Source organism: Chrysemys picta, chromosome 2, assembly GCF_011386835.1.
Source record: "Chrysemys picta bellii isolate R12L10 chromosome 2, ASM1138683v2, whole genome shotgun sequence".
Lineage (NCBI taxonomy): Eukaryota > Metazoa > Chordata > Testudines > Emydidae > Chrysemys > Chrysemys picta.
Genome location: NC_088792.1, coordinates 45,505,858 through 46,659,290, shown reverse-complemented (window position 1 = coordinate 46,659,290; position 1,153,433 = coordinate 45,505,858). Strand labels below are relative to the sequence as shown.

At 41.9% G+C, this 1,153,433-nt stretch overlaps 11 protein-coding genes across 37 annotated transcripts; 2 read left to right on the top strand and 9 right to left on the bottom strand.

Annotated features, from left to right (window-relative positions):
• The first annotated feature begins 55,924 nt into the window (after positions 1-55,924).
• On the top strand, positions 55,925-58,464 carry LOC135981292 (uncharacterized). The gene is made up of 2 exons (XM_065583052.1): positions 55,925-56,900; positions 57,895-58,464. The coding sequence occupies exons 1-2, from the start codon at positions 56,324-56,326 to the stop codon at positions 58,368-58,370; spliced, it is 1,053 nt and encodes a 350-aa protein (XP_065439124.1). The 5' UTR covers positions 55,925-56,323; the 3' UTR covers positions 58,371-58,464.
• An 18,092-nt stretch (positions 58,465-76,556) lies between these two features.
• LOC135981291 (general transcription factor II-I repeat domain-containing protein 2A-like) lies at positions 76,557-78,864 on the bottom strand. Its single transcript, XM_065583051.1, has one exon. It carries the CDS (start codon positions 78,625-78,627, stop codon positions 76,819-76,821), a length of 1,809 nt encoding a protein of 602 aa, XP_065439123.1. The 5' UTR covers positions 78,628-78,864; the 3' UTR covers positions 76,557-76,818.
• Positions 78,865-308,959: 230,095 nt separating this feature from the next.
• On the bottom strand, positions 308,960-317,892 carry FZD1 (frizzled class receptor 1). The gene has a single exon (XM_005282449.4). The coding sequence runs from the start codon at positions 314,204-314,206 to the stop codon at positions 312,326-312,328; it is 1,881 nt and encodes a 626-aa protein (XP_005282506.2). The 5' UTR covers positions 314,207-317,892; the 3' UTR covers positions 308,960-312,325.
• Positions 317,893-351,731: 33,839 nt separating this feature from the next.
• Positions 351,732-836,310, bottom strand: CDK14 (cyclin dependent kinase 14). Of its 5 annotated transcripts, none has more exons than XM_008169566.4 (15): positions 835,854-836,309; positions 823,122-823,153; positions 708,307-708,552; positions 687,838-687,932; positions 664,345-664,424; positions 624,154-624,248; positions 598,469-598,531; positions 582,924-583,047; positions 555,518-555,638; positions 540,209-540,302; positions 501,009-501,072; positions 471,312-471,360; positions 442,194-442,333; positions 436,560-436,708; positions 351,732-356,132 (listed from the first exon to the last, which is right to left on the bottom strand). In XM_008169566.4, exons 1-14 carry the CDS (start codon positions 835,933-835,935, stop codon positions 436,593-436,595), a joined length of 1,401 nt encoding a protein of 466 aa, XP_008167788.2. In that variant the 5' UTR covers positions 835,936-836,309; the 3' UTR covers positions 351,732-356,132; positions 436,560-436,592. The 5 variants fall into 5 exon arrangements, with proteins under 5 accessions (XP_008167788.2, XP_065439121.1, XP_065439120.1 ...); XM_065583049.1 differs by lacking the exon at positions 835,854-836,309 and adding an exon at positions 827,216-827,308; XM_065583048.1 differs by lacking the exon at positions 598,469-598,531 and having other exon boundaries at positions 835,854-836,310.
• A 21,320-nt stretch (positions 836,311-857,630) lies between these two features.
• LOC101940139 (pituitary tumor-transforming gene 1 protein-interacting protein-like) lies at positions 857,631-908,263 on the bottom strand. Its single transcript, XM_005282414.4, has 7 exons — positions 908,056-908,263; positions 903,282-903,334; positions 894,611-894,719; positions 888,539-888,647; positions 882,085-882,153; positions 867,606-867,652; positions 857,631-858,791 (listed from the first exon to the last, which is right to left on the bottom strand). Exons 1-7 carry the CDS (start codon positions 908,147-908,149, stop codon positions 858,742-858,744), a joined length of 531 nt encoding a protein of 176 aa, XP_005282471.2. The 5' UTR covers positions 908,150-908,263; the 3' UTR covers positions 857,631-858,741.
• A 14,829-nt stretch (positions 908,264-923,092) lies between these two features.
• Positions 923,093-934,713, bottom strand: CLDN12 (claudin 12). 2 transcript variants are annotated; one of them, XM_005282413.3, is made up of 3 exons: positions 934,556-934,713; positions 932,147-932,214; positions 923,093-926,863 (listed from the first exon to the last, which is right to left on the bottom strand). In XM_005282413.3, the coding sequence occupies exon 3, from the start codon at positions 926,839-926,841 to the stop codon at positions 926,104-926,106; it is 738 nt and encodes a 245-aa protein (XP_005282470.1). In that variant the 5' UTR covers positions 926,842-926,863; positions 932,147-932,214; positions 934,556-934,713; the 3' UTR covers positions 923,093-926,103. The 2 variants fall into 2 exon arrangements, with proteins under 2 accessions (XP_005282470.1, XP_042717132.1); XM_042861198.2 differs by lacking the exon at positions 934,556-934,713 and adding an exon at positions 933,029-933,080.
• Positions 934,714-937,165: 2,452 nt separating this feature from the next.
• On the bottom strand, positions 937,166-959,099 carry GTPBP10 (GTP binding protein 10). Of its 2 annotated transcripts, none has more exons than XM_005282412.5 (10): positions 958,941-959,099; positions 958,199-958,392; positions 958,012-958,103; positions 956,734-956,878; positions 949,550-949,623; positions 948,322-948,374; positions 944,471-944,578; positions 943,915-943,992; positions 941,944-942,067; positions 937,166-939,172 (listed from the first exon to the last, which is right to left on the bottom strand). In XM_005282412.5, the coding sequence occupies exons 1-10, from the start codon at positions 958,971-958,973 to the stop codon at positions 938,970-938,972; spliced, it is 1,104 nt and encodes a 367-aa protein (XP_005282469.2). In that variant the 5' UTR covers positions 958,974-959,099; the 3' UTR covers positions 937,166-938,969. The 2 variants fall into 2 exon arrangements, with proteins under 2 accessions (XP_005282469.2, XP_042717162.2); XM_042861228.2 differs by having other exon boundaries at positions 958,199-958,376; positions 958,941-959,079.
• Positions 959,100-975,543: 16,444 nt separating this feature from the next.
• Positions 975,544-976,970, top strand: FAM237B (family with sequence similarity 237 member B). The gene is made up of 2 exons (XM_065582442.1): positions 975,544-975,827; positions 976,814-976,970. The coding sequence occupies exons 1-2, from the start codon at positions 975,544-975,546 to the stop codon at positions 976,968-976,970; spliced, it is 441 nt and encodes a 146-aa protein (XP_065438514.1).
• An 11,885-nt stretch (positions 976,971-988,855) lies between these two features.
• Positions 988,856-1,029,089, bottom strand: CFAP69 (cilia and flagella associated protein 69). Of its 9 annotated transcripts, none has more exons than XM_005282409.4 (23): positions 1,028,799-1,029,089; positions 1,027,300-1,027,353; positions 1,024,874-1,024,939; positions 1,023,867-1,023,976; positions 1,021,806-1,021,882; positions 1,020,367-1,020,465; positions 1,018,279-1,018,428; positions 1,017,983-1,018,160; positions 1,017,164-1,017,287; positions 1,016,213-1,016,261; positions 1,015,979-1,016,100; positions 1,014,573-1,014,789; positions 1,010,549-1,010,713; positions 1,008,208-1,008,326; positions 1,007,638-1,007,756; positions 1,005,869-1,005,950; positions 1,005,071-1,005,263; positions 1,004,202-1,004,339; positions 1,002,155-1,002,231; positions 1,001,528-1,001,725; positions 996,425-996,511; positions 993,160-993,264; positions 988,856-989,234 (listed from the first exon to the last, which is right to left on the bottom strand). In XM_005282409.4, exons 1-23 carry the CDS (start codon positions 1,028,916-1,028,918, stop codon positions 989,058-989,060), a joined length of 2,826 nt encoding a protein of 941 aa, XP_005282466.2. In that variant the 5' UTR covers positions 1,028,919-1,029,089; the 3' UTR covers positions 988,856-989,057. The 9 variants fall into 9 exon arrangements, with proteins under 9 accessions (XP_005282466.2, XP_065439117.1, XP_008167737.2 ...); XM_065583045.1 differs by having other exon boundaries at positions 1,023,867-1,023,927; positions 1,028,146-1,029,086; XM_008169515.4 differs by having other exon boundaries at positions 1,028,146-1,029,002.
• A 7,769-nt stretch (positions 1,029,090-1,036,858) lies between these two features.
• On the bottom strand, positions 1,036,859-1,069,763 carry STEAP2 (STEAP2 metalloreductase). Of its 6 annotated transcripts, XM_024106424.3 has the most exons (7): positions 1,069,221-1,069,642; positions 1,063,803-1,063,868; positions 1,061,662-1,062,020; positions 1,061,498-1,061,574; positions 1,056,402-1,056,929; positions 1,053,861-1,054,025; positions 1,036,859-1,044,840 (listed from the first exon to the last, which is right to left on the bottom strand). In XM_024106424.3, the coding sequence occupies exons 3-7, from the start codon at positions 1,061,987-1,061,989 to the stop codon at positions 1,044,556-1,044,558; spliced, it is 1,383 nt and encodes a 460-aa protein (XP_023962192.2). In that variant the 5' UTR covers positions 1,061,990-1,062,020; positions 1,063,803-1,063,868; positions 1,069,221-1,069,642; the 3' UTR covers positions 1,036,859-1,044,555. The 6 variants fall into 6 exon arrangements, with proteins under 6 accessions (XP_023962192.2, XP_065439112.1, XP_008167709.2 ...); XM_065583040.1 differs by lacking the exon at positions 1,069,221-1,069,642 and adding an exon at positions 1,069,649-1,069,731 and having other exon boundaries at positions 1,061,498-1,062,020; XM_008169487.4 differs by having other exon boundaries at positions 1,061,498-1,062,020.
• Positions 1,069,764-1,086,824: 17,061 nt separating this feature from the next.
• STEAP1 (STEAP family member 1) lies at positions 1,086,825-1,102,240 on the bottom strand. Of its 8 annotated transcripts, none has more exons than XM_005282405.4 (5): positions 1,101,049-1,102,240; positions 1,097,762-1,097,848; positions 1,093,743-1,094,255; positions 1,091,748-1,091,912; positions 1,086,825-1,089,060 (listed from the first exon to the last, which is right to left on the bottom strand). In XM_005282405.4, exons 2-5 carry the CDS (start codon positions 1,097,834-1,097,836, stop codon positions 1,088,803-1,088,805), a joined length of 1,011 nt encoding a protein of 336 aa, XP_005282462.2. In that variant the 5' UTR covers positions 1,097,837-1,097,848; positions 1,101,049-1,102,240; the 3' UTR covers positions 1,086,825-1,088,802. The 8 variants fall into 8 exon arrangements, with proteins under 8 accessions (XP_005282462.2, XP_042717231.2, XP_005282463.3 ...); XM_042861297.2 differs by lacking the exon at positions 1,101,049-1,102,240 and adding an exon at positions 1,100,186-1,100,527 and having other exon boundaries at positions 1,097,762-1,097,859; XM_005282406.4 differs by lacking the exon at positions 1,101,049-1,102,240 and adding an exon at positions 1,100,175-1,100,522.
• Between the last annotated feature and the right edge of the window lie 51,193 nt (positions 1,102,241-1,153,433).

The window sequence follows — 1,153,433 nt, the reverse complement described above, 5'->3', positions numbered from 1 at the left end:
CTAATAACCCACACACCAAGTTCATCATAGGCTGTGCAGCAAGCTTCCCTGCAGTATACTTAACCCTAATAAAGAGGACTGTGTCAAAGAATAGATCCCTTTATTTGCCCATTCATAATTTGTCTTTGCCATGGCTGCTGACCAAGGACTCAATTAGTGCCAGTTACAGCGGTGCTTTATGTGATGTGGACATCTGCCCACTAGGAACTGCACTGAGACCATCAAACAGGGTGAGAACTTCCAATCATTAGTGATGTGTGCTAGATTTGATCTGAATCAGTACCCTGGATGTGAAAGGTCTATGAATAAAAATATGCTCTACTCCAACAGCTCTGAAACGTATTGATTCATGTGCTGCCGCCTTAAAAAATTGTTGTGAAGTGAACTGGGAACATCAAGCTCACATACCACGAGTGGTACACATAATACAGTATAGGAATTAGAACAGGAATTAATTCAGGGAAGTCCTATGGCCTGTGTTATTATCTAGTCTGAATTTCTGAATCACAATGGTCCCTTCTGACTTTATAATCTCCTAAACCAGTTACACTTACAGCAATTAATTCCCAGCAGCCACAGACCTACAAGCCCTATAAAGCTAGGGCCTCGCAAAATGTTTTGCTGAGCGCACAGGGTTACTTCCCAGTGGAAAAAGCAGCTTTATTTCCAAAACACTGATTTTCATTAATACAGACTCTTCAGATGATCAGAACTTTCTGTGATGGAATGGAAATGGTGAAGACAAAAATTTCTAGTATTGTTTTGAGTAGAAACATGTTGGAGAATTATAGATGAAAATGAAATGAGTTGAGCAGTTTTATCCTGGTCACATAACTACCACTGCATTTGCATTCCATGAAAAATGCAGCTTAGTTTAAGTTCATGAGCAAACAAGTGTCCATGTGACATAATGGCTAGTGTACAGGCGAGTCTCATCTTATGCGGGGGTTCCGTTCCATGGTTAGCGCGTAAAGCGAAAACCGCGTATAGTCAAAATTACATTGAGTTGAATGGTGGGCAGAATCGCCCGCACTACAAATACAGTATTAAAATTGTTATTTTTCTCTTTTGTTTGTTTTTGTTTTTGCCAACTGCGTAAAGCTGAAATCGCACATGTTAAATGAGCGTAAGATGCGACAAACCTGTATACACAGAGAGCCAAGTTCTGCTGAAAGCAGTCATGGAAACCCATTGAATGTAATGGAGAGCAGAATCTAGCCCATAGGCTGATGTGTAAACCTGTGTTTAAAGGTTTGATTTATTAATGATGTCCCTCAGAGAATGCTGTCAAAGGCACCATTCTAGTGCAGTCATTTTATACTGCAGAAGTGTGAAGCACTAATTCCTCAGCCAGCAAAGTTTTGTAAGCTAGCGTCAAACAGACTGTTCACGAGTTGATTCCTCAGTACGGATGTGAAATGTGAGTAAAGTTCTGTAAGCTGGTCTTAAAACTCTGTTTATATCTGAAGCCTCCGGTCAGGAGAGCCCCCGGCATGGGAGGATGGGAGGTTGTAGGTGAGGACGTGGGAGCACTGTAACAGAACTGTATAACGAGAGCTTGCACAATGCCTGTCTTCAGCATGACTGATTCTAGCCAGTGCTATTAGACCTTCATAAGGAACAAATTGACCCACACTTTTTTAAGGTGACTACCTACTGCTGCACGATAATTTATTTCCCTAGTCTGTTATTTTAGACATCATGTTAGCTGGTTGACATTGCAATACCACTAGCAATAAGTAGCAAAGGGTATATCATACAATGCATAAGCTTGATGATCTTCTTTGGTATGCGAGATTGCAAATTGCAACCCCTGTGTCAGCAAGAGTTTTTGCATCTAAATGGGGATTCATCCTGGGATGAATAACTTTAAATAGCTGATGAGACTTCATAGAAGCCATGTAAGAGGAGGCTTCCAGTGATTATGTTGAATCAGCCCACCCCCTGAGAGCCCTAGCCATGCTTTCCTACACCACCAGCATTGCCCACCTGGGGGGCTCCACTGGCTAGCTCTGGGTATGCAGGCACATCAGTTTGTGATCTTTCTGCCACTGATGTATCCCAGGACTGAATCAAACTTCCTATCTATATTCTAGAGGATATTACAAGTAGCCAGCCAAGCCCTTTCAATTTCTAATCATAAATGATACAGAAGGTCAAGAACAGATGAGAAGCCATGTTGAAGCAATACTGAACTGATTTTTCCCCATTGATTTTTTTGAAGGGAGTTTGCTTGGTTAGTAATATTCTGGGACATATAGACAGAAAACAGTTAACAGAAATGCCTGTAAACATATTTATTTGGCATTTTGCTTCACTGAACACAGAAGTCATCTGTCCAATCTTTAATTTTTTTTTCTAAGGAAGTATCACAAAAAGACCCGGTAAGACAAAGAAAAAAAAAAAAAACAATCTGCAAATGCTTCCTTGAAACATGGTCTTTCCTCTGGTTACAAAGTGACATCGATACACAGCTGCAGATTTGTTGACCTACGGATGAGATTGAAACTATAATATGAAAAATGAAATTCCCTGAAGATAGATTTTTTTCCTCTCAGATGCAGCTAGTGGGAACAATATAATGACTGGTAGGATCTGCAGACCTCTGTATAATGTTAGAGAATGTCATGTTGAGAAAGGGCATATGTTCTCTACATCAACACTCCTTAATCTTCTCAGATTTTCACAAAGAAATCATATTAATCAAATCTGCTTTCAGCTATATGAAAAGTGTAGTCTGAATGGTTCATAGCTTACAAGGAAATTGAATATAGAAGAAAACCTTACATAGAAAGAAGCCTAGAAGTTTAAATAACCTAGTGTTTTCAGTATCTCAGTTTGTGGTCTTCAATAGCTATGTCAATTATGCATCAGAGAGCTCTCAAACTACTCCATACTGTGGCTATGGAGTGGTCCATGAAGGCAACACAGGAGAATAGGAATTGCCACATCAAGTCAGACCAGTGAGCCATCTGCCACTGCCTTATAAAACAAAACAAAAAAAAAACAAAGCAAACCTAAACACCCACCACCAGACAGACCAACATAGGGTTAGATTTTCTCTGGCCCTGAAACTGGTACAGTGCCTTCCCACCCTACTTGGGTAGCCCATGTAGGGGCCAGGCACAATTACAAGCCCTGTGTTCTGGGTGTACAGGGATAGGGAAGTTTGTTGCCCCAAAGGGGGAGGAGATAGGTTGGCAGAAGGCAACCTGGCTTCAGTCCCTACACACCACCTAGTGGAGGGTGACTGGCATACAATACAGAGCAGGAGGTACTCCATAAAAGGGTGTAGTGGATATGCTCTCCCTGCATTCCAGGGAGCTCTGGGAGACATTGTACCTTCCTGAGACAATAGCTCACTGGGGTGGTGCTGTTCAGCTCTGTCCCTTATTATGGGCTGTGCCTTAAAGGCACTGTAACCTACAGAGACCTGTTTTATTATAAGTAACCCTCAGTAAAACATGCAACACTTATAAGCTGTTTCCATATTACTATTAGTGTTTAATATTTGTTCAATATTGATATTGTGTATGGGACTTTATGGAACATAGAAAGACATGGTCCTAGAATTTGATTTCTTAAGGCCCCAGTCTTCCTCCTGTAATCCTTCTGGCAACATGCTGGCAGTGACAAGAGCTTAGTCCTTATTTTATTGGATTCTCTTCAATTTTGGCTCAAGTCCCTACCCAGTAATCTGGGACCCTATAACCCTTCTGGGTGCCTTTTCTAGGCAAATCTGTACCTACTCAAGCACAGGTTTAAACAAATGAACTTCGGTGGTAGAGGGAAATAAGGGAAAGAACAGCTTGAACTAAGACATATTTACAATTTTACACTTTCCATCATCATTTACCTCATGCTGCATAAGTCACAGTCCCAAGCAAAGTGAACCCTGATTGGCTGATGCAATTTGTTTTGCCTCCCACTCTCAGTTTGTGGGCCCCCCCGACTTCCTCACTCACAGTTTGTGCTTTCAGGAATCCAGGAAAATCAGGATTCCCGTTTTGTAGGAAGCTTTGGAGCTCTTCCACCAGCCCTGCTATAGTGATTTCAGACACTAGGAGCGGGAGGCCTCACCAAAGTCACTACACTCACACAAATGATTGCTATGATTTCCTCTGCTCTAACTTTGCTGTTCGCCTGCTGGAAGCTGTGGCCTGTGGATGAATCCAACTGCCACTTTGCTCTCCTCTGCTCTCGCTCTGCTTTGCTCTGTCTGCTGGGTGCTAGGCTCAACTGCTGCTGCCTGCTGTCTTTTTCTGGTACTCAGGTGACCAGAACTGCTGTTGGGCTTTCATCTCAGTTTGCCACTGGCTAGGCAACTGGAATCTCTAGTGGCCACTGCCTACATAAAGCAATCACAGCTCTATGATGGGGCATACAAACCCCACACTGGGCAACAAGGGCTTAAGGAGCTACTCTGGGCTCAGCCAGCCCTTTCCTCCCTGCCCCTCCACACCTGAAAGAGATGCATAGACTGTGGGAGGAGTTAAAAGGGAGCAGAACAGCTTACTTGGTGGTGGACCAGATGCACAGCTCCCAAGTAAAGGCAGGATCTCTCCCCACAACAACTACCCGAAGGTCCCTCTCTGAGGGAAGGGAGGACATGCTTCACATACACCCCGAGGCATTTTCTCCTCTCTCTCATCTGAATTCAGTTTGTGTTAATTCCCCTTGTGTTGTTTACAGACTACCCTGACAGGCAAGAGACTTTGGACTGACCTGGCCAGAAGGCCCAGTCACAGGAAGAGCCAGCGGCTGCCCCGAGAGAGAGAGAGCTGCCATGCCAAGCATGGCCATGCAGAGGTGCCCAGTGATGAGCTGACCCCCTTCACACCTCCTTGCCACAGACTGCAAACTTTGGACAATAGCAGGGTAGTAGGAAGTGGCTCAGGGAGGGCAGCCTTAAGGTACTCCTGGGTGTCAGACCTTTGATAGCTCTTATGGGGGCCCTGGGCCAGAACCTGGTGAAGTGGGAGGGTCTGGCCTCTCCTACCAAATGCCCCCCTGCATCTTGAAAGGCCTAAGCCCTGACCACTACACAATGCTCCCCACGAGGGCAATCCATCACAGGTTCTTAGCTCAGCTCTTTCAGATACAAGGGAATCTGGGATCTTAGAAACTCATCAGAATCCCTGCCACCCAGAGAAATATTCCTGGTAACAAACAACAAATAAGAAGTCTCCCTCCCCTTGCCCTCTAGCTCCGTCCAGGGCCTCTTACCCCATCTAGGAAAACATCAGTTTTAATCAGGGTGTTGCCATACCCAATCATTGTCCAGGCAGGTTCTCAACAGGGTACTCTCAAAAATAGGGGTCCCAAGTACAAAACTTAGTTAAATTATACCCCAATGTCCCCACTTACTTGCAGTTAATATGCAAATAAGGTACTGTCTTGCTCAGTTGATTCCCCTTACTCTCCAGCAGATGCCATCAGAGAGCACACTCAATTACCTCCCTTGTTTAATAAGCTCAGGCGACAGGGTTTAAACTCCCATTGAAGGAAATCAGAGGTGCTGGAACTAAGGATGCTGGGGGTGAGGCAGCACTCGCAGGCGTGAAGTGGTTTCCATCATATACAGGGTTTATAGTTTTGGCCAATGGCTTTCAGCACCACCACTACAAAAATTGTTTCAACGCCACTGACGGAAATAGGATTTTTGCCACTGTGACAAAGTTCCTCCTCTATCTTGGTGGGTCCTATGCTTATTGGCGGATTTTCTTGCCTCAGAGATTCACCATGTGGGTTGGGGAACAGCCCAGAGACCTTCCCCTCTGGGAGAACCCACAGTCAATTGGGAGGTTTGGGGGGAACCCAGGCCCGCCCTCTACTTCGGGTTCCAGCCCAGGGCCCTGTGGACTGCAGCTGTCTATAGTGCCTCCTGTAACAGCTGCATGACAGCTACAACTCCCTGGGCTACTTCCCCATGGCCTCCTCCAAACACCTTCCTTATTCTCACCACAGGACCTTCCTCCTGGTATCTGATAATGCGTGTGCTCCTCAATCCTCCAGCAGCACACCCTCTCACTCTCAGCTCCTTGCACCGCTTGCTCCCAGCTCCTCACACTCACACCACAAACTGAAGTGAGCTCCTTTTTAAAACCCAGGTGCCCTGATTAGCCTGCCTTAATTGATTCTAGCAGCTTCTTCTTAATTGGCTCCAGGTGTCCTAATTAGCCTGCCTGCCTTAACTGGTTCTAGCAGGTTCCTGATTACTCTAGTGCAGCCCCTGCTTTGAGGGAACAGAAAACTACTCATCCAGTGACCAGTATATTTGCCCTCTACCAGACTCCTGTACCCCACTGGTCTGGGTCTGTCACATATCCCTCCCCCCTGCTCAACGCCAAGGGGTTAGGCAGCTTGGGACGCCAGACAGTGCACACGTGACAAGCCATCGGCGTTGTCATGATGGCTCCCTGCTCTGTGTTGCACACGGAACTGGAAAGGTTGGAGGGATAAGAACCATCTGGTCACCCTTGTGTTCTTCTCCTTGTTCCGCTGCATCCATTGAAGAGGGGCATGGTCGGTCACGAGGACAAATCTGTGCCCGAGGAGGTAGTAGCGCAATGTTTCCATGGCCCATTTTACAGCGAGGCATTCTCTCTCTCCACCACTGCATATTTTTGTTCCCTTGGAAGGAGTTTCCGACTGAGGTATAGAATTGGGTGTTCCTCCTCCCCGACCATCTGTGATAGAACGGCCCCCAACCCTACTTCCAATGCATCCGTCTGCAGGATAAACTCCTTGGTGAAATCAGGGGCTATCAGTACGGGGTTATTGCAGAGGGCAGTCTGTAGGTCTGTGAATGCTTCCTCTGCTGCGTCAGACCATCTCACCAGATCAGGTCCACGGGCTTTCACTAGGTCTGTCGGGGGCTTGCCCTTGTGGCAAAGTGGAGGATAAATCGTCAGTAATACCCCACCACACCTAGGAACGCCCGGACTTGTTTCTTGCGACTTGGGGTCAATTTTGGATGGCCTCTAACTTGTTCACTTGGGGTTTTACCAGACCTTTTCCCACAATGTAGCCAAGATATTTGGCCTCTGTAAACCCTACAGCGCACTTGGCAGGGTTTGCTGTAAGGCCAGCTCGCCTGAAGGTATCGAGGACTGCCTCCACCTTCTCCAGGTGGGTTTCCCAGTCTGGGGTATGAATGACCACATCGTCCAAGTAGGCAGCAGCATAACTGTGTTGCGGGTGTAATAGCTTGTCCATGCGGCGCTAGAAGGTAGCTGGGGTCCCATGTAGTCCAAAAGGGAGGACAGTATATTGAAAAAGACCCTCTGGTGTAGAGAACACAGTCTTTTCCTTTGCGTCTTCTGCAAGGGGAATCTGCCAGTACCCCTTTGTCAAGTCTAGGGTAGTCAAGTAGCGGGCATTACCCAGACGGTCCACTAGCTCATCTATGCGAGGTATGGGGTACGCGTCGAACTGGGATACTTCGTTTAGTCGCCGGAAGTCATTGCAAAATCTTGTGGTGCCATCAGGTTTGGGCACCAGCACGATTGGGCTGGACCACTGACTGTGGGATTCTTCGATGATCCCCAACTCCAGCATTTTTTTTACTTCTGCTTTTATTTCCTCCCTTTTTGCTGCTGGCACCCGATAGGGCCTCATTGTTACTCTGGCCCCAGGGTTCTGGTGATATGTCTCGGTTGTTCGACCTGGTTTTGTCGAGAACACATCTTGGTTCCGGAAGATCATCTCAGACACCTCATTCTTCTGGTCTGGTGTTAAATTGGGAGACACTCTCACCTGTTTGGAAGGCTTGTTTTCCTGGGTTAGGTCTTTTTTGACCCTTGTGCATGCCTCTTGTGCATGCCAGGGTTTCAGAAGGTTAACGTGATAAATCTGTTCTTGTTTTCTGCGTCCTGGCTGCCACACCTTGCAGGTTAGTTCCCCCACGGGTTCAACCACCTCATAGGGCCCCTGCCATTGGGCCAGAAGCTTGCTTTCTGCTGTAAGTACCAACACCATAACCCGATCCCCTGGTTGGAAGTGTCGCACTTTTGCCTGGCGATTGTAATGGGTTCGCTGGGCCTCCTGTGCCTTCTCCAAATGTTCACGTACAATAGGGGTAACCCGGGCTATCCGGTCTCGCATCTGCATTACATGCTCTATTATATTTCTCCCCTCATTGGGTTCCTCTTCCCAGATCTCTTTGGCAATATCTAGTATGCCATGGGGGTGACGCCCGTATAATAACTCGAAGGGGGAAAACCCAGTTGAGGCCTGAGGTACCTCCCGGATAGCGAACATAAGGTAGGGTAGTAAGGTGTCCCAATCCTTCCCATCCCGACTTACCACCTTCCTTATCATAGCCTTGAGGGTTCGGTTAAAGCTTTCTACCAATCCATCAGTCTGTGGATGGTAGACCGAAGTTCTCAGGGTATGTATATGGAGCAGCGTACAGAGGTCCTTCATTAGCTTCGACATAAATGGGGTTCCTTGGTCGGTTAATATCTCCTTTGGTAGCCCCATTCAGGCAAAGATCCCCACCATCTCTTTGGCTATAGTTTTAGAGGCCGTGTTCCGCAGGGGGACGGCTTCTGGGTAGCGAGTAGCATAGTCCAAAACAACAAGTATATATTGGTGGCCCTAAGCCGTCTTCTCCAGGGGTCCCACTAGGTCCATGGCTATTCGCTCGAAGGGGACCTCTATGATGGGAAGGGGTACTAAAGGTGCCCTCAAGTGGGGACGGGGACTGTGCAGCTGACACTCCGGGCAGGAGGCACAGTACCTCTGCACTTCTTCATGTACTCCGGGCCAGAAGAACCATCGTAGGACTCGTGCCAGGGTCTTCTCTATCCCCAAATGCCCCCCCAAAAGATGACTATGAGCAAGATTTAATACAGGGTTCTGGTGTTTTTGAGGTACTAGGATCTGCTGTACCTTCAGCCCCTGTACTGGTGCAACCCGGTATGAGAGATCCTTCTTCATTATGAAGTAGGGTCCTGGTCCCTGGGTTTTTCCTTCCATGGGGACCCCATCTATTTCAGTCACCTCCTTCCTAATGTTGTCATACCTTGGGTCTTCTGCCTGTTCCCGTCCAAAATTTCCTCTCCCGGGGATAATCTGTCCAAGATCTAGGGGCCCAGTCTCTGTTGCCTCTACTGGTTCAGAAGCATTAGGGTGGGGGTCAAACTCAGGAGCTTCTCCCTCCTGTGTGGCTTCCTTTTCAGCTGCGCGGTCCGCCTACCTACCTACAAGAGCGACCCTCTGGCTTTGGGTCAGTATTCGGGTTCCCAAGGCCTTAGCTGCCCTTCTTTCCCTTTTTGTCTTTCTACCCTGTCTGGGAGTGGAGAACAAATATGGGGATATTTCAGAGAAGATTGGGGGTTGACAGTCTGCTGTGGATGCCTCATCAATTTTAGGGTCCCCATCTTTCTCCAGTCCCCCTACAGGGATTCCAAACCCTGGGAAGTCCCTCCCTATGAGCACCGAGTATGGGAGTTTAGGGACTACACCTGCTGCTACCTCAGTAGTGTTCCCTTGGATCTCAATTTTTACTGGGATGGTGGGGTATTAACTAACTATCCCATGGACGCATGTTATCCCCGTACATTTAGCCTGTAGCAGCTGACTATGCTTCAGGAGCTTCCCTGAGATAAGCGTGATAGCACTCCCCGAATCAACCAGTGCTGTGGTCCCTATCCCATTTAGTTTCACTGGTCTGGTATACATATGTGGGGTTAGTGAGACCCCCACAAGGTGGATTAGGGAGCATGGATCTGCCCAGTTCCCCAGGTTACACTGCATAGGCTCCTCAGCATTGGGACACTGTGCAGCTATGTGTCCCCACTCCCTGCAGGCACAACGCCCTAGGCGTTCCCCAGTCTCTTGGTTTGGGCAGTCTAACATCACGATCCTCTTCTCCCTCAGTGCTCCGACTCTTTATGGCCCCTGATGGGCCTTCAACCTCTCTCTTTTTCCACCTGGGCACTCCTGGTGGCCCAGTCACCCGAACTTTAGGGCTTGGTGCTGCTAGTTTAACCCGGGGTGCCTCTTTTTTAACTGGTTGGGTCAGCTCCCTCACTATCCTTCGCCTCTCTACCAGGGCGACAACCTCATCATAGGTGGAGGGTTTGTTCTGGCTTACCCAGGCACGAAGGTCTAGTGGTAGTCCCCTCATGTATCGGTCGATGGCCAGAACCGCTAGTATCTCTTCCGGACTCCGGGACTCTGTTTGCAACCACTTTTGTGCGAGATGGATGAGGTCATACAATGGGGACCGCGGGATTTTGTCTTCCTGGTACCTCCAACCGTGATACTGCTGGGCCTGCACTGCTGTCGTTACCCCAGATCTGGCCAGGATCTCTGCTTTCAGCTGGGGGTAGTCTGCCATTCTTGGCTTTGCAAATCACACAGAAGTAAGCAATTCACTTTTGGGATATAGAGTGACTCTGACAGAAATAGCTTTTTCTTCCTAACAGCCTCACATTGAAAAAAGTGACAGTTTTCCATTAGAGTAATAAGACAGTTAAGAGACAAACTTGCTGTTTAGGCTGCCTTTTTGAGCTTGTTCAATATTAACATGTTTATTTAACAATTCCAGTAAATAGCTGTGATTTTTTGTTGTTGATGTATGAAGTTAAAGAAGTTTGGTTGTATAAAGAGCCAGGCTTGTTAGTGAGCTAAAAGAGGTGGCTAGAAGTGGAGAAGAGTGATCGTATCAGAACAAATCAGGAATAGGCTTTTTATCTTCAGCCCTGTCAGGTGGTGGGTAGGGGAATCCAGCTAGGTTCCAATCCAAGGCCCACAGGTAGGCAGCTGAGTCCTGCACCATGGAGTGCGATGTAACTGTCTCCCTGGATCATTTCCTACCAGGCTCCCTGCACAAGGCATAAAAAACAAACTAGAAAACAAAATAATTCTGAGAAGAAGCCTTCAACCCTGTATACGTCCAGAGTCTTTTGCCTAGGAAAGTCAATGGTGGCTGAGCCGCTCACAGTGTTCCCTTTGCAGCACTTCAGCGTGTAAGTAAATCTGATCAACTCCACTAGTTACCTGCAAGAGGGCTACTCTTTCCCCCTTTTAACTCCTCCTGCACATGTATTGCAGGTGTGTTGGGGTGGAGGTGTCTGGGCACCCCATCACTCAGAGTTATTGAAGAAATTTAGCACAAAGTCAATGAATTTGGTGCCAACAAGTTCTGAGGATTTTAATGTTTGCTTCCCAATTTGCTCTTGCCCATATATGTGATCTGCAATCAGAGCTGATTCTCTTTGATGTGTCACTGGTCACATTACAGTTTGCTGGCATTAGAAGATGAAGACTTACCTCATCCAGTCCCCAAATCCTTCATAAGAAGGGTGGGTAAGAGTGGAGTTTGTTGTTCAGAAGACATAGGGCTGTCCAAGGACAGCAGGTGGGACTAACTTAAGTCAGGAGGAGAAGAAGGCAGGGTGACTTGACATGAGTTTCCCCCTCCACCACAGACTAGTGCCAATAACAATAGGGAGGTTCCCAAGACCCTTCTGCTCAGAGACTTCCCCCCTCAATCTTGAAGGTTGAGCAGTGGAGGAGAGGGAGGAACTCCAGGGCCTGGACTCCTTCCCACTAAGATGCTCCTTCTGCAGGGTTGGGGGCAGCCTCTTCCCAAAGGTTGCTCCTGTTACTGGAAGAGAGTGTCTGCCCTTTACAGATAAGATGGAGGACACAAGTGAAAGTATCTCAGTTTTTGTACTAAATATGTGACTTTTACAACAGGCTCCTGTTTGATGATGATGTGGCTTTTCCAGCAGCTGAAGTTTGAGAATCACTGAACTAAACCTTTTCAGGTCTCCCTTTTCTAATCCTTTGCCTGCCTAATCTCCTGTCCTCCATACACCCAAGCCAAGAAGATCCTTTTTTCTCTCTCCCTACCTCTCTCCTCTAACACCCTGGCTCCCTCTTTCTTGTCTCAAACAGACCTCTGGATTTCAAGTTGGTTTTCTTGCCTCTCCTTCTGTCCTCTGATCAGGCAAACCACTCTACTTTGGCTGATACCATATTTGGGTGTTTTACACTGTTTGGCTCAACCAGAACAAGAACCAGAGTCTTTCTGGCTCCCAACCCTTTCATATAACTACTAAACCACATGGTATCCTTAGTACATGTTTTCCCTGCATTCTGTATCCTATAAAAATGGCAGTATGATAAACTACCCTCAACTCTTTAAATATGCTGTGTTTTGAATGACTGGTCATTCTTCCTCTTTGTCACAGGCTGCCAGATCTGTAAATGGGGAAGTAAAAGGACTGTAAGCCAGTCAGATTATTGAATATTGAAAAGATGAGCTAATGCAGTATTCTTCTGTCTTTCATAGAATGGTTGAGCGATTAAAAATATAATTTATCTAAGAAAGATTGCACTGGAAACTGAAAATCACAGACAAAAATCAGGCAGTCCAGAGGAGGTACTTGTACCAGGTCAGATAAACATGGGGACTAGAACTTGTTGAGAAATGATTTTTTTTTCTGGTGGAAAATTGAAAACCAAAAGTTTTTGGGCCAAATGCCAAAATTGCTGACTGAAATATTTCAGCTGAGAAATGATAAATGTTGATTAGGAAATGCTGGTAAGGTACTTCATAAATGTTTGATAGCATCATGTCCCCGCCTCTATGGGCTGGGCTCCCTGGTTGGACTATATGTCCCATAATGCATCACACCACTGTGTATCATGGGAGATGTGATCTCCTGGGGAACCAGACCCATGAAGGAGAATAGGGGCACAAGACACCTGAATTACAACTTCCATAAGGTATCTTGGTGGCATTTCCAAACCAAAGTTTTTCAGTTTTTGTCTGAAATTTTTTTGTTTCTTTTTTAAAATGAAAAGTCAAATTTTCCCATGGGAAGCAGATACTTTTTATGGAAACACTTCATTTAGCTGAAAACCCAATTATCCAGAGAAAATCCAGCTCAGATGGAAACTTTTCAATGAGCCCTAATTGGGACCAGTCTTTTACAATTTTAATAATGTATTTTGTGATTTAAAAAAAAAATCTCTCATAGTTGTCCAGGGACTCTGAAGAAAACATATAAAAGGGAGTATGAGGAATGGGTAAGAAACACTTCATGATGCCATCTGTCCATTGCTAGCTGTCTGCTGTAGCAATAAAACTGGAGAATATAATTAAATTGCTCGAAGCATCTTAAATCAGACATTAAATTAGCACCAGCACTGGCACTTTTAGCATCAGCTGATGGTTCTGATTCTGGTTCTTATTGCCTTCTCTTACTTCATTTATTGTTAGTAACTATTATTATTTTTGCTAATAAGTGTTTAGCGAGTCATGGGATTTCCTGTCTAAAGAAAAGTTTAACAGAATTAAGAATGACACCGATGGGTGCGGAATATATTGAAATTTGGTACCCATTTATCAAGTATGTGCAAGACACAAGAAATCTCTCTTTTTATAGCTTAATTTATGAACTACTTAGCATAATCATGCCTTCCTCTGTTTTCCACATTAGAGAAGCACTAGCAATGGGACTAAAGAGATCTGGGATCTATTCCTACCTCTGCCACAGACTGTGTGACCTTAGACAAGTCACTTATGTCAATCTTTTCAGAAGTCTATGATGTCCAAGTGTCCTGTTAGTCATGCAAACAACAGTGCAATTAATTTTTGGGCACTCAGGTGATTTTAAGAACAGGAGTTTAGATATGCTCAATTCCTCTGAACAGGCTAGGTACTGAGTGCTTCAACAGTGCAGGTCCCAGGTGTGGTTAAAGGCTTGCCAGTTAGTATATTCAAAAGAGTTCAGAGGTCTTCACACACCCAGCCAGATGCTCCCAACTTTGTCATGTCAGAGGCACTGGTGAAGCCATTCATTCACCAGCTACTCTTTGGCTGCTCTACACACCTTACACCAACATACCCACTGCAAACGGATTAAAAAATTCCAGACACACTGGAGAAAGGGAGAGGGGGAGAGAGAGAGATTCTCAGACAGGCATTGTGCAAGTGAACAATAACTATGGGGCTTGGGGACTAGGGCAGAGCCAGAGTTGGTGGGAGAGGGGGCAGAAAAAGAAAGCTAAAGGGGACAGGCAGGTTCATCAAGGGATAAGCAATTCATGGTGAAACACTGTCACATCCAATAGTTACAGCTCAACTCCCAGCCATGCTATGATGGTACTGGTATGTTTTGAGGTAACTGATGAAAAGGAGGACGACCAGGCTGACTCTGGCTCAGAGGCAGAGGAGACACCATTATTTTATAAATAGAATGTATGTGTAGTATCTTACTGATGAGCAGACCGGTGTCAAGGTGAATTCTTCATTATAAATAGCAATGAGGTAACAAAACTTTCAGCTACTTGGTGTAGCCGTAGCCTGCAACTGCCTTGTCCGGGGCTGCTTTGTTTCTGCCCAGGAGGGAGTATGGCACTGGAAAGTAAAGAGGGCATAGAGTGTACAGAAGTGTGGCATCTCCACACTTCTGGAGGACTTACTTTATAGCATGCTATGAACCATGAAAAGCCTTCTGTGACTTCACATAAGTGCATATCATCCAGAGGTACAGCCTCACCACAGAGCCATCATACCCTTGGTAAGCTGAAGTGGAATCTTGATAGGGTGACCAACAGGACCTATGTCCTTTTAGTGCCAGTCTGGTCACCACACCACTAGGAATATTAGCAATCTTAAGAGACACAAAGGGAATTGGTCAGTCAGCTGCCTCCCACACCTCGAGCATCTCTTCAACACCACCAAGAGGAGAGCAATAGCATACACCAACTTCCCCATGGACAGAAAAAAAAAGGAATTCTAAATCATACAGAACTTCTATGAAATAAATGACTGTCCCTCAGTAAAAGGCAAATGTAATGGGGTTATGAATGGTATGATAAAATGGCACTCTACCTCCCCTAAGTTATCTCAGTGGGATACCTCTCACAGCTTCCTGCATTACCCAGAGGAACAGGCTGGATGGTGTTCCCTGCCTGTGGGAAGGAGTGGGACACCAGTAATTGCAGGGCACTTCCTTTCCCCCCTGATCTGCTTAGGATGGCGATGCCAGCAGGGCCTTGCCTACTGGGTCCCCAGAACACTCTGGAATTGGATTTAAGGCTGCAACCCAATTACATTCTCTCTTGAGGAACATCACAGCTGCTTGTGAGACCCTGAGACTGAGTCTGAACACTGGGGGCTATGGTGAGGGAGCTTCCAAATTGCCTCATCCTCCCAACATGGTACCTCCTCCCCAGATGCTCCTCTTACCTGCTCAGATTAGTTATCTTCTCAAAGAAGGAGATCAGGTTGGTTTGGCATGATTTACCTTTTGTATCTCCCCCCAGAGGATAGAAGTTACACTCTGTCAGGCATGGCAGATCTCAAATGTAAGCTCACAGGACTGCCAAGCAAGATCCTTACCTTCTGTATCACCATGCTGCAGGGTCAAGTGGAGGAACTGCCACTAATGCCCCACCATTAGAGACTTCACCTGGTAACTCATTAGGGTCAGGTGACTAGCAAAGACTTCTGGTTGGGTATAAAGCTTTCTGTTCCTGTCCTCCTTCTCTGAGCAGCTAGTTCAGTGGTCCTCAACCTGTGGCCCATGTGACATCCTCAGGGCCATACAGGTAGTATTGGATGTGGCCCACAATGGTAAATAGGTTGAGAACCACTGAGCTAGTTGCTCAGCCTAGTGCTGTCTAAACCCCTGAGACTCAGTCTCTGCCTTTTTGCTTGGTTCCTACTCCTTTTTCCTGGATCCTGCTACTTCACCTGGATCCTGTTACCATGCCTTGGCCCTGCTCCTGGTACCACCTCCTGCTCCTTGTTTGTTGTTCCTGGTTCCTCGCCATGACCCCTGACTGCTGACTCCATGCTTGACCCTTGGCATGACTTCTGACTGTGGCTTCATCCTTGACATGGCTCTGGCTCTGGACCTGACCCTTGGTGTGGCTTCTGGCTCTGACTTTGGTTCTGACCACCAGGTTAAACTGCCCTGTTATGGGTCCTGACAGTCTCTCAAAATGTGGCTTCTCACCCAAACTGTAAAAACTGAAATATAGTCCCAGTCCAAGTATAATAGTACCTTCAGGTCTCCAAGAATGGTCAATAGTGCAGACATTTGGCACCTTCAAAATGCCTGCACCAGATTAACAGTACATTCCAATATGTCCTTGAAAAAGTTAACAGGCTATTCCAGGTAAGTTTCATGCTCCATGACATTGTGGAATACCATTGCTGGAGAGAGCTGACGTAACAGATGTAATTAACCATGCAAATGAAGAGGCAGATGAGGAGGTTCTACAGGAAAAAGAAACAAGAAGGATTTGACAGCAGGGGGGAGCAAGGACAGCAGCCACAAGGACCAGACTCCAGGACTGTCAGGTTGAATGGCTTCCTGCTGAGTACTTGAGGCTCAGAGCACAAGAAGGGTGCTCTGATATTTAGGAACATGTGGTCACAGTAATGGGTGGGTACTATAGATTTTTTTTATATTTAGCTTCTAAAACTCCCTGTGGCTGAGCACACGACTAAGCAGAGCAGGGGACATATTCTCAAAAATCCAGCATCATCTTCAGTTTTGATAGTGTACCAGATTTCCAGCATACCCTAAACTGAGCCCTTAAATCCCTGCTTCACGCCCAGATTGCCACTTGGAAATTCTACATAGTAGTTTCTCAGTGCCTCAGTTCCCCATCTGTAAAATGGGAGTAAGAGTATTTCCCACCTCTCAGGTGTGCTGTGAGGGTACGTGGGGCACTCAGATGATATGATGTGTGTGCTACAGAAAAGCAAATAAATAAGATACATAAATTTGGGACTAAATTACTTCCCAACTACTTAAAAACATTGGGATCATGTGTTCTACATAGGCTCTGTAGGCCTATTCTTTCAAAGATGTATGGAATGTCTTGAACAACCAAAGTAGTGTACAGATTTTACTTTTTCTCATATTCTCCATTTGCTTCCCTAAAAGCAATTTATTGAAAAAGAGACTTGCAGCTGAGATTTCAAATATGTCATCGTCAAAAAGCTCTCTGTACTTCCCAGCGACTGAACTGGTTTCAATACAAACAAAATCAAGCCACAATTTAAAATGTATTATATCATACAAGTGGTCCATAACGGAATGCTGACGACCTGATTTACTAATCTGTAATGTGAAGGAGGCTGTGTCAGGCTTAGGGGGCATGAAAAAAAGGCATGGAGACAAGGGATGGCAAATAAGATGAAGGATTCAGGGAGGCAGAAGCCATTAGCAGAGTGTATAGTTCATGAGCAGGGGTGACTGATGGAATACGGGCAGTACTGTGCAGAACCCAGAAAGTCAGAATGAAGAGCTTAAACTTGATGCAAAATAAAACAGGAAGTCAGAGATGGGATTTGAGGGGGAGGGGAGGGCAGCTGAAATATACTAATGGTAGGGAGGATTTTAGATGCAATATGTATGATGTACAGGCTGATTTAGGAGCTGCTTAGTAATTTATGGATGACAGAAAACTTCCCCTCTTCATGCGGTCAGTCAGCTAACCCTAATGTCCTGATATCCTGTGCAAATTATTGGGATTGCTTGTTGGTGAATACTGAATAATTGCCCTTATCATTGAAGAGAGTAATCACATAAAAATTAAGCCTATGCAAATGTAACCTTGCTTATTAGGCTTTTAGTGTTTTGCTGGGAATGTATTGCTTAACTGTTAGAAAAACTGCACAGTATGTACTGTATTATCAGTATTTTAAAAGTTGAGTTTGACATGAATTCCAGCATAAAAAGTAATCCTATATAAAGCACTCTCCAGGAGCTAATCTATTGCCAGTTCATGTTTATATAAATAGAGCGACCATAATGAATTAATAAAAATACAAGGCAATTCTTGATGAACTATCTAGCTAATGAAACACATACTGCTGATACTTTCTTTAAACTACTACTTCTAGCACATAAAACATACTGCCTTTGCATACTGGCTCAAATGTTCAAGTGGCCTCTAATTTTGGGTGCCCAACTTTAGTTACAAGGGGCCTGATTTTCAGAGGCCTTGAACACCTGCAGTCAGTGGGAGCTACAGGTACTCAACAACTCAGAAAACCAGTCTCCATCTGGATCAAGTTAGGGTCCAAACCATTGAGCTACCCCAAATTAGATGGGGAACCAGTGGATTCCTGATTTGGCAATCTCATTTTGTTTTCATGGCATGTTCCATTAGCTCCCTATGGGTAGTTCAGAGGGGCCACATGGCATTCCCATGCCTACCAGGGAATGCCCGAGGTGTAGGTAGCCTCATTGGCAAATGTAGAGCCAGCTTTCCCAATGCTATGACTTCCTCTCACCAGCAAGAGGCCCCAGTGCAGGGAGTTGATGGGGGAAGGGAGGAGTGTGACTGGGGAGTTCCTATGCTCTGGCTATTTGCCAGCTGTTACAGGGCCCATAGGGGTCAGGGTAGGTGCAGTGCAAACTAGGGCAGCTCTAAGGGACACCCTAATCTGCTCTGTATGCCCCAATCAGAGGATGTAAATGCTGTATCCCCTTGGTCCCTGTTCTGGGCCCTGCACTAGTGTAGGGATGAATCAGGTTCTAAGGGAGGTTGTCTGTGTTAACAGCAATTCTATTACATACTTGAGAAGCTCCCTCTTGGCATTTTATAATGAATGGCCCAGTGCTTTTCCTGGGATTTTTCATTAAAATCCCACAGGATGGCTGTAAAAGGGTGTGGTCCCTGTATAGGGTGACCAGACTTCCCGATAAAATTGGGACTGTCCCGATTTCGAGCAGTTTGTCCCGCGTCCCGACCGAAGTACGGTCGGGACGCCATTTGTCCTGATATTTTGTTTCAGGCCTTTTTTTTTTTTTTTTTACACTCACCCATCTGGGTCTTTGGTGGCGGAGGGTCCTTCAGTCGCTGACGGTCTTCAGTGACATTTCGGCAACTGGTACTTCTGTCTTTTGTTTTTACCCGCCGCCGAAATGCCGCCGAAGACCGTCAGAGACTGAAGGACCCTCCACCAAATTGCCGCTGAAGGCGCACCCCCTGCGGCGGTCCCGATATTTTCAAGTTACCATCTGGTCACCCTATCCCTGTAAGATACTTGTTTACCACTTGATGTTGGCATTAATGCCCTCTACATTTCACTACTGACAATGTCTTCCTTAGGAATGAACCAGGAGTTAAGTATTTGTAGAATGGGATAGGAGACTGAATCAGAAGCACAGGAAAAAAATTGCAGAATAATATGAAAGACATTAAATGAGGTAGCGGTTAGGGATTAGGGTTTCCTCCTGTCCTGGTTTTCCAGGGTCATCGCTTTTTAAGGCAGCTGTCCCAGGAAATCTGTAAATCTTCCTGGCACATTAAAAGTCCTTTTTTTTGTCAGTCATGCTGCTGCTGGCTCCCCCAACCCCTAGTAGCAGTGGTGAAGCAGTGATGCTTCCACAGAGGCAACTCTGGCTGTGGAGTATCCAGGAGCCTTAGGGACAGGGCATCTCAGGAGCAACGAACAGGACAGAAAGCTTGGGGCCAGCAGTGCCCAATCTCCACTGCACACTGACTCTAGGGGTCATTGCCAGGTGAGAGCAGGGTGGATCCAGCTGGCGCTACATCCTAGTTGGCAAGGTTGGTGACTGGGACAGTCCCAGAAGACGGTGCCTGTGGATATTGGTGCCCTTGCCTGAGGTGGGATGGGAAGACAGTGCCCTAGGTGTGGGGGCAGGTGGTACCCAGGGGTGTATGTGGTAAGGTGTGGGGGGCAGGCAGATTTTTTTGTACCTCAAGAGGGCAGATGTCCTGTTTTTTTGTACCTCAGAGGTGGCAACCCTACTAGAGATGGCTATGGGCCATGAGCCAGAGGATGTAGGAGAAAAACAATTGGAGCAGTGGATCCAGCAAATAGCCTAAAAAAACTACTGATGGGCTGTAAGTGTGAAGCATGAAGCAAGCCAGCCTGAGGCTCATGGCCAGCTCAAGTTTACTTCAGAACAGAAAGCAGCCCCATCCTTACAGGCCAGCACCCTGCGGATTATCTGCAGGCAGCACCTGAGTAAGATGAGGCTCAGCATGGGAAAAAATTGGCCAGCGGTGACTTGGGGACAATCACTTCCAGGGTCTCCTCATTATCACCTGAGGGAAGGATTGGGTGCAACAGACAGGGGCTGTTACTACCACCTGCACTCAATGTATGCTGCAGTGAGACCTGCACTTGCCTTCCATCCACTTCTCCACTCTCCCTCCCACTAGTGCATTCCCTTTTCCAAGCAACTTCCCTCCTTTTACCCTAAGTTAGCATCCCTTCCCTTCCTTCTCCCTTCTGCTGCTGGCACCTCCCTTCTTCTCTATTACTCTCCCCAGGCACTTACCTTTCCACTCTCTTCCCAGGTAGCTCACATCCTTTCTTTTTGCTGATACCCTTTCTTATTACTGTGTAATTCCCATTCCTTTCCCTCATTCCCCTCCTTCGGTAAACAGGAGGTGAGGATTATAAGCACAAAGGACAACTGGATAATAGCAAGCCCCTCACCCCCCTTTTCCTAACTATGGTTGTGCACATCTCTCAATGCCACCCAATATGTCATTTAGACACACTAATATCCTTGTAAAATCAAAACCAATTGTTTTCAAGCTGAGTAAATTGCATGCTTCACAAAGGACTACGTTGCAGTCAAGTTTCAAGCTTTGGCTCCTTTTGCTGAAGCTTTCTTAAAAATAGATATTTGGTTTTGTACAAGGGAAAAGTGTATATTTTTTCACTCATGTAACCCCCAAATGAATAAAGGGATTTGGCTCAAACTTTAAATAAATACTAGTATGGGAAGGGACTAACCATGGAGAAAGTCAACTCAAACGGTGATTAAATATAAGTCTGTGAAACAGGGTGTTTATAAACAGGATTGTTTTGATTTCTTAACCATGGCATGGCACAGGGACAACTGGAAAAAAAGTGGTTCTTTACTTAACATTATTAAAGTTCAGTTGCCAAACACTTACCTAATCCTCCAGGAAAAAATTGCCAGGACATAATAGGTCCTTGGATTTTAAAGGGCAAGCTTCAAAAGGAAATACATGATATCAAGAAACTAAACCTAGAGGACCAAACTCAACTCTGGTGTAACACCACTGACTTCAGTGGGCTTTCTCTAAGAATAAGTTTGGCCTAGAAAGTTTTCCAAGGACCAGCTATCCATTTAATTTCTTTCACAAGTGCCATGGTGGTTTCATCAGAACTTGCTGTAAAAAGCAGTGGTGTTATAAAAACATTTAAATTCCTAATTAATAATGAAAGGGCACCATTACAATGGATTTACTTTTATGCCCCAAATTACAAAACAACTGCTTAGGCTATTAATTACAAGTCAAAAAAGAAAGGCAAATTTTCAGTCTTGAAAGTTTTGAACTAGACCAAGTACGATATGGCTTAATTGTTGAGTGCTATGAAATATACATGCCAAGAGGAAAAGGGAACTCAGCAAAACCAATTGAGAATACATGCATTACACAATGGTGTTCCAGAGACTTATTTTTGCAAAAGCTATTCTTAGTGTTCCACAATGATAGGTATCTGCCAGTTCAAATGATAAAGGTTAAATTTTTTATTTATGGTTTCATTCCAGAAGAGTGGGGATTTGGAGCTCAATAATGTCCTTGTTTTTATTTAAGACTAGCCCTAGAACAGAAATGAATGTCACAATAGTTTGTGCATTTTATCTGATGAAGGGGAGTCGTTATAACGAAATAGGTAACAGGCAATACAGGTTTGTGAAAGAAAATACAGATTTTTGAACATGCAAGTGGATGGAACCACTAAAAAATGTTGGGCACAGATTCGGAGGAGGCTATTGGAAAGTTTGAACAAAAATATTCTTGAATCAGTGTGACAAGAAAGTATAGACAGGGTGTGTACGTACACAGACACTTTTCTTCAAACTTCAAAAATGATCTTGGTTCCGTATAAACAAGCTGTTCACCAGACGGGTCACATTTTAAATTAAAAGTTTCAATGCGGTGACAAAATTGTTGCAAACCGTGGCTTAATTTAATATATATATATATATATATCGGCAGTGGTGCCAGCAGCAGAGCTACACATTGTAAGGGAGATTGCAATCATATCTGTTACAGCATCTCACATTCCTGCTACTCCTGGCTGTCAAAACTTTCTTTTAGGTCCATGGGTAGTTGGATGTAATTTAGAGCAGCTTTCAGGGTGGAATCAGACCAGTTTTTGGCTGGTCCCAGACTCCAGGGTGACAAAAGTGGCAGACAGCCGCCTTTGTCACAAGCCTCCTAACCTGTACTGAGTCAATTCAGCCCCAACTCAGAATCTGGGCCAATATCTTTATTTTTAGAATATAAACAACTACAGTCTTTCCATAGAATCTACTGACTCTAAACCTCTAAGTCTAAAGCCATATCAAGTAACAGTTATCAAATGAAAATTCCTTTATAGCAATTGTGCACTTGCTGCATACAATACATTCTGATTGTGGAGCACTTCTACCAGTATCCTTTTTTCCCTTTGAGCAAAACATAAGATTCAATATGTGCCTTTTCAGGCATTTAAATGCTGTTGAAAGCAGCAGGCTGTTTATTCTATAGGATGGTTAAAATATGGTAATGGTAATTATAAACCCCACCTTAAATTATGAATCATATGATGTGGTAAGACAAAGATGATGAATTTATTTTATAGGAAGTAAAACATAAAATGCTGGTCTGGGGAAGTTGATCGGACTTTCCCCTTCTTTCTCCTTTACCTCATGCATTTAGTTTGAGATTTGAAGGTAAGTTTGAGTTCTGTTCCCAGAGAAGAGTTTTCTGCCTCACAGTCACAGCACATAGTTCTGTACAGGATACAGGATGGCGATTGCTTTCTCACCCTTCCCAACATTAGTATCTTCAGATCAGGAAAGGAAATCTTACAGATGCAGCACGGGAAAGCTCTTAGCTGCTTAATCATGAGAACTGAAGTTCACTATTAAAGAATTTCTGATCGGGAGGCCTGTAACACTGGTCACTCAAAATGTGAAAAACATTTCAGCAGTAAAACAGGTAATTTGCTTGAAGACAATGTCTAAGTATTTGGCAATGAAAACATTAAAGTTTGGATTTTTGCCCTAAAAAGGAATTGATGGTACTTTGTTCTGTTTACTCAGTTCGTTCTCCTTGTCACACCTCTCACTTTTCCCTTATTTATTTTTGGATGACTCTCGTGGTTTGGATATCATTCCAATTTTTATTACTATATTTATTAAATAACTTGCATTTGTTAGAAAATTAATTACTATTATTTTTCTACATTCTATGGTGTTTTCTGTTGTACTAATTTTGTTCTGCCTCTTACATGGGCTGTTTTCACTCCTGTGAACATTGACAAATTTGTGAGTACCCTAATAAATTGACTACATCATAATCCCAGTTTCTGCCATGACTGCAAGTCAGTGGGAATTACAAAATCAGATTGGCTTCAGGATTAGTGTTAGTGCAAAACACTAAACAGGAAACAGGAATACATCAACCATCTTCCTCAACAATCCTGCCTGACTTCTTATTCTATTCAAAATATAGGACATAATCTCCATTCGAGGGCCAAAGTCTACTTGCATTAGAGCAATTCCACCAAAGGCAATTCAGTTAAACTGGTGTAACAGATAACATGATTAGACTCAATGGGCCAAATTCTCATTTACAGTTCTTTACACTGCCAGAGTGGTGTAAAGTGGCATTAGTGTAAATGAGAATAATGTCCAAAGTATTCAAGACCTTTTATGAGCTTGGTCCCGGATGTCGATGCAAACTTCTGTTACACTGTTCTCCAACCTTCTCTGAACTCTCCAAATGCAGAGTTTGTCCATCGCCTCTGTTAGGCACACATGCAAAGAAATGAAAAAAATATCATTGCTCCATTGCTTTTTTGTATTGTACGTGTGTGAGACTAATATGAACTACCTTCAATAACTGCTGACAAATCTGAAAAGTATACATCAATTGATTGATCTGAGCCTTGACCATTTAGTCCAGAGGTGGGCAAACTATGGCCCGCGGGCCACATCCAGCCCATGGGAACATCCTGCCTGGCCCTTGAGCTTCTGGCCAAGGGGGCTAGCCCCAGGCCCCTCCCCTACTGTCCCCCCTCCCCCGCAGCCATACCGCCATGCGGGCAGCACTCTGGACAGCGGGGTTGCGCGCTCCTGCGGAGCAGCACGGCAGCATGTCTGGCTGCAGCCGGGCGGCGCAGCTGCCAGACCTGCTGCTCTGAGTGGCATGGTAAGGGGGCCGGGGGATTGGATAAGGGTGGGGGATCCCGGGAGGTAGTCAGGGGACAGGGAGCAGGGGGCGGTTGGATGGGGCAGAGGTTCGGGGGGGGAGAGTGGAGTCAGGGGACAGGGAATGGGGGGGGGGGGGTTGGATAAGCGTGGGAGTCCTGGGGGGCCAGTTAGGGGGTGGGGGTGTGGATAGGGGTCAGGAGACAGGAAAAAGGGGGGGTAGATAGGCGTGGAGTCCCGGCGGGCCTGTCAAGGGGCGAGGGTGTGGATAGGGGTCAGGGCAGTCAGGGGACGGGGGGGTTGGATATGGGGTGGGGTTCCAGGGGCGGTTAGGGGCGGGGGTTCCCAGGAGGGGGCGGTCAGGGAGCAGGGGGGGGTTGGATGGGTCGGCAGTTTTGAGGGGGGCAGTCAGGGGGCGGGAAATGGGAGGAGTCAGATAGGGAGTGGGGGCCAGGCTGTTTGGGGAGGCACAGCCTTCCTTACCCAGCCCTCCATACAGTTTTGCAAGCCCGATGTGGCCCTCGGGCCAAAAAGTCTCCCCATCCCGGATTTAGTCCCAAGATTTTTTTCCCAAGTGGGCATACAAAAGCAATCAATTCTGTATCTCCTCCGGGCTGGCTTATAGATTATTCTTCTCTGCATTAGAAAAGAGTTATGGGAGATATGTTTAACCATAAATGAGAGTAGATAATGTGGTTTTCTGGTCCACATACTTCTGTGGGACAAAACCAAACACATTTTAGACTGAAAGACATCCCCAGTATTTTATTTACTGATTAAATTAGTACTTCATGAACTTGCTAGATCAGGAAGGATTCTACTTCCTTGGTGTAAATTAGACATTATTTAATTATAGAATGGAGACAAAGAAGAATGGTGTTTATAACTCCTAATCTACTTAAGTTATTATCTAAGACAGTCATGAGAGAATACTCAACATATTGAATTGATTCTTGAATGCTTTATTAGTTCTTCATATCTTAACTGTACATAATAAGACACAATTCTGTCATAGCTCCATGAGTGGAATTCCTATTAATGTCAATGATAGGGTTCAATGTAAACTGCTTGCAAAACAGTTACTAGGACAAATTTTGCCTTCAACTTCATCCTCTGAAACTTCATTGGTTTCGGAGGAGTTGCTTGAGTTGAGGTGTTAGTGAAAGCTGAATTTAATTTAGTCTTTTGGAATTTATTCAGGTAAGTTTCTTGGAGAGCCAGAGGTTTCTCATTTATTTTTATTTTTTTGAGTGAATTTTCTAAGTGATAAAAAATAGTGCAATTAGGGCCCAATCCAGACCCATAGAGTCTTTTGTTTCCTTTGAAAAACCATTTCTTTTTGGCTAAACACATTTTTTTACCGTCTCTACTGAATGCAGCTGTGCTGTGGGCAGACAATATACAAATGCAGATCTATATGTGCAGAGCATCAGACAAAGGATTATGTATATATTTTGAGGGCTTAAGTGGGACTTCAGTGGTACTTAGGCCTTGTACTGGACCTCAGCAGAAGAGGTAATTTGCCTTAAATGCAGGTTAATCATCCCTGTCATTTGAGTCCAAGGCCTTTGCTAAGCACCAACTGCCAATCATGCCAAATTGTTTGGTGGTATCAGATGTTACCCAGTCAGAACCTAAATTCAAGCCAAACATTTTTTTTACTTGAGATCAAACATAGATTAGAGCTCAGCTCTGCTAAAATGAAAAACTAATTTATTAACCTTTTGTACCACCCACTCACACAATTAAGACCACTTAATTTTCATACACAGGGTCTAATTGTTTAGACTGTTCAGGTACCTCTTCACTGCACTTAACTCAGGCTTTTATCTGGTGTCGTCTCAACCCCCATTCCATCCACACTTATAACCTTTCACCTTGAGTTTAGTGGTGCTTTCAATCTGGGCTAGCTGGCCTGGCTGGGGGTGTAGCTTAGAGTTCAGGTGCCGCTTTACCTTGGGCTAGTAACCTGTGTACTTTCCAGTGAGGATACAGGCTAAATCCTCAAATGCTGATAGTCCTCCAATGCCTTCCAACAATTCCCTCCATGTACTCAGAAGGACAGACGAGTTGTCACAATTCATTGGGAAAGTACCATTGCAGTAGCTCAGCATATTTCAGCATAGAGAACCAGAAGTCCTAGCAACACACACACAGGTGAATTCATCACTAGTGAGGACTCAGTAACTCAGGTATGACTTTCCAGGATGGCTGCTCACACGTGGTCTGGACTAACCCAGGTGCAAATCACCCAAGTTAATTTTGAAGTGAAAACATATCTTTAATATTAACACATCTCTTACAAAAGTGCTAGTGTAGACCTAGCCTAAGTAATCATATTACACTGTGAGCTATTGTTATAATGATGCCCACAGGTCAGTGTAATGTGATTACTTAGGCTAGGTCTACACTAGCACTTTTGTCGGTATTACATATGTCGCTCCAGGGTGTGAAATAAACATCATCCTGAGCGACATAAGTTATACCGAAAGAAGTGCTGGTGTGGACAGTGCTATGTCGGCGGGAGACGCTGCTCCTGCCAGCTCTGCTCCACCAGACATTCCTCCTACACAGAGGGAATTCTGCCCTAGGAGTCTGTGGTTGGTTTAAGAGCTCTTTGCGTTTCTCTGGAGCTGAGAATCCAGGCCTAAATCTTTGTTCATTAATCCGTGGTACAGATTCACTGAGAAGAGCCAATAAATATACTCTACTGTAATTAGCCAACATCATTTACACAGATGTGGGCCAGTTATGTTCAGGGTGGACACAACTCCTTCTCAAGTCAAGCGCCTGCTCAAGTCAATGCCAGTTGCACCCAAATATGTGAGGATAGCCTGAGTTTCACATTGTCATAGCTAATTCTATGCTATCTTCAACTTCAGTATAGTTTACAGCTTGTCTACACTTGAAAGTTAATTTGGATTAAAGTATCATGTGAATTTAAAGTGCAGTAGCTACTCCAGAATAACACCATGTGTAATCAAGCCCTTAAACCAGCCTGTGGGCTGCTGTAATTTGTGACACTCAATATGACACCCAAAGGGACATCCACCAGCAGGTGATAGCTGAAGCATCATGCCAGGCCCCCTTTATGCCACTTCCCTAGTGCAGAACCTTGGGCAACCAACTAGCAATCTTTTATCAAGCTGAAAATGTACCATTCATTTCTACTCTTTAATTTCTCTCTCTTAGCCAGATTCTTATGCATGACAATACTTTACCTCTCACCCCAGGCCTATTTAGTTTCCCTAATGGACTCTTGGGATGGACTTTGTCAAAGGCTTTTGGAAATTCCATATAATTATATCAGACATTTTTCTTTAATCCGTTCTTATGTTGACATGCTCAACGAATTCTCCTAAATTAGAGTGGGAAACTGGTATCATGAACTGAATGTGAGTTGCAACAGAGGGTCCTGTGGCACCTTTAAGACTAACAGAAGTATTGGGAGAGTTAGCAGTATCACAGAACAACACCTTTCAGAGTGTTTACTTCATGCAGTATTTTGTATTTCATTAATCACGAATAAAATAATCTTTTGTACCTTTTCCAGTTTGGTATCCTGTGGAAGGAAGAATAATGGCAATATTGGGTTGGCATTTTCCTTGAAATGAGTCAGATATGAAGGACTTATTGGGATGAAAAAGTGTGAAATGTACATTTAAAAAAAATCAAAGGTCAACAGCAATTTTATTCCCCCCAGTAAAAATCTTCATCTAACCAATGACATCTATATTAATTTTCTTTCTTCTATTCCATTCTTTCCCTCCTATTTTTGGGGGTGGTGGTGGGGAGGGTGGGACAGAGCCCAGGGCTCTTGAACGCGGAAAAGATAATAGGTTACAATCAATGCTCACAGACCAGACAGCTAATCTGAACTTAACCAAAAAGTCAATATTTAGCTGTTCCTTATCAGTGGAGAAATGTCAAGCACAGAGGTAGACATGGACAAATTTCCAACTGATTTCTCTTTTTTATGCTTTGGTGTTCAAAGCTATATGGAAGAGTTTCAACATCAGATAAGACAAAACTGCCTTTGGAAAAAAACATAACAAATGACAAACTTGCTACTGCATAGACTAGAGTTTATTTAATGAAAACACACATCAAAAATTCATTCTAATCTCCTCTCACACATTCCAGTGGTCACCTTCCAGTCTGCGTGATGCTAGCAGTTGATAGTAAATGCTGCAGGCAGGCTTTAAGAGATAGCAACAGGAAATGTTTTCTTGCTGAGTGAAGTCGTAATTTGTTGCCACCAAAAACAATTGACATAAATCATTTGGATTCTAGAATTGCTAAGGGCTTTAATGCATGAGTGAGGTGCTGACTTGGAATGGTTGTGCAAGGTGGGTTCCCAGAGTAAACTTGGCTTTTGGGATTAAACCCAAGTCTTTGGGCTGGTCCACACTAACCCCCAGTTCGAACTAAGATACACAACTTCAGCTACGTGAATAACGTAGTTAAAGTCGAAGTACCTTAGTTCGAACTACAAGGTACTTACCGCGGGTCCACATGCGGCAGGCAGGCTCCCCCGTTGACTCCGTGTACTCCTCTCGCAGAGCAGGAGTACCGGCGTCGACGGCGAGCACTTCCGGGATCGATTTATCGCGTCTAGACAAGACACAATAAATCGATCCCAGAAGATCGATTGCTTACCGCCGAACCCGGAGGTAAGTATAGACGTACCCTTTAAAACTATGGAAACATCTCAATTATCAAACCCATCACGAATGCTCCTTCTGCAAAGATTGCAGTTCATTCAGCTTTTTTCTGCTGGGTAGATTTTTCCATTAAAGATCAGTTAATGGCATTACACAAGGGATGAATGTAACCCAGTGGTTGGCAAATAGAACTCCTAAGTTTGTTCCCAACTCTGTCATTTACTTCTTTTTGGATCTTATGTCCTGATTTTCAGAGGAAATGCCCCATAGCTCCCCAGCACAGTCACTGGGCCTTGTACTGGGGTGAAAGTAATATTAATCTCTTACCACTATGGGGGCCAGCTCCAGGCCCTCAGAAGGGGTGGCGCCTCAGGCAGAAGGGATGGGGCCGCGGGGGGTCAGCCTCCCCCAGCAAGCCCATCCGCGCTGCCTGGTCCGCGCTACCTAGGGCTCTGGCGGTGATTTAAAAGGGCCCGGGGCTCCTGCTGGTAGCGGTGGCCCCGGGCCCTTTTAAATTGCCAACCCTGGGGCAGCTGCCCCTTTTGCCCCCCCGCCCCCCCGTCAGAGGCCTTGCTAATAGGGTCCCTACCAGCAGGGCTGCCGACGGGGGGGCGGGGGGGGGGAGGCAAAAGGGCCGCGGCAGCGCTTTAACGGCTGTGTATGGGCCGGTGTCGGCTTCTTACTGGTACGCTGTACCGGCCCGTACCAGCTCACTTTCACCCCTGCCTTGTACTGAAGGGGTTTTGTTCAGGCCATGGAACGAAAAATACAAATGTTTAGAGGAAGCCTCCCCAGAGGCTGTGGATACTTCAGCCCCAGGGCTGGAGTAGTTTCTATTCCTGTTGCACTCTCCACTTTGTGGGTGAGATGTGGGGAGAAATGGAAGGTTGTGCTGAAACCTATCATTTTGGGATGCTACAATTTTTTTCTGCTAAAAAGCCTTGATCAGCCAAAGTAGGTTAATGGTGGTAAAAAGATTATCTTGTGCTATGGAAATGTCAGATCCAATTGTTGATCAAAACAAACAAAAAGGAATCCTATGAATTGTGTTTGTTTAAGCTGAAATATGATGGATCGTAATGGATCACAAGCTAAATATGAGTCAACACTGTAACACTGTTACCAAATAAAAAGCAAACATTATTCTGGGAGATATTAGCAGGAGTGTTTTAAGCAAGACATGAGAAGTAATTCTTCTGCTCTACTGCACACTGATTAGGCCTCAACTGGAGTATTGTGTCCAATTCTGGGTGCCACATTTCAAGAAAGATGTGGACAAATTGGAGAAAGTCCAAAGAAGAGCAACACAAATAATTAAAGGTCTAGAAAACATGACCTTTGGAGGAAGATTGAAAAAAATGGGTTTGTTTAGTCTGGAGAAGAGAAGACTGAGAGGGGGCATGATAACAATTTTCAATTCAGTAAAAGTTCAGCAAGGAGGAGGGAGAAAAATTATTCTCCTTTACCTCTGAGGAGATGATAAAAAACAATGGACTTAAATTGCAGCAAGGGTGGTTTAGGTTGGACATTAGGAAAAACTTCCTGACAGGGTGGTTAAGCACTAGAATAAATTGCCTAGGGAGGTTGTGGAATCTCTGTCATTGAAGATTTTGAAGAGCAGGTTAGACAAACACCTCTCAGGGATGGTCTAGATAATACTTGGTCCTGCCAAGAGTGCAGGGGACTGGAATAAATTACCTCTTGATGTCCCTTCCAGTCCTATGATTCTATGAAAATGACTTCCAAGGGCTCTTATGAGCTTACACGTTGGCATTCCGATGGACAAGAAATTCCTTTAAATGAAAAGAAAGCACTATATGTAGGGCCTCAGTGATGGTCTTGACAGGGCAAGGTGATGAGTCAGCGATAGTTGATTATGCTCCTTCTGGACATTTTGGAGAAAAGCATAGTGGCATCATTTTAGGGTCCTCAGATGTTTATGCAACTGTTTCTTTCTGAGCAATTTACTGAATTTAAGCACAGAAAGAGGACTTTTCCTAGAATAAATAGTAATTTAACTTTTGAATTTCAGGCATTTTAATTTGTTCTGCTTTTTACCCTGTGCCTACAACAAGGAATTTCTATGATGTGCTTACTATGGTAAAAGTCAGAGTCCATTGAGATGAAACCTATGAACCCTATTTAAAATGTTTAATGTCCTAATTGTAGGAGGAGGGCTCTAGTAACACCATGGAACCTGGTCTCCCCTGATCTCCACGGGATGTATGTAATCATGGTTTCAGCATCTCTGCCCACATGTTCCTATGTCCTCAAAATCCAGTTTGTGCTTGGGACCACGGAACCCCTGTGGGGCTGTGCTTCACAGAATGCAGACTCCTGTTCCTCCTTGTCCTGCCCTGCAGGACTACACCAGTTCCACTGTTGTAAAGGCCCTCTCTGCCTCTGGGAGAGGAAGCGACATGATTTGCCCCTCAATGGGAATTCTGTGAAATAAATATAACCCGTCTGCCAGGTGGAGCCGTCAGCAACCAGGGCTCGGCTCAGTATCTAGGGATTCCTTTTCAACAGCACAACACAGAACTGTGTCGAGCCCCCCAACAGTAACCTGGGAAAATTACACACCACCAGGGCCGGCACCAGCTTTTCTGCCGCCCCAAGCGGCGAAGTGGGGGGAAAAAAAGAAAAAAAAAAAGATAAAGCTGCGATCGGCGGCAGTTCAGCGGCAGTTCTACCGCGCCGCTTCATTCTTCGGCGGCAATTCAATGGCAGGTCCTTTGCTCCGAGAGGGACTGAGGGACTTGCCGCCGAAGACCCTGACGTGCCGCTCCTTTCCATTGGCCGCCCCAAGCACCTGTTTCGTTTGCTGGTGCCTTGAGCCAGCCCTGCACACCACCCCTGGACACCTCTGAGAGGCAATACTTCCCCACTCACAATCACAGAGTCTGAGTGTAGTAAAGAAACTTTTAGTTAAAGGAGAGAAGTCACCAGTCATTAATTAGGGAAAATGCCACAAGTAGAATTCATAATCATAAAACTGTGATCAGGACATCCACCCCAGAGTGCGTAGGGCAGAGCCTTCCGCCTCATGTTCTTGAGTTTTACAACCAACAGTTCCTTTTCTGTGCCCATCTCTGACCATATCCCACTCACAGTGGTTTTCCTTGGTGACCCAGAATTCAGAGGTGCATCTATGTGAATTCACCTCCTACCTTGCTTGCTCTGCCATCTGAGCACTTGCTCTGGCAGGCTGACTACTCCCCCTGGCCGCTCCCACCAGCTGACCTCTGGCTGCTCCCACCGGCTGCTCATGCCGGCCCACTGCTGGCCGCTCCTGCTGGCCGCTCCTGCTGGCCAGCTGTCAGTTACCTTTTGCTGCCACCTGCCTCTCTGCTGTGACCTCTGCAGGTCAGTCTCTTACTGATTGTCAGCTCTTAGTGATTTTCAGCTTTTAGCAGGGTGGGCAGAAATGCTGTCCCACCACAAGTAGCCCTACAAAGTCGTGGGACCTCCTTGTCAGCCTACTCTGAGCACTGGCCAAAGTAGCTATCTATAAGACCAGGAAGAGGAGGTTGGCTGAGGGGGTTTCCTGTGACTGTGGGGCCTATTTCCGATCCTTCCTTCGCTCATGTATCCAGGCAGAATTCTTCTGGGCGGAGTCCGCTGGCTCCCTTGACACCTTCGAGGAGCAGTGGGTGCTGTCCGGGGTTTTCTGCTCAGTGCCCCCTTCGGGTCCCCTTTGTTTGATCCTTTGACCTTCACACCTGTCCCTGTTACATTTTTGGTTGTCCCCCGTAATTATTTGAGTTCCTGGATCTTGTGGATCCTCCCCACAGGCTGGGGGAGGGTCCTTTAGCAGGGGGCGGACTTGCACCCACCCACTTCCTGGGACCCAATATGACAAGTGATTTCAGCTCTCATTTAAGCACTTAAAATGACAAAGGCTCCTAATAGAGCCTTTTTAGCTATGTCTTTGAACAGTGGGGAGGAACAAGTTAAACGGGACCAGGGACCCTTAGGGAGAGTCCACATCTCCTGGCTGGGGTCTGGCATTCCACCACCTGGCTTAACAAGGTCCTTTCAGATGAAGGTGACCCCCTCATTTGGGACAGCTTAGGCATAGTTCTGCTCCCCTTTATTCAAACAATAAAGGCAGCGACACTGATAAAAGCATTTCACTACCCCTGCATTCAGTACTAAAGTGATTTGTAACCCAACACCAACCAAAGTTGATCACTTTGAGCAACACTGCTCTATGTGCTGGATATCTTGGCAGAGTAGGTGTGTTCATGTAAATACAGTTTGCTCCTGAAGTCTCTCCCCCTCCCAGCTAGCTGTCAGGGTAGAACTCATTCAGACCCTGCTTACATAAACAAACAAACAAACAAACGAGAAAACCCCACAACAAAAAGGCCTTTCTTTTCACCAGCATTTTGACTTCCTAATTTTTTGAAATACTTGACTAGTTAACCCACTTCTCTTGTTACTGGTGAAAACCAGATTAGCATTGTGAGTGCTTTAACAAAGAAACATCTTGGAAGCTCAGACTTATTACTTACCTCTATTCCTTTACCATCTCTCAAAACCTATTTGACCAAGAACTTTCTATCCACACACATAGTGCACACAACAGATCAAAAAAATGGGACTGTGTTCACATGTTGAACATACGCATAAATAACAGAAGAATAAACTAACAATGGCATTCTCTAACAGAATGGTACACAATTTTAGAATATGCAATAGTAAATGAATTATTAATAAATAATTAATAATCTTTTCATCCGAACCATCTCAAAGTGCTTGACATACACAAATTGTCAACACTCCCCTGTAAATGAATATGCTTTTTTTGTGTTCTGCACCTTTAAATTTCTACCAATTGCATGAGGTACTTGCTGCAGAGAAGATATGCCTGGGCATTTTTATAGGGGCTTTGCTTTTGTTATATTCTTGTTTGGCTATTTGCTTATTATAACATAAATGCCCTTCTGACTGACAGTATATAGCTGATCTTTGCATATGGGAAAATATTATAGTCATCTAAATCACATGGTATGGTTTCTGTCTCCTCATTGGATAACTTAGCTCTTATAAATAGGAACTCATTAGAGCTCTGTCACCGACTCTTGGTGTGGTCTCTGCTGCTTCTCCTTAGTTTGTCATTGATCAGGGAAGTTCTTGGACCTTCACCTCTAGTTTAGTCTGATGGTCTGTTTTAGTCTTTTGGCTGTGTTCAGCCTGGTCCAGGGGTGTCATCCCTTTGCTATCCCAGGCCTTTCGGCCTCCCTTTCCTTCTCTGTACTCTCCCCTTTATAGCAGGCCTTGTTTCCTCTATTGGCTGCAGCTGTGGATGCCTGCCTCCGTGACTGGCAGCTCTGGCAGCTGCGTGGGGGTGTGGTCAAGCTGCTTGCTTGTAGACTGTAAAGGCTCTCCTCCCCTTTCTGTCTATGTGCAGTATGGGTTAGTAGACTCTGATTCAGTCAAGGGAATGGAGGAGAGATTTTGGGTAGAGAGGTTCTGGAAATATGCAGGCCCAGGGAATTTTAAACCTCTATATATATATATATATGGCCCCCACATTTAAAAATATGTGGATTTCTTCCTGACCCAAAGACAGAAGCTAAGTTTATTGGCAGCTCAACAGATTTGACACAATTTTTTCTCTTTTTACATTAACACAAAGCCATTACTGTGGTTCCTTGCTGTCTCCCTGCATTAAGATAAAGGTTGGCGTTTCCCCCACTTCTCCATTTTTCCCTGATGCCAGCAGTGGGGTTCCTCCCCTTCACCTAGCAAGGGTTAGTGTGGCTGCTAGATCATGTTTTAGCCCTATGTTGACTGTAGAGGTAGTTCCACAGAGCAGTTATCCCTGGCCACTGATTCTACCGTTATTTCTCTGCCTACATATCTGGTTACATTGAATTTACTTTGCTACATGTTCAAAAGGTCCAAGAAAGAGGCCAGTCATTATTATTATTATTATTTGTATTAATAAGGGCCTTGTTGTGCTAGGTGCTGTATAAACACAGAACAAAAAGACAGTCCCTGCCCCAAAGAGCTCACAGTCTAAGTATAAGATAAGAGATAACTGATGAATACAGACAGATAGGCAGGAGAGTACAAGGAAACAATGGGACTGTATTGGTCAGCATGATAGGCAGTGGTCTCACCACACCAGCAGCCCAACTGTGGTCAAGTTTTTTGTAGATATCAATGCAAAGAAGAGTTTTAAGGAGGGATTTGAAGCGGGGTAATGCATTAGTTTTGCAGAGGTTCACAGGGTGCAACTCTCAAGCATGAGGGCCAGCCTAGGAGGAAAGCACAAAGGTGCTTGTGGCATCATGGGGTAGGAGTTGACCTTTCGATACTAAATGAGAGATGATAGGTAAGGGCCTTGAAAGTGAAGACAAACAGCTTATGTTTGATGCCATAGAGAAGGGGGAGCCAGTGGAGGGATGCTAAGATAGGTGTGAAATGGTCAAACCAAAATTTTTGCAGCAGCAATCTGAATGGAAATGAGTAGGTGAGACTGCATTGGTCAAAGTCAGAGAAAAGTATGTTGCAGTAATTGGCACATGAGATGATGAGATCCTGGACAAGAGTAGATGAGCAGGAAAGGCCATATTTTGGAGATAGAATCTCAAAGATGTGAGGACCTTGAGAGAGGTCTGAGTCAAAGAGAACACCCAGATTATGGGCCCGAATGACAGGCAGGATGGTGGTGTTGTCCACAGTGTTTGAGAAAGAAGGTGGGGGTAGTCACACTGAACTTGAGCTGATGGCTCCTTGATCTTGAGATCTCAGGGGGAGTTTAATTTGGACAGAAGGATACAGGGTCTGGAGTAGGGAAGTAGATCTGTCAGTCATTGGCATAGAGATGGTAGTTGAATTTGTGTTTGCAGATGAGATTATGTGTAGATGGAATCTGCTGCTTGATCATCTTCCCTCAACGCCGTTTATACTCTCTGCACCTCATTAACATTCATTGTCTTCTATTATTCTCTTGTGTCCTTATAGCCCAAAGCGACATGCACATTTTAAAAGGTGTATATTTCACCCAGTGCTCTGGGTGCCTGTCCCATACTTTAAACATGAACATTAAAAAAGGACTGCCTATATATATATACCCATCTCAACCTAGCCCCCAACAGCTTTAGAGAAGATGAAACAGATGAGCTTTGCAATGTGCTCAGAAGATTAACAGATCTGGGCTGTGGTGGTCAAAGGGGAGGAGTGAGTTCCAAAGCCTGGGTCCCGCCACATTTGTATGAAGGGAGCTCCAGCTCAAGTGCCTCTGATGGATCTCAATTATGGCAATATGTCGGGGCAGAGCAGGAATCTCTCAGGTAGCTAGGTCCCAAACTATATAGGGCTTTATAGGTTCAAACCAACACATTGAGTTCTACCCAGAAGGTAATTGGAAGCACTGGTTTAATGGGCTCCCAATGTGCAGCTCCACTTAATAAGTGATAAAATTATATTTGCACCCATCAAAGCTCCTCAGAAATAATGTGTGTGAGCAAAATCCTGCTGCATGAATGTGAACAGAAAAGCGAGCAGAAAAATACAGTATCACCAATCACAAGTGTTCAAATATCATGAGTCAGGAACAAACACCTCATGAAATTGCCTTAAAAATCATGAGATTTTTTAAATTCTACATTCTGAGTTCTTTTTACTTGTCTTCTAGTTTCTGAGCCTCACATTTGCTTCAAGCTTTTCTCCGCATCCACAAGGGCTAGAAACTTATGTTTGTTTGTTTTTAAATGAAAGCTCAGATTCTTATTCAATTTCTTGAGTTCAGCAACTGCGGATTTAAGAAACACACAAAAAACCATGAGAGTTTGCAATACTGGGCATGCATGACCATGGAGCGGAAAAAATTTGCAATTCACAAACATTATTTTTCCCGCACTAGCCCAATTCTATTTTTAACTGAAGTTTTGTATGTGCTGTAGGTGTCCCCTTGTTAAATATTTGTTTTAAAAAATGACTACATGTAGGATTCAAACTAAAGGTGAAGTTTTCCATTTGAACAGATTTTTCTTATGTGATATGTGCTCTTAACTGTGTGTCTGGATAATAGTAATTGGCATTAAATAGTTAACTAGTTCACAAAACAAACACAAGAAAACTGATGTTTCTAGCAGTTCCCTCATAGAAAAAGCTGGGGAACAGTGAACTTTTTCCCCAGATTCTGGACCCAGTCAAACTGTGGATTTATAAGTTTGACTCAAACTAGAAAATTATTCGGTTTGCATTCCACTTAAAAGACCTGGAAAAGAGGCCAGAGAGGGAAAATCCAGTACAATACAGGGTAAAATATGGAACTGAGAGTGGGTAGAGTGAAAAGCAAACACAGGGATGGACAATTGAGTTGTAAAGGGGATAAAAGAAAAGTTCTAATTAAAAATATCCATTAATTTATTTTTATGTCTAATATATAATGTCATCAACTTGGTTCAGCCTCACACTTGGGGCCAAGGGGAGGATATAATCAATAAATATTAAAATATTCCCTATAGTTAGGATTTTTTAAAGTGAATCACCCTTAAAAAATCCCCAAACCAAAACAATAGGTTGCACAGGTCACCCATGTCCAGACAAAACATCTCTGCTGCAACTGATGGCTCAGATAAAAGATGAATAATTGCTGGCTCCCCGTAATCAGCACTTCCTGACTGTAATTACAAGTGACATTAACATTCTGCTTGGCCTGAAGGAATCATTTGTTAAATTTAACAGTGAATGAACACACTGTTCACCTTGTTATTTGGGGCAAACTTCCACATGAGGTTGGCAGCCATACTGTGTACTGTGTGCGTATATTGAAGAAAGAGATAAACTAGCTTCAGGAACCACCAATTTTCCCTGGCTTCCTGTTCTGGTGAAGCTCATGCATACAGTGAAGGAGATGTACTGCAGAAAGCGTGAAGGTCATTTGCTACACAAACACCTGAATCCATTGCTGAGCCAGGGTATCTGGTCTTGGACTATTGCTGTTGTTTCCATCAGAATGGACTGGTCCTATGAAGAGGGCAAGATGTCCGTTTGTCTATGGGAAAAAGTGAGGATCCTCAGGACCCCATTTTGTCTGGCCTCAGTAAAACTAGGTCAGACATAGCAAGATCAGACCAGGCTTTCTGACAGCAGTGAACTGAAAAGCCTGCCTGCTGCGTTCGTAGAGTTGTGGTTACTTCTTCCAAGGGCACCATTGAGTGGAGTTCAAATGTATGGAATATTGTAAAGGACATTCATTGGCCAGAAGCTTTGACTGTTAGCTGAAAAGCTGGTCGTCTGAGGCAACTCCAGGATTTTGGCAAACTGCTTTTAGGGCCTAGATGTAATGGTGGTAGAAATATGTATGTGCAATGGACACACTTCAAAAGTTGTTTTGGTCCTTTGACTAGCTGTTTCTGTCCCGCTTTTAATTCTATTAAATGTTGTTTCTGCAACCTGAAGTATGAATAAAAGAAATGAAAGCAATTTTCCTGATATTCCACAAGTGTTTCATAGAGTCACAGATTTTAAGGCCAAAAGGCATCATAAGATCATCTAGTCCAATGTCAAGTATGATACAGCATGTAGAATTTTAGTCACTTACTCCAGTATTGAGACCAGTAACTTCTGTTTGACTAAAGTGTATCTTCCAGAAAGGCACCCAGACTTCCAGAGATGGAGAATCCATCACTTTCCTTGGTAGTTTGTTCCAGTGGCTAATCACCCACACTGTTAAAAATGCGTGCCTTATTTCTAATTTTAATTTGTCTGGCTTTAACCTCCAGCCATTAATTCCTTTTATGCTTTTCTCTGCTGGTTAAAGAGCCCTTTATTACTCAAATAGCATTAATTTTTTCAGGATAGATGTAAATATAGTAACATAACCATACAGGTTTAAACAAAATGGTTAACATAGATTCTATGTCACATCCTCTGCTCATTTGAAAAAATAAATGAAAGGCCCTTTGTGAATGTGTCATAAACATATAATTATGACTTGAGATTGCACAAATTTTGGGTTAGAATGTGGTAAATTGAGGAACGGAAGCCTAAACCCTACATGTTCTTGCTATAATCCTTTTTGTTTTAACCTTAACATAAAAGTAATTCATACCATATAGATGCATATATATATAAATATATATATATATATATAGTCTCCATTGTTTGTTTTGCATCATTCAACTGTCTGAATTAATATGCTCCAGGCCAGGTTATACATATATCATTTCTGTGTAAGAGAAAATTCTCTGTTTGGGATAAAATAAAATAACCTCTACTTATCACTAAAAAGAATAATTGTCTGGAACATCTGCTTTTTGGCCCACACTTATGCGCTGCAAATGAATTATTGTGCTACAGTTACAATAAGCAGAAATGTTTCTGGGTGACAAAACAAACAATGCAACCTATAGATAGTGTGAAATTCCATGTCAGCTCATCATGCTTATCATTAGTCATTGCAGACGATAAGGGATGATCCATCATTGATATGTATTTATGCTGGTATAACTGAAAATGGTCTTAAAATGCATTTCTTGAAAGTGTTTCATATTGCATGACACTAACTCCCAGATTGCTTTATGCATGTTTTGTATTATTTGTTGAATCAGAGCCAGTTATGAAATATAGGAAAAGGCATGATAAATTTGATTTTGACAGATGATGTCTTTTCCCCTGTTCAGACACCATCAATCAGGAAACCCAGGGAGTTTTCATCATTGCCACAATGGACTCAATGAATTAATGCACACAATTCGTAGAAACTGTGCTGTTCTTTCTGAAAACTGTCTTGCTTCTTCTATTTTGCACATTTTCAAGGGCTTTTATGAATATTTACACCTGGCAAATGACCTTTTTTCCTCATTTAGTATTATCTGAGAACACATTCTTTCTTCACTGATATGTATGGACGTAATTCAACGTAAATCTTCAATGCTGTTTTTTTAATGATCTGATGCCAAATGCATGGCTAAGTCTAAGGAGGAAATAAAAGATATTTGGCATTAGACTTCTTGTTACAAAAATCCTACAGTTTGATATTTGGTAGAAAAGCTGGTTGAGTAGTGGGAAAACTTATTTGTGAACATCGCATGGATTCTAAACAGCATTTTGCTTCAATTGTGTTTACAACTCATTTTAATTAACTGTGAATGTTTGTTGAAGTGAAGTTTTATTTATATTGATAGTGGAAAAATATGTTTGAGAAACATCATTATGGAATCTGTAGTTGAAATTCATCTAGTAACAAAACACAATTTGTTTTGGGATGAAACAAAGCTAATTTTGGCAAAAGTGGAAGTAATTTATAAATTAGATTAGGTCACCCAAAAATGCAAAAATTATTTGTTCAACAACTGCGACAAGTGAACACATTCATAAGAGTAATGAACAATCTGTGAGCAGGGGCCGGGTTGGAAAGGCTAAAGTGTCCAAATAAATTGTTGAGAATTGTTTGCTTAGCTTTATTTGGGCGACTTTGTTGTTTCGAACAGAGATCAACGTGAACTAAAACATCAGAATGCAAACAGCTATAACCACTAAGCCTAACTTGTGATGAATCCTTTTCTCCACACTGGACCAAACCAAAACCATGGATCTAAATATCCCAGATGTTAGGGGAACTTCAAGTCTGGATCAGAATTTTGTGGTTTGGGCCTGTCTCCATTAGCAAATACATGTTATTTACACTTGTTATGCCTTTCAATACACAAGAATAACCATATAATTACATCAATAGAAAGACAAAACAAGAAAGAACAAAAGTAAGGTATCCATGAGAAAGTGCAGGTTGTATGTCTCCTTTGAAGCATGTTGCATGTGAATAATATCTGCAGCATGGAGGTGGATTTCTCTTCATTTTAAAGTGCAGTACACAGTAAATTGGTTATAATGGAATTTTATGACTCAAATACAAGTTTGTCCCTCTACAAAAATAGCTGTGTGTGAGGTCTTTCACAAATAGCATGGAGGTAATTAAAATAATGAGGTTCTAATGTCAAAAATAAGGACATTAACCCCCCCAGCTTCTACCTGGACACTTTTTAAGCAGACCATCTCAGAGTCATAGGAGGCATTTTTACTCCTAAACAAAGAAGGAAGCATGAAGACAAGAAAAAATCAGTACGATGAAATGGCAATGCCCAAGAGGTTACTCAAGTCAAACAGCTATCCTTCAGAAAACGAAAATCTAGTCCAACGGAGTCCAATGGAAAAGAACGCAAATTATGGCACATAAAATGTCAACTGGCACATGGCAGATAAAATGTCAAATCCACACCTCTGACAGATGTATCTGTACCAACCTAACCCCCAGTGTAGAAAGTGCTAGGTCAATGGAAGAATTCTTCTGTTGATCTACCTACTACCCCTTGGGCAGGTGGATTGTCTGCACCAATGGGAAACCCATCCCATCGGTGTAGGTCATGTCTACACTGAAGCTGTGTCGCTGTAGCGTTTTAAGTGTAGACAAGCACGAAGTCCTCATGGAGCGATCATTAAAAACCTCTGCTCAGTATGCGATGGTGGTCAAATAACTCCAAATTGTTAGGTTAGGTAAACAATTGAAAAGAAAATAACAGCAAAAACATCCTTAATTCCATTACATACATTAATGGTACCTCCTCATGTGTTCAGTTCAGGCCACCCTGTCTCAAAAAAGTCATAGCAGAAATAGAAGCGGGTCAGAAGCAGGTGATGAAAATTATTAGCAGCATGGCAATATCTCCATATAAATACAGAGTGAAAAAAATTAGGTCTATTTAGAGAAGAAGCAGTTGTACTGTGTAAGGATCTGTAAGACTAGAATTCAGATCCATAGAGTCTAGGGCAGCAGATGTTCCTACGTTACCGGTTAGGAGGCCATGAAAAGCCATCTCTAAGGAATCCTGAAGAGGCCAGAGTGAGATCACTCTGGGGTTCTCTGATTGGCTCATGCTTACTAATTAACCCAGGAGGCTGCCCTAGAAAGTTGTCTGGGCAACGGTACAGACTTTTGGCTTGTAGTTGCTGCAGACCTGGCCTCTGACTCCTACTTGCTGACCACTGCCTCATAGCTACCCCTTCACTCTGTGGCACCAGCCCAGTAGTAACTGCTGGACCTAACTGCCTATGCCCCAGTCCCTTACAGTCTGGACTGCTTAGCCAGGAAACAGCTAGAAGCACACAAAAATGAATAATATAAAGAAGGCACTCAAAACCTAAGAATAATGGGGCATGCAATAACATTGAAAGCTGGCAAATTTAAAACATATAAAAGGAAGTATTTCTGTACCATCTAACATGACATTTGTGGAACTGTCTGTCACTAGCTATAATTGAAGATAAGAAAGTAGAAGAATTTTAAAAGCAAAATAGGAGGGATAGCTCAGTGGTTTGAGCATTGCTCTCCTAAACTCAGGGTTGTGAGTTCAATCCTTGAGGGGGCCATTTAGGGATCTGGGGCAAAAATCTGTCTGGGGATTGGTCCTGCTTTGAGCACAGGGTTGGACTAGATGACCTCCTGAGGTTCCTTCCAACTCTGATATTCTATGATTTATATGCATAATGTGAATATTCACAATTATGTTACATTTGATTAAAAACCAATTAGGTTTATAAATGCTTATGCTTTATGGCAAAGCCAGCTATTAGCTGATGGGGTTTAGGAAGTAACTTTCTCTATGTACAGATTATTCATCATTGTCCATTACAGCTGGGATTGTGAAAGGAATGTAAGGGAATTAGGCATGCAGCTCCCAATGAGAGATGTTCTACTTTGAAAATCTCCCCCACAAAGATTTTTGCACTTTGCATTTGGTACTGGTAACTGTCAGAGACAGGATACTGGGTGAGGTGCACCATTGGTCTGATCTGTCATGATAATCCTATTCCTATTATGTATTTAGAAAAAACAGGATTTGGCAACTTTAGACCTGGGGTGCATGTGTGTGTTGATCCCTTGAGGTAACATCTGAGAGGGGATTCAATGTGTTAATGCCAGGAAGGTTTGGGGCTATACATTTTCCTTTCAAGATTGGGGTCATGCTGACAGACCAATGGGTAAGGAAGGTGGCAAATGCATAAAGGGAAAGAGAGCCAACACACTGGGGTCCCCAAACATGCAGGGGCCCTGTGCAGATGCAGTTTGGCACAAACCTAAGACCAGTCCTGTATTAAAAGTAAATCTGAGAGTTCTTTCCTTGAGCCATAAAATCGGCATGGTGTGTATTTCATTATTCTAACTGGTATGGGCCAGGAATATCCCAGCAAGGAGAAACAAAGCCTATTGATGCTGAACTCATACAAGCCTCAAATAAAAAAATGGATCTAACATTTGGAAAACTTGCAGACATCTGAAACCACAAGCAACAATTCTCAGATTCCATTGAGTCTGACATACTGGACAAAGTCCTTGAAAATATAGTGTAGGGATTAGGGGACAATCCTACATTGGCAGCAGGATGGACAAGATGACCTAAAAGGTTTTCTCCATCTCTAATTTCTATGATCCTATGATCCTATTAATCCCCAACTGCAAGTAAATTCATAGGTAATGCTGAAACACCATCCTCAACTTGCCCTGTGTCTTGGCAACGCTGCATACTCATCCTGTTCGGAGACCTCTGCAGTACAGAGGCACTACAGGCTGAGTTAAGTGCATTCCGTCATCTTTAACTCTTGTTTCAATCTAGACTCCCATGTTATATGGACACTTTTTTATGGTTTCATTCCCTACAGACCTTTGTATCAGATTAGTATTAAAAAAAAATTAAAAAGGAAATAAACCTGTCACACATGTCGATCAGTTTAAAAAGAGTTTATCAGAGCCAACCCATTGTTTATGTTATTTTACAATTTGAAATATACTTATTATCTACAACAAGATCCATCTATTAAGTAACATAAACTTTTAGAATAACAATCTCTTGGTTAATTAATGGGAATTTATCAGGGAATGTTTAAAATACATGTTATTTCTACTCAGTGGGAATCATTTTGGTCTAATAAATGGGCACTGGGGTATTTTGTAGAAAAGTGGGGATTTGATTTGATATGACGCAATTTTGGAGGCACTGTTATGTGGACATGTTTTTTATCAACCACAGGGACATTATTTTAGACTACACACACATATAGGTAGATGTTAAAACAGAAAGACTCATCGAATAAGGTACAAAACCCTTTAACTCTGCAACTCTATAGAGTACAGATATCACACTAATGATGAGATTTGGGCCCAAACCACTGGCAATACTTCCAAGACTCTAGATGTGTAATGTATCCATTTTTAGTGGAAATAGATCTTGGATAATCCTCTTCCTATATTGTACTGGTAGTTCAGTGCTGTGTAATACGTCTGAAAACACAGTCCTTGACCAAAATTACACAAAGTCCCATATCTATCTTTAATTTTCAAGGCCAAATGTTCCGTTTCAGCCATTGTCCAGATCTGTGGACATCATTTCTTCTTCATGCAAAAGAAAAGTTTCTTCCATTTCGTTAAAATCACAAATCCAGATGGTACTAGAGGTAAAGCATTAGTCAGATCCAGACAGAAAGAGATACCAACCCAAGATCTGCTTCTGTATTTTCAAGAATGTATTCTTTACCAAGTTTACTGCATATAACGTCCTGAATTTTAGACCAAAAATTACTGATAATTAGGCAGGAACAAATAATATGTTCAAAGTTTCTGATCTGGCCACATCCTCTATGACCTGTATGGTGGCTGCCACAAAAATGTCGAGTATTTGGTAAGAAATGCCACACAGTTACTATAATTATTTCCTACTGTAAATATAGGGGAAAGCTGTGGTATCTCAGATACCATTCAATAGGGACTGTTGGTAGATGATACTTTTAAATGGGAAACTGTGTATGTAGTATATAATTGTGATTTTGTTAAATGTATCTTGTGCAGCATATCTTCTGTACAACTGACCTCTTAATCTTTGACACAATATTTTTTGATAGAAATCCATGGTAAGAGTTCTTACCTGCTCCATATCTGAATGCATGGAATAAGAAATGCTGGTGTGAATGTGTGTGTTACTTTGATAATACATTTTTGTATATTACCATCGATGTGCATTGCATTCATGCAAAAAAATTTAAAAATCTCACACTGACTAATTTCTTTTCTTTTTTTGCACTCCAGTGTGACCAGATGGATTAGGAAACAATTCCTAATGAAAAATTCTATATACATAGCACCTTATCATACCAAGACATCTTAGCACTGTATCATGCCAAGAAGTACACCTCTACCCCGATATAAAGTGACGCGATATAACACGAATTCTTATATAACGCGGTAAAGCAGTACTCCGGGGGAGTGGGGGGGGGGGCTGCGCACTCTAGCGGATCAAAGCAAGTTCGACATAATGCGGTTTGACCTATAATATGGTAAAAAAATTTGGCTCCCGAGGACAGTGTTATATCGAGGTAGGGGTGTACAATTAATAGTTCAGTAACACAGGACAGATGCTCCCATCCACTGTGCAGCATGGAGGGGAACAAAGAGTAATTCAGGTGTGGTACGAACACCTAGAAAGATAGAATACTTGCTAAATTTGCTATTCAAACAAATTTATCCTCATAATCTCTTATTATCTTCCCCAATTTAAGGATGTGGAAGCTGAGAGCTTGCTTGTTTGCTTTTTTTAAGCTACACTGACAAGGTTGCCTCACTCAGTGTAGCTAGACCTGAGAAAAAAACAACCTCCTCCTCAACCTACCAAACCCACCTCCTGTGTAGACAGACCCTAAGGTGGAGAAGTGAAGTGACTTGCTGCGAATTGCACAGAAGGGAGTGGTAGGGACATGTTTGGGATTCAGGACTTCCTGCCACAGGCACTCCTCTTGACCACATAGTTTCAAGGAGTAAAAAGCTTGCAGTAGTGGAACTGGAGCTGTTCATATTTGTCCCCTCTCCCTGAGCCCAGAGAAACTTTCCCATGTGATGTGCATTTGGGACTCTGCAGGTTTTTAAGGGGAAAATGTGTCTGGAACACTGTTAGATGGGAGCCACTCTGCATAGTCTCCCCTACTAGCAGCTGGTGGATGAGCATGCCTCTCCAAAGCGTCAGAGGAGGAGAGAATTTGCTGCTCAGATTCAGAGCATTGCTAGTGCGTGGGTGTGCCCTATCTGTGGACGGGACTGTCACTTGTGCATCGGACTCAGCAGCCATCAAAGACTCATTGGTGCATACACCGTGCTTTGTAAAGAGTGACGGTGCCATTGACCCATTGATCCCAAAGCTTTGCAGTAGTAAGCAGTCATGATGGGAAGCCAGTGGTACTATGGGTCCTAAATGAGTCCTGCTACTTTAAGAGATGGAGAATGTGGGGAGCAGTGAGGTAAAGCTCACTCCCCTGTAGACATCTGAGATCAATAAGAATGGAACCAAATTTTCGCAGAGATTCTTTGGCTCCAGGTAGATCAGATCGTGCACCTTGTCACGTCGACACTTCTCTATGGTGCCAGTTCATATTTGCAGAGTTTAAGAGACATTTTTTTCCTTCTGTTGTTTTTTCTGTAGGGCTATGAGAGCTGGAAGGATTTTGTTCATAAATTGCCTCATGAGCTAACGACTGAAAGCAAAGGGGAAGACAAAGCAAGGCTTCACTCTGTTTTGGTGTAATAAAAAGTAAAAGTGGCAGTACCATGGTGGCCTCTAGGCTGAGTTCCAGAGAGAATGTGCTGACTGAAATCATGGCTGCTGGCTGTGCTATGATTAACTGCTGTGAGAATTGATGGCTCCTGGGCTGAGTCCTTCAATGGTGAGTTTTAGCCAAAGTGAATTTTCACAGTAACTATTCAGCTGCTGAATAATGTGAAGGAAATTTTGTCAGGCCGTTAATGATAGCCATGCTAGTAGGTGCCACAACGTCACCATTAAGTTTGTTGTAGGAGTGGTTATTTTGCTGTTTGCATTTAGAGTCTTTGCACGTAAATCTGCGTTGGCTCTCACTTGGTCACAAGCATCTTAATAAGATGCAGATGGTGCTGCACAAGCAGTCACAGGGATATACAATTCTCTTCAGACATGCAAGAAGAGCTCCCATTTCTGGCACAACATCATAAACCAGAAACCCCAGATCTTTTTTCTGACATTGATTTTAATTCACATCTAAATCGTAATTACACAGGAAATCTAAATTAATAAGTATGTAGCAGACAAAGGTACTTTTTCTTGTTCAAAAATATTTCACAATTCCATTGGTGGTCAGATAAAACTGAAATACCCATAAATGGCACCGGGCTGCATCAATCTGACTCTATACAACCACATATAATCTTACAATTCTATGGCACCCTTCAGATAAAAACTCCAGGGTGCCCTGCAATTGCTAGAAGGTAAAATTGGCACAGAAACACACCACATTCCTAAAAGGATCTTATGTAAAACAATATTAAACAGAACAAATAGCAAGTAAATCTGGATTATAGTGGTCCCACCAGTCAGTGCCCTAACCCTCATTTCAACTGGCAATGAAGTCCAAAGCTGGAAAGTCACAAAGGCCTGTGATACCAGGTAATTTTATATATTTCTGTGAGGGGAAAGGCAGAAGTTCTTTATAAGTCTCAATGTATGACCAGGAATACAGCTAAACCTGTATTCAGGATCATCTAAATCTCTGTTTGCCGATTGTTAGGCTACCCAAAATATGTGCCTATCTCTTTAGATTGGAAATTCATACAGAAAAGGAAATGTTGTTTATCTAAAACTTTGATTATCCAAAAGTTTAGGTTGTCCCTCAGCCATTCAGATAATCAGAATTTACCACTGAAGTGTGACTATATACAAATGACACCTTCTTATTCAATAGAGATGATCTCTGGGCATCTGTGGTATATCTGCTTGTTTGACTGACAAAAATGAGTTTTCAGTGTTGAAAGTAGCAGAGTCAACAAAGCTACAGAACAGGAACTGGATTCTAACTTGAACATAACTAATAGAATTGTCAGTCATGTTCTGATTGTAGAATCTTTAGTATCCAATCAAAATCTATCTCTGTCAGGGTTTTTCTCTAATACCTTTCACCATATCTCTAAGTGCTTACTGCTGGTGTAGAGTCAAGCTAAAAATTGTGTCCAGATTCACCAAAATTGTAGGCCCCTCTACTCTCTCTTACCAGCTCATCTTCCTAATGGATACTTTCTTTCTCTCCCTCCCCACAAAATGGATTCTTGTCTTCCTCTCACTCTTGCTTCCTTCATCTTTCAGACAAGTGAGACAGCTGAGCTCAGCCGACCAGGTGGCTGGCTGGCTGGCTGGCACCATTCACCTGCTGCTCTGACTCATCGCTGCATCTGGACTGCCTCTGATCACAAATCTTGTACCCCAAGAAGGCTTTTCTTAACTACTCCGGCTAGTTATGATGCAAGAGGCAGAACTGCAGCTTGCTTTTCTGATGCAAGGGAGAGTTTGCAGCACTGGCAACTATAAAAGTAATCTTTTGCCTAGTAAACTGAATAGATTTCATTCAGAAGCCACTGAAAGAATAAACATAGAATCTGCATGAAATGGCATTGTTTCAGAGTCACTAATAACTTCACTCAAACCATTAAATAAAGGCAAAGCGGTGCAATGATTTGAAATCAGTTCCATGCTATTATTATATTATGTTGTCATGCTAGCAGCACTGTAAATTAAAGTCCTTTATTTTCAAGAACTTATGGCTATCATCCATACATAAAATACTCACTGGGATGATAAAACACTATCCCAAAGATGATATTTTTCCCATCTCAAATTCTAACTAAATTTGAGTTAGCTATTTTTGAGATATCTGAGCATTAACAACTGCGGGTCCAATAGTCCCTATGCAAGGTTATTCCAGCACTGAAGATGTGTCACCCAACAAGTTTTCATTTAGTTTCCTCCTTTTTCTTTCCCTGGGTGGGATTCAGAGTTTATCGGTGGAAGTGGCAGTGAGATCAGCTCCTGAAACCCCAGGATTCTCCTAAAAACATGCAGCTCCTCGAGTCCTCAGCGCCTCCACACTGCCATTAGCCTCCCCCTGCCAATGTCCCTGGCTCCAGGCAGCATGGCTGGTAGAACTATACTGCCAAGAACTTTGCCACATGCTACTTCCCCTGCAACTCAAGTCCATTCCTGCTCTGTGTGTGTTTGGGGGTTGGAGGGGAGCAGGGCCGGCTCCAGGCACCAGCGGAGGAAGCACGTGCCTGGGGCGGCAGGTGCTAAGGGGCGGCATTCTGTCCATTCTTGAGGCGGCACAGTATGAGCATTTTTTTTCTCCTTTGGATGGAAACCCAATTCTACCCTTCTGTACTGTTGTGCGGTGCTTGATTTTGCTGGTGACAGAATTTTAGATTATTACTACCAATGAAGAATGTTGCTATGTTTAGTCCTATTTAATTTAGTCTGCTTGCCTAAGGTATTGATAGATCGCCAAGCACTGTAATATCTCGGTGCTGAAATACAATAAAAGAGAGGGCAGAATGTGTAATTAAAGCGGGTCCACTCTTGCCTTCCTAGGCTTGTCCTTCTAAAAAAATTACTTTAGAATTATTTGGGTGCCACCATTTGAGTTCAAGGAACGTCTGAGTTACTTGTTAGCTATAGAAGGACTCAGGGACTCATGTTCTTTCTAAACTGCAGCCAGCCAATAGAAGCCAATGTGCGTGTGTGCACAGGGCCGGCCCACAACATTTTGGCACCTGAGGTGGGGAGCTCAAATGACGCCCCCTCGCTTGGGCCAAAACTTTGAAAGGTCTCAATTCTGCCTTCTTCCTGTTCTACTCCTCTCATGGTACAATGCCTTGTTCAAAAATTTTAAGTTACACTTAACTTTCAAACGCCTGAACAGCAAATGTAACGTTTCTTGTCTGCAGAGTAAACGCTGGCATTTTTATCTGTTCGGATAATCAAAGTAGTGCTTTCCATGCCTTCTTGGTTGCAAAGATTTGAACTGCTTCCTGAATATCTGACACTTAAGAGGAAGGCAACCCCAATCTATCCTCATCCACATCCACATCACCTGGCTAATTATGGGAGGGAATACCTTCCTCATCCATGCTCTGAGCAGCTGATGCAATGTAACAAGATTTGACAATCCATATCTTGGTCTAGGTACAATCATTTTTACTGCTTATGAAGTTATCCTACCCCATTTCAATTATAATATTTGACTGAATGACATATTGCACTAAGGATTCCACTAGCCTCTAGACAAACTAACTTCCTGCTGGACAAAGTACATTCCTGTCTGGGCCATCAGCAGGGTTCAAACCCTGGATCTAAAGGGCTAAGAGAGTAAGCCTCTATAGCTTGAGAAAAACTCCAATAGCTGGAAACTGTAGTGGGCTCCTAATCTTCCTCTACCACCCAGTAGCAGAAGACTAAAAGATTCACAATCCCTTAGTGCGGGTTACGAAAGCAAGTATCAGTCCCGATAAACTGAGTTCCAAAACCTCAATGCTTTTAGTTAAAATAAAAGCAGTCCTTAACCATTTTATCCCTATTGGAATTCAGGTCAGCTAGTCCCAAGAGTTCAATGGGACATACCAGCTAACTATTCTAATTACATAATTTCATTGCAGACTGCTTTTCTTATTGTTACACTTCATAATCTGTTCACTACTAGCAATAATCTGATAAATGCTACAGTAACACTCGATGAAAGGGAATTGCATGAATAACTGATCTAACAGTCTCAGGCACACCAGGGCATATTGGATCCTTCTTCAACAGACCAATATACACATGAAAACCAATAGCAAGAAAAAACAGTCAAGAAGGATGAAACTATCTTAAGAAGTGGAATATTTTCTCATTGGTACAGGTGTGTAACTTCTGTTCTTCCCACCCAGGAGTAACACATATGCCTGAAGAGCAGAATAAACACCCTAAAAATTACATTGAGCAAATCCCTATTACTTAAATTTGTGGAAACTTCTTCACTGGAGGTTTTCAAAAGGAGAAGGGATAGCCATCTGTCTAGGATGGTTTAGACCAGTGGTGGGCAACCTGCTGCCCACAGGCCGCATGTGGCCCATCAGGGTAATCCACTGGTGGGCTACAAGACAGTTTGTTTACATTGACTATCCGCAGGCATGGCCACCCACAGCTCCCAGTGGCCGCGGTTTGCCGTTCCCGCATACAACCACATTTGCTCCAATCCCTCAGACAGAGACAAACACCTACAGGATCTCTATCAAGTGTTCTTAAAGCTACAATATCCACCTGAAGTCACCTAATACAGGACAGGACCAACAAAGAAAGTATCAGAACGCCACTAGCCATCAGCTACAGCCCCCAACTAAAACCTCTCCAGCGCATCATCAAGGATCTACAACCTATCTTGAAAGATGATCCCGCACTCTCACAGACCTTGGGAAACAAGCCAGTCCTCTCTTACAGACAGCCCCCCCAACCTGAAGCAAATACTAACCAGCAACTACACACCACACAACAGAAACACTAATCCAGGAACCAATCCTTGCAACAAACCCCATTGCCAACTTTGTCCGCATATCTATTCAAGGGACACCATTATAGGACCTAACCACATCAGCCACATCATCAGGGGCTCGTTTATCTGCACATCTACCAATGTGATATATGCCATCATGTGCCAGCAATGCCCCTCTGCCATGTACATTGGCCAAACCGGACAGTCTCTAAGCAAAAGAATAAATGGACACAAATCAGACATCAAGAATTGTAACGTTCAAAAACCAGTAGGAGAGCACTTCAATCTCACTGGACACTCAATAACAGACTTAAAAGTAGCCATTCTTCAACAAAAAAACTTCAAAAACAGACTTCAATGAGAAACTGCAGAACTGGAATTAATTTGCAAACTTGACACCAGCAAATTAGACCTGAATAAAGACTGGGAGTGGCTGGGTCGCTACAAAAAGTAATTTTCCCTCTGTTGATACTCACACCTTCTTGTCAACTGTTGGGAATGGGCCACATCCACCCTGATTGAATTGGCCTCATTAGCACTGACCCCAGGGCCGGCCCACAAGATTTTGGCACTTGAGGCGGGGAGCTCAAATGACGCCTCCATACCTACTTGCTTGGGCCAACATTTTGAAAGGTCTCAATTCTGCCTTCTTCCTGTTCTATTTCTCTCATGGTACTGCTCTGCTACCTACCCCAATAAAGGAGATGTAACAACTTAAAATGCCTTGTTCAAAAATTTTAAGTAACACTTAACTTTCAAACACCTGAACAGCAAATGTAACTTTTCTTGTCTGCATAGTAAACACTGGCATTTTTATCTGTTTAAATAATCAAAGTGGTGCTTTCCATGCCTTCTTGGTTGCAAAGATTTGAACTGCTTCCTGCTGAAGGTCCACAGTCTGGGCCAGCTCATGCTCTATTCAGATGGTTGCAAGGCCGACCAACCTCTCCTGTGTCATTGTGGAGCGTAGATGTGTTTTTATTAACTTCAGCTTGGAGAAGCTGCGTTCTCCACTGGCAACTGTTACAGGAAGTGTTAGAAGTATGTGCAGAGCAACAAAAGCATTTGGAAAGAGGGTGGTCATCTTATTTGTGCCCATATATTCCAGAACAGCCTTTGGAGTTGATCCTCCTGAAATGTAGCTTGAAAGGGCTTTCAGTTCATCACCTAAATCACTCACATCAATATCGTGCATGTCATCATGTGTCAACCCTGTCTCTAGTGCCCTGCATTGCTGGTGTAGGTCTTCTTCAGGTATAGTGAGGAGTTTTGGAATATCATACAACTTCCCAAATACACTGCTGTGTTCCTTGAGCTGCATGAAACATTCTTCAACTGACTGTATTGCACAAACTAGCACCTGGTTAAAGAATTCAACTTTGAATTGTTGTTTGGGGTCTCTTATGGTATTATCCCGTGCCTCATAATCAAAATGTCTTCTTCTTCGGTGACTCTTGTATTCTTGAACGGGTGGGAAAATAGCTTCAGTGTGAAGTTCCTCTGCCAACTTCTGTGCACTCTTCAGAACATTTTGAAATCCCTCATCTGACTGGTAAGACTGTAGGTATGACTTTGCTTTGTCCAGTTGTTCCATTGCTCCAGATATATCAAGGTCAACACCTTGAAGTCATAGACTTTAAGGTCAGAAGGGACCATTATGATCATCTAGTCTGACCTCCTGCACAACGCAGGCCACAGAATCTCACCCACTCCTGTAACAACCCTCTAACCTATGTCTGAGTTATTGAAGTCCTCAAATTGTGGTTTAAAGACCTCAGGGTGCAGAGAATCCCCCAGCCAGTGACCCATGCCCCACGCTGCAGAGGAAGGTGAAAAGTCTCTTGCTTACAACATTTATTTCAAACAGTATGTCCTGCCACAACACTAAGCCACACAGAAATTTGAAGTTATATATGTTTCTGGTGATTCCATTTCCCTCTGCCACTGTTCTCCCACAAACAGTTCCTGTCATAGCATTATCCTCCATAATGGCAACTATGGCATCATCTATCTTCCGAATTTGATGTTTGATAGGCTTTATCATCTCCACTTGACTTTCCCATCGTGTGGCACTCAGTGGTTTCAGTGTCAGAGAGGATGTTCCCAGGTATTGCTTCAAAATTTGCCATTGATGAGTTGATGCAGAGAAAAATACATAGATGCTTTGAATTACATTAAAAAATTCAGCAGCCTCACTAGAAACTGATACTGCATCACTGACCACCAAGTTCAATGAATGAGAACTGCATGGGACAAAAAAAGCTTGAGGGTTTAACTCTCGGATCCGTGTCTGCACTCCTCTGTTCTTTCCTCTCATGTTGGCACCATTATTGTAGCCCTGACCTCTCATGTCAGCTATCGCAATTTCCGTATCTTCCAGCTTTTTAAGAAGCACATTTGTCATACCAGCTCCTGTAGTATCATCAATGTCAATAAATTCTAGAAAATGCTCTCTGACAGTCACCATTGGAGGGACATTTTCACTAGGTTCTGTTTTTGTTACAAAACGCACCATTAAAGTCATTTGTTCCATATGGCTGATGTCAGGTGTGCAGTTCAGAATAACAGAGTAATATCTTGCTGACTTCAGATCTGCCACAATCTTCTGTTTGACTTTTGTTGCCAGTAACTGTATGATCTCATTTTGAATTGTTTTTCCAAGGTAGTGGTGTGTGTACATTTCTTGGGTGGTGGCTTTTCTTAGATGCTCCTGGAGTACAGCATCAAACTCAGCCATCAGCTCCACAATTTTAAGGAAGTTTCCATTGTTTGGCACATACAGCTGATCTGAAGTGCCCACGCAGTGCTAGGGTTTGGGTAGCAAGCACTCTAACAATGGTAATGAGCCTTTTCAGAACATTTTGCCAGTAAAGAAACTCTGATGCAATCTTCTCTTGATGCTGATCATCTATGGTGGCCTTTAACCTTAGTCTCATCTCAAGCTCTTCCCACCTATGGAATGCTCTCTGGTGATTTTCTGCCTTCTCATGGCATGCCAGATTTCTAGCCAGATTTTTCCAGTCCTTTGTTCCTGTAGAACCCAATGTGGCTGGAACATTAGACTGGAAGAGTTTGCAACAAAAATAGTATGCAGCATTTTGAGTACATAAGCTATGGCTCCTCCATTGGGAATTTCACACCAGTAATGTGTTGGATGGAAACTTCTATTTTCATTGTCTTTGGGGAACATGAAGTTTTTCACTTGCTGTGGCCCATGCAGTACAAGGAAGTCCCTCAGGCTACTGCTCAAGTGGGCCCACAGTCCTGGATCATCTAGACTTAAGGAACTAAACTCAGCAGCAGCTGTTTCTTGCACCTCCACCACACTCTTCTCTGATCTACATTTTTCTTCAGGAATGTGCATGGTTACATGCATTTGAGATGGAGATATGGATGCTGCAATAGCTGCCAGGTCACCTGCACTCTGACTAACTGGAAGATCAGGCATCTCCTCACCACTCACATCTTCACTGGGGCCGGAAGGCTCACCGTGAACATTTGTGTCTATGTATCTCAGGAGAACTCCTTCCTGCTTAGATAGAAAAGCTTCCTTTGCTTTCTTTCTTTTTCTGAATGCTGCCCCAGAGGGGCGTTTTCTTCTTTCACTCATGACTGCTGTTCTGTGCCAGCTATAGTGGCTCTCAACACTCAATTGAAGGGGACAAATAAGCAGGCTGGTAGCAGGGCCTGAGTGAGGGAAGATATCAACATCTTAAGGGCCTAACTGGCTGCTACTACTTCAGTTGACTGCCTGTTCTCCTCAAATGGGTTCAGGAAAGCAGCAGGAAACAGGAAGCTCCCTGAGAAGCTGGTGTTAATCAGTCAAGGCTCCTGGGGGTGCCAGGGAGGTACATAAGAGGCTCTTCTTCCTCTCTCTCCCTGCAGCTCCTGCTGCTTTCTGTTATTCCCTCTCACCTTTTCTCCTGCCTGCCTGTTATGTCTCTTGTGCCTTCTTTCCTCCAGCACAGCACTCCACCATCTCTGTGCATCTAGAGCAGAGAGAATACATATGCACCAGCAGCAGACACAGTTTTCTACACTCTGGGTCCTAGTGGCACCCCCCACAGTCTGGCACCTGAGGCGGCCACCTCAGTTCGCCTCATGGTAAGGACAGCCCTGTGTGTGCATGCATTTTTGCACGGCTTGATGCAGCTCGCACTGAAGTCAAAGTAAATGGCAGTAGTTCTTTTGACTTCAGTGGAAGTTTTATCAAGCATAGTGGCCAATCATGACCTCACTAATTTCATTGGCAAAAATGCCCATTGGCAGCAACAAAATTGGGGTTGGACCTAAAATGATCGATAATAATAACTGTTAATAACTTTGGTTAATTGTCTTGAAAGTAGGCCATTTTGCAGGCCAAATCAACAAGACCTAAGCCAAAGTTATATAGGGATCTAAAATAAGGCTTTATAAAGGAAACTGTGTTTAACCTTAACTATGGAGCAGCCAAAGTGTGTCCAGGGAACAATCCTGAATATGCAGGAGATGGTCCCATATGACCCAGTTTATTGTGTCTCTAATTTGTAATAATCTATTCACCATTTAATAAAGCCATCAAGCAACAAACTTTTGCTAGTTTCACTTTATGTGTTAGGTCAAATTTATCATGCAGCTCTAATGCTGACCTCCTACTGTGTTTTGCACAGCAGTCTGGATGTTAATCTTGGCTTAGGCCTGGTCTACACTAGGCGTTTATGTCGAAGTTAGCGCCGTTAAATCGAATTAACCCTGCACCCGTCCACACTGCGATGCTATTTAGTTCGACATAGAGGTCTCTTTAATTCGACTTCTGTACTCCTCCCCGACGAGGGGAGTAGCGCTAAATTCGACATGGCCATGTCGAATTAGGCTAGGTGTGGATGGAAATCGACGCTAATAGCTCCGGGAGCTATCCCACAGTGCACCACTCTGTTGACGCTCTGGACAGCAGTGCGAGCTCGGATGCTCTGACCAGCCACACAGGAAAAGCCCCGGGAAAATTTGAATTTGAATTCCTTTTCCTGTCTGGCCAGTTTGAATCTCATTTCCTGTCTGGACATCGTGGCGAGCACAGCAGCACTGGCAACGATGCAGAGCTCTCCAGCAGTGATGGCCATGCAGTCTGTGAATAGAAAGAGAGCCCCAGCATGGACTGATCGTGAAGTCTTGGATCTCATCGCTGTGTGGGGCGATGAGTCCGTGCTTTCCGAGCTGCGATCCAAAAGAAGGAATGCAAAGATCTACGAGAAGATCTCTAAAGACATGGCAGAGAGAGGATACAGCCGGGATGCAACGCAGTGCCGCGTGAAAATCAAGGAGCTGAGACAAGGCTACCAGAAGACCAAAGAGGCAAACGGACGCTCCGGATCCCATCCCCAGACATCCCGTTTCTACGAGGCACTGCATTCCATCCTCGGTGCTGCCGCCACCACTACCCCACCAGTGACCGTGGACTCTGAGGATGGGATACTGTCCACGGCCGGTTCCTCAGACATGTTAGGGGACGGGGAAGATGAGGAAGGAGATGAGGAGGGCGAGGCAGTTGGCAGCTCTCACAACGCTGATTTCCCCGACAGCCAGGATCTCTTCATCACCCTTACAGAGATCCCCTACGAAGCGTCCCCAGCCATTACCCCGGACACAGAATCTGGTGAAGGATCAGCCAGTAAGTGTTGTAAACATCTAAACATTTATTTTTAACAAAACAGGAATATTAACAATTAAAAGAATGGGTTGTTCATGATTAGTGTGCCCTAGGCGCTTAACGGTTTAGTAAGGGGCAGTGCAAGTTTTGAAAAGAAATCTAGCAATGTCCGGTTTTCAGTGATTGTCCTGCACAAGCCGCTCTACTGTGTATTCCCTGCTACTGCAGCTACAGTAAAATGCGGTCTATATGTGCGGGGATAGAGCAGTAATCCTCCTGGGACATCTCGATGAAGCTCTCCTGGAGGTAACTTGAAAGCCGTTGCATGAGGTTCTTGGGGAGAGCGGCCTTATTGGGTCCTCCGAAGTACGACACGTTGCCGCGCCACGAGATTATCAGGTACTCGGGGATCATTGCTCTGCACAGCAGGGCGGCATACGGCCCTGGTCTTTGGAGGCTTTCCCGGAGCATTCTCTCTTTGTCGCTCTCGGAGATCCTCATCAGGGTGATGTCGGCCATGGTGACCTGCTTTTAATTAGGTAGGGGAATGTTAGTGTTGGGACTGCTTTCCCGTTCCTTTACAGAACTGTAACCGCTGGTTTGCAGCCACGCGGTGGAGGCGGGAGAGGGGCAGCCGAAAGGGATCGTTCCCGGGGACAGCCGCGAGGGGGTGGGACAGGGGCAGAGTTCCCGCTTGCCGGATTGCTGGCAGCAGGGACTGACATTGATTTAAATGTGAAATGAGGCCAGTGGTAATATAAAAGTTTTAAACTGCCACAAGTGTACGGCTTACCATGTCTGCCTGCAACAGAAATTCCGTTGTGCTGCCTCGCTTCTCAAATGTGCTGTTCAAGACCCCAGGCACAGAATGCGAAGGCCGAGAATTCGACCTTGTGCTGAGTGCGCATGTGAAAGGTGCTGTGCATGGTCTTGTTCACAGAGAAAGACTATGTTCTTTGTTCACAACTACATTTATCTTTCAGAGGAATTCACTCCCTTTTTCCCATTTCCACAGCCCCGTCTGCGACTGTCTCACAACCTAGCCTGGAATCACACTCCCAGAGGCTAGCGCGGATTAGGCGTAGGAAGAAGAGGACATGGGAGGACATGTTCTCTGAGCTTATGGCCTCTTCCCAAGCCCAGGCAGCACAGCAGACCCAGTGGCGGGAGAACTTGACCCGAATGCACCAAGCCAACATGGATCGGGAGGAGAGGTGGCGGCAGGAAGACCAGCAGGCGACTCTAACGCTGCTTGGACTACTGAGGGAGCAAACGGACACACTCCGGCGCCTTGTGGATGTTCTGCAGGAACGGAGGCAGGAGGACAGAGCCCCGCTGCAGTCCATCTCTAACCGCCCTCCCCCGCCACCAAGTCCCATACCCACCTCACCCAAAGTGCAAAGAAGGAGAGGCGGCAGAGTCCCTGCTAACTCTCACTCCACCCCTGCAGAGAGCTCTAGTAGCAGAAGGCTCTCATTTCCCAAAATTTGAAAAGTTCTTTCCTTCCCGCCTGACACAAGCCCACGTCCAAGTTTCACCTCCCAATGCCATGTGTAGTTGATAATAAAAAATTCGTTTCTGTTAACTACTGTTTCAATCATGTTCTTTTGGAGGAGGAGGGGAAAGGGGGTTGGAAATTGGACAGGACAGTCTCCTTTGGCAGGGTACATAGTCGGGGGCAGGCACAGCAGCAGGGCACATACACAGTGCAGTGATGCAGTGACTAGTTGCCCCGGTTAGTCTGGGAGGTTGTTTTGATGTAATGTTGGGGGGGGTGGGTTGCTCTGTGACTTTGTGGCGGGGGAGGGCAGTTACAGATCTTAAGCGCCGGTCCTTAGACAGGATCACAGAGCCACACAGCATGGGATCTGTAACCGTCCTCCCCCTGCCACAAAGTCAAATAGACCTCCCATACACACAGTCCCGATCAGGAGGGGTGACAGGCTCCGTTGAAACAAGCATCCCACCGCAGCGGAGCCTGTCAATCCTTGAGTTTAGAAGCTGCATTCGCATCACAACACTAGACCCGCCCCGCACCACAGTCTGCGTCCCAGTTTTAAAAAATTCCCGCTAAAACAGTATTAAAGAAAACGGTGTGCTTTAACAAAGTAGAACTATTTTTATTTCGACACGTGTGTTGGAGGGGGGGTGAAGGGGGTATGTAACTGGATAGGATAGTCAACATTACCTGGGTAAAGAAACGGGGGCAGGTTTAGCTTCTCAGTACACAAACTATAAAATCACAGGTTACCCTGCTCACTCAGGAACTTTGCTTTCAAAGCCTCCCGGATGCACAGCGCTTCCCGCTGGTCTCTTCTAATCGCCCGGCTGTCTGGCTGTGAGTAATCACCAGCCAGGCTATTTTCCTCAACCTCCCACCCCGCCATAAAGGTCTCCCCCTTGCTCTCACAGAGATTGTGGAGCACACAGCAAGCTGCTATAACAATGGGGATATTGGTTTCGCTGAGATCACAGCGAGTCAGTAAGCTTCTCCATCTCCCCTTGAGACGGCCAAAAGCACACTCCACCACCATTCTGCACTTGCTCAGCCGGTAGTTGAAGAGTTCTTTTTCAGTGTCCAGGGCGCCAGTATAGGGCTTCATGAGCCAGGGCATTAGCGGGTAGGCTGGGTCCCCGAGGATGACTATAGGCATCTCCACATCCCCAACAGTTATTTTGTGGTCCGGGAAGTAAATACCTTGTTGCAGCCGTCTAAACAGACCAGAGTTCCTGAAAACACGAGCGTCATGAACCTTGCCCGGCCATCCCACGTAGATGTTGGTAAAACGTCCCCTGTGGTCCACCAGTGCTTGCAGCACCATGGAAAAGTATCCCTTTCGGTTAATGTACTGGGTGGCCTGGTGGTCCGGTGCCAGGATAGGGATGTGAGTTCCATCTATGGCCCCACCGCAGTTTGGGAATCCCATCGCTGCGAAGCCATCTATGATCGCCTCCACGTTTCCCAGGGTCACTACCTTTGGCAGCAGTACATCAACGATTGCCTTCGCTACTTGCATCACAACAACCCCCACGGTAGATTTGCCCACCCCAAACTGGTTCGCGACTGACCGGTAGCTGTCTGGCGTTGCAAGCTTCCACAGGGCTATGGCCACTCGCTTCTGTACACTCAGTGCAGCTCGCAACCGGGTGTCACTGCGCTTCAGGGCAGGGGACAGCAACTCACAAAGTTCCAGGAAAGTTCCCTTCCGCATGCGAAAGTTTCGCAGCCACTGGGATTCATCCCAGACCTGCAGCACTATGCGGTCCCACCACTCAGTGCTTGTCTCCCGTGCCCAGAATCGCCGTTCCACGGCATCAACATGACCCATTGCCACTGTGATGTCCTCGGCGCTGGGTCGCCTGCTTTCTGACAGGTCTGTGCTACTCTCAGACTTCAGGACATCACCGCGGTGCCGTAGCCTCCTTGCCTGACTTTTCTGCATCTGCCTCAGGGAAACCTTTATGATAAGCTGCGAGACGTTGAGAGCGGCCACAACTGCAGCGATGGTCGCAGCGGGCTCCATGCTCGGAGTACAGTGGCGTCCGCGCTGTCAATGACTGGAAAAGCGCGCGAACTGTTTTCCCGCCGGCGCTTTCAGGGAGGGAGGGCGGGAGTGATGGACGGATGACGACAGTTTCCCAAAAGCACCCTCGACTCATTTTGTTACCCAGAAGGCATTGCCGGCTACACCCAGAATTCCAATGGGCAGAGGGGACTGCGGGAACTGTGGGATAGCTGACCACAGTGCACCGCTTCGAATGTCGACGCTATCACCGTTAGTGTGGACGCACAAAGTCGAATTACTGTCCTTAGTGTGGACACACACGTTCGACTTTGCAATATCGATTACAAAAATTCGATGCAAGTAAAATCGAACTACTCTCGTAGTGTAGACAAGGCCTAAGAGTTGTGGCATGATGCAGGAGGATGGCACACTGAGGCTTTGGGTTACGAATGCCCTGGCACAGGTCAGTCAGCCAACACACAGGTTGGAACACACAGACATTCCAGACTGCAATTTGTTAGCTGGTATTTTATTTATATTGTCAGTCAATGCTGATAATAAAAACTTTGCCAAAATGTCATTCCAGTTTCCATAAAATTATTTCATTTTGAAGCTATGCTTCATTAAAGGCTATTTTGCTATTAGCATTAAGATTCTCTGCATCTGTAAATTGACTCTGGCTTCAGGTTGGTCACAGACAATTTAATAAAATTCAGATGGTGTACAAGCTATCAGAGGGATATAAAATTCTTCAGACATGCAATAACAGCTCCTGTTCCTGGCACACTATAATATCAGCAAACTCCAGTTCCGCTTTCTGTTTACTGTAGATGGTTTTGATTCACAGCTAAATTGAAATTACACAGGATATCAAAATATTCCAACTTAAAGGTATGTGACAGAGAGTCTCTTTCACTCTTCCAAGAGCGTTTTATAAATCAGTGGAATGAAGGAGTTTTGCAGCTGGTAGAGCACATTAAAAATTCCAGAGAAAGAAAAATATATGGTAGGAAAAGAAGCCAACATAAAAAAAAAAGAGAGAGAGAGAGAGAGAGAGAGAGAGAGAGAGAGAGAGAGAGAGAGACTAATTCCCATTGACAACTCTTATTCAGAAAATAAGTATATTTAGCATAAGGAACCATAATTGAACATACTCTGATTACCTATTGTTTAACATGTTCTGAAAATGGAGAAGTAAACAACAGTGGATAGAACTCCTTGCATTCTTAACCATTTTGTCAATAACTCTATTGAAACTTTTACTGGAATTTCCACATACAATTGCAGTTTCTGATCCCTAAAGTTAGGAATTAGTCCTGTAGATTTCCATGTTGGTGTATGTGTTTTGTGTGAGCAGTTATGCATACACACACATATACATATGCACATAGGTCTGTGTATGTATTTGAAACATGCAAAGTGTAAATAAAAAATTAGGTTCTTGGGAATATACTCATTGTACTCTATTTTGCTGTCTGCAGAGGATATGATTCTTTTGGCTTGAAAATCTGGCATGGTGACAATAAATTCGTAGACTGGACATCAGCCAACTTTTCCATCTATTATATTTTGTTTAGTTTGCTCAGTGTTATTGGCAATGGCTCCAATATATCACCATCCCTTCATTCTCAAGGGTTTTTGAAAACTTAAAATATATGAATATATGTGAAATTTAGATAGCTGTCAGAATGATAAAAACTCCAACAACTAAACAAAACAAATAAATGCTGGCAGAAAGTAGATGTTCTCTCAACTATGTTTTTTCGGATCATCATGACTGCAAAAGAATTATTTGCCAATGAATATATGGATGGTGTAAAAGGATTTTACAAAGACAGGCTACCCTCTAACTAAGCTCACTGTCTCTGCAGTTGGTAAATGCTCCATGTCCTAATTTCTGAGCTGTTCTCAAACTCACTAATTAATTCTACAACTCATATTCAGTAATTACCATTATCATATTTTTTAAACAGCAGAAGGGTTTAAATTCCACTGAAACCTGGCTTTTTCCTCTCTCTCTCCAAACAGTGAAAAGCTGTTGAATAAGCACAATCTATTTCTTATCTTTCAGGAACTCAGGCTGGTTCACAATATAAGCAGCTAAGCTGAAAGATTTAATTCATCCTGTTCATTAAAATTCAAATAATTATAAAGCCACAGATGTTAACTTTTCTGTTATTACAATACAGCTGGCAAATAGAGACCATTGCACCAGTTGGGAGAGTTAAAACCTCATCTTTGGTGGTCAGATAATTTTATTTAACAGTTTAGCAGACATTTTAATCAATACTTCTGAGAAATCTCCTTTATGAAATTATTATAATGAGTAATTGATTTATAAATTCTTTTTGTGAGTCTCAAGATATTTAACAGGATTATATACTACTTACAGATAGGGATCAATTCAAATGTTTGTGGGTGTGATTCTTACATTCTTTTAAAGTGCTAGGCATAATTCAGCATGGACACGAATACATACTTAAGACATGAATCTGCGATGCTTCTGGTGAGTAGCACTTACTTATGTAAGTAGTCCCAATGGCTTCAATGGGAGTGCTTGAATGAGCAATACTCCCGATGGAGCAGGGATGCAGAACTGGGCCTATAACATCTGCTGAGACGTTTTCAGTTTCTTCTCTTACTTTTCACTCTATTTTAAACCCCATTGAAATTTCTTTTCTCGCCACTTACACTTTGATACATTGCTCAAGATTCAGAGTTTTTCAGGAATAAGCACCGAGAAGGTCAAGTGTATAATTACATGGCTTGTAGCTGTCTACCTCAAAAATGAAATGTTTTCACAAAGGAATTTGCTTAATAGCACCTGCCATGGTTGTCAGTCAGAAACATTCTGACCAGGCACTAATTTCTAGTCACAAAATGAATGTCTGTCCTATGGGAGACTCCCATTAACTTCAATGGGCTTCAAAAAGCCCTATCTGCATTTCAACATACAGGGAATGCAGTCTTGGCTGATTTTTTTAATTAACAAAACACTTTTGCTTTAGGTGTATGCCAGAAAACGGACCCAAGTGCTTAGAAGATTTTACAAGCAAGTGTGAAACAGTAAGACAAAGGAAGGGCTTGTGTTTGTAACACTGTCAGTCTTGTCCCTTTTACAAGCAATACGTTCACACTGCAATTAGCGTTGAAAAAAGAAATCTAATTGACCACTACATGTCACCATTGCTCCACACAGACACATCCCATTTTAAAACCATGTGTTGTCTGGTACAATATTTTGGGTGGTGGTAGAGAATGAATCTTTAAAAAAGGCCTTTTGGACAAAAGAGCTTAGGTGGTTTGGCAACCTTAAATGTTTCTTCCCCTTTGATCAGAAATACTAGTAATGCTGCTAGAATGAAATAGTATTGTCTGATTCCAGCACCAGGAACCCTGAGAGAAACTCTGCTTTGTTAATTAACTGTTGAAGGGACCTATTCTTAATGCATGGGTGTGACCCCAATTAAAGTGCACAAGAGCATTAGGAAAGAATATGCTGGCAATAAAATCAGAAATTTCTAGTGTCACCTTTGTGCCACCCCTAAATGAATAATTCTCCTCCAGCCCTTTATATTAAATGATTAGGAAGGGTTAAATAAGCATGATTGCCATGAAAATTTATTAGGCATTAATGTTTTCTACTTACTTTTCTTCTGCTGTATTGAATGCCCTTGTGATAGAAAAGAAAGAACAAACATCAAAAGTACCTTTTAACTTCACAATTCTTTCTAAATTTCTTTAAACTTATAGGCTATACTGCCGGCTTTCAAACTTCAAAGCATACAGAGTGATCAGGGTCAGACTGAAAAATTATTTCTTACACTTTAATAAAATATGCATGTGAATTGTATGACCTGTCAGAGAAATTATTTGTGTTAATGTAACATTGTAACATTAATTACACACTTTAAATTTTTTTCTTTCTTGCTTCTTTACTAGTAAGTACCATACAAGTGCTAAAACTTGCTTTGGAACATATGGTACATTTCACTAAAGTTTAAATTGTTTCCTGATTGAATTGTTGTTGGATGAAAACAACACCCCCTTTTTTGTGGAATTTGGAACGGGGGAAGGTAACTGAGTGCTGTTGCCTTCAACTCAGAGGATTAATGACGGATCTCTTTCCAACTCCCAAAATTTTGTAAGTCTTGTGTGTGTGGAAACGTGTATTGATTATTCCACATATGCCTACTGCAAATGAATCATGAAACATCTGGTTCTAGCTATTGTTGGAGACAGGATACTGGATCAGATGGATTATTCATCTGATCCAGTATGGCAATTCCTATGTTCCTATATATATCTATATCTACACACATAGTACACATACTAACACAGAGAAATATATTGAAATTTACAGCAGTGACCTGAGGCCAGATATTATTCATATAAAGATCTAATCCTTTTTAGAAATGTTCTAAGTTATTTGCTCCAACAATGTCATGTGGCAATGAATTCCACAGTTCAAATATAAACTATCTAAAAAGGAAGTCTGGCTTTTGTTTAGTTGAGAGTGAGCACATACTTGCTGCATGATCTTGTTGAATCATTTCACCTCCCTGTGTTTCAGTCTCCCCATTGACAAAATAGAGACCTCATTCATTAATGCATGTAAAGTGCTTTGAGATTGTCTGATGGAAGGTGCTATAGAAGTGCAAAGTATTATTTTAATAAGTATTTGCTTTTATCCGTTTTCATTATTTGCCTTTTAAAATTCCCTCAACTGCTTTTTTGTTCTTGTACTATGGCCCAAGGTAAATTATGGGGAAGGGTAAATAAGAGAGCCCATCTTGCCTTGTCTATACCATTCATTATGTTATATACATCATATTTCCTCTTATTTTTCCTATCTAAGTAATCCTAGTCTTTTTAATCTTCTAAAGTGTCTGCCTGCCTAGTATTTCAAAGTTATTGAGTGATAGTCCTACTGGGGTTATATTTTTATTTAAAATGCTTTATATTTTTGTGTCAATGTCAAATGGATCAGTTACACTTAGTTCTCTTTACATTCCTAAAATTGTCATCATTTATAAAATAAATTCAGCGAATAGCGTCAGATTAATAGGACTGCAAAGTTCTCTAGCAACTAAATAGGTATAGCATGGGCAGTACTACCTTTCCTATACTGCCTCTGGGCATCAACCCTGACCCGCGCATATCACATTCAGTGGCAAGAAGCTCTCCCCACTCCAAACTCACTCAGAATCTTGGCCTCTCTGCTGAGACTGCCTTCAGTAATACCACTTTAGTGCTAATTGGTGTTTGAGTCAAGACCATTTGTCTACTAGAAAATGTACTTGGACCACAGACTTATTTCACAAAACCCCAACAAGCATATAGTAGTGACTTTCACTCAGCTCTGATCTGGACTGGATTTCAGTCAGTACCCTAAATATGAAATAATCCAGAGTGTATTGCTAAATTTTTGAGCCATCCAAACCTTTCTAATGTAATGTTTGAGATGTGGACCCAATCATTTAGGCACTAGACTGAGACCACCATGTATCTGTCACCTACTGCCTTAGAAGCTGGAGCTCGTCATATTCAAAATTCTGGTTTGGAGATGAATTTCAAAAACTCTGTGGGGTCCAAGTAATCTGTGCAGAATGCTGACATCTGAACTTCAGCTTGTACAAAATGGATTCAGATTGTTACAGCAATCCAGAGGGAGCAATAATTAGGGCTGGCCTAAACAGTTCACATAAAATATCATTCAACATGCACTGTCACCCAAAACACAAATGAATCAAACCTGAAGCATTTTTCAGGTTTAAATATTTTAGTTTTATGTTTTCTTATACTTCAACATTTCTTGCAGTTCTCTGGGACTAGAAGCAGAATTACCAAATTTCCACAGGTGTTTATGTGGTATTAGTACCCTGACGGAAGTCAGGAAACATTGGAAGTCCTTGGAGAGCCTTTTGTTATGAGATTTCCCACCTAATTTCTAGAAAGTTTTGAGAAAGTTCTATGAGCTTTGGGTAAATGTCCAGGTTTTAGGATGCTTGTCTGAAAAGAACTGAACTGCCAAATCTTTTCAGGTTCAATAATTGCAATAACAACTCCCAGATAAAATAACTCCATTCATTGCCAATTGTACTTTTGTGACATTTCAGCACCTTCACTTACCATATACTTTTCACAGGTCTGGATTTGACTGCTTGGTATTATATGCTATTAGACAGCACTGAGGACCACCACTAACAGGAAATACCTTGTCTTAAATGACAGTTTAAAACTATCTTCATGTGGTTTCTGGTTCAAGGGATGTAGTATGTCCTGGAGCACTAAGCACAGGGTAGGAAGACTGGCAGTCCTGTGTTCTAATCCTAGCTCTGCCACTGACATTCTGCATGGCCTTGGGTAACTCACTTTAGTTTCCTGCCTCAGTTTCCCCATCATTAACCTAGGAAATGATAATGCTTGTGAGGTTTAGTCAATATTTGTACACTGTTTTGAATGTGCAAAGGGATATACAAATGTTAAATATAAAGTCTCATTCTCTTCTCTTCCTGGCAGAGAGTCCTTAGGGATGGAAAGTCTGCCAGACTTGGAAGAGGGTTGTGGCATTAGGTACCTACAACCTTAGTTCCACCAGGGCATATCTAGGTGGTGAGGACAATTCAAAAAGTAGTTATTGCTGACTGGTGAGAGGAGTAACCAGGACACATGCTGATTCAGCATATTCCATTGGTGGCCTTCACTAGCAGAGCTCTTGTAAAGCCTCCAATGTGAACTATAGCTGCCTTTAACTGGCAGAACCTGTGGGCCTGGTGGTAATGAAAACATCACCCACCCTCCCTGGGAGTGAGTTCCCTTGAAGTGCAAGGTGTCAGGCTGGTGCCAAGAGATGCAGCTTGCACCGCCTGAACCATTATGGTGAATTTAACCCATACTGTCTACTAGACAATTGCTATTTTGATGTTACCTTGGTTTCAGTGTAACAACCAAAAATGTTCTTCTCCTTTTTCGCTTTTCACTCTCAGAATCTCTTAGAAACATAGACTTCACATACTAACGACTGCCAAGCCAAATGAATAGTAAAAAACCCCATATTTTATTTACTTAATTTCACTTTTCAAAACCCCTTTATTTAAAAAAAAATGTTTTGTCAGCAGCAGAATTTGTGACTGATGATCAAAGATTAATAATATTAATAAACTGATAAAATTACATTATTTTTTCTTGCTATAGAAAAGTAGATTATTAGGTCCCAAATTCTCAAAGGAATTTAGGCTCCCAACTTTCAGTAGAAGTTAGGGGAGCCTAAATACCTTTGCGAGTCTGGGTCTTAGTAATTAGGTAATAGCTGTGTTAATTTTCACATCTGGCAAATACTGTCCCACAGTGGATAGGGGCTGATCTGGTAGTCCAGAGACCTGGGTTCTACTTCTTATCAGTGGCAGAACTAATAGATGGGGGTGAAGGGATTGCCACCCCCGGCAGCCTTTTGGTGTCTGTGTGGCACTTTTTTATGCATACTATCCAGTTGACAAAAGGAGGTGTCCAACATGAACAGTCCCCCCTTCACTCACCCAGCAGTGGTCACTCCTGTTCCATGGGGTTGGGCCCACCTCCCAACTCCAGGCATTATGACCTGGTGCAAAGGGTCACGTGGTGCTGCATAATGTTGCAATACCACTAACTCAAATTTGACCCAGTTGCCCCTCCGTCATGATGGAGAACTGGCTGGGCCAACTGAATGTGCCAGGTCGCAGTGGGGAGCCAGGCATTTGGCTGATCCATGGAGTAGCATTAGCAGGTGGAATACTTGAGAACTACATCAACCAGTCCTAGCTGTGGGATTGGGGATCCAGTTGTGACAATAGATGTGTATGGTGTAATAATAATGATAACTGACTGTGATGAAGCAGAGAAACTGCCTGCCAGCTTGGTAGGGGTTAAAGAGAGCCTTTGGGCCCAGCTAGTCTCACTCCGTTATGTTTGAATCCAATGCCAGACTAGTGGGGGGTGGGCGGGAGAGAAAAGGAGAGCGCCTGGGGGCTGACTATTGAGGAAGTAGGAGCTAACTGCTTCTCTTCCTGAGAGGAAGGGTGAGTAGCCTGCCAGCCAAGGCTTCTACCAGGGACTAAGTGCTGTCTCCATGGCAAGGAAGCCTGGGGAGTCGACGGGGAGTGTGTTCAGGGATCGATTTATCCGTGTCTACACGAGACGCGATAAATCGATCCCCGATAGATCAGCGGGTAGTGAAGACCTGCCCCTAGGAGCTGGATAACTGAAGCCCAGAGACATCGTGGGGCTTGGCCTCACCAAAGTTGTGACTGCCCCTCTGAAGGAGCCTGGGACCATGGCAGGGTGCTGCCCAAGGTCCATGAGGGGGCACTACGGAGGCAAGCCACCCCAGTGATTTGGACTTTCGGGGCCATGCCCCAAACTGAAAGGACAGTGATAGGAAGTAGCCCAGGGAGTGCATTTAGACTCCCTGCTGGGAGGGTCCCCTGTTCAGGGATTGGCTCGCACAGAGCCCTGGACTGGCACCTGGTGGAGAGGGAGGGGCTGGGTCCCCCTCACCTAAGAGACTGAGGCACCTCCACCTATGTACATTTCATTAGTAGTGCTGAATGTTTACAATGGACATGTAACAAAGCTGAAATACCAGAGATGAGAACAAATGTCTGTATAAGAAAAAAAATTGGTCAGATAAAGAACACTCAATGTAAAAGAACATTTAAAGCTGGCAGTTCAACCTTGTTGAGAAGAGGTGTCAGCACTGGGTAATTTTCCTAATGGAGAAAAGAAGGTAGGGCTGTGTGTGTGGCGGGGATGGGGGGAAATGATAAAGACCTGAATATATAAAGAAGCAAATCCCAGTCCGAACCCTATTGAAGCTGAGGTTTTTGCTAACCCCAAGCCTTACCATTCACAAATTCATAAAAGGTTACCAGTTTAAGATATATATGGGTCATATTCTCAGCTGGTGTGAAGTGGAATAGCTCCAGTGACTTCATTTTCACACCAATTTATTCGAGCTGAGGATCTGGCCAAAACTCACAATGGTAACTTGTTAGTGGAATCTTGAAAATGAAAATATACTCTGATGCAGGGCTCTTTGCAGTTAGCAAGATCCATGATTTAAGCTTTTGATTAAACAGAAAAAGATGGATAAAAGTGCTTCTTTGTCCACAGCAGCAAAGTGCACCGGCCCCGCTAATTGCATGCAAGCTGGACAGAGTGATATATATTCACTAGACATTTCTTTTTCTGTGTAAGAGTCTGAGCACTTAAACAAGGAACACATTTTTCTTGTCAAATTCTGAAAATTCAACACCTCCATGTTACTCCCACAAACCCAAGTATTTATGTTTCCCATTAAAAAAATAAGCTGTTCAGGGTCTCATACATTTTAGACAATCCCCTTCCCTTAGTTACCATTGCCCAGCACATGCAACTCAACCTCTTTCTTGGCCCACTGGGTTTTACTGGCTTTCAGGCACGCAAGCATCTAAACTTCATATATTGGAGAAGTGAAATCTTATTTCCAATCAGTTCTTGCATATAACCCATTTGTTTTTGTTTTTTTATTAGGTTGAAGTGTTCTCACAATGACCTGCCTTGCATAATAAGCCAGATTCTGCAAGATGCTGAGTGGCCTAAATTCCCAGTGAAATAAATCTATGGAAAATAGGAACTCTCAGCACTTTGCAGGAGGTATTCAGCATTGGGCATTATGTGACCATGAAGAGGTAATGAAGATACAACCTTAATTAACAGGATAGGTGTCAATTTTAAGACTATTATTGCGTTGCAAGCATTGTAATCTCTAATACAGTTGAAACAGAGCAAAACAATGTAGGACTTTTTCTTCCTTCTCTCTGATAGATACATCTATATTCTCCTTTGGGATCTTTTAAATCCCAAGGGATAAATGATTAACATTTTTATTCAATGAAATTATGAGTAGCCAGTAAGGCTGTCGGATTTCATTAGGGACAACTGAGAAATATTGTATTAACATATAAAATAACTTAATTGTTTCCACATTCAATGGGAAAAAAAGTATTGTAACCAAAATAGAAACTAGTCACAATCTCCAATACTACATGTATGGGTTAAAAATAGAAAGGAAAATGATATGTTTTAACTTCAAGATAAATATTCCTACTTTATGAATGCTATTAAAGTGTATCCCCATCTGGAAAAACTGAACCAGATCTAAAAAACTGCCTTTTTTGCACTCCCTAAATCTTTTTGTTAAATTGACCCATATGTCATCATTTTTTACCTCCATGCAGTAATTAACCACTCTGCAAGTCACCACAAGTAAGCCAGAAATGAATCACACAGAGAGAAAAAATACTGTAGCATCAATAGGGTTTAATCCAAGGTAAGCAAACCTATGCTGCTACCCTCTTGTGCTTGTCAAGCACAAATGTCATGAAATTTTCAGCAGCTTCCCATGTCCTGCATAACAATTTTGGTTGCAGAAGCTGCAAAGGCTGAATCAAAAGGAGAGACTAAAATGAATAGAACTGCCCTTGAACTCACCTTAAATAGTTTACATTTGTTATCCATGCAAAGCAAAGCATACTTGCTGGCTTGCATGTGAAACTTTTTCCAGTGCCTTGCTTAAAACGATGAGAAAATATGCAAATAAGATTAAGCATCTTGCAATGCATTTGATCATATCTTCTAACATCTTAGGGGTGGAAGAAATATGAGGAATGGTGTCATCCAGTTTTCCCTCTGTTTTTTGTTAACCAGCAGAATGTCTACTTACAGAGAAACAAGGTGAGTGAGGTAATATCTTTTATTGGACCAACTTCTGTGGGTGAGAGAGACAAGTTGGTGCAATAAAAGATATTACCTCACCAAGCTTGTCTCTCTAATATTGCAGAACCGACATGGCTACAACTATACTTCATACAGAGCTCCTTTCACTTATGCTGGTGCAAACTGGCTATAAATCTATTCAAGTCAACAGAATTATTCTAATATAGGGCCAATGTAGGTGAGAAAGTCAGTCTGATACAATTTAAGCTGGTGAATATAGTTGTGTCTTGAACATGTGTTCTAATCTTTGTCCCTCAGGCACAGTGCTCAGAGAGCTGGAGGGGCACACATCTTATCAATGTACAGCTACAAATCTTTCAGTAAATCTATAGTAACCTAATAGCATGTGCTTTGTTTAAAGGAATACACTGCAATATTTTCACCCCAGATGTGACCTATACCACCATTTAAGTCACTGCTGGATTTGCCTTCGTGAGTTTCATGTAATTTTACCTCATTACAATAACGGAAGAATAAGCTACTCATTACTAAACATTCATTTATAAACAGCTGATCTAAAAGAGGTTTGTATATGTTTGTTTGTACATATCTCTAAATCTGGGAATAAATATATTATTGTAATTGGATCTGTTATCATCTTTTAGAAATCACAAGAAAATATATTAATATGAATAAACCTCTCAACCCACTGGAATCTACATGTGCAACCCAATTTGGGAAGAGGACACAAGATGTGGGAGACACAAAAACACAGTGCAGCTTTAAACAACCTAGAAATAATTTATTTAGAAAAAAATGTCTCTAGCTGAATTTGAGTGGGTGATTATGAGGTAACAATTTAGTATGACGAAAGCGAGATATTACCAGGTTGGTTTGGGATGGAATTATTTTGGAGCGGGATTCTGATCTTAATTACACTGGTAGAAATCAAGAGTAACTCTATTGACCTGAATGAAATGAATCCCAAAATAATTATACAACAGTAACTAAAGTCAGATTTTGACCCTGGCACTCTAATCTGAGGTGTGTGTCTGAATATGAATTTTAATCAGATCAACCCCATGTGAATGCTATATGCTGGTATGTATATCGTTAAGGTTCAAAAAGTATGCCTATACCTTGTGAGTATGGAAACTAATTAGGAAACTCTTGTGTATGCATAAGCATAAATCCTGTAGGGGGGAAAATAAAAATTAAAGTTATCACAAAAGATTTTCTAAATAGAAAGAATATATCTCCACTCACTCTCTATAGGAGCTGAGTGAAGAGTCAGTGCTGTATTCCAAGATCTGTTGTACAGTTCTACATAAGACCTTATTGCAGCCTTGGGCAATTAGTACAATAACCTGTTGTCCCAGAAACTGAACACTATACAGTAGTTGTCAGCATTCTTTGGAAGAAAGAAAAATATAAATCTTAGCCACTATGTGTGGGGCAAGTGATGTTAGCCATTGTCTGGATTATGGAGAGCTAAATTTGTCAATTTTGAAAAGAAAGGGACATAAGAAAGGAAAGGAGCTCAGGACTAGCTGAAAGCACATATGAGAGTCTCCCTCATTTTGTTTTCTTTTTCCTTCTCCCTTTCTTCTCCCTCATATCTTCCTCCCCCTTTCTTATCCTTGCCCCTTTATTACCTCTTTATTACTTATTTTCTTCTCCCTCCTTTTACTCTCCTTTCCCTTCTTTCCTCTTTCTAAATTTCCTTTCCTCCTTCTAGGTTTCCATTATATTTCCTTTTCTATATTCCCCTCTTTCTTAAAAAGAAAAGGCTACTGTTGAATCTAAGTATTCCTGTCACCTGTCTTGCTGCTATTGCTGGTCTTTTAGCCAGTTTTCATACTGAACTGGCACTTGCAGGAGGGAGTGCTGTCTGCTAGGTACTGACAGGAAGTTCTGCTTCAGTGCACCTATCCATTCAGTATAGCAGGATTAGGGGCAAAGGAGCAAAGGGGAAATACAGCAGCAGGAACACCTATAGAAAAAAAAAAGAGTCAGTCTCCTGAATTGATCTAGAGACAATGGATGAGACCCTGTGCAGCATCTCTAAGAGGTGCAGTACAGAACTCACAGTTCAGCGGTACAGGGAGCTATGGCAGCTATAAGCCACCGGTGTGCCCTCCCAATTCTGGATTGTTCTGTGGCCCTCAGCTCTGTCTGTCTGGCCCCTGCTCTCAGGCTGCCCTGCTGGCTGCTGCATTGCATACTGTGGCTTCACCCCCTGACAGGCCCTTCTTATTCTCCAGCCTCACTGTGGTCCATCCTTATGCCAGGATGTGAAAAGGGGTCTTGGAAGTCGGCTTTATGGCTGTCATCAGAGTTCCTACAGCAGGGGAATCCTTCCCAAGCCAGATCTGGGGCTTTCAGAGCTCTTTTATGCTGATCCAGCCCTTCTATCTGATGTTAAGGGGCTGGAGCAGGGGTGAGAATCTCACCAAATGAAATTGTCATAGTCATGAGGTGAGTTGCACTTTAGACCTTCTTGAGTGTGCCCCTCAGGTGACAGGCCTGGCTTCCTTCACCTCTCTCAAGGGTGGAAGCACTCCAGTTAACCGCTCTGGGGCTGGATCTCTGGGTTTTAGCCCCCCAACCCTGCTTCCCAACACAACAGGCCCAACTGGGTTTTGTACTTGTAACTGCCCTATTATTCTGGGAGCCTGTGACAATGGGTGATTAAAGGGGCTAAAAAAAAAAGATTCTTCAGAACAAAGCATTATTTATTTCTTCACCCAAAAGTACATAGCATGCCAAGTGAAGGGGTAAAATAAGAAAAGGCTGTACACATAATCTTATATTAATCTTTCCTTGCAAGCTTCTATAAGTTCCCTTCCGGCCAGCTAACCTCTCTCTCTGGCCAGGAGAAGCTGACGGCTGCAGCTTTTCCCTCTCTCTGTGTGCCTCTGACAACCCTCTCACTCTTCTTCCTGCCTAGTCTTCCCTCTGATCCTGAATTTAGGCCTGGGGAAAAGTAAATCTTGCTAGCTTGGTTGAAGCCAAGCCCGACAGTCTTCTTTGACTTATCTTGCCTGACTGCAAGGAGTTAATATCAAACAGATTAACTGAGGGGCATATGATATTTATAAAAATACACATAACTCCTTCATTCTCCACAGAAACCAATAGCCTCTCTCTTGCCTCAGCAGGGTGGAATGGCCTCTATAGAACTTTATTTTTCAGCATCACTGGTATGTCTCTGCTGTAAGAATGGCTTTATGTAACTAGTTGCCACTACTGCTTTTCTAGCCTTGCTGCCCCAATGCCTTCAGCCCTCTTTCAGTTCTGAAAGTCAATGAAAAGCCAGCAGAAAAACAAAGGAAAGTTTTTTTGTCTTATAGCTTAAAATAATTGTTTCACTTAGACCTCGGCAACAACCTCAACCATCAATTTTTTTTTATTATTTCTTTCAATCAAAATTTTTGCCCACAAGTTCTCTAGGAAATGGTTCTATTTGTGACTCGCCCAGCGACACTGCATGACCTTCTGTTATGGTGAATACTCTTTGTACTGAGCATCTAGTGATGCATACTGAATCACGCTGAGGAGGTCATGTAAACAGTATTACTTATGGTGATAACAGCACCCAAACTTTCTCATAAACTTCCCACATCTTTTATAATGGGAGTAGCTTAGAAATATCTTACCAATAATTTGCAGTGTTTTGCAGCTAACATGCTGTATAAGCCAAAACTAAAGATATATATATGTGTATGTGTGTTTGTGTGTGTGTGTGTGGGGGGGGGGGGAAGAATCACTCAAATGAAGCATGGGGTGGTTCCAACTCCCTTCACCCACCATGGATTTTAATTTTTCCAATCTTAAAATTTCCCTTAATCTTCCAATAAATGATTTCATTCAGATAAATTAGTGGCATAGCTAGGGCAGGTTAGAGTAGGCAACCCTCCCCATCCTCCAGGATCTGCCATACATCCATAAGCTATGGGATAAAGAAAAAAAAGTCTATTAGTACAATTTTAAAAAAAGTTTTATCACAAATCCACAATGCAGTGAGAAGCTATGTTTTGTGTCTTACATAATCATAACATAGCTATTATCCACTTGATCATCTTGTAGCCAATTCAGTGTTGCTGGGATTGTCAACAACATCAGCCAAGAAACAGGAGAAAGACTCTTGGACTCCCAGACGCCCATAGATAGAAAGAGAAAGCAATAGGATAGTTAGAAGCACCGTACTGAGAGCTTAATATAAACGTATTCAAAGAATAGCAGCAGCTGAGAAAATGGAAAACCAATTGGTTGTATGTGTGTCATCTCTTGGCCCTGGTGCACTAGCTTTGTTTTCTTTGACTCAAGCATATGAGCTGGGCATATACCAAAATTTTTTTTTCTGTGAATATTTGCTTATGTAAAAATAGAATCAATCTGATCTGTATTCATGCTTCTTTTTGTGTTCACTTTTCACAGATATTCTAGCCAATAGCTTTACTGTGCAGAAACGTGCATGGAAACTGTGAATTGTTATTATTTAACATTTTCATTGTGGCAGACAGCTGGCCCTATAAAAGCGCTGTGAGGTAGGCATTGGGGGGCAGTCTCTCTCTAGCAGTGGAGAGCAAAGGGCCTAACTGCCTGGGAGCAGGGTACCAAAGGTAGAGCAGTGCTGGGGAAAGGCAAGAGGAACTGGGGAACTCCAGTCTGGCAACTCCCCAGGTTGCAGGGCTTGTGCAAGGCCTAAAGAAGGTACTGGGGCTGCAGAGGTGCAGTCTGGGTTTAGGCAGAGGCAGCTGGTCCAAACCCCCTTGCCGATGATGAGTGGCCAGGCTAGATTGCAGTTTGCCTCAGTGAGTGGGGGCTAGATGATGACTGGCAGTAGTCACTGAGGCAAAGTGGGTGAGAGGGTTGGGGGTTCCCCTGGGAGGGGAGACCCAGTGTGTGGTGGGGTACTGCTGGGGCAGACCCCTGAGGTAAAGGGCACTGGGGTCTGGGAGGGACATGGGGGCCAGCGGCAGGTGCTGGAATCAAGCTAATTCCCAGGACAACCAGCAGAAGGTGCTGTGCTGGTGAGTCTTGCTTCACTACAGGGTCTATTGTGCTGTACACTGTATACACACATAATAAATGACAGTGCCTGTCCTTAAGAGCTTACTTGCTAAAAAATAACATGTGATGGGTGGATGAGACAAACAAGCAAGCTGGTGTGGGGTGGGCTACGGTGAGGGAGATGGGGTAACAGCCATAATAGGATGTGCACAATTCTTAGTTGGTCTGTAGTAGTGATCACAGCTCTCTACATGCCTACTCTGACACCCTGGCACACCCTTATTCACCACTGCCAAATAATTAGGATATGTTTTGCACAAAGTATGCCTTGTGAGGTATCATTCTAAAAGTCTTGATCTCCTAGACCAGGGGTGTCAAACTCAATTGCACAGGGGGCCAAAACTCAAAACTCGCGGGCCGAACAGTATAACCATTTATTTAACAGACTAAATATTTATGTTTTTTAACCATTAATATGAACCAAAATACAGGATATCATTCCAAAATAAATACATTTCAACTTAAAATATTTTGCTCTTCATAAAAAAATATCCTGTCAATACAATACATTCAAAATCTGTACATGCTGGAATATTAAAAAATCTGAAAATATAAATAAAAAATTGAATTTAAAGCAAAAGTATAATCATAACAAATCATAACATTCCATTTTCTTGTCCTATTTAGTCAGAGCCTGATACTTGGAGTCTTTTCTTTGCAACAAGTTCGTTTATGTTTGGGGTTAGGTTCTGTGTTGTGAAGATTCTCAGGATCGATTGCAGGTGTTCATCAGTGAGGCGACTCCTGTGTGACGTTTTGTTAATTTTCATCACAGAGAACAGCTGCTCGCACAGATATGTGCTGCCAAACATGGACAGGATTCGAGCCGCATGTTGGCGGAGCTGCGGCATCGCTTCAGGAATGAAGCGAGTGAACTGTGCTGGCCCCGCAGTGTCGTACTTTGCCTTCAGTGTCCCGTTACATTGCAGTTCTATCAGCTCCATCTGCATTTCTACAGGTGCGGTTTCCACATCGACTGCAAATGGGTTGCGAAGCAGCTCGAAGTTACTTTTCTGTGCCTCAAAGTCACTGAAGCGCCGTGCGAACTCAGTGCGCAGCGCGCTGAGTTTTTCAGCAAAGGTGGCATTTGGGAAAACTGTGGCACTTTCTTGGTTCCGTATTACTTGGCAACAGGGAAAGTGAGACAAGTTGCATTGGTGCATTTGTGTCTCCCATAAGCGCAGCTTCACTTGAAATGCCTTCACTGCATCATGCATATCGGTTATTATGTGCTCCCGTCCCTGGAGTTGAAGGTTTAAAGCGCTAAGATGCGACGTTATGTCAGCCAGGAACGCCAACTCACATTTCCACTTTTCATCCCGCAGAACTGTGCAGTCTTTCCCCTTACTGTCCATGAACTGGCAGATTTCCTCTCGCAGCTCAAAGTGTCTTTTGAGAACTTTTCCCCGACTTAGCCACCGGACCTCCGTATGATATGGCATATCGCCAAACTCACTATCTATTTCCCGCAGAAAAGACTGGAATTGGCGGTGATTTAAACCGTGGGCTCTGATAAAGTTGACGGTTTGTGTTACAGTGTTCATCACATGATCCATTTTTAGGACTTTAGCACTCAGCGATTCCTGGTGTATGATGCAGTGATACACTGTCAACTCACCGGCACAGTTCTCCTCCCGCATCTTTGAGCGCATCCTTCCCACCAGTCCATTTTTTTCACCACACATAGCAGGTGCGCCATCTGTTGTAAGTCCAACGAGTTTTTCCCACGGCAGTTTCATGTCGGTTACACTTTGAAATACATTTCCAAAGATGTCTTCTCCTTTCGTTGTCCCGTGCATCGATTTAATGTCCAGTATTTCCTCTGTTACGCACAAATTGGAATCCACACCACGGATAAATATCGCCAGCTGTGCAGTATCAGTCGCGTCAGTAGTTTCATCCACGGCAAGGGAGTATGCAACAAAATCTTTTGCTCTTTCAATCAACTGTGTTTTCAAATCAGTCGCCATCTCACAAACCCGATTAGCAACAGTGTTTCTGCTGAGGCTTACATTTGCAAACGCTCGCGTTTTATCTGGACAAAGGACGTCGCACACTTTCATCATACAATTCTTTACGAATTCCCCCTCGGTAAACGGCCGTCCTGATTTGGCGATCTCTTCGGCCACAATGAAACTTGCTTTCACAGCAGCTTCACTTTGTGATTTTGCTTTGGTGAAAAACGTCTGCTGGGATGTCAAATTCTTCTTCAACTCCTCTACCTTTTGTAGCTTCTGTCCTGCGCTCAGGTTTTTGAATTTGTTCTCATGTTTCGTCTCGTAGTGCCGTCTTAGGTTATACTCCTTCATTACAGCGATATTACTCCCGCAAAGGAGACACACTGGTTTACCTGCAATTTCAGTAAACATATACTCATTCTCCCACCGGCTTTGAAAGCCTCGGTTTTCAGAATCAATTTTTCTCTTGGCCATTGTTGGGGTCTAGCTTTGATTTGATATTAGCGTTGTATACATCAACAGACCGCGAACTTGAACCGCGGCTTGCCGTTGGCGGCAATTGCACTGCATCATGGGATTTGTAGTGTGTGTTATTGGGGCGTCATATCACAGGGCCATTAAAAACAGATATATAAAACGATTTCGCGGGCCGGATATAATTGTATGGCGGGCCGGATGTGGCCCGCGGGCCTTGAGTTTGACACATGTGTCCTAGACATTAATATCTCATTGGATTGTGTGTAGTATCATCGTATGTGGAATTATGAAGTGTGGCTATGTATGTGTTACTGAAACATGTGAGGTTAAAAATACCCACAAGCAGCCTTTCAGCTACAACAGTAAAAAGGCCAAACAATGTTAATGGCTTATTGATGCACACAAGCACAAGGATTGCCCTAGGAACTGTGTACAATAAAACTTCTCAGACCAGGACAGGACGGTACTGCTCTGGGGTCCTAGGCTGGGAGGCTGGTGGTCTGCATGTACCTACAGCTGGGTGTGTCCCTACCTGTGTGAACGCTGGTGAAAGTGCAAGCTTGGAAGGCTTTGCAGCTTGTGTCAGCAGCACAGTGTGAGAGGGAGCCCAGGCTGGTGGGTCAAAGGGCTCAGTGGTATCCCAGTTCCAGGTAGCACCCCGGGGGGAACCCATCCCAGATCACCACATTGTACTTTACTCCATGTGTATTGGAAGAGATGAGTTCTGAGGAGGGACTTCAGGGAAGGCAAGGACTTGATTTTACAGATTTTGACTGAGAACTTTCTTCACTTTTAACAGGTGCTATGGGTATCATAAGGAAATATTAGAGAATATTTCTATAGTATACATTGTTAAAGCTGGCAAGTGTGAATATATGCTCCCGCAGTGTGAATGGAGAGACTAAAAATATCATGTTTCAGAGTTGCAGCCATGTTAGTCTGTATTCATAAAAAGAACAGGAGTACTTTTCTTTTTAAAAATGGCACCTTTTCTTTTTAAAAATGCCATGTGATCTATTGCCCAATCAAAACCAACCACACAGCTCCAACATTTGATACTTGGAATGAATTGCTTGTAAACAATCTGAAAACTAAGAATTATTTGCAGAAATTATTTGGTGAATAATTTTGAATAATGAATATAATTAAGAAAACGGATGATAGAGAACTTCTGCCTTGAAAGAGAGGCTAACTTCATTAGAGGACTCCTTAGGAAATGTTTGCTCAGGTCTAACTTCTAATATATTGGGATGTATCAAAAATCACTTAAATAAACTACATGTTTGCAATCCAGTAAGAACTGATAGTTGTCATGTACGCATTACTCAGCATGCTACTGTTAAGTAGTTAAAGTATTGGCTATGGATCTGTGCTCTGTGGACAAGTTTTTTATCCTGATACATTTCTGTGGGTCAGCCATTTAAGATCATGGATAACACCTAACTTTCCCCATAACATACATAGTCAGAGTGGACAGCCCATCATGTATTTTGAGTGATTTTTCTTTTCGCCACTCAGAGAGAATATATCTTCCCTTTTGAAATTTTTAATTACGTTCCTGGTACATTCAGCATTTGAAGTGGTGGTTTGCAAGTATTCCCTGTAAATGGATGGGCTAGAAGGAAAACATAATGTTGTGGATTTTTACTCCTTTATTACAGAGAAACAAAAGCCAGTGAAAGAGATTAGAGAAAGAGAGTGTCCAGCTTTTTGAACATGAGTCCCAGAGACAGTATTCTGGGTCTCAGAACAGTTCTTGAGCAGGATTGTAAAACTCTAAAGTAACACATTATTTCCTAGATGTTTCCCATATCTAGATCTATGATAGCTGCTTTAATTTCTGATTAAGACACTGTGGTCTCCAAAGCATCCTACTCTGCCAATTGCAAAGCAGGCATATCACACTATGACAGAAATGCATTAGCAGCATTTGAGTGAACTTTACACTATGACATATTAAGCCTTTTATAAAATAAAGCTCAGACACCATATTAATATTAACAAGGTGAGTTAGAATTATTCTTAATGGCAGGGATTAACCTGGTCATGGTTTGCAGCTCTCGTCACAGTACTAACAGTGTCCAGGCTTATCATTCTGTTCACTGTACTGTATCTTTACTCAGTGCAACGAATAAATGATTTGGTCTCATTCACAGCAGTAAAATCATATTTCAGCATTTCAACTTTCAGGATAGTATGAATTTCTTCTGAAAACCATGGATCTGAGCCTTGAGATACTGTAGATAATCAATTCTATTAATTTCTTATTGAAGCAGTACAAGAAATTTTATGACCATTTAAGTATTTCTACATTCATGAACCAGTTTAGGAAAACAGTGAGACCATTGATAGACATTTTTTCCCCTTAATTTGGAATTACATTACACATTATGATCTCAGTTGATAAAGATGTCCCAAATTTACACCACTGTAACTGAAAACAGAATCTGGCCCAAAATCTTTCGAGATGGTGACTTGTTTTGGTAACCAAAATTTCATATAAAAGGGCTAGATGCATAGAGAACATAAAGCTAATCATATGACCACTCTACATAGTACATCCATTCAAGGAGCCCTCATGTCTGCTTGTGATGGGATGTACCAGCCCCTTTGAGACGCCGTGCTGGAGGTCTTGCGCTCCTACCACAGGCAGCCTCAGAAAAGGAGCAGCGAAGATGGGTCCTCCAGGCCAGCCTAGAAAGGCTGCAAAGAAGCAACCAATCAGAGCGCAGAAGGCTCAGTTAAAAGGAACTGCAGGACTTAAGAAAGGAAGTTGCTGGCAGGGGTCAGAAGGACTAGAAGGTTGTGAAACTCCACAGGTAAAGAGGCCTAGGAAAGATCCTGGTCAAACAGGGAAGAGACAGAGAACCCAAGAATCTGATGGAACTGAGTGGAAAGCAGCCCAGGGAAAGCAGCAGTAACCATTAAAGGAAAGCAGTATATGGCTGCTGTCTATATGGTCTTTGGGTTGGGACCTGGAATAGTTGGTGGACCCAGATCTCTTTTCCTCCCTCCCCCCTCCCCACTGGAAAAGTGGCCTAAGCCCCAAGGAGAGACTAAGACTCTATTAAAAGCCTAAGAAGGGGCTGGGAATTTCAAAGGCCCAGGGAGTGACCTGCTGGACAGCTGGGACTCCAGGGAACCGCTAAAGGCAAAGAGTCTCCAGGGAGAGAGCCCTGGGGGCACTGCTGGGGGCAGGCATGGACTTAAAGCTAGCCTAGAAGGCGCTGAGAACTGAGCCCAGACACAGGGCTACGGATATTAATAAGGGCACAGGGACGGGTCCTATTGGACCTTTCATCCATTCACTTATTAACTGAATGATTTAGCCAGAGGGCTAAGCCACTGAAGACCCACCTGACACAGTCAATGGGCTACTGGGAGCAGAGAAAGGAAAGAGTGCAGGATCACACTCAGCCAACAGGATGCACTTGTGAGAGGTGAGTGCGCACTATCACACTGCTTCAAACTGTTAACAACATATTGCCATAGAACAGGAGTCACCAAACTTATTGACCTTCTGATCTGCATACAACAATCTTCAGAAGTTTGAGAACCAGGGCACACCTGCCGGGGCTCAGAGCTTCAGCCCAGTGGAAGGCACCTGTTGGGGCTCAAGGCTTCAGCCCCGCTCCTGCTGAAGCCCCTGCAGGCCCACCTCGTGGGACTGAAGCCCTGAGACCCGCCCCCCTCCCTGATGAACAGAAGCCCCTACCCCACAATCCTACTGCAAGGCAGAGGTCCCAAGTTCCCCCCCAGGATGGGAGTGGGAGTAGGGGGCTGCACAATCTACACTTTTTATCTGTAAAAGAGCTGCATGCGGCTCACGAGCCACAGTTTGGCCACCCCTGCCATAGAAAAGGGTTGTAGAAAAAACACTAAGCCATTTTAGAGCACAAACAAGCTCACCTTGGAACTTCCCAGTAAAGTGAGCATATTCTTCCTAGTTTAAAGTGTTTTTATATCATAATTTTAGGTTTTTATACAGAAAATCCTTCATGTCTTACTTAATGTCTAATTCCTGCTTCCACTGGAGTAAATGGTAAATTTTCATGGGAGTTGTGGATGCTCAGGACCTCTTTTAAAAATAAATAAATAAAAATCAAGCCATAGATTGTTTAAAATAGCAAACTGAATAACTAGAGAGGAAAACCTGTCAAAGAGAGAGATGGATCATAATGACCGATGCACTCTATGTAGCAAGCTAGGACAACTAACAGACGTAAGAAGGGTTCAAGGATGGCTCAATGGATTCACATCAAAGCCAGACAGAATCCGCATTCTGGGAGGAGTACTGCCATTGTCTGAAGTCTCCCCGAAGTGAACTTTTAAACACATTATTTCTTAACAACTGGGGAAACCACTCAGGAGAGCTGTGTTTGAAGCAAACTTGAGCTGATGTATTTCAATGCATCCAGTAAGAGCCTGTAAATATAAGTAGGAGATCAATACATCTTTCTGTAAAAGTGTGGTGAGAGAGTATATTCACCACATGGGTAAGTAGCCAACAGAGTGCTGCAATTCCAGGAGATTCTTTGAGACTTCCTACAATAGACACAAGTCTATCTATTGCTGTGTCTGCTTGTTCTTTATGCTTGGAAAGTAAGTACTTGCATGTTTTCTATAACTTAAGTTTGTCTATTTACATATTTTTATACTTTTCATATGTATCTTTCTACCTGTCATTTATTAATAACTTGTACTTCCATGGCAATTTTTCAAAAGGGAAGAAACCCAGGTCTGCACACTGGATGAGTCTCCAATTATGTGCCTAATTTGCATGTGTAATTTCCACAATTGTGAATGTAGATCATGTATTTGTGGATGCAGATGGTTAACTAGACATTTATCTAGTTATTCTTATTCTAAATACCTCAGATGTGCACACATTTATGGGAATTTCACATATAAATTAGCCATACCATTGGACACACATTTTTACAAGGGCCTTGGGCTATTGCTCTTTCAAGAATGAGGATCAGTTAGTATTCTTACTCTAGAGATCTCATGTGATTGGATTCTGCACATCCAAATTAAATGTTTGGCCATAGTCAGTCATCTGGTGAGAGGCTGGTGTAAATCAGGAGTAACTCCATTAAAGTCAATGCTGGTATACAACTGGTGTCAGGAGAATCAGGCCCATCATGTTCCATTTAATGAGCGTTGGCGGCGGCGGCAATCCCTCAAGGTTGAGAATGATCTTTCACCGGTTTTATTTTTTGTGTGTTTTTTGGTGACAGAGTCCAATTCTTGAGCTGCAGGCTTGTTGGCAGATGTTGCAGGTGGGGTTGGAAGACAGGGTTGGGCCGTGATTGCTGCGTGACCATTGTCTTTCCTTTCTTTTCCGGTGTTTTTCTGCAACTAGGGCAAGGCGATTTTTCTCAAAAGTGGACCTTCTCTCTATGACAAGTCTTCGCCAGTTATCCCTATCCTGGGCTGCTGCCTCCCAGTGTGCGGTGTTGATGCCACATCTCTTGCTGTTTATTTTGAGGGTGTCTTTAAAGCGTTTCTTTTGGCTTCCCCGTTTCCTTTCTCCTTTCTTGAGTTGGGCATACAGCAGTTGTTTTGGTAACCATACATAAGAGACGCATACACAGTGCCTGCTCCACTTCAGCTGGTGCTGGATAATCAGGGCCTCAACACTGAAAAAGTTGGCCTCTGTGAGGCCATTAGTGCGAATGATCCTCCCACTTTATGTTGAGGATCTTCCAAAGAAAGTGCTGGTGCTGGCATTCAGGATTTTCAGGTGTTTTCTATAGGTCACCCAAGTGCCTCAGCTGTAGAGGAGTTGGGATTACCATCGCTTTATAAACTAAGTTTAGTATGTGTTCTGATGTTGTGATTGTTGAACATCTGGTGAGACAGTCTGCCAAAGGCAAGGCTCGCACAGCGAATTCTGTGCTGAATCTCAATGTTTGTCTGCCCTCTGAGAGATGGCTGCCAAGATAGGCAAAGTGTTCTACATTTTCCAGTTCTTCTTTGGCGAGATAGATCTTCCTTTCTGGGTCTGATGATTTTCTGGGGACTGGCTGATGGAGAAATTTTGTTTTTTTTGATGATCAGAGTTAGCCCTAGGCTTTTGTAAGCTTCAGAGAAGCAATCAAGGGCTGTTTGAAGATCCTCCTTTGAGTGTACAACTACAGCACAATCATTTGCATACTGGAGTTTGGTTATTGTTGCCGATATTACTTTAGTTCTGGCATGGAGACGAGAAAGGTTGAAGAGGTTGCCGTCAGTCCGATATTGGATGCCAATGCCTTGTGGGAGACAGTCTTCGGTTAGTGTTTTCATAGCTGCTAAGAAAATGGAGAAAAGGGTGGGTGCCAGTACACAATCTTGTTTTACACCAGTTTGGATGACAAAGGGCTCAGAGGTAGAGCCACTGCACAGGATGGAGGCAGTCATCTGGTCACAGAGGAGTCTTACAATGGTGATTAAATTTGTCACGGTAACCATGAGGCTCTGTGGAAAATCATGTCAAAATTTGGCTGACAGAGTCAAAGGCTTTGGTCAGATCGATAAAGGCCATATACTGCTCCTGGTGTTCTTGATGTTTTTCCTGAATCTGCTTGGCTGAAAAAATCATATTGGTGATGCCTCATAATGATCTGAAGCTGCACTGAGACACTGGAAGTACGTCTTCTGAAAGAGGGAGCAGGCTGTTCAGTAAGAGTCCAACAATCTTCCCAGTGATGGAGAGGAGGGCATTGCCTCGATAGTTGCCACAGTCGGCCCGGTCTCCCTTTTTGAAAATGGTGACGATGTTAGTGTTATGTAAATCAGCAGGGATTTCTTCAGTGCGGCAGATTTTGAGGAGCAGCAAGTGAAGCTTGTTAGCGTTCACCCCCACACACACACACTCTTTTAGTACTTCAGCTGGTATGCCATCAGGACCTGGTGCTTTATTGTTCATTTTTTTAAATTGCTTTGCAGACTTCCTCAGGTGGTTAGCAAGAGTTTCCCAGATTAGGTGCTGAGGGATGGAGTCGATGGTGTTGTCAGTCACAGTCGACTCTCAATTTAGAAGCTTTTGGTAGTGTTCCTTCCACTCTTTGATGGATTTGTTATCTTTAAGAAGGGTTCTACCATCTTTGGATCTCAGAGGTGTGAGGCCACATGAGCTTGGTCCGTACAGGGTCTTTGTCTTGAAATAAAAAGCTCTACATATCATGTCTGTCAGTGAATGTTTGGATTTCTGTTGCTTTGTACTCCCACCATTTGTTTTTAATTTCTCGGCTCCTTCTTTGAACTTCAGCTTTGAGCTGATGGAAAAAGCTGTTCTTCTGACTGGATAGTGGTTGGTTTTGCCAGTCACAGAAACTTTTCTCTTTTGTTCCAAAAGAGCTGTAATCTCAATGTTGTTGTCAAACCAGTCCTGATGGCGGCAGGTCGCAAGGCCAATGGATTCATCGCAAACCTCATGGATGGTCTGCTTTAGGGCTTCTCAGTCTTCTTCGAAACTTTTGTTATCATTTCCAGGTGTGCATATGGACAGTTTTTCACTAAGGAGTGTTTGGAAGTTCTCTTGATGCATTGAGGATTGAAGTCTTTGGCTGTTGTATTGCAGTCTGTGTGATTTGGATTTCTTTCTATGTTTCGGTGCAAACCTGATGGACATTGCTGGACTGAATACTGCCTGGTGAGGTCAGTCCAGCAATCGTCAGCTCCTCTCATGACATGCATGATTTCGACATCTCTGACATCCTAGACCATGTCATGGTAAGAACACAGGATTCTGTGTTCTTACCATGACATAGTCTAGGAGGTGCCATTGTTTCGAGGGGGGGGGTGTTGCCAAGTTGTTTTGTGCTTGATGCTTTGTCTGAAGATTGTGCTTGTGATTACAAGGTCATGCTCTGCACATTTGCTGAGTAGAAGGATGCCATTGGAACTTGTCTTGTCCACTCCTTCCTTACCATTGGTGCTACTCCATACGTTAGAATCTCCGCCAACTCTTGCGTTAAAGTCCCCTAAGAGGATTATCTTATCTATTTTTGGAATGGATTACAATTTTATTAAGGTAGAAGGATTCTTTCTGTTCTTCAGCATCAAGAGTTGGTGCCTATGCACTGATGATAGTGGCAAATGACTTATTGACCAGTTGGATGCGGAGGGTCATCAGGCACTTGTTGATGCTGATGGGGAGCTCAGTCAGGTGGTTGATTAGAAGGCGTTTGATTGCAAAGCCAACACCATGTATTTGCCTGTTGCTTGCTGATTTTTCCTTTCCAGAAGAAAGTGCAACTGCAGTCCTCTTCCCTCAGGTGGCCTTCATCTACACATCTTGTCTTGCTGAGGGCAGTGATGTTGATGTTGTACCTTGAGAGTTCTCAGGCAACAATTGCTGTTCTGCATTTGTGTCTTTCACTTTTTGATTTGTCTATAGGGTACAGACATTCCAAGTCGTAAGACACATTTTTGTTTTTTCGACTGCATTGGGAGTGATCCCTCTGGACACGGTTATCCAGTCAGGTATGGTGGGATAGCCTATGCTTGGGGGGAACCTTTTCTAGCTCCTTTCCCATATCGGGTGAGCAGAGGGGATCCTAAAAAGGCCTGCTCACTCATGACCACTGCTGCCAAAAACGCCCCCCTATCCCAGTCCAGGGGCACATGACAAGCATCTTGCAGTCACCACCTGTGTATGGGTCTGTGACTAGGGACTCCTGGTGATCACTTCACCTATCCCTATCCCCAGTCACCCATCCTTATTTAGCAAAGCATGTAGCACATGTTTAACATTACATGTGTGCTTAAGTCCTATTGACTTTAATAGTTAAGCATATGGGATGGACTTTAGCATGTACTTAAGTGCTGTGCCTTAGAGGTCTGCTTCTGCTTCTACTGAAATTAATGGCAAAGTTCCCATTGATTTTAATAGGGCAGAATCAAACCCCTAATGTAGTGTAAATATAGTTGTACATGAGAAATTATGAACATGTGAATATGCTATTTATGCATAAATACATCTATTCTGCAAAAGTTCTTCTCCAAACACTTGGACAGAAAGCTGATTTAATGAATGAATGTGGGGAAAAGTGGTTTGTACTGTGAGTCAGCAAATATGTTCACAAATAACATTTCCATTCTTTGCCCATCTCTAGAGAACACTTGATTATTCCAATGGAGAGATGATATAAATGAATATAGGTAGCCTGGGAGTTGGTGAAGGGAGAGAACTAATCATAAAACAGATATGCATGTGGCAAAAATATAGATGAGTATTAATAAATGATCCTTTAAAATACATTTCATTTGCTTGTTTTAAATGAGAGCATATTATTTTCTGTGTTGCAAGAGAAAGTGACCAGAAAAATAGAAGGAATAGTAAAGAAAAGGGAAAAATAGATGCTCTCTGAGGGCAAACATGCATTCCCATAAATCCTCCTCACAAGCAAACTGAACTAGTTTAGTGGAACTTCATCAAATGTCACATACTTTTCTATTTACATTGGAATGCTAATATCTTTGTGCATTGTAAAACCTTGCACTTTCTTGAAAATGTCATTCAGAAAAAAAAATCCTTATTCCCCTGTTTGGTAGAATCTCTTTGACGTTGCCTCTCCTCTCCTGTCATGCTTCTGTCTGTGCGGGGATAAATGCACTGCAACTGGAAAAGTGAGATAAATAGCGTAAGGAGAAATCATTATAAACCTCAGTGCTTGAACAGTGCATTCTCAGAAACGCACAAGTCATAAAACCTGACCAGGTCTGAAAAATAAAAATCCCTCAAATAATAATATAGGATCCTCATGGACCATTTTTAATGCCTCTTCCACAAGCATAGAGCATTAAAAGATTGAGAACTCTTTTCACTTGGTTTCATACAGGCTGAAAAACCATATGACATACTCCCCATGCATTTATAACAATATAACACAGAATAATGGAATTTTCCTTGTTGGGACTGGCACAGACCAGAACTTGTCTCTGCAAAATGAAATACAAATAAAAGAAGTAGGGAGAAACCATATTATAATCAAAGCCTAAATATCCTTCCCTCCCCTTCTTTGACAGATAACAAGTAGGTCTGGTGAAAAGGAAACTTCGTCATGTCTTTAATTGCTGCCCTAAAACGGTGAACTCTAAGGAACTTACAGTCTACTTTATCCTAAAGGCCAATGTCTCCTCTTTTCTCTGAACAGGACAAGCACACTGTCAAAGCTCCCTAAAGCCAATGGCTCGTCAAGCTGATGCAGTTAAAGCATCTCAGTTTCATAGAGCCAGCATCACATCGGGCTGCCTTTGAGTGCTCTAATGGATGAGGTACCTATTTTGCAGCTGGGTGAACTGCAGCTGGCCTTTCAGTATGAGATTGAGCAAGACTTGAACCCTCACCCTTGAGGATTATTGTTGTGTGCCTTAACCATTCAGCTAACAAACAATTAGCAACACTTTGGCCACCTAGGACTTGATAGTTGTTGTGCTGCAGTACCTTTGGCCCCTTGGATTTGAGATGTACTGGAACATACTGAAACAGAGTTCCTCCTAATGATTGTTACAGAGCAAGTTACAGTATGTTCTTTTGCATTGTTCTTCCTGCTTGTTAATAAAGTGAATTCAAGACTGGCTCTCTGTGTGCACCTTGTTACTGCAGTTATCTCCTCAAGAAAACCATTCCATGTAGTGTTCAATATGCTCATCCTGTTTCACACATGTCAGAATGCTATACCACTGACTTTACAGGACTGGTTTTCATATATGAGAAACACTGTTTAAGTTGAGAACCATATTCATCAGGTTACAAAGAGGATATGGTATTCCATGTTAAAAATGGGGACCTCTGTAATGGAAAAAACTCGTTTAGCTCACTTAGTGTTCCATTTGCCAATTTAGTTTTGAATATCCCTAACAGGCCACAACAATCTACCATTAATCATAGAAATGTGAGGCTGGAATGGACCTCAAGAGGTCACCTAATCCAGCCCCCTGTGCTGAGGCAGGACCAAGTATACCTAGACCATCTCCGACAGTTGTTTATCTAACCTCTTCTTAAGAACCTCCAATGACAGTGATTCCACAACCTCCCTTGGAAGCCTATTCCAGAGCGTAACTATCCTTACAGTTATAAAGTTTTTCCTAATATTTAACCTCAGTCTTCCTTGCTGCAGATTAAGCTTCTTGTCCTATCTTCCGAGGACATGAAGATCACCTTCCTCATTATACAGCCCTTAATGTATTTGAAGATTAGTATCAGGTCCCCCTCAATCTTATTTTCTCAGGACTAAACCTGCCTAGCATTTATTTATTTTATTTATTTTAAACCTTTTCTCATAAGTCAGGTTTTCTAAACCTTTTATCATTTTTGTTGGTTTCCTCTGGACGCTCTCCAGTTTGTCCACATCTTTCCTAAAGTGTGGTGCTCAAAACTGGAGACAGTATTCTGGCTGAGGCCTCACCCCTGTGCCAAGTAGAGCGGGACAATTACCTACTGTCTCTTACATATGACACACCTGTTAATACACCTCAGAATTGTATTAGCTTTTTTTGCTACTGCATCACATTCTTCACTTGTATTCAAATCTGTGATCTACTACAACCTCCAAATCCTCTTCAGCAGTACTGCTGCCTAGCCAGTTATTGCCCATTTTGTAGCTGTGCATTTGAGTTTTCCTGCTTAAATGTAGTACTTTGTACTGGTCTTTATTGAACTTCATCTTGTTGATTTCACACCAATTTTCTGTTTGTCAAGATAGTTTTGAATTCTAATCCTGTCCTCTAAAGTGCTTGCAAACCAGCCCCCAACCTCAGCTTGGTGTCATCTGCAAATTTTATAAGCATATACACTCCATTATTCAAGTCATTAATGAAAACATTGAATAGTACCACACTTAGGACAGAAGGGGGTCCGCTGTGGGACCCTATACTCTCCCTTTTTAACAGTCAACCATTAATAACTCCTCATTGATAACACTGAGTATGGTCTTTCAACTAATTTTTCACCCATTTTACAGTAATTTCATCAGACAATATTCCTGTAGTTTGCCTATGAGAATGTCATGTTAGGACCGTGTCAAAAGCCTTACTGAAATCAAGATATTTCATGTCTACAGCTTCCACCCCATCCACTGTCAAAGAAGGAAATCAGGTTGGTTTGACATGATTGTTCTTGACAAATCTTAGAACCCTATTATCCTCAAGATGCTTACAAATTCATTGTTTAATATAATCTGTTCCAGAATCTTTCCAGGGAATAAAGTTAGGCTGACTTATCTACAATTCCCCAGGTCCTCTTTGTTCCCCTTTTTAAAGATAGGTACTATGTTTGCCATTCTCTAGCCCCCTGGGACCTCACCAATCCTCCATGAGTTCTGAATAACTGCTAACAGTTCTGAGATTGCGCCAGTAGTTCCTTAAGTTCCCTAAGGTGAATTTCATCAGACCCTGCCAACTTGAATACATCTAACTTATCTAAATATTCTTTAATGTGTTCTTTCCCTATACTGCTAGTGTTTCTTCCCCTGGTTGTAACTCTTAATTGTGTTACATTAATGTCTGGGGATGTAGCTCAGTGGGGGAGTGCATGCTTTGCATGTATGAGGCACTGGCTTCAAGCCCCAGGTTCTTCTTTTGACAGAACAAGGAGTAATGGTCTCAAGTTGCAGTGGGGAAGGTCTAAGTTGGATATTAGGAAACACTATTTCACTAGGAGGGTGGTGAAGCATTGGAATAGGTTACCTAGGGAGGTGGTGGAATCTCTCTTCCTTAGAGGTTTTTAAGGTTAGGCTTGACAAAGCCCTGGCTGGGATGATTTAGTTGATGTTGGTCCTGCTTTGAGCAGGGGGTTGGAATAGATGACCTCCTGAGGTCCCTTCTATCCCTGATATTCTATGATCTGTTCACAATTTACCTTTTTAATTAAGACAGAAGCAGCCTTCTTGATGTCCTCCATTTTTAGCTCTCCTACCCTGTTAAGTAGGGGGATCTACATATTCCTTCATCTTTCTGTTGCTCCTAATGTTATTTATGAAATCTCTTCTTATTGTCTTTTATACCTCTTGCTAGGTGTAACCCATTTTGTGCCTTAGCCTTTCTGATTTTTGTCTCTACATACTTGTGCTATTCTTTTGTATTCATCCTTCAGTTTGTCCATGTTTCCACTCTTTATTGGATTCCTTTTTGGTTTTCTGGTCATTAAAGAACTTTTGATTGATCCATATGGACCTCTCACTATTTTTCCTATCTTTCCTTTGCATTGGGATAGTTTGATGTTGCACTTTAATACTGTCTCTTTGAAAAACTGCTAGGTCTCTCCAGAACACTCTCAGATTTTCTTCCCATGGGATCTTACCTACCAGTTCTCTGAGTTTGTTAAAGTCTGCTTTTTTTTTAAAGTCCGTGGTCCTTGTTCTGCTGCTCTCACTCCTTCCTCTTCTTAGAATCATGAACTCATCATTTCATGATCATTTTCACCTAAATTGCCTTCAATTTTCAGATTTGTGACCAATGCCTCCCTGTTAGTTCGAATCAAGTCTAAAATGGCTCCTCCGCCCGTCCCCTGTTTTTTTCTCACCATCTTCTGAAACAAAAAGTGTATTCTCAATCAATTCCAAAAACATATTGGGTATCTTGTGTTTTGCTGAATTATTTTTCCAACAAATGTGTCTCCCTGTCAATCAATGTACAGACTAGATTCTATGGTCTGGCTGAAATCCACTTGTATAGGACTTGAGGGGCATGGGGTGGAAAGTAACTTGCACTCAGCTGCAGGACACCCTAGTAATGTTCCAATCATGCACTCTTTTTTCCATCTCCACCCCCAGCCATGCCCTCTCTGTTGTGGCTAGCTCTGCATTACCTGGAGTTTCTTCTATACAGAAGAATTCCCATCTGGCTGGTTAAGCCAGTTTTCTGCCTCCTGCAGCAAGCAGAAGAGGGGCTAAGATCTGGACATATGTGTTTCTTCTATTAATTTTCAGCTCATAATTCTTATCTTCAATTGTTCTAAATATTTCTTCTTCCTCATTGCAGTTAACCCCATCTTTATGACAAATATATGTATGATTTGCTGTTCATGACCTTTTTTATTACTTTCCAACCTTCTCCTTCCCACTGAGTGTATGTTATTACTATTTAATGGTATTGTGGTAGGATCCTAAGGCCCTGTCAGGATTAGGGCCCCATTGTGCTAAGCCCTGTGTAAATACATAAGAAAACATGGTCCCTGCACTGGAGAGATTAGATAATCTTCTTATCTACCTGTGTTTTTACTTTAATGTCTCCTTATTCATTAGTTAGGAAACTTTCAAAGTTGAATAATTTATTATTTTCCCCTCATGTTTCTAATCAGTTTCCTTTGCATTATTTCCTCTTTCCTCATTCATATTTGTAACTCATGTACTAGTCCCTGTGAATTTATTAATATGGTACTTACTCCATCACCAGATCTATAATAAAACATTATAATAAGAGGCTATATACTGATCCCTGTGGCATGCCACTTGTCATAACCCCAACAGTAATATTGCTATTGATCATTATTAACCTTTCTTTGTGGTCCTTCAGCCAGTTTTCAGTCCACATGAGTGTTCCTACCCAAACCAATTTCTTTTCATTTTGTAAATAAGATTGAGAGACACTTTATCTAATTCAAATGTATATCAGCTACCACTTTTTTTATCTATTCACTTTATTCTATTTAAATAAAAAAAGCAGTGAAGTCGCATTCCAGTGGAGGTCACTAGTACATGTGAACCCACATACATTGTTCAGTGCACCATACTTTCTTGATCTTTCTTGGTTCTCATCAGTTTCCCAAACACCAGTAGGTGGTTAACAGTTTTGCTCTATAGTGCTGGAAGCCCAGTTCTCTCCCACCACTCACTCAGCTATCTATGCTGATTATACACTATTGGACTTTCTCAAGTTTCCTTAGAGACACCCAAAGACTTTTTCAAATCAATAATTCCCAAGTATGTTCCCTTTCTAAATACTTGAAGGATAGAGTGTAGCATTGTTTATTTAAGGGCTGTCAAATGTTCCTCTTAAACTGGAGGTGAAGAGGATGGTGTATTGATTTGCTGATTGTTCACTAATCTGTCAGCAAATCTCTTTCAGACAGAGCAGGGGAATTATTCTTCCTCTGTTTACAGGAAATGTAAAATTGTGTTCAGGTCTAAATCGCATTAACCAGTATTTGATATGTTTCTCTTTAAGTAATGTGATAAAGAATATTAGGGTACTTCACATTTAGCTCTGATTGTGACTCAAATCTGAGACATACGAAGGTCACTCAATAAATTTCCCTTCCCCCCCCCAAAAAAACCCACCCACCATGCTTATTCACCCAGCTGAAAAATTGCTTTGTTCCTGTACATTGTAGCCTTTGTAGACCTCAGCAAGCTGGACTAAATTGTTTTTAAAACTTCTGAAAAATAGAATTTTGTAAATGTTATGGACTGTGATGGGGTGGATTAAACCCCACACTGCATAAACAACTCTGGGCCTGGGAAGCCGCACCCCAGCAGGCCTGCTGGGCATGCTCCAGTTGGAGGAGAGGCTTAAAAGCAAGTCTCTTCAGCACAGCAGGGTGGCAAGCAGAGAGAGACTGACCTGCACTCACTGCTATTCAGGGGTTATGCCAGGAGACTACCCCCAGGAAGAGGACTGCTGCTCAAAGCTGGGACTCCCCGGCCTGCAGAGGACCCTGGGCTGTGTTGCAAGGGAAAACCACAAGTCATGATGTGCCCCGACGAGGGATAGTGAGGTAGGAAGAGACCCTGGGGAGAGTGTTAGTGGGACCTCAGGCAGTGGACCCCTTCTTTACAGCACCCAATAGGGCCCCTGGATCAGAACCTAGTGGAGTGAGAGAGCCTGGGTTCCCGTATCCCCTACTGGTAGGTGGGGCTGCCACCGTGGACTCTTACTCCTAGACAGGGCTGCTGCCACAAACTCTAACTGCTAGGTGGGGACCTGCCCTCACTCACAATTGGTGGAGAATGTGGGCATGACAGCCCGGTTCTTCTGATGGACATAAGGAAGGCCAGCAGAGAGATAAACACAAAAAGGCAACGTGGATGTGGAGAAGCTGCTGAAGTGGGTAGTGGCACGCCAGCAACAGGCAACCCAGATGCAGCAGCAAAGGAGTCAATTAATGGCAGCCCAACACCAGCAGCAAAGCAACCCAACAGCAAAAGCAATTCATTAGAGAGCTGGCCACACAGCACCTGGTCCAGCAGATGGTGGCACTCTTGTAATCCCTAGAAACTTCCACTAAACTGGGGCCAGAGTGCTCTGTGAAGTTGCCGATGCCAGGGATTCCAGTCAAGCTGAGAAATATGGACCCGAAGAACGAATATGAAACTGTCTTGGTGACATTTGAACATGTGGCTACTGTGACAACATGGATAGTGGATCATTGGGTTATGCTCCTGACACCAAACCTGACTGGGCCGGGCCAGGCAGTCTATAGGGCACTAGATTCCATGGATATCCAACAGTACCATAAAGTCAAGGCTGCCATTTTAGACTATTTTGATATCTCCCTAGAGGCATACTGTGAGCACTTTGGGAGGAAAATACCCACTGGGGCCTGCCCCGGGTAGTGGCCCAGTGCCTCAGAGTACTGCTGGAGGTGGCTAATCCCAGATGGGCAAACTGGGGTGCAGGCGGCAGAGGATATTGTGCTTAAGCAGTTAAGTCAGGTTCTCCTGGTTGGGAGATGGGAGTCGATGCAGAGACATTGGCCAGGCACATTTTCAGAGGTGGTAGGCCTCATGGAAAAAGGACCTGGCAGCTGAAGAGGCATTTCAGAGGCTACGCCATCACTGAGCATGGTGGAGCACCAGGACATAAGAGACCACCGGCTGAGTTGAGGCCTGAGTCCTTTCTCCAGCAGAGAACTGGAGACTGAGCTAGAATGCCCCAGGACACACAGAGGCCTAGGGAGCCAGGCAGCACTGAAACTAGTGCTTCTACAGTCACGACATCCCCAATCAAGGGGGAAGATGGTGGGCATTTGCTTTGAGTATCAGCAGCGTGGCCATTTTCAACATTTCCAGAGAAAGTTTAATGGACTGGTGGTGGTGGATAAAGTTGGAATGGAAATCTGAGGGAGTTTAAGTTGTCTGTCCAGATGATGAAAATATCATCAATGTATATCACTGGTTTCCATTAAACCTTCTGTGGAACACTCCCACACTAGCATCAACTTCCTGGACACCACAACAATGGAACCTTACAGACAACTATATACAAGAAATCCACGGATCACCACACTTAACCTTCATAAATCCAGTAACAAGCCAAAACACACCAAGAAATCTGTTATCTATAGTCAGGCACTCAGGCACCACAGAATATGCTCCGTGGAGACATTCCAGGATATACATCTTAAGACACTCAAAACCACCTTCACCTCAGAGAGACACTCCACCAGAGAAGTAGATTGCATCATGGAACAGGCCACCCAAATACCCTGGGAGAACCTGCTTCAATACAGAAATAAACTCCCCTCTGAGTGCAGAAGCCTATTTGTCATGTACCACCCCACACTGGAACCCATGCAGGGTATCATCAAACAACTACAACCCATTCTCATTAGTGACCCCATCCCAAAAGAAATCTTTCCTGAATCCCTTCTTCAGGCCTTCAAACAACCCCCCAACCTCTCCAAACTCATCAGCAGAAGCAAGCTCCTACAGACCAGGACACACCAAGTCAGAGCGGCACCAGACCCTGCCAGAACAGATGCAAAACCTGCAGACATATCTCCACAGCTACAATGATCAACAACACCCCCTAGCTCCTCAATACACACCTTTCAAGATCCACGGGTACTACATGTGCTTGTCACAAGATGTGGCGTACCTCATCCAGTGCACTAACTTCCCCAACAAACAATTATGTGGGTGAAACCAGACAATCATTACGCTCTCGGATGAATTCACACAGGAAAATGATGGAAAAAAACAAAAACACCACAGCACTTGTGGGTGAACACTTTTTTTCTATAAAGTGATCACTCTATATCTGACTTATCAGTCCTCATCCTCAAAGGAAACCTGCACAACACTTCCAAAAGATGAGCCTGGGAGCTTAAATTCATAGCTTTGCTAGATACTAAAAATCATGGACTGAATAGAGACAGTGGATTTATGGCTTATTACAACAATCTATAACCCACTAACAACCTTCCCCCCACCAACCCCACTTCCTCCTATGCTTCCTTTCCTCCCTATGACTGGAAGGGTGGTATCAGGCCACTTCACCTTGAATGGTCCCTTGAAATATGTTAAGTACTTATGCTAAACAATCTGTTCCACTTTATATTTAGCTGTGACATTCTGAGTGAGGTTCCCAGACCTAAAGAAGAGCTCTGTGTAAGCTCAAAAGCTTGTCTCTCCTCAACAGAAGTTAGTCCAAGAAAAGTTATTACCTCACCCGCCTTGTCTCTCTAAGCATTCCTGTAGCATGCAATGCAGTGGTAAATGTTACTTGATGTCTACATGATGTGCTTTAAACTGAGATAAAGCCTTAGTCTTTATAATTGACATTGTTCTTCCTGTCTTGTGTAAGACAATCTGGTGGTACAGCCCTTTTAATGCAGCATGTTTTGTTGCTGTAAGCTTTAAGAACTTTCTGGTCCTTGCTTTGCTTTTTCCTGCAAGCAAATGGCAGCCTGCTCTTGTCCAGACACCTATTATTCATCACAATAAACTCATTCCTTGTCTGACCAGAAGCTCTAATCATTTTGGCCTTGGGAGCACACAGTGTATCTGATTCCTTAGCTATCCTTAGCTTAGAATGAAAATCTCAAGGACTTTTTCTTTTACTAATAATTAAATATATTCTGTGTCTTGAAGATAAACACTCTGATCTGACAGTGAGTTAAGGAGGTTTTATCAGCATTTTGTGCACCTGTGGGGTTACACCTAAAGCTTGTCTTCATTAAAACTAACCATGCTTACGTGAACAATATGAAATGGTGGTAAGTGTGAACAAGAAAGACACTACTCAGCTGCAGATTTAAGCTCATCTTAGAAGGGATGAACTCATTCTATCTGACATTTCCAGCTGTGCAAAAAGCAGTACTGAGTGAGCTGTAGTTAACTTTGCTAATACATAGAGATTAGAACAGAGCCTGTGCTACATATAAATGATGCCTCCATTTATGAAGTACTTGAATGCTAAACAGCGGTAAGAAAGAAACTACAGTGGTGACACAAGCTATTTTCCCCAGCAATCATGAAATGAGATTGATTTCCCTGCACATCCCAGGCATTAATTCTTTTGGTTGCCAGTGGCTTCTACCTTCCTGAGACAGCATTACATGGTGTGAAAAACTCCACAATTTATCAAACTGTTAGGAAAGATAACAGCATAGGTCACCACATTAACATTTCCCTCCCTAAATCCCGAACCAGTGAACACTAAAATTCCAGTGATGTGTTTTAGTTTAACCAAGAATTATTCAGAGTGTACTCTTAATACACAGCAAAGATGACTGAGTAATAAAGATTACTTAGAGAAGTTAGATGTCTTCAAGTCGCCAGGGCCTGATGAAATACAACCCAGAATACTCAAGGAGATATCTGAGCCATTAGCGATTATCTTTGAAAACTCATGGAAGACAGGAGAAATTCCAAAGGACTGGAAGAGGGCAAATATAGTGCCAATCTATAAAAAGGGGAATAAGGACAATCCAGGGAATTACAAACCAGTCAGTTTAACTTCAGTACCCAGAAAGATAATGGAACAAATAATCAAGCAATCAGTTTGCCAACACCTAGAAGATAAGGTGATAAGTAACAGTCAGCATGGATTTGTTAAAAACAAATTGTGTCAAACCAACCTAAAAGCTTTCTTTAACAGGGTAACAAGCCTAGTGGATGGGGGGGGGGAAGCGGTAGATGTGGTATATTTTGACTTTAGTAAGGCTTTTCATACTGCCTTGCATGACCTTCTCATAAACAAACTAGGGAAATGCAACCTAGATGGAGCTGCTATAAGATGGGTGCGTAACTAACTGGAAACCATTCTTAGAGAGTAGTTATCATTGGTTCACGGTCAAGCTGGAAGGACATGTTGAGTAGGGTCTCACAGGGATCAGTTCTGGGTCTGGTTTTGTTCAATATCTTCATCAATGATTTAGATAAGGCATAGAGAGTACACATATAAAGTTTGTGGACAATACCAAGGCGGGAGTAATTGCAAATGCTTTGGAGAATAGAATTAAAATTCAAAATGATCTGGAAAAATTGGAGAAATGGTCTAAAGAAAATAGGATGAAATTCAATAAGGACAAATGCAAGTCCTCCACTTAGGAAGGAACAATCAATTGCACACACTCAGTGGTTTGAACATTGGCCTGCTAAACCCAGGGTTGTGAGGTCAATCCTTGAGGAGACCATTTGGGGATTTAGTTGGGGATTGGCCCTGCTTTGAGTAGAGGGTTGGACTAGATGACCTCCTGAGGTCCCTTTCAACCCTATGATTCTATGATACTTCTAAATGGGAAATGACTGCCTAGGAAGGAGTACTGTGGAAAGGAAGCTGGGGGTTATAGTGGACCACAAGCTAAATGAGAGTCAACAGTGTAACACTGTTGCAGAAAAACCCGAACGTCATTCTGGGATGCATTAGCAGGAGTGTTGTAAGCAAGACACGATAAGTAATTCTTCCGCTCTACTCTATCCTGATAAGGCCTCAGTTGGAGTATTATGTCCAGTTCTGGGCACCACGTTTCAGGACGCATGTGGACAAATTGGAGAAAGTCTAGAGGAGAGCAACAAAAATTATTAAAGGTCTAGAAAACGTGACCTATGAGGAAAGATTTAAAAAATTGGGTTTGTTTAATCTGGAGAAGAGAAGGCTGAGGGAGAACATAACTGTTTTCAAGTACATAAAAGGTTGTTTCAAGGAGGAAGGAGAAAAATTGTTCTGTTAACCTCTGAGACTAGAACAAGAAGCAATGGGCTTAAATTGCAGGAAGGGCAGTTTAGGTTGGACATTAGGAAAAACTTCCTAACTGACAGGGTGGTTAAGCACTGGAATAAATTTGCCTAGGGAGGTTGTAGAATCTCCATCATTTGGAGGTTTTTAAAAGCAGATTAGTTAAACAGCTGTCAGGGATAGTCTAGATAATATTTAGTCTTGCTTTGAGTGCAGGGGACTGGACTAGAAGACCTCCTGAGGTCCCTTCCATTCCTACACTTCTATCCCTTAATTAGTTTGCAGCAACTTCTAATCAGACTCTAGAGACTCTTACTGCTTTATGAATGTCAGGGGAGATGGGTCTCAAGCCCTAGTTCACAGGGCTCTTTGGATCCAGTATGTTCAACCCACTTGTGATGGGGCACTTGCCCCACACTGAGCTATAAGGGTTAATAGAGACCTAGGGAGGCTGCATGGGAGGCAGCCACTCCAGGACCGGGCAGGCCCATATAAGAAGGGCTGCAAAGCAGAGCAGCTTCAGTCACTCCCTGGAGCTTGAGGCGGGAGGAGGATGGCTGCCTTGCAGGCTGAAGGCAGCATGCACCCTGCACAGAGCATTACTGCAAGCAGAGACCCGGGGAGCTGAAAGCAGCTCCTGGTGGGCTGCAGGGATCTGCAGGCTGAGGCCCTGAAGCAAGGGCAAAGAGGGTGCTGGAGCTGCAGGGAAGTGACCCAGGGAGATCTACTGAGGAGTTGGAGGGGACGCTGCTAGTAGCGGCCATTTACAGGCTCTCTGGGTTGGGATCCAGAGTAGTGGGCAGGCCCAGGTACCCTCCCCACCTTTGCCACTGAGGAAGTGGCCAGACATTGGGCTGCAGTTGCCACTGGGGGAAGTGGCTTGACAGCCGACTGCAGGTTCCCCGGAAGACAGGGAGCACGGAGTGCGGCACAGCCAGAGGGCTGTGTCACTGAAGAGGACACCATGGTCCTTGGACTGATATGGGTGCTGGAGCAGAAGTGATGGTGACAAGAGGCCACCATAAGAGGGCGCACTGGCTAGCAGAGCTGATACCTGGGACATCCAGCAGGGGGTGCTGCAGTGGTGAGTCGCACCCCATCACAACACTACCTAGTGACGTGTTGTTAATCACCAGAACTCAAAGCTCAACTCTGACAGAGGCTTCCAGTCTTGGGATCTGACTGGTGGAATTCCAGAGGTCCCGACTGGTTCCCTGTGTAGGGATTGGGGTAGGGGCAGTCATGCCTAATGGTTAGAGTCAGGCGTCTGGAACTGGAGCTGGGATCAGAGCCGGAGATGGACTCAGGAGTCTAGCCAGGACTTGAAGCTGGAATCAGTGTCGGGGTAGGGTGTAGGAGCAGGGACCTGAAGCAAGGCAGAAAAGCAGGAACCGGGAGCAGATAGAGGAGGACAAGAACTGGCTGGGAGGCAAAGTTCAAGAGTCAGGCAAGTAGGCAAGTTCGGTAGTACCAGCCATCCAGAGATTCAATTAGTTACTTTGCAACTTCCTGTGCCTCTTTCTAGTTTAAATAGTGTGTCCCAGCCACTTGGTGGGGCTGGATGTCTCCCCCAGTCAGGAGCTTCGTAGATAGGGTCCTTTGTGAACTAGAGCTTCACTGGCCCCCTTCTTCACTGGTTCAGGTGAACTGCTGGGTGGTGGCCAAGGTCTGAGCAGTACCTGTGGGCCTAGATTCTAGGCCCACAATTCCTCACACCTTGCTTCTAAGTAAATTAAGCAGAGGAACAGGAAATCATCCATGCAACTGGGTTTCCCCTGCTTAACTCTATGTCCCTTGTGCTACCTGCTCCTATTGCCTGACTCTGATCTCCTCATAACCTGACTTTGCCTACCTCCTGACATTGCACTCTCAGTCTGATCTTCTGGGATCCTGACCTGCTTCAGCTTCCTATTCTGACCACTAAGCGTGAGTCCTGTTCTGACCACTAGGCATGACTGCTCTCATCCTGGTCATGACAATGAATTATTGAATGCATCGAGAATCACTGAAACACTATTCTTCTCCTGTAAACCAGAAAACAATAGTTACATTATTTTCAGGTACAGTTTGCCCAACAAATGACTGTAGTTCATATATGTGTATTTGTTTGTGCTTAGCTACCATTGTAACAATCCTGATGTTTCACAAAAGGCTTACAACAAAATAGAAATGCAATCTACTTCAGTTGTGGTGACAGACGTTACAAACAAATGTCAAAAAGAAATGCCAGTGTCTCACTTGAAAACTTTCAAACTAAAGACTTGAATAGTAGACATGAAGCCTGCCATTTCACATAGATTTTCCTTTTTCTACAGAGCTAGCATGCTGTTCAAGACTAGTTAATTCACCCAACTGTGACTATACCGTACCAACATGGATAGCTAACCTTTGTGCTCAGAAAGTACACTTTGTGAAAACATTTTCCTGTCCTCAATTTCAATCACACAACTTTTTTCCCTCTAGCCAGAGATGTGGGAGACCTTTGGAGCTTATGCCAATGCTGTGCTGTGGAAGCAGCAGGGGAATGTTACAAATATGGCCAGGCCTTTTCTCTTCATCCTTAGTAGCTGAACGCTTTGTGTCCATTACAAGCAGTGCTTCCACTAACCTCTGTGACCTTGTCTGGACCCAGACACAGATCTTTCAGTTTTTGGTGGAAACCAACAACTTGCTAGCACACCACCAAATCGGCTCCTACTACTGAGTCATTATTTTCAGACAAGAGTTAGATAGTAGATTTACTATTGGCTTCCATAGTATCTCCTGTCTTTGCTATTCATTTACTTTAAACAAATAGGAGAAATAATATCTGAATGCAAATCCATGTCCTAGGACTTATTCTAACATTCTTATCCTCTGAGCCACTTCAAACTTAATTTAAAAAAAAATCCTTTTTACTTCTTTGCTCCCCAAATGTTGCAATCCTCTGTCCCATCCCAAAATTACACCTAGTCAAGGTGGATAATGGGGAAGATACACTCTTGGGAGCTTTTCTATATCTAAAAACATCACCTATTATTTCACAGCCCTGCTAGAGTAGAAATAGGAGATTTATATGATTGGTAAAGGAGGTTTTCTAGCTTCCCAAAGAGACTCAGCACTTGGTGTTAATCCTGGAAGGGCTATTCCCAGTAAAATTATTAAAAGTTTTCTAAGAAAACCTTTGAAAGTTCTGTTTTTCTTTTCTGTCACACACATAGCATATACATATGGTGGTTTTGGATAAATAGGACTGGAGGAAAATTTCCCATCAAAACTGTTTTTCAATGGAAAATTGGAATTTTGAAAATTATTTATTTTCATGAAAGTCTTTTGAGAAAAATTTATTTTTCCATCAAAAAATGAATGTTCAAACCCCAAAAAGTTGTCAGTTTTCTGCTGAAAACCCAAATATTTTGATTTGGATATGCCTGTCTGATGCTTCGTGAGAGTTTTAGTTCAGTTGTCTCATGTCCCCATTTTTCTCTATTGTCTGGGCTCTCTAGCCAGACTTCATATCTCTTGATATACTATTAGATTCTTATGACATATCATAGCCACTCACCAAGAGGAGAGTATGGGGTGCATCCTGGGAGATGTAGTCTGATGAGAGGGGTCACCCGATAGAAAAGAATAGGAGCATGAAGTTCCCAAAATACAATTATCATGAGACACTGTAGCAGCATTCTGGAATCAATATATTTCAGTTTTCATCTGCAATATTTCAGGAATCAATTTTTCACCAAAAAATCAAAACTTTTAGCAGAAAATAACCCGGTTTTCTGACCAGCTCTAATACAAAGGTTTAATCAACACTCTTCTAAGTTGACCTGCATAACTCATTCTTGGCTACACACTTGTGAGTAATGTGGCAAATTCAAGTTGATAAAATCTTTATGCCACATCACACATCTATCTGCATATACCTGCAAATTTGTATACATCACCATTATATCCTCTGAATAATAAATACTGTATTCCTAAATGAATGGATTTTGCATGTTTCCCTGAGTAATTGATTGAAAACTTCCTATAATGGCACCTAATGTTTGGGGTAGAAAATGTCCACGATTCCAGGAATCTGGATGCTTTAAAGCAATTTCTGGATAAAAGTCTTTAAAAAGAACATCCCAAGCAGTTGGTTAGTCCAGGGAATTGGAAAAGGGATAGGGCTTTTATATCCAGATCAGCAGATAGGAATGGCTTTTATTATCAATCTGAAGGCTGCTTGGTGGTCTTAGTTGACCTAATCGACCCAGATCCACAGCACTGAAGCTACCATCCTACTGGACCTGCTTATTGGTAATCTTATTAGAGAAGCCAAGGAGTGAATAGGCTGGAGATAGAATCAGAACTCTCACCAGGTCAATGCTGAGACAAATAGGTTTGCGTAGCAGGAAGAAGCACCTTCACGATCTCTGATGTACTGTGCTGGTTCTGTGGATAGAGCACTTCACTCTGCACAGCTGTCTATCTAGCACTTTCCATCAGGACAAAAGTATGTATTTAATTTTACATTTCAAAGTATGTGGTGTGACCCACTGGTTTCAATTTTGGCTCCTAACACAATTCCCTAGTAAGTGGTTGCAGAATTTACATATCCTCTTGGATCAGAAATGCTAGTAATCACACTGAGGATCTGTACATCTTGACATACAAGAATGAGACAAAATTCCTCCCATTATCTACAAATAAGGAATTTTATCACAAAACATTATTGAAACACATCCATTATGCTGGCACAGGTCCAAAATATAGGCAACGGTAAAGACTGTATATCTAAGAAGTATTTCCCCTGTCTTAGTGAAAAGGAAACAGCTCAACTGTCAGAAAAGGATATTTATTTTAGGATAGATTTATACAAAATAACCATATGAATTATGTTCCATTAGGTTCCAGTCCTGTCCCCCTGAACTCATTAGCAGTTTTGCCATTGATAATGCCCTAAGAACTTCCTGTGGTTGGGAATGAATACATGTTCTACTAATTCTAAAATAAGATTAATTAAAAAGAGTGACATTTTACTAATCACATTTATTGTCTATGAGACTGCATCCTGTATTAGAAGATCATGGGAACATGCAGATTTAGGCTCAGGTTCAGCCACTGTTTTTCACATGGAGTGGTATCTTACTGCACAGGTAGCCTCATTGTTTCCATGGGACTACTTACAGAATAAATTACTACTCAGCAAGAGTAAGGGTGGTGGAGTCTGACCCTCAGTGACTTATTTTAGACACTCCGCTGCTCTGTAATGATGACAATTGGTTGGGTTATTGAACCCAATTGTGCAAACTTAACTTTTTTGGAGTGTGTCTGAGCAGTGGGTTGTACTCAACTCTGGAGTGCCCCCTTGTTGATCTGTTGCAGTGCTGCCATTCTTTTTGGGTACCAGTACCACCTGTAGGCTCTCAGCCTGCCTCTGTGGGTCTTCTATGTCTTGGTCCTCAGCCATGCCATACAGTCCAAAGCCCCTTTCAGAGTATAACAAACTCAAAAGATAAAAACAGTTCCTTGCCTTTGAGGGCCAGTTATAAACAAACAGCTTTCTGGGTTAAATTCCCTCTCCAGGATTGAAACAGAGGTTTCCTTCTCAGCCTGAAGAGAGGGATCAGGGTGTCAGTCTTGTCTGGGGGAAAATATCTCTTCCACGTCAGGAGAAAAAGTCTGCATTCCCATATTGGCATCCCGGCCGGTATCATATCATGAAATCATGGGGCTGTAATGCCAGTTACTGTCACGTAATGCAGGGTTTGATATTTTTCATTGCCTTCATCCACTTTAAAGGAGGTGTCATCTGTGATCAGCTCACCCTAAGTTCTTAGCGGGTAATCTTGCAGAACCACTACTGCCACTGTATGTCTAGGCTCTCTTCTTACTGGAGTTTCGTGCTTAAACAGTACTGGTTGTTCTACTGCTTGGAAGTTTTGTGAAAGTACACCCCCTAAGCCAACTTTAGATGCATCTATGTGTGAGATAAATGGAAATGAAAAGTCTGAGCATCGAAGCACAGGTTGCTGTCCCAAGGTGTCCTTTATTCTTTAAAATGCATTTTAATATTCCAGAATCCACTGCACCATTTTTGGTGCTGATGTCTTCATGAGGTCCATTAATGGACCTCTTGTGAAATGGAGGATGAAGCAACGGTAATAACTCGCTAGCCCTAGAAAGGCCCACACTTGCTTTTTGGTCTTTGGAATTAGGGTTCTCCTCAGGGCCTCTGTTTTACCCTGAAGACGATGCATTTTCCCATTTCCCATGAGATATTTGGTCTCCCATGTACCAAATTTGCATTTCTCAGAATTTGCCATGAACGCAACTTCTCCCAGTGACTGCAGTACCAATGTTGCATGGACAAGATGTCATTGCCAATCTGGGCTGAAGTTCACCACATTATAAAGACAGGCTGCTGCAAACTGTTGATGGTGACAAAGTGTGTGGTCCATGAGGCGTTGAAAGGTGGCTGGGGCTCCATGCAAACCAGAGGGCATGGTTGTAAACAACCCTAGCAGCGTGGTAAATGCTGTCTTTTCTCTTGGATAAGAGAGTAAGGGGTATTTGCCAATACCCTTTTGTCAAATCTAGCATTGTAATGTAGTTAGCTTTCCCAAGTCGGTCTGGGAATTTATTGACTTGGGACATGGGGTAGGTGCTGAGCTGTGAAACTGCATTCAGCCTTCGAAAATCCACACAAAATTGGGTTGTACCATCTGGCTTAGACACCAGCATGACTGGACTGCAGCAAGGATTTTTGGATTACTTAATGACCCGAGTTCTAATATTGCCCAAACCGCTTAATCCACAGCCCCTTGCAACTTCTCTAGAATCCAGTAGGTTGATCCAGCAGTGAGAAAAACATAGTGCTGAAATACTCCAGTAAGTTCCTGGCCTGCCATTGCAGACATGGGGAAAAGTTCACCTCTATAGGTACATCCGCAGGGCCTGTGGGAGACTGTAATTCAGGCCTCAAGTAATCAGGTAGATCTTGAAGGTCTATGAATAGGCCTTCCTGAGCTCTCCACAGCTTCAGTAGGTTCACAGGATATTTTTTTCCCCTTTTTCTTGTTGGGGCAATGGATTTCATAGTCCACTTCCCCAATCCTTTGTAGGACCTCATAAGAGTTCTGGCCCAAAGCTTTCTCTCAGTGCTGAGCAGTAATAATAGGACCTGGTCCCCTGGGTGGAAAATTCTTTCAGAAGCCCCTTTATTATAGTATAGGGTCTGAGTTTGTTGAGCCCATTCCAGATTCTCTTGAGCAAACCATGACATGCGGTCTAGGCGTTCACACATCTGCATAATGTATTGTAGCATGTTTTGGGAGAAGAAAAGATGTTCTTCGCATGTTTCTTTCAGTAAACTGAGAATACCCTGTCTCTGCCAGCCATATAATAAAGGGAGGAAATCTTCAAAGGGAGAAAATCCCATTGAAACTTGCTGCACTTCTTGTATAGCAAACAGGTATGGCAGTAGTTGGTCCCTGTTTCAGGGGTCTCACTGGTTTCCAAAATGGCTGCTCTTTTCTTCATAGATAACTGTTTCCTGGGATGGGATGCAGCAGAGCACTGAGGCCTCCAGTAGGGGGCCATAAAGGCCTGGTACATCCCATCACAGTCTGTCAAGACAAAAATGTAGCCATAAGTACCCCACCTTTGCACAATCGCTCCATATTTTTTATTGTGTAGCAAATGCAGCTGTCCAACAGTCCATGCACAAGAATGATGCCTCCCTCCACAGTACAGGAGCTGAAGGCTCTCTCTCGTTTCGCTTCCGTAGCTCTCAGGAAATATAATTTAGCCCTGGGATGTGTTCAGTGTAAAAGAGGGTAATGTGCAAATAGAATACTTGGATGACATTCAAAATCTGCTGGAAACCTTGTTAGAAATAAAAATCGGAGCCCCCTTCTAAGCACAGTGGGTCTGCAGGATCCTTGGTTGCTAAATCGTTGAAAAGCTGAAGAAATGAGAGACCCTTTGGAGGATAAACCTGTTTATTAATAAGGATTAAAATATATAAACTGATTCACTCAATTGGGCATATCTACCAGCTCTGCATGTGTTCAGTTCATGTCTGTTAACTATTTTTAGCTGTAGAAGATATATGTACTGTATACAGACAGTGAGAATTTAATAGGTTTTTGTTTTAAAAACTTCATCTTCAGCTCCCACCCAACAGATCTTTTCCCCCTTGACCCTTTCCCCAGGTTTCTTCTCCTTTCCCCTCTTATAGGGAGATGGCTAAGTCTTTTTTCTGGTCCCCTGGAGTCTTTTCCCACAGAACTTTTTATCTCTGCTCCCACTTAGCTCTCTCCACAGACTTCTTTTCTACTTCACCTAAGCCACCTTCCTCCTGCCACAGTATTATTCTCCACCTTCCCACATCTTCTGTCTCCACAAGTTTTTCCTCCCCATTTTCCTCCCCTCCCTCAGCTATCCTTTCCTCCTTTCCCCCCAAAAGATGCTCTCTTCCCTCCCCTTTCCAGGATTGAGACGAGCTTGGGCAGTAAACCTGCTCACTGCCAGGCCATCAAAGGCCTGAAGAGCTGCTTCCTGTTGAGACCAAGGTGACTCAAGACTGATAGGCTGATCTGTATGTCTAGATTTTATAACACTCATCTCCATGATATCTGAGGGTCTGTTCTTCCCCATCAGCACTGGCATGGCTGCAGCAGCAGCAGCAGCAAATCTGATTTAGTGCCTCTCAGATGATCACAAATAAGAGCCAGAGGGTGCAGGGCACAGAGGGATGCCTGAAAGCACTAAAGGGTGAGCAAATGTCCCTGAAGTTTTACTGAAACCCAACTCATTTTCAGTAAAACCAGCTGGGACACTGTCCCAGTGTAAAGGAAAAGTTCTAATCCAAGTAAATGAGGAGGATGTCTGGGCACTCTTCCTATCCCTGCTTAGAATATATTTAGGAAAAAGATACAGAGCCATTATCTGCCTGGCATTTATGTGGGTGTGCACTCGAGGATTAGAATAAGGAGCCTGCCCCTCTAATGGGAGTCTTGTGTAAGGGACAGTGTGGGGTGATGTCAATGCTACAGTGCCTCTTCTGGCCAGGCAGAGCATTGCACCAGAGTTCACTCCATCTGGTCGGGTGGTCAGTCCCTCTTGCCCAAGTCTTGCTGAGGTGTGTGGGTTTTCTCCGTAATTCCTGGCAGGGTCAGCTGGTCCTGGTGCCCAGGGGAGTCTGGAAACACCCTCAATTCTAAAGACTCTTCAGGAGGTTGGTAGTGTTACCCACACACTCTAGGGCACCCCACCTTTACCCTTCTGTGGTCTCTAGGTGTAACCTGGTTAATTTAGACATCCCTACCCTTTCCCCGTTCCTTGGGCTCCAGGTGAAAGGCACCTACCTGTACCTAGTTCCTAGGGCTCAGGGTATAATCTTCTGTGGGTTTGTGGGGCCTTTTAGCAGTGAAAGAGCCTTACACAGTAATATTCTTAACCTCTATTTATTAACAATTAGCAAACCAGAATACACATGCTAAGCATACAATGCTCACCACTCCCAATAAGGGAGGCAAACTTTTCCTGGTGACCAGTCAGGATCAGATCGTGCAGGCTCCTCCAGCTTTTGTACAATGTGGTTGTCAGGGTGTTGAAGTCTAGAAGCTCTGATCTTGGGGCTGTGTCCTGGGGTTAGGTTCCAAAGAATTTCCTTTTGGACCCTGGTTTAGATAGTTAAACTTGAATCCTGATTAGCTATACCTTAACCCAGCCCAAACTTGGGACGCCGCTTGTGTAGGGAAAGCCTTGCGGGCCTGGCTGGTTTGTTTACCTGCCGCGTCCACAGGTCTGGCCGATCGCGACTCCCACTGGCCGCAGTTTGCTGCTCCAGGCCAATGGGAGCTGCTGGAAGCGGCGCAGGCCGAGGGATGTACTGGCCGCTGTTTCCCGCAGCTCCCATTGGCCTGGAGCAGCGAACTGTGGCCACTGAGAGCTGCGATTGGCCAAACCTGCGGACAAACCGCCAGGGGCCCACCAGGGGCTTTCCCTACACAAGCGATATCCCAAGTTTGGGAAACACTGCCTTAACCAGTCATTTTAAACTAAAGTGCTAGAAGACAGTATTTTTCACCAATGTTAGCCGATTATGAAACAATTCTTTAACCCTACCAACTTAATTGATTTAAAACTTGCAAAATTAGTTTTGCAACAGACAGAAACAATCAAAGAACCAGTGTGATGGGGCACGCATGCTCCGCACTGGGACTGTGGGGGTTAACCTCTCACTGTGGGCTGAGGAAGCCACACTCCCACAGCACTACCAGACATGCTCAGAGTACAACACCAGTATAAGAGGGAGCAACCTGCCCCAGTCTGGGGGACTGCTGTAGGGGAAGGAGGTGTGCTGCTGGCCCCCTGCTGAAGGGCTGCAGGCACTTCACGACTGGAGGCCAGCCAGCTGACAGCAACCCTCAACCCCCAGGCACTGGATGCATCTGAGGGCGAATTAACTGAGGAAACTAGGAAACCACGAGATTCAGAGAAGCAGGTAGGAAGTAACCCAGGGAGTCTTTGCGGGGAGTTGGTTGAACGATCGGAGGCTAGCTCAGCGTGTTTCAGCTGGATCCCTGCCGAGCTGGTGGCAGGCAACCCCGCCACCGACAGGGCCCTGGGTTGGGACCCGGTGGAGAGGGAAGGCCCGGGTCCCCCTATCCTGGCCGTCGCTGCCTCCTCTGAGGTGGCGGCCCATCCTGACAGTGACTGACTCTGGCCACTAGGCCACGCAGCCCCGAGCCTGGGGGCAGCTATTGACTCTGACCACTTGACCGCGCAGCCCTGCCTGGGGGTGCGCAGGCATGATTGTGGGTCTGACCCTTGACAACCAGACAGAAAACATATAGAAAAACAATAGAGAAGTAGGGACTGTAAAGGCAAAACGATAAAGTAGTATACATTTCACAATCACAACTGTTGATAAGTGGTTCCTTGCCAGACAGAATGCTATCAAACAATGTTTTCTGTAAACATCTTAAGATCTGTTTCTCTATCTGGTGATGGTGGATACTATTACCCAGACCCAGATGGTGGGTACTATTACTCAGACCTTACAATAGGGGTACCCAAGCCTGCCCACTCCCCTGGGTTCCAGCTCAGGGTCCATCAGCCAGGCAAGCAGAATCAGGACTCAATAACTCCGTCTGGGCCCTGAGCTCCTTCCTATTTCCCCTGGCTGATGTAGCTTTTCAGCCTGTTGGGCTGGTTGTCCCTTCTCAGGGTGCTGTCTCTGAGTAGCTTCTCAGCAGTTTGCTAGCCAAAGTTCCCTTCTTCAGCCTGCTTGTTCCTCTGACAGCCACCCAGCTTCTCGGCTTCCCAGCTCTCTTATTGTCCCAGCTGCTGTGAGGCTGCCAGTCAGCACTGGTCATCAGTACCTGCATTAACCCTCTTGGTTGTTGGGCCAGCATGGGGTGTATACAGCCCATGACAGACAGGTAGAATTTCAGTCCCTGTGCCCAGGGGAGTATAAAGGCACTCCCTCCTTAGTCCCCAGGGAAACACAATCATAGAATATCAGGGTTGGAAGGGACCTCAGGAGGTCATCTAGTCTAGCCCCCCTGCTCAAAGCAGGACCAATTCCCAACTAAATCATCCCAGCCAGGGCTTTGTCAAGCCTGACCTTAAAAACCTCTAAGGAAGGAGATTCCACCACCTCCCTAGGTAACCCATTCCAGTGCTTCACCACCCTCCTAGTGAAAAAGTTTTTTCTAATATCCAACCTAAACCTCCTCCACTGCAACTTGAGACCATTGCTCCTTGTTCTGTCATCAGGTATCACTGAGAAGTCTAGATCCATCCTCTTTGGAACCCCCTTTCGGGTAGTTGAAAGCAGCTATCAAATTCCCCCTCATTCTTCTCTTCTGGAGCCTAAACAATCCCAGTTCCCTCAGCCTCTCCTCATAAGGCGTGTGTTCCAGCCCCCTAATAATTTTTGTTGCCCTCCGCTGGACTCTTTCCAATTTTTCCACATCCTTGCTGTAGTGTGGGGCCCAAAACTGGACACAGTACTCCAGATGAGGCCTCACCAATGTCGAATAGACCAAAGGGGAAGGGAAGGCCAAGAAGGAGTCTGGGCTGTGGCTTCACACCCATCTGCCCAGGCACTGACTACTACAGCTGGCTGGGTATACAAAGAGGAATAAGCAGCACCCACAAAGGAGTGTTGTGGCAGCTTGCAGCCTCTGCACAGCCTGGCATGCCTGGTGAAGCATGGCTCCACACAATACCTTACAATGGGTAATTTGCACAGTCAACCTAATAGTAACTGAAAATATTAAAAAAGTTAGAGGCCTGCTTTTGCTCTCACTTTGGTTTTGCACTGGTGTAATGCTACTGGACGCTATTCACAGTGGCCCCTGCACTCACCTTAGGGGCAGGTGATCAGGGTATTCACCTTGGGCACCAACTTCTAGGGTGGAGTGGGTGGGAATGGGTCAGGGGGACACACTGCTGCTTGGAAAGCACTGAAAACATTTGTAACCCTGGGTGGCCCTGCACCATGAGTAGTCTTTTATGCAAGATTACATGAAAGCAAAGTGAGTATAAACTGTATTATTCCAATATGATAATGTTTTACACCCATTTTGCTTTGGTGTAAATTAGTGTACAAGGCAATGGTGAATGGGGCTTGTTAACTTCAATGAAGTTACTCCTAATTTACACCAGAATCAGCCCCTATATATTTTTTAACAGTGATCAGAAAGCAACAGCCCATTTCACTCTGGAGGTGGATCTAAGACCCTGATTCAGGAAAGAATTTAAGCACATGCTTTACTTTCAGCATTGACTTCAATGAGACTTAAGCACATGTTTAAAGTTAATCATATGCTCAAGTGCTTTCCTCAGTAGGGATGATTTTCTGAATGAAGGTCTAAGAGAAAATAATTGACTATAATGAACCTGCAAATAGGCCAAAGAGAAGAGGATTGTTAATGCTTTCAGGCTCAAAGATGACTAATGTTTAAATATCACTCTGCTACAATAAGATATGAAAGCCTCTTACAGAAGTGTTAAATCAAATCAGGTCAATTTAATGTCATTATAGTTAATGAAAGTATCTTTGGGCTCTATTATTTGCTCAAGACAGGAAGTGGACCAGTCACGTTATTCTGGAAACGATATACATTCCTCCTCATGGACTTTAAGGTCAGAAAGGGCCATCATGATCATCTAGTCTGACCTCCTGAACATTGCAGGCTACAGAATCTCACCCGCCCATGCCTGCAATAGACCATAACCTCTGGCTGAGTTACTGAATTCCTCAAATCATGATTTAAAGACTTCAAGTTACAGAGACCTCCCTTTTTACACTAGTTTAAACCTGCAAGTGACCCATGTCCCATGCTGCAGAGGAAGGCAAAAACCCCCCAGGGTCTCTGCCAATCTGACCCAAGGGAATATGCTGTCCCTATACAGTGATCAATTAGACCCTCAGCATGTGGGCAAGACTCACCAGCCAGACACCTGTGAAAGAATTCTCTGCAGCAACTCAGAGTCCCCACCCCCTCTGGTGTCCCATCACCGGCCATTGGAGATATTTATTGTTAGCAGTCACAGGTCGGCTCTATGCCATTGTAAGCAGTCTCATCATACCATCCTCTTCATAAGCTTATCAAGCTCAGTCTTGAAGCCAATTATGTTTTTTGCCTCACTGCTCCCCTTGGAAGGCTGTTCCAGAACAGTTCTCCTGCTAGGGATAGTCTATTTTCTGCTGAACTCTATAATGTAGGTCTCCAATCAACAATGAACCTCTAAGTGTTGCAGTGTTTGGGAAAAATCTCAAAATTGCCCAGAGGATGGCCAAGAACTGTAACATAACAGAATTAGAACTGAATAATGAGGGTCTCTGAACCAGAACCATAGAAGTACCTGTGAGAAAAGTTCTTGCACAACTTCTGTTTTGTTGGCAATACTGTCAATAAACTGGGATGAAAACCCGCAGAACTAAACATCAGAACCTAACCAAGTTTTTCCAACTGGTGCTAAAATCAGGGTTTTTAGCAAAAAAGGCCACCCAACAATTTTTAATATTGCTCCTCCTCGCCCAACAACCCCATTGCTGCTGATGGGAAAAAAATAATTTGCTGATTGTTTTGCAGCCCCAGAGGGCAATTCCAAAATGCTGATTTAATTAGAGCATTTAATTAGAGCATTTAATCTTAAACACAGGTGCTGCAAAGATCAGTTGTCAAAACAAGAAGAACATCAGGGAATCCTGTCTCCAAACCTCCAACAGTATTTAATATAATTACTTTATGATGCCTTAGCAATGATACTTTAATATGGTGCACCCAAGTTCTATGTGAAGGTGGGTGGGAGGCAGTAGATGTCAGCTTTTATGTTCGTGAAAATATACAGTAAAATCATTTTTAGAAATGGGCCAAAGCCAGAACCTTTTACCCTGAATCCCCTTGTAGTTCAGTAATATGGAGCCAGGATATTGGCTCAATAAAAACAGCCATAGGTTTGGTTTTGAACCCCCAAAATGTAATTGATGAGATATTGCAGAAATAAAACCACTATTGCTTACTTACCCCATAAAGAGATGGGACTATACTGAAATCTTTTATGCAACACCCAGACCTCCTGACCTTTGGTGCACCAAATAAAATGGAAAGTAGATTTGAATTACCCCTGATTTTACAGAATGAAAATTAATTCAATGAGGTTTCACAAAAAATAATTCCTGGCCTTTTGGGACATCTATATTTCCCATTGGTTCGATTTAAAGATTTTCTGGTTACCTTGGCTTAACTTACTGCAATAGATAATGTCAAGACATGTATAATAAAAAGGTTAACTCAGATATATTAATAGCTAGACTGACACATTAAAACAAACAAAACAAAACAAACAACTTTACTTTGACCACAGTCATGGAATAGGACTTCAGAAGTTCTTATGCCATGATCATTTCAACATCTCTTACTAGCCTTCTATAATATACCCAAAGTGATTTGGCAGAAAGAAAGGTCATTTATTTATTTAGGAGGCATCATGTCTGTAGTCAAGGACCAAAGATGGCTAGAATATCCTACTAGGCCATCAGGAGTGTTCCAGTGATTGGGTATCATGTGCTTTTGAGAGCTCTGAAACCAACTGGGCCTGTAAAATTGGTACCCTATCACAAAAAAGGGAGAGGTGAACTTTGACCTCCATTTGAAAGATGGCTATAACCTGAGAATGATTAGGGAATAATCCTTCACCTCCCCAACCATAAATCTCCAATTCCAGACCCAAAACAACATCCAATATGTGACCATGTTTATTCAGTGAGCCAGAAGCCACCTGGGACAGCTCCATATTTGGCAGGGTAGCCATGAGATCTTGGGCTAATGCTGTCATCTACATTGTGCTAAAATCACCCTAGGCAAGAAGCTTTGGTGAATCCCACATCAGGTTGGCTAAGATCTCAGGCTTGGTCTACACTTAAAAGTGTTGCTAGTTAAAGCTATGGTGGTTAGGAGTGTAAAAAATCACACCCCTTACAGACAGTTATGCCAGCTAAAGCAGATGAAGTAATACTGTCAACAATTATTTTGCTGTTATAGCTTATTCGATTCAGGGAACTGACTTAAGCTATAGTGGTAAAACAGCTCTTTTGCAGGTATAATCTACATCTCCACTAGAGAAACCTCGACCACTTTTAATTATAGACAAGGCCTCAATTAAAAATTCAAAGAGCAAATCAGAGATCTCATGGGCCAGCCTGTGCACTACACTAGGACTCATACAAGATGGACATGCTCAAATGAATTTGCTTTTGGAGTGGGAGACCTCCCACAGTTCAGGCCAGATACAACCAATACAGATATACCACTTCCCTGAGCATCCCTTTTGCTCTTGCTGAAACAAGTACCTGCCACAAAACTATTGGGCTAACAACAATTTTCTAGACAGATCTTGGTCATATAGCCAAAGATCAGCTGATCCACTGAGGTTTCTCTGTTCCTTGCTTGTGCAACACTGACAGGTAATAAAGGGATGTTTTAGGCTGGATCTACACTAGCACTTTTGTTGGTATAACTTATGTCACCCTGGGGTGTAAAAAAACCACCCCTCTTAGCGACATAAGTTACATTGATTGAAGCGCCGGTGTGGACAGCGCTGTGTCGGCGGGAGACACTCTCCTGCCAACATAGCTACTGCTACTCGTTGGAAGTGGTTTAATTATGTCGATGGGAGAGCTCTCTCCCATTGGCATAGAGTGGGTACATGAGTGACCTTACAGCAGCACAGCTGTATCGGTATAGCTGTGCCGCTGTAAGTTTGATAGTGTAGATATAGACATGATGATCTTATGAAAGAACAGATACAGTGAAATCTGTCTTAAGTGGCCACTCAAGGGGCCAACACAAAGATTGTTGAACAGTGATGATCATCTAATAGAGGTGGAGCATAACTGTAACAAGAACACAGGGCGAGCCTTGGGTGGAAATGTCCTAAGACAGGATTTTGTCCAAGGCAGATGGTCTCTTGCATAGATTTCACAATATAGTAATACAAATGAATGGAGCTTGAGAAGGAATATTATTGAAATGCAGACCTGCTGTTTTATGGAGACTTCAAGCCTGTTAGATATGCTTTTGACTTTCTTTTCTCTGAAGGACAAATATAACACAATCCTCCTTAAACACAAGTGCAAATCAGCGTGGCAATTAGCTAGGAAGGTAATAACGAATGCTATTTAGAACATGTAGTGTCTTTCCTGTCTATCTAATATTCTCTGAAGGGTGGGCTAAAGAGAAAGAGATTGCTCAAGGGATGATGTCAAATTAAAAATCACACTTCTTAATGCAAATATTTCAGTTCTTTGAGGCCAGAACTGTCTTTTTATTATGTGTGAGTTAGGTACCTGGCACAATCTCCCTTCCCCCCCTCCCCCCGCACCATCGGGGGTTCTAGGTGCTTCCCTTTCTAAAATTATAAATGTACTGCTGCTACAAGTGATAGCCAAGGTCACTATAATGGCAAGAAATTAGATAAAAGTATTTTTCTGTATTTTGTGAATTGGGCAGCAATGCCGTGGGAACATGACCAAGCATTTCAACAGAAGATAGCAGCAAAATTACATCCACTGGATGAGCAAAAACCAAGGACTCATAAATGAAACTTTGACTGTATAGAATATGGATAATGTTGTAACTGATTTTTAAAAGTAAGGTATTATGTCAATATGCTTTAATAATAATATCATGTGTAGTATGTGTGGGAGATAGCTGCTATATAAAATAAAAGCAGCCTTCAGTGATATGGAGCAAGAAAACTTGCCTTCTTACCACCACAGATAAGTTAAAAGTTTAGCACAAGAGAAGTGACACCGGTTGGTGCATGGAAAGAAAATTAACAAGAGTCCAATACCATGAAGTGAAATGTGAAACTAGATAAAAATAATCCCAATTTGTATGTAATGACTCCATGCCATTGTAGGTTGTGGAAATAGGGTAAATGGAGTCAAGCACTCTCCATTAGAAGAGCCAAATTATTTTAACGTAATAAATGAGGCAAATTCCCCAAGAACAGTGCATATTATCACCCAATAAATAGGATTAATTTAGATTTTAATATATTACAGCATGTACAATCTTTGCTTATGGTGTAGATTAGTTTGTTTTGCCCCAACGAGATTAACTCAGATGAATCAGGTTTTATTATTATTCATCCATCCTCTGAGAATTATTTAATCTTCTCAGTGTTTTCATCATGAAGTGAATGGTTTTACTTTTTTATTTATTTTATTTCTCTATTCTTGCCAAAAAAGCACACAACTCTCTCAAATGGACAATATTTTCCCTGCTTTAGGAAATTTGGATTTAGTGATCAATCCATCAAAACGATTCAGATTCTTTAGGACACTTTACAAGCTTCAGCATTCCACATCTCTCAAAGTTAGGTAATAAATTGACTTTTTCTCTCTTCCCCCAGACTGTCAAAAAGAGTTTAGATCAGCCTGCCCTTTTCCCCTTTGGCAGAGACTACTGAACCCCTTTCAGAGGCATTTCACTCCTTGGCTTTGATTTCACTTCATTGATTTTATTAATTCAGTGGGTCTTGCTTTAATCAACAATAATAACTAGCTCTCAATAAACCACTTACATCTATAGAGTTCCAAGTGCTTTACAAATGAGATAAGTACAATGTAGTCCCATTTTACAAATGTGGGAACTGTTTCGCAGAGGTAAAGTGACCAGAGCCACCCGGCAGGCCAGAGTCCGAACCAGAAATAGAACCCAGGTCTAGATGTAAAATGTAACAAATAAGTGTAGCCCAAAGTAAAATGGGAGTTGTTAAAGCAGCATTGCCTCAGGAGGAGCCCCAGAGGCACAGTGCGTTCCAGGGCTCCCTGGTGTACTAGTGGGGGTAATGTGTGATACCTCATTTCATGGGCAGAGTAGGGGTTTGTGGGGCCCTGGGCCCTCCCCCCCCCCCCCGCCCCGACACTCCTGCCGGGAGCTGGGTTGGAGCACGGCGGCTTCTCCCGCACAGCCAGCGCTCCTGCTGGGAAGCAGGGTCAGGGCATGGAGCACCCATTTTTCCGGTGAGGGCCTCCCAATTGGCTGGGGCCCCTGGGCACAGACCCTGTTGATCAAGTGGCTAATCCACCACTGAGTGTAGCAATCTCCCATTCCTTCCTTTCTCCCCGTGCAACTGACCAGCAGATCAGAGCTGGCCAGTGCCTAATGATATGGAGAGCCGAATCATAGACGATTAGAGTTGGAAGAGACCTCAGGAGGTCATCTAGTCCAACCCCCTGCTCAAAGCAAGACCAACCCCAACTAAATCATCCCAGCCAGGGCTTTGTCAAGCTGGGCCTTAAAAACCTCTATTGGTGGAGGTCTCTGCCTATACACACCCCTCCATTCCCAGTCACTCCCAGAGAGAAGCATCTGGGGCTGTGACTCTAGGGAGACTTTAAATGGGGATAATCTAGTCCTTTGTGAATACAACTGACTTCAGTGTTCAGTGTATGCACTGTGGTTGTAGCTGTGTTGGTCTCAGGATATTAGAGAGATCAGGTGAGGGAGGTAATATCTTTTATTGGACCAACTTCTACTGGTGAGAGAGACAAGTTTTGGGCTTACACAGAGTTCTTATTGAGGTCTTGGAAATGTATTCTGAGTGTATTTCTACACAGCAATATAAGCTGGGGCTCATGTGTGGGCTCAAGCCTAACCCCCCCCGGCATCCACACACCAATTGTGTTAACCTGGGCCTCAAACCTAGGGTACCAGGACCCTGCAGGGCTGGAGGGTCTGAGCCCATGTTAAGCTGTGACTTAGGGTCACAGCTTAACATAGTGCTAGGGTCCAAGCACTATTGCTTTCCTATGTACATGTGGCCTCAGCTTGATTTGGGTCCTGGAAGTCCTCTGGATGTATCCCAGAGTTCCCTGGGGCAACTTCCTTAGTCTTCTCTACGTGGACAATCAGTGGTGCAGTCTATTGCACTCTATTGCAAATGGAAACCACACATTCCTTTGCAAACCCTCAGGTCTGTGTTAACACATTGTCTGCTGAACACTGGTCTGCAAGCACACTCTGAGAGAGCCTGCAGGGTTTTCAGTGGAGACCGGTCAGATGAAGTGTTTTGCAAAGAGAGCCGCTTCCTCATCAGCCAGTTTTTGGTGCATGCAGCCCAGGGGCCCCTGCACTTGCAGCCCCAGGAGGTCAGTGGGGCCTGGGAGCCAGGGCCAGAGAGCGGAGCGGAAACCAAGCAGCTGCTCTGCAGGGAGAGGGAGTGGCAGAGTTCCTGGCTCAGCATGGCTTGGGGAGGAAGACTTCCAACATCCTGGATTTTCCCCCTCCCTGCAGGGCAGTTGCTTGGTCCCTGCTCCACTCTTTGCCCCCCTGGCACCGCCCTCCCTGGGGCTGCATGTGCAGGGGCACCTGCGCAGCCTGCACTCTCAGCGTGGTGAGTGGGAGCCAGCCTCAAAACCTCCCTGCAGCCTCCTGCTGTGGTGGCTCCAGCTCCTCCTCGCTGCTGCACAGAGATTTCCCGGAGCAGGGAGAAAAGCTGACAGGTGGGAGGCGGCTCCCGGCTGCTAGGATATTGAGGGTCATCCCTCTTCCAGCTGTGCTGAACCAGGAGCTCTGCTGCTTTCCCTCCCTGCAGGGTGGCACTCGGTCCCCACTATGCTCTCTGGCTCTTGCTCCCCCAAGTCCCCCGTGTCCTCCCTGGGACTGCATATGTAGAGGTGCCCTGGCTGCGTGCACTGTGAGGGTGATGAGTGGGAGCCAGCCCCAAAGCTTCCCCACAGCCTCCCAGGGATCTCTTATCCTTGGATCCCGGGGTGCGGCAGGGGCAGGGATAAGAATCCCCAGGGGTGTGTGGAAGCACACTGCACCCCAGCCCCTGGGGATGCACTTCACTGCTCCACAGCCGGCAGCACCTAGGCTGGGGTGTGTGTGTGTTTTTCCTCTGAAACCTACATTTTATGTCAAATTTCAAAACAAACAGACAAAAATAAACTAACAACCAAACAAAAACACCTTCATTAAACATCCCATTTTAAAAATTAAGAATTGCTAAGTTTCATTTGAATAGTTTGAAAGCCCTGGAAACTGATGTCCTAATTATCCTCCGAACAGGTGTACCTGGGCATTTACCTGCCAATGTGACTGTGCCTCGCAGTGGAGAGCCCATTTCTCAGATTAGATGGTAGTTCAGTATAAGCCTTCTCAAACTGCAGTCATTCTAATGAGACAGCCATGAAAGGAGCTAATTATGCAGTTTATGTACTCAGGTGCTCCCACCATTACCACCAGCACAACTAGGAAACAGGGTGGGCAGTAGAGTTTTCCCACAGTGCAGCACATTTGTAGAGAGCCAACAATGGCGGGGGGGAGGGGGAGGATTACTTGGCTCTCTGGGATAGGGTTACTTTGACTCAGGTCTGTGCACTGTAGTGCAGGTGCCAGAGCCCGAGGTTTGAGCACCAGTCAGAAAATCCTTAACCTACGGTTAAAATGCTGTGTAGATGCTCAAGTCCAGGGTTCCCTGACATAGGTCAGCTGACTCAAGTCCCGCTAATCCTAGGCTTGCATGGCTGTGTAGACATACCCAGCTAAATACAAGGTGAAACATTGTTTAGCAGAAGTAGTTAACACATTTCAGGGGATCATTCAAGATAAAGTGGCCTGTCAACACTTCTCCAGTCACAGGGATAGAAAAGAAAAGCTGGGGGGGAGGGGTTAGTGGGTTACAGATTGTTATAATAAGCCATAAATCCAGTGTCTCTATTCAGTCTATGATTTTTAGGGTATGTCTACACTAAGATATTAGGTCGATTTAATAGAAGTCAATTTTTTAGAAATCGATTTGATAAAGTCAATTGTGTGTGTCCCCACTAAGTGCATTAAGTCGACGGTGTGCGTCCACAGTACTGAGGCCAGCATCGACTTTCGGAGCGTTGCACTGTGGTAGCTATCCCACAGTTCCCACAGTCTTCGCTGCCCATTGGAATTCTGGGTTGAGCTCCCAATGCCTGATGGGGCAAAAACATTGTCGTGGGTGGTTCTGGGTACATGTCGTCAGGCCCCCCCCCACCTCCGTGAAAGCAACATCAAAAAATCGTTTCTCGCCTTTTTAACTGGGTTATCCGTGCAGACGACATACCACGGCAAGCATGGAGCCCGCTCAGCTCACTGTCACTGTATGTCTCCTGGGTGCTGCTGGTGGACGCGGTACTGCAGTGCTACACAGTCTGCAGTGCCTTGCGGATGGCAGACAGTGCAATACGACTGCTAGCCATCGTCGTCGTCCTGTGGGTGCTCCTGGCCAACCTCGGTTAGGTTGGTCGGGGGCACCTGGACAAAAATGGGAGTGACTCCAGGTCATTCTCTTCTTTAAGGTTCGTCTAATGGAGATTCAGTCCTGCCTGGAATATCATGCCAGCTGGAGGCTTCTGCTTCAGGCTGCTCTCCCAGTCGGCAGTACCACGCGGTCACACCTACCCCTGGCTCCCATGGCTCATGAAGCCTGGACAGTAGTAAGGAGCAGTTCAACTATAGGCTGAGCAAGTGCATAATGGTGGTAGAATGTGCCTTTGGACGTTTAAAAGCTCGCTGGCGCAGTTTACTGACTCGGTTAGACCTCAGCGAAACCAATATTCCCATCGTTATTACTGCTTGCTGTGTGCTCCACAATATCTGTGAGAGTAAGGGGGAGACGTTTATGGCGGTGTAGCAGGTAGAGGCAAATTGCCTAGTCGCTGATTACGCGCAGCCAGACACCAGGGCGGTTAGAAGAGCACATCAGGGCACGCTGTGTATCAGAGAAGCTTTGAAAACCTGTTTATGACTGACCAGGTTACGGTGTGAAAGTTCTGTTTGTTTCTCCTTAATGAAATCCCGCCCCCTTGGTTCACTCTACTTCCCTGTAAGCCAACCGCCCTCCCCTTCCCCCTTTGATCTCTGCTTGCACAGGCAATAAAGTCATTGTTGTTTCAAATTCATGGATTCTTTATTAATTCGTCACACAAATGAGGGGATAACTGCCAAGGTAGCCCGGGAGGAGTGGGGGAGGAGGGAAGCACAGGGGTGGGGTAGTTGTAGGGACACCCCCTAGAATGGCATGCAGCTCATCATAGAAGCGGCATGTTTGGGGCTCTGACCTGGAGTGGCCATTTGCCTCTCTGGTTCTTTGGTAGGCTTCACGTGGCACTGCTGCGGGTCCCTGTTATAACCTCTGTCCTTCATGCCCTTGGAGATTTTTTCAAATATTCTGGCATTTCGTCTTTTGGAACGGAGTTCGGATAGCACACGAGGCTTCATCTCCCCATACAGTGATCAGATCCAGTACCTCCCGTTCTGTCCATGCTGAAGCTCTTTTGCGATTCTGGGACTCAATGGTCACCTGTGCTGATGAGCTCTGCATGGTCACCTGTGCTGATCAGCTCGCTATGCTGGCCAAACAGGAAATGAAATTCAAAAGTTTGTGGGGCTTTTCCTGTCTATCTGGCCAGTGCATCTGAGTTGAGAGTGCTGTCCAGAGTAGTCACAATGGAGCACTCTGGGATAGCTCCCGGAGGCCAATACCGTCAAATTGTGTCCACGGTACCCCAAAATTGACCCAGCAGGGTCGATTTCAGCGCTAATCCCCTCGTCAGGGAGGAGTACAGAAATCGATTTTAGGAGCCCTTTAAGTCGACAAAAATGGCTTTGTCGTGTGGATGGGTGCAGGGTTAAATCGATCTGACACTGCTAAATTTGACCTAAACTCGTAGTGTAGACCAGGGCTTAGTGTCTAGCAAAGTTATGAATTTAAACTCCCAGGCTTTTGAAGGTGTTGTGCAGGTTTCCTTTGAGGATGAGGATGGAAGGGTCAGATATAGAGTGATTGCTTTGTGAAAAACGGTCATACACAAGTGATGTGGTGTTTTTGTCTTTATCATTTTTCTGTGTGAGTTCGTTCGAGAGCATAGTGATTGTCTGGTTTCACCCATATAATTGCTATTGGGGCATTTAGTGCACTGGAGGAGGCACATCACATGTTGTGCTAGGCATGTGTAGGACCCATGGATCTTGAAAGGAGTGGTGTTGATCTCCGCTGTATGATGATATGTCTATAGGTTTTGCATCTGTTGTTCTGGCAGGGTCTGGTGCTGTTCTGAGTTGGTGTCCTGGTCTGTGGGGAGCTTGCTTCTGCTGATGAGCTTGGAGAGGTTGAGGGGTTGTCTGAAAGCCAGAAAAGCAGGTTCAGGAAAGATTTCTTTCATGATTGGGTCCCCATCGAGCATGGGTTCTAATTGTTTGATGATACCCATATGGATTCCAGTGTGGGATGGTAGGTGACAACTAGAGGTGTGTGGTCAGAGGGGTTTTATTACTGTATTAAAGCAGGTTTTCTTGGGGTATTTGGATGGCCTGTTCCATGATGCAACCTACTTCTCTGGTGAAGTGTCCTTGTTTGGTGAAGGCAGTTTTAAGTGTGTTAAGATTTATACCTTGGAACATATTCTGTGGTATCTGAGTGCCTGGCTGTATATAACAAATTTCTTGGTGTGTTTGGGGTAGTTACTGGATCTATGATGGTGGATGTGGTGATCCGTGGATGTCTTGTTTCACACAACTATATACAATTTTTGTATTTATTTATAAATTCATATTGGCATCTATACAACCGCCCCTCCCCCCCCCGTGTTTGAACAAAACATTCAAGCCTCCCACTGCCTGCCAATGAACTACCTGCCCCAAACAAAAGATCCCTTTCCTATTTTGAATCAAGCCCACAAACTTTCAATACTAAATAAGGTCCTGATAGTGCAAGCAGCTCTATGTGAATAGAGGCTAAGCTATACAAGTTGTGATATGAAGACAGTCCCAGACCCAAAGAGTTTATAATCCAATAGACAAAAAAGATGGGCATGCTGGGAAGCCCAGAGGGAGAAATAATTTAGGCCCCGATTCAGCAAATCACTTACATGTACATTATGTTTGGGATTTCACTCATAAGGCAATTTTTAACTTCCATTTCTTTGTTAACAATTTCACACAGTATATCAGTCTCTGTCCCTGCTGTGCTGATCTACAACTGTCTTCTCTTGCTCTTTATAAATCTCTTTCCGTCTCTGCTTTCAAAATGTTATCTTAACTAGGATTAATAAAGATATACTGGGGACTGTCTTATCTCTTATAGGAATTATGTTTATAATAAAAAAGCTTTAATCTTGGAAGAGAGATGAAGGTGAAAAGTGAACTAGAAAGAAAAATTAAAATGTAGGAGAATGGAGGAAGGAGGTTAGGACAGGCCAGTGGTGGACACAGGTGGGCTTGAACCAAAACCTTAGATCCTAACACCTCTGAACTTTGGGAACATTCAAATTCAGATCAAAACTTTTTTGTCTGGTCCCACCTCTCTTTTGTGAATTAGGGATGGATAAGCTGGTTCTGATAAAAAGAACCATCCTGATGCCTTTTTGAAATTCAAAAGAGTTCAGTTTTAGCTTTTAAATTAACGTCTGAGCAGCCTTCTCACATCTTGTGTTCAGACAAGAGAGGATGAGGAAATATCAAAATACAACATGAAAGACATGCCTGCCCAACCTGAATGAGGATGTACTGAAAATCTCATGGGGGAAATTGATCATCTGAGATTTCCAGAGCAAAGAGGTCTGAATATGCTTCAGATAAATAGGTGAAGCTTTAGGCAATTATCTGAATTAAATCACAGCACCAAGGTTCACCCACCCCATTGTTTAGCTGGAATATTTATTCTAATGGTGTATGTGGGTTCTTGTACTTTGTAACCTAAGATCCATGGTGGCCTCCCCAACCCATGCTCAAGAAACTATCATTTGATGTTTGCGATCACATAAGCTACTGCCTTGACTCTGATCTCGCCTTTCTGGGAAAGGTTAATGAAAGCATGGGAGTGGCCACCTCCTGTGTCATCTGACTTTCTCTTTCATATGTGACTTTTCTGCATCCCCCTCCAGCAAGGCTTCAGCACAACTGAAAGACAGTGCTTATAGAGGAACTCCTTATGTGCATGGAGAGAGGCTAGATATCCATGCCAAATCAGTTTGGGCTACTGGTAGCCTTTGATATTGTTCATCATCAGGACCTGATAATTTGTCCATGAAACCTGGCAAGAGTGGATGGGTTACTGTAAACTGGGCTTGTTCCATCCTCTCACAAGGCCTTGTGAAGGGCGGCTATATATTCTTTCCTAAGGGTTCTTACCTGTGAAATCTGTCAGGGTCCCATATTGCTGTTTCTTGTTAAACGTACTGATAACGTGTAAACTCACAGGGAGACACTATGAAACAACATGGACTCCAGTTCAGTTCAGTACCCTCAATATTCTGATGACTCTCCCTTGTACTTCTTCCTCATCAAACATGGATAGTACACTTTCCCTGGTGTCCCAATATCATAGTGAAGTAGGATCTGGATGAAAACCACCTGCCTCAAACTGCTTCTGAGTAAAATTGAGTTAATGGTGCTTGGCAAGGGGGAGCACTGTGGTGGGAGGCAAAAATTCATTCTCATTAAAGCACAGCTGCCCTGATGATCGAAGTGGTTTTACTTTCTCAGAGTCCTACTGGGTTCATCTCAGCTCCTGGACTCTGACCTACCAGTGGTGTCCCCAGAAATGCCTCTCTACATCTTTGGCTGGCCAAGAGTCAGGTCCCCTGTCTGTAATGATCTATACCATTATCACCTAAAAGCTGTACTATTGCAATGTGCTATATATATAGGGCTGGCTCTGAAGGCCACCTGGAAACTAAAGCTGTTTCAATTTGCAGCAGCTCCTCTTTGAGGTAAGGCAGACCAGTGAGAGCATCACACAGCAGTTAGCATGGTTGCCAATAAAACTCAAATTCTTGGTCTTTAAAGCCCCACATGACATTGGACCCAGCCATCTCAGTGACCACCTGTCAGTGCAATGGGAATATTTCAGCTGACCGGCCGTTGGCCAAAGCCCATGTATGGTAGGACACTCAAACTTGCTCCTTATGGAGGATGAGATGAGCTTTATCATTGCTACCTTTATGGCTCAAGGCAAGACTCATCTCTCTGGGCATGCTTTCCTCAAGAGAGGAACACAATGAAAGGGTATAATATCATTAGGAGTTGCAAAATGAAATCTCTGCACAGAACATTGAAAATGTAGAGGTGTAAATCTTTGGAATTTTTTTGTCCTCTATTGGCATCTTTTTTAAAAAAAGCCTCATTGTATGTCGTTAGCTTTGTCTGGAATTATGACTAGAGATACTGAGATGCTGTTAAAGTGACACTGTCAGGTGGAGTCATACATTTAAAAAGAAATTCTTTGCAATACACTTTGCACAGGTTTAAATAACTACACAGGGTGCAAGGCAGTTAGATTATTAGGCCCATTGTTTTAACCTAGGTAGTCTATTTCTCTCTCTTTCTCTGTCTTGTTATATAGCCTCCATCACTATTGAATCTGACCACCCCCAAAGTATTTACAAACCAACAATCCCTTTCTTTCTTCTCTACTTTCTGGAGAAATAATAGTTATTGGTTGGCAGATGTGTGTGAACAGAGGCGTTGTGTGACCATGTAAAGAATTTATTGTGGGAAAGTAAGATGAAGATATGAGTTTTTAATTTAGTTCTGAAATCACTGAGTTCTGTGGTCATTCTTAGCTATTCTCGGAGTGAGTTCCATAGTCTAGATCCTGCTGCTGTGAAAATTCTGTCTCCTGTACTCATGAGCATTCCCTACTGGTCAATTGCTCCAGTAGAGCAATTGGGAGGTTGCAGTTGAGAATGAAAAGGTCTAATCTTGTGGTGGTCTTTGAATCAGAATGGAGACCTTGATTTGAACTTAGTGTTCATTGAGGACCTAATGCAGAATGCAGAGCACCTGGATGATGAGCTTGTGGTGACCTGTGTTGCTGTGCAAACAGAATGCTGCATTCTGTGATAGTTGAAGATTTTCAGGGTGTATCACTTCATTCTTTGATATAATAAATTGAAATAATCAAGAGCAGAGGTCATGAGTGCAGGGGTCACCCTTGCCAGATTTGAGCCCCATAAGATGGAGTGCAGTTTCCTAGCCAGCACCCAATGGAAGTGGGTGATTTTTTTTCCACCATATGTGTGCTATGCCTGTGTATGTGTGTAGATATTTGTGTTTGCCAGTCTGTCTGTGTGTAAGAGATGGAGAAGAAAGAAAGAAATCCCCCACAAATTTAAATAAAAAAAAATACTGTTCCTTTATGAAGAAAATAGGTTAGTCTTGCTTTGGTTGCATTGCTTGCATAGTTGCTAGTCTAATCTTTGTCATAACATTTTTTTAAAAATGTGTGGCAAACTGGAACATAGGTAGAAATATTATATTTTGGTTACAGAGAAAAAAACTGGCATAGCTTTAAAGGCACACATTTCATAACACCACATGTGCAAAGCATTAAAATAATTGTGCTGCACACATCAGTAACAGACAGAGTGAACAATGAATATTAAAAACACATTCCTGAAGCTGGCCTAGTGGCTTGGCAGCAATGTTTTGTATAGGAGACCTGTGCTGGAGTCCAAATGAAGGGGCTTTTGCTTCCAGAGCTGTCAGGGTTTGGCAGTAGTTGATGTGAAGCTCTTTGGTGAAGGGTGAGAAGGGGTGGGGATGAAATTGGAAGGGCATTCCAGCTGTTGCTGTTCCATTTGCCTGACTGGCTGAACCACAGATTGGTTTTAGAAGGTATTCACTGAGGAAATTTGGCTTCATCCATTAGTGGCTGCAGTTGAAAGCTGTAGCAGTGCCAGGGTAAGGAGGAGGAGGGATGGGTATAGAAGAAAAGCAATGCAGAGAACAAATGGTAATTCTGGGAACACCCAGCCTGTGTCTATGGCGAGAATACTAAAATGCTCTGTCAAGTCAGATGTCCTGAAATATGTGCTTCTGGGCAAGATGGGGGGAAAATAAGCACTCGCATGTGCGTACAGACAGGATCTTGTGGCTCCCACAAAATGATGATACATATACTTTCAATAACAGCCTATGCAACATATTAAAGAGTTAGTTGGGGGTTGAGCAGTGGGATATCCATTTAACCAAGACATTCTGTGCCAAGCATTAAACCATCTCACAATGAACAATTTCTATTTTCATGAAGATTCCAGCCCAGGATGATTCTGATATATTTTCTTCAAGCAAAATAACATGATCTCAGAAGCTACCTGAAAAAGGAGTTGTTTTCATTTTACAGAAGCAGGAAACTTGTCATGAAAGGCCCAGCAGTCAAATGCCTTCCACGAGAGAGTGCGTGCTACACAGGAAATAAAAGCATCCAGCCACACCCTAAAAATGGGATAGAAGTCAAAGTGCTCCAACTCTAAATCCAGGGGCTTCTGCCATATGACTACAGCTGTGAAAGCAATGCCCAAGATTTTATTAGGAACCATAGCCTGATGAATATTGTAATAATGGTAATAATTTAACAAGGAAATTCTCTTTCCATTTGGCCCTCCCCTCATGATATTTGATGGCTTCTTTTATTCAGCTGTTTTAGTCATTGGGACCATTTTCTTCAGTTCTCCCTCAATTTGAACCTTAGTTGCGCTTTGTTAAAATATCATTGTAAACATAAACAAGAACTTGATTTAAAAACTGTTTTCTTTTTGATCCTTAGATCCTCATTAGCACCCAGTTACAGATTGGTAGGGCACGTCTTCACTAGCAACGTTAAAGCGCTCTCCCAGTGCTATAAAAAACCCACCTCCATGAGGGCAATAGCTCCCAGCGCTGGGAGCATGGCTCCCAGTGCTGGTGCACTATCTACACTGACACTTTACAGCGCTGAAACTTGCACTGGTCAGGGGTGTGTTTTTTCACACCCCTGAGCAAGCAAGTTGTAGCGCTGTAAATTGCCAGTGTAGACAAGACCACAGACAAAGAATCTTGCTCTTCCATGATACTGACTATTAAAATGACTATAGACATATAGAAATAAAGTCAGGTCTCTTGGTAACTATGAGTCTGGGGGTAGTGAAGGGGAGAGAACTCCTCTGAATTTTAAGCCATCTAAGGCCTTGTCTGCACTACAAAGTTCTGTCGAGAAAAGTTATGTTGAGGACCAAAAAGCACTGTAATGACCTCTCTATTGCATGGTCACGCTACACTGCCTCTGTCGGCAGAGCACGTCCACACTTGGTGCTTTAGTGTTGACAGTGGGAGCAGTGCACTGTGGGAAGCTATCACACAGTGCTACCGTAACCCAAACACCTTCTGGGTGTGGTGTTCGTCCCATCTAGTGGCACTGAGACCACTTAAAGAGAGAGCGAAAGCAATTAATGAGTCTGCTCTACAGCCTTAGCTAACAGCTAGTTGGCTTTTAGCTCATGTGGTAGAGGTCCTAGGTTCTATCCTGCTTGCCGACGACTGGGGTCTGTCGGCGTTTCAAGTGGGGGCTCGTCCAGAATTTCAACTGGGAAGTCTCTGAAGCTCGGGGTGTGCTCCTCAGCTAGGGGAAGTATGTAACCCACACACTGTCTGGGTGTGGTGTTCTGTCCCATCTAGTGGCACCGAGACAACTTAAAGAGAGAGAGAAAGCAATTAATGAGTCTGCTCTACAGCCTTAGCTAACAACCAGTTGGCTTTTAGCTCATGCAGAGGCTCATGCACTAAGCTCCAGAGGTCCCCAGTTCGATCCTGCCCACTGACGACCGGGGTCTGTAGGCGTTACACTACTCACCACCTTCTGCCGCTAGGAGTTGTGGGTTGTCAGAATGGATCACAATGCATCATGGGTGTGGGATCAATGTCCCATGCTCCATTGTTTTCCATCCCAGCATTCTATGCTCTTCTGACTGCAGTAGGCAGCATTTTTCATTTACTATGCGCCCACCTCCTCTGTGTGAAAAGATGGATCCCGCACTGTTCTCTACTGCTTTGTTAACTGTTATGATCACATCATGGATTGCAGTGTAGTTAATCATGAGGTACTTATCTGAACAGGAATCAGAGTTGCCTGACCTGCTGTGTGCCATGAATAGAAGCAAAACCAGATTACTTTTGGCATTCATGGAGCAGTTGCACACAGTGGACTGTCACTTTTGGGCTCAGGGAAAAAAAGCACTGAGTGGTGGGATCGCATCGTTATGCAGCTCTGGAATGACAAGCAGTGGCTGCAGAACTTTCAGATGCAGAAAACCACCTTCCTGGAACTGTGTGTGGCACTCGTGCCCCAGCACTCTGGTGCACTGTGTTCTGATCATAGCTCTTTTCATGCAGGCCATGAGAAATCTGCCCATAGGTATTGAAATTCCTATGGCTGGAACGCAGCTGGAACTAGACAGCCTCTTGTCCCCATATACTGAGCAGATCCAACAGTTCTGCATTTCTCCAAGCGGGCGAGCATTTGCTACATGAAGCCGCCATGGTTAGCAGGGAAGTTGTGATGTGAGTTCTTTATGCCAAGCAAACAGGAAGTGGAATTTCAAAAATTCCCAGGCCTTTAAAAGTGGGCGGGGCAGACGGTTGTTTACCTGGCTGTAGAGCAGTGGAACTGCTGACCTGAGCAGTCCGGATGAGCATTGTGGGACACCTCCTGGAGGCCATTTACAGCCACAAAACCAAGTGCTGTGTCTACACTGACACTTTGTCACTAAAACTTTGCTGCAAAAAGCCCTGTGTTTCTCGTCAAGGTGGTCTTATCTTGTTGCCAAACAGGACAGTTTTGGCAACAAAAATTGCATTGCAGTGTGTACACCTCCACTATTTTGTTGAAAAAAGCTGCCTTTTGCCAACAAAACTGTGTAGTGTAGATGAAGCCTAAGGAAAAGAAATCAATATTTCTGTACTTGTGATGTTGGTAAAATATGAAATTGGTTCTTTAAAATCATTGTCACAAAATGGCTTCAGTAATCGACTAGAACTATGTGTGAATATTTGCAAACCAGCAAGTGTTAGTTTAGATTCAACTTTAACAATGATTAGATCCTTATTACTGTCAACCCCAAGCATTCAAAATCATTAAATCAACCTCCCCCTTCCCAAATTATGATTGGCTTAAAAATTAAGAGGTTTTTTAATGTTAAAGATTATTTTTATTTGCCTTCTGGTTTTAGGCTATACACAGGTAACATTTTCAAGCTTTTCTCTGCATCATGAGAGTGTGAAGGGGTCAGCTCACTGCCTGGTGCCTCCTCATGGCCAGGTGTGGCGTGGCAGCTCTTTCTTTCTCCTGGGGTCTGCAGCCATCAGCTCCTCTACCTCTGCAGTGGCATGCCTCCTCTGGTGCCTTAGCCCTCTAGCCCAGTCACTTCCAAGTCTCTCCCCTCCCAGGGTAGGCCATAATCACAAACAAGGGGAACACAAACAAACTGAGTTTAGTGTGAGAGAGGGGGAAACGTGTCCCTCTCAGGGTGTAAGAGAATTAGGCCCTCTCTTCCCTCAGGGAGGCACTTTCAGGCAGTTGTTGTTGGGAAAGATCCTGCCTTCCTTTAGCCCCTTCCTCAGGAGCTGCAAGTAAAGGGTCTATCCTCTTCCCTCTGAGCTATTCTGCTTCACTTTTAACTCCTCCTTCAGCTTGTGGATGCCTTGCATGTGTGGCAGGGCCGGGCGACCTGAGCCCAGAGCAGCTCCCTAACCCCTTATTTTCCAGTGAGGGTTTTGTATACCCCATCACCGGGGCTATACATTTACTTTTTTTAAATCGAAAGCTGAAATTCTTCAGTAATTGCATATAATAGCTATGTCAGCCCAGACATAATATATTAAGAATGAATAATTGCAATAAATGATACATTAAAATGAACAGTCATATCTCTGGAGACACATATAACAGTGGTTCAACTGTATCAAATACTGTTCCTTTAAGGAAGGAAAGGAAAAACAGGCATTTGGCCTTTGACATCAATGCATACAATATGGTTATGTCAGACTAATGTGCTAGTGTTCATGGATCAGCAAATGCCAGAATGTCAACAGGTCTGTCTCCATTTTCATTAATATTATTACCAAAAAAAAAAAAAAAAGTTGCAACATTGAAGACATTTTCAATTTGAAAAAAAAAATGGTTTAAAATGTGTAGTAACAGAGCTATGTGAAGAATAGGCTTTAAAACAGAATTCCAAGGAAGTTTGTATCTCTTTCAGCATAGCAGAGTTCTTTGGAAGGTCAGAAAATGAAATCTAGATATTTTCAATTGCTGCATAACCTTGAAACCACATTTAAGATATGAGAGATGCATGCTAACGCTGGCTAATCTCTCTGATTACAATTCTGCACAGCAAGTTGTTTTAGTCTTAAGATATGAACATTTCCCTTCAACTGTAAAATGTAAAGTTATTAAACACTGTTGGGAATAGGTGAATAATACAGTAAATGAATAATTTACATATCGACTTAAAAATCTTCCAGTTCGTGACATCGTATCAAAATACTGTATCTATCATATACATCTTCACTGTTGCACTTAAGAGATGTAGGGTCTGATTCAGATCTCACTTACAGTGGTTTTACCTGGTGGCATAATATCATTGACTTCAATGGAGTTACTCAATTTATACCAGTGTGAGATCAGAATCAAGCTCAGGGAATAGCTGAGATAAAGGGTAACGTTAGCATTTGGGATTTCAATTATTTGGCTTTGTGGAGCTTTTTAGTTTCAGGACTTCTCACATTTTGCAGATTACCTTCTGTCAAAAGAAACGGGGCCTAGTTACTGAATTTCTAACTATAAATAAATAACCTACCATCTGAAAATTCAATTTGTCCATGAGTTGCAGGAAAGAATCCTATCATTAGTCAGTCAGATGGAAAACATGCAAACCACAGCATACAGTACCCAAGAAAAAAAGAACCTAATGCACTCATACAATGGTTGCTTACAGTTCAATTCATGTGCCCTCAGTATAGTATCAACATGACTATTATTTATGACTGTGGAATGTCTGGAAAACAAAACAATGAGATATACCAAAAGTCTGACACTGATGGGAAAAAGAAAACAGGATCAATAATGATTTTAGACTGTGATGTTAACCTTGTTGAGATGCTAATAAAGTAAGGAATGCTTTGAGCTGCAAAAGCATCTAAAAGAAAATACGCACACAACCACGGTATGCACGGTATTGTTTCACCCAATGAAATAAATAGAGGGATACAACACAGGGCACAATTTAACAAGGACACCACCTTGGCAGACTAAAGGAAAAGCCATCCTCCAAGAGCATTTAGGTGTGGCTATCAAGCATGCATATGTTGTAAAACTGCAGCTAGGAAATTAAACGGATTGGGTGAAGTCCCTAGCAAAGAAGTTGTAATTGTAAGAAGAATAAATGCTTTTGGAGAAGTAAAATTCCCCCTTGTAAATTGCAGTAATTTACTATTGTAAAAGAAATTGCAATTGATTTTTGCTGTTACCCTCCCTTGCTTTCCTCTCACAGACGATTCTCTTTATAAAGTGGAATTATTGCTTTGTTTCATGCCTTCACAATGTAACGTTCACCTGTCAGTGAACCTCGGCATAAGAGAGAAGAGACAGCGATGACACAGTTATGGAAAAGGCAACTCAATTTTAAACAGCCACAACCTAGGAATTATTATTATTTAATATTTATGTCACAGAGGTGCTCAAAGGCCTTGTGCTATGTGTTGTAAAAACACAGATGAAGAAATGGGCCCTGCCTCTAAGTGCTTACAATCTAAGAATCAAAGAAGTTTAAAATAGGCAGAGAGCCTAAAATAAGGATCACATGTTTCAAAAAAAAAAAAAAGAAAAAAAAAGGAAAGGCTCTCTGAGCTGTTAGGAGGCTTCACTATTAATCTCACCTCTGGCCGCACATGCCCAGAGAAGAATTTTAAAAAGAAGATGGAGGAGGGTTCTTAAAGGTGTTACTCGTACAAGGACTTAGTTTCTTTATGAGACATCTTTAAGAAACCAAGGCCGATCTGGAAAGAATCAGGCCATAGAAGACAGTGTTAGAATTCTTTATTGCAATCATAGTTCCAAGTCAACTGGCAAATCAGTGGATGATAAATCCTGATTGGGCAAAACATGGAGTGCTTCTGGGATGGAAATACAATTTTTTAGACAATCATCTGATAGGAACGTGCCACGCCATAAACACAGACAAAGCCAGAATGATTATTAAATAATGTACAGACAGAGAGAGGCTTTCCACAGCTGTCTGAAATAAAATTTACTGAGGGGGGAAAAACAATAAACCAACCCAAACACACACTGCAATGTGAGTGCTAAAATGAAAGGTTAAAAGGGAAGTAAGAGTGGTTTTCAAAGGAATAATTTATTGTATTAATTTTTTAAATAATTAAGTTTGTAGGGGCAGTTCAAGGAACAAACATTAAATATTATTGCATGGAGTGTTTAATAATAAACTTCTTGGTTGTGCATTGGGACAGGACTGGTTGGAGGAGAGGGTTTCAGGCTCTGATTAGTTAATCAGATAAGTTCTACCCTTGGATATGCACAAACCTCTTGTGGCAGTCACTGGCTGCTGCTTAAGTATCTGAGGAATTGGCCCTATTTATCCAACGATCCTTAAGAAAAAAGAAATGTAGGCACTAGCCAAACACTAAGCAGCCATGGGTATATATCAGATTATTGACAGCTCTAAGGTGCCACAGGCTGTAATTCACTAGTGGGGTTCTGGTGACTGTGTGTGCTTATCTGGGTGGCAGGACTTGGAGAGTGAATTCAGCCTTGTATTCACTCCACAGCCATCTGGTGTTATTTAAAAGATATACTTTTCAACCTTGACCTTTTCAGCTTTCTAGTTTTTAAACATGTACAGTTCAAACGTTACCTTTTAAAACCTTGAGCTGTTTCCTTTTAGAGACATTCATGAAAGATTATTATTAGCATCACTTTTATTGATGTTAATGAAGGGGCAAGTCTCTACTGTGGTTGGTAGACACATTTAAAAACCAAACCCAATAATTATATTTTAAGCCCACGTTTTCATAAGAGCCCAGGAATTTGCAGTGCCTTGATTTTGAGAAGTCCAACATGAGACACTTACTCAAGGGCCTGATTTTCAGAAAGGCTGAGCACTCACAACTCCCCCTGAAAACCCAGAATCTAAGGCACTCCAAATTAGAGGGCACTTCTGAAAATTTGGGCCATAATGTAGAAAACAAAGATGATACATTCAAGTAACATATTTTGGACCAAAAACGTAAATTAAGGGGTCTTTCCCTAACTCCCTTGCAGCTGTAAGCAGAAACCAACACAATTATAGTCCTTGTCATGCCAGCACCCAAGGACCAGAGAATTGTAGCACTAACAGTAATAATAGAAACCCTAGAGCAGGTGGGGAAGGGTAGTGCAACGGGGGAACCATTTACCTGACCAATCAGCACTGGGCCAGTTCAGGAACATATGTTTGACCCTGTTAAAGGGTGTAACAGTTTCTGCTGTGGAGTGTCCGGAGGTAACCACAGTATTTTGGGCTGAGGGTGTAAAATCTTCAACCCCACCAAATATATCTGACTTTTGCTATAGAGATGGCTTTCTAAAAATTTGGGGTGGATTCTCTGGGATATACCCCAAACTCACTTTATGTAAAGTGTCTGAGTGTTAGAAGCTGAGAGTGGACAACAGGGGATGGATCACTTGATAACTGCCATGTTCTATTCATTCCCTCTGAGGCATCTGGCACTGCTCACTGTTGGAAGAAGGATACTGGGCTAGATGGACCATTGGTCTAACCCAGTATGGCCATTCTTATGAGATCCTTCTAACTAACTACTGTTCTTTATCGGTACCCTGCAACAATGTCCAGTCCCAGGCTCCTTTGTTTTTCTCTTACCCAGCATGCAATTCCTCATAGGAAGACCAAGCAGCTACATCAAGAGTGTACAGAACGTGTGACATCTCTGCTTTTCCAGGAGGATTCATTGTGTAGGACAGGTGCTGGAGGAGGCTGAGCTGGGACTCAGGAAGTCTCAGGTTGGATCCAGATGAAAGGGAGGAAGCAGTGTCTGTTGTAGCAATTCTGCCTATTAGTCTCACCTGGGCCAGTCTGAAGCTAACAGGGATTATCTCTGCTCTATCTTTTAGTATATTTTTAATAGCTTTTCCATTAGATGCCTGGAAGATGCTATACTGAGCAATAAGGTAATCAAGAAGGTGTCTGTAACAAGGTGCTGGCCAGGAGGTTCTGAGCCAAGCCCCTGTTAGCCCAGCTCCAATTAAGAAGTATTAATTGGGGCTGGCTGGGTATGCTATGCCTAATTGGTGGAACAGAAGCACCTGTGGGCCTTATTAGCCCGGGGGCTATATAAAGCTGGCAGGAAGAAAGTGAAGCAGAGCAGAGCAGAGCAAAGCAAGGAAAGGGAGGAGTCACAGGCTGTGCATCCCTGCTGGCCGAGGAAGCTAGCTGTCCTCCAGGTTGCTAGTTTACAACGGTCTGTAAATAGAAGGTGGTGGGAGCTGACACTGTTAATAAAAAAGCACTGGTGATTACAGTTAAAGAAGGTCTCTGGCTGATTTGTGTGAGGGCGAGTGAAGGGCCTACTTCCATCCTTTGTGGAGCTGGCAATGGCTTCAGTACTTGGTCAATTTGAAAGAGACGCTGTCTACAAAGAGCTCTATTTCTGACCCCTATTTGAAATCTGATCTGGGACTCCTGTTTGCCAAGTTACCATATGCCCAGGTGAAAGTTTCTCTTTTAATTGTCTACTACTTGGACTTGCAGAGCTCTGAATAGAGAAGTTATTAACTTGCAGCACATGACTTATTTAAGAAATTTATCCCCTTGCTTTTTTTCCATACACAGCAGGGTTCCTTGAATTCATTCATCATTCAAATATATTCTATGAATAAATAGCTACAAACTCTGCATTGTCATATTTTGCCCTGGGCAGGCGATACATCTCTCTAAGGGCTTGTCTGACCATTCTGAACTTGATGACATTTATGTGGAGAAGTCACAGTGCTTGCTCCAGTGTGAGTGAGCGCCTCCCTCCAGTTTGAAAGGCTGCACTTTGTGGTGACCCAGATTATATTTGGTTCCTGATGTGGGCTGATTCAAAGAATGTTATGCTACTCCAGAATTACAGGGTCTCCATTAGGACAAATAGTCTCACATTAAGGGTGTTGTTCTCCACTCCTGTAGGAATTTTTGAAGAGGCCTGGGCTAGCACTGGGACTAAGGAACAAAGTTGTGGCTATTCCAGGGATACTGATGTACCTGCTGGTGAGTCTACACTGCCTAACCATCCAAGACTTCCACTCCTTTAGAGCTGTCTGCCTGCATCACAGGTGATCTCCTGCCAAGCCACTGGGCCAGACTGAGTAGTAACTCTGAGCCTCAGGCAGGCTGGTAGGTAGGCAAAACAGAGGTATCATATTGTAAACAGGAGGGATTGATCTGATCAAGGAGGGTACCACCAGTTGCTGGTGCTTTTCAAAGGACCTCACCATGCCTGCAAACAGGTCAAAAGGAGCCAGCAACAGAGGCCTTTAGTGAGCATGCGGAACACTGACAAACTCTCTTCTTCCTGTCCTCGAAGTCAGCTTGATCTGTGAGCAAATACAAATTAAGGCTAAAATGGCTCCACAAAAAAGAATGTAAATAAGGCTGTGTGGAAAGATCTGGCAAGGCACATTGGAAGGTGAGGTGCCTCCATCTGACTGCTTGCACAAGAAGCAGGAAACAGATTGACAGGTGAAAGATGTTAGGATGAGAGTCAACATAGATGAGATCTGGAAAATCCTTGATCCCCATTGTCTGCTACCTTCGGCTGTGGAAGCAAAGAAGAGGGACTATGCCTTAGTCTGCACAGGTGGAAACCAGCCTACAGAAATATACCAAAGTCACACTATCTTGTTTACCACTGTACTTTGTCCTCTACTCTGATTTTGTCCTCAAACATTATACAAAACAAAGAAGTTTAAATAGTTGTGGAAAATTGCATCGTTAGAAGATGGGTGAAGTTCGGGAATGGCATCTCAAGAGGAGTAGTGGGGAAAACAACTTAATTAGTGTTAAGAGACAGAGGGACAAATTTATGAGTGTGATTGTATGACTGGGTTGCTTGTGATGATAGAGGGCAGGGCAAGGCAGCTATGGGGGTCCCGTCTGGTTCATTTTCAGTTGGTCTCCTGCAGTCGTCAGGAAGGGATTCCCTTCCACTGCAATATATTCTGTTTTTCCCCTTCTTCCTCTGAAGCATCAGAGTCGGCCACGGCTGAAGATGGGACATTGGGTGGGGTGGTCCAGGGGTCTGAGATGGCACCGAGCATTCTCTCTCTTGGGTGCTTGACATGCTCAGGGTCCAGCTGATTACCATATTTGGGCTTGGGAAGGAGCTTTCCTCCAGGTCAGATTGGCAGTGACCTTGGGGGATTTCTTCCCTCTGCTGAGTGGGAAGTAGGTCAATTGCCAAGATCATCTGGGAATGTCTCACTTAATCCTTTCCCTGCCATTGCGGGGGCCTCGGGCACTGGTGCATCTCAGTCCCCCCTAATCTCTGCCTATGGCACATAACACTTTAGTTTCCCGAGGTCTGTAATATTTTGGTCTAATTTTGATTGCTGAGTGGTGTTGGTGGCCTGTGGTGTACAGGTCAGCCTACATGATCTGGTGATCCCTTCTGGCCTTAAATGCTATGACTCTGTATTAAATGATAAAATCAACAGCAGTCAATAGCTGTATGTTTGAACACAAACTGACATAAACTGTGAGTTCTTTACCTTATGCTGTTGTGAAGGGAAATAAAGACACAAGATCATGAATTGAATTTGGAAAAAACTGCACATACTATACAGAGGACCTATGGAAATTTTCCCTTTTATCAGTATTAGTTCTATAATAAATAAATTGCTTCTCTGCCTAGCTAATGTAACCATAATCAAACCCAGTTTTTCTGCTAGTGAAACCAAAAGCTGTGTATGACAGAGGGGAAGCAAATCAAAGCTCAAATTCAACTTGGTGCATCACTTGGTATCATCCAAATCATACCATGATGATCGCTGGTGCTCACTGCAGGCCTGATCCTCAGAAGCACTGAGTACTAACAACTTATATTGGCTATCACCAAGGTAGTTGCAGTTTCTCAGCACCTCTCAGGATCAGATCCCATGGCATCAGGAAGACCTGGAAAGCCAGGAAGGGCTGTGTAAATGCCAACAACAGAACGATGGCCTTATCTGAAGTACCGTGTCCAATCTTAAAGGGAAACTCCAGTGTAATATGAACAATTCACTAAATCAACCAGAAAGATGATCAAAATCAGAAATAAAAAAAAATCCTTCAGTGGCATCTTGATCATGGACATTAATAAATTATTCTCCAGTACTGGAACTACTCCTCCCAACTACATTCCATCCTTATGGCTTTCAGATGGCAAGAGTGCAACACAGAATAGCAAAACATAACAAAGGCAAAACATGCCTTAGTACATGGGACTATTTCTCACTAGCTTTTTGTCTGGGAGTAAAATTTCAGATTCAAGGGCCTGCTGAGGGCTGTGTTAGAGATGATGACAATAATTAACCTGCCATTTTAAATATCATGTCACTCTGTGTGACCTGCCTGTTGAGATGTCAGTTGATTGGGCTGTCAGTCATCTCTGCATGGCATCTGATCCCATGATGTCATGCACTGAAATGATTCCATGGTTTATTGTGGTATTTTCACATTAAACTTTGTAATAATAATTTTTAAAATAACCCTTATTTTCTTGTCCTGGCTTTGTTCATTTCTCTGTCCTCATTCTTGCATAACCCTTGTTTTCTTGATTCCCTTCCATATTTCAAGCTTTCTCTTCTTCCTTCCCCCCAGCTCAATTTCCCATTTAATTTACTGACTCAGTCTTTACTTCTTTCATTTCTCTCTCTCTACCCCAGACCCCAGTCTTGCTCCCTTCAGCCAGTCTGTTTGTCTTCCTGTTATCATGCTCAAGTAGAATGAAGAGTGAAGGGCAAAAAACACATTTCTTCTGTCTCTTCCATTGCCCCGCTATCCTGTCAGAGGACTGGTGGCTTAGATTTCCAGTACTGGTTGAGAGCCAATTTGCAAATAAAAGATCTGCAACTGGCCATAAACCTTCACCAAAACCACCATAACAACTCATGGAAATATTGAGGCAAAAGTCAGTAGTAATAATAATGTAAGTTTTGTATTGACTTTAATGATTTCACCCCCAGGGTCTAACTCTTTGTTACAGTCAGACCACTTTGCACAACACTGGGCCAAACAGCCAGCTTAACCAGATACCTGGGAATTCTCCCTGCGGGGTCATGAGTTAGCGCCTGGCTTCTCACCTAGAAGACCACAAACAGGCTCATGGGGTCACGATCACCCTGCTATTTTCATATTGCTCAATGGGACGCAGGTCCCAGCTACATCCTGGCTAGATGTGTGGAGGGTTTCAGAGGAAGTCCTAGTATGGGAAAGGTGGTGAACCACTGAGTTACAGCAGTGCTCAGATGGCTCTGACTTAGGCCAGGGGCTGAAATGGTGCCAATCTGGCTAGCCCAAGAAACATGGAGTGCAGAAGTGACAAAATAGCCATATTTTCCCTTCTCCACCTTGGATCCAAGCACAACTTGGTCAGACCACAGGATTGGGGCCAAGGCATATCTTTGTCAGGAAACAGGTACAAGTGGGTTAAATAGCAACCTAGGGGCAAAAGGGGTGTGATTGTGAAAATATGTTTCTCCCACTGACTGAATCTGCTCTTCATATTTCACATGGAAAATGAGGGCTCCATCCTGGTGGAGGATATTTCTATATGGATTCTGCTCTTAGTGACCAGGAGTGGAGACATAAAAAGAACTATACAATGTCTCTGGTTACAGAGATAAGTAAAAGAGTCATTGGCATTAACTCTGTAGTAATAGCAGCAATAAGTGCTGGGCATGATTTAAATCTCTTGATAGTGATACTGGGATGCCAGAATATTTATCAACCCATTAGGAGAGGCTGTGCCGAGCTGATAAGATGACTACAACTGATGAAGTCCACCTGAAGACTCTGATGATGCTGGGACAGATTTGCAGCCATCAACTGCGGATAGCAGGGAGTGCTGCCCTTCTGAGCAGCATGTACTGTTCATCAGCAAAATTATACAATCTACTGCCTGGGGCAAGCTTATGGAATCTTTAATAAACAGAGTTGGTGAAGATCCTGATATATAAGCTCCTCACTGATTGGGAGCCATACACAGAGTGGTCAGCCAAGCAACAATTTCACTGAGTTGGAGGCAGAGGGGAAGGAGGTGGGGGTAGGTAGGAGTAGGAATCAGTTTCAAGAGTTATAATCCATGGGCTTCTTTTTAGGCTCTCGCCATATCAAACTGTGCCAGGCTTGTGATGGCTCTGTGCTTGGAAGATGAAATCACCCAATTTATATCACTTAGAGCCTCTTACTGTCATCAAATCAAAAGCAGGTTCAGTCATTTTGATTGGAACTAGAGCAGGAACAGTTTTTTTTGCTATAATCAGATGTAAGCGGCATGAATAAGGAAGGATTTTTCTCTCCCTTTCTTATTTATAGTTTGCACCTGTATTGTACCCTGGGTAAGATTGGGTCCTAGTGTTTTATTTTAAGTTGAGATGACTAAGTGCCTTTCTCTATTCAACCCTTTAATAGTTGGGAAAAGATTTTATAATCTGCTCTGTCCAGATTGCTTATCAGCTTTACAGTTAAAAAACGGAAGTAAACTTGGCACACTCTAATAATTTGTTTTGCTTCCTCAAATTCATTCTGGGGAAAAGATGATTAAATCCCAATGTAACACAGAAACTATCATGGACTAGGGCCAGAATCAGGTAGTGCCCAAAGGGTGTGTGTGTGTGTGTGTGTGTGTGTAGCTAGCTAGCTAAATGGATAAAAGTTACATAGAACTGAATAGGAGTAAATGAGCCAGCTAGATGCTTTAGACAGGAAACAGCAACAACATATTGAAGGCATATGGTGGTTTCATCATGTTATGAATGTAGATGTCATCAGACCAACCAGCCTCCAATGTCTTCCCAAGTGACTCAATGCTAGCTTAGGTGGCTTGGCCATCTGCTCTGTATGCCAGAGTCCATACCAGCTTGCCAGCTTTATTCATTCGATCCAACGAAAGCTGGATGGAGAAGACCTTGTGGATGCTCTCAAAGACACCGAAAGGATGTTGTTGCTTCTGACTTTGCCCTCCTTAGCCTTAATATTGAACAGGCCAAAACCCTAACAACAGACTGAGTTCTCTGGAAACAGGTGATCTGAAGTGTGCACTCTGCTCCACAAGCAGGAGGATAAATGAATGAGCAGGAATAGAAATGTTTTCCTTAAATACATAAATAAAAACATTTTAAAGTATAAATTTACCCTCCTGGAATATTTTCAACCCACATTTCCTCACTGACCTACTCCATGAGATCCAGTAAATGGAAAAGAGTAGAAACTAACAGAAACAAAAGAGAAACGAGAGAATCAGCCTGTTCTTATTGCTCAACTTGAAAGAAGTTCAAAAAAGTGCACAAACAGAATGAATAGATAAAAGTAAATTGGATTGTAAGCCTCTTCTTGATTTAATCATCTAAAATATTAACATAGATAACTATGTTTTTAAATATGATTTTTAACTTGACAGTGTCCTTTTAACACTTATAAAATACATAATTCCATTTCTTTGCTTATTTTTATAAACCAAATTCCCAATGCTTCAAACTTCCTTTAAACTGTGTGACCGAACAAAAGAACATAACTTGGCAGCTGATGACTCTTTCTATATAGGAGGCACTAAGGAAGGCACCACTCTCTGGACTTAACGTTTATCTAACATGGGCGCTTGCTGTGCATACAGTGAAGAATATTAACTCTCAATGTATTTGGTCTTTGTTTTAGTTACCACAAATGTCAAAGCAAAAAAATATTGTTTCTAAATAAATTCCTCTTCATCTTCCTTCCCCAAATGCAAAGTGTTAGGAATTGACAGCGACGTGAGATGTTTCCATTGGAGCTCATATACATATCTACTGCAGCTGGAGATAAAATATTAAATAGCACGTACTCCCTAAAACATTAACACTGAATCCACAGATAATGCATTTTGCTGTAGGCTGTTTTTCAACTGTTGTTTTCACTTCCCACTCACAGAGTACGCTTTTCTGTAATTAAGTATCTCTGTTTAGGATTATAGCACAAATACAGTGGCCCAAAAGGTTTGGAATATACTTAGCTGTGCCAGCTATACAGGCCCTTGAGGCAACAAACTCTCTGTCGCAAGCAGAAAAAAAGACAACCACATAGCTGTCTAGACTCACTGGCTGCTTCAATGAGAAAATCGTAATTCTGCAAGATCTCTAAACAGAGATACTCACTTACTGCAAGTTACTTGTTAACTGAAAAAATAACTAACAACAAGTTCTACGTTTTCAAAAATGACTGGGGTGGATGCTCCGCACTTCGCAAAAATCAGGCCCCTTTATTATCTATGAGCAAGTCTACACTACAGTGCTACACCGGTGCAGCTGTAGTGCATCTGGTGAAGACATGCTATGTTGGCGGGAGAGTGTCTCCTGCCAACCTAGTGCCGGTGTGGACAGTGTGAAACTTGCATTTCTCGGGGAGGGGGGGACTTTTTCACACCCCTGAGCAACGTAAGTTAACCAGGAGTGTAGACCTGCCCTAAAAGGGGACTTATATAGCCCCATTACCGTAGTATCTGAGCACCTAATACTCTCTAATGCATTTATCCTCAGAACACTCCTGGGAGGTAAGCAGGTACTATTATCCTGTTAGGCAGATGGGGGAACTGAGGCTGAGTGATTTGCACAAGGGCATACAGGAAGTCTGTCGGTAGCAGGGACTGGAACAGGGATGTCCCAAATCCCAGGCTGGTGCCCTAACCATTGGGACATCCTTCTGCCCTTTAAGGCATCTCAAGTTGGGTACCTAAAAATCGAGGCCTTCCAAATGACTAATCCCTTATGAAACGTAAGCCATAAAAAACAATGAAAAGTAGCCTTAAATAAAGGGTCGGCTTGTGACTGGTCTTTGGATGGGTGTGCAGGTGACAGCTTGCCAGGAGCCTCCTCTCACCCACTTCCACAGCTCGTGCAAGGCCAAGGACAAACCTACTTCCTATGTGTACTCCCACAGGTGCCCCATCACCCAAACGAGCTCACAGAGAGGGCTGACACACCAGCACAAGCAAATTGAATCATTCAAAGGCTGGTGCAGCCTGAACAGTCCTGAGCAATGAGGGATGAAATTCACTCCTTTGCAGAGATCTGCACGTGGCTGAAGCACTTAAGCCCTCTTTTAAAGCCAAAGTGGCACATAGATTGTGGGGCTTAATTGGCTCTGTTGTAGGGGCCAATTTTACCTTTAGTGAGTATTATTCGTCTAGTGTCGATTATCAGATACTTTCTATTCAACAGACACAAATTATTGATTTCAATGGGAGGTAGGCCCCTAACATGCTTAGGTGCTTTTGTAAATCCCTCAAGCTACTTTTCTTACCTGCAGGCACCTAAATACTTTTGGAAATCTGGCTCTCTATGTCTAATTTTACCCCTCTGCAAAATGGGGATAAACAAACTCCCTACAGCGGGGTCTGAAGCTAAATTAAAGTGTGTAAAGCAACAGAGAGTCCTGTGGCACCTTTAAGACTAACAGATGTGTTGGAGCATAAGCTTTGTGGGTGAATTTCGTCAGATGCATACCCACTTCGTCAGACAAAGTGGGTATTCACCCACGAAAGCTTATGCTCCAACACATCTGTTAGTCTTAAAGGTGCCACAGGACTCTCTGTTGCTTTTTACAGATCCAGACTAACACAGCTACCCCTCTGATACTTAAAGTGTGTAAAGAGCTTTGGGGACCCTAGATAGAAGGTATTATTGGCAGTTTATTCAGGAACATCTTAGTAAGTTGTAAAATAAAGCCTTTTGTTGCACTGTGAGACAGCGTTTGCCATACTAGGCTGTACAAAAGTACTCAGGATGTACTCTATACATTAATGGGCTTAGTCGTCAAAGATATTCCCATGATGCAGTGGAAGACAAGGTCCTATAAATGTTTTGGGGCTACTGTAGTGAATGAATCATAGAAAAGATCAACATATACAGAAACTACACTGCTATGGGACAGAATGGCTGTTGTATCCTGGGGAACATAAATGATAGGAACCTCTAAGGGAATCATCTTTGACCTGTACCTGGATATCTTTGAGGAAAGATGTAGGAAACAGTGATGAGTGCTGCAGATGAAGGGCCATATTTTCAAGATGTCAACACCTATTTATGCACCAAAAACAAGTGGCCAGATTTTTAAAAAGAGTACAAAATATGCCACCTTGAGAGCTGATAGATGCTGAGATTTGTGGAGAATTGGGCTCTTGTTTTGATGCCTAAATGGGAAATGACTTTTACGCTAATCTGGCCTCAATTGTGGGGGCTGAAAGTGTGCTCTTTCAATAAGTTGACCCATTGGCAAAGTTGGCCTTTGGGCCTGGTGCCTACGCACTGCCTTCCTAAACCAGTAGAACAGTAAGCACTGGGGGGACATATCTTACCTTTCAATAGCTGAGAATCTATTACATTATGCTATATGAAGCCAATGCCCTTTGTGTTAATGTCCTGCTTATATAAGCAGCCTGCTGTTATGCTGTGAATTTACCTTTCACTGCTGTGAAGACAGAAATAAATGTTACACAATCAAAGAAAACAAAATAAGGGGATCTGCAGAAAAGGTGATTAAACATTATTGAAACATTCTACCTTCTCAGTGTCAAAGGCTGAAAATTCTCTCAAGTGTTAGAGCTTTTTAACAATTTGAAATCACATTATAATCCCCTTGTTCAGAATCCTTATAATTTATACAGTTTAATGCCTAGAATCAAGTTACAGTGCTCCAGTCATTTTTTCAATTCTGTCAGACACAGTCTAGGATAATCAGAATATTTTAAATGCTAAAATGTGTTAAACACATTAAAACATTGCAATAGTTTTTATGTATTTTAGCTTGTCACTCAGTATTTTAATCTGACAGATCAATATGTAAAGTAATAACAACTCTAACAATGACTCAGAAAACAGAAATCAAACCCTGACTTTGATTAATTGTGCTTTTCTCTCTGCCTGACTATGCCAGTTAATCAACTTTAGGGGATACAGCAAAATTATATATCACTGTAAATGTAGAAGATTTTCAAAAGCACAAATTACAATCAGTTATGCATCTAATAGCCATTTGTGCCTTTGAAAAATTTCCCCAAATTTGGCAGGAACATACCTACCAAAAGAGCATCTAGTATTCATATACCTCCTGGAATATAGGCTCCTTTTATGATATTATTATTATTTATTATTTATTTATTAGTAGCATTATTAATTATTTTTATTGCAGTAGTGCCTAGGAGCCCCAGCTATAGACCAGGGCCCCCATTATGCTAGGTGCTGTACAAACACAGAACAAAAAGTTGGTCCCCTTACGAGGAGTCAGATAAGAAAAGAAAATGGAGGTATTCTTCTAAGTTCCACCCACAACGCAAGCTCTGCTGCACTTAAGACACAAAAATGAGATGCTGTGCTCAATAGTCTGTGTGTATTTTCATAATCTTTCTTGGATGCTTTGATCCGGAAGTGAAATGTTTCACAAAGTTTAAATTTAAATTGTCATCACTGAGTTTCAGAATCAACACTCCATTGAAATGAATCATAGTCTTTCCAATCCATGGTCAACTACCACTGTCCCTAATGTTTTACAGAAAAGCTGGTTGTGGCAGTGTGTTTGGAAGGTTAACAAAGCTAAGCTCCATTGGACCATGAAGAAAACCTTCAAAGATGATGCCCTACCAGTATCTATCTCTCTCTTTTATATCAAGGGACCTCCAGCATGCGTGCCTACACCAACCACAAGGAAAAAGGTGGTTACTCAGTCAGCCTGGTTCCAAATCATTAAGGGGATTTAAAGTCAAAGCCAAGAGCTTATCTGTGAAAACGATATTATTATATGCATTTTACAGATTCATAAACAAATTCAGAGATGGGCAATGAAAATGATTAGATGCATAGAATGACCCCTGTATGAAGAGAGATTGAAAAGATTGCAATTGATTGGTTTAAAGAGTCAATAACTGGTATATTGGGTGTTTCTATTCATAATACAAGGACATGGGCACAGTTAATAAAATATAAAGGTACCAAATTTAAAAGAGATTAAAGGAAATACTTTTTTGCACATATATAATTAACCTATGGAACTTGCTTCCAGAAGATATCGCTTAGGCCAAGAGCTAAGGTACATTCAGAAAATGGACTAGGGCCTACATTTTCAAAAGTCACTAGTGATTTTAGTGGCTTCAGTTTTGCGTACCCAACTTGAGACACCTTAAAGGGGCTTGATCTTTTCAAAAGTGCTGAGAAACTGCTCTTTGAAAATCAGGTGCCTTTAAATTGTCTCAAATTGGGCACCTGAAATCACTAGTCACTTGAGAAGATTTAGGCCTACACATGTATATGTATAGTGAGAAAGCCCACAGTTACATTAGGAAGACTAAAATATTTCCCCCCAAGAAATATAAATACATATATCATAATAAATATAACCCATCATATTTCAGTGCATTAAGACAGCCACAAATTAACAGAGGTTAGGAATAAATTTCCTCAATAGGCAAATATAAATTGTAGTGAATACTTATGGGAAATTTTTCACTGTATTTGCTTTGTGCTACCATGGTTTCTAGAGGTAACAATGACTGGCTGAATAGTTACCATGAAAATGCTTTAATGATACCACAATATCAGATAATGTTTTGAGCTATATTCTCTGCCATGGATTCTTCTTCATGTTGCTTCATCTTCCCAGGAACTTACATCACATAGCATTCTGCCTGCAAAATGTCTTGTGATATTATATTGCCCTAAAATTGCTGCATGATGTTTGACTGTGGACATTTAATTGTCCCATGTTATACATGTGCAGCCCAGAGCCTCCGTGCATATGTAATATTGGGTATGAAAGGTCCATGACCAAACCTCCCTGAATAAACGTCAACACATTTTTGCATTACAAAATATCCCACGATGACATCTCACTGGAAGCAGATGTTCACAGTGAAAAGCATGCAGCAAGATGATGTGGATCCATTACTAAAATCCCCTTTAAAAGTCACCATCTTTTAGGCCAAATTCTGCTCAAATATATTCAAGCGACCCCAAAGTCCTTTGCTAGGATTTTAAAAAAAAATTGTCAAGTGTCTGTATTTTCATGGCTTACAAGTGACTTATACATTCATTGATTTCCATTGGTTTGCAAGGGAATAGCTGAGAAAAGAATTTGGTGTACAGTGATGAAGCTTAAATGAATGGAACATATGCAAAGAATTATTGAATTATTCTTTTTTTCCTGCAGAAATAAAGATAATGTCAGTGCTCACTGATCCTTCCCATTAATATTTTATCAGCACAGTCTGAAGATCTATATCTTGTTAAGCAATATAAGCATTGTTTATTGAATCATTCCATCCTGTGTTAAGCACTGTCTTGTTGGTGCATGACAGCTGCCTAATCTGCTTATATAGTTAGGCTCCACCAGGTGAGTTAGACATGACAGTTCCTATTGGGCGGATTAGAAAGTCTAACATTAGGTCACTCTTTAAATTGAAACTCCCTGCTAATACAGACAAGAACAGGGCAACAAGAAGCACTGTAATCCCATGCCCCAGGCTGATGAAGGCTGAACTAGTACCTCAGCTGCTCATTTAACCCCTTCAGGCCTTTAGACTTTAGCAACAAAAGGGCTATTTGCTGTGTCCTGCTGATACAAACAACACTCAGCAAAAGGCTATTGTCTATTCTGTCTGTCTGATGACAAAAAATAAATGAGCAGTTTTGTTCCCCTGCTGCAGATCTCACAGGCATGTGAGAGGTTGACAAAAAGTCACTAATATTAACTTTGGTAATGAAAGGGAATGTTGCAATTAGAATAGTTTTCCCTGGGTGTTGGGGATGGGGAGATGGGAGCACTGTGGAAGGGTGCAGTGTGCATTTCCTGCTTCCCCTTGATGTCTCAGCTTGGCTGATCAACGCAAGGGAATGTGGGTCTACAGCTACAAATTACACTCACTAGTAGCTGCCTTCGTGGGTCACAATGTGATGTCTAAGGCTACGTCCTCACTACGGGGGTGGGGTCGATTTAAGATACGCAAATTCAGCTACGTGAATACATTCGACATATCGGAGCCGACTTACCCCGCTGTGAGGACAGCGGCAAATCGACCTCTGCGGCTTCCCCGTTGACGGTGCTTACTCCTACCTCCGCTGGTGGAGTACATGCGTCGATTCGGGGATCGAATGTCACGTCCCGACAAGACGCGATAATTTGATCCCCGAGAGATTGATTTCTACCCGCCGATTCAGGCGGGTAGTGTAGACGTAGCCTAAGAAAAAGCCAGTTATCTTACCTCTAGTTCCCTTTACTGTCCCTACCTCATTTGGGAAGTATAGCACCACTGTCCGTGCTAGTCTGAAGTATTGCTCATGGTCAGAGAGTACAGATTTATAGTTGGGACTAGATCATGAACACTCTCTCAACCATTTGCTAGTCACAATCCAGACCATACTATATCAAATCCTCATTATTTTCCATCGAAATCTGGCCTTGCTAACTACCTGACAATCACCAAGAAAGATTTGAAACATTTCTGCATTAGTTTCCCCACTCACTCTCCTTTCCCTTCCACCCATTCACTTTGCTTTTAATTTTGGATCTTTGGAACATTTGCCTCCTTTTTTCCTTGGAGTCTTTAGTGTTTAATTTTCTATTACTCATTTAAAGTTAGATAGGTGCTTCATTGTGCATAACTTTAATAATATATGCATCACACAGTGGTATAAACATGTTACAATAGGTTGGGCTCAAGAAATAAAAAAGTGGATTTTGTTTGTTTTTGCATTTGAATGAATACATGGCATTTCTATTTCCAACTTCTATAATTCTGAATTTAATGAATAGCCCTTGTGTTAATTCCTGAATTTCTATAGTCATATAAAACCAGCACAAACAATATGTAGATAACTTAACAGGAAAATTCAATATAAATGAAGTGCAGATTTTCCATAAATAAAGAAATTTGGTATTCAGAAGAGCAATTAGGAATTCCCGTCATAGTTTTTCAAGCAAGACATATTTAACAGTTATTACATGAATTAGATTTTAGACATAATGAAAACAAATCTTCCTAAGGTACTGGAAAAATGTCACATTTTGTTTCTAATCTAGCACTCTTTTCTTTTTGTCGCATGTGTTTATAAAGTCTTTACCCTTTTAAAGGGATTACATAATGGTTATGTAATACTTCACACTGTCATAGACCTTTTTTTTGTGAGGTTCTAAAAGCACTTTACAACCATTGGTGAATTAAGCCTGACAGCACCTCTGTGTGGCAGAGAGGTATTATTAGCCCAATTTTACAGCTGGATAACCTGAAACATAAACAGAAAGGTAAAGTGATTTGCCTAGGCCACACAGCAAGTCAGCAGCAGAGCCAGTAATAGAACCCAGGACTTTTAAGAGCCAGGCCCTGCGATGAATACTAGGCAACATTCCTGTCATTGCTACATTAACTTCACTATTCAGTAGTATTAAGTTATTCTCTCTTTACTTGCTAGCATGATAAATGAATTCCAATGAAACCTTTCTATGTTCTATCATGATTCCCTTTTTGAGTACCTCATGTATTGGTGGAAATCCATAGGTTTTTAACCTTAGCTCTTGTGAGGATCACTTCTTCTATTCAGGCTCTTGGCTCTAAAGTGGGTGTGAGGAGGCAAATTAAGTCACAGAATTCTATAACATGGCCTGCAGCTGGTATAATCATTAATATAGAGGGGTGGCTAGAGCATTCTACATGTTTCAACCTGCAATACTCCGACTGCAACAAAGCCACACATCCATATTGAAGATAAGGGTAGTCCCATTACATGCATATTTAGCCATGGCTTTTGGATTGACAAGTTGCCAATATGGGTCTCAGTTGGGTGCCCTTCCTCTATATCAATACACCATAAACAGTTCTATTTTCAGTTCAGTTCTCTCTGATTTTAATAACTGCTGTATCACTTCCCCTATTTCAGAATCAATCCTCTCAGGTCAGTACACAGTCTGATTTGCAGACTCACATTGAGGACACTTCAGATGCATTGATGCTTGTCATCCTGGGAGCTCAGGGCCCTATGTGGAAATCTTATTCAACAGGTGTGGTTTTACTTAACTCCAAATTATCACTCCTTCCCCCCTTGGGGGCTGATTGTTTGAGGAGGATCTGTACAACAGGCACTGTTTTATGGATGGCAATTGTTAATGTGTAAAACAAAGCCACTTCTTTACACTTGAGTAACAGACAGTATCACATGCTTGTTTTTAAGGATTATAAAAGGAATGGTTTAGGTTAAAAATAAATCAAATAGAAACTATTGTAACACTTAAAAGACTATGACAGAGAGCCAGATATTATGCAATCTGTTTGACGCAGCTTCATGAGTTGTGGAATTAAATCTCTGTAACCACAGGCAAAAAACACTGCAAGAAACTGGTTTCTCATGCTGCTTTTGCAATTGCCGATATGATTTAGAAATAACTGAAATCAATGAAACTTTGGAGGACAGACTAAATTTGTTCAGTTTTAAGTCCTTCCTCCCACACACAAGTTTAGGAATCCCTGCTCATTCAATTGCACTCATATGCTTTTCATACTGAAGGACCAAGGAACACTAGTGCCAAAGTGATTTAACCATCTAAATGAATGCATTCCTTTCCTTAGGATTCACTAAACCCTAAAACCACTCTCTGTAGATTATGTTGCTCAAGACAAGAATCCTGTCATGCCAAAAAGATAGAAGGAATAGGCTCCCCAAACCAGCACTTTTGCATTCTTTTTTACCTTTAAAGAAACTTTTCAAAATAAAAGTGCAAAATACATTATTTCTAGGGTAGACATTACATTGACAATATGTCCCTTACGGTTTTGAATAGTAATATAATTTCTGAGACAAGGATGAGAGTGTGGGTTAGTAATTGAACCCAGAAGTGGAAACCAGAAATCCTAGATTGTAGTCCAAGTGTTGCCTTTAGCTCATTCTGTGAACTTGGGAAAGTCTTTTAGGGCAAAATTTTCAAAGGTGAGTATTTAAAGTTCAATGTCTACCTTTTGGCACCCATGTTTGAAAAACTGGGCCTTTAATATCTTTGTGCTGCATTTTCTTCATCTGTAAAATGGGAATAATAAATTCATACATCACAGGAATAATGGGAAGTTTACTTGATAAATATATTACATTTTATGATCCTTACAAGAAAGGCGCTATAGAATTGCGTAGTATTATCACTTGTAATTCTTCTAGTCACCGAGGAATAATTAGCACAGAACTTCATATTAACAACTGATTGCACAATTTTGCACAGCTATGTGGTGTGAGAGCTGTGTGACTCCCAGAAGAACCCTGGATAGGAACTGTGACTCGGAGTCACAATTCCTTACTGCTCCCGCCTTGTTTCCAGGAGAAGAAACTTACTGTAGCCCTATGATGGGTGCAGATTACTTCCCTTGCTCATGCTGGGTCAGCTCTGCTGGCAGCCTGGCATGTTGCGTGGAGGCAGAGGCAGCTACTCCTGGCCCTGCATTTGCCCACCTGCTTGCAGGGATGAGTACTGAACTGCACATGAGGGGAATACTAATATGGCCCTGCGGAGAGGTTGGAGGAAGTTTTACTCTTCTTTACTCCCCTGATCTGCCACTTCGGGCTGGATCAAAAATCAGCCACATAGGAAGACACTATCTATGCCTGGAAAAACTTACAATCTAATTATTACTACTATGTATCGTCTGTATTCTGGTAGCACCCACAGAATGCTAGGCTCTATCCACACAAACAGGAAGACAAGTTCCTAGATTGAAGAGCTAACAATCCAAGGCTTTGTCTTTCCGGATTCAAATGTGTTTTTTTACAGTGAGATAACTAATGCATGATAGTTCTTGCCCTGTGAAATCCTGTGCCGAGATAAGGCAATCCCAGTTTTTAGGTGAGGCAGCTAAGCTTGCTCAGCACTACCCCGCCCCCCCCCACCCACCCAATGTTGGCCTTGCTTAATTTGCCTTGTGGTAAAACTACAGAGCCTTGTATTCATTATGTTTTTACAGTGAGATCGCTATTGCATATTAATGATCCTGCAGTTAAAAACACACCTGTTCTGACACAGCCTTAGTGCCTACTGGTCTAATACTTGTTTGCCTTGCTGTCCTAGCGGTTCTTACCACTCTAGCAGGTCCCCGAATAGCAGCAGTATCAGTATTTTGGGAGGCTGACTGGAAGTGAGGTACTGAAGAGGAGGGACGTGTCTGAGAGAACTGCTAAAAGTAAACAAAAATCAGCAGGCTAGTTCATTTCTTTTTCTTTGGGGCTTTAAATAGTTACTGGTTTTGCTATCCAGCCTAGTCAGATTGAACTCTATCTTGGTAGCCTGCAAAAAGCCCTCAAATGTCATTGGATATTTATTACAGTGCCATTTAGGTGGTAGTGCCCCTTCTTCCTCATCATACTTTGGAATTGGGTTTCATTTTGGAGACGTTAAAATAAATATGGCTCTGTGATTTTTGGGCCGTGGGAGCAGAAACTCAGGGCCCCTATGGAAAATGAATTCCTTGTTATGTAATTAAAAACTGTTTTGCCATATGTGAGCCCTAGTGACACAGCAGCCATGACACGTGAGTATTGTAGGGCTCGGTCCAGCATTCCCTCTGCACCCAAAACTCTCACTGGGTGCTTTGGACACACAGAAAGTCAGGATCAGTCCCATAGTGCTCAGGCAGGGGAGTAATGGGCTGTGAATAACGCCCATACTTCCCTTGTGCTTGCTCCCCATATCATGAGTAGCAGTGTGGGGATGGGAAAGTAGTTACTCCCCCTCCAGTTGAGGTAGCCAGAGAATGGATGGTAAGAGGTGGAGTCTTGGCCAGCGCAGCTGAGCCAGGCCAGAGCGGGAAGTAATATGTACCAAGAAAATGACTGGCATAGCTTGCCTCCCCTCTCTGAGTCAGGTCCCTGCTCAGCTCCTATGGCAGTAACAATGCAACTACATACTGTCCCTTATTCCGCAGTGAAATATGGGTCTGTACCACAGCTTTAGGAAATCTGGCCCATAAAGCTAGGCTTGTCCGTTTAAAGGAGAATTACCAAACTATTTTATTTTCATACAGTTCTGTTGGGTTTGATTGCCAAAAAAGATGCATGATAATCATCTGCATGTTAATCATCGATCTTTGGGCTCGATCCTGTTCCCAGCAAACCTCCCAGTGATGTCAGCAGGAGTAGGACTGGGAGCTTCATTTGTAAACCTGCTTGAATGACATTTTACAATATAAATTATTGACAATATATTAAATATTGCAAATCCTAAACCCCAGTAGCTTCCATCTCAACACACTGCAATAATGTAACCATCAATATGCATATAATCCAACATGTCAATACTGTTATTTATTACTAATTATTATTATTATTACATTTACCATCATATTTTCTGGAGCAAAGCTGCTTCCTTTTTGTCATATTTAAATTAGATTAATTTCTATGTAATTAAAGAATTCTATGTCCAGTCTGATTTATCTCTAATTCATAAAATACAAATACTGTAATTACAATATCCTGGTAGTCTGTTTTGCATATAGAATATGGAACTAGTATGGTAGGAAAACTAGGCATAAGGATATTGTGGCAATGAAGTAAAATTATACCTTCCATATTCTTCAGTGATGCAGGGGCAGTTCCAAACTAGCAAAGATCATTGCTTCTGCTAGTCCACAAGGGTCTAGACAATTAGGAAGAGGGAAAGAGGCATCTTGAGATGCATGAGGTATTCTGTAACCATGTCATTTATTTCTATTTAAAGAAGCAAAAGTCTACACTAGCACCAAAAGCGGAAGCTGCAAAGAAAGAACAAAGAAGCTTATTCAATTGATAAAAAGTGTTCTCTTGTAGAGCTAAGATAGCTATATATATTTGTAAGGATATCAGGCAAGGGTCAAGAGGTAATTAAGAGACCTGAGAAGGATGGTCCTGTGGTTAAGGTACTGGACTGAGAACCAAGAGTTGGGTTTAGTTATCAGCTCTGCCAGGATTCCCTGTTTGACCTTATCTAAGTCTCTTAGTGCCAGATTTTTAAAGAAATTCAAGCAGCTAAAGATTCAGGTAGGCACTACTGGGATTTTCAAAAGCACCTGGGTACCTAACCTATGTGTATCCTTACGCAGCTAAACAGCCTTAATCTCTGTGCCTCAGTTCGACATATGTAAAGTTAGGGATAATACTACTCTCTTTCTCTCACCCATTGCCTGTCTTCTCTGTTTAAATTGAAAACACTGTGGGGCAGGGACGGTCTCACACTATGTGCATGTGCAATGTACCTCGCATAATGGGGCACCAATCTTATTGGGGGCTACAGGCATGGCTATGCTGCTATTAATAATGTTTCCTGATTGTAGTGGGGCAGTTGCCCACTTTGGCAGAGGAGGGGTTAAGGCAGGCTCAGGGCCGGCTCCAGGGTTTTGGCCGCCCCAAGCAGCCAAAAAAAAAAAAAGCCACGATCGCGATCTGCGGTGGCAATTCGGCGGGAGATCCTTTGCTCCCAGCGGGAGTGAGGGACCGTCTGCCGAATTGCCGCCGAATAACCTGGACGTGCCGCCCCACTCCGGAGCGGCTGCCCCAAGCACCTGCTTGCCAGGCTGGTGCCTGGAGCCGGCCCTGGGCAGGCTGGAGGGAACCTGTGCAAAACCCAGCCAATCAGAGAAGGGCAGAAAGGCAGCCAATCAGGGCCAGGCTGGACCCTCTATAAAGGCTGTGAAGCAGCAGTGACAGCAGTCTCTTCCTGACAAGAAAGGGAGGAGGACTGGCTCCCAAGGATAGCACCTTAGATAGAGCAGTGCTGGGCAGGCTCAGGGGAGCAGAGGGAAAGCTCCAGCCTGATACCTGCCAGGTTGAGGCCCCTGAAAGAAAGGGTGGACAAGGTGCAAGGGCCAAAGGGGAAGTGGCCCAGGGAGTGTGAGCAGTAGAGGGGAGAAAAGGAGGGCAGGACATGTTTGCTGCCAGAGGGTCCCTGGGTTGGGACCCAGAGTAGTGGGTGGGTCTGGGTCTCCCCCCTCCCCCTTTACACTGCACATGGCTGTGGAGGAGCATGGCCTGATACAGACTGTGGCTTGCCCCTGAGGCAAGGAGCTAGACTTTGGGGCTGCAGTTGGCCACGAGGGCAGGTGCAGACTGAGGACTGCAGATACCCCCTCCCCCCCCATCCCCCCCCCCGGAAGGGGAGAGAATGGAGTGGGGCACAGCCGGAGGGCTGTGTCCAGAAGAGGACGCCACAAGCCAGGGAGCAACAGGGTCTCAGACAGCACAGCTGAGCAGGCAATGGGCGGGACACCACCCGCAGAGGGCGCTCCATGACTAGGACAGATCTAATTCCTGGAGCAACCAGCAGGAGGTGCCGTGGTGGTGAGTTAGTGACCTGTTACACTGATTATACAATTTATAGAGACTAAGGCCAAACTGCTGCCTTCATTCTGTAGCAAGTGTGGCCTCCAGCTCCCTACTTTAAAGTAACGGACTGTGCCCAGATGTGAGTAGCAATATTTTTGCTATATCTGTCCTTCATTTTGCAGATGGATGCTCCTAGACTTCCATGTTGTTTTCCCTAATTTCTCAGACTGGCCAGTAATTTGTTCTTAGTTAGGGTTTTATTTATTTATTTATTTTATTTTTGAGGCATGGACACTCTCATTCCCAGAAGCATGGAGTGAGAAATATCCCTTGTTCACACACAGCTGACTCCAAATATTTCTGCACTTCTAAGTGAATTCTTTTATTCATCTGAGTGTTTAACTATGTCAATGTGCCCTCGTTATCACATTTAATTGAGCAATTCTCCAAGGTAATATGCCTGTGCACACATCATATAGACAAATTTGTAGCTGCATCTTTGGCTTGCAGTAGTTATGGCAACCCTCTAATACATTGAGTTATTTAGAGAACAAATAGTGAGAGAGAGAGAGCATACATGAGAGAGCATATAAACACTTACAATAATATATCAAGACAATACATTGAGTTATACATTTTATCCTCACAGGATAATGGTAGGAAGAAGCTCAAGAGAGAGGCACGATTCATGGCTTACCCTTTCACAGACACGAGGACTTTTTTGTGAAATATCTCGACTTCAAGGTACTTTAGCTGAGAACTGCAGAGTGACACTCACTGTACTCCCTTTGTACATCATCTCAAGCTGTGATCCTACATGCTCTCATCTGCTAAGCAGGGTCAGGCAAGCACTTGGGGTGGAGAACTCCAGAGATGATGTAGGTGCTGATGGAAAGAGTGTTGGTGGCTGTCTCGCCTCTGAGTACCCAGTGAACCAACGGCCGTCTTAGAAGGCACTGTGCTGTCTTTTAAATGAAACATATAAGAACCAACTTGTAGTCATTAAGGGTCTAATCCAAAGCCCATTGCAGACAATGGAAAAATTCCTATTGACTTCAGTGGGTTTGATTCAGGCTCCAAAACAATCTTGATTTTTTTATAAGAGAAAGAGATGCTAAACCTGATGTCCAGGCCAAATTCTAATGTACATAATTACATTTTGCCTGCCCACAGTCCTCCTGTATTTTCAGTGAATGTGTATTCTGTATTAGAGCTGGGCAAAGAATGTGTTTTTTCTGTATGCATTCTAAATCAAATCTGATTTTACAGAGCCTGCAGCCTTCAAAATTGACTTTCTATGAACATTTGTGTAAGCCAGGTTTTGTTTGCACAAATGTTTGGGAGAATCTCATTTCTCCATGTAATCTATCTAATCTGTGGTGGTATATTTCCATGACTCCTATCACCTGGTATCTAGATGCTGAATATTTATTTATTTGGATGCTGTCTCCTATGAAGCTCTGGGCACTCTTGACATACATTTAAAAGCAAAATAGGAGATAACAGGTAAAAATCAGAGCAGAGCATTCCAGGATACTGCTACTATGTGATGTTCCAAAACCTGACTGGGATCCAAAACTGCACCTGATTGATTGAGGGTGCATACCTGCCATTTATTAAAGGGGAGCATCAACATGTCTTCTGGTTGCTTCCCCCAACATAACAGCATCACATCAGTCTTAACCAGGTTGAAGTTCAGGCCAGTTAGTTCTATTCCATGCCCCACTCTCTCTCAGACACTGGGCTAAGCATTCAAAGGTACTGGCTGTATCTGGTGAAATGGAGATCTAAAGCTGGGTGTGATCAGCATATTGAAAGCATGGCAGCTCATGCCTCCTCACTAACTCTCCTGGCAGCCTGTATGTGACCATACCCTTTTTAAAATGTAAATGTATGAAGTTGCATGAATACACGTTCATGCAAGAGCACTGGTCTGCTCCAGAAATGCTTACAGAGAGGTGGTGTGACAAACTTTGATGAAACTGCATATTCCAACCTAATTGAAATGCTTTTGCAAAATCAGGTCAGTTTTGCTGGAATTTCATTTTGCAAAGAACTGGAAAAAAGATCCAACAATGTCAAAGCAGGATGTTTTGACAGTTTCGGAATGAAATGATTCAATTTTTCATGTTGGAAAGACCTTTTGTTTTGAAAGTTTTTGTATTATGTTTTAATAATATGATATATTAATATAATACAAAATAAAATGTCAAAATAAAAATGAAACATTGCAGGTGACCCAAAATAATTTTTAAAAAAGTTTCCTTCATGAAGAATTTTGAAAGTTTGGTTTCAGAGTAGCAGCCGTGTTAGTCTGTATCCGCAAAAAGAAGAACAGGAGTACTTGTGGCACCTTAGAGACTAACAAATTTATTAGAGCATAAGCTTTGGTTTTCTTTCTGTTTCAGAATGAAGCCAGATTTCAAAATCTTGAAATCCTTTGCAAAATGGAATTCCCTCTCTCTGCATAGCTCTATTCACACCACCATTTTAGATTGAATTTGAGGCAATTAGTCAAATAATATGGATAAGGATATGTGACTATCTTACTTTGCAAATAGAACTATGCATGTAGATGCAAACACATTGATTGTTTGTGTGTGAAGGTGATAAAAGAAAATATTTAATGTAAAGGGTGCTGTAAACATACAATGACTCTTGCTTCTTGTGTCTGCCCTTCTCCCTCAGTCAGGCAGGAACCCAGTTATTTTAAACCCTGGGTTCCATTTATGTAGCAGAATATAATGTGCTTGTGGAAAAGAGGAAGGAAAATGTGTAGCATTTCTTAGAATTCCCTTTGCTTGCTTATCTCTTGCTAAACCTGAAGGGCTCCCTCTTTCTCCCTAGATATTAAAAGCTAAGAAACATTCAGTTTTTCCTACTATATGTAAAGGGTACAACCATCTATTTCTTCTTTGTGCAGAGGCCAAAAGATCTATTACAATAGGTACTGCAGCCTGCTTGCAACCTGGGGGCAGAACCAGACCTGTCACTCACTGGCAGCAGGGGAATGACCTACCTTTTGAAGTTCCCTCCATTTTTTTTTCTGCCCTCGCAGCAGCAGGCAGACATATCCAGACCTCCCTGCTGCAAAGCTTTTCTCAGAATTCCAAACTTTACTTCAAATTTGTAGAGTAATATTTTGGCTCAATTATTTGTTTGTCTAATTCCCAGCTGTATCCCAGGGCTTCATTTGCTCTTGAGAGAGTGTTGCCTCAATGTAAAGTAGTATGTAATCAAGTAATTAAAGACTGTATCATAATGCATACACAAAAGTGGGGAGAATGAAAGGTGCACAGGCAATCTAAATTCTGGCATTTTCTAACAACCGAGTACTTCACTTCACAACCTTAATAATGCTCGTTTAACATAGTGTGTGTGTGTGCGTGCACAATTTCCTAGATATTTAACAAAGCAAACTGAAAGAACAGAAATTGCATCATACTGACATCCACATGGGTCAGCAGAAGCTTTGGAACTAGAGTCAGTTAGAAATATTCAGATGGAACATTTTTTTTTCTTTTAGTGAGAATTTGCTGATTTGTCAAGATTGAAATGTTTGGAGTTGGTTAAATTTTGATGAAGATGGAAACCAGGCAGATCTCATGTCTGGTCTCCTGCCAGCTCACCCACACAGCCCTCAACAATGTGCCAGGCAAGCTGCTGTGGAGTCCCTTGCCAGTCTTCCTGGTGGTTTGATGGAGAGTCAAAAGCCTGGTAGCCAAAGGCTGGGGCACCTAGGCTTATGGATTCTTGTCAGCCCAAGCTCTCACAACGTCCACCTGGTGAGCTGCCCTGAAGCTGGGGCTCCACTCACTTTCATGGAGAATTTCAAAATGTTTGGTTTTCTTTCCGAATCAGAACAAAATCAAATTTCAAAATATCAAAATCCTCCACAAAATGGAATGACTTTTGTCTGCTCAGCACTAGTAGGAAACTTTAGATCACATAGACCTCTGCCACTTAAGCTAATGAGGTGACTGATTGCAACAGCAGGTTGTCATCCTCTTTGTGGACTACCACTAGAGAGGAATGGGACACTTTCCCTGTGGGTTTCACAGATATTTGCTGACGGCAGAGGAATGGTGAGACTCAGGAATCTTGGGTTCCATTTCTGGCTCTGGAGTGGAGTGTGCTTTACTGGGCACAGACTCTTCTACCCATTCCCCACAACCTTGACCTCTTCTGCTCAAAACTGTCCGAGTCCTGTCTCTTTCCTACCCCTGGTTCCTTGTCCCAGTCTTATTCTTCTCACCTAGCTAATCCTAGTCTCCATTCCTCAGTCTTTCCATCTCAGTTCCAGCCTTCTTGTCAAGCAGCTCCTAGTCTCCTGCTCAGGATTGCCTATCCCGCTGTCCTACACACTTCAAGTCCCAGTCTCCTTGCCCAGCCATTCTCGGTTTCCCTCACACTCCCCAGTTTATTGTCCACAGCCTCCTTGCTTAGTCAATCCCAATTCATCCCCTTCTGGCTCCTCATCCAGTCTGTCTCTCTCCCCCACCCTGAGCTCCAGTTTCCCCCACTTCTCCCACCTTTGTTCCTCATCCCCACTGGCTCCCAGACCCAATCTTCCTCCCTTGATTCTTCTCTCCCCCCCCCCCCCCCACAACTTGGCTCCCAAAGCTAGTTTCTGCCCTGGCTCCCAGTCCCACTTTCCTTGCCCAGTCAGTCTGAGTCTCCTCCACCAAATCACAGTCCCAGTTTCCTTCTCATTCCCCTACCAGTCTTCAATCCCAGTCTCCCTGCCCAGGCTCCTTGTCCCAATCTACTTCCCCATTCCCCTCAGGTCTGGCTCATGTTACCTCTACAGTCAAATTGCTTGTCCATGTTGCCTGTGCCAAGCAGGGTGTCATTGAGAACACATAAGAGACAGTCTCCCTGCTCTCCGTTCAGGTGCCTAACCCTGGTCTGCAACAGCTCCGCCACAACTGCAGGGAAAGCTCTGTTCAACCCTGGGCTAGACTTGGTGCGAACAGAATCTGTGGAAAATTTAGCTGCAAAGTTTCAGCAAATCCCTACTGAGCATGTGCAAACTACAATTTTTCAAAGGCTTATAAATTAGACAAATCTGAGTGGATATTATTGGAGAGACAAAGGGTAGCTCTAACCTAAAGAATACTCCCCACCAGATTAAGTCCCTGGTCCAAAGCCTTGTGGGCTGTAGAGCTCCTCAAAGAAAAGGTCACTACAATTTTTTAACATGGGCAAAACAATGAATTTTCCCCTAGCCTTGTTTCAGAAATGGCTGACCTGTTTTGACAGAAGTTTTACAAAAGTATTCAGCCTGAGGCAGACACCATGTGTGTATGGTGAAATTGATATTTATCGACATTTACCAATAAAAATCTAATTCTTCCAAACTTAACTATAATGTTCTCATCATGTTCAGTAAAAGGAAGTTTTGTATAGATCCCAACATTAAATGCTTCCATCAAGCATCAACTTTATTCCAATCCCACAAGGTCACAGAGCACAACCTTGGGATCTCATTCTGTTCCTTGCAGATTGAAGCCCTGCAGGAGCTACCATTATCCATTGGAGTAGGCCTCTTTAGGGCTACTCTCTCCAATCACATGAGTTTCTTATTTGAAGTTGGAAGCTTTCTCTAAGGAGACATAGTATTGTACTTTTTAATTCAGACATTTAGTCCTCACAACAGTCACTCCCCTTAGTAAAATCAAGAAATAGTCCTCCTCTGGTTGAGCATTAAAGTCCAGTCCTTAGCAGCACTGATCATCTGAATGTAGAGCAGTCATGTCTCCTGTATTGAGATTTGTTAGATGGCCACAAGATCATCAATATGTAAATTCACCAAGTTCTGGACATTGGTCATTCAGGATATTGGGAGGCAAGGTGGGTGAAGTAATATCTTTTATTGGACCCACTTGTGTTGGTTTTTCAGCTTGAATGCTCGCCTCTCTCACCAGTAGAAGTTGGTCCAATAAAATACATTACCTCATCCCGTTTGTCTCCAAATATCCTGGGACCAACATGGCTACAACAACACTGCATTCAGGATATTGGCTAAAACTGAGTGACCAATCGTAATTCCCTTCTTTTTGGCAGAAGTCTTCTCCGCACCTTAGTGCCTGGGGAAAATGGAGACGTTATTTATTTATAATCTGTCTCATTTTGGGTGTCCATATTTAAATGATGATCCTGCTTCCCACCATGGAGGCACATGGATATGAAACTCCCATTGTAGCAGATTTGTTGTCCTTAGTATGAAGAAGAATAGGAACATTTATCTATGCTTACCTGAAAATTGCCTTTCTATGAGTAATAAGATCCATAGATGTGGCCCACGCTAGAGAAAAATGGTACTCTGCAGTAGGGCAAATTACTGTTCTTTTTCCTCAAAGGTCTTTTAACTCAGTTTGTAATTTAGGAAAATAGAATTGAATTATCCTGGCTGTAGACATTATCTCAACTGGAGGGAACTTCCAGAGGCAGGTCATTCTCTTGCTGCCAGTGACTCATAGACTTTAAGGTCAAAAGGGACCACTGTGATTATCGAGTCTGACCTCCTGAGTCACAGAACCTCACCCACCCACTCCTGTAATAGACCCATAACCTCTGGCTGAGTTACTGAAGTCCTCAAATCATGATTTAAGACTTCAAGTTGTAGAGAATTTACCTTCACACTAGTTTAAACCTGCAAGTGACCTGTGCCCATGCTGCAGAGGAAGGCAAAAAATATCCCAGGGGGTCTGACAATCTGAGCTGGGAGAAAGTCATGACTGGGAAGAACGTATCAGTTTGACTCTAAGCATGTCAGGGAGAGCCACCTATAAGAACCTGCAGGACTGGAACCTGGGGTCATGGGGGCGGGGGGGAGGGGGGTTGGGGTTCTGTACTGCTGATGTTGCCACATCACCACTGGAGGCTTAGGCTAGACTCCTATTGGAGGACCCTGGGATGCTGGCCTTGGCAGGACGGGCTGCCCAGCAGGACCTGAGTGGCAGTCTCTTGCTGCCCACTGATTGGCTGGTACCAGTATTAAACCAAGAAGCCATGATGGGAAACTGTCTGAGCAACAATACAGACTGCCTCCCTGTCTCTGCTTTAGACTCTGCTTGTGATAGAGCCTAAGTTCCAGCTTCTGGCCCTGGTTTGTCCTTGGCTTTGCTCTTCGATTGATGTCTGTAACCTGGCACCTGACCCTGCCTGACATCTGACTCTCTATTTGCACTCTGACCTCATGGTACCTGACTTGGTCTGGCTCCTGACTCCCACTCTGACTACTAGGTTTGACTGCCCTCATGCTGGTTACATTGCTCTACAGCCAAAATGCTTCTGAAATAAATGTAGTCAAACTTTACTAATTCTGGATCACTGAGAACGAAAATGATGCTTAAAATTGTTGATTGGCTCTAGTTTTCAAGATATGCTATTGGGTCAGTATATATGACCCTTGACTTGGGAATGGTGGAGGATAAGTGAGTTATAAAGGGAAGGGATCTCAATTTAAACCAGAAATGACTAAAATACATCTTTGACTGGATCTATGAATAAATCTATGACGGGGTTTGGACAGTACTTGCTTTTTAGGCAAAACAATGAATGATGCAATCTGAAGGTGGTATTGCATCATACACAATATGAATTGCATCATGTTATTCCTAGAAGTCATGGATGATGCAATCATAATGAAGCTTACATCACTCTGCTGAACAAATTGCCCTATATGAGCTCTAGAAATCATACAGTGTCGTGCTCTCTTATTTGTCGTGTTTGATTTTGCAAAGGGACACATTTCTGTTTAGCCAAAATGAGCAGAGATGCCTCGTACTTGTGTGAACAGTACAGATAACTTCTGCTATGTTTGTGGTGAAGTGACTTTTGCATCACAAAAGCGCAGTATAACCACTATGGTTAAGAAAGCCTATCACCTTTATTTTGGCTGCAAAATTGGAGATCAGGACAAGAGGTGGGCCCCACACATATGCTGCAACACTTGTGCAACAAATCTTCGCCAGTGGTTGAACAGGAAAAGAAAATCTATGCCTTTTGCAGTGCCAATGATTTGGAGAGAGCCAAGAGATCATACCAGCAATTGTTACTTCTGCATGGTGCCTCCAGTTGGGAAAGGTGTGTCAAAGAAGAAAAAGTGGACTGTGCATTATCCAAACATTCCATCAGCTATACGCCCAGTACCCCACGGAGAAGGACTGCCAGTTCCTGATGCACCAGAATCATTCTCACTTGAGTCAGACGAGGAAGAGGATGAAACTTCTGGTCCCGAACCATCAATGTCACAGGACCCACATTTTTTCCCATCCTCCTCCTCTGAACCACACCTCATAACACAAGCTGAACTGAATGACCTTGTCAGGGATTTGGAACTACCCAAGAGTAAGGCAGAGCTGTTGGGCTCTAGACTACAGCAGTGGAATCTCCTGGCAGGTGATGTTAGGGTTTCCATGTTCTGTGACTGTCAAAAGGATCTTGTCCCATTCTTCTTCATGGAAGGTGATCTTGTAGCCTGCAACAACATCGATGGTGTGATGGCAGCCCTCAACATCATTCACGATCCAGGTGAGTGGAGACTGTTCATTGATTCATCAAAGACGAGTCTTAAAGCTGTTTTACTGCATAATGGCAATGTTTTGCCATCAATTCCAGTTGGTCATGCAGTCCTTTTGAAGGAAACCTATGACAACATGAAACAATTTTTGAGGTGCATAAACTATGACCAACATCAGTGGCAGCTTTGTGGCGATTTGAAGGTTATTGCTCTCTTGCTTGGTCTGCAGACTGGATACACAAAGTACTGCTGTTTTCTCTGCAAATGGGATAGTCGTGCAAGAGATTCCCACTACATCAAGAAAGATTGGTCACTCCGACAGTCATTGGAGCCTGGGAGGAAAAGTGTTCAGCATCCACCACTTGTTGAATCAAGGAAGATTTTGTTCCCACCCTTACACATCAAGCTGGGTCTGATGAAGAACTTTGTCAAGGCCATTGACAAAACACAAGCAGCTTTCAGGTACCTCCGTGGAAAATTTCCAAGGTTAAATGAAGCTAAGATAAAGGAAGGTGTCTTTGTTGGTCCTCAGATTCGTGAACTTCTTCGAGATGATGCATTTGATCATGCACTGCGTGGCAAGGAAAAGACGGCATGGAAAGCCTTCCAGTTAGTGGCAATAAATTTTCTCAGAAACAACAAGGCAGACAACTACAGGTTGTTGGTGGAAAACCTCCGCAAAGCATACAAAAGCCTTGGTTGCAACATGTCACTAAAGATACATTTTTTTGCACTCTCATCTAGATTTTTTTTCCACCGAACTGTGGAGCAGTAAGCGATGAGCACGGCGAGGGATTTCACCAGGACATTGTAACAATGGAGAAACGCTATCAGGGCAAATGGAGCCCATCAATGCTTGCAGACTATTGCTGGACAGTGATAAGAGATGCTCCATTTAATGAATACAAGAGACAAGCCAAGAAGCGCCGAGTAGACACTGAATAGGACTAAACTATGTACATAATAGTTTTTTACCTTTTGTTTCATAATAAATTTTATTTATATGACCCTTTTGCTAATTTTTAAAGTGTTACATAAACAGGACAAGTGAAATATTATCATGTAAAGCAACCATAAACACATGAAAAGACCTAGGTTTACAATTTATGATTAAAACTCTCTCTACACAATATACATAGACATAAAATGTAAAAACTTAAATATCTTAAACAGTAGCCAATCAGTTGTTTTAATTGTCATATTTGAATTCAGCACATCAAAATACATAATAAATAGCACATTTTATCTCTGAAGCAGATGACTTCTCAAAAACTGTAGACCAGTGTTATGACACCACCAGCCAGACACCTGGGAAAGAATTCTCTGTAGTAACTCAGAGCCCACCCCATCTAGTGTCCAATCTCTGGCCATAGGGGATATTTGCTACTAGGAACTGCAGATGGGCCACAGGCCATTGTAGACAGTCTCATCACACCACCCTCTCTATAAATTTATCAAGCACAGTCTTGAAGCCAGTTAAGTTTTTTGTCCCCACTGCTCCCCTTGGAAGGCTGTTCCAGAATGTCCCTCCTCTGAGGGTTAGAAATCTTCCTCTAATTTCAAGCTTAAGCTCATTGATCCATTTGTTCTTGTGTCCACATTGGTACTTAACTTAAATAACTCCTCTCCCTCCCTGGTATTTATCCCTTTGATGTATTTATAGAGAGCAATTGTATCTCCCCTCAGCCTTCTTTGGTTAGGCTAAACAAGCCAAGTGCTTGAGTCTCCTCTCGTAAGGTAAGTTTTCCTTTCCTCTGTCCATCCTAGTAGCCCTTCTCTACACCTGTTCTAGTTTGAATTCATCTTTCTTAAACATTGGAGACCAAAACTGCACACAGTATTCCAGATGAGGTCTCACCAGTGCCTTGTATAACGATACTAACACTTCACTATCTCTACTGGAAATACCTCGCATGATGCATCCTAGGATTGCATTAGCCGTATCACATTGACAGCTCAGGCATCCTGTGATCAACCAATACACCCAGGTCTTTCTCCTCCTCTGTCACTTCTAGTTGATAGGTCTGGTTTTGCCCCCCAGCTGCAAGCAAGCTGAAGTACCCATTGGAATGGACCTGTGGATCTTATTACTTGAAGAAAGGCAATTTTCAGGTAAGCACAATACATTTTGCTAATCAGGGAATAGAAACAATCCTATGTGACTGATGTGATAGATTTCAAAACTTGAACTTCTAGTACTCCTAGTGAACAGTTTGTGAACATTCCATGGGCTCAAATGTGCTTGTAGAAAATGTTGAATGACAGTGAAAAAATAACAAATTTAAGGAGTTGTCATGTGTTTCTAGACAACTTGTATGCAGAAAAAAGGGTAAATTATTGAATTGTTCACTACAAATAATTTGCCTCACTCTACTCTGCACTAATTTGTTCTAAGCTGTTCAGTATTGCTGTTGTGCCATTTTCTGTTATCTATTTCCCAACTTTAAGCTTCACAATTTTATAACATTTGCTGTGGAGCTCAAGCTACAATTATATTCGAAGCAGGTCCGATATGCCATGCTCATTCTGCGGGTTGATCATGTCTGTTAGGGATAAAAAGCATTTTCTCCTACATAGAGATGGACCCAAAGCACAAGATTCAGAATGAGAAATGGATTTCAAATAAGCCCAGTGTTCAGGTATGCTTGGATTGGGGATTTCATTTCAACTTATAAAGAGAAGGACTATTTACAAAAATGAAATGTAGCTCTGGGTTTGTATTTCAAATACCCAAAACATTTAGGGGCACTTGGATGCAGAGTTTTGGTTTGGAACCATTTCTTCTTTTCTGAGTGACTATAAGCAAAACTGTATTTAATTAATCTGTTTTGTATGCTGCACAAAACTTAAGTGGTGATGAATGGATTAATACCCAGAAATAAAACACATCCCAGTACCCAGGGCATTAACCCACTTGATCCTCTAATGCAATCAGAGTTTAAAATGAAAGCACAACGAAAATCACTGACTTGTCATGTCTGCTCTACAGGACACACTGAACAGCACCAGTTCCTCAAAGGGGAAAATATTTTCCATCCTTCCAGAGGTTCAGCTTGAAATATTGATGAAATGTTGACTACAAATCCTGTTACCTCTAAAATCTGTCACCTGGAACAGATCTTTTAATGGCTGAGTATTTTTACTTTCTATCTAGTAGGCTAGTTTTCCAGGCATATCTATCCACATCAAAGAGACCAAAACAGCAGCATATATTACCAATTAAAGGGTTCACAGAGAGCCTTGATTGCATTATAATTCTCTTGAAATCAGTTTCTATGGTAGCTGTAGTTCAAGTGAATAAACTTCAGACATTCAGACGGTGCAAATCAATATAGCTCCATCTCAAGTCACTGGAGGTAGGTTAGTTTATACCACCTCAGGACCTGGCCCCATGTGCTTTTTAAAAAAACATTAGATATTACACCTCTACCTCGATATAACTCTGTCTTCAGGAGCCAAAAAATCTTACTGTGTTATAGGTGAAACCGCATTATATTGAACTTGCTTTGATCCACTGGAGTGCGCAGTCCTGCCCCCCTGGAGCACTGCTTTACCGCCTTATATCCGAATTTGTGTTTTATCGGGTCGCGTTATATTGAGGTAGTGTGATTTTTATATTGAGTAATCGTAATTAGTTTTCATTTGCTTTATGTGATGTGCGCTAAATAACCAGTGGTTTTAGGGTCAGGTTGGGAAGATAATGAATGGCAATAGGCTCCATGCAAAGTCCCATTATCTGATCAGTAGATATATGATAATATCTCTGTGCTTGCCATTGCCTGGGGATAGTGGCTTTGGAGAGGCAAGCTTATCACCAGGGCATTGCCCCTGAATCTCTGTAAGGACCTCCCCACATTTATGTCTACTTCTGGCTAATAGTCTTAGTGTTCCAGCTAGTAGGTGTCTATTTTTTATTTTCAAAGTTTAGTGCAGCTCATGTGGAGGTAGTTCCTTCGATACCAGGTGCTCCAAGAGAGCCAACTTTAGTCACAAGGGCTTGAGACCTAACAATATTTATCAGCAGAAGTCAAAAACTAACACTCCAGAAATGTTTGTTAAAAATGTTCCTGTATTGCTTCACTTAATCAGAAAACAAATACAAGATTGAAAGCAAATAAAGTCAAACTTACATCGATTTTAGGGCCAGAATGGACCATTAGGATGATCTCATCTGATTTCCTGCATAGCACAGGAATAGAATAACCACAGAATTTCACTATCAAGCTCATAGCTTCTGTTTGAGCTACAGTAAGTATTGTAGAAAGACATTCAATCTTGATTTAAAGACTTCAAGTGACAATCCATGGCAAGTTGTTCCACTGGTTAATTACACTCACGGTTAAAAACACACCTTATTTCCAGTCTTGTTTCTGCCTTTTTTTCTTCTGAGATAGAGATTAGAAAAGAGAACAGTTCATCTGAGGATCTCACCAGGCTTGTTCTATATTGTTCACTAGTATTTTATCCTATAACCCTTCTTGTGTTCTCACCAGCTCAGAACTGAACTACAGCATTAGACGAGTCCCCCACATAGAGACAAAAACTCTTATCTTCCCACTTTAATCTGTAATAAATGAAGGATAATGTCTTTCTACAGAACGACAAGCATAAGCAGAACCACCGTACTGGGAAAAAAAGAATTTCAAACAGAGCTGGCAGCATATTCTGTTCTATTTAGGTTCTTCTACAGCACCCATCATACAAGCACCTTTCAGAGCGGAAACACACAATATGGCTTATAGTGACACAGTAAAGTTAAGTTTCCTCTCCATTTTCCACAACAGTAAGTAACCTTTTTAATCCATAGGTAAATGCTAACAGGTTAGGAGCTGCTTTGTGGGAAAGCAGGGACAAAAGTTACTTTTGCATTTGAACCTGAGAGTGGCGAGGTTTGCGGTCACAGTTCCTTCAGTAAAGAATTCCAGTGTTTCATGTCAGCTGCTGAGCAAGTTCTGTCTCCTGCATACATGAGCATCTCCCCTGAGGAAGATGGTTCCATTGTTCCAGAGGAGCACAGTATTGAGAGCAGTTGAGGTTCTGAGGGTGAAGCGGGCCTCTAGATATCTTGGGCCCAATCCCATTGAAAACAAGGACTGAGACCTTCAGCATGATTTAGTATTCATTAGGGAGCCAGTGGGGCAAGCAGGGGTGATATGCTCTCAGCTCATCTCCTCAGCAATGCAGGTAACTATCACATTCTGCCCCAGTCACAGCTATTTCAGGCATGGTGGTACTTTCAGCCAAGGTATATTGTATTGTGGTCTGGAGGCAACAGAAAGTGGTTTTGACTGAGACCAACCTGTCATCTGAGAGAATGTGGCCCCATCCCCTACCTAGACACAGATGGTAGAAAACATTTTTTGTGGTCAATGCTATGAAAGAGTTCATTGTCAGTGAGGAATCTAGACGGGGCCCTAGACTGTGGGTATCATGGTTCATGTGGGGCAAATATCAGGAAGGACTTTTGCAGCTAAAATAATGGAAAAAGTCAGACTAAACTGTGTTCTTTAGTGGATCTTTGGCCACTTCATTCTCCTGTTAGCACATCTCACTACTCCTTTGAGTGTTGGCGTGGATAGCTAATAAAGATAGCCATGTTCTATTATACCCCAAGTATTATCTGGGACCCTATTCAGCTACCCTGCCCATATTTAGTCATTCACACCAGTACAAAGTGAGCACCAGTACAAAGGTGCAAAACCCTATCAAAGCAGAATGAAAGCATTTTATGCCTACCTTGCACCAGTGTAAATGACTCCAAAAGGTGTAGAGCAAAAATGAATCAGATATTTGGTTGGCACTGGAGCCCAGACATCACAACAAAGCATCTAGAAACTCCAGGACTTCGGGAAATTGACTCCAACCCCATTCTCCATCACTGGGAGTCTAAATCAAGACTGGATATCTTCCTGAAAGGTATACTTTAGTTCAACTATAAGTTGCTAGGCTGGATATAGCAGGCTCTGGAGAAATTGTCAGGGGATCAGCCTAAATCATTATAGTGATCCCTGGCTTTAAAAACTGACTCTAAATCTCAGTATTGCTCACTTGCAGGATTCAAAAAAGAACTAGATACATTCATGGAGGATAGATCCATCAATGGATATTAGCCAGGATGGAAAGAGATGGTGTCCCTAGCCTCTGTTTGCCAAAAGCTGGGAATGAGTGACTGAGAATGGATCACTTGATGATTACCTGCTCGGTTCATTCCCTCTGGGGCACCCGGCATTGACCATTGTTGGAAAACAGGATACTGGGCTAGATGGATCTTTGGTCTGACCCAGGATGGCCATTGTTATGTTCTTATGCATTCAGCAGGGGTTAGCTGCTTAATGCAGTGTAATTATGCAAAGTTAGTTGTTTGACCAAAGGCCTGTTCAGTCAAGCATTTCTCTCATCTGTCATTGGGGCTGCCAGTAATAATAACTAGCCTGACTTAATTGTATATTTTAACAACTGCTTTATATTACCAATAGGTTTGCTCCATTCATACCATAAGATACCTTTCTGCTAAATGTGTGTCCACAACTTTAAATCATTAAGCTATTGCAAAATGTCTGCCCTATAAGAGAGGGAATGATGCAGTAAAAGGTTTTGGGGGGGCAGAAACTGTCCTTTTCTAACATGTGTGTATAGCACATCATACAATGGGACTTTGATCATTGACTGGCATATCTAGATGCCACAGTAATAGAAATAATACATTTAACAATAACAGTAATAATATGAAAAGTCTTTAATATGCTGTTTTAAATATGCAAAATGCAGAGAGACTGCTGCTGGTACTTAGCTACAACTATATGTGTGGAGGTCATATTTCATGTGATGAACTGTGAAACTCGCTGACGAACTGCAGAACCACATGGTGAATGAATATATACCCTGCATGTGGATGAGCTATCTATGCGATTATGTGCAGAGCTGTATGATAAACAGAGGACTGAAAGGAAAAAAGCCTGTAGCTTTCTTTACACAAGAAAAAGGAAATAAAACAACATTTCTCTTAAATACTGAAAATAATCAAACCATGCTAGTCCCATTCCCTTGGGCATAACATGCTCCCACCTCTGTGACAGAAGAACAGCCAAATGGATAACCACATCCAATTTAATATTTATTGATAAGCTCCATTATCTTATAGGAGTTCAGATCCAATCCCTCCTTAAGAAGCTAAAACTCTCACAATGAAGATCATTCCAAAATACCCCAAACTGGGATAAATGGCCAAGAGTTTGGGGCTGTACAAACGTTTGGGTTACAGATATTCTGAGCTGCAAGCAGCAGTTTCTTGCTATTTTACTGTGTTGGAGAGAAATTTATTCAGACAGTCTTTTTACAAAGTCCCCTTCCAATATCCTCCCAATAAATAAATATTTGAGCACAGAATACTGTTGAAGTCTTAGCAACAATCTTTGGATTTGTTGTAAATACACTTCACAATGCATGCATTTTAGCAAGTTTAAACAGCAGTTTCTCATGTATTTGCAAATGTAGAGAATGGAGGGATGCCTTCAAAAATCAGGACTGTCCTGGAAGTTTTTGGAGGTGTCTGTCATAGTTCAGGTAAACTTCACTTGTATTCTACTGCGGGTGCCCTTCTTGAGCCACAGTTTTTAGTCTTGTGGCTAGCGTGAGCCCAGAGTGTGTGCCCTTGGTGGACCATGGTGGGGGTAATACAGGTGCAGTTGCCCTAAACTGTGACAGGCTGGTCCTAGATGTATGCCCAGAAGACTGTCCAAAGACAAATAGGATTGTGAGTCCCGTGCATGTTAGCCATAGACACTGAACCTCCCCATGAAAGCTTTCTGCAGACCCTTTTATTCCTCCCCTGCAATAGTGCCAAGGTGGGGTTGTTGAATAGCACACCTGCTCCAGAGTTGCTGCTTTTCAGGCTAACAGCTACCAATAGCTGACACAGTAGGAAAGCCATCATAGTGAACTTTACGTTGCCCTGCAAACCTCCTGATCCTTCATCCTGTTCTTCATACCCCATGACTGCCACACCTGCTACTTGATTCCCCTCTATCTTACACCAATTTTACATCAGAGTGATTCTGTTGAGGTCAATGGAGTTATACTGGCATAAAACTGGAGTAACACAGGGAGAATCAGGCCCTTAGACTTGAGAACCATTTTAAAAATTTAAATGGAGCTATACTCCTTTCACACTGCATTACAAATGTGTGAACTCACTTAAATAAGTCGTTTTAATGGTTGGCTAATGCAGCAAAAAATAGCATAGCTGGACACTTGCCATAAGTGGCTAAGATTTTATGCTTACCCATATTTCTGAAATAGCTTCCCCAAATAATCCCAGAAAAGTCATTCCTCATAATGGTCTTCCTTGATTTAAAGACTATAGGCTCACAGTAGAAGGGGTTGTTCCAGATCTGAATCTTTATAGAATTCAATAGGATTTTTATAGGACATTTTTATAAGGGTGAAGGTGAAGCAGTTACTGTGTTAATGATCCTTGCTGAGTTTGATGATGAAAAGAACTGACTGGCAAGCTGATGCAAAAGACTGGGACATCTTGAAAGTCTTCCTTAGCCCCTTCCAAAGTAGCAGCTTGAGTCTCTTCTTTAGGAATTTAATAGCACTGGGGTGTTTCCTCTTCTTTTATCAGCCCTTTTTACTATTGCTATGAATGCTGGATCAGTGGTGTACCATTGCTTCCACTTATCCGGAGATGGGGCCCGCACTGCAAAATGTAGATCCAGAATTCAAACCCTACAAAGTCCTGCAAGGAGTCAGTCTGGGTTTTTGGTCCAGCCCATTGTGGACAGGGGCTACGGTGTTTACTGTTTTGAGGTGATTTGCCTTGTAATTTTTATTTTGATCCAGGCTTAGAGTCCAATCCCCTTCTCCTACTCAAAGTCTATGCGAACTAGATTCTGGATTTTGGTTCAGGTACATTTTTGTATTCATCCAATGAAACCTTCAACCCAAGCTCCTGCCCACTGTTGTTTGTTTGCCCCTTTTCAAAGGCAAATATGCCTCCTTGCTGACACATGCCCCCTTGGAATTGTGACTCATGAGCAACCAGGAAGAAAAAATAGGGGAGATGGGTGGAGCCATCAGGCTGTTTAGGAAACTCTCTACAGGAGTTGCACAAAATAACAAGTCCAAACAGGCAACAGGAGAACTAGTTTTTCCCCGAAGACCATGATTGTTGTAATTACGGTCCTATAAATCAATATGATGAAAGAAAAAAATCACATTTCCAGATGCCCATAGTAAATCTCTTTACTGTAAATTAGAGCTGGAGTTAAGTATGCGGAAATCTCCTATAATTTGGGCCACAGCTGCAAGAAAAGGCTCTAAACTGTGGCTTTGTTTTCATCACAGTATTTTGTTAGGTCCCTTCTTTTTGCTCTATTGAAAGAAAGTTAGGACACAGCAACATTCTCTTTACCATAGCCCTGTTATTCAGTTGGGAGAAATAAGGAAAAAAGTACACTAAATGAGTTGAATGATTACCTTTAATTACCACTTGCTCTCTATGCTATGTCAGATAGAAAGATTTCTATATTAAAATGAATGCTCTTGAAAAATACATCAAGCACATTTCTGTGACTTGTCCTGCCAGTGGATTCCAATATTAATCCTACCACAGCAGCACTGCTGAGAACTGAGGTCTGTCCAGAATTTCAATAGCAGTCACCCTCTGGATCTTTTGTGAAATAGCCTGGGTGTCTCATCTGTTGTCATTTGTTTAATAATCATCATCATCATAGTAGAAGTGCATTTATCTTTTCAGAGTTTTCCCCAGTAAATTCTTTTATGATCTTTGTCTTTATTCATTCAGATTTTAGAGGTGGGTAACTATTGATAAACATATACGATTTTCACAAATGCTATTTAAAAAAATTCACAGATTTTCTCCGTCATTCACCCAGGGCCACAACCAATTCTTTGCTTTGGCAGTAAATTCTAATAATTCACCATTACAGTTCTCATTAGTGCTGTCCTTTTTATTTGAAAGTTAGCATGCAAATGGTTCAAATGTGTTCATAAGATCCAAACAGATGAGAGATCCTACTGGAGAAAATCCAGGACACTTTTTCCACAGTGCTTTATAGTTGTAGTCAGTTTTTTTAGTGCTCTTGAAAATCTGCGACTATTAGCTTGTTCCAGGCATACAGCTGTGCTAAAGTCTCCATACATCCCTGCAAATGTACCCAGTCCTGCCACGCAACACCCTGCTGTTCCAGTCCTGAGCATTTCCTTTAGCACTAATTGTGCTGAACTGTTCCAAATGGAATGGAAGTATGGCATTGCCCATTATGGCCTAGAATCTGCTTCTCATTGTTGTGGTAACATTTCCAGCTGACAGAAATCCACAAGAACCTGAGCCCCAATCGTCTGGCTCAGCAGTATGTGTGAAATAATGTAGCTAAACCAATTTGCCCACCAGTGTTTTTCTTTTAAAAAAAAATATAATACTTCACTGATTAATTGGTTTCAAACTGATTTTTCTGCTCATTTTAAATTGTTACTGTAGGGAGCCAGGGTGGCTTCCCTCCGACCCTGAGGGTAAAGTGCCTTTCCCTCAGCCTGAGTGGGCGGGGCCAGCCCAAGCTTGCTCCACCCCCCGGAAGGGGAGGGGTGGAACAGGAAGTATAAAGGGCGGGGCCCTTAGCTCAGTTAGGGCAGCACCAGGGAGGGAGGCAGACGCAGACCGCGGGCTGCTCCCTTCAGAGCCTGCTGCCACACCAGGGGAGGCCCTGGACCTGTGGAAACCTCACCTGGAGGACGGACTGGGGCTGCCAGGACTGCCTGCTGCCGAGTACCCAGAGGAACTGGAGGAGCCGGAGGGGGAGCGGGAGCTGCCAGCAGCCGAGTACCCAGAGGAGCTGGAGGAGCCTGAGCCTGAGGGGGAGCCGGAGCTGCCAGCAGCGGACTACCCCGACGCACTCACGGGACCAGAGGGATTCGGGCGAGCAATCGGGTAGGAAGTAGCCCAGGGACAGAGCTGCACAGTGGTGAGTCTATGTAGCGGGACGACCCCGCTGACCCAGTGGTGGGACCCTCGTTCTGCCACTGTCAGGGCCCTGGGCTGGAGCGCAGTGGTGTAGGGTGGGCCTGCGCTCCCCTACCCGGCAGAGCCACGCCGGGACCTTTGCCGGCGCTCCCCTGCCTGAGGGGCGCGCCACTGACCTTTGCCGGCGCCCCCCTGCCTGAGGGGCGCGCCACTGACCTTTGCCGGCGCTCCCCTGCCTGAGGGGCGCGCCACTGACCTTTGCCGGCGCTCCCCTGCCTGAGGGGCGCGCCACTGACCTTAGCCGGCGCTCCCCTGCCTGAGGGGCGCGCCACTGACCTTTGCCGGCGCTCCCCTGCCTGAGGGGCGCGCCACTGACCTTTGCCGGCGCTCCCCTGCCTGAGGGGCGCGCCACTGACCTTTGCCGGCGCTCCCCTGCCTGAGGGGCGCGCCACTGACCTTTGCCGGCGCTCCCCTGCCTGAGGGGCGCGCCACTGACCTTTGCCGGCGCTCCCCTGCCTGAGGGGCGCGCCACTGACCTTTGCCGGCGCTCCCCTGCCTGAGGGGCGCGCCACTGACCTTTGCCGGCGCTCCCCTGCCTGAGGGGCGCGCCACTGACCTTTGCCGGCGCTCCCCTGCCTGAGGGGCGCGCCACTGACCTTAGCCGGCGCTCCCCTGCCTGAGGGGCGCGCCACTGACCTTAGCCGGCGCTCCCCTGCCTGAGGGGCGCGCCACTGACCTTAGCCGGCGCTCCCCTGCCTGAGGGGCGCGCCACTGACCTTAGCCGGCGCTCCCCTGCCTGAGGGGCGCGCCACTGACCTTTGCCGGCGCTCCCCTGCCTGAGGGGCGCGCTACTGACCTTTGCCGGTGCTCCCCTGCCTGAGGGGCGCGCTACAGACTCTGGCTGGCGGCCGCCCCGCCGCTAATTCCCCGCTGACGGAGGCGTGACCCAGGCCGGCCAGTGACCTCGTAGCTCCCCACCGCCCCCTAGCGGGTAGGCGGGCCGACACCGATCACAAGTGGTGGAGAATGCGGGTAGCGCCCCCTATCCCTGCCGGAAGGGATTAGAGCAAGGAGGCAGCGACAGCCCCTAAACAGAAGATGGAGATGGAAAGGCTTATCAAGGTGCTGGCCGAGACTCAGCAGCAGCAGCAGCAACAACTCATACAGCAGCTGGGTACTCACCAGCAGCAGTTGCTTCAAACCTTGGGGGCCCAGCACCGCGAACAACAGACTCAATGTTTCCAGCAACTTGCCACCCTGTGGCCGAGCCCCGGTGGAGCCCAGCCGGGCGGGGTGACCACCCCCAACCCTCCTGCTCCACCAATCCGTCTGGCCAAGATGGGGCCTGAGGATGACCCAGAGGCTTATCTCGTGACCTTTGAGCGGGTTGCTGCAGTAGCTGGTTGGGCGCCGGACCAATGGGCAACCCTGCTTGCCCCCTATCTAACGGGGCCGGCCCAGAAGGCTTACCGGGGGCTACCAGACGATGAAGCCCGTGTTTACGCCAGAGTAAAAGCGGCTATCCTGGATGCCTTCGACATCACCCCGGAGACTTTTCGACGACGGTTTCGGGGAAAGCTGTACCCCCCGGGGGCCCGGCCCCGAGCCGTGGCACAGGAATTAAAGGATGCAGCGTGCCGATGGCTACAACCCGAGCATCGAACTGTGGCTGAGGTGACAGAACAGATCATCCTCGAGCAGTTCGTGCACATCCTTCCGACTCCTGGGAGGGCGTGGGTGTTGCGGCACCGACCTCAAACTCTAAGTGCAGCAGTCACACTTATGGAGAACTTTCTAGAGGCCGAGGCCCCAATAGGACCGACAGCCCGACCCCCAAGCTCTGGACCCGGCGCTCAGAAGCCGGAAAGGGGGTCCACCCCCAAAGTCAATGTGCCCGCTCGAGCCCGACGACCAAACGGCGGCGGCACTACTTTTCCCCGACGGCCCGAGGCCCCACAACCCGCACCGTCTGGACGTTTGGCCCGTCCATCGGGCCCCGGCCAACCCCGCGGCCACCCGGGTGACCCGGCACGGCCGGGGCGCACAGAGGTAGGACCTTGCTTTCGGTGTGGTGAGTACGGCCACCTGCAACGAGACTGTACGGCGATGGAATGCGATTTTGGCCAGGTGTACACCGGGGAGAGCCGGGCCCGCACACCATCCGCGGCCAAATTGACAGCCCCCATGAGCATCGCCGGGACACCTGTGGTGGGTCTAATTGATTCGGGCTGTGGGCAGACTCTTGTCCGCCAGTCCCTCCTCCCGGACACCGAGCAGATCATCGGGGAGGTACGGATACAGTGCATACATGGGGACGTGAAACCGTACCCCACCGTGCAGATCCCTCTCACGGTAGACGGGGCGACTCAGGTAATGAATGTGGCGGTGGCCCCGTCCCTTGCCTACCCAATCATCCTGGGCCGGGACTGGCCAGAATTCGTCGAGCTGCTCCGGTCCCGATCTCCGGAAGAGGCATTCGAGGGAGCCTCCTCTGCGACGGACCCAGGCCCCAGGCGGAGCCCCGACCCCGACGGTGACCCATCCCTTTCACCCAGGCAAGACGGCCAGGAGACAGGGGGCCCCCCGGTGGACATTCGGGACTTTAGCCGAGACCAAAGGGAGGACCCTACGCTCCGGTTTGCCTATGAACAGCTGGCACGGGTAGAGGGGAAGGTCGTGGAGGCCCAGCGGGCTACCCAATGGCCTAGATTTGAGCTTGACCAAGATCGTCTCTACCGTGTGGAGCGGGACCCTCAAACTCAAGAGGTCCGGACCCAACTCGTGGTTCCCCGCATTCATCGACGGGCGGTCCTAAAGCTAGCCCATGACATCCCAGCCGCAGGCCATTTAGGACCGGAGAAAACCGCAGCTAGGGTCCTGGCCAAGTTCTTCTGGCCCGGCATCCACCGCGAAGTGAAGGATTACTGTGGGTCATGCCCGGACTGCCAACGCGCCGCCCCGGCCGGGATCCGGAAGGCCCCCCTAGTTCCATTACCAACCGTGGGCGTTCCATTTGAACGAGTAGCGATGGACCTGGTCGGACCCTTCCCGAAAAGTCAGGCGGGCTACCAATACATCCTTGTCTTGATGGACTATGCCACCCGCTTCCCTGAGGCTGTCCCCTTAAGGAGTATCACTGCCCGCACTATTGCGGCAGAGCTCGTGAAGATCTTTGCCAGGGTAGGCCTCCCTCGGGAGTTACTTACTGACCAAGGGACCAACTTCACATCTAAGTTGTTCCGTCAGGTATGTGCCCTGCTGGGGATTAAGAAGCTGCAGGCCTCAGTTTACCATCCCCAGACGGATGGGTTAGTCGAACGTTTTAATCGAACCCTGAAAGGAATGTTGCGACGCTTCCCCACCCAGGACCTCCGTCAGTGGGATCAACTACTTCCCCCTTTACTACTGGCGATTCGGGAAGTTCCACAGGCCTCCACGAAGTTCTCTCCATTTGAGCTCCTCTATGGGCGACGGCCCCGCGGAGTGATGGATCTCCTGAGAGAAACTTGGGAACATACACCATCCTCAACGCAGGGCCTTTTACAATACGTCTTGCAGCTGCAGGAACGGTTGGCCCGGGCGGGTGAACTCGCGAGGGAAAACTTAAACACGGCCCAAAGGGGCCAGGAGCAGCAATATAATCGGGGCACCCAGGTCCGATTATTTGCCCCCGGGGACCGAGTTCTCCTCCTGCTCCCCTCGGAGGAATCAAAGCTTTTTGCCCGCTGGCAGGGCCCGTATGAAGTCCTTCGCCAAGTGGGGCCTGTCAATTATGAAATCCGGCAGCCTGATCACCGGAAGGGAAAGCAGATCTATCACGTGAATCTTTTAAAACCCTGGCGGGAACGGGAAGGACTACTAATTGCCCCATACCCACCTGAACCAGACCTTGGACCACAACCCCCCGAAGAGTCTGATAATGGGGAACCCCAGCTAGCCGAGACGCTCACGGCTGAGCAGCGGGAACAGGCCCTCTGCCTAGTGAAGGCATTCCCCAGGACCTTCACCACGAAGCCTGGACAGACTACGCTTGCCTACCATGCAATCCAGACCGACCCCGGGGTGGTGGTCCGAGAGACGACCCGGCCATTGCCTAGGCGAATGCGAGAGGCTGTGGAGGAGGAAGTCCAGGCCATGTTGGGATTGGGTGTTATCGAGCATTCCCAGAGCGAATGGCGGAGCCCTGTCGTCCTGGTTCCGAAGCCAGATGGGAGCCGGCGGTTTTGTATTGACTTTCGAAGAGTCAATGCCATTTCAAAGTTTGATGCGTATCCAATGCCCCGCGTCGATGAGCTCCTTGACCGGCTTGGAGAAGCCTGCTACATCACCACCTTAGATCTCACCAAGGGGTACTGGCAGATCCCCTTGGAACCCCAATCCAAGGAGAAGACTGCGTTCGCCACCCCGTCAGGTTTGTACCAGTTTACTCGGATGCCTTTCGGCCTCCATGGGGCCCCAGCAACCTTCCAGCGCTTGATGGATCGGGTTTTGCAACCTCACACCAAGTACGCCGCCGCCTACCTGGATGATGTGGTCATCTATGGCAGCAACTGGGAGGAACATCTCAACCAAGTGGCGGCTGTCCTCCGGGACCTCCGCGCCGCCGGCCTCACAGCCAATCCTAAGAAATGCCAAATCGGGCGCGAAGAAACCACTTATCTGGGGTACACCCTGGGGCGGGGACAGGTACGCCCCCTCATCGGGAAGGTTCAAGCCCTCCAGGAATGTCAGGCGCCAACCACGAAGAGGCAGGTGCGTCAATTCTTGGGCCTAGCCGGCTATTACCGGCGGTTCGTACCCCACTTTGCAACCATTACGGCCCCTCTGACAGAACTCCTGACCAAAGATAGCCCCCGTAGAGTGTGCTGGTCTGACGACTGCGAGAGGGCCTTTCAAACTGTCAAAGACCGCCTGTCTAGCGAGCCCGTTCTCTTCAGCCCGGACTTCGATCGGGACTTCATTGTCCAGACCGATGCCTCCGGCGTGGGGCTTGGGGCGGTCCTCTCACAGGAGGTGGACGGGGAGGAGCATCCTATTGTTTACATCAGTCGGAAACTGTTCCCCCGGGAGCGGAACTACTCCGTCCTGGAGAAAGAGGCCCTAGCTGTTAAGTGGGCGGTTGATGCTCTCTGCTACTACCTCCTCGGGGCCCCCTTTATACTGGTTACGGATCATGCACCCCTGAAGTGGCTCAACAAGATGAAGGACGCGAATGCCCGCCTGCAGCGGTGGTATCTTACACTACAAACCTACGCCTTCACGATCCACCATCGGGCGGGACGGGACAACGCCAACGCGGACTTCTTCTCCCGTCTGGGGGAGGCTGAGGACGCCAGCTCCGAGGTTCGGGAGCTGGATTTGAGGGGTGGGGTATGTAGGGAGCCAGGGTGGCTTCCCTCCGACCCTGAGGGTAAAGTGCCTTTCCCTCAGCCTGAGTGGGCGGGGCCAGCCCAAGCTTGCTCCACCCCCCGGAAGGGGAGGGGTGGAACAGGAAGTATAAAGGGCGGGGCCCTTAGCTCAGTTAGGGCAGCACCAGGGAGGGAGGCAGACGCAGACCGCGGGCTGCTCCCTTCAGAGCCTGCTGCCACACCAGGGGAGGCCCTGGACCTGTGGAAACCTCACCTGGAGGACGGACTGGGGCTGCCAGGACTGCCTGCTGCCGAGTACCCAGAGGAACTGGAGGAGCCGGAGGGGGAGCGGGAGCTGCCAGCAGCCGAGTACCCAGAGGAGCTGGAGGAGCCTGAGCCTGAGGGGGAGCCGGAGCTGCCAGCAGCGGACTACCCCGACGCACTCACGGGACCAGAGGGATTCGGGCGAGCAATCGGGTAGGAAGTAGCCCAGGGACAGAGCTGCACAGTGGTGAGTCTATGTAGCGGGACGACCCCGCTGACCCAGTGGTGGGACCCTCGTTCTGCCACTGTCAGGGCCCTGGGCTGGAGCGCAGTGGTGTAGGGTGGGCCTGCGCTCCCCTACCCGGCAGAGCCACGCCGGGACCTTTGCCGGCGCTCCCCTGCCTGAGGGGCGCGCCACTGACCTTTGCCGGCGCCCCCCTGCCTGAGGGGCGCGCCACTGACCTTTGCCGGCGCTCCCCTGCCTGAGGGGCGCGCCACTGACCTTTGCCGGCGCTCCCCTGCCTGAGGGGCGCGCCACTGACCTTAGCCGGCGCTCCCCTGCCTGAGGGGCGCGCCACTGACCTTTGCCGGCGCTCCCCTGCCTGAGGGGCGCGCCACTGACCTTTGCCGGCGCTCCCCTGCCTGAGGGGCGCGCCACTGACCTTTGCCGGCGCTCCCCTGCCTGAGGGGCGCGCCACTGACCTTTGCCGGCGCTCCCCTGCCTGAGGGGCGCGCCACTGACCTTTGCCGGCGCTCCCCTGCCTGAGGGGCGCGCCACTGACCTTTGCCGGCGCTCCCCTGCCTGAGGGGCGCGCCACTGACCTTTGCCGGCGCTCCCCTGCCTGAGGGGCGCGCCACTGACCTTTGCCGGCGCTCCCCTGCCTGAGGGGCGCGCCACTGACCTTTGCCGGCGCTCCCCTGCCTGAGGGGCGCGCCACTGACCTTTGCCGGCGCTCCCCTGCCTGAGGGGCGCGCCACTGACCTTTGCCGGCGCTCCCCTGCCTGAGGGGCGCGCCACTGACCTTTGCCGGCGCTCCCCTGCCTGAGGGGCGCGCCACTGACCTTAGCCGGCGCTCCCCTGCCTGAGGGGCGCGCCACTGACCTTTGCCGGCGCTCCCCTGCCTGAGGGGCGCGCTACTGACCTTTGCCGGCGCTCCCCTGCCTGAGGGGCGCGCTACAGACTCTGGCTGGCGGCCGCCCCGCCGCTAATTCCCCGCTGACGGAGGCGTGACCCAGGCCGGCCAGTGACCTCGTAGCTCCCCACCGCCCCCTAGCGGGTAGGTGGGCCGACACCGATCACAGTTACCCTGGACTGGCAGCTTGTGAACTGCACCAAGCAGACACTATTGAAGAAAATTTGGTGTTAAAATATAATTATAGAGCTGACTTAAATCCACAAATGGCAAACAAATTCACAGATAAAGCTGGAGCAGTCCTTTATCGGTGGCTCTTCAGGCCAGTGTGGGATCTTACCTTCATTCTTTAACCCAGCCCTGGGTCTCTTGATTAAACAAACAGCAGTATCCCCAGATGCACTGCATGACACAATCTGAAGCATCCGCTGGGGGAGTGCATCCTGCAATCTGCAGCCACAAAGGGGAATCCTAAGCGGAGGCCAGACCCCTCAGAGGCACTCTTTGAAGCTGTACACAGCTCTAGGAGGTTTCTGGGAGCCTATCTGCTGTCCTGAAGAAGGGGGATAGAGTCTGCAGTCCTGAGGGGGGTCTATGCTAGGTGACTTCCATGCACCATTCCGCAATGGAACTCGGAGGGTTGGGGGAGCGGGTAATGAGCTTTTCACTTCCATGGCCTGTAGCTGTGGAACATTGTGCAAGTTTCTGTCCCTTTCCTTGTTGTGAGTTCTGTTGAATAGAGTCCCTTGTACCTTCTAATTCTTTAGGATTCATGTTGTTGGATTTTTATTTATTTATTTATTTTGCAAAAAGGGAGGAAGAATCATCTGAAATTATTTAAAATATGATTTTTGTTTTGCTTGTCTTTCACCAAAAAAATTACATGAAGAATGCACAACACATTGTTTATTTGGAGAAGCAATCTGGTGAGGTTTTGTATCCTAAACTGGAACTGTACTCACAGCCATAGGTTTCAAGGGCACAGTGTATAGAACCATAATTAATTCTGTTACCTTTCATTATTTAGCATTCACACCAGATCAGGAACATGAAAACTTTCGGAGTCAGCCTATGGAAAGCTAAATAATCTGGCCAAAATTTTCAAACTTTGGATACTTAATGAGAGGCATCTAAATCCAGCTATATGGAAAAGTCTATTATCGTGAAGAAACTGGATGCAGTCTAAGCCCTGATATCTAATAGGATTCTGTACAAGATGCACTGAAGCCCCACAGAACTTAATAGTGAATTATAATTTTTGTTTTCTTTTCAACCATCCTATGATTCTATATCAGGCATATAATTCTTTGTTCAGTTCTGTAGGCTAGCTCTACAAACCTATCGAAAGTTTAGCATTTTCCATTAAATTCTATAGGACTTGTCCATAAGGGCATATTTAGGCACCTGGATAAATGGTGTGAGTTTCCAGAAGTAATGAGTGAACACAGCTCCTACTGATGTTAATGAAAAGGGCCCAATCCTGTTCTGATTGAAAGTTTTTCATTGATTTCTATGAGAGTTGGATTGGGGTCCCCATTAGTCCATTAAATTGGATGCCTAAATATGGAGTATGTGCCTACGTTTAGCTGTCCCTGTTTGAAAATGCAGGATCTAAAGAGATTTTAAAAAACAATAAAAAGTGTTAGCTGTTAATGATGTCAAGATTGCTGGGACCTGTATTATACAGAGATGTATATAATCTGCATTAGTATCTGGTTATATCTTGCAGTCTGCATTAGGGATCTGATCCTGCAGCTAGCCTTCAATGGGGATTATTCACATGAGTAAATGCTGAAGGGTAAGGTCCTATATATTAATAGTATTATGACCTTTATTATATACTATAGCTGTATTTGTCTAATAGGTGAACATCAGTTATAGCCTGTATTGTCTTAGTACATGTGTCATAGACTGCACTATGTCTGTTAGACTGTTCTACTCTGTCTTTAGAGCTGATATAATTATTCACTCAGAACAATTTGATAGATGAATCTGGGTATGATTCATGAATAATTTTGTTCCAGTATTTGACTGGCTTGGTCACATAATATTCAGCAAATAGATGGTTAAATAATATTGAACAAATAATGTATTGGATGATTTTTACTTCTACCCATTGTCAGATTTTTGCATTTCTGTCTGTCATCAGATTAGCAAATAATTTATCAGTTTTTCTTTATTCAATCAGCTCTAGCTTTCTTACATTTATTACAGAAAAAAGAGGACAAAACATTAAAAATAGTAGAAAAGGTAATGCCACTGTTTCTTCCTGTGTTTATATGATGTATTATTTATTGTAGTGAAAGGAATTTGTTGTCTTTTCTAACCCAATGGTTCTATGATTCTAAAGAAAAACTATCCCTACAATGGTTAAGTCCCTAGGTGTGCCGTGCTAGAATGAATATGCTCAGTCTTGAAGCACTGGACCTCATGCAATAATGGCCAAGCCAATTTTCTACTTCATCAGATAAGAGCAAAAAAGCAAACTGAAGAGCTTCATATGGAATTTATAATGCGTTTTAATATATATTTTTACATATTTTACAGGCTATAGGAGATTAAAGTGGATTTAAGTTGTGCCACTAAAATAATTCAACTGTAAAGTTCAGAACAGAGGTGTATGTAAGAGCCATGAAACGATTTTGTGTTTTATAGCATCATTTACAAGAAACATTATATTTACAGCTTTTCCTTTGAATACACATGAAAATGATATTCAACAGAAGCAGGTAAAACAAAACCTTTAGTCTTTTTGGCTCTCCTGGTTCCAAGAGAGTTGGAAAAAAATTATGACTTAGCCTTAACAAAGCCTCAAAGGAGACATGGAATCCTAGCTAATGATATCCTGTAATCTGATCCCAAGCGGACTCTTGACAGCTGTTCTCAGAGCCCTAATGAACCATGCACATTTACAGATCACTGATTAGCAGAACCTGATACTGGTGGGCACAGACAAGTCCTAACACTATTGGAAATAGCTTTGGCGGTATTAAATAACAGATCTGTTATCATGCGATTACCTGTCTGTAAAATTCCCATTTTTCTTCATTATGCTGCTCCTTAATTCTCAGGGACAAAAAAAGGAAGATTTGTCATCCTTGATACTACACTTGCTGCTTTAACTCTTTAAGTTTCTTTGTCAGCCAAATCGATTCTCCTGTATCAAGCTCTGAGTGGTGTGTCTGTGCTGTGAACAGCTATCTCCTAGACTGAATGCTAAGGGAAGTTCTGGTCGTTGCCATGTTACTGTATACAGTAGCAAGAGGCATAGCAAAACATGGCATACTTGCACCCAGATGTCATTGCTTATTGACTTACTTATGGCTGCATTTTTCTGGCTATCTGGTGATAGTAAATTGCAAGGGTTCCCACAGAGGAAAAATGTGAATTTTGTTAAGAAGTGGAGTCCAGGAAAATAAGAGTAGTAGGCAGGCAGGCAGTGTCAGTTTCAATCGGTCCATGTATTTTATTAAGAACAGGAGTAGCACAGCTTTCCCCTGTAAGCACCTCCTAAGCTTTCTTCTGGGTCAACATCCATCTCTCTGAACCTCTTTTTAACAGTTAACATCACAAGAAAGAATGTAATACTTCATATTAGTTTTATTTCTAGAACTCATGCTGCTGAATTCAAATAAATCTGTTATATTTGTATTTGTCAAACTGAATTCCTATAATTCCTGAACTAGTGTCCCAGCAGGTTCAGCTGCTCAAATGACTTGTATCTGTACCTAAACCTGCTGGGGGAAGAAGAGTGGGGTGGATTGTTGGGGGGCAAGAAGGACAGGAACCAGAAGAAAGGCAAGGTGGGAGCTAGGAGGGAGGGCAGGGGTGAGGCAGGAGTCCAGGAGCAGGGGAGGAGCAGAGCAGGGTTCAGGAATAGGGTGGATGCAGATTGCAGGAGGCAGGCAAGAGCAGGGTCAGATGTGATAGTGGTGGCAGCAGCAGGGAGTCGGCACAGTTGCTCAAATGGCCAACCCAGCTCACTTCCTGGCTCGGGTAGTAGGAGTGAACCAGGTGGCTTCTGGCCTTAGTACCCCATAAGACTTCCAGGATTGGCGAAATGCTGCTTCACCCATCTCTCTTGGTGGTGACTAGAGACTGTCAGAGATCCAGAGTGCCCACAGCCTAGGATCCTAACAGACTGTCCCATTGTGGACCCCATTCATCTGATCAGATGGACTGAAGTGAGGTGTCATTTTCAGAAGAGATTTTCCTTTTGTTGCTGAAATGTCTGACCCTTACAGAGTTTTGGAAAAATTGTCCACCACGTTGGGGACTTTTTGACCTAGTTCTATACCAAAAAGGAAGTTCAGCTTTTCCATTTGAGCGACTTTGCCATCAATTTGAGCTCTCATTTCAGGAACTTTTCTTCCTTCACAGCCTCTGAAGTTGCACACAGTGCAAGCTAGTTCTCAGAAACAGAAGCTAATGATTCTGCACAAAGAGTCAAACTTGTTGGACAGAACATAAGAACGGCCATACTGGGTCAGACCAAAGATCCATCCAGCCCAGCATCCTGTCTGCCAACAGCGGCCAATGCCAGGTGCCCCAGAGGGAGTGAACCTAACCGGTAATGATCAAGTGATCTCTCTCCTGCCATTCATCTCCACCCTCTGACAAACAGAGGCTAGGGACACCATTCCTTAGCCATCCTGGCTAATAGACATTAATGGACTTAACCTCCATGAATTTATCTAGTCTCTTTTAAACCCTGTAATAGTCCTAGCCTTCACAACTTCCTCAGGCAAGGAGTTCCACAGGTTGACTGTGCGCTGTGTGAAGAACATCATCCTTTTATTTGTTTTAAACCTGCTGTCCATTCATTTCATTTGGTGCCCCCTAGTTCTTATATTATGGGAACAAGTAAATAACTTTTTCTTATTCACTTTCTCCACACCACTCATGATTTTATATCCCTGTATCAGATCCCCCCTTAGTCTCCTCTTTTCCAAGCTGAAAAGTCCTACCCTCTTTAATCTCTTCTCATATGGGACCGTGCCAAACCCCTAATCATTTTAGTTTCCCTTCTCTGAACCTTTTCTAATGCCAGTATATCTTTTTTGAGATGAGGAGATCACATCTGTACGCAGTATTCAAGATGTGGTCATACCATGGATTTATATAAGAGCAATAAGATATTCTCCGTCTTATTCTCTAGCCCTTTTTAAATGATTCCTAACATCCTGTTTGCTTTTTTGACTGCCTCTGCACACTGTGTGGATGACTCCAAATCTCTTTCCTGATTAGTTGTAGCTAAATTAGCCCCCATCATATTGTATGTATAGTTGGTGTTTTTTCCAATGTGCATTACTTTACATTTATCCACATTAAATTTCATTTGCCATTTTGTTGCCCAATCACTTAGTTTTGTGAGATCCTTTTGAAGTTCTTCACATTCTGCTTTGGTCTTAACTATCTTGAGCAGTTTAGTATCATCTGCAAACTTTGCCACCTCACTGTTTACCCCTTTCTCCAGATCATTTCTGAATAAGTTGAATAGAGTTGAACAGGGGACATGGATGCCTGCTGACTTCATATTTTATGTCCTGAAATATAGCATCTCGATTGGGAGACTTGTTAATTAATTTTGTGATTTAATTAACAGCTTCAAGAGTATCTCTTATGATACTTAAGATTTTTACTAACCCAGAGCATGGGTCCTCTTCTTGCAGTCTGGTTGCTACATCTGCTATCATGTTTGCCATATTAGTGGCACCATCATAGCAATGTCTGTGACAGTTATTGATCCCAAGATTTAGATGCAATTATTACTGATACAATTACCTCTGATGTAAATGGAACAATCCAATGAACTTTTCATGAACATTCATGTCCTCATCCCGATATAAAACCATTTTCTCTTTGTTGGAGAAGTCTGGTTTCATCGACCATAATTATATACCACTTTCCAGCAATTGTCTCAAAAATATCCCTCAAAACCATAAGGGCCATGATTTCCATTATCTGATTTTGAATGATGGGACTTGTGAATTTTTCTTGAATCCTTGTTTAGCCACTTTGAAATATCATGAAGTGGGGACACACACCACCCCCAGGGAATCCCTTCCATGTGCCCCCCCTTCTTGACTCCTCCACTCTCTCCTTTAGCCAGGGCCATGGTCATGTGATTGCAAAGAGGTGAGGGTGCTGCCAGATCATTTAAAGCTGGGGCACTGCCAGGATATTTGGGAACAGTCCATGACATAGCTTGGAGGTCTGTTAAGTAAAATAAAATGCTAAGGTGGGTCATGATTTAAAAAAAGAGTGAGAAAACATGCTCTAGCTGAAACAGGAATTAATTCCTGGAAATCCTATGGCCTGTTTTAGACAGGAGGTCAGACTAGAGGATCTCAGTGGTCCTTTCTGGCTGTACAGTCTATGAATCTAAAAAGCACAGCCAAAGAATCATGGGTTCCATGCTGTTGGGCCTCTGCTTTCCTTTTGTGAAAAGAACACATGGAGCTCATGCAGGAGAGGTGGGGTGGGGGAGGAAAGAAGAGAAGAGCCAATCAGGAGGTTATCTGACTCTACTCCAGAGGAGTGGCTGCTGGCTGGTCCTATCCCAGGTATTCCTAGAGAGATGGGCTCAGAGGTCCATGTGCACAGAGAATGAGAGAAGGAGGGAATCAGCTAGCCTGGCTTAGAAAGAACAGGAGAAGCACAGCCAAATGAGCTTCATCCATGCACATAGAATTCCTCTTCACAAGAAGAGGAGATAGCTCAGCTCAGCTCAGCTCAGCTCAGCTCAGCTCAGCTCAGCTCAGCAAGCAGGTATTTCCCAGACAGGGAAGAAAGGTCTTGCTGCAGGAGAGACCTTCAACCCAGCCCCAGCTATCAAGAGCTAGCTGATACCCTGAGAGAAAGAGGTGGGTTTCAAATGGCCAAGACCATCAGAGGACTGTACTCCTCCTGGACTGAACGGAGCAAACTGATTTATCAAAGGACTGTCCCTGCTACAGTTATTAGATAGTGTAAAGACAATATTCAACAACTATTATTTTACCTCAAACCCCCTAAAACACACACAAGGTTTCTGTGCCCCTGAGAGGAGGAGCTTTATTCACTCTACCACGTGATGCACCCACCTAAGTGTTGGGATCTAGCCCTAGCCAGTACCTTTTTTGTAGAAAAACATGCACTGAGCAGTATCTGTGCTTCTCCTAGCAGTACCAGATGTTGTAGTGCTCTTGGTAGAGAAGAGATAGTACTCAACAATAATGAATACAAAGAGGATTCGTATCAAAGCTACTTGATGCAGACAAGACAAGACAAGGCTCTCCCTGGACCTCTCTTTGGCTCTCTTGGTCCCTCACTGAGGACGTGGTCCTTTGCTTACTGAAGTCAATAACAAAGTTCCCAGTTGACTCAAATGGTTCTGGATCAGGCACTAAATAAACAAAGCCTGTGCTACTTAATGTCATCTCACAACGTTTCCCAAGTTCTGGCTTGATCTAACGGTCATGAAACATAGTCACAAGGCAGGGGAGGATTTAGTACCAAGCAAATAATACAAAATTCCCATGGATTATAAAACCAACAAGCAGATTAAACATTATTTTTAAAATAACAATGGCAGAGAACATTGAGGATGGATGAATGTCATTTGGGATAGAAGTCTCAATCTTTGGTATATATAAAATTGCTCCAATGGTTCCAGTTATTTACACACTTACTGGACATGTCTTTCTGAAACACTGTAACCTGATTGTTAGACGTCAGTGCCTCCAGTGAAAGTCAATTGAAACTAAAGAGACAGTTTATAATGGCCATAAAAATGATTTAGCTTCTGGTTTTGGAAGAAGAGAACTCTGTTGGAAACCTTCAGAATTGGCTTTATTTTGACTCAAACGTTTATTGATGTTGTAGCAACCATATGATTTCAAATGCAGAAATAAAAGAGCTGCAAAGTATCAAGTTAGTAAGAAAGTGACATGTTCAGGGTATCCAATCAATAACACATTCTTTCTCACCAGGTCTAAAACAGTCTGCAATCCCTTAGGACAAAATTCTACTCTTGCTTTAAGCAGGCCCATGGAGAGGGAGCAGCATGGAGCCAGCTTTTCTGATGATTCCTGAGCTCTCCTGCTGGTGCAGGGGTTGGGAAGCCATGCTTTTATCATTCCAAAGGGGAGAAGAATGCACTCATACACACGCTGTGTCTGCTGCTGGCTTCAGTATGTGCACAGGAGAGCCAGAGGCCTGGTTGTGTCCCCAGACAAACAAATCCTGTCCCCTTTGAGCCATGGAACACCAGAGGTCATAGTAGCTAAGATTTCTTCTTAGTACACAAAGCAGAAGCAGAAGAAGCATTCCTGCTCTGGTATAGTGTGGGTGCGCTGACGGGCTGGCTGCAGCCTTCTCCCTCCCTGATACACCTGTCCAATATTGGGCAGAATTTAACCTTTGAAAACAAATAGCTCACTTTAGTTTATTGTATATGATGGGTCACATCCAAGACAATATCTTTAGGTTGTTAGGAGCCTGACCTAAACAAAATGTCTAATCTTGATGACACACTGTCAATTGGAAATCCAGTCAGTTCTTTTTAAAGAGTGCATTCAAGTAGTTTCAAGTGTTGACCTATAACTCCTGACTTGATCTTAGAGTGCAAGATTAAATTATATATCATACTAGGTCATATTAATATGCTTTAAGATAGTTAAATAGAAGCTTTTAAAGCTGTAATACAAGATGTGTGAGTAGGGAAATGTAAGAAATGGTAGAATAACTAAGGTAGGCTTAGCAATAAGCTGAGGTCTATTAGGCCTGTTAGTAGTTTTGATAGTCTAAAGCAAAGAAAGGAACATGACTGCTTAATCACAGGATAGCAATAGATTTAGCAATATTTTACAATATGGAGTATGTAATGAACAACTTTAACTGATTAAAAATGGATGGGGGGTGGGATTTTTTAGTATATCTGACCATGGGATTAACTGTATTAACATATTGGAAACACTGGAAAATGTATTGATGCAAATAGTTTGTCAACAATCTGAAACCCAGTTATGGTTCCCCAGATAGCCATATATGGATATGGAATCAGGACTTAATCAGATATGGTCACTGATATATTAACATGTAAACAGAATGGTATAAAAACTAATGTGTGTATATTTATCAATGGGGCATCAGTATGAATCTGAAAGCTCCCCATGTAATAATCATCTCCAGCTTGTGTACTGTTAGTGTTAAACAAATTCTACATCTGGGGTCTCTCTTCTGAAAAACTCCCTTGGATATTTAGCCAGCTATAGTGCAATACATCACTATAATAAGCAGAGAGAGATCCAACCGAAACCTCAAATCTTTACACCTGCAAATTTTTGAGAAATACAAAACTTTGAAGTTAACCCCTAAATCTGTAGATCTCAATTCTGCTTTGTGTCTTATGTAGTCACTTACTGCCTGTAAAATGAGAGTAAACCACTATCATTATGATGTGGTAGCTTTTTACAACCATTTATATTCACCTTCCACTGGCTTAAGTGACTATCCTAGATACAAAGTGAAGGAGAATCAGCTAAACCAAAATTGTGAGCCCTCCCAAAAGACACTGAACTTTGGAGGAGCATAGAACCAGAGTCAGAACTAAATCTACATCCCAGTTTTCTGTTTCAGGGCCCAAATGCTATCCTGGGTAATACTAATATTTAGCTCTCCACTAAGACGTGTATTCATATCTGAAGATAATTTGCATCCCAACATGACATATGCACTACTGATGAACATAGTTTTCCATGATAATAAAACCAAAAATCTCCAATAAAAGAGCATAAAAATCCACATTTTCAGTGATTAAAATGAAATCCTGAATTTTAGTTTCCCTAGCCGCAATATATATAGGTATCAGTTGGACACACTGTTTTATTGATATATTTACAATTTTTAAGCAAGTTTGAAGCCTACCAGTGCCATCAATCATTATAATAAAGTACAATTAATAGAACTGCAATTTATATTTCTTACATATTCCAAATACTTCTATGTATACTCTATTTTAAGATTTTTTTTTAAATGCACAAAAAATAAAGCAAATATTGCTTGTATATTAACATTACTCACTTTCTGAATTAGTCCTGGTTTTAGCATGTTTTCAAAATTTTAATTACTCATGACATGAAATTTGAGATGCATGAAAACATGAACACTGATTTGCCATTGAGTAACCTCTATACGCTGGAAGCAGTTTATTGGAGTATGCTCAGCTATGTCAATTTAAAATTCATTCAAAAATCAACCACAAAATCAACCCCAGGGAGGTTGCATGCATTGAATAAGTGACACTGGTACGTTCAGTAACATTTAGTTAATATAGGAACTCCTTGCTTAACGTTGTAGTTTTATGTTCCTGAAAAATGCGACTTTAAGTGAAATGATGTTAAGCGAATCAGGGCAGACAGAGGCACGCACCCTGTGTGTGTTTAAAAAAAAAAAGCACATTTCCCCTTTAAGTAATTGACCCCAGGCTTAAGTACACTGCCTTGTTAATTAAATCAGCTTGCTGAGACCTGAGACAGAAGCTACTGCCTAGAACAGAGGTTGGCAACCTTTCAGAAGTGGTGTGCCGAGTCTTCATTTATTCACTCCAATTTAAGGTTTTGTGTGCCAGTAATACATTTTAACGTTTTGAGAAAGTCTCTTTCTATAAGTCTATAAAATATAACTAAACTATTGTTGTATGTAAAGTAAATAAGGTTTTTAAAATGTTTAAGAAGTTTCATTTAAAATTACATTAAAATGCAGAGTCCCCCAGACCAGTGGCCAGGACCCGGGTAGTGTGAGTGCCACTGAAAATCAACTCGCGTGCCGCCTTCGGCACGTGTGCCATAGGTTGCCTACCCCTGGCCTAGAAGCTCCCTCCCTCCATCGTGTGTCCCCCCTGCCCTATGGAAGATGGGGTAAGCGGGGTGCAGGAGCAAGGGGGAGGAGGAGACCCTGACAGCCCCCCTTTTCCCCCCTCCCCCCATACAGCAAGCAGGAGTCTCTGGGAGCAGCTCCAAGGCAGAGGGCAGGAGCAGCACATGGCAATGGGGGGAGGGACACCTGCTGCACAGGGAATTTAGGGGAGTAGGGAGCTGATAGGGGGAGCTGATAGGGGAGCTGCTGGTCCACCCTGGTTCCAACCACCCACCAGCTAGCTGCAACGGGCTGCTCTTCCTGCAAGCAGTGGACAAAACAGGCGGCTGCCAAAGATGTTAGAAGGGAGCATTTCACAACTTTAAACGAGCATGTTCCCTAATTGATCAGCAACTTAACATTGGATGACTTTAAGTAAAGAGTTGCTGTATATGTTTTTAGTTTTTCACAAAATGTAAAAACGAAAGATTCCCTGTAAAAATGCAAATTCTGCGTTTTTCTGTGTCAAACAGATTTCTAGGATCCCTGCTAATGAGTACATTTAAACAATGGATAAACCATGATGCATGTGTAACCAATACTTTTTCTGCAAAGAGTATGTTAGCACCTTTATTAGATACAATCTATAAAGGGAGATAAGACAGGTGTAGCCACCCATTACCAGTGGGTAAATGGCAGCATAGCCTTTTCCAAAGCATTTAACACACTGTGCAGTGCGTTTCCAGAACACATCTGGACTGGACCTGGGAATATGTAACAGTGTTGCCTAGTGTGCTGTAGATTACACATAACCTACTCTTTGACCACTGATCAACATGCAGTATCTGTGGTGATGTAAATACCATATCTTGCCATAAATACACCTCTACTCTGATATAATGCGACCCAATATAACACAAATTTGGATATAACACGGTAAAGCAGTGCTCCGGGGGGGGGGAGGAGAGGCTGCGCACTCCGGCGGATCAAAGCAAGTTCGATATAACTTGGTTTCACCAATAACGCGGTAAGATTTTTTTGGCTCCCGAGGACAGCGTTATATCGGGGTAGAGGTGTACTGAATGTTCTTCAATAGTCTTCTTCTGTGAACAGTTTCTTTAAGATTTGGATTAAGAATCTTTAGGAAAGATTATGCAAGAAGGAATATGGAGGTAGAGATTAGCAGCAGCCATCAATTATATTAATGGCAATATCAGTTCTCATCCATGCTTTTATTTCAAGTGTGTGCATAGAGGTTGTTCATTTACTGTGTACCTACCTTTCATGTAGATTCTCACTTGGTTCAGACCGGATATTTGGGCAGCAAAGACTTGTTTTCCTGTTTTCTTTCTCAAAACAACAGCTAAACTCAGAAAATCATCCAGGTCTAGGTTATGCCTGCACCTTCTTGCTCCTGCTTTTTAACTTCCTGAATTATTTTCCATTAGAGATGGTATCTTCCTACTAAGGCCCTGTTCATAGCACCACGGATGGGTATGTTTGTGTGTTAGGTCCCCCCCTCTGAGCCTGATCCACAGAGAATGTGAGTCAGTTAGAACCCCAGTCAGAGAGCTTTAGCTCAAGCTGTAAGAAGCTCATGCTTTGAGCATGGGAGTGTGACAGACTGACAATATCCTGTAACATCCTGAACAAACCTTATGGAATTAAGTTAAAGTTTATCAAATTAGGGTTAATACCATTGTTGGTGCGTTGTATTACCTCCTCTAGGAGCAGGGGGATGCTAATATACTTCCTCTGTTATCAGCCCTTTGAAGCCATTCCCCTGGAGAGCTATCCATATACTAGTTCAAACTGGATTATCCAGGGACCAGCAGATAAAGAAAGATTATTTGGATAAATAACCTGGTTTTAAACTGGCACAAGGCCTTCTTCATGAGCCAGCAAACAGCATCTCTGCTTCATGGAGGGTCCCAATTCTTAAGGTAGGGTAGAAGGACTGGTTGCTTGTGCTGAGGTGACCTGTAACCACAATTCTTAATCCAAACCCCCCTTAGATGTGGGTTGGAAGGACTGTGCCTGCCAGAATCCATGTGAGGGTTGGGTTTAATTCTGGTAAGCTTATTATCATGCATGTATGTTCTTATATTAATTTTTAATATGTTTTCTCTGTAATGCTTTTACCTTAACAATAAAGTAGGTTTCCATGATGTCCTGTGCGGCACCTTATAACTGTAACAATTACACTTGTTAACCACCTCTGAAGGGAAAGCAACCAGTTGTCCTTGGGCAAACTGTCTATGATGGGGATAACACAGTGTAGGCAGGGAACAGTGTAGCCTGTGGGGGGAAAAAATCCAGTATGAAGGGATAGAGATGCAGGTCTCCTCCCAGAAAGGCAATGTCCGGGGATCTGGAAGCCTGACAGTAGGTGTCCTTGCTGGATGCCTAAGGGGAAATACAGCTGCATTTGCCCTGAACAGTGACAGGGAGGCCCTCAGCTCAATCCACAGCCAAGATGGCAACCATCACATATCCATGAGTAAGTTTTGTGGCATTTAACCTCTAACACTCATCTCTAGGCATCCGTCCTTCCTTCATTCACTGGTACTTTACATGCCAAATAGTGCAAATGGCGCTACATATATTTTCTGGGTACACAAGGCAGGGGAGGAGGAAGGAGTTGCTGTCTCCTTTGGTTCCTCTCCTCATGGCACCTGTATTTGGTGAGGGAGTGACATTCCCTCACAATAATTTGACTGAAATGCTCTGGACATTTCAGAGTGACTTGAGAATGTGGGAACGCTATTCTTGTTGACTTATTTATTTTGCTTCTTGGTAGGCTTTGTGTCTTGTTAGTGCCCTGACACTGACTACTACTCATCCAGCAGACATTCTTTCAGAATCTTTTCTTTCCTGAATCTATTCTTTTCTCTTTTTTTTTTCTTCCTTTGTGTAAAGGGTATGTACTGGCTTTGTGGAATCCCTGTAGCAAGTTGTGAATGATGTATGAACTGAAAAATCTTTGCCTGGTACACAGTAGGAATACAGAAAGTGCTGTGCAGTCACTGCTGTGCTATGCTTTTTCTATATATACAGAATTCATCTCGTATTCATTTTCACAAACCCTTCAAGTCCAGAAATCTTCAGGATGCAATGGCTTGTGTGTAAGTGTACCATTGGCCTGTACTGGAATATATATCAAAGTGATTTCTGTGCATAATTGTTCCATGTACTGGTGAGGGTAGGAGAGCTGTTTCTTTTAGCTCTAGCTAATATGTCAGCCTTTTTAAAGCTTTAGGTACTGAATTTAAATTCCATGCAGCAGGTATATATTTGAATAATCTCTAAGGTGTCTGTTTGTTACAAGCTGTTTTTCAAACAGGGACTTGAACCCTAGACACTGAGTTACTTGTTCTGAACTTGAGGACAAGCTCTTTTTAAACTGGGGTGAATACTTCATATTTGCTGTTTACCACCTTTATCCCTTGTGATGGACTCAGTCCTTTCTTTTCCACTTGGCATAGCCCTTTGATTTTGTATCCAGTGCAGCTTGTGTATGGCAGGAACACATGCTGTCTAGGTATGGAAGGAGCACAGGATGTGAAATAGAAATCCAAGAGCAGACTGGAGAGGAGAATTTTAATAACTACAAGATTCATGTTCCTTCTGAGATACCTATTGTTAACTTGCAGGGGCTTTAGACTTTTGATTTCCCATGCACTGTATCTGAAAGGGACTCCCCTGTGCTCAAATATTTCTTCAAGACAAGTGCCACGAAAGGAATTCTCATTTGATATCCCCCAATTATACTGAGAGGTACTCCTAAAGTGGAATGGAAGACTCCCTTCCTTCCTGTATGTTTCTATAGCACACTGTTAATTGATTGGACTTGCTATTGTTTGATACCATCTCTGAAGAGATTGCATACTGTAAGCCCAGAACTGTACATTTCTTCTGATGGTGGATGAGTAATGTTCTTGTTACACTTCCTTTTCTGTTCTTTTGTACTCAGCTCTTGAACCCTGGCATAGAGAATGTGATGATCCGTATATCTCTCTACTCATGTTTAGGCAAATTAAGTTGATTCCAGAGACTGTAAATGTATTGTAAACATGGCTCCATTTATTGCAACCTCAGTTTGATTAAGCTGGACTGAGGCTATATTTCTGGACATGCTTTAGCATAATTTTTGTTTAAACTGTGGAGCCCTGGCACTGCCCTGCCCCAACATTTCTTTGAGTCAGTGTGATAGGGTCCCCGGGGTCCAACCTGGAACTGTGGGACCACTGAGCCCTCCAAACTCACCAGCTTGGGCAGTCCCTCACACTGTGATGCAACTGTCAAGCTACAGGCCTCTGGTAGGTACTGCACTTACACAGCCATCCACAGGCAGGGACACACCCAATTGAGTTACATGAATGATCTCCCAGCAACTCATGAACCATCAATTGGAAGGCTTCAGCCAATTCCCCCCAGCTTCCCAGCCTTGCACGTCAGAACTGTACCATCTTCCACTGGTCAGAAGCCTGACCAGTGTAAGCTCATTGCTTAATTTGCCACTCCCTCAGTGTGGAATGGACACACATTAGCCTTTGTAGTCTGAGCTGAGATTCCCCAGGCACTTCAACCAAAGACACACTGTTTTAGGAAAAGTATAAAGCAGATTTATTAACTGCAGAAAGATAGATTAAGTGATTATAAGTAGCAGGTATGGAGATAAGAGTTGGTTACTTGAGAAACAAAAATAAATTTGCAGTCTAAATTCTAACTTAAACAGACTAAGCAGGATTTGACTCAAGCAGTATCTCACCCTAACAGATGGTACAGTTCCTCAGTACACAGACTGGACCCACTTCCAGCCTGGGACCAATCTTCCCCAGTTCAGAGTCTTTATCTTCCAGTCGTTCTTCCAGGTGTTGAGATGGGGGGCGGGGAGAGGCCAAGTGATGATGTCACTGCCCCTCTTTTATACTTTCTTCCAGTTTCTAGGAAGATCCTTGCTATGATGTTGGGATTAGGCAGTCCCCATTGGTCAAGCAGTCTCCATTGCATATGTGCCTTCTCTAAGGAGCATCTGGGATAGTGGATTCTTTTTTGATGGGCCATCAATGCTCATCTGGCCAGTGATGGGTGCTCCTTTCAGTAAGGACAAAAATCTGGCTGTGGGCATCTCCCAAACTCACAACATATTTCAATAGCACAGATAGCAATACTTCATAACTTCACATACAATGATAGTACATACAATCCAACTGGATATTAATGTTCAAGACTTTTAAAATGATATTTCACAAGTATACTTTGTACATGTCATAATTATATGACTGTGGTGGAGTTTCAGGATGCTACTTTGAGGTACAGAGTGTCACAGTCAGTTCTCCTGCTGTGACAGTTTAACATACAAAGAATGTCTCTGCATTTACTTGAGTCCAGAAGAAAATGGGCAAAGAGATCTCCTATCTTCTGTTTCATGAAGGTATATGGACACGAATCCCCTGGGATGTGCCAGGAATTGGATTATTGATTCTAGTTACACCAATACCACGGTGTTGGAGGCAGATCCCAAAATGAGTGACAATAAGGCAAAATAGCCTCTGAAACATGAGGCACAAGGAGGGACAACATTTGCTAGACATTGTCCCCTCCATCACTCCCAAAATGTTCCCATTCTCTCCAGTGTTTCCCTCAACTGCTGCCAAAAATTTCTTCTTCCTTTCTCGGTGTGTCTCAGTCACCCCCAAAACCTTGTGTTTGACACATCTGGGTCTTTCTATTGCTACCCAAATGCCTTCTTCCCCTTTCATCTTCTTCGCCTGAAATTCACAGATTTTCCTCTCCATTGATCCCATAGATCCCAGGAAGTGGGACACTTCCCAGCAGCCCCAGTGGTCACTTTGCAGCTCACAGTTTCTTTTTCAGGACTCTTCTGTGACAATCAGACACCACCGGGGGAGAAAAGGGGTCCAAACCTCAAAGAATAAGCAATTGAAGTAGCTGATTGTATACAATGTTGTTGTACTATAAAAGTGTATCGAGTGAGATATGTAAAAACTGGTGAGATGCTGGTCGTGAATCTCATTGTGTGATGCATGTACAGATTATGTATAAAGAGTTATGTATGTGTGCTGGTAATAGATCCTTAAAATATGTTGTCGAGGCTGTGCATGAAAGTACATTTACATATAAGGTAAACAAAGAAATCACGTTAACAAACAACAGAGGAAATAACTTAATGAGCTCCCTAGGGATCAGAGTCTCCACCCCAGGAAGCCTTCCTGGCTCTTGTGGCAGAGATAATGGACTTTGGGTTATATAAGGGGAGCAAAAACCCATTTGAGTTAACCCATCACTAGGAGGCATAGGGTACAGCATCTTCTGAGACTGTGAAAGTTTGATCTCCTAGCCTGGATGGCTAGAGGTGCTGGTAATTTATGTGAGTATGAAAACTGCTTAGGTAAAGATTGTGACTTGCTAAAATTTAGTTTTAGTCAGTGGAAAGTGTATTTTGTTTTGTTTTGTTCATAACCAAACCTGTCTATATTCCCCTGGCTTAGTATCACTTAAATTTCTGTTCTTTATTAATAAAGAACAGAATAATATATTCTTGCTTTATTACAAAACCATCTCAGTGCTGTGTATTAAAGTGAAGTGTGAGCCCAGGTCTACACTACAAACTTATGTTGGTATGATTACATTGCACAGGAGGGTGGAAAATCCACACCTCTTAGTGATGTAGTTATACGAACCTCCTGGAGCAGACAGAGCTATATCAGTGGTGGGAGCTTCTCCCATCAACACAGCTATTACCTCTCAGGAAGGTGGAGTGTCTATGCTGATGGGGAATCTCTCCTGTTGATGTAGTGTAAGGCGGTCGTGGCTCTCTCCCCATCTGTCAGCACAGGAGTCCACTCCCCCTCACTACAACACTTCCAGAGTGCTTCAGTTCAGGGGAAAATCAGCTCACAGCGTCCCAGGCCTGCAGGCAGGTGAGCAGCGATAAGTCTATAGGCCCAGAGCCCTCAATCAGGGCAGGGCGACACACAGTTAATGGCTCTGGCCAGTGGCCTGGGAGAATTGCAATGAGTCTATCTGCCCCGGGGCCTCAATCAAGGCAGGGCTGTAATCCAGTAGGGGCTCTGACCTACAGTCAGTTAGGTAGAGCAGTAGAGAGTCTATTCGCCTGGGCCCTCAATCAGGGCAGGGCAGCAATCTGTTCATGTACAGGGCTCTGGCCTGCTGTCAGGCAGAGCAACCGTGCAGTCTAGGGGAGATTAGCTCTCTGGTGGATGAATCAACAAACCATCGGGTGCCCTAGTTCAGGCGGGGGCCAAATCAATGCAGGCTTCCTGACCACAAAGTGGGGAGGCTGCCACCCCTGGCAGAGGCATGGTAGGGGGATGCAGGCCCTTCTGCTCCACTGCATCCCAGCCCAGGGCCCTAACAGTGGTGGAGTGGTCTGCCACTGGGTCAGCGGGGATATCTGACTGCAACACGCTGGCCGGCTTGCAATCATTCACACAGCAAAACCCTATTCAGATTCCCTGGACTCCTTCCTACAGTCTCAGTCCATGGGGTCTGGGGTTGTCGTCGGTCTCGCTCGGGTACACAGCAAGCGGCATCTCGGGGTCCCTGGTGCCCGGCAGCTCTGGCAGTCCTTCTGCGTCTCTGGCATTGTAGCTGCCTCTGTCAGGTCTGGGCTCCAGCAGTGGGAGAGAGACATTCTGCTCCTCTGACACCTCTTCCCCAACTGAGCTAGAGGGCGGCCTTTTATAGTTCCTGTTCCTGCCCTGCCTCTCTGCTTCTGGCGGGATGGCCATGGGTATCCCCATTCTGCCCACCAGAGGGCGGTCGCAGCTCTCTCCCTGTCCATCAGGGCAGGAGCCTTGTACATGTAGACAAGCCTTGAGTCTTCAGCTAACCTAACAGGCTGATGTGTACGCTGTCTCTTTGGAGGCAGCAAACTTAATAGTTTCTGTGAGCATCACAGTGAGAGGGACTGGACACTACAGGGAGAAGTCTCTGGGGAACTCAGACACTGGAATTCACTGATTATTACCTGAAAGGCAAGGTTTAGACTGTCACTCTCTCCAGGCTTTTGCTGGCAAGGCAGACAGGCTGGTGTGTCAGAGAGTTGACACACAGCTTAGCAGCAGCAATACTCTCACTTGCTGGGGCAGAGTGGTAACACAATAGCTTACCATTTTGGGTGTCCTGAACAGAATGTCACACCTTCTCTTAGGCGATGGCCGTAGCATGGTGTTGGACTGGCTCCTCCTTGGGAAGACAGGGGGTATAAAGAGATGGAAAAAATGAGTCAGCAGTTGCAGACATGTGGTCCAGACATCATGGTGGTGGTGGGTGGCAGATGATAACAACAGAATGAGCTAAGAATGGAAGAAAAGCAAAGACAGATATAAGGAGGCTTATAGAGCTGATGCAGCAGGATGTTCCCATGCAGCTGCATGGGCTCTACTAATGGCGGCATGTGTATAAGTGGCTAGTAGGCAAAGGAGCCAAATAGAGGGCAGCTTATGAGTGTGGCAGGAGAGTGGTTTATGTTCCCAAACACCTTAAGAAATCTGTGATGATCTGCTTTCAAAGTGCTCATGCCTTCACCCCCATATAAAATTTGATCAGCCTCACAGAAGGAGGCTATGTGGGCATTGAGAGAAGTCATGAGAAGAACACCTGGGCCTGCCCCTCAGTGATGTCATTAATACATCCCTTAGGAAGCACAGTGAAGCAAAAGACTTGCAAAGTGATCATTTGGGAGATTTGATTTGAATAACCATCAATAGAGCCCAATAATCTTGCTAGCTGCTTCATGTTCTCAAAGTTTTCCTTCCTGGGCAAGGTCATTGGGCAGCCCAGCTTCATTAACATCTAACTTCTGCCAGTATCCGGTGCCCCTAACAGAGATGTTAAAGCTATCTATGGCACAGAGACAGTTCTGTTCTCACTGGTGTATCATCACAGCAATTTATCTCCTCATAGCCATGATCTTATCTGTTGCATAAGCACAGCCTGCCATGTGAGCTGTGTCATCTCTGTCCTACTTTCATACATTAACTCATAGTCCCTTTCTAGTCATCAGATGTCCACTGACCAATGATTACTAGCTAATATTCCAGTTACCAGTGATCATTAGCTGCTTTAAGCCATGAGAGAGATAGATGGTCATTTCCTTTGGTTCTGCCACAGAATTTTATGTGCCGCAGTTTTCCTTCTGTAAAACAAAAATAATAATATTTAGCTACTTTACAGGGATGTTATGACATTCATTAACATGTGCAAAGTGCTATGTGATCTTTGGATGAGAGGTACTATATAAATTCAAGATATTATAAAGCCGATAAAGAGCTGGGCTGCTTTTGTAATGAGGTGTTTTTGTTAAAACGCTTTGCACTACTCAGTCTAAGGCAGGAGTTCCCATACTGTGGTCTGCAGAGAGATAATGGTCTGCAGAGACCCTTTTGGTCAGATCATATTGCTTAACTTTGTTTCCAAATGCTGAATCATTTAAAAAGAGAGTCACAAATAGCTTAACATAAACAATAGCTGTAGTTACACAGAAAAGTTATGCTCAATCACAAATGGGAGAGTGGTGCCAAGGAGACCATTTCTCTATTAAGATGTAGTTCACACCGTGAAAAAAAAGTTTGAGAATCCCTGGTTTAAGGGAAAGGCCCATATCAGATTTACTGTGCTTCATCATGTTATTAATTTTTTTTTTCTATGTCACATGCTTCCCCCCACCCCAGCCCCCTTCCCTCATAACCCCTTTCCTCCCCAAAAAATCATCAGCTGAAGAGTAACTGATCCAATGAGGGAAACGAAAACAGCCTACACTGAAATGATGTGCTAAAGCAGACATGGATATAGATACAAGGCCATTTAGATATTTCGGCATTGGAAACTTACAAGCATACTATCAATGAGGGTGTCACTACCAATCCTAATCATGTTCACTTTATTGTCTGAAACAACTCCATTAAACACGTTTTAGACCTGTCTCCTGACTGTAGGAAAACAAAACATTTTGCTGCAGAGAGGAAATGATCAAACAGAATTCTTAATAAAGTCATATTAGCACAATAAATCAGCTTCAACAATAAAAAAGAATATAAAAGTAGAGCACTTTGAGGCCACATTTAGGTCTACTTTATAGTATTTCTGATACAGCTGCAGTCAAGCCTTTCTGGGTGAATTAGGCTTATGAGAACATTCTTGACAGTGGATCATACAGCATAGTCGGAGCTTTCTTCTTTCTAAGAATACCATTACCACAGCAAAACAGCGTACTTTTACACCCTGCAATAGGGTGCACTTGGCTACAGTGCTTGGTGTTGTAAATACTCCCTAGCATCAGCCTTCAATGATTACTTTAAGATATTTACTTTAGCACATGGCATATAAAACATTAAAAGCGTTTTGAAAATCCCTCAGTTTTTCAACTTCTGAAGGATTATTAACTTCAAAGTCTGAAGAAATGTCGGCCTTCTATGTGTGGAAATGCCAGCAGCCTTTGCATATCCCCACCACAGTACCAAGCAACCCCCAGCAGAGAGGAACGATTACTGCCTCGGTGGCATGAGGATGGCTTTTGATCTCCTAACATATTGGAAATTACTTAAAGGTAAGCCATCTGCTAGCTGAGGAACAAAAATAGATTACATCACACCCTGCCAGAAAGATTGTGTTAAATCCTGTGTATCAAGGCTTTTAATAATTCTATATTAACTCAGCTAATAGGATTAGGTACACATTTTCCTTAGGCTTATTTCACCAACTATTAACAAAAAACTTTTTTCTGTGATGATCTGTAAAATTCCAGAGTGTTCCACTGAGAATAAAAAGAGTTCTTTCAAGAATGAAGAATTTCTTCAGATCACAATTGCTCTCCAAAGGCACTTACAGTAGGAGTGCACTTTCAGGGTGGTGCATGGGGAGTGACAAGCACTAAACTCCTTTATTGTTAATATATTAGTATTAACCATTAACAGTGGATTGCTCGACTACAATGATGTTACTGTTATTACACAGTAAAATATGTAAAACTATACAGTAAAATTATACAGTAAAACATGTCTAAATGGAACGTTCCAGGAACTGACAAAAATTGGCTTTTTCATGGAGGTGGTCTACTAATAAAAGTAGGGCAGAACCGTATATGTATGCCTGGGGTATGCTTTGGTTGCTGTCTCTTAAGACTGGCTATTGCTTAATAATGATGAACTTGTATCCATGCTTCATTGTTTGTTACCACAATAGCAGCTGTAGTCATGCACACGTTCCTGACAAGCTGGTCATATAATAATGGTAAATAGTTTATTTGTTACTCGCCCCGCCCATCAATTGCTGAGTAAATTATGAATGAACAAATTCCCCACACTATTCCCGCCCAGCTTTAAGGATGACTGAAAACATTTGTTAAATAAATTATTCATTATTTGTTTCTGTCAATCAACAAATAATTTATTTGTGAATAATTTTTTTACACAGCTCAACCAGGCCTGTGCTTCATAACTAAAATGTCCTCCTTATGGTCTGGCTGATAAATATTCATTCCATTAATTATGGTTCAGAGTTTAGCAAACATAGCTATGGTGAATAATATCTTCCTCCTTGAGCAGTTCTATTGATTTCAATGAGACTATTGCAGAGTAAAGTACTACTCAGCATGAATGAGAGTGATATAATCTGCCCTGTATTAGCAACACGTCAGAGTATGTATTTTCTGAATGATGCAAAATGAAAATTCAAGATAACCATGGTTCCAGTCCAGAAAAAGTCTTAGGCATGAGCTTAATTTTAAGCACATGAGTAGTTTCACTGACTTGGAATCTATGGGATTATTTATGTGCTTAAAGTAAAGCACGTGCCTAAGTGCTTTGTTGGATCAGGGTGCAAGGAACCATCACCAGTGTATGAACAGGAGTTGGAGTTTGCTGGGCTGCAATTCAACGGCGGCCCCAATTAGATGACAGCAAAACATTTATATTTGGCACAAAAGAAATCATTTCCCTTTCTGGCTTCAAATACACCATTGTGCAGATGTTGGGAAATGCCACAGAGAAGAGAAGTGTTAAGCATGGGACTATATTACAACCAGAATTCATCCAGAATCATATTTCTAAATGTTGAAAGGCTAGTATTGCAGGGAGGTCAACTTATCAGTACTGGGCAGGGAGGAAGAAAGGCTTTATGTTTAATAAAAGGAGGGTAGGCTGATAGGAATGTGATGGGCTCCACTAACACAGCCCAAGCTGGTTGGAAACATGTCAAGCTACATCTCTAATGAACAAAGCACACTAGACCTGCTTTTCAGGGGAAAGGTTTAATGTGAAAACCCCAAATACTGCACAAATAATAGCTATATTCAGCTTATGGCTGAATATTGTTTCTATTTATATGCAGAACAGGTAACGCTTAGACAGTTGCAGAACAAGCGTTACCACAACTCTGCTAATGTGCCTGTACCCTGACCTGGAGGGATCTTGCCCTGGGATGAAAGGATAGTTTCTTCTCCATGCCCATTCAGTCCTTGGGTTCTCTCTTGTGAAACAGTCTCTTTTCTGTTTGCAAATTGCCCCCACTGACAAAGTTCATTGAATAAATTGTTCACTCTAAACAGTTCCTGTAGCTTTAATTGGTCACCTTCTGACTTGGATTTAAACCAGCAAACTAGAGGTGAAAGGATGCTAATTTCTAATTTGAGCCAAATGGCTTCATCAGCCTTCATTACTCATTATGTTACATGAGGGAAAGCACCTTTTCCATTGGAGGGAAAAAACCTCTGTGAATGTCCTAAAGCATGTCTACACATTTACTTAAGTCTGCATGAACTTTAGAAATGCATAAAGGGTCCAACTCTCATTGAAGCCTGTGGGAGTTGGATTGAGTGTTTGTATAGCACACTTATTTAGATATGGATTTAGGACCTATCTCTGCAACTCTTACACACTTATCTGAACGCTTATTGAAATCAGTGGCATGACTCATATGAATAAGTGATCACTAACATGAACAGGTGTTGCATGATCAGGGTAGATCAATAAGATTCAATATTTCAATAAAACATAACTGATGAAGACTGTTATAAATGGTGATATCAGTGTGCCATTATAACGTGAAATGATATTTATATAAGCACTGGAAGTGTATGTGACCTTCTGACTAGAACAAGCCCAAAGCCATACCACTTACTGAGCTACTGATTCAACAGATGCTATTTTACGCTTGAACGAATGGACCAGAATTGCAACTAAGACATCAGTACCTCCAGGACTGACATAAGGAATTCTCCGGAACACATGCCAGCTTAACTGGTGAAAATCTAAATGCTTGCTAATATTCAGGAAGGTCTTCATTCAGATTTAAATGTCTCAATTTTTCTACATTCAGAAGTTGGTTGCAAGAAATATAGATGCCTTTTTATAATAAATTAGCTTTTCTTTTAGAGTTGTTTGTTGAAGTGGCCCTTCAAATGATTCTTATTTTTGTCGCAGTTGACAAGCTTGAACTAGACAATGGCAGGCATTTAGCGCCACATAAACTGCAGAATGGAAAATATTCCCATAAGATTTTTGTGAGAGAAAAGGTTGGCATGCTTTATTTATTTGTCCTAATCCTTCACCAAGGGAGGAATTAATACTTCTTTTTTAACATGAATGTTATTAATTGTATGTATTTACGACTCTCTCTAGTGACAAAAAGCTTATAAAAACTGTAGCTAAGAACATTTAGTAGTTGTCTATTATTCTTTAAGTAATGCAAATTACTTGATTTTTCACATTTTAATTTGCTGCTCTTGACAAATCAACATAGCTAGGGTCAAATTCTGCAGTCTGGCAGATTGAGCCCTTCCTCATTCAAAACGTCCATTGATTTCAATGGACATTATGACTGAGTAAGGACTGCAAGATTTGGCCCCTAGTCAATAAATGTTGCTACATATTATTTAAATCAATGGCATGGTTTGGTTTCCTTCAGCAACAGGTACCACCTATAAACAGTCATCCAGTTTAAACTCTCTACTGGCCTGATCCACCAAGGTTCTGAGCATCACCTGTGATGTGTTGATGAGGGAGTGGAGGGTGTTTCAAACCTCACAAGAAATATTGAACACCTCGTAGCGTCAAGCCCTAGATGAATATCTGGAGGGAGGTACAGGTCTTTGCAAAATTATTAGAACTCTAGAAAACGTGATTCTTTTTGCATGAACTGAAAAGTAACATTCTCAGTGGCATTTGTCAATATTTTGGTTATGGAGAATGCATCCATGTTAAACTTCACTAGGCTGATTGATTTAGATACACAGATAGAAACCTAAATCACAGTAATCTCTCAACCACTTGCCCTGGATATGTTCCTTTATTAACTCTCATGTTCATCTTTTGTGAGATTTTAGCTTGGGATACCCTAAATCTCTAAGCTTCTAAGAAATGGGCAGTGGCATTAATTTTTTAACTTTCTTTTGAAACTAAATGTATGTAGATATTTAAATCATATTGGTACAAGCCACCACATCTAAGCAATTAGCAAACTGGCTACTACAGACTTTACCCCTCTAGAATATTACACCATACTTCCAGATTTTAATGACCAGCTGCATCTTTGCATCACTCTGAGTTCGGGATATGGCATAGCTTGTAGATGGATGTGTTAGTGTTTACCACTATATACATTCTGTTGCTTCGATGTGCTTTTCTTTCCTGCCTGAGACAAAACAGCATGCAAACTGTTGAAGCTCCCATGACTTTTGACCCCACCAAGCTTTGTTAGAGCATCTTATCTTTACACAATACCCACAAGCATGTATAGGACACTAGAATCAGTGTACCAGAAATTCACTGCAGTCTTGAGTCACAGTGCCATAGGCTAAAAAGATGTGACATATATTTCCATATCAAAACAGTAAAAACCTTTCTTTCCCCTCTTCACCAATGCATAACATCCCAAAAGGCAAGAATGGCCTTCAGCTAACACAGATCAATTTTCTTTCAGCTTCAATCACCATTTAATTACTGTTGACTTCTTTAACCTTTTTCACTTCCTTTATAGATTAGGTTCCTTTATACTCTATTGCCATTTACTTTTTCTGTGACATAATCAAACTTGAAATGATATGATAAAATTTCACATTTTTCTTCTTCCTTCCTGCTCTTTATGTTCAATTTACTTCAAAAAACAAATTATTTCTTGAAGGAGAATAGTATTTTTTAATGAATTGACTTTTAAGTTTATCATCCTACAGTATCTGCACATCATTTGCTTTAACCAAGTAATTGCTCAGATGACTGGATGGTTTGCTGGATAAAAGGATTTGCTTTTCACCTCTTGGCTCTTTGGTTGAAAAAACAACATACCAATATGCTTTGGATGCAATGAATTTTGTTGACTCAGCTCAGTCTTCAGCAACCAGTACATGTTTCAATGCCTCTGCTGAACCTGCCCCCAGATAAAATTCAGCACAATTAACATTTGTCATCAGGAGAAAGCTTTGCTCAGTGCACGTGGAAAATGAATCATCTCTGTGTATGACTGTAAAGAAATCAGGAAACTGTTCAGAGTACCCCCTCAATCAAACAGGGTATTAATTTGTCATTTATTTCTTATACTGGATCCAGCATAGAGAAATCACAAGCAACCCATTGAGAGCAGCAATTAGCTGTTTGTGCCCCTAGGACCAAATTTTGCTTGTTCAATGTAAGCATGTATTTTTTCATATTTGTCCGTGTATGTCACAGTTCACCCAGAGTGACTGAGTTACAAGTATCTCGAAACAGCAGTTTCTAAAGGAAAAATGAGAATACTGCAAAATGTTCGAAATGGTAGAATAACATTTGGCAGTTGCTTGGGTTCAATGTATTCTTTAGTCACCACACATCATTATAAAAACAGCTTTGTTTCAAGGGATCACAACATTATAGTCCAGCCAAACCATTTCTTTATTTTACCCTATGTCCCTTGTGTACATAGTACATATTTACTCCTCTCTCTGTATATATCAAACTTGAACGAATCAGGTCACTCTTGAGGGGTAAACAGGATACCGAAAAGTGAAAACTCTTATTTATTTTTTGCCATACAATACTTATCTGCTTTTATGGGTAGTAATTAAATAATTAAATCTCATCTTATGTTAATTATATATTACAGCACAGCAGTAGGTAGAAATTAATTCACTGGAGAAATATATTTCATTTTTGGCTCAGTTACATTGAAGTAGCCAAAATGGAGAAAACATTCTTAAATGAATCATGTGGAAGGGAGAGCTCAGAGTATAAAAACAAATGAAAAAATAATACATTTCAACTGCTTTACTATGATGTGGAGAACCACATCGATTAAAGATGAAAAAGCCGCTGTAGATCATCTAATCCTTTCTTCCTGACAATGCAGAATTGTTCCTGGTGCTATATTTTCTTGTACTTTTTCCAGTCTAGCTTTAAAATTCTCAGGTGATGTGGCTTCTACTTCTACTTAATTTATATGCTCCTAGTGGCTGGGACATGGTCTTCTTTAGTTATTTGTAAAACACCATGCACAGCAATGGCATTCTATAGTTAGGCCATAATTTTCAAATATATATGCCTCAATTCAGGCACCTAGACAAAATGTAGATGCCTAAATATGGTTTTAGATGCCTAACTTTAAACACCCAGGTTTGAAAGTTCTGATCATAATATATAAAAATAGCTCCATCTAATAGGTTTCAGAGTAGCAGCCGTGTTAGTCTGTATCCGCAAAAAGAACAGGAGTACTTGTGGCACCTTAGTTAGTCTCTAAGGTGCCACAAGTACTCCTGTTCTTTCTCCATCTAATAGTAACTACTGCAGATTTATAGTCTATCAATACTTTTTTTTTTAAAAAGTCTTCAGTTGTAACTGAAACAGTACGGATATTTCCGATTGAACTTACAATATCATATTGAACTTGGATATAATTGCGGGGAGTCACTCGTTCCATTTATTTTATTCAGCCTTAATTGAGTCGTATTATGTCACATTCATAACATCCAGTGGGCTTGTCTGCAATGGTAAACAGAGAAATAAATCAAACCAACTGCCAGTTTCCAATCCAACCTGTATTTGTATGAAACTTAAAACCATATGGAAAGGGCATCTATTGTCTGGATATTTAAGAAACACTTTTAAATATTACTGCATTAGCTTAATACAGGAAAATATACAGTGCAGTACTATTTAGACTCAACACCGTTTGTCCTCAGTGTGTGTGGATTTAGTTTTAGACGACTGATAGTCTCTAACATGCCTACTAGGAATAAATATATAATGTTTATCAAATATAAAAACCTAAGTATTTCAGATTTTTTTTGTATCTAAATTGACAGACCACTTTGATAGCTCAGGGGGAATGCTTTGACATTCAAAAGAGTTATATTACAATTTCCAACAATGCATGCTATAAAATATTTTAAGGTCTTCCACAGTGAAGATTTTAACAGTAAATAAGTAAAATACAATTAATCGAAGCTACAAGCAATGAAACAAAATTCCCAGCATCAGCTAATGCAAATGAATGGATCTTTTTTGTGTTAATATAGCTCGTAAAGCTAGCAAAAGTTCAAAAAACATGACCGATTTCAAGAAGGATTAGTACAAAGTCTAAATGTGCCTACTTAATCTCTGCATGATGCATTCAATTCTCTGCTATTAGATCAGGCACTTAGTTGAGTGTAATTGGATGTTAAATGTAATTTATATCATAGCTACTAATATTTACAGCGTAAGTGATGTGAAGGGATTTTGTTTGACATCTGCAATATACATTGCTTATTTTAAACTGTCACTGTAACTGAGCAAGGTCCGACCATTCAAATCCATTTACAAATTAACCTTCTCTAGCCCTGGCACGTGAACAATAAATATGGCTATGATAGCTGAATAGTATATGGGGGACATTTTCAAAGGCACTCAGGGGAGCTGGGTGCCTAACTCCCAGTGATTTTCCACGGGAGGTGGGGGCCTAACTGCCCTTTGTGTCTTTGAATATCTCCCCCATAGTCATAGCACTATTAAAAAGCATCTGTACATTCTTCGGTGCTGTCATTTTTAAAGCAGGTGTATTCTAAAGGAATTCCAATTAACTACAGGAACTACCATTGCAAAATGACAGTGGCAATGCATAGGCAAGATTAATTTAACTGGAGTCTTTGTGACTTCCCTATACCTAGGGTCAGATTATCCCTGTCTCTTGCATGGCTGCACAGGGAGGGGGCAAGCTGCCTTTCTCACGTTCATGCCCTGCACAAGGGTCAGAGACAAGTGCAAGGGCATGAGGGCACACATCACTTCAAAGTGGGCGAAAAGTGACATGTCCTCTCCTCTGGCTTCTGCATGCCAGGTGCACTGGGGAACAGATTGCAGCATTCCGTCCCAAAAGGATAGTGTGGCCCGTGTGTTCCCTTAAGCAACAGAGAAGTCTGGAAGGGATTGTTAATTGGAGGCTTACAGTGTTTTACTGAATCAGGGCCACTCTGCACAATCTAGACCTTAGAATGTTCATAGAATATGGAACCATATGAACCATATGAAATACCATGTATGCCAATAGGATTGTCATGCTTTTAATGGTATCTGAAGATACAGAATGTTTTGAAAGATGGTAGGTGAATTGATAATGCTGTGTTCTGAACCCAGTCCTACAAACTTCGGAGTGCCTCACGTGAGGGGCTGAGAGCCCTCAGTGCCCATTCATTTTGGTGGGCTCTTCTTGATCATCTGCTGCTGCTGGCTCTGTGGCATTGAAGAGAAGGATGAGATCATTCCACACCGTCAGCAATCCAAGCAAGGAATGACTGTGAGGAAGTCCACTCTTCTTGTGGCAAGAATCTCGGCATTAGTGTCAGCCGCCTGGAAACTCAGCTATTGTGCTTCTGATGCCAGCCTATGAAATGGCATATTTTGGAAGGAGCGGAAGCAAAATGTTTCATCTGCCCTCTAAAGCTATTCATCCCATGTTGTATTTCCATTTCACAAAGTGTAGTTTTTCACTTACAAATGTGATGCATGTGTGTTTACTACTCTGTGCTTCAGTGATTGTGGTGTTAAAACACCATTGATCAAAGGGGATCAATTGGACTCAAAGGGAGACATTGACCATCTTCTTCCACAGCTTATTCAATTGGAATTGATTTGTCTTGCTTAGAAAGGCAAAAAAAAGATGCTTCATTGGTTGGTCATGATCACACACCACTTTCTGGAGTAATGCATTTTGTTGCAAATCAATGAGTTCTAGGTGAGGTCAATGCCTCCTCGTGGCAAGTGACCTCCACCTCTCCATTTCGTACAGCTTCAGAATGATATAGAGATAATCATGTTGCCAAACCCTCAAGTCCTTACTCAGGATAAATTCATTTGACCATATGGTGAAATCTTTATATTACTTATAATGTTTGCATTATATTATCTGGATATTTCAGGAGAAAAGTGACATATTACTTTATAAAATATATAAGGTCATTTTAAAATGTTTGGTTTTGATTGAGAATATGCTACTGTACAGTCAATGTATAGTGGTCAATACTGAAACGTCACTGGGTCCAGTTCATTCCAGATAGTTCAACCAAGATTGGAGCCCATGATGGTGGTAAGGACATGGAGGAAATGAAGAGGGGCAACAGGAAACAGGAGAGGGAACAGGCTGGCTTGAAGATGTATTCATTTACCAATTAGGGCTCATAGGTAGCTCTGGCCAGCATTTAAAGTTGCCACCCCCTGTTGATGTTTAAAGTATCCATTTGCAATTTGCTTTAATTTTTTTATCCTCTCCCCAATTTTATACCTACAGTTTGTTACTTGACTGAATGTTACTTCTTCCAGGTCACCAGTACAATGGTTTAAATTAAAAAGGAAGCATTTATCATATTATTATTATTATTATTATTATTACATTGACAACAGCTCAATTCTAGGAATAGGAAAATATCACAAATGATTATAAGAAGGTCAAAATTGCAATTACTGTAGAAAATAGTGGTCATTGTTAAAAGACAACATTTGACAATGAATACCATAGTTACTTCTAGGTTTCTACATTGTTTCCTACTCTAAGTATAAGGGGAAATTCTGGCAATACAGCTATCACTGTGAGGTAATTGAGGTAACTGTAATTGTTGACAGGTGATTACTTTTTAATGGTGATCACTGTATACAACAAATTAAATTGCAACTAATGTCTTTTCTTGTGGCCCAGAGCTTGTCATCCCTGTCTGTGCAGAGGTGTTTCCATTAATTAATACTATATTTTTCTGTCTCAAGACATTTCTTTAGCTACTCAAGTGGCTCACCCTCTTAGACCATACTTGTTGATTATTCAGTTCAGTCTTCCATGAGTGATTGTACAATATAAAATATTTTTTGAAATCTAGTTAAATTATGTCCACATCACCCTGTCTGGTAATACCAGATGTGACTGAATGTGTTCGGCGTGAGCTTCTTTTTGCTGATTCACACTCTGTCATTAAGCTGTCTCTTTTTAAGCATTCTATAGCTTTGTCTCTGATCCAGTGTTTTCCACTATAATGAAACAACACTTACAAAACTGTAGCTCCTTACTTTTCTATGTCTTATCTAGATTCCCACTAACATGAATATGTATCCATCCTCAGGTAGTTCCTCAGTTTTACAGAAAAGAGAATTAAAGCTAAGGAAAGATCTTAGACCTCTATTAAATGTTTGCAGTTTGTTCTATTTGGACCATAAATGTTCTTTCAAAGTTATTTTCCACAGATTTATACTCAATCCACAAAATATGATTCATTTTGTTCACTTACTTTTTGAATTCTACACTTATTGTTTCTGTTGACGGGGTTATAAAATATGTAAAGTGATGATAGTATGTACAAGTATTTCCATTGAGTGGTGCACTTCAGGTAACTTGACAATACACAACACCTCGTAAACCTCTTTTGATGCTCTGAAGTAATTGAGTTGGAAAATATCACATTATTCATGAACAAAGAAGTAGTAGATCTCTGCTCAAAGAAAGAAGTGGGCGGGGAGGCTGCTAAAGGGTAAACAGGAGCAAAGAAACACAAAAAGACACCTGTTTTCATTAATTCAAGGGATAGCGTCACACAGTCCTATTACACAGAAGAATAAAAACTGTAATGAATCTGCCTCAAACTAAATTTGCTATGGAAAAAAAGAGGCAATAATGACATTCAAGTTGATTTGGCACAAGTTTGATGCTCTCACAAATGAGCACTGAATCTTCACTGAGCATGAAAGCAAAAATACATGACTGGAAATGGTTCCATCCCCCAAGTTTTATATGAATCTATTTTAATAACATCTAAAGACCAAATACATCGAAATGCAGCGACCGTACATTATTTATGGCTCCGTTACCAAGATTAAGAACACAGGTTCTTTGTCCGGTGACCATGTGCAAACTTCAAAGATCTGCAGTGACTCCTGACACACACCTCATTTTGAGAGGCAATGTGATCTAGTGGACAGAGTACTTGGTTGAAGGCAATATCCATTTTACTGATGGATAAACCATTGAGGGGCTGGGGGCACATTTTCAGTTGGTTTTCAAAAACATGCCTGCAAAATGTACAAATGCTGCTGTCTGCCTGCTTAATAAACATGAATGGGTCCACATAATTTGTCTTTAACTTGTGCAAATACATATTTTGTATGAAAACAGATACTCCCCACTGGACACTATTTCTGTAATGGGTCAACCCTAAACTCCAGATCTGTACTCTGCCAAATATTGGTGGTGTTCAAAATCTGGATTCAAATTTTGCATCTCAGATCCATCTCTAGCTAAAAGTGGTGCAGTTTTCTGAGAAGGTCACTCCCAGTAGAGATTGTGGTTGTGTTGGATCAAGCGGAAGATCTATTTTATAATGCAGCATTTCTTTGTTCTTTCCTTTGGCACCATTCATACTCTCTTCCCAGACTAATGTCTCATGGTGACTAAAAGAATTACTTCTTTTTATAAGATTTAATCACTAGTGTTTTAACCAAACACAAGCAGTTGCTAAAACCAAATCAAAAGGATGTGCCAAGTTTCAGTCAACATGGAGAATTTCCGTACACAGAACTGGTATGAATCAAGTTTAGTACTTTAATTAAGACTTGGAGTTGAGGCAGGGGGAGGGGAGGAGGATTTTTATTCTCTTTTCCCCTTTCATATAATGTAGCTTTGCCATTTGTTATTCTGGTTTTGTCACTGTGGTTCTTAAGTAATCCTTAGCTATCAGTTGAGGGTGCCAGGTAAATATGTACAGTGTAATATAATGTAATATAGCTTCACAAAGCCCTAAATGAGTTTAGTTAATGGGTATTCTGTTTCACAGATAATTGCTATTATCAGTGAGATTTGGTCACTTGGAGTTCTTGAACTACTTACAGTAAGAGAAAGGGATTTAAATAATAAAATCAGGGTTTCTATTCATTCAGTGTAAAGAACTCTAAGTCTGAACAGAAAAACAGCTGTACAGCCATTTTCAACACTCGAAGTCTGGCACAAGGAAACTCTGTTCTGCACCCAAATGTTTCTTTCATCATTTCTGTCATTAATTAAAATAAATAAAGCAACAGAAATATTAAAATTGTCCTGCAGTTTTGATCACAAGCAGGGCGTTTCCTCACATAAGTATTAGCTCAGATATTTCTGAAATTGAGGAACAGGAGAAAAACAGGAAAATGAGAGGGATCTTTAGGGTTCTCAGTTTCCCCAATTAAGGGCAAAACAAGTGATTAGACTCTAGGCGATGAAGCTTTGATGGCTTTAATATCTGGCATATCTAGTTTGGGAAGCCAGCAACAGAATAAAAGGAACTTTGGAAAATTCTCTATACAGAGAAATAACACAGCAAGGGAATGGGTACAAACAAAAGGGATGTGTGGATCTGAGGGGGAATTAGATAGGAAGTGGGCATGCTATATCATATTGAGTAAAGGCTACATCTTGCCCTTTCTCCATTTGGGAACATAGTACTGGGGCTTTGCAACACCTGCTCACTAGAGTGCTGGTGGGAGCAGAGGAAACAATGAACTAGTGCAGGTCACATGATAGGCAGTGGACTCAGCACACAAGCTGCCTAACCATTGTCAAGTTTTTTGCATGCATCACAGCAACGGAATGTTTTAAGGAGGATACTGGCTTTGCTTATATATATGGGGAGCTCATCTCATGCCTTAGGCGTGGCAGCCCCTGCTGAGCCTGGACACATCCTTCTTCTGCTTGGTCCAAGGAAGCTGTTCCCTATCCCTCTCATGACCTGCTTATCAAGTTCCAGGTGTTGGAACTAATTACCATATCACAGTGAGTTATATCTACATTTCCACAAGGAGTGTTGAACCAGCTGTACCTTCTGGAGGAAATGCCAGAGTCTTTTCCTATTCAATGATTATGGTTTCATATTATTTCTAGGAGGCTCCCTCGCCTTCCTGTCTCTAAATCTAGCCTTTAAAAGGCTTCTTTAATCCCCACTACTTTAGACACTTTTCACAAGTCAAGGTAATTGACTTTTGGTTTGTATGTCTGTTGTTCTTGGTTATTGATGTTAGATCAACATCCTCATGCTGGATGGATTTGCCTCTCTTTTAATTCCCCTTTATCAATTTTCCCTAGGTATGAAATATAAATTATTGTCAGATCCTGGATCCTCTGTCACGGAAATGATTGGAACAATGGCTCATGCTACTCTTTTGGTCATGAGGAGGGTAGAGTGGCATGAAAACAAAACTGTTAACAGTGCCATCCAGACACGCCTGAATTTCAGAGCTCAGCTTTTTAGTCTTTTGTCCATCACACAAAAATCCTTTGGTTGTCTTCCTTTGATTTGGCTTGAAGACCAGTTGAAAGCTAGTGAATGAACTAGTGACTGTTGTTGACTCTCTTCCCATGATATTCCTAAAGCTATCTTGAGACACATTTACTCTTTCATTCAATGCCATATGATAATAGGGATCATGTCTGGAACACAAAGCTGAAAAGGTGTCGCTTTTATTTTTTGTCAAATCACAAATGCCATCATCCCAACGGGCCTAATCCTGTAGCATTTACACAAATCCACGTCCCAACTGTCGTGAAGTAAAGCTACCTATAACTACCTTAGACATGATTTATATTTGCACAGGGACTGCAGGATCAGGCCCAATCTCAGGTGAAGGATGTTTGCATTCATTATTCGTTCCCTTAGCTCTTGTATTATTCCCATATTTTCTCTACTTTAATGCCCCCCCTTGATTATTAATGTCTGATGGATGCTGGCTGCAGAGTTCAGAACATGACAACACCTGAGAAACCCTATTGCAGTATATGTTGTTTATAGGATTTCAGGTACCTCTGCATTTCCCACAATTTCTGAGATTTTATAATTAAGAAAAGAAAGTCTACCCGCACAGATTCAGATGGTGAAAGAAGCTCCAGAGTTCTGTGTTTGACCTATTTATGCCAGAATACATTGTTAAGCACTAAAAACCTACATGTAGGGAGGGGGGTGTCAGAGATTTCATGTATTAATGCACAGAGTCATGGGCTGGACCTGAATAATTCATTAATTGTTTTTGTGCGCCGGTCTGCACTGCTGTCTCGTTCGCTCTCTTTTGTTTTATTTATTATTTATTGTAAACTATGTGTATTTGAGTCATTTAAACTCAGGTTAAGACTGCACAGACAGACAGGTGAGTAATCCCCACAGTGTTTTCAGCTGCTCTTCATATCTCTTGGCTCTTTTTTTAATTCTTTTTTGAATAGACTTCAAAATTGTGTTAAAACAGTAACTTTCTACTAGAACTGTGAAGTAAAGTCAAGCTTCACTTCAGAAAATACGGCTTTCTGATTTGGGGATTATTGCTTAATTATTTGTTACAAACAATTTATTCATCAGGCTTAAATTGTGTAAAATTCTGCCTCTCCAAATGGGCATGGCTTTTCTCCCTCCCCATGTCCCCAGCCCTCTCTGGAGCAGCAAGATCAGATAAATGTTGCCAGCTACCAACACCAATGTTTGCTCTGTCGGCTTCTACTAGCACACAAGCTTCAGTTTTCACTGTACGAAGGAGCCACCTGTGCAATCATTTGTGTTGAATGGGACTAAGACTGAGTATGTATAGTAGAGATGAATGAAGTGCAGACTGTTACCCCTGATTTTACGTCTCCTCACCATCAGAACTACATCTCTGTTGCCAGAAGACCATTTTGTTGTCCTTCAGAATATCTTCTGTATGCCCCTGAAGGCCTCAAAAATTCCTCCAATTTGCTCCCTCCACACTCTTTCTTTTAAAATCACACATTGAAGGATCAGGATGTGGAGTACAAATGGAATGTCAGTTGAAACCAGAGGAGTTGTTAGAGAGTGATGCAAAAAGCTCCTTTCCCCTTGCTATGCCTGAACAATGTTCCTAGAGCCTGCAATCCTGGGACTCTCACATATGCAGTAGCAACAACAATTGTGCTGCCCTGACCTAGCTTTACAATATTCTGGAATTTTAATTTGTCTCTTCAATAGCAAAACTAAATGTCACAAATAGAGAAAGCAGAAGAGAAATAACATACCTGAACTGAAATGAACTAACATTAAATGGGGCTTTACAAGACAAAACACTCTGTGTCTCTCACTGCAGGATTAATGCCATGAGCATGCACTAAGTATTCCACTGGAAGTCCCAGTCACTATTACATAGTTCTTCAGTCTCAGTAATTATGTTCTTAATAATCAATTGACATTTATATAACACAAAATAATTGTCTACATTAATCTAAGTTAAATGACTGCTCCAGGCATGTAATTTACCATCTCTGGATAGATAGTGCAAGCCATTCTGAGGACAGACAAACAAAGAAACAAACAAAAAAGCCCAAAATAATTTTAAAAATGACTAAGAACCAGTTTATTATCGATTGCTATAGAGTACATTGATTTCCTGTGTTCCCTTATCTGAAGACAGTTCTCAACAATTAAATCATTGTCCTCTTTTGTTGAATTTCCTATAATAATATGAATATATCTTACTATCACAGCTGGCTCTTTTACAATATTATTTAGATATCAAAGAAATCATTCAGATACTATTATGGCAAGAACAATACCTAGGTAGGTAGAAGTCACAGGTTCACGATGGAGAAACAAGTGTTACAAGATACGGTTGGCTCAAAGGTTCAGTTTAGTTCAGATAAGAATCTGTAAGTGTGGGCACTTGTCCAAACCTTATCTGACCCTCATGACAGGGCAATCTGCTCACAAACTTTGTGAGCTCAGTCTTTTCTCAGGAGCTTACCAGCATTTTGTTAAAGACTATTCTGGCAGTATCACAAGAGTTAACAGCCTCTCCTGTGCTCTTTCAGTATTTCTGCTTCCAACGAAAAGCAGGAAACACAGAGGGGAACAAAAACAAAAGAAAACAAAAATTAACATAACCATTTTAACCTAGTAAAATGTCTTTGGCTCCATTATAGTTTTAGAAGAAGGTTCCAGGGATTACTTATCTGAACCAGTTCACCCGTTCTCAGTAATGGTGCAGAAAATCACATTTACAGGTGGGCCAGTAATGTGATACTCCCCTACTCTCCTAATTCCCTTTGTCTCTTCCACCCCCTTTCATACATTTCTGAGCTTTGGTTCCTTTAGGGAATAGGAAGTGGGTAGTATACCTTTAAATAGTTTGTGGCCCTCACAATCGTCTGTGTTTTATGTATTGTGTATATGTAGTGATGTCTTGTGTGTTGTATGGAGTTAGAACATGGTTATTTGAACCCCATGTGCCCACATGGTTCCTTCAATTTATGGTTGTTGTTTAAAGAGCAAAAGCTACAACTATTCCATATACAGGTGACTGCCTAGGAATGGTAGAGGGAGAATATGTGTAACTGAAAGGCATACATGCCATCTGGAGGTATACATATTGGACCCCATCCTGGGCCACATTCTGTCTGCTACGTACAAGTCCACCGGCACAAAGCAACCCAAAGTCTAGTAGATACAGGCCTCAAAATGTCTCACCTGTGAAGGGGAATCCCTCAGGAGGCATAGAGCTGCTAGAGTAGCTCTTACATCATCCCTTTCTCTGCTGCTGATGGAGGCGATGTGGCCAAAGGAAGGGGCATTGGCAGGGCTTTCCTGGACCCCAGTGATCTCCAGCTCCCAAACCAGCACCTTAGACCTGTGCTGGTAGACCAACCTGGGCAGAGCAGATCCCAGAGTTGAGCAGTGCAAAGGGCAACTTTGCACTCTCACTCCTCAGCAGTTCCAAGTGCTCATTGGCTGAAGCTGGTAACCTGGTCCTGGAATGATATGACCTGTGACAGCAAGGGGCCTTGTGGTACATTGGGAATTTCCCCTGCCGGGCAATGCGAGTAATTTCACTTTCTTATGTACTGGGTTGAGCAGAAAGAGGTCTCTCCCTTTTACTATAAAGACCATTGGCTGATGGGACATGGAGAGAGGCCTGTGTCTGATATACATAGATTAGAATTATATGCCACCTATTCCTCTCTGGCCTCACAAGCCTTAGGACTCAAGATGGGGGAGTTCCAGGTAGAAAACTTAAAACAAAGGATGTAAGAAATAAGCTCTGGGAAATTCAGAACTCCGTGACCCCACCTTCCTATTGTCTTTTGTTTTATTCATAATTTACATTCCATTGTATCTTTTCAGACTTTATTCTTTTTCTGTTTGTTTATTTGTTATACACTGATCATCCCGATGTAAGCGTTGAATGGAATAATATAGGTAGGCCGTGATGCTCTATGATTGGAACATAACCATTTATATCATTGATATTGCCACTGATAGACAATTGCAACAAATCTTACACAAAGTATATCATGTATCAATGGAAAAGTTACAATACATCAAGTATGATTATCCAGTTTGTATGCACGTATCATCATTGTATCTAAAGTTATTAATATTGACTATATACCAGTATTTCAAACATGTTTGCTCCTGGGGTAATGCCCAAAAGAAAATTTACATCCGGTCTGGCCAGCACAGTGTGAATGAACTATTCAAGTTGATGGCCTACTAAAGAATACTTAGCTCTCACAATGGGTTATAGAAGAAGCTTGTCCCTGCCAAAATATGGGTAATGGCTGCTCCTATGAGTCATCAAAGTGTGCAAGGGCATGTGACAAGCTCATGTGACCCTGGCCTCCATCTTGTGCCTATAATATTCCACAAACTAAGACTGAGAGCAGTCCCTCCACATGGGAAAAGGTATAAAAGACCCTGACAGCATCTACATTTTGCCTCTTTCCTGCTGTGGACTATGGATTTACACTAAAAGGAGCATCCCAATCAATGGACTGAGGACCTTCCAATCTTTTGGAAGTTATCAGAGACTGTACAATCCAACAGTCTGTAATATCACTGCTACAGACCTGCTCCAAGAACTTTGCCATGATTATATGTATATGATTTCTTTATGACCATTTTAATTCTCTCCTGTTTCTTTTCTTTTATAAATAAACCTTTAGATATTAGATACTAAAGGATTAGCACAGCATGACTATTGGGTGAGATCTAAGTTATATATTGACTTGACTATGTGGCTGATCTCTTGAAACTAGAATGGCACTTTGATAAAATTGGTTTTCAGTAACCACTCATCATAAAGTCTCGTGTCTGGGTGGGGAAACAAGGGCTGGGATGCCTAAGGAGACTGCAGCTTGGGCTTCTGGTTAGCCAGTGTGGTGAGACAGAAGTTTACTTTTGTTTCTGGATTGGTATATCTAATAATAGAATAACCACCAGTTTGGGGTGCATCTGCCCTGTTTCTCAGCAGTTCATCATGAATTTGGCATCTTCAGCTGTGACCCACTGAGGCATGGTGACACAGATTCAGCCAGGATTTTGATTCCCCTATAACAGAAGTATCACTACCTCTTTCCTGTCCTAACACATGAAGTTCCATCCCCAAGACAATGAGAGGACCAGAGTCATGCTAAAGTAATACAAAATTTGTAATTGTTCATGAGATTTGACATGACACAACATTGTTAATGAATAGGGCCATATCCTCAGGTGGGGAATTTGGCATATCTCCATTGGACTGAATGGAGTTATTCTCATTTACACCATGTGAGAATCTGGCCTATAGTATTTCAGAAGCATCACTGTGTCATATGGGGAATGTCACAAGATCTCTTACAAGAGGTGCTGTGAAATCTTGCAATAACCGTTTTCATCCATGGAATGTTACATAGCTCATTAGATCTGGCACTGTAATAGCACAATCACTGTGTCTTCTCTATAAACTTACAATAGTGGAGCCACATTGTCTGCTGGTGAAAATGGATAAAAGTCTATTGAATCCAATGGAGCTGGTCCGCTGCCATTATACATATGTTCTGAAGGAGAGGGGGGAACTCTTAACATTTTCTCCCCCTCCAGCTGAACTAATGTGATTGAGTAAGATGAGGCAAATGCAGTGTGAGATACAAACCACTCTGTGCTGGACTGGAGGCTTCCTTTCATACATGGCATTACATGAATCAAAAATGGTGATGGAATATTAAGTTTGTAACATGGCATGTTACAACACTGTGTAGCTGACATACCAGTTAATGAAGTTTCCATTAACTTAAAAGCACAAAAGCATTTGCTGAAGTTGAGAGTAGCTTGCTGGCTGAATCCAGCAGCAGGGATGTCTACAGCAGATCATCTGTATCAGCAGTCAGTTCGTATTAGTCTAGACAGTTTTAAGATCATGAGAACAATTGGACCAGACAAAAGAGACATAACCAATTTGTTTAACTGTCCTGTCCAAATGTATCACATTTATGCTGAAATGTGAACCATAAAGAAACTTTGGAATAGACCTCTCAGTGGAAAATGAAATCTTTTACTGTTATCCACTGTTACTAATCAGTAAAATCCTGCTAACTGCTATATGTGGCCTTGTTGCTAAGCAATAATAGGCCCTGCTTTTGCTTTTGGGTGATTATAATTATTAATTTGAATAAGACAAAGGAAAGTGTTTTGTTCATCTTAAAGGAATGAGATAACCAATCAACCCACAAGGAATAGCTAAAGTATATGTAGATACTTGCAAGATGTATGTAAATACATAGTGACACGCTATACAATTCCATCTAAATATCTAATTTTTCTTTGGTTTAAATAAGGGTTTAGAATGCAGGAATACCTTGTATTGGATGACTGAGATTATTAAGCTAAATGGGTGTTTGCCTTGCTGACATATAAAATACATGGAGTATTACAATCTTTTAGCTGATTTTTTCTCCTAAGGAAGATTTTTTAAATTACATACTTCATCCACACTATAGCTTGGCACTCATCTTCTACTCCACACCCTGCCCCACCCCCATGCCTCATAACAGAATCCTTAGAATCTACCTGCTAAAACCTGTGGTCTAAAGAGCATGCTCAGAAGAGGTCCAGGCCTTTCTTTGAAGGGCAGGGGGGCTTTCTATGGCAGCAGGGTCTAAATCACAATGTGCTAAATTCTATGATGTGCCTCAAAGCCGACATGAGTGCGGCTCCATGGGTGTAATTAAGAACAGAATTTGGCCCAATGGCTGAAGAAGAGAGAGGATAAGATAGTTCAGGTGTATACTATTCTTGCTCAAACCAAAAAGAATATCCACCAGGCCAAAATAATTATTTTATCAAGAAGAAAAGAAAAAAATGTTTGTCAGTCAAGACTATAAACAAGGCTGACTGTAGGTGGGAGGTTGGTTTGGGGGAATTGCTCCAGAAATTTTCTAATTTTTAATCATAAAATACCTGTGGGGTTGGATGGTTCAGGGGATATGTGCTCTCTCTCTCTCTCTCATACATTTTATTATATTCAGAGATGGCAGTGATCCTTTGGTTAAGGTTGCCAAACACTATCCATTATATACCCTATTTTCAGTTACTTACAACTTTGCCAAATTTTAGCATTTGAGCAGAGAATTTCTGTGCTGGGTGTCTGCCTCAGGCGTATTCTTTTTTAAAATTTGTTTGTTTATTTTTATTTCAACAAAAAATAGTTCAACTGTTCCTGAGAATGAAGTAAGGGGAAATACATTGTTTTGCCTATGTCAAAAATTTCTTGTAACTTCCATTCAGAAGCTCTAGAAATGCCATGCTGTGGAGTAGAGGCTTGAACTTTGGCAAGCGGGTCAACCTGATGTCACAGAGGTGCCTTTTGATATTCCCATGAATATCCACTCCAATTTAGTCGAATTATAAACCTCTGAAAAATCACCATTTGAACATGCTCAGTAGAAGTGTGTTTACAAAGTGGCAGTGAAATTCTCCACACTTTGTTTGCAGTGGGCATGCTCCATCGCCCCCACAGAGCTCACTATGCGTACTCCAGCCCGGAAACAGGACTTGTCCTCCATTGTTCCTTCAAACTACCAGGGCTGACAGCAGGGAGACTGACTCTTCAGTGTTTTCAATGCTCCCCACTCTGGTGCCCAAGCAGCCGAGAGGAGGAGGGAGCAGTTGGACTTGAATACAGAGCTATGACGAGCAGAGTGGGGAAAGGGACAGGATGGGTGATCTAGATTGGGATGGGAGTAGGAGAAAGGTAAACTGAAACAGGTTCGAAGAGGCAGGATTAGAGAAGGAAAGGCAGGACCATAAGGAGATGGGAGAAGAAGGAGAAGGGGACAGCCATGGGGAAAATAGTTGAAGAGGGGGACAGAGTAGTATGATGAGTGGAACTGGAGAAAGAGGATCAGGTTTCAGGAAGGACCTGACTTGGTGTGGCAGCAGGAAACTCAGGAATGTAATCTGTGATCAGACTGCCAGCTCTCAAACATTAGAGCCTCAGCATGCAGCAGTATATTTAATAAAGAATTATTTCCTATAACTGGTGTTTAGCGGTGGGACTGCAGGAAGAGAGAGGATGGTCTCATGATTAGGGATGTTAAATATCACCCTGGAAGAATGGATTCTGTCCTGGCCTCTGACACAGCGCTCCTGTGTGATGCTGGGCAAGTCACTTATGCCAGACTTTTCAGAGATGGCTATTAAATGTGTGTTTTTATTTTTGGGTGCTAAACTTGAGTAACCTGGGCACAGATCCTCAAGTTTGGTGCCTAAGGAGGGAGTTAGGCACCTAAATATCTTACAGCAGTGGTCCCCAGTGCGGTGCCCACGGGCGCCATGCTGCCCGCCGGGGCATTTATGTGCCCCCGCCTAGTGCCAAGGTGTGAAAAGTAGTGCCGTGGCCCACGCCTGATGGGGACAGATGTTCTCTGTCCCTGGCAGGCGCGGGGCTGTGGCTTCTCTCCGGCTTCTCTCTGCATTGCCCAGTGCAAACTGGTCTCATTTTCGTTCGCCGGAACAACCTACCAGGTTTAGTAGTATCATGGTAGTGCAGATGTAGGCTGTCTCATGCGCGTGCTGTTGGTTTCAACCTCTTGTCACTCATGTATCGCCGCTTTTTTTTTCTGCTTGCGCCTGTAATGGAATGTCAGTGACCCGTGTTTCCGTATATTATGTGAGTATTCTTCCAATGCACTGATACTGTTGTTTTCTCATGCTTTGTGATTTATTATTTTTTTAACATTTTGCCCCAAAATGAGTGGTTCAAATAAAAGACAATGTACGTATTATTTCAACGCAGAGTGGGAAGAATCCTATTGTTTTATCGAAAATAAAGGGAAATGTGTTTGCTTATTATGTGGTGGTACTGTTGCAGTGCCGAAAAAACATAATGTTGAACGCCATTTCCAAACTAATCACAGCTCTTTTGACATTAGCCATTCACTTAAATCTGAGTTGAGAAAGAAGAAAACTAATCAACTCAAATCAAACCTATCTGCCCAGCAATCTGTTTTCACTAAACAAGTGGTAAAGTCTAAAAGTTTTGCTTCCTTTAAAATTGCTCATCTGCTCGTAAAGAAGAAAAAACCCTTTCAAGATGGTGAATTGTTGAAGGAAGCATTTTTGACTGGTGCTGATTGCCTGTTTCATGGATTATCTAACAAGAGTGAGATTTTGTCGGCAATACAAGGCTCACAGTTATCAGACAACACAGTTACGAGGAGGATACATGCAATTTCAAGTGACATGCAAACTCAGCTAAAGGATGACTTGGAAATATGTGACTGGTTTTCACTGCAGTTCGATGAGTTGACAGATATATTGGATACAGCACAATTGGCAGTTATGGTGAGGATGGTATTTAGTGACTTCACCGTAAAAGAAGAGTTACTAAAAGTATTGCCTATAAAAGGGCGAACAAAGGGTGAGGACATCTATAATTTATTTAAATCATACACAACATCAATTAGTATGCCACTACAGAAGCTGTCTGCGATCACCACTGATGGGGCACCAGCAATGATGGGCAGCGCCAATAGATTCATGGCACTCTGGAAGAAGAATGAATCCTTTCCAAACTTTATGTCTTATCATTGCATCATCCACCAAGAAGCTTTGTGCGTCAAAGTTCTTTCTTTTCAACACGTCATGAATGTTGTTATTAAAATAATTAACTCTATTTGAGCGAAACCTTTGCAACACCGACTTTTTAAGGCCCTGTTGGAAGATGTTGATGATAAACAATCTGATCTTATCTTGCACACAGAAGTACGATGGCTGAGCAAAGGTAAAGTTCTTGCACGTTTTTTAAGACTAATTGAAGAGATCAAAGAATTTCTGAAGTCCACAAATCAGAACTTCGAGCAACTAGAAGACTCCAGCTGGTTAATGGACTTGGCTTTCCTTGCCGACATCACTGACAAATTGAACATTTTAAATCTTGAGCTCCAGGGAAAAGACAAACATGTGGCTCAAATGATAGGTTCTGTAAAATCATTCAAAGTAAAACTGATCTTGTGGATGTCACATATGAAGACGAAGTCTCTCGTACATTTCCCAAGTATGAAGAAAATGGTATGTGACAGTGATTTTAACCCATCACCATTTGTTATCCACATTCAAACACTTCTGGAACAATTTGAAAAGAGATTTCAACAGTTCACCATCATTGAGCCTGTAGCTGCCTTTCTTGTGAATCCTTTTACTTGCCAAATAGAGGTAACAGAAATGGCTACATCAATTGTGAGTTTCATTCAAGTAAGAACAGAAGAAGTGGAACTGGAGATTTTGGACCTTCAAAATGATATTGTTCTAAAATCCTGCACAACGGATGAAAACTTTTGGAATCTGGTTGACCGAAAAAAGTTTCCTGCCTTAAAAAATGTAGCATACAAAATAAAATCTTATTTCGGTTCCACTTATCTATGCGAAGTTCTGTTTTCAACAATGAGCATCATAAAATCAAAATACAGATCTTAGTTTACAGATGCCCATCTTGATGATTGCTTATGAACGGGAATATCATCCTACTCTCCCAACTACGAAAAATTGGCTGAAGAAATGCAGTGCCAAAAATCACACTGACTTTATTAGAAAAACCATGTGAATTAATTATACCTATTTTCTATTAAGTGCTGATGAGCGCGTATGATTAACTTGTGTGTAACTTTTTTTCATATTTGTTTGTTTGTTTATTGAAATCCAGATACAGGTAACAATACAAAGAATATTTTTTAATTAACCATGACTGGCTTTCTATGTTAAAGTAAGAATAATAAATATATTTGGACCAGCAGTTCAAAAATGTTTTACTTTTTAAAAATAAATAAGATGAAAATTGTTTATGATATTTATTTTGTAAAAACTCCTTAATTTTTCTTACAGGTAGATAAAAAAGAGCAAATTCACATGGTAAGGTGAAAGAGTAAAAAGGGGCTGAATTAAGATTGCAGCTTAATACTGGTACTTTTGAGTCCTTGACTTTGCAACCTTAATGCTCTTTTAATGTAGTTGTTTTTCAATATAACTATATATATATATATAAAATACATACACATATACTATTGTGACAGGCATTTTAGAGAGGTATGTGAAAGGGCCATAATAGGATACAGAACCTTATACCCTTTTGTTCATCACTCTTTCACATTCAGCTCAGGGACAATGACTGAAAGCCAATACTACCTGAAGGCTGTTCAGCAGAGTATATGAAATAAATTGGTGGTCTCCATCCAGTTCTAGCAGACATTACAAAAGACACTGTCAAGACTGATACTAACTGGCACCCTTGCTGGCAGTTCCAGCAGAGGTCCAAAGACTAATTGGGCATGGAGACTGCACTAATCTCAAACCTACAATGGTCCCTCTGATCAGGGCTGAGGGTAGGGTAGGGACATTAGTAGGGTAGAGAGGAGAACAGAGTCTGCCCATGTTATACCTTTTGTTTGAAGAAATGGAAGGGTAGCTCTGGAAGATGAAGTCTTCTGGCACCTTTCACAAGTTCAATTAAATAAAAAAAAAGATAACAAAGAGCCTTTGGGAATCAGAAATAAATTACTACGACAGCATGGCGGCTGGGAAGGAGTGTGCATTAGACCTTTTCCTTTTAAGCGTCAACAGAGTTTGGACCTACATAGAAGAAGAAAATACCTTTCTAGGTTAATCAACAATATTGCTGAAATTCAGGTAGTTCTCCCCTGGAGTTCAATCTTTTTGCAGCTTCCTTGTATTATTAACATGGAACACAACCCCAACCCAGGCAGGAGCATCCATTCCTATAACAACCTGGTTAATGCTTTCCACAGGGTCACTTCCTGAAGCTGGAAACGTGTCTGTGAGCTACAATCTACTATTAAGGCAGATTGTGAAATCTCCCAAACTTAAGAATGTGCCATGACATTTTTGTAGAAAACGTTCCCACCTTTCGTTCCTGAATCTGGGGTAGGTGGCCCACAAACCACACACTGTAATTTCTTGCTCTTTTTATATCGTGTTGATGTAAAACAAATACAATGAATACCCAGTAAATACATGAAGTTCACAATCAATTAAAGAAAAAGGACAAGGATGACCATGGGTATCTCGGTTATTTTCTTTGCTAAGGCTATCCCTGGAGTTATAATAGCTTTCATTTAAGTATTACATTTTTATAATTTTATCACCTCTCTAGAGATTAAGTAAACAAATAATAAAATCAGAAAGCTGTCAATAATTTTTTCTATCATTTTAACTTCAAGGTGAATTATTCCATTTTTAATTGGAATTTTAAAAAAAAGCAATTAATATGCTTTTCTGGAAAAGCATATTAATTCCTATAGTTTTAATTCATCTGCAGCTGATATTCTCTTTAATCATAAATAGTGTACAGAATCAAAGAAAAAATACTGATTTATATTTTATTGGTCATGTTTTATCTTTCTTGCTCATTTAAAGCTATTTTCTGCACTTGTAACAGCTCTTAATTTGAATATCTTAACACATATATTCCTACACCTATGCCACATATACAATTTAAGTATAATTACGCATGCACAAATATGCATATATGTATAGTTATATACACAGAAATCTTAAAGAATTTTTAAAACATACATCAAAAGGAATCACTACGGTTATCCAGCAGCTGTGACCAGAACCGTCTCTTTAACTTGCTGCATTTAATGAGACATTATGTTAGTGTCTTTCTCTGTCAAAAAAAAAAAAATCTACATTAAGATCAGTAAGGGAATTATGTAAATAAAATAGCCAGCCCTGATGAAACAGCAATTATATCTGCAGCTGTGTACTTCTGTTCATGATAGATGATTAACAAGAAAATTGTTTGCATATTTGTTTTATGGCGCATTTGGCAATTTAACTATTTAACTACAGAGGTTTATCCAAAAGTCATTAAAATGTTTAGACTGGTGGAGATCACAGTTGGTGCTTGTAACAGGGTGGCTCACCCCTTAAGGGCTGGAGCTAGCCAGCCAGCCCTGATTATAGACTGAGTCATCATTCATGGAGAAGATCATGGTGAGTTCCCTATAAAGAGCAGCTGAAGGGTTCAAGAGGGGGTGTCAGGTGTTAGGAGGGAGATGGGGGGGTGGAGGGATAATTCAGTGGCTTGAGCATTGGCCTGCTAAACCCAGGGTTGTGAGTTCAATCCTTGAGGGGGCCATTTAGGGAACTGGGGTAAAAATTTGTCTGGGGATTGGTCCTGCTTTGAGCAGTGGGTTGGACTAGATGATCTCCTGAGGTCCCTTCCGACCCTGATATTCTATGAAAGATTTCTGTAGGGAAGATCCAGAAACCAAAGGAGCTGCAGTGAAGCAGGAAGCTCCTACTAGGGTCCCTGACTGAAGATGGGTTTGGGCCCAGAAGCTAGAACCAGAGAGCTAAGCTCTAGCCTGGTAAGGCCTGGGAGTCCTAGGCCTAGCTCCTACTACAGATTAATTGGGAGAAGCGTTTGGGGGACTAAAAGCCAGAGGGTTGAAAAAGGCTGAGCTTCAGCCCAATAAAGCCTGAGGGACTTTGAACTGGGACCTAGTTCTGGGAAGAGGGGCTGGGGACTCTCTATGTCAGGGGTCTCAAACTCAATTTACCTTAGGGCCAGGGCCAGTCCTCAAATCCTCCCAGTGGGCCAATAATGTCACCAAAGATGGTGTTCAGAAAAGAAAATGTTTATATTGTATTTTTTATTTCAAATTTCTTAGAAATAATAAAACTGTCATACAACTTTATACAATTCTTCGCCTGCCAGAGAGTTTTTAGTGTTTGCCAGGCACCTGGCAATGCTTCAGTTCTGTCAGTTTGCTGATGTTTGGCCTCAGTGACTGAGCAATTGAAACCTTGAGGATTGCAGCAAGTTGTGCATCAGATAGTTGTGTTTGGTATTTTGACTTGTTTATATTCATTGTGGAAAAAAGTGCCGCTGCCTCCATGGCTAACTCTGCCGGGCAACTAATGATGGTATCTCTGTCCCTCTCCCCCAGCCAATGGGAGCTGCAGGGGGCAGCACCTGCAGCAGACATTGCCAGCAGCATGTCTGCCTGTGTCTCTCCTCCGCGGGGCGCAGTGGGGAGGTTCTCGGGCTGCAGATGGCCCACAGGCTGGGACTTTGAGACCCCTGCTCTATGTAAAGGGAGAGAGTGACTGAACTGGGGTTGAGGCTTGGCGGGCCAGTATGTAAGGACCTGTGGGGTGCTGAAACGGGGAGGAATTGGTGGTTGGGTACTGCAGAGTGACCTCTGGCTGTGAGGGGTTACTTAGAAGGTTGCCCAGTTACTGTGCTTTTTCAGCAATCTTATAAAACACATCTGGCTTTAGAACTACATCAGTACTAAACCTCTCTTATATAGCCAAGTGCTGCATTTGGTTGTTCTGAGGATGATTTTTACAATGTATTTGACTGAAGTGAGCATGGGAGCCCATTTTAGAGCTTATATTTTTTTCTGGTTTTGATTTAGATGCAAGAAGAAACTAAAGGAGGCATCACTTTTGCTATTAAATTTGTGTGCTTCATTATTTGCATGAGGCAAAGCTGATTGAACCTTTACACCCACCTGTAAGAGGCAGCACATAACTGCCTGGCTGCAGAAGGAGTTCCAGGAAAAAATGGCAACTCAAGCATGTGTAGCTCCAGCTAAATCAATGAGACTATGCCCATGTTTAAAGTTAATTAATGAGTTATGTGCTTTACTGGCGCAGGGTCAGAGGGCTCAGCACCTTGGGTGATCAACCCTGTTACTTCACCACTTTCAGGGTGCAGTTTACTCTGCTATTGTTCTACCTACTCCTTTCCTTCCTGCTTCCTCCCGCCCACTTTCTTGCAGGGAATACATTGTAACTGAGTTTAAAAATTATACTACAGTGAGTTACAATCTACACCCTGCTTTTATGTTGTCTAATTGGTTAAATAGACTTTGCAGGGGAGTTGTACCTTCCTTTGAAGTGTGACATACCAAAATTCTTGCCAAAATTAACCCAATAGGTTAGGTTGGCCACTGGTCTGACATAATCAGAGGACATATGCACAAGCAGAGGACTTTGAGAGGCCCCATGCTATAGTTTTTATCTTTCTAAAATATAATTATTCCATGTTAAACTGTTCTTTCCTGAAAAGAGGTTGTATAAAAAAAATTCTCTTAGTGACTCCAGATCAGAGCTGCTGAGTCTGAGTAAAAAAAAATGTTTTTACTCAGATAGCCTTGCAAATTCACCCTAGGATCTGAAAGTCAAGAAGAGTTCTCTCCTGCTCCTGCATCACCATCAATAACAGACTCTTCAACCACCTGGGGCATAAGTACACAGTGGGGTATCGTACTCTAAGGGGTATGATTTCTAAAGGACACTCACAGGTTGCTCACTAATTGGTCCACGTAGATCCTGCTTGTGCACACTATAGGTTCTCTAGCGTGCTTTAATAGAGTACTGATTCAAACAGAATTACATTGAAGCACACTAGCAGGGTCTACACTGACCAATTAATGCACAGCAAATTAGTGTACTTTTAGAAATCAAGCGCCCCTCCTCCCCCCATAGACAAGCCCTTAGTTAACAATTCTTTTGTGATGAGATCCAGAATAGAATCCAGTTCACCCTCCTATAGCTATGTTGGCTAATAAAGCTAACAGGAATAGAAACTAGTAAAAGCTTAATTTTGTCACTGAAGTAAACAGGTATGCTTCAGAACATGCAGAGGGAGCAGATCTGTTGAGAACGAAGGTGCCATTTTTTGCATAGTTCCTTTTCTGACTGCACCTACACTTCTAATTCAGTCAACCAAACAACGATCGTCAATCAAATTCTAGTTCAAAATAATCTCTTCCCAGAAACTTTCTGTGAAGATCTAATTGCTTAAACAAAATTGCTTAACTAGGTCCAGTTCCAACCAACAAGATTGGTGAAATGTTGTTGCCCTTTTTGACCTGAGCAGCTAGCCAAAAATCTGGGGTCTAGTAGATTGTTCCAGTTAGGAGGAGAAATTGATGGCAGTCAGATATTCTCTTCGATTCAGTTTTGTTTATTTACAAAGAATGTGCAAAGTCCTGTGTCTCTGAATGCAGAAAGAATCAAATAGCAGGAAATAGCTTCTTTTGCTTGTAGCACCAAGAACACTTTTTTTCTGCCAGTACCCCTAACTGAAAATGACTGCTTCTTGGAGCATCTAGTCCCGGAATGCAGAAGAGGAGAGGCAATTCTTGACTTAGTCCTAAGTGGAGCCCAGGATGTGGTCCAAGAGGTACATATAGCTGAACCACTTGTAATAGCAACCATAATATAATAAAATTTAACATCTTTGGTGGAGGGAAATACCAAAGAAGTCCACTGCAGCAGCATTTCCTTTCAGAAAGGGGAACTACACACAAATGAGGAAGCTGGTTAAATGGAAATGAAAAGGAACGGTCACAAGTGAAATGCCTGCAAGCTGCATAGAAACTGTTTAAAAACACCATAATAGAGATTCAAATTGAATGTATACCTTTTTTTAATTTGGAGGTAAGAGGACGAAAAAAATGCCCATCATGGCTAAACAACAGAGTAAAAGAGGCCGTTAGAGGCAAAAAGGCATCCTTTCAAAATTGGAAGTCAAATCCTACTGAGGAAAATAGCATAAACTCTGGCAAATCAGGTGTAAAAATATAATTAGGCAGGCCGAAAAAGAATTTGAAGAGCAACTAGAAAAGACTCAAAAACGAACAGCAAAAATATTTGTAGTACATCAAAAGCAGGAAACCTGCAAAAGGATCAGTAGGGCCACTGGATGCTTGAGGTGCTAAAGGAGCACTCAGGGGAGACAAGGCCATTGCGGAGAAGCTAAATGAATTCTTTGCATTGGTCTTCACTGCAGAGGATTAAGGGAGATTCCCACACCTGAGCCATTCTTTTTAGGTGACAGATCTGAGGAACTGTTCCAGATTGAGGTCTCAATAGGAAATATAAATCCATGATATGTCCGTACCTTGAATAGTGCATGGAGTTCTGGCTGCCACATCTCAGAAAAGATATATTGGAAAAGGTACAGAAAAGGGCAACAAAAATGATTAGGGGTATGGAACAGCTTCCATATGAGAAGAGATTAATAAGACTGGGACTTTTCAGCTTGGAGAAGAGACAACTAAGGGGGATATGATAGAAGTCATATATCAGATATAAAATCATGATTGGTGCAGAGACAGTAAATAAGGAAGTGTTATTTACTTCTCATAACACAAGAACTAGGGGTCACCAAATGAAATTAATAGACAGCAGGTTTAACCAACAAAAGGAAGTATTTCTTCACCCACAGTCAACCCGTGGCACTCTTTGCCAGAGGATGTTCTGAAGGCCAAGACTATAACAGGGTTCAAAAAAGACCTAGATAAGTTCATGGAGGATAGGTCCATCAGTGGTTATTAGCCAGGATGGGCAGGGATGCTGTCCCTATCCTCTGTTTACCAAAAGCTGGGAATGGGCGACAGGCAGGGACGGCTCCAGGCACTAGCCCACCAAGCTTGTGCTTGGGGCGGCACCTGGAGGGGGGGCGGCGCGGTGCGGTGCTCCGGCTCCGGCCGCCGGGGAAAGCGGGGCCACGGCCAGGCTCGCTGCCCTCCCCACGGCGCTCTCGCCGCCGGGGAGAGCGGAGCCCCGGCCGGGCACTCCGCCCTCCTCCCAGGGCTCCGGCTGCCCTCCCCTGCCGCGCTGGGGGGGGGGGAGCGGCGGCCGGAGGCTTTTTTGCCTGGGGCGGCAAAAAAGCCAGAGCCAGCCCTGGCGACAGGGGATGGATCACTTAGTAATTACCTGTTCTGTTCATTCCCTCTGAAGCACCAGGCATTGATCACTGTGGGAAGACAGGATAGTGGGCTAGCAGGACCTTTGGTCTGACCCAGTATGGCCATTCTTATGTTTCGTCTTCTTCTTAAGTGTTTAAAAAATGTAAAAGCTGTTTGCATGGAGGCAATGCAGGTCCTCCCAAACTGAAGTTCCATATGCTGTAAACTGCTTTTTTTCTAGTTATTATATTGATTACCAAAGAGAATGTTCAGACTGGACACATATCACAATGTAGTTAAAATGCCCTTATGTAGGCTCTGAAAAATAGATGTTGCAAGTAAGAATGTACAATGTCCTGTGTCCCTCTGAATTCAGGAGGAATTAAATAGGAAGAAACAGCTTATTTTCCTCACAGCACCAGGAACTCTCTCTTCAGCCGGCACCCCTGGCCCAAAATCCTCTCCAGGCTTCTTCCAGGGTCAGCCACCATACTTTCAGCTGCCCCATCCAGGCTGTCTCTCTTCCTTTCTTCTTCTGTCTTCCCTCACTGCCCCCCATCCCCATCAACCCTCCAATACTTAGCAAAAAGCCCCTCCAGCCACACAATCCAGAAACTCCTGAGTGAGCTCTGTTAGGCCTTGTTTTTTAGAGATGTTCCTTATGTGTTTCTTACAACTATCTTACATGAAGGGTGCATTCACACATCACTTTGAATGAGGTTTTAATTCAGCTTTCACCCAGCTCATAATGATATTAAATACACGCTCTAGCCATTCTCGGTAGGAAAACACACTCTCCAGGGCCAATAGCCCCTTCCTTCTGTCCTTCACGCACCAATACTCCACTCTAGTCTGTCACTCTTTCGTTGTGTATATAATCAATTTAGCTTGTAAACTACTTGGGGCAAGGCCTGTGTGCACCTGTATGGCACTATATAAATAATAAACTAGACCAACTCTCATCAAGTGTTGTAAAACAGATGACCAATCTGTCAAGACCATAGCTTGCTTCTGAGATAGATAATCCCAGAAGTTTATCCCAATTAGGTTTATAGGACAAAATTATTGCTGTGGGGAGAGAGAAAGATGCACCTAGCACACGCAGTGATGCTGTCTTTTTTTATTCTCGCCACTAAAAAAGCCCAAACTCTATTTGAGTCTCCTGTGGGGCCTATCTGACTCTAATCAGGTGAGCTGAGTTATTTGTCTTTATTGCTGTGGCCACCTAGGGATTAGAAAGCACTGTGGGATACTCTCCGACTTCTGAAATATCAACAAAGGGCAAGGCAGGATGTCACTTCTTTATATCACTTATTTTTGTCTGATTCTGTGGGGAAGGTACTGCTAATATCCTTGGGGAGGGTGCAGAAGGAAAGTTTGTTTAAAGAAGTAATTACCTGGTTAGTAGATCAAAATGTGATTTACCTTGAACATTAAATTAGCCTGTTCCGAATATTTTGCAACCAATTTGTAATACTGTGTGGAGTTTTTTCATAGCTTGTAAGGCCAGAAGGGACTACTGTTACAGTGAGTAGTGCGCTTGTCCTATCTAATCCATCTAAATGAGCTTTGAAAAATTCCACTTGCTTCTTTCTCTTAGTGAGGAGGAAACTGTGACAATGAATATAAACACTGCCAACAGCTTCTGCAGAACCTAAGCTTTCAATTTTTTTTTTAAAAAAGCAGTTTTTAGCCTTTTTATGGCTGCAAACAAAACTTTAAAATGAATCAAGAATAAGTGTGGTGCTGCCAGAAGTGAGCAGGAAAATCCTTCCCAGGCTGTGAAACTTTATGCAAGTTCAAAATGTTTTCCTGTCTTGAATCAGGCCAGAAAGTCAATTTCATATTTGCAAGCTGAAAAACAGATTTTTTGGAGTGGGTGGGAGGAGACGAGGTATTGGGTCATTTTGGGTTAATCTAAAAACTTTTTTGTTTTGACAGTTTTGAAATGTTTTGATTTGACTTCAATTTTTAACTTTTTTTTCAGCCCAATTAGCTAAAATGTCAACAAGAAAAGTCACTTGAAACAGGAATTTTTATTTTGAAACCATGTTTCTACAATTTTGAAACTCTTATGACATTGTGTTGGAAAATTTGTCTAAGCTGACCCGGTTTCACAAACTGTCTGTTTCAACAAATCAGCATTTTTCAACAACAAAAATTGTCAAAATCCCTGACCAGCTCTAGTTGATAGCTGCTAGTCAGTGAAAGCTATTTCTTCTGTTATGCAGCTGGGCCTGTAGCATCATTCGCACTTGTGTCAAGCAGGTCTGTGTCATTTGTTCCAACATTCTTCTCCATTTCCCTTGCCGTGATCCTGATTCTCATCCGTGACCGCCTTCCTGATGGAATGGGGACGAGTATCTTATGGATGGTCAACTTAATCTCTGATGTTTCCAAATAAAATCTAAGATCACAAGAATTGGCATCAATGATCAATGTGCAGATGACTGCGTCATTCTCGTGAACACAGAGGCCGACCTGCAAAGTACCCTAAACCTTTTTGCAGATGTCTGTCACAGCCTGGGTCTCTCTCTCTCTCTCTCTCTCTCTCTCTCTCAACATCGGGCAAACCAAGGTACTCTACCAGCCCACACCTGCACAGACTACTCTTCATACTCCACAAATCGCCATCAGCAGAGAACCCCTGGAAAATGTGGACCATTTTCCATACCTTGGTAGCCACCTCTCCCAAACAGCCAGCATTGATACAGAAATTGAATACAGGATCTGCTGTGCCAGGCACATCCTTTGGAAGACTACTCAAACGAGTCTTCCATGATAGGGATCTGCAAACAGGCACCAAGATATTGGTTTACAAGGCAGTTGTCATCCCCACCCTTCTCTATGGGTGTGAGACCTGGGTAACCTATGGACGACATCTCAAGCATCTGGGGTGGCTCCAACAGCGCTGCTTTGGGAGGATTCTCAGGATCAGGTGGGAAGACCGACGCACCAACAAGAGCGTTCTCTCTGCAGCCAACATCAGCAGAAGCATAGGTCATGAAACACCTACTCTGCTGGGCTGGCCACTGTGTATGTGTGCCTGACACTCAGCTCCCAAAGCAGGTACTCTTCTCTCAGCTATGTCAGGGAAGACTTAAGGGCTCGCAGAGGCAGTGGAAGCACTTCAAAGATATACTGAAAGTACATCTTAAAAAGGGAGGCATCAACCCAACAAACTGGGAGGACTCGGCACAGAACAGAACACAATGGTGCCACACCATACACCAAGCCACAGCTCACTTTGAGGAGAACAGACGTGCTCATAAGTCAGAGAAGTGACAAAGGAGGAAAAAAGGGCACAACAGTCCAGCCAATAACTGTCTCTTCCAAGATTACACCTGTCACTTCTGTGGGAAAATCTGCAGGGCATGAATTGGGCTCCTCAGCCACTTAAAAATCAACCAATGAACCCCTTTGGCAGACATCATCCTCACATCGTGGGATAGATGAAAATGTAGAGGGAGCTCCCTCTATTCTGCCTCTAAATGACCAGCTATCCTGAAACTATGGTTAGGGCAAGTAAGATCAGTAGCCTCTCTGGGCTCCCATTCTCCTGGGTAAGGGCTACTTCCTGTTCACTCCCCCAAGCTGGCAAAATCAGATCCTCCTTCTTGCCTTCCTCTGTCACTTTGTAGCCTCTTCCCATGGTCAGTGCCAGGGCCGTCCTTACCCATACGCAAAGTATGCAGCTGCGTAGGGCACCAGGAAATTTGGGGCACCAAATTTCCTAGTGCCCTGTGCAGCTGCGTGCTGTTCCAGCCTCTGCTCTGCCTCTTCCCCATGGCCTCCGCCACTGCTCTGCCCCATCCCCACCCCCACTCTGCCCTGCCCCACCTCTTCCCACCCCTGCTCCATCCCAGCCCCGCCCCCACTTCCCTGAGGACTGCAGCAGGGCCAGGCCTGCACTCAACGGTGAGTGCTGGGGGGTGGTTCCCCTCCTGTCCTCCAAGCCAGCCCCGCCCACCCCTGTGGAGGCTTTGCCCCCCCCCCACACACACACACTCCCCACAGGGGTGCTGCGTAGGGCCCCAGAATAGCTAGAGACAGCCCTGGTCAGCGCTAACCTCTTCTCCCCATCCTGCCCAGTCCTAAGAGTGGCCCAAAAATATAATATTCTCCCAGGAAAAGGCAAAGATCACAGATGCTCCGGAAGGGGGTGGCTCTAAACTAGGGGGAGGAAAGAGAAAAATACTTGGCCTCTCCATGTAGATGGTGAAGTGGTACTCCAATGAGCAGCCAGGAGAGGTGAGGGATCTGCCATCAGGGAAGACTTGAACCCCAAATCAAAATGAAGCGCTGAGACAGCTCCTAGCTTGGGGAAGCTTGACTGGGAGAAAGGGATATGAGGAAGCTGTTGCAGATTTGAAGAGCAGCTGCTTGGGAGCATTGGATGTGGTGAGGTGGAGGGGGGAAATTTTGCATTTGTGAGGGGGAAAGCATAGTGAGTGATTGGGGGTGTTGTCCTGGTATGTGTGGAAAAATAGGTGTGAAGTGTGCGATTCTGAGGGGGAGAGAAGCTAAAAGAGGAGTTCCCAAACTTTTTTGGGGCACAATCCCATTTTAATTAAGTCTTTCCTGTTGGGATCCCAATGGCACGGAGAATGCCATTTTGGACAGCAAAATTGCATCCTCCGCACAGTGTAACCTCACACATGCTGTACATTTGAGGTCTCACTGTGTGGAGTCAAATGGTAGGGATTGCCGCAGTGCCATCTGCTGATGGCAAGACCCCATCTAGGGTTCTGACCTACAGTTTGGGAACCACTGATCTACGGGCTTGTCTAATCATAGAGATGCCCCTGATTAACTCCATTTGTGGACACTCTCAATAAGGAAAACTCCATGTGTAGACGAGCCCTAACATGAAATGTGTGTGAACGCAAGTTGTTTTGAATGGGAAGTATGTTGGTGTGGGAGTCTGAGGGGTTGGAGGTTTCAGATAATGAAGCATTTACAGACCAGTCATGAGTTCCCCAAATTTGTTCATATATTTAAAACTTTTAATCAAATTGTTTAAATGAGCCATTGCATATGGGTTATCTGTGAACTGAACTGATCATCTAATACAAAACTGGTCACCTAAGTCACGTGAATTGTTTCTGGTCATTTATTGCAAGACGTACATCTTATAAACAGACATGCCTGAACAAATCATTGAGGCTTTGCAATTCTCATTGTATACGGCTGTGGGGAGTTGGGGGAATGTCTCATGTCACATTGACACTTAGTATGTACATTATCTTATTTGAGAAGGTTGTAGTCAGATCTTGGTACTCAGGCAATTAAACGAGACAGAGACTCTGACCACAGGCTTTTGTGGGAGATGTTGTTTTTGTATCTCCTCATCTTATATACAACATACCACAGAATCATATACATGGCTCTATGAAGAGGTATTTTCATAGAGTAGCTATCCCCAAGTGGTGCTCCCTCCCACTTCATTGTCTGGCCACATTGCAGACACCTTGCTCCATGTTGTGGGGCTGGGACAAGTTGAAAGTTCTCTAAGACCTTTCTCCTAGCAGATCTTCCCCTCTTCCTCCTGAAGCCAATGACTTATCATTCAGATTTATTAGTCTCAATGTTTCACAAAAAAATTGGTCTAGATAAAATATTTTTTTCATTGAAAAATCCACAACCCTAAAACTTCCAGTTTTTCACAACTGACCATTTTAGTTTAAGAAAACCCAAAATAATAAATTATACACAATAAACATAAGGAGTACATTGATTTATTTACTGTACAGTAGTGCCTTGGAACCACTAACCAAGGATCCAATTGTGCTACATACTGGACAGCAGAAATGTGTTATAGATGACGAGATAACCAAACAAGAGTTTAGCAGGAAAATAGAAGTCTCAGCTTGCCGTGACAGGATTTTGTAACTTATATTACAGATGTGAATGTATTGGGTGCACCTTGAAATAGATGTTAATTTTCCAAAAGAAGACTAGAAGCATACAGAAATTATTACAGTATTCCAAAGATACTGTGCCATGAAATACAATACTTTTGGTGCTAGGGTTTTGGAAATTCAGTCTAGACTTTCTTGTGAAATTACTGTCCTTGAGAGGACGTATAAGATAGTCCTCATTATAGAAGTAATTGAATACAGTAAGTACAGTACCATAAAATTTTGAAAGGATGTGGATCAACTTATTGTTTGACAAAGCTAAAGCAAGAATGGTAATCAGTCCCTTGGCAATAGAAATTTTAAATTTAAAATAAGCTTCAACAAAGCCTTTGAACCTTCAAACCCTTTATCCTTAAGAAATTAATGGGTCCCTGAATAAGTCTTACTTCTTTTTCTCTTTCTGATTTATATATATATATATACACACACACACACACACACACACACACACACACACACACACACACACACATACTCCAATTATATTAATCGACAATGAAGCAAAATAATGCTACAGCCAGCCCCATGGAAAAATCTCTACATGCCTCTTTCCCCCAGCATCCACCTTTTCAGCATGTGATTTTAAAAATGCTCTGGATATTAGAGACAAACTGTATTTTTTGTTTTTAAAAAATTTGGTTTATACTAGTTTTGGTTTGCACCCAACCGCCAAGTCACTCCTCTCTGTAACAATTTCCATTGATTACAGTATCACCTACTAATTAAAGTAGCACCACGTGAAAGGGTTCCTTCAGCTGAACTTAGCACTGAAGAGTACTTCAGATGTTTTGCCCCTTTAAAGGCAATGGGAACTTTATGGAACGTTTTCTTTTCCTTCTTAGGAACAATTACCATTGTGGTCCCCAAGCTACCATGCCAGCCTCTGCCTTTGGGCAAAAATGAACATATTTTTCAACTATCACTACATCAAAACCTCCTAGAAGTGACCTTCTGTGTAACAGGTATAGATTGTGGCTGCCTTTATTGTGTCTACTCTTAAATCCCTTCATAGTTTCAGTCTCTCTTGGCTTTTCCCCAACATAAAAAGAGACTTTGTGTGAACTGTTGACACTGTTTTCCCCTCTAGGTTCCTTTGCTCTCTTTTATAAACTGAAAGTCTAAAAATAGATGTCTCCTAGCTTCAGTCTTCTGTCTGGATTCTTCTTGCATTGTTTTGTAACTAGCTCGTTTTCACCAATGCGGCAGCATTTTTCATTCGTGTGATGTTTAGCTGATCTTTCCTTTAACGCTACCAGGTAGCATCACTGTATAGAAGCTGAATGTCTATTAACGTTCCTATTATAAACTCCCAGCACTTATACAACTCAGTGGTAAGAATTTGGTTAGGGCTGAAACTTGTCAAGTCTCAGCCTAAAAGTAGATTTTTGTTTAATCTCATGTAAATAAAATTGACCTACTGTGGCAGTTATTTAAATAAAACAAGCACCCAACACATAAATAGTGAGCTTTTACAGATGCTGGGCTGAGTTCTCTGCGTTGGTGGAAAGTTCATTATGAAGAAGCTGTAGTGGCTCAGAGTTTCCTCCTCCTCCTGTTTGGCAAGGAGTAAGGACTGCAGTTAATAGCAGATGATGCTGATTAGGGAGATGAGCACAGCCAGAAGTGTAGGAAATGAGCTGATTCCACACATCCCTTCAGCTTCTTCTGAGCTATATAAGAGTGTCCACCAACATGACAGCCGTCTCTCCAGGTTCTTGTAAGAGTAACCATCTCTATGTGTGGGTGACCAGTGGAGCTCCTGGAAGAGTTTAAAGCTGGCCTTACTTGCAATTGCAGCTTTCTCTCAGATGAATCGCTCTTGATGTGCAGCAGGTCAGGCTGGTGTTGGTATGCACGACATGCCACTCTCTGAGTCAGCAAAAGTGAATTTCCCCATTTGAGTCTGTACCCTCAAAATGTGTCTAAAACCAGCGGATGGAATGGAGTATCATTCTAATGACCGAACAGAGCTTTGACACTGAACTTGTAACACCAGCTTCAGCCCTGGCATAAGTGGGTCTGAGTGCTTTGAAGTCAACGGGTGATAGTTTCCTCATGTACACTAGATCTCAGTGTGGCCCAAGAAGCATGTACTGAGCATCTGCGATAGTTGAACATTTTTGAATTAACATTATGAAATAATTACATTAATAAATTCTGCTTTGCAAATACTTTGCCTAATTTCACTTTGCAAATATGTTTCTGTGTTTACAAACTGTACATGTGTCTTACAAATAAGATGAGCAGGTTGAGTGAGAGAAATACATTCAGTGATGAAAGGTTTCAGAGTAGCAGCCGTGTTAGTCTGTATCCGCAAAAAGAAGAACAGGAGGACTTGTGGCACCTTAGAGACTAACAAATTTGCTCTAATAAATTTGTTAGTCTCTAAGGTGCCACAAGTCCTCCTGTTCTTCTTTATTCAGTGATGAATATATCTTGATATGTAAATATATTAAATGATGATGAACAAGACACTTAGAAAACATGACTTAACTAATTTAAACTTTTTAAAACAACAACTAGCCTGATTTTTTTAAATAAAGTCTCTGATATTTGCTTCCAAAGAAATTGCAGGAACAAGTTTGTGGGTGCAGATAACTGAGTGTGTGTTTACAACACATAGATATTAATGACCTGTAAATCCCAGCACTCTGAAAGCTATAAAGTGCTGCTATTTGTGCCCATAAACTTTTGCAGATGCAACACTGGAATACCAGCTGAGGCCTTCTTAAAAATCACAGCCAAAATGTATAAGACCTACCAGCAGAGGCTGGCAAATTCACAATGCTTCTGAAGTGTAGTCAGAAGGCACACCATATTGCCTGTTGTTCTGCTGGATTTCCATAATGTTTTATATATTTAACTGGGAAATTCCTTGCATTCTTTTCCCCCCATCACTTCCAGTACTTTAATGTAGTTCCCTGTCCGCTATTGTCTGACTAAAAGAAAATCATATAAGCAGAGTGGGTTGTGATCTGATGCTGAACATAAACGCTTTCCTTAGCTAAGAGATAACCACAATCAAATGCCTAGATTATAAGCAATTCAAGATATTTAAGTGTCAGTTCAGATAATATACAACATTCAATAATATGGTGTATTAAGAAATGAAATGTTTAGCCCCTCTACAGTGTTAAGGCCTGGTTCTGACCAGTGTAACTTCAGTGGAGAAATTTACACTTGTGTAAAATCAGTAGAGGCAGATTAAGATTTATTGAGGCCCTGGGCACAAAGAATTTTAGCCCCCCCATCCCACTCACCACAGAGCCCCACCCCTGCTCCTCCTCTCCCCTCGAGGCCCAGCAGCCAGACCAGTAGTAAGAGCCATGCCACCCAGGGAGCCCAGGGGCAGGGACATGGGCCAGGGGCTGCTCTTGGGGCCGCTGACCAAGGTAGGTGGTGGGTTCAGGGCTCCCCACAGTGACCTGGGCCCCCTGGATGGCTCTTACCATGGCCCAGCTCCAGCTTCTGGCCTGGCCGGGGCCCAGGGCCCCAGGAGGAAGAGGACAGGCAAAGGGCAGGGCAATGGTTCCAGTGCTGGTGGCCCTCTCACCTTCTACCCAGGCTTTGGCGCTCCTGTGGGGGCCACCAAATTGGCCAGGGCCCCTGGCCATGGGCGTCTTGACCCCTTGCAATAATCTGCCACTGAAAATCAGGAGTGAGATCAGAATCAGGCCCTCTGTAAAAAGGTATATTTTCATAGCATGAGCTGATGGGAACAATAATTAGTAACAGGCCAAAATCCCAGTTCAGAACACTCCCCCATGTTTGCAAAATTTAGATTGGGTCTTCACTTCATGAACTAAATTCTCAGTCCAGCTGAGCGGTGCTCAATAAAAAATCTGAGAGAAGGAAAAAAGGTAGTTTTAAGCCACATTCCCAATTATTCTATTCCTGTAAATAAAGGTGGAGGTTGCAACTGTCGGGGGTGGGTCTTTTATTAGCAGAAACAAAACTTCACTTTCTTTTGAAGGGACATAATCTTGTTCTGCATTAGGACACCAGCTGCTGCCGAACCAACCAAACAGAAATCAAAACAAAATAAATTGCTGCTTTGCTACCAAACAAGGTAATTTTAAAGCATATGGCTTTTTTGTTTTATTCCAAGCACATCTAGCTTGCTTGAAGTGGGAGAATAGAGTCCATTCATTCTCTTCACTGAGAAATGTGAATGATATTTGAAAGGGTTTCTATTTAGTTCTGGAGGGGCACAATTTATATGGTATTCCATGCCATTCCAGGTGTAAAGTTAAGAGGACTTAAATGGAAATCATTTCAGATAGTCTTTTTCAGCTCTGATTTATAACGTTTTTCACAGAAATAATGTCTGGGTTCATAATTACAGGGGCAAGTTCCAGGCATCTGGAAAGTGAGTGTGAAGAGACTGAGCGAGTCATTCAAGCACTCAAGTGATAATGTATTTCTATACTAAGCTAACTAATTTCCCAGTTCCTCTCTTAGTATATGGAAAAGGGAATTTTGTGTCCTTTAATTACTGATTTGGTCATGAAAAAATCCCCCCTGCTTCATACAAAACACCAAAACAGGCAGAGACAATTTCTGTTAGTGTTGCTTTTTTTCCAAAGCATCTACTCCTCACTAATGTAACTACCCTACATTAGTGTCTCCTTGTCCTGGATATGAATAAATCATTAGCCTTATTTTATTAATGAGGCCTAGCTAACAATATTTCCGAACTGGCTCTGCGCTCATATCTTGCAGCGCTATATGTGCAAATGTCATCCCGTCGTTCCTAAATCAGGAAAGGTTGGACGCTTCAGTGATGTGACTTGTGCAGTATCCGGAGTGTCATATTGTCACCACATGAGACGTGTTATATGCAAGCCAGGGAGAAAGGGGTTAGTTGGTGCTAAAATTTGGCTTATCATTTTTAAACTGAAAGTTTTTTCCTATATTTTCATTAATTATTCTTTACACTTACAGTATGTAGCATCTCTTATCCTAAAGTACTTCACAAATATTACAGCAAATAACTTTCACAGCATTCCTGGTATTAGATACTCTTCTACCCATTTTACACAGGACAGATTTTGGGAGGCAGTGTGATCTAGTTGATAGGGCACTGGACTGGTACTTGGGTGACCTGGATGCTAATCCTAGCTCTGCCACTAATCTTTGTTCTCTGGAGCAAGTCACTTAACCTCCCTGTGCCTCTGTTTCTCCTCTACTCTTTGTCTGCCTACTTAAGCCCTGTGAGGTAGAGACAGTTTCAGATTTTACCATGCCCATCACACGGTGGTTCTGATCAGTTTTCTCTGTGACTTCTAGATCAAATGTGTTCTACACACACAACCCTTTTTACTTGTGTGGGGCAGTTCCAACTACCAGCCCCATAAAGTCAACCTGGATTTCTACAGTCAAGATGGGCTCTTTTCCATCTCAGTATCATCACCATTAATAAAGTCTCTGCAGGCTAGATTAGGCTCTCAGTTAAACCATGCAATTCCATATTTTGCCTTCAGTGATGTGTACGTAACCTCTTTGCTTGCGCAACCACATTGCTTTCAGTAGGTTTGTAGAGATGTCACTGATTAGAACTTTGTTTATCAGCAGAATTGTTTACTAAAAGGCATACAATCCACCTTATCTTTTAGCGGTGTTGGCTCTTCAGTGCTAATGGGTAAAAAGCAATAAAATGTTGGGTTTTTGTCACTAAATCAGCAAATCTGGCATTAAATATACACCGGAAGCCCATCAGCTGAGAAGGAGCTGCAACTTGTATGTAGTCACTTTTCACAATAGAACTGCATTCTAATGTTTTTATCTATTCTTAAATAATTGAGATTTTCATGGATCTCATGAGTCTGCAGGAACAAAGAATGAAAGAAATAAAAATGGAGAGTGTGAAGTTGGAGGTGGCAGAAGAGATGGAAGAGCAAATAGGAAGGGAGACGAGAGAAACATAGGAGAGTTAGATAGGGACAAGAAGCGATCAGAACAAACAGCCAGTCAGCAAAAATAAAGTCTAGGGATTTAAGTTGGATAGTTCTGATGACAGATTGGTAGCAAAGGATGTGGAGTATGTGGTAAGGCTGTGCTCCTGCCCTTGGTTCTTACTTTTGAGGGTTCTTCCTTTGAACTCAGTGCTAACCATATCCTGGGCTATTAAACTTTGTCCTTTAACCTCAGAGTTTATTTGCTGCAAATATCTGCACCACTTTATTCAGGAGAAAGTTGTTACCTTACAAACTGGGAGCATCATCTAGTCATCATGATGCTGATGAGATTGCCAAACTCACTCTATCAAGTCAGGAGATTCACCCACTAACTTTGAATTGCCTACCTTTAATTCACAACACTTTGCATATTTTTTGGTTTAGTTTTTTTGTTGTTTATTTTGTTTTGGCTTACGTTATTAAAACAGCTGTACCTGGGAATTTTTTTCTTTTTTACTGTGTTTTGGAAAATTGCGATCCATGGTGTTTACTGCAGCTATGGTGACTTACTCCAGCCGAGGATCTGGCATTAAATATCCCAATAACATATGCCCTATGCCAATAACCACAAATGTTTCCTATCATCAGTGCATGTCCCTTTGCGTTGCTTTATCTGTGCATTTGGATACTACCATGAAAAGACAGAGAAATAAGCATGATATTGCTCTTCTCCATTCTATGCTAGGAAAGAATCCAGGGAGTGTGCATTCCTCAGTAGTCTGTCTTTGTTTTTGTAATAAAAGTATTTTTTCTACCATATCAGCAAGTGAAGACAAGTATTATCTGGTGCCAATGAACTATTGCACTTGTTTAGAATACTTTGAAGTGCTATTGTTTTTAATATTTAAAGCTATAGGGTTGCTATGTAGCTGGGGGGAGGGGGACTTTTTTGTGTCTAAATATTTAATGGTTTGTAGGAGTCCAGCTAGAGAAAGAATTTCTTCAGTATGTTAACATTTCAGAGGCCCACCCTGGTTTGATAGTTTTTGTTAGCCCTGGAACTGTATTGCTGGAATTTGTTAAGCATGACATCGTTCATTCTGAGACCATCCAGGACTAGGGAGTAACCTTTCTCTTTTCTCTTTTGCATAGTCCAATTGTAAGTTTTCCCTAAATGTTCTGAGTAGGAAAAAAACTTTATTCGATGTGAGAGCTCTAGTCTAGTATTTTGTAATTAACTAAAAATATTTGTCATTCCATATATGAAGATTTCTATGCTCCTAAAGCATAATAAAGGCTCAGATTTATTGTGCACATCAGTTATTTTGTGTCATTCCCATGATACGTGGCAGCTGAAATGCCAATTTAACGGATCTGAGTTAATGGTGCAAAGCAGCAGGAGTATATAGGTGAGTCTGGCCCCCCCGTATAAATTGTATTTTGTTTTTCCATTAGCATATATTTCTTTGGGGGTCAGTTGGCTGCACCGTATCTCTACTCTGTAGGACATGACTGTGTATGTAACTGCGGTGACAAGGTTAAGCTGCTGCAATCAGTGTCATGTCTTCAGGATATGATCAACCTGCCAGAGTTGGTCCTGATGATACAATAGCTTTGTAACTGGGCATCCTGCAGGACAATTTTGTAATGTGGTGTTTCTTTGGAACCAGTAACTGATCCATGAGAGGATCTTTCCTCTTTCCCATGACTGCTTAGCTCATAGCATACTCTGCCACCCACAACCTATATCAGTGTGCTGCCTGCAATGGGTGTGAGCAGCTTTACAACCAATCAGCTGCTGCCTAATTACTTCAAATAAGTAGGTTTGGAACTTCAGACCATATCTTCAGCTAAGCCTCTAAACTGCATGTGTGCAAATCTGTATTTGTTTGCTCAAACCTGAGGCTTAGCTCTGCAACTTGTGATAAAAAAAATTTGCTCTGCAGATGTGAGTTTATATGTGCCAAAGGATATGCATGAGACAAGGTAGGTGAGGTAATATATTTTTTTGGACCAATGTCTATTGGTGAGCAAGACAAACTTTTGAGCTTACATAGAGCTCGTCTACAGGCTTCCACTGTGTAAATTTGGAAGCTTATCTCATTGGGGGGAGGGGTAGCTCAGTGGTTTGAGCATTGGCCTACTAAACCCAGGGTTGTGAGTTCAATCCTTGAGGGGGCACTTAGGGATCTGAGGCAAAATCAGTACCTGGTCCTGCTAGTGAAGGCAGGGGGCTGGACTCAATGACCTTTCAAGGTCCCTTCCAGTTCTAGGAGATGGGAGATCTCCATTAATTATTTTATTATTATTATTATACATTGCCTACCTGGTCTTTCTAATATCCTGGGACTGACATGGCTACAGCAATACTGCATACAAAGGGTATATGTAGCCCACACACCTCCTGGGTGTGGTGTTCTGTCCCATGTAGTGGCACCAAGACCACTTAGAGAGAGAGATTAATGAGTCTTCTCTACAGCCTTAGCTAAGAGCAATAGGTCTTTTAGCTCATGCAGAAGAGGCTCATGCACTAAGCTCCAGAGGTCCCAGGTTTGATTCCGCCCGCTGACGACAGGGGTCTGTCAGTGTTACATATGTGTGGAATTTTAGAGGACGCACAAAAATAAGAGCTTATATAGAAGTCTAATGGCATTTGTCATATAATAGACATGGTCCACACTTTTAGTATTTAGTTTCATTTCTCAGACCAAATGGCAGACTGCCTAGTGTGTGATTATTTGACTAAGGTGTTAAAATGCTATGGTGTAGCAAAACACACAAGCAAAAGCCCAAAATAAGCAAGAAAGACCAAGGATCTCAATGGTATGACTGCAGCTAGCAGATGTGTGCTGCTGATTAGCATACTTTGCTATCCTTTCATGTGCATATGTGCCCAAATTATGGCTTGTGCTTACATTTCTTATTGCACAAACCTCAAAACATGTTGTCATTTGTTTCTTGGGATTCACTGATAAGTGTGAAGCCCACACATTTCCCCCTGTGCCCACTTTAATCTCTTTTGAAGGCTCTTGAACTACTATCCAGAAGAAAACAGGATGGGATCGTTATTACTCTTTCAAGGGACAAGTTAGGCCAAACTTTAGGTTTTATAAAACAAGCTATTACCAAACTTTACATCAGTAGATAGATTTCCGTGAATTTTGCAGGTTTAATGAAGATAGTCTATTTTTAAAGGAGAAAGCGTTCCCTGATATTGTTTGCAGCTCAAACATAGTATCATCCTAGTAATGTGTGAGAAGCAGACAGGGAACTAGATTAGAAATTAGAGCTGGTCAAAATTTTTCAGCTGAACGTTTTCCCAACAAAACTAAAACAAAATTTTAAATACAAGAATATCACAGGAAAATATCAATTTCAACAAGTTTCCAATTTTTATATAGGAAAATTTGAAGTGACGCATGTTTTCAAAGCAACACTGACATTTGGAAGTATTGGAAATGGCAACCATTGTCAAAGTTGAAAATGTTGGTGTTGTGAAACTAGAGATTTTGTCTGAAAATTTAGACACTTTTTCAGAACTTTTCATTCCACAAATTTTTCTATATTTTGACTTTTTGTCTTTTTCAGGATAAAAACAAATTTTGAAATAGCAGAATTTCATGTGCAACAGAAATTAATCTATAAACAAATTGGACTAGTTTGCTTTTCAGTGAGACAAGCCTGACTGATACTCCCTCTATGGCGCAGTCCAAATGGTCATGGAGAGGACATGAAATGCTGTGGGAAGGTCCCTCCCTCCCCAGTGAACAGCAGTTTTATAACATTTACAACACCTAATGGCCCCACCCCCCACAGGAGGGAGATACTTTTTTTATTCGCCTTTCCTTTACCAGAAATGGCAAGGTGGGGACTGAGGGGTGAGGGCAGGAATGGCAGACCATAATTTTAGTGCACTCTCCTTCTAATGATGCACTCCAAAGTCAGGATATCTGCACAAGGAACATTAGACAGAGACATATTAGTTGGGATTGATTTTTTTAACCAAAAACCAAGAAACCCAAAACAAGACCAACTCTTCATCGCAGCAAAATAAAACACATTGCTAATTGTGAAGCATGGATCAGTTTTAGATTACCTCTTTCCCCCAGGATTATGGAGTAAAACAAAATCAGTAACTGCCTATCTATGCAAAGATGGACTAACCAAATAGCATTTGTATGACCAGCAAGAGTGATAATACAGAACTTGCTTTTTTTCTCCATTGCTAATGGAGAAAATGGAAACTTACCTCTTCCCAATCTACTTGTAATTAACCAACGGTGCTGTTCATTGCATTGTGGAATTGGAATATGTGTCATGCAATGTTTACTGGGGTTTTGACCTAAGCTTTAGCACTGTGTGATTTTATTGCATGTTTGCATCTCTGCAAAACAACTGTAAAAGGTAATGAAAATACCAGATAAAGAAACCATGTGGCACAGATCCCCAAGCAAATGCCTAGGGATCCATTTTAGATTTTGTTTTTCTTTCATTTACCTTTGAAATCAGGAAGGGGATGCTGATCCATCCTGGAGACGGGCTAAAGCTGATCCCTCACCATAACACCTACCAATAACAGTAAGCATAAAAACATACTTCTCTATCTGAAGAAAGCAGGCTTCAGGGCTGAGCTGTGTAGGCAGAGCGATCTTGGGTTTGGGACAGAGAGAACTAGTTGCATGAGTAGCCCTGAACTGGAAACCCTAGAAGGAATCAAGCCTGAGGAGAAGGTGACATCAAAAGGAGTTCCACACAGGAATCCTCCAGGGTAGCCGTTCAGGCAAGATACTAGCATGTTAACTATAAAACTGTAGAATTGTGCTAAATGAAAATGGGCTATTTCTGACTTTCCCCCAGGATTTCCACTGATTGAAACTTTAGGAGGTGAATATTTCCATGGTATGCAAACTGTTCTCAGTTTATCTCTTTTGGGGCCTTCTCACACTTAGTCCTATACAGTTAGTCAAACACTTGCAAATAGTCTTACAATAATCAGCTGCATGATGCCAGAAACTGATTTCCCAGACCTCATTTATATGAAAGCTATCTCAACCTGGGTACTGCAGCCGTGGCCCAAAACAAAGTAATTTTATATTCATGAATACATGCATTCATCTATTGTACATGTCTGTCTGAGGGCTAGGTACCAGTAATTTGGTAAGTGACATGAACAGATGCTCCCTCCAGAAGTTCAGCCTGTCTCTATAGTATATTAGCTTCAGTAATATAAAGTACACTGACTCTCTCTCCTGAGTAATATTATTTATGCATGACATGGAATAAAGCCTACCAGGAGCAATACAAGGAAGAAAAGTGCAGTGAGCTACTGTCTATATGATATGACCTTGTTAACATTTCAACACACAGTGTAATCTTTTTGTGCTTTCAAGCAAGATAAATTAAAGCATGCTGCTGTGAGACCTGTCAGATCTGACAGATAGAAATGCATTTTAAAAACCCTGTTCCGTGACAAACACTTTACCATTAAGCAAAACATATTATGGACCTGAGCAATGAAGATGAGCAATCCTACGGTAGCAATAAAAAAAAACAACACCCCTCCATGTATTCCTCTGAATATGTACAAATATCTTGCAGCTGCCATCTTCAGAGTTCCCCTAGAATAATCTGAATGCAAAACATGCATTGTCACAAAGGATTCAAACTTAATCTAGGAATCATGAATATTACTATGACAGCCTGTGAGTTGCTTGGGAGTAAGAGGTATCAGTACCCACACAGAAAATGCACAAATAGAGCTGTTATAGCTGGTCTTGGAAAAGGTTATAGCTAAAGCTTCGTGTATATTTAATGCAGAACGTCTCTTAGGGATAAACCTAAAAAGAATGAATGTGAATAGAGTGCATATTTTCAAACACTATCACCATATAAACTTGCAGTATTTAGGACTTTGAGGTTTTGAAGACTTTTCTTCATAGGCTACAGTATAGTATATGTGAGTAAATGGGGAATTATTATGGGATGTCAAATGTATGTTTTCTGATAGACAATCCTGATAGCTTAATCCACAGTATACAGACACCGCAGTGCTGAGCACAGTACACATACTTTGAAAGATAAATAAATCAGCTTTTGTTTCAACAAACAGCAAGACTGCTGCACACACTACGGATAATCTTGCAAAGATTGAAGTCAATGGCAAAACTTTCACTGACTTCTATGCTAGCGAGAGCAAGATCAATACGTAACTTGTGGGGAAGACAATGCTATTCTTTGGAACAGGAAAGAGGACTGCATTGTGGTTTTACCAGGTACGCTCTACCAAGATATACTAATTTAATAGGAAATAAACCAAGTATTTGTGTAACATTCAAACCATCTAAGAGATTCTCCTGGCCATGACCAGCTATTGAATTCAATGCAGAACTTCATCAGCGACGATGACTTCTGTCTGGGTTTAGGATGAGCATAGTTTGATAAATCATTGTTCTAAAGTTGTTTATAATCTTGCCTCTAGTTTAGTGGCAGCCCTTTGCCACAAACTCATCATGCTGTTGTTCTTTCCATGCATCACATGGTAAAGCTACTGTGTGGTGCATATTTCTTTCCTTTAATGCCTTATCTAGATTTCCCATGTGTTCTGCATCGTAAAGAATGATTTGTTCAGTCATTGCATCATCCAAATTGTTCCTGAAATGATCATGTAGAAAATATTTGGGGGCCTTAACTAGTGTCCTATTATGAATAGCTATATCAGGGATCGGCAACCTTTGGCACGCATAGGGTGACCAGACGTCTCGATTTTTTCGGGACTGTCCCGATATTTCCTTGTTTGTCCCGCGTCCCGACCGACATGCGGTCGGGACACTGGACAAACAAGGAAATGCCCCGAGCCTAGAGCCCGGAAGTGCTCGCACCGCCCCCCACCCCGACTCTGCCCCCTCCTCCCCCGATTGGCTCCCTCCCCGAATCCCCGCCTCTTCCCCGGGCTCACCATTCCCCCTCCCTCCGCAAGCGCTGGAGGGAGGCCCGGGAGACTCAGAGGAAGCGCAGGGCCGGGGTGAGTAACAGTCCGGCCTGGCCGTAGGGCGAGGAGGGGGGCGGCCCGCGGGGCCAGGCGGCGGCTGCTCTCCCCCCCCGGGCAGCGGGACTCGGGAGCAGCCGCTGCTGCAGCTCCCACTGCCGCGGGGGAGGAAGCGGCCATGGCGCTCGGCGGCTGCGGCGCCCCCAAACCCCCCGAGCCGGGGCCTGCTGCGGGGACCCAGCAGCGCGTACGCTGGGCCCAGCCCCTGGCTAGGCACGTCTGGGCTGCTGCCCAGCTGGTGCTATCCCGCGGCGGCCCCGGGGCGGAGGCATCGGCAGCCCAGCCCCGTTCGTTCCCCTGCGGGACGGGGGGGCTGGGGCCTGCTGCCCCCACTCCGGGGCCGCCGCGGGATAGCACCAGCTGGGCAGCAGCCCAGACGCGCCTGGCCAGGGGCTGGGCCCAGCGTACGCGCTGCTGGGTCCCTGCAGCAGGCCCCGGCTCGGGGGGTTTGGAGGCGCCGCAGCCGCGGAGCGCCATGGCCGCTTCCTGCCCCTGCGGCAGTGGGAGCTGCAGCAGCGGCTGCTCCCGAGTCCCGCTGCCCGGGGGGGACAACAACAGCCGCCGCCTGGCCCCGCGGGCCGCCCCCCTCCTCTCCAAACCACCCAACTGAGTCCTGCCTGCTCGGGGCCAGGCCGGACTGTTACTCACCCCGGCCCCGCGCTTCCCCTGAGTCTCCTGGGCCTCCCTCCAGCACTTGCGGAGGAAGTTGTTTTTTTTTTTTTGGCCCCGCCCCGCCCCCCGCCACGCCCCCCCCCCCCCGCGTCACCCTCCCCCCCCCGCGTCCCGATATTTGTCTTGGGTGATCTGGTCACCCTAGGCACGCAGCTTGCCAGGGAAAGCACCCTGGCGGGGCGGGCCGGTTTGTTTACCTGCCGTGTCCTGCGGGAAGCGGCAGCCAGCACATCCCTCAGCCTGCGCCGCTTCCCACAGCTCCCATTGGCCTGGAGCAGCGAACTGCGGCCAGTGGGAGCCGCGATCGGCCAAACCTGCGGACGTGGCAGGTAAACAAACCAACCCGGCTTGCCAGGGTACTTATCCTGGCGAGCCGCGTGCCAAAGGTTGCCGATCCCTGAGCTATATTAAGGTTGGTTTTTCTTATTTATTTTGTCAGCTGGGAACTGTTCTAAGGAATTGAAGTGACTTTTTGCCTTTTGAAGTCAGCTATCAGACTCCCGAAGTTTTAAAAAAAAAATCTTATCAAACAAAGAGGTTTTGTGTGGGTATAACTCACCAAAAATAAATGGAAGGAAAACTACAAAAAAGTCTGTTCTCATAAAAGATTTGTTTCATAGTAAGCATCCTATGCAACTCTTCCAAGTCATTCTGAAATGGAGAAAGAGGGATGTGGAAAGAAGAACAAGAAAGACAGAGAAGAAAGGCACATGGTGTGCTACAGGCAATGCTTCTGCTACAAAACATCCAGTATGTTGCCCTTGTGTATATTGTGTTTCCTCTACATCATCAGAAATGGGCCTATGCAACAAAATTCAAATCTGGATATGAACTTTCTCAAATTTTGTGGGGTGCTTGGACCAAGATTTTGGTTTAGTTCCTTCACAGAGATTGGGGGGAGGCTGCAAAATTCAGAGCCAGAGCTGAACTTTCCCAGAGTTCCTTGGTGTTTGGATCTGGAGTTTTGGCTCTGATTACTATAGAGAGTGGGTCAGCTACAAATTTGAATCCACAGCTGAACTTTTGAAGAAATTGGGGATGTTCTGTTCCTAGATTTGTTTCTCTCTACTTTCTAGTTATGTAAAATCCTGACCCCATTGAAGTCAGTGAGAGTTTTCTAGAGGTGAAAGTAAGCCAGTCCGGTCCAGTATGGCGTACCAGCAAGAGCTGGACTGGACCAGCTTCTCCGATGGTGATTTAAAGGGCCCAGGGCTCCAGCCACTGTGGGGAGCCCCGGGCCCTCTAAATCACTGCCGGAGCTCTGGCAGCCAGGCTCTGGCGGCGCTTTAAAGGGCTATGGGCTCCCCGCAGCAGCCGGAGCCCCAGGCCCTTTAAATCACCGCCAGAGCCCTGCCACCGCTACCGCAGTGGCAGCAGGGTTCTGGAGGCAATTTAAAGGGCCCAGGGCTCCCCACAGTGGTAGGAGCACCAGGCCCTTTAAATCCCCACTCAAGCCCTGCCACCCTGGGATAGTGGCGGCAGGGCTCTCGCAGTGATTTAAAGGGCCCGGAGTTCTGCGGCAGCTTTAATTCGCCCCTGGTAGCTCCAGGTGATTTAAAGGCCCTGGGGCTCCCAGCCACAGCCAGAGCCCCAGGGCTTATAAATCTTGAAAGGCCCGCCTTTTCCAGTTGAGGCCATGTCGCTTCCTGATGAGGCCACGCCCCCGCTCAGGACTCCGGCGTACCAGTAAGTCCTTTAAGTTACTTTCACCCCTGGATTTTTCCCATTGACTGTGTTAGGGCCACGATTTCACCCATTGTGCTTAATCTAATAGTATGTGTTCTAGCACAGAGGGAAATATCTGACTAGTGCTTTTGGGCCACCATAGCTACATATTTAATAATAATTCTATGAATAAAGTAGGATGCTATGAGAGGCTCATTGCTACCTTTTCCCAAACCTCTGAAAAACTTATAAATGAAAGACTAATTTAGCTCATTTATCAAACTCATCCAAAGGTCATTACTCAAGTCACCAAATCTATTAATGATTAATTCTTTTTTTTAAAGTGCTGTCCAGTGATATATTCATGAGATTACAGAAAACGAAACAAGTACCCCGATTCTCCAAACCCTCCAATGGCTCCTCTATTTCCTTGTCTTCTTCCCAGAGTTCTTCTGCCTCCACTCCCACACTCCTTCTGCAGGTCTCCCCTTTGTCTCCATTATCCACCTCCTCTGCCACTTAAGGGCTCCCCTGCCATTCCTTTACCAGCTTAATCAGCCCCAATCATAGAAAACTTCTGCCTTCCCAGCCATGCTTCTGACATTGAATGGTACAAAATTGCAGGGTGTTTGGATTTGATTTTGGAGTTCTTCCATTTATAGAGATGCCCAAATGATGAATTGTTGCTCTAGATCCAAAATCTGAATTTTCCATATACTTAGTAGAGCCAGTCAGGACTCTTTTGACAAAATGCTTATCCAATGGAAAATCCATCGATGTTCCTTGATTCAACTCCAAAGTACCCAACACCCGGTGGTTAGGGCACTCACCTGGGGGAGAGCGAGGGTCAAGTCCCTGCTCTTCCTGAACAAGAACTTACACCCACACATCCCAGTGACTGTCTCACCCATCAGGCAACACAGTCAGTTAATGTGTACATCTCCATTGCAAAAACTAACCACCACTAACCCTGTGGCAGCAAGTCTCCGAGTCAACTGAGTCTGCTTGTGGGGCTCATGCTATGTTGCTAAAATAAAAGTTCCGGCACAGGGTGGAGCCCGGGCTCTGAGACGCACCCCCCTGGCTGGGTATCAGAGCCCAGGCTCCAGCCAAGCAGGAATGTCTATGTTTTGAGACAACTCTCTAACACCACATTCTACAGGCCATTACCCTCTGACCCCACTGAGAATTACCAAAAGAAACTACACCATCTGCTCAAGAACCTCCCTGAAGAAGCACAGAAACAAATCTACATTGGCACAACTCTAGAGCCCCAACCAGAGGTAATCTATCTGCTACCCCAAATCCACAAAGCTTGGAATCCTGGACGCCCCATCATCTCAGGCACCCTGAGAGCAGGATTATCTGGCTATGAAGACTCTCTCCTCAGGCCCTACGCTACCAGCACTCCCAGCTATCTTTGAGACACCACTGACTTCCTGAGGAAACTACAATCCATTGGTGATCTTCCAGAAAACACCATCCTAGCCACTATGGATGTAGAAGCTCTCTACACGAACATTCCACACAAAGATGGACTACAAGCCATCAGGTATAGCATCCCCGATACTATCACAGCAAACCTGGTAGCTGAATTTTGTGACTTTGTCCTCACCCACAACTATTTCAGATTTGGGGACAATTTATACCTTCAGCTCTGCAGGACTGCTACCCACATGGCCCCACAGACTCCAACATGAAGCTGCAGAACTGGAATTAATTTGCAAACTGGACACCATCAAATTAGGCCCGAATAAAGACTGGGAATGGATGGGTCATTACAAAACCTAATTTCCCCCATACTCATTTCCCGCTACTGTTACTCACACCTTCTTGCCAACTGTTTGAAATGGGCCACTCTCATTACCACTACAAAAGTTATTTTTCCTCCCTTGGTATCCTGCTGTTAATTGAATTGTCTCGTTAGACTGACCTCCCATTTGGTAAAGCAAGTCCCATCTTTTCATGTGCTTTTTATACCTGCTACTTTATTTTCCATTCCATGCATCTGATGAAGTGGGTTCTAGCCCACAAAAGCTTATGCCCAAATAAATGTATTAGTCTCTAAGGTGCCACAAGGACTCCTCATTGTGTTTGCGCTTCTATGGTTAGCCTCATAGCAGGAGCCTGAGTCAGCTGACCCACTGAGACTCTCTGCAGTGGGTTGTTGTTTTTTTTAATATAGACATACCTGATCTCTCCTGTTGGGGCTGTTCCACTTTCTATAAATAATTAAATATCATTGGGCCAGAGAGAGAACCAGAGAGACTGGCTTTATATGCACCAAATCAGGCAGATCAAGATCTTGAACCTGTGCCTCCCACAGGCGAATGCTTTAACCACTCAGACTATTGGCTAGTCTGAGGTCTTTCTCTCTGTTTTGTTTTTTCCTCCATGAAAAATGTTGAAAGGTCTCATTTTCATTCCAATGTAGACCAAAAACAAGGTTGAAACCTTAATTTTTTTTCACAAAACAGAATCCTTGTTTTGGAACCACCCCTACTAGAAGCATTGTTTTTAGTGGAGTTACCATGTCATTTAAATTTGGCAAAGCCCTGCATGCTATTTCACAGCAATTCAGGAAGTAGCCTGTGTTAGCACAGCATGTCCTCTGCTTTTACTTGTTTTACTTAAATAAATAACTGTGTCACAATGTCTTTCCTTGCTTATGGAATCAAATATTGATTCAAACCATCACCGCAGAGAAATATTAATATTCTCCCAGGCACTTCTGGAGTTTGGCTCTCAAAATATTGAAGGCAGTTTTTAAGCTGCATATTGAGTCAATCATCAGAGTTCTCCTTTCAGACGTGCCCAGAGATGTTGGTGCCAAGTCTCACCATTAAACCAAAAGACATGAGTTTCGGTCTTTAATTTTGATTCTCTTATGAGTTTGCATTTTTTCCAAATCTAACTTAATTTTTTTGACATCTGTCTTCTTAAGAGATCAAAGTGTTCACATGCCATACAAATGTAGGTTTCCACACCCATTCCTATTGCCAACATGCTATATTTGAAGCTTTAAAAGACACATAACATGTGAAATCAGTTTTTCCCAGAGCCCCATAGAGTAACACAAGTCACATTTCTACAGATTAATAATTCCCTTTACTGTAGGTCTCATGAATTCTTCCCCTTCCCCCCCCCCCCCTTATTAAAGTCTACACTGTGATTTCATTGGTCTGGTCAGGTTTGCACAACATTGTACAGTTCTACTGCTTAGAGACTTTTCTTTGGAAAGCAAGAAGAAAACAAAAGGAAATTAGTAACAGGCAAGTTTTTACTTAAAAAAACAAACAAAACCACCTTTGCCAAAACTGGCATTTTTTTCAAACACTTCTGGATTTGCTGAGAAGAGTCTCATATCCTAATTCAACACTCTTCAAAGGGAGCCTACAAAAGAGAACCAAAACCAATAAAATACACCATCATAGATGAGTGAGCACTGTAGAAGGGAATACTTTTTTCCAAAATATTTGGTAACTTGCTGATGAAGTATTGGCTGTGGCTAGACACTATATAAACATACAGTTCTGCTTTAGAAACACAGCAGTTAGGTGATCAACTAGGAGAGAGAATCATCCTGTAATGTTTTCCTACACCCAAACCTCAGTTTAATCTAGACTGCTGTGCAACATAAATTGAAAAATAAATACGATGCATTCATTTACCCTTGGCAATGCAATAATCAAAATGCTTTACTACCAAAAGGCCACCACACCTGTACAAAGCAGCTAACTGGGAAACCACAAAATAATCATCTTGAGCAATGTCCAATCAAAAAAGAAGCAGGAAGACGATCAAAACTCAGAGAGAGACACATGCACAAAGTTATAATTAATTTGAAAAGACCTCACCAGCATTTTCCTCCATAAACAAAAAGCATCAGATGAGTTAATTAAACATTTCCGTGCACAGGACTTTAAAGCACAGAAAGTTAGTGAAAACATCCTCAGCAGACATTAGATGTCTTAAAGGGTATATCTACACAGCACTTTGGAGCCCACAAGAGCTAGCCTCCAGTCTGGGTCAACAGAACAGGGTTTGCACTAGCTCTTAAAATATAGCTGTATAGACAGCACTTTGGAGGTGACATTTCGGCTGGAGCTGGCTCGCCTAGGGAGGGGAGAGCCAAGGAAGGGCTTCACAGATAAAATGTACCTTAAAATCTCACCACTCTTCTGATCCCTTTAAATCTGTCTGTTCTCCAAAATGATGGCCGAAATATTAAATACAATTATTTACTCTGCTAGGCAATGCTAGAAGTGCCGTTGGGTTTCTTTGTGAGCTTGAACAGGGTATGCACATCTGATGGTGTCCCTTCTCTCTGCCTGTTTGCTCCATCCAGGTGAGGTATTGAAGGGCACAACAAGCTACTGCTCGAGCTCTGGAGACTAGAGCATGAGCAGAGCTGGTGGGACAGTGCAACATCCTTACAAAGGAAATGCTCAAGATCACTGAAGGGAAAATATACTCAATGTAGTTCTTCTACAGATCCTTCCCATTTATAACTCTCAGTTGGATTCACTGATTATTCCTATTTCTACATTCCCAAAACGTACTACAGCTGCATTTCTTTGATGGGTTGGGTCCTGGGATGGGAAGAAATAGATCTTGGCTAAACCACGTGTGCACTTCTGAGATGGAGGCCACCCACAGCCATCTTCGTATAATCACTTTTACGTTAAGGAAGGATACACGTGGGGTCTGGGCGTGATACTCAAAATAAATGAAAGAACAAAAGTCTTGAGTCATTCTCATCCTTCTTCAACGCCCAGCAGAATGGAAGCAAAACTCCAAAATCTTTCAGCTAGGAAGTATGCTCTGAAACCATCCCCTAACTGCTCAACAGACTGTTTTACATGGGGTTTCTGATCTTGTACAAAAATTCTGCCCATCTTTGTCCATCTCTCAGTATCCCACAGAGCCATGTATTTGTCTTCACAAGATAACAGGCCACCTTGTGTCACTCCACTGACTTTAATAAATTAGGGCAGGCCAAAATGTACATAATAGGAAACACTATTTATTATGTGGACAAAGGCCTTGAAATGTGGCAGTGTGGCAGCAATAGAAGTTCGTCAGCACTAAATATTTAAAGCACATTCAGTCAGATCTTGGGGAAACAACTTGCATATTTCTCAGCCAATGAACCTAAAATTGACTTTCAGGACTGCAAAGCATTTCTGTGTGTCAAGAGTTCTGAATAGAAAAGAACTTGATAGGGGGTGGGGCTTATATGAGGAAAGGGGCTTGTGGCAGTGTTTGTTCTGAGCTAACTTTTTGGTTTGGGGCTTGTTAACTTTTACCTGCTGGATCTCTTGTTTGTTGTAATTTTATGTCTAAAGGGCGTAGGGTTTTAAGATAGGTACTATTTTGTTTTAAAACAACAAGGAGTCTGGTGGCACCTTAAAGACTAACAGATTTATTTGGGCATAAGCTTTCGTGCATCTGAAGAAGTGAGGTTTTTACCCACGAAAGCTTATGCCCAAATAAATCTGTTAGTCTTTAAGGTGCCACCAGACTCCTTGTTGTTTTTGTAGATACAGACTAACCCGGCTACCCCCTGATATTTTGTTTAACACTTTTATAAATAAAAATAATAGATATCTGACCTACAATAAGACAAAATTATTAAATATTAAACTATCCCCATTCAAATGTGGATTTCCATTCTCAAAACTACCAGGTTGCTGCCAAACCCATGGCAGGACTGTGGTGCAGCCAGGCTCAACAACGAACCGTGCTAATAGCGTCATGGGCATTTCATTTAAAAGTCTGGACTGCTATTCAATCAAAATGAATTTTGTCATCCTGGTCAAGACTGGATTCAGTCTGTGTTGGCAGCCATGAAAGGACACTCCACTATAAATTTTTATAACAACGACTCATTCCGCTGCTATAATCGTAGATAGGTAGAGTACTCTGCCGTTTCTTACCTGTTTCTCTCCTTTCAACGGTAACTATTCCTTCACTACTCAGAAAACTCAGTGATTATCAGGACGGTGTTCTTGCCACCTGCTCTAGGGGGTAGCTGTTTATATTCAAGGTTTTTCACTTCCTTTCAGTTTTTCCCTCTAACGGTGACCCCTTTTCTCAAGTTTAAAAATGCATCTCATCTTTCCCTTCCAGCTACAAGACAGAAAAGCAGCGACTATAACAGATCTGTCTGATATGGCCCTTCTTGCCTGATTTGTCTGATGAAAAATGGATAAGCAAGTAGAAAATATTATTATCCCAATGCAATTCTTATACAAAGCATAACAACCTACTAACCCTAGCAGAAGCAGCAACTAACTCAGCTATGATATTTTCATTTTCAAGGGATTTACCTTCTGTCATCGTTTCCTAGGCTGGTTCTGATGTTTATTAAATTGAATGGCATCAAAAAGCCTTGGTGTAATTCTAGACTGAATGAATAGTGAATTTCTTCAGAACAAAATAAGGGAATAATAATAATAATTGGGAACAATATGCATATAAATTAACCTGCAGAGCTCAGCTACATAGTATCAAGCAAGATTCATTCTATGTCAGTCAGAACAACAAAAGCAACTAGATCCATATATTTGGCTCTTAAGGACACAAAGTAAGTATAGATTTAATAATAAAACCAAAATGAAAAACTGTTGGGAAATAAAAATTAAATAACCATCAGTGCCAGGTTGGAGTCATTTAAGGGTCTGATCCAAGGCCTGTTAAAGTTACTGGAAGTAAGGAAGAAGGAAATAAAGTTTATGTGGATACCATAATGAAGTAAAAGTAATTGTAAAACAATTTTTCTATTTCTTTCACTTTTTTCTACTTAATCCCCACCTCTATTTTTCCCTCTGCCCCATACACAGGATTGGTGAGGTTGGAGGTTTGGTTCAGATTGCAGTATGGAAATGCTTATCCAAACCTTACTAGAAATATCAAAATCTCACCAGGATGAAAAAAACTGGGTGTCTAATACAATAACTAGTACCTTTTACTTCTAGCCAGGCCAACGACCAGCATGCTTTTCTTTTTTTTTTAATAGTATCCCAGCACTGGCCAAAAAGCTGGAAGTGCAGAGGTGTGTGAAAGTTCAAAATATTTTTAAAGGTATCCAAAGTTGTTTGGGGCTTTTTTGCTTTGTTTGTTTGTTTTATGATTTTTGTTTTAAAACCTTTTGGGTTCACTTCTGGTTTGGGAGGAATAGACAACTCAGCTACGAAGACTCTTGAGTGTGCGTGCGAGGGGATGGGATGGGGTGTACATATGCACAAGAAAAAATTTATGAAAAATTTATGAAAATTGAAAATCTATTTAAATAGTGTTAACAGCATGGCTGACAGCTCGCAATCTTAGTGTTACAATGTTACAGATTAAGTGCAATTGCTTACCTTTGTCTGTTTGCTCTTAGTTCTGAGTACTGTGAAATAGATCTGTATTATGTGTTCTGTGCTGGGAGGTGTTTATGGCTAGATTATTTGAACTAAACAACGAACAGACTGAAATACGTGACTAGACCACAGGTATTTGGAACCAATAAGTCAGTGGTGCTGGAACAATTTTTATAGTAGGGATGCTGGAGGCAGAAACTATGCATTTGGATTGTTACTACTAGTTCAAGCCAGGGCATGCATCAGCCCCCCTAGTTCCAGCACCAGTGCAGTAATTGTAAACTCAGTGTATGTGCTGAACTAAAATACACCTCTACCCCGATATAACGCTGTCCTCAGGAGCCAAAAAATCTTACTGTGTTATAGGTGAAACCGCATTTTATTGAACTTGCTTTGATCCACCGGAGTGCGCAGCTTTACTGCGTTATATCAGAATTCATGTTACATCGGGTCGCGTTATATTGGGGTAGAAGTGTAGCTCTCTAAATGGCCGTAAAAACTAGAATCCTTCCTCTGTCATTAACAGTTACTTAGGAAACTATCCAAATTAAGTATTGTTTTATGTATTTTGTAAGATTTGACCAAGAAAAGGTTTTTGGATAGGTTGCAGTCACCTTACTAATGACCCAGCAGGCTACAGCAATCAAAACTGACTAAATGGGGCTAATGCGTGTTAAAAATAAGTTTCTGATCTTTTAAAAAAAATTATACAACATTTTATTGAGCACAACCAAACAGCGAGGTCATGTTTTTATCTAACTTCTCTGTGTGTTTAATGTGAACATAACAATAACATGCTTTGAAAATGCTTTGACTTCTCGAGGTCCCTTCCATACCTACATTTCTGCAATTCCTATATATTGCACATGAGGATTCTTACTTTGAGGGTAACTTACACATGGGGCAATAAAAATAAAGATTATAACTTACATTTTTAGACCATTGTAAACAATTTGAGAATAGTTTTCTCAGTGTGTGGATAGGAATGAGGTATTAACCATCGTGAATAACTCTCTGGTGAATTGTAAGGGTTGTAGAACAGCCTATGTTGCAGTTTTCTCATCCAAAGATCATGAGATGCACTTTTCTAACCATTAAATCCTCAGGCATATAGTATACGTGTGGATAGGAATAATTTTATCATTAGGCATTCCTTATACCTCTTGTAAATACAAAAGTGTCTCACAAGCATCTTTGGAGTCTCAGAACTGGCTCAGGAGTTACAAGAGAGGCTCTCCTGTGAGAGTGTTGCCACCTTTATACATAAAAGGAGATCATAAAAAATAGATGATAAAACTGATCACAGGAAACCGTTTGCATTTACAAACTGAGAGAAACTAGTCTAAAAATTAGGTAATAAACATAGAAGCCCTGATCCGGTTGGCTGCCTATCCCTTGATCAGGCCCACAACACACAAATATGGGGCATACGCAATCCAGTGCTCAAAGGGGCCTTCTCTCCACTTATATCACCCTTTTGAAAATTCCTTAGATTATTGTTTCCTACGCAGTTTAGCCAGGTAGGTGTAGCTCCCAATTTTGGTTTCTAATTGTGGTGTATTGAGTATTGTGCTGGAATAGAAAACCATCACTTTAAGAGCATGCGTGGGTGGGTGGCTTCCATGTCATGTTTGCAGACTAGTGGGCTACAATCCTAGTCAGCCAAGAAAGACCCAGCCCCAGCTTCTACCTAAGTCAGAGAGGCACAACTCACCCCAACAAGGGAGCAGCCTGCTGTCTGTTTATTGGTTCTGGAGTCTAAGGGTATGTCTTCACTACCCGCTGGATCAGCAGGCAGCGATCACTCCAGTGGGGGTCGATTTATCGCATCTAGTCTAGACGCGATAAATCGATCCCTGAGTCCTCTTCCGTCGACTCCTGTACTCCAGCTCAGCGAGAGGCGCAAGAAGAGTCGACGGGGGAGCGGCAACAGTCGACTCACCGCAGTGAAGACACCATGGTAAGTCGATCCAAGTATGTTGACTTCAGCTACGTTATTCACGTAGCTGAAGTTGCGTAACTTAGATCGATCCCCTCTCCCCGCCCCCGTCAGTGTAGACCAGGTCTAAGAATAAAAGTAGTGGTCTGTTGCAACTTACCAGCAAGAGTAGTCTGTTTTTATCTAACATCTCTGGGTGTATGCTGTGAACATGACAATAACATGCTTTGAAAATTCTACTGTTAATACCTCTCTGTCACAATGCTTTTGTTCCCATGTAACTTCACTGACTTCACTGGAGTTACTCCCAATTTAAACCAATCTGTAAATCAGGCCCATAGACTAAGGGATATTAGCAATTGATGAACAGAGATTTACGTAATAGATTATAAAGTACAGGTAGTCATAACTGTAAGGTTTTTTAAGGATAATTATACTGGACTCTTTAAGTGCTTTGAAATTACTGATGAAAAGCGCTAGAAGGGCTATGGGTTTTTAAAAAGATTTTATGTTGTTGGAAATGTTTCTTTTTTAACAGAAAAAATCAATTTTTTTAAATTGGAAAAGGATATTTTGTTTGGAAAAGATATTTCAAATTTTTGGGTTTTTTTCTGTCTCTCTCTTCTTCCCTTCTATTTCCACATTTTCCCATCTCAATAGTAAACAATGAGAGAAAGTATGTGTGTGGTGGGGAACACTCTCACCTTTTGACTTTTTTCCACAGTAGAAAAGTAAAAATAAGTTTAAAAAATGAGACAGTGTGTCATTTTTTCTCATTTTAAAACTTTTTTCATACTTTCCAAAGGAAAAAAATCTTTAGAAGTGCAAGAAAATGTCTTCTCTCTCTGTCCCTTCAAAAACAAACAAACAAACAAACAAACAAACAAACAAACAAACAAACAAACAAACAAACACTTTTCTCCAGTTATTTCCAGTGGGAAAAGTAAGTAAATGAGTGTTTTTTCTCACTTTCTAACGTGTATCTTTATTACCAAAAGTATCTTTTTAAGATATGGGTGCCAATAAGTTTTAACACTGAAAATGTGTATTCAGTGAAGGCAAAATAGATAGGTCTTCCCAGAAAATAGACAAAGGTGAATGATGTACACTGGAAAACGTACCCTGGAGAATAATCCTGAAATGGCAGGTCTCTTCCATGCTCAACTTCAGTGTTAAGAAAAAGAGCCAAGTGGATTTAACAGGCGTAGTTCTTTTCCACTAAAATCTAAATCTTTGGGATTAAATAACTGTGCAACACTGACAGCGTAGATTTGCTGACCCATTGGTACCTGTTGTTCCTCCAGCAAAGCAGGTTGAAAAACTCAGTACTGGCTTCTTGTCTGATACTCAAAAATTGCTATGCATTTGTTTGTGTCAGTATGTTTTAAATATCTTATTAAAAGATTTACCCTGCAATTATCATATAATCCAATGTGATCATAACATGACATTTGACAGGATACAGCTGAAAATTCCAGCTGCCTTTCTGGATTAGTAGCACAACTAGGCTGATTTTACAACTGTAAGTAGGAAGATGGTAGGGTCAGTGAAAAGGAGTCTGCACGGTTTATGCAGACAGATGAAGCTGCTGCCAAATCATTGTCTTTGCCATTCACCTTGTTGGTAGTTTCAGCAAACTGAATGGGTTGAATTATCCTTCTTTCCATAGAACAGTCTCTTCAGATCAGGTCAGTGGTGAGGTAGTGAATAAGGAAATGCAGGGAGTTTAGAGAAAGGGTTTAGCGTGTTCTGGAATTTCAAGTATATGTAACACTCACTGCGGGACACCAACTTCAGGAAAACCAAATCAAAGTGCCATAGTAGATCCATCTTCAGGGAGAGCTCACAAGCCAGTTTCCCTCCCCCAAGGAATTTCTCTTTAGGAACTCAGACAGGGATATAAAGAGGACTGCTCCAGGCTATACTGTGGTCCTTGAAACAACAGAAGAAGATGGCTTCTTTGGGACAGGGAAGACTTATGACACACACAGTTACCAAGGTAGCAAAATAGGATGTCAGAGCAGACAAAAATCCACTTTCACCCCCTGTCCCTTACTCCTGAGGCTTCTAGTCATTAAATTAGCCTCCATCCCTTAATAAATAAGGGCAGAGAACAGTACAGAGAGCAGGTACCACCTAACAACCACCTTTGAGGATCTGAGCATAAGTAATTAGAAAGACTAGCAAGAATTAGTTACATTTCTATTTCCACCATAGAACATAAATAAGAATATCTCTACCCTGCTATAATGCGACCCGATATAACACGGGTTTGCGTATAGCGCAGTAGCAGCGAGGCTCCGGCGGCGCTTAAAAGGGTCCGGGGCTCCGGCTGCTGCGGGGAGCCCCAGGCCCTTTAAATCACTGCTGGAGCCCTGCTGCTGCTACCTCGGGGCAGCAGCCGCGGGGCTCGGGCAGCGCTTTAAAGAGTCCAGGGCTCCGGCTGCTGTGGGGAGCCCCGGGCCCTTTAAATCACCACTGGAGCCCTGCCACCCTTGCCCTGGGGCTGCGGCAGCGGGGTTCTGCCGGCGATTTAAAGGGCCCGAGCTCCCTGCAGCGGCCGGAACCCAGAGCACTTTAAATCACCACCGGAGCCCTGCCGCTGCTACCCCGATATAACGGGGTTTCAGCTATAACGCAGTAGGGATTTTTGGCTCCCCACGACCACATTATATCGGGGTAGAGGTGTAATATAAGACGCATACAGCTAATTTTGTTTATTTCATTTCCTTTAGGAAGACTTCTTCAAAAAAGATGGAAGAAAGACAATTCAAGAGACAGTCTTAGGGTACATCACAATCAAAGCTGTTTTAGAAATAGAAAAATGCATCACAGAAATTTTGGCTAATATAATTTCTGTTCCATTGTTTTACAAAATAATTTGATTTTTCATTTTCTAAATTCTCCATCAAATTTTAAAACAATATTTTTAATATTTATTATTTAAGATATTTTAGAATTTTGAATTGAAAAATATTGCACCATGTTGGCTGAGTTGACAAAGCAAAACCAGAAATATGACCTGCCTCCCAAAAAAACTGAAACAAAAAAAATCATAATCAGAAATACATTTTTACAAAACAACCCAAAAGGGCTTTATAAATTATTTTTAAATTGACATTTTTTTGAAAAACAAAATGATTAGTTAAGATGTTTTTTCACAAACACTTTCATTCTCAAAAAAGGACAAACTTTGACCAGCTATTGTCACAATGAATAGCTCTGCTCAAAGTGCAAAAAAAAGGACCAGAGTCGTCGTCATCCTTCCTTGGGCAACACTTTAACTGAAAGCAAAGGGTTTTTCTCCAGTGGGAGAAAAATAAAACCAGTCATGCAGGCAGGAATACTGAAGAACTAGCAAGTGACATAATTAGGAAATATTAAATTTCAGCCATTAAAAATATACTTTTAACAGAAAAGCCTCCCAGAAACAGGAAAGTAACAGTCCTGCAAATAAGTTCACACATAATTAGGCATGGAACTTGGTCTGGAATGCAGACTGCAGGGAATCTGGCACATTGAGGTGAAAGTTCACAGTTTTGAACAGCAAAATAAACCAAACCACTGAAAGTTTTCTGTTTTCATTCTCTTTCAACTTGTCACTCAACATTTGTAAACATTTTTCGCCCTTTCTGCGTAACAGTCTGCACAGCTGCTTTATCTCTAGGAGGGACTGTTTGTGTTCCATACAGTGACATCATCAGCTTTGTTGTTAAAGGGAGAAAGAGAGAAATTATTTCCATTACAGTAACTCCTAGAGGCCTCAGTCAAGACTGGGGACCCCTGGTGCTTGTCACTGGTGTGAGAGACTTTCCTTGCCTCCCTGTAGGACTCAACTGGACAAGGCAGACAAATGGTGGGAGGGGAAACAGAGAGAGGGGAAGTGACTTGACCAAGGTCACATGACAGGTCAGTGACAGAGCCAGAGCCGGATACTCATCCCTGCTCTGGCCCCATAATGCCAGGTTAAAGGGCTAGAGAGGTAAAAACGGCTCTAGAAATTCTGTATCTAGCAGAGGGAGGAATCCCCTGATGCAGGAAAGAGGGAAGATGAATGCAGAGTATGTCCTTTATCACTAAGGAAGACTCAGCAATGTGAGGGGATGGGATTTCAGTGAACCTCCACCATACCACAAAGTTTACCGATGAAGTGCTACTAAAATAGTCTGTGCTAGCTTTACAATTGTAATGTAGCTACTTGGTGCAGTGTGTGTGTGTGTGTGTGTGTGTGTGTGTGTGTGTGTGTAAGTTACCTCATGTAAACTAAAGCAATTCATATCTTTGGACCACAGACACAATTAATAAATAAATAATGTTTATATAGAGAAGTCCGGGACTGTAACCCTTCGTCTAGTCCCTGACATTTGAGCCTAAGGAAGAACTTTTAGCTGGTAATAGTAGTAGTAATAGATCCCATAACCTCTCTGTGGGATAGGCACTAGAGAGCAACCTCAGAAATGCATATATGCAAAAATCAGTACAGTACAATTGTAGAGTCATAGGGTGACAAGGTACCCAAAGGGTCATCTAGTCTAACCCCGTCAGTATTTCTTGTGTCTAAACCATCCAAGACAGAGAGCTATCCAGCCTCCTTTTGAAAACCACCAGTGACGGAGCTTCCACGACCTCCTTAGGCACAATCTCCATTATGTCTCTCAACAGGCAGAGTAGTTCAAATTAATCCCGAAAGTAAGAGTCGCACCAGGAATAAACTGAGCTGCTATTTTGATTATCAAATTTCATGTTTTCTTGGCTTCCTTGTAGCATAATGGTAGCAGCAAGGCAGCGAGACTTCATGCAGCACTGACAAAGAGAGGTTCTGTGACACTATATTCAACGATTTCACAGAAACCACATGACTTTTTAGAAGGCTTATTCTGCATTTGTGTAGAGCCATTGACCCTGGTCCCTCTGCTAAAGTGGAGTGTGCTTTTATGTCAACAGAACAGGAAACCATATTAATGAAATAAACAAAAATCCCACAAAAGACTCTGACTCACCCTGTTTTGGTGGCAACTTTAAAAAAGTTTCTATTGCAGCTGCTGTTTTGATTCTCCATTTCTCCCTCCCATTCACACTATATTCTTGAATATGCGTATAGTCTTGCCTGTTCTTCCTACTTACAATCAAGCCGTTTAGTAGTATGTCTTAAATGGGGCCGGCTCCAGCTTTTTTGCTGCCCCAAGCAGCAGCGAAGCAAAAAAAAAAAAGAAAAAAAGAAAAATCCGATTGAGCGGCCGCCAAAGTGCCACTGAAGAGGAAGCGAAGGAGTGAAGGACCCGCCGCCAAATTGCCGCCGCAGACCCGGATGTGCCGCCCCAACAACGGACGGACTGCTGCCCCTTTCTATTGGCCACCCCAGGCACCTGCTTCCTTCACTGATGCCTGGAGCCGGCCCCGGTCTTAAAAGATGGGCATCGTGTCAGGTACACAAACAGCCTTCTTGTCCCACATTCTTGAGCTCCACTTTGAGAGTGTAACCCCAAAATGATTTAACTGAAGTAAGCGGGAGTGGGAAATTGTTCACCAGAATGCCCAATATAATTGTAATTGGACTTCTTTGCACTTTGCTTCAGGAGACAGCAGTGAAAAGATTCAGATCTGACATCACTGATGGATTGGGTAACTGACTTCAGTGGCTCCAAGCAGCACTGTGGCACAAAGTAAACAATTTAGCCGATGACTGACATATAGCAGCAGGCGCTTCAAATGTAAGAATTATAACTTACATTGACATTAGTTGGAAAACCCTAGCCTAAGGTTCTCTATGAGAAGTTTGTTCCCTAAGCTAAACAATTAAATATAGTTGCTAATAAATTATATTGTGAAATTCTATATGCAGGTTTGTTTCACAGACAGGCAGGTGAGGGTATGCTGAGCTGAGTGTGATGGGAGCAGTGAATTAAACAGACCTAATGACCTCCTCCCAAATATTTGTCCAAATTTAGTTAGCTACAAAAAACACACTCCAGAAGTTATAAAATGCACACATAAGTGCAGTACAATCCAGCTTCAACTAGCCGAGGTGTCCACATCAGAATGTTGCATGTGAAATAACCTCCTTTCCTTAATGCACTTCTAGAAGGCACGCCAATATTACTGTGATAAGAATAAAACTAGAAGAAACTGATTAGAATATTCAGATGAAGAGAGATTAATATTGCCACCCAATTACACTTTAGAAACTATCTGCATCAGTTAGTTGGGCCAAAACTGGAATTTCAACTCTGAACCCCTTTGAATTCTGGGGACTGTTTGAAATTGAAACACCATATCTAAACCTGTCCCTTTGGTTTTTGTCCCAGGAAGAAGCCTATTTTTATTGTTTTGGTTAGGATGTGGTGAAGTTCTCATGAGACCATTTTGTGAGATTTTGACCCAAGTTGGTGGCAATTTCATGAGAACAACTGATCTGATGATGTCATCTGATGCTTTTGTGAGATTTCTGCTCTTTCAGCAACTTGCAGGATTTCAGCACCATCAAATCTGTATCTGAACACTAGCACGGATTCAGATTTGATTCAGCCTAGTCCAAATCCAAACACCAACTCCTGGCCTAGACCCCATTTAAATGTCTGGGTGAATTAGACTCAGGGGATCTGGGGTTGGATTCTGTACTGCAGCTCTTTAATCCTTCCAAAGGGCATTAAGCTAAAACAAACTGTCACTTTACTTCTGAATGACAGTGTCCATGCAGGCGTATAAAGCACTTTAACTCATGGGCATTAAATTCATACTTTCAGTTAATTCAACTTCACTTTCCTGAGCTTCCCCATGAAGCCTGGCCCTTAGAGCTCACATTCTGGGCAGAGACGGGGAGCTAAGGTGGCTTTATACCACTTACTTCCCTCCTAATTTTGTGCTGCTCCAGGGATTGGAGATTCCCGGGCATAATTTAAACACTATTCTGGGCCTGACTAATGTATGGCAACCTCCCTGGGTTGCCCTATGAGCTCCAGTACTGCCCGGAATCGCTGCAGCTCTGCATGCTACAACCCCAGGAAATTAAAAATTTGTTTAAGTTATGGTGCTCTTCACATCCCCTTTAATTATTCCCAAGACCTTTTCCTTTCTTCCAGTCCTCTCTGCCTCCTGCACCAATGCCTCACAGACCAACAAGCTGAAGTTTAGAGCTAAGCCCAGCTCCTGACTGAATGATGCTTTTCTCTAACCACTGCTATTAAATCACAAGTGCAACACATTCACCAAGTGCCTTGTAAAATAAAGGGCTGTGAACTTCTTGCAATGTAATGGTTGATTTATCATGGAAACAACAGAAGGAATGACATTTCTATCAGGGAGTCTGATTCAACCTTTTCTACTGATGAAGATTTTGATGGATTATGTGAGCTCGAGTCAAGCAAATGCACATGCCATTACATTAATACAGTAAAATGTTCTTTGGCAGCTTATCTCTAAGTACCTCTGCAAGACTATCAGGGTGTTAGCAGTATTGTCTACAAAATTCATACCACAGGGCAATGGAGACATATAAATCCTTAGGAGAAATAAGGTCTATTCTGAATGGAACACATCACTGTCCAGGGAGATGGCTGTCCTTTGGTTAACCAAGTGTTTCTGTTGAGTAGAAGTCAGATAATCAGCATTACACTGAAAACTAGAAAAATGTATTTTCTTTCCAGAGAATTATGCATTGCTAAGCTCCTTTCTGCAGCTAAAGTATAAAATGGGTGTAAATCTGACTGAGAAGGGTCAAGTTACACCCAAAAAGAGTAGAGATCAAAACGGGAATGATGCAGTCAGAAAGACACAGCCAGCAGGGAGTGTGAGCAGTCACATCTTCGTTTCACTAGTAATTGCCTTGCAGTTACCTTGTGCTTCCTGTCTATTTGTTGTATTCTCCTGTTGTCTCTTGTGGTATACTTATTCTGTAAATTCACAAGGGCAGGAACCATCTTTTTTTGTACTGTGTTTGGGCACAGCCTAGCATAATGGGGCCTCAATCTTAGTTGGGGGCTATAGATCCTACCTTAATGTAATGATCACCTCCGTTCTGTACATTGTGTGATTGACAGGTGTGAATGCAAGCAGAGACTTGTTGCTCTCTGTTGTAGCAAGGGGCATGCCCACAAAATAACATAGGCATTATCTACTGCTGAGAGGAGAGGAAAAGGCACAGTGTGTCCATCCCTCTAAGAGGGTGATCTGCCCTTTTGGCAACCAGGTGGCCTAGGACCAGGTGGCAACGGCTCAATCTATAAGGGGCTGAGAGAGCTCACCTGGAGGAGAGCCAGAGGAGCAAGGCTAGCTTTTGTGTGTGGTGCTGGAGCAGACACTGTATGGCTACACTGCAGTTAGACACCCGCGGCTGGCCCGTGCCAGCTGACTCAGGCGCGTGGGGCTCAGGCTAAGGGGCTGTTTAATTGCAGTGTACATGTTAAGGATTGGGCTGCAGCCTGAGCTCTCAGACCTCCCCCTCACGGGGTCATAGAACTTGGGCTCCAGTCTGAGCCTAACATCTAGGCTACAATTAAACAGCCTTGTGAACCTGTGTCAGCTGTCAGGGGCCAGCCACGAGTGTCTAATTGCAGTATAGACATACCCAGACAGACGCAGCATGAAAGGTTTCTGGCCTCCTGCAGCTCCTGTTGGCTGAGCAGTGTTACTGTAAGTACTGATAAAAAGGACTCCATAAGTGCCAAGTATACCATTACAGAAGTACTTATAAGTACACGTACAAGTATCCAGTGGAAATAGTACTTATGTATTTATAAGTAAAAGCACAAGTACTAGTACTTTCAACTCCCATATTCCCTGCAATTGTCAGGGCAATACATGCATAACTACCTAAATAATACAAACCTGCAGTGGAAGAGAAAGAAAAATAACAACAATGAAATTTTATTCATATACACAAATAAGCATTGAATAACAATAAAAAACAATTGCTTATAAATGTAAATAGATTTATAAGTTTCCTTTCTCACATATATACACTCACACACATGAAAGTATGTACAGACAACATATCATAACATGAAAGGGGCATTTTTCTTCAACAGCATAATCTCAAACATTTCATCCTCAAGATGGTTCCTTTGTGTGAGAATCTCTACTGAATAGTATTTCCATGCGAGAAGAGCTTGGCAGTGTGCTGTTACATTTGATGAATAACCTAACAACTGCTGGATATCTTTGCAGTTGATTCAGTTCATGCGATGGATCATGGATGAGTTGCATCCCAACAAGTTTTAAGTTGCCATCATCTGCAGATGCCTTCTGGTTATCAAAGCCATAGAAATTAGTGGCAGCTTTGGATGGTGTAGCTTGATCTATATGCTTCGGTAGGTTGTCACAACAAACCACATCTTGTTTAAAAAAAAAAGTTCCTCTCCAAATTTTCTCTGATCCTGATTCTGCTGCCAGTGCAACTTAAAAAAATGGGTGTGATGCAGAAGTGGCGACGAATGACTTTGGACTTCTGTTACTCACAGATGCATCAAAGGTCAAAATATGCATGAACTGTTTTCTAAGTCCCTCCTTCAAATTTTCTACCAATCAATAAAACACAGAAAAGCCCTGGCAGCCAGAACTCAGGACTTGGAACTCTGCAGCCAGGACAGTGGGTTCTGGGAGCAAACCATAATCTGGGACACAGGGCCGGCTCTAGGATTTTTGCCGCCCAAAGCAAAAACAATTTTGGCCGCCCCTCCCCTTATTTAATTACCCCACCCCTGGCCCCGCCTCAACTCCGCCCAGCCCTGCCTCCTCCCCCCAGGCTCTCAAGCCTAGGAGGGAGGGAGGGAAGGGGAGAAGCGGCGCCGCGCCGCGGCCACTCGGAGTCTCCCCCCCCTCCCAGGTTTGAGAGCCTGGGAGGGAGGGGGAGACCCCGAGCCGCCGTGGCGCGCGAATCAGCTGTTTCGCACACCGTGGCAGCAGCAGCGGAGGTGAGCTACGGCGGCTGGGGCACATTTTTAGGGGCGGCATTCTGGCGCCGGCCATGCCGCTCCTAAAAATGTGCTGCCCCAAGCACCAGCTTGTTTTGCTGGTGCCTAGAGCCGGCCCTGCTGGGACAGTTGGGAGGGATGTGATTGTTTCAAAAAAATATTTTGAAAAAGTACTTGCAGATTTTTAAAAAGTGACTTGTTTAAAACTTACTTAAGCACAAGTACTGAGTACAGAATATTTAAAGTACTTACGTACAAGTCTGTACTTTAAAATACTTAAGTACATGGCTGTGGCTAAGGGAATAGCTTTGTTGTGAGGTTTGGCTTTTTGTTTTTAATTAAGAAACTGTACCCTGAGGAAAGGGTCTGATTCAGACTCTGGGTTCAGTCCTTCCTGATCTAGGGAGACAGGCCCAACAGCCTGTAATCCTACTTACATGTCAGTTCATGGGCCTATGTGGTTTATCCAGGAATTCAAATACAACCACATGAGCTGCAGGCTACTGGAGTTGTATATGCTGTGGGAGATAACTGCATCAACTGCTCCCCACAGATATAAAGCAAGTGAGGCCCTGATGAAGGACAAAAGATTGGCTGTTGTTGAACAGGCAGCAAACAAGGTCTCAGTGAAGCACAAGGAGAAAGCAGAGCCCAAAGGAGGCCATCTAGGAAAGGCAATATAAAAAAGAAGCCCACCTGCATGGTAGGGGGTACGTAGCTATGTATGGAACTGTAAAGAGATGCCATCATTCTGTTTTCTGTTACTGAACCTTTCAATGTTGGTGAGTCGCTTTTCCTGCTGCTGTGGCAGCTGTGGCCTTGTGTTTCAGTTTAGATGCAGAATGTTGAAGTGAGTCTGGTTGTTAAGTTTCTCTTTGTCAGGTCAGAAACTTATTTTTCTCTCCCTCTTTTGCTATTTTCCTTAACCTGAAACAAATCATCTAGCCTGAGAGAACAGGTTTACATTTTATGTAACACATTGTGGCAAATATAATTAACAAATAAAACCCCCAGAAATCACTGATACATGATAGTGTACATCACTTAGTACACCTATTTTTGACTTGTTTGACGCCGCTTTAGCTTAAAGGATTGTTACATGTTTCATCCACAAGATAGGTGTACACAGTGATGAGCTCCCAAAATCCTAAGAACCAGTTCCCTACCGGGTCCTCAGCGGCACTTTGACGGCGGGGGCGGTCTTCACTCGCTCCGGGTTTTGGCGGCATTTTGGCGGCAGGTACTTCACCTGGAGCGAGTGAAGGACCCCCTGCCGCCGAAGTGCCGCCGAAGACCCGGTAGGGAACCACACGGTGAGTACAAGCCCCACGTGCCTGTCTCCCCTCCCCATCCAACCCCAACCCACGTCCTGCCCCTGACTGCCCCCCTCAGAACCCGCAACCCATCAACCCCCCCGCTCCTTGTCCCCTGACCACTCCCTCCCGAGACCCCCCACCCTAACTGCCCCCCAGGACCCCACCCCCCTACCCAACTCGCCCCGCTCCCTGTCCCCTGACTGCCCCGACCCCATCCACCACCACCCCGACAAACCCCCGGAACTCCCACACCTACCCAACTCCCCCCCCGTTCCCTGTCCCCTGACCGCCCCCCCCCACAGCCTCTGCCCCCTCCAACCGCTCCCTGCCCCTTATCCAACCCCTCCCCCAGCCCCGGCCCGGCCCCCTTACCATGCTGCTGTGTAAGGATGCAGCGTGGCCGCTGGAGCTCCCAGCCCCACCCCCTTACCATGCCACTCAAAGCTGCAGGAGCTGCAGAGCTGCCCAGAGCGCTGGTACTGGCAGCGCGGCGCGCTGGGGCTCTGCGAGGGGGGGGAACGGTGGAGGGGCCGGGGGAGCCTCCCCAGCTGGGAGCTCAGGCGGGCCGGGCAGGACGGTCCCGCAGGCCAGCTGTGGCCCGCTGACTGGAATTTGCTCACCCTCCCGCCCCTTTAGGAACCGGTTCTACACCAGCTTCTAAATTTAACAACCGAATCTTGTGAACCAGTGCGAACCGGCTCCAGCTCACCACTGAGTGTACACCTCTTTTGCATAAACCATGCCCACTTTCAGCTGGGCACAAACCCCTATTGACTTTATATCTAATTACCCTCCTCAGAAGCCGTGTCTCTCAATTTATATGCATTTTGCACAATTGCATAGTTAACAGTAGATGGAGTCAAGGTGTAAGTGGCCTTCCCATCTTTTGGATGCCCTCTTACCCCACCAATGAATTAAGCCCAGGAAGAGGTATCTTGAAATTATACCCATTGTAGTATGAATTTATTCAAAAGATAAAACTCACTAATCTCTTTCAAGAGAACTGAATTAATTTTTTTAATGGGCCTATATTTAACCACATTGATGTAGTACATGATGACAATAAAGAACAAATAGACAGGAACAAATTCTATCCTCAGTTAAACTTGTAATGTTGCATGGGTGTTCAGTGTAACAGGGCAGATTTTTGGCCCATCCTTACATGGGATATTAATAGTTAGGCTGAAATATGTGCATGTGGAATGTGTTTATTTACAGGGTCAGATTTAGGGGCAGGTGACCCAGGCGACTGTCTAGGGTGTTGGGCTTGGGGGGCACCGGGCTTAGGATGCTGTTTTTGTGGTTAGCAACAAAAGGGAAAATAGAATGTTTGAAATAAAATGTTTCCGGTATTCTGTATTGGATTCATTTTTCACTAACCTCTTAGAATGTTCTGGACCTTTGTAGAATCTCATGGAACCTTCCAGACTTTGAGAACTACATTTTGCTTGAACCTCCTAGAATGTTGTCAGTCATGGCCTTGTGGATATATAAGGGGTGGGTTGTTGCCATTCAGTCAGTGAGATATAAGAATGAAGTGAAGTGAAGTGAGAGCTCAGGTGTGATATTGTGAACCTTACTTTATTGTGTAATTGTGAAAGCGTACTTGTGTTTTAAGACTTGAAGAGTGTAAGTAGCAATTAATAAAGGATATATTTAATGAGACGCTAGAGATATCTAGTAAACCCATATCAATGTAAAAATATAAAAGAAATACCGTTACTTCTGTTGCCGTACTTAACACATGCTGTTTGATGACTTTCTAAGACTGCAGAACATAGACTTTTGCTCTCCCTAATACCATTTTCCCCCATAGAAAATAAAAGATGCCCCCGAAAAAGCCTTCAGGAGCTCAGTATAGGAAGCAAAAAGCTCATTGCAATCTAGTTTGCAGCAAGGAGCAAATTTGGTGGGAAAATATCTGAAACAGAACAACATAGACTGGGCTTTAGGCAGTAGCAATCATCCCAGTGCAGAAGAAATTGAGGAGCGAAGCATAAATGATGGAAGTCCTATTACTAAGGAATTAGCAAATTTACCTGAAGATAAGAAATAGAAATGTGAGGAAAATGATTGAGAATTGTCCAGTTTTCCTGGCGGCATAAAGGAGAGTGATGATAAAGAAGAATGTGGCTCAAAAGAAAAGGAGAGTAATGACAAAGAAAAATCTGGTTTACATGAAAAGGAGAGAAACAATAAAGAAGAATCAGCCTTGCATGATGACAGAAACAGCAATGAGTAAAATTGCACACCACAAATCGATACATCAGATCCTGCTTTATGGCAGGCGAGTCTAAACTCTGCCAATATTGATTGCACAATTTTGAATGGGCTGGGCAAAATCAAGGATATGACATTTCCAGTAAATAAATAGAAGCAACGCTTCTCAAAATCACACTGTGAAAGGGTGCTCGAGAATGATGAGAAACTGAATCAGCATTGGCTAGTGTACTTGAAATCAACTGACAAAATGTTCTGTTTTTGTTGCAAAATATTTGACAAGAGTGCCAAATCATTGCCTGCGCTTTCTGGGTACAATCACTGGCATAACTTAGCTGGTGCTTTGAAGCAACATGAAAATTCACCTGGCTGTTTCACAGTCTACTCCAAATGAATGGAGGTTGAGTCCAGGCTCAAGCTGCATAAATGCACAGATGCAGAAAACCAGCGCATTCTTAATGTAGAAACCCAACATTGGAGGAACGTGCTTGAGCATCTGATCTCAATTACCCTCTCCCTTGCAAAGAATAATTTGGCTTTCTGGGGCTTCTTGGATAAGTTGTTCACTGAACTTAACAGTAATTTCCTCGGTTTGGTGGCACTCCTTGGGAAATATGATGATGTCAGACAAGAGCACCTATGTTGAGTAGTTCATAAAGAAGCTATGGACCATTACTGCAGCAAAACAATTCAAAATGAATTGATTGACCTTATGGTAAGGAAGGTGCTTGATAACATAATGATGCAGCTTAGCAAAGCGAAGTACTATGCCATAATAATGGACTGTACTCCCGACATTAGTCACAGTAAAAAGATGTCATTTACAGTAAGATTTGTTAACGATGAGGATGGCTGTATCCAAGGAACACTTTATCTGTTTCTAGTCCGTGGATGATGCTACTGGAAAAGACCTAACAGAACTGTTTTGAATGAGAGTAAAATGAAGCTTCAGGACTGCCACAGCCAAGGCTATGACAAAGGCGTGAACATGAAGGGAAGAAATGGTGGCATCCAAGCAAGGATCCTTGTGCTGAATCCAAGAGCTTTCTTCGTGCCTTGTAGCTGCCATTCCCTCAGCCTGGTTGTGTCAGATGCAGCATCATCTTCTTTAGATTCAATATCTCTCTTCAGAGCACTGCAAAGGATATATGTCCTCATTTCAGCATTAACTATTAGGAGGAAGATCTTCACAGACAACATTACAAATCTGACCATGAAGTCACTGAGTGACAATCACTGGGAGTGCACATTGACAGCATAAGGCCAGTGAGGTAACAAGTGACTGAGGTTTATGATGCTCTGATTAAACTGGTGCAGTCGAGTAAAGCTGAGGCTAGAATCCGACACGAGGTGCAAAGCCTGGCAAACCAAATCACTGACTTCAAATTTCTGGTCTCATTTGAGGTCTGGCATAATATCCGGTTCCAAGTAAACGTTATAAGCAAGGCCTTACAAACTCAGTCGCTAGACATTGCGACCACTACTACTTTGATGGGAAGCTGCCTTGATTTCGTTGTGGCCTACAGAGACAACGGATTTGAAGATGCCATCACGGCTGCCAAAGAAATGGCAGAAAATTTAGTAGTCGAGCCTGTCTTCAAGGACACTCGTATTCATTGGAAGATGTTTGGTTACAAGGGCAGAGATGAGGTGATGGGAAGCTCGGAAGAAAAATTCAAGAGAGAGCTTTTTTGCTCACTCATTGACACTGCTCAAATGTCCATCGAAGAAAGATTTGGACAAATGAAGCACCCTGAAAAGACCTGGCCTTCTCTAATAAAAACAAAAAACAGCACATCATACATCAATGCCAAAACAAACAAACAAAAAATTTCCACATGCAGTTACCCCCCAAAAGAAGAGGGAGAGAAGGAAAAAAAAAACATATATGACAGATGCTAGTCATGTTATTTACTGAGCTATTGAAAGGCATTCAACTGTCACACTGGTGCATGAAGCATGAGAACTTAAAAAGAATAAAATAGAATATCTATTAGTAAATGGCATGAGGACTAAAAGAAAATGCAGTGTCTTTCACCCCTAAGTGACCAGCTCAAATCCAGCTCAAGTTAGCAGTGACTGAAAGTCATTGTCATCTTAAGGCTTGATGACCAATACAAAATTAGCTGCTGGGCCATGAGCCATTGCTTCAGAATCACTATCCAAGCTCCTTACCAAGTGAATACAATACTGTCTATAATAATGACAGCATAGTATAGTTTCTGTTTCTTTCAGGAGCCGTTTATACTTTGGTTACCTCAGTGTTGATTGCAATTTGATAAACATACTGTGTGGTCCAGATTGGTAAACATACTGTGTGGTCCAGATTCTCCATTACCTTGCACCTTGTGTAGTCCTTTATACCTGTGCTGTGAGAGTGCCAAACAGTTGTACAATGCTACCATTTTGGTTCTGCAGCATTTTACACCCACTTTTCACTGGCATAAGTGATGACACAAGGTGGTGAAGAATCAAAGCCTACCTGTAAAGTCAGTTCCTCGAACCATTTGTATTGTGAGTATTTCTAGTGAATTGCACTTTCCTTAATAAGCGAAAAAGAGTCCTGTGGCACCTTATAGACTAACAGACGTATAGGAGCATAAACCTTCGTGGGTGAATCCCCGAAGTGGGGATTTACCCACAAAAGCTTATGCTCCAACACGTCTGGTAGTCTATAAGACTCTTTGTCACCTTTTACAGATCCAGACTAACACGGCTACCCGTCTGATACTTTCCTTAATGAGCTTCGGAGTAATGTTACATCATTATTAAAAAGGACCTGAATAGTTATGGAATTAAGGGTAAGATATTAAAAACAAATTCTGCTTATACATTTCAGAGGGCTAGTCACACAGTCCTCAGAACATTCTCATTTGGAAACTGGCATTTCACAAGGTGATTTTTCTGAATATCTAAAAAAATATGTGAAATTGTTTCCCACAGTGCCTTGAAAAAGCCATAATACATTTTCAGTTACAAAAGGCTTTGCAGAGATTTCCTGAGAAGACTGGATAAAGATGGGTAGTTCAATGTTTTATGAGATTTTTTTAAAGGCTTTAAGCATGCAAGCTCTCACTGGCTAGTGAAATATTTGCAACTCTAAAGTGCAGGAAAGGTTACTGAGCTTCTCAAAAAGTAAATAAACTTAGATTTTTCTCTATCAATGTCAGACATGCCACGGATGGGCAATAGAGAGGTGGCTCCAGAGCTTTTATAATTTCTCAGAAAGTGAAAGATGAACAGTTGAAATAATATTTACACTTTTGACAAGGAACTTGACAACCCATGTATGGTCCAGAAAAAGGCAGAGGCATTTGTTTAAGATTAGTGCACATTGCCAATCAAGCAGTGGTTTGGGGACAGGAAGGTGGATGGCTCAACTAAAAACTCATTTTTAATTGTAACCTGAGCCAGGATTTGAACTTGGGTGGCAAGAGATAAAAGGACAGTTTATTGATTCATTACACAGCTAGCCTCCCACAACCAGCCATCACTATAGTCTAGTACTTACTTTGTAACAAAAGAGGTGCCAGTACTCAAGCAATTTTTTTACATTCATAACTGATGCAGCGAGCCCAGAGATGCCATGACTAATAACTGCCAAGCCTAGAGGTGCCAGGGCTCAGCTCTGGGAAGTGCTGGCACAAATTAAGCCCTGCTATATTCTATTCTAATTTAGCTGCACTGAGACAGTGGTATTGTGTTGCTCATAAACAGTGATAGACTCAATGACATTTTTAAAAAAAGTCTCCCCAGGCCTTACCTCAACTCTACTGTGAAACCAAGTGTTGGTACCTCTGGAAAACAGTGTTATGTCTTTGAATCCCATGCACAACTTGTTTACTGCCCCATCCTAAGTGAATAATAACAGCTGGGAGACTCCTGGATCATTGTGTTAGGACCAAATTCAGCCCCAGTGTAAGTGGGTGCAACTGCTGTTGAAGTCAGTAGGAGTTCTACCCACTGAATTTACCTTCAGAATGGGCTCTCCTTGCCTGACAGCTTTTGAAGGCAGAGACAAAAACAGCTTAAAAGAATTGATCAAAGACAGAAAACCCTTGAAAAGATGAGGGGAGAGGTCCTCTGGGCAGGGTGCTAAATATTGTTTTTTTAGAGATATTTTAATGTAATTTGGACTCAGGCTGCTGATCCCAATCTTCCAACTACAACGACAGGGAGAAGATATTGAGCGCATTATCATGAGCTTCATTGTGCTATCAGTTTTCTTGGCTGGACATTTTCTTTTTGTTCTGTTAAGACTCCCTTGGTCTTCCTCTCTGCATGTGCAACAAACTGCTGTGACAACAAAGAGGGAGGATGGTCAGATACAGAACTGTGACTCGGCTCTGGGTTCTGTGCACAGTTTTCTCACAGACTTTTGGTGTGACTAGAAGCAAGGCCCTTCTCCTGTCTGTGCCTCCTTTTCCATGCCTGTGAAAGAGGGGTAATTTCCTTACTTCTCGGAGGTGTACTGAGGCATAATTCATTAATGTTTGTAACATACCAGAGAAGTACAAATGATTATTACATTTAATTAAATGGCACCTTTGATACCAAAGCTCTGAATCAAAAAGACATAGAAAATGCTTAAGTGTAAAGCTTGCTGTGTCCAGTTCTGGGCACCACATTGCAGGAAAGATGTGAACAAATTGGAGAAAGACCAGAGGAGAGCAACAAAAATGACTAAAGGTCTAGAAAATATGATCTCTGAGGAAAGACTGAAAAAAATGGTTTTTTTTTAGTCTGGAGAAGAGAAGACTGAGGGGGAACATGGTAATAGTTTTCAAGTACATAAAAGGTTGTTATAAGGAGAAGGGTGAAAAATTGTTCTTCTTAACCTCTGAGGATAGGACAAGAAGCAATGAGCTTAAATTGCAGCAAGGGAGGTTTAGGCTGGACATTTAGGTTTGACTAGCACCAAGCAGCCACAGCAGGAACCAGGGCGTGGCCAGTTGTTTTCTGAGATTGCAAATATTTGGCCGAATAAAAGATGCAAACTCGCTTTGTCAGTATTCATGACCCCTTCTATCCTCTTCTTCTGAACATTCATGCAAGAGGAATTTTGTTTGCAAGAACAGTTGTTGAATGAGAAAAGTGTTCTGCCTATTCATGCAAACATGTATTCCCCAGTGGCTCTTCAAAAAGCTTTTTGGGGGTTTGGGAGTCATCCACTCAGAGAAAACACCATGGGCCAGATATTCAAAAGAGCTCAGCTCTCATGTAGATTCCTAAATAAGGGGCAGATTTTCAGAAGAGCTCAGTATCCATAGTACACCCAATATGTGCAGTTCTTTTCAAAATTCAGCCACATGTTTCGGTGCCTAAAACATGGAAACTGAGCTCTTGAAAAATCTGGTCCTGATTTTGGACAGTGAGCTATTTTGAAAATCCAGTACCATGCATCTGAGAACAGAGGCCAATCACAAAGTGCAAAGAATGAATTCTGAACAGTGACTAGTCAGAGAAGTAGTCACTGGGAATACTTCATGAGTGATGTCTAGGCCATAAGCCAGTAAAATAATGTAAAAAAAAAAAAAAAAGCAAGATAGCTCTAGATCAGAGACAGGGGCTAAATTCATCACATTAATTATTCAAATCAAATAGTTTATCCTGTCATAGTTCTGATGAAGTCTCAGTCTCATTGCTTTCTGGATTGGGATAACGTCTAGTAATTTGGTAAGAGGAGAAACAGAACACTCAACATAGTAAACTTAGGTAATATTATTTTAGGCAGGGCTGGTAGCACTGCCTATTAATAAAGTTGTCCAGTACTTCCCATTGTAAGAGCCTCTTTTCAGTTTCTTCTGCTTGTAATGTCAATGGCTTTAGAATCATAGAATATCAGGGTTGGAAGGTCATCTAGTCCAACCCTCTGCTCAAACAGGACCAATCCCCAGACAGATTTTTACCCTGTTGCCTAAATGGCCCCCTCAAGGATTGAACTCACAACCTTGGGTTTAGTAGGCCAATGCTCAAAACTAAGCTATCTCTTGCATAATGACAGGTTTCAGAGTAGCAGCCATGTTAGTCTGTATCCGCAAAAAGAACAGGAGTACGGTTTACACAACTTTGCAAATTTTAATCATCTGGACTGAAGTGTTCCATGTCCATTTGCCCTTGTTACCTTAATTCATCTTCCTTGTGAATTTGTGTTATGATACAGGCTTTAGTTACAGGAGCATATACTATTTTCCCCCAGTGCCCTGCCTTACTCAGTGCATAGGATGGACCTATCTGGGGCTGAGTCAGGGTTGTGTAATAAAGGAGACCTTTCTGTGGACTCCCCTGTAGGTTGCATAGGCAGCTTTAATTCTGGCATTTTGAGTACTTGACTTTGCAACATTCATAATGTTCTTTTAGTGTAATTGTAATAATATGTATATCTTTATTATATAAATATATGCAGTAATATAATATTTTTCATTTTTGTAATATCTTTCATCAGAGGCTTGTAAATAGCTTTAGAAACATTAAGCAATTAAACAGCTAATTAAGCATTGCCACTGTTATTTTACAGATGGGGAATCTGCAGCATAGAGAGGGTAAGTGATGTGTCAAAGGTCACATAGGAAGTCTGTATTACAACTAAGAACAGAATTCAGATCACCCAACTCCCATGCCTATGTATTAACTAGAAGTTCCATCCTTTCCGACAAAACCAGAACACATATCTCCTTTCTGAGAGGAATTCCTTTAAAATATTTATCTAACACTGCCTGGTATTCTGTCCTCCCAAAGGAAGTTCATAGCATGGCATATTTTAACTCTGCTTCTATATATGGCCAGGAGGAAAAAAATCCTACTTTTCACACATTGAAAGCCAAAGGGAAACAAGCATTCGGTCTCCAAACACAACTGCCCTCAAGTACTTGCAAGCTCAAAATTAAGACTCTGATACTGTGATGACTCTGGGTTTGATTTATAGATTTCCATCCTCTCTCTGACAGTGATCCGAAATATATGTTTTATGCTACATAATTTTAAGCAATGTATATTTGACATTCACATTGCCTAATGGGAGTTTCCATGTCATAAGATTTCATCATTATAACAACATTTTGAAATATGTTAAATAGCTTATTCCTAAATGTATCTACATCAGTGATTAATTATAGACTTAAATCAGGAATATTATAATAAAGTGTTTCATTAACTATCATCTCTAAATGTGTATAATGTAGCTACAAGGGTAAATTCAGGAACAGCCTATGACATTTCACAAGATATTTATTATCCCGTCCAAAGGGTTCCACAGGTAATAACCATGAATAATGTTAGTTTTTAAATGGTGTTTTAATGAAGTCAATGTTTGCAATAGGTAGGATTCGTGCAGCTCAAGGGTAAATTTATGTACAAACACAGGGCCAGAGCCTGAGAGCTTTTGCATGGTCATCTAAGCGCCAAATGGAATCGATGGGCCCAATTTTGACCTCACATCAATTTTACACTGGAGCAACCACAATGCCTTTAAATGCTCCTGCTTGACATCAGTATGACAGAGATCAGAAACCATTTCTGAGATTTTAATGGGAATTGGGTGTCCAAATCCTCTAGGCAACTTTGTGTTTTCCTCCATACTGTGGTATAGAAAGCAGCAAAATACCCTTTGCACATTTTGATGTGACATCCACAGCAGCTATGGTCAGGGAGGAGGAGAGCAGGTATGTCACCCACAATCAAGGGAATGGCCAGTGGGTCCACATGGTCAAAATCCCACATAGGGGAGTAGTGGGGCATCTCTGCAGCTCACCATCACACTTAGGGTGACCAGATCACCAAAGACAAATATCGGGACGCGGGGGGGGGGGGGTGTGACGTGGGGGGGGGCGTGGCGGGGGGCGGGGCCAAAAAAAAAAAAAAAAACCCTTCCTCCGCAAGCGCTGGAGGGAGGCCCGGGAGACTCAGGGGAAGCGCGGGGCCGGGGTAGTGAGAGTCCGGCCTGGTCCCTTGCAGGCAGGACTCAGTTGGGTGGTAGGGCGAGGAGGGGGGCGGCCCGCGGGGCCAGGCGGTGGCTGTTCTCACCCCCGGCCAGCGAGACTCGGGAGCAGCCGCTGCTGCAGCTCCCACTGCCGCGGGGGGAGGAAGCGGCCATGGCGCTTGGTGGCTGCGGCTCTGGCGCCCCCGAACCCCCCGGGCCTGCTGCAGGGACCCAGCAGCGCGCACGCTGCGCCCAGCCCCTGGCCAGTCGCGTCTGGGCTGCTGCCCAGCTGGTGCTATCCCGCGGCGGCCCCGGAGTGGGGGCAGCAGGCCCCAGCCCCCCCTGTCCCGCAGGGGAACGAACGGGGCTGGGCTGCCGATGCCTCCGCCCCGGGGCCGCCGTGGGATAGCACCAGCTGGGCAGTAGCCCAGACGCGACTGGCCAGGGGCTGGGCCCAGCGTACACGCTGCTGGGTCCCTGCAGCAGGCCCCGGCTCGGGGGGTTCGGAGGCGCCGCAGCCGCGGAGCGCCATGGCCGCTTCCTCCCCCGCGGCAGTGGGAGCTGCAGCAGCGGCTGCTCCCGAGTCCCGCTGCCCGGGGGGGAGAACAGCCACCGCCTGGCCCCGCGGGCCGCCCCCCTCCTCGCCCTACGGCCAGGCCGGACTGTTACTCACCCCGGCCCCGCGCTTCCTCTGAGTCTCCCGGGCCTCCCTCCAGCGCTTGTGGAGGGAGGAGGAATGGTGAGCCCGGGGAAGAGGCGGGGATTCGGGGAGGGAGCCAATCGGGGGAGGAGGGGGCGGAGTCGGGGCGGGGGGGGGGGCGCGAGCACTTCCGGGCTCTAGGCTCCGGGGCATTTCCTTGTTTGTCCGGTTGTCCCGACCGCACGTCGGTCGGGACGCGGGACAAACAAGGAAATATCGGGACGGTCCCGATAAAATCGGGACGTCTGGTCACCCTAATCACACTCCCAGTAGTGGGGTGGCTATATGGGCACCCGGTGCCTGAAACATAATTGGGGCTGAGGATCCCTTCCCTCATCCCTGTTGTTTTGGAGCACATTTCCACAGAAGCAGGCTTTTGTTTTCTTTTTTCAGAGGACAGTCCCCCAGATTTTAAGAATATCTTGATGTGCTGGGGTGGAGCCCTCCCTCCCCCCACCCCCACCCCACCAGCACTTAAAGGTTAAGAGGAGCTCAATAAGTTCAATAAGTGAATCCAATTATACCTGGAGGGACCAGGCCCAATCTGGGATGAGACCCAGCTGGAGAGGAATGGGTGGCTACTATAAGGGAGGGCTTCAGGAGACAGTGGTGACCCAGGGGGAAATTGGGCCTTGGGGGAGAGGAAGCATTGGAAAAAGGTCTGGAAAGCTGGGCTGTAAGGGAAGGGAACATCCCTGGGCAGTGGGCCCTGAAATGAAGGCAGGCCTGGGTAAGGGCTTTGAAAAAGGGAGTTAAGCACTGATGGAGGGCCATGGTTAGGCAATCTGGGCTCTGTAGGAAGGCCCAGACTAAAGGGGAAAGGAACCACAGATGGTCCTACATGAAGGTGTTCATAGTCTGGGACTGTCCCTGAAGGGAGAGTACAAGCTGGGGAGAAGGAGACTTCTAAAACAGGCCTGGGAGAAGAGACACTCCAGGGAAACCGCCCTTAGGATCTGTGGCTTGGGAGACAGTGGCCCTCCAGGATGAAAACCCTGGGCAGCAGTGCTCTGTAACAGAGGGAGAAAGAACTCTGAGCTGCCTGGGAGAGGGGCCAAGAGCATGCAGAGGATTGATTCTGGGGAGGATGAAAGAGTCTTTGTTCCTTTGAGTCTGGGCATTGTTACCCCAAAAGACTTAAATGTGAGCCCAGGAGTGCCTGCTGGCAGGGGGTGAACAGAGAAAGGAGCTGCTACTCCATGCCTTGCCACAAGGAGGCACTCTAGTGGTGAGTCCATCCTTCGCACTTGGGTTTTGAAGACAAAACATGCTAGTTTAAACTTGCTATGTCGCTTTTGAATACTCCTTGCCTTGTGCTCATGCATGTAGTCCAAAATGCATATGAATTTTCTGAAGGAAAAAAACTTATTAGGTATACTCATGTAAGTAGAACTGTGCAAATAACTGATTTCAGTTCATGAGCCAGCCAAGAAATAAACTTAAAAAACAAATTCATTTCAGGTTGACATGAAATAAACAAACAAAAATTTAAATTTTGGTCAACCAAAAAAGTCAAAAAGATTTCATTTTGGGTTGAAGGAAACATTTTATTTGTCCATAAACAACAAGTTTCATTTAGTTTGAGGTTTTTTTTTAACCTTTTGAAATAAAATAGACGTAAAATTCAAAACAAAGTCATTTCAAATTAAAAAATCTAAACATTTCATTTAAAAATGTCAAAATAAATAGTTTGAATTTTTTTGACCAAAACAATTCAGTGAATTCACAAAATGTTTTGGTCAACCTGAATCTGTATTTTTCAGCAGAAAAAAGATTTATCCAAAAAACTTTGCTCATCTCTCAATGTAAACCCTAACAGCTAGAAGCTCCAGAGGGGAAAAGAAGTTTCTGCTCCCTCTATTGGTGAAAAGGGAAACATGCTGCCATACAAAATGTCATTTGCTTTGGCTATCTATTCACAAATTCCTCTAGCGAAACTTGGTAGGTCATCATAACTATACGTGAACTTGGATTTTGCAGGGTAGTGGGCTCCCAGAGAAGCTCAAGCAATAATGCACATTGAGGACTTTGCTGTGAGCGATGATGTAGAGCCAAAATTTTGCTGCAATAGACAGTGCAGAGGACTTCACAGTGAGAGATGATAGAGAGATGAGGCTAAGGTCAGCGGTAGAACTGAGTGAACTCTGGTGAGACCCTTCCTGCTCAGCATCTTCATAAAGCTGAATCACTAAACTGGGGTAGGTGGTGGTGCCTCCAGGCAGGAACACACAAGCAGTTCCCTGGGCACTGGAGACAGACGTGCAAAAAGATATTTGGGCTACTGCTACTTGTTGATCCCAACCATGAGTGGGTTTTGGGGATGTGGTCAAGAGACTGTTATGTGTGGGACATTCTTATCGGTAGGTGGGAAGGGAATTAGATGGATTACTGTCAAAGTTACTGGGGGGTGGGAGGGAAGGTTACTCTATTTGCATATATATTCTGTTGATGGGTTTTCCCAAGTTTATGACTGTTTGCTTCCCCTAACAAATATTTCCTTGGTTGTACACACTCTTGGAGTGCTTGTGACTGGGGAAGTTCTGCCTGTTAAGGGCACCAAGGGAGGGTGCATTTAGTTTTCCTACGTATCTGCATGGGGGCTCAAGTCAGTTTAGTTATTTGTCAAGAGGGACTCTACGTATATTGAACCTGACCCATTTATTGGCCATTAAACACCTGGCAGAAGGGTTACACGGTGAACGAGAAAGTGGTGTGGCACAGCAATCTCAATGCAATGATATCAAAAGCAAAGATGAGCAGTCAGAAGAAAACTGGGCCTGTAGAGTGGAGTAAGTTTACTAAGCTGCTTCCACTTTAATTTTAAACTTGTTAGGGTCAGTGGCATATAGTTCCATTTCAATAAGTTCTGTTTTTTATTGTCAGATTCCCAGTTTTAAACAAAAATCTGTCATCCTATCATAGCGATTGCTGGATGGAGCCAGGTGAAACTTTGTAGTAGGCCTCTCCATCCCTCATCATGCTATTTCTCTCCCCTTCCACATATTCCATGTCTTCGCCTTCCACCCACACAGCCACGATACCCATTATCTCTCTGCCCCTGCTAACGTACGTCTGTACCCACTCGCTCACAGAGGCTTATGCAGAGGCACCCACATAGACGCTTCAGAGTTTTTTCTTGCTATTCCCCCCTTTACAAGGAAAAGGCTAGAGGGAGGGTTTCAGCTGAAAGAATGTGCAGGAGCTTTTCACAGAAAAGCAGCAGTGGCTCTGTCCCAAAAGGAGGCTGTCAGACCTTCTCTGCCAGAAGAGGAGTAGGATTATTAGCTTCAGTGGGACTACTCCTGTCAGTAAGTGCTCACAAACATGAGACAGGGCTCCACTGCCAAGCTCTGACTGAAATTTTTCTTTAGTTTAAGAAAATATTTTCGTCTATAAGCAATCTGTAGGACAAGGGAATTTAACACTAATGTTCCCACCTCATACAGCCCGGTTGTTGTCAAATTTGTTTATGTAAAAATGTACAGTACTGCTAAGTATTATCTTTATTATTCCATTTGGCATCTAATGAACAGTACACATGATATCCTGAATTGATTTGCACAGGCTCTAAAACAGAGATCACTCATCCCAATTTGAAATTCAGACACTGCATGTTAGCCAAACTGATGATTGTAATTATTTGCCTGGCATTTCACAGAGCTGGTTATTAGTAGTGAGCAGATCACATTATACAGCAAAGGTTTTCAGATTTGTCTAGCAATAATGGCTAACATGACAACAATGCAATAATCGATGAAGGCCCAAGCTTAATCCTGAGCTCAAATTTATATCTTGGAGATGAATCATTCAATACCAATTTGGATATTAATTTTCACACAGATGCCAATCCGGTGAAGAACTTCCATATGAGAAGTTGGAGAATTGGAGTGTATAGAACCCAAATAGCAAAAGCTGCTTCCACAGTTTCATTATTCAAAGATATATTTAATTTTGGTGCTCAAAATTCAAAATGTGGCCCTAGAAATAGGAATAGCTCAAGCTCGCCTTATAATGTGAAAGACAAGACTGTAACTATCAATAAATAGGAACAAATACTGACCAACTTAAGCAAACCACACAAATTTTCAAATGTAAATGAAAACCAGTTTCCTCCTACACTACATTTAGTAAAATGAGGTGTCTAGAAATATCAAAGATATGTTGACATTCATCCTTTCTCAGTTTATAGCCATGGATGTTTTATGAGGTTGCTCTATGTTAAATGCATTTGTTTCTATTCTGTGTATTTATTTCCTGATAAATACACCCTATGGAATGATACCACCTCCCCTTCAAACAGCCTTTTCCCACACTCCACTCACTAATATTAAATATTCACCACTTACAATACTTGTTCATAATTTTTACCTCAAGAATAAGAAAGCACTCTAGATAGGTGTGTGGGGGGTGGGAAAGATGTTGCTGGGGGCTGACACACAGACTGCTTTTACAAGATGAACCCTACAGACTGCAGACGAAATCAACATGTTCAATCATCAAACATCTTTGAAAAATGAAAGAAAAATTGTGTTAAAATGGCTTCTGCAAAGCAGCTCTGAGTGTTTTGTTTTGTTTCACTGTTCTCCAACAGCTGCCTTGCTGGAACAGAAATTGTCCAACTCAGCTCTTCTTTTCCTTGATGCCTTTCTCCCACCCCAGGATAGGAGCTGTCATTAGCTTTCACCTCAATGCTGTCTCCAAGAAGAGTCAAGCCTGGAAAAAATACTTTCCCTCAAGTAAAAAACTTATATTTGGCTTGAAAAAAATGCCCTTTCTGTAATAAATACACAGTTGTTGAACATGTTTCTGTCCGTATCCACAGCTGGCCGCAGCTTTGAGTGCTCCACCATGACTGAAAATGCTGTGGCTTCTGCCAGTTGTGCAAGGGACCGAGCACCCTCATCTTCCATTGAGTGTAAGTTCAGGAGTTATTTGAAGTCAATGGCAGTTTAGGGTTCTTAGCACGCCACAATTAAGTATTTTGCTCAAGAGCAGCCCCGGCCCGTGTCCCCACCCCCTGGGGCACACCATTGCCAGTGGAACCCAGGGGCAGGGGCTCTGGTCCAGCCTCCTGCCCCTTCCCCAGGACCTGCAGACACACTATGTTGAGAGAGGAGGCCCTGCCCTGGACTGAGATCTGGCAGGGAGCCCCGGGAGGGTCACAGGCAGCAAGGAGTCAGGCAGGGAGGGCTCTTCTGGCACAGCAAGATTAAGGATGAAGCAGGTTTTGAAGGAAGAACATGGTGGTGGGGGAGGAACGGTGGTTCTTTCACTATAATGCACCAGTCATTGCCCCTGTCTAGCTGGACTGCAAGAGTGGTGGGACTACTACTGCAGACTCAGACTAGGAATGTGGAAGGACGATTCCTTCTATTGTCGTCACTTATGAGGCTCCCTCCTTTCTACTTAAGTTTGGCTTGAAGAACGGGATTTACCTTTAAAAGCAAAATTATGGGATAGATTCTTATCTTACATAGAATCATAGAACTGGAAGGGACCTCAAGAGGTCATCTAGTCCAATCCCCGGCACTCAAGAGTTTTTTCCTACACATATACTGGTGTAGATGAGGAGTAACTCTAGTGAAGTCAGTGGCATGAAGCCAGTATGAGCTCAGATTCAGGCCCATTATGCTTATAGTTTAATGAAAGCTGGTAAAATGTATGGGGTGAAATCCTGGACCTATTGGTATCAATAAGAAAAATTCCCAGTAATTTCAATGGGGCAAGAAGTTCACCTATAGACCTCTGTGGCATAATTTTTAGAAATAAACAAGGCAATATGTTTTTATGTAGTATAAAAAGCTTCGGATATGTTTAAATAAATAAAAAGCAAAATGGTGCACTATTAAGTGGCACAGTAATTTTGGAAAACAGAATAAGTAATATTGATCATGAAATTATATATATGTATTTATAATTGCCCTCTCCCTACATTAACGCAGCACTTTACAAAAACTACTATTATTACTTGTATAATAGTTTTCTTATGTGCAACCTATTATGCAAATAGGTTAGATGTATTTTTACTGTTCCTAAATTGTGGCTATTTCTCTGTCAAGACCAAGTAATTGGGATCCATCTTGCCAACCAGTTAGTTCATCAACAGCTGCAGGTCCTTCTGAATGATCAGCAAATTGTTTCTGACCAGTCCCCTACTTATTTGGAGACAAAGCTTGATCACGCTCTGTCCTTGACAATACATTGAGGAGATAAGTGCTAAAATCCAGTTGAGAGTCGCCCTCCTCTGCTGGCTTGCTGGCAACTCATGGGGCACTAGTGAGAAAATCTTATGGACATTTATCAATGCCCAAATTATTGCAGCTGTTGAATACTATGTGGCAGCATGGGACTCCAGCAATCACTGTGCAACTTGGATTCAACTATCAACTCTGCTCTTAGTATCGTTACTGGTGCAACCTGGACAACTCCAGTTCTAACCTTACAGTCCTTGCTGGCATTGCTCCCGCAGCAATTGGGTATGAAGGCAAGGGCCTGAGTGCATTACTGTATGCAGCCAACTATCAAAGCAGCTTACTTCTCAAAGCCACATCAAAAAACACTGGCTAAAGTCAAGATTCCTCTCTTCTGGCAGAGTTGAACCTCTCAGACCTTACATCAGACACAACTTTTCTAAGGAACAATGGCAACGGGTAGTACGGGTCTATATTTTGGATTGATTGTACATTTTCTGGCAGATAGACAACTCATATCTGTATCCCCTAGTCTCACCAGATTAGCTCCCGCATGCCCCATAGGACTACCATACGAATCCTGTTACATCAGGATAAGTTATGGTCATGGGCAGTTTAACTTACATCATTACCACTGGGGCTTCTTGAGCTCCCCGTCCTGCCCCTGTGATGCTCAAGAACAAAGAACCTGACATCTGCCCTCTTTATCATCTAGATGATGGATGGATGTGTTTGATGTCTCTGGAAAATGTTGCTGTGATGGAGGGTATGTCTACACTACGGGATTAATCCGAATTTATATAATTCGAATTTTGGAAACAGATTGTATAAAGTCGAATATATGTGTCCACACTAAGCACATTAATTCGGTGGTGTGCATCCATGTACCGGGGCTAGCGTTGATTTCTGGAGCACTGCACTGTGGGTAGCTATCCCATAGCTATCCCATAGTTCCCGCAGTCTCCTCCACCCATTGGAATTCTGGGTTGAGATCTCAATGCCTGATGGGGCCAAAAACATTATCGTGGGTGGTTCTGGGTATATCCTCCCCCCTCTCCAGGGAAGCAATGGCAGACAACCATTTCACGCCTTTTTCCTGGGTGAACAGTGCAGACGCCATACCACGGCAAGCCTGGAGCCCGCTCAGCTCAAGACAGCAGTCATGAACATTGTAAACACCTCACGCGTTATCGTGCAGTTTATGCTGAACCAGAACCTGCAAAACCAGGCGGCGAGGAGTAGGCTACGGCAGCGCAGCGGCGAGAGTGATGAGGATATGGACATGGAATTCTATCAAACTGCGGGACCCGGTGCTTTGGAGATCATGCTGTTAATGGGGCAGGTTATAGCCATGGAATGCCGATTCTGGGCCTGGGAAACAAGCACAGACTGGTGGGACCGCATAATGTTGCAGGTGTGGGATGATTCCCAGTGGCTGCGAAACTTTCGCATGCATAAGGGCACTTTCTTGGAACTTTGTGACTTGCTTTCCCCTGCCCTGAAGCGCCAGAATACCAAGATGAGAGCAGCCCTCACAGTTGAGAAGCGAGTGGCGATAGCCCTGTGGAAGCTTGCAACGCCAGACAGCTACCGGTCAGTCGGGAATCAATTTGGAGTGGGCAAATCTACTGTGGGGGCTGCTGTGATGCAAGTAGCCAAAGCAATCACTGAGGTGCTGCTACAAAAGGTAGTGACTCTGGGAAGGTCATAGTGGATGGCTTTGCTGCAATGGGATTCCCTAACTGTGGTAGGGCGATAGATGGAACCCATATCCCTATCTTGGCACCGGAGCACCAGGGTACCCAGTACATAAACCGCAAGGAGTACTTTTCAATGGTGCTGCAAGCACTTGTGGTTCACAAGGGACGTTTCACCAACATCAACGTGGGCTGGCCGGGAAGGGTTCATGATGCTCGCGTCTTCAGGAACACTAATCTGTTTAAACGGCTGCAGCAAGGGACTTACTTCCCAGACCAGAAAAGAACCGTTGGGGATGTTGAAATGCCAATAGTTATTCTTGGGGACCCAGCCTACCCCTTAATGCCATGGCTCATGAAGCCATACACAGGCAGCCTGGACAGGAGTCAGGAGCTGTTCAACTACAGGCTGAGCAAGTTCAGAATGGTGGTAGAATGTGCATTTGGCTGTTTAAAAGGTCGCTGGCGGTCGTTACTGACTTGCTCAGACCTCAGCCAAACCAATATCCCCATTGTTATTTCTGCTTGCTGTGTGCTCCACAATCTCTGTGAAAGTAAGGGGGAGACCTTTATGGCGGGATGGGAGGCTGAGGCAAATCGCCTGGCTGCTGATTACGTGCAGCCAGACACCAGGGCGATTAGAAGAGCACACTAGGAAGCGCTGTGCATCAGAGAAGCTTTAAAAACCAGTTTCATGACTGGCCAGGCTACAGTGTGAAATTTCTGTTTGTTTCTCCTTCATGAAAACCCGCCCCCTTTATTGACTCATTCCCTGTAAGGAACCCACCCTCCCCCTTCCCCCAGCTTGCTTTCAAAGGAAATAAAGTCACTATCATTTAAAACTATTCTTTATTAATTGATTATAAACATAGGGAGAGAACCGACAAGGTAATCTGGGTGAGGTTTGGGAGGAGGATAGGAGGGAAGTAAAAGGCCACTGAAAAAATTCAATATAATGACAGCCTTTTGGTTGGGCTGTCCACTGGGGTGGAGTGGGAGGGTGCATGGAGCCTCCCCCCCACCCCCGCGTTCTTACATGTCTGGGTGAGGAGGATATGGAACATGGTGAGGGGGGAGGGAGGTTATACAGCGGCTGCAGCAGCAGTCTGTTATCGTGCTGCCGTTCCTGAAGCTCCACCAGATGCCGGAGCATGTCCGTTTGATCACGCAGCAGCCCCAGCGTTGCAGCCTGCCACCTCTCATCTTGAGCATCCCTCATGACCTCACGTTCACTGGCATCTTTCGTAATTTAGATACCGTGTCCTTCCACTCATTCAAATGAGCTCTTTCATTGCGGGTGCATTCCATTATTTCCGTGAACATCTCGTCTCGCGTCCTCTTTCTCCGCCGCCTTATCTGAGATAGCCTTCGGGACGGAGGAGGGAGGCTAGAAAAATTTGCAGCTGCTGGAGGGAGGGTTGAAAAAAAGGAGAGAAATTTTTAAAATGATACATTTTACAGAACAATGCTTATACTCTTTCATGGTGAACACCACTATTCACATTACATAGCACATGTGATTTCAGTACAAGGTTGCATTTTCCATCTTAATATTGAGTGCCTATGACTTTGGTGTTAGAGATCACAGACGCAGGTCCGGGCAACAGAATTCAGCTTGCATGCGGCCATGGTAAGCCATTGTCTTTCGGCTTCTGCGCCCTCCTTTCCCACATACCAAGCAAAGTCCGTTGACTGCTGCGGTTTTCCTGTTAACCTTCAGCAGCAGAAAACAAACTAACCCCCCCATCCAATTCTCTGGGATGATCGCTTTATCCCTCCCTCCACCGCGTGGCTGGTAACAGGGAAGATTCCTGCTAGCCAAATGCGAAAAGCTCAGGGCCAATTCCCCTCCTCCCGCCCCGCGCTTGGCTAACTGCAGGGAAGGATTTTTTTTTCAGCCACAGGCAAACAGCCCAGTAGGAACGGCCACCTCTGTCTCCTTAATTAAATTCCCGTATTTCAACCAGGTTACCATGAGCGATATCACTCTCCTGAGGATTACACAGAGAGATAAAGAACGGATGTTGCTTGAATACCAGCAAACACTGGGACCATATGCTGCCAGGCTTTGTCAGGCAATGATACCAGATTACTTGCTGCAAGCATGGCGTGGTCAAGTGTCCTACCATGGAGGACGGAATAAGGCTGCACTGCCCAGAAACCTTGTGGCAAGGCTTTTGGAGTACCTCCAGGAGAGCTTCATGGAGATGTCCCTGGAGGATTTCTGCTCCATCCCCAGACACGTTAACAGACTTTTCCAGTAGCTGTACTGGCCGCGAATGCATCCCAAGTCCTCAGGGCAAAGTAATCATTAAAAAACGCTTGCTTTTAAAACAAGTTTTGTATTTTAAAAGGTAAACTCACCTGAGGTCCCTTCCATGGGGTCATGGTCTTGGCTACTGGCTTGGGAGGGTACTTCAGTCAGGCTGAGAAAAAGAATCCACGGTCAGAGGTGGGATAGTGGTGGCGGCCCCCCCTAGAACTGCATGCAGCTCGGCGTAGAAGCGGCATGTCCGCAGCTCTGACCTGGAGCGACCGTTTGCTTCCTTTGTATTTTGATAGGCTTGTCTGAGCTCCTTGACTTTCAAGCGGCGCTGATCTGAGTCCCTATTGTGGCCTCTCTCCATCATGCCCTTGGAAATTTTTTCAAAATTTTTGGCATTTCGTCTTTTCGAACGAAGTTCTGCTAGCACTGAATCCTCTCCCCATATAGCGATCAGATCCAGTACCTCCCATACGGTCCATGCTGGTGCTCTTTTTCGATTATCGGCCTGCATGGTTACCTGTGCTGATGAGCTGAGCTATCTGTGGTCACCTGTGCTCTCCACGCTGGGCAAACAGGAAATGAAATTCAAATGTTCGCGGGGCTTTTCCTGTCTACCTGGCCAATGCATCCGAGTTCAGATTGCTGTCCAGAGCGGTCACAATGGTGCATTGTGGAACAGCTCCCGGAGGCCAATACCATCGAATTGCGGCCACACTAACCCTAATTCAAAATGACAATATCGATTTTGGCGCTACTCTGCTCGTCGGGGTGGAGTACAGAAATCGATTTTAAGAGCCCTTTATTTCGAAATAAATGGCTTCGTTGTGTGGACGGGTGCAGGGTTAATTCGATTTAACACGGCTAAATCCGAATTAAAGTCATAGTGTAGACCAGGCCGTCGTGTCTACATCACTTACCGATATCTAATTCATTGTTTGTGCCATGAGAAGCCATACACTAGAAGACGATTACATCAAACACAGACCTGATATATTTTGATAATGACAAAACTACACATCTGAAATCTGGATTCTGTGCCTCCTGGGAAACCTACATTCTAGGAGGGAGACAATTCAGGTAAATGTGGCTCAGAGGCTTTTCGGTTTTCTCACATCTGATCCATTTGCCTCAAATCAAAAGAGCAAAACATTGCAGAGAATTACAATCTTCATTGCAGACTGGCCACCCTAAAACTGACCTTATTTTGTTTTACTACAGTTTCTTAGCTCTATAGATTTCTAAATAAATATAAAGTCACTAGCAATCAAACAGGCAAGGAAGAAATGACAAGTGTTTTGACAGTGCTCATAACGCTTTGAGATATTTTTAGCATAGTTCTAAGTCGTATTAGCTTAACCTGTAATAGAATATAAATGAGCCCATATGGCAGAGATGTAATTATGTTCCATGTGAGAAATCCCTGTGGTAGATTTGGAGAAGAGGGGGAAAAAAACCCTCACCACATGTGCCTTCTGGAGGGCACGATTTACACATGATTACCTACTCATTTGCATTGAGAAGAATATGAAGTAACACAATGCTAACAACACTGTAATGAAAAGGGCAAGCAAAAGACTTGACATCCCTGGGGGTGCTGATCCCTATGACTGACATCCAGTTAGGAATAGAGAATTTTTCCCCTGAGGGAGTACATTTTATGAAGCGATCTTTGATTATGTGGGCACAGTAATCACGAGTCTTAATTATTATTACTGCAAGAGAATGGGCTACAAATCTCTAGGGACCATCTCTGTCACAGATACTTGGCTGTTGAATGCTGAAAATGAATGTTTTCCCAAGGATCATTTTCATTCCAACCTGATATTTAGTTGAAATTTCTTTGACTACTAGTCATGAAACATTAAATATAGATTAGAGGCAGAGAGATGTTGAAAGTTAAAATTCACCGGAGGTGCACACCCGTGTACTTGAGAGACAACCCCAAATGTTGTCCAGATGTTGTAGCAACAAGGCTGACGGTTCCCAAGCTGCAGCACAGCCACAACAGAAGAGAAAGTGGATGTTTAGCATTCCACAGGCCTTCTGTTTAGTTTACTTGCAGTGTATTCATTTAGCAGAAAGTCCTAACAGCCTGTTAGTGGTAGATGTTACAAAGTCTTCACTACCCTGAAAGAATGAAGAAATTCTTTTATAGCAGTAAAGGGAGTATAATTCAAAGCACATAATTGATTTTCCACATTTTCAAACTGTGATAAGACTAAGCTTTAGCAGCAGAAACATATGTGTGCAGTTTTGCCAATATTTCTCAATGAATTTAAAAAATTGCAGCCTCTAACTTACTGGTTAGATTGTTAACTTGTTTTGGGCATTTCAGTGGCTATTAAGACACTTGCAATAATAAAGTGATCTGGGAAATAGACTCAAGGATGAGGTGAAGAATCATTTTATGTAGCAGGATATGCCAATAAATTTTAATGGCCATTCAAAATAATTATCTACAAGAAGAAGCATGTTAGAAGAACACCATTTCTTTCTCCTTAATGAATTGGCACTGTATTTACGTGTTAGACACACGTACCTCTTCACTGCTTTCTATACCATGTGAAGAAACCAAGAGAGGAACATTGATTGTATGAAATGGTTTGTTACAAAGATAAGCAAAGGCTAAGCAAAGTATCTACAGAGTAACACTGTTTTTGACCATCATGTTGGTGCATCCACAAAACTATTGTATCAGTGCATTCTGGGACTCCTGGTATACTTAGTCCATAATGTCCATCACTTCTTCTAGGAGCAGGATCTTTTGGATAATTCACAAATATAAGGCAACACATTGCAGGGTGGAATTAGGAGAGTCAGATGAACCAGTGCAGCTGCAATTCATAGATAAATTTTTAAGATCGAAGGAACCACTGTGATTATTGAGTCTGACATTCTATATAAAATAAAGCTTAGTAGTTCACCCAGTAATTCCTGCATCAAACCCAATAACTAACAGCATAACTTTCGGAAAGCCAACCAGTCTTGATTTCAAGACTCCAAGTGATGGACAGTTGGAGAGTCCACCAAATCCTTGATATGTTCTTTCAATGGTTTACTGTTAAAAATGTGTGCTTATACCCAGCTTCCAGAAATGCCTCTGGCTTCCTGTTGACATTGGGAAGAAACCATTACTGGTTGCACCGGTTCAGCTAGATCTGAGTTAAAGATCTGCACTCCCATTGTAGCAACCAAACTTACAACCAATACTTATAAAAAGACCAGGAGCATCTGTGGCACTGTACTAATGTACAAGCTCAAAGTGTTACAAGCAGTGAGTTTGGCAATACTTCTTACTTACTATAGATGTGACCTTATAAAGCCTTAGTTTTGCTGTATGTCACACGAGTTTGACAATTTTGGCCAGCTATTGGATTGGAAAGTATATTTGGACTAGTAACAGAAGTAAAAACAATCCAGTCTGGTAGCACATTGTGTTGCCACTTTGAGGATCCACATTTATAAGCAACTGTGATTCTCATTTCATGAGTTGGAGGCATTTAAAGAAATGATTCAGTAGACTGGAGCCAAGACCAAATATTCTAGCTGGAATTAGAGCCTAGATGCTCATGGAAAAAGGAGAGTAAATTGTGAACACTCTTTCCCTCTGCCCCCTTTCCTACTCCATGAAGACACAGGAAACAAAAAAAAAACCCTCTGAATTGGACTAGCATTCATGACTGATGGAGTATTAAGTCTCAAGGTGAGCAGATCATCAGGTGGGGGTCAGAAAGACAATACCCAGCATGTGCTTCATTGGCAAGGTGTTTCATGAGTACATTAAATATTTAATATAGGGCAGGCACTATCAAACACAGGAGAACAAACTAGAGCAGACACTCATAGGAACTGTTACATTAGAACCTATGTTCTGATGCTAATTTTTTTTCTATGTAGTTTGCCACACTGCAGCATCAAACAGGGGTGCTGGAACAATATGTATAGTAGGGGTGCTGAGAGCCATTGAATCAAACTGTAAACCCTATATATGATGGAGACCACTTCAAGCCAGCACCCCTAGTTCCAGCCCCTATGTTGGCCACTGACAAATCATTTCTCCTCCAGTGAGAAGGGGAGTCCCACATTCAGTCAGAGACATCAAAAGAGATGCAGTACAAGCAGATTAAGAAGGCAGTTGTTATACCAAAGGGGTGAGTAGGTAGCCTCAGGACCAAGCTCACTAGTATGGCAAGACATGCACCTAAGAGAAATAAAATTTTGTCAAACTTACTTTTTTGTAACTAGAAAGTTTTAATTAAGACTAGTTCTAGAATTACATCAGAAGCCTGTTAGAGTAGGAGGGAGGCACCAGCACCTAATCATCAAGTGGAGATTTGCTACAGTAGGCCTTTGTCAGCTTCCATTGAAATCATTGGCAAAACTGTCTTCAATTTCAATGCAATTGTGACCATACCACTGGTGTATTGCAAACAGGGATGCAGTGTTTCAGTTTAGAAACTCTTAGCATTCTGGTTGGGCCCTAAGGAAACTTAGCATGCTTTTTTTTTTTTTTGGTGTTGGCTTTGCAAGTGAGCCAAAGGCCCAAGACTGCCATGAGGAGCAGGACATCTCTGTCAGTCATGATAGCAAGCTGGTTGATTATTCATTAATCATATGTTAGGTAAAACACAACATTGGGTGCCAAGTGGACTTCAAAAGCATCCCTCTGTTAAAGTTCTGTTACCTGCCATTCATAGAATACTTATAACTACAGGTATATTTCCAATTTTAGTTCATTTCAATAGCTAGCCACTTTTATCAGAGGCAAGGATTAGGGTTGTGGTAGGGCCTCTGTGTTTGGATAGGGAAAGTAAAAGAGAAGTAGAAAGGGAGATGAGGTTCCTTGGGGATAGTGGTGAGGGAAGGGAAAAGAGTTCAGGACTGCAAACAAGTCAGCTCACATTCAGTCCCTCAGCAGAGCAGTGAGGACACAAATGTTCCCAGTATTGCTAGGATTAATGTAGTTTGCAGTAGGAGACGGGTAATGGGGTACAGAGCCTCATTCAAATTTGCCCCAGAATGGTAGCGACTCAAATCTGTCACCAATCCAATTACTATTTGGTGGAATGTGACAGGAGGTGATAGTCTCATACCCATGCCTAATGGACAGCTGCCCATATCACAAAAACCACCATCATAATTGGCTGCAGTTGGAGCAGTCTCATCAAAGAGACCAAGGAGACTGAGTGACGCAGTTTAAATTTCATGCCTATCTTTCATTTGTAGAAGTGGTACATTTCTGTACATCTAGAACGTTTCGTCAACAATAAATTCATTTGTTTAAAAGAACAACCTTAAGTGAAATGGGTCATTGGCAAACCCAGCTCCCTTGGAGAATTAATACCAGCTGTAGGGTCATATCAATGGAACTTAATGGCAAGTGAATAATCCTTTTTAAAAATAAGATTCAACGACTTAAACAGAAGTGAATCCTTTCTGTTGTTTAATTTACCAACCTGGGGATATAGCCTGCAATATGAATAGTGAAAATGGCAGCACAAGAAGTGAAAAAATAATTGATGGCTTGCCCCCTCTTACACGTTGCTTTCCTTCCAGTAGCCAATCAAGGCAAAAACAAAAGGGAGATCAGTATTATGTCTATAAAATGCTGAATAACTCCTAATAATGACCACACTTGTTGGCATAATTGTTCATATTGATTTGTAACTTGTGTTGCCAACTCTCATGATTTTGTTATGAATCTAATTATTGTTTTCCTTAAAGCCCCAGTTCCTGGAATTAAGTGGATATGTGCTGATTTCAGCCTTCATTCTTAAAGAAAAAGTAAGTTTCTAGCCCTTGTGACTGTGAAGAAGCTTCAAAATGTGACACCCCCTCCCCCAGTACACCCTAAAGGCTCAGAAAGCAGAAGGCAAATGAAAAGAAGACCAAATCTATCGTTCTACATAATCTCATGATTTTCAAGCCAAAAGCATGATTTTTGGTGAGCCTGACTCAGGATTTTTGAACATTTGGGGCTGGCAACAGTCACACCTAGAAAGCTCCCGTGAGTCCTGTCTAAGTCAATGGGAATTGGGGGCACTCAGCAACACACAGAATCTGGCCCTTAAGCATCCCAACAACTTTTCTTAGTTTCTGCACCTTGGCTGCTTCAGAACATCACATAAACACAGCCAGCATGCCACACCATTACTCAAATGGAAGAGTGATGGTTTTAATTAATTTTCAGCCATTTTTTGTTTTGCTGTATTTTTAATTATGCTTAATAAAAAAAGACTTGTGTATGTTTCCAGTCATGCTGTGGCTGATCCAGTTTCCCTTGAAGTCAGCAGCAAAACTCTTTCTGAGATTAATGAGACTGGGCTCTTCACACTGTATTTACACTAAAGGAGGATAGGTTCCAGCACAACATTTGGGCAACACCTGCAGGCTGAATCAATTCCTATGAATATTTTAAATGCATGTCACCATGAGGAATTGATCCCACAAGTCATGTTGCCTTTATTACCTCTTGCAGGCTGCCCACACCCAGTTTCCAAACTGGTTTCAGGGAAGCAATATGTCTTGTTACTGACTGGAAAGCAAGGCTATTTGCAGAACTGGGAGGGGGTTCTCAGCTTTGAAGGTGTATAAAATATAGCATTTTTTTAAAACAAAGAACTGGAAAAAACACACAATGACTGAAGGTATCAGAGGGGTAGCCGTGTTAGTCTGAATCTGTAAAAAGCAACAGAGGATCCTGTGGCACCTTTAAAACTAACAGAAGTATTGGGAGCATAAGCTTTTGTGACTTGCATCTGAAGAAGTGAGGTTCTTACCCACGAAAGCTTATGCTCCCAATACTTCTGTTAGTCTTAAAGGTGCCACAGGACCCTCTGTTGCCAATGACAGAAGGGCCCCTCTACACGTTCTGGTCATCAGTATGTTATACAGGAACAAAAGTAGCCTCATTTTAAATATGTTGTACAGCTTTGCTTTAGAAAACTCTAACCCTGAAATAACTAAGTTGTTATTACTGCTTGGAATGAACGTTTAACATGTATTACCACAAACAGAATTTCAGAGGAACTAATCTGAACTACATTTTTTGGTGGGTAGTGGGAGGAGAGAGGTACTGAAGATTCCCAGATTCTTAGATAAATTATCTTCCACTGGAAGACAACCATGTACTCTGAATACATTGGACCTGAGTAACATTAGAGGTGCTTTTAGGGCTTAATGAAATGATCTGCCACTGGGATTTGTTTTCCCAAGAGAAGTTTGTAAGTTACCTTTGACCCTACCCATATTTTTTAAACTTCAAAATTCATTTTTGAAGCATTTAAAAAAGTCCTAGGTTGAAATCCTGACCCTATTGAAGTCAATGGGAGCTTTACTATTAACTTCAATAGGGCCTGGATTTCACCCTGATGCCCACTCCTGTGGAAAAATCAACTGAAAACTCAGCCAAGCTCATCACAGAGTTTCCTTCCCATTTTCTCTTGAGGGGAGTGGATTTCTAATCTCAGGGTGGTTGTAACACAGCAAGATCTGGCTTTTCCCTCGTACTCCTCACATTCCCCTCTCCTACCAGCTAACAGAGCTTTCTAGCTGATCATTGGCCTGTCCCCTTCCATGGGGGACCAGGAGGCATGAAGTGGGTGTTAGTTCTGTGTAAGCCAGTATTAGCTACCGAGATTTCTCCTCTGCTGTGCTCAGAAACAAAAATACCTCAAACAGGAGCTGCTCCTCTGGCTCCACCTTTTTCTGGACATGGGAGCCCCAACACCACAGTTCCTCTGGACAAGCACACCACTGAGCCCCTCTTCCCAATTCTGGTGGCATGTGCTCCTTTTACCAATGCCAGGGGAGCAGATCAGCTAGGCCTATGTTTGGAAGAAGGAAGGGTAAAGACCAGGAGTTTTAAACAGGATCTTATCATCTCCTATTTGCAACTCCACATATGTAGAGGCCTGAACCTGCAAGATTGTGAGGACCCTTCCCTTGAGGGGTAAGCACCCTTCCCTTCCACAGATTTCAACAGGTTTGTACAGCACCATGCACTTTGGTGGAGGGAAATAAGTAATAACTTGTAACAAAACAACAATGCTCATTCATATGAACAAACCAACATAAAAAGTGAGTGGGGTGTTGTTACCGCTCAGTTATATTAGCCTCACTAATATATTAGTCTCACTAAGATGGTATTGTGACTAACATACAAGGCGTGCAATTTAAAATGTAAACAGTTATAAAGTACAACATCCTAACTGTATGTGCTATTTTAAAAGCAAGAAATATGCAATAACAAAATATAAAGAACCACCAGGCTTAGGGATTTCGGCTACTTGAGTTCATCTTGTGACTTTGTCCTCAGCAGACCCTTCAATAAAATTATATCCTTTTCTAAAATCTGCATTGTATAAGTGTGGTTTATTTTAATAAAACTGTACTAAATCTGGAAAAAACCCACAGACTGTTCTCAGTCACACCAAGAGATACTGACAACATCATGGTAGCATGAGCAAAGCTCACATGATTTGTGATACTATCAAAATAAGGAGATATACAGCCTTATTTGCCATTGCAGTTCATCATTATTAATGTAACTATTTACTGCAGACAGTTAATTTTACTGCTTAGGGCCATCAGATTTGTTAAATTGCCATAAAAGTTATTTTAGGTCTTCCACCATGAAATATCTTTCTTGCAAGCTGGCAATGGAAGTTTTTCTACATTAATTCTCTTTATATGCAAAGACACGTTTTAAATTATATTATAATGATTATGACAAAGATACACAAAGGAAAATCACAATAGCAATTACACTATTATGTTGTTCACTTCCTCTTATTGCAACCAAACCTTAAAGTATTTTGGAAAAAAACATCTGATTAGAGGATGGTAACTAAATGCACATATTATGGGTTTTCTGAGTGCAAGCCTCAGTGATGACTGAATCGTCATAAAATTGCATTGCTTTCCGGTATGTGATGTTGGTGGGTGCTCATAAAGAGCTGTCTGACCAGAGTACAAGACTGCAGTTTATTTACTGATACAGCTGATTTAAATGAAAACAGGGGCAAGCCCTGGTCTGTGGGAGAAAGCTTGCTGTGGTTGCACTGGAAAATTAATTTAAACATATGTTGAGGTCTGAAACAGGGAAATGTTCATGGATTACAAAACAGTAATGTTTTTCTTTTGTAGAATTAAAAATATTGGCTACAGTGAAACGCTCAAAATGTTGCTTTTTCTTTTTCTTTGCGAATTATTACCTTATTATATTGTTTAAGGCCTGTTTTTTTTACTAGTTTATTGAGATCTTTACTTGTAAGTAACACACAAATCTTGCTTACTAATAACCATACAAGTATTTGGCCACTTAACTTATAACTTGATAGCTTTTAAAGAAGATTTAACATTACCTGACAAACTGACACAGCTTTAAGTAAATGTACAGTATAAATTTCAGTTTATAGTTGCATGAAATTAAGTGTTGATTTTTTTTCTTTGTTTACTTACAGGACACTCTTGTCAATATTATCCTGCTTGATATGATAGTTATTGGGCTAACCCAAAACATCAAGGACCCAGTCTCTTGAACTGCTAACCGCCCTAAACTCCCACTGACTTCATAAATTGTTAGCGCCATTTTAATAAGATGTCTTTGAATAACAATGCCTCCACTTATTAAGTCACCAGGATTTTTTTCCTTTATCTCTTTATTCATTTTAAAAACAATGTTAACATGCTAAAACTGCTGAACTTTAGAAAACATGTTTCTCTCGTCACTCTTCTGCACTGTAAACATTTTTAGGGCATCAAAGGATTCAATCTTTGAGACAGAAAGAACTCTGTCCTTCCCTCTCTTGTGTGGATTATTGCATATCTTGCAAACTCAGCTAGTGACCTGTATGTCTGACAGATTTAAGATTAGAGGTGTTGCATGCCAGTACCAACATAGCAGAAGACAGAAGAAGTCACAGGATCTAATGTACATAAGTGCTTGCAGGATAGAGGCTTTAAGACCGTGATCTCCTAGTAGCAGAGCCCATATCTTTCTTTGTTTGAAGAGTGCTCACCACAGAAGGGCCTTCCTTGATCTGGACTGAAGTTGCTGGGACTCATTATGGTACAAATAATAAATAGTACAAATCTAACTGGATCTTTAAAAACAGGATATTCATAGTTGAGGCTGAATTATGTTGTTACATGTCCCTGTTTAGGTACTGCAGAGATCTTAGCACGCTAGGTGATGTTAGCCACCAAGAATACTGCAATTATATGTCTGGGCACTAGAGGGTGAACGGAGGATGAAATAACAGCCTTACCTCAGTTTCCAAGTCAAAAGGCCACACTATAAACAAAGTTTGGGAGGATTCTCTTCACCATTTACATGGAAAGAATCTGTAATTGCACTTGTACATGATAGCAGATATTGAGCTAGAAATATACAGAAGTTCACTCCCCATGTTAAGTTAGAATTTAGGTCTATTAGAATGCAGCATTTCAGTTTTTTAAAATTAGCCTTTTAAAATAGTCTCATAAATTGGCAGTTTTGTGGATAATTTATGTGAACAAGTTAAAAGCCCTGAAAAAATAGGATTTGTTACGGAAACTACAATGCAAGTGTGCTACTTTACAAATAGTGCTACTGTTATAGAAGGATGAATTCTAGTTTAGCATCCCCAGTTCTCCAGGCTATCATGATATTGCCCTCTATAGAGAATAGCTAGAGAAACATGTTTATTTATATATGCCTGCTCATTTTAGATCAGTGGCATTCTAAATGAAAGAGCATAGCGTTTCATTAAAGAATGCCTTTTACGAATATTCTTTAGTCTCTCAGTCAAACTTTGCCGTATCAAGGCTTTTGTTATATTATCTTCTTTATAAGACACAAAGTAGAATTTTGCAACATTGTTTCTTTTTATACTACAATACAGTCTGCTCATAAATATGGTATACCAATTATACATAGCATTGTCAGAAATCCTATGTCTAGCTAAATTCACTTGAGCTATGAAACACTGGATATGTTTGGAGTTTTTTTACTATGGTGAAGCATAAACTATTTTAATATGTCCAAAAGAAGGCACCTTCGTATTTGTTTAGTCTACTTAGACTTGACTTTTTGTAAAAGTCCTAAAAACCACGATAGGTGCATTTGAAATATGTAGACAAATAAAAGTATGCCAAAGAAAAATGCAAGAAGAAAGTTGTGCACTATGATAACACCCACTAATGACTATGTAATCTATTGAAAATTATTGAATTTTGCAAATTAGCATGCAAATGAATAAACAACAAAAACAAGAATGATGCATGAATAAGATGGAGCTTGCTCCAACAATTTAATTTTATGATATACTGTAATCTATTCTGCAAAAATAATGAAGACTGAGCAATGTGAAACACCTATATTTAAATCTTGGAAGTACAAATTATAATGTGTGCAGACCACAAATGTGTAGACTAGCAAAATGTTACTTTGTATAGAAACTACATTTCCATTATTAAATACAAAAATTGTTATAACCCTAACATATTTTCTGCAATGCATAAATGAATAAACAAATATTCAGTTTCAAGGTAACTGATCAAAATGTCTCTAATGTTGTAATTATTCACCTGACCATAAAGGACCTGCAGGTCAAATGAAGTTGAATGGTTTGTGCTTTAGACCATTAGAGCTGAATGCTGAGTAGTACAATTTTAACTGCTAGAACAGAGAATTTTTTTAAAAAGACAATACTTAAGAAAATGGATAGTACATTTATGATCAAATTAAAAGCCCTATGGTTAAATTCTGCTCTCATGTCTATAAGGGCAGATTTTTGCTTCTAATCTTTAAGTCTTGCTTCCTTCATACTGCATGTTAATTTTTGCCTGATTTTTTTTATCAACAATTTATATCCCCTACAATTCTGTATAATGAAACACAGTGCTACCTTATAACAGTGGAAAGCATCAGAAACAAAAATCTCCATTATCCAAGTATGCCTACCAAAACCAAACCTCTAAAAAGGCACTTTGGACGATAACAAAAATGTTTTGGAAAAAAGCTTAGAATGTATGTAATTCTTCAAAAACCCTAATGGAAATATTTTCATGTACATATTTTACAGCTCTGGTTTAACTGAACAGTCAAGATTCCAAGAAAACAAAAAGGGCTGCATACTAAAATATTCCAAGGAAGACAATTGTTTATATTTTAGAAACAGCTTGAATGTGATTCTGGCAGTGAGAAACTGGCAAATTTTTAAATAGCAAATATAGAAGGGTTTTTCCAACTTAATCTCTCCTTTGCAAAAAAAAAAAAAAAAAAAAAAAAAAAAAATCTGCAAGCTTCTTTCTTCTCCTGCCATATAGCAGATCTCTTCTTGGATTTCACACCATCAACCATATCCTATCAAGGATCTTGAACAGTATACATTAGTTCCTTTGAAGGATTAATCTGGACTGGCCTAAAAACAAGCTATATAATGCATTCCTACACTGAATTCTAGCTTGTGAACGCAGTTAAAAAACAAACAAAAAACCACCCACACCTTGTAATATATGAAAATAATGAATACGTATATATTGAATTACTGCGAGGCATATGTAAAAGGACAAACTCATTTTGTACAAAACCTCAATTTATTTAAGAGAAATTAAAAATATGGTATTTAATATATATAAATTTCTATTCCTCTATAAATATAGATGATCTTGTGATAATGAAAGAAATAAATGAATACCAAATTCAAATACCATTGCATTTCAGGGTATGGTAGCCAGAGATAACATTTATGAACCTAAATACAGACGCTTGTTATATAAAAACTTTAAAAAAATACAATCAGGAGAGAGAAGCATTCTGCTGTTTTTCATACAGAGGACTAAATATTAAAATGCATCGGTGAAGAGTTACATTTGATGTGTCTTGTTTAACCCTCTTTAAAAAACACAGGAGCATACATTTTTTAAAGATAGACATATTGCACCCATGCTTCACAGTATGCAATGTAATTATGGTACTAGAAAGGACATCAGAGTTTCCTTAAGGTCTCATATCCCATCAGATTAAGTATTTTGTTTCTTGGTTGTTGTTGTTTTTAATAGTGGAATAAATCATCCCTCCCTCACAATGTGTACATAATGGAGCATTTTAATACAGGAGCATTTTAATATTTTAAATATTTCCAAACTGAAAAGTCAATTTATAGATTTAATAAAAAAGCTGAATACTGTGTGACATTCCAATTAATCTCTTTTTACTGAGCTCATATTTTCTGACCCTGTTTATATTGAGCAGTCTATTAATCTAAGTAAATATCAAGTACCTCAACACAACCTTCCAGGTAGTTCTCCCTCAACAGTTTCATTGACAGAAGAAACAATGTTATACCACACACAAGCTGACCCATCAAGGAAGCAGATAGCCAAGAAACTGAGCACACAACAATTAACATAACTATCCTCAGTCTTCCTTCCATCCATACACTGTGAAACTTTTGGGACAGCAACAGCCAATAACCCCATTTCTGATGAAAGATTAGCCAGATCAATCCCCTCTTGGGTTTGCATTAAAAAAAGAATTAAGTTTATTATACAGGTTAAAAATAAAGGTTGCTATCTATGCCCTCTTATCTCTCTTAAGCCATCAGACATACTACAGGTGCAGCTGGTATTAGACCTCCACTCCTGACCACTGACAAAACAAACACATGGTACAATTAAATTAATTTAAAAAAGCAGAAGGCAGCCAGTCCCCCCACCTAATGCTAAGTGTTGACAGAAAGGTTTAGTCTGCTGCTCTGCCCCTGATCAGGCACCTCTGAGCGGGGCTAAGGAGATTGTTCCCTCAAAGGTTAGGTAGCTGGGATAAGATCTCCCTGGGTATATATGGCAAGGACTAGACATGTCTGGTATTGGGCAGCAGGGGTCAGACCATCTTCCCCTCCCCCATCCATGGCAGAGGTCACAGAAGTGAGGTAAAGCTGCTTGCTCCTCCATCCCCTCAGGATGCAGGTAGCAAGACTCCCCCCGTTATGCATCAGGTATACGGGGCAGGGATCAAGTCAGGTGTTTGTGCCCCTCCCTATTCCCACCCATCTTTTAGGCTTGCTGGGATCAGGACCTGTGTCAGGAGGAACCTTAGGGCATTACAGCAGCCTCAATCCAGGCCATGCTGTTCATGCAACTGAACTCCAAGCAAAACCATTACAAAACCTGTGCTGGGATGAAAGGAGTGGTTTGTTTTGGTTGCTTTTATTTTTCCATCCTGTACTAAAATGAAAAATAAAATCCAATGCCAGTTAAAAACAGTGGGGGAAATCTGCAAATGAGTTAAAATGTCCTAAAAATAAAAAAGGTGAGAGATCTTTGTAATTTACAAATACAAATATACTTACAAAATCTTACAGAGGCTATTTACAACCCTCTCCCCCAACCACACAAAGTTCACTCCCCACAGGAGGCAAAGACTGTCCCATCTCAGGAGTTTCCCCACCTGCCTAATTTCTCTCACTTCCCTGCAGGCTGGGGAAATGGCTAGAAGTCTGGAAAGTTTTCCAAGAGTGGATTTGCGGCAGCCTCTCCCCCCATTCCTGATTGGGATTGTGGGCATACAGTGGAGTTTGGTCCCTCACCCGCCTCTCTGGTTGGGATGGTGGGTGTCCCTCGGCCTGGCTGGGTTGGGTTTCACACTGTGGTTTCCCCTTGCTTGCTGTTGGTAAGCCTGGTATAGAACTTCCTCCAGGAATTGAGTGTTTTCCCCGACCAGATCCAGAAGCCTGAGGTGATGCCCACGATTAAGGTCATGAGATATTTGATCATGAAGACAGTGAAGTCAGGGCTCATGGGTGGATGGTGGTGGCTGCTGTGGTTATTGGGACAGGGGATGGCATAGCTCTTACAGCTCTGGGCAACCCAGCTCCTTTCCCACTGTTCCCTAAAGGCTTGCTCATAAAAATAGCAGGCGATGACTATGGTGGCAGGCACCGTGTAGAGGACACTGAAGACCCCTATCCTCACCATCAGCTTCTCCAGCTTCTCTGTCTTGGTGCCATCGTGCTTCATGATGGTCCTGATCCTGAAGAGGGAGACGAAGCCGGCCAACAGGAAGGAGGTGCCGATGAACAGGTACACGAACAAGGGGGCCAGCACGAAGCCCCGCAGGGCGTCCACGTTGTTGATGCCCACGAAGCAGACGCCACTGAGCACGTCGCCATCTACCTGCCCCAGGGCCAGGATGGTGATGGTCTTGATGGCGGGCACGGCCCAGGCGGCCAGGTGGAAGTACTGCGAGTTAGCCTCGATGGCCTCGTGGCCCCACTTCATGCCGGCGGCCAGGAACCACGTGAGGGAGAGGATGACCCACCAGATGGAGCTGGCCATGCCGAAGAAGTAGAGCATCATGAAGAGGATGGTGCAGCCCTCCCGCTTGGTGCCCTGCGCCACCGTGCGGGCGCCGTCCTCGGCGAAGCGCTCATTGCAGACCACCCGCTCCTCCAGCAGGAAGCCGGCGACGTAGGCCACGGCCACGGCGGTGTAGCAGCCCGACAGGAAGATGATGGGCCGCTCCGGGTAGCTGAAGCGCTTCATGTCCACCAGGTAGGTGAGCACGGTGAAGAGGGTGGAGGCGCAGCACAGCACCGACCAGATGCCGATCCAGGTGCGGGAGAAGCGCAGCTCCTCGGGCCCGAAGTACATGAGCCCGTAGAGGCGACCGGGCTCGCAGGGGGCGCCGCAGTCCTTCTCCCCGAGGAAGCGGTAGTTCAGGTAGGAGGGCACCTTGAGCGCCCGCGGGCAGGCGAAGCGGCCGCCCCGCTCGCCGCCCGCCGGCCCCGCGCCGCGCTGCTGGGGGTTGCTGGTCCAGAGCTCGGGCAGCAGCGAGGGCGTGGGGGTGCCGCGCTCGGAGGTGTTCTGCCCCACGCACAGCTCGCCGGCGCCGTGCACGGGGAACTTCTCGCAGCGCAGCGTGTCGGGCCACTGGAAGCCGAACTTGTTCATGAGCGCCTCGCAGCCCAGGCGCGCCCGCTCGCACAGGGAGCGGCAGGGCGGCAGCGCCTGCTCCAGCACCGTGCACACGGGCGCGTACATGGAGCACAGGAAGAACTTGAGCTCGGCCGAGCACTGCACCTTGACGAGCGGGTAGAACTGGTGCACCTCCAGCCCGGCGTCCTCCTGGTTGGTGTGGCCCAGCAGGTTGGGCATGATGGTCTGGTTGTAGGCGATGTCCGTGCACAGCGGGATGGAGATGGGCTGGCAGTAGCCGTGGTCCGGGATGGAGATGCCCCGCTCGCCGTTGTACTGCTGGGGCTGGCCCCGGGCAGGCAGCACCGGAGCCTCCGCCCACAGCAGCAGCAGGAGCCGGAGACACCAGCTGGGGCGGCTGCTGCTGCTCCTCTTCCTGCCGCCCGCCGCCGTCTCCCCGCCGCGAACTTCCCGGCCGTGCCCGGACGCCCCCGGGGGTGCCCGCTGCTCAGCCATACTTCGCCGGCCCCTGCCTCGGCGCCGCTGCCGCCCCAGCCGGGCTCCCGCCGCCGCCTCTGCTGCGCCCGCATCAAACTTGAGACTCATGAAGGGGGGCAGGGCGGCGGGAGGGGGACACCCCGAAACTGCCCCGCTCCCGGCCCTGCCAGCGCTCCTCACTGCCCCGCAGAGCCGAGTGGCGAGAGGCAGCGCGCGGCTCCCCGCTGCAGCTCCAGCCTCCGCCGCCGCCGCCGCCTGACCATTTGTGTCAATCCCTCAAGTGCGCTCCCCCTCGCCTCTCTCCCTCGGACCGGTTTCCAGGCGCCCCGCAGTCTGCCGTTCGCCAGAAGGGAGGAGCCTTGAAACCGACGCCTGAGTTGCCTGCGGAAGGGACCGTCTCTCAACATCTCACTCAGCTTCCAGGCGCAGAAGGAGGTTAGGTCGCCCAAGCGCCGCTTTTCAGCCTGTCCAAGGCACAAAGGGAGCAGAGGCGGGGGGGGCGGGGGGGGTCGCTGTGAAGGAGGCCGGGCTTGATGGGTTTTGCTTTAAAAGAAAAAAGAGGAAGGCTTGGGAGGAGAATAGCCCCATATGCTGTGAGAGGATAATGAATAGAATAGGGCAGACAATTGCTTTTCATTTTTATGGTTAAAAATTCTGCAGTTCACACTAATGAAAGAGGGTGAGTCAAGGCTAGGATCAGAACAGATGTTTCTAAGTTTAAGTTTAGTGTTTGCAATTTAGGAAACACGTTTGTTCCATAGTTTACAATAAAAACTTAAAGATTGTAAGCTGATGCAAGAGATTCTTTGGAGTCTGATAAATATACTAGTGCTAAGTTGATATTGTCTTAACACACTTTGCAAACTTTAAATTGACACACTATGCCAGTGAAGTACATAAGTAAAACTCTAAATGTCTATTTGTAAACCAAACAAGCAAATAACCTCTTCCTAGCACACACACACCAAACAACCCCCCAAACCCTAAACCAGCCATTTTGTGAGGGACCCTCAAAAATATAAAGGCTCAACTTCATCTCTGGTGTGAGTTCATAGATATCAGAGATTAATTTGACCACTGTCTTCAGAAAGTAAAGAGGAAAACATCAACCTACAACACAGAAACTTTGAATTATGCTTTAAAACTATGCATTTGCTGTCTTAACAGATCTGTCAAAGAGGAAGGCTGGACCTACCAGGTTTTGTTATAATGGGCATTTGTGTTCTCCCTCCGCTCTGCTTGCCTGTTCTCTCCTTGTGAAGATTTGTGCAAATTGTGATACCCTGCTTCTTCAAAGGAATGGAAAAACAGACAAAAAACCAACACCAAAAAAGCAGGATGGAAAGACAGTTTGTGCAAGCAGAGCTAAGACTGGTTCCCTCCTGAAAAGTTAGGATTTTAGGAATGTTGCAGACATTTTTTAGAAAGAATTGATAATTCCCCATAATCAATACAGTACAAAACACTGAATTGCTTAATATATGTTACATTTTGGGTCCATCAGTCTTGACAGTGTCCCTTTAAGGAAAGGCAGCTCTGTTACTTTCAGCTCCATTCAAAACGCAGCAGGGATTTTGGGGAGTGGGAATCAATATTTGCCTCAGGGCACAATCATAGGGGTGGGGGAGAAAGGGATTGGGGGGATGACAATATAATTGTCAGGCTTCCAAAAGGCAATTGCAAACAATGGAGAGTAAAGTAAATTAAAAACCATGACTAGTAACTGAGCATCTTTGTAAGACTTGTATCGCCTTAATTTGTTTAGTGTAACAGGTTTTTTTTGGCACAAAAATGAGGAACAAACCTTTGAAATTAGGGTCCCTGATAGTTACATTCAGTATATACTAATGGTGTTCTGAAAGTTGCAAAATAAAAATAAGTATCAAAGGGTATTTATCATGTCAATGTTGAGTTACTTGTACATTCTAGGATAAATAAACGATAATAACCTAAAATATAAAAGTAATAATTACAACAGTTTTTTCTTGCCTAGTAGATGGTTATTTTAGGTCAGTGTAAGATTAAAGCCACCTTACTTACAAATACCTTGGGGTAGGTTTTTTTAAAATATACACTACTTCTGTAGATTGTGTGTTTTGTTGAGTGAATGTATAATTACCAAGGATAGCCATTTCCTCCTATATGTCTAAGTTACATGTGCTCAGAGCCAGAGGAAGTCAAGTTGGCTATTTCAAAATGCATACTCAATTTGTTAAAAGAAAAAATGGTAAAAGCTAGATGGGAAATGTACTTTACTCACTGGAATTCAATAATAGTAATAATAAACTAGACTCCGATAATCTCAAAATGTTTTACAAACATAGAGTATCTGGATCCTAAGAACACCTCTGCACTGTGGAAATTCAAATTCCCATGTTTGACTGACTGTCCCAAAGTCAGACAAGATATAAGATGCATTTCTTACCATCACTACTGTGTGCCCAAAGTCACACAGTGAATCAGTGGCGGAGTCAGGAACAGAAGCCAGGTCGCCCTGACTCCCAGTCCAGTGCTCTGACATGTTGGACTGCCATTTTTCTTTCCCTAAACTTTTGAGGCCTTGCAGTATATCATGCCATCTTCAATTTGTACACCGAGGCACTGTATATCACACTTTTATTACACGGTGTCAGAAGAAAAAGAATCTTTGGCAAAAATGGAGCAAATGAAGCCATCCTTTGGTGTGGAAGAAAATGTGGTAGACAACTGGAGGAAGTGATTGTATTGCTTTCAAAATTTTCTAGAAGCAAGTGACATTACATAGAAATAGGAAAGGATGAAACCCACCACTCTGCTGCATGTGGCAGGCCTATGGGCATTGGAGGGCTATAATACATTCCTGTGGCACATGAAAGGGATTTGGAAACTACTATGGGGGGGGGGGAAAGGTCTCAAAGCCCGGGCTCTAGCCTGAGTGTTTTTAGCCCTGCAGCCCAAGCCTGAGTCAGCTGACCCACGCCCTGAGACTTGGCACCATGGGTTTTATTGGAGTGTAGACATACCTTCACTGTCTATCTTGTAGTAACAATACACCCTGAGATGTTCTATTTTGGACCAGAATAAACATGTCCATTGAAGATATGAAATCTACATCAAATAGCAACATATGGACTATAAACCTCAGTTGGCTCACCATGGGATTCTAAGTGAGCTAATTGATTAACTGATTCTGGGCCACAATCTAACTGATTGTGGGCCACAGTTCACGAGTGCCTTATTTTGGTAATTCTCCTTGATATATTCATTTTAGCACATCATGTCAAGCCCTTACTATTTATAGTCACATGTGTTAGAATAAGATAGGTACAAATAGAAAAAATGTGAAAAAATAAAATGTAACTGATTTTATGATTCCACAGCTATCATTGTAGGATCATCAGAACACACCTCAGTGTTTTATTAGGCTACCATTTCAGAGACTTAGAGGTAGAAAAACAAAACCCTTAATCTACATATAACAAACTTCTTGAGCCCAAGACAGTTAACCCTGAGGTAGGTACCAAAAGATTTATGTGCCTGAAAACTGGAAAAGAAAATATACTCTTACAAGAATCTCAGACAGATATGTCCATTGCAAAAGAGAGATTTCAAACAGAAAGTGTCTAGCCACCTGCCAAGGTAATAGCCACCTGCACCAAGGACATATGTCATGACAACGTCTGAGGGTCATTTCTATAGGAGGGAAAAAAGACATCTAAAAAAAACCTAAGTTGGACCCTGTTTCTTGGGAGATCCAGAACGCTACTGTCAGTGCTCCTGTACTGACAGAAATAGCACAAGTCCACACAGTCACTGGCAATGAAAAACACCAGGAATAGGGAACATGAGGCCCATGTGATTGCCCGCCCAGCAGCCAAACAGGCCACTGCATAAAGAGTTGTTCTGAGAACATGAAGCCATGTGACCAGAAAACCATTTAGGTTCAGAGGCAGTAGTTATCAAAGATACAGAACAATCCTCTTTTCTGTCAGGGGGTTCGGGTTATCTAGCCCTGAAATCTATCCCCAGATATCTCTATTTATATATTTTGTTATTAGTTTGTGGTTGTCAGTTTTGGTGGAAATTATGTTTTATCTACACTTAATTTGGGGCGAAAAACCTACCATGTGATCGCTTTTGTAATCTTGCGCCATATCATGTAACTTGGACCAGGAATAAATATCAGTCTCTTAGGAGCTCTCCTGGAAGTTAGATCCTTTTTACAGTTCATTCTTAAAGTAGGCACAAGAAGAACTGTTAAGCACATTCAAAGCGCACTATAGAAAGTCTCTTAATCACAATACCCACAACAATTTTTGTAGTTAATAATGTTTATAGAGCAGTTTAAACTAAACTCAATATATATTGAGTATGCAGGCTTATTATTTGATTTTGTGTTCTTCTGGAAGAAATGTAGATGATCCCTTGTAAATTAAAGCCCTATGTTGCCTGTGCTTCCCGATCTGTTCTGTGATTGGATGAGAGAGAAGCTGGGACTGTAATCATTCTAGTGCTGGAACAAGTTTTTTGGAGAACAAGAAAAACTCACTACTCTTAAAAGGGCAATTATAGCTCATGATTCATTTTGTTTTAGGGAAAACATGCGCATTTCTCTCTCTCTCCTTTTTATTTTCCCATCTTAAATTAATTCTTCTAAAATTATATACAATGCATCAAAGTTATATACGGTGCCTCAAAACAACCCAGTTTCTTATGTTTTTTCCCCCCACGTTTGCTGGATTTAGGGCCTGATCTGCAATCCTTACACTCAAGAGTAGATCTATTGATTTCATTGACACTAAGTAAGCGAGTAAAGCTTTGTAAGGTTGTGACACAAACCAAGACATTCACAGTTACGGCTGCTCTTGATCTCACACTGGTTTTGGGACTGGTGTAAATCCATTGATTTCAGTGGAATTACTCCTGATTTACATCAGATCAGAATCATGTCTGAACTGTTGCTCAGAACATACATGGCAGGGGATGAGAGGTTGTGTGTCTTGTTCTTTTTATGCATGCATTTCCCAATAACATTAGTGAGCGTTGTGTATGTAGATTGATGGGAGAGCGTGAGACCAGGTCAGATTCACTGCTGTCCTGGAGGGGACACGTCAGGGGCCTGTTAATAGCCTTGGTCCCTACAAAGGAGAATCTCAGTTTTCACTTAGAAATCTTTGCTCCTTTTCCTTGCAAAGATAGCCTTGAAAATAATAAACCAGTATACATGGATGTAAACTGACCAGGGTAACTGAAAGGAATGAGCTATTAGGTTCCACTTCTAACGAGTCCTTCACCCGCTGAACACACAGTTTCTATAAGATGGGTCACTTAAGTTTGGGGTATAGTTCAAAGAACCTCCTTATTAACCCTTTCCAAAATCTTCAGGTTGGCTCCGATAATAGTGGTGTGGTAAAAGTGGGCAAGACGAGAATGAGAACAAAAATTTGTTTCATAGGCTTTTCCTAAAATTGGAAGGCAGACTCTACTTGTTAAAATGTTCAGCTCTCTCTGAAGCTGGCTACTGACCCAGCTGCTGCACACTAAGACAGCTGCCATGGCATGGTGTTCCCTCCATTCCCATGGCAGCTGTTTCCAACGGAACTCTCCTTCCTGTGTCCCCATCAGAATCTCTAGGAGTACATGGGGGATGCACCACATGGTTCCTACACACACAGCAAACTGCTCCAGGGGTATGTGAGGAGGAGAAAGGGAAGCACTTTAAAGAACTCACCACCTGTGTATCAGCATTCTGCACGAGGGTGTCTGCCTTCAGATCATTAAGATATTCCATAGCCTGTGTTCATCTGCTTATGGATATCCCAGTAGCCACAAACGTGAAAAATTCCCTTTTCCATCTGTGAATGGTAAAGATACTGTATCATCCTCTGCTGAATTCAGATGTAGCCATGGTGATCTACTCATTCATTACCTGCAGACTTGATTATTGGGGAAAAACAACTGAGGAGAGTTGGCAGTTTTTCAAAGGGACACTATTAAGGGCCCAAAAGCAAGCTATTCCGCTGGTTAGGAAAGATAGAAAATGTGACAAAAGACCACCTTGGCTTAACCACGAGATCTTGCTGATCTAAAAAATAAAAAGGAGTCATGTAAAAAATGGAAACTAGGACAGATTACAAAAGATGAATATAGGCAAACAACACAGGAATGCAGGGGCAAGATTAGAAAGGCAAAGGCACAAAAAGAGCTCAAACTAGCTACAGAAATAAAGGGAAACAAGAAGACTTTTTATCAATACATTAGAAGCAAGAGGAAGACCAAAGACAGGGTAGGCCCACTGCTTAGTGAAGAGGGAGAAACAGTAACAGGAAACTTGGAAATGGCAGAGATGCTTAATGACTTCTTTGTTTCAGTCTTCACCGAGAAGTCTGAAGGAATGCCTAACCTAGTGAATGCTAATGGGAAGGGGGTAGGTTTAGCAGATAAAATAAAAAAAGAACAAGTTAAAAATCACTTAGAAAAGTTAGATGCCTGCAAGTCACCAAGGCCTGATGAAATGCATCCTAGAATACTCGAGGAGCTAATAGAGGAGGTATCTGAGCCTCTAGCTATTATCTTTGGAAAATCATGGGAGACGGGAGAGATTCCAGAAGACTGGAAAAGGGCAAATATAGTGCCCATCTATAAAAAGGGAAATAAAAACAACCCAGAAAACTCCAGACCAGTTAGTTTAACTTCTGTGCCAGAGAAGATAATGGAGCAAGTAATTAAGGAAATCATCTGCAAACACTTGGAAGTTGGTAAGGTGATAGGGAACAGCCAGCATGGATTTGTAAAGAACAAATCATGTCAAACCAATCTGATAGCTTTCTTTGATAGGATAACGAGTCTTGTGGATAAGGGAGAAGCTGTGGATGTGGTATACCTAGACTTTAGTAAGGCATTTGATACGGTCTCGCATGATATTCTTATCGATAAACTAGGCAAATACAATTTAGATGGGGCTACTATAAGGTGGGTGCATGACTGTCTGGATAACCGTACTCAGAGAGTTGTTATTAATGGTTCCCAATCCTGCTGGAAAGGCATAACGAGTGGGGTTCCGCAGGGGTCTGTTTTGGGATCGGCTCTGTTCAATATCTTCATTAATGACTTAGATATAGGCATAGAAAGTACGCGTATTAAGTTTGCGGATGATACCAAACTGGGAGGGATTGCAACTGCTTTGGAGGACAGGGTCATAATTCAAAATGATCTGGACAAATTGGAAAAATGGTCTGAGTTAAACAGGATGAAGTTTAACAAAGACAAATGCAAAGTGCTCCACTTAGGAAGAAAAAATCAGTTTCACACATACAGAATGGGAAGAGACTGTCTAGGAAGGAGTACGGCAGAAAGGGATCTAGGGGTTATAGTGGACCACAAGCTAAATATGAGTCAACAGTGTGATGCTGTTGCAAAAAAAGCAAACATGATTCTGGGATTTATTAACAGGTGTGTTGTGAGCAAGACACGAGAAGTCATTCTTCCGCTCTACTCTGCTTTGGTTAGGCCTCAGCTGGAGTATTGTGTCCAGTTCTGGGCACCGCATTTCAAGAAAGATGTGGAGAAATTGGAAAGGGTCCAGAGAAGAGCAATAAGAATGATTAAAGGTCTTGAGAACATGACCTATGAAGGAAGGCTGAAAGAATTGGGTTTGTTTAGTTTGGAAAAGAGAAGACTGAGAGGGGACATGATAGCAGTTTTCAGGTATCTAAAAGGGTGTCATAAGGAGGAGGGAGAAAACTTGTTCACTTTATCCTCTAAGGATAGAACAAGAAGCAATGGGCTTAAACTGCAGCAAGGGAGGTCTAGGTTGGACATTAGGAAAAAGTTCCTAACTGTCAGGGTGGTTAAACACTGGAATAAATTGCCTCGGGAGGTTGTGGAATCTCCATCTCTGGAGATATTTAAGAGTAGGTTAGATAAATGTCTATCAGGGATGGTCTAGACAGTATTTGGTCCTGCCATGCGGGCAGGGGACTGGACTCGATGACCTCTCGAGATCCCTTCCAGTCCTAGAATCTATGAATCTATGAATTGTAAGTCTCTGTACTTGGGTATGAAATTACAGATGTTAACCAAACTGCAGTTTGGTTCACAGCATGGAAGACTATCGGCTCAGCAATGCAGGTCACTGAGATGCCTTTATCCCAGTGATCTGCTCTCTTCACTGGCTTCCTGTTGAATGTTGGATCCAATTCAAGATTCTGCTTCTCACCTTCAAAGCCTTACATGGGATTGACCCAAGTGACCCGAGGGACTGCCTCACCCCGAGCAGTTGTGACTTTCTGTGACAGCTGTATTCTATAGGGCAGTGTCAACCTCAAGATGACTGTGCAGGAGGCAACTCTTGTTCAGAAGATGGAGCTATTGCAGCAGCTGGCCCCCAAATCTGCAACTCCCAAGAAGATATATGGGTGACCATGAACCTCAGCACTTTTAGAGCAAAATATCAAGCCCATTTATTTGACCTACAGTTGTCATCCCACAATAATGTAAAGTCCCATCCCTGCTGACTAGAAGAAAGAGAGAGAGAGAGAGAGAGAAATATATCTCTTTATTCATTCTTTAATTTTGGGGGGCTCTCTGGTGATGGGCACTATATATGAATCTAGATGACAGATAGAAAGATAGAGTGAAAAATATACTGCATGTAGTACAAACTAATGTGGAAGGTTTTTGGATGAAGCCTCTTGTTAAAATTTTGGAAGCACATTTGCTCTCAGGTTGTATAGAATATTGCATATTGTTAACTGCTCTGAGACTCTTGCACTATTTAGACAGTAGGACAGACAAGTTAAAGATGGCATCTTCTTTTAAAGGCCTTATGGTTAATAAATAAAGTGGAAAAGGAGGCTTTCTACAAAGCCATTAATCTCTTGTACAAGGATATATTTATGTACTTTTCACAATGCAGCTTATTTAAATACATTTTGCCTTTTTAAAATGTAGATTGTGACAAGCCATTAAGGTATATTGTGTTTTTTAAATCTTTAAACATTAATAAAAATATTACCTCAGAGGCAGTAAAGGCTTCTTAAGAAGCATTATATTCTATCATGTAACTGCAGGATAGAATTTATTTGAGCACCATCTAGGATCTCCATTGTGCTCTTTTGCCCTTTTATCCTACAGTGAGGATACCTACAGTACAGTATATATATATATATCTTTCTGTGCATTCATTTGCCTGGAGGTGTGATTCAGAGTTAAAAGGTACCATGTTTTCCTTCTGGCAAGGGAGAGTAGCCGCAGATCACCCTGAACTCTATTAGTGCTGCCTCCAAGTTGGCTGAAAGGGTTAGCTGAATTGCTTCATAGGATTGTCAGGTATCCAGTTTTCAACTGAACACCCAGTCGAAAAGGGACCCTCCCCAACCCGGTGAAAATGAGTGAGTGAGTGAGGGTGGGGGAGAGCAAGCGATGGAGGGAGTGGGGATGGAGTGAGTGGGGCAAGGCCTCAGAGAAGGGGTGGGGCAAGGGTGTTTGGTTTTGTTGAGTTAGAAAGTTGGCAACTCTATAAATGGGGACTTTTATCCTCTTCCTGCAGAAGGTAAGCCTGCTGCCTCCGGATTGCATAATATAGAAATTGCACAATTGCATTCAATCCATAATGGAAATTCCTTGGCTTGTCATGAATCCATAAATCTCAAGCCTCATTCTGATGTTATCCCAGTGTCATTTCATTCCTTAAAAATTCCCATGGTTCTTGGTTCCCATGCAAACCTCTAGCACCTACACACTGAAAGAACCATATCAGAGCAAGCCTAATGTTGAGACAATGATGCACTTGGAATGCTAAAGATGGGATGTATGTCTGAACCCTAATCGTTTTTGCCATTGCCACTTGGCTACTTCCACTGTATCTTTTTCTATTGAAATGTACCCCTCTAGGTTTAAGGGACTTAGGCCTTGTCTGCCTGAGAAAAGTGTGCCAATATTAAACTAGATATATTTAGACATTTATTTAGTTAGATTATTGCAATCCTTCTTCCCTTGTGTCGACACTCAGATTTCACTTTCAGAGTGCCTTTTATAGATTAGGTTTTGTTGATTCCTTGCTGATTTAAGTTTAATCAATAAAAAGCACTCACGCTGATAAGTGATCACACTAAAGGCATGGCAGTACAGGTCTCCTACAGGTAAGGCCTTATTTACTGAAGATTTGCAGCACAACATTTTGGTCAAGAAGAAAACTAGTAACTTTAATAAGTAAATAATACTTTGCACTTGTATAATGTGTCTTCCATGAGAGCTCTTGAAGCACTCTATGACCATTAATAAAGTTACAGTTGCCTCATAGCAGTGTAATTATACCCCCATTTAGCACAAATAGAGAAATTAAGTAAGTTACTTCAACTATGTTTGTACTAAAGATAAGAATTTCTACCATTAAAATGTTCATATAAATAGTGGTTTTTAGACTAGGATTAGGGGACAGTGTGAATGTATGGATACAGCACTATCCATACACTTTTGGAAAAGCTGTTATAGCCTGAACAATAGTCCCACTTGTTCTAAATTATACAGATTTGGTAGCAAATGGAAGTTTTCATCACAACATGAAAACATACACATTAGCACAACTGGCAGTTTTGGACAGGACAAGCGGTTCTGTATTCCACTAATCATCATTCCTGGGCATCTAAATGCTTATTAATCCTTTTCTGTCTAATTCAGTATCCTTTTTTTTTTTAAACAAAGCCAGTTCTAACAAGTGGAGATTGACCTTTAAGTTCAGTTTTAGGGGTAGCGAGTAATGTTATGCTATGACTGCTTGTACCATAGTGTCTTAAAATCCTGAATTATCAGTCTTTTCTCTGTGTACTGTTTATATGCATTCCTAATTCTCTTGCCACAAAAATATTTCAGTGCTACTGTAAATTGTTATAAATTGCAGTCCAGATAAAATATTTTTTGGAAAAAAAGGCCTACATTCCTGAACACTTAATTTTTATATGTAAAATTATATTACCCGGAAGTCAGTTACTACAAAGCTTCACTAAAAACACGAGTAAAGGAGTTAACCTGGTGTTTCTAGCACTTTAAACAAAACACAAATTTGTCAAACTGTACAAATACATTAAAGAATTAATAAAAGGAAGTTTCAGACAGAAATATTAATCACAGTTCAAAATTATTCATAGATATGACACCCATTACCATAGTACCTGAGCACTTCAGAGTCTTTAATGGACTTACCTCGGAAAACCCCTGTGAGGTAGGACATTGCTTTTATCCCATTTTACAGGTGTGGAATGGAGACAGAGAGAAAGACTGTGGGTATGTCTACACTGCATATTGGATCAAACAGGAGGGAGTCTCCCAGCCCAGGGCGACAGACTCAGGCTAGTGAGGCTCATGCTAGTGCTCTAAAATTAGCTGTATAGACAAGAAGGGGAGTGCACGTGACCTGCAACTTCCATGTGCTGTCTATACAGCTATTTTTAGAGTACTAGCACCAGCCCCACCAGCTCAAGTGAGTTGACCTGGGTTGAGAGGCTCACTCTGCTTGGTCCAAAATGCTGTGTAGACATGCCCATAGTCTTTCTCTGTGCCTTCGTTCCACATCATTGTATATAGAAGTTTAAATGTATATCAAACTTGGTAACACAATTTACCAGTTAATTATTTAATGAAAACCTCAAATAATTTTGAAGAAAAGTTTATACAAAACCAAAACATTTTCATTGGAGTTTCTTGTGGGAACAAAAAACATTTCCCAACCAGCTCTACATGATGTACATGACAGGGCAAGCCAACTGCAGTTGTAGCTCCCATTTATTCTTCCACAAAATTATTCCTCTCTTTCACCTCCACCCTTTTTTTCTTGGCATTAGAGTATACTGATTTGCCCGTTGGCTGGGGTAGGAACATGTCATTGACAGAGTTTTTGACAGATGCTTGTCATACCATGCAGAATATCTCCAACAAATAAAAAATGAATCTCAAGAAAGGAAATACACCACAAGAGTCAGAGACCATTGATGATGAGCCTCACTGATTGTCAGAAAAAGTCTAGCAAAAATTACCTCTAATGATACAATTGTTTTGGACATGGAGTTTGCTAAGCTGATGGTTCAAATAGAAACTAAATTAGAAAAAAAATGAATACTATACAAGAGAAGAAGGACAAGAAACTGTCTCAGAGATGGAAGGATAAATTCTCTATCATAAACATTGAACCAACAGAAACAAATAGTCAATTGGCAGAAATGACAGAACAAATAAAACTACCGTCTAACAAAATGGAAGACCTCAAGAACTGATGCAGAAGGACAAAATTGAAAAGTGCTTGAACCCTAGAAAATGAAAGACATATCAAGATCCTAAAGGATGGAGATAATACACTGTATGTTTCAAGATTAGATTTGAGATTGTAAGCTCTTTGGGGCAGGGACAGTCATTTACTATGAGGCTGAACAGTTCCTAGCACAATCGGGCCCAAGCTGGCTGGATTCCAGGAGCTACCACAGTATAAATGTTAATTAATAATAATAATTAAATAAGATTACTCCAGTGGTGTCCAGCAAAAGTGGGCAGAACTCACAGAGGTCAAGAAGATACTTCATTCAAATAATATTAATCCTCCCATATCCACAAACTCTAAAAATATTCTACATTGACCAGACACCCACTTTATATTCCCAGGAGAAGGTAAAGACATCTTCAATAACAATTCTCGACTGACAGACTCTACAAAGACAATACAGCTACCATATGGGAACTAGTGTGAGGATCTGTGGGTCCTTGGGAAGGCTTCACATCCCGGCCATCACCCAGCAGTTTGATAGTAACTTGTAGGCTGAGTTGCTAATGGCATCCTCGCCCTACCAGAAGTACCATTCATGGGGGCCTGATAGGAGAAGTGCCTGGCCTCAACAATTGGCCTGGCTGCACCATTTAGGCCAGAAGGAGGCACAGGAAGTTGTCTGTGAAACTGGGTGAATTGCTGGCTGACTGCTACATTGGACCCCACCTTTTCGCCCAGCTCCTGAGCCCTGCTTTCCTGACCTGTTCCTGATCCCTGCCCCTGGCTCTTAGCTCGACTCCTGACTCCGACCACTGCTCTGACCACAAAGTCTGGTTGCCCAAGCCCCAGTCATGACAACTAGTCATGTATATACTCTGGATGTTTTTACAGACTTTCTACCAAGTAGATGGGTGTACGCTACGGGGTTCCATTTTGTAACCCATAAGACTATTCCATCCTACTGGTATAGTAGCTTATCACATACATTACAAATACCATATAATTTACAATATATTTTCACCCTCTTTTTAAATCATATGATTTAAGTGAAGTGTTAAGTGCTCTATTATCTGCACTGGCTGCTGATTACAGTGGAATTTAAAATGTTGGCTTTGACCTTTCCAGTCCTAAATGGGCTGGCCTGGGACCTACCTACCTAAGGGACAACGTCGCTTCCTGTGCCATACTGCCATAGCTGAGATTGGCAAAGGAAAATGGACTTACCTTCTGCCCAGCTTGGTCCACTATAGTCCAACCCTGTTGACTCTTAAAGCATGTTGCAGAGCCCATCTATTTTCCCTGGCTTTGGAAGGAACAGGAGGAGGTGTGATGATAGGGCTGGGGAATTTTTCAGCCTTTATTCCTTGACAGCTATTGTTGATAAAGGGATATAGGTGGCATTGATAGAGCAGTAATTATGGAGGAAGCTATTATGTTTGTATTTTTTAAAAATTGTCTGGAGTGCCTAGAGCCGTAGATAGGCGTTCTTATCTTTTCCCTGCATGAATCTAAATAAATAAATGAATATGGAATCATAGACTTCACAATATATAAGATTTTACTATCGTGTCCCCTTTATATCAGTTTTGAATCTAATCCCATCTACAGATGTATAGTATTGTAGAGTTAATGGTTTTGAAATTGAACAAGCACAGCCAGAAGGCTGTCAACTGGCTGTCCATTCTGAGGGCATTCAAATGCATAAGTTACTCCACATCAAAACTGAGTTGTGACTAGTTCAAAATTGCTTCAAAATCAGCCTGGCACAGACAGCAGTTTAAGACGTACTTAAGAATTTTGCTCATATAATTACTGATTCAGGAGTCTAACTTTAGGCACTCAGGTTTGAAAATGTTGGCCTGTGTGCCAAAGTCACCTCAACTTTCTGTGCCTTAATTTAGCCACGTATAAAAGAAGGTTAACAATACTTGCCCATCTCACAGGGATGTTGTGATACTTAATTCATAAAGGATTGTAAAGTATTTTGAGAGTGTTGATTGAGTAGGTCACTGTATGTCAGTTGTTATATATATATATATAACTTCCTGCTTAAATTTGATTGTTATCTTTGAAGTGTTATGAAGTGGCTATGTTTCTTCAGTCAAAAAAGATTGCTGGCTACAGAAATTTAATACAACTAAATCAGTTCAGCAGGTTTCTAAAATATTCATGAGGAGTAAAAAAAGGGTGGGTTTTTTTTTAAATTACACTGTGAAGAAGTAAATATATCCTCTATGTGTATATATTATGTACACAGCATATATATGGATGGAGTGAGGAAGAGAAAGAATGAACTATGCCGCTAACTGCAAATATATTAAGTACTTTCCAAGACCTAACTTCACAGTATTTTCTATATGTAAACTAGTACACTGGAATAATTGAAATATCTAACAGAAATTAAGCAAGTGTGTGTGTGTATTCACCTCTGAGAAAAGTATTAATACAGCAATACAATTAGTGAGATGGTTTAAGAAAATATCTTGCCCTAAAAATGTAAAAGCTTTGTGTTCAAAGGATTTAGAAAATAAACTCTCTTTCTGGAGAGCCCTTCCCCTTGGGATTTGGCATAAAAAAGTAAAGAGAATTTCTAAGAAATATCAGGTTGTCTTTGCTGGCCTATTTTTTCTTTGTTCTGAATGGAAACAACTTGAGCTCAAAAGGTAAATTCCATTGACTGTAGATTTTAATAAGTGTGAGTTTAGAAGAGAAAGCTAAGGGTGTACAAAATGTGACTGTATTTTACAGCCCCTTTTTTCGTCTTTTTTCTTTTGATAAGCACTTAACAGAAGTCTATTCAGTGAAAGCTGCCAATTCTTATATTTACTATATCCACAGATTAGGAATGTCAGAGAAAATATGTGTGGCAAATTAGGGTGACCTCTGTGGCCTGAATTTTAAATGAGAGGGCAAAAATATAAGGGATTTATCTACTATTTCATTGCACTCACTTGTGATTTCTTTCCATGGTACCTTTATAAAACTGTCCTAAAGCCATTATTATAACTGAATACTTTGCATAATGGAAAACAGTCACCTCAGATCTTCTTTTGCATGACAAACCCTTCATTAGAAAAATAATGGGATGGAAATGGAATTGGTATTTACTATGGCTGGCATACAGGGTTATTCTGGAGAGGAAAAAATCTGGTTTTAAAAGCATCAAAGGCAAAAGAATTGAAGCCGTACTCAGTACACTAGGGAATTGATACAGGCAGAAGAAGTCCGCTCTATTTACTGTAAACTGTTTATAGTCCATTTTTAAGCTAAAAAACAAGGGGAAAGTGATACAAATATCTCTTCTATGGTGAGACGTTCCTTAATCTCATAAGAAAAGGTCCTTATATTATTCAAAAGAACCACCCATCGTGAGAAACCAAAGTATTATTCTGTACCAGTAATGGACCACCCTACCGTTCTTATTGAACTGTAACACTCATATAGACTAATGTGAAACCATATTCTGCAATATTTCAGAACTGTATAAATACTGAAAATATTCAGCACTGGTGATTTACAGTTCTTGGGTCAGTCTGTCCAGGGTTATGGATCTCTCTCACAGAACTGAGAATAAATATATTGAGCTAGATCCTCATCTGGTGTAAATTAGCATAGCCAATTTACATCAGCTAAGGACCTATCTACAATGCCTTAGGATCTGGCCAATTATGCAGGTAAACGGTATATCACTTGCAGAATACAGCCATGTTCCTGTAAACACTGACACATGCAGGTAGTCCCTTTTGAGTCTATGCATCTGTAAATATTTTCAAGATCATGGTTGGTGTGTGTTTTTGTGTCCTTTTGATATGTTGTGTTATTCACTGTTTATATCTCAAAAGATTACTGTGCAACAATAAATTAATTTTTCTGTTACATGAATATTTCCAGATCATCTGAAGATTTGAAACATACAAAGCGTCTGATTCTGCAAGCCTTCTGTGCCTGGGTCTGACATTAAAGTCAGATAATGGGAATGTCACGCACAGGTAGCTTGCAAGAGAGGACCTTGATATAATTGTCTAAAATATATGTAGCTCAGATTTATCATTTCTCATAGCAGGATGGTATTATACCCATCATATGTTCATAGAGTCATACAGGTGATAATTAGAAAGATGCTCAATGGTTAATTCTGCAGTGGTGTTGAAATAAAAGGTGCTTGTCCAGTCTTAGTGGGACTAAGTGAATCCGTTTGCTGTATTGAGCCAGTTCATCTCAGTCTGGTAAAAAAGTTTGTGGGGCTTCCCTTTACTTCTCTCACAGCTGTCCTCTCACTGTTCTTGATAGCATTACAGTTTAGTGGGACATTCTTGGCCTCATCCTGACATGTTGAGCACCCACAGCTGCCATTAAAGTCAGTGTAGATGGTAGTGCTCAGTCTCTCTTAGGATCTGCTAATCGATATTAGGTGTAAATATTTGTGACTAGTGCTACATATATCAATCTGGAGATAATTTTGTGATTTCACTTTTTTCAAAGATCTTGAAAAATAAAGCACTGTTGATCTCTACCAAGATCATTGTGTGCAATATCATCTCACATTTTTATTATTTCAGCAGTATAGCTCAAACTCACTGCAGTTTAGCATCATCAATTTTTTCCTTTTAGTAATAGATAAAATCATTTTAGCTTGTTCAGTCACAAATTCCAGGCTAAATGATTAATAGGGTACCAAACAGGTAACAGATACGGTGATTTTTGTTCCTTCTCACCCTCCTCCCCCGCAAAAAGGGCATCTTTACAATTTTTTTTAAATGACATAAATGTGGCTGCTATAATTATAAAATACACAAACAAATGCTGTTGAAAGCCAATGATTAAACTTTTTAATGAAGGGGCTGGGGGGCGGATTTAATTTCTGTGAGTAGTATTTCAAATCACTCCACCTGGTTTGAAGTGAGTTGTAAGCCTTTTGATAAATGGACTGAAAAGTTGTCTTGATTCTGTGTATTGTATCTCCTGTGAGTATCAGAGTCCCTCTGCTGAAAACTGTAGTGTAACTTCCTTAGAGGAATACTGCTCAGTGAATCAGCAAGAGCCCTCCCCCTTCCTCTTCCACAGCATAAGTATGCCAGACAGGATTTTTGTTTGTCTCTCCGTCTCTGTCTCTCTCATGGTAGAAGCACACCACTATCACAAAATGCTGCTCAGCATCATGTCTTGAAGATAGCAATAGGTCCTGCACTAACTGCGCACACTTAGTGAGTGTATTCCTCTCCCTATGGTGCATTCCATTAACAGATTGCTGTGTCAGAGTTACGCTTAATCTACTAAAACAATGGTTACAGCTGTAAAAGGCAAAAAGCTTCTAAAACAAAAAAAGAGGTTCTAACAAGAGAAATGTAGTCTAGTCAGATAACACTGAGCAGCAGTAAATATAAGGCAGCAGGATTTGCTTTGTTTTGTTTTAAGATAGCAAACTCAGTCATGGCACCCTTTGTAAATGCAACAGACATTTTTCCATTCCGCCTGCTTTAAGTAAGCTGATACTGGATGCTTTTAGCTGGTTCCAATTTTGGTGTCTACTCTATCTGACCCAGTGAAAACAAATAAACAAAAAAATCCCATAAGGAAGGGCAGAAAGTTCTGAGAGCTGTTACATGGTTATTGTTACTAAGGAAACCACTTCCTTAGTATTCATGTGTTCAGCAGATCTGTCTGCCTGTGTCTGAGTCTCAGGCAACATCATGAAGTGAGTAGCACCAGGAAAAATAAAGACCCAACCCAGCACAGTCTACAGACTATAGTACAAGTGTAAAAACCCACTAGAAAAAAACCTCATTTCAGTAAATCAACTCTAAATTGCAACATGCCTTTTTCTTAGTATAGTTATTGTACCAGGGCTGAGCACACTTGTGATGTGAGAGATGAGGAGCTCTCTTTCTTTCCGTCTCATACTCTCTGCCTGTATCACAGCCATAGCATAAGTGTTGGCGGGGGGGTGGGGTGGGAAGAGAATTAACATTTTTCAGTACTGATGGGTCAGAACTCTGGGCTCAGGCTCCAGAAATGCAGGTGAGAGGTACCACAAATAGCAGCGCCCCCCCTTTACCCTCCCAACACCCTCACTAACGTAAAAAAGCGGTTACCTTATCAGCAATGATCTCACTACTGATGCATTTGTTTTCCCTCTACTGCATCTTCCTGAAAAACTCAAATGAAAGAAAGAACAAGCAAGCAAACAGGATTGCACACCCTTTAGCTGAGTTCTTTTGGCCCCAGGCTGTCAATGTTAGTGCTAGCCCAATATGTGAAGATCGTGCTATTGATGCTTCTGTTTTACTGCTCTCCCCATTGGCCTCCAATCACAAAATAAGTCTTTCGGTACATAAAAATTCCTGTGGATGTAGTTAGCAAATTAACCACTCTGAAAATTGTTGTTAAAAGTAAAGTGCTCCCATCAATTTCTCTCTCTCCTCAGAGTTAAACCTGTGTACTGTACCTAAATACAAACTACAAGGTTCACGCCTGCAGTAAAAATGGGAAAAATTGCAATGTGCAGGCATTGTGCATAGAATGATCCGGAGGTTTTGTTCACTTTCTGTTGGTGAAAGATATTTCTCACCTGACATTTCAGAAAGGGACAGAGGTCGGTGAGAGGCAAAGGATGAGGCTAAGGGAAAGAGTTACAGAGAATAGATACAGAAAGAATGTCAGTGTCTGGTTCTCTAACGAAAGGGAGAAAAAAGAAGAAGAGGAGACAGACAGGGACATAGGGAATAAGTTGTTTTTCCAAAAAGTAGTATAATGAGCTTGCAATAAAGTGGAGATGATCAGCAACTAGCTAAGCCTCGCTGAAATGGGACACTCAAACCTAGTGCAACTTGAAACTTGATACATTAAAGATTAGGAAATGGAGTGAACACAGAAACTGGATGGAGAAGCCCTCCACAGACGCAGAGCCTCCCAAACAAAATTTTAATTTCTCTCCTTTTTCTAACTATTGAAAAATAATATCTTTACATCCTAAATTATAAACTTTTAGTAGTGTGAATTCACGTGGGACTTCACAAACATAGGGCTTGATTCTACTCTTATTTACAATAGTTTTACACCAGTGTAACTTCATTAATTGCAAGAAGTTATTTCTGCTTTACACTGGAGCAAATGAGAAGAGAATCAAGCCCCTGGAGTTCAGAGATATTCCCTGCCCTAAAGAGCTAACATAGACAAGAAAAATCAAGACAAGACACAGGATCACAGGTCAAGTACCAGTAAGGTAGGGTGTTAAACAATACATTCTTCCAACAGCACATTGGATTCTATAGTAGACAATCTGATCTGCTGATTGATTAAGTCAGAAAGAGAATCAGAGAATGCTTATCATAGACTGTGCAAAGTAGAACTTTCTAGCACAAATCACCAGGGAAGAACTTTGTGTGTTAATTAACATGCACTAATGCATGAAATAAAGGAGAGAAATTGCTGCATTACAAACTGAAAAATGCAATGAACCAAGAGAGTTCACAAAGGGTGGATGGAAGGCACCAGAAGCGAAGAAGCCAATACACTAAAGAAAGAAACTGCTTATTGCTGCCCTGAATTTAGGATGATCTAATAAATGTGAATAAAGTTTATTGCATTTCTTTCAAGTGACAGCATAGCACCACAACACAAGTAAGCACTTCCACTTTTCAGGCTTCTGGCTGTAAGGGACAGAGATGAGATCATTTTGGAGGTGAAGCAATGTAAGAATTTGTACTAAGGATAAGGAAGAGGGTTCCCTGGACCAGTGATGAGCCCTGCATAGTCAGTAAAACAGTGGGACCAGATTCCACCAACTGAAAACAGGGCAATCCCTGTTTGAGCTTTGTACATGGCAAAGCTACACCTCGTTAGGAAGCTGCTACCTATCTTTCACAGAATCTGTGGCTATGGCTGAATAGCTAACAAAATTAACAGCAAAAAGAGCAATTAGGACAAAAGGCAGCCTTGGGAGCAAGAGACAGACAGCTCCACTATTTGTAGGATGAGGTGTGCTAGTGGCAGAGAGCTGGAGCTGCAGGAAACACCTCCTGTGGTTCTCTGAAGCTGCAGTTGTCTGAAGAGACCAGGAGCCAAGTCACCAGCTTCTGCTGTGCTTTGAGATGTGCAGTCAGAAGCAAGTTAGAAAGGGAGACAGACCACACCAGCTGAGTTTGCACTTCCAGCAGGAGCTGTAACAAGAATCCCAGTCTGCAGGAGATCAGCTGGTCTGCTCTGAGGAATAGGCCATGGCACAACCCTAATTTGTATGCAAAAATTCTACTGCAAGAGGCAACAACTCAGTGGGACTAGTGGGTTTTATGGTGTGAGTGTTTGGGTCAGGTTTCAGTAAATTATGATCAGGAATGGGCCCAAGCCAAACCCCCGTACCTGAACAACACTACTTTTTGAAGAAGGCTGAGAATCCAGATCTGACCTTTGTTGCTCAGGTCCATCTCTATTTACAATATTCTGAACAGGAGGAAACAGTGCAGAAATAGCTAAGGAATCAAATAATAGATATTGAGGGCCACCCATTGCGATCTGATCACTGGATGGTTTGCATGTGAATAGGGTTACCATATTTTAATTTTAAAAACGGAGGACACTCCACGGGGCCCCTTCCCCGCCTCAACTCTGCCCCTTCCCCGCCCCTTCCCCAAAGTCCCCGCCCCAACTCTGCCCCCTGCCCTGAACGCTCCGCCCCCTGCTCCTCCCCCTCCCCTGCTTCCCGTGAATCAAATGTTCGCGGGAAGTCTGAAACAGGGAGGCAGCAGGTAAGCTGGGGTGGGGCGGGGCGCGGCGCAGCACAGCACGGCCCAGTCCGGCCGAGCGGCTCCACTCCGGCGGCCGGCCGGCCCAGGCGTCTCCCGCCCGGCCCGGCTCGGCTCAGGCCCTCGGGCGCCGGCCCCCGGCCGAGCACCACCAGTCCCGGCCCTGGCCCCTGGCCCCCGGCTCCCAGCTGAGCACCGCTGGCCCTGGCCGAGCACCCCCGGCCCCGCACCGCCGGCCCCCGGCCGAGCACCACAGGGCCCTCCCTCCCTATTTTCCCGGACATGTCCGACTTTTTGGGATTTCCTCCCGGACGGGGATTTGAGACCCAAAAAGCCGGACATGTCCGGGAAAATCTGGACGTATGGTAACCCTACACGTGAACCATGAGGGAAGTTGATGCTAATGAAAGCTCTCTCAGCCAAAAATCTTCCAGGAACACGTTTATACTTCACAGTGAAAACTAAAGCAAATCCACTGCTGCTTTTAGAAATGCAGGCAAAAGACACATTCTTAACTTTTCCGCAGATTACAGAGTACATGAAATGTTTGACCGAGAAGACTATATGCTGGTAACATTGTTTGATAAATGTTTTGAAAGGGGAAGATTAAAGCCAGGCTTTCATGGGGTTTAGACATTTATCACGGAAAATACTTTGCTGCTAAATGCAAGGAGACTATGAAGTCAGCCCCCCACCTCCCCCCCACCCAGGAGAGAGCATCATTCAGAATCAGAGCAATATCCTAGTAATGCACAGAGAGGATGAGGAAACAGCTGAACTGTTCAAACAAATGTCATTAGCCCTTCTTTGAGAAAGAAAATAACATTGTGAACATCTGTAACGAGCTGGGAGAGGCACATCGCTAGCATGGATGTGCAAATTTACAAAACCAAGGGCCATATTAATAACTTGTTAGGCACCTCATGGATGCACCACATACATTGCACATAGATTTCTAAATCAGAATGACTGCACATAACCGGATTGACTTGCTTTTGTAATTTGAAACCATGATGATGAGTGTTGTATGGAAACATAAGTAAAATGATAGACCTTCCTTGTAGGAAGAAACAAAATTGCTTCAGATCACCAGCAACAGAAAGCCTGTCATTGATTGTTCAAAAATTATCATGTTACTAACAGAGAAATGCCATCGAGCTGAGTGCAAGGCCTTGCTTTGCTCAGCCAATGATTGTCTTTATGACACCATTCTCAAAGATAAGAAGCCTGGTAAGGCTGATGTTGATAGCAGAAAGTAACTGTGGAGCATCTAGAAAAATGCTTCAAATTCTTTGCATAATTTATTGAAACATAAATTATGTGGAGAATATAAAAAGTATATGAAAATATGTGTGCATATGCGTCTCATTCCCCATAGTGTGACCCATGTAATCAAAGGAGAACCACTATGGGATTTGTCTTGTGGCAAACAGGAACACAACTCTTTTTCTTTTTGAATGAACCACCTATGACTCTACCAGCACCATTATCAAGAGTAAAAGAAACAGACTAATTTTAAGGGAAAAAGAAATAGACAGCAATTGCTCCTTAGTAAAATGAGTGTCCATGTAGAACTTCCTTTGTTTTCTAGGTTATGAGTGCAGCACCATACTGTCATATAATATTGTAATAAATAGGACCTAATTTAATTTCATTTTATTTAAAGTGAATCTCTCTGTATTTGACATGCTTCCTAAACTTCTTGTTTGGACCAGAACATTATATTTATCCACTTCAGTTTAATGTGCTAACAATCACACTTACATTAGTTAGTTTACAGAGAAATGTTCACCGCTACTTAAAATGATACTGGAGCCTCCATGTCATCAAACTTCAAGTCTCAGAGTGACCATAATCATTTTGCAAATACAATGAGGAGTCCTTGTGGCACCTTAGGCCTAGTCTTCACTTACCGGCTGGTCCGGAGGCACGCAATCGATGTTCTGTGATCGATTTATCGCGTCTGGTTAAGACGCGATAAATCGATCCCGGATCGATCCCGGAAGTGCCCACAATCGGCGCCGGTACTCCAGCTCTCCGAGAGGAGTACGCAGCGTCGACGGGGGGAGACTTCCGGCCGCGTCTGGACCCCGGTAAGTCCGGACTAAGGTACTTCGAATTCAGCTACATTATTAACGTAGCTGAATTTGCGTACCTTAGTCCGGACTTCGGACTAAGTGGGGACCAGCCCTTAGAGACTAACAAATTTATTTGGGCATAAGCTTTTGTGGGCTATGCATGGAGTGGAAAATACAGTAGCAGGTATAAATACATGAAATACATAAATACATGAAAAAGATGGGAGTTGCCTTACCAAGTGTGAGGTCAGTCTAATGAGACAATTCAATTAACAGCAGGATACCAAGGGAGGAAAAATAACTTTTGTAGTGGTAATGAGAGTCGCCCATTTCAAACAGTTGACAAGAAGGTATGAGTAACAATAGAGGGAAATTAGTATGGGGGAAATCAGGTTTAGGTTTTGTAATGACCCAACCACTCCCAGTCTTTATTCAGGACTAATTTGATGGTGTCCAGTTTGCAATTTAATTCCAGTTCTGCAGTTTCATGTTGGAGTCTGTTTTTGAAGTTTTTTTGTTGAAAAATTGCCACTTTTAGGTCTCATATTGAGTGACCAGGGAGATTGAAGTGTTCTCCTACTGGTTTTTGAATGTTATAATTCCTGATGTCAGATTTGTGTCCATTTATTCTTTTGCGTAGAGACCATCTGGTTTGGCCAATGTACATGGCAGAGGGGCATTGCTGGCTCATGATGGCATATATCACATTGGTAGATGTGCAGGTGAACGAGCCCCTGATGGTGTGGCTGATGTGGTTAGGTCCTATGATGGTGTCCCTTGAATAGCTATGTGGACAGAGTTGGCACCATGATTTGTTGCAGGGTTTGGTTCCTGGGTTGGTGTTTTAGTTGTGTGGTGTGTAGTTCCTGGTGAGTATTTGCTTCAGGTTGGGGGGCTGTCTATAAGCGAGGACTGGCCTGTCTCCCAAGGTCTGTGAGAGTGAGGGATCGTCCTTCAGGATAGGTTGTAGATCCTTGATGATGCGCTGTAGAGGTTTTAGTTGGGAGCTGTAGGTGACGGCTAGTGGCGTTCTGTTACTTTCTTTGTTGGGCCTGTCTTGTAGTAGGTGACTTCTGGGTACCCTTCTGGTTCTGTCAATCTGTTTCTTCACTTCACCAGGTGGGTATTGTAGTTTTAAGAATGCTTTATAGAGATCCTGTAGGTGTTTGTCTCTGTCTGAGGAATGGGAGCAAATGCAGTCGTATCTTAGAGCTTGGCTGTAGACAATGGATCGTGTGATGTGGTCTGGATGAAAGCTGGAGGCATGTAGGTAAGTATAGTGGTCAGTAGGTTTCCAGTATAGGGTGGTGTTTATGTGACCATTGCTTATTAGCACCGTAGTATCTAGGAAGTGGACTTCTTGTGTGGACTGGTCCAGGCTGAGGTTGATTGTGGGGTGGAAATTGTTGAAATCCTGGTGGAATTCCTCAAGGGCCTCCTTCCTGTGGGTCCATATGATGAAGATGTCATCAGTGTAGCGTAAGTAGAGTAGGGGCGTTAGGGGCCGAGAGCTGAGGAAGCATTGTTCTAAGTCAGCCATAAAAATGTTGGCATACTGTGGGGCCATGCGGGTACTCATAGCAGTCCCGCTGACTTGAAGGTATAAATTGTCCCCAAATCTGAAATAGTTGTGGGTGAGGACAAAGTCACAAAGTTCAGCCACCAGATTTGCCGTGATAGTATCAGGGACTCTATTCCTGACGGCATGTAGTCCATCTTTGCGTGGAATGTTCGTGTAGAGAGCTTCTACATCCATAGTGGCTAGGATGGTATTTTCTGGAAGATCACCGATGGATTGTAGTTTCCTCAGGAAGTCAGTGGTGTCTCGAAGATATCTGGGAGTGCTGGTAGCGTAGGGCCTGAGGAGAGAGTCTACATAGCCAGATAATCCTGCTCTCAGGGTGCCAATGCCTGAGATGATGGGGCATCCAGGCAGGGCTGGCTCTGGCTTTTTTGCCGCCCCAGGCAAAAAAGCCTCCCGCTGCCCCCCGCATCCCCCCCAGTGCGGCAGGGGAGGGCACCGAGCCCGGCCGCAGGCCGCTCTCCCCAACCGGCCAGAGCGCCGGGAAGAGGGCAGCGAGCCCACCGCGGCTCCACTCTCCCCAGCGGCCAGAGTGCCGGGGGGAGGGCAGCGAGCTGGCCGGGGTTCCGCTCTCCCCAGCGGCCAGAGCGCCGGGAGGAGGGCGGAGAGCCCGCTGCGGCTCCGCTCTCCCCCGTGGCCAGAGCGCCGGGGGGAGGGCGGAGTGGCGGCCAGAGCGCTGGGTGGAGGGTGGAGAGCCCGCCGCGGCTCCACTCTCCCCGGCGGCCAGAGCGCCGGGAGGAGGGCGGTGAGCCCGCCGCGGCTCTGCTCTCCCCGGCGGCCAGAGTGCCAGGGGGAGGCCGGAGAGCCCAGCCGGGGCTCCGCTTTCCCTGGCGGCCGGAGCCAGAGCACCGCGCTGCCCCCCTCCAGGTGCCGCCCCAAGCACAAGGTTGGTGGGCTGGTGCCTGGAGCCGGCCCTGCATCCAGGATTCCCAGGTTTATGGATTTTGGGTAGCAGATAGAATACCCCTGGTCTGGGCTCTAGGGGTGTGTCAGTGTAGATTTGTTCCCATGCTTCTTTAGGGAGTTTCTTGTCTCTACTTTTCAGAACTACAAACGGGATCTTTATACTAATGGAAAGTTAAGATTCCCATTGTTTCACTAGGATACTATTTCTAGCTTTAAAAGGTTGTGAGAAACAAGTTTTTTTAGGTTATCATTTAGAATTTATTTTTTCTTTTTCTGAGAATTATTTCACAGTTGGACTCACAGTACCTTAAGACACCTGAGGGTTTTACAAGTGAATAGATATGAGAAATGATACCAATAACATTTGAAAATACTTTCAAAAAATATTTCTAAAATAGTTTTTCTGTAGACTGTGTCAAAACATCACCACTTGTGAATAATGTGGGCAACCCAAACTCATGTCTATAAAACCTCTATACCACACCACCCAAAAATGTATATTCTCTATAAAGAAATAAAGCTCAAATACAAGTGGGACCATTAAATAGACTAATAGTTTTGAAGGCCTAAAGGGACATTATGATCATCTAGTATGACCTCTTGCATAGATCAGGGCATAGATGTTCACCGAGCGATTCCTGCATCAAACCTATAGCTTCTATGAAATCCTGGCCCCACTGAAGTCAATGGGATTATTTCAATTTATTTCAGAAGAGCCAGGATTTCATCCCCATTCTTCTTTTAAAGACTTCAACTGATAGTGAACTTACTACATCCTTAGGTAAGTTGCTCCATTGGTTAATTATCTTCATTTTACCTTCTTTCTAGTCTGTATGTGTCTGCTTCAGCTTCAAACATTGGAACGCTTTACGGCTTTTTTCTGTTAGATTAACGATCATCTATGGTCAGATATCTCTTCCCTTTGTAGTTACTTGTAGACCATGATCAAGTCATCAAAATAACTATGAGAAAAATAAAGCAGGTAGAGATGGAGGAGAAAATACTAAATAGCACCTCTCTTTCTCTCTTTGTAGTAAATGTCCAAGTTAAGATAACCCCACCTAACACTGTTTTTCTAACTCAAGCTCCAAGGACCCTTAAAGGACAATATTGGAATCTTTTCTTCCTTGTTTGGAAGAAATTAAGAAAAAGATCAGGATCTGGGGCAACTGTGCCTTTACATTTTTTTATTCTGTCTCAAATTGTCACATACCAGTATAACTCCAAGTCACTTTAACAGGAATTGCATGGAAATATTTGAGGGCAGTTGATGGCCTTTGGGTTTTGCTATAATTTACATATCTGGAAGTGTTAGAATATATGGGCATAATACCTGAATAGCAGGGTTATATTCAAGTACTTTTTAGTGTCTATTGAATTCATGGAAGCCATTGTCTCATATTTTACTGGATGATAGTTGAGTCTATTACTTTACCAACACTGCAAAGAGAATTATTATCTGTATGTTTTATTCTGCTAGGCAATCATTAACATTGTCATTTAAACGCATTGGGCCCAATTCTGTCTTCACATATACATGCACAATTCCCACTGAGTGCAATGGAATTTCCACAGATGTATCTGGGGGCAGATTTGGACCCCAATACAGTAAAAAAGCTGGTTTTATCTGATTGATTTAAATATAACATTTCCTCTTATATTTACAATGCAGTATATTTAGTTGAAAGCTTGGAGTCATGACTAAGAAGGGAAACTGTGGGAGATGACTGGTAAACATATGTGCCATTCTATGAAAAATCCAAATTAATCCCAGTGAAAATTTTTAAAAGGCATGAGAATTTTTCATTTTGTTCAAAAAAATTTCTGGAAATGTTATTTTTCAATAATAAAAATCAAAACAATGAAATAAAAATGTACAATTTTGAATTTAATTTTATTCTTTTTTGAAAATCAGACATGTTGTTGTTATATTTTCTTTTATATGTTCCTCCTTCCTGATCCCACTTTTCTCTCTCTTCCTCCCTCACGCTGGATAAAGGAAATAAAAAAAGTAAAAGATGGAGAGAAAGTGGGGAAAAACATGAAAGAAATGCCCCCTCCTACTCTCTTTCACTTTTTCTAATCTTAGGTGGTTTTCAAAATTTCTTTGCAGTACAGATCTCTTGTGCATTACTTGAATTTTAGATTCTTTCTAGTCACCTTTTGCACGCATCTTGTGAAACAACATTGTTGCAGTCTTTCCAAAGTGACACTGAACATTGAACCATTGGGGTCTGAGCTGGCAGAGAGTCTGCTAAAACTTCTGAGCCTGGCAGAGATTCTACTAAATGTGTGTTTGCTCAAAACATGTCATCTAAAGCAACATTAAGCAAGCCCAATGAACATACATGTGCCCATTCTCTGTCACTGGCACATTCTAATGAAGTATTCTTGGAGTCAACATATTTTGGTGGGAAGTTAGCTCAGTAGCTAGATTTACAGAGGCAATAGCTAATTGAGCTCAGGATCTGAAGGGCATTTCAGGTTTCTGTTAAGAAAGTCACTTTATATGTGGTACAGGCACATCAGACAGACTGGATAAGAAAATATGGAGGTTTTATTTAACAAAGGTTGTATTTTGATTTATACATAAGAACTGAGACACAGTTAATATAACTAGCTGAGATAACTTATGGCATGTGGCAAAACCAGATTTAACTCCAGTAAACTTTATTTTTTTTAAGAGTAAGGAAGAGTATTTCCACTTTCCCTACATAGCATGATTCTCCTTCCAACACTCCTCTGCACTGGGGCTTGTTTTAGTTACAAATCTACCTCCATCCCACACAAACCTAATATGCTTTCATTTTTACTGTAGCTTACCACAGAAATGTTGGCATATGAAACTGAGGCTCCAAATAGTGTTACTAATGCTGGAGAAATGAATCCCACATTGCTTAAAGCCCACTGTGTTATCTCTCTGCTGTTCTTCATACTGGGAGACCATTTAATGTGGTCCCTCATATCCGGGGCCTTGGACGACGTGGTCCAAACACATTCCGGGAGCCCTGCAGGCCCATCTGGTAAGAAGACTTCACTTTCCATTTAATCATTCTGTTTTTCCCCCCATTTTTTTCCCATCCTTACAACTGAAAGTATGTGTGTGTGTGTGGAGAGCGCACAGAGGGAAGAAGAGAGGAATTTAGAAGTCAGGACCGGAAGTAAGCAGCCATGGAGCACTATAACAATATTATTCAGGGGCAGTAGCCTGTTAGTTGGTTTCTGAAGCAAGGAAAATAGCCAACAGGTAAGGCTGCCAGACAAGAGAGGAGAATTCTTACCACCTCCGATCCCCCACCACACAGGCACTCAGCCATCCAATACCCTCACTTCCCTTTCCCTAGTATCTCATCTCAGAGGTCTCAGCAGGGATCGTGGGGCAGACAGCAGGCATCACCAAACCAGCCAGCTGGGTCTGAGGGGCAGCCAGAGCTTGCCTCTGTTCAAAAACCAGTGCTTCCTCACTGAATCTATTTGAGCTAGAGGAAAAGTGAAGTGCGTGGGCATAACTGACCATATGTGGGACTGTTCCCAACCTGGGGCTCCCCACCACCCAGGTTACATGCTCTATGAAAACCACAGCAGTGCCTCTGCCTTGGGCATTTTAAACACTGACATTAATCTTGTATCTGGCAATATCTTTCTCTGGGCAGATTTCTGAAAGGGAGAAAGTTGTGTGTGTGTGTACATACACACGTGAGAGCAATAGACAGAGTTTGCAACCCCTCGACTCACCACATTCTCTTTCCCACAACAAAAGTGCAACTCTGGTGCAACTATTCTCTACATTGTTTCTTCTTGTTAGAACATACTATCTCCTCAGGAACAAGACAGGAAAAACAACAAGAATTCAGAATACTTACCAGCTAGAAGTGAGCAAGTCAGCTACCTCCAAAATGGATATTTTAGGACTACGGGCATTGGCTGTCCAATTTAAAGGGACAAACCAGAAAGGCATGCTGGGAAAAGTACCTATAAAATGCCAGCCCTCTTATGTGGAGGGTCAACAGAAAGGGGCTGTTTTTATGTACTACTACATCACTACCCAGATAAAAAAAATCTTTTTTTATTATGTTATATGAGTTTACTTGGTCTGCATTCCAACTGAGGTTCAGTTAGGATGACCATATGTCCCATTTTGGCCAAGACAGACCAGGAGAATGATTCAAGGGGACTCGGGACCTGGAGTGCACCTACTGTTAACCTGCAAATCAAAGACAGGGCTGTCATCACCCAGTGCTTGAAAAGCTGCTGGTGATAGGACACTAGCACCCAGCTACCACAGGCAAGACTCTATCTCACTAGAGGCAGACAGTAACAAGGTGACGCACAGTCCTGGGTACCCCGAGAACCATCACAATGTCACACGGAGGATGCATGATTCCACATGATCCTGAGAGTCTAGTGTTTCAATGGGGTACCAGTATGCCTTTTAGGCTTCAATAGTATGTTATTTTACTGGAATTTCTTCTATGGCCCTGAATGCTTTTATATATTGCATCGTTTATATGAATTACTGTATCGATCCTTTGAAAATTGATTTAAAAATATATACGTGCTTGGTCTTAGCCTAGCAACACAGCCATGCAGCCTGGCCCCAACAATTATTGGTGGTCTCTCTGGGAAGGAGGGAAAAAAGAAGACAACTTTAGAATCACATTCTACTAACTCAGTAACTACCATTGGCGGGGAATGACTGTGAGGCTGATCTCAGCTATTATTGTGCTTGGCTCGCTCTCAGCATGACTCACTGCAGACAATATATAACACCTCTCACAAGAGGAATGAACAGTAAATACTTGGCCCTGGATTTTTTTTTAATCTTGTCAGGTTTTCCCTGTTTTGTATCCTTTATCCTAGCCCTTGTGCTATATAAGCTTCTCAAAGTTAATGTCCATAACACCACCACCCACTGGTAGCAGCAGGCTGTTCTGCCACTGTAGGGTTCTCACTGCAAAGATTTACAATGACAACCATTATTCAGAAACGGTATGTGTTAACCTAGTGGCACAAGGTTGCTCAAACACCTTCCCTCTGGTTTTTCTTTTCTCTGGGGAGGCAACAGCTATTACAGATAGGGCATCTTTTCCTTTGCTGTAGCAGCAGGCTAGTTTGGGAAGAAAATATTATGGCCACAATGGAACTGAGCCAAAGGTGTTTGAAAATGCAAACACTGAACGGAACATATTGTACAATTAACAGCTTAGTCTGAATATGGGCAGTGGTTATTTTAACCTACATTTTTAACTAATATAATAAGTCTTGGTTTCCATTTGTATTTGCTATTATGGTACGTTATAACTGCCAAGTGAGTAGTAAGCCATGAACACCAACTAATGAATAACCTGGTAATACCAGGTGCCAAGGGATATTATGGTATTTTACAACGGCAAAGTGAGTAGTAAATCATGAACAACAACTAATGAATAACATGGCGAAGCAAGGGATTAAAATGGTAACGTCTTCCCAAACTTGCCCTGGGCCAATGACTATAGTGGAAACATGTCAACCTTGGGGTCAGTGTGTGTAGCGCCATGGGTGGTTTTTGTGCAGCTCCTTCGGGTAGAGCTGACTGGAAGATGACAATTTCCTGTTGTGCCAACTTTTGAAATTTGTTTTCATTCTGCATTAGAACAAAACCAAGACCTTTACACCATTTTCACAAGAATGGAATTGTGTCAAAATGTCAATTTTTGGCTCAAAACCTGAGCATTGGTGGTTAGGACACTGGCCTGAGATGTAGGGAGACCCACTCTTCCTGATTCAGAGCTAAGTTTTTCCTGCCAGCTCATTCTGGAATCAGGCAGAGCAGGGACCTTCAATATCCATATCCCACATCCCAGGTCACTGCTCTAACCATGAGGCTATAGAGTATGAGCATGCATCGCTCTCAAACACACAAACACACACATGTTTGTGAGGCTGAGTGGGGTTGCTTTGCCAGTCTCTCTTTTGGGGACATGAGGGGTTTTTTGTGTGTGTGTTTGTTTAGTTTTGTAGCTGTTGTGGGTTTAAGGTCAGGATTTCTTTCAGCCCAGAGGGACAGAGGCTTCAGTTTGTTATGGCTACTCAGGGTCTAATCTGTGGCCATGGGTTGAAGATTTTGCCTCCAAACTCTGCCTCTGTGGAGGAACGTGTGCTAGCTGTGGGGAAGGTGAAAATTCGAAATGTGAGGTGAAAATGCCTCCCGCGTGAGCAAGGCTGTTTTTGTGTTTGTTGCCATGTGATGAGCAAGTGGCTCTGGGGACAGGGCGGTTATTTTTGGGAAGGCTGAGGTGCCACAAAGGATGATTTCCCCTTCTTGAGGCAATGGGGTGAGGTGGGTAAAGTTAGTATTAAATGTTTTTTGTCAGCAATACATGCAGCAGACAATCATGGGCCTTTGCTAGAGTATGGAGGAGTTAGGATTGGGGACTGTGGAACTTGAAAAAGTCTTTCATGACACTGGTGGATTTCATGATGCTGGATTGTATGAGAGCTTGCAATATAAAAGCCAGCTCTTGTGGGACCTGTTGGATAGCAAAGTTCAGAATGCACTGGCTAGGGCCTGATTTTAGGGCTGTTCTCAAATGGATGCACCTACTCAGTTTTAATTCAGCCTGGGAAAGACATGCGCAGAGTGGAAGATGACTGGCCACTTCAAGATGTCATCGGTCCAAGAACATTCAGGTCCTGTGGGGATTAGGAACTTTGCTATGATTTTTTTTTCTCAGACCTGTATGCCTCAAAGCATGTGTGGCCATCTGAGATTTAGTGGCTCCTTGAGGATCTTGGTAGGAACTCAGTGCTGAGTGTGGACAGACTTGAACAAGACCTGACACTCTCAAAATTGACTTCTGCCCTAAATAGCTGTGCTTCATGGGTTGCCTGTTGAGTTTTACAAAGCCCTTTGGACCCTTCTGGGACCTGAATTGCTCCAGGTTTTTCAGGAGCGTATCAAAGAGAAGATATTGCCACTCAGTTCTCGTCAAGTGGTTCTTCTTGCCTAAGAAGGGAGACCTTGGAGAGGTGACAAATTGGAGATTTGTGGCCCTGCTTTGCTCAGACTAAAAACTTTTTTGAAAGGCTTTCTCAAATAGATGAAAACTGTGAATATTAATATATGGAGATATACCTATCTCATAGAACTGGAAGGGACCCCAAAAGGTCATTGAGTCCACCCCCCTACCTTCACTAGCAGGATCAAGTACTGATTTTTGCCCCAGATCCCTAAATGGCCCCCTCAAGGACTGAACTCACAACCCTGGGTTTAGCAGGCCAATGCTCAAACCACTGAGCTATCCCTCCCCCCAAGCTCTCATTAGACCTAGTGCATTCCTAACAGGTTCATTTTTTATAACATTTTCCTATCATGGGATGTAATTTCAACCTTAAAATGTTTGAATTGCATTTTGGGTTGATTTCCCTTGATCTAGACAAGGCTTTCGATCACGTAGATCAGGGGTCGGCAACCTACGGCACGCGTGCCAAAGGTGGAACGGGAGCCAATTTTTACTGGCATGCTGCTGCCAGCCGGGGTCCCGGCCGCCGACCCCGCTCAGCCCCCTGCCTGCCTGGGTGAATGAAATCCTAGGCTGGCCATGGGCTGAGCGGGGCCGACGGCCAGGACCCTGGCTGGCAGGAGCTGGCAGCTGGAACTCCAGACCGTCAGCTGGTTGAGCCGCGTAGCCCGCCGCCGGTCTGTGGTTCCTGCCGCCACCCCCGCTCAGCCCACTGCCGGTATAGGGCTCTGGCCGCCTGCCCCTTGCCAACTGGGGTCCTGGACCCACTCAGCCTGCTGTTGGCCTGAATGAAAGGAACCCTGGACCAGCAGCAGGCTGAGCGGGGCCGGCAGACAGAACCCCAGACCGGCAGCGGGTTGAGTGGCTCAGCGTGCTACTGGTCTGGGGTTCTGTCTGCCGCCTGCGCTGCTGGTCTGGGGTCCCGGCTGCCGGCCCCGCTCATCCCGCTGCCAGTCTGGGGTTCTGTCGGGGGCCCCTGTAAATGTAAAATTTATTACTGGCACGCGAAACCTTAAATTACTGAAAACTTGGTACGCCACTTCTCAAAGGTTGCCGACCCCTGGTGTAGATCATGTCTTTATTTTTTGTGTCCTTTGTGATGAAGGTGAATGGTGTTTTGAGAAGCTCCTTTTCAGCCTTTAGGGTTATCAGACAGGGTTGTTCCCTTTTTGGGTTATTATATACTTTTTCTATCAAACCTCAGTTATGCACATTGTGAAAGCGCCTTTCTGGCCTTTCCCTCTTCCAGCTTGTACTCTGGTGAAAGTTGTCAGATATGCTTATGATATGACTGTGTTTATTACTCATGATTGTGATGTTCAAATTTTGACTGCACATCAGCACTCTTTTGAGAAGGCTTCCTCAGATTGCAGAAACTGGAGGAAGAATGACACCCTCCTGCTATGGGCTTGGGTGATTTCCTTCCCCCTCCCACTTTGCCAAGAGGCTATTGTGGCGCTGAACTGACTTTAAGATACTGGGCATTATGCTGGAACCAGATGGTTTTTTGGGTTGGAGTTATGGAAAAATTGGAGGGGAGGTTGCAAAGGTGTAAGGGATGTTTGCCTCGACACTCATTCCAAGGGCAGATGTTAGTCATTAAAAGTGCAATTGCCTCTGTGTTGTGGCATAAGTGCATAGTTTTGGATCCCTCTCCGAAGTTTTCTAGAAAACCTTTAGAACGTTCTTTTGGCCGTCATTGGCTAAGGCAGTGTGTTCTGTACTTGGCTGTTGTGAAAGCAGGGGGGGTCATGGTCTCATTGATTTTTTGATCAGAGTTGCTACTTTTCAGTTACAGTTTCCGCAGCAGCTGTTTGTGGATGATCCTGTTCCTTGGAAGCAACTAGCTGTTGCTTTTCTTCAGCCGGTAGGGGATTTGGGTTTTGATTAGGAACTTTTTTTTTTTTTGGCTGAACCCCATATTTATAGCCCTGCTGTGAGGATTCCTAGTCTTATTTCAAAGAGTCTTGTTTCTTCCCTTATTGCAGCAGGTGCAAGAAAACTGATTCTTTTAATTGATGTTTGTTAATTTTACCCGGGTCGCGGGAGATATCTTGGTTGCCAAGGTAGGTTTCATTCTGTTGCTGGGTTTCTTGGTTTTTAGCAGCGGTGGAATCAGCTCAGCCTAGGGGCAGCATTGCCAGACTTGACAGTTGTCTCCTCGAGTGAGCCATTCCCAATTATCCTCATGTTTCTATTTTCTTGCCTGTTGCGGATTGGGATGTTGACAAGCCTGGCAACTTGTTTACCTTCAATGGCTTATCTGAATTTACTTTTCATAGCTTAGGCCACAGGGATGCTTGTGGTACAGCTTCGTCATTTTCAAACACTTGGTGATTAACCTGCTATGATGTCAAGACGACAGCATTTGGTGACGGACTCCAGCCATCCAGCCTGGAGAACTGTATACAAGCTCCAATTGTAAAGCGGATGGATGATCTCCAATGGGAAGTCTCCCTAGGGCTAGTGCCACGAATGTGTTTGTGCATCATTTTACTCTTAAAGTGTCTGTGTTATGTCCTTTTTTTGTGACATGGAGACTTTTTTCATATGTTTCTTACGTGTTCCAGGTTACTACCATAATTTGTTTTAATTCAGGCAATTTTTTGGTTATCGTCCCTTGATTTTTCTCCTACTGTATTTATTTTTACTTTTAAGTATAGGTTCACAAATAGAGCCTTGCAAACTTTATTTTGGGTCAAGCAAAGATGGCCATTTAAAAAAGTTGGTGGTGTAAGCTATTTGGTACTAGGGTTGCCTATATTCTTCAGTTCTTTTAGATTTGTAATTTGTTTTATGCCTTCATCTGGAGTTTAGGTATTATAGTCTTATAAGTGCTTTGGCTCAATATATTCAGTGGTGGCTATTGGAAATGCACTTTATTCTGTCTGGGATGGGCAATTATTTTTGAAGTTGTAATTTATTTTCTTGTTTTTACTGTGTTTCTGTACTGATTTTATTAAAAGGGTTTTAAAAAGTTTCTCTCCCTCCCCCTCTCCCCCTTCCCCTAATCGAAACAGCATATTTTGGCAAATATTTATTTTGTCAAAAATGTTCCGACCATCTCTACTTCTGGGCACTGATGTCTGTGAAAGTATGTTACATCTATTTAGCATTCTTTGGCTTGAAGTGGGGCCTAGCAAGATGATGGCTGCAGAAAACTGGAAGAAAGACCCCTCTGGAGAATTATTATTATTTTAAGGAACGTCTTGATACAGTGTCAAGGCTCATCTGTACAAGGCATAAATGTTTGCAGATTGCATGCTAAAGTGCTCAGAAAACAAATGAACCAATACCCAAACCAGCAGTTACAACCATTAAGTTAAATCTTGCATAGAATCCTCTCAAAGCTTGGATGAATTGGTGATAAAATCAAGTATGAGCTTGGAGTTCAATTGTTGTAAAATTGGAATAATGTAGTGGTAAATCAGGCCAAGTGTCTTAATAAAGCTAGGAAAAATTCAGTGTTTTTTGTGAATAATTTTGCACAAGAACTGTCACTTCCATTTCATGAGAGCTTGCAACACATCAGAGTTTGATGTCTCAGTTTGATGCAATAGTAATTTTCATACCACATGCAAAACTATATCTTGGGTATATTTTTAATATAAATACCATCTCTAAAAATGGGCCCATTTTTGCTCAGAATTTTTTTGCTAGGAAACAGCCTATTGCCACTTAAAAATAGTCACTGTTTTTTTAAAGGAAAGCATACTGTGAAGAAGTCTATTATGTCCATAACAAAATGATAAAAAACCCCAAACATCCCTCCAACCAAGCAATTAACATCATATTAAGTCTAGATAGATAGAATTTCAACTGTATTTATTGTTGTATTTTTGTTTGCCCTATATTGATAGTATCACCTGTTTTTTTTTAAATAACCTCTTCTGTGCACTATTATCCTGATACAGAATTCAGCAGAGTATTCTGAAACATGAAATTAAAAGTAGAATAATTATATATTTAAAATTTACTTCACTAAAGCCACAATTCAGCAAAGCATTTAAGCACATGCTTCATTTTAAAATGAAGCATGTGCTTACATCCCACTGATTTCAAAGGCTTGTCTAAGCATGTGTTTAAGTGGTTTGCTGAATAGGGACGTGCTTCATTATGTGCTTAAAACTAAGTATGTGCTTACATGCTTGGCTGAATCAGGGTCTAAAAACTCTTCAATTTATCATCTACAGAGTGCTTTTTGCTGTAGTTGCCATTCTTTAAAATATAATTATTTTCAATTTATCAGAGGAGTAGCCGTGTTAGTCTGAATCTGTAAAAAGCAACAGAGGATCCTGTGGCACCTTTAAGACTAACAGAAGTATTGAGATACTTGCATCTGAAGAAGTGAGGTTCTTACCCACAAAAGCTTATGCTCCCAATACTTCTGTTAGTCTTAAAGGTGCCACAGGACCCTCTGTTGCTATTTTCAATTTGTATAGCTCGTAAAGAAAATTTCTATAGATGGCCTCTGACTCCGGTTGAGATCCATCATATTTTTGCTAGTAGAGAGGGGCTCTATTGGAGGGGTTTGCAGAGAAAGGGGAACATATTTGCACATGTGGTGATTATTAAAAAGATTCTTCTTACTTCAAAATGCCAGCTTCCCAGGGATCCCCTGACCTGCTTACATAATGCTCCAGTAAAAGATCTACATTTTAAACAGAATGACAAATTAATATCTTTTTTATGGTTAGCGGCTAGACTCAGGATTGCACATTATTGGAAATGTGGGACCCCTCCTCCTCTGGAATTATAGTATAGTAAAATATGCACTGTCCTTGTAATGGAAAAGACTCCCAGCAAGTATGTACACAAGAGAAGCACCAAAACCAGGATAAGAATTTAGAAATTTGGCCATCCTTTCTAGCATATTCCTCAGGGCTCCCCAGCCAGAATCTTTAGTCATGTTCTTTAAATATTTACTTGATCCTGAATAAGTAATGTACAGTGAAGTATGTGAATGATTTATTGTAATGTTGCCTTAACAAAAAGTTTTTAAAAAATGTTTACAAGCACTATGCTTTTCATTTATCCGCAAGGAAATTTGTACTGCATGGTAGTTCTACACAGCAAACACCAAGGAGAATAGAGAGATTCTGCTATACTTTATTCAATATCATGTTACAAGAAAACAGTTACAGCTGACAAACCATTACATCTTTCAGAATACAGACAAATTACAAATTGTAACAAATGTCACATTTATTTTACTGTACTGCTTACTATGCTGCTGCTCAGAAGTATGTGTATGTATTTTATACATATATATAAATTTTTATATATATATAAAATTACATTAACATTGTTTTCATGTACCAACCCCCTGTTAAAAAGAATGCCTCTTAATGCATCATACAAAAAGCCCAACTGAAGTTGGTGAGTAGGGATTTTGTATGCAGCACTGTCAAAAGCATTTTTTGGGTGGGATTTTTTGTGCATCCTTTTATTGTTGCTTATGTGAAAAAAAATGCAAGGCAGTAACATACAGTTATGTTGGTAGGGGAGATTATTGTTATAGGTGGCAAAACAACATATTTCTATTTATATGGGATGTCAATAGTTTGCCCCCAAGTATGTACAGCCTAAACATCATTTTATATAAACAAAGGTTACAAAACCAATAATATTCACAGATGAGTATTTTGTATAGAAGCATAACAGAGAATTGACAACATGTTTAGTCATGTGTGCACTTACAAAGAACACACTGAGGTGTATTTCTCCCACCAGTCAGTGGGCAATTGATTATTGTAACATCCTTTAGCATTAGTGGGAGTTCCCGGTGTAAAGTTCTCCCTCACACCAAAGGCAAGAATAGCCCCCAATGGCTGCAGCATTGCAGATAGAGTTTTCATGTGCTGCATGAACAGATTTGCTATCCTAAACAATGTTTTTCTGAAAAAAACCCCACCACCCAATCCAGGAAACTATGCAGTGATGTAATGATGATACTATCATAGTGCTAAGGGGTCCTGACTAATGCTGTGCAACTCCCTGCTGGGTCTGGTTCATGTGGGACAGATGAACTGAACCCAGCAGGACTGAAGATCAAAGCCAGCTGGAGATGGTAACGTATATGGTTACATTCTATGGACCTGAACTTCCAAGAAATCCTCCCTTCCCTCAGATCATCCCCATCACCACCTCTCCTTTCCCCTCCACCTACTGTTAATGTCTTTATGGAGCTAGGACATGCCTTTGCACTTTTATTGGCCCACTGTCACTCCCCTGGATTTTCAGGGATGCCAGACAGCTGCCCCCCTTCCCTCAGGCAAAACCAGCACCTCCTCTCAACATCAGGAAGCATCAAAGGACCAGCAAGGTGGTAGAAGGGAAATTATCCCACTGTTGCTGCCAGCCATGGTATTATTGACTAGGGGCAGGTAGTGTCCCATAGCTTCACAAACTATTGTGCTCTAGGGAGTAATGGCCATTCCTACCAATACTCAGCAGCTAACCCAGGGCTCTGGAGTGTGAAGTGCTACCTAACAGAATGCAGCGGCTGACAGCAGGAGGAGGATTCTTTCCTAGCTCCTGCTCCTCTCTTCCAGAGCCAATTTGCCTCCTCTTGCTTCTCTGAAGACCCTTTTAGATTTGGGGGTCAGCAGTGGGCCTGTGCGGTGCCTCCTGGAATGTATTTAGAGGGAAAATGGCCAGCCAGCACTTCTTAGGGGAGCAGTGGAGGAAACACCCAGTTTCAGGATGCTGCAGCAGGAGGACTGTTTGGCCTTCCAAAGAGAGATCCAATGTTTAGTTGGGGTTCCTAGTTGATGGGTATTGCAGGGTGACAACTCGCTAAGTAGGGGCTGCTGGAAGGAGAGGGAGGGGGAGCAGGGCTGTACAATCACAACCATCCAGGGCTAGGGAGCTTGTTGGCACCTGGCCGGATGTTTGCAGTTGCACTAGAACTCAGAGCCCTACCTGCTGTTGAGTGGGTTTGGGGATCTGTGTGAACCTTTTCAAAGTCTTACTCCAACCCCATCAGCTGTCTGAATAAAAGTTATCCATCCACCAAGACAGAAACGCTCACATTTCAGAACTTCCGCAAGAGAATAATAAATCTGCTAATGAGCACAGGCCACAATGTTCAAACTTGGGTGTTTGAAGTTAGGTGTGTAAATAAGTGACCTGATTGTCAGGAATGCTGAGTTCCCAAAACTCTACTGGGAGTTCAGAGGTGCTCAGCCCCTTTGAAAATTGAGTCACTTTCTATTGAGGCACCTAAATCTAAATTCACATACCCAACTTCAGGCACTCAAATTTGAACATTTTGGCCATAACATTAACGATTTCAATGGTTGTTTAAAAGGGGGAGAGAAGAGAGGGATATACACTTGATTTAAGCAAATGCTATGCTTGATTTACCATGGATAAGTAAGGTGCTAGACTAGTATCCCTCCGAAGGGAACAGTTTGGGGAATTACTCTCTATATCAAGCCACCAGATGTTTCATGGAGCAACATAATTGCTCACCCTCCCTATTTAAGCTGCCAAAGTAAAAGATATATGTCTAAGAAACTGCCCTTATTTTCCTAATTGAAAGCTTTGTTACATTTTCAAAAATTCTACAGATTTTTGAAGTAAAGCCTTTCTTAAAAAATAGCTAATTTTAAACATCAGATTGCATATGATTTAAGTAGCAAAGATAATGTACAAAAGATTTTTCTCTAAAAAATAAAATGAAACGTAACTCAAAGCAAATGACATAAGGCAATTTTAGTTTGTGATGAGTTTGAAAAGTTCAGTGGGCTTGCTGCTTATTTTTTCCACCTCCTGTCCTTGTAAGTACCAGAATGAATTTGTAGTAAGTTTTAAAATAGGATTGTGATTTAAGTAGCTTTCATGTAGTTTTTACAAGTTTCTAAACAACAGAGATGTCACAGGGGACATATGGTTTTAATGACTGTGCAACTATTGGGTATATTTTCACATCATAACTGTGTTTGAATGTACAGAACAATATTTACTGTAGTTCATAAGAGGAAACCTCTACTGGGAGCTTTTGAACAATCCAGGATTTGCCTTGTTGGGTGTTCTTTCCTAGTTCCCAACAAAAACACTGCTAGAGTTTAATAAAGGGGCGGTAACCCAACTCTTTTCCCCCTTCCCTCCAAACAAAACATTACATGCTAAAACAGTGTGTTTTTTTGGCAGTTGATGCATCCAGGAAGCAAAGGAACTTTACGTTTTGAATAAAATAGCCTAACAAGTCCTTCTGTTCAAGCACCATTATAACTCAACAGCAGATTTGCCCCATTCCCAGTCTCTCTGAATTAAAAGTTTCGTACATTAGGGCGATCATATTCCACAAGTTCCCCTCAAGCCCTGCCTCCCCAGTCCAGGGGAGCAGAGGTCTCCTTTTTAAAAATGACATGACTGCACTGTTTGCCAAGTTTGCATTTGAGAGATTCAGTCAAAAAAGAACTTAAATACACAGTAGCTGGTGGCGTCCTCCAATCAGATTAAAATGTCTAAGGAAAATAAGTGAAAGTGCTTTGGTGTGGAACAGCAAACATTTTAGATCAGGGTGACTTTTCATTTTGCTTTCTAAGAAGCAAAACAACAAAGGTAGTTTTAGTGGCTCATTCAGCAAATACTGTTTCTGCACCCTAGTGTCTGTCCTAAAGTAAACTCAATTCTGTTTCATGCTCTTTCTGTTTTCTTTTTCAAAAAATATTCCAGAAGTTAAATAGGGTGTGGAAAAAGTAAGTAAAGGTGGAGCCAAGACTTATAAAACATATTTAAAAATCTATATTAGCAAAGGGTAAGGAATTCATGACTGTATCTGTTAGTATAGTATGTCCTGTCATTTTTTCTTCACTGCAGGCCTACTTTGTAAAGTGGCATGCTACGCAGCCTATGCAGAATAACCAAATTCTGAGTTCTAAATAAACATGCAATTATTTCCAGGTTTTTAAAAAAAATGGATGTGAACATTCTGAAGAGGTAAAAATCCACTTTAGGAATAATGGCAAGATACTGTACTTGTCAGTCAATCTGAGGACTTGGGCTTGCTCTAGCTAGAAATAGCCTCCCTACTGGTTGAAAAATATGCCCAACTCTCAAAGAAAACACACATTTTTATGCCACTATTGACTTTTATGTACAGACATTACTGAACAAGTGTGAACACCAAATGTGTTGTCTTAACGTATTTAAGACCTTGCTGGTGTAAGCATAAAAATCTTTACAAAGACACTGTGCTGCAGTGGAAAATCAAACAAAATCAAACACAAAAGGCTGAAAAGAGTACATCCCATGTACCAGTAAGCAAAAGGTAAATCTTCACATAGTTCTCTGAAATCACAAGGTATCCAAATGCGTGCAAGGTTTTAAGTAAATTGCAGGGAAAAACTGGGTCTTGCCAGCTTCAGTTTTCTTTTGAATGAAATCCACCAGAGAGAGAAAAAGGAGACAGGGCCACGGTTCCTTCAAATCATTGGTCCCCTCATTAGGTTCTGTTTCCCTCCTGAAGAGTGGTGAGCGTAATCCTGTATGGAAAAAAGAGAAATTATAAGCAGTCTTATGACCTGCATCATTTTATGATTTCTGAACCTAAAAAATATGTTTGCCCAAAGCCAGCCCTCATTACTTTATTGCTCCCACTCTGACCAAAATACCACAAACCCAAAACATACTTAGATGAGGTGTCTCAACAAAGCAGCAAACCTAAAGCAGTGGTCCCCAAACTTTTTCTGTCGCACCCCACCTTACCCATAATGGAATCGGCCACGCCTCCAAGGGAGCCGCTGTCAGGAGCTGGGGCTGGGGCTTGGAGCGGGGCCATGGCCTAACTGAAATTCTGGGAGGCGGTCAGGAGTGGAGCCTCAGCTGGGGCTGGAACCCTCGATTGAGAGTGGAGCTGCGGCTGGGGGCGGGGCCAGAGATGGAGCACAGCTGGGAGCAGAATGGTGCTGGGTGGCGCTCTCTCCCCGCCCCCCATAAGGACTGGCCCAGGCCCCACTGCACATGCCTCTCCGAATGTTCCTCCACGTCCCCCAAGGGGGGCACGCCCCACAGTTTGGGGACCACTGCCCTGAAGCCAGCATTTTCCAATTGGGTGCCTAAACTGAGGAGCCTAAGTCCTTACTAGGGGATCTACATAAAAGTGGCCTACTCTTCAGAGGGGCCATGAGCACCAACGCATTCAACTGGAGTGTATACACAGGTATACGTCGTACCAGACAGCTGCCTCTGCAGGAGATGCTCACACCCTAGGCATGTAAAGAGGAACCTGCTGCTTATTAGTATAGCATTTGGAGCTTATAAGCTATGTCTGCTCCCTTTCCTTGCTGCTCATCCTGTACTGCACCTAGGGCCGGCTCCAGGCACCAGCGAAGGAAGCAGGTGCTTGGGGCGGCCGATGGAAAGGGGCGGCACATCTGGGTCTTCGGCGGCAATTCAGCAGCAGGTCCCTCAGTCCCTCTCTTCCTCTTTGAGCTGCCACCGAAGTGCCGCCGGTTGGCTTTATCTTTTTTGTTTTGTTTTGTTTTTGTTGCTTCGCCACTTGGGGTGGCAAAAAAGCTGGAGCCGGCCCTGACTGCACCCAGCAGTTGCACTAATGACCTTTCTCTTCTCCTAACAGAGGGCTGGACAGCTGAGGCTGATCTACCTAATAAACAGATACCCTCAGACTTTGCCCAAAAAAGGAGTTTGCTTATACATAGGTATATATAGCAAATAGCTCTGTAAACTCCACCTGGTAATGATAAACACCCAGGAACACAAAACACTCATTTTTATTCTGGTGCTTTTCTAGCATATGTATGTTGTAATCATTTCCCTAGTTTTATCTTTAAATCATGCCAATGATTTCCATTTCATCAAACTCACTCCCAGTTACTGATTCTGAGAAGATGGCTATGATCATTCTGCTATTTATTTGGGGCCAGCCAAACAGATTGAGGACCCGTAGGGCATGATCCTGAAGTACTTAAATAAAAATCTCATTGACTGTAATAGGAGCTATAACTGAGTAAGGGTTGTAAGGATCAGATCCACTGGAAGGATTTAAGTTTTGTCACTAGCACTTTTAACCTTTAAATGTCTCCAAATAGATTTCTGTACAAGCTCTTTGCTGATGAAGATCGGGAATTCTGCAATTACCTAAAGACAGGTTCGAAATACAGATATTGTTTTTAAAACAACAGGTTTTTTCCAAAAGATGAGATTTGAACTATGGGCACTTGTTACACTTTTAAGTGCAATTGCAAGGATAGATTCACATATACAAGAAAACAGCACTTAAAAAGGCAGTTACGTAAAAATATTTGTCAGACTTAGAGCTCTGTTGGTATTAGCACCTCCTAAAACTACACAAATCAAATGGCAGGCGCCACTGACTCCAGTCTATAAGGACCTCGTTTCAACACCAGGAAAGAAACAATGAAACAATCACCTGAAAAACTAATGCAAACTGCAGCTTCCAGCGTAAGACTTTAATTGCTTTTTTTCATCAGAAGTAGCTTAAACAATTTCCACCTTTTGCAATTTCTCTCTCTCCGCCCATGCCAGGCTCATTACCACAGTCCCTGAGTGCTCCTCTCCCTCTCCATTAGAACTACACAGCACCTGAACTAGATCAACAAGAACACATTATGAGTGGTGTGTGGCAGTTAGTGTCTTATGGCCTCTTGGAGTTTGTTCAACCATTTCTTGAGTCCTATGTGGGTTGTTTTCCAATTGCCTTTGTGATTCATGTTGGATGCCTACCAACACTTCACTCCTGGCATCCACATGAAAATCCCACTCTTCCGTTGGCTGCTGGTTATGGTTGATGCCTCAGTATCTCTGGTTTCAAAGACCATATTGAAGATGACCTCTCTAGTTGACACTTATGTAAGTTTAGCCCCCCCCCCCCCAAAAAGTGCAATATTTTGGGGGTTAAAGTTTCACTAGTGCTCAATGGTGACATTTTGATAATATCCCCCAAATTCCAAGTTTTCCTAAACTAACACTGCTTAGTGGAAACCCCCACCATCCTCTAAGGAAGCAACTGAAAAACAGGAAGATTTATAGATCCTGGAGCCCGTTCAATGTTCAGTGGGGATAGATGGGTCTCTTGCAGCTTGGGTTTATATTCTGCACCCCTAACTTTGGTCTGGTTGCCTTGCTGATCCCTGTGCTGCTTAAAAAAATGTCATTGCAGGCAGAGAACAGCTGGCCAGACTATAAGGGTAAGCACATAATGCTGGAGTCCTAGGACTTGGTAAAACAAGCAAAGCAAACATCATCCAATACGAGTGGCAAAATGATTGGGACATAAGACAAGACCCTGTCCAGATGTTGCTTTTCAAATTAACCAGATCTGGGATAACAAAACTTGAGTCTCTGGCATTTGTAACAGAAGGACAGAGAAAGAAGTTTCCATTAAGGGCACAAACTGCTCTTTGCCACAGTGAACAAACAAAAAACTTTCCCAGGGACACAAATTTTCCAGTTGCAAAATGCCAAAATTCTCCAAGCTTTGGCTCTCCACGTAAAACTGATCAGACACAGACAACTCTCCAATGAAGGGCCAAGATCTGTGAGGTGCTACATGCCTCCTGTGTCATGCCAAGCACTCTCCAGTCACAAACAGATGTTCAGCACTTTACAGAATCAGGCCAGCAGTTGTGGAGAACACAAGAACCAGGGGTCACCCAATGGAATTAATAGGCAGCAGGTTTAAAACAAACATAAGGAAGTATTTCTTCACACAATGCACAGTCATCCCGTGTAACTTGTTGCCAGCGGATGTTGTGAAGGCCAAAAGTATAACTGCGTTCAAAAAAGAATTAGATAAGTTCATGGAGGATAGGTCAAGGATGCAGCCCCATGCTCTGGGTGTCCCAAAGCCTCTGACTGCCAGAAGCTGGGATTGGGAGATAGGGAATTGGTCTCTTGCTAATTGCCCTGTTCTGTTCATTCCCTCTGAAGCATCTGGCACCAGCCACTGTCGGAAGACAGGATACTGAGCTAGGTGGAGCATTGGTCTGACCCAATATGGCCCTTCTTATGCTCTTATGCTAGCACAAATGATTTATGACACTAAACAGCAGGAGCTGCCATTTTACATGCTGGGAAACACTGACAGCATCATTTTGGTTACAAGATGAAATAAAGACCGACAGTGGTGATTAACATGTTGAGTAATGTTCAAAGATTTCTATCGAGGCTCCTTTGTTTCTCTGCTGTGGCTCTGAATAAGAACCCCCTTAACTGTTATAGTGTAGTTCTCCCATCCCCAGCACTGACTGCTTCTGAGACACCTTTCCTTTGGCTTTCAGGTTGGGATTCAGGCATTCCGAAAGGGTTACTGAAGAGCAATGTGGTCCCCACCCTTCAAGCACGAAACATCTAAGACCCAAGGCTGTTCCTGAACCAGGATTCTCTACACGATACCACAGCACAATTCCCAAGCTCCTTAGCAATTCTGCTTTTGCATGTAAAAAAAGAGCGATCTATTTTAGAAAAATCCTCACTAAAATTTCCTTTTTTTTTTTCTGATCATACAAATCAAAGTTTTGCTTAGTGACTTTGCAGATCGTGTGTATGGCCCCTGGTCACAGCTTTGCTTATAAAAGCATAAGCTGTAAAATGGAATATTTACAACTTATGATTTCCCAAGAGCAAACAAGGGCTCTTTCAGATCTCCTTAAAATGCCTTCTGACATGTAACAGACTGCCTTAAAAATGAACATTTATTTTTGCACTGCAGGATGCGGCAGTTTAGATTTTCATAATGTCTCTATTAAAATAATAAAAGATTATAAGCAAGTTAATGATGCATCTGAAATATTTAATGATGCAAATCAAGCAATGTAATTGTATGTAATTGTAACTGTATGAAATTCTCTGCTGCATACACCCTGTTTTGTCAGACAATTTATTAATCCAGCTTAAAAATAAGCAATGAATAACTGTATAATATTGCAGCTGTTGATGTAATAGCAACACTATTAAAGGATACAAAAGCTTTGTATTTTAAATGTTAATTCTAAGTCTCAAAGCCTGGGGCAAGGGAGGGGTGACTAAGAGGCCGACACTTCCTGAAGATTTTCTTTTTTTTAAATTTATAAAAGGACAGTTCTTCCCTCTAAAAATATTTCTCTCTGGTTCCCTTACAGGCTACTTTTGGCAGCCTCAGTAGCCTTCTCAAGGTGCTATTAATTAAGGAGCAAATTATAAAAAGGGGTGGAGCTGTGCTCATGCAGAGTCCTTAACATGCAAAGCACACACCGGATGCAGTTCTATTTAGCACCACTTTAGACAGTTCATTCCTATGAAATACGGTTGTAAACACAAATGCAACCAGGTAACTGGGGGATACTGCATTTCCTGGAAGGTGAAATATACTGGCAATTTAAGACCATCAACAATGGTCCCCTCCCCATATTAATATACCCAGCTATTGCTCCATAAAAGTGTATAATATTAACTGATAATACATTTCTTTCTTGTTTATTTTTTATTCATCTCTGTACTAGTGAAGCCATTAAAATAAATATCTTATCGATAAAATGTGTATTCCAGTAATATCTACATACAGCTCTTTGCTATAAATGTTAATTAATTGGATCACCAATACCCATAATGCAGCTTTATTCTGACCCACATGCCCTATGAACTAGATTTTTTTTTGGATTCAGTTTTCTTAAAACCAACTGTCAGCATCATGTGATGGAAGAGATGAAAAATGAAAATGAGCATTCCTGCTGTGCAGGTGAGTGACCTGTGGGAGACAGCTCTGCCTGGTAGGATTTTTACACGTACCATCAGACACAGACCAATTGATTAGATCATCATATACCCGCCACCAACTAGGCTCAAGAGACTAATTAGAGAGAGTACTGCCTGCGCAGGCACCCCATTGACACCTAATTTGCTCAGCCAAAGCCTTTGGGGAGAATGTATTATCTCTGCAGCTGCACTTCATGCATTTCTGATTTGAGGCATAAGCAAGAAGTACTTCATCACTCTTTTGAGCAAACTGAATGTATAAGCCCTTAAGTGCTGAATACAAGCAAACAGAGAAATTAAATCAGGACAGCCTCTTATAAACGCTTCACCCCCCTCAAATATAGGTACATATACATACATTATTTAAGCTCTGTGTCTATATGCACACACATATATATACATAGCATGTATAAGTACGTGTATGCATAACATACATATATAAACAGACATTTATATAAATACATATTTTAAAAAAAATACAATTTTTATATATTACAAGGTACTTTGTTTCTCAAATAGATTTGCATTGCGGTAAGTTTGAAAAATACTATTGTTATATTATATGAAAAACATTATTTGCAGTATTGTTAGCGTAAGCCGTCTATTTCTCCACAGGCCAGGATCAGTACAGACAGCCGCCTGTTAGGTTTCTTTACATATCTTCAGTGGCATTAGCTCAGAGGTAAAATAAGTGATTATTTCAGTACTGATTCTAGCTCATTTGTAGGCTTCTCTTCCATAGGCTAAACCATACAGCTTGTTTGTTGAGGAATACTATTCACTGGGGCTAAGTATATGGCTACTTAAAACTGATTTCTCCTGGGCTTTAGTTTTATCCAGTTACTCCATTCTCCTGAAATGCACTGGGGAGCCAAGTCTTAAAGCCGGGATTAAAATTTTATTTTAAAATAGATTATTTGACTCTAGAAATAAACTGTGATTTTTCCAAACTGGCAATGTTCGCAGGAAGTATTTTACAGCAGACTTTATTGTTCAATTCTCTAGCTCACACATCCCATAATTCAAACAAAAAATGGCAGTCTCTCACCACCTCTCAGCTAGATATATTAGAACTGTGCAGAAATGAGGTCTCTTATTTCCAAGACCTTGTCTATACACAAACTTGCACCAGTTTAAAGCTGTCTTGAATTTAATTAAATTGGTGCCAACTCCTGTGTGGACACTCTCATGTTGGTTCAAGAGTGTCTATGCAGGATTTTGCAACAGTTTAAATAAATTGATTTTAAAAGAGATTTTAGCTAAATTGGCGCAAGTTGTGTGTATAGGCAAGGTGTAAGATTTAATGCCCTTTACCAGATAGGGCAGTGACTCTCAGCCTTTTTCATAAGATGGACCACACCTTAATACAGATGGTATCTCCTCCTATTCTGTCACACAGGCCTCATTCCTTCCAGATCAATTTATATTTATTTTTAGCTGTCTTTAATTGCAGTTTATCAAGCTGGAAACAAACTGAGGAGCTAGTGATCAGCCAGTGTTATACAGAAAATTTACTCATATGCTATTAAATATCATCAGAACCATGCTAGTCAAATAAGTAAAATGTTTTCTGAGGCATTTTATTTACTCTTATATACTGTGTCTTACTTCTTTATTGTGTTCATTTGCTAATTCACGAGTCTCTCTGATTTCAGTCCCAAATAGAAAAATATTGCTGCATATTTTAAACCACTTAGGTTTAAAATGTAGGCAGTGTCTGTTTTTCTTAGTTCCTGATCTTGCAAAGAACTTTGCCTGGGATACTTCCTGCTCCCACACAGAGTCCCGCATTCAAGCACCTGAATGGAGATCACTGCAGGATCAAGATTTTGTTTTATTTACAACTAAAAGATCCTGTAAATGAATTGCCAGATATGAAGAAGTAAACGCAACCAGAAAAAAATAAGAGTACTAACATGAGTATACAAATATCAATGCATTTAAGAAAACAGCAGATAGCCACCTTTCTAATCACAAAAAAACGAACATCCTTGCCCGGTTGAAAACCAGACGCCTGGCAACCCTAGCCACCAAGGATGATTGGCCTATTAGTATGCTGCAGTGGACAGGGCACTAGATTGGGACTCAAAAGACCTGGTTCTATTCTTGACTCTGCCACTGAATAGATGCATGATCTTGGGCAAGTCATTTCACTTCTGTGTGTGTCTGTTTTGTTTGGTTAGATTATAAACTCACTGAGGTAGGAACTGCCTCTTACTGTGTGGTATACAGTACCTAACACAATGAAGTCCTGATGTTACTTGTGACCTCCAGGCGCTCACATTATATAACAATAATAATGAGGCAAAAATCCTGGATCTGAACAGCAGCAAACTTTGGAGTATGTGTTTGAAATCCTAACCCAGATCTGACTATGAATTTTGAACCTGTCATTATAATAGTCCAAATCAAAGTCCTAGATGTCCTTTAACTTTAGATTGTCAGAAATCTGAATCCAGATGTTGTAGCTTGATGCTGTACAATACCTATTATAATGGAGGTTTGATACCTAACTGGGACATCTAGGTGCTATAGTAATATAAAGAATCTCTTAGAACAACACACTCAGGGCATTTTTGCACTCAATATTCAATTACAGAATACCTTGTACACAGATCTCTCAAAATATTTTAACTAACTCTTGCACATTTGTTACTGGACTAAACAAAAATGAATTAGCATTTTATTCTCTGTTTTTGTTTTCACTAATATTTGGTAACATAGTTTGTAGTTGATCTTTTAACCTTTGGGTGTCTGTGGTAACTTCCAAGCTAGTTTTTTCTGTGAGTCTTTCAGCAAAAATTCTCTACTACCCCAAACTGGCCACAGCTGTATTTTTTTTTTCTTTGAGTAGAGAACAAAGTCCACAAAGCCTTTTTCAATTACCATTTGAATAAGGCTTCACATAAAAAATGGCCAGGAAGGAATCTACTATACCTCTTCCAGTCTTTGAGAATAAAATAGAGTCCTCTACAAGTGAGCTCTGGGAAAGTTAATACTTCAGACAGAAGTAGTACAAAAATAGTAGTCTTAGTGAGTTCAATATAGTTTGCAAGGAGAGCCATATGAACCTTATTTTAAAAAAGAAAGAAGCTTAATAGCTCAGACACCAAGATTTTGGAACACATCAAGCCTACAGAAATATCGGTGCCTCTTCTTTCACTAGAATGTGCTTTTCAAACCAGACAATGATGACCCAAATTTTTACAACTTCTTCCATCCTCCTCTTTGTTTTTCCTGTTTCAGCTCTGACCGTCAGCCCCCAGGCATGACACTTACAATGATTTATTGACTTGTCACCTCTGAGGTTGAGCCCAATAAGATCAGTGGGTAAAAACTCACTCAGACATTTATCCCCACAGTTGTGTAGTAAAACTAAGGAACATAACGGGTACGGCTTCCATAGGGTTACCATATCTCAAAAATAAAAAAAGAGGACCCTCCACGGGCCCTGGCCACGCCCATTTCCCCACCCCCTAGCCCCGCCCCAACCCCGCCCCTTCCCCACCCTAACTCCGCCCCCTCCTCCCTTCCACTCCCAGCCAGGGGAAAAAGGGCTGCCCCAGTGCTACCGGCTTCAGGGTTTGCCGGGCAGCCCCCAGACCCTGCGCCCCCAGCCGGCGCTTCCCCAGCGCAGCTGGAGCCCAGGAGGGGAAGCGCCCAGCCGGGGGCGCAGGGTCTGGAGGCTGCCCAGCAAACCATGAAGCCGGTAGCGCTCTGGCTTTGGGCAGCCCCTATGCCTCCGGACCCTGCGCCCCCGGCCGGGCACTTCCCCTCCCGGGCTCCGGCGGCGCAGGGTCCGGAGGCACGGGGGCTGCCCGAAGCCGGTAGCGCTCGGGCAGCCCGGCTCTTAAACAGAGCCGAAGAGGAGCAGAGCCTCCCGGCGCGGTGGCTCTGTGTAACTGACACTGTGTCAGATACACAGAGCCGAAGAGGAGCAGAGCCGCTGGGGGCTGGAGGCTCTGCTCCTCTTGGGCTATGTGTAACTGACACCGTGTCAGTTACACAGAGGCGAAGAAGAGCAGAGCCGCGGCTGGAGGCTCTGCTCCTCTTCGGCTCTGTTTAAGAGCCGGGCTGCCCGAGCGCTACCGGCTTCCGGCAGCCCCCGTGCCTCCAGACCCTGCGCCGCCGGAGCCCGGGCGGGGAAGTGCCCGGCTGGGGGCGCAGGGTCTGGAGGCACGGGGGCTGCCCGAAGCTGGTAGCTCTCGGGCAGCCCGGCTCTTAAACAGAGCCGAAGAGGAGCAGAGCCTCCCAGCGCAGTGGCTCTGTGTAACTGACACTGTGTCAGTTACACAGAGCCGAAGAGGAGCAGAGCCTCCCGGCGCGGGGGCTCTGCTCCTCCCCGACTCTTCTGTTCTGTTTAAGAGCCAGGCTGCCCGAGCGCTACCGGCTTCGGCCAGCCCCCTTGCCTCCGGACCCCAGCTGCCGGCCGGGCACTTCCCCTCCCGGGCTCCGGCGGCGCAGGGTCTGGAGGCACGGGGCTGCCCGAAGCTGGTAGCGCTCGGGCAGCCCGGCTCTTAAACAGAGCCGAAGAGTCGTGGAGGAGCACAGCTGCCATTTTCCCGGACATGTTCGGCTTTTTGGCAATTCCCCCCGGACGGGGGTTTGAGTGCCGAAAAGCCGGACATGTCCGGGAAAAAGAGGACGTATGGTAACCCTAGGCTTCCAAAGAGCTTGCCACACTTTTTCTTGCCATCTGCTTGGTGGCAGTCTCCTCAGTACTGCAGAAATTAGGTCTCTAACTCTTATGTTTGCAAAGAAAACCTGCCAAAGGGAACCATCTACATATAAACGGATGCAATGTTGTCTTCCTGCATTTGTGATCAGACAACCACAACCATTGCTCTAGGATGGGGGTATAGGCAAGGTGTAAGACTTAATTCTCTTTACCAGATATACTAGGGCAGTGCCTGATTTCAGCGTGGGCATCTATGTATTACTGTAAAACAAATAAATAATAATAAAAGATGTGAGCTGCCCACATTTATATCAACATGCTATTAATGCTGATGCTTCATTAGAATGACTTAAAAGCCAAGGTGGATTAAAAAAAAAGCCTTTTCTGTTGGATCATGCTAATCAGAAGTGGTTGGATCTAATAGAACACAAACAGGAAAGACCTATTAGGTCAGTGGTGTACTGCCTAAAGTGCTTTGGCTGCTCCTGGGTTGAACCTCTTTCTGGAGGTGTGGAATATATATGAGCGAGCAGATGGGAGAATTTCTAGGTGCAGTAGATAAGCCAAACAGAATGGTGGGAGGGACTGGGAGCTTTAGAAGGAACAACCGGCTGAGGGAGCTTTAACAGACTCACTCTTCAACAAAAATAATTTCTCATAGTTCATCACTTGCTGCAGGCCTCCACTTTCTGCAAGTCTGACTTCCTGACTCACAAACAACTAATTCTTTTCAGATACTCAGAAATATAGTGAAATCTGTCTTAACTGATTCCTTAGGGGCAAAAATTGGTTGCATAATGGAGAAGGGCTACTAATAAACAAGGAGCAGAACTGAACTCAAAAGGTTCGGGGATATTTTGGGATGGTCTCTTATAATAGGCCATTGCCTAATAAAGACAGCCATTTTGTACATGCTTCAGGATTGCAGAGAGCAAGAGGGGACTGACGACCTATGCAGTAGATGGAAATTTTGTTTTGTTTACAGACTGATTCAGTGGAATGGCTTCTCTCATTTTCCTGACTTGCCAACAATTACTCAAGAAGTCGGAGTATAACAGTTGTGTGGTTAAGGGATCAAGAAGCTTCAAGATTCATTTAATCAACAATTCAGAGACTTTCAAAGGGCCAGAAAAATGTTTAAGTTCTCTGCAATCTGATTTCCAACTGCAAATGAACAGTGTAAGCCAGTGGTGGGCCGCATGCAGCCCATCAAGGTAATCTGATTGCGGGTCGCGAGACATTTTGTTTACCGTGACTGTCCACAGGCACAGCCCCCCCCGCAGCTCCCAGTGCCTGCAGTTTGCCATTCCCAGCCAATAAGAGCTGCGGGAAGTGGTGGGCTGCAGGGTTGTGTTTGCTGCCGCTTCCCGCAGCTTCCATTGGCCGGACGGTTAACGTCAGCAAAATAGGGTGACCAGATGTCCCGATTTTATAGGTACAGTCCTGATTTTTGGGTCTTTTTCTTATATAGGCTCCTATTACCCCCCCACCCCCGTCCCGATTTTTCACACTTGCTGTCTGGTCACCCTACAGCAAAATGTCTCGCGGCCCGCAATCAGATTACCCCGATGGGCTGCATGCAGCAGGTGGGCCGCAGGTTGCCCACCACTGGGGTAAACCTTACACTGTAAGGCCAAAGTTCAAGGTGAACAGATTGAGTATTCATGCCTCAATCCAAATTTCATGAATGAAACTTACTGAATTTCTATAAATGCCTGTCAGCTGACTGATATCCAGCGTTACACAACACTGGAATTGTGTAAGCGTCTTTGGAAGTACTTATATTTGTGAACACGCTCTTTGTCTGCCTCTGAACTGAAACATCACAACTGGCTAAAAGACTCAAAGCTACATGCAGTAATGTTTGTGGTCACCACACAGATAAAAGACATCAGCACAGAGAAAAAGTTCTGGTTTTCCTATTGATACTTCCCCTCACTGCCCTCAAGCATATTTTGTCTCTGTGTTCTGTGAAATGAAATGTATATAAACAGCAGTCTGCTAAAACATGAATGCACATTTATATCTGATTAAAATCCTCTGCAAATTTATATGCAAATTAGTGTGGCCTTTTGGTTCCAGGGAAGTTGCCAGTAGAGTCTGCAGTGCTGCCAAGGTTGTACACTGCTGGAGGAAAGGTTTCACAATCTACTGTGTAAAATGAAATATAGGTTGACTGCATGCTAAATGAGCTGTTAGCATCCACCTCCTTTGAAAAGAAGTTTAGGGGCCACATTATATGAAGCTACAGTATCTCATAGGTAGTTAAAATATGGCATTTCACATACACCTGATCAATATATTCAGTTTTGCTACGTGATTAATCAATGTTCTTAGAACACATATAAGACTTCTGGTGCAAAATAATCAAGGGGAGCTTGTGTCTAAATCCAGATGCAATTGGTGGGAAGGATCTGCAGGAGGGTCTAAGGCAGTGATACGTCAACTGACAACTGGGAGCCGCAAGTGGCTTTTTAATGTGTCTCCTGCGGCTCTTTGCAGCACACATGATGTTAAAAACACTGTGATTTAATTATTAACCAATCTAAGTTATTAAACAATCAGGATGCTTTTAGTATGTTATTAACCAATTGCAGAATACTTGGTCAGTCATTTTGCTATTAGTATATATATATAAACATTAAACAAAACAATGAATTCACACTCCTGTGGCTCTTTTGGGTAATGTTTATCGCTAATTCGGCTTCTGACCCACTGAGATCTGAAGTAACAGGGGGTAGCCGTGTTAGTCTGTATCCACAAAAACAACAAGGAGTCCAGTGTCACCTTAAAGACTAAACAGATTTATTTGGGCATAAGTTGAGGTCTGAGTATCACTGGTCTAAGGAATGGCATGGACAATCTGCTGGCTCATTTAAACAAAATCAACAAGAACTATTCAGGACTTAAAGATAGCTCCAGGAAGTACTGAAAATATTTTAAACAAGCATAATTCAACAGATTCAAATACTATACATGACAAAAAGTGGCAGTACGAGTTTATCTATCATTATCAGGGTCTTTAAAACACTTTATCAGTCTCTGGAGCCAGTTTTGGTTCTAGCTACCTTTGTAAATATTTTGATGTGGGGAATGTGTATTTAGGTGAAGGAAAGAGAAAGAAATAAGAGACAGGAAGTAGAAGCCTAAGAAAAATTCATTTTTCATCCATATTTCTGCTTCTGATAAATGTTTTCTCTAGTATCTCTCTCCAAAAGGGAGAATACTTTTGAGACCAGTAAGGAATTCTTAATTAATCTGGAATGCTGAGTTATGAGAGCTTTTGTTTTTAGCTTAAGAGAAGAGACATCATTACAGTTGCATCCTAGATAGCAAAGAACCCTTCTAGTTGAAAACTGGCATTTTTTAAGATCCATCAGGTTATCCAACTCTATTTGGTGGTCTGGCTTTTCAGAGACTGAACATCATGCCAAAGTAGTCACATAAATTAAAATAAATCCTATAGAGCAGCATTGCAAATGAATAATTAATATAAAATTAAATAGACTGGAAACCTCACAAGCTGAATCACAAGGTACATGAGATTAAATGGCAGCTTTAAGTAACAGATATACTTTACATTTTAGAATGTTTCCCAGTACCATTATAGTACATAGGGCTATACCGTCCAGTCCCACAGAGCACACCACAGAAGAGGGACATAGAGATCAGAAAAGCTTGAAGTTGACCTTCTGAAGCTGGGGTTATAGTCTCCCAACCCAGCAGAGACTGAGAATCTACAAGGAAAGAAAGCCCTGGTTCTGCGTGGGAGTTCGCCCCCTCCATGCTATCTACTGTACTTTCATTAGCTGGGTCCCCACATGGCTGTGCAGTTGTAACACCTGAGGGAAGCAATGCTGCTTGAAGTAGCATTAATGCCTATTTGGGTTTCTGACTGAAATTCTGTGGGATGCCTGTTCTATCCCTCCCGGCCCTGGTCCTTTGTAGAAAGTCATGCGGAACTCTGACACTGTAGAACTGCAGCAGAGGAGCATATTGCAGAATTGCAATTGGGGGCCCCCAACTTGCACTAGTGGAGAGGGAAAGAGTGAGCCTGGAAGTTTGATTTCCTATGAGAAGTAAATGTTCTGTCTAAGGTAGGAACACTTTTCATGCCCATGGTCAGATATGACCAGTGATTTTGGGTGCCCAGCTTGAGAACCTTATAGAGGCCTGATTTTCAGAAATTGTGGAGCAGACACTCTCTGAAAACCAAGACTTTTTTTAAAGGTGTCTCAAGCTAAGCACTCAAAACCACTAATTGCTTTTGAAAATCTTGGTCCATATTTGTATCCAGTTCTGTAATACACTTTATATGTTCCTCACCTTGAACAAAAATAATAGATGTTAGATCAGGCATTACCTATGGTTGGTACATAAGAGTGGGAACTATGGTCAAATAAGTAACTATAACCTTTTCTTTCGGTGGCATCGCATCAGTTTTCTTGTAACTGCCAAGAAAAAAATAATCTCTCTTTTGAAGCCCTACTATATATTAAATGTAAGGTTTTGCATGGCTCATTTAAATAGTTTAAATGACACAAGGTTAAGAACAGAAAAGTCTTTCACCAAAGGTGGTTAGTTCTTTTTCAAAGATTTAATATTATTTGAAGCTTACTTTCACTGCATTCCTTTACCTTGGCTGTTTCCCAAGTGGGTATAAGTTAATTAAATAGGATTTTGACCATTTAACCTTCCATATAAACTGTATCTTTACCTAAGTCTATTTAAATAAATCAAATAAAAAGCAATCATGTGGCAAAATATGTATTTTTACAGCTGTGAAAAAAACAAACATGTCTAATAAGGCTATTTGTAAGTACTTAGTAGTCAAAGCTACAGCAAGGAGTCATGGATGATTTTAATTAAAAAAATATGGGTGGGCGTATAAATTCATTTATGATAGATTTTCTCATTCTGAAACTTCTCTAGCATTATTACAGAATAATGCTGTAGTCCTCATAATTACCCATTTGTTTATGGCAACTACTGTTCAATCCACTTGGTTAACTTGCACTTGTTTTATGATTCATATAAAGTGTAGCTGGTCTCTAAAAAAAAACATTGAAAAGAATGAGGATAAAATAGGGGGGGGGAGACGGAGAAGGAAGGAGAGAGAGTAAAAATAAAACCAGGATAATTTGTTGTGATTTCTATAGACATTAGACTTTCTGGAGTCAGATTTTTAAAGAAAGGGGAAATGAGTTCAGAAATCTAGACTTGTGTTTACAGGTAATTGTGCATTTGTGTGCGCTTTTGCACACGATCACCCATTTTGCATTTTCAAGCATAGGCTTGCAACTGGAAATGCAGGCTTTGTGGATATATCTATTGTCCCCTCAAAATATTTGGCCTCTTCTTTAACTTCATTAGGAAATCAAGTATATTCTGGGTTTGAAGGATTACAGTAACAGTTTCTATAGCCAAAAGATAAAAAAAATTAAACGATTAACTAACAATATCTCACCTATGAAGAACAGAGACAAGTAAAGACACCTCTTTGTAATTTGTATGTGACAGTGGTTTTTCCTGGTCCTAGAATCTGCAGTGGCAAAGAATTTGCCAATGAAGCAGGGGAACTGATCCAGTCTTTCTTCCTCTGCAGGAACTTTACATTTGAAGTATTATAAAAGATGTAATGTTCTGCATATTTTAGAACCAAATCCTGCCAACACCATGGATTGCTGTGATACTAACAGATGCACTACAGTAATTCTCAGCTAGAAGGTGATATCACATCTGTTCTGGGGTGATAATTCTTTAATAGATGGCACCTTCCAATTCCATGACTCTCCTCTGAACCTGACACTGATGAGTTACAATCCCCCCAGTAAATCATAGGTTGGTGGAAGAAAGCAAGATAAATGTATCATCTGCAATACAACTCCCTTCCCACTTTGCAGACTAAGCTGCACAAAAGTAGTGATGTAGCCTTATGAGCATAGTGCCTTGAGGACCTACTCACTAGAACTCTGTGCAGGGCTATTTTTTTAATCTCACTCCCACATTGTTTCTTGCATTTTTATCCCACTCCCACCTGCAAAAACCTTAGGTCCCACAAATCCTGCAAGATTCCCCCAAGCTACTAATCCTTCCCTCCTCCCCCCCACCAAAAAAACAGTCAGTTAATATATGGTATGGATTAACGGAATTCAGACACAATTTTTACCATTAAAAGAATAAAACAAATCTTGCTTAACCATGTAAAAACTTCTTTAACCCCTATTATAATAGATATCAAATCTCCTTCTATCCCTTGCTTAAATTTAAGTACTAAAACATCTAAAAAAAAGAAGAAAAACTTGCTTTACATTTCTGAAATTCGATTTATGACAAACTAACAAGAGATTTGTGTTTTCCCGCAAATTACCGCAGTTTCATTTTTTGCCGATCCAATTCCACCCGCAACAAAGTACATTTTACCTGCTCCTGCGATTATGGCAGCAGGACCTGCAGGATCCCAGTCCTGCTGCTGGGCTCTACTTTTATTCACCTGTTCATACACTGTAAGTGCTGTATTTCCTGGTGCCATGCATGATTGCTCCAGGAATGCTGTATTGTGTGTCTTTCCTTGCTATAGTATCTCAACCCTGGTTTGCAGTCTTGTATATAGTGTGATAACAGGAATTAATGGGAAGAAATAGCTTCTATTTTTCACATTTCACAGGATTGGGGTGTATGCTCTGAACAATAAGCAACAACAATTTTCCTGCGCCAGTACATTGCCTCCGCACCAAAGCAAAGCCCCAAAGTGAAGTGTGCCTTGAAAAAAAAAGACACTTTCAAAATGAAAGACTGAAAAGTAAAACAAACAGTTTAAAGGGATAGCAACAGCCTACAAATCCTGCTTGAGAGAACTTTTTACCTACTATTGATACAAACACCTCCTACAGTAAAGTTACAGTAGTCCAAAGAGATTAGAGAAAAATGTTTTTTCTCATATGTGCCTTGTGTATGTCAGGACTTTGTATATAGTTATTTTCATTGTTTTCCCTGTGGTGTCTTTCATATATCAACAGTAACAGGGGAAGAGAAAAAGACTTTAAAAATAGGATATATTACTGTAAACCCACTAAAAATGGCAGAGGGACACGGGCAATGTAGTATCCTAAAGAACTTTAACTCATTTTACAAAATTGACTAAAGCTGGGTGTGTTTCTTTAGCAAAGGTTTTAACCTAGGGCACCAGAGCTCCTGTTTATGCAAAAATAAAACAGTCACCACTGTCAAGGAGGAGACTGATATTCTATCCTGGGAAATTTCAGAAACATTGCATCTGAAGAAGTGAGGTTCTTACCCACGAAAGCTTATGCTCCCAGTACTTCTGTTAGTCTCAAAGGTGCCACAGGACCCTCTGTTGCTTTTTACAGAAACATTGACACTCCAGTGACATTTTGGCTAATCTCAAGTAGCTAATTTTTCATTTGACCTTTGTAAAAATCAAGAGGTTGTTAAACTTGTAATTAAAACACAATGTAGGTTCTACACTATTTATTTTTAAATATAAGCAATTTCTATACGCATTGCTGACCGTGAGAAGACAAAGTGAGGGTTTGCTTTCTCTTCTTCGATTTTGCTGATTTCGGAGGCCCCAGAAAGACAAGAGGATTCTGAAGTTCCCACGGGTGTTCTGACTGTTGACTCTCAACATGCTTCTGGGTTGGGAGTTACAGGTTAACAGAATAGCTCAGGGCAAACTGGGCAGTCAACAGGTGAACAAGGCAGCATGAGGGGACAACCAAGTGAGCTGGTATGATTGAAATGGGGCACAATGAGGCAGCAATCAGGTGATCAGGAGCAGGAGGAACCAGACAATCTGGGCAGCACAGAAATACTACTGATCACACCAGAAACTGCTGCAATATGAAAATGAATTCCTACCTTCAAGGCTCATATGTCATCACACTAAACTAGCCGAAACTGCCTATCAAAGGAGGCAGCCTTGTATCAACTCAGCAGGTCAGCAGTAATTAAGGTGCCACCCACTCTGCTAATCCAATTCCGCCCCTCCTGACTTGCTATTAAATATTAATGAGTGAGGAGGCAAGAGGAGGAAATTCCTGGCAGTCAAGCCAGCATGCGAGTGAGGCTCTATGCTTTGCATACGTCTTGTGCAAACTAGCTCTAAATGCAATGTCAAGTGATTAGTAGTGGTTAAACTAGAAGATCTGGAATTTGCCATGTTCTGAGTCATCCGATTTTTGATCAGGACTTGTGGGAGAATGAAACACAGACATAAAGAAACATTTTGAAATAGAAAGCTACAACTTCATTAACTTTTTACTTTACTGGGGGTGGGGAGGCAGAGAACCTCCCACAGACAAAACACACACACACACACACACACACACACACACACACAAGTGCGTGTACACACACAAACTGCAGACATTTACTTAGATCCAGTGCAATGTTAAAAATGGACTCCATGTCAAATAGCCAATATTCAGGATTGGCCCTTTTTTATCTTAACTCCTAGGACTCAGCCTAGCTCTGAAGGGGATTTGCGTGGGTAGGGGAAGAAACAGAGGGAGGAGCCAGGGAAGGGGTGGGGACGGGGCAGAAGAACTTAGTCTCTTATGCCCTGGTATTCTCAACCTATAACCATTTGAGCATCCCCCTCTCCAGACTCTGGAAGAACCCATTATTCCTGAGTCACTACCATTAAGTGGATACAGAATTGGTTAAGCAACTGCAAAGAGTAACTATTAATGGAATGTTATCAGATTGGAGGGAGGTTTCAATTGGGATTCCACAGGGATCTGTTCTGGGTCCAGTGTTGTTTAACATCTTTATTAATGATCTGGAATAGAGAGCATACTGATCAAATCTGCAGATGACACAAAGCTGGGGAGAGTTGCCAACACTTTGGAGGATAGAGCTAAAATTCAGAAGGAGCTTGATAAATTGGAGAACTGGGCTATAGACAACAACAACAAAATTCAACAAAGACAAATGTAAGGTGCTACACTTAGGGAAATAAAACCAAATGCACAAATACCGAATGGGGGCTAACTGGTTTGGCAGCAGCACTGCTGAGAAGGATCTGGGAGTTATGGTGGATTACAACCTCAACATGAGTCAGCAATGTGATTCTGTTGCAAAAAATAGCAAATGCAATTTTAGGTTGTATTAGCAGAAGCATAGCATACAAGTCTCGAGATTGACAGTACCTCTCTACTTGGTGCTGGTTAGCCTCAGCTAGAGTACTGTGTCCAATTTTAGTCACCGATGTATAGAAAGGATGTTGGAAACTGGAAAAGATCCAGAGACGAGCGACAAAGATGATCAAAGGGATGAAACGCAAGCCATACGAGCAAAGGCTAAAAGAACTTGGTATGCTTAGTTTGGAAATCAGGAGATGGGGGTCGGGGAGGGGGGGCATGATCTTCTAAAACTTGAAAGGCTGCCGTAAAAAAGATGGAGAAAAGTTGTTCTCTCTTGCCATAGAGGGCAGGCCAAGAGGCAATGGATTCAAACTACAGCATAACAGATCTAGATTAAATCTCAAGAAAAACTTCCTAACTGTAAGAACAGTAGGACAATGGAACAGACACCTACGGATGTTGTGGAAGCTCCTTCATTGGAGGTTTTCAAAAGGAGACTGGACAGCCATCTGTCTTGGATGGTTTAGACAACAAATCCCGCATCTTGGCAAGGGTTAGACTACATGTAGACCTTTGTGGACTACTACTTTCTAGCCCTATGCATAGGCAACGTTAGTTCTTGCATTGCCTAATTTGTTAGCATTTGACTTTGCAGCTTAATAATGTTCTTTTAATATAGTTTTTTTTGATGTAATAACACTAAAAAGAGCCAGTTGATTAATTATCTTTCCATTTAGTCACAATCATCATGAATAACATTATAAGAAAAATGGGATACTACGCTGAAAACTTGTTTAATATAGATTAACAACTTGCAAATTTTCAGGTGAAAGAAACAACTATTTTTATAGTACAAGGCTATAGAGAAAACAGTCCAGCATTCATGTCATTGTTTAATTTGACAAAGTAAGATGAGCACTTGTTGCTTATACAGTATGAAACGGATTGAGAACTTTAAAACTGTATCTAGCATATGCCTTCTAAAACTTAAAGGCATTGCATATGGGCATTGTATACTGGCCTGTTCTTTGTACTAGTTAGTTTCCTGTTGAGTACGTAAAATGCTTGGCAGCCCTGGGGAGACAGCTCAGAGGCTTAAGCACTGAACCATGAACTTTTCTGTTTACCATGATATTAAACAAGTGGACGCGCTCTCTGACGTTATGGAAAAAAGACATTCTGTTAAAGTATTTGTTTCACTACTGTTCTTCTGAACCACAGATCTATTTAAAGAGATATTTAGATAATTTATAATTACAATAATATAATAATGTAATTTGATACAGTAAACTAAGTTAATACAACATTTAGGTTAAACACATAGAGGTCAAAGAATACAAAGTTAAAGCTGAATTTGGACATCAAATTTAAAAGTGATGCATAGATGGTGAAAGTTAAACCTCTTTACAATAAACCCCCTTATTCTCCCCTAGATCTACTTATATCCATTCTAACCACAAGTGAGGGAATCTAAGCACGTCCAATTCACAACTGAGAATTTAAGCAGACACAATAACCTACAGGGGTTGTTCTACACCTTGCAGAATTAGACTACAAAAAAGACTATGCCTTTTACTCTTACCTTCTTCTCCATTCCTTTTCAGGGAATGCTTGATAGCTTGCCATATGCCTAGATAAGGCACAATGACAATAAACATATGACATATATAAATAGAAGGCTAAAGTGCCATCATTAATTCAATTTTACTCCAATAGACATTAAATATGCACACATAGTAAATACATATTCACTCCCCAGGCTGATACTTTGTATCACAGTATTTAGCTCAGAGCTAATTTCTGAGTAAAAACTTGGCCTGAAAATAGGGGCTTATAAAGGAACACTAATAAACCTTTAGCTATAGGGATTCTAGCAGCCACTGCTATAACAACTTTGTGATACAAAACCCGTGTCAATTTATGGACTGCCCCATAAATCTTCTCTTTTCTTATGAATTTAAGTTTTCAGCCAAAGAAAACAACATTTTTCATAAAATTAATGAAAACAAGCTGCTCTCTGCCTACTGAAAAAGTATTTTTCTTAACTACATTTTTGCTTTGAATTATATATCCTGTAGTTTGATTAAATCTCCTCACAAGTCAAGTAAAAATTAGAGCTTTGCAGTGTGAACCTCAAAGGTGGTGTTTACTTGGAGAATGTAAACCCACCAGGCCTGGAAAGCTAATATTTAAAGCTAATATTTAAGAGCAATATGCAATGGTTTTCTTTTTTTTATTATTATTATTTCACTGCATAAAGTTATTTTCAGGAGTTAAAGTTTTGAGAGAAATATGATCTAGGCAATGTCTTTATTAGATATAAATGGACTGCAAAAATGAATATAGATAAACTGAAAATATTAGAATTCTATTTAATCCCATGAGGCAGTAAACTGGGATTTCTAAAGCACTTAACGCAATATATCTGCAAAGAGGGGTTAAATATATAATGTGTGAAAAGTCAAAGACAAGAGTTAGATTAAAAGATTACATGGAGACTTTTGAAAAACTGAAACCATGCTGCTAAATAGGCATCCAATAGACATTTCTTTAGGCTGAAGCAGCTAATGGCATATAGTATATTCTAAATAAATTCACACACTATATAGAAATTTAATCCTAGTGGCACCCTTGGATCATATTTTCTGTTTGGTACCAAAGCAGTAGATTCTCCTCTATGAGAACCAAGCTACACAGACATGACAGAGCTAATAGAATTGCTCATACTGGAAAATAAAAGTGCCCTAGCTACATTGTCAGATCACAATCGTTCTGAAGAACCCCCTAATCCCCGTTGCTGGGCCCAGTCCAATTCCCAGTGAAGTAAATGGAGGCTAGAGGAGATACCCATTAACTTTAGTGATAAAATTGGATCAGTGCCTATATACCTCAAAATTCTCCATTCTGAATCACAATTAACCGGAAGAATTAAAGTCTTCGTCAGGCTTTATCAACCCATTTCCCAATTCCTTTCAGTTCCTCTTTTTTTTTTTTGACAGTGAAATTCAGTAATGCAAACTCCTCCATTGACCTCAGTGTCAATTATGCCAACAGTGAATGTGGCCATATAACCTTCCAAAGTCTCCATCTATGCAAAATTTCATCATCATCAGACTCAACTCACAGTATGTTTTTCTTCTACAAAAATGTGGGCAGCAGAACAAGAACTTTCCTGTATTTTGGCAACAAATGTCTCCAGAAACACTGCCTTTCAAAATCATTATTTGTATGTGACATAAAAAAATCTGTTCCAAAGAAGGAAACACAAACAGAGAATAAATTTCCAATATTTTTTCAGGGCAATTTCCTAGTTTAGTTATATAAGATGGAAAGAGCCAATGTCTTTTTCTAATATGTCTCTAATCTCTTCTTCCCTGACTCTGTTGTCAAAAAAAGTGATATATCTGAAGTCCTGAGATTCATTTCAATTTACATTGTAAGTAGCAGGGCAAAAATCTAGTTATACAGATTTATATAGCTATCCAAATGCAAGTATGAGAACTTTTTTTCTGAAAAACTGCACTTAATTTTATTGACTTCAGCACATACTTAATTTTAAATACACCTCTACCCCGATATAACGCTGTCCTCGGGAGCCCCAAAAAAAAACAACGTACTCCATTATAGGTGAAACCGCCTTATATCAAACTTGCTTTGATCCACCAGAGTGCGCAACCCCGCCTCCCCGGAGCACTGCTTTACCGCGTAATACCCAAATTCGTGTTCTATCGGGTCACATTCTATCAGGGTAGAGGTGTATGTGCCTAAGAGCTATCCTGAATTGGTACCTATATGAACAGCGAATGAACAGATATGATTTTCTTTCAGTGCAAAATCAGAGCATTAATAATATTTATTGGTATTCTGGAGCCAATCCAATGCCCATTGAAGTCAATGGAAGTCTACATATTAATTTCAATAGATGTTGGATTAGGACCCATAAATACATTCAATTGCCTTTGCGTTTATTGCTTTTATTTTTTAAAAACAGAATGTGTCAATTCAGGGCTTTGGAGCTGTGCTCTGGCTCCGCTCCGGCTCCAGGCAAAAACTTGCAGCTCCACTGCTCCGGAGCTGCTCCGCGCTCCAGCTCCGGGCTCCGCTCCAAAGCCCAGCAAACTATAGAATCATAAATTGCATCTACGTTAAAAAAATTAGCTGATATAGTTTGATTGGTTACTAAAGCTAGTATTAAGCGTCAGTGTTTTTTACTTTTCTATTTTTGTTGCTGTTGTTAGATACATACAGTAGTTGTATTTTATTTCTTGAAACCTTCTGCACCCTCAAAATGGATTTTAACAGGCTCTTTCTTACATTAGTTGTTTTATTTAATATAATTAATAGTCTGCCTTTGGAATAAACATGTCACCCAGGGCCAGGTTTATAAAGGTATTTAGGCACCTAACTCCCACTGAAATCAAAGCATGAAATCAATGGGAGTTAGATGCCTAAACACTTATAAAAACCTGGTTCTAGAGCCTGTCAGGGAATTGTCAGAATGACTACACAAGGGATACTCAAACCTCAGTGGTTCAGGAGCCAAATTAGCGATCAACATTACTCAAAAGAACCACAGTAGTGTGAATAACTGGGGAAATATTTAGTTTATATATACACACACATTATTCTCACAGCAAATAAGTAAATAACTTAATTGATTAATAACATAGTAAAAGTATCCTGATTCTCAGATTGGTTAATAACTAAATCACACAGTGTTTTGATATTGTGTGCTGCAAAGAGCCGCAGCTCACATTAAAGAGCTACTTGCGGTTCGAGAGCCATAGTCTGAGTATCATTGGACTACACTTTAGATCATTTTCTCATTTGTTACTTTTGTCTCCAAATAGGACTCATCCTCAGAATAACTATCGAAGATACTTCCAGGAAATGGCTGAAAATCTCAACACATTCCTAAACATTTTAGTTTTCACTTAAAAAGAAGACATCTATAAAGTTAGCTAACACCTTTAAAACATGATAACTCTAAGTTACAAAAACAGTGTTAAAATATTATTTGTAGAAGTGGCTACTCCGTAAGTCTACTGGATAGATGTCATATCTCTTTGCAAAATGCTTTTCTTTTAATAAGCCAATTTGTAATGTTCAATAATGATATGTTCTTTCAAAGAAGAAAAGCAAGTAGTTGCGGGAAACAATTCTTAAGTTACCATTTTATCATTATTTTTATTCCCGGTATGAAGTTGAAAACCTTATTCCCTTTGGTATGCATCTGTCTGTGAAAGTACAGGGACCAAGTTATCAGAGCATTGCTAATTCAACTGTATTTGACCTCCGAGGAACAGTTTGTGTCATCATGGAGCAAAAGTGCTGGTGAAACATTTATCTAGATAAAAGACTTCAAGCAGTTAACCTGCTCAGCAGAGGCAATGCAACCAGGCAACAGGATAATGACCTCTACCCAAATGTGGAAGGTATATCAATTTAATACTATGACAGCTAGACAAAAGATGATGGTAGCTCAGCAGGAAAACATTAGCAAGGATATAACTCTGGGTACTGAATGTGAACAGAATGATTCAGAAGTATAATGCAGCCTGGTATTTTAACTTATAATAGGGATTTTTAAAGCAAATTTATATTTTGGTTTATACTTGCATTTTAAACACTTCATTTTTCTCTTCCAAGAAAAAAAGCCTGATAAAAGAAATCTAATGTGTGGATAAAAGTTACTACTAGTAGTACTTAGAAACAAACACCATCTGCCACTTGATGCAGGAAATGTTGGAAGGCTAAGCTATTTCTTACCTAACTTTATTATGACACTACATTTTAACAAACTAGCAAAACCTGATGAGCCTTGTTTAGCTATCTTAACGAGTTCTAGGAGACAGATTAATCACATTTGGTATGCAAGTTTATTTAGGTTTATAACAACTTGAGTTTAGCATGACCTTCTTTTAAAGGAAAGAGGAACATTACATTGCATTTTTGCTGTACAGTACATCTTGTATATATAGGTGCCATTCTTTCACTGACATACAGAAAGTTCAGCTTTTAAAATATTTAATTTTAAAGTAGTAGCATGATCAGACCTGCATGTTTATCTAAAGATCTTTACTTTATGACAAGAGATTTTAGTCTGTGAGGTTTCCTCTACACATGGCAGGCAGCTGTCAGAACCAGTGTGAAGGGTGAAGGGTCAGTGCAGCTGCTCTGTTAAATCACAGGGTTCCATCAACATCTCAGAATTCCTGCAGAGTGGGAGCTGGGAGACCACAGATTAGAGTACATTGGAGTGTGTATATAAGGTCACTTCATGTCTATCAAAGTGAAATCAAACTGGTAAGTTGTACAATACATTTCACTGTGTTCTGTGTTCAACGAAAGTAGCAGGAAAATGGACATGTGTGTAGCAGACCACAGTTTAACATAAAATTTCACATTGTCTTTTAAACAGATGGATTTATTGTTTGCAAAGACATGTCGACTGTATACACATCACATAAATGTGTTGACTGAGAACCGCGTTTCATAAATTCTTCATGTCAGACACTGAAAACATCAAGCACTTGTTGTTCAAGCAATTGTTTTCAATTAGACTGCAGAAGTTAAATAAATATTAAGTATAGGAACCAGATGTTTACATTTACTGAATTCTATGGATGTAAATTTAGACGTATTAGTTCTAATAGATGTACTTCAATGCTTTCCCATAATGTGGTTTAATATCTCCTCGATAAACTTCAAATGTATGAAATCAGTAGCTGCATCATTCTAAGGATCTGTCTCGCCTTAAAACTGCCTCTGTGACTGCTGGCCCACGAACAGCCCTTAAATGTCCTAGGATAGGCAGCCGCTCAGGCTGTTCCTTATCCTAAGAGGGTAAATCCTATTTGAACAAAACCACATAGTGCTGATTTGCACATTATTTACTTGCCCAAACCTTCCCACTCCCAGGGATGGAGACACAGGGTTTTTCTTACATGAATTCTGTATCAGGCTCTTTGGAATCAAGCCCCTTCATCTAGATACATGTATTCCCCCATCACAACAGTATCTGGACACCTATTGTAGAGCTAACTGAGCAAAAATGTGTCCCTTGGCAAAACAAAATATAGAGTGGGTATCTGATATGAAGAAATTAAATGGACAGCAGAGCACAGGATTTTCGCTGGCCGAGCTCTGGAATGTTTGTGACAAAGATCTCCCTAATGGGCAATATAGAAGCAGAAACTCCCACCTCGGGTGACCATGGGCAGGAGTAGTATTAGGCAAAATATACACTGGGAAAGGGTTTTAACCAACTGAATTTGTCTAATTTTAAGATAAAAAATGGTGATATTTGAGCAGTTTTAGGAAATTTCAGTATTTTCCCACAGCAACGTATATTCCACAGTCTGGACAGCTGGGGAAAAAAAAAAAGAAAAGAAAAGAAAAGCTGAAGGAGCTCTAGACCATGTGGTCAACAGGAATCTTGCAAATTCCTCAAGAAAATTTACCAGCCTAGTTGAAAAATAATCTACTAGCCCAGCCTTACCAAAAACACCAACACATGTTACCAACCCCCATATAACCACCTGTACTCACTCCCACCCACATGCTCCTGGTCACATGCACTCTCACATTTGAATGGATGGATGCAATCACATCCCCTACATGTTCTCTTTCACACACAAACTCTGATCTCTTGCATACTCACAGGGTTCATGCCAGATGCCCTTTCTCACACAACTCCCCCCCGCCAGGTGTTTCTCACAACAATAATGATCATGTCCCACTCCATCAAACTCCTCATCTTGGACATGCAATAAAAGCTGTTTTATCTGGCACTTCACCAACCGGAAAGCTCTATAAACCAGCATTTCTAATCTTAATTGAAATGCTGGTTTATAGTCTGGTTGGGGCCTGGGAGGGGGTGTGAAGCGTAGGCACTGGGAGGGAGTTTGGGTGTAGGAAGGGGCTGGTGGCACAGGGCCCCCAATCCGGGGGCTGCTTACCTTGGATGGCTCCCTGCAACTGGCGACCTGTCCTAGGCTCTGGCTGTTCCTAGGTGGAGGCGCGGTAGGTGGCTCTGCACACTACCCGCCCTGAGTGCCAGCTGCGCAGCTCCCATTGGCTGGGAACCATGGCCAATGGAAGCTGCAGGGTTGGCACCTGCAGGTGGAGGCAGCGGGCAGATTGGCCTGCCGCACCTCCACCTAGGAGCAGCCAGAGCCCGGGACAGGTCGCCATTTGTGGGGAGCTGCCCAAGGTGAGTGGCCCCCAGATCCAGCACCCTGCACCCGCTCCCACACCCCAACCCCCTGCCTGAGCCCCCTCTTGCACCCAAACTCCCTCCCAGAGCCCATGCTCAAAAACCCCTCCAGTACCCCAACCCCCAGTCCTGCATCCAAACTCCCTCCCTCTTAGTTAACAAGCATTTTTAACTTGCCAGTACCCTCCCTTCTCCCAACATACTGGATAAAAAAACTTTTACTGTACATCCCAATTCACCCCCATTCATCCTCCATATTCCATCTTGGTCATCCCTCCATTCACTGACTAGCAGCTGCAAGTGGTTCATGGATAGAGGGTGTTCTTATGCCATAAGAGCTAGAAAAAGGTAGGTGAGGGGTTGGGTTTTTTAAAAATGTTTCCCCTGGATGAAAGCTTAGATTCTGAATAAAGCTTCCTATTCACGCTGGGCAAGGAGGATATTTTGCAAGGGTGATCTAGAGAAATAAATACAGGCCCATGTTACAAGAAGGTCTAAATTCCATTCCCACTTCTGTCACTGACTGACCTCAATAATCATAGAATCATAGAAATGTAAGGCTGAAAGGGACCTCAAGAAGTCATCTAAGTTTAGCCTAGTGCACTGAGGCAAGACCAAGCATAGCTAGACCATCCCTGACAGAGTTTGTTTAATCTGTTCTTAAAAATCTCTGAAGATGAGGATTCTACAACCTCCCTTGGAAGCCTATTCCAGTACTTAAGTATCCTTATAATTAGAGAGGTTTCCCTAATATTTAACCTAAATCTCCTTTCTACAGATTAAGCAGATTACTTCTTGTCCTACCATTAGTAGATTTGGAGATCAATTGATCACCATCAATTGTTTCTAACAGCCCTTAGTATATTTGAAGATGTATTAGGCGCCCCCCCCTCAATCTTTTCTCAAGACTAAACATGCCCAGTTTTTTAACCTCTCTCATAGGTCAGATTTTCTAAACCTTTTATCATTTTTGTTGCTCTCCTCTGGACTCTTTCCAGGTTGTCCACATCTGTCCCAAAGAGTGGCATCCATAACTGGACACAGTATTCCAGCTGAGATCTCACCAATGCTGAACTGAGTGGGGCAATTACCTCCCATGTCTTACACACAATACTTCTGCTAATACACCCCAGAATTTATTCACTTTTTTCACAACTGCACATTGTTGGCTCATGGTAAATTTGTGATCCACTATAACCCCCAGATGCTTTCCACTTATGTAGAAAGTAAATAAGTAAATATAGTTGCTTCCATTTTACAGATGGGGAATATTGAGGCTCAGAGATTAGAGCTTTCTGTGACAGTTGCTCAGGGATCCCCTTCTCATCTCCCTGTATACTTTACCTCTGGATAACCTCACCCGCAAATACAAATTCAACTATCAGGCCTATGTAGACAATTCACACACCTGTCTCTTTCTAGCCAAACAAAAGTTTCAGCCTGTAACTCTTATATCTCCTTTTGAATGGCTATCTATCAGCTCAAACTCAACATGGCTAAAACAGTTCTCCCAATCTTCCCCACACAAGCCTTCCTTCCTACTTCTTTTCTCGATCATTGTGTGTGACACCACCACCCTGCCTTAACCTCGCTGTCATCTTCAACTCAGACATTTCTCAAGGTCCTCACATCAAGGCTATGGGTACGTCTATACTTACCCACTGGTTCGGCGGCAAGCAATCGATATTCTGGGATCGATTTATCGCGTCTTGTCTTGCAGAGCAGGATTACCGGCGTCGACGCGATAAATCGATCCCGGAAGTGCTCGCCATCGACGCCGGTAATCTTGCTCCACGAGAGGAGTAGGCGGAGTCGACAGGGGAGCCTGCCTGCCGTGTGTGGACCCGCGGTAAGTACCTTTAAGTTCGAACTAAGATACTTCGACTTCAGCTACGTTATTCACATAGCTGAAGTTGCGTATCTTAGTTCGAACTGGGGGCTTAGTGTGGACCAGCCCTACGTTTAAGTCTTGCAGATTTTTTCTATGCAACACCTCTAATTTACAGCCTTTCCTATCCATCCAGATAGTTAAAACTCTGATCATCTCATGTGGCGAATACTGCAATATCCTATTCTCTAGCCTTGACAAATATGATCTTGCTCTGCTCATATTCATTCAGAATGCTGCTACAAAGATTATTTTTCTAGCTTGTCACTTTGAACATGTCACCACTCTCTTTGCATCTCTCCACTGGCTCCCCTTCTTTATCATATCTTAACCCCCCTCATCTCTCATTCAGTATCAAAAGGTCAACAGTGTACAATAATACAAATAAATAACAGCAGCAACTTAAACAACATTTCCAAAGTCAGAGAGCAAGTCAGCGTAAGTCATGAAACCCCTCTGTATCTCAGTCCACCCCTCAGAAACTTAACTGACGATTGTAAATGTCTGTACAAATGCAAAAGATCAAGGCCATGTGGTTGCAGGTGTTGGGAAAAGAATTCAGGATCCCATGGCTTGCAGTCCTGTGCCATTCCTCCAGCCCTTGTGGCTTCAGAGGAGAGATGGGGAATACCACAACGGGCTCCACATTTTCATGAGAAAGCAGCTTTTCAAATTTTTGCATTCTTCATTTTGAATAATTTTCAATCCCCTGAACTTTAGTGAGAAATTTAAATTCCAAAGTGGAAGTAGTGAGGAAAGGGGTGCAAAAATCACACAAAACAAATTGGTGAAAAATGTCACAATTATTTGTGAATAATGTTCTCACCAACCTCACTTTCCAACTCAAAGTTTATTTTAAAGCCATCAGGGCCCACGGGTGCATTGCTTCCCTCTAGGAGGGCTGCAAACAGGCTTTACTCTAACACTATGGCTCTAATGTTTATCATGGTTTGTGTGGTACCTGCAGGGGATGATCAAAATTACGGTGCATGGAAGGCATGCAATTCATATGCATGAATTCCCCGCTTCCCCAATTATTTCTGTAACTCCACCATGCACAGAACAGTTGGTTATTTCTCTTTTCCTGGGTAGTATGCCAATTTTTCCTTTGGGTAGATCAGCCTACTACATAACCAAAACATGCAGTCCAGAAGGCCCCTAATGTAATTCCAGAAGCATTATAATTACATCAGCTATACTGTAAAGGAAAAAACAATACATCGAAAGAAAGTTCCATAAAAGAAATAGCCAAACTTACAAGAAGAATGAATGGCTCAGTGGATTGGTAAGGATATACAGACATTCATTTCAGGTGACAATGTTTGAATGTGGTGAACATTAAGTAATTTGTCCAGTTATAGTGGGCAGGTACTATCAACACAATTTGACACCTTGGTTGATAATCTCAAGAGAAGTCAAGGATTAATTGGATCATCAAAACTCAGCTACTCTTTCACTCCTGCCTGTAGTCCGTAGACACAGAATACATTGGTAGGGCAGCGTGGGTAAGCTTCTAGTAGTAATGCTGTATATAAGTTTTTTTTTTTTTTTAGAAAACTTCAGTGGCCCAGTATGATCAAATTTATCTTCCATGAACACTAACGATTTACTAAAAACATTTCAATGACTAATTGCCAAAATAATGTTCTCATTGATAAGGCTAGAAATTGACATTACTAAAATTAAGAACTTTTCAATAATTATATACGGGAGCAAGCCCTGCTTATAATTATTCTATTTGGCTGGTAAACGAATACTATTACAAGTCATTATTTACATGTTGTTAGAGGCATATGGCAAATCCAGGTAATACAATTTTATAGTTTGTATATTACTCATTTTCAAAATACATATACAAAAAACCTATAAGTTCTTTTCCAAAATTAATAAGGGAATCTCTGGTTAAGAACTTCCACACGAGTTCATGTAAAACTTTCCTGGAAAGTCCTTAAGCATAACTAAAAAAAAAATCAATTTCAAATTTTCCTTCTGCTTTCACTCCTCTGTATTCCCCTTCTCTCCCCATTTTGTGTCATCTGCTTTGACAAAGACAATGTGTCGGTAAGAAAATTAAGGCTGCAGGGAGGCCTTGTAGTGACAGAGTTTCCCTTCAGGCTGGAAAAGTGGGAGATGACTCCCTTAAAAAAGAAATCTAGTCCTGGACTAGAAATAGCATTTCTATATGTAAAAACACTTGGGCTTTAAAACCAGATATATCACATTTCTGAAGGACTAGAAACAGGGCCTTCTCATGCAACTGGTTAGCAGAGATTCCCCACTTCAAAATTGTGCCAACACTTACATCTATTAGACCATAAAACTGACATTTTTTAAGTGGAGAAAAGCATTTTGGAGGTATTTCACCTTTATTAGATTTAATTTTTCTCTCTCCCTGACACAACTGGATTCACGTCACTTGGCTTTAAAGTGGAGAGAGACAAGAAAAAGTCACGAAATTTGTTTGTAAAAATCTCTAAAACATTTCTAAAATAGTTTTTCATTAAAATATGTATAATATACAGAATACATGATGGTGGGATGAGATAAAAGTTTTAGCAACATTAATTTGGAATGGTTGTATTATTCACAAATGGCATAGTCACAAATAAATGATGTAGGTCACCCAAAAGGATTGTTGATGAAGCCACACCAATATGCATTCTATATACAGCAGTACATTTTCATAAGAACACACATACACAAGTATGCAAGCCCATTTACACAAGTACAGTTTAAGCAGGGAAATTCCTGCACATGCTTTGGAGTATCTGTATGCCTAAAATGAGTGCACATGGTCTTCTAAAAACTGTGCCCTGTCCTCTGTGCACTGATCAACTTCTAACTAAGTATATAGTATATAGATATGTACTACAGAACAAATGCACAATTACTGGGGAGAATACTATATCTCATTATAGGTCAACAATGTTGTTGATGGTAATAATAAATAATGCTTGCAAAGCAAGGTACTATGCAACATGAGTAAGGATGTCAGAATGTGGTCTATAGCTATTAAATGTGTCCTATTTATTGTGCAAGTTCTTTTCAGTTAGATAAAGCATGTTTTCACAAACTAATGACATGGATCTGTAAGCAATCAAACAGAATGTGTATGCTAGGTACAACTGTGCATAATGCTTGCAACATAACTCTGGCCTATTGCAATGTTGTTATAACAATCTTGGGTTTTGTTGTGACTGTTGGAACCAAGCCGCATAGGGATCACTGAAGAGTGATCACAAAAATACCTCTTTCCCTACTGTCCCTCAAGCAGCAGGGATCAAATAACTATTTCTCAGCTGTCTCTCTTTTAAATAAAAATATCTTCCTCACTGTACATGTATCTATGGCAAATTGATGTCTATTTCCTCTCTACTGTTTTGTTTTTTAGATTCCCCCAACCTTGGATCACCAGGGGTACTGTGACTATAAAGGGTCTGACATGATGTTTTACAAACTTGACTCAGATTCTTTAGTTATGTAAGAACGTGGGTTCAGGAGGACCTTTCTTCTTTTGTTTAAGAAATAAAGGCATTGAAGAATGATGCAGATAATGGACCAGAAATAGAGGTGGTACGAATGAATCATTATCTAACACCAAATCTAAATACCTTTACTATATAGACTATGACTGTGAGAAATTCTTGCTGAACTTTGCTATTTTTGTGCTAATGACAGAGATTTTTAGATGAGTACAGTGAATCAAGAAACACTACTAAACCAAAATATATTTTTCCACTTTTCAACAAGTTTAAAAATGTAGCCACTAAACTTATGAATCAGATGTCTCTATGGATTCACAGTTGATTATGCTATTGATAATATCCAACCAATACCTCTGTGAAAGAAACATACTTTAGTTAGTTAGGAGTTGATCAATGAACTGATACACTGCAGTTTATGGGCTTGAGTCCTCTCTTACTAACCCTCTTTTTAGATCAGAGTAACACCTTTGGTTTCAGTAGAGACATTCCTGATATCCAGGTTAAGTGTATCAGTGTACATGGACATCTACCTTTATTTGTCTTAAGTGTTCCATATTTTTAAAAATCAATCCTGTCTAGCTTTCCACTTGTTTCATCCATTTATCACATGATGATTGCACATAAATGTACAGGATTATAGAATATCAGGGTTGGAAGGGACCTCAGGAGGTCATCTAGACCAACCCCCTGCTCAAAGCAGGACCAATCCCCAACTAAATCATTCCAGCCCGGGCTTTGTCAAGCCTGACCTTAAAAACCTCTAAGGAAGGAGATTCTACCACCTCCCTAGGTAACCCATTCCAGTGCTTCACCACCCTCCTAGTGAAAAAGTTTTTCCTAATATCCAACCTAAACCCCCCTCACTGCAACCATTGAGACCATTACTCCTTGTTCTGTCATCTGGTACCACTGAGAACAGTCTAGATCCATCCTCTTTGGAACCCCCTTTTCAGGTAGTTGAAAGCAGCTATCAAATCCCCCCTCATTCTTCTCTTCTGCAGACTAAACAATCCCAGTTCCCTCAGTCTCTCCTCATAAGTCATGTGCTCCAGCCCCCTAATCATTTTTGTTGCTCTCCCCAGGACTCTTCCCAATTTTTCCACATCCTTCTTGTAGTGTGGGGCCCAAACCTGGACACAGTACTCCAGATGAGGCCTCACCAATGTTGAATAGAGGGGAATAATCACGTCCCTCGATCTGCTGGCAATGCCCCTACTTATACAGCCCAAAATTCCATTAACCTTCTTGGCAACAAGGGCACACTGTTGACTCATATCCAGCTTCTCATCCACTGTAACCCCTAGGTCCTTTTCTGCAGAACTGCTGCCTAGCCATTGGTCTCTAGTCTGTAGCAATACATGGGATTCTTCCGTCCTAAGGGCAGGACTCTGCACTTGTCCTTGTTGAACCTCATCAGATTTCTTTTGGCCCAGTCCTCTAATTTGTCTAGGTCCCTCTGTATCCTATCACTACCCACCAGCATATCTACCACTCCTCCCAGTTTAGTGTCATCTGCAAACTTGCTGAGGGTGCAGTCCACACCATCCTGCAGATCATTAATGAAGATATTGAACAAAACCGGCCCCAGGGCCGACTCTTGGGGCACTCCACTTGATAACGGCTGCCAACTAGACATGGAGCCATTGATCACTACCCATTGAGCCCGATGATCTAGCCAGCTTTCTATCCACCTTATAGTCCATTCATCCAGCCCATACTACTTTAACTTTCTGGCAAGAATACTGTGGGAGACCGTATCAAAAGCTTTGCTAAAGTCAAGGAATAACACGTCCACTGCTTTCCCCTCATCCACAGAGCCAGTTATCTCGTCATAGAAGGCAATTAGGTTAGACAGGCATGACTTGCCTTTGGTGAATCCATGTTGACTGTTCCTGATCACTTTCCTCTCCTCTAAGTGCTTCAGAATTGATTCCTTGAGGACCTGTTCCATGATTTTTCCAGGGACTGAGGTGAGGCTGACTGGCCTGTAGTTTCCCGGATCCTCCTTCCCACTACATTAGCCTTTTTCCAGTCATCCGGGACTTCCCCCGATCGCCATGAGTTTTCAAAGATAATGGCCAATGGCTCTGCAATCACATCCGTCAACTTGTTTAGCACCCTCGGATGCAGCGCATTTGGTCCCATGGACTTGTGCTTGTCCAGCTTTTCTAAATAGTCCTGAACCACTTCTTTCTCCACAGAGGGCTGGTCACCTCCTCCCCATGCTTTGCTGCCCAGTGTAGTAGTCTGGGAGCTGACCTTGTTCGTGAAGACAGAGGCAAAAAAAGCTTTGAGTACATTAGCTTTTTCCACATCCTCGGTCACTAGGTTGCCTCCCTCATTCAGCAAGGGGCCCACACTTTCCTTGACTTTCTTCTTGCTGCTAACATACCGGAAGAAACCCTTCTTGTAACTCCTAACTTCTCTTGCTAGCTGCAACTCCAAGTGTGATTTGTACACACAGTACAGCGGAGAGTTAAGTAGCGGTCTAATTCTGCAGGGCCTTGAAATGGAGAATAAAGATATTGAATGTACTGTAGGAGGTAAGGAGAAGCTAGTGTAAGAAATGAAGGAGGAAATGGATGTGGTCTGAAGGGACAGGAAGATGGCTCTGGTGGCAGCATTTTGGATGGAGTGGGGGAGGGTTGAGGTTGAGGTGGATTGAGAAGAGAAAGTTGTAGAAACTGAAGGCTTGGAAATAGGATTTGGTATTGGGAATATGATATGCCGGAAGAGCCACAAAAATGCTTGTTTAATGAACAATGCCATAAATCTTGAGACTCTAAAGGTGTTTATTTAAAAAAGTGGACAGATTACTTCAGCGACAGTGCACAACTGCAGTTAAATGCTCAGAAACCACATTTATCAAAAAGGGTATTTTAAACTCCAGACAGAACAGATTAATTTACAAGTAGTGTAGTTATCTGAAGCTAGTTTTGAGTGTACTTGTGTTTACTATATTTCCTGGGGTCTAGTTGTAATCATTTTTCTACTGATCTTATAATTGTTTTTCTTTATGAACTGCAGCCTGGGTTACTAACATTTATTCCTCGATAATAATGACTGGGAAATGTCTAAGCACAAGATATAATTTGTTCTCACCAAGTTTCCTGTAGGTTTTGTTTTTGGGCAGTAAAACACAACAATCTTTTAATTAAAAGAATGTGTGTTTGCTACTTTGTAGAAACTAGGAAATGTAGTACATATAGTTAGAGTGTTCTATGCACACCATGGTTTGATTACCTGTGATAGCCCAATTTTGCCAGTGAAATTAGTAACAACTAAGCATTGTGTATTTGTGCTCACAAATTAGGTAGTTTGATGTCCAATTATTACCACTGCATGTGCAAATCACTGCACGTACAATTTAGGTCACTTACACATTTATCAGACTGGCTTGCCTAGTCAAGTGCTCAGACATCTACTCAGCAGCTAGGATGTGTGATTCTGATTCCCAGCTCAGGTAGACATTCATGCACGAGGTCTGCTGGAGCAAATGCCTAAAACTAGCAGTGTGTTTCAAGAGGCACAGGCTGAGGCTTGGACTAGCCACTAGACTCAGAGTACTTACCCAGGGGCTTGGGCAGGATTGTTCTTGGGCAGCTAACCTGAGCCTCTGCTGCTGAAGCCACACTGCTATTTTTAGCATGCTCGCTTGAGTGTGAATAGAGGAATCACACTTGCATTCACAAATATTTATGGGTTGTGTGCACTAAGCTGAGCTTGCAAATTGCAGATGCACAAAAGAAAGCCAGCATTTAAAAGACAGTCCCTAAAGGATATCCTGCAAAACTGCACCTATTTTTAACTTCATTTGCTAAACTGTAGGGGAAAAATAGGAGGTAGAGTTGAGACCTTTTAAAAAATTGGGCCCAAAGTGTATTACGAAGGCAGTCTGTCTGTGTAGGGAAGGCGGGGGAAGATAGTTGTCTTCTCAGAGGAACCATCTTTTATTTGTATTACTCTCAAAACCCTCTTTTCCCACCTCAGAACTTGTTGCTTGTGAAAGCACTATAGTGGGGGTGGTAGTAGTAGTATACCTGGAGGAAAATTTGATTTAAAGATGACTCAAAATGACATTTTCAATTCTCTACCCTTTTTTGGCAGGCTTATCATGCATAAAGATTAAGATTAAGTGGCAAGGGAGAGATCCCAGTCTAACTTTGGTGCCTTGTGACAGAAAAATAGTTGAGAAATAAAGAGAAATTCCTTAGTTCCCACATGTTTCCCCCCTCCCCAGTGAAATCAACCCTAGTGTTAGTCGTTAGGTATAGCTTATAGTTTTCAGCAGGCATGACACTAAACCAAAATTTTATGTTTTTAGTTAACAACAATATGAAGGTGCCAGAAAATATTTGTCAAAACAGTGATGTTTTCCATTTACCGTCGCTTCCATAGCCAAATGACCGCAAGATCAATCTTGCATTACACCCTTAATGCAAAGCACAAACTTACTGAATATACTGTTCCTGCTGCCAGCATAGGTTTGCTGAATATTAAATAAAATGTTCACAAATATTAAAAATGTCCAGATAAAAGATTTTTTATGGGTAAGATTGCTGAAATTCAACATGACTGCCCATTCTTTATGGCAGCCTTGAAGTGTGTAGTTTAAATACTTAATCTTTACAAGATGGTTCTAGACAGCACGGATCTTATACACCTACTTTGTTCTTGCTCTGGCTACATTCGATACAGCAAATATTTCAACCCTGCACCTTTATTCCTATTAGGGTTAAAAAGCTAACCTGCCTTCATAAAGATGATAATTTACTAGGCCTTACTTTTCTCTTGAGTTCTTTTCTCATTTAATTTAATATAGAGGCATAATTGCATGTGTCTTGCCATTTTTCCAGGTAGACTGTCAGGAGAAATATACTATAACAGCAAAATGTGTAATATCGAAATACTGTAGCACATGTGAAGAATTACTGTATGCAGATGGAAAAAAGATACATGCCCAGATCCTATTCCATGTTTCAAAGCCTGAGGATGTAAACATGTGCAGGTGAGGTCCACATGGATGTGGGAGGATACAGACTTCCTCTTGTGTCTGCTGTATGGCTGCTACTCTCTGTACGGAAGGGGTGGAAGAATGGTTGGTAGATCTGTGTAGTTGCAAATCCATCACTGCTTGCTTTTTACCCATCTTCTGATCTGATCCTATGGCTGTGTGGAAGGGGCCTCCATGGAGCACAGTTCACTGGAATGAGGATGAGGACAGTTGGAATGGGCCATTACATTTTGGGCTTGCTCTTGCTGTGACTTCAATAGAAGCAAGATCACTCCTTTTATCTGTATATTTCATAGATGGTTTGTATGTCTATTTATTTATTGCAGATCTGCATCTATATTCAGAAAAGCAGGCTCTGGAAGAAGTCCCTGACTCTAGAGAAAGTAAGGTCCATTTCAAAAGATCCAGCTCTAGAGAAAGGTATAATATGATCCAATGGCTAGAAGTAGAAACTAGACAAATTCAGAATGGAAATAAGGCATAAATTTTTAATGGCGAGAATAATTAATCATTGGAACAATTTACCAAGGGTTATGATGCATTCTCCATCGACAATTTTAAATCAAGATTGGACGTTTTTCTAAAAGATGTGCTCAAGGAATTATTTTGGGGACGTTCTATGGTCTGTGTTATACAGGAAATCAGAAAACATGATCACAAGAGTTCCTTCTAGCCTTAGAATATATGAATCCATGAGAGGTGCAAAATTACTTTTTCACCTCAGTAGAAAGTAGGCAGTTATGCTGCTGTTTTCTCCCTTGAGTTTTCTGTCTTGAAGGGTGATTAGAGGAAAGTTTTGAATTCTGGTGGGGACTTTAGAGGAGCTCAGCCATCAGGAGCAGTATGGAAAAACGACTGAATTAGCACACTCAGCAGTTGAGCAGTTCCCAGCAAGTGCAGCAACCTCCCCTGGTGGTCTTATGCCACTGGGGACCTATACCACGGTTTGTGTTAACATATTATGGTGAATTAAGCATTAATCTGCCCCATGGACTATTTTAAGTTATGTGCAAGTAGGGATACACTCAAGCAGCACAATTCAGAGCTCAATTTCAAACACCACAAAGTTAGAGTTTACTTGGATTTGGGATTTTGGTTTGTTTGGCCAATTATAAAGACAGAAACTATTTGACAGATGGATCTGGGATTCAGACCACCTCTGAAATTCCTGGAGTTTAGTACAAGAGATTTATTTTCAGCACGTAGTGTATTATTCAAGTCTACTGTAAAATCATGGAGGGTAGGGGATGTGGAAGGATAGGCAAAAGTGGGGACAATAAACAAATGAAAAAGAGTATGTCAGGAAAAAGAAAACAACAATCCCAAAATCTTGCCAAGCATGAAAACAACTGGCAATGTAACTGAATGGCAGGGTCTGATAATTTCCAAATTTTTCCATATGCAAATAATAAGCATAATTTACTGGGAAGCTGTGCACATTGTGCATTGTTTGGTTACAGTCTATATGTTTCCCAGCCTTCCTTATGGTTGATAGAATAAATTTACTGTGTGCTAGAAGCTTCTTTTTTGCTGACAGAAACCAACTACACTTTTTTTTTCTTTTAAACGAACCAGTGTACTTTTCACTCCATAAATCTTGTATTACTTCCTTCCTTTCCAGTTATTCTTCACCAAATTGGGAGGCGTTCTTAGAAAAAGTAAAACAGCAAATCAGGATGGAAGCTGCATGAGGAAAGTAAATCAAACAAAAGCAACAAGGTCATTGTGATCCAACAAGATTTGTGGGGAAAGTAAGGTGCATGTAGATTTAATACAGAGCTGGATAAACATTACATTAAGGAAAATAGTATTAAAAATAGGCTAAACACTAACAGATGATTTGGGAAATTAAGTACTAGTTTATATTCAAGATAGAAAGAGGCTGCCAGATTTGCAAGTTTCAAATGAGATGCAAGTTGGAATAATAAGTGATAATGAAATACAAACACATAACCTTAAAGGTAGAAAATGTGGAACAACTTAATTAAGGAAAAAACACAATCTCTTTGGCTCTGAAACAGAAACTTGCCTTGCAAAATCTCAGCTGTAATGCAAACCTTTCCAAACAAATATTTGAAAAATTCCTTCAGCTGGTTTTAAGTGATACGAGTACAAAACAAATTCAAATGTCACTGGCTGTGGAAGCATCTGGTGTGTATGTATAATTTTTAAAAGCAGCTGTAGTTTCAATGAGAAATTTGGCAAGCACTTAGTATAATCAAATACTGGCAGTTTTTCAGAATGGATTGAATATGTATTTTTAAAATACTTGCACAGTCATGTAGACATGTAAAAAGATGTAACTACGATATTATTTGGGTCGGCTGCAAAGCCTGGCCAGTGTATCTTAAAAGGATATTATAGAAAAAAGAGGGTGCTGAATTTGCAAGTAAGTTTCACACATTATGTATGAATATAAATGTGAACAGTAGGTGATAATGAAATGCAAGCAAGTAAATGCACCGATAGATCAGGGACCTTTGGGAGATGAGACGGGGGCGGAGGGGGCTGAACGGGAGGAGGAATGTCACATTAAATGTACCTCTGAAAAGTTAAAGTTGTAGCTAGGTAAACTTAATAATAAAAGAAAATACACGTGAAGAAAGGTATCTTGGGCCACAATGAATGATACCAGGAAGGTGTGGAGGCAGAAAGTATATTCAAGGCAATGACAGAAAATGATATGTATAAACAGAGGAATTATATGTAAGACAAGGGGAGATAATACTTCTATTATACAAAACAACAGTTAGGCCTCATATGAAATATGGGGATTATACTGGTCACCAAGTTTAACAAAGATTTCCAAGTCTTAGAAAAAGTCCAGAGGGTGTCCCACAAGACACACATAGTATCTGAATAGAAATCTATTCCCTCTGGGGAATGGCTTAAGAAAATGGATATGCTTGGTTTAGAAAAATACATGCTTGAAAGATTTGTAAATAGTGGTATTGCACAAATATACAAAGAGGCCACACAGCAAATAGGGAATTCACTTAGTTTCATTATAAGATCATAGTACAATCTGTGGACATGAATTATGAGGAGGAAAATTAGATGAGATATCAGGAAGAGCTTTTTCACTCAAAGGCTTCTTAGAATACACAGCTCAGGCTTCTCTGATTTTACTTTCCAAATGGCAGTGGATGGACTAGAAGGGCAAATATTTCTCTTCCTCTCAGTTATTCTTGCTCCTAACCTGCTTGCCCATTCAATAAATAATATTTAAACTTTCTTTAAATTGGAGTATTACAGACATGCCCCCACCCCACGAGAAACTGGGGCACTTTCTTCAGAATAGTTCTAGTTTATTGGAGACAAACTACACAATATGGAAAAAGAGCTGCCATTACATACAAATTTAGCTGATCGGATTTATAAATGGCAGGCATCTATCAATTCCAGGATCATGCTGGTGAGGTCTGCTCTCCTCCTTTTCCCATCAGAAGTGGCTTTGCGGAGGCAAGCAGAAGCAGAGTTTGATGGGCTATCACGGCCTTCACTGCACTTTAAGGATTTTCATATTGTTTTATAACAAAGTGAGTTTAAAAAAATAAAGCTCAATAAATACAAAAAGTGTAAATAATTAATATTATGGCAAAAATTGACCAAAGACAGGCACTTAAGAGTTAAGGCTGTTAATGTGACTGCACTTCATAACCTTACACGTACATTGTTCTTTCACAATGAGACTGATACTCCATATTTGGTTTATCTTCAGTCTGAATATTTTGATTCCTAGCCCAAGGGTAGGGGGCATGTCCAGGTAAAAAGAGGCATGGCAGGGGCATTCCTGTGCCCTAGCTAATACCTGGCTTTTGGAATGATTGCTGGAGACCTATGGTAGCTGCCAAAAAATCAGGGGAGTCTCCAGGCAGCTATAATCTGCAGCAGATCAGCCTGGCTTTGAGTTGGTTGAGGACTGAGGACCTAATGCCACCTTTGCCGTATATATTTTATGTGGCATGTAATGGAAATATACAGGACTTATGGTACATTAGAAGCTGAACATGAAATATAAGAACAAGGAAGATCAATCTTTAAAAGGTATATGTAACGCATAATTGCCATTTGTTCGAAGAGATTCTCAACAGTATCTATATTGCATGTGTATAACATTACAGAACATTACAGGGAAGGATTTTAGAAACAGGCATTCTCAAATGTTTTTTTAACTGGCTCTCAGGCAGGTTGTGCCGCAAACATGACACTCAAAGGGTTAATTACACAGCTGAGTGTCGGCTTCATTTACTGCTGAGAGGAGAATGTTGTAATTTTTTGGATTTATGAATTGCTTAGGTCAGTCAGCATCTTGTGCACAACAGACTCTGTCTAGATCTATTCCTTACCTGCTGGGCAGAGACAATTCCCTTCACACTTGGAACCCTGAAGCCCTTTAAGCTGCTTGCTCTGTAACCTTGGCAGCTGGGCCTAACACAATTCTTCATCTTTTCCAACTGGGCCTCACTAAATAAAAACTATGGTGCCTTGTTAGCCAACAACTGAGCGTGAAATCACGACATTGCAATCCCCTACTCCACGAGTCAATCAATTTTTTTCATTACAGATTTTTACGCTAGGGTCAACAAGAAGAAAAAAACGTATGGAACAAAATGCACATAACAGAACAACAGGGCCGGGGGGAGAGGAGGGGGGAATAAACCCCACGCTCCATGCTGTAAATTTATTTCTATTAGTGAATCAGAAAAATACTTTTGATACAGCTCACAGATATGAATCCTCTTATTGTTTAAGATTGTCCTTTGAATGCTGTGTAGGATATACTACACTGAACTGTTTACAACAGGTCCTAAATCATTACTGATTGTATAGTGTTTAGCATCCTAAAGTTTTACTATTACTTTAAAAAGAACAGATTTTAACATTAAGTTGTGGGTAAATGTAAGTGACAGACAGGGTTTAAACTGCTAAATTTCCTGGATAATATTTTTATAGTATCAGTAGTTGAGATTAATTAATTAGTTACAAGAAGGATTAGATAAGGGTTTGCTGGCTAAAATGACAGAATTTTAGTTTAAGAGTCTGCTCTACAATTACAACCACATCAGGAAACTTATTTACAATATAATTGTCCCCTGGCCCAGTTAAAGCAAGGTTTTAATTTTGTATTGTATGGTACATAGTATTTTAGCTGCTTTCCTGAACCATGTTAAAGCCTTAGCCCAAGCCTTAGATTTGAATAAGCCCCCAAACCTCATATCTTAACATTCCTGAACCGTAGACTTATGTAAGGCTCTCTCATAGTTCAATAACACAGTTATGGACCCATCTACATAGTAGATTGGAACTGAGATTTTACGAGGCATGCTTTAACCCAATATGTTTGTAACGGTAGTACAATCAGGGGGCAAAGGCCATAATACGAAACCCACTGATACATGCTCAATATCTCCATCTCAATTTCTAACAAAATTCACAAACCCACCACACATCCTCTGTGCAGCAAGAATCCAGATACACATTACTGGGGCAATAGAAAACCCAGTATGTTTTACAAAATCTGGACTCCACAATTATGGCAAATTTCAACACTTAAAATAATTTCTACAAAATCTAAAATTGTTAAAATTAGCGATGTTCTATTGTGAAGAGAGCCTTCTCCATGTGAACGTTCATAAAGCTCTGTTGTCTGATAACCTGTCCTTTCAGAAAATTATTTTCAGACAAACAATAGCAGTGTGAAACGTGAACCTAACTCAGTGATATGTTACCTTCAAAGTCCAACTGGGGAACACTTAAAAGCTGGCAAACTTTTTGGTGGTAAATAAATAATAAGTAATATTAAGCAACAGCAATTTATGACCCATAAAACAGCCTTTATCTGAGGCAGAACTACCACTTATGTCCATGGGGATTTAGGGAAGTACTGCATAGGGTCCAAGTACCCACTTATTCAATTCAAGTCATTTTCAAAAAGCCCTGGGTCTCATGAAGCCAGTGGGATTTAGAACAGGGGATGAATTTGGATCCACATCTTTAGGCTCTTTCTTCCTCTGTTATAAAATCCACTTTTTCTTCAAAGAAAGATGTTGCTGTCTCACTGCTGAGGCTGGAAGATGCCCATTCATCCTTGGAATTTTACCATTTTATTTCTCATATCTCCTTCTGTAGCAGTCACAACTGACAATGGGGCACGTACCTTATTTATTTATTTATTTATTTAACTACCCCTACAAGCTGGTATACGATAGTGCAGTGGAGTCGAAAGACCAACACTTAACCCCTAGGGCAAAAGGCTATTCAGTAAAGGACGCCAAAAATTCAGAAAGTTGCTTAGAATCCAGGACTCTAAGACGTTTAAAATTATTTACAAATTTTTGAAGTCTATCCATGTGCCAACAAGCTGTCAATAGCACATATAGAGCAGCAGATAGGAAAATGCCTGCTGCCCACCCTGGCAATAAGTGTAATGTTGCACTGCATACCAGCTTCAGACAATAGATCAACCTTTTGGAAAACCCATTACAGAGTGCCCAGAATCTGATTTGGGTTTTTCCCCCCACCATTTTATATAAACAGAATATTTTCAACTCATCTGGGTTTGTTTTTTTTTGTATTAATTACCTCAAATTATAAAATTTCCCAAAAGTTCAAGAAAGGAGAAATAAAAGATTTTATGTGGTCCTTCTTCCCCTAGCCACGTCAAAAAGAAATGCTCCATCAAACTGCAATTGCAGAGATTTGCTTCACATTTAGTTCTCACCTGGAAATTTATTTTGTTCAAAACAATACATGTTTGATTTTGTACATAGGGATAGGTGTTTCACTCTCAGGAAATTTGTAGGCATTATGGTTTAGAAGCTGATTTCCAGTGTACAACACTAGAATTCACCCACCAACTGCTCCTAAAAACTCAAGTGGTTCCTAAGATTTCTTGCTGAAGTCTTCCTTGTGATGAATTGGCATATGAGCTTCTATGTCTTTTTTATGTCCCAGTTGGATTGAGATGTGAATGTGTTTCCTTCAAGTTAAGGCTGCATAATCCCCTGAGATACAAAGCTGTGATGATTGGTGAAAGGGTCTCCAAGTACTGAAGGTGTTTAATCGACTTACTTGATTAGTGCTTTGAGGTTTGATTCTTCACTTAGATTGTCCCATTTCTTGGGGACGATGAAAAAGATTGAGTACATCCCAAAGGAACACCACAAGAGACAACAGGCTTAATGACTGCTGTCTCAGGTTGATGTATGGAAAGTGGAATGTCTTCAGATTTCTGGGGATCTCTTGGTCTTGAGAACTGATGGAACCATCTTGACAGATTCCAGGCGACCTCCAGAACATAGCTGCTGGATATTATTTCAAATACCCATTTGTCTGAAAGGTTGAAATTTGTACTCAGGTTTATCAGGCAGTTATTGCATGGCCTTCTGTATCAGGATGTCCTCTGACTAATCTGGTCTCTTTGGATACTTACTGTGGCTTCCCACAAAACTCTTCCTTTCTTTCTCATTGAATTGCTTATCACTATAGAAGCTAGCTATGTGGTTAAGACATCCAGGTTTGGTGGTTTAAGTCACAGATGCCTGCATGTTATCATAGAACTAGTGGATTACCTAAGTGAGTATACCATAAGGGAATGACATCTTCATCAGAAGGGGACCTTACTTGTCTTTGCAGGCAGCAATCTTTCTAAATGCTTTGCAAAACAGCAACAATGATTCTGGAAAATCATACTGGGGATGAAAAGGCCCAACTCTCTCTTCTTGAGTGTGTAACCACTGAGGAAAATGTTCCCCTCCTAGGAAATTATGGAGTCATTTGTGTCGGCTGCTATCATTGAGTCCACATTGGAGAAAGTTCCTTTGCTCTTTTTCTATTAGAATATTTGATTGATCTCATTTCATTTTTAAATCTCCAAAAGAAATATTGCCTATGGGTAATTTCTCCTCTTGCTGAGTTTGAAAACCAAGTGCCCTTATTACAAGCTCTGATAGTCTTAAGCGTATCTGAGGCATGTGCTCTCTTCTTGGGTTTGAAGGGCTGTTTTGCCTAGTCTTACTGGCTGGCCTTGCCCTATCAACATTCAATTCACACAGATTCAGAGTTCCAGGTTGGGATCATAGCTGTAATAATGCAAACAGCTGTAATAATAATACCATTAGAGTCCATGGGATATAACTATACTAACCTTGACCCGTATCATGTGCCTGAAGCCAGGAACTTAGCAGCACTCCTGCATATACCACTTCTATTCAATACTTGTTCATCATTACCTTTGTTACTGACTGATGTTCTCCATTGGAGGGATTTAGTTAATTCTGGAAATATTTGCTTGTTAGAGACCGAGTCACTCACTCTGCTGATTATGAAGTGCAAGTCCAATACAGCTGAAGTAGCGCTCTGGGACATTATTGTCATCTGCAGGTGCAAGGACTTTGCCTGCTTGCCTCTGACAGCATTCTCAAGGAAAGAGATACCTGGCTTTTCCATCATCCTTGTGGTTGGGGCCCTCCTCTGCTCACCACAGTCAGTGTTCCCCTAGATGAGAGTGATGGGACCTTGCTTGTCATTGTCTACATGGGTGGGGACATTGCCTGCTTTGTTTGTTGCTCTGGGCAAGAGTATGATGCCCTGGCAGCTATAATTTGTTTGCATACATGGGAACCCCACCTGCTTGCCCCTAATGGTGTTCCTCCTTTAGCTTCATCCTTTTGGCTTCCCATTGTCCTGAGATTCACATGTGGTGGACAGAGCTCACTGGAAAAGGTTGAGTAACAATCTCAGGGTTCATTAAATAACAAATGGTGAATGAGAAAGGAATAAAACTTTAATAAAACAAACTGGAGAATGTCTTTGGTGAACTGCTGCACACCGCCATGCGGTGTTTCCAACTCCTGCCTCCAGAGCACATCTCCAAATTCCCACACTCACAACACAGTCCCTTACCAGGGAGCATCTCCAAATCACAATCTTTCATAAACATCTCTCTACAGGTTGGTTACAGGAAGAGCAGAGATGATATTTTGCCTTTGGTCTGGTATGCTTAGCTTTTGACTCCATTATGAGCAGCTACACAACAGAGGAAGTAGAGGATTCAGCACTGTGGTAGCAAAGCCAATTAAATTAAGCCTGCAAAAGGCCCCAAAGTATGCCTCTACCAAGAAAAGAGTTAAATATAGATAAATTCCTGTTTTGTGAGACCTTTCATTTTAACTGATTCAAAAACCTGTGAAAGTACAGTCCAGTGGAGGAAGGATATTCTGTGCAGTGAAACAAGAGTGGATACAGTTTATGAGAGAAGTGGACAACTGATATGTTGAGGCTGGCATCATGGGGTAAATAGAGAAGATGGGGGAATAGCATGTTTCAGATATGAGGTCCTTTATGCAACGCATTAAGTTAGCTTCACTTGCTCAAAACTATAAATTCAGCTTTACCCTTTGAACTCACAATAATGCACTACTGAACTTCTATTCAAATACTACATAAAATAACTGGCATATAAATTGTCTTTTTATTTGAATATGGGTAATTTGATAAGCTAACACTTGCTCTGCCTAGAGATTGCTCGACATCAGGTAAGTGGGAATTAAAACACACAAAGTGCAAATGAAAACAGTGTCGCCTTCTCACTTTCTACTGCTTACCACTGTAAGAAAAAAACCAAGTAGAGATATTTATCACATTATGAAATATGTAGATTATAACAAAATAAATTTCTTGGGGGGAAAAAATTACCCCACTGGATGAGGACTCAAATGCAATGCTGTCCTGCCACAAAAAAAATGCTTTGTCTGCTTATTTTTCTGTTGAAGTTTTCAAAATAATTACAGCTAAAAGAAGTTTAATAGATTTTTTGTTAGTTTTGTCAGTATATGAAAATGTTTCCAGTCATCACAATAATGTGAAATTACATTAAAAGTAAACATTCATGGAACTGTCCAATACAGTGTATTAACATCTTTCTCCGCAGAGCATGATGTTTTTAATATACTTGCTATTTAAAAAATTTTGTCTGCTTGAGGTAGCTAGAATGTCTCCTTACATAATACAGCAAATCAATAATTGCTCAAGACCCATGCCTATAAATGACTATGTGACTGGAACATCTGAATGTCACAGAATCTGTGTGAAAGAATCCCATGACTTATCTGAACAAGGTGGCTGATTCTATGTGTACAAATATGGCAGTCTGCCAAGATGGAAACAGGGATTGAGAGATTGTAAACTCTTTATGGCAGGGATTGTTGTGTAATAAGCGACTGTACAGTACACAATAGGACCTAGCCTGCTTCGGCCACTATCACAGTATGAATGTTAAAAAATAATAATTATAATATAGAGGTTGGGTCTGTACATTATATAGAACACTTTCTAAAGAAAGCAAAACTAATGACAACTCCAAATAAAAAAAAAGGTGAAGACTTTATATCTATATGACAAATACCTTAAACAAAGCATTAGAATAGCTTTAAACAATAGAATGACTTACCAGGTATCTAGAATTGAAGATGAAGAACTTCACAAGAATATTAAATAATTAGGGTGACATATATACAGCAAATACAATGGCTAGGAAGACTGGAACAATTACTAGGTAGGAACGGAAATCCCATCAGATTTAGCTGAAGTGGGTCGATTTGTAGCTGACACTATGAAGGTGACTACTTACAGCAATGTAAGGATTATGGCTGAAGGCAAGTTAACACTTTCAAGTTGACACAGACCAGTAAGATATTTTTGCTATGGCTCTGTAAATTATACATAGGTCTGTTGTTATGGACATGAAATTTAGGTGTTTAAGAATTATAGAGAGAATACTGCTCCTGTAAAGCTAAACAACTCATGCCAAATCAAGGAGAAGCAAGAAGAGTAATTATACTTTGTTTACACAACCATTTGAATCAAATAAACATGAAACAATCCCATCAGTTGAAAATCTTTTGAACTAGTGAAAGGATTTATTACTTTAGACCTGAATTAATATGTGAGAGGCAAAAATGTAGATGGTCAAGTATGTGCATTTGTATCTTAGGGAGCTACTATTCACTCAATTGAAGAAATGCTGCAACTTAAAAAAAAAAGCATAATAAATACAAAAAATGTTTCACTGGGACTACTCATGCTCTTAACTTTAGGTACATTCTTAAGAATCTTATTGAATTGAGACCTATATAGGAATCATGTGCAGAGTTCTGAGAAGTATAGCCTATCATCTAAAAACCCAAAGAGTTTAACTCATTAACTTGCCACAATCTTCTCTTCACTTTTAAAGAAGGTATTTTTAAATCTTCCCATCCACTCAAATTAGATTATGATCTTTTGAGGAAGCAGTTCTTTCAGTATCTCCAGATAGAAACGCCATTAAATTTCCTGGATGCTTGATTTTTCATACTTATCTGATTCAAGATTGTAATCACCATTTAAAAATAAATTATGCAATAAAAAATTTTAACATAACTGAATAGGCGAGGATGCTCATTGAAATAAGAAAGCCTCGTACGAAAAGGGTTTAGGAGACACTGACAGAAAGTCCAGAAATGACTCGTTCTAAATGCTGGAAAATTTCTACTCGCAATGAAGACACAGAAATTTAGCATAGTGGAACTCTCCTACAAAAATACAATAAAGCCCTTCAAATAATTAATTAGTAATGATATTAATTTGTTAGAATAATTAATTTCCAGTGCTTTGAAAGGAAAAATGCAATGGAAAGTTGATCAGATAAAATAATAGCTCTATTAAATATGTTTTCTTTGTGCCAAATAAAAATATATTTAATAAAAGAGGAAAGCTCTATTTTGAAGAATCTGGCCGGGAGCGTTTGGTCTCAGATATGACGTGACTCAGCATTCTTACAATGATCTGTGGTTTCTAAAAAATTCTGCTACTCTGTTGGCAAGAAATTAAAATACAATAGACACCATTCAAATACACATGGCCATATATGGGCTCCCGTGCCACACAGCTATCCACCGGAGAGTGCACAAATTAACTAACAGACTCTACTCCCACCTCAGCAGGACTGAGGTGCATTAACAGACCTGTGGGAGGAACTTGCCAAAGCCATATTCTGAAAAGCTTGAATAAATGGCCTATGAACAGGAGGTCACTACACAGGTCAGATGGGAAATGGATGCCTTTCCTCCAGTGCACAAAACATGCTACTACATGTCCATAGTCTATAGCAGTGGCTAAAGTACTCCCTTACCCCACTTACAGGGGTTTGTCCAGTGGATCTGCATAATTGTGTATTCACTGGCCATGTGTCAACCATTCTTCTCCACCCTATCCCCTAAGCATCTCCCATGTTGCAGAAGAGAAAGCCACCACCTAGTATTACTCTAAAGCTGGCACTTGTGAATAAACTCTGCGCAGACTGCCCTCTCCTACATTTAAGACTTTCTCAACAGGATTTGACCCATAGTCTTTAAACAACATTGTGCCTTGCTTTAACCAATGCTCCAGTGATTCTAGTACTTTACTTTCATAAACTAAATTCACTCTCAAAAAACAAAAACTGGGAGGAAAGCCCAACAACAAACAAAGAAAAATGAAAGAAGTCTTCTTCTCTCAATTGTGTTGAAAATATTGATGCCAATTTTGAATAGATCATCATAACATGGACGTAACACATCACAAAATCATATGGCTTCTGACCCATTTGAGAGGGAACAATGAATGTTTTCCAAATGAGAAAGGAGGAATCAAACAGGGAAGGATATTTTTCTAAGAAGCTATTACAAAAAGTAATATGACGATCAGGCAAAAATTAAAATTAGACATGAATGAGAGTGCCACCATTGAACTAACCAATTTTGGGGTAACAAATTAATTAATTGTATGAAATGATAGTGATAGACAGTTGTGAATGCTAATTCATCCATCTCCTACCTGCAGCATCAGTTTAGAATGTATGAATTTGGGTTTGCATTGTGAGCTGCATATTTTAAAAGTTGAAGCCCATTTCCACACCTTATAAAGTATGCACCTAAGTATTCCAAAGCCTTCCCAATTTAAAATGCAAATACCGATTGCACCTGTGATTAGCCACTTTGTCTGCTTGCACACTAGTGGGCTTTGAACATCTGTGCAAACATTTTATGCTTCTAATTTTCAAAAATTGGAATATATTTTTGTACTCAAAAGTTCAAAATTTTATCATGATGGTGTCCTAAAGGTTTGTTTTAAAAGTTTGGGTGCGCTAGTAGAGCACTGATCCTAAAATCTGCAATTCATTGTCAGAGTCAGGTAGCTGTGGAGGACAGGAATACTTTACAAAGTTGGAGAGACACAGTGTTTCTAACCTTATGAGCTGGCATTGGTTCTTTCAACAATTTTGCCTTTAAAATGAATAACTAGCTGGTATACTAGTGTGATGAATCATCATACCAGTCCTACATCTCTCTTATAAAGAGATGTGACTATTCCTTTATTAATATTCTCATTCAACTGTAGCTTGGAATAGGTTTTGCTATGTACTTACATTATACCCAACACTATTAGCTTAAAAGGATTGCTGATTTTGTTTAAATTTATAAGAAAGGTTTTTATGTTTTGTCATAAAATATTATTACAAAGTACTTTTATTTTAAGTGTGTTTTATAACATCTAACCCATTGTTTTCAATATATACCAATGCTTGGAAAACATTAAAACACTGCATCAGAAAATGGATGCTATAGTGTTCTTTCTAAAGAAATTAAAAAGTAAATAAAAGAAAGTAATAAAAAGATAAAGCCTTCATAGAGAATTGCAGCAATTATATCGCCACAGCGACAATATAACTCAAAACTTTGCAAAGGCTTTGATTATTGAACCATGGCTGAAGTGAATAATTTGGCTTTCACTAAGAAAACAAGCACATTCATTCTCACCACAATGGAGAGAGGCAGTTTTAATTAAACCTTATCAAAAGATGAATAAAGAATAAACTCAATACCCATTCCACAGGACTCTATTTTCATCTGTTTAGTTTAAGCTTGCCATGTTCATGCAATAATTAACCACTGTCCAAGGAATGCTGGAGTTGTGTTAATGTTGGTAAAGATTTAATTAGTTTAATTATCTGGAGAGTATTGAAGCCTCAGAACAGCACTAATTTCTTCAGGCTTTATACATACCTCAGATCAAAATATATTAAACTGAAATATAAGTGAACAAAGGAAACCTACTATTTCACTTCTGTTATTGAAAGAGTGTATATTTAATAATCTTAGTGCCCTAACTTTAAAATGGGTCTTTAGAAGAAGAACATGTTGACACTGGCTTCTCTCTCTCTTTTTGTTTTAAAGAGCAACTTTACTAAAATCAGTTGGTAAATATCTTAGCACAAAATTAGAGTTTATGTTTTAAAGAGGGAAATTATGATTTTTTAAACTTCAATATAGGAAAAAATGTGGTTCCTTTTACATTTTTTCCCATTGCCCACATATTTTCTCTCTTTCATGGAAAGTGAGGCATTTAAAAAAGCATTGAAAGCACAGTGACACAGACAACTGTTTCAATCTGTCAGACAGCATGGACAGACAGTAGGGATCATTTCAGAAAATAGAATGGCCCCCCAGTGGTCTGACCTTCCTGGTGGGAAAGAGAACACAGTGCTGTGCTTGACAAGCTCAGCAACAAAGAAGTATATTTAGTTCCTCCAAATTCTGACACGCTTCTCACAGGAAAAAATGCAAAAGGGTATGGGGGGAGTTTACTACTTCTAGCAAAACACGATTTATAATCGGAGATTTCACATCTCCCTCAAAACAAAAAGAATCAAATGAGAAGTAGAAAACATCCATGTCAATGAACATACTGGTCATAAATGTGGGATTTCATCTCTTTTCTACTTTTACAAACTATACATCTTAACATTAGAGCTCATTTTGGGGCATATGCACCCCGATCTGTGCATGGGTGTAAAAGGGAGTAGTGCCCACTAAACTGCGCATCCCTTTTTATCACTGAAAGACCATATTATTATTCTTTAAATTATTTCCACTGGATGATTAAATAAACCTTCTCTGAAGACTAATACATTTCTATATGTTATATTTATTACTGCATTTCTTTGTTTCCCCAACATTGTACTGAGCATTGTATTTTTTTTTTAAACCACCAAGGTTATATACAAGATCTCCCGCATATGAGAAATTCACGTTTGTTTCCTTGACTGCGTAAGAAATGCAGTGGAGGATGTTTTCATTTCCAGCTAAGCAATGAAAAATTATGAGTGAAAAATGGAAAAAAATCACTTGATGCTTAAATTGAGTATTGCACTTAAGACTGGTTGGCTTCTAGTTCATCTATAGATCTTTATACATTGTCAACAAATATTTGATGGATTGAGTTATTCTGTATTTTCCAGCAGTGAATGTTCTATGGTAAATAACCAAAGTTGTACTTTGGATACCTAATTTGCACTAGTTACATTGATAAGAAAAATGTAAGTACCTACAGGCATCTATTAGCTATGTTCACCCAAGCTGATGTATGCAGGTGTAAATTGCTCCAGTTTGTGCCAGCTGATCCCCCTGAATCATCCCAGAGGAGCAGATGGTTTTGCCAATGTTTGCCCTCCCCTTCTGGGTTTCTGCAGGGAGGAGGAGATAGCAATACTAAATTACATTCAGGTTTACTGAGGAGTCCAGGGCGCAGAGACTGCTCAGGAAATGACCTGACGCAGAGCATTTCCTGGCCATCCTATGCGTGTTCACTGGCCTGCACCACCCTTTTTTAGGGTTGCTCTGTCACTCAATGGATAGGAAATCTTCTGATGCTGTACACTCCATCCCTGTTAAGACTTGCTAACACTACAGTTTATATAACAGCATAGACATAGTAATGAGCTGGGCCAATTTCTAAGCAGTTATTGGCTATACAAAAGCTACGTGCCAGGGTCAAATTCTATCCTTGAATAAGCACAAAACAGCTCCTATTCAAACCAAAGCAGTTGCAACACATCTGAGGGCAGAATTTGTCCATAAACATATATTTTATATCACATTAAACAGTTTCAGTCTTTTTTCTGCTTAGTCATAAGAATAATAATTGAATCACTTTAGACAGTTGCACAACAAATGAACACAAAAATACTCATACAGAACAACTGTATATTCTGTTCTACAATGGAAATTGCTGTTAGATGATGCACCTACCCTTGGTCCTTGGGATTAGATTAAGCACTAAGAGAGAGCACCCTTTACTTCTATATTATAGAAAATTCCAGGTGTATTTTTAAGACATTTTGATTTGGCTTTTATCATCTTAACATCTTCATCTGTCTATCATAGTGGAACATACAATGTTGCTTTATAATGGCCACTTGAAACTTAATTGCACAGAAATTTAGCTATCTAAAGATGCTCACTGATTTCATATCTGAATACAGTACAAACTGCATCATACTCTGTAAAGTATTTCTGAACGATCATAGTCTACATTAGGTAATATTGTTTATTACAAACAATATAATACTAGATGAAAATGTTAATTTTCAGGCTATAGCCATAATCTTATAACAAAATCCAGTATATTTTCAGATGCTGTCCTTATTGTATTGCCTATTCTGTACCTCAGCACTAAACCCATCCCTGACGTTGTGCAATTTCTACAGTTGTTTATATCTAAATTTAAAATGTAATTTTGAGATGGCAGGAAATCGCATATAGTGTTAATTATTAACCCATGCTAGGAGGAAGGGAGGGAGAACACTGATTCACTTAACTTTGAAGCCTCTCTGTTTCACTCGCTACCTCAGATTTTGTAGAGTATGGTTCTATCTTGTTTTCTAGCCTGCAAACATTTTGTGGTATATGAGTTTGGTTGAAGAAAATGAGGGAATTTTGCACATAATAAAAGGAACTTTGGGGTATTTTGTGCACATAATAAAAGGAACTTGTTCAGGTTTGCAGAGCAAGTCATTTTTACCACACAAATTCCCTGCTTTTGTGCTAGTAAAGGGGAATACTTTGAGCCCTTTCAGTTTAGAAGATCTTCAACAGACAATAGCGTGTAAACAATCCACAAGTACATAACTTTACTAGAACAACCTCAAGGCTGAGACTGAGGCTTTCAGAAAGGCCCCTTCATCAGATTTCCTTCTACTCTTCACCCTGAACAAAGCCTTGGCTGACAATACAGAAATCTCCTTCTTTCTTTGGATTAAACCCCCTTTGCAGGAAAAGTATGCAAATGCTGTACGTGGTTCCCTTGTCTGAGGCTACTCTAAACCAGCTATCTTTTCACTGTCTATTTTACTCAGGCAGACCATCCTACTGGCTGACAGGGAGACCAGCCTTCCAATTCAATATCTTTCACAACACTGACAGTTGGATCCTGGGGCCTGCCATGGACTCTAAAAGGAGCTCATTTAGTCATAATTAACTATTCCCTGCATATTTCCTAAGGTATGGTAATTGTGCTAAAAGCCAACAAGTGAAGCATTCATTCAGGTTTTCTTTTAAACTTTTTTTTTTCCACAGCAGTTTTATTTTTTTCTTTTCTTTTTTTTGTCGTCTCCTCCTTGGTAACATTCAGAGTAAAGAGAAGGAATGAAGGTGGAGATAGGGAGCTGTAGAAAAACTGTGATGTAGACAGTTCAAAAGGCAAAGATTGCCATACGTTACTGGACTCCATGGCAGGACTGAGCTATTCACTTGGATAAACAAAGAAAAATGATAGGAGTAGAATGAAGCTAGCATGATTAATACAGAATAGCTAGACCAACCTATTTGCAGAACAGGAGAGTAATTAATACACATTTCCAATTCCTTAGATATGATGATAATTGGATTTCTGTTTTCATAAACATCTCCCCTTTGTCAATTTATACATACCTACCCAACGTACAATCTTCCAAAGTAATGCAGTATTTTAAATCTGCATAACTTAAATGCCTGTGCTTCCCCTATCTGCACCACACACTTTATAAATCCCCACCCTGAACAAACAAAACAAAAAAGCAAAAAACCAACCCACTCCCCTCATCCCTCCCAATAACATACAAACTAGGGAGCAAATCTTGCTTAGTTTACACACACAAATAATAGTTCCATTGACTTCAGTGGGGCTACTCACATGAGTAAGGCAAGAAAAAAATTGTTTCTAAATGCAGAATAGATATGTCACTGCTAAGGTGGAACATTTTGGGGAGTTGATGGGGATTATTTACCTTAAAAGGCAACATTTGGCCATCAGGTCTGCACTTATCTGGTTGTTGTTTTAAATTAAGTAAGAAGATCTGACAGCAGCCTCCTCCTCACATACTTTATGTTCTGCAGGAATTCTGCCATCTTTCAGAAGTATGGAACTTATCAGCTGCCTGTTGGAAGCCCTGGGTAGGCCAGCTCCAAAAGGAACAGAATTACCAAAATGCTGTAGTTCCTCATATTCTACTCTTTTGCTGCTTGTATTTAGACCCAGAAATCATCACTGACCTTTGGAGAGAGGCCACCATTCTGGGGCTTACTCACTGCGATTTGAGCAGCTATGCCAAATAAAATGTAAACAACAAATAAACAGATAAATTAACTCTTGGCAGAACATAGCATTGCATTTACTCATACTGTTCTTTTTACAGAGCCCAAAAGTGTGCTAGGAACTTAAAGAACAAGAAAAAGATGGGTCAGTGATCTGAAGAATTTACAGTCTAGATCTCGGACACAATAACAACAAGTGAGGTTTATAAACAAAGAAAAAAGAGGTAAGGGTGGAATTAGGGCAAGGATTTCAAAAATACATTCACGGAGTCACTCTTTTTAGGTATGTTCATATCTTGATGGGTGGTGGTGTTCTTTGTTTTTAATAATATTCCCTTATACTTTTATACTGAGAATACTGCATTTACAATACTCATGTGATACTTCCTCCTTTGCCCCAATTTCTCTCTCTCTCTCTCTCTTTAAATATTAAAGTATAACTATCCTTTGATGGAATAACATACATATTTGAAGCTTTTCAATGTGAAGACAGGGAACTGGCTAAGTAAATGCATTTTGAAAGTCCTCTCTCTCACCTTTATACCTACAGTACTGTAAGTTTGTGAATGGGTGTTTCCTGCAATGCCATGCAAACTCATTTAAAAAAAAATGTCATCTTGTTGCTGGAAATCTTAATAGTAACAGTCTGATGCATCCGAAGAAGTGGGCTGTAGTCCACGAAAGCTTATGCTCTAATAAATTTGTTAGTCTCTAAGGTGCCACAAGTACTCTTGTTCTTTTTGCGGATACAGACTAACACGGCTGCTACTCTGAAGTCTGATTCTGTAGCCAGATAGGCATGATTATCATCAGCTGCTAACCTTTTGTCCGTATCACCCCACATATTGCTGCATTTTGGATAAAGATCAGATTTCCATTATACAAACAAATGTGGCTTTTCCTAAACATATTCTGGTGAAGATAAAGTCATAAAAAAAATTCTGCTCTTTCACAAATGAGAAGAGGGAATGGATCATATCTATATGTAGGTTTCCTCGATTTCACCCCATAAGGAAATTAATTATAAAATTCTCCATCAAATTTTTTTGTTTGGTTATAGGGAAAAATTGTCTTCTTCATCAACTTCACTTCTCTCAGGGCACGTCTACACTAAAAACTTAAGTCAATCTATGTTAGGTCGACTTACAGCCACTGCAGTAATTACTGCAGTAGTTCACATCCACACTACCCTCCTTCTGTCAGTGCTGCATGTCCTCACCAGGAGTGCTTCCACCGACTTAAGCGGGGCAATGTGGGGCTGCCAGGAGCATGGCAGCCCTCTGGACTCCCAACGGGGAGCTCTGAGCCTGGAGCCAGGGCACCTGCCGGGCTCCCAGGGAGCCTCGGTGCAGCCGTGCTCCCAGCCAGGAGCTGGGTGTGGGGAGCCCAGGCAGCAGCCCAGCTGGGAGCAGGGTTCTGAGAGCCCGGGGGCAGCCGGGTTCTAGCTGGAGCCCCCACCCAGCGATCACCAGGATGACAGCCCGAGCTGTGAGACTTTCTTGGCAATTTCACAGCTCCAGCACGGAACTGTGAAATTGACAAGAATGACAGCCAATGTAAGTAACCTGCTGAAATTGAGTAACTTAGATCAATCCCTCCCACAGTGTAGCCCAGACCTATGTCGGTGTATTATTGCACTTACATAGGTGGGAGCAAGGCTGCAGTGTGTACACTGACATAATTAGGTTGATGTAAGGTGCCTTAGGTCCATCTAACAGTAGTGTAGACCAGGGCTAAGAGGAATCATGTCTGCTGTTACTTTACATGTGGTGGGTTACTTCTGATGATTGGACAAAGGCCACTAAAATAGTACATCTGGATGAACCTAGAAGGAAAGGAGATCAGCCCTCAACCTGCTGTCTGAGTCTGTCAATGGTTTGTGAAGTAGGTCATAATAAAATTCACTAGTGAAAGGACTGAATTTTTATATTACTATGTACACATAGAAATATCTCCAGCCACAGAGGCTGACAGATTAGGATCAACTGCTATTTATTATGTGATAGACCACTGAGGAGCCTGAAAGGTATTTTGTTTTCGAAAGCATACAGAACCAAACAGTATTCTTTGCCCAAAAGATCAGCAGGCATGACTTTTCTTGGAGATGAAAAGGACAGGTATGAAAAAGGAATTTTCTGTTCTTTGGGTGGTACATGTCTACTGATCTCTTAACACGTAGTAAGTGATCAACAGTGAAGAAGAATAGAGCGAGTGGTGGAATGACGACAGAGAAACACGTCAGATGGGTATCACCATGGCAAGTGAACTTCTGCTAAAGGCTATTTTAAAAGATGCCTGGAGATCAAGGTTACAATGCTTCGTGAATGTCAGCAAGCACCTATTTTTGGCACTATATACATAAAATTAAAAAGGGAATAAAATAAGCAACAGTAATAGACTAGGTAGCTGCTCTGGAGACTTCATCCGATGGAGCTCATGGTTTCCCTGCCCACACTGTCTTGACTCATCTGGGACAGTATGTCCTCTCACAGCACCACCGTTCTGCACCTTTATGCCTCTCTGATGCACTCATATATCAAGATTGAGTTAGTATCTCCCTGTGTTCTCTGTCTTCCACAGTAATTCACAAACAGAGAATCAGATTTTCCAAATCACTCTGTTCCATTGAGGCATATTTCAAACACCCTTCTGAAACCCCAGGTACACTACAGTTTCTGTTTCCTATATTTAGGATTCTGATAGAATAAGGGAGGACTATTGTGACGTTATATGTTTAAAATATGACCATGTGTATCATTGTTGCTACCACTGTTATACAATTGCAACAAATCTTGTACAAAGTGTGTCATGTGAGCTGTCAATGGAAAAGTTATGATTTGCTGAATATGATTATCGTATTAGTATGCATGCATCATGTTCATACCTGAAGTTATGAATATTGACTGTATATCTATTTCAAATGTGTTTGTTCCTGGACGCACCGCGCAATCCATTGTCTGCAGCCAAGCTCTGGGATGTGGCCGCGTTTGCTCCAATCCCTCAGATAGAGACGGGCACCTGCAGGATCTCTATCAGGCATTCTTAAAACTGCGATACCCACCTGCTGAAGTGAAAAAGCAGATTGACGGAGCCAGATGGGTACCCAGAGGTCACCTCCTACAAGACAGGCCCAACAAAGAGAATAGCAGGGCACCACTGGCTGTCGCCTTCAGCCCCCAACTGGAACCTCTCCGGCGCATCATCGGGGATCTGCAGCCTATCCTGAGGGATGGTCCTTTACTCTCACAGATCTTGGGGGACAGGCCTGTCCTCGCTTACAGACAACCCCCCAACCTAAAGCAAATACTCACCAGCAACCACACATCACTGAACAAAACCACTGACCCAGGAACCTATCCTTGTAACAAAGCCCGATGCCAACTCTGTCCACATATCTATTCAAGTGACATCATCATAAGACCTAATCACATCAGCCATACCATCAGGGGCTCGTTCACCTGCACATCTACCAATGTGATATATGCCATGTGCCAGCAATGCCCCTCTGCCATGTACATTGGCCAAACCAGACAGTCTCTATGCAAAAGAATTAATGGACACAAATCTGACATCAGGAATCATAATACTCAAAAACCAGTGGGAGAACACTTTAACCTGTCTGGTCATTCAATGACAGACCTGAGGGTGGCTATATTACAACAGAAAAACTTCAAAAACAGACTCCAAGGAGAGACTGCTGAGCTGGAATTGATATGCAAACTAGACACAATCAACTCAGGATTGAATAAGGACTGGGAATGGCTGAGCCATTACAAACATTGAATCTATCTCCTCTTGTAAGTATTCTCACACTTCTTATCAAACTGTCTGTATTGGGCTATCTTGATTATCACTTCAAAAGTTTTTTTTCTCTTACTTAATTGGCCTCTCAGAGTTGGTAAGACAACTCCCACCTGTTTATGCTCTCTGTATGTGTGTATATATATCTCCTCAATATTTATTCCACTCTATATGCATCCGAAGAAGTGGGCTGTAGTCCACGAAAGCTTATGCGCTAATAAATTTGTTAGTCTTTAAGGTGCTACAAGTACTCCTGTTCTTTTTGTTCCTGTGTTAACTCCCACAAGGTACTTTACATGTGACCAGCTCATGTGATACTAAAATCCACCTTATGCCTGTACTTTTCCACTAATTGTGCTGGGGGCTTTGTTTGGGACAATGAAGTTCCCTCCACATGGCAGAAGCTATAAAAGGCTCTGAAAACATCTCCATTTTGCTTCTTTCCTGCTCTGATCTCTAGACTATGGACTTATACTAATGGGCACATTCTAACCAAAGGACTGAGGACCTTCCAATCATTTGGAAACAACCAGAGACTTAACAAGCCAGCAATTTATTTCATCACCACCTCAAGCCTGATACAAGAACTTTGCAATTATTGTATGTATTTGATTCCTTTCACCAATTTAATCTCTTTTCTCTTCTAAATAAACCTTTAGATATTAGATACTAAAAGATTTGCAACAGCATGATTGTTGGTTAAAATCTAAGTCATATATTTACCTGGGTATGTGGCTGGTCCTTTGGGATCAGAAGAACCCTTTGTTTGATAAAATTGGTTTTAAATAATCATTCATCATTAAGTCTAATGTCTGGGTGTTGGAACAAGGTCTGGGATACCTAAGGAGACTGCATTTCTGACTTCTTGTTAGCCAGTGTGGTGAGATGAAGTTTACTTTTGTTGATAGTTTGGTATATCTTATGGAAGAATAACCACCAGTTTTGGGGTGTGTCTGTCCTATTTCTCAGCAGTTTGTCCTGAATCTTGTATTCTCAGTTGTGACCCACTGTGACCCACCCCCACATGGTGACAACTATGTCCTGCAATCTGTGGAACGCTGATCTTCTTTGGTGTGAAACCCTCTAGGGCTCTCAGAACCTCTGTGTCCTGGTGAAACAAACAATGCTGTGGCTAAGTGGTAGAAGCTTCTACTTCTGATATCAGATAAGCTGGCCTGGTGGCTGCTAGGAAGATGACTGATTATTGAGTTACAAAGATGCTGAATTTAGGATTTTAAATGGTTGTGAAGTGAAGCCCTGGAAAACTAAGTTGAGAATCCAAGTCCAACCCTTGAAAGCACAGAAGAGGTCTCAGCTTTCTAGCTGCCCTGAGGAAATGTGCCACATTCAGGTGATCTAATTAAAACAAAAAACTCGGGGCTAAAGCATGGACTCTTGGCATGCTGCCCAGTATGCCCATGGCCAGACTATCCTGAAGTGAACTGCAAGACTGATATGAATCATTATGGTGACATATTCCTTTCTCTCATATTCTACTTAACTGAGCATGGCCTAAAAGTGCATTCTTTCTGCAAAGTGAGAATGGGCATTCAATGCCACTGCCTCATGAGTCTTTCTCCTTGAATAATAACAAATTTCCACTTTGCGACTGTATGTTCTGGCCCATTTTCTCCATATTGGAATAGTTCTTATATATCCTGGAGAGAACGAGGTGTTGAAAAACCCTCCCGCATTAATGTATCCAGGGTAGCACTTCAGCACAGCACACTCTCTCTTACATTCCCCCTCTCACCAAAGACCTAGAGAATTTTTGAATTTGGATATAGTCTGGAGGCAGGCCCTGTTGATCGCAGACTGGTGATTTTCTATCCTGTTTTGTGCCAGAGGCTTAATTCTTTTGGAGATGACTACAGCAGAGTGGGAAACTGACTGCACCAATGCCAAGTTACTCTTCTGTTGGTTTATCTGCATTTTGTGAATGTCTGTGCTCTGGGGGACTCTATCTGTCAGATAAAGGATGGCATCTAGTAAAGTGAACTATGAGCAGAACTTAATCACCCAGGGCACCATAAAGAAGTCAATTAGGGGTGCCTAACATTGGTATTTGGAGGTCATATGTATGACGCTCAGGAACCTCCTGTGGGCCAGTCTACACTACAGAGCTATGTCAGTATAACTACATCGCTCAGGGGTGTGAAAAATCCACATCCATAAGTGACATAGTTATACTGACCTAACCCCCCATCTCACCCTTATGTAGACAGCTCTATGTCGGCGAGAGAGCTTCTTCTGACAGCATAGTTACTGCCTCTTGGGAAGGTGGATTAACTACACCGGTGGGAGAGCTCTCCCATTGGCATACAACGTCTTCATTAAAGTGCTACAGCTGCGCCGATTCAGCATTTTAAGTGTAGACTTGTCCTTAGTAAGATAAAGAAACCATCCTACAAGATGCTCATAAGAAAGCGAGCCCCTTCAGCCAGGATTTGATGCTCCAGGAGGAAGTGGGGGAGAGCCCCTGAAATGGATCAACAATGGAGTGATACCTACTGGCCACAGCCCCTTGATGAATGACAGTTGTGTGGAAAAGGAAGGACAGAGGATTAAAAAGAAGAAAATAGAAGTGAAGAAAGGAGTTGGAGGGAAAAGTGTAGAAACAGTTCATTGCTGGATTTCTGGTTAATGGAATTTTGTAGCCTTTCAACCAGTCCTATATTACCACATAGAAACTTACGCAGAGAGGTCAATTGACTTATATTTTGAACATGGTTACATTATTCGGATTAAAACATTTTCCATCAAAAACTGCAAACACTGCTTGAAAACATTCCCCTAGATCAGCATTTCTCAAATGTGGCCACCAGGGGCTTTTCTTGCAGCCACAGACTCCTGGATGGTGGTTGAGGGGTGGGGAGGAAAGCAGTGGCCCCTCCCCCGGGGTCACCAACAGGGGTTGGTCCCTGCCCCCTTCTGGAGCCATAAACACTGTAGGAGCCAGGCGACCAATGTGAGTTCCCCACCTTCCTGGGGGCGGTGGGGCTTGGGCTTTGGGCTTCAGCCCTGGGGTGGTAGATGGGCAGCAAGCTCTGTCCCCCAGCCACAGGGCTTCAGGCTCTGGCCCCAGACTCATCCCCACCCCCCCAACCGCACCTGGCTCCCGCTGCATCCTCCAGCCCCCACTCATGCAGTAGGACCCCAGGCTCCAGGCCTGGACTCACCTCCCCCATCGCCCTGACCCCCGTTGCCTCCTTCACGCCCCATCCAGTCCCCATTGCCCCTGACCCTCCTGCCTCCTTACCCACCTCCCCATCCAGGAATTAATTTGTCCCCCAGCTTGCTGGGGATGAGGAAGTCTGGTGTGAAAAGTGACATTAACAAATATACAAACATCACTTTTCACAATAGCAGACTTACTAGCTAGCAAATCTTAAAAAAAAAAAAAATCAACCAAAAAAAAAGCAAGACAGGCAAAGCACTATTTGTAGACTAAAAGATGTATTGGAGCATAAGTTTTCGTGCATGCGTCTGACGAAGTGGGTATTCACCCACAAAAGCTTATGCTCCAATACATCTGTTAGTCTATAAGGTGCCACAGGACTCTTTGTTGCTTTTTACAGATCCAGACTAACACGGCTACCCCTCTGATACTTGACACCTTATTTGTGTTTCTATTCTATTTAGGTCCAGCAAAGAATAGGGACAACTGTACATTATTTTTATTACTGAGTCTGCAAAAAAACCCTACATAAATAAATTACAATGATTTGGACACGTATATGTGCATATTTGTTTGTTTTTCCTAAAGTTAATTAAGTATTTTAGGAAAAATTGTCAGAGTGGCCACCACTAAAAGTTGGTGGCTGCACTCTGAGGCCACCAAAAATTTTGTTGTGAGAACCCCTGCCCTAGACCATATTGCATTTATGAGCATGCACTGGGTTTACTTTATACAAAACAGTATAACACAAATGAAACAAAGTGCAAGTGCTTGTGCACACAGACCATGAGTCACTGTATTGGACGCTGGCGGTCATCGCTAAGCTCAGAGGGCACTGCTTAATCTCACAACACGTTGCATATGTGGCTTTGCATGTGCTGTTCAGTCTTTGTTGGAGCTCATTTCTGTCTGAGGGGTGATTCAGAAAGCTGGGTCACTTCATGAAATGAATGGTGTCAATTTCCAAAGACGGCTCAGAAATTTAAAAATGAATATGTGGAAATATGTGGACAAGTATGTAACATTCTTTGTTTCTGTCCTCACTGGGCTACCAAGGAGTCAATTAGGAATAATTAAGAATAGATAAATCAGCAGTTGTGGGAGCTTCAGACCCAACTGCAAGACTATCTTCCTGTGACCCGGAGGGGCAAAAGAAGTAGTGGATCACCAACCCTTTCCTTATTATTACTATTATTTATTTGTGGTAGCGTCTAGGAACCAAGATGATGTTAACTTAGCAGCACTGGCTGGGCCATTGCAAGACAGGACCTCTTGTAACAGAATCTCGCAATTGACACTCTCAAGCCAGGACCTCAGCAGATTCCAGCCTTCTCTGAAGGAGAAAAATTCTGGTAAAATTAAAGGGATTTATGGCTGAATTTTGTGGTGTGGTTCAGAAGATACTGGCTGGGCTACTTTTGCTTACTAGTCCAACCTTCGACTCGTGGGAGATACTAACTGTGAGGGATCTGGGAAATTCCATTTTCAGTAGGATGGTAAATGAATTTTTTGGTCCCTGATCATGGCCCAGGTAAAGGCTTTTCCATCTCTAGCTCCCATGTCTTTCATCCTCCTGCCTGTCCAGCTCTTGCAAGATGCAAAGAGTGTCTCTAATCACCCTGATACTCATACATGTGCCTCATAAAGTGCCCTACTCTCATAGCATACTTCCACAGGTTTATATGCTTTCTGGGTCTTTAGCCTTAAATCTGTCCCAACAGTTAATGCACCTGCCTATTTCCCAAATGGCTTTTCTCCTTCCCTGACAAAATTCTAACATTCTAGCTCCGCTCCCACCCCCAAATAAGTAATGTTATGTATTTTATTCAGACTCCCTAACATTTAAATATCTAAGCAAAGTAACAAAATAGATTTTCATACAATGATGATGCATCATGAACTCTTTCAAATAGACTTTAAATTTTTTATTCATTAAAAAAATAGTGTTATCCTGTAGGGCAGCGGTTCTTAACTGGGGCTCTGAGGCTCACTGGGGGGGCTGCGAAGCAAGGCCACTCAGAGTCCCAAGCCCTGGCACCATGCTGGGCAGAAGAGCCCCAGTTCCCTGAGCCCTGGAAGAAGCCACCCTGGGGGTCTAAAGCCCTGAGCCCCAGATCCCCAAGCCCCGGCAGAAGCTGCCAGGTGGGGCTGAAGCCCTGGCACCCGGGTAGAAGCCGCCCCATGGGGCAGAAGCTCGAAGCTCCCCGCCCTGTGGGGCAAAAGCCTCGACCCCCACTTCGCCATGTCCTGCGAGGCAGAAGCCCCTCTGTGGCTCAAGCCAGAGCCCTCCCCCCACAGCTGAAGTCTGAAGGTTCCATCATCCCAGGCCCCGGAGTTTCTATAGCATATCAGAGGGGAAGGGGTCCTCTGAAAGTAAAAGGTTGAGAACCCCTGCTCTAGAAAAGCCCTAGGTTGGTTTCTGATCCAGGCCTGCTTAGGCTACATCTACACTACGGGGGAGGGGGGGGTCGATTTAAGATACGCAAATTCAGCTATGCGAATAGCGTAGCTGAATTCGACGTATCGCAGCCGACTTACCCCGCTGTAGGAACGGCGGCAAAATCGACCTCTGCGGCTTCCCGTCGACGGCGCTTATTCCCACCTCCGCTGGTGGAGTAAGAGCGTCGATTCAGGGATCGATTGTCGCGTCCCAACGGGACGCGATAAACCGATCCCCGAGAGGTCGATTTCTACCCGCCGATTCAGGCTTCCACTTGTGCGGGGCATCTTGACAACAGCATTTTCAAATACAAATGATGGCAGATTGTTCTTGTTCTGCTGTTTTACGCACATGCCGAAAGAACTGGAATGGTTTAGTCAGCCATGGTTTTCCTCTGCTGGTTATTTTCTATCACAGAGACAAGGTGGGTGATAAAGAACATGATTCTAGCCCACCTTAATTGATCAGTCTTGTTAGAGTTGGTATGGCAACACCCATTTTTTCATGGTGTGCGCACACACACACACACACACACACACACACACACCTTCCTACTGTATTTTCCACTGCATGCATCTGATGAAGTGGGCTTTAGCCCATGAAAGCTTATGCTCTAAGGTGCCACAAGTACTCCTGTTCTTTTTGCTGATACAGACTAACATGGCTACCACTCTGAAACCTGTCACCTTTCAAGGAGCTAAATACAAGGTGGATCAAATTGTTTAGCATAAGTAGTTAGCACATATTTCAAGGGACATTTCAAGTTGAAGTGGCCCATTAACACCTCTGCTGTCCTAGGGGAGGAGGAGAGGTTAGTAGGTTATAGATCAGGAGTGACTAAACTGTGGTTCACAAGCCACATGTGGCTCTTTTACAGTTAAAGTACAGCCCGCAACACCCCCCACATTCTCTGCCTACCAAGCCGTAGGAGGGGGAGGGGAGAAAAATGTGGAGCTTCAGCCCGCAGCAGCGTGGTGGGGCTTGGAGCTTCTGCCCTGCAGGGAGGGGCATCTCAGGGCTTCAGCCCCATGGGGCACTTACCAGGGCTCGAGACTTCAGCCCTGCTCCTGCTGAAGCCCTGAGCCCTGGAAGAAGCTGCCCCGCAGGCCTGAAGGCTGGAGCTTTCCAGCCCCACGGGGCTAAAGCCCCAAGCTGCTCCCCTGCCACAAGGGGCAGAAGCCCCAAGCCCCCTGCCCTGCAGGGCAAATGCTTCAAGATCCCCCCCCATCCTGCCCCACAGAGCAGAAGCCCTCCCACAGGTGAAGCCCAGAGTCAACCCCGCAGCTGAAGCCTGGAGGGCCCCCCAATGCTGGGCCATGGGGGAAAGGCGGCTCCAAAAGAAAAGGTTGAGAACTCCTACTATAGGGAATTTACAGAATTACACAACATTGGCAAAATTCTCCCTTTAGGTCTGCACAGTGGATCTCGATTCCAATATTCTGCTCTCCTTATTGCACAGGCACAGATCTGAGATATATGCATGTACGGGGACATAGGCATGAGTACTGGAACTGGTTGCCACAGTGTGGACCAGAGAGGAAAACTTTGCACTAAAGTAATCATCTGAGAACTAGAAGATGCCTGTGTTTACAGTGACAGACAGAGAGTGGGAACATAGCTTAATGCTAAGCTTTTTATGCAGAACGCAAAATAGAAATCATCCATCTGCAGAGTTTTTCGACCAATATTTTTGTTACAAAAGTCTTTTAAAGAAATAAATTCTGATTCACATTAGTTTTAGGAAGGGAAATCCAACAGCTTGTGGTTAGTTGATAAAACAAGACATGGCTATTTCATTACTGTCATGGAAAAAAACTTGCTAAAGTATATAAAAAAGGAAAGCTCAAGTCAGAGAAATGTTGAAAAGATACACGTGAAGAGTCTTAATACTAAGCAAACATACCTCAGAATAAAAAAAAAAAATTAAACAGTGCTGTACATGACTTGCAACAACAAGCAAACTTGCTAGATACGTGTGTTTAAGATAAATGAGATCACATTCCTTGTCAAGAGAAGATATACCTTGCAATATAAGTTATTCAAAGACAGATTGCTGCTTTTAAACCAAGTTTACTCAGTCTAAAATGGTATTAGTGACTCCAAGTCGTTTTTGATAAACGATCCAATTCCATGCCCATGTAAGCCAATAGGTGCAGGGTTGAGTAGAAGTGTAGGCAATGGCATGTGCAATATTATTTTCTCATAGTTCAATGTACCATCATTTTTCAAAAATGTTACCTATGCAATTTAATTTTCCCTGTCATGCAATATATCTTATACACTTAGATACAGAATGATGAAACAATCAATGGCTAATAGCATTAATAGCCCAGGTTAATTTAACTCCCTATGACGAAGGTTCTGCCTGCAATTTTCAGTCACAGAATGTCTCAAACAACACTGAGTATTTTGTATGGCTGAGACTTAATATATGCATCCTATAAGTCAAAGGTAGCCAGGAGACCTTGCAGTTTTTCATTTAGATTTAATTTTAAATGAAAAAACATACAATTTTTTAAACCATAATTTTCAAAAAATCTTTACTTTCTAAGGGATTTTCTGGAAATGAAATTATATTGTGAAACTGAAAGTGTATTCTGATTTTATCCAATATGACTAACCAAAGATAAACATGAGCTGCGTTATAATGCAGTCTGCCATTGAGACAGATTTTTCACAACAGTAGCTTAAAAAAGATAAATCTTTGTGTCCAAAAACCCAAAACCATACCATACCATGTTTATAATAAATGTATTCTCTATCTACCGGGTTCTGCCGAACTGCTACAATTGCCCAGATAAACCATTTGAGAGTATGTCAGGTTTAATTAATACAACCTGACCTGATCATTTCCATAGCAAGGAAGAAAGAAGTTTGCATTCTTTAAATCCAGAGCTCAACCTGGAGATTATGCTAAATTGCTTCATTCATAGTCCACACTCCTCCGCACATGTCAGGAGGACAGCATTTGTCCCCGGTAGTGATAAACAAATTATACATGAAATCAATTCCACTTCACAATAATTTTCCCTATTGGGTATTATCTTTCCTCCTCTGCTCCCTCCAGTTAAGCTTGCATCCTGTAACTTGCTAATGAGCTGGGGGCTTTCTGTTCCAGGTGGCACCCCCTGCCTCGAAGTCATGACATTTCCCATTTCGAATGCTGCTGGCATTTTTCGACAGCTCCTGCTAACTAGCCTTTTTGACCCGCACTAAGAGGAACTCATCTGATCGAATCCTCTAACCTGCCAATCATTCCAACAAATGATCTTCACAGTCACTCCCAAGGCAGGGGGAAAAAAAAAGAAAGAAAGAAAAAGCTAGCGAGAGAATGAGGGAGTAGGCAAGCGAGCTGCCTCTGCAGCTACCTAATGAGAATACTTTAAGTCTCTGAGGCAGCTGAAACACTGAAAAACTGGTGGGAAAATTAGGGCAGAATTGAATGCCTAGCTCTATAATTACTGATTTCTTTCCATCCTGAGATCATTTTGAGAGCAAGACCTCTGAGATGTGCCATTTTCTAAAGAACACAAGTAAATTTTATCATATAAATAGAAAATATATGCATTTCCTCTGCCACCACCAATATGTGACCCTCATAATTCTGCTCTGCCAAATGACGTTCTTTTCAGAATTAAATAGGGGCTGTAAACTTATTAAATGAATATTTGCATCCAGGAATTATTAATTTTTTTTGGTCATGTGTAAGCCATAATTAGTATTTTAAAACCTAATTTAAATGCTGGCAATATTTACACCTCTGTTTTTAGGCACAAACATTTGTAAACAACAAATATAATTTGAACATAATCTATATGAAGTTTTGTGGGTTGAAACCAAGCATAGCAGTTATGACAATGAGTGATTTGTTTTGGTTTAGTTCATTTTACAGTGTGATAGATTAGCTAACTCTTGAATTATTCAAATGTATTAGGAGACCGGTTTAATTTTTTTTTGCTCTTATAGAATTTTAACATTAAATTTGTTCCAGATCAAGTTCAGTAGGTGGATAGTTCAGACTGAAATAACAGATTTAGGAAAAAAATACATAAACTAAGCAGTTACAGTGTTATACTAAGTAATGTAGTACATATTTTATGTAATAACAAATTCAAAACTTGTATTAAGGGATTATACAACAACATTATATGTTGTCTTTATACCATTACAACACATGTAATAATATTCGGCACATTCTAATGATATTGTTCCTCCCATTTATAGCAATTATGTCAACAGATATATTTGCAACAATTATAGTATATAATTAATAGCTCTCTACCATTACATAAAAATGATAATCCACAATTAAAAAAATCAAGACATGTATGTAGTCAAAATTATATTAAAACAACATTAGTCATTTATAACACCACCACAAAATTATAGAACTATAAGTCTTAAACCTCCACTTCTGAAGAAGAAGATGACACTGCTTCAGTGTTATCCTCCTCTGTTGTGCCAAGGTATTGGAGATTTTAATATTTTATTCTGAATTAGTCTGCTTTTTCCCCTGAGACCTTTAAGATTATTTTAATGACATGCAGCCACGGGAACAAAAGTCAGACTAAACTGTAAATTATGGGGCAGCGTAAACTCATGCAATTTGATCAATTGACTCTTAAAAATATTACTGCATTCATGGCCCAATTCTGCCCACAGCTGAGCACACTCAATTCCCATTAACTTCAGTGGGTGTTGCATGTACTTATCCAAGAACAGAATTTGGCTCTGGGGGGGTTTAGTTTCTTTGTTTCACAGTCTACCACCATAAACTATGCAACTGAAATATTGATACAAAGCTCTTGAAACCACTTATTCATAGAAACCATCCCAGTGCATACCGTTCAGAGGAGTTTACTGAAATAGATTTTTGTTTTATGATTTTGCTAAAGGTAAAATGTTTTATTAATTCTGAACACTGCAAATTATGCCTTACAGGCAATGACTCTTATTAGATTTGCTGTCTCTATAGGTTACAGGCCATGTGTCAGCACTAGAAGCTTCTTCTTTGTCTGGGAACCTAAGTTTCTCCCCTTCAGTGGTTCCACTTTTTCCCCATAGACAAAGCCTAACTGAGGAATCATGTGACAAAATAATCCTAAAGGAGAGATGACCATCCATGAGAGAATAGGATAGTTTAGAGCTTCTTTTGCTTCTCTTCCAGTCATTGTCATTTAGACATTGTCCTCTATGCATTCAAATGTCATCCCAGACTATCAGCCCACTTCAACTCAAACAGCCTTTTATGCCTAGACACTTCTTAGAGCATGAGCGGACCACAAAGACTGTCTAGTGGGAATCGGTTGCTATTCTAATATTAATAATACAATACAGTGCATTTGGGGCACACAAGATTCCATCTTCTGTATCCCAAATTCAAGAACAAACAAACATGAAATGAAAAGATGGATAAACAGTGTTAGCTGAGCATTTGTGTTACTGAAAATACCATCAATATCTTCAGAGATTAACTGCATTATCTGAGATTGCTAAATTAGAATCCTATACAGTGAAAATTACTTAAAACTACAGCTAAAAATGCTTAAGGGTAAATTATCAGAAGTGAACTAAAACATAAGCATCAGACTATACAAAGGTAGAAAAAAAATGCTATTTTCCCTTGACGCAGGTTCAACTTTAATATTAGTGATACTTCCTTCCTCATCTGGCGGCTGTGTAGCTGACCTGACTGTGAAACAATGCAACTCAAAATATACACCTACAAATATGCAACTACAAGTTCCAACAAAGAATAATACAGAATATACAATCACAATACAAAATTTATAGACCGTAGCCTGGCATATTTCAAAAGCTGGTCATGGCAAGTGATCTAGGTCAGTGCTTCTCAAAGTGGTGGTCCGCGGACCGGTGCCGGTCCACGAGCCATCGGCTGCCGGTCCGTGGCGAGTTTCCTCATAAGAGCGTCGAATAGAATAATAGTATGGCACTGGTCCCTGGCACATTGAAAAAAAAAATTGCTGGTCCCCCACATCAGATAGCTTGAGAAGCACTGGTCTAGGTAACAAGCCAAAGTGTGATCACAGTCTCCCATTCGGTCTTCCTCCTTGCCCCTTTTCCTTCATCCTCAACCCCTTCCCTGCCCCAGTGGGCCTTTTAAAGAAGCATCTTGCACTACTACTAAGCACTTGCCTCAGAATCCTGCCCACAGTTTGGGAAGCCCTTTTAATGTTATTTTAATCCGAAATTCTCTTCCCCAAAAATCTCTTCTGCCCCCTCTTCCAATGTAGTTCAGGACTTTAAAAAAATAAAAACATTTTTGCCCTCTTTGTGCAACCTGTGCCACATGTCATACGAATAGCTATCTTATACCTTTGCTGCTACTCTGAACCATCTTATTTGAACTGCTGCTTCTGCTCAGGGTCTATTTCTTACATGTAGAGGAGTATGTGCTTTCCTGGCCTTTCATGAATGGACCTGATTGGCCCACTGGGTCCAGTGTTTGAATGGCTCAATGAGACCATGTGAGAGGCTCCCACCAAGTGTGGATTTTTAAATGGATTCTTTAAGTGAATGGCTCACTTTGCATAATTTCATGTCAGTGGATTTCCAACTCCAAATGAGGATTTGATCCCCGAAATCCAAGGGAGTTGTGTACTCCAGTGTTTCTTGTAGTAAATATGACCAGCAATAACAAAATCCATGTTAGAGTAGAATACACTTTGGACACAATTCAGAAAGCACTTAAACATGTGCTTAAGTAACACTGAGTACATAGGGCTGATATGGAAAGCCTTTCCGTGGCATATAGGTCCCCTTGGCCGCTGCTCCATCTGCAGTTGGCTAGCACAAATCCTACATGAGACTGAAAGATAGCCTAGTGCTGACCTGCTACATGATGGATGAAAATTTCACCCTCTGAGCATATGCATGCTGGACATACTGGTCTCATTGCATTTGATGTGTTTGCATGGTGGGCTTGAAGGCAGAGTTTGGTCTATAACTTCCATTTTACACAAATTAGAACAAAATAGCTTCAAGATGAGAATATAGTCCAATCCTGTGGCTTTCTTGGACAAATTGCTATGTGCATATCATTTAGGGTGTTTTCCATCAGCGTGACGGCCTTATCCTTTGATACTAACTAAAACACAGTAGGAATAGCCCCATAAAATCATTATTTTACTAACCTTCTAAAATTACGGCACTAAAAATGGTAAAAAAAAGACACAAAAACCTCTAGGATCCTGCAGTTCTCTTTGTGTACTCACTATTAATTTAATGTTTTACAAAATTAATGCCACAATTTCAATTCCAGTTAGTACTATTACTGGACTCAAACCCAAATTGCTTTCAGCTGCCCAACACAACTGCATCTTATTAGCCCTTTCACTAAAGACAATTTATGCAAATCCAGTATTTTCAGTTAAATAATTAAAATGGCCCTCAACATTCATGTATAAACATAATTTGGTAGTGAGAGATGCAAGAAAAATTAGGACTTTAAACACCCCCATCTTTAGTATGTAGGCTTCCATCTTTTCAGTTGGTGCAACACGAGTGCTTTTATACAACTATTTGAATCCAACTCTAAAAAAAAAAACCTTTATCTTTAAAATGGTTCCATCTACTGTGGTGTTACACTTCAGTGTTATTTTTTCTACAAAGACTTTGTTTTACATTGATCTTAGAAATTCTGGAAAGGATAAAATTCTATGTGGGGCTTTCAGCTTTTGATTAAATAAACAACTACAGAATCAAAGTCAAGTTAGCTAGTAAAGTAACTCAGCCCAGGAATTCCCTTTCATGCAGACCCTACTTCATTATAATTACTATAGTTTTATCTCCTGATGCTGCTCAGAACAGGAATTAGAACCACAGTATATAGCTTTCCAGAGTGATTTAGCAGTGATGGGACACAGTTGGTAGAGAAAAGCAAGGTGATGATGAATTAGAAAGACTTTTCAAAACAGACTGACTCATACACTGCTGGACTATAGCTTCCCCACAGCTCGAGTTAAAGAAAAGCTTTCAAAAATGATGTTCCTATACAGCAGTGCTGAAGAGGGTATCTTACACATTTTGTAAATGCTAAGGAGAAGAAAAAAATTGAAAATGAACATATTTGGCTTGATCTGTAATACACTTCTCACCAGACATAAAAACAAGCTACTAGATTGGAGAGAAGCATTTTTACAAAACATTTTTGTGTTTTTGGATATCTTTTTTAGCAATTAGCAGTTTTTGCCATTCTACTAGGAACTGTTGTCCATTAAGCTTTATTTTGTTTCACACAGCTGAGCTGACCTGAATGAGGATATAGCCTTTCTGATTGGCTGGGTTTATGTCACTTGCTGGCTTAAATGGACATAGAAGAAAGAATTCAGCATCCTGCAATTGAAATTCAGAATTGCTTGTATGCATGTGCCTGTGGAGAAGCAATACAAATAAAGACCACTTTTTGTTTTGTTCCAGTGAATTGTCAAGGAGATTTATAAAGCCAGGGGGATCTCATTATGGTAATACAGGTTAAATACTTTAAAAGCATATGGCGTTACCATCCTGAATTAAATTGTCCCTGCTGGCTCTAGGAGGCACACAATAATTGGTCAGAAACACATCTTTGTCTTTGTCCAGCCAATCGGAACTCAGGATATGAATTACTATATGAGAACATATCATACAATTTGATAACAGATAATGTTTTGTCTTTTCAATTACGATTTGATTTACCCTTTACTGGAGGAACAAGTTCTGGCCATAATTTTTACTGGCCAAAGGACAAACATGGCTCTGGAGTTTTTTGTGGCCCAGTCTGGTTATTATAGAAGCTGGAACGGCAGAGCTGTGTGCAACCACCAATTTTTGTTTTATAGGTATTGACATGTTTACTGCCCATTTAAAAAAAATGAAGAAAAATATTAGACATGAAAGAAAGATATTTTGCTTTCTCATGAACCCTCCTAAAACATTATGTTTGGTTGTAGTCAAGAGCTTTTATCATAGAGTTCTACTCACGGGCAACAAAGACTTTTCCCTGATATTACTCCCAGTGAAATTCTATGCCACTGCACATGTGCAGAATTCATGTCCCCTGCAGATTTTTTCTTCCAGCAGAAAATTCATTCTGCAGGGAAGGCACTACAATTACACCTTTCGTCTGCCGGGGCTGCTTTGGCTTCAGAGGAGAGGGCAGCTGGCTCAGCCAGCCATGGAGAGGGAGGGAAAGAAGCTGCCTTCCCCACAGCGCCTTGCCAGTGGGGTCAGATGAGGACAGGGCCGGCTCCAGGGTTTTGGCCGCCCCAAGAAGCCAAACAAAAAAAACCCCAAACAAACAAACAAACAAACAAACAAACAAACAAACAAACAAAAAAGCCGCGATCTGCGGCGGCAATTCAGCGGGAGGCCCTTCGCTCAGAGCAGGAGTGAGGGACTGTCCGCCGAATTGCCGCCGAACAGCTGGACAGGCCGCCCCTCTCCGAAGTGGCCGCCCCAAGCACGTGCTTGGTAAGCTGGTGCCTGGAGCTGGCCCTGGATGAGGAGGCACGGGATATGGGGGGAATGGACAGAGTGGGGTACACGGGGCTGCTGGGGGGGTCACATAGACTGGGGTTCAAAAGTGCTAGTTTGGGGGACAGACTGGGGCAGTGGCATAGGAGCTAGTGGAGTGACAGCATTGAGCCAAGGGTGAATGGTAGGGGGGTGCAGGGACACATGGGGACAGGGGGAGAGAGGGTGCAGGGATACATGGGGACAGGGGCAGATGTGTCTGACTGAATGGGAGAGGCTAAGGGTCTGTCAGGATCTGCATGAGAGAGGCTCCCCAACTCCCTAACAATCTCTCAACTCCCCTCCAAAAATCCCCACCCTGTTCCATATTTCTCCCACCCACACCCAACAACCCTTCAAGTTCACACCCAGGCTCCTTCTCAGCAATTGCTTCTCTCTCCCTCCGCTCCTCCATTACCCTTGACTCCCCCAAGGCTTTGCACTGCCTCTGAGGGGTGCGGGAAATACATTTCTGTATTGTAGCTTAAATGACTTATTTCTTAGAGTTCTGCATTAATATGCTTAATCTATTGGTCAAAAAACATTTCCTGAATCTTTTTTGTTGTCTGTATTGTTAAAGACATATTTGCTGACAGGTATTTTGAAATAAATTACCAAAATAATTGAAACTGACATGATTATATTATGTTATTTTGACAATTAAAATATGCAGAATTTTGAAGTTTTTAAAAATATTGTGCACAGAATTTTTAATTTTTTTGGCGCAGAATTTCTCCAGGAGTACTGATATGGAGCTCATTATTTGATATTTACTATTTTCCCCTCACTAGTGAACAATCTTCAAGTTGGTCTTTGATGATTTACTGTGCTGGTGTTCCAGGGGATGTATGCGGTCTGTCCAGTGCGCGCCAGGAGCAGCAGGACAACGTGCCACTCCCTGCTTTGGGTTCATGGCAATGCCATAATTTAGTCCACAGGGAGATCACATTTGTAGATGTCAAGAGTTCATATCTGGTGAGGTACCCTAAGTTTTAAAAAACTGCTCTCTCACCATTGTTTTGGGATGGTTGGCAGCTATGTAGCAGGCAGGCAGCATTACCACTGCTGTACTCCAAGGATAATAGTGCCTCTCTGGGATGCTGCGAATCCCTTCCCAGCCCCTGCTAACACCTCTGTTCCTTGCATTAATTTCTCAGGTGTGGTTAGCAGGAGATTTCTGAGGAAGAGTAACTGTGGAGGCAGGGGTACAGAGAGGAGCTAAGGGAGTAATCACTGAGGAGAAGGAGAACACATTCTCCCCCTCCCCCCCAAAGTCGGTCAACCAAGCTTCTGGGCCTGGTTTGAGGGGTATTTGTGCATTATGGGGAATTTTACATCATTTTTCTTTGCCATTTTCTATCACTCTTCAAAGAAGAAAACAAGCCAAGATTCATCAGTAACAAATCCAGCTGAATGGCAGAACCAACCCTGCTTAGTTATAACTCAGTAGTTTTAGGGAGACAAACAATTTAAAAATATTTCTTCTTTTCAGATGGTTGATGAGCAGAAAAATATTTTATATATTGTACATTTTAGGATCATCATTAGCTTCTAAGGCAGTGCCCATAGAAACAAAGAAGGTAATTCAAACCTCAGAGATTGTTTCAGACTCTCTGCAAACACAGACAGACCTCTGAATAAGCATAAAAGCATCTGTACTCCTGTCTACTTTGCTCTCATTTCCTTTTTATTTTGCTTCATTAGTGGCAGAAAAATCTCTCAAACATCTCAATCCCTTTCACTCCTTCTCAGTTTATATACCCTGAAAACTTCCAATTCTGCTCCAGGGTCTATGGAAGAAAGTAGATCTGGAGACGAGGAGAGACATTTACTATTCTTTCAAAGTGCTGCTTTCTACTCCTCTGTGCTCCTAATACTACTACTTACATAGCCCTTTTATATTTTCAGACATCTGCACAGACACTAGCCTACTCAATTCTTGCAAGAGCCCTATGGAAAAGGTAGGCTAGTACTATTATCTGCATTTTAGAGATGGAGAATTGAAGGCACAAATAGGTTAAATGCATTTCCCAGAATTACAGAGCAGGTCAGTGTCAGAAGACCTGAATTTGAATTTTAAGATTTCCAGATTCATTCATGAGATCACAGTGCTGCCAGCAAACTAACTTACACCCAAATTTTCAAAAGTGTGCATGTCTTTTGTACATACCTACCTCAGACTTTTGAAAACCATCATGTATATGCACATGTCAGGGATATTGTTCAAGAGTCATTGGAACAGGGCCATAAACTTGGGTCTCAGTCCTCCCAACTGAGGGCCCTATTACTGGTCTAGAGAGTCACTTCTTTTTATACCCATCCAGCCTACCCTATAGCCCAGGGATTAGGGCAAGTTTGCCTTTGTTACCACTTCCTCCCAGTTGGCTGTGTTCACCTGTTGTGCCTTGTATTATACTTAGATTGTAAACTCTCTGGGAAAGGGCCCATCCTTTTGTTCTGTGTTTGTACAGCACTTAGCGCAACAGGGGTCTGATCCATGATTAGGACCCCCAAGTGCTATTACAATACAAATAAATAATAATCAATTTGAAAGTGCATTGGGATCCTATGGAATGAAAGATGCTGTTCTGAACATATGTAAGATATTGTTCGTGAGTAGCAACCTCATCGTACATACATACATACACACACATATTATATATATATATACACACACACACACACACACATACAGGCTCGCTCTTTTTCTAGGGCTATATTTGGCCCACTGTATCTGTTTTGGTATGGAAAAAGAAACCACCTAACTCTGTTCATATAGGTATTGAAGAATGAGCAAAATTTCCTTCTTCCCATTATTTTAACAGCTTACTTTCACATATGAACTTATATTGCGAATTCTGTGTAAATTCTTGTTTGGAGGCAACAGAAATGAGATTCTGTACATAAGCTTCCAAACAAAAGGTATTCACCACAGATGGGGACATTCTAAATTTATTTTAGATGGGTGATATATCATGTTGAAACAGGCAAGGCTGAAGACATGTCTGCTGGGGCACAGCTCCAGGAAAAAAGTAGGGCTTTAGCTTGTCAATAAAGATGTAAACAGACTGCTCTGAGGCGGTCTCATTTCTGACATTAGAAAGTCTTAAATGCTTTGTTGGAGAAGAGCATGTGCAATAACTGGGACAGATTGCCAGAACTGAAATCTGATCGCGTCAGTTTTCAACAGTCACTGTTTACCCTGGAAACCACCGCCTTAACATTACAGGTTTTTACAAAATAGAATTGAACATAATTTTATAATGGTAGAGACTGCAGTTAGAATTTATTTGGGGTGTGTATCTGATAATGCGACATATACACATAGCTAACAAGATTTGTTTATTTTTCACAAAGAATATTAACAGTATGAATATGAGATTATAATATACATTGGGCTAATTTTATAGTGGGTGATACAGTAACGTTACCGTTTACCTCACTTCCCAGTAGCTCCCTGCTAATTTATTGATGTCAACAATATTAAACAGTAAAATATATTTTAACCTGCAAACAGAAAAGTGCAAGAGTAATGCCTCTTTCAAAAGACAATTCTTTTAAACAATGGACTAAATTTTGAAGTGACATAAGGCCAATATGAGATATGCTTTGGGTGCTCCATAAATTAGTAAGAAAATAAATGTAATTGTTGCCTAAATTGTGCTGATAATAGAATCAAAGAACTGTAGGACTAGAAGGGACTTCAATAGTTCATCTAGTCCAGTCCCCTGCACTCAAGACAGGACTAAGTAATAACTAGACCATCCCTGACAGGCGTTTGTGTAACCTGTTCTTAAAAACCTCCAGAGATGAAGATTCCACAATCTCCCTAGGCAATTTGTTCCAGTGCTTAGCCACCCTGTCAGTTAGGAAGTTTTTCCTGATGTCCACCTAAACCTCCCCTTGCTGCAGTTTAATCCCCATTGCTTCTTGCCCTATCCTCAGAGGTTAAGGGGAACAATTTTTCACCCTCCTCCTTGTAACAATCTTTTATGTCCTTGGAAACTGTTATATGTCTCTTAGTCTTCTCTTCTCCAGACTAAACAAACCCAGTTTTTCCAATCTTTCTTCACAGTTCATGTTTTCTAGACCTTTAATAATTTTTGTTTCTCTCCTCCTGACTTTCTCCATATCTTTCCTGAAATGTGGCACCCAGAACTGGACATACTACTCCAGTTGAGGCCTTATCAGTGTGGAGTAGAGTGGAAGAATTACTTCTCGTGTCTTGCTTACAACACTCCTGCTGATACATCCCAGATGTCGCTATGAAAAAAAGATGTCTAACTGCATTTAGATATTACAGGCACAAAAGACATCCTAGGAGGTGCAAGTGGAAAAGGGGATGTTGGTGGTCTAAAAGAGTGTGTGTCAAAGGGAGGAAAGCCCTGCTAAGCCTATAATGTAGTAATAATGCAAACAGACAAAAAGTAATTAGTAGGTCCATACAAAATATATAACAGGCATCCACCTATTTTAACCTACTCTGACAACATGGCAGACATCCCCTACAGCCCAAAAACATACAGGTCTCCACAATGCTGTTAGAAAGTCTGATGCCATAACAAGCAGCATTTCAACACTGAAATATGTTTTAGATCTTATGATTGAAGAGCTGTGGGCTCAAATTGAATCCATGCAAGACCAAAGGGATAATGGTAAAAAAGGAGATTTATTCATAGGAGCCAGCCAAGATCATTCCCTCCATCAAGGGCATTGGCCCTCCATTTGCCATGGTGGTAAACTCTGGATAGGATTCTTAGTCTTATTGAACTCATCACTAGTCTCTCAACCCATATCTAATAGCAAAAACGACATGCAATGCCTACTTTCATCAATACCTCACCAGAAGTCAGTTACTCCCTCTAGGTACCAGCTTGTAATGACCGCTGTCGGCTATATCAGCAAGGAGTTTCCTATTGGCTTCTGCAACATTCCCAACATGTCAGTCACAATATTTCAGCCCACCTCTTCACTGTGTCTGGGACTAACAACTATCTTAGGGTACGTCTACACTACCCACCGGATCGGCGGGTAGTGATTGATCCATCGGGGATTGATTTATCGCATATAGTGTAGACGTGATAAATTGATCCCCAATCGCTCTCCCATCGACTGCTGAACTCCAGCTCGGTGAGAGGTGGAAGCAAAGTCGACAGGGGAGCCGCAGCAATCGACCCCATGCCGTGAGGACGCGAGGTAAGTCGAACTAAGATGCGTCAACTTCAGCTATGCTATTCTCGTAGCTGAAGTTGCGTATCCTTGGTTGATCCCTCCCCCCCCTAGTGTAGACCAGGCCCCTCTCATGCAAAATCCAAGCTCAGATTTACACACATGCACTTAATTCCTTTTTTTTATTTTTTAAGTTGTTTTTTTTTTTGCACCTCTAAAGCACAATTTAATCCAATGCTGTATTCAAAGAAATTCTTTCTGATAAGCATTCTTACCTGCATTCTCCGTAGTGAGTCTAAGTATTCTCCTCAGTGCTTGCTGTTTGATAGACCTTTGCCATAACTATTGTTTTTCCCAAAGACTCTCATGCTTTCTCCAACCTCTAGTTGTAATCTTACATTCGGTACCGTAAAAATAGAAGACACTGTGGAAAAAGTGACAATTCAGAATCTTAATTATTTTGTTTTATGATAAATGTATTGCTTTAAAAAGATTCAGCTAAATGCTGTGGCAGACATTGAAATAAGGAATAAGCTTTGTGCTACTTCTAAATTATTTTAAAAAATCTTCAGTGGGAAGGAAGTAGGATTGTTTATGGGGGAGGTTGTTATGTGAGCATACAACGTTGTCAGACATCTTGTAAAGAGTTGTGTTTTCAGATTTTTTGGGGTTTTTTTTGTTTTTGCTCACTCTGGTCCCATCTGTGATTCATTTTTTCCTATTACTTTTGAAGTTTCTCCTGTGTAACCTTTAGAAATGTACCAGAATTTCTAAAAATAAGACAGGACATTCAATAATCTGACTTCATGTCTTCCAGCTTCAAAACTCTGCTGCCTGTGGAACTGAGCCTCTGCATTTGCCTTCCCTCCATTGCAAAAGAACAGAACAGAACCACAGTGTTAGAGACCATTAAAGTGGTTTAAAAATATCCAGTGAATATTTAAAAGCAAACCAAATATCTCTACATAATGCAGGTCCACTCTATCAGATCTGTAGCTGAGCCACTGGAGAAATCTGTATCAAGCTTGCAAGGTGATGGCAGGAAAGTTTGTGTATGGAACTAATTATTAATGGCCATGATAATATTAATGATGAATGTCAAAATACAAATGGTGAAGGGTTCACAATGATGATCAAGAAACCTAGTTCCAATTACAGGTTTCAGAGTAGCAGCCGTGTTAGTCTGTATCCGCAAAAAGAACAGGAGTACTTGTGGCACCTTAGAGACTAACAAATTTATTAGAGCATAAGCTTTCGTGGGCTACAGCCCACTTCTTTGGATGCATAGAATGGAACATATATTGAGGAGATATATATACACACATACAGAGAGCATGAACAGGTGGGAGTTGTCTTACCAACTCTGAGAGGCCAATTAAGTAAGTGAAAAAAAACTTTTGAAGTGATAATCAAGATAGCCCAGTACAGACAGTTTGATAAGAAGTGTGAGAATACTTACAAGGGGAGACAGATTCAATGTTTGTAATGGCTCAGCCATTCCCAGTCCTTATTCAATCCTGAGTTGATTGTATCTAGTTTGCATATCAATTCCAGCTCAGCAGTCTCTTGTTGGAGTCTGTTTTTGAAGTTTTTCTGTTGTAAGATAGCCACCCGCAGGTCTGTCATTGAATGACCAGACAGGTTAAAGTGTTCTCCATACCATCAGGGGCTCGTTCACCTGCACATCTACCAATGTGATATATGCCATCATGTGCCAGCAATGCCCCTCTGCCATGTACATTGGCCAAACCAGACAGTCTCTACGCAAAAGAATTAATGGACACAAATCTGACATCAGGAATCATAATACTCAAAAACCAGTGGGAGAACACTTTAACCTGTCTGGTCATTCAATGACAGACCTGCGGGTGGCTATCTTACAACAGAAAAACTTCAAAAACAGACTCCAACAAGAGACTGCTGAGCTGGAATTGATATGCAAACTAGATACAATCAACTCAGGATTGAATAAGGACTGGGAATGGCTGAGCCATTACAAACATTGAATCTATCTCCCCTTGTAAGTATTCTCACACTTCTTATCAACCTGTCTGTAAGGTAAGACAACTCCCACCTGTTCATGCTCTCTGTATGTGTGTATATATATCTCCTCAATATATGTTCCAGTCTATGCATCCGAAGAAGTGGGATGTAGCCCACGAAAGCTTATGCTCTAATAAATTTGTTAGTCTCTAAGGTGCCACAAGTACTCCTGTTCTTTTTGCTAGTTCCAATTAGAATCCCTCAGACTGGATTCTTTCTTTTTTGCAAGCATTAGCACCTGTGTATTAGGCTATTAGGCATAAAAAAAATCTATTATGTGCCCCTGTGAGATTGAGAGAACAAAATTACAGGTGCACATTTAGAGGTTATATTACAATTGGTTGTATAAAATTAAATGAAATTGTGAGTCTTTATACTCACTAAAAACCTTCATCGGTTTTTTTGTCCAATGGATACTAGTGCAGCTAATAGGTGTTAGGGTCACCACATTATTTTTGTACATTTAAAAGATTCAGCGACTGTATTTATTTTATGGAGATTGTATTTCACTATTATAATACATAGTCTTGTAATTATTATCTCTGTTGTATAGTACTCATACTAAAATTTATTTTGGGTGTTTCTGTGGTCTTTTTTAAAATAAGAAGGTGTGTTATAAATTACTTGCACATATTTATGCATGGAAATGCTTATGAGCTTATTTAAGTAGGAAAGAGTGAGGGAAATTACTTTATGGAAAATGAAATCTGGCATAGTTAGTACAAGTATTTAGTTTCTATATTACAGCTCAAGTCTGGGGTTCTTGGAAGACTGTGATATCTCAGGTATTGTACTGTATTTCCAGAGTAACCCAGCGTGGAATGATTAGGTTGGTCTCAAAGCATCATTGTTCAAGTTCATTTGTTCTTTACACTTCTAGTCAGCTGAACTGTTCCCTTTTTGGATGAATTTTGTAACAGCATTATAAAATTCACTATTCCTATGTCTTTTTTGAAATTTTATACACTGAAAGTGAAGATTGCAGTGTAGGTTAGGTAGAGTTAGTTGGAAAATGGAATTCCCATCCCATCCAAAACTTTTTTCATTCTGAATCACAACAAAAAGTCAAAATTTCAACATTTCTCATGGAATGTCAATTCCAAAAAGTTCACATTTCAAAACATCATAATATTTCAATGAAATAATGTTGAATCATTTCATTTCAAAAACGTCAAAATGGTTTGTTTCAGTTATAGCAAAACATTACAATAAAGTATAAATTCTATGTTAAAATTATATCATAAAAGTTAAAATGTTGATATGATTTGTTGACACTTATTCTATAAAAAGTTCATTGAAACTACACTTTTCCACATAATGTTTTGATTCAGATGAAACTCCAATTTCTGATGGAAAAGTGTTTCCGTCAAAATTCCTTCTAGTGGTAGGGATTCCTTTCCCCTCTCACACAATTGTGATTCTCCACAGACTTTTTAGTTTAAAGATTTCAATTTTGCATGTGGACTTTGCAGTATAATGTACGTTCCATGAAGAGGACTATCTGTAACATGGACTCCGAAAATGGCCTTGTGGTGTTTTGATTGGAAGGCTGTTGACTGTATTGTGTGCTAAATACTGTTGCATTTATCCAAAAATTTAAACTAAAATAAAGTATAAATAGGAAATCTGTCCAGACACCTGGATAAAGTATTAACTCAGACAAATGAGGTCACCAAAACTAGTCATTTCACTACAAAGTAAACATTTTCCAAAGTCTCCAAATATATGACTTCTTTGTTTTGTAAATATGTTTACAAGTATATCCAAGTTGTACTAAATAGAAATGATTGTAGTATTTGATACTCGGATTGTCCTTTCTTGCATCTGGATTTATGCTTCATAATGATTATCTACTAGACACAGAAAGAGTATATCTGTAACTCAAAAATTTTACTGGAGGCATTTAACAGAACCTTGCTTTAAAATATAATGATTTTTCATCTTTATTCTCCCCCCTTCAAAAGGTTTCACTGCTCCTGATGTTTAACGTTATGCAAAGACGTGTTTCTGCCAATGAATATCGCCTTATGGTTATGCTTCTGCAAATAACCTGCTGTGAGCTGATAAAAGGATTAATGCAGCCAAAATTCTTAATCTGTGAAATTACAAATTAAATTCTCATATTAAAAATACCACCCTGAGGTATTTTTTGTGGTTTTAATTCCCCTCTGGTGTTCTGCATACATTGTGCTTGTTAATGACTAGGACAAGACTGTCTCTGTTGGCAGCCTGCTGCAGAGTGATAATGTGTAGGCATTTACTTCACTGATAGAACTGGATTTAACCACTGACTGATAAACTAAGTGGCAAGTGGGTAATAAGTCCATATTAACAGAAAAGTACTACTAGAGAATTCAGAATTCATAGACTATCAAAATCCTGGCTAGACTAAATTGTACAGTCAGACAGGATTGAGATGTCACCAATGCAGATTGATTTTTGTTTTCCATTTAGTGGGAAAGGGATAATTAAACTGGCATGTTTGATGTTTGATTAGCCATGAACTAATGAATCTCTTTGCATCATACTTTCAGCAAAGACAGACTTCCTTACAGCCTCATTAGCTTAAGAATGGGTGCATTGGAAAGAGGTCTGGGTAGGAGGGTGAGAGTCCTGGATCTAGTGTTAACAGAAGAACTGAAAATCTATCAGCACTGCAGGTGAATTGGAGAATATAACCTATAATTAGTGACAAGGATTTTTATGTCCAATTCTCCAAAATAGGGGTTAGTCCCAAAAGCAGGTACCCCTATGGAGCAGGGTACCTTGAGTGCCAGTTTACAGAGCTGCCTCAATATGAGATCCAGTGCAGTTATCTGTTAGAGACAGAACAACTAAAAACTTGGAAGAGGGAAAGTTGACTTACTAAAAGTGAAGTAAACAAAAAAAAATCTACTGTTGACTAATATTTGCATCCTGAGCCCAGTTTTTCAAACATTGATGTCCAAATCTCATATTTTATTGCTCAAATCACCTTGCGTAGGCACATAAATGCCATTGTTACATGACCACATGATGATTTAAGTCTCTGGATATTAGATTTGGATCTCCTATTAAGGTACTTGTGTTTGAAAACTGAAAACAATTTCTATGGTTAGAGTGCAAAAATTGATTTAAATAAAAATCACAAATAAGATTCCCATGTGAAACCTATTTATGGTAACAAAACAGTCTCTGGATCAAAAATACCCTTATGTATTGTAAGCATGGGTTTGCCAGAATTCATAGTGGTAACATTTATTATTCTGGAAAAAGATGAGGAAATCTGTGGTATAAGTACTTCACAAATATTTAAAAAGCAATTGACAGCATTTGTGCTGGATGGAACATTTTTGCCAAGACAACTGGAATGTGTTTTGTTTAATAGGAGAAACAAAAGAGCTGTGTGTGAATACTGAAAGCATTCTCAGTTAATAAAATGAAGTTTTCTTCTCATACATTTCAATTCAGCAAATTAACCAATTGTCTACTTTGTGTTCCTCAGTCTTCTGAATGCCAAGTCTTTTTAAAGCATTATTGTTATAACAGATACAGTGTCTGAGAATCAAACATTGCTGGATTTTTATCCTGTGTGCTGCAGCTAGTTAAAAAATACTGTATGTTATGATGTGAAAAGCACTAAATATGTAAATTGTATTTTTTTTCCTTCTGCTTTATGACAATTCAGATAATTCTCTTGGCTGCACACATAATCAAATACAAAGATAGCTAGCTGCAGACTGCAGAGTAGAGATAGCAAAGGAGAATCCATTTTTTCCTGTGTCAAGCAAACTATGCAATTTGAACTACAGAATTTCGCTCAAATATATATATCTATATACTGATTTCCTTGCTTTTATTCAGCTCAGAGGTTTTGTCATACTCACTATCAGTTAGCTCCCATAGCCGTGGGGGCAGATCACTGAAATATTCGTGGCTCAGGGCTGCCGGTGCTGACAATCTGTTCTTTGGGAAACACTGAAGTAGTTTGGAGGCCAGATCCTCTGCATGATTCACATAGCTTAGCCTGAAACACAAGCAAGGAGAATTAAAACAAACATATCTACGTACAAGCTAGTTACTCTCTTTACTAATATCAGCTGGATTCAGTATAGTTAAAAATGCAGAATCTCGCATCACTGAAGATTCAGGGACTGAAAATTACACTGGTTCCAGGATTTTCTATACTCAGTGCTAGACCAGTGCCAAAAACATACTCCTTAGACTAAGGGTGAAATTTCTGTAGTCGGTATCTTATGAATCACAGAACATGTATATCATAACATATATATCATAAAAGCTTTAGTTACCACAGGAGGAAAAGCACGTAACTACGATTACCATTTTGCTTTTCCCATCCCTATTTCACTTGAACATGCTGCTAACTTGAGAACTAATGCACCTAGAAACAAATGGCTTATACCATCTAAAAACATGAAATCCTAGCTGTTATCTTCTAGTCTGCCTGGTCCAGAAGTTCTTTGGGAGACTGGTAAACTTTTCCAAACTCTGGCTTTGGTAAAAAAGTGTTCCAAAAGAAAAAATGTTGGATCCTGCACACACTGAATATATCTTCATCATCATTTCATTTTATAAATCCCAGCACACTTTGTTAACTAAAGATCTGTTTTCAGCCAACGAAGTCAGAACACCTATAAATTTAAAATGCCTCCACTTTGCAATTCATGGGTTGACAAATAAGGATATTAGATAAGCAGGCCAAACTTTCGAAGAGTTTGAAATAGATACCATTATCTGCCCATAAAACCCTGAAGCCTACAGAGTTTCATCCAAATTTAGTTTAATAGAATTTTGACATGAGGTCAGTTAGTCTTTCCCCTGGTTTGTCTCAAGCTGATTTTCTGGAATATCACTCAAGAAGCAAGATGACGTATAAAAGAGAGTCCCTCTTTTTATTCTCAGGCTCTTGTAACAGTGGTTTGAGGTTCAACAGTTTATAACAGTCACACTTAGAGGTAACCAGAGAGCCGAACATCATATGCAGGTTACAATGAATATCGGATACACCACAGAGAACATCTCTGTTACAGACTTCATAAAGACTCAACTTCTGCCCACTCTTACAACACTCGGAGTTACAGTACAGTGTTCACTATGCTTATGAGAGCCACAAACATCACTTAAAGCTACTCTAACCAAAATGACACATTCCTTACAAGAGGAACACAATGATTCCTCTCTGGGGTGACTTTACACTTTCCCTTTAAGACTTCAGCAGACTCTAATAAATACAAGTAATTAATACATTTAAATTATGGGCTGACATATGCCAGATATGCTGCTATTGATAATGATCCAATGTGATATTCATTGCGTTTTGGATCTATGACATCTGTGTGCATTATAGGGATTTTCCTCTAATGAGCCTACCTGCTCCATTCTTGCGAACAGATAGGATATTTGTCCAGAGAATTCCTGGGTATCAACAATTGTCTGAAAAGAGTTGACAAACTCAAGCCATTAATCCTAGCCAGTTATTATTTGAAGAAATTTGCAGGACTTGGTTTTTTATTGCTATTCTAGGATATTTAAAATACAAAAGGTACTTTTCAGTGTCATTTTGCTACATCTTTTCCTTTTTCAGTTTGTGGTGCAATATGGGCATTGTCAGTCATTCACCATAGCCCAAGCTTTGCCAAAGGATTAATTCCAGGTTTCTTAAACAATTGTTTTATTTGGCTTTTCATGACATTTACAAGAAAGTGCTTTACAAACCAGGACACTGGTAAATGTCAGTACACATACCACTAGTTACAAGGGGGCAGATAAAGTCTGGGAAAAATCACATTCATGTGGGCACACCTAAACTTCTCATGAACCAGTGATTACTTGGAGCTAGCAAGGACTGGACTGCATATGGCCCTGGAAGTCAGGAACTGTGTGGCCTCGGGCAATGTTATTGTAGCCATGTTGGTCCCAGGATATTAGAGAGACAAGGTGGGTGAGTTAATATCTTTTATTGGACCAACTTCTGCTAGTGAGAGAGACAATCTTTCGAGCTTACACAGAGCTCTGCAGAAGGAAGCTTGCCTCTCTCACCAGCAGAAATTGGTCCAATAAAAGATATTACCTCACCCACCTGGACTCAGGCAAGTCATTTAGGGCAAAGTTTTCAAATGCCTCCATATTTAGGAACCAAAATAAGAGAGTCCTGATTTTCAGTGAGAGCGTCTAGCACCTTTGAACGTCAGGCCAGGTATTTCATTACCTGTATCATAGAATCATTGAAATATAGGGCTGAAAGTGACCTTGAGAAGTTATCAAGTCCAGCCCCTTGTGCTGTGACAGAACTAAGTATACAGGTAGTGTGTCCAACTTATTCTTAAAAACCGGATGGTGGGGATTCCACAACGTCCGTTTGAAGCCTATTCCAGGTCTTAACTACCCTGGTAGTGAGAAAGTTTTTCCTAATGTCTAACCTAAATCTCCCTTGCTCCAGATTAAGCCAATTGCTTCTTGTCCTGCCTTCAGTGGACATGGAGAACAACTGATCACCATCGTCTTTATAACAGCCCTTAACATATTTGAGACTATCAGGTCCCCTCTCATTCTTTCTTTCTCAGAACTAAACGTGCCAGATTTTATTAATCTTTCCTCATAGGTCATTAATGAAAATATTGACTAGTACTGGACCCAGGACTGACCCATGTGGGATCCCACTAGATATGTCCTCCCAGTTTGACAGAGAACCATTGATAAAAAATGGTTCGTTATCTGTATTGTAACGGTTGTTCTTCAAGATGTGATGCAGATGTGTTTTTCATGTAGGTGTGCGCGTACCCAGTGTACTGAAACCAGATAGCTTAGTCTAGCAGTACCCATAGGGGTGGCAGGTCCGGGGCTGGGTTGGGACTGCAGGATAGGCACCTCTCCCCTGGCCGCAGGAGATCCGGGGCTGGGCTGGCGGGGAGAGATGTCTCTCCCCACCATAGCCCTGAGTGCCTGTGCAGCGCTTAATAGGCAGCTGCACGACTATGCACCTTAGAGGGAACTTAGCTCAGAATCTATTTGAACAAAGACTGAAGGATTGCCTTCCCAAAGTTTGCATCTGATCTGGATGCAGTAGTAATGGCATAGTGGTCTGTAAATGTATGTACAGAGGATCAAGTGACAGCCCTGCAAATATCCAATATAGGAATGTCAATTAGAAATGCCATCAACGTTGCCAGGGCCCTTGTGGAATGAGCTCGTACCCTTTGAGGAGGAGCAGTCTGAGCTACTTCATATGCTGTCATGTTCCCTGAAGTTATTCACTGGGAGATCATTTGCGAAGAGATCTCTTGCCCCTTAACCCAGTCCGCATATGAAACAGACGAGATGAAGAATGGAAAGATTTAGTCTTATCCGGTAAAAAGACAGCTTGGTATACAACGTGTGAAGACGCTGCTCATCTGGGGTTGAATGTGGCTTAGTGATGAACACTGGTAGATATATAACTTGGTGATGAATATTACGGGTACTGCTAGACAAAGTTCTCCAACTTCAGCATGCTGGCCAAGCAAACACTTACATGGAATACATGGATGTGTCTTTCAACCAGTTGTACACACACCTTATAGTAGTTCCATCTTGTAGTAGTTTGTAGCTGTTTGTTTATGAGACTGTCAAGTGGGACTGTGTCAAAAGCCTTACTAAAATCAAGATATATCACATTTACTGCTTCCCCCCATCCACTAGGCCAGCTACCCTGTCATAGAAGGAAATTTGGTTGGTTTGGCATGATTTGTTCTTGACAAATCCATGCTAGCTATTCCTTAAACATTACTCAAATGTAAAAAAAGTCTTTAACTTCTCTGACCTTCATTTTCTAGATTTGTAAAATGAGGATGATAAGAACGAGGCAAAATGTGAAAAAAAGCATTTTTTGTGAATTCTGAATCAAAATTTTGATTTAAATACGTTAGCATCCTATTTTTGTTTGCTTTCTTGAATACATTTGAACATGCAAAATTATGACTGCATGAATGTTGGTGGAAAATGGGTATCTGGCCCATAGCCAAGATTTGTTTAACTAAGAAACAAATTAAATTTCCCAACAAAATGAAATATATTTTGCGTGGAAGTAGTTTATAAAGCCAAGACCATCCTGTCAGGGAACAAAAACAATACTAGCTGACTTAGATGACCAATCAAGAAAAATTCCAAATATCAAATAATCAACACAATACTCAGTACAAATACTATGCAAACCATCAATAGCTCTAATACAGTCTTATCAACTAGCCAAACAATTCTGAACAGGCAAATAAATTAGTAAAAATTGGGACCTGTTGACAGAAAATTGGTGAACAGAAAAAAAGGACTAAACTCACTGAATAAAAAGTTTGCAATGAATAGTTTGACCTACTCTGACTATAATGGTTACTTACCCCTTATAGTATTTAGAGAGGTGTTGTGAGGATCAGCTGTTTTTATGTTGCTTTGAAGTTTCCAGAAACTAAGTTATTAGTATTACTATACTCTCTGGCATTCATAGATTTTAAGGCCTGAAGAGACCATTACGATCATCTAGTCTGCCTGCCTACATAAAACATACTACTGAAGATCACCCATTAATTCCCGCATCAAGCCCATTACCTCTAATTGAGCTAGAACATACCTTTAAATCTATGTAAAAGTTCTATTTTTGTTTATGTAGGTTGGAAGTGCAGAAATTCTTCTCCAGGAAATTTGTCTTTTGCAAAGATCATTTATGGAGAATAGCTGGACATTGCAAAAGGAAATATGTATGTGAAGTCCTGAGACTTGTTTAAAGCAAGTCATTCTCCAAGTTATTAAAAATATACTACATGTTCATATACTACGAACACATCTACTACATGAGAACTTGTTGGTTCAACTAATTTAATACATAATATTGGTAACTTTTTACAAATATCCTCTTTTAAAGTTCCTCTAGAAATTAGTTAAATTTATCTGATATACATTTCAGATTGTATTCCTTAATATGGGGGGAGGGGGGAGAATTGGATTTTCTGATTGAGTCCTGTATATAGGTGCTATATACTGTAGAAAAGTTTTTTTAAAAAAATCAAAAGAGAAAACTTTTCCATTCCTAAATACACCTCTTTCTATATGGTGATAGGGTGGAATTTCATACAATATGGCTTTGTATCCAAGACATAATAGCATGTTTTGTCTCACAGCAGTTGGGCCATATAGTAACTTGGCATGCAAGATATGGCAAGTCTCAATATTCATGCTTCACTTACTGTCACACTAATCACTTTGGAATGGTTACTGGTCATGGCAGCATACATAATTTCAATAGAAAATGCTGCATACAGCCAAGTACAGTGAAGCCTTTAGCATTGACCATTAAATTATATGAAAGTGCTGGCACAAGCAGCAATGGAAAGATTTTTAAAAAGAGCTAAATTGTGAATATTTACAAAAATACCTGCTCCCTGAAAAATAAAAGCTCCAAGTATACATATCTCCTTAGCACAGCAAAACAAATACCATTTTAGTTTATTTCACTTTAAAGTTATGACTAGGACTAGAATTGAATCTCACTGGATTACAAGAATTTGATTTAATTTCAGAAAACAGGTTTACATTTCTTTCTATTGCAAAGGCAGGTCAGTATTTGGTCAAGCAGAACATGACTAGGATCACTGAAGTTTGGTTTAAGCTTTTGAGGAAAAAAAACAAAAGATTCAGGCATGTGCAGTGAACTTCTGAACTCAGGGTGCTTTGCTTGTTAAATGAAATGAAGAGCGGGGTTTAAATTCACATTAATAATTAAGACGTGGGTATTTAAAACAAACAAAGATTAGTCCTGTCTATGCATTTTTGACAGCAAATGAGGTGAATACTTCTCCAAGGTAAACAGATTTTGTTTTGTGTTTACAATTTCCAAATCAAACTGTAATTTGACAGTACAACTCTCATGGCATACTTCTAATTTGTTTCTTTTAAGGCACCTAACTCCCTTAATCCCCTTTGAAAATTCCAGATCTGCCTCCTTTTGAGTATGCAAGGAAATACTATAATTATTACTTCATTACTCATATTGCACTAATGCCGAGAGGCCTCAACTGTTATCAAGGTCTCTTTGTGTGAGGTCCTGTATAAAGATATAGCAAAAGACAGTCATTGCCCCAAACAGCTTGCAATCTAAACAGACAAGGCAAAGGAGAAAAGATGTATTATCCACATTTTAAGGCTGGAGAATTGAGGTACAGAGAGATTAAGGGGGATATTTTCAAAGCATGAAGGGCAGGTAGTGCCAATGCCCATTGAAAGTGCCTTTAAACATCTCTGCCTAAGTGACTCAGAGTCACACAGCAAGTATACGGCAGAGCTGGAACTGAACCAAAAAATCTCCTGAGTATCTGCCCAGTGCTTTAACCATGAGACCTACACGCTACAACACTTCTAACCTAAAGCATTGGATATTCTCACCAAAACAAGTTATAAGCAGAAAAACCACCTCATTTTGTTGAGTCTAAAGTTTAAATGTTATAAATGGAATAAATATGAAAGGTAAATGTCCCATAGTGCTGAAGCCTGTATTACACTATAAATCCAAAATGTTACTAAAAAGAGTAAACAATTGTACCATGATTTTTGCCACACCACCCAGCTAGTGGTTTTAACTCACAGGACTCCTATACAGTAAATGACAGAGACAAAAATGCATTTCCTTCCTTTTCCTTTTAGGCCACTCCTGAGTGCTGATATAAAACGGTGCCAATTTTAGGTGTGATAGTTAATGTTTTCTTTGTCAAGCCATTCAGTCTTCAGTCAAAGATATGCGTATTTGTATTTCTGAGAAGTACAGTGCTTTTTTTTGCTACACAAAACATTACAATATTCTATAGCAGGTACAGCTCTTTCTGTAAAGGCTTATATTTAACAGATTTGAAGTGCAGACAGTCAAAATGACATCTTCATACACAAGAAAACTATTTAAACCTGTACCAACGGTGCAGATTAAGATATATTTAAGATGGATATTATTCAAACCAATTTCTTTCAAATTTATTTGGCTATGTTGTGAACCCTATTGCTGAGCAGTCTAATCTGGGTAAAGTTAAGCAGTTGCATAAGTCTTTGCAGGACTGGGTCCTTAGTAATGCTTTGGCTTTCTTTTCCCAGGAATAGAATTTTCTTACTGGATAAAACATGGCCAAATAAATTTGAAGGGAATGGGTTGGAATGAGAGCCAACTGAAATACACATTTTTTCTAGAATCCTAACACAAGTTGAAGTAGTTCTGTATTTCTGAGCATCTGAGAGACTTCACTAGGAGTACGCGCATGTATAAAGTTAAGCGTGTGCGCCAGTCTTTGCAGGTCAAGGTAAGGCCTAATTTGAGTAACATCAGCATTTACCAAATATTGTAGCCCATTTTGTGAGCTCATTTGCATGCCTAGGGCTCCCATTGACTTCAATGAAACCATTCCTATGCTTCAAAGTATATAATTTTACTGTGTAGATATAAAATACTGGGCCCTTTTAATCCCTACTGTAAATCCACTAGAGTCAACTGAATCCCATCAGGGATGAATTTAGCCCATTATCATTACTGTGATGAAATCACCATAATGAAGACCAAACTAGTACTGCTCTCCATGTTGGATGCTTTTAACTTTTAATGCCGATAAAAGCATAAAACCTAAATATTGTGACAAACATCTACAACTATTGAAGAAAATATTTTACATCGCCTAGTCAGTCTACCCCAGCCTAGCCTGCTGCCTGTGTAAGATGATATACTCCTCTGAAATAAAGATTTGCAAGGAAAGAAAATAGTATAAATCAAAGACCAAATGAACTCCTAAAGGAGGCATACACTGTAAAAAGAATTGTTAAGGCAGTGCTACCCTCATTGTCTGTTGATTTGTTTTGCCAGATCACAAAATAAAGTGACTCTTTACAAGGTTTCCACTATTTCCATAAAGGTGTATGAAAGAAAAGATTATTGGTTAAAGATTACAGGTTAGTTAGCTCAGTACCTTTTAACTATACTTGAATAGTCAAGCATCATTATCCTTGTTTATTAAAGTATTGGAAAGGTGGCTAAATTTTTATCATTAAAATAAAAGCCATGACAAACATCAATGATAATTTTTCCTGTGGTGTCTGTACATTGTTATAAGTGTAAGTATTTGATTTCTTGGTATTGCCACTCATGTAGGCGTTCAAGAAGGCGAAAGCCCTATTTAGATAAACCATGTAGGTGAGCTGATTTAGTGCAGTCAAACAAGGTAATAAGTCTGACCTATTTGAACTAATTCTCCCTGAACAGCCATACAGCTGCTGCTAATTGGAGAAAAAGCCAAGATGAATACTGTGTCATGATAAAAAAAAGGAAATGTGGCAAATGAAAGCACCAACAACAAGAGGGACACAACTACATTACTTATGAAAACATTTGTGCTAATTAGTGTATCTTGTTCAAAACATTCTCGTAGGTATTTTTAAGGCTAAAATCTACTGGCCGATATATATTTGTTAATACCAGTTTCTAAACTTTATGGGAATGTAGAATCAAGACCATAATCTTTTTTCTCCAGTAGCCTGGTTTGAGGATTTAAAAACAAAAATATGGAACAGGAGGCTCAGTAATGCTTTAGTCCAGAAGATTTAGCACTAGGTGCTGCTGAATGCACCAAATAGCAAGAGTATGAACCATTCTAACACACTCAAAACAACTGAGGTCAATAGTGGTTATTAAGCTCAGTTGTAGACAACCAGGTTATAAAATGCCTGTGTGGACATGGCCAGGACACAATCAGGCTAAAACGCATGCTAGGTTTCCACTGGAGCCAATTTCTCATCCTGTATGGCTCTGTCTGCACTAGGCCTGAGCTATAGCTTAGCATGGTGTATACTCAGTATAGCTGCATAATGTTCCTTGCAATGCCTAGGATGAAAGATCTGCCTTGCCTCCTCCTGAATCAATGTCATTTACATTGTTTACTTTCCCATGGGGATGGAAACAGTATAGCTCCTCCCCACAACTGGCTGTCTACTTAAGCTAAAGTATTTTTTAAAACTTGGCTACAACATAGTTTGGACCACTGACCAAACTAGTACGTTATCACCTGGGTCATCCACAGCGCTGTTTAATAATCATTATTGAGAATGAGGAATAAATGGGAGAAAGGACAATCTTCAATACATGGACCATGTGTGAGGAGATCTGCATTTCCTTCTCAGCTCTGCTACAGGACCCAATCCAGGAACACAATTGAACACATGTTTAACTTTAAGCACATGAATATTTCTATTGAGTTCAATAAATCTACATATGCTTAAACGTGAGTATGTTTCTAGGTGCTTTGTTGGACTGGGGCCTTGATCTACCTCTGCATCAATTTCCTCAGCAAAAAAGTGAAGATAGTATGGTCACCTATGGTGCCCTGATGGACTAATTCCTTTAAAGTTTATACAGCATTGTAAGATCTTCAGATGGACAGCACTACAGAAGTGCAGGTCATTTATTATAAACTTGGCTGATCTGAGCTTTGAACACAGAGTTTAAAGAGAGCCATTTTGCATATGACTGACTTAAACTTGCCTTATTTTTCTTCTTTCTAGGTCCTGACATCCACATCCATTGGCTCTTGCTCTATTTGATGCCATAGAATAAACTATGCTGGGGCTATCACACCTTCCACATAAATCCAGTGCAAACTACTGCCAAGTTATAGACATAATGCTCTTATTTTACAATATTGCACAGTTTATCTACATTAAAAGTCATCAGGTTATATGCCCGTTGGGATATGGAATAAGGCTATGTGAAAGTTAAAAAGCCCAATGCAGTATTGTGTCCTGCATATGATCTTACCAGCATAATGCATGCTGAGGCATCACATGGAGTGAGAGCCATTGAATTTGGTGTTATGAACTAGGAAAAAATAAAAGGAGGTAGCTTTAAATGCAAGTATAGTATATGTCAGATGACCCACTTACTCCCAATGCTATTTAGGACACATACAGTAATTGTAGAATTGCTGATTTAAAAAAAAAAATCAACTCAATGAAATTATTTTGAGTGTCTTGTTCTTCTCTTGTTTAAAATTGTGACAAACTGTTTGAACACAGAGATGTAAAAGTATTCATAGGTCAGCTTTAAGGTTCATTTTATATTTCCTTGTTTGTAATTTTCATCAATTTCTTTGAGTAAAAATTTTTCCTGGGAAAAGTATTTCCCAAGAAATTTTAATCATAGCTCCCCTTACCATTTTTCCCCAGAAAGATTTTAGCAATTACTTATTTTCACCATCAATCAGTTATCTTCTTTCAGCATACCAGTTAGTCCAATATTAAAGATATTCATTATGGCAAACATATAATAGATTACTTACGCCATTACAAAAGATTTCAAAATATGTTAGATTTATAGTTTATTGGAAGGTCTTTCCTTGCGGTAAATGTAATTAATAAAAACTACAACTTGGTGGCTACATTTAATCAGAAGCTTTATATTCCTTTGAAAACCTTTAAAAGGCATGAATCTTCTCATAAGGATAGTGCTTTTAAAAGGTCTTCTTCATGCAGCTCAGCAAGCTGAAAATAAATACAGCTAAAAATAATTACTAAAAAAGCCATAATTTTATAGGCTATTATTTCACCAGAAAAGGGGGGAAATGTCTCTTTAATCCTGAACAAAAACTCTTCAAGGTTTATGTTCTCTATAAACCTTTCACTGGGAATTGAAAATATAAGTTAGTAATGCAATAAATGCCCTAACAAATATATCAGATTTTTCACTTAATGCTTTTTACAGGCTTAAACCAAACTGAGTGAAAGAAAAATCACCTTTTACAGTCTGACTCTTACAGGAAGAATGCCTTTCTGTTATGCTTTTTAAAAGAAGGCATGGTGAATTTATATCAACTTCACTGAATCTTGGGGCATGATAAAAGGAAGAAAATACGCCAGTGCAGTTAACATTCCATAGCATTCTTTCTTCACATATTTATTTCCTCACTGACTGGACATACGCCAGGGGTAACAAGAAAGAGAGAAACAGAGAGCGAGAGAATAAAAAAAAAACACCACAGGAGTAGCTGAAATAAACCTTTGGCACATCATGCAGTCAAGGCTCTGTAGGTTTCTCTCTCCCTCTCAGCACTCTGCATTGTTACTCTCTAAAGGAATCGTAGCAGAAGCAGAGAGAGAGAGCCCCAGAGTATGCAAGATGGAGAACTTTGGGTTTTGAGTTTGTCACTGGGTGCAGCTGCTGGGGTTGCAAACAAAGTTCTCCCTATTAAACGACTGTAAAGGAAAATACAGCTGTCTTTTTGGACCTACTGTCTTTTGAAATCTAAAAGCATCCATGTCCCAGTAAAGAAACATTAGTACTCTCTCATAAATTTCAGCCTTCTTGTCTCATATTTTAACATCTTTCATTTGAAAAGTCTTAATTTCACTACAATGTAAATAAGAACTGGTTTGTTTGTTCAGTACTCCAACAAGAATTTGCTGCAAAGATTTCAGAATGCAGGGAGTGCCCTGAAAAGGGTGACCTCTCTTTAGTCACTGAAGCCAAGACCATTTATCACAGTTAACCTACAGATCTGTCCTGCAGGGACCTCACATCTGTCAAACACTTGGAGACAGCTACTTATCCCCTCCTCCTTTCCCTCCCTAAAATGTCAGACTGGTCTGATTTTTTATTATTGTATGTTTTTCAAACTAATGAAAAAAGTTTTATGGGTATGGCAAGATGAAGCATGCACTTTGTATTATTTATACAGCCCCTTAAATATGGATAGGGATTTGGAGAGAGAGAATGTCTTCACTCCAGAAAGCTTACCAAATAAGAAACCAACGCTGTAAGACTTAAGCGTATGCCTAACTTTATGAATGTGAGTCTACTGAACTCAATGAGACTACACACTTGCATAAGTGAAGCATGCAAAATCTTTGCTGAATTGGAGTATAAACTAAGACCCAACAGTGACTTGATGAATTGCAACAATCAATGTGGGAGAAGGAGGGCCAAGAATTACACCGCAAGATTATGTTGATAGATCTTAAGGTATTTCAAGATTATATATGCACTCACATACATACATATATACATATATACACACACACACACACACACACGCCTCATTCTCCACTATGCCACAAAAATCCGGTTGCAGCTCCTGGATTCTCAGCTACTTGGCCCCATTGGAAGTTAGAGCAGCAAGGGGCTCTCTGCCACACACCCTTCTCCACCGCACCATCCCCCCACCTGTCTGACACACCCTTCTTCCCCCTTACATTGGTGAATCCTCCTGTGGCATCTTCCAATAGGTTCAAGCTCACTTTGGCTGCATAAACAGCAAAAAGCAAACTTGGCAGACTGGAGAATCCAGTCCATAATCTTTAATGATGCTGTTAGTTTGAAAAGATGATTAGGATTTTAATAGGCCTTCTGGAAGTAGTGTGAATCCCAGAAGATATTTGAAGGGGCAAAGCATGGGAGCATGGTAGAGTGGATAAAGGGGACTTTCCCAGATGTAGGCAGCTTTGAGGAAGGAGGGAACAATGGTTATAGTTTAGTATGTGGCTTGAGCAGAGATGAACGTGGCTTTCCATTGAACTTGGTGGTGTTATAAAGAAGGTGCAGCATTGAATGCCACATTCAAATCTTTGCATTTCCGAAGAGTTTTTATTAGTTACATTTACTTTACTGAGATTTATTTCTCTTTTGCTTAAGCCTTTAAAATATGAGCAGTTTGGAAATGAATAAGTAAAATATCAGTTCTGTATATTTGTTATCATTTAGGACCAATTAATTATTGGGTGGTTGGTGTTTTTACTTGCATCTTATTCATGAGTCAGGGTGAGGACACCAGATGACTCAAAAAAACTGTCTATGACAATCTTCAACTACTTTTGCACATCTCTAACTGTCATCATAGTATGAAAGAAGTAGGCAGATCTACGTGGGAAATCAAAGCTGAGTATCTAGACATGTCCCAGTTTTGGCTATTTAAAAAACAACAAAAAAGTTATTTATGGCGGTGCCCATTTATGGGCCAGATTTTCAAAAGAGCTGAGCCACCTTTGGAGCCAGACTCTCCAGAAAACCAACAACAAACAAACAAGCAAACCACACCTCAGCTCCTATTTAGGCACCAAAATAACTGGACAGATTTTCAAAAGAGATCAGCATGTTGGGTGTGTGATGTTACTTGTAAATCTGGCTGTAAGAGTCACAATGGGAACTTCTGGGTATGGAGCACTTTTGAAAATCTAGTTGCCCAACTGGTAGAAGTTTTTCAAACCATCAAGGAAGTCAGCCCCAGCTGGAAGGACAGACAAGTGGAGAGAGGTTAGGAGAATAAAGGACTGTGAACAGTATACAAATATATATAATTTATAAACAAGTCAACTTGATTCACTGAATGCAGTATGGGCGTTCAAAAGGGGTTGTGTGGATGAGTTCACAGAAGTAGTCCCATGCACTGGAGGCCACAGGGGAGAAGGAATAGAGGTGACTGTGGGAGAAGCTGAGAAGCTTGAGAGCATGGGCAGAACAGAGATGGTGAGAGGCAATTCAAAACCTGACAATGGAGGCTAAGTAGGAAGGGGCAGAGTTATGCAGAACTTTGAATGCGGTGATGCAACGCTTAAATGTGATGGGGAGTAAATGAGGAGCCAGTGTAGGGTCCCAATGAGGAAAGTTACATGATCAGATCAACAGGCAAGGAAGTGGAGTTCAGTGACTGCATTTTGTATGGCTGGAGGGGTGCAATGTGCATGGTTGGGAGGCCAGCGAGGAAAATACTGCAGTAATCAAAGCGAGATCTAATGAGGGCTTGAATGGGAGATTTGGTGCGGGGATGGAAAGAAGAGAATGGATGCTGAGAAGGAAAAAGCTGCAGGATTTAAATGCAACCTGGATGTGTGGGACAAGAAGAGGGCAGAGTTTAAAATAACCCAAGACCGGAGGCCTGAGTGATGGAGGATAGTGATGTTAACAATGATAGAAAAGGAGGAAAATGGGGAAATTCCATTCCACCAAGTAAGAAGTAAGTAAAAAAGTGGGAGTAAGAATGTAGTGTAAGTGCCCATATCTGTTAGCAATTAATTATCCACAAGATACTCAACTTGGTGTGTGTGGGTGGATGTACTGCTCTGTAAACAATGTTTCAGTGTCCATTTCTGCTACTACCACAGCATTCCCATTTATACAGCTTGCAGAGTCACTATGGTTAGGGATGATTATTAAAACCATGGCTAGAAGTGGGCTATTACAGTATGTGGCACGGGCACAGATCCCACGTCCAGCAGCATGGCAGTACTGCTAACTCTGCTCTCCCAACAATCGGTTTTACTGGGAAATCACAATGATCAGTGCTCTGCTTACGTCCCACCAACTTCTTTGTTGTTGTTTTCATACCGAAGTTCTAATCTCTCTATTTTAAACAGTTGTAAGGCTACATCATGGTGCAAATAAAGGCAGGCTTATGAAAACTAACACTGCAAACTGGGAAAAAGGCTTACCCAGTGGCACTATCTGCACTGCCACCATAAAGCTAGGCTGCGTGGTCCAGTGGATGGGCCACTGGACTAGGAGTGAGGAGGCATAGCTTCTACAACCGCTCTACTACTGGCCTGCTGTGTGACTTTGAGTAGAGCCCGGCAAATCTGCAGATATCCGCTTTATATCCGGGAGCCATGTTTGCGGGTCGCAGATCTGATGCGGATACAAATTTTGTATTTGCCCAGGACTCTAACTTAGGGGATGTCTCAGTCTCTCTGTGCCTTGGTCAGCCATCAGAACTCTTGGGGCAGGGACTCTCTCTCACTGTTTGCTCGCTCTGTGCCTAGCACAATGTGGCCCAAATCTCACTACTGTCATATAAATAATGGTAATACTGGTGTCTCATTCTGCATGCAGGCAGGTTGTGAGAACACTTTGGAAAACACAGGTGCAACTTAACGGCATGGTTGTAAAAAGAGCTGTGCTGCTGTGGAAGACTTCCTGTACTTGCTGGATGGCGAAAGGGCTGACTTCCCACAATAGATGTCACTAAACAGGAAAACCATCTCCGGGTTATTGATAGTACAAATAAAAGCTTGATCCTGCTTATGGGATCACACACTCCCTGCTGCAAATTTCCACTGATTTGCATTAAAAACTCTCAGCATTCCGCATCAGTATGCTGACAACGTGGGCCTCCTTTGTGGATCATTTTGAATTTAAACAAGTAAGGTAAGAAGTCCTTATTGGAATTCATTAAGTAGGATACTGCAGATTTCTTTGGACTGAAGTTTTCCTATAAAATTCAAAGGTCTTTGAGAGAAGTTTTGGTCTTGTCACAGGATTTTGCAAATGTGTTACACCAGTCTTATACAGAACTTATTAAACAGCAGAGTAAACCTGAAAATTTGTCTTGATGGACATTTCTGCTCTAACTCTAGTGCTACAGAAACCCCATTTTAAATATTTTTAGCTGCATATATTTCTGATAACACAGAGATCCAGGATGTAAGAATCCTATTTCCTTTTCCAGAATATGCTGCGGGAGTTGGCAACTGTGTACTACTGTGATCAACATATTAGATAAAACAGACAGATCCCACCAGAACCATGCCCTGTCCCAAGCAGCTGAGCATCCTGGGACCTGTTTTTCAGAACTGTTGAGCACCCACAACTCTAGCTGAAGTCCACGAGGGCTGTGGGTGCTTAGCACTTCATGGGAAAAAAAATTCAACATCCTAGGCAAATGGGTTAATAACGGAAAGTGCTGACATTAACATCTGAAGTGTTGTCAACTCTCACAATTTTATCGTGAGTTTCATTATATTTGGGGTGAAATCTTAGCCCCACTGAAGACAATGGGAGTTTTGCAATTTAATTCAGTGGGGACCAGGTTTTCACCTTGGATGTTTTTCTTCAAGCCCCAGCTCCTCGAATCAAGTGATTAGATGAAAATCTCAACTTTCATTTTAAAAAAAGTTTCTGTTCCTCATGGTTGCAGAATAAAGCTTTAAAATGTGACTTGAGTTGTACCCCAGAGGCTCGAAAATATGGCAAATAACCCCCCCCCAAATTATTACTTGTTAAAAATCTCATGGATGTTTAAGCCAACCTTCATGATATTTTGGGGCCTAACTCATGATTTTGGGGTGCTTGGGGCTGGCAATACTGGGGCACTCTCATGAAGTACCACCTCTAATAGAGAAAATATAGCTTAAAGGCTGTGATACAATATGACTAAAGGAGGCAATTCAAAGGGAAGACTGAAATGACAGACCCTTCTTAAGTCATATCATCATGAGAGAGAAGTTTTTACGCTGATCGCCCTAGCTTTTGTCAGCTCGGGCCATGACCTCAACAATAGTTCCAGTCTGATTCTAAGTATCCAAACAAAAGTAAGAACTGGATTTGCAAGAATATTTTAAGGGTGCATTTGTCTGTTTTCATTTAAAAAGTCCAAAGTCGGATTAAGGATTCACATATCAAATCTGAAAAATCAGAAATTTTCTTTATTTTTATTTCAAACCTGCTCGCATACAACAGCAGCCATTATAAAATAAACACAGCTGGCATCTTTATTGGTTTATTCACTGAAGGATTTAACTGGACAAACATCACAAAGACGGAGGCTGATTTCACTGAATTTATGATCAAATATTCTCCAGTGCTAGAACTCTGAAAGATCAATTATTATGAAATGTGAATAATTTAAAGGAAAGTTCTTATTTGGCACTGTTTGTAAATCAAGTCTTGTGGGAGTAAACACTGCTGAGGTACTAGCAGACAGTTGATACGTTGTACTATTTAACTGTTTATAATAATGCAGCAGAACTTTTTGTGAATTAACATTTCTGTTCACTTATTGATAATGCCATTTATGTATCAATGCTTTGATTGGCAACTCATTAGATAGATATTCCGCTAAAGCATTTTATTCTAAATTTAAATTAGAATTTATTGTGATCAAAGAACAACTTAACTGACCTAGTAACTCCTTTCAAAATTAGACAATTTTTCCCCCTACAAAGGCTTAATTTTTAAAGGAATTTTATGGGCTTTCCATTAAGAGCCAAAGTGAAGTCTATTGTTAAGACTGATACCAGGAGGGATATAATAATTTTAACACAGAATTTATGCCTTAGGATATGGAATTGACTCAATGCCTAAAAGAAAAAGGTCAGTTCCCTTTGGAATCACTTGCCTCTCTGCCCTCCAGCGATAACAGGTGCACCAATGCAACACATAGTCTCTTTATTCACAGCGTATTGCTGAAGATATATAATCTATCCTCCAGTTTTAAGGCAATGGCAAGAATAATTACCTTATGTCTGCCCATTTTGACAACCAGGTCAAGTGGACGCTGAACATACACACCTGGGTTTAGAGCAACTAATCTACCCACAGGCAACATCTCTTCTAAACTTTCAAACTATATCTTTGCACTTTCTAAGAATGATTTGTCTGAAGGCTTCATTTAATCTATTTAGCAAAACTGTTAATCTAACACATGTGTTTTAAAGTTTGAAATAGACCATAGTTTGATATTAATGCTGTGCAAAACAACAAGAACTCTTTTCCCTTGCTTTAAGTAGCATTAATTTATTGCCTTAAGTCCTATGCCACAGGACTCAGAGACCAAGGAAGTTGAGGCTTGAAGGAACAATAGCCAGATATGTGGAGGCAGAAGAAGAAATCTACATTTAATTTTTTTCTCTCTTTTGGCATGATTTGCAAAAGATTCTTGGAATATGATCACAAGAGCTTCTGGAATAGAGAGGCTAAATGAGGAAAAAGAGGCAGTTTAAGGGTCATTTCATTTTATTAAAACTTGCAGTTAAAAGAAGACTGAAGAACCCTGACCAAACTATCATAAAGATCAGTTATAAATATTTATCAAAGGCCAAGATGTGCTTTGATGTGGTCAAGCACCCCAAAGCCTTTGATTGTTATGGTGCATGACACCACCTCCAAAAGCTAGCGATTGCCCACAAATCTTTGGCTGACATAACTGCAACATCATGAGGCTTTTCAGACTGACCTCATCCTAGTTACAGAGATGATCATACTTATCTGCAAGGTTGTTTATTAGCTGACTGCACTGACACTACTCCCTTCCAAGTTGATATCCACCAGTGAGGTGATAAGTAAAGATGAGAAACAAAGAAACGTGGGAGTTGAAGAAAATTGTTCTAGAATATACTATGATGGGCAAAAGAAAATATAAATCCCATCCCAATGACATCAATAGAGGCTGCTGGATGCTCAGCACTATTGAAAATCAGCCTACCCTTTTTCAGGTGGCTAATTTTTGGTAGACATTTTTTGAAAATCTTGGCCTTGTTGTCCACACAAAATGAAATCAGACTCTCAATATGACAGCTTTCTAAACCACAGCCCAGCCTGTGCTCATAGGGGGACATGAATTGCTCAAACAAGTGCATCTAAATATGTCTCAAAGAGACAGAATGTTGTAGACAAAGTCATGATCTAGAAAGGAGAGATTTTAGCCAGTGCAAAAGCCATCCTGGATTTTGCCTTTTAAAAAGAGGAATTAATTAAGAATGTGAGAATAGAGTAATAGGAAAGTTTGGCGCTAGTGACAATGAACTAGAATTCATAAGAGGAAACAATTTCTTAGACAACAAAAATACTCAAATAACAAACTACCAAAAAAAAAAAAAGCATTATTTTGGGAAATTAGTATAACACCACCGTATCAGGGGGAAGCATAGAAGAAGGTAGGAACAACTGATGTAGCTTTAAAAGAGACTCTTTACTTCTTTTCTTTACTTTTCAAATATGTTAATCTAGAGTCAATAAGAAAGTAATGAAAAACATTATTAAAGAGCATGTATTGGAAAATTCACAATTGAAAACATTGAATAAATACTAACCAACATATCTGTGTGATATTCACATCAAGGCCTCAAGGAATTACTTAATGGATTCACCAAACTAATGCTAAGTACTTTTCAAAAGTCATGAAGGACTTGATCATAACAGGATTTTGGTAGAAAAGCAAATTCAGAGCCAATCATTTAAAAAAAAAAAAAGTGAGGGCAATCTTGGCAATTTTTTGCTGGCAATTCTAATTTCAAACCTTAGTAAAATAAATGGAATCGACATTAAGAGAAAAAAATTGTAAGTGGATGACAATAAATAGATGAAAAACAGAAAAGCAAAACATGTTAGACAATTTGATCACTTTTTAAAATGGACTTAAATATTCATGGATCAGCATAATGTAGTAGATGTAATATATCTGGACTTTAAGCATTTGAATCAGTGTCTCACAAAACGTTGCTCTAAAGATAAATTCACATTATCTTGGATATAAGCACTGTCACATGGACTGAAAACTGGCTGACAGGCCATAAACAAAGGGTAATGATAATTGGCCATGTACAGAGTTGGAGGGGAAGCATCCAGCTGTGTGCCACAGGGATTAGTGTTAGCCCCAGTTTTATTTAACATCTTTATCCCTTAGACCAGTTCATTAATAAACAGCACATTAATTCAGTTCACAGATACTAAATTAGGAGGTGTTGCAAATACCAATGAAGACAGAGAATTAATACAAAGGGATTTATAAAAATGAAATTTATGGGAAAAAAACAATATATGGGAAGGATTCAGCATGGAAAACTGCAGACAACCACATCTATGGGTAAATAATCCCAAACCCAGATATTCAGTGGAACGGAGATACTAGGAGAGCATTAATACCCACAGAATCTAGTCCAATAACAGAGAGTGAACTGAAGAAGTGGGTTTTTTTTTACCCAAGAAAGCTTATGCCCAAATAAATCTGTTAGTCTTTAAGATGCCACTGGACTCCTCGTTGTTTTTGTGGATACAGACTAACACGGCTACCCCTCTGATACTTGAACTGGAGATAAGCATGCAAGGCTATAAGGCAGGGGAAAAAAGCCAGAATGGTTTTGGGTTGTACTTGCAGAGGCATCATAGATGGGATAGGTAGAAGATAGTATTGATACAATTGCATTTAAGTTATTAGTACTAGAAAGTTGTTTTTAAAAAGTGGAGAAATACTTATGGTTAAATGATGACTAAGGAGGTATACCATAGTGGTCTTCATTACCTAAAGTATGTGAATATCGCATAGGGAAGGAATAGTCAAAGGTAGTGTAAGGGGGTATAACTAGGAATAATAAGATATAACAGAGCAAAGTGAAATTGTGGTTGAATATCAGGATATATATATATATATATATATATATATATATATTTATTTTCTAAGAGACCTCACTGTCAGATTGTGGAATAATCTCCCAAAAGAAGTGATAAATGTCTCATCACTTGAGACATTTAGAATTAGAACGGAGGAAACCCTCAAAATAAACTGTAAGCTTTGGCACAAGGGATAGATTATAGAATCTAAATAGGTCTTATCAATCACTTATTTCTATATAATATAATTCATAACACCACCACCAAGTATTTATACACTGCTTTCCAACTGTAGATCTCTGATGCTGCTGAGTTGGGCTGTGGATGTAATGGGTCCGATTCTCATTTGCACTCAGGCCCCTTTACGCCGGCAGAATGATGTAAAAGGCACCTGACGTGGGTGCCTTTTACACTGTCAGAGCAATGTAAAGAGGCCTTAGTCTATATGAAAATAAGATCCAATCCATTAATTTATGAAAAACGTATGAAACTGAATCGACAAAAATTAGTTAAAGCCTGAACAAAAAGTATTTAATGCCAAAATAATGATATAAAAGCCCTTAGGACAAAAATGATGGTTACTTATCTTTTAAAGGAAAAAAAAAAGTGATTTATGCTGTGTCAACACAAGTGCTCCTCCTAGTGTCGACAGCATTTTTCTAATGTTTCCGACATACCTGTAGTAATGTTTAGGGTCATATAAGCACTGTGCACTGAAATGTTAACAGTAAACACTTACAGTAATGTAGCACTGTAAAGTGTGAACTTTAGTGACATCAAGCATAACAGAATTTATTTAAAAAAAATACAATTTGCCCTTTTTTGTCATAAATGATCATCATTCCTTGACTCACACAGTACTAATATCCGGTGTCGGTAATAATACACTTCCAACCACTACACAGGTTATCGATTGTTCCTCATGGACAAGCCCTTTATCAACCAAGAAGTTAAACAGGAGAATTTAATAAATAACTTTTTACTGATTTTTGCAGAAATAAAAAAAACCATGCAAAAGAAGCAAGTCAACAAATGATATCGATAGATTCACACGTCTCCAATAGAGAACATTTTCCAAAATCTTTTCAAGTTATTTCCCGCCATAGATACCATCATGCTTACGCCCTACTGATAGCTGACAGGACTACCTTGGTAGATTTGCAGACGGGATATACTTATTTATATAAAGCAGTTTTTTCTTACACATATATTCCATCCCAGGAAAAGCACAATGGATCCTTAGCTCAGATTCAGCTTTAACTCACCGTCACATGGATTGAGCCAATAAATTGGTACCCAAAGAAAGACGTTTTACCTGTGATAACAAAATAAACTGCCTATGCTTATATGCTTGAGAGCTTGAATTAAAAAAAAGTGGTGGCTGCAGATTTTAATATGGACGAATATTGCATAATTATGGGGAAAAGCAAAAATAAAAGTCAAGAAGTAATCACATTTTGTCTTTTAAACTAAATAGCCCATTAGGGAATATGTTTTTCTAAAAACCATTTTGAACTGTAAACTGTTAACTATTCAAGTCTGAAAATCCCATATATTTAATATTTGGCTTCTGAATCTTTTTCTGGTCCCTCACCCTTGCTTCTTCAGAAGGTTTTCACTGACTAATGTTTTAAAAATGTGAGAATCTGCCCCTTGAGTCCTACCCTTAAACTTTGCCAGATATAAGTCTGGAAGGCTTCAGCCCCTGCCATTATAAAAGATCTTGTTTGAAGCAGAAATGTCCAGCAGTTGACCTGTGTTGTGAGGCTAAGGTGCCATATAGTTAGGGTTACCGTATTTTGAGCCTCCAAAAGGAGAACACTCCACCGGGCCCCGCCCCCCGCCCCAACCCCGCCCCTTTCCCCAAAGTCCCCGCCCCAACTCCGCCCCCTCCCCTGCTTCCCGCGAACATTTGATTCGCGGGAAGCTTGAAGCAGGTAAGGGGGTGTGTGGGGGGAGGAGGCGCGGCCCAGGCTGGCCCCCCTGGCATTTCCAGCCTGGGTCGGCTCGGGCCCTGGGGTGCCGGCCCCGGCCCCCGGCCGAGCACCCCTGGCCCGCCCAGCACTGCCGGTCTCCGGCCCAGTCCCCGGCCCCCCGGCCGAACACCCCTGGCCCGCTCAGCGCCCCCCAGCCCCGCCAGCCCGCTCAGCGGCTCCCGGACTCCCGGCCGAGCACCCCCCCGGCTCCGCCGGCGCTCGGCCCCGCCGGTCCCCGGCGCTCGGTGCCCCCGGTCCCCGGCACCTGGCCCCGCCGGCCCCCGGCGCTCGGCACCCCCGGCGCTTGGCGCCCACGGTCCCCGGCACCGCCGGCACTCGGCCCTGCCAGCCCCCGGCGCTCGGCGCCCCCGGCCCCCCTAGCGCTCGGTGCCCCCGGTCCCCGGCACCCCCGGCGCTCGGCCCCGCCGGCCCCTCTGGCCCCCGGCGCTCGGTGCCCCCGGCCCAGCACCGCCGCCCGCATGTCCCGATTTTCCCGGACATGTCCGGCTTTTTGGGATTTCCCCCCGGACGGGGATTTGGAGCCCAAAAAGCCGGACATGTGCAGGGGACTATCTACATTTTTACTCATCACCATAATGTGTGAGCACCTTACAGATCCTTCTTTGAAATATACACAGAGACAATTCACTCTCTCTCCTCATTACCCTGTAAGGGTTTACTGTTGTGGGAAAGCTATTGTAATCTGAAACAGTGAGTTTTATAATGTTTTCTGAAGGCACAGTGCAGACATACCTGAACTGAACAGTGCAGGACCAAAGATAAAACACAGTTCAGATCCCTCTATACTTAAAAAACAAACCATGTTTTAAATGAGTTGAGGAGACTCATCTTGTAACTGGACCCCCAGTAGAGTAACATGTGCAGTGCAGGTGGAAGTTAATATCAGATGGAACTGAAACCGATGTGAGTTGGCTGCCAGACTGCCTTAGATGCTTGAAAGCCCCAGCCGAGGAACTGCAGAGCTCAGAGTAATTTTCTAATGCCCATCTTGCATTTTAAGTACCATGTGTATGATTCCATAAGTACCATGTTCTCTATCTCTTTAATGGACACCTTAACCAAAGTACTCATTCACTGTTACTTCTTTGTTTCTCCAAAAGACCTCTCAAAAGTAAAATCGGTCTATTGTTACATCTAGCTTACGAGCTTCAGGGATCTGATTTTTCACATAATAAGCCTGTTGGGTTTATCTTCTCTGCCCTTTGAGTAGTCCAATAACTCCGATATTCTTGGCTCTGGTATGATTTTCCATTGGTTCTAGTCAATATTTTAAAATGTAAAATATTTTAAAGTTATTTATTATATATTGCTTTATTTTGTGCAGCTGTTTTCAGCTAAACTGGTTAGGTAGAGAGATATCAAGCTGTGTCAGTCATTGCTCTATCTTTTCTAGTCTGGCTTTAAGATTTGTAAAAAGAAGAACAGGAGTACTTGTGGCACCTTAGAGACTAACAAATTTATTAGAGCATAAGCTTTCGTGGACGTGTCTCTTGTGGCTGGAGTAACTAATGTGATTGATTACCATCACTCTCAGTATATTATCTATAATGTTTTCTCTTTTCTTGCCTCTGTTTTCTGTAAAAGAGCCTGCCTCACACCTGGGGATACCATGAAAGTTTGTAAGCAGAATGCCATTCTCCTTAGTGGACTCTCCTCACTTAAATTCATTGACTGTCATTATTAGGGGTCTACTTAAATCGCCGAGAAATCACACATTTTTCATGGGTTGGTCACAGTATAAATAGCAAATTTTGTGGATGTGTTCAGACAGTATATATATATATATATATATATATATATATACACACAACAAGTATTGTACTGTACTACTGTTACCTTTGTAGTCACCTTGGACAAGGGAGTCTGCTAAATAAATAAAAATAAATTATAATACTTGTGAAGTTGTACAAGTTTGTTTGCACATGAGAAACTGCCAGCATTTGGTACATGCTTTTTAAAGTACTCGCTTAGTTTTGGATTATCTATTTTTTCTAATAGTATGTTGGCAGCAGTGACAGGCATCCACTAGCTCCATTGTAGCTTCTCCTTTTGCGAAACGACTTTCAGTTCTTTTAAACATCGTGGACACTGTTGCTGGTTTTTTGTTCTGACCTGTAGCCTTTGCACATGCTTTTCATTCAATATGCAATTCGGCCTCAAAATGGTGATCGATCGTGGTTTTTTCTGAACAAATCCAGAGTCACGTTGCAAGATGAACAAAACAATTTACCACTGTCTGCAAGATTCTCCACACAATCCAAAGCTGGATTTTTTTTTTCTTTTTTGCTTCGTCAGCCATCCTTTCACTCAACCTGATGACTGTCACTCTCACTTATCATAAATGTTGACACACTCTCAATGATCTACTGTAATGACTGTTGTGCTCACTTTAGTATACGTCATGCAACTTGACAGGCACTCTCAATCAACTATCCACTATGACGATTGGAGTGATAGCACATGATATCACAGCTGTTTTTGCATTGTGGTAATCACAGAAGTTTTGCAGCATATTTTATAAATAACACATATTTTTATTTTGAAGGTTAATTTTGCAAACAATCCCATATTTCATGATTTCTGTGAAATTGCAGATCAAGAAGGCCCCTAATCATTGTATATTTAGATGTAAGCCTTTTTAAAGACGTTTATAAACTCAGGTTTTAACTCCTGTCATCAGCAGCTCATGTATACAAACAAGAAAAGGGGTTGCATTATCCTTAGTCCTGTGCAGTCTGAAAAAGGAAAGTGGAGAGTGAGAAATCTCCTGAGCCATGCACACTCTCAGGCTTTGGGGTCCTGCCACACACAGACTACGAGGAAGTGGTCGGGATGTTACCTTGAGGCTTGGGACCATGGGTTCAATTCCCTGCTCTTGGCACAGATTTCCTGCGTGATTTGATAACTCAGCTTAATCTCTCTGTGCCTCATTTCCTCATTGGTAAAATGGGAATAGCGTCACTTCTCTAGCTCACAGGGATTTTGTCAGGCTAACTATGTTAAAGATGGTGAGGGGCTCAGATAGTATAGTAATGGGGGGGTCATATAAATATTTATGCTAGATAGACAGATGCACTCGAGTCTGTGTTTGCAAACCCATGGGGTGAGGAGGAAAGGAGTAAGTATGGGGGGGCACCATGGTCCTATTCCTCCCTGACATTGACCAGCAGAGACAGGAGCACTCACTGCAGCTTGTGAACATAGATATTTATGGGTTGCCCAAGCTGTAGATCAAGAGCAGGGCATGCTTTTCTGTCAGTTTAAAGCAGATTTAATATTTAAAAAAATATATAGCTAAGTATTTTAAATAAATCTCCTATTATACATGCTTTAGGAGCTGCCCTAATCCCGTACAGTGGTTCCATAGTATCAGAGCAGAGAAGCTTTCAAAAATATTTCCCAGTTAGGCCCCAATCCTGCAAAGACTTGCAGTCCTAGAATTTAAGGTCCGAAGAGACCACCAGATCATCGAGTCTGACCTCCTGTATATCACAGGCCACCCACATGCTACACCCATTAATTTTAAATAACATGAGTAGTTCCATTGAAATTAATGGGACTACTTACATTACTTACAGTTACGCACACGTGTAAATCTTTGCAGAATCAGGGCCTTAGACATCCTTTGACACTGATCCTCCAGAGCCATTAAGAGGTTCACAGTAACTAACTATTAACAGTATCAAAACAAATCTGTATATTCAAACTACTCTAAAAAAACCCAACAGTATAACCTTATTTTCATCTGCTCAGTTTTTAAACACTGGGAGGGTCTAATCCTCATTCTGACTAGCCTGCAAATTTGGTTTAAACAAATCAGCCCATTTTGGTATCATGAATGCAAAAAATACTGAAAAAAAGAAAACAGAATTATTTTAAAAATGCTCTCTTAGATTAGAAAACATGTTCTTCAAAATGTGTTAATAAATAAAGGCATACTTTCTAGGCTGAATCACTCTATGAGGATATTTAATGTTAATTTTATAGCTGAATTATAAACCCTTGAGAATATGATGTCTATAATGGAAATATTGATACATCCTTAACTACAGCAGTACTATCCAGCAACACTCTAATACTGCACACTAATAGAGATTTACACTAGAAAAGGAGAAAATCCTTTACACATTTCAAATGTAAATGATACATAATTTTGAGAACAAAATATTTCCTATTATATTAGAGCCTGACATATGAAGCACTGAATTCTACTGCAAGCATTGTCATTGCTTTCAGTCTTTCAATCCCCTCATTTATGCTGAAAATTTGCAAATCCTTTATTCATGGAGCATAGAAAACGTGTACATATTTTTGAAGAGGTTCCTTATAAATGAGGAAGCTCTGATTTTATTTGCATCAGACTGTGATGGAATCATGTTCTGTGTGTCAATTCTCAGACCATCATTTTATTTTAAACAAACAATATATTTGGTAACAAAACCAACACACAATAAGCTTGAAGAAAATATGTTGCTCACACAGTGTCATGTCTTCAATTCAAATGAAATTATTATTATTTGTATCATGACAGGGTCCAAAGGCCCAAGTATTGATCAGGGCTCCATTGCGTGAGGTACTAGTAAAACAGGCAAGAAGACAAGAGTCCTGCCCCAAAAAACATGCAAGCAAGTTTGTTTTATATATACCCATACTGTGACAAAGTTCCTCCTCTACCTTGGTGGGTCCTGCGCTTATTGGCGGATTTGCTCGCTTCACAGATTCACCCTGTGGGTCAGGAAACAGTCCAGAGACCTTCCCCTCTGGTAGAAGCTACAGTCCAGGTCAATTCCTCCTGTGTTTGATCAGGAGTTGGGAGGTTTGGGGGGAACCCGGGCCCGCCCTCTACTCCGAGTTCCAGCCCAGGGCCCTGTATACTGCAGCTGTCTAGAGTGCCTCCTGGTACAGTTGCACGACAGCTACAACTCCCTGCGCTACTTCCCCATGGCCTCCTCCCAACACCTTCTTTGTCCTCACCACCGGACCTTCCTCCTGATGTCTGATAATGCTGGTACTTCTCAGTCCTCCAGCAGTACGCCTACTCACTCTCCGCTTCTTGCACACCTCTTGCTCCCAGTTCCTCACACACACTCCCTCTCCTCTGGCTCCCCCTGGCTTGACTGGAGTGAGCCCTTTTATAGCATCAGAGGGGCCTTAATTAGAGTCAGGTGCTTAACTGCCTCACCTGACTCTTAGCAGGTTAATTGGAGTCAGGTGGTCTATTAGCCTGGAGCAGCCCCTGCTCTGGTCACTCAGGGAACAGAAAACTGCTTATCCAGTGGCCAGTATATCTCCCTTCTACTACTCTGCTCTTCCCAGCTGGTCTGGATCTATCACAATACATTCATCCCAGAGTGGGGCTACTACTCTGGGAGTACAACAGTGCTATTGCTGCCTGTCTGATACATAGCTACCAACAGTCCCAAAACATGAATTGAGACAGTAGTTACCTGGGAAAGCCTAGGTTTGCCCCAGCCAGTGGATGTGATCTTTCTGTGGGCTAAATCATGGCATTACCTCAAACCCCAAGCAAGGGGTGGCACATGTTGTCTTGCACACTGGGGGGTAGGAGAGGGAAGGAGACACAATATCATAGAAATGTAGGAGTGGAAGGGACCTTGATAGGTCATCTAGTCCAGTCTCTTTCATTGAGGCAGGACTAAGGATTATCTACCATTCCTGACAGGTGTTTGTCTAACCTGTTCTTAAAAACCTCCAATGAGGGAGATTCCACAACCTCCCTAGGTAATTTGTTCCAGTGCTTTACCACCCTGACAGTGAGGAACATGGCCACATTGGGTCAGACCAAAGGTCCATCTATCACAGTATGTCAGGTGCCACAGAGGGAATGAACAGAACAGGCAATCACTAAGTGATCCATCCCTGGCTGCCCACTCCCAGGCTCTGGCAAACTGAAGCTAGGGACACCATCCCTGCCCATCTTGCTAATAGCCATTGATGGACCTATCCTCCATTCATTTTTCTAATTCTTTTTTGAACCCTGTTATAATCCTGGCCTTCACAACATCCTCTGGCAACGAATTCTACAGGATGACCGTGCGTTGTTTGAAGAAACACTTCCTTTTGTTTGTTTTAAACCTGCTGTCCATTAATTTCATTTGGTGACCCCTAGTTCTTGTGTTATGAGAAGGAGTAAATAACACTTCTTTATTTACTTTCTCTACACCAATCATGATTTTATAGAACTTAATCATATCCCCCGTTAGTCGTCTCTTTTCCAAACTAAAAGGTCCCAGTCTCATTAATCTTTCCTGTATTAATATGTCTAGTAAGGAATCTATTTGCCAAAACCATCTCCAGAATCTTTTTTGCTGTCTGTATTGTTACAGACATATTTGTTGACAGGTATTTTGAAATAAATTACCAAAATAACAAACTGCCGTGATTATATTGTGTTATTTTGACAAATAAAATATGCAGAATTTTAAAATAGTGTAGCAACATTTTTAATTTTTTGGTGCAGAATTCCTCCCCTGAGTAAAATATGGTCCGAAGAGCCACATAAGTATTTCTGTTATAGAAATGTACATAGCACACCCAAATGACAAAGATGAAGTCAAATTTTAATCTTTCCATTTGATTCCACACAACATTATTTGGGTTAAATGGTGTCAAATAGTATTTGAGTTGAAGCTGGGGCTTCATTTGAACACTGGTAATGTAAAGAAAGTTGAGAACTGATAAATGCAGGAATGGATGATTCTATGTTGCTATGTAATGACAAAGAAGCAAAAAGCATTGTAAATTAGCTATGGTAACGTCACAGCATGAGATAGACCATATGGATGGAAAGTCAAAGAATGCAGAGTAAATTAAAAAAAAACAAAACTTACTTATTCCATGCTTGTCTAAGGTTTTTAGAGCTGTACTGTGTAAAGCGTTCTGTAACAAAAAGAAAGACATTCAATTATCTTGTTTAATTATATTAAAAACATGTAAAAGCATTTTAACTAATGAGGGTTATCATTTCTCCCATATGGCAAATCTGGGAAAAAGAACAAAGTGAGAAGAAGGGGAAAATAACTTTAAATAATGAACACATTATGGGACTGATTCTCATCTACACAAAAGCCACTTTACATACACTTTAAAGCCATGTTATATTGCCAGAGTGGTTATCAGTGTAAATAAGAATCGGGCCCTATTTTTCCTTTATCATAAATAACATTCTCTGTAACCTTGCTGTCATGACTCCACATTTCCCATGTAAAAAATTTGTAATAATAAGTGAAATGAGCCCAGATTCATGTTAATGTTGGGGGCAGCTGAGAGCTATGCTGGTCATATGAAAGTCCGCATGCTAAAAGATCCATAAACTTAACCAAAACTCTGCAAATATAGTGTTGGCACGTTTCTTTACCCACAAACACAAACTAAGTTTTAGCTGTAAATATTGCCCTAGCTAGTGCAGGGATAAGGAGCAGACCTATTGTCCTATGGTTCCTCTGCAGAAGGACATCTTCTGGCTAGGCCAGGATTTTAGGAAGAACATTGGGGCTAGGCATTGTGTTGCTCTTCTGAACAGGAGCAAAGTGTGTCCCAGTTAACAACAGACATGCTTGATAAATACCTTCAAATCACAAACTACACCACACTGTAAACATGGGATACTGTAATAGGCCAACTCTCCTACTGCTGTGTCGTGTTAAGTAGTTTGAATAGAACTGCCCAACATTATGCGCTCAATGAGATGCTACCTAGATTTCCGCTAAAACTTTAAAGACCCTTTAAAAGGGGACTTTATTTTCTGCAAGTGCTGCACATAGCACAGGACCATGAAGTTACAGCAATTTTTTTGTACTGAATCGATCACACCATCAGAAACAACAAAATGAAAGCAACCTTTGGTTTTCAGGAGCAACTTAAAATTAGTTGAATTGTTCTTTATTTGTATAATTAACCTTGTCCCGTAACTACTGGCAACTCTGACAACAATGTACATGGTGACAGACAACACAATAGGAAAATCCAACTGTCAATGACAATATTTTTCTTTAAAGTTGCAACAAAATACATGACCAGAATGAGCGGCATGTAATCAAGAAAAACAGCTGGGTGGAATTAAAATGCAGCTCACCTCAGCAAAGTAACTTGGTAAAAATGGAACCATAGGATTTTTTTCAGCATAGTTAGAGCAGTGAAACACTCCTAGTTTAGATGCAGTTATACCAGTATAAAGGTGCCTTATATTGAAATAGCTTATTCTAGTTTAGGAACCAAAATAAGCTATACCAATATAATGTATCTTAATACCAGCATAACTGTGTCTACACCAACGATTTTACTGGCATAGCTACCTTGACAAAAAAAATCGCATCCCTAACAAACGTAGTTATGTCAGTAGAGCTTTTTAAGGCCATGTTATAGACCAACCCAAGGATTAGAAAGTCAAGATGGCTTCTTCTAGTTTGTGCATCACCAGCAATAAAGATTTTGCAAGTGAATCATAGTTAATAGTTGTGTAGCTGAAACATGAGCTAGAACAGCACCTAGTTGACTGTACTACTGCAGTAGTACAGGAGTAAAATCTAGGAAAAATGTACTTTAGTCAGCAAAGAAAGGAGACTTCTAAATATTCAAGAAGCAGATCTGTTGAGCAAGGCACCCTTTTTACAGTTTCTCCACAAACTAGAAGAACTCCTAAGCTGGATCCATAAGAACCATTCATCTCTCTGTATTTATGTTATTTTGATTTATTATTTTAATATTTTTATTTGAAAATTGGAAAAAAATCAACTCTCAGATGCATAAGATAAAAAGTGATAGGATTTGAATACTCTAGTAATAAAAAAGTTTGTTCCTCTACAAATGTACCTCACAAAATAGAATTTTTTGACTGGCAAACTATTATGAAAGTCATAAAAGAGTGAAAACTTTTGTGTGATTATTCCCGGATAAAAATACCATAAAATTACTGATGATATACATGAGTGGTAGTAATATGAAACACTACAATGCTGAATGTTTTTATGCTCCTTTATTCTAATAAAAAAATTAGTAAACTACCAAGAACTTCAGTAATTACAGAATCTTCCCATTCCAATTATGGTTAAATTGAAGAAAATTCATAGCACATTATCTAAGGCACTCACTAGCTTGTAGCGTAACAGAGAGAGCAATTAATTTAAACCTGCAGGGTGATTTTTCACCTATTTCTATCCTGTTCTGGTACTGCAGTGGAGGCACACCAGCAGGGGTTAAGGAAGGAAAGAAGAATAGTAGAGAAGTGAGAAATAAGTGAGTACGTAATTGTATCAGAGGGGTAGCCGTGTTAGTCTGAATCTGTAAAAAGCAACAGAGGGTCCTGTGGCACCATACAATAGCAGATGTAAAGGTAGCCATCTTGCAGCAAAAAAACTTCAGGACCAGACTCCAAAGAGAAACTGCTGAGCTCCAGTTCATTTGCAAATTTGACACCATCAGATCAGGATTAAACAAAGACTGTGAATGGCTATCCAACTACAGAAGCAGTTTCTCCTCCCTTGGTGTTCACACCTCAACTGCTAGCAGAGCACCTCACCTTCCCTGATTGAACTAACCTCGTTATCTCCAGACTGATTTATACCTGCCTCTGGAGATTTCCATTACTTGCATCTGAAGAAGTGAGGTTCTTACCCACGGAAGCTTATGCTCCCAATACTTCTGTTAGTCTCAAAGGTGCCATAGGACCCTCTGTTGCTTTTTACATAATTGTACAAAGTTTCCACTTCAGTTCTCTATGCATATACTGTAATTAAATAAATAAATTAATACTCTTCTGAGGCATACAGAAAATTCTGAATTCTCCTTTTATATAAATCTTCGTTACATACTGTACAGTATGTACTAAAAATAATGTAACTAACATTACAAAGAGAGAAAAAGAATGCTAGACCTCTCAATGAAGCACACTATGCAAGTACACCTCTACCCCGATATAACGTGACCCGATACAACACAAATTCGGATATAATGTGGTAAAGCAGCGCTCTGGAGGGGTGGAGCTTCGCACTCCGGCGGATCAAAGCAAGTTCAATATAACGTGGTTTCACCTATCACGCGGTAAGATTTTTTGGCTCCCGAGGACAGCGTTATATCGGGATAGAGGTGTACTCAGAACCATTATTACATGCCAGATAACGGAGCGGTGAAGACAGTAGTGGGAGACAGTGTCCATAATCTGATATAAAAAAAGACATAACAGGTGTAAAAACCCAGGACTTAATTATGTGTTATGTATTAAGTGAACAGATATAATCTCAGCAATGGGAATGTGATGACAAATTAATAGAGAAAGTAGCATTATAATTTGTCTTAAACCAAGCCCATCACTTAATGGCTCATCCACTGTTGTCTTGGGATGAGATCTTGGCTCTACTGAAGTTAATGGTAATTTTCCCATTTAGCTCGATGGAGACACCAGTGGACCACCCAAACTGGGCAACATGTAGCCTTCTAGTGAGTGTGGAAAAAGGAGGAGGGTGACAAAACAGGAAAGCACTCAAAGAAATAGAAAAATATAAGCTGGGTGGAGGGGGGGCAGTGCAGGAAGGAAGGGAAGGAGACAGAGAAAGGGTCAGAAAAAAATGAGAGAAAAATGGAGATGTAGCAACAACATGCTCCAGCATGGCACCTGGGAGGCTGACAAGACACCCATCCATCACGTGAGGGGGGTTCCAACACAAGAGATTGTGAATAGAGCTGGTCAGAACATTGTAATAAAATTACACCAAAATATGCTGTTTTGTAAAAGCTGGAAAATTTAGCAGAGACGTATCTGTTTCAATGACACTTCCATCACAAAGAGAGGGAGACACTGGTCTGGGATGTGGGAGATCCAGGCAAAAGTCCCTGCTCTGAATCAGAGTGATCTGGGATGAAGAACTTTGCTCTGAATGAAGAATGAAAAAAAAAGGCAAAACCTTGAAAATTGCTGTGAAATGGAATTGTTGCCCTTTGGTCAGTTCTAGTCGTGAACAACTGCAATGACTGTTCCCATGTTGGTGGATCCAAACTGTGTGACCCAAGCACTTGGGGATGTGTGCTACATCAAAACAGTGGATTTGGGATAGTTTGGCTTGTAAACACAAATCAAGTGTAAATAAGTTATATTAAATAATACTGAAGCCTGTGCAAAGCTGTGCACATTTTTGGACAGCCCCCTTCCCCCCAAATCTTTTTTGAGCTCTTGCACAGGTTTGTGCAAACTGAACCATGGTAATGAGTGCAGTATGAATGACTAGATCGATTAGATTAGACCGACCAGTAGCACAGTGCAGGCTTCCCTGGTACAGAATACTGATGCATATTTTATTGATCCTGCCCTTAAGGAATACTGGTGCATCTTTGTGCACTAGGATTCAATACTTGGTTTTACTTACTTAGTGTGAGCATACAACTGATACTGGGTAATAAAACAATGTTAAAAAAAATCTTCATGCTCTGTAACCAAAAGAATTCAAGTCAATAACAGAACCCATCATCAGAACTCCACATTGGCAACATTGTACTATGTGTCCAGTAATCCCACTCCATACTACCAAAAAAAAAAAATTGTAGGAATCATTAAACATTTCAGCAAAATTGCACATCATAAAGTTAACAAAAGTGCTAACCTTAAACTAAAGAGGAAACATATTGACACTTAACCACCCTCTTACAATTAATTCTGCATCTTTAAAAGACCAAAAAAATGTAAGATGGGATTTTCAAAAAGGCCTATTGAAGCTAGATGCACAAATCCAAATGATGATTAGGCACCTAACTCCCTTAAGCTGCTTTGAAAATCCTGGCCTTAATGTCCAGAAGACCTATTTTGGTTGCACTACAAAACGATAAACCATTGTTATACCAAATGAAATGTGACAAAGAAATTGATAAATCTTGCCCTGATGTTGTTAGGAAGGAAGAGTAAAACCAAAATGACTATATTACTGAAATTCATGCTTCCTTTATATACAGCCTCCTGCTCTGTTCTAAACCTCTCCTTAAAGAAATCCTGTCTGCACCACATTTATCTGGCAAAACAATCCCTGTAGGAAGAAGGGAGAAATACTAACCCTCATCTTTGAAAAGGAAGGATTTTCAAACTCTATTACTATGCAGCATGATTATATTTCTGCTTCCCCTAATTGATATTCAAAATCCCCCAGAGTGGATCAGCCTATTAACACTCTCCCTTCCAGTCCAAGAAGCCTTACATATTACTTTATAAAATCTCTAGGTAAACAAGGAAAGATATTAAACACGGAAAGATATTTGTAAACTCTTGATATGCCTACTCTAACCAGAGCCTCATACTAATGCTCACCTCAGCCAGCTTCAAAGAGTAGCTCCAGAAAAGTAGTTTCTCTTTCCAATATTTTCTCAAATCCATAAAATCTATAACCCCTTTATCCCCACATATAAAGAGACCTTTTTAGGTTAAACCAACTTTTACTTGGTTAATAAACTAAAGAATAAATATATTAATGATGAATCTGCACTATTAAACAAACAGGCCTGCCAATACTATTTATCCAGACCACTGGGTGAAATTTAAATTCCCAGATAACATTCCAGATATAAATTCCTTTCCTTCAGCAGCTTCCATTGTCTCAGTGCCATCAGTCACCAAATTCATAAATTCAAACCAGTTATTCTTAACTTTTTCCATGCTACTGCCATACTGAAAATCAACAGAAGTGTTTACATCACTTCAGTAGGACAACAATTTCACCATATGCCAGAATATTACAATATATAAAATCATTGGTGCCCCCTTTTCATAAGTTTTTTTAACTACCCTCACAATTTAGCCGTAAAGAAAGATAGAAAGGTTGCCATCTCTCCAGCCCGGGAAGAGTACCCGTACTTTAGACCATACATTATTTCAGAACAGCTCCACATAAAAATCCATCCAAGTAAAAGCTGAGATGATATTTACTTCCTCTGTAAATCACTTTGAGATCTATAAGTGCAAAGCATATGAAGTAGGTATTACCTTCCCTCCTTCCATCACAAAATCCACACATTTTTTTAGGTTAGCTCATCTTTTTCTAGGTTAATAATTTAAAGAATATATAAATATAAAACAAACATCTCATCCCGACAAAATAACAAATTTAGTCAAGAATCTACGTAGGAATGTTGGAGATGTAACATCTCTTCCTGAATTTATTTGGAGATTGTTAAAAAATAAATATCTAATGGTGAGAGCATGTGAACTGTATAAGGCAAGGGTTTGCAACCTGTAGACCAGGAGGTCACAATTTCCCTTTTCTTGCCATATTGCTAAATGGATGGAAATCCCAGGTAGAAATGGGAGAAAGATCATCATGGGGGGGGGAAGTCCCCGTATGTAAAAGGTTGAGAACTCCTGGTATGGGAAAAATGAATCAGGATGAAACTGAAAATGCATCAACATGAGCAAGCACTTGAAGAACCTGATTTATTGAGGAACGGTATAAGCCAATAGCTCATTGTTACACTATGGAGGAGAAGGGCTATGATGAAAGAAAACATAAATTTGCCACCTATAATGAGAGAGTCAGAATTTATGGGAGAAACCAAACCTCACTAGCCAAAATCCACCTACATGCTACTTCTCTTGTAGAACTATAAGGCGGACAGGACTAGACACTACTGTGAACAAATCATAATGGTGCAGTGAACAGAGGAGAGGTAAACAGAGGGAGTTTGCCTGGGAACAGTCCCAGAGGAGCTAAGGTGAGTGCTGCATTACAAGGAGGGATGGAGGGGGGCTGTGTTGTGAGCTGGTAGGGTGAATAGAGGAGTGTCTGTCTGCTGTGACCATTTGTTTGACTGGTACTAGTTGCAGGGACTGTTTGACCGTGTGATTGTTTGATTGAAAAGTGTTAATTGGGAGTGCTTTGTTCCAGGTGGGCACTGAGTGGTTGATTGGAGGGAAGGCTTTGAGCCAGGGCAACTTATAAAAAAAGCAGCCAATTGCGAACTGAGTGAGTGGTGATCAGAGGAGAGGCAAACAGAGGGAATCTGCCTGGGAGTTGGGGGAGGATTCCCACAGAGTTTTTGCCTTTCAGACTTCTGTGGGCAGTAAATACAACATCTGAAGAGGCTCTTAGAAGGAAGACAATAGGAAAAGTGAGCCATCAGCTTTTGTGACCTGCACAGGATGTGCCATGTTTGTCTTTCTCCCAGAGGACAAAAGCAACTTTGTCTGTATGAAGTGAAAGCTGGTCTCCATATTGGAAGAGAAGGTTAAAGGACTAGAGACCCAAGTATCAACCCTGCATTGACTTTCTGGATAGAAGTCAGTGTTTGGTACTGCAGGCACAGCATGCTGAAGAATCAGAGGGCAGTGAAGAACAGGGAAGAAAATTGGCAGCATGTGACCTCCAGAAGACGAAAGAGGAGAACCCATGTACCCCCAATGCAGATAGAAGTAAGAAACCGTTTTCAGTCTCTCTGTACAGATACTAGGGTGGAGAATGGTTTGTAAGAGTCCTCTGAGGAAGGGAACAGAAGGCAACCCTATCAACAAGAAGGCATGGGATGCATTATCCTAGTGATGGCGGTTCCACGACCACCACTTCCAAGAGATGGGTGATAGTGGTTGGAGATTCCCTCCTAAGGGGGATGGAGTCATCCATCTGCCGTCCAGACTGGGAAACTCGAGACGTGTGCTGCTTGCTTGGAGGAATTCAGGATGTGATGGAGTGTCCGCCGAGACTGATCAAGCCCTCAGACTACTACCCTTCCTACTTCTCTATGTGGGTGGGCACCAATGATACTGCCAAGAATGACCTTGAGCGGGTCACTGCAGACTATGTGGCTCTGGGAAGAAGGATAAAGGAATTTGAGGTGTAAGTCTTGTTTTCATCCATCCTCCCCATTGAAGGAATAGGCCCAGGTAGGGACCATTAAATTGTGGAAGTATATGTGTGTTTACGCAGGTGGCGTAGGAGAAAAGGCTTTGGATTCTTCGACCATGGGATGTTGTTCCAGGAAGAAGGATTGCTAGGAAGAGATGGGATCCACCTGATGAAGAGAGGGAAGAGCATCTTTGCAGACAGGCTTGCTAACCTAGTGAGAGGACTTTAAACTAGGTTCGCCAGGGCTGGAGGCCTAAGCCCTGAAGTGACTGGAGAAGTGGGATACCGGGAGGAAACACAAGGAAGAGGGTGCAACAGGGGATGCCTCCTGATTCATACTGAGAAAGTAGGGCAATCGGCTAATTATCTTAGGCGCTTGAACACAAATGCAAGAAGCCTGAGAAACAAGCAGGAAGAATTGGAAGTCCTGGCACAGTCAAGGAACTATGATGTGATTGGAATAACAGAGACTTGGTGGGGTAACTCACATGACTGGAGCACTCCCATGGATGGGTATAAACTGTTCAGGAAGGACAGGCAGGGGAGAAAAGGTGGAGGAGTTACACTGTATGTAAGAGCAGTATGATTGTTCAGAGCACCATTAAACTGGAGAAAATGCCTGATGAAAGTCTTTGGGTTAAGTTTAAAGGCAAGAGCAACAAGGATGATGTTGTGGTGGGCATCTGCTATAGACCACCAGGCCAAGAGGATGAGGTAGACAAGGCTTTCTTTGGACAATAACAGAAGTTTCCAGATCACAGGCCCTGGTTCTCATTGGGGACTTCAATCACCCTGACATCTGCTGGGAGAGCAATACAGCAGTGCACAGACAATTCAGGAAGTTTTTGGAGAGTGTTGGGGACAACTTGCTGGTGCAAGTGTTGGAGGAACCAACTAGGAGCCATACTCCTCTTGACCTGCTGCTCACAAACAGGGAGGAATTGGTAGGGGAAGTAGAAGTGGGTGGCAACCTGGGCAGCAGTGAGTTCAGGATCCTGACAAAAGGCAGAAAGGAAAGCAGTAGAATACAGACCTTGGACTTCAGAAAAGCAGACTTTGACTCCCTCAGGGAACTGATGGGCAGGATCCCTTGGGAGGCTAATATAAGGGGGAAAGGAGTCCAGGAGAGCTGGCTGTATTTTAAAGAAGCCTTATTGAGGGCGCAGGAACAAGCCATCCCGATGTGCAGAAAGAATAGCAAATATGGGAGGCGACCAGCTTGGCTTAACAGAGAAATTTTCAGTGAGCTTAAAAACAAAAAGGAAGCTTACAAGAGGTGGAAACTTGGACAGATGACTAGGGAGGAATATAAAAAAATATTGCTTGAGCATGCAGAGATGTAATCAGGAAGGCCAAAGTGCAATTGGAGTTGCAGCTAGCAGGGGATGTAAAGGGTAACAAGAAGGGTTTCTACAGGTATGTTAGCAACACAAAGGTGATCAGGGAAAGTGTGAGACCCTTATTGAATGGGGGGAGGTAACCTAGTGACAGATGATGTGGAAAAAGCTGAAGTACTCAATGCTTTTTTTGCCTTGGTCTTCACAGACATGGTCAACTCCCAGACTGCTGCACTGGACCGCACAGTATGGGGAGGAGGTCAGCAGCCCTCAGTGGTGAAGGAAAAGGTTAAGGACTATTTAGAAAAGCTGGATATGCACAAGTCCATGGGGCCGGATGCAATGCATCCGAGGGTGCTGAGGGAGTTGGCTGATGTGATTGCAGAGTCATTGGCCATTATCTTTGAAAACTCGTGGTGATCGGGGGAGGTCCCAGACGATTGGAAAAGGGCAAATATAGTGCCCATCTTTAAAAAAAGAATCCAGGGACCTACAGACTGGTCAGCCTCACCTGGGTCCCTGGAAAAATCATGGAGCAGGTCCTCAAGGAATCCATTTTGAAACGCTGGAGGAGAGGAAGGTGATCAGGAACAGTCAACATGGATTCACCAAAGGCAAGTCGTGCCTGACCAACCTGATTGCCTTCTATGATGAGATAACTGGCTCTGTGGATATGGGGAAAGCAGTGGATGTAATATACCTTGACTTTAGCAAAGCTTTTGATACGGTCTCCCATAGTATTCTTGCCAGCAAGTTAAAGAAGTATGGATTGGATGAATGGACTATAAGGTGGATAGAAAGCTGGCTAGATTGTCAGGCTCAACAGGTAGTGATCAAAGGCTCAATGTCTAGTTGGCAGCCAGTATCAAGCAGTGCCCCAGGGGTCTGTCCTGGGGCTGGTTTTGTTCAAAATTTTCATTAATGATCTGGATGATGGGATGGATTGCACCACCAGCAAGTTCGCGGATGACACTAAACTGGGAGGAGAGGTAGATATGCTGGAGGGTAGGGATAGGGTCCAGTGTGGCCTAGACAAATTGGAGGATTGGGCCAAAAGAAATCTGATGAGGTTCAACAAGGACAAGTGCAGAGTCCTGCACTTACGATGGAAGAATCCCATGCACTGCTACAGGCTGGGGACTGACTGGCTAAGCAGCAGTTCAGCAGAAAAGGACCTGGGGATTACAGTGGATGAGAAGCTGGATATGAGTCAACAGTGTGCTCTTGTTGTCAAGAAGGCTAATGGCATATTGGGCTGCATTAGTAGGAGCACTGCCAGTAGATCGAGGGAAGTGATTATTCCCCTCTATTCGGCACTGGTGAGGCCACATCTGGCGTATTGCATCCAGAAAGGATGTGGACAAATTGGAGACAGTCCAGTGGAGGGAAATGAAAATTATTAGGGGGCTGGGGAACATGACTTATGAAGCAAGTCTGAGGGAACTGGGCTTATTTAGTCTGCAGAAGAGAAGAGTGAGGAGGATTTGATAGCAGCCTTCAACTACCTGAAGCGGGGTTCCAAAGAGGATGGAGCTAGGCTGTTCCCAGTGGTGGCAGAAGACAGAACAAGGAGCAATGGTCTCAAGTTGTAGTGGAGATGGTCTAGCTTGGATATTAGGAAAAACTATTTCACTAGGAGGGTGGTGAAGCACTAGAATGGGGTTACCTAAGGAGGTGGTGGAATCTCCATCTTTAGAGGTTTTTAAGGCCTGGCTTGACAAAGCCCTGGCTGGTATGATTTAGTTGGGGTTGGTCCTGCTTTAAGCAGGGGTTGGACTAGATGACCTCCTCAGGTATCTTCCAACCCTAATCTTATCCATGATTCTATGAGAAAGCATACTCTAAAGTATGCAAGCTACTGCCAAGAAGACTGTATGAGCGGTAGAATGAAGGTACTTCTTACTTTCATCAACATGTAATTAAAAAGAAATCCTGTTAAGTAGTGGGACTGAAAGTGCATATTTATTATGACTTGGTTTGAGTCACTGACTCAAATAGTAACTACAGTTATTAGGGAATCAAATCCTTTTAGATAATTTTAAATTTCTCTACATTAATTTATTTTGTGTAAGAACACAGTGGTAGGCAAGTATATTAAATTTGCGTGGAATTTAAAACTAAAATAGTGCTGCGTTGAATATGAAAATTACTAATTTTAAAGGGAACCAGTGTTATCTGAAAAACCTTTATAATTAAATTGATCAAAATAAACTTGATTTTCTCTGAATTACTATGCTAAATGTACAATGATCACCATCATCAGAAGCATGTCTCATTGTTAAGCTGGATTTTCATACAAGCTTTGTATTTCACTAGTTGAAGATGATGTTCTACCACATGAAACAAATGAGTGACTTCAGATTTTCTGTAAATTGCACAGACATTAAAACGTGTTTAAGATTTGCTTCTGAAAACAGGTTCAAGCTAGTAAAAACTCTCAACTAATGAAATGGTCTGTTCATAACTAAGTGCTATGTAAACAGATCAGAGCTCTGTATAGTTATACTGTGTGGCTATCTTATTAGCAAAAGCAGATACATGATATCAATATTTCTTACCAGAAAGAAAAATAAACCATTTTATCCTTCTACAGCCTGTAGATTATTATTAGGATTTAAAAAGCTAACAAACAGAATAAGAGTGAGTAGGTGGCTTTATGTGCCTATATACACACACACACACACACACATGTGCTCACACATATACCTAAGTGCTCTCCACTGCAAACATTATATGCTTGATAAACAGGCTCTTTCTGACAGCCTTGCATCAAGGACAGGTTCAAACAGAAGAGAATTTCAGCAGAACTCACTAGTGAGCTTATTAGCAGACCGCTGAAGGAACCACTGGTCTGCTATGAGAATTGAAAAAATAAGTACTTGCATTTTAAGTAACATAAAACGAGTTTTTTTTTCTTTCATCAGTCAGAAAACACATGAGCTATTATACCTGTACCATTTATTTGCCTTGAAGAAAATCTAGAACGGGGGAGGGGGGGGGGGGGGGTAGAGGGAAAGCTATGCAAAGAATTAAAATGGATTGAATTTTGATTTTGTTAGCTTTATTTTCAGCAGTATTGATAATCAGCTTCTCTAAACTATACCACTTAAAATGCAAGGAGTTTAATAGGCAGCAGGTTTATTAATAGGCAGCAGGTTTAAAACAAATAAAAGGAAGTTCTTCTTCACGCAGCGCACAGTCAACTTGTGGAACTCCTTACCTGAGGAGGTTGTGAAGGCTAGGACTATAACAGAGTTTAAAAGAGAATTGGATAAATTCATGGTGGTTAAGTCCATTAATGGCTATTAGCCAGGACAGGTAAGGAATGGTGTCCCTAGCCTCTGTCTGTCAGAGGGTGGAGATAGATGGCAGGAGAGCGATCACTTGATCATTACCTGTTAGGTTCACTCCCTTTGGGGCACCTGGCATTGGCCACTGTCGGTAGACCGTATCAGAGGGGTAGCCGTGTTAGTCTGAATCTGTAAAAAGCAACATAGGGTCCTGTGGCACCTTTAAGACTAACAGAAGTATTGGGAGCATAAGCTTTCTTCAGACTTGCATCTGAAGAAGTGAGGTTCTTACCCACGAAAGCTTATGCTCCCAATACTTCTGTTAGTCTTAAAGGTGCCACAGGACCCTCTGTTGCTTTTGTCGGTAGACAGGATACTGGGCTAGATAGACCTTTGGTCTGACCCGGTAAGGCCTTTCTTATGTTCTTATTTTCAAGGCATTTTTCTTATTATTAATAAAATCATGCTAGTTTAATGTGCATTTCTTGATTACTGTTCTTCTCTACTTAAATTTGTTTCAATGCAAATATTTAAACATTTATCACAGTAATATTTTGAACAGATTAGTAAACAGGCATCTATAAAGTGTGCTTTCTATACTTTCAAAGTAAATACATTTTTAATACTGAAAAACAATAATGTATTGTATTTGTGACTATTCTATAGCATACCACTTTCATACTTGAGATTTTAACATATATATTGCTATTATGTCATCTAAAGGTAGAAAAGACAAGTGAATCATGCAGTCCATCCAAATCCTCAAGTATTATAGCAAGCAAGAATATACAATTAGGGCTTTTTACTGCACTCCAGCAGTAGTACTCAGAGCTACATGACAGTCATGTGATTCAAGCTCTGCCTTGTTGGTCTCAAACTGACTTAACCATATTATTAGGAATCAGACCTGCCCCAGGATAAGATGATTCTCTCACTTAAAATAATGAATTCATCTCTTCAGTGAAGATTTGCTGGTGGAGATAAGGAAAACATATCGTCCCTGATTCAGGAAGGCACTTACGTGCTCAAGTCCCATTGAAGTCAATGATTAAAGGTAAGGACATATACTTAAGTGCTTTCCTGAACTGAAGCCTATGTAAGGAGGGCACTTTTGGACTTACGGGCAGGTTATGAATAACCCATTTCTATGTTACCCCATACTGTCTTACCAGTAAAGTACATTAGCATAATACAACAATAATCTGCCTTCTCTGCCAGTCTCTAAATTGCACTGGGGATTGAATCAGGGAAGTGGAAAAGAGAAAGTCAGAAAGATGGGATAAAGCCTCACTTTTGCTCATTAGTTCCCTCACGTACACCAATTAAGGCTTGGATCTTTCCTATTTGAATGTGTACCAAATCACAGACTCAATCACTAAATTTGGGGTGTGCAAATTTTAACTGTCAAGATTGAAAATGTTTGTCACTGGGCTAAATTAGATAATGATTCAGTAATTGTGTGGGCCAGTTATAACTGGCAGCTATCCCATCCACATTATTAAAGGAAAACTGTCAACATGATAATTATTCAATTTTTTCAAACGGAGGTTAAAATAATTTTGGGTACTATACCTGCGCCCTTCAGTCCCCTCCAAAGTGGAGGTTGCTTACCTATCACTGGAGGTTCTTTGAGATGTGTGTTCCCTATCGGTATTCCACTGCGGATTATGCATTTTCATCGTGGAGTCAGAGGATTTGAAAGTACTGTCCATTGGTTCGCGCATGCACCCTGGTTTGCCTTGTGCTTCTGTCCCAGGTGATAAAGGGCAGGGCAAACCAACTGCATCTTCAGTTCCTTCTCCACCATGAATCTCTCAGATTCAAAGCAGAGAGAAAGGAGAGCGGAAAGTGGAATACAGATACATCTCAAAGAACCTCCAGTTGCAGGAAAGTAACCTCCCCTTCTTCTTCGAGTGATGGTCTCTATTGTAGTCCCCTGAGGGTGATTAACAAGCAGTATCTAAGTTGGAGGTGGGTGTGAGAACGAGGGCGAAACGGTCATGTGGCAAACCGCCGTGCCAAAGGGGAAGGGGAATAGGTCTCTAGTCAGGGTCCCCCATCATGCGATGATGGCATGTACCACTGTGTCGTGAAGTTTCCACTTGTGGTTGATCACAAAATGTCTGCTGAGTGAGTCCACAAGTACATTCTGTGCCCCAGGAAGACAGGCTGCGGATAGGATGATCTGGTGGTTGATGCACCAGTTCCAGAGATTGACCATATCTGCGCATAAAGTGGTAGATCTTGTTCCCCCTTGTTTGTTGATATAGAAAACAGTGCTGGTGTTGTCTGATATGAAAAGGACATGATGAAAGCAAATGAGCGGAAGGAAGGATTTGCACACCCGCCTTACAGGTCAGAGTTCCAGGATATTTATGTGCATCCTGGATTCTCAGGGTGTTCACGTTCCTTGAGCTGTGTGGTCATCCATAAGGGCTTCCTAGCCTAACAGGGATGTATCTGTGATAATAATTTTGACTGAGGAGGAGGGAAGAAAGAGGACCCCCAGGCATACGTGATGTGGGTCTGTCCACCACAGAAAGGATGACAGTACTTTGGCAGGGACTGTCAGCATGTGGTCTACAGAGTGACTGGTTGGTGAATAAATGAACTGGAGCCATGTCTGAAGGCAGCAGAGGTGGAGTCTTGCGAAGGGGGTCACATAGTTGCACGAAGTCATGTAGACAAGGAGGATCAGGGAAGACCAGGGTGGTACATTTAGGGTTGATTCATGATGCAAGCTATGACAACATTCATTGCCTGAAATCTGTCTGTGGGTAGGTAAGCTCATGCTGTGACAGAGTTTATAGTACCCCGATGAAATCCAGAGATTGTGTTGGGTTGAGAATAGACTTCTCAATGTTGACACTGACTTCTAGAAAAGAAAGGTGGATGAGTAACATAGAGGTAGGTGCAAGGGCTTCCTGTCGGGATTTGGCAGCAAGGAGCCAGCTGTTGAGATATGGAAACACAAAGAGGCCATAACACCTGATGTGAGCTGCTATTATGGAAAAAAACCTTGGTGAAGACTGTGGGAGCAGTAGCTATTCCAAAAAAGAATATCCTGTATTGGAAACGCTCGGTATCCTCCATGAATCTGAAAAAAATCTGTGGGTGGGGTGAATATCAACTTAGAAGTAAGCATCCTTTATATTGAGAACCATGAACTACAGGCTATTCTCTAGGGATGGAATTATCGCTGCCAATGTGACCATGCAAAATTTGAGTTTGCATATGAAATGATTGAGGAGGCGTAGATCGAGGATTGGTCTCCTTTCTTCTTGGGTATCAGGAAGTAAGTTGAGTAGAACCCTGTTCCTTGATATTCTGCTCCCTGTTGCAATAAGGAGTTTACTTCTTGTGAATATAATGTCATAAGAATCCTGGTGGAGCATGACACCGGTCGCTAGAGCACGTGACATGGTGTCAGCGGCGTCAATGATGGCTTGGAAGGCCACCTTGGCAACCAGCTTGCCCTCATCCAGCAGTGTCTGGAAATCCTGATGTTTCGCCCCCAGGAGAAAGGCCTGGAACTCCACCCGCTTTCAGTAGGAAAGGAAATCATATTTTGCCAATATGGCCTGGTAATTGGCAATATGAAACTGAAGGCCCGCGGAGGAACAAACTTGGTGCCACAGAAGGTCTCATTTCTTCGTCGCCTATTTTGGGGGGGTGGCATTGAGGCGTTACTGGGAGACATGTTCGGTTGTCACATGGATCACGAGTGAGTTGGGGGGCGGATGGGTAAATAGGAAGTCCGTACACTTACATGGGACAAACACACTTCAACAAAATTTGGAGTAGGGGCACAGGAGGGGGGGGATTGTGCCAGACTGCCTAGACCAGTTGAAGGATGGTCTTGTGGATAGGGAGGGCAGCTCAGGAGGGTCCCTGCAGTTGCAGAATATCCAGGAAGTGGTTTTGCGCATCCTGCACCTCCTCCACTGGGAGGTTAAGAGCCGCAGCTACTCTCCAAAGCAGGTCATGGCACTGGGTATGGTTGTCCAGAGGGGAGAGGGAAGGTGGAATAAGCGCATCGTCCAGGGATGACAAGGCCCCAGTGGGGACCGGTGGTACCGGTGATGCTGGCAGAACAGGAACATCCTGTGATTCATCGAAAACAGAGGATGGCCAGTAAGGTGGCAGCGGTGGTCGCAGTAGGGGTCCCAAGCAGGCTAACAGGGCCAAGCATACGGGTCACTGGGCATTGGCAGCCTCGGAGATAGTGGAACCACGCATCTGTGGAAGGTCCATTCGTGGGTGGGTAGGGTGGCTATTGCTAAGGATCCGTGCTGTAGGAGCGAGCAGGTGAAAATGAGGGGTCTGGCTCGGAAAAACTCTCAAATGCCGAAGACAAGTCCAGCAGAGGTGGGGCTGGTGGTGTGAAGCGAGGTGGAGCAGGGTGATGCTCAGGGAGGATTAAGAGGGTCCTCTCCTGGAGATGGAAGCCTCAAGGTGTCTGGGGAACAGGAGCACTGTAGGGAGCCAGTGTACGCCTGCATCAGCTTGGCCATAGGCATCAGTGGAGACAGGCAGCCCAGCGTATGTGGAACTGGGTGTGAGAGTCCAGAGGAGCCCAGTGGTGTCGATGGCACCAGCAGTGAAGGCGGTGGACTGGTGGCTTTGGTCAGAGGTGGTGCCAGTGGCTCGCAGTGGTGCTTCAACTTATGCTCTGTGCAGGGCTTCTTAGAAGGTGGAGCGGCTGGGTCGATGCACAACTTCTCACCCGACCTGGTGCGGCTCGGGGAGGCAACAATTCATTTAGGGGCTGTCCCTGTTGGGGAGTCACCCTTATGCCCATGGCCAGACTTATGCGCACAGTGGGGCTTCTATGGTTGTGGCGGTACTGTGGGCGCCAGTGAACGGGAGGGAGATGGGGGGGGGGCGCTCACTGGCGGTGATGGGTGCCAGTCCGGCAGATCTGCCAATCCAGAGTCCGATTGCCCACATGAGCGCATAGCTTCCTCCATCAAATATTTGCAGAGACAAAGTTCTCTGGCTTCCCGAGTGCAAGGCAGGAACGAGCAGGAGATGGAGCAGCGGGCGATGACATGGACTTTGCCGAGGCAATATAGGTAGCATTGGTGCTTGTTGCTCGCCTGGAAGGAACACGACCACAAAGCACAGCTTTTGAAGCCAGCCTGCTGGGGCATAGTCCCCAGAAGGGTGGGGTGGTCACCCCACAGGGAAAGAAGTCCAATGGGGAAAAAACCCTAGCTTTATTGGTAACTATATACAACTAGAAAGCTATATACAAAAAACAGGAATGGACAAAGGGTTCTCTTAGTAAGCCAAGAACACAGAGCAACAGGCAATACGACGGTAAGAGGGAACTGGAGTGGTGTCGACCTGCACAGCCTCTTAAGGCCTCAGATCCACCATGCGGCTGACACACGATGTGCATGCGGGTCAACAGACACTACTACAAACAGTTCCGGCCTCGGTGCATGGCACGCATGCACACCCACGTTTGGAATCCAGATAGGGACCATCACTCGAAGAAGTTAGTGTTGCGGGGAGATGTATACCTTACCTCAGCCTCCCTGAAGCTGGCAAGAGCCACTGGGAATTATCTGCATTCACTTCAGCTGTGTTCACTGTGTTAGCTGCATTGAGCGGTGGAGGAATAAACTGGAGCAGCTTGGAAGAGCTATGATTTTGATATGGGGTGATCTGGGAGGCTGTGGCTCTCTGGGTGTGTGTGAGCCCCTCTCCCTGACCACTATGTGTGTGATCCAAGGAAAGACGTGCATGTGTATCCTGGGAGATCAAGTATACCTCATTTCATCACTGCTGTGCAGGTTGTGTCAATAGCAAGGCACGGGGTCTTCTTGCCGGGGTCCTGTCAGCAGGTGGGAGATGAATATAGCTGAGTTTAATGAACAGCAAGTGAAAGTATAGTGTCTGGTGGTATCCTAAGGGTGAAGGGGCTGTAATAGGGGGTTGAAGGAGTTGTAAATGTAGTAGCTGTGGTGTTCTTTCTGTGGAGCAGGCTAAGTGTACGAGTGTAGGGAGCTCCTGTTCAGTCCAGGGCAGTGTGTGGGTACATGTGTGTTATCCTCTTATGGGCTGCATGAGTGTGAAACAAAAGCTCTGAGACTTGTGAACTGCACTATTCATGTCAGTGGGTGTGCCCATTCCCCCCCCCCACACACACACACACCCTATGCTGGCAAGCCTGATATGCATCAAGGTGCCCTTGGTGCATGCTTCCAGTATGCCTGTTCTCAGCTCTCCACCCAGAGTGGCAGGGGTTCCCCATATCCTGGCTCACATGAGAGGGTAGGGAGAGGGACTCCAGCACTCCCAGAACAGCAGGCATTCCCAGATCCCAGATCGCATGGGAGGCAGAGAGAGGGGTTAAGACCCACCCCCAGAAGGACAGAAGGCCCCAGATCCTGGCATGCATACACACACGATGGTAAGGAGAGGGACTCGGCCCCCCTCTCCCTCCAATCCTGGCCCACACACAGGAAGGGAGTATGTGGGTCTGACAGACGCCTCTTATTCTCCTCCAGTATCCCTGCCACTTTTACCCTCATGTGCCCTTCCCAGTGTTCCTCCCCCTACCTAATCTGAGTCCTCCCCCTCCTCTCCCACCCATCCCCATAATTCCCTCTCCCCCATTACCATGCCCCCTAATGCCCTTCCATCCCAGCAACCATTCACATGTCTATTTTTTTTTTCACAAATACTTTGATTACATTCCACCCCCCATTAAAAGGCACTTTACAGAAAGATTTTAGCAACATGCCTTCAAAGCTTTCCCAGATTTCTGCCTTGGGTTGGACTTGAACTTACACTGGCTGGGCTGGTTCAGATTCAAAAGCATATTACTCATCCCCTGCAGCTGCAGTGGAAGCTTTCCACTAGAAATGTCGCTCTCTGCACATGCTCAGTGTAATGTGGTTTGTGATAGAGTTTTAGGGCTTGTCTACACTGGCAATTAACAGTGCTGCAACTTTCTCACTCAGGGGGGTGAAAAAACAGCAATATGCAGTGCTGTAAAGTGCCAGTGTAAACAGTGCCCCAGCGCTGGGAGCTACGCCCCTCGTTGAGGTGGCTTTTTTAGAGCACTGGAAGAGCTCTCTCCCAGCGCTGCACTGCAACCACACAAGACATGTTAAAGGTGTAGACTAGCCCTTAGGTGTGAGCCTAATTGGAGAATAACAACTTCTTTTGCTAATAACATTCTGAATTTTGTTCTCCCAAGGGGCTAGTGGGCGCCATGCATTTTCCAGGGTAACCCTTACACAAGTAAGACCCTTGTGCCAGGATCAGAACCATAGTTTGATCCCCAGGTCTGGGCAAAAAAACATTGTCAAAATATGTCAACAACTTTAAGAAAAGCAGGGTTTTTTGGGATGTGGTGGGAAGGGTTGTATCTCAGGAACCCCTTGGTCAAATGATCCCAAATTTGGTCACGGACCAAACCCTGAGCCCCCATGAGTCACACCAAATTTCAAGGCAATCCGAGTAACTGAATGGACTGTAGAGCAGTTAGAAGAGTCATGGTTTAAACAGACAGCTGGTCTTAACTTTAACTACAGAAGAGCTAGTGCTCCACTGCATGTGAGCATTCCCTAATCATGTGAACCCTCATTCTTAGATCTCCTGAGTTCTGAAGTCAGAGTGGATTATGAATATCTACTTACTACCTGTAAATACCCAGTGATGCGCTCTCTAAATTGCGGACATTCTAGGAGGCCGAAGAAATGTATAAAAGCATTTATACTGTAGCTCAATTCATCAACTAACCCTTCAAAAATCATTACATACATTTGCTTGGGTGTTACGGTAACTTTGTGAGACTAACAGTCTAAGCAACATTTAAGAGATGTCTTTTTTAATTACTGGATGTGGCTGCTGCTTCTCTCTCTCTATGAAGAAGGTCCATTCGTGGGTGGGTAGGGTGCCTCCGTTCATACTAACCTCTAGTGATGATGGCTATGCATACAAGGGAAAAATTAATTCTTCTCTTGTATAAGATTTTTTGTAACTAGGCCATAGCAACATGGATAGAAATGCTAGTACAGGAGTTTAGAATACTATGAAAAAATCATTACCTTGCAATTCTAACATCCCTGTGATAAATGTGGGAGTGAGGGGGAGGAGGCAGGAGCTTCCTTTTATGGACACCCAGCCAGCAGCTATAAAATCCCTCTTAGTAGCTGTTCTCTAATTGTTCTACTGGTAGCGGGTAAAAAAGTCTCACTGCTATGCATAGGTAAAAGGAAGTGAGTGGGCACCTGGCCAAAAGAGCCAATGGGAAGGCTAGAACTTTTTAAAATTTAAACAAGACTCCCCTTTTGTCTGTCTGTTGGTCTTGGGGAGAGGCAGACAGGGAGTAGTTATACTGTGAGAAGCTTGGGCCAGGTATGAAAAATCATCAGTATCATACCTAGAAACTACTCATCTAAAACCCCAGATAAGTAAGTAGAACAGGAAACGTCCAGGAAGACGCGATTAGGTTTATCCCTTTTATTTCTTTATGGCTTGTGGATTCCTCTGTGCTAACCCCAGATGCTTTTGTTTTGCTTGTAACCTTTAAGATGGACCTCAAGAGAGCTATTCATGATGCTTAATCCTTGTAGATTTTTTTTTTAAATCTAGCAAAAGCCTAAGTTCCCAGACATATTTTCTTCTTTTTTTTTAATTAATAAAATTTACCTTCTTTAAGAACAGAATTGGATTTTTGTGTCTTAAGAGGTTTGTGCAAATATTGTTCAATTAGCTGGTGGCAACAGCTGATTTCCTTTCCTTTGTTTTTCTTTCTCAGCTCTTCCCCAGAGGGGATGGAGGGGGTGGTGAGGGTATCCCACAGGAAGGAATTCCCAAGTGCCCCTTCCTGGGTTATCAAAGGGGTTTTGCACTTCAGTGGTGGTGGCATCTACCCATCCAAGGTCAGAGAAAAGCTGTAACCTTGGGAGTTTAATACAAGCCTGGAGTGGCCAGTATTAATTTTTAGAATCTTTGTGGGCCCCCACCTTCTGCACTCGAAGTGCCAGAGTGGGGCTTTAGCCTTGACAATCCCTTCTTCTAAAAATATACAATATGTCTATAAATCAGAAGTCTCAACATCTAATCCAGTTTTCTAAACCATCAGTTGCATCTTAAAATACTTCAGGATTCTTTAGTGATGGCTATATCATTTTGTAGGACATAAGCCCAGTAACCTACAAAGAAATTAATGTAAAGCCAAGCTCCTGCTTGTCACTGAAAATTGTTTGGTCATATTCAAGATACAGAAATGCAACCTCATTGTCTTATCAAGCAATGTTAAGGATGGTGCAACAGAACACAATTTTCTAGTCCCGTCTACTGAGCGTCAATAAGATGGTGCTGTCCTTCAGTAATGTTCACATGCTTGCTTCCCCCATCAGGAGGCACAGATTCTTCTCCATGGCCGATCCTTCTATATCATGCTCCAGACCAGGAACTGTAGAATTAGTTGTAAGCGATTATATTACAGATGCTGTGGGCCCATCTGCACCAGTGGCAACCGGCCTCTCAACAATGCCAGCGGAAAGTGTAGTTGGCTGAACAGCAACAGCATGATTCAGCGTTGCAAACTCTTATTTTTTTCTGTGAGTGCTAGGATTTCAGCTGGGACTGGAGCCAGTATCACAATGACATTAGAATCTCCAGTCCTCTCATGAATTTCAGCCATGGCTGGGAGAATACTCCCTCTGATTGGCTGCCTTCCCCACTCTCCTGCCTCCTGGGGAAGGGCAGACAATCAGTGCTGTTGCAGGAGACAGAGTTCTCTCTCCTACTCCTGTCAGGAGCAGCAGGGGCTGCTCCCACTATAGGCAAACTAGGCAGCAGCAGCGGGTGGCAGGGGCTGCCACACAAAACAACTGTGCCCCCCCCACACCTCTGCCATAACTACTGAACCATGAGGCTTGGTTCCCCACCCCACCCCTAAGGGAGGCATGCTTCCCCAGTTGAGAACCTCTGTTCTAAGCAATGGGATGGGGGCACACTAAAGTTTTCCCTAGGGAGACAGATTACCTTGAGCGGCCTCTAAGGAGTGGACACCATTCTCCCTCCTCCCCAGTCCGCTTCTGGGAGCAGCAGGGTATCTCCTCCTCCCTCCCATCTCCCTCTCTGCAATGTCAAGCCTGGGAAGGGGCAGAAGGGGGTGAAGATCCCCTAGAGCTGCAGGAGGAGCAGAGGTGAGACAGGGTAGGTGGAGCAGAACTGGTGTGGGAGCTAGAGCACAGGCAGATGGCAGGGAAGAATTGATGTGGGGACAGGATTAATAGGGGAGTGCAGAAAAGTGTGTGTGTGTTGACAGCTCCAGCAGTGGCCAAACCACCTTTCGCTATATAATGGGAGAACACACACACTCACCGGGGGGGGGGGAGGGAGAAGGGGTTAATGGGGTGCCAGAGAGGAGAGGGAAGGGGAATAAAAAAAATAAAAACAGACAAAAAACACAATATAATCTTTAAAAACCTCATGATTTTGGGGGGGGGCGGGGTTGACTCATGATTTTTGAACTTTTGGGGTTGGCAGCACTGTTGATCTGGTAATTGCCCAGCAACGGCATTTTGAAGCATTTACCCAGACAGCAGGACTGGGGCCATTTCAAAAGGCTGATAAGAAAAAATAATAAAACTAGCTAGGCGAGTCTCCAAGCAAAGTTCTTCGACTCACTAGTTAGGTCTGTGAATCCAGGAGAGAAGAGAAGCTGGAGTGAAAGGAAGGATTAGAGTTCAGACAGCCTAACCCAGTCTCTGGAACCAGAGACATAGGCCCAATTACTGATATTGCCTGAGAAGCTGGTAGTCTTCTCTGATCTGGCATCAGATGGAAGATTTCTTTCACTGCATCTGTGAGGATGGGATAAGCTCTGATAGAGCAGGAAATGCTAAGACTCTGGATAGCGGCTCAATTTCAGATGAGATTTACAATAGTAAGTGATTAAAGCAGAGTCCCATAAAGAATTTTATATACCCAATTCCTTGTGTCTCATACATATCTCTGACTGTTTCTGCATTTGGCTCATGAAAAATCATCAGCAGGACATATGGGCAACAAAATAGAATATTAAATTTAACATTGATAAATGCAAAGCAATGCAAATTGGAAAATAATAATCGCAATTATACACACCAAATGATGGTGTCTAAATTACCTGTTACTACTCAAGGAGGAGATTTTGGAGTCATTGTGGATAGTTCTCTGAAAACATCTGCTAAATGTGCAACAGCAATCAAAAAAGCTAACAGAATGTTAGGAACCATTAGGAAAGGGATAGATAATAAGACAGAAAATATCATAATGGCACTATATACATTCATAATACTCCTACACCTTGAATACTGCATGGTCACTCCATCTCAAAAGAGACATCTTAAAACTGGAGAAAGTACAGAGAAAGGCAACAAAAATGATTAGGGATATAGAGACGCTTCCATATGAAGACAGATTAAAAATACTGAGATTGTTCATCTAAGAAAAAAGATGACTAAGGGGGAGATATGATAGAGGTCTGTAAAATCATGAATGGTGTGGAGGAAGTGAATAAGGAAGTGTTATTTACCCCTTCACATAACACAAGAATCAGGGGTCACCCAATGAAATTAATACGCAGCAAGTTTAAAACTGACAGAGAAGTACTTCTTCACACAACACACAGTCCTCCCTGTGGAACTCTTTGCCTGGGGATATTATGAAGGACAAAAATTTAACTAGGTTCAAAAAAGAATTAGACAAGTTCATGGAGGATAGGTCCACCACTGGGGATTAGCCAAGATGGTCAGGGACATAACCCCATGCCCAGGATGTCCCTAAACCTCTGATGCCAGAAGCTGGGACTGTATGACATGGGATGGATCGCTCACTAATTGCCCAGTTCTGTTCATTCCCTCTGAAGCATCTGGCACTAGCCACTGTCAAAAGACAGGACACTGGGATAGATGGACCATTGGTCTGACCTAGTATGGCCATTCTTATGTTCTTTTATCTGAGGAAGGAAAGACTCTATCCTAATCGCTGACCTACTTCTTTGGGGTCAGGTATAGATCAAAATACCCAAAACTTCTGTGCATTAAACCCCAATTGTCAGTAGGTGGCCCCAAAACAAGCTGCATGAAGCTTGCTCGTTTTTCTTCTACATCAGAGACAATCTGTGCCAGGAGAGAAGTTGTCTTAGTAGGGCCAATAGAAAAGCATTCGTCCAGCTATTAGCACAGGGGTCGGCAACCTTTCAGAAGTGGTGTGCCTAGTCTTCATTCATTCATTCTGATTTAAGGTTTCGCGTGCCAGTAATACATTTTAACATTGTTAGAAGGTCTCTTTCTATATGTCTATAATATATAACTAAACTATCGTTGTATGTAAAGTAAATAAGGTTTTTTAAATGTTTAAGAAGCTTCATTTAAAATTAAATAAAATGCAGAGCCCCCGGACCAGTGGCCAGGGCCCAGGCTGTGTGAGTGCCACTGAAAATCAGCTCGCGTGCCACCTTCTGCACCTGTGCCATAAGTTGCCTACCCCTGTATTAGCACATTCTCATAATAATAGAATACACAAATTTGTATCAAAAGACAATCCCTCTTCATTCTACGCTGGTGGAAAGCCATTGCCTCAGCAATGCTCAAAATGTTTTCCTAGATGGGGTCATGCCATGAAATATTAGCAGACCTTTTTATAAAGAAAAGATGATGAGTGGAAATAAAGGAATGTGCAGGAAGTGAGGGATGTACCCGTTTACTTAGTAACATTAGCTTTAACTTAAAACAATGAAGGGAATAAGTTCACATTTCACCTTAATGTAGCACGGATGTTTTTAAAGCAGCTGCTCTCTTTTGTACGGGGTGTATGGGTGCGCTGGGAATAAACTACGCTTAAAGATTATTAAAATGAATATCTGTTAAAAACAGATACTGAACTAGATTACTAGGATGTGCCCATGCAGGGAAGTAAGGGGACGTCAGATGTGCCTCCTGCCCCACATGAGTTACCTATATCACAGGTCATAACGTGAGTGGGAAAGCAGCTTCCTTGGGACTGCTACTCCCTCTCCCATTCAGTTGCACAGGCAGAGGCAGACCCATGCCTCCATCCTCCCAAACACACGAGCCAGCACCACTGAGCTGACACAGAGGAGGAAGTAATGGGTCTGTTCCCGGGCAACACACCTACACATTGCCCCTTACTCAGGCCTAGTGGCAAAGCCATAACCTACTCCATAGTAAATACGTATGCACCAACCCAGATTTCATTAGGTCACTGTCATCATTTACTATACGTTTGTACAGTGCTCAGCACCCATGGAGCCCCCAAATACTCAAGACCTCTAGGCTCTACTCCAATAATAATAATAATAATTGTTTTTACTTTCATTTTTGTTTTCATTTCCCTGAACATCTTGCTCATTTGAGCATGGATCATTTCTTTACAACAGTGCTCACACATGTCCATATTGGCTTACATTACCAGGCTGGAAGAGATGACATTTGAGCACAGGAAGATACTAAAAGAGAATCAGGATTACAAAATTTTGGAACTGAGTTAGGAAGGCAGCTGTCTCCCATTTGGTCTATTTTGTATTTTTAAAATTAAGTATTTAGACGAAAAACAGTGTTGACAATCAACCCAGTAGGTGATTTACTAGACGGGACAAAAGTATTTGCAAACACAAACAGGATGGTTTTGGTGGAGGGTACGGCTGAGGAACAATAGGGGATAACAGCAGACAACTTTCAAACTGCTTTCATGATTTGGATGATACGGCGCTATCTCAAAGGAACAAAGGGCTAGTGCATATCCTTTCATTGCAGGCTGATAAAAGAAGGCAGGAAAACCATCTATATTTGAGTGGCCTTCTTCAGGGGTGAAATAAATGATACACAATTTTTACTTTCCCATTTATAGACAGAGAGACCCAGAAACAAAACAGCTGGCTAATTTAGAGCTCTCTCTGTTTGGCATATGAAGTGGACTCCATCATTCAGCCTGAGAGAAGTTTATTCACATTTTAGGATATCATTCTCTCTCTACTGACCAATCTCAACAGAATATCCCGGACATCATTGCTTTTGCTAACTTCAATACATGGCAATTAGGCCTATGGACACTGTAATGGAGAAGTAGCAACCCAGAACATCGAAAGCAGTGTTTTTCAGATGTTACTTGTCTCTCCCTAGTAAATTGTGATTAGCTCCCTGAGGCAGTGACCGTGTTTTACTGAACCACAGTGAAAAAAATTAGTTACTTATACCTGAATGCAGACAACAAATAAAATGAAATTCTGTTTAAACTCTGCTTGTTTTTTTTCCAGCTCCACAGATATTTAATTAAGTTGCCAGAATTTTTTTTTTACTACAGTCACTATTTATTACTGATACCTTCTGCTCAAATTCCATTGTTTTATGCTTTTAAGCAGCTAAGCTTATAACATCAAAGTCTGCCTTGAGCAGATGCTAATGTTCTAATCATTAATGCTCTTCTTGCACTTCTTTCCTTTCAAATAATTTGTTGTCCTTACTGTTTGCAACTGCTAGGCTTAAATTACAGTTCATATATTTATGTTTAGATGGGGATGTTACTTTCTTAGGGCTCTGCTCAACACACACAGAAATTTTGCCTGACTAAGGAGTGCTGAACAAACTGTTGGAAAAAGAAAATATATTCCATGCTTTCTATTTTTAAATACAATAAACTCATAAGTCTTGGACACAGATGGAATCAATTCAAATTTGGCAAGACCATTTCAGGTTCACTATATTGTACTCTGGGACTAAGGAAACAAAGAGACTAAGCCATTTCAAAATTATAAATCTGAGAAGTGTTAAAATAAAGCATTAACCCTGCTTCTGCTAGTACAAGGTTACTCAGAAAATTCTTTCAGTCAAGTTCACTCGCAAAATCTCTTATAGGGTGTAATTCATCCAAGAGCAGAGGGTCCATTTAAGCACTACAGGAAGGGTAAGGGGCTGGTTGAGCAGCTGCAAAAGAGACTATGCAACTCCTGTGCTCTCCAGGGAGGTTTCCCTGATGGCCACACAGAGGTCAGCATGAGGGGCAGCTTTTTGGATAGTGAAAGGGCCATGTTATACATTCCTAACCAGAGCCAATGTCCCTAGCAGACCAAAAAAGTGGTGTTATTCCAGCCCAACCTGTAGGATGCAGTACTTGATATGATGCAAGGCTTGCTTCATGCCCAACCCCTATGCTGTAGGTGTTGGATTTTGCTTCCCCAGTCATTCTGCATTTCACCAGCATAAAGCCCCGGCTTTACGCAGGTGAGGCAAATTTCATCCCTACTGTTGTATAAACCAAAACCTATGCATCTTTGTAACATATTAGAAGGGCTTATTTCACATGTTCATCATTTTGCCAAGAATACCATGTGCACTAAAGAGCTAAGCATACACTTGCAGCAAAAAGGACCTTTTCCCCATAGGGAGGGGCAGAAGTCTCTCAACCCCCATGTAAGTGGATGGGAATTAAGGGTGCTCGGCACCTTGCAGCAACAGGCCCCATACAGATGAAAACAGTTATCAGCCAGGATAATAATGATTTTGGCTTGAAAATCTGCATACTTCACAGGGGTGGAGAAAGGCTGAAAGAACAAAGAGCACTCTATGCACCCTTACGGAAATGGGGAAAGTGTTGAGTGACCATTGACCACGTTGCATTTATCTTTTTTCCCTCATTACTGCATTTTTATGATTGGTATGTGTTCAGAGCTGGCAAAATTCATGCTCTATAAGAGAGGAAACAAAAACAAATCCAACACAATGGTCATTTTAAAAATAACATGCCTCTGTTACATTTCACTAAATGCCAGCTGTCAATTTATTTCCCAATGTCCCTTTGCAAAAACTGATAGAACAAACCCTCACTGCTTGATGCATTTCTAAGCCATTCTCTAAAGAGAAAGTTTCCTGACTGCCATCTACTGTTCAAAACATTTTATTCAACTCCATTTTTTTTTTGGTGACAAAAATACAGCACCACCAAAGCCAAAAACATGTCCTGTTTATCCACTTCCAATACTAAACAACAAATGTCTTTGGAACTTTTCTGAAAATAGTGTTTTCTTTAATAACATTTAAATTGACACACAATTGTTTTTGGATTTTAGAGAAAATCTTTTTTTAATCTAGAAAGTGTTAGGAGAAAACCCTTCCAGATTTATTAAATAGTTGTGTGCTATTATTGAAGGGTTCCTATAGTATTCTATGATAAGCTGACATCATCCAAAAGACCTTTCTTTCCAGGTCTTTTGGATGATGTCAGCCCCAATCCTGCAAACTTGTTAACTTAATTATGACCTCACCTGAGTAGAATCTGGATTCCATTACAGAGCAGTAAACTTTGGTACCTACTTCCAGCCTAAATGGTGCAATTTATAGGTTAAATTTAAAATAGAAGTCTGCTTGTGGAACAGATAAAACATCATTATTTTGGTTGCATCCTGGCTTATAAGGGTTACCTACTGGTGTTTGCTTAGTAGCAAGGGAAACTTCCTAATGGTTAAATCTATTCGACTATGGAAAGATTTCCAACAGTAGTAGCAGAAGCACCATCAGTTTGGCCATTTAAAACTAGACTGCAGAAAGTGTTAGATAATACAGTAAACTAAACAGTGGCAGAGGAATACGATGCATTTCCGTCTTCAGCTTCCAGAATACCTTATCCTATCACTTTGGTTCCCCCTTTCAGTACATTATAATTAATAAATATTGCACCTGTTGACCAATAATACTGACCTTCATCACCCTTCCACTCACAGGAAATGTAAGATTGTTGTGCAACATGTTGTAGTTGTGCAAAATGTCATATTAATGTGCTACAAAGGGAAGTTATGGCTAAAAGTCAAAAGCCAACTAACATAGTGACATGTGAAATGCTAAAATGAATGCACTGCAGTATGCTTACAATGCATCCACTATCCTGCAAAACTATTCCGATTATTTTGAAACAATGTTGCAGAAGTCCATTAGTAAGTAAGTAAATGTGCCAAAACGTAGGAGCATTGTCTCAAAACCCTTCTGTCAGCTAGCACGTAAGATTTTTAATATGTTTTCCTGGAAAGAGTGAAATCTTGATTACTTGTTGTTTAAACCTACCTGGCTTGAAATGGGGTAAAGAATGGACTCCAGGCCATGTATCTTCATTTGGTGTTCCAAGTACCTGTTAGCAAAAGAAAAAAAGACCTCTTTAATTTTAGCACTGGTAATACTTGGCTCTTATATAGAGCCATTGTTCTACAGACCTCAAAGCACTTTACAATACAAACTGTAATTAAGCTTAATTAAGGAAGAAAAAAGTTAATTGACTTACCCACGGTCACATAACAAGTCAGTGGCAAAATCAGAAATCAGACACAGGAGCCCTGACTCCCAGTCCTTTACCCCTTGTCAGTAAATTGGACTATCACAGGGGTTCTCAAACTGTGGGTTGTGACCACATTTTAATGGGGTTCTCAAGGCTGGTGTTGGCCCTGGGCCCCAGCAAGCCGGAAGCCCAAGCCCAACCGCCCAGGGCTGAAGCCCAAGCCCAAGGTTACATGCCCCCCTGTCCAGAGCAGAAGCCCTTGGGCTTCAGCTTTGCCCACGCCCCTCCCCAATTCCACCCGGGGCAGTGGGGCTCGAGCGGCGGGGCTCAGGTGGGCTCGGTCTTTGGTCCCCCCTCTTGTGGTCAGGTAGTAATTTTTGTTGTCAGAAGAGGGTCACGATGCAATGAAGTTTGAGAACCACTGGACTCTATCAGACAATACATATATTAAAACTGACATTTCACTGACAAATGTCAACCTATTTGTACATCACAGAAAGCAGAAATGGCCCAGACTAGGCCTTTGAGCTCAATGGAAATTTAGATCTTTGTAATCCTAAACAAACTGAATGGGCATATACAAGTTAAACTATTTTCAACTCCAAGAGCTTGCTAACTACTACGTAGCATAGCAGATGTACACCGGGGTTCTCAAACTGGGGGTCGGGACCCCTCAGGGGGTTGCAAGGTTATTACATAGGAGGTTGTGAGCTGTCAACCTTCACCCCAAACCCCGCTTTGCCTCCAGCATTTATAATGGTGTTGAATATATTAAAAAATGTTTTTAATTTATAAGGGGGTCTCACTCAGAGGCTTGCTATGTGAAAGGGGTCACCAGTACAAAAGTTTGAGAACCACTGATGTACACAGATGGTGAACCAGACTCCTAAGAATGCAGTAGGAACAAGAACTTTAAAAGATTGGCCTTAATTTTACATGAATTTAGAGCTCATAAAAACTGAAAGACTGTGGAGACAGCAAACCACAGAACAACTTCTGCTTCTATTCTCTTTGGTGCTGGCTCTTACACTGCCCTTATCATAATATCTGAGCGTCTTCCAGGGCCGGCTCTGGCTTTTTTGCCGCCCTAGGCAAAAAAGCCACCCGCTGCCCCCCCCTCCGCCCCCGCCCAGCGCAGCAGGGGAGGGTGCCGAGCCCGGCTATGGGCCTGCTTTACCAGCGGCCAGAGTGCCGGGAGCAGGGCGTAGAGCCCGGCCGGAACTCTCCGCGCTCTCCCCAGCGGCCGGAGCACGGGGGGGGACGGAGAGCCCCCGGTGGCCAGAGCGCCGGGGGGAGGGCGGCGAGCCCGACTGGGACTCTCCGCGCTCTCCCCAGCGGCCAGAGGGCCGGGGGGGAGGGCGGCGAGCCCAGCTGGGGCTCTCCGCTCTCCCGGGTGGCCAGAGTGCTGGGGGGAGGGTGGAGAGCCCCCGGTGGCCAGAGCGCCACGGGGAGGGCGGCGAGCCCAGTCGCGGCCCTGCTCTCGGGCCAGAGCGCCCCGCTGCGCAGCCCCCCTCCAGGCGCCGCCCCAAGCAGATGCTTGGTGGGCTGGTGCCTGGAGCCAGCCCTGGCGTCTTCCACCAGCGTATTAAGTGATGTGACTCACATGTGGTTTATTCTCACTTGCATGCTTTACCCAGGGGATTATGCAGCAGCCCTCACCACTGCTACAGCACGTATGTTTCACACACATTTGTCTGTAGAAAATGAAACAGTTAAGTTTGGGGTACATCCCAGAGAGCACCACATCCACAGTTTCAGCACTACATATATCCTGAAATGTGAGTCTTTTGCACACACACAACCTGTTTCACCATTGCCTTGTGTAGTCATTTACACTAGTGCAAAGTGGGTTTGAAATGCTATCAACTCAGAATGGTAGCAATTTACATCTACTTTGCACTGGTGTAAATGAATACAAAAGGTGCAAGGCAGCAATGAATTAAGACTACTCCCCCCTACCCCCGTTAACATGTAGTAAACTCCACAGCATCTATGACACAACGTAAACTATTTCACCCTCTTAGTGAGAGCATCTCACCGCCAATACAGCACCGCTGCAACCCTGGGGATTCACCAGGAGAAAAATCTGAAGTAACATTTTTCACAAAGTCAAAAACAATGTGCAATTTTTCACTCAACTTTGCTAATTCAGTCACCAAAAACTCTAGAACTTTTCATTTAGTTTTTGTGAAATTTTAACAGTGTCACACTCAAAAATTATACTAAAAATAGTCATCAATTCACAGGGTAAAATCTAACCCCATTTAAGTCAATAGGATGTATGTCATTGATTTCAGTGGGGATTTCACTCTACATCTTTAAGGTCAGAAGGGACCACTGTGTTAATTTAATTAAGTCAAAGCACAATTGTCCAGCTGGCTGAAGAAAGACGGGAAGGGAGGAAGGGGAATGAATGTGGTTTAATTAGGCCACAACTTTATTCACTTATAATACCTGGAAGTACCCAGGAACAAATTGTACAGTGCAGGAAGGAGAGGATTTGGTTTTCTGCTGATCCAGATGCAGGAGCACCAAACCCTCTTCCTCAGTTCCCTGAAAGGGGGCTAAAAGGGATTAAGAAAAGGACAGCTTCCCGCTGTACACGACATAGGAGCCCCAAACACCCTTACTCTGCTTCCTTAAGGGATACTTTCCTTCAAATCCTTTTCCAATCCATTTTATCTGAGAACTGTATCCTTTCCATACTGAGTACGTGCACTGGACATCAATAACAAGTTTTATGTACTAAGTTGCAACATTATAACCCAACCCCCTACATCACCCCAATGGGTCCCAGATCAGCTGTGGGGAAGGTGGAAAAAAAAAACATTCTGCCTTGGCCAATCTGAGGGTGAGGGACAAATTCCCTCCCAAGCCCCAAGGCAAAGGGCAACTTGCTATTGCTTACAGCGGGTCAAGAGGGAACTCGGTCCCTTTGCCAAGTTCCTGGGTTGGTGCTGCCAGCCCAATCCTGATAAATCAGGGTCTCTCTATAGCTGCATGGGGTATAAATCCCCCCCCTTCCAGTTAGCAGGAAGGGCAGTGTAATGACCTTCTGACTTGGCCCCAACTGCTTCCTGCCCTTCTTGTCTATCCCTGTAAACTTTCCCTCTCCTCGCCACCCCTTGTAAGAAGTCCTTAAAGGGGCAACACCGTTATCTTCCATCTAGCTAAACAAAGACCTCCACACACGAAGGTTGCATTGGGCACAATGGCTGGGGCCTGGTGAAGAATCCCAGGCCCAGCTTTTCTCCGTAATCTGTAAGGAGATGGGTAACAGGTAGGGCTGGGTAGTGGGGTGTGTGTGTGTGGAGGCAGAGGAACAATGTGGGCAGGCTTAAATGAAATGTTAACTCATCTGTTTTATAAGGGTATTTGATTTTGGTGTAGTGGTGGGTCTGTTTCTTTACTGGAGTGTTTTTAAAAGAGTGCCCAGGGTACCTAATGCCTTGGGATGGATGACATTGTATTCTAGAGTAGTTAAAAATTGAAATATATGGTTAGGAAGGTAGCTTAAATTTTAATTTGTACAATCTTAAATAATTGGGATTCCTATTTGTTGTTCACAGTAACTACTTTCTACAGTAACATTAATATTATGACCAGTGGCTTTAAAATCTGATTTATAACGAACTGATCATTAAAAAATACCAATGTATATTATCTCTAGGGGCTACATTTATTAAACATATTTAAAATTATCACTGGAATTTAAATTCATATTAGAAATCAGGTAAATGCATATGAATGAACATTCTACTTATGAAAAGTCAGTTTCCAAAACTCATTCATAAATCTATCTCTAACAGTTTTGTTCCTGCGCGTTCTTCTTAACTTTAGTACAAATGAGTGCAAGCAGTCATGTCTCAAAGCAAAAGCAAATCTGAGGAGGGTGAATTCTAGCATCCCTCTGTTTTACTGATTATTCAGGGAGGAGGTAGCGATAAAAGAATCACTGGTAAAAGAGTAAATAAGAAGTAAAGATGATGGTGAGAGCGGGCAACAAGCTCTTGCAACTCCAGGTGAGCAAAAAATGCTAGAATGCAAATTAGAGGGGAACAAAAAGATTCCCTCTGAGTAACTTAAAAAGGATGCTGGTAGTTTCTTATAGCAGAGATGCTATGCAGCATAGAAGGTTTCTTAGGTAGAACTGGATTCTTATGCCTATGACCAAGAACACTCCTTCCCACCTGTACCTTCTGAGAAGAACATGACCTTTCCTTCCCAACGTTCACCTTGCTAGAGATATCTAGGCCTTATCACCTCAAAACTGGATTACTGTAATGCGCTCTATTTGGGGTCACACACTGAGACCACTTGGAACTCAGCACACAGCTCCTGGTTTACTAAGTGCAATTGCACCCTGAAAGGCATTGCACATCTGTGCTTGAGGAACTGCACTGGCTGCTATTGAGTTTCTGTGTGGAATCGAAAGGGTTGTTTTAACCTACCTGTTTTAACCTTTATGGGGTGGGACCTGGTTGCCTGAGAGACTGCCTCTTTCCCTGTCTCTTTTGGCACAACTGAGGTCAGCAGAGGCACTCAAGGAGGAGCCCCCTCAATGTAAAAAAGAGGGAGCTGTTGGCAATGGGTCCCCATGAGGGGTCCTCAGCTCTGGAATTCACTCCCCTCCCTTGGCGCAGCAGAACCACTTTTGTTAAGCTTCAAGGCAGGCTGCAAAGCCTATCTTTTCTCTGAGGCATTTGGGGATGGGCTTGGCTGAGGAGACTTCATTGTTTTTAATGACTGCTATGGAGGGGTTTTAAAATCTTTTTTACTGTGCCATAATATATCTATGTATTGAGTGTTGGAATGGCCTGAGCAATCGGTGATGTTTATTATGAAAATTAAATTTATGTAAGATCAACCAGAGCATTGGCAGGGGCCTGTGCATGTTAGCTTAGAGCTGAGGTTTCAGAAATCTGGCTCTGCTGCTGCTTTGCTTTCTGACCTTCAGCAAGTAACATAACCTCTCTGTGCCTCAGTTTTCCTATCTGTGAAATGGATACAATAATACTTACCTACAAGCTGTGCTGCAAGCTTTAACTCTATGATTAATTATATTTAAAAAATCATCCAAGTTTGCTGAGTGATTTACAGTACAAACGCAAAGGCATCACTCTTTTGCTGAAGAGTTTTCTAACTAAAAGGTGCTCCTTTTAGGTGGATGCATAGTAATTCAAACAAATACAGTAAACCAGTGTTTCCCAAACTTGGGACGCCGCTTGTTTAGGGAAAGCCCCTGTCGGGCCGGGCCGGTTTGTTTACCTGCCGCGTCCGCAAGTCCGGCCAATCGCGGCTCCCACTGGCCACGGTTTGCCGCTCCAGGCCAATGGGAGCTGCTGGAAGTGGTGCGGGCCGAGGGACATACTGGCCGCCGCTTCCAGCGGCTCCCATTGGCCTGGAGCAGCGAACCGCGGCCAGTGGGATCCGCGATTGGCCGGACCTGCGGACGCGGCAGGTAAACAAACTGGCCCGGCCCGACAGGGGCTTTCCCTAAACAAGCGGCGTCCCAAGTTTGGGAAACGCTGCAGTAAACAAATAAAGCATTTAAAATGTGACACAACCAGTGAAAATAAACAATGGGGAGCAGGGAGTGAAGGGCAAGAGTAATAAGATCATATGACTACTCAGTTACGGTATGTACAGACATCCTGGTGGCACCTTAAAGACTAACAGATTTATTTGGGCATAAGCTTTCGTGAGTAAAAACCTCACTTCTTCGGATGCATAGAGTGAAAGCTACAGATGCAGGCATTATATACAGACACATGGAGAGCAGCTTTTCCTCTCCTGGAATTGACACCTCCTCATCTATTATTGGGAGTGGACTACATCCACCCTGATTGAATTGGCCTTGTCAACACTGGTTCGCCACTTGTGAAGTAACTCCCTGCTCTCCATGTGTCTGTATATAATGCCTGCATCTGTAGCTTTCACTCTATGCATCCGAAGAAGTGAGGTTTTTACTCACGAAAGCTTATGCCCAAATAAATCTGTTAGTCTTTAAGGTGCCACCAGACTCTTTGTTGTTTTTGTAGATACAGACTAACACGGCTACCCCCTGATACTAGACATCCTGGTGATTGCATTAAAGTTTTATTTGTAGTTAATGTTTATAAAACATTATTTTCAATATTTCAAAACTAGTGTTTAATTCCTGTTTGAATAAGAGGTGCTGTGCACTAGAACTGTGGTTCATTCACAGCCTAATTTCCCCTTTCTTCTTTATGTTCATTACTCTTATTGACTGAAGGAGTGTGTTTGTGTGTGTGTAGTGCTAAAGCAAGGGGTGAGGAGCCAGGAAGTGCCCCTGATTCACTTGTGTCATGATCAAGTAAAAGTTTCATACAATTCTTTGCAGAGCCATTTTCTTCTCTTGCCTCTAGCTCTGTATAATCAGTTCTTCTAACCAGCAACCATACACTATAATTCTGTCATACCAGCAGAGGGAGCCAGTGGATTAAAAACAAAGAATTTTTTCCAGCTCTTCCAAGTGAAGCGGTAAGTGTGCTTGAAAACGTTGTGTATTTTACAGCATGCCTCAGCAATTCAATGAACAACCCCTCCAAGTAACTGTATCAATAAAGGAAAATTATTCAGGACCTCTCAATAAGACCATCTTACATTATCAGTATTTTATTAACTGTCCAATATTTGACATGAGATTGACGTCCACTGTATATACGACACATACACACTCTCGTTCAGTCAGTAGCAGCAATATAAAGAAAGAAGGGCAAAATTAGGCTGAGAGTGAGCCACAGTTCTAGTGTCTAGCACCTTTTCTGCACTTTACAGGTAGAAATCAAAGCTAGTTCATGAAATCTGAAACCTAAAATCTTAACCTAACATTAAGAAGGTTTGCTGTGCTGAGGTAACATAGGGACCAGAATAAGAGAAACAAGGAAGTAACTTTGGTTTCTAAAATGACACAGGAACCAACACAAAAGGCTTTGCTGTGTGAGCACTTTTCACACTAAACTGTGACCAATTCCTCCCCCTATCTTCCTATTCATTTTCTGTCTATATATTCTATTGGGAGCCAGCTACAAAATAAGTTCTGCCCATGGTAGGACCCAAACTCTCTACATCACTTTTTCTGTTGTCAACAGTGCCTCTTCTGTCAAAGACAACCGGGGTATTCCATCACTTGGATTATTATTTATAGGGTGGTAGCACCTATTGGACACAATCAGAGATCAGGACCCCATTGTTCTATGAATGGTACAAAGACACAGTGCTTGTCCCAGAGAGCTTACAGTCTAAACATATGAGAAAATACAACAGGTAAAGATAAATGACCAACAAGAAGGACAAAGTAACAGCGAAACAATCCTACTTGGCATAATAAGGAGGAATAAACTTCCTGTTCACTGCCTAAGCATCATGTCAGGGATGGTTTAAAGAGGGATTTCTGTGGGAAAGCCAGTGCTATGCAGTAAGGATATGGAAGTATTTATCTTAGCCAATTTACTGAAAAAGAGGGTACTGTAAGATGGCCGCATATTGTCTCTAGCAATGGCACACTCCACATAGCTAATACGTTGTTAGCGTGTTGAATGTAGGGGTCAGGCAGGGGAAATGCAGTTTTATCTCTAAGGGTATGTCTTCACTGCAGAGTTGATTCAGGCTTTTACACCAGTATTGGTCCTAATCCTCCTCCCATCCACACACTGGGGTTAGTAGCGCTCTCTGACCAGGCTAGCGGGCACGGCTGGGCATGTGGGTTCCAGCTTGTGTTCCACCTTTCCGTACGTTCACTTTGTAGCACGAATCCAGGTTGAAAATCACTTGAGTGGTGATAGTCCTCCAATGCCTTCTCACAATTAACTGTGTGTGTCCAGAAGGACAGACGAGTTCACCAATAATTCACTGGGAAGAATCATAAAATGGCTCATCTTATGGCAGCACAAAGAACCAGGGGATGCACCCCTAGAAGTCTGAGTCATGCAGGAAATGGCTTAAATGTCCCAGGAAAATTTTCAATATTTCAACAATTTTTCCCTTTCTGCATTTGAAATGGACCTTTCAAATATTTTCTCATCCACCCACTCACCCAACAAAAAACAAACAAGCAAAACCAGACTCACCCCAGGAAAGCCAATAGCCCAGAGGTTCGGACACTCACCTGAGGCTTTTGCTGGTTCATACTAAGGACTTGAACTTGGGTCTCCAACATGCCAAGTAAGTACCTTATCCAATGGACTACTGGCCATTTGGGGTGGGGAGGGTGGGAGGTCGTAGTGCACGTGTCTGTCTGTCTGTCTCTCTCTCACTCAAAAGTTCCATCCTGAGAATCCTTCCCAATGAAAATTTTGTCAAAACTGATACATTTCTGTGAAAAGTTTTGGTTTTGACGGTTCTACATTTTCTGATGAAAAAGGGTTCTGTCAAAAAATTCCTAACCAGTTCTAGACCTAGTGCCACGCATGGGCACACAGCATCAGCGAGAACGCAACAACTTGGGTAGGGTTTTGAAACATAGCTGCTCATACCCTGGGCTAGCTAACTGGGGTGCTGCGACCTGGGTGCTGATCACCCAGGCTAACTGCAGTGAGGACTTACCCTAAGGAAAGTTGGTCTTTATGCTCATGCTTGATACACCTATTTGAAGGAGTAAACTCCTGGTGCCCACTGTCATATTAAACAACAGGCTCAGTAATAAAACACTTAAAATAGCTAACACAGCTTGGGAAATAAAGGGTTTTTACTGTAACTGGTTTGACTTTATGAGTTGGAAAAGAAACTGCTGCTTTGCTTTTTAAAATTAGTTTTACAAAGATCTCACTAATGTACTCCCTGGTATCCAAGCCGACCTTTATTTTAGGGTCATCATAGCTGGTGAACAGCATAACCTTGTCAACATAATGAGTCATATTGTCCTATATTTTCTTCAGAGAGCTAAAATAATTACATAATGTTGCATAATGGCCACTCTGGTAACACAGTTTGCCTAGCTGATCTGAGTCCCTTTGGGCATGACCCTTGGCTCAATTCCTTCCCTCCAGCTCTTTCTGAAGTGGTAGGGTACTCAGTAATGGGCCAGCAGATTCACCTCAATTGCAGAATATACAAAGCTTTATCCTATTAAAAATAGAACTCTTAGAGTACAGTGCTTTAATATCTGATTATGTACAATTTCCTTAATATTTGGTATAAGAATTCCTGGTACTCCTCAAGAAAGGCATAGGTTTGAGGTTGCCGCCACCGCCACCACCTCAAAAAGGCCATCCAGCCAGAAGCAAATCCAGAAGTTTGCAATGACAAGGCAGGAGTGTGAGCAAGACCAGAAGGCCAATGAGTTACACTTTAATAAAGACAGGCTCTATGAACTCCTGGCTGTTTACCGTATTCTCTTTTAGACTCTTCATGTATTGGTTCAACTCTTGATGGATAAACATTAAAGCAAATCCATTCAAACAGTCCTCAGAGCAGATAAAATTTTTTGAACTAAGAGGTGTTTGAGAGGTTTTGTTTTTGTTCCTCCCCCCCACCCCCCGCCAAAAAAAAAATTGGACCTTTCAAAAAAATGTGTGGGGAAAATGGTCAAAAATTCATTCATTTTTCATTTAGAAAAATTTCATTTCATACTTTTTTTCCCCCCAAAAAATCATCAAGAAGATTTCAAATATGGTCTCCCCACTAGCTGATCCACCACACGGTATATCATGAGAATCCTTGGCTGTGGAGCATCATGGGAGACTATGTCTATCTGGACAACAAAACCAGAGAGGAGAATGGGGGCATGAGGCACCCGAACCCAACTCCCATAAGGCACCACAGTGGTATTTCAAAATCTTTTTGTTTTCTTCTCATCTGAAGTTTTTTGGCTGATCGTGTTTTGATAAAAAGTCAGTATTTTCTGCAGGAAGCAGACATTTCACAAAATGTTTCATTTAGCTGAAAACTGGACAATTGTCAGCCAGTTCCTGCCTAGTACCCCAGTGGAAGAGGAAGTCAAGCAGCACTGTGGCATCCGGGCAGGGGGAGGGATTTAAAAGTAGGAAGAGGAGGGCCAGCAGTGCTGGCTTTTAAAACTCAGAAGCCTGATGAGCTCCGTGGGCGCTCACCATTTTGTTTTCAGAGAAGGATTTTCCCGGTCAGAAAAGCTACTCTGACTGCCTGTAGATTGGTTGCTAAGGCTATGTCTATACTGCCGCGATAAGTCGACCAACACTATGCAACTCCAGCTACCTGAATAACGTAGCTGGAGTCGACGTACCTTAGGTCAAGTTACCACGGGGTCTTCACCACGAGAAAATCTCTCGTCCACTTACCTTACTCTTCTCATCAGAGATAGAGTACAGGGGGGTCAACTGGAGAGTGATCTGCAGTCGATTTGACGGGTCTTTACTAGACCCGCTAAATCGCCCACGGTGGATCGATCTCAGAGCGTCGATCCCAGCTTTGGGTACACCTGCCCTAAGCATAAGGCCATCAAATCCAGACTGCCTTACAGCAAAAACTGCTCACGTGGCCTCCTCTTTTGCTGATGAAATTCCCTTCTGGTCTGCTGAAGAGAAGAAGTTTATTTGATATCTTCTTGTCATTCCTTCTGTGCTGAGAGGTCACTTGCCAAAACCTTTTCCGCTTACAGGGAAGGTGGTTGGAAGCTTTCAAAATCAGCCATCAACAAAGGAGGAAAGGACAACCTGACAAGGCAAAAACTGTTCTGCGGATCAAAATACTACAAAGTTCTTCTCAAGAGTGTTCGCCCTGAGCGAAATAATCGCCATCTTCACCATGGTGGGCCAATTTCATTGTAGTGCCTGGCTTCCAATGTCAGTGAGCAGGAGAGGTATATAACAATAGGGGACCATCAGCAGCTTTCTTCATCTTCACATTTAGTCTTTTTTTGTAGAAAAAATTTAAAGAGACAGAAGTAGTGACTATCAGTATATTGCACATATTGGCTCAAAGTCGGATGACTGACAATTGCATCTATGCTTCCTTGTCTTATTCTGCAGGGAGTGATGTATGACAGTTAATTGTCAGACTTAATATTCAAAAGAGAGAAAGAGAAATGGAATTGTCTTGATACCAGTCATTGTTTTCACACCAGGAGCTCAGCAGTTCAGTTTCCTTGAGGGGCAATAAATCGATCATTCTGCATTACACACTTCCACATCTATCAGCGATGGGGCAAACAAATTTTAGCTTTTGGAAGATACTAAATGTTCTGGGATTCCTAGCTAGTTTGGCAAACATACATATAGCCATTTATTTATTTGGACTTATACACAATGAAAGGAGCATCTACCAGTTGTTCTAGCTGCCCATCAGGTAACTTAAAATACTGTTATCAAAGCTTCATTGCATTCTAACTAAACTGCAACAATTCCATACAATCTCTGACCGGCAAACTAACCAAATCAAAAGTGAAAATGAGAAAGGATCACTTACTGGCTAAGGCACAGGACTGGGACTGAGGAGATCTGTGTTCAATTCCCAGCTCTGCCACAAACTTCCCGTACAATCCTGGGCAAGTCATTTATTCCCTCTGTACTTCAGTTCCTCATCTATGAAATTGGGATAATAATACTTCCTTTCTCTCATCCTTAGTCTGTCTTTTGTTTACAGTGTAACTCTTTGGGGGTAGCAACTGTCTCTTATTATGTGTTTTTATAGCAACTAGCACAGTGAGGTGCTGATCTCCTTTGTGGCCTCTAGATGCTACTGTAATACATACAATAAAACAACAACTTCCCCCTCTTCTTGTCCAACCACTGACCTCCATCCAAATTTTCATCTCTTTTAAAAACAGGAAAGGAAAAAAGGTGAGAGAAGAGATTCCTCATATTAGAAATACACAGACTACAGACTCATTGCACTGGAATGAGATATGCTCATCCTGCAAATGAAAGAAATAAAAACAATCTTTTTGAAGAGCTGAGTCAAGATCGGAGACATTTAATTTAAATTCAGTTTTTTTATTTTTATTTATAAATCAGGTTCCTGTTATTGCTAGATTTATATTGTTACACTATTCTATCCTGATAATTTGAACATTTACAACTGATATAAAATAACAGAGGAAACAAAAATCCAGCTGTCACCATTTCATCACATGCAGTAGGTAAATGTGCGATAGAATATACATTTCAATGTGAAGTTCAGACATTCAAATCTAAACCACTGGGCAGATTTAACTTAGAGCCCAGATTTATTAAGAGAAAACAAGAGCTTTTGAAAAACAGGCTGAATTTTTTGCACTTTTTTTGTTTGCTTTTCATGAAAAATGGTCTCTTCCATAAAAAAAAAAATGGAAGTTTGACATTTTTCTACCAGCTCTGGCCAAAACAATAAGATATAACTTCAAGTGACAGATGAATAATGTCCACAGCATCCACAAGTGCAATGCAGAGACTGTGAAAGAAGGAAAAACATGTTTACCAACAAATAAAGCACCCTACTAAGCAAGTTCTTTTCTGCTGTGCAGGTAAGTGATAGTGCTGCATGAAATGTTCAAGTTGCGAGAGTACATTTTGTTCTGCGTAGAGTGGGGAAATCAATAAAAGCAGAATCGAGTGTGTGTAAAATAAAAGAAACTCTTTCAGGCACTATGTAGCATTTTTACATTCCATTATGTCAGAGAAAAATGCCTACTTTCATCCATGAAGAGTGTTTTATTATCAAATCTATTTCAAATATGATCAAAGTGACAAGCCAGTAAAGATGAGAAAAGCAAGCCAGATAAAGTTAGAATTGACCTTTCCACAAAACTTGAACAAAACACAAGCTGAACTTGGTTTTTGTTTTTAATATTAGTCTTTTACTCTCATTTATGCTGCTTAGTTCTGACCAGGACCAAAATAAGAAGTGCAAAGTAGGGTAAGAAAACTGTTCTTGCTGTACTGCTGGCCTGAGTGGAAGTGGAAAGTAAAAGAAATCTTATCAGGAAACCTATTTAACATGTAATTTCATGCCTACTTTTGTAGAGCTGAAATGGTTCTCATTACTTTTAGGTATTTGCCCACACCAAATGTTTGGAATTTCTCTCATCACTGGCTCTGTGCCGCGTGTAGCACTTTGATAGTACAACTAAATTCACAATTCGTTTTGTTTAGAGGTAATTGAAACCACCACTTGGAGGGCCCACTGTCAGAGAGCCTGGAGCAATTCTGTTGAGCGGGAGTAAGAGGATGGGGAGGGAGGCTGCATGGGGCGCATACCCCCTACAAGTATGGAGTCCAGCTCCACCCAAGCTTCCTGCACAGCAGTGCCCAAGAGATGGGGAGTAGGTAAGCCAGAGTGGGGTGGAACCAAATGGGGGAAGCAAGTGATTATCTTATTGGAATTCAGGGCGACTTCAGTAACCACTGCGGAATTGCTCCACAGCTGCTTTGTGGCCTGGAGGGGACAATCTGTCTTGGTGCAGTACTTCCATGGCTACATTACTCTAGTGTCTCAAGATGATTCCTTGTTCATTTCCACGCAGCTGCCCCGTCTGGCTACTCAGCCTACGTGCTGAATATGTCCCTTGGCTAATATTTTATGGAACTCAGTGGAAGAAAAGCAGCCTATAGATTGCACCGGAGCAGGATGTGAAATCCTGAGTCACACTGCAGCCCTGATAATGCTTGATTCAGCTGCATTCCTAACTGCTCAGTTGGGTGAGAGATTTGTGCATGGATTTGTTACAGAATCAAGCCCTAGGATTTATTTCTTTATGTATTTGCAGCAGTAGCTGTCAGTGAGCTGCATTTTTAAAAATAATATGCCCATAATTCAATCAAAATTGAAAAGAAATCAAAGCCCAGCCTATTTTGTATAATTTTCACTATAGAAAAAGGCAGCTGGGAAGCAAATGCTCAGAATTAAATGGTATTAATCTTGAAGTCCCTGGTAGGTTTTCCTTTGTGCAGAAACATTCTCCCTCTCTAACTGCCACCTAGAATGTCTCTTCATATCTATTCAGATCACTTATGAACAAGGTACTCTGTACAATCTGATTGTAATGGGAAATGTGCAAGGGGGCATCCAGTCAAATAAGTAGCAAGAGAATTCATTAGCTTCGGGATGCCCCCTGACATCTATAAACCAATTAAATGTCAGACGTGGGATAAGATAGTAACCTAAAATCCTAGAGCCCTAGTCAGGCCAACATCGCTCTGGCTTTCTGAGCTGCCCAAGCTGCAGGAGCTCCACAGCAGGCTGATCGTGGGTGGAACAAAAGTCAGCCTGCTGTTCCCAGTGACAAAAATAACCCAGAAACCTCTGCACACTTGGGAGTTGTACAGCTGGCATAGAATGGAGAGAGAAAACTCACGCCGAAGAGATCTATCCCCTGTCCTGGACAGATTTATCTTCCCCATCTCCATGCTGGGCTGGCTCAGCCTGTTGGAGTTGCCAGTATATTGCTGCCCCAAGGCTGTCAAATTAGAGAGACTGCCTGGTTTTCATTAAAAACAAAATCAAGCCTCACAGCTAAGTGAGGAGACTCAAACCGCAGCTGCTGAAGAGTGGATGGAGGCCACTGATCTTGATTGCTACAGCTGGGGTACCTCAGCTCTTAGCCATTTATTGGAGAGTGATAAGGACTGTTTCTGTCTTTCTTTCGGAGGACCGGGAACTTTCTCATCTTCCACCTAATGGGTCCCTCCTTGACAGGCACAATTGTTGTCAGACCTTGATGCCTTTTAACATCTGCCCTGGTTTACAATGTAGAGAGGGAGAAGTATGCCTTTGCAATTGGGAGTCTGCCATCCTGTTTGCACAGCCAGTGTAGTACACGGAATACCCTTGCCCAAGCAGGTACAGGTGGTGCCTCTCTCCTGGACTGGGCCTTCTATGATTTCTTACCAATTTTCCCATTGATTTTAATTCAACTGAACACAAGTTAAATCCTAAGACCCGCACGAGGCTTTCGCAAGCCCTGCTGTGCTGGCTCAGGCAGCCAGCTGGTTGGAACTTGGTGCGGCTCGGGGGATATACAATGTGGGTCTTTCTGGAAATGCTGCCATATCAAAACAGCAAAGCTGTTTTTGTATCAGAGCCATTTTTGAAGACCACAAAGTTGGCACAGATCACATACACACAAATTCCTACTGAACATCACAGTGTCAATCTCATTGGCATAGGCTGAAACATACCATTTCATCATGACATTTAAAGCTACCATCACTTCTCAAACCCTGTAATAAATTTGACCAAGTTTATATACCTTAATATGATAAAAACAGTAAGGAAATATTTTAAGATTAAATAAAATTACTTTTCTCCATTACAGTATTGCTCTTTAGTTTTTAAAACAAAAACAAGCATGTTTTCAGCCAGATCCTTGGCTGGTGTAAAATCTGCACAGTACCATTAAAGTCAGTGGAGCTATGCCAATTTACACCACACGAGGATCTAGCTCTGGGTTTTTAGTTTGCATATAAATATATATACACAACATTTTACCAAAGTAAAATCCCACTCCAAAGTAGTGAGATATACTGTACTTCTTGGATGCTGGAAACACTTTGTTTCTGGCCTGGTGCTTAGTTAAAAGACACGTACGGAATAAGTGCCTCTCATTATGACAGTACACTAACATTTGCCATTCCTTCTGCACAGGGAATAGCACACGCACAGCACAACAGAACCTCATTACTTGATAGAGATACATTTGCAATGCAAAGGAGGCATGGTACAGTAGTCTGTTGCCATACTACAAATGGGCTCACTGTATTGCGGAGTTCCCGGTGCAAAAAAATGACTGATATCAAGACTAATTCTTTTCTCACTTTTTAAGCAAATATATTAAGCCTGGTACTCAACTTTCATAGTACAGCACAATACTAGAATCAGATCCATTGTTAGAAGTTTTGATTATTTTTCCAACTAAGGTCTTGAACTTGCATTAAGAGCCACGCGAGCTGATCCCTGTGCCCACATGGAGCAAACTGAAGCATTAGGGCCTTTGTCTTTTTTTTTTTAAATAAATAAGAGGTCATTTATTCAATGTACTGTGGGTTCAGGAGGCCAGACATGTTGCCTTTGCTGTTTAGAGAATGTATGGTCCAAGATATAACAGTGCTACAGTATTTCTAAAATGGCCAATGCATCAATAACAGAGCTCCAATTGTGTGTGTGCAGGGAGAGAGGGTGGATATTTGTGCAGTATTCTTACATGTCTAGATATCCTGCTGATTCCTACAATGGGCCTAACCAGAATCCCTGATTCAAACAACTCTTTAGAAGTCCAACTCCTATAACTGCAGTTATCTCAATTTACCCTGCTTCACATGTGCCTCCTACAGCTGAACCTCAGTGCACTGCTCACAGTAAAGCTAATTCAGATAGAACAGCTACATTAGGATATTTAGAAAGCAGGACTCTTGTGAGCTTGAATACCTTTCCTGAATGGAGCAGACCAGCAGAGTGGACAGACTCTGGGTTGTGTCAAGGGCACCTCTTAAAAAAATCTGTGACTCAACTCATCTGTGTTTGAGGGGCGCAGGCTCTTCAAAAAAGAAGCTGGGATTTTTGAACATCCTCATGAGATCCTAGGTAGGAAAGTATCATCAGCATTTTACAGGTAGGGGACCCAGGCACAGGTTGATTCTGAGTCTTACCCAAAGCCTATCAGAGCCAATGGAAAGACTGCCAGTGACTGTCGGGGGAACTGAACCAGGCCCTGTGTGAACTGCCCAAGGTCAGGAACAGACAAACAGTACTTTGACCTGAACCCATGTTTTGAGCCAGTCCAGTGCATTACAGCACTTTACTCACCATTTTGGTCACTGTGCTTTAAGAAAGATTTGTCTAGCACTTTATTGCTTCTTACCAGTAATTGTATTTTATTATAAAAAACAAAAACAACCCTGGAGGTGATTAGAGATTTTCATTTTGCTTTCAAGTAAATCAGGGTAAAAGCTGACAGGAATGCAGATGAAGTTCAATTGGAAGAGCAGCTGCACTGACAGCTTCAGTGAACAGATTTGTTTTTTGACATTAGCACAGTCAGTAACTTCACCTGTGACTGCTGAGCTCTTACATGTTCTGGGTCAGAGGAACTGAGGAAAGCGCGCCTTCTTTGTCCCCTAACCTCAACCTTTCTAGACTACTGTACCCCTTTCAGGAGTCTGATTTGTCTCATGTATTCCCAAGTTTCACTTCACTTAAAAACTACTTGCTTACAAAAACAGACATAAAAATACAAAAGTGTCACAGAACATTATTACTGAATAAATGCTTATTTTCACCTTATAATTATAAAGTAAATCAATTGGTCCACAGATCTGTGTTAGTGGGACTCACACTAGCACTAAAAATAGCTGTGTAAACGACGACTGTGGAGCTCAGGCTCTCAAGTCCCCCTCCCCATGTCCCCAAGCCCAACACACACTCATCTCTGCCCTAGGCTTGAGAGCCAGAGCTCCAGTCCGAGTCACAGTGTTTACACAGCCCTTTTTAGTGCGCTAGCCCCAGGGCCGGAGCTACCATTAAGGCAAACTAGGTGGTTGCCTAGGGTGCCAAGATTTGGGGGCGCCAAAAAGTGGTGCCCCCAATTTTTTTTTACAGCGTTCCTATGCCCCCTCCCCGAGCGCGCGGTCGCTGCTCTACTTCTCCCGCCTCCCAGCCTTGCAGCACCAATCAGCTGTTTGGCGCTGCAAGCCTGGGAGGGGGGGGAGAATTAGAGCGGGGGCGGTGTGCTCGGGGAGGAGGCGGAGCAGAGCTGAGCTGGGGTGGGGAGTTGCCGCACAGCTTCCGGGGGAGGCGGGGAGCTGCTGCGGGGAGGGGCGTCTAGGGCAGACCGGGGGGAGCTGCCATGGGGGGGGGCACCTCAGGGCGGAGGGGGGGCGGGGAGCTGCCTCAGGGCGGAGCACAAGGTGGAAGTTTCGCCTAGGGCACGAAACTTCCTTGCACCGGCCCTGGCTAGCCCCACTAACACAAATCTGTGGATTTGGGTTGGGGGGCTCGGTCACAGGTGCAGTGTAGAAATAACCCAGCATGTTAGGGAAGCTCTTTGTAGGGCTATCTAGGTATTTACACTTAGATCATCAGCAGATTCTGAGCACCTGTTCGTCACATGCTGCTCAGAAGAGGGGGTTGAGAGAAAAGGAGATACTTTCCCTGAAGCTGCTAGTGCCTGCTAAACACTCTCCCCTCATGCTCACTGGTGCTGGAAGGACTGCAAAAGTGCGGGGTCCTAGCCCAAACGTCCTGGAGCCCTTGCCTCCTGCTCCTTACCTAAGCCTCCCTCCTGGTGAGGCCCTTGCCCTCGGGTGATGGGCTCATCCCGTGACCCAGACCCAGCCAATTACTGGCACCCAGAGGAGCCACCGCCATGGGCCCAGAAGCATCATGACACACAGTGGGACCTTGCCGGCAGCTGCCTGTGACATAAAGCAGAGTCTGGATGCTGGCTGGGCCACCATGCGCTCCCTCCCAGCTATGAATGTGTTCAGGTTGTAAAAAGTGGTGGATATGGCCCCCCTATTTAAAAAGTGTGTCAGGAGCAATGTCCCTTCCCTCCGCACACCCTCTCAAGTGCTTGTGCTCACGCTTCTTCTCTTCCCAGTTACTTCTCCACTCAGTGCAGCATAGCAGGGAGCTGGGCACAGAAGGCAGCTGGAGAGAGGAGCAGTGGGGGCCTGGGGACAATTGGCAGAAGAGGATCCACTGCCTAAAGGGAATTGTGTAGGGGGCCTGGACTACGGTAATGGCGGGATGAGTGGGGTAACAGGAATGGTGGGATGAGTGGGGTAACAGGAATGAAACCAAAACAAAAATGCGGAGCTGCTGAAATAATAAAGAGGAGAAATATAGTGAGAGGGGAAGAAAGGAGATGCACAAAGATGTGGGGAGGGGAGAGAAACAATGGGAAAAATTTCCATGGTCTTAGAGGTGACCTATACAATTTTTCCCACTGAGTGATGCTGAATGCAACAGTAGCTTTACTAGCTACAAGTTTAATTACTACCTAAGAGCCTTCTTTGTACACAATCTATTGAACTCCCTTCACCATAGTGGAATTTCCAACTGAGGAATAAGGGGGAATCAATACAGCCTTAACTTTACAGGTTGGCATATAGACCTTAATTAAAAATGTAATCTGGAAAAATGTATGATACTCCTCAGCTAGCCACCCTGTGAAATACAATGTTACAAACTTAAACCTATAAATCTCTCTAGAGAGAGAATCTATCCCTCCAGAAATACTTGATACCAAAAAACCCCAGAACTTAATAGCAAAGTACCAGCTAATAATTACATTTGTAAAACAAAAAGTATGTTTGTGGAAAGTGAAGTGTATTATTTATGAGTAATTTTCTCTTTCTACTCCCCCTCAGCATGCTTCTTTCCTCTTCAGTTATAAATCCCACAACTGACAATCCACAAAATGGGCAATGGCCCACTTCTGGTCTGCAAAGAACTCTTTCAAATTCTCATGAACTCACAGGCAACGCCTACAGTTTTTCAAGGGACACTGACTGTGAGTTTATATTTGTGTAAGGGCAAATCATTTACACATGTATGGCTTGTGATACAGCCCAACGGGAAAGCCCACAGAATGCTGGAAGGCTTGCACAGCTCTGCTTTAGATTTGTGTACTGATTATGTTAATTCCTTTATTACAAACATTGTTGCTATTACAACAGAAGTACTGGAGAGCTGCATTTCAAAGACTTCAATGAATTAGTAGGATGGGAAATGCTACTGGTGAAACAAAGATAACTGTGGCTAAGAGTTATTAAAGAGAGAACGAAAACTTTCAGTAAGTCTAACTTTAGTGTGGTCACAGTTGATCTTGGACTATAGGAGAAAGGAAGAATTAACAGTGGGGGATTATTATTAGGATATCCTTATTAATAAAAGGCAGCAATAGCAGTAATACCATGGAAGTGTCAAACAAGTATATTCTGATCAACAAGAAGTGAGAGAAGACTAAGTGGATGAGTACTAACAACAAGAGCAGTTGTGGTATTCTGGTTCCAAAGAAAAGGTTGCCTCCTAATACTTCTGGTAACAAAGCAGAAAGCACATTAAGTAGGTACTTGTGGCTGTTTTAGGTTTTTAGCTATTTACGCTTATCCAATGACATGCAGTATGGAGTAATACCACACAGGGACTTTATGAAAACTTTAATACCTCAGGATAGGGGCACTTAACTTATTCTGGCTTTACACACTGCCTTCTCTGCATTTGTGCATCATTGACCAACCTGTAGCAGCCTGCAAAGAAATGTGTTACGCAGGAGTGAAAAGCACCCCACTGGCACTGCTCCTATGAGGAACAAGCTCACAGCAATGCTACTACACAGTTTGGGACAGGAAAGAAAGAACAGGATCTCATTGAAACTGCAGGAGGTATTTAAGTGAGGAGAGTACTATCCAAGTTGGAATTTGGTCCAAAGGCTGAAGCTAACCATCTCTGCTCTCATAAAAAGTGTCATGGGCTCCTTAATGGCTACACAGTTAGGATGTTTGCTTAATAAGTGCAACTAAATACCCATGCAGATGCACACAAAGCAGCAGCAGCAAGCTTTGAATTACAGGCAGTCAAAGGAAAGGACGAAATAAATGACCAGTATTTTAACCCTTCTGGAAGGTGAACACATTTGTAAGCTTTGCTTTCTTTTTTTGTGCTAAGGCTGGCTAATTAATAACAGTTGTAAAACAATTCTATTCTACAGAAAAAATATTTAAAGTTGATTTAAAAATTGTACATTATGGAAATAGGTTACGATATAGTGAATTCTACTATGAAGGAGGATACTCCTGGGGGCATTCTATGCCAAAAATATTAAAAATTCTTCACCAAAAAATTAAAACTTCTGGTTTTATTTACGATATTTTAAAATTCTGCAGGCCAGATAAAGTTAGTAAAGGCAGTGGGGAGCACAGAACATAAGAAAGGCCGTATCGGGTCAGATCAAAGGTCCATCTAGCCCAGTATCCTGTCTACCGACAGTGGCCAATGCCAGGTGCCCCAGAGGGAGTGAACCTAACACGCAATGATCAAGTGATCTCTCTCCTGCCATCCATCTCCATCCTCTGACAGACAGAGGCTAGGGACACCATTCCTTACCCATCCTGGCTAACAGCCATTAATGGACTTAACCAACATGAATTCATCCAGTTCTCTTTTAAACTCTGTTATAGTCCTAGCCTTCACAACCTTCTCAGGTAAGGAGTTCCACAAGTTGACTGTGCGCTGCGTGAAGAAGAACTTCCTTGTATTTGTTTTAAACCTGCTGCCTATTAATTTCATTTGATGACCCCTAGTTCTTGTATTATGGGAATAAGTAAATAACTTTTCCTTATCCACTTTCTCCACATCACTCATGATTTTATATACCTCTATCATATCCCCCCTTAGTCTCCTCTTTTCCAAGCTGAAGAGTCCTAGACTCTTTAATCTCTCCTCATATGGGACCTGTTCCAAACCCTTATCATTTTAGTTGCCCTTTTCTGAACCTTTTCTAGTGCCAGTATATCTTTTTTGAGATGAGGAGACCACAGGCCACTAGCTGCACAAAGGTGGGAGATCACCCTGCAGCCCGCTTCCCCTCCCCCCATTCCCATGACACGGACTCAGTGGTGAGGTTGCACCCGACCCTGACACAGCACAAGACCTGGGCCTGCCCCAGAAACACCCTGAGCCCCTGCCTCTCTACACCAGGTGTACCAGGCATGGGGCAGGCAGGCTCAACCAGGCAAGATCCAAGTGTGGGGGGATCCAGGTGTGGTGTTAAAGGATTCTGTTTGGGACAATCTGGGTGCAGGCAGCTCAGTGGGGGGTCTAGGTTTGGGGAGATCTGGATGCAGAGAGGCTCCTTGGGAGGGGGGTTCCAGGTGCAAGTGCAATGGGACTCTGCAGGGGCTTCCAGGTGAAAGTGGTTGGGGCTCAGCGGAGGGGTCTGGGTGCTGAGGAAGTGGGGCTTGGTGGGGTGGGTGCAGCTAGTCAAGGGTCATTGGCATGGGGGTCTGGATGTGGGGGATGAGGGTGGTGAAGGGGGGGTGGGCCTCATCAGGGTGGGGGGTTGGGTGCAGGGAGCTCAGTGAGGGGTAGTCTGGGTGCAGGGGTGGGGGTCCAGTGGCAGGGGACCTGGGTGCAGGGGGCTCCAGAGGCAGGGGATGAGGTTCAGTGGGGTGGGGTTCGGGTATGGAGAGCTAGGGAGGTTCTGGGTGTATGGGGTGAGGTTTGATGGGGGTTTCTGGGTATGGGAGGTCCAGATGCATGGGGGTTGGGCGGATGGGAGAGCAGCTCCCCATACAGTGACCCCTCGCAGCTGAGGAGCAACGGGCGCAGAAAGCAGGGGAGGATGTTAAGCTTCCTGCAGCTGGGGGAAGATTTCTCGGGTGGGTCTGATACACCCCCAGCCACTCCTTGCAGGGGAAGAGGAAATCCTGTCCTCCCCTGCCTCCAGTCCAGCCAGGACTAGGAGCTGATCCTGGCTCAGGGTAGGAGCCACTGGCTGGGCTGTCCCCAGCCCTGTGGTGATTGACCTCTCCACCAGCTGCTCTGGGTGCCTGAAATGATGTACCTGTGAGCTAGGGAATGGTGCATGACTGCTCTAGCAGCTTCTCTTTGCTTCCCTGTCAGAAAGTCATTTTTCTATGGGGAAGCAAAGAAATCTGTGGGGGACATGAATTCTGTGCATGCAGAGTATACAGTAGGAGGACAACAATATCCTTTACCAGGATCTCTTGAACGACTTCTCTTTATAAGAGGACCCATTAATCCACTTGTGTGGTAATAATTCTATTTCCCTTTACAAAAGATTCATAAAATAATCCAACTACCCGAAACAGGGTGAGCAGCCATTTTATAATGACGATTCTAAGAGGTGGGAAAGCCACATGGCTGGGGAGGTGACTAGAGTTTTTCAGTTGAGCAGATGATAATGAGCAGAACCCTAGTCTACACTAGAAAAGATTTGCTGTATAGCCATCCCAGCAAACTCTTTTAGTGGGGCTGGCAATAAAGTGCTTTTCCCTTTATTGTTTATACCAGCGAAATAAGCTACATGTGGAAAAAAGCACTTTTTGGCTGGGATAACGGTATCTACACTAGGGCTTTTGCCAATATATAAATGTCACACAAACTTTACCACCCCAACTGACATTGCCATGCCGGCAAAAGTTTCTATTGTGCACCTGCCAGAGACTCTATTTAAGAGTGTGGGGCTGATGTGAGAGAGGGGCTGATCATCACCCATTTGTAATCTACACGTGCAGGAGAGGGAGGGCAGGAGGGACTCTGCCCAGCCTGAAGTGCAGACAAACCTCAGATTCACAGAAGGAGTTGAGACCAGTGTAGGAGAGCGCGCATCTCAGGACCTTATTTGCAAAGATCCGTAACTCCTGCATGCTTTAAGAGTAAAGATTGTGTGGTGAAGACATTTTTTTGCTCAGCCTGTGTTCCTTCTTTTTCTGCCACACTGTCCCCGAAGGGGTTAAACTACAAGCCCAGAGTGCCCACAGCCACAGCTGAGCTCTGGGGAAGCGTGTGCAAGTGACTTGGTGCATTGGGATGCCTGAGGCATTGGTTTCAGAGGTCTAGGGCAGCTGGACTGCAGAGTCCCACATGCAAGAAAGGACACAGACAAGGGGTGCAAGTCTGACTGTGTGTCCAAGAGAGTCAAAGCTAGAAACAGTAACTAAACTTGGTCCAGACTCAGGTGGCTTTGAAGAGCATGGGACCCAGTGACTGGGTCCCACTCACAACAGACTGATGAGAAGAGCACAGGGCCAGACTGCAACACACATGTAAAGGTTCTCCCCCCCCCCCACCCCCACCCCGAGTCAGATCACCTACAGAATATTTGCATTAATATGAGGTTGTAAAAACATTATGGCAATCTTTAGCATACACTAAGGTGCATTCAAATTGAAAGCGTGTCCCCTTTAAGTCTTGGATGCCAACTGGTTTTTCAGTTGACAAAGTTATAAAAATGTAACTGTACTTTTTCAGTACAACAAATGACCACTAAAAAGAACATTTCCTTTGATTTCTCCTCTGGATATGATTACCATCAATGCCATCCTCATTTATGAGAATACATGGCCCTTTGTACTACAAGATCATGACACACTATTCTGTAACAATTTGCCTCATGCAGTCATCTGTTTCATCTCTCAGTGACACATTTTGGAATTTTCTGCAACAGCTATTTGAATTGTGTTTTGCACAGAAAATGCACAGTGAATAATTCTGATCAACCTACTCTCTGAAAAACAGTACATGCAGTAAACTTTCTTTATTACAAGTATTTGGAAATAGACAGTGACAGCCAAAATACTGTTCTACTGCGGCAGCTGCCCATTGTTAGAGCAAATAATGTAAAACAGAGACATTTACTCCCTGCAACTGCCCACCAAGAAACAGTTTTCATAAGGCCCCAGCCCTTTATTCCAGATAATCAGAGATTACGAGCACTCAAAAGAGTAGGAAAGGAAGAAACCAATGAACAAGAGTTAATCACAACACCCTAAATTTTGGCATGCTGGGTTCCAGCACCAATCACTCTGATATGAACATGAAAGTGCTAAGTACTTTTCTTACCCTCCAAATTTTTGCTTTGTACCCCTTACAAACATGAACATATATTTCCTCTACAGATTTTATCCTCTTCCATTTGGCAAGTGTTGATTTTTCTGAAGTCTTCAATGCAGCTTAAACTTAACATGGCTCTTTTAGTTGTAACTTTTATCTTATTACAGTAAAAAGATGGTGAAAAGATTTTTGTTAACGTGTTCCTTCTGATTTTTTGCTTGGCCCTGCTGTCAAGAGCAAAAGTATCACAATACTTAATAGCCATTGTTTATGCATGATTATTTACTTTTATTATGATAACTTGGTGAGTATGTGGTACAACCTTAAAATGTAAATTTAAATATAGAGGAGAATGTTATAAAATTTTCCAAAATAGGTCAAATTTTACATCCAAGCTATTTAACTGTTTTCCTTTAATGAACCAGAAATGCAGATGAACTAATCAAACTGGATTAAATATTGGCTCTTCAATACTAGAATTCTCTAAGATCATCTGATGTTTTTGTCTTGAAAGGTGCTGAGATCAATGCCGCTGAGTGGGGGACACTCCATTTTACAGAAAGTGTTCAGCACCTTGCAGAATAGAACCCTACATTTTTTAAACTCCACGGCACTGATTCAGGAAACACTTACACATCTATTTAAGTGCATCCCTATTCAAGACAGCACTTCAGTGATTGCTTAACTCATAGCAAGTACATAGCTCCTATTGATTGTACTGAATAGTGATGCATTCCTGAATTGGGGCCTACGTGATGGTACTGAGACCTTTGCGCTGAAAGTGTGAAATGTGGTGAAATTAAGTTAATCAATCTTGAAGGACTTCAGGAATCTTGTGCAAATAGATGTGAAATTTCTCTCTTATTTTCATAATTTGTCTCCAAAATCATCATCTAAAATTGTCGAATGACAAACAACAATTTTAGCATTCACTCTGGTGCTCTGCCTACGCTGCTAGCATTAGAATTGCAACTGAGATTCAAGCAAAACAGAAGGTGTGGAAAGTTTCCACTGTATTATGCTTTGTTCCTTTTTTTAAATAAAAGAAAAAAGATGGAAAACTATTTTTGAAAATTCTATTAACCAATAAAACCACATTTTATTGCTGGATTAAGGAAAAGCACATATAACTTGTATATCACAACAGTGTTTCACTGTAACACAAGGCCATTGTTGGCTTTTGTGTAATTACGAACAGACAAACACTTATGTTCAAATGCCCTACTGAGCCTCCATTTCAACGTGTACAAATCACTTGCTCCTACATTTTTGTGCAATGTCACCTGCGCACACAAATGATGGGTTTTACACATGTAAATTCCATCATCTGTATGAACAGAAAACAGCTCACAAAAACTCTGCATGCAAAGATATTCAGCGAGTGTAAATCAATGGAGCTACACTGATTTTATCCCTACCTCCGTGTTTTAAAATGCAGCCTGTAATCATTTCCTTAGATGCAACAGTCAAACCTGGAAGTGAAACAATATTGCTTTATAATTATAGTATAGTTTTCTTTCAGCAAGTAAAATATGGCAGATATGAGATAAACATATGCACTTCCAAAGAAAACGAAAAGTCCGTAGTTTTCCATTGAACTTCAATTTAATTTGTGTTTTTTTTTTTGTGGATAGAAAATCACTTTTCACAGGGTTCATTTTTTGCCCTGCCATCCATGACAATGAGCCAAGTCTCTGAAGTAACAGTCACGCTTTGGGTTTCTCTGACAATCAGGGGCTGGATGAAAATGACATCCCAGAGCACAAATTGGTACCTTTGTGTGAGGAGATACCAAAATAGTGGCACATTAGGCTGGGAGATTGGCTAGCTTGAGTGCCAGGAAGAGTGTCAAGGATTAATTTATTTTTTAACTTTTTACTTCCTCATGCTGCTGGCTAAGAGCTTTCCTGGTCACTTTTCATCATATACTACTTGGTATATTTTTCATTTGGAACAAGGTTTGGAATTAGTAGCAGCCTGGCTTTTCCCACCTTATGACAAAGTTGGAAGTATACTGCAGGTGTATTAAGTCTGCAGGTTTAGTTTTAGTTTCATTCATGTCTTCTTCGTATGTATCGGAGGTACTCTGACTTGACTGCTTTTATTTCATTCCCCTTTCCAGGGATGCCTGGGCAAATTTCCTTAATAAGTAGTCAAGGATGACTACTTATAAGCCTCTTACTAGCTTGGTTGGTCAGTATTGTATTGACTTAACATATGGTGATGACAACACAGGAGACAATTACACTGGCATAGTGAGGATGGACATATCTTTTTTAACATGGCATACAGGTTAATACCACTCAAAATCTTTCTCTGTTAGAAGGAAAAATGGGTATGTCTTGGGCAATAGTGGATAATAATCATGATATAGCGTCAGAGGCAAAAGTGAACTGAAATGCTTTAACGAATAATACTGTTTAACTTTCAAAATCCTTAATGGAGTGTGAAAAATTTTTAAATGACAAAAATTCATTTAAAACAAATTGGCTCATCCTTTTTTCCTGCCTCATTCATAATTTTGTGCTTTTCTTACAGGGTTTGGGAACATCGCAAACACTGAGAGCCCTGGAAAGAATTCAGCTTCCTGCAGTGTTTGAGGTGCTGGCAATATAACTGCAAAAGTTGCAGCAAAACATATTAAAACATCAAATGGCTGAACTCAAGTCAAGCAAAAACTAGGACAGTACAGCATACCGGAGCTTAATCTTGCATCCCTACTCTTGCAAGTACCCCACTGAATTCAATGAAACCCATGAGTGAGGGCTATAGGGTCAGGTCCTTTCTTTGTGGTGGGCATGTCTACACATGCATCTGCTAATGAACTGGGATCGCAAACAATTTTTGATCTGCATTTCAGTTCACTTTTAACACATTATCAGTTCACTTTTAACATGTTATCAGTTCATCTTCATTGTTAAAAAACACGGGATCTTTTTTGCATGTCTGTATAGGACTAACACCCATTACAAAACTGGACTCTTTGTAAGCTACACTGGAGCTAAACAATTAGGCAGTGGCTATACATATAAACATGCTAAGAACAAGATACTCTACTTAGCGGATATTAACTCTCACTCACTAGACATGCTAAAGGTCTTCCTGTTTCACCTGATATACATACAGGTTAGTGTGGTACTGGCTAATATCTCCCACACTGGGTCAGGCAATACCTTCTTTTAGGGGCTGCCATAAACAGAAACAAACATGCAATTCTCTTTTTGAGATGGAGCACAGGGTAGGGCAGAGGTGGAGGGTGGAACAAGGAGATAGCAAAACACAATTTGTTTCCTATTACTGAAGCCCCATTTGGAGTCAGAGCCATTGTCAGGCACAAATAAATAAAATAGCCAAAAATTCTGAAGACCCCCAGTGTGGATCTGATGGTATCACATGGCCTTGAATGGGCGCAATGCTGTCTGTCCTTTCACTACTAAAATTGCACGGCCACATAATTTTATCACTGTCATGGAGATGTATAAGGTAAACACTGACTACATTTGGCAGACGTGCTGATCCATAAACCCTGCACGCAGCCAAGTCAGCAGCAAAGACCACTCAAACAATCAAAGGACAAGCCTGGTGTAAGATCTGCTGCCACTGTAAGGGTGCAGAAATCAACTGAATTTTTTTTTTAAGTTAAGCAACTGTATCTCCAAAGGTGCAGGATCTGGCCCAGGATATCACTAACCTGGATCTATAGTAGTGTATTGAACAATGGTGAACACAACAGCTCTATGATAATGAAAAGCCCAACGACATGCATGCTATTCCTATTGACGTCACTAGTTATGCAGCGGTTGGGGTGCTGTGATTTCTTCAATAGCTGTTCTGCAATCAGAGAAAGTAACTGAAAGGGCAGCTATTCGCCTTTTTTTTTTATCGCTAATTCTAAAAATAAAAATGGTGTACTTTATGCACACTCCATGGCTGATACAGTATATTACTTATTTTTTATTCTTTCTACTTACATAATGTGGGGAGGAGAGCTCAACTTTCTGGTTCCTTTTTAATTATAGTTTTGGTTACTCTTGAAAATTGTTTTTTGTTCTCATGAGGAGGAGGGAAGTTGTTAGAGGGAGAAGGGGAAAGAGAACACAGCCCCTTCAGGGAAGACTGTATGTTCCCCTAGGAGGGGGAGAGCCCCTCCTATTCATGTTCCGTCTTCTTGTCCTCTGTACTATATAAGATTAAGAGGGAAGCTGCCCACTGAAAGGGATTAGAGGCATTCTCCTTCTAAATATTCAGTACCTCAGAGAGAAAGAGGTGCAAAAAGCAAAATCCACAAATCAAAAGCAACTTACAAGAGATGAAACATATTCAAGGGAAGAGAAATCAATGCCAGCCTTGACTATTTTCTCAGTTCCTGAAATTTTATTATTTAGATCTAAGCACCAAGAAGAGTTTCAAAAGACACATACACAAAACAACTGCCCATATTACCAACTTCCAAATGCATCTCTTTATCCTCTTAAAAAAAACTATCCTTTGATTACAGACATTAGAAAAAGAACACTCTCTTAGATTATCTAGTCTACATCCTTGCCAGTACATGGTTATTTTCTATAATATATTCTATTCTGTTTGGTTTTAAATGATATATTTGTATCCAAAATAAAGAATAAGAGTCTAAAGATTTTACGAGGATGTGTATTATCAAGGAGTAGAAGCTCAAAGAGGAGAGTAACTTCCTCCTCAGAGTCCCTCACAGAAACACACAAGGTCAAAACCTAAATCCAACTTCTGCCTCACAACCAAATGTGTTCCACCTGATCCAAACAAGCTGTATTTGGGAACCAAAGTTTTTTGGAGCAGTAGAAAAGCATGCATTAAAAGTAGTGAGGAAAGAGGAGACTTTGATGAAGTTGGGCAAACAGTGTGCATTATATAGGCAAGCTTCAAACAAATAATAGATAAAATATTCACCCATTGGATTCAGCATTATTGCTCCAAAAGAGGTGTTCTTAGCACAATGTGTTACGACGAGAGATATTTCTGGCCCAACACTTGACTGAATGAGCGCCAGGTCTACTGAAAAAAGTTATTCCAGGCTTCATAGGATATCATTGATATGAAAATGTGGAACCACAATGAGATAGCTCAATGGCTTCACAGATGCCTGTTAACATTAAGGTCTCAGTGCAAAGGCTAGTACGCAAGATTACACAGGTGACATACTCCTTGCAGTTCGTTATATAAAGAACAAATCTTACTCACTTCTGACCAAATACACACACACACACTCCCCCACACCCACTCAAATTTCATGCTATTCTAAAGGAAAAGACTATTTTTCATATCCAGCACTGAAATTTCAAACACAGGACAAGTCTTGCATTAAAAATACATGCAGAAATTTATGATTTTTTTTTTGCATCATCTTTTGGGCTCATGCTTCTGGGATGAACAAAATGGGTATAGTTTCCTTTTCATTATTATTTTTAATATCATGCATGCTGGAACACAGCAGAGTATTATCATTCAAAATCAGGGAGGGGTTCACAGTACTTTGTGGCATGCATGTCAGTGAAGAGAGGGGGTTCTGGCTGTGAACTAGCTTCCCAGCTGTGTCATATTACCTGAACTGTCATGAACAAGCCAGTTTATTCATTCCACAGCCACATCCGCACAGTGAGTCTGCATTTATAGTCAGAGCAGCATTTTGATTGTTGCTACCCTGCTTGTGCAGGGAATCTGTACAGTATCAGAAGACCTGTCTTTGTATCATCCCTATGGTGGAAAATAGTTCTGAGAGTACGTCTGCACTGAAATCGGAGGTGTGATTGCAGCTCAGCTAGGCATACCCATGCTAGCCTTAATCCAGCTAGCAGAGATAAAAACATCAGTGAAGATGCTGTGGCACAGACCCCTGTGTGGTCCAGCAACATGAGTATGTACCCAGGGCTCCAGATGGGCTTGCACAACTTCACTGCTATTTTCAGCCACGCTATTTAGATTAAAACTAGTGCAGGTATGCCTACCTGAGCTACAATCACACCTATGGCAGCAGTGTAGCCACACTCTGAGTGTAGCACAAAGGCTAAAAAAGTGCAGTTCACATGTTGCTTATTTTCCAAAAAAGAAGATTTAAGAACATGGGGCAAATTCCTTCTGCTCTCTAGTAACTCCCAGAATCTTGGTTTAGTGAGATAAAGGCAAAAACTACACCTAGCTACTTCTCCCTCTAACAAAAAAACAAAACTGGCACAGAACAGATAGCACAGGAGTCAAACCTGGTCTAGTTTAGGCATATGAATGCTGATGGTGGAAACATAGGCCTGGTCTACACTGGGGGGAGGGGAGGGGAAATCGATCTAAGATAGGCAACTTCAGCTATGAGAATAGCATAGCTGAAATCGACATACTTTAGATCGACTTAAATCACTTACTTCACGTCCTCGCGGCGCGAGATCAACGGCCGCCGCTCCCCCGTCGACTGCGCTTCCGCCTCTTGCTGTGGTGGAGTTCCGGAGTCAACGGCAGAGCGATCGGGGATCGATCACTACCTGCCGATCCAGCGGGTAATGTAGACGTACCCATAGATATTAAGCTATCCAGGCCTGATCTTTCAGTGCAGCTTAGGAGAGGGAATGCACAGTTTACCCTTTGTACACCACTGTTCCTGGGCTGTCTAGATGCCATGCTACTTCTCACTGTAATTTTATGCAGTCTTAAGCTAATTTATAATGATTCCCAAAAGCCCAAGGAGTTGTTTCTTTGCTGACTGAATGCCACTTGAAGCTCCCCCTCTGCTTGGAGAATCCTTCAGTAGCTGACTAAGCTCCATACGTTCTTGTGTGTGTATTACGTGAATATATAGGAATGTTGGATTTGCCATACCAGATCAGACTACTCATGCAACAAGTCTAGTATCTTGCACTTAGCGTAGGCCAGTATGTAATGCCTCAGAGACAGGCAAAATAAAAAAAAATCATGATGCACTTAGCCAATTGTGCAGTGCTGCACATCGGGGGAAAGGAGGAAATCCTGATGACTGCAGGAATTCAGTTCATGCTCCAAGGTTGAGGACTGGTTGACTATATCTTATAGGATTAGAATATTAAAGAGTCAAAAGCACATGTGCACCTATCTGCACCCTTTTTGGTGAAGTGTTTGCTTTGAGAGAGTTCTCAAGTTTCTGATATGTAGGGATGAGAAAGTGAGAGTAAAGTAGTAACAGTCCACTGACTAAATCAAAACTCTACATAGCAGCTGAGACGTTTGTTGAACATAAGCTCTTTTTGCAAATGGAAACACAGACGATCTTTGTGGTTGAGTTCTGTGATGAAGTGGGAATTTTTTGTAATATTTTTATGAAACCCGCATGTTCCTCAGTTTCCCCTATTTGCATCAATTGTTACATAGTTAGCATACTCTGTCTGCTCTCGGGGCAGGCTAAGACACTGAGATGAATGTCACCTAGCTGTCTGGACCTTAATTCCCATATGAGTGGAGCATCTGAGAAGACAATGGCAAATCCAATCATCAGGACATTGACACCTAGCAACAAAAATGACCCAGAGAGAGATAGACTTTGTCGTCTCTCAGCAGGGGGGCTGAGCCGCATCTTCCCAGCTTGGGCGCTAAGGACTGTGGGAAGGAGGGTATGAGGTTGAAGTATGTGGGAAGCAGTCAGGGCACACACCTGGGAGTCCGACAAAGGAGATCAGATAGACAGGGAGACAGAATGTGAACAATGCTTGACTGGGCTCTGGTTACCCAGAAGGGACTATGCTGTAACCTTCATTTCTCTATGCTAACTAAGGACTTCCTATGCTGTGTTCCAATAGACTAATAAACCCTACTGTTTGAAAACTCTAGCTGTGGATGCTTTCGGAGGTGCATTGCTCCCTAAGATTGTATGAGTCTCCCTTAGGGGTCTGTCTCAGTGGGACTTACTGAACAGAACTCACGGTGTGAAACAGGAGTGCGGAAGGCCCGAAGGTTCAGTCTGAGATGGTGAAGCAGCATGGCTTATGCTGGAGGAGGAGTGAGATACCGAGGAGGGTCTGGCACACTGAAGGGGTCCTCCTTGAAACTCTTCCAAAGCTAGGGCGTAGCACTGAACTTGTGGCTCCGTGACAAGTACTCCTCCATTTTACTTAATAAGCATACAGTTCTTTAAGCAAAATTCTCCATACGTTCTAGTGTCTGAATGAGTAAAACAAATCCACCACAAACTGATAACCGGGGCACAAATCATGTGTACTTTAAAATGGTAATTTGCAACTTTCAGTTCACAGTATATTGATTACTACTAAATCAGGCCCCAATCTGAAATTAAATCCAAGTTTATGCACCCCTGCCAGTGTGCAGCCCTGCTACAGTATTACTTAGCAAAGGACTTAACTTTGGTTCCTGAAGTTGTTTAAAATAAGCATAATATGTAAAAATAGTCCAAATGAAGCACTCTTGTTAAAAAACAACCAAAAGGAAAATCAATGAACAGAACAATGCATGAAGTGTAATTAGAAGTTCAACCTCCTTTCCTAGTCCATTAAATATAGCAGTTTCATTAAACCCCTGATAAATGCAAACAACTAATACATAAGCATAAATGAACAGAAAGACAGGTTTGGGGATGTATTCTACTCTTGATAAGGAGGAGAAATGGAAGAGCACTTAGAGAATATGCTCTTTATTGTGCACTTGATAATCTGTAGAAAATTAAGGTACCACGTATTTTAATTACATTTACATAATAATGGAAAACAGATTTAGAGCCAGCTATTGAGAAGTACATGGAACTGCTGTTCACAGGCTCAGTCTGTTCACATTACATTAAATTTAGTTGTCCTAAATATTATTCCTAAATATTAATCAGTGCCTTTCTTTCCAAAATACAACAGTTTGTAAGAGAAAGAAATTCAATCATATTTCAACTCCTGGTATAGAGTAATGAATCTTACTGATGTATTTTTTTTTTATATTGCAAGAGGTATGTTTTAAAATACCTGACCTCAGAACACTGCAGAACTAAAGGATCAATGGGAATGGCATATTGTATTGTATATCTGCTTTCAGAACACCACAATATTGCATGAAACCATCCACTGTTGAAGAAGTGAAAAATGTGAACTAAAATTCTCTCCCACCAACAGACGTTCATCCAATAAAAGATTATTAGATAATATTTGAAAAATAAACGATACAGAAAATTTGAAGCGTCAGTTATTGGTCATTGGGGGTAACATACAGTGTATAGGGGGATGTTAGTATTTTGGTGTTGGGCAGCACACATAATATATACAGATTGCAATGTCCCCAATGGGGGGGGGGTAAACGGTGGGCAGGACCAAGATACAGCCGACAAGTGGTGAGGGTCCATCACTCATACAGAAAGTAGAGACACTCATGGGTGTAAGTAAGTGGGCTGGGTAATGGGGATGGGGTGACCCTCACGTGGTGGGATTCAGTTAGGTTCGGTGGGTTCAGGGCTCGGGGATAAAGTCCAGCAGGGGGGGGTTTATAGGTCTCTTCCCCCTTGTGGGTGCACGAGGTCTCCCCGGTTCACTCCCGGTATTGGCGGTGGCCGGTGATGTGCTCTGTGTAGATGTCCCAAGACCAACGAATAGTGTCCGAGACCATTAGGCATCTCATGAGCCGCGTGTAATGACTGCCTACCCCACAGGTCCTCAGCACACGTTTGTTACATGGGTCTCAGGCACCCAGGGCCCCAACGAGCAGAGCGTTGGTGTGCACCTCGTAGCCCTTTGACTGCAGGGTGTCAGCCAGGGGGGCTTTTTCGAGCTTGCGGGCTCGGGCTTCACGGAAGGCCAGGGTCCTGTTCTCAAATGGAATCGTTACGTCGACCAGGATGATCTTTTTCCAACCTCGTCCATGACGATGATGTCTGGGCGCAGCGGGCTGTCGGTGCCTAGGACGGCGCGGTTGACGGTGACCTCTCCCAGGCGCGGGTCGATGGCCTTCACTAGGTGGTCCTGGACGGCGTTGTGGCGCAGCTGCCAGGCTCCGGCATGGGGCTTGCAGCAGCATAGGACGTGGGGCAGGGTTTCGGCGACGTACGCGCACTTCCTGCAGCATTTGTCCCGGTTCCCGTGGCGGATGGCTCCATTGAGGGGGACGCAATTCAGCCGGGCGCGGTGTATGAACCGCCAGTCGGGAGGAAGTGGTTGCTGGAATCCCACTTGCTGGTCACCTCGAAGGCCTTACCCTGGTCCGTTTTTTTCTTCAGGGTGACCACGTAGAGCACGTGGACGGCGGCCTTCAGGGATCTCTCCAGCACGCCTCTGGCTCCGGGGGTGACGATGGTGTTGTCCTTCGTTCCGATCCACGGTATCAGGACTCCCAGCTCCTGCCGTTCCTCGCACCATTCCCAGCAGCAGCCCAGTCGCTTCCCCAGTCAGCGCGTGGCGTTGCGGGCGCGGGACCACAGTGAGGCGAGATCGCCCCTGTCCCGGGCAAATTCGCCGTCCAGGGAGCCGCTCAGAAAGGTGGCCACATCTCGGTCGGAGGGAGGTCTGCCGATTCGTTTCTCGGTGGCGGCGTGCAGGGCAGTCATTGCGACGTTCTTCACCTTGGAGTCCAGGCACGTCAGGAGGCGAAAGGCGTGCGTGACGACCGCGATGTCGCACAGGTCTCCCATGCGGGGGACGCTGGCACCACCGTGCCTGTGCTTGATGTATATGAGCTCGTTGCTGGCTCTCTGGGGCAGGGACAGCCATTATTACTTCACCACTTTATCTCTGAAGAAAAGCCGACTTTGGCTGGCTGATCTGTATTTCATAGCTGTTATAAGGACTCAGTATGTGGGAGTTAATTGTATTAGTTATCTTAAATAGCAACCTGATTAATTTTGCACTTCAAAGTTATTAACCACCTTAGTGTACACAATTCACTGGAGAATGAATGAATTTAATCCTTCTTTTCAGAAACAAAGGGAACAAGAATAATCCCTTGTTTTTTAACTTTTAAATAGATAACTTCTTAAATTCTTAATTATGAAAACGGTATATTAGAGAGGCACTTTAATTACGGATGGCTAGAAGTTTCCTTTACAAACCCCTATTTTAAGGGGATTTTAATTAGGATTTAAGAATTAACTCTGGTTAACCACATGCCATAAAAGTCTCAGTCCAAAAGCTTCTTTTTATTCTTTTAAAGTTTGTACAAGATCAGTCTGACCTAAAGAAACCAGGTCAAAAATTATCCCCAGTTATTTGAAAGGCTGAACTTGTTATTTGCAGCTACAATTTAAAACATTTTGCTTCTAAACTAAATTTGGAAGGCCATTAATGTATATGGTGGTCGGTAGATTTTGGTATTTTACCAAACAAGCCTTCCTCCGCCCCCACCCAATAAACAAAAAAACAAAAACAAAAAATCAGCTTGAGAATGACCATAATGTTTCAAAAATTCTACAGATATATACATGCTTGTACTGACCCTGTCAAACGCAGCAATAATTTATCTTTTTAAGTCTTTTAATTTCAACAAAATACATTATTGTACAATATCAATAATACGTTCAAAAATCTGAGTATGTGTTTAACATGATCCATGTTTAAAAGTCTCACCTGTTTGTAAAACAGGAGAGGAGAGGAAAAAAAGGAGGTGGAATTACATTCCACACTTCCAATGAGTAGTGCACACATTTAATAAAGCAGAGCTTTTAAAATTACCCAATACTTGCTAGTGTATTAAACAGAAGTTGGTTGACAAGACATTACAATTAAATACATGTAACCTTTCTGCCAGGTGTAGACATCAGCAACAAGGGCCAGGCTCAATATCTTGAGGTTCCTCTTAACAATACAAAACAGGACCAGTTTGAGCCCCCACCCAGTAATCTGGGAAAATTTACCACCACCCTGGGCGCCTCTAAGAGGCAATACTTTCCCACTCACAAGCACTGAGTGTGTATAACAAAAGAGAACTCTTATGAAAAGGGAAAGAGAACTCAGCATTAATTTGGGAAAATATCACAACCACATTTAAAAAGCATGTAACCCTAAGCAAACCTGACCCCACAGTGCATTGGATAGTGTCCTTTGTCTCAGTTTCCCATCTTGCAGGAACACATTTGTATTGTGTTGTGACTTTTCCCTGTAACACTTCGCTCCCCACTCCCTCTACTGCACCCCACTCACAGTTAGTGAATACCCAGAGTGCTGAGGTGCATTCACGTGGGTTCACCTCCCACCGCTGGGGAGGGGGCTGGAGTTTGAGCAATGCCTCTGCTGCCACTGCTCCTGCCACTTTCTGAGGTTCCATCACTTAAACCAGCACTTAGTGATTTCAGCAGGGAGCCTCACAGCCAATGCAATCTCTGTGGTGTCTTCTACTGTCCTCACACAAAGTCTAAGGCTTAGCCCCTAAATCTGCTCTACAGTGATCTCGACTCTAGGAATCACCACCCAGAAAACAAGGACTCTCAATTGAGTCTAATCAGCTCTGCCATAAAACGCTGGAGAGCAACAGATCAAAATAGCGTCTAGGACTATTTAGGCAGAGTCCACTCGACCAAGTAGGGAAACCTATTCCCACCTTCTCTTCACTGGGAGTTGGCATCTCCTGTCCCCTGCTTAGCAAGTGAGGTTCAGTTTAGGGTGTCCCATTCAATCAGGGTATGCTAAGCACAGTTCTGCTGTCCTTTACCATACAATAAGGATAACAGCATTTCATTACCCCTGCATTCAAATACTAGAGTGATTTGTAATCCAAAATTAGCCCAAAATCGATCATTTTGGCAAAGCGGCTCCATCTCCTGGGCACCTAGGCAAAGTAGGTGCGTCTATGCAAACCCAATCTGCTCCTGAAGTCTTTTCTCCCAGCTCATCACTAGATGTCAGGGGAGAGCTCATTCAGACCCTGCTCACATACAGCACAGAAGCAGTTTAGTCCTTTACGTTGCAGTGGGTCTAGCTGCGCAGGTGTTTTGACAAGGAAGAAAGAACATAATGTGACTTTCACATCCTACGTTGAGTTTGCAGCTCTGACATTTAGAAAAAGCATGTTTTGCTCCAAGACTGAGAAACTGTGATGTAGAAATCATTAAGGGACAAACAAACAAGGAGCTCTACGCTGCCATTCTTAGAGCCAATTTTCAGAGCTGAACCATACCTCAGTACAGCAGGTGTCAAATATTAATTGCCCAGGCATCACAGTGAATAGACCACCACACAGGTTTGGTTAGAAGGAAGGCCATATCTTTTACTAGCTATGATGAAACCGAACGAGGAGAGGAAATGCCAGGCAGCTCTTTCCCACACAAGCTAAACTGGAAGGATAAATCTAGTGCAGCTCACAAACAAATGGCTGTAAAGCCAGAACAATCTTTCAGAGAAGGCTACCACTCAGCCCCTCCTGCTAAATCCACCCAGGCATCAGTGCCAAGCAAGCTCCAGATTCCCCTTTTTTGTGCTAGGGCTGGGGTGAAAGGTGCTTCTTTCTGAGGCCTCCCTTGCTTGTCACATAACAAACAACAATGGTCCAATCAGAAGCCAACCAGGCCAGCATTTGGGACTGTATTGGCCACCTCCGTTAATCTGCACTGGGCACCTGCTAAACAACTGCAAAGCTCCCGAGGGCTCTGAAGGAGAAAAAACTCACCTAGCTTACTACTGATCTGTGAAGTGAACGACATTCTTCCTAGCCTCTTAAAAGGAAACTGGCCAAAACCCAGAGCAAAATGGGAAATCTAGCAGTAGAAACAGGAAAATCACAAAACAACCCGAGAGTGAGGGCTGGTGGGGAAAGAAAACAGGCACGAATGGTAGCAGATCCTCAGAGGAACACTGTGAACTGGACTTCCCAATTGTGGAGGTGCCATTAAGCCAAAGAGCTGTCCATGCAGCTCATGAATGGACCAATCAGGCTGCAGTGGTGGGAGTTGGGTACTGCACTTCTTTCTGCTCTGTCAGTTATTATTTGTTAAGTACTTTATTGTCGAATAAAGCATCAGTCAGTGGGAAACACACACAAACTTTATCACCACTATTTCTGCCATCCTTGTGTTCCTTCTCAGTCTTTGTATTCCTTCTGCATTTCCATCCCTGCAGTAAACCTCAATTCTCACCCAACCTTCATGGGCTTCACTCCCACACCATGGCCTATTCCATCACATAAAATCATCATCAATAAAAGCATTAATGTTAATGTTAAAATAGCACAATAATATTAACGGGGGCATCTCTGAGTCATTATTTTAGACTGCTTGCAGATTCAACATAGCAACACAGCACCTTTTTTTACTGGATTCGCATTTGGAAGCTTTTCTAGTCAGGAGAGCTAGAAACATCTTTTTTAAATGAAAGCTTGGATTCTGCAGAATCTGAATAAGTCATGCAAGTCTCAAAAATGTATCCCAGCAGATTGGATCTGGCTTGAGGCTGGTTGTTTGACACCTATGCTCCTACAGAGAAAAGTAAACACTGCAAATAGAATAGCTCCCTGGGTTTCAATAGCCACATTTTATTACTCACATTTGTAAGGTAGCATATTATGTATATACATATTAATCCGGAAAAAAAGAACTCACCAGAAATATTCTTTCAAGTTGGTCTTGAATGTCTTTCATTCCAGGAAAAGCAGCAACTCCTTGAATCATTTCTACAAAGATACAACCCACTCCCCTATTAAAAAAAAAAAAAGTAAATAATATTAGATTTTCTTGAGATTAAATAATGAATACATTAAACACTTGTCTCTATCACCAGTATTATAACATCATGACATCATGACAACTGGAATGGATGAATGTGTTGAAAACCAATCCAGACCTTTAGATATGTCTCTTTTTCAAACATTTTTTCAAGAAACTATTTCTGCTTAGGTGTCACACTGATAATATATAAAAAGGATCCATTCACCTAGGGTCAAAACCTTGGGCATATTAAGTCAGGCCCCACAGCAGCTTTGAAAAAGATGTGGATTGGTTGCAGGAGGAAGAGGTGCAGCAGCAGAGAAAATATCTCAGACTGAGACAAGCTTCTGTAGTTCCCCAGGGTCTGGCTTTGTCAGTTGGTTCAGGCATTTGTGCATAGCATACCCAGGGAAAGCTACAGCCCCTCATCTGCTTCTCTTCCCTGTGCTCCAAGGGGGATTTGCATCTTCTCCAAGATTTGATGTTCAAGAGCTAAAAACCCTCTTAGGTATCAGTGGGATGCATGATTTGATAGAACATTTTAATTGTGTTTATTTCAATTACATTTTTTTCTAAATGTACTTATTCTTGTCCATGCACACACATTACATATATGCAATATAGATATACACACTCATTTGTGCACATGCACACGAAAGATCATTTTAACAAAATCTGTCACTCCAACAGCTTTATGTGGAGTTATACATATTTTACATATGCGTTAAGCTTTCTCAAAGGCAACTAGAGGATTTAACCATGTTACTACCATTCTTTTCAAATCCAAATTGTGTCCTATAGTCATCTTTGGAAGTCCCAATCTTAACCTTTAATTTAACTTTGTTCTTAGAAGACAAGTGTTTGGAATATAATCATTAAATATTGTTTTTTTCTTATTCATGATGCTGATTATTTATTTAGGGAGCAGCATTTAATTTTAGGTGTCTGTGTATACTGCGAGAAGTGTGTCTGGAAGAAAGTCTCCTAATGAAAACAGATTGCATGTTTTCAGTTAAGCGAGGGAATGTCTCACTGAATACCACTCGGTAAAGATCACCAGCAGAGATCACATTCTTTACTAAGTTCAGAATGGATAGGCCACTACTGAATAATGCAATAATTGTATTTTAAAGGCAACAGGATATGAGCAGATTTATTCAAAAAGAAAGCTTTTATAATACACCATTATTTTCTGATTCTAATTCTCAAAGATTGAATACCTTATGCAAAGATTTTCCTTTACCTCTAGAGAATAAAGGAAAACAACGGACACAGTTCAGATCCATCCCTAGTTGTATTCAGTCAGTTTGAAAAGAAGGAGAATAAAAAATTATGTTCCATATGCCCTTGTTGGTTACTGAAGGTACTGGATTGATTAAACTGCCACTCATCATTTACTCTGGTTAACGCATCATTAGGCACAATATATCTTCGTCAAATACTTATAAACAGTATTTAGATCTCAGGCAAGGAGAAATGCAGAATTCTGGGCAGGAGTTGTTTACTCAAGATAAGAAAAAAACCTGAATTTGATCTGGAGGACAGAGGAGTAGAGTTCTCTTTTTGCAATCAGACAACAGACATTAGATTAAATTAGTTTAAAATTTTAAGAGCATGTACTGGTATCTACAGACAAGCACTTCATGCATGTTTGTATTTGAAATACAATAGAAGATGAAGATTTTAGCAAAGAATTTTATCTATTGCCTCTCAAAATCTTACTTGCATATTTAATAGCAATTGACTCCGGTATGAACTGAAAATTGGATGAAGATCTGTAAGTTAATTATTAATATAGTGCAATGTCAAGTGCTACAAGGACTATTTTAGATATTGTTTGACACCATATTTTTTTATCATCTGGAATAATTTAACGAATGTGTTTTTTATCCCTTAACAAATAAGGCTAAACTGGGAGGTGTTGTTAAACATCACTGATGAGAAAAATAAAGAGACTTATAGGGCTCCATCTTGAGGCTGCTAAGCATTCTGGCTACAACCTACTCAAGCACTTAAGTTCATGTTTAATTTTAAGCACAAGCGCAGTCCCATTCACCCAGCGTATTGCAGGATTGAGCCCTTAGAGAGGACAGAAATATGGGTGGGAAATAACTAAATAAGATTCCTCCTGGGAAAAGGTAAGAAAACACATCTTAGAAAAAATAAACTAAAATACAGATATACAATAGAAGGAAAATATGTGGAAAGCCATAATGCTAAATAAGGATCTTGGGGTAATGGAGCTCATGCAAGTCAATAGGAGTTTTCCCATTGACTTCAACAGACCATAGCAAATAGGAAACTGAGTATCAGTACACAATATGATAGCCAAAAACATTTTTTTAAAATCAAAACCAAAATGTGTTTGTGTTGTATGAGCACAGACACCAAATCTCTATGCAACCACTAAGTCTGTGTACATTTTCAGGCATCCCAAAACAGGAATGTATCAACAAACTGGGGGGGGGGGTGTTTCTTAGCAGAGCAACAAAAACTATTATATTACTGGAAAAACTTACTTGTAAGGAAAAGATAAAAACTGAATATATTATTATTGGGTAAAACAATGAATGGGGTGGGGGGGGAATAGGATGACTCTGTACAAGTATGAAAAACAAAGAGGACAAGGAATTGCTTTGGATTTCACTGGTCCCCAAAACTGAATATATACCAAAGAGGGTAGAAGTAATGAGATGCAATTAAGAAACAGAAAATTTAGGGTGAGTGTTAAGGAAAACTGCCTAACACGGAGGTCAATTATACTGTGCAATAACCTCCCAAAGGAATGGAAGGTCCACTGCTCAAGTCACATAAAACTAGTCTGGATGAAACACTTAAGTATATTTTGCATGGAACTATCTTATCTTGCGTTAAGCGGCAGTTGAACAAGATGAGCTAACAGATCTCTCCCATCTCTAGCTTCTATGATACGAGGTTAATCGGAACATATTTCATATTTCAAGAAGTAACTTTGCTTTTATTGTCTCTCCCCCTCACTCTATACCCACCCCATTATTTATTTATATATTATTTGTACACATACATACATACCCTATAGTATCTATGTGAGTGACATTTTCAGGCATAGTGTTTGAGAAAGTGTGTGTGTCACATTGAAGAACTTTGGCAATAGTTAAATAATTTGATTTAGCATTTCCTACACCCTTTGGTGGAGGTCTGAATTCTAATTTGCAAACTGAATTGTTGCGCTTTTGGATACTTGACTCAGGAATCTTTGAAACAGAACAAAATGGGATAACCTTGCAAAGCAAACATGACAAACTTAAATGACAGCCATTGAATGTTGAAATGTGTGACTTACCCTCTAACAACAATAAGCATGACTAAGCCTATTGATGTACTGATGATACCATATGTGGCCATCCATCTAATATTGTCCAACCTAATTTCCTAGGGTAATATCTGTCACCATACTACACGGAGTAATATAAAGGAAGAGTTCATGCTGTAGCTCAATGGGTTACTCTGAAATTTGAATTTAGATAACAAATGACTATTTAATGAGAAGCTGAGGTGACTACAGAAATTCCATTTTTATGCAGAGCATTTGTAGGCCAAGAGCCGCAGCTTGTAGAAAATAACTTGTTTGGTTGCCATTGTACAATTTTTTAAGAAATTAATTTTTGTTTTAATTCTGCAGTCTTCTCTCTATACAACATTTGACATAATGTACAAATTTAAATTACAATCAATCTGGATATGAATTTATAAAGCCTTAGCAATATCTCTTTTACGTGACACTTTACCTAAAAACTTACAAAGATTATTCATATCCATTAAAGTTGTTGAGGTCTGTTTTCTTTTTACTTCTGAAGAGGGCCATATAAGTGACTGCAGAGCCATTTTTTATTAACAAATTGTTTTCATACTGATTTTTGTTGTTTTATTTAAATGCAGATTTTAAAGTTTGCGTGGACAACTGGGGAACTTCATTATAACAAACATTGAATATTATTTGCTGAATGAACAGCTTTTTTGTTGCATTCATTTGCTAACAAGAGACCATATTCAGCATCATGTCACTGCAGAATCAATATTCAGATTTTGAAGACCCAGGAGATCTACATCTGGCCATGAAGCTTGACTTCAGATTGCAAGATTTGGCTCTCTGGGAAGAGACATATTTTGAAGCACTAAATGATCACTTTAATACTTCTGATAAAATTACTTAACATTTATAAAAATCACAAGAGGAATAATTCATGCGACTCAGATTTTGTGCCACTTTTCCAAAAGTGACATTACTTTTTTAGTATAATATCTGCTTAGTATTTTCTCCATCACCACCAAGAGGCAATATTGGAGTACTGAATGCTTTACTAATACCGAAGGTAAAGACTACAGAAACTCGAAACAATGGGTTGCACTTCAAAAAAAGTACATGCTCAGGATTAATAGTGAAGTAAGGACAATTTACCAGATTTTGTTTCAGCTACTTTACTAAATTGGAAATTGTATACACCAATTTTTACCCCCAGGAAGGGCCTTGTCTCAAGACAATGTGTGGATGTAGAATACATCTCTGAATAAGGAATCGTAAAGGACAAACTGAATGTTTAACCTTCACTAATAAGCCTGCACCTGCAAGGAAGTGTTGCTTTTAACTACTCCTGATTCATGGAATCTGGTTCTCTGACTGAAATTTCCAGGATGAAATCTGGGTCTCACTGAAATCAATGGTAAAACCACCATTGACTTTAACGAGTCCAGGATTTCACCCCTGTTGTCTATAGACATGATCTCCAAGGAGCTGAAAACACTCACCTTCCACTGAGGGGTCTAATACCTTGCAGGATTGTGTCACATGACTGAACCCTAAAGAAAACTAAATATCACTGGTTTCAGCAGATGGATGTTTATTAAAGGTGAGTGAATAATTTGCAGTAAATAATTTAACAGCTGCCAAACAGTATTTAACTTTGGGCCAGGTAGGAGCAGTCCAGAGCTGCACTGACCCAGAGGGAGCTCGGCAAGGGACTGTTCTACACACAAAGTTGCACAGTTTTTCCTGAAGTGTGATGGTGCAGGCCAGGACACATTTGTCTTGGAGATGAAATGCATGGCTTCACAGATGGTGTCTGCAATGCTGGGAATCTAGGTGCCAGTTCTTGACAAAGCTTTAGGCCTCAGCCAAGCACTGACAAATTCATTGCTGGAAACCAGTCTGTTTCACCTGTGTGTTAGTATGGCTTAAATGGATATTTGACTTATAACGATGTGTTTAGACTTTATGAAATGCTTGTAAGTTGCTACATGAATTAAGATCACTTATAATATCTGTATCATATATTATAAGGTAATATTAAAGGTTTTGCTTTGTAACTGTAAAAAAATGTTTGCTCTAAAACTGTGAACCCAGTCAGGAGGGATTGTTTCCTGCCCATCAAGAAGGCCTATCAAAACTAAATGAGCCATTGTGGGACATCACAATACAAAGACTTTGTTCATTACTCCTTACTACCATGAAGAGGCTACATGCAAAAGGGCTCATCCCATGGGCTTGAAGTCTGGAAGAAGGAAATAAAAATCATAGAATCATAGAATATCAGGGTTGGAAGGGACCTCAGGAGGTCATCTAGTCCAACCTCCTGCTCAAAGGAGGACCAATCCCCAGACAGATTTTTGCCCCAGATCCCTAAATGGCTCCCTCAAGGATTGAACTCACAACCCTGGGTTTAGCAGGCCAATGCTCAAACCACTGAGCTATCCCTATCTGACAAGGAAAGTTTTCATCTCTTTTGTTGTCTGGACTCTCACAGGGCCAGAGCTATGAAACAGAAACAGAGATCCCCAGGGTCAACCTGGGTTAGCCCTAAAAGATATTCAGAGCTGATAGATTACTACAGTTCTTTCACCTTTTGGAACCATAGACTGTAGCTCATTTGTGTATATATGCTTGCCTGCTTTAACGTTGTAATAACTCATTTCTTTTCTTAGTTAATAAATCCTTAGATAGTTTACTATAGGATTGGCTTCAAGCATTGTCTTTGGTGTGAGATCTAAGGCACAAAATGACCTGGGGTAAGTGACTGGTCCTTTGGGACTAGGAGTAACTTGAATACCATTAACTTGGGTTTGAATAGAGACTGGGAGTGGCTGGGTCATTATACATATTGAATCTATTTCCCCACATTAAGTATCCTCACACCTTCTTGTCAACGGTCTAAAATGGTCCATTAGGAAGGAATAATGAAATCCACAACTACAAAATAGGGGAAAAGCTGGCGAGGTGGTAGTACTGCTGAAACGGATCTGGGAGTTATAGTGAATCACACATTGAATATGAGTCAACAATGAGAAGCAGTTGCCAAAAAAAAGGGGGGGGCTAATATTCGGGGATGTATTAACAGCAGTGTTATACATAAGACACAAGAGGTAATTGTCCCGCTGTATTCAGCGCTGGTGAGGCTTCAGCTAAAGTAATGTGTCCAGTTCTGGGCATCATACTTTAAGAAAGATGTGGACAAATTGGAGAGAATCCAGAGAAGAGCAACACAAATGATAAAAGGTTTAGAAAACATGAGCTATGAGGAAAGGTTAAGAAAACTGAGCATGTTTAGTCTTGAGAAAAGATGACTGAGGAAGGACCTCATAACAGTCTTCAAATGTATTAAGGGCTGTTATAAAGAGGATGGTGATCAATTGTTCTCTATGTCCACTGAAGGTAGGACAAGAAATCATCAGCTTAATCTGAAGCAATGAAGATTTAAGTTAGTTATTAGGAAAAGCTTTTTAACTATAAGGTAGTTAACCACTGGAATAGGCTTCTCAGGGAGATTGTGGAATCCCCATCATCTAACCTGTTCTTAAAAACTTCCAGACACCAGTCAAAAATGGTCTACATATACTTGGTCCTTCCTCTATGCAGGGAGATGGACTAAGTTACATCTTGAGGACTCTGATGGGATGTGTTCCCCTCACTCGCCCTGAATGGGGTTAATGTAGGCCAGAGAGACCCAATTAACCTATTAGGATGCAAGCTGGGGTATAGTTAGGCTGAGAGGAAAACCCTAATTAGGCGAAGCTCATGTGTGCAGGAACAGGCAGGGCTTCTATAAAGCCAGGGAGCTGGTAGCAGACGGGGGTTGCAGGGAATTGGTCTGCAGTTATTCTGTGGGGGAAGGGAGGTGTGTTTGAGGCCATAGAATTTATTCTGCAGTTACTCCCTGGGAGAGGCAGTTTAAGCTGGCAAACCCTGCTGGGGGCAGGAGGGCGAAGTGTAGGAAGGGCTCAGGGAAAACACAGCAAGGTTTAGGTGCAAACCTTACCTGCTGCTTAGAGGGTCACCCGGCTGGAACCTGGAGTAGAGGCTGGAACCCGGATGGGCCTGGGTTCCCCTACCAGCCACTGGGAAAGTGGCACCATCAGAGCAGAGAATGAGAAGACTGCCTGAGACAATTTGTAAGGAAAGACTTTGATACCCTGGAAGGGGAGGACTATAGTGACCTGGCCAGAGGGCCAACCCACGAAGACAGAGCACCTTGAATCACAGAGAGCAAGAGAGAGACAGCAGGGCATGCAGTGAGCTGTGGAAGGGGGTGTTGGACCTGGAAATGCTGCTCCCCAGAGTGGCCAGGAGGAGGAGCCCCTAGCAGTGAGTAGACCCCGTGACAAGGACCCTTCCAGCCATACATTTATTATTCTGATTCTATGTTTATTCAAAACAACTGCATGCTCATATATGATGGTATTAATTAATAAAACTGGTCAGAAAAGGTGGTGGTTTTTTTTTTTTAAATGGTGAAAAATTTCAATCAAAATCCAAAACATTTTGATTCAGAAATGTTGCTGCAGTTGCTTATGGCTGTTGTCACTTGGGTGCCTCATGCTTCCATTCTCTTCTATGGGCTGTGCTCCCGGGTCAGACTACATCTCCTGTGATTGCCTCCCCTCTTGGAGAGGGGAGACAGTAACATCTGGCTGTTGTGCATCATGGGCAATGTTTTCCAGCCAAGGAGCCTGGCCCTTTGTAGGTGAATGGGGATAGGAGGCAACCAAACCACAACCCCCACGGGGGAATACATCCGAATAAAAATATTTGGACTTTTCTACAAAATGACATTTTGTTGATGAAAAATTTTAAATTTCACAAAACAAAGTTCATTTAGTCAAAAATTCAGTTTTTCATGAGGTAAAATTTTAGTTCTGAAGGGTGTGATCAGATTCTTTTCTGGCTCATTTAACTGCCTAAAAACTAAGGCTCTGAAGAGTGGTTTTCTGGTTCCCCTCCCCCTGCTGCACTGTTCCATTCCAAATAATGTACCCCGTTTGCAAAATCACTTTGTGTGTACATCTGTGTAAGTAAACTCGATTGCTCAGATTCTGAGAAACGGAACACAGAAGGGCTCAAGCACAACTGAGGTAAATGTCATTTTAAATTGAGCAGCATTTTCCCAGCAAAATTTTCCTATTGAAAGTATGTTTCCTATTCTTAGGAAATTTTTGTTTTTAAGTTTCCTTTGTGTAATAAGGAGATTTCAAAACTGAATTCTCTGCTATGTATAAAACATCTCTAAAGTTGACACACCTTTGTTGATATATCTGGTAAATGTGTAATTCCAAACTAAAGACAATATTCTTCAGGAACAGGAAACTAAAATTAAATGTCTTTCCAACAGCTAAGAAAGAGGCTTCTCACATGAACCTGACCCCGGGAGATTTTCCAATCACAGATTAATTCATCTGATAAAGCTGCTCATTGTCAGCGTCTTCTCCGGAAGTTTAATTAATAATATCTTGATGGTTATCACAGCATCCTGACCTCTTAAGGATTAGCATTTCTCTGGAGTAGAACTTGTTATGATAGAGAGCATCAAGGGCAAAAGAAGCAATTTTCTCTGCTGTTGTCTCTCTCTTTCGGGCCTCAAACAACTAGTGCTTCCCAGTGTACTGGGATTACTAGCCTCAGACTCTTTCATTGAAAACTGTTTACAAGGGATGTAGAATAAAGATGCCTCTGCCTTGTCCCCTGTGTAAATAGATAATTTAATGCACCTGTGTCCTAGAGAAGATCATTTTTATATACTATCTTAATTGTTGTCATAAGTCTGGATTGGACAAGTATTCATGAAAGCAGACATAGGATTATGGTAAATACTCAGTTCTGCTTTCCAATAATGGGAGAACAGATTACAATAGTAAAATAGGGATCATTGTACCTAGGAGGAGAGGGGAGAACAGATTGTGCATACGTAAGATATAAAGCTCGAGACAAATACTTTTCTTTAAACTGAGATCAGCACTGAGATCACTGTCATCCCAGCTGCTACAAAGTTAAATAAATTAATGTAAATCTGAAGACAGAGATGTAATGAAGATAATGGCGATCTAATATGCAATTGCATTATATTTGACAGGCAAAGTTATAAGTGATTTCTTCCACAGTGATAAACATAGTTAATGTTAATTAATGAAAAATTGGCACATTGCTTATTTTACCTGAATTGTGACTAACCGTTCATATCCTGTCAGGCATTCATTGTATCTTTTAAAACAAAGAAATCTGTAGTATGGATAAAATATAACAGTTGCCAGCTGTTTGGCAAATATAGATTATAGCCAGCTACGTGTTAAAATAAAATATCCATAGTGACTTCCAGCTTTTAAAAAACAGATGTAGCACTGCTTACATTGTGAGAATTAAAAAGCCATTAATAACTTGCTTAAATGCAGAATCTCAGCTACTAAAGCTCAGTCCTTCTTGTAAGAAACAAGCAAAACAGGTAAGTATATCAGATTTTTTACATTTTTATATTACCTATATATGGTTTTTAGTGTTTTATAAAACCTCTAGGTTTAGAAGTTTAAAGATTATTTCCCCTGCACTGATTTTCAAAGGACTGTAAAATCCAAGGATTAAGAAAATGTATACCAAAGGCAGTGCTAACTGGTACTTTTACCTACCAGTAAATCCTCATCAAGAAAAAAAAGCATATCCAAGGCTATCATAACTCCGTGATGCAGTCTCAGGTTGCATAATATGTTCACACAATGCCACAGTATCATATGCTGACAGCAGTAAATCACAACGCACATTGTATTGATTTCCATCACTAGCTGACACCATTGATGTATGTATGTCTTCATTAATATTCTTTTACTGCCAGTGGCTATTTAAACAGAAAGCTGGAAAATGTAATACTGTATGTGGATCATTAGCTTTTAGTTACTATCCTAATGCCCTACTATGGCAAATGAAGCGTAAAAATAGCCCACAGTCACTGCCACCTGCTTCCCAGCCACTGTCCAGTGGTTAATATTTGCACTCCTCTCATACAGCTGGTCTTCTACTCAATAGCAGATCCATGTTCAATTCCTTGGGAACCCCAATTAAATGTAGTTTATCATGGCTAAAGTCAGTGCCCTATGATCTTTTTTCTAAATGGAAAAAAACAGATGTGTATTTTCTCTCAATACTATTTAAATATTTCAATAAAGTGACTGCCTGCTTTTGTAATGAAGATGTATGTGATGAATCAGGACACAGAAGGCACACAGTATTTAACATAAGGACGTAACACTAATAATTGTATATGGACGTTAATGTCTCACAAACACACACAGACACACTTGTTGGTAATGAATTATCTTGGCATCTGATATAAGCAAGGATTCTCGCTGTCTCTTCATTCTGGGAAATCCTTACTTAGTCTTAATTTAATTGTGGCCCAACAATATGCTGCTGCTGTAAAAGAGCTCCCATACTATCTGTTCTTCAACATGTCTTACTGTTAGATGAACCAAGTTAATACAAATATTTTCAACATGTAATATCTCCTGCATTGCCTGAATATAAACCGGAGAGTATGGGTTGGGGGGGCAGGGGAAGTGGGGGGACCTCACTGTTCAGTCCTCTCATGTGCCATCTGAGTGAACTGTGTGCTCTGAATAACATGCTGATCCTGTGATTGCTCAGTATCAGAAAAGAAATATTTGCCAGTGCACTGGATTCATAGCTTTGATAGGTACAGTCAGTGCTGCCTCATTTTTCATTTGGAACAAAGCTTTCTCCATGGGCACCCTGGATCTCTTTTGGGCCTGTGTTAAAGGTCCTGCCACTAGGGGATGTCAATATTTTATGTCTGTTATTTAAGACATTTTCTTTTTGTGCCCTCCAGCAAGCACCCTTGCCTCACCGCCGAGATCCAGACATGGAATATGATTACATTGGTTAGGTCCTTCCTGGACTTGGTATTTATTAGAGTGCTCTCTCTCTCTCTAGGATATGGAATGGGATGCAGAGATAAAATTTCTAGACACCATTAACGGTTGCTTCTTGAACCAGCTAATCCTGGAAACCACAATAAGGGAGGCAATTCTTGATTTAGTTCTAAGTAGCACACAGGATCTTGTCCAAGAGGTGAATGTAGCTGAACCACTCGGTAATAGGCACCATAATGTAATTAAATTTAACATTCTTGTAGGAGAGGAAATACCAAAGATACCCAGGTTGCCTTTATAGTAAATCTACAATATCTCTGTTGCAAATTTATGGTTTAATTTGGTCTCCCAGTTTGGCACAGGAACTCTGCACAGTTCAGATGAACATTCTGTGTCTTTTTAAGTAAAATATTTGCTAATAGAACTAGTCAAAAATGCAATTTTTTTTGTCAGGAATTTCCAAAATATTTTGCTTTAATAAAATCCTGTGGAAATGTTTCAGTTTTCAGTGAAAAACCAAGAACCAAAGAAGTTTTGGTCTTCAAAAAACATTTTTGGCGCACACACACACACACACACACACACACACACACACACACACAATTAAAAAATTCAGTTTTCCAAAACTAAACACTGATAATCCAATCAACCCCCCCAAAGTTTTACTGAGTATTTTTGTTTTTTGTTGAAAAGCTGAAAAATTTCAACCAAAATGAAAATTTTGCACAAAGTTTGTTTTGTTCAAAAAGCCATTCCACATCAAAGAAATTTTTTTTGACCAAATCTATTTATGAATTTTGCAGAGAAAACATTTGAAAATGCTCCCTTCTTGGAATTTTCCCATTTTTCTTGGGGTTCTTTGAGTTCCTCTAGCTAAAGTCAGCAGCCCCACAATTCCATACTTAAAAACACACTCAACGCACACAGAGATAACATCTGAACATTTAGGACAAATTTGAATAAGTTAAACACATGGAGTTTTTCCTTTTTCATGATAGCTAAACTTGGCACAGTCCATTTAGGTTACCAGAAATGCTCAAATCCATCAGCTATTTTCATTCTCGAATGCACCCAGATTCACCAGCTGTGCTCTGAATGTTCCTCCATCGACCCAAGTTTCTTTCTGGGCAGAGATGAGACTCTAGGAGATGTTGAGAGGGCCTGGGGTGGGAGACCCGCCTGAAGGGCTCCTCAGAACACTACTTTGTCTCTCCAAGGCACCACGCAGTCAACTGGGTATCATATGCTAACATACTACTGATAGCTAAGGTATATTTTGACCAAATACCAGGGCAGTGCTTTTTGTAACAGAAGACTCTGGGTTTTATATCTAGAACATAAGAACGTACCGGGTCAGACCAAAGGTCCATCTAGCCCAGTATCCTGTCTACCGACAGTGGCCAATGCCAGGTGCCCCAGAGGGAGTGGACCAACAGACAGACAATGATCAAGTGATCTCTCTCCTGACATTCATCTCCATCCTCTGACAAACAGAGGCTAGGGACACCATTCCTTACCCATCCTGGCTAATAGCCATTAATGGACTTAACCACCATGAATGTATCCAGTTCTCTTTTAAATGCTGTTATAGTCCTAGCCTTCACAACTTCCTCAGGTAAGGAGTTCCACAAGCTGACTGCGCGCTGCGTGAAGAAGAACTTCCTTTTATTTGTTTTAAACCTGCTGCCTATTAATTTCATTTGGTGACCCCTAGTTATTGTATTATGGGAATAAGTAAATAACTTTTCCTTATTCACTTTCTCCACATCACTCATGATTTTATATACCTCTATCATATCCCCACTTAGTCTCCTCTTTTCCAAGCTGAAGAGTCCTAGCCTCTTTAATCTCTCCTCATATGGGACCCGTTCCAAACCCCTAATCATTTTAGTTGCCCTTTTCTGAACCTTTTCTAGTGCCAGTATATCTTTTTTTAGATGAGGAGACCACATCTGTACGCAGTATTCGAGATGTGGGCGTACCATTGATTTATATAAGGGCAATAATATATTCTCAGTCTTATTCTCTATCCCCTTTTTAATGATCCCTAACATCCTGTTTGCTCTTTTGACCGCCTCTGCACACTGCGCGGACATCTTCAGAGAACTATCCACGATGACTCCAAGATTTTTTCCTGACTTCTTGTAGCTAAATTAGCCCCCATCATATTGTATGTATGGTTGGGGTTATTTTTTCCAATGTGCATTAGTTTACATTTATCCACATTAAATTTCATTTGCCATTTTGTTGCCCAATCTCTTAGTTTTGTGAGATCTTTTTGAAGTTCATCACAGTCTGCTTTGGTCTTAACTATCTTGAGCAGTTTAGTATCATCTGCAAACTTTGCTACCTCACTGTTTACTCCTTTCTCCAGATCATTTATAAATAAGTTGAATAGCATTGGTCCGAGCACTGACCCTTGGAGAACACCATTAGTTACCACTCTCCATTCTGAGAATTTACCATTAATTCCTACCCTTTGCTTCCGGTCTTTTAACCGGTTCTCAATCCATGAAAGGACCTTCCCTTTTATCCCATGACAACTTAATTTACGTAAGAGCCTTTGGTGAGGGACCTTGTCAAAGGCTTTCTGGAAATCTAAGTACCCTATGTCCACTGGATCCCCCTTGTCCACATGTTTTTTGACCCCTTCAAAGAACTCTAACAGATTAGTAAGACACGATTTCCCTTTACAGAAACCATGTTGACTACTGCTCAACAGTTTATGTTTTTCTATGTGTCTGACAATTTTATTCTTAACTATTGTTTCGATTAATTTGCCCGGTACAGACGTTAGACTTACCGGTCTGTAATTGCCGGGATCACTTCTAGAGCCCTTTTTAAATATTGGCATTACATTAGCTAACTTCCAGTCATTGGGTACAGAAGCCGATTTAAAGGACAGGTTACAAACCTTAGTTAATAGTTCCGCAACTTCACATTTGAGTTCTTTCAGAACTCTTGGGTGAATGCCATCTGGTCCCGGTGACTTGTTAATGTTAAGTTTATCAATTAATTCCAAAACCTCCTCTAGTGACACTTCAATCTGTGACAGTTCCTCAGATGTGTCACCTACAAAAGCCAGCTCAGGTTTGGGAATCTCCCTAACATCCTCAGCCGTGAAGACTGAAGCAAAGAATCCATTTAGTTTCTCCGCAATGACTTTATCGTCTTTAAGCGCTCCTTTTGTATCTCGATCATCAAGGGGCCCCACTGGTTGTTTAGCAGGCTTCCTGCTTCTGATATACTTAAAAAAAACATTTTATTACCACCTTTGGAGTTTTTGGCTAGCCGTTCTTCAAACTCCTCTTTGGCTTTTCTTATTACATTCTTGCACTTAATTTGGCAGTGTTTATGCTCCTTTCTATTTGCCTCACTAGGATTTGACTTCCACTTTTTAAAGGAAGTCTTTTTATCTCTCACTGCTTCTTTTGCATGGTTGTTAAGCCATGGTGGCTCTTTTCTAGTTCTTTTACTGTGTTGCTTAGTTTGGGCTATACATTGAAATTGGGCCTCTATTATAGTGTCTTTAAAAGTGTCTACCATTGCTGTGAAGTTCTGAGTGGATACAATGGGCGAGCAGCACAGTGACAAATGCAAGGTCCTAACTGGCCACAGATTTGTAACAATAATTATTGCTGTTATACTGTTGTTATACTGTATTGTATTGTTTGTATCTCTAATTATGGTGCTTCCCCCTTTCCCTGTTGTTTATTAGGAGATAAAATCTACCTTCTCTAAAACAAAATTTCAGATTAAGACCACAAAAGATATGAATACTAATTAAATTGCTTCTTTGTTATTGTTCATGCTAGTCATGTATCATTACTAGATACCCGCTGTAAAGTACTGGATATGAAGGCAGGGGGCTGCTCTCAGGAAGTAGGATCTGGGAGGATCCACAAGGATTAGTACACACAGACAAGTCTATGCTACACCATTAATCTTAGCACATATTTGTCTACACTAAGTCAAAGCCAAAGCAACTAGATGGATTATCCCGTATAAGGATGCTATTCTTACCACATGTCAAGGCAGGTGGAGTATTCTGTTGAGCCCAAAAGGACATCTGGGGGTCTGTACCACAGGGTAACCACTTCATTAGAGTATGTGTGGCTGGGGACTGATTTGGCTCTTGCAAGACCTGGAGAATAAATATAATAAAAACGCAATAAGCATAAAGAGAACAAAGAAGTGTACAGTTAAGATCTTAAAGGCAGTGTGCGTCATATGAACCTGGATGTGTGTTGCATGCAAGACTGCTTTTTGTTTCTTCTGGCCTAGGAGTAAGTTAATTAGTGAAGGAACATAATAAGCTCTATCATTTAGTTCATAGCTAAACAGATTTGTTGTTATTTTGAAAGAACAATAAGACAAGTCTTGGATAACTATAACCACTGAAGTGTCTTAAATTTTTATTTATCTTTTATATAAAAAATCTGGTGTGGGAATAATCTCATCATCTGGAATTTTATCTTTAGCATTTATTTAGCTTTCTGAAAACACAGTATTCAAAAGTAAATCAGATAAATCCCTAAAGGTCAATTATTCAAAGCGAGGAAGAACAAACCCAGCATGACAACACAACTCCAGACAACAGGTGGATTCTTACAGGGAATTAATGACTCCTGTGACAGGTTTAGCTTATATTCATATAAGGAAAAAATACACTGAAAAAATATTTGAAATTTCAAGCATATATTCTGGTATTCCTGTATGCAAGACAAACAAAAGAAAGGGTTGCCATTTCCTACACCATTCATCTTTCAACTCATCACTTTTCAGCACTGATAATAATACCATTGAATTGAAAGGTTATTATAATAATAAAAAAATAAAAGCAAGGAAAATCCAGTGCCAACAGCACTACAACAGGAATTTCCAGAGCTGCCTCACCTCCCTTAGTCTACATATTCAGAGTCAGATTTTAAAACAGTAGAGGACTATATCCATTTACAAAGAATACTCAAAAATGTACATCCACAGTTGCATCCATAATTACTAACATTGTGCATATAAATCAAGAAATTGCATGTGCAAAAAGCTTTATTCCCCCAACTCCCAGAAGATGAGCATTATAGAGTAAGGGAACTCAGTTCCTGGAAGATCTGGGAGCAGGAAAGACTCTTTTCTCTCGAATGAAACCTTCCAATCCACAATTTACTGAAAGAGTAGCATTTACTATGGCCATTCTTAAATCTTGCCAATTCCCTGAGACAGCTAAATAATATTACCCTAGCAATTGCCACTCACTCTATAAAAATATATGGGCGTCCAAGGCATACTGCTAGTACTAAGGTAACTATAATTTATCTAAGGTAAAACTTGCAATTTTTTAGGAGTGATCACTGTATGCTCACAGAGAACTTCTTCTAACCCTTCTCACAAGCAAGGGACCATGATTAAGGGACATGGGCACTTTCAAGGCTAGGATAAGTGCCTGCACCACAAGGAGGTAGAACTTCCCTGCACAATCCACTCCTGATTGCTTTTCTGCAGTCATGTTCTGGTATTCTAAAAACTGCTGTCTTCACAACCCCAGAAGTTGGGGGATACTGAGCACATTCAAGTAATGGGAACCAGGAGTACACAGTGTTGGATTTTCACCTGCAAAGAGAAGGGACGTTAACTTCCTTCCACAAGACAATGAAATTATTAAAACAGAAGGTCACTATCAGTTCTGCTACCTGACTGAAATCTTTAGAGAGAGCCAAAACACATTCATTTAGTGAAAGATTACAAACTGCAAGAGAAATCTATGAGAGTTCACATGTAATTGAAGACCAGAATCTTCTCTGGAGCAGCAATAAATATTTTTAAAACCAAAAATGAAAATTAAGGACTGCATGCCTGAAGTTGTGCAAGTTGAAGCAAAGCACATTTGCACTTTTATACTTAATACACTGGAGAAGTGATTTAAGAACAATTAATCCCAGTGACTATATTACCATAGTAACGCTGGCAAATTCTGTGTAGAGATTGGGTTATCTACTGATTATACAGATTAGACATGTGTGGGAGGATAGTCTAACTAGCACACCAGAATTTAAAAAACAAAAACATTTCAGACATTAATAATCATTCTTTGTTCAGTTTTACATGTTCTGACATTTTTTCATCTGGTCTCCCTGGCTGCAAATCAGCCCAGTATCTTCTCTTGCACTGAATTCCATGTTGGCAAGAGTTTCTTGGGAAACATACATTGCACACCTTGCAGAAGCTAAGCCACCCACAGAGCCCTTGGTTGTGACTACAGGTTTATGCTTTCAGAAGATCACAGACAGTGGATACTTGTACAGTAATTAAGATTGATAATTTTGTTCCTAGCATGAATGAGCAGTTAAGAGTCTGAATTGGTTTGAAGAGCTATTTTTACTTATATCCCACATGACTAAAGGGAGGCAGATTCTAGTCAGATTGAGGTTTGGAGGATCTCAGCTAGATGCCAGTGTGGAAGAGAGGGAAACATATGGAAACCCCCATACTCCTACATTTAAAGAGAGTTGAAGAGACATCCAGACAGTTTAGAAAGGGAGAAAAAACAAGGCGGTACTATAATGGGGGGGGGGGAAAGGAGTGGAGGGGGAGGAAAATCCATCCTGCCAGAATGAGCCCCTCTTGCCAAACAAAAAATGTGCTCCCTGAACTAAGGTAGAAAAAATAAAAGAAACTATTCTCAGTTCAGATTTAAGTAGGTGGTTCTAGATTACCTGGATTTAGAAAATATTCATTACTCTACTGTCTGCCACCTTTTTCTGGCTGGCACTTAGAGCTTTCCCTGTGCTGTCCAGTTCAGCTGCAGCTTCTCACCTGCCACCCCGGATCAGCTCCTCTGGTCTGCCTTTACTGTTTCTTGTTGCCTCTACTGCCGCCACATCTCCTCCCCACTGATACCTGAACTTTAACTAAACATACAGCAGATTTTTCTACATGCCACTTCTTCAGAATGCCACCTTTGGTCCTCTCTCCTAATCCAGCTTGTTTGGCAACTCATCCCTTATCCTTAAATCTGCTCCTGATCCCCCAACCACCATAAAACAAGGTTAACTACTGTATCTGGCTTCTGAGACAGACAGTTGTCTGAGTGGGTTGCTTTCACTGCTGAAAAGAAAAATGATGAACGGAGGCTTGGAGTATAAGAAAACTATGTATCCTAAAATGTGTTGAGGTCGCTTTTGTGTTAGTGTTTAGCAACTTCAGTGCAGCAAAGTGGAACTGAATGGGCTCAAGGATGTCTTTGTGTTTGAAACGATGGCCTGAATTTTCCTCATTGTGTATGTAGACCAGTTAGGCAACTAACTGGCCAAAATGCAAGTGAAACTGCAGGTGTAACTTATGCACATTTAGATTCATATATTCAAACTGAGTGCATGCATTTTGGATTGTCTCAAGGCATGAAAGAATATCTTTGTCCTTTAGAAATATTTACAATTTATTTAAATACAAAATCATCAAAAATATGAGAAACTAACAAGACAGTATTTCTTATTTTGATGCACCAGATATGAATAAATGACAGTTATCAGTTTTTCAAATATCCTTCTAAAAATAAATTGCTACATATTTTATACCATTTGTGCATCCAAATATGCTTACTCATGCAAAATTTATTTAACTGCATCTTTCAGCTGAAGGAAAATGTAGGGTAGGATTAATTAGCACAGCATGTTCGATCACTTTCTTTAAGGGTTCCTTGTCTGTTTCCATGGTTACACTACAGGAAGAGACAATCTCTTTTGAAAAAGACAGCTTAAGGTTGATCATCAAAACTTCTAATCTTTATGCGAATAAAAAGTCAAAAGGTAAATGGAAGAGATCACCAGGTGAAAAAACAATATTTGCATACTGCTGCTTATACACTTTTGACCTGAAGATATACAATGATAACTTCATGATAGTTCAGTGAAGTATCTTTCAGTTCCTGTGCTTTTGGACAGATAAAAGGTCACCAATACAGACACCCTGCTGCTATTGTCCTATTCTTAAAGTAATGAGACAACCATAAGGCACAGTTACTAGAAATCAGATTGCATCAAACCCACTGTGGAACTTTTGTATAATTGTTCAAAGAGTTGTGTACTACTCTGTGTATTGAATGTTACTTATATGTACATTTAGTTGAAACTAAATAAAACAATGATGCATTACATTCTAATATTTTACATGATATAATTTACCAGTATCATGAGAAAAGGTACAATTTTCTTTAAACGTTTCTTACTAAATTACAGATTCAAGAATATTTTACAACCATGGATGAGCTAGGGTTACCATACGTCCGGATTTTCCCGGACATGTCTGGCTTTTGGGGGCTCAAATCCCCGTCCGGGGGGAAATCCCCAAAAGCCGGGCATGTCCGGGAAAATCGGGAGGGAGGGCTGGGCCGGGGTCGCGGGGCCGGGCGCGCGGGGCCGGGCCGGGGTCCAGGGGCGCAGTGCCGGGCCGGGGCCGCGGGGTCGGGCCGCCGAGGGGGTGCGCTGGGCCGCGGGGCCGGGAGCCGGGGGGTCGGGCCGGGAGCCGGGCCGCCGTGGGGGTGCGCGGGGCCGGGGGGCCGGGGGGGTTCGCGGGGCCGGGGGGCCGGGCCGCCGGGGGGGTGCGCTGGGCCGCGGGGCCAGGAGCCGGGGGGGCAGGCCGCCGGGGGGGTGCGCGGGGCCGGGGGGGTGCGTTGGGCCGGGCCAGGAGCCGGGCCGGGGCCGCGGGGCCGGGCCGCCGGGGAGGTGCGCTGGGGCCGGGCCGCCGGGGGGGTGCGCGGGGCCGGGAACCGGGGGGTCGGGCCGGGAGCCGGGCCGCCGGGGGGGTGCGCTGGGCCGCGGGGTCGGGCCACCGGGGGGGTGCGCTGGGCCACCGGGGGCCGGCCGGCAGTGCTGGGCGGGCCGGGGGTGGTCGGCCGGGGGCCAGGGCCGGCACCCCAGGGCCCGAGCCGACCCAGGCTGGAGCCGCCGGGGGGGCCAGCCTGGGCCGCACCTCCTCCCCCCACACACCCCCTTACCTGCCCAGGCTTCCCCCGAATTAAATGTTCGTGGGAAATAGGGGAGGGGGCGGAGACTTTGGGGAGGGGGCGGAGTTGGGTGGGGCTGGGGCGGGGCTGGGGGCGGGGCCAGGGCCCCGTGGAGTGTCCTCCTTTTGGAGGCACAAAATATGGTAACCCTAGATGAGCATTCAACACAAAGGCCCATTCGGATCCCAGTATATTTTAGTTTTTACCACCCAAAAACTCAGGCTGCCACATGCTCTGTGTAAAAAAATGTCTTAAATATATGAAGATATTTCACTGTTTAGTTAATATAATTTTCTCCCTTTGTGGGGCCTTATCTTGCACCTCAGGCTCAGGAAAACAGTGTCTGAGTTTCCCTAATCTCTTTTATTGACAAACACACACATCACCTTATCACTTAATATTTTTGTACTGTATTTACAGTTGAAAGGAGACAATGACTTATACCCACTTTGTGAGCAGACTGCTAGATGTGTGGCACAAATATCTATTGGATATCTCTCTAGCTATGTGATAGCTATCTAGCCAACTCTGTGTCCAAATCTACCATGTGTGGGTAAAGGAGGGAAAATATGCAGGTGCACAAACGTGGACTTACCCAGAGTCTGGAAAAATAAATCAAACTCTATATAAATACACACATACTAAACCCCACATAATTATTTGTTTAAATTAAGACAGACATGTGCATCGGTATGTTTTCTCTTCTATTTCAGTGTTAATATGCACCTCATCTTGACTTAGATACAAACAGATGGGTTCTAGCAGCATGAGATGAAAATAGGAAACAAAGGGGATCTTATTGTTGTTTTCCCTTTTCTCGCAGCCCTTTGAGGTCTCCTTTTTTTAGCAATCTGTTTAATTCTTTAGTAGATTCTGGTAGTTTGGCATAATTGGCTTGTAAATACATAATTCTTATTCAAATTATAAAATAAATAAAATTATCAAATTGTGGATTATAACTATCTATTTCAGTTAACCAAACCAATGGCGCTCACTTCTCGATCACTCATTTGAGTGGCACATTTACCCAGGAAATGCCTGAATGAGAAGAGAACACAATACAAATTAAAAATGGCAGAAAAATGATCACTATTTCAGTAAAACATGAACCTAATGTCTATCCCAGTAGACAGTGATTACAGTTCAAAACTTTACTTTGGTTCCTAGATCCTTCTCTATTTATCTGATCACAACTTACTTAGGGCTACCAAGGTCCTTCTAGAATGACTCAACTTACAGCTGTACCTGTCACTCTAGTCTATGTATTATGAGCTACATCCCCCACCCCTCAAGGAAGATAACCAACTGCAATGCCTGATGTTACAGTTCTGATCTAGCCACAGATATACAGGTTTGAATGTTTCCCTTCAGCCTAACTCCAGTAAATGGAGTTAATATTTAGCTAGCCAACACCTACTTTTCTGTTCCCTTCCAGACAAAAACTGTTCTACTGCAAGAACTACCCATCACTAGAGACAGCTAATACATTACCAAGCAGTTCCCCTCATGACTATTACCAACATACTCGAACTATGACTGGACATCCAAGTTAGAGTCTGCGGATCAATTATCGAGAGGTAGAAGACAGTGGCACGCTAGTCTGGAGATGGAACCCAACTGTCAACATGGCAGGCATGACCTGTGAGAAGTGAGCTGCAAAGGTGAGCAATCTTTGCAATCATAGAAAGGAATCTCTGTCCCCCTCCAAAGCCACTTTTAAAAAACCCCAATAACCTCTCTACACCCAGCCAATCAAACTGCATCTAGCAACAAAGTGATGCTAGACAATATAAAAGTGGGATCACATAAACAGACCAGTTGTTGAGGGAATGCTGGGGATCCCATCAACTCACTGGAACTGCAAAGCCATCTTAGCTTTAAAGCTAATTTTGCTTCTCAGTTTAAAATTCTTTTGTCATTTGTAGAAAAAGCCTAGTGGGGTTGAACAGAATATCGCAATTACTAAATTCATTCTTTTCCCATTAGTAGAGGGGAGCACAACTAATAATTGCCATTTCAACTGAACATCTGTCACGTGGAAGTGAACATAATATAAAATGTTGCACTTTCCAAGAAATGAGAAAATATTTCTTCTTATGAATCAGTCTTAATATGTTCATACTGTCTGTCTCATTCTGGAAACAGGAAAAAATGGCGTAGGCAGCAAAAATAAACATCTGCACCAAGAATGTAAACACAACCTCACAGTACTTAGTGTTTCTATGCAATTCCACATCAATGACAACATCCTATCATATCAGCATTAATGAAGAAACTGGAATGATGAATACAGTATATGTGCACACAATACTTTATCAGTGGACTGATTTAAATCTTGCTTTCCAGTTTCTGGCTTCTTATTTAATGAACCTCACTTTACTGTCATGCAAATATTCTATATGAAAATAATGACCTCTGATGCCAACAGCATCACAGCATGAACACACCACTTTTCAAAAAGTGAAAATATATCAGAATTACTTATTTATACTGCTAAGCTATTAAGGTAAACACAAAGAGTAACAACATTCACTGTACAGATGGTTCTACATTGGGAGGAGCTGCAAACAGCGAAGAAAATGTTACAAAAGGATCTAAAGAAACATGAGTAGAAAATTATTCATCTTGGAAAAATGAAAGCTAATGTATCTAGGGAAAATAATCTGAAACATATTCTCAATGAGATGGAGAAACCTGGGAAGCAGCTACACTGAATGAGAATTAGGGGTGACACTGGATACCAAGTTAGACATGAGTTTGGAATGTGGTAAGACTAACAATGATTAGTACAATTTTCAGATGCATGCACAAACATCACATTGAAGAGAAGAAAGGTAAATAGAGCATATTGATGCAGCTCTGAAGCAACCACACTTGCGCAATATTTCTCTAATTTCTGAGAATCACATTATTGGAAAGATATTGACAAATTGGAGGGAGGTTCAGGACAGAGAAGTGAAAACGATCCAGGTGTGCCAGAGGAATTGACTTATGTGGACAGACTACAAGAGCTACATATGTATAGTTTGACTAAGCAATGCCTATGATGGGGACACTATGATAGTCCATAAATATCTGCAGAGTTTAAAACACAAAATATGAAGAACAATTTATTACGGTACACAGCAGCAAAGCTAAGAGCAATGAGCGAAGAGGGCTGAGAGACAGCCACTTACAGATCCCCTAGAATCAGAGCAGACCGCTACACCCTCAATCCTACTACAAATTAACTAACTTACACCAAATGGTGACAGTCTTTTATGGGCCAGCTGAGCATAGCCAGAGTGTATAACCAGACCTACTGCTTATGCCAGTTCAAGTGGGAAGGGTGGGGACAGGGCAGCTACACAAGCTCTGTGCCAGACATGAGGTCCCTATGCTGGAAATTCTCAGCTGGGCAGATCATCTAAAAATTTTCCAGCTATTTTGTGCTGCTGCAAAGGGGCTGGAACAAAAAACAGAAGCTAGCCCTTTAGATACTGTAAACTGGTAAATTGGGTTAGTAATAGTTCATATTTTATATCCTTCCATCACAGCTTTTCATTACATCATTTCATTACATGGGCCAATTGTGAAGAACCTCTCTTTGTGATGCACTCAGATTCCATGGTGATGGGAATGATATCAGAAGTGAGACACGTAAGAGAGATAAATTAGGAAGACGTTTCAGTTGTATAGTTTTATATCCTTACACCAGTTTTCATTCTTTAATATTTATAATCCTGTTTCCCTCACTAGCCAGCTCTAGTCTCCATATGTCCCTGCAAAGCTGCTGTTGACATGGTGCTGCCACACAGGCCAGATAATGCCCATCACATTCATTAGCAATAGTCAATCAAATGCCCTCCTTGCTCCCTACTGGGACATTACCCTGAAAAGCAACTCATTCCAGGGGGGCATTAAGATTCTAATATTCAATCATTTCTAAATAAGCAGTAAGATTTGGGGAATTTGCAAGAAAGGAAATATTTTAAATTATGGTAAGTTAAGAGCATGGTCAAGTGCCTGTAAATTTGCTGAGGAACAGATGTAACCCCAGGAGCAGTGTGATAGGTAGTTTAGTAAATAAGACTGTGGTAGGGCTGTCCAGGAAGCAGATTCATTTTTAATTGGGGGTGGGGACAGGGGGATATTAACATCCAAATACAAATATTTATCTATAAATGGATCTGCTTATCTATAATTTGAATATGTTGACAGAGGAGTTTGCTCTTCATACAAGAAATTGCTATTTACTTGTGTTTCTGTGCAGGATTGGATTATTTTGTGTGTCTGAAACCCATTCTTACACAGAATTCAGCACATGTGCCTGTGAGTTGTAGGTTCTAGCAGTTTATAGGCAGAATTACATAGAGTAGAGTAATCCATCTACACAGAATGCAGTGTATCAAGTGGAGAACTCATTTTCACAAGCTTTCTACTACTTAGGGAGCCTTGTAACTATCGGCCACAAAGCAAAGTTACTTTCTGGTGGGAAAGATAAAAGAAGGGAACTTTCATTTCCCTCCCACATGTTGGGTGAGATCTTCACCCTCACTCTCACCTCATTACACCATGTAAATGGGCTGGAGTGGCAAAAAGTGACCTTAAAATCCATTGCATAGGCTGAAGTGCCTGTTAGGGGAACGGCACACAGTGCTGCAGAGTTTTTGACAGGTTTCAGAGTAGCAGCCGTGTTAGTCTGTATCCGCAAAAAGAACAGGAGTACTTGTGGCACCTTAGAGACTAACAAATTTATTAGAGCATAAGGACTGGGAATGGCTGAGCCATTACAAACATTGAATCTATCTCCCCTTGTAAGTATTCTCACACTTCTTATCAAACTGTCTGTACTGGGCTATCTTGATTATCACTTCAAAAGTTTTTTTTCCTCTTACTTAATTGGCCTCTCAGAGTTGGTAAAACAACTCCCACCTGTTCATGCTCTCTGTATGTGTGTATATATATCTCCTCAATATTTATTCCACTCTATATGCATCTGAAGAAGTGGGCTGTAGTCCACGAAAGCTTATGCTCTAATAAATTTGTTTGTCTCTAAGGTGCCACAAGTACTCCTGTTCTTTTTGCAGAGTTTATGGGCAATGTTGCAGCCCACAGGGCCGCCAGTGGAGGCTGACTTACCTTTAGACATCCCTAAGGAGCCTACCTAAATTATGTCTACACTGCAATCAGAGACATGACGGCAGCACATGTAGACATAACTGAGCTAGCTTTGATCTAGCTAGCTTGAATAATAATGGCAAAGAAGTCATTGCAGCATGGGTGACGGCACAGGCTGCACAAGCTCACCTGGATATGTACTTGAGTAGCTAACCCATGCTGCCATGGCTTCACTGTTATTGTTATTCAAGCTAGCTAGATCAAAGCTAGATCAAGGTCTGTCTACGCCTACTGCAATCACACCTCTGATTGCAGCGTAGACATACCCTCAGTTATCCCTGGGGCCTTTCCAGCCTCTGGAGCAGCCCAGGATCAAGAAGGAACAATGATGACTTAAAGCTGTCTTTTGACCCCCATCTTCCCTGGGCTATGAGTTGTGTGTTAAATCTCTTTGAAGAGTAGCCCAGAATCTCACCCACAGTGCCTAGGCACTCCAGCACAATTTATACATACTACCATACTAGTCTCCATGGTAATAGCACTCCACCGGTCAGTCGGCCTGATTCTGTTCTCACACTAGTTTAAATCACAGGTAACTGCACTGAAAGACAATGGAACTACACCACTGTAATTCTCAAATTCAGCACTTAATTCTACATGTCCCTGCTTTCTTTTGTAGGCTTGCCGAACACATCTAAGAATGACAATTACTGCACATGACTTAACTTTAATATGTATACCATTACAGACATTTTAAACATTTTTTTTGTTTTGCTTTAAAGAGCAAAAATGGCAAATGTACCAATACATTGCTTCTTGAGAATGACACAATGTGAGAGGAACCTCCTGAGTCCTCAGATCCACCTGCTCAAGTGAATTCTTCCTCAAAATCCAGTTAATGTAGGTCATCCTAAATTAGTTAAATCATACAACTTGAAGGCAAAGTTTTATGTGAAAGTTTACATTCCTATATGTACAGACCTTGAGTATTATTTGGCTTTACACCAGTAATCATGTATCCATATTCCTTCAGAGCTATCCAATCAGATCATAATACAGTTCTGCAACAGAAACTTCTATCATAGAAAATAAATGAAGAGAGGACTTTTGATATAAAATAATTATACTAGAAGAATATTAAGATTGTGCCTTACACCAATAAATACCTGGAAATCCACTGTTAAGAATCAAACCTCCCTCTACAGTACCTATGTGCAATGAAGTGATATGAAAATTCTGAATGGACCACAGTAGAATCTTCTGGGCAACGAACACTTAAAGACACAGATCCAAATTTAGCCGTGTTTTAAGTAGATGCGGTGCCAATGAAATCTAAGGAGATGCATAGACTTCCATTAGAACTGAATTTGGCGCCCATGCTGAGTTGAAGATCTATTACCACTGAAAGCAAGCCACCTTTCACCTACTGAACTGTCATTTCTTGAAGCAATAACTCCAGTAGGTCACTGGGAGAACCCACCTCTGACAAATTTAGTATAGTAGCAACCAAAACACTCAGACTAGTAAGCTCAACATGCCAAAACAAACAAATATTGAGGGCCACTTCAATATAAAATTTTGAACGTTCAAAACTTTATTTAAACTATTACTTATTTAAGCACCTAAAGCTCTGCACACTTATGGAGTTTTGCAAAACAAATTAACATAACTGTATGTCAAAATTCGTGCGTCAATGGTTGGTTAAAATAATAACCTAAAAAGGTATGTAGAAGCAGTGACAGCAAACAGAGTCTCAAGGAAGATTTACATGGATGAATGCATTTTGAATAGTTCAAGCTTAAAAGTCACAATCTGACAATTTATTTATCCTCACATGTTATCTAGAGTAGACAACCTATATGGCAAGATTTGTAACGTTCAAGAGTATTACAAGACAGCCTGGGCAGAGAACTGCCATAGTTTTAAAGAGCTGTCATAAAAAATATAAGCTCAGACTTGTGCTAGAGTGGGCAACTGTCTTTTTCTTTGAGGTCTACAGATAGTTTAGCAGCTGCAGCACATTTTCAGCTTCCTTAATAGATGACTTAAGCATCTTTACTACATCAACATTGTCAGTATAAATAACACCCCAAAGTTGTTCTGTTCTAGTTCCTCTTATTCAGTATTGGCTTCCATAATCAAACCTACCCACACCAGCAAAGTCTAATTTAACAGTATTGTAACAAAAGTTAGAGACTAAGGAAAAATACGCTATTTATAGTTCTAAAATTCTTCACAAAAAGAGAGAGCATCTTCATGGTCACAAAAAAAGTAACTACTGCAGCTGGCAAATGGATAGATGGGGCCAAAGCCCCAACTGGGGTAAAATCGTGTTGTTGTTACATCAACTTCAGACTAACAACTTTGATTTGTAACAGCTGAGAATCTGGTCCAAGGTGTACCCTCCAGAAAACCTTCAATTTAGCATAAAGTTCCTCTCCCCCTGAATAATGCAGTTATCCATGTAAAACTCTACCTGTGCTGTAAATGCAAGTGCTATTGATTATGGACAGTACTGTTTTAAAACTTTATTTTGCCTTGTGATGCATGATATTGCATTGTTGTTGCAGCTTTCACGCTCAACAGCAATCATTTAAATTTGTTCTACCCTTTTCCCTCATTACAGACCACCTAACTCAACAGCTAAATAAATCAGGTTCTTAGAAATACACAGACTTTAGGGGAGGATTAGAAATACAGTAAATGAAAATGTTCATTAACACATGGTCTGGGTATTGTTATAGATGGAGCCAAAGCTATTATAGAACCCATTAAATCTCTGGAAATGTCCTTAAATACATAAATCTCTCCAGGAACCTTAAAACCTCATTTTTTTTTGTCTGCTCTAAAGCAAGACTGATTCAATTAATGTTTTTTTTTCTCTCAATACAGAAAGTAAGAACCTGCTAATAGAGAAAAGTGCTGTCTGCAGATCTCAGGGAACCAAGAACTGTCAAGTTCTAATCCCAGCTCTTAATATGGATACCCTTTCACTTAACCTTTGTATCATAGTTTCCCTATTTCTAACATACATTAAGGGTGATGTGGGGTTAATGTTTATACAACACTGAAAATTCAAATCACTAGGTAAGTGCTAAGTATTACTATTATAAATGGTTCCCGACATCTTTTGGGTATTCAGAAGGCCAACTGCTGCAGAGGAAACAGAATATTCTCACCTTAATGCAGGTAGATCTTCATGAATTGCTCGTATTTGCATTAATAGGAGAGTTGTGCATGTACAATAAACCCTAACATATCAAGAGGAGATTGTATCCTTCAGTAACAATGAACATTTAAAAAACTCATTAAATACTATATACATTAAATAATTACCTATGTAAAGTTGTGAAAACACTTTTAAATTAAATTAAAAGTTTTGTTTTAAATCTTAAAGAAAAATATAATAGGTTATTGACTGCATTTTTAATTCACTCTTTTTTAAAAATTCAGTCAGAAATATGTAATTATTTCATATTAAATAGATCTAACATAAGTATATTCTATTTAATCATTTCCTGTTAATAATCTTTCCCCTTGCACCTCAATATCTTTGTTTTCATTATTAAACTTTTTTCTTTAATCCATACTATTTTCCCTTTAATATATTCTTTAATTTCCATGTAGTTTATGTATTTTTCTGCATAACAAATCTGCATAATTATTAATGCATTTCATTTTATTCACTGTATAATTTTAAATTGTTGCATAAATTGTCTGTTATATAATACAGTGTTTTGTTAAAGGCTCATTTAAATAAAGGCTCATTAAACAAAAACTTAATCACAGCAGGATGACAAGGAGTTGAGAGCATCATGGAAGTCAAACAAGAGACCTTGATTCAAAAGCTTTATTTCCAGGCCCCTAGGATACTAAGTACATGAGCTCATTGGTGGGACCAGTTTGACATTTTTCAGGCCAGAGGCAAATTATATCACTGAAGAGATCGACATTAATGACCCACTTTTCAAAGGAGCTGAGCAACCACTGCTCTCACTGAAGTTAATGGGAGTTGCAGGTGCTCAGCACCTTTGAAAAAACAGGCTATAAATTAAATTTTTAAAAACAGAAGAACATTTCAAGAGGGATGGGAAAAAAGTACATTAAGATATTTCTCTGTGTTTTGTTTTTATTTTTAAGCTGTTTCATTATGTTTGGGGTGTAATTTTACCGACTAATAAAACCTTACTTCTAGCTTCCCCAAAATGCCACTGCTTTAGTTATAATTCTTCTCCCACTGGTCTGAGCACTTCACTCTTCCTTAAATCCTTTACTGGCTTCTTGTCTTACTAGGTGCATGTGGTATTTTGTCACCGTAACCATACCAGAAGCACCCAATGCTGAATTTTAAGAAACTTAAGAAAGAAGGTACAATATTTTAAATACTCTCACAGTTCAATGCGATGGATAGGCCTGTCTTATAACAAGGGATATTGTACACTTCACTCTGCAATTTCTTGAGCTCTCAAACTAGGAAGGATCTTGGACCTGGTCAACGTCAGGCTCTGAAGAAAGTGGTGTTGGTCATTCTGTAGGTAATTACTGCTGACCTAGGGCAAAGGTGCTGTAGTTTGGATCAAACCTAAATCCAAGTAATTAAAAGATCATTTTTTGCATGTGAAAGGGTATCCTGATCAAATACCAACTAGATAATTATAGTACATTTCTCCTACCTAAAGGTTCAACACTAGTCCAACTAAAAATCAATGGAGTTGGATTGGGCTCTACATTTCCCCCATATACTTTTAATTAGAGACATATTTGGTGAGTCATTCCCATCTCTAGCTACTTATTGGCATAGATTGGCTGCCACAGTGCACCACTGAGGTGGCTGTATTTTACTTGTAAGTGAGTAACCTTGTTCAGGCTAAGAATCACGCTGAGTTTACCTATGGTAAAAGAAGTACATTATGAAGTGTGCATTACTTATATCAGCAGAGGGGAATTTTCTGAAAAGTTTAATTTCAACACCTTCAAAAAGCGGTCAGTGCAAACTGTCAAAAATGTAACACAATGGCTAACTTGGTTAGCAGTTTTGTCTTGTACTCTGTTGAAGGGAAAGGCATTAACAGATATGACCTTAGCTGAGCAAAATACAGCCTCAGGGTTTCCACAAAGACTTTGTATCCAGTTAGTAAAGTATTTTCCAATTCCAATTCCATGCCATAGAACTAACATGAATCCCCACTTGAGTCTGTCAGATGCTCTTTCAGCATCTAAAGTCACAATGGCAGTTTTCGTAAGCCTGCTTGAAAGATCAATATCACTACCAGGTCTAAGAAATGATTAAGACTGAGGTTTACTATGGCAATCACATAAGCTAGACCGATTAGAATAAGAGGTGTCAGCAAAGATATTGGACTAACAACAACTCCATCACATCCACCCCCTTTCCCTCCGCTGCCCTCCTCAGCCCCCAATTACCGCACACATTATGGGTCAGACAGGCCTCAATGGACAATGTCTGACATCATGGCAGGATATCAGACCCTCCCGTGGCACTGACAATAGTATATGCGCTAGTCATTGGAAACTTTGATACCACCCATACACTCCTGTCTTTTCTCCTTTTCCACCACGTCTCTTGTGGGCAGTATGGCAAGCATACGCTGCCAACTCTATTCTGTTCTACGTACTATTTTATATTGCGCTCATCACCCTAGTATCTGAGCACCTTCCAATAATGCATTAAGCAATGTGACTACACGTCTGTCACATGTTGTTTGTTCTCTCATCCTCTGCCCAAAGCAAGAAGTGTGTGGAGTGGAATGTCTTGTTTTAGTTCGATTTTTTTATTTTATATATACACATGTTGCTATATGCTTATATTGGAAAAGGAAAGGACAAAGAAATCATCCTTGCACCTGCAGCAGAAAGTAGTGAGATTTGTGATAGCCCTTAGTTTCTGGGAGAGTTCATTCCACCCCCGAGAAGGTTCTGTCTCCCACACGGATGAACTTAACTATTATTGTTGAGAGTTCCACTGTGCTAGGGAGTGCTGTCAACCACAGTCTTCATCTTGGAGCTGTAAACTGTCTTTTAGGTATCCTGAGCCCAGGCCATGAAGCACTTTGAAGATAAGGACTAAGACTTTAAACATGATTTGAAATTCTATGGTAACCAGTGTAGAGAGTGGAGGTAGGTGTGATGTGATCATGAAGCCTCTGTCGCTGAGGAGATGCACTGCAGTATTTTGTATCAGTTTGAGTTTACTAAGTACTGAAGGTTTCATTCTGAGGTATGCTGCATTGCTGTAGTCCAGCCTAGAGGTGACAAAGGCATGATAAGTGAGACCAGGTCTTTACCCACTAGGATGGGACAGTCTCCAAGCCAACCAGAGATAGTAGAAAGCATCACTCGCACCATTGTGATGTCAGAGCTCAGTGTCTGTGAAGAACCCAAAAGTACATTCAGACTATGGACTGAACTGACCAATTGTAGATATGAACCTTCAGTCAAAGACCGCACCGTGGCTGCAAACTCCTCAAAATACTTTCCTATGAACACCCAGCATCACCTCTGCTCTGGTTCAGCTTCAGTCAGCTGTTCTTTATCCATAAGCTGATCTCATCCAAGTGCACAGGGTCATTTTGGCAGACCAACAAAATGCCTGGAACATTACTGATAATTGGAATATTGATTATCATGCTTATGGCCAAAAGCAACTAAATCAGTAGGTCTTAGCAGGCCTCTGCAACAGCCTTAGCACACCTAAGCAAGAAGTCAGGAGGCGAGGGGGTTGAAGGCGGAGCCGACCCTGTGTCCTTCCTGATAAGATCTCTGTTGAAATTGATGAGGTATATGTTTTGGAAAAACAGGAAGCTTATCTATATCTGCCCTTTGGGATGTGTTTATTAGGGCCCTCAAGGCACGAGGACTCTGCAAAAACACATCTGTCTAATTAATGGTTTCAGGAGACCTCTTGCTTAAACTTTGAAGTTGTTTGGTTGACAAGTTTTTTTTAATTGACAGATTATTGTTACTCTAACCCAATAAATAAGCAGAGACACTTCAGGGACACATAATAGGAGCCCCAACAGCAGCTGAAAGACGGGCCAATCGGACGGCTGTCATCGTACCACTCAAAGACTGCTCCAGACTTCGGTAATTATTGATTATGTGTAAGTGCTTGAGACTAAAATAAAGTGCAGCTTTAAGTGAACGCACTCTTGTATTGTACTGTTTGTGCCACCCACTTATCAGTTGGACAGCCATGTTTCCACTGATTTATTTCCCGCCACCACCTCACCAAGAGCAATAGTTACCAAGAGCTTTGGGTTTTGAACCACAGTAACACAAGCATTGGGCCACCTTGGTGTTAGTGGTGTGATTATATATAGTGAAGGAAAGGTAGAGCTGTTTGTAAATTGCATCTTGCTATCACTTGAGTCCATGTCATCTGACCAGTTCACCTAGTGGTTATATGTAGATGCTGAAAAACACCAGAAAGAATATCCTGGGGAAAGAAGCCACTCCCCAGCAGTAATCTCAGCCCAAGTCTGCCCAAATCAGAGGATAAAAAAGCATTTTCCTCACTGCTCTGTTGCCCTGGAAAAGTATCTGACCAGCATGCCAACCTGTCCAAGCCTCCCTGGCCCTCTACCTGCACAGCCTTTACTGCCAGCAAGTTCACTCCCACCCCACAAGACACTGGGGTTTGGGGTCCTATTAACCAAGTTGGTTCCTCAACTGTGGCCTCCTTATTCCCCAGCTGGTTCTAGAGAATGGGGAATTCTCACTAACTTTTTGCAGTGCACAAGAGGCCATAGAATCACAGAAATGTAGGGCTGGAGGGGACCTTGAGAAGTCTGCACTAAGTCCAGCCCCCTACACTGAGGCAGGACCAAGTGTACATAGACCATCCCTAACATGTGTTTCTTCAACCTGTTCTTAAAAACCTCCAATGATGGTGATTCCACAACCTCTCTTGGAAGCCTATTCCAGTGCTTAACTACCCTATAGTTGGAAAGTTTTTCCTAATATCTAATCAAAATCTCCCTTGATATACATTAAGCCGATTACTTCTTGTCCTACCTTCAGTGAACATGGAGAACAATTGATCACCGTCCTCTTTTTGTAACAACCCTTAACATATCTGAAGACTTATCAGGTCTCCCCCCTCAGTTTTCTTTTTCTCTTGACTCAACATGTCCAGTTTCTTTCCTTTTCTGAAACTTTCATTTTGTTAAAAGAAGAACAGGAGTACTTGTGGCACCTTAGAGACTAACAAATTTATTAGAGCATAAGCTTTCGTGGACTACAGCCCACTTCTTCGGATGCATATAGTCCACGAAAGCTTATGCTCTAATAAATTTGTTAGTCTCTAAGGTGCCACAAGTACTCCTGTTCTTCTTTTTGCGGATACAGACTAACACGGCTGCTACTCTGAAACCTTTCATTTTGTTGTTGTTCTCTGGACTCTCTCCAATTTGTCCACATCTTTCTTAAAGTGTGACACCCAGAACTGGATTCTATACTCCAGCCGAGGCCTCACTGATGCAGAGTAGAGTGGGACAGTTACCACCCATGCCTTATATAAGGCATCTAGTAACACACACCAGAACGATATTAGTCTTTTTTCACAACTGCATCACATTGTTGATTCATATTTAATTTGTGATCCACTATAACCCCCACCTCCTTTTCAGCAGTACTGCCACCTAGCCAGTTACTCCCCATTTTGTAGTTATGCGTTTGATTTTTCCTTCCAAAGTGTAGTATTTTGCACTTGCCTTTAGTAAATTTCATCTTGTTGATTTCAGACCAATTCTCCAAGTTATCGAGGTCATTTTGAATTCTGATTCTGTCCTCCGAAGTGCTTACAACCCCTCCCAGTTTGGTGTCACCCACACATTTTATAACCATACTCTCCACTCCATTATCCAAGTCACTATTGAGAATGCTGAAAAGTACTGGATTTAGGACTGATCCCTGTAGGGCCCCACTTGTATGCTCTCCCAGTTGACAGCGAATCATTGATAACTACTCTTTGAGTACAGTCTTTCAACCAGTTTTGTACCCACCTTATAGTAATTTCACCTACACCACATTTCCCCAGTTTTGCTTATAAGAATGTCATGTTGGGACTGTGTCAAAAGCCTTACTAAAATTAAGAAATATCACATCTACCACTTCCCCCTATCCACTAGGCCAGTAACCCTGTCAAAGAAGGAAATTAGGATTGACATGATCTAACAAATCCATGTTGACTATTACTTATAACCTCTAGGTGCTTATAAATTGATTGGTTAATAATTTTTTCCAGTATCTTTCCAGGTATCAAAGTTCGGCTGACTGGGCTATAATTTCTCAAGTCCTCTTTGTTCTCCTTTTTAAAAACAGGTACTATGTTTGCTCTCTCTCAGTACTCTGGGACCTCACCCATCCTCCATGAGCTCTCAAAGATAAATCACTAATGTTTCTGAGATTGCTTCAGCTAGTTCCTTAAGAACCCTGGGGGGAACTGCATCAGGCCCGGACGACTTGAATACATCTAATTTATTTAAATATTCCTTACCCTGTTTTTCCTACTTTGGCTTGTGTTTCTTCCCTCTTGTTAATATTAACTGTGTTAAATATCCAGTCACAATTTACCTCTGTAGCGAAGACTGAAGCAAAACAGACATTGAACACCTCAGCTTCCACTCCCTGTCCTGTAATAACCCACAATGGGGAGAAAGAGGCACTATAATTCATGCATATGTTGTCCTTCCTCCCCCACCCAATCATCATCATCATCTAACAACAAAAATTCAACACAACACGTAGGTTGTCAATAGAGCCTGACAATACTTATTCTTCCAAAGGAATTATGATAGATGCAAAGAGGAGGAGTGAAATATTGTTGAAGAAACATAACAGGGGGAGAGAAGAACCCTCAGTTGTCATAATTCTAAGCACAGAGATCATAAGCAATCCTTTGGAGACATTAAAGCTATTACACACACTCAGTGGAACTCAGCAAAACAACCTTATTGTCTCTATATCGTCGACCACCAAATGTAACAGGTTCTTGGGCACCAGGATGATCTCTTGTATCAATATCTTAAAGAACTGATACTCTGTGGGCCATTGACACAGTAAAGCATAACAGCGTATGGTGTCTATGCACATTTACAGAATCCATTATCTGGGGATCATATACAATTTCCTATAAAGACTAATTCCTTCTGGGAATGTTTATTGAGAAGAAAAAAACTATTTTCTTAGGTTAAATAACATAGCTTCTCATTTTAACAGTAAACTAGATGGTACTACTCTGGTCCCTTGTGACATTTCCAAGCACATGCTCTCCACAATAAAAATCTCTATGAAAAGTCACAGAAACGTTCTTAGTCTATGTACAGCATCCAGATTTTAAACTGCTTCTCCATTGAGTATAACTCTCACAACCCCCAAACCTTTTAGCTCATGCTATCTATTATTAATCAACCTCTATGTCTTTAAAGACGTTCTCAAGGTTTAATCATATTTATTTGAAAACTTTTCTTTTATTGATCATTAATAAACCCCTGAAAACTTAAAACAGGATCTCCTCCATGCAGATGACCCAGGCCTCCTACAGGTTCCCATACATCTTCACAGACCCTGAGAGACCCAAAGGGTTTGAGTGAAAAATTTCTGGGGAAATTTCACCTCCCAATGAAGAATTCAGGAAAATTTCCATGAAGATCTCCTTGTGCAGATTTTTTTCTCCAAAATCCACTCCCACAGAAGACAATGATCAGTCCCAAGAACTTCAGGGACAATTACTGAGTTTCTGACCACCAATACTCATATTCTTTGGAGTAATCACACATAGCTCGGACCTCCCAAGAGGACTGTTCAAAGCTGACATTTCTAACTGTGATATTTCAAATGTAAGAGAAGAGCATGCAACTTTAAACAAAATCTCCCTTTAATATGTAATCTCAAAAATCCGCAGCACTAGATATTTCTCTATCTTTGACAATTACAATAAAGCTGGCAATATTTTATTGTTCAGGTCTGTTTTTCCTATTTCAATATTGTATTTTGTATTTATATTTTACAGTCCCTCTTTCTCAAATGCTTAGATGTTCATAGCCACACACTATCTCGCAGACAAAAATAATAATAATCAGCTGTTGTGCCTGCAGCCAGGGCCTAAAATAACTTGTAAAAGTCAGTGTACATACTAAAGAGAATGAAGTGTCAATTACAAGCAATGACTACACAGCAGGCATCTGTACTCTACAGTAATTGCACAATCCAAAATACAGCCCACGCTTCAGGAGCCTCCAACTTCTCTCATCTGTAGGTCTCTTCATCAGAATCCTATCAGCACAAGTAATTGCTGTTCCCTGGCGCTGCATGTCTAAAAGGAAAAAGACAGCCGGGAAAGCTGGTCCCAGGGAAGCTTCATCAGCCAGCAAACACGTGAAATTGAATTCCTGGTGGCATAGATATATCAATCTATTGGTATAGTAGGACAACAGCCCCACTAATATTTTGGCTAATTTCTCTCACAACCACACAAATTGATAAAGTTATATGAGTCCAAGCTAAAGCTACACTTTCACTGTTTTCTACACCCATGCTGGATGGGATTTTCAATACACTGACAGCTGAGGGCAGCGTGCCTATTCTCAAAGGCTCTGTGCATGCTTTTAATTTTTCATTGGGCAGTTTTACATTATTACATATTTTGGGGCATACTGGTACAGATTCTTTCCTCATTTTAACCACTTTTACACTTATAACACCATTAGTAAATAATAGCTTTTAAAAATTGAGAGCTCTGTATACTGTAATTTAAGTCAGTATGTAACTGGCACAGATGTGATTTGGTTTAAGGTTACAGAACACTCATTTTCCCTGTAATACCCCAACCCCTCATCTGGATCTTTGCTTTCTAGCTGACAGAGTAGGACCAAACATAAAATATGAAACTAGTAGGGCTCTAATCAGCTGGTCAGCAGATACTATGGTAATAGGCATGGTAGGAAAACCTTGATAGAATAGATTAGCTGAATTAGTCACTTGAAATCTAGGAATCAGATTTTCCAAAGTGCTCAGAATTGCCTAATTCTCCCCCCATTAAAGTCAATTCAGAGGGAGTGTTTGCCCAATGCTGAGCACTTTTGAAAAACCCACCCTATGTCTTCTACATGAAAATTGAACAAGAAATTGTCTGCAATACTTCAGTCCTTATTTCCTTCGAAAGTCTTTGAAGCACTGTTTTCTAGTGAAAGTCTATGAGGAGACACTTTCCTATATTAATGTGAAACTTAATGGTAACTGAAATGATATCATTATTGTTATGTTGCTCTAATATACAGCAAAAGTGAAGGGTTTCATAAAGTGTCCATATAATGAACAATATAAATCATGCACTTACTGACTAGGCGAAAAATCTGATCATATGTACTTCTGGAGGGGAAAGTATGCCATTTTTAGGGTTATATCTTCTAGTATGTGCTTCTATGAGATATTGCACAATCATTTGACACGGTCTATAGTTAAGATAAATATGTTTATTCTGAGAAATATTGCAGCTTTCAAAAAGTCTGCAGAATGACATCACCAAACAAAACTGATCAGTTTTTCAACATACCAAAAGCAATCCTGTATAAAGGCTAAACAAACGTATCTGCAAATACAGGAGGCTTAAGATATACAAATAGCTGAGTGAAAAAATTGTGAACTGAGGCCAAAGGAAATTAGCCAGGAAGTTTGACTTCTTTGTATGGTGGGTAGCTTAAAACAAATGACTGTATTCTTTTCAATTTGTAATTGAAAATAACTCTATTCATTAAAGGTTTAGCACCTTGCTTCTACTTAGAGGACAGTTTGGGGGAAAAAAAAACTTTAAATCAAATTCACACACGAGATCAAAATTAATTCTTGCTCTTATTTAATCATTTCACAGGGAAAACTCCTAGCATATTTTAATTTTCCCTAGAATTTACATTAGATATAGAATAGAAAGAAAAAGTGGAGTTTTCTTCTTGTCTACTTTTGTGTAGCAACAATTATTCTAGACATATTCTTCCACCTCATACAATGTCATGAAAGCAATTTTTTATACTTTATCAATTTTTAATTTGATACAGTCTGTGGTCTGTTCTCCCTTTTCCTTTGATTGCTGGGTCTCTCTTCTCATAAATGCTCTTTCACTAGGCACAATAAAAAAGCAAACCTCCTTTGGTTACTTCTTTGCTTTGAAGAATGACACACACATAAGAGTATCAACATCTGGGAACTCTCTACACAGTTTAAAAAAAAAGGGGTTGTGCCTATAGTTACTCAAAGATTCCATCTCCGCTGCAATGTGATGCACTAGCAAGCAGGAGTGCTTTTCCTTCAGCATGTTTATCCAAGAACAATGATCTACCAAAGCCAACTTCTGAGTATTTGATATCTTAGGCTGAGGGAATAACAGAAAACTGAGACTGAATTAAAAACTAGGGCTGCACTGTTGATTTTTGTAAACTTATGAAACCAAACTCTGAAGGTCTTCTCTTCTGGGACTGAAAGGCCGTTAGTCTAAGATTTTATATTTATTGCAGTGGCAAAGTCAATCCTGTCTCTGACACAAGCTCATTTCTCCTCAGCTTCTCTTCAATCTTTATTAAAAAAAAAGAGAGAGAGAGAGGCACCCTAATGTACTGTCATTAATCCCAAATATAATTTACACAAATTTCCCTCCCAAGAACCTTCTAGAGAAGAAGTAGCCTGCGGGAGCTAGAGCTCCAACAGCAAAAAGGTTTCATTTTATGTCTTTGGTAGAAGAGTGTCATTTATTTTGTATAATTGCATCGTATTATAAAAAGAGAGGGATATTTGTCTTCTCATTTCCCATGCCGTCAGTGAAAGGGGTCATAACCCTCCAGCTCTTTACCTCATAGTTTTTAATTTTTCATCTTGATTTTCTGGAAGGAAATTTAACCCGTCTGGTTTTCCATTTCACAAGGTCATGAGCCATGAGGGAAAAAATAACTCAAAAAAAAAAAATCTTCTCTCAGTTTGTCAGTTATAGAGGATTCCATAGATTTTTTTGGTTAATCAAGACAAACATAAGGGATTAAAAATTCTCCCTGACACCATCATACTGCAACAGAAATATGGGCACTGAATATTGTAAGGGCTTTTTCTTTTATGTGTACTATCGCTACCTGTTCTTCATTTATGGACTGTGCGCTTTCAAAGTAACACTGTATTCAAGCCTTACAAGCGAGCCTAGATTTCTTGTCAACACAAAGAGGTGAAACGCTGGCCCCACTGAAATCAATGGAAGTTTTGCTGTGGACTGCACTGGGGCCAGGATCTCACCAGAAATATGTAATTTGGGCATTTCCTTACCTGGGGGGGTGAAGGCTGGTAACATAGTGAAAACAAGGAATGTCTCATCTACTCTTCTACTCTGTGCAAACCATGACATCAGACATCAGATATGTGAAAGGCAGTCCTTGCCCCACAGAGCTCATAATCAAAGTAATAACTACAAAGTACATCTGGAGTACTGTGTCCAGTTTTGGGCCCCACACTACAAGAAGGATGTGGAAAAATTGGAAAGAGTCCAGCAGAGGGCAACAAAAATGATTAGGCGGCTGGAGCACATGACTTATGAGGGAGGCTGAGGGAACTGGGATTGTTTAGTCTCCAGAAGAGAAGATTGAGGGGGGATTTGATAGCTTCATTCAACTACCTGAAGGGGGGTTCCAAAGAGGATGGAGCTCGGCTGTTCTCAGTGGTGGCAGATGACAGAACAAGGAGCAAAGGTCTCAAGTTGCAGTGGGGGCGGTCTAGGTTGGATATTAGGAAACACTATTTCACTAGGAGGGTGGTGAAGCACTGGAATGCGTTACCTAGGGAGGTGGTGGAATCTCCTTCCTTGGAGGTTTTTAAGGCCCGACTTGACAAAGCCCTGGTTGGGATGATTTAGTTGGGAATTGGTCCTGCTTTGAGCTGGGGGTTGGACTAGATGACCTCCTGAGGTCCCTTCCAACCCTGATATTCTATGAAAGCCAGAAGTTTGAAACTACAGCTGGGTTTCCTATTGTCATGTCTAAAAAATGTAGTAAATTTGCCAAAAAATGTATTGTTCAAGATATCAAAACTATTTATGATTTTAAGTAAAATTCAGTAAACAGTTTTAGCCAAAAAAAAAAATTTTTTTTTTGAAAATTCAGAAAATTTCATTCCGCCAGAACAATATATTTGTGATTTTTCATTTTGTGAAGAAAAACAAAACATCATTCTTTTTTAGTTCAAAACTAACAATTTTTTTTTTCTGATTCTCAGTTTGGCTACTGAACCAATAAATCAGCTATTTTGTCAACTCTACCCTTGAGGTGTTTAGATTCTTATAAGACTATAACTCAAGTTACTTTCATATCATCCTTGGATCGCTATATATTTAACAGATATGGCAAAACGAGCGATTTCAACCAAGAAAATAAGTCACCTTAAACTGCATATATTTCATCAGAGCACTAATGTATATTTCACTGCAAGCATAAATACCTAATGATCCCCCTATGTTTCATGAATTTCTCTAAGAAATGGAATTTTATTCTACAATATATCACCCCGGAGAGCAAAAGTCTTTGAATTTTCTTTTAAAAAAACATTTCTTGTTCAAATCTTGTAGCATCTTCCAAGTATTAAAAAATAGCAACAGAAAATGGTGAGCAAGGCTATACATGACTGGTTTCGGATAGTGTTTCTTTAAGCTGCTTCACAATCTACAGACTAATCAAATTTATGTGAACTGTGATCATATGAAGCTCGATTTCTTTCCCCAGCACATAAGCGCGCACACAGCTGTTACTCACAGTAACTTTAATTACAGACAAAATCACCACTAAATTACTAGTGAAATTGTCAATTAGCATGTAAGGCACCCTCACTACACTTGGTAAATAGAATGGGAAGCCGAGAGTATAGAGTGGGCTTTTTTAAAAACAAAAAGGCACCTCAAGAAGCTGATGGGCCGCATTCTCATCTGGCATAAGCTGATGTGGTACCATTGAAATGGACGGAGTTATGCTGATTTTCCTTAGCTGAGAATCTGGTCCAGAGTAAGATGCGGAACTCCTCAAGCACTCTGTCAGCATTTGGAAGCTTACACTTGATAAAACAAAGTGTTTTTTTAAAGTCACCAAGACTTGGTCTACACTAGGAACTTATGTTGGTATAACTACGTCACTCAGGGGTATAGAAAATCCATACCCCTGAGCAATGTAGTTATACCAACATAACCCATGGTGCAGAGACGGGGCTGGCTCCAGGCATCCGCGTAGGAAGCGGGTTCTTGGGGTGGCCAATTCAAAGGGGCGTCACTCCGTCCAGTATCGGGGCGGCACATCCGGGTCTTCGGTGGCGGGTCCCTCATTCCCTCTCTTCCTCTTTAAGCTGCCACCGAAGAGGAAGAGAGGGAGGACCCGCCACTGAACTGCCGCAGAAGAAGCGGCGTGATTGAGCTGCCGCCGAAGTGCCGCAGCTCTTTTTTTTTTTGCTGCTTGGGGCAGCAGAAAAGCTGGAGCCAGCCCTGTGTAGAGAGCGCTGTGTCTATGTGTGGAGGTGGAGCACCTACACTGACAGGAGAAGCTCTCCCAGCAGCGACGGTAGCATCTTCACTAAGTGCAGCTGCGCCGCTGTAAGTGCAGACAAACCCCAAGAAAAGCATTATCATTTTCCACATCCACACTGGCACTATCCTTTAGAGGAAGAGGCACTGCTACAATAACTGCTAGAAAAGGAGGGTTTTCAAGGAAGTGTTGAGAAGGGACATCCTTACAAGGAAGGGGTGAACAATGTCTTATACCTAGATGCTTTACAAAGAGTCGCCTGACAAGGGATCAACAATGGATACTGAAAACAGTCCATATAATCCTTGTTTCTTCTAATCATCAGGAAGAACATTACGGATTTCTTATTTCCTCAAGCCTCATTCAATCATTGGTCATTTAATGAAAGTTAAATCTTACTTCCAAATCTTTATGTCCCCATGACTACACACATGACTACAAATGATTGTCCACTAGACATGACCTGTACGTCCTTAGGCCTTTTCAAAGGTTCTCTTCTAAATCCTAAATCTTAAGTTATGGAGATAACGAGAACAGAACTCCTTTCAGTGTTATCATCCCTTTCTAGTAGGATTTGGAGTATTTATTTATTTATTTTCCACTCACTCCTTTTAATCAAGTATTATGTCGACCATAATCAATTTCTTAGCTCTGGAGAAAAAATTACAATTATCTGCAATAAAGTAGGTGTGTCTAGGAACAGGAAAAATCAATGAAACCATCTGTCTGCCATTCCCAGAACATTATAAAATAGACTTTTAATTAACTGCTTTCCTACCAAAGTCTGCCAGCTTTAATTCCCCCGTGTCACTGATCAGAAGGTTCTGTGGTTTCAGGTCCCTGTGCAAAATGTAACGTTGGTGGATGTAAGACAGTCCTCGCAGCAACTGAAATAAAAATAACTGAAAAAGAGGGGGACAAAAAAAATGACCTCTGTTAATATTTGTATGTAATGAGCCAGATTTCTATACAATCTGCAGGGCATTTGTATTTTATGGTAACAATTTCTCATGGCTCCACCATCGTATAATTGCCCCCCGATCCAATTTTTTTTAAAAGGTTTCAAATGTAAAAATAAGGAATATATTTTGCAGAAAACCATCTCCAATCCACAAACCCCACCATATCAAACGTTGAATTTACCTGATTTAAAACACCACAAGAACAATACTTTTACAAGCAGAACACTCAGTTTCTACCAAATTGTAATTATATTCCATTTATCCATATGGCCTTAGTGATTAGGTGATAGTCTGGAGACAGATGTGTATCTGTAGTAATTATAGGAAACAACAGTGTAGGGGGGTAGTGGGGAGACAGGGCCAGGGAATGGGATAGGGGAGCTAAAACAAACAAAATATTAGGGTATAAACAACGATCTCTGGTTGTCCAAAATGATTTGCAAATATGATGCAGATAGGGTTTCCTCCCAAAAGGTTTATAGGAGTTGGCTGAGTTTTTTATTAAAAAAAACAATAACACAGTTTTCATTGAAATTGAGACTATTTTCCACACACTAAAAGGTCTTTAAGTTAGGTTGAATTTGACACTCCTTGCCAGTGCCCCTTTTAAATGTCCAACAGACTCTACAAATGCTTTAGTGTGTTTAGTTTTTCTTTTGTGCAGTTGTGCAATTTGCTCTTATGAAAAAGAGCTAGACGATTTTTTTTGTTTTCAGATTTTCATGCCTCTTCTGATAGGCACTGCCACTAAAGGATGGCAAATCTTACCCCTTGTATTAACAAATATCTGTTTTGTTGAATGCTGATTTCACAGAGGTTGTCTATACATGCACTTTTTAAAAAAAGCTCTGTCTGCTTGTACACAGACTCTTCCTGGTATTATATTTATTAGAAGAAATATTCTGGTTCCTATAAGGAAACAGCGCAGTCCCCTGTATTTTAGATGTGTGAGGTTTAAGTACCTGGCAAATAAAGATGCCCTCCTGCAAGCCCGGGGGATCCATACCACCAAACCCAAAAGATTTGGAAAAAGTCAACATAGGCACATTAATAGTCACTAGTTAGCTAGCAACACAACCCTTACATTTATTTAAAGACTACTCAAATGAGAAAACATAATAAATGAGGTTATGAAATCTGATTATAGAAGAGAATAAAGTCTGACATGAAAGGAACAGAAATGTCACATTACTCAAGTTGAAACAGATTTAATTACATTCCATTTTCCCCCCAAGTGCAGACACAATATACTGTATGTTTTGCTATTTAGTGAGGGCACAAAGAGCCATATCAATCAGCTTCTTGCCCAGGTTCAGCTTAACAATGTGCTGAGGAAACGTAAGAGCAGTATACTGTTAAAAAAAAATTAAAAAAAAAAAACAAAGAAAAGAAAAGATAAGAAAAGAAAAGAACAAACAGCAGGAAAGTGGTAAGTAACATACTAATTCCTTTGTGAATTGTAATGAGCATGGAACTTGTGGTACATAAAAACTATTTTTAGGGCAGGAAATAAAATTGGCTTTCATTGTAGCCTTAGAATTTAGACTATGTATTAAAAAATTATTGGGAAGCCATTTGATAATAGAAAAATATGAAATAGGGCCAGTTTGCTCAATCATCCAAGAGGTATTTGACCACAAAGATGGATTTTAAGTGTGCAAAGAAACCACAAGCATTTCAGATTATTAGAACACTATGATACCGAGAATTCATAAATAATACTTTAGTTAAACTGCCTTTAAGGCTACGGATCAAAATGATCTTATGTGCTATGTCCAAGTAGGAAAACAAAACAATACAATTTCATAATGAACTAAATATAATGAATGACAGGATCTCTGAGAACAGAGTTGGAAACAAAAACTCTTAGCTTTATTCAGCCATCAAACATGTAGTTTTCGTGATAACTTCCATGATGAAGCTAATTAATTTTCTTGCATAAGTTACTATGATCTTAATTGTCCTCTACCATGGGGGGAGGGGGAAAATGGGAGAAAAAAAGCCCATTGGAAACTTTATAAGGTGAACCATGTTGCATTTTTTCCCTTCTTTCCTGAAGGGAAGAGTTTTGTAATCTTGGCCTGAGGAAAGACTTCAAAATAGAGCCCTAGACACAGAAAACCCGCTGTATCATGGAAAATTGGCAGCAAAGCTTCACCACATGCCTTTATGCCACTGGCCCTTTCCACCTCCTTCTGAACCCGTCTCCACAAGACCCTCACCCATGGGGAGCAGAAGCCCTGATGTGGAATTCGTGCCACCTGGATAACCATTAACTCTCACCTAAATTTCTGATCAGATATCAACTAGGTTGGGAGGACTATGTGCCTCTTATATTGGTCATCCCTCTGGCTTTATCCTCTCCCACCTGCAATATGCCCAATTCTAACGGTCACGGAGCCTCAACTTGGTGGTTTGTGGGAGGGACTCTGAGGCAGAGTGAGAGTATGCAGCTGAACCACAGACTCTTCCTAGCTCTGCCAGCATCTTCAGCTCTCTTCCACCCGTATAAGCAGAGGGGACCCTACAACTCTATGTGCTTAAGTTCTTCTGTCCAAAAAAAGGTAAACAAGTCAAGTTCTGTGGACACTATGGCCCTATTAACACTCCTGCTGCAGTCAATGACAAATCTCTTATTGACATCAATGGGTAGAAGGTTCGAGCTGTGTATGTGGGTGAAGGGAGGGGGGGAGAATTACAGACAGACAATAAGTGGGACTTTTCCTGACATGTTATTAGTAAAACAAAAAGTGGTATCAAATAAACCAGGCTGCAGGACTGTCAAATAACCTGTGATTATGAGACTATGACATCACGCTGTGCATGTAGCGTATAATTAGCAAGAACTGAGGTTTTGGTCATTTTGAAACATTATGATGGTGAATGAATAGGTTAGAGGAGTGGCAGAAAGTGGCAAGAGAAGGAGAACAGAAGTAGGCTCCATTGAAGTAATTTTTTTAGCTGTCGGTCTCTGGAAAGTAACAACATGATGTTACATGATGATGATCAATAATCTTTAAAAGCATCCAGTTACAAAGTTTGAAACGTGGCATTTGAGACCTTTGCTTATTTAATACAGCCGTGAAAGAAGCACATTCTTGCGATTACAGTTATACTGTCTGCACTTTAATCAGAGTAGCTGTTTTTCAAGAGGGGGCTGCATGCAGGCCACATATTTTCAGATATATTAAAAGGTGTTAGCCATGTTTAAAATATAAGGGAAAGAAGCACAAAATGTTAACATCTACAAGAGACAAAACCAGATATCGTGGCTCTCCATGTAAGCCCTGGACCATTCTCCCCAGTGTTCACAAACAAGGCCTGATCCAAAGCTCATTGAAGACAATGGGAAGAGTCTCATCGACTTCAATGGGCTTGCATCAAGCCATCACAACAGGCTGTCCGTGTGCAGATCTCAGCTGCCTCCACAGAACTGGTCCCTGCCTCCAGACCCCACAGATGAAGTTTATTGGATCCAGGGTACATGCTCATGGGAGGGGTAGAGGCTGGACAGGTTGATGTGGAAGAAGTTTGCTCTACAGGGGGTGCAGGAATGCACATCATCCCTCTCCAGACCCACATAGATTCTCCAGACAACATGAGGCTCTATTACCTTTTCCACAGACGATCTCTTGGGGGGGGGGGAGGAACCCAAGAAGACTTGGGCCTTGCAATGCCTCAGGAGACTACCAGAGGCCAGAGCTGGTGCAGATGCTCAAAGGATTTGCCCGGTTTACAGGCTAGCCCTGCAGTCCTTTCTAAGGGAATGGGAGGTCTTTCTCTGGATGAGATGACATGGAGGGATCTGTATCAGAGCCCCCTCCTGTGTGTTTTACTGCAGGAGGGGATGATCTGGCCTTGAATGTGTACGCAGAGAGCTAGGTAGAAGCTTTCATTCTACAGAACACACACACACGTACGTCCAAATCCTAGCCTCACTTTATCCACAGCATGGGAGTTCACATGGAGCTGAGCACCTAAGATGGACCTTGCACTCAATGGACAAAGGTTAGAGTACGGCTGGAGTAGCGTGCAGATCTGTAGCAGAATGTCTTGTCTTGAATCATAATGCAGCATTAGCAGAGTTGACTTGACTTACACACACAGAGCATAAGCTTTATCTTCCTTGATAACATAGATGCTACTCATGTGATGCCTATCAAAAAGTGTACCTGTGGTGTATTACTTAATCATTCGAATTCTCCTTTGTGTATTCAACATGAATCAATCCATATTCAGTCTTAATAGGCAATCAAATCTAAAAATACCAGTAATGAAACCCAAGATGCCTCATGTTTGAAACCAGTCTATTTCTCCTATGATACAGAGGATACTGTAACCTCGGATTAATTTTTGGTTAATTAGGCGGGTGAGTGGAAGGGGTCAACACGTACAACAGTCTCATATAGCTAGTAAAATAAACATGACCATATGTCATACTTGGTTAGGTTTTTTTTTTTAAATAAAACATTAACATAATGTTAAAAAATTCTATTTGATCTTATGAATTGCCATTAAGCAGAAGCAATGACAAATGTCTCTGTGCGACCTCTGTTAGCAAGTCCAAAGCTGATCAAGGGCAATCTCTCTTACCATTGTAGTTTTGTTATTCTTTTTTCTCCCCCATTATGATAATAACCATGAGATAAAATGTAACATTTCATTTCTAACAGTATCCTGGAGATTTATTGTGCTTTTTTAGGTCAAAGCTTTATAGGCTCTCATCTCAACAGTCAGGAGAAGAAACTTCAAGAACAAAGTGTTGACTTGACATGGACTTGCATCCCAAAGAACAAAGGATTTTATCTGACTAAAAATATTAGCCAGAGTTAGCATGATCTCCACTATCATAATAACCTTTATTTCAGTAAAAGCTGGACCTGTCTTAATTTCCCAGAACCTATTGGACAGGCTTCTCTAAAAAGCAGGGTTTAAAGATATTCTTATCAAAACCACATTCTTAGAGGCTTAGAGCCTGCTCTTGCATTCCTTACACACAGAAAAAGTCCCATTGAAGTCAATTTCACACAGAACTATTCAACAATGTACCCACTGGAATGAAAATCTCATCCAGATTCTAAAAATATACAGAAATTTACACTTGCCTGTAGCAGAACTGTAGTGAAAACAGCTCAGAAAGTGTTAACTAGCCAAGTTCTATATTTGATTTTTCTCTCATCAGTACATCTCCCACCTACATGCTAAAGTCATTTGTAATGAAGGACAGTGTGCATAATTAACTGAGCTTGATGATACTCCTTTCTGATCAGTTAATATAACATGGCGACTTAGTAGCTGATATTCAATAGGTGAAAGATTCTTTTCATTTCCTTTTCCAGAACCATTGAGATTAAAAACTCTCCCTTCTACCTTTCATCTCACTGATGTACTTGCATGCTGAAATAGTTCAAGAGTGGCTCGTATTGTAATACATAATCAGTTCTAAGATCACTATTTCTGAGGATGTATTTTTTTCTTTTCATCTTGAATATATTTCTTTATTTTAGCTGAAGCATAAATGTATCAAAATACATATGTTCAGTGAATGTTTTTGCATATATTTCTCCAGTCTCACAACATATTCTAGAAACTTCATGAAACTCGCATGTTTCTTAATACATTAATAAAGGTTTTGCATTTAATGTTCACTTTTGTGCATGGGATTAAATCATTACTGTCTAAGTGGCAAAGCTAATAGAAAGTAGAGTGAAATCCTGATGACATAGTTAATGTCTGATCACTAGAAAGTCTCATTTAAAAATCAATTCTCAATGCTATCTGTAAAAGACTACCTTAATTTGGCATGACATTATTCTGTCTGTTGTACACCTGCTTGTTCTCTGAATGAGGAATGAAAAACAGCAACTTCAACCATATTAAACTACACATCTTCCTATTTGGCATATCTATTAAAATATTTACACCAACAGCACCACTAATTTCAGTGAATGTGACAGATATTTCACAAGTAATATACTAGTTTTATTTTGTTACAAAACCTGATCTGGGAAAATAAGAAGAGCAATCATGACACGTAGATATTTTAATCTAAAAACATCTTTTCAGCCAAACTATGGCGACTCAATAGGATAAGTAAGACAAGATATATTCTCATCTAGATGCATGAGGCAAACCCACCATCGCCCGACACTTTGTCATGGTTTAGTCATCTAAACTCCTGTTCATCTAGATGATGAACTACCATGGGAAGTTTCTACAAAAGTGCCAAAATTCTGGACACTTTCTGATTGCTACTGCTTGTCAATCATCCTGATAGGGGGCAACCCCTCAACTCTGGATTGGTGGAGCCAGAGTAAAGATGGTTTCTTTTTTCCTCTCTTACCTGATCATTTTTTCCAGAGTAAATAAATAACATAACACAACGTGATAAAAACATACTTTATAGGACACTCCCTCGCTGTTATTTTTTAGTAATGAATACATATTGTAACTCAGTATTATTAATCAATGGCAGTTTCTGTTTAGTAACAGCCACCGGGTAAGTCTGTATTATTGGATTATTTTCAGAAGTCATATTTCAAAGATAATAAGCCACATTTGGTTAAACATAGAAGAGGTTAACTAACTATTCCTATATTCTAAATGCTTCCCTATGTTTTGTGCTCCAGATTATTCTAAAGGAGAAATCAGTTCACTTATTCCTTTTGCAAATATAAATATTTATAAGACAAATACCCTAAGGCTTTGACTCGGGTTGTTAATTTCCAGATTGGTCATTAGCTCCTGAAATTATCCATTTGTCAAGAATAGATATTACTTTAAAAACTATAACCATTAGTTAAGGGATAATGTTCATGATGGAGGAGTATGGGAGGCAATAAATGAATTCTGCAAGTGACGATTAAGCGACAGCATGAAGATGAGATTTTTTTTAATAAGAGCACACACCATTTATTGTATATATATTTCAACATTCTCAGCATTATTCTGTACTTCCTTTTTTGGAGGCCAGTAGTATAAGCCTACGTTTAATATATTCATAATCTTATTATTTGGGATTTGTACTCATACACCTTCCACTGCACGGTTCTCTCCACTCAAATTTTTATCTCATTAGATTCTATGCAATCTTTCAGTTATATTTCTCACCTACTATCTCTATAATCTAATCCGTTCTCCTGAATAGTTACACACACACACAAATATTACAGTATCCCACAGAGTTTTGTCATTCCTCCATATTTCACTAATACCTATTACTTCAAAGCCCTCCCTCACATTCCAGTTCACCTATTTTTGTATTTTAAAAATAAAACCAGATGCAGTTTTCTTGCTGCAACCTGCATCCTGCAATCTTTTGCAGAGTTTAGGTTGCTGTCCTGGGAAACAGGAGATCTTAATTCAATTCTCCGTTTTGCCACAGACTCAGTTGCCCTCTCCCGGTGCTCAGTCCTCCAAGGATGTTGTGAAAATAAAATAAATGTGTGGTGCTCATATAACATGGTAATGACAGAGACAGACAGGACTGTAAACCGGGCCACTTTCAGATACTAGATGCAGTCTTAATGGATTGCTGGGGGAAGATTGATTCTCCCTGCACCTAAAGCTCTGCCTTGGGGCACTGATGCTCTGCATTTGTCCAACATGCTGTGGAGAGAAAGGCTACACAGAAGAAGGAGGAAGTCAGAGCAGTAGTATTAGATGGTGGAGGGAGTGAGCTGCTCCTTCCATCCCTTTTCAATCAAACGAGGTCCTATCAGCCTGCCTATTTTGTCATGCTGGATATTTTTTGGATGGGGAAGGGGGAAGCAGGTTGATTTAATGTGACCCTCTTCTCCCATCACTCGGTGGATCGTCTCAAGGAGCCTACCTGCAGGTAGGAGGCGGCCCAGGGCTGGCACGAATTAATGACCTGGCAACTTCCCCCACCTCGTGGTAACCAGACTTTTGGTTCGGGTGCCATTAGGATTGCCATGTCCCCTTTTCGACTGGACTTTCTGGTCAAAAACCAGACACCTGGTAACCCTAAATGGCACTTAGACACAGAAGCCAAAAACTCGACTCTCCAGGTAAAACCCGGACAGGTGGCAACCATACTAGGTTATGAGTTTGCAAAATTGGAACTGCTGCTAGCACTCAGGAGACCTGAGGACAAAAGAATGTCCAAAAAACTAGATGGAATGTCCAGGAGATGGCCAGAGAGCAACAGGGAAGGTGAGTAGATAAGCAGGGAGGCAGCTAGCAAAAGTGATATGGGAAGTGGCTGCAGTGGCCATCTGAGTTTACGCTTCTGGAAGCAATCATATATAGTTTCAACTGGGGACTAGGAAGTGCAAACAACTTCTACAGGCAACAACAGCTGGAGAAAAGAGATCTGAGCAGAAGTCCCAGGAAGTTGGGCCAGCTGCAGCTGAGAGAAAACAAGGAGAAAGTCTGACAAGGGATAGAAAGTCAGAATTGCTCCAAGGGAGACCTAGGGCAGGCACAATTCTCAAGATACTGCAAGAAGCCACTAATGTGGGAGGTGCTTAAAAAGCAAAATCTGTGGGTGGCGGATCACTTACTGAGGAGATAGAACTTCTGCTTTAGAGAGTTCATCAGCAGGGGGAACAAGTTTCCAGCACAGTGAAGAGCAGAGGGCCAAAGGGAAGGGAAAGGGTGGGGCTGTGGAAAAGGCTTCAGCAAACAGGTGAATGCAGAAAGTGAAGATGTTGATCACATTTGGACTGAGATAGGAGGGAGATGACATGGAATACCAGTAGAGGTGGTTGAAACATGTTTTGCAATAGAAAATTCCTTTTTGATTGAACTGAAATTTTCATTAAAAAAAATCAAACTGTATTTTTTGTTTTTGACAATAACCCTCATTTTTTAGAGGAAAAACATTTGATGAAAGCAAAAAAAAATAGTTTTTGTCAACATTTTTCACAGGGAAAAATAATCACAACCATCTCTAATTACCAGGCAACATCTACACATCAAAAGCAAAGCCAATCCCAGACATGTGAGGCCAACAGCTTAAAACTTCTCTCTCTCCAGTGGACTTGAAAGAGCATCTTTGGTACCAGGTTGAAGAAACTCTGAGCTTGCCCATTCCTATTAAACTGCTCCCTAGAGTCTCAGTTAATAATTACCTTTCCTCCCACCACCCATACATCTAGTTAAGAGTTTGTATCTCATATACTTATATTTTCTTTATTGACAGCTTTGGTAGAAGCTTATTTGTTACCAAATGTGAACATGAGTATTTACTGAGAACCCACCAAGTGAAGATTCTATAGGGCCTAGTGTTTGGAGTATCTGGGGTTCAACATTTGGCTCCTCAGCAGGGCCGGCTCTGGCTTTTTGGCCGCCCCAAGGGCGGCCGGAGCAGAACAAGAACAAAAACAAAAAACAACAACAACAAAAAAGTGGCCGTGCCGCCCTAGGATTGGGCAGAATGCCGCCTCCAACAATCTGCCACCCCAAGCACCAACTTGCTCAGCTGGTGCCTGGAGCCAGCCCTGCTCCTCAGGCCACTACAAGGCATCTAAACGTATTTGGTTCATTGACACTCACATTTACACTAATCAGGGAAATGGGGTGCGTCAGCTAGAATATAAAATAATGTACCAGTCCCAAACTAAAATCCAACATCCAAGCAACCCTGCATCTCAAAGGGTCTAAAATGCAAATTTTGAGATTTGGGCCCAGGAGAGAGAGAGAGATTTTGAAATATTTACACACACACACACACACACACACACACACTCACTCACTCACTCTCTCTCTCTAATAGTTTGGGAAGCAATCCTTTTTGTCTTTGTTTAAATATGATGTCCCAAGGTTTTTACAATGTAGATTATTTTGAGATCTTCCTCTTCATCCTTGCATACAAGAGTAAGTAAAACATTACCACTATTTTAAATGTGTTTAAATGACAATAAATAGTATCAATACAAACACGAGGAAAGGCAATACGTCAAAGGCAATACCCAAGACGACACTAGTAGTACATGTGTTGATTTTATTCCACTTGTAATTTTGTTCCTAAGATAAAACCCTAGGCAACTGCATTGTCTTCAGCTGGCAAATAAGGAATAAAGAGGATTCATAATTAGGCTGGGATGTCCCATGGACACCAAAACATTAATTAAGGATGCCTTTGTTTCCACATACTCTGTGCAGTGACTGGTACCAGAAGTCATTGCATTTAGTATAAATGTTATTTCACAGGAAATATATTGTATAGTATTCTGCAGAAAAAAATTATATATATTTACATATGTATAGTATTGCTAATTACACTGGAATGTAGGCTATGGGTATACACTTCAAGAACAAAGCTGAAAGTTGAATGCCTTCAACCACCTTGGGAAAGCATCTATAGTTTACTATCAGAGTGTAGCCCAGACAGTCTAGCATGGCTTACTGTTACTAGAGTATCATTGCTTAATTTGAAATTATATTTTAAAAACTGATCTGGGGAAGGATTTTTGCAATATTTCCTTCCACCATGGAAAGTACTTGACAGTGGAAGGAAAGAATATAAACACCCACTTCAGGCAATTCTGACTAGATTTCTTGTAAAATCGTTTGTTAACCTTTTCCTTCTTTCAGGTGTCTTTTTTTGCTTGCACAACCTCCTCTCTTACTTTCCATGAGCCTAGTTTTTCTACTGTTTGTGTCCTTTGGGCCATTTTCATCTCCCTCTTGCTAGGGAAACTAAACTGGGAATATTAAATACACAAAAAATTAGTTTTATGGGTTTTTTTACATGGAAAAGAGAGTTTAAAAAGTGTCCCGTGAGGGGCTGCTGGAATCAGGAGGTCAGCTAGGAGAGAAAGGTGGCCAGTTTTAAACTGCCGCTCCTCCCCCTCTGCTTTTCTTTTTCCTCCTTCTCTCCTTTCCCCTAACACACTTCCTGAACTAGAGTTCTTACATCAACTAAAGAATCTAAATGCAGCTCCTAGTTTCACTCCCTACTCAAGGACACATTTCAAAGCTGTCCAGCTGCTTCTTCAGCATTGCTGAATGTTGTGACTAGGCTGGCAGGGTGTCAGGAGTTTGGGCTTGCAGTTAGACTCCTTACCTGCTAGCTTACCTGCAGGCAATCTTAGGAGCACAGCTGGACCCCAACTGAGTTCTCCTGATTGACCAAATCGTGCAACTGGCTGAGGGGATCAACACAGACCTGCTCTTAAGACCAGCAGCGGGATGCTGGCTATTCAAAGCATTTGCCCACGGCTGCAATAACCCTTGTGCCTGCTTGTTCCCAGGCATGCCCCTGCCTTGCCTCACTCCAGGTAATTCAGTTCCGACCTGCGGCTCTGATTTGTGACCTCAGCTCTGACCCTTGGCTCCAGCATCTGGCCCCCGGAGACCTATTCCAGGCTACCAACCCCTCCTCCAACCATGAGGCAAGACCATCCACGCCCTGATCCCTGACACAGGGTAACCAGCAGTTTTCCTTTGAAGTTCTACTGCAAGAGAAGCATTAGCAGCAGGGCTTAAAGGGATGGTGCTGCTTTCTCTCCCAGCCCAGCCAAAGTATGCAGCAAAACTGGAGAAACAGCTGAGTAGCCTTGAAACATGTCTGCAAGTTGGAAGCTCAACTAGGAGCTATATGAATGGGCTAATTCTGATGCTGCCTCAGCTATTGTATAGGGTCTCCTCGCAATACAACTGGAGTTCGGGAATTGGAGTAGACATGCAAAGCACAGAAAGGCCACGCACACCCTGGCCAGTGATGAGCTCAGCTCTAGGGTGGTTCCCTGTACACTGGTATGAAGAGAGACAGATGGGGCTTTGTGAATTCTCATGTTCTCCCCACACACACGAGTTATACATGCAATGACTGTTTCATCCTTAAGCCTCTGATTGCACAATGCAACCCCTCTGCAGCCTTGGGATATTAAACACACACACACACACACACACATATATGTGGACATGCCTGTTTCGCTCTTCCCCCTGCCCATCTCCCTATTGCCCAGCTTAACCACTCAGGCAGGACACTGGGCTCAAATTTTCTTCAGTTTCTTCACAAGAACCCAACGTGAGGAATTTAAGAGAGGAAGGCTAGAGAGATAGACAGAAGGGAGTTTGGGCTGCAAACTAAGAAAGAGAATATAGCTATACATGTTCTTGCAGCTACATTTTTCAGCTACTAGATTTGTCTGTTTTAGAGTTCTAGGCAGTGTGTAATCCCTGGTAAACAAGTCAGGCAAAGCTGCATCTCAAGCATGGCAGTTTGTTCTGTTTTTTCCCTTAATAAAGAGAAATATGGAATTTTCGAATCAGTCTATCAGGGCATTGACTGCCTTTGCAACTGAAGCCTGTAATATTTTGCCCATTATGAAAATGGGTTTAAAAAACATTGTAGGGGAAAGATATTGAAACATTTCCCCTTATTTCTTTTATTTAACCCATTTACCATTGTGGGCGTAAGGATACATACAGGAAAGATACATTGAAGAAAAAATGGAGAGACTATTATTTGGCTTATTTGATTCCAAAGATTTCCTCTGTCCTTCAGATGAGACATTAATGGCCTGATCCAATGCCCACTGATGTCAAGGGGAGTCTCTCTCATGAATTGAAAGGACTTTGGAAGTCTTTTTGGCTTATGTCAGATGGTTGTCCAGCTGAAAGTTAAAGAATCTGTAACACTTTGCAAAATAAGCAGGTGTATTTAATTCATTGTTTAATAATGACCGAGATAGCTCAAGAACGTGCTCACAGAATTAGTATTGAGAGAGTAGCAAGGAGAGAGAATCTGCAGGGAATGAAGTTACTGCAGCCCAGCTACTTGTAAGAGACGCATGAAATGATAACTATAGTTCTAGGAGGAAATGATGCGGCTTATTTTCTAGCTGAAGAATGTTTCTCTAAGAGATTGCAGCACGGGGGGGGGGGGGGGAGGGAGATGCCAAATTTCACTCAACATTTACTACCAATGTGTTTCATATTGTTTTATGAGTCATCAAAATTTCCTGAAATTTCAAAATATTCTCACAGAGTAGTTTGTGAAATCCACTTCTAGCTCAAAATGTCAAGATTTCAAAATGCCACACATTTGAAATTTGCCAAAGAACTACAACAACCATCGCATTGTCAATTTTGGAGAGAAAACAGGAAGGAGAGAGATACAGACATAGACATACACAATGGCAGGCGGTGACAGAAAATGCCAAGAATGTATGACCTTTGGAGCCACCTCCAGAAGTGGTCTGGGCATCCACACTAAATCATACACCCCGTTGTCTGTCAACCCCATTGGAGAGCATAATGTAAGCCAGCTTCCACACAGGGAAAGTAAATACAAACACATTTTTCAAAGCAATATTAACCACTTTAACAAAAATTACATATAGACCTAGTGATGTGGGAACCTTAAACATTTCAGAATCTGGATACTTACCCAAAGTTGCTAAAACTATAGATGGTAGCAGCCCTCTGCTACACACAAACCCTCCCACCTTTACTAAGAGCAGTGGTTCTCAAAGTGTGAGGCACACCCCCTTAGAGGGGCACAGAGGAACATTTGTGGGGCGGGGCATATGGTGGGGCTGGGGCTTCCACCCCCACTCCACCCTCAGGCCAGCTCCACCTCCAACCCATTCATCTCCCAGTCCTGCTTCGCCTCCAGGTCCAGCTCCACCCTCCTATCCGTCCCCAGACCAGCTCCACCTCTAGCCCCAGCTCCTTCCCCATCCCCACTTCCGCTCCCAGCTCTGCCTTCAACCCAAGCTCCACTGCTGAGGAAGTCTCAGCTATGCAGTAATGCGGGGGGGGGGGGGGGGGGGAGTGGGGAAGAAGTGGACAGATTCTGCTATTGTTAAGGAGGGGGGTGTGACAGGAAAAGTTTGAGCCCCACACCCCAGTGCTTTGGAGGCCCACTCTCCTCTCTGGTATCTTCATAAGGCTACCAGGCAGGACCACTACACCCCTAAAACCCTGAAGGGTCTTTGGGATGTGAAGTAGGCCCTCCTCCCCCACCCCAAACTTATGCAGCAAGTGTGACAGAGCCAGCAGCACCAACAAAAAATGGCTCCTGGTAGTTGGCTGGTAGGTTGTCTAAATTAAACAAATCCTTAACATGGTTGCTACATACTTTTCTCTGTACACACAGGCAACTTATTTGCACCACAACCACGGATCACAACAATGCTTAAAACATGCGTACTGTTGTAGCATGCACAGAGCATAGTTTCAATAAGAATCACTTTATATTTGTCATATGAAAATACCAAAAGCACAATAAAGGAAGATTTCATCCTTTAAAAAGCTATTACGATCCACACAGACATTGAGCTACAATTATGTACTGTAGATGGTAATTTTAGTGGAAACAAGGGACAATTAATCAAATGACCATTATACTACTGTGATCACCACTGTACCTCATACATTTAAATAATCAGATTCTTTCCTTTTTTAAAAAAATCTTTTATTTTTACTCTTTTAAAAACACCTTTTGAATTTTCCATGGGAAAATCTTTACTTTTTTTCATGAGCTCTTCTATTTCCCTCTCTTCCCCTCCCCCCCCCCCTTTTAAAAAGCCAAATGCTGGAGTAAAATTCTCAGCATAGTAAGTGGGGATTTAAAAATTTCCACAGCAGCAGAACAATGGACACAGTGTCAAAGCACAAAACAAGTTCAACAAATATTACCTGGGTGGTCTGTACAAGTAAGACATACTTTGCATGTCTGATTGGCTTCTGTTTTATGCTAAAGTAATTTGGCTGACTTCCTAGAAGGTGACTGAATCGAAATGTCAGAAGATCATTCTCCCCTACCCCCCGCCTTTTCATTAAGCCCAAATAATACAAATATCCATCTTTTGATGCATACTGTGTGACACTCAATATCTGACTTTCTATAAACAAAAATAAAATAAAGTTATGTCTTAAAACTACTCGATAAAAATGACAGTTGAAAGTTTTTATACTGCATTTATTTTTAAAAAGCATTATGGACAAAATATTCAGCTACTATAAATCAATATACCATTGATTAGTCAATGAATCTATACTGATTTACACTAGCTGAGGCTTTGTCCCTGACAGTTTAAAATATTTCAGTCAAGGGTGTTTTGGGGGTTGGAGGAGGGCACTATTTCTTATCTTCAAAGCAAGCAAGCAAAGTGTGTTCTACCACATTAAAACAATATTTATACATTAATTTTGGCTCACCATCTATTTACACTGTTCCCATTGTTCTGTTGTGGGAGTGTTTAAATTACAATTGCATTTTCATTTAAAAAGAAGAAAAAAATGCAACATCAATAAAATTAACTTGGCCACTAATTTTCCTTTATCTACCAAGGAGAAAAGCTTCAATGAAATATTTCACCCTACCTTCAACACAAGTTTACTGTTACTATATTCTGCTTGAAAGTGTCCTTTTAACTCTTACCTTCACATTGTCTGGATGAAGTCCTCCAGGATGTTTGTCCATGTACTGACATAAATCAGTGTGCTGGAAAAAGTCAAAGGGGAAAAAACTGTATTAATATCCCCATGACTACAACAGATTAATATTCTTCCACTTCAAAGTCACTGTTTTCTCTGGACAGAGCAAATGGAAGTAGAACACATATTTTCTCAGTTATACCAGGTCTTTACCTCCAGGCTCCATTCTTATTAAGCACCTCTATAACTTGACTCATAAGACTATTTATAAGAACTAAATTGTATCTAGTTTCCTTCTCATCTCTCCTGTACATGGTTAATTTATTAATTTACATCTCAATCTAGCATACACAATAGGTCATCTCTTAACTTATAAGACTCCATATTACCATCAATGCCCTATAGGTAACTTCATGAGGTGGGGGAAATCATATAAGAAAAACATCACAAATCCTGCTCACGCTATTTATATAAAACACATTTGGAATCAATGTTTCATGTGAGTAAGTCAAGCAGAATTCTGGCCCAGGATTATTTATAAAAATTAAAATAGCTGTAGAACAGATTGCTGAATATTGTTCGGTACAAAAAAAAAAAAAGATATGATGAAACATGGCAACACGCACGTGTGTACATATGTGTGGACGATTATTAGAGACATCAGAAGCAGATTCATAGTGAAGATGTGTTGAGGTTTACACTTACAACAGAATTATAATCAGTTTCTCACTTTAATGATTTAACGTAGTCTCTGAATTTACCACAATAACTCTCCAGAAAACAACTGAATTCTCCATATAAATTCTTAGGAAACATTTGAAAACACTCTCTTCTTTAAATTTCCCCCCATTTTTTCCCTTCACATTTCTTTTGGCTCTGGCCAGTACACAACCTTTGTCAAGTAAGGTGGCATTTTGATTCTCTGCGCTGTACCCACAATGTAACTTCTGAAATTACAGTCAGGACGGAAAGAAAAAGTATCAGTTGGTATAACCGTCAACACACTGGAATTGATCTTTCCATTCGGGAACTTGGACTGCATCTGGGGGGGAAAAGTCACCTAGTATTCCTGCACAAGATAGTTGTCAATGTATGCATTGCATGCAGGGACAGGCCAGTTGGGTCTAAGCAGTGATCCAGGTGAGAGTCTTGGATATAAGTTTTCTTCTCCAAGCCAGGATAGTTTCTTGGGTCTTATTTTACTACCCATACTACACTAGGAACCTTTCTTATATGTTCATTCAGAAGCCTACTATATACCTACCCACTAACATTTCCTCCAGATAGGATTCAAATTAATATAAGTAATAGCCACTCCATACTTTGTTGCCTTCTTGCTTCCACATCTAAGCTATCCTATATTCTCACAACCCTTCTCCAGTGTGCCAATATTAGAAAATTAATGTGGGACTAAATAAAATTTGCTGAAAGTATTTTGAAATTGGTAAAAATGTAAATATATCATTTAAAACATTATTTCTTTAATGCATGCTAAAAGATGCATAAATTCAGTTGGCTGGGCATTAGCATGTTTCTTTAAGAAACTATGCTGCGGCCTAAAGACAGCAAATATTCTGTGTGTAGTGGAAATTTCTAGGGTGTGTGTGTGTGTGTGTGTGTGTGTGTGTGTGTGTGTGTGTGTGTGAAAAGGAAGGGGAACCTATTCAAATGGGCATGAAGCTATAAGCAATTTCCTCCCAAACACAGGCTACGAAGAGTAATGTTTATTGGTTTAATTTATACTGTAGTTAACATATCACTGAATAGTCTAACAAAGAAAATAAAAGGTTAGCTCAGGCATTTACTTCCCCCATCAGTAGGGATGCCAATTTTGGTTGGACGTATTCCTGGAGGTTTCATCACATGACTTAGTCGTTAATTAAAAATTAATGTTTAATTCCTGGAGACTGCACGACAATCCTGCAGGGTTGGCAACCCAACCCGTCACTGTTAGTGAGAGTTAGTTAAATTGTATTTTGCACAGAGGTTTATACTTTAAATGTGATCCTTTTACTTTCATTTTTTCCAGCTCTAAAATCCACTTCAGTATTGGCTCCCCCATCTTTCCCTCCAAATCTTCTGGGACCATAGCAAGAACTAGCTAATCACTCTTAACAATTCATTACTACATTGAACACTCAAGATTCTGTTTCATTGATTGATGATTATGCTTCCTTGATGTTGATATAAAGTCACCTTTGTCACCTTTTAGGTGTTGAGAGATTGATATTGCTTGAGCACTAACTCTAGCTCAAACATATAATGCCTTTTGGCAAAACATCTGAAACATCATTCCTGCAATGAGGTAAATGTTTCTTTTCCAGTTGGTGTGGAATAAGTCTGTTCCTCTCAATCTCTCTCCTATTATAGCAGAAGAACGTCAACCTCCATGGAATAAAATTTTATCTTGTTTAACTTTAATGTGAATTTTTGAATAAAGACAATTTCCAGTGTTTTTGATAGAAGTCTTAGTCAAATTTTTTTGACAAAAACCTCACTGAAATTTCCTTTTTAAAAACGCATGATGAGAGATGAGCATTGCCCTATACCATGTATATTATAGACATACATGCATTTGACAGCCCTGTCACACCTGCCCACATCACTGTGGAGTCTCATACCCAACAGGGCTACAGTTCAGGCAACCTGGATTTCCCCTGCAGTTCAGCCTTCTAGCCACTGAGGATAGCATGGCACAGGATGAGCAGAGAACCTTATTGACTCCTCCATCCCTCCCTGCTCTCCACATCTGGCTTGCAGTCAGCCAACAGAGGAGAAAGTGTAAGATGTAGGGTGTAGGCCATCTAGCCTAATGGTCACAGGGGGCTGGTGTTATCAAGTAAAGAACGGTCACAAGGAGGTAGTCAGCACACAGGGATCAGAGTAATTGCTAGTGCCAGGATCAATAGGCAAGAGCCAGGGTCAGAGTCAGGCCGGGGTCAGAGACCAGAGATCAGAGAGAGGTAGTTATCAGGATGGAATTAGGAAGCAAGAGTCAGGGTCAGAGTCTGACATGGGGGTCAGAGACCAGAGATCAGAAAGCAAAGTGAGGTCTGGAATCACAGCAAGCCAGAGGTCAGACAACTTCCTGGGGCACCCTCCAGGGGTAAATAGTGAGCATGAGCCAATCAAAAGGCTGCAGCGTGCTGTTACTCTGGACCCTTTAGATGGTACATCCTGCAGCGCTTCTTCTCCATGGTGCTTCTTAGACGTGGTTCTATGTGGCCTCCCAGTGGCACCGTGGGAATGTCAGCTGCCCCAGACTCTGCAGACCCAGACTGTAGTCCTGCAGATCCTTGCAGGGAGGAAGCACCAACAGTCACTCCAGTTCCATCCATTCCACGTCCTATCCAAACACCAACAAGCTGCAGATAGAGAGATCTCTTGAGCTATTCCAAGAACTCCACTGTCCCTGATCCACCAGCTGTCCAATATCTACTCCAGGCAACCCTCCTGGCTGCCTAGGAACTTCCACATCAGAACAACATCTTTCTTTCTTTAAGGAAGACCTCTTGAACAAGTTCTCCAAGATACTAAGCACTAGGGTGACCAGACAGCAAGTGTGAAAAATCGGGATGCGGGTGGAGGGTAATAGGAGCCCATATAAAAAAAAGCCCCAAATATCGGGACTGTCACTATAAAATCGGGACATCTGGTCACCGTACTAAGCACCAAAGAACCTATAAATATCTGGGATGTAGGTCTTGATACAGTTATTTCCATTTGGTTGTAGCCAGTTGTGAGGATGATCACATTTCTCCATTTATCTTTCAGTTAGTACTCTGTATAGTTTCTCAGAACACAAATGACATCTATAATTGTGATTTTAGTTACAGTTGCTAATCTTCCTTCCAGATTCTACAGCCAGAACAACTGGTAGTGTTGTGTTCTACATCCATGGTTCTCTCTTTCAGGCATGAAAATGGATTGGTTGCATTTGTCTGCACTGAAATTCCATGCTAGCAGTGATGCATGCTATGGCAGAGAACCCAGAGGCCCACGCTTTGCTATGAGAGCAGCACAGGCCCTCACATGTTCATCTCCCCCTTTCACAATTCCAGACACATGGAAACCTCTAATACCTCTTCACCCAAACAATGGAAAGAAAAACAAAAACAACCCCCATTTTTGGACAAACTTCAAAAGTTTGCTCTAATGGGATACTAACTAGCAGTCTCCAACATCACCAGGCATGGGAAAGCAGCCTGTCCCCCATATAAGATGTTGTTCTGTATTAAAAGAAAGAAGCAGGTAGGTGTTACCAGTTACTGTTCTGCTCTCAGTCAGGGACTCAGTGAATGCACACACAGTTCCATGCTTTGTCACTTCTACACCTTCCGTTTTCTGTCTGTGCATGCTATTATTTAGCTCTGTTATATTATCTAATTCTGTATAGCAATTTGAGATACAGCCCCAAGACATTTTACAATATAACACTGTATTATCCTGTAGTCTTAGCATCCAATGTACTAGAAATCTGTTTTGTTTTTTCAAACTAATATCCCATGGACACCAAGGATCAAATTCCACCTTAATTTACACACAGTCAAGCAATACTGAATAATAATTTTTCTATGATGCATTCCCTTCTAGGGTCTCAAAACACTTTTCAAACCTTAATGAAAAGAGGTGAACACCCCCCATTTTATAACTGGAAAGAGACAGATTAAATGACTTGCCCAAGACAATACCTTGGAGTCTTTGAGAACGTCGCAAAGGCAGCAAAATTACATGGGATTAACAAAGAGCAGGATTTGGCACAAGAAATATAGGATTAAAGGATAAGGATATAGGATTAAAAAGCCGTACTTGGACTATCATTGTTTGTTTTGTTATTTTTCTCTGTAAACTGCCACAACAAATTTAAATTATTTATGCAAATAACCCATGGGACAATATTTCATAACGTAATTAATTGGTTTTTGCTTGAGTGTTGCAGAATGTGACAGGTGATTCTTATTCAGTAAAACCACGATGTACATCTGCAGACATGTGTGCGCACAAGCAATTGTAAAGGGAGAAATAATCAGACAGAGAAAAGTTTATGTAAACTGTAATCTACTTCTGGTGAAGAGGGAATATGTAAAGACAAAATCAGAAACAAGGGTTAAAAATTTAGGTCCTCCCCTACCTTGCAACAAGGATTCAAATTATGAATAGATGAGTAAGCCACAAAGTACAGATGTCCAAGGACATGCTTTCGTGACTTATTTTAAATTCAAATATTTTGCCTTTTGACTTTAGCCAGTTTAGAGATATTTGAGAATCCACTATCAAACATGCAACAGCTCGCACAAAAAGGCTAGGAAATCTCTCCCTAAAGATATAGTAAGTTACAGAAAATGAACTCTCTCTCACAAGCCTTTCTACAATAATTTTACTAATATAGTATTCTCCTAATTTGATTAGTCATTTCTATTCCCCATGCAGTATAATCTCTCTCTCTCTCCTCTTCCTCAATCATGATAAAGCTACATGTGACTTTGCTGTTCCATAATTCTGCCTAATTGGTTTCAGCTGTCATTTCTGAAACTGAAATGCCTGGACAGCCCGGGGCTTGTGAATGGAAAAGGAAGCATTTCCAACCACATTCCCATCATGTAAAACCAGCAATGTGAAAGAGCTCTTCCATTAAAACAAAAACTGTACTATTTGGCTTCTGGCAATGACATCATGCAGCAGACAGATTGTATTGTTTCACTGAGGCAGCAAGACTGTTTCAAGCCATTCTTTCCTGTTAAAAAGAGTGCACACATTATTTATGCCCTAGCAGTTTTACTGACTGAAATAGTTTCCCATTTTCATTAACAAATTCTTAAACTGACAATACAGTTTACCAAAAACATTGATAGCTGCAATAACATTTAAAATGGAGGTTATAAAAGATCACAGGAAAGTTAATTTTATTTAAATGGAATCTATAAAGTAATCTGTTGATTGATTTAGTACAGTTTTAGTCATCATTTTTGAAATTTCTGAAGCTTCTAAAATGTCATAGAACGCTGCACCATGGAAAGCAATGGAAATATTTGTACAATGATGTTCTCTATTCCCTTATATTGGAAATGAAGAGGTTCACCACATCAGTAAGAAAGAATCCTCCTGCAAGCTATTTCACAAAGTGATACTCATGCAATCTTCAGACAGAGAAGGGGTGGCAACAGGAACAGCAGGGCTGAAGCAGCAAGGGGTCAAGGAGAAGAACATATATGAGGGATTTAAAAAAGAAAGAAAGAAACACCACATCTTTGAAAACAATTTTGCTAATAGAGGTCTCTAGTGTCTTGGAATTCCCACAAACTAGCAACAAGGACAAATTTACTCAGAAACACATGAGTGATACTGTATAGAAGGAAAAAAGCACATAATTTATGCACCAAGTCTAACCAAGTGTTCTGTAAAGCAAACAGATGTGCCACTGATATGTGATTTTCTCATGGGTTTGGTGGTTCTTTGAGGAAAAAAATTTTTGGTTATTAATTAACGCAAAGTTTCCTTTACGTACATGGAGAACTCCTGGATTTGTGCCACGGACATAGACTACTTTCAGAGAAGGCTGAACCATCTTTGTGGAGGCAGTTCCTGATGTAAACTCCAAAATACACGTTACATAGAATTGGGGAAGCAACAGGGGAGTCCATGGCTTACTCTTGCACTTTCCTGACGGACATAAATCCCCTCCTCTCCATATCTCTGCACCTCACCCATCCTCCATCTCCTCCAGAGACATTTATGTCCACATACTTTTGCTTGGAAACATGTAGCTAATATGTGTGAACAAACACCACATTAAAATTTAAAATAAAACAATTAAGATACATAAACTTATAATAATGCAATTTCAAGTGTACTTCAAATGTAAGGAGAGGAAAATGTAAGGTTCTCATAGCAATATAAACTCAGACAAACTGCACCTCCTACAATATAAACAATAATAAATAGCATTAAATTAAACATTTATAAAGAAAGAGGAATAGAAGACATTGCATATGCCCAATATACTTATATTTGTAAGAGAACTGTAGCTTATTCACTTCCTAAGTTTTGAGTGTTTTAAATAACAAACAAGGTTAGAGCAACATATGTTTTAATATTTTAGTTTCCTTGTTTCTTCCCCAAACTCCCACCCCCAGGAACAGCAGACAAAGTGAAAGGATGCCATAAAGCACCTACCACTTTATACTTTGGTAGCAATTTACACCTGAGGATCACAAAGCATTTTATAAACATTGATTAATCAAACCTCACCATTCCTCTTTGAGCCAAGGCGCTGGGTCGGGGGCTGCACCGCGCAGCTCTCGGAAGCCGCAGCATGGCCTCACTCCGGCTCCTACGCGCTCCAATGGGAGCTGCGGGGCAGGGTCTGTGGATGGGGCAGCATGCAGAGCCACATGACTATGCCTCCGGGTAGGAGCCAGAGAAGGGACATGCCACTGCTTCCGGGAGCCGCTTGAGGTAAGCACCACTCAGAGCCTGCACCCCTGAGCCTCTCCCCATGCCCCAATCCCCTGCCCCAGCCCTGATCCCCCTCCCGCTCTCCAAACCCCTCAATTCCAGCCCAGAGCACCTTCCTGCACCCCAAACCTCTCATCCCCAACCCCATCCCAGAGCCCGTACCCCCAGCTAGAACCTGCACCCCTTCCCGCACCCCAGCCCTGATCCCCCTCCTGCCCTCCAAACCCCTCAGTCCCAGCCCAGAGCACCCTCCTATACCCCAAACTCCTCATCCCCAGCCCCACACCAGAGTCTGCACCCCCACCCCAATTTTGTGAGCATTCATGGCCTGCCATATAATTTCTATTCCCCGATGTGGCCCTTGGACAAAAAGTTTGCCCACCCTGACTTACTGATATGTGAGGAAGATTGAGAGACCCTGCAAACCAACTTTGAACAGTGGCAACACAGTTCTGAACTGGGGGTATTTAGAGTGAATGATGGTAAGACTGAGGCTTTGATAACTGAGGGAGGATGATCTACCCCATACAAAATATTATAGGCACAGGAGAGCTAAGAAGCGTGAAAGAATTTAAATACTGAGGATCAGTAGTTGCTGACAATGGTGCCCTTCTAAGTGATGCCTGGCAACGTACCAAAGCTGTTTGGTGAAAATGGCAGGGGCTGACCCCAGTTCTCTGTGATAAAAAGCCGCCAATAAAGTTAAAAGGTAGAAGTATAAAACTGTAATTTGACTCATCCTAACGAATGGAACAGAGAGTTGGCTAGCTGCAAGAAAAGAAATCAGTATGCTTTCTACTACGGAAACGAAGTTGTTGAGATGGTCAAATGGTTGGACACTGTGGATAGGAAACAAAATGAGGTAATGAAGAGGCCTAATGCTGGTTGCCCCCAATTAAAGATAAGTTGAGGGAGGCTAGGCTATGTTGGTATGAGCATATCCAGCACAGACTTGGGAGTTATATTGGTAGGATGGCCCTTACAATGATCATGGATGGAAGATGATCAAGGGAGAAGTCAAAGACTTGGTTCATCAGCAGACCTTAGGAAGACCAATTTGCACAACAGCCAGGTGTACAATCACAAGTTTTTGAAGAAGGCTAGAAGAGTTGCCAAGCCCCAATAGGGAAGTGACAAGAAAGACGACAACAATGACAAGCTCGAGCAGATTTAGCACGGGTATGTCTACAGAAGCTGGAAATTGCCCCACCACTCCCATTAGTGGCCTGAAGCACCTTTAACCTGCATTACATTCAAGGAGAGTCAACACTGCAGTTACAGGGCCTAACCATTTAGGGCCTAATTTTCAGAGGTGCTGAGCATTGACTTCAATTGCAGTTAAAGCTACTCACCATCTCTAAAACTCAGACCCTTAAGGATTTTAGCTCTGCCACAGGCTTGTTCTACACCATTATTCAAACCACTTAATCTCTCTTTGCCATATTTTCCCCATCTGTAAAATGGGACTACTACTACTACTACTACATTATATCTCGGTCTCATCTGTAACACCACTTGAGAGGTGTTGGGAAGGTAAAGGCAGTACTCCTCAAGTGCTTTGAGATCTTCAGATAAAGGTCACTGCCATGACACAGGCCCTATTATGAAGAAATATTAGTTAAAGAAAGTACATAGATACCAACTATGTTATTTCAGTTAGACAGTTAGCATCATATTGCAAAATATTAGAAAGACTTTCTACCTGGTATGCTTAGAACAAAGAGGCAGATCCTCAGCTTATGTAAATTTTCTTAGGCCTATGTTCCTTGAAGTCAGTGGTCTTATAACAATTTACACTTGTTGGGAATCTCCCATGTCTTTATTAAATGCTTAGAATACAAATTTATGTTTTATTTTACAAAATATTATAACAAAGTAATTAGCCCTCTATGAGGATTAGCCACTTATAAAAAGGTCAAATTGAAAAATTCATCTGCTTTTGTGTTGTGTGCACTAAAAAGAGCATTAACCTATTCAAGAGCAGAAACTGTATCTTTATAGCTTCACAAATCTTTAGAAGTTGCAAGGAAGAAATCTGTACCTTTGGGTAGGCAGCAAGCATGAAAAGTTTCAGCCCCAAAGGAGAATTTCTGAGAAAGTTTCAAGCAAGAAGTTGTTATAATGAAACTCCTGAAGTAAAGACTATGCAAGTCACTACTAGCGACCCCTATAATAGACCTTGACCACATTTCACCACATCCCTCAGATTCTTCTCCATAAGAGTTGGACCTGTCAACATCAGAAACACTTGGATTCTTCAGAGCAGGAAGGGACAGAGTCATGCAAATACTTTTTATAGGTGGGTATTTAAATGGAGAACAAGGCCTGCACATTTCATTACTAGACAGCCCTCTGAACTGGCCAAGCAGACATTTGACTCTCAGGCAACTTGGTCTCGATAGTCAGTGGGATTCCCCCACAAGGTTGATGCAAGAACACATGCTTTGAGTTCTAGACTTCAAGGGAGCCAAGGGAACAAATGTGGAATTTGCAGCCTCTCTCCTTTCTGCACAAAATAGAAGAAATGAAAAAATATGAAAAAAGAGAACAAAGTTTTCTTTTAAATATTAGCTGCACTAATTGTTACTGAAATTTTAATTGTGTCATTTCCAGTTGGGCTTCTTAATGACTTTTTAAAACTGCAGAATGGTTACATTCAGAGGCACAAAGCAAAGGTAACTGGAATTGACTCTTTTTAATCAGACATTTGTTTTCAAAATATTTCTTATATAAATGTACTGTCAATCTGATTAAACTGAATGTGAAAGGCTGCATATAGGCTAATCTAGAGCAACTGCCTGTTTTCAGGAAAGATAAAATACAGGCAATGATTTGGGGGGGGGTTAAGAAATATGTAATTAAGGAGATTTAGAAACATGATAAGCTTTCTGTTGGAAAATAATTTCCCCTTTCTTTTGCTTCCTAAAGGCCCATTCAATTAAAAAAATTGACTCAGACTTTAATTCTGTACCAAATTAGACACAGCTTCTCATTTTAAGGATCCCCTGAACTAAACAATAGTAGCAACCCACATTATTAAAAAAATCACTGAAAATTTTTAATGAAATTGGATAATCTTTACATTTTATTAACAGTTGAAATATTAGGTCAGTTTTTAATTTAGACAAAGAGTTAGGCAATACTGGCTTATTACTGAAACTAAAAAGATGAATGCTGTGTGGGACGCAGCCAGGATAATATTTATGGCAGATTTGCAATTGAAGACAAACTCTTCAGGACAATGTTTTAGAAATTGTAAACATACGTTTTAAAAGTATTTGTTTAAATAAAGAGTATTTTAAAGTAATTGCTATCCATGGAAAGCACAAATTTCTCATTTAGGCCCTGATCCAGCAAAGTACTTATGCACATGCTTCACTTTAGGCATAAGAATAATCCCATTCACTTTAATGGGGCTACTGATGTGCTTAAAGTTAAACATATCATTAATCATTTTGATGGATGGGAACTAAATTATAAAAATGTATCATCTTTAAGTAAATAAAATATTTCCAGTGAGATTTATCAACAGACAGGGCAGCTCACTCATTTCTAAAGATTTCATTTACCTGTTTGACTCAAAAACTATCTGTCCTTAAATGCTGAGATTTTTTTGGTCAAACTTAACATTTATACAGAGTTTATAAAAGGGTCAATAGATGTAAAGCATGATACAGAGATAAGCAATGTATTATGATTATAGGAATATCAGTGGAAGGTGTTATAAATGGTTATAATCCATAGTTACAAGCAATTTATTGATCTGTTGCACTATCATAATTGATTAACCATTTGTTAAAACATATATTCATCATTTATTAATGTTTGGGTCAGTCCATCCAATTTCAGTTGTGAGGGAAATTTAAAAAAAGCAGCAGAAAAACCCATTGAAATTCCACAAAGTTTGTCTGGAGGGGCCAGGATTGAATGCCCTCCTAAGTAGCATCATTACCCCTCCCTCTAATTCTATGGAAACCCTTCAATATGCCCAGCTAATCTTCTCTCTCTCTGACACTGTCTACTTTTCACATTCATGTCTTTGTTCCTTCCTTCTGACTCCTATGTCTATAACTCCCTTGTCCTCCTTGTGTGCCAAGCAAATTTCCTTTTTCTCCTTCAGAAATCCCTGCAGAAATCTCACTTCCTCAAGCTAGTATTGTTTCCATCACCAAACTGCACTCCAGCTTTAGCAGAACCTGGTCTCATATCTACACATTTGAAAAACAATGCTCTCTCTAGAGCAGTATTCCCTTATCGCCTGTTCTCCATCTATAGGATTTCCTCTCCCTCTGCTCCTCCACCCATGTTCTATTGGCTTTTTCATTGTGTGGTCCAATGTAAATGTTGCTCCTCTGTGCAGAGACCTTGGGACCCATGGGTAAAAGAAATGGAAAAAGCAGCTCTCTCCTCCCCTGGTAAAAGCAAATGGAGAGCTCCTCGCTTCACCCCTTTCCCAGACTTGGGGGAACCCTGCTCCCTCAGCTCTCCCCCTCCTTTCTGGCTGGTGAAGGAAGGACTCACTAAACAGGCAATCTGAGGAGCAGCAGGAGTAGCTGGTGTCTGGCTGGAGAGTTTCTGGGTTTCTCAAGTCTTTACTGACAGTGAAGCAGGAGCAGCCACTGACAGGGGAGGAAAATGGGTCCAAAGCAGGAATCTCCTATCTACTTTTCACTCCTGTACTAAAAGATCTCTCTTCCCACTAATTTTCCCTCTCCCATAAAGGAGAGAGACCCACATTTCTTGTTCCTTCTTCCTTCCAAAGGGAGAAGGGAAGGAGACTCGCCCTACTTTACCACCAGCTCCTCTTCCCCTCCTGAGATTTCAGACACAAGAGGCAGATGAGTGACCCCTGTATATAGTTTGCATAGTAGTCTGGGACCCTAAGGGGCACAGATAAATGTAAAAGAATTTGGTTCACTAATGCAGATTTTATTACATATCAACGTTTTTAATTATCTCTTTATTTTCAACTAGCATAATTCAACTCTTCTGACAAACAGGTCAAAAGCATTTTGATCTAAGTTATCAAAAACGACTATCTATTTAGGGTGCCCAACTTGAAAAATCTTAAAGAGACCTGATATTCAGACAGCAGGTGCTCAGTATTTTCTTAAATCAGGCCCCTTTAAGGTGTCTCAAGATGGGCACCCAGTCACTAATCATTTTTTAAAATTCAGGACTGTGGCTCTTAATTGTAACAAACTATATAGCTGTATTTATTATCAAACTGTGTTTATGTTTATGTTTATGTTTATAAGCAAGAGAAAGACCAAAGACAGGGTAGGCCCACTGCTTAGTGAAGAGGGAGAAACAGTAACAGGAAACTTGGAAATGGCAGAGATGCTTAATGACTTCTTTGTTTCGGTCTTCACCGGGAAGTCTGAAGGAATGCCTAACATAGTGAATGCTAATGGGAAGGGGGTAGGTTTAGCAGATAAAATAAAAAAACGAACAAGTTAAAAATCACTTAGAAAAGTTAGATGCCTGCAAGTCACCAGGGCCTGATGAAATGCATCCTAGAATACTCAAGGAGCTAATAGAGGAGGTATCTGAGCCTCTAGCTATTATCTTTGGAAAATCATGGGAGATGGGAGAGATTCCAGAAGACTGGAAAAGGGCAAATATAGTGCCCATCTATAAAAAGGGAAATAAAAACAACCCAGGAAACTAAAGACCAGTTAGTTTAACTTCTGTGCCAGGGAAGATAATGGAGCAAGTAATTAAGGAAATCATCTGCAAACACTTGGAAGGTGCTAAGGTGATAGGGAACAGCCAGCATGGATTTGTGAAGAACAAATCATGTCAAACCAATCTGATAGCTTTCTTTGATAGGATAACGAGCCTTGTGGATAAGGGTGAAGCTGTGGATGTGGTATACCTAGACTTTAGTAAGGCATTTGATACAGTCTCGCATGATATTCTTATTAATAAACTAGGCAAATACAATTTAGATGGGGCTACTATAAGGTGGGTGCATAACTGGCTGGATAACCGTACTCAGAGTTGTTATTAATGGTTCCCAATCCTGCTGGAAAGGCATAACGAGTGGGGTACCGCAGGGGTCTGTTTTGGGACCGGCACTGTTCAATATCTTCATCAACGACTTAGATATTGGCATAGAAAGTACGCTTATTAAGTTTGCGGATGATACCAAACTGGGAGGGATTGCAACTGCTTTGGAGGACAGGGTCATAATTCAAAATGATCTGGACAAATTGGAGAAATGGGCTGAGGGAAACAGGATGAAGTTTAAAAAAGACAAATGCAAAGTGCTCCACTTAGGAAGGAAAAATCACACATACAGAATGGGAAGAGACTGTCTAGGAAGGAGTACGGCAGAAAGGGATCTAGGGGTTATAGTGGACCACAAGCTAAATATGAGTCAACAGTGTGATGCTGTTGCAAAAAAAGCAAACATGATTCTGGGATGTATTAACAGGTGTGTTGTGAGCAAGACACGAGAAGTCATTCTTCCGCTCTACTCTGCTCTGGTTAGGCCTCAGCTGGAGTATTGTGTCCAGTTCTGGGCACCGCATTTTAAAAAAGATGTGGAGAAATTGGAAAGGGTCCAGAGAAGAGCAACAAGAATGATTAAAGGTCTTGAGAACATGACCTATGAAGGAAGGCTGAAAGAATTGGGTTTGTTTAGTTTGGAAAAGAGAAGACTGAGAGGGGACATGATAGCAGTTTTCAGGTATTTAAAAGGGTGTCATACGGAGGAGGGAGAAAACTTGTTCATCTTAGCCTCTAAGGATAGAACCAGAAGCAATGGGTTTAAACTGCAGCAAGGGAGGTCTAGGTTGGACATTAGGAAAAAGTTCCTAACTGTCAGGGTGGTTAAACACTGGAATAAATTGCCTAGGGAGGTTGTGGAATCTCCATCTCTGGAGATATTTAAGAGTAGGTTAGATAAATGTCTATCAGGGATGGTCTAGACAGTATTTGGTCCTGCCATGCGGGCAGGGGACTGGACTCGATGACCTCTCGAGGTCCCTTCCAGTCCTAGAATCTATGAATCTATGTCAAACAAGAAACATTCACCTATTTCTGCCATAGGACAAAGTGCAAAAAATAGGAATGAATGCAATTTATTAAGCCAATTCTTTGCTTAAGCAAACTATATTTTGGGTCTTGTAATCAACCAATCAATTAACTTATATCTTTAATGGGAAGTAATTTTAAAAAATAAGACACACAAAGAATAAAATAGGCAAGGTAAATTGAAAATCCTTGGTTTAAAATTATATAGTCACGTTAGTCTGGCTTTTTTTTTTAAAAAAACACACTATTAATAGCATAGTTGAGGCATAAAAAAAAGGTTACTCACCCTTTTTGTAACTGTTGTTCTTCAAGATATGTTGCTCATATCTATTCCAGTTAGGTGTGTGCGCGCACCGCTGTCGGAAACTTTTCCCTAGCAGCTACCTGTCGGGCTGGCTGTGGAGCCCCGTGGAGTGGCACCAGTATGACGCTCTTTATGGACCCTGCCAGCCCAACCCCACTTCAGTTCCTTCTTGCCAGCTACTCCGACAGAGGGGAAGGTGGGGGGGAATGGAATAGATATGAGCAACACATCTCGAAGAACAAGAGTTACAAAAAGAGTGAGTAACCATTTTTTCTTCTTAGAGTGCTTGCTCATATCAATTCGAGTTAGGTAACTCCCAAGCCTTACCTCGGAGGTGGGGTCGGAGTCAAGGTATTGCCAACCGAAGTACCGCTCTGCTGAAGGCCTCATCATCCCTAGATTGGTGGATGATGGCCTAGTGCAACGTGAAAGTATGCACTGAAGACCACGTTGCAGCTCTGCAGATCTCCTGTAGAGGTACATGGGCCATGAAGGCTGCCAACGAGGCCTGCTCCCTCCTGGAGTGAGCTGTGATGGCAGGTGGAGGGACCTTCGCCAAATCATAACAAGCACAGATACATGCCGTAATCCAGGAGGAAATCCGCTGGGAAGAGACTGGCAAACCTTTCATCTGCTCCGCTATAGCAACGAACAACTGGGTTGTCTTGTGGAACGGCTTTGTGTGGTCGATATAGAAAGCGAGTGCCCTCCTGCCATCCAGTGAGTGCAGCTGTTGTTCGCAAGGGCTGTTGTGTGGTTTTGGATAGAAGACTGGCAAGAAGATGTCCTGGCTAACATGGAAGCGGGACACCACCTTGGGAAGGAAAGCCGGATGAGGTCTAAGTTGCACCTTGTCTTTATGAAAGTTAGTGCACGGAGGCTCAGAGATGAGAGCCCATAGTTCAGACACGCGTCATGCTGATGTGATAGCCACCAGAAAGGCAACCTACCAAGAGAGGTAGAGGAGTGAACAAGAAGCTAACAGCTCGAAGGGAGGGCCCAGGAGGTGGGAGAGGACTAGATTGAGGTCCCAGGCCAGAATACGAGGCTTCACTGGTGGGGGTGTATCTTTTCCAGACCTTTCAGGAAATGTCCCACGATGAGGTGTGTGAACACCGTACACCCGGAATCACCTGGGTGAAACACCGAGATGACCGTGAGGTGGACCTTGAGAGAACCAAATGCCAGACACTGGTCTTTCAGGTACAGAAGATAGTCCAGGATACAAGGATGGGGCCCTGGAGGGGGAGCACCTGCCTTTGGGCGCATCAGCTAGAGAACCTCTTCCACTTCACCCTGTATGTGACTCTAGTAGATGGCTTGCTGCTCTCCAGAAGCACTTGTCTCACTGGATCCAAACAGGCAAGCTCTGCCTGGTTCAGCCATGGATTCTCCAGGCCATGAGGTGGAGAGACTGAAGGTCTGAGTGAAGGAGGTGACTGTGGTTCTGTGTAATGAGGTCGGTAGTGAGAGGTAGCCGTATCGGTGCCTGGACCGATAAATCCATGAGGGTGGCGTACCAGCTCTGGCGAGGCCAAGCCACCAGTATGATGTCCGCCTTGTCCCTGTGGACTTTGAGAAGCACCTTGTGGATGAGTGGGAATGGCGGGAAGGCGTATAGCAGCTGACCGGACCATGGAAGTATGAACGCATCTGCGATCGAGCCTGGACTGTGGCTTCTGAAGGAGCAAAAGGTTGGGCACTTCCTGTTGGCCCACGTGGCGAACAGGTCGATACGGGGAAGCCCCCAACTGCGGAAGATGGAGTGGATGATGTCCGGATGAATCGACCACTCGTGCATAAGGAAACATCTGCTCAGGCTGTCCGCCAGCACGTTCTGAATGCCCGGCAGGTCTGAGGCCTGGAGAATGATGGAGAGGGGTAGACAGAATTCCCACAATAGGAGGGCTTCCTGACAGAAGACGATCGGGCTCCACCTTGCCTGTTTGGCCATGGTATTGTTGGCCATGGCCATGGTATTGTTCGTCAAGATCACTATGCAGTGGCTCTGCAAACGAGACAGAAAAGCTTGGCAGGCGAGGTGCATTGCCCTGAGCTCTTTGATGTTGATATGTAGAGCCAGATCCTCTACCTGTCATAAGCCCTGAGTTGTCAGGCTTCTGAGATGCGCTCCCCAGCCCAACGCGGACGTGTCTGTGACCAACGTCAAAGTGGGTTGGGGAGGGTGAAAAGGAACCCCGGCACCTACCATGCAGAGATCCAGCCACCACCATAGGGAATCGAGGGTGTACCGCGGGATGTCCAGGCTGTCGTGTCCCAGGCGATGCAAGCATGGCTCGTGACTGTGTAAGGGCCTGAGCCATAACCTGGCATGTTGAGCCACATAAGTGAAGGATGCCATATGGCCTAGAAGACTGAGACACTGCCTCGCCGTGGTGGTGGGGAAGCTGCAAAGGGTGCTGATTATCTGTGAGAGGGCCAGGTGATGCATCTCTGGCAGGAATGCTCTCGCTTGATTTGCATCCAGAACTGCTCCGATGAACTCTATTCTTTGAGTTGGGGTGAGTATGGATTTGTTGACATTGAGAATGATACCTAAACATTCGAGTGTGTCTCTATTTGCACCTGCAATTCCACCTACTGACGGGAGCGGCCCCAAAAGAGCCAATCATCCAGGTAAGGGTAGACATGCACGTGGTGGCGGTAAAGAAAAGCTGCTACAACCGCCATGCATTTGGTGAAGACGCGAGGCGCTGTGCACAGCCCGAATGGGAGGGCCATGAACTGATAATGCACCTTGTTCACCACAAAGCGGAGGAACCATCTGTGAGCCGGGGTGATAGATATGTGAAAATAAGCGTCTTTCATATCGAGGGTGGCGTACCAGTCTCCTGGGTCTAGGGAAGGGATGACTGTGCTCGGGGAGACCATGAGGAACTTCAAGCTATGAACTTGTTGAGCTCACGCAGGTCCAGAATGGGCCTGAGGCCCCCCCTTCACTTTGGGGATGAGAAAGTATCGGGAGTGGAAACCCTTGCCTTTGAGCTCCTGAGGGACCTCCTCCACTGCTCCTAGAGTGAGGAGAGCCTGGACCTCCTGGATGAGAAGTTGCTCGTAAGAGGGGTCCCTGAAGAGAAACGGGCGAGGGGGATGGGAGGGTGGGAAGGAGCAGAAGTGGATAGAATATCCCGCCTCTACCGTGCGGAGTGTCCGACGTAATAAGGGACCATGCCTGGTAGAAGCGGGATAGACAGTTCAGGAAAGGAGGATGAATAGCCGGGTTGTGGACTGATAATCCATCCTCATGCACACCTTCAAAAGGGGCGCTTAGGACCCAGAGGAGGTTTGGGTTGCCCCGGCCCTACCCAGAGGGAGGGCGCAACGGCTTGCAACAACTATATCTATTTCTCCTACAGGAGAAGTTCTGTCTGGGCCTAGGGGAGAAAGACCACTGCTGGGTGGTTTGCGGTTTAAAGGGCTTCCTTTGGGTCGCCGGAGTGTTCATGCCGAGGGACATAATAGTGTTCCAGGAGTCCTTTAGGCTATGCAATCTGGAATTCGTTTGTTCAGCAAATAGGCCCTGTCCATGAAAGGGAAGCTCCTGTATTGTCTGCTGAACCTCTGGGGGAAGACCAGAGGATTGGAGCCAGGCATTGCACCTCACTGCAATCCCGGATGCCAGAGTACGCACCGCTAAGTCCGCGGCATCCAGGGAGCCTTGGAGGGAAGTCCAGGCGACAGCTCTGTCCTCTTCAGAAATGGCCCCCAACTCCGCTTGTGACTAAAAAGGGAGAAGCTCTTTAAATTTTAAGATTGAGGACCATGAGTTATAGTTGTATCTGCTCAGGATCACAAGTTGATTTGGGTACGGGGGCTTGCTGACCCTGCCTCTCCTTTTCATTCACCGCCTCCACCACAAGAGAGCATGGGGGAGAGTGGGTGAAGAGATACTCAAATCCCTTAGTGGGAACAAAGTATTTACGCTCAGCCCCTTTGGCTGTAGGGGGAATGGAGGCAGGCATTTGCCAAATAGTTTTGGCCTTGGACTGAATTGTCTTTATAATGGGTAATCCTACCCTATTGGGCCCCTCTGGTGCCAGGATGTCCACCATAGGGTCCTCCTCTTCAACCACTTCCTCCTCCTGGAGGTTCATATTCAGGGCCACCCGTCAGAAGAGTTCCTGCAGGGCCCTGTAGGTCCATGGGTGGTGGTCCAGACGTGGAAGTGCCCACCACCGCCTCGTCAGGGGACGACGAGGAAGAAGCCACCAGCAGGACCGGTTCCGTGGCAGCCTCTTGATCCTGAGGGACTGGGTCCTCACAAGCACCAGGTGTAGCCTCCACAGGCGGATGTGGGACTGGGTCCGGGTTTTGTGGTGGACAGCTGAGGGTTGCCTCTGGGAGGCAAGACCCTGAACAGGAAGGCAGAGGGATGCCAGGAGGGGCACCCTGGGCCTGATGATACTCCCAAGGGGTCCAGAATTGCCACCGGGGCTGCCATTGGGGTGCCGAAGCGTCCTGCCTTAGGCTCCCCAGCCCTGATCTGGGTGCCTCAGTCACCCTTGATGCCCTGCCTGATCTGAGGGAGGGCGATCTTGAGTGAGACGGCTAAGGGGGAGCAGAGCGAGACCGCACCAAAGAGGCATCCTGCTCTGATGGTGCTGTGAGCAGGAGCAGTGCCGGGAGCAGGAGCGGTGCCGCGAGATAGAGTGGTGCTGGGATAGAGCACGGTGCCGGGATGTAGAGCGGTACTGCTGCATAGAATGGGTGCCAGTCCGTCGAGCAAGGCCTGGAAGGTGCAGGCTGAATCCGGTGCGGAGAGCGGCGCCGCGAGGTCACAGAGTGGGACCTGGACCTCGAGCAGGACCACAACCTATCCGCCGACGACCACCTCGAGCGGGAGCGGCTCCGAGGGTCAGGGCTGCGAGACCAGTGCTGAGAGTCAGATCAGTACGGGGCATAGGTGCGACGCCGGGACTCAGAGCGGCGCGGAGATCCTGGTCGGGGGGCAGATGAGCCAAACATGGCCGGCTTGCCTCTGGACGGTGCCGTGCCTCGAAGGAGTTGAGGCCTCGTAGTCAGAGACTTGGGTGTCATCATCTCAATGAGCTCTCTATCGGCTTCGAAGGTGTCCGGAGTGGAAGGCATCATGACCTCCCCCACATGCAGCCGCGGTGAGTCCAGGAGCGCGGGACTTCCTGGGGAGACAGGGGCCCTCAATGATTGTCCCCGGCCCGAGGGTCTGTCGGCCATAGGCCCGTTCCCTGCACCGTCCCCTTCCGGAGGTGCAGTGTCCATGGCAGGCCGCTGGGAGGACTTCCCCTTGGCCTGTTTCTTACAGGACAGCCGGTGAGTGAGAGCAGTGCCGGGGAGAGAGCTTCTGCGGCCTGGGGGACCGGCAGCTCCTGGGTTGGCATGCCGAGTCCTTTCTCGGCACCGCAGGAGGAGCGCTCCGCACTGAGGCGCTCGGGACTGGGTCCTGCTGTGGACGGAGGGCTGACTCCATAAGGAGTTGCTTTAGGCATACATCCCTCTCCTTCCTGGTGCGAGGCTTGAAAGCCTTGCAGATCTTGCACTTGTCCGATTGATGGGCTTCTCCTAGACACCAGAGGCAGGAGTCGTGGGGGTCGCCTGTGGGCATAGGCTTAGCACAGGAACTACAGGGTTTGAAGCCCTGAAACGGCATGCCCTGAGGCCCTGCGGGACGCGTGTTGGAGGGGAAGCCCACCCCAACCACTAAAGATTACAATTAACAACTAAGTAAGAACTATTAACTAACAATGGGTAACTATATACAGAGATTAGCAAAAGAGCTAGGGATTAGTGGGACACTTGCAAGCAAGAGACCACTGTTCCAACAACCGTCACTGGCAGTAAGAAGGAAATGAAGGGGGGGGTCGGGCCGACAGGGTGGTATATAGAGTGCCATACCGGCACCACTCCAGGGGGCTCCACAGCCGGCCCAATGGGTAGCTGCTAGGGAAAAGTTACTGACAGCTGTGCACGCGGTGCGCACACCCCCCCTAACTGGAATAGATATGAGCAAGCACTCGAAGAAGAATATAATTATTCCTCACTAAGAATCATGCTTTCAATTATCACATATCTGTTCTCATTTCAATTCTTGTTCATAAATATTAAAAGCATAATGAAAAGTATTACTACATATATTCATTTGTCATATGCCATGCATAGAAGGACATAACTAGTTCAGTTATTGATAATATATTTGCATAATTATGTGTCATACTACAAATCTCATTACTGTTTAGAGATCTCATTGTACTAAGCTTGTACCAAGGTTTACTGTAGATTTCTGAAATTAGTTTAATGTTTATGGATAAATTTGTCTTCCTTCTAAAAAGACAAATGAAGAACTAAATTCCAACTAGCGCCAAGTTTAGTAAACGCAGACGTGAAACCTTCTTCAAGGAGCTCTGCTTCATCTCTCAACCGCAACCCTCATCACTTCCTCTAAGTTGGCTCAGTGTGAAGGTGGCTTATGCCCCTTTCTGTAGCTGATACACCCCACAAGGTCATACCATCTTCTGAATAGGGCCTTTACATGCTCCTCTACTGGAGTGTGCTGGTGAATAGGTTTTTGTCTGCAGTCTCACGAGCCACAAAGTGCATTTTCAGGAATAGTGGAGACAAAAATAGAAGATAATTCCACTATTAAAGGTGAGACTAAATATTTTTCATTTGATTTTGGAGAAATTGTGTTAATGTTATTTACAAATGGCCTCAACAAAATTACACTAACAAAATTGAGAAGCAAACATACATACTATCCTACAGGCGAAAATGAACCAACTAATGAGGAGGGAGGGTATCAGCCACCCAGAACACAACATACTGCACTGCAGGAAGGGCAAATATTTAATCAAGGACCCAAATCTTAAAAAATTTGACATCAACTGCAACATTCACACAGAGCGCATCGGACTTTTATTTTTAGGGACTTCTGTAACAGAACCCAATGCAGCTAACTACATGGTACCAAATTTACCTGCCACAGAAAGATGAAAGACTGAGTCAATCCTACCACGATTTGAAACAATGGTTCCAGGGAGTCCAAATATTCCAATCTATTCAGGGAATAGCAGGTGCCTTTCAGTCAATCAGTTATAAATTTAAATTTTTCTCTTTAGTCTTGTGTTCAGCAGAGCTTGAATAATGTTCAATTATTCATGAATAATTAGTCGATGTAATAATCGCCAAAGCATGCCAAGAATTATGCCCTACTATTAAACTACAGTATATATTATCCAAGACTGACATTAGTTCTGTCATTCAGATGGTACACCTCTCTCCTGGGACTGAAGGATGTGGGGTCAAATATCACACCAGGACTTTGCTTTGTATGCAAAGCGGACATTTCATTGTGGTACCAGAGGAGGTGTTTCTGTCAGATGAGTTGTCAAAACAAGGACCCTCCTTTCTGATTCTGGTGGCCATCAGTGGAAGTTAAAAAATGTGGGGGCGGGCGAGGGGGGACATATATATAAAATCAATCAAGTGACTATGTGGACAGACAAGATTCCAATAAAGCAACTTCCAATTTGAGCTATTGCTGAGCACATAAAGGAGGTCACATTTGCCTATCCAGTCACTATACTATCCGTTTCTAACTCATTACTGTAAAGCATTTTGTAATACTTTGAGTCTAAAGGATGCTACATGAAACTAAACTCCATTCTACTCTTTCATGGTCAGCTCTGAAATTGGACAGCCCTGATAAATTAATACCGATGGCATACTATCTATGGAATCATCACCAAACTGACGACCTCCTGGCTCTATTTGCTGAACACTCTTTCAGATCACTAACCATTCATCACTTATTTAATTACTCCATCTCAAAAGATTTTTATTAAGTTTGAAATTGTCATTAGTGAGACTATAATAATAATAGTTCACTTTTAGAGCAGCAACATATCATTATAAAATCAGCAATAGGTAGGAACTAAAGCAAACATGAACCTCCTGTAAGTTCTTTAGGCCTCGGTCCTGCAAATACTTATGAACATGTTTAACTTTACTCAAAAGTAGTCCAATGCCTTCAGTGGGATCACTCACATGCATCAAGTTAAACTCAGATGTAGGTGTTTGAGATGTTGGGCATTTTAGATTCTTAACTTGCATTTTATTTTTACACATATATATATATATATAAAATGCATTAAAAATGTTGGTTGCAAAGTCAAACACTCAAAAATCAGGAAAAAGTCCGATTTAACAAAGTTTACCCAGGCAACCTTAATTTCTGCCCCTTTCTGAACTCATCCCATGAAATGAATGAGGCAGGGGTCCTGTGAAAAGCATGAGAGCATGTAACTGAAGACTATAAGATAATTCATACGAACAAGGAGTCAGAATTAAGGTTGCATGGGTTATCTTAAAATGGACATTTCCTAACTTACCAGTGCTAAACTTTGCAATCTAAATAGCACAGATAACAGATTTTTGTAGGTAATTTCTTAACCTCTTTCTTATTAAAAGCAGATTTTATTATGTACAATTGGAACAGCTCTCCCATCAGGCATCATCAGGAGAGTCAGAACCTTGAATTTGCAGCACAGACTTCTACTACTTGAGATGTAGGACTAATTGCATTCAATGGCAATGAGAGAGAGCTGTCATCAAGGGAAGGGGGATGGACTGTGAGCACCATGTTCTGGGTCCAGGGAATTGTAGAGTGAGTCCTTCTTGGTCTCTCTTCCTGCATGCCACCCTCTGTTTGGGGGAGTTCCTGCACCACATGGTACCCCAAATATTGTTGAATTTCACTGCTGCAAAAGGACCCATAATGTTTATTGAAGTTATTTCCTCATATCTTTACCAATTACTTTTGAGTATTATAACTTGGAAACTGAAATGGCCTCAGTCTTGCAAGGTCCTGAGCACCCTCAACTTCTAATGAGTTAATGGGAGTTGAAAGTACTCAGCACCTCATAGGTTTCAGCCTTAAGGCCCCAGTTCAGTAATCATTTATGAGTTCAATGGGACTGTTCGCAGGCACGAAATTAAGCAAGTGTGTCATAAATTTTTTTGCAGGATAAGGGCCTAAGCATTTTTAACTCACTATGAGGGAGGTGTAAATATTAGAGATGGTTGGGAAAAGCAAGATGTTTGAAATAGACAAAAAAAGGCAACAAATCCCATGAAATTTCTCATGGAAAACATTTTTCATTTCTCAGCCAGCACTACTCAATAGATCTAAACAGTAGTTGACATAAGATTGCAAAACTGTATTCATGTAAAATTATACAAATATATCTCCACTATCTGTTACATAATATTAGATGTCAAGACTTTTTTAATGCCGATTCAGTTTATAAGTTAGACACACTGGAACAATTGATTAAACAAAACCAATCAGGTTTGTGTTGATGTCTGTACACCTGATGTAGGGAAACAGTGATGTATGCAGCTGCTCTGCACTAGTCTTCTGTAGCCAAATAACCACATTATTAAAATATATCATTTACATGCAAACAAATGAGGTGAACATCTTCTCCAGATGATAAACAGTGTACTTCATCTTGTAAAAATTAAGGGATGCTACTGAGAAGAGGGGGAAAAGCAACTATGCTGTCTTAAGTATTAATCCAATCCATATTAAATTTATTGTAAAATCAGTCAAAGTTTAAAAAAAACCAAACTAGTAATGCAAAAAATGCAGAGCCTTATTGACTACAGTACAATGACAGATATTCTATTAAAGTCAAAACTCCTCTAGACTCATTTGTTTCATATAAATTACATGTTCTTAGATCCATCTGTGAAAATTGGGAGGTTAATTATGATGGTACACTGCATGATTCCACAGCTAAATGCTGAAGTAGTTCTACACCAGTACCATATGTCTGTCTTAGGAAAATGTAGAAAGATTAATTAGGAGTTCAAGCCCAAGATTTGGGAAAGTAATACTCTGAACACAATTAGATCGTTACACTGTGTACTATGCAAATTGAAGTTTTAATTAATAGCTGAAACATCAGTCGGGGGGAAAATAAATCTATGAAGCCTAAATTGTATGCATCAGACCTTCCTTACTGACACTGCTTACTAATGAAGGTCCTTTCAGAAACCATGCACTGGCTAGTCACAACAAAAGTCATTTTCACTTGTCACATTCATTTGATGTAGATATTACCTGTGGAGCATTTTAATCCTATTTGCTCTCCTTAACCATTTTTTAATTACCATCTATCCTGACACTAAAGAAAATGTTCTCATAAATAGGCCAGGCCCAGGACACACGTTAAATAAACCAGCTGAAAAGTCAGTTTAACATTACAGTGACCTGAAGTGTTCTTACAGCCTCTTAACTGCCTCAGACACAGGGCTATTGTAGCAAGCTTTCCAGTTTCAAGATATTCCATTACAAAACAGCTCCTTTTATAACAGTCACTCTTATGGAGAGAGCAATGGGTTATCATGTGCCTGTTCCAAATCCCACTGAAGTTAATGAGAGTTTTTCCATTTACTTCAATGGGCTTTGGATCCTTCACTAGAACTAGGCTTGTCAGAATTCTATTTTTATTTTTTCGTAATTTCAATGGATAAAAAACTTAAAAAGAAACGTTTTTATTTTGATCAATTTAAATTTTCACAGTTGCTGGCTGTAAGAGGGAGGTCAAAATTATTGCTCGACAGCAGATATTGAGATTCAAAACATTATAACTTATAATCATTATAACACAAATTGGCAAAATCCCATGTTAAAATAAACAAAGTCAATATCCTTCAATCAAACTCTGAAGTTCTTAAGCAGCATTTTTCTTATGTTGCCTATCTGTAAATTTTAATAATCATAGATGGAATCACTTTTGTCGCTTTGTGCATGTACGATAAATCAACATTTACCAACAAAAATTAAATTCTTCCGAGCTTACCTAGCACATTAAATTAATTTTACTTACCACATATTCAAACACAAGTGTCAATGTCTCCTTGGTGTGAATGATGTCATGAAGCAGCACAATGTTAGCATGTTTCAGTCCTTTCAAAAGAGAAGCTGCAAAGCAAAATGTACACATTATAAAGAACATGTTACTTCCACAAGAAATAAATATTTTATAGTGAAGAATTAGCCCATTTGTTTTTAAAATGATTAGGATGGTAAATCAGTCACTCTACAGATTTCATTCGCTGGCTGGCCATCAATGGCTTTGTCCTGAGGGGTGCTAAAAGGCCCTCAATTTCATCCTTCCGCATGTCTCAAGATTAGGGTTAGGCAAAATTTTGGGGCAAAACTTTTCACTCAAAAAATACAGAGTTGAATCAACCAAAATATTTCACAAATTTGTGTCAAATTCACTGAATTGTTTTGGTCAAAAAAACCTAAAAATAAATCCGGACAAAAACAAAACGGTTCACTTTGAAAATGTTTAAGTGAAATGTTTCAGTTTTTTTTTCTAATTCTTTTTAAAAAGGTTTTTATATATATATTTTATATATATATGAAAACAATTCAGGAAATTTAAATTTGTGATAGGTCTTGGTTGACCCAAACCTGCATTTTTTGGGTTTAAATTTTTCAATTTGAATGACTTTGTTTTGAAATTTATTTCAATTTTATTAATAAAAAAATGTTCATAACAAAGCAAAATGTTTTGTTCAGCCCAAAGTAGTAGTAGTAGTTTTTTTTTTGTTTTTGTTTTTTAACTTTTTGGTTTGCTGAAAAATATGATTTCTTTTTGTCTTGGGTCTACCCAAAATGACCTTCCCTCCCCCAGTTTTCAGCACAGCCAGTGAAATGAAAAATCATTTATTCTCACAGCACTAATGAGGATAAAGCCCAGCCAGTGAAATGAAAAATCATTTATTCTCACAGCACTAATGAGGATAAAGCCATCCTTCTCTCAATGTTGTCTTCTCCATTTGCCAGTCAAACTCAACCCTGCTCTGAGGCAGAAATAACAGGGGTTTCATATGAGTGGTCTCCACTGAGTGACTCAAACCATTACCTTCTAGCCTATCAAATGTGTATGTTGATTTTACAATCTAAAATCTTTTTGTATCTCACATAAGATTTATCTCAGATAAGATCTGAACATTTTTCAAAATGACATTTCCCTTTCATAGGCAAAACACAAAAGGAGCTTTCTAACCAAAGGCAATCATATATTCTGTACATAGCACTTTGATAACTTCCCCCCATACACATTCAGATTTGTGGGAATTAACTATTTGTATTAGTCAGTGACAATAGAAAAATAAGTTAAGCAGTGTTTTCATATCTTTTTATAAATGTTATCAATTCATATTTCTTATTAACATCAGGGTTTTAGAATAGTGACAGAAATCTTTGTCTACTGAATCTGCAGAAGATTCTCCCCCCAAAAAATTCTTTTGCACTGCAATGCATATTTAATGCTTGCTTCACAATGAATAATTAACATGTATATTTAATGTTCCACAAAATATGCCATAGTTAAGCAATATGATATGACAAGCCATGTGTTGTTACCAATGTCAACATGTCATTGGTGCCTCGTCATGCATACATCTGAGAAGGATTAATACCAGTTATCATCATGGAGTATATTACACATAGAAATATATGGTATGTCTCGGTAGTCATTTACCGTGACTAATTTTTCCTCTTCCCCTCTTCCCTGTTGTTTTGGAAAATAATGAAGCACCAGATTGTGCCCAATATCATCTGCATGTGGGCATCCCTCTTTCCCATGCACAGAAGAGACTCAGACACTTCCATGGAACAGAGAAGAGTGTACTCTGAAGGGTTGGGACTCACCCAGGAGATCAGGAATGGACAGCCATGCTTTGAGTGGAGGCATGCACACATTGTCTCCCAAACTGGCCCTCTAGGGATTACCCCGAAAATGTAATACAGCCCTGGGCAACAACTCCATTGCAATGTGCAACTCGCCCCCACTCCATTTACGGATTCTTGTTTGGCTGTCCCAGCTAGCACCCCCCTACTGGAGCTATGTTGTGAGGAAGTGGAGGATGATGGGACAGGGACACACCAAGGATCCAGAGCCAGTGATCCACATAGATTACTTTGGCCTCAGGTGACTCCTACAGGATTTGTGGAACTTGAAGGCTGGATCCCAGGCTCATTGACCAAAGGTGAGGCAAACCCCTTCTCTTGATAGAACAGTTGGGGGAATGCCACAAAGGATCTTGGCTGAGATTTCCTCTCCTTTAGTCCCCCCTGTAGCTTTTACTACTGCTTGATATCAGGAATGTTCAATCTCACAATTTCAGTATAAAAGGCCAAATTAAAGCTGTTACTGGTGCGTGTCACAGGGTGGCTGGTCCCAGTAAATTAAGTAGGTCCAGCACCCCTGTTCCACAACAGGTACTTTGGCCAATTAAGAGGGCGGGGGCAGCACCTGGGTCTATAAAAGATGAGGGACAATCAGAGGGAAGGGGAGATCCAGTGAGAGAAGAGAGCTGGTGAGTTAAGACTGCCAGAATCAAGAGCCTGGAGGAGCACTCCAAGCAAACCTGCAGAAAGCTATCTGCAGACCATTCCTGGAAAGAGGACAGAATTATCAGGAAGCCAGTGGATGGGCTGGCCTGCTATCCTTCCAGTGCCACAGAGCCATGGCCAGAGAGGCTGGTGAGGACTGAAGGCTGAGAGCAGCAGAGGGAGATGCCTGCTGGCTCTCAGAGCCAGGGCATGGTGAGGGGCGCAGAGGCTGCACTGCAGTTTATAACCAGAATGTGGTGAGGAGCAGAAGTGCTCTACTTGATGCAGTTTCTGGATTATGGTTATGGGACTTGTTTGTGGGACTTTTATAATAAATTAACCCCTCAAGGGATATATATATTCAGAAAAACTATTTCGACAATTTCGGGAGACTCAAAGAGAAACTGAGGTAGGCGCACCTCTCATGCCATGGCCTGTCACAGGAGGGTGCTCTAGGCAGGGCCACCTTATGACAGTAAGTTAACAATCACCTAAAGGAGATAAACACTTCAGGCAGTCACCTGATCAGTGAACAGCTGATAACACTAATATAGGAATATTTTAAAAACTCTAGCATTTCTTTATCCCTCCGGACATTAGCTAATTCTTATCTGTTCATTATGCTTTTACTGGGGTATCACTAGAAGTTCTATAGTACCTGGAGGGAGAAATTTTTGGCCATTGGGAGCCAAAACCAAATTGGAATTTTTCTCGGAGAGGAGTCCTGACTGACCCGGCTATCAAGGAACAAACACAGAGGTGGAATGTATCAAAAAGAGAGGAGCTGACATGGAGCTCAGAGGAGGTAAACAGGTAGTAAGAAACTCCATTAACCAGTTTATCTTTAGTAACAGCTATCATTCAACAAGGAACCAGGGTAAGTGGAACAGGCTGTTTTGGAAAGAGGAAAGGAAGCAAGGAAGATCATAACACAATTTTAATAATTGTCTCAGTTTATAACCTTAAGGAGGACTATAATTGTGTTCAAGTTGTAGGGTAAAAGCCAACTAAATACACACTTTTTTTTTAATGGAAAGACGTGAACAGCAGACAGAAAGTGATACTACATAAAGCCCTCACCCTTTTTCAACTCACCATCCCACTCTCTCCCATACAGAGGGACGCATTAAAAATATCCTGACACAAGCTTAGTAGAGCTACATGCTGAAATAGTATTTATAACCTCTCTCAGTCTTCACTGTGCAGGCTACCTCCTCTAGATGCCTATTACTTCATTGTTAAAACCTCTAAATGGTTCATTAAAGCTTAAACAGTACATTGCAAGCAACACACCCTCAGGTTTTTGTACAGTCTCTCCTCCTACACATACCCCCTTACTCCTGCCTCTCATTTATCATCTGTAATAGCTAATTCTCTCCCTTATCTGACTGTTTTTTTCTGGATCTTCAATATCTACCACAGGCCACAAGAATTACAAAATGGCTGCTATGGGTTCGTTGCCTCCCATATTAGTCCCACAGAAAGAAGTAAATAATAGAGTAGTTTAATATACATGGAAAGAAAAATCCTTCTCGACTGTCATTACATATGTAATATTTTTATATTGTGGAAACCAAAAATCAGTTCTGCCATAAGTTACATTGGTGTAAATCCAGGGTAACAGATGCAATCAATGGAGTTGCTCTGTATTTTCATTAATGTAACTAATGGAAGCAATATGGGAGCCAAATTCTGCCTATTGTTTTTGAAAACTATACCAAGAGACAACGCAAAACATTTCTTGACCCATAGGCTAAACATGTGTGATTTAATAAGTGGACTGCATTTCCCCCTTCTTCTACCGCCCGCCAAAAAAAAATCCTTGTTTTTTTAAGTGGCATGCATAATCTAGAGTATGAAGACATTTAGAAACATCTCCTTTCAAAACAAATGGTCACAAATAACTGCTGTTGAAATCTCACAAGGCATTTTGTGTAAGTTCTTGTTCAGAAGTGGATAGAACTGCAAAAACTCCACTAAATTCAAAGATGGGACCAAATAAGTAGCATCTAAAGGCAGGAAGACTAGAGAATGAAACAGCATAGGTCTCTGTGACAGACCTGAATTCAATTTTGAAGCTGCCAATACAGTTGCTGTTGGAGTTCCACAAGGAGTCAGGTGCTGCTGCTACTGTTACAGCTAGAACAAAATATTCTCCTACAGATTGTCAACCAAATCTAGTCATCATCACCTACCAATGTCACACTAAACATGTTTTTTGGGGAAAGAAGACTAAAATATTGTTGAGATTGCACTTCAAGAAACCACAACAGCAGCAGGGAATATACCAATATGTACAGTATACTTAGCATTTATTCTGGAAAACTAATGATGTAATATTACTTTGATACTAAGATTTTTATCCTCACATCAAATGTAAAGTAAACAGATGGCAGCATTTTTAATTCATTTCCCCAATGAGTCTTCAGCAGGCATGCTAGCACGAGTCTTTAAAAAAATCAGTATTTGGGCTAAATATTACTACATTTGGTTGGATGCATAGGTGCTTGTTCTCTATTAAATGTTTTTATTCATTCTCAGACAGGATAAATTCCCAAAATTAAAAGACTCACTTGGGAGTCAGGCAATGAGATAAAGCAGTAGTTAAAATTATCACAAACCACTACTTTCTGTAATCTACAATGAGTTCAATAATGCTCATGAGTGAGCCACTGGTAAGGGCTAAAGTCTCTACATTTGCACACTTACAGTACACAAACTAGAAATCTCTATGTTGGATTGGGGTTCCTTGTACATTTTATGCCTCTAATGCAAAATGGGTAATGGAGATCATGGGCAATAGTGTTTTGAGAGCTGTGACAAACAATTATGTGTGTGTGTTAATTAAGGTAGTATGATATATACATAAAGTAAGATGGAAAGACATGTAAGCATTTAGTGAATGAAGCCTTAAGACAAGGTAGCTTCATCTGAACTTCAAACTGTGTTTTTACCAGTGATGGGCCAAAACCAAAAACTTTTCTCTGAAACTCCACCCCCACACCAAACTCAGGTGGACTGAGTAGACTGGAACCCACAGTGGGTTTGGTCTGGAAAACAAAAAACCCAAACAACAAGGTTCTTCAAAACCAACACACAACTTTGTTGACCCACAGATAATTTTAATTTCAAGGAGTAGTAGTTGTGGGGAAACTTCCTGCTAGGAAATGTCAGGGTTGGTCTGTTCAGAGACAATTCATCCTAGTGACTCCCTCTTCCAAGTTAAAGTGGCTCTCATCTTAAATCTTCCTGTAAAGAGTCAGAGAGGAGTAACAAGATAGTAGAAGGCCAGAATTGCCTTTGAAAACAGTATTTGCTGGTGCTTCATTGGTGGGTACAATAAGTTATTTTGCTGAAGAAAAATAGAATCACATTAGATGTGATTAACTGCATGGTTAGACTCAATATGCTTAATGAAGATGTGGTTTAATATTTTACCATGCACATTTGTGTGAAGTCCCTATGTGCTGAGGCCACTTGGTAATGCAGTGTATTCTTAAAACAGGCACTATGTATTATAGGAAAGAAAGAATAGGAGTCAGGAATCTTGGGTTTTACTCCTGGCTTTATCACTGTTAGGTTATGACATGCCCAAGATCATAGCACATCTGTGCCTCAGTTTATCCATCTGTAACATTGGGATAATGTGTTGACAGCATTACTTGGTTAATGTGTATAAAGCACGTATTACAAGGAAAATGGAAAATAGTTGATATGTTAACTAGAATGAGTTACATTCAGCCATTAGCTGGATTTTTATATAGCTGTATTAATTATGTATGGTATTTACTATCCTTTCAGATTGTCTACAGGTACAGACTGAAGGTTAAATAAAGAATGAAGTGTCATTCACATATTAAAGAGTCAAAATGCAACAGAAAGATCTTATGTGCCACCTCTATCTAGTCGAAACCAGTCATAGCTTGTCTCCATATTCTATTTCAGCATTTAAGAAGCGGTCAGTGATGTAAAGTATAAATATTCCACTGCATACAGTAAACAACTATGTCATTTCTTGTCATACTTTCACACATCACGTGTTTAGCACCTTTAGTACTTTTCAGAGCTCTGTGTGTGTATATTATAGGTGGGGCTGGTAGCACCACTTAAGATATTTCAAGCCTTACCATTATAAAACCCTGTTTTCAGTTGTTTAATAACTTTGTCAAACTAACTGTTTTGGTTGAAGTTTTCCACGCTGGGTATCTGCCTCCTGGTGGAATTTTTTTGGAGAAATTTCAGCCAAAACCGTTCAGCAATTTCCAAGAATGATGCTAGGGAAAAATACATTGTTTTGCCCATGTTACAAAATTCTGGTGACTTTTCCTTTGAATGCCATTAGGACCACCATGATTTGGAATGGAAAGTCAAAATTTGGCCTTTGTGACATGGTCGTACCTTTTGGCACCCCATGAAAATCTGCCCAAAGTTGGCCAAGTTGAAAGCCTTTGAAAAAAATCACAGTTTGTACATGTGTAGTAAAGAGTTCTTAGATTTTAGCAGCTAAATTCCCCAAAGATTCCATCTGCAATGGACATGTTCCAGCACAGGGCAGAGCAGGGCTTTCCCCTGCAATTGCAGCTCTGAGCTGCTGCCTGCTATGCCTCATCCAGACACCTGTCCTTCCTGGAAGGTCAGTGATCTCCCGCCCGAGCCAGGCCTCATGGAGGAGGAAGCTGCCTGATTCAAATGCAGAAGAGACAAGAGCCAGATGTCTGGAGAGGGAGGCAACATATGGAGGAGGAGTTGCACAGATCAACTTAATACTGTCATTTAAAATTTTGAGTCCTTAACTTTGCAACCTTACTAATGTTTTTAATGTAGTTTTTGTGTAAGATATCTATACATGTGTATACATATGTGGGTAGTGTATTTATACACACACACACACACACACACACACACACAGAACAAAGTAGTAATGGGGTTAAACACTTGCAGAAAAATCTGTATCCACTGAAGTCAAAGGGAATTTTGTTATCAAATTCAATGGGGTCAGGATTTTGCCCCTGATGTGTCAAACTGTGACAAGAGATCACTTAGCTTCTCTCTCTCTCTCTCTAATGGATTTCTTTTTGTAGATAAGTACATTTTTGTATTTGCTGTAGGTATCCAGGGTGGCCTTGGCAGGAAAGGAATGGGCATAACGGAGATTCACAATAACCCAGTTAACTACAAGCATATTTCACTCTCCTACTTACAAATTAAGAATTATATATAAAGATACATTTCCCTAAAAAAAAATTACTTTGTTATATTTCTTACTGAGGCATCTACACAAGCAAAAGTACTGTATGAAAGGCACTGTGATATTATTTGTGTCAGCATGTACTTCAGGCTGCAGGAAAAAAGGCTTGTGGCATACATTTTGCTATTTTTTAAGAAGGGAGTGAAACAGAAACCTTTCAAGGATCATGTCAATTTCATTTGTAGGTGTGGGTGAGGTCCAATATGCCTTTTTACTAACAAAGGCTGCAATGAACGTGACATAATTTTGTCTCCTGTGGAATGATTTAGAGGTCAGAGAAAGGTAGTGGTGATGAAAAACAAACCAGAAAATAATTCCATCAATAATATTTACTAAAATTACAATTTTTAAAAGTTACATTGTGAAAATTAGACAAATGATGTTTTAGTTTGCTATTGAAAGAAGTATAATATGAACTAGGAATATGAAAAGATCAGGATTTGTTAGTGTTTTAAATGAAATATAGTTACAGCATGAATAATACATTTACTAACAAATAGCTTTAAGACAGGTGGAGTTTTAAATAATGAGCAATTAACTTTCAAAGCACTAGAACCTTGGTATAGAACATTTGCTACTGTCGCAGGGGGAAAAAAAGGAAAGCCAGGAAATCTCAAGCGCCACAAACAAGTTCTGTCCAGCTAACGAGGAGACATGCATTATATTTTTTTCCATCATCCAACTGTGCTAGGTGCTTCAAAATCAAAACAAAATGGCAAGATCCCTTTCTCAAGGAACTTACAAACTAATTTCAGCTATGACAAAATGAGGCAAATAAGAAAGTAGGGAAGAGTTGGGGAGAAGTCTAGCGGGGACATCAACAAGATTAAAAAGTTACTCAGGGAAGGATATTGCCCTTGGCATAAAGGCATGTGGGAGTAAAGTTTTCCTTTTCTAGATTAGTTCAGTAAATGGACAACGTAGTTAGCTATTGCTTATGCCTTACCAAATTCGTGGCCATGAAAAACACATCACGGACTGTGAAATCTGGTCTCCCCCCCCACCCCATGAAATCTGGTCTTTTGTGTGCTTTTAACCTACTATATAGAATTCATGGGGGGTGGGGAAGAAGAGACCAGCGTTTCTCAAACTGTGGATCCTATTCCTGACCTAAAAGGGATTTGCGGGGGGGGGGGGGGGGGGAGGAGGGGTCGCAAGGTTATTTTAGGGGAATCACAGTATTGCCACCCTTACTTCTGTGCTGACTTCAGAGCTGGGCAGCCAGAGAGCAGCAGCACCCCACCAGCAGCAATACCATACCATGCCACCCTTACTTCTGTGCTGCTGCCTTCAGAGCTGGGCGGCTGGAGAGTGGTGACTGTTGGCTGGACGCCCAGCTCTGAAGACAGTGATCCGCCAGCAGCAATGCAGAAGTAAGTATGGCAATACCATACCATGCCACCCGTACTTCTGCGCTGCTGCCTTCAGAGCTGGGTGGCTGGAGAGTAGCAGCTGCAGACTGAGAGTCCAGCTCTGCAGACAACAGTGAAGAAGTAAGGGTGGCAATACCATACCACTCTTACTTCTGCGCTGCTGCTGGTGATGGCAGCTCTGCCTTCAGAGCTGGGATGCCAGCCAGCAACTGCTACTCTCCAGCTGCCCAGCTCTAAAGGCAGCACTGCCACCAACAACAGTGCAGAAGTAAGGGTAGCAATACCACAACCGCCCCTGCAATAACTGTGCAATCCCCCGCCCCACAACTCTTTTTTGGGCCAGGACCCCTACAGTTACAACGCTGTGAAATTTCAGATTTAAATAGCTGGAATAATTAAATTTATGGTTTTTAAAATCCAGTGACCATAAAATTGACCAAAATGCACCGTGAATTTGGTAGGGCCCTAACTATTGTCTTGTACATGTCACTGTATTCTGGGAGCATTTGGCTGAGGAAAAAGAAATGGCCTTGTAGACCAGCTGGGTAAGCGTGTTCCAGGCGCAGGAAATGGCATGGAAGAAAGCATAGAGATGGCGGTGATACAAGCAGAAAATTGGGCCCTCTGACCATGCAATAAGAGATAAGGTCAGGTAAGTAGGCAGGGTGACAAATTTGCAGCTGATAAATTATTTAAATTAGCCAACATTACAGAGGAGCGTAAGGAACTCCAAAGGGACCTAAGCAAACTATGATGAATAGGCAGCATCGCTGCAGGTGAAATGCAACGTTGCAGGTGCAAGGTGATGCACATCGGAAGTGATCATTTCAGCTACTCATACTGAGTTCAAAATTAACTGTATCTACTCAAGAAAGCCCCACTGGTCATTGTAGACAGCCTGATGTAAACATCTGTTCTATGTGCAATAACAATAAAAAAGCAAACAAAACATTAGGCTATATAAAGAATGGGATAGGAAACAATATTGAAAATGCCATTATAAAACTGATTTCAAATTGTACTGAGTTCTATTCTAATCCCCGCCCCCATGAAAAAAGAGGTTATAGAAAAAATAGGACGGGCTGGCAGGAGAGCAGAGGAGTGGCAGCACAAAGCTAGCTGCTAGTCACAGGGCAGAGAAGAAGTGACTGACAGAAACAGGAACTGCATCACCAGCCAAGGAGATGGCTCTGATGTCTCTCTCCCGCAATTCTTGATATGTTTTATCAAGATATGTTCTAACTAGGAAAACAGAAATATTCCACTGCAAGGCCAAGTGTCTGTACATACCTTAACTTCTGCATCTTGTGATTTCAGCATTTAAACTGTACAGTCTTAATGCTGCATTAATATAGGGTTGTTTGCATTTAACACACGCTACAATTTAGTAATATATATTTGTGCTGCGAACTTCTAATTCTGATCCACTGTAAAGCTTGACATGGTGTAGATCAAGGGTAGGCAACCTGTGGCATGCGTGCCAAAGGCGGCACACGAGCTGATTTTCAGTGGCACTCACACTGCCCGGGTCCTGGACACCTGTCCCGGGGGCTCTGCATTTTAATTTAATTTTAAATGAAGCTTCTTAAACATTTTAAAAACCTTATTTACTTTACATACAACAATAGTTTAGTTATATATTATAGACTTATAGAAAGAGACCGTCTAAAAACGTTAAAATGTATTACTGGTATGCAAAACCTTAAATTACAGTGAATAAATGAAGAGTCGGCACACCACTTCTGAAAGGTTGCTGACCCCTGGTGTAGATTATCATGGTAAACCCATGTGGTACTGCACCATAAATTACTGCCACCTTTCTGCCAGTATTCTCCTCCTTCCTCACAAATCCTATTATCTTAATATATCACAAGTATTCCTTCAATATAAAAGGAAACCATTCCATCAGTAGTCAGGCTCATCTGTCATAACACGAGGGGCAGACATGCCATCCAGCAGCCTTTTTGCTCACTCTGATGTTCTGCGTGATCTCTGGGTCATGCCTGGGTCCTCATCCTGTCATTTAGTTGTCATTAATCATAGTAGTTCATACCATCTATCATCAGCATTAGTAGAAATTACATGTAAGCGGAAAGAAGAGAAAAGACAATAGATATGAACCATTGCATGGTTCCTTTTCATTCCTTTTTTCAATGCATATTTTGTTGGTTAGAAGGTTCTCCAGTGTTAGCGAAAGGTGATATACAATATATATTGTATATCACCTTTCGCTAACACTGGAGAACCTTCTAACCAACAAAATATGCATTGTTAAAAGATTTCAAAGTTCTATTTAAAGACGACAATAAAGCATTATAAGACCATGTCACTGCCTAGATGACAACGTGCATATTTAAGCCTTGTGAGCAATTTGGTTTAATTTTATAGCTGGCTTCTAAAATTTTCCCCCAAGCAAAGAAATGGCAAAACAATGTTTATGCTTATTTTAAAAGCAGTTGGCCCTCTGGAGGAAGATAAGGAGATACTAGAATAGGAAAGATAAGCTGAAGGAATGTCTCAGCTTCACAGTGTTGACACCCACAGCTGACAGTAACAAGGCAGTAAGAAAGTTAAGTGAGGCTTAGAAGAGATTTAGTTCATGTAAGCTAGTAATTTCTATCTCCTACTCCAACATGTAAAAAACTCTCGACATCTTCAACTCATTTTCTTAATACTGTATTCTGTGCCTAGTCTCATGTTCCCAACCAAAATATTAACATAACTTCACATTAAAAGTCAATTTGAACCATAACACAATTAAAACAAGTCCAGACAACGTGCGAAAATACGTCAAATGGATCTGCCCGCATACCCCAGTAACACCTGATGTCTTTTTTTAAATAAAATGATTACATGCCATATATAATAACCAAGGCCTCATCTGCTGTATGCAGATATTAAAAATCTTTTCCCCTTCAAACAAACTTTATTCTGCCCTTGCAGTGATGCCATGCAACAATCATTCCATTACAATGATGACATTTTAGGGGGTGTGATCCCAGATTAGATAAAATGTATTTTTACAGATTATTATGGGGACCTCGTTAGTCTAGGCACTGCACAATCACATAGTTAGAGAGTCCCTGCACCAAAAAATTTGCAATCAAAATACACAAATGGAGAGAGGGTCAGAGGCATAAAGAGATGAAGTCCCCGACCCTCAAGGGTACTCAGGTGCCTAAAGTCCACCATTTAGGCACCACTGACATTTTCAAAGTTGATGCTCAGCTTCGCCTCTCCCCTGAGTTTCTACCAGTCCACATTCACAAAGCAGCCTAAGTGGGGTTGCCAGGTGTCTGGTTTTCAACACCCAGTTGAAAAGGGACCTTGGCGGCTCCAGTCAGCACCGCCAACTGTGCCGTTAAAAGTTCGGTCGACAGCGTAACAGGGCTAAGGCAGACTCCCTGCCTGCTGCGGCTCCGCGTGCCACATGGCTCCCGGAAGCAGTGGCATGTCTCCCCTCCAGCTCCTATGTGTAGGCACAACCAGAGGGCTCCACACGCTGCCCCCACCCCAACCGATGTCTCTGCTGCTCCCATTGTCCAGGAACCACGGCCAATGGGAGCTGCGGGGACGGCGCCTGCAGACAGGGTAGCATGCAGAGCTGCCTGGCCGCGGCTCCACATAGGAGCCGGGGGAGGGGACATGCTGCTGCTTCCGGGAGCTGCTTGAGTTAAGCGCTACCGGAAGCATGCACCTCTGACCCCCTCCCATGCCCCAACCCCTTGTCCCAGCCCTGATCCCCCTCCCGCCCTCCGAACCCTTCGGTCCCAGCCCGGAGCACTCTCCTACACCACAAATCCCTCATCCCCAGCCCAGAGCCCTCACGTCCCCCCACACCCTAACCCCCTGCCCCAGCCCAGAGCCCCACCCCACACCCTGAGCCCCTGCATTTCTGGCCCCACTCCGGAACCCACAACCCCTAGCCAGAGTCCTTACCCCCTCCCACACTCCAACCCCCTGCCTCATCCCTGAGCCTCCTCCCATACTCTGAAGCCCTCAGCTCCACCCCCTACCCCAGAGCTCCCTCCTGCACCTTAAATCCCTCATCCCTGGTCCCACCCAAGAGCCCGCATCCCCAGCCGAAACCCTCACCCTAACCCCCTGCCCCAGCCCGGTAAAATATGAGCGAGTGAGTGAGGGTGGGTAGAGCGAGCAACAGAGGGAGGGGGGAATGGAATGAGCAGGGGTGGGGCCTCGGAGAAGGGGCAGGGCAGGGGGCAGACAGGGGTGTTCGGTTTTGTGCGAGTAGAAAGTTGGCAAGCCTAGGTCTAAGCCCTGATGCTGCTGCACAGTTACCAAGCAGCTTGGAGCCCTGGCTGAAGTCCCAGAGGCCTTGAAGTGAAATTGGGGATGGCGGGCGGGGGGGGGGCGGGGGGGGAGAATCTCTCTTTCACCAATGGGGCCCAATCCTGTATCTGAGCATGCCTAAATCCCGATATCTGTCAGACCCCATGGCAGGAGGACACTGATAGCTGGGGTGTGGCAGGGTGACAGCACAGCACCTGCCCAAAAGACAGCCAGGTGCAGAGGGAAAAGTAGGATGAATGTGAGAAAGGTATTGACCAGGAAACAATTTCAGCTGTCAGTGCATAGGCTACCTCGGCACCTAAGCCAGGTAAGCCACTTAACCCCAGGAGAGGGTTTGCAGCTGAGCATCCTGAGAGGAGGGAGGTTCCTATCTATCACTTGCAAGGCAGGCACACCAGGTTAGCGGCTTGGATGACTGAGCCTCTTATCTTCCAGCCCCTCTCCCCACCCCTCTCTTCAGCATTTCACTACTGGCTACTTTAGGCAGCTCCTGCTCAGCTTTCTGGCTTCTGAGCATTCCTTTCTTAGGTGCCTGTTTCCATGCATTGCATAGTGAGCTTGGGTGCCTGGCATGGGCCGAGGATTCCACTAGATGGAAGGCTGCAGAGGGGTTAGGCGTTGCAATGCTGAGGATCTGGGCTGAAGTGATTTGCTCAAGGCCACGCAGTAACTCAGTGGCAAAGCTGAGAATAGGACACTAGACCACACGACATGAGATTTTTTTTCCTTATGGCATCACTAAGAGACAGTGTTAAGGCACCACAGCAAGCCTTAATGATGCATTTCCTTAATATGTTTAGGATTTTTAAACCTTAACTCTGAATTTCATGAGCAATGATTGTTTCAGGATAATTACAACAGCTTGGTAAACTCGGTTATCCTTAATTTGCTGATATGAACTCTCAACATTAATTCTATCTTAACATTCTTTTCTTTATCTAGAATAGGAAAAAGGCTTTACTTCAAAATCTGGTAATTCAACCATGATGTTAAACTTCTAATTATACAATTTTGATATAATTACATATATCAAAAAGTATAACTGCAGAGTAATCACAGTATAACTACCATGTGATTAATGACCAATATTCTAAAACTACAATAAGTAATTCAGGTATTAAGTTAAGTTTCAAGTAGTGATAATTACAAGTATCAAGAATTAGAACTGTACTGTAGCTCTGATTACTATACCTGTATTATGAATTGCAACGCATCTATTATTCATTAATAAATTTATAATTACACACAAAAACTAAGTTAAAAGAACATTACTGATGTAGCAAAGTCAAGCACTCAAAAGTTAGGCAATGCCAGAATTAAGATTGCCTGTGCAACCTTTATTTGGCATCCTTGTGCATATGCATCATGATTAGAGCTGGGTGAAATTTTTTGTGCACAATTTTTTTTTTTTGTTGAAAAATGGTGATTCGGGTTAACCAAAACAATTTGTGGATGTGGGTCAAATTTGCTGAATTGCTTCAGTAAGAAAAAACAAAATAAAAAAAAACAGAAAATCTGAAACGTTCCTTTTAGATATTTTTTTAAATGAAACATTTTGATTTTTTTCATTAGGCATGCCTTTATTTTGAATTTTACTGCAATTTTATAATAAAAGATTTAAAATTCTTGAAATTTTAATTTAATTTAATAATGGAGATATCCCATCTCCTAGAACTGGAAGGGACCTTGAAAGGTCATCAAGTCCAGCCCCCTGCCTTCACTAGCAGGACCAAGTACTGATTTTGCCCCAGATCCCTAAGTAGCCCCCTCAAGGATTGAACTCACAACCCTGGGTTTAGCAGGCCAATGCTCAAACCACTGAGCTATCCCTCCCCCCCATTGTTTCAGATTGAACAAAATGTTTCACTCAACCTGAAACTAAACAATTTTTTTTCTCAACTGAACAACAACAAATCCATTATCCACTCAACTCTAATTACCATACTGTCTTTAAATTAAATGTTCACATACTATTTTCCTCATAGGACTCTGTCTCATTCAATGTATTTTTCCCTCACCTTATTCTCAGAAATGGGTGTTTTAGCTGAAATTTTCCAAAAAGATCCATTTGATGAAGACACCCAGCATAGATAATTTCAGCTTGAATAGTTAAAGCTTTGCAAAGTTGTAAGTAATTGAAAAAATAATCTAACAACGGGAAATATTGGGAACAGTCCCACGTACGTTGAACACTCAAAACTGCATTTGAAGTCAATGAGAACTGTTGATGCTCAGCAAAAATGCCTTCCACCTGCCCCAACAAGTGGGGAAACTTGATGGGGCTGGTTGTCAAGAGGGACAGTCCCAGCAGTGAGGGAGGGGACAGTCAGTGAGGGATACCAGGCAGTTCCTCCCCACTGGAAATGTCTAGCACCCATTGGCCAGCTGGGGGGAGGGAGGGAAGGGTACTGATTGGCCAGTATTCCACAGTTCACAGGATTTAGCCTGGAGTGGGGACCATGAGGAGCCTCTTTTGGCTCCATTCCAGCAGCTCCACCCAAGCCACCATGAACTAGGAATGGGAACCTGACCTGACAGACGCAGTAAATCTCTTCTAGCCAATCGCCCATTTGGGCGTCAAGAAGGAATTTTTTCTAGCATAGACCAATTGTCAGAGGACCAGGGAGTTTCTTTTTTTTTAAACCTTCCTTGTGGCACCTTCAAGCCACAGTGGGTAAAATAGGGATGCACTTAGGATCTACACCTCTACCTCGATATAACGCTGTCCTCAGGAGCCAAAAAATCTCACCACGTTATAGATGAAACTGCCTTATATCGAACTTGCTTTGATCCACCGGAGTGCACAGCCCTGCCCCCCCAGAGCACTACTTGACCGCGTTCTATCCGAATTCATGTTATATCGGGTCACGTTATATCGAGGTAGAGGCGTATTTGATGTACTTGGGGTGAACTGTTAATTCATCACAACTTGTGGCTGGTTTCCAGTGTGGTTAAAAGGATAAAATGAACAGTTCTCAGAGGTAAAAAAACCTGGGAGTTGGTGAGACTTTGTGGGCTGAGGTCCCCAAGTTTCTGCACTCTCTGGGTATGCCTACACTGCAATAAAACACCTGCAGAAGGCCCATGGCAGCTGAATCAGTCTCAGGACTCAGGCTGTCATGCTATAAAACTGCAGACATTTAGGATTTGGCTGGAGCCTGGGCTCTGGGACCATGTGAGAGAGGAGGGTGCTAGGACTCCGAGAGAGCTAAGTCCTGGGGGCTAGACTGAGGACAGCCTACCCCGAGTTACAGGTTATATGGTAAGGAGCACTGGAACCAATTAAATGCCTGGTATAGGAGAGTATGGGCAGGTAGTACGCCTCTCCTGTGCTAAAGTTTAGTAAAAGCTGGGGCTGCTGCTTAATTCCATGCACCTGTCTATCCTCATTTTGCTGCTGTGTCCACATCAATCGAAAATCAGTCTCAATGGGTTTAATCACAAAGAGAGCCATGAATGCAATGATTATTCAATCCTAGTTCTGTATTTCATAACTTTCTTCTACAAATAATGCAATATATCCAGAACATATTCTTTTAAAAAAGAAAATCCCTTTGTCTGCTAGATTTTCTATTTATTCAGTGAATCAAAATGCTCGGTCAAGAAAATATATCACACTGAGTGAAAGAGATATTGAGAATCCCAGTGAAATGCACACAAAAAATAGAATCCTGGTCACAAAAGGTGGTTTAAAAAAGTAAATCTGGTTTAAAATGTTTCCATTGGAATTTAATGTAAAATGGTTTTTTGGAAAATGGAAGATTTGCCCTCCCCCCCCCCCCGAAAAAAACGTTTAGTTTTCTTTGGGGGGACGGAGATTTGACAGGTGAAACATTTTTGAAGAATTTTTTCAATTTAAACTTTTTTGGTTTCATCAAGATTTCCCAACCAGTTCTAGTAAGCAGGCATTATTGCTAAAGGAGCATTTGGATCCAGTGTTAACACACCCATTGATGAGGCTGACTGGGGAGGAAGCACTAGTTGGGGGTTCAGAAGACAGCAAGTGAATGGGATGGAAGAAGAACAGGGAATGAGGGAGAAGGAGGCACACATGAGATTTGGAGGAGAAAGGGCCCTGGAAACAGGAAGAAGAGCTTCAAGAAGGTGGGACATTTGGGAGAAGGGAAACTGCAGCACACCTAGATCAATACACTTCTTTAGAATTTCAGCTTTCTATTTCAAAGACACAGGAGAATGAAAGATTACCAGGTTTGTTTCATGTAGATGAATCAATGAGTCCCCAGTAAAAATTTCACAGAAGAGTTCCTTTGCACTTACAAAAATCAAGCTGAGGAAGAATTCAAACAGACTGCCAACTTTTAGATGAAGCACCTTGGAACCAGGACTGTCTCTTATTACATGCATGTACAGTGCCTAGCACAATGGGATCCCAATCAGGATTGGGTTTTTTGGATCCCTTGATGTGGTTTTCACAAGTGTGGGTATAATACATCATCTGTTTGATTAAAAATATTCAGTGGATTTGTTTAAGAAGGCTTTTGACAGACATGTGACATGAGGGTTTTTTTTTAAATGTTAACAAGCAGAGAGCACTGTTGTACTTCACTGATTTAAAATGGACTGCGTTTTAAATGTAAGCTACTCAAGAGCGATAGGGCTGCCAGACATACAGGTCTAAATAAATATTTTTTTTTAAGTAGTACTCAAAATTTTAGAGATGAAATACACAATGAAAAATACTCTATATAACAAGCAGACTCCTCGAAAGAAGATATATCCCTGAACCTTTTAGTGTCATAGAACCCATTTTTTTAAAAATGGTCCATCTCTACTTTATATTACACCTATGAGGTAAAAAAGGCTAATCATGTTTTTCATAAAGGCTTCAGGATGCCCTAGAGATGAAATGAAATTGCATTTGAACAATATCGATTCCTAAGCCAAGGTTTTAGGTTACAAAATACCATGGTTTTATTGGTCTGCTTTAAAGCATTCTATTGCTTGGTGGTAAGAAAATGTGTGTGCTTCTATTTATGTTTCTCCAGAATTGTAAACAAAAGATTGGGTTTTGATCTACAGTGCACTAATGAAGCACCCAAATTTATTTAAAAGCACTAGGCTGACAATTTAAGACTGTAGGCTGTTAATTTTTGCTAGTAATCATAGGGCAAGAAAGAGGTGCTATTAAATATTCCATTTGAACCCTTAAACTTTTAGGACAGCTAGTTTCTCTTTCATTGCTCACTGTTAATGAGATCGGGGCACTGGCCTACTCAGATTACTGGTAAAATCAGAAATGTTCTTTCACAGACTTTCTTATGTTAACAAACTTACTAAAATTCTGTTCCTATAATTTAGGAAATTTTCACTGTCTCTACACCAACTAAAATCCAAATTTTGGATCAATCAGATTGATTTGGATTTATTCTAGGTTTTGGAAGGTACCTTTGTAAACCTGAAGTTTCCCTAATGGTAACATTTCTTCACCTGGACATTATTTCAAACTAAATTCAGATTGGCACCAATCGTACACATTGAAGATTTGACATGCCATGCCATGCGCACTGCTACGGCTGACATATGCCATGTCATGCCAAGTCATGTTATGCACTAACATGTCATGAAATATACAGTCTAAAATATATATAATCTCAAATTTCAAATTGAAAATTGTTTTGAAACATTTTTTTTTATTTTTCAACACATTTTTAAATGATTTTTTTCCCTCTCATTTTGGAAAAAAATCAAAACAAATTTTTATAGAAATTGCTACCATTTGGAAAGTTTTCATTTTCAGCAAAATCTCATTTTCCAACAGGAAACTTTAATCAATTTTTTTTTTCCAACCAGCTCTATTGTAGGGTACACATGTCATGCTTTCAAGCTTTACTCTGCAACCATGAGGACTAAAAAAAAATTGGGGGGAGGGGGTGTTACATTGAAAGGTGAGACATTCATGTAAGTGTTTGATGCCAGGAGCTGGGCCCACAAGAAAAAGACGCCGAATATCATGATACTTAAGATACAACTGCAAAAATTGGCAAAACTGTAGCATGCCTCATTTGCCTACTTGCACAGCAGAATTCCTCTAGTGACTCTTTTCTTCTTCCAATCCGCCACTAGTTAGCACTTGCCTTTTCTGCTCTTCTCCCTCGTCCCCTCCCTGACTAATGAGTTTCTGTCCTAGTCTTCTACCAGTTCCACCTCCACCAGCTGCCAGCTGTGTTTCCCTTCTCTTTCCCTAGTATGCTCTCAGTCTCTCATCTCTTTCCAAGCGCTGGCACCCTTTTCCCCTTCTGGCTTCTTTCCTACCTCTCTAAACTGTTTCCAGGATGCCCCTTCTGCTGCCCAGCTCTGTTCATCCCCAACCCCTGCCTCTCTGCTGGCTTTCAAGCTGCCCATTTTCTGCGGTCTCCATTCTGGCTTGTTTCCTCCCACCCTGAACTCCCTTCTTTCCATTCCCTCCCGTTAGCATCTCACTTCTGCTCCCTGTTTCCCTACTCACTAGTATTTCCCTTCTACTTTTTTTCCTCACATACCAACTGCTGTCGATCATGCCTGCACCATGTTCCGCACTTGCAAGTGCCCCCATTCTGTTTACCTCTTTATAAACAACCTGGGGACACACAAAATATTGCATATTTGTACAATATTAATTCTTCCTTTTACGAAGTGGTGATATTCATTCTGCAGTTAAGGATGAAGGTACTGTTCAATGTAAATCCAATGTTCAATCCCTCCCCAATTTTTTTTTAAATAAACTATTATTCTTGATATTTTGCACATTGCATTTTGTACCAGGGTACATTTTTTCTGGGAAATTTGGTAAAAACTTCAGACTGAGGTGTGTCGTCTCTGAAGGCCTTCAGCATGTTTATTTTGAATATTATCAGACTGGCAGATGTAAGTATCCTCACAAGCTGGGGTAGCGGCATTCTGATGGGTCTACTGAAGTGCCTGACTTACTACCACAATGGGGAATGGAGCCCCACATACATGTAAATGGTAGCATTCATAGGCCTGTTCCATGGCTAACGTTTCCTTTTCAGGTTGTAAGTATTTTTGTTCCATTGGTATCAGGTGTCTGCTTTCTAAGACACAATCATATGGACCTGGATGCATGTTCAGTGAGCATGAGATCCCATGGTGCTAGGACCACCCACTATTTCAATATACAGATCTGGATTGAAATGCACTATTGTCATGTGGAATATAATCAGTTCCCTTGATTTTTATCCAAAGCTTTCTGACATGTATTGGACTAGAATGTGATATTCCTTGTTTAATAAGTTCCTGAGGAGGCACAATTATTGTTGAGAAGTCTCTGATGTAGCATGCACAGTAGTTAGTCATGCCGACAGAGGACAGAACTTCATTAGCATCTGTGAGTACTTGTTGCTGTCTTAATTGCTATGACCTTTTTTATGTCAAGGTTGTGTTCCCCTGGCAGAGAAAGTGAACCCATAAAATTCAGTGGCTTTGGTCATACTTTGATTTATTCAGGATGAGGTGATGTGCAGTAAATCACTGGCAACCAGCTTTAAGGGCTGCATCATGTTCTAGCAGGGTTTTCCCATAGATTAAGATGCCCTCACACTAACTGGAGAGACTGTGAACGTGTTGAGTGACCTTCAATGGTATCTTGAAATATTTTTGCAGAACATGCTTTAAAAGTTAGTACGAAAAGGCTGATTAAAGCAAAGTGTGTTGAGAAAGTTTCCAGATAATGAGATTCAAGAACCTCAAGATGGTGATAGCTTCTGTTGAGATCAAGCACCACCATTCAGCACATAACTAATATCATCAACCAATCATGAGATATGGTTCTCCCATTGTATCACCCACAATATTTCGAAGGCTCATTACCTTGCAAATTTCTTATTTTGCCAGGTTCTCTAAGAAAAGTTACAGTTTGCAACTCCAAAGGAGTACAAGCACATGCTTGCACACATATCTTGCCCCTTATTTCACGTTTAGAATACAGTTGCAGGGTACACTTGAGGAATCTCATTCTCCCATGTGTGACATAGGGGCAATTTCTGTCAAAGTAACTAGTGTAATTTCACACATCACAAAATTAAAAAGATGTAATTGACTTCAACAAGACTACTTGCACGTGTAAAGCTAGGCATGAGCTCAATTACTTTGCTGAATCAGGGCCTAAATTGTGACTTTAAGATGCTCACATTTAAGATGCTCAGAGCCCTTAATATAATATCAATATTAAAAACAATTTTAAGGCACATGAACAGAAAGGAAATTAAATTTTAATTAGTATATTAATTACATAGTGTGCTTGCACATTTATCATAAAAACCAGCATTTAGTTCTATTTTCTCCCCACTAAAATATCAGTATTATTTGGTTTACAAAATAATTTTTAAAGGAACATACAATTTTCTAAAATATTTTTAAGAACTTAGTATTTGTGTTAGTGAAGTGTTAATTTAGTTACTGGGTGGGTAATATTAACCAAATCAAACTGCGCAGATGGTATTGACGGAAGAAGCTTTACTGTGAAGAAATGTGAGTTCACCCGACCAAGAAGGGGAAGAGCATCTTTGCGCACCAAGTCACCAACCTAGTGAGAAGGACTTTAAACTACTTTCAAAGGGAGCAAGTGACACAATCCCACATAAATGCATGAAAAAAACAACCCTAACAGAAGGCTAGATGAGGAAGAGGGGAGAGACAGAAAATGATAATACAGTCATAGAAGCAGCAAGAGGGAAATCAGTGGAGGAATCTGCTCACCATTTTAGATGTCAATACACAAATGCAAGGCATATGGAGAATAACGAAGTATTGGAAGAACTGGAATTATTAGTACATCAGCAAATTATGACTTACTTGGCATACAGAAACTTCCCAGGATAAGTCTCATGACTGGAATATTGGCATAGAGGACTACAGCTTGCTCAGGAGTGACAGGATAAAAGAAAGGAGGTTACCTTATACATCAAGAATATACATACTTGTTCTGAAGTCCAGAAGGAAGTGAGTAGCAGACCAGTGAAGACAAAGAGGAAGAAACAGGGGCGATATCACGGCAGGGGTATACTATAGACCACCAAACCAGGAGGAGGTAGTGGATGAGGCATTTCTAGAACTAACCACAGAAATACCAAAAATACAAGATCTGGCAGTAATGGGAGACTACCTACCCAGACAACTGCTGAAAAACTAATATGACAAAACAAAAAACATCCAATAAGTTCTTGAAATGTATTGAGGACAACTTCTTGATTCAGAAAGTGGAAGATGTAACCTGGGGGGGTGGAGGGGGGAGGAGGCAGTCATTTTAGACTAGATTTTGACTAACTAGGAGGAATTGGGTGCAAATCTGAAGGTCAATGGCAATTTGGGTGAAAGTGATCATGAAATGACAGATTTGATGGATCTAAGGAAAGAAAGGAGTGATAGCAAAAAAGAACAATGGACTTCAAAATTTGCTTTTTTTAAATCAGAGACCTGGTAGGTAAGATCACATAGGAAGAAAATCTAAAGGAAAAGGGAGTTCACAGGGAACCTGGAAGTTTCTCAAAGAGACAATATTAACAGCATAACCGCAAACTATCCCAAGCCAAAGGAAAGATAGAAAAAAATAATAAGAGGCCAATATGGCTGCATCAAGAGTTTAATTATCGAAAATCAAATCCTACAGAAAGTAGAAACATGGATGGATTGCTAAGAAGGAGTACAAAAGACTAGCACAAGTATACAGAGACAAAATCAGAAAGGCTACGGCACAAAATGAATTACATCTAGCAAGGGACATAAAAGCCAAGAAGAAGTTCTTTAAATTCATTAGGAGCCAGAGAGCGATAAAGGAAAGTGTAGCTTCTCTACTTAGCAAGGAAGGAGGGCTAATAACACATGACATCAAGATGGCTTAGATTTTAATACCTATTTTCTTCAGTCTTCAGTAAAAGGTTAATAGTGGCCAGATATTTAACACAATATTAACATTAACAAGAGGGGAGGAACACAAGCCAAAATAGGGAAACAACAGGTTAAAGAATATTTAGATAAGTCAACAGGGGCTGATGAAATTCATCCTAGGGTACTTAAGGAGCAAGCTGAAGCAATCTCAGAACTGTTGGCAATTATCTTTGAGAACTCATGAAGGATGGGTGAGATCCCAGAGGACTGGAAAAGAGCAAACATTGCTCCCTTTTTAAAAGATAGGTACTAAGAGGACCTGAGCAGTTATAGACCAGTTATCCTAACTTCAATACCTGGAAAGATACTGGAACAAATTATTAACCAAACAATTTCTAAGCACCTAGAGGGTAACAAAGTTATATGTAATAACCAGCATGGATATCTCAAGAAGAAATCATGCCAAACCAACCTCATTGCCTTATTTGACAGGATTACTGGCCTAGTGGATGGGGTCGGGGACCAGAAAGAATAGATGTGATGTATCTTGATTTTAAGCAAGGCTTTTGATACAGAACAACATTACTGTCTCATGAGCAACCTAGGGAAATGTCATCTAGATATAATTATAAGGTGGGTACACAACTAGTTGAAAGACCATACTCAAAGAGCAGTTATCAGGTGATTTGCTGTCAAACAGCAGGAATGTATCTAGTTAGATCCCACAGCCATCAATCCTAGGTCTGTTATTATTCGATATTTTCATTAATGACTTGCATAATGGAGTAGAAAATATGCTTATAAAATTTGTGGATTACACTAAGAAGGGAGGATTTGCAAGCACTTTGGAGGAGGAGATTAGAATTAAAAATGACCTTGACAAATTGGAGAATTGGTCTGAATTCAAGATGATGAAATTCAATAAAGACAAGCGCAAAGTACAACACTTAGGAAGGAAAAATCAAATACACAATTACAAAAATGGGAAATATCTGGCTAGCTGCTAGTACTGCTGAAAAATATGTGGGGGTTATAGTGGATCTCAAATTGAATATGCGTCAACAAGGTGATACAATTGTAAAAATGACTAATATCATTAGAGGTATATTAACAGGAGTGTTGTAAGTAAGAGCTAGGAGATAATTGTCCCATTATACTCAGCACTGGTTTGGACTCATCTGGAGTACTGTGTCCAATTCTGGGCACCACACTTTAGCAAAAATGTGAAGAAATTAGAGAGAGAGAGAGTCCAGAGGAGAGCAACAAAAATGATAAAACATTTAGAAAACCTGACTTATGAAGAAATAAAAAAAGCTGGGCATGTTTAGTCTTGAGAAAAGAAGACTGAAGGGAGACCTGATAATCTTCAAATATGTTAAGGGCTGTTGTAAAGAGGATGGTGATCAATTGTTCTCCATGTCCACTTATGCTAGGAGAACAAATAACTGACAATCTGCAGCAAGGGAGGTTTAGGTTAAATATTAGGAAAATCTTTCTATCAGGATAGTTAAGCTCTGGAATAGGCTTCAAAGGAAGAAACCCCATCATCAGAGGTTTTTAAGAAAAGGCTGGATAAACACCGGTCAGGGATGGTTTAGATATACTTGAGGAATCAAACTGAGACAGGATCAAGGTCCCTTCCAGCCCTACATTTCCATGATTCTATATAGGGAAGCTTAACCTAACAATATTTTAAAATATTAAAATTGCTTCTGAATTTTCTTCCTCTTTTCACCACGAGGATTCGCCGAGTCTTCATAAATGTTTTCCAAAATACTGTGGGTCAACATGCTTAATGCGTCTATGAAGTTAAACTGTAAATACTGTAGCTGTTCAGAGAGAAAGGTGAATGAGCTATAGCACCTGTATTTTCTATATTGAAATCATACTTTCACTGCCTTGTTACATACCTGCATGAAAATATTATTTTAAAGTCTGGAAAAAAAAGATTTTCTTTTAAGATAGTTTATAGAGGAGTAATGCAGTGCGCTTATCTTGTAGTGAAAATAAAACTGAAGCACAAATTGTCTCTTTCAGTTTCAAAGAATCTGGATACTGTAATAACTGTAGTTCCAATTTCACAATGAGATCTGCCTGGTTCAGCAATTCCTCTGCACAGAGCTCCTTCTGGGTCTGGAGCCTATATTATCTCAACCTTGTTATGCATGCTAAAGGAGACACCCTCATGTTCTTCTTAAGTTCACTGTAAAGCAAAAAAACAAAAACAAAAAAGTCCTGATTGTCAAAGCTATCAAGCACCTGCATTTCCCATGGACTTCAGTGGGATATGTCGCTGCCATAGACTTTTACCCAGTACTTCTACTTGAGCTAGAGCATATCTTTAAGGAAGACGTCCAATCTTTAGCTACAGCTCAGCTGTGAAGGTGCCCCAACCTTACCCACAATCAGGGCAGTGAGGATTCTGCCCCTCTGATCCCTACTATTTGGTCAGACTTTGAAAGGAAAATATGCATTGCCCTCAAATCTTTTCTTCTGCCTTTATATGGATTTATCCTTATTTGTGCCAGCAAGCCAGCAGCATGCCTGCACACATGAATACTGATAGCTTGAATTTTGTTTGTGAATCAAAACTACAATCCTCGGCCTCTCCATTGCCTTGTGAAATCATGCATTTTTGATTATGTAAATAAGCCTCTGTCTTATGAACAGAGCCTCAAGTGATTCAGATGTTAATTCTTTTCAGGAATCTTGCTGTGAAGCCAGTATTTCAACCATGTCGATTCACAACCCAAAGTAAATTTTCCTGAGAAACATTTAATTGCCTAATGAAAAAAGTCTTCAAGACCATACATATATGGAGCCTAGATTACCTGGAGAAGTGTCAGAAGTTCTTCATGCCACCTTACCCATGTGTTTTAGTCTTGCTTTAGGGGGACTCTCTCTCAGATTGAGGAGGCATTTCAATCTCCATGCCCGTTCAGTCCCTATACTCTCTCCTGATTACCAACAAGGGCATAAATTGTAAGCTTTTTTATGACCTATCCATTAAGTACTGAGTTCGCACAACCTGCCACCAAATTCAATCATCCAAATATTTTCTTTAACAGAACTATGTGAAATTTTTGAATGAAAGTTTTTCCATTGAAAAACAGCTTTTTCTAAACAAATTTTGTTGTGAAAAATCTGTCAACGCTTTGAATTTTTTTCGGGAAAATTTCATGCTTATTATTTATACAGAAAATTTTATTAAAAGGTCTTGTTATAGAAACATATAGATTTTTGGTCAACAAAAAAATTTGATCGTCTATTAACATTTTTGAAAAAAATGTAGAATGGGTTCATTTTTAATGCTCCCAAACAAAAATAATTTCAAATTTTATTTATGTATTTTATTGTGAATTTTTTTGTTTGTTTGTTTTCACATTTTTCAACCAGCTCTGCTTTAATTTATTACAGTAACTAGTGGTGTCACTGTTTCTTTTCAGGTTAGAAGCTGTGGAAAGTGACTTGGGGAGAAAATCTCTGAAAGGATTTTCCCAGAGAGTTTTTCCCAAATAATATAAGTCCAGAGTTGAGGGCATGTTTTGCCTCCCCCAGGAAAGTGCCATAGGATTTTCCCCAAACCTGGTGGATCCTAGGGGATCTAAGGGAGACCAGGAATATCTGTGCAAAGACCCTGTGCTTCCACACCAATGCTGGGTCCTGGTGACACTCCTACCCACCTCTCTCTGGTGGGGTGGCTCCACTGGAGTTCCACTACCAGGGACTTAACTCTCCCAACTGCAAAAGCCCCAGAGGAGTCCTTGGAGTGAGGGTATACACACAAACTATAATATAACCTGGGGGCTTAGTGTCTACTCCAGGTAAGATCCACAGGGGGTGAGGAGGGAATGATTTATAGCCCCTTCTGCCCCTGCCCCTTCACCCATACAGATCCTGGACCAATGCGGAGGGTTTCACTGGCTCTGGATAAGGGAGCTCAGCCCACTGCTGCATGGACAAGGGGAGATCTGCACATGGATGATCCTCTCCTTGTGTGGATATAGAAGGGGCAGAAGTGGGAGGGGAAGAACTATCTAGCCATTTAACTGAGTCAGAACAAGAAACATGAATTCAATTAGCCTAGTGAGTGGGTCCTTATTTACAAGCCACAACCAGCTTCACTCAGTTCTTGGGTTTAGTCTCCAATTCAGCTCCAGCGCCAACTGCTGCCACAAAATATGTTCCAGACCTTAGAAGTGCAGTAACTGCACAGTCACCACAGTGTTTAGTGCTGCGTACACCACACTAATGACTTTCAGTCACTACTCACCTGGGCTGTACTTAAACCAGTGACCCAAAGTGAAAGGCTCTGGTATCCCATTACTAAGCTCTGACTTATCCAGTTCCCTTCAATCTCAAATGTGAAATGTGATCAATTAACTGCTTTGATTTATGGTGTTTATTCCTATTAAAATAATGTGGATATTAATTTTCATTGCTAAAAAGTGATTGAAAAGACCATTATCTAATTTAAAATGTAACTCTTCAGATTGGTTGTAAAGCCTGAAAGCAACAACTTTCTTTGTGCTGTACGAATAGGTACCAATATGAACCACATATTTAACTCTATGTAGCCCTCTCTCCAACACCATTCCTAGGGTCTCCAGGAAAGCAGCTCTGACAATAGTCCAAAAGCAGCAACTGGGAAAGTGAAACTAAAATATTTCCCGAGCAACCCTGAGTCTGTGGGAAAACTCTAGAGCGGGAAAAGACCAACCCTATCTATGGCCCTGAAGAACTGCAGTGTTTAGCCATGACTTTGAGAGAAGATCTATTTCCTATAGCTTTTTCACTGTCTGAACTATAAATGGCTGCTTCTTCCCGACAGGATGAGTTAGTGGTGTTGACTTCACTATGGTGTCATCATGTTGCTGTAAATCCTATGATTACAGTGACTAAGGAGCAGACTACCACAAACACCATCCAAATCATTTTATTTAAACTTGAGAACCAGCCCACACTGCAATCTCAAGGATATTGAAATTAAAAAATAGGTCACACAAGCAAACAAGAACCTCCAAAAGATGGAAAAAATGGTGGCAAAACCAAAAAGAGAAATAGGAACGGACTTATGCGCTTCTGGATTTCCTGCCTTCCTGATTATCGAAAGCCTCATTCTGGAAAACATAGTCCCTTCTTCTGTGAACCAAATTTATTCTCCCTTTCATGTAAGAGGGGTTTATGTAGGTATTAAGATAGAATAGTGTCCTGGGTTTGGAACAGGATTATTTACTGCACTCAGCATGTGGTGTTCTTCTCAACTCTAGACCAGAGGTGGGCAAACTACAGCCTGCGGGACTGTCCTGCCCAGCCCCTGAGCTCCCGGCCAGGGAAGCTAGCCCCTGCGCCCCCCCCACCCCACTTTCCTCTCCCCTCCCCTGCCCCCCTCCCCCCGCAGTCTCAGCTCGCCTGGCTGCAAGCTCCTGCAGGGCAGCACGACGGCGTGGCTGGCTCCGGCATCGCAGCTGCCAGTCCTGCTGCTCTGAGCGGCATGGTAAGGGGGGGAGCAGGGAGGTTGGGGCAAGGGGTCCTGGGGGGCAGTTAGGGGACAGGGAGCTAGGGGGTTGGATGGGTCGGAGGTTCTGAGGGGGGCAGTCAGGGGGCAGGAAGTGGGAGGGAGCGCATAAGGGACGGGGGACAGGCTATTTGGGGAGGCACAGCCTTCCCTAGCCAGCCCTCCATACAGTTTCGCAACCCCGATGTGGCCCTCGCGCCAAAAAGTTTGCCCACCCCTGCTCTAGACTCTGCTTATATATAAAGAAGTTACTAGTTCCACTTTATGTAAAGTTTTTAAAGGAGAATGTTGTAGTTTGCATGCTCTGTAATGAATGCAAAAGCAAAATGACAATACACCAACAGGCAAGCGCTAAAACATGCTTCTTTGTGTCCTCTAGCAATAACACATACACACAACTTGCCTTCATTGCTATACCTATGTCTGATGAGCTCAGTGTGTCATACCACATCGTTGAACAACTCACGTATGAATTTTGCATGAGGGAGACTCATTACAGGCCTTCTCTGTATCAAGAATGCAAAGTATGTATGAAAATACTCCAGTTATTTCTTTATAAATAAGGCCTGCAGTTAAGAAGTAAACACATTGAGCATGGGGAAGGTTTTATCCTTTGGATACCTTAGTATGTGGCTGCCACCTCAGTTTGGCTATAAATTGTTTTTCATATGCAGGACAGAAAGTGTCATTTACTTCCCTGCAGCCACATGCGCCAACTCCCCTTGATATCAGGTGTTCTCCATGTTAATAAAGGCTAGTATGTGACCCTTAGAAAAGGATTTAGCCATGTACATTACCCACTTTTTAATACACATTAACATGTATATGATGCACAATAGTAACACATCTCTCTAAATCATTCAGAATACTGTGCCTTATAAATATCTCATTTGCCAGAGTCTTTCACGCACTGTGCATTGTGGTAATGAAAAAGGAGGCTCCTCAACAATATTTTAAATTTACATACAAATTAGTGTTTTCTGCCTTCTTTTCAGCAATTTAGAATTCCAGCTGTGCTTAGTATTCAGAAGCCACAGATGACTTTTTTTTTTTTTTTTTTTTTAATACAGGAGTTAGAGAGTTTGTACCTGGAAAGGAGACCTCTCTTTTGTGCTCTTATTTTGACATTTGTCTGCATTTAATAAATCGCAAATCAGTTCTGCTGGGACACAACTGTTGCCTGTTATCTTTTAAAGTACATAAAAGGCCCATGAAAAAGCTAAAAGCTAAGTCAACTGGTGCAAAAGCTGAATTGCCATATTGTTCAGATATCTTGGGGGCTCAGGGTACAAAACTGGGAGAACAAAAAAAGCATTCAAAGAGATTCTGACAGAGATTAATACTACCTCTGATACTAGTCAGTGCACAAGCACTGCTCTGAACAGAGAGCTAATTATATTGTTGCTCAGATTATTATTTTCACACATAAGAGACATAGCAAAGGAACACTAACTTGAAAGCCCCCTTAGATTAGAGGACACTACTACACAAGACTAGAAGCTTTGCACACTGGGTGGTGTCAAGATCTAATTTTTTCATATAGACCATGGATCCACAGGAATTCCTGGAGTGGTGATCAGGTCTCTCCCTCAGCATTGCCTTCCAGTCCAAGTAAGAGCAGCATAGCTGGCTTTTATCTCCATTACAATCAGCATCCTGCCAGCACCTGCACCCTCTAGTCCAGGAGTTCTCAAACTTTATTGCACTGCACCCCACTTCTGACAACAAAAGTTACCTCACGACCCCAGAAGGGGGGACTGAAGCCTGAACCCACCTGCCCAAGGGAGGGAGGGGCAAAGCCCAAGCCCCACTACCCTGGGTGTCAGGGGCAGGGGGGCAAAGCTGAAGCCCCAAGGGCTTCAGCCCCTGGAAGGAGGCCTGTAACCTGAGCCCCACCAGTCAGGGGTGAAACCCTTGGGCTTTGGCTTCAGCCCCAGGCAGTTGGGCTCGGGCTTTGGCTTCGGCCCCGAGCCCTAGCAAGTGTAAGCCAGCCCTGGCGGACCCACTCTGGGGTCCCAAGCCACAGTTTGAGAACTGCTGCTCTACTCCCTCAAAAGAAGGCTGGATCACAGAGGGGAAAGCTAATGCTGATCTCAGCAGAATGGACATGTCCTCTAATTTTATGTAGGCTTTAGCCAGTATACAAGAAGAGTAAATCTGAATATTGCTTAGAATGCCTGTTCCCTCACACATTTCCACATTCACATGCCAATCATGGATCACACATCTTTAGCAAAGAGGTTTATGGCCAGGTCACTAGGGAGGGACCATCCTGCATAACTGCCCTTCTGGTCCATGGGCTGCAGCTGCAGCTTTTCCACATTTTTTCTCCCCTCCATGCTGTTCAGCACTGGGTGGGGGTGGGGGAGATGAGGCCAAACTTAGGGCTAATGAAAGCCATTTCAACAAAATCAAGCCTGAAGGAATAGTTCAGATGTCTATATTGAATGAGAATAGGAGAAAATGTTACACTTGTCCAACACAGATGGCTACAGTAAGACAACAGAGAACTAAAAAATCAACTAGAAAGCCTTGGGATTCTGATTTGGACCAAAATCATGAGACTATTTGGCATTCTAGAGGGAGGAGAGACAGATGACTTAATGGTGTCCTGAGTTAATGCATTTGTAATGTGCTACATTTGGAACAAGCACAAGATTCCTTATACAGCACATTCGAAATGCATGTCAAAGAAACCAGAACATCTCCTCCAAAGGAAGCAGGGCTGTCTGCAAAAGGCTTATCATATTTTAAAGTGACAGAGGATGAGGAGAAGTTTCCGGCCCTTGAAAAGAAGTTCAAGGAGACTTAAAGAAAGTCTCAACACATGCTTGTCTTTCTTGAACTGAGCCCAAGAAATCAAGCCAAAGGAAGGTCACAGCTTTCACTTTAAAAAGCGTTAAAGATTAAATTGGTACAGCTATGTACTTTCTAGCCAAGCTCTGGGTAAGATATCCTGGGGGGAGGACGGGAATACATAGTCTGGGAAGTAGATTTAGCTATGAGAAGCTGGAGAAAAATATGGCTCAGACCTATCTGATGTACCTGAGCCTCTCTGATCTGATGACAGTTCACAGTTGAGTTTGTTTAAAATTCAGGTTATGGTTTCTAATGGGAAATGTCATGATCATCTTACATCCACATCCCAAACAATCCAAAAGATCACAGATGCTCTTGGAGTGGAGACAAACATGAATGCTGCACTGGGCCTATGAACAGCAAGAAGCCTGGAAAGGACTGTGAACAGATTCTGTTCACTCTCCACTGCTTCTAGCAAACTGAAGAGGGGCTGTACCATTTCATCAGCACATTGGAAACAGAGCACCGCATAGCTTGATACTATAATGTCCTCATGCAATGCATCCAAGCAGGATTGGAAGCATAGTCAGAAAGGAGCCATGTAGCTCTTAGTTGGCCAGCTGATGGCAAGAAAGGCAGGCATTTTCCTCAGTGATGTCCAGACACACACTGTTAGGTTTATCATCTGCCTGTTTCAGCCAGTCACTTCACTAGCCTCTCTCAGTCACATGGTTTAGAACAAAATTAAGGGAAAATATTGCAAAAACTGCAAGGGAGAGGTGGAAGTACAGCTGGGAGAAATTATGGGAGGCAGGGGAGAGTTGGGCAAAACATTTTGACCAAATCTTCTCCCTCCCCTCCCCCCCCCCCCCCAGGTAAAAATGCAGGTCCGACAATACTTAAATATCTTGAATTCATGTGAATTTCACCAACTTGTTTCGGTCAGAACAAACCCTAAAAAAATGCCAAAACAGTTGAAATGTTTCCTCTCAACATTTTCAAAATCAAATGTTTCAATTTGAAATAAACTTAAGGAAATTTCAAGACAAAGTTATTAAAAATAATTTTAAAACAAAAAAGTTTGAAATGAAAATAAAATACTTCATTTTGCATGAAACAAAATATTTCATTCAGCCTAAACCTTTTCCCACTTTCTGATTTGCCAAAAACATTGAAAGACAAAACAAAAACAAAAAGAACAAACAAAAAACATTTTGGATTGAAACAAATATTTTTGGTTCAATCCAAAATGTTTTTTTGTTTGTTCTTTTTGTTTTTCAAATTTTTGGAATTTCCAGAGAACCATAAAATCTTACTATTTACCCAATTCTGGAAGGGAATTTTGTGCAGGTATGCCCATGCTCCAAGTAACTGCGATCCAAACAAACTTCTCTCTCTGGTTATAAACAGAAGATGAAATTAAACATGAATGAACAGTAACAACGATCCTGAATTGTCAGGGAGATGGACTGCATTACCAAATTCATTTTCCATTTCTAACTTCTATGATTAATGGTAGCAGCCCAGTGAACAATAGGCCTAATACCATTACGCTTCCAAACAGTGCCATGAGATCTTTGCTAACTAAAGGTTGTTAAGACCCTGTTTTATTAATCAGCCAGAAGTCAAAAGCTGTAACAGCACAGTACTTTCTATACTATGTTGGGGCATTGTTTCAGCACGGTCTCATGAGAAAGGCAATTTATGAGTCCCCAATATCATTTCCTGAGGTTCTCTTCAAGACGGCATGGATAAACAGTATATATCTCCATATATAGGTAATGTACATATATGGCTGATTTATAGAATCATAGAAATGTAGGGCTGGAAGGGACCTTGAGAGGTAATCTAGTCCAGCCCCCTTCGCTGAGGCAGGACAAAGTACACTTAGGACATCCTAGTTTGGCATTTGTCCAAACTGTTTTTTTAAAACCTCCAATGATGGGGATTCCACAACCCTTCTTGGAAGCATATTCCAGAGCTTAACTATCCGTATAGTTAGAAAGTTTCCCCCTAATATCTAACCTAAATCTCCCTTGCTGAAGTTTATGCCAATTATTTCTTGTTCTACCTTCAGTAGATATAGAGAGCAATTGATTATCATCCTCTTTATACCAGCCCTTAAAAAAAAATTAAAGGTTTACCAGGTCCCCACCCCCACAAGTCATCTTTGCTCAAGGCTAAACATGCCCAGTTTTTTTAACCTTTTCTCATGGTCAGGTGTTCTAAACCTTTCATCATTTTTGTTTCTCCCCTCTGGAATCTCTCCAATTTGTCCATCCTTTAAGGAAGATGTGGTGCACAAAACTGGACACAATACTCCAGCTGAGGCTTCACCAGAGCTGAGTAAAGCAGAACAATTACCTCCTGTCTTACATACGACACTCCTGTTAATGTACCACAGAATGATATTGACCTTTTTCATAACTGAATCCCAGTGTTGACTCAGATTCAATTTGTTTTCTATTACAATCCTCAGATCCTTTTCAGCAGTACTACCGCCTAGATAGTTATTCCCCATTTTGTAGCTGTGCATTTGATTTTTCCTTCCTAAGTGCAGAACTTTGCACTTGTCTTTACTGAATTTCATCTTATTGATTTCAGACCAATACTCCAATTTGTCAAGGTGATTTTGAATTCCAATCTTGTTTTTCCAAGTGCATACAATGCCTCCCATTTTATAAGCACATTTTTCACTCCATTATCCAAGTCATTAATGAAAACATTGAATAGTACTGGATACAGAACAGACCCCTGTAGTATCTCACTAGATACATCCTCCCAGTTTGACAGCGAACTATTAATAACTACTCTTCAACCAGTTTTGTACTCTTATCTTTGCATCTTAAAGGAAGTTCATCTAGACCACATTCCTCTAATTTGCTTATGAGAATGTCATGTGGGACTGTGTCAAAACCATTACTAAAATCAAGATATATCGTGTCTATAGCTTTCCCCCACCCCAATCCCTTGGGACAGTAACCTTTGTCAAAGAAGGAAATTAGGTTGTGGTTTGGCATGATTTGTTATTGAAAAAATTCATACTGGCTGTTACTTACAAATTGATTGTTACTATTTTACCATCATTTTTATAAAATTGTGTTTTTCATTTTGTATCCAACTGAACATACAATGAAATAATACATTGATTTCTGTAGGAAACCCAAGAACTATTAATCTTCTGTGTGTTTTCTGTTTAGTTGCTATTTGGCATCAATTCTCCAGAGAAAAAAGTCTGATGGAGAGCTATTTTGTAATCTTGAACTTTGCAAGTTCAAAGAACAGGCAGTTTGTGTGGTTTGTGGCATGATATGGGACTTGGACAATTCTCCTGGAAATCTCTAAGCTTTTAAACTTTTATTTTTTGCAGGACACATGAACTCTATGGATGAGAATGAAATATTTTGTATCATTGTTTCTAACCCTCTTGACTGAAAATGAGCTAAAGCTTCACACAAAAGAAACAATGAAATGTAGATTCCAATTCTTTATAAAGGAAATACATTTTTGTATTATATTTTTGCTATTTTTAGCTTTTGTAACACACCAGTAGATCAGATTGTTGACGTCTATAATACACCACTAAGGAAAGAGTGGAAGGGTCATAAATGAGACCATATATTTGAATACCTAGCTGTGTATTCAAAGTCTTACATTTTTTCTTTCTATTTGCAATAGAATGTGTTCTCTGCCCTCTTGTGTAAATCAAAAAATGTTCTACAATTATTCAGACCTGTAACCAGTACCAAATACATACTGTACTTATGTTAAAAGTTCATTAGGTGAATGCTTACCCATATTGAATCTTGAAGTGCAATGTCAGTGGTAGGACACGTCTCATGTGCGAAAGTATTATTACTGTTTTGTAATGCAGTAGCAACCCCGGGTCCCATTCAGGACTGGGGGCCCATTATGCTATGCAGCCTACAAACACATATACAAACAGGTAAACACAGTCCCTGCCCTATAGAATTTATCATCTAAATCAGTGTTTTTCAAACTGTGGGTTGGGACTCCAAAGTGGGTATCAACCCCATTTTTATGGGGTCACCAGGACTGGGTTAGACTTGCTGGAGCCTGGGGCCAGAGCCGAAGCCCAAGCCCCACTGTCTGGGGCCGAAGCCAAAGCTTGAGCCTCACTACCAGGGGCAGAAGCCTGAGGGCTTCAGCTCTGGGCAGTGGGGCTCAGGTTATAGGCCCCGTTCCTGGGCCTGAAGCCCTTGGGCTTTGGCCTCCTTGCCTGGGGCAGTGGGGCTTGGGCAAACTCAGGCTTCGGTCCTCTCTCCTGGGGTCATGTAGTAATTTTTGTTGTCAGAAGGGGGTCGCGGTGCAACGAAGTTTGAGAATTCCTGGTCTACATTATGTATTATATGGGCCCTATCAAATTCACGGCCATGAAAAACACTTCATGGACCATGAAATCTGGTCTGCTCCCATAAAATCTGGTCTTTTGTGTGCTTTTACCCTATACTCTACAGATTTCATGGGGCAGACCAGCATTTCTCAAACTGGGGTCCAGCTGCCCAGCTCTGAAGGCAGCGCCGCCGCCAGCAGCAGTGCAGAAGTGAGGCTGGCAGTACCACAACCCCCCCTTACAATAACCTTACAACACCCCCAACTCCTTTTTGGGTCAGGATCCCTACAATTACAACACTGTGACATTTCAGATTTAAATAGTTGAAATAATGAAATTTACTATTTTCAAATCCTATGACCATGAAATTGACGAAAATGGACCACGAATTTGTTAGGGTCCTAATTATACAAATTGGATTACTAAAAATAAAGAAAAAATGAGCAACCAAAGCTAGGTGAAAATCAGATAAATGCAACTTTCAGGATTAAAAAGAAGTGATTTAATTGTAAAAATTGATAACATTTAAGCAATTCTTATGAAATATATTTGCTTCCTTGATGTTTGAAAAGGCATATCTCAGGAACAGTAAGTGACTTGATATTAATACCAGGATTGTGTTTAATTAAGAATAATCAATTAAGTTAAACACAGCAAAGTCAATAGATATATAGATATATGGGAGGATAACATATGAAAACAAAGGACAAGCAATGTCATATTCTATGAGAGATGGCCAGCCTGGAGATGAAATAATTTTAAGAGCCTGCCAAAGAAAGGAACTTCATAGTATATGAATTAAGTTCACAAAGAAAGTTAGTCATTAGGGTTAAGAATGTTTGTCTAAACACATACATGGGAACAAAGACCTACAAAAAAGCCTTCATATCGATCATGAAGAATTTCAATTACCCAGATATCAAGTAAGGTAAAATTGTGGAATGATCAAGAAAAAGTTTGTTTCTAAAAGTACTGTAGTTTCCATTACACAGTTCAACAGCCAATCTAGGAGATCAAAGGTTCTGCTAAGCATATTACAGGAAATTAAGTGGGTATTATACATGAGATAAAGGTTGAGCTGGTGAACTATTACATTGGTTGTAGTGATTTTAATATGATCTTTTTTTAGATGCCTACTGATATTAATACTTCCACACAGCAATAGTGATTGCTATATTGAATAAACTTGAGCCATATTTAACACAGGGAAATATACATTGGGTAATGCAGCTTTTATAAAAGTGACTTTATATGAAAATACATTAAGTAAATCATTCCCAGGTCAACTGATGTTTGAAACAGGACACTCTAGGCCAAATTCAGAGGGGATGAGAGAGGTGATAAAATCTACACATTGGTATGCTAGTAGAAGAGAATCTGAGTTTATGTAATTCACATGCCATGTAGTCAAGGTGGTGATGTAGGTTAAAGGAGTGGCCTATTTGAACTCACACCTATTTACACCTGGTTGCTAGCTGCTTTTCTTACTACTATATGTCTTCTCTCTTCTGGCTCCTTGGAAGCAAATTAAATTAGCTTTGACTCAGTGAGCTAACTTCAGAGGTGACAGGGACCCAGCAATTTCATGTCAGTAAGCAACTCTGCAATGCTAAGGCAGCGTAAGACAGGGAAGGGAGAACTTGCAAGTTAGACTCACTTCTGAATTTGGCACTATGACTTCAAGAGGCAACCAGACAGCAAGAACATATGAGCTCTTGTAGACATGACCCTATTTTCATGCAAATATACCTCTGAGTCAGAAATGGGAAAAAGATGTACAGAAAATGTATGCTGTTGACAAAATTACTCTCAGTCTCAGCAAAGTGTTTTCTCTGAAGTTTTCAGGAACATGACAACATTTATAATTACTATTCTCTGCTTTTGTGGTGTTCTACTTATTTATTTTTTTGTTCCTCAGTTATATTTACAGTTCTTTACTTTGCTCCCTTACCTTTTTTCCTAACCTCACTTATTTTTCTTCCCCCAATCACATTGTTTTCAAATGCTTTATTTTGCTGCATTTCTTAATTTAATCTTTTCCCCAGTTGCTTTGTTTTCCTTTGAGTCTCATTCTGTTGCTGTCACAATGGCAACAATATGCTTCTCTACACACAAGCCAACTACAAAATTCCCTCAGCATGAGTACTGCTCAAGATTTCAGTCTGTGACTTCCCCTTAATTAGCATCACACAACATCTCCAACAGGAGGAACACAATGCAGGAATTTTATTCTCCCCCCCCCCCCCCGCCCCCGACAGCTGCATGATGAGTCATGAGAGATGTTAAACAATTAATTTACTCCAGTTTTAAATTTATAAATTCCTGGATTTTTGCCTGAATTTGATACACTGATGGAAAATTAGAAAATAGGGCATGAGTCAGCAAGAATAAAAACTGTCTGGCTTCCACATTATGAAAAGCTCTGGAAAGAAGTCTGTGTATAACTTGCATGCCTGCGTGCAGTTCTCTGGCTCATGAAACACATTTTTGGCTTGATTAGATCAACACTACTATGCAAATAAAAACTGAAGTTAGAATTTGACCTCATTTATAAATTGCAGCTTTCTATCTCCTAGTCCAAATTGTAGGGCTGCACCTTTAATCAGCAGATGGAGACAAAGAAAAACTCTCCAAGCAGGTTTAAGTAGCTCAGCCCCTCCCAGCCTCATCACTTTTTAGTCTAAAGTATATCAGGCCTCTCCAAGAGTTCAATATAAAGTATTTATTCTACCTTCCATTTTTATTTCTATACATAGAACGATGTATGCCTAGTACAATTCTGCCTCAATACTGAAAAGACATTCAGTTACATTTTTCAGTGTATTTTTCTATCCTTTTCTGGTTCTCAACTAAAGTTTATGTTAACCAAAAAATAAAAAATACACTTTTCCCTCTCCTCTCCCCCACCCCAACCACACACAGCTTCCATGTAACACAAAAGCTACAGAAATTGATTTCCATGTGGCATCCACAACCCTATATGAGGTTCCACAGCCTAGAAGACATGGATATTTTTAAGAAAAATCTGTTGGGCCTTGATCCCAAGTCAAGGGAAAGATTCCTATTAACTTAGATGGGCTTTGGATCAGGTCCCAGTAAAGAAGAACTTACATAATTTGAAGCATGTAGGAAGTCCCATTGAAATCAGGCAAGTGCTTACGCTTTAAGTCTTATACATGACTAAGTGCTTTGCTGGATAGGGGCCTTGGAGTATTAGTATTTCAAGCCAGGCTGTTTGTGGGCTTCTCTATGCTAGAAAGTTTTCCTGCTTTAAACTATATGAATATTAGCTGGGCTGACCGGAGCTGCCAAGGGGGTTTTCAACTCGGGGGGGGTCCGGTCAAAAACCAGACACCTGGCAACCGTGTCGCTAAAAGCTTTGTAGTATAGCCATACCCTGAGATGAATTTGAATCAGTGACCGGAAGATAAAACGTTTCTTATTTCACCACCAGTCCCTATCTTTGGCACTTACCAACAGAGTAGGCCCATTTAAACAAGGAATGTGCAGCAACTTCTGCAAAGGCGCTTGCGGCAGCCAAGCGCAGCTACAGAAGCTGTCACCAGGGAGCAGCCGGGGGGGCTGATAAGAAAGGATAGAGGGAGTGGAGCAGAAAGCATGACAGAACTTTGACACTCAGCTAGAAAAGAGTCATTCCTAGACTGTCTGGCTTAGAGGTGGCAGAGAGGGAGGGGGACAAAAACCATAAACAGTCAGTTCTTTAAAAAGGTAATCAGCCACCCAGTTTTTAAGGAGCTTGCTATATTTGTCCCTGAACCTACTATGGCTCTCGCAGTCAAAAAATGCCGAGATTGTTCTATATGACTATCTTTCAGGGAACATGGCCTCACATAAGCAAAAAGTTAAATCCACACTCATTTTAGATGCTGCTTCACAACAAGCAAAACTTCCCCAACATATTATACCAGTGACAACCCCCCCCCACCCCCCCACCCCCCCACACACTCTACTTAGTATGTCACTTGTACCCAATAGCAGTTCTCAGACAAGCCAAACCACAGAGGCACAGATTTGTTTTATTTAACATGAACTCCCACGTTGTAGGGAGGTTTTGATTTTAAAGTACCAAAGCCGCCTCCTACAGGGAACATAACCATATAATTTAAAATCTCAAGCTATTTAGTATAGCATGGTATTGGAGAGAGTGAGCGCAATGCAATTAAAAAATAAACAATGAATAATCATTAAACATGAGTGCATACCTTCTCTGATAGCTGTAAATGGAGTTCCTTCCTCCTCTTGTAATCTAATCACCTTCAGTGCCACCAACTTCCCATTTACCCTGGTGGGGGAGAGGGAGGGGGAGAATGGAGGAGGAAGGAGGAGAGGAAGAAAAAAAAGAGAAACATACACAAAATTAATTAAAAATGAATATTCCAATAATAGGGCTTATTTCCCATCATGTATTATTTAGTTTCTCCCTGTCAATGTCAGTGATTCACTCATGGCACAGTAAGAAACACTTCATAGCCTCCATAATGTCAGCTTTAAATATTCACATTCATGTAATCCAAGAAGTGATCTCAGCTTTCTATGAGTCAGCCTCTGTTTCCTTTCTATCATAGCATTAAACTGGAGGCTTTGTTTAAAGAAAGCATAGCATTGTAAAAATATGGTTTATTTCTTTGATCATTTTATCCAAACAGAACTTCAATCAATCATTCCACATATGGTATACCCATCTTTATATTTATTTTTCTCTTCTCCCTGAATTATGCCCCACAATAATTACCTTCCAAGAGTCATGGAAATTTGAGGTGGAAAATATCTGTTAGGTCATTCTGTCCATTTCCCACTAAAGCAGGATTGTTCCCTAAAGTACATTCTTGAGTGCACTGCCCAGACTAGTTTTTTGTTTATTATGACGACACCCATTTATAAGGTTTAAAATAATGTGCTCCCATGGATCAACCCTCACAACAGATGTCTGTTCTCTTTTCAGCTCTATTCAACTGAAGTAGTTTCCAGTATTTAGCATTTAAATACAATTTCTTCCTAATCTGCCCAGTCTGCTCAGATAGTTTATCCAGGTGAAGGACTCAGATGACCAACACCACCTCCAACAACCTCCTCCTCAAAAGTGTAGTCCTGCATTAGGTCTTTAAGAGACTCCCTGAATATGAAAAGGATAGTTGGGGTAGCATTCCTAAAATGGTATGATGCAGTTGGCAAACAAGGGATTATTATTACAATTTCTTTTTAAAAATATAAAAAGAATTAGAGTTTACAGCTGAAGAGCCCAGGAGACTGACAGAGTTTTCATACTCCACTAGCTGAGGAGGCAACTTATTGCACTGAGCCTTAAAATATGTTGTTCTGAATCTTGCAGCAAGATGACACAGACATCTAATCTAGTGATCAATTCAGCTCCTCCCTCAGGCTTTATTTAATATTTAATTACAGGGTTGCTACTGTATTTTTATTCTCCTATTTATTAGTAGTATTTAACATTTACACTGTAATAGTGCCTAAAGGTGTCAACTAGGTTGGGCCCTACTGTGCAAGGTACTGTACAAACATACAAAACTCAAGACACCTTAAAAAGGCCTAATTTTTCAAAGGGTGGGGTGCGTCCCACTAAGTTCATCTGAGAATAAATTAGGGGGTTCCACTTATTAATGTTTGACATTTCTTTATATTTAGATTGTTGTAACAAAATACACCAGGTGTCTAACGAGTTTAAAATCTGAATACACAAAGGAAAGGTGCAGGAAAAATGTTCAGTAGGGGTTTTACAAACCCAGGCCAGGAAAGGTGTTCCATGTCTAGATGGCAATGTGGAGGTCAGCGGGAGAAGCAGACAAATAAGATATTGAGGCTGGCATCACTGGTAGAGTGGAGAAGATGGGGCAGTGGGGGAAATGTAACAAGAGATAACGACTGGTAAATAGGGAGAGGAAGTGTTAGGAAGGGGTCGTGTTATATAGGTTATGCTCTTCTTTTTAGTCTGAGATTATTGGTCTTTCTTCTACCTAGTCAATTAATTTTACCATAGACTGGCAAGGGAAGTAGAAAAACTATAATATCAATATCGATGAATCTTAGTGTTCTTAATTTGCAATGGATGAGGCAGTTGAGGGGAGAAACGTAGTTATCATTAGCATTTTGTAGGATATTTGTCATTTGCTTTAGCAGAGCTCTGGGCAACTATTAATGCTATTGAAATGATTCAACTCATCTTGAATGCTTGGTTGCTCAGGGACTGCAATATCCTGTTTTTGTCCTGAAGATACCAGTCTCTTACCTTTCAAAAAAAAAATCTGATCTTGTTCCAGTTAATTATTCGATTGCTAAGAGCTCTTTTACTTTAGTTCATTCTCTTCCTTAAGTGCGTATTTTGGGGCAATAGAAGGTGAATTATCATCAGTTAACAGTGATAACTGGATGTATTTTCCTCTTCCAGCTGTTCCCACTGAGGCAATCTCAACCTTGTCATGCCTTGTCAGAAGTGCAGATGCGGCTATCACAGAATCCTTACAATCAACACTGAAGAAAACTGTCATGCTGAAAATTAGCTCCCCAACCTATTAAAATCTGCTCAAGAATTTATTTGGAAGATATCAGATCATACTTTACAACAACACCAGGATGAATGGCTTAATCTGTGTCTTCTATGACTGTGTCTTCTATCCCTTATGTTATTATATTCAATATTGGATTTATTATTATTAACTATTATTATTAAAGAGAAGAAGGAAATACTGCTAGGTAGAGAACCTTTAGGCAACCTGACAACATGACAGGATTGCTGTATCTTCTGACATCTAGGATTGTTTATAAGGCAACTCTATGTTCACTTTTCTCCCCAATCAAGATAAGGGTATTTCACTTATCTCAGCATCTCCCATCCACATTGCTAATTGCTTCATGGGTTCCTATTAAAGACAATATTGATTATAAAATCATTGCACGGTCTTATTCCTTTCTAAACTAATAGGCTTGCTCTCTCCCCCAGGTCCAAAAATTCCTTGAGATAAGCTGCAGAGCTTCTTATCTCTAAACATTATTTGAATTAATTCTCATCTAGGGTCTTTGTTCACTCTGTCCCTCCGGAGGAGCTGATGGACAGAGTATTTAGACTCACGAGAATTTTAAAAAGTCTAAATTCAATTACCATTTTTGTTTACTGTTTTAAAATTACAATAAAATTCCAAAATTAGTAAACAGTTTCCAGCGTGCTTTGCATGAAAGGTGTTAAAGAACTATGGGTTTATGTAAATGTATATGGCACATAATAAAATTGTGTATATTTTAAAAACATAAGTGAGCTTCAGACCATTTGAACCAGATGTTTTAAAAAAATCCTAATAAAATGTATACATTACACACTTTCCAAAACGACTGTAATGCCAACAAAACCCAAATGAATTACATGGAGAAAACAGGAGAGTTTATGGGAAAATGTAAGAGATTAGAAACAATGCAATGCTCTAATCATGCATCATTAACAAAATCTAATACTAATGAATATAAAGCAATTGAGGGCTAATTGGTTTTTCGGGCATAATATGGATAATGCATGTTTAGGGAACAAAAGGTAAGAATGGAATACTATTTATTGTCACAAGTTCTTCAGTTATATTTAAATGTAATAAATGTTTCAAATATAATACCCTTAATGGCTTCAATATGTAAAATCCACCACTAGGATTCCAATCTGTTTATTTTGTAAGGAATTTTATTGCTGGCTAGAGTTGAAACTTAGTTCAAAGCTCTAGCAAGCACAGACTAATATATATGTACTGTACTCTAATTCCAGATATTACTCTCATATCTCGGAAAAATTAATTTGTATTAAAAATTTGACTCGCAATAGATACATAGTTATTCATTTACATAAAGATATAAACTTTTCTAAAACAAGATAAATCCCTCATATTCAACAAAACATATTCTGTAGTTATAGCAGCTTCACAAACAGATGTGCAAAGGCCAGAGTTAATAGTCTTAATAAAGCCATGCTCTGCTAGCATTCTGCTTTGAAAGGAAACCTGCTATAAAAGTAAATCTGTAATCATTTTAGTCACTTCAAATTTTCTTCTGTGGAGTAATATGATCTCACATTCAATGAAATATTTCTTTTAATCATAAACCTTTGAGAAAGTTCAGTGTAAACATGGATTATATACATTTCTTTTCCAGAAAAGAATTACTCATAACTTTACCAGTTCTGCTAACAATGTATTTTTTCCATAAGTATTCAATAGCACAATGTGAACCTGCCAATATATCTTTTCAGCTTCTCTCATATTTTTACCTGCAACTCTCTAAAAAAAAGTATCTAGTTGCTTTATTTAAAAAAGCAGAAATCAATGAAGTAAGTAATAAATTAGGGACTATTTTCTAGAGTGGCTGTTTATTATGATACACTTGATAAAAGATCTAAGGCTTCCAACAGTCATGGTAGATTTAGAATATTCATTTTTGAATAGCTAAAATATTACAACTGGGACTCTGGGGACAAATCCCTCAATTCTTCAAAGAATTCACAATTTAGGTTCATAGGCAAGAAGGCACAATTTTATAGCTCTTGTTTTTGAGTAAGAAGCACGTATGAACACAGTGAAAGAATATTTACCTCCAGATTCACACCCTCCTGTCAAGACAAACTACATTAAGCATAACTAATCATATTTTATATAAACATATATAGATACACATACCTCTATACATGTGCACAGATACTGTGTATGTCTGTGTGTGCATGGACTCAACCGCTCTCTTTTTAACACTTGACTATTGAAAGAATATGAATTATTACTAGCAGTTTCTAAAATTAAGAAAACAGCTCTGTTTGCAGTTTGCTCTGTGCCATACCAGTGAAATGTACATTATATGGGTAAGTCACAATGGTAACTAGGTACTAAGTATTATGTTTAAAGTAAAGATGTCCAATAGACGTTAACAGATTATTTGAAATAGATGTACTATTTGTACAAGAAAAGATTAAATAAAAATCCTCTTCAAAAGAGGTACAAAAGTCACTCGTCATAGAGACACCTATTGTTCTAGAAATGGCAAATATTCTATTAATATATTTTTTAAATGGAGCATGCACAGAGATAAAGAAAAGACAGTTATCTTTTCCATAACTGGTGTTCTTCGAGATATGTTGCTCATGTCTATTCCACAATAGGTGTGCATGCTCACCACGTGCACCAGTGCCGGAAGTTTTTCCCCTAGCAGTACCCATAGGGGAGCACCCTAGTGATCCCTGGAGTGGCGCCTCCATGGCGCAGTATAAGGGGCACTGCGTGCTCTCCCTACCCTCAGCTCCTTCTTGCCAGACAACTCCGACCAAGAGGAAGGAGGAAGGGATGTGGAATGGACATGAGCAACACATCTCGAAGAACGCTAGTTACGGAACAGGTAACTGCCTTTTCTTCTTCGAGTGATTGCTCATGTGTATTCCACAATAGGTGATTTCAAGCTATATCTGTTGGAGGTGGGAAGAAGTTCACAAACTCTCGGGATGGAGAACGGCACTTCCAAACCCGGCGTCCTCCCTGGTCTGAGACACAACTGCATAATGTGAGGTGAACATGTGAACTGAAGACCACATGTCAGCCCAACAAATGTCCTGAATGGGAACATGGGCCAAAAAGGCAACCGACGAGGCCTGCGCCTGAGTCGAGTGCGCCCTAACAATTGGCAGCGGAGGGATTCCCGCCAGGTCATAACAGGTACAGATGCACGAGGTGATCCAGTTGGAGAGCCACTGAGTGGAGATCGGCCGAGCTTTCATGTGCTCGGCCGAGGCAATGAAAAGTTCTGAAGACTTTCTGAATGGCTTAGTCTGCTCCAGGTAGAAAGCCAGAGCCCGTTTCACATCCAGCGTGTGGAGGCGGTGCTCCTCACTGAATGCATGGGGCTTGGGGCAGAGGACCGGCAGAAAAATGTCCTGACCCATGTGATAGGCGGAGACCACCTTCGGAAGGAACGAAGGGTGTGGGCCGAGCTGGACCTTATCTTTATGAAACACCATGTATGGGGGCTCAGAGGTCAGGGTCCTGAGTTCTGAGACCCGCCTAGCCTACATGATCGCAACCAGGAAGGCCACCTTCCACGAGAGGTATGACCAGGAGCACATGGCTAGCGGCTCAAACAGGGGCCCGTGAGACAGGCCAACACCAGGTTTAGGTCCCACTGCAGGACAGGGGACCTAACATACGGGAAGAGGCGATCCAACCCCTTAAGGAATCGGCCAGTCACAGCATGGGAGAATACCATGTGGCCCTGCACTGGCGGATGGAAGGCGGATATGGGCACCAGGTGCACCTTGACTGATGAGGGCACCAGGTCCTGGGCTCTAAGGTGGAGGAGGTAATCCAGAATAAGCTGGATCAGGGCAGCCACTGGGGAAATGCCCCGCTCATCCACCCATCTGGAAAACCAAGACCACTTTGCCAAGTAGGCTCAGCGCGTGGAGGGCCGCCTGCTTTCAAGGAGGACGGGCTGAACCCCTTCCGAGCACGTCCTTTCCTCCCTACCTAACCATTGAGCAGCCACACTGTGAGGTGGAGGAGGTTGCCCTGGTCCTGGGAGAGCAGGTCTGGGAGGGTCCAGTACCAATGCTGACTGGGCCATGCCGGGGCAATTAGAAGAACCTGGGCCTTATCTGTCTTTATCTTTTCCAGGACCTTGCCGATCAGCGGGAATGGGGGAAAGACAGAGAAACTGGCCTGACCAAGACAGGAGGAAGGCATTGGAGATAGCGCCCCGTCCCAGCCCTCCCCCCTGGAGTAGAACCAGGGACAGCAACAGTTCTGCCGAGTCACGAACAGGTCCACCTGGGGAGTTCCCCACACTTAGAAAAGTCTGTGCACCACCTCTGGGTGGAGAGCCCACTCGTGCTGAGAGAAGAAGTCCCTGCTCAAGCGATCCGCCCGCACGTTCCGGGCACCCGGCAGATGTCGTGGACTATACAAAAGTCCCACAGCCTGCGGGCTTCACGGCAGAGAGCAGAGGATCGGGCCCTGCCTTGCCTGTTGATGTAGAACATCGAGGCCGTGTTGTCCATGAGGACCCTGACCACCCAGCCCTCCAGGTGCAAGCAGAAGGCCATGCACGCCAGCCGTACTGCTCTGAGCTCCTTGACATTTATGTGGAGGGTCAGATCCTGAGCCGACCACAGACCTTGGGTCTGAACGTTCCCAATATGGGTCCCCCCATCCCAGGTTCGAGTCGTCGGATTCTCAGGGAGGACCACCACTGTAGGGAGGTGGTCACTGGCTCATGCACCATGAGGACTTTGTCCATCCTGTTCCTGGCCTGGGAGAAGTCTGAGGCCAATCAGAGCTGGAGGGGCCTCATCTTGATTCTGGCATGACGGACCACATATGTGCATGCCGACATGTGACCCAAGAGCTGGAGGCACACTCTGGCTGTTGTCACCAGAAACCTTGTGACCGTGTCGATGAGCCCCTTCAGGGTCTCAAACATGTCCGGTGGGAGGGAGGCTCTGGCCGACTAGGTGTCCAGGACCACCCTGATAAACTCTATGCGTTGTATGTGCTGTTTACCAACAGGCCCAAAGTGCGTTTCGTGAATATCCTGGGGGCAGTGGACAGGGCAAACGGGAGGACCATAAATTGGTAGTGTTCCTGCCCCACCGTGAAACAGAGGAAGTGTCTACGCCCCTTGAATATATGAATGTGGAAGTACACGTCCTGCAGATCGAGGGCGACATACCAGTCCCCGGGATCCAGGGAGGGGATGATGGAGGCCAGGGAGACCGTGCGGAACTTGAGCTTCACCATGTACTGGTTCAGGCCTCACAGGTCCAAGATGGGCCTGAGCCCCCCTTTGCCCTGGAGCAGAGCAGTTCTGAAGCACCTTTACTGGTGGCAAGAAGGAACTGAGAGTAGGGGGAACGCGCAGTACCCCTTATACCGCGCCATGGAGGTGCCACTCCAGGGATCACTGGGGCACTTCCCTATGGGTACTGCCAGGGGAAAAACTTCTGACACCAGTGCACATGGCGAGCACGCACACCTATTGTGGAATACACGTGAGCAATCACTCGAAGAACAAATTTGTTCCTGAAAGTAAAGACCATGGGTTAGGTACTCTCTTCCTATTATCTGAGCAGAGGGGAGGAAAGCAGCATGAAACTGGGACAGCTAGCATAGGAAAGAACAGAAGGCAGTGTTCCTTGCCATGCTTTTATCTCTCTTGGGAGCCTGCAGAAACCACTAAGTCTGAAGGGTCACAAAGCATATCTGGAAGTGTGGCTGCAGAAGGGTAACATCTTTTATAATTTTGTACCTTGATGTCTCATTTGATCTCCTATTGGAAGGTATTGTGTCATTTTCAAATGGAAAATGCATTGGTGCACGACATCTAGTTTAGGGATTCCGTAAGGCGTGTCTACACTTACGGCGGCGTGTAGAATACAGACATTACACACCCAGCTAGCAGCACAGATATAAACAGCAGTGTAGATGGTGAGACACGGCTTAGGCGAGTAGAGTGGAATGCCCTGTACGGCGCTCTCTAAGCTCAAGCAGTGCCTCTCACGTTTACATCGCTAATTTTAGTAGTGTAGTCTCCCACTGCCTCCCTGCTGTAGGAGGCTTTTCCCCTCTGCCTCCACCTTGCCGCAGCCTTTCACTGCTGCACACCGCAGTGATAAGAGTGGATGCAGCAGGCCTTTCACCGTGTATGGCCAGTACTCTACAACCTGCTGCCAATGTAGACAAGGCTTTAGTGTTTATTCTGTCCCCCAAACATGCACATATTTCCTATTACCATTACATTTTCATTATTATTTTTATTACTACGACACAAGACACCTGGTTTCTGTCTTAGCTCTACCACTGACTCACACCATGACTTTGGGCAAGTCAATCATTCTGTGCCTCGGTTTCCTCACCTGTACAATGGGGATAATAATGCTTATCCACTTTTGTCAAGTGCTGTGCGAGTTACAGATGAAAAGTGCTCATTATTATCAATATATAGAAATACAGTAGACATGGTGTGCCAATTGCCATTGTATACAGGTGCTTATACACACACAGACACACACACGCACTATCTAGCCACGTATACATAAACACACACTCTTGCTATTTGTTTCAGCAATGCATTTGGATTTTGAGAAATCGATTATAGGAATGAAGACTGTGATGCATACAATCACTGCGTGTGAACAATGGTGGCAGCAGCAGCGACAGTCTCATCAGGTGGTGACAGAGTGAACAACGACAACTGTGTCAGCTGCAGAAGCGGCAGCAGCAGCTGAGTCATTGCTGGATACTTCTCCCTTCTCTCACCATGTCCCCAGAGAGTGGGAGGTGAACCCAAATGAATGTACCTGTGAACTCTGGGTCTTTGCTGACCCAGGAAAGCCACCTGTCAGTAGGGTGCAGTGGAGGGAGAGGAGAGTGATGTGATTTTTAAAGGGACATTCATTTGTTGGACTTTCCCACCACAAGATGGGAAACTGAGGCAAAGGGCACTGCCTAACACACTATGGGGTCGGGTCGGCTTATGAACGCTTGTTTTTTAATTGGTTGTGGTGTTTTCCTAAACTAAGGCTTAGTTCCCTTTCCCTTTTAATAAAAGTTCTCAGACTCAGTACTCGAGAGTGGGGAGTACTGTCTCTTAGAGACACGCAGGGATGGTGTTAAGTTTTCCCAGATTACTGGGTGGGCACTCGAGTTGGTTCTGTGTTGTAATGTTCAGAGGAACCCCTAGATGTTGAACCTGGCCTTTGTTGCTGCCAACTTCGCCTGGTAGAAGGGATACAAAGGTACCTGATCAACATGGTGAACATTCCAAAAACAAAAACGAAGCTAAAAGGAACAAGCCATGAAAAGTGGGTTGAAGATGTGTAAATTAAGTTGCTGCAAGTAAAGTAGACACTGGGGAGCATGTCACTGTGATGGAGAATACTGTGCTGGTAAAGTGAAAATTATACCTTGCGTAGCTGCGGATCAAAGCTGAGGGTGTGGTTAGCTGGGAAGAGTGACAGGAAAGACACGGCATGCCCAGCAGGCTGCCAAAGCCCACAGGAATTGCAACAACACACACATAAAAGAGCCAGCGAAAACCTACAAGAGCAACAGCTAAGAAAGCAGCCTGGGAGGGAAAAGGATGATGTGAATTCAGCAGATGCACAAGGAAAAATATGAGCTCAAAAATAGGAAGAGCAAGTAACCCCAACAATCACCACAAAATTGAAAAGCAGACTGAATATCCGTGTGCATAGGGAAGATGATGCATCGTTTGAGTGCCACAGTCCCCAGAACATATGAAAAAATAACCATAGCCAGCCAGTTGTTCACAGAGGGTACTGGGATATAGTGAGACAAACAAATACAGACAATGGTTAAGCCATGTTGACTGTATAAGCTAGGGGTGGCCAAACCATGGCTCGCAAGCCACATGCGGCTCTTTTACTGTTCAAGTACAGCTTGATGAGCCCCCCATGCTGCCCCATTCTCCATCTACCAGACTGGGGGGGAGCTCAGGGTTTCTGCTTCCCCAAAGCTTGAGTCACACCCTCCTCTTACCCTCAGCAGTCGCTCCCTGCAGTTCCCAGCCATTTGCTGCTACTTCTCCCCACAGCCACAGCTCCCAACTTGCTGGCTCCAGCAGCTGTGGTGCAGGGAGGGGGCCCAGTGACAGCAGGTGTCAGAAGTCTGGCAAAAATCAGGGGGCAGATGTGACCCCACTTGCCTCCCCTACATGTTGCCTCTGGTTTCTGCCCAGTGGTGAGGGGGAGTCTCGGGGCTTCAGCCTCTTGGGGTGTGCCTGCCTGGGCGCTGCTCTCGAACTTCTGAAGATTAATGTATGCAGCTCAGAGGGTCAGTAAGTTTGACCGCCCCTGGTATAAACGTCCCTCATTGTTATAAGACCTTAAAACCACTTGGAAACTGCAGCTGCTGCAGAATAAGATGGCTGGCTTATTTGAGTGGTATTTCACACAGATGTATGCTGTAATGCTTCCAATTCGCCACTTGCTCCCAGCTGATTGCCAGGTGAAGATTAGAAGGTATTGGCTTTGACCTATTAAGACCTAAAATGGCCTGGCTACCCAAGAGACTGCCTCTCTCCTCACAGTAGATGTGAAGCCGGTGTGATCGCAAGCTATCAGCTATCAGATAAGGAACAACATTCTCTGCAAGGGTCCTTGACTCTAGAACTTACTCCCCTTATCCTGAGCTCAGATCTATTAATCTTAATGGCATTCTGCAAGGCCTATTTATTTGCCAAGGTTTTCCCCTCACACAGTTAAGGATGTTGTGCACCTCAACTGGATTTAGGATAGATTTTCGCCATGTTGGTTTAGGAGGAGGAATTTTATGGTGAGCGTGTTGGGGAGGATTTTTTGGATTGATCTGATAGAGTTCTATGTTTTTATAATATTTTATGTGTACATGGAGGTATAGACAGATGTGCTTTTAGTAAAGTGAATTAAATAGTAGCAACAAGCAAGGGCAAGTATAAAGGATAGAGATACCGAAGCCACAGCCGTACCAGTGGGATTCTTCACAAAGCACATCCAGAGATGTGTGGCAGGACAGCGAACTGCAGATGCAGATCACGTTGCTCGGAGACTTGGCTTTGAAGCCCCCATCTAGTACATGAAGGGTGACTGCACAGCAGAGGAGGAAAACCCACAGCAGTCACAAGTATATCAACAGAGAGAGCAAAGTAAGGCTACTCCCCAAGTCCTCTCTAAGCATTTTCTGCAGAATGGGCAGCATACCTAACCTTCTACCGTTCAAGGGGCTTGACTGGGACACTTTTATATCCACTGCTCCTGGGTCATTTATAGCTCTGAAATGTTGCACCAGAGTGCCTGTCACTGGTCTAGTAAGATCCCATTTATTCATCCCAACAAATTGTGTATCTACCTCACAGTGGAGAAGAGTCAATAGTAGCAAGAACAGAGCCACATTTTCAAAGTAAGATGGCCTCTTCTAAAATTTCCATATACACCTTTACCTTGATATAACACGAATTCGGATATAACGCAGTAAAGCAGTGCTCGGGGGGGGGCGGGGCTGCGCACTCCGGTGGAACAAAGCAAGTTTAATATAATGCGGTTTCACCTATAACCTGGCTCCCGAGGACAGCGTTATATCGAGGTAGAGGTGTATGTAGATTACAAAGGATGATATCAGAGAAAGCATTTGTTGTGCTAACCTGTATTTTCAGTCCAATACAATCAAACAGTAATATTTTCAAAAAGTCCCACTGACAGTCAATGGGCCTTAAGCACTTGTGAAAATTGTATCCATAGTTCTTATGTTGCATCTAATACTAACTGAACTAAGCAGAAGTTAAGGAAATGCAAAGTGTACTTGAACACTAAAGGGAACTCAGGGAAGGAATCAGGAGACGATAAAACAGACAAGATGGTGAAAGTGAACTTGCCTGCAGAATCCAGTTTAATCTTACTGATCCTTGCTTTCTTCAGCCAAAACACAACACACCTTTGCTGTTTTTAGTAAATTTAGCCTTGCTGATTAGAAGCAAAACTGACAAGTGTTCACAACATTAGTCACACAGAAATGAGATGACACCTGCATCATACTTCTATGGTGGTATCAGCAGATCTATTAGCCTTATATCACAGGCTGTTTTTAGCAACAGTCAACTCGGAGTGGGATGCTAGATTCCAGCCAACATGTGGGGTAAGCAGGCTTCCAGACAGGACTTTATACAGCAAACAATAAGTTAGTTACTAGTAGAGACAAAAAGTAAGTGGTGAATGTGCAGGACAGGAACCTCCAGCTCTGAGTGTGAAGATGAACATATGAACTCAGCGAAATATATTGACCTATTTGTGCAAAGGCCAGTTGAGCAACAAATGGTTGTTCTGCTATTTCTGCAGAAAATAATTGCCCTCCCAAGCAGGTAGGTACGTCAACCAGTTTAATAGCAAGCTAGCTTGTGTCTCCGTCTCTCCTCTGTTCCTAAAAAAATACCTTACAGGCACCTCACAATCCTTTGCAGCCTTGGATCAACAGTACCTAGTTAAGGAAGGAGATATCAGTCATCCAAACTAGCCCGTCACCTAATTTTGCTGAGTTACTGCCCTATCTCTGTGCAGTGAAGTCATGTGTTTTAGCAGGAAGGCAAGGTTTGGCCTCACTGAGCCTGCTGTAAATTTTATATTACAAATATGGGCACAGCTTTCACTGGTTGCTGATTTAGTATGCATGCTACCACAAATTTTAGTGAAGGGATAGTATTAGCTAACTTTGTGCTCTTATACAGTATGTAGATTTGCAGATTGTGAGCTTGGCCTTTGATTTTATTATTATTATTATTATTATTATTAAATTCCCCTCACCATTTTAGAATCAGGACAAGAATTTAAAGGGGAAAAGGAGGTCATTTTAACAAGCAACATGGGGAAACTTGGAAAGTGTAAAATACTCTAGAGGCAAAAGTTGAAAAAAATAGTGACTAAAACTAGGCTTTTAAGCCCATATTTAACAAAATAACTGACCTGATTTTCAGTTATGCTGTGCTTTCAGCAACTCCCACTGAAGTTTATAGATGAGGGTCAGGGAGCTGCTGAGTGCTCGGCTCTTCATGAATCCAAAACTTATACTAAAGATCAAAATTAGCGAAGGGCTTTAACTCTGGAAAGGCAAAACATGACAACTAAGGAACTCGACAAGCTAAACAAACCACGCTGCTTCAGCCAACCCCTTAACACAGGGTCACAAGCTACTAAATTCATTACAATCTGAGCAAATTTTCTCCAAATAATAAGAAGGAATTTGTCCCAGAATGTTGCGTTTCTTAAAAAATTCTAAGGTTGACTGTTAAATCAGAGCTGCAGCAGGCTGGAAAACTTGAAGTGGTCTCAGGAATCTTATGCTGGGCTCCTCTTTTGTCAGTGTTAATAATGGCATCCCAGCCACCCCATGCAGGGTCAGAAAACCCATTTGTAATTGAAGTCTCAAGCTTTTGGGAGGTGTATATTTGGTGTATATTGATAACAATGTGTCTGCAGCATTCAAGTAGTTTTTGTTTTTAAAGTTTTGTGGTTCCACAATGTATTTAGTATATTTAATATATTAACACACGATGCAATAATGCACTTCTTGTATTTTACTCCATTTCTGCAAAAAACGGGGAAGAAAATTTGACCTGGATTATTGCCCCCCAGGTGCTGCACTGAAGAACATGTAAGCCACAATCCTGCAATGAGCTCCATGTGGGTGGGCCCTGTGCCCCTCAATGGAGCCTCAATAAAAGTAGCAGTGCTCCTCATGGGCGCAGGGTCCACTCACACAGAGCTCATTACAGGATGGGGAACATAGAGAGGATAGATATTAGAATGATTTACACTGGAAAACGGGGCGGGGGCTGTGCAAAGTCTAATGAATGACTGAGAACCTGAAAGCTGGGGTCCATCCAATGAACGGGGATTCCAAGAGTACCTGTAGCTCAGTGAAAGAAAACTGACTGGGCCTAGGCATTCTTATTGTGACAAAAGAGACTCAGGGGTGCCTGTAGTTGGATTGGAGGGGAGCAAAGAGGATTGGGACTTTCCTAAAGATGGCAAAAGAGGCAGGTGAGAATACCCAACTTGGGGAGGTTTTTCAAAAGGTAGTGCGGGGACAAGAAGCAGTTGGTTTCAAAATAAAAACTTTATATTGACAGAGGACTTGAAAAGTGGGGATAATTTTATATTTTTTAAAACATGAAAGAACTGGTGGGGGAAGGATCAAGAAGCAAGCAACAACAAAATGAAAACAGCATGGAGAGTAGAGATGCAAAAAATTGCATGACTTTTTTGTTTACAGATAAGCAGCACTCACTCTACTCAAGAGAGCAATCTGAAAACTCAGTGTGAGAAGCAATATACATGAATATACTGTCACACCTATAGGCTTTGTTCCCATTTTAATTACAATTGGCATTTCTGAGCCTCTTGCTAAAGACATCTTTGCTGAAAAATGCTGTGGAGCTGTACCACGAGCAGTATGGGAGAATAGAAAACAAATACTACCTACAATATTAGATTGGGTCTTACTGATGGACTTAAAGCATAATCTTCACCAATTTCCTTGAGAGTCAATTGACATAGTGTACATTATTTCCCCAACCCCCCCCCCCCCCCCCCCCCCAAAAAATCCTGTTCCCCACCTTTTGTTGTTATTGTTCACGCTCCATTTCAACAGCCACCCCTGAAGGGTGTGGTGTGATAACTCAACTGCCATTATGTGGTGACTGTTGATATAAGTAACTTTTTGATGGCGACCAAGGTACTTTGTACATATCCAGTTAGATGATTATTCAAAGACATAGCTATTGCACCTGCTATTCAGCGGCTATCAAAGGAATGCTGAGAGAAGAGCAGCTTGCATGTTTCCCTTGGATGTAAGTTTTCAAAGGGTTTAGCCAATTTAGGCATACAACTCTTATTAAAAGTTAGAGGAAGCCATGTGGCTGAAGCCCAGCACATTACTTGCTTTGAAATTTTACTACAAAATAGCTCACTTAAGGATGCACTGAGCTTCTGCCAGCCCACTGAATAGCGGTCTTAGTCATCAACTGCACCTAGACTAGCCATCATAGAAATGGAGGAAATCATTTTCAGCATTAGCACTTTAACCCAAAACCTGTTCCCAATCAAGGTGAGATATTAAAACAGCACAATGTGACCTTAAACGCAAAGAAAAGAGTGTTTTAACATTTGTAAAGTCGTACATGCCTGTAAGGTAATGGCTAACTGAGCTAAACTAATGACTTGTGGGGTGGGAAGGAAGGGCAATGTTAATGTAGCTATAACTCCATGTTTCTCCTAAACCTTCTCTTTCTGTTATTATTGATAACACTGTCATTCTCCCGGTGGCCAGGACCCATAACCTGGGAGTCATCTTTCACTCCTCCCTCTCCTTTTCACACAGACCCCTTTCCTTAATGTTTGCCACCCACAACACAAAATGCAGGCCTTGATCTTGAAAAAGTTTTATACATGGGAGTAATCCAGGGGCTCCTCATGTGTGTAACATTATGTATGTATGTATGTAATTTTTCCAATATCAGGTCTTAGATTATAAATTCATTGCAGAAAGAACTGTGTCTTCCTATTTGCTCTGTAAAGTCCTTAGCACGGTCTTGGATGCTGGAATAATACACTTCAGAAAGCGTTTGAGCCAACAGCGCAATGTCAAATACAAAATTTACCAGAGAAAGGTGATCTGCATTAGTTTGCTTCACGCTAGAACCTCAGCTTCAGGTTCGTAAAACTCAACTAAATTTATTTTCAAGCGTGGTTAAACTGTCTTGCCCTTTTTTTTTTTTTTTTTTAAAAGAACATAAGAATGGCCATACGGGGTCAGACCAATGGTCCATCTAGCCCAGTCTCCTGTCTTCCAACAATGGCTGGTGCCAGATGCTTCAGAGAAAGTGAACAGAACTGGCAATTTATCAAGCGATCCATTCTCCTAACATCCAGTCTCAGCTTCTAGCAGTCAGAGGTTTAGGGACACTCAGAGCATGGGGTTGCCTTCCTGACCATCTTGGCTAATGGCCATTGATAGATAAGTTCACAGAGGATAGGTCCAACACTTTTTTTTAACCTAGTTATACTTTTGGCCTTCACAAAATCCACTGTCAACGAGTCTGACAGGCTGACTGTGCCTTGTGTGAAGAAGTACTTCCTTATGTTTGTTTTAAACATCCCTGCCAGGTGTTTGTCTAACTCGCTCTTAAAAATCTCCAATGACAAAGATTCCACAACCTCCCTAGGCAATGTATTCCAATGTTTAACCAGACTGACAGGAAGTTTTCCCTAATGTCTAAACTAAACTGCCATTGCTGCAATTTAAGCCCATTGCTTCTTGTCCTATCCTCAGAGGTCAATTTACCTCCCACTCCTTGTAACAACCTTTTACATACTTGAAAACTATTATGTCCCCTCTCAGTCTTCTCATCTCCAAACTAAACAAACCCAATTTTTCTAGGTCATGTTTTCTAGACCTTTAATCAGTTTTGTTGCCCTTCTCTGGACTTTCTTCAGTTTGTCCTGAAATGTATCTTCCCTGAAATGTGGCACACAGAACTGGACACAATAGTCCAGTTGAGGACTAATCAGCACAGAATAGAGTGAAAGAATTAAGTTTTGTTTTGCTTACAACATGCCTGCTAATACATCCCAGAATGAGGTTTGTTTTTTTGCAACAGTGTTACACTGTTGACTCATATTTAGCTTGTGATCTACTATGATCCCCACATCCCTTTCTGCAATCCTCCCAGGCAGTCATTTCCCATTTTGTATGCGTGTAACTGATTATTCCTTCCTAAGTAGAGTACATTGCATTTATCCTTATTGAATTTCATCCTATTTACAGCCTGTTTCTCCAGTTTGTCCAGATTATTTTGAATTTTAATCCTATCCTCCAAAGCACTTGCAACCCCTCCCAGTTTGGTATCGTCCACAAACTTTATAAGTGTACCCTATGTCATTATCTAAGTCATTGATGAAGATACAGTATCGTTGGGATTATGTTTACCAGTGTGCATTAATTTGCATTTATCAACATTGAATTTCATCTGTCATTTTATTCCTCGGTCACCCAGTTTTGTGAGATCCCTTTGTAACTCTTTGCAGTCTACTTTGAACTTAACTATTTTGAGTAATTTTGTATTGTCTACAGACTTTGTCACCTCACTGTTTACCCCTTTCTCCAGATCATTTATGAATATGTTAAAGAGCACTGGTCCCTGTACAGATTCTTGGGGAATCCTGTTATTTATCTTTTTCCATTGTGAAAGCTAACCATTTATACCTACTTTTGTTTCCTGTCTTTTAAGCAGTTATTGATCCATGAGAGGACCTTCCCTCTTATCCCATGACTGCTTACTTTGCTTAAGAACCTATGATAAGCAACTTTGTCAACGGCCTTCTGAAAGCCCAAGTATACTATATCTACTGGATCACCCTTGTCTACATGTTTGTTGACCCCCTCAGTGAATACTAATAGACTGATGAAGAATGATTTCCCATTACAAAAGCCATGTTGACTCTTCCCCAACACACTATGTTCATCTCCATATCTGATAATTCTGTTCTTTACTGTAGTTTCAACCAGTTTGTCTGGTACTGAAGTTAGGCTTACTGGCCTGTAATGCCAGGATTGCCTCTGGAGTCCTTTTAAAAATCAGCATCACATTGGCTATCCACCAGTCATTTGGTACAGAGGCTGATTTAAGCCGAAGGTTACATACACCTCTACCCCGATATAACACTGTCCTCGGGAGCCAAAAAATCTTACCACGTTGTAGGTGAAACCGCGTTATATCGAACTTGCTTTGCTCCACCGGAGTGCGCGGCCCCGCCCCTCCGGAGCGCTGCTTTACCACATTATATCCGAATTCGTGTTATATTGGGTCACGTTATATCAGGGTAGAGGTGTACTACAATTAGTGTTCTGAAATTTCATATCTGAGTTCCTTCCAAATTCTTATGTGAATACCATCTTTTCCTCACGATCAATTACTGCTTAATTTATCAATTTGTTCCAAAACCACCTCTATTGACGCCTCAGTCTGGGACAGCTCCTCAGACATGTCACCTGAAAAGAATGGCTTAGATGTGGGAAATGCCTTCACATACTTTGCAGTAAAGGCCAATGCATAGAATTCATTTAGCTTCTCCACAATGACCTTGTCTCCCTTGGATGCTCCTTTAGCACCAGTGGCCCCACTGATTGTTTAGCACTCTTCCCACTTCTGATGGACTTAAAAATTAATAGCAAAAAAAATATTTTGTAAGTCTCTTGCTATTTGCTCTTGAAATTCTTTTTTGGCCTTCCTCATTATACTTTTACACTTGACTTGCCAGAGTTTATGCTCCTTTCTATTTTCCTCATTAGCATTTGACTTCCAATTTTTAAAAGATGTCTTTTTGTCCCTAATTGCCTCTTTAACTCAGTTTAGCCGTGGTGGGTTTTTTTTTTTTTAATCCTCTAATTGTTGTTTTAATTTAGGGTATACATATAGTGTGAGCCTCTATTATGGTGTTTTTAAAAAGTTGCCATGCAGCTTGCAGACATTTCACTCTTGGCAGTTTATTTTAATTTCTGTTTAACTAGCCTCCTCATTTTTTGTGCAATTCCCCGTGTTGCAGTTAAATGCTAGTGTAATGGGTTTCTTTGGCATTTTCCTCCCTTACAAGGATGTTATATTTAAATTACTCTATGGTCACTATTACTGAGTGGTTCAGCTATATTCACCTCTTGGACTTGATCTTGTGCTCCACTTATGACTAAATCAAGAATTTCTTCTCCCCTCGTGGATTTCACGACTAGCTGTTTCAAGAGGCAGTCATTAATGTGTCTAGAAATTTTATTTCTGCATCTCAGCCTGAGGTGACATATTCTCAGGCAATCTGGGTATAACTGAAATTCCCCATTATTGTTGGGTTTTCTGGTTTTGTACTCTCTCTGATCTCCCTGAGCATTTCACAGTCACGGTCACCATCCTGATCAGCTGGTCGGTAGTACATTCCTATTGTACTTTAATGATTCAAGCACAGAGATTCTATTGTACAGTTTGATTCATTTAAGGCTCTTACTATAGTTGACTGTATGCTTTCTTTCACATATAGTGGCACTCCCCCTACAGCACGATACACTCTGTCATTCCTATAGATTTTGTACCCTGGTATTACTGTGTCCCATTGATCATCATCTTTCAACCATGTTTCTGTGATGCCTATTAAATGAATATCCTCCTTTAACAACAGCCACTCAAGTTTCAGTCTCTTGAATCAGATGTGCTCCATTAGCCTTCGGGTAACCAAAAAACTGACACACTGGGTCAGAGCAATGGCCCATCTAGCCCAGTATCCTGTGTCAAACAGTGACCAGTATCAGAGCTTCAGGCGGAGCGTACAGAACACAGGAGTTGAAGTGATCATCCCATGTTCTCCTCCAGATTTCTGACAGTCGGAGGTATAGGGTTGCACAAGATTGGGGTTGTATCCTTGACCATCTTGGCTAATGGCTAGGGCCCTACCAAATTCACAGCTCTCTTTGGTCAATTTCACAGCCACAGGTTCTTAAAGTTAGTCAATTTCATGATTTCAGATGTTTATATCTGAAATTTCATGGTGTAGTAACCATGGGGGCCCTGATCCAAAAGGGGATCATGTGTGTGTGTGTGTGTGTGTGGGGGTCCTAAAGCTCTTGTAGGGGGGTTGCAGGATTGCCATACTCACTTCTGTGCAGGAGCAGACTCCTGGAGGTGGAGGTAGGTCCAATCTCCCCAGTGCTGCTTGGAGTGCCACTGCCGGGGGCTCCTAGCTGCTAGTCAGGGCCAGTGGTGGATTAACACATGGGCTCATGGGCCTTGGACAATTTGAAAAATGGGTGCCCCAGCCATGGCAGGAGCCACAGGGTGGAAGCCCCAAGCCCTGGCTGGAGCCATGGGGGCCAGGACCAGCAGCCCTGAGCCAAGCCCACTGAGACTGGGCAGGAGCTCCAGGGGGCTGGAGCTGCAGGGGGTGGCAGCCCCAGCCCAGGTCCCTGAGCCCAGGCAGGAGCCGCAGGGGGGTGGAAGCCCCGAGTCCTGACTGGAGTCCAGGCACCCCCAACCCCAGCAGGTGCCACCAGTGTGGGGGGAGGGAAGAGGGCAGCAGCCCCAAGCTCGAATGCCCAGAGTCCGAGCAGGAGCTGTAGGGGGTGGAAGCTCCAAGCCCCGGCAGGAGCCTGGGCAGCCCCCAGCCCTGGCAGGACCTGTGGGGGGGGGGAGGAGGAGAGCAGCGGCCCAGGCAGAAGCCATGTGGGAGAGGGATCTGTAGCCCAAAAGCTCGGGCACCCCGAGCCCCGGCAGGAGTCGTGTGTGGGCAGGGGCGGAAGCCTCGGAACTAGGGAGTCCCAAGCTCCAGCAAGAGCCACGGGGGAAGCAGTGCAGAGCCCAGCTCTGGGGCTGCTGCAGCACAGAAGTGTACACCCTCACTTCTGTGCTGCCTGAGGGGGAGGGTCTGATCTCTCCCCATAACAGCTGTGCAGGGAAAAGATAAGTCCTGTCCCATCCCAGCCCGGCTGATATCGGGGAGATCAGATTTCACGGGGCAGGTCTTATTTCACGGTCCATGACATGTTTTTCACGGCCGTGAAATTGGTAGGGCCCTACTGATAGCCATTGATGGACCTATCTTCCATTAACTTATCTAGCCCTTTTTCTTGAACTGGAGCTTTAAAAAGTTCATCTCTCAAATAGGCATGAACAGATTCACTTTACACCCCATACAGTAATTTAAATTGGCACTGGGACAGGATCCCCAACACCTTTTATGTGAATGTGTGAAACAGTGCAACATGATACACAGATGAAAGAGCAGGCAGGCTTCTTTTCTAATGGAAAAAACACTGGATTTTGAAATTAAACAGCAGATGGGAAGCTGATTCTTCACAGATTTTAAAAGGTCCATGAGCTACAGCACTGCTTTTTTTAAACCATGGAATGGAACAAACTTGAATTAGGGGTGTGTAAGTGGGATGTGCATACATCACAAAGTCAATTTGTTGTTCAACCCATAAAGCATCAAGTTACTGGAGCAGGAATCAGTATGGATTGTCCTCTAGCAAGAGACTAGAACTGGGTAAATGGGTAAATATTACCTGGGTAAATATTACCTTGATTTTTGAGGGTCAGTTTCTAGATCTGCTTTTGTGAATGAACTGACAACAATGCAAAATTATGTTAGGTCACCTTATGCTATCTCAGCCCTATTATTAACAAGTTCAGTTTAAAATTCATGATACGGATTCTGGAATTCAAATAATTTGCTCTTGATTACAATGGAAAAGCCATGAAGATTTGTTAAAAGTTCAGTACAGCCTCCTTTAAAATCAATGAAGTATTTATAACAAATCTGCAGGTCCATTCCATTAAAACAAATATAATATTTCTAACCAATCTGAGTTTATAAACACATTCACAGCACATCACTGAACGAATCAGATTTTTGTAAATGAATTTTAGGTCAGCTATACGGATTTAAGGGAACATGTCAGATTAATTGGAAATCAATTTGTATGGTATAATTTTAGTTAGAGACTCATTTTAAGGCTGTGATTTTACTGGATATTTTGAGTGATAAGCCACAAGGCTGAAACGTATGTGATTTCCTATATTACTAGAACCCCAAGAGAAAAGTAAGTTTATTCTATTTACTGAAAATATGTCTGGTTAGTAATATAGAGTAATTGCACTTCCTAATACTTAATGCACTTTCTAATACTTAATGGACACAGCAAAATTTCTACTGCCTGATAGGGAAGAAAAAGCTGGGTCTCCTCTTCACATTATGTCACTAGGAATATACTTGGTAAGTGCATACTTATTTTATGTTTAGAAATAATTCTATGGACTTTGCTACTCAAGCCAGTCAAACGTTTTTGTTCCTGTTAGTCTAAAAGCTATTGAGAGATGACATCAGCCTCATTTTGATTCTCTCAAAAAAAAATGTATCCATTCACTGCAACATTAATTTTGCACTATTTACAGTACTACATATTCCATTAAATTAGGCATACTATGTTAACATATCTGCTTCCTTTCAGTAGTCATGCTGTCATCTGAATTAAATGAAACTGAGGCTCGTCTCTGATGGGAAACACTGGGGGCTTGGTTGCATGGAGTAGCAATGCTCACTAGCGGGGTGTGATTTCTGAAGCACACCAGCCTGTTGCATGCTACACTGATCCATGTAGACCCCGTTGAAGTGATCTAAAAGTTCCCTAGCATGCATTAAATGTAGCTGTTTTAGTTGGTACATTTTAGAAATCACACTTTCAGTGTGCATTGCTGCTCTATATAGACAAGCCCAAAGTGTCCTTTCTCTATGACACAATGGAATAAGGTTCTTCTCAGAGATACACAAGTGTACCAGGCCCCTTCAAGGAGCTGCTTTATTAGTAGTAGTATTAAAATTCATTTATACATACTACAATAAATTAACACACTACTTCAGGATAAGATACGATCCCTGACAAAAAATCAACTGGAACAAATAATAATGAATGTGGTTATAGTGGTTGAATTCAAAGGCTTTTAGCATTATTCACAATCAAAGCAGATTCTTTTCCTCAGCTATTGCTTTAAATATCATGCATTAGTTTATATTTAAATAAATGAGTAAATATTACCTGGATAAATATTACCTCGATTTTTGAGGGTGGGTTTCTATATCTGCTTTTGTGAATGAACTGACAACAGTGCAAAATTATGTTAGGTCACCTTATGCTATCTCAGCCCCAAAAAACTATAGAACAACAAAAAATAAAACTACAATATTTGTTTACCGTTGTTCTAAGCAACTGAGAAGACATCAAATTAGATGGAAAGTTTTCTAAATGTTCCTAACTAACAAGCTGAAATACTTGGAAGGATTGATTTTTCGTGTGTATATTGAGAAAATACTGAAGGAGTAACCCATTGACTGATATAACAAAGTGTACAAGATTCTGAGATCCTATTTAAGAAAGTAACAATGCAGAGCTATATTAAAATGTCCTGGCACAGAGGTACTATAATATCTTATGTTACAATCCTTCACTCAGATCAGTGCAAGAAGATCTAGCACTTAAGTCAATGGCATTGCACATGAATGCATTGATTCTGCATCCAATTGCAGGATCGTGACCCATGTATATAAAATATTTGCCAACCCTTTCCCCATATTTAATAATAATAAATCCACTTACTTGCTTTTCCCTTTGTACACTGTGGCATACGATCCTTCCCCTAGTTTTTCCAGTTTTTCGTAAGAGTCTGCTTTTCCAAACTTGGGGCTTGTAGGCTAAATAAAAATAAAGGATGGAACTTTCAGCATTAACACCAAAATTAACTGCTTTGATTCAACCATGAAAGACTAAACGACATTACTGAAACGGATGGGATTATGTCTGAATTTTTTTAATATTGGTTGCAAGAATCCAGCAGAGCTAATGTAAAATGTTTGATAGGCTGCTCAAATAAATGTAATTCAACACTCCAGATTGTGGTTACCTATTTCAACCATATTCTTGTATCAGTGGAGCCATCAAAAGGATTTTGTTCTTAGTCACAAGAGGCTTGTGTTCCACTTTTGGCTTACAAAACTTTATATGCAGAAGTGGATCATTTCCAGCTAAACCAATCAATCTGTTTTAATAAGTGTAATTCAAGATTCTAATCTGCTCTATAAAATAGGCAAGGTAATCACATAGGTCTGCTTAGATGAAAACGTGTAAAAAATACTGTCAGTGGCACTTAGGGCACTGAGCACCTCCCAGAAGATATAAATATCTTATGGAATGGGCCCTCTAAGGGTGAATTTCACTTCTGAATTGATCCTAAAATTCTTTGGTTTGCATACACAATCAAAGCATGCCTTTTAATGGCATGTGTATGCAGTATGGTTTTTTATAATCTTTATTCTTAATGACTGCTGCCTGGGTTTCTATAACTGAATCAAGTTAACTACAGTACTTTGTTCAGTGAAAAAGCACAGGCTCAGATTTTCAGCTAGTGCAAACAGACATAGCCCCTATTGGCTTTAGCAACAGCTGGGAATATAACCTAAGCTTTTACACAACCATAACAAAACTGACAATAACTAGAGCTGTGAAGAGTAGAGGTTCATATTGCACCTTTAAAAATACACTCGAAAATGATTAATTTGAAAGTGCTGAAAATAAGGAAAATTATGCAGAGGGCTCTGTCTTGTAAAATAGCACCGTTTATCTTCATTTTGTTTAACAGAGCCTACGCAGCAGGAGAATACCAAACAATGTTTATCGCAATCTTCATTATTTCAGTACAATAGTCTATGAAAACAATTACGTATGTATCCTTTGTGTCTCTTTGTAGACATGCATCTCTGATACATATGTGGAAGTATATACGTATATATGTATAATATATATAGTTATGGCATACATGAGGGTGTAACGTGGTATAAATATTTCTAGTCAAAGAAACCACTTTTTGTTTTTGCAGAAATTTTCAATTTCTGTTTTTTATTTTCAGTCCCGAATTCATTCTGGGTTCCTCCCTCCCCCTTCCTCTTATATTTTACCAATGCAAAAGGAGAAAAAACATTGAGAGAGAAAGTGAGATTATGTTTAAACTATTCTCCCCCCCCCCACTCCCCCTTTTCCACTGCGGGAAGAGGAGAAGGGGGGGGGGGCTAAAAACACAAAAATTAAGGACCAAAAACCTAACTGAAATGAAAATGTAATTACTGGAAGGAGAAGGATCCATCAGACAAGGTTTGTCTGCTATCAGCTTGCTTCCCAGTGAGCCATTACCAACAGGCATGGGTGTGTATTTGTTTGAGGGGAGGGAGAAAGTAATCTACAACGTAGTAGCTTTGCAAAACTATCAAAAAAAAAACCCCACCTCTGAGGCTCCTCCATCACTAGATTTCCATATTGTTCGAATATGATGAAGCTGGTTTACTGTGTTATACTTTTCTTGTATGTAGTTTGCCTATTTTCATGTTGAGATTTACTTGTGTTGTTTCGGGATTTTTTGTTTGTTTTGTAATACCGCCAGTTGCCATAACGTAGAGGTCTTAAGAATCACTATTGCTTTAGGACTCTGATAGGTAATCCATTACAATAAAATCAAATAATTATTCCCTCAACCACAGACTCACTTCCCCCTATTCCAGCTGTCAAAAATATTGGTTTAAAATCATATCTATTTGATTCATCCCCCCTTGGAAGCCTGCTGCATCCCCACTGAGAGTAGGCGGAGGATGAGAAGAGCTTGCATTGGGCAGGACCAGTAAGATGGCCAGAGGAAGAGCTCACTACTGACTATGCAGGAGAGGTGCCGGTGTTGACTGCCTCTGCATGATGGGCACTTCTGCCACATGCATCAGCAGCTGTTAGGCTACAGACTCCAGCTTCACAGAAGCAGGATGGGCCTTGTCTCCCTTACTGTGCAGTCACAACTCCCAGTTGGTCCAGTGCCTGGTCATGCTGAGAGAGAACAACCCCAAAGCAACAAGAAAGCTACTCAGTCACCATCTGTCCAGACCCAGCAGAAAGACCTGGCAGCTCTTCTCCCCTTTGCAGACCGTGATTCTCAGTACCCCAGGTTGACCCTCTGATCTGGCCAAAAGGGTGTACTTTTAGTCCTCCTGAAGAGGCACAAGCCTCTGCATTGGATCTTGGCCCTCTGATCTAGCTGGACCACAGGGTGGGATAACTTGCTGATCCAGAACCCAATGTGATCCTTGCCACTTCCAAAGGTGGAACCAAAGTGTACGGAGTCCTAGCAGTGTCACACCCTATTGGGGTGTCTAGCCGCAATAGAGTGTAGGATGTTGTAGGCCAGGTGTTCAGGCACCTAAAGATGCATATTGGTGCTTAGTGGTGTTTTCACAAGCTGCTATCTGCATCTTTCGATACCTATAGATCTTTAAAAACTGGCCCTTTAAGTTGTTCTGTTACTCCCTGTATTACCTTTCACAAGCACAAATTGCCAGAGACTGCTGCTATGATATATTAGCATGAAACTTGCAAACTAATCTGCAAGACATTTCAGAGACCACAAAAAACTTTGAAAAGTGATATTGAGAATACACACCGCAAGCACAATTAATCTTTGAAAAAATTCACCAATTGCTGATGCTAGCAGTTAACAATAATTTTGATTATTAAACATGAAAATAAAATGGACACTAATTTACATTTCACAATTTCACATGGTACCTTTCACTCGTCTTGGAAAATACAGTATACCAATCAGTTTAATTTTCTGGTTCTTATTTCAATAGCCTTGTATTGTAATGTCTGGGTTTAAAAGGCTGCAGAGGTTGATCTTCTAAAGAATCAAAACAATCTCTATTAATATTAAATTTTGTAAAATTGTTATAAATTATAAATTTGGAATCTAAATCATCTGAAATGCCATGTAAACTCTGAAATCCCAGATGTTTCTATTTAAATACTTTACTGCATACACAAAATTGGGAGGTTTTTTCCCCTCCTTTCAGTACATCCAGTTTCATATGTCTATTTCTGCAATACTTTAAACAGAAAAATCCATACCTATAAATCTTTCTATAATACAGGAAGGGCCACTCATTCCCATCTATTTAAAATTAGCCTTTAATTGTTACAGCAAACACCACCATTTTTAAAGTTAATAGTACTGTATATAAAAAAAATCTAAAGACCTTAAAACAGTTTATTCAATCCACAGCTTTCAAATGTTTAAAAATGATTTTTCTTTTTTGTTCAAAACCATGTTTCTTTTGATAAATTAGCTGCCACAAAAACAGAGAACAAGAAGATAAGAAACTGGAAGCATTTTGGATGACGACAGAATATAAGTGATTTTGAACACGTGTGGAGGCTGATTTCAATCCCTCACAAGAATAAATTATAGTACTACAAAAACTCATGATGTTAATATGAGGGTTGAATTTAGCCTGAAGTCATTTTCCTGTTCACATTTAAAACTAATTTAAAAAATTATTAACAGGACCTATGACTTAGGTATGTGATAATAAAAGCAGAAGCTTTAAAAGAGATCTTTCATTATCCGGAAGATACATTTATCTAGGTGGCAACCACTCAAGCCCCTGAATATGACACTTGATTTCTCTTTGCCCAGGAGGTAGCAAGAGATCTGGTCAATGATGTGCAGATGCCTTTCCTGCAGTTTTCCTGTTCTGTCGGTGGCGAGCAGGTCCACCTGGGAGTCCCCACTTCTGGAAGATGACACTGATGACCTCCGGATGAAGAGACCATTCAGAGCGAAAGGAAAAGGACCTGCTGAGGCAATCCACCAGTGTGTTTTTTGGGCTCTGGGGAAATGTGATGCCTCGAGGTCAAGACATGTACCACCTTGCCTGAGACCTGGGAAGGGACACCTGGCAAGCCAAACATACTGCTCTGAGTTCCCTAAGATTGTCAAGGTGGGCTCCCTAATCCAGGTCTGACGCATCCAGAACTAAAGTTACCAACAGATGCAAGGCGGCAAAGGGTACTCTTTTCATTAAGGAACCTGGGTCTCTCCACCAACTCAGCAAACGGAGGACCAGCAGCAGAATCGTGATTATTGAGTCGAAGTTGTGTCTGCTCAGGGAATAGACTGACCCTAGCCACATTGGCAGGGGTCTGAGGCACAGCCTTGCATATTGCACCACATAGTTGAATGCTGCCATCTGACCCAACAGTTTGAGGCAAACCCAAGTGGGTCGTGACCTTGGAGATCAGATCTGACATAGCTCGGAATCTGGCCTCTGGTAAGTAGGCCTTGGCCTGGGTCAAGTCAAGCACTGCCCCCAAAGAACTCTATTCTCTGAACCGGGACCAAAGTTGACTTATACTCGTTTATCAACAGTCCCAGCACCTGAAAGGTGGCCTGTACTGTACTGATGCTGTGCTGGACCTGAGCCTGCCAGTGGCCTTTGATCAGCCAGACATCGAACTACAGGTAGATATGGACACCTCGACGTCTGAGGAAGGCTGCTACCACCGCCATACACTTAATGAAGAGCCATGGGCTACCGACAGGCCAAAGGGAAGTGCTGTGCATTGGTAGTGGTGTTGACCCATTACAAACCTCACTTCTGGAGGGAGCCGCTACAACCAGAATGTCAGCTAGGCTGTGTGCAGACTCCTTTAGCTCCTCGACTTCCAGACCCACGTTTGTGGTGACCCTTTTCAGGAGTTCTTGATGGGCCCTGAAGTCATCTGGCAGAGCAGGTTACTAGGGCCTACGACTGCCTCATCCAAGGATGACGAGGAAGAAGCCTGCACTGAAGGAGGGGCTGCCTCCTCTTCCTCATCTGCACCACATCCACTGGGGCCATTTCTCAGACATTGGTACCAGAAACAGCACCAGAGTCAGGGTCCAGCACTGGATGGGAAGAAACAGTGGCTCGCCTCTCCGACACCACCAAGTATGAACGGTGGGAAGGGGCACCCTGTACTGGGCAAAACCCCCAAGGATTCCAACACTGCCACTGCATTGGCCAGTGGCCCAGTGGCCATGCGCCAGCCAAGGGGTAAGTACCGAAGTCCAGTGCATAGGCTGGGCACCGATAGGACTTCGTTGGAAAGAAGGATTCCCCTTCAGACTCCAAATAGGATTCTTCCCTCGAAGACTATGGCGGCACAGTACCCGCTTCCACCTCCAGGCAGTGCCAGGGAAATGGTAACCACTGACGGGCCGGAGATCACTGCATCGGGACCATGGAGGGTTTTCCCCTGAACAATGCCACAGTGGTCAGTGCTGCAATGGAGCTCACACCCCTTGATCCCTTCTATCCCATTGCTTTGGTTAGCAGGGGACCTTGAAGGGTCGGTGGGATCAGGGGGGACATCAGGTCCTTTGTAGCTGGAGTTTAAGGGGCCCACAAGCACGAGGTCCCACGACTGCTCCCAGGAGTCAGAGGTGGGTCCCAGACTGGACATGGCACTCTAGGCAGAGTCACCAGAGCCAACAGTGGCTCTGGGGAGGACAAGTGGCCCAGCCTGGGTCTCAATGCCACTCCCTGCTTGTCCCTCTTCAGCACTGGAGAGGGCCCTCTCTCTGTTTCCTACACTTTCTGAACGGTGCTGGGAAGAACATAGTGCCTGTGGAGTGCGTCACAGAAAAAACCTAAGTGCTTGGCACCGATTCAGAGTGGCTCAGCTACGAGACTGGTCTGAGGGCTGCCTTCACGAGTAAGGCCTTCAGACAAATGTCTCTATCTTTTTGAGTGTGTGGTCTGAAGCCCCTACAGATCTGGCATTTCTCTTTAACATGAGTTTACCCAAGGCACTTTAGACAGCCAGAGTATAGGTCACTCACTAGCATCAGCTTGCCAGAGCTTAAAGCCTGGGGCAAAAGTCCCTCGATGACAGGGACAACTATTCACGCTATTATATACACTAACTTAGAACTATATACACTAACTACAATAACTATTTAATGTAAGACAAAAAAGAGTCCAAACCACTGGGAAAGAAGCCTTGTAAAAGCAAACAGGATCATTCCAGGCAACCGTCATGGGTGATAAGAAGGAACTGAAAGGGTGCAGATTTGGCGGCGCCCCTTATACCAGCGCACATGCGTGGGGCTCCAGAAGGCCTAGAACTAGTTCTATGGATACCACTGAGGGGAAAATCTCCAGCAACTGTACACACGGCACGCACACACCTCGCATGGAATGGACATGAGCAAGCACTCAATGAAGTAGTATTGACTTTAAAGAGGCCAAGAAGGGAAATAAAGCATTCAGACAATAGAAAAGAGCATCTAACTTCCAAGAAGAGACTGTTCTGTGTAAAAAGTCATTTTTGGTTCTTTCAGTCAAAAAAGCAAACAGGATGTTAGGAATCATTAAAAAAGGGATAGAGAATAAGACGGAGAATATCTTATTGCCCTTATATAAATCCATGGTGCGCCCACATCTTGAATACTGCGTACAGATGTGGTCTCCTCATCTCAAAAAAGATATACTGGCATTAGAAAAGGTTCAGAGAAGGGCAACTAAAATGATTAGGGGGGTTGGAATGGGTCCCATATGAGGAGAGATTAAAGAGGCTAGGACTTTTCAGCTTAGAAAAGAGGAGACTAAGGGGGGGATGTGATAGAGGTATATAAAATTATGAGTGGTGTGGAGAAAGTGAATAAGGAAAAATTATTTACTTGTTCCCATAATATAAGAACTAGGAGCCACCAAATGAAATTAATGGGCAACAGGTTTAAAACCAATAAAAGGAAGTTCTTCTTCACACAGCACACAGTCAACCTGTGGAATTCCTTGCCTGAGGAGGTTGTGAAGGCTAGGACTATAACAGGGTTTAAAAGAGAACTAGATAAATTAATGGAGGTTAAGTCCATTAATGGCCAATAGCCAGGATGGGTAAGGAATGGTGTCCCTTGCCTCTGTTTGTCAGAGGGAGGAGATGGATGGCAGGAGAGAGATCACTTGATCATTACCTCTTAGGTTCACTCCCTCGGGGGCACCTGGCATTGGCCACTGTCAGTAGACAGGATACTGGGCTGGATGGACCCTTGGTCTGACCCAGTATGGCCATTCTTATGTTGGAGACTGCAGAAGGTACAAATGTGAGGCCAAGGGGTAAAGCCACTCAATGACAATGGCCCTTAATATGAAAAAAAATAGTTTGATTAGATGGATTTATGAAAACATGAGGTAAGTCTCCTTCAAATCAATGGAGCACAGGAATCCTATTAACAAGGGGAGAGGAAAGAGTATGCCAAATGAGGGGAAATGACAGTGGAAAGAAATGAAAAAAAAACAACACACACACAACTTGTGGGAGGTGGAAGAATCTGTTTTAAAAGAGTGTTGGCAGGGTCATTGTAACTAATTTCAAATGACCACTTCATTTACATACACTTTAGGGTATTTTGCAGATTTAATCTGGGATCCTATCGTGTGACTTGGCATTATACTGACTTGTGAACACCAGCTTTTAGAAATTCTCAAGAATCAGTGTATTATTTGGTAAAGATAGCTTTAATGGAAAATTACATCTAGAGCCACCTGACTATTCTTATACAAGCTGTGTGGGTTACGTTCTCATGCATTTTTCATAACTGCAAAACAGCTTGTGAATGTCACACTTTACCATCACACTCCTGAGCCTAAGTTTTAAATAGATTTTTTTAACAGAATATTAAACTTCAATATGAAATTATCCTCAAGGGAAAAATATTATGTTCACAGTTCCATTGTAAATTATTTAAAATCCAAAATGAAGATCCATCTGTTTTGCTATATACTAAATCCATTGTAAGGAAAATCTGAATGTAAAGGACAAGTCAAGAGATAGTCCTTTACAACAACTCAGGGTCTATTCTCTATCATAGGAGAGAATATCTTCCAACGAGATCCTGATAAAGCTTTCATTACCAAACCACACACAGGCTCTCGGGAGTTACTCATTTGTGGAGAGACCAGATCCTATTACATGCTAAAGTTAAATAGCTTAGGATCAAACCTGAAGCACAGCTGGCTATGAGGCAGTAAGTGACACAAAGATGAACAAACCTACAAACCTCCTGTGCTCTGAGCCGACCAGTCTTGAGGACAGTTGGGCTCAGCGCATGAGGGGTACAAAGAGAATCCTGTCCCCAACTGCAGTTGCCGATGAGCTCTCCAAACCCCCACCCCCAAGTTCTACTAGGCATATCCCCATCCATGTTCCAATACATGTTAGGGTGACCAGACAGCAAGTGTGAAAAATCGGGACAGGTGGTGTGTGTGTGGGGGGGGGGGGGGGGGTAATAGAAACCTATATAAGAAAAAGACCCAAAAATCGGGACTGTCCCTATAAAATCGGGACATCTGGTCACCCTAATACATGTGCACAAATTTATGGCTGTTAAGGTCAAAGAATACTCGCTACTCAGCTCCTGCAAGGGAGTCGGGCAGTCTTTGTAGGGGTTTCTTTTCCTCTCCTTTCCCAAATACTGAAAGGTATGTAGGAAGATCTTTGGATCAAAAACCATACCATCTCACCATGTCTCATTACAGAACTACCATCCAGGCCAAGTCTCACATTCAGCCAGGAAGGGACATCTCCCACACAAAACTCCGAAGCTCCCCAGCCATCACAGTTGGATACGAGGAAGGATGACTGATGGGATGGAAAGACCACAAAGGTGCTCCACACCCACCTGAATGAGAGAAGTAGGAAAGGGTTCAAGTTGCATTTAGCATCAGCAGCCAAGGAACAGCTGAAGGTTCCTTGCCCCAAACAGCTTGAGCTAAGCCTTTGGCCCTTACTAACCACTGCTCTACATTCATGAGTTTTACATGCATTTCTTTTTATAACAAAATCACACAATCAGACTGAAATATGAAATGGAAAACTACCCACGTGGAAGAGATTTCCACATTCAGAAAAAGTCTTTAAAATGTTTAATACAGTACATTCTGCTTATTAGCAACCCCTCAGTCGCCAGCAAAAAGTTGCTATTATCCAGCAATTGCTAGCAAGCGGAAGGCAGGTTTGCGAGGCAGCAGTCAGGGAAAGAAGTGCTGGGATGTGCCTTCCCTGGCTGCAGCCCCACAAGCCTGCCTGCGGGCAAGACAAAAGCAGTAAGGGGACTGCAGCTCAAATGCCAGGGCTTCCCAGAGGGAGCGAGGTTGCTGGGGGCCAATGGAGCTGCATGTTAACACTCCCTACACTCTCCAGAGGGTCATAACACATTGTTTATGCACCTTAATTTGATATGAATAAACTACCACAATTAAAATATTTTCCATTAACAACAAGGTGACAGAAAATTAGTATTTTGATTTTTTTTAATAACTAAATGTAAGTGTTATTTAATCTGTGAACTAGATATGCAGAGACAAGGTGGATGAGGTAATATCTTTTACTGGACCAACTTCTGCTGGTGAGAGAGACAAGCTTTCAAGCTTACCTCAGAGATAAAGCTCATACATATTACCTCAACCACCTTGTCTCTCTAATATCTTGGGATTCACATGGCTACTACACCACTGCACACAAATAGATACGCCTACATTTTGGAAATGCATTGTAATTAACAGATCAATGACACAGACATTACAGGTTGCTCTAGGAAAGCAAAGTAATTAGGTAAACCTACAAAAGTCACCAGCTAGTGCAACATGAAAAACACTTAAATATCTATTAGGGCTGTCGATTAATCGCAATTAACTCATGCAATTAATTCCAAAAAATTAATCATGACTAAAAAAATTGATCGCAATTAATCGCACTGTTAAACAATAGAATACCAATTGCAATTTATTAAATATTTTGGATGTTTTTCTACATTTTCAAATATATTTATTTAAATTACAACACAGAATTCAAAGTGTACAGTACTCACTTTATATTATTTTTATTACAAATATTTGCACTGTAAAAATGATAAAGAAATGAAATAGTATTTTTCAATTCACCTCATACAAGTACTGTAGTGCAATCTCTATCGTGAAAATGCAACCTACAAATGTAGATTTTTTTTTTATTACATAACTGCACTCAAAAACAAAACAATGTTAAACTATAAATCCACTAAGTCCTACTTCTTCTTCAGCCAATCGCTAAGACAAACAAGTTTGTTTACATTAGATAATGTAAACAATAATGCTGCCCACTTTTTATATTTACAATGTCACCTGAAAGTGAGAACAGGAGTTCTCCTGGCACTTTTGTAGCTGGCATTGCAAGGTATTTACATGCCAGATATGCTAACCATTTGTATCCCCCTTCATGCTTTGGCCAACATTCCAGAGGACATGCTTCCATGCTGACGACACTTGTTAAAAAAATAATGTGTTAATTAAATTTGTGGCTGTACTCCTTGGGGGAGAATTGTATGTCTCCGGCTCTGTTTTACCTGCATTCTGCCCTATATTTCATGTTACAGCAGTCTCGGATGATGACCCAGCATGTTGTTCATTTTAAGAACATTTTCACTGCAGATTTGACAAAATGCAAAGAAGGTACCAATGTGAGATTTCTAAAGATACAGCACTCGACCCAAGATTTAAGAATCTGAAGTGCCGTCCAAAATCTGATCGGGACAGAGTGTGGATCATGCTTTCAGAAGTCTTAAAAGAGCAACACTCTGATGTGGAAACTATAGAACCCAAACCACCAAAAAAGAAAATCAGCCTTTTGCTGGTAGCATCTGACTCAGATGATGAAAATGAACATGCTTTGGTCTGCACAGCTTTCGATTGTTATTGAATATAACATGGACACATCCTCTGAAATGGTGGATAAAGCACGAAGGGACATATGAATCTTTAGTGCATCTGGCACGTAAATATCTTTCAACGCTGGCTACAACAGTGCCATGCAAGCAACTGTTCACACTTTCAGGTGACACTGTAAACAAGAAGCGGGCAGAATTATCGCCTGCAAATGTAAACAAACTTATTTGTCTGAGCAATTGGCTGAATAAGAATCATATAATCATAAACTTTAAAGTCAGAAGGGACCATTATGATTGTCTAGTCTGACCTCCTGCACAACGCAGGCCACAGAATATCACCCAGACACTCCTGTATCAAACCCCTAACCCAGGGGTAGGCAACCTATGGCACGCGTGCCAAAGTCGGCACGCGAGCTGATTTTCAGTGGCACTCACGCTGCCTGGGTCCTGGCCACCAGTCCAGGGGGCTCGGCATTTTAATTTAATTTTAAATGAAGCTTCTTAAACATTTTAAAAACCTTGTTTACTTTATATACAACAATAGTTTAGTTATATATGATAGACTTATAGAAAGAGACCTTCTAAAAATGTTACAATGTATTACTGGCATGCAAAACCTTAAATTACAGTGAATAAATGAAGACTCGGCACACCACTTCTGAACGGTTGCCGACCCCTGCCGTAACCTATGTCTGAGCTACTGAAGTCCTCAACTCGTGGTTTAAAGACTTCAAGGTAGGACTGAGTGTACTTGCAGGCTCTAAAATTTTACATTGTTTTATTTTTTGCACAAAATTCTACATTTGTAAATTCAACTTTCATGATTGCACTACAGTACTTGTATTAAGTGAATTGAAAAATACTATTTTTACAGTGCAAATATTTATAATTAAAAAATACAAAGTAAGCACTGTATACTTTGTATTCTGTGTTGTAATTGAAATCAATATATTTGAAAATGTGGAAAACATCCAAAAATATTTATATAAATAGTGTTCTATTATTAACAGCACGATTAATTGCACAATTATTTTTTTTAATCACTTGACAGCCCTAATATCTATCAAAGTAAAGAATACTTTATGGTAGGATAGGAAAAAAATAATTAAGGTCACTTGTCCAAACATAGTCTGGATCCCAAATTTGGCTGTCAAACAATAAAATAGGACTCAAATTTTCTTTTTAAAGCAAGATTATATAAATTAAACATTGCGCTATTGCGTATGTCCCCGAGACTGCTGATCTGAACTTCATTTTACAATCCTGGATGCTTCAACTGACCAATATGCACAATCTGAAATTGTGCCTCAGATCCTAAGAAAGTATCAGTGAATGGCAATTGTATTCCATACTCCAACTTGGGCAGGGTATACACTGAGAATCAGCTATGTGCATGTGCTCCAAAATACAGTACGTGAACGTGACAGGCTGAATGGAGCCAGCAAAGAAACTTAGAATACCACAACTGACAGGTCTGCTTTCTTCTGCTAATTAGTGGTGGTTATAAGAAACCTGAGGCAGGAGGACTCTTATTTTCAGCATCAGGTCATTCACTGCAGCCAAGATTTGTATGTGCACCTCAGCAGCTTGTCCAAGTTACTGGAATAATTAAAGGGACAGCACCAACTTGAAAAATCACACCCCTCTCTATGAAAATGTTTTATCTATTGTTCCAATTAGCACCTAATATTACTATAACTGAACAATTAGAGAAAAAATAAAACCCTTCTTTTCCCTCCAATTTGTTCTGTTTAATGGTTTTCATTGTTTCTCCCATATAGTTTTATACACTATTTGTACGAGTCTTTCACCCAGTTGTTACAGGGGAAAGAACACCATATTTTAAAAAGCATTTGACTGTAAAACCAAATAAATTAGCAGTGGCACTCTTGGAAAGGTGCACTATTGGACTACTTTGAATTCATTTTCTGAAACAGACCGTTCATTTCAAGTTGACAGTGGCCCTTTATGTTTTGTCTGTATTAAGGTTTCGGGTTGTCCTGAGCTGTAGGGCAATGAATTTACCTAGCTGGCTACATGCATACTTTTAACATGCAGATTTGTCATGTCCAAAGGAGTAGCAGAAGATTAGAATTCCTGATGCCTGTGTAATTAATCTGTGTTAATCAAAGAGCATCAATATCTTCTGCTAGGAATTTTATTCAATAACAAAATTCAGTTTCTTTCCAAATAAATAATTCTGTAACTACATACGGGGACCTCTAATCTAGGTAACAGTATGTCTACACAGGAGCTGCAGTGTGCTTCCCAGAACGAAAAAGCAGCTACTGTGTATAAGTGTGTGAAAATAAAACAAAATACAAGGTCATAGTTTTACATAATGAGTTTGCATCCGTCAGAAGATATTAAAGTCTAAACATGTAAGTAAACAAAAAACAATTCATGCAACAACTTCTCACTTTATGCTACAGAACTAATTAGCAACCTAGAACTTCTATGCAGCTGTGGAGAGGTGCAACATTAATTTAAATGAGGCAAGCTGCTTAACAGCAAATCATTTCATTTCTGAATGGCAGAAACTGTGCCCAGGAACGTACAATCCCAGATTTCACAAAATCCTCCGTGTTCTATCTCCCAACAACAGTAACAGAAGTTGCAGTGTGTGTACATGGAGAATATCCCACTTGCTGAGCAATTATTCTCCGCTTGCTCTTCACCCAGCAACACAAAGCTGCCCTATACACCTCTACCCCAATATAACGTGACCCGATATAACACGAATTCGGATATAACGCTGTAAAGCATTGCACAGGGGGGCGGGGCTGCACACTCCGGTGGATCAAAGCAAGTTCGATATAACGTGGTTTCACCTATAACGCGGTAAGATTTTTTGGCTCCCGAGGACAGCGGTAGAGATGTAGCTGTTTCAGCTATTGAGACTGATTGAACTAGAGGCCAAAGTCATAGAATATTCTAATGATGTCCTGTAAAGAAGTGGTGTGGTTAAACCTTGAGAATGTTTGTTATCTTTTGAGTTACCGCTATATTCTAGAGTGTGAACTGATAGGAGACTGGAATTAAATGATCAGAGAAGGTGGGTCATAGCCAGAGTACCTTGTGTACAAGCTCACCGTTCTTTTGGTGAGTGCTACAGAAGTGAAGGCATAGACAGGCTTTAAGCTATGGTAGAAAAGAGGTGAAATGAGAATTTTTGCCTAATGCAAATGATTTGGCATGCATTTGCATAATACTAACCAAGGCAGAAAGTGGAAATTTTTATTAAACAAAAGATGAAGATACTACTCATCTATCAAAGAATCCGTACATAAATGGAGGCTTACCAAAAAAAGGAGAGAACTCGAACTGAAACAAAATTATAGTGATTATGACCTAGAGGGCATAACAAACTTGGCAGGGTGCTTCTCATAACTGAAATGTCAACTCAGATGGGTGTAATCTATATGCCAGAAGTATTTACAGTCCCAGCAAGGTATAATTTGACAATGAGGAATCTGGTAGTGATTCTTTGTCTAAAAATACAAGGAATAAGTAGTAGAGGAAATGATAATGGATATCTGCTACAGAACACAAAGACTAGAAGAAAACAAGATAAAAAAACCCAGATCAACTCGTGTTACTCAAAACCACAGCCTGTCATCTCCTATGGAATCCATGCAGACATGCCTTGGGTAACAAGACAGCCAAACACATCAGAATGTTCCCAAATAACATACAAGTTGAGTGGACACAAGCCAGAGGAGAAACTATCCTGGACTACTGAGAGGTGGGAAATATTTGAGAATTCAGCTCAACCTCCCTTTTTACCACCTCCCACATGCCCCTTCTCACCCCAGAGAGCCAGACACAGACAGACAGACAGACACACTCCCAAGGCAGCATAGCAGTGTCTGGCTAGCTGGGTTGCAGTTTGCTGGGGATTTCCCTGGATGCATGCCAGTGGCTCCTTTCCCCCTTTCAACCAACCATAGCCTCCAGCTCAAGGAATCCTCTTACAGTGGAGTCGCATCATAGGCGCATTTAACTTACGCGATTTTAACTATACGCGCTCGGCAAAATAAAACAAAAAAAAGAGAAAAATAATTTAAATACTGTACCTGTAGTGCAGGCGATTCCACTCACCATTCCACTCAATGAGCGTTTGACTATACGCAATTTTCGCCTTACACACTGACTTCACCTAACCCCCACATAAGATGCAACTCCCCTGTACTGGCCAGGAGGGAGGGAACTGTGCATGCCCTCTCCCCTTGGGCTGAACTGGGGGAACAGCAAAGGGGCCATTCGGCCTCTCTTGCTACTACAGCAAAATTTTCCTTTCATCCTACCCATGCACTGGAGGGGGACAGTACTTAGGGAAAGCAATCAGTCTGTAACCTTGGGATGTTTTGTTGGCATTTAATTACTGAATGTATGATTTACCATTGCACTCTCCCTCTTTGGGTCAAGCCAGATTTGCGTTCAGGTTTCCAAATGTCCCTGAGTGTTATGCCACAACTTTGGGGCAGTCAGTCTTTTCAGGGGATACATTTGTTAGGGTCACGGAGGGAGGGATAAATATTCAACAGAAATGTTGGATTCAGTGTGTGGTTGGGACAGAGAGACTCTCCAGCAGAGACTGCCTGGACTGTGTCTCAGAGGTAGATCTAACTCTCTCTACAGGGGTGAAGTGTGACTTGCAGTCCAAACTATGTATCTAGGCCTGGATGGGCGCTGCTAAACAGTCTCCCTGGCTTGGCAGCCATTTTGACCTTGCGGTTTGCCAATCAGGACCAAATGTGGCTCAAGTCTAAGCAGAGTGGCTACAGTTACCCATTCCATAAAGACTATTCCCCTCCATTCACATTCTTGTTTCTTCATTGGCATTGCAGCCATTGTAACAAACTATTTTTATCTTGTGAGGCGTCTTTTTTGGAACTCTATAGGCAAGAACAAGAGAAGTGACCAAAAGCTATATGGAAGCAGTATAATAAGAAACTGGTTCATAGATGCAGGCATGTAAGTTTATTTGAGTTAAGAAAAGAGGATTGTGGAAATTAAGAAATCAAGTATCTGATCCTAAAAATCCTTACACATGTACTTAACTTTATTCTAGGGCTGTCAAGCGATTAAAAAATTAATCACAATTCATTGCGATTAATCGCGCTGTTAAACAATAATAGAATACCATTTGGCTCTTTTCTACATTTTCAAATATATTGATTTCAATTACAGCACACAGTACACAGTGCTCACTTTATATTTATTTTTATTACATATATTTGCACTGTAAAAAGAAAAGAAATAGTATTTTTAAATTCACCTCATACAAGTACTGTAGTACAATCTCTTTATCGAGAAAGTTGAACTTACAAATGTGGAATTATGTGCAAAAAAAAGTGTTAAAAAAATGTAAAACTTTAGAGCCTACAAGTCCACTCTGTCCTACTTCTTGTTCAGCCAATCGCTCAGACAAACAAGTTTGTTTACATTTGCAGGAAATAAAGCTGCCCGCTTCTTCTCCTACAATGTCACCTGAAAGTCAGAACAGGCGTTTGCATGGCACTGTTGTAGCTAGCGTCGCAAGATATTTATGTGCCAGATGCACTAAAGACTCATATGTCCTTTAATGCTTCAACCACCATGCGAGAAGACATGCTTCCATGCTGATAACAGGTTCTGCTCGATAACGATCCAAAGAAGTACGGACCGAAGTATGTTCATTTTCATCATCTGAGTCAGATGCCTCCAGCAGAAAGTTGATGAAAATGAACATGCTTCGGTCCATACTGCTTTGGATCGTTATCGAGCAGAACCCGTTATCAGCATGGAAGCATGTCTTCTGGCATGGTGGCCGAAACATGAAGGAGCACACAAATGTTTACCATATCTGGCACAGAAATACCTTGCAATACCAGCTACAAAAGTGCCATGTGAACATCTGTTCTCACTTTTAGGTGAGATTGTAAATAAGAAGCGGGCAGCATTATCTCCCGTAAATGTAAATGTAAACAGACTTGTTTGCCTTAGCTGAACAAGAAGTAGGACTGAGTGGACTTCTAGGCTCTGAAGTTTTACATTGTTTTGTTTTTGAGTGAAGTTATGTAACAAAAAAAAATCTACATTGGAAAATTGCACTTTCGCGATAAAGAGATTGCACTACAGTACTTGTATGAGATGAATTGAAAAATACTATTTTTTGTTTTTACAGTGCAAATATTTGTAATAAAAATAATATAAAGTGAGCACTGTACACATATTCTATGTTCTAAGTGAAATCAATATATTTGAAAATGTAGAAAAACATCCAAAAATTTAATAAATTTCAATTGGTATTCTATTGTTTAACGGTGCAATTAAAACTGCGATTAATCGTGATTAATTTTTTTGAACCGCGTGAGTTGACTGCGATTAATGAACAGCCCTACTTTATTCATTAACAGTCGCACTGAAATCAGTAAGACTTCTTGTGTCTATACACTTGCAGGATTGGTACCCTAATTAGTAAAGAAAAAATGCAGAAAGCATTGAAATCTACCAATTTGGAAAGAGTATGTGGACTGTTAGGAAACTCCATAAATAAGGCACAGTACATTACATGTCTTCTGAAAGAGAAGAAGTAGCCATCAGTGTAACTTCATGAAAGGACTATTCAAAAATATGATTTTTTTCTTAACTGTAAATTAGAAAAGTGGAGGGGGAGGCAGCCAAACAATAATAAGCAGAATCAGCTAATTGTTTGCAGGTAGAAATAAAGGCAATGGAAAAGGGAGACTGAGTTAATGCTAGTCAAAAGGTAGGGAAGGGAATTTTCTAAATAAAAATTGGGGAAGGAAGGACATACTAGAGAGAAGTGGTGTCTATTAATAAATGGAAACATGTGAAACCAAAATGGTGGCGATACTGAGCTTTTTATTATTATTTTAAAAAACTGGAACTTCTTTTTGAAGTCTGTCTTTAGAAAGAAAATAAAGAACAAAAGTTTGAACGAGTAGGAAATACAAGCCTGTCAAAGTAAGTACGCATAAAGAACATCCCAGAGTACTTGGAAAACATGAACATGTACTAAAATCAATCTGGGCAAAATGCATGTGGAAATAATACAAAGGGGTCTAGACAAAATGACTTGGGACTTAGAAAAATGCAATCTAATACAGTTGCGGAAACACGATTCAAACAAATTTAGTAAGCAGGAAATACCTGAAAAACAATAATGCTGAAAGAAACTTAAGGTTAATAGTGGTGAACGAATTAGATGCAGATTTCCAGTGTGATAGGAGATGGGAAGAAAAAAGGTCAGGGCAACTTTGATGTGCTTGAAAAGGATAATTTCACAGTTCTGATATGGTTGAATGTTAATTTTAAACACTTTATTAACAGAAATATATTGATAAACTGGAGGAAGTTCAAAGAATATTAGCGACAAAAATTATTAGGAAGCCAAGGGAACTGATTAATAAAGAACAACTACGTTAACCTTTATATCCATCAAGTTGTTTAGATGACAACTAATACATGGTAGAAGTCCACAAATATTTGAAGGCTGTAAACACTCAGTAGGAATGGGCATTATTTAGACAGCTACAAGAGGTTAATATAGGAGAAAATGTGAAAACGTTAAGAAACAGAAAATTTAGGTTGATATTAGGCAAAGCTTCCTAGCAGTAACATTAGGCTGGCAAATCATCTCCCAATGAAGTCCCCATTGCTTGCAACTTTTGAAACTAACAGACATAAACAGAACAAAACACAGAATATGTATTTTAGGAAACAATCCAGCATCATCAGATAGATGGACTTCAAGTTCACATAGTGCTCTTCCATCTTTAATTCCTATGATTATATGAGAATTGGGAGTCCATAAATCCTTCAGAACCAAGAAATATTTACACTAAAGAAGTCATTAAGAGATGGTGCTAGTCTAGGATAGCAGTTAGAAGGACCAGATTTTTCTCTCTCTCATATACAAACCTCTTTCTCCACGTGGGATCTCTGAGAAGAGAGTTTATTTAGTCATGCAGTTTCTTAAGGCCCAATGCTGCTCCCAGCGAATAATTTTGCCATTGTCTTCAATCAGAGAAGGGCAGGGCCCTTAGTCAGGATTAAGTTAAACTTTACATCTTGATTTATCAGATATTGGTTTTGTGTGTCCTGTATGACTAGTTCATTTTCTTTTAATACTGATGCTATTGTGTGTAAATAAACCTACCTTTTATTTTACATAACCAGATTAGAGCACTGGATACACTGTAGGTGAAGAGCCTAAACTGACCCATACAAGAAAAACACTGTATTAACAAAGAAGCTGAGAAATAACTATAAAGCTCCATTCTATCCTGAAAACATTAAACAATGTGATGGTGGTGGTGACTATAGTCACTAAGCAGACACTATGAAGAACTCTTTCTTACGGATTGATTTGGATCATGTGGGAGACTTCGGTGACAGAGGCTGTATAACATGACACCATGATGGAAAAGCAAATTTATTTTTGTTAAAGATAGTTCCTTTTAAAATATAACCTTTCCTACAAAGTACATCCTCCAAAGGGCATGATATCTTATCTGTTAAATTCACATGGGTTAAACAAAGCTCAGCTCTAGAAAAGAGAATTTTCTCATTTCTTCATAGAAACAGAATTTTCTCAAAATTCTGCCTGATCCAGAAAAGACAGCAGAAAAGACAATCAACCTTTTAAATCACTTTCATTGCAACTAACTTTTGAAGCGTTCTTTGAATTCTCCTTGAATCTGTAATCTTTATCTCAAAAGGTCACACTATTATGGATTTATCCCACTACAGTAAAAAGAAGATACACTTTTTCAATAATTTGTTACGGTCTCTTGTGGGACATCTGTCTGGGCACTATTCATGAAAGACATGGCATTTTATTTATCTACCTAATTTCAAAATATTACACCACATAAGGAAAACAAACATGATACTGCATTGATAAAAATCCTTTCATTTTTTCCACATGCAGCATGGTTCTGTCAGAAAACAGTAACCTTATTTTCACTTATATATTCCATTTAAAATAAGAGGATTTTAAAAGGTACACAAAAAAGTCAAAATTGGCCCAACATCCAGGTTTAATAGAAATATACCTTTATAAAACTTAAGTCCAAAATAAATGTGTCTACTTTGTTTTGGGAGTTTTGTGTTCATTTGTTTGACGTTCCAGGAAAACAACTTTTCTTTGGAAATAAACATTCCCCTGCAAAGTTAGCAATCCAAATACTTCAGCATTGTACTTGAGGATGAGACCCTAAAAGTTAAATTGATTAGACACTGTCCATAAACTGTCCATAAACAAGTGAAACTAACTGCCCAAGAGCTGAGCGAATTGTCAGATTAAACACAACAGTGAAATGTAATTTAGATTTTTAGTAGCAACAGTAAAAGGCATTTTTTTTAATGCATTAGTTTTAATCTGAGAGGAATGCTTTAAGAAGTGTTGAATTTCATTTACAAAGGTAAGAAACATATACTGTATTTATGCATTTGGTGTAGATACTGGTAATCACATAGATAATATAGCCAGATGCACTTACAGAGCTGGGACTAGAATGTCGTCTGACTTTAGGAGATTCTTTCCCTGCTGATGTAGTTTTGAAGTTAATGCAAGCATTGTTCTCTGAATGGACCCTCTTCACTTGACTAGTTGGTTTCTCAAATGGATCAAAACTGCTCTGTGTCCTCTGAACTCTGACTTTTTTGTCCTCGGGAATTGTGTCCAGGGGTTTGATCACTGAGTCCATTCCCTGGCAGTTCCGTGTAGACATCTTTGTGACACATATCTGAAAGAAAACAAATTAAATAAACTGAATATAATTTATACACCTGCAATTAAAAGATGAAATTTCAAGTGTAACAAGAACACTTTTTTTAAAGACTGAAATTTTATAAAACGCGCGTGTGTGTGTACACACACACACACACACACACATACACAAACACACAATAGGTATGTACACAAATAAGTAAATCAGATATACTACTTAAAGGGTAGAGAAAAAAGAAAGGACAAGAAAGGAGGAAGCAACATACAGTTTGTATAATCATGTAAAATGACAAATTAAAAAAAAAATGTCTCAATAGGGGTCTATTTTATCTAAACTTTTGCAGGCTATTCTTTGTAACAGCGCCAGTCCACTTCATCCTACAATCCAGTCACTGGTATCTGCAACCAGGATCGAATTCCATTTGTTTAAAATTGGATGAGAGCAAACTTAAATAAATGATACCAGTTTACATACATACTTTTGTGCTGCACTGCAAAGAGTCAATACCAGTTTATAATTATTGTATTTTTAAAAATAATGCTTATGCAGCATTATCATCACCACCGTATGCCCCAGAAAATCAAATTAGTAAATCAATACCCAAGTACTGAAACATGAGAAACCTCAGCCTGATGACACACTAAAGCACAAAGATCAGAGTTCTCATTTGTTCTTGCCACAGGGTTGAACTATATTACCTATGTTTGTGACAAGAGGGTCTGATCCTGCAAACATTTAGGCACATATGTATCTTTTACACACTCAGTTAGCACCATTGTGATTACAGGTTGCCAGCTCTCCTGATTTTACTATGAGTCTTGCAAAATTTGTGGTTTTGCTTGATGTCCAGTTCCTGTACTCATGTAATTATATGACACAGCTTTTTTTTTTTTTTTAAACATTTGGAGTTGGCAACACTGATTTAGTATCAGTGGGACTATAAATGTGTACAGTTAAGCAAGTGTGTAAGTATTTGCAGGGCCCTTACTGATGATACTTTGAAAACTTGCTGAAGAATTACAAATTGGGTGTTATGCCAGGGATCAGTTTTAGAGATGTGTTTGTGCAGGGTGCCTCCCTCATAGCTATAACTCTGTTACCAATGCAAACAAATGTTTTCCAACAGCAAGTCATTCTTCACCGTTCCATTCATGGTTTGGTTGCTTGAAATTCAATTTACTTCGATTGTTCACTGACAGTAATGCCTTCATGCAGAAATAAAGGATACAATACAGAACAAACCAATCATACTCTTGAATACCACAACACACTTCCATAAACACCAAGAACACACAATGGTCCAAATATTACCTTCATAATTAAATATTACACACACTGTACAGCACTATCTGAACTACCAGAGACAGGTTTAACTCTAATTAAAGGTACATGACTGATATTCCAATACAGGGATTACAAGTTTCATTTCTTATTTAAAGAGACAATCAACTGAAACTTCATTGCTTTGAAAACTTGTTCTGGTACCAAAGATGAGGAGCAGTGCCTGTTCATCCTAAGCCATACACACATTTTTGGGCAGAATTTGACTTAATAGCTAAACTTTGGTATATTGTTACTACCACAAAGACATAATAAACTGGTTGGTTTAGGAGTTAAGTGGGCTTCCCTTTTTAAAATGTATTTCCGTTCCCCCTACCACTATGCCAGCCAAAAACAAACACACCACTTTATACACTAAATATTGCTCTTTCTAGAAATACACTGAAATCAGTGACGCTGGTGCACAACCCAAGATGTTTCTGACACAATAAATGCACAAACTAAAGCTGAGGTTAAACAGCAATGTTACATTTTGGTGCCATTCATGTTTTCCCAGTAAAATAAAATCAGTGAAGGGAAAAAAAAAATCCCAGCTTCCAAGATATTATAAACTAAAAAACGAAAAACAAAAAACAAATAAGGCTTCTAAAACATACTTGTCTTAATGAAATTGTTAAAGATCAGCTGTCAGCAATTAAGCTTAAATATTTACAATTCAGCATAATGATGCTGTGATTACTGCATCTGCCTTACATGGAGTTTTGTTTACATGTTACACTGAAGAACCTACTGCCCAGTGTCAGGCTGTGATGTGGGTTAAGCACACATTACCTACAGAAAATCCACAGGCAGCAGATGTGCTGCCATGTATTGTGTGCCACGCAGTGATCATAATAGTTTCAAATAGGATGTCTTAGAGGACACTCCTTCACCTCTAGGTCACTAGTTTGAATCTAGACTAGGTAAAAATCCACCCAAAAAGATTACCATCTGGTGGCCTATGTAAAATGTCCACGTCACAAAATCCACCATCAAAATTTGTTCCAAGTGGTCATCTTCTTGGAGGCTCTGCAACTCAGGGAATGAATGGAAATGCAGATTGAACAATACTCATAGAAGTGTTCCTTTCCAGGAGAAGAAGCTGTGGGAAGATGGACAAGCTTGGACTGCTACTGCCTCTGCTCTGCCTGTACTGTGAACAGAGTACCTCACTCACTAGTTCTGTTAAAAATCCACTCACAGACTCTTAAAAAATATTTCTTTAGCAAGTTTAATAGCACTAGATCAGGGGTAGGCAACCTATGGCACGCGTGCCAAAGGCAGCACACAAGCTGATTTTCAGTGGCACTCACACTGCCCGGGTCCTGGCCAATGGTCCAGGGTGCTCTGCGTTTTAATTTAATTTTAAATGAAGCTTCTTAAATATTTTAAAAACCTTATTAACTTTACATACAGCAATAGTTTAGTTATATATTATAGACTTATAGAAAGAGACCTTATAAAAATGTTAAAATGTATTACTGGCACGCGAAACTTTAAATTAGAGTGAACAAATGAAGTCTCGGCACACCACTTCTAAAGGTTGCCGACCCCTGCACTAGATATATTTTCTCCTTCCTGGGCACATATAATACACTAATAAGTGTTATACATGCACATCAAGTGAGTATGAGCTATGGGATACTGAAGTTCTCTGGAATCTGAATTAACTAAGCCTTTGAGGGACCCACAGAACCCTCTATTCATAACTTTTAATATGCCAGAATTCTGCCATTTTCAAAAGGGTGTGGTTCGTCTGTTTAATCTGTTTTCCTCATGGAACTCTAAAAAGGGATGCTTTTTGACCAAATAGGTGGATTGAACAACACACATACCTTCTTCCCCACCTATTGTCAGAAAGCCAATTTAGGACTAAAATCTACCCTTTGCTAAGTCTAAAGTTTGAAATGTCAGCACTGAGCCATTGCCTATACGAGTTACCAGTATGGCTTAGTGGGGGTCTTTTCTCTGCGTATGGAAAGAGCCTTCATTTTATCTAAGAGGTCAGCAGAGATGCCTGGCACTGTACCACACACTACAGTGTGACACAAACTCAAACAAAATTCAGATTTGAAAGTAGCTGTCTTTTCCTTACATAGCATAAGAAATACTTTTGTCATTTCTTCATATATATTCTTATATTTTGGCCACTCAAAAGGCTGGCACAAGTACACGCCTCGCTATATAAACCTGGTTTTGGACCAAGTAATCTAACTGAGAGGTTCTCAAACTGAGGTCAGTAGATCTTTAGTGGTCTGGGACATACTTGCTGGTGGTCTGGAGCTGTCTGGCCTCTGCCTTACTTCCACCAGCTTATTTGCATTACAGAGGAAGAATGATTTTATGGTTAAGACACTGGACTGGGTCTTAGAAGATGAGGGCTCAATTTCAGCACTGTCACAGAATTCCTGTGTGATCTTGGGAGCAAGTCATATAATCTCTGTGCATCCATTTCCCCTCTGTAAAACAGGAACCATAATCCTAATCACTGCTGATACTAAGACTGGTGGAATGGTAGATAATGATAAGAGACAGGACAGTCACATGGATCACTTGGTAAGCTGGGCCCGTTCAAACAACATGTGTTTTAATACAGCCAACATGCAAAGTTGTACATCTGGGAACAAAGAATGGAGGCCAGACCTGAAAAACGGGGAACTGTGTCCTGGAAAACAGGTGACTGAAAAAGATTTAGGATCACACTGGATAAACAACTGACCAGGAGCTACTATAGTGACCCTAGGGTAAAAACAGCCAATGCGGTTCTTGGATGTATAAACAGGAAAATAATGAGTAGAAGTAGAAAGGTAATTTTACCTCTGTACATGGCATTGGTGAGATCAATTCTAGAATATAATGTCCAGTTCTGATGTCCGTATTTTAAGAAGAATGTTGAAAAACTGGAGAATGTGCAGAAGAAAGCCATAAAAATTATTCAAGGGCTAGAGAAAATTCCTTTCAGTGAGTGACTTAAAGGGCTCAAATTTGTTTAGTTTATCAAACAGAAGATTGAGAATTGACTTGATCAGCGTATGAATACCTTCACAGGGAGAAAATACTGGGTATTAGAGGGCTCTTTAATCTAGTGGAGAAAGATATAACAAGACCAATGGCTGGAAGCTGAAGACCGGCAAATTCAAATCAGAAATAAGGTACAAACGTTTAACAGTACAAGTAACCACTGGAAAAACTACCAAGGGAAGTAGTGCATTCTCCAGTGCTTGATGTCTTCAAAACAGGATTGTATGCCTTTCTGGAAGAAATGCTTTAGTCAGCCACAGGTTATTGGACTGAATACTGGGTAACTGAGTGAAATGTATTGGCTTATGTTATGCAGTAAGACAGACTAGATGATCTAATAGTCCCTGCTGGTCTTCAGCCCTATGAATATATGAATACAGTGCAATGGGGCCTGAATCTCAGTTGGGAATTCTAGGTGCTTCTGTAATACAAAACCACCACTACATTAAAAACAACTTAAAATCCACACACTTCTCCAGTATTGCTTTTTCATATAAGCATTTGCTATAGTTCACACTCAAAAATAGCTCCAATTATTTGGTGTAGCAGCACCAGATTCTTCAGTATAGACAAAAGGTGTTTTAAGTCCCAATTTGCCCTTCTATGCCTTAGGAGTTAGCTCTGGTGCAGCTACACTAATTGCTGGCTACCAATTGCTACATTAGGGCTTTTTCTAAGTGTAGACAAGACCACAGAAACATTACGTAAGTGCAAACGGGAGAAAGTGGTTCACAAGACAGTCTGTGTATTAAGTGTGGCCCCTCACTCTGAAAAAGTTTCAGAAACTTTGATCTAACAAACAATATCACAGTTATGGTATTAAACTATTAAAACAGAATCAGCATTCAGACTAATGTAGTAGCAGAATGGTCATTTTTCTTCATTTTACACTTTAAATATGAACAATAAGTAATGTCAACTTTTAAAAGTGATTTTTTTATTCAGTAGCCTTTACCAAGGCTAGGGCGAGTGCTCACCCTAGGTGACAGGCTTGGCTTCCTTCACCTCTCTCACTTACTCATCCCTTCAACCACACTAAGGCCTTGGCTACACTTACCCGGTAGTTCGGCGGCGAGCGATCGAACTTCTGGGTTCAACTTATCGCGTCTAGTCTGGACGCGATAAGTCGAACCCGGAAGTGCTCGCCGTCGACTGCGGTACTCCAGCTCGGCGAGAGGAGTACCGTGGAGTCGACGGGGGAGCCTGCCTGCCGAGTGTGGACCAAGGTAAGTTCGAACTAAGGTACTTCGAACTTCAGCTACGTTATTCACGTAGCTGAAGTTCCGTACCTTAGTTCGAATTAGGGGGTTAGTGTAGACCTGGCCTTATACTGAACCTTTGTGTGGCAGTCTCCCAGTTTGCTAACTGTGGCTCCTCTAGCAGGTCCCACTGGGCATGGCCCCTGCTGGAGACTTCCTTTCAGGAGACTTAACCAGCAGCTGATTGAAGTGATTCAAAACAGCGCTCTCAAAACCTTCATATTGCTTATTCATCCAAAAGGTAAACAACAAGTGGAGAAAAGGATTAAAAACAATGGAAGGTCTACATGCCTCAGCCTGGGACTTCCCCCGGTTTTCAAATCTCTATTGAGAGATTTGTGTGGAAGAGAACAAACAAAAGAGGTGAGAAAAGGGGGACGGATTAAAGGAACGTGTCTGCCACCTGAAATCCTTAGCAAAGGAATCATAATCTTGCTCCAGCACCTGTCTGCCTGGTGCATTTTTCTTTACTTTTGAGACAAGTGGAGGAGAGTAGATTTCTGTAGTGAACGAAAACATTCAACAAACTAATCTCAATATTAATTTAGCTACTGCACACTTCATAGATTTAAAACAAACTAAAAAGGTAACCCCATGATACTTTTAGTGTCCTGAATTTGTTATTTTTCCAATAAAATGTGAAGAATTATTACACTCAGAGCCAGACAGTATGAAAAAAAAGTGCTTAAAATTGAACCATTTCATTGAATGCCTGCCAGATTTTAGAGCTATAGAAACTAACAGATTATTCCCTATGATTTGCACACCTGCTGATCCACAGTTCAGAAACATATAGGACTGAATACTCGGGTGCAACAGAGCAGTACCCAGCAGACTGGGGGAGGGAACAGGGGACCCCAAAAGTGGCTTTCCAGAAATCTTTTGTCCACTCCTCCAGTCCCAGGAACAGTTGGGTGATGGCCCCAGCACAAGTTAGAGGAGTCTCAGAACTGTTTAATTGAAATTAGGCAGCTGTTACAGACCTGCAAGTTTGTAGTTACATCCACAAAGACCTCTGGAACACAATCAACTCTGACCACACCTCCTCACATACCAGTGCATATGACATGGCATTGGTATGGAGCCAGCTTTCCACCCCTTCGGGATTACCCCATGCTGAAATACTGCAAATACCAGTCAGGGCTCAGTCCTTCAATGTGTTGAGCACTCTGGATGCACTTCAGCAAAGCACTTAGGCATATGCTTAATTTTAAGCATGTGAAAAATCCAATTAAAGTCAATGGAACCATGTATGAGCTTAAAAATAAGCATGTGCTTAAGTGCTCAGCACCTTACAGGATGAATGCTTAGTAGGAATGAGGATCCAGCCTATAACGTTCAGTCAACAACTAGCTCCATATCTGTGACAACGTTTTTTTAAGTATTCTATTACCCTTGAAATCCATGCATTCAATTAATAGCATTGTGGTCCTGAATGTCCCCTTTATACTTTGCCTGTCTATCTAGGTACTTCGTAAAGGAGATAAACTCCACTGTTACAAGACAGGTTTCGGAGCGGTAGCCATGTTAGTCTGTATCAGCAAAAACAACGAGGAGTCCATGTGGCACCTTAGAGACGAACAAATTTATTTGGCCAGAAGCTTTCGTGGGCTAAAACCCACTTCAAGAGATGCATGGAGTGAAAAATACAGTAAGCAGTATATATATACACAGCACATGAAAAGATGAGAGTTGCCTTACCAAGTGGGGGGTCAGTGCTAACAAGGCCAATTCAATTAAGGTGAAAGTGGCCTATTCTTAACAGTTGACAAAAAGGGGTGAATATCAAGAGAGGGAAAATTACTTTTGTTGTGCTAACGAGGCCAATGCAATCAAGGTGAACGTCAGCCATTTCCAACAGTTGACAAGAAGGTGAGAGTATCAGCAGAGGGAAAATTACTACAAAAAGTAATCAAGACAATCTACTTGTATGTGAATTTCAAAGAGATGTATTAGACCAGCAATAATTAACCCATTTATTTGTAGTAATAGATCAAGTGTATTTGTCTGTGTTTACCTATATCCTGATAGAAGTTTGACATGTAACCAAATCAGCTTGTAAATGCTAATGTCCTTTCACGTCTTAATTGTTTTCTATTATATATGCGGATGGTTCAGTTAACCTTAAGATCAAAGTTGTAAGATACTGCGGGAAACTAATATTATCCTCTATACTGTCTTCCATTTAATTATCTATGCTAAAATGATTACTGGCTAATTGCCTTATGTGAATAAATGCAACTATAAACACCTGGGTATGCACAGGAAATAAATTAGCTTCAAAGCAACAATCTGCACTGCCTATTCTTCCCTGGAGGAGGTCCTGCTGTGACAAGAGATCAACTTGCTAGGGAGCTATAAAGGAAAACCCCCCGGCCTGAGCCTGACATCTCAGGTCTGCTTAAATTTCGACAGAGAAGGTCTAAGCGATAAGAGTGAGGTCTCCAGGTTTACCCCGGAATTCTCATGGAACAACTTGAACAGATTCTATACCTGGACTGCCTATTGGACCTTTTAAATTGATTCCAGAAAGATTTAAACAAATCAGCAGTCTTACCATGTTTGCTATGAAACTGAACTAACGACTTTACACATATCTGTATGTATATTGATCGTTTAACCACTGCAACTCTCTTCTTTCTTTTTTCCTTGTATTATTAAGCCTTTAGTCTTTTAGTTACTAAAGGATTGGCATCCCCATGATTATTGGGTAAGATCTGAGACCCATATTGACCTGGGGATCAGTGTCTGGTCCTTTGGGATTGGCAAACCTCACATATGGTGAATCTGGTTTTCAGTAACCTCTCACTATATTAGATTGAGCTGTCTAGATGGAATGCTTAAAGGAGACTGTATTTGGCTTTTTGGTAACCAGTGTGGTATTGCAGAAGCTGTTTTGTTACTGGCTTGGTGAATCTAATTATAAAATAACCTACCAGTTTGGGGGACTCTTTGCTCTATTCCTTGCAGTCTGACCTGAGTATAGCATTCTCAGTGTGGCCCATCAGCCACCTGGTCACAGTAAGAATTGCTCATGTAAGCAAGATCTGAAGGATCAGACTTAACTTTTGACAAGAGATGCCAATTTTTCCAGGGGGGCCCTCAATTGGCCATGGCCCCTGGGCATGGGCCCCCGTTGGCCCAGTGGCTAACCTGCCACTGGTTAAACATCACGAGCAGCCGCAAAATCAGATTTGCCATAAGGTTCTACAAACACATCGTACACATTTTGGGAAAACGGGTCATATTCTGTTTTGATTCCCCACGTGTAATATTATAAACAAAGTTGAAGTAAACCCATTTTCCTCCTCCAATAAACCCAAAGTTTTAAGAAATTAAGCCAAATGGTCTTCTCAATTTGGTTGCTTCTTCCTCTTTAAATTTCTGATCACTGGCCTGAGTAAAATGGGTTCTGGTTAACTATTTACCATTCTAATTTGTAGATCCTGAAGATTTGGATTGTTCAGATAATACTTGAATAAGCACTCAAAGGACTGGATGTTTATCCAAATTGAAACTTTTGAAGCTTCCTATTTCTACCCTGTTCCTGGATGGGGGCTATGAAAGCACAGGACACAGTTAGGGGATCTGAGTTCTGTTCTCACCAGAGGGGGAAAAAAATCACTGAATAGCTTTGAGGAAAATCATTTAATCTCTTGTAAATCAAATTTAATCACAGTAAATTTCTGTACTGTGCTGAAAATTCTTTTTCCCCGGGTTTATAAAACATTAATTTGTATTTTTTATTTTACTATTTTTTTTTGTTGTTTTTTTAAATCAATAGGTAAATCTAGGACCAGCATTAGTTTTGCTAGCCCTGGCATTTGCTCTTTTTTGTTCTTCCTTTGTAAAATGGGGACAATGATAATGCCGCTACATAAATAAAACTGTAAAGACTAATTAGTTAATTTTGTAAAACACCCAAAGAGTTTCTCAAGTGAATTATAATGAAATATTTATTTGTGAACTTAGGGTCATCTCCCATGAAGTATCACAACAAGAAGAAGTTACCTTGTGCAGTAACGATGGTCTTTTGTGTTCCTATGGATGCTCCACTGTAGGTTAGTCTGCATCCCTGTGTTGCTGATCGGAGAACTTTAATAGCAGTCTGTCCAGCCCACACAAGCGCTGCTCCCTGCCTGCCATCAGGCTAACCAGCGCACACGGGCAATCCCTCCTCAGTTCCTTCTCTACCACAGTATCAACTACTAGAACTTCAAAGTAGAGGGGGGAGGGTAGGTTATGGAGAACCCATAGGGACACACATCTCAAAGAGCCACCGTTAATGCACATCATCATCTTCTTCCAGTAGTGTCCCTATGGGTTCTCCAATGCAGGTGACTCCCGAGCAGTGCCCACTACTGAAGGCTGGGGTTTCAGAGTCAAGTCTGTTATAGATGATGGCTGCAGACGCCAGATTAGGTGCCACAATGCTGAGTCCCCAAGGATAGCATAATATTCTGCAATGGTATGTGCAGATGCCCAGGTAGCTGCTCTGGAGATTTCCGATATGGGAATACCCTTAGGGAAGGCGACGGAAGAAGAAACCGATCTCAGAGTGTGTGCATATTGAGGATGGAGGGATGCACCTTTACACATCTGTAACAGAGCTTGATACAGCTTGAGACCTTTTGGAGAGTCTTTGAGCTGAAATCACTATCTTTTGATCTGCAATGGAGAAGAAAAGTCTCAGAGATTTTCTGAAAGCTCTTGTTCTGTCCAAATAGAAGGCCAAGGCTCTCCTCATGTCCAGCGTATATAGAGGATGCCTTCCCTATTATCCTTATGAGGTTTAGGATAAAAGGTTGGAAGCTGAATAAGCTGATTTATATGAAAAGCATAAGTCACGTTGGGAGTGAACTTTGGACGTGGTTTAAGAGTGACTTTGTCAGGGAAGAACACAGTGAAGCAGGGGGTCTGCTATCATACCTCCCCTATCCTTCTTGCTGAGGTAATGGTGATCAGGAACACCATCTTCACTGAAAGGTGAGTTAATGGACAAGTGGCCCTGGGGTTCAAATGGTGGTCTAGTCCATCCTTTTAACACCAGATTGAGATCCCATTGAGGAATGGGAAGTCTGGGTTGGGGAAGGAGGTTTGCTATGCCTTTGAGAAACCTCTTCATGGTCTGATGAGAAAAAATGGAGAATCTTTCTACCTGCTGGTGGAAGGTTGCAATTGCTGCTAAGTGAACCTTTACCGAGCTGATATAGATACCCAATTTCTTGAGAATCAACAGATAGTCCAGGATTACCAATAGTGTGGTTGCATACAGGATGATGCCTTTGGGCTGACACCAGATTTGACATCTCTTCCATTTGTGTAAGTCGGTACGACAAGTAGCTCCTTTCCAACTGTGTAATAACACCCCCTGTACCTCTTAAGAGCAAGATGTCATTATGTGCTGGAACCACGAAGCAGCCAGGCTGTGTGTGGCAGAATCCACAGGTTGGGATGGAGAGTGCATCCCTCATTCTGCGATAGCACGTATGGAATGATTGGAAGAGTCATCAGTGGACATAGCGCCAGCTGTGACAGGTAAGGGTACCATGTCTGCTTGGGCCAGGTGGGAGCAATCAGTATGTTTGCTTTCTCTCTTTTCACTTTCAACAGGACTTTCAGAATTAGAGGGACTGGGGGGAAAGCATAAAGAAGACCCTTGTCCCATCGGAGGAGGAGTGTGTCCCCCATTGGATCATCCAATCCCCACTCTGGAGCAGTACTGAGGACGTTTCTTGTTCCAGTAAGTAGCAAACAGATCTGTCAGTATCCCACATTTCTGGAATATGTTGTGTAGGACTATCAAATCTATTTCCCAATTATGGTCGAGTGGGAACTTGTGGCTGAGGTTGCCCGCCGTTGTGTTGTGTACTCCTGGCAAGGAGGTCACTGATATTAAGACATTGTGGGAAATGCACAGTTCCATAGCTTTAGTTCTTCCATGCACAGGGAGTGTGATCTGGCACCTCCTTGATGGTTTATGTAATACATGCAGGCCACATTGTCCATCATGACTTTTGTGTGCATGTCTTTGATCAGCGGGAGAAAGTGAATACACGCATTTCTGATCACTCTGAGTTCGAGCAGGTGATGTAAAGGCATGTCTTGGATAGCGACCATTTACCCTGCACCGTGAGCCCATTGAGATGTGCATCCCATCCTTTGAGGGATGCATTGGTAGTCAAGAGCAACGATGGGAGAGGCCGAATAAATGGGATTTCCATACGTACGTTCACTGGGTCTTTCCACCAGTCCAAGGATTACTTGACTTTGGTGGGCATCAATAATAATTTGTTAATGCGGTCTCTGTTTGGCCTATAAATCGAACTGAACCAGGCGTGGAGGCATCTCATGCATAGTCTGGCATGAGTTATGACTGATGTGCCCTTGGCTATATGCCCCAGGAGTTCAAGGCATCTGGGGGCTGGATTGTACTGTCTCTAACAGAGTGGAGAGGCTGAGGAATCTGTGATGAAGGAGGAGCGCCTTCACCTGAATGGAGTCAAGGTCGGCTCCTATGAATTCTGGTCTTTGTATGGGTGTTAAGTGTCGACTTTTACACATTGATTTCTAGGCCCAGATTCTGGAACAGATTCAGCATGGTCTGGGTGACTCGCTGGGCTTCAGCGAAAGAACGTGCCCTGAGAAGGTAATCATCAAGGTAAAGATAAATCATAATGCCCTGAGAGCGTAAGTGGTCCACCACTACCAAGAGGACCTTGGAGAATATCCTGGGGGCTGATGAGAGGCCAAAAGGGAGTTGGATTGGTAGTTGTCTTGGCCTAGCATGAATCTGAGGTAATGTCTGTGACTAGGTATGATGGAAATGTAGAAATACGCATCTTGGAGGTTGCGGGACGAGAACCAAGTTTCCTTTCTCTAATGCAGGAATAATCGAAAGGGTGACCATCTTGGAACTTCTGATAAATCTGTTTAACACTCTGAGGTCCAATATGGGTGTCCAATCTCCCTTTTTCTTTGGTATTAGGAAGTAGCAAGAGTAGAAGCCTTTGCCTCTTAGATGCCCAGGCATGGGCTCTATAGCCTCTACACCAAGGAGATGGTTTACCTCCTGGCCTATCGACTCTTGTGAGAAGCGTCCTTGAAGAGGAAAGGGGAAGGATTTTTGGGAGGGGGAGGAAGGAGACATGGATGGCGTATCCATCCTGGATTATCTCCAGCACCAATTTGTTAGGGGTTATCTATTCCTGGGTGCTGCAGAACAGCTGACAGTTTCCAAAGAGATGGGTGGGGTTTTCCAGTATGAGACAGCAAGGAGAATGTTCTACGGGTACCTTGACCAACCTGTCAAAACTGCCACTTCGAGGTGGAGGACTGAGAGGAAGTTGGTTGAGATACTAACTGCTTTCGCCTGGGGAACCTAGGCTTCTTCCGCTGCGGCTCGTAAGATCTCTGCAACGAGTACCGAGATATTTATTGTGATGAGCGGGGCTTGAACAGTGGCTGAGGGCTGTACTTCCTTTTATAGGCAGGAGTATAAATCCAGAGGGATCAAAGAGTTACCCTAGAATTCTTCAATGTGTGAAGGGATGCGACGGTCTTCTCAGCATATAACTTCGTCCCTTCAAAGGGAAGGTCTTCCACTGTAGTTTGGAAGCCACAAAGCCTGTCTCATCACAATGGCCATGGAAATTGAGCATGCCTCCATGTCATCTGCATCTAGCATGGACTGGAGGGTCATTTTAGCCACCACTTAGCCCTCATTGACTATGGCCTTGAATTAACCCTTGTGAGCATAAGGAAATTGCGCAATAAATAAACCAAGTTTTGTGTAGTTATATTTTACCAACAAGGCTTGGTAGTTTGCTATGTGGAACTGGAGGGTAGCTAAGGAATATGCCTTCCTGCCGAACAGATCCAAATGTTTCCAGTACCAGTCACAAGAGATGGATTGATGCTGGCGGCCCCTAGAGTTAACTGCATGCACAATGATCAATTTGGGAGGCAGGTGGGAAAAAAGAAATTCCATATCCTTTGCTGGCACGTAATATGGCCAAATAAAAATACAAACCAAGTAACAAAGAAAAACCTTCAAGGGAAGCTAAAATTAGCAATTCTAAAAAGAGTTAATGATCCAAGAATAGACAGCTATAGCTCTGTCTCTAGCCGGAGTGGTTGAGAAAGAACTGAGGAGGGTCACCCATGCGCACTAACTAGACGGGGAACAGCACATGCGGGACTGACTACTATAGAGTTCTCTGATCAGCAGCTCACGGATGCAGACACACTTACAGTGGAGCACCCACAGGGATATTACTCAAAGAAGAATCACATCATTTCTTGAAATATCAGAAATATCCCCAAATACAAGATTTTGCATTTAAATTGCAGATTTCCCAGATGTATTTATCCCTGATACAATCACAGGTATCACTGACCAGTGTCTATATAGCTGCAAGAGCAGAAGGTATTAATTTGCAGAGTTTCCCATCTGGACCTGAATTTTTCTTACTTTTAGAAAAGGTATTTTATTTTCCAATGTGCTTTAGCACAAAAAAGTACATTTAGGATTAAACAGTCATCCCAATACTAAACACATCACTCTGAAATGGAGCAACTAGCAAACAATGTATCACATTTAGTTATATTGCATTGCAGTGGTCCCTCACTACTGGCAGACCACAAGTGACAGACTTATGAGGGAGAGCTACATCCTCCTGGGCAGGATGAAGCACAACAGTCTTTAGCCCCCAGCCAGATGGCTGGGGCAGATGGCTGGGGCAGACCCCTACAAGTAGTCTGTAGCGGGGTTCTGGCTCCCTCTGGGTGGGGCAGAACAACAAATATTTAGGGCTCTGGCCTGTGTTCAAGGCAGAGCTGCAGCAGTTATAAGCCCAGGCCCTCAAGCAGAGCAGAGCAGCAAACACTTAAGGCTCAGGCAGGGGTGAGCACCCAAACAGTCTAGAGGGCTCAATCAGGGGTGAGCACCCAATATAGTCTCGTGAGCTCAGGCAGGGGTTAGACTCAAACAGGCCTCCTGGCCGAAGGTGGGGAGGTTACCACCCCAGGGGTGTAGTGTCAGGGGGTAGAGGGACACGGGCCCACCTGACTCCATCGCATCCCAGCCCAGAGCCCTAACAGTGGCAGTGCAGATTGTTGCCAGGAAGGCAGCAAAAGAGGACACATTCACTGGCCCGGGAGTCTCTGTGATGGCAGCAGCACCAGCCTCAGCGGATTGTTTAATATGGAGAAGAGAGCCTAACTGTTGGGAGGAGGGCATGGAGGCAAGTTGGAGTCACCTTGTGGAGCAACAAGGCAGGAACAATTACTGGGATGTTCGACAGAAGCCGATGACACTTGTGAAGGATAAGCAGATAGTAAACTATTAGTGCTAGAATAAGAAAGAGTCAAAGACAAACAGTTGATGGGTACGGGGAGGAAGTAGGCAGCAAGCGTGTTGATAAGATATGAGGGGAAACATGGGATGGAATGAGGTTGGGTGAAAAATTTCGAGAGAGAAAAAATACTATTAAGTGAAAACCAAAGGGAACAAAATATAATTGCCAACAGAAAAGGGTTAAGTAACTACAAGGCAGCAAATTGAGGTTATTATAAGGTCGGGGGGGGGGGGAATTTTGATTCTGAAAGTAATAAACAATTTTGTGCTGTTCCTTTCTCCACTCCCTTGTCTGTATGTTGTGCATTCGTATGGTAAGCTGCTCACTACAGGGATAAATCTTATTCTAGGTGCTATTTAAATAAACCGATAATAATAGGGTGCAGAGCCTCGCAGAGCCTCCCATCAGCCAGTTAAATGCACAAGGAAAGACAAATTTTGGAGACTTGTGGTGGGGATCTGATAGTATCATATAATCCTTATTGTACATATCCCTTCACAGGTGTAACAGAACAAACCTAAAGCAGCTTCTTTGTCAATCTTCCTGTCAGATCCCCATATCAAAAGCCTACTCGAATAATGATGGTTCTCTTTTTGAAATCAAGGCTGCTGTTAAAACCCAATGTCTTTGTCATCAGGAAGATTACAAATATAAGAACTGAGGTGCTGTACAGAAGAAATTTTGAGCTGGAAGCTCTTACATTAATACTCCATTTTCACCTGAAATACTCCATCCATCCATACTCTACTGCATCACAGAGACAGGTGGCTCATTATCCCACCTATATGTAAGGGAAGTGGGATGGGTCCTCTGTGGGAGAGAGAGGATGCAGTGTGTGAGCTGAGCAGTGTGTGAGCTGAGCAGTCCTGAGGTAGGAATACCGGGATCAGCCAAACTGAGAAACAGGTTTTGTGCTGATCTTTGTTATCTTATTGTTTTCTTTGTTAATAAAACCAGCCTTCTAGAAAGGGGATCAGTTTTACATTAGTACATGAATTGGAGTTGTGGAATAGGTTAGGAAACGAATCTGCCCATAATCACTGTGTTGCTGCTGACATGGTAGATTTGTTAGGCTCCTCTTTGTGTTTCAGTGATTACCTCCCACAGATTTTGTTTGATAATTACTTCATTAAATCTGTTATGAAACAGTCATTTTTTGGAATTTTCTAAGCGATACTAATGTAGTGTTAAATGATATTGGATTTCAACAGCTTTTCATATACAAGTTTATAACATTAAGAGAATTTACTTGTACATATATAACTAACTATTAACAGCACATGTTCAGCACTTGATTCAGGGGAATGAAGGGCCCACTCATGCCAAGCAAATCAACTGCTGAAACCTTTTGCTACATATACTGTTTTCAGGTTTTTTGGGGGGCGGGGGGTGGCTAAGCTTTCAACCTAAGTATAAGAGGGGTAGCCGTGTTAGTCTGGATCTGTAAAAAACAACAAAGAGTCCTGTGGCACCTTAAAGACTAACAGATGTATTGGAGCATAAGCTTTCGTGGGTGGATGCCCACTTCATCAGACGGATCACTTCAACATAAGTGATATGAATACATTTACTCTGCTAATGTAGTCTCTGAACATTAGTGCTGTCTACTGAATCTAAGCACAGGACAGCTATTGAATTTGTTTCCTCTCTGTGCCAATTATTTGCCTTGGACAAATTGTGAATCCTCATTTATAAAATTAGACTATATTTATCTCTCAGAGCGGGTGCAAGGTTTAAATAATGTTTGCAAAGCACTTTGAAAATGCACTGAACTTCACAAGTGCCAAGTATTATTAAAATTATGTAGAACTCAGTACCTCGACTTCATTTCAAAGTATGTGTAGTTTCAATAGATGGAATTAAGCTGGTTCAGCAGTGTGCATACTGCATGTATAGTAGCACTGCAAATGTATAACAAAAACAGAAATATAAGGGAGAGCTTCTATACTCCATTGCTGAGTGACCCATTAAGATCGGAGGTCTGTTTTCTCCTCTGTGACAGCATTTAAAAATAAAGGATTAAAAAAAGGTATTTTCAAATCATTTCCCAACCAAAAAAAAAAAAAAAAAGTGTTGTCTACTCAACCTCCTGCTCCAACAGATGGCTACATGTGCAAATATGATTCAAATTTCTACACAGTTTTCCTTCCATTATTGCATTATTAATGGTTTTATATTAGTTAAATTATTAATTTCATTATAAATCTTTCAAAGTTTAAAGATTTATATTATCTCCTCCGAGCCTCTCTTATGATCATGAAATGGTTAAAGGAACAGATATAAAAAGACAGTAGCTCCTCCAACACCCAGATATGCTCTCATTTAAGGGTGTTAACAGGGCAGTGCTTATTTTTGCTGGGATTCTGAAAATAACCACAATGCAGGGAGATTTTAAAAGGCATAAATGGCAATTAGGTACACAATTCTTTTCAATGGGATTGGAGTGCCAAACTCCCTTAGGTTCCTTCGAAAACCCCAGCCACTGTGCATACATCTTCATTCCTTTCCATCCACCATCATTAGGTACCTCTGGTCCAGAGCAACAAGAAGATCAAAACATACTCAACTTGATTAGTTTAATGCCTGTTCCTGAAGCACCCACTGAACTGGGCCCTTTAGTCATAAAATCATGTATCTCTAATTTTTATGGCCAATGGCAAATCCCAATTGAAAATGTGGATAAAAGCATGGCCACAGGTTAGAGCCCTCCTATGGCTTATTAGTTACCTAACACCAAAACTTAGTGTTGACAACATCAAAGCATTTCCTCAGCAAAAAGGATAACTGGTGATTCAGTAAGCAGATCTCCTAAACAAAGGATTATGTTTTCCTACTTGTGTCCTTTTCAATAAATACCTAAGAGACTGTATATGGTCAAAATTGTTCACACAGTAACTGCAATGTCAATTGATGGGATAGAATCAATAGATGGGCCCCCCAAAATACCAACCAATCACTTGGCAAAGATTCTGCTCAACACAGGTTCTTGAGCAAGTGAAAACTATGATTAAAGCTCAATTTGTGATTTAATAATAGAAAATAACCCCCATCCCACCCCCAGTCAGATACAAATCTGGATTAAAAAGGGATATTCTCAGCAAAAAGTTTTCATTCAGAACCAGAGCTCTTAATCAATGATCTGTGGAGAGCGCATTACTATCTATCTCTGTAGGTAGTTCACAGAACTGGTAACATAATGGGAAGAATTTGCACTAACTGTTTTGCAAAATATACATCCCTTCTTTTCATTTAAAAGTTTTAAAAGTTTTTCAACCAACTCTAGTAGGTTCTGATGGCAACCATCACCGCTCTGAGAGCCTGATATGGTCTGCTAAAATCAATGTGGGTCTTTCCATTCTCTTCAGCGGACTTTGGATCAGGGCATGAGTGCCTCCCAAGAAAAAAATCAAAGATTCCTATAGTCTAATGGTCTGATTTTTCTTTCTACTTCCTCCAGAATAGTTGACGGTATGTTGCTTATTTATATCCTCCTTCTCCCCGCCAACTTCCTTTCCTACTACTCTCTCATCCTTCTTCCCTTCCCTTTATTCTCCTTCTCTTCCACTCTCTCTCTTTTTTGATGTTTTTAGTTGCCATTATGGAAAAGCTAAGAAGATGTAGTGAATTTTATATCTTGTTCTGATAATGTTTTCCAAAGCATTAGCTCTGTTGCCAAGAAAGCCATCTCTCCGGTTCTCACCACTGAGGTCAGCAGCTTCACAATTCCTCAGGAGCATAGCTTTGAAGGGAGGTCAATGCCACAACGAAAGCAGCGCTCCCTAAGCTACGTTGGAGCAGTTCCATGGAGGCCCCTTTTAATATTAAACTCTGAGACCTTGGATTTGACCAAATATTCTGTGGGGAGCAAATATAGAGAGCTGAGCATCAGGGCTGTCAGCAGCTGTTGCTGAGGCAGCACACTGTGTTACTCTACATTAACTGATGCTCTTTTAATGCTGGAGTGCTCATTCTTGCTGCAGAGAACTGCAATAGTCCAGCCTGATTATTGTGGCCAGGTCTTTGTTTAATAGCTGGGACCCAATCTTCCGGCTTCATAAATGGAAGAAAGCATTCTTAGGGTCGTCACTATCTGTATGTCCGTCAGGAATGAGGAGTAAAGGTCCCATGGGTGTGCACTGACTTGATAAGCTGGAGGCAGACTCCTTCAAAGGAGGTTGAGAAAATAGCACTGGTTATATCTTTCATGTATTTCCCTACTCCTGCAGACATCACCTCCATTTTGCCAAGGTTCAGCTTTAGTCACTGCCTTTTATCCCGTTACTGATCTTGGAAAGCAGAAAGATACCTAGGAAATGTTGCTAACTGGGTCACAGGTAAGAAGATGAGAGGTGGACATCATATACATATGACTGGCAAGTGCATCTATGGCTTCTTAACAATTTTCTCCCAAATGACTTCAATTAGATGTCTAAGAAGACAGGGGAGAAGACAGCTCCTCGAGGAATATTACAACTATCCCAGTAGAGGAGACTATTTTAGTCAGAACATTCAATCAGGAAACTTTGAATGTTCTGGTAGGAAAAAGACGGTGCCTGCATTCTGAAAATAACCTTAAAAAAAAAAAAAAAGACAGAGAGAAAAGGCATTGAAGTGGACTCTTGAAGAACTAGGAAAAGATATGATTGAACTTTGCTGAGGGTTTCTGAAATAGCTAAAAGAGACTGCATAAAAGCTAGGATGGGAAAAGGACTAAAAAAGTCATTCATTATCAGTTTTGAACACAATTCAGAGTTCTGAGACTTTTCTACCCCAACTTAGCTCCTTTGAAATGGCATCTACCACCGCCTTTTTGATCTGTTTTCATACTAGGAAATTCATCTTCTGATCATAAAGTGGCCACAAAGTTTGAGCGTGCAGCTGTAACTGCACAAATAACTAAAAGAAAAGTATCCATGTTTGTGTTTGAGTCTCACACATGTGTGTGTGTGTATATATATATATTTTTTTAAATAAGTGATTGTTCTCTACAATTTGGGATGTAAAATTAATGACCTGAATGCAATATGCTTCAGATTTGGCATGAAAAACTCTTAAAAGAATTTTCCAGAAGCTTCTGCATATTTCTGTTGGCCTTGCGGTAACTTTCAAAGCAAAAAGGTGTCTGGAAAAAAAAACATAATACAATTGGTTTATCGGTATCTGATGCACTGCACTTAAAAAAATAAAAAATAATAATAATAAAAAAAAGCAAAATTCCCCACAACCACATCACGCCCCCACACATAACTAAGGATTCTGCTAGATGTTATAATGAAACCATAGGATCTGAGATTATGCTGAGTATCATGAACCCTACAGTATATCTTTTTTCTTTAACATAAAAAATGTAAAAAGGAAAGATTTCAAACTGATAGTGGCTGTAATATGAGAGCTCATCATGAATGAGCATAGCTGTAACCACATAAAATTACTTCTGCGAAAGGCTCAAAAATGGTATATTTCCAGTTTGATTTCCTATAAAATTATATATTTCAATAGAAGAGTAGGAGACAGTACTGCCTCTTAGATTGTTTCTTTGGAAATACTTATTATGGTGAATTTATTACTGTGCTAAAAATCCACTCTAGAGAAAAATCTAGAATTACAACTGCAAGGAACTCAAGTGGATTTTCTTTACAGAGGTTAATATGAACATTACCTTTGGCTGCAACCTGTGCAGGTTCACATCCCAAACTCCTGAGTTTGCTTTAAGAGAGTTCTTTCTACCTTCCAACAAATCTCAATGTCAAGCCAAATCAGTCAAAATCGCCATCTTTCAACCAATACGTTGTTCACATTTTGCACGGCTTCAGCATGAAACAATTTATCAGCCCAAATCCTCAAATCTAGTTTAAGTCTGTAACAAAATCCAGAGCGAAGGGCGTTGAATGAAGCTCTGGGATTCATTGCAAATATTTTGCCCAGCTCTCCCTATGAGTCCCTTATCTTATCCAGGTGCAATGTAACTGCACTTGTAGTTATATTACTTCAGGTGTCACTCAGTTACATAGTAAAACAAATGGGCTTTGCTAATTCAGAATGCTTAGGTTGCTGTTCAATGGCTTTCACAGACTGCAGAAGTACCAACCAACCACCACCACCACATTTTAGCTCTTTCCAGGACCTCTTTTTTGCTCTCTCCAAATGATACTTCCACAGCCATTACCCACCACCAAAATACACTAATTCATACATATTTTTCAGAAGAAGTGCAACTGAGCAACATGATACAACCAAACCTGTCCAACCCATACTTCATACACATAGTGTATATTGTAAAAAAACTGGCTGTTTCTTCCCAGTTCTTAAACTAAAAATTTAGAGTGGCCTCATTACACAACTCATTTGTACAATTTTTACAAATTAAACATTAATACTTAGTATGCTACTGTAGTAAATGTAGAAATAAATTAAGTTAAACTAAACTACAATTCTCAAAAAATGTGGTGCATTATGCTTGTTTTTATTATTGTGTTACTTTACTGACTTTTGTGACTCAACAAGTAATCTCCCTCTTGAATTTAATAGGAAAGAACAGCTATTAACAGGATTTTTTAAAACCATCCTATATAATTTAATAGAGAAAAATATACCTGTCCTAAAGAATTATACAGGATGGTTCAAAAACTTATGGAAGGGGTATAATTTTGCATTATATTTTATAGATTGCTAAAGTAATTCTTACCGATTTCTATAAATGCCTACTGGTTTCATCTCTATTACATGTTTTAGAGTTTTCCAGAAGGATTGCAATGGATCTCAGTCATTAGAAGGAGTTACCAAGTTTTACTGTGCTTAGAAGAAGTAAGCTGAACTCTACTGACCAAAATAATCAAGGTTCATAACATTCTGAGGAGCATGCCACCATGAATAAAGCCAATTAACAATTATCCTGCTTCTGCAACTTTCCTAGGTCAATGCAGAGCTGATAGGATCTTCAAAGGAATCCCACAATTTAATATCAAAGACCAAAAGACCTAAAAAGTTGAGGTCAGACTTGTACTCCATCTCACTGACTCTAGAACTCGGAGCCAAAAGGTTGTACCTACTGAGGCAGAAATATTTTGTTTATATTGGTAAGAGAAAGCATGGATTGAAGACAACAGTCTGAAAAGAAAAAAGCTTTTCTCTCCATTCAAGAGAATATTACTGCACTTCCAGAATTATTTTTACCTTGGCAGGCAGGAAGCTCTTTCCATACAAGTATTGGGCCATACACTTCCCCCCCTTCCAATACTGAGGATGGTTTTGCAGGCATCAATATTCTGGCTTGAGCTATCTCTGTAAAGAAATAATCTGATGTCTTTAGTTTCCCTAATATAATATTTTAAGCCTATGTGATATCCACGTGTGCTTTGTCTTTCCTTCTTAACCTAGAATGGAGATAGAAACTTGGAAAATTTATGATAAACTTGTCCCAAAGACAATAATATATATACAGTACAAGAAAATGGGAATGAAAAGCTAGATATTTACCACAAGGTAAAGAAAGGGAAGAGAAACCATATATTTGAAAGAATCCTTTCACAATACACAAAGGACTAAGCTGATGTTTCAAGGGGGAAAAACTATTCGGATATGAATCGGGGGGAGGGGGGGGGGGAGTAGCAGGGTACTAATCAATAAAACAGCCCTCAGGAGTCTATCAATGAAATTGACTGACTTTCTAATAGAGAACCTTCCTCTTATTGCACTAAAAGAAAAGAGATGCTGACTTCCATCATCTTTCTAATATAATATAGACCCTCACCTAAAGGAATTTTAGTTCAGAAAGCAAAATACATTGGACTTTAGAATTTAAAATCAGGTAAATCTTCCCCAAATCCAGTAAGAGACCTTGGGGGCAGCTCCTAAGCATTACAGACTTTAGTACGTACCTATGATTTCATTAGATAAATCTAATGCTCTCATTTTCCTTTCCAGAAGTCTTGTAAGAGATTGTTCAATCTGAATGAAATATCAACCATTATGGTAGGAGCTGCACTCAATGGAATTTTTAGGAGAACAATTGTTAATCAAACCAAGTTCACAAAATAGGCATGGCATAGCCTGGAACCCAACCTCAATCCCTTCTTGTCTTGCAAGAACTTTGCTGAGTGGAGAGGCGGTCTGACAAATGGTCTGAGAAGTACTCAAGGGCTTTTTCTTTTATTTTGGACTACTAGTCCAAGGCATTCCAGACAGTCTACATTTTTAGATAGGGATTGTTACCATCTTATATTCTGAAAAGCTAACTGACTTACGATAATGTTGTCACAGGGACTGCTTGACAGATTGCTACTGACCACACCTGTTGACTAAAGGCAAAATGTGCTGCAAGCTACACCATGCAGGAGGCTCGCTGTCTGAGCATCATTTCCTTGATGATACCTGTAAGAGTGGATTCCACTAAAGCGTGTGACTCTTTCTAGCAGTGTCTGAGCCAAATAAGGCTGAGAGTGGTTACGGATATTTGTACTGCAGAGTAATCAAAAGCATTTTTATAGTACTATCCATTCTCTTCTCTGTAGCGGTCTCAGGGAAACAAGAATTGTCTTCTAAAGGCAGGGAACACTTACTTTCATGGGAAGCAACTTGTAGGTCTACTTTCAAAGAAGCTTCATGCAGATTTTGCTTTTATCTGGAGAGTCCTCAACTTCGAGACGTTGTCAGAAAAAACACTTTTAGAATCCCAAGTTTATCAGGGTTTACCCAGTAAGGTGAACTGGGACTATGCTTGTCTGAGTATTTTCCTTGTTGACTTTCAGGTCTTCTGAATACTTCCTGGTGTGTTCTAGGAGATTTTAAATCTAAAGATCTAACTTTTTCCAGTTCTTTCTGTCTGGATTCTGAGGAATCAAGGAAGAATCTGAAAAAAATCCCCACTTTTCCCACAAATAATGGTATTATGGAAACAGTTCTCTTTACCATCCTTACCTCAGCTAATTAGAAGATTAACATTATCCTCTGATAATCTAGACCAGTGGTTTTCAAACTGTGGGTGGCGACCCAGTACGGGATCACGGAATGTAAGGCACTGGGTTGCGGCAGCTCTGGTCAGCACTGCCGATGGGACTTAACAGCTCGGTCGGCAGTGCTGCCCGCTTAAGGCAGGCTAGTTCCTACCTGTTCTGACACCGCGCTGCGCCCCGGAAGCAGCCAGCAGCAGGTGCGGCTTGTAGGTAGGGGGGCCACGGGCACAGCACGCTGCCCCCGTCCCAAGCACCGGCTCCGCACGCCTATTGGCCGGGAACTGGCCAATGGGAGCTGGGGGGGCAGTACCTGTGAGCGAGAGCTGCACAGAGCGCTTGCGCACCCCCGCCTGGGGGGCTGGACCTGCTGCTGGCCGCTTCTGGGGCGCAGCGCAATCCTCAGTGCCAAGACAGGCAGGAAGCCTGCCTTAGCACCCCCGCTGCGCTGCTGACTGGCAGCCCCACGAGGTAAGCCTATGCCCCAACCCCATGCCCCAGCCCTGAGCCCAGTCCCGCACCCCAAACCTCTCATCCCCAGCTCCATTGGGTCGCGGGCATCAACAATTTTCTTCAACTGGATTGTCAGAAAAAAAAGTTTGAAAACCATTGAGCTAGATGGTCCTGGCTTTTCCAAGAAGCTTACAAGTGATTATTTGGGGTGATGGGAAGTGGGCTGGAGGGGGAATGCCTTGGCATGACAAAGTGACTCACGTCAGGAAGCCCCTTAGTTTAATCTACTTGGGGAAGGACCTCATCTTTTCACTTGTTTGGAAGGTGCCTAACACCCTTTGGGCCATATAGCAATAAACTAAAATTTATAATTATAAGGCCAGAGTGACGAGGGAACCTGAAGAGGTACCCTCTAATAGATATAGGCTTATCTCACACTGACAAATAGGTTGTAGCTATGTAATGGAGCCACACTCTGAAGAACAGGCAGATAATCTTTATGAAGCATTCAGCAGTCTCTCTCCCTTAACCGATGCTTGTCAGACATATTTGTACGTTTCCCAAGTTATGTTTTTAAACTTTTCTGCAGATTTCTCCTGTGTCTGTGTTAATTTGGAATCTATGTTAACTAACCAACAGTTTAAAGAAAACCACCACCAAGATTTTCATATAAAAAGGGTCTAAAATGCCCTTGATTTAATTCTTAATCTCAAGAGTAAGAGCTTGAGAGTCCAAGAGGAGAAAAATTTACAGATGGGTAACATGCATTGAATGGAATTGCTGGTTTTAATTTTCATATCTGAGAAGATAAAGAAAAAGCTTTTTTTAAGGAAATCTGAAAAACACTGAGTCCGCAATGTTGTTGTAGCCATGTCGGTCCCAGGATATTGGAGAGACAAGGTGCGTGAAGTACGCTTGAAAACCTGTATTCTCGCTCAAACAGAAGTTGGTCCAATAAAAGGTATTACCTCACCCACCTTATGTCTCTAAACATTGAGTCTGACAGATAAGTTTAGGAGATGTAAAAACAGTGCCATTTATTCAGTGAATTGTTACACCACATATATCCTTCTTTACCATTTGCTCAAAGAAAAAAAAAATCCAAACCCTTCTTTAGAGTTTCTAGATTTTCACTCCTTCAACGAACTGAAAGCAAAAACACAAATAGTCAGAACATTTGATCTATTACAGGGTAAAGGAAACTTGTGGTGTATTTCTTATGCTGAGAATGGTGAGTAGCAGTTTAAGTCAGGGAAAATATATCGGTCAAAATCAGCTTGTAGCTGAAGTAATTCTTTGAACAGAAATGCCTGAGATTATCCTAGCTGACCAAAGAGAAGACTCTGATACCTATAAGAATGTAAATTGGGGTCTGAACACAGTATGTAACAGGTAGTTTATATCACTCACATTTAATTCACGTGTAATAATATAGTGCATTGAGGAGAGAATCTTAAAGAATATACTTATTTAAGAAAAAGCCACACCTAGAAAAATAACTCTGAACAATTAAGATAAATAAGATATAAGATAAATTATAAAATAATCTAAGATGCATGCCTATCTTGCCCCCCCACTAAGAACACCCCCACCCACACATATCCCTTAATTATAATCTGCTACAAACCTAAAGAGCGAGTAGATATTAATACTATGCTTCACCATCAAATTACTACTGTACTAATTTTGCCACCCTCTACTGTATTTCTACAACTAATTTTTACCTGCATTACTTTATACAGCATGCAAATGTTAGACATGCATTTCTGCTAAGATGAAATTCTGGTTTTGACATTATTTAAGTGTAAAAAATATATTTCTTTACTGTATCATTGCTTTCCCAACTGACTAAAATATACTATAGAACAGAAAAATGTTTTAGTTTAATTAAATTTCAGTTAAAAGTAAGTCTCTGGCTTGATGCAGAACTCAAAATATTACCTGTCAATTAATATCATCAATAATATTTCAAATTGCTATGCCATGGTATGGTTATGTTCTTATCCTTGTGTCTTGTACTGCTCATGACCGAGTAAATGGTTTTGGGGTTTTTTTTTATGAGCATGCTGCTGCCCCAAGCTTTCATACATGCTGAAATATTCTACTGAGATCTAAAATGCTGCCAATACACTTCTACTTCAGCTATTCAAGAACGACCACTGACAAAGACTACATTACTTTATAAACATGAAAACAAAAAACAACCAAATGGCTAACCAATCAAGAAGATACATTCTATCTGACATAGGTCAGCGTATTTCAAGATGGTACATGGTATATTTTCCTATATTAAGCAAATCTCTAATTTACTAAAGACATATATTCCAGTCAGATCTATCCGGATACAGAGACTTGTTTGCAGAAATGAAAAAGTGGCTGGTCACGTTCTTCACTCACTTGTCCCAGAGGGCAGTCAGCCAAGCATACACCAGCAAAATTGTCTATAGTGTCCTCTTTATACTATAATAAATAAGGCTGTTTAGGAGATAAATAGAGCAGTAGCAAAAAAAAAAGCATACCTTTTCCCTACCTTTTTACTGATCTTTATAAACCAAAAGCGATATTTAGGGAGTCTCTCGAGGCTGTACGCTGAAAAGCCTCATGTGGCATTCTGAGCTAACCACCACATTCATCTGTCTAGGCTTTCAGCGTTCAAAAAAACCCACCACTGACATGCACAGAATGAATCCTGCTCAAGTTGGAAGCATGTGATAACTAGGGCTCCGGTTTAAAAGGAGATCCCAGCACTCAATTAATCCTATATTTTAAACAAACACCATCTTACCGTTTTGCTGTTGTCAGGATCAGGTCAGATTCACCTGCAACTCTTAAACATATCTCTAGCAATGTTAGTGTTTGCAGTCAGTCTCGGCTCATTCAGCAACTGAATTCACATCTTTCTGCACTAACAAGCTGAAATGGTACGGCTGTACTACAGCTAAGAAAGGGGGAAATCTAAAGCAGAAAACAAAGCAATCCCTAAAGGCAGGATAATCCCAGTAGAGCGTAATATAAAAAGTTACAGGTGAACACAGAGAGCAGAATAATTCTCTGCCTAAATTTCATCAGCAATAATGTTCATTCTGAAAAGGTATTTTAAAAAATAGGATGGACTTGCCTGTGGAGTTCCCAGGAAGGCAGACTACCCAGGCTCTGCAGCAGCATTGCAGCCAAAGTAACCATGCATATGCTGTCTAGGCAATTTACAGCAGTGTCTTTTTGAAAAGATATTGATTTACAATGTAGTGCTGTTTCAACGGAACGTAGAACTGGAGCCAAAATAGCTAATGATGGTTTTATAGGAATACAGAAAAAACATTTAATCAAAAGAATGCAACTAGTCATGCCCAATTCAATTATTTCCCCAGTACTGAAGGAAACCAGTAAGCCTCCTAGTGACAAATGATATTAAAACAATAATGTAAGGGCATCTGGAAATGAATGTTAGGGGTAATATGGCTCAATTTAATGTATTTATATATAGCTGATGTGCCTTGCCTATGCCGACCTCCTTTCCCATGTACCATGGAAAAATTAAATATCAAATTAAGCATCTCCAAAGTACATTACTACCAAACATGAACAATTACAGCTTCATAATTATCAACCTTAGCATATAATAAAGAATATATAAAAATACTTTCATCACAGAATAACTAAGCAGCAGAGCATCTAGGCTGAACTCACTGCTGAGCCTTACTGAGCCTGGGCGTGGTACACGGGAAAGGAGGTCCGCATGGGCAAGGCACATCGACTATGGGATCTCAAATAGGACGCCAATTTCTCTGAATCCACTGCTCTCATAGCAACCCCTACTGGCCGCCAATGGGTCTGTGCTTGGTGCTGACTTCAAGGAAATCTCCCCTGCCAGAGATAAGAAACTGCATCCTGGATTGACTGACAGAGGAAAGGGATTAGCAATAGGTGAAAGCCAAAACTGAAGGAAGGAACTGAAGGAAACCAGAGGAAGAGGCTAAAATGCAGCTCACTCTAGATGGCTTAATGCATGTACAAATGCTTCACTCTGAGTATGGGCAAAGCTTAACACAGAACAACAGAATACGCAGGACAACTAATGGTCTGAAAGCAGCCCTGATTTACAGTCCAGGCAGTCCCACTGAATTCAGCAAAGCACTTAGCACACAGTCTCAAGTCTATTCACAATCTGAAGAAAAGGCTTAAGAACATGTCTGAACTCCATACATATGCCCACATGCCACTGAAGTCAATGAGACTTAACATATGGTTAAGTGCTTATTAAATAAAGGCCTAGATGTATTAATGAGCTAAATAATCTTGTCTGGCACGAGCAGCTGCAATGACAGGCAGGAAGCTTGAATGATGTCATGCCATTTCCATAAGATGCTCAAAGCATGAAGTAAGATCTTCAAAAGTTTTTCTTTCCATCATCTACTTCCTAACCCCAGTTAGCAATTCCATGTTACAGTTCACCTTTGAGTTTGTTAGCTTAGTCTTCTTTGCAGCAGATCATCTTTCAGGACCATTTTATGTGAAGAAAGAAAAGCTTCAGCTATTGGCAGAAGACACAGAAAATGTTTTCCTAAACAACTTGACTAGACACGAAGGAAATGAGAGCCCAGCAACTAGAGTAGTTATGTTATGAGAGAAGTAGGTAAAAAAAATGCTAGGTCAGTATAGCGGTTGGAAATCATACATTTATGGAGGAAAAAATGCACTATATTTATCTGTGTCCTGTAAGTCTATTTAAGATTAAAGATTTTGATCCAGTAGACTATGAATAATTTGCCTCACAGGGTTCTTGACTGAGGAAATGGGCAGAGATAAGCAGGTGGGGGGAGCATTGACAGAGGACACCTACCACGCTATCAGTGCACACCTTCAGGTATATCTGGTAAAAGACTTGGCAAAAACACAAATGAAAACCTCTAATGAAGATCTGAGACCTCTGTGCCCCAAAAGCATAGTCAAGCAGAAGAAGATCAGGACAGCTCAGAACAACACCTCTACATTCTGAGAATCCATACCTAGAAAAAACAGACAGTTAAAGAGGGCCAGCAATGGTCAAACAGGCATTTCTACACCTTGCACGCTGAACATGGAAACAAAACTCCTGCTGAAAAGCTGGTCAACCCAACTGTCTGAAAACAGCCTCAGAAACCCCCTATGTTACATCACCCATTTACAGTTCCAGTGACCAGAAAAGAGATGGATGCCACACAAACAAAGGGGAGGCAGGGAGAAAGACACGGAGAGCAATGAGAAGGAGATTGCAAAAATTCTGGCCTGGTGAAGGGAAAGAGATGGAGGAGGCCAAGAGTAAACAGATTAGGAGAAATATCAGGGAGAAAATGGTTGGTCTGAGGAAGTAAAGAGGGTGGGATGAAAGGAGAGAATGGTAGTAGGAAAAAAAGAGCACACCACTGGGACTAGCATAGAAGAAATGAACCAGAGGGAGTGCAAAAAGAACTCAAGAATTAGAGATACACAAAAAGAAAGATGAGAGATCAAAAAAGAAATACGAGTGAAATTGAACAAGCAAGAGAGGACTGAATTTTGAGAACCACTGATTTTTATAGTTTTTATTCATATTTCTACACGTATTGTATTTCTCTGGCACAAACAGAAAGAAAAAGGAGGGGAAAGGAATTGAAAAGCAAATTTTGTTGAAATGGTGCCATTATATTGTCTGCCAGTGGCAGATCCAGCACTTATTTCAGGCAACTTTATGATTTCTCAGTGTAAACAATGGTTATAAATTAATTTATTATTTATTTAACAGTAATAAGTCACCAGGACCAGATGGTTATCACCCAAGAGTTCTGAAGGAACTCAAATATGAAATTGCAGAACTACTAAATGCTATATGCATCCTTTCATTCAAATCAACTTCTGTACCAAATGACTGGAGTTAGCTTATGATATACCAATTTTTTTTAAAGGCTCCAGAGGCAATCCTGGCAATTACAGGCTGGTAAACCTAACTTCAGTACCAGGAAAATTGGTTGAAACTATAATAAAGAACAGAATAATCAGCCACATAGATGAACACAATTTATTGGGGGAAGAGTCAACACAGATTTTTTTAAAAGGAAAATCATGCCTCACCAATCTCTTAGAATTATTTGAGGGGGATAACGAATACATGGACAAGGGTGATCCAGTGGATAATAGTGTATTTGGAGTTTCAGAAAGCTTTTGACAAGGTCTCTCACCAAAGGGTCGTAAGCAAAGTAAACAGTAATGGGATAAGAGGGCAGGTCCTTTAATGCAGTGGTTCTCAAAGCCGGTCCGCCGCTTGTTCAGGGAAAGCCCCTGGCAGGCCGGGCCAGTTTGTTTACCTGCCGCGTCCGCAGGTTCGGCTGATCGCGGCTCCCACTAGCTGCAGTTCACCGCTCCAAGCCAATGGGGGCTGTGGGAAGGGCGGCCAGCACATCCTTCGGCCTGCGCCGCTTCCTGCAGCCCCCACTGGCCTGGAGCAGCGAACCGCGGCCAGTGGGAGCCGTAATCCGCCAAAACTGCGGACGCGGCAGGTAAACAAACCGGCCCGGCCCGCCAGGGGCTTTCCCTGAACAAGCGGTGGCCCAACTTTGAGAGGCACTGCTTTAATGGATCAGTAACTGGTTAAAAAGACAGGAAGCAAAGGGTAGGAATGAATGGTCCATTTTCAGACTAAAGAGAGGTAAATAGCGGTGTCCCCTGGGGATCTGTACTGGGACCAGTGCTGTTCAACATATTCATAAATGATCTGGAAAAAGGGGTAAACAGTGAGGTGGCAAAATTTGCAGACGATATAAATTTACCCAAGATAGTTAAGTCCAAAGCAGACTGCAAAAAATTACAGAGGGATTTCACCAAACTGGGCGACTGGGCAACAAAATGCTAAATGAAATTCAATGTTGATAAATGCAAAGTAAAGCATGTTGGAAAACAATCCTAACTAAACATACAAAATAATGGGCTCTAAATTAGTGATCACTCAAGAAGACCTTGGAGTCACTGTGGATAGTTCTCTGAAAACTTCTGTTCAATATACAGCGGCAGTCAAAAAAAGCTATGGAATGTTAGGAACCATTAGGAAAGGGATCGATAAGAAGACAGAAAATATCATAATACCCCTCTATGAATCCATTGTATGCCCACACCTTGAATACTGCATGCAGTGCTGGTCACCCCATCTCAAAAATGATATTAGAATTGGAAAAGATAGAGAAGGGCAACAAAAATGATTAGAGGGATGGAACTGCTTCCATACGAGGAGAAATTTAAAAACCTAGGTCTTTTCAGCTTGGAAAAGAGACGACTAAGGGGGGATATGATAGAGGTCTATAAAATCGTGAACAGTGTAGAGAAAGTGAATAAGGAAGTATTATTTACACAAGAACTAGGGGTCACCCAATGAAATTAATAGGCAGTAGATTTTAAAACAAACAATAAGGAAGTAATTCTTCCCACAACACACAGTCAACCTGTGGAACTCATTGTCAGGGGAAGTTGTGAAGGCCAAAAATATAACTGGGTTCAAAAAAGAACTAGATAAATTCATGGAGACTAGTAGCCAAGATGGTCAGGGAGGCAACCCCATGCTCTTGGTGTCCCTAGCCTCTGATAGTCAGAAGCTGGGAGTGGATACCTAGGGATGGGGCTCATTCAATAATTACCTTGGTCTGTACATTCCCTCGGTCTGTACATTCCCTCTGAAGCACCTGGCACTGGTCACTGTCAGAAGACAGGAGACTGGGCTAGATGGACCACTGGTTTGACTCAGTATGGCCGTTCTTATGTTGTATTTACACTAACAAAGGGAGCTGTGCTGACAAAAGGGCTAACTCCCACCGTCCATTCCTCAGTTGTGATTGAACATAGTTTGGCTACTAGCACAGAACATATTTTGGTGCTGTCTGTGGTAACAGAGACTGTTTTAGCCCATTGACGAAAGGTGGGACTGGAAAGCCAAATAAAGGTGGGACTGACGGCTAAATGAAGTTTGCAGTCACAACTGAAATTTATCAGCCTACATAACTGGTGCTCCTGGCAGTTTATGAGCCCTGTGCGCAATTGTTTTAAGAATCTTTTTCTGATTTAATGCTACTTTATTATCAATTTTCAATATATATATACATATATGAATAAATTGTTTAGGTTTCCAAAAACTATTTGGAAATTGATTAAAAATATTGTGCAACAGCCTTTACGCTCTCATGATCATAAATGATGCTACCTTTTGGATAGATAATCATACCAGCAGGAGGTTCTACAATGCTACCTGTAAATTGAGAATTACTTTCAAGTGTACTTCAGAGTTAGTTCATAGCGGGGATAACATCTTCTGAGCTTTCTGGGCTAAACAAAAGTAGTTATTTTACAAAATGCTGTAATGATAAATGGATGCCTACATAATGTGACAGCTCTAATGGTTAATCAGATAACTATAAAATCCATAATTTATTATTACAGTGAAAAGAATGGTAGTAAGGTGCTTCTGTGAGTTCATACTATATATAGCTCTGATTCAGTTTAAAATACATTTTCTGTATCATATGGACTGAGTTGTTCTTTACTCTTCCCACTCTATCTTCCATGATTTGGAAGTTTACCATTTCTTTCTCCTTCAATCTAATAAAAAGAATTCTGGATCAGTTATGGTCCCTCTGCATCCATATGGGTAAGAGCCTGCTTTCTACTGGCTTCTAATGATACATTGTCAGGGCAGCTGTATTGAATCAGAGTCTCCAATTTCTTGTTTTACTTTGACTACTGCAGATGGAATTTTACAAGCAGAATAAAGAATAATATACTCAACAGTTTAAAAAGTTTACTGACATGTGAAACTGTACCAGATGTCCAGCCAAACACCTAATACGCCAAATAGCCAGAACAGCAACTGGACTGACCTAATCTCGGGACCACTGAAAAATTTTATTTCCTTGGTTGTTTCCAATTGTAACATTACATAAATTAAGACACTGACCTATAAGAATAAAAAGGAGACAAAGAGATGTAGATACATGCATAGAAAGGCAGTGAAGTTATCAAATGGAGAGATGAACAGAATATTGTTCATTTGATTGTGGGGAAAGTTATTCTGAATACACCATGCTGTAAAACTTACTTCACTTACACAAATATTTGAACACAATCATACCACCTGAATTCTCTCAGTGTGACACTTTTAAGTAAAGTGAAGTGCAACTCACTGTAGTACTCACTTCACCAAATAACTATGAAACTACTAACTACAAATTTTAAAAAATGTATTACACAGTTTGTGAAGCAATTCTGCATGGCCCAATGCATTTTGTTTTGTAAGAAGACAATACAAATCTTTTTGAAATTATATTCATAGGTTATAGTGCCAGAGAATTCTAGGTACTGTTTTTATAGCTCTCCATAAAGTACTTTAAGGTTTGACTTTAGTCCTTAGAAATTTTCAGATCTATATAATGTAACAATCTTATTCAGTTATCTTTAAAAAATGTGCAGGTTAAGTAAGATCATGCTGTGACAAAAACCGGGATGCTCTTTGGTGATTGTTAATACACCTGTATGATACTACCATGGTGTATCAGTCTCATTAATGGGATTGAATAATTCACCATAGGGTCTGTCTGGGTCGCAGAGTTAGCCTACCCACCTAGGAAAGGAGAAAGGAGGCCCATTTTAATAGTCACCTAACAGCTTTCCCTTCAGGATCATAGACAGAATGCCAGAGTGAGGAGCCTTAATGTTCCTAGCCTATTCTCCTTGGGGAGAGCCAAAACCAGTTTCAACAGGTAAGGATCAGAGTGACAGAACTGGAATGAGGACAGTTATTAACTAAAGTTCAGTGCAAACCACTGCAGTCTAAAATCCTTGGGTAAAAGATATTTAAGCATCATGTCTTGGTCCAAAAAAAAAAAAAATATTTTCTGAAATGCTGCAAAGACATCTAACAACAGTAAAATTAAATGTATGTTCTCTTCATGGAAAGACATCAGCAAGAGGTATATGATCATGTAGCCAATTAATTTTAAGCAAAAGCACTCAACCTTCTCCAACCTACAGCTTCTAAAAGTATGTAATTTACTGATTATTTTCATACTTGCCATATAGGTAGCATTTTGTGCTATCACAAAAAATCAACAAAAAATACAAAGATTCGCTATTTTCTTATTGACAATAATTGTTATGAAAGAATGTTAGAAATATAGATTACAAACCCCAGCTTCTTTAGGATGAGCAATATCTCAATATCGACCAATATACTTACTAATGACAAGACGTCACCTCACTGAACATTTTCAAATTACATCAAGTCTTACAACTGTTCTCACGCTGGGACTAATCCCAGTTATATCCCATTTCAAAGATATCCCTACCATTTGAGTAGCTGAAAGAAGAAAGTCCAGCTATGAATTAACTGAAACTTGGCACAGTAAGAAGGGTTCATGTTCAGCACCTTAGCAAGTTTAAATATGCTGTACATTGAAATTCTAGTCTCTTAATGACATTTTCTGGATTTCACTTGTCTCGTTTCTCATTTTGAAGGTATCCACATGAAAGCTCTGATTTTCACACCAGCTGCCTTTTCATATTTCAATGGAATTGAGAGAGACTCTCAGAACTGCAATTTTAAAACTAAAAAGATTCTATGCACCAATGTAAGCTACTGTGGTTACAAAATTAAAGTCACATTATCTTCACACATCTGTGAGGTAGATGTCAGAAGCTAGGAATAGGCTATACGTTTTAGAGCTAACAGCATCCACGTTACAAAACCATTTGATCTGCCTCTATTCTAACTTCAAACAAGTGTTCATCGTTTGAATCACTTCTTCCATATTGGCCATCATAAATCTCCAGAAGAAGATTAATATGTGTAATCAAAACCATTTTCACAGACCAAATCAATTATCTTTATTTCACTGTCCAAGAAGATCAGCTTTGGAAGAAATTTACTGAGTTATGGTTAGCGTAACTAGCAATTTTGAACCCTTCAATTTGTAGCTAAATAGTAAATGTTCAGGTTAAACAGTTTTAGCACAAGTGTATGGAAATTTTATCTGATACTCCATGAACAGCTGTGTGTTTATAAAGCAATTAAGAGATCACACTCATTCCATACTCTTTGTAGCTTTTTTTAAAAATGGTGAGTTTGTGATGTAGAAGCTGGAAAATGAGTCACTAAACTCAGCCCAAATAGGAGCCACCAAACATCTATTAGATGGGAACAACCATTATTCTTGCTGGGCACAATTCAAACTCAAGACCTCCAGGTGACAGGCTCTACCACTCATTAGCGGTAGCAAGCAGCATCCAGCCTTCCCTAAGTGCTAATGTTAGACCTTTTAGAATGAGGCTTGCTTTCTGGAAAGATAAGTTTTACATTAAGTACTGGCCTTTTTGGAGGTTATCCAGACAGACCTTGCCCCTGTTTGAAAACACTGGCAAAATCGCCCACACACTGCTCTCGGTCCTCTTCATACACATTAAGAACAGAGTTAGCCACTCCTTTGTAAATGGGGCAGCTCCCATTAGCCAAAATAAAAACACTAAATATACAATAAAAACAAAATCTCCACAATATCCACATTTATTTCTAAATACAATGTTGTGCAATAGAAAATCACTTCAACAATTATAATTATTCTAAATGCTTCACTCTTATTCCCCACCCACCCATTGGTCAGACAGCAGGTTTGAACCCACAATCTTCAGATCCATAGTTCTGACCTTTTCAACTTCAGCTACAGGAGTAGTTGGTGGGGAAAACATATTGACATCCCCAGACTAGCCCATAGAAGGAGATATAACAGTTTTCTAGCCTATTAGCAAAGTATTTCTTGAATAGCACTCGGCTGTTGGGTATCAGGATTCCTGGATCCTATCCAGGGCTGTAGAAACAGTGTGTAATGTAACGGTTAGAGATAATATAGCCAATTGTAAAGATGATATCACTGTTGGGTCATTTGTAGGGCCTAAGCCCAGGACCTCTGCATGTAAAAATATAAGACAATACCACTTGATTAAAAAGAACAACTGCTATTGCTCTGAGCAGTAGCAGACTCAAGACTTGACACATCATCAAGAGATTAGGAGGAGGAAAGAGCCAAAATGTGTTAGTGTCTGTTACATAAGCATACAACTTGGCACAATTTTTCTGAAAGGCAGCGTGGCAAAGTGGAATTACACTTTGATCTGTCATGTTAGAAACAGGGGTTCTGTTGCCAGCATTACGTATAGTGACTTGTGTACCTTCTAAATTACCTTATTTGTAAGACAGGTGAACGAAATACCCCTACCTGAGGAAGGCAATTAAGACCTTGGTTAAAAATAAGGGTTGTGAAGTGCATAGAAATATTAATAGCACTCAGTGAAAGAGATGGGACTAAAACTCACGGCCTTTCAGTTTGCAGCTCAGTTCCCATTTGCCCCATATTAAAGGGAGTTTGTGGGGGAAAAACAAACTCTCTCAAAAATGTGTAATATTTTGTCTGTTCTGTAGAAATTCATGATGCATCTGTCAAACGCATTTGCCTCAAGTTGTGTCACATTTGGTAAGTCTGATGAGAGCAAGATGACAGCTAAAACAGGTTTTATGCTAGAGGGGAAAGGGAAGAAAAGGAGGAATTAATATCTACTTCTTGAGTTGAAAAAGCCTGCCTTTATATTAAAAAAACACACACACACACACACACACACACACACACACACACACACACACCCTCCCAGTTTTGGAGCATGAGTGATTCCTTGGTGGTTCTCGTATGGTTATATATCAGCAATAGCCAAAAGTGCTTTTTCCCCCACCTATGTTTGTATGTTTGGTTAGAAGGTTGCCCTCTTTCAAACAAGTTACCCATGCTTTGGTCTCCTCCAGATTAGATTATTGCAGGGGGTCTCAAACTTCATTGCACCGTGACCCCCTTCTGATAACAAAAATTACTACATGACCCCAGGAGAGGGGACCGAAGCCTCAGCTCGCCTGAGGCCCACCACCCTGAGTGGGGGAGCCAAAGTTCAAGCCCCATTGCCTCATGTGGGGCGACCAAAGCCGAAGCCCAACGTCTTCAGCCCCAGGTGGGGGGCCTGTAACCTGAAGCCCTCGGACTTCGGCTTTGGCCCTGGGCGGTGGGGCTTGGGCTTTGGTCCCGGACCCCAGCAAGTCTAACGCCAGCCCTGGTAACCCCATTAAAATGGGATCATGACCCATTTTGGGGTCCCAACCCATAGTTTGAGAACCGCTGGATTACTGTAATGTGCTCTACTCGGTCTACATCAGAAAGCCACTTAAACTTCATCTGGTGAAATACACAGCCCTGATTATTTAGCAGTATGCCCCTCAGGGCACATATCACAGCTGTAATCCAGAGATCATGCCTCATCAATCTACTAGAATTCTTTGAGGGGATCAACAAGCATGTGGACAAGGGGGATCCAGAGGATATAGTGTATTTAGATTTTTAGAAAGCCTCTGACAAGGTCCCTCACCAAAGGCTCTTAAGCAAAGTAAGCCGTCATGGGATAAAAAGGAAAGTCCTCTCATGGATTGGTAACTGGTTAAGAGATAGGAAACAAAAGGTGGGTATAAATGGTCAATTTTCAGAATGGAAAGAGGTTAATAGCGGTGTCCCCCAGAGGTCTGTACTGAGACCAGTCCTGTTCAACATATTCATAAATGATCTGGAAAAAGGGGTAAACAGTGAGGTGGCAAAATTTGAAGATGCTACAAAACTACTCAAGATAGTTAAGTCCCAGGCAGACTGTGAAGAGCTACAAAACTGGGTGACTGGGCAACAAAACGGCAGATGAAATTTCCTGTTGATAAATGCAAAGTAATGCACATTGGAAAACATAATCCCAACTATACATATAAAATGGGCTTTAAATTAGCTGTTACCACTCAAGAAAGAGATCTTAGAGTCATTGTGGATAGTTCTCTGAAAACATCCCCTCAATGTGCAGTGGCAGTCAAAAAAGCTAACAATGTTGGGAATCATTAAGAAAAGGAAAGATAATAAGACAGGAAATATCATGTTGCCTCTATATAAATCCATGGTACGCCCACGTCTTGAATACTGCGTGCAGATGTGTTCACCCCATCTCAAAAAAATATATTGGAATTGGAAAGGGTTCAGAAAAGGACAACAAAAATGATTAGGGGTGTGGAATGGCTTCCATATGAGGAGGAGGAGGAGGATTAATAAGACTGGGACTTTTCAGCTTGGAAAAGAGACAACTAAGGGGGGATATGATTGAGGTCTATAAAATCATGACTGGTGCAGAGACAGTAAATAAGGAAGTGTTATTTACTCCTTCTCATAACACAAGAACTAGGGGTCACCAAATGTTTTAAACCTGCTGCCTATTAATTTCAAACAAAAGGAAGTATTTCTTCACACAACGCACAGTCAACCTATGGGACTCTTTGCCAGAGGATGTTGAGAAAGTCAAGGCTATAACAGGGTTCAAAAAAAAACCTAGATAAATTCATGGAGGATAGGTCCATCAACGGCTATTAGCCAGGATGGGCAGGGATGGTGTGCCTAGCCTCTCTTTGCCAGAAGCTGGGAATGAGCGACAGAGAATGCATCACTTGAGATTACTTGTTCTGTTCATTCCCTCTGGGGCACCTGGCATTGGTCACTGTTGGAAGACAGGATACTGGGCTAGATGGACCTTTGGTCTGACCCAGTAGGGCCATTCTTATATGCTGGAGATTGCACTGGCTTCTAATCAATTCCTGGGTTCAATTCAAAGTATCAGTTTTGATCTATAAAGCCCTGTATAATTTGGGTCCTTTGCACTTTAAAAAGAGACTTTTTTCCTCCTCATGTTTTATCACCACATTTGAGATAAAAGTGACTATCTTTAGTTGCATTCACCTGGGGTAGAAGAGCATTTTCAACAAAGAGCACTGGACTCTGGAATTTGATCCACCTTGTGTGCGCACTAAATCCCTATTTTCCCAGGCTGTCTTGGAGGAAGGAGTGTGATTGAGATGGAGTGATCGGACGAAAAGAGGGGTCTTACAGTAGAATCTCAGAGTTAAGAATACCTTGGGAATGGAGGTTGTTCAAAACTCTGAAATGTTCGTAACCCTGAACAAGACATTATGTTCTTTCAAAAGTTTACAACTGACCATTGACTTAATACAGCTCTGAAACTTTTTATGCAAAAGAAAAATGCTGCTTTTCACCACCTTAATTTAAATGAAACAAGCACAGAATCAGTTTCCTTACTTCGTCAATTTTTTTTAAACTTTCCCTTTATTTTTAATAGTTTACGTTTAACACAGTACTGTAGTCTCTGCTATTGCCTCATTGTGTACTTCCAGTTCCAAATGGCATGTGTGGTTGACCAGTTAGTTCGTAACTCTGGTGTTCGTAACTTTGAGGCTCTACTGTACTTTGGCATGATGGGAGGAATTTAAGGCCTTATTTTTTGCTCTTAGGATCAATTTTACCCCCATTTTCAAAAGCCCCACAAAAAGCCATTGGAAAAACCTATTCCCTCCACTAGCATAGTGCCACAGTGCAGGGGAGCTCCATAGGGAATGAAAAGGAGATATTCCTCTTCCTCAAACCATATAGCTATCCTGGCTGCTGCTACTGTAGTCTTCAGACTGCAGTGACTTCCACCTTGTTTGTGCCCGGATACATGGATGGATACACTATCTCTGTCTGCACTGATTCCTCCACCCCCAACTCTTCCCTTTCACACTAGTGTATGTGGAGCAGGGCTCTGTGAAACCCAGGGGGTAGGCACCTCTCACATGGATCCCCTTGCATTCGACCCTACCTCTCCCCATGCCATTGAACCAAATGGATTCTCACTACAGAGCCATCTATAGCTGCAGATATTAGGGCAGGATTTACCCCTTAATGAGTTAGCTCTTTACGGCTTAAGAATGTTTGCTTATCTGTCCTTCTGTCAAAAAAAAAAAAAAAAACCTGTATGCCTGATCAGAGCTTCCTATAGGACTTACCTAAATATCATATACAGTGAGCGATAAAAAAATATATTCAAGAACAGCGGTTCTCGGCCCGCAGGCCACACGTGGCCCAGCGGTGTGCTAAAGGCCACCAAGCTGCGCAGCAGGTTCCAGGCTGCCGGCCAGTCCCTCAGGGTGCGGGGTCTGCCCCACAGGATCACGGTCCAGGGTCGGCGTCAGGGCTGCCAGCCGGCTCCATAGCGTTGGGGTCCAGGATCCCTGCCCACACCCATATATGCGGCCCATAATGATAAATAGGTTGAGAACCACTGTTCAAGAAGATTCTGTTAGTGTGGTTTTAATCATTAAAAATAGGCATCTAGTTGTGTAGCACAATATTAATTCAACAGGGAAAACCAGTCAATACAGAAGTCTTTTTTAAGAGATATTCATTCAATTTTTTAAAGAAATCACTAAAAAGACAAACTATACACTGTAGATCTAACCATAACATTTAATTTAAAAAGTATAACCTGTGCTCCCAATATAACAAAATCAGCTCTCCACTGGAACGATCTCTCTTTGTGCAATTTGTTCATATCTAGGAATGACGACACCCGATTAACCTGGCAAACAATCTCAATCTCTCTTCCACCCAAGTAAGCATTCTCTATCATATGAGAATTGGTAAGAAATGAAGGTTCTACAAATCATGGAAAAATTACTCAATAGGTTCCATAGAGCAGATAGATGAAAGATTGCTGATGAAATCCTGGCTCCACTTACATTAACAGGTAAACTCCCATTAAGTTCAACAGGGCCAGGATTTCACCCTGAATAGGGAGGATTTTGCTACTACATAGAATGATGACTATCGCGTCTGTTTTTTGTTGCTGTTTTCAGGGCCTGCTGTAACTTTGCCACCCCAAGCAAAAAACAAAAACAAAAAAAACCGAGTGCCGCCCCGCCGTAACAACCGCCTGCCCCGAGCGCCACCCCGCTGTAACAACTTCCCCCAAGCGCCGCCTCACCAAAACAAACAAAAAAATACCCCCGAGCGCCACCCCACCAAAACAAAAAAAACTCCAGAACATCGCCCCGCTGAAACAAAACAAAAACGGAGCACTGCCCCACCACCCCAAGATTGGCCACCCCTTAGAAGGTGCCGCCCGAAGCAGGTGCTTGGTCGGCTGGTGCCTGGAGCCAGCCGTGGCTGTTTTGTTTTTAATTTCCAAACATCTAAGCTGGAAAAAAGGTTCCCAGCCAATGTTTTTAGTTTATTGGTCATTTATCATGTGATGTTATAATTAACTAACATGTTATGTCATATATAATCATTGTATGCTAAATAGAGTTAAGTTGTAGGATTACAGAAGTAGAAGATTGATCAGTAGTTAAAAGGAATAATTATGTATTAGGTATCTAAGTAAGAAAGGCTAAAATGCAAGGCCTATAGGCTGAGGCCTGTAAGATTTTAGCTTCGCTATTTTAGGCCTTGGAGATAAGAAATGCTGATATAAGTAAGTAACCAAAGAATAACCTGAAGCCCTAAGCAGTCACCCTAATGGCCCCACAGACACCCCTCGAAACCTTTGTGCAGGACTACATACTTCAACCTGCATCACAAAACAGGAAATACATGCTTATCTACCCCTAATATCTTTCAGGAACACATTTCAGAATTCCCAAGCTCAAAATCTAAAAATATGCATTATATCAAATTGCTATGCAGCTAAAATATGATACAGCAATATCACCATACTGATGTGTAGCTGCCTTTGTGTTTACATACTAACTTTGATCATTACAATCCACACACAAGTAATCCCTTTTGTAAATTCTTTCAAAAGAATGTACCCCATCTCATTTTAGACTGGTTTTATACAAGATTATCTTCACACACCACAAAACACCTTAAGCTACATAAACAACAACATATAATGAACCCCCATAGGTTCACCCTTGCTATAAAAATGAACAATATTAGTCTGTATATTTCCTTAGGTTGATCCAATGCTGTACACCGCTCTTGATTTGTCTTAGAAAAGTTGAGAGGAAAAGTTACTTTATCTCACTTCCCACAATGGGGCAATGACTTCACAACGGGTAGAGAACATGAACTGAAGGTTTTAATCTCTACGAACACAAAGGCAGTGCAAAATTGGGACCCAATGCTAAATTATTTCACGTTTTTGAAAAAAGGAACTTACTCTTTATGCAGAGAACAATTGCGTCATAAGAATCTAGAATTTATCAGTTGCTAAAATGTCTACTTATTTAATCCAGGTATTAGTAGTAGTGGCACACATAGCACCCAGGAGCACTCATCATGGTGTTAGGTCCTGTACAAACGGAACACGATGACGTTCCCGGCCCCAAAGAGCTTACAATCTAAGTATAAGACAAGAGACAATAGATGGATACAGACAGGCGGGGGGCCGCAAAGAAACAGTTTGACAACATTGGTCGGCATGATAGGCAGTGGTCTCAACCAGGGCTTAAATTCTCAGAAATTATTTCCCAGAGTCCCCCATACTGCCCCCCCCAACATGCTGTAAAAAATCCAGGGCCCATGGCAGCGGTGAGGGGAAGGCCCTCGGGGCTCTAGCTGCTGGGTGCAGGGGAGTTCTGCCCTATAGCAGGGTAGTGGGGCTAGGGAGCTTCTGCCCTCCAGGGCAGGGGAGCTCTGGGATTCAGCCACATGGTGTGGGGAAGGTGCTGGGGCTCGGGGCTTCAGGCCCGTGAGAAGGGGCACTGGGGCTCCCCCTGCATTTGCAAATATTTACCAGAGCTCTGCTCTGGACAGCTCAGCTTCCCCAAATCTTTCTCTGCCACACAAGCATAGTGCTGCTGGAGCGCTCCAGAGCATTTCTCCAGCACTTCAAAAATAGACCCAGCATGCTCTCTGCTTGCCAGCTCCACTCCCGGCTGTCCCATGCACATATACACACTGTGGACCCTGCATGGGACTTGCAGTCTGCCAGAGGGCTGGGCTCCCTGCCTCCAAGCATTACAACCCCCACTAGGACTGGCAGGAGGCCGGGGCTACACACTGGGGAAATAGTGGCATGTGCAAGCTGGTCGGGTCGCATCTGCCAGAGCTTCAAGGGTACCGGCTCAGCTCAATTGGGATTAATACATCTGCCCTCCCTTCTCCAAATAGGCTCCTTCAGGGCACCAAGGATGATCTCACCCCCCCTCCCGCCCCCCCAGCTCTGCTAGGCCACAGGGCCATCCCCCGCCACCCACCCACCCACCCCAAAAAGAGTTGCCCCATCTCCTACTCCTTTGGTATGCCACATTTTACTGTGTGCGCTTTGGCATAACATTAAAAACAGTGACAAATAAATGACCAGGACCCTGCTGCCAAGTTGCTCTGACTTGTGTTTGACCTCAGCTTCATGGCATTGTTAAGAACAGCCTCACGAATGAAGTGCCTAGTGTTAAGAAATATTTCCATTTTTTTTTTTAGCAAATTTGAAAGAAAAGTGTTCCAGACCTCACAGTATTATCTCAAACAGTAGAAATTAGACCTTATAAGCCAGATGCTTAAAATAAGAACAGGATATTTATCTTCAAGAATTTTTAAACTAACATCACATTGCCTTCATGAGGAGTTTTGGATCAAGTCTTTCACTGGGTCAAGCCTTCACGCTGTGAGAGCCAACGGGCTGGAGTGGGGAGTCAGGCCCACCCTCACTCAACAGAAGCACCACTGTGGGGTGAACTCACTCTTCAGAGCCACCTCTTTGCATCAACCAGGGTAAAGACAGCAACCCACTCTTCAAGTGCAAAACCTGACACCAAACCCAGAGCCTGGACTCCTCTTGTATGGGCCTGGGGACCTGCCCCCATTCTGCACACCCAGCCTCCCCCAGGAATATTTTCACCAACTGCCTGTGCTCAGCTCAGCACACCACACCAGAGGCCAAATCTTTGTCAAACCAGGGCTGGCTGCAGAATCATCACAGAATGGGTGTGTTTCTTGGGGGCGGGCATGGGGGGGGGGGAAAGAGTCGGGGAGTCCTGAAAGGATCAGTTCTTGTCCCTATGTTGAACAACATTTTTATCAGTGACCTAGAAGAGAACAAAATCATCACTAATACAGTTTGCAGATGACACAAAACTGGAGGAGGAGTAAATAATGAAGAGGACCGCTCATTGATACAAAGTGATCTGGATTGCTTGGTAAGCTGGGTGCAAGCAAACAATGTGTGTTTTAATATGGTCAAATGTAAATATATCTCTAGAAGCCAAGAATGTAGGCCATACTTACACAAGAGGGGCCTCTATCCTGACTCAAAGCACTGACAAACAGATTTGAGGTTTGTGGGTGATAATTAGCTGAACATGAGCTCCCAGTGTGACACTGTAGCCAAAAGGGCTAATGAGATCCTTGGATGCCTTAACAGGGGAATCTCGGGTAGAAGTAGAGAGGTTACTTTAGCTCTGTTTCTGTCACTGGTGTGACCACTGCTAGAATACTGTATCCAGTTCTTGATGTCCACAACTCAACACTGATTCGGATACAATGGAGAGGGTTCAAAGAAGAGCCACGAGACAGATTAAACTACTTGAAAACATGCCATATAGTAATAGACTCAAGGAGCTCAGTCTACTTAACTTAACAAAACAGAGGGTTAAGGGATGATTTGACTATAGTCTATAAGTACTTACATGGGAAACAAACATTTGATAATGGGCTCTTCAGTCTAGCAGAGAAAAGTATAACAGCATGATCCAAAGGCTGGAAGTTGAATCTAGACAAATTCAGACTAGAAATAAGATATATATTTGTTAATGGTGAGAGTATTTAACCATTGGAACAACTTACCAAGGGCCGTGGTGGATTCTCCATCACTGACCATTTTTAAAATCAAGATTGGATTCTAAAATATATGCTCTAAGAATTATTTTGGGGAAGTTCTATGGCCTGTGTTATACAGGAGGCCAGATTAAATTATCATTGGTCTCTTCCAGCCTTGAAATCTATTAAATAAATCTATGAAAGCTTTTTTGTAGGCATCAAAACAAAGGAGAGTTTCAGAAAGGAATTATTTATTTTATGAGTCAACTGCTTTTCTCCTTTCCCTTTGGATAAATGAGGACTGGAACAGGAGCTGAGGAATGACAGGGGAAAGGCAAGTGGACTGAACAGTGAAAAGAGAATGAGAAAAGGAAAATTTGGTGTGTTATCTACTGTAGATATGTATAATTATCCCTAAAAAACAATGAAATTATATGTAAAACTTCATTATTATTATAATTTATTATTTGTATTATCATAGCACTTAGGAGCCATAGTCGCTGTACATGCATCATTAGCTTGAAATAAGTACAATATCATTCCCATAACTACTGTTTCTCTCACACTAAGTATATAATCCAATGTTAAATTACAGTATCCTGTCTTCAACCACCAGTTTAGCAACAAGCCACTTATCCTGCCAAAGAGCAGAGAAAGTGCTCCCACACAACGCTGAGTAGGCTTTACTTTAGCATTTCCCTTCCAAATTCTAAGATGGCCTCAATACAAGTATTGGGCCCAGTCCTGCAAAGAGATCCACATGCAAGGACCCTTACTTTTTGGGATGAGCAAGAGGCTACACTTAAGGATCCCTTTTTAGGATCCGAGCCAAACCAAAAAAAAAATCTCATCAAAACATATAAACTGCAGTTTGCCCTTGAAATGCTACAGGGAAAATGCAACTGAAAAGTTCTGCTGAGGAAAGGGTTTGATAACTTCCGAAATGCAAATGCTGTTGGATAGCTCTTGAGATGTGATCCCCAAATAGCCTTGGCTTTCTTTGAGGGAAAATGTATGCATGAGTTGTTCTGGCATATGCATGGAGCCAACCATTATTTTGACAAATAATGACTGACACAATAAAGAATTTTGTAATCCTTTTACAGCTTTTTACATTGAGAGTTTGGGTGTATAATAAGATGACGAAAGATGTGGGAATATTTTAAAAGAATGAATGGAAGCAAGCTGGTTACTAAACAGATAAAATTAGAGGCACTAAAACTCAGGCTAGCAAGAATAAAAATCCATCTAAATACTCCACTGAGGCCACACATAAAAACACACACACCACCACTTACAAATGGCTTAAATTAACTTTTAAACCTCCCATGTCTATCTTAGGGACTTATATGGACCCCATTACTAAAGTATCTGATTGCCTCATCTCAACCCTGTGAGGTCAGGAAGTACTATTATCCCCATTTTACAGATGGGGACCTGAGGCATGGACAGCCTAAGTGACTTGCCCAAGGTCACACACAGTCCATGGCAGGGAAGGGAACCTCCCAAGTCCTAGACTAGCTGACTAACCACAGCGCTGACTAACCACAGCACTCCCCTCCCTCCCCCCCCCCAACAGTGATTGGCTAAAAAATCATGATTCTAAAAAAATACATTGTGTCATGTTTTCAACCTTTTCTATGCAATCATGAGGGCGAGACACTGCTTCTCACATGAGCACTTCATTACAGGAGCTGGGGCTTTAAGAAAAATACCAAATATAGTGAGATGCACAATAAAATCATGAGTTGGTAACACTGGATGCCCAGTGGAAGAATGGGGGTTAGATAGAAGGTAAGCCAGCTGAAGAGGAATTTAGTAGATGCAAGGGACACAAAGTTTTTGCAGCTAAAAGCTTATAAACCTTTTTTATTTTAACAATGTTTTATTTAATATTCTAATAAAAGGAGACTGATCTTTTTCAGTTCTTATGAGCCTCTTCCATAACCCCAGCCTGCCATCCCTGACAACTGAACATAGTGGATAGAAGGTTATTTTTAGTCACATCCAGCTGAACACCACTGGAATGCTGTACATAGCTGGGGCTTAACCAGCAAGGTCTAGCCAGCCAATCAAATTGTAATTCAGCTAAACTGTGTCCAAAACCATTGTTTGCAACCTTAATATTTTATTCAATTTAGTGTTTTTGGATGTAATTTCTTACTTTTAAAAAATGAATAAAACCAATTTTATCATGTGGAAACCTACTGACACCAGCTTGGGTCGTCAGCAGGGTTTGGACCTTTAGATCCATAGCACTGCCTTCTATCATTTGAGTTAATGGAATAAGTGGTAGCAGTAGTAGGTTGTCATCCTTTATGTGGACCAGCACTAGAAATGGATGACACACACTCTGCTAGTGGGTTTCACAGCTTTTGCTGACAGCAGAGGAAGGTAGAGACTCAGAACTTCTGGGATCAATTCCTGTTTCTGGAGGAGAGTGAGCACAAGTGATTAGACTTCTCTGCCCAGTGCCCCAGCTCCTGCCCCCTCCCCTTCTGCGTTTTTTTATAGTTGTCCTCTACACTTGGGTCCTGCCCACCTTCTTCTATCCAACTACCCTGGCTCCTGCTTCCCTCCCTATCCCTGTGCTGCTCTCTGACCCGCCCAGCCCCCCCCCACCACATCCTGAAACCCCTTTTCCCACCTGCTCCTATTCTCCCCAGGCCCCCCATCACCATCTCTTTGCATTCCTGTCAGATGCTTCCTTCTCAGATGCAGGGGGAACTTTGAGGGCACTGGATACTCTTCCTGTTCTCTGATTCTGTGACGAGCACCCACAGCACCCCCTGGCCAGAGAGGAGCAATTGCAGGAAAAGTTCTCCTTGGCTGCTGCAATCGTGGATGGAGCATGCTCAGTCACTCTGTAGGGCTGGCACATGCACACTCTGTTTGACCTGTAGGGACTGAGTGGCTGGAGCATGCTCAGTGAACATGGAATCTTACATTTTAGCTACCAAGCTCTAACAAGTCTGTACTGAGCATGTGCAAACAAAAGCTTTTTCAGAAACTCAACTTCGGGAAAAATTTTATGGGGATGGCAAAAGGTATATCCCTGGCACCAGAGCAATTGCCTTGCCAAATTTCAAGCCCTGAGTCTGGGGCTGTTAAAATTTCTCAGTGCAACAGTAAGAATTTTTTTTAACATGGGAAAAGCAACATTTTTCCCTAATCTTGTTTTCAGAAACAGCTTAATCATTTTAACTGAAGCTTTAAAAAAAAAATTAGCCCAATGCAGACACTCATCATGGATAATTTCAGCATAAATGGTTTAAGTTCAACACAGAAAAAGACAAGCGAGAACAGCTTACCATTATAAGGGGCAGGCAACCTTAACTACAGGGTGACTACTAGCTCCACCCATAATGAATAAGCAAATTTCACTCTTAAAAAAGATTGTGCACCTGCTTCTGCTATAGTGCAAGTAGTAACGACAGGCTGCTACACCTCCCTGTGAGGGGTTTTAGGGCAGTGTATCTGAGCAATTCATAGATCCACAGATCACGCCAGCCTCCATTTCCCTGGTCCACCCACATGTACCCAGGGAATGGCCCACTAGAGAGAGCTTGGCTTTATGGCCCACACAGGCTAACAAGCCTCACTGCATAGCCCCTCTGCTTCCTAACAAGTCCCTCCTGTTTTGCAGCGGAACTACAGCAGCTCTGTCAAATTTTTGACCCTCCATGAACATGAGGAGGAAAGGAGTGGGGGAGAGGATATCGAACAAGGGGAGAAAGGGGGGGGGAGTCCAGGATTTCACTCACTGTATAGGAACGGATGCCCTTAGAATAATACCTGTCCTGATAAAGGTCCATATCCATTTCCCTGTTGATATATTTCTGCTTTAAACAAGCACGAAAACTTAAATGACCCATATCATGGTTTTTTGACAGGCCTATTTACTGGCTGTATATTTAAATATCTGGCAAATGAAGGTCAACTAATTCAAATCCATCTTTGAAAAGTAAAGTGTAGCTTAACGTTGCCTTTTAAAACATGATTACTAGCAAAGCTGTCAGAAGTGTATACAAACATCTGAAATAAATTCTTGGCCTACACCAGTGTAGTCAGAATATCATTATCCTATTTTTCCTAGTCCATCTTACTAGCAGGCATCTATCACACAATGAATGAGGCAGCCTTCCAAACCCCATAATGCAGAATATTATGCAAGCACTGGACACTGCCATTTCCTACACTAGCTCAATGGAAATTCTAAAAGTTACATGAACTTTGAGGTTTTGTGAGGTGTGTGGAAGGGGATTACTAGAAAAGGGCATTGATTACGTCTTTGTATAATTCCAAGGATGAGAATACAGGTGTCAGAGTTGGTGTATTATGTTTGATATGATCACATACTTCAAGCTTTTGCTAAATCAATATTAAAACATCTGCCTTTATTCAGCTAACTCAAGCTCAACTTTTGAGAGTGCAGGGGGCAAACTACCATTAGATATTGAATTATGTAACATGCCTCCATTACACACAGTCTAGGAACAATATCCATCAAATGCATCCCTGGGGTAATTTTCCAGAAATATCCATTTACATTTTTTAATTGCTGCTTTTCATTCCACATCCAGGTAATATAAACAACATTAGAATTGCCCTTTATCAAACAGCTATTCTTTTACCAGAGCCTCAAAATGTGGCTATTCATTGCATCAAAACGATATAAAAAGAATTAAAGGAATTAACATTTCTACATTTCCATAACATACCCTAATATGCTATATAGACGATATGAGACAGGGAAACCTAATGTTAGGTTAAATATTCTATTAGCAAATATCTTATACACAATGTATTTAAGCCATGAAGTTACAATAAAATACACATTAAGCAGAACATTTCAGATGTGCATAAACATATAGACATAAACAAAGCAAATAAACTAAAGTTTCTTTTAGCTGAAGCCATACCTGGAGCTGTGGCATTGATAAACCGAATCATGAAAACGCATGCAGAGGTACAGAAAACCTAAGGAATAAAAGGCACTGTACAATGCTGATCAATAAAACCAAATTCTTATTTCTTAACTGTAAGCATCTTGCAGATGTAGAATTTTTTCAGTTCATTATCAAATATCATAGAAGCAATAAGAGCCTGATCCAAACCCACTGAAATCAATGGAAAGACTGCAATCAATTTCGGTGGACTTGGATCAAGCCCTAAATACAGAAGTTTCCTCTTTGGCAAACCATTTAACTTTTTCGGTTAACATGATCATATGTGGAGATACTATCAATTTGTATTAATGTAATAAAGAAAAAATAATTAAGTTTTTATTAATAAAAAGTAGAAACATGTTGCACCCTTAACAAATGAACATACTTTTATTCCCCTGAGAAAAGTAGCAAAATATTAATAGTACATCAAATCTGTTAATTTCACGTGTTTACTTACAAATGATACAATACTGGGCTGCCCTATAACAGGCAGCCAAAACGTGGCTGAGTTCAGTGAATTTGTTAGGGTTTTGGTTACTCAGACAAAAACAATTTTCTAATATAACTTAATTTTATATTGTTAAACAGGAACCAAAAAAACCCCCTATTTCTGCAATCAAGAGGACGCTGAAAATTGAAACTGAGAATATATTTTCCATCCACACTGCACCCATGCAATGACCTGTCAATGCAAGAACTTTAATTCCTCGTGGCATAATATAATAGTATTCTAACAACACTACCTAAGCATTTTGTCATTATTAATGAATTTAGTATTCATTGTAACAAGAAAGGTCATAACATAGTCATTTGTTGATAATATGGATGTCATATGTAGTGTCCTGCCATAGTAATTTCCATTGGATTTCAGCAAGAGTTTAAAGTGCTACTGGCATTCACTGAACCACAAATTACATACAATTAGCATATTCAAATGTGGACAAGAATGCTTTCTGGGCAAAAAAAAGATTTGAATGCAAGCTTAGCACCATTTTCATAAGTGTGTGGATGCTAAAAATCCTTAAGAACAAGAGAACTACATGCTAAAGCAAAATACTTTGACCCAATATTCTTTTTATCTCTCTCCCACCCCATCCCTAGGAAGGAAGGTACGGGGGGTGCATAGGTGCAAGTGTTGGCAACGTTCACTGTGGAAAAATGGCTTTGCCAGATAATTATGAAATGGCATTCTGAGTAGAGCTTGTAGCAAAGTAACTCAGATTGTAACTAACAGATTCTCTGTAGTCTGAGAAGTAAGGGCCAATGCTTTTAGAGTAGGAGAATCCTATCCCAGTGTTTCTGTAGCAAAGGGACAATCATAGAGCCTATTGTAACAAGGAAGTTTGTTACAATATTTTCTGATCCTCAAGAGGCTTCTCACAGTTCTACTTCCAGAAGCCACAAGTTTAAGAAAGTAAATTTACTTTGGGCTCATCCGAAAAAAAACCCTATAAAATCAACGTTGGTATCAATATACCCAGGTATTTCTAGGGCCTCTATCACCACAGTGTCTGAGCACCTTGCTAACATTAATGAATTTACCCTCACAACATATCTATGAGATAGGGAAGTATGATCTCTCTCACACACACAAATGGGAAACTGAGGCCAGCTATTTACTTCTTTCAAAGATCTCTCAGCATGGGAACTGTGTAGCAGAGCAGGAACAAAAGCCATATCTCCTGAGTTCCAGTCCAGTGCTTTCAACACAAAACCAAAGATTTGATGTTTCTATTTAGCCCTGGCCTTCTACACAAATTATATTAAACTGTTCGATTTGATGAGCTCCAGTAACAGCAATTCCTTCACTTACTCCATAATGTGTTTCACTCAATGGAATGAATGTCCTTAGGCTTTTAAAGTTTCCTAATAAACAGTCTGAATTTTCCTTGGTTTAACATTAGCTTCAGACCATTATTACTAAAAAATATTTCTAGTAAATACACATTTCAGACCATATTTATACCTCCATATGCTTAGCATTTCTTCCCCCCTCCCTTCAACCTCCCACACAAAAGCACCTTTTCTTTCACCCACTGCTTATTATTTAAGATTGTTTGTAAAAAGGGAGCATAGGAGACATAGTTGCATTCAAATACTTTAACAAATTATTTTATCTTACTAAATGCTGAATTGCTACTGATCAAGAAGTAGTCATTGCTATAGAAACATTTCCAATACATTAAATCCTAAGAATTCATTTATGCTACAATTTTAGAACACTTAAGAGCAAATGTATCATAATACTCTCAGATAGCTCTCAAAGAAATGTAATCATCTTATGTCAATGCTTGGTCATTTTTCAATAGCAACTGTACGGTGGCCTGCCTGTATTTGTTATAACCCGACTCTTCAAGAGGTTTATAATTTAGCTGTAAAAAATTACATTGAAATTTTACACAATAATGCTCAGCCAGGAAATTTGTTTTTTATATGGGTATAGAAGAAGAGCATTATGGTTAATTGAAATTAGGTTTGTCTGCTTTGTTAGATCAGTAGGTGGGTGCATGCATGCATGCATGCACGCACGCACACTATACCACTTGTTTTTTCAAAGATTTCTCTATTTGCTCAGGCAAAAAAGTTACCAACCCCTGCAGGCATCTAAAATGATATTTTAAAAAACAACTGAACATCAAGATGTAATGGCCATCTGCCTTTGAACAGACACATACAACCCATATAAGTCTATGGAACTATATTACAAATTAATACAGTACTTCCTATATGCTCTTAATTAACTATTCACTTCTCTATAGTAAAATAGATTACAATACGTAACACTTTTTGTGTTGCCATTGTATCATCTGAATGGGTCTGTAGCAGCATGTAATGCAGTTTTAAGGTTGGCAACACATCTGGGACTTGGAATCTAATGGGTTTAAGTATTGCAAACCTGTACCTAATCACAGAGCATGATTCAAATTGGAAATGTGACTTTTCTTCCTTTTGTCCATTTAAATTAGATGTCAAAGATACTTTTATCATTATTTGTATTTATTTCTATTTGTGCTTTTAAGTTCTGAGGAAAGCACCAAGCACTCCTCATCCTCCTAAAATGCTCAACACTGGATCAAAACAACAACAGTGAAATGGTGTCAGATGTCTAGCTTAACCCTGATGAACTGCAAACTGCAGATGAAAGACCTCAACCATATAGTGACTGATTTGAACATAGGTATTGTGTCATGATTAGTAATGACTGTCAGAACAGTAACTTTAAATATATTGTCTTCAGTCACAAAGAACTGGCAATAGGGGTGATGATTAATACACCCAATTGATTTACAAAGTGTAATGGTGTCTGAGAGGAAGACAAATAGAAACTCATCCCATTTGACTTCAGGGTCTCATCTGACTCGTAATTGAGATCATCACTCCTATTCTTATTGCAGCACTTTATATCACCAACACACTAGTCCCATTCCATAGATTTTATGCATGTAAGCACAAGTGTAAGAAACAGATATATTGATTTGAGGGGTGGGGTGCTACTAGCACAAAATATTTTAAGCGAGGTGGTAGCAACACAACCTTGGTGAGAAAGTTTACCGCAGACAGAGAGCATATGAATAGCAATAACTAAGCCAAACCCGTAATGAATATTCTAGTCATCTTCAGTAAGAGATACATCAGACATTAGCCTCTTGCCTGCGTTTTGACCAAACACATATACCTTCATGTTCAGCACAGTGTTAATTTTAAACCAGTAAGAATTTAAACCTGTACAAGGGTCCACTATGTGCAGCAAATGTCTGGCATCTCCAAGAGTGGGGAGATTATAAAGGAATGCTCTATTTTTTTAGCACCCACTTCCACACTACTTTATACGTAGCTACAGCTAAAGCATTCCAAGAACAAAAGTATAAATATACATTTTCTAGATCCTCAAAATAGTTTCCACAACACATTATGTGTATTGTATAACACACTATTTCCTTCCCATTGATAAAAGTAAAAAAAAAAATCCCCGATATTCCCATAAAATTGTAGCTTAGTACAACTCACAGTCTATCACATTTTTAAGGCTTCTAATTGATTTTGCTGTACTCCATCTACTATTGGCCAAAGCCCACACACTTGAGAGGTATTCTCAGCCTTTTGAGCACACTTGTATACAGTTTAAGGACAATACCCACCCTGTAGCGTACAGAAGAATCTATGAAAAGGATTAGCTACCAATCCATCTATTGAGGAGCGACATTTAAGAGTGCATTTACATTTTGATTGTTTGGTTTCTATTGTTGAGTGCATTAAGCTGAATTCTCCCCCCCCCCCCCACCCTATTTGAATGGTAAAAGAAAAGGAAGTAACCTCCTAAATATCATAATCTGAATACTGCCATCGGCATATACGCACAGTGGAGTACTGTCTTATCATAGTTTCAAAGGAACAACTCTTAGAATGGGAGTGGGAGGGGGTTGTCTCCAGAAATACTAACTTCCTTGAGATGCTTCTTTCAAAGACTTCCTAGAATGAGCAAGGACAATCAAAGGACTAGTTACTCATCTTGTGCAGTAACTGGAGTTCTTCAAGTTGGGTGTTGCTACATGTGCTCCACTTCAGGTGTGCATGCACTCCATGAGGCTTCCACTGAAGGCTTTTTTTATTTGCCCCATCCTCAGTTCCTTCTCCACCGCAAAGTCCCACCGAAGAAACTTTGAAGCAGAGGGAAAGGAGGGCAGGTAGTGAAGAACCCATAAGGACACATCTCAAAGAACTCCAGTTACTGCACAAGGTGAATAACCTCTCAGTCTTCTTCAAGTAATGTCTCTATGGGTGCTCCACTTCAGAGCTGTGTGCAAGACTGAAGACAAGACTGCATTCCCAAGCATAGCATCCAATTTAAAAGAATGGACGACTACATAATGTTGGAGAAGATACATATTGAAGTCCAGTTTGCAGCCTTGCAAATCTCCACAACCTCGTTATGTTTGAGTAATGCCATAGAGGCTGAGAAAGCCGCCATGGAATGAGCTAACACCCTAGGAAGAAGCTGTATAATCGGCAGATTCATATCAGAAAATAATACATGCAGAAATCCACCTGGACAGTTCCTGAGTAGAGTTTGTGGACCTTCTGGGTGTGTCAACAATTGACATGAACAGTCTGGGAGACTTCCTAAATGGCTTGGTTCTTTCTAGATAGAAGGCTAATGCCATCCTGATGTCCAAGGTATACAAGACAGCCTCCTTCCTGGTCTGATGTGGTTTCGGGGAAAAGATTGGGAGGTGGATGACTTGACTGATGTGAAATGAAGGCAACACGTCAGGTAAGAATTTAGAATGTGGATATAACAAAATCTTGTCCTTGAAGAATACTGTAAAGAGGGGCTTTAATGGCAGACTCTTTATTTCCCCAACTCTACAGGCAGAGGTGATGGCTACCAAGGAGGCCGTGATGTTGTTTAGGAGTCAGAGCTAGAATAGGTCTCCACCCTCCATTCTTTTTTGGGACCAGGACATACACAGAGTAAAAACCCTTCCCCCTGTGCCGAACAGGAACTGGTGCTATGGCTCCTAAGTGTAGAAGGGAGTCAATTTCTTGTCTCAGCAAGTATTTGACAGGGGTATCTAAAGAGGAGTGGGGGAGCAGGGTGGGGTGGGGCAAGAGAGATAAAATGTGGGAGTAACCCAATGTTATAACCTCTGACTTCAATTTGTCATATGTAATATGCTCCCGCACCTCTTGAAAATGAGAAACGGAGGGAAGGAAGGAGGAAGGAAGGCAGGTAAGCTATTGCAGCTGTAGATATGAAATACAGGCTTGTTCCAGGATCCCTCAACCTATCTGTCAAAATTGATGTTTTGATGAGGATGGTTGAGTAATTGAATCAGATGTAGTGGTTAGTCTCTTTCATTGAAATCTTGTTTTTTTCCTAGACTGCTCAGTAGGTCTTCGGAAACCAAAAAACTGGATGGGACGGGATCTATTATAGCTTTGTTTGCAAGTGTATATGTCCCAAGAGATTGCAAGGTGGCCCTGGAGTCTTTCAAAATGTGCAGTGATTCATCAGGAGTCTCAATAAAGAGTTTCAAACCATCAAAGATATTTTGGACTTCCCTAAGGAACCCATAGAGCCTGAGCCAGGATGCCCAAGGCATGACAAGTGCAGTGGAAATGGAGAAAGCTCCAGTGTCAGCAGCATCTAGGGTGGCTCGTAAAGGAATTCTAGCTAGCAGCTTACCTTTGGCTAGGATGTTCTGGGAAGGTAGGTGTTCAATAAACGACCTGAATTTGGAATAACTGGTTTGATTGGATTTTGCCACAACAACTTGGTAATTTGTAGGGTGACCATATTTGCCTATGCCGAATACGAGACACCTGGTAAAATTACTCGTATTCAAGCAAGTTCAACAGCAGTTAATCAGAACTATGCTGTACAAACATTCAAATTAACATCAAGTTGACTGAGCCCCTATTAGAAAGAAATACTGCGTAGTTGGATTCTTTTTATTTACCTTCTTATCTTTAAGGCTTTAGGGTTCACATGGGGGAGGGGTAACACACTCCCCTATCCCCCCCAAAACACACGCGTGGAAAGGTGACACACATACTCCCATACACCTCTCTCACACTGGGAGGGAAGAGGGGGAAGGGGGTGGTGACTGACCGACCCTCTGCCCACCATGCCAGGCTGGGTCCCCGGTGCGGCCAGCAGCACCTTTTTGGCACTGTGTGGGAGAGAAGGGATAGGAGCTGCTTCCAGCCACAGGGGAGGAGGATGGAGGGAAGGAATGACCTGGCCTATGTCTTTGCAGAGCTCATCTCTTCCCGCCCCTCAACCCTCGTGCGGCTGGAAGCAGCTTGTCCCTTCCTGCCCGTACAGCGTCGAAAGGTAGCTAACACCTCTAGGCTGCAGATGACCACTGACATAACCGAGCCGCCTCCTGTCCCCTGGCTACAGCGTGGGCAGGAAGGGGTTAAGCCCTAAGGATGCATTGTGCACTAGGGAACCTGACTGCAGGGGCGTCAACAAACCAGGCCAGAGAGGTGACTCAGCAGGGGAGGGTGCCTAGAGGATGGAGCAGCTCTGCACACCCTGGGGGCAAGACCCAGGGCAGGGCAGGTGAAGAGGGTGCTAAGCCCCAGCCCTGGGGGCTGCTGTGGAGCCTGCGGGTTCAGAAAACGAACAGGCTGGAAATTGCTTCCCCCCACCACCACTCCAGAGCTTAGCTGAGCGGCAGAGAGGCTTCCCCATGCCAGCGCTGTGCAGGGCTTTGGCACATGCAGGGCTTGGCTCCTCCTGGCAAGTGTTCCAGGCCAAAGGGTCTTGGGCTTTCCCAGGGCACCAGCCCAGCCAGAGGCAGTGGGGGAAATGAAGGAGCCTGCATGCCAGGCTGATGGTGAGCTGAGCGCTCTGACCAGGGGCTGGTTCTCTGCACAGCGCTGGGAGCAGGACGCGCCCCACCCACCGGGGGGTGATATAGAGGAGAAGTGGGACTGGGGGTGGTGGTGAAAGGGCAAAGCAGGGAGAGGACAGAGAGAAGGGGAGCATGTAAAGGGTCGATGGGTGGGCAGCAGAGGTGACATGTAACCGGCTCCTGCCTGGCGCCTGCCCACACTCAGCACCCAACGCAGCTCGCAGCACGCAGCCAGCGCCAGCCGGAAATGGGACTGGGGGAGCGGGGCTGGGCCCTGCTGGCCGAGAGCCAGCATGCAGCAGGGAATACACTGATGGACCAGCAGAGGGAGGCGGCTGGCCCCGCACACTGCATTTTCGCTCCGCCACCAGCTTTTCCCACCCACTTCCGTCGTCGGCCAGTAGATCCTGCCCCTCACCGCTGGTGGGTAGGGTGACCAGATCACAGGGATGAAATATCGGGACGCGGGGAGAGGCGGAGGGGGGGCGGAGCAAAAAAAAATGGCGGCGGAGCAAAAAAAAAAAAAAAAAAAGCAGTTTCGCAGGGGCGGGGGGCATTAGCAGGCCCCAGCCGCGCCGGGCGCACGTGTTGCCCACCCCAGGGCAAAAGCTGGCCCCGATGCAGAAGGGGCTAGGGATAAAGAGGGCATGGGGGGGGGGGGACAAGAAGCAAAGTCCGAGGCTGGCCGCGGCACGGGCGTGCAAGGGGCCAGGTCGCCTGAGGGGCTCCAGGCTGGGCAACGGGCAGGAGCCAGGGCTTTTCCCAGCCCTGCAGAGCCTCCCGCCCCCCAGCCCGCCGTGGGCACATGCGGCGCGTCCCGCCGCCGGCAGGGAGCCCCGCGCCTCTCCCGCTCGGTTGCGCTCCAGCGGCTCCTTCTCGGCGGGGCGAGCCGCTGGAGCGCAGCCAAGCAAGAGAGGCGCGGGGCTCCCTGGCAGCAGCGGGGAAGTTTATGGGGACCCCGGCTGGCCCCTCGCCCCTGTCCGCTGGCCTCCCTGCCTGGGACAAGTCTCGCCCCCGCAGCCTCTCTTCGCCGCGTGACTCCGGCGGCCCACGCTGCCCACCCGGGCCAGAGCCAGCCCCGGCTGCTGCCTCCATAGCAGCGGCCGGTCTCCTGAGGGGCTCCCCGGGGCTCCAGGCTGGGCAACGGGCAGGAGCAAGGGCTTTTCCCAGCCCTGCAGAGCCTCCCGCTCCCCAGCCCGCCGTGGGCACATGCGGCGCGTCCCACCGCCGGCCGGCAGGGAGCCCCGCGCCTCTCCAGCTCGGCTGCGCTCCAGCGGCTCCTTCCCGGCGGGGCCGCGGCAACTTTCCCTTCCCCTCCCACGCTCCTAGTAGTTGCCCGACCCTCCTCCTAACCTCCTCCCTCCATGGAGAGATCCAATGGGGGAAGGAGGGGGCGGAGTCGGGGGGGGGGGGACGTGAGCGCCGGAGCGGAGGGCAAAATTGCGGGACAAAGAAGGAAATATCGGGACTGTCCCGATAAAATCGGGATGTCTGGTCACCCTACTGGTGGGCGGGGGGCTGGCGAGCAGGAACCCAGCCAACAGGAGGACCCACCAATACTGCTGGGGTGGGAGAGACAGAAAATACGGGACAATTTGCCTGCTTTTAAGAAAAAGTCAGGACATCTGCAGGAGGGCTTAAATACAAGACTGTCCCTTTAAAAACAGGATGTCTGGTCACCCTACCTTTCATGGAGAATTTCTGGGCTTTGTTCCAAATTGGAATGAAAATTAATTTTGAAGTATGAAACTCCTCCATGAAATGGAATTACCTTTCTGTGCCCAAATCTACTAGTTTTTACGAAACAAGCCCATATTTTTGAAAAAGCTTTACACTTGACATTTTTGGACACTATCATTCTACATTATAATGAAGGCACAAAATTTATATGCACAAACACTTGATGGCAACAATTATTGTAAATGCCAAGCAACACTGTTCAAAAATTACCCGTATAAGTTATTTGCACAGGCACTAATGGTGGCTGAACTGGGGACCTTTTTTGAAAATCTGGTCCGAAATCAACTTGTTTTAAAATGTGAATTAAAATCAGAAAAAAAAAAAACCTGTGCCTCATCCAGTGATGTCAAAGTAGAGCTGGTCCATAGTTTTCCAACTGAACAATATGGTTTTGTCTAACCCAAGTTTTTTCATGGAGAAATGTCAGACTAATTTTTTTTTAATTGGAAGTTTCTCCAGAAAATTTTGTAACAAATATTTTATTGTTAACTAGATATTTTGATTTATGTCAATTCAAAACTAACATTTTAATTTCAAGATTTTCCTCAGGAAAATTCAAATTTTGGAACCAAAATTATTTTGGGCAGATTTTGTTGTTTGACATTTTTCCTGTCAGAAATTTCAGTTTACCAACCAACTCATGTGTAAGGTTTTGCTGATAACTGATTTTCATTTATAAAAAAAATAAATAAAAAAACACTTAAGGTTTCCAACTAAAACCCCAGAACTAAATATAAGGAACAAGGTTTAGAGGCATCTTTTGCTGAAGAAATGTACTGTAACCTCCCATTTCTATTCCAAACAAACCACCACTTGCAGCCAAACAAGAAAAACAATTCCAAAGCCAAAGAATTAATCCTTTTCCTGAAGAAGGAAAACCCATTCAGTACAAACAGGATTATGTAGATACATTCTTCTAGAATTTTTATTTTAAATAATTTCTTTTTATAACCAGCAAAACAAAAGGATCCAAACTGGGGCAAAAAGATCATTTAAAACTTACAGAAGCTCCAATAGGGTGCTTGACACATTATGTAAAGAAAATTACCTACCAAAGGAAGAGAAGTTTTTCTATAGATTGTCCAGCACAATAAGCTGAACAATTTCACATGAATCATCTTCATAAAACAGAATGGAGTGGAATAAAGAGTGAAATTACTGTGTTACCAGACTTAGTTCAACTTATAATATTACCACTTTTGACATTATGAAGCATAGTCAAATGTAGAAATTAGTTGGAGTGCTCTATGATTCTGTGTGAAGTAATCTTAATTAAGTTATCCTGAGTACATTGAAGGTGAGAGCTATTAGGGGAAAAGAAAAATCAAACCTTTGTAGGATTGTAATATGAAACGACTTTGGTTGCAACTTAATTAGCTGTACAAAAACACAGCTCTGACACTGATCGACAACTACCTAGCTATTCCATGAAGCCAGGAGGCAGCACTGAGGCTCCAACAAAGGACAATCAGTGAAACGAGACAACAATAGGTTGAATCAACTATCACACATACACTTGAGGGGTCTGATCCATAAGCAACCGTGCTTTCAGCATCCCACATATAATACCTACCCTGCCCCACCTTCCATGGGCACTTTCAAGCTGTAACTCTATGAATGGGACTCTTCTCCAAGCCTCCCAAATGAGTGCATCATTTTGAAGGCAAACACCGAATCGCTGTTCTTCTGATATAGGCATGGATTATCCTCCACGAGGACATACAGTTGAGATGATGCACAACGATTCACATGTGTGACATATGTTGAACACAAGAAGCTAGGTCTTCGTTCCTTTCCACTGATTTAATTAAGTGAATATGACAGTGGGTTTAGATGGCATTATGTGGTCTGCACTTCAAATCACCTGTACAAAAGAACCCAGCCAGAGGAGTTGAGGTTTGCCTGCAAAAATCCTTCAAAGTTACCTTACCTGTTTTATATAATATTCTTTAAAATCATGTTTTCTATTTAACCTTGTAGAAAATGAAAGCTCAGATATAAATCCATGAACATATTTTGATCACTTTCTTTGATCTGATTGACTACGAACATGAAACAGAGCAAGGTCAGGAGAATAAAGAAAAATGCAGCACCTTCCCTGTGCCTTGCACTTTCCAGTCATTTCCTTTGTGCCTGTTTTATTTCCACGGCTTACTATGTGCAGGGCTTGAAATTATGCAATCATCTCCCTCTAGAAATACAATGAATGGAAGGCAAATTATATAAATAAAGTTTTTCTTCCCTAAGACACCTCTACATGCCTTGATTTCTCTTTATCCCCTCCCTTTTTTTAAATATTCTCCCCATTTTTCCAGTCTCCCTTTTTTTCTTTATTTCCATCTCTGTGACTGAAAGCACCCATATTTACACCCTAAACATTATTATAATAATCTGTGCAAAATATACCTTGTGAGGTATTTAAAAAAAACCTGATACATTACAAGAATATTAATATGCATTTTGTATATAATAAAGAGTTATGAACATAAACGCACTGTCATAATTTCAGTTTATCAGACAAATCTGATGGGGGGGGTAAACTGATTCCTCAAAGACCAAGGACAAGATGACTCCTCTAGCCAGGTGTCAAAGTTGATTTTGTTGACCTGTCAAGTGGCCATTCTTTGGCAACGAAGTGGGGGTCAGGAACAGATCCATCTGCATTTTAGCCAACAACAACATGGAAACACTTTCACCATGAGACCCCAGGTCTCCTTCCTCACATCTGGCATCAATTTTATCTATGTGTAACCCTCAGAAAAATGCCTTTCAAATGGTGACTGGACTATAGAAGTGAGGGGGAGATCCTGACCGGAGACTTTGGTCAGCCATGTTGCTCGAAACCTGTGGTAAGGATTTTAACTTGAACTAAGTCTAGATTGTGAAGTTTGAACTCCTAGAAACTGTTTTATCTTTATTTCTCTTGTTACCATTTCTGAGTTTAATACCTTATACTTGTATTCACTTAAAATCTCTGTTAAACTTGTTTTATTTTTAATCTAAATTAATCCAGTGTTGTGTTTAAACTGAACTGTTTGCTAACTCCAGATAAAAATAGCAAACTGGTGAATATTAACCCTTTACAGGGGCAACAGACCTTTAATCTCTGAACAGTGCAGAATACACGTTTTTGGGAAAACTCAGGAATAGCTAGAATCGTTCTGGCTCATCTGTGTGTTAGTATTGTTAAAATAGGTATTAGAGTAATAAGAATGTATTTAGTGTTTAGACTTTATTGCATGCTTGTGAGTTACTGCGTGCGTTAACCGCACTTATAACATCTGTATACTATATTGTAAGGTAATACTTGAGTATTATTATCGTAAGCCTGTGTAACTATGTAAATCACCAGACAGGAGAGAGGCATTAACTAGTATGCAGTGCCGATCTGCAACCAAAGGGGTTAAGTCCTGCCCAACAGAAAAACTCTATTGACATCAGATAGACTATTGTGGAACATTAAAGTGGACAAAAGACTTTGTTGTTCTGCTCTTTTCCCCCATGAAGATGAGTTATGCAAGTGAATTCCTCCCGTCAGCTGAGTTTGCAGCTCAGAGCACATGGGAAGAGGGGAAACCCCTAAACAAAAAGAAACTGTCTCTATGCTGCTTGGACGCCAGGGTGCAAGGTTTCTAGGCATAAAGCAAGGGATCTCCAGCTGCTTAGCTTTGGTTAGCCCTAGACATATAGAGCTTGCTTATTATAGAAGTTTCTATTACCTTTTGAAACTTAAGATTGTAACTCATTTGTGTATCTATGTTTACCTGCTTTAGCCTTGTAAATAACTCATTTCCTTATCCTATTTAATACTTCTGTACATTGTTTATTATAGGATTGGCTACAAGTGTTATTCTGGTGTGAGATCTAAGGTACAAATGACTTGGGGTAAGTGACTGGTCCTTTGGGACTGGGTGTAATCTGAATAATGCTGTGATTCTTGGTGTAAGGGACCATCTGTCACAAAGATAGGCTCACCTGAGTGGTGAGACAGACTGGAGTACCCAAGGGGACTGTCTCTGACTCCATGTTAAGGCTGTTATAGTGCCTGAGGAGTTTAGACTTGGCAGTTGGTTGGTGAAGTATAGATTTGGGATTTTGTGGCCTGCTTCCTGAGGTTGGTACTCATGCTTTTGAGTCGCTGAAGACCGTGTGACAGAAGGTACCAATGTGATTCTTCTTGCCATATCAAAGATGAGGGTTAAAAAGCTAGCGTCAGTCTCTTCTAATCAGTTAATAAGCAAGCTACAGAAGTACTGCTCTTAATCATTTAAACTAGCCAAATGTTTACATTCATGGGCGACTCACAGGCCCCTTTGCCATCCGTCAGCCTTGCCAAATGTTTTCCTCTAGTGCTCCAGCTGCTTTTCAGTTGCACAGCTGGCACAGTTAGAATTCTCTGTTTACATTTTACCCAGTGAAATGGCCGGTATCCCAGTGGTTTAATCTGTTCTTGTGCACAGAGCAGATATCAACTTCACAGAGACTTGACACTTACCTAACCTATTGCCACTGCTCAGAAACACAAAAGGGATATTATAATTATATTTCTTATTTATACAGTCCCATAAGTCAATACAAGGTGGTACGACAGGAAAACCAAAAGGGCACAAACATGATCTGGGGCAGCACACAATAATACAATATAAAAAGAGTGACAGATAATTTTGGCTGGAATGAAATAGGCAACATGTAGGTATGGAAGTTTGGAGAGAGAAAAGAGGAGATTGTGGCATATATTAATAGGGACAATAATCCAATAAAAGGGGGCAGCAGCAAGGATGGCAAAAAGTTGAGAACAGAAAAGGGAGATAGAAGAAGCCGATAGAAATGATGCTCAGGCAATGAAAGGAAAGAGGAGAAATATAAATGGCAATTATGTCCTACAGAGTTCTGAAGGTGAAGGGGGAAGTTTTGAATTTTACGCGAAAGAAGAGGGACAGAAATGTAGTCCCTATAACATCTCCACTTGTCAATTTAGCAGTTACAGCTAGAAATTAACCAACAACAATGAACCAGATTGCAATTATGTACATTAGAAGGGTGAAAAAATGGACACTGAAAAACAAAAGCGTGTCACATTTGTACACCAACTATAACAGTCACTTCAGAAAAGGATTTACTCAGCCAATTCATAGATAGACAATATTAATGGTTGCAGTCTAGAACTTAGCTTAGCTGGCTGGGGATACAGGGTCACCTGATCTAAACAACTAGCTCCACAATGAGTTTGAGCTTCGGGTTAGGTTTTGTGCACACAATCGGTTTTCCATGTCTTTTCTTGGCAAAAACATAACAAAACCCGCTGCTCTGTAACAAAGGCCTCATTCCTTATTAATACTAACGATCAAAACCTTGATCAAAGAAATAGGTCTTAGACCATGCTCTGTAGCTCACCAAACTTGGATTCTGACGGACAACTGGACAGACTAAGTTCAACAGGCATGAGACCTCTGTCGAGGATGCCATCCTTCCAGCCAGAGAGAGCTTACCCCCAGGAACTGAGCATGAGAATAACCCAGAGAATCATAATCCCTGAAACAGAACGTAGGGAGCAGTTACGACTCAGACAGCAGAGTCCTAACCCAGTCAGAACTTTACCCATTGAAACCAACACTTTGAACTACCCACCAGAAGTGAACAGTGGCTAATGAAAAATAGGAGACCTGAGGTTACGTGTTTAAAATGGTGTCCTTGGCCAAAAGGGATTTCAGATTCCATAAAAATCTCCACCGTAAAACACAAAACATGAAATATTGATTTTGGGGAGGGCTTTTTCTAATCATTTTTAAAGTGATATGATCTAAAGTGCAGGAGATGGGAGACAAACATTAAGGAAACCACAAAATAAAGATACTTAATTTAATATGACTGCATAAGACATATTACAGCAAAGAATATTTTTCCTTGAAGTGTTATGCTACATTTTAAACAGTTCTGTGTTTTTTCTGCTCCAAAGGATCACCATAGCATCTTTCTTGAAACAATTTAACTCAGGGTTTTTGTATAATTCATTAAGCACAGAACACCGCTTTTCTCTTTTGTATCAACAATATTGTGGACAATATACTTTAAGCAGATTGTCCAACAGACAGCTTACTTAAGTGGCCTAATTTCAAACTGTGCTTACATAATGAAGCATTTATCTCAGTGCAAATCACTGCCATTGAAAACTCTATAAAAGCAGTGAGTGTCCTATTGTCTGAACGTGAGCAGGAAAACAAGATATTAATTCAGTTTATTAGGTCTTTGATTTCTATGTACAAGACCCTGTTATACATTCACAGCATGCTAGAATACCCACCAATATATAAATCATATCACTCCATAATTTTCATTAGAGTAATTGTTGGCAACTATAAGAGTACAGAATGCCTGTGTTCCACAGTAAGGTGCAATATTTAATAGCCTATATGAATAAATATGATTTATGTTTGAACATTCGTTCTCCATATACTCAGAATAAGAATGTCAAAATAGCAGGACATGGCTTTATAATAATCTAATAAAACAATAACTAGTGCAATATAATTACAAATAGTAAAAATACATCATACAAATAAGCTATTCTAGTCATGTCTTTTACTCCACATGTAAAGCATTTGGGGTTTTTGTGCCTACAGCACCAAAATTCTACTCTGTGCATGAGTCACCCAAGCATAATGCCTTACCTCAGAGGAAGGGGGAGAGAATCTTTTCCACTGATTAGGCCACAAATGGACAGCAGAGCCACTCTGCAGCCACAAGGCTCCAGAAGTTCCCGAGACTGTGGATTCGTGTAGTGCAGACCCTTTCGTTATGATATGGGCAGGAATGAAATGGCCATAAGTCAGTTTTCCATACAATGCCATCGAAACTCCTTTGGGACACCGGAAGTGTCCTAACTTTTATTTTATTAGTCAAAACATTTGTTTTATAACTGCAAAACATTTGTTCAAGGGATATCATCAAGCTGAGTAGCATTTACTCTATTTACTGGGAACAAGAAGTCCAGTGGAACAAGCCTTCAATGTGATGAACCGTGTTGGTTTGGAATGAAGAGAAAAGATGAATGAATGTTTGACTAAAAGAGCAGCTTTGATAGTGTCTAAGTGAATGGTAACAACCCTTATTCAGTGTTTTACGATAAACTCATTCAGAACATTAACCCTTGGGAAGAATCCTCCACTAACAAATAGGCGTATGGTCATGGTTGAGTGACAAGCAGGCAGTAGTGACACCAGCACACAGAGGTGAGGGGGTTATATCTACATTTAGCTGAGTATTTTGTGACTCCCTCCAAAAAATAAAAAGAAGTTGCCACAAAACTGCCCTGGTTTTGAAAATATGGTCCCCTAATCATAAACTAAGTCTTTCTCTGACTAGGACATGGAAGGGGCCCTCACAAAGCACAGCCGGACAGTACATTACATATTTACATGCACCTGGCATGTAAATATGCTGCATGAGCACCTAGCATCCCTGACTTGAAAATGATCCATAGCAGTCTAGATGACTTCAAGCATCTCCATGCCTGTGACACAAGGGGCATCATTTGCCCCACAATATTTTTGAGTTAGAGCTTGCAAGTTGTAGAATGCTTGTTGATACCTGAAAATCCACTCTCAACTAAAACCTAATATCCATTTCATTCTATTTGTAGTCTTCTGTATTACCAACTCTTAGCAATCCTCATTGCCTACAAGGAGAAAATCAAAAAATAAGACAGACATGAAAAATTAGAAAAGAGTAGTATGAATAAGGATAGGTGGATTTCCCTTTATGACAGTTTTTAAATAGTCCTGAATTAACAATTTAGATTAGATATATTTACAGAAAATAACATAGGACCTGTCTGCTTGAAGCCAGAATTTTGGAACATATGATCCCAAAATGTTCTATCCATTATTGTATTAAAATGTTCAGAAGATGGTCTCCACATTGAAATGCCTTCAGGTAACTTATTGGTTGAAGGGCTGAAAGTGCTTTATACTGAGGGGAATGTTGAATAAGAGTGAGGAGAAGGTATTATCTCTGTACATGACAGTAATGAGACAACTACTGGAATATTGCATCCAGTTCTGATGTCGAGACTTGGAAAAGTCAGCCTATTGTGCCCCATATCCAAAATGAAATATAATTTATTTCCACGTACTCACCTCCTTTGTAAAGCACTTTGAGGTCTACAGATAACAGATGAGTTGAGGCGTACCACCTATCTGTAGAACTTGGTCATTTCCCCCCCTAAGCATCACAACAAAGTGGTTCTTCAGGATGAATGAATATGGGAACTCAGAAAGAGTATTCCCCTTGCATATGGGCCTATAGATTCAGAGGCTATGGTCCTTCCAGACATTTCAGATAAGAGGACTTGCAGTTAGGTTTTACCTTTTTAACCTGCTCCAGCTTGTAAAGCATCTTCCAAGAGCTTATTTGTCACATCCTGGGGAATTTTGTTTAGTGTTACCAGAAGGCTCATGATGCATTGTTTTCATTTTTACAACATGATAGCTGGATAAATTCACAAGTGTTCACTGAAGAAACAGATATTCCTATAGAAAAGTTTCAAGTTTGACCTAGTTGCTGTTCTCTGTGCAAAGCAGCCGTCCATACACAAAAAAGGGTGACATTTTGTTGAAAATGTCCCTGAGAAAAAATTGAGGGCTGATGTGTCAGCCCTTTATTTAGCAATTTAGCAGCTGAGCATTTGCATTTATTCAGTGTATGGTACTACAGCTATCCTGGAATGGTAGGATATGCTCCATTTCTCCTCCAGATGGTGTTCTCTAAAGTCTGATAAATCAACTGGGAAGTTGATGTCCTTGTATAAATTGACAGCAATCCTACCTTAAGGGTAACCAGGATTTCCTAACATTTCCACTCAATATTGGAGCCTGATTCTCCTCTCACTGAAAGTAATTCCAATTACTTCGATGGAGTTACTACTGATTTAAATGTATGTGAGAAAAGAATCATGCCCTCAGTCTTTACCTTGGTCTACTATGTAAATAGGTTTTGTTTATTCCCCTCTGTGCCCCCCAACCACCACCCCACGTACCATCAAACCTCAAAAATAAGAGTTTTCACACTAGCCCTATATCCTCAGCACTTCTGAAAGTTCAAAAGTGACCGAGGCTTGGAAAATCCAGTCCCCATGCCAAGGAGGTAATTTACACCCAGTAGTGTACACCACAGATTTTCACAGATAAAGATCAACAAGCTGCTAAGAGTTAACACTGTTGCATGTGTGCTCCTATTGAGAGGACCTCAGTTGTTCTTGGATAAGCATGCACAAATTTCAGGTGCTTACCTGAACTATTCAAACTTTTGTTCAGAGAAAAAGAACTACCAGTATATATCCACAGTCCTTCCTGCCATAGCAAGGTCAGAAATAATAGTCCTTCCTCATAGGACAAAACTCCTATTGTCTTCTATGAAAGAATTATATTTATGGCCAAAACGAAGGATTAACTTTATATATATTATACCATTGACCTGTGAAACTCACTGCCACAGAATATATTGAAACAAATAGTTTCACAAGGTTCAAAAAGGGACTGAACACATTATGATTAATAGCATCTGTATTAAATTAACTGGAATAAAAACTGCAAGAGCCTCAATCTTCATGCTCCAGAGCACAGACTTATCACCAGCTGAGGTCTTCTTGGTACACTATTGCAAAGTGAGGTGCACTAGGGAGCAGTTTATGACCTTGGATAATGTTGCAGCCCATTGCTGGAGCCGGGGAAGACCGTTGGTATTTTCAGTACTGCCATTCCTACATTCCTCAATCCAGATGAAGGAAGATTTTCTAAAGTTATTTTAATAGTGTGCACCAAATGTTCTCCAAACTTCATAACAGTTTCAGATTCAGTGTAGTCTGAATGCCAGGCAAAGAAATAGCCAGTTCCTTATTTATCTGAACCAGTTTTTCCCCTACCTGACCTACACTCTTTTTTCCATGACTCTCTCTACTTCTGAAGCTGAATATCACACCAACTCCTAGAGGTTATGACTCTCTCTTTTTTTTTTTTTTGTACACACACACATTTAAGATGTTATACCATGGAAAAATGCTACAAGATTTTAAACACTTTATATAATTAAGGTGTCTTCCTATATGTACAGAGAGCAATTCTGCTCTTATTTACACTTGTGTAAATGCAACACACACCATCAAAATCCAGGATTTAGTCTAAATGTTTGTCACACTTTACTTTTAAAAATTAAAATTTATCTAAGCAAAGTTTCCATTCAAAGTAGAATGCTGTTATTTATCCATTGTTATCAGAGTGGAAAAGGAACCTCCTGGCCATTTCATTCTCTCTCTAATACCAAGGAAGAACAACACTAAAAATGGTTGCAGAATCACCCTCAACAAAAATAGTTAAAAATCTGGACAAGATGTCCACAAAAACTGAAAAACCTCTAGCAAACATGTGCACTGATCAAAGTTAGAAGTTATGGTGTATGAGTATAGTAGATTTTTATAACAGTAAATTACAATGGGGAAAAAATCATTTGTCTTGCATATATCTATAATTCTGAAAGAAAAAGCAACAGCACTGTATTACTTGGTAAAGCACCCAAACACTCAATTTATCTCAAATGAATGCACTATACACATATTTTTGCAGCAATAGAAAGTTGCTATACAATGTGCCACAATAATAATTTTTTTAAATAGAAACTGGGCCTCATTACATTATTTCAACTCATTATTTCAATTCAGCACATTAAAATGTAAAATTGCATCTAAATAAAAAAATATAAAGTGTAGAAAGGGTAGAAATTATTTATATATATACACACACACACACACACATATATACACACACACACACACACATATATACACACACACACTTTAATAACTGTATGATAGTACTTCTAATTTATTTATTTAAAACCACCAACTGGTTTGCAGGTCCTCTTTCCTGTGGCTTTCTGGTAAAATGCTTGTTGAGCTGAATTAGCTAAGAAGAGTCTAATAGGTACCCCACACCATGCCACAACCATATACAAAAAGATTATCGCCATAAATAATATTCCTGGATTACTTCTATTTAAATCAGAAATTTGAAGAATGAGGCTAACCAGATAAGTTTTGGGTTTTTTTAAAGCATCACCTCTGGTCAATTTTTAGGCCCAAAATAAAGAGATAGTACAAAATAAATTATTAGAAGCAAGTATTTTCTACTGCTTTCTCTAGTCTAGGTTTACATGTCACATTACAGGACTTGCACATATCCCTTGGGAGATATTCCACAAACTAATACATCACAACGTTGGCATGTTTTTCTTGGCATTCAGGCTAAATTTACCTCTTTTTAACCTCATTTCTTTTATTTCTGTTAATCTAACTTTCTCTCACCAACAGAAGTTGGTCCAAAAAAAGAGATTACCTCACCCACCTTGCTCCTTTCCATTCACACTTAAACATTTAGAGGCTGATTTTTAAAAGTACGTATGCTCCTAAAGATGTAGATAGGTGCCTAGGGGGACTGTCAAAAGTTAGATGATTAAGTGCTTATGCAAATCTAGCCTTCCCTATATCTCATCTCTTAGCTAAGACACATGTTTACAATTGCTGGTGAAAAAAAATCAAAATTTTCCACAGACAGCAAACACTTTTAGCAAAAAAAATTATTTAGTGAAAAGCTCAATTTTCTCCCAAAACAGCTTAGAGGGAAAATTTTTACACTGAAAAAAAATGAGCCCCTGAAAACCAAACACAGTTTTCTGGTTTTGTCCAAAAATACAACATATTTTGATGTAGATATGCCAATGTGGTGTCTCATGTACTTCAGTTCCCTCATGTCCCCATTCTCATCTATGGCCAGGCTCCTCAGCTGAATTTTATCTCCTCTAACACACCATATCCATGGCTCTGCAAATGCTGCACTGCTTTCCTTCATCAAGAGAGAAGGCAATAGTACGTCATGGGAGATATTGTCAGACCAGGGAGCCCAACCAGCCTTCTGAGGAGGATGGAATCATGAGACACCTGAGCTACAATTTCCAGGAGTATCGTGGTGGCACTTACAAATCAAAATATTTCTGTTTTCAATATTTTGCTGAAAGTCAATAGTTTGTGAAAAATTGATTAAACTGACTTTTTATTTTCATTGAAGTTTGGGGGAGGGAGTGGAATTCCTCACCCGCTCTAATAATTATATTCTTTAACTATAAAGAATCCCTCTTCCTACAGAATATTTACACCTTTAAATGCAATGCTCTCCATTAGGAGTCAGATTTTGCCACAGTTACCACAGGCGGGATATAGGGAAAGACAGTGGTAATCTCATACTTCTGTAGACACAAACAGTATGCACCTAACCCAGATGTTTGTGGGATCTGGCCCTTAATATTTTTTTCCTATAGTATAAGTCCATCCTTCCAGCTAGTGCTGAGTGAAATTTTTCAATGATATTTATTTATTTTAAAATGCACAAAATCAGTGACACCAACACATTTCATGAATTTATAATTGCTTCACCAAACTGTTTCAGCTGAAAAAATCCCAAACATTTTTTGAAGTCTAGATGGTTAGTTGACATATTCAAAATGAAACATTTTAATTTTTCAAATTGAAACAACTTTCATTTAAAATCTTCCTTCAATTTAATTTTAAAAAGCATTCAGAATCACCCAAAAGCAAAACAATGTTTCATTTTGGGTCAACTGAAATATCTATATGACTCAAAACAACCATTTGTTTTACATTTCAATTCACTGCAATTTTTGAAAAAGTTTTGTTTGAGTTGACCTGAAAATTTTTTTTCAATTTTTTGCAATTGCCAATAAACAGAAAAATCAGTCATTTAACAGTCCTACCTCCAGATTTTTAATGGTTTTATTGCTCATCTTACTTCCCTCCAACTTGTCAAAAACTTTCAGGTATTAGAGCTCCCAGCTGGAATAATGTATTGTAGAGGTTCTCTCACCAGGTCTGCTTTGTGATGTGATGTCTGTGTATGCCGCCCAAAGATCTATCACTGGTTTTCTGTTGCCATGTCACATTGTATACTCACATAGTATGTGACCCATCCAACCAGCCTAGCTCTCTTTCAACTTTACTGCTTCTCAATTGGCTCCTCTTTCATTAAATAATTGAATGTATGTGATACAGATACATGTAACTTTGTATTTGCTCAGGTTAATCTTGTTTAGTTTCTGTTACCTATGCTGCTAACGACTGTAGCTTCCTTTACATTTCCTCTGTCCCCTGAATCATCATTTTTTTTGTAATCTACTTTTCTGCCCTAGAATGGATTTAACAACATACGATGACTTGAGAGAGGGTTCATATGTGCTTTTCCTTTTTTACAATATCAAGCTCAAAACCTAATATGAGCACAAACAGTTTTATGTTTTTTTAAATAATTCAGTGAAAAAATACATTTCTTTGAGATGTAAATATTTCCCCTACAGTGCTATGAACAAAAACACCACATACATTGTTAAAGGCATGGGAACCAGAAGGTGAAAGTGATTCCGAACAAAATGAACCACATGAGAACAGAGGGAAGAAAGAACTCCCGTCACCACTACTGCCTGAAAAAAAGAAGAGCCATTTCAATAAAGCTTGAGATTGTTCTAGTGGCAGTGGAAGCTGTTAAGTAATGGAAGAAATAAAAATCAGATCTTTTTCTGGGTTCAGAGGCCAGTGCAAAATTGAGGGATGGGCAAAAACAAGAGGGAGATGTGAAGGTCTTCAGAACAATTCTGGGGCAAACTGGTAAGAGCCCATTAAAACTGAAAGGTGCTCTAATATACAATAGATGGTGGGGGGGAAAGACAAATTAACCTTGTGAACTTAGACGCTGAAGTAGCATACAGACATTCAGGAGTAACAGACTGGTAAATATACTGAGGAGCTTAAGGCTAGCAAAAGGAGTATAAAATAGTCTGTTAAGTTACATGGTACATTCATAACTGGCAAATGAACTTTAACAACAGTAGGGAATTATTGGAGAAGTCAAACTAGAGCCTGTGTGTGTTCTGAAGCAAGGAAGAGGTTTTTGCTATTTTGTTCTTTTGGGGGAGAGAGAAAAAGTTACCTGAAGTGGCAGGAATGAATATCTAATTCTTTGACTTGAAGGTGTCTTTCCAAAGATCTTCTGTCATCTTACAAACAGTAATGAATGAAGTCTGACGTTGCCCCCTAAGATAATTGTATTTTCCCCTTTGTACAGATGTAAAGAGAGCAGTTAAGTTTTTATTTCTCCTCTTATTTAAGTAGAGTGGATGTGTGATTTGCTTAGGGTCACACAAGTCAGTGGCAGAGACAGGACTGGTATCCAGGAACTCAGACTTACTATCCACCACTCTAGCCACTAGACCAGAGTTTATAATGGTAACTAAGGAAGAGTGGATATTAAAGGAAGAAAACTTTTATGACTCACCATGGTGAAAACCGTGGCTTTCACAATCCTATTGACTTATATAGATACATGTTGCAGTAATGTCAATTTACAGTGGGGTTTGTGTACCAGCACTTGCATTCTGAGTCAGAACACTGGGTAAACATGCCTTGCTACTTCTGTATGTACAAGAAAAGTTCATGGCATGTCACAACTCATGTTACCCAACCACCACCAGTCATAAATATGATGCTACACATGAGGGGAGGGGGAGCCATTTCTGTAACAGTCTGAATTTAAGTCACTTTGATGCCAATGAAGAGGGAAGAAACTGAAGGAAAAATAGAGCATTTTTAAAAGAACAGGTAGAACAGGTGCTATACAAAGAAAAGAAGTCAAGGGTTTTTTATAATTTTTATTGCTTGTTTATTACACAGGCCTATATTTTAAAGTTCCAAAGAGAAGATTATAATGCTGTTGAAGAAATACAATTCCACTTTAGTCCTAACTGAAAGGATGATTCAGCAAATTTTCATTATTTATTTATCTTTATAAAGAAATCTCACTAAGATCCACGTCAACCCTCTTTAAGATGCTTTAGTGTGATATGCAGAGTAAGTTGCAAATTGTTGCAGTGCATTTGTGAAAATAGATCCAAGTTCTGCCCACACATATCCACGTGCAATTCTCATTAACTTCCATAGGAGCTGCACACGCATATCTGAGGACAGAATTTTACTTACTCTCTTTTATTAATCTGAAAGGTGAGTAGGACTTAGCCCAAGAAGAGAAAAGCCATGCTGAAGCCAATGCACCACTCCCGACATAAAACACTGTTGTGAAAGATGTACATAATGCCTTGCCCATTAAGTTGAGTTTCTCTCTAGAGAAATAGTGGACACAGGGCATGGAGCCACCCGGAGTTGTTGGGAAATATTGTGACATGAATGACCCAGGCTCACCTCTCAATGGTAGGTGGCCCAGTAGCAGAGCGTGGAGCTAAGGGGGTTTTACACATTTCGAACACAGGCTGGAACAAAGCTGTCTATTAAGCAATTTGAGTGAGAGGAAATGGTAAGGAGAAAGTTGTTTCTTTGAAGAGAAGCTTGAGTATCTTATCTGGGATTTCTCTGTCTGCTGCTCAGGGAAACGGGTATATTTTTATAACTACACTAATGCATACTTGACTCTAGGCCACTTATTTCTCATCCAAATGAAAATCACCTGCAAAGACCACATTTTAGCTATATGTTGGCCAAAGGGACAACATTATTCATTGAATATATAAATATAAAAATATGTATATAAAACATACATCTATGTACCAGTTTCCTAGGTATTCATTCAAGTAACCATAATACCCAACACTTAGGATGAATTAATTATTCTTCCTTCATATTACTAATTCTTTACAATTGTTTTTGCAGGTCAATATAGAAAGGTGCCTGGAAGGAAACAGTGATGATCACTGACCTGTTCACTTCTATGCCTTCTCCCAAACTTTGGTAAGTTTTACATCACCCAGACACAGGAGACAAAACACCATGTTGACCTTGACATAACTTATACCTTGAGCATGAAGAAATTATTGTACTTCATATTTCGTTAGTCAGTTATGGCCAAAGGAAGGACATTTTCTGGAAGTTAGTGCCAAGCTACAAGGGATGAGCCTGAGGTGAGGCAACATAGTCTGCCATGAATAGTCCTCCTGGTCCTTTATTTGTATATGTTCTCAGCTTGTAACAGCAATAAAGTAATATTTTTGTACACATAAAAAGGAAATGTTAAACTAAATGACTGCCTAGAAAGGAGTACTGTGGAAAGGGATCTGGGGGTCATAGTGGATCACAAGCTAAATGAGTCAACAGTGCAACGCTGTTGCAAAAAAAGCAAACATCATTCTGGGATGTATTAGCAGGAGTATCATAAGCAAGACACAAGAAGTAATTCTTCCGCTCTACTCCACGCTGATTAGGCCTCAACTGGAGTAGTGTGTCCATTTCTGGGCACCACATTTCAGGAAAGATGTGGACAAACTGGAACAAGTCCAGAGAAGAGCAACAAAAATGATTAAAGGTCTAGAAAACATGACCTATGAGGGAAGATTGAAAAAACTGGGTTTGTTTAGTCTGGAGAAGAGAAGACAGAGGGGACATGATAACAGTTTTCAAGTACATAAAAGGTTATTACAAGGAGGAGGGAGAAAAATTCTTCTTCTTAACCTCTGAGGATAGGACAAGAAGAAATGGGCTTAAATTGCAGCAAAGGCGGGTTAGGTTTGACATTAGGAAAAACTTCCTACCTGTCAGAGTGGTTAAGCACTGGAATAAATTGCCTAGGGAGGTTGTGGAATCTCCATCATTGGGGATTTTTAAGAGCAGGTTGGACAAACACCTGTCAGGGATGGTCTAGATAATACTTAGTCCTGCCTTGAGTGCAGGAGACTGGAATAGACGACCTCTCGAGGTCTTTTCCAGTTCTATGATTTCTATGAAATGTTGCTATGAAAACGTATTCCATATAACCTTTTCACTTCAGAAATATTTGTAGTTATGGTTTATAAATCAAAATGGAGCACTTCATTGCCAGAATTATGTTCTAAACCCCAAAGCAGCACTGGCCTACACAGAAGTTCTGAACACACCAATTCAGAACTTTATAGTATTTTCAATTATACAGCCCATTTGCACAAAATAATTGTAGTTTTGCTGCCTCTGCTGTTAGAAGAGTGCTCTACAGCTGAATATATGTAAATAGTTACTAGATAAAGTACCAGTAGATGACATTCAAGAACAGGAAGCATAGTTCATTGGCTCAATAGGAACAGTAGAACTTGTTACACACTCTGGCAGCTCTTAACATTTGCTCTGAACACCGACCCACACTGCTCCCCTCCTGCTCTTTTACAAAAGGGAAAATTTATATTTGCTCACTTCCTTCCTTTACCAAAATTCACTTTTATTTTATAGGGTTTCAATTAAAGGGAAGCAGAGACTTTTAAAGTTGTATAATCTTTGCCAAACAATCACTGGTTAGGAAGTACTTCCTCTGCTTGCTTCTGATTGTATTCAGTATCCACCATTGGCATTTGCTACCACTCAGTCAGCTGCTCTGGTCTCTTTGGGTTACAACAGAATTGTATTATTGACATAGTTTTCATCAGCAGATTAACTGTATATCTGTAAGTACATCGCAATACACCTTCCCTTGAAATGAACATCTACCTCTGCACAGCAATCAATACATCTGTAGTGTAAGAGCTACTCTGGTGGCAACAGGATAGTATCACTGTCCAGAACAGTGAAGAGCAGCAGCAACAATGCTGCCCAGTTCTAAATAAAAAGAGAGAGATCTAAGTGGCAACATACAATTGTAGCACTGCTTTTGCCCTCGTTTTAAAATGTAAAATTCCACCCCATGGATTAGCTTCCCGTTAAATGAACTGCAAATTATACACCTATCAAGTGCCAGCTGGTATTTTCTCTCTGTAGTTTTCCTTTGGTTTTTCTCACTCCATCAATTAACACAATACTATTCATGCCCTGTTGTGTCTTATTGCTTAATTATGTACTTTGTGGAACGTAGCTTTAAAAAATGAAACTATCAAGCTGAGGGAAAAAATAACAGGACGACCAGATGTGTGGAGATGAGAGGGGAGGACAAAAGGCATTTTGAGAGGGAAGTGAGAGATTGTGTGAGCACTTATAAGGTGGGTTGGAGGGAGGGAAATGAAAATACAGAACAAGAAGATCGTGCGAGATACTAGGGCAGTCAACTTTTTAAAAAATAAATAAATAAATAAATAACCATATGTGGTAGTAAACATTGCATCCCACAGTTATCTAATATATGATTTTAAAGACTTCAAGCTCTTTGCTATGTGCTCTCAGCCTGGTTTCATTCCATTGTGCAAAGTAGACACATGCTTTATAGAAACAGTCAAACAATGTTGCATTACCTGCATTATATATATATAAATAAAAAACACATTTGTCGCTGGGTTTTCAACTATTTTCACATATTAGCTATTTTAAAGAAAAAAACATGTGAAGAACAGTTATATAAAATAAATACATGTTATTCAGTACATTCTTTAAAGAAGATGGCAATTACAGAGAACATGACCCCCAACCTAGATCAGGACCCTGGCATCAGCACAGAGCCCCACTGAGGTCAATATGGGCCTGAATCCAATTTGGGGATTGGGGGTCTGAGGATGAGAGCTTCAAAAGTGCTTAAACATCTCAGGGTACATCTACACTTGAAAAAAGACCCGCAAAAAAAAAAAAAAAAAAAGACCCAAGGCAGCGAGTCTCAGAGCCTAGGTCAACTCACTCGGGCTTGTGGAACTCCTGCTATGGGGCTAAAAACAGCAGTGTAGGCATTTGGGCTTGGCCTGGAGCCTTGCTTCTGAGATACTCCCCCATCACCGGGTTTCTGATCTCGAGCACCAGCCCGAGCATTTTTTCTGCTATTTTTTAGCCCCGTAGTACAAGTCCGAATAGATTGACCTGAGCTCTGAAACTCGCGAGGGGTGGACTGGAAGGAATGGGGGGAGATGGTTTTGCAGTGCAGACATACCCTTAGGAACACAAGTGCCATTGGACACAGTAGGGGATGTATGCTCCTAAGCCACTTACACACATTTGAAAATCCCACCCTTAAGACAAAGCTAGGTCAAAAGCAGGGTCACAGTGGGACTATTTCCCAAGTGACCTCCATCTTCTGAGGGGATAGGAGGATTGTGTCTTCACATGGTTTGCCATTCTTTGTTTTGCCAGTTTAGTTTGAAAGCACCATTATCTACAAAAACATTAACATTCTGGCATGCCCAGTGTGGTATCATGAAACTGCACCAAATCCCTTTTAATGTCACTTGCAGGTTTCATTGGAGGTAGGTGTTAATTCTGTATCAAATTTTGTCAAATCAAATTATGTTAAACCTTCCTGCAAATCAAGACCCAGTTTTTTCTTAAAACAAGATTTCAAATCAAGTCTTACGAGTATAGCATTGCATTATTTCCATTCAAAGAAGCCTGAAAGCAACATCCTCTGAGCTAATGGGATAGCATCCTTTATGTTAATTGCACCTAAATGAAAATTCTCCACTGGAACCAAGGACGGTTCTCTTGACTATATCTTCTGAAACTCCCACTTCTTCTCACAATAGACATTTTTGCATATTCTGTCCTCCACCCTTGTACAGTATTATACAGCACAAGGCAATGGAAATCAGAAAAGCTCCGCTTACAAACTGTTGCAACTTCAGAAGTTTCACAGTTTGCCATGTATGAAGAACCCGTTTATAGACTAAATACAATCAGAACTTTTCCCAAAATTTAGAATCCTTGGCTCTCTCTCTATACATACACACACACACACACACACACACACACATATACCCCTATTCCATTCATTGTACTCCCTCCTTATAGGCCCAATCTCACAGTGGGATTCACTAGAAGAATGGATCTACTATGCAAAGTTCCACTGCAAGATCAAGACATGTTCATAAGACCAAAATCCTACTAGCTATAGGAGGAACCCCAAAACACTTTTTGTACTTGTTCAGTAAAGAAATAGTTGGGATTTTTTATTAGGCTGTGTAGTGGTGTCGCGATCGTTTCTCACTACATCACCGGAATCACGGCCTAGTGTCAGGGGAATTAGCAGAGTAGGCGTTATTGTCCACGCCTAACATGGTGGAACCCCAGTCAACAGGCCCTAGGCCCTCAGGCAGGGCTGAGCTAACGAGCAGTCTAAGCTCAGCCCATTAATTAGGCAGCACAATAAAGCAGTCTATGGGCTCTAACCCAGGGGTTCTCAAACTGGGGGTCGGAACCCCTCAGGGGGTCGCAAGGTTATTACATGGGGGATTGCGAGCTGTCAGCCTCCACCCCAACCCCGCTTTTCCTCCAGCATTTATAATGGTGTTAAATTTATAAAAATGTGTTTTTAATTTATAAGGAGAGGTCGCACTCAGATGCTTGCTATGTGAAAGGGGTCATCAGTACAAAAGTTTGAGAACCGCTGCTCTAACCCTTAGGTAGGGGAGAGCTAACAAGCAGTCTGTGCTGGGAAGGCTGCCACCCCAGGGATGAGAATGGCAGGGGGATGCAGGCCCACTCGACTCCACTGCGTCCCAGCCCAGGGCCCTAACAGTGGTGGGGTGTCCTGTCACTGGGTCAGCAAGGATCCTCCCACAACACGCTGACCAGCTGTTAAGCCAAAACACCACCTAACTGAAGTCTGGTTTCCCTGGGCGACTTCCTATGAGAGTTCCAGATCAGGCTCCCTGGTCTCAGGATCCTCTGCTTCATCGGGGTACTCAGCCACCAGCAGTCCCACCCGGTCCTTCCAGGCCTCTCCGGGTCCTGGGCGCCATCTGGCTTGGTCGCAGGGTCAGCAGTCTGCAGCCAGCAAGGCACGTCTGTCTTCTTCCCTGGCTCAGCTCCAACTGAGCTAAGGGCTTCACCTTTTGTACTTCCTGCCCAGTCTCTCAACTTCCGGTGGGAGGGTTGAGTCTGGCCTGACTCCCCCTACCCGGACTGAGAAAGTTGTCCCTTCTTCTCTGGCTCGGAAGGAGGCCACACTGCCTCACTACAGGCTGGTTTTGTTTTTTAATGTAGCATGAAAAGATTTGGCTGCACCAATTTTTCACAGTCCCATATACCATTTATATTTGACCTGCTATATGCACTCAGGGACCATGACATTTCTTGCAGCAAATGAAATGAGGAAACATGAGTAAAATTCCAATTCAGGACAAGGAAGGGGTTAAATGTTGAGTTTGCTTTCCTTACCGATGCACAGTATGATGGTGCCTTAAAGTTGTCTGAACATGTGAGTACTGGCATAAAGCTAAGGAGGGCTTCCTGAACATTGATTTTTGATTGGAGGTTGTTGAAAGTAAACTATTATTCTAAATAAATAAGCAATGAAAACAAAAATTTTCTAAACATAAAATGAGTCATACGCTTTCCTAACCTAGGACCCAATCTTACAAACACTTATTCAGGTAAAAAAATTTCTTGATTTCAGTGGGATTACTCATGTAGGTAAAGCTACTCACATGCATAATTGCTGCAGAATTGCCTAGTAAATGGGCAGAGTGTTACTGGAAACTTGTTAAGCACATGCTACATTCTTATAAAAATGTATGATAATATCCTGGTAGAAGCAGCTTGCTCAGTTTTGATTAGTCCTTTCTCATTTTACACTAACTTTTTAAAATTTTCAAATATCTACTGCCAAACTTAATTGAACCTCCACTCAAGTTCATAATTAAAAAGTACTGTTCTTGAGCCTCTTGCCATTATAGAACACAAATGCAACAGTCCTTATTTAGCAACCTAAAGAACAGAACTGCTGTCCACCTTTTGGGTAAAAGGATTAAAATAAACATTACTTTCCTTAGCCAAGTGTTCATGCTTACAGAAGTAAAGCAAATGAGGACCTCTTTCTTTACTCTATCATAAAATATTGGCCAGAAGCCACAATCCTTAATACCAAAAGCAAAAACACCAAAAGCAAAATTTCACAGTTCTCTGCTGATTGCCTCTATACAATTATTCAGAGCTCTTCAAATTGACAAAATTTAACTTTCCATACATTACATATTCCTTATGGCTTACTACGTCACTACTTTTTAAAAGACAGAAGACAATTTAATAGACTGCTTCATTTTGTTGAAGATCAGATTAACTATCAGAAAGCCTTATCAGTACCCAAAAAGCATAAACAAATTCATTTCTGGCTGACTTCCTCTTGTAAATACTATTGCACTTTTTTATTGCATAGCTACCTTTGCTAAAGTTTAATATTTCAACTAAGTGGAGAACTATTACAACAAAACAGAACTAGAAGAAAAATGAAGCATTTTAACAGAGAATTATCTATTTTTAAAAATTACATAGCATTAGTCTGTCCAATAATGAAACTGGACAAGACAGGCTAAATCCTTAGCACAGCACAAATGTACTGTATTTCACTATGCTGCATAAAAGACCCATCCATAACCCGAGATAGTATGACCGCAATGCAGCTTACAGGAAACAAATTCCATAGCCACATGGTGCTGATTTCTTCCTCAAACAGGCTTCGCTGATTCCCTGTCCATTTCAGCAGCACCAATGAATGAGAAAATATAATCTGATCATTGACTGGCATAAAATCACTAATCTTAACAAAAACAGCTTAATCAAACAGGATGTCAAGTGCTTGAAAACAGTTCCAGCCTATGTTTTACAAATTCATACATTATCTGGGGCCAGGCTCTCTCTCCACTTTGTGTCATCTCATGAACAGGCAAGGGGACACTGGGGACAAGAGAACCACTCAGCTGAACTGCCATCATGACCACATTTTAATACAAACCAGAGAGGGATGGGGACTAGCCTCTGAGAAAACAAATGTTTTATGAAGCACAAAGAGAGTGGCTCATTTTCATCAGGGAATTTTATTGCTAATCCTTCTGCTTTTAAATAAAAATAACTGCCATAGGATAGTACGGTCATTTGCACATCAGGCTTCCACATAACAAGACCACATCTCAATTACAAAAACATGGACTGGAATATGATTTAATTAAGAGTATTGCAATGTAGTATTGTACCATAAATTTATGGGGAAATAATCCACACGTTAATGTTTTAATTCTTATTAAAGTCACTAACCATACTGTGACACCAAATGTATGTATTGTAGATGAAATATAAACCTATAGTAAACTTGTTATTGAGGGAAAAAAGTGTACATTCGCCAGCCATTATATCCCTTTCATAACATATAAAAACTATTATACTACCTGGTGATAAAGCTACACATTAAATGGCAAATCATTACTTCCCTGAGATAGACAATATTCCTCAAATGCTACCCTTGATCAGTGGGCATAGTTTCCACTGACAACACATTCAGAGCAGTACAGGGCCCTAAATATATTTCTGCCTTTCATGATAAGAGTTTTATAGGCTATTTCATTATACCTAACTCCAAACTTCTTCAAAATTCATTTTTTACTCCCTTCAATGCTTTTTAAGCATATTTCAGAAGAGGCAAACTTTTGTTTTTACAGTCATCTTTGTAAGGGATGCTTAAATTGGAAAGACATTTCCATCGAGAATTATTGAATACAGTCAGATACGTATTCAAGCACTTGCACAAAAGCCAAATAATTCCAACTACAATGCTAAAAAAAAAGTTAACACTCCAGTTAATGGCCATTACAAGTGGAAAAATAGGTTATACTAAGTAATTTAAGTATTTTTCCCGCTAGGGAAACAAAATATATGAACATCTTATGCATATTGCTATACAATAACAGAATTAAATAGTAATTCCAACACACAATTCAGTTCTCAGCTTGTACCCATTAGCACCATCGATCTGTACACAAAAATATACACAGATGTACTTAGTAGATATACTCACCAGATTTCACGAGTACCATCAATCCAGCCTCCACATGGCATTACATTGGTATATTACACATTTACACGCCCAAAACCCATTGTCCATAATGCATCTGGGTCCATAAAGCTTTCAGATAATGGGATGTGGCCAGAGCTGCGTGACAGTTGCAATGAGTTCAAAGTCAGCCCAAAATTACTTGGTCTCAGGGTCTATTGGCAACCTGAAAACTCAGTCCCAATTCACCAAGAAATCTGTGAAACTTTAAGAAAAGTTGGATCAAAAACTTCAGAGTAAAGCCTGCATGAATGTTTTGTTTTAGGTGGCAAGCATCCAAACTCTGTTGTTTCACAAGTTTTGTAGCTTGAACTAAATTATGCTCTGAATTTTTGAATTATTTCTAATCCCAGAGTAAAAGCAAATCTCAGGAAATGCAAAACCAACATGACATGAAACTTGAAAAAAGCATGGATGAACACATACAAACTGACTAACTGCATACTTCCTACATAAAATCCCTATAAAATTCCCCTTAAGTCACCAACTCTCCAGCATTCTTCAGTCCTTTATCATAGATCTCTTATAGCTGATAGGATAAGTAGTTTCCTTTAGTTATAAACAGAAAGCAAATTAAGTGTCCCATTTCCACATCTGTGTACATTTCTCCATTTTTATTTACATTCCCACATTCCCTTCCACAGTTTTTATGAAAGTGGTGCTTCACTATGCTCTTGAAATCAATACTTTTTACACCCTAGGTAGTGCTCTTGTTCTATGTACATCTCTTCTAACAAAATTGTATGTTAATCTCTTTCATGCTTTTATTACATAATCTTTACATTGTAAATGCCTGAGGAGGCGATAGATCAAAAGATAATTGACCTATGTACAATCCTCAAATTTCCAGTTCAAAATAGTTGACCAAAAAACAGTGCCTGAATTCCTGCTTTGTCTCGCACCCGACTGCACCACTATCCTTTTTCAAAAACTCCACATTCTGAGTTCAAGTGTTCCATTATCTATTATGGACACTGGAGCAGAGTATTTTCCCCAGATGCAGAATCACACATTTACATTTTCTGCCAACTACAGCATGCTCAAGACTAAGTAAAAGAATTTGCAGAACTGGGTGCTGAACTGGGAGGATTTCATTTTTAAGGTTGTTTGGTTTTGACACCACATACTTCCTTACCTTTAATTCAAATATATGCAGCCATTATTTGTCTTTTTACTGTAGATAACCCCACTTTCACAACTTTCATATTCTGTCTTGGAAATACAGTGCACAGTTGGGGTTGATGAATCCAGTATCTTTGTACAGCTTCACTCCCATCTGCATCTAAAATTGCTTTTTCTCCCCTCCACTCCCAGGTATTTGATAATTTTGTGGAACAAGAATGTCTAGTACAATTCTACATTCTAAATATGTAAGGATCAGAAAGTTGGATAGAACATTCACACTCAATGCTCTATGGAAGATGAATGAGAAACTATGGGATGAGTAAACGAAGGGAGGAGGTCAGAATTGCAGCTTTAATCTTTTGATGAGCGAACGTATTTTCAAACGTTTTAATAGCTGTTGACTCTTCTTAGCGATAGAAACATAGTAACAGTTACATCAAAGGATAGATTGTACAAATTTAAAATAAACACTTAATGTATTTTTAGTACATTTGAGATCGTAATTATACGTGATACCCTAGAAGTACAAAACAATATGCTTTTGGCCCGTGCCAGCTGACTTGGGCTCATGGGGCTCAGGCTAAGGGGCTGTTTAATTACAGAGTAGACGTCTGGGCACAGACTGGAGCCTGGGCTATAGGACCCTCCCATTTCACAGGATCCTAGAGCCCGGGCTCCAGCCAAAGCCCAAATGTCTAAACCACAATTAAACAGCCCATTAGCCCAAGCCTGAGTCAGCTGGCACAGGCCAGCCACAGGTGTCTAATTATAGTGTAGACATAGCCCTAGAATAGTATTAATCTTTATCTGAACAAAATAGATTTGATATTCTTTCAGGTATGTATATACTCCCCATTACCACAGCATCCGAGCACCTCACAATCTTTAATGCATGTATCCTCGCATGACATGGGAGGTAGTAAAGTATTGTTATCCCATTTTACAGATGTGGAACTGAGGCACAAAGAAACTAAGGGCCAGATTCACAGAGGGACATAGGTCTACCTAAATTTTAGGTGCCAGGAAAATCACTGGGATTCTCAAAGCCTGGGTTAGGTGCCAAGGCTCCCTATACAATCAGTTGAGGGGGGAGATAGGCACCTAAGAATGGGATCCACAAAAAACACACCATGCTAGGCAGAGAGATGCTTAAGCTAGAAAATGGGAGAAAGCAATGAGAGATGTATGTCCCAAGTCCCGCTCCTCTCACAGTTAGGTGCCTAAATGTGGGCTGCAGAGATGCACTTCTCTTTGCTTGAGACCCACAGCTGAGAACCCGCTCCTGCAGTCAGGCGCTTGTCTTTTTTTGCAAGACCCGTGTTCAAATCCTCTCATCAGGCAGAGGGGAGAATTGAACCTGGGTCTCCCACATCCCAGGTGAGTGCTCTAACCATGGGGCCATAAGTTATAAAAGAGGAAGCACCACTGCCTCCTTCTCCAGACATCATTTGAATGGGCCATGATAGAGTAAAAGTGTTTGCTCTGAGCATACCAACCAGATTGGGCCCTGTAGGTGAGATAAGTGGGGGGAACGCCTATCTTCCCTGCTTTGAGGATTGTGCTGGGGCTTAGGTAGCCAGATTAGAGTGAGGCAGCAGCATGCATGCCCAGAGGCTGGTCCCTAGGGAACTTCTGCAAAGAAAACATAGGTGCAGGGTAAGTTTAGACAGCAGCCATTTTGTGAATACTGGTGCCTTTAGGCACCTACATCCTTTCATAAATCTGGCCCTAAGTGACTTGCCCAAGCTCACACAAGAAGTCTGGAATGGAACAAGGAACCAAACTTAATTCTCCCGAGTGCCAAACTAGCACCCTTATCACTGCACCATCCTCTCTACATTGCTAATTTACAGCATTTTAAAAAAATAGTTTACTTGCACACTTGACAGTGTGTTCAGCCTTTGTAGAAATACTCAGCAATACATTGTACTGCTCATTCCAAATTATTGCATTATGCAAACTCAGTAACATCAAAAGAAAACTATACACAATTAATGCAATACTGATCCCTTGAATACCTAAATGAATTGCTTTGTTAGTGTACAATTTTTTGGAAAATTACTCAGTAGTGTCAAATGATAAATCTGAGACCGGAAGATTACACCAGGCCTTCCTCATTCTTTCCCCTCACCATTTATGTAACTGCACCCCATGTTTGTACTCTGATTTTACTGATCTATATAAACTAAAATGGGATGAATCAAAACAATGTATTTTTAAAAGTCAAATCCAGAACATACTATTTTCCATGAAATTCAACTGTTGGGAAAAGCCCGATCATGCAGACCCAAAGCCCCTGACTCTGGCTAGGGAAATTTAGTAGATGATTTCTAGAAGGAAAATGATATGTCTTACAACAACCCTCAAACCAATACCATTTTCCATTTATATGAAGTGCCAGGAGTAAGTAATACATCCTTAACTCCTTAGCTTTGTTAAAGTAGCTTGTGTCAAAGACAACCCTGACAGACAGCTTCCATGACTTCAGTTTGCTGTGCCTTTTATTACAAACAGCAGACAAAAGGGGAGAGAAATTTTAAGTCAACTTTATTTTTTAGTTGTAGCATATAGGATTCCACAGGCTTAGTATGCAAACAGATGCAGAGACAGAGACACACACAGAGATAGTACAAATGGAACACACACATTTCTAAAACCACTACACACACTTTCGACAAAGCTGCTGCCTTTCACCATGAAACACAACAGCAAGTTAGTCTAAGATTACCAGGTAGCACACAACCCACCTTCAATATCGCTGGGATGGCAAGAGGGACCTGAATGGGGAAAGCCTCCATAGCGTGTCATTTATTACAACCTACTGGTCCTTACTGAAAAGAGAGTTTGCCAAGCTTCTACCTGACATTATATACAATAATTAGGCAAATTTTAGCACATTGGGCAGAACAAAAAAAATTTGGCCATTAGTGGGCCTAAATTCTATACGCAATTTCCACAACTAATTAGCAAAACTAATCCAAAAACATTTCATCAAAATAGTTTTCCATCAGAATATACCATTTGACACAATCCAAATTTCATAAAATCAAATTGATTTTGACAAATTTAATTTAGAAAATAATGGAAAAACATTGCCATATTCAGATCAGAAAGCTTGACTTTTCATTTTGAAACAAAAATATGCTTCAAAGTTTACTTTTTATATATACACATATAAATATTTTAAATGGTTGAAAATGAGATGAAGTGTTTTGAATTTATCAAAACAGAACATTTCAACTGACCCAAAGCAAAGTCTTACGGAATTTCTTTTCATAAAAAATTTCAAAGTTTTGACTGTCCCCCCAAATGGGGATGAAAAATAAATTTCTCTGCAGGATGAGATTTCAAAATTGAGTAGTTTGTTTTCTGACTGGCCACAGAATTGAATGACTGACACCATGGCTCAGCACTGGGGATAGAACCCAAGACCTCCAGAGTAAGAAATACCAGGAGGATGAAGGGATAATCATTAGCAGGCAGCATGCATTTACCAAGAACAAATCATGCCAAACCAACTTGATTTCCTTCTTTGACAAGGTAAGTGATTTGATAAATAGGGGAAATGTGGTGGACATAATATACCTGGACTTCAGCAAGGCTTTTGACACAGTCCCACGTAACATTCTGATCAGTATGCTGGAGAAATGCTGGCTCAACAAAACCACCATTAAATGGATACATAATTGGTTAAACAACCCCAAACAAAGAGTAACTATTAATGGAATGAGGTCGGATTCAAGGGAGGTCTCAAATGGGGTTCCACAGGGATCTGTTCTGGGTCCAGTGTTGTTCAATATCTTTATTAATGGATGTAGGTATAGAAAGCATACTGATCAAGTTTGCAGATGACACAAAGCTAGGGAGGGTTGCCAATACTTTGGAGGATAAAGCTAAAATTCAGAGGGATCTTGATACACTGGAGAACTAGGCTATAGGCAACAAAATGAAATTCAACGAAGACAAATGTAAGGTACTACACTCAAGGAAGAAAAAACAAATGCACAAATACAGAATGGGGGATAACTGGCTTGGCAGCAGCACTACTGAGAAGAATCTGGGAGTTGTAGTGGGTCACAGCCTCAAAATGAGTCAGCAATGCAATGCTGTTGGGGAAAAAAAAAAGGAAATGAAATTTTAGGTTGCATTAACAGAGGCATAGCATGTAAGTCATGGGAGATGATCGTACCACTCTACTCAGCACTGGATAGGCCTCAGCTAGAGTACTGTGTCCAGTTTTGGTCTACAATGTTTCTAGAGAATGTATAGAAACTGGAAAGGATCCAGAGGCAAGCAACAAAGCTGATCAAATGGAATGCAAGCCATACAAGTAATGGCAGAAGGAACTGAGTATATTTAGTGAAAAGAGGAGATTAGGTTGGGGGGGGGGGGGACAGGATAGTGGTCTTCATATACATAAAAGGCTGCCATAAAAAAAGATGGAGAAAAGTTGTTCTCTTTTGCCACAGAAGGCAGGACAAGAGGCAATGGGTTCTTCAAACTACAGCATGGCTGATTTAGATTAAATCTCAAGAAAAACGTCCTAACTGTAAGAACAGTAGAACAATGGAACAGACACCTCAGGAGGTTGTGGAACCTTCTTTACTGGAGGATTTCAAAAGGAGGCTGGATAGCCATCTGTCTCAGGCTAGGTCTACACTACCCGCCTGAATCGGCGGGTAGAAATCGACCTCTCGGGGATCGATTTATCGCGTCCCGTTGGGACGCGACAATCGATCTCCGAATCGATGCTCTTACTCCACCAGCGGAGGTGGGAGTAAGCGCCATCAACAGGAAGCCGCAGAGGTCGATTTTGCCACCCTCCTCACAGCGGGGTAAGTCGGCTGCGATACGTCGAATTCAGCTACGCTATTCACGTAGCTGAATTTGCGTATCTTAAATCGACTCCCCCCTGTAGTGTAGATGTAGCCTTAGATGATTTAGACACAACCAGGAGTGAAAGTAAGATAAAAGACTTACCAGTATGGGAGCCCAGCTCCCGGAGGGGAGGGGGTGAAAAGGGACAGTGACGTTAAAGCACTGCTGCAGCAGTGCTTTAACGTCGGCTGCGTACAGGCCAGTACCAGTGGCCACTTCTTACCAGTATGCCGTACTGGCTCACTTTCACCTCTGGACACAACTAATCACCTGCCAAAATGCAGGATTTGATTAGATGACCCTTGCTGTCCCTTAGAATCATAGGGTTAGAAGAGTCATGCGCCTCTCCACTTGAGCTAAAGTAGTAGTTTATTTAGATAGTTTTAACAGTCTCACATCATCTGGAGAGGACATAACAGTAAGTTGTGGGTTACAAGTTTTAGCATCTATAATTTGTCATATACTTGTGAAATTAAAGCAAGTACATATGCAATTGCAATAGCTGTTCACATAAATTAGGATTGCAAGGGCACATGTATGCATCTATAGCTGTGGGGAAAAACTGACCCATAAATTTCAGCATTGAAATTTAGTCATCAGTCCAACATAGTCATATTAATATAGCAAAACAGTAGTCACCCTACCACTGAATTAAGGTTTGTGTATCATCTTCCTATAAATGTGACCAGTCTGCCCTTTTATTAGCAAAAGGATGTCTCCTGTAATCTCATTTGGAATATATCCCATTCATCTCAACTCTGCTCATATCAGACGCTAGCATGCAGCTGTGTACATTTGTAATTTATTTCTATCAGGTGCTCAATACATATTCCAACCTCAATGCTAAAACTATGTTATTATCCAATCAATCAAGCATAAATGTTTCTAAGGTCAAAGCAAGCAGCTGCTATGGGTTGACACAGCTCCAGCAAAGAGCAGCTCATTCAGGATTATTTACTGGGATTCACCTCAGCATCTAAAATGCAGAACTGTGCTCTATGTCAAGGTTTTCTTCTTTTTTGTCTCATTGCACCATTTGCCTGCTCTACTTAGCTGTCTAATCAGCACACAGGGCCACGGACAGGGAATTTATCATCAACATTAACTACTTTTCCCTCGCATTGACTGTTACAGACCTCAGAAGACCCTTTCAAAACACTCTAAGCATTTTATCTTAGGATGCTACCTGAATATATTACGCTTTGAATCTAAGATAATAGAGACAAATCAGTTGATCAGCTTGATTTGAAAGACTACAATGAGTTTCAGGAAGTCTCTAATATACAGACAGAAAGTGGTTATGGGACTGAACTGTCTTCAAAACAACCTATATGTAAAATGATTTTGGCATTTCAAATATTTTCAGATTAGGAAAGTACAAACTGTATTAGGGTAAACAGGATTCCAAATTCCACTTATTTCTGAGGAAAAACAAAAATATCAAGTTTTCCCAATTTTTTTCTTTATTCTTCAGAAAGGCAATGAGCTCGATACAGTAAAACCTTTGTTATCAAAGGTTGGGAGCCTGAGGGGTGCTGGTTAATCAAATATTCTGGTAAACTAAGAGTTATATTTACCAATGGAATACCAATTTTCAAAGAATTAGAATACAATAAAATGAATAAAAGTATAAAATACAGTAGTACAGTATACAGGTGCTCACCAATCCAGTGATAGTACTGCACTGCAGAGTGGTTGGTTTCTTGAAGCATTTAGGTGTATACAGGTAACGTTTTCTAGACAGTACATTATCTTATGACACTACATATCACTATAGGCAGCGCATGGCATACACCCAGATCACTAAAAATACACTTAACAGTAAAACTATACTGAGCATAATTTAATCTTTCTTTGAGGATTCAGAAGGCACTTCAGGATCTTGCAGAGCTTCAGGGTCATCATTATCAACATCGATTATCATTGTACAGTAGATGCAGAAGGTGTAGGAGACTGGGCTGAATCTGTACTGATCCTATGACAACCCTGTTATCGGCTTGCTTAATTGTCTTCTGCCTCTTTTGCATACAAGTAGAGTGCAGAATGTGCAATCGCATAACCTCCTGGGCAGTAGAACATGGCTGCCTTTCTGAAAATTTAATTATTGTATTAAAAGCTAAAGCAGCCTTTCCCAGAGTTATTTTGTCCTCTTCACTAAAATCATCTTCACTGTCTTTATCAGTGTCCTTTGACTTTTCAGGATTCAAAGCATTCTCTGTTATTTCTGTATCAGTAACAGTATGTGTCACTTCAACCTCCTTGTCTGCTTCAATCCACTCTTCTGTCTCACTTTCATGAAGTTTGTTCATTGGGTGTGAAGGAGTATCCTTCACCATTTCAAGAATTTGTGCTAATGTATTTTTTCCAACTCTTACTTTAAAGCCTTCAAATTCATCCTCATCAGAAGACACTTCTGCAAATATAACACTAGGCCACAATTTTCTCCAAGCTCTCCTTAATGTTTCACTTTTAACAGAATTACAGGCATGAGCAACATTAAAAATTGCATCTTTTATGTTATAATGAGATTGAAAGTCCTGTAGAGTGCCTTCATGATTGCTCAGCTTTCTCAGGAAATCTCTTCTGTAATAACATTTTATTTTCTGGATAATGCCCTGGTCCATAGATTGAATCAACGAAGTAACATTGGCAGGCAGGAAGATGGTAAAAATATTACCAGACACTAACTGTGTTTCATAAGGGTGAGCTCTACAATTGCCTAGCAAAAGAATAGCTTCGCTATCTTCAGCTAAGCCTATTTTTCTAAAATGTTCTTTCATTGCAGGTACAAAAACTTGATGAAACCAATCATAAAAAATGTCTTTGTCCATCCATGAAGTACCTTGTGCTTTGTAAACAGGTAAATGTGCAACACCTTTGAAAGCTCTAGGACAATTATATTTTCCAATCACCAAAAGTTTTATTTTATGCGAGCCTGCAGCATTAGCACACATAAGAACAATTAGTCGGTCTTCATTCTGCTTAAAACCAGCAGCACTAGATTCACTTGCACCTGCTAGGGTAGAATTTGGCGAGCATTGCCAAAATAGGCCAGTTTCATCAGCATTATAAATTTGTTCAGGGGAGTCTGAAACGCTAGTGTATTCTCCTCTTGATTTTCAAAACTGCTTTGAAAATACAAATACCCACGGTATTGCTCACTAAAATATGTACTTTGATCCAATGACCTGGACAATGCAAACAAAGGAGGCTTGTGCGTGTACAAATTGTCAAATATCCAACTGGCTTGTGGACCTGAAATTTGATTTTTTTATGGATGCACTTGCTCCAAAAACTGACACAATCTGCTTTGAATACAGTCAGAGAAAACTATAGATTCCATTTACATGAAGCTATAGGAGAAAGTGACACTTCTCAAAGGATTGGTCCTAATAGGGGTTGAGAGAGAGAGAGAGAGAGAGAGAGAAAAGATGGTGAGATATATCAATATGAAATCATCAGGTTAAACTCCCCATTTTAATAACATATTCGTTTTCTTCCTTCACAATTTATTTTCTGCCCAGAGGAAGTCATTGTAAGACAGGAAATCAAATCCTTCTACTTTAATCACTTTGAACTAGGGAGGGCTCAGACTTGAGTCCAAATTTACCACCGTCAATCAGTTTCTACTGATGGCCCGTCAGAAACGGCTCTTAAACCTGCCACTTGTATCAGATGGAAAAGGGTAAGTGGGCATGAGTCTTGCAAAACAAAACATATGCCCCCATTTATCTGTAAAAAAACAGGGGTGGTACTGACACCAAGACCCTGTGCTAGGTTTCATTTCTGGTTTAGGCTTATATATTGGTCTTCGATGAGGTGGGAAAACCAGGTAGTTCTCCCCAACAAGTTGTCACCATCCCCCTTTATCGCATTTTCACAGCTGGTAGGATTTGGCAACAGGTTTTGTTGTAGCATTTATGTTGCTGAAGTTGTGACCTTCCATGTCTTTTAGAATAACCAAGGAATAGTAGTCATATGCACATCCACTTGTTTTCCTATTGATTTTAAAATAGAAGCCAGCTCTTGTTTTTGTTTAGATTTTAGGCAGCATGAAAATAATTTTTCTATCTACAAAGGGGGAGTGGGGTCTTTTCTCCCCTTGAAATTTGTAACTCCCATTGATACTAAATGGAAGTTACCCATATGTCTAATGACCACTATGATACATAACTGTTTAATAGTGAATACAGGCAACATAAAATACTAATGACTCTGTTAAGACAGTCCAGGGAAAGGTCCTTCAAACATAATCAATGCCTCTTTCTCATTAATTTTTGAAAGAAAATTCTCTATTTTAATATTCAGTCATGCACATGAAATAAGGAGCCATCTAGAGGAACAGGAGAATTCCTGCTCTTCACCCCTCAAGCTCCATTGTGATTCTTAAAAAAAAAGAGAATTACCTCTCTTTGGGAATCCAGGCTTTGGTTGATAGACAAGGTTAAAATAATTCAAGGAGTCATTCCTCCTACCCATTTGGGATTGTGCCATAACGACATTAATGTTGTCAGAGAATTTGATGTCACAGTCCCTGATTCCTTGAACAACCTGTCATTTCCGATGTTTTAAATCACATTATATGCCTCAATTTTGCTATTTCTTTGAAATGTTGCACTGTTCTCCCCCCCATCTCCTCCCCATCTCCCTCCCCAGGTACTTAAGTCTACATAATCTGAGATTTCTTTTCAACATTTCAACTAAGTGAGGAAGGGTGGTTTTGTGATTAAGGCACTAGTCAGAGACTCAGATTCGGGTTCATTCCCAGCTCTGCCACAAAATTTGACTTTATGCAAGTCTCAATCACTCTGTGCCACAGCCACCATCTGCAAAGCGAGGATAATATTTCCCTACCTCCAAGATGTGTTGCAAGAATGATTATGAAGCATCCAGATATTTTACAACTGGGATCAAATGGAGTACCTTGACAAAAGTGAAATTCATGAAACAGTGTCTTTGAATTTCATTTTGCAACAGGAAGCAGGTAATCCAGATACTTATCATGAACTCTCTTTAGCTCCAGTCAACCCTGACCAAGTAATTTACCAACATAGTTCTCTATCAGTACCTCTTTGGACAAGAGAAAGGAGCCTCCTTGCTTGCAAGCCACACAAGCTCCTCAAAGCTTCTCCTGTATTTAGGACAGCTCTCTAGGCGTTAGTTATCGCCACTTCCCAGAAAACTCTGCCCTATTTAAAAGGATGATGGAGGATGCTCTGAGCAAGTTCACCACTCTCCGAACAGCTCACTACCTGAAGACAGCAGTAACCCCCAACTAGGTGACATTGCTACACAACTTCGACAAGTATTCTACAGACAAAAAAGCATTAGGTAAATGCAAAGCATTATTATCCACATTTCCTGAGGTAACTAAGGCACAGAGAAAGGTTCAATAGCTTGCCTGGAATTCACTACGGCTTACTGGTCTTTGGCTGTGAAACCAAGACACCCAAGTTGTAATCTCAGATGCAACCTCTCAGATGCAGTAGAACCTCAGAGTTGCAAACACCTCGGGAATGTTGGGTGTTCGTAACTCTGACTAAAATGTTATGCATGCAAGACTAAAATGCATCCGATGAAGTGGGTATTCACCCACGAAAGCTCATGCTCCAATACGTCTGTTAGTCTATAAGATGCCACAGGACTCTTTGCTGCTTTTACAGATCCAGACTAACATGGCTACCCCTTTGATACTAAAATGTTATGGTTGTTCTTTCAAAAGTTTACAACTGAACGTTGATTTAACACAGCTTTGAAACTTTACTATTCAGAAGAAAAATGCTGCTTTTAATATCCTAATTTAAATGAAATAAGCACAGAAATAGTTTACTTTCCTTTAAAAAAAAAAGGAAAGTTTTAAAAAAATTTAAGAGTAGTTTACCTTTAACACAGTACTGTTCTGTACAGTATTTGCTTCTTTTTTTGGGGGGTGGGGGGGTTGTCTCTGCTGCTGCCTGTGTACTTCTGGTCCCAAATGAGGTTGACTGGTCAGTTTGTAACTCTGGTGTTCATAACTCTGAGGTTCTACTGTAATTTACTATGATATAATAGTTTTTCCAACATTCAGTAAGTTAGCACACTCTGGCTACTGCCCAGACTCTGGACCAGTGGTTCTCAAAAACTGTGGTCCATGGACCACCAGTGGTCCATGAGCTCCACTCAGGTGGTACGCAGATAGTTCCCTCTAAAGGTGCATGCCAGGGTGGCTGCACACAAAAGAATGAAGGGCCACCTACCTAATTAGTGGAGCTGCGCAGGTGTGGCTCCACTAATTAGGTGCCTGGACAGTGGAGAAGACACACATGTAAGGTGAGTTGGTGGCCTTGGGGGGAATATGGGGTAGGTGGGAGGGGGCAGTGGGGTGAGAAGAGGAGGTGGGGGGGAATTTGGGACATGCAGGGCTGAGCCTGCGGTGGCCAGAGAAAAAGGTGACTTCCCCAGCTCCCGGGCTGCGGGCTGCTGGGGAGAGATGGCCCTCCTTCCCAGCCTCAGCTCTGTGGCAGGGGAGAGACCCCCTCCTTCCCAGCCCCAGCTCGGGTGCTGCCACGGTGCGAGGGGGCACATCCATCACATTAGAAAGGTACGTCTACTGATATTAAAATATGAGTTGTGTGCTTTTATTTGTAGAACAAAAAAACAATTATTTTTAAGGGTTTTTTGTGTATATATAGCGCTTTTATCCAAAGCGCTTTACAACAGTTAGCTAGCAGTACAAACATTTGGAAAGATCATTAAGTGGTCTGCTGAGATCCGCAATTTTCAAGTGGTCGCAGAAAAAAAAAGTTTGAGAACCACTGCTCTGGACTGTAATTCTTATAAATTACAAGAGAACTTCCTAGTTCATCACAGTCCAACAACCTTAAATCTAACTCAAATACATATTATTTTACCAGTAAATCTCAAAATATAAACACATCACAAAACCTTTTTGAAAAACATGATATATGAATACAATGGTCATCTCCAAACGCAAATTCATGTGTCTATATTGTTACAGTTATAGGTTTTGCCATAAATCATTAAAATTATATACTGTTCCTGTTAAAATGCATATGCAATATTATTAAAGAACAATTACACATTGTTTACCAAAACAATTTTGCTATCAGTTAAACATATTATTTGGTACTATTTCCCATTTGATATTAATAGCAAAATATATTTTCCTTCATAAAAATCTGTGTTAGTCAACTAATTCTGGAAATCTACTTTAATACCCACAAAACAGCAAAAGCAGAGGTTTATCATTAAATGTAAGCATTCTGTACTTTGAAGGTTTAATCCTGATTATTTTAATGTAGTGCTTTCAAAAGCAGAATTTCCTGCTGTTGTGGTGTCTGATGTAAGGTTTGAAAATAATAAGAGACAGATATTTCCCATGGCAGGACAGTGTGGTACATGATATAAATTGTCATAGTTCAGTTGAAGCGTACTGTAATTTACACCTGCTGAGGACGTGGCTCATGAATTTTAGGACATCATCATCATCTTAATCCACAGAGATCTGGAGAAATATATCCTCACTGAATGCATTAATATTGGGAGTTACTGTGCATATGCAGATCAATCCCCTCACTTAGATTCCCACCCCATTAGGGGCCAATCCTCCGAGGTCCTGAGTCCCCACAACTCCAAATGGCTGATTTCAATGGCAGGAGTTGAGGCGGCTTGGCACTTCAGAGGATGTGCTTAGCACTTTGTAAGATGCACTGTTTAAGTATGTTGCTATGCAGGGACTTTTAAAATCCCTATTGTTAATAATTACACCATAAGGAGCAATGGCTCTTTAGCAGCCATTCTAGACTCTCTTGGCAATGAGACTAACTCCACTTACTGCAGAGCTCTCCAGCGCTGGGTACCGCATGTGCAATGCAGCCACATGCTGAAAACTATCACATTTTTTGTGAAAGGAAATTGTGCTTGTTCTATACAAGTGTGCATACAGTTCTTATCACAAATACAAACTATTAAAAGAAAAATAAGTTACCCAAATGCACTAGTTTCATACCCTTAGCTTAAATTTGGTCAGGCCTTTAGTCAAAACAATTTTTTTTTAAACTTAGAAAGCAAATATTCATTTAATATTTTCTTTTCTGGGTGGGGGCGGCATAATACAAATTAAAAATAGCAAAACTAAATACCTTCTTGCTTCCCGTATTTTCTAAATGAATATAAAATTTCCTCTCAGACTGAACCCTTTGGTGCCAGATTTCTAGTCGGAGCTAATTTGTATAGCTGCTACTCTGAAACTTGTATAGCTGAGTTATTAACTCAGGCAAATGCTGATTTATAATGGAAATGCTGACAGATACTTAACAACAGCCGTGCAAATAGCACCAATATATTAAAAAGCCATCTCTGCAGTACGTGATTCTAATGCAGCCCCCATCAATATTTTAATATGGAAAGCAATAATACTCCCATCTAGAAATGGTTTTCCATAATAAAAAAAATCTGTTCACTTTTCAGATAAATATAACAATACACTCAAACCACAGCCACAGACATGAAATGAAAGTGAACTTCACTGCATCAAATGTACATGACACAAGGAAAGTTAATTTTTTTTGTTTCAAACACACAATTGCCTGTAATAAATTACTAGAATACAGTACATATAAGACATTTACAGGGGGAAAATGTATCATGATAAAAAATACTAAACTGAGGGCACCAAATAGATGTTAAAAAAAAATTACAACTTAACTACAATGTAGGAATTTCTGATTATAAGACACTACTCCCCAAAACAGTGGCAATGTACAGTAATGTAACTGCTTGCTCCATTTTTATACTATGTATTAATTTTATTTGTCTAAAAACGAGCTGTAATATTCAAACATAGCAAGACAGTCCCTTCCCCCAAAAACTTATCTGCTAAGAAACAGACATTTATTTATTTAGACAAAAAATAATGCCTCTAGAACCACACTTCAAGAAAACAAAAAACAAACAAACAAAACACAGCTTAAAGCAATTGTCCCTATGGTCCCATTTGCAAGCAATACCCAAAAACCAACTTTTTAATAGGGGTTATTCTTATAAGGAATGGATAATTAGAGGGTTAAATAAAACGCGAACAAACAACAAAAGGTGAAGAGAAATTGGATGAATCAACAAAAATTGCAGGGGAACTGTGATCATAGAACACTATTATTTAATTTAAGGATTTTAAAAAGGTGGAAAGGAAGATTATGCACATGATTTAAAAAACAACCACCAGCTCTTCTACTCCTTAGTTGGTGTGTTTTATTGTAAGTTCTTTGGGGAAAGGAGCATTTATGCATCTTGGGTCCTATATAAATATAATTAGGTATCCGTTGCTTCCCCTCCCCTGAAGGCATCCTCATCCATTTTTCCCTTCTCTACATTCCATCTTTCTCTTCCTGTCTTCATTCCTCTCTCTACTGCTACTCTTACTTAGGCCTACTTTACACTAGAAGAGGTTTGCTGGTCACTCAGAGCCAGATTGTGCCTTTTGCTACACACCCATGTGAGCGCATAAGGGCGCATTGACACACTTACAGCCTCCTACTTGCTACCTGCGTCATGGATACTATCAGCCTTTGTGGGAATTGGACAGAGCCTTGGCTTTCCCTCTCCAAACATGCTAGCCAGGATGCAAGGGAAGTAATTTGCACCAAGTATGGGGCTGGCATAAGTTACATCCCAACGTGACCAAATGGGAGAACCGGAGAACAGACTGGGACCAAGTCACAATACAGTCCCCATTGTCCAGCTACACAGAAAGGACAGGAGACACTTGATATGGTTTTAATCAAGCTGCAACTTAATTATTAGATGTCTGGGACTACACGGTGGATTTAACAAACAAAAAAGTGTAGAGTGCAGGCAACTCCATGTTCATTCAATATCTACCCGGGGGGCTTCCGCCAGCCCCCGTTTTTCCATCCAGGTCCCCCATCGGGGGCAGGGGATGGTAAGGTCCCAGCCATGGGTTGGCTGGGGGACCTGGATGGAAAAAGGGTTAAGGTGGGCTATATGAAAGGGGGGTTGGCTCCCTGCCCCCAACTCCACCCACCTACATCCTTTAACCAACATCTCTTTTTTAAAGTCCTTTACCAATCCATTTAACCGGTCACTGTGTCCCTACCCTCTGGAGTACCTGCACTGGACAGCCACCCCACACTCATGTAATGAGTTATGACATCATAGCCTAGCTCCTATCCCTACTCACCATAACTAAGCCTCCCTGGAACCTGCTGTGGGGAAGGCGAAAAAACTCCCACTCCGCCTAGGCCAATCCCTCCCAGCGCGCCCCCCCCCGCCCCCCGAAAAGAGCAGCTAACATGATGCCCACAGCAGGTCCTGACCAAACCTGGTATTTTGCCACTCAAGGGGAGGGAGAGTGGGTGCTGCTCCACCTGCTCTGGGGAAAAGGAGCTTCTCCTGCCAGGCTTGCCCCTTTTCAACTCCCCAGCCCTTCAGGTCCCTGCAGATGAGTCAGTGTTGCCATGGTGACCCACTCCCCCTTTCTGCAGCAGCTTCTGAGCATCATTTCCCCCTCCTGGGCATAAAGGCACTATTCCCTCTCCTCTGTGAAGCCAGACAGCATCCCTTCACCTTCCCCCCCACCCTCCCAATTAAAGGTGCGGTCAGTCTGCTTCTAGAGCAACACATGTACACATTGCCCCATGCCCAGGGCCTGAGGCAAAGCCACAACACAGAGCAAAGTCAATACCATGGGGGCGGGGGGATGTCAGGGCATTGCTTTTTGTTAATGATCCAGGTGTATGGATGGTATGAGAAGGATGTAAGGGGACAGTACTGAGTGGGTTTGTTGGGTAGTTGTCTACGTACTTGACCATCCTTCCAGTGTATCGAAAGTGAATTGTTTGCTAAGGAGTGCTTTTTGATTACTGAACTCAGCTACTAACTTCTGTCAGAGAGACAGAAAAGTCTTACAAAAAAAATCAAGCCAACATATGGAAGGTGATAATTCACGACCCTTTAGCTGCTTTTGCATATTCTGCTTTGGGATTAAATTTTCAGTATTTTACTCCATAATAAGCTAGTTCAGCAGCAAAACTGTTACACCATAATTAGCTAATTCAGCAGCAAATCTCCAGAGATTCATTAATTAGAGTTGCTCATGCTCATTCTTTTCCAAAACAAAGTTTAAAGCAACTGAGTGCCTGTTCTTAAACTGTGCAAGATGCTCTTAATCATGAGAGTTACAGAACATTCATAATTATGCCTCAATTTTAAAAAATCCTCAAGTCTGACTCATCAAGTAGCAGCCAAAATGCCGTATTTTCAACATTATGAACACAATTCTTTGAACTTCTAAACTAGCAAGATTCTAGTCACAAAGATTACCACCACAGTTGGAAACAGTAGGAAAAGTATGTCCCACTTCCAAAATAGGGGGTCAAGGTTTAGCTTTGATTATGCACACAATTTCAATGGACCTCAGTGAGAGAGGTGTATGCAGAATAGCCAAGCTAAGCATGTCAGGTAATCCTCCACAGAAAATAAGAGTATTATTGATAACTAAGGGAGTTGCTTCTATAGCTCAAGTGGTAGAGCCTGTACTGAGGTGCTGAAGTTCCGAGGTTCGGTCCTTGATGACAACCCATGGTGTGCGAGAACAACATGCGCTGTAGGCACTTACAGTCTCAGCCTGCAAGTGTTGGTCACATGAACTCCCATTGATTTCAATGAACTCCAAGCATGGAACAATTTCAGGATCAGGTGCTTATAAGGAAAGAAAGACAGCAAGTCTTCTATGAGACAATTCATAGTAGTAAGTGTTTAGAGCACCAGTCCTTAAAAAACTGGAACTACTAGGTATTGGGGTTCCCCTGAGATCTCTTCCACACAGCTCCCCAAGAACTCAGTTCAACTCCAGTCTTGTCAGTCAGGTTCCTCTATTGTCATACAATCAAACTACACTTCAGTTGATCAGGCACAAGTGCAGTGGGTGGGTACAGGGTATACCAGGCATCCAAAAGTTACATAAAACTTCTTCCCTTATATAACTTCACACATCACATTTACTATAGATAGCATTACAGGTTTTGGAACTAGTTTGGTTACCAATCCCTGTACAGCACGCACTGTCCATGCACAACTTACTGTTTACTTCAACTTCACATTCCCATCTTATCTTAACCACAGTTATTTTGTCCATTGAGAATCACTACTAATACTATGCATCGTATAGACTAAGGATGCAAGATCACCTCCCTTGGTATAGACCACTAGGGTGTAATTTTATGTTATAAACTTGTTTTGCCTTTAATTTTAACTTTGTATTTATTTTAATTACATTATAAAAACTGGTACAAAATATGTATTTTTTATTGATTACAATAGAAAATTCAGGTGTGAAAGAGAACAGAGGCCTGGGTTTATACTAGAAACAGTCCTTTTTAGCTACCGTATAATATTTATTATTAGCATAGATCGTTTTTACATTGCCAGCATCCCAACTGCACTGTGCAATTTGGAGACTGTATTACCAGAATGAACCCAGAATGAGCCGGCAATTCTATCCGGAAGACATATAATTTGCACAAGTAAGTGTCCCCCAGCAAACAACAATACGAGTGTGGAACTTTTTTAGACCTTGCATTGTCTTGATAAAGTATTTGTGGAGGAAAAACAAACTTTTTTACACACCATATGGGCTGCTGTGGTTTTACATTTAACATTATGGTATTGGACCCTTGTTTTTTATTATGATGATCCACCAACTGGTGTCATATTTTTGTATTAATTTTTTAATTATTTATGGTGATAAAAGAGAGCAAGATTTATTATTTATGTTTAAGGCTGCTTTTATTTTGTATAGCATGTATTTTTTAACATACTACATATGATATTAAAACACACTGACTTAATATCCTTTTTTAAAAGCAATTACAACATTACATAAGAACAGCAATACTGGGTCAGATCAATAGTACATCTGGTCTATAGTACATGTCTTCAAACAGTGGGAAATGTCAAGTGCTTCAGAAGGAATGAACAGAACAGGCAATCATAGACTGTATTATGTATATTATACACAGTTAACAAACCTTTGTTAATGAGTTCTTAGCTTTGCTTATGTAATGGATACAGTTCTTTTGCTGAAATGCTTGGTTATGTTCTCACAGCATCTCTGTGTTAGCTCGGTTTTAGAACATACCGGGTACTAATTTTGAACAGTTTAATTTTTGTACCAATTCTATTACATTTTTTTTAAGTGTCATTTCTCCCCCCACTTCGGCAGTTTTATGTATTTTAAAGTATATTTTGTTTAGAAAGTTATTTAACAGTTCTTAATTACGTTTTATTAAATTTTAGTGGACAAATTTTGTATAAATGCATATTGATAAAATGTAATAATGACACAAACTGAACATTTTTGTGTAATATTTTAATAGGTTTTAATTTTAAATTGGGATCAGTTTTTAGTTTAGAATTTTTTTTATTAACAACAAAACTTTACTATATAGTTTTTGTTTTTTTTATTTTAAACTTGGAAGGTGTTTTCTCCTTTTTTCTTACAATCTGAGATTATTAATGCTCCTTGCATTGCTCTTAATTAGATTTTTACATAACTGTACCCAGGTTACATTTCTACTAATACATTTGGAAGCAGTCAAATCATATTTCTTTTTTGATGATTTTGACTAAATTGTCCATAGTCCAATAATTTAAACTAAACTGTTTTTGAACCTGCAGCAACCTGCACAATTGATTATTTACAGATACAGTTATTAGGAAGGGCGCGTTTCCTTCAGAATAGCTGTCACGGTTTTTTGTGGGAAAAAAGTATATACTGGTGGCAGCCATCATCTATCAGTCAGCTGCCCTTTGCATAATTTGTTTTATAACTAAGGGTTTTACCAGGCATGACTGCACCGAATTATAAAACCCCAGATATGGTAGTATTATTAAACCAAGTATTTTTCACACTTTTTAAAAATGTTAACAGCCCCCAACTGCTTTATTCCTTCCAAATTTTGCAATGTTTATTTGTGCAAAAGCTTTTTAATTTCTCACTTTATAAAAAAAAATACATTTTTAAATGACTTTTTAAGCATCTGTTTGTTTTTTTAAAAGATTTTAGGACTTATTTTTTAAACTTAGTACACTTTGCCTGCAAAGCTATACTCATTAAATACAGTTCTTGAAGGGTGGCTGCTCTTTACTTTGGAGTTATGTAAATAGGTAACAGACACTGTTTTCTCCCTGACCTTTCAGGGATTTTTTCCATTTAGTTTGTTTCCTCCTCTACATCTTTGATTTCCTTTTTATGTCTTTTACATTTATTCCTTAAAGTAGCACTTTTAGCCAGGACCAATAATCCTTGTGAAACAGCTGCCTTGATTTGGGCTTTCTTTGCCTTAGGATTAAAAAAAAAAAAAAAAAAAACACTAGATACTTTTTTTTATGGTAGCCAATGGGTTCTATTTTTTAATCTTTCATTGGCATTTAACAGAGCTTTGCTGTGCTTTTCCAAGCATTTTTAATACCATTCTTTGGAGTTCCTTTTTTACTCTGTTTCCGTCTCCCCCTAATACTTCTTTGGGGAGTCCATAAGGTCTGCCGTTAGAGCATTGGTTCCCAAACTGGGGGGCGACCCCCCGGGTGCCCGTGAAGAAATTCCAAGGGGGCCGCAAAGCTGTGAAATTTTCATAACAAAAATAAATTTTTTTTTACACTGATAAAAAAAAATATTTTACTTATTTATTTATTTTAAAGACCGACAGGCAATAAATTATACATATTTTCTGTATACATAATAACTATTCATAAAATTGTCCAATTACAGGGCTATATTATATAATTACAATAAAGTATTAACAATCTTCTCATTTTTGATTATGAATATAAGTAGACAAGAATAAAGGTACAACATAAAGCAGTGGTTCTCAAACTTGGGCCGCTGCTTGTTCAGAGAAAGCCCCTGGCAGGCCGGGCCAGTTTGTTAACCTGCACATCCGCAGGTTCAGCTGATCACGGCTCCAGGCCAATAGGGGCTGCAGGAAGCGGCCCGGGCCAAGGGAAGTGCTGGCCTCCCTTCCTGCAGCCCCCATTGGCCTGGAGTGGCAAACCGCGGCCAGTGAGAGCCGCGATTGGCCAAACCTGCAGACGCAGCAGGTAAACAAACTGGCCTAGCCTGCCAGGGGCTTTCCCTGAACAAGCGGCAGCCCTAGTTTGAGAACCACTGACAAAGTACAATAATAATAAAAATACAACTATAAATAAAAGTATATAACTGCAAGGTTTTCAAATTTCATACCACGAAATGCACATTTTTTTTTTTGGCCTTTCGATGTGTAGGAGTGCCGTTTCGGTCAGTGGGGAGGCCAAAGAACGATGTAGAAAGCGATGGAACTTTTTAAAACTTCCTAGCTTGCTCACAAGAGCGTTCAAGACTGTTCTATCATGGGAGTGGTTACCTCCACCACACAAGACCAGCAATGGACACAATTTGACTGACAACTGCTGAGACAATATTTGGAATATAGCAGTTCTGGACATCTTATTGGGAAAAATAGGAAAGGGGAATCAAAACAGAGCTATAATAAGGAGATTACAGATTTCAAAGATACAGAAAAGGTTGGAGAAACTAGACCAATATAATTTAGAAAAAGCGCATGTCAAAAAAGGACTTCACTAAGGTACTTGCGTATGTGCAGGAAAGAGATGCTACATTTTACAAAGATATATGTCAGCAAATGTCAGTCATTCTTCATGCCTCCCTGATAAAGTACAAAGAGGACAGGGCATGGATAGAATTTAGGTGGAATTCCTGCACAGAAGTCACTAACAGCAAAGTAAATGCTATAAACATTTGAAGAAATACCATTTGCATCAGTTGTTAACAGATTATATGCAACAAAAATAAGCCTCCTAGCCTCTAAATATTTCCTGCAACATATTCTGGATGAAAGAAAATCCTCTAGATCTCAAATGATGAAGGATACATTTGACCTAACTAATCACAGTGAAGTGACCTCAAGCAAGTTTCCTGAAATTGCTGAATTTCCAGGATGGGATTTACTTTCTGATTACGAGAATGGTGTGAAGTAAAGTTCAGGCGCAATTTCAAGATCATTGTGTCCACAATCCTTTCCTTAATCTGAATGTGGAGTTTCAATAGGTAAGAGAGAAATTAGGGAGCAAAGAATTGTTGAAGTAGAACCACAGCTTTGTGCAATTCTGCATAATGAAGAATGCAGCGGTAAGAAGATAAATGCTGTTTTTGTTGGTGAGAGAAAAATTTCTTCAACCCAATGTGAATAGAACAAAGGATAAATGTAAATCTGTCCCCGGGTTTTTAAGCATATGCTTATATAGACACACACTGTATACATAAATATACAGATTTTAAGTACATGTATGTGTAACGGATTAGAGTAAGAAGAATTGTACTTCTATGTTTTTAACAACTGGTCATTTTCTGGGCCTGGGAGTAATGAATAGCTAGTGAAGTTGGGCCAGTTTCCTTTTCTTTTATTCCCTGGGACTTCAGATTACTTTTTTAAACATCTGTATCCCATAGAGGAATTTATCTCTTTGGTTAGGTAGCTGGTATTTGGAGAGCCATATTAATTATTGGATATAGACAGCATATATGCTCACTGGATACATCATATTAACCACTTACTAAGCGTTTTTGAAATGGTTGTTAGATCATAAATCTCATCTTCCGTCACTTTTTTTCACATTAAGAACATAAGAATGGCCATAGTAGGTCCGACCAATGCTCCATCTAACCCACTATCCTGTCTTCTGACAGTGGCCGGTGCTAGATGCTTCAGAGGGAATTAACAGATCTGGGCAATGATCAAGAGAGATCCATCCCATCATCCAGTCTGAGTTTCGGGATGAGGATTAGGGGCACCCAGAGCACATGGTTTTGTGCCTGATCATCTTGGCTAATAGCCATTGATGAACCTACCTCCAGAAACTTACCTAATTCTTTTGAACCCGGTTATACTTTTGGCCTTCACAATATCTCCCGGCAACAAGTTCCACAGGTTGACAGTGTGTTGTGGGCAGAAGTACTTATTTATGTTTGTGGGAGTAACATGGATTTATATAGTGGCACTATGATATTTTCTGTCTTATTATCTATCCCTTGTCTAATGGTTCCATTTTGGTCTAGGTGAAGCCCATCCTTCCTGTATAGGCACCTTCTTTTCCAAAAAATTCTCCAGTTCCTAATAAACCTAAATCCCTCCTCTGAACACTATTGTCTCATTCACACATTAATGCAGTTCTGCCTGTCTAACAGGCTGTGTGTGTGGAACTGGGAGCATTTCAGAGAATGCTACCATGGAGGTCCTGAACTTTAATCACTTACCTAGCAGCCCAAATTTGGCCTCCTACCTTTCACCGTGTCATGGATACCTACATGTACCACAACCACCAGCTCCTCCCCAGCACTTGGTGGAAGTTTATCTAGAGGTTTCCAGAGGTCCACAACCTTCACATCAGGCAGGCAATTCACCAGGCAGTTCTCCCAGCCATCACAAACCCAACTACCTATTGCTATTACCTGGCTCTTCCTAATAACTGGGGCCCCGTCCCTCAGATGGGTATCCTCAGTGGGAGAGGATACCATGACATCACCCGGAAGAAGTGTCCCAACTATGAGATAATTTCTCTCCACTCCAGTTTAATGTTCTCCTTCCCCAAGACCTTCATCCTCCTCAACAGCACAGAGGTTGTCCAACTGGGGTAGGACTGCACTTCTGTGTCCCTGCAAGTCTCCTCTAAGGACCTCTTTGTCTCCCTTAATTCCTCCAGTTCAGCCACTCTGGTCTCAAGAATCTGTACTCAGGCTGAGACACCCATGAGTTGCTTGCAGCAAATGCATACATAAGCAACCTGCCCATATGGCAGGTAATCGTACATGCTGCGTTCAAAGCAATAAACTGAATAGTCCCCACTGTGTTGCTGGACTTCTGCCTGCCCCCCCCTTTTTTTTAAACTCTTGAGGATTGGGGAGGGGTTGAGCAGGAGACAAGGGGTTGGCCTATGTTTAGATTATGTTTGTTACCCTAACAATGTTAGGCGTATCTGCCTCCCACACTCCTTCTCTAAACTCCCTCGTAAAACTCTCCTGTTTGCTAGCTTCTCTTGTTGCTTAGGAGCTAGCTTTTTAAATCCCAGCTCTCCCTGACCTAGCCCTGCCCCCTTGTCAGGGGATTCTAACGGCATTAGGGATCAAAGAACAGCATACTAGAGCCTCGTTAATAAACCCTCAGCCTAGCCTATCATGAGTATTTAAATTAAGCAACAATAACTTGGAATGTGAAATGTGTGAATCACCTCATTGAATAGAGAAAGTTACTATACCTTAAACAACTGAAATGGGTTCTGACAAGACTGATAGGTCAACATTTTAACCCATCATCTAAACATTTCACTTTCTCACCATTAAATTTCACAGACCTGGAACTGAATTTCAAAGACACAGAAAGAGCTAGAGGATGGAAGGGAAGGACAGCGAGACACAGCACAACCAGGATGTTTACATAAGCGTACATCACAACAATAACAACAGAGCCAACACTCAAAGTCCACATCTGTGGCGTGCACATGCTCTTGTTTCACCTGCAGTAATAGGCGCATTGGTAACATAATTAAGGCACACACACAAATGACGAAAGTGGGCTTAGAAATACGTTCTATTTGGAAGTGTTCTTTTGAGATCCCCATATCCATCAGCCTTTTCAGAGTGAAGGCTACAGAATTAATATCTCATCTCCTTGGACAGATCCCCAGAAGATCTCTCTCTATGAGAAGGAAGGATTCAGATTGATTTCCACTGCTCAGCTCCTACTCAAATAAACACATAAAAACCAGAAAGAAATCCAATGACAGTAGAATTTTCCCTTATTTTTTGTGGGGTATACTGCTGGGTCAGAAGAGATCTCTTCCTCCAGAGCATGCCAAAATGACTTAGAAATGTTTACAGTTTATTTCTTAGAATGGCCAGTGATGTATTAAATATTTACTAATACTATTTTATAAAAATCAAGCAGCTTTCTTTTTTAATTGCCCCCTGCCATAATGTGTTAATTTTGAAATAAGATAGGGTGGATTATACTGATTCAAGTGCAGCCTCTCAACAAAGGTTTCAAACAACAATTGTGCTAAGACCATTTATATCCATCTTATAATACAAATCCTTCTGGCATCCCGTAGTCAACAAATTTAAAGAAAGAAAGTAAGAACAAATTCATATTATCCACTATTAACTATTTTGCTCTGTAGCATAATTTACAATTGAAAAGTGATCTGACACAGTTACATAACATGACAATTAAAACACATAACTCCATTATTACAATGCATCTGCCAGCATCCTCCAATCCCACGCAACAACGATACACTTATGTTACAATTTAAGACTACTTCCTGAAAACTCCCGAATGCATACTCATCAGCTGCCTTTTACTTAAGTCAAATGGACATATTTGAAGGTCAAGACCTAATTGATCTCACTATCAAACTTTTCTTGATAGTCAACCTCAATTTAAACTTTTTTTAATTTTATCCCAATAATTCAGTTATTAGTAGAGCTGGTTAGCATATTTTCAATTAAATAAAATGTCAAAACAAAAACTTTTCCAGGGATGTATCAGTTTTGACAAAGTTTTCACTGGGAAGGTTTTTTGACAGACAGACTCACTCTTGAACCTGGATCTCTCACATTCCAAACCGGTGCCCAAACCGCCAGATTACAACCATATACCTCTTCCCAAAAAGGGTCAGGCTTGATCTGAATAGACCAACATTGACAAATCCATATTCACAAAAACGTTCAAAAGGTTTTGGTTTCATTCCAATGCAGAATAAAGCCACATTTTGAAACCTTGAAAACTACCGTGAAATGGAATTTTTGTCTTCTGGTCACTTCTTGTTATTAGCCCTTGTACCACCAGACCGAGGCACATATTACGATGACTCCACTTATTCCCTTAGCCTGAAAAGACAAATCTTTCAGAGGCCTGAGTCTTCCACATACAACATATTCCTCATAGAGAAAGGAAAAGGAATCTCCCAGTTATCCACACACCACACAGAATATTGGCAGATCAGTTTGTAACTGCATTACAAAACAGAGTAAGAATGTGCAAACTCTTTTTTTCAGGCCTTAAAACTTTCACAAATAGCAACCAGTTTTCACCAGAATACCAAAATGGCACATATAGACCATTTCAAGTTTCTGCCTTGAACCACAACAGCTGATCAAACAAAAGGTTGCAACACTTGTTCTAGTGGGGAGAGGATTCCCTACCACCATCATTACCACCACCTTCCCTCTCAATGAAACCTGAACCATTCTTGATAAACTTGCCAAAACACACACACACACACCACATTCTTGGCATAGAAGGGAACCTGTCAAGTTTCAGCTCATACTGTAAAGTTTAAGCTACTGAAAATGATCTTTTAGAATGGATATGACTTATGCAACATTATTTGGAGGTGTTGTTACACCAATCATGCAAGTACCTATTCCCACCACTAATCACAATAGCTCCTGGAACAGTGATAGCAAAAGAGGCAGAATGCCAGATTCAGACCCAACCAGAATGATTACCGACCCTGCCGCATGAAACCACTGTCAATAAGTCTGGCAGCACGAGTTGCTGCCAAACTCTCCTCCACTGGGGAGCCAGTGCAGCCCTAACTGGTGACTGGGGAGGAGAGGGAATAACTACCAGAATTATGGGGGTGGGGAGAGGGAGGAAGAAAGTCCCCCTCAGCCTATTTCCCATAGAACCCCTGGCAGAAATTGAAGAGGTCACTTGAGAAAATGAGGACTCCCTGCCCTTCCTGCCCACCCACACCAGAAGAAAGGAGCACCCTGAGGGTGACTCTAATGGAATGCACAATTGCACATCCCTTCTGACTTCTGCTAGTTTAATCCAGAGACTACTGTTTCCTTGCTGTGTGATATAAGCACTTCACATGGGCCTCTTTCACTGCTGTATTGTATGTTGCTATCCAATATCTTTGATCAGTCTCTCTCACTATTACCAGGCTTCTCGTTTCTAAAGCAAGTGCATATAATGTTTTCCCCCAGATGCATTATTTTGCATTATTCCAAGCTGCTTGTTTCCTACTTGTGTTTTAACCTGCCTAAGACCATTTTCTCCCCTCATTTTGTGTGTGTGTGTGTGTGTGTGTGTGTGTGTGTCAGTCAGACCAGTTTGGGACGATCCTCCTCTCTTATGACCTATTATCCTATAGGCCCAGATTCAGCAACCTTCAGCTGAGACAACACAAAATCAGGCCTTCAGAATGAGATTCTTCATCTATGTTTAGAAAGGTGGGTTTGATACAGATCTAACTGCAACCCTATCCAGGGCTTTGGAGCTGCTCCAGCTCCGCTCCAAAGGGTCCCTATCTTGTGTCTATGGTCATTTACCAAGTTTTCAGGCCAGGAAAATATTACACTTACAATGCTTATTCTAACCACCTTACTGGGCATTGCTCAAGTATGTAGGCTCAACAGAACAACCACCACATGTCACTATCATCTAAACCTCGCTGAACTTGCATGAAATAATCAGGCAAAACCAAGCCAAATCTTGTATAAATTTCAGTCTTCCAAATATGCCCAGCCTACCTAAGATGGCAAAAGCTGACAAACTTTTCATACCACAAGTTCTTCCCAAGACACACAAATCCCACTCTTTCCTAGGTCCCAGGTGCAGAGGGCTCATTGGCAATTAATCACATTTAAGCAGGTGTTCCCTATTCCTAGATTCTACAAAGAGATACTCTCCAACCCGGGAGTGAAGAAACAGATAACTTGTATGTTAGTATACCCCCCACACACACACACACACCTCCTTAAGAGTGAGAGCATGGGGATGCTTCTGCTTCCATAAGCCAAACGCTGCCCTCCGGAAGGACAAAGATACCCCATGCAATCAGAACACTTCTCTTCCAGGGAACCTTGGCAGCTCCTTATATCAAAAGTCACTTTAAAAAAAATCCTATTTCACTATATTTTGTGAAATTATATAGTTTTCCTCATTACCATTCTACCATTACTTTTTCCATATACTGCAGTCAAATTCATCTTCCTCTCCATTTGCTGCAGATCTGCTCTTACACTACATCCCTTTTCACTCTTCAAACTCAACCTCTAGACACTCATTCTGGTGCACAAGGTCACAAGACTAACCTACTTTATACCAACAAAACATTGTTCATGTGTAAAAATCAATATTCCACTATATAGAGCAAAAAAAACCCCAACAACAGTGAAGTAAAGTAGACTGCTGTCTATATTTCCTTCCATTGGCGGGATTATTTCAAGATCAAGAAGCTTGGATGACTATACCTACTAAAAGAGCTCCAATACTCACGTATGCCTTTCACTATCTCAAAAATATAGCAAAATACCCAAACATAATTGAAATGCAGAAATACAATTGTTTTAACCTCCTTAGTGAAAGTTGTTAGCAAAAAGAGGAATTACGTTAGGCTGTGCCACATACCTTCTTTTTATTTATATTTTAGGATAGGTAATTGATAGAAGCTGTTGTGTTGAGCCTGAAGGGGATTACTTAAACTTTTTGCTGTCATTAACTGTTAATACAGACCAAGAACTGATGACTGGTTTTCAAGTACATAAAAAGTTGTTACAAGCAGGAGGGAGAAAAATTGTTCTCATAACCTCTAAGAATAAAACAAGCAGCAATGGGCTTAAATTGCAGCAAGAGCAGTTTAGGTTGGACATTAGGAAAAACTTCCTGTCAGGGTGGTTAAGCACTGGAATAAATTGCCTAGGGAGGTTGTGGAATCTCCATCACTGAAGATTTTCAAGAGCAGGTTAGATAAACATCTGTCAGGGATGGTCTAGATAACACACAGTCCTGCCATGAGTGCAGGGGACTGGACTAGATGACCTCTCAAGATACCTTCCAGTCCTATGATTACCTACATACACACACTTTTCTTTTGCAAAATGTCACCCAAAAATAAGGAGGGGACAGGTATTGACAATTATGTCACACCTATCTCTTCTGTGTGTATTGGGGACAAAAGAAAAGATTCTCATTTATTTTCCTCCCCATGAGCCTTCTCTTGCTAACACTGCAGCAATCCATATACAGATGCTTCCCGGGTGACGCGAACCCGATTTACGCAAATCCGCATTTATGGAAAAAGTTCCCTAAATTCCTTAAGCTAGAAAGGTTTTTTTGTTTGTTTATTTTTTAAAAGTGTAATTGTCAGAGATACGTTCCCGACTTACGCAAAATTTGAGTTAGGCAAGGCGTTCCGGAACGGAACGCTTGTATAAGTCAGGGAGTATCTATACTGATCAGCCAGACTCCCTTAAAGACTTCTTTTAAAAAATATATTACTCTTGCCACATACACACTGAATTCACCCGGAGCATGTGCAGAAACAGTCCCATTTGTACAAATGGAAACCCAAACACATAAGAAACACTGTCAAGCTGTATATGAGGCCTCCTCCACAGGTGGTATGTGCAATTTGCTTTCCTTTAAGCTTTGAAAGTGCTTCATACTTAACAGGTGGATTTTATTCCTTCCAAATTCAAGATCTAGTTTAAGGCAAGTTATTAATAAAGCATGTTCTTCTTTATTACGTGGATTGCATTTAAAAACAACAAGAACATCCTGTCAGTTTTATTATAAACAATTCAGCCTCCTACAGAGACCAGAAGCAAAGCAGCAAAATGTGCCAGATTTCTAATACAACCGAAGGACTCAGGCTATGTCCATGCTACAAGCTAGGGAAATGATTCCCAACTTGTACAGACATTCTTGCACTTGCTCTCATCTGAGCTAACACACTAAGGGTATGTCTAAACTACCCACTGGATTGGCGGGCAGCGATCGATCCAGCAGGGGTCAATTTATCGCGTCTAATATTGACAAGGGTCGATTTATTGCATCTAGAGAAGTGAAGACACTGCGGTGAGTAGATCTAAGTACGTCGACTTCAGCTACGTGAAGTTGCGTAACTTAGAGCAAACCCCACCGCCCCCCCGTAGGCCGGGCCTTAGAACAGTACTGGAGCTGCAGTAGCATGGGCAGCAGTGACATGTGCTAGCAGCCCCAGGTACATAACCAGAGGTTCAGGTAGGTCTGTGCACAGGGCAGTTAGCACATATCACTGCTGCCCACGCTACCTTAGCTAGGCTAGTATGTTTCGCTTTGCTAGCTCAGATGAGAGCTAGTGAGAGTACGTCTACACAAGCTGGGAATCACACCCCTAGCTTGTATAGATACAGCCCAAGTTTAACCACCATACTTACCAGCAAACAGCTGCAATTCACTTACAGGTGATCCACGTTCTAACACTAACTGGACAGCTGTTGTGGATGGGACCCACCTGTGCCAGAGCCATGTTCTAAAGACTATCATATCTTAGCCTTGGCTCTAAGCTAGAGATTCCTTTAGTGTTCTAACAAAGCTTGACCTGCCTACATTGCCTCTACTTCAGAGCTATTTAAGACTCTTATTCATGGGTACAAAGCCTGAACAAACTGGACAAAACAAATTTGGCCCCAGGGCTGCTGGAACAATTTGTATAGTGCTGAGATCCATTGAACCAAACTGTAAACCCTGTATATGACGGAAACCACTTCCAGGCAGGTGTGGCAGATACCCAGCCCAGTACCCTACTCCCCGCACTCCTAGTTCCAGCACTTATGTTTGGCCCTATCTGATTTAGGAGGAGATAAAGTCTGAACCAATGAAGTGGCAAGCACCTACTGCTTCCTCGCTCATTTCTTTCAGGATCAGGCCATTGTATAGTGTGATACCTTCAGTTCAAACCAAAAACATAACCACTACCTATGCAGTAGCAAGGTCATTATTATCCAAGTCCTTACTCTCTGAATAGAATACAGAAATAGCCAGAAACTGTAAGGTTATTTCATGGAAAGTAAGAGATGCTGCTATTTACTTCCATTTAGGTGGTTAGAAGGAAATGACTTGGGATTTGCATAATCACAGATTACATTACCGGCAATTTCTCACACTAATAAATCCTGTGCTCCAGGATAACACGCTGTCTGAACCCCATTTCCACCACAAGCAAAGCATCACCAATCACCACATGTCTGCACTGGTCTTGCAAATTCAGAGTCTTAAATCATATTGTATGTTTTGTGCCCTACACAATTTAACTTTGGCTCTACTGTGTTGGTGCCGCCACTTGTACAAAAACTGATTTGTAAATAGCTTCCTAAAGCAGGATTAATCATAGCTTCAGGTCTAACCGGAGCATACTATTTATTCAGCCAATACAAGGACCCAACAGGACCATGTCCTGTATGACGGGTTCCCTCAAAAGATATTCAGATTATATCTTTTATAGAAATATATATTTACTGTTTATAATAAAAACCACTAACGGTTCAGTTCTGTAAAGCATTTTCTCTCTACATAACATAATGCAATACTTTGTATAAAATAGGTTTATAGAAACAAGCATTCAGCCCAAGGCCTTCTGTAAAAAAACTCATCTGGTAGTCATTAGGGAGGTGAAAAGATACTCAGATTATATGCATGTACACATACGCACACTAATATGATAAAGCAAAAGTTATTTTTAACTTTAGTGAGAAATCTGTAGCAATTAAACCTATCTGGATTAAGTAAGGTACAAAGATATTTAACCTACCTCATCAAGGCTGCTATCTTCTTTCTTTAAGGCTATAAAAAAAAGAAAAAGAAAGAAATCATTATGTCATGCATTTCAATGAACATAAAATAATTAACTCCTTGAATAAAAAGAGAGAGAAAAAAATGTTTCCTGTAGTAACAGGAAAGAACAGACTGGCCTGAATAACAATTTTATAATCAAAATATCAAACTGTAAATGAAATGTAGAATTGCACAGCATGTATCTGAGAAATATTTTTCATAAATATGTAAATCAAGCTGTCCTCTCAGGTTAAGGAAAATAGGAGTCTACATTTTTTTTTACTTTAATTCCTATTGAGCATGAAAACACTTCAAGGAGAGTCTGACTGAACTGCAGAAAGCCATGTGTAAACCAGACCTATCACATACTCCATAATATATTCAGTTCATATAGAACTCAACATTTCCAATACAACAGAGGATGCATTGTGACTAGCAATCGTTATACTCTTCTATGGTTTACATTAAGATGACAGCACAGATCTCACATATTATGTTAATGTTTATTGCATGCAAATATACTATCAACTAAAGTGAAGTCAAAATAGAAGAGAGATTTGGAGTGTGAAGCAGTGAGGCAAGGAGGAAAAAATGTTGCGAGCAGTTTTGCAGCTCTGACAGAGGCTAATCCATTTGAAGCGTTTTATTGAGCCTATCAGATACCTGTACAGAAATGCAAACAAACTTAATTTCTTCAGTTCGCTACTGGAATTACATCAGCCTGCAGGCTAACAGATATATTTAAGTTATGCACATATTGTGGTCACATCATCCAGAAACTGCGTTCTGAAATTAATGAAAAACCACTACCTCCATGAGTTTGCTCTTTGGTGACTACCCTGAACAGTTAAAATGAACCAAGCCATAGTACTGTTGGATTGGAGTATTTTTACACTGGCTTATATGTTTACAGTTAACAGTTGAATGGTGAGAATTGTAGAGGTTATGTGGCCCCAACATCTGGAACAATCTTCCTCTCCTCCTCCTCCACTTAGCGCTCACTTTCCTCAAAGTCATTCCCTCAAATCATCTCCTCTTGGGTCTTGTCTACACTGGTGAAAATGTGACCCATACATCTATTAGAAGGAGCAACAACGGAAGCTTCAGCTTGGATAGGGCTCAGGCATTTTACTACTACAGTGTCAGAATACACCGCCACTGTTTTGCCTGTGCTACAGTTTCTACCATTTCTACCACAGGTGGTGAATTACTGGCCTCATTTTTCCTAATGCAAATAAGGCCCAGAGGTCTTGTCCTTTATTTGCCTTTACATTGCAACTCACTGGGGAAGGGAACGTGTCTTACTCAGAGCCTGAAAAGAGCCATTTAAATGTTAATCTTATTAACAAGAACTTGTCCAGATTTCACACTAAGTAATAGTTCTGGTGTTTTGCTGAGTAGTTTGGGGAGTACACTGTACATTGTGTATCAGGTATATTTTTTTTCATTGTAATTAAATAAGGACTGGAGTAAGGACAAAAAGTTTATACATTGCAGAACTGCCAACCCCACGTGTTCAAATATCTTGAGCCAGGACCCAAAAAGTCATGAGATTAGGAGAAAAAAATATATATATATATATATTATATATATATATATATATATATATATATATATATATATATATATATATATATATATACACACACACACACACACACTTTCCGCTCTTTTAATTTAATTTTGGGTTTTGAGCCTTCAGGGGGCACTTTAGTCATATTTTTAAAAAGTCGGTGGAGAAAAACTTGACAAAATGAATTTGAATTCTCATGTAATCACAGGATTACAGGTACAGGGGCTTCAACAAAAACACCAAATATTACAAGTCTCATAATTGAATCATGGGCTGGCAAGCAACACTAATAATGTTGCTTGTATTATGCTTAGGGTTGCCAACTTTCTAGTCGCACAAACACCCTTGCCCCAACCCTTACCCAAGGCTCCGCCCCTGTGCTGCCCCTTCCCCGAGACCCCACCCCCGCTCACTCCAGCCTCCCTCCCTCTGTCGCTCACTCTCACTCACTTGCTCATTTTCACTGGGCTGGGGCAGGGCATTGGGATGCAGGAGTGGGTGAAGGCTCCGGCTGGGGGTGCGGGTTCCAGGATAGGGCCAGAAATGAGGAGTTCAGGGTGCAGGAGGGGGCTCTGGGCTGGGGCAGGAGGTTGGGGTGTGGGCTCCAGCTGCGAGTGTGGGCTCTGTGGTGGGGCCAGGGATGAGGGGTTTGGGGTGCAGGATGCGGCTCCAGGCTGGGACAAGGGGTTGGGGCACAGGAGAGGGTGCGGGCTCCAGGAGGGAGATTGGGAGTGGGAGGGGGCTCAGAGCTGGGACAGTGGGTTGGGGTGCAGGCTCTGGGAGGGAGTTTGGGTGCGGAAGGGGGCTAAGGGCTGGGGAACAGGAAGGGGGTGAGAGGTGCAGGCTCCGGGATGCGCTTACTTCAGGCAGCTTCCCAGAAGCGGCGACATGTCCCTGGGCTCCAAGGTGAAGGCACAGCCAGGCAGCTCTGCGTGGTGTGCGCCACCCCCACAACTCCCATTGGCTGGGAATTGCAGCCAATGAGAGCTGCAGAGCCAACGCTCGGGGCGGGAGGAAGTACACGGAGCCCCCTGGCTGAGCCTCTGCCTAGGAGCCAAGGGACATATTGCTGCTTCCAAGGAGCTGCACGGAGCCAGGCAGGGAGCCAGCCTTCGCCCTGCTGCTCTGCCAACCAGACTCTTAACGGCTCAGTCACCAAGGTCCCTTTCAACCGGATGTTTCAGTCAAAAACCAGACACCTGGCAACCCTAGTTATGCTGTAGTCTTGATATTTTTCTAGCTTGTCTTTACCTTTAATTGTATTTTAAACTTTGACTGAAGTGGATATTTAAGAATTGTTATACAGAGAAATCAAAACATGAGGATTTTCTTAGCCAGTAAAACTAAAACCCTTGTCAATTCTCAGTTTGAGAGTGAAATTTTAATGAACAAATAGCTATCTGACCTAGGGTTGCCAGGCATCCAGTTTTCAACCGGAACACCTGGTCGAAAAGGGATCCTGGCAGCTTCGGTCAGCACTGCTGACCGGGTTGCTAAAAGTCCAGTCGGCAACGGAGCGTTGCTAAGGCAGGATCCCTGCCTGCCCTGGCTCCGCACACCTCCCGGAAGTGGCGAGCATGTCCAGCTTCTAGGCACAGGGGCAGCCAGAGGGCTCTGCACGCTGCCCCAGCCCCAAGCGCCTGATCCGCAGCTCCTATTGGCCAGGAACCGCAGCCAATGGAAGCCGCAGGGGCGGCGCCTGTGGGCAGAGCACCCTGGCCCCTCTGCATAGGAGCCAGACATGCCAGTGGCTTCTAGGAGCCGCCTGAAGTAAGCATCGCCTGGCTGGAGCCCGCACCTTGAACCCTCCCACATCCACCTGCCCCAGCCCAGAGCCCCCTCCATTTCTAGCCCCACCCCAGGGCCCGCACCCCCCATCCACACCCCAACCCCCTGCCCCAGCCTGGTGAAAGTGAGTGAGGGTGGGGGAGAGCGAGCGACGGAGGGAGGTGGGGATGAAGTGAGTGGGGGCCTTGGAGAAGGGGCAGGGCAGTGGTGGGTCCTCAGGGAAGGGGCGGGCCAAGGGTGTTTGGTTTTGTGAAATTAGAAAGTTGGCAACCTGGGAATAGCAGCGTTGGTAAGAGTGCTTTAGAGCATGCCCCCTTATGTAAGCTGGCTCAATGCCTTGCGATTCACCCCCCTACTTTAAGCACACCCTTTAATTATTAATTTATGCGTCTCACAGTTATTTCATCTTGATACATATTTAATCATCAATCCTCGTATGATGTTAAAATACTAATGACACAGTGATTTGACTTGATTCTTTTAAACAACTGATTAGCATACTGTATAGTCTATTAAATTTAAGTGGATTCCACATTTTTCCTTATCAAACCAAGGAACTACGACTTTGTTCATAGAGGGTCAAATTAGTTTGCCAAGCCAGAGACAGCGACAAAACTGTCAATAGAAATCTATTTCTTTAAGGAAACTAAGCATTATTTAACTATTTACATTTCTTAGAATATCAAGAAGAATATTACAAATACACTTACCAAAAAATTGTAATAAATTTTAAAACCAAGATGTCCTTTCTCCTGGTAGAATGTTTCTGATATTTCAGACAGACCAGGCAGCGTATTCAGAACTTTTGCACTGAATAACAACTAGCAGTTGTGCAACTGATTTAAGAACACGGAGTTCAGCACACAAACAGTATGCATTTCTTTCAATATACCGCAGATCTACAGTGTCTGCCAGTAGACTACAAATGGCAGTTCTTGTAGGATGAAAGTTGAGGGAAGGACAACTTGGCATTAGACATTTTTCAGAACAACGAAATAATTACTCTAAAGCGGGTACACTAGAGAGTCTGGGCCAGATCACAGCTACCGAGGGTGGGGAAAGGCAGCATAGCCAGATCTATGCCACCCTCTGAGAGCCCCCAGAGGCCGTGGCTGAAGAGCACTGTGTTGCAATGATCCCAACTCACATAATGGCTCCCGAGACTGCTCTGACTTGTGCAGGGTCTGAAGCTGTCCCTGGATATGTCTTGAGGATCAGGGGAGCATAAAGATGGTTTTAAGGCTCCACCCCTTACCAGGTGCACCAAGCAGAGCTCTGACGCACCCAAGGATCGGGGTCTCTATATAACTACTATCACCACTAAAAATGAAATCATTTGCATTAATATATTTAAATTTTTTCTTCTGAGCAACAGCTGATCCCTATTTAACATATTTTGCACACTGCAAAGCACCACAAAGTCATAGTGCTACATCTACAACAATACAATCGAAAAAACAAAGACATCTTGAAGACATCCCCTCCTGCCCCCCAAGATTCAAGGGGCTCTGCTAACAGTATTAACAGTTACGCATACTAACATCAAAAATCAGTGAATGAGGACCTCAGATTTATATACACAGTTCTTATCAGCCAGGGCTGTTTGATATGACAAACTCTCTCTGATAACTGGGAATTAGGGCTTTATAGTATGAAAACTATTATGTTTGGTGACTAGTTTCTGGAGAGTAGTTAGCCCTATACCAATAATATCTATGAAAGAAAAAAAGCTTTCAGTATTATACTGGTTTTCTAAGAATAACTATACATTATGCTTTCACTGCTTTAGTGGGTTATGGTATGTGTCATTAACTCCTGAGTTCAAACACAGTTTAAACATTTTATAATTTTTCACACAGTTACCCTCACCGTGCTACTATACATTTAACCCTGTTATCCAAAAATACCATCCAGAGCCCATGAAGAAACTACAGTGAAAAACAAGAAAGGGAAGACTGTTCTTTTCACCTATCAAAAGTGTTCTTTAGAATACACATGCCATACCAGGAATTCAGCCTATGTTTGGGGAGCTGAAGGATTCCAGAATGAAAAAGAACCCAGATTAGAGCAACATGAATATGTTACTAACAGTTTGATCTCACTAGGAAATTGCCAGAAAAAGGTGTAAGGCCACAAACAACAAAAGCCATTAAACTAACTGTTAAAGCTCCTTCTTGGGGTGACCAGATAGCAAGTGTGAAAAATTGGGACAGCGGGTGAGGGGTAATAGGCACCTATGTAAGAAAAAGCCCCAAATACCTGGACTGTCCCTATAAAATCAGGACATCTGGTCACCCTACTCCTTCTAGAGCTGTTTTGCTTTCCTCTCCCTAGCCTCAAAGTAGGAGTTAAGAATGTAAGGGTACGTCTTCACTTACCGGAGGGTCCGGCGGCAGGCAATCGATGTTCTGGGATCGATCCCGGAAGTGCTCGCCGTCGACGCCGGTACTCCAGCTCGCCGAGAGGAGTACGCGGCATCGACAGGGGAGCCTTCCTGCCGCGTCTGAACCTGCGGTAAGTTCGGACTAAGGTACTTCGAATTCAGCTACGTTATTAACGTAGCTGAATTTGCGTACCTTAGTCCGAAGTGGGGGCTTAGTGGGGACCAGGCCTAAGTCTTAAACTTTGAATTTCCTGGTACATTGGTTAAAGTTATTTAAACATAGAGGGGTTTTTTGTGTATGGTCATGGGTCACATGGGAGTGACTATGTCCAAACCCCGTGCTGGTATATTAGAATGTTTTTCCTATAAATGGCATGATTAGAAGAAGGCCAAAATATCAGACCTGCTGCATGTGGAACAATTTCACTAGCAAGGATTGGCTTTTAACAACAGAATTACCTAAATGCACTTCTACCCTGTGGAGCACTCTGCGCTACTGTAAACAGAACATAACTTTTGCATCAAAAACCAGGTCAAAGAGCCCAAGGGAACCAAAGGGTCCTTTTATTTATTACTGAAAGAGAAATGGAGAGATGAAGTTGCAATACATCTTATACTCAAGAACATGGAAAAGCAGTAAGTGTAAACTCCAAAACAGATGTAATTCAGGCATAAAATGTGTGACAGTTCAAGTCACCATTACACAAAGCAAAGACCTGGGTTTTAGAGTAAGCTCACATGCCCCAAATGCTGATGCCAACCCAAAGAATCAATGTATGATAATGCACATACAAGTAGTCACTGTCCTTATAATACCCATTACTGTTGCCAAAGCATTTTATTAGTAGACCTGCGTCTTTGTACATTTAATTTATTTGGACCAAGATTTTTTTTTTTTTTTTAAAGATTCTAAATTTAAGCTCTTCACTAAGGCCTGATCCAAAGCCCAATAAACTCAACTGGAGTCTTTCTACTGAATTCGGTGAACTCTGGACCAGGTTCAATGGGTTTGTCCGCACTACATTGTTAACCTGTGCTGACAATTGCTGGACCCGGGCCCGATCTCACAGCTGTGCTAAGATGTCCAGACTTAACCAAACAGACTGACGGGGTCTACAGCCTGAGCTGCATCACACTATAAAATGATGGGGCTTGGACTCAAGTCACAGCACGTCCGCCTGATGTTCAGAAGACTTCAGTGGAAATAAAGCTTTTGGGAGTTAGGTCCCTTGGGCCCTGATCCTGCAAAAGACTTAGAATCAATGGGACTTCTCACAATACATTAAGTTAAGCATGTGCTTAAGTCTTTGCAGGATCAGGGCTTTATTTAAGAGGCTAACTTTAGACACTCATTTTAAAAAAACAAACAGTCTTGGTTTCTTAAAAAGCAAAACTTCCATGGTTATATATTTTAACTATTATCTACTTGATCAAACAGGTCCACCAAATACATAATTATGCTTTTTATTTTTAAAAAAGCATATTACTAGCTCTGGACACACTATTTTCATATGTGGATACAAGGATTTATTTCGGGGATGTAAATATTTGCTCCAAACTTGGAACTTAACATTCATCCTGGCATCATTTTCTCCTTTATAAATATGAATGTTACAGGAAGACAAAGGAAAGTTGTCTGAATTCAGATGCTTTCTTCCACTTAAAAGCCTGCAGTTCTTAAATATTAGGGTTTGTAAGGAGTTGATTTGCAATGGTGAACTAGTCAATCTTGTTATCATACATACATCAAAAATTACACCACCAGTATACGGTATAGCGTCCTCTTGATGCAACTGTAGTAGATTCACATCACGAGGACACTACTTGCCACATTCTCTCCTACCCTGTTTCCCCGAAAATAAGACAGTGTCTTATATTAATTTTTGCTCCCAAAGATGCGCTAGGTCTTATTTTCAGGGGATGTCTTATTTTTCAGAAATGAAAAATGCCTTATTATCGGTGGATGCCTTATTATCGGGGAGGTCTTATTATCGGGGGGATGCCTTATATTACAACGAGAGGCAAAACTGTAAGTAGGCCTTATTTTCGGAGGATGTCTTATTTTCGGGGAAACAGGGTACATTCAGGCCACTTCCCACTGCACTACTGGCACACAGAAACTTTAAAACTAGCATAGCAAGCCACAACGGGATCAGCCCACTGTGTGGGAATCCTCTGGTGGGACAGTGAATAATGGCTCTGACCCTACCCACATCTCTACAGTCGGGGTAAGAGGCATGACAAGGGGAATTAGGTGTGTCTGCACCCAGTGATCCGAGGCTGCTGCTCAGGGTTATTGGCAAACAGCGTAATTTAGAGCAGCCAGGGGCCCATTCTAGTGCTCAGCAGCTCTGAATTATGGGAGAACAAAGATAGCTTAAATTAAGACACCTTTGCATGCCTCCCAAGCTGCACTACTCCCCCTTTGGCTGCAGTCAATGACTACTTTTATGCTATTTGTGTGAACTAAAAATGAGATACTAGTTGATTTAGACACCGCACCAAAAATAATCACAGAAACGTAGGACTGGAAGAGACCTTGATAGGTCATCTAGTCCAGTTCCCTGCATTGACGCAAGACTAAATATTATTTAGACCAGTGGTTCTCAAACTTATTTGATTGGGCCCCCCTTCTTTGTGTCTGTACTTGGTATATGTACTTGGGGGGAGGGGTGTAAACAACACCCAGCTCTCAAGACAGAGCAGAGAGAAGCGGCTGCTGGCCAGGCGCCCAGCTCTGAAGGCAAGCATGCGCCAGCAGCAGGCAATGTGAAAAGTGATATTTGTCAATATCACTTTTCACAGCAGACTTTGTGCCCCATGGCCACCCTTGCTTCTGAGCTGCTGGTGCCACTCCCAGAGCCGCCGAGAGCTGGTTCAGGCCCCGGTGAAAAAAAATTTTCGGGCCCCCCCAGCAAGGACGGACCAGCTAAACAGGACCGACGGGGGGGGGAGGGGAGGGAGGAAGAGAGAGAAGCCGGGCCCCGGTAATTTGTACCGGCTTCCCCCCCCTCTCATCGGCCCTGGCCACCCCAGAGGTGACAACCAGAGCCCTGCCACCTCCAGGTGAGGGATTGGGGTCGGGCTGAGAGAAGAGCCCAAGCCTGGGTGCCGGGGCTCCAGTTGTCAGTCTAGGGCGGCAGGGCTCCGGCTATCCTCTTTATCCCCACCTCCTGGTTATGCATGGCCCTTCTGCATAAGCCCCAGCCACCCAGGACTGATAGTCAGAGCTCTTAAAAAAAAAAAACGTAAAAAAAACCAACAAGCATACAGCTCGCACGTCCCTTGGAAGGCCCACCCCATAGTTTGAGAACCGCTCATCTAGACCATCCTTGACAGGTGTTTGCCTAACCTGTTCTTAAATACCTCCAATAACAGAGATTCCACAACATCCCAAGGTAATTTGTTCCAGTGCTTAACTACTCTTAGTTTTTCCTAATGTCTAACCTGAAACTGCCTTGCTGCAATTTAAGCCCATTGCTTCTTGTCTTACCCTCAGTGGTTAAGAAGAACAATTTATCACCCTCCTCTTTATAGCAACCTTTTACGTACTTGAAGACTGTTGTCATGTCTTCGCCAGAATAAACCAACCCATTTTTTCCCCAGCTTTCTTCAGAGGTCATGTTTTCTAGACCTTTAATCATTTTTGTTGCTGCCCTTTGGACTTTCTCCAATCTTTCCTGAAGTGTGATGCTCAGAACTGGACACAGTACTCCAGCTGAGGCCTTATCAGGGCTGAGTAGAGCAGAATTACTACTTCTCCTGTCTTGCTTACAACACTCCTGCTAACACATCCCAGAATGATGTTTGCTTTTTTAGCAACAGTATTGCATTGTTGACTCCTATTTAGTTTGTGATCCATTTTAACCCCCAGATCTTTTTCTGCAGTACTCCTTCCTAGGCAGTCATTTCCCATTTTGTATTTGTGCAATCAATTAGTACTTTGCATTTGTCCTTATTGAATTTCATCCCATTTATTTCAGACTATTTCTCCAGTTTGTCAAAATAATTTTGTATTCTAATTCTGTCCTCCAAAGCGCTTGCAACCCCTCCCAATTTGATATCATCTGCAAACTTTGTTAAGTGTACTTTCTATGCCATTATACAAATTATATACAGCAATGGTTCTCAAGCAGGGGTACGTGTACACCTCGGGATACTCAGAGGCCTTCCAGGGGGTACATCAACTCATCTAGTTATTTGTCTAGTTTTACAACAGGCCACATAAAAAGCGCTAGAAAATTCAGTACAAACTAAAATTTAATACAGACAATGACTTATTTATGCTGCTATATATACACATTGAAATGCAAGTACAATATTTATATTCCAATTGATTTATTTTATAATTATATGGTAAAAATGAGAAAGTAAGCAATTTTGCAGTAATAGGGTGCTGTGACACTTCTGTATTTTTATGTCAGATTTTGTAAGCAAGTAGTTTTTAAGTGAGGTGAAACTTGGGGGTACACGAGACAAATCAGACGCTTGAAAGGGGTACAGTAGTCTGGAAAGGTTCAGAGCCACTGCTCTACACGACCCCACTGGATATGCCCTTCCAGCTTGACTGTGAACTATTAATAACTGCTCTCAGAGTACAGTTTTCCAACCAGTTATGCACCCACTTTATAGTAGGTTCATCTAGTCTATATTTCCCTAGTTTGTTTATGAGAAGATCATATGCGACAGTATCAAAAACCTTACTAAAGTTGAGATATCTCATATCTGCTGCTTCCCCCCATGCAGAAGCCTTGTTATCCTGTCAAAGAAAGCTATTAGGTTGGTTTGACATGATTTGTTCTTGACAAATTCATGTTGACTGTTAGTTATTATCTTCTAGGTTCTTACAAACTGATTATTTACTCCACTGTCTTTCTGGGTACCAAAGTTAAGCTGACAGGTCTACAATTCCCCGGGGTTGTCCTTATTCCCCTTTTTATAAAAGGGCAAATATAGTACCCTTTCCCAGTCCTCTGGGATCTCTCCTGTTCTCCATGAGCTCTCAAAAATAATTGCTAACAGCTTAGAGATCTCTTCAGCCAGTTCCTTAAGAATTCTAGGATGTATTTTATCAGGTCCTACTTACTTAAAGGCATCCAACATGCTTAAGTAACTCTTAATTTGTTGTTTCCCTATTGTAGCCTCAGATCCTACTCCATTAACACTGATGTTCACTATGTCAGTTGTCCAATCACTGCTAACCTTTTTGGTGAAAACAAAAAAAAGCATTCAACCCTTGGTCATTGCTGTGTTTTCTGTTATTGTCTTTCCCTCCTTATTGATTAATGGACCTACCCTGTCCTTGGTCTTCTTCTTGCCTCTAACATCTTTGTAAAATGTTTTCGGCATTTATGCACCAAGCTAGTTTAATCACGTTTTGTGTCTTGGCCTTTCTAATTTTGTCCCAACGTGCTTGTGTTGTTTTTATGCATTGTGCCAAAGATATAAAATGTCAATTTGAATGAAAAATATTAAAGTGTGGAGAACAATGGCAAAGAGTTCCAAGAAGATCAGTAAATAATTTTTAAGGCAAAACAACCTGATGCCAAAAAGAAAATTGGATAGTAATACCAGGAGATGATAAGGTCAGCAATACAAAGTATAACATGCTATCTCAACACGTTTTACATCAGCAAGAGAATGACAGGATTTAGCAGCAAGAGATGACGGACAGACTTCTTTTGTCTAGCCTCCTAACCATCACTGCTCAGCTATTATCATCTGCTTTCCGACTTCATGCCTCAGCCTTAAAGGGATGTTGTCTGGTGGTGTATTTTTTAATAAACATTTTACCTGTTGTAGAGGTAAACAACATTAAAAGTAATTTACTTTTCTACTAGATGTGCTTTTTTTTTGGTCTAGATTTCTCAGTGTGGCACTGAAAGCAGACTAGTCAATTTTAATTTTATTTATTTTCAGTCAATTCAATTGCAGGTTCATGCTGTAGCATCTGAGTTTCAGAAGCTACTGAGAAATCTTTGTTAGTTTTCAAACATTATCTATAGGAACACACTATAGGGACATTAGGAACACACATTATCTATAGGAACACACGTTATCTAAAGGAACACTGCTATAATTTTGCAGTTTTGTAAAACACAATGCATAGCAGTTTTGTAAAGCACAATGGTACTAGATAAGTAGGTAGACAGGCAGAAAGAATCTTTACTTATACAGCACAATTTCAGTTTAGTGTCTGTCAGACAAACTGCATCCCAAATTACTTTGCAGAGCTAAATAATATATTTACAGAGATAAAATTAAAGCAGAGGGAGAGAGAAATTAGGAGATAGAGGCCTGAGAAAAGATGGCATGAGGTAGGCTGAGGCAAGGAGGTACAAGAAAGCTAACGCTCATAACTAAATCTGATCCCCTAGGTGCCAGAAAGTAATTCTACCAGTTCCATGCCACTTCCTTTTGTCACGTGTGTTACAAGACGTCCTCACATACTGTAGGGAAACAGATAAGTGATGCCAATGGCCTGGATTGACCCCACAAGCCCCTTTCAGGTCTGCTCACTTATTAGTCAGACCTCTCTCTCTTTTAGGCAGCGTTGTTGTAGCCCTGTTGGTCCTAGGATGTTAGAAAAACAAGGTGCGTAATATCTTTTATTGGAGCAACCAGAAGCACTCTGTGTAGCTCCAAAGTTGGTCTCTTCCACCAACAGAAGTTGATCCCATAAAAGACATTAGCTCTATACATCCCTCTGGTTAGTTTCATTACAAAAGGAGGGGCTGGAGTTCACAGCTGTGACTCTTTAGGGATGAAAGGCCAAGTCCAGCAGCCCCCAGTAGGCTAAACTCCCTGGGATGTTATCGCACCCCTATCCCCCGCTCCAGATGTCTCCTGCCAAGGGGACGGGTGCACCGTGGGCGTGGGCAGCACGCGTAGATGCCAGGATGCTCCCAGAGGCGCCGGGCCAGGCGGTGCAAGGGGCAGAGGCGGCGGCTGAGGACCCGACTCACCTATTCGGCTGAAACTCTCCGACAAAGTTCTCCGCAACTTTTTCATCCTGCTGCTTTTCTCGGCGGACTGCGCGTCCAGCATAGCACACAGCTCGGCGGCGCCGGCCAAGCGCAGGGGGAGGGAGGAGCCCGATCGCCCGGCGCCCCCCGCCGCGGGACCCTCCTTCCCCACCGCCGCTCACACCGCCGGGGAGGGAGCGCGACGTAGTGCCCAGGGCAGGCTCATCGCCTCCCGTCGGGGCTCCGGAGCCAGCCCTGGCGGGGCGCAGCCGGGGAGAGCAGCACGGAGCGGCTGGGGGTGCCCCGAGGCGCGCGGGGGAAGGGGGCAGCCCTGCCCGGGTGCCGCCGGCTGCTCGGACCCGCCCCGGTTAGCGCAGCAGCAGCAGCGGCCGCGTCCCCGCCAGCTCCAAGCCGAGCGGCAACTCCAGCAGCCTCCGCTGTGCCGCCCTCCCCCGCCTGCCCGCCCCGCTCCGCCCCCGCCCGCCTCGCTGATTGGCCGGGAGAGCGCCGTGGCTGGGGCCCGGTGGCCCTTGGAGGCGAGTGCTGGCCGGCAAGGGCGGGGCTGGGGTCCAGGCTGCTGGGTGCGGGGGGGCGTTGGTGGGACCAGCCTGCTGCGTGTAGAAGGGGGGGGGGGTTGGTGGGACCAGGCTGTGGAGGGGGGTGCAGGCTGATGGCTGCAACCAAGGGGGAGGGGTTAGTCAGTCCAGGCTGCTGGATGCAAGGGGGGGCTGGTGGGTCCAGTCTGGGGGGGGGGTCCAGGGTGCAGAAAGTGGGGGGTTGGGGGTCCAGGCTGATGGGTGCAGGGGGGAGGTTGGTGGGGCCAGGCTGATGGCTGCGGGGGGGGGGGGGGTTGGTGTGATCAGGGTGCTGGGTGGGGGGGTTGGTGGGTCCAGGAGGGTGGTTGCATCAAGGAGCTGGTGCTGAGGAGAGGGGGTAGTGGATTTAAGAGACCTTACATAGGACTACAAAAACAACAAGGAGTCTGGTGGCACCTTAAAGACTAACAGATTTATTTGGGCATAAGCTTTCATGAGTTAAAACCTCACTTCTTCGGATGCATCATAGGACTGTGGCTCTTCTCACCCCGAAGGCTGTGGACAAAAGAGGCTGGAAGGGGCCCTCTGGTCTGCTGGCTGTTTGTGCTGATCTTCCTTCCAGTGACTTTAACAGGGCAGACCATAAGGGAGATCCCACTTTTTACCACAGCTCATGCCGTCAAAGATTAAGAACATCACTGATTTGTACATTAAACCCAAGGCAAAACAATCTGTAGATCTCCAGCTACTAATTATCTCTGTCGCATGAATGTATTCTGTAGGGATTAAATGGGCAACAAATACCGATTACTCATTAGGATTACTATACACCGCACCACCCTACTGCACTGTGATCTAGAGCACATACACAAAGCAGACTTAAGCCAGGGGAGGGTGAATGCCAAGCAGTCAAGAGTTCACTTCAAACAGCAGTGGTTTGCAATGTTTACACAAGAGAGGAGGCTGAGGCTTAGATGGAGTAAAAGAGTGAGATCTCACCACCCAGTATGCCTTGTCTCCAATTCCTACCAGCTGCACCCTTGGGACAGTTAATTTAGGCATTCTGGAGAAATGCAATTGGTGTAGGAGTCAAAGATGGAGAAGAGCATCTTGTATACCTTGTCTAGAGTAGGTTTAAAGGGGTACTGTTACCTAACACCTATTTACTAATGGTTTAAAAGGATAGTATGGACAAGGCACACTGACTCTTGAAGTCCAAACATGGCTCACCATCAGCCCCAAGATTTTAAAACACAGCCAGATAACACAGCTTCAAATGTGTTAGTCTAAACCTCAATGAGTGTTGAGAGTTTCTTGATCGTGTTAAGATAACTCAGTTGAACTAACATGATGATCTCTTTTGGCCAATCAAGACTGGGCCTTAGGGTATTTCTAGGCGAGAATAAGAGGTGAGGATTTTAAAAACACACACAAAACATGTTAGCTAACACAGGTTAACACTTTTTTAAACCCTAGGGTAGACAGGGCAAGTTGTATTTTAACACACATTGTCTGGTCAAGGTGAACCACCTGACACCTGGGTTATAACAGGGCTAACTAGCATAATTTTACAGGTATTAAATTGTGTCCACTCCATCTGTGAAGGAATGTTTCAAATCATGTTAGCTAACTCAATTTAAAAAGCACTGGACAGGCACTTGGGCCTAGATCATCTGCAACTGTCAAGTCTTTGGGGTAGGAACTGTCTTTTGCAACAGGCACATACACTACAGGGGTTGAGTATATGGCCTACCAGTCAGAGCTGACCCACATGATGTATTTGTATGGCCCTATGGCATATACAGATTGTGGAGAATATTAACTTTCCTTTTAAAAAGTACATTTCTTTAGCTCTCATGATTGTGAAGAAACCCTTCCACATGTGACCCAAGAGTAAACAACTTATGCAGTGTTGCCTTTCTGAGGGCTTATCTACACAGGGAAATTTACTACACCAATAATAATTATACCAGTAATTATAACAGCGGCTTTTTTTTCCAGTTTAGCTTATGGAAGCAACATAAACTAAACAAAAACATGCCCACTGTTATTCCAAAACAGACTCGACACATGGGAAGTTGTACAGGTATAACTACAGCACCATAAGTATACTAGTAATGCCAATCAATTTCTGTGGACAGCCTGAAACAATAGCTCTCAAAGGCATGAATTCTGTTATCCCCGTTAATTTCATTGGAGTGCTAACTAAAATAGCACTTCAATGTCAGTGATTTAATTGCTGGTCATATTAGCAGATAGAATGGGGATGGAAACTGGGAAATGTTGCAGAGAGGAAAATGCAAAGATAAGAGAGGAAGAGAGATACAAAGACAAGGAAAAGGGACAGAAACAGAGATGTGAGCATGGGGTAGGAAGAGGGAGAAAGGGTGCAAATAGGAGTAGGCCAAGGTGGCCATACTTTCCACTGAGTGATACTGAATGTGACAGTAAAGTACTCAATAAATAATAGTAACTAGAAGTTTAGTTACTAGATAAATGCCAGATTTTACCCTTGATCTCTATTCAAACTTCCCATTGATATCAATAAGCATTCTTGCTCTGGATGGAGGGAAGTACGGAAATGTATACTGTTATCCATGGACAATAACCAAAAGTAGAATTTGACCCTTTCCATATAATGAGTTTGACACCTCTGGTGCACTCAGCTCCTAGCACAATTTGGACTCTGATCCCTGATTGAGGTCTTTAGGTGCTAATGTAATGCAATGTATGGTTTTGTGTATTGCAAGTAGCCATTCAGTTTCACCCAGAGATGGATGAGCACAGTGAAGAGGTAAGAGCACAGAGGCAGGATATAAACATGCTCATTAGCCCCCTGCAATTGCATTCTACACTAGCTCTATCTTCAAATGGCCCTGCACAACTAAATCCAGGTAGAGCACATTGCAGTGGTGTATCCTGTAGGTGTCTAAGTCACATGTGACACAGTCAAGTTACAGTCTATCTGGGAATCATTCTAGTTTTCATCTTGGCCACATTTTGATTTGAACTGACTTTTAAAAAAGAAATTCTGAGGCATTAGCCTCTCCTTTTGAACAGTGTCTGCAGCAGGACTTAAAAGTGTGCCAATTTATACATTGACATTTCCAGTGTCTTTTACTCTTGTTACTCATAAAAGACCTTGTGCCAAAGTTGTCCAAATGTCTGTCGGGCTCGTTGGGGGTAGGAGAGAGAGGCTGTGTTGTTTTTGGAGGCATATGATCAGAAATGTTAATAATCCCGAGTCAGCTGCTGAACAGAAAGCCCACGAGAGAGTGACTGTAATGCTTTGTTTACCTGAAACTTGAGGGATCGTGTGTGATCTATTGTCTTGTGCTTAAAGACTTAGTTTGGGACAAAACAATTGACGCAAGAGACTAGTTGCTCTTGCAAAGCACTGAACTGCGTTAGGAAAGGGACAGAAAAACTGAAAAGTTCAAGGAACAGAAGAAAAAAGACAGCGCGATGTTAGCTTATAGTTCTGTTTATCTTGCATCGTCTGCTCCGGGCTTTGCATCCTGCAGTCCCTAGTCAGGTAACCCCCCGTTGTTTCAAATCAATGGGAGTTCTGCCTGACTCCTAGGGCCGGTAGCATGGTGCCAATGAAAGTAGACAGGTCTGTGCTCTTAGAGTCAGACACCCTGAAGAATCCACCGGCAGCGTTCCACAGACACCGATGAAAGAGCAGCTGGAAGCGGTGCAGTAAGCTGTAAAGCACGCACGGTAACGTTTGGTCTTCCTCACTTCCTTGGTGGGTTTTGCTGGAAGGAAAGAAAAGTGGAACCGTTCAGTGCCTTTGTCTGTGTCTCCCCGCTCTCCACTCCCCGCCTACTGTTTCCGAGAGCACCAGAGCTGAAGAAAACTCATTGAGCTCCGAAACCTGCAAGCACCTTCTTGACTTTGATGATGTCAATACTCCCCCACCCCCATTTCTATGGCCCAGCTCGGGAAACCCATAAAGCGGAAGTGTGAAATTAACAAACCGCAGAGCTGCAGCTATTACACCGGTGACAGTTTATTTTCCTGTAGCGCCTGGGCTCTCTGCTCAGCTTTGCATATTTAAACATAGGGATTTATAGCCTCGAAGAAGTTACCGATGTGCACTCAATGCTAAAGAGCATCAGCATTGTTACACGTACAGTAAATCCCAGCATTTGCCTTTGCGCCCTGTATCCAAAAGCGTCTACACCGTTTTAACTTGTTTAAAGCACAACGCCCAGAATCAACCTCCTGAAGACAGAACAGGAGGAAAAAACAGGTAGAAAAATAGTCCTTATCCCAAGCAGCTTCTTGGCCAGCTCTGAGGGAAGAATTCACCCGAACTTAGTCCCTGCAGTTGCGTGACTCCGAATCATTCTGCAAACTGGAGGGTTATCCAGCGCGGTGAGAAATCAGTCCTTTGGCCAAACCATCCCGGGATTTGTATTGCAGGGCTGGAGACTGGGAAATGCCAGCCTGCCTGCTGTGCGCTGAAGTAAGAAATCAGTTGTGTTATTTATGAGGGGAAATAACTGGGGTCTTCAGTTGGTTTATTTTAGTATGACCGATTTGATGGGGAGTGTGGGATTGATATAAACCATCTCCAGACCAGTACTGGGCATGGTGGGGTCAGTATCCCATATCTCACATCTGCAAGACAGTGCAGACACTATTCCTTACTAGTAGGGAAAGAGGGAGATGATGAACACCTAGTCTCCGATCTGGGGTGCACAGAATGACTGCCGATGTTGTAGGGAAAAGGTCACTTGCCAGACATCCAAGTACATGGGGACAGTTTTATATGCTCTGGAGTCTCAGTGCTGCCTGTACCATCTCTCCCCTCCCCTTCCCCCGTGGTTTTGCTTTGGGATCTCTGAAAGGAGATGGACTTAGGTTATTTGAATTTGCACTGGAGCAAGAGGCTGAATTTCAAAACTTGAACTGTGCATAAACAAGCAAAAAGAACTAGTTGATCCAATGCCTGTCAGTGCTGTGTGCATGGATCATTGTGCTGTGGGAGCAAGTGTAAAGCCTGATAAACCATGACCCTCGGAGGGTGGGATTGAGCCTGGGACCTCTGGAGCTAAATGCATGATCTGAAAGCCGTATGGCTGTTAGTTAAGGCTGTAGAGCACTCAGTAATCTCTCTCTCTCTAAGTGGTCTGGTGCCACTAGATGGGACAGAACACCACACCCAGGAGGTGTGTGGTTACACAGGCACACTCAGACCTGGCTGATTATTCAAGATTAGCAGGAGGGCTGTCTGGGGATTGGGGGGAGAGAGAGAGTGTGTAGGAAATAGCTCTCCAGCAGGACAGGTTTACGGATGCAGAAGGCATAGGCTTTTGGGCCCCCACCTGACAGTCCAATGTAATGTCACAAATCTCCTTTCTCCCTTGCTGAGGAAATTCTCCTTTAGGCCAGTTGGCTCACCTTGGAAAGATCGCACGGCGGGGAAAGCGTGGCTGGATGCCAGGAGCTGGTATTTGGCAATGCTGCCAGCCTTGACTGACCCTCCCAGGATTAGGATCAATGTGAAAGCACTACTAGCCCCTATTAAAAGTCTCACTTTCCCTGTGTCCTCTAGTAGGACTTAATCCAAGATGACTGCTCATTTTGTGAAGAGAAGGTCGGGCTCCGATAGCACAAACTGAGCTGTAGCCTCAGGGATATGACCTTAAAGCTCTGCTAGCAAAATGCATTAGAGACAAAAATGAAACTTTGGCAGTAGTGGAAGGTGAGTGCATCTGGTCCTGGAAAAGTGTTCTTAAAGCAGAGGAGAGGTGTCCGTCTTAGCCTTGTTTGGCCCCGGCTATGAAGTAGTGATATTTATTAACCCAGGAGGCTGAATCTTGTTTGTGCATTGTACATCCCTGCTTATAATTGGAGCACAAACAAGGACGCTAACTAGGAAGTTAATTTCAGATCCTCTCAAGCCTGATTACAGCTTCATTTAGATCCTGTGCTGTGGCTTAGTAGGTGATGTGTTATGTTTCCACATGGATGAGACAAGGCTACAACATCGAGAAGAGAGTTTGGTTTTCCGGGCTAGCAGAAACCACACTTTAGCAGTGACCTCTCAGTCTGAGCAATGTGAACTTTTGTCTCTCTGCAGTACCCTCTAGTGGTCAGTCCTTTTGCAAACTAATGTATATGAGTCCCTTATATCTTACTTTGTGTTTACTGTATACTTGAGCATTGGAACTTAAATAGCCTCAGACTGAGAGACAATCTTATCATCTCTGTTATAATTTGTATTCCCTTTGAGGTTGTTTTCCTGGAATATGCAGCTGTCCCTTTCATACCTAGGCACGTGTAGCTTCTTTCATTTTGGCTGAGACAAAGGCAAAGAGGAAACAGCATGACAAGAAACAAAACTGTAGCCAGTAAAGGAAAATGAATGACTGTCATAAATCTGCCCACTTCAAACTACTGAGTTAACAGAAGCACTTTAACTGTAGCCCCAAAGTGTTAACATCACATGTTACAGTGAAAGTTATGTAATCTCAATGGCACTGCTGAGCAAATATAAATATATTAGGTTTGCAGGAATGTGTGTGCTGAGATACTTCCCCATTTAAGGTTACTTGGCTACCTAGCAACATTACATTAAAGCTGAATATTCCTGTGAAATAAGAGAAAAATCCTTTAACTAGCTAATTTTCATGTGCTGTCCTGATAAAGGGCTCGTAAAAGAGAAAATGGTATTTCTAGTGAAATTACCTCAACCATTGTGGTATAATGTGCTACAGTCATTGAAATGCTCAAATACTCTGATAATGAAGATGATAAAATTGGAAGCAGTCAGGAGATGATCCATTTGAATGCATTAAAAAAGCATGTGTGAATCATATCAGCTTATCCTAAAGATTGAATAATGGGTGTTTACTGTATGATCATTGCTATTCATCTACAGTTGACTACTTGGCCATCAGAAGTGTACTCACTTTGTATATTCTAAGTGGTTATCCACATGCATGTGCTCACACATGCACACTCAAAGCCCAACTGATTCTGGATGTGACAATACAATGATAATTTTAAAATGACAGCTATTCACTGATGTCTGAAAAAAGCAAGGGTGATTTGGAGAATAACCCGATATATCATAAGGGCTCTTGAGTTTTTGTTTTGTTTAATAAATCTTATTAAACCACAGGCACCATAAGTATTTTCGAAAGGATGTTAGAAGACAAGCATGTAACGCTGGATCCTGTGAGCAGCTCAGTTCCCAGTGGGGGTGCTCAGAACCTTGCAGGACTGGGCCCATAGCGTGAAGCTGACCTGACAGGGCTAAGTGTGATGCCAGGGGTGCATACGTCTTATGCTAGCAGCCCCCTACAGAGGGGTGAATTTCACACAAAATGGGTAATACACAATGCGCAGGTGCTACAGTCATGAGAACCACAACTTATAGGGCAGAGTGGACAAGTACACTACTCACCTCTCACACCTGAAAATCTGGACTTCATTCTTTAGGACAGACATTTTGTGGTCTGCTCAAGTTACTGCAGTTCACATTCATCTCCATCACAAAATCAGTACTTAAACTATTTTAAAATCATTCAGACCACATGCCAATCTCTGCTCAGGGGAAGGCTTGGATAAGATGTCTTAAGGTTTTTATAGCTCCTATCACTGTGGTAACAAAACACCGCACAAAATTAAGCAGCACAAAAATCACAAATGAGGCGCTGAAGATCGAATGAGGCTCTGTACTTGTCTGTAATGTATCTGGCACAAATCGGTGCTGAAAAATCCCCCTGTAACAGGAGTCACGAAAGTTATTTATTATTTGCATTGTGGTCGCACCTAAAGGCTCCACTGAGCGATCCGGGCCTCACTGTGCTAACCGGTGTGCACACAGATAACAAAGAGATGGTCCCTGTCCCACAGACCTTACATTAGAAGTATTTGCTGAGACACAACAGGTAGATAAAACAGACAAGGTAGCACACATGAGCAGTGAGACGAGTCATAAGCAGCAGGCACAGCAAACCAACTACCTACCTGTTGTTGAGTGTTTTGTAGGCATCATAGCAGAGGTGAGTTTTAAGGTGGATAATACAGTGGTTATGTGTATTTTTATGGGGAGCTCCTTCTAGGCAACAATAACATCAGGGGAGAAAGTGGAGAGGCCTTTTAAGGAAAATTGAACAGATAGGCAGTAAAGGATGACATCACTTTTGGCAGACCATAAGCAGGGGCTGATGGCTCAACAGAGTATCAGAGATGATAGACAGAGCTAAACTGTGAAAGGTCTTAAAAATGAAGAGAAGTAGTTCTGTGTTTGAGGAGATGGAGAGTGGGGAGCTAGTGGAGGGAGGCAAAGAGGAGGGTGAAAGGGTCAGCATGACAAGCCGGGAAGGTGATTTTTACAGCAGCGTTTTGAAAGATATAAAGGGCATTTTTGACAAGGCCAGAGCGGAGGAAGTTGCAGCTGTCAAGATGTGAGATGAAGAGGGCCTGGGACTTCTGTTTTAGCTGTGTGGATAGAGAGCAAAAGCTGTATCTTAGAGAAATTGGGCAGGAAGAAGCTGCACAACATAGACTTCACCTGAACATGTATGAAAATAGGCACTAACCAAATTCCCCACATTTATTAAAATAATAAATTCCATACATGATTAAAGAAGGGGCCCTTTGTAAAACTCAGAAGAAAAACCAAAGTCTATTTGTTCTAAATCTGTGACTGAATCTAGGCACACCTGTTAATTAAAGGACTTGTGAAAAGTCACTTCAGCACAATGCTGTGAAAATTTAGCCCAAAGTGGTGCTATCAAAAACAGGTCACAATGCAAGTTATCTTTGTAGAATGTCAGTCATACAAAATCGCATGAAAAAATTCAGGGCAGATTGCACTCACATTAGAATTAATGACATCAAGTACCATATCCCATCAGCCTAAACTCAAATCTGCGAGGAAAAGTAGAATTATGTATCTTATGTTCCTGATTGTTGAGATTCCCCATTATATTTAAACCAATACATATATATATTGATGATATTATGAAATGTTACTTCATTCATTCAAAAACTATGAACAAGACATTATAACTTCACTCTGAAATTCCCTGTATAATCTGCCTATATGATGTACTGATTGTCAGACAAGGGCATCTAGAATCAGGACCTAATCCCCATTAACTTCAAGGGGAGCACACTCAGCATCTCTCAGGACCAGCCTCACATAGTCCAAACACTCTTACCAAATTAAATTACCAAAAATGCTTAGTTTAATTAAATATTGGATCAGATTCATCGTGGTCCTGAAGATGCACATAGCCACTGATTACTAGGGAGATATGCCTGCTTCCATCAGCCGTGTATTTGGCCTAAAAAATACACAGTTGGTTCAGTTTACTTTATTTAAAACTTAAAACATGTATTTAAACAGTATATTCCTAAAATTTTCTAATAATTTACCTTTGTTCCAAAGGTTTTATTAATTACATTTCAAGCGATTATTACATGACTAAGACTAAAAATATAACTGTTAAAAATACTAAACTTATTTATATTTAGTAGAGGTAATTAGCTAAGAAATAGGTTTATTGAACTTAAATGTTTACACTAAATAAACGTACAAAGACTAAAATGCTTCAGCTAGATCAGCATTTTATTATTCCCATCACGGGAGGCCCAGCATTAAGCACTTTAACATAGGCCAACGGTAAAGTGCTTAGATAAATTGATCTAGCTAAAGTGCTTTCGTATAGGCACAAGCCAGATACTTCCAGTTCAAGGAACTTACAAGCTTACCTGGCAAAGGCTGAGGAATCTGTATGGTCCCCAAGCTCAATAGCTCCCAGATTTACTTTTACTTCTTATTCTTCCATTCTAAAAAGACCCCCCAAATCAGGGAAAGTAAATGAAAACAAAAATAGCTTTCATGGAATGTTAAGGCTGACAAATCAAGCACTCAAAAGACAGGAATTTCCAAAATTTAAGCCTGTGTTAAAATCGGGAAGAAAACAATCACATATGAATATCTTAGCAAAGCTCCATTGAAGTCATGTAGCATTTTCTATTCTAGGTTCTCTTAATGCTTTATGTTTTTTTCTTTATGTATATGAGAACAGTTAGAATGTGCAATGTGGCCAACTTAATATAGTGGGAGCATAGTAAGAGGCAGTCCCAAGAGTAAGACTGTTATGTGCTAAAGTGTTTATTTTGTGCAAATCCCCCTGCACTCCCAATCCGCCAAAACCAGAATATATATTTAAGACTCATCAAAAATGGTATAGCATCAGTAAGTTCCTCTACTAAGGAAAAAAGCTCCGAGGAATGCTTCCCTAAGTAAAAGGTTTTTCAGAAAAGTGCTTCTGAGAAATATGGTTCTAAACAAAGTCACTGCTAACACTGCATCTCCCTGAGCTCACAACAAGCAGCTTTTCTAATTGCATGTAGAGCCCAAAGATCTCAGAGAAGGGAAACTAAGCCCACCTATTACTCCATTCCAAATAGACTCAATACGATCCCTTATGACGTTGGCCCCACCTGCTCTATTAGTTCCTCTGGCTCACGGGTGCAACTCTGTCCCAGGGAGCAACCTCACATTTTATGAACTTTTCATGCTTGATTTCTCAACCGTTAAAAAGAACATGGAGGTGGCCCCTGGGAAGCTGATTTCTATCACATGTACCCATGGGGGGAGGGATAGCTCAGTGGTTTGAGCATTGGCTTGCTAAACCCAGGGTTGTGAGTTCAATCCTTGAGGGGGCCACTTAGGGATCTGGGGCAAAATCAGTACTTGGTCCTGCTCGTGAAGGCAGGGGGCTGGACTTGATGACCTTTCAAGGTCCCTTCCAGTTCTAGGAGATGGGATATCTCCATTAATTTATTTATTTAATTTATTTATTTATAAATGGCCCCCATCCCTATTATGGCAACAGCTGAGTAAAAAGAAGGGTCTCAAACAGAGGAGAAGAGTGGGTATGTACTGGGATAAGGCAGATGATAAAGGGGTGAAAAAAGAAGCCGCTTACCACGAGGAACAGTTGGGGGCTTTCTAACCTTGAGTTAGGACTGGCTGAAATTTTTTTCAACAAAAATGAATTTTTCATTATATGGAAATTTTCACACATTTCAGTTGAAATTTTATGTTTTTTCTCAAAAAAATGAAACTACAAAACCCAAACAATTCAGCACATTTTCACTAGCAGCATCAGGCAGGGGTCACGCATGCACTCTTCATGTCCATGCTCCCCCATCCCCGGGCCCCAAGGTCATAAAAAGTGCAGTGACCTTAACCACCACTTAGTTCCTTCACTGCCCAAAATCCATATTATAAAATTCTGAGCTGTGGGAAAGGAGGGCAGGTCATGGGATCTATGTGTACAGACATCTCAAAGAACTACAGTTACTATAAAGTAACTGTTCTTTCTTCAAGTACTGCACATGTAGATCCCGCTCATGGTGATTAACCAGAAGTTAGCTTTGATGCAGGTGGGAGCTAGGAGTTAATTGAAAAGAGATTGTAGAACCAAAGGCTGCAGAAACATGCTTTGAATGGGGATGAAGGGGAGGAAAGAGGAGGACGACTAAGGTGCATGCTGAAGTCTAAACATACTAAGCACCATGTTAAGATACCAAGCCTGTAAACCCCTCGAGACCTGTTTCTTTTCTAAAAGCTATACTCAGACACTTAAAATAATTGCTTCAACCATAGACAGCTTCCCGCTACTAAAATAGACTTTACACCTAAGGTCACGATGGGCTTTTCTTTCTTTCAAGTCTCAATTGAACTTTAAAAAACAAACAGAAATGAGAAATTGTCAGCCTTGTTTTGAGCGGTGGTATCCTTCCCGTAGTGCTCTGCATGTTTAATGGTGCAGGGTTTTATTTTTCTGTACTCATGGTTGTGCTGGGAATGAATAATTGCTATAATGCAGTGTAAACGTTAGCCAGACATACCCCAGGCTGCTGACCAGGTGCCAATGCCCAATCCCCCCGCTGCGTCCCTGTGTCTGGTGCATGTGCCCCAGGCTGCGTGTCTCTGCCAGGTCCTGCAGCGGCTAGAAGGTGAGACTGGCTGGTCCGGCCATTGGAGAGTCAGATGAACAACCACTTCTCCCAGGCAGCAGGGATCATACACTTAAGTCACTCCTGTGCAGCAGCCCTGGCTAGTGCAGTCACGATGGCCAGCTGAGTGAAAGAAAACATGGAGAGGAGACTAGAGCTGCTCCTACTGCTCCCCAGTGGCTGGTCTAATCCCAGGGGCCGGGGCTGTTGCTCCCGAGTCCCACTCTTGCCTCTGTCTCCCCACACCACGCATGCATGTGCAGGCAGAAACACAGCCATGTCCCACTCTTGCCTCCGCACGATATTGTGGGGGAGGAAAATATTGGGGGTGATGTATGTTTCCTCCCCTCCAATATTTCCATTGAGGGGGTTGTAGCTCCCACTGCCCTCCCCCCCGTTCCATCGCCCCACGTAGAACTGCCCTTCCAAAACAGGAATTTGATCTAGAAGCAGACACTAATGAATAATGTTTCATAAAAATAGGAGCTGAAGTCAAAGGAGGCTGTAGATTGGTACCCAGCTCAGCCACCCTAGTGATGGTGCTTGTGTTCTACTGGAGTGAGTCCAAATGTTTGAAGGAAGGCTCATCTTATTACCACATGCAGTCTTTGTGATGAAATAGCCATCACTTGAGATATAAAAGGAATAAAAAGTCCTGAAGTCTTATGAAAACATTCAGTTTGATCCAGGTAGTAATAACAAAGATATCTTTACATCTAAGGTATGCAGTTTAGCTTCAGCTAAAGACAAATGAGGTTTTCGGGGGGGAAAAAACTGAGAAGGTCTGGTCTACGCTCCACAGTTAGGTCAACATAAGGCAGCTTATGTTGACCTAATGCAATAAGCGTCTACACTAAAGTGTCACACCCACCAATGTAAGTCGCCTCCTACACCGACTTAACTCCACGAGAAGCATAAAAGTTAGAAATGGTTACAAGAATAATAAACAGAAGACATTTACTAATGCATAAGTTAAATTATATCAGATTCAAGATAAGTTTCTCACCACATGCTTTCAGCAGTCTTACTGACCAATCCCTGTAGGGACCATAATTAAAATTGTATTTGGAACTTTCCACAGAATGACTTGGGCTCTTCTGCTTTACCTATGGTTTCTGTATAGATTGTAAACCCTTTGGGCAGAGACGGTGTCTTTGTACCTCTCTTTGAACCCCCTAATACAGTGTGCATTCTATAGAAATAACTAAAACACTACTACTAAATACTGAAACTCAGCTGCATATTCTCTCTCAGTCTGAGACTAAACAGTACACAAAATGGTGAAAGGTGAAAACTGTCAAGGTTACAGAAGTGAAACTCTCCTTAATTTATAGGCAAGTATCTGTCAGATTTCATTTTTTAATATTCTCCCTATATAATGTTTTTAAACATTTGATTTATTCTTCAGAAATAGGAATCCAGTACTTGAGATGTCAAACCCTGAGATATAAAAATACTGGAGACATTTTATGAATTCTTCCCCAAGTGAAAGTAAAAGATATCTCCTTCTACTATATTAAGTCTGCTCTTAATAAAATTCAGTAAAGGATCTAAATGTATTTAAAGTATGTCTTGTGGGGAAGTGATATGTAAAGACCTAAATTTTCTTAATTTTCATGCATTCATTTAAAGTTCCAATCTGAAAAATGAAATTGATAGCCTTCTATCGATAATTTTTAAAAAATTATTCATTATATTCTGCTAATTTCCCAAATATAGCAATTAAATGCATACACTGCGGCTAGTTCTTTGAAGTTCAGTTAAAGATTTATTACATGGTACTTCTTAATGTATCTTTTCTCCCTCCCTTCTCTACCATGTCTTGCAACTATTAGTGAGGGCTTTAAAAACACTTCTTCACAACGTTTAATAAGGATTTTTAGAATATCATTACACATTCTAATTAGGCTATTAGGACTTTTATGCTAATTACATAGATACATGGTAGGTAGCTACAATGACTAAGGAAACTGCACAGCAAAAAGCAATGTTAAAATGTTAAGGTTTTCAGAGAAATCCATAAAGCCATGAAATGTGCAGTTAAGGATTAAGCAACAGATTCTGCAACGTGGTTACTTTGCATTGCAGCCCCAGAACAAAGCAGCCCTAATGCCAACATAGTTGGCCTCAGGAGGATCCTTCACCACCACAGTACTAGGAGAGAAGCTCTTATGCCAGCCACCATCCTAGGTGCCGCCACAGGGGGTGAGGCTAGAGAAAAGCTTGTGTCTGGGTATTCCCTGCATCCCACAGCTGCAATATTGTCCTCCCCCACCTTCTGCTGGAGTTTTTAAAACAGTCATTGAAAGTTTGAGTAGTCCTTATGCTCTAACAAGGTGAGAGGACCAGCCCAACGCCCAGTGTCAAAGTATCAAACTGTTTCATTACAGCACAAACAGGAGTCCCTTTAATCTAGAAATAAAATAAGATGTGTCAATCTGTACTAAGTAGCAACTGACCTTAATGGAGTTGGCAATAGACACTGTTGCATTGGGGAGTTCCACACTTACATTTTCCACCTGTAGGTATCTATACATGCTTATCCTCACCTTAGTCACCCGTGTGGTGAATGTGTCTCTCTGCCATGACTGTGGTAATGTCTTCCTGCCAATGGGGGTAGGAAACACTACTTATAGACACACAGGCTGGCAAGGAAAGTACATGAGGTGCAGGGAGAGAGTTTACTCTCTGAAGGCTGAAAATGTCAACCAGGGGTTGGAAGTGGTAAAGACTGGCTGGAAGAGAAGGAAGATGAGGAGAGGTGAAGTTTGCAAATGGAATGGGAAATTTTAAGATTGTAGAAAGGTACTCTACTCTCTGCTAAGCTCTCAGGCTCCAGGGCTTCTCCAGGTCATTCTGGGGCTGCTTTTGACCCAAGAACATCCCTACATGTGAGAAATTTGAATAGAGCAGCCAGCCCACTTCTAAACCTACTGTGAGAATAGATTTGAAATATCTGAGTGGTAGAGTCTGAGGGAAGAACACAGGATCAGCTTGGAAAGGGAAAAAACAATTGAGGGGTGGAGGAGTGATGGAGTCTAGGCTTGGTAAATACAGGCAGAGAGCCAATTGTACATGAAAGGAAAGAATGGGAAGGGTAAAACGATGGTTTTTGGGAGGTGGGCAAGAGTGAGGGGGATGTACAATAAACAGCTGGAGATGGAAGAAATTTTTTTTTCCAAAGCTTAGTTACAGGTTGGTATTTTGGCTGTGGTTTAGATCTGTAATTTTTTTTATTATGACCCAGTCCTGAAGGGCACACCCTAAACTCCCACTGTCCCAAATAGATGTAGTGGGCACTCAGTACTTTGCAAGATCAAGGCCTTTTTTTTTTTTTTGGGCCTATCCTTTCAAGGGGATATTGTCATCCACTCTTATACTTTTGTGTAGTTTGTCATATTAGATGCCCTGTAGATTGAACAGCTAACTCTTTGGACAGATCTCTATAAACAGGAGATCTGATTACTGAGGTATAAAAAAGCTACAATTGAAAACTCCACTTCTTCTCATTGTAAAATTTATAAAAGGACTTCTAATGGTGATCGTTTCCAGTTGAGTGCATAAGGGAATAAGGACTAAGATTGAAGGTAAGTCTAGATCTGATGAATTACAGCAGTTTAACAAGTTTATCATTCTCATGACTGAATATCAGAACCATCAGCATATATTGTTGCGCTGACTTTTCTCTTGCGGATATGGAAATTATCTCTCAACAGAAAAGGCAACAGAGGGCAAAATTTTTGTGGTGTCACTTGGAGTCAAGTACTTGCTTGGCAGATAAATAGGCATTAGACCAAGCAAAGTCACTTTGAGAACCAAGCAAGCGCTGAATCTGTATGTTTTAACACAAAGTAAGATACAGGAATCACAGAATCATAGGACTGGAAGGGACCTTGAGAGGTCATCTAGTCCAGTCCCCTCCACTCATGGCAAGACTACATATTATCTAGACCATTCCTGACAGGTGTTTGCCTAACCTGCTCTTAAAAATCTCCAGTGATGGAGATTCCACAACCTCCCTAGGCAATTTATTCTAGTACTTAACCACCCTGATACAGTAGTTAGGAAGTTTTTCCTAATGTTCAACCTAAGCCTCCCTTGCTGCAATTTAAGCCCGCTGCTTCTTGTCCTATCCTCAGAGGTTAAGAAAAACAATTTTTCTCCCTCTTTCTTGTAACCTTTTATGTAACAGTTTTCAAGTATGTCCCCCCTCAGTCTTCTTTTCCAGACTAAACAAACCCAATTTTTTCCATCTTCCCTCACACGTCATGTTTTCTAGACCTTTAATAATTTTTGTCACCCTTCTCGGAACTCTCTCAAATTTGTCCACATCTTTCCTGAAATGTGTTGCCCAGAACTGGACACAATACTCCAGTTGAGGCCTAATCAGCATGGAGTAAAGCGGAAGAATTACTTCTCGTGTCTTGCTTACAACACTCCTGCTAATACATCCCAGAATGAAGTTTGCTTTTTTTGCAACAGCGTTACACGGTTGACTCATATTTAGCTTGTGGTCCACTATGACCCCCAGATCCCTTTCTGCAATACTCTTTCCCAGGCAGTCATTTCCCATTTTGTACGTGTGCAACAGATTGTTCCTTCCTAAATGGAGTTCTTTGCATTTGTCCTTATTAAATGTCATCCTATTTACTTCAGCCCATTTCTCCAGTTTGTCCAGATCATTTTGAATTTTAATCCTATCCTCAAAGCACTTGCAACCCCTCCCAGCTTGGTATCATCTGCAAACTTTGTAAGTGTACACTGTATGCCATTATCTAAATCATTGATGAAGAAATTGAACAGAACCCGACCCAGAACTGATCCCTGTAGGACCTCATTCACTATGTCCTTCCAGCATGACTGTGAACCACTGATAATTACTCTCTGGGAATGGTTTTCCCACCAGTTTTGCACCCACCTTAGAGTAGCTCCATCTAGGTTGCATTTCCCTAGTTTGTTTATGAGACAGTCATGCGAGGCAGCATCAAAAGCCTTACTAAAATAAAGATATACCATCTCTACCGCTTCCCACCCTATCAAAGAAAGCCTTTTTTAACCCTCTAATCTTCCTCTCAGGCACTTCACTGTAAATATCAGGTTATCTTGGCTGCTTTTCTTAACTTTATTTTGAAGGCCCTGCAGATCTCTTCAAACGCTACTGATTGACTATGCCTCTGACTTCAAGGTTTGAAAATTCATTAAACTTTTATTTAGCCCAAGTAAACAAATAAGACCAAAGCATTCAGTAACTTTTTTACTGCATTAAGGACAGCCTAGTCTTAGAAGAACCTGGCAATGCTTTCCCTCACTACAGTCTAGTTTTCCAATTTGCTGAGATCCTCTTCCTTCTCCCCCAGAAGCCAACTGAGAAGTCTTCAAAATTCAACCCCACAAATTTCTGTATGGGCAGTCTGGGTGAAGCTTCCATCCAGAAGTCCAAGCCTGTGTCTAAATGTACCCAGCAGCATATGTTCTTTTAGGTTTTTGTCCCCAAACATACCCCATGATACACTTTTGTTTAACACTTACCCTATCACAGCATCTCAAAAACATTTTCAAATCAGCTTGGTTCCTTCTCCACAGATGATGCAGAGGAAAGTAACTGGCTAATATAGGATCTTATTTTAAACTTTGTTTCAATAACGTGGAATTTAAGGTGCTGTTTTTAAACTTATAAAGCTCCTTCTTGGGAGCTAGTTCTCTTCCTCCCAGCCCCCCCACCCAATTTTGAAACCGGTGCAGTCCCTTTCTTTAAATAAGGTGAGCAGAGGCAAGATAACATGTTCATGAGGGGACTGCCTCTCTGACTTTTGTCCTTTTCCTCTGCAGCTAGGATTTCATAGATTTCAGAGCAGGCTGCAAAATCCATTTTTCCCTCTGCAAGCATTTCGGGAGAGGGAGGTGGAGGCTAGGTGAAGGGATGGCGAGTATGCTTCTATGATTACATTTTGTTTCTGCTAGTCTAGTGTTATATTGCTTTATTAATTTTATTCTGTATACTTAAATCTGTGAAAGTCCCTGTGCAGGAGAAAAGCACTTCTACTGAAATATGTATTGTTATAAAGACTCAGATTTTCATATATCTCAATTAAATTATGCTAAATATTCTCTCTCTCCCCGAAGTCCACATGCATTTCAGAAAAGCTTATGCATTCTAAAAAGCAAAACACCTAGTCCAAATAAGCAAATTCCTCATTCTATTTTGGTTTTTACAATATCTTGGAAAGCTCACTCTGACCTTAGGCAACTTCTGCTTACATAACTAGCACTTACACCAATCACTTTAGAGCTTGGCATTATAGGGTTATATTTTTCCCCACACCGCTGAACTGTTCTTGAACATTTTATCCAGCCAAGCAATTACAAACCGGCTTTGCTTACCCATTAGAAATACAGATCTCTTGACATTTGTTTTCTTTCAACATGTTTCTTATTGCTATTTCACACAAGCCACCTTTCCCCACAATGTTTGTCTCTTTTCTAGGACTGACAATATTCCAGGGGAGTGATGGAAAACAGATAGTGAAAAAATTTAGGGCAATGAGTAGCATTTATTATTTCTAACTATTTTCCCTCATAGCTCTGCCTCCTCTACTGGAAATATATACCACTACCATTATATTTTTACTTCCTAGTCTACAACTATTAGGTATAATTATCCACAATGAGGCCAGATGGAAGACAGACAATTCTGCTAAACGTTCTAATTCAACACAATACTCTGGTTTATGACAAAGTGCCAAACAAACAGTTACAGTAGCAGCTGTAGAATAAGGGGTGAGGTAAGATAGACCCAGTAGTTCAGAATAGATGCTCAAAGGAAGGATATAGTCACTCTCACCCACTACCCTCTCATCTAGGGAGGTTAACTTGCTCCTATTGATCTTTGCCAAAAAAGCTAGTTGATGGTCACTTAATGCTGAAGTGCAGTAAATTGCACTTTTTTGGTAATGGGAATGTACACAGATGCAATATATGCTACCCCATTTGACTCTGTAAGGCAGTTTTGTGGAGAGGAAAGCTTCAGTGTTCACCTGCAGTAACAAGTCAAGGATTCAGACAGTTTGCTAGAATGACTGAATTGGGGAAAGGGGTGCTGAAGGAGAGTAATGAGGACATAGATCACTGATGCAAGACAGCTACTGTGCATACCTAAAACGAGCAAGGAGATTCATCCATTCAGATATGCAAAGACATACATGTACACTGCAGTGTGGGGTTTTAAACCTTTAAAAGTCAGTGTCACACCCCTAGTCATAGATTTGTCTTCTAAAGAGTAAGCAGCACACTTTACATAGATAACTTTTTAAGTATCCCTTACTCTCCTTAGTGTGAGGGTTGATTTAAAAAGAATCTGGCAGGACAATACAAGTTAATATTTTCACTTTGCTTGGGAAATGAAATTAGCCCAGTCCCTATTATTCCTAATATGGTTATTTAAGAAGTTTAACTCTGAAAAGTTTTTTTTATTAAAGAAATGAGAACATTTTAGGATTTTTTTTTTAAATAGTACCTCCTCTTTTTAAGCTTTAGTCCTAAAACTGACAATATCTGCTGAAGTAAAACGGAAAACAGACAGAATGAAGGAAACCAGTTTAAGTGAAGGGGAGGATATTTACTGTGCAAATCTGTAGTAAGAAATATCAACAATGTGCACTTGGTTTATCAGACATAGGTGTGGTTACTTTTTTCCCTTTAGATTTGTTTATTTATACTATCATTCTGTTTTCTTTGTCCACAGAATGTGGGGGAAGGGAATCTCATTATTGAAAATGAACAAAGGAGTCTAGCACACACCTGAGCACTGACAAAGAAAGATGTTACACTACATCTGTCTAATGCTATTGCATTCAATTACTAGGAGCTAAATTAAAATTCAAGGAGTGTCAACCTTTGGCCTAAGACAAAACCAGCATTTTTTTATGTAAGTAATTGTAATCGTGCCTCCATGGGTCACAACTGAGAACACCAAATTCAGGACAAACTGCTGAGAAATAAGGCACATACATCCCCAAATTGGAAGTATTTTGAGAAGTTCATCAAGAGTTATTTCACATTTTGTAGTAGATGGTTGAGATACTGCAGTCCAATACTGAATTCAGTAAAAGTTTACCTTTGGTTTCAATAGAAGCAGGATTATAGAATGCTAAACTTTCAGTCTGAAGTGTTACGAGAATTTGTTTACACTTTACATTTTCCTATTCCCCATTTACTGTTTCACACTGAAAAAGGTTCAGACACAATATGTGCTAAGACACTGATTATATAGTTTCCAATAGATACTTTCTTAGTGCCTGCAATTTTGGCAAAAGAGCTACAAAACCAGTATGTTTAATGGAAAGATAACAATTCTACCTACCCTATATTTAAAACCATAACATGAGCAAAAAAATACTAATTCCATATGCTCAAAATATTTTGCTTCTTCACCCAATACAAATTCCTTAAAAGTCATACTGACAGCTTTTCCCCTTTTGTTCAAGTACATGACAGCTTTTCACATATCATAGCAGGTGCAAAAAATGCTTTTCTATTAAGTCATGAATGTCACTATTTGAGTTGAGAGATGTCGGGCAGACCTCCATCATTTTTACCGAAGGCATCTCCTGGGAAAATCACCATGCTTTACTTCCACGCTATCAACTCACTCTTATCACATATTCTTCTTCAGACAGACATATGAATAATACTTTAGACTTGAGAACAGTAGACAGTTCAAGAAACATAGCAAACAGTGCTCAGTCCATTGTGCTAGTTTCATGAGTTCCAAGCAAATAAAAAAAAAAACTATTCCAGAATTACATTACGTCTTCAATTATACTGGGGATCCAAGAACCGGCAGTTGCTTGTTTTCATAAACATCTGTTGAGGAAAAATATTCTCAACAAAGAACAAAAATGGAAACTAGTCTGAGATGAGTGATAGAATCTAATTACTAATAGCTTAAGTATATGCAAGCATTTTGATACTGCAAAGAATGGCAATTCACCTGACCATACTAAGGCAATATCCACTTCATATTGCATGTACATGGTGTTAGATTTTCTTTGTCAGAGGACCAGAGAAAGCCAAATTGCATTCCTTTTCCCTACTCAAACCCTATATTTGATCATTTCCTTAAATATGTTTTTTATTCACAGAAGACCTCTTTAGGAAGAAAAACAATGGATAGCTGAATTCAAGAGGTCTAGTTAGAGTTCTCCTCTAGCAAGGTTGATAAAAATAATATACAAATGCCTTCAGTACTGTAAATTTATTCAGCAGAAGATCGTACACAGTAAATTCCAACTATATGGAATTGGAAATTCACATTAAATATGAAGGAGAAAAAAAGAATGAACCTCTTCATGCTGCATCATGTCAGCAAGTTATTTAAAATGCTCAATGAAGGCATTTGTGTGAGAAAAGGGGGAAAAAAAACACCCACAAAAATTCACCAAACCAGGAAGATGACAGAACTCAATGCATTATGAACATTTCCCACAAAAAACTCAAAGGTAAAAAAATATGAAATCATTATACTGTTAAACTGATGCTATCTTGGCATTATGCAGTATTTTTAATTTAGAGAACTGTTCATGGAAGAAAGTGTTTTAAACAGCCTGATATTACCTCTCAAGCTTATATACAAATGTATATTCAGATTTTGCATGAATTTCAAAAAGATTCTGTGCCCGTTTTACTAACTCAAGACTTTTTTCTCCACACCAAGGACACAGCCTGGTAATATACGAGCATTTCTATTACATCAGATTATGCTACGCCAAAAAAAAAAAAATAAAAAAAAAAAAATCACATTTTGCATCTTTAGTATCAAAATAGTATGTATAGTATTTTAAAGAATTTGTATGCTGTAATTATTTCAACATCAATACCATATTTCTGCAGTGTCAAGCACTTCCTTTACTCTTGCCACCACTTATATGCATACAACAGATTTAGAAAGAAAATCTTTATTTAGGAAAATGGGAACAGAGGAATTTTTTTTTTTTTTTTTTTTTTAAGAGAAATGTCAGCTAAGATATTAGTTCAAATACATGATTAGGAAGCTATTTAAATCAGATTCCAAAGAAAAGATTTATTAGAAGAGGAAAGGTGACATTTCACATTTAATGAGAGCACAATTGGCAAACATTTCAAAAACCAAAAGTGTTTATAAAAATTTAGCTCTAAAAGGTAAATATGCCAGATTTAAAATATACGTATTTTAGTAGATATTTGTGCACTTATTTTTACTGTCTGAAAATTTGCAAAAAAGCAGCCTGAAGACCGCTGAAAAGCAAAATAAAAAAGTGCTCATTTATCCTGGAATCTTAGCTTTCGATGAGGAGATTCAACAGTGTCTGTTTTCATTCATTCTCAAATCTACTGTAAGGATGATCAGAATCCTGAAGGAGACCTAGAGAAAAAGAGGACAGCATGTATTTATTATTTGCATTACCATAGCGTATAGGAGCCCTAGTCATGGACCAGGAATTCTGCTAGGTGCTGTACAAATACAGAATTTTAAAAAATGGACCCTAGTCTTAAGGTATAACATACAACTGCACATCTATAGTAGTACATTAGAAATAAACTCAAGTCATTTTATTTCTCAACCAAGTCATGAACGTCACATGAAGAGTAAAACATAAAAGCGAGAGAGATTTCTTCATGAAAAGTCATTAAGGAGAAACAGTATTTCTCACTTGTGAAGGATACTGTAGCTATTTGCCAATTCTTTACTTTATCAAAGATTAGATGTGGAGATGGCTAAGCAGAAACAGTTTCAAACTGCTCTGCCAATAAATTCATCTTTGCTGTAAGAGGCCCATCTTTTCAAAAAGGTGGGAGGTCATCATGCTGGCTTAATTGTGTTTCACTCTTGAGCAAAAACCTGTCAAGTTCAATCAGTGATACGCAGTAGTTCTGTGACACCAGCCAGTGTCCTCTAAGGACAAATACAGATCACCTGCAAACTCACGGAAACTACTGGGGACAAGAATAAAGGTATTACCTAATCGAGGTCACAGTGTGTGCTTTTAACAAATATTTTTAATGTAACCAGAATATTGCCATAGAAAGCACTGCAAAGACATTGTATTGGTGAACATCTTCTGTAAAGCTTAGTTCAGCAATAATCACCGTTCCATATAGTGGTAATTTTCAACAAGACCTTGAGAAACTTACCAGACATCCACTAGCCAGAAGTGCATACTGAGGATAAAGGGGCCCAGAGGGGTCCAGTGACAGACCCTGGCTGTGAAGGAGCAGAAGGGCTTTTGACATTCTTCATATAGGCTTTGGCAAGTAATGCCTGGAAAACCTGGAGCACCACTTTCCCTAGCTGCTTTGTCTTGGGCAGGTGGCAGGGAAATAGGTTGATGGGGTAAAGCTCCTGACCACATTCCCCTCTTCCCAGTCAGTGCCAAGGAAGGGGAAGAGGAAAGAAGACTACCATTCATTCCCAACCTCCACATTGTGTCCCAGTAGATCTTTATTCACTAGGAGGAGAGGGTGTGTACACACGTGTTTCAATGTCTAGGTGCTGAGCATTCACTGCTCTGTTTAATGCAAAAAAGCAAACAGGGGCATGAAGCACTGGTCACAGGTACAGTTTAAGCAGAGTGCAGTGAGTAAGATATCCAACTGCTGGGCGAGACAATATTAGCCAGCTTCACTGGCTAATAGCCAATACATTTTCAAGCCCTGTCAATAGAAAGCTTGGGATTTACAATAGGCTGAAATGTGATGAAAACCACCATTTCTTTAGGGTTCCCTAATGCCTGAAGGTAACTCATTTAGATTAGTGAAAAAACATGCATACATGGAGAGGAGTGTTTATCTCATTTATTTCCAGGACCACAAAAACTCTCAGATATTTAAGTATTTACACTGTACAGATGTTTACAGTGTAATAGGATTTATAGGTGTTAGTAAAATAAAATAAATCTTACAATTACTTGAATCATTGATATGATTCAAATCTATGATAGGACATTACTTGAATCATTGATAATACAAAGCTTTATTTGCAATACGCAAAACAGTCTCTTATAAATGGTGGGAATGTATAAGATCTAGTGAATTTGATGGACGTCCCTATTATTTACGAATTAAAACTAAATGTTTTCAAATTCTCTGATTAAATCCTGGACAAAACAAAAGATCACTCCTGTATACTTCTTGTGTATAACTTATTTTATAGTCTTCTGTCCTTAAACCAGTATCAAAAAACAGCTCAATCTTTTAGATCAATTTAATTGACAGAAGTTTTCCATAAACAAGTATGACAGATGTATCTTACTATACAATAATGTATATTCTGAAACTGGATTCAGAAGGAATAGAATTTTCATTAATTCATTGGGGTTAATCATCATCAATTTTGGCAGCTTGACAGTGAATCAGTAAAATGTAACACTCCCATATGCACACACTCAAAGTAATGTGCATGGCTTTATAATATGAGTGTGCCTATTTATTTATTTTTTTACATCAGTAATCCCTCTGGAAGTTTCTATACTCCAGTAAACAACTTACCTTATTATATGTAAAATCTATCAGTAGAATAATGTGCAATGCTATACTATATCCTTGGCAATTCAAGCAAGGGAGTAAATTATGGATATTATCATATCCTTATGCAAACATGGAAAAAAACTTAAATGAATGACATGTTGAATGTAGAGAGGTATTTTTTACATTCTGGATATAAACCTGTCTTGGCAGTAGCTATTTAAGAATAAATTAAATAATTTTATATAGCTAAATATTGTGTAAAGCTAAGTAGCAATACTAGATATGAACATTTATTTTACTACACTGGTCACTAAGACTATAAATTCTCTGCACTGATTAGATTGCACACAGAATTCCGAGAACTTAACTTCTAAAGCCTTTTCTTACGGTGAATACAGAATCAGTGACAAAATGAATTTTGGGATGAAAGGGTCTTTCTGATCAAATAAAATCCTTTGAAGCCTTCATAAAAAAAAAAGAATCTTATGCTAATCAAAAAGGTTCCCATCTTGACTAGTTGCCCTAATCAGTAGGAATCTAGATGTGACAATTGCTGCAACTAAAAATGAACACTGTGAAAACGTATTTTTCCCCTGAAAGGAATTCACACACTTCCTTTATTTTATGCCTCTGTGTAAACCTTGCCGGGCAAAGTTCTAATTAACACCTGCCTTTCATAAGATTGGTTTAAAATACATACTTTACATGATAATTCTAAAAGCAGCACAGAATAGCTCCAGTCACCACTGCTATCAAGAATTAATAGACGTGGTATTCTGTCTCCAACATGCCAAATCCTTCAGGGGAAGGTATGAAACCCCTATAATGCACTTAACCAAATAATGCTGCACAGGGGAAGTATCCTTCTAACCCCAGCCACTGATCGTTTAGACCATTAGTCCTCATACATTACAGCATATGTAATTTTGTCCTATCTAGCATTACTGCAGATGCTTTTCATAGTGATATTTGTTTTAATTTTACTAAACTATTAGGCTTAATATCATAGTGTAATTTCCACAAATTATTAATATTTTAACTAGTTTTCATTTGTTTTAATTTCAAGGAGTTTCCTTTTATCCTAAAAGGGATACTAAATATTAGGGTATCTAAATATTTCAGACCTAAACCTATAGGTCACTCCAGTGTAGGTATTACAGGTCACAAGCCTGCCAGATTACAGGGAGAAATTTTAATTTCACAGCACCAAGAACAAAGGCTCCTGAAATGAGTGAAGGAATTTTCATTCACCCTATCCTCCAGGAGACAAGGAATGCAGAGAGGAAACAGTAGGCCTTCCTTCCCAGGATGAGTAAAGTGTCATAAGATACCTTATATGTAGGACCCTACCAAATTCACAGCTGTGAAAAACCCATCATGAACCATGAAATCTGGTCTCCCCTGTGAAATCTGGCTATTGTAGGGGTGTTGCCGTACTGCCACGCTCACTTCTGTACTGCCTTCAGAGCTGAGTGGCTGGAGAGCAGCAGCTTTTGGTCATGCACCCAGCTTTGAAAGCAGTGCCACCAGCAGCAGCACAGAAGTGAGGGTGGCATGTTATGGGGGCGTTCATCACTTTTGGGTGGCAAGGCCAGCCTTATGGGTGGGTGACTGCCCAGGATGCTGTGGTCATGGGTGCTGTGTAACCCCCTGCACCCCTCCACAAGCACTGGGCCTGGAGCTGAGAAGGGGCAAGGTTGGGATGTCCCAGACAGGGGCTCCTACCATGTTCTGGACTCCAGCTGCTAGTCCTGGTCAGGGTGGGGAGGGATCAGACTTCTTCCCCTGCAAGGGCGCCCAGAGGCTGAATAAGACCTACCTCCAGGAAACTCCCCAGCTGCAGGAAGCTCCGCAGCTGTTGGCCAGGAGCCCAGCTCTGAAGGCAGCATTGTCAGAAGCAGCAGTGCAGAAGTAAGGGTGGTATGGTATGGTATGGCCATGCTTATTTATGCACTGCTATTGGCGCTGGCACAAAAGTAAGGGTGGTAATGACATACCGGACCTCCCTCACTTCTGCACTGCTGCTAGTGGTGCCGCTGCCTTCAGAGCTGGGCAGCTGGCCAGTCTGAAGGCAGTGGCACCACCAGCAGCAGCACAGAAGTGAGGGTGGCAAAACCGACCCCTCTGCCCCCTGGCCTCTTTTTGTGTCGGGACCCCACACTGCAAAACACTGAAATTTCAGATTCAGAATCATAGAATATCAGGGTTGGAAGGGACCTCAGGCGGTCATCTAGTCCAGCCCCCTGCGCAAAGCAGGACCAATCCCCAACTAAATGATCCCAGCCAGGGCTTTGTCAAGCCTAACCTTAAAAACTTCTAAGGAGGGAGATCCCACCACCTCCCTAGATAACCCATTCCAGTGCTTCACAACCCTCCTAGTGAAAAAGTTTATCCTAATATCCAAACTAAATTACCCCACTGTAATTTGACACCATTGCTTCTTGTTCTGTCATCTGCTACCCCTGAGAACAGTCTAGATCCATCCTCTTTGGAACCCCCTTTCAGGTATTTAAATATCTGAAACTGTAAAATTTAAGATTTTTTAAATCCTATGACCATGAAATTTACCATAATGGTCTGTGAATTTGGTAGGGCCCTACTTATATACCTCCCCTTTATTTTTATTCATCCCATCCCTATCTGCCATACCTCATACACCAACATTTTTAGTTTTTTCCTTTTCTTATCTGAGAATGCAGATTGAGATCACCACTAGAAACAGAGACCAGGGGACAGCAGTGAGTTGCTAGTATTGGCCCTTCATGGAGAAGGAGACTTTACATACGTGATGGATGGGCAAAAAGGATCTGGGGAACCACCAATAAGACGGGCAAAATTGTCGGTGTGGTGACATGCTAGAGCCAGCTGCCACATCTTGGATGTTGTGGCTCAAAAGTGGAAGGATCTGGAGCGGGAAGTCATCAGGTAGCTGAATTTAGCTAGAGCTCACCCACTGTCTTGAGCTAGGCACAAGGCTGCTTCTCTCCTTGTGGTGGTTTTCCTTTCGATATAGGTGTGAAAACCCAACCTTTGGTTTGGACTTTGAAGTTCAGAGCACAGACTTGTTAGATAAGTCTCCTGAAGCTCATTGTAAGGGTTGACTCAGGTCACTTCTGAATTTGGTCATGAGGAAACAGGCTTGTAAAAACCACAAGCAGATTGCTCCATTTGTTTTTGTCATTATAGTTCATTATTTTGGCTTAATACTTTGCAACCATTTTGATTTGTTAGTTGGCTTACTCAACTTTACTTAAGGGCTCTTGGATACCTTAAAAGTTGTCAGACTCAAGCATCTTCAGACAGAATGAAAGTACAAGGCCTCAACATATGGGAACTGGGCAAGACAAACGAAAATGTCTAAATACCTGTCTCTATAGTGTTCACTATGCTATATGTTGGGTTAACATTTTATACAGGGATCCTAACCTTTTACAAATAAAGTCCAAACATGGGGTTTGAGCCATACTTCAGAGTATACACACTGAAAACTAATTGTACTAGATTGGGTCTGGGAGGAAGTTTGATACATATTTCCCCATCCTCTTTTCTCACTGTAGGCATACTTTTCTCTCCCATTAAACAGGTTTTCTTCCTTAAATTTCATATTATATCTCAACTCCTAAGTTACAAGCTAATACAAATAAGTGTTACAAAATTTGTAAACTAATGATTTAGAAGAGTTCAACTGTTTTGCATTCAGAACACTACAGAAGGTTAAAGGAAAATATACCCATCTAGGACAGTATACCTATTTATTGTGATAAACTTTTGAACATAAATGTCTTATGTAAAATCAAAGTACAGAAATAGGCTTATGCAGCGTTAGAATGACTATCAAGTGTCTTTGCACAATTTAAGAGGAAACAAAGAGTATGGAATCCCAAAATCATGAAGGGTAATCATTGTGTGTAACGGAAGACAAAGGACATTCTTTATCATCTTGGAGAGGTAGGGCTCTTTGGATTTTTGCTTGGTGGTAGTGGAAAGTACAGACAGTAAAGCAGCATCTAAGGGTTTGTCTATACTACCCGCCAGATCAATCCAGCAGGGGTCGACTTATTGCGTCTAGTCTAGACATGATAAATCAACCACCAAGCGCTCTCCCATCGACTCCAGTACTCCACTGGAGCGAGAGGCGCAGGTGATGTTGACGGGCGAGCATCAGCAGTCAACATACCGCAGTGTCTTCACTGCGGTGAGCAGATCTAAGTACATCCACTTCAGCTACGTTATTTACATAGCTGAAGTTGCGTAATTTAGATTGATCCCCTTCCCCCTTCCCACCCTCGTGTAGACCAGGCCTTACCGATGCTATATCAAATGTACAATAGCAGCAAATATGGGGGCAATTAAATCCTAGTTTCTTTGTATGTTACACAAGCTGGAAAATACTCTAAATTCTGTTTTAAAGGTTGTTAAACCATCAATGTATAATTTGAATAATCATACTGCATTCATATATGCGAGCAAATGAAAAATAGTGACAAATTTTGCAACAAAAACAATTCAAAATGAATATTCCCCATTACTAAAGCTCTATTGCTTCCAGTGCTCCTAAAGGACTATGGCTGAAGTGAGCGACACTTGCAATGCATTATAAATGTGTAATTACCATTTAAATGGGGTAAGAAAAGCTAGTGGGTGAAATGGGAAAAAGGCATTCCCTTAAAGCCAACCAAGGACTGACATTTCAGGCATGATCATCTTAATTTAGAGAGTCAGGTTAACAAAGCCATTGTCATTCTGCCACTCATCTTTGCCTACTTAACAGTGAATCCCCTCTGCAATGTGTAAGAGGCAGCGTAAAATAATCTAGTGCCTCCATAATTTTCTGCAGCAATTTTTATCAGACTATTTACTAGACAGCTAAAAATGAAGACAGATGCAGAAGAAGGCTGTGCTGAGGACCTGTCTTAGGTCTCATTTAATTATTTTTATAATCATATTTAAAGATGAGAATTAGTAATTCAACGATGAGAATTAGCATTTGTACTTTATTTCGCGTACTGAACTATTTTCGATTAATTTATTTCAGAATAAGTTTAATATATTAGGAGTCATTTGATGTTGCTTGAGGATTTTTCTTTTTTTTTTTTTTTTAAAGGTATAACATCTCTCTCCTTTCAACCATTTCCTATTCAACCACACACATCTTCATAATCCAGTTTGGTGCCTCTATCAAACAATTATTCATTATGAGAAACTGCATTTGGGTTGATAACGTAAATAAGTGTAGTCTCAAAATGCGATGAAACTTACACCTTGCAAATAAATCAATTTCATAAAAAAGTTAACTTTTGAAGTTTCCAAATCTAATTGTTAAACTATTGTGTGGCAATTGCCCTGTAAACAAGTTGTGTGTGCAAATATGGGTATATCTAATGATTTTATTAGAAGTCAAGACTTACACTTGCACACTGGGGGGCTGGAACAGGCTCCCACTGAAGTCAGTGACAGAACTATTGACTTCAGTGGGAGCAGGGTGACACAGACATGCATGTGATTGAAGAATGTATCTGCAAGTGAACTTGGTAGATTTATAGCCAGAACGCAAATGATTATAGGGCTCAATCCTGCAAGCCACTGAGCATTCTGACAAGATCCAGCAATGCATTTAAGCAAATGCTCAACTTCAAGCACTGGAGAAGTCCCACTGACTTCAGTGCTGAGCGCTTTATTGGATATTACAGGAAGCTCAGTACCCCACAGGACTGAACCCATCAAGTCTATAGAAACAAAAGCACCATGGGGGGGAGCGGGAGAAAACAATCTTAAAACAAAATGCACTGATTGAAGTTTTATTTACCCCCATATAATTCAAACAAACATTTTTAAATGAAACAGAAGTTTGAAGGCCAAGGTCAGTGATGATGTACACTGTTACAGAATCAAAATTTGTGAATTATATACACACTTAAAAGTTACATAGTATCTGTAACAATTTTCCCTTCTCCTACTCTTAAGGTTCACTAAGGAGCCCATGTTATTGCAAGCTTCCTTGATCCATGAAAATCCCTTTAGTGCTCATCTAAAACACTCCTGCATATGCCAGTAGACTTGGTGCAGAATGATGAAGACATTCCCAGCTCCTGCCAATCAGTTTAACAAGAGACTGGAAATTAAAATGGTTTTGAGTGGCTGGTCAGAGCTCTAAATACAGAATCACTATATTTGATACTAGTGTAATTTACATGATAAAAAACACAGTATATCTTTTTATCATACATATTTGAATACACGGCATCAGTAGCCCCACGAACAGACCAAATTAAAAAGGGTTAAGATTGACAGCTCTGAATAATGAAGTCCTCCAGTAAGAGGCACAACACAGGCAACGGTAGTGCAAAGCTCCCTCATACTTCCCCATTCTCACTATTGTGCCACAAATCTATTTTGGAACAACTAACTGCAGGAATGAAAGTACTTCAGGCTCCAAAATCTCCACTTAATCCTTGTTTTCCTGCTGTGAATGCTAATAAGGATTCTAATTATCACCCACATGAAACTGGACTAAGGCCAGCCAGTCTACTCTACTTAGGCCACTGAACAGTCAAATGGTAGTGACTTTTCATCACTATTAACCTGGACTCAAGATCCTGAGGTGAAAGGGTCCATATTCATTACCAATATGATGGGAATATGCCTATTTAAATAGTGTGAACAGAGAAGAAAAAACTTTATTCAGACATTACAGTAAGATTAGCATACATACCATATTTCTTGCGTATCTCATCCTGTTTCATTTTTCTTTCATGTTTCCTGCAAAGATTAATAAATATCAGGAACATTTTTATATTTTAGGCTGTTTCAAGACATTTTATAAGCAAGGTATAACAATTGCATTTGGGTCCAAATGGACCAGGGTTTTTATTTTGTTTTTAAGAATCCTGCAATAATTATAACTTTCTAAAATCATTTCTAAAGCTTACAGCTCCCAGTTCTAAAACTCACTGTAACTCCCCATTAACAAATCAAGCCATCAATTAGGATCATATCGACAAGCAAGGAAACTGAAAATACACTGCCTTAATTACATCCAGGGAACTCTCTCATAAATGTCACTATGCTGCCCAGCAGGGAATATAGTTGTAAAATTCATATCAGACTGCATGTTGCAGAATGCTAATTTAATATCACAAATCTACAAGGAGAAGAAATTTTATATTAACATTATTATTTGGTTACACATTACAATGAGTAAATGAAAATATAGTTGTCTAAACTATACCATCAACTTTGCAAAAGGAGTAACTATGGCAACTTTTTTTATATTCTAGTGGAAGAATGCTTTTCTAATTTGTTTGAAATAAATGCTTTGATTACCTTTTTTTTAAACAAAAGAATACACTACTAGGGTAAAGTAATATTTCTGTTTACTGCACTTTCCTTTAACTAAACTGAAATTTAACATTTCAGAAGTAACCACAAAAAATGTCTTGCGACTCTGATGCTGGTACCATCGTGCTATTGCTAATCTTTCTCCTTCAGCAATATTCGTATGGAGGAGCAGGAAGATACTGGTTTGTTAACTGCTAATATACAAGGGGTTGATGAACCAGTGTGCTGAGAGAACTCTGATTCTTGTACTCAGTATCAAGACTGAACTGAGCACTGGAATCTACAATTACAGACATTGCCTTAAAGTCAACATACCACTTTTTAAAAACTTTGAAGTCAGACTTTTACATAGAGGAAAGTATAGCGAAGAGACAAGGCAGGCCGGCTGTGGCAAACAAATTAACAGAGAATCAGCAGATCAGATTCCTGGCTCTACCTATGACTTCCTATGTGACAAGTCAAACCTCTGTCAATTTCCCCATCTGTAAGACAGAACATATCAGCTCTCCTATCCTCTACCCCTCGTGTCCGAGCAATGTTTTGAGGCTAACTTTGTCAGTTTGTTAGGCATTAAGTGAAGACATCTCAATGTGCAGTCAAAAAAGCAAAAAAACATTAGAATGTAAAAAAAATGGAGACATAGTAAAAACATTATGGCATCATAGGTAGCACTGGTAGTCACTAGTTAACACTGCCTAACAGCTTCAATTATAAGGCCCTGTTTTCGGTTACCAATCTAACCATTCAAGCGGAGATTCTGTATGCTAGCTGTCTGTCTCTGGCTGATTTTTCTAAGGTGGAGTGTGGAAGACGACTGGGAGGAGTTTTGGTGGAAATGATTTTGCCATGTCTGAGAACAAATTTAGGGGAATATACATTATTTTGCCATTCTTAACAGATTCTTACAACTGTTTCACTAAAAAGGTCTAGCGCCTCCATACTTTGGAACAGACTAGAAATCTGGCAAAGGGGAGTTGTCCTAGCTCCAGGTGTGCGCTTTTTGCTATCCCTTTCACAATCCACCCAAGCAGTTCACACATGCTCAGAGGCTTGTTGCAGCTTGACAGCCAAATTCACCAAAGATTCCTTCTGCACTGAGCATACTCCACTGCCATAAAGTTCCTGTGTGTCAACCAGATTGCATGTGTACCATCCCCAAGAGCAACAGAGTATGCTCTCTCCCAGGACCAATGGGCTGAGCTAGACTTTTCCCTGCAATTGCTCCTCCTGGAAGCTTGGTATCGCTGAGGTGCCAAGCACTGGGACTGAAAGCAGGGAGATTGACTGATCTGACTGCTGGGGCCCAGACAGCATGGAAAAGAAGTAAGTCTAACTTGAATGCAGAAGCATGAAAAGTTTGGGGGAGGGAAAAAGAAGGACGACAAGGGAGATCAGAGGTATGAGGACTGAGGGTTTGTCTTCACTACTGGGGAGATCGTCGCTGCTGCAATCGAAGCAGAGCGCTCTCTAGTTGACTCTGGTACTCCAGCTCCCGAGAAGAGTAAGGTAAGGCAATCAGAGGGTGTCTCCTGTCGATGCAGCATAGTGAAGACACCACGGTAAATCCACGTAAGCTACGTCGACTCCAGCTACATTATTCACATAGCTGGAATAGCGCAACTTAGATCAACTTACCCCTGTAGTGAAGACAAGCTGGGGAGGACAGGGATAGAAGGAAAGAAGTTTCAGATGGGGGACAGGATTCTGTAACCCCTAGAATATACACTGCTCCAGAACCTGGAAGTGAAACCAGGAACCCTGAGTCTCCACATTCCTCTGTCAGCGAATATCTCTAAAACCACTGGCAAAAATGTTTTGTCACTCTCTAATGAGTAGTCCACATAGATGATGAACAGCAACTTTCTGCTACCAGCTACTACCTTAGTTCAAGTGGTAGAAGGTCATGTTGTGGTTCTGAAGAGCTGAACCCTGGTGATGACTATGTGGGGGATCAATATAATTCCATGTGGTGTAATTTTTTTTTCCAGTTTGTTTAAAAAAAAGAAGTAGTAAATTACATTAAAAGATACATTAATAAATGATTGCCTGGGCAACCTTAATTCCTCTTTATGTTACTCTTGCGAGAATTCTGCGCACTTGTGGTAGCGCAGAATTCATGTCCCCTGCAGATTTCTTTGCTTCCCCGCAGAAAAATGACTTTGACAGGGAAGCAAAGGGAAACTGCAAGAGCAGTCACACACCACTCCCTAGCTGTGCAGGTACATTCTTTCAGGCACCCAGAGCTGCCAGTGGAGAGGTAAATCACCATAGGGCTGGGGACACCCCATCCAGTGGCTCCTACCCTGAGCTAGGATCAGCTGCTAGTCCTGGCTGGGCTGGAGGCAGGAGAGGACAGGACTTCCCCTGCAAGGAGTAGCTGGGGCTGTGTCAGACCCACCGCCAGAAATCTCCCCCAGCTGCAGGAAGCTCAGCATCCTCCCCTGCTTCCTGCCCCCATTGCTCCTCAGTTGATGGGGAAGCAGTCACTGTATGGGAAGCTGCACCCCCATCTGCCCAGCCTCCATGCATCTGGACCTCTATTCCCAGACACCCCCATCAAGCCTCACCCCGTATACCCAGAACTCCCCCAGCACTCCATACCCAAACCCCACTGAACTTCAACCCCTGCACCCAGACCCCCCCCCAGAGCTCCCTACAATCAAACTCCCACCCTGATGAGCTCCACCCCCCTGAGTCCTCACATCCAGACCCCCACGCCATGGACCCCCAACTGCACCCAGACCTCCACCCCACCAAGCCCCACTCCCCCAGCACCCAGATGCCTCTGCTGAGATCCCCCCCACACCCAGACCCCTCTGCTGAGCCCCAACCACTTTCACCTGGAAGCCCCTGCAGAGTCCTATTGCTCCTGCACCTGGAACCGCCGCCCCCAACGAGCTTCTGTGCATCCAGATCTCCCTACACCTAGACCCCACAGTGAGATGCCTGCACACAGAATCCTCTCACCCCACACCTGGATCCCTCCACACTGAGTCACACTTGGATCATGCCCGGTTGAGCCTGCCTGCCCCACACCTGGTGCACCTGGCACAGGCCCCCAGGGTGTTTCTGGGGCAGGCCCAGCCCTTATGCTGTGTCAGGGTCAGGTGCAGCCTCACCACTGAGTCAGTGTCTTGGGGGAGGGGAGGCTGCAGGGTGATCTCCCACTTTGTACAGCCTGTGCTCCCCACTGCCACAGAGCCTCTGCATTTATTTATTGAGAAAACTTGAGGAATTTTAAAATATTGTGCACAGAATTTTTAGGTACAGAATACCCTTAGGAGTAATATTATGTGTATTCATTATGCTATAGGTTTTAATTACATAATCACATTTTTTCCCACAGGACCCCTGACTCATTCAGTGCAAAGGATAGCCAGTGCCTAGGGAATGAATCAGTGTTATATAGTGAATTACATTGTTGTCTGTTCAACCCCTACCTCATTTGTTGTGCATACTCAAAGGTGTGCAGCAAATGAAGCAAGGGACTGCAGGAAGAAGAAAGGCTGATCACATGGTTAAAACACTTGAATGCTACCCAGGAAATCTGGATTCTATCCATGTCTCTGCCAGAGTTCCTATGTGATGCTGGGCAAGTCACAAATTAAACTTTTCACCAGTGGTCACAAATTGTATGTTCTTCATTTTCTGAGTGATCACCTCTAGACACCTGGGACATAATACGCAGAAATGCTGAGCACTCAGCTTCAACTGAAATCCATTGGAGCTCTGCTCTGAACATAAAGCATTATGAAATGCTGAATACTCTGGAAAATATCATGCCCATGGCATCCCAAATTGGGCATCCAATTTACTGGACACTTGACTTTAATCTCTGTGCCTAAGATCCCATCTGTAAAATAGGGCTATCACCTTACCTCATAAGCGTGTTAGGAAGATTAATATTTGTGAAGCATTGCTATTAAAAACCCACAAATAAATTAATATTACTATATTCAGAGCAGGGTTTTAATGGTCTGCAGTAAATAAGACATGGAACTATACACTAAATGATGGAGAAAATGAAATACTGGATCGCTACCCATTCAAAGATCACTATCCATTCAGCAGAAGCAGGTGTAGGCATACAGCTAAATGTACTTTTTAACTCTAATTTAAGCATGTATTTAGGAATCTTGACTCATAACCAATGGTTAATGTGACTGTTCATAACCAGTGTTTAAAGTTGTCTAGCTTTTAAAGTTAAGCTCACTAAAAAAGAGCTTAATTTTAAACTTAACTTTTTGAATCATCTGTTTTTAACCTGCTTAATGGTCTTTTAGCTCATTCCTTTCTGAGTTCAGTACTTGCTTTTATGATACATCAATGACTTACAGAATGCATTTATGTATTCTGTACCATTATGACAAAACAGTTGCCTGTTTTTAAACCAACATTTGAGCTGTAAATAACTAGATATGCCTCCAGAATGATAGTAACACTGCTGGCCATCTGCTTTATTTAACAACTACTATTCCCCTCACAAACATTAAGCCTGCAGTAAATACGCAATCTAAACATCTCCAAGTAGGAGAAACATTTATATTCCTCACTATTTTAGTGGTTTGTACAGCTTGCTAGCCACTGCTACACAGACTAACAGTTACTGTGGGTCATGGTATACGTTGGGGTTGTGTTCCTGAAAAGGGCGATGGATACTGAAACAATGAATATTGGGGAATTTTTTCCCATAAGAAATAATGGTCCGCCCCACCCACCTCTGTCCCGCCTCTTCCTGCCCAGTTCCGCCCCCTCCTCCCTGTGCCTCCTGAATGCTGGGTGAAGCACCCAAAGAAAAGCCATGCAAAAGGAGAAGCAATGGATATGCATATCGGGACCGAGGGGAACTGGAACACATTCCCTACTGATGAGCAACAGATATGCGAAATGAAGGATAATGGGGAGATGTATACCAGGGACCCCCTGTATGATGAAGTCAATACACAATATTAACATGTAGGGTTGCCAACCCTCCTGGCTTGGCCGGGAGCCTCCCAGAATCAGGCTTAATCTCTCAGAGGCTACTGAAGCCAATTTGGGAAATTTTAGGCCACTAAAAGTCTGGTGGTGCAGTGGGGTCTAAGGAAGGTTCCATACCTGACCTGGCTCTGCGCCACTCCCGGAAGCAGTGACATAGGAGGCGGCTCAGCCAGGGGGTCTGTGTGTGCTGCCCCCACCCCAAGTGCTGACTCCTCAGCTCCCATTGGCCGCAGTTCCCTGTTCCCGGACAACAGGAGCTGCAGGGGCGGTGCTGGCAGGCAGGGGCGGCATGCAGAGCTGTCTGGCTGCCCATGAGCCTAGAGTCATTCCCAGACATGCTGCCACTTCCGGGAGCCAGCCGAGGGAAGTGCCACCCGGCTGCAGCCTGCACCCCCTCCGGCACCTCAACCTGCTGACCCAGCCTCCTTCCGCACTGAAACTCCCCACCCCCCCAGAGCCTGCATCCCAAACCCTCTGCCTCAGGTCAGAACCCCCTCCCGCACCCAAACTCTCTCCCAGATCCCGCACCCCGAGCCCTCTCCCACATCCCAACCCCCTGACCCAGGATCAACCCAGAGCCCCTCGCATACTCCGAATCGCTTGGCCCCATCCCGCAGCTCAGAGCCCATGCCCCATCCCGCACCCCAACCCTGTGCTCCAGCCCAGTTAAGGTGAGTGAGAGTGGGGGAGAGTGAGCGATGGAGGGAGGGGGCCCTCGGAGAGGGGGCAGGGCAGGGGTGTGGCCTTGGGCAAGGGGGGCTGGAGGCACGGCAAGGGTGTTTGGGTTTATGCGATTAGACAGTTGGCAACCCTATTAACATGGTATCTTATAGTGGATTTCTGTAAATTGCATGTAGAAAAATCTGAAATTTGTCAATACACCAAAAGTCACCATATTAAAAACTAGGTACTACTGCTTAGCACTACACTATTTACATCTTCAAAGCCCTATACTAGTTTTATAACCTCCCATGAGGATAGCAAGCACGTAATATCCCCACATTACATATGGGAAAAGAGACAAGACCACACAAAGCTCAAGACAGAACTCGGGCAGACACCATATAAATAGTAAAGATAAATGGATGTTATAATTAAGAACTCTGAAGTCCTGTCTGCCTTTCTCCTGCTCTAACCACAAACTATTTATGCCTGCATTATTCTTCAATTTGTCAGAACTCTTCAGGATTCAGTGATAAAGTTTCTTGCCTGTGATAATAAGAGGTAACTAGAACCATTAGCCCTGCCACTTTATTCTAACAGACACCAACCTTTTCAAACAACCACTTCCTGAATATATCATTGAAAGACCTTTATGAATGGGTGGTGGACTTTGTTTAATAGGCCTTTTTTATCTTGCTAACTTTTGTGACTTATGATTGAATTATTATGAATACTTAAGTCAATCAAGTCTAAGCTGCCTGCAAGTGCAGTGTACGATACCCCAAGAAATTTCACGTGTACTATACATCTTAGTCAAGCTATTCTGGGCACTGAGAATGTTGGGACCACACAATAGCTGGTACTGAATACAAGAGCATTTTTTCTTTAAACACTAAGCTTCAGAAATAACATTTCTTCCACACAATAAGTTATATTAGAACCAGAAAAGCTCTTTAGAAACTCTACAGGAAAAGTTTAAGACTGGTGGATGTAACTCCAAAGATATTTTTGAAAATATTTTTTGGATATTTGAAAAGGCTTCGAACACTAATCTCCTCTTTTGCAAAGCCATCTCCATACCCTCCCAAGCAGCAGCAGCAACCACCACCACGAAAAGGTGGTAAAACTAAGGTAGACTACATCGAACTAATTAAGATGACAACCACTTTAAGGGATGCTGCATTTCCAACTGCCTCTGCCGATCTAAACAGCCATTTATGAAAAAATTGTATCTCAGGGAACAGCTAAAGCCAATAAAGGGAAAGAACAACAGTGCTGCACCTAAATTTTACCCTGGGGTAATTCTGCCTCCCCAAAATTAAAAATTTTGCGCACAATATTTTAAAATTCTGCACATTTTATTTGTCAAAATGACAATAGAATCACTCCAGTTTCAATTATTTTGGTAATTTCTTTCAAAATACCTGTCAGCAAAGTATGTCAACAATAAAGACAACAAAACAAGATTCTCCAGGAGCAGAGAGTTAAAGAAACCCCTATGACAACCTAGTTCTAGTTGGGAGGTTCTGGAGGGGGCTGCGTGGGCCCCCCCTTTGCCCAGCCATTTTAAGTATCTTAACTAATTTTTTTCAGGGGTCAGATCTAAAATGATGTGCTTCTGGTAAAATTACAGAATTTGTATACCAGTTAAAGGAATCATTACAGAGTCAAATTTGGAAGCTTATGTACTGTATTAAAAGATAGCAAGGTTGACGTTATCCCTGTCGGTTTTAAGTTTTCGAATAATTACTATAATAGTGTCAGATCTGCATCTCCCTCTTCCACTAATAATTTACCCAGTTATATTCCTCAGAGATGCCGTTAATAAAAGCTAGTCCATTGCTTGTTATCCCTATGGTAAAACACAGAGCGTACTAGTAAGTAGATGTCTTTCACATCCTCAAACTTTCTCCACTTGATATAAAATCATGTTAATGAACTAAATATTCCTCCCACCCTCTGGCAATGCACATTACAACCAGCCAAAAAAACCAAACACAAAAAAACAACTAAGCAGTTGCATCCAGAGTTAATGACAATGCTTTTCCATGGTTCTATGCTGAGGAGACACATCTGTGATGGCAGCATAATGTATTATCTCTGATCCTGCCAAGATGAGGTTTCTTGAAAAGCATCACAATAATACCCCCCACCCTCCTTTTTAGAGTATGTAATACCACACCCATACCATATTAAACCTATATTTATGGACATGATTAAATATGGAAGACCACACAGCATATAAACCTAAAGGTATTCTGGGTAGGCAAGTCCTGAAGTAGTTCCAGGATGCCAGAACTAAAATTAAGCCCATCAGCTATGTTTTCATTTGTGGATATAAGACTGCATACTCTTCCTCTGCTGTTCTCAAACTGGAATGCACTCATTCCTTCTAGAACTGCGCAGAATAAGCAAGTGGAAATATACTGCAACATACACATACTTCATAGAGGAGAACCCTAGATTCCTAAATATCTTATTGCAGGGTTGCCCAGCAGAATTACATTTTAGGTAAATTTTCAGAGATCAGGCATACAAGGAACATAGTTTGCCCCATCAAGCTGAAGTTAGTGTATAATTTCCTGTAAGCAAGGGACAAGGAGTCTACTTATTTGAGAACACTGAAAATCTTCCCAAAATGATCCTCCCACTGCAACATGTAGTGGTGAATAACTTAATTTTAGAAGAAGATGTTGTCAAAATAAAATGAAGCACAAGTAAGGCAGATTTAACCAAAGCTGCACAGGGAAAGATCAGTAGAAACATCACAGTATGATCAGATTTTAAGAAATAAGCCTTTATACCTTTTCCCCCCTGAATTATGGAAGTTAGTCTAAAAAGTACTGTATAATCAGCTCAGTTTGTTAACAGTGTACACCTCGGCAATCACAGAAGCATCCCATTCTAGTCTGGGACATTTACAGAAACAATACTAGAAGTACATTTTTAAAATGCCTTTTTGCAAAGGTAGCGGGCAGCTTATATAAATCCTCCTGTTTGGATTTGTCCAATAATTAATTTTCACTCTACATCTTTTCCCTCAGCCACTGCTCTCCTCTCCCCTCCCTTCCAACTGCTGGCGGTCATCTTGCTATCAACTTACTTACTTACTACCAGATCAGGCACACTGCTCTCTCAAGAACCGGAGCAAAAACTATCTGTGTGGGATTCTAGGGGATATTGCACCAAGTAATAGATCTTACAAACACTATAGCAGCCTAGCATCTCAAGTGCATAAAAACTAGGGGTCTTATCTGACCTATTACAATAAAAAAAAACCTCAGTGCTTCTCTCTCAGCCTGGTTTCTATCAACCAATAGCTCTAGAAGTGCGTATTGCCATAGTATCTAAGCACTGCATGCGGATTATAAAGGCGCAGTGGGAAAAAAGTCCAGAAGGGTAGTCAATGCTCAATCCAACAATGGAATGCTAATTTTGAACACAACAGATTTTCAAATTCTGTAGGGAATGTTATAGTGAGAATCTGCATCTTGAGTGACCAGAGGATAGTACGGGTACTTTCTGACCTCTTCTGGGAAGGGCATTTGAGAGCCTTGGGTCTCCTCTTGTAGATTTTGAGGAAGCAGGGAGCTAAAGTCTTCATCTGGGCTAAACAGTTTGCTGGCTAACTGCAGTTGCTGTAGTGCAGCAGTTCTCAAACTGTGGGTCAGCACCCCAAAGTGGGTTGTGACCCATTTTAATGGGGTCACCAGAACTGGCTCAGACTTGCTGGGGCCCGGGGCCAGTTCTCCAGAGGCTAGAATGCATCCCAAATCTTTGGCCAACCACCAAGGTCCCAATTTTCAAACACCAACCTCCACCTTCTGAGGCCCACAGGAAGTCAGCCCTGCTCCTGACGACCTTAGGAAATTCAGAGTAGATTTTCCACAGGATGGGGGAAGATCAAGAACCCAGAAGGGAAGAACCAACAACAAAACTGCTGGTCTTAAGAAGCTCTTTGATCTCTCACACCTTAGTAGGTTCACTGGGTACCACCACTGAACCTCCACAAGCCTTAGTAGGCTTGTTAATTCCCAAAACACGTCTGCTACATGCAGGTGGGTAGGGAGAGAAGGAGTCCATTAATGCTTTTTTTGTAGGAGTGGGTGGGAGGAGAGAGACCCCCAGGGAACCCTGATGAATATATTAAGGCTTACAAATGGGTCCTAAGAAACTTTCTGAGGCTGCCAGGAGGCTGAAAATCCTACCAAGGACTTGACTACAAGGGAGAATTTACCTCATAATTATACCACTACAGCTATGCAAGTATAACTCTCCATAGAGACATTCTTATTCCAGAACAAGAACATCCACACAGGGAGCTGTACTGGTATAGCTATAGTGGTATAAATACATCAGTATAATTTTGCCACTCAGTTTTCCCATGTAGAAAGAGCCCTAAAGCTCATGGAGGGGGGGCACCAGGGAGTAGATCACAGGGAGCCAGGAGGAAGTCTTCACCTCCCAGGAACCCCCTACACAGTGGGCCGAGAGCACTAGGACACAGGCCAGTTTTTCCCCAGGTCTGCTGAACCCCAAGCCTCCTGACAGTATTTTCCATCTACCCTTCTTCCTATGCCTCTACCATCAGCTATTAGAAGCTGAAAGAAAGCTTCTAGGTTCTATAGGTTCTATACACCTTCTAGGTTCTATAGAAGAAGATGCTAAGGGCCTACAGAGGTATAGAGAAGAGGGACTCCCTTTTTCAGGACCTTAAATGATCTGCAGCATCAGTCTCCTCAACAGGAGAGTGGACAGGTACCGCAATTAACAGGGAACTTTGTTGCCAGTTGATCAAGTGCATACTGATTCCTTTCCCTGCACCCACCCCCAGACTTCCTAAGGTCTGCTAGATAAAGATGCCCTTACTGCGAGCCTCCTACAGTTTGCAAGAATAATTCCTCTCCAACCAAACCTAGGAGCATTAAAAAATACTGAAGTAAATCCTTCCCCCCGCCCAAGACTGTGCAGTTAAGTCTGCAGGCACACAGTGATTTAACTGCATATCAACTTCTTTTTTTTAAAAAAAGAAGTGTTATTTAAAAAAAGTTAGAAACCCAGTGAATTCAAGGTTAAGGTTGCATTGTTTAAACAAGGCACATAAACTGCCTGAATCATGCCATAAGACAATCAAAAACTTTCTATTTTATTCATCCTTAGTAGTTTCATTTACATGGAGATACCCTAAATCTTAACTGGATAATGACAGAGTCTCACAGTGACGTCAATGTACAGGATTCAGCAAATACTATAGGTGAACATATGTAAGTTCAGACCAATGTGAGAACTGCAAAAATGCTTACATGTGGGACAGACAAAAGGGCATATTGTTAGTTATATATAGTCTCTACACTACATGTTATGATTTTATTGTATGAGTCACTCTTGATTTCCAATATTTCGGTTTACTATCATTTGATCTGTTCTTTGTTAAATAAACATATTTGCTTTCTATATAAACAAATCTAAGCACTGTGTGTTAAGCAAAGCTGTGTTCTAAGATGTAACTAGCAAGCTATAATCTGTAATAAGAAGAGGATCTGCTAATTGTGGGAGTGTCATGTGGTTAAGGGGCTTGACACTCAGGGGGATGGACAAAGAACTCAGGGGTTGGACTGTGCCTACTGCTAGCCAGCATGAGGGATCTGTGTAGGCTGCATGTGGACAGGGTGTGTGTTAGGGACCCAGGCAGGCACAGACAAGGCTTCTTCATGCTAAGAGCAGATGGTAGCGAGGTGCTCCACAGCCCTGGGAAGTGTCACAGAATCTCAATAATTGTGGCATTCTGTGACAGCATACTCCATAGACAGCACAACTTCTCCATGGACTGGAAAAGAGCGTCACAAATCTTATTAACTGTTAGACATGCACATCACCCAACACAGGTTGGTATAGTACTTCAGTTTTCTTTAGGCTAATTATGAAACTAAAACGATTGATTGCATGAGTTAAGTGATCAGTTATAAATTGAATGTCATGAATCAATCCTGACAAATACACCTTTTCTACAATAAATTTTTGTAGAACTTTCGAAACCGATCAAGCCAACTTTGACACCTGTCATAAATATAAACAATGCTCATTTTGGATTAAGTCCACAAGGAAATTTGATTTAAAAAAAAAAAAAAAGGTTGTAAAGCTCTTTAAGCACAGCCTGACTGTCATTTTCCGGTGACATCACTGCATATTTTCCCAGCCCAATATGAAAGGTACAGAAGTTGGGATCTGTTTTGCTAAAGCACTTACACTGAAAGGGTGCACATTCCCTATCAATGAATGGGAGAGGGAAGCATTGGCTTTAGCAGTGCTACTGTATCCCAGCCCTTTCCACCCTTAGCCATGAGTTAAAAATGAAGGATTAACTGAAAAATAAATGGCTATTTACTTACTGAAAACACCTCTAAAATAGGGGCTAGAATTGCCCTGGTCAGTTACATGAACACTCCCCAGACATCAGTGGCTACCTGTGTAAAATGCTCAAATATGACTATAGGTGAATGTTTTTTCCTAGCTGACCACTCATTCTTTTTTGCATGGATGAGTCAAGGAAACTATTCCTGAGATGATAAGTTAGCATCTTAGCTAACATTTTATTAAATACAAGTTTGCACCCAATGTAGACCGTGGCCAGCCAATGCATTTTAAAGGTGTTTGCAACAAGTGTATACACATTTTAAGTCATGCTTAAAAATACACCAACCAACACATTTTCAAACCATCTGTGTGACCCTGTCTTGACTAGGAAGTGTCTTACCTCTGCCCCTTCCTGTCCCTATTCCCCTCAGTGGAGTGTGATCTTCAAAGCCTTACAAAAAAAACAAGTCATCCCTCTCAAGCCCCAAAAGGAGGACATGAATGCAAAAAGATAATCTTGCTGTGTAAGGCTGCACAGTTAAAATAAAGCCAGAAATTCAGCTTAGGTTGCTACAGCAATGTTAAGTTGGCCATATATTTTATAGTAATGTTTAACATCCACTAAATTAAACTATACATTTAACCAGAAAAACAAAATCCACATGCGTTAACATATGCAGGAACAGGAGTACTTGTGGCACCTTAGAGACTAACACATTTATTTGAGCATAAGCTTTCATGGGCTACATCCCACTTCTTCGGATGTATAGAATGGAACATATATTGAGGAGATACACACACCATGAACAGGTGGGAATTGTCTTACTTAATTGGCTTCTCAGAGTTGGTAAGAGAAAAAAAACTTTTGAAGTGATAATCAAGATAGCCCAGTACAGACAGGTTGATAAGAAGTGTGAGTTTTTTTTCCCCTTACTTAATTGGTAAGACAACTCCCACCTGTTCATGCATCCGAAGAAGTGGGCTGTAGCCCACGAAAGCTTATGCTCTAATAAATTTGTTAGTCTTTAAGGTGCCACAAGTACTCCTGTTCTTTTTGCGGATACAGACTAACACAGCTGCTACTCTGAAACCTGTCAATATGCGGGAATGTTAAATTCCATTTCTTGATCTTGATTTTAACTGTGCAAAACTGCTGGTAAGCAATTTCCAGATCACAAGTGTTGGTTAAGTACGAGCTTTCCTGTGGTTTTGTTTGAACTCTGTCTTTTCCCAAGTAGTACAACCTTGAATCCCGGAAGTAAAGAGCACACCAGTTTAACCAATGGAAAGGAACGTACGCTGGCTCTATCCAGTATTTGAAGTTGCACTGTCTTAGTCAGAATCATAAATATAGTTACAATGTCTGTGCTAATACTTTCCTGTTAATATTCTCTCCATTGACCCTGCCTGCTTAGATGGCTCTGGGTTTTGGACTTTTTTGGTTTTGGTTTAATACAGGGGTTGGCAACCTTTCAGAAGTGGTGTGCCAAGTCTTCATTTATTCACTCTAATTTAAGGTTTCGCGTGCCAGTAATACATTTTAACGTTTTTAGAAGGTCTCTTTCTAGAAGTCTAACTAAACTATTGTTGTATGTAAAGTAAATAAGGTTTTTAAAATGTTTAAAAAGCTTAATTTAAAATTAAAATGCAGAGCCCCCCGGACCGGTGGCCAGGACTTGGGCAGTGTGAGTGCCACTGAAAATCAGCTCACGTGCCGCCTTTGGCATGCATGCCATAGGTTGCCTACCCCTGGTTTAATATATACTTTATTCCCTAGGAACTAAGGTTACTATTTGCGTAATAAAAATTCTACCAAGAAGTGTATGGTTATTAAACGCAATATTTCCAAAACTCACCGCTGAAGAGATTGCATTCGTCTCTCCTCTCGATCTCTGGCAAGCCTTTCTTCCTCTTCATCTGGTATACTAGAAAGATTGGGTGGCAGGGGGAGGGGGAGAGAAATAGAGAGTTTTTCTGTGCTTGAAAAAAAGCCTGTTGGTCATTTTTCAGAAAATGCTTTAATCGGCCCTGATTTACAGTCTTTACAGTTGTACTTGACTCTGTTACGTGGTTTAATTCACAACCGACAAATTGGTAGCATTTTCCCTTTACACTAGAAGTATTTTTGGTTTTGCAGTACTTGCACACTTTACCAACTAAATCTGTGTATACCATATACGAACTACAAAACATTTGAAGCCAATGCCAGTCAAAGGATATTTTATTTTTCTTTTAGTTATTCACCACTGACTTAATTTATCCCAACTCCTTTGAACATAAAAAAATAATAAATGTATGCTTTTGTCACATTTCTCCACATATTAATTATCTCCCAAAACTGAATGCATGATCTGGAGAGGTGTTAATCAGAAATATTGATAAGTCTCAACATGTGTTGGTTGAGCTCTTTGAGCTGTGGTCCAAGTGTAGTACCATATATGTGCACTTACATCAGCACTTAAGTGGCGCAACAGTGACATCCAGTGGCTAGAACAAGATAATCACAGCAAGTCACAACATATATGTGCCATACATACGTATGATACATACCTATGTTGCATCTATGATGTGCCATACATAGATCAGAAGGGGCAGTCTGAATTCAGCAGTTCATTAAAGGACACAATCAACTGTCAAGTCACATTTCCATATAGTTGTTTTAAAAACTTACTATTGTTACACGTATCATCCAAGAATACTAAAAGTGGAAATGTTTTAAAAGGTGTATGTTTTGGGTATATCTTACACAGCCAAAATAACCCCCCACAGCAGCAAGTCTCAGAGCATGGGTCAACTGACTTGGGCTCACAGGTCTTGCGCTACAGCTTGGGCTCTAAGCCTGAACGTCTGCACAGCTATTCTTAGCAATGTAGCGCAAGCCCAAGTCAGTTGACCAAGGCTCCGAGACTTGCTGCCTCAGCTTTTTTTTTTTTTTTTTATTTGCGCACCATGTAGGTGGATCCTTTTCCATGCAGTCAATTTTCATTTCCCCTATTTATGTGGGCCTCTCTCATAGAAAGAGGGGAGAGAAAAAAACAAAACAAGTATTTGTTTTTAATTGCAGAAGATTAAATTGGAGATAATCAATAAATTGACCTTTTGTGAACCTGACCATATTTCAGCATCTGTTTAAATATCCTCGGTCTTTGGAGTAACTTCAGAATGAACCTACTGTGGCTGAAATATGTGATACAACAGAAGCCTCTAAATCTTGCACAGCCTTTTGTAAAACTGGTTTATCAGAGAGGCTAGGAGGCACTACATAATAGTCCCAACTCATGTTTCTGTTCCAAAATATACAGACTCCCAAACAGCTATGACATCCCTCTCTAGAACTTGGAATGTACAGTATTTATTATGGGACAGCATTGGAATTTAAAAGTATTTTCCTGCTTCAAACCACTCTCAAGGGAAGTTCTCAATTAAGCTTATCATAGAAGTCAACTAAACTAGAAGTAACCATTATACTTTAGTATTTCAGCGGACTGACAAGTTCAGGAAGAAACAATATATTGGCATATGCCATTAATTTCATGAACCTTTAGCTCTGAAGAACATGGAAGCAGCAAAACGTCTGGTGCAAGATGCTAACAATGCTAGCCAACTGAAAAGATACTAGGAGAAGGCTTGGGAGTCTTGGAACCTGTGGCATGAATAGAGACAGAAGAGCCATTGGCACTAACGGTGCAGGGATTAATGTTCCTGAGTGCTCATTGGCTGAAGGTGATGGTGGTTGCTTCTCTCTCTTCTGGGGCAGTCAAGCTCCATAATACGAGATGTCTATGCTGCAGCCAAAAGTAAGGTTCCCAGGCTGGGTAGACAGACTTGTGCTCTCAGGGCTTGCATTACCACGCTAATGATAGCTGTGTGACAATGCTACACTGGTGGAGGCTTGGGCTAGCTTAGACCTAGCAGGTAGGGTGAACTTGAACTCAGATAAAAAGCAACAGAGGGTCCTGTGGCACCTTTGAGACTAACAGAAGTATTGGGAGCATAAGCTTTCTTCAGACTTGCATCTGAAGAAGTGAGGTTCGTACCCACGAAAGCTTATGCTCCCAATACTTCTGTTAGTCTCAAAAGTGCCACAGGACCCTCTATTGCTTTTTACAGATTCAGACTAACACGGCTACCCCTCTGATACTTGAACTCAGATGACTATTCTAAGCCTCCACTGATTCCACAACAGCCACAGTTATTTTTAGCCTGCTAGTGTGAGTCTGTCTATATGGGCTGGGAGGTTTGCTCTCAACTGTAGTGTAGACACCCATGGAAACCTCCTCAACATGCTTTTCTTGCCCTTGTTTTGGATCACAGCTGAGAGTGGTACTGACGACGCCTCAAAACAAAGTGCCACTTGAAATTGGTCCCATACTGATATCTTCATGTTCTAATGCAGGCTTCTTTGGTGCCAAGGGAAGCACTATAGAGGGGATTTCTGATCAGGACCAAGACTCTTCAGGACTGAAGAGATTCCATGTACCTGAGTAACAGTAGCTGTCTGTTTAGGAAGAGATGCATTCTTTGGCAGGGAAGCCCCCAGAATCAAGAAAGTCTCACACTGACAGGAACTTTATGAGAAACAGGACACAAATACTAAAAATGATTTTAGAACAAATGAAGTTCTGGCACTGCTAGACTCACAACTTGGAACCAATATTGTGTCTTCAGTTGGGCGGTCCCAGGGGCAGGGATAGTCCTTCCCTCAGTAGATGGTTGGACCACCTTTTCATGCTGTGGCTCTAGGGGAGTTGGTTGGGATGCAGTAGCTGGAGTGTTTGGGGAGTCAGAAGCTGGAGCTGGAGCATGTGGTGTTTCTGCCTTCGGAGCAGAGATAGGGTGGCGGCAACAGATTGGCAGAGTTGGACTCTTCCAGTTCGAGATGTCCTTTGCAGGTGACTTGCTGAGACTTACATTTCTTCTGTGTCTCAAAAGGCAGATTGCAGAAGGAAAAATCGAAAGGCGATCCGCTTGCTATGGATTCTCGAGATGTCTGCTGAGGCCGCCAATGTACTGGAATCCTCGGACCAGATAGCAGAAGGGGCAGAGGCGTGTGTCTGTAGGGAGGGGATACTGGAGATAGATGCAATCGTTCTCCTTTTCTTCTCCCTCTGTTAGATGGGCTTCAGCCATATAGGCGGATTCACTAGATGGTTCTCGTGGTTCTGGGAGAGTAGTATGATGTTATAACCTATCTGGCAGAGATTTCTTTTTCACAGGAGCCATCCTTAATGTGTTTGGCACTGAAATCAAGAGGTCTAACTCCACTCCTTAGGTGGAGGGGATGGATGAGACAGGCCAAGAAAGCTTACTCTGAGAAAGGCTCAGAGCCTCCGTTGCCTATCAGCATGGGCCTGATGTGTTGAAGACTTGCACAATGCAGCAGTTTGGGAAGATCCGTTTCCATCCAAAAGAACAAACAGGCACGTGTAGCCTTCTCTGGGAACACAGATGGGAATGACACAACTTAAACCTATATTTTTTATATCTTCCTTCTTGGTAGCTACAGATCAGTTCTATTTCATTGGCATAGGAACCAAAACTGAGAAAAGAACAGTGCAATGGCACAAATTGAGTAATATCTAAAAAAATTCTAAAGCAACTAACAATAAACAACAAACAAGAGGATAGGATATTTGGTGTACAGAACCTTGGAAATTCTTCCAGATATGGAGAGAAAGTCCCAATCCCTATAGCAATTGAGGAAATAAAGGACTAGAGCTGGTTTAGACTGCACTGCCTTTATAAGCTCACTCCAAATGTGCAGTGCCACAAGAGGACACCTGTGCTGCCCCAATGAACACACTTTTCCAGAAGGTGTCTCAGTTAGGATTATGCACTGCCATTTAAAAAAAACACTATTGCTGTCATCCCATATGCAAATCAAATAAGTTACTGCTTGATTATTGGATCCCTTTGAAGTATGATAAACAATTAAAGAATTAAACCTGTGGCAACAAGTGAACTTCAGAAACCCTCCAAGATCTTAGGAATGTTTAATTTTGTAAAACTTGGAACTTTTTTTAAACTAATTTAGGCATCCTCAAAGCCTTTGAGCAAAAAGGTATCTCTCTCTACTATGATCATGACATTTGTGTAAATTAAAGGAAAATAGCATCTCTGACAACTGATTCCTGAGAGAGTCTCCTGACTGCTAGCTGAAATACCCTGAAGCAGGCTCAGGTGCCTGGACACTAAACTATATTGAAATGTTGCTTGGTTAATACAGGATAGATGCTAGTTTTATTCCTCTTTCTGGCCCATTTTTGTTCAGGCATGAACTAGCGGTAGAAGAAACTCTTTGCTCTATTAGCTGTAAACTCAAATATTTAATTTGCCACTCATGAACTTTTCATGTGCACCTTTAAAAGGAAATGATTATTTGTAGAAACGGAAACAGAACAATTAATTTAGTTTCAAATGGAAATATTTAGTGCTACCAGTGTTAGTAATACTAGCAACTCGGTCATACTGCTTGTAGCTAAAATACTCTATCCTGTATTGTAAGTAGAGCTGCACTTATTCATAATGCTATCAGAGTTGAAACATTTATTTTATGGTACATGGTATTCACTAATGAACTTCACGCATTTCTATTTTAAATGTAATTATAAGATTATATTTTGGATTTAAATAATAAAATGTTTCATGATCTGCAAAACCTTTAATTTTTAATCAAAGACTGAACTGCATAAAAATATACATAACTTACACGAGCTTAAATTTCAAGACACTAACTGAATTTGATGAGCTTGTGGGCATATACCCCTCTAGTGGAATTATACGGTATGAGCATTTCACCATTCAGGATCAGTACAAATAAACTAAGTGGCTTCATTCATTCATTCAAAGCCAAGTGACCAAGGATGCCTATATGGCACATGAAAGGCCATTCAGACTCATTGCTTTTGAGCTCTTAATCCAGGACCTTCTCCAGCTTAGTTAGGCAGCTTGTCTCACACCAGGCCCTGCTACCACCACCATTAATCTTGGGGGCTTGATTTAGCTAAATAAAAAGGGTCCAAAAACCACACCACGCAACAGGGTAGACTGATTTAATCATGATCTAAATCACCAAGTGGAAACATCGATTTAAATTACTATTTTAATCAGCTTTTCCAGGTATACTCTAGTTATTTTCTAAAGAAAGATGCATTCTCATTGGTTGATATAACCATTAAAACATGTTGATTTACAACTCAATAGGGCTTTTACACTAGATTTGGTACATCTTTTTACTACCTAGGAGGGTACACTATAACCGCATACTTTTATTTAAGCAATTATATGGTTTAATATTTCCAGATTCTTATTAGCTGTACATTTTAGTATGTTAGAAAATGATGAGTGATATATTGCTTATTTACTAGATAACTTTTTGCTCATGATTTGTGTCAAACTGCATTAGAATAGTAACTGAATTTTAATTAAACACAAAACAGCATTTAAATTTTATTAAAACAAAAACAGCCTTAACTGTTTTGGATATACAAACGTCTCTTATCAAAACATGTTTCAAATTTACAACTAAATTATAGTATGTTTAGGCCTTAAGATAAATCTGAATTTAAGACAGGCTCATTTTAAACAGATTTTTTTAAAAGAACAAAAAAATCTCAATTTAAACAATCAGATTTTATTTTTATTTTTTAAAAATCATTGATTTTTATCTACCCTGGCAGGCAGCAGACTCAGGATGTGGTATTTGTTTATTTTTTAAAACTGAACTTTGTGCAGAAGATATCTGATCTCAGAAGACGTAATACAATCATTTAAAACATGTGAAATGAAGAAAACTAATTGATCTTGTAACCGCAGCCTGCCCTCAATGGATACTGTAGCTGCTACCATGAATCTGTTTCAGTGCAGAATGAATATTAACTCAAAGTGTAAATGTAGAGCTAATTTAATTTGCCATCTAACGTGCTTTGATTCCACTACCTACTCTAATAGTTACATGCCACATTTTGTATAATTAAATATTAAAGCTATGTAAAAAACAATTTATTTTACATCAATCTTCGGAAAAAATTCCTGTTAAGATGATTGCTAAGTTTTAAATACACCATACATACTCTACATGCGATTTTTAAAATACCTATAAAAATAAGTGTGTACACACTCTTTTCATTTTACGTTCTTACCAGGAAGATGTGATTAAAGAATACTAGAGTGGGGTAAATAAATATGTTTACATCTCTTAACCAAAAAATATACCAAATTTGTTTTACTTCCAAATTAAATTTCTAGTAAAACTATTGGAGATTATGTATCGTAGGACCAACAAAGCTAACAAAAGAAAAATATATTTACCCCGTAGAACGCCTTCTGCAGTAGCAGCAGTAACAGCAACAGACAGCAATGGACAGCAGGATGAGTCCTGCTATTACAGCTATGGCAATGATGAAGGCCTCAAAGTTCACTGTTAAATAAAAATAAAATAAATAAATAAAATTAAACAACTTTTAAGACTTGAGCAGTGGTCATTTGAATTTGTTTTCTCCCCGCTTCATCTGATGAACATTTTGTTCATTCTCAGTTTCATCTTTGGTTTCTTTATGCAGTACTCTTAAAGGAGTTTTAGTAGAATAGCTGCTAAAGCAACACCTTGTACAGTTTCACATAAGAACTCTGCCGCTGTCACTCACAGAAAAAAATATTTACCAGACTAATGAGATCAGGCTGCTTTTTAAACCCTTTGTTAGCTGTCCATTCTACTTTTAAACTGTCCATTCTACTCTTGTATATAAAAACACATCTTCATCTCAGATTTTGACATGGCAATGGACATTCTCTCCCAATTTTTCTTCATGCACTATGATTTTCTCAGTTACAGAGCTATAGGGTGTTTATGCATAACTGGGCAATTTACAACCAGTATACAGATGTCCCAGACATTTTCAGAGCATAGATTTTTTTTTATTAAGCTATGAACCATTAGGGTACGTCTACACTACCTGCCGGATCGGCGGGTAGTGATCGATCTATCGGGGATCGATTTATCGCATCTGGTGTAGACGCGATAAATCGATCCCTGATCGCTCTGCCGTCGACTCCAGAACTTCACCACAGCGAGAGGCGGAAGCGGAGTCGACGGGGGAGCGGCGGCAGTCGATGCAAGGACGCGAAGTAAGTGATTCTAAGTAGAGCTAAGATACATCGACTCCAGCTAGGCTATTCTCATAGCTGAAGTTGCGTATCTTAGATCAGTCCCTCTCCCCTAGTGTAGACCAGGCCTTAGAGTCAACAACATGCATGGTTAAATCCTGGCCTCATCCATCTGTTTTGAGTTTTGGCCAGGGAAGAGGTCATTAGAAGCTTTGATGAAAGCTGCTTCAATGGAATGCAAAAGACAAAAAATGGATTGGAGAGGATTAGGAATGGAATTGGAGGAGAGGAACTCTAGACAGTAGTTGTGGACTGTGCATTCAATGATCTTAGAGATGAAAGGGAGAACAGGTGTTAGAGAGGCAAGGATTTTTTTTTTTTTTTATTTAAACTCTCCCAGATCTCATCCCTTATTTTATCCCCTTTCCTCACCACAACTGCTTGCTGCAACAGATCTCAAATGCATCTCACAGATGTGTTCACTCTATTCCTTCACATCAAAGGCCAGAAGTTTACAATGATGGATTTGTTATTAGGGCATTAAATGACAAGGTTCTGTAACATCATTATGTAGAACCATGAAAATTTTTTCAAGACACTGCATTCTCAAATGTATTCCTTAGTTTGACATTCCACTGCAAGATTTAATCTGTGTTGTGGCACCTGTGAAAGGGATCTTAAAAAGGCAAGACTCCTGCTACAGAAAGTAGAGATTTTTAGTAACATAGGAATTTCCATATTGAATCAGACATTGTCACACCTTGTCTAATCCAGCACCAACAGTGGCCAGCACCAGATGCTTCAGAGGAAGGTTTAAGACCCCTGCAGTGGTAGATGTGGGGTAATATGCCCCCCATTAGATCTTATTCTGGTCTCTAACAATTAGAGATTTGCTTGCCCTGAAGCATGAGATTCAATAGCCTGTCAAAAAAATTTATAACTAATGACAACTCTGGATATACATATAAACATTCAATCCTTTCTGAATTTGCTAAATTCTTAGCCTCAGTGACTTTCTGTGGCAATGAGTTCCACAGTCTAATTACAAGTTGTGTGTAAATTATTTCCTTTTGTCGGTTTTGAATTTCTCATCTTCAATTTCATTAAATATCCTCTTTTTGAATTACGGCCAGGAGAAGTAAAGTTCCTGATCTCCCTACTTTATGCCATTCATAAAGCAAGGAAAGTGATCAGGAACTGTCAGCATGGATTCACCAAGGGCAAGTCATGCCTGACTAACCTAATTGCCTTCTATGATAAGATAACTGGCTCTGTGGATGAGGGGAAAGCAGTGGACGTGTTATTCCTTGACTTTAGCAAAGCCTTTGATACGGTCTCCCACAGTATTCTTGCCAGCAAGTTAAAGAAGTATGGGCTGGATGAATGGACTATAACGGGCGGGCAAACTTTTTGGCCTGAGGGCTGCATCGGGTTTTGGAAATTGTATCAGGGCCAGTTAGGGGAGGGGGCCGTGGCCTGGCCCCCACCCATCTGCCCCCCCCTTCCAGGATCCCTACCCCATCCAACCGCCCCTTCTCCCTGTCCCCTGACCGCCTCCGGAGCCCCTGCCCCTGACTGCCAGCTGCCCCATCCAACCCCTCCTCTCATTCCTGACTGCCACCCTGGGACCTCTGCCCCCATTCAACCCCACTGTTCCCTGCCCTCTGACTACCCCGACCCCTATCCACACCCCCGGCCCCGACCACCACTCCGAACTCCTCTGCCCTCTATACAAGCCCACCACTCCCTGCCCCTTTACCGCGTTGCCTGGAGCGCTGGTGGCACTACAGCCATGCCACCTGGCTGCAGTCAGCCAGGCCGTCGCCACGGCTCAGCACAGAGCACCAGGTCAGGCCGGGCTCTGCAGCTGCACTGCCCCAGAAACTCGCAGCCCCGCCGCCCAGAGCACTGCGCCCGCAGCAGAGTGGGGAAGGGGCCGGGGATAGCTTCCCGGGCCAGGAGCTCAGGGGCTGGGCAGGAGGGTCCCGCAGGCTGGATGTGGCCCGTGGGCCGTAGTTTGCCCACCTCTGGACCTTAAGGCGGATAGAAAGCTGGCTAGATCATCAGGCTCAATGGGTAGTGATCAATGGCTCCATGTCTAGTTGACAGCCGGTTTCAAATGGAGTGCCACAAGGGTCGGTTTTGTTCAGTATCTTCATTAATGATCTAGAGGATGGCGTGGATTGCACCCTCAGCAAGTTTGCAGATGACACTAAACTGGGAGGAGTGGTAGACACGCTGGAGGGTAGGGATAGGATACAGAGGGACCTAGACAAATTAGAGGATTGGGCCAAAAGAAATCTGATGAGGTTCAATAAGGACAAATGCAGAGTCCTGCATGTAGGATGGAAGAATCCCATGCACTGCTACAGACTAGGGACTGAGTGGCTAGGCAGCAGTTCTGCAGAAAAAGACCAGGGGTTACAGTGGACAAGAAGCTGGATATGATTCAAGAGTGTGCCCTTGTTACCAAGAAGGCTAACGGCATTTTGGGCTGTATAAGTCGGAGCATTGCCAGCAGATTGAGGGACGTGATCATTCCCATCTATTCAGAATTGGTGAGGCCTCATCCAGAGTACTGTGTCCAGTTTTGGGCCCCATACTACAAGAAGGATGTGGAAAAATTGGAGAGCCCAGCGGAGGGCAACAAAAATGATTAGGGGCTGGAGCACATGACTTATGAGGAGAGGATGAGCGAACTGGGAATATTTAGTCTGCAGAAGAGAAGAATGAGGGGGGGAATTTGATCACTGCTTTCAACTACCTGAAAGGGGATTCCACAGAGGATGGATCTAGACTGTTCTCAGTGGTACCAGATGATAGAACAAGGAGTAATGGTCTCAAGTTGCAGTGGGGAAGGTTTAGGTTGGATATCAGGAAAAACTTTTTCACTAGGAGAGTGGTGAAACACTGGAATGAGTTACTAGGCAGGTGGTGGAATCTCCTTTCTTAGAGGTTAAGGTCAGGCTTGACAAAGCCCTTGATGGGATGATTTAGTTGGGGAATTAAGTCCCGATTTGAGCAGGGGGTTGGACTAGATGGCCTCCTGAGGTCTCTTCCAACCCTGATATTCTATGATTCTATAAGATGAGTGTAAAAGGAACATCAATTGAATTTATACTTATTTTGCTGTGTGTGTATATATATGTATGTTAATATATATCTTTTGTCTGGTGAAAAAAGTTTCCTTGGAACCTAATCCCCCAATTTGCATTAATTTGTAAGGGGAAATTGGATTTGCTTAAAGTTGGATTTTTCAGGAACATAACTACAATGTTAAGCGAGGAGTTACTGTATATAGTGTATCCTCAGAGGAAAAAAAAAGCACCAACTCTGGTGTGCAGGCTATATTTACCTGTAAAGCAACATGTTTTAATGGCTATCAATCAATGAGAATCAGCCATTCCTTAGGAAAATAACTTAAAAAGTACAAATGCAAAACATAATTAAAATAGGTCAGGGGTGGGCAAACTTTTTGGCCTGAGGGTCACATCGGGGAATAGAAATTGTATGAAGGACCATGAATGCTCACAAAATTGGGGTTGGGATGTGGGAGGGGGTGTGGGATCTGCGATGGGGCTAGGGATGAGGAGTTCGGGGTGCAGGAGGATGCTCTGGGCTGGAATCGAGGGGTTTGGAGAGCAGGAGGGATATCAGGGATGGGGCAGGGGTTGGGGTATGGGGAGAGGCTCAGGGGTGCAGGCTCTGAGCAGCGCTTACCTCAAGTGGCTCCCGGAAACAGTGGCATGTCCCTTCTCTGGCTCCTACGCAGAGGCGCAGCCAGGCAGCTCTGCACGCTGCCCAATCCACAGACACCATCCCTGCAGCTCCCATTAGAGCACATAGGAGCCGGAGCGGGGCCATGCTGCGGCTTCCAGGAGCCGTGTGGTGCGGTCCCCACAGGGCCGGCTCTGGCTTTTTTGCCGCCCCAGGCAAAAAAGCCTCCCGCTGCCCCCCACCCGGGAGCACGGCAGGGGAGGGCGCCGCGCCCAGCTGCGGCCCCGCTCTCCCTGGCCGGCCGGAGCGCTGGGGGGAAGGTGGCGAGCCCGGCCGCGGCCCCGCTCTCCCTGGCCGGCCGGCATGCCGGGGGGAGGGCGGAGAGGCCGGCCAGAGCGCCAGGGGGAGGGCGGAGAGGCCGGCCGGGGCCCCACTCTCCCCGACCGGCCGGAGCGCCCCCCTCCAGGTGCCGCCCCAAGCACATGCTTGGTAGGCTGGTGCCTGGAGCCGGCCCTGAGCCCCCAACCCTGCGCCCCGGCTGGAACACTGGAGCGGAGCCAAACCGCGTGGTGCCGTCCCAGACCCAGCACCCCGGACGGAGTGGGGCTGCGCTGCGTTGTGCGGCTCGCGGGCCAGCTTAACGGCTGTAGTTTGCCCACCCCGTCTTAAATCAAGATTTCCTGCTTGCTGATTTAAAGCATGATTAAAATCTGATCTAAAAATCAAGCCACCCCGATGTCTCCTAAAGCACACAAGTGATTCTGGTTGGTCCATTTTGGTTGTGAATTCATGGCAGGGATCATCACTTCCTTTCTATTTGTATAGCACCAAGAACATCCTAACATACAGCTTCTCACAATGACAAGCCATAGGAGTCACAATCCTTACATTATTCAGACACAAAACTAATTTGTGAATTAAAGTTGCTAGACTGCATAATTTGTCAAAACAAACTGTAAAAAGTAAAGAAATAAGCAGTGATGCCATTCCACTCATCAGCTCCTCCCCCCTCCCCATTTTTGTTTTTAACCTCAGCTGCATCTCTTCAGCACCCACCGCCCACACACCTCCATCCTCAGCCTGAGCCACTCTCATATGCTCTTGAACTTTCCATCTGCATTTATTCCAGTGGAGGTACTGGTATAGTACCAGTTCTCTGCTGCCATCATAGTTGTCTGTGCATGCTGAGGAGGCAGCCAAGAGAGCAGCAACATGCTTCTACCATGCTGACTCCCTTCACCCAAGGTGAAGAAGGGCGCACACACATCATCCTACCTCCTGTAGAGTTGGAAGAACAACCCCTCTGAGTGTCAAGGTGCTGATGTGCTTACTAAGGCAGATTGCCCCTACTCTGTACCTGAAAAGGCTGCTCCTGAGGATCTCAGGCTGTGTACATTTGTGAATCCCACCTAAGATGATGCTCCTTGGGTGGAACATATTCTAAATCATAAATAGTACATGGTAGTCAACTTAATTCTGGAATAAAAATCAATATTAGCTTACTATAGTCTGAATTACAAGTAATTATATCTGTTTATTAAAATTACTATTAGTACCTACTCCAGCAAACACCCCATCGAGCACTGTAGAGTGGACACAGTGAAGATGATGGAAGAATACTTCTCACAGGATAGTCCATACACGTGTTGTTTGTATTACACCAAAGGCACTGCACAGGAGAGAAACGAAGACATATTACAACTACTGACCATCAGACAGCTATTTACAAACAAGGGCCCCAATACTACAGTCCATAGACAGAATTTCAAATTAAGTGAGTATAAATGCTGTGTCCTGTGATCTTGAAGAATGAAGCCCTATATGAATTATGGAAGCCCTGGTTGCAGTTCTATAGTTAGGGCTAAACTGAATTCATACTTAGAAAAAACTTTCAAATAATGGTGTTAAATATGAAAAAAAGTATATCCTCCCCATAATTGTAGCACTTACTCTTCAAGTACTGAATGATCTAATATTTAAGTAATTTGTCAATTTGAGTCAGAGTCGTAGAATTCAAGGCCAGAACAGATCACTAGAGCATCTAGTCTGACCTGCTGCAAATCACAGGCTAACACCACTACTCACACACTAAACCCAACAACAGAAAATGAGATCAAAGTAAATGAGACCCACAAGAGACTAGACTGGGGAGACTCATTCTTCCTAAAAGTGGTGGTGGGGAGCTGGGGGGGGGTGCTGTATGAGGCCTTGCCCCATAGCCAAGCCAGAGCCAGGCTGGGGAGCCGGGCCACTCCAGCTGGCTGGAGGGGGGCGCCTGAGAGCAGCCCCTGTCCTGTGTCTCTGCCCCCTTGGTCTCCCACCCAGGGCAAGTAGAGGGACCACAGTGCCCTACAGCTGCCCGCATGATACTTATCCCAACCTGCTCCGGCTTCCAACCTAGCTGGGGGCCAGGGCCTCAGGGGCCAAAGAGCCATAGCCGGGCTATGGTAAGAGCCATCTGGCAACAGTCCCCGGTCAAAGCATCCCTTCCACGCAGAGGTGCGCGTTTCCTATCGGGAGCGTGTGAGCCATTTACAGCCACTAGTGTGACCAAGGACAGCTACCGGTGAGCCTGGTGCCCGTCACAGTGGGCAGGGTTGGGGCAGTACAGCCATGCCAGAAGAGCTGCCCAGGCTAGGTGCTGGCTTGTGCGAGTGGCAGCCTGACATACTGCTGCTTTTGTCACTGAGATTCCTGGCCCAGTCGCTGGCTATGGCCCTGCTTGTCTTGCTCGTTGTCGCTGGAGCCCTGCTACTCAGCGGACATCCGCTTTATATCTGCAGACATCCACAGACAGAAATTTTGTATTCGCACAGGGTTCTACCCACAGTATTCCTGGCAACTTTTTCACTGCCACCCTGCACAATGGGTTCTTCTTTTCAATTCTCTAGATCTCTTTCCAATGGCACTAAATACTTCCCAAGTACACAAATTCTCTTATGATTCAGCTTCTCTCCTGAAACTTTATTCAAGAGCTCTTCTTCTACCTTCCCTACATGCACAACTTCAGTTTTTATTAACACCTTCAAACACAGATGCCCATTCTGATACCTTATTTACCAATTACTCTTTGCTGTCAGACAAAAGGGCCAGATCGTCAGCATGTGTTAGTTTTCTGTCTCCCCACGGGCTTTGTTCTCCTACTAATTAACTCCTTAACTAGGATGAAGAAAAGTGGACTCACTGACTCAATCCCATCACCTTGAAACTCTCCGAAATTCCATATATTGTTACCACCTGAGCTCTTGACCTTCAAGACAGCTCCATTATCTCTACTTCCTTAAGTCCCTCTCCCTTCAATATTCCAAAAACCAGCTTCTGCAGAACCAACTCATATGCTTTCTCAAGATCATTAGATACTGAATAGCAGTTATGCCCTCCATTTATCATTCTTTCAAATGTCTCACTGCAAATATTATTGGGTCTATAGTACTCCTTTCCTTTCTTAAAGCGATGTTGCACCTCTCCTATATATTCCTGCTATTATTTTTTAATTACAAATACCATTAAGCTCTAATCATAATTGTATGGTTATTGAATAGTGTTGCTACGGGGCACAGTTAAGATCGTTTGGGTGCCTTAACTGTGCATTTCAATACCTTAATGTGTTTAGATTTTTTTTAAATTTTACCTCAATTCTGAATTTTGTGGAATTGCTGTAATTCCAACATGGCTATAAAGTTTTTTCCTCTTAAAGTACTGATTTGTCCTCCGCCTTAATTCTACTTTAATTTTTATCTGAGAATATAATATTGACACTAATTCAGAATTCCTTCACCACACAAATGAATCAATGAAGAAATGTAGAATGGAGTTTTACTAGGAGCCCTTTCCAGATCACGTTTTAATAGGACCTACTCACTGCAGGAAGAGATTTCATCTAGAAACTATTAGTGATCCACTTGTACCACCAAGAAAATAGCTCTTAGAACCATGATCTATTTTGCAGAGTATGCTGTTTTGTTTCTCTTTACAGGAGTCATGTTAGAAAGCCACATGCAGAAGATAAAGTTCTGACATCAATGAGATAATCATTCTCTTGCAGGTGGGGGAAGAGCAATTCATTACTTGTAGCTTGTGGTGCATGTTGCTTTGGTTCAAATCTTTCTGAAAAGATGGGCACTTCACTTTACTAAGTATCAGAGGGGTAGCTGGACCCTCTGTTGCTTTTCACTTTACTAAGAACATCTAAACAAACAGAATGCTTTAATTTCCCCAAAATGAATATCTTTATAGGATCAATTTTATACAAAGATGTTAGATGGTGCTTGTTGGTGTTGGCTGAACTACTTCTTATAATATGCAAGATAAACTTTATGAATATATGAAGAATAGCCAGCCTAATATCTGCTTGACTGATAATTAGAGCCACTGCTAAACTGCTGCTGGCTGCAAGTAATAGTGTGGAAAGGTCAACTTTAGCACTTTCTGGAGACTGCCTATGTAACTGATAATGCATGCAGCCTCAAGGGCAGAAGATTTGGTACGAGATAGAATTTTCTTATTTTACCCTGCGATCTTTAGCAGATTTATTCTTGATATCAAAACAGGAAGTGCCTTACTACAGCTATTTTTTTTTTTAAAAGAAAGCTACAAGACAAGCAAATTTTACTAGTATTATGAAACACTTGTCTAACTTAGATTCTCAAATTCATGACAGTCTACAATTGAAAATATTTTGCTGTCTATTTAGGCAGAGATTATCATCATAGTTTGCACTGTATTTTGATATTATAGGACTCAAGTTTACATTGGAATCTGTTAGTACAGACTCTGGATCTTACATGATGTCTAAGTGAGCTTGTGGCATGAGGCAGTACTCATTATCAGGATAATATCTTATTAGACTCCTGACAGAATCCCCGGGTGCAGAATTTATATTTCCCACATATTTCTGTGCTCTCCACACAGAAAAATTCAAAAGAAATCAGGGGAGTGGGGGAAGAGAGAGAGAGAGAGAAGACACACCTCTTCCCAGGCAGCACGTCTATTCCAGCGAGCCCGAAGCAGCCTCAGAGATATAAATCACTGCAGGAGGAGGGGAGCTGGGCCTGCATGCCTGCTGGGGTGGGGGGGTGGGAGAGAAAGACCATCGCTGTCCCTCTCGCTTGTTACTGCGGGGGGAGGGGGGGCGGCGGCGGCGCTGTAGGTCTTTTTAATTATGCAGGAAGAAGGCTCTTTCCCAAGGCAGAAATGTGTAGTGATATTGTTAATGTTCCTATTGTTAGTTAACTGTTCCCGTTCTCAATCAATTCCCCAAGGAGCATAAAACCTATATAAGTTTTAAGGCCCCTACATTGCCAGAGTGATGTAAAGCCTTATAAATGACAGTAGGTGAATCAGCTAGGAAGATCTATGTGTTTTTGCACTTTTTTCCTGTGTCAAAGTGGCACAATGGGGTTAGATTACAGCTCAGGATTTATTTTACTTACCCATTAAAAAAAGAGACTTTGAGGGCAAATAAAACATTTACCAAGCAGTCAATAAAAGGTCAGAACAATCGGAAGCAAACACTTCCCAACACAAACACAGCCAGGTCCAGGACAATGATTAGCAAAACTGTATAACTTTCATGTGTGAAAGTCTGAGCAATTTGAAATGACATTCCAGTTTGGGTATTTTTGGCGCTGTCTGGCATTCTGTAATGTAATTTAAATGAAAATCCAGGATAATAACTGGAATGTAGGGTATTAATTACCAAGTATTTGTAACTTAAGTTTCGTGTGTTTAGGAAATGCTGAATAGTTATTGTAACTTTTTTCTGTATTGTAGTTTAAATAAATTACCAAAACAACTGAAACTGATATGATTATATTGCATTATTTTGACAAATAAAATATGTAGAATTTTGCAGAATTTTTAATTTTTTGATACAGAATCCCCCCTGGAGTACTATCAAAGTAGAACAATTCTTAGTCTCATGAATGCAACAAAATGCTGCTTCCGCGATCTTCTATAATTAGCGTTACAGCATGCATGGGACGAATCTCTGTCACTCATAAGTCACTGCCGTTTTAAAAAGCTGCGTGTAATTTATTAGTGTCAATTTGCTTTATTTTTAGTTTTTTCTATTTTTGATAGTATGTCTGAAATTGATTTTAGTAATAAACTTTAAGGACTAATTCTGGCCAAAACAAGGTATGAGGGGAATGGTAAAGAGCCAATTAAAAAAAAATCCAATTTTCTCAAATGTCTAGAAAAAAAATTAGGCTTTTTTAAAAACAGAGAAAGAGGCAATATATACACAACCAGGCGAAAGATTTTAATATGCAATGTTAAGTAGTCTTGTTTGTATTACGTCTCTTGTTTTGGAGCTTCTTGTTCCAGTCACCATCAAGGCACCATGCATGCGTACAAACAGGAAGAACAGAAGCCTCTTTTTGACTGTATTCAATGCCAGACATCCTACAGATGGTCTGTCAAGAGGTACAGTGTTCAGCAGATAACATAACTGGTAATGTTATAACGACAACAAAAAGAATGCCATTAAGCTCTCTTTTCAGAAGTCAATACAGAATGTTCAGTTACAAGATTTAAGGGCTCAGGCCATAATTTTTCAGATGTGGTACCTAAAATAAGGCATCTGAAGTCTACATTAGGCACCTAAATAAAAGTGGCCTGATTTCTAAAATGCAGAGTACTCACAATGGAAGCTGCAACTGTTCCAGAACCTCCGAAGAGGAGACCACTTTTATTTAGGTGCCAGAAGTTTGAACATTCTGACCTATATAGTAGGGATGGTAAAAAACTAAACCAAGCACTAAGTCAAGCTATATTAGGTCGACTCACACCCACCGCAGTAATTATTGGATGCACATCCACACTACACTCCTTGGATCGGTGGTGAGCATACTCACCAGGAGCACTTCCCCCGACCTAAGAGGGGCAGTGTGGGGAGCTGAGAGCCTGGTCTCTCAGCTCCCTGCCAAGAGCCTGGCTGCTCCACAGGCTCCGGGCGGGCTGGGCTCCTCCCTCACCACGCTCCTCATTCCCTGCCAGCAGAAGCCACTCTGGGCTTCTCGCCCCAGGAGAGCGGGGTCCAGCTGCCTTGGCTTCTTGGCGCGCCCCTAACCTGCTCCCTGCCAGGCTACTGGCTGGGTGTGGGGGTCCCTGCCACCAGGCTTCTCACCCCAGCTCCAAGCCAGGAGCAGGGTCCAGCCACCCAGCTCTCCAGGGAAGCAGAGGGCAGCTGCCAGGCATTGTCAATTTCACAGCTCCTGTTGTGAAACTGACAAGACAGCCAATGTACCAGATGACCACACAGACACTGCATCACCCTAACAGCACCAACATAAGCCTTATACCTCTTGTGAAGGTGGAGTTATTATGTCAGTGTAGTAGGGCACTTACATTGGTGGGAGGAAGGCTGTAATGTAGACACTGATAATTACTGTGTAGTGAAGCCCAGCCCTAAGATTTAGTAGAAATTTTTATCGTCTATTCCCCAAATGCTTATTTTCATTTTCTGCTGTCATCTATTTTACTACCAAAATGAGCAGGTGGGTATTTTTCTACTTCAACAATTAAAAAAAAATCATTTCCAGTGATCTAATGCCTTTACATTACATACATAGATGCTAATGGTTTAGTTCTTCCTGCCTTTTATATTATTTTTATGTGAATCGGCTCAGTCAAGTCTAACCTCATCTCTCCAAGGTCAGCCCTGATGATATTAAGGCAGTCTCACTGCATCATCCATCATTCTGTCATCAAAGGAAGTATATACACTGTCAATAGTTTGATAGATTTTGAAGATAACATATCTACATTTCTCTTGGTATCTTCAGCACACCCCTGTGGATTTATTTTCTTCTCAGTGCACCTGAGTAGTTCTCACTTGTGTTAATGGAAAGTGCGTATGGGGGTGTGTGTGTGTAATACACCTATTAACATGCCAACATTTTAGTACTTACAAGTAGCATCTATTCAAAGAGAAAATGCTAAAAAAGCTTCCTATACATAGCCAAGTCAGTGATAAGTGAATTCATCAATAGTTACAAGCTCATCCAGATGACTCACATTTACCTTCTCCTGTCTTCTACTTCAAAGATGATGAGCACCCTTCTTTATTGCTTTGCTAGTCTCATGTTGAGCTAGTGGAGGGCTAACAGCACACACAGTGAGCAACTATCCCAGTACAGAGAGAATCAGCATATTTCATCTTATTGTTTTAAAATCTGCTGTCACAAGGCTAATCGGTACTAAATGAAATGACCCATTACAACAAAGTAACATATGTGGGAGAACAAAACTATTTTTTTCTTAGTGAAAAAATGTTTTACAATAATTTCTACTTTTTCATTAGCTGGATGAACAAGTAATGCTTTACATGATGCTGGCAAATCAAATCAAGTGCCAACTCTGGACAAAGCTCAAAGCTTTAGCTAAGAACTGACACTCATAGCTGGCAATCAAACCAGCTCACCTATATGTTAGTATTGTTCAAAATAAGTATTAGTCTTATAATAATAATTAGTGTTTAGGCTCTATAAAATGCTTGTAAGTTACTGCATGCAGTAATCTCACTTGCAATGTCTGTTTTCCCTGTTATAAGGAAATATGTTAACTTTGCTTTATAACTTTGAAAACGTTTGCTCTGGGCTTGTGAACCCAGGCATGGGAATCATTCCCCCACCCATTCAGGAAACTTATCCAGATTAAACAGGCCATTAAGGAACGTTGCAACACAAAGAATAGGTGAATGGCCTTATTGAATCTTGGAAATGCAACTTGCAAGGGAGCTCATTTCCTATACTGGAAGACTAAATGTAAAAGATAAAAGAGGGTCACAAGAGAATTTTCATGTCTTTGCTGTTTGCATTCTCACAGGGCCAGAGACTCTAAACTGAACCAAGAGATCCTCCAGGGTTATCCCTGGATTTGCGGAAACACATTGTGAATTGACAGATCACTACAACTCTCACTTTTAGGATTCAGATTGCAACTCATTTGTGTATACAGTAACTCCTCACTTAATGTCCTCCCGCTTAACGTTGTTTTGAAGTTACGTCGCTGCTCTATTAGGGAAACATACTGGTTTTTACAAGGGAGCATTGCACAGGTTCCTCTTCTCTACCTCCTCCCCCACCCTTCCAGTGTTTTCCCCGCCTCCGCTTAGGAATTTCTGGAAGGGAGCGAGCGGGGAAACTACCCCTCCCCCTGTCCAAGCAGGCAGGGCCACCCAGAATGCAGGGGCTTTAGGGGCTGCAGGGCCCTGGGCTAAGGGGGCCCCGGCCTGCAGCCCTAAAGCCCCTTTCGGAATGAGGTCATGTGAGCACGTGCCGGAGGACTCAGGAGGAGCAGGGGAAGCCGCGCAGTCAGCGTCCAGAGAGAAGTGGCGCTTTCCCCTTCAAAGCCGGCTGGAGAGAAGCACCCCACCCTGAGCGCCCTCCCACACCCTAACTCCCTCCCAGACCCCGCACCCTCAGCCCTGAGCCCCAGGGGTAAGCCAGGGGCACCTCCTCACCACAGTACAGTTCAGTACTGTACAGTATATAATGCCTTTTGTCTGCCCCCAAAAAATTTCCTTGGAATCTAACCTCCCGCATTTACATTAAATCGTATGGGAAAATTGGATTCGTTTAACATCGTTTCACTTAAAGTTGCATTTTTCAGGAACATAACTACAACATTAAGTGAGGAGTTACTGTATGTTTGTTTGCTTTAACCTGTAAATAACTTTTTCCTAGTTAATAAATCTTTAGATAGTTTATTACAGGACTGGCTACAGGCAGTGTCTTTGGTGTAAGATCTAGGGTACCAAGTAATCTGGAGTAAATAACTGGTCTCTTGGGACTGGAAGCAACCTGAATATTTTGTGATATATTAAGTGACCACTTATCACTAAGTCCAGCTTGCCTGGGTGGCAAGATAGACTGGAGAGCCTAAGGGGACTGTCTGACTCTACAATAAGACCGATATAGTGATCCAGGAGTTCGCAATTGTTCCTGTGTTGGTAAAAGCTAATTATAAAACATATCACCAGTTTGGGGTGTCTGCACTGCTTTTGACAGTCTGCTCCAAGGTAGGCACACAGCCATGAACCACTCCAGACAGCATGACTCTTTCTAATGACTTACACTGTTTTGCTATCTCCTTCCCCACTCTCCTCTGAGTCTGTGAAGCACAGCTAAGGAGTTAGCTGTAGTAAGACATTTCAACATCATCTCATTAAACGTAAGCATCACCAGATTCTCTGACCCCAAAATAGTAAAAAGATGACAAAACTTACTGAAACATTTTTTAGACAGTCTTCACAGGACTTGAAGGAGAAATTAGAGCATGCTAGAAAAAAAGAAAATCAAAGTTATAAACTTTTTTTTAATCAATAGTGTCAAATAATATAACTTTTTAATCACAGCATGTATACACAAAAACGTAATCTCATCTACAAAATACATGCAAAGAAGGAATGGTGAGTTCGCATCTTTATTTTAAATCAAAGCTTTCATTTCCACTAGTATTTTAACAAGTAAAACGACACTGAACACTCAATTTCACCTCCACACTGTTTAGGAAAAAAGTTATGCCCATGCCTGGCTCCAATTTGCAAAAGGAAGATCAGCGAAAGAGGACTGTTCTCTCTAAGATGATTACGAAAGACTTAACCCGTGACCCATGAGTTTTGAGCCTGCCTACATCTTTGCTGAAATTCTAAATCTCTTGCAGTTCAATTTGAAGGAAACTCTGAGCTCTGCAGCTTTGGAAGCAGAAGCCAAGCAATGCCTAATCCAGATTTAGTACCAAATTTTCCTCCTTTCCATAAAAAGTCTCAAGAAAAAGGTTTCAAAAATAAAGCCTCATGACAGGCATGTTCTCATTCTAAGAGGAAAAAACTTTCTGAAGACAGGAGACCAAATTACTTAGCAAAAAGCTCAACAAGAACTGTTAAGGGATGTTTTAAAAGCCACATGCTATAGGAAGAGTTAATCTAGATTTTAGTTAGGTTTTACAATGAAAAAAGTATCTTCAAGCACAGAAAACCCATTGTTGTTCATATTGCCTGAGGATGATTACAGTCATAACTAGTAGCTATTTCTCAGCGGCAGGTAACAGGATGCAACTTGTTTTAATCATTACAGAAAAAGTTTAGAGGTTAATGTTTGTGAAAAGCCATCCTGACAGCCCTGGAGTCTGGTCCTTCATCCACAGCACAGATAGAATAGCTTCTTCTCACCGGCCCAATGAGGTGCCTCAGTCCTGACCTAAATGGACCACGTTTATAGTTCAGTCTACTTGCCCAACCAATCCTTGATTTTCTAGCTACTCTGCCAAAAGGCATTCCAATTGTAATTTTTTGTGTGCGGATACCTATCCACTAGAAACTGGCATGGTAACATATAGCAAGTCATCAGATGGTAATAACTTAGTCAGGTATGTAGTTCTACTTTTACACAGCCATCCATTAGTCATAAATAGATACGAAATTTTTTAAGTCTACAAAAATTGTCAAAAAGCTTACTTAATGTTTTTTTCCAAAACATCTAGAAGATATTTAAACTACTACATTTCATAATCCATTGTCCTGCTGCTTTGACATTAATTCTTAGCATATAACAAATTTGTGATTTACTAGCATATTCAGATTAATACATTAAGTAAATAAATTTAACCCCTCTCTCCCTCGCCCCCCGATTAGTTCACATTGTATCAAGTAGCCAATTCAATGAAGAAACTCAAATTCTAATAGGTTTCAGAGTAGCAGCCGTGTTAGTCTGTATCCGCAAAAAGAACAGGAGTACTTGTGGCACTAACAAATTTAGAGACTAACAAATTTATTAGAGCATAAACTTTCATGGGCTACAGCCCACTTCTTCGGATGGCCAGTACACCAACCTCAAGCAAAAAATAGAAATAAAAATTTAGAAAAATTCATAAAGCCTATAGCAAATATTCCTTAACTCTGTAAATTTAAGTTTTCAGTAATGTTATGCCACATGGGCAAAAAAACACTCACAATGATCAGAGCTAGAAAACAAGTTTCTAAATGAAGTTCAGGAAATTGGTTCATTCAGTGCACTGGTATTGTCAGAAAGGTATGGGAATAGCAGGGATTTTTAAATTTTCTTTTAAATGGATGACCTTCTATAATGGAAGTCATTCAAAGTACAAAGGAAGCAAAACCCCACAAAAACTACATCAAGAAAGTAAATAGGGTGCAGGACCAGTTCAACTCAGTGAACTTTCACAGGCTCTCGAGAAGATTTGGCAGATAACCTAAAACCTTGCATGCTCTTTAAAGGATTGGGGCCTGAATAACAGAACCAATGATTTCTTTAGATTTATAAAAATAAACAGCACAATTATAAAAGCTCTAAATGCCAAATATTAAAAATTCCACAATCAGAATATACTCCTCTTACAAAGTAGCAGTTCACAATTTATAAACACTCCACTTCACCAGATGCCCTATTCTGTACGATCAAAATTACCACAGGAAAAAAATGACGACATTTTAAAATATTTTATTGATTGTTGTTACAACACCTAAGATTACTATAAGTGAAAAATTGGAGAAATATATTTTCTAATTTTCATTTTGTTTTACTCTGTGCACTTTACAGCACAGCTTACAGCAGTTTTCACTATTTGCTTTGCAGTCAGGTACAGCTTTCCCTTCCCTGTTTGTGTTGGTCTTTCAAACAGCAACATGGGAGAGAGAACAAAACATTTTTAAATATAGGAAAATGCAATCAAAACCAAATATTGGTAGGCAGATTCAGAAGCCAGTCTAGTACTTGGAAGCTACTTTCAAGTCTTTTTAACACAACTGGATTTCAAGTCGACAATGTATCCAAAAAATTTCAAGATTCGAAGGCTTTATCTTTACTAGGAAAAAGAGGTATATTTTTAACACCCATTAAAAATCAAAACTTGCCTTTTCTACACAGTTTTTGTATTGGGTTGGCTATTTCAGGTAGGGTTGTGATTTTTTTTAACCCTAATAGTTATATCAGTACAACCTTGCATGGAAACAGTTGCATCAGTATAAAGGTGCCTGATAAGTAGTGGTAAATAATGAAGACATCAAGTCCTTGATTCAGAATGATCTCGATCGCTTGATAAATTGGGTGCAAGCAAACAATATGCATTTTAATATGGCTAAATGTAGATTTATACATGTACAAAGAATGTAGTCCACACTTACAGAAAGGGGGGCTCTATCCTGGGAAGAAGTGACTGAAAAAGATTCAAAGGTTGTGGTGGATAATCAGCTGAACATGAGCTCCCATTGTGCTGCTGTGGCCAAGTGAGTTAACGTGACCCAGGGATGCATAAACAGGGGACTCTTGAGAGGAGTAGAGAGGATAGTTGGTACAATGTGATCGCTGCTGGAATATTGTGTCTAATTATGGTGCCCACAGTTCAGGAAGGATGTTGATAAATTGGAGAGGGTTCAGAGAAGAACCATGACAATGATGGAGGGATTAGAAAAAATGCCTTGTAGTCAGAGACTCAAAGAACTCACTATTTATTTTAACTAAGAGAAGTGACTTGATTACAATCTATAAGTATCTACACGGGGAACAATTATTTAATACTGTCCTCTTCAATCTAGCAGAGAAACAAATAACAAAGGAAATTGAAACTAGACAAATTCAGCCGCGAAATAATTTTTTAACAGTGTGAGAAATTAACCCTGGGACAATTTACCATGGGTCATGGTGGATTCTCCATCATTGACAATTTTAAAACCAAAACAGGCTGTTTTTCCTAAAAAATATGCCCTAGGAATTATTTTAGAGGAGTTCTACAGCCTGTTATACCAGAGTTGAGACTTGATGAGCACAATGAACCCTTCTGGCCTTGGAATCTATGAATCTCATACAGGATTAAGCTACCATGATATTTAGCATCCTTATACCACTATAACTGCATCCACACTAGTGAGTTCTACCACTTTAACTATACCAACACAGTTAAACCCTTCCAGTTCTATGAGATGATAGAGAGATCTCTCTCTCTCTCTAAAAGTTGACATGAGTTAGGTCAACCTACAGCCACCACAGTAATTGCTGCAGCCGTTTATGTTCACACTACACCCCCTCTGTCAGTGGTGCCAAGTAGCAGACGGGTAGCCATGTTAGTCTGTATCCACAAAAACAATGAGAAGTCCAGTGGCACCTTAAAGACTAACAGATTTATTTGGGCATAAGCGCTCATGGCTAAAAACCCACTTCTTAAGATGCATCTGCACTGATTAGTACGCATCCTAACCAGGAGTGCTTCCACCAATTTAACTGTGGCAGTTACTGACAGATGGAGTCCTCCCACCTCTGGCCCTGTCAGTCCTGCACTGAGCTCACAGCTGGAGATGTCCCCCCACTCCTCCTCCAAGGGGAGGACAGTCCAAGCCAGGGCAGATTGCATCCATATAAATTTCTAGAGCAGAGCTCAGACTGTCAGCCCTGGAGGAGCTCCAGCTGTGAGTTAATTTAGGTCAATTTAATTTTCTAGTGTAGACAAGGTGTGAAGATAATCTGAAACCCTGGCCTGGCAGTTACTGCAGAAAGAGTTAAAGAAAGCCCTAGGACAACCCAGTTCCTGTTTCTCTGTTATGCTTTTGTCAAGTGCCTCACTCTGGGTGAGTCACAGCAGGCCCGTCTTGGGGAAAAACTCTGCCCCTAGGGAGTTTTAGGGCAGGTCTACACATACACTAGAAATGTGCACGAGTGCAATCGAGTCTCCCCTGCCTGTGCAGCGCACCAGGCGGACTGGAGAACGGCCTGCTACTGAGAGCGGGGAAACTCGGCCGGCCCTACGCGCACCAAGGCATGTGGGGTGGAGCAACCTGTGCCCCCCCAGAGCCCAACCGCGCGGCGCCCCCCGGTCCAAACGCCCCCACAGCCCCAGAGCCGGGCCGCCCCCACAGCCCCAGACGCTCGCAGCCCCCAGAGCCTAACTGCGGGGCGCCCCCTGGTATCCCCCACGCCCCTAAAGGCGGGGCGCCCCCCTCCCCCGAGCCCCGCTCCGCGCAGCTCCCTTGCTGTCCCGCCCGTCCTCACCCGGCACAGTCGGGTCTCCGGGGCCCGTTCCCGACCCCGGGCGGATGAGGGTCAGGCCGGGCAGCCAGAGCGCGCAGAGCCGCATAGCGTCCATCGCTGCCGGACCGGGCACTCTGCTGACTACGGGCCCGCGGCCCACACGCCGCCTCCTTTCAGGGCGTGCCGGGAACCGCAGCCCCGCCCGCCGCCTCCCGCGCAGGCGCAATGCCAGCCGCGGAGCCGGGCCATGCCGGGTCCAGCGGCCTCTAGCGGCGGCCCGCGGCTCTGCTGCTTTCGCCACCCGTCAGTTCCCCGGGGGACTGCTAGGCTAGAACCCGGGGCTCGCCTGGCTGATGCCCGCCCGTGCGACCCCGGCTGCTCCAAAACGCATTGCAGGCTGGCCCCCGTGGGACTGTCTGGGAAGCAGCGGAGCTCCACTCTGTCCTCTTTTCCCTGCCCTGTGGTGTGTCTTCCCCTGATGTCATTCCCTCCCCTAGGATGGCTCAGTCTGTCTTGCCATCCTCTTTGCCCTGTAGTCCCCTCTTCTTCTCCTCCTTGCCCTTCATGGTGTGACCTCTCCTGGCCCCCTTGGGCTTCTCTTTGCTTAAACAGTTAGCTGGAGTTACTACACAAGATACTGCACTGGTGCTAACCTAGCTCCAGTGAGAGTGAACACACACTTCAGAACAGCTCTGGACAGGGCCGGCTTTAGGAAGTGCGGGGACCCAATTCGAACATTTTTGGTGGGGCCCCAGCAGGGATAACTAAAAAAAAAAAAAACCATAAAAAAAAGCCTTTCATTTCTTAGCAACCGGTTCCCTATAAAAAGTTCTGATTTAAGGGATGTGCCACAGTATGTGTTCTTTGTACCAATAGGGTTACCATACGTCCATATTTTCCCGGACAGCGATTTAAGAACCAAAAATCTGACATCTCTGGAAAAATACGGATGTATGTTAACCCTACCTAAAATTCTTTTTTAAAAAGATGGGCCTGAACTAGAAATGAGCTCCGTTTCACTTGTGGGTTCCCACCACTCCCTGGGGGTGTGCTAGGATGACCAGATGTCCCGATTTTATAAGGACAGTCCCAATTTTGGGGTCTTTTTCTTATATAGACTCCTATTATCCCGCACCCCGTGTCCCGATTTTTCACATTTGCTGTCTGGTCACCCTAGGGTGTGCACATGTGTGGGTCCCAGCTGCTCCCTGCCCCCCTCATTGAAGCAGGTGTGCAGAGTTACTGCCCTGGGAACTGCAGGGCACCAGTGGACATGGGGCTGGCTGGAGGCAGGGCAGGGGCTGACTGGAGGTAGGGTCTGGCTGCAGGCAGGGCAAGGGGTGCGGGGCTGGCTGGAGACAGGGGTGTGTGGGGTGGGCAGCGGTCTGGCTGGCTTCAGGCAGGGCCACAAGGGGGTACAGCATGGTTTGGCAGGGCTGGAGACAGAGGAGTGCAGGACTGGCTGGCTTCAGGCAGGGGGGTGCGGCAGGCAGGGGGGTTGGCTGGAGACAGGGCAGGGGATTCAGGGCTGGCTGCAGGCAGGGCAGGGGGTGCAGGGCTGGTGTGGGCAGGGCAGGGGGTGCAAGGCTGGTGCGGGCAGGGGTGTGTGGGGGGCTGTCTGGCTTCGGGCAAGACCACAGGGGTGTGTGGCAGGGGTTGGCTGGAGACAGGGCAGGGGGTGCGGGGCTGGTGTGGGCAGGACAGGGGGTGCAGGGATGGTGCGGGCAGGGGGTGCGGCAGGGGCTGGCTGCGGGCAGGGCAGGGGGTGCGGGGCTGGCTGGAGACAGGGCAGGGGGTGCGGGGCTGGCTGCAGGCAGGACAGGGGGTGCAGGGCTGGCTGCAGGCAGGGGTGCAGCAGGGGCTGGCTGCGGGCAGGGAGTACGGGGGCAGGGTAAGTGTACGGTAAGTGCCCCCTCCTCCTCCCTCCCCCACCGGGGTAGCAGCAGCAGCCCGGGGCTCGGGGATATTTAAAGGGCCCGGGGCTCCCCTGCTTCCACCCCCCCGGCCCTGTAAATAGCTGCCGGAGCCCTGGGGAAGCGGCAGGGCTCTGGGGGCTATTTAAAGGACGAGACAGCAGAGGCAGCTGGAGCCCCCCTGCTACCCCAGGGCTCTGGGGGCTATTTAAAGGGCCAGGGGCTCCCCTGCTTCTACCGCCCCGGCCCTTTAAATAGCTGAGGGAGCCCTGGGGAAACGGCGGGACTCCTGCGGCTATTTAAAGGACCAGGGCAGCAGAGGCAGCTGGAACCTTGGCCCTTTAAATAGCCCCTAGAGCCCCCTGCCATCTACTGTCCCAGCCCTTTAAATAGCCACGGGAGCCGTGGGGAAGCGGCTCCCCTGCTGGGAGCCCCAAGCCCTTTAAATTGCCCCCTGGGGAATCCAGGCCACCCTGGTACGGTGCACTGGCTCTTGCCGGTACGCTGTACCAGGGCTTGGGTGCGGGGCCCTCTTAGGGGCGGGGCCCAATTCAGGGAAATCTGTGGAATCGGCCTAAAGCCGGCCCTGGCCCTGGAGTTACACAGAATGACTAGCTTAGCAGAGTGATCACATTAGCTGCTGATTTGTTGTAACTGGAACTATTGCACCCCCACTACATTACTAACTCTAGCATCGGCATCCATTGGTAACCTGTTCCAAAGGTTAATTACCTTCACGGGAGCACCTTATTCCAATCTGAGTTTTTTTAACGTAAACCCCTGTCATTGGATATTGTTGTTCCTTTTCCCCTAGTTAGAACCTCTTAATATCAGACATGTTTTCTTTGTGTACAGTGTGTAACCTGGAGGGTTCTTAGTCTTATTTGACAAGCTAAATAGATATCATATACTACATAATGAGAGTAAATTTAAAAAAATCTTAAGTCTATATTCTTTTTAAAAACGTATTTGAATATCTAAAAATTAGCCGAAATCATTACATGAAAAACTGTTTCTAAGGGTATGTCTACACTATGAAATTAGGATGATTTAATAGAAGTCGATTTTTTAGAAATAGATTTGATACAGTCGATTGTGTGTGTCCCCACAAAGCGCATTAAGTTGGAGGTGTGCGTCCACAGTACCAAGGCTAGCGTAGACTTCCGGAGCGTTGCACTGTGGTAGCTATCCCACAGTTCCCGCAGTCTCCGCGACCCATTGGAATTCTGGATTGAGCTCCCAATGCATGATGGGGCAAAAACATTGTCGCGGGTGGTTCTGGGTACATGTCGTCAGGCCCCCCTCCCTCTGTGAAAGCAATGGCAAAAAATGGTTTCTCGCCTTTTTTCCTGGGTTACCAGTGCAGACAACATACCACAGCGAGCATGGAGCCCGCTCAGCTCACTATCACCGTATGTCTCCTGGGTACTGCTGGCAGACGCGGTACTGCAGTGCTACACAGCAGCATCCCTTTGCCTTGCCTTGCGGATGGCAGACGGTACAATACGACTGCTAGCCATCGTCATCATCGTCCCGTGGGTGCTCCTGGCCGACCTCGGTTAGGTCGGTCAAGGGCACCCGGACAAAAATGGGAATGACTCCAGGTCATTCTCTTATTTAAGTTTCGTCTAATGGAGATTCAATCCTGTCTGGAATATCATGCCAGCTGGAGGCTTCTGCCTCAGGCTGCTCTCCCAGTCGGCAGCACCGCACGGTTGCACCTACCCCAGCCTATGCCTTGCTCCCTTGGCTCATGAAGCCTGGACAGTAGTAAGGAGCAGTTCAACTATAGGCTGAGCAAGTGCAGAATGGTGGTAGAATGTGCCTTTGGATGTTTAAAAGCTCACTGGCGCAGTTTACTGACCTGGTTAGCGAAACCAATATTCCCATCACTATTACTGCTTGCTGTGTGCTCCACAATATCTGTGAGAGTAAGGGGGAGACGTTTATGGCGGGGTGGGAGGTTGAGGCAAATTGCCTGGCCGCTGATTACACGCAGCCAGACACCAGGGTGGTTAAAAGCGCACAGCAGGGCGCGCTGTGCATCAAAGAAGCTTTGAAAACTAGTTTCATGACTGGCCAGGCTACGATGTGAAAGTTCTGTTTGTTTCTCCTTGATGAAAACCTGCCCCCTTGGTTCACTCTACTTCCTTGTAAGCCAACCGCCCTCCCCTCCCCCCTTTGATCTCCACTTGCAGAGGCAACACGAGTGGGGTAGTTGTAGGGGCACTCCCTAGAATGGCATGCAGTTCATCATAGAAGTGGCATGTCTGGGGCTCTGACCTGGAGCAGCCGTTTGTCTCTCTGGTTCTTTGGTAGGCTTCACTGCTGCAGGTCCCTGTTATAACCTGTGTCCTTCATGCCCTTGGAGATTTTTTCAAATATTCCGGCATTTCATCTTTTGGAATGGAGTTCGGATAGCACAGATTCATCTCCCCATACAGCGATCAGATATGGTCCATGCTGGAGCTCTTTTGCGATTCTGGGACTCCATGGTCACCTGTGCTGATCAGCTCGCTATGCTGGCCAAACAGGAAATGAAATTCAAAAGTTCGCTGGGCTTTTCCTGTCTATCTGGCCAGTTCATCTGAGTTGAGAGTGCAGTCCAGAGTGGTCATAATGGAGCATTCTGGGATAGCTCCCGGAGGCCAATACCGTCGAATTGCATCCACCCTACCTCAAATTTGACCCAGCAGGGTCGATTTCAGCGCTAATCCCCTCGTCGGGGAGGAGTACAGAAATTGATTTTAAGAGCCCTTTAAATCGACAAAAATGGCTTCGTCGTGTGGATGGGTGCAGGGTTAAATCGATCTAATGCTGCTAAATTCGACCTAAACTCGTAGTGTAGACCAGGGCTATGGCACTTCAGTTGTGTTGAGGGAATAAATCAAAGTGCTTCCTATATAACTGTATCAACTAAATCAGCTAAGGAAGTCCAGAGGCCTAAATATCTTAATAGAAGGAACCTGTTAAATTGACTAGAGATGTTAATTACCCTTGTAAGTGGCCAAACTTGTAGGAAGGTTCCTTTAGGAAAATAAAATACAAGTAACTTTTCGAAGGTGGGTTAGCAAACACATGTTACAAATCTTTTTGGGAGGGAGAGGCTCATTTGAGTTGCTTGGTTTGCTGGTAGTGGGCAATAGTGAATTGTATTTCTGCATTTCAATTATTTTTGGGTATTTTGCTATATTTTTGAGATAGTGAAAGACATACGTGAGTATCGGAGCTCTTTTAGTAGGTATAGTCATCCAAGCTTCTTGATCTTGAAATAATCTGGCCAATGGAAGGAAATATAGACAGCAGTCTACTTTACTTCACTGTTGTTGGATTTTTTTGCTTTCTATAGTGGAATATTGATTTTTACACAAGCAATGTTTCGTTGGTATAAAGTAGGTTAGCCTTGTGACCTTGTGCACCAGAGTGAGTGTCTAGAGGTTGAGTTTGAAGAGTGAAAAGGGATGTAGAGTAAGAGCAGATCTGCAGCGAATGGAGAGGAAGATGAATTTGACTGCAGTATATGGAAAAAGTAATGGTAGAATGGTAATGAGGGAAAACAAAATATAGTGAAATAGGATTTTTTTTCTTAAGGAGGTGTGTGTGTGTGTGGGGGGGAGGGTATACTAACTATACAAGTTATCTGTTTCTTCACTCCCAGGATTGGAGAGTATCTCTTCGTAGAATCTAGGAATAGAGAAAACCTGCTTAAATGTGATTAATTGCCAATGAGCCCTCTGCACCTGGGACCTAGGAAAGAGTGGGATTTGTGTGTCTTGGGACGAACTTGTGGTATGAAAAGTTTAGGTCATCTTTTGCCATCTTCCCTCTTAGGTAGGCTGGGCAGATTTGGAAGACTGACATTTATACAAGATTTGGCTTGGTTATCCATTGCCCGATTATTTCATGAAAGTTCAGTGAGGTTTAGACTATGGTGACATGTGGTGGTAGTTCTGTTGAGCCTACATACTTGAGCAATACCCAGTAAGGTGGTTAGAATAAGCATTGTAAGCGTAATATTTACCTGGCCTGAAAACTTGATAAACGACCATAGACAAAAGATAGGGTTGCAGTTAGATCTGTATCAAACCCACCTTTCTAAACATAGATAAAGAATCTCATTCTGAAAGCCTGATTTTGTTTTGTCTCAGCTTGCTGAAATTGGGCCTATAGGATAATAGATCATAAGAGAGAAGGACCATCACAGACTGGTCTGACAAAGAAAATGAGAGGAGAAAATGGTCTTAGGCAGGTTAAAACACAACTAGAAAACAAGCAACTTGGAATAATGCAAAATAATGCATCTGGAAGAAAACATTATATGCACTTTCTTTAGGAATGAGAAACCTGATAATAGTGAGAGAGACTGATCAAAGATATTGGATAGCAACATACAATACAGCAGTGAAAGAGGCCCATGTGAAGTGCTTATATTACACAGCAAGGAAACAGTAGTCTCTAGGTTAAACTAGCAGAAGTCAGAAGGGATGTGCAACTTGTGCATTCCAGTAGAGTCACCCTCAGGGTACTCCTTTCTTCTGGTGTGGGTGGGTGGGAGGGAAGGGGCAGGGAGTCCTCATTTTCTCAAGTGACCTCTTCAATTTCTGCCAGTCTGCATCACTCGAACTTCAACCCAATGCCCTGTGAAGGACCAACTAGCTTAAGTGTAAAGCACCACTTTTACTTGAGCTAGAGATTTTTGTGTGTGGACAGAAGTCGAGCTAGGAGTAACACTAAGGCCTTGTCTACACTGCCACTTTACAGCGCTGAAACTTTCCCGCTCAGGGGTGTGAAAAAACACCCCCCTGAGCCATGCAAGTTTAAAGTGGCAACATAGACAGTGCACCAGCGCTGGGAGCTACTCCCCTTGTGAGGGTGGGGTTTTTTAGCTCTCTCTCAGCGCCGGTGCCGCGATCACACAGCCACGTTAAAGCACTGCCATGGCAGTGAAGACATACCCTAATTGGGCTGGAAAGACACATCCTTTGTTGGACTGGAGAAAGGGTCTGAGGGTGCTCCCATTGCAAAAGGCTGGTTTGTGAGGCTGCCTACTTAGCTGTCCCTCTCATCCATTTCTCTGCAGGGAAGCACTCCCAGTTTGCAGGCCATCAGAGTATTGAAGGCAACAGAGATTGGCAGCAGCTGCCTCTAAAGCTTCCCAGCTTTTACCAATCCGAAATCCCAGCTACCCTGGGGGACATGACCAGAAACCAATGATTGTGCTGGGTTTTTTTTTTGGCAAATATGACTCAACTTGGGTGCAACTAAGGACAGGTTCATCAGAACATACAGAATGTTACAAAGTTTTGTCATCAGAGCCAGTTTTGGGGATGTATGGAACTTGTAGCTAATTGGCTCCCACGTTTTAGAAGACAACCCTAAAAATAACATGAGACAGTTGCCTGAGTGCATTAGCTGGCACTCTGACTATTCTTAGGCAGAATTAAAGAGTGAAGATTAGGCTTTGTCTATGTTGGCATTTCATCGGCAAAACTTTTGTCGTTCATGGGTGTTAAAAAAACCACACTTCCGAATGACAAAAGTTTTACCGACGAAAAGTGCCGGTGTGAACAGAAAGAGCTCTCCTGCCGACAAACCTGCTGCTGCTGGGGGATGGGGGGGGGGGAGGAGGAGAGGAGTTTTTTGTCGGCAGGAGAGCTCTCTACTAGTCAACTCTGGTAAAACACCCAGCAGCTAGGCCTTCTGGCTTTTCAGACTAACACTTGGACAGGGGCGGGGGCAGTAGGGAAGAGAAGGCAAGGGAAGGAGTGTTGCCAATTTTTGTAATTTTATATGGAGTCTTGTAATATTTGGTACTTTTCTTAAAACCCCAACTGCTGGAATCAAGTGATTACATGAGAACCCCAGCTTTCATTTAAATAAAAAAAATTCTAGTTGTCATGGTTGTGGAGAAAAGCTTGAATACATGAAGCAAGTGCACCCCAAAGCTCAGAAACCAGAAGACAAATAAAAAGGACCCAAGACTTTTAAAAACAAAAATCTTGTGTTTTTTGCGGTCTAACTCATGAATTTTGAACGCTCAAGTTGGCACAATATTATTATTGTAGACCCCATTGTGGTAGGCACTTTACAAACACAGAACAAAGAGAGATTTGCTGTCAACACTGCCACAGCTACATGGAAGGGTGGGTGAGGAGAAAGAGAAGATGTACAAGTTCACCTTCTTTATCGCGAGGAATGAAATGGAAGAAATAGGTTGTGAGAAAGGAGAGGAAAGACGTAGGCCCAGGTCCTCAAAGGTGTTTAGGCCACAGAGACTGAGATTGGAAATGAGCAGGAATAACTTTGCTAGACTTTAAAAAAACTAAAGTCCACTATGTGTCACATGTTGCTTTGGTTAGAAGTAAAGCACAAGGTTTTACAAATTCTGTACAAATGAATCTGAAACTCTTGAATCACTTGGAACATGTTCTTGGAAATTTCTCAAAACTTGCATCCAGTAGCTAGAGTTTCCATTACATGTATTGAATTATGTCTGAAGCAGAACAGGAGTCATCTAGCTAATTCTTACATGTTGCGTTTCTGATTACAACTTGATTACAATTCTTTCTCCTGAATTGCTTCTAGCACATTAGTCCTCAAGAAAATGGCTTTCAAATGGGGCAACAAGTTATGACAGAGGCAGAAAACTTGAAAAAGAATTGCTTGAAAGTTATATGGAAATATTGTAATAATTTGGCTCTTCTAATCTATTATTTATTCCACTGGGAGACAAAACGTAAATATAATTTATGAACAGCTACTGTAATTCTGTTACAATAGCCATCGCTATAATAATGAATCATCTTTTATTTTCTGATTGGGTAACGACTCCCTCTAACGTTATAAATCCTGGGTAAAATGGAATGAAGAGATATGATCCCTTCCCACAAAACATGATTTGGAACCAGCAAAAGGTTGAAGAAGAGGATAAGCTGAATACCAAACAACCCTCTCCTGCCAAAAAAAATTTTCATCAGAAAATGTTCAGGTTTTTAAACAGATCTAGTTCAGTATCTCTCATAATTTCCTTGTTAAATACAAGTAATTACAAGTAATATGATTTTTATAATAATCAGCCCTGTAAACTCAGCCTGTGCTCCGAGAGTTAAGGGGAAGTTTTTCCATTTTTCTGCTTTACCACCAGTAATAAAGTTCTAAAGGTCAAGTTATGTCCTCAGTTATGCAGCCTTGTTATTTTCAAATTGATGCCCTTAGTGATAGTGTGTAACCTCATCACTTTCAGTGGGTTTCCTCTGGTGTAACTGATTGGAACTTTAGTAAACAATTCAGTTAATAACACATTAACTTGATTAGAATCCAGGTTACTCTTCTTTGTGTCTTTGTTGTTGTTACTATACTGGTTCTGCAGGGCTCACAGGACTGTGTGGTGGTTTTTTTTTTGTTACTGTGTCAATTCACCAAGAAACTTGAGTTTGTGCCTAACTTAAGCCTATGATTAGTCTCACTGAAATCAATAAGTCTACTCACATGCTTAAGTATCTTGCTGAATTGGGGCCTTTGGTCAGCAGATATGACTGCATACACACAAGGAACAGATCTGCTGAGTAAGAAGATGCAGTTTTAACGTGGTAATTTTTAACAGTGGACCTTACAACATCCCTGTGTGACTGAGAAGAACTAATAACCTCACTTTTATAGTTAGGTCACCCTTTGGAAATGCATTTTCCTGAGGGTAACCCCTAGATAAAGTTAATTCTGTCTGTGAGGACAGAGACAAAGAGTCTGGTGGTGAAAAAGATTCCATGCTGTTGTTTCCTAGATGCAGATCTGTTTGTTCCTGCCCCCCTTCTTTACCAAATCACTTGATAGGTGATTGCCCACCAACTTTGAGAAACAGGTTTACCCAACTCCCCAGGCTTGTCTGGTAAGCACACTTCTGTCGTGATTTCAGTATATTCATAACTTTACATATAAAGTTGCTACATACATTTCATCATGATATTATTGATATTATTGACCAGTGAGTTATTAATTTTCAAATGATCCCTCACAAGGCATGTTTTGTACCAAGATTATTACAACAGTGTGTAGGGTGTGAATACAGAGGTCCATACCAGCATAGTGGTCATCTGGATATTCTGAACGATACACTAATCCCCAGTCTTGCAAAGGTTTACATCTGGGAGCAGTCCAATTGAGTATGTGTTTGCAGGATCAGGATATTGGAGTGTAATGAGGAGTTTAATATAAGTAATCTTATTATAGGACTTACAATTTTCCTATAAACTTACTGTGACAAATTCATCCCTGCTATAATCACTGAAGTTAAACAAGAGATGAATTTGCCCCATTATATTTACAACAGGTTAGTTAGAATCTGTTGAGTAAATATGATTTTTAAAATTAAATATTTATACAGTGATCCTGGAGCCATATAGGCAGATAAAAATAATGCATTTTTTTGCCTCATCAGCAAGAGGGTGTGCTCCACCTGCTGGGGAACACTTTTGACCGCTAGCTGTTATAACTCCTGTCACACGTACAAGGCATGGTAAGAATTTTCTACAGGATCTAAAGAAAGTGCTTAGTAGTGAAATAAAAGGTGCAAGTCAGTTTCAACTGCCAAGTGCATTGTTCAACAGAATGGTTCATTGTATTGAATTTCACCTCTCAATTACATTACAGTATATTGTGGTGAGATTTATGGTTATGATAACGTAACTTAAAATGACAAGCCAAGTGCTTTAAAACTCATGTTTCAGTTAAAATTGGCAGCATATAAATAGCTGCTACTATTTAGTCCTCTCTAATATTTCAAATACAGGACGATAATGGATTTTCTGATATGGTATATGCTGAGTGGATAAATGCTAGACAGGGCTCAGTGATTCTTGTTGAAAATTTTTTAACTTGCCCAGACAGTGTGTCTAATTATTAAATGCTGATTTTAAGGCTTCCAGATCCCTGGATGAAAGGTTGGGTTTGTTCTTTTGCTGAACAGTTTTGTAACAGGAAACCTGGCTGCATTACTTTTATCCAGCCAAGAAACAGTATTTATCTGCCATTTTATACAGCATAGTTCCATACACATACACAGATCATAGCAGAAAAATCATTAGCATTGTTTTCTTGTGTGCAAAACAAATTTCATGATTTTATATAGGAACATGGGATTAATCATCACAGAGACCATCACTCGACTATTTAATCTAGAGTCCTGACCATGGTAGTAGCCTATATCACACATTTCTGCAGAAGTTAAAAAAAGAAAGAAATGTTTTTGTGTATGATCGTGATACTAGCTCTCAGCTTTACAATCCTACCAGACTTGCCTGAAACGGAAAGCTACTGTCCTGAGAAGGAACAGCATTACAACTGCTCCTGTGGCATTCCACACTGCCATTCAGTATTTGGGGCATGATTCTGCAATGATAGGACTTTCGGAATTTAGAGATGCCATTTGGATACCTGTGCCAGGCAGACAATATCAGTAAAATTTAGCTATGTACCTTATATTTGTAAGACTCATAGACTGTAAGGTCAGAAGGAGCCATGATGATCATCTAAGTCTGACCTCCTGCACATTGCAGGCCACAGAACCTCACCCACCCACTCCTGCAATAGACACATAACCTTTGGCTGAGTTATTGAACTCCTCAAATTATGATTTAAAGACTTCAAGTTACAGAGAATCCACCATTTACACTAGTTTAAACCTGCAAGTGACCAGTGCCCTATGCTATAGAGGAAGGTGAAACCCCACAGCGTCTCTGCCAATCTGACCCCAGGGAAAATTCTTTCTTGACCCCAAATATGGTGATCAGTTAGACCAGGGGTCGGCAACTTTTCAGAAGTGGTGTGCCGAGTCTTCATTTATTCACTCTAATTTAAGGTTTCTTTAGAAGGTCTCTTTCTATAAGTCTATAATATATAACTAAACTATTGTTGTATGTAAAGTAAATAAGGTTTTTTAAATGTTTAAGAAGCTTCATTTAAAATTAAATTAAAATGCAGAACCCCCGGACCGGTGGCCAGGACCCGGGCAGTGTGAGTGCCACTGAAAATCAGCTCGTGTGCCGCCTTTGGCACGCGTGCCATAGGTTGCCTACCCCTGAGTTAGACCATTAGCATGTGGGAAAGACCCACTAGCCAGACACCCGGGAAAGAATTAGCTGTAATAACTCAGAACCCTCCCCATTTAGTGTCCCTCACAAGCCATTGGAGATATTTGCTACTAGCAGTTGCAGATCAGCTACGTGCCATTGAAGGCAGTCTCATCATACCATCCCCTCCATAAACTTATCAAGCTCAGTCTTGAAACCACTTAGGTTATTTTGCCCCCACTGCAAAAGCGGGGCAAGGAAGCCAACTGATTCTCTAGACTCCCCGTTTTCTTGGACCACCCTTGGGAGCACATAGTACTAATGAATACAACATTGGGCACACTGTGGAACACACATTTGCAGGAGCTGTGATTACAGGGGCCAACAAGAGCCATTGCCATCTTGTGCAAGTTAAGAAAGCTGACCCTGGCTCCTTCCAGAGATGTAAAAGTGGAAGAGAATGGGGAGGACAAACCTTGACCCCGGTGAAAGTATTCAAAGGGAACACCCTGAGTTGAAACTTGCAGTTTATCCCTAGATGGAGAGAATGAGGCATTACTCCTCTGATAAGAAGTCACTTATTAGATTGGAATGGGAATGAGTGCGAGGGAAGAATATCTGTATGAAAGAAAATGGGAAAGTAGGTGAGAATACATTCGTGTCTCCCTTCTGTAGGATAAAGTGATATTGAAACTAAATCTCCTGTTAAATAGCTTCAAGGGTCACATGGTAGGATAGACGATGGAGGCCAGGGAGGAAAATATGGAGGGTGAACTGAAAATAGCAACAACAACAAAAGGTTCAATGGGCCCAAGCAAAGATTAGTGGACAAAGAAACAACAGCAGCAATCTTGTTTTACCACAAACTCTAAGTGATAACTCAAAATTAGCCAATCTGGGGGGGGCCTCAGGTCAAATACCAACTCCTTGAATAAGAGAGAGAAAAGAGCTATAGTGGTTTGGACACAGATAACACTAGCAGCAAAAAAACTACCTGAAACCTTACATGGAAGTTTAATTGCTCAAGAAGAAACGCAGAGTCCTTCCATACTGTTTACTTTTATTTTGTGAAGAGAAAAATATAAACTCAGTAATAAACAAATGCTCTCTGTCGCTACAGCAGAGGGTTACAAAGAGTAAAACCAAATACAAGGAACTAGAACACGCAACTCTGGAAGTAGTGTTTGCACCACCAGCACAGAAGGAGTGAAAAGTGTCTTTGGCAGCCCCTGAAAACACGAAACATCTCACACCAGCTTATGATAATATCAAAGCAGACCCAGTAATACTTGGTGGTATCTGTGACAGGCAGCACGCAAACTTTTGGGGATCCTCATGCCTCTGATGCACCCCAAATCCCAGTTTCCCTAATAAAGTGAAGATATTGCTGAGATATTGTTAATATCTGGTAACAAATCCAGGCATTGGAGAGATGTGCGGAAGGTAAGACCCAGGAGACTTCCTTGCATAGCACAGAAAAGTTGTGAGAGAAAAAATTAGAATTCTGTTGGGAATGTGAGTCACTATATAACAAAGGCAGCTATGCCGCAGTATTGCTAACACAGGCCCTTAGAATGAGAAGGCAGTCTCTAGGGAAACAAGCTGTCAAAAGGAAGCTCAGGGAATCTACATGGGTGACCTGTGAACTAATCCTGGGGCTGCAGGTTTTACTTAGTAGGTTATAGATGGTTTGGTATGTTTATCCAGCCAGCTCAGAGGCATTTTGCATCAGACTATCTTTGTTCTGATGTTATCTACAGCCTAATAAATGAGACCTCTCTGAGCTGTTTTACTTTTGAATTAAGGCAAAAAGCCCCTGGCGGTTAGTGGTAGGAACTGAGGCCCAGCTACATCTGGCACAAGAAATGGGATTTTGACCTCATTTGTGTGACAACCATGAGGAGGTCTAGTCCCTGGCAGATATTAGTTTGATCAATGCTCAGACTAGCAGCTCTTAGGGGAACCACCAGACGATGCAGCACCGAGCCCTCAATACAATCATAGTCCTTAGCAGATTTGTCTTGTAGGACATGATAGGCAGATTATGCTTCAGACATAGGATTATTGGTTCTCCTGTGTTCCACATCTCGTTAACCCAGTAGGTTACTATGGTGTTTTGTTATACTGCAGGGGCCACCTTGGCTGTCAGTAATTGGGACTAATGTGCCAGAAGGAATTACAAAATTGATGGCCTAACAGTAACTGATGCAAGAGTAGCTACAATCCCAGCTAGCTGCTCAAGTGCAGCTACCAGCCTAACTGGCAGGCTAGGAATAACAGCAACCCCAGACACTCTGGGTGCCCAAGCTTGCGATCTCCTGCTCAATTTGCAGCACCAGCCATTAATTCCAGTTTCCCAGTCACCACCATGGGCCCCGGGCTGCAAGCGAGAGGCCACAGGCTCAACAAGTGGCCCTGCTCGCACTGGAAGCTGTGAAAAATCAGAGATAGCTGCTAGAAGATGGGGAGCTACCACCAGAAAGAAAAGGTCAGGGAGAGCTGGTGACAGCCCCCCACAAGCTCCAGGCAGGACGGAAAGGTGAGGAATTAATCTGATGACTGGTCCTTTTTTCTTAAACTGATCCCTGTGTATTACACATCTGAATCAATCAGAACAAGCAACCCCAGAAAGCACCATGATTGTGTACAGCCACATTTATCTCCAGTAAAGCTGTGGCAAAAAGTCCTGCTACGGAGACCATTCCAATGAGGAAATCTTCCTGGTATCCCAAGTCAGTTGTCTCCCACATATTATTTCTTTTAGTCTAATTTTCTGTTTAAAATCATGGGGAAATATTAATAAATATCAAACTTTTGGATTGTGACAGAGCCAACAATAGGCAGAAGGAATTAATAAAAGGTTAAAACTGGCAGAATTTTTTTTGGACAGAATTACAAAATTAGGGGATCTGCGGAATACATTAGATGTAATACATTTGGAGTCGATGAAAGAAGTTCAAAGATTTTCTGACAAAGTCAATGACCAATGGAAGATCACGTAAATAGGTTTTGTATTTTAACGTGTATGGTGCAATTTTAATTTTTTTCTATATAAAAAAAAATCTAAAAATAAACCACATCTGTATGTAAACACATTTTATTAAAAATACATATTTTCTGTTTTACATAAAAAGAACCCCCACCATAATTAAACATTACTGAAAGTCAAACTGGAATTCTACTTGGAAAAATACAAGATTTTCATAAACAAAGAGAGATACAGCACAGCACTCAAAATCATTTTCACTTGGGACATATTTTGCAACTCACATTAACACTCCTTAGTAGATAACCGTGCAGTGCATTTATGAACTATACACGATGCAACATAATATCTTTAACAGAGATGGCCTGAATTGAAACCCAGAAACTTTGGGATCCACAAGCATCACAGCTCAGGCCCATCTCAGAGTTTCAGAAAGGTACAATTTTCAGAGCAAGGTTTTATCAGCTTAACAGCAATTTATGTTAATAAGGCCTAAATAGTGCAGAAAATCAGTCAAAATGCAAAACAGCTGCCAAAAAAATCAGAAAATCCACCAATTTAAAAAGATACCTATATGGAACACATCACCAGATGCATTTGCTTTCAATTGAAAATCCTCTTTACAGAATAAGAGCCCAGAGTCTTATAAGGTGCTGATCGTGTAGAGAAGCTGAGCACCCCCAATTCCTTGTCAAGTCAATGGGAGTTGCAGGCACTGAGCATCGCTCTAGAGTGCTCGGCACCTTGCAGGTTCAGTCTCTAGAGGCAGAAGAGACACTGGCCATGGCTCAGGAATGTTTAATGGCAAACTCAAATCATTCAGAATAAGGCATGGGGGTGGGCCTCCAGTCAGTGTTTCCTTTGCTATAGTGACCCGGACTAAGCAGGTAGCAGCATGCATAGCAGAAACAAATATTACAATTATCTGTAGCAGGACAAGGAAAATGACCTTAAAGCATAGTTCCTCTCTGAAAAATAACTGTATAGGAATGGCCCCATAGAGTTCATGTGTATTATGACGCCATATAAAATGTTCTCTGGTTGAAAGTAAGACCATATCTTTTCTAACTCCCTGCTCTGCAAACTTAGTCTGGGGTCTAAATAAGGTCGAGGCATTCCTTTTCAACACACTAACAACAGAAATAAAGATCCTGGGAGGGCATCAGTTGCCCTGTGGAATATTTATTACTAGTGCTAATACATGGAGAAGGAAAGATCCCAGCTTGACTCTCAGATCCCAGCTTATGTTTACAGGGCAAGGAATTAGAAACAATTTTTTTTTCATTTTTAAATTGCGAACGGAGCAAATTTGCTATGGAGTAAATGAGACACAAATACACAAACTCCACAGTGCCACTAACACAAAGTCACTTTTCAGACTGGAACCACATTTCAAACATGAAAAGATTTGAACATATCAGAAACACAGTGAGTCAGAAATGTCTGTACTGAGAATATTACACTTCAGTGTAAGGCCAGGATTTTCAGATGTGACTAGTAATTTTCAGTACCCAACCTGAGAAACCTTGATTTTTCAGAGGCTGTGTGCTAGCACTTTATGAAAAATCAGGGTCCTTTAATGTATCTCAAATTAGGGTTTATAATCACTTAAACTTTGAAAAATCTTAGCTTATATGTCTACTTATGAAGCTTACAGATGACTAGGGACCTCATTTTAGGGGGATGGAAACTTCTCTTCAAAGGGAGCCTAGAAACCAACTTGGGTCAAAAAAACAACAACAATTGAATAGGGGAGAGATATTGAAGCCAAGGGTTGGAAAGGTGAAATCCTTATCTATAAATAAATAAAATATAGCCTGAAAAGCCTGACAACCACTGTTTAAAAAAAAAAAAAAACTTTCCATTAATATCACCTTTGAAAATACATAAGCTTGTTTTCATTAATATATACATTAAGACATCCAGAATGATGAATCTTTCCCCATGTGGTTACAATCTGCTTCCCAGAGGGGCATGTTGATAGCCTGTTTATAATACAGCAAATAGTGTTCAATATTCTGTAAAGTTGTTCAAGGTTTATGCAATACATTTGAAATCTGGAGGACATTCTGCTCCAGAACAGAATAATGCTAAAGCAGTTTTCATTTTAGGCTTGTACTACTCGATGACGACGCCCCTTAAAATACAATATTCAAGTTTTAAACCAAAATGTTTGAATTACAAGTGGTATTTTTAAATAAATCATAAAATGGAAAAATCTGATGAGAGTCATAATTTATCAAAATCCACTGAATGGAATGAAAATGCACTGAAGAAGAGCAGGGAAAAAATCCCAACCTCTGAGATTTAGCCTAGGCCATTGCAATAGGACTGAGAACTATTAGTTGAACTGTTTTTTTTTTTTTTTTTTAAATCTCTGATTTTTACTTTGAGATTAAAGGGTAATTTGACACTAATGCTGCATTTGAAGTTCATAAGCAGATGGGTTTTGTTTATGCACAGTGGAAAACAAAGAACATGGTAACAAGACTTAATTAGTTTGTCAAATACTGTTTTCAGAGATCACATCCCAAAATACATGCAAGGCTTTGTAGCCCATTTCCTACTCATCCTCCTGCTCCAACTGGCAGATCACATTCTTCAGAGTGTGCCATCCTGCAATGGGAACCCCACAAAAAGCCCCATTGTCTTTAGTAGGGCAATGCACAGTGGAATGGGTCTACCTATATAATTCTTATTGCAGGATCGGGACCTAGGAATACCTCATCAAATCAGTAAAGAAGTTCAAAACACCTTTGGTCTGAATAAGCAGGAGGAGGAGTGGATGTGCCAGAAGGTCTCTGTAAAAATTATTTTTGATCAATGGCATGTCATTACAGCATTAGCAGCAGTCAATATTTTCTAGGAGTAAATTCAAAGAAGAGATCGGTCAGAAATACATTAAAAAGTAACAGACTTAAAAATATTGTGGACCCAATTCTCTATGGTCTTCAACCTTGTACAGTCTGATTTGGGAATATATTACATCCACTTTGCACAGGTGTAAATGATTAAACATGAGGCAAAGCAGCAGAGAATCAGGCCTTCAATTTCCAAGGTTTGAGCCAGAATAAACATTTGGCTTTCGAAACACGTTTTGTTTTCTTTAAGAAGCATGTGTTACAACAGGAATGTCAATTTCAATGGCAGAGAGCCGAGATCGTGCAGAATAGGGCTGGGAGGCATAGCTATGCATGCTCGAGGCATGGGAATAGAGAGGCTGCCAGAATGGGGACGGTAAGGTTTTGCATGCACAATACCACAGAAATAACAGAACTGAAGTGAAAAACAGGCCTCCTGCACTGGCAATGGTAATATACACTGAAATATCAAAGGTAAAAACTGGCTCATATTTTTTGTTCAGGTAGTTATTATAAAAAATTACCCAGATTGATGGTGTGAGACAAATGGCACATGCAAGTAGAAACAACAGACCAGCCACAAGGTGGCAGCCTGGACTATTTACAAGACATTTAGCAAGTTTGATGTTTGGTACATTTGACACAAAGGCCGTGTTACACATGCCGATCAAACACAGCAGCAGAGCGGAGACAGCAGTTAGCATACTACAGGGGAGCGCAAATTGGAGAACCCGTAAATCCAGCTGATCGACTGCTGTGTACCACTCTGTGTCATATATCACACAGTCTCTGCTTCCATCAAAGCGCGCACACTTAATCCAGAGTCCAGTGTAAACGGTCAGATTCTTTTCATTTTTGTTGAATGTGTGCAGCCTCATCAGTCTCCAGTTAGGAAGTAAAACTGCAGCAAAAAGTCCTGCTACCGAGGCTGTTCCACTGAGGAAGGCCAGTACTGTCGCTGCATGAACATCCCGGCAGCCCATGTTGGCCCACAGAAAACACTCCCTGTGATGAAAAGAGATGGGTTTAGAAGGGAAGAGTCTTAAAAGGAACATTTTAACATAGCAGAAGAGCAAACTTCAGGACCTGCTTCTCCACAGCCATGCACCATGTGGAATCTTTTACACTAGTGTAAAATGAGTGCGAAGTGGGTGTAAAACACTGCCATTTGGGTTCAGTAGCTTTTTACACACATTTTGCACAGGCCTAAGCATTGACACAAAGCGCAAGGCAATGGAGAGTCAGCCTTTGATAAATTACTGTCAGTAACTGTCAAGCATTAAGAACAAACAATTAACAGCCCCACCGATCAGCCTTCCCTCCCTCCCCATCAGTTGTTTCATGGCGTGCAGGAGGCTCTGGAGTGGAGGGGGAGGAGCGAGGGCACGGCAGGCTCAGGAAAGGGGGTGGGAAGGGGAGGAGTGGGGGCAGTGAGCACCCCCCCAGCATTCTGGAAAGTTGGCGCCTGTAGCTCCAGCCCCGGAGTTGGCGCCTATGCAAGGAGCCGCATATTAACTTCTGAAGAGCCACATGTGGCTCTGGAGCCACAGGTTGGCCACCCCTGATCCAAACTTACCTTTTTTTTTAAAAAGTGAGGTTTTGAACACACACAAGATACAATTACTTGTTACCTTCCTACCACATATTTGAGGCAGATACAAACAAATTAACCAGATGCAAAAAAAAGTGAGTCTTTTGTCTGTGGTATTTTTGTTTTATAGTAAAGTACAAAAAAAGCAATTAGACTTGCTTGTTAAAAAGTTATATATGTCAGTTCTCTCTGTACTGAACTCCCAGCACACAGGGTCCTAGAACCTGGGCTCCAGACTGAGCCCAGAAGTCTACACAGCACTGAAACAGCCCAACAGCCTGAGCCCCGCATGCCCGAATCAGCTGACACAGGCCAGCCACGGGTGTCTAGTTGTTGTGTAGACATACCCTCACTTACCACAAAGGCACCATTTATACACTGCACACCTAGCTGAGGGTAGGCCACACCCTCCTCATCTTACTCAGAGGAGCACTCTGATGGGAGTTAACGGGACTATCCCATGAGTAAAACAGCTCAAAGGTGCCCCTTTCTCTGTACCACAGTTTACTTAACATACGCCTCAATCTAAATGTTTCGAGCCGCATCAGTGCATATAAGAGGCCAAGAAATAATAGATACATTTACGCCTCTAAATTTGGGAGGTAATTTTAGCTTTACTATGAGATCAAATGTTGTGTCTTGCAGCTTAGACACTAGTGGAAAAACAGACAAGCTTGAGAAGGGCATATCTGTCAGGCAGCTATGATAAGACACAAGTCCCCTGGTGGGACAGCATTCTCAGCAGTGGGGCCACTGGCTATGGAACTCCCTGCCAGAAGAGATCAGAACAAGCTCAAGATTTATCAGAGGTCAACTGCTAACCCACTTTGTCCACAGATCTCTTTGCAATAACCGAAACTATAAAAGCAGTTAAGGGTCTTGGGAAGCAGGGAAAGAAAACATATGAGGACAGAGAGGTCAGGTCACCTCTCAGCATCCTCAGATACCTGAGGATCCAAGGGAAACATACAGGTATCTAGTTTTTCCATAGAATACTGGTAGATGTAATTATGCCAGTGACTCTGTGCCCAGTTCTAGTGAGGGTTAGGACCGCATGGGTAACTCTGTCTGCTGTACCAGATACATGGACAGAGGACATCAGTCTTCAGTCTGTTTTTGGCTGCCTCTAGACCATACTACAAGATCTATTTATATTGGCTGGCCTATTGCTGTTTTGTGAGTGCCATCTCCTTTTTTTTTTTTTGCACACCAGCTATCCCTTTCTAGCCAACCGTATCTGATTGGTCCTGCTTTGAGCAGGGGGCTGGACTAGATGACCTCCTGAGTTCCCTTCCAACCCTGACATTCTATGATACTTCCTACACCAGTGGGGCCTTAGATCAGCTTAAGACACCCGTGGCTGGCCTGTGCCAGCTGACTCACACTCAGGCTGTGGGGCTGTTTCACTGCTGTGTAGACTTCTGGGCTCAGTCTGGAGCCCGGGCTCTAGGACCCTGCGAGGTGGGAGTGCAGTTCAGAGAGAATTGACATATTTTGTGGTATGGTTTTCCTGGTGGTGATTGGATTTGTCTTGCTCCAGACTTGCTTTAATATTGTATGGGTGTGTATTTGGGCTGGATTTCTTTTAGATTCATTTTATAGCCTAGTTTTACATGGTGTTTACATGTTTTCTGTGTGCATTTTAAATATTTGTATTTGATAAGTGCATATCCAAATCCAAAGGAACTCAGAGACGAGGAACAAAGGGAGAGAGGGTAGATCTGGTCCTATTGTGAGCTCATGAAGGAGAAACAGAGACATTGTAGGGTTTATTTGGATAGCTGGGTACATTTTCCTAATCGCAAAAGAGCTGGCATTGTGAGGGAATGGTATAGCCATACAATCCAGCACAGTACAGTGCTCCTTCTCTCCTCTCCAGATTCATAAACCATCACTTCAGCCAATCCAGTATGTTTAAATGAAGAGAGAGCATTTGCTATGCTGTCAACGCTGGGGATTAGTAGAAATGCAGATGGTAAACAGGATACAAGTGCTATAACATGAAGCAGATCATTTTGAAATTGTGTTTCAAACACAACATCTTCCTGGTGTGCAAGAATTAGGAATAGACAAATGATTCAAGGCTCCTGAGAAATGTTTTGAGAAACAGCTAACAACCTCTTTGAAGGATACGTGCTTCATATGCTACTTTAGTAGAAATTGCAGCTACTTGTGGACATTACAGAGAACACACCTTCTGTAGTAAACAACCTCTTATACATTCATGTTTCTATTCATATGCTAATGATGATGTTAAAGGAAACAGTGGCCCAGTAGTTATTTCCAAATCTGTTGTGGCCATGATGACACAACACACAAACAGTAAAGGTTCTGTAAGGACCTATTTTGCCTGTAAACCAGCATTCAGGTGATGAATGCTATATGCCATGGGGATGGACTCTAGGAAAAGCCATCAGCTAGACTAGATAGATGCCAAGGGTGACAAATTCTGATGTAGCTACAAAATATCTTTCCTATTGTTATTGCAGGTGGTGGAAAAAAGGAACAGGAGGAGTTTGGCAGCTGAAGGAGGGGCTAGACAGGGAATAGGTTCGGAAACATGGGATATTATGGCATCAGACATAAGTGACTAACTGGCTGCCCATGTCATCATGGGAGTGGTGTAGGGAGAGAAGTACTTGTAAACTCTCTCCCAATTACCCCACGGCCATCCACTGATATATCCTTCAGGCCTCCCTGCCTAATCCTCATTGTAAAACCTTCCCTACACAGGAGTTGATCCAGCTCCCACTGCAATCAATGGAAAACTTCGATTGACTTCAGTGAGAGCTGGGACAGGCCCTTAGAGATTAAACACAGGGAGCAGCTTCACCTGGCTGGGTCCTAGCACTGCCTAGTTTGACACATAGTGGAGTTGGAGGCTCTCCAAATCCCAGAGAACAGAGAGCACCGAGCAGTATCCTCATTGTCCATTAGAGCAGAAAAAAGACAAAGACTGACCAGTCTTTTGGATGAGATGTAAAACTGAGGACCTGACCATTTGTTGTAATTTAGGCTCCCCTACCACATGTGCAAGGTTGTTAGCTAAAATATGCTGACCAATTTTTCAATTTAGGTAACTACACTTTAGCTTTTTGTGATTTCAACTGAATACAGTACTTTCCCTCCCACCTTCCTGTTCTAAGTTCTAGTGTTGTGGTGCACTGCTAAAAACGAGCTTTGGGTTCCATGGAGCTATACAAGTTCTCTTTACTAAGTGGGCACCGAGTGTCAACCGTCCTCTCCATCTCTGTGAGTGGTCCTTCTTGTACTGTGTGCAGAAGCTGAAACTTGCCATTCTGTTCTTCAGAGTCTGATCCTGCATTCCTCACAACAGTATCTGAGCATCTGTCAGCAATGCAATGTGCAACATGACTAGCATCTGTCACGTGCTACAGTTCCGCAGTTAGGGAGAGGTCTCCAGGATTCTCAATCTGCAACTTCTCACCAACGCTACACAACTTATTCAAAAGCCTTAACACAGAAAAAAAAAAATCTAGAATAAAAATGATTTTATTCTTCACATGTTCAAATATTCAGGCAGGACAAATACTAGTGACAACTCTCAGAGTTGACCTACCCAAGCTTTCCCCAACTGGATTACTCACAGCCTCTTCTGGCTCTCCAACAATAGGGAAGTGAAATGGGAAGAAATATGGTCTTGTGTTTAGAACAGGCACAGAAATCGAGGGACCTGGGTTCTCATACGTCAATATGCACTTCATTATGCAAATAATGGCAGGGAAAGGAGTGTACATATTGGGTAGAGGTTGAATCTTTTTCCTCTTCATGGAGGGAAGGTCAAACCACTCTGAGATATAGAAATAGCACTTTTCTTTCTCTGGTTACTAAAGACTTCACTTCTCTCCTCCACTTTGTGGGGTCAGGCAGTGTAGTGGGGTGGTTACCCCGCTCCTGCCGGAAGGGTTTAAAACAGCCCTGGCAGAGAGCTGGGGCAAAGGGAAAAGCTACTGGGCTGATTGGGGAAGTAGCCACAGCTGGGCCATACCCCAGTCAGGCCCCTGCTGGCCTGTATAAGAAGGCTGGGAGCCAGGCACTCAGCAGTCTCTCTCTGCCTTCAGAGAGAGAAGGGCCTGGCTGCAGGGAGCTAGACAGGGTACCTGTAGTGGAGCAGGGCTGGGGAAAAGCTAAGGAGCTGGGGTGCTCCAGCCTGGTAGGAGGCCAAGGGGTACTGGGGGTTGCAGAGGGCAGCCCAGAGCTAGGCCAAGGCAGCAGGTACAAACCCTCCTTGCCAGTGATGAGTGGCCTATACTGCAGACTGCCCCAGGGAGCGGGGGCTCGTTGGTGATTGGCAGTGGCTTTATTCTGAGGTGAGGTAGGGATAGTGGGTGAGGGTCCCCCAGGGAGAGGAGACCCTAGTACTGAGGGGTGTACTGCCAGGGGGCAGCACCCCAGATACAAGGGCACTGGGGTCTGGGAGGGACATGGGGCCAGAGGACAGGTGGATCACCATCCTGCAGGGGGTGCTCCAGGATGCTGGAAGAGCTAATTCCCGAGATGACCAGCAGGAGGCGCTGCAGGGGTGAGTCCGGACCCTCTACAGGCAGTTATCTCTAATCACACAGACAGTGGCAATTTGCCCTATGTGGCAAATATTGTTAGGCAGGATGTGGCTTCAATTGCTAATATTGCTCAGAGGTGAACTGCTTGCATAAGGACAGATAATACATACTCACCAAAAGGTGTATTCAAATAAGGAGAAACCCTGGCAACTGTTGGGAGCAGAAAAGATGTGCTCTTGAATCTAGGAAAGAGAACATATGAGGAAAATGTCAATTGCATGTTTTCTTTCATGCAATTCCAGTTGCAGCATTAATACAGAAATTCTGAAATGGCTGCAAGCAGGGAAAAGCCAAGCCAACCCTTCTCCAACACACAGCTTAGAATGCAAGCCACCTTCCTGGCATTGCCTTTATTGTTAACTTAAATAAAACAACAGAACATTACATTCAGCCTAAGCTTTCTCCAGTCCTAGAGTTTTTCCCTACAGGACCACCTATGCCTCTGCCCCTCTCTCTCTCTTTGTGCCAAGGATATTTAATCCCCAGCCTGATGTCAGAGTACCTCAGCAGAAGAGACCTGTGTTGCTGGGGAAGTTCCCAGACTCTGTCACAGAGCTATTCTGAACCTTGAATCTACATTCCTAGTGATAAATACATTTCAAGTTATCTCAGCTTTTGGTTACCAATTTGACTTTAGCCAGTCGGGGTGAGATCCTCTCACAGACTTTCCTTACCCCCATCCTCGGTGCCTTGCTCCCCCAATTTCTTGGTTCTCAAAAGAGCTCTGCTGATCAGTGCTTAGAACAGGGGTGGGCAAACTATGGCCCGCAAGCTGTTTTAAGCCTGTGAGCTGGACCAGTGGCTTGGCCCCGCTCCAGCCGGGGCGCTGGGTCAGGGGCCAGACCATGTGGCGCGGCCCCGCTCTGGTGCTCCAGCCGGCGTGCAGATTCTTTGTCAGTGGATGAACTACGTCAAACACACAACAGTCCCTTACTTCAATATAGGCTTAGCCTGTGGGCACAATACTATTAACAGTTACAGAACATTCTGCTTTACCCTAAATGGTAGAGACTTCTCTTCCTGGAGTTGAAGATCTTGAGTTCTAGTCTCACTAGTCAATATGTAGGCTAGGCAGCACCTGTGCGCAACAATGGGGCACAATTGTTGGACTTGAACAGCTGTGCACCCCACCTGCTTAAGAACTAGTTTTAAATTGTGGGGAAGAGGAACATGAAATGTATTAGCTAGCATGTACGTGTAGTACTGCATCCTAGTAGATGGAATGTCAGACCTGCTAAAGTGTGGGATCAAAGGCATCCTTTATGCCTGACACACACAAGCTATAAAACTCAATACCACTGTTTATATATATATAAAAACACAGAGATTCTCTCTTAGCTCATATTTTAAAGGTATTTTGGAACAGAACATCCTCAGTAGAGCTGATTAAGCAATGGATAAAATTATTCATTGCTTATATTTAGTGAAGAAAGCACTAATCAGTACATTATTTGGTAAGCTCTCAAGGTGGGTGAATGTTTAAAATAAAAATAAAAAAAGTGTATTTAATGTATAATAGCATTTTTATCAGATACATTATTCAATGACTATATAACCCACTCTATTCCCAAGTCCTAGCTCCGTATTCATTCACCCAGGAACTCTGCACGTTCTTAGAGGGTAGAATAAATTATGCCTATGCAGCCACAGATTTGCTAAAAGAGGAAAAGATACAACTACACAGCCCCAACTTTGCAAAAGCCTATAAACAAGTCACATCTAGAGAAGCCTAATATAACACAGATCACAGATTTATAGATAGAGGCCTCAAATTAGTGGGTTTCAGGAATATTCTACACTACAACAACATTTTCAAAAGATTGTGTCAAGTGTAATTATTATGGTAATTGATCCAAAAAGTGCATTGAGTTATGGTTAAAAATACAGCAAGCACACTAATTCACTAACCCAGAGACCTTTCAGTGAATGCTAGAATATATTACAGTGGTAATATTTAACAATCACAGGTATAATCTCATTTACCAAAACAAACTAAAAGTCAACAAGAAACCTAGAATCTTGCAATGTAGCAATACTGAGAGCCCAGGCTAAAGTTGAGCATATTTCAGAGTATACAAACAGCAAATGCAAGTGCCTCCTGTGACTAATGAAAAGATGAAGGAACTGTTGTTAAACAGCCTACGACTAACCCCTACAAATGGCAGCATTGCGTGGGTTAGAATGTGAATCAGGACATAATTATCATCAAAACAACTTCAGGCTGATTATTCACCCCTCCCCCCAACACCGCATTTTTATTACATTTGAACATGAACACCCAGTAATAAGGAAAGAGCCCAGTTCTCTCAGGAAATCTAGGCAACTAAGCTCCCATTTCGTGCTATAAAGATATAAATAAAAAGGGATCATCATTACAATTCTGCTTCTCTCCCACCTGCAGATATGCAATCATGGTTTTTCATTAGCTATAAACACTGAAATCCACCCGATCCTAAATAGAAAAGGCTAAAAAACATTGTGGGTAAATGACTGTAAAGCAACAACGTTACTAATCACACATACCCCCTTCCTACGCACGCAACTCGTTATTTGCAAATACTAAGGAGCGGCTGGTGTTGCTGTTATTCCCTTTTCCTCAGCCTTTCAGGAAGTCGTGGCCTTTCCCAGAAATGCTCAAAGGCTTCTGGGATTGTAGTCCCGCTTCTCCCCTAATGTATAATTTATCCCGGTTTCCAAAACTACAACTCCCAGGATTCCCTCTTGGAACGATTTCCTATCCAATATCCTTCCAAATCTGCTCCTTACAGCCTATTCCTGCTATGCCACTGTGGTGTAATGTGATCAAGCCCTGCAGCCAATCACCATCTTTTTGCTAATAGGTAAGGACTGTAACACACACACACACACACACACACACACAAAACACAGAGATAAAATGGAACTATATTTGTATGCAAAAGTTATACAAATAACTGTAAATGCTTCTCAGAGGTCTTTTTCAGCATCACCAACCCCCAACATAAAAAATCTTGAGTTAGGTCTCCAAAAATAACAGGAGTACTTGTGGCACCTTAGAGAGCATCATGTATATATATCTCCTCAATATATGTTCCATTCTATATGCATCCGAAGAAGTGGGCTGTAGTCCACGAAAGCTTATGCTCTAATAAATTTGTTAGTCTCTAAGGTGCCACAAGTACTCCTGTTCTTTTTGCGGATACAGACTAACACGGCTTCTACTCTGAAACCTGTCTCCAAAAATGATGAGCTTGGCTTAAAAATCATTAAATGTAAAAAATAATAAATTTGGGTTTTTTAAATTTTCCTTGTGCCCGAGGTCCAAAAGGCTAAGTTTTCAAGCATTCCACCACAACCACAAGGAGGATAGAAATTTACAAAAAGAAAAGAAAAAAAAAGCTGAGATTCTCATAATCCCATAACTCCAGAAACTGCTGCTTAAAAAAAACAACAAAAAAACAAAGAACCACAACCATACCCACAATATCACAAAACTCACAGTAAAATCATGGGAATTGTCAGCGCTGCTTTTCCCAAGAAGTTTACAGTAGCTTCTCTTCTAGGAATTGTATAATACCTATCTCTTTTCATCACTAGATTTCAAAGCATTTTACAAAGAAGTAGAGGATCATTATCCTGATTTTATAGATGGAGAAACTGAGGCATGGCAAGCTGAAGTTACTTGCTCAAGGTCATCCAGCAGGCCAGTGGCTTTTTATGGAATAGGTCCAATAAGGGTTCTGTGGGTCATTTGTAGGCCACCTAAGTTTGCCTGGGGCAGATTCAGCAAGTCTAAAAGATCACTACATGCTGGAAATCTGATGGGAGAAGAAATGCAGGAAATGAGCAAGGTGGTGCCTCGGTCTTATTTAGCTTGTGTTATGTAGGCTGAAAATCCCTTTTCCCCCTCCACGTTTCAGAGAGTAGTTTATTTTTTCAGGCGAATACAAACACCAAGACTTTCTTATATCTGTATTTAGCATTAGGGAACAAAAGAAAAAACAAGGGAAGAAGAATACTTCCATCAACTTGGCTACCATTGCTTGGAGAGATAGCATTCCTACACGGACAGAAAACCCCTTCAGTCACCTTAGTCTGCCTCCACACCACGGGTTATGTCAGCCTCGCTACAGCACTGTAGCTCTGCCAGTGTAGCCATACCCTGAGTCTCCCCTCTCCTGAACATGCTATCCCAATGTCTCTTCTCTTCTTTGGTTTCCCCCTTCTGCATGCTGAAAGGAAAAATGATCAGCTGATCACACTTCCCGGGGAATCCACCACTTCCCATGCTTCTGGCTGGAGAGGCTGGTAAGTCTTGACATCTGAACTGAGAAATGATTTACAGCTTCTGCTTCAACTTCTTATAGCACTTAAACTTTAAATGAATCCAGTTGCCTGTAAAAGTAACATCCAAACTAGCATCGAAATGAAGAGATACCAAAACCCCGTAAGATCTTTATTTGAAAATGTCAATTAAACCTCAGAGAAGATAAATGTTTACCCTTCCTTAATGGGATCAATAAAACAATGGATGTTTTGGTGTTAACCTTCACTTACGAGAGATTCCCATAAATGCTGCCGTTAGTTGAATTACATGGGTGATCAAATATCCAATTTTTAGTCATGCTCCTTGCAGCTCCTTCTTCCCCAGTGATTAAAAGAGCAGTTGGATTTGTGTGTGTGTGTGTGTGTGTTAAAGGTCTCAGTCACATCCCACTGTACATCACAAATAAGGTCTAAATGGTTTACCAGAATATGGCTTTGAGCAGTCGTCATTCACACCCTTGTGTGGGTCCCAGTCAGTCATGTCTGAACAAGCTACAAGGTCTGTTTGTAAAACAATATTCTGCACCCTGCAGTGAAGTAAATACAACAGCAAGTCTGTGCTGCAATGTTCAGCTCCCATTGAAAACATTGATTTAGCCCAATAATGAGGAAATGCAATTAGTGAAGTATTAAAAGTTCATCAGTATAAAAGAATTGGATAACAATGAGTAAATTATGGCTTCCTTCCTAGTAATTTCTTTTAAATTTAGAGAGGATTTTACTAGAATATAAAAATATTAAGTCTGATGAATCCGGTATTAATTTTGCCTTTGGAAACATTATAGTAGATCTTTGAAGTGGATGACATATTGTACAATGGGGTACTAGTTGCTTTTTAGTAACATTTAATGTTCATTCATTATACAAAACTTGGAACATCAACTCCCTCTCAGCCATGCACAGTTCTTTCCCAAGATAGGATGCTCACTCTTTTCTTAGATACATGACCTACCCACTTTTAAGTAAAAGGAGGAAGTGTGTATCACAATTAAGACAGGGGATGTGAATTGGGACTTGTGAGATCTTGGTCATTTTTACTTAATCTTCTACCCCTCTGTCATATGAAGGTAGTTCTAGCCCCATGCCTTCCTCTACTTCTGTGAGCAGAGAACAGCAGAACCCAGCAGGTGAGAGTACAAATGAAAATGACAGGTCTGTAGTAGGCCCTGCTCTTCCATGCCCCCACATCAGCCTCTCTCCTATGCCTCAATTCAGATTTCCACCAATTCATAAGTGGGGCCCTACCAATTTCAGGGCCATGAAAAACATGTCAGACCATGAAATCAGATCTCCCCCTTGCTGCTGGGAGCAGCCCAGCCAGGGGGCTCCGAGCTGCAAGTCCCGCTGGGCTGGGGAGGAACAGGACTTTTCCTTGCCTTGCATGGCAGCTCAAGGGGAAGGAGGGGGTGAGGGGGAGAGAAAGTCAAACCCACTTCTGGATACCTTTTGGGTTGGGAGCCCCACAGTTACAATACCTTGAAATTTCAGGCATAAACAGCTGAAAACGTGAAATTGGCCAATTTTAAAACCATCTAGTTGTGAAATTGATCAAAATGGGACTGTGAATTTGGTAGGGCACTATTCATAAGATAACCAAATACTAAGTGATGTTTGAGTGCAGGCCAGATTCTCTGCTCCACTCAACCGCAGCCCCCAAGCACTAGAGAATGCCCACATCCCTGTTGGAAGTTTCCCCTGGTGCAAAGAATGCCCAGCTCCTACAGCAGCACAACAGGCAGTCCCTGGGGGATTTTTACCAGCTGGCAGAGTTTAAAGCAGCACCCAGGTTGCTCTCCACTCTACTAGGGCGATAGCTAGTATAGAACCAAAGCATAACAAGCTCCCTGTCTTTCCTACACTAAGGGACCAGAGAAAATTTATGCAGTGGGGGGAAAATGGAAGCCTAGAACAAACAAATGATCCACATGATTCTGGTTATATTTCATATATGTTGAGAAGCATTAAAAAAAAAAAAAGATATTAGATCCATTTAGCACTTGATGTTCTGTGAGTACTTTTATTTGACCAATCTCTACTTCCAAAACAGATGGTCAAAGTGACTAAAAATATGAAACTATTTGGGCAGTTTGTTGATGGCCACATAAGCGTAGTGATTATCCTAGCACTTGTCTTTAAAGATAAAAGGGTTTCAGAAAAAAACTAAAGCTCTTCTACAATGTACCATGTTCTTCATGACAATGCACTATTTTACATGCTCAGTCTATTATCAAGCAAAATCCCAATTTCAAGCACTCTCCTTTAAGGCTTTGGTGTGTGTAGGTAAGAAATAAAGAATACCTATAAGCTTAAGAACAAAACAAAACAAAATTCCACTTATATAAAAGACTATGTATTTGTTATAGAAAATTCACTGTACATCTGCATATTATTCATTTCACATTCTTAGACAGTTTTCTTAAATTGCCCCTTTCTTACAATGTGTGTCAGATAAGATTCCAGATTTGCTTTCAAAACAAGAAGGTTCAATTGATAGTGGCATAGAGTCAGAACTATGAAGTCGAGTTCAATCTCATGAGGACTGTATTCTTGACAAAAGACAAATTTAGAATCCACTCAGATGTTCATAAAGATTGATCCAATATCCAAGAACGGATTCCCTCCTTTAATTATGTTATACTTCTGAAGTCTGTAAAATACGAAGTTTCTCTTTCTGATATTCTTCATTCTCCTTCTCTGCTTCTTCATCTAGTGATTGTCTTATACAGGTTTTTAGTTCCTCTATTCCTTCTCCAGTATGTGCAGATACAGGGATAATATCTTTAAAGTTTATGATGTTCTGTGGAATCAGCTCTTTCTCCACTAAATGTAAAGAGTCTGAAACAGAGCATATTTATAGTTATTACACAGTATTTCTTTATACCATAAAGCATCCACAAAACTTTACCAAATTGGGACTTCATCTATCTTCTAAAATTCAACTAATAAACAGAATACCCTTTTATGACATCTGACGAAGTGGATATTCACCCACGAAAGCTTATGCTCCAATACATCTGTGAGTCTTTAAGGTGCCACAGGAGACTCTGTTGCTTTTTACAGATCCAGACTAACACGGCTACCCCTCTGATACTTGACACCCTTTTATATTGTAACTGGAATAATTCAAAACAAATTTTGAAAAACTCCAAAGTTTAAAAAGAGAGAGTTTTAGAACAGAAATACTTGCAATAGCAGTTTTATTTTTGCATTATAGTGCACTTTCACTCCTAGGTTGAGATTATAGCCTGCACCTCTCAGAGGCAACCACAGAACTCTCAGCCCAGAGGTGGGAGGTGTGTGAACCCCTTCTTGAATTCTGATCTGCTCCAGGATGCCAGAGCAACTCCTCTGTAACTCAGACAGGTACAGGTACAGGTACGTGCGTGATCTAAGATACAGCAGCCTACTTAAGGTTGCCCAAAATCTCTGCAGCACTGCAGCTCTGCTCCTGACAATGACCGCCATGCCACAGGGCTTGGAAAGAGGTCTTCAGAAGACAACCTTATTGTCTTCCGCTGTGCCTGTGTTGGAAGAATTCTCCCCTACCCGGAACCAGGGCTTTAAGGCATTTTCCAGGCTGTTCCTCCAGCCTTATACCCTGCCTAAAGGGACTAGGCACAGATGAAGATCTTAGCTTCAGTCTTGCTGTCCTGGGATTTTTGCCTACTTGAACAACAAAACCAGCAGACATTATTATTCACTACCAGGATACGGCTCCTAAATGTAGGAACAGACTAGTTTTAAGCTTCACTTTTCAGTAATTGATTAAACTAGATGACCTAATAAGCTTCATTCAATTTCCAACATCTCCTTGCCAACCCAGAATTATCACAACTGTTTATTTACTAGTACTTTTGCCCAATTCTATGTATGCCCCAACTAACAGGGCTAAAACTCTTATAGTAGGGTTTATAGTACTGAGAGAGCAGCTGACTGGACAAAGTTATGATTGCATCCTGAACAGATTTAGGGTGAAATCCTGGCCTCACTGAAGTCAATGGGAGTTTCGCCATTGACATCAGTGGACCCAGGATGTTGCCCTGAAGAGATTTATAAGAATACATTTCTTTCCTTATGTGATACTGAGCCAGAAAAGGTTAAGCAACCAGGAGGCTCAATGAGCCAAATTCCACCTTTAAAGGCATTTTAGAAAAGTGTATATATATAGTAATTAGAGCCATTCCTTACAAATAGCTAACAAAGCCAGGTTAGATAGACTAGAGCTTTGAAACGTAAACTTATATCATTAGGGAATTAGAAGATACTGATTGTATGCATCTGTTTTTACCTATATCTTATTAGATGTTAACAATGTAACCAGATTAGCTTGCAGATAAATTTCTCTTCCTCTCTATTACTAGGTTCTACTGATTCAGAGATCAAAATGGAATATTAACATTTAGATGAAACTTGGGTGTAAATAATATAATTGTCTATACTTCTCTTTGAAGTTTGTAATAAACTACTAGTGAACCTTTGGGTAGTTAATGGCCGTGTTTATACATAGGAAATAGGAATGGACTTCCAAGCAGCCATGTATATTACCTATTCTTCACCCAAGGAATGCCCACTGTGTTATCTGTGTCAAGAGGCTATAGTAGCCTGCCAGAGATCTATGAAAGAACTCTAGGGCCTGATCCTGTCATCTCAGATCTGCTTAAGTTTGGTCAGGAAAGCTTGAGTTGCAAGATGGAGGTCTCCTGCGCCAGTCTTGATTACCCTGCTATTTCTCATGGAAGAATTTATACAGACTCTGTACATGGACTATCTATCAGATTATAACCCATGGAACTGATTCCAAAAGAACTTTTTGCAACTCAGCAGCTTACCATCTCTACTATGAAACTGAGCTAAGACCTTTACTCATATCTGTCTAATGATCTTTTCTTTTTTGAATAAATCTTAGTTTAGTTAATAAGAATTGGCAGGTAAGCATGTATTTGGGTAAGATCTGAAATAGTCATTGACTTAGTGGGTAAAGTGTCTGATCTCTTGGGATTGGTAGAACTTTAGATATGGTGAAAAAGATTTTAGGTAATCCTCACCATATTTGACTAGACTGTCTGGGTGGAAGGCCCAGGGCTGGACTGCTTTAAGGGAGCTGTGTTTTGGGCTTTTATGTACCCAGTAAGGAACTGTAGAAGTTGTTTTGTTGCCAGCTTGGTGAATCAAATAATTAGAATAGCCACCAGTTTTGGGGATTGTCTGCCCCATTCTTTGCTCAATCAGGGCAAACGGCAATCTCAGTGTGGCCCCTCTAGCGACCATGGTCACACCTTGCAACTGCTGACCCTTTATAAATGAAGTTTTCATACAGAATGTTTAGTGAATACCCATCTTTTTGTAATACTTGAGATCTCCTGGCTAAAGTCAATCAGGAACCTAGAGTTTAAAAATAGATAGAGCAAGCAGCCAAAAAGAGGGACACGGGGGGCCTCAAACTTTCCAAATCATTTTTACCTAAAATGTAAGACTCTCTCTCTGCTTAGTCTATTTTGTTCAACATATTTATTATCAGCTAACAGATACTTCCACAAACATTCACAAAGGTAAATTACAATCTACTTATTATAAATAAGAAGCTACTGTGCATTAAGTTAGTTTACCTTGAGGATTCTGTAGTTGTTTCGTAAGTTCATTCAAGCTCTCTTGTGCATTAGGCAAATCCATTTTATTAACGGCAAGAAGTGCGGGCTTTGTCCAAAGCTCTTCTTTGTACAATTCTAGCTCCTTAAAACAAAGTTAATTTGCCTTTGTAAAAATTATTATTTTTTTTTACTTCAAAACAGATTTTTCTGGTTTTATGTTTTCCTCTTTCATTTGTTTAACTGTCTGAAGAATCACTACAGCACTGAAATCTACTGATGTGCTCAATGTTGATGTATTCACACAGTCCGAGAATGTCAACTCATTTAAAGGCATTTACTGTAGGTACACAGCCTGCACCATTGCGATTCATTCTCTTGTAAGGTGGAATGACAGATTTGTTCTTTTTATTCACATTTGTATTAACAGATATAATATACAGAAGCATCTACTAATTTTTTGAAGTTACTGGTCAGAAATCTCTCAGGGCTTATCTTCACAGCTTGAGTTGGTACACTTGAGTTACTGCACTCAAGCTAGCCTAGCTAGCTTCAAAACTGGGCTTGTCTACATGGTACAGTGTGAATTCTAATGCACACCAATATGTTGCAAGCTTACTAACCCACATAGACCCTGCCTGTGCGCACGAGCAGGATCGACACAGGCCAGTAAGTGTGCAACACATTGGTAAATATTAGAATTCACACCCCTCTAGTGTGCACTATTGCACCATACAGACAAGCCCACTGGAGTTACAGAGTGATAGGATAAGTTGCTGTAATTGAGCTGTTGCATTCCCACTGCATTATTAGCTTGAGCATCACTCAAGCTTCAACCTACCCCCAATAAACCAGCTAGCTTGAGCTTAACGCACCACTTAATTTGAGCTAGATTTGTGTGTGAAAAGGAGTGGAGTAAGGGATAACACTTGAGTTATAACTTAAGCTAACTGTGCTGTGAAGACAATCTCTGAGACAAAGCTTAGGGCAACAACATTTTTAGGATGTGGAATTGTTGTATAATTTATTATTTTTAAGTTTTATATGCCATATGAGAGATCTTGTCATTACATCAAAGGTATCATCCCTAACTGTGAATCATACAGCATACGACTGTACATTGGCATAAGCAGGAAAAAAATTATTGGAAGTCACAGAACAGTAGAGGGGGAAAGTGACTGCAAAAAATAGATTTTGAAGATGGAGTTGAGTTTAGTCAGTGGGGATAATTGAAGAATGCAGGATAGGCCATGAGACTCTGCATATGGCCCCCAAAAGGCGATGGAGCTTTGCAAAGTTGAAGACTGATATCTCATCAAGCTCCTAAGACTCAGGCCTAGTCTACGCTTAGAAATTAGATCGACTAGGTCGTTCAAGGCTGTGAAATAAGTTTCACACCCTTAGCATCATAGTTAGGTTGACCTAACTCCTGGTGTAGATGCAGTTTGGTCAACAGAAGAATTCTTTGGTTGACCTAGCTACTACCTCTTACAAAGATGGACTAACTGCAACAATGGAAAAACCCCTTCCTGTTGATGTAGAAAGCATCTACACTTATGGCACTACATCAGCAGAGCTGTAGTGCCATAGCTGTGCTGCTGTAGCATACATATACCTTCAGTTACCTCATGGTTTGGACAGAGCAAAAGCCAGAGATTTAGCAGATGATCTGTTTTCCATTTCCTAAAAGACAGCTAAATCTGGGGACTGAAGAGCTCTGGCTCTTCACGCAGCTTGACCTTCAGGAGCATTTCCTTACAGATATAGCAGAAGTTAATGAGGACACAGCTATGTCTAAAGTTTTGTCATCTGCCTTAAATACATCTAGAAAGTTCCGAGCCTTTTAAGATTGCTAGCAAAAAGGATTAACCAACCACACTGGATCCTCAGTAGCTTTATCTACTAATCTAGCAGTCAGCTTACACATGTTTTAGCTATTCTTTCTTCACATAGACAGTATTAGAGTCAACATTTGAAAGGATAGGAAGTTACCTGTGTTAGAAGCAGTATAGTTTCAAAAGCTGTTCTGAATCGAGTTTTTGAAGATAGCCGAAACCCAGAAATATCAACCTAAAATGAATTATAAAGTTACACAAAAAGCATTGGGGGGGGGGGAGGGGGGGGAAAGAGGACCATCACCCATTTTTCAAGATATCCAGGCCCAAGAATGGCGTTTTGGTCTGTTTTAAGAGGATCTTGTTGCACAATGGCTACTTAATGTCTGAGCTGTGCTAGGAACCTTTTCATGCTGTTGAGTAACAGGCAATCTTTATAAAAGCCTCTGATCTATTTAGGTATCTCTATGGCCTTCATCAGCATAACACCCATCATTGTGTTAGATTTCTAGTCTAAATACTATATTAAAATTATATTTGTTTACAACAGCATCTAGAGTAAAATAATACAAGACAATTATGAAGGAAGTATTTTCCCAAAGCCAGCTGCAATAAAAATCTCAGGAATTTAGGTTTTCAGGATAGTAAAATCTAAGCTAAGCAGAATAAAAAACTAAAGTTAACAGGTTATTTAAATTATAATATTTACTTACTACAAAGAGAAGCTGTTTGGTTCTTTCTACATGCTTGAGGAATTTGTGGCCCATTCCTTTGTTTGCATGTGCACCTTCAATCAATCCTGGAAGATCGGCTACTGAGACCTAGGAAGATAAATGAAGATGTCAGAAAAAAAGGTAAAGTACTTTTAAAAAAATCAACATCTCAAATGACTTTACACATAAGAACAAACAGAAAAGTATTCTGGGGATGCTTATTTTAGGAGGATCTTATTTTATAGCTACTTATTTCTGAGAGTTGCCATTTGAGTGGTAAGAACCAGCTCATTGGCAATATTTACAAGCAACTGCAAAACATTTAAAGCCTATCATCAGAAGTCTGATTTAGCAGACAAATAACGGGCTATAAGTTTCTGCTGTTCTCCTGAAGCAGCATTACTGGTGCTCAGCCATCTACAGTAGAACCCTGTTTATCTGACCCTCCATTAATTATCCAGCTGTCCATGGTAGCTGGTCAATCCAAATGGAGGTGATCTCTCCTGTGGCCACTAGATGGGGCTGCAGCACTGCACTTTCCCCATTCTCCAGTTTTTCCCTGAGTTTTGATTATCTGATCTGGCCCAATCAGATCAGATAAATGGGGTTCTGCTATATATATTTACTAGTTCTCAGCAATCTAGAAAAATAAAAGTGCTAAGGGCTTCAAACCTATCCAACACCTACAGCCAGAGGCTGATATAAAGTACGAAAACCTGACAAAGAGCCCAGGGCCAGCACTTGGCAGGAATCCCTGCACCCTTGCCTTTTCCCAGCAACTGATGACTAGGTTTTCTATCAAGATGTTGCCCCAATATCTTGCTGGTGAACACCACCCTCACTCACCTTTATACTGGCCTCTGGCTAATAGGTGTTTGCTAAATATGTCAAACCCTGCTTTGGGATTCTCCGTCTAAAAAGACATGGAAATACATTAAAAGGCTACAGAGTTTCAACTACCTATACTAAACAATCCCTGGAAGTTGAATGTACAGGAAAAAAAATCTATTTTCTAGTATGATGGAGTTTGGTGGTACTAGCATATCACTATCACACTCTACTTTTACATTTCCTCCCTATCAAATAAAACAAATTACTTATACAAGCAAATAAACTGTTGCTGGTATCTAATAATTGACAGACTAGAAAAAAAAAAGTCATCCTTGGAGATATGTAATTATCCACTTGGTAGAGGATGTGCCATTGAAAATAAGTTACTGATTCCTGGCAGATCAGTTCCTTTTTGTGATTAAAAACAGATCCTGTTATTTGCAGCAAAGGCCTATCTTGTTTTGATTTCTTCTCAAAATTATTAAAAGTTGCCAATTTAATCTCCAAATTCAGGGACACATTTTGCCTTTAGATGTGTGCACAATTCCTACTGGGGCTTGTGCATGTCCATGAAAGGGCAGACTTTTGTTCTTATCTATTCACAATACTGGGAGACTTACAGGGATGTACAAATATTCTACGGGATTTTCAATTAGCAGGATAGTTAGTCCAAATTTGTGCAGGCAAAATGAAGGTCTGTACACCTGGAAAATCTGGGCCTGACAGATTTATTTACTTGATAATGCCCATTTTATAAACTAGTTTAACCAATACGCTAGGGACTAAAAATCAACTGTAGTTAGTTACCTGTTTAAAATTGCCAATTCCCAGTATTTAGCTGTTTATAAACTAACAATTTCCATGAATAAACAAGTAGTAGTAGGACCAATCAGAAATAAGATTACCCTTTAAAAACAAATAGCAACCAAAATATAGCCGGACAAAGTTTAATTTTTGCTTCATGGTTGCTTCAGTTTTGTTTCCTGTAACCCAATAGTTGCAGCTGAAAAATCAAAATTCTCTGCTTTTCCTGTATTTCTCTAACAATAAAAAACAACAAACAACAACAAAATATGCAAGAGATGAAAGGGACAGTTTATTATATAAACATGTTTTTGTAGGTAACACGAGGGTACTTACTCCACTATTTAAAAAAAAAAAAAAAAAAAAAAAAAAAAAATCAAGAAATTTACATATACCCCTTTGGTGGCATTTAGGGCTTGATCGTGCAAGGTGCTAAGCCCTGTTGTGAAGTCAGTGGGAGTGGGGGGTGCACAGGATACCAACATACTATACCACCAGTTAATTCTATTTGTATATAAGCTACGTTGAAAGTAGGCAACAAGAAAATAGACGTGATAGATATTTGCTCATATTAAATTAACCAAGATAATTTTTTGAGCAGGCATGAAGTGATCAATTACTAAAATATATATTTTAATTTTTCCAATCCTTTAACAGTGACCTGTTGATATCAGCTTCCAGGGAAACAGTAGATACAGGAAGTACAATATTTAAATTTTTCAGTCATTTCATGGCAGTTTAAATAAAAAGATTAGAGGACTGCTGAGTCCTCTAAGATAGTTGCTTCATTCCTGTTTCTGAAAGGAAAAAAAGCACTTTTCCTCTTTTAACATCTTAGAACTTTGCTCTTGTGGTTAAGTCATCAGAAATCTTTGATGAGCATCTTTAATCTTGGAATGACAAGCACAGTACTGCGTGTGTCTCATATTTTTACACATCAAAGATACAAGCTTGAAAAAGCAAAATGTGTGAATGTCCTACATGAACATGGTGTCTGATCCTGCATTAGAACCCAGAGGCAGGGAATCTTGTGCAATCCCAATTACTTCAACAGGACCTTCACACCAAACTTGAGTTGACAAGTTTGAGATCAGAATGTAAAATTAAGGCCCAGAGAAGGAGATTGTGGAGAGATGGGAAAAATGAAGTAGGCACACATAGTAAATTTTTTTTGCCTGCTCTTTGGAGTACACGTGACATGAAATCAACGTAATGTAATAGTTTCTTGTAATATACAAGAAACTAAAATACAAGGGTGTTTTGTTACTCAGATGATGAACAACTGGCTCTGAAGCTCTTAGTCCACTGGTTTGTAAAGAGTATTTTTCCTAAGATGCTAATTAAATCATTATAAAAATCTACACATTAAAAAGTCTCCCTTGCATTTTGAAGCTGTGGCTCTTCATATTTCCAGAACAATTATTCATAAGAATACACCCTGAGTAATCTGAAATTCAGAGGGTTTTTTTAAATCTAGGTGAATTCTGTCACAATTTGTGTCACATCACACATGTTTACACGCACGCATTACCATACAAAAATGTTACTGAAATGCTTAACTTGGTAATAAAAACAAATGAAACCCACATGTTTCTACTGTTTCCTAAGGAATGCCATTAAAACTCATACCCATTTTGAATGAAAATCGTTATCCAATTTTCTGCCTCCCCTAATCACAGAAATGAGCCTATTATATGCCAAATTACTGCATAGTCAACTCAAGTTTGGAGATAAAAGCTGGCAACTCTCAAGCCAGAATTTTTTTTAGTTCTAAAAGGCATTGACCATTTGGGATTTCCTTTGATGACAAAAAGGTTGCAGTTTTGTTTCATGCTAAATACTGGGTACTTCTGTATTTTTTAGTATCTCTATATTCAATAACTTAGAGAAACTCATTTGTTAGATATGAAAAAAAGGTGGAGAAGAAAGCTAATCACATTTTGATGATAAACTATTAGTCGGTTACTACAGAATACTGGTTCCCTCTGTTAAGGGAAACAGAAGTGGGAACCGTCTTTACTTTCTCCATTTTTGCGCCATTAACTATTGGCGTAGAAAATATTGCAGTAACATCCTTAAGCAAAGAAAATATAGATATTTGAAAGTGTGATTCAGGATTAAGCTCCATTGCAGAAGATGAAAGGTTGTAATGACATGAATCTAACTAGCCGTTATACCCAAATGTATAACAAATTAAATTGCTTTTCAATACCAACCTGCTTGTAATCTGGATACATGATCTTTCCCAGTTCAGGTTTTAATGTTGTGACTGGATGGGCAGGACAAGAAAGAAAAGAAAGTCACTTTTAACATACAGTGCTTAACATTATAAAACCTTCATGCCTCTCCTTATCTATTGGACCTAAGTACTCTCATGCCTTCCTTTGGAACATTTCCATTACAATCAGGGCCGGCTCTAGGATTTTTGCCGCCCCAAGCAAAAACAATTTTGGCCGTCCCCCCACCCCCCCCAATTTTTTTCTTACCCCACCCCCGACCCCACCTCAACTCTGCCCCTTCCCCAAATCCCCAGCCCTGCCTCCTCCCCCCAGGCTCTCAAGCCTAGGAGGGAGGGAGGGGGAGATCCCGAGCGGCCGCGGCACGCGAATCAGCGGTTTTGCACGCCGTGGCCGCTCGGGATCTCCCCCTCCTTCCCGGGTTTGAGAGCCTGGGAGGGAGGGCGAGCAGCGGTGCGCGAGCGGCAGCAGCGGAGGTGAGTTAGGGCGGCCGGGGCACATTTTTAGGGGCGGCATGGCCCGCGCCAGAATGCCGTCCCTAAAAATGTGCCGCCCCAACCACCAGCTTGTTTTGCTGGTGCCTAGAGCCGGCCCTGATTATAATGTATTTATATGAATGACATTATGAAGTTACATCAGAACGTACTATGGTATAATGTAACAGATATGAATCCTAGTAAATATCAACCAAACCTCTTTTGAAAATTAAGACCACTGTTGAAAATTAGGCCAACACCACTAACTTTTCTCTCATTGCTTTTATCAACCCTAACCATGTTGATCACACAGCAGCTACTATTTCAATTTTTGCTTTTTGTCCTCCCAGGACACTGAGCTCACAAAACTAAAAACTAAAAACAAATCTCTATAGTTGTGGCCTCTTCACTACTTCGATCATGCTTTAGACTTAGTGCCACAGAACTTACTTCTGTTTTCACATGAATCTTTTGTAACAGGAACAGAGTGCCACAATAATGGTGCTCCAGGGAAGCCACCTGTCTTTCTTGCTGTCTCTTATGAGGTGTGAAAGAACTGAGATAAAGGCAAAGAGAGTAATGATATTTGGGAGATAACATCTGTAGCCCAGCAACTGTAGGCAGTTCCTACTCTCCAGTTCTTTTCTAAAAGTTGTTCAGTCAAGCCATAGGAAAGGCTTACGTTCTCAAATAATGTTACAGCAATGAAAAATAATACAGTTTGTACTTACAAGGATAATCTGCAATCTGAGGTTTGGCAAGAGAAATCTTGCTTAGCAAAGAGGATTTTCCTGCATTTGGAAATCTATAAGGAAAGTTGAGATTTACACAATGAATAACTATTTACGTCACACTTGCATATGAGTTACTACTGAGTTAAAAGAACAACACTGGCAATATATAATTCTATTATTTTTCTGTTTCTGACAATCTAAAGTGGGCATCTTCCTCCTCCCCCCAAATTAATAAACCCTTTGGGGCAGGAACTGTCTGTTAGGGTATGTCTACACTATGAAATTAGGTTGATTTTATAGAAGTCGATTTTTCAAAATCGATTGTATACAGTCGATTGCGTACGTCCACACTAAGTTGGCGGAGTGCGTCCTCACTATCATGGCTAGCATCGACTTACGGAGCGGTGCACTGTAGGTAGCTATCCCACAGTTCCCACAGTCTCCGCTGCACATTGGAATTCTGGGTTAAGCTCCCAATGCCTGATGAGGAAAAACACTGTTGCGGGTGGTTTTGGGTACATGTCGTCAGTCGCCCCTCCCTCCATGAAAGCAACAGCAGACTATCATTTCGCGCCAGACACCAGGGCGATTAGAAGAGTACAGCAAGGTGTGCCGCGCATCAGAGGGGCTTTGAAAACCAGTTTCATGACTGGCCAGGCTTTGGTGTGACAGTTGTGTGGGTTTCTCCTTGATGCAAACCCACCCCCTTTGTTGATTTTAATTCCCTGTAAGCCAACCACCCTCCACCCTTCGAAATAAAGTAACTATTGTTTTGAAACGATGCATTCTCTCTCAATTTTTTAAAAAAAAATTAGATAATGGACAAGGTAGCCCGGGTGGGGTGGGGGAGGAGGGAAGGACAAGGCCACAATGATTATTGTAGCCACACTAAAAAAATCCAACTGTTTGAATGACAGCCTTCTGCTGCTTGGGCCATCCTCTGCAATGGAGTGGCTGGCTGCCTGGAGCCTCTCCTCCGTGCCCCCCATTCTTGGGCATCTGGGCGAGGAGGTTATGGAACATGGGGAGGAGGGGAGGCGGTTATACAGTGGATTCAGTAGGGGGTCTGTGTCTTGTTGGCTTTTCTGCAGCTCCAACAGATGCTTCATCATGTCCGCGAGTGCATTTTTTCCCGCCTTCTAATCTGCGATAACCTCAGGGATGGAGATGATAGGGGGAGCGTAGAAACATTATACGCTCTACGATTCTGTGGGGACTGCATGGTCACCTGTGTTGCTGAGTTCGCCACACTGAACAAACAGGAAAGGAAATTCAAAAGTTCTTGGGGCTTTTCCAGCGTACCTGGCTAGTGCATTGGAGTTCAAAGTGCTGTCCAGAGCGCTCACAATGGAGCACTCTGGGATAACTCCCAGAGGCCAATACCGTCAATTTGCATCTGCACTACTCCACATTCGACCCAGCAAAGTCAATTTTAGTGCTACTTCCCTTGCTGGGGAAAGAGTACAGAAATAGATTTTAAGAGCCCTTTAGGTCGACGGAATGGGGTTGGTTGTGTGGATGCATTCATTTTTAAATCAACCTAATGCATCTAAATTCGACCTAACCCCGTAGGGTAGACCAGGCCTTAGTATGTACTTGCACCGCGCCTAGTGCAATGGGGCCCTGATCTTAGGCCTCAGAGATGTAGTGCTGCAAGTGACCTCTTGATGTGTTCTAGTCCATTCCCCTTCACTGAGGCAGCGTTAAGTATACCTAGACCATCCCTGACGGGTGTCTGTCTAACCTGTTCTTAAAAACTTCCAGTGATGGGGATTTCCTAGGCAACCTGTTCCAGTGCTTAATTATCCTTAGAAAGCTTATCCTGAAATCAAATCTACATCTGCCTTGGTGAAAATTAAGTCAATTATTTCTTGTCCTATCCTTGGTGGACTTGAATATTTTATCACCACCCTCCTTATAACAACCTTTTACATATTCCAAGACTGTTGCCAGGCCTCCTTCAGCCTTCTCTTCTCTAGAAGAAACAGGCCCAGTTCTTTAAATCTTTCCTCATGTTTTCTAAACCTCTTGGCATTTTTGTTGCTCTCCTCGGGATTCTCTCCAATTTGTCCACATCTTTCTTAAGGTGTGGTGTCCAAAACAGGACACTATTCCAGCTGAGGCCTTGCCAGTGCAGACTATACAAGAACAGTTACCCTCCATGTCTTATGTACAACACTCTTGCTAATATATCCCATTGCCTTTTTTTTTTTTTGCAACAGCATCACATTGACGACTCATTCAATTTGAGATTCACTAAAACACTGCCTATCTAGTTATTCTCAGTTTTGAATCTGTACATTTAGTTTTTCCTTCCTAAGCATAGTACTTTGAAGTACTTGTGGCACCTTAGAGACTAACAAATTTATCTGAGCATAAGCTTTCGTGGGCTACAGCCCACTTCTTCTATTCTATGCATCCGAAGAAGTGGGCTGTAGCCCACGAAAGCTTATGCTCAAATATATTTGTTAGTCTCTAAGGTGCCACAAGTACTCCTGTTTTTGCAGATACAGTCTATCACGGCTGCTACTCTGAAACCTACTTTGTACTTGTCTCTTTCAAGTTGTTTCATCTTGTTGATTTCAGACCAGTTCTCCAGTGTATCAAGGTCATTTTGAATTCTAATCCTGTCCTCTAATGTGCTTGTAACCCACCCCCCGCATCGTCATCTGCAAATTTTGTAAGTGTAATCTTGGCCGGGACCTCTAGGTTTCTGTAATTCAGACAGTAAATGTTGTATACAAACTTTCTTTTTTCACCATTTTGAAAACCATTACAACTGTTTAGAAGAATGCAGAAAAATTAAAAAGACTTTCTGAAGGTTTCAGGGATGAACTCATTGTTCAGCAGCAAGGGAGGTCTAGGTTGGACATTAGGAAAAAGTTCCTAACTGTCAGGGTGGTTAAACACTGGAATAAATCGCCTAGGGAGGTTGTGGAATCTCCATCTCTGGAGATATTTAAGAGTAGGTTAGATAAATGTCTATCAGGGATGGTCTAGACAGTATTTGGTCCTACCATGCGGGCAGGGGACTGGACTCGATGACCTCTCGAGGTCCCTTCCAGTCCTAGAATCTATGAATCTATGAATTTACAGGGAAACTTAGTTTACTGGACCATGTCATTATATTATTTTAACCAAGCGGTTATCCGTCCCTGTAAACTCAACAGTGCTCCTGAGGTCTGAGCATGAAATAGCTGAAAATGTGACGAATTTCATGTGTAACAGCTTTAAGTGACATTCTACTCTCCAAAGGGGCTTAGTTAAAAAGGCATTATGAGGTTCTGTGTGTCTGATTTTTATACCCGACTGCTCATTTGAAAATTAGAAAGATTTTTTTCTATTTGATAGCCTTGCAAACTCAGCCTGGTAGCTGAAATTTAAGTGGTGTTCTTTCTGATACATGTATCATTCTAATAATAGAAGATTCTACAAGTCAAATGCCACCTTCATTTGCACTTTTGCTACTACTGCCTTTTGCAGGGTTGCACAGATATAACTGAGTACATGATTGAAGATAATACAGTTCTACAGGTGGTCATGAAATTGGAACTAAGTTAACAATTCTGTTAATTTTACACATTTCCAGTGTGATCTTGGGCAAGTCACAGATTCTGTGCACCATATCTCCCCCCTGAAAAAGACGGATAATATTACTTCCCTATGTCCCAGGGGTATTGTGAGGATACATCCATTAAAGGCTGTGACGTGCTTTTAGATCTACTGATGAAAGGCACTATATAAGGGATAGGTATTGTTATTGATGAGTGAACCAGAAGAACAAACAAACACACACACCCCCTACTTCATGCTCCGAGATCTCAGTTGATTATGCAAGGCGCTAACTATAGCAATGCCGCCCATGTTCCCCAAACCTTTTTCACACAAGAAAGCAGCAACAACTGAACACAGACAGCAAACTGGTCTTCCGAGTTAGGAAGTGCCATTTTCCCCTTACATTCTTTACAGAACAGACCCACACTTAAGAGTTAGAAATAACCCTTTTCAAAATGGTTATTTTGAATGTCTAGTGCCTTTAATCTCATTTGACCCATGATTAAATTGAGTTACAAAACAGAGGTAGGTGCCTTACTCCAAATCAAACCTCAAACATGGCCACAGGAACAGAACACAGTTCCCAGTCACTCAATAGAAGGAGGAGTTCATAAGGGATCTTGGTTTAAGTCAAATTTGCAGACCATCACACTGCACTATATTTCACTACAATACTAAATCTATGATAAACAAGTTCCTAAATAGATATTAAAAAGTCACCTGACCAAAAATGTGTGAAGGTTAGGAATCTATGGGGGGTAGTATGGAACTGCGATTAAAAATAGGACTATGTTCTTGCAGTCTGCCAGCCCACAGAGGCATTTTTCTTTATCACCCAGTAATGCATTATTGGTTGAGGAATTCACCATGCTGTGTATACAAATGAAAACGCACTAGTTAGTTTCACTTGAATTTCTGATCTGAGGTCAATTCACCATCCTTACAATGGAAGAAACAATGACTTTTTTATAATAGGAAAGTTAATGAAGGTAATTTAATGCTCTCTGATGATGGAAGAAGTCATATAGACAATTCAGAATGTTACTCCTTCCATTTCTTCAAGGAAGTATTTTATTTCTATCAAGGCTCGACGTATCTCTTTGAAGCTCAATTGCAACCTTTCTTGTACCTCACAGTCTGTACCCAGACCTGATGATCCTCTCTCAAGAGGATAAGATTTCTTAGTCTGATCTAATAGCAAAGCACTTTATTGTGTATATGCTGAAGTAAAAGCAACATACTCAAAGAAAAGATCAAAGTACAGGCACTAACAGGATATCAGAGTTTGACTCACAATTTTGGCTAGGAAACAATCTTCATTAATAATCATTCTTTCTATATTTTTAATGAAAACTTGTCAGCTCAAATATGAACCAAAATTTAGGATTTGTAACCCCTCCCCCGCCCCCAGCTTTTACAAAACCTAAGACCAAGAGATCTGGCATAAGAATTTTAAACAATGGTCCTAGTTTAAACAAATGCATTCCACTACAGTACATTGTAGCACTGTGTTAAAACATGACAGCCTAAAACTGAAATTGACCTCAGATCAGAAACTCAAGTGACACTAACTAGTGCGTTTTCATTTGTATACACAGACACCTGCAAATCCATTTAATAGAATTCACATTTAAAAAAAAAAGACATCTCTTCAGATCTTAATACAAAGCCTACCATGAATCATGAGTTGTTCTCTAAGTTTTTGTGCTTGAATGCCACACATCCGAAATAAATACATTTATAAGTTACTGTGCCATATGATATTTTGCAGTATAAAGCAGGGATCTGAAACTCAAATCACCACGAGCGCCACATGAGTACATTGGCCTGAGGGCCACATCACTGACACCTCTATGTGTAAGGATACAAAAGCCCCCCTGCCCCTGCCTCACTCCACCCCATTCATGAGGCCCTGCCCCTGCCCTGCCCTCTTCCCACCCCTTCCCCACCCCCATTCCAACCCCTTCCCCAAAGTCCCCACCCCTTCTCCGCCTCCTCCCCTCTCCCTCCTGGAAAGCCTAAGCGCCACCAAACAGCTGTTTGGCGGCGGGAAGTGCCTGGAGGTTGGCAGAGGAGAGGGGACGCGGTGAGTTGAGGGGGCGGCGGGGAGGGGGAGCTTGGCTGCAGCAGGAAATAACTCCGCGGGCCACATGTTGCCCGCGTGTTTGAGACCCCTGGTATAAAGAGACATGGCCTCTGAATACTAAGTGGCACAGATGCAGACTACTAACATATATTCTTCTTCTTCCTGTTATTCACAATACATAATTTGTCAGGGAATTTTTATGTCTCAAATATTAAAACAAAGACCAGCTTCTTATGTCTTCAAGAAAGTAAGGAGAACAATATTTTAAAAAGTTTGTGGCATTAGTAACTATAGGTATTCATGCGGCAGTCCAAACCATCTAATATTTAGATTTTTCACATATAAAACTCTGCAAAGAATTATACACATAAGGAATCTTACTGAGCTCAGTATGACTCCTTGAATGCGTAAAATTACTCACATGCACAGTGTTTGTAGGACTGAAGCCAAGCGACCCTGTTTTGAAACACAACCCTTGAAGATGGCTAGCAAAATATCAACCTGACTTTCAAGTTTTCAAACATCCAATGTAAACATATCTGCACATTTCCATCTAGAAGTACTTTGTTCATTATGCACCCATAAAAACGTTAACAGTAACTCACTGTGCACAAGGTATAGGGAAAAAAAACCTAATGAGTTCTTAATAAACAGTGTTTGCGTGGTTTTAGTGCATTAGATGCTTTTCTTCAGATTTCCTAAGAAAACAAATTTTTAATTGGTTTCTTTTTTAATCAATGGCAGTGAAAAGTACTAGATTAAATGCAAATGAAACTGAAGGGCCATAGTTCAAAGTTTTCCATACTCCCCTAACAATATGCAAGGATGCTTTTCTAAAAGAGCAGATTCCATGTCTAGTTTTAATAGTGATGCCAAAAAAATAAATATTAAGGAGATCCACTTGTGCCAGTACTGGGTTGGTAATGGCAATTTTTGCAATACAGCTACCAGTCCACTAGGGGAGATTCCCAATTCATTTAACAGGCCTGGTCCACACTAACCCCCCACTTCAAACTAAGATACGCAACTTCAGCTACGTGAATAACGTAGCTGAAGTCGAAGTATCTTAGTTCAAACTTACCGCGGGTCCAGACATGGCAGGCAGGCTCCCCTGTCGACTCCGCGTACTCCTCTCGTGGAGCAGGAGTAACGGCGTCGAAGGCGAGCACTTCCGGGATCGATTTATCGCGTCTAGATAAGACGCGATAAATCGATCCCAGAAGATAGATTGCTTACCGCCAGACACGGAGGTAAGTATAGACGTACCCACATATACTACTGAACAGCCGTGTAATGTCATCAACCACCTCACCTGGATTCAGACCAATGGCCCTGCATTCATCCAACCATGAGTAATTCATTCTCATCATTCATTTTAACAGCAAAAATCAAGTAGCAGTTTGAGGCTCAGTCATGAGATTTTTAAAAAAGGGGTAGAATTCAATTCACATGTATTCCCCTTCCCACCTCATTTGAAGTGCATTACTTTAAATTATACTCCTAAATGTTCAATTCACAGATAACAGATTCCAGTACTCACCCAACTAAACCAACATCTGCTATAAGTTTCAAATCAAGATGAACTGTTTGTATCTGGCCTTTCAAAGGCAAGAAATTTGTAACCAAACAGCCACCAATACCTCCACGAGCTACCAGTATTCTCTCTCCTGCTTTATTAAGTTCTCCTGAAAAATAAAATCACTAGTTAGAAAATATATAGCTGTTGTACAACAGTTAAGATTCTCAATTACCAGGTAAAACTGCTGTCAATGAAAGGAGGGGAGGATTTCCACTAGTTTCTATATAAACCCCTTGGACTGATGGGCATGATGCATGTCTCTTTGTTAAGAGTCAGATATTTCAACTCCTAACACCGAATAACTACATTAGGTAGAGTTTCTCTTTGGAGTTATCCCTAGAAAATGAATACACAGTATAGTCAAAATGGTAGTTGATACTAACAAGCACATGATTCCAAATATAAAGCAACACTAATCGCACGTAAGCTCAATATACTATATCTCCCAAAGTATTACAATGTGGTGATGTTGACCACTTAAAAGTATCATGTAGTTGGATGTGGGTTAAACCAAGAAAAGCTGCACATATCAGTAGTTTTGAGATTTTTAGCCATGGCTATAATCGCTTGTTAGTCAAAAAATACTTTAAACTTGAGAATTCTGTCACATTACCTACATCATACTTAAATGCTGCTTAACACTTAACCAAAAAGAAATAAATAAAAACTCTGAAAACTACAAAAAGAAGAGTGCTCTCTAACTTCAAGGTTCTAGTTTAAGAAACGGCCATTTCAGGAGCCTTGCACTGATAATCTGTGAAATTCTTTTCACTGTTCTAGATACAGTAGTTACTTTCAATAGTTTAAAAAAAATAATTATTTTAGGTAATCCCAGAGATGTTGAAACTCAGCCAGTTTTATAGTTCAAATAACTGAGGTACAAAGTGGACAAGTAACTTTTCCAAGGTCACGCAGTAATTCAATGGCTCACTGTAAAACCAACCTGGCTTCCAGCCTTTAAATCTTGTTGTGAGAACATGTTCCTGGCACTATTATTTGGTGATACAAAATTAATTATAACTATGCTTTTGGAAGGAGCCTCCAATATCAGAAGTCTCCCACATGTGATTCTGTCTCCCCACATTTGTCTCAATAAACAATAAATCCTTCTATTTTGTCTTAAAGATAAACCATCTCACAAGAGCCTTTGGTCTGAAGAGTGACACACCAAGTTTGCTGGGTGCACTAACTGCCTTATTTTCTGCTATCTCAAAATAAAAGAAAAATAAAGGTTCTTACCAATCTGTTTCCCATCACAGGAAGTAACTGAAATTCCCAGAGGCACATCAACTTCACAATCTGTTCCCTTTTCACCTTTCAGTGCAAGAACACTACAAAAAGTTAGACATTAAAAAGTCTTAAGGGGTATTTTTCTTTCAGGTTACAAATGTTCAACAATATAAATCAGGACATAATACGTCCTTACCTACTGTTGGCTCCTGCTCCAGCTACAAAGCGTTTCTGGGGAAATCTGTCTTTAGTTCTCTTTAAGGTAATTTTTTCTTTGGCTACAAGCCAGACATCACCGCCTCTCCCTCCTTCTCCACCCAAGCGAGGATACCCCATTCCACCAGTTCCTCCTTTCACATAGATTCTCAGATCATCTATAAAGTTGCCATACTAACAACATAAGAAGTGTTAAATTGGTGTTTCATATTTATCCCACCTGCCTTTCACACACTAAGCTCCCAAGCACCAGCCCTGGCAAGATGACATGATCATACCAAGTGTCAGTGAAAAAATAATTCAGGAAACTAACGCCTGAGTTGCCTCCCCTGCTCCAGGGCAGGTTGTGAGAAGGAACTGGCGGCGGCTTGCCAAGGCCGCCTAGCAAGCCCAGCTCTCCTAGCCCCAGCGCCGGGAGGATTTGTAAATGCAACGCTGAGCCCACCGCAGCCCGGCCGCAGGCTCTGGGGGCTCCCCAGCAAACCATGCCCTGGGCTGGACGGCGGGATCCGCCTGGGCGCTATTAACGAGCGGGGGAAGGGGGAGCAAGGCGTGGGACCCCCAGCGAGCGAGCGTGGCCAGTCGGCCCAGACCCCTTCCCCCGCCAGAGGCTGCGCCTCTTCGCCACCCCCAGCCCCGCTCACACGGGGAGCTCCGCCCCCAGACTCCGGCCGGGGACTGTCCCCTCCCCGCGGCCGCCACGGGGCTCGCGGCGCGCTGACCTTCCGGAGCAGCGGGCGGCTCCCCCACACCATGTTGGCCAGGGCCCCTCAGCCCGGGCCTAGAAGCAGGGACGCGAGGTGACGAGCGAGCGTAGCCGCTGACGTCGTGACGTAGAGAGGCGCGTGCGGCGGCTCAGCCCGCCCCAAGGGAGGGGCGGTGTGTGCGTAGGGGCGGGCGGGGCAGCGTGTGGAGGATGGGTGGGGAGAGAGGGACAGGCCCAGAGCGACGAGGGGGTGTTGCCGGAGTGAAGGGAGATGGGCAGGCGGAATAGTGCGCTGTGGGGTGGGGGGGAGGGGAATGGCGAAGGGTCAGCGTGAGGGGGTGTACGCGGGGGCAGGGAGGGACGGTGTGAAGGGGATCAGTGGGGCAGGAACAGTGAGGTACAAGGGGAATAAGTGTTTAGCCCTCGGGATGTTGTGGGTTCGCCCCTGGCTGCTCACTGGCAGTGGGCGAGAGTGTTAAAAGGAAGGTGGAATGTGTAATTGTCTCAGATCACAAAATCCCTCCTCCCAAGCAGCAGAGTGAATTTTTCACTTGACCAGAGCCCAAAGAGCCGGGAAGCATATTTAAACCTAAATCCCCCCAAAGAACAATCAAGTATCAGGGTAGCTGTGTTAGTCTGTATCCACAAAAACAACAAGGGGTCCGGTGGCACCTTAAAAGACTAAAAGATTTATTTGGGTGTAAGCTTTCGTGGGTAAAAAACTCACTTCTTCAGATGCATGGACTCCATGCATCTGAAGAAGTGGGTTTTTTACTCACAAAAGCTTATGCCCAAAGAACAATAGCTCCCATGAGTGAAACTGGGCCAGGCTGCTTCTAGCAGCGACAAGCACACTGTACAGGCCATGTTTACACTAGTCTTTGGGAAATCTCCCACCAGCGCAGTTTCAGCAGTGGTAACACTGGCATATAGATAGGACACAGAGATTTTGACCATCATCTTCTCAAGGCAGGGTTAGATAAGGTGGTAAAAAAGCCTGTGCCCACCAAGCCAATGTTGTGGTAAAAATGCCTCTAGGCTTTCACTCACACATATGGTACCGTTGCCAGAGCTGCAGCAGTGCTATTGTTCAGTGGGAGATTTCCCCCCTAAAGAAATATATAGAAAGCTTCTGCTTCTTCATCACAAAGACAGTCTTCAGTGAATATATTAATAGGTCCTGACTTCGATGGTTGGAAGTACTGATTACTACTATATTTGTCCTAGATGTGAAAAGCCTAAAAGCCCATCAGAGGCAGTGCTAGCTCATTAGGGGCTCGAAGCAGGAATATTTTGGGGGCCCCCTATACACAACACTGACAGCCGAAGCCCCGCTGCCTAGGGCTGACAGCTCCAGTCCCACTGCCTGAAGCTGAACTCATGGAGGTCACGTAAAATCATGGAATCTGTGACCTTTGTGGCCGACTTGTAGCTTTAATAATAATAAAAAGTGAATACGGGGCCGCCTTGAGTTACTGGAGGCCCTAAGCAATTGCTTAGTCTGCTTATGTCTAGCGCCGAGACTAAAGCCTTTTATAAATTCTTGATCCATCCTATCGTCTTCCCACAGTTTTAACAACATTTTAAACATTATGTTTTTCTCTGTCTCTTTTCTTGGCATAGGACTCTTCAGAGTTGGGAACCACGTGTTCAAAGTGGTTAATATAATACATAACTTAATTCCTGTGTGTGTCATCTGAAGAAGTGAGGTTTTTACCCACGAAAGCTTATGCCCAAATAAATCTGTTAGTCTTTAAGGTGCCACCAGACTCCTTGTGTTTTCCCTATAATTTTCATTTTTCTCATCACAGAATGAAGTTAGGGTGATATCTTTATGTAAAAAGCTAGTTATAAATATTTTCTACACTAAGATAAATTAATTAGGGTAATATAACTTTTCTTGTATTTACTAAACTACCCTTTTCCATAATTTATATTTAATATTTTATTAAAAAAAAAGTTTAAGGGAGAATCAATAATAGAATCCAGACTTCTACACTTCCAGGCCTGTGGTTTTCAACTAGGGTGACCAGACAGCAAGGGTGAAAAATCGGGACGGGGGTGGGGGGTAATAGGAGCCTATATAAGAAAAAGACCCAAAAATCGGGACTGTCCCTATAAAATCGGGACATCTGGTCACCCTATTTTCAACTGCTCACACTTCTTCTGTTAGTCATAAATAAAACTAGGCTGTGCTTATTCTGCAGCTGGATTGTTGTGCTGATGGGGACACAGGAGAAATCTTGACGGACTGTCCCTGATCTCTGTTGTTGGATATGATGAATGAATGAATAAAATACTCTAACTGAATGAGATTCCATAATACCCACAATATACAATGCTTTTCATCCTTAAGCATTATATCCAAGTACTTACTTAGTAGTATTTTTAGAATGCCTGAAAATTGAGCCATTTTTCTGGCCCATTGTCTTTCACTTACATATATGAAAAAATATGGAGAAGAGCCTTTAATTATGTTGATAATTATTTGCTGATTTTACTGCAGTTTGTTTGTTACCCATCAACTGTACAGCTGGGTTTGGCTAATAGTTGCCGTAACGCCTCCAAATGCTGCATATGTTTTACTTTATTATATTGGAGTCTTCTGTAGGACTTGCAAATGTTCTTTTGCAAATACAACAGCAAGGGAACATTGTTAGACCACATTGCAAAAGGTACATAATGGAAGTACCTTCATTAATGGTTATGAATAATCTAGTATCATAGTCCATGTTCTTTACTTGTACGTCAATACATCCTAATGAGTATTCTCATTACGTCTTTCAAGTTCAGTACTGCTTGGTTTTCAGGGTTTTGAGTCAGCATGACAATTGATAATACCATAATCTATAAATATATTTGTTCTTGAAGACACTCACTCTGAGGTTACTAGCAGGTCTTATATCATAAAATGCTGGTCACCCTCAACTCCCATTGACTTCCAACTGGAAGGTAAATATGTCTACAGCCTCATCCAGAGATATTACCAATGGTCACATTAATTCAGTTCCATAACATCAATCATCACTGAAGGTGAAAGAAGGGAAACACAGGAAAATGAGAATCTTAAATGCACCTTAAGTCAGTGAGTGTTGATGGTACTCATTAGAATCAACACCATTGATTCTAGCACTAGTTCTGCTCCAGCACTGAGCAAGTTCAGAAGAAGAACAAGAATTAGATTACTTATTACATCATTGCCTTTGAAATGAGCCATTGTTTAGGTGTCTTCACTGCCAAAGTCTTTATAATACAGAAGAAAAATAAAAGAGAGATGCTATGATTGCTGGTATGCACCTCAAAGCATCCAAGGTGTTTAGGTGGTTTCTTTACCAACTGCATTGCTTTTTACAATATTTATATCGTTACTCTAAAAAACCCACCCAATTTCACCAGCAACTTACTGATGCTGTTGTTGTCTTCTTTTAATTTAATTTGGGTGTTGAGTTATACAGTGGGTGTGCCAAACAGTGGGCATACTAAGTGTCAAGATTGATTGTAGAACACCACCATTTTTTTCCTTGATGTCACACACTGCTAATCAGTGATGCACTGTTTATTGCTATTCCATTGATTCAATACTTTATGTGCAGTGAGTCCCACTTACATAACAGATTTAAAATAGCAAGATGTGTAATCATACAACAGAATTCAGTTGTGGAGTCATGCATATGGCTATTAGAGCTTTAAAATAATTCAAACTGATTTATATTTAATTGGTTAATATTCTGTAGTTTCTACTGCAGAACTTTTCCATTCCTATTATTTCTACTCTACTTACATTTTCAAGTGCTCACACATCACTGTCCATGATAACTGGAAAATTGCTACATCAAATCCTAATTATTACCTATTTCTATTCTTTCATGAAACAGTTTAGTAGATTGGACAACAATTATATCATCACTTTAATGAGAACAAGGTATTAAATTGCTTTCAACCTGGGTATTAAATCCCTTTCAATACAGGTTGTCCGTAATTCAGTTTGTATACGCAAGTCAATTTTTTTTTTATTATGGACAAGAACCATCATTGATGTTCATTATTTAAGTTAAGAAATGCTTCTGATTTAATTAACATCAGAGATTTACTTTTAGAACAAAAATGGAATGGTCCAAATAACACAACTTTCTATTTTTCTCTTGCTTTTCTAAAAGTTTCCAGAACACATCAGTACAAAGCGGTGAAGTTGGCATAGATTATGTTTTGAATTTGACAAAAATAGTTAATTCAAAAACATTTGGGCTTCTAAAGTTTTAAAACATTGATGCATTATGTTAAAATGCTCTTTATGTAAATTGATCATTTTAAAAAAATATATTTATTTTACAGAAAAATAGATTTAACCAATGTCCTGCATGTGCATTGCAATATGGTAAAGCTCCACTAGATGGAGCAACTTCAACTAATATGGCAATTAAAAAAAATCAGTGGAGCCATTCAAAATTAATGCAGTAGAACAGGGGTCTGCAACCTTTCAGAAGTGGTGTGCCGAGTCTTCGTTTATTCACTCTAATTTACAGTTTTGCATGCCGGTAATACATTTTAACGTTTTTAGAAGGTCTCTTTCTATAAGTATATAATATATAATTAAACTATTGTTGTATGTAAAGTAAATAAGGTTTTTAAAATGTTTAAGAAGCTTCTTTTAAAATTAAATTAAAATGCAGAGCCCCCTGGACCAGTGGCCAGGACTTGGACAGTGTGAGTGCCACTGAAAATCAGTGCCATAGGTTGCCTACCCCTGCAGTAGAACATTATTAATAGTGGAAGAATTTGAGAGAGAAATGTTTTATTTTATCTTAATTCAGATCAGATATAAAAAGGTGTTATAGTCACGTATAAGTGCTATTATTTCCTTTCTTTCGGCCCAGTCCGGAAAACCATACTCATGTGAGTAGTCCATTTAGGCCCTTTGGAGCTCTTCCTGGCTGATCTACAGAATAGAAATATCATGATGGGAGAGCAAAATACTATCAAGTTAAAACTGTTTTAAGCCTCCTTGCTGAAAGAATCTCAGGAGGAATATGTCCCCTAATGTCAGGGAAAACTCCATAAACAGAGCAGTGTGGAGCAAGCAGTGTGGAGCATCCAGTTCCTGTCTTGGCTCCAGATGGCATGGTATTTGAGAGTCCATGTGTGAGGACGAGACATCATCTACCTTCTGTAGTTCCCAAAAGGAGTTCACTTTTAAATGCTCCCTAAAAACACTGGAATAAAAATTGTGTTGATAATATACCTTAGAGATGTGATAGTCTTACTTCTATCACCAGAGACTAATTCTTTGATGCAAGCTTTGAGATCCTTGGATAGAATGCTATAGAATTCTATCCTTCAATGCTATGCAATTATTAAGTCCCAATCCTGAATTGAACTCCCCGCAGGCAGACCCCTGTGCATGTGCAGAGCTTCACTTAAGTTAAAGGTGGGGTCCACCTGAGTGCAGCCCATTGCAGGAAGGGGCCTTAGTTTTCAGGGGGCAGTTTGCAGTAGTTCATAAATTCTTAGGGCTTGCCTGTCAAATGCAGATAATTGTGTGAAGGGGAGTTAGGGTTCAAAATTAACCTTTCAAATCCTTTCTTATTTTGGAGACATCCTAAGCTACCAGGTGTGTCCCGTGGTGGCGGATGAGGGAACCCCATACATAATATGAACCGTTCTGAATATATTGAATGACCAGCCATGGATCTATGGTTATGAGTCTGTCCTGTCCCTGTAAAAAAGTCAGTTATAAAAACAACCCTGATAAAACAGTCTATCTCAATTAGCCAGCCTCTCTGTCAGTTAGGCTCTTGGAGTCGAGTTGAGAACGAGTTCAAATGGAGGTATGAAGAGGGTGCACCAAACCCATGAGGGAGTTTCTTGCCTGTAACAAGAGCTCCTAACAGCTAAAACTAAAAGTAGGGTTGGGTGCTGCTGGAGCATGATGAACCATGTAGGACTCTGGGAAACTGAGTCAAGTAGTTAGAGAAATGACTGCTCAATATTAGTATTCTTGGAGTATGCAAAATGTGGTGGACTGAATGTGGAAGACTCCATTCAGACCCAACGAATCAAGACCCCCCAAATAAACAAGCAAACAAACAAACATAAAAAACTTGGCAAATGCTAGAATCCTCCCAACAGGAAATGTAATGGATTCCATCAGCGAAGAAGAATAACTTGGTGTCTGCTGGGAGGATAAAGTAACCAATGCTGAGGTGTTACAAAGGACTTGCCACTGGACTGTAGAAACATGATTAAAAAAAAAGGCTGAATTGGTTTGGACATTTTGTACAAGTATCAACAAGCTGTATTTCTAGTCAAGCACTTGACAGGATACCACTTGGTGGAAGACAGAAAAGAGGAGGACAACAGATGACATGTAAGAAAACTAGTGAGAAAAATGTCACTGTTATGGAAACAGACTATAATGGAGCAAGAAACATGGCACTTGACCAATGGTGGAGGAAAGACTGGGTAGTCTCCTGCTACAAGGCGCAAATGCCTCTAATATAAAAAATAATTAAAATATTTTTGAGGGGGTCATTTTCTTATCAAATAATTTTTACATAAATAATTTCCTAAGGGAATTAGATAGGATATTGGGGAAACAGGGTCTTAGAAATAGCAAAAGCCTACGCTTCTCTATGGGAGGGTTAGCTTACATAAGAAAAACCCATTCCCTAGCATTCTAATTTCCATAGATGCTGTTCTGGAAAGATCTGATTTTAGGGTTAAAAAAGAGCATATAATACTATGCTAAGAAATCATATGGCAAGAGAGAAGTTGAGAGTAGGTAATAAAATGAATGAATGTATTAAATATATAATGAAAAATTGATTTAGGGCCTACGTCAACGCCTAGTGAAGTAAATGGAAGCCTTTCTGTTAACTTCAATGGCCATTGGATTGGGCCCATTAAATCAGATTTTCAAAGGTATTTAGGCACCTGAAGATGAGATGGGCACCTAGTGGGATTTATGAAAGCACCTATGTGAAACAGGCACTTAACTTCTATTGAAATCAATGGGAGATAAGCACCTAACCTGCTTAAGTGCTTTTGAGAGTACTACAAGGCTCTGCATTTATAGATGCCTAAGTACCTTTGAAAATCTGGCCCTTAGTGCCTACTTAGATGCTGTGTGATTGGGTGGCACAATTTTATATACATATGGAAATATTCATGTAAAGAAGTTTGAGCAAGAGTAATCAAAAGGATCAAAATAGTACCAATGGATTTGGTACTATGAACAAACATAACATGGGTTTACCCCCTCAATTTGGTAACTTTTAATTCAATGGTAACAACAACAAAAAATAGTATGGGGTAAAATTAAAAGATAATTTATGATTCAAAAATAAGATTGCCAGTGGATAGCACTACATAGGCTCCTTATGCATATCTGTTATCTCTACCTAGGAATGACTAGGAAACCCAATCTGGATTAGAAAGGCAGATTAAAAGTATATGGTAGGCAAAAAAATTCTTAAAGAAACCTATCTTGGTATGGCCAATATGTGTAGGTTAAACACAGACCACATATGACAGAAATGCTGATATGGAAACTGACTCCACAGAGGTGGCACAATTTTATAATAAAAAATTAAAACAGAATGAACGGTTCTGGAAACACAGAGATCTGCAGACATTTTCAAGCGAGGCCCACATATAGCCTGAAAGATACTATTTAATCCTAAATTTAGAAAGAACATCTAAGATAATCATTAGTGATTACTTTTATATACAGTCGATTCCTCTTTCCTTTTACACCTCTACCCCGATATAACGCTGTCCTCGTGAGCCAAAAAATCTTACCGCGTTATAGGTGAAACCGCGTTATATCCTACTTGTTTTGATCTGCCAGAGAGCGCAGCCACACCCCCCTCGGAGCACTGCTTTACCGCGTTATATTCGGGATAGAGGTGTACTTGGTATTATGGAGGAGATAGTTTTGAGTTTCATCATTATGACTAGTAGGTGGCTTTGACAATCTCCCTAATACACTAAGATCTTTGGCTGTTAAAACTGTTTTAGGCTTTCAAGAGGTAATTGCATCTCTTGTGGATTTTGCTTCTTTTAATTCTTCAAAAAGCTCACTGATTCTTCAAAAAGCTCAGTGATAGGTTCACATCAAGTCACTGTATATCCATCCTCTGGCTGTTTTTCTTCATATATCTATTTTGGCCCAATTAGGTTCTTTTTACCTTTTAGAGGCAAAGGAAATAATTGTCCCTCTACTAATGCTTTAAAGGCTGTCAGTAGACAGCTAGAATTGTTTTGAGTATCATCAGTTTCAAAGCACATTTGGATTTGTGTGTCTAGCATTGTATACCTTGTTTTGATGACAGCGGTTTGATCACATTTTCACATAAAAACAGACCATGGCTCCTGTCATATTTCATCAGTGCATATTCTGAAATTCTAAGAATAAGTCTTACTATATACTTGTATTGTATTCTTTTTCAGATCATGCCTTTAGAGACAGAAAGTTCTCTGGCACAGAGACTCTTCATTATCCAGCTCATTTTATACCCTATTAGCGCTGTGTATGCTATGGTGCTCTATAAATTATTATTCATATCTAAAAGCCTATTGTGATGGGTTCAGTCACAGAGACCCCCCTTGGGACTGTCACCTGACATGCTGAGATTACCTCTGAGCCTGTTTTCCCTGCCAAAGTTTGGGACTCCAGAACCCTACCTTGCTGAGCCAGACAAGCTAGCCTGCTACAACACAGCCTCAGGTCTGGTCCATGTCCCCAAAGCTGCAGATTTTAACCAATAACTACTCAGCAGGTCTCCTATCTCCAGCACCCAGACATCCAGTTCCCAATGGAATCAAAACCCCAAATAAATCCATTTTACTCTGTATAAATCTTATACAGGGTAAACTCATAAATTGTCCGCCCTCTATAACATTGATAGAGAGATATGCACAGCTGTTTGCTCCCCCAGGTATTAATCACTTACTCTGGGTTAATTAATGAACAAAAGTGATTTTATTAAGTATAAAAAGTAGGATTTAAGTTGTTTGAAGTAATAGCAGACAGAACAAAATAAATCACCAAGCAAAATAAAGCAAAAACATGCAAGTCTAAGCCTAATACATTAAGAAACTGTTTACATGTAAAATCTCACCCTCAGAGATGTTCCAATAAGCTTCTTTCACAGACTAGACTCCTTACTAGTCTGGACCCAATCCTTTCCCCGGTACAGTCCTTGTTAGTTCCAGCATACATCTTAGGTGGAAAGCAGCGGTGTTCTCATGACAGGCAACCTCCTCTGTTCTGTTCCACCCCCTTTTATAGCTTTGGCACCAGGCAGGAATCTTTTGTCTCTCTGGGTCCCCACCCCGCCTTCTAAATGGAAAAGTACCAGATTTAAGATGGATTCCACTATCATGTGACAGGGTCACAAGTTTTGGGAGACCCCAGCCTCCATTCTTCCTGGGCTGGCCTACACGTACACAGGAAGGCTTGCAGGTAAATAAACCATTTACAACCAATTGTCCTAGTCAATGGGAGCCATCAAGATTCTAAGCCACCATTAATGGCCCACACTTTGCATAATTACAATGGGACCTCAGAGTTATACTTCATATTTCTAGCTTCAGACACAAGAATGGTACATGCATACAAATAGGATGAACACACTCTGTAGATTATAGGCTTTGTAATGATACCTTACAAGAGACCTTTTGCATAATGGATATTCCAGTTGATATGTATGATATTCCGTACATCATATTCACACTCATAAGCATATTTCCATAAAACGTATGGAGTGCAACATCACACCTATATAAAGTAGCATCTGTAAAAATGGAATGAGTCGAATTATGGTCTTAATCTATTGGGTGACGGCTGTGCCAGAGACTCAGATTAAAGAAGAGAACAGATATAATTTAGAAAGTTAGCTATATCTGACATCATCCAAGATTGAGCAGGGCATGTATCTTGCACCATAGAATCTTATGCAGTGATTTTGCCAGATCTCACAAACTATGCAGAGTCCGATTGGCATAGTACCTGGACGAAAGACTTCAAAGAAAAGCAGATGCTGCAAGCAGAGGTGTTGGTGTTTCAGTAGGTGGACCTTTTTTCTAATTCTTCACTGAGCCAGTGTGCCAGCATGGTGTTGGAGGCAACTGTGCTGGAGGAGCTGTCTTTCAGATGACACATAATAGTAATACCTTCACCAGTAATCATTTACAATTCTATGGCATTTTTCTCAAGTGCAGGGCTGTGGCTGTGAGGCAGCATGGACCTTGCCAGTTCAGAGCCTTGAACTACCTTCTACTAGATTCCCTAGAACAGCTTGTTTAATAATTTGCTCATCTCTAAATAGCCAGCAAGCAAGTGAAATCCAGAATACCTTTATTTTGATTAGTTAATAGATCTGAATACTACCTATGGTGTAAAATGCTTTACAGTAACTGGGCTTAAAAGAGGAAGCTGTTATTGGTTGTTTTACTATTAAAAACATGTGGGAGAACTTAGTGCCTATGAAAGTGACGGTCTAATACTTTGGCTTGAAGTATTAATTTCCTCAGAGAGCTCAGACAATGCACATGCAACAATACTTTGGGAGCTCTCTTAAGAAACTGTCTGTGGTGAAGCTGTTTTAAAAGCTGTACGCAATTGGAAAAAGCCATCACCAAATTCATTTTCACCAGTGACCAAAGACAGGATTTGAACATGGGACTCCAGAAGCCAGCATACTGAGGGTTTTCCATTGACTTCAGTTGGACTGGGATTTGGCCCTCACTCAGTGCAGCACATAACCCATAGGGAAGAAGCTTTTACTATCACATATATTGTGCTGCATAAAAACCACAGGTGCTCTACCTATTATACACATTAACTCAATTATGACTTCCCCTTCTCTCCTCCACCATTCTTCTGTCCTCCTCTACATGCTCATTTTGTCCTTTTCTTAGCTCCTCTCCCTTCTCTCTGCCCTGTCTTTATCACACCTGCCGCTGCAGGTGTCCTCACCCCGTCTTCTTAAGGTGTTCCAATGGTGTGGAAGAACAGCACGTTCAACTCCGCTGCCGACTCCTGCAGCTGAGGCTTCTCTGCTCGGGGTTCTGTTGACTGTTCTCCCAGTTGTCCAGCTCATTCTGCCTAGCTCTGTCCAAGAATAAATAGCCAGTGCTCTTGTCCTACCGCTCCATCTGTAAGTGCACAAACATAATGTAATACTTGCAGACTAAAAATGCCTCAGCAATGTTAAGCATTGTGGGGAGGAAGAGGGTGACAAGCTTGTGAAAAGTAATATGACTGCAGGAATGAACGTAGGGACACCTGAAACAACAATGCTTTGCACTAACAACGTGTCTTCCATCCAAGGAGCTCAAAGCACTTTACAGACATTAATGAGTTGAACCTCACAACCCTCCTGTGAGTTAAGATAATATTACCCTCCCATTACTAATGTGGAGACTAGGGCATCATTATGTGACTTGCACATAGTCACACAGGAAGGCCACAACAGAGCTGGCAATAGAATCCATGTCTCCTTTAATAAGGTTATCTGTTGGGATAGCAGAGAGAACTAAACAAAAAGAATCCAGTAGAATCCTTCTCGCCACAAGTGGCATGGAAGTACTCAAAGTTTTAAGTATGCTGGGATGGGGGATGGGAAAAGCATTTGCCTCCCTCAAAGATTACTATGTGTGTCGTCCCCTTCATTGGCTGCGCAGTGACACTGCCTGTTTTGAGTGATGCAGAAGCTGATTTCCTGCCCCGGCCTCCTCTGCTTTTATGACAATGACTCTAACATCTTTATGAACACTACGTGGCCTGTGTTATGCATGCTGCAGTAGTCGTATGAGCTAAGAGCCTTGACTCATGTCAGAAGATCCAATACAAAGTTTAAGCTTCAGAAGTCTCTCCTCCCGCTAAGGATCTGGAATGCTTTCAAATGCACATGTGAGTCAAACCTCTTCTCTACTCTGACTATTCCGTAGTGGGCATAGCAACAGAAGGCAATATAGAAGACACTAAAACAACCACTGCAGCAAATCCTCACTTCCCTACAAAATATTTAATGTGAAAAATGTTTATTAGTTATTATAAAATAAATCAACCAACTTTTCTTTGGGGCAAGAAGGTACCACTAGTAAAGAAACAAAAGCAACAGTAAAAAGGGTTAATTAAAAACTGGGGTGGATGGTTTGCTTCCCCCTGCTACATGTGCGGTATAAACTTGTGCATTTATTCTGTGCCCACAGCACTGGTTTCTGCTCCAATTTTCTGGAGTGGATTCAGGGCTGTGGTAAAGTACCAGTGAAAATGAGGTTGTAAATATCCCTTTGAATGATACACATAAAAGAATTTAAATTACCAGAGGGAGACACTAGAGACTTTTAAAAGTGCTGTAAAATTACCCACAACTCAGGGAATCTCTCTGAAAATTAATCTCAAATCAGGGAATTTCCTACTGGAACCTGATATGGCCTCTATGTCCCAGGTGAAAAACCCATTTTCCATACATTTGAAGTCTCTCCTTGTTGTGTGTGTGCGTGCGCATACAGAATAGTTGAGGGTGCATTAAAGAGGTGTGTTTCCATGAAAACTTAGCTTTATACAATGACTGGGGCTAAATTACAGGTAGGATAAGAAGTTAACACCCTAACCTGGCTGATGAGTAGGAAAAGCAGTAACTTTTCTGATGATCTCAGATAACAGGGAAGTGTGACACTTTAAAATGTCTTGTCCTCACACTGGGAACACAGGACAGGACAGAATCTATCTAGGGGACTGGGGGACAGCAGTACTGAAACTATCTTGGCAGGCTGAAGTTTGTGTTGAGGGGAGGAGCCTTCGTGCACATTAATGTTTTGGAGAGATGTGACTTCTTACATTTTTAGTTTGTACCTCTGTCCATCTCCAGCCCCACCTTATACACACATTCTGAATGGGACAAGGGGACAGGGACTTGGGCGAGATTGACTCAGAGAAGGTGATGTAGATAGGGGTGGGACTTTCAGATCAATAGCCCCCTCTCCTCCCCTTTTCCACTGGCTGGAGTTAATGCTGCTGCTGTTGCTGCTTTGTCAGTGTCAGTGTCTTCCTAGGCTCTGTGCAGTGCAATTCCAATTTCCCTAGAGCAGCAGCTTCTTCAATCTACTGGACTCCAGCAGCCAGTTCAGGACTTTATTTCCTTTTCTACAAGTGGCTGATCCCTAGTGTTTCACGGGATAGAGTATTTGCTCTCACCACAGTATCCCTGTAAGTATTTCATGTCGTTACTTAAATTATTTCCTTTGTGAAACTTATCTGTCCTGTGCTGAATAGTGGCAGTCGTTAGCTCATGACTTGTCAAGTCCCAGTCAGGAGCTGTTCTAGGGTTTGCTCCTGGTTCAGGGGTTCAGATGGCAATTGACTTTTGTCATTTTTGTTTTCTGCTTTTGGCAGCTGATAAAAATCAGTGGTGACTTCAAAGCTGCTGTTTTACTGCTTCATAACCAAGGCATAACCAAGGCACTTACATGTCCTTACTGCACCAGTGAAGTGAAAGTAAGGAAGATACATAATTTCATCCCTGTTTTACTGAATACTTCTTTCTAGTAATACAGGCAAGAACAAACATTCAGAGAAACTTGATCACATGCTTACAAAATGTTACTGTGCAGAAGAAGATATAACCAACTGACCTTTAACCATAGATAAAAAGGAAAGGTTTAGAACAGAATTAGATTCAATATATTAGTGGTTATCTTGCCTATGTAGTGAGGGTGAATAAGGGACTGGTTGCCAGCACTTTGAAAAATGCTGTGTTACTATTATTATTATTGGCTCACAAAATTATTCTGGTTGGAAGGAAACCCAGTTGGGAGACACAACAAATTCCTGGGACCCAGTGTAAAACTTTCTTTGGCCCAAATCACTATTTTGTACTTACCTGATACCTCTGAAAGTTGGTAGCACACATACTTCTTTGCTGTTTTTACTTTGAGAATTGGTAAGGGACTATCTGACTACAGTGAAAAATGTGGTTATAAATGCTGTGACAAATAAATCTGCAGGGTGGAATTTAGGTGAGATACCAAATGAGGGAAAAGGTTTTCAAACCTTTACTATCATCTATCTTTTTCCTCAGTCTCGTATCCTTATGTATCTGTACTCCCCCCAGCCTGTTGAGAGGAGGGGCTAAGAAAAACATACAACCAGCTAAAGGACAGTGAGCACAGAACAGGGACAATGTAGATGATCCCTGCCTCAGAACTAAAAGTTGGATAATGGTTTAACTGAAGCGTCTAAAGGATGTTTTGCCAGTCCCATTGCTACTGCTGGGTTTGAGACAGTTCTCACAGTCTTTTACTTCTTTTTAAACTTTTCTTTTTGGTGCCACAGCTGAAGCCATCCTGGGCTGCTGCATTCCAAGTGTTAATTAGCTGGTGCTTAACGCTGGTGCCTGGGACTTGGAAATCAGTGACAAAGTTGCATTCTGGGCCAAGCTGCTCTCCAAGAGAAGAAGCTGGTGTTACCGTCCGACCCTAAAACAATCAATCTCATCACTGGATATAATCACAATACTGAGCATGCAATGCCTTTCTGTAAGGCTTGCAAAGTGCTTTAAAAACATTAATTCTTCTCACAATCCTGTAAAGTAGCTTCATATTATTATACCCATATTATATAGAGATAGTAAAAAAAAAAGAGGCTCAGCTAGGTTGTGACTTACCCAAGGTCACATAGCAAGTCTGTGGCAGTGCTGGAAATAGAAACCAGATCTGCTTTCTCCCAACTGTTGTTTGAAAACTACAATGAAGGGCTCTTCCAAGACACTGCTCTTATGGACATGTGTAATTACTGAGTCATCCAAATCACGATAGTGTATGTTTACTCTGGAGAGACATAATGAACAGCTCAACCTTAAAAACTCCAGCCGGCAGATCTGCCTGTATTGTGAGAGTAGGCTAGCAGAATTTGAGAGAGTGACCTCTTCAGGCAGTCAGCAGAGGAATAATAAGGTTCTCTTGACTGAATCCGAATTGTTCCCCAAGTGGTTGGACAGTTAACAGTTTGTATATCCCTGAAACAACAATAGCAATTTAATATACTTCATTGCGTATTGGTGTTTTCCTATACTTCGTGTTAAGGTTCTGAGGCCTGTGACTCTTGGGTTCAAATAGAGGAGATGGCTCTAAACCTTGGGGGAGAGACGACCTATCATGTCAAAAAAATGGAAAGGCTCTCATTGATTTCAATGAGATTTGGATTAGGCCAATAAGCCATAATTAACTTGGTCTGTGCAAATCATTTTATTCCACCTGTATTCAAGCACTGGGAATATGTGGATGCCGAGGAGAATAATTGTTGAATTAAAATACAAGTTGCATCACAGTGGAACAGATTTCCTTTTAAAGTGTGCTTCATTTGGATTTGAATAATAATTAAAAATTAAAAAGACACAGAAACAAAGATATTATGTACTGAAACAAATCAACAGTGTTCTTCCTATTTACAAGGTACTTCCTGGCTCCAGCTCTTTCATCTCATCTCCCAGCTGCTTTCTTAGGTATGTCTTCAGTGAGAAACTTCAGACCTGTAATTTTCCATCAGTGTAGCTCAGTCAATGGTAACAATAGTGGAAGCTATAGGACAGAGAGGACTCAGGTATTTTAACTATTGTGCAATCTCACCCTGTTCTGAAAGACAAGGTAAGTGAGGTGATATCTTTTATTGGACCAACTTCTGTTGGTGAGAGAGACAAGCTTTTGAGCTACACAGAACTCTTCTGTAGGTCTGGGAAATGTACTCAGTGTCACAGCTAAATACAAGGTGGAACAGATGGTTTAGCATAAGTAGTCAGATAGAGCTGCACCTGTGGAGAATTTCAGGTCAGAATTTTCACAGCGTAGATCAGCTCACAATGGCTGTATACTCTGTAGTGTTTGGCTTTTCATTATGACTGGTGGGGTTGCTACTCTTTGCCTCTCCCATTCTGCTCTCTCTAGATATCTAATATTTTATGCATACACGTTAGAAAAAAACTATAATAAGTGTTTGCTTAATTTCAATGCAATACTAAAAGAAGACAGCCTTGGACTTACTCTTCCCTCTGCTATGGCTGGAAAGCCTCATTCTGTGTGCAACAGTCTACTCTTTGCCCTGTTACTGCCAGTCTGAATTGGAATGGTTAGTGACTGACAGAACTGCCAGCAGCGTAGATTGTTTATAATCCTGATACTTGATTACAATAATTTTAAACATGAGTGTTATAATTCTTTAAATCTCTACTAATAATTGAACAACTAGCAGAGAGGCAGGGTGGTCTAAACACAGGAGTGGTAGATGGGAGCTCCTGAGTTCTAAGACCAGCTCTGAGGCCAACATAGTCTGTGACTATTGGCAAGTCATTGAACTTTTTTATCTCAATTGTTCCATCTGTGAAATGGAGTTAATAATACTTAGCTACTTTGCAAGCATATTGTAAAGCATATTGTATTGGTTAATGTTTATACTACTGCTTGGAAATGAAAAGTGCTCTATAAATGTTAAGTGTTATGCATGACCACAGTTCATAAATCATCTTAGGGATACCTTTTAAAGTTATGTGAGAAAGGATTAGAGAAGGGCAAAGTTACTATTGTTTTTATGTCCTTTCTTTTAGGTACCAGTGTGAATCATGGACTCTGTGTGTAGAAGAAGGTGGTACCTTCAATTGGGCTGTATATTGATAGTGAATTTGGTTTATGCCAATCCAGAATATCAGAAAGAACCTCCTGGAAGCCTGGGTGAGATTGACCATCACTGCTGGGAGATCTCCTCTCACAGGCTGGTGGAAATGAAGAAACTCAAGGTAGCAGATGCTATCATTGCTCTCTGGGATTTCATGATGTTCCTAAAAGAATCACCAAAGGCCAAGCATAATGAACTCTTCAATGACTTAGCCCAGAACTTCTGGGATATGTATGTAGACTGTGTGCTTTCAAGGTCCCATGGAATGGGTAGAAGACAGTTACTATCTCCCAACTATTTTTCCACATACCCACAGAGAACCTCACAAGGTAACTCTAATGTACAATACTAACCAATTAAATACAAGCCTTTAAAGCCATAATATTGTTCCAGCCTTCGACTGTCTATTTTTCAGAACTGAACACAATAATTTCTAGTTTTCTGCCCATCTTTCTTTATCAAATCCTTTGCAAAGCCATTTTAATCATAATTGATATCCTTCTTTCCTTTTACATTTATAGTGCATCAAATTTTGGAGAATTTTGTGTGTTGTTCAGATTGTGCTAGATCATATATGCCCATATAACGCTACTATGTACTCTATTCATGGCAAATTGGGCCATAATTACTTTCTTAAGCTATTATATTTTTACTAAGGTTTTTCTTAAAAGGGTCTGTGTGAATTTAGTGCTCATAAAAGCTCATCAAGTGAAACTAACAAGGTTGGAGACTGAATTCTTCTGTTTATTCACAGAACAGAGGTAAAAGAAATAGCAACAGTGAAATCTTCATAGCAATTATGCTTCACCTCTGACCTGGAGAAATTATCTCTAGGAGAGATTCCCTGTCCAGATTCCCTGTCCATTCAAGTCTCATCCTTCCCACTGACACATACTATTAGGGCTTATTTTTGTAACATGGACACCTGGCCACTGAGAACTGCCAAATGGTAACAAATTCACTGGTCACTGTTGCTTTTGGGGGGATTTGAATTGGTAGCCTCTCGATGACCAGCTCTATATCTTATTAACCAATCCCCAGAGATAGCTTCGCCCCAAAGTAATATAACCCCAGTAGATTTTTTTTTACAGTGGCAAAGAGTTTAGATTGAACATGACACACAAATTGAATAGACCAAAATAAAAAATATCACATAACCCTAGCATTCCTAAACAGATTGCTAGGATAATAACTAGCCCTCTTTTCTAATCTTGCAGGGTCAGACTTCTCAAAACATCAGTTTTAGGCCAAAATGGGAGAAAAATGAAGATACCTCAGCAAGATGACATCAAACTGAAGGAAAAGAGCCTGCTTGTCAAAAGCACAGCCTGTACTGTAACTGTTTATGAGCATTGTTCCTTTGATGGGTTTTGAAATTTTGTTTTATGTTGTACGAGCACATGATAATTGATAAGTACTTCAGGTGTGTGTTACCAACATGTTCCCCTTTCTTTAAATGTACCAAGGTTGCCTCCCCCCCCGCTGCACGTGTGAATGCTTTATGTATTTTGAGTCAATATCTGTGTTCTCTCAGGTAAACCTGTTTAAACTAGTGTTATATTTTTGTAGACATTCATCTTTCAAATAATTCTTTTTTAAAATGTTAACTGCAATGGAAACCCAATATATTTTTATACATTAAACAACAGAGTGAAATGGCAACAAGCATATTTTATACAGTATCTTGCATATGAAATGGATTTCAGTTTTAAGATCTGCAAAAAAGTACCAATATCAACCCAAAGGGAGAGATTATGCTTGATGTAGTGTCTTGCGCAGCCTCTAAGTTTGTGTTTGATCACTGCTTGATCTTGGTTATAGTTTAATTAAAATATTTTTCTATGCAACAAGGACTGAATAATAGTCACGGTCTCGTACTTGTCCATTTGTGTAGCTGATTAGTTACAAATTCAGTACATATATAATATAAAAAAGGGACAGTTACGTATTTTGTATAAGATTAGCATGTGCCCTATGCACACAGGTGAGAGTAAAAGGGGTGCAACGTATCCCACACGTGGGCTACTTGCATTGCAGGTTGCAGTATAGTGGGAGAGTAGCCTCAGGCAGATGGGCATGGAGTGGAGAATGGATGGAGTCTTGCCTCCACTACAAGAAACCAACCAGCACAGTAGAGCTGGCAAAGAGGGGGCAATAACCGACTATCAGTCTCTTCCCAAGCAAGGGGAACTTGGTAATGAATTGTGATTCTCCAAGTCAACACTTGTTTTCTGTTTTGCTCCTGGAGCCGTGAGACTTATGGCAGAATGTTAAATCAAGGTCTATCCCTTTACAGGGATGGCACTGGGACAGCCTGGTGGGGGCTATAGCCATCCCAAAATTTGCCTTAGCCCCCCCTGTAGCCACCCCTCCCGGTGCAAAAGTCAAATGTTACACAGAAGTAAGGGTGGCATGGTATGGTACTGCCACCCTTATTTCTCTGCTGCTGCTAGCAGTGGCACTGCCTTCAGAGCTGGGTTGTTGGAGAGCGGCGGCTGCTGGCCAGGTGCCCAGCTCTGAAGGCAGCACTGCCACCACCAGCAGCGAAGAAGTAAGGGTGGCATTGTATGGCATTGCCATCCTTACTTCTGCAGTTCTGCGCTGCTGCTGGCTCTGACTTCTATCAGCACTGCCCTCAAAATACTACTGGGCAGAAGCAAAACAAGTGTGATTTCACTGGGCTAGGAATTTGACAAGATTCTCCTGATTAAAGTGGAAAATGTCCAGAAGGCTTCCCCAAATCCCCAATCACTGCCTTAAAATTTACAACCTTCTTACAAGGGCTGATGGGCCTTCTTGTGCTGGGAGAGGATAACACTCCAGATGCTGAGTGCAAAGGAGGATATGTTTTTGTGAAGTCTTAAAACTCCAGACTGCTTGAAGTCAACTTTTACTCACCTGAAAAGGACAAACTCTTAGAATGGCTGTAATATTTTTTGTTATCTATATTCCAAGCCCTGGGACTTAAGTCTGAAAAGAACTAGCATACGTGTGACACAGTTACCAGTTGAGTAACCTGCAGAATGGGGTGGAGTGATTCTTAGGGCATATTTGTAAAGGGTCTTTACAATGGGTGAGTGATGAGACTCACTAGAGGCTCTTGCAAATGTGCCATACTACAGTCTGGATTCCAGTGTGCACCAATCCTGAATTTGCTTCAGTTTGAACTGCTTCCAAAACTGCGTGAGATATGACCCAATCCATTTGCCTTAATACAGGTGGTTTCATTTGCTTTGTGCGCTTGTGCTGGGTCTAGGACCCCGCGGGGTGGGAGGGTCCCAGAGATCAGGCTCCAGCCCGTCCCTACACAGCAATGAAACAGCCCTGCAGCTTGAGCCCTGTGAGCCCGGGTCAACTGGCAGGGGCCAGCCAGGGGTTTTCCTTTGCCGTGTAGACATGCCCTTGGAAAGCCAGTGAACAATGCTTACTTTAAAAAAATTAGCTGAGGATTCTGCAAGGCATCAGATCAGCAAGACCTTTCAAAATAAATTTGTTTATTTCTAAAACAAAAGTTGAATTTTTACTACAATCCTCATTTTGGCTTAACGGCTATAGCTGGAGAATGCTTCTTTAGAGACCCAATATAGAAAGCTGGATCAATTGTTTGCCTTATAGAGCCCAGTTTATCTGAGCTTTCTAACTTGGCCATATAAACAGTCCAGTACTGATCCAGGGTTTTTCAGTGAATAAAAAAGGTGACTTTAACTATAGTTCATTTACATAGGTGTAAAACGCATTCACACTCATAAGGTCACCATTTATGCTCATTTATATCAGCACTATTTTTGAACTGAACAACAGTTGCAATGCACCATACATATTTTAAAGGACTCCATCCTGCAGTGTGCAGGGAGTCCTCAACTCTCATTGATTTCAACTGGAGATGAAGGGACTCAACACCTTGCAGGATCAAATCTAATATTTTTTTATACTCTGATGCACTTGTCCCAATGCAAAGTGGTCTCTGATATCTTAAGAAACTATATAATATTGACTATACTAATATGCTAAAAACAAGTCAAAGGTACAATTATAATAAGTTCAATAATGCCAAGGCATGTATTATTATTCATACATGGAGTACTTCACAAACAAGTCCTTGACCCAAGTAATTTACAATATAGTGTAAACAATCAATTCAAATGGGACTTTATTGTCAGGACAAGTTAGCCAAAGAACATTGACAAAAAGGATGAAGTTGATTGGAGGAGGCTGTTCTAAGCATAAACGGAAGACATTGAGTGAAGTGTGTGAGAGAACGAAGGATAAAAGATTGGACAACCTGTGGGTGAGGGGGATGAGAGAAAAAGTATTGGTGAATTATTGGAAAATTCATACCTAGTCTACCAAAGCAGCATTTTACACCTAGAGAATAAAAAGTGAATGGTGCTGAGGTGCAGAACAGGAGGAATCATGGGAAGGTTTAAAACAACAACTAATACAAGAGCCAGTGTTAAAGGTCTATGCACCAGGAAGGCCTATTAAAATTTCAGCAGATGCTTCACAGTCTGGGTTAGGTGCAGTGTTTTTACAGAAGCATGAGGCTTGTTGGCAACCAGTGATATATGCATGCAAAATCACTGACTGAGAAAGAAACCATATATGCACAGATTGAGAAGGAGCTTTTAGGAATATTGTTTGCCTGTCAGAGATTCAATCAGTATATTTACAGCCAGATAGTGGAAGTTGAATTGGACACAAGCCCCTGATAGTGTTATTTAGCAAACTGCTAAATGACTGTACCTTAAGGCTTCAAAGAATGATAAAGCTGCAAAAGTATGATTTGGTTGTGACCTACGCACCCGGTAAATTCACATTCACTGCAGATGCACTTTCCAGAGCAGTGACTTCCACTACGAGAAGACTTTAGAGACAGAGATTCAAGCCTATGTAGATCTGATTGTAAAGTCAATTCCCATAGCTAACAGGAAACTGCAACAAATAGCAGGAGAAATACTGAAAGATGAATCATTGGGGATCCTTAAAGAAGTGATCATTAAAGGGTGGTCTGAAAAATAAGTACCTGCCATCCAAGTATAAGTCTATTGGAACTGCAGACATGAATTTACTGTGATAGATGGGGCGATTTTCAAGGGCAGTAAGGTTGTAATTCCAGTGTGCCTCCAAAAAGAAATGCTACAGAAGATCCATGACCGTCATTTGGGAATTGAGAAGTGCAAATAAGTGAGCACGAGAGGTGCTGTATTGGCCAGGGATCAATCATGACATTACTAATGTGGTAAGAAATGGCTTTTCATGCTTGAAATACAAGCCATGGCAACAGGCAGAGCCACCGAGACCTCATCCAGTTCCACAAGGACTTACGAGAAGGTAGGCACTGACTTATTTACCTGGCAATCAAAGGATTATTTAATAGTCACAGATTATTATTCTCTGTATCCAGAAATTTGCACACTGCACAGTGCTAATAGTAAGTCAGTAATAGTGAGCATGAAGGGAACCTTCTCCAGACATGGAATTCCAGATGAAGTCTTTAGTGATAATGGGCTGGAATTTTCCAGTGCAGATTTTAGGCAATTTGCCATAGATTGGGATTTTCATCACAAAACATCAAGTCCAAATGACCCCCAATCACATGGACTTGTGGAAAAGTCTATTCGGTCAGTAAAGAACTGTATGAAAAAGATTTTGATAGTGGGGGCAGCTTTATTGGTTTACGGAACTACACCCCTGGAGAATGGCTTTTCTCCAGCTCAGCTGTTAATGGGAAGAAGGATCAGATCTAATTTACCAATTACTTATTACTTGCTGAAATCTCATAACAATGAAACCATATGGAAAATGAAAGAAAATCAGAAGTGGAAGCAGAAATATTATTTTGACAAAAGGGCCCGTGATCTCCCATCTCTTAAATCAAGAGATGGGGTGAGCCTGAGGAATGACACCTCTAGTACTTGGGGCCAAAAGGGTACCATTGAAGAACAGCTGCATCCGAGGTCTTATGTAGTCCAGAAAGATCGGGGGACACATTTTGACATAATCGAAGGGATCTAAGAGTCATCCCAGAAAGTTCCAAAACATTGACAGAATATGTGGACTTTGGCATTTCCCCAGAGCCGCCGGGGGGGCGGGGGGGATAAGGGGGGAAATTTGCCCCAGGCCCCAGACCCCGCAGGGGCCCCCACGAGAATATAATATTCTATAGTATTGCAACTTTTTTTATGGAAGGGGCCCCTGAAATTGCTTGGCCCCAGGCCCCCTGAATCCTCTGGGCGGCCCTGCATTTCCCAACTGACTGATCATTTATCATCAAAGGGGAAAGTGTCAAGAAACAAGAGAACAACTCAGACTCTAGTGAAAAGCTGATACTGAGAAGATCAGAGCAGGAGATTAAATGTCCTGAAAGACTCAATAACTTGCTAACCTGCCTAAAGAAGGGGTATTTGAGGAAAGTGAGTGGTAAAGACTCCAGAGTGATGTGCTGGTAACGTCTCCTCTCTAGGTAGTTGACATATCGGGTTTATAGAAATGTACTAGATGGGCTGAGAATTTAATGTATGTGTTATTAGATAGTTGATAGCTGGGCGCGCACACACACACACACACACACACACACACACACGATTGGCAGGGAGCTTGTATGTGCCAGATCAGGCTAGCACAATGACTCTGGTGCTGGAACCAGTCCCCAAGGGGCTTTGCCCCCACAGCAGCTGCAGCAGATCCTGGGTGCTTACCTGAAGGAGCTCCCCACACCAGGTGCAGTCTGCCACAGAGCCAGCTGCAGAACTTACCCCAGAGCCTGGTAAGTTTCTGGCTCCAAGTTTATTTTTTATTAATATAGGAATGAGATGGATTTCCAAGTTATGAACTAATGCAAAAGTTATTACAAGTTGCAGGCAGCAGTGAGTAATGTATCCATTAACGACGGCTTGCATGCTGACAACTTGGTGTCCCACCCACTCACTACATGGAATTCAATGGAGACTGGGAAATGTAAACTGTGAAACAATTGTTTAAAATGAAGTTTAACTAGAAAACTGCACATTTGAGCTAAGATGTGCTGGTGTGTTAAAAATAAGAAGCTTATATTGCCTTCCCTGTTAGTATGCTGCTCTGTACTAACACAACAGCGTAAGAGGGCCACCTGGAAACAGTTAACTGTCCGGGGGCAGGTTGAAATGTAGTCTATGTGCAAATGTAGTCCATTTAAGCTAGGGTGTAGTCCACGGGCAATGAAATAATTTGTCCAAAATACAGCTGGGGGTTTCTATGCAGTCCAGAAGTGTGGCTGGGGTGGGGTGGGGTGGGGTGCGGGATGTAGTTGTGGAGTTCTTTGTGACCGTATAAATGTGTAGGTTTGTATGCAATCATCAAAGGCTGTACTGGAAGTTGTGGCGAGGTGGTAATCCATACTAACGCAGCATCATGTTGATCCCAGCATGAGTTTTGCCCTGATCCTGAGTGCTAATAGCTGCAAACTTTACCCATAGCAGAACTCCAGCTAGGTAGTCATATTTCAGGGGAGGGTGTATTTTTCCAGGGCCACCTTGATAGCTGACGAGCCCACTCCACTTGTAGACGTGCTAATCAGTCACAATAAGTTTGAATAGTTCGGTGGCATACATTGCTGGCCTGCCACTGGCAGCTTGGAAAAAACCTCTCTCTTTGCCTTTCAGGAACCACAATAATTGTTATGTCCTCCAAAATGTGGAATGCTTGCAATGACAGAGAAGGCTTGAATAGTACACCATGGCCACCTCTCCTTCCCAAAGCCCAAGGCAGTCTGCAATTTTTAAATAAAATTGTGATTTGACACTTATCATTCTCTGTTCACCTTTTCTCCCCTGCAGTTATCCTGGTTGTGGCCACAGAGCTTCGAGGATCTGAAGAGTTCCTCTCACAATATACTGAAGTGCAGTTTTACAAAGTATCAGTTTTTGTCCTTGAGCGTCCATAAGGATTTTTTTTGTGTGCTCGTGAACTGAATTATTTGTGATTCACTGAGACAATGCTGTTGTTTTATGTCTGCTGGCAGGCACCTCTACTGGCTGCTGTACCTTGGCGGCTTGAGCACATGCCAGCAGAAGTCTGGGTCTCTGTAGCGGTCCAAGAGGAAGAGTTTCCAGGAGGAACTTATGGCTGACATTCTGGACAGGCCAAGCATGTGCAATACCAAACACAGAAGGATTCATGGCAAGCGGAAAGGCCAATAGGGGGCAAATGGAAAGGCACAGGTAGGCAGCAGAGCCTGAGGACAGAATTGCAGGGCGGGAGCAAACACTTGTATCGCAGTTCCTGGAACAGGAATGTTAGTTGGAGGAGAAAGACAGAGCCCAGCAGAAAGACCTGTTTGGGCGGCTGGTTTTGCTAACGGCCACGAGAGTGTAGGCTCCTGCTCCTCCTGCACCATAGGCAGAGCACCCTTCGCTGTACCATGCACTGCATACCAGGAACACTTTGAACAATTCCATGGCTCGGTGGCCGATGCAATCTGGACTCAAAAACAGCTGGACAGGGCCAACCCATCCTCAGCATACTTCCACCCCCAAGCTGACCTCCTCCCCCTTGTAGTCTGGGGAGCAAGCCTCCACACCTGTGCAGGGGTGGCAAGAACATGCTAAACACAGAAGAAAGGGAAAGGAGAACATGCCAGGGGCCATGCAAAATTAGGGGATTTTATTGATGGGACTGTTTTCAGTGTTCAGAGTTTGGTTGATGCTCTGTTTTATTACTGGTTGTGGTGTTGGTTTATTACTGTTCTAGTGTTCTAAAGGCAGCTGGCCTGCCTGGCCATGCTTTAATATTGTTATTTTTGTAAGACAAATAAAGTCTTTTATTTTATTAAGAGAGTTTATTTTCATCACTACATCACATCTTATACTGTGTATTTCTGGTTGAGTATTGGTTCAACAATCCATGACTGTCTTGGGCCCATTCAGGAGCAAACGGCTCACTTTTGGCTTCCCCAGGATGGTGCAGAGCACAGCAAGTCACAGTAATGCAGACAGCCTTGATGACACTGGAATCCAAATGGGTCTATAGACTGTGCCAGTGGGATTTCAATCCGCCAAACACACATCCAGTCACCATTCTACAACTGCTGAGGGTGTAATTAAACCTTCTTTTGCCAGGAGCTCTGAGATCAGGCTGTAGTTTCATAAACTAGGGCAAAAGGCGATCTGTGGAGTCCCCCAGAATAACAGTGGGGACAGTAACTCCATTTATGACAATGTCATGTGGTGGGAATAGTGTCCCAACCTGTCCATAAAGATAGACTCCTGATCAGCAGAAAACGCTGGCATCATGAACCTTTCCACTGCAGCCCATGTTGGCATCCATAAATTGGCCTCTGTAGTCCACAATGGCCTGCATCATAATTGAGTAGTACCCTTTGCGGTGCATATACTCATTTACTCCCTGAGAAAGGCAAATTATAGACATGAGTCCCATCAGTGGTCCTGGCGCAGTTTGGAAACCCCATTCTCTCAAAACCAGCAATTACTTCCGGGATATTGTTTACGCCCACCACTTCTGGGTAAATCACACACCAGATTGCCTGAGAAACCTCCACCACCATTTTACCCATAGTTGACTTTCCAACACCAAACTGGTTAGCAATAGGCCAGTTGGTGTAGCCACATTCCAAACACTTATAGCAACCCTCTTTTGGACCGATATGGCCATCTCCTCATGCATGCACTATGATGCTGGGCAAGCTGCTCACAAAGTTGGGGCAAGCTGCTCACAAAGCTCCAGAAATGTAGCTTTCTTCATGCAAAAGTTCTGGATCCACTGCTGGTCATCTCAGGTCTGCAGGATGATGTGATCTCACTGGTCTGTGCTTGTGGCCCTGCTCCAGAAGTACCAGTCTAAGTAGCAGGGGATCAGTGGCTATATCAAAAGTCATGAGCAACATCAGCCAGTTTGAGGCTTCCACATCTGTATTGTCATCCTCCTCTTCCTCCTATTGCTCTGTCAGGTACCTTTGGTGGGTCAGAAGATGCCACTGAAATATCCACCAGCATCTCATGGAATCTCTGCCTGTTTCCTGACACAGGAGTTAAAGACCAATCAAGAGAAACTCTTCAACTGGCAACTCCTCCATGTGGCTGGCTCTGGTTGCTGAGAGTATGCAGCCCCAAAAGATGGCTTGGCAGGATCTGTTGGGAACTTGGTGGGCTGTGACAACTTCCTGGAATGTGCAGGGTGGACAGTCACGTTTTCTGACACTGCATGATGAACAAAGGGCTAGAGCAACCACATTTCAGGAGGGCGCGAGAAAGCCTGGGAAATAGTTGGTTGGACTCAGGTCTGCATATTGCACTGTGGATGCTGGAGCTCCTGTGTGCTAGTGTCAATATGCAGTGTGGGTGCTCAATCCCTGGGCTTAAAAACCCTGGGTCCATGGACTCACATCCCACTAACCCTGGGCTTATGTTGCAGTGTAGACATACCTTTTAGCAGTACAGGTGTAGCAATTCCCCCCCCCCCCCTTTTCAGTAATTAGGTAAAGTACTTGTTAGGACAAGTGGATGGATAACATGCCAGCCCAGGTTTGTATTTTTGCAAGCTAATCCAATCTCCGAATATGGTGACGATGGTTCTCCCCCAACTTATGCTTGGAATCATGGGCAGCTCCTTATGGACTCTGAATCTGCTGCCTTCTGGTTGGGGTTTGGTTCTAATGCAGGACACATCGCCTCTTTCATAAGGTGAACTTTGAGGCAGAAATCCCTGTTTTTTTTTTGTCATGGTGGGAAGGAGGTACAAATAGGGCATTTGTCCCTCACACAGCCCCCAGTGAGGCAAATCAAGCAGCTGTTGTGCCTATCTGCAACAGGGAACACTATCTTTCACATTGCACATAGCTTGAAATCTGGGGATTTTTTTCATAAAAAAAATCTACAGGGTACCTATACTATAACTATACTACACTAAATATTGCTATCTATAACTATGTAGACTAGAGGAATTTTGCAACAGGCTCGCCATGCTTAATATCCCCTGTGACATTGCATGAAAGCTAGATTCCCCCCCTCAATAATTAGTGCATTTGCACAGAAAAAGGCTAGAAAAGTATTTGTTAAATTAAAAAATATTCAAATTATGTCTCACTCTTTTTTTGGTGCCTTATTTCATGTGTCGTCATTTCTTATTTTTATTATCGCTAGGGGCCTCAAAAGCTAGAAGTGACCCAGGCCTCTCTGGACCTCTGGGAGGACCTGGCTGCATGTGCTACCTAGTGGTATTGCTGGTAAAACTCTTGGGCACACACACAGGTGTATATGTGCACAATCACTCAAAGAGAGCAACTAATAAGAGCTTCTGTAGGTAATTCCTACAGTAGCAATACAGCAGGGCATTTGCAATACAGGCTCAATGGAAGATGCAACTGGGTAGGGTCTTATGTTTAAAAAAAAAGTCGGTGAGATGGCTGTGTGTATTAACATAACTTTTGCCCAGCTAACTAGTGGGAATTGAGAATGGTACATGTATCTTAAACACATATCTATTTTGAAAAATTGGCAGGTGCTCAGCAGCTAGCAGTAATGAATGCCAGAGGCAAATAATAAATTTCATATGCAACCTTAATTCTTCTATACAAGTATTTATTTAAAAAAGAAAAATGGAGTATGCTTTTCTGTTAACCCAGCACTTGGATTTCTACTCACATATCATGCCATTCTGTGAGTCAGCATCATGCATGAAGAGTCATGAAATTACAGTAATATGAATTGATTGAACAGGGCATTTACTGACATGCAAGGTGTTAAGCGGATAGTCTATTGAAAGGGTAACCTCATTGTTAAATTAACACCATAGACACCAGAGGTAGTCAATTATGTTTTGTCAAGGTCCAAATTTCTTGACTGAGGTATAGTTAAGGTCCAGATGCCAGAGAAACACTTTTGACACTGCAGTAATAATTATAACAATAAGTAAATAGCTTTCACAATCTATTCAAAAGCATCTGGCAGTCTGGATTTGGCCTATGGTCTGCCTATTGACTATGCCTGATGTACATAGTCTCTATTAACTTCTCAGTGACAGCATGTCAGAAATGGCAGAGATGCTTACATTTAGTTCCTTTATAAATTTCACAAACAAAGATTAAAATACTTGTCACCCCTGCATACAGAAAGCAAAAAAATGCTTCTTTAATAAAGCATGGCTAAATTTTCTGCAGGGGGAATTTGGAAAAAAAAATCTTATAAACATAAACTAAACAAGCCAGATGTAGGTTAAACACCAACAACCAGCAAGGAGCCAGATCCTCAGGTGCTGTAAATTGTCATGGTTCAACTGAAATAATCTTCACTAAAATTATAGATAGCTTTCATGCTTTACAAAGTAACATTTTGGGCCCATGCTTACTGCCCCTCCATATGAGAAACTGTGACTGACTTCAAGGGAAGGTGGAGAGGTCTTAGAGGATTAATTACAATTAATGGTGTTGTGTACATGATTTTGTCATTTTTTCCTTTGCAGTCTTCTTTATATAGAATTAAAGTAGGATATGTCAACAAATGTCTGTCTTCATTTTTGCCTACAGCACCTTATAAATTCTTTCCATTCAAAACACAACCACTGGATTGTGAAGAAAAGCACACACAGAAAAAACTCTTCCTAGGAATTACAAAGGGACTAATTTGTGGTTAAGTTCTAGAGAAGTAAACACGTTTTTTTTTTCTAATTTCCTTTACCCCTTTACACAGTGAATGTTTGTATTTCCCCTGTGGGTGGGAAAGACAGACACTATACACAGTTAAAGCAATTTATGCTGCAGTGTTGTGATAGCTACAAATTGCAAAGTCAATCAGTGGCACAGGAGACCTGGATGTGTAAGGGGTTAGGGCCCCAAAACACTGGCCTTTGCTCAGGTCACCTCATATGCTGCCTCTGAGCTGTTTCTACTTCATATAAAAAGGACTGTGGCTCATGCAGGGGACCAGTGGGGCTAGGGAGGTCTCTCCAAAGAGGCTCGGGTGAGACTGGCACAATTCTCTGCCAAGAGGGAATTTGGGCAATTGTCTGGGAAGGAACTGATGGAATAAGACCAGTGGAGGCCTGAAAAATCTAGGGAGAGCAGGATATTCTAGAGTATCTTCACTTGCATGAGAGAGTTAGTGGGCCACTCTGCACCTGGAAGCTGACAACTGGTTTCTGAAGTTTGTGTACTTTATGGTACCAACAGGGGAAACTGAGGGACATCCAGCCAGCTATTGAGTCAGGGTAAACTGAGCCTAGCACAGCTGGCTTCAATGATCAGAATCAATGAACCTCTGGAACACATATTGCATGGAATTCTTTATTCATGAACATTGGAATGTTCATTTTTTGTAAAGCAAAAATATATTTTCATCTATAATAATTAATATCAAGATCTTCTATATATTTAACCAAAGAAATACAAATAGATTATATCTTACAAATGATGTTTGGAAATATATTAACTAAAAAATACAAAGCACTGTCTGAAACAGTACAGGACAATGTTTACTTTACAGATACTGAATCTTTCTTGAATGGGTCCAACACTTTAACTCCTTTGATCTTTTTTAAAGCTCCTCCACGAACAGAGAGCTTTCTAAGAGCAAGGTCTGTGTCAGCCAGAGGCCCTCCAGTTAATTCAGAAGGTGTACTTTCTACAGTTACCAAGCGACCAGATGCAATCTAGAAAACAAAACAAATGGCTTGACATTCATATTAGTCTTTAAAATGAAATGAGAGTTAAATCACAGGCCCTGTCTTTTCAAAATGCTACTCAGAAGCTGGAGATGCATTATGAAGGTTTCCTAGCTCCTCTCAAAATACTCTTTAAACAATATACATAATTATTCTATCAATAATGTAGGTTGAACAGCTTCTTGATGCACTATGCTGCTCAGCCTTTATGTCTGATCTTTAGCATGTAAGAAAAGAAAATCAAGTTCTCATTAGAAGAATAAGATGTTGTGCAATGTATTCTGCTATTTGGATTTGCAGTGTTGCAAGTATTTTAGTGAAGAAGTAAACATGTGGATTGTAATTTATTGGTCAACTGGCTTCCTTAGGCTGGTTTATAAATGAGGGTGAGAGCAGTATTTCCAATGTTCATAGTCGAAGATAATTCTGTAACCGATTCCCAGAATCCCTAGTTATATATGTTAGTGCATCATATCACCCCACAAACTCTCTCCACCAGGCTTGATTATGCCTTGAGAATAAGGAAATAAGGAGACTAGAACCTGTTTCTCTGATACTCTTCTAACCGCTCTCATCTATTGCCTTCAGAAACATTAGACATTCAATGTTTTGTAATGGATCCCTGGCGTGGGGGGGGGGGGGAGAGGGAGGACGGGATAAGAGTTTGATGTGGAGTGGCTTCTAGATGAGATTTGTTTTGATCTTTAGGTCTTCTAGAGACCCACAGTTTTTCCATTATAATAGCCATCTTTAAACTGAACAGGTTAAAGCACTGGAATGGCAAATCCTGTATCCTGGACTGGAGACCTCAGGGGAAAGCTCAGAAGTCTCAGGTCTGAATGGCAGATACTAACTGTAGTCTCCACCAAACAAACCAACAACATATGGAGCTCTTTGGACCATATTTGGCCTTCTACAACAATCATCCTGGATTCCTCCCGCCTCACATACAGAGAACATTCTAGTGGAGGGATTTGGGTGCAGAGAGACTCTTGTTCCACAAATACGATCTGTAGATTGGCAGCAATGTGTGTAATTAGAAATTCTCATATGAGGTGTTGCCGATGAATATGACGTTTTACAGCTAAATTTAATTTCTTTTTGTAGCATGGACTCATCTCTCCTTGATTTTTCTGCAGATGCTGGAAAAATTCAAGGCAACATGTCCAAGAAATTTAATAAGATCCACATTAAAAGAACTTGCTACATCATCTCTGCTCAACAGGACCCCACAGGTATAGAAGCAGACAGAAGTAAGTCAGAAGCCCTGAGCTGCCTTCATGAGGCACTGACTGGAATGGCGATTTTCTTCTTTTCATCTCAACTTCAAAATGTTAGATAGCAAGTCTTCTCCTGGACTGTCAAGAGTTCAAGACACAGAGACTTTGTCATGCTCCCAAGAAAATCCTGAAAACATCTGAAATCTTCTGAGGAAGAGGTAATTGTACACACACACTCATATAAGGTAATAAAGAGAAGGGAAAAGACTGGATTAAACTTGAACTTTCTTTTTCCAAAGACTTTGTCTTCAGCCAAATCAGATGGGACATCTGTGAAGGAATGGATAACTGGAAAGGAAGTCCTTACTGAAGTCATTAAGAGCTGCACAGGTCTTCCCAGTGACAGAGGCACAAGGTCCTGGTCTCTCCAAAATTTTCATAGAAGTCCTCCTGTGATATCAAGGTACAGACACCACAAGGGGAGTACAGGGGGTCTGAATGCCAAAGACTAAGCAAGTGAATCAACTGGTTGTATACAATGTTATGGATTCTGCCACTGCCTGACCTCCTACCTTGGGTGCCTTAATGATATGCTGCTATAGCTCAGAGCCCTGACACCAGTAACCAACCTACAAACATAAAGGTCTCGCTGTGGATTCCACCAGCCTAGTTACTCTTTGCAGGGTGATCCCAAAAGTCCTCCCAGTTCCAAGTCTCCCCAAAACAGTCTACCAGGCATTTTTATCTACCAGATGCTCAGACTTTTCCCTTCTGGTTCCTCATCCCTGAAGTAGTGAAACTTGCTCCCAGTTATCAGTTCACTTTGGCACATACACTCCACATAGTTTGCACAACAGATACCTGCTTGGTGTAAAAGTAACCCCCCAGATAGAAAAAAAAAGTCAGATTCAAAGATGAAATAGGAAGAAAAAGCAAACACATACAAGTTACACAGAAAACAAACAAAGATGCAACTTCAGGCTTTACATTTCCATATTAGCTAAATTCCATTTTCTAATATAAGTTACCATTGCCTCTGAACAGTTTCTCAGCATACCCTCTGTCACAGAGAGAATTGAGCCTTCCACATACCACACTCTGCCTACAGGCTGGTCCTGAGTTTTTGGATGTCCTTCACTTCAAATCCCTTCCTTTGTAAGGGTTTGCAGTTTTTTCCCCTCTCTTTCAGGTTATGGGGATTCATGACAGGGGAAATGACCCACCGATGCAGGTGCACTGCTGTAGAGTGTCTGGCGAAGACGCTCTATGCCAACTGGAGACAGCTCTCCTGTCAGCATAAGAAAACCACCTCCGCGAGAGGCAGTAGCTATGTCAGTGGAGAAGCTCTCCTGATGATATAGCACTGTCCACACTGGCACTTAGGTCAGAGTAACTTGGGTCACTAAGGGGGGTGACTTATTCACACCCCTGAGTGACATATACTGACATAAGTGGTAGTGTGTATGTAACCCACACACCTTTTGGGTGTGGTGTTCTGTCCCATCTAGTGGCACTGAGACCACTTAAGAGAGAGAGAAAATGAGTCTGCTCTACAGCCTTAGCTACCAGCCAGTTGGCTTTTAGCTCATGCGGTAGAGGCTCATGCACTAAGCTCCAAATGTCCCCGGTTCTATCCTGCTCGCCGATGACCGGGGTCTGTCAGCAATACACGTAGAAGTCCTTAGTTTTCCAAGTCTGGGGTTTTCTTTTCCGTTTCAAGTTGTTTCAGTGTTTTCCCATTTCCTAATGATTTTTTTTCTAACTGGGCAATGGATGGGTACTTGAAGTTAGTTTTGTGTAAAATAACCGGCTTGGCAGGAGCTGCCATCCCCTCCTCCTTGCTATAATGTGTACTTGAAATTGTAGTACTGGACATGAACATACTATTGTATATACACATCAATACAAAGATTCGTAACCACAGTTTTTATACACATCTCAATGACCATCGAGTTCAGAACATTGCAAGCATTCATAAAAGATTTTACTTGGTATATTTTTATGCACAATAACATGGTATACCATCAGTTGATTCAAGTGCTTATTCTTAGGAGTTCAAAACCCCTATTCTCCCCTTGGGGTGTCTGGACCCTGATTGACCCATAAATGGTAGAGCCTACATGCCTGAATTTCTTTACAATAGCTTCAGATCACAGAGACCTTCTCTGACTAATTTCAATTCCCTGATGCCTGAGGATGTGTTACAGTGGTAGAAGTGGTGCTTACTAACTATGCTGGGTGGGGCTCTGTGCAGACATCTACCTAAAAGACAAGACTAACTTCCATCAAGAATGCTTTCAGGACTCTTTCATGATCTTTGCAGGCTCAAGGAGTAAAAGCCACACTGCTGGAAAAGGCCTTTGTGATAAAAACCCTTTTCTGAAGCATCAAAGGCATCAAAACATGTGCATTCATAATAGACATCTTTCTGCTAAAAAAGGCACAGTACTTTAACCTCACATGCTTGGGTCTGGTCATCAAGGACATTTCTTAAAGCAACTTGGGAAAAGAGAGGATTGGACAAAAGATAGAATAGACTGAGATCAACTCATTTCTGGAACGGAAAGGGAGCCTAACATTAAAAAACAAACAAACAAAAACTAACTAACTAACTCTTGAGCCTAAACTACACTATTTTATTTCTATTAGCTTATTATTGTGAGTTAAGCTGAATGCCTGGAAACTTTACTTACTGTCGTATTCAGGCCTTTAATTTCAGTTGAGTGGAGCGTTGCATTCTGTGGTCTTGACTTTGATCTAGAAGCATCTATTGATTTTTCCTGAAGTCTTTTTGCTTTCTAAAGATATTTAGCAAAGTAAGAGTTATTTTTATGAGACTCAGCACCGCACCACATGCAACCAGACAGAAAACATGTAATTAATATTATAAAATAAAACATGAAGGGTAATTTCTATTTACTTTTAACGAAAGAATGAATAATGAGAATGTAAAGACTGTAATATGAGCTGATTCCTCAAAATCTGTTGGAAAACAAAACAATTAGGTATTTCAGCCAGGAGATTAAAAAAAAAAAAAGACAGAACAGAGTAAGTGTAGCCCAGGGATTGGCAACCTACGGCACACGTGCCAAACACAGCACGCGAGCCGATTCTGAGTGGCACGCAGCTCCCTGCCGCGGTCCTGGCCCCCAGCCCCTCCGCCCACCGCTCTCCCCTGCGGGGGCAGGAGGCAGAAGCTTGGTTCTGCGGCAGCCAAGCTTCCCCCCCCCTCCAGGGTGACCAGATCACAGGGATGAAATATTGGGACGCTGGGGAAGGGGGCGGGAGGCAGAGCAAAAAAAAATGGCGGCAGAGCAAAAAAAAAAAAAAAAAAGCAAGCAGTTTCGCAGGGGCGGGGGGCATTAGCAGGCCCCAGCCGCACCGCCGGATCGTACACAGCGCCCCGGCCGCGCGTGCTGCCCACCCCAGGGCAAAAAGGTGGCCCCGATGCAGAGGGGGCTGGGAATAAAGAGGGCATCGGGGGGGACCGAGAGGAAGCACTGGGAAGCAAAGAAGTCCGGGTGGGCGAGGGCGTACGGCTCCAGCAGGGCCCCAGGCGGGGCACAGGCTGGATGGGCACAAGGAGGCAGAGCCCCGTAGCAGGACTGGGCAGGGACAAAGCTGTCTCTCCCCTGGAAGCGGCTGCAGGAGCCCCTGAGCCCGGGGCTGGCCGTGGGGCAGCGGCAGTGCATGGGAGCTGGGAACCCTGGGGGCGGCGTGGCGCGGGCGTGCAGGGGGCCGGGGCTGGCACAGCCGAGCTGCAGCGGCAGCTGGTCTCCCGAGGGGCTCCCCGGGGCTCCAGGCGGGGCAGCGGGCGGGAGCCGGGGCTTTTCCTGGCCCCGCAGAGCCTCCTGCCCCCCAGCCCGCCCTGGGCACATGCGGCACGTCCCGCTACCAGCAGGGAGCCCCGCGCCTCTCCTGCTCGGCTGCGCACCAGCGGCTCCTTCCCAGCGGGGCGAGCCGCTGGAGTGCAGCCAAGCGGGAGAGGCGCGGAGCTCCCCGGCAGCGGTGGGGAAGTTTATGGGTTCAGGGGACCCCGGCCGGCTCCTCGCCCCTGTCTGCCGGCCGCCCTGCCTGGGACAAGTCTCACCCCTGCAGCCCTTCTCCGCCATGTGTCTCCGGCGGCCCACGCCCCCAGTCTGCGCCGCCCACCCGGGCCAGAGCCAGCCCCGGCTGCTGCCTGCACGCAGCCTGGGCCATGCCCAGCTAGCCCCCGGCAGCCGTGGCAACTTTCCCTTGCCCTCCTGTGCTCCTGGTAGATGCCCGACCCATCTCCCTCCATCCCCCATCCACACATCCCTCCTCCCTCCATGGAGGGATCCAATGGGGGAAGGAGAGGGCGGAGTCGGGGTGGGGGGCACGTGAGCGCCGGAGCGGAGGGCAAAATTGCTTTTTTGACCAGTGTCCTGACCAAACATCGGTCGGGACGCGGGACAAAAAAGAAAATATCAGGACAGTCCCGATAAAATCGGGATGTCTGGTCACCCTCCCCCTCTTCTTCCCACTACAGACTACCGCAGAGATAGGGTGTTGTAAAAGTTAAGCATTAATAGAGGCTGAGAAAAGGGTCAGAAGGGACATGACAGACCTAGAATTAGTAGTTGAGGGGCAGAAGAAGCAGGAATCTCATGAGAGCTGTGGTGTCCCAGGCTGATCAATACCTTCCCAACATGCAAGTTTTTCTTTTGTGTTTTGGATTTGCATGGTGGGCTGACATTCCCCAGAATAGGCTGGCTTGCTGCAGAGCCAATATCTGACTGAACAGAACGATATTGCTCAGGGGTTCCCAAACTTGGTTTGCGGCTTGTTCGCCCCTGGCGGGCCGCAAGACGCTTTGTTTACTTGAGTGTCCGCAGGTAAACAAAGCGTCTCATGGCCTGCCAGGGGCTTACCCTGCACAAGCTGCGAACCAAGTTTGGGAACCCCCACACTAGCTAATGAGCCTGGAGGTTTAAAAAAAACAAAACAAAACTCTCTTTATAGTCAACTTTTATTCTTCACTTAGTTTCAATTCATGACTGCAGATTACACCTTGCCACACAGACCGAGAAGATCACAGCCTAGATCTCTGCTATATTCCTGTACTTGGTACACTTATACCAAGACCAGTTTTTTCCTCGGGTGTCTCTTTTCAAGAATGAACAGATTTGGCTATAGACATATTTCATTGTCAAGAATTTCCTTCAGTCCCCAAATTAGTCTGGTTGTCCTACTTTGGATTCTACCCTGGATGTCCTTTTTGAAATGTAAATGCAAATACTGTACACAATAAAGGTGATCTTGGTATCAGAACAGATTAGCAAGCCTCAGGTTATCTTCAGATACTTGCTGTGGGAAAAACCAAGGGAGGGATTATCAAAAAAACACGATGGCCAAATTTTCAGTTTTAGCCTCTCTTTTTGGTATCTGCTTTTGCGCATGAGCATGATTGTACTTGCAGAGAGAGTGCTCATCCCCACTTTGTGACTGGAAATCGAGGAGCAGTCGGGTTACTAGTGACTGCATGGCTCTGACAAGAAGCCTTTGTCTTCAGTAAAGAACAGCATTTCTTTTATGTTTTATGAATAAAAATAATACACCCTAGCTATTATATACTTATTAGTAGATCTCAAAAACTTCTTCACAATCTTTAATGTATTCATCTTCACTACACCCCAGGGATGTATTATTATCCCCATTTAACACGTGGGGAATTCAGGTACAGACAGAATAAATGACTTGCCCATGGTCACACAATAAATCTGTAATGGAGCAGAGAACCAAACCTGGTCTCTCAAGTACTAGGGAAGTGTACTAACCACTGAGCCTTACTTACTATTAGAGCATTACTAAATCAGATTTGAGTCCAGCTGTAATTTCTATAGTAATATCCTGGTATTCAATACTGAATAAAACTGCTTGGAATTGTTCAATGATATAACAACATTGCCAATATAACCCCCTCCCCCAAATTCTTACCTTTAAAGCCTCATAATTTGACGTTCGAGTTAAGAAATTTTCCCAGGATTTATTTACCATTTCTCTCTGCTTATGGATAGCTTGAATCTACAATGTGACAAGAGATTTGAGGAGATGTAATACACACTGTATTTCCATTAACTGTATTGAATTCCTTGCTCCTGATACTTGGACAGTGCTTCCACCTATTTACCCTGATTTTGTGGCCTCCCCGCTGGCTATTCTTAATGTAGCACTTTTCCTTTGCCTGGAAGGATGAGCGGGATCAGTGCTTCTCTAGTATTGACTAGAGGAGACTGCTAGAGAATGTTGTGCTTTTCTCACTCCCAAATAAAGACCAGGCACATCACTACCACATCACCAGGCAAACCAGCTCTTCACTGCCCCTCAAGATGATGAAGGGGCCACAGAAAGCAGAACTGACAACTCTGTGATTGAGAAAGGAGAAATCCTTCATTCAATCCTGTCGTAACTATAAAGGGAAGGGTAACAGCCCTCCTGTGTACAATACTATAAAATCCCTCCTGGCCAGAGACTCCAAAATCCTTTACCTGTAAAGGGTTAAGAAGCTCAGGTAACCTGGCTGACACCTGACCCAAAGGACCAATAAGGGGACAATATACTTTCAAATCTTGGTGGGCGGGGGGGGAAGGCTTTTGTTTGTGCTCTTTGTTTTGGGGGGAGTTCGCTCTTGGGACTAAGGGGGACCAGACATGAATCCATGCTCTCCAAATCTTTCTGAACAAGTCTCTCATATTTCAAACTTGTAAGTACAACCAGGCAAGACGTGTGAGTTTTATCTTTGTTTTCTCAACTTGTAAATGTACTTTTTGCTAGAGCGTTTACCTCCGTTTGCTGTAACTTTGAACCTAAGGCTAGAGGGGGTTCCTCTGGGTTCTTTAAGTTTGATTACCCTGTAAAGTTATTTTTCATCCTGATTTTACAGAGATGATTTTGACCTTTTTCTTTAATTAAAAGCCTTTTTTAATAACCCGATTGATTTTTCCTTGTTTTTAGATCCAAGGGGATTGGATCGGAATCCACCAGGAGTTGGCGGGAGAAAGGAGGGGGGGATGGTTAATTTCTCCTTGTTTTAAGATCCAAGGGGTTGGATCTGTGTTCACCAGGGAGTTGGTGGAAGAGTCTCTCAAGGCTACCCAGGGAAGGGAGTTAGCTCATTGGGAGTGGTGGCAGCGGACCAGATCTAAGTTGGTAGTTAAGCTTAGAAGTTTTCATGCAGGCCCCCACATCTGTACCCTAAAGTTCAGAGTGGGGAAGGAGCCTTGACAAATCCTATCTACTTTAAAGCTGCATGGAAGAGGGAACAGAGATGCAATCAGTTGTGGTGGGAGGAAACAGATATGAAAGGGAGGGGGAATTACAATTAGGAGACGAATAGGAAGACCTTCTTGAGAGGGGGAAAAAAAGATGCTGTATGTCCTCCTAGTGGAAAGGAAGAAAACAGGGCCACGATCCCAGATGGCAGGAAGAAAAGAGAAGAGATCTGCCCTACCTCAGGAATAGAGAGGAAGAGAGAAATGGAGATTGTGGAGGTGTTGATGGTGAGGGAATCAGGTGGATGTCTGCTGTCCTCTTCTTGAACATACCAGGGTATCAGGGCACTGCTTCTCTTGAAGAAAACAATGGCAAATAGAGAAAGCCTTTTGGGGAAGGTTCTTACATGGGGATGGCAGATCTTAGGGACGCCATAGGTTCAGATAAGCAGCCTAACTTTTGGATGTTTATCCAGTTCCAACTCTTTTGAGGCCCTGAATTAAGCTATTCATAAACCTCTACCCCGATACAACACGACCTGATATAACATGAATTCGAATATAACGCGGTAAAGCAGTGCTCCGGGTGGGGCGGGGCTGTGCACTCCAGCGGATCAAAGCGAGTTCGATATAACATGGTTTCACCTATAACATGGTAAGATTTTTTGGTTCCTGAGGACAGTGTTATAGGGTAGAGGTCTATTAAAAACAAAAATTCTAAAAGCCGCCAGAATAGACACAAAACGCTCTAGAGGACTGGGGCTCTAGTGGCCTCCAGACCTCCAATTTTTTTTTGAAGAGCTGTCCCTGGAATTTTTTTAGAATGTTGACAGCTACATACATATTTAGATTTAACAATCTAGTAATCAAAACTTTTACATTATATGTGGTGTTTTGGGGAATTAATTTTACTGTGATTACCTTAATTTTTAATTTCTGGATTTATTTCAATTTATAACCTAAACATTGCATTACCATAGCTCATGGATGAAATGTAAAACAGACAGTCCCCTACCTAAATGGGCTAGAATTATTTTCTTTAAGAAAAGTTCCAACACAATTTTGGCACATCTGAGCTGGCCCTTTAAACTAGAACTGGGCCAATTTTTTTTCCAGTAAAAACAGTTTATATGTTGACCGAAACTATTTGTGAATTTGCATGGTTTCAACTGAACTGAAAAAGCTGAAATATTTTGGAAATGTTAAAATGAAATGTTTTGTTTTGATCTAAAATAGGGAAAGAAAGGTCAAATTACTTAGACAAGTTAGATGTCTTCAAATCACCAGGGCCTGATGAAATGCATCCTAGAATATCCAGGGAGGTGACTGAGGCGATATCTGAGCCATAAGCAATTATCTTTGAAAAGTCATGGAAGATGGGAGACAGTCCAGAAGACTGGAAAAGGGCAAATATAGTGCCCATCTATAAAAAGGGAAATAAGGACCACCCAAGGATTTACAAACCAGTCAGTTTAACTTCTGTACCCGGAAAGATAAAGGAGAAAATAACTAAGCAATCAATTTGCAAACACCTAGAAGATAATAAGGTGATAAATGACAGTCAGCATGGATTTGTCAAGAACAAATTGTGTCAAACCAACCGGATAGCTTTCTTTGACAGGGTAACAAGCCTCGTGGATAGTGGGGGAAGCGGTAGATGTGGTATATCTTGACTTTAGTAAGGCTTTTGATACTGTCTCGCATGACCTTCTCATAAACAAACTAGGGAAATCAACCTAGATGGAGCTACTATAAGGTGGGTGCATAACTGGTTGGAAAATCGTTCCCAGAGAGTAGTTATCAGTGGTTCACAGTCATGCTGGAAGGGCATAATGAGTGGGGTCCTGCAGAGATTGGTTCTGGGTCCGGTTCTGTTCAATATCTTCATCAATGATTTAGATAATGGCATAGAGAGTACACTTATAAAGTTTGAGGACGATACCAAGCTGGGAGGGGTTGCAAGTGCTTTGGAAGATCGGATTAAAATTCAAAATGATCTGGACAAACTGGAGAAATGGGCTGAAGTAAATAGGATGAAATTCAATAAGGACAAATGCAAAGTACTCCACTTAGGAAGGAACAATCAGTTGCACACATACAAAATGGGAAATGACTGCCTAGGAAGGAATACTGCAGAAAGAGATCTAGGGGTCATAGTGGATCACAAGCTAAATATGAGTCAACAGTGTAACAATGTTGCAAAAAAAGCAAACATCATTCTGGGATGTATTAGTAGGAGTATTGTAAGCAAGACTTCTGCTTTACTCCATGCTGATTAGGCCTCAACTGGAGTATTGTGTTCAGTTCTGGGCAACACATTTCAGGAAAGATGTGGACAAATTGGAGAAAGTCCAGAGAAGAGCAACAAAAATCATTAAAGGTCTAGAAAACATGATCTATGAGGGAAGATTGAAAAAATTGGGTTTGTTTAGTCTGGAGAAGAGAAGACAGAGGGGACATAATAACAGTTTAGAAGTGCATAAAAGGTTGTTACAAGGAGGAGGGAGAAAAATTCTTCTTCTTAACCTCTGAAGATAGGACAAGAAGCAGTGGGCTTAAATTGCAGCAAGGGCGGTTTAGGTTGGACATTAGGAAAAACTTCCTAATCGTCAGAGTGGTTAAGCACTGGAATAAATTGCTTAGCGAGGTTGTGGAATCTCCATCATTGGGGATTTTTAAGAGCAGGTTAGACAAACACCTATCAGGGATGGTCTAGATAATACTTAGTCCTGCCTTGAGTGCAGCGGACTGGACTAGATGACCTCTCAAGGTCCATTCCAGTTCTATGACTCTATGATCTGAAAAAAATCATTTTCATTTTTAGGCCTTTTGACGGAAGCAAGCAAAAGAGTCTCAAAAGAGGAAGAGATAGGGTAGTGCTGGTGCCTCTCTTATAAGCTTTAGCCCAGTGAGTAGCACATTCACCTGGGGTGTGGGAGACCTGCGTTCAGTTCCTGCTTATGCCTGATGGGAGAAAGGCTCTGAACCCAAGTCTCCCATATCTCAAATGAGTGCCCTAGCCACAGGGCTAAAGCTTATAAGGGAACCACCACCTCCATCTTTACCTCCTCCAGCCATTTTGTGAAACCTTTGCTTGCTTTTGCCAAAATGAATGAAAGTCTAAACTAAATTTTTTGGGTTGAACTGAAATGTTTTGTTTTGACATTACTGAAACATTTTGACTTGAAGTTTTTTGTTTCAGTAATGTCAAACCATTTCAATTCATTTTAGTGTGAAATATTTTTGGACTTTTCAATGCACTGACCCAAGAGGACTTCTCTCCCCCATCTCCCTTGTTTCCAAAACTGCCAGTGAATCAAAAAAATCCATTATCACCCCGCTCTACATTAAACTGTATTGGAACCAGATTTACCACTAATCATGTATCTACTCAATTTTGGAAAACTGGACCCCTGCAAGTGTAAATACAGCCCTTAGAGTTTCATTATGAGAAAGAGATCTATTTATAATGGTTGATTTACAATTATTATAACCTTGACCTTCCCTTTTCTGCAAAAGCCGAGAGACAGACCTAACAAACACAGCAGTATGATTACTATTTTGATTCTACATTGATACATTGCACAGTTGTTTCTTACATAGTGCTAATTAAATATTGACAAAATTATAATACTTGAGAAATAAAATTAAGTTTTTAAAAAATATTTCACTTTAACTGCTAATGAAATCTGAAGAGAATACCTTAATGCAAATATGGTGTGACTTTGAACTCTGTTAAACAAGAGAATCTTACTAATATAAATAGTCAGCAAAATAATTTATACTGAAGTAAGTGGGCTTTTCTGAAATAAAATACTTCATGTCTTACCTTGGAATAAACCTTTTCTTCCTCCTGGAGTTCCTGGTGCTGTTGACTTTCCAGCATTTCAGTCTGGAGAGTGGCAACCATCTTTCCAACATTTTCTGATGCCTCTGAAATAACTTTCAAGGCTTCTTCATCAGGAGTGACTGGTCTGAATGTTTCTTCTTTTAGTTCTGCACATATTTCACTCCAGACTTCTCCGACCTTTGTGTTAACCAGACAGACTATTTTAAAAAAAGGCTTATATTTATTTCTGAAAATACAAAATACAATTCACATATCCTCTCCCGCTCTCCTTTTTGTTAAGTTTTATTCTCCAGAATGCTTACACAGGGCTTGTCTTCAGAGAGTTGAACCAGGATGTAAATCTGCAGCCACACCATCTTTTGTGGTACAAAACTGCCTTATTAGGGGGTCATAACAAGTTGCCATAATGTGTGTGTGCACACACGCATGCACGGGTGTTCAAGAAGAGTAAGTCAGAAAAAACTTTTGAGGGTTGTGTGTTAAATCTGATTTATAACTTGTATATATTGCAGTTATTAAGGGGTTCTTCAGCTGTAATACATTTTTATTTTTATTGTATTTTTTGTGTATGTGCAAACGATGGTAAAGTAGTAAAAAAATACTCACTTTAAAGTCAAGATATCGACGTATGATAGCGAGTGTGACAAAATCCTTAGCAGACAAACCAGGCAAATTTTCAAAGCCTAAAAAAGTATTGTTAATTATTATTTAGATATGAATGACATCATAGAATAGAATATCAGGGTTGGAAGGGACCTCAGGAGGTCATCTAGTCCAACCCCCTGCTCAAAGGGGGACCAATCCCCAGACAGATTTTTATCCCAGATCCCTAAGTGGCCCCCTCAAGGATTGAACTCACAACCCTGGGTTTAGCAGGCCAATGCTTAAACCACTGAGCTATCCTTCCCCCTGTATTTGTCTTAAAATATAAGACAATACACCATGGCACTTACTAAAGTGTGACTAACCGTTATCAAATGCAAAAGTGTTGTCACAAATGCGTATAGTATCTTCACCAAACTCTCTTCTAATCCTGTCAGTTACTTGTACTGGCTTCTGGTGATAAGCTAGCCACTTCCCTATAACTAAATCATTCTGTTTTAATGCTTTACTTCTGCGTGTCCACACAACCTTCATATCACCTGTATTGCCATGGCTGGTGTTATGTCTCTGCTATTCTTGTATGGCAAGGAAATGTTCCTCTATTTAAACTAAATCAGATTCCATAAGGCAGGGGTGGCCAACCTGAGCCTGAGAAGGAGTCAGAATTTACCAATGTACATTGCCAAAGAAATACATCAGCAACCAGCTCCCGCCCCCCCGCCCATCAGCAGCGCTGCTGATCAGCACCTCCCCCTCCTTCCCCATACCTGCCGATCAGCTGTTTCGTGGTGTGCAGGAAGCTCTGGGGGGAAGGGGGAGGAGTGAGGGCATAGCAGGCTCAGGGGAGGGGGTGGGAAAGGGTGGAGTGGGGGCAGGGCTTGTGGCAGAGCCAGGGAGCATCACTGGCACATTGGAAAGTTGGCACCTGTAGCTCCAGCCCCGGAGTCAGTGCCTACACAAGGAGCCGCATATTAACTTTTGAAGAGCTGCATGTGGCTCCGGAGCCACAGGTTGGCCACCCCTGCCATAAGGGATAGACGTAGCTAACTCCTTCCTTATTGAGAAGCATGATACTGTGGCTCCAGTAAAGTGATGAATCATGGAGGAGCAGAGCTGTTTAGCTGAGAAGTAGCCAACAGGAGGAGAGTCATACTACAGGGATTTTGGTACTTTCTTTCGGGGATTTGTACTGAGAGCCTCTTCTAAACTCCTGAACTCAGCCTTGCAAACAGAATGACTCCAGTATTTTATAAAATGTTACTAAGAATAAATGTAAACAGAGATGGTGGAGGCAAGGTACAGCTACTAGGACATTGAATTCTCACTTTTGTGCATGTTTAATTTCAATAATAATATCCAATTAACATAATTTTGAATTGTTCAGATACTATATTTGCCCAAATCTCATTATAAATCTCACATTCACAAAATACTTGTAGCCCAACGCTGTAGTATGTATTTATTAGAGTATGTTTTACATCATTTTACAGTTTTAAAGCATTTTGTGACATGTAGCATGGCATGAAAGGAAAAGCCTTAACAATAGATTTTTTGAATCTGCCATATCAGACAAAAAAAAAACCCAGTATGTGACATGGCTTCATTGAGAGGTATGCCACACAGTTTTAAATGCTGTAAAAAGCTTTCCAATTTTGTATAATCCATTTCCATGCTATTTGTTTCTCACATCTGGTGTTCTGAACTACAGAAGCAATATGGAGATGTTGTCTGAATCATAGATATGTAGGGATGGAAGGGACCTTGAGAAGTCATCAAGTCCAACCCCCTGCGCTGTGGCAGGACCAAGTAAAGCTAGAACATCCCTGACAGGTGTTTGTCAACTTGTTTTTAAGAGCTTCCAATGATGGGGACTCCACAATGTCCCTTAGAAGCCTATTCCAGAACTTATCTACCCTTATGGTTAGAAAGTTTTTCCTGATATCTAACCTGAATGTAGGTCAAGCATGTATAGCAATGGCTATATTGTGCTGCTGGTGAAGTTCAGATTAATGACAAATTTGAAAATTGGGATGCAATGTGTACTCCTTACCTAGCTTGCATAACACAGAATAAATTTTTGCCCTCATGTTTTCAGACACTTCCATGATAGCAATGCTGGGGCAGTTGGCAGGCATTGGGATCACTCCTTGTTGTTCTTGGAAGCTGCCAACTAAAGGTTTCTTTGCATCTAATAATTTCATAACACACACATACACACAAAAAGTTAACAAGTGTCAGGTTACACGTTATTAAACTTTTATAATATTTTAAAAATAGGTTATGTGGCTTCATGTTAGCCAACCACTATATACTGGTATATTTCACTATTTATCCTTGGTCACCTCCAAAACTGGGGTAGTCATCTCATTTAATGTATACCGACACAAACCTAGAATAGCTCCATTGATTTGGTGTGAGATAGGGCAGAATTTGGGCCAGGAAATGCTGATTAATACTGATAACTTCTTGTGGCAATAAAACTTTCCCTTTCGTGCTATTTCACATTTTATATCTGTATAAGTTATTTGCAGGAAGCTCTCAGCATTAGAGGAAAACCACTTTCAAGTAAACTTTGAAATATGACATAGAACTCTCCTTAAGGACACAGATGATATATAGCTGCAGAATGAAGCTGTTCAACTGTCAATCATTAAAAAGGAATGGACTGTTGAGGATATTAAGGATAGTTCTCTTGCCAGGTAATGAAGCAAATGTCACCTAGTGGCAAACCTGTATAACAAAATTAAAACTTTATATGTAGGCATTTTGAGGTTGGTCAGATGAAGAAGCACTGACATAGGAATGAGAGTTACTATAATTTATTTATATTTGAAGGACTCAGTTGTTAGAAGAATAATTTATTTTCTACTTTATTCAATGAAACTGCACACAGATGGTTTAAAGTCTGCTAACCCTTACCAACAATTCTTCCATCTTGATCATGTTTGACTCCCAGCTCCAACTCCTCTTGTTTCCACAAATGTATTAAAAGGCTAGCAGCAGTCTGATCTTTTTTCCCTCTCCAGGTGTTGATGTGAGAAGCAGTTTTAGAATTGTCACAAAATTCAACCAATATTCCAAGAATTAGGTTGCATATGTTCTTTTGTTTTAACTTTGTCAAGGACCAGGGAAAAGAGTTGAAAGTAGTTTAGAACACAAAGAAATTCCATCTTCATAGCCAAAACAGAGAAATCCCATGGACCAAACTGTTCAAAACTAGTCACCAAAATTACTTTCACAAAACTTCCACATGCACTTGCATGTGGAAGGCCCACAAGTTTTGTATGAGTACATTAGGTTGCTAGTAGTAAAATGCTGGCCATGTGTCTATAAAGTACCTTTTAAGTCCCTAATTCATCAAGACACTTAAGGGCATGCTTAAGTGTATCCCTATTGATTTCAATGAGACTTAAGCATGTGCTTAAATGCTTTCCTGAATCAGGACCTAAGTGAATAGCCTATAAATAGAAGAATCCATTAAAATATAAATTTTAGTGAAATTAACACCGACAAATATTTTAAAAAAAAACAAAGATAAAAGGAGACACTTGTATGATATATGCATGTACCCTGGAGTGTAGGTACTTAACAATGAGTGAATTAACTGTTCTGGGGTACACCGATGTGATACTCTCAGGAGGAGCAGTAACAAAAAGGAAAAATTTGCTATTTTTCTATGTTTTAGTACTAGTGTTATTCTCTAATAATAATACCTACTGCCAACAAATCCAGAAGGAGAAAAATGCCCTCTTTTTCGAGAAAATAATCCTCTGCGATGTAACATCCCATGACACAGCACCTTAAATGGAAATAACTTCCATGTTAGAAATAACACCTTTCACGCTATACAATAGCCTAGTAAACATGCAGATAATTTGCTTTAATGTGTTGCATAAAAATCATATATCATAGGATGTTTACATATATTAACTCTACATTGCTTGTAACAGAAAAAATAAATATACTTGTTAAAAAATTGATTGAAGAAGCCACTAATTTTAAGTATATTTCAGAATTTTTTTTTGGTAAGGTTTGTTTCAGCTGTTGTAGGTTAGAGCAACCTCATTTGGGCCCCAGCCAGCCTCAGGACCCGGGGAGACTAAGCGCTTGTCTACACTGGCAAGTTTCTGTGCAGTAAAGCAGCTTTTTGCGCTCAAACTGCAGATGTGTACACACTGCCAAGCCACTTTTCGTGCAGAAACTCCTCAGTTGCAGTGCTGCAAAAAACCCCCTTGACGAGGGTCATAAGGCTATTTGCGCAGAGGCTCCAGCGCTCAATTGCCAGTGTAAACACTAGATTGCTTTCTATGCAGTAACTGGCCTCCTGAACTGTCCCATAATGCCTCAAGTGACCGTTCTGCTCATTGTTTTGAACTCGGATGCCCTGGAGACATGCGCCCCTCCCCTTTCAAAGTACTGTTTCTGTTTGAACTTACAAGACAGCATGCTGACACACTCTCTGCCCCCCAAAACACAGTCTATCTGCCTCCTACCCTCCCTCCACACACACACACACACACACACACACCCCTCACTCTCTCTCCCTCCTCCCCCAAACTTCAGTTGAAAAGCAGCTGGCAATGTAGTAGGATGCCCATGGAACAATGGGATTGGGAAACCTGCATCATGTGACATTGTGCCTGCCCCATGAGGCATTGAAAACCCTTCCCAAAGCACCCTGCAGCCAGTTGCACAGTGGGATAGCTACCACAATGCACAGCTGTCTTTTGCTGTTGCAAGAGCTGCTAATGTGGATGAGCTCCAGCATCACAAGGAGCACAGTGTGGACATGCAACAGCAGTTTAATTCCAGCATTTTAATAAAAGTAGTACAACTTGTAGTGCAGAAACTTGCCAGTGTGAACATACCCTTAGAGACACTTTTACTTTTCCACGTTCATGGTCAGCATCATCTGAAGATTGAAACCAGTGCCTAAAGAACTTCTTTGCATATCAGTGATGCAATCTCCATTCAGTACAGCTCAAAGCCACCTTTCTACTACCTCAATCCTGGGTTGCCTGGGGGCAGAAACAGCTCACAGTACAAGAGATGCTACTTGTACCTAGTGTGGCAACTGAGGATGAGTTCACAAGATGCTCCACCTCCCACCTTGGAATGGCCCTTCCTTACTCCCAACAGGACACTTGTGTCAAGAGTGGGAGGAGGAAGTGGATGGCCTAGAGTCAACTATTGCTTGTGCAATCCAAGAATTTTCCTGGTACAGGAGAAATCTTAAGCTGCTCTTTTAGGGCATCTTTCTGTCTGCTATGGGTGAAACTAGGACAAAGGATTGAGCCCCAGATCTAGTATGAATTGTGTACAAAAATATTTTTATTATTATGATTTAGTCAAATAGTATAATGAACGTTTAAGCACTTTAAATGAGAGAAAGGTCTTCATGTCTAGAGAAGAGTAACAACCTTACAAACATAAAATACAAGACTTCCTTTTAACAATTACTGTTGTTAAAATAATTCCACACTTACCACAAACTGTCTAATGTGGTAAAAAGGAGTCGATTATGACCTAATCCACTATATAACTTATTTGGATCCATCTTCATGAATGGAATAAGTATATCCACTCCTTCACAGCCAAACAGTTCCTGTTAAGACATTAATCAAAGTTGTATTTTTCCTAAATACACACAAAATCTCAAAGAAACAAAAACTAAATCATGTTCCTTGTATCTGTATTAGTTCTTCCTCATGAACTAGAGGAGAAATTTTTCCTTATATTGTCAGTGCTAAAATAGATTTTCAGTTTTTGATTCTAAAAGTCCTTCCTATCTCACTATTTCTTCACCCCAACAAACATATTTTCATCCCTTGATTTAGATGATGCAAAATGGTAATGGCAGGGTTCAGTCAACTGCTCAAAAGGACTATGAGTAAGATGATGGAAGTAAAATGCAACATCACTGAAACTAGTTGTCAGAGAGCCTTTGATTCATGAGTGGTGAACTACAAATGATACTTACCTTTGAAGAAAATGGCAGTGTAATTTAAATAAAAATATATTTTGACTTTTCTCACAGAATAATGCAGTAGGATTACCTTTCTATGAAGATCATTTTCACAGAGAGTAGACAAGATAAGTAATATATCAGTTTGAATTTCCAGTACAATGGCATCTTCTTTTTCTTTAGATTTGTTTGTTATATGCTTTAAGATATCTGGAATGACAGACACATTAAAAACATGAGTGTTCTGTTTTACACAGAAAACCTAATTATATCCAGTTACTACCTTTGCTGATATTTTTAAAATAAAATTTTCCAATGCAAGTACTCTATTGTCTAACACAATCTACCTGTGCTATACAAGATTTATCTACTGAGCTTCACAAGATCTCACACAACCTGTAGTACTCTTGACTGAAAATTAGTTGCTAACCATGAAAATTAAGGAGTAGATTGTGTAACCTTGACCCCCATGGACTAAAGCCAGTGGAACTACAGGCTTGTCCACACAGCAACCTACTGTACACCAGCTTGCTGTGCACTAACTTGCCATGTGGATACAGAGCAGTGAAAGTCCCAGAGTACAGCTTAGTGTACGGAGAGCAGAATACTAAGCAGCACTCCAGGACTATCACCGTGCTGCAGTAGTATCCATATAACCAGTTAGCGTGCAGCAAGCTGGTGTGCTGTAGATTCACATCCTGACTTGCCACAAGATAACTCACCAAGTAGACAAGACCACTTAAGTACCCTCTCAGGATAAATTAAAGCTCCATAATTTGATATTCAAAATAAGGGGTGAAATTCTGGCTTCACTGCAATGAACGGGTGTTTTTCCATTGACTTCAGTGGGACCAGATTTTCACTGAAGGACATTAAACCCTTTATTTCTTTCCAAAACAGAATTTCTGTTATAAGACATTCCCTATCTTCCACATCATGCCATCATTAGATTCCTCCAATTTTGGTTCTGCTGCACTCTTGGAACTTTTATTTAAAAAGCAAAACAAAACAAAAAGAACTTTGTAAACAATTCATGATTTCACAATTAACACAAATTAAAAATAATAAATAGTACATTATAGCAGGTATGATATATTTGACTAAGAAGTGGTCTGAGGTGCAGAGTGGGACAGAAGCAGAGCAGCTTTACTCTGCATTTCTCTCCCTTATTCTCCTGGCACAACATTTATCAGATAAAAGACTTAAGTGTAGGCACTGATTCTGCGTTTACACTAAGGCCCCTTTACACCACTCTGACAGTGAAAATGAGTGAGAGTTACATTTCTGCTCATTTTAAGGTCCCTTTTCTCTGCCAGAGTGCTTTAAAATGGTCTTAGTGTAAATGAGAATTAGGGTCACAGTCTCTGACCCTGCTCCTATCCAAGTCAACTGGAGTTCTGCCATTGATTTCAGGAGACAAGGATCAGGGCCATAATCATGTATGTAAATTATCTGGGAGTTCGGAGAATACAAAACAGTAATGGGATCCACACCTTTCACTCCTAAACTGTGAAGTGCTTTGAGATTTACTGACAAAAAGTGCTATATGAGACAAAGATATTATTATTAAATCATGGATTCAGATCAGTTCAGTCAATTCTGGTCAAAAGTTATCATAGGATACTTGTTCAGTGACCTATGAGTCTGCATACCCTTGTGAGTACTCTCACCAAAAAAGGATAAAGAATGAATTAAGATGGATGCTAAACTACTCTCTCTCCACCCTCCAGAGCAGGTTTGAGCAATCTTTGTGTTCTGTGTTTGTACAGTACCAAGCACAATGGGGCCCTGGTCCATAACAGGGTTCCCTAGGTGCTACCAGAATAATAATAATAATAATAATTAGACAGCTTGCACTTTACAAATTATATCCCTTGGCTTTACAGAAGTATTCTATTTTTGTGTGTGTGTGTGTTGTAGTGTCACAACATTAAAACAAATTAAATCAATTAATTTTTATATTGTTTTCACTTTTCCCCCCAATCGTGCCCTCACATATTGAAATTTTTCAGCAGTCGGGGACATGTATTAAAAACTAAAGCACAAGAACATGGAGGAATCTGGATATGTCTTACTGATCAAGAGACCATGCTTTGACAGAAATGTTTCATGAAAGAGATTAATTCCTTTTTTAAGTGAAAAAAGGGAAGTATCTCAGATAAGAATCAAAGCTGTTAATTAATGATGACACTCAAGTGTTAATATCTATGAACTAGTACCTGTACCACTTGGCACAATGTTGATTGTACATCAATATTATAATATAAAAAAAGGAGCACATATAATTTTATGTGCTAGAAGGTAAAAATAGGAAGTTACAGAACATAATATTCCCAGTTTGTATACTTAAGTGCAACATTCCAAACACAGTATATTCAACAGAAGAACACACTATATAGTGGATAAATATCACAACATAAATTGTGCTTTACCCAACAGTTGGTTAATTGCTCCCTGATCACAAAGATCGAGGTTCACAGCTTCGTCACAAAGGGACACCACAGGTCTCAGGACTCTCAGACTGTAGCGCATCTGTGCAAGTTTGTTGCCACGACCACCTGCACCATGGAAACAGTTACCTTGACCGAAGAAGGGATCTGTGGATAAATCAAAATGAACATCTGCTTTTGCAATTCAGTGTAGATTCAAAATAAAGTTATGCTTTCAGCTGCTATTTTGCAGGTTTCAAATAAACCAAAACCAAAGTAACTAATCCCTTATTACTAAGGCTTTGTGCTTAAAAATAAATTTTCTAATAAGAAATCTTAAAATACTTAAGACTATACTTTTTATTATCATAACAAATGTGTTTTTAATGAGTATTTTTCATTATTTCAACAATTTAGTTATCTCAATAAGTTACTGGTTAGTTTTTTTTCAGTGGAATCTGTGCTCCAATAGTGTTGTACCATGGGTACTGTGCTATATAATTGGTTATGTTTTGGCTATATACAGTGTATGTTTTATAGTAAAACTTAAGGTATTAAAATAAATAAATAGAATAGTGAATACTAGTATTAGCCATTTTCTTTTTATTCATGCCTTGCAAGTAACAGCCAGGATTTTGTCTGTGTCCATGTTAATTAAATTAAAAAAAATTCAAAAGCCTAGGCCCCAATGTAGGAAAAGATAGGTGCAAAATTTAGTAAAGACTAATTTACAATGCCTTTACATTAGTTACATTAATTTACAATGCCATAAAACACTGCTATTTGTTACCTTTTAAAGGTCTCTGTAAAAAACTGTTTATGTAAATAAAAAGTGCATGTATCAAAAAAAAAAAAAAAAAGGGTAAAGGCCATTGTTAATGGCCAAAAAACAAAACAAAACAAAAAACAAAACCCAAGCTAAAAAAACTAAAAAACCCTTAAAAACGCCAAAAAATCATCAGCGCGCATTCATGGTTAAAAAGGGGCAAACTAACAACCCTGAGGTAAAGGCTGACAACCTTAGAACACAAAATAATTAATTATATCAAAACTAAACAAAACAACCCTCCCAAAGGTGTTTTAGGCCATCAAAAAATAACACCCATTAAAAAGTAACTGGTCATAAACTAACACAGCAAAATCCATAAATTTCAATTAAAAAACAACAACAACAACAAAAACCCTATAAAAAAAGGGTGCTTTGCCATGGGGCTTTGGGTTTGTCTTGCCAACAGCTCCAAAAGCATCAAATTGCAACCGACAGAGCCCGGCTCCCCTCTCCAACCAATCTGGCTGGCCACTAAATTAATCCAGACTCTGGACTGGTAACTGTAACATCAACTGGCAGGATTGTATGTGTATGTAACTAAAAAGCATATGCTAATTGCTGTATTCTCAATAAATGCGGCGTGTTGCCTTTTCCCCTATTAAAAAAAAAATCTCGTGTGCTTTATATGAGCATAACAGTAGGATAAGTAAAAGAACACAAACACATAAGAACAGCCATACTGGGTCAGACCAAAGGTCCATCTAGCCCAGTATCCTGTCTTCTGACAGTGGCCAATGGCAGGTGCCCCGGAAGGAATGAACACAACAGGTAATCATCAAGTGATCCATCCCCTGTCACTCATTCCCAGCTTCTGGCAAACAGAGATCAGGGACACCATCCCTGCCCATCCTGGCTAATAGCCATTTATGGACCTATCCTCCATGAATTTATCTAATTCTGTTTTGAACCCTGTTACAGTCTTGGCCTTCACAACATTCTCTGGCAAAGAGTTCCACAGGTTGACTGTGCACTGTGTGAAGAAATACTTCCCTTTGTTTTAAACCTGCTGCCTATTAATTTCATCTGGTGACCCTTAGTTCTTGTGTTATGAGGAGTAAATAACACTTCTTTATTAACTTTCTCCACACCAGTCATGATTTTATAGATCTCAATCATATCCCCCCTTAGCAGTCTCTTTTCCAAGCTGAAAAGTCCCAGTCTTATTAATCTCTCCTCATATACGGAAGCCATTCCATACCCCTTATCACTTTGTTGCCCTTTTCTGAACCTTTTCCAATATATCTTTTTTGAGATGGGGTGACCACATCTGCATGCGATATTCAACATGTGGGCATATCATGGATTTATATAGAGACAATATTATATTTTCTGTCTTATTATCTATCCCTTTCTTAATGATTCCCAACATTCTGTTAATTTTTTTGACTGCTGCTGCACATTGAGTGGATGTTTTCAGAGAACTGTCCACAATGACTTCAAGATCTCTTTCTTGAGTGGCAACAGCTAATTTAGACTCAATCATTTTATACGTATAGTTGGGATAACGTTTTCCAATGTGCATTACTTTGCATTTATCAATATTGAATTTCATCTGCCATTTTGTTGCCCAGTCACCCAGTTTTGTGAGATCCCTTTGTAGCTCTTTGCAGTCTGCTTTGGATTTAACTATTTTGAGTAGTTTTGTAGCATCTTCAAATTTTGCCACCTCACTGTTTATCCCTTTTTCCAGATCATTTATGAATACGTTGAACAGCACTTGGCTCAGTATAAACCCCTAGGGGACACCACTATTTACCTCTCTCCATTTTGAAAACTGACCATTTATTGCTATCCTTTGTTTCTTATCTTTTAACCAGTTGCCAATACCTGAGAGGACCTTCCCTCTTATGCCATGACAGCTTACTTTGCTTAAGAACCTTTGGTGAGGGACCTTGTCAAAGGCTTTCTGAAAATCTAAGTACACTATATGCACTGGTTTCCCCTTGTCCACATGCTTGTTGACCCCCCTCAAAGAATTCTAGTAGATTGGTGAGGCATGATTTCCCTTTACAAAAACCATGTTGACTCTTTTCCAACAAATTAAGTTCATCTATGTGTCTGACAATTTTGTTATTTACTATAGTTTCAACCAGTTTGCCCGGTACTGAAGTCGGGCTTACCGACCTGTAATTGCCGGGATCACCTCTGGAGATCTTTTTAAAAATTGGCATCATATTAGCTATCCTCCAGTCATTTGGTACAGAAGCTCATTTAAATGATAACTTACAGACTACAGTTAGTAGTTCTGCAATTTCACATTTGAGTTCCTTCAGAACTCTTGGGTGAATACCATCTGGTCCTGGTGACTTATTTCTGTTTATCTATTTGTTCCAAAACCTCCTCTAACACCACCTCAATCTGGGACAGTTCCTCAGATTTGTCACCTAAAAAGAATGGCTCAGGCTTAGGAATCTCCCTCACATCCTCAGCTGTGAAGACTGATGCAAAGAATTCATTTAGTTTCTCTGCAATGGCCTTATCTTCCTTGAGTTCTCCTTTAGCATCTTGATCATCTGGTGGCCCCACTGGTTGTTTAGCAGGCTTCCTGCTTCTGATTTACTTAATTTTTTTTGCTGTTACTTTTTTGAGTCTTTGGTTGCTGTTCTTCAAATTCTTTTTTGGCCTAATTATATTTTTACACTTCACTTGCCAGAGTTTATGCTCCTTTCTATTTTCCTCACTAGGATTTAACATCCACGTTTTAAAGGATGCCTTTTTGCCTCTCAATGCTTCTTTTATTTTGTTGTTTAGCCACAGTGGCACTTTTTTGGTTCTCTTACTATGTTTTTTTAACTTGGGGTATACATTTAAGTTGAGCCTCTATTATGGTGTCTTTAAAAAGAGGGAAGACAGAGATTACCAGATTAAGTGAATATTTATCTGTACCATAAAATATTCATCTGATTAAATTTACTTATTTCTGTGCAGGAAACACCCAAAACTGGAATAAAAAAAGTAATGTATTGGATGAGCTGCTGTGTAGAAAACTGTAGAGCATCTTTCTTCAATATGAGAGTTCATTCCTATTTATTTATGTTTTTCAAAAACTGATGAGAAAACCGATACATTTCCTACATGAACTATTTTTGAAAATTGTATTCCATGTTCATCAGTTTTTACAGTTTTTCTGTCTAATAGTTGTGTTGTATTTTCAGGGCTATGATATATAATTGAGATAGATGTCTAAAGTCAACTCACCTTGGCCCACACACCATTCTAGAAACATAAGGAGACGAGTATTCCCTTGACAGGTCATATAGTCATCCACTAACAATGGAGCGACTGAAGCTAACGTAGCAATTGCATGAAGCTGTAATTCTTCATATTGGGCAGCAGACCAGTCATGTACACCAGGCTTTTCATTTGGTTTGACATAATGAAACAAAGCCAGCACCACTTTACCCTCATTTAGCAGCTGCAGATTCAAAAGATAAATAGGTACAGATATAGCTTAAAGATGTCACATGTAAATATGAAAACATCTAAGAGACTGAGTCAACTGATTTTTAAAATAGTTTTAAACTCAACTGTTTCCAATTTTCTCCTTAAGACTTTTCAAATGTACCCTTCAGTGTTTAGGCAACACACAGACTCTCTCTGGGCATGATAAATAGTCACTTTACCATCACCTTGTATCAATGGTCAGTGGATCAAGCCCTCAGTGAGTTTGTTCTAATTCAGTGATTAACACCACACTGTTTTTTTGGGTTTTTTTTAAATTAGTCTCTTGGATAAAGCCGTTGGGCCACATCCTCATCTGGTATAAATAATCATAGGGGCAAGCACCGCTTTTGGGTCTTTGTTTGTACAGCCCCTAGCACAAAGGAGTCCCACTTATGGACCAGGACCTCAAGCTGCTACAGCAATACAACCAATAATAATAATTATAAAATTGAAGTCATTATGAGGGTAAGCGGATCTGTATCACAAGTTGATGGGGTGTCAGGGATGTTTTGACTGTTGCTGGTGATGGTGGTGGTATGGTGTAATGCTGATATAAAAGGCTCAAAGACAGGTGTGTGATGGGAAGACAGAGTAGCAACTAATGACAAGCTTGACTGATGGTAGTTCTTGGCTACTATAGGCACTCAGCAAGCCTCTGATCAGTTTCACTGACTCACTGCCCAGTGGCTCCTTCAGGTTGTCAAAATTTGCAGAAATAGGGAGAGAATGCCCAGGACAGGACTGGTCTGTACTAGGAAAATTACCCACGGTTGGCAATGGGAGCAGATACAGTGCAACTAGTGCTTAATATAGTTCAGTGAAGACACATAATGTTCATATTCTGCATCAATTCAGTAAACATGGTTTCTGAAACAGTGATGAACTTGGCTTGTCCTAGTCTACATCTGCATTTGAGTCATGTTCAGCATTCGCTTTTCAGAATGGGTAATTATTTTAGTGTTGGACTAGATTTACAAAACCTCTAAAAATAGACACCTTATATTGCAGTATAGCATCAGCACGAGGTCTGAGGCCAAGTACTGGCATAAGATTATTAATTATTCACCTACAGAAGAGCATATGGACATGGATAGTAAAGGATATTGCTATGATCAGTATAACCCTCATTTATTTACACAACCAATTTGGGTACAACTTACCTGTACTGAACACAGATCTTTTGCTAAGACTGCAACCATGTTAAACAGCAATTTTTTCAGCTCAAAGTCTTCATAACTGTAGGTAAGCTTAAAACCTTTTACCAAAGGATTATGGCTTTTAACTGGGAAGGAAATTATAGCCAAATTACAACTAAAGCTAAACAAGAAATTCAAAAGATGATAATTAGAAAAAAAGCACTTATATTTCACATGTGCAATAGTAAGGCATCTTACCTTCACTAAACGTTGCTAATAGTATTAACTGCTTAGTAAATCCACTTTCCTAGCAGACATACAAAATAAATGTTTTAATTACATCACAGCTCATAATTTCATTGACATCAATGGCAGTAAGGCACATAAATATCTTTGAGGATCTGGGCCCTGAAAACTTCAGACATGAAATAAGGTACTGTAAAAGTGCAATAGACATTCTAAAATGGCTACTGGGAAAACAGGAAGTGTGAATTAAATTCCAAATTATAAGGGCTATCCAGCAAGTGTGAAACTCTTATTCAAGTGTGAAACTTAATGTGAAACTCTTATTCAAGCAAAGACGAAGTCCATAAAAGGAGAACATGCCTGACCAGGCCCCTAAACAACATCCAGCTGATTCATGTAATCAGGAATTTGTTTGACAAATTATTCGTTATGTCATGACTATTTAGAATTCTAAATCTAAAACTATGAAACAGAGAGTAAAAGAATATTAGCTTATTTAAAACAAGGAACCGTACAGCTCTCTAGTAAAAGCGATGAAATATTCCAGAAGACGTGGGTAATGAAGTAAACACACACTTCTTAGGCAACTTACTGTAATAAACTTACTCCTTAGATTTTCCAAACAATGAATACAGTTTTAAATATAAGGCTCCCTGTAACAGGACCCTTCTGTTAAGCTTTGCAGTTATTTTTGTTTTCTCACTATCAAATCATCTTTATGTTATTGGGCAGAAGCTAACAGTGTTAAGGGTTTGAGTGTCTCTGAGGCATAGGGAACTACAGAAAGAAACAGTCTTCCTGGAAGGAAAGCCCTGAACAGCCAAAAATGGGAGAAAGAATAGACTGAATTTAACAATATAACAAATCCCAAGAAAGTGGTAACTTTGGACTATATTCAGTGCATACAGAACAGGGTAGTTAATATGTCACCAGCCTATAAGGCTCAAAAATATGAATACTCACAATCATTGGTGCTCCAGGGTTTTCAGCTATGAGTGTGGCTATAACTAAGAGGTCGTTTCTTAGCTGGCGATCATAGTGACGGAAACCATGCATGAGTAAGTTCACAAACACTTCCTTCAAAGCACTTAGAAGAAAATGAAAGTCAGAGTTTTATATTCCTTTTCGTATTCTATTTATGTGCAGCTCCTGAGTACATGAATCCCATTGCTACGTCAGACTTTTCAGTCTAGATTAATGTGCAGTTGCAAGCACCACAACTTCCCAAGGTTTTTCAAAATTGATATTTTATATGTACCACTATCTAATTTAAGCATCAACTGCTATAATAGGCACAATTAGACACAAATCTTTGTTTTACAGGTGTTAAATTGAATTTATAAAGAGATGTCTATTTACTCAAGCAAAGGTATGCTTAACTGCATCTTGCTGTCTGATTAAAATATTTCCTTTAAAAACAGACGGGCAAATCCTCGGTGAACGTCAACACAACTCCATTGATTAATGGAGCAATGTAGCTGAGGATCTGGTTCTCAGTCTTGTATTTTATAACATATCATTTACTACTAATTTTATAATACTGAAATGCTAAAAAAAAAAGTAATTCACTGCATTGATTTAAGGCCTGATTCTGCAGTTCTTTCCTTCTGCAGGATCAGGCCCATAATAATTACTGCTAAACTGCATAACCTGAATTCCTCTTGTCTCGTCTCTCAGCATGTATCAAACAAAATGCCAAAATCCAGCAACATATTATTTTAGAACTACATAGATTGCTCCAAAATTGCAATACTAGTTTACATAATGTTTGATTGTACTTACTATATACATTCCAAGTTACTGAGCTGATTAACAATTTCTTCCTTTGACATGTTTTCTAATAAGTTCCATAGGATTTCTGATGAACGGAACAGTAGCTGTCCAGAGGGATCGGCATCATTTAGATGAGAACAGATTCTGCTGGCTGCTTGGGCTTTCATCATAAGTTTACAATTTACTCCTGGAATTAAGAAAGTCTGAATAATCAACTCCCTGCAGGTTGGTAATTGTTTTAGGTGTATATAAAGAAAAGCATATCTGAGATAACGAGATTGTTAAAAAAATATCCTTATACTAACCAGATGTGGAGAGATGCTGTAGGGCTTTAAGTACCCATAACTTCTCAGCAAGTTGATTTTCAACCAGTGCTAGAGACAAAACTAGGGTTTCTGCTAAACCTCCCAATTCAGCCATCTGTATCTTATAGTTTGCACTTGTAGAGTGTAAACCTGTATGTACAATAGTTGAAAGTTGTAACTATTTAGACAAGCATAATCACATATAATATTTAGCTTTCTTCAAAAAATGGATGAAACGTGAATTTCAGTAATTTTAATGTAAATTATCTAAAGTGAAACTTTTAACGAAGATCAAGACCTCATTGTGTTAGGTGCTATACAAACACATAGTAAGAGTTGGTTCCTAGCTTGAAGAGTTAGCAGTCTAACAGACAAATGGTGTGAGAGGAAACAGAGGCACAGAACAGTGAAGTGACTTGCTCTAGGTCACACAAAAAATCAGTGGCACAGAACCCAAGTCTCTTGAGTCCCAGTCCAGTGCCCTAATTCTCTGGACCATGCTGCCGCTCATGATTAGCATATCTGTCTATCAGTCAGCATGACTAAATCCCATTGCTTAACATGACTCCTCAAGGTCATGTTGACTAAATTTGAATTGCCAACATGTGTTTTTTCCTTTGCCCATGCATACAGAAACCACTACTGTGGTTCTTTTTGTAGTGTAGATGGGGACAGAAGTATTGAGATGAGCAGTTCACATTCTTATGTTCCACCTTATCAGGTAACAGAAAGTTAAGTTTGAGCAATTTTTAAAAGACAAATGATATTTTAGAGAAAAGGCCCATTTTTGTTTTTTTTTAAAGACGAGATTCTTGTAAAAATTCCCCTTATTTAGTACTAGTCAAACACATCCCTTCATTTCCTCATTGGGCAGAGGAACCACTTGCAATGATGACCTCTTCCATTAGCAGATCTGCCGGCAATATCTTGTCTGCTGTGAATGACCAAGGGCTCAATCCTTTTAAGTATTGAGCACTCTGGCCATGATCCAGCAAAGCGTCAACACTCTCGTGAGTAGCTCCATTTACTTCAGCAGGGTTAAGCATGTGCTTTGATCCTTTTGCTGTTTTGCCAGAGTGCTCAGCACCTTACAGGATCATACCTCAATTTAAACCCCAGTCTAAAGGAAAGGCAAAAACTCCAAGAATTTCAACACTTATTGAAGTAAATGGAACTACTCAATTATGTAAAGTTAAACATGTTTGCAGAATTTGGAGTAATACTTTTAAAAACTAAAAACAGATTGCTTTGACATTTCCAGCTTCCTGTAATTGGAGTGAGAGCACCAACCTGAGCTTTGCAGGCCACAGAAGCCAGGTAGCCTGCGACCAAAGTCACAGAGTCAAAGTCCATGTGGGACCATCAGATAATCCAGTTCAACCTCCTATATATCAATCACAGGCCACCTATACCACCCAGCACCCACGCACCAAACCCAACAACCATAATTAGAGCTAAGTATTAAAGCCCACAGGAGACTAGACTATTATGTGGCACTGGTAGAAGATTAAGGGGTACCAGTGTCCGAGGTCCCCACCATGGCAAGGAAATGGCCAGTTGCTGTAAGCTTCCTAAATCATAAAACCCAGGAAGAGGAGACAATGCTTCCGCTCTAGAGGTTATATGGCCAAACCAAGAATTCTATATTTTTTCCCCACTTCCAGCCCCAAAGCCATTCACTCCTTTTTCCTGTATCCTCCATGTTTCAGAATCCTCGTGGCTCTCCCCACAATCATTTGTACTGTTTCACCCTAGCTCCCCAAAATGTTATAATAAACAATGTCTAACTAAATTAATTTTGCATATATAGCCAGATTAGACAGATACATTCAGTGCATACACATGGATAATTTAATTTTTAATATTTTAAATGACAAAATATATAATCTTCAATAGGAATGTATATAAATGGCACATTCTCCAATGCGGTCTATTTAATTAAGGTAATTATGGCACTTATTTATCTGCTCAAATAAAAATTCTTAACTGCAGTCAGAGCTGAGTGCAAAGAGTAATTTCAGAGTAGATGACAGATCACATACATTTCATTGTTTCATTTTTGCAAAACTTTAAAATTGTGTATTTTACCTGCAAGCTGTTTGTTTGGTGGCTCTGGATGGTAAAAGCTAATGATACACTTACAGATTTGTATCCTCACTTGAGAGCTTGGCACCCTCATCAAGTAACCTGTAGGAAACAGACAAATTCTGATTTGCAATATTTACAAGATAGAATAATTTTAAAAATGTCATGATTCCTCCTACTTATATTTTCTTGTACTACACTGAGTAATGTGTGTTCCTTCTTACTGTTTATACCCTGTATATATTTGTGTTCACTCCTTATGAGGGTAACCATCTTGGGCCGGTATTAACTTATCCCAGGTTTGACTATAAATACCTGAGACAGGATTCACTGCCACAGAGGGGAAGGAAGTGGTTTTGGGAAAATGGCCTGGGGTTTATAAAGAAGCCTATTCTGTTGCCCTTTGTTTTACAGCCTGAGTCTGGAGTTCCCTGAGTAAGGTGGGCTGGAACTCCCCCCTCTCCAGAGTGGTGAGGGATTAGGCCAACTCAATGGTTCCAGACAGTTTCTCTCAGAACAAAGAAAGCAGGATTACTAATATGGCAGCTGACAGCATGGTTGCCATATTAGTAATCCTAGCGTCTGGTGAGGCACAATGGCATAAGGGGAACATATGAAAAATACCTTTTCAACAAAATAGGGAGAGAACTGGAGAGAGCCATGCTGTGGAGATAGTTTAATTGGGCATGCTCCCCAAGAGAGACTGACTTGCTTTCTCTTTTAATTTTGTAATCCTCCACTTTGTAATAAGTTTTGGGGCAGACACCACCAAAGAGGATCTGAAACAGAGACTGTGGGTTTACTTTGCTATCTCTTTGGACAGATGAAAATAAAGACCTCCAGGCAGGAAAACTTTCTGTTCCCAGGTTCCAAGGATATTCCTTTTTGTTTGACCTGTCACACATGGCCTTTTGCTCCACCTATTGCTCAAGTCTTCCCACTTGCTGACCTGCTATTCGTCTTCTCATTCCCATCTCTATTGGATAGTCAAGACCCATGCTCTTTTGACCCACAGAGCTTGTGGTGGTCTTGTTCTTTGAAAAACTCAAGTATAATAGTTACTCAAAGATATAGATACTCAAAGCAAAATGAAATCAGCCAGTGGATCAGGCTACAGGAGTAATACTGGTTTATTTCTTGAGCTCTCCTGGGCTAACTCTGGTGGGTAACCTCTCTCACTAGGCAGAAAGAAACCTCATTGGCTAATCAGCCAATTAGGATTCTCCAATATTCTGACAGCTGCACAGATGAAGTTCATAGCAAAGTAGAAATGCTTCTGAATGCTGGGAAATTCAGAATGTTGACTGACTCAGGAGGTAGCAAGAACTTGTAATTATATGTACGGTAACAAAAATCATATAAATTCTAAGCTACAACTGGGAAGATAATTGTGGTTCTTTTTATTATCCTGGAGGGCATTGCAGCACAGCAATCTAACTTACCCAATTGTGCAATTGATTCTAAAGTAACTGGGGTGTAGTTTACTTCATCAGATAATTTCTTCTTTAAAAATGGTAACCTGCAAAAATTGAACAAGCAAGTTATTATAACTATCCTTAGAACACAGCAGAAAAAATAGATTCATCAAAACATGTTCATGTTGGTGCCAACATCTGATAGAAAAATCAATATCTTATGTTCTATCCTATGAAATTCCTTGAAGATGTCTTGGAAAAACTGTCCTCAAGTATATTCTTTGCAGACACTGATCCCAGAACAAAATGTTTACTTTCATGGTCTAGCAACTCATTTTTTGGCTGGTAGAAGTAAATGCCTACAGGTATCATTGTAGTAATTCATATTTGGTAAACCAGGAAATAATCCCAGCAAACAGATGTCATTTAAGTATGGAAGATTAAGCTCAGTAACTGGGGTGACATCAGTCATATGCCAGAGGCAGGCTGTGAATAGACATGCTCACCACAGATGAGGAAAAAGGAACCGATCCCTAGGCAGGACAGCTAGCAATGTGGAAAAATAGAACTATTAGTTGTATTTAGGCTACTTGGAGTCAGATTATTTCTTTAAACTGGGGTATTGTTCAGATAAATTCACTCAGATACCATGAGCACAGAGTTTATGTAATAAATACATGCTCTAAAATTGCCCTCATATTCAATTAAGTATTCAGATGTTATGCTCCGTTCATGACATAGTGCATGCACAGCTTTGCTGTAGGTTTTCTGGAGAGGGGTTAGGAAAGGGAAAGATCCCCTGTTGGTATCAGCAGCAGAGCCAGAAGAAAAGAAGGGAGAGAGAAAATAATGGGACAAATGGGGAGAAAGAGACAGAAACGGTGAGAAAGAAAGAAGTGTGAGCAAGATAAGCAAAAAAAATAAAAGTAGTGGTGGAAGAGAGGAAAATTGTAGGAACGACAGGACCAGCTGCTAAAAGGAACTTCCAAGTAACACCTACTCTAATTATTGGCTTCTCCTTCTCACCTGTAAAAGCACTGAAATGTGGAAACATCCCTATCAGACAAAAATTAAAGCAAAGAACTGGGGTCCAAAGCCATATCCATACATTCACTGCAGAAACTAGTATTATTTCTGAACTCTACAATAGGTGAAAATGTACTTCTCACTTGAACTGATACTATGTTGTATGGACCTTACACCTTCACTGCAAAGTTTGTCATGTTGCTGCCATACACAGAAGCAACTTGAAAACTTCATGATGTATTCTCTCATTAACCACCGTGGGGCAGCAAAGTAGCACAATTAATTATGCTCAGAGAAGTAAGAAGTTCAGTTGCAATGTTGTATCACTGCTATATTTATCAGCTGAAAATGAGCGATCAAAAAAGTTAAGGGGAAGTCTTCTGTATAATCATTATTATGGCTGCAATTTTCAAACCAAAAGGAAAGTACGGAAAACATAAAATGAATGACATTTTATTCTGATTTTAAAATAATGTAGAGTAGTATGGCAATGAAGATGTTAAAAAGCCCTCACAATTAAACGTTAAATTCTAAAGTAGATTAAAATCGATAAAACTAAAACAAAACCCTTAAATTGTTTTTGTATGCCACCCCCTCCCCAATAAATTGATCTAAAGTTTATCACTTCATAAAGCTTACCTAAAGTTATTAAGGTCCCTTCGCTTCATCTCAGGTTTTTAACTCACCAGGAGAACATTTTGAAACAACAAAACACACCTTAACAAGATTTATTGTTTAATCTCTTGGGGGCCAATAGTCCCAGAACACCCTACTGCAGGCAATGAGACACCTGTGGGAATCCTGCTTTCTGGTATCCAGGGGTTAATTATAATACAGTCCTGAGTGCAGCAATAGATAGTTCTACAGTCACTGAACTACTAAAAACGGTCTTTTTGTGTCTACAGCAATCATACACAAAGAAAATAAGTTTATAAAAGGGAAAGAAGGGGAACCAGTGTATGCCTACTCAACTCACAGGTGTCTTGTAAAAATCACTTAACAGTTGTATATCACTTATATAAGTCCTCAGTGCTATTTATTACTAAAGACTGATGTACTTACCCGCATAATTTAAGAATTTCACATGTAGGCTCTATGAAAGCCTCTTGGTCCTGAATTTTTTCTGCACATAGGTTAAGAATTTTAAATATTTGTGCTAAATCCTTAAGAGGCTTTTAATGTTCAATAATTAAGGAAATTAGACTGTTAGAACTCCTGAGAATGAGAAAAAAAAAGAACTTATTTCTTGTAATAAACTTTAATTTCAGAAAGAAATACTCTAGTCCAACACAGTCAGATTTGGATAACTAAAAATTAGGCACATAAATCCCTAACTATAAGTGGCCTGATTTTCAAATGTGTGAAGCACCTGAGCTTTCTTACCCAGTGAGATCAATGGGAGTTGTGGGCACTAAACACCACTGAAAAGTACGCCTAAATATGGGTTTATATGCCTAACTTTAGGCATTCAAGTTTGAAAATGTGAACCAAATACACATTTGTGAGGTAATCTTTATACCTAGGCTCACCTGTCATTTCTAGAAATTTGTTACATACCACTGGTACTGCTTATATATATAAAAAAGTGTCCAGCTAATTAATCTGGGTTTGGTTTTATTTAAATGTCACCTTATGCCCACTAGTCCTTGTTATTCTTATCCGCATTTCTTAAGTATTAATCAATATAGCGCTTAGAAACCATATCTGTGCTGAGTTGTAAAAGCTGAAATTACATTTAAGTTTGTATAGCCTTTTATCTACATTTTTCTATGTTATTGCTTACTGAGATTTTTCTATTCTATTTTGAAGCAGGTAGCCCCAAGCATCGAAAGAATATTTCTTATCCAAGCAACCTTAGCAATGATAAGTGTGCATAGAAGGCCTTCTCTAAGCCAGTGATTAAATTATGAGTGAACCACTGCTGCTATCAGGTAAAGCTATACATCTCTGTGAAATGTAGCCAATGATAAGCCACTTTGCTGAAAAGTCAAAAATATCAAAAAAATATAAAATACCACATCTTATTTGAACTGTAGTTTCCGTGGAGGAGAAAAGAAAAAAAAGGATACAAGCCCAGTCTCATACTTCTTCATCACTTTCTTGAGAGTTTCTAGCTGTCTTTCCTCCTCATCATTCTTAAAAAGAAAAAATAAAAACCCTTAACTTTAAATTGCAGTGTGCCTTTAAAACCTTAAATGATCTTGTTCTGTTCCCTTTTGAGTTCAAGTGCAAGTGGAAAAATAGATTGAAAAGGCACAAGATACTATGAAATTCTGAAAGTGTTCAGCAGCAGGATTAGTTTTTTGATCTAACTATATATTTTTAAATGCACAGAACACATTCCTATAATCTTGCAGAGTCTTTTAGTAATGGATATTTTGGTTGAACATGTGGGCTCACTGGATTAAAGCATCTGACAGCACTATAGGGTTGTCTGATAAGTGAAGCAGTATGCCATCACTATTGGTATAGTGCCTGTATGAAAGTATGGTATGGCATGGCATTTTGATTTTAAAATTAGGCATACTGATGTAATTAAAGATGCATTGACACAGGATAGATTTATTCAGAAATGTTGTATTATATCTGAGGCATCACAAATTGTTGTTATGAAAATGTCTAATGCCACATTAAGTAGTGTATGCATCAGCCTGTTGTTCTTTGTCTGCCTTCACTGGCAACTTCTGTTTCGGACTCTTGGTCAGTACGATAGGCAGCAGTCACAACACACCAACTGTCAAGTTTTTGATGGGCATCATACAAAGGAGAATTTTAAGGAGGGATTTGAAAGAGAATAATGAGGTAGCTTTGTAAATGTTTAGGGAGAGTGCCTACAAAGCATATGGGGCAGTGTGGAAGAAAGCTTGTTTGAAAATTTAACACGTGGTGATGGAGACTGGTGTCATTGGCCAACTGGAGGTGAGCGTCGACAACTTGATAGCATATGAGAAGCACTAAGTTGGTTAGGCATAAGTCCTGATGGGCCTTAGAAATGAAAACAAGCAGCTTAAGTTTGATGCAATGAAGAAAAGAGTCAGTGGATGGATGCAAAGAGAGGAATTACATGGTCAAGGTGACGAGCTAGAAAGGTGAGCTTTGCAGCAGCACTCTGAATGGATACGAGCCAGGCAAGATTGTATTTGTCTTCTTCGTCCACTTAACCACTGCCCACTACTACTGGAAAGATAGTGGATTAAAAGGACAAGAGTTCCACTCTGGAGTTGCAGTTCCCATTATCTGTACTCCTACTGAGGTGATCCCTCCTGCATACAAGCCCCTAATTTTTCCATTCTTCTGAAGCACCATTTTTGATACCGACCAGTTTTTTAATAAAGCTCAGATTCTAGAACTGTCCAAATTCTCTCCTTTGCTACAGTTCCCATATCTTGCATAAAATCCCCTTTTGCAGCCAAGAATCTCTCAATGCCAGCACTGTATAGACCTGGTAAAGGGGCAGTGCTGGAAAAGGGACTAAGGGTATGTCAGGACATGTCAATAGTGGCACTGTACAACACTCCACTGTGGCCATTTTGGGCTCCTTTGCCACTAGGCAAGGCTAATTTAGAGTAGCCAAGGAGTTGCTCTAAATTAGACCAGCAGTTGTTTCAAGCCCACCAGCCCAGAATCTGAAGGCCTCCTTCCCCATGTTGCACCTATGTGTGCTTTGCCTCCTGGAGGTGCAGCACACAATCTCACAAAAAATATTTTTATGAAGATCATGCACAGCTTACTCTTTCAGCTGTATATCATAAAGAAAAGAGAGAGAAAGACTAGCTCTTCTTAGATTTTTTAATCATCAATTTGATATGTTCCATGAAGCTGTTGCTTAAAGACTATAAATTATTATGCTTTTACAGTCACAGGGAACTTTTATAATTCTTGTGTATTTGATTTGTCAAATCTTTCTACAGAGACCAAAAATAGTTTTTGAGGTCCAGGCTATAATTGCTACTGTTTTTCTGTGTGTCTATTTAGTCCCATTTGTTCTTGACTCCTGAGCTTTATAAATGTTCTCTCTCCTCCAATTCAAGCCCCTAGAGAAATGTTAGCAGTTAATATGGGCAATTACATGCATGCTGACAAGCTTTAAACAATTCTAGATGTTGTAACTGCTTTCTTAGTGTTGGGTTTCACAATCTAAAGTTGCCATCTTGGACAGTCAATTGCACACCAACACTGTGTCATTTGCCCACCTGGATTCTATAATCTACACATTTGCAACAATTTTTTGTGAAAGTCCATATTTAGGCACATGAATGAATATTTAACATAAATGTTCATGGGTACCATTGCTCCTTGACACTGAATATCTTCAAAGAAAGACTTATTTGTAATTCTACCAGTATAATTCTTCCACTTTGGGGATTTGTAGTCCTGACCACTGGGGCTCAATATCTGGCTATCTTAGTTTTATTTGTGTATTTAATTGTAACATGTATTTTATTATTACCCTTATAAAATGTATCACAAGCCTTTTTCCTCATGTTGTACTTACCGAGTTGGAATCTTCAAGTAGTTTGATGACACGATTAAGGTCCACAGACTTCAACTGAATACACCACAAACAAATACAGCTCTTAATTTTTTTCAATATTTAAAAATGCTAAAATTGAACAATGTTAAATATGAACAAATAAGGACCTAAACTTTGAGGCTATAGTTCTAGTGAGGGGTGCGAGGGATATCATAGATAATGAGACTCAGGCCTTGTCTACACTGCAGGATAAGTTGATGTAAGTTACGCAATTTTAGTTACATAATTTACATTACTGAGGTGTCTACACCGTGCTATGTCAACGGAAGACACTCTCACATTGATATAGCTTCTGCCGCTTGTTGAGGTAGAGTACTGAAGTTGACAGGAGAGTGCTCTCCCATCTTCACCAGACCTGATAAATCGACGCTGCTGCATTGATTGCAACAGTGCTGATTTAGCCCACAGTGAAGACAAGCCCTGAGACTCTAGTGGTTTCGAAGCTACAATAATAATAAATAAATAATAATTCAAAATATAGAGTTTTCTTTTGATTTATATAAATGCCTGGATAGGAGTCCCAGATTTCCATTTGCATTCCCTCTACCCATACCACCTCCACAACCTATCCCTTTCCACAATATTACTTCCTAGGCAGTCATTTCCCCTTTTGTATTGATTGAGTTTGACGCCAGAAGAGACGACCAGAAAAAAAAAAAGTCTAGTCTGACCATCTGCACATCACAGGCCACTAAACCCCACCCAGTTACCCCTGGATTAAACTGACGTGTCACAGCTGTTATGAGACTAAACTAGCATGTGCCACAAGCCCCTACAATGGCAGGGAATTGATTTGGTGATACACACCCAGATGCAGCACTGAACCAATTTACACGTGCTTCAATCTTCATCACATCCACACGAACTAGATTTTTTTTTTAATTGAAAAGTCCACTTGGGACGAGCAGGAACCTTCCGTGGGCAAATGCCATCCCCTTGTACAAAAGCCAAGCTTTCATTCAGTCAAAACAAGCAACAACCCCCCAAACATGAACCAACTGTACACGAATTCAGTACTGTCTGTCTGTCTTTCTCCACCACCGAGAGCCCCCTCACCCCGCCAACCCCCTTTCTTGGCTGTGCTGCAGCTCGCAGCAGATGGCGGTGGGGTCTCGCGGCTGCTGTTCAGGGCCGGGTCGGGTTCCTGCTGCTGCGGGGGAAAGCGAGGAGGAGCAGCAGAGGCGGGAGGACTCACAGCTGAGGAAGGGGAGAGGCCCCGAGACCGGCGGGTTCTCCCCTGTCCTGGTGCCAGGGCTAGCAGGGGCTTCCTAAGGGCAGCTACAAAAGGCGCCTCCGCACGCAGCATCACCCAGGAGACGAGGTGGGGACGGGGAGTGAAGGGGGCTGGGGGTGGTGGGGGCTGAGCGGATCATTCCTCCTTCCCCCAGTGACCGTGCTTCGCCCCCGGCCCGCTCCCCTGGACCGCACTGTCGGTGCCGGTCACCCTGGGTCGCGCCCACCTGGCTGGTCCGCAGGTCACTGTCCGAGACCAGCTTCGGCCTGCGCTTCTCCCTGCCGGCCAGATGGGACAGGGCTGGGGATGGGGCCGGGGCGACTTCGGACCCGGCCGGCGAGGACATCGATGCGGTGAACGTCGGGGTCAGTGCAGGGCTCGTGCAGCAGCCGCCACCTCCCTGCTCCAGTGCCGGGGCACCAACACAGGCCGGGCTCCGTTCCCATGGCAGCGGGGGAAGCCGCCTACGGCAGCCCCAGGGGGTCCGAACAGCTGCCAGGGCGCGTTCGAACGCGCGGAAATCAGAGCAAAAGCTCCCCCTAGTGGCCGGCACAGGGAGAGAACTGGGGGGAGGGGGGAAGGCTGCCACATCCCCCCCGCCCGCCCCCAGCAATTCCCTCGCTCACAGGACGTCCCTCCCCACCTCAACCCTCTCGCTCACAATGCCTCCCCCTACACCTCAACCCCCTTCCCGGGTAGTCTTCTCCCTCACAGTGCATCTCTCCACCTCAACCCCCTTCACAGCATGTCCCTCTTCCCCTTCCCCTGCAAGGCGTGGCTGGGGCTGTGTCAGACCCACTCCCAGAAACCTCACCCAGCTAGAGGAGGTCGTATTGGCAAACCGGGAAGTGGGCGGGCTCACCCGCCCACTACTAAAGGCCCCTCCCCCAGCCTAGCGGGAGGGACCACTGGACCCAGAGACCAAATGATTACTTGGGACAACTAATAAAAAAACAGGGAGCGAGGTGACGGTCAAAGGTTCAAAATCAGGGAACCGGATGGGGACACCGAGCAGAGAACCCCAGACAGCGCCCACTGCTCCTCGAAGGTGGCAAGGGAGCCAGCGGACGCTGCCCAGTGGAACTCCGCCCGGAGACGTGAGACCAAAGAGGTATGGAAGTAGGCCCCACAGTCGCAGAGCACCCCCTCGTCCAACATCCTCTCCCTGGTATTATAGATGGTAAGTTTGGCCAGTGCCAGGAAGAGGTTGACGAGGAGGTCCCGCGACTTTGTGGGGCCACGGATAGGGTGTGCATAAATAAACAAGTGTGGGGAAAAGTGCAGCCAGAACCTCAGCAAGAGGTTCTGGATGAGCCGGAAAAGGGGTTGCAGCCTGGCGCACTCAAGGTAAGCGTGCGCCAGGGTCTCCCTGATGCCGCAGAATGGGCAGGCCTCGGGAATAGGGGTGAACCGCGCCAAGTACACGCCCGTGCTCACAGCTCCATGAAGGAGCCGCCAACCAATGTCCCCGGCGGGCCTGGGAACTAAGGTGGAATAAAGGCTGGCCCACCGGGGCTCCTCACCCTCCACAGGTAGCAGATAGTCCCTCCACCTGGTGTCGGGGCGGGACACGAGGGTGAGGTGATGCAACGTGTGGAGCACGAGCGTGTACAGGTGGTCTCTGGACGCGGTCCGAAACCGGACCGGCTGCAGAGTGTGCAGCCGGCTCGGATTATGGGAGCGGGGGAGCCGGGGGGGCTCACGGAACAAGGGCCCGAGAAAAAGGTCCGGAGGGCCCGGGGTGAGGGGTGGGCGGGGAGCGCCCTCCCGCAGGGCCCGCCACAGGAAGCCGAGAGCAGGAGGTGACAATGCAGCGCCCACCTCCTGGAGTACACGCAGAGGGGTCGCGAGGGTGGAGAGCCCCATGCGCCGACCAAGCGCGCGGGGATCCACCCTTTCCTTTAGACCACATACACTAATAGAACTGGACATGCTGTACCAAATTTCACCTCTCCCCCACACTAACATCCCCCTACTTTCCCTGACACTTTCTGGAATCCGGGAGTCTATCCCCTGCACACAATAATGGAGCTGGGGTCCTGACTCTTGGCAAACCTCCCGCCATACTGTGCCATGCACCCTCCACTACACAATCCTTCCCACTACCTGCACTAACAGGACTGGTTGCCTTATTTATTTTTCATTAACTATCCAATTAATTAAATTATTTTTCCAGTCTGTGAATTTTTTCATGCCTTTATCCAGATTCTTTCTCATTTTCCTTATTTTTAACTATTTGGTAGATAATTTGGACAAATAATGTTCAGTCTGTTAGGTGTCTGCCATGTGCTCACTTCTATTGCTCGGTTATTGTGTGGTTATTCACTTCAGTTACTTGGTACTGTCCCTGACTGGATGACTGCAGCAGAATTCCTCATGGTGCATCATGAATACCCTTATTTCCATGCAAATGTGGTTATTTGTATGGAGAACAGATATTCTCCAAACGTTAGTAAACATATCCATTTGGGTGTATGCATTAAAATAGGCCAAAAATAGTTGAACTAAACAATGTTTTTGTAGTATTCAGCCTGCTGTACAGCTGGGTCCCTGCACACTGTACCACTCCATCACCACAAGCACCATATGCACACCTCCACATTACATATACTTCCGCACCAGATAAATTACAATCCATCCCTTGCATTCCTTCACCTCATACAATGCACAGACTGCACTATGCCCAGCAAATCTCCTTTAAAGAGACAAATGCACAGCAGCTTGTTGCTTTAACTGGAGTTAATAATCACTTCAAATCAAACACAGTTCAGGTTGATTTAGAATAAAAGTAAAAAGTTTATTTAACAAAAAAGCTAGGTTTTAAGTGAGTTTAAGTAAAAGGACAAAGACAAAACTGTTACAAGAAAATAAAAGTAAAATATGCTTTCTAGTGGCTAAGACTTAATTCAACAAGCTATAGTCAGGGCCGGCTCCAGGCACCAGCTTACCAAGCAGGTGCTTGGGGCACCCACTTTGGAGAGGGGCAGCACGTCCAGCTGTTTGGCGGCAATTCGGCGGAGAGTCCCTCACTCCTGCTCGGAGCGAAGGACCTCCCGCTGAATTGCCACCGCAGATCGCGATCGCGGCTTTTTTTTGGTTGTTGTTTGGCTGCTTGGGGCGGCCAAAACCCTGCAGCCGGCCCTGGCTATAGTCTTGGTTCAAGGTAGATTTCTTACTTTTTCTTTCCAGCCAAGACTAACTTTCTCTCAGTTAGAACCTTCCACAGAAGTACTAGTTGCTGGCTTCCCTTGTCTTCCTAGGTGAAAGATCTTTGTCTAAGCAGGTTTGACACATATATTCAGTTCCCAGAGACTCTAACCGCCTTGGTTGACCCATCTTTCTCAGCTTGAAAGAGCTCTGGCTCCTTGTGTCTATCCAGTGATGGATGCCAGGATGGCTGCTTCTCTCTCCATATATCTTCCTAAACTCACTGTTTTGTCGCAAGACTCAGGATAACCTTATGCTCTTCTTCCCTTCTTGTGGACTTCCCATCTCCCTGCTGATTTGTATATAAATGGGGTTTCCATTGTTTTGTTTCCATAGTGCTACCTTTCTTCCTGACTGAGGAAAAACCTGTTTCTCCCTGTGTTTGGTCACAAAATTTAAAGCATAATATCAGTGAGTATCCATTTTTTCTCATATATCATTAATACATACATTTCACAATGATATTAATCACCAGTGCGTCATTAGCTTTCAGAAAAGACTTTACCTGATACACTTTTATAATACAGCAATATTGTATACTGTCAGTTGATTCAATTACTTTTCATTTGAAGTTCAGACCCGTGCAAGAGGCTCTCCCCCACACTGGCTTCATTGACAGCTTTGTTTACTTTTTATGTAAATATACCTTTATTTTCTCTGCAGATGACCATGCTCATCAGACAAACAAATAAACATCCCTTTGTCTAAGGCAGTACTCCTGTTCTGGATCTCGGGGACAATGATAGATGACCAGAACCAATGCTCAGGCACAAACAGGAATGGATACTCAGAAACATGCCAACAACTATGGACTGACTTGACCAGCTAGCTTTAAACTAAAGAGATCCTCTCCTGCACATGTCTGTCCTGCTCAGTCTGTCTCTCAATTTACTCTTGGTTTCTCTGAGTCCTGGCTTCCCTCCATCCTTCTGGTTGCCCCCTCCCCTCACCCTGCTTCTCTCAGTTTACTCACAGACTCTGTTTCTCTTGATCTCTCTCCCTTAGGCTCTCTGCTGCCTGCCTCTGTCCCTCAACCATCTCCCCTCTTCTCCTCCAACTGTCACTTCCCCTCACTCTGAGGAGAGAGGCCACCTCCTCTCACACTCTCAGAAGGAAGGGCTACCTCCTCTCCATAGAAAAGGGAGAGTGCATTCACCCCAAACACACCCTAAATCATGTATCCCTATCCAGGGTCCAGTCCTTTTACCTTATTTACATTTGGTTCCTCCTTTCTTGGAGGGGAGTTCAAAAGATCCCAGACAAGTCCCACTCCCTTGCTACAGAGATGCTGCACCAGCATGCCCCCTCCTGGCCAGAGTGGTATTTCAGTAGCTTTGCCTCAGTTTCCCTATGCCCTTTCTGGCTCAGTCTGGCCATTGGTGTGACTTGGCCCCCTGGTCAGGCCACATAGCAGAATCCAATGTCTTTCGGGGCCTGAGGATCTCATTTAAAGTCCGAGGAAAAACAGCATAACAACCAAATCGTCAGCCCATGTGGGCTGTTAGTCTTCTCTTCTTTGCAGCATGGCCCCAGCTGCAATAAACTGTCCCAACATCAGCTCTAGTTCTTGGGCTTCAATCTCACTGCCCAGGAGCTGGCACACCCAAGGTTTTCCACAAGGCTCTAATCCCTGATCAGTTCCTGCTAGGCTCCTGTCATGTGATCAGGACATGGGCAATTGTACCTGGTAGTTGGAGCAGAAGTCAGGCCCAACAGTCAGAGCAGGCGTTGGTAGCCAGGAATCAGAGCTCGGGGTCAGAGCCAGGGTCAAGAATGAGAGCCAGAGGTCAGAACTGGGTTTTTTGGAGTGAGGCAAGGTAGGGGCAGGTTTGGGGCTAAGGCTAGAACAAAGCAGGAGCTAAATCCACTATAGGCAAATACTTTGAATAGCTACCAAACTACTGCTGATGCTAGGCCTAAGAGCTGGTCTGCTGACTCTTGCAACCAATCAGCCAGTATAGTCAAACAGGCAGCCTACTACAGGCCAGCTGTGCTCATTAGGGGTATGTTTACATAGCAAAGAAAAACCCACAGCTGGCCTGTGCCAGCCAACTTTGGCTCACTGGGCTGTTTTGTTGCTGTGTAGACTTCCAGGCTTGGCCTGGAGCCTGGGCTCTAGGACCCTGTGGGGTGGGAGGGTCCCCTGAGCCCAGAAGTCTACGCAGCAATGAAACAGCCCTGCAGCCTGAGTCCCGCAAGCCTGAGTCAGCTGGCATGGGACAGACATGGGTTCTTCTTTGCTATGTAGACATACCCGTGGTTGCCCGGAGACTGGCTCTGCTGTAAGCCCTGCTTTCTGACAGCTCCTTGCTCACCACAGACCACTTTGTCTACTCTACTTCCCCCACCAGCCCCCATTGGTGGGCTTGCTTCCTTGTCAATCTAATCCTGCACAGGTGTAGCAAGGTGGGCCAAAAGGACGGAACAGAGTACCACAAGGTCCTTAAAGGGGCAAGCCACCTTGTTACAGTTAAAAAAGGTAGGGTTTCCCAGGGGTGGCAGAATGGGGGTGGCAGGTGCTAGTGCCCTGCAATAGAAATATTATAGGGGCTGCCCCTATGTAAACTTGTGCATGCCCAGGGCCAGAGGCAGGGGCAGAAGTGAGAGCAGGAGCTGGATGGACTGAAGGAGCCACCCCGGGGCCCAGGATTGGCTGAGGAGCAGAGATCAGGACCCAGAGGGGCTGGAACAGGCCTGGGAGCAGGTAGGAACTCCCAGAACCCTAATTCTCAGGCTGGCTTCCCCACACCCCTCCAAGTCTCAGTACTTCCCCTCTAGGGTTGCCAACTTTGGTTGGATGAATTCTTGGAGATTTCATCACATGACATAATCTTTAATTAAAGATTAATCTTTAATTCCTGGAGACTCCAGGACAATCCTGGAAGGTTGGCAACCCTATTCCCCATCCCATTCCTCTGCCTCCCCCCCCCATTCACAGGGAGTTTCTGCCCCCACCCTCTGAGGCTTCCTGTGCTAGGGTTAGGATTATAAAGGGTAGGACTCTCTAGGCCGGGGTTAAGGTTAGAAAAGTTAAAGCATCCCAGGCTAGGGTTAGGGTGACAAAGGGACCCTCCTTGGTAGTCGTAGCTTGGAGATTGCTCTAAATTATGCTAGGAGAGTGACCTGGAATAGAGTGGACCTGGCTTTAGGCATGCAAAGGCCAATTTTACACCCTTCATCCCTGAGCTGCACTGTGAATTCTTCAGCTATTATATGGGATTTGGGCTATAACTCAAACGTTGTTTTTTTATTGAACATTTTTATCTATATTTTCCTCATACAGATTATCTTGATAATGCTTACAGGTTTGCAACTCATTTAACCTTGGATAAATCTGATGATATGAATTTTTTTGGACTGTTGTCTAGGCAGTCAATCCTGTGTTCTGTAAGCTGAACTAAACTTTCTGAATTTCAGAAATAGATAAAAAATACACCGGAATATTACAGCTTTAACTGTGTATGGTTTGACTGACAAATGTATGGAAACCATATGTAAATTGGGCAGCATTTTCTGTACATTATAAGCTTAGGTCATGAGACATTTACTGGTTGAGTGTTCCAAAGATCACACTGCCAGGATTCATTTGCTCTCACTGCAACTTCTTCATGAATCAAGCTTTTTTACATGGGATAAAAGCAACATTGTACAGGGCTGACTCTAGAGGTTCTGCTGCTCTAGGCAAACATCAACCCCTACAAACCTGCAGTCAACCACACAAACATTTTATGAAATTTGCTATCCCAGACAACTGGCTTATATGGTAGAGCCATCTCTTTCACTGCAAATTGATAATAATTATCCTTTTTATAGTGTTTTGCATCAGAAAATTTTAATTCACCACATGCCACATACTTTACAAAGGTGGACCCTGAGAGGTTCCTGTTGTTACTGTACATAACTTTTCTGAGTGAGAATACATTTCAGTGCGTTTTTCTTCTGAGCTCAATTTAAATTACATAAAGCAATGAGAGGCAGTATAGGCTAATAGGTAGGGCACCAGAGGTCTGTGCCCAGCTCTGCTACTAATCTACTGTTGACCTTACAGAGCAAGTGACTTTACCTCTCCGCGCCTTTATTTCCTTCCCACTCTTTGTCTGCTTTGACTGGAAGCTCTTCAGGGCAGGCACTGTCTCATGCTATGTATTTGTACAGCACCTAGCACAAGGGGGCACTGATCTCAGTGGGGGCCCCTAGATGCTATTGTGATGCAAATAACAAATAAAAGCAATCACTATAATGTATGAGAAAATGGTGTAGGAGTTGAACAAACTAGGGAAAAACAGACACCAATGGTGAAATTTTCATCAGTGAGACAGGCAGGGCACAAGTAGAAAGAGGTGTGAAAATGTAATTTTGGACATTGAACATATCAGACATCTGTTTCATTGTTTGTAAGAGATGATTTTGTATTATTTGTCAGATCTCTTCTACAGAGAAGCAGCAATATGGGGAGGTTATACAAGTTAATATAAACTTGCCAAGTTCACTGATTTGTGCACAGGTGAAATTGTGACTCCATTGATGTCAATGGAAGTTAAGTTACTGACTTTAATGTGTCAGGATAACTCCAATGTATAATTTTTCTTTCCTTCTCTTGTCATAATTTTCCTTGAAACATATATAATGCTTCCAGATAGGAGTGAGGGAGAGGAAAAGCTATTCATTTATTTTCCCATTGAAACACTCCTGCTTTTTCACACCCACAACCAAACAGGAAGAACACCAGCACTTGACAAACAAATTAAGCAGTCTCAATTTTGCCTCAAATGTTTGTACTTTGCTCCTGAAAAATGTACTGACTATATTGCTAGTATTACAGTGTTCAGTTTGTGCAATTTGAAGAGAAGAGGCGTGAATACTTGTAATAAGGTATGGGGCAGCCTCCTGCAGTATATTTTTAAAAAAATAGCTGTCATCCAGCCCATTCCAGAGGAAACGAATTTGTTCTTCAGAAGCATTTTTATGAGCCCCACGGCCATGCCCTCTCTACTAGAGGACATATTAATCAAAGCACAAATGTATGTTAAAGAAAGGCAAAATAAAAAAAATAAGTTGAAATGTGAACAAGTCAAAATATTTGATATTAAGTTTTTATTGATCTTTGTGTAAAACAGATTCTATGGAAAAATATGTGAAAGCACTGCCAGTCATTTATAATAGCCCTGTTCATATAGACAACACAAACAGTAATTGACAAAGTTGGAGAACACAACTACAAAGAGGACTGTCAAGTAAGTATTGCACAGAGGAGACTCATAATATGTTCACTGTGAAACATTGTAAGCAAGGCATGAGAAACAGTATACAAAGATTATGGAGATCATTGTTTAAATTCGTTCAACGTGTCACTCATTTTAAAGGTAGCAATCTAGTTAACTGAAGCAGCATCATGTAGTGATAAAATATGATAATTTGAAAGTTACTTATTACATTTATAGGAAATACTTATAAGAACTACGATGAACATCCAATAAAGGCAAAACTTTTGTACTCAGAGAAGTACTGTTTGAAAAGCACTACTCATATGCCTCCACTACCACTGAGTCTATTCACCTGAACTCTTGAAAATATCATATTGAAGAAATCAAGCTATCTAATATTTGTTTGCATGATATTTCTGATTTTTGCTTTTATCAGACTTAGAAGAACTCAGGTTCCTAACTCTATTCATACATTGTGAAATTCATAGCTACTTGGGAATAAACAACAGCTGCCTTAACTGTTCTTTCCCATTAATGCTATTAGGGCTGCATTTATAGCTAATTATACATTGAACATGTACAAGATATTTTATAAGTGATTTACCAACAAATGAAAATACAGTTGCACGTTCTCATGTTGGCACATCACATGCTATACAATGTTGGAACAAAATTCAGACATGGCACCAGTACACTGTAAATGTAACATTGTCACAAACTAAGTAAAGAATTTAAAATACAACCGAATCTCAAAATAATTTACCTATTAAAAATCAAATTTTTTATCAACTTTGTATATAATAGCGATATTGAACAGCATTACCCTGTGAAATTAAGCACACATATGAAATATTTTTATGGCACTATATAATAAATTGTGGTTAAAAAATACCATAATCATCTGCAGAAAACAAAGAACATGTTCCAAAATGTCATTCCAATTATTTACTGCAGAGAAATGTGCATTTACTGATAGAATGTGTGCAATATTGCATTATATGTTAAGTGGTATTTTGTTATTTGAAATATGGCAGGGGTGGCCAAACTGTGGCTCTTTTACAGTTAATGTGTGGCTCGTGGAGCGTCCCACTCCCTCCCATTCTCCACCTGACTGTGGGGCGGGGGAGCTCGGGGCTTCTGCCTTGTGGTGGGGTGGTAGGACTAGGGGCTTCTACCAGTGATGACTGGTGCCAGCTGAGAGTGGGGGGGGCACAACTTAAATGTTTGCCCCCACCAGCAGCTTGAGTCACGCCCCCCCAGCACCCTCTCCTTACCCTCAGTGGCCCCTCCCTGCAGATCCCATGCGTTAGCTCTGAGTGGACAGGCAGCAGCAAACAGCTGGGAGCTGTAGGGAGGGAGTCCAGTGGCTCAGGGCCGGGGATCAGGACTTCAGCAGGAGCAAAGCTGAAGCCCTGAGCCCTGGCAGTCGCAACCTAGCTCTCGAACTTTTGAATACTGTCATATGTAGCTCAGCAGGTCAGTAAGTTTGGCCACCCTTGGTGGCAAGGAAGAGAATTCAGTTGTTTTCATACTATATAGGACATAATATATAGGATATCCCTACAATCAATAAATGGTGAATGCAATGTTGTATAAAAATATATCATTCTCAAAGTTGGTTGTTGAAGTTATGCACCTAAACCTATATTTAGGCACCTAAATAATGAAGATGTCTAACTGTAGGCAACCAACATTGAGAATTTTGACTTTAGAACTTGATCCTGGAAATCTGGACTCACAGGAGAAGTCCTTATGCAAACAGTTCCGTAGAAATCAATGAGATTAACCACATTAAGAAAGATTTCTTACATGAATAGACATTGGCAGGATCTGATCCATAATATGTGCCATGCAAGACCTTGTCATTTTACTTTCAGAATTCTTGCTAAATAGAATCAATCTTTACAATAAAGTAAATTACAAAAGATTTAATAGCAAGTCAGCTTGTTACTCCAGTTAGAAATGAATACATAGGCTAGCTGGGTACACTATTACATATATAGCACAAATATTTCATAAAATTTCTTGATTTAGTTGATCCAAAAATATAAGCTATTTCTTCACAATTCAATATTTCAACTTTCAAGACACATAAAATAAAAAGCACATATTTATTTCCCATACACACAGTTGAAAACCCCCCACCAATCCATGACAACATTTTAAGAAACGTCATGTGGTCCAGATTTACCATGAGTTTAAACATTCTTGAAATGAGTTAATCATGAAATGATCTAATTACTTTTTACAGATGTTAAGCAGCATACTACATTGTATGATTTTTTCCTGTTAGAACTAAGTATTTCTTTTTGCATAGGAATAAGGATAAATATAGTGCATCACACACCACAGAACAGATGGACTAAGGTGGCAATGCACAGTTGCTACTGTATTTTAATAATGCAACAATATTAATACTGTATTAGTACTACAGCAATATTCCTAAAACATCAAACAAGATCTGGAAAGTTCTAGGGAAGATGAATTTTAGTTCCCTATATTTCTATATATTATGATAAAATTAATACAAACATATTAAATATTGAAATAGTAATAGTCACAATCAGTAATAATTTTAGCTCAGTTGTACCCATGGAAATTCAGTGATTTCAATAGGGCTGCTGGACTAGAACTGGGAGCAGAATTTGCTCCATGGCATTTACTGTATTCTGAGTCTTCAGGACGTCATACATTCCAATATAAGTTAGAAATACTATTCTCTTAGGGCAGAATTCATCCCTCCCAACACAGTAATTGGGTTTTGTGTGGGGAACTAAGACACTAAGTGACAAAATCCACCTACCCCTCTTTACAGCTTGGTATAGTGGCTGCTGACCCTCTGCACACATGGGGGAAATTCACTGCTGTGCAGGGGGACAACACAAGGTCTATACCCCACATAAGCCTCCAAACCAGGATTCAAGGGCCCATTTCTGCATACATCAATGTGCATGAGTAACTCTGAGCAAGTGAATAGTTCTATTGAAGACAATGGAATTACATATGTGTGGAAAGATACTTATGTACATAAGTGTGTTTGCAGGACTGGGGCATAAGGCCCAAATCCTCAACAGTATTTAGGCGCCTAACTCCTATGATTTCAATGGGGGCTAAGTAGCTAAATACCATTGAGGATATGGGCCTAAGTGCATAGGCCTTGTCAGGAGCGGCGCCAGGGTTTTTGCCGCCCTAGGCAATAGAGCTCCTCCTCTGAGCATTCAGGGAGCCTGGGGGCTTCGGCGGCAGGGGTCCTTCGGCTCCGCGTCTTCGGGGCACTTCAGTGGCGGATCCCGGAGTGAGTGAAGGACCCGCCGCCAAATTTCTGCCGAAGATCCGGAGCGGAAGGACTCTTCTCCCGCCCCCCCCCCCCCCCCGCCGCCGCCGAATTTCCACCGAGGGCGGCAAAATGCAGTCCCCCAAATCCTGCTGCCCTAGGCGACTGCCTAGGGTCGCCTAGTGGACGCGTCGGCCCTGAGCCTTGTGCTGCCTGTTTGCATGAGGGCAAATTGCACCCCCGACAGAGGAAATTTAGGCCACTGGATCCACCTATGTGCAATCTGGAGGCATCTGTATATCCCTTCTTCACTTTAAATGGTGTGGAGAGGTTTGCAAAGTTTTCTGTACTGGAGTGAATCACACACAAACACAGTAAATGGAAGTTCTATTTGTCATTTGTTCATATTTACCTGAAAGCATTATTCCCTTAAAGTTAGTAATGCCCTTTCTTTCTATAATATTGATAGTATCTCTTTTATTCATCTAATAAAATAACTGTGCTCATATAGTACAGAATGATCCATCTGACTGTTCACGACACAGGCATTTTGCAAAAAGAAACTTAGATTAGCTTCTTGAAATGTTGTTCTTTTTGTGAAAAATTTTGAAAGAAAATGAAGTTTTCAATACATTTGAAATTTTTTACTTTTTCTCCTTTTTCACTTAATCAATTTTAAATGATTTATTCTAAACAAAATTAAAAATTTCATTTAGAAAAAAATTTCTTTGGATTTTTTTCTATTTTACTTTCTCCCCCTCTTCTCAAGTAAAAATATGGTAGAACGGTTTAAAAACAAAAAAGGCAACAGACTGCTTTCTCTAATTTTTAAACTTTTTTTTCTATTGGAAAAATGCAAAAAAGCTTTAAAAGTTTAACTTTTTAACTTTACAAGGGGAACACGTAAAAAAAAAAGTGAGAAGTGGATTTTTCCTCCTTCTGCTTCTAGTAGGGGGCAATTTAAAAATGGGGTGGATGAGGAGGATAAATAAAATTGCAAGAAACTGGGAACTCCCCACTATTTCAAAATGAATTTATGTTTTTCAAAATATGTCAAGAAAATTGATTGAATCCCCCATTTGTCTAACCCCCATTTTTTTTGGTGGGGTTTCACTGGATAGTAAAGAGAGCTAGAGACAAGCAATACTGATTGTTTAGCTTGGAAGAGGTTCATGCAAACACTTAATTTTGTATGCAGTGTTGTTGTAGTTGTGTCGGTCCCATGGCATTAGGGAGACAAGGTGGATGAAGTAATATCTTTTATTGGACCAAATTCTGTTGATGAGAGAGACAAGCTTTCTAAAGACAAAAGATATTAACTAACCCACTTTGTCTCACTCTATGTTGTGTCATTTTGAGAAAGTCCTCTGCCTGGAGTTTCAGTCTGGGCTTGAGTTTGAACAAACCCTATATGTAAAGCAGAACACAGGTGAAACCATGTAAAACTGCAGATTTCTTGTGATTCTGACAAAACCATAAATGGATCTAGGTTTGTTTGAAAGGCTTGGAGGCTGTAATGAATCTTGAAAAACCTGATTGGGGTTCTTGAGTTTGTAATGAAACTAAAAACAATTGGCACTGAGTTAGTTTGGATTTATGCTGATGTAAGTGGGAGCAGAATTTGGCTCTAAGTATAGGGTTCATTACAAATGTAGACAGTAAAGTCAATGGGACTACTCATGAACTTAACTTAAGTTAGGGTTACCATACGTCCGGATTTCCCCGGACATGTCCTCCTTTTGTGTGCTAAAAATAGCGTCCGGGGGGAATTTGCAAAGCTCTCACAATGTCCGGGATTAGCAGAGAGTGGCTGGGAGGGCTGCAGGGAAGTCCCGGGCTGGACTCGGGAGCAGCTGTAGAGGAGCCGGATCCGCCCTGCATTCTGAGCCAGCAGCTGCCTTGCAGCCCAGTCCGGCAACACTGTGCAGGGCCAGACCGGGTTTTGTTGTGCAGGGCCAGACCGGGTTTTGTTGTGCTCGGGAGCTCAGCCACGTGTCCGGCTCGGCTGCACAGAGCCCAACTCTGTTCTGAGCAGCAGGGTAAGGAGGTCAGGGGGCAGGAAGGTTCTGGAGGTGGAGGTCAAGAAACAGGGGGGGCTTTTTGGGGGCAGTGGAGAAAGTTTTGGGCAGTCAGGGTACAGGTAGGGGGTAGGGTCCTGGGGGGCAGTTGGGGGGGGTCTTAGGAGGGGGCAGTTAGGGGACAAGGAGCGGGGGGGGGTAGGGGGCTGGGAGTTCTGGGGGGGAGCTGTCAGGGGGCAGGAGTGGAGAGAGGGATCGGAGCAGTCAGGGGACAGGGAGCAGAGGGGTTTAGATGGGTTGGGAGTTCTGGGGGGAGCTGTCAGGGGGCAGGAGTGGGGAGAGGGATCGGAGCAGTCAGGGGACAAGGAGCGGGGGGGGGTAGGGGGCTGGGAGTTCTGGGGGGGAGCTGTCAGGGGGCAGGAGTGGGGAGAGGGATCGGAGCAGTCAGGGGACAGGGAGCAGAGGGGTTTAGATGGGTTGGGAGTTCTGGGGGGGGCTGTCAGGGGGCAGGAGTGCGGAGAGGGATCGGAGCAGTCAGGGGACAGGGAGCAGAGGGGTTTAGATGGGTTGGGAGTTCTGGGGGGGGGCTGTCAGTGGGTGGGGAGTGGTTGGATGGGGCGTGGGAGTCCCAGGGGTCTGTCTGGGGGTGGGGGTGTGGATAAAGGTTGGGGCAGTCAGGGGACAAGAGGCAGGGAGGCTTAGATAGTCCTGGGGGGCAGTTAGGGGCAGGGGTCCCAGGAGGGGGTAGTCAGGGGACAAGGAACGGGGGGAGGGTTGGGAGGTCAGGGGGGGGCGGGAAGTGGGAGGGGCAGGGGCGGGGCTAGGGCGGGGCTCCTCCCGTCCTCTTTTTTGCTCGCTGAAATATGGTAACCCTACTTAAGTATACACAAGTGCTATATGGATCAGAGTCATATTGCAAATATTTATCATAATTTATCATAATGATGGCAAATTATTGCAAAAATGTGAGGAAAGAAAACAATTAAAGACAGCAGAGCTGTAATACTGCAAAAATAGGTAGAGATGCAGAGCCAAATTCTGCACTCTGATGCATGGGAACAACTTCCACTGATTTCTATAGGAGCAGCACGAGTCTAAATGAGTAGTTTGGCCTATTCCTTAAAGAAGAACAAAACATGCTAAAGTAGTCATTGATAAATCATTCTAAACAACATTCAGAAAGCCAGAATTACAAATTTTAGAGGGAAATTTCCATTTCACAAGATCATCAACTCATGTTAAAATGCTGAAGTATAGCAATATTTGTTTTTGTTTCTTAAAAATTCACAGTAAAGCATTCCCCACAGATGCTGGTTGTAAAAACAAAAGTTTCATATAAAAATAGAACATTATTTGTGCAACAAAAATTAAAAGATCTTAAGGTTGAAAGAGAGGCAAATTCATGTGCCATAACTGAAACTCCAACACAGAAACACACAGATAACATTAACATTATGGTTGTTCTCTATTGTGCTTAAGATATTGGAAGTTTCACCCATAAAGTTGAATTTTTTTATTGCAAATTTCTCCCAACTTTAATTTTTTAAAATAATTTTTGGCATGTTTTATTTTTAAAGTGATCATTAGTTGATTGTACAAATTTATATAAGTCCTTCTTGCACTTTCAAAGTATTGGATTGGATTTTCACTGCGTGACTCATTAACGTCAATGGACATTACATGTCTAAAACCATATGCAGCACTTCGAAATCATATTCCTTAATGCAACTCACATTTTTATTATATTCAAGTCATGTTTTGGTTCAAAATTCTTGTTGAGCTACACAAATATGTGTAATGTACGTGTGCAATAAATAATTTCAACCATTAAAAATTTAATCTCAGCTGTTTCAAAACATGTTTATTTCCTAAATCATTAAAATCTATTACTCTACATTCTGGACTGACTAACTAAAAAAGGATGGTTTTAATAAAAAAAAGTACTGTCTGGAACATATGCTATCAGTCAAAGAAATGCTGTCTGGAACATTTGGTTTTAATTATAAAACCACAATGTTTGTGATACAAATTGTGCAAAGAAGCATTAAAAAAAATCCTGATTTCACATTGTTTGCCCTCTTGTAACTTAAAATTTAAGTGATTTTTTTTTAAATTTCTGAAGAAAAATAAATTGCTCATTCCTTGGCTGAGAGCCTGTACCATATGCCAAGCAAGTCCATAGCAACTTTTACACGTGAGTTATATAAACTCCTAAAAACACAAGTTTTAAAACAAAAAAAACCAGTGACAACTATAGTGCTAATGGACACTATTCTACCATCACATCACCGTAATCCTTTCTGGTGAGAGATGTGGAATAGTCCCACCTCTTTCTTCCATAACTTGGCTTTTTTCCCAGCCTCTTCTGATTCTTCTCAGTTTCCTGCTTACACATGGAAAGAGTAAAATGATCTTACCTACAATTACAATAGAAGGCAAAACAAGGGCAAGAACAAAGTTTGGTGGTGTATAAAACCTGTAGTATTCTTCTTCAAAGGCTCTTTTCCACCCATAAATTAACACATGGAAAGTACTTATGAGCAGAGCGACATATCCCAGTGTAGACTTTGGAAAAAAACAGGGAAAAGAAACAGAAGTTAAAACCTGACCCATTATCAGCCACGCCTTCTATACCTTTAAAATTTCAGCCAGGTTCAATTTTATTTAAAAAAATCTCAATGTACTCATTATTGTAATGTGCTGAAAATTAAGGGCTAAATTCTACCCTGATTTACATCCCATCCCTCTTGGCTTCCACAGGCCTGCATGCTTGCTCTACTTTGAAAGGCTAAGAGGTCCTCAAACATGTAAAGCAAACAAACTAGTCAAAATCTAAAATCTGGCAGTCAGTTGAGTTTCAGGTGTGTAAATAATGAAGTTAATGGAGTTATGTAAAAGTGGTGTTGTGATATCAGATTCAGGTACTCAGTATGTAAAAGTAAAACTGGTGTTGTGATATCAGATTCATGACCCAGTGTGTCGCATGAGAGAACAAAGGGCTGGTTTGCTCAGCCATGAGTATCGAGCAGTGTGGCTATGCAGGAGGAGCCCTGGAAAGGAACTCCCTGATCATCATTGCTCCTACAGGGAGAAAGGAGTAAACTGTGAGACCCCTAAAGGGTGCTGCTTGCTTCCCCATCACAATGGCCCAGCTCCACTGGTCAGACGGTGGAATCAAGACTTGGACCACTCCTTACGGTGATGATACAAGCATACACCCATTAATTGGATACTCCCCAGATAAAATCCAGTATGAGATGCTGGTGCTCTGCCTTTTCTTCCTATCGCTCAAAAAACCATGGGAAATTCATTACAAAAACCTAAGCAAAAAGAACATTAAAGCTGCCCAGTTAAGCACTCAGTAGTCAGGAAATTAAGGTTGCATGTAAAAATAAATAAATTAATGGAGAAATCCCATCTCCTAGAACTGGAAGGGACCTTGAAAGGTCATTGAGTCCAGGCCCCTACCTTCACTAGCAGGACTAAGTACTGATTTTGCCCTAGCTCCCTAGGTGGCCCCCTTAAGAACTGAACTCACAACCCTGGGTTTAGCAGGCTAATGCTCAAACCACTGAGCTATCCCTCCCCCCTAATTTTTAAGTCAGCTGTGTAATGATAGCTGACTTAAAAATGATTGATTGTTCTTTCCCTCTGAAATAATATAACTTTTTTGACATCCTTATAAAACACACGTGATTAGGGTTTCCATAGGGATCCTTACCCCCATTCTTTTGTGTATAAACGATTTTTGTTGCCTCCCTTTATCGGGCAGTACAAAACAGCCTGTTACAGGTGTAAACAGTTATAGAAAAAATTGTATGGTATCTTTTAAAAGATCACGTGAGGGGAAATGTAGTACATCTCTATGCTTATGCACAAGAGGTAAAGTTGCACAGGTAATCTTAATTTTGGCTTAACTTAATTTCTTGAATTGAGTGCTTTAAAACTTTTTATTTTAATATCATGTCCCTTCCCTGACAACTAGTTAATGGGGATATCTGGAGTGTAGGGGCTACACTCCACACCTAATCCTAAGAATCTGTGTAGCCAAGTAAAAACAAGCACATCATTAACAGAACAATTATGCAGACTCCAAGTTAAAAGCATTAGCCTGCATTCTAGAAATCCCGAACCACCTTAAAAATGACTGCAATGGTGCTTTTAACTGTGATGTTTATCATATGAAAGGAAACACTTCACCACAAAAGTGATGTAATGTGTCACTCAGTTGGGAAAGATTTAGTGGAAGAATAATCAAAACTGGCCACCAATATTTTGTTCTCTAACTACAGTACAAATAAAGAGGTAGAAACCTAACCTCTCTCCTGTCGTTAAGGAAAAGTACAGCCTGAAGGACAAAAGGGCAAAAGATTCAGTGACACAAAAAAGGGAAATATTTCTGTCAGTCTTTTGAGGAAGGTAACAGACTTTTGCATATAGCAAGCTACTATTTTCTATGCATTACTTTTTCCAGGGTACACAATGGTTTCCAGAGTTGTGTTGGCATTTTTTTAGATGTACAACCTATTTAGTTAAAAAGAACAAGAACAAAAATCCCCCCAAAACTGAACATCATAGGCCAGATACTATTTGGTATAATTTGGCATACGCAGGATCTTGCCTGATATTCTGGAAAGAAATTCAGATGACAAATAAAAGCTTGGGCCTGACTCACCACTGCATTGTTCCAGTTCTATGCTGGTGTGACTCCCTTGCAATCAGTGCTGTTACACCAGTGTAAACATGGAACAACTTAGTGAATCTGACTGCTCATTTCTTCAGCAGGCTCAGCTATGGGTAATATTATATAACAATTATTGGAGAAAGCCAGTGATAATGAAATGCTTTACAGAGAATTTTCATCCTTTAAGCAGAGAAAGTTTAGTTTTATTTAAATGCCATCAGAGGACTAAGATTTGACAGAACATTATGTTACTGTTTCACCTAAAACAGAAGAGCCTGACAACAATTAAACTCCAGTCACACAAGGAGTGGAGTATGGGGTTTTCTTCTGAGTTTACTACCCTCTTCATCTCCTCTCTTCTGCACTAGTAAACCTGCCCAGATAGAAAAGGGCTGCTCTTCATATAGTCTAGGCTTGTGCACTATTCTGATTGTTACTCAAGTGTGATACAGCACAATAACAAACACATGACATACTCCTGAAAAGTGGCCTAGTTGACTCAGTTAGGGCTTGTCTACATGGCAACTGGCAAGGCCCAGTGTGAATCTACAGCACACCAGCTTGCCACTCAGTAAGATCCCATGTGGAAACTGCTACAGTGCAATGAAAGTATGCCAAGCTGCACTCTGGGACTCTCAGGGCACTGTAGCAGTGTCCACACAAGATGTTACTGTGAAGCAAACTGATGTGCTGTAGATTAACACTGTGGCTTGCCATACAGTAAATTGCCATTTACACAAGCCCTTAGAAACCAAGTGAATTCAGCAAAGTGAGCTAGAAACCGCATTTGCGTGAGTGTGCGGCTCTCAGAAGGGGGAGGTCAGAAACTGAGCAGCTGCAATGATGCTGAGTGTCACAAACAGGATGTGGGTGGTCTGACCTAGTGGTCAGAGCAGAAGTCAGGCCACGTCCAATGCCAGGAGGTCAGAGTCCAAGATAGGTCAGAGGGCAAAAAGAGTCAGGCATCAAGAGGCAGGCAAGGTCATGTTATCAGGAGACCAGGTCAGGCACCAGGTTACAGATAGCAATCAGAGAGACAGGGAAAGAACAAACCAGGGTCAGAAGCCAGAGTCTCAGGACTGTCATTAGGAGGGTCAGAAGCAGACAGGTGGTCTGTGTTGTTGCTCAGACAGCTCCTCATCATGGCTTCCTGGTTTTATATACTGGTATTGGCCAGTCAGTGGGCTGTGGGGTGTCACTCAGGCCCTGAAGGATGGTACTTCCTCTCGACTCTAGCTTTGCAGGGTCCTCTTCAGGATGCCTGACCTAAACCTCTAGTGGTGATGCAGAGGCATCTGCCAGAATCTCCTGAGTACCAGGCTCTAGCTTGGCAGGTTCTTACACTGAGCCCTCATCTGTAGGATAGAAGTGAGAATTTCAGCAGCCACTGCTTTGGAAAATCTATGCTTCTGTTAGATCCAGGAGTAAAACTAGTGTCATGCTACTCCAGCACCAACTCCCCTGGCTATACTGAGCTGACCAGCCCTTATTCCACTCTGCATCTCCTGCTGATTTCAGGCAGGATTATAATCATTAAGTACAAACCTTCTTTATAATATTGTCTTTCAGTAGATGGAGAAATAGCACTAAAAGGGCATTAGCTGTATTTTATCTGGCTCTGCCTAAGCACTCTATATGAGATTTGAACTTAATCACTGTTAATGTGTGGTGGAATGCCAGCTTCATTTTCCTTGGTAAAATAACCCTTGTAAGGTCAGTGATTATGAAACAAGGCTTGAGGCAGAGGATGTTTCCTAAGAATTAATGAGTATCTAGGGAACATTTAATGCCCTGAGAAACAGCTAAAGACCATTATATTTAGATGGTCATTAATCCCAAGGAAACACCTGTGTTTCAATTATTACTGCCATTGCACACCAAAGGTGATAATTAAAAAGACAATTTGTCCAAATTCTCTTTAATGTGTGATGCAGTTTCACCATGAGGGCATGTCTAGAGGAGGAATGTCCTGTACACCAGTCAGACGTCTTGAATCATCTCTCAGCATTTCATTACAGTTTATAAGCTGTGATAACTAGAAACAAGTTGATTTTTATTACAGTGGGAATAGTTGTGGTATACCAGTGCATTCCAAAGACCACAAAACAATTACACAATGATTTGCCTGCATGCACATTTCTACCCCCACAACCTGAGGCCCAAGTTTGGAAACTTTGGTAAGGAAAAGCTACAATTGCATGACTTGCTGCTGGAGTTCCTAATCATACACTGGATTTATGGCTCAAATCACCTATAACTAATTGTTGTTGTTTTATTTTAAACTGAAGATTTAGTTCATACCATCATCTCTAGCATAGTTCCAGGCAGAGAACTTCTGAAGGAGAAAGTCTGCCTGGTAGTGAGTTTATGGAAATGCAAAGGGCCACAACTTTGCTTCTCTTCATTACCTAAGAAGTGGGTGGCACTTGTCAGGGAGGGAGAAGAGCCAGGTCAGTTGGGGGAAGTGCTGATTCAACACATTTCTTCAGCAACCACTGTTGGAGGTTTCCTATAGATTCCTCCCTTGACAGAAACCCAAAGAGAGAGAAGGAGGAATTCCTCCACAGACAGAACACCTCTGACAACTGCAGCTAATGCAATGTTCAATGTCACTCCCATTAAAATGGTTATAATTTACAAAGCCCTTCTAGAGCCCTAATTATTAAAGTAGTGACGATGTGTGTTACATGTGAGGCGATATGATTGCTCTCTATAAATACAGCAGAGGGATACACTCAAAGGAGGGAGAAGAGTTATTTAAGTTAAGCACCAATATGGACACAAGACCAAATGGATGTAAAGTGGTCATCAACAAGTTTAAGATCGAAATTAGGCAAAGGTTTCTAACCATCAGAGGAGTGAAGTTCTGGAACAGCCTTTCAAGGGGAGCAGTGGGGGTAAAAATCCTAATCGGCTTCAAGATTGAGCTGGATAAATTTCAGCAGTGGGTGAGGTTCTGTGGCTGCAATGTGCAGGTGGTCAGATTAGATGATCACGATGGTCCCTTCTGACCTTAAAGTGTCTGAGTCTACATAGGCAAGAATCAGGCAACAGTGACAGGATTATGAACTAGGCAATGTAATTACAATATGGGACAAACCAGACCTTAGTCAGACAGGACTCTGAGGAAGGCCTACATTAATACACTCCAAACCATAGCAAAATACACACTTTTCAGATGTGCTCTATCAGAATGTCTCCTAGCAACAGACGTAAGTCTATTAGTACTTCATATCAATAACCACAGCTTAAAGGTGACAATAATTTCATTTCATGCTGACACCTTTCTGTGATTAATCGGGACTTGTGCTTTTTGTATGTCTCAATGCTTCTTGCTGGTTATGTCTATTTGCTTCTCTATCAGCTTTCGGTACTACTTAAGATGTGTTACACACAGGAAGTATATAAAGTGCTTCACCACAGCTTATTCCTAAGTGTTTTTCTGATCCTTCTATGTCATCTACACATATGTTGGGCTGCCATGCCTGCATTTTCCCAGCTGCTGCATGGAAGTTCCTAGTTCAGGGCAGACAGTTCTGGGTTGTTCCAGTGACATGACCGTCTGTCTCTCATCAGACAGTGGCATTACTATTAAAATGGCGACTTCTGCAAGTCAGGAATGCCTGCTGATGGGGATGAAAGGTCTCCTTTATGCCACATGTATAGCAAATGCAGTCTCTTACTTCCAGTTTCATGAGTATAATGCATTTAGGAGCTAGCTATGCTTTGCCCTTCAAAGGCCCTACATGCTGTGATGTACGGAGGACAGCAAATAAAAATAAAGTATATGGAAGTGGAAGAAGGACAACAAGGACAACATGACATGTTCCCACTGTGATGCTGGCAGACCAGGTGCCAGCTCATGCAAAGACCCTTAGGCCTCACTGAATACTGACAAATGCAGAGCTGGAAACCAGTCTGGCTCACCTGGGTATTAGTATTATTAAGTAGATATTAGAGTTATAAGAATGCGTTTAGACTTTATGAAATGCTTGCAGGATGCTGCATGTATTAATCTCACTTAACATCTATACCCTATGTTATAAGGTTATATTAAGGGTTTGCATTGTAAACCTCTGTAACTGTATAACTCAAACAGGAAAGAAGCATTAAATAATGTAAAATGCCAGCTTCCTATAGAAGGTGTTAGGTCCTGCATACAAGAAAGCCCACTGAAACCAAACGAGCCATTCTGAAACATCAAAGGACATAGACTTTGTTGATTGCTCCCCCCGACACTCTTGAAGTGGAGACATGCAAGAGGCCTTATCCCATCACCTTGAACTCTAGGGGAAGTGAATATAAATCCCTGACAAGAAGGAACTATATCTCTATGCTGCTTGAACTCTGAGGGGTGAAGATTTCTAAGCATAAGCAAGAGTTTCCTATTGCTTGGCCTGGGTTAGCCCTAAAAGACATACAGAGCTTCCACATTACAGCAGCTTCTCTTACCTTTTTGAACCTTAGGCTTGGTCTACACTATCCGCCTGATTCGGCGGGTAGAGATCGATCTTCTGGGATCGATTTATCGCGTCTCATCTGGACGCGATAGATCGATCCCAGAAGCGCTCCCTCATCGACTGCAGAACTCCTGAGAGAGAGGAGGAAGCGCTGTTGACGGGGGAGCTTGCCTGCGCCGCGTGGACCCGCAGTAAGTAAACTTAATTCGATCTAGGAAAAGTCGACTTCAGCTACGCTATTCTCGTAGCTGAAGTTGCGTTTCCTAGATTGATCCCCCGCCCCAGTGTGGACCAAGCCTTAGACTGTAACTCATGTGTGTGTACGTTTATCCGATTTAACCTTGTATTTCTTTTGCTAGTTAATAAATCTTTAGTTATTTTATTATAGGATTACTACAAGCATGGTCTTTGGTAGGGAGATCTAAGGTGCAAGTGACTGGTCCTTTGGGACTAGGAGTAACCTGAATATTGTTGTGATTTTTGGTGTAAGGGACTATCTATCTCAAAGTCAAGCTTGCGGAGGTGGCAAGGTAGACCGGAGTACCCCAGGAGGACTGTCTGTGACTCCATGTTAAGGCTATTGTAGTGCTTGAGGAGTTCACATTTGACACTTGGTTGGTGAAATTTAAGTATACTCACTGCCAGTTTGGGGTTTGTGCCCTGCTTCTTCAGAGTCTGCCCTGAGGTTGGTACTCATGCTCGTGAGCCACTTAACTTCAGACAGCTTAACACTCATCTCCAGAGATTGTGGATGCATCTCTGCTTCAGGTGTTCATGTGTGAAGGGAGGGGGGGAAGTGTGCCAGGGCAGGAGGAAGGGACAAAAGGCTCCCCTTGAAAAATGCAAAAATACAGCCTGCTAAAGTATCGGGAGTTAATCTAGCAGGAATCAACATTAATTCCCCCTCTCTGGATGGGGAGCAAGTGAGAGAAAATGGCAGCATTGCACTACAGGTACCCACACTGCCATGGAGACTGAAGTGTGAGGAGCACCGTGTAGTTTGCTGTCCTTCCACATCGTTTCCTGAAAATTGCAGGGACCTAAAGCGTTGGAAGCTGCATTTCCTGCCTTTTCTGCAGCCCCCAACATCTATCGCCCGAAGGGATCATTCAGTGGAAACTCTATGCAGTAAACTTTATGGAATTTCTGTTCTTCTTCCACCAATTTTGCAATAGCAGAACACAATATAGCCCCAAGAACCCTGCAGACTTATTCTAAATACAGGCGAACCCTGCTATTATTGTATGTTACTTCTCTCTTGAAGTATTGCTGGCACCTCCTGGAAAATACTGAAAACATTCTATGTGCTCTTTTTAAGAAAAAGTTAGGGACATTTGCATGACAAGAAGGTCTGTATAATTTACAAGTTTATGTACTTCTGATGGCTCACTTGAGGAATAAGCACCAGAAGCAGACAGACTTTTGTTTATTAACAAAAATATTTATGGTCTCTCAGGGAGTTCAGATTGAATCTGTTCTGTTTACAAGTAAACTGATGTTTTGTTCTAACTGCCAGCCCTGCACATTCACTCTGGGATCTGAAAGTCAAGCTCTGCTCTTTTTACCCAGGGCATCATCCCCTGTAATAAAGGTTCTAATGACCATGTTAGATCTTCAGTTATAAAGTTATGTGCATCCCCATTCAGTGACACCTGTTCAGTTGAATTGCCTGCAGTGGATCTGCACATGTGTAACTGACTGAAACCCAATACATTCTGTCAATAAAAAAGGAATACTGCCAGCCTACTCAGTCTTAGCTGTGTTGGTTCTGCAAGGCCAACAGGAGTAAAATGCGGTAAATACTAATGTCACTAATGGAGATAGATTTCACTGAATACACACAGAAAGAGCTGCTTGGGATTTTTTTTTTTGACAAATCACTTTTGTCAAATATATCCATATGTCAAAAGTGAAATGGCTCATAAAAGAGGATTGAGTTTGTCAAATCTCTCGACTCAAAAAAAAAAAAAAAAAAAAAAAAAAGTAAAGAAAAAAAAGTTTCAAAATTGTGAAAATGTTTTGTTCTGACACTTTCCAAACAAACATTTCTGGTTTTCAGGTTGGAAATGACTTTTCAAACTAACAAAATTATTATTCAAATGATCAAAAGTAAACATTCCGTATAACCTGAGATTCAGTTTTTTTGGTTCACAAATATTTTTTGAGATTTTGACTTCTCATCTCAATTTGAGACAGGAGAAAATTTTTAACTCCTGAAAACAGTAGGAGGACAGGAAAACCATTTTCTGCCCAACTCTAAGAGGGACTCTCTCTGTTGAGTGAGAAGTTGTATCATTTTTACAGTTACTATTGAGAGGGGAAAAAAAAACTTATTTCATCCTATAGCAAAAGTGCGGATCAAAATAAAAATGACCATGCATTCTTATTAACCATTAAACCCCTTATTAACACAAACAACCAGAGAACACACATACACACACCTGAATAAAACTGAATTCCCTCCAGTTTAAGGCACTGTTTACTGAAGGGATGGAAGTAACTGCCAACAAAGAAAGCAAGCCGAGACTCATTATTCCAAAGGAGATATACATTTCAATTCGCCACACTTCTTCCTCATTCCAAGAATTTTCCACATTTGCATGAACCTGAGGAGACAGCAAAAAAGATGGCCTTTATTTTCCAGAATATTAAATACTATTTACAAAAGCTCTTTTGATGAGTAATAGTCTCCAGTCTGAGTTTTGTAAGAAAACAGATTACAAACAAATATAAAATGTAGTCAAATATTTTAGAGATTTCTTCATGTCTTGGAGAAAAAGCTATTTGCTTCATCACTGTGGGTTCTGGGTGCATATTAGGTTGAAAGATATGTTGAAACAGTGGAAAAAGGACAGGCATTAGCTTAAAGTATTAGCTACTCCTTATTTATAGAAATTATCTCATGAAATCAGATGAGATTCTCCACATTGCGACACAAAGTACCTACTTTTTCAGGCATCAACAATTTATGTTCTACACTATAAAATGGGTGGGTCTGCAATTCTCTTTATTTTGTTGAATTTACAAATAAATTATCATTATTTCCTGCTATTGCTTCAAATCCTTGTGCTGACTCCTAAATTACTCTGTCTCTTCTGTTATTAACATAAGACATAAAAAAGATGGATGAGCTTGGACATCCTCATGACAGGAAAGAAACAATTCACTTCAACTGTCAAGTCACTTGTATACTCAATTAGATCTCACAAATTTCCAATTCCCTGGGGTCTATCAAATCTGTAATTACATGTCAGTTCTTGCAAGGGGCCACCATTGATGATGACATGTGAGATTTTTCAAATTAATATAGAAGATATGAGAACTTCTTCACAAAAGTACTAGCAGGTCCTTTGACAAGTATGTAAACCTAAACAATTAGGGTTCCTGGCTGAATTTTGTGTATGTCTGTGGGAGACAGAGCTGCACTGTAATCCCCACATCAGGGCCATGTGTGATATTGCAGGCGCTTCCCACCTAAGTCTTCAAGATTTGGCTGCCAGCTTCGGGCAGGGTAGCCTGTGCCGTGAGCGCCTCTGAACAATCAAGTAACAAAACAGCAACTTAAGATTTGCCTGTCTGTGCCTTTAAACAAAGAGTACAAACTCCCCCCATATGCAAGTGCTCTGTTGATATGCTCAAGGCAAGGCTCTGGCCGAGGTTCTGGGAGAACCTTGAGGAGGTCCTGCTCTGTCCCAGTCTTTGCTCATGAGCAAAAGGAGGCAAGCCTTCTTAATTGGCCTGCTGGGCCTTGATTGGTCAGTATTTCCTCCTAGCCCTTCTAAGCCTCTGGAGGACTGCCTTGCTGGTCACTAGTCTGAGTGGATTTTCCTTAAATGGGGAGTGTCAGACACTGAACCCTCCTGCAAGGGGAAAAGACGACCTGACAGACCCTGTCACAATGCCGGTCATAGATTCATTCATGCTCTTCAGCGGTCTTATTTTAATATTTCATGCTCACCCTTCTTTCTACACTGTTGATCCAATCCCCTTTTATTCTTTCCATTATTATGGCTTGATTTGCTTAGCTGCTGCTTCTTCCTGCCTCATCCCTTGGCTCTGCAGATTTCATATGCTGAAAGGCCAACCTGCTTTATGAAATGCTAGTGTAGAAGAAGAGGCAAACAGACACCTCACTGACAGTTTGATTAGGAAAAGCAGACCTTTCTGCCTAGGATGATTGTTTTGTCCAGGATTGTTTGGATATAAAAACTAACTGCTGTTCAGAACTCTGAGTCAATGCCTCCTGCCAATAACTGTAGAGGAACAAAGAATTTCTTGTAAACAAAATATATTTTTTTACCGCTAGTTTGAGAAGTGATACAGCATCTTCATTTTCCCTAGTAGGAACATATATTTGCTTAGGATTTTGCTGTTCTAGACGGTTGTGTAGTGTTATGGCATGCTATTAAACAGCTGGCATACCTCTACCCAAAACGGTCTGCATTTCAGTGACGCAGTGAGTGGTCCTTGTATAATATAGTTTGTATATTAATGCTGCCATCTGCAAAAACCTTTTCAACAACATACATCTACATTTATGACATACACACATCAAAACCTTTGGGACTAGAGAGATGAAAACAACTTGCTAGATGTTTTGAGCTTTCTTATGAATTATCATTCAGCCCTTACATCCCAAGATGATAGAAACTAAGAGTGCTCTTCTGATTTTACCATTGGCCTGCCTCTTCCCCACCCTCTCTAGGGTAATGTTCATGCCCGGTGGGGAATAAAAAAGGGAACAAATGCTAGACTCCCCCTACTGGAGGGACTTGATTGTGGTTGACCCCATCTGAAGCTTGCCACAAGGTAGGGGGCTCCTTGTAGCCTCTTTCCCTATTGACCAATAGGCAGTCACAATGTAGCCCCAAAGATTTTCCATTGAAAAGGTATTCAAAGACATGGATATATGTCACATAAATACAATCAAGGCATTCTGATTCTCTCTTCTGTCATTAGATAAAAAATGGTATGTTCCTTACCTGCTGATAAGCCATATTAAGAAACAAGTATCGTTCAGACCTCCTCATTGGTAAGCAGAGACTATAAGCCACGTGCACGGTAGCAAAGAAAAAACTGAGTAGTCCCAGCTGTTTCCTACATTGCAACCAACTCTCCAGCCAGGGAGGAAGTCGCCTATACTTAGTGCCATAATAAAGCTGATAAGCAGCTGCCAGGAGCCCTGATAAATACACCAGAGACAACAAAGTAATAGCAACAACTGGTAAAGTCTTGTTCACAATCTCAATGGGAATCTTGTAAAAGTCGCTCTGCTGATTTCTCACATATGGATGTATTATATCTCTGATGAAAGAATAGATGAAGAAAAAGGTGGCCAAACTAACAGCCATTACTACCGGCCCTTTCCACAACGTGAACAGCCGCAGAGGTAAGTTTTCAATCTCCCTTGCAGAAGACAATGCCCCCAAATCAATGGGAATAAAATTCAGCTGTCGGGCAAGTTCGATAACTTGATGGCGAGCTTGAACATTGTTACCGCATATAAAGACCTGATGGAAAAGTCAAATTAATTCTTTTTAGTCACAGAAATGCCTTTAAAGATGAAATCCACAATTTCAAGGCCTCCAGGCAGATGTCACAGTACAAAGATCTAAACTAGCCATTGTCACTAGCACATCAACTAAACCACAAAAATTAACCTGTGAACAATTCAGGTCAATATTGAAATATGAAAAATGATTAAACAACAAGGTAACCAAATAAAAAGACTGTACATCATCTGAGTTAATATAAACTGGTTTCAAGATGCCTGGTATTCACAACACTAAAATGTCTACAGGATTAGAATGAACTTTGGGCCAATGGCTAAAATCATGTTAAAAATGAATGAACCACTTAAATATAGAAAGTAGGGCTGTGAAGCAATTAAAAAAGTAATCTTGATTAAAAAAAATTAATCGTGATTAATCATGCTGTTAAACAATAATAGAATATCATTTATAATAATATTTTTGGATGTTTTCCACATTTTCAGATATATTGATTTCAATTACAAACACAGAATACAAAGTGTACAGTGCTCACTTTATATTTATTTTTATTATAAATATTTGCACTGTAAAAATAAAATATTGAGTGAATTGAAAAATACTATTTAAGTACTATAGTGCAATCTCTTTATCATGAAAGTTGAACTTACAAATGTAGAGTTATGTTCAAAAAATAACTGCATTCAAAAATAAAACAATGTAAAACTTTAGAGTTTACGAGTCCACTAGGTTCTACTTCTTGTTCAGCCAATCACTCAGACAAACAAGTTTGTTTACATTTGCAGGAGATAATGCTCCCTGCTTCTTGTTTACAATGCCACCTGAAAGTGAGAACACGTGTTCACATGGCACTGTTGTAGCCGACACTGCAAGATATTTACGTGCCAAATGTGCTAAAGATTCATATGTCTCCTCATGCTTCAACCACCATTCCAGGGGACATGCATCCATGCCGATGATGAGTTCTGCTCAATAACAATCCAAAGCAGTGCGAACCGACACATGTTCATTTTTATTATCTGAGTCAGATGCCACCAGCAGAAAGTTGATTTTCTTTTTTGGTGGTTCAGGTTCTGTAGTTTCCACATCAGAGTGTTGCTCTTTTAAGACTTCTGAAAACATGATCCACACCCCGTCCTTCTCAGATTTTGGAAAGCACTTCAGATTCGTAAATCTTGGGTTGAGTGCTGTAGCTATCTTTTGAAATCTCACATGGTTTTGAAATACCTTCTTTGCATTTTGTCAAATCTGCAGTGAAAGTGTTCTTAAAACGAACAACATGCTGGGTCATCATCCGAGACTGCTATAACATGAAATACTTGGAAGAACGGAAGAGGAGAAGGACCTAGGGGTCCTTGTAGACCGCAGGATGACTATGAGTCGACAGTGTGACGTGGCGGTGAAAAAAGCCAATGCTGTCTTGGGATGCATTAGGCGAGGTATATCTAGTAGGGATAAGGAGGTCCTGCTTCCGTTGTATAAGGCGCTGGTGAGACCTCATTTGGAGTACTGTGTGCAGTTCTGGTCTCCCATGTTTAAAAAAGATGAACTTAAACTGGAATGGGTGCAGAGAAGGGCCACTAGGATGATCAGAGGAATGGAAAACCTGTCGTATGAAAGGAGACTAGAGGAGCTTGGGTTGTTTAGTCTGACAAAGCGAAGGCTGAGGGGGGATATGATTGCTATCTTTAAATATATTAGAGGGATTAATACAAGGGAGGGAGATGAATTATTCCAGCTTAGTACTAACGTGGATACGAGAACGAATGGATATAAACTGGCCGTGGGGAAGTTCAGGCTTGAAATTAGACGAAGGTTTCTGACCGTTAGAGGGGTGAAATATTGGAACGGCCTTCCGAGGGAAACGGTGGGGGCGAGGGATTTGTCTGGCTTTAAGATTAAGTTAGATAAGTTTATGGAGGGAATGGTTTAATGGTAAAACATAGTTGTCAAGGAAAACCAAGCAATGGTAGGTAAATAGCATAATGGCTAAAAGGGGTCAGGATGGAGACTCTTGCCTATATGCTCGGGGTCTTACTGATCGCCATATTTGGGGTCGGGAAGGAATTTTCCTCCAGGGCAGATTGGCTGAGCCTCTGGAGGTTTTTCGCCTTCCTCCGCAGCATGGGGCAGGGATCTCTAGCAGGAGGGTCTCTGCCGATTGAGGTCACTAATAACAGGATTGGGGACTTCAGCAGCAGAGTCCAGGGAAGGGGCGGGGACGGTTTTATGGCCTGCAGCGTGCAGGGGGTCAGACCAGATGATCATAATGGTCCCTTCTGACCTTAAAGTCTATGAAAACGCGAATAAAAAAAAAACAGAGCAGGAGACATGCAATTCTCCCCGAAGGAGTTCAGTCACAAATTTAATTAACACATTATTTTTTTAACGAGTGCCATCGGCATGGAAGCATGTCCCTGGAATGGTGGCCAAAGCATAGGAATGTTTAGCATATCTGGCACGTAAATTCCTCACAATGCCGGCTACAAAAGTGCCATTCAAATGTCTGTTCTCACTTTCAGGTAACATTGTAAATAAGAAACAGGAAGCATTATCTAACATAAATGTTAACAAACTTGTTTCTCTTAGTGATTGGCTGCGCAAGAAGTAGGACTGAGTGGACTTGTAGGCTCTAAAGTTTTACATTGTTTTGGTTTTGAATGCAGTTATGTAACAAAAAAACCCTACATTTGTAAGTTGCATTTTCACGATAGAGATTTCACTACGGTACTTGTATGAAATGAATTGAAAAATATTACTACTTTTATCATTTTTAGAGGTCAAATATTTGTAATACAAATAATAAAGTGAGCACTGTACACTTTGTATTTTGTGTTGTAACTGAAATCAATGTTTGAAAATGTAGAAAAACATCCAAAATATTTAATAAATTTCAATTGGTATTCTATTGTTTAACAGTGTGATTAAAATTGCAATTAATTGCGATTAATTTTTTTAACCATGATTAATTTTTTGAGTTAATTGCATGAGTTAACCGTGATTAATTGACAGCCCTAATAGAAAACTTGCCCAATGGACCAGGACAGCTACAACAACAACAAAAAACAAAAGCAGGAACCCCACCTGACCTCTGTTTTTTAACTAATCATAGTTTGTACAACAATTTGAGCTGCATTTGACAGCTCAGGTTCCGAAAAAAGTAGAGATGGCTTAGCAGAATGTTAAAGGGGAATAAAAAGACGCAAGATCCAAGGGATACTTCATTATACTTAAAAAAAAAAAAAGTGCTATTACACAATTTAAACAAAGTGCTAGATCTTGCTCCTTTTTTACCTACAGTCATATAGTTTGCTCATCACCATGGCATCTGATCATCTTTTTAACCTACTGATGATCAGCTTTGAGTTCAACCTTGACTGAGGTCTAATAAAATAACGACATACAGCACAGTTCCACTTTAAAAAGTGGCTCTGTAAAAATGATGTATGTGAGGGGGGGTCCCATTTTTTTTATATATGAGTCCATATCAATTTACTCAGTTTAAAAATAAATAGATGGTTGTTTTCTAAATGCCAGATTTGGAAACTCATCCTTGGCTCTGGGAGCCATGCTAGGTTAGTTACTTCTCATGTTGCACCATAACCAGCAAAGGTTCCAAGGACTAGATTTTTGCCCCTGCTTATAAAATCACCTTTTCACTACTCCAGCAGTGCAAAGAAAACTTAAAGCGGCTTTAACGAGCAGCTGAACCCCTATCTGCTCCTCCACTTTGCGCAGGAGGCACTCTGGGGAGACAATTTAGGGATGGAGCTTGAGCATGAGGGGCTCTTGAGATCCTGTGCTAGTGGAAAGGTCCCTAAGGTTGGGGAAGGACTAAAGGTAGGTTTGAGCTGCCTTTGCCTTCCTCCTTTACTTCAACTGTGTGAGCTCAGGGCAGTTGAAGACCTAGGCCTACAAAACAAATTATGCCTTTAATTACATCCAAGCTGCCATCTTGAAAGTAAATTGTTTTAAATTAGATCATTCATTTATTTCCCACAATTTCTCTTGCTACAGTTGATACCATCACTAACAGCTAAAGTAGAGCACTGCAGGAAACGCAGCTTCTAGCCTTGTTTAGATGTTAGGCGGGGCGAAAGTAACTTAAGGGATTTACCGGTATGCTGGGCCGGGGTCCTCAGCAAGGCTCAACCAGAAGGAGCGGGGCCTTTAAATCCCTGGGCCCTTTAAATCGCCACCAGAGCCCCATTGTAGCAGTAGCAGTGGCCAGGAGCCCCAAGGCTCTGGCAGCAGGGCTTTGGCGGCAATTTAAAGGGCCAGGTGCTTTGGCAGCTGCCGGGAGCCCAGGGCCCTTTTAAATTGCCAGCCCAGGGAAGCTGCCCCCTGCCGGGACGATCGGCTGTGTACAGGCTCCTGCCGGTATGTCCTACCACACCATACTAGCTTACTTTCACCTCTGGTGTTAGGGAAAAAATTACAAAAATAATGTTTTTGGAAAAAGACAGTAAGTGTTGGTTCTGACAGCTGATACCAGGGAGTTGCTGTTATTACAGTTACTGCGTTTTCATTCTGCACACACACTAAATGAACTCAAACACAAAGCATACCTGTCTGCTGGCATCCTTTGGTCCTAACTGCAGTGCCCAGGCTGAGATGACATTAAATCCTTTGACAATCAGCGAATCTGGGAACAGGGAGGCCAAATACTCTGCATTGGATTCTGGATACTGATTCACCCTCATATTGTTGCTAACATCTACAAGGATTTTACCTATAAGTAAATGCTTGAGGTCCCACAAAGAGGCATAATGTTCTCTGTGTATGGCGACAAAAATGATGTTAGTTTTTGCTACAGCATCTTCATGGTGAGTAACATCAACCACATGTGGGAAGAACTCAGCAGCAAATTTAGGGTTTCTGCTTCCTACGACCACATGATATCCACATTTTATAAGTCTAATGGTCAGGGACTTGGCAAAGTCTCCACTTCCAAATATCCCTATTGTGATCTTACTGGCATCCTTGATACCATTAACACCATTTGGTAAGAAGATTTCATTGAGGTTCTTAGGACTTCCCATCATAGAGATTGATTCCATATTTTCAAGACACCAAGCTTACAATGATTTCCTTTAAAAGAAAACAAAAAGAAAATATGCAGCATTATACATTTTTACAAGACACTAGAGTAATCAAAACACACTCTAAAGCAAATTTGGTGGGTCTAATTTAACCTATTTACTCTTCTTTATAAAGTATGCACTAATCACTTTTAATCTGTATAGTGACAGTGATACAATCCGAAATACAAATGTTTTAAGCAGTTAAGTAATATGGTTGCATACATAAATAACAATGGAGAGAAAAGAAGAAAGAAATTAAAAAGTACAGGCAAGAGAGTAAAAATGTATTTTCAAATGTATTTGAAATAAGATGCAGAGTCAATGCAGAAAAGATGTGAATGCTGTTCCAGATAGGAAAAAAAATGTAGGGGAGAAGGCTTTGGGGCTAACACCTATGAGATTTAGTGGAGAGCGCAAGGAGGCCAGTGCTTAATGATCAAAGGGAGATTTCACATATGAATGAGAGACAATGGGCTATATTCTGTTCTTGATTACACATCATGATCTAGGTTACTCTGGGGTAAATTCCAAGGAATTCTGTTGACTCCCCCACTGAAAAATCAGGCACCTAAATATGGCTTCAAGTTCCTGATTTTGGGGGATACAAGTTTGAAAATCAGAGGGGTAGCCATGTTAGTCTGGATCTGTAAAAGCAGCAAAGAGTCCTGTGGCACCTTATAGACTAACAGACTTATTCGAGCATGAGCTTTCATGCATCCGATGAAGTGGGTATTCACCCACGAAAGCTCATGCTCCAATACGTCTGTTAGTCTATAAGGTGCCACAGGACTCTTTGCTGCTTTTACAAGTTTGAAAATGCTGACCTTAATCACTCTGTACCCTTTGTAGAATTAGGATGATAACTCTTTCTGGGATCACTATCGTGAGAGCTATGTACAAAAACTTTGTGGAAGTATATTATTATCAGGGGCGGCTCCAGGCACCATTGCACCAAGCACGTGCCTGGGGCGGCAAGCCGCAGGGGGCGGCCTGCCGGTCGCCATGAGGGTGACAGTCAAGCTGCCTTCGGCGGCATGCCTGTGGGAGGTCCGCTGGTCCCACGGCCTCGGCGGCAATTCGGCGGTGGGTACGCCGAAGGCGCGGGACTGGCGGACCTCCCGCAGGCATGCCGCCGAAGGCTGCCTCACTGCCGTGCTTGGGGCGGCAAAATACATAGAGCCGCCCCTGGTTATTATTACAGTTGTTACATGTGTTGACTTGTCATGATGAAATCTCACAGTAGCATTCATGACTGTACTACTGGAGCAATCAGGGGACCTAATGTAGCCTATTTGTAAGACAAGAGACAAACAATTAAATAGCCTGGAAGCCTAATATGTCTCTCTATTTCTTTTTCCACTGTGCAAGACAAATAGTTATTATTGGTATTATCACAGCATCTAGGAGCCCTAGTTATGGACCAGGACCCCATTGGGCTAGGTGCTATCCAAACACAGAACAAAGACAGCCCCTGCCACAAAGAGCTTACAGTCTAAGACTTTTCTAAAGAAGAATGAAATCTAGCTAATGAATCTAAATGCAACAACTCAGTTTAGGCAAGTTTTACTTTCTGAAGCCAGTGTCTTACAACCCTATATCCAAATAAAATATCTGCAAAATCATTCTTGGTCCTGGGTGCATGCCAAGCTAAGAATTGCGAAACAGTATTGTTGTTCAATCTATCACATCTAGTTGTACGACAATCCAGGCACAATATCATATCACTTACACCCTTCAAATCTAACAAAAAAAGAAACAACCTCTTACTAACTAATGCTATTTTACTTACCCTGAATGAGAAGGCTGGCCAAAGGATTCAACATTACAGCTCTATGTATTACCCTTTCACTCAGCACTGTAACAATGGAAGAAACATTGAAGCAGGGTTACATTGGCTCTCAACATCATGTTTTGGCCTGATCTTTCAGAGATGATGAGTGTCAGGTGACAATGGGAAAAAAAACACAATCATTTTCTTCTAACCCTGAACAAGAAACTTGAGTAGAATGAGGAAAACAGTATTGTCCCTAAAGCTTCTATCTTACCTTCAGTGTAGAACTTCTGCCTAGAGCAGTGATACTCAGACTGAGGCTTGGGAGCCACAAGTGTCTCTTTAATGTGTCTCCTGCAGCTTTTTGCAGCACATATGAAATTATGTAAGATGTAATTATTAACCAATTTAAGGTATTAACCAATCAGGATGCTTTTACTATGTTGTTAACCAATTATAGTTGATAAAATAATAATAATTGGTGAAAATTATATGTATATATAGTAAATGAAACAGTGAATTCACACTACGGTGGGTCTTTGGTAATGTTGATTGCTAATTTGGCTCCTGAACCACTGAGGTCTGAGTATCACTGACGTAGAGCATTCACAAACCTCCCTCTACCTAGCTGTTACAGATTTAAAGAAACAGTACACATCTTACCTTCCCCCCCCCCCCCATGAGCAATCTTTAACAAGAATATTTAACAGCAAATAATAACATATTTAGACAAAACACCAACTTCTCTACTCATCCAGATCCGAAAATCTTTTGGACTTGAAGAGGGTATTGTCCAGTTGAATTCACTTGAATAATCTCTCAGTTTTATATCCTTTTAGCAGGGCCCCTAAGGACAAACATTTCCCTACAAAATTAACTATGTCACTCTGATATGTGGACCCAAAAAACGTTGAGGTGGATTCACTACAGTGCCTGACATGAAGATTGCCCTATGGTCAGGAGAACTAACACATGGGCATTTTGCTAAAGAATTCTCTTAGCCATTTGCAAAAAGAATGAGGAGTACTTGTGGCACCTTGAGGACTAACAAATTTATTTGGGCATAAGCTTTCGTGGGCTAAAACCCACTTCATCGGATGCATGCAGTAGAAAATACAGTAGGAAGACACACACACACATACACACACACACACCATGAAAAAATGGGTGTTGCCAAGTGGGTTTTAGCCCACGAAAGCTTACGCTCAAATAAATTTGTTAGTCCCCACGGTGCCACAAGTACTCCTCGTTCTTTTTGCGGATACAGACTAACACAGCTACCACTCTGAAACCCTTAGCTATTTGTACTTCATCTCCCCACCAGTCTATTCTCTTGTGGGAAATGGGGGCTGGAAGTTATACTGTACACATAAAAATGGAATGGACTACTTTTTTTGGAATGCCCAAATGAGAATGGACACTTTTTAACATTTCACTCTGAGATTGTACCTTCTATGATGGGAAGAATATACCTTTCTACCTTATTGCTGCATTGACCTTCTTAGGTCTATGCAGATATAGTTATGCCCGTTTCCTTCCAAAAAGGCACCATATGAGCACACCATTGTCAGTTCAGGATTGTGCTCCATTACACTATCCTTCCCCATCCTAACTGGTTCTTTCACCGCATTAGGAAGCAGCAGTATGGGCAAGGTCTAGACTGTTCTAATGAAAGAGGGGACCATAACTCTTTTTTAAAGAGGTTCCACACTAGTTATCATTTAAGCAGGCCTTTTTCACCTAATACTGTTCCAGCTTCCTCTATGTGGTATAGAAGGTCCATCTCAATAGCTGTGGTTTGGTCTATGGTTACTACTTGTGGTGACTCCATTAATGACAAAGGGAACATTCAAACAGACCATTCAAAGGCATCCTTGCCTTTGTAGCTATATATATATTGAACTGACTCAACTGTCCCTGTAGGCTACTGAGCAATACCTGCGACAGCTTCATTTTAGTGCATCTCCTTCAAGCCTATGCACCTGAGTCAATTTTAAATTTAACGACAGTATTGAAAATCTTGAGTGAACAATCCAAGACAATTGTTATGCTGAGAAGTGCTGGTGACTGCCTGGATCACAAACATCATTGAGACTGATGGGTGTGAACACATCTCCGCTTTCCATGCTCCCCTCACTTTGACTGCAGCTATAGTAGCAGGTAGCACAAGTAGAGGCAAATGCCCATCCGGCCCTAGCTGGGAGCTGTGAAAGGACATGCAGTGATGGCTTCTCTGCAAGACAACTTGCCCATTCTACTTTCATTCCCATAGACACATATACTCTTCGGTAGCAAAACCACCATGGGACAAAACCCTGTGCTCCTGAGACCCCTGGTGAGTGGGAGAATGGAAATAAGGATGTGGAAAAAAGCCAGATAATTAAGGAAAGTATTAGGAAGCACCAAGGATCAAGTAATTAGGATGGGACTGAAAAATGCTGGATCAAGAGATGCAGGTGACTGCATTGCAACTAGCATTTGGGAGGAGAGGATATTGGTGGCTGAATTGCATTGCAAACTAAGGAAGATTATCTTTGTGAAAACCCATTATTAACATAGAAGCAGCACTTCACTGAAATTTTGATCCAACATTGTCTGCTTTTGGAGTGCTCTGGGACGTTGTTGTGTAAGGTTAAGGCATATGTCACAAATCAAGTACTCAACAGATGTGATGTCAAGATTGCTGTCTTCAGAGATTCCACCACCAGCTGCTTTGACAATTACAGATTGGAAGACAGCATGGAAAAAAACAGACTGACATATCGTTAAGGCAATGTTGTGGAGTACAAAGTATTAAGATACTCATTAAGCTAAGGTTATGGCATCCAGTAATAATTTACAAGGAATATTTCATCCACAGCTACATTCCTTGAGCTAGATTCAGACTAACATGGCTGCTACTCTGAAACCATTCCTTGAGCTGTTTTCTTGGGTGCTACCAATAAGCGATAGGATCAAGAGTGTCTGATGGCTTTAGGGAGCTCCCATAGCTGTTATACAAGTAGAATTCCACAAAATTAACTAGCATTCAAAATCATCCATACATAATAATGGTTTCCTGTTTTCAGCAGCACTGGCAGAATTGGGAAGACAGCCAGATGGATCTTTATATGGAATTTTTAAAAATAAAATGTGTAGTCACTCAAGAGAAAGTACCAGGGGGTAGCTGTGTTAGTCTGTAACCACAAAAACAACAAGGAGTCTGGTGGCACCTTAAAGCCTAACAGATTTATTTGGGCATAAGCTTTCGTGGGTACAAAGCCCACTTCTTCAGATACATGGAGTGAAAATTACAGACGTAGACATTATTATACTGACACATGAAGAGAAGGGAGTTACCTCACAAGTGGAGAACCAGTGCTGACAGAGCCAATACAATCAGGAGAAAGTAAATACATATCTCATGCTTCACCTAATAATATTTCACTGTCATAATTCACCTGTGGAGATTAGGAAGGAAGGAATCTCTCTACACTGCACAACTAGCCAGCTAAGTGTCTTAAATATAGAATTTTTGGTTGGTTAGTTTTTGGTTCATTTGGGGTCTTATGTTTGTGTTGGGCAAGGCGCTATGTGCCAGACTTAATGGACTAATGATATGGTTTGGCATGGTAAATTCTAAATCCCTGTTTACAGATCATTTGATAGTTAACAGGATACTATCAAATAAATATTTTATTCTGCTACTCTACTGAAGCTGATAAGGGTTGGTTCAGCCAGGGAGACACTGACTGACTGACTTTACAGGGGAAAAAGAGAAACCGGTTATACACAAAGTGTTGTCAAATGGACAAAGTACACAAACTAAAAAAGTGAAAAATATTTGTTTTTTGCCAACTTATTTCACTTATAGTTATCTTGAGAGTTACTTTTTACTACGGATAATACAAATGTTTCAGTCAGAAATATGCTTTTCAAGGTGATGGTTTCCTTTTTAATTTTCCTCTTGTAGCTTCTAGGAACGTGTAGAAAGAAAGAAACACAAAAGGATGAAAAGTAGAGAGACAGAAATAAGGGGAAAGAGAAGAAAAAATAAAAAATACAGAGCAATAGAAACATAGAAAAATGAGACAGAATGTCAAAAACTGAAAGGCAAAAATGAGAAAGAGAAAAGCTCCTAGTCAATGAACCTGTTTTTAAGTAAAGTAATTAATTAAAACACCTTCTCTAACAATTAAGTCCTTTCATCTTAAAAGAATCCACAGTGGTTTCCCAGCCTGCACATAGACAACTGCGCCAAAGTCTGTTCTCAGTTACACTGGTGTAATGTGAAAGGCAATGTGGCATAGAGGCTGGGGAACTAGGCTGGGATCCAGGAAACCTATGTCTACGCTATAGGGGCTGCACCAGCATAGCTATGGTGCAATTAATATGGTGGCATAAACCCGTAGCGTAGACACATCCTACACCAATAGAAGAGGTTTTTCTGTCGCTGTAGGTACACCCTCTCCCTGAGTGATGTTAGCTAGGTCAATGGAAGCATTCTTCCATCAACCTAACTACTACACTGGGATTATGTTGGCACAGCGATGATGTTCGGGGGGAGTGGATTTTTCACATCCCTGAGCAACGTAACTATGTTGACCTCATTTTTATGTGTAGGCCAGCCCTAGATTCTATTCCTGCCTCTGCCGTTGATCTACTGTAGGACCTTGGACAAGTCACTTCTCTATTTAGGTCACTCCCCTCTCCCATGCTTTGTCTCTTTAGATTGTAAACTCTTTGGGGACAGGGACTGTCTCTCACTATTCATCTGTACAGTGCCTAGCACAATGGGGGCCCTGATCTTGGTTGGGGCCTCTAGCTTCTACCATAATAAGTCAGTGAAGAAATGACTGATGTGCAACAGAGCAGAATTTGGCCTGGTACCTACCTTCTCAGGGGACATTTCCCAACACACCAAAGTCACTTACCAGCCGGAGTCCCACTGACAAGAGCTGACACTGAAAGTGACTTTGGGGTGCTTTTCAAAATGTGACCTGCCCATGATAACATGCACTGGGTCCAGTTCCGGGCTGACTTTACACCCTGCGTGCCCCACTGAACTGCAGGGTGTGCGTGCAAAAAGAGGCTGACGATCAGTGCAGAATGCGCCCCCCTAGCCGTTTCTTCGGGGGTGGGGGGACAAGCTACAGCAGGCCTGGCAGGGCGCTGCTGTGCTGAAGGGTTGCTGAAAGCCAGTCGCTGGGCTGAAGCCCCCAGCAGCGCAGGTCTGTGGCGCTGCCCTCCCGGCGCTTGCTCTGCCCAGCCCGGGATGCTCCCGGCCCGACGATGGAGAGGAGAGGGGGCACTGGATGAATGGGGCCGCAGGGCTCTGGCCCACGGTGGGGCTGGGAGGACAAGGCTCGCCCGAAGACCCCCCTCTCCCCCGTGCAGCCCACCGCGGAGACGTGCGCGGGGGGATGCATCCTCCCGCCCAGCCCGGGACCCGCTCACCTCCCGGGACAAGCCTCCCGCAGCAGCCGCGCCGCGTCTCTCTCCGGACTCCGGTCCCCAGCCCTGGAGGGAGGCGCCTCTCCCGCTCCTCCAGCCCGCCCCCTGCGGCCGGGCCCGTGCTCACCACAGGCCGGCCCGGCCCCGGCCCCGGCTCCGGCTCCTTCCTACAGCCGCCGCGACAGGCAGAGGGCGGGGGGCGGCTGCGGAGTGACACGGAGCGATGGGGCCGTGTGTGTGCAGGGAGGCCAAGGGGGCTGCAGCAGCCGCCGCTGGCCGGACTTCAGCCCTCCCTCTCCGCCGGAGCGGTGACTCCTCCTGAGCCCAAACCCCTTGTGGTCTGTAAGCCTGGAGCCCTTCCTCAGCCGCGGAGACCCGGCTAATGCAGAGGACGGACATCCGAGACCCCGGGCCCAGAGAGCCCCGCTCACCGTCAGAGGCTGGTCACTGGGCTGTCTGTGACTCGAAACCCCCCTCCTACTCGGCCCTGCATTTAGGCCCCCCAGGAAGCGGCTTTTGCCTTGATTTGTCTTTAATAGGAGCCGGTTTGACACACCGGCCTCTAGTTACTAGTTTCAAAAATGCAGCTTCTTTACCGATTTCAGAGTAGCAGCTGTGTTAGTCTGTATCCACAAAAAGAACAGGAGTACTTGTGGCACCTTAGAGACTAACAAATTTATTAGAGCATAAGCTTTCGTGGGCTACAGCCCACTTCTTCAGATGCATAGAATGGAACATATATTGAGGAGATATATATACACACATACAGAGAGCATGAACAGGTGGGAGTTGTCTTACCAACTCTGAGAGGCCAACTCTGTCCACATATTTATTCAAGTGACATCATCATAGGACCTAATCACATCAGCCATACCATCAGGGGCTCGTTCACCTACACATCTACCAATGTGATATATGCCATCATGTGCCAGCAATGCCCCTCTGCCATGTACATTGGCCAAACTGGACAGTCTCTACGCAAAAGAATTAATGGACACAAAACTGACATCAGGAATCATAATACTCAAAAACCAGTGGGAAGACACTTTAACCTGTCTGGTCATTCAATGACAGACCTGCGGGTGGCTATTTTACAACAGAAAAACTTCAAACACAGACTCCAACCAGACACTGCTGAGCTGGAATTGATATGCAAACTAGATACAATCAATTTAGGATTGAATAAGGACTGGGAATGGCTGAGCCATTACAAACATTGAATCTATCTCCCCTTGTAAGTATTCTCACACTTCTTATCAAACTGTCTGTACTGGGCTATCTTGATTATCACTTCAAAAGTTTTTTTTCTCTTACTTAATTGGCCTCTCAGAGTTGGTAAGACAACTCCCACCTGTTCATGCTCTCTGTATGTGTGTATATATATCTCCTCAATATATGTTCCATTCTATATGCATCAGAAGAAGTGGGCTGCAGCCCACGAAAGCTTATGCTCTAATAAATTTGTTAGTCTCTAAGGTGCCACAAGTACTCCTGTTCTTCTTTACCGAGCCATTGTCAGCGGTGGCATGGTAGGAAATCAGGAGGTAAAAATTCCCTCCAAGGGCCTGTATTCTGCACTGAGTGCAGCCCGCGCTGGTTTCACACAGATTGGATGGGGGTGCCCACAGAGAACTTTGGCTCCTGTGTTTAATTTATATCTGTCACATTATTGTACCTTGATTCATTTGTTCTCTGTACTGGGGTCACATAAAGTGTAAGTCAGCACATACTTTGGCTGAACTATTATAAAAAGTAAACCTAAACTCTAAGGCACTGGTCCTCAAAGGTATTTGGGCACCTAAATCCCTTTGATTTCTGTGGGAGTTGGATGCCTAACGCCTTTGAGGATCTAGGCCTAAGAGCCAAAATCTGCAGGCCTTACTTGGGTGAATCCCCCACTGACGGCAATGTGGTGTTTGCCTGTGTAACAACTGCAGAGTTTGGCCTTTAATGTTTATTAATTTATGGGCCAAGTTCTGTCCATTACATCTGTGCAATATGGTTACATCAGTGTAAAAGAGGACAGCTATTAGCTCTGTGTGTTCAACATGCATGTTACAAAAGCAGCCAGGGATTAAACAACAAATGGGCAAAACTAGGTCCAACAGAAAACAGCCAACACACACACACAAGTGATTAAAAAAAATAAAGTTACTTATGGCAGCTCAGTGAAATTCTTAATGTGTATATTTTCATGCATTAGCTGTATAGAGTGATTTTTTTACTGCAGGGTAGTTCATGAGTATAGGGATTTATTTTATTTAGAAAATCTGAGTTATATGGATCACCACATCAAACATTTGTTCCCATGAATACTAACAAATATGATATGGGATTTGCAAAGAGATCTAAGAAACCCTTTCATCACAAAAGCTCAGAGCTTTTTCAACCATTAAATAATACAGCTCGGCGCATGGTGGAGATGTTTCTAACCATTTTGCATATGGGGAAACTGAAGCACAGAAACTCAGAACCTGATCCTCCAGGCTGCTGCACTCTCAGCTCCCAGGACCTTATTACCTGATCTAGAGCTCAGTGAAGTCAAAGGAAAGATGGGCTTTGGAACAGGCACCAAATGATTTTCCCCACTTAGTGTGAGTTCCAGAAATTCAGCCCTTTAATTCCCTGTTTTAATTACTAGACGGTCCTCCTTTGGTTTGGAACGGGTTCAGAATGTTTTCAGATGCTTGGTTTGTTTTTCCTTAGCCAGTTCAACTATAGCAGTCTACATCTAGAGTCTTTAAAATGTCAGCTCCAAATATTCAACAAATATATTCTTAATTATATGCTAACTCAAAATAAGTAGCTTTACATATTTTAATACTGTTTTACTGCAGCTGGTGCTTCAGCTAGTTCTTGGGATTCTCTTAGCTGTTTAAAGTATTTACATTAAAATAGGCATAATTTGTCACGGGAGATATTCACACCTGTCAAAATGACAACTCTGCATATGCTTACAAGGTGAAGGCTAATCACAGTCACACAGGCTAGAAACTTAACTTATTTGAAGCGAAAGTTTAGACTGAGAGTATATCAACATACATAGGAAGATCCTACACCTGAATGCTTGTGATATTTTTTCTGTATTGTGCATTTTTTTACTCCTCAGATGTGTTCTATGACAGTAAAAAAAATGTGATACTTATCATAGCGTATTCAAACTTTTATGGGATATTGCATTAGATAAATACTGTAGCAAGGAGAGTAATTCTTTTTTTCTAAGCAGACAGCTCAGGTATTGCTCTCTGAATCTTATTTGCAGCTGTCTCTTGTTTCACAGCTTTTTGCCTTATGATTGTTCACCGGTTAAATTTGCCTTCTCTAAGTCCCACACATTCTGGTCTGTGCACTGCATGATGTTGCAGTTCAGGCCGTGATCTTGTATGCCCTTATGCATGCAAACTCCCACTGACGTCATTTACTGTACTCTCAGCTACATTGTTTATTCTCATCTAATTATCTTACATGTTACTAGAATTAATTGCACATATCAAATGCATAAATAGAAGGCAAGCTTATTAACATAGTTGTGAATTTAGTTGCTTTGCTCTTTCATATTGATATGTACCCCTGATTTCATTTTCTGGTTGTTGGCAATTAAACAAGTTTTAAGTGACCTTCACAGGATCATTCATTAACAAGGAAAACAAGAGTGGGCCTCAGTACCCTTGAACCACTGAACTTTTATCTCTTGGGTACTTGAACTGCTGACCTGTACAAGTACCCTTTGCTTTAACCTGTTTTTACTGTATTCCTTTTACTCTCCTTGTACTATATTAACTGGCTATGATCCAATCATTTGTGTAATAGAATATATTTTCTGAAATTTAGCTCTATTATGACAACTTTTCAAATAGCCTTGTAGGATGAGTCACAGCCATTTGCTAACCCATTAACGAGGCACCATCAATTTGATATCTAGTCATCTTAAAAAATGAGTTAAAGGTAGTTTCAAGTACTACACCTGACGGCGGGTCTCCCTGATGATTGTTATGGATTTACAGTGTCAATTTCCATATATATATATATTTTAAATCTCTCCCCCATTGTTATGTGAAAGACCTACTCAAACAATGAAAGAGGTGAAAGGTGGCCCACAAGTTAGGGTGCTATCTTGTAACTCAAGAGAATGGGGTTCAGTTCCCTCCCATAAGCAGAGGGAGGTCCTGATCTTGCAGTGAACTGTGCATGGGAGCAACAGTGTGTCCACACACAAAGCTCATTGCAAAATTGGACCCTGACTATTCTGTGAAACTTAATAAACCAAGAGCTGTCCAATTACATAAACCTTAAAGTGTGTAGATGTAACAATAGCATGTAAAACATTTAGGCCTGGTCTAGACAAGAAAATTAGATTGGTTTAACTACATCGGTTAGGTGTGTGAAAAATCCACACCCCACAATGGCATGGATAAACTGATCTAAATTCCTGTGTAGACAGTGCCAGATTAACAAGATTTTTTCCGTTGACCTAGCTGCCTCTTTTTGGGTATAGCTGCTCACGCTGGTACATAGTGTCTACACTGAAGCACTTCAGCTGTCTTGCTGTAGCATTTTAAATATAGACAAGCCCTTAAACAAGAGTTTTAAAATGATGGTGTTACTTTAAAGGAAAAAATACTAAACAGTCAGTGTAAAGAAAACAGGAACCTTTTTTTCTTTCAGGAAGGTTTTTTTGTTTGTTTTTTTAAGCAGGGTCCAGACAAACTTTTATTTCTTCCTTGGAAGGAGGGACTATAACAAAGAAACTCCCAGTTGGCAAAGGGAAAGAGAAATTTTGGATCTTCCTTCTGGCCATGGGAAAACAAAGCTCCTGGGCAGGGTAGTGAAAACAAACACAAAAAAGTTTCCCTTCCCAACAGGGTAACAAATCAAACACAATAGTTTTTGGTGTGCTGCTTTCAAGGCAGCCAGTTTTGAGTTCTGGTCAACAGAGAGATACAGCCTTTCCAAACCAGGCTCTTCCACCCCAACTGATCCCCACCATCTTTAGGGTTGCCTGGTAAAGGGAAGTAGGACTGCCTGTTAAAGGATTATTTTTAAATTGCACTTGTGTCCATTATTGATTCTTCATAGTGGATAAAAAAGGCCTGATAGGTTGAAAAACAAAAACAAAACAAAACAAAACCTTAATTTTTCTGCCTGTGGTGTGTGTGGGTTACACTTGCTTTTCACCTTAGAAATGGGACTATGAGATCTGCTCTTCCCTTTTTCCCCCATATAGGACCTTCTGGTTGCTGTAAAGCATGTGTATTATAGAATTATAGAAATGTAGCTCTGGAAAGGACATTGAGAAGTCATCAAATCCAGTCCCCTTCGCTGGGGCAGGACCAAGTATACCTACACCATGCCCCGAGAGGTGTTTGTCACTCTAACCTGTTCTAAAAACCTCTAATATGGATTCCACAACTTCCCTTAGAAGCCTATTCCAGAGCTTAACTGCCCATATAGTTAGAAAGTTTTTCCTAATGTCTACCTAAATCTCCCTTGCTGCAGATTAAGCCCTTGTCGGTACCTTCACAGGACAACTGATCACCATCCTTTTTATAACAGCCCTTAACATAAAGACTGTTATCAGATTCCCCCCTCAGTTTTTGTTTCTCAAGTCTAAACATGCTCTATTTTTTTAACCTTTCCTCAAAGGTCAGGTTTTCTAAACCTTTTATCATTTCTGTTGCCCTCCTCTGGACTCACTAGACACAATATGCCAGCTGAGCCCTCACCAGTGTCCAGTACAGCAGAACAATTACCACCCATGTCTTACACATGACACGCCTGTTAATACATCGCAGAATAATATTAGTCTGTTTTGCAACTACATCACTTTGTAGACATACCGTATATATTTGTTCATAAGCCGAATTTTTTTTTAGTAAAAAAGGGAAGCATCAGAGAAGGGGGTCGGCTTATGAACAGGTATAGAGAGGGAGAGGTGGGACACAGCCCCCCCCCCCCAACAGAGGGGGCAAGGAGAGGCAGCACAGCCAGCAGAGCCGAGAAGGGAAGAGGTGGGGCAAGAGTCTTTCCACTGCTGCCCATGCTGCTCTCCCCACAGCCTCCAAAGCAGCTGCAGCTCCGGGGCTGGCAGGCTGCAGCCGTGCCACTCAGCCCTGCACCCCAGAGCGGGCTGTGGCCGCGGCACCCGGCCCGCCAGAGCATGCTGCGGCCATGCCGCCCGGCCCAGCCCACCGGAGCAGGCTGTGGCCGTGCTGCCCAACCTGCCGGAGCAGCTCCGGCCAGGCCAGAGACATCCTCACCTGGCCTGCCTCAGCTAAGGTGGGAAGGGATGGGATGGGGAGAGTGTGGGGGTCCTGGGCTAGGGGTGGGGTCATGTGGGGGGTGGTCACAGGGCTTACTCCCCTGACCCCCAGCTTCTCCCCCCACCCGGCCCATCAGGGTAAGCCACTGGCGCACCGGGACACTTTGTTTACTTAGGTTTACCTCTGTGCCTGTGGACACTTGAGGTAAACAAACCATCTCGGCCCGCCAGTGGCTTATTCTGATGGCCCGGGAGCCAAAGTTTGCCGACCCCTGAATTATAGGGTCGGCTTATGAATGGGTCATAAAAACCAGCTTATGATCGAGTATATACAGTATTCTATTTGTGATCTACTATAATTTCCAGATCCTTTTCAGCAGTACTACTGTATAGCCAGTTATTCCCTATTTTGTATCTGTGCATTTGATTTTCCTACCCAAGTGTAGTACTTTGTTCTTATCTTTATTGAATTTCATCTTGTTAATTTCAGACCAATTCTCCAATTTGCTAAGGTTGTTTTGAATTCTAATACTGTCCTCCTCAGTGCTTGCAACTCCACCTAGCCTGGTACCATCAGCGGATTTTATAAGCCTACTCTCCACTCTGTTATCCAAGTCATTAATGAAAATATTGAATAATGCCAGACCCATGACAGACCCCTTTGGGACCCTACTAGATACATCACCCCAATTTGACAGCAAACATTGATAACTACATCCTGAGTATGGTCTTTCAACCAGTTATGCACCCACCATATAGTAATTTCATTTAGACCACATTTCCCTAGTTTGCTAATGAGAAGTCACAGTGCCTAAGTCCTTTTGTGGATCCAGGCCAGTGTGTTAAACAGTCTGACTAAAAAAATCCTTTTACCTCTCAATTGCTTCAATTTCACTCTTTTGTGATGTCATCATTTCATTAGTTCTTCAGTCATCATAGAGTCTTCCAGGCCAGATGAGACCCAAATTTCTACTATAAAAAACAAGCAGAAAAAAAATCTTAAAATAAACAAATGAAGCTTTCAAACTCTCTTTGTACATTATAAAAAAGCAAACAGGGCACACCTCCCCCACTTTTTTTTTTAAAACCTTTACCGGTCACTTTTAATTATTCAGAGATGAGATAAGACAAAACTTTCTCCTTTCATCTCATCTGGGGTTAAAAAAAGGGAGAACACAGTTCTTCCTCCTCTGCTAAGAGTGGAGAGAGCGAGATCTCTCCCTGGCTTGAGTAAACAGTGCTCCCCTAAGTTTCTCCTCCTTTTCTGCTGGAGGGTGAGAGCTCCTTTTTCTGTTTCAACTTTAAGCAGTAAAGGTTTTCAATCCCTGCACTCTCTAGCTGAGCGTTTGGTAGACACACAGGCCCTCACGTGACCTCTTCATTTCCATCTACAATTTTTGCATGCAGAATGGTTTATTGACACAAATAATAGAATTTCAGTGCCCAACTACATGATTTGCAGGCACAAGTCGTATGTGCAACTACCCAGCAAGAAATTAGATGCTAAAATTATAGTCTTTCCACAATGATTGTGCATCCAGAACTGCAGATGAAAATTTGCCTGGCTTGCTTTGAAAATTTAGCTCATTATATCCAGAGCAAAATGTTCCTTTAGTCAGGTTTTTAACAAAAAACAGAGATGCAGAGTTCCAGGTGCAGTATGGGTACCCTTGTTCCACCGGGAAAGAAGACTTTACTAAATGCTTTAACACTAAAGCAGGTAGAGGGAGCAGATCAGGTTTCCACACCTCTCTTGCAGCCCATACCAGGGCCAGCCTACTGGGCAAGTATCTAGTTCTCTTGCTGCCCACACTGGGTCTGAATTTGTTCAAAAAGCTGTAGATCACAAGCTGTGTATATATTAAGTGGATCCTTCTGCTGATTTCCTCATTCTACTTGTGTCTTTGGGAAGCAGCAGAGGCAATTTGGCTGTCTTGCAATTACTATGAGCTGAGAATAATAACTATTCAACTGACAAGAGCAGGTGGAAAGGGAACAAGAAGAAGACATCAAGTAGTCTGTAACAGCATGGACATGGAAATGTAGAAATATGACAAAAAGTAGAATATCCATAACTGTCACATTACACCCTCAGCTAGTATCTTTTTAATATTTTTATTTAATCTAAGTATAACACTGGCACATCAATTAAGTGAAACATTCCTAGAATAAGAAAACCAATTCATCTATACCCTCTGTTTGACAGCACGGGGGTAACCATGAGAGGAAAACATATACATGTGGGGAACAGAATATCCAAAATGGGATACCAATTTTGACCCCAATTCTGCAAATACTTATGCAGGTGCTTAACTGTACACACACACATGCACTGAGCTCAGTGGGGCTACCCATGTGCAGAAAATTAAGCTCCTGCAAATTTGCAAAAAACTGGAAAACTGAGGCTTCAACAGTAGGAAGGCCATGATCCTGCAAGTTGTTCTGCATAGCTGGACCCTTGTGCTCATGTGCAGCCCTGTTGACTTCAATAGGGCTCTACATGGATGTAAAGACCCACTTGTATGGAGCAGCTGGGACTGAGGAATTTAGTGATACAAAGCCCAAACAGAAGTATTTTATGTCACATCCAAACATCAGAAAAGTCCATCCAAAATATCAGAAAAGTATATTTCCAAGGAGAGACAAATGCATTAAGAAAAAGCAGAAATACCATGCTTACTGTAAAAGAGAATAATTGCCAAGAAACAGCTTGATCCTGTTGTCCCCCCATATCTAGGTAAAAATCCCATTGATTTTACTGGGAATTTTGCCTTGGCAAGGACTACAGGATGAGGCCCAAAGAAAGTCAATAAAAAAGCAATACTGGAGTGAGAGTAAAACTGAGGTTCTTAATAATTGCTTTTCTGAATCTAATGCACTTTCTATACCTTATTTGGTTTTTTTGTCCTTCATTTCATGGGGCGCAAAACCTTAAAATGATTTAGTATAACAGTGATCAAAGAATACATTTTTTCCCATTTAAAACAATGTTCTGTACGATTTATCAGGGAACAAAAGAGCCACATCTGCTCCAATATAAGAACAACCTATTTTAAGAGAAATCAGCTTATGTTTAGAGGCTTGTGAAGCATGAACAATATTCAGGAGTATATAAATCCATTTACCCTGGAAAACAATCACTCATTTCTCCCAAGCTTCAGAAATAACCTATTCTTTATCCATACAAGGATTTGAGGAAATTGTTGATGTGAGAGAAGAATTCCCTGACTCACAGAACATTTCTTCTGATAAGATCTGTAAGTGGACTGTGAAAAGATTTCACCATTCCTTAAATGTACTCCAAATTTTAGATCCAAAATAAGTTTCCTGCATTTACACAGCAATGTTTCTCATTTGTCCTTTCCTCAAGTTCCAGCATCTGCTGAGTTTTTGTCATTGTTTTCCCACATTTCAAATATTAGGGCCAGTCTCTGCAGTACATATTCATATGAGAAATTCTTGTTCACATGAATAATCCCAGTGATGAAGCCAATATGACAATTCATGCATGACTAAGGCTGTGAGTTCTGGCTCTTCCAGTGTAACAAAACAGACTTCAAGCACCAGTTTTTCTTTTTCACTTTTTTCATATTGAGACCAAAAAAGGAAATTAAAGGAAAAATTCACCTCTCAGTAATGATGTAATCCCAGTGACCTCACTGGGCTTGCATGTGCGTATCCAAGGAAGGATCTATGACTTTGAGTTTTAGATCACGGGGGTGGTGGTGGGCTTCCTCTACCTCCTTGCTTGAAGGACAGTATACACAGAAACATTCCTGGTAAAACCTCTTCTGTTGTATCAGGTGCATTGGAAGCAGCTACAATATTTCATTTTTGAAAAATTGACACAACTGTGTACTGACCCTATAGAACAACTTTCTTTTGAGGCTCTCAAAGCATTTTACAAATATTTATTAATTCAGCTCCACAGCATTCATTCGAGTATAATAATAACAAACATTTTACAGATGAGTTAAATGGATTCACAGAGGGTGAAATCCTAGCCCAATTAAAATCAATGGGAGTTTTGCCATTGACTTCAATAAGGCCAGGATTTCACCAAGGGAACCTAGTGATCTTGGCCTAGTCAGTAGTAGATCCATACATAATTTTCTTACTGTAGTTGCTGCTGCTTCTGTGTTAAATCCACTAATCCCTGGCTCCCCTGAGTCAGCATCACGGACACAGGACCTCCTCTCACTAACTAAACAGACCAACTGCTTGGTGGAAGGCTGACTTGGCAAATTGGAAGCTTAATCTTCAGTGGTAAATACAATATGTAAATGTAAAACCTGGGAGATGGGAAACAGAGGCTATGAGGAAAGAATCAGAGGGAACTACAGAAGTAAGACTTGGGTAAAGTAAATGCAATTGAATAAATAAATAGGGTATGGGCAGAAAGAAGAGAGGGAAGAGATGAAAAAGAGAATGAATGCTTCTAAGTGGGTAATGGGGACAGGGGAGAGCAGAGAAAAATAGGGTTGGTAAGGCTATAAGAGAAAAGGATAAAAGAGGAGTGGGTGCAACAAAGATAAGGATTGTGGTGGAAAAACTAAGGATGTGACAGAATAGAAGAGAAAATAAGAGGTGAGGTCATCAGCTGCACAAACCATTTTAAGAATATTTTCCAAGCCAGTCATTCCCACAATTATGTTGAGGTCAGTCATTTCTATCTGTTTTAATATTTTTTTCTATGGATTCCTTGACTGATGATTTGTAAAAAACTAAGGACGCCGGATAATAAACAAAGCAATAAAACACAATCATATCACTCTCGCTATTGAAATGGGGTAAAGTAGTAACTCCAGCTTTGGATTTAAAAAGCCCTAATGTACTCAAAAACAGAACACTATTGAAGTATTTGCTATTCAGGGGCAGCTGTAGAAGCAAAGGATTTGGTCTTACTTCTTTGACGTCAATGGAAAAGCTATCATTGATTTCATTGGAAGTGGGATCAAGCCATAAGTGAAGAAAACAAGAGTGTTGAAGAAATGTGTGTAAAATTCTTATATAGTAGACATAAATAAACTTGGTTACAGGGAAATTAATGAATGAATTTTAGGTCTGATTTTTAAAGGGGCATCAACCTGCCCTCTGGTGTTTTCCATGAAATTTTGTAGACACAGCTAATTGCATGTCCACTTGATATCTACAAATCAGGTAGATAGATGTCATAAGTGGGGCCCTACCAAATTCACGGCCATGAAAAATATGTCATGGACCATGAAATCTGGTCTCTCCCTGTGAAATCTGTTCTTTTGTGTGCTTTTACTCTATACTATACAGATTTCACAGGGGAGACCAGATTTTCTCAACTTGGGGGTCCTGACCCAAAAGGGAGTTGCAGGGGGGTCACCAGGTTATTTTAGGGGGTTCACAGTATTGCCACCCTTATTTCTGAGCTGCCTTCAGATCTGGGAGGATGGAAAGCGGCATTTGTTAGCCAGACACCCAGCTCTGAAGGTAGTGCCCCACCAGCAGCAGCACAGATGTAAGCGTGGCAATACCATACTATGCCAACCTTACTTCTGCGCTGTTTCCTTCAGAGCTGGGCAGTCAGAGAGTGGTGGCTACTGACTGAGGGCCCAGCTCTGCGGGCAGCAGTGCAAAAATAAGGGTGGCAATACCATACCATGCCATACTTACTTCTGCGCTGCTACTGACGACAGCTCTGCCTTCAGAGCTGGGCTCTCGGCCAGCAGCCTCTGCTCTCTAGCTGCTCTGAAGGCAGTGCCACCGCCAGCAGCAGTGCAGAAGTAAGGGTAGAGGTACCACAACCTCCCCACAACTCCTTTATAGGTCAGTACCCCTAAAATTACAACACTGTGAAATTACAGATTTAAATAGCTGAAATAATAAAATTTACAATATTAAAAATCCTATGACCGTGAAATTGACCAAAATGGACCGTGAATTTGGTAGGGCCCTAGTCATAAGGATATAAACTGAATGAAATACATGCATGGGAGCCTAAGTGGCATTCAGATTTTAGTTATAATTGTATGGATTGAATTATATATAGTACTAATAGAAGAAAAAATACCCATGTGAGTGAATCAGATACTGTAATGTTTTCAGCTATGTCTATCCAAGGTATTCATATGACTCCCATCACTGTTGCAAGTACCGCTCAAGCTCTAATGTATTTAGCCTCACTACACTGCTGTGAGGTAAGGCCGTGCTATTAGTCTGATATTTCAAATGGGAAACTGAGTCACACAGCTGAATGGGAGTTAGGCTCCTAAGTACCTTTGTGAATCCCATCCAGAGAGATTAAGTTATGTAGTCAACAGGGCCGGCTCCAGGCACCAGCTTACCAAGCAGGTGCTTGGGGCGGCCTCTTCGGAGAGGGGCGGCACGTCCAGCTGTTCGGCGGCAATTCGGCAGACGATCCCTCACTCCTGCTCAGAGCGAAGGACCTCCCGCTGAATTACCGCTGCAGATCGCAATCGCGATCGTGGCGCTTTTTTTTTGTTTTTGTTTTTGTTTGGCTGCTTGGGGTGGCCAAAACCCTGGAGCCGGCCCTGGTAGTCAAAGTCTCCCAGGAAGACTGTGGTAGAGGAGGGACTTAAACCAAGGTATCCTGAGTCCCAGTCCAATGTCCTAACCACTGGATCATCCTTCCCCTCCTTTGAATTAAAGATTCCGGTTAGACAGAAAATCTGGATCTTGCACAATAAACAATAACCAGGAAATAATCTGTTTATAATTTGTTTTTTCTTTGTTGCTCATTAATGTAAGGGTTGCAACTGACCACAGCTAGGAATGGCTTTCATGGGTGCTATGCAAACTTCAGCTACCAGTGTACATTTCTGCTATTACCTTTGGCCAGTCAGAGAGAGCAAACCCTCAGATGTGCTCAAATGTCACAGTATATGTGGTGGGGATGTGAGGAAGATAAGCCTCTGCCTTAACAATAGACGGAGACCATCAAACTGATGTATACTTGTAACCTAAGCTAGGATTTCAACCAATTTCAGACATTGAAGTCAGCGGAGCTATTCTGATTTGCATCAGCTAAGAATCTTGCTCTATATGAATATCAAACGCACCTTGTGATAATATATTAGAGACACAAACTGTCACTACAACTTCATTTTCTTTACATACTTAAGGTGGGTCTTAATTGTAGCTTACTGACAATGCACCTGGATACATGCTGGAAAAATCAGATTCAGAGCTCTTGTAATCATTTTATATTCTGTCTCACCCTCTACAAAGCTATAACCTAGAGATTAAAAATAGGATATATCAACTGTAGTTTTAGGTAAGATAATTCCCCCACTGTTTTAAAAAGGATGAATATAAACTCGGAAGTGCTGTACAAATTACAGCTAGATAATTAAAAATGCACATTTTCAAGGATTTACTTCAACACTTTCTGAAGTGACTGTAGTGCTTGTGATATGTCCTGGTCTGATGTCCTGCAGACCAAGTCCTCCTTTAGTCTGTTTATCTGCAGAATATGGACAGTAGGGACAGAAGTTCCCTTGCATTGCTCAACTAATATACATTACACCTGAAATGGAGGGATCACTCTTGATGGCATGGAGAATATGGATACAGTAGTTTAATTTTCAGGCCCATTCAGTCATTGGCCTCTCTACTAACAGTGGTCCCAAGTGTTTTGGTGCTCTTTGTAATGTAAACCTGTGCATCAGAAATTGCACTAAGATAATTTCCTATGGATCACCAAAGACCCTTCAGGAATGACTTTTAGGACTTGGAAAAAATTTCAAAAGCACCTAAAATGACTTATGAGCATAGGTCCCATTTTCTAAAATGGCTTAGACACTTAGGACCAGATTTTAAAGGTATTTAGGATCTAACAAGCAGATAGGTGTCTAGTGGGATTTTCCAAAGGGCTTAGGCACCTAATTCCCATTGAAATCAAGTTTGAAGGGTTTGTATTGTTCCAATACTAGTATCATTGCAGACACAAAAATGGTGTGACACAGGGGGCTAAATTTCTTGAGACCTGTTTTAAAATTAATTTTAACTGAAACAAATTAATGCATTTACTTGTAAAGACTCAGAAGATTCATCTTGTGCCCTAAGTGTTGTAATTTTGGGGAGGATATGCTGTATTCTTCATGCATAATGAAGAAATAAATAGGAGTTAGGATGCTAAAGCCCCAGTGCAATTCACAAACCAGAGGAAGATAGGTGTTCCTCCATCTAACCTGCCTGCAGGGCCCGGTTTTGTAATTTTGCCTAATTCCACACAAAAAAGCTGGGTGTGGAGGACCTCCCTCATATCTTTTGGCCCAGAGTTTATGGTCCTCACCTGGGCAGTGGGAGACCCCCCACCTCAAGTCCACCCTCACCTAAGAGAGAGAAGGGATTGGAACAGAGATCTGTTACCTCTCCAGTGAGTGCCTTAACCACTGGGCTGTGGGATATTGTGTGGTGGGGCTTCCTCAATTTCTCCTGTTGAAGCTGTTCCACGTGGCTAAATAAAGAGTCATTGGGCCAAAGAGAGTGAGAGTGCAAACCTGCACAAGAATGACCTTGTAGTCCTGGTGGTTCCAGCACTCACCCGGGATGTGGAAGAACCAGGATCCAGTTCCCCTGTGCCAATGACTCTGTAACTAGTTCTCCACAGTGGAACAGCTTCCACAGGAGAGACTGAGGCAGTTCCACCTCAGAATATCCCACAACTCAGTGATTAGGACATTTACCAGAGAGGTAGCAGATTCCCATTCAAATCCTCTCTCTCTCTCAGACAACAGGAGGACTTGACTACAGGGTTTCCCACATCTCAGATGGGTACCTTCACCACTGGACTAAAAAGCAGGGAGCTGCTGCTTGCAAGAAATACCATAGGTGCTTCACTCCAGAAGTGGGTTCGTAGCTGAGAAGCCCACGCAGAGATAGGCATTGAACTCCTGGAGAATGGTGTGGCTTACAACACACCTCTCCCATTGGCTAGCTTAGGCAGGGAGACACCTAGCATGCTGGTTTTTGTGAATCACATTCTTAGGCACCTATCTTCCTCCATTCATTGCCTAGAAAGGCTGAGCACTCAACTTAGGCTTTGAGAATTCCAATGATTTTCTATGTACCTAAAAGTTAAGTGTGGTAACGCTGAGTGTTGCAACACCTAGATCCCAGCATGCATCTAGCCCTAAGTCACTTTTGAAAAATGGGAGTTAGGCTCCTAAGTCACATATCAGAGGGGTAGCCATGTTAGTCTGGATCTGTAAAAAGCAACAGAGAGTCCTGTGGCACCTTTAAGACTAACAGATGTATTGGAGCATAAGCTTTCGTGGGTGATGCTTATGTCACATAGGCATTTGAAAATGCAACCCTTTGTCTATATTGATAGTTCACTTTGTAGTCAGTCACTAATGTAGTTGTACCAGTTCAAGCCCCAAGTGTGAACAAGAAAACCCCCAATTTGCACTGATAGAGCTTACCATTACCAGTTCAAGTGTGGTTAAGATAACACAAGTGAAAAGCTTTCAACTCCATTACTAATCCCCTGAGCAATTCTGTTCACTACATGTGTACAATTGTATTATTAGGTTGCTCTTCATTTTTACAGACAGCACACTGGTTGCTTTAAAAGACTTTTTTAAAGCATGCGTTTAATCCATCTCCTCTCCGTAGCTTTCAACAATCAAGGGTCAGGTTCTGCTTAGATCTGTGTGTCGCAATGCCTGGTTACCCTCAGAACTGTTTATTTCAACTCTGTGTCAAAGGTTCTGATTCCACTGTCAGCTGTAAAACAATTAATCCAGAATGCAACACAACTGGAAAGTGCTCCGAACCAAATTCTTTTAAAGAAGAAGCAAACCAGGGCTGCTCCTGCAAAGAGCACAAGATGTTTAATAGATAATCATTCAAGATCAAATACTACCTTCTATTACATGGTGCACTGGGGGGCTTGCACTGTGTTACTAAGTCTATGACTACACTTTTGGCAGGCACTACAGGCGTAGCTACACATCACAGTGAAAGGCTTCGGTAACTCCCTTTCCTGCTGCTGGAGCCTTTTCCTGCTGCCCCAGTCTTTCACTGCAGTGGGGAAAGTCTCCGCCAGTAGGGAGGGAGGAGGACACTACACTACTACAAAAAGCAGTGTAGCCAGGAGAGGGACTGCTTGGGTGAGTAGAGAGCTGTGTAGGGTACATAGCCTGGGGGTGAGGCATGTAGAGCACTCCACTTACCTAAGCTGTGTCTCACTGTCTACACTGCTATTTATACCTGTGCTATGACTGAACTTGGCCCTAGGCATTCAGTTTGGTCAGGTTTTATGGTTACATCTTGAATATATAAAAGCAATTAGATTCCACGCACCCCCCATCACTACAATGGGAGAGGAAATTAGCATTTTTTATATTAAAAATACTAGTTGGTTTGTTGGGTAAAGGAAGGAGGTGAACTCAAAGTACTCTGCTACCCGTTATCTAATCTGGTAAACTGGTTCATATAGTTCTGTAGCATTGTTAGTAAACTATTTTACAGCATCTTGCTATGGAGTGCAGATAATACTTTGATTAAACAAATACCAGGAGCCATTGGTAGCTCCTAATCTATGTTCATGATAACATCCTCTCATTCATTTTATTTGTTTTAGTGATGGCACTCCAAGTGTTAATGTACTGATAATTGCATGCACCCTATTCCTAGAGTAAATAAGTCTGAAATGTTCTTGGACTCATATTGCACACTAGCATCCTTTGTTTAAATTCCTTAGACAACATCCATCACTATCTGGCACTACTGACTTTTATACACGACAGCTTGGCAGTGAGATTCCAGGAGGCTAGTGGGTTTAGAAACACTGAACATATTAAAATATATTTGTGTTTTAAACACCACAAGTACAGACCAGTCATGGCCACTAACAGTGTTATCCACTTTCTCTTTAGTCAGTGAAGTATCGAGGTAACCACTCCCTTATGTTTTGTATTAAAGCAACATATGAATATGCTTAATGCAAGATTTAAGTAGTGTAGTAGACTACAGTTACAAAAAGACAGGAAATGTAAAATATACTGTCCCTACAGCAATGTTAACTGGTCCATTAGTCTTGCTGTGTATGCTAGGTCCATTAATGTATAGTGGACTAATTAGTTTTAAGGTATACTGGATCCATGTATAATGTACACTAGATCCATTCCTTTTTTCCAATCATCAATTTTCTCCTGTTTCTGATTTGTAGAGGGTTTTTTGGGATCATTTTGCCACGTGCGTGCTGTGTGTCTGTTGTGTGTGGGCCAGTGAAGCAATTACAACTCTTATTTCATTGGTCCCAACAGGAGCCTGGCATCATCAGCACCAGTTCTGGGCTCCCTAGTCAGCCCAAACAGGAGAGTGGCAGTGATGGAGCGAACACTGGGTGAATAATGAAAAAAGTAGTCACTGCATAATTTATTTGAAAAATATCCTGACATTTGTCAAGTGAATTATTCAACTAATATTCAATCAGCTGTTGCTATCACAGAGAATGTGAGGATTCATTAGCTTTGATTAAAATTTCAGTAGAAGCAGAGTAAGTATATTCAGAATTGGTTTCATATTTTAAAAAGTAATGATCTCACCCAATCTAAACAAAATTCTCAATAAGGACTATGTCAATGCTAAGTTTCAAAGCGTTGTTTATTCTCTGACATTTCTCCCCCACTCCACCCTATTTGGTCAGAAGTGTCTAAAAGGGCTTAACTGAAAAATAAAATCACCCTTGGGTACAGAGTAAAGGTCAATCCTGCAAACACTTATGCATGATCTTAACTTTACTCATGTGAGTAGGATGACCAGATATCCCGATAAAATCAGGACTGTCCTGATATTTAACCCTTTGTCCCGCGTCCCGATCAATGTACGATTAGGACGCCATTTGTCCCAATCAGGGCCGGCTCCAGGTTTTCTGCTGCCCTAAGCGGCAAAAAAAAAAAAAAAAAAAAAGCTGCAGCAGCACAATTGCGCTGCTCCACTCTTCAACGGCAATTTGGCGGCGGGTCCTTCGCTCCGAGAGGCACTGAGGGACCCACCGCCAAATTGCCGCTGCCCTGGTATTGGCCGCCCCAAGCACCTGCTTCTTTAGCTGGTGCCTGGAGCCGGCCCTGGTCCCGATATTCAGGTAAGGAGGTGAGCGGGAGGGAGGTGCTGACTCCGTGGGTGCTCCAGGGGTGGAGCACCCACAGGGAAAAATTTCAGCCAAGCTCCCCCCTCCTCGCCTCCTTCTCCCTCTCTCCCCCCAGCGTACCGCATCCCTGCTCCTTCCCCCCTCCCAGCGCTTCCCGCCGCAGCACTTAGCACTTTCCAGGAGGAAGGAGGCGGGGCGGGGATGCGGCGCACTCAGGGGAGGAGATGAAGAAGAGGCAGGGCAGGGCGGGGACTTGGGGATAGGGGGCGGAGCGAGGGTGGATGCTTGGGCGGGAAGAGGCGGGGTGGTGGGCGAGCACCCATCTGGCAAAGGGGAAGTCGGTGCCGGAGAGGTGAGTGGAGGGCGGGGGGGATGAAGGGGGGGGGGGAGGGGAGAGTGAAGAAGCGAGCGAGCGGCGGGCGACCGGGGTAGGTGAGGAGGTGAGCGGTGGGTGGGGGACTGAGGAGGGATGCAGCAAACCAGCAGGGGATGAGGAAGGGCGCGGTGTGGGGGGGCCAAGCGGGGAGGGCGTGGGACCTGGGGCAGAGTGGGGGCGGAGCCTGGGAGGAGCAGGGGTGGACTGTGGGCAGGGCTGATGGCACCCCAATGTGTCCTGATATTTTAGTGTTGTGATCTGGTCACCCTACATATGAGCAGCCCCACTGAAGTCACTGAGAGGACTTACGTGAGTTAAGTTAAGCACATGTGTAAGTATGTGCTTGTTCCCACCAAAAGCATGGAAGAAATAAATAAAGAAGCAAATAGGGAAAAAAAAAAAAAAAAGAGGGGAAAAACAGTGACATGTGTTACCTTAAACATAGCAAGCACTGGGAAACACCCTCTATAGTATAAGAGTCAGATCTGCTTCTTTCAGATTGTTATCTTATTGACCTTCTGTAATCAACATATCAAGCAGTGATTTATGATTGCCTTTCCCTATGGCCGATGATAGTATTATTTATGGGAATGAAGAATTGGATTTTAAACAGCATAAGACTCAGAATAAAGAAATAAGCGAATGCCTCAGGACCCCAATTCAATCCACTGCCAGTAAAGGGTACTGCCTTAGCCCAGATCAGGTCAGAGGAGAACACAGATACCACACCCCCAAACAATAGTGGAAATGAAAAATACAAAAGAAGTATTTAACCAATGCATGCAAAAAAAACCCAACATGTGACCACAGAGCTCATTAAATCTATACATGGCAGCAGGATAAACACTCATTCAATCTACAGTCTGGAAGTCATCTGTGTTTTATTCATCTCTGTGTTAGCATCCCAACCGCATCTGATCTTCTGGATCTTCTTCCTAAGGCATGGGAGAAGCAGGACGCTTTTACAAAGCAGGACTATAATAGGAAGAAAAATGGCTATCATAAATGTAGGGGGTGTGTACCACACAAATTGGTTTACGTCAACCCATTTATTCCAGGCAAATACCAATGCGTGAATTGTGCATAGCAGCAAAGCTAAATACCCCATCTTGCTCTGGAAAGAGAAAAGAACACAAGTTTATTTTTTTTCCCAATAACAGTAAAAAATGTACTTTATTAGGCAGATGTTGTAAGCACTAAGGGCTTGATGCATAACCCACAAAAGTCACTGGGCTTTAGATCAGATCAAAAGACCATTAATTCAGTAACTCAATCCTAAACCCATCAAAGTAGTGGCAAAATTCTCCTCGACTTTAATGGGAGAAAGTTTGGGCACATTTTTGCAACTTTTCCCTAGAGCAGAAGTATAAATGAGATGTCAAGAGAGATGGGTGGTCTATGGTGCTACATACAAATCATACTTTCCTCAGAAGACATAGGTTCATTCTTGATATCAGCTTAGTTTCCCCACATGCCATTTGTATCCTGCGTTAGCAGGAGCATGGATGTGACTTGATGTTTTGTTAAGTCTTTCCCACCTCTTATTTCTATAAGTACAAAGTAAGATTTTTTTTTAAATTTCTTGCAAAGCGAATTATTACGATCAAGAACTTCTGATGTTCCATGCTATGAAAAAAAAAACCACCCCAATTTAATAACTGTAGAAGAGCTCAGTGCAGAAATAAATCCAGTGATGTCAGTGGGAGTTGATTTAGGATGCTCAGGGAATTCAGGATCGGGCCCGAAGAGAAAAAAGTACTAGCAGCAACACCGAGGAAACAAAAATTGTTTTTTTTTTAAATGTTACTTTTCATAGTAATCACTGGGAAATCATACACTGCACTTTCATGTTCTAGATATCCCTTCACATAATCAGATTGATAAATTATTTGTTTACAAAACTAATCTAGCATATTAGTGTTATTCTTCTGGTTAGATGGACTTCTTTACCTTGCTGCTGGTATGGGCTGGGTGACGCCTAGTTGAAGAAGAAGGTGGGCATAATTGCTGCCCTTTCATTTAGGACAGCATGAGAAGCTATTGAGCTCCTCTAGAGAACTGAGACGTTGAAACACTACGAGCATCACTCAAAACAAAGGCGGATGCAAGACAGGTCAGAAACAGAGCCACACAGGTGAAGAGGTTTCCACTGGATATTGTTTTAGTGGAGATGTGTGTGTCTGTGATAAAAGCAGGAGGGAAGAAAAAACACCACAGAAGCTGAGACACAAGCAGTAGAAGGCCAAGGGCACAGCCAGAACCAGCACTGTCTGGGAATGCGTCCTTGAGAGAGCTTTGGGGCTAAGTGCTGCCCGGAACTGAGAAAAACGAAACTGTCTCCTGCTATTTGATTCCTGCTGTGTTCAGGGAAACAGGACTTTATGTACATTCTTTGGAAATTAACAGAGTTGTATCAGAGAAACACTGTAGTATCTGATTTCTCCTCTACAGAAACAACCCTCTAGATCCTGAATCTTGGCTTACTGGTTGGGTCAAAAAGGGATAACAGTACTTTAATATGAATACCCAAAATTGTGAGGTAGAGGCCCCTCTTCACTACCTTCCCCCAGCTACTCTCTATATATCTGAGAATGTTCACCACAACTGACTTCATCTCAAGTTACAGTATATATGATTCCCCCATCATAGCACTGTCAGGAGATACTCATTGATGACCTAATGCAAAGTGCTTAATAGGTCATCAAACTTTCATGTTTAGGTGCTCAGGGCCTGATTCAACCACTCTTCTAAACTAGTTTTACACTGACTTCAGGGGAGTCTTTTAAAATTAACACTAATGTAAGTTAGAGGAAAACTCCAGCTCCTCAAACTGACGCCTAGGTGGCTGAAGCAAGCACATGTGGATGCTGAGATTGGTACATGTGTAGGATTGCTTGGGTGTACCTATGGGCAGAATTTGACCCCTTACTTTTTCAACTAGGTTCCTTTGCTTTGAATTTTGTGCTGGAGAGGGAGAGTGAAAGCCTATGTTTATGGTAAGAACCTGATCCTTGCCCTCCCTTCCATCAGCTTTGTGCTGCTCAGGCACATCAGGGCATGTCTGGGCCAGTAGGAATGGGCCAAGTTATTTCTGAAATGCCTTTTATGTCAATGATACTTGGCCAATAGAATGATCCCAAAGTGACCATCACTGTCAGTGGCCAGCCCCTGGATTAGTGGAGCAGAAAGGTGGCCTTTCCCCCTACCTTGTCTCCTATACTGAATGCAAGTTGGCTTGGTCCCAAGGATCTGGCCTTAATGGTTTGATTTAGGATGTGGCAGTACAAATGCATCTCCGCTGCCCTGCCAACGTACCTTGATCCTGTTCTGGACTCAAAAGAATCTCATGTTAACACCCTTCTAATACTTGACTTTATGATCAAGCCTCGAACAAAGGTGCAAATTGTGGGGGTGTTTTTTGTGATGGACTGCACTGAGTCCAGAGTCTCATTTCTCATGCGGTAGGTCATGGAACAGCCATCTGATTTTTTATAACCAAGACTGTCAAGTTGGTGATATCTGAACTAGTGTCCTACAGGTGTGGGGATACTCCTTGTCATTAACAATCTCTAATCCTCAACAACATTGTAGCCTATCAATATGTCAATCTTTTTTTGCCAAATAGCAAAGTAGACTGTTTATTGCAAAGCAATTGGCAAAGGACACCGAGTAAATTTTCAGACTGGTTTCCATGAACACTGTATGGTCTGATATTTTAGAGAAAGGCTATTACTGCTGATCTTAATTTATAATGTAAAATCCTCCAAGAGCGCACAGATCACATGTAATGTTTATGTGTACCTGAATACAGTGGAACTCTCTCCAGGTCAAAGAATGGCTGACAGATGGAATTGATGTTACTGCCAGTATGGCCAGCAGAGCTAGTCCCAGAATCCCTAGAGACACATAAATCTCCATTCTCCAGACATCATGTTCAATCCAGGCATTTTCCTTTTTTTGCTTGACCTGCCAAAAGAACATTACATTTAAAGTGACAGACTGACACAGGACCTTGCTGTTCCCAAGAATTGTAGCTATTTACATTAGAGTCATTTAGCCATGAGCCAAGAGAAATACTGGGCTTTGTTTTCACTCTCTTTCTTTTGCTTTTGCCCTACAAGTGAGAACACAGCTGAGTCTCTGCATTTAACTGTTAGGTTATTTACTTCTGATGACAAAGGTTGCATCAGTCTATGCTGAAGAAAAATCAGCTAGATTGAGAAGTGTTTACTGACTTGAGAAATGCCTTGACCCAGAGGAGACTTTTCCTGCAGCCTTCACAGCAGGGGAATCTTTATTCTTTCACAAACAAAATTCCACCTATGGCTAAACACCATATTTGGAAGATTCTAACAGGAAATATATTAACCTGGACTATTTTAAGGGGCTAATCAGCAGGCATTCCCATTACTTTGTTATCCTGCCAGGATAGCTATTTAGCTCTAAGAATTACACTTGGCCCATTGAGCTGCCCTGAAAACAATGGTCTGTACAGAGGAAAGGATTAGACTTCAGAGGACCTTGATCCTCCAGGTTATTCTAATTTATGGCTGCCTGTAACAGCCCTTAAGAGGCCAATGCATCAGGTAGGGATCATCACAATGCAGTGTGCTCCAGTCACAGTCATTCTAGCCTGACATGGCACCAGGACACTCTATACCGGGTGGGCTGCGAGTGGCTTAGCAGCACTATACTACCTGGGGATACTCTAATGCCAGGGAAATTCCCAGCAGGCCATTCAGGTCAGTTTTTTGTAAATTCTGGAGCAAAGAGCTTGTGCATGTGCAGAATTCTCAAGAAGCTGAAAGCACCCTACCCTCTTTGAGTCAAACACATCTATGCTCATAGGAGCCGACTCCGGGAAAAATTAGTGGGTGCAGCCAAGCTCCCCTCACTCCCCCCCCCCCCCCGAGCGCGTCGTGTCCCCACTCCTCCGCCTACTCCCAGTGTTTCCTGCCTGGCTGCCGCCAAACAGCTGTTTGGTGGCGTTAGCATGCTCTGGGGCAGGGGGGAGGGAGGAGGGAGGAGCGGAACATCACGCGCTCAGGGGAGGAGGCGGGGAAGAGGCAGGGCTGGGGATTTGGGGAAGGAGTTGGAATGGGGGCAGGGAGGGGGCGAAGACTTTGGGGAAGGGTTGGAATGGGCAGGGCAGGGGTGGGAAGAGGTGGGGCAAGGGCAGGGCCTCATGGAAAGGGTGGCATGGGGGCAGGGGCAGAGGGAGGGTTGAGCACCCAGGGGAAAGTGGGGAAGTCGGCACTTATGTCTACGACAGCGGAAAGCTGAAATAGGACTTTAAGACTAACACCACTTCATACTTATTTATTACTTATAGGACAATGGCAAATCGGGATTAGCACAGGAGCTGTATAGATAGGAAGACAGTCAGATGAGGATCTCAAAGTACTTTACAAACAACTAATTACCTCTGAGGCAGGTATGATTGTAGCTGTTTTATGGAGGGCTAATCTCAAGCCCACACAGGGGAACTGACTTGCTCAAGAGTATGCAGATTCATTGGCAGACCCATGATTGACACCTGGAGGATGGGACTCTTAGTTCCAGGCTTTAGCAATCAGATTCTGCTTTCTCACTTTAACATACCCTGGCCTGTTAAATGAAGCAATATATACTTTGTGGGTCAGCCCATTGGTTTTTAAACAAAGAGCTTTGTGGCGGCTGCTCAGATTCAAATGAAAATCTTTCTCCTCACAGGCTTCTCTGCGTGAGTTGAGTAGATGTGAGATCAGGACTCTGTCAATAAAGAAGTTTTAGTTCGATATTTGGACCCAATCATACCTGTTGGTACGCCCAGTTCAACAGCTTGTATCTGTAAGATCTCCTCATTGGGTAGCACAAGCTATAGCATGCATGCATTGAGGCAAAGAAAAAACTGAGAAGGCCGAGTTGCTTTCTTGATAACATCCACCCATTCAACCACTGTGGAAATCGTTTGTACTTGGTCCCATAGTGGAGCTGGAAACCTGCAGCTAATATCCCTGGTAAATAAACCAGTGCAAGAAGAGTGATTGAAACCACTGGTAAAACTTTGTTTATGACCAGGATTGGAATTTTATAGAAAGTGTTTTCATTAGTAGTGACAAAAGGGTGGACAACATCTCTCAGAAAAGTATAGATAAATATTAGCAATGAGGCTATAGATGCTATCTTCAGTGGCAAGTGCCATTTGGGGAAGAGATCTTGCTTGCAGTATTGATCTGAAGGGTATTCAAACTCATCAAAATGATGTGTTTGATGTAAATGAAAAAACGCAACCTCTTCGTGGGTGTAGGTGACTTGCAAATCCGTATTCTGAAAAGGATAAAAAGAAAAAAAATGTGTCAAGTTTAAGAGGAAATTAAAGAATCCATCAATCATGTTAGACTCCTGCATTATTGCCCTTTCACCATATGTTTCCCTTACATTATACAAAACAGTAACATAATAGCTATCAAAAACGAGACAGCTCAAACATGTGAGGTTTCAACTCTCCGATACTTAGGTACTTAGCTGATCTGTGCTGAGGCAATTTAAATCTAGATTTCTGGTTCCCTATTCATCCTCTAAGGTGGCTTCTGAATAGATTTTCACTCCAGGAAGTTAACTACCACAAGAGAAGATTTCATTATGACCTCTTCTGATAAGAGGAATAAATTTCAAGACACAGATTAATAATGTAACCCAAATAACGCACATGGCAATGGAAGCCAGAGATTGTATAATACAACATTCTAGTCAGCCAGTGATATTTTAACTGCATTTACAGGAGAAATTGAATTTTTTTTGATTGATGGTTCACAGACAGTAGAAATCAGAGAGCTAGGAGTACACATCAGCCCACTCCATGCTTGAGTCCCCTTCTTCCTCACCAGATACACACAAGAGCTAATAGTTTTCTGCCTCATTTTCCCCTTCACAAATGATGTGAAATTAGATCATCTCAACTACAAAATTTAATTTTCTTCTGCCAGGTAGGCATGGCTTGATTGACTCTTGCTGAAGTTGGTGACAAAACTCTCATTGACTTTGGTGGGAGCAGAATTAGGCCAGAACTTCAGCATAACACTATAGCATGCATTACAGTCAGTGAATTTAAAGATTGTCCTGTGGTTATTAACTCTTGGAGAGGGAAACAGATTAGAATTTATGTTTTCCTTTTATATCTATGCAATAATGGGATGCTGGTAAAAGTTTTTCTGGGGGTGAGGAATTGCATTTATTCTTCACAATCCAAAAGGAGTGTTCCCTTCATAATCCTGTAAAAATAAAATAAAGCTTCAAATAAGCAGAAATGGTTCCGTTTGAAGACATCTCACTTGACATATGTCCAGAACTCAGTGAAGAAAAGTCTCTGTATTTTTTGGGAAAAAATAATTAGCGACTGTAATTTGGAAGTTCTAAATCTGCCTCACGTTAGGACATTGGAGGACTCCCAAACACAGGCACTAACTTTCTTCTTTCCGGGTGGGTGGTTCACCCCTGCTTCGCCCAGAGTCCCTGCCCCACTCTGCTCCTTCCCCCAAGGCCCCACTCTTGCTCTGCCTCTTCCTGCCTCCTCTCCACCCCCTCCCCCGAGCGTGCCCTGCCCTCACTCCACCTCTTCCCACCCTGCTCCGACCCCTTCCCCCCAGCGCCTCCTGCCTGCCGCTGAAGAGCTGATCAGCAGCAGGCACTGGGGGAAGAGGCAGAGCAGGGGGAGAAGGGGGCCCGCCGAGCAGCTGACTGGCGGGTGGCTGGTGGGTGCTGACCACCCACTATTTTTTAGCATGGGTGTTCCAGCCCCGGAGCACCCATGGAATCAGTGCCTATTCTCCCAAAGCAGGTTCAGGGCTGTCATCCAGCATCATTCTCAAGAACCAAACTGCTCCATATGATAAGTCAGAGGGGGAAATTCAGAGATGATGTGCAAAAGGGGGCAGCATGTAGCTCATTGGTAATTGGGTGCGAGTCTCCACTTCAAGCTGGGAGTGTAATTTCCAGCTCAAGGAGACATACCTGTGCTAGCTATGATTGAGTAAGCACGCTAAAAATAGAATGTGGTCCCAGTGGCGTGAGTGATTGGTTGAGCAGCAGGAAGGGTAGCCAGCCTGAGTAGGTAACTGTCCGAGACCACATGCACATACCTGGGGAAGTTAGCTCCTCCTGCCGCCACAGCTACATTCTATTTTTAGCATGCTAGCTCCATCAGAGCTAGCGAGGGTATGTCTCGTTGAGCTGGGAATTCCACACCCAGCTCGAAGTGCAGGCATACCCTAAGGCTTTGTCTTCACTGACAGAATAGTATTTGGGTTTTTGACAGCGAGATAACAAGTGTGCATAGTGATCTCGCTGTAAAATCCTAAGTGGAGACAAGGTACTCACAATGGTTACTGCATGACAGCGAGGTGAAATCAGCCCTCCTCTGCGGTTTGACCTAGTTTACCTTATGCCTTGTCTCCAGTAGGTTTTACACTAGGACAGCTAACATGCTAGTTATGCCATAGTAAAAGCATAGCTTGTCTGTCTATGATGACAGACTCCATTAGATGCACTCAGGCTAGGGGTAACCTTACGCTGCAATCGGAAGTGTGACTCTAGCTCAGGTAGACATACCCGTGCTAGCTTTAATCTAGCTAGCATGGCTAAAAACATAAGTGTAGATGTAGCAGCTCAGGATTCAGCACGGGATATACAAGTCCGCTGGGATCCTTGAGTACCTACTCCCATCACTAGCCCATGCTGCCACATCTACACTGATACTTTTAGCAATGACAGTATGAGTAAAGCCAGCGTGGCTATGTCTGCCTGAGCTGCAATCGCATCTTGGATTGCAGTGCAGACATTCCGTAAGCAGCTCTAGAGGGTGAGCAGAGGCAGGCTGAACTGGTGTAACATACATGCGGAGAGGACTGAAGATGGGGTAAATTATACGCACTAAAATTCATCTGTGAACTTGGCCCAGAGGTTCTAACCTTTTGAAGAAGTGGTTTGAAAGGCCTAATTCAATGATAAGGGATAGCTACCCTCAGGATAAGGAATTAGTTCTGTGACTCAGCACCTACTGAGGCTCTCGGGGATGGGCGGGCACAAGCCTGCCCACATCTAAATGCCCCTCCCCCTAGCCTAAGGGGAGGAGCTACTTGATCCAGGCGTCAAGATTTGGGGGGGGGGGGGGGGGGAACAAATGAAAAATCCAGGCAAGGGAGTGAGGGTCACAGGGTTAAAAGCAGGGAGCCAGAGGCAGACCCTGAGCAGAGAACCCTGGACTGTGCCCACTGCTTCTCAAAGTCATCCAGGGAGCCAGTGGACACGGCCCAGAGGAACTCTGCCCAGATACATGACTTTAGGCAGGTTCAGAAATAGGCCCCACAGTCGCAGAGCACTTCCCAGTTCAGCTTCCTCCTGCAGAGGCAAATTTCTGCTGGAAAAGATTTTTTTTGTGCTTTTCTTTTGGGGCAGTGAGGAAGACATAATGTTCATTGTGAGATGACTACTTTAAAAAGACTGTCTTTTAAAGGGGGAGTTCAAGGATTTCTTACTGGAATAAAATAATTTCTACTGGGCTTTGTTCAGCTAGTAGGGCACAACTCAAACCCCTTATGTAGCTCTGAATTGTGCCGCTACTCCACTGGCCCAAACTGTGTGTTTAAGCATGGTCTCGGACTACACAGAATGAAATGTCTTTATCTTTTTATCTCCTCATGACAATATTGTTACAAGACTTAAAGATGAGCTGATGAGATCCCCGTGTTATGGAAACAGTTAATTCTCTAGAACAACCGAGGTGCGAGATCAACCATTTGCATGATGCATATGAGCTTTTTTTATATGGATGTTACCGAATCGTTATGGTTTCCCGTATTTCTCCCAGGCTCCGGTTTCTGAACTTCATCCTGATCCATCCTGCTCTCCATTACAGAGGAACCCTGAAAAATAACTACAGGATGTAAGTCATCAAGTGCTCAAAGGCACTGCTGCAATTTTGTCACTTATTTTACTGAAATGCAGAAATGACCATATTTTTCATTTGCCATATGTTTGCAGGACCATTTGCCTCCTATGGAAGTGACACTCAGCCTGTGGCTTTAGAGTGGTGCATGCTTCCTTGGGGGCACTCATGGCTCTAACTGGAGTTCCTTGCATTTTTTCCTGATCCTAGGCAGAACGAGGATCATGAGACCACTCAGTTCTGTCTGAAACATTAAAGGCAGCATAGGTAAAGCTGAGCAAGTTGAATGGACTTGCGAAGATCATGTCAATCCATAACAGTGAGGTCAAGGTTTGGGGAAGAGATAAAATGGAAAGGGTCTGCAGCACTATCCTCTCTTGGTTTCAATGCTGCCATTCTAATAATCCTTTTTTGTACCACTTCACACAGATTTCCAAGAGCATGATGTGGATTGGAAAGATAGATGGGCAAGTGATATTCATGCATTAAGACATGCAGCTCTTATTCTGATACTACACATTCTAGAGATGAGAATCCCAACAATACCTGCCTGCTATTAAAGGCTTGTGATATTGTGGAGTATGGAGTGAAATTCACTATAATGGCTATCAGCTGGGATGACAGCTGTTGTTGCAAAAGTAATGATTAGAAGCCAATTTATCAGTTTTCTGGAAATAAAAACATTCCTAATAAGCAATACTGAAAAAAGAAACTGTGAGAATGAATGCATGTTCTCATCCAATGCAGCACATGTCTCAGCTGTGGAGCTGCATACAATGAATCATAGGGGACGGGTCATGAAAGTCCACTTGTTTTCTTGAGCCAGAATTAATGAAATAAAATATCTGCTGAATGTCCAATAATGAGATATTGGTTAGGAGGGTCCAAAATAGGAGACATTAATAATTCTACTCTGTGGTAAATGCTAAATGAATTGGCAAGAAGCAGCCACAACCAGTGCACCCACTGAGACAAAGAAAATTACATTTAAAAGTCCAGCTGTTGAGGAAATAGCTAAATAGAATTATGGCTAAGTAGATCATAACTATTATTGCATGACAAAAGTGTTGTAGTAAGTCCTTTCCTCACTGCACGTCGGCTCAACTTCCCACCTTCTACAGTGAAGCAGTAAAATCATTTAAAACTATAAGGGACAAGCTCCTGCTGTTGAATATAATGTTTGCTGTCCACTTTGAGCTCAGCTGGTAAACCAAATGATATTTTTCCTTCTGATGTGACCATTCCATTTTGTAACATGAAAAGCTGACTCAGAATTATGCTAAATAAATAAACTAAGGTCCAAAATCTGCAGCCCTCACTCAAGAAAAGCTACCTATGAAGACTATGGGAGATTTTACGGAGTAAGGACTGCAGGACTTGGCCTTATGAGAAGAGACATAATAAACATGATTAGAACCTACTGTGGGAGTTGCATCTGAAAACCTGTTATTATATTTGCAAAATTACAGCATAGGTATCAAGAACCAAAAGTTTTTCTTTTAAAGAACTCTGCATTGTTTGGACATATGCACACAGTTTCTAAAAAAAGAACTTTCCACATTTGCATTTAGCAAAGCTTTCGTTCTGAACTTTGTGGAAGAACTATTGAGAAACACACAGTATTTGGAACAGTTAAAGTATTGTTGTGGGTTTCCTCTCTACAGTCAGAATGGGATTAGATCTTCTCCAGGTTTTGAGACGTTGTCCCTAAAAAGCGACCCAGGTGAGGATGTATGACAATCCGTGAACAAGCATTGTTCTTCACAGAACTAGTCTAAAGTCTGTTCCAATCAACCAACCCAGCGGGGTGGAAGTCAGACTCGCAGGCACAGGAAATATGAATAAGCTGCTGTTTACTACAAACGGGAGCCTTGTCTGGAAACATTTCCCCAGGACTCGGGCGACTTCTGTACAGGCAGCTCAGATTAAAGCCTGGGAAACTAAACCAAACAAGACTTTGTCACCCTGAGTCTGGGGTTTACTCCCCTCCCGTTGTGGACTGTAAAACTAGTTCTTACAGCGATTTCTGAGTCACCAGTTGCAGGAAGGTACTAATTGAATTTGCCGCTGGAGTGGGGGAGGGCGAGGACTCCGGAGTGAAGTGAAGTTAGAGGTTGCTCTCCAGGACTCCTCCTGCTCCCGTTGTAACGGGTCTCCCGAAAGCCCACCAGTGGCTCGGCTCAGTAAGTATTTGATTAATCAGGGCAAGGCAGGAGAAAGCGAATCGATTGCTGCTATTTGTCTGCGTGAACGTAAAACGCGGGGCTGTTAGAAAACGCAGAGATTAAACTGAAGTTACTTACAAACTTTCTACCTCGGTTTAGGTCTCCAGGCTCAGGACAGGGTGAGATTCCAAGGCGCGCTGGCGCAGCCCACACGCGACCTTGCAAGTCTGATGCCCAGACTTCAGCCTGCCCATCGTCCCTCCCTCCTTCCTTCCAGCCCCGCCTTTTGCATCCATCCATCCGACTCCACCCCGTCTCCGCTGGGGCTGGGTGAAAACTGGATTTGCCAGAATCCTGTTGATTTTCGTCCACACAGCCCTCAAATTGTAAGGGCTAACTAGAGATCAGGTTTCACTGCGCCTTCTGCACCAAAAAACTCTAGGCCCATGCTGCTCCGGTACAGAAATCTCCGGATCCGGCAGCTGGAGTTTTCTGGATCCAACCACGTTTGGCTCCACCCTCAAATTCTAATGTGTGAAGAGGGGACACATGTAGCTGCTCCTCTCACCCCAAAGCCGTTCAGTGCCCAACGCATCCTGGCACATCAGTGCCACCACCAATCCATGGATCTGGTATCTGGATCCGCGGGATCCAGCCAATTTTTGGCTCCCACCCTGCAAATTGTACTGCTTAGACCGAAGGCGAGACATCCCACTGCATCCTAGCGCAACAGTGGCGCAAAAAGCCGGAGCTAGCGCCCCAGATCCTGCCAGTTTGGGGCCCTAACTCCCCCCAATTTCCCAGCCTAAATAGAGAGCATAACATGCCTCACCTCAATTGCACATTCAATTCCGAGCTCCCTCCCCTAACCCCGCTGCCAGCCAAACCCGTCTCCTTCTTGCTGACAAACAGCACTTCTGCAGCCCTGTCTCTACTAACGTAACCCTCACGACCAAAGTCTGCCCTGATCTTGCCCCTTTTATCTGTGGCAATTCTGACAAAGTTGACCCACCTTGGAGATGCATTCAGAACACTAGCTCCGGACTGTGTTCACACTAGTACTGTGGATTATCTTGTCGGCATTTGGGAAGTTACTGCCATTGATACAAAACGTTATTCGCCTCTCGCACTTGCTGTCAGAGTAAATCGCCTGTGCCTCGGGCTGCACTCGGATTTAGAGGAGGTTTGCTAATGTAACTCAGTCTCATTTGGTTGTTTAATTCGAAGTACTTGACTCCACGCCTTTGATTTGGTGTAGATCTACATAGCACAAGTTCGTCCACGCTGAGCCATGTGTCTGGCAGCAGATAAGAGATTGCCTGTGGATATAATTTTCTTCTCCTTTCGTGCTCTTTGTCACGCTTTAAAAATTTCTGTCAGGGTGACATCTAGCGGTAGGAACATGAGGGGAAGCACATGACTGCTTTAATCAGCGACAGCTAAGGGTAGTGTTATATGTAGAGAGATCTGGCTCAGTCTTTATATAAATATTAAGGTCCAAAGGCGGTCATGCTTCCATAGAGATCAATGGCAAAACTCTCACTAGAAATTCTTAATTGACTAGTTTAGTGGTATCTGGGCTACATTTGCTAAGTTACTTATAACATGACTAATATTGTTAAGCTGGGGGTTAGGTAATCATACCATCTCATTGAAATTGTTGATTATGACAGCCAACTTCCATTCAGGCTGAACAAGGAAACAATTAAGTGTCCTTTTGTTTAGTGAAAGGTAAAACAATGGAAAACCAGTACCAAAGGGCTAGACTGCTTGCAAACCTGGGCAGTGGCTAGACCATGCAGTCCACGATGTGTCCCAGGATTCTAATAACATCAGGGTGGAAGGATTGATTTGATTACAGCTGTGTGTTTGTATGCAGGGGTGTCAAAGGGTGTACCTGCTCTGTAGTAATCCCTTCTAGCCCAGCCTGGCTCAAGAGCACCTGCCTCAGTTTCCCTTCCACTCAGAGTCCCTTAAAAAGTCCATGCAAGCCAGATATTCAAAACATTTTCCTTTCTTGAGTCCAATTTATTAAGTCCTATACAGTCTTTCAAAAGAAAACAAACTTAGAAAGCCTTCATCCCCTTTTCAGCTAGGCCCAGCTCCTCCTCCCCAAGAACACAGCTTCCTTCTCCTCCCCAGCACCTCTAGCCTAAAGATTAGCCTTCTCCACAGGCCTTCCCTCCTGATATCTTCTCCCTACTGATTCAGGGCCCTTCAGGAACTGTCTTACTCCCTACATTGTCTGCAGGCAATTGCTAACAGCTAGCAACAGCTGTGTCCCCCTTTACAAGGTCCAGGTGCCTTCCTGTAACCCTATTGGGCAGCAGGTAATCAGTCCAGATGCACAGGTCTTAAAGGGACCAGCCCCTCTGTGATGGAGGAGAGAAGCAGCAGATAGTGAAGGTAACAAGCAAGCAAAGACAGTGAAAGATGCACATGTAGCATGATCCTGAGAAAAACTAAGCAAGGGTGCTTCTGGGTAGAGTGCTAGCTGAAAGAGACTTGGGATGGGGGGAAAGGAACTGTCTCCTGCTGTTTGATTCCTATTGAGTCAGGGAAACAGGACTTTAAGTACAGGAATTATGAAGCCACTCTAAAAATGTTTGTTGCCCCTGTCTTCTGCTAACTTGCCTGGCTAGGGCTATCTGGTAAACTACACTGTTTAGGAATGGCTTGCTATTTTCACCATATTTTAGCATCAGGGGTATCCAAAAGCATGAGGTGAGACCACAACTCTAATCTGAGAGGTGGCAACTGAACCTCTCAAGGTAGAAGGGGTCCTTCATTCTTCATGGATCATGCAGTTCTTGGCCTCTCCGCTGAGTCTGCCAAATAGTGTGATGGGTGATGGGGAGTTTGTGATATGGGAGCTGGAATGGAGACCCACCAAACTCATCTTATATAGAGGCCATCAAACAGCCATTAGATTGGAGGGGGAAAAAAACTTCTAATCACTACATGAGCTTCACTGTATTCAGACTGGTCTAGTGGTGCCAAGCTCATTAGCAATGAGTTGAAGCATCCAGTTTCCCAAGAGGTGCTAATTTAGGAAGGGGATTTTATTCTACCTAAGTTCTTATACGGCGCTTGTCACCAGAGTATCTGAACATTAAGTGAGGTGACTATCACCTGTCACATGTGGTTTGTTCTCTCATCTTCTCTCCACTGGGAAAATTACACGTGCAGCAGAGTGGTGCTAGGGTTGCAGTTATTTCGCCATGTTCTTTGTTAGGTGTTTATATTAGAGAAGGCCAGGTTGAAGAAATGCACCTTGCTCTTGAAGTGGAAGGTGCAGGGCTGCCCAGAGGATTCAGGGGGCCTGGGGCAAAGCAATTTTGGGGGCCCCTTCCATAAAAAAAAGTAGTAACATGTATTTGGAAATGTAAAAAATAACCAGTGAAATACATTCAAAAATTAATTTTTAACAATTTGAAAATACACCAAATATATTATTTAAAAACATTAAATCCTTTAATGGTATGTATACATTTGAAATTACATAATGGGCTGTCGCTGGGTGATGGTGATGGTTGGTGCCAATGGGCTGTCGCTGCCTGGGGGTGGCGCTACTGTTGCGCAGGGCTGGGTGGGGAGCTGGGCTCTGGGTCGGGGGGTGCCTGGCTCAGAGGGGCTGGGCTCGGAGCTGGGATTCAGGGCTGGGGGGGGGGGGGGGTTGGGGAGTGCCCGGCTCAGAGGGGCTGGGCTCAGAGCTGTGGGTTGGAGGGTGCCCAGCTCTGAGGGGCTTACCATGCCGCTTACCCCCTCTCCCAGAGCCTCAGCGAGCCGCGTCCAGGAGCTCCTGCCACTTGGCCCGCCGGAGCTTGCAGCCCTGCCCCCTTACCACGCGGCTCCGAGCAGGAGGACCTCAGGCCCCGCCTGAGCCACGCTGCTGCAGCGCTGTCCAGGGCCACTCCTGGACGCGGCGCGCTGAGGTGCCGGGAGATGGGGGAAGGCGGGGGTGGGGGAGAGCCTCCGAAATTCTCTTGGGGGCCAATGCGGGGCCCGGGGCCTGGGGCAAATTGCCCCACTTGCCCCCCCACTCTGGGTGGCCCTGGGAAGGTGATGAGGTTTGTGATAGCTCTTAGTTCCTGCAGGAGTTTGTTTCACAGTCTTTGACTAACTCCCAAGAAAGCTCTGACTCCTCCAGATGAGTTTTATTTTTATTCAGGGATGGCTCTAGGCACCAGCTAAAGAAGCAGTTGCTTGGGGCAGCCAATACCAAGGGGCGGCACTCTGGCCACTCTTGGGGCGGCACATCCGGGTCTTCGGCGGCTGGTCCCTCAGTCCCTCTTGGAACGAAGGACCTGCTGCCGAATTGCCGCCGAAGAGTGGAGCGGTGCGATTGCACTGCCGCGGGCTTTTTTTTTTTTTTTCTGCTTAGGGCGGCAGAAAACCTGGAGCCGGCCCTGTTTTTATTGTAGAAGTTTCATAAGTTTCAGGAGCAGAATTTTTGACAGGGCCTTCGTTGTGGAGCAATAGGCAATCTTCTAGATATCCTGGGCCCAGAGTGCTTTGAATCATAGAATCATAGAACTGGAAGAGACCTCAAGAGGTCATCTAGTCCTGCCTTGAGTGCAGGGGACTGTACTAAGTATTATCTATACCATCCCTGTCAGGTGTTTGTCCAACCTGCTCTTAAAAATCCCCAATGATGGAGATTCCACAACCTCCCTAGGCAATTTATTTCAGTGCTTAACCACTCTGACAGTTAGGAAGTTTTTCCTAATGTCCAAACTAAACCACCCTTGCTGCAATTTAAGCCCATTGCTTCTTGTCTGTCCTCAGAGGTTAAGAACAATTTTTCTTCCTCCTCCTTGTAACAACCCTTTGTGCACTTCTAAACTGTTATCATGTCCTCTCTCAGTCTTCTCTTCTCCAGACTAAACAAACCCAATTTTTTCAATCTTTCCTCATAGGTCATATTTTCTAGATCTTTAATAATTTTTGTTGCTCTTCTCTGGACTTTCTCCAGTTTGTCCACATCTTTCCTGAAATGTGGTGCCCAGAACTGGACACAATACTCCAGTTGAGGCCTAATCAGCACGGAGTAGAGCCCGGAAGAATTACTTCTCGTGTCATGCTTACAATACTCCTGCTAATACATCCCAGAATGATGTTTGCTTTTTTTGCAACAGCATTACACTGTTGACTCATATTTACCTTGTGATCCACTATATCCCCCAGATCCCTTTCCGCAGTATTCCTTCCTAGGCAGTCATTTCCCATTTTGTATGTGTACAACTGGTTGTTCCTTCCTAAGTGGAGTACTTTGTATTTGTCCTTATTGAATTTCATCTTATTTACTTCAGATCATTTCTCCAGTTTGTCCAGATCATTTTGAATTTTAATCCTATCTTCCAAAGCACTTGCAACCCCTTCCAGCTTCGTATCGTCTGCAAACTTTATAAGTGTACTCTCTATGCCATTATCTAAATCCTTTATGAAGATATTGAACAGAACCAGACCCAGAACCGATCCCTGCGGGACCCCACTCGTTATGTTCTTCCAGCATGACTGTGAACCACTGATAACTACTCTCTTGAAATGATTTTCCAACCAGTTATGCACCCACCTTATACTAGCTCCATCTAGGTTGCATTTCCCTAGTTTGTTTATGAGAAGGTCATGCGAAACAGTATCAAAAGCCTTACTAAAGTCAAGATATACCACATCTACCATTTCCCCCCTAGCCACAAGGCTGTCAAAGAAAGCTATCAGGTTGGTTTGACATGATTTGTTCTTGACAAATCCATGCTAACTATTATTTATCACCTCATTATCTTCTAGGTGTGTGCAAATTGATTGCTTAATTATTTGCTACATTATCTTTCCGGGTCCAGAAGTTAAGTTGACTGGTCTGTAATACCCCGGGTTGTCCTTATTTACCTTTTTATAGATGGGCACTATATTTTTCCTTTTCCATGTCTTCTGGAATGTCTCCAATCTTCCATGACTTTTCAAAGATAATTGCTAATGGCTCAGATATCTCCTCAGTCAGCTCCTTGAGTATTCTAGGATGCATTTAATCAGGCCCTGGTGATTTGAAGATATCTAACTTGTCTAAGTAATTTTGACTTGTTCTTTCCCTATTTTAGCCTCTGATCCTACCTCATTTTCACTGGCATTCACTATGTTAGACTCCAATAGCCACCAACCTTCTTGGTGAAAACCGAAACAAAGAAATCATTAAGCACCATTGCCATTTCCACTTTTTCTGTTATTGTCTTTTCCCCCCTCATTGAGTAATGGGCCTACTCTGTCCTGGGTTTTCCTCTTGCTTCTAATGTATTTGTAGAATGTTTTCTTGTTTTCTTTTATGTCCCTAGCTAGTTTGATCTCATTTTGTGCATTGGCCTTTCTAATTTTGTCCCTACATACTTATTTGTTTATATTCATCCTCTGTAATTTGACCGAGTTTCCACTTTTTGTAAGACTCTTTTTTGAGTTTTAGATCATTGAAGATCTCCTGGTTAAGCCAGGGTGGTCTCTTGCCATACTTCCTATCTTTCCTATGCAGTGGTTTCTCTTGTGCCCTTAAAATGTCTCTTTGAAAAACTGCCAACTGTCTTCGATAGTTTTCCCCCTTAGACTTGCTTCCAATGGGATTTTACCTACCAACTCCCTGAGTTTGCTAAAGTCTGCCTTCTTGAAATCTACTGTCTTTATTGTGCTGTTTGCCCTCCTACCATTCCGTAGGATCATGAACTCTACCATTTCGTGATCACTTTCACTCAAGTTGCCTTCCACTTTCAAATTCTCAACCAGTTCCTCCCTATTTGTCAAAATCAAATCTAGAACTGCCTTCCCCCAGTAGCTTTCTCAACCTTCTGAAATAAAAAATTGTCTCCAGTACATTCCAAGAATTTGTTGGATAATCTGTGCCTTGCTGTGTTATTTTCCCCAACAGATGTCTGCATAGTTGAAGTCCCACATCACCACCAAGTCCTGTGCTTTGGATGATTTTGTTAGTTGTTTAAAAAAAGCCTCATCCACCTCTTCTTCCTGGTTTGGTGGTCTGTAGTAGACCCTTACCATGACATCAGCCTTGTTTTTTACCCCTTTTATCCTTACCCAGAGACTTTCAACAAGTCTGTCTCTTATTTCTATCTCAACCTCAGTCCAAGTGTTGACATTTTTAATATACAAGGCAACACCTCCTCCCTTTTTCCTCTGCCTGTCCTTCCTGAGCAAGCTGTGTCCTTCTATACCAATATTCAAGTCATGCATATCATCCCGCCAAGTCTCTGTGATGCCAACTATGTCATAGTTATGTTTTACAAACATTTCGAATTCTTCCTGCTTATTCCCCATACTTCTCACATTAGTCTACAGACATCTAAGATACTGATTTGATTTGAAGATAATAACTGAGACCTTGAATTTGACTCAATGATCTATGGGCAGCCAGTGTAGAGAGTAGAAGACAGGTTTGCTTTGCTTGCAGTATCCCATATTCCTAAGGAGATGCAACGTTCTGTAATAGCTGGAGTTTCCCAAGAGCTGATGGCTTTATGATCAGGTATATTGTATTACTGTAATCTGGACAAGAGGTGACAAAGGTGGGTATATTACATGCAAAAATACCCAAAAATCAAATAGTGAAAGAATGATAAGGTTACACAGTCCAGTACTCAAAGGTTAGGAAATGCCAGAATTAAAACTGCCTGTGCAACCTTAAAAAATCCCCTTTGTGCATATGCATTATGGTACAGTCTTTAATGACATAGAATCATAGAATCATAGAATATCAGAGTTGGAAGGGACCTCAAGAGGTCATCTAGTCCAACCCCCTGCTCAAAGCAGGACCAATTCCCAGCTAAATCATCCCAGCCAGGGCTTTGTCAAGCCGGGCCTTAAAAACCTCCAAGGAAGGAGACTCCACCACCTCCCTAGGTAACGCATTCCAGTGTTTCACCACCCTCCTAGTGAAATAGTTTTTCCTGATATCCAACCTGGACCTCCCCCACTGCAACTTGAGACCATTGCTCCTTGTTCTGTCATCTGCCACCACTGAGAACAGCCGAGCTCCATCCTCTTTGGAACCCCCCTTCAGGTAGTTGAAGGCTGCTATCAAATCCCCCCTCATTCTTCTCTTCTGGAGACTAAACAATCCCAGTTCCCTCAGCCTCTCCTCATAAGTCATGTGCTCCAGCCCCCTAATCATTTTTGTTGCCCTCCGCTGGACTCTTTCCAATTTTTCCACATCCTTCTTGTAGTTTGGGGCCCAAAACTGGACACAGTATTCCAGATGAGGCCTCACCAATGTCGAATAAAGGGGAACGATCACATTCCTCGATCTGCTGGCAATGCCCCTACTTATACAGCCCAAAATGCCGTTAGCCTTCTTGGCAACAAGAGCACACTGTTGACTCATATCCAGCTTCTCGTCCACTGTGACCCCTAGGTCCTTTTCTGCAGAACTGCTACCTAGCCATTCGGTCCCTAGTCTGTAGCAGTGCATGGGATTCTTCCGTCCTAAGTACATGATCACGTGCTTTTTTTCCCCAATGGCTCTTTATCTGTGTTTGAACCAAGGACATGCAAATTAATAGCAAAGATTGCTACCACTTGAGCTAAAGAAGCAACTAGTAGGAATAGTATAGTGTTATCCTTATGTGGATGTACACACATTTATCAGAGGGTTACACAACTATTTTGAGACAAGTGTCAGGGTCCTGTGTTCTGTCCCTGGCTGTGATGGGGAGTGTGATCTATCAGGGGTGAGTAAACTACGGCCTGCGGCCACATCTGGCCCGTTAAACCATCTAATCCGTCCCTCAGCCAGAGCTGGTTCCAGGCACCAGGCAACCAAGCACATGCTTGGGGCGATACCTGGTAAGGGGAGGCCAATCTTGGGGTGGCCGTGGGCAGCGCGGCGCAGCATTCCGTGGGGGGTGCTCCGGCGGCGCGGCGCTTGGTGAGGGGGGGCTTGGCGGGGCGGCGCTCGGGGGGGGCGGGGTTCCGGCGGCGCGGCAGTCGGCGGGGGCGGGTGTTCCTGTGGCACGACGCTCGGCGGGGGGGGCTTGGCGGGGCGGCGCTTTTTTTTTTTTTCTGCTTGGGGCAGCAAAAAAGTTAGAGCCGGCCCTGCCTTCAGCTCCAGCCAGGGAGCAGGGTCGGGTGCTTGCCCTGCTCCACGCGTCTCCCAGGAAACAACTGGCATGACCCCCACCTCTGGCTCCTACGTTATATGCGGAAGCACAGCAGGTGGCTCTACCCTGTCCACAGGCGCCACCTCTGCAGCTCCCATTGGCCACAGTTCTTGGCCAATGGGAGCTGCAGGGGTGGTGCCTGTGGACAGGGCAGCGCACCTCGGAGTCGGAGGAGGGACATGCTTCCAGGAGCTGCTTGCGGTAAGCGCTGCCTGGAGCCTGCACCCCTGAGACCCCACCAGTGCCCCAATCCCCTGCCACAGCCCTCATCCCCCTCCCACCCTCTGAACCCTTCAATCCCAGACCACAGCCCCCTCTTGTACCCCAAGCCCCTCATCCCTAGCCCCACCCCATAGCCCATACCCCTAGCCAGAGCCCTCACCCCCTCGTGCCCCAACAGTCTGCCTCATCCCTGATCCTCCTCCTGCCCTCTGAACCCATTGGTCCCAGCCTGGAGCACCCTCCTGCATCCCAAACCCCTCATCCCCGGCCCCACCCCAGAGCCTGCACCCCCAGCCATAGCCCTCACACCCCGCCCCTGTACCCCAGACCTGATCCCCCTCCCACCCTCTGAACCCCTCAGTCCCAGCCTGGAGCCCACTCCTGCACCCCTAGCCCCACCCCAGAGCCCGCACCCCAACCCAGAGCCCCCTCCTGCACTCTGAACTCCTCATTTCTGGCTCCACCCCAGAGTCCGCACCCCCAGTCGGAGCCTGCACCTTCTCCTGCATCCCTACCCCCAATTTCATGAGCATTCATGGCCTGCCATACAATTTCCATATCCCAATGTGGCCCTCAGGCTAAAAAGTTTGCTCACCTCTCATAGCAGATACAGAAAATTTACCAGAAAGGCACCCAGGCACATACATGTAGCATTTTCAGTCTGAAAGGTATTGTGCCTGAGCCCTGGTCTACACTGGGGGATCGAACTAAGTTACGCAACTTCAGCTACGTGAATAATGTAGCTGAGGTCGATGTACTTAGATCGACTTACTGTGGTATCTTCACCGTGGTGAATCGACTGCTGCTGCACCCCCGTCGACTCCAACTGCGCCTCTCGTGGCGGTGAAGTACAGGAGTCGATGGGAGAGTGCGCGGGGGTCAATTTATCGCGTCTAGACTAGACGCGATAAATCGATCCCCGCTAGATCAATCACTGCCTGCTGATCCAGCAGGTAGTGAAGACATACCCTAAGTGAGACTTGGTTCTGTCATATTAGACAGCTGGGTTCTCTTCCCCACTCTGCCAGAAATGAACGTGCACAATCTTTCATTTGCCTTATTTGTAAAATGAGTGAGTGAGTAATAAAGGCATGGAAGTGCACAGAAATAGTAACACTATCAGGGATGCAATTAGACCAGAAATTATGGACTCTGGGCTTCCAGTCCAGTTCACCTAGATCAAAAGGCATATGGATAGGGAAGGCTCATTCTGTGTATGTCTACACTGGAGCTCAAGGTGTAATTTCCAGCTCAAGTAGACATATGTGCGCTAGCTCTGATTGATGTAGCACACTAAAAATAGTGGTGTAGCCACAGCAGTGCAACTGCAAGCCACCCAAGTATGTACCTATGTCTTGAAGAGGATTGTACTTGGGTAGTTAGTGTGTCCAGCTGCCCGCATAGCTGCGGCTACACTTACTTTTAGGGAGCAAGCTCAAACAGAGCTAGCACAGGTACGTCTATCTGAGCTGGAAATTACACTACAGCTCCAGTGTAGACATACCCTGTGTCTCCTCTCTATTCTGCTTTGTCACTTCTGCAATGCAACCATGAGAGGGCTTGGGACAGCCCTTTCAGGGTAGGGACTGTCCCAGGGAAAAGTGAGACAAGTGGCAATTCTATCTGCAGCTGGAGATAGCCATGTTTCATCACCTCCTCTTATGCTGGGGCTGGGTGTAGGTGATGTGCACCAACAGAGAGCCCCTTCATGCCAAAGAAATTCTCTGCTGGCTAGATGGGGCTGATTTGTACCACTAGAATGTTGCAAAGAGTCCAGAACACATAGTGGAATCTGGCCCACTGGGCTATATCCACAAAGGGGGACTTGGGCTCAACATTGCAAGGTCTGATGTTTAGTGCTCTACCACTTAATGGTATCCACATCCCTGAGTTAGGTCTCCAGACTCCTCATACAATGCACGGGGAGAGTTAGATGCCTAGGGTAAGGGATTAACAGAAGCCAGCACATTGATTGCAGAAGCCACCTAAACTAGCCAAAAGGAAATGCTGAGAAGAGGGGTGTCGCCGAAGTCCTACTCTTCAAAGGGACCTAGGCACCTATTTCTGTTCAGGATTCACAGCCAAGAAACCGCTTCTGGAGTTAGATGCTGTCAAGGCTGCTTCCCCATTCTGAACTTTAGGGTACAAATGTGGGGGCCTGCATGAAAACTTCTAAGCTTAACTACCAGCTTAGATCTGGTCCGCTGCCACCATCCCAAAGCTAATTCCCTTCCCTGGGTAGCCTTGAGAAACTCTTCACCAATTCCCTGGTGAATACAGATCCAAACCCCTTGGTCTTAAAGCAGGGAGAAATGAACCATCCCCCCTCCTTCCTTCCACCAACTCCTGGTGAATACAGTTCCAACCCCCTTGGATCTTAAAACAAGGAGAAATTAACCACCCCCCCTCCTTCCTTCCACCAACTCCTGGTGAATACAGATCCAACCCCCTTGGATCTACAAACGAGGAAAAAATCAATCCGGTTCTTAAGAAGAAGACTTTTAATTAAAGAAAAAAGGTAAAAATCATCTCTGTAAAATCAGTATGGAAAATAACTTTACAGGGTAATCAAACTTAAAGAGCTCAGAGGACCCCCCTCTAGCCTCAGGTTCAAAGTACAGCAGACAGAGATAAACACTCTAGTAAAAGGTACATTTACAAGTTGAGAAAACAAAGATAAAAACGCCTTGCCTGGCTGTTTACTTACAAGTTTGAAATATGAGAGACTTGTTTAGAAAGATGTGGAGAACCTGGATTGATGTCTGGTCCCTCTCAGTCCCAAGAGCGAACGACTTCCCAAAACAAAGAGCACAAACAAAAGCCTTCCCCCCCCCCCAAGATTTGAAAGTATCTTGTCCCCTTATTGGTCCTTTGGGTCAGGTGCCAGCCAGGTTACCTGAGCTTCTTAACCCTTTACAGGGAAAAGGATTTTGGAGTCTCTGGCCAGGAGGGATTTTACAGTACTGTACACAGGACAGCTGTTACCCTTCCCTTTATAGTTATGACAGATGCCTAAGCTCTTTCTCACAAAAAATGGTGGCATCGGTGACCCTTTCTAATCCGTAGTTAGTGGTTGGAGCACTCAGACAGGATGTGGGAGACTCATGTTCAAATCCCCATCTCTGCCTGATTTGGAACAGGGATTTGAACACACATCTCCCACCTCTCAGGACAGTGTCTTCACCACAGGGGTGGGATTCTCTCAATCTCTTCTGTTGAATCCATTTCACTTTGTATAAATAATTAAATATTCATGGGACCAGAGAAAACGTAAGAACGACTCTATAACTCAGTGGCTCAAGAACTCCCTGGGAGGTGGGAGACCCAAATTCCCATGACTGCTTAATTATTTATATAAAGTGGAATAGTTTCAGTAGGAGAGATTGAGGGATGACCCACTCTAGAATATCCCACAGCCCAGTGGTTGGGACACTTTTTCTCTGATCTGGGTTTTTAATAAGGTCCCTCCCCATTCTGAGCCCCATGTTCCTAGAAGCAACTCACTTGGTGTGTGTGGGGGGGAGCACCCCCTTGTGTCTGGTTGCACGGCCTTCCCCTTGGTTGCCTCCTATTAGTCATCTCCATTTGGGTCTTCCATCGCTTAGCCCTCCAGCCAGGTCACTTAAAAGTTCAATCTGCTTCTGGGGTATTGGAGTCTGGTTGTAACTGGACAGGTCCTAAGCTGGCTTCTCCCAACTGGCCTCTTCAAAGGTCTTTTACCTGGCTCCTCCCAGGCCAGCAGCAAACTCCTTCCAACTCACCGCAGAACTCAACAAAATTCACACTCTTCGTTCCAGAGTAGCAGTTCCCAGGGCCCCTCAGTATAGCTCAAAATGACAAACAAAAATCACTGGAGCCTCTCACCTCTCCTGGGGTCCTCATGGAACACTGGCCGCAGTCCGACTCTCTCCTTGGGGCCCACTATGGGAGTTAGCTCCACTCCTGGAACTCAGCTACTCAGCTCATTCCCTGACTGCTAGCTTTCCTCCCTTTTTAAGTTCTACATTCAGCAAAAGTGTGGCAGGGTGCAGATAATTAAACAGAGTTGGCCAGCCCGGGCTTCCTGGTCCTTAAAGGGGCAGCTCATCTTGTTACAGGATTCAAATCATGCAGAAGGGGCATTTAAACCTGGGTGTTCCACATCCTGGGTCAGTGATCTAACTACTGGGATAAAGGTTAGATGTGGCTGTGTTTTGAGTGAGGCCTGTTCAGGCCCCACAGGTGAAATTTGTGGGGAACGCCTAGTTTGAAGACCCACTTGGGCTTAGGCCTGAGGAAGGCACCAGACGTCAGGACTTAGGCAGATGTGCACATGCTCAGTGGCAGATTTTGATGCTCCTTAGGGACTTTTGTAGGCAGAAACTTAGATTCTTACAGGGTTAGGAGTCAGCTAAACTGGGGTTTTGAGGATCTAAATTTTGTACTAAGTGCCTAAAGTGGCAGTTAGGTGCCTAAATCCCGTTGTGGATCTAGCCCATAGTGTATAGTTGGAGTGACAATGATTGACTCATCATCATCATGCATTACATGACAGCTTTGATTTGCCTGAAAACAGAGAGGGACAAAATGACTATTTTTAAAATAAAGAAGATTCAATGGGATGAGGTAAGAGTTGGTGGCTGAAGGAAGTTGAGATCTCTTGTACACTGGCTTTTAGGGATGGAGAAATAAATGCTGCCTTTTTCTGATTATCTCAGCCTATGAAAGAGCAGCAGGTCATCTTTATACAATGCCTTTGAAAGGAAGGGAGATGAAGTATTTCACAGATCACTAGAGCGTGGTAAAATGGCGATGGAACAAATTCTTCAGGCAATACAGTCATTTCAAATTCAAGTTTACATAGAAAATTTATAAGTGGCAGTGGTTTTCATAAATGAGTCACATACTGTAGCAACGTTAAATATGCATACAATTATAATGAGGAAAAAATTAAGATACAACTGAAATCACAGGAGAGAAAAAGAAACAATGTTTTCTTATATAAGAGTTCCTCTCCTCCACTAAAATGTAGGTACATATGTAATCAGAAATAATAAGTGAAGCTACAATGCCTTTTGGGTATAGATTAGAGCCAGTGGTGTAGAATAGATTAGACTGGGTTGAAACACTAGAAGTGCTTGGCTTATATATAGTAATTTAAAAAAGTGAATGATGGCGATGACAGATTGTTCAGTGCTGACCAGGGGCCGGACTCAATCTTGCTAATACCTGTTTCATACCAGTGGAATGCCATTGATTTTGCTGGAATTACTCCTGATTCAGCCATGTATAAGTGAGAGCAAAATCTAGCCCCAGGAGTTGACCACTTGTTAAAATTTTTCACTAAGCTGGCAGAAAATTTAGTAAATGTATGATACTGAAACATTCCACAATGAAAAACTTTCCCTTTTGAGGTCCTTTAAATTTGGCCTGCCATAATAATTAATTTAAGCCTGGTCTCATTGTATTGTATAATAATACCCTTCACTTTACTTTCAACCTTTAATAGAGCCACTTTCCATTTTCATCCCTAGAAGGAAGTCCAATCCATACTCTGGTTCTAAATATTTTATACTTTCATTTACTGCAGGGGTTCTCAAGATTTCATAGTGCACTGCAGACCACATCTTAATAGGGAGGTTCTCTGGTGAACACATCTTCTCCCAGGTGCAATCGCACATACACCTCTACCTCGATATAATGCTGTCCTCGGGAGCCAAAAAATCTTACTGCGTTATAGGTGAAATTGCGTTATATCGAACTTGCTTTGATCCACCGGCATGCGCAGCCCCGCCCCCCCGGAGCGCTGCTTTACTGCGTTATATCTGAATTCGTGTTCTATCGGGTTGCATTATATCGGGGTAGAGGTGTACCATCTCCCCTCAGTTTGAGGATTCCCTCTCCCATTCCCAATTACAGAACATTACTTATGAGGAGTGGTAATATTAGAAGAGTATGTATATAGTTTTAGGTGAAGACTTGATAGGTATTTTGTCCTATTTGGGGGGAAAAAAATCAGTTAACTCCTCTCTACTTTTGCTCTTAATTTCATCTCCTGATCCGATCTGTAACCTTTTACTCAGCTGGGAATTATTAACATCATACTTGAATTGTTGACACCAGAACTGGACACAGTATTCCAATAGCAATCACACGCGTAGTAATATAACCTCCCTACGCCGACTGTTCAGCTTCTCTTGCCATCTCTTCTTCCTTTGTCCTCCTATTTCTCTTTTTTTCTGATCAGCTGTGATGCCAGTGCATAGTCATCGCTCCATGCCCTGGCTTTGCAGCCTTCAACACACCCGACCCAGGCTGCCATTTTGAGTATTTCAATAGGTGAGCCGACAGCACCTGATCTTGGAGACTCACTCTACATCACAGCTGTCTATGATGAAGAGTGTTCATTTTCCTAAAGAGAATGCTCCAAGTGTTACATAGTTATGATTAAGCAGCCCAACAAGAGAGAAACAAGGGCCTAGTTCTCCACTCATTTACACAAGTTTTACACTAGAGTAATGATTGTCATTGGCCTGGAGCGGTGAACTGCGGCCAGTGGGAGCCACGATTGGCCAAACCTGCGGACACGGCAGGTAAACAAACCAGACCGGCCTGCCAGGGGCTTTCCCTGAACAAGTGGCGGCCCTAGTTTGAGAACCACTGCACTAGAGCAGCACATTGTTTTCACAGGTGTCAGAGCCTGGTTGAAAGTACATTGAAGTCAGAGAGAGTTTTTCGGCTGACTTCAATGGACTTTGTATCTGGCCCTAAACGAGAGGAGACTCATGCACCAAAAGTGTAGCTCAGAAGGAAAGGTCAGTGCAAGGCTTGGGACTAGCTCTTGTCTGAAGGTACATATCATAGGTGAGCCCAGCTTGTGGTCACTGATATAACTACGGCACAGAATTGAATGAGACTGCAAAAGAAAAGGCCTGCCTATTAGGGTTTTTATTATAAATCTACATTTGTTTTACCCACAGAAATGGGTTAAGCCATAGCCAGCAAGACAAAAAGCACAGAGAAAACATTTATATCCTTATAAACTACCGGAGTAAAGTGGAACAGCATTACACACTTATTTTACATGCTTTTTACTTCCTGAAGTAATAAACTTTTTGAATTAAGTAATAAAATCTCTGTAATTAAGGACTCTATAATGGAGGCATAAACATACCATGAAGCAACAGGCAGGAGGCAGCAAGCTGAAATAAGTACTGGAGGGAACTGATATTACCATTGAGGTTATATAGTTTTATTTTAAAGTCATTGATTCTTTTCACACACCATTTATATACCAAACACATTCAGTAGTAGGTTAGAGCTACATACTGTGATCTACATCAAGAAATGGCAGAGTTTGGGCAACCATAGGAATTTCTGACAAAGTGTGTAACTAGATTTTAAAGTGAGTTTATTGCAAGTTTTCTGACCCTAGAAGTCTGAAGCCCTGTTTATTCGGATAAAAGGAACATCCTGGGCAGCGGCACCCCAAATACTCCAAAACAATATGGGTAATACTGTCAGAGTTCTAACTTGGGGGTTTGCACTCGCAGGATCAAAGCTGTTGTATCCACTGAGACTTCGCAAAGATCTGCCCCTGACTTGCGCATGCCAAATGCTGCACTTGCCCGGATGGGCAGACTAGGGGCATGTGCTAAACAATAAGCCTGCCACAGAAGTTTCAGCACTGGGGCACAAGTGTCCCTAGAAAAGCAAATTTGCAGCATCTCAGTTTGTATCTGTTGCCAGCAGCGAGGGGTAATAGGCCCACCCTCAGGAGCAGCACTGTACTGCCCCTTTACCTCTCCATGCAATGCCTTTCCTCTGTCAGGGCTTTCTAGGTTCAAATCAACCCCTTGCACTCATGCAGAGAGGCACTGGCAAGATTACAAAACTCTGATACCAGATGCTGTGTGTGTGATACACTGCTAAATAAGTAAACAGTCACATTCTGCACTAGCTTCAGCATTCAGAGGGTCTTGTCATGTAGCAGCCATTTATTATACCATGTATAAGGTGGACATTAAACTAACATGCCCCCTACTTTAACTTACACTTGCTTCCATCACTTCAGTACACAAATGACACCAACTTAGACTTTATGGGGCAGATTTTCTATTGAGACTGCTGGGGGCAGAAGACTGTGTGAGTGGTGGTGGTGAAGGATTGGGGGACAGGACTGGCAGGGAGCTAGTTACAGCTCCTGATTCTCTGCCTCATCCCCAGCACAGGGTAGAACAGCCTGGAGGCTGCTTTAACTTGCGCCAGCTAGAGAGGGGCTCTTAAGAACCATACACCAGCTGGAGATAACTGGAGCATGTGGTGGTCATGCAGCCATTACCCCTGCCTGCCCAACCCTGTCTCTGATGATGTGCTGCCTGAGCTGTGACTAATGGGAGGGAGATGTGGGAGCTGCCTGCAGCTCTCTGGCTGCTGGGGAGTCCTTCTATGCTGCTGATTGTTACAAGTTTCTCGGACTGAGAAGAGTTTAGATTTTTTTGGAAATTGTATATTCTTTGGTCAGGAATGATCGTTTATTATTTATCTCTACAGCACCTAGCACAATGGAACCCCACCTTGCTCAGCTTTTTGATGCTATCACATTATAAACGTAATAACAATAACAATTATTACATTGTATTATTTGTACTGCAGGCAAGCCTAGGAACCCCAATCAAGGAGCAGGATCCTATTGTACTGTACACAGAGCAAATAATGCAAACAATGATAGCACAGAAAAAAATATATTTATCAAAAAAAAAAAAAATAGAGGGAAACATTGCTCTAAAGGGGAAAGCTCAAATGAGCTCCTGCTCCAAATGTGACAAACCCATGGGAGCTTTATAAATCTATTTTTAATCTCATTATTTCAGAAGGGTGTGAATCAACAGTAAGGAACCTGTCTATGAATTAAGAATATAGGATAAAGCAAGAACAATGTATTTTTTATCATCTGTCCTTTTTTGGTGCCTTTTCTTTTCCTATTTTATCTTTGTAAAGTTTTGATCCCGTAAAACTGTATTTTTATCATATTGCATATACTGTTGCCTGTTAGAGTGCTGAAAGTCAGATCTCTTTGTAATAAAAGTGCTTGTTAAAAACAATATCCTTTGACCAAAAGGTGGCAGTCAAGATACACAGAAAATATACAGAAGTACTTCTGAATAGTGAACGTTTAAAAAAAAAAAATCCATCTGTGGCCTAAGAATATTATTGTTAAAAAGTTCCTGGTTTGGTTTCATGTTGCTGTAAAACCTCTTAATGCACTTAACTTTCTTAAGTAACTATACTAGCTTGTGAAAGCCTGCTACAGAACAGATAGGCAGTACTTTCTGTAAACAAGGAATGGCTTTGTCTTGATCTGGTCTCCTGCTATTCAGAGAACAGGTCATGGAGGTTTAAGATGGCTTTCCTATCTAGTCGGAAGCACTGGAGGCATTGCTCATCCATCATTCCCAGTTCATATACTCCAGGTCTAAACAACCTCTCTGTTATTCTCAGTACCCTTACGCTGCCTGAGAATCAACAATAAAATGAAAGTGTAAACTAACAACAGCCCTTGACTTCCTTCCCTGTTTTCAAATGTCTTCCACCTCTAGACTTTCAGAAATATGAACTCTACAATACATGTTTTCAACTAACATTCTTGTGAACCTTCAAAGTTTGTTTCTGGCCCTAGCCCCTTAATTAACTCAAATTCTTTCAAGTATCTTTTGATGGACCACACACTGAAAAATATATTTACATAATGAATATTAGAAAATAATATATATACCATAGAAACCAGAGATGAAAAAGACTCTGAAGTTAATCTCATCCATCACTTATCAGTACAGTGTTATTCTGTTTAGTACTTTGCCCAGCCAGTTTTAAATGATCCACACAAAGGGGCTTCCACTGTTTCCTTCGGGAAGCTGTTCCACAGTATAATAGATCTGTCTGTTGGGAAATAATTCCTGGTATCTAGGCTAAATTTTCTTTTCTTCAGCTTCATCCCATGCTACTCACCAACTCACTGTCAAATCAGAAATTCCTTCAAAGACATTTAATACAATTGACACTATTGAGTGTTTGTTCAAGGAAATAACAAATATCCTCGTATGAATAGGAAGTTAAAAACAAACATTACAAGTTCATTATAATGTTACACTTTAGGAGGTTCTTCCTCTTAGCGATATCTAGGCAATTTATGTGGGTGAACTCCCATTAAAATTAGCAGCAGTTACCTATGTTTGTAGCTAGCCTCATGTCATGGATGGCAGATTAGATCCCAAACTCATCAAAGAGTAAATCCTCCAACTTCACAAACACTGAGAATTGAGAAACTCTTTTCTTGTTTTCTCTGTTTTCCGTGCAATTATTTAACAAAGTTCATTTTCTCTATGGGATTCCAGAATAACCCCAGTCGAACTGCTGATTGAAAATGAACAAGAGGTGTGATTTCTTGGACCACATTTCTTTCTGAATGTAGAAAATGCTAATTGGGTGAAATGAAATAGCTATTGAGCTACCTTTGTGGTTTGGATTTCTAGTTTTTCCATAGATACAAAACTATAGATTTTTTTATTCACACAGCAGAAAAACGGCCATATTGGGTCAGACCAAAGGTCCATCTAGCCCAGTATTCTGTCTCCTGACAATGCCAATGCCAGGTGCCCCAGAGGTAGGGTGACCAGATCACTGACATGAAATATCAGGACGCGGGGGGTGGAGGGGGGAGCAAAAAAAAAACACCAAAAAAAAAGTAAAAAAAAAAAAAAGTCGTTTTGCAGGTGCCGGGGAAATTAGCAGTCCCCGGGCACATGCGGCGCATCCCGCCACCCCGCGGGGAAGGAGCTGCTGGAGTGCAGCCAAGCGGGAAAGGCGCGGGGCTCTGGACCCCGGCAGCGGCGGGGGAGAGCGGCTCAGGGCCGCGTGAGTGGCCATATAAAGTTTATCGGCTGGGGGGGGGGACCCCGGCCGGCTCCTCGCCTTGCCCTGTAGGGGGTAGCGTCCCTGCCCTGCGCCAGCATGTCTCGCTGGCCGCCACAGGCCAGGTAAGGAGCCGAGTCCCCCCTCCCCCCTCGTCCTGGCTCCTCAGCTGAGCGGCATTCCTCCTCCCTCCCAGGCTTGCAGCTGTAATGCCGGCGCAAGCCTGGAGGGAAGGGGTGGTGGCCGGCTTCCAGTTCCTGGAGCTGGAAGCACTGGGCAGGCAGGCAAGGGGGCTGCTCCCCAAGAAGGGAGACGGGGGGGCTCAGCTGAGGAGCCAGGGGGAGAGGGGGACTCGGCTCCTTACCAGCCCCCTACAGGGACGAGGACTGGCCGGAGTCCACCCCGAGCCGATAAACTTTACATGGCCACTTGTGCGGCCCTGAGCCGCTCTCCCCCGCTGCTGCCGGGGTCCGGAGCACCGGCGCCCCCCATCTCCCTCCTGGGGGAGCAGCCCCCTTGCCCGCCCGGTGCCCATACTCACCAGCTTCAGGAACTGGAAGCCAACCACCACCCCCTCCCTCCCAGGCTTGCCGCCGTTACAGCGGCAAGCCTGGGAGGGAGGAGGAATGCCACGTGCTTGAGAAGAGGCGGGGCCAGGGCGAGGATTTGGGGAGAGAGCCAATGGGGGAAGGAGGGGGCAGAGTCGATGTGGGGGTGGGGCGAGAGCCCTTCTGGGAGGGCAAAATTGCTTGTTTGTCCAGTGTCCCGACCGCACATCGGTCGGGATGCGGGACAAACAAGCAAATATCGGGACAGTCCTGATAAAATCGGGACGTCTGGTCACCCTACCCAGAGGGAATGAACAGAACAGGTAATCATCAAATGATCCATTCCCTGTCGCTCATTCCCAGATTCTGGCAAACAGAGGCTAGGGACACCATCCCTGCCCATCCTGGCTAATAGCCATTGATGGACCTATCCTCCATGGATTTATCTAGTTCTTTTTTAACCCTGTTATAGTCTTGGCCTTCACAACATCCTCTGGCAAAGGGTTCCACAGGTTGACTGTGGGTTGTGTAAAGAAATACTTTCTTTTGTTTGTTTTAAACCTGCTGCCTATTAATTTCATTTGGTGACCTCTAGTCCTTGTTTTATGAGAAGCAGTAAATAATTCTTCCTTATTTACTTTCTCCACACCAGTCATGATTTTATAGACCAATATCATATCTACCCTTAGTTGTCTCTTTTCCAAACTGAAAAGTCCCAGTCTTATTAATTTCTCCTCATATGGAAGCCGTTCCATACCCCTAATAATTTTTATTGCCCTTTTCTGAACCTTTTCCAATTCCAATATATCTTTTTTGAGATGGGCCGAACACATCTGCATGCAGTATTCAAGATGTGGGCATACCATGGATTTATATAGAGGCAATATGATATTTTCTGTCTTATCTATCCTTTTCTCAATGATTTCAGCTTGGAATGTCTGTGTAGTTTTCATAAAATTTGCAATTACTTACTTAATTTGTGCAAATTAAATTATTTACAAATGACTGAAGAATGATGTCCAGATGAAATCAGTAGAAGGAAATGAAGAAATTCAAAGCACATCTTCATGAAATGTTTATATAGAATGACATATGGGAAAGATAGAGTCTTTGTAAGTTTGTGTAGCCTGTGTAACCACCTTTTCATTTGTACTTTTTGGGGTAGATTCTCATTTCTGATTCATCTTCTCTGGGTTGCTCAGGCAGGAAAAGGAGCCAGATTCTGGCTTTAACTAACAAGCTGGGATGGGCACAGGGGAAGGTGTCAGCTGGCATAAACCCAATAGAGCTTGCTCCTGCACAGAGGTGAGTCTCGGGAGGGAATGAGTGGATATTTTGGAGCAGTGGTTCTCAACCTGCAGCCCATGGGCTGCTTGCGGCCTAATCAGCACACAGCTGTGGCCCATATATATAGGTGCTGACTTCTAATTTTCCCCGGGGGTGCTCTGCCCCGAGGCCCTGCCCTTTCTCTGCCTCTGCCTGCCTCTGCTCCACCCCTTCTCTGAGGCCCCTGCCTGCTTGCTGCTCTCTGTCCCTCCCCCCAAGTCCCTCCCTGAGCCTCCAAACAGCTGTTTGGTGGTAGCCATTGATCAGATGTTTGGCAGTGCCGCCAAACAGCTGTGGCTGGTGGGTGCTGAGCACGCACTATTTCTTGTCCACGGGTGCTCCAGCCCCAAAGCACCTATGGAGTCAGCCCCTATACCCATGTGACATTTTCAGGCCATACAGGCAGTATATATATTTGGTGGATGTGGCCCACATAAACACACAGAGAACTGCATATGCAGCACACAATGGTAAATAGGTTGAGAGTCACTGTATTGGAGGCATGGAGAGACATGCTGGGAATTTGTTGGGGTGAGGGAGGCGTCCTAGAGTTTAATGGAAGGAAGGACCACCAGATCATCTAGCTGATCTCCTGTATATCACAGGCCACCAATACCAACCAACACCTGAAATTAGATCAAAGTATCACAGCCCACAGGAGACTAGACTATTCTGTGTCCAGGAGAGACCAAGAAGCACCTGTGCCCAAGACCCCCACAATGGCAGGGAAATGATTAAGTGAGATAGACCCAGATAATCTGGACAAGTGACCCGCACCCACTCACTACAGAGGAAGGGCAACCCCCATCCCCCCAAGGTCACTTTCAATCTAACCTGGGGGGATATTCCTTCCCGACCCTACACAAGGTGATCAGTTAAACCCTGAGCATGTAAGTAAGAACCCGCCAGCCAAGCACCTGAGAGAGACAATGCTCAGTACCATCTCAGAACCCTGGCTCTCCCCATCCAGTATCCCATCTCCATCTGTGCTTCAAGATCATTTTATCCCTATTGGCTGGGATGTTTTTTAGGAGCCTAAGGGAGTTAGGTGCCCAAATCCCAGTGAATTTCAATGGGAATTAGGTACCTGACTGCTCACTGCACCTTTGAAAATCTGCCTGTAAATCATAGTCCCTACAGTTCTGATGATGTCACCTGAGCTTCTGTTTAAATAGTAAGAGAAAGATTTTCAAAAATAGGAGCCTAAAGTTAGGTTCCTAAATCCTAAATGAGTGGCCGGATTTTCTAAAAGGCTGAGCACCCAGTGGCTCAATGTAATACTGCACCTTCAATTAAAGAGTTCAAAGTACAACATGAGCAATTCGAGTTCCAGATCAAGATATTTTACCTTGGAGTGCACCCAAGTTCACCTGGCTGTCACACCTATAATGCCAGCACCAGTAGCTGAAAGTCTCAGGAAATGATCAACCTAATAAGCAACTGAATTGTCTGAAGACAAATCACGATACAATACAGCCATTTATTCAGCATTTCATCAGCTCCCTTTAAAGTTTCCATCTATCGGTGTTCAGAATCTTTGGAAACCTGAATCTCTTCCCCACGCACACCTTCTGTATGCGAAGAAATGGATACTCAGCTTGTGATTCTGATGTGCTCTCAACAGGCCTCTTGCGCAGTTGATGCTGTGTTTCTTTCACACTCAAACTATACTGAGAATATTTTCTAGTTTTCCCTATGATGAAGCTATGCCGATTTCTATACTGCTAGAGAACTATGAATCTAAACCCCAAGCCATTTTAAATTGGCACAACCATATAAAACTATTATGTAACAAATACAGCTAAAAAACATTTACACAACATCCCCTTTCCTCTTACACCAAAGCAGACCTGCTCTGCAGCAGTACCTAATAACAGTAAGCGGTGCATGTTGAGCTCACAGTATGTTCAGATTAGTTTCACAGAAACTCTTTTACATTATAAGAGGGCAAAAAATGAAATTAGGAGCCAATAACATTTAACCAAGAAAATAACATAAAACCGGATAGAAAAAGAACAATTTAGAGTTGCCAGTTACAATAATTTAATAATTAAAAAAAAAAAGATACTTTCACGCAGAGTTTATCTGAGTTGGATTCCTCCCTTGCCAATGGGACTTCCATACTTCCCCCAAACATCATTATTAACATTTAATGATGCTTTAAACAATTACGGAGCACTTTGTCCAATTTCTTCTGGCCCCTGTTGCCTCACTATGTGGGTGCATGCTGAGAACCTAAAGTAGGCCTCACCTTTCTTTCCATCAAAAAGTTTCTTCTTCTTTAATCTGTGTGATGAGGGTAAACTCTCAGACAAAAAGAACATTCGATTTCTAAAGTGATAGCACAGCATTCTCTGTAACATGCATTTTCTTCAAGATATAAAACAACTTAGCTGCACAACATTTAAAGCACTTCCTATCCTTAGTTTTTAGACTGTATCACTGATTTATGTATCAAGACACTGTTGAAGTCTGCTGTTTGAAAGAGCTATCCCGAACATACTAATTGTTTAGTGCACCAAGGAACCTTTTATGTAACTAGTCCATATTTTTTATGAGAAATCAATTTTCAATTAAACCCCCACAGTAAGAATAGGTGTAGTTAAGGATATATCCATAATGAAATTGGGAGTGCTGCAGCGTTTCATCACAAAATAGCTTTTGAGGAGCTTTTATTTCTGAAATGAATTTTGGTACTTAAAGAATATTTTTTGTATAACATGACAATTCACTATCAGAATTTTAATAACTAAGTTTAGTTACATTATTCTGGAGCTGGCAGGATGATTAATGCTATGCTGGTGGAAAGAAAGCACTTAGAGACCACAAAGTATACATGAATGACAGTGAGAAGTAAACATAGGACATTTGAGCACTGTTACTTGAGGAATCTCTCTTATTTGACACACCTACAGGCAGCATATTGTTTAATGGAAGAAACAATTTTCAAGTGGAAAACAAGTGTGTCTTTTTGCCAAGAGAATAAATACATCTGAGACAAATAGCACCTGAAAGATTGTAGGGTACAATTCCGAGACTAAGGTGGCTTAAGGCTCCTTTAGGCTCCCCTGATCCTGAGATGCCCAAGCAGCCAAACCAGCCCCCAGCACAAGGTAGAGTAGCCACATAATTATTCTAACTTACCCTGGCTAGAACTGTCACCTAGACATATTCTGTTGGCTAAGGCTCAGTGAAATGCAATCCAGCTCTGCCTGTTGTCAAGCTCTCTTTCCTCCCTGGAATGTCACCACCCTGCCCCTACTTAGCCCTGATGTGCCCCTGCTGCTGTGCCAGGGGAAAGGGGGCAGAGAGAGGACTGATTTGTGAACATTTGGACCATGGTGGATTTTCTCTGAAGGTTTCCTATCAAAGTACTGTCCTAGTTCAAGCCTGCTCTGCTATGATAACTGATGCAGTCACAGCCTGGTGTGGTATGACTATGGTGTGTAGTCCAAACTGCCTGAATCCTACCACTACCAGTAGCTGTGGATCAGTGGTTCTCAACCTGCAGCCCATGGGCCGCTTGCGGGCCAATCAACACACAGCTGCTGCCCATGTGACATCTTCAGGGCCATACAGGTAGTATTGGATGTGGCCCACAATGGTAACGAGGTTGAGAATCACTGCTGTGGATAGACACAGTACATAATGCACAGACAGCAAAGTATCCACTGCTTATGAGTGGGTACTTGGACTTTCCAAAAATGCAAAACTGTTCAACCCATATATAATTATTATGTTTCACTGGGTAAATGTAGTGAATATCTTGGCAGTAGAAATGCACCATGTAGGGGCACCTTTCCCAAAGTTCTGGGAGGGTTTCATACATACATAGTTGCATCTGTGCACATGCAAACATGTGAGTGCCCTTTTGAAGATGTGGCTCTTCGAAGTTCCCAAGAACAGCAGGTTGAAATATTAATGAAAGTTGTTTTGTTCCAGCTAAAGAAGTAAATATACCGATCGTTCAGGCACCTCTTGGGACGAAGAGGAAGTTATTTTCATTTGCATCATTGCAACCTTGATGGCTTTTTTCCCAGAAATACTGCAAGTTTCCTGAGAGAATATAAAAATAAAAACACTGTAAAGAGACTTTAGAATCTTATTTCAATATCTATTTCTTTAAGTGGTCTGTAAGGACCTTTTATTAGGAAAGATTATACAAGTGATTGCAATACAGAATGCATATGGTATTGTCTTCATATTTAACATACTTTTAATGTTTTTTTTATTCCCTCTCTATTGCTGTTTTAAATGTAATTTCAAAAATCAGGATAGTCACAAAAGCGCTAAAGGTATTAAAATGCAAATTTGGTGTTTCATCTTTAGGCTGCCTTTTTCCGCAGAAGGATTATTTGTGCAGATGTTTGCTTGGGGAACTACAGAGAACACTCGGAGTCTGGAGTCAGAGTTCAGCCAGTTATTGCCAGGGGCCTGGAACTTGACATTTTGGATATTCCAGGCATTGAAAATATAATTCAATGTATGTTGTGTTACCAATTTTGGGGGTGCCCAGTTATAATCTTACTACTATCACCGGACTACTCACTGGCCTTTCAGTTTCCCTTCTTTCAGCCTCCCAAATCCTTCAGCCTCTCTCCCCAGACAGCCCACTGTGACTACTCCCTTCCCCCTGCAGTGACTTGTATTGCCTCATCCCTAACTTAAAGATTAACCTGGGCCTTAGCTCAGCACTTCTGTATGGAAATGTGGGCAGGTCTCTTCTGAGGATGGACATTTTCTTGCCCATTGTCTTCTGAACCAGGCTTATGTTGGGAGCATTTATCAGTCTGAAACAAGGATTTAAAGACATTTCTCCGGAGCCAGGGTTAGGAGGTATAAATTATATTCTCCTGTGGTCCTATGTTGGGGGGGATTCATCCCAAGGGAAGGTAGGTAATGCTGCCTGCCCGTCTTTATGGTTTCCATAGGCAGAGGGCAGTTTTAAGTTGTGCTGGGAGCTCTGTACTAGGATGTACTGATTCCCTGTCCCCTGCTCTGTCTACATGTCCTCCCTCAGCCAGTGCTGCCCACCCCTTGGGCTGCAATGGTCCCCATCCGGGGAGCCTTGGCCTTGAAGGTTGGGCCCCAACCTTGTTTGATGGGTTATTTGCCTTTGTGGGGTTTGGAAACATCTTTTTATGTAGAAGGGGTCACTCTTAACCTATAGAACGAAGGATTTGGAGCCTCATGACAGCAGCAGCTGAATACGGAGCTTGTGCATTCTCCTGTTACACCGTAACTAGTGTTTTCTTCACAGAATCTGTTTTTCTACATTCTCCCATGTCCCACTGACATACCTGAGGTCAGTGGAGGCACTCAAGCTTGATATAAAAGAGGGGACTGTTGGCAGGACATTCTCCAGGAGGTCCCATTGGCTTTGGAATTCATTTCCCCTCCCACCCCCGACTCCGATATTGCCTGAGTCAGTTGATCTTCTGGGGATGCTACAAAAGTCTCTCTATTTGGCTGAATACTTACGAAAGGTGGAGGCAATGGAAAAGGGAGGGATTTTTGGTTTGGTTTGGTAGGAATTTGTGAGAAGAGGAAGGTTCTGCTTCATAATGTGTGCTGACTAGGAACTGGTATGGGACAACGAGGGAGAAATGTGCTGCTGTTTTGACTCTGTAACTACTTTTGCATTTTGTTTTTAATTAATTTCAGGCATAGGCTGCGGAGCTGGGGGAGGGGGAAAACACGTGGGCCATGGCTTGACTACTTTTTGGTGGGGCCAAACCGGAGTGGCACTGAGATCCCATGTGCCAGGTTGCACTGCCACTCACTCAAATTTGGAAGGGGTGGATGTAAGGTCTCATGGGCCAGGGGAGTCAGGCTGCTGGGGAAGGGGATACCTGAGAGGGGAAGAGGAGGGTTGGGGGGGGGGGGTGGACAGTTCTATGGCCCTCCCACTTTAAATGGCCCCACAGCTCCTGAAAGCATTTCTAAAGGTTCATAGAGGCAACCGTTTGTTGTTTTTAAAACCAAATAAATGAAATGTAATGCTTTGTTATTTTATTAGTGAAAGCAGATAACTTTCATTAACCATAACACCATCCCTTATTAGCTGTTTCCTCAGTTTTTCCGCTTGATCAATTAGACCTTCCAGAATAGAAACTCTGGCTGTTAGCTGATCTAATATTGAATCAGAAGTGCTGATTTTCTTTTGCTCATGGCATTTTATTTTTCCAGAAAGGTTTGCACATAGTAGGCAATGGTTGAAGCACAAGCGGAACAGATTAGGGTGAGGATTCACCCTATGGCCTTGATCCTATAATCAGATCCACACACAGCCTGGACTCCCATGAGACTATTTGAGTCATAAATGTCTGTCTGTGAGGATCTGATTGTAGCCCATAGTTATAAAAAGATCAGCTGATGATACTAATCTGTTTTCCTCATTTTTTAAAACTTATGTTTCTATTATGCACTATCAAATCAATATAAATAAAACAGCAGATAATAACATTAAACACTAACATTTACATGGCATAATATGGACTCACAATAAACAGAGCTTAGTCCATGTTTTGCAGAGGCATGTTTGACCTCAGAAGGGATCTACTAAGCACCTTCTACTAACTATAGAGAAGGGCACCTCCAGAAATATGACAGATAACAGTGTTGCTACTTCTTGCAGTTTTATCCTAAGTCCTGTGATATGTGGGATTTTTCTCAGACCCCCCAGCTCCTGGAGTCTTGTGAGAATCTCAGCTTTAATTAAAAAATAAAAAAAAGTTTCTAGCCTTCATGGTTGCAAAGATAGGCTTGAAAACATGAATCTTTCATGCTTGAAAAACAGAAGGGCAACAAAAAGAACCCAAGATTTATTATTTTGAAAATTTCATGACAGTTACGCCACTCTCATGACATCTGGGGCCCTGGCTCAGGAGCAGAGGAAAATCACATGAAATTAAGGAGTCAAAGAAATATATCTTTCATGTGTGACCATGTGAATGCCACTGTAGTCAGCTCACTTAATCAATCATTGTATGTAAAGCAGGAGTTGTTCAATTTCTCTCTCTTCAGTCTGACTCATTTAGCCACCATAGTAGATACAGCTATCCACTCTATACTGTTTGGGAACATTAATTTAACCAGTTATCTTCATATGCAAAAGCTAAGGACCCAATTATGCAAACACAGTACTGCTGGGGTTAGGGCATGATGCAAAGTCCACTGAAGTCACTAGTGCAGCCTCAGATTAGTTTGGGATGCAAATACACTGTTCACAAATAACAGTTTCCTTATTCAGGTGGCTACTTAGAGTTAATTAAGAAAGGGAGATTGGTGAAGTGCACACAGAGATTCTGAGTTTTATTTAGTAGAGGCAAATATAATTGAAATAATAGGAAAATAAGAGTTTGAAAAACAGCAAAACAACCCCCTGGATCATGCATACTTACAGCTTTAGGCTGGTACAAGATAAAGCAGTCCCTCAAGAACTGACATACTTCCAACCTTGTGTATATGTATTCCTTATGCAGGCCATTAGAAACAAAGATGGAAGAAACAGTCAGTTGAGCACACCACAAGAGGAGCTGACATTTTGGGCTACTGCCCATGCAATCACTCCTGGTGTTCCACTTGTGAACATTCATGCATCAGTTTTCGCCCTTAGGTCTTATTCTCTTACCCATTTCCAGGTACCCATATTCAGGGTTCTGATTGCTGACATATGCTATTTATACCCATACTATGTTAATACATTTTCCACTGTTTCCAATGTGGTTGACCTCATGGTTACACATACTAAAAAAATCCCCCCAAATCCATTATTTTGTGCTTCTGTGGTGTACTTTTTTTATTGCAAGCTACATATTGAAATATATTGCTATAGTTTATAACCTCAGATTAAACAGTCATGCTAACTCCTTTGCTACTTTGGCGAAAACACTTCAAACTATTAAACTACCATAGGCTAAACTGGGCCTTAGCTTGTTACCAAACTACTTTAACATTAATATCCAAATTGTTCCCCTACTTGCATTTCAGCTATACTGGGCTTCAGTCAATTATTTAACAGCAATTTTACACACACTATATTAACTAAGTTTGTGTCTCATCCTTTCCAGGATGAGGTCCTGGGTCCCAAGTCAACACTAGAAAGGTTCTCATGGACCTCAGTGGGTTCTGCAGCACTTAATACAGCGAGTACTCTCATTGACTGCTAGTGTTTTCAGAAGCAGGCCCTAACTGATGGTTAGATTCACGTACCTGGAATAAATGAATAGCTGAAGACACAAGTAAAAAACACAAATTAACCTGTTTGTCTATATCACTATCATTTATTATACTTTGCTAAACATATTGTAATCTCGCATAATTTTGAGAGGCGCAGTGCGCCGATAGTTCCCATTGACCCCAATAGGAATTTTGCCTGAGTAAGGACTGCAGGATGAGCCCTGAAGGCGTAGAAAGGAAAAATTAACATTCAAAGCAGAGCAGTGCTTACTTGTATGAGAGAATTTCCAGTGACTTTTCAAACTGCACACTGCCATACAAGAGAGTACAAAAGTTACCAAGTGTGAGTCTGACACCACTCCAGACTCTTCTGGGCCTTTGATCAGTCACTAGCAAGTCTTCTGCTCCCTTAATATTCCCCAAAATATACCTGTATGTTTTGGCAGGATAAATAGTTGTAAACTTTGTGGGATTAAGGTTAAGCTTCAATTTCTGTTTAATTTACAGATGGATATCTGGGCCCTGTGGCCAAAAAAATATGTTTAACTTCCCATGAGTGTTAACCAAAGTCTTTTTATCCTAGCGGATAAAGTGCCGGCCATGTATTTCAAAGGTATTGAGTTCATATCCTTCTGGGGTTGTATTTTCATTAAAAATTCTTTGTATACTTCTCTCTCTTGGTATCAGAGATTTGCCAACTTTTTTTTTATATCTTTTCAATCTGTTGTCTTTTAACAAACCAAATAAATTCTAGGTGCCATTGTATAAAACAAGTTCAAAAGTACTGTACATCAGAAAAGAGCAAGATATTTACCCAGTGCTTGGATTTTCACATATTAACAGCAATGTCCCTAGCACACAGATTTTTATCACACATAGTGAACAGCAACAACATAGGAAATTAAAGTCAAGAAAGAAAGAGTAGGAGAAAGAGACAAAAAGGAGCTGGGATGGGGAAGGAGAGTATGGATTTATCTCCCACCTTTCATGTAGGCCTATGGGAGGGATCTTGACCAATTCAAGGAAACTGTCCCAAATGGACTCAAGTGTTTCCTGGAGCTTGCTATCTATTATATGTGCTCCTTTTCTTTGTAGTCAGGTCTGCCAGTCTTCATGCCTTGGGTGGGGATTTACTGTTCCTATGTAGCAAATTTGACAATCTGCAACCAGTAAAGCTTTATGTAGCCATCCCTTTTGGCATGGCAATAGCGTCCCTTTGCTGCATACAGTATGTAAGTATCTGCTCTAAAGGTCAAGTGACAACTCTAGAATCATGTTAATTCTGGTTTTAATGCCATCCCAAAAGCATGAAACAATAGGGCACGACCAAAATATATGTGCAAGTATAGATCCTTGCCTAAAACATCTCCAAGATTGATCACTGGGGGCAGCTTTAATTTTGTAAAGATGTCAAGGCAACTAGTGGACTCTAAAGATGATTTTTGTTGTTGTGAGTTTCTAAGATGTTTTTGACCAAGTACTAGAAGTGTAAATTGGATTGGTGCGTAAAGGGTGCAGGAGGAATCCCTGCGCTGACAGATCAGATGAGACCTCTTGTAAAGAACATTGGGAATTATCTGCATTAATTTTTATGAATGTTATTTGTATACTTGTTGGTTTAGTAGTTATTGTAGTACTGGCTAAAAGGTGAGCAAGGATTAAAACCTGCAGCAATCTAAACAATAGTTGGACAGAATTCAATTGTCTGGTTCTCAGCTGGACAATACCAGGAATCTCCTGTATGGCTTCCTCTGTCCCCTCTGGATAAAAGGCATAAACCAGTTTGGTCAGGTTCAGGAGTCCCACTCGAAAACCTTAGGAGCTCTTCAGGTGGCCTCTTTCAAACAGATGACTTTGAAATGGATAAAAGCCTGTGTCCCGAGGAGATACCCACTTGCTGAAGGTCAGACTCAGAGAGGCAGCAGTTGCAGAGTTGCAACCTTCCTCACCGAACCCGAGTGTTTGGAGGAAGCCTGCGTTAAGTGGAAGCTTCTTACTGGTAAGGAAATGCTAAGTTTAGGTAAGACAATATGCATTTAGGCTTTTCTAATTTTTAACACTTTTCTCTCTGCTTGTGATGGTCCCATGGATACATAAATAATACTATTTTGAACAAGCTATTCCCTGTCAATGTGTTCACCAGCTGGTCCTGGCTCCTGAAGAGAATTCTGTTGCAGGGGTCAAACTTGCTGAAGGTAATATGGTTGGGAAATAGGGGTGAGGTAATCTTGTGGTCCAGTCAAAAGTGGGTGAATCATGGAATGAAGCGCAAGGGTCTGCACATTAGAAAGTGGTTCTGTAGACCCTGGGGCAGCTGACAGTGCCAGCAGGCAGCCATGCAGAGCTACAGGTAGGGAGTACTATGGAGAGTAGGTGCCCCACGAAGTACCTTCTAAGGGAGCCAGAGTGACAGTACCCTGCAGCTCTGATTGGCCAAGTGCCATATTTAACTCTGGAATTGTCCCAGGAAGTTGTCTGGGTAACCACACAGACTTTGCCTTGTCTCCTGATCTCTGGTCCCAGCCTCACTCTGACTCCAGCTTGGTACTATCTCTGATCTTCAACTTCAGCCTGACTCAGACCTGATTCCTCCCTCCTGATTCCAGCAGGTACTAACTCTGGTTTCTGACCCCAGCCTGACAACCCCAACTCTTGCTTACTGAAGCTGGCTCTTGCAATTCCTCTGACTTCAGCTCAGCGACTACTGTCCCTGATGTTCAGACCCCAGCTCAGCTACCACCATTAGGTCAAACTGCCTATGCCCTGGTCCTGGCACCTACACCTTACGGAGAGGCACAAGCCTGTCATTAGAAAGAAGTGTTTACAGAGAGAGATCTCAGGACAGCTTATGTGTGAACCATAACACCTACCAAAGCAGGGCTCTCTCTAGTAGGTTTATCAAGTCAGTAGGATGCATGGGACAGTTTTATACCTGGATAGGGCAGAAGGGTAGTAGGAAGTGGATGGCAAAATAAACTTTAGCCACTTAAACTTTTTAAAGCTGGAAAACGGAAAGTATTTAAACTTTACCAGTGAGAGTCTGTGTTTCCCTCCATTCCCCACCCAATCGCCTTCCGTCTCATCCATGCCTCCTGCAATCCCTGGCACCTGCTTCCAAGCCTCCTTAACTCCCCCAACACACACCTAGAGTGCCCTCTCCCCACTTCAAGACCAGGTAGCACAACTGCAAGACCCTAATCCAGCCCATGTTCCTCCCAGTTCACTATCCCCCTCCACCATGTGCCATCCCAGGCCCCCAGGTTTCTGTACACCTCATACCATTTGCCTCTGTTTTACAGGATTGATGGCCTAGCAGGATCTAACCTACTTCAGGTGAGGATGAAGAGAGGTTTCGTTTGGTCCTGCTTTGAGCAGGGGGTTGGACTAGATGACCTCTTGAGGTCCCTTCCAACTCTGATATTCTATGATTCTATGATTCGTTTGCTTGGCTAGGCTTCATAGTGTATAATCTCCTCTAGCAGGGCTCAGTCAGGCATTTGCCCTGCATTTCAGGCCTCGCTGTGGAATAGATAAACATGCTCTCAAGCAAGGTTCACTCAAATGCTTGTCCTCTGCTTCAGGACCCAGAAAAGTTCAGGGGTGTGCTTGGTTATGGTGGAGAAGGGGTCTCTTCTTCCTTTCTGGAAACTCACTGTCTTCCGCCATTAAACTATCCTACTTTTATGACAGGATGCTAATGAGCTCCAGCTGAAGGTGAATGATGGCCAAGGCAGCTTCTCCTGTTGCAGATTTTACTCCTTTCATCACCTGACTATGATAGATATATACATCCCATCACTGCAGATATAAAGAAACTGATTCCCTGAGTATGGAGCAGGGACAAATGTGGCTTTAAGTCACTTTTGTGCTCCCTGTATTGTGAGGCCATGCAGGATCCTGCCCGACCTCCATTGTAATTTAAGGCAGCCTAATTTACGGTCTGCTTTCCAAGGACCTTGAGCAGCATAGAATAGCAGTAGTGCAGTGCACTCCAGTCATGTGTCCAATCCACCTTCTACATGAGGGGCTGGGAACAGGGCTGGCATAAAATCCTTATGTTAGATCTATATCAGCCACTGTGGGGTTAGTATTTTTAGGGCTCTTTTTCCACCCACATTAAGGCCATTTACACTGGTAGAATAGCATAAGAGAATCTTACTATAACTGAGAATCAGGCCCAGAATATTTGAACATCCTTACAGTCTGCCATGTTTGTCTATCCAAAGAGTTTGTATAACAGCAGCAGGATGCTAACAGGAAATAAATATACCTCAACAAGTTAGTAAAGTATAAAAACTCAGGAATGCTGAAATTTTGTCTGCCTAAAGCTAAAATCTGTTCTCTAGTATTAGTGCTACATATGGTACTACCTGACAGCCCATCTTTGGTACGTGCTGCGATAAAAAATGTCCTCTGCCTTGGCTGCAGATGTGATTTGCACAAGCACCAAGCTATGATTAAAAAAGTAGCTCAGCAATTTCTGAGCCCAATCACACCACCACTGCCGTCACCAGGCACTAAGTCTGAGCTGCCCTCTGTTGCATTGGCTTTCCAAGTCCTTAGGCAGCCTCTGTGTTTGACTTTGAATACAGAGTTTTAAAGCACCCATTGTGCTGAGTAAATAATCTTTTCAGCCACAGCAAGGAAAGGGGTTGTTAGTCTCAGGTGGTGACCAGCTGTGGCTTGTAACACTCAAGATCTAAGAATGAAAAAGCCCAACTTCATAGTGGTCATATGCCCCATATATCTTGCATGCAAAATGATGGGAAGCTGTTTTATGGCTTTTTGTTGTGAGCGAAGCAATCAACAAAGTCTTTTGTCCACTGATGTCCCACAATGGCTTGTCTGGTATGTATGGGCCTTCTTTTGTTGGAGAATAGATGACCTCTCTTGTGGTAAACTAGTATTTCGCAGTCGGTAATGCGTCTCTCCTGACTGTGGGGGTTTACAGTTTCCGAGTGAATACTTTTATAGTTACAGAGCAAACACTTAAATTTTACTAGGGTTACCATATCTCATAAATAAAAAAAGAGGACCCTCCACGGGCCCTGGCCCCGCCCATTTCCCAACCCCTAGCCCCGCCCCAACTCCGCCCTAACTCCGCCCCCTCCTCCCTCCCACTCCCAGCCAGGGGGAAAGGGCTGCCCCAGCGCTACCGGCTTCAGGGTTTGCCGGGCAGCCCCCAGACCCTGCGCCCCCAGCCGGCGCTTCCTCAGCGCAGCTGGAGCCTGGGAGGGGAAGCGCCCAGCCGGGGGCGCAGGGTCTGGAGGCTGCCCGGCAAACCGTGAAGCCGGTAGCGCTCGGGCTTTGGGCAGCCCCTATGCCTCCGGACCCTGCGCCCCCAGCCGGGCACTTCCCCTCCCGGGCTCCGGCGGCGCAGGGTCCGGAGGCACGGGGGCTGCCCGAAGCCGGTAGCTCTCGGGCGGCCCGGCTCTTAAACAGAGCCGAAGAGGAGCAGAGCCTCCAGCCGCGGCGGCACTGCTCCTCCCCGACTCTTCAGCTCTGTTTAAGAGCCGGGCTGCCCGAGCGCTACCGGCTTTGGGCAGCCCCCGTGCCTCCGGACCCTGCGCTGCCGGAGCCCGGGAGGGGAAGTGCCCGCCCGGCGGCTGGGGTCCGGAGGCAAGGGGGCTGCCCGAAGCTGGTAGCGCTCGGGCAGCCCGGCTCTTAAACAGAGCTGAAGAGTCGGGGAGGAGCAGAGCTGCCATTTTCCTGGACATGTTCGGCTTTTTGGCAATTCCCCCCGGACGGGGGTTTGACTGCCGAAAAGCCGGACATGTCCGGGAAAAAGAGGACGTATGGTAACCCTAATTTTACCTTATAATGTGGGATACAGATATTATGAGTAAGATTAACACATGCAACAACTGACAAGCATTTCAGTTTAAACACTAAACACATTTTTACAAATCTAATACCGATTTTAACAATACTGTACAGGTGAGCCAGACTGGTTTCCACCTATGCATTTGTCAGTGTTCAGTGAGGCCTAGGGGCCTTGGCATGAACTGGCACCTGGTCTGCCGGCATCACCCCCCGCACCACAATGTGGTCTACTGGAATGGTGCCCACAATTGGGAATCAGGAGACCTGGGTTTCACTTTCAGTGGCACTCACACTGCCCGGGTCCTGGCCACCGGTCTGGGGGGCTCTGCATTTTAATTTAGTTTTAAATGAAGCTTCTTAAACATTTTAAAAACCTTGTTTACTTTACATACAACAATTGTTTAGTTATGTATTATAGACTTATAGAAAGAGACCTTCTAAAAACGTTAAAATGTATTACTGGCATGCGAAATCTTAAATTAGAGTGAATAAATGAAGACTCAGCACACCACTTCTGAAAGGTTGCCGACCCCTGCTGTAGCTATTATTATACTTCGAGCTGGGGGCATGATTCTCAGCTCAAGGAGACATACCCGCGCTAGCTCCTTCTGAGCTAGGCACTAAAAATAGAGGGTAGTCACAGTTGGGGTTACCAATTTTGATTGGATGTTTTTCTGGAGGTTTCATCACATGACAATCTTTAATTAAAGACTCCAGGACAGTCGCAGTGGAAGGGCCTAACTGCCCCACATACATATCCACACAAGATACTATGTCACTGGTTCTCAAACTTTTGTAGTGGTGACCCCTTTCACACAGCAAGCCTCTGAGCGTGACCCCCCTTATAAATTAAAAACGTATTTTTTATATTTAACACTATTATAACTGCTGGAGGTGAAGTGGAGTTTGGGTGGAGGCTGACAGCTTGCAATCCCCCAGATAATAACCTCATGACCCCGAGTTTGTGCTGGACTTTCTATAAACACAATAGGGCCCTATAATGGGACGTATGCCATGCCCCTCCAGATTTAGCCCTTCTCCCCCTCTTCTCAGAGACACTTCAGGCTGGTGCAAAACCTATGCTCTTTATTTGTGATCAAGTCCCCATCAACAGTTTCCAACTATACAGGTAGAGTGACCAGATAGCAAGTGTGAAAAATTGGGACAGGAGGTGGGGGGTAATAGGCACGTATATAAGAAAAAGCCCCAAATATCAGGACTGTCCCTTTAAAATCAGCCACTCCCCTCCTCACTCCCCTTCCAGAAACCCCCATGCCTGCCCTGAGAACCCCCGCCTGCCGCTGGTTCACCGCTTGCCTCCTCAACCCCCGTTGCCCGCTGCTGGCCTTTTCACCCCCCTGCCTGCCACTGGCTCACTGCCTGCCTCCTCACCCTCCCTGCCTCCTCACCCTTCCGCCCTCTGCTGGCTCCCTCACCGCTCGCCTCTTCACCGCCCCCCGCTCGCCTCTTCGCTCTCCCCGCCTCACACGCCCGCCAGCCAGTCACTGGCTCCCTTGCTGCCCACCTCCTCACCCGCCGCCCGCCTCCTCACCCTCCCCGCCCACTGCTGGCTCCCTCACTGCTCGCATCTGCACCGTCCCCCACTCGCCTCTTCACCCTCCCCGCCCGCCACTTGCCTCCTCACCCGCCCGCCAGTCAGCCACTGGCTCCCTCGCCTCTTCACCACTCCCCCCCACTCGCCTACTCACCCCCCCACTTATTGCTGGCTCACTGCTCACCTCTTCACCCTGCCTCGCTTGCCTACTCACCCCTCCTGCAGCAGGTCCCTCGGCTCCTAGGATTAGAGGCAGCCGAGAGGTCTCCACGTGCTGCGCCTGCCACAAGCGCGAGCTCCGTGGCTCCCATTGGCCAGGAAAAGCGCCAATGGGAGCTGCCGGAGCCGCGGAACGGGACCAGGCTTCCAGGCGCTGGCAGCACGCAGAGAGCCCTCCGCTCTCCGCCCCCCAATCTGACCCTAGGAGCCAGAGGGACCTGCTGGATGCTTCCTGGGAGCCGCCCCAGGTAAGCATCGCCGGGACTCCCCACCTACGGGGTACTGCAACCCCTCTATCACCCCCACCGGTTGCCAGGCAAACCAGCCCCCGACCTCCTGGGTAGGGCCTCCAATCCCTGTGGATGCACTCGAGTATCATTCTTACCCAGGAGATAAACCACTGGGGCTTTACCAGCCCTCTCTGAATGAGGGAGTGGGCCGAGGCAGTGTCCACTAAGCTCCTCTGGGGCATCCTCCCCACCCGCATGGGGATGGTGGCCAGTCCTCGCCCCTGCTTCCTCCCTCCACCTGTCGTCCAACTGCAAACCTCAGCTAGTCCACACTCCATTTCTGGGCAATCTCTGCATTTATGTCCCGGCTGCCCACATTGCCAGCAGACCAACTGTCCTGGGTGACTAGGGGCTCCCTTGTTCTCCTTTCTTTTCTGTGGGCTTCTCCCGGGGGGTTGGAGGGTTTGTGGGAGTCCAGATCCCAACCTGTCCGATCCTCCTTTCGAGGAACATCTGCCTCTGTGTATTCCTCGGTCAATTTGACCGCGGCCTCTACCGTATTCAGCTGGTGCCACTGGACCCAGACTCGCATTTTTTCCGGGAGGCCCTACACAAATTGTTCCAGGATCACCCTGTCTATAATCTCTCCTACCATCTGGGTATCTGGCCTTAATCACCAAGTGGCCCAGTCCGTGGGTTTCTGGGCAAAAGCTTGGGGCCGCAAAATCCCAGTCTACCGGGACGCCTAAAACTTCTGTCCGTACTTTTCCGCAGACAGTCCCATCCAGTCTAGGGGTACGTCCAGACTACCCTCCGTATTGGCGGGTAGTGATTGATTTATCGGGAATTGATATATCGTGTCTCGTTAAGACGCAATATATCGATCCCCGAATGTGCTCCCCGTCGACTCCGGAACTCCACCAGAGCGAGCGGCGGTAGCGGAGTCGACGGGGGAGCCACGGCCGTCGATCTCGCGCCGTGAGGATGGGAGGTAAGTCGGTATAAGATATCTCGACTTCAGCTACGGTATTCCCATAGCTGAAGTTGTGTATCTTACATTGACACCCCCCTAGTGTAGACCAGGCCTAGGACAGCTGCCTTCACCGCATCAATCTTTGAGAACCCCTGCCTTAAGGGATGAACAGGCCAAACTGGGGGTCATGAGGTTATTACATGGGGGGGGCATGAGCTGTCAGCCTCCACCCCAAACCCTGCTTTGCATCCAGCATTTATAATGGTGTTAAATATGTAAAAAAGTGTTTTTAATTTATAAGGGGGGGGGGAGGTTCCCACTCAGAGGCGTGCTATGTGAAAGGGGTCACCAGTACAAAAGTTTGAGAACCACTGCACTAAGGCCATATAGGCAGCCTGTGCCTCACCAGCCAGATAGGGGGCCAGTCTTAGGGCCAAGGTTGCCTTGTCCCATCCAGCTTCTGTCGCCACCTACTCAAACTACACAGGAAGGCGTCAGGGCCCATCTTACAGAGTTCCAACCCTGGCGTGCGGCTGCCATCACCGCCTGGGGGACTCACCAATTGGTGCAGGAGCTGCTGCTGTACATTGTCCTGCTCCCTGATGAAGTCCTGAAGGGTCTTCTGTTGTTCGGCCTGCCAAGCAAGCAAGGCCTGCCACTCCGCCTGGTGGGACGGCTGGAAGGCCTGCAGGGTTTTCTGCAGCTCCTCTTGCTGTTTAGCTAGCCACTGCATGGTTCCCTCCATCCTCAAGTAGCCATGCCCTGGCGGTGGTTCTGTAGATCCCGGACAAGCCCTCACATGTAACAGAGTGTACACCATGCCCCTCCAGATTCAGCCCTTCTCCTCAGAGAGGCTTCAGGCTGGTACAACGCCTGTGCTCTTTATTTGTGATCAAGTCCCCACCACCAGTTTCCAACTATATACAAGCTTTTTACCACAGTTTAGCCTACCCCAGGTGTCAAGGCTGATTCTGGCACTTTGAGTGCAGAAGGTGGGGGCCCGCAAGGATTCTAAAAATTAATACTGGGCTGATTTTCTTGGTTGAAATTCTCCAAGGATTAAGCTCTGACTTTTGGTCTCACAGAGGAGTGGGACCTGAGACTGCTGTTTTATGTGCAATGAATAAAACTGAATGTTGAACAAGTGGGACTTCATTAAACTCATGTGGCTGAGTTGATTTCAGCTTAATTGTCTTTTTTCTGGTGTCCTGTTTATAACGGTCCTTCTGTGGGTCCTCTGCTCCAGTTCCATGATCATGATGCAACTGCCTATAGAGCGTGAGAGACTGCTTCCCTCTCCAGGATGGGGGTCAGGGAAATATTTTCTCTTGTGTGGACTGCTTTATGTCGCCACCTCCCATTGCCTAGTACCCCAGAACCAGACCACAGGGTTGTGACTGCTAGGAGAAAGACAGAGGAGGTAAGTGAGGTGCCTGCTTTCACCTTAAGAAGGTGACCTCAAGACATTAACCTTTGGCATCCTCCCACACCCCCTGCTAGCTCCAGTGGATTCAGATAAATCCACTGCCATTAGCTCATCTCTAAAAACGTATTGGTAACTGGAAATCATGTTTTAAATGTGCACTGGGCCTGACTACTTGTCTCACTTCAGCTTTTCTACAGAGCCAATCACTGTAGTATCTAAGTGCTGATGGGCTTCATTGAAAAGCCCGGAGTTATTGTCAGAAAAGTGACTAATGTACATAGAATTGGCATGAGCACTTCACCCCTCCTCGCAGGATCCTCTGCTCCACAATCCTGAATACACTAGCTTGACCCTACTTGGCAGTGAGGCTGGTGTGAACCTCACATATCCAGGATTATGGGCCTATGTGCCCCTTACTTCTATGTAAAGCAGGATCAGCACTTGGTTTATAGAAATTAGTTATGATAAAAGCCTTAGAGCATTGACAGACTGAGTGCCATCAGGTGCAGAGACTAGATATAGATAAACTGCAGATGATCTTGGTGTGTGTTATGCTTTTCCATACAACCAGCGCACACAGGTACTTTCAATTAGAATTACCTTGATTTTAGATGACAAGAACAAATACATAGGAACAAACAAAAGAAAAGTCTCTGGAGTGTGTGGGCATCTCTTCTGACAGTCCTCATTTCATTGAACGGGACATGCCTGCCTGCCCACCTCTGCGAACAGCAGAGGCCATACAATTAAATATGTAGTACACCCAGAACAAAAGCATGATTAAATATGACCCAGGTACAGATAAAATAAAGTAGCCTGAATAAAACACTTCAGACAAAGGCAGGGAGAGTGATTAGCAGTCAGAAAGACCATAGACATAAAGAGGTGTTTGCTCACAACAGAGAAGAAAGCATTCTGTATGGTGAATGCATAGCATTGACTTCCTTTTAGGTATGCAAAAGGGTTAGGTGTATCCACCTTTTCTGGTTCAAAGGACTCCTTTGAAGTACTGCCTGTTAAATTAAAAGGAAACTGAAGAGCTGTCTATCAAGGAATGCTGGGCTTTGTTAAATATTGGATATAATAGTAAACTGTGTGAAAAGGCGACAGTAATCGGCCTCTCCATAGCTGGTGTAACCGAGAGGTATCTGCACTAGCAAAAGGTGCCCTGACATGTAAAATGTTACTGTGGGATTTTTACACCTAAGAACATCAAAGGAACAGTACAGCAAAGCAACTATAAACCAAAGAAAGGTTATAGAAAGAAAGGAGAGAACTTCACTGACCTTGCATACACTCAAATGTACTAGCAAAGACCAAGGACCCAGTAGCAAAAGGAGAAGGGCAAATGCACACTGAGCTGAAAATGTACTTTAATTACCTAAAGGTAAATTTTGCCATTTAGGCACAGCCCAGAGTGAGGGGCAATGTGTGGCTGCTCTGCCCTGGGGCAGCCTGTCCACTGCTCCACTGCTATGCCTCTGTATGGGGAAGGCTCTCTGCATGATCTCAACCAATTGTTTTCCACACTTCCTTTCCATTCTCCATCTCTTTGGTTTCCTCCCCCCTGTCCTCCATGTATTTACTTTCATTCTTTTCTTCTACTTCTTTTCTTGTTCATTCCTTCTCTCAATCTTCTATCTTTCTATTTTCAGATTTTCTCTGCTTTTATGTCATCTTTGTTGCTGCGGTTTCTCTCTTTTCTCCTTTGCCCTCCGTTTCCTTCTCATATCTTCATTTCCCCCCTCTTCCCTTTGCTCTCTGTCCTTTCACACCTCTGTTCCTCATCTGAATTGGAGACAGTCATTCCAGAGATGGAATAGAAGCAAAAACCTGAATCTGAGCACCCCCAAATTCGAAAATATGATGCAGATCCAAACCATGTGCCTCAGTCCCATCTCTAATTTATTTCCAGACACAGGCTCTGAGCCTGCAATCAGGCCCACTAACTAAAGTGGATCTTGTACCAACACAGCCTAACTGAAATCAGTGGGACACTACAGGCATGCAAGGATCTGCCCGTATGGATCCAATTGCCAGATCCAGGACAGAGATTGCCAGCCCATTCTTTTTTCAGGATGTTGAATACACTGAAAGCAACTGGTTAAAGGTTAAAGTTTTTACCCAGTCTAGTTTTAAACATCTCACTCATTCTGAGAGCTAGTTTGTGGCTGAAGCACATCACCAGTGTAATGAAAGCTGGCTAGGCATGTGGCAAGCTGAAAATACAATTAATTGTATAAAACACATAAAACACTGTTACCTCATCTGTTTATTTGTTTTGTCATTCTGTTTCAGCTTGAGACAAACCAGGACGGTGAGTTTTCTAGGGCATAGATTGTCTTTTTCTTACTTGTCTATAGAGCACCTGAATCTTGATTGGATCTTTTAAGCATTAGTGTAATGCAAACACTGCTAATAAAGCATAGACAATCAGGTATGAATGCCATATCGTGCACCCTTTTTCAAGCAATTTTACATGTTTTAACTGGAATCAAGATGACCCATGTGTGTTTTTGGTGGCATCTGCCTTCCTTACCCTTTTTAGCTGGCTTATAGTAATCTTGCTTCCAATTAAAAGAGCTAAAATTATTTCAAGAAGGTGTGCATTGTAATGTCTCTACCTGTATATATAGATACTTGTTTACAACATATTTATGGCGAATCAAGTGAGAACTGCTCTTTTAACAATATGTTCCTTATCGACAGCATGTACCAAAGCTTGAAAATGCAAATAGATAGACCTGGCATATTTAAGGTCTAGTTTTGTGTCTGATGCCTTTGGGTTGGGAGTGGAGGAAGGGTTTGATTCAGAAAAAACCCACCCCAGAAACTTAACTGCAGAAACTCATGTAGAGATACAGAATCATGAACTTTGCAAGACCTGTGTAGTCACTGTTGAGTCCCACTGTTGATGGTGTTGGCTTCATCAAGGTGAGGCCTCCACCCTGAGGTCCAGGTTCACCTGAACATATGCTCATGGTCACCACAGTGTTGAGTTCAAATTGATAAAACCAGGGGATGGAGGGTATTGCAATCCTGAAATTAACTGGGCCCAGTTCTCAGTCCAGTCCTGTATTTTAGTGTCTCCAACTTCTGTGGGAATTATTAGGAACGTTGAATGCATGAACTTTTAAATATATTTGTTTCTAAATACTTCTGTTAACAAGATCAATTAATTTCCCCTTTAGGGAAACAGTAATTATACCACAAAGGGATCACAAGTAGCAGCTGAAATATTTTTGTTAATATAATACACTGTTTAATTCAGGCAGTACAAATTTGGGATTGAATATAATTTAGTGTTTGGTAGAAGAATTAACGATAAGTGCAAAATTGAAAACATACATGTCCCACACAGATCACTTGTTTGTTACATCTGGAAGAGGACAAAGTCTTTAGTAGGGCATTTGGGATCCCATTTGAGTATTGCTGAGTTCAGATGGTCAGCATCCCCCAGCCAGCCCTTCCAGGCTGCCTGGCCTGCACCACCTGGGGCTCCAGTGGTGATTTAAAGGGCCCCGGGCTCTGGACACTGTGTAGCGGCGTCCAGAGCCATGGGGCCTTTTAAATCTCCGGTCCTGGGGCAGCTGCTCCCTTTGCTCCCCCTTGCCCATCAGCGGCCGAGAGGGGGGGGGCAAAAGGGGCAGAAACATTAAAGCACTGCAGGGTCCTTTGCCGTGGCAGCACTTTAACGTTGCTGTGTCCCCACCCATTGGTGGCCATGCTGGTAGGGCCACCGATGGGGGTGGGCACAGCAACGTTAAAGTCCTGCTGCGGCAAAGGACCATCCTTAAAGTGCTGCCACGGCAGCGCTTTAATGTCTCTGCCCCTTTTGCCTCCCCTGTTGGTGGCTCTCTGGTACTGACCCTACCGGCAGGGCCGACGACAGGGGAGGCAAAAGGGGCAGGGCTGCGTTCGGGCCGGTGCAGGTTCTTACCGGTACGCAGTACTGGCTCGTACTGGTTCACTTTCACCCCGTATAGGGGATTCTGCTAGACAAGGAGAGCATGCTGTAGCTCCAGTGGCTCTTTAGATCACAGATGATGCATGAGCTGTGCTGTCTAGGTCTCCTTAAATCCTGGCAAAAACAAAACAGTAGTAGATGTTTCTACTGACTAGAGTACTTTGAAAAATGTCCACTGTAAGTGTTAGCTGGTGTTCAGTATGTACAGTTGTATAACCAACTATTAACAATACATTTGCTGTGCTGTGTACTCAGGTGCATTTCCAGCTGGGTATTTGATATTTATTTACCCTAGTAAGCTCAACTCTGATTATTCAATGATGTCCTGCTTTTCCCAAATTAGGAACTATGCTGGCAGGGGACTAAAGAAGATCATAAAAAGGACCAGATCCCTGGTGATGGCCAAAGAGCATACAGTGCAAGTTGGGGGTGCAAAGATGGCTGTGTCCCAAAGTCCTTAGGTGCTGTGTAAAGGATCAGCCCCAGGCATAAAATCAGCAGGGCAGAGGCTGATCAGGCTTTACAAAAAGTATCTTTGACTCTTATCTTGTGTGTGCTCCAGAGGGATAGGAATGAGCAGGAGGTAATTCCCCAGAGTAGTGGCTCTCAACCTTTCCAGACTACTGTACCCCCTTTCAGGAGTCTGATTTGTCTTGTGTACTCCCAAGTTTCACCTCACTTAAAAACTACTTGCTTACAAAACCAGACGTAAAAATACAAGTGTCACTGCACACTATTACTGCAAAATTGCTTACTTTCTCATTTTTACCATATAATTATAAAATAAACCAATTGAAATATAAATATTGTACTTGCATTTCAGTGTATAGTATTAGAGCAGTATAAACAAGTCATTGTTTGTATGAAATTTTAGTTTGTACTGACTTTGCTAGCGCTTTTTATGTAGCCTGTTGTAAAACTAGGCAAATATCTAGATGAGTTGATATAGCCCCTAGAATACTTCTGTATACCCCCAGGGGTACATGTACCCCTGTTTGAGAACCACTGCCCCAGAGGACCAGTTCTAGGAGAGCATTCCATCACCCTCTCCTTAATCCAATCCCTCCTCAAGATTCACATCTACCATAACATCCACAAGAAGTGATACTCTGTTAATATATTTAGAAAAGGGTCTTTCCAGGGTATGCACATTCATTAAGTGGGTAGTTGCATAGTCTTCTGCTGTGCTTGCTCTCCTTTGTCTGACATTGGATTGTAAACTATTTGGGACATGGCCATTGTATTTTTAGCTGCACTATAAGGGGCCTGGCATAATTTTGAGTGCCTCCCTTCCCCAATTCAAGTGGGGAAACTCCCTCAAAATAGCAATGGGAGCAGGACGGGAGCCTTCTGTAGAAATCAGGGGAAGAAGCCCATTTTCATGTTAATTCATTATTTCTGTAATTTTTCTTATTTCAGTAGTTTTTCTTTATTTCAGGAAATAAAGCTAAAATAAATTCCATGTCATTTGTAAGAAGAAACTCACTTGTGAGACATACCAGGAAAAACCACAGCTATATCACTGGCTCTGAGAAAATAAACAAAAGGCCCAGGACTGAATGGAGACAGAGTATCTCAAAATGGGGTCCCTCCAGGGCCAGCTCTAGGCACCAGCACTCTAAGCATGTGTTTGGGGCGGCACTTTCCAAGGGGCGGCACTCCGGCTCCTTTTTTTTTTTTTTTGCTTGGGGTGCAAAAAGCCAGGAGCCGGCCCTGAGTGGAGGTGAGCTGTAGCAGTGGGGGGCGCGGGGAGGGCCACAGGAAGTAACCCTGCGGGGAGCAGAGGAACCGCTCCCCCCCAGCTCACTTCCGCCTCCTCCCCCAAGCGTGCCACCGCTCCGCTTCTCCCTCCTCCCTCCCAAGGGTAGGAGGGGAAATGCGGCGTGCTTGGGGGAGGAGGCGGGGCTGGGGATTTGGGGAAGGGGTTGGAATGGGGCGGGAAAGGGGCGGAGTTGAGGCGGGATGAGTGGGTGGCGCGAGGAAATTTTTTTGCTTGGGGCGGCAAAAAACTTGGAGCTGGCCCTGGGTCCCTCCAGGTTGGGACTGAGTCATGCTGGTGGACAAGTGGCAATTTGTGCTATTGTTGCCCATGCTATGGCTGTTCTCTATAAGTCTGACCCAAAGACGACTAAAACTAATAATTTCCACTGAAATGTGAACTCCTATTGACTTCAATGGGCATTTGATCAGGCATTAGTTACACAGAGGTCTCTAGAACCAAAGAAATCACCCAGCACTAAATTCACTGTCATGAGCACTGAAACTAAATTGTTAAACAAACCAGAATGGGTAAAAATCAGGAATAGTTGAGAATAAGCTAAAAAAGATGGACAAAAGATGTAAAATGTAGCGTGTGTGTTGTAACTAATATTATCTGCAGTCTGGAAATGTTTGTACAATAATGTATCTATAATTTTAAAATGTATCTATAATTTGTTGAAATTTAGGAGTATTTTTTAGAAAAAAATCCATAAGAGAGGGATATAGGATAAAACTGCATTAAAAATTATTAATATTGTCTATTTATTACTAAGCCATATTCAAAGAAATAAAATGTTGAAACCTTTCAAATATTCTAGAAATGACAGATCAGCAATATAAAAAAATACCCCCCCAAATTTGTTGGGTTTGTTTTATATCACTTTTTTTAAGCAACTTCCCATTTTCTCACAGATCATCAGATATAAAGTATTTATCACCCAAAAGTGTTTTGAACTTTAAGGCATTTTAGTAACATTTCAGTTCAAGAACAAAGAAATACAATTTTTGGGGGGCGTATGGAAGCCTAATTTACCATAAAGTGAAACTTTTTTGACAGTCGCCTAGAGCAGAGCTAATTTAACACTAATGCATTTGACAGAATTATTACAATTTAAGGATAAAGTATTTTCAAAGGGTACAAAAAACTAATTTAGGAAATCTCATTCACTTTTAAAATATTTGTGAAAATCTGTGACTGTGTAAATATCTTCTTCACTGATCTCAATTTTTTTTATCTATGTATGATCATTTATCTGAAATTTGAGCTTTCTAATTTTTCTTCCATATGACAAACTTTTGTCAGTAAACAGGGCAGCGTATAACCTTCTATACTGAATTGGCTAATATTTAAGTGTACTGTTGCCCTTTACTGGACTGCTAAGCTGCGTGTCATAACCCTTAAACTTATGACACTCAAGGGAGATTTTCTTGGAGCTCAGTTTGGAAGTGCCTTTTTATTTTGGACTAGAAAAATGTGAATTCTATTCCAGCTGTCACTGGGCAGTTGTGAGCAGTACAATGTGATGAGTTACCATGAACTTCTAGGTGGCAGCAGATTTGTTAAAGTATTTTTCATTTGTACACATGCTATTGTTCCAGTAAAAGTGGAAATGAAAGGCATGATAGCAAAGTATTGAGACATACCTATCTCATAGAACTAGAAGGGACCCCTGAATCCAGCCCCCTGCCTTCACTAGCAGGACCAAGTACTGATTTTGCCCTAGATCCCTAAGTGGCCCCCTCAAGGATTGAACTCACAACCCTGAATTAAGGCTGGGATTTTCCAATGGAGTGTAAGGGAATTAGATACCCAACTACCAATGCAGTGGAAACTAGATCCGTAACTCCCTTAGGCTGGGTCTACACTACCCGTCTGAATCGGCGGGTAGAAATCGACCTCTCGGGGATCGATTTATCGCGTCCCGTTGGGACGCGACAATCGATCCCCGAATCGACGCTCTTACTCCACCAGCGGAGGTGGGAGTAAGCGCCGTCAACGGGAAGCCGCAGAGGTCGATTTTGCCGCCGTCCTCACAGCGGGGTAAGTCGGCTGCGATACGTCGAATTCAGCTACGCTATTCATGTAGCTGAATTTGCGTATCTTAAATCGACTCCCCCCTGTAGTGTAGATTTAGCCTTAGACTCCCTTGGAAAACCCCAGTTTAAATCTAAAGTCACAGCTACATTGGAGAGGTTACTATGGTAAAAAGTGTTTTCACCCAATTCATTGAGATGCACCTTCCATCTATCTACACAGGAAGTGCAACAACTGATTGTCCGGAAGGCAATGATTGCAAGTTAGCTCCAGAGTTTATAGGGGCAATCATTGAACCTGTAACTACTAAGACTCAATCAATCCACTGAGTGTCAGTGTGGATGCATTCCACTGGTACAAATGGTGGGCTGTCCACTATGAGAGCTGTCATCCTCGAAATACCTCGTGCCTCTACTAATATCCATCCCATGTTCTCAGCTAGTGAATCACCTATGCTTTGGTAGTTGAGTAGTATAGTGGGGAAAGATGTGGGTTACCTAATACCCTCAGTAATGTCCCTTTTGCCCATGGTCCCCTTGAAATGTCCCTGGCCACTTCTAATTCTCCCAGCAGCTGGTGAAACACAGGTTCTGTGATAGCTGCAAATCCCATGGTTTATCAGAATCAGATTCTCAGACAGATTTGCCAGATGGGAATGCCTTGGGAGAAGTGGAGCTGGAAGCCAGGAAGTGCCCATAGTCTTTAGGGAGAGAGCATGGGTATCTTAGTTGGTGAACTGAAGGAGGTTCACAAGTTAAAACAACTATAATCTCTGACAGCTCAACCCCTCAAATAAGGTTAGAGATTCAGGGCAAAATTTAAACTGATTCAAGGATGCACTACGTTGTTGGTGATTCAATCAGGGCAAAACAATGGACTAAATCACAAATAATTGAAGTTTCTAATCTAGACAAGGCCTTTGTTACTAATTTCTCTTGTAGTGAGGAACAAACCATCTCTGAAATCCTCCAAGCGACATACTGCTTGATCAAATGTCAACGGTATCTTTGTTCACCATTGTGTGTGTTTTCATTTAACCAGGGATTTAGTTTGAATGATCAAATTGCTTGTTTTAACTCTTGATATTGCAAAGTACATTCCTCTCTAGCCCCATTTTCTAGGGCTACCGATGCAAATGTGGTGTAAATGTAATACGGTATATGTTGTATATGTAAATATTCTCTAATGAATGCATGTTAATTAAAACAAAACCACTTCAGTGGTAATGGCAGTTTTTCTTTAGTACTTGTTTCCCCTTTGTGCCTTCTGACTGCTTGCTTCATCGTATATTTATGCCTCCTTCAATTTGAGTGACATATGCTGGAGGTCTCCACTGCCAGTACTAAAACATCCTGGGAATTTTTAAATGTTACAGATGACAGTTTCTTAACTCAAAAAGTTAGGAACTAACATGTGGGAATTCTATATTAGACCTTGTCTTAACAGAACTAAAAGTTAGTGGTACCTTAGTTACAAACAGAGCTTAATTTGTAATGAAAGAGTTCAAGTAATTAGATGCCGTGGCTCAAGCAATTTTTTTACTTTCATAACTACTTTCACGGCAAGCCCAGAGGTGCCAGGAGTCAGCCCTGGCAAGCCCTGGCACAAATGAAGCACTAGGTACAAGTGATCATGACATGATCATATTTATAATGTGGAAACAGACTAAAATCTGGACCAGTAATAAACAGGATATAATTGGTGCTTTAAGCTGAAAGCTGAAAACCATTATGAGCCAAATCAGCTGTGAGGAAGAATTTAATCAGAAAAATGTGAATGATAATTGGGAATAAATCAATAGTCAGCAGAGCTAAGGAGTAAAGAGTCTTTAAAATATATTAGGAAAAAAAGAATCATAATAATTATATTAGTTCATTACTAGATAGAAATGGTAGAATTATCAATAATAATGCAGAAAGGTCATAAGTGTTAAATAAATATTACTGTTCTGTATTTGGGGAAAAACAGATTATGCATATGGTGGTGATAACACTCTTTCTACTCCACTCCATAACAATTTCAGAATGTTTCCTTTCCTTTCGGCTCTGGCTTAACCATTTCTTCATGGAAACACATATAAACTTGAACTAGGAAAGCACTTGAGTTGCAACCTATAGAACTGCATTGCTCATGCTGATCTTTAGTCAGTGGGCGTGTGAGTTCAAGGAATGTAGGATTAGTCCAGATGTGTACATTTGCAGTTTATGGTAATTGTTCACCCTACAAAAGCAAGTGAACACGTTTGACACTGTTCTTCTTTGGTTTCTTTTACTAATTTCACTCTTTATTGTAATTGAGGGGAAAATCTTAAGATTTCAGCTAGTGCCTGAGCTCATTATTGAAGGATTCAGGAAAAGTATTATAAGGTAGTGCTTTCACCTAAATAATAACTACAACAAAACCACCTAAATGTGTGCTGATCCACTAATGTAGCAAAGGGCAGGCTCTCTGCTTCTACAGACTAAAAATAGTCTGTTTTCTAATGTGTCAGATTAATGTTTTGACCAAAGCACTGTAGGCAATTTGGAACTGGGTTAGTATCAAATGTAAATTCAGCAACTTCTGAAATGCCATTTAATGGATAGATAATTTAATCTCTCACCACAGAGAGGATCTGCCATCAAAAATATACATGGGAGATGCTGAACAGTTGGACTTTAACTCTTCCTAGAATACGTGAGTTGAACATTGTTCCATATGTCTTTTTCCCTACAATAAAAGTCTCAAATTTCACCTCTCTGACAAATGATGTCACAACAAACTGGCAATTTTTAATATACCTCACTCGGTTTGTGGGACAGGAAAGAAAAAAATGTAGAAGTGTCTGTGGAGTAGCATTTCGGGGATAGAGATTATGAGAACACTGTTGGTTTGTGGCAGTTTCAGTGTTGTAAATAAACAAACCAAAACAAAAAAGCTAGTGTGTTGAACAACCACTTTCCCTTCAAATCCCAGATTTCCTTCTGGGGCAATTGCTGTAGCAATCAAGGCATTGACTTGCTAGTCAGCATCTGGAAGCATCTGATTTGTCACCTTTTTTTGTGGCTTGAGAAAAGTTAAAAAGCGAATTGATGTCTTTCTAGCATGGGTTATAGCAATATTACATTATGCATCTGATCCTACATTTTGCAGCGAGACAGATTTAAGGAAAGAACTGCAAAATAGAAAAGAAATGGATAGTAAAGAGAGCATTTTAGTGCTGGCATAAATGTTGCCCTAATTTATTGCCTTGCTGCTCCTGTATGTATTGTTTTGTGTTTTTCTGGAGACAGTTTGTTTTTAATCATTTATTATGAGCTTGATTAAGTTAATGAAGAGCATGAAAGGGGGGATACTTTTCCTTTCCTTTTCCCACCCCGCTATAATGATGTTTACTGTCTGGCACAATGATCGTTCAATTTTCAGAAATGTTCACCACCTTCTGCTGCTGATTAAATTCCTGTTTAGTTTCTCTGCCAAATCTGTTGGATTAAATTAACAAGATCTGTTTGCGTTAGTGGGAATGACCTGCGCCGACCTTCAGCTTGTACAAAATAACAATCTTTTCAGTGATTTATTGATTCAATGCTCTTTATCTTCTCTTAAAGAAATGTACATTAGGAATGTTTGCCTTTACCTTGCTTCAATTTGCAGACACACATTGCTTATTTCAATACACTGGAGACCTTGGCCCTCCAGATCTAACAGCTTTGCACTCTTTGCTGTTATTAACACTTTCTCTCCTTCAAAAGATTCACCGAAGTTTGATTACTCTAAGGATAAAACTTCACATGATCCTTTACTCTACAAAAGGTCCCACTCCTGAAAATTATCCACATCAAAGGATCAATTTGAGAAGATTAAAACCTTTCTCATTTTACTGAATTGCTTTCCACCCTCCCACTTAATTCATTTGCTTTGTTGCTGCCAACCAAGGAGTAAAGAAGTAATAGTTTTGGTGTTAGTTTTTTTTTAAAAGCTACAATAAGTGTAAGAATGTTAAATATTTAATTCTACCTCTCAGGCTATTCAAGGCAATTTTACAAGTACCAAATGAGGCAACTATTTCTGAACCTGGATAAAATTTGAACGCAAAATGCGCTCTTTAGATCTGCTATTCTGCTCCCTTTCCCATATATAGGTGCCACTTTCATTGACTTCAACAGGCTTTGGATCCAGCCCAAGAAGAACATAGTATTAGAAATCTGCCACGCAAAATATTGCCATAAATGAACAGTTCATTTCAGCGGAAGTGCAGTGGATCAAGAGAAAGGAACCTTTAAAATCTTGGAAATTGAGAAACTGCAGTTTGTGCAACTAGAAACAGCAGCAGATCCTTAGTTGCAGCTTAGTTGACTTTCCCCATAAGTACAGAATATTTACTTGAAGTACATTGTCTAAGGCACTGTTTCTATTGCACTGTCCTAACTGGCTCTATCCTTCCGTGAGAAGGTGGGATTTATGGGCAGATGTGAGACACTCTAAGCAGCAAATAAATCGACATCTCTCACTAGAAATGTAAAAAGTGGTTTCTCAGATGCCTCTGTGATACAGATGGAGATTGCTGGAACTTGTGCAGTTTAGCCACATTGCCTCAATGGATCTCAAACAGGTAGCATGGCCTGGCCAAAGCAGGATTTACTTTAGCAGCCCTATACAAATTCTATTGTCTTTTAATTTGTGAAAATTGTCCTGTGCAAAAGATTTTAACAGCCTCTGCAGCTAGCAAGGAAACAGACAGTTTGATAGTTACGGGTGTGGAGACTCATATAGATTTACCATATGTTAAACTTTAGCAATCAAGTAGAGCAAACTAATTGAAGACACTCCCTGGAGGGTAGTTAGATATCATCCAAGGTCCCACAAAATTGGGTTGGCAGCTTGTAAAATATTCACTTGAGCTTCTACATGTCTCATTCTGAACTACAGTACAAAATACCAAAGTTCTTCACATCAGGACTCTAAGTCTGAAGAGTCACCTTTCAATATAGACAACATCCAGCGACACAGATGAAAATTAGTGGATCATCAATGACATATTTATGCTTCATTGCAGTGCTGACTGAGCTTGTTGGTCTGCGAACCATTGTCTGACAGCATGTGTGGGGAA

What these genes read in the sequence shown, in the direction of transcription:
- GTPBP10 (XM_005282412.5), bottom strand. Translation starts at nt 958,973, where the DNA reads ATGGTGTGGGGGAGCCGCCCGCTGCTCCGGAAG. An exon ending in GGAGCAGGAGCCAACAGTAG is followed by an intron (nt 958,104 to 958,198) that starts GTAAGGACGTAT and finishes AACTTTTTGTAG; the next exon opens with TGTTCTTGCACTGAAAGGTG. An exon ending in TCAGATTGCAGATTATCCTT is followed by an intron (nt 948,375 to 949,549) that starts GTAAGTACAAAC and finishes CTGCCCATCCAG; the next exon opens with TCACAACATTAAAACCTGAA.
- LOC101940139 (XM_005282414.4), bottom strand. Translation starts at nt 908,149, where the DNA reads ATGGACGCTATGCGGCTCTGCGCGCTCTGGCTGCCCGGCCTGACCCTC. An exon ending in CGGAGACCCGACTGTGCCGG is followed by an intron (nt 903,335 to 908,055) that starts GTGAGGACGGGC and finishes CTTTTTTTCTAG; the next exon opens with CATGCTCTAATTTCTCCTTC. An exon ending in TGAGATACGCAAGAAATATG is followed by an intron (nt 858,792 to 867,605) that starts GTATGTATGCTA and finishes CTTTTTCTCTAG; the next exon opens with GTCTCCTTCAGGATTCTGAT.
- CLDN12 (XM_005282413.3), bottom strand. Translation starts at nt 926,841, where the DNA reads ATGGGCTGCCGGGATGTTCATGCAGCGACAGTACTGGCCTTCCTCAGT.
- FZD1 (XM_005282449.4), bottom strand. Translation starts at nt 314,206, where the DNA reads ATGAGTCTCAAGTTTGATGCGGGCGCAGCAGAGGCGGCGGCGGGAGCC.
- LOC135981292 (XM_065583052.1), top strand. Translation starts at nt 56,324, where the DNA reads ATGCAGAGCTCTCCAGCAGTGATGGCCATGCAGTCTGTGAATAGAAAG. An exon ending in ATCTGGTGAAGGATCAGCCA is followed by an intron (nt 56,901 to 57,894) that starts GTAAGTGTTGTA and finishes CCATTTCCACAG; the next exon opens with CCCCGTCTGCGACTGTCTCA.
- FAM237B (XM_065582442.1), top strand. Translation starts at nt 975,544, where the DNA reads ATGGACTCTGTGTGTAGAAGAAGGTGGTACCTTCAATTGGGCTGTATA. An exon ending in GCCCAGAACTTCTGGGATAT is followed by an intron (nt 975,828 to 976,813) that starts GTATGTAGACTG and finishes CTAATCTTGCAG; the next exon opens with GGTCAGACTTCTCAAAACAT.
- CDK14 (XM_008169566.4), bottom strand. Translation starts at nt 835,935, where the DNA reads ATGCTGGACGCGCAGTCCGCCGAGAAAAGCAGCAGGATGAAAAAGTTG. An exon ending in AAGATAGCAGCCTTGATGAG is followed by an intron (nt 708,553 to 823,121) that starts GTAGGTTAAATA and finishes GTTTTCTTTCAG; the next exon opens with ATATGTGTCACAAAGATGTC. An exon ending in TTTACCCCATTTCAAGCCAG is followed by an intron (nt 471,361 to 501,008) that starts GTAGGTTTAAAC and finishes TTTTTGTTACAG; the next exon opens with AACGCTTTACACAGTACAGC.
- CFAP69 (XM_005282409.4), bottom strand. Translation starts at nt 1,028,918, where the DNA reads ATGTCCTCGCCGGCCGGGTCCGAAGTCGCCCCGGCCCCATCCCCAGCC. An exon ending in ACCAAACAAACAGCTTGCAG is followed by an intron (nt 1,018,429 to 1,020,366) that starts GTAAAATACACA and finishes TTGTACATACAG; the next exon opens with GTTTACACTCTACAAGTGCA. An exon ending in TTAAAGGCCTGAATACGACA is followed by an intron (nt 989,235 to 993,159) that starts GTAAGTAAAGTT and finishes TTTGTTTTCTAG; the next exon opens with ATTGCATCTGGTCGCTTGGT.
- LOC135981291 (XM_065583051.1), bottom strand. Translation starts at nt 78,627, where the DNA reads ATGGCCAAGAGAAAAATTGATTCTGAAAACCGAGGCTTTCAAAGCCGG.
- STEAP1 (XM_042861297.2), bottom strand. Translation starts at nt 1,100,336, where the DNA reads ATGGATGGATGCAAAAGGCGGGGCTGGAAGGAAGGAGGGAGGGACGAT. An exon ending in GCCTGGAGACCTAAACCGAG is followed by an intron (nt 1,097,860 to 1,100,185) that starts GTAGAAAGTTTG and finishes TACATCCTGTAG; the next exon opens with TTATTTTTCAGGGTTCCTCT. An exon ending in CGGGAAACCATAACGATTCG is followed by an intron (nt 1,094,256 to 1,097,761) that starts GTAACATCCATA and finishes TATCCTTTTCAG; the next exon opens with AATACGGATTTGCAAGTCAC.
- STEAP2 (XM_065583043.1), bottom strand. Translation starts at nt 1,061,989, where the DNA reads ATGGAATCAATCTCTATGATGGGAAGTCCTAAGAACCTCAATGAAATC. An exon ending in CAAAGGATGCCAGCAGACAG is followed by an intron (nt 1,056,930 to 1,061,497) that starts GTATGCTTTGTG and finishes CTTTTCCATCAG; the next exon opens with GTCTTTATATGCGGTAACAA. An exon ending in GGGAATTCAGTTTTATTCAG is followed by an intron (nt 1,044,841 to 1,053,860) that starts GTGTGTGTATGT and finishes TTTTTTCCAAAG; the next exon opens with TCTACACTGGGATATGTCGC.